The sequence below is a fragment of the Prenolepis imparis genome, unplaced genomic scaffold, assembly GCF_030444845.1.
Source record: "Prenolepis imparis isolate NDT839.2.m4 unplaced genomic scaffold, iyPreImpa1.0 SCAF_1, whole genome shotgun sequence".
Taxonomy (NCBI): Eukaryota; Metazoa; Arthropoda; class Insecta; order Hymenoptera; family Formicidae; genus Prenolepis; species Prenolepis imparis.
This window is the reverse complement of record NW_028141159.1, coordinates 7,098,333-8,064,685: the sequence shown is the minus strand read 5'-3', so window position 1 is coordinate 8,064,685 and position 966,353 is coordinate 7,098,333. Positions and strand designations below refer to the sequence as shown.

The 966,353-nt window shown below is 34.6% G+C and overlaps 16 protein-coding genes, 6 long non-coding RNA genes and 1 other non-coding gene across 43 annotated transcripts; 12 read left to right on the top strand and 11 right to left on the bottom strand.

Moving 5' to 3' along the window:
* Positions 1–2,932: 2,932 nt before the first annotated feature.
* On the top strand, positions 2,933–57,508 carry LOC145944625 (uncharacterized). Of its 2 annotated transcripts, XM_083053119.1 has the most exons (4): positions 27,518–27,651; positions 28,080–28,122; positions 50,757–50,794; positions 55,270–57,508. In XM_083053119.1, the coding sequence occupies exon 4, from the start codon at positions 55,321–55,323 to the stop codon at positions 56,176–56,178; it is 858 nt and encodes a 285-aa protein (XP_082909245.1). In that variant the 5' UTR covers positions 27,518–27,651; positions 28,080–28,122; positions 50,757–50,794; positions 55,270–55,320; the 3' UTR covers positions 56,179–57,508. The 2 variants fall into 2 exon arrangements, with proteins under 2 accessions (XP_082909235.1, XP_082909245.1); XM_083053109.1 differs by lacking the exons at positions 27,518–27,651; positions 28,080–28,122 and adding an exon at positions 2,933–3,224.
* Positions 57,509–58,364: 856 nt separating this feature from the next.
* On the bottom strand, positions 58,365–60,528 carry LOC145939824 (glutamine amidotransferase-like class 1 domain-containing protein 3, mitochondrial). Its single transcript, XM_083044450.1, has 4 exons — positions 60,376–60,528; positions 58,982–59,271; positions 58,645–58,808; positions 58,365–58,579 (listed from the first exon to the last, which is right to left on the bottom strand). The coding sequence occupies exons 1-4, from the start codon at positions 60,526–60,528 to the stop codon at positions 58,365–58,367; spliced, it is 822 nt and encodes a 273-aa protein (XP_082900576.1).
* Positions 60,529–161,985: 101,457 nt separating this feature from the next.
* Kn (EBF transcription factor knot) lies at positions 161,986–242,178 on the top strand. 5 transcript variants are annotated; one of them, XM_083052968.1, is made up of 14 exons: positions 161,986–163,078; positions 168,843–168,996; positions 173,101–173,164; positions 177,805–177,860; positions 185,225–185,298; positions 185,796–185,864; positions 231,165–231,246; positions 233,138–233,270; positions 237,478–237,632; positions 237,731–237,857; positions 237,971–238,273; positions 238,494–238,742; positions 239,218–239,449; positions 240,227–242,178. In XM_083052968.1, the coding sequence occupies exons 1-13, from the start codon at positions 163,008–163,010 to the stop codon at positions 239,346–239,348; spliced, it is 1,668 nt and encodes a 555-aa protein (XP_082909094.1). In that variant the 5' UTR covers positions 161,986–163,007; the 3' UTR covers positions 239,349–239,449; positions 240,227–242,178. The 5 variants fall into 5 exon arrangements, with proteins under 5 accessions (XP_082909094.1, XP_082909103.1, XP_082909111.1 ...); XM_083052977.1 differs by having other exon boundaries at positions 240,213–240,333; XM_083052985.1 differs by lacking the exon at positions 239,218–239,449.
* Positions 176,604–204,292, bottom strand: LOC145944684 (uncharacterized). The gene is made up of 4 exons (XR_014426722.1): positions 203,986–204,292; positions 203,851–203,892; positions 176,741–176,930; positions 176,604–176,646 (listed from the first exon to the last, which is right to left on the bottom strand). It is a non-coding gene; the product is annotated as an uncharacterized LOC145944684 (long non-coding RNA).
* A 28,175-nt stretch (positions 242,179–270,353) lies between the features above and the next one.
* On the top strand, positions 270,354–270,437 carry Trnal-uaa (transfer RNA leucine (anticodon UAA)). Its single transcript has one exon. It is a non-coding gene; the product is annotated as a tRNA-Leu (tRNA).
* A 23,406-nt stretch (positions 270,438–293,843) lies between these two features.
* Positions 293,844–427,377, bottom strand: LOC145944415 (fibroblast growth factor 18). Of its 5 annotated transcripts, XM_083052757.1 has the most exons (6): positions 427,081–427,377; positions 426,559–426,613; positions 310,751–310,796; positions 307,627–307,759; positions 300,102–300,208; positions 293,844–299,457 (listed from the first exon to the last, which is right to left on the bottom strand). In XM_083052757.1, the coding sequence occupies exons 3-6, from the start codon at positions 310,751–310,753 to the stop codon at positions 299,014–299,016; spliced, it is 687 nt and encodes a 228-aa protein (XP_082908883.1). In that variant the 5' UTR covers positions 310,754–310,796; positions 426,559–426,613; positions 427,081–427,377; the 3' UTR covers positions 293,844–299,013. The 5 variants fall into 5 exon arrangements, with proteins under 5 accessions (XP_082908883.1, XP_082908850.1, XP_082908866.1 ...); XM_083052724.1 differs by lacking the exons at positions 426,559–426,613; positions 427,081–427,377 and adding an exon at positions 410,771–410,900; XM_083052740.1 differs by lacking the exons at positions 426,559–426,613; positions 427,081–427,377 and adding an exon at positions 405,081–405,701.
* Positions 411,177–419,723, top strand: LOC145944443 (uncharacterized). The gene is made up of 2 exons (XM_083052768.1): positions 411,177–411,388; positions 419,535–419,723. The coding sequence occupies exons 1-2, from the start codon at positions 411,195–411,197 to the stop codon at positions 419,713–419,715; spliced, it is 375 nt and encodes a 124-aa protein (XP_082908894.1). The 5' UTR covers positions 411,177–411,194; the 3' UTR covers positions 419,716–419,723.
* A 3,034-nt stretch (positions 427,378–430,411) lies between the features above and the next one.
* LOC145944324 (uncharacterized) lies at positions 430,412–472,827 on the bottom strand. Its single transcript, XM_083052591.1, has 9 exons — positions 472,714–472,827; positions 471,741–471,816; positions 454,323–454,354; positions 453,336–453,423; positions 450,937–451,016; positions 438,058–438,101; positions 432,850–432,910; positions 432,136–432,182; positions 430,412–431,384 (listed from the first exon to the last, which is right to left on the bottom strand). Exons 1-9 carry the CDS (start codon positions 472,734–472,736, stop codon positions 430,615–430,617), a joined length of 1,221 nt encoding a protein of 406 aa, XP_082908717.1. The 5' UTR covers positions 472,737–472,827; the 3' UTR covers positions 430,412–430,614.
* On the top strand, positions 442,586–444,120 carry LOC145944335 (uncharacterized). Its single transcript, XM_083052602.1, has 4 exons — positions 442,586–442,653; positions 442,755–442,942; positions 443,401–443,451; positions 443,538–444,120. The coding sequence occupies exons 1-4, from the start codon at positions 442,586–442,588 to the stop codon at positions 444,071–444,073; spliced, it is 843 nt and encodes a 280-aa protein (XP_082908728.1). The 3' UTR covers positions 444,074–444,120.
* Positions 472,828–473,973: 1,146 nt separating the features above from the next.
* On the bottom strand, positions 473,974–475,651 carry LOC145939546 (protein DPCD). The gene is made up of 4 exons (XM_083043930.1): positions 475,387–475,651; positions 474,710–474,912; positions 474,337–474,570; positions 473,974–474,250 (listed from the first exon to the last, which is right to left on the bottom strand). The coding sequence occupies exons 1-4, from the start codon at positions 475,448–475,450 to the stop codon at positions 474,149–474,151; spliced, it is 603 nt and encodes a 200-aa protein (XP_082900056.1). The 5' UTR covers positions 475,451–475,651; the 3' UTR covers positions 473,974–474,148.
* A 1,114-nt stretch (positions 475,652–476,765) lies between these two features.
* Cnc (NFE2 like bZIP transcription factor cap-n-collar) lies at positions 476,766–577,891 on the bottom strand. Of its 5 annotated transcripts, none has more exons than XM_083052449.1 (13): positions 576,422–577,891; positions 542,787–542,954; positions 536,688–536,763; positions 518,721–519,031; positions 517,599–517,829; positions 503,690–503,924; positions 502,985–503,209; positions 480,983–481,271; positions 480,491–480,642; positions 480,217–480,402; positions 479,977–480,075; positions 479,499–479,863; positions 476,766–479,321 (listed from the first exon to the last, which is right to left on the bottom strand). In XM_083052449.1, exons 1-13 carry the CDS (start codon positions 576,881–576,883, stop codon positions 479,154–479,156), a joined length of 2,967 nt encoding a protein of 988 aa, XP_082908575.1. In that variant the 5' UTR covers positions 576,884–577,891; the 3' UTR covers positions 476,766–479,153. The 5 variants fall into 5 exon arrangements, with proteins under 5 accessions (XP_082908575.1, XP_082908591.1, XP_082908583.1 ...); XM_083052465.1 differs by having other exon boundaries at positions 502,985–503,185; XM_083052457.1 differs by having other exon boundaries at positions 480,226–480,402; positions 576,422–577,890.
* On the top strand, positions 497,565–502,470 carry Vas (ATP-dependent RNA helicase vasa). Of its 2 annotated transcripts, none has more exons than XM_083052508.1 (4): positions 497,565–497,783; positions 499,261–499,363; positions 499,586–501,622; positions 501,827–502,470. In XM_083052508.1, exons 2-4 carry the CDS (start codon positions 499,298–499,300, stop codon positions 501,905–501,907), a joined length of 2,184 nt encoding a protein of 727 aa, XP_082908634.1. In that variant the 5' UTR covers positions 497,565–497,783; positions 499,261–499,297; the 3' UTR covers positions 501,908–502,470. The 2 variants fall into 2 exon arrangements, with proteins under 2 accessions (XP_082908634.1, XP_082908625.1); XM_083052499.1 differs by having other exon boundaries at positions 499,280–499,363; positions 501,827–502,469.
* LOC145944314 (uncharacterized) lies at positions 561,384–574,314 on the top strand. The gene is made up of 3 exons (XR_014426657.1): positions 561,384–561,577; positions 573,400–573,491; positions 573,862–574,314. It is a non-coding gene; the product is annotated as an uncharacterized LOC145944314 (long non-coding RNA).
* LOC145944310 (uncharacterized) lies at positions 577,500–696,928 on the top strand. The gene is made up of 4 exons (XR_014426656.1): positions 577,500–577,640; positions 580,373–580,608; positions 580,706–580,747; positions 696,826–696,928. It is a non-coding gene; the product is annotated as an uncharacterized LOC145944310 (long non-coding RNA).
* On the bottom strand, positions 655,676–673,080 carry LOC145944176 (endoplasmic reticulum aminopeptidase 1). Of its 6 annotated transcripts, XR_014426632.1 has the most exons (16): positions 672,516–673,080; positions 669,667–670,683; positions 664,217–664,372; positions 663,950–664,029; positions 663,499–663,595; positions 663,328–663,410; positions 663,050–663,252; positions 662,767–662,947; positions 662,344–662,569; positions 661,592–662,169; positions 661,279–661,510; positions 660,688–661,093; positions 660,451–660,593; positions 660,014–660,369; positions 659,597–659,875; positions 655,676–659,508 (listed from the first exon to the last, which is right to left on the bottom strand). XR_014426632.1 is itself a non-coding variant. In XM_083052349.1 (15 exons), the coding sequence occupies exons 2-15, from the start codon at positions 669,809–669,811 to the stop codon at positions 659,714–659,716; spliced, it is 3,048 nt and encodes a 1,015-aa protein (XP_082908475.1). In that variant the 5' UTR covers positions 669,812–670,683; positions 672,516–673,080; the 3' UTR covers positions 655,677–659,713. The 6 variants fall into 6 exon arrangements, 5 of the variants coding, with proteins under 5 accessions (XP_082908517.1, XP_082908475.1, XP_082908491.1 ...); XM_083052349.1 differs by having other exon boundaries at positions 655,677–659,875; XM_083052365.1 differs by having other exon boundaries at positions 655,677–659,875; positions 664,217–664,369.
* On the top strand, positions 674,316–676,203 carry LOC145944300 (high affinity copper uptake protein 1). The gene is made up of 6 exons (XM_083052567.1): positions 674,316–674,418; positions 674,500–674,633; positions 674,702–674,758; positions 674,847–675,041; positions 675,370–675,832; positions 676,065–676,203. The coding sequence occupies exons 1-5, from the start codon at positions 674,410–674,412 to the stop codon at positions 675,371–675,373; spliced, it is 399 nt and encodes a 132-aa protein (XP_082908693.1). The 5' UTR covers positions 674,316–674,409; the 3' UTR covers positions 675,374–675,832; positions 676,065–676,203.
* On the bottom strand, positions 680,437–682,578 carry LOC145939574 (uncharacterized). The gene is made up of 5 exons (XR_014425848.1): positions 682,556–682,578; positions 682,201–682,362; positions 681,232–681,410; positions 680,952–681,085; positions 680,437–680,628 (listed from the first exon to the last, which is right to left on the bottom strand). It is a non-coding gene; the product is annotated as an uncharacterized LOC145939574 (long non-coding RNA).
* Positions 685,791–695,513, top strand: LOC145944250 (uncharacterized). The gene is made up of 4 exons (XM_083052491.1): positions 685,791–685,934; positions 687,803–690,196; positions 690,504–690,712; positions 695,387–695,513. The coding sequence occupies exons 1-3, from the start codon at positions 685,913–685,915 to the stop codon at positions 690,707–690,709; spliced, it is 2,622 nt and encodes an 873-aa protein (XP_082908617.1). The 5' UTR covers positions 685,791–685,912; the 3' UTR covers positions 690,710–690,712; positions 695,387–695,513.
* On the bottom strand, positions 685,856–686,963 carry LOC145944318 (uncharacterized). The gene is made up of 2 exons (XR_014426658.1): positions 686,443–686,963; positions 685,856–686,351 (listed from the first exon to the last, which is right to left on the bottom strand). It is a non-coding gene; the product is annotated as an uncharacterized LOC145944318 (long non-coding RNA).
* Positions 696,929–701,927: 4,999 nt separating the features above from the next.
* LOC145944291 (EEF1A lysine methyltransferase 2) lies at positions 701,928–704,439 on the bottom strand. The gene is made up of 4 exons (XM_083052554.1): positions 704,171–704,439; positions 703,989–704,087; positions 702,327–702,736; positions 701,928–702,174 (listed from the first exon to the last, which is right to left on the bottom strand). Exons 1-4 carry the CDS (start codon positions 704,224–704,226, stop codon positions 702,080–702,082), a joined length of 660 nt encoding a protein of 219 aa, XP_082908680.1. The 5' UTR covers positions 704,227–704,439; the 3' UTR covers positions 701,928–702,079.
* On the top strand, positions 704,012–960,043 carry Invadolysin (leishmanolysin-like peptidase, invadolysin). Its single transcript, XM_083052517.1, has 15 exons — positions 704,012–704,150; positions 709,063–709,427; positions 823,465–823,565; positions 902,277–902,307; positions 917,639–917,721; positions 949,756–949,867; positions 951,400–951,581; positions 952,840–953,043; positions 956,111–956,336; positions 956,516–956,709; positions 956,787–956,919; positions 957,176–957,335; positions 957,424–957,590; positions 957,712–957,831; positions 957,948–960,043. The coding sequence occupies exons 2-15, from the start codon at positions 709,245–709,247 to the stop codon at positions 958,104–958,106; spliced, it is 2,055 nt and encodes a 684-aa protein (XP_082908643.1). The 5' UTR covers positions 704,012–704,150; positions 709,063–709,244; the 3' UTR covers positions 958,107–960,043.
* Fech (ferrochelatase, mitochondrial) lies at positions 704,027–707,527 on the top strand. 2 transcript variants are annotated; one of them, XM_083052541.1, is made up of 8 exons: positions 704,027–704,150; positions 705,406–705,604; positions 705,686–705,907; positions 706,022–706,123; positions 706,403–706,568; positions 706,646–706,753; positions 706,854–707,018; positions 707,093–707,526. In XM_083052541.1, the coding sequence occupies exons 2-8, from the start codon at positions 705,507–705,509 to the stop codon at positions 707,288–707,290; spliced, it is 1,059 nt and encodes a 352-aa protein (XP_082908667.1). In that variant the 5' UTR covers positions 704,027–704,150; positions 705,406–705,506; the 3' UTR covers positions 707,291–707,526. The 2 variants fall into 2 exon arrangements, with proteins under 2 accessions (XP_082908667.1, XP_082908658.1); XM_083052532.1 differs by lacking the exon at positions 704,027–704,150 and adding an exon at positions 704,447–704,947 and having other exon boundaries at positions 707,093–707,527.
* LOC145944306 (uncharacterized) lies at positions 939,620–963,054 on the bottom strand. Its single transcript, XR_014426651.1, has 3 exons — positions 962,724–963,054; positions 962,329–962,375; positions 939,620–940,003 (listed from the first exon to the last, which is right to left on the bottom strand). It is a non-coding gene; the product is annotated as an uncharacterized LOC145944306 (long non-coding RNA).
* Between the last annotated feature and the right edge of the window lie 3,299 nt (positions 963,055–966,353).

Here is a 966,353-nt window from a genome sequence, read left to right as displayed (position 1 = left end):
AATGCCATCGCATTGCCATAAGAAGCACAAACCTGTTAGTCCGGAAACGACACATATGATACAGTCCTTTTATGTTAATAAAAATAGCTTATTAAATCCAATAAACATTTTAAATATGATATCATTGCGTTAATTAAGCGTAATTTGATTTAACGTAGCATATGCATAAGTCCAAGATCAATTTGATTCAATTCAATATACATAACTAAAGTTGCAACAGCCATCATATGTCGATAGCAGATATAGAATGTTATTATAATATAATCCATATTTATATTAACTTTTATATATGTGCGATTTAACATAACATTTATGTTTCAATCAATTATCTTACAAGTATACAATATGAATACTGTATACAAAATTTTAAATTTTCTAAAAAAGCAATCAATACTTTTGTCCGAGATAATTTTTTTATATAACATTAATATGAGAGAACAGCTATGTACTGCTAAAACAAATTTATAAATTTTTTCGTCATTATTTATTTAATGCAGTAATAAATCTAATATATATCTCTCATTTCATTTTCGATGCTCTCCTACGCGTAATAAGAATATAAATTAAGACGTGTGAATATCTAGTGATAAATAACATGCTCGTAACCTCTCGTAATTTGACGAAAATCATCTGGAGATCTCTCTTCTCGCAGTCAAGAATGATTAACGATATTCAAAACAAAATCAGCTCGGCTTCAAAATAATGAGGCTTGCTAAATCGCGGAAGTGCAGAAACCGGTTTATTCGGATGAGATATGCAGTTTGTCGATATCTCCCTTACTCATGTTTTAGCACGCGACTCTCATCAAATGTCAATTACTTTACGATACATTTCTTGAAACACGTTCAAACATTATTATTCTCTTTCTTCAAAAATTTAAATTCTAATTAATGCCCCCAAAATAAAGTGTGTGTGTGTGTGTGTGTGTGTGTATCGTCATATATATTTCGTCATATGTATGTACATATAAAAAAAATATATATGATGAGAATAAAACTTTTTTAACAAAGTATAATCATATTGAACAATACGCAGTCGTTAAGGTCATTCATTAGTACACATATCTACTCTATGACGTTGATGCATGATCACGAAAGTGACCTGAGTACTTCAAGCTTATGAGTTAGACGGCGTTCTCGATACGTTAAGCAATATAAAGCGTACAACTCGGAAGGATTGTCGAAGTTTTCGAAACGCGCAAACGAATAATGTTCAACGACCAAGGATAATGATCCCGAGTACAGTAATGATTCATCTAGAACAGCGACTGACCGGCAAGGTGCAGCAGACAATGAATCAAACTGCAGGTTTATTCCACGAACTACCTATTACGAATACGTTCCTTAAGAAAAATTTATACTAAATTCGATTTATTTCTTCAGCGTGAGAAAGTCATGGTCATTGAGCCAAGCCATTGTATTATCAATTATTTCAATGTGAATTTTACACTAAATAATTTTCATTAACTACTAATAAATCTGCTCTTTTTATATAATGTATAACTATCGTTCTAATTTGTTTGTTGCATTGTGCACAATTTCAGTAATATAGTAATATAGATCCTACATGTTAGAAAAGTGTAAAGTATGAAAAATAGCGTTGAATTAAAGATAAATTTCTGAACTTTTTTTTACATAAACATATGAGAATAATAATAATAATAGTTCGTACGATAAATAAAAGAAATTGTAAAAATTTTAATTTATCTATCGATCATCACGCATCTCCCGATTACATATCTGCAATTAATCATAGAACAGTCTGCGATAATGAGTGCTTTAGTAATGACACCAGCATTGTGGCTAACTATACAATCGGCAGCTCATCCATGTAATCAATAGTGCGGAACGTATGTCTGCAATTCTGCACTCGTAATTTTCGTATATTGGTTTTTTGATCGATACTCCGCCAATCACTGCAGTTCACCATTAATCGGAAGCAATCATGTAAGACAGTACAAAAAATGTCTGCTTATTAATAATAAATTAATATTTAAAAACAATAAAATTGAAAAAAAGTTTATATCGACTAAAACAACTGCTTTTGAGCTTATTTTTTAACTTATCCGCTGATCAAACCATCAATATTGATAAAGTAACTGTTCTTAAATTTAATACATTGAATTCGACACACACACCATTTAAAAAACACGAATAATGTAGCAAATTAAATAGAATGAAGTCATTAAATCGATAGCAATCGAATATAAACTAAAATATTTAAATGCATAAAAACTTTACCGAGTAGTCTAATTATTTGTATCTTCCTATGTTTAGAATTAATTTTCACAAATTAAAAAACACAAAAAGAAAATTCATGACAAACTGTGAGCATAAGGATTAATTCTTTAAATTGCCTTATTTCAAGGTGCGAAATATATTAATTTTTCTTGCATAGAAGAGATTAACGCTAAATTTAATATTTAATATTTAATATTTAATATTTAATATTTATTAATATTTATTAATATTTTTTATATTATTACAATTTCTTATCTTCTTCTGTTTTAAATGGAATTCATATTTTGTATTTTCGTGATTACTTTATTTCATATTAATTATTCTTATAAATGCTATTTATAAGTAACAATAAATTTAAATGATAAATTTTTAAATTAATATGATTTTAACGTGTAAAATACATTTTCTAATTATTTTCTATAGTATTTATAATATTGTCTTGCATATTTCAATTATTTTATTTTGGAAAGTACAATTAGAAATAATATTCTCTATTACCCCAAAACTAAAAGCAACAGATAATTCATATATTTATATACATATACGTGTCACGAAATTTTACGATTGTCCGCGATATTTCATGATACGTCCAGTGACGTATACATGAGAATCCCCTCTTTCAGAAGAGGTGCTTTCATGCGCACGTATAAAGCCAGTGAAAGCGCCAGGCGGCCCTCCAGACTAGCGCACAGTCCGACAGCGACAGGAGCTCTGCGAACGTATTGTACGGCGGATTTAACTTAACAACACCTGAGAATCTCTCACATAAATTTGCACGTTAAAATAAGACAATTTAAAGAACTAACTGTCGTGTGCTTTAGCCATTTACGTGTTCACGAATTGCCATCGATTTTGCCGATTTGTGATCAGGATAGATTACGTCGAGAGTGACCATGAAGATGCATCTCGTTGGAATCTTAGCTATCCTGTTAATCATCGATACCGAGATTTTAGGACATCCTTCGCAGGAAAGACTAATGCCAGGTATGTAATGTTTTGGATATGCACACTTGCATCTATTGCACGCACATAATTTCTCATATTTTTAATTGGGATTCATAATTTGCATTCTTATAGTTACTTTGCTTTAAAAATTAGGTATTCTAAATAATACCACATGTATATAAATTTAAAATAATACATATTAAGCTCAACAAATATGTAGTATTTTATGAATAAGTTGATCTGTGTTTTCTCTAATAAGTTTTATGGAAAGTTAATTTAATCAACATGCATTTATACGAAAATTATTAATATACGTACATTTACTATAAAAATACAAGTTATCAGAAAAAAATATCATGTCTTTATCACGTTTATTATATTGTAATAATAAAGCGGCAAAAATATAATGATCTAAGTATTCTTATGTGTGTATCGACTTAAAGTTCATGGTTGAATCTTGCACAATGCATCAATAATACAGCTCGCAATGAGGCGTGTTTGAAGACATTAGCCGCGTTTTCGTATAAATATATAGTTACATTTTTATATGTATTTTCAACAATAGAGAATAAAAATAATTCTACATATACGATATATAATTTTTTCTCATAAGTTGATGTAAATACATTTCACTCTCATTAAATTTGTCATATAAAAAAAAGTAAGTTCTTTAAATCGTCTTTTATAAATAAGAAAATTATTTAATATTTTAAAATTTATGTTTAATCTGCATTAATCTAGAAAGTTGTATCTATAATTTTTTTCATAAAATGTGCAATTTAAAAATGTATAAATATACATAGATAGAAAGAAAAAAATAATATTAAACAATATTGTACATATTTTTTATACATAAAGTGCTGACTAACACATTAGCATTCTGTGATAATTACAGAACATTTTTTTATGTGATTGATACACAAACCTAATTAAGTCAATGATGAGAAAATTCCGTTTTATGCATCATAATTTTTTGAGTATGATGCGATTTTGATTGCTCTATTTGCTGTTTTTTTTTTTTTTTTTTTTTTTATTTCGTTGATTTTTTCTTTCTATTTCATTCTATCAGAGAAGTTACGTCTAGCTCTATCCCGTACAATTATGTCTCCACCCTCTCTCTATCCTTCGTTTGCGAAAGTAGAACACTTCCTTCTACAGATGCTAATTCTGATAACCTCAGAGAGTATGCCGTCTCTCTGGAACGTGACAGCATTCAAAAACGCTGTAGTTCAGATTTCTCACTTCTGTCACAATTTCATGAATCATCTTCTCAACTCTTTCATATCTTTTCATTCTCATATTGCTTTGTATTTAGGACTCTAACATTTGTCGACTAAACATCGGCAAAATAGGTATTACAACACGTGTCATTCAAACGCATGAAAGCTGCGAAAAGATCTGTAAACGGCTGTCTGCATAAGCACGTGAGTCTGGCTCGTCATTAACTACGCTCACGAGATTCGCCGCCTACGCGTATATATATGTTTGTCGTCGTCGTTATATGCGAGTACGACGGCCTGCAAGGACTACAACTTCGCTGCATTTTTTTAGAAACATTGACATAAAAGCAGGGTCGCCAAGTATAGCGGGAATCACGCTGTGATCGAAGAGTACCGTTTTATAATATCAAAACATGTTTTCCAGAAAAAAAAAATTCATTAAGAAATAAATTTTTCAATTCGTTATAAAAATAATAAAAAATATATTCGATAACAATCAAATATTATAAATGCATAATTAATCTCTCAGATTATTCGGAGATTGTTAGAAATACTTTTTGCATTTATATTGGATATTAAAAGGAATTGACAAAGAAATGTCAAATTTAATAAATTCAATAGACGTTTACTTATAAAATCAATTATGTATTCAATACTCGTTCTTTGCACAGGCTGTTTCTGTTAAAAAAATATATTTTTAATCAAAAAATTTATAAACAAACAAAACATTATAAAATTTGAAATATTCTGTACATTTGCATTTATATTTTTACAAATTGATTTTATAGCAAAATTAATTATGCTGCAAATGCAATCTCGCAATCATTTAATAAACTATAGCATTCAGCGTTCACACCTACATGTCGTATTACGTATTATAGATCAATGCCGTTGCATAGATGCCAGGACATGGACGATAATAGTAATTCTTATATCGGCGCGCAAGAGTATCACGTGCCGCACGTGATTGCATATGCTTTTGCACGTGCCGGTTATTGCCGATCGATGGAAACGCAAGAAAGACAGAGAAAGAAAGTCACGCTTGTATGCCTTTCCTCGTACGGATTAATGCCATCGAGGGAAAAGTCTGATCGAGTCACGTGCACGCGCCAGCCACTCACCTCGAATCACGCGACCATTCGTTCTGTCAATTAACCACTGCGCGATGTTTTTTCAGCTCTTGTATGTACATACACCACCGGTCTTTAGCAAGGCCAGCATAAAACTCGTTTGTTTCGATTCCTCACCGTGTGATATTTTTATCACGTCTGCGAAACTAAAGTTTGCGATGGTATTGTAATGACTCAATTCAAATTGCTATCAAAGGAATGCGAATGGTATAGCATTAAGTTTTACTTGAAGAGAGATCTAAAGAAGATCAAATCTCTCTTTTACATCTTGCTCTTTTCTGACGGACTACTTATTATGACGTGTGAGAGAAAGTGTGAATGAAAGTAACTTTTCTGGGAAAAATAAGATTCTGTGTTCCGACATTGACATTGTGTATCTTAAATTAGCCTTGTATAAGCAACTAACTAATAGTAGTTAAAAAAAATAATATAATCGCATCTCGTTAAATCTATTTGCTAGTAGGGACGGAGAAAGTATGAGAAATTCAAGTGAGATTGCAGTATATCGAATAATGACATTCTCACGGTAAAAAGAATAGAAAGGCGACATAATCTATCATTGATATTGATTCATTTTGTCGTATCTAATATGTTGATAAAGAGACGCGTTGTACATTTATAATATTCTTTATAAAATGCTCAGATAATTAACTATATATAGTGCATGAATAATCTAAATATTTAAACACTCTAAGATATTGTGTTTGATATCTCAATGATTGCAACTTCGGGTGATACAACTAGTCTCTGCTTTCTTCCGATCAGCTAATATAAAACAATAAGACATTGTGGTTTAAACATATCCAAGGATTATAATTTTTATCAATATTCTTTCTTCATTATATATACTGTCATACTATTTTTATTGGGTAAGTATTTGTAAATGAGCCATTAGTAAAACTGCAGATTTGTTACGGGTTAAAGTTCTCTGATTTTACTGCATATAAAAGTGATTGATGCGTCATTAATTAGTATGCAAGATGCAATTAAAAATGTCCAATAAATATAAAACACATGTTGCATCGCAAAAGGAAGTTATGTAAGAAATTATAAGAAAAACATGCGTACGAAAGTAAGCGCGTAGACTATAATTAAATTGACCATCTATTCCTTGGATATGTAACTTTATTCTGACACACAGTTAGATAGTTATCAAGATAATAGTATATTTTTGTATATTTTAAATAAGTCATATTTGATCGTTATTTTTAATCAAGAGATAAATATATTTCTTATATTTTCTACTAGATTGCCATAATAAATCGACAAAACATAATCAATCTTAAAATATTAATTGTATATCAGACTTGCTATTAGCGATCGAGTTTTTGATATAAGGAAAAGTTACGACTTTAGTGACACTTTAGTGTGCAAAAACGAGTAATGGCTATGATCAACGGATTTATTAAATTGCTTACATCTACCGTCTCTGTTAATAATATCCAGGTAAATTCATTGGCGAATGCCGGTTCTCTCTTTCTCAGTTCAACTTTCCACGATTCATGATCATGATCTGATACCCATGGGATTTTTAAGGCACCTGCTAACTACCGTTCTTTTTATTGGTGGCAACAAGTATGTGAATTTGAACGTCAACTTTCTACGGCAGTTTGACCATAATCAATGTTATTAGTATCGATGTAGTGCACACCCGCTGTCAAACAGATTTACAGTAATACGTATATGTTAATTAAGCCGGCACAGAAAGGACCCCCAAAGGACCGCGTGATTCAACTTAATTCGAGCAATTAACATTGTTAAACTGTCATTGCTTCAACTGCACAGTGATTGATAGTGCATTTTAAGGTGGGGACCGACTGCCCCCGTCTCGTTTCTTTGCTGTTATAGTTTTTTTTGTTATCGTAAGAACAGTAAATTCTTTCTCAGCAATTATTAAGTTGCGATTGATCCATCGTTACCGACGTTGCACCGCAAGCTAGCCTTCTTTCTTTTTTTTCCATTATTATGTTTGTGAAATCGGTATACGAGAAAATTTAATAGAAAGTTTCTTCCACTTAATTTTGGAGTGAACATGGGAACAGTAAAAATATTTTCTTTTACATACATTGCGATGCATAACTTATAATACCTTATATATAACCGAAATATAAAGGTCATTATGTGCATATTAATAAGATTTATTGTTTTAGTTTAATTTTATCTGTCACATACATTAGAATTTTTTAAATTAATTTAAAATATAATTTTGTACCAATAATTATTTTAATATATTAATAGAGAATAAAACAATCGTCTTTTATTGTTTCGTCGGATATTAACTGGCGATGAAAGCACTTGTTCGCATTTATAGAAATAAGAATAAGGTACCGATATGTAACTTTGATTATTCTGTCCTAAAAACTAAAATTTACACATTAGAATTTAAACGAATATTATCCGGGAATATGCAGATGATTTTCTATATAAAACTAATTTCAATTTATGGAAAATACGAGAATCGCTATATACCTATATACTTCTTACTAGACTATAAAGTGCAACAATGTAATAGAAATTTCCGCAATAAATGCGTTTTATTCTTGTTCCCCTTTATGCAGAATTCACGTGCACGAGAGCGTGGCGGTCGGCGTACTATCCGATGCACGTGACAAGCGGTGCAATACGCTGCGCGTAGTCACGTGCATCGACCGAGCGCATTGCCGTTGCGCTACGATAAGCTAACAATAAGTTACTTGAGACTTGTGGCTTTCGGTAAAATATATATTAAGTGTATAAAACTCGTCATTTATTGTCATTATTATTAAATCAAGCATCATAAATAATGCAACATCTTACGTGGAAATGTTTATTTGACTAATTGTAAGTAAATATTTCCGGTTTTTTTAAGTGCGTTTTGATTAAGCAATCAAAAATAAATAAATTTTTGCAATAACTTAGTGCTAATATAATTATTATTTTATTGCAATTTCGCCCAATAATGTTTCAATGTAATTTATTTTAATAATTATTTACCAAGATAATTAATAATGATTTAAGCACATATAAATTTTTTCCCTGCTATTAAAATTATATATTTATTACAATCGTATTTTATTTTATTGCGGCGCCGTATCTCAAGCGCGATGGCAGTAAAGTTTCTCGCGCGTATCGCAGGATGTGACTCTAAAAGTGAGATAAAAAAAATAGCTGCAAGGGAAGGACAACGTAAATTGCCAGCAAGTGTAATTGACGCTATTCGTCACAGTAAAGATCTTTTCGAAATTATACTGATAATAAACTTTATATACCTAAACTAGGTTTGACTTACTCGACGATAGATCGTAATATTGTCGACGTTGTTAATGTCTTTCTCTTTGTGTTTCCATTAAATAAATACTCAATGTTAAAGAGAAACATGCATTCGCTGGTAGCGAATTCTTGAACGTTTAATTCAATAATGTACGTGTATATCAATCAGACACACATGTGGCAAAACGATCCGTTAAGACTCTATCGCGACCGATATCGCTTGTCGGCTCCGATGTCGGTTTTCTAGGTCGGGCTTGCATTGCGTCTATAATAAGTAATTACGTGAACGCCATTATAAACCACCTGACTTTTAATCGCATGCGTATTAGCTGAAATGCAGTTCTGAATTGCTTTCTCAATTTCTGTACTTTTTATCGTTGACTGATTAATCCGGAACAAGTATTATAGTAATACTTACGAATGATTTGATATCATATTATGAATATTAATAATAATTTATGTATTTCTGCTTATTGTTACTATAAATTTACATCTGTTTTAATTTGCATATATAAAACAACAATAAAAATTTAAGACAATGCGTAAACTACAACTGACAAAACACTTAAAAGGATCATAAAGCGTAGAAACCGAGAGATGATAGACATTTCCGCCTATGTACATAATGATGTATCTATATACTCGCGCTTACTATGCGATTACAGTTTGTCTATACGTTTAAATAAATAAATGGAAATGTGTAGATCAAGTGTGAACGCGAGGAGATTTCGATAGACCAGTTTCGCCGTCATTCACCATTTTAAGCGATGAAAATGTATCGATACAAAAAAAGCAAAAATGCTGTCTTCGGGTGAAATTGACAGATTACGTACATCTCCTTGTTTGCTTTTGCAGGTTTAAGTAAAACATCAACTTTCTGCATACATATTGTTTAAACAAAATCTATCGTTAATCTATAAAATTTTTGTTTTTGAATTTTTTCGGCCTTACGTAAACGAAATTGTATTACTTTACAACGCCTTTTCATTACCACGAGCCACCAATAAGACGTGTTAATTAATCCAATTCAAACTAATATTCTATAATTAATAAATAATTTTTTGGAAAGGGATGTTATAATACTTTCAATTCGATCGAGATAAACTGTTTCTTACTCACCGATACGTACAATAGCGTAGTACACAGCACACACATTGATCTGAAAACAAAATATTCAAATTATGTATATCATGTGTGTGGGTGTGTGTGTATGGAGGGGGGTGTATATGTATATACAGAATGTTTTGAAAGTCTGGAAACGAATATCTCAATACAGTTTCGAAAAAAATGCAAAATACAAAAAAAATATTTTTAGATATTTTGCATACCTCACAGTTGCCCCGCTGTTGCCCGATGCCTCCCCGGGCCTCCTCCTCCTCTCTTGGTCCATGGTAGCACTCATGACACTCGCGAAAACACGAATAATTACGATCGCCCGACACTTTACACGGCACTCCCGACACGCGAAACTTTACACGGCACTCCCGACGCGACGCGTGAATCGCAATGTGTATCGCAATGCTACCTGTAACAAATAAAATACATACATATATTAGAATAATCTTATTATTTCGCATTATACAATATAACATATACAATATAAATATGTAAACTAGAATTAACGATAAATATATCCACGGATCGCAACACATTCGCGCGCGCGACTACAGATTAAGTTGGGTTATGTTGGCAAGAGATTTTGCATCGAATTTTTCGCGAAATATGCGTTTCGAACAATTACGCCTACATATTAACGTTGAAATTATGATATGCGATTGATAAATATTACAATACAAAGGTTAGAAACCGTTTCTAACGATTATGCTTACTAATTAATCACAGCGGGACGCAGCTCCAACTGCCTGATACTCGCGGCGTTTCGGTAATGGCCGAAGCTATTCTACAAACATCGGCAACTTCATTCTAATAGCGCGCGCGATACTATATACATGACTTAATATTAATAATTAATTAAAACTCGAAGAAAATTCGAAAAAGAAAAGATGTAGCTTTAGAAAGAAAAAATATTAATCGAGAATAAGGTATTATAACATATTATTTACAACATATTACTATTTTATAACTTTTACCATATTATTATTTTAAAATTTAATTAGCAAATTATAACATACACAATATAAATATAAATATGTAAGCTAAAATATTTAATTAACAAATTTTCGCTTTATTAATATTTTTGATAGAAATCAGCTGATTAAAGCGTTAATTTGCTAATTAATTTTTAAAATAATAATATGTTTTAAATCAAATATAATACTTTAAACTCGATTAATATTTTTGACACTTATCAGCTGATTCCTGTCAAAAAATATTAATCAAGAATAAGGTATTATAACATATTATTTACAACATATTACTATTATAATTTTTTACCATATTATAATATTAAAATTAAATTAGCAAATTAACGTTTTAATCAACTGATTTTTGTGAAAAAATATTAATCGAATTTAAACAAACTTTATATAATTTTTTTAAAAATATCAATCTTTTAACATAAAATCGAAGAATGACGCACGCATAGCGCACGCTTGTGTTCTAGTATAAATAAATTTTACACATTGAATAAGAAGTTTTTCATCAAATAAAATCCATTAGTCGATTTGGCTGTTGCTTATACACTTCCTTTGTACTTGGATTAAAAGTGCATACTAACTTTTTCGCTATTTCTAAAAAATATGTAAACGCATCTCGTGTTAACATAATGATGAAGTATCTCTCGACGATCCGTCACATTTAAGTGATATTGAACGGTTTTGACCCGCCGAGACTGCGACGATCAACAATCGTGTATGTCAAGTTTCTATGTCCCTGTCATTCTTGAACGTAAAGATGCAGTCATGCTTACCTTATTAGGCAAACAAAGAGGGCGTGATAATGAGCAATCTCTCTAGTATGTGAAAAATTGGCGCCTACGTATCTTATTATTCTCTCATCGCGCTATTATTTTTGTCTTTCTAACATTCCTCTAAATTAGCGATGTCTCGAAATCATTGTAAAATCTTTTCTTCGCTTATCACTTGTTAACTTTTGTTAGAAATTATCCTTATTTAATTTTACAACTCGTTATTATATAATCGTAACACACGAATCTTTTGCGATATAGGAAAGAGCGTTTAACTAATTGTCCGTAAATTTTCTCAAGCTGCGCAAGAAAAATGGACAAATATCTTATTATCATACGTTTCGTGGATCAGAATCTATAAATATAGCGATGTTTAGTTAAAAAAAGATTGTCGGGACTCAGAATCCGTATATGAACACATATTAATACATATACGTATATAAAATAATCTCAAAAAATTTTTGAATTTAAATGCTAAAATAAGATATTGTATATTCTATAAGCCAAAAGTGAGATCGTGATTTACAGAAATTGGGGCCATTCGCTTTTTTGACGCAAGAGTCACATTCTTTTGGAGAACGAAGGCGAATGTTTGTTCCCGCCCCATTCCTGGTGAAAAATTGTTTCTTATTTCTTAATTAAGAACTTTGAAGTGTGCCGTACCGTTTGATCACTTTTTACGGATAATGTGGCTAGAGATTGGAATAGATAAGAGAGCGAACGAAGGAGAGAGAAAGTATCGTTTCATTCTCTATTACGGGATAGGAAAGAGAATGAGGGGCGATGAATGCGCAATAAATTATTGGCAAATAAATGAAAAGGTATGCATATCGCTGAACGAACCCCGCTCGTAAAAAACAAAACTGATTGAAATAAATACAGCCAGTCATGTTTTATAACAACATCTTTATCTCTATAAATGCGTTTAAGACTTTCCAATTCCGTTTCGAGAAAAACGAATACTTATTTTTGCATAGCTAGAAAGTGCACGCACATATAGGTATATTTTGTGCTCGATAATCAAATCGCGGCAAGAACAAACGTTCAATTCATAGTCCAACCGCACAGAAAAATCTTATTATATGCCTAATTAATGGTTAATTCAAATAATCGCGTCTCCGAGCATTTGCTTCCTAGCTCTACAGTACAACACGTCTCGCTGTTGAATAATTGAGCAATAATACGATTTAATCGTCCTATTGGAAATAACGCCTATCTCTTCTAGATAAACCGCATCGTTTCGCAATAAATCATTCGATTTCGCGCGCATCAACGCCTCCGCGTGCAAACGCGATTGTTGGCGGTGCATAATAGGCGGCCGCCGAACGTGCATGCGGTCATCCGTCGTCGATTGGGATCTAAGAATCCACTTATATGGGTCGCTCGTGATCGAGGGATAAGATCTACGACGGCAATGGCGGGGTACAATAAGACTACCGGCCGTTCCCCTCGTGCTTCTCGTTACGAGACGAGGTTGACGAGACTCGCTGCCGTCTATTTCATGCAAATATACCAGCGAGTCCAGATAAACGCACCAAAATTGCACCCGAGTCGAGAAACCAGATTCCCTTGATCTTGCGCGGCGCGCGAATTATTTTGCCATGAGCCATACGAGGCCGAGCTTCGCAAAGTTATCGACAATAAGAGCACTTCGGATTTATCGTTATTGTATTAGCTCCAAGCTTGTAAAGATCAGAAGAAAAGTTTCTATTATTATGTAATTTAATTTTCTATTAATTTTCTATTTATCTTCTATTTTCTATATATACATACATATAGACATAGTTATTTTGCGATTCAAAACACTATATCTCAAAGATATATATAATGGAGGCGTGAGTTTCCTAGTAAACACAGTTACGACCGTTTATCACGAAGTTTAAGTATGCACGCTTCTTTTTCTTTCACACATTATTTATTGGCGACCTGTATTCGACGTATATACTGCGGCTTTTCCCTTACAAGTTTAGCTATTTGCATCACGGCGGTCTCTTTAATCGATCGTAAATACGGTTAAAAGCGGCATCAGGAGGAGGGGGGCGACCCGCTTTATCTGGAAACGCGGAACATCTCGAGAGACTCTTACGCGTTCCGACTTAACGATGCGAAAATTATCTTTCGTTTGCGCCGTTACCGCATTTCTCCGTCGAACTGCATCCCGACTGCAACCGCACACGGCCATAAATCTTGCGGCGGCTTCGAGAGCAGTCCCAGCTAAAAACTGCGACTGTATATACGAGAAGAATTTAAATCATTCCCACTCTTTGTAGTATTCTTATCGCGCAATTAGCTCGGCGAAACTCTTCTTGTATGAATTCTCCTCTAAACAACATTCCTTTCGAACTGTTATTTCTCTCATACACCGTCTTCAGCGAGATATTCTTATTAAAACGAATTTAAAGATGATCTGGTACTACCAACTTACTTAGCCGATTGCTTTCGAAAGTATTTTATTCGTCCATCCGCGACGAAATTCTTGGTCACATTCACACTTACAGTTAGAGAAAACAAAATGGGGATAAGAAAGGAGAGAGAAGGCAAAAAAGATACAACTGTCAGAGGATCTGAGTGAACCAGCAGCAGTTAGGAAATCTCCTGGCAAACATTGCTACATATAATGTCTGGTAATTACACAGTGATAGGACCGCTCTTTCGCGTCTAGGCGCCCAGTGTGTCATGCTGTGTGCAATAAAGTATCTTCGAGGATTTATAACGCGTTGCAAAACGGACAATCTCAATGCTCGCGACAGGCGTGCAAGTACTGACGCATCGTGAAATTGGGCGATTAGGCATTTATGTAATCCGCAAACGTATTCATCTCGCACTCATCCCCTTTACTTCCCAGTGCGTAGTTAAGCCTCCCGCTTGTATTCATCATGTGAATTTATATATACTCAGATGTCACTCAGCTGTCAATCAGCTTTGTTAATTAGCAATCACAGATTAGCAGCATCTTAAATATTTAAGTTATAGCGCGAGATAGATTTGTCTGTATATAGATATACCTATTATTAATGGCATGTAAATCTGAGGACCATGTAATAATTTATTTTTATATGACAGAAGGCATTTCTATTTTTAAGCAATATGACAAATATTTCAATACGACAGGAAAATATAACATTATAATTGAAAACTGCTGTGACAATACTCGTTAATAATTAATATAAATTATTTCTATACGGAAAGAAATATCTTGTTATTAATAAATTGCTTAGATTGCTTTTTTTTTAATTTAATGCGTATCGTGATTTCTGTTTTAATAAGTTAACATTTTTAAAAATCAAATTCTCGGTTATTTATTCAGATAGAAAAATAATCTGTCATTCTCTTTCAGAGATGTTAAAAACGATTATTTTAATTACTTGCCTCACTAATTAATTAATTTCTCAATCAATTTGTAAATCAAGTCGCAGGATTCGCTCGTTACGGGCAATTAAAAATGCGAACGACTGACAGAAGCGCATTTTGCAGCAGTAGCTCCGATTTATTCCTACTTCTCAGGTGACTTTAATTAATCCGAACGATATAATAACAGTGTGAGATTCGCAACATATGAAGAGCAGTGTTCGCGCGTGCGCCTACTTTTAACATTTCTCGAGTCCAGGATGCACGACATGCGATGCACATTTCATCTCCGAGGATGACGCGCAGCACTTCGAGACTGTCGTGAACTTTAACACCAGACAGTCCTTGAATCAAGCTTCCTTCGACGCAATCGCGATGCAACGCGGCGCAATGCACGAGCCCATGCATGTATCGCGATTCGTGACTCGTCTCGATGACCGCCGGCAAAAGCGATCTACACGATATTATTTCTTCTCATCTATCAGCTATACGCTGCCTCGCGCGATACATGACTTTGTATAATCTCTTCTCGTCATCCCTATCGATCTCGAGAAATAAATCCGAGTCGTGACAAAGTTTTTTTACCGATTTATGCACGCTCCTAATGCTTCTGATGGAATTAGAATGCTGAAATCGGTCTTATGTATAGTGATTTATAAATTTATTTTGCTCTTTAAAGTATTTTTAATATCTTCTTTTATATTATTTCTTCTATATCTATTTTATATATTTCTCTTTTTTTATAATATAATATCGCTGTTGTAGAGAGAAAAAGAGAAAGATTTTGCACAGCTGTTCTTATTAAAATTATAATAATTCCAATTTTCTTATAATTATTAATTACTTTAATTAACAATAATATAATTTTATCTGTTTATTAAATATTAGTGTCTTATCGTAGATAGATCATTTATTTTACAAGTAATAATCAGTCTATATATATAAAATTGCTGAGCCAACGGATACTTCCGTTGACTCAGTAGAAAGAAAGAAGATATGACCTGTCATGTCTGGCGTAACCGGCTGAATCTCCTTCGTCACATCATATTCGATCCTCGAGCTCGCACATTTAGGCGATATCCGATATGATTTACAATAAAGCCACGCGTCCGCGAATATCACAAAAAATTTTGCTAGTTTAGATTAATATACAATACATCATTTGCTTATACGATGTTAATATATTTAACTTATGCGACAAAGATATTCTTTCACATGAGAATGTGTAAAATATTAATGCTCTTTTATTCTGCCTATTAAACATATAATAATTTTAATAATAAGATGTGCAAAACCGGCACGCATCTTTCCAAATGAATCAGATTATGTTTTATTATCAAGACATAAAATATGCAAATAATAATCTATAATATGCATTTTCCTATACGTATTTTCTTATCAGTATGTTTATAACATCAAAGTGATTCTTCCGCATTCTTTGTCATATAATTGTCGAGATTATCACGTAGAGTCCCGTCGATTACAAGATCTACATAGAATTTTAAAAATTAATCCTAACTTTCGCGTTGCTGTCCTTGAGTCGAGCCTTTGGAATGCAATTCACTTTGCATTGTCCGTGACAGGTATAAAAATAAAAATTACAGAAATTTATAGACTTAGCTTCTCTCTCTCTCTCTCTCTCTCTCTCTATATATATATATATATATATATATATATATATACATATATATATACATATATAAAATATTAAATATTACAGAGAGTACCTATATATAATCCTTATTGTAGATGTTATAATACAATGTTAAATGAATGAAATAAAACGAATTTTTAACAGATGAAATTCTTATCCTCAAAGCAAATATTGCTTTTTCTGAGTCAGCCTCGGGTATACTTGAAATAGTGAAAACCTCCGAGATCTAAACTTCGCTGTGCAACTTCTTGCACAACAAACTTCCCGCGAGTTGAGATAAGACTTCTCGCTACGTCGTCTGTAATTTGTCGAAGAACGAGAACTGTGACTCTTCTCTCGGTGATTTCGTGACGCGCCAGGCTCATTGCCGCAATACGAAATACGACCGTGATTGCAACACGGCTTTTCAATGAATTTAATCCTGCCATGGTCTCTTAATCGAAACGCGAAGGAACAATGGAGTGTTCACTGTCTCAAGATCGGAAGCTGATGTCGCTTTCATTGCAATCGACAAGTTCGATCATCCGTTCAATCTCGTGCTTCTCGCAAGTAATTGTCGCTCCCTTGAACACGGTTTATTCACGCGTGACTCTAAAGTATCGAGACCGTAACACGCCATAACCGAAGACAATACATTCGCGATTAACAGTCGAATTTCCTCTTTCACGCTATAAGTCACTTACGCGATCTGCTATTTTTGTTTTACATATACGTCGCAAATGTTGTTAAAAGCTATTCAATTATCAAAATGCTTTTGCAATATTTAAAGTGCAAATTTTTATTTAAAAAAATAAGATGCATTTTTTCGATGATGTAAAGTCTGCGTTTTAGCAATGCTCGATTGACAGCTTTTTGTATATCAAACAGTATACAAAACAGAATCAACCATTTCAAAACGGAGTCTTTTTTCTCTCTGAACATTTCGTAATAATATTATAAAAATTCTATAATATAAAAATTCAGAAAATATTGTACGCACTAGCTAGATAGTTTCATTAATAACGCTGTTCTCTCGTGCGCGACCCTGATCTTTTCAAGAGCAAAAACTATATCGTAAAGTTAAGCAGGAGCGTATCGTAAAACGAGTTATGACATTAACCGCATAGCTCTATTGAACAACTCAATATACTCGTAAAATTTCACGTCTCCGATCGTTCTTATCGTGAAGTTCCTAACTTCATAAAATATTTAGTTACTAAGGTACAATTTCTCTTTTTCTTGTATGTTGTATAATAGATAAATTCATAACGATAGTGAGACAAATACGAAATGGAATATAGTGTAATTCTTATCCTTTGATTAATATTTTAATATTTTACCCTTTGATATTAATAAATTGAATAAAAATTCGAATGAGTAAATTTTGTGCTTCGCATAGGATGCTTATGAACCCAACATGTAGATACCACCTGAATCTGTGTTTAATTTTAAAAAATATATTTTAAAATTTTTATTTTGCTATATAAAAAAAAGAAAAGTAAATATTTTGCAAATATATGATTTTAAATAATTTAAGCCAATTACCATAGAAAAAAAGTATATATCTAATCATTATAATATAATTCTCTGGACTCAATATTAATCTTTTATGAGATATTTTATAAATATTTTTTTGTAATGTAAAATATTAAACTAATATTAAATATTCAAAATGAATTAAATAATAAAAATAAATTTTGAACATTAAAATATTTAAAAAATCTTAACGCAAACAAATATAAACTTAATTATCGCTACATCATTACAATGAACTAGATTTAAGCATTAAATGAAAAAGATTTTTAAATAAAATCACAGCAAATTCATGACTTGCATCTTTAAAGACTCTAAATTACAATTTGACTAGACAGTTATAGAGGCAGAACTGATTATTTCACGATTCAGAGCGTTCGCGGACAGGCGACACGTGCATGGATGAGCACGTGGCCTGTACTCAGTCAGTGTGGCCGATATGTTCAGTGAAGTGTTTAAGCAATCTAGACGACGATGCAATTAATGACGATCGACACAGAGTTCGATCAGAGAGGCAGTAAGCAATATAATTTTCGTATAACTACACCACATATTAATTCCGACATACAGCACGCGCATTTAGTGTGTTGATCGCGATTACTGTGTAATTATGGGCGGCGCATAGGCGGCCAGAAAATTTTGCTACTTACATATTTGAGCTCGAAACATACATATTGAGTTCCATTTGCATAAATAATCATAGCGCTATCGTGCGTTAACGAATGTATTACACGAGAATAAAATGTGATTGATGATTAGCAAGTGATTTCGTAAAATTTGTGGATACGGTTCAACAATATTCACCGAAAGTCAAGCGTCACGATCAATTAATGTATAATAATATTTCAATATTAATTTTCATATTTACGCAACATTATCAATAAGCAAGACCAAACTCCATCTATGACGTCGCAAAATATGAAATAGGTAAAAATAATCGACGCCTTTCTTACATGAGTCGTTTTTATCATTAATAACCAATAATGATTGCAAGATATAAAATATTAATATTAAAGTGTTTTTCATAATTTTAGCCTACATCTATGATACTGTTAAAGTGCTAGAAGATGAATATTATAAATGATGTTAGTTAGAATCTAAACTTGTTGTTTTCAAAGAGAGTGTTTCGTACAAGCGGAAGATATCGTGCCTATTCTTTGCGCCATAAAGCGGATTAATGAGTAATATTCTTACACAACCAGTCTCATAACTCTTCTCACATCGCGATTGCGAGCGCAACTTAATGAGACGGCTTTTTTTATATCTCGACAAGAACATGACGGCAGTTATATTTGGAATGCATTTAAGCTTAACGAGATCAACGTCATCGATGTATCAGAAGACGATCTCGCACGTGGAACGAACGCTGATTTCATATTGTTTTCTCACCCTTTATTCGCGTAACAGCGGATTAATGATTCTCCACGTAATTCATAGATATTTTTTTCATAAACGGTGCATAGATATAATAAAACGTTCGAGTATTTTATGTCTTTTTCCGGCCAATATAAAATTGGATATATATTTTTGGAGTTGTGTCTCGTTTGTATTTCACGAACGACATGACTATCATCAAATTACGTTTGATTTGAGTTTCCAACTTCGGCTGTCATAATATTTCGTCTATATGTATATCGGCCAAGCTAAGCTAGCATTTAAATATTAATTGTAAAAATGTCTAATATAGTGATAACTTTATAACTGTATGGACATATAAAAACGATATGGTATGTAATTGGAATGATCATATCGATTATGAAATAATTTTTTGTACTATTACTGAATAATAAGCATCTTGCTTAATACTAATATTGATAATAATAACTATCGTGATATATAAATAACTATGACGATAATAATGAATATACATAAAAATATAATAAAGATATCTCGAATAGAATATTAACAGAAATTATGTTTATTCCACATTCAACATTTTTATATTTTCCGAAAAAAATGTTAAAATATATTATATCCTATCTTCAAAAATTATGTCTCGCCTTATGTCACAACTTTCTTTCATATTTCTTTCATCTTTCATATTTGATATTTTTAACTTCTCTAATAATTAAAATGAAGTCATAAAATGATTAGTAGTTTCTCAGTACTCGAGGTCTTGTGTTACCGCTTAAGTCGTTTATCGATAAATCGACGGTTGTTTCGACACCTATATCGTGTTCGCGCGTTGTGTTTCGCGAGAAAAAAATGCGCATTCTACGCCGTTCAAATTATCATTCGAGCGAATCCGTGAGGTTTCACCGTGCAAGTTATACCGTCGATTTCCGGGTGTACGTTATGGCGCACGCGAAATCACGAAACGTAACAAAATATATCGCAGATTTTGCGATCGTCCTCCAATATATCGAGCGCACGTTTCAAGGAACCTCGAGGGAACTGTCGATGGCGTGCCAGCCTTCTATTTAGCGGTAACTTATGTACTGTCAACTCTCGCACTGTCAGCTTTCATTAAACACTTTCTCGATTTGATCCTCAAGAATCCGTACGATAAGCACGGCAAATCGTGTTACGAAATATACAATGCAATGGTCTTCCTTCCGCGCGCTACTACGAAATCGCGTTCTGGACAGTTGACGCTTGCACGTGTCATGCATTTCTCAAAGAATTGTCAGTTCGAGATGGAGTGTTTTAAACAGATAATTGAGTAATAATCCTCTAACATGTATGATTGTAAATGCAAATCAATTTATGTAACTGAAGCCGGGCGTCTACAAGTTTTGCTTTATATGAAAGTATATTTCTTTTTTGTTTATAAAAAATTTTTAAAAATAATTTTATGTAATACATAGTTTAAGAATATGAAGAAAATAATTACAAAATATTTACATCACAATTAATAATAAAGTATAAAATTGTAATAAAATTAATTTTATATAATAAGAAGTATAAAATTTCAAAATGCACAATTAATGAATTTGAAATACACATAAATGCATTAGCCAATTCATTAAATTAATTTTTTTTTTACTTTATTAAGCAATAAAAAGAATCAATCCTCTTTTCTTACAAGTTTTCATCAACATGTGTAATCTATAGCCAAGTATATTCGTATATTAAAATAATAATTCCACAGGCAAATTATTAATGAATTGTGATTTGCTTAAACGGCATAGATATCTTTTTTATTTAGTTTAAAATAAACGTTTCATACAAGTAAAGCAATTCAGGCAATGAATTCGCAGTAGTTGCATAAGACAATCTTTACAACGGATTGCATGAAGTATCGCGCGTTCATCGAAGAATATTTTAAATATAGTTAGACATTTACCACGTGTAACTTTCTACCTTATGTCGAACAATTATGGTGCCACAAAAAATGAGAAACTCGTATCAAAGAATAATGACATACACTATACATCATTCAAATATCGCGTAATGTTCGTATTTTCAGATGTTTATCAATATTAAATTAAATTAATATATAATTAAATTTATTGTGCGTTAATTTTGTAGCACAAAACATTTATATATCCAATGAGTATTTGATATAAGAAACAAACCAGAGAAAAAAGGAAAAGAGACACGTTTTTTATAATAGTATTATGCATATAAGCTTTTCTTCTCAAAGCATATAGCATAAAAATTATATGTGAGATTGCGCGATTACAAAAAGACGTGTCTTTTTTTGCTTCCTCCTCTAGTCAGACACATATTTATGTCAAATACTACGTTAGATATATAAATGTTTTGCTACAAATTTAACGCCAGAATAAATCTCGAATTATATATTTAATTTCATTTAATTTAATATTGATAAGCACACATCTAAAAATACGAACATACGCGATATTTGAATGATGTATAAAAGGAGGTGCCATTATTTTCTAGATATTATTGGCGACGCTATCTATAATACAAAATAAAATAGTAAACGAAATGGCGACATTATGACATCGGGATTAGATAACGGACTTCACCGCAAAGTATCATTAAACTCTAAAAAGGGAAATGCGCGACGGAGTGGTACTTAAAGAGCGAAGCCAGATGGGAATCGTGCAACGCGGATTGTGCAGCGAGAATTTCAATTTGCCTATCGCAATCGCGGAAATCAGACGGCTTTAAGATAAAAATAAATCTTCTCATATATTGCCAGAGATTAATGCACAAAAAAATAAAAGAGAGAAAGAAAGAGCAAAATTGCGCATCTGGAAAATAGTAAAATATTTTTCGATGTTTAAAGAAGCAATATGAAATCTTTTTGTTATCTTTTCGACTTGTCTACACACAGTACTTCAAGTCGTAAAACTAAACGATTATTATCCATGGATATTTTTATCGCAGTAAAATAATTTCACTTATGATTCAGATGATTATAGCAAGCCATGAGACTGTTATTATAAAGCTACGGGAGTTAGGCAAGATTGGGCTCGCTTTCCATTTTATATCATCCCCGTGATTTAATCTCATGCTGTATGTATAATGGGTGTTTTTTAATGCTGCTGATTTTTACCGTATCATCTGAAAGTGTCTAGTATAAGAAAAATGTTGCTTCGATTTACAAATAAGAAAAATATTAACAAAATCTTTACTGAAAAATTTAGATATTTAAAATAAAATTTAAAATGCAGATCACGTAATTTATTTGGACATCTATAATGTAAAAGAAGAAATAAGCGAACTCGCAAATGCATTTTATTGTATTTTGTATTTTGTATTTTTATATGTATTTAAGATAATAATATCGTATATACTGTCTTGTAATAACAATTTGTATGAAGAAACAACGAAAGGATTTTGCATAATATCTGTTTTGTTAGATGCAGATATTTCAATTAACCGGAAGTTTCGTTAACCAGTTAGTCGGTCATAAAATTGCAAGTTAAACAAGATAATTATCCAATAACAAAACACATTCCCAAAATTAATTTCATATGCTATAAGAAATATTGATAAAATGCTCAGTTTTGAATTTCGCAACATACAATAAGTTATGCATGACTATGTATGTCCGCGAAATTTTGGTTAATAGTCACATAACGACAGGTTTAAGACCGGTTGTTGCATACACGTAAATAATTATCATTGAAATATGAAAGATAACGCTTTATATGTGTGTAAGTGCATGCTTGTATTTCCTCTAAAGCCGGCTATGAGAGAGGTTTCCTACCCAGTGGATATGTGCCAATGGCTTGTACGATAATTACATCAATTATCTGTATACAGAGAGAAGAGCTCGAGCCGGAGCTGAGTTTCACTTCTGTTTCGAACGGCTGATTAAACAAATTCGATTGAGATATCTAACATTTTCAATTTTTTATACAACTTAATTGTGTTACTATGAAATTTCATCCACGTATTTATCCTTGCTGTAAGAGCTTATTGCAATAATAATAAGTGGGAGGAGGGGGAGGAGATTTTTTTCTCTTGTGTCTACAATTTATTTAAAAAATTAAAAAATTCGTTAAAAATGTTAGAGCTAACGCGTCAGATGCGCGATTGTTATTCTCTCCTTTACGCCTAAGATTACAAGTTTGCACGCTAATTTAAAATCTCTTTTGTTTGGATTATGGATTTGTGGTAAAAAGTGTAATTGTGCTTTGCAATGTAAATTACAGCTCGTATAATTATAATTTCTTCACAACACCAACGTTATTATTACATTCTCTTAATGCCAACGCGAAATTATTTCCGATGTCCAACAATGATTTGACGCAATTAAAAGAATTTTTCACTTTGGTCGCGAAAAGATACTGATCACTATCGAGAGCGGTGAGGGACAGCATGTTACAGGAGATTGATGTGGTTCAGTGAGCGTAAAACCAACGCGAAAGTGTTGGACCCAATTTCTTTCCACTCACGCGTTTGTGCACAACACTGAGACATATCGTTCTCTTTTTAACTCCTTAATTTAATCGCAATGTTCGCGCTTTAATCTCGAAACAAATATATAAACGTTCATACAAAAGGATAAAGTATCGCGAAAGGTGATAGGTAAACGTCAAATGCTATTCCACGTAACATATATTAATTGATTCATTTAGTTTATTAAATCGATTAAGAGATATCACGCGTATCTAATCAATAGTGATACAACAATGTATACGATAATATAATATCGAGTTAATGTGACAGTTAATTACATCAATAGATGAAAAATAAAACAGTGACCAACACTTTACGTGCAATAATCAATCGATGAATCAGAGATAACTAATTATTCACTGTAGTATATGCAATCCAATATGTCGTGTATTTTAAATTCTGATCAATCAATCAATATTCTATTAAAGAATCAATCAAGATGATTTTTTGTCTTTTTTTTTTAAATCATGAAAATAATTTACCGCATCTTGAGTTTTTTAATATACTCCAAAGCAGCGAACGATCTTTTCTAATATTGATATCGGACGAAATCGCTCGTGCATCGTTTGATCTCTTAATCACGATCGCACCTTGCTGTCAATTGATTGACAACGGTATAATTAGCGGTACGGGAACTCGAGCTATATATTATGTCGGGTGTGCGCGCGTTATCGGGAGACGCGTTTAATGAACCAACTCATCCGTCTTCGCGATTTCAGTCACGTCTAATCGTGAAATTCTTATACCGCATCCACATTACTCTTTCTTTACGTTACGACGTTTCCGTGATAAATATCATTAAATCTCAGCAAAAATAGAGTTCTCATTTATGTAATTATGAATACTTGATGAAGCGATCATGAAGCAATATTGAACTCAATTTATTTTCTCTACACGTACGAATGAATGTACGTGAAGTAAGTGAAATAAAGTAAAGTAATTAAGAGGTATAAATTGAAGTAAAGTAATTCGCAGGGATTATTACTTTTACAAATATGATATTTAAATGAAGAAAGGACAATATTCTTATCTTTTCTTTTCCTTAGAAAAGTTAAATTCTATACGATTACTTCTCAGAATATTATTAAATAGCGAGTTAAATAGTAACTATCAAAACCGATAAAATCACTGCATTTTTATAATATTTAATATTTTAATTGTGTATATTTATAATAAAGATTCAAATCAGTATAATTTTTATACTGATAATTTTTTTAATCGATCTCTGATAGTATAAATATGAAAATATCTATCCGATTAATTATCAATTTCTATTATTGCGAATAATTATAGAAATTATTTTATCTTATTAAAGTTTTCCAGAGATTAAAATATATATAAAAAACAGTTTCAGAGACTCACCGGTACGACACGAAGCAGCGAAGTTGTATACTGCGTTGATCTGTAACATACGTATATCGAAACTATGTAAAACAATGTCTAAAATAATTACTATTTTAAAACATAATTATTTTACGTAATTGAATTTTTTATGTATTTTTAGAACATATTTTATAGAAGATTACATAATTTTTTCGAAAAAAGTTCTTTTTATTGTATGTAAACTAACTTTATATAACGTGTGTAATAAATAAAAATGTGTTATATAATATATAAGTAATTATAAAACTTAAGGACAATATTAAAATTATATATATACAAATATTTTAAACATGTATTATAATATTGCACAATAATTTAAAATGTATCATTGTTACAGAAGCGAATAAAAAAAGTAATAAATATATTATAAATAGCTTACCTCACGGTTGTTCTGCTGTCGCTCGATGCCTCCTAGGCTTGTTCCTCTTCTGTTATTCATCGATCCTTTACAGCTTTGTAGCACTAGCGAAAACATGGTTAATTTTAATCGCGCGACACTTTGCACAACAATTTCAAACATGATACGTATGTTATTACATTATGAGAAGCACAATGCGGAAACTGTGATCATATAAACCGATGATTTATTTGATATTTGAAAATCATACAGTCAAATTTATACTTTAATTTGTCACGGCAATATCACTTTTATATATTTAATAAATAATATTTATTAGAAACATTTACGCTCACAGAGAATAAATAATGCATAAGTTTAAATAAATATGTATAAATAAGAAATTAAACATTTTGTAGAGTGTAATGTTCAAAATTACAATCAAATTTACCGACTATTTACACGATATATATTACAGAAGAAAAGTGAATATTTCTTATCCCGATTGGTTAGGTTAGGTTAGATGCAACGTGTCGAAATGGTCGAAATGTATCGCTCTAGCGTCTTCCCCAACGATTATAACCTAAATTTATGCGAAATAATATTCTATTCGTTGAAGTTTCAAATCAATTATCAATAAATAATCGATGTATCATGAATTTTCTTTATTCAAATTACTCGGTTCTATGATTCGTATAGTACTACGTTTCAGTCCGTGCTTGGTTATAAACTGGCAAAAAGCACATGCTTTTCGACGAATAATCATTTACGACTAACCTTTATACATACTTGCCAGTCGCGAAGATGAATTAATTTGGATGAAAAGTGTTAATTCTAATGAAGAATGTGATCGTTTTCCGAAATATAATACGACGATATACAGAGCGCAACGTTCCGTGACCTTCCCCTGCGAGTGTCGCCACGCGAATGATATGACGTAATAAACAGTAAACGCGCTACTTCGTATTGTACGACTAGATGTTTTTCCGCAGGCGCAGTTATTGTTTACGTTTTATCATTCGCACGGCGATACTCGAACGGGAAGGCTTACACCACATCGTGCTCATCCATATATCCTCGTATTATATTTCGAAAAGCGATTATTTGTTCATTACAATTATTAACAATTTTCAATCGACGAAATGAAAAGACACGGTAGTGTCGGTAGTGTCGATATAGTGTCTCGCGCCAAGTTCACGCCAAGCGTTTCCGTTAATTCGGTTAATTAATCCTCGCGATTGATGACTCATAAACATATAGTGACAACGTCTATTAATTAAATCGTCTCGCATCATATCAAAAGGTATTAGATTGTAGTTTTTGCTGTCATTCTCACAACTTTTCCATCATTGTCAGAATTTTATTATAAATACAGAACAAAAATTAATCTAACCTAACTTCGCATAATTGAATTGCATCGCGTGTACATTTAATTAATGATTAAATCATATTAAATTATAAATTAAATTTGTCAACACATGTATTTTGCTATATTTATTGAATTGAAATATTGCGCAAATAATCAGCACCTAATCTAATCAATTATATTTGCCAACATTGCAATCTTTAATTAGCGCGTTAATTCTATGTCTAATTTTAACTATATTTATTCGCTTATATCAGAATGTGAGTATATTATTTATCAGAAACAAAGATAGTTTGCTACAATGAGTGAAGGATGACTGTACGATTTTCGAATATTAAATCAATTATAGACTTATGTGATCGCAGTTTCCGCGTTATGCTTTTGTTGCAATGTAATAACATATATTAATCACGTTCGAGCGTACCGTGCAAATGATTGTGCGATTATCGTATTCTGATTAATGCCCGGGCAATTACAATTAACTGCGTTTTCGTGAGTGAGTGTCACAAAGCAGCAAAGAATAAATAAGAGCAGAAGAAAAGTCTCAGAAAGGCATCGGGCTACGATAGAGCAACCATAGGGTAAGCTATTTATAATTTATTTATTAATTATTATTTCTAACGTTAATTACTTTTTTGCATTTACTTCTGATAGTAATACATTTTTAATTATTATGTAATATAATTTATAACTTTAAATATTCGAGTTTTCTCACCTAGAAATATTTAAAATATTTGTAATTATATACATGTATATGTATTTTTTATATTAAAAAATATATATAGCATTTAAACATTATGGATTTATAATTGTTGATGTAAAAATGAGAGATTTATTGCATATTATACAAAACGTATATATAAAAAGAACTTTTCCCCCAAAAAGTTATGTAATTTTCTATAAAGTATTTTTTAAAAATAAATGGAAGATTTAATTACGTGGAATAATTATTCTCGAATTAATTATTTCAGACATTGCTATATAATTTTGATGTATTTGTGTTTTACAGATCAACATAATATATTACAACTTTGCCGTTGTACGTCGTGCCGGTAAGTGTTAAATTATTTTTTTTATATCAATCTTGAAGTAATAGAAAAAGAGAGAAAAAGAAGGAAATTTCGGCGAAATCTTTATTACACACGTGCGTGCGTGTATATGTTTATGATGTATAGGTATATATAAAATAAAAATTGAAAGATTGAAATTTTTTTCGGAATAATTATTATTCCAAAAGTATAATTATTGTGTAAAAAAAAAATGTGTCATTCTAAATAAGATTTTTTATAAAGAATAATAATAATTTGACAAGAATCAATTCTTTTAAAAGAACTCCGTTTAATTCGAAATACTTGTATACAGGTTTAAATATAATTTTATGAGTTTAAGCATTTTTCTTGCATTTTATATAAAATAATATTTCGTGTATACATCGAGACGCATACTTAATAGCGGTACTACGAAACGCGTCTATGTACGAAATTTCACAACCCGCTTCTGACGAAAGTTCGCCGCAAAATTATTACGTGCAACTGCCTCAATCTCTGTCAAATATATTTTTACCGATTTATCAAACGTCACACTTTGATTATTACAAAGCAAATGCACTCTGCAATGAAATTAAACAATGACAGGTAAAAGTTGTGAAACGCGGGAAAAATAAGTAGTCTATCAAACACTAAAAGCTATATTCATTATTTTGATATAAGCGAAAAATAACAAGCTGTTATTCTAATTTATTTTATATTAAAATTATAAATCTGCTATCTAAGAAAGATAAGAAAATATATTTTAGTATTCACACACAGCTAAGCTGTCTTACTACACGCAAAAAAATTTCTAGATGTCGCAACAAAAATTATCGCTATTTTTTGTATCTGATAGAATATCGTTTGTCACAGATAGAATTTTTTAGTTCTGTCTCTGTCATTTAGATTGATTACGTGCAAAATATATACGATATTGCAATATGTGCTAATCATTTGTCTACCTCAGTTAATTTTTTGCACCTAAAAAATTTTTGCTACAATTGCAAAACCATTTTTTTGAGTGTAAGCTTTCTTTTCAATAAGATCATTAAAAGCCAACTGAGAAAAACTAAATGACTTAATCAACTTTATTCAATAATGAGAGAAAATATTTGTGTATAGTAATGCACGATGGTTTAATTGATCTATATAGGTGATGAATTGTTGCGGTGCTTGCAATCACAGTTCACGTATATAGCAATCACATAGTGACAATTAAGGTCGGAGTAGTAGATATTATTTTCTCGACGATAATTTATCGAGGAAACAAAATATGGATACGCATATATTTTTATCGTTTCACGCAGTCAGAGATTGTGAAAACGCTCATCACATGACTGCTACGAAACTGTCCGAATCTCCGGAGATTGCGGCCATCGAAGAAAACTTTTAAGATGCATCAGTGATGAGATCGCGGCAGGACAAATCGATGGCATAAAACGTCATTAACGTGTCTTTCGTCATTAGAAAGCGTTTCTTTGATGCGCGAGAAAGTATTCCTCTGCGGATTGACCAGTAATCGATTAAATTGCTAATTAGAAGAATGTATTAAACGAGCATTAAACCACGTATAACGCTTGCTCGTGAGACTGGAAATTAAAAAATGCAATTTAACTCTTCCAAGCAAAACTTTTAAATTTGATGAAAAAATTTACGTATGTTTTAAAAACACTCTTTTATCTGAAAATAATTTTTCAATTTTGATAATGATTTCATCTTAATCATATTAATCATAAATCATTATGTGGACAAGTTCCATCAAAATATATCAATATTTGTTATATATATTTCTTTTAATCGATGTTTATTAATTTTATCGTTGTTAAGTCAAACTCAAGAAACATTTAAACGCTACATCGCGTACTGATTCATCGATTAATTATAAAACACGTATCTTTGCATCTGGCAAAAGACTGATTTTATATTCGGTTATCCGCACGAAGCGAGCAGCTGTCAGAGGCAAATAACGGCACGTTTTAGCACACAAAGGTTTATAAAGTAAAAATGCTTGCTCGTGTAGATTCATTACATATGAAAGAAGAAGGGAGAAATAGAGAATGGGAAGTCGTGAGGAAAAGATTACCGTAACGAGTATGAGGCGAAAACGATGCACCGATAAGAAATAACGCACGCGTCCGAGCGCAGCTATACAATTAATATGCTACCACCACCGGTAGCTGTGTGTAAACTTTCTATTATAAGAACGATTTCATTTCGCGTATCGAGGTGCATATATGGTGTTTATTTGCGGAACTGCCTAAGCAATGGAATTTTGCGGCGAATTACTATTATCGTCACCGATAACCGTGACCTGCCACGACGATATTGCGACACGCAACAGGTGCGACTCATTTGTAAGACAAACACTGTCCCTCTGTCGATTGCGAGCGAATAGACGAAGGCCACGACGTGTTTCGTGATACTCATCAAATTATGCCGTAAAAAAAAAAAACAAAGACAGTATATTATTTTTTCGAAAGTTAATAGTTGGAATATATTCCTGGAATAGAGAGAAAACTTGTTGGAAAAATATCGCCTGCGTTGAAGATAATTACAGATCAACTAAACGATACGACAGTTTATTAGAAAATTACTTTAAATATAATGTATAAATTGTTATTAATATGTATAAATATGCAATTAAGATAGATGGAGATTATGCATTCATTTAAGCTTAAACAAAAAATAGTATTTGCAATTGCGGTTTGCCTTTAGGCGACGACTGCACAATTAACGCGGTTTGCCACGGCATTGGGTTGACTGCCTTCGTTCGAAGAATGGTTTAGAAATAAACTTAACAATCGCATGAACTCTCTATACCAAGATTGCATACCCCTTTCGCAAGTCATTACCTATCTTATTGTTGCATAAAGATTGACCTTTGGAATTTCATTAGGGAAACGGCATGTGTCGATCTTAGACTATTCCAATTAGAATAAGATTTATGGAATCGTATTCTTATATATATACACGCGAGTCTTCTCCATATCGGGCAATAAAATTTTCAGATTCCATACGCGGATCGTCATCATGGAGGTATTTTCTATCGTGTCGCCGTGATCTCGTGATTGTGATTTCAAGGAAAGACTTTCTCACTACAATACAAAACATTGGAAATATTTTTAGCACTGTTCGCTGGCCTCTGAGATATTATCTTGCTAAACCAGTTATCGCGACTCGTTATCCTTGACAAACATGAATATTTGTACCCAGAAAGACGCAAGTAATAATTTAATATGCAGCTTATCGACACTATTAACCGGCTTGACTAGAATCTGATACTTCCGAATATATTAATTAGAAAGAGAGAGCTTTTAGAGAAATCATATAATCAAATGCAAATTGACGTGACTTATCTAAAGCAATAATATGTTACTTTTTGTTTTGGAAATTTTCATTCTTTTTCTTTTTTGGCATTCACTTATTTTATCATTATATGTATAAATATATACATATTACAAGAGCATATAATTATCTTTATGTTTGCAATTAATTTTATAATTAATGGATGTATATCTAAATGTGTATATATATCCAGAGATTACGTTGTATCGATGTTATTTTACTTGGATCGAACATTAAAAATACGCAAAGGCACTCTCTTGCAACACGGACATCGTCATCACGATCGGTCTCCTCTGCCGTAGAAGAGCGCCGGCTATTGCGACGCGAGAGTAACGATTGAGAGCTGATCACTGATTGTGAGGTTGCAATGTCTCGTATCTCGTAGTAACAGTCGTGGAAACGTTCCGCTCCGGCATTGCCACTTGCATATGTAAATTGCGGCTATGCCGACAAATGACCTGTGAAAACAACTGCAGATGTGCATGACTTGTAACGGTGGCATCTTTCCCCATCTGTAGTGCATTTTTCATTATTTTTAAAAAACGTGTTCGCATTCAATCTAGTAACAATTATTAATAGCGTGTTGAGATATCGAGGTCTATTTTTGACATTACAATCTAATATGAGCTTTTATATTATAGCGTCCTTCTGTTATAATTGACTTCCGACAGCCGCAAACTTGAAGTAAATTAGATTACATTTAAAAATGTATAATAATATATATTTTTTATTATTATTTGTCGATAGAGGTTGAGATCAATCTCTAAAAATGAAAAATTCACAATAAAATATGTGAATTAATTTGTCACTTATATATGTAGATATATAGAACGTAGTTGAATATATTTGTCTATTCTAATGGATGACAAAATCAGTATTTGTCTAGACAAAATCATTATTTGATGCCTAGTATCGCATGCAAATATATGCAGCTGCTTCTCTCCTTTTGCTTGTCTTTAGCAAAGCGCAATGACTTAAACGACGTATATCGAACTATTTGTTGTGCATCGGAGAGAACATCTCCTTCGGCGCCAGTTGCTTTTTTTGACGCCGTAGCGTTACACAATTTCTGGATGATTGCCGACACCAGCGATGCACCGTGCACGCGACTACTTTGAAATTCCATTCCAATTCATTTAATACGATTACATATGTGCACATCATTCTTTCTTTTTCTCTCTTTTTTCCCCTCTTTACGTACTACATGCTGGGCTCTACTGGGTGCAACTTATGGTGATCGTTCACGCATTTCTGTAAATCGCACATATACATGTACATGCGCTCGTCGGGCGTGTTACATGTGACACGCATGTCGGCTTGTTCATGCTACCTGTTCATGCTAGAGCATGAAGAGAGGTCGACAAGCTAATCAGACTATGACGCTTCGTGCGAAGCGGTAAGTGTGCGCGCGCTGTAAAAACTACAAAGCCCGTAACGAGGATCTCGAGTTGTATGCGGGAGCTAACCAACGTTCAAATTAGAAAGTGAATCCTCGTACGCATTCGAATGAACCGCATAACCGCGATTTGCTAACACAATCGATTAGCGAAACAATCGAAAATCTTTCGAATGTTTATCTACGACACGTATCTGTCCTCTTGAGCTCTTTAGACAAAATTTATTCATCATTCCTCTTTATCGTTTATAGACTTGCTGTACACGTTCTCGAAATCAATCTATATAAACAGCGACGATTATCCTCTCACATTATTCGTTGTATAATCGTGTATGATTGATTCCACATACGCACACAATCAATTCGCAAGGTGACACTCATTTTTAATATCACAATTTATTATATAAATTTAATTGAAAAATAAATATATTAAAATTATTATTTAGAATTAAAGTAGGGGTGGCAATGAGCAAGCAAGGGCTTGCAATATGTATTAACTAATCTGTGTGAAATCATTGATTGATGATCAATGATCATAGTCGCCTGATTCTCGAAGTCAATAGATAAATCGACGTTGACTGACATAATCACATCTTGCGAGTATATTATTAATTTTTTTTATATTTTACATACCCCCAAAAATATCAATTGATTCCGTCTTTCTAATTTTTTGTGGATAATAACGATTTTACATGTAATCGCGCGACTATGTGTCAGCATCATATAAATGAACATTATATGATTAATTAATTATAATTCGTGCTCTTGATGTGTTTATGCGATAAAAATACCACGTGGAAAATATTTTTGATTACTTACATATCTTCATGACGATATAAAAAAAAGTACATGCGATTATCATTTTTACTGAATTGATTTACTGCTCTACGCATGCTAGAAATACTTGTGCAAATCTTTCGTAATCGGTACACAAGAAATCACTGTATCATGTATATTTATCACACATCGCTCCCTACACGCGTGATTAATATGATCATTACGTATTGTAATAACTTAGATGCATCGGACTGCTCAATGAGAAAGATCGTTAGTTATTGTCGACGCATAATTGAAGGTCCACGCATGCAAATGTATAAATTCGCTTCGGTGCGAATAAGCGATTAAAACGCGCAAATGGAGTGAGACGCGTAAAAAAATATTCATGGCAATCGTTAAAGTAATGAGAATGAGCATCACACAATTGAAGCTCGTAAAACAAATCTGGTGAGAAATCTCCTTCTCACGAATTGTTCCGCGCAAATGGTATTCTTTTTTTTTTTACCGCAGCTTTATTGCGCGCGGTGTTATGCTTAATTAACTGTACTATAAAACTTGTCGAAGCATCTCATTTGCGTACAAGTCATTTTATGATCATTCTTTCATATACCGAATTAAAGTGTTTTCTCACTTTCTGAAAATGTAATCTTATTTAATTCGATGACTATCATTTATTCCGCAGAATACGGAAGCAAGATGTGGAATTTTTGATGTTACTTTCTATAACAAGACAGTTATAATTCTATTCTAACTGGTCAAGAGCAAAATGCAAAGATATTACTTTCTCCAAATCACTTCGTGATAATTGTCAGTGTACGAGTAAGGCGACCAGAGAGCTCGTCGATATACGATCTTAGCATTGGTTCGATTTAATTTAAACCATATCTGTATCTGATTCAAAATTATAGTATATATATGAGAAACTAGTATTAAAGAAACTAATTACGTTTGTAAAACACCGCTGATCTATGTAATCTGCTATTTCGATCTGTTCTTACATGTGATCTCATATAATTCGATTCGGGCCAGTGCTCGTTTAGCTTCGCCGATCTATCCTTGCTTTTCTACTCATTACGGATTTATAAGATATATGGTCTTCTTTGCAGATAAATTTTCTATTCTTTATATATATTCCTTTGCAATCTACCGCTGTGCATTTATTACAATCAACAAACTAAGTCTTTGTTAAAAAGAATATTGAATAGATTGCAAATTAATCGTTTCTAAAAAATTTCTAATCTTTTTAAAACAAGTGTATGCTTGTTTTCTCTAAATACATACACATTGCACTTGACGCCTTTTTACAATCATCGCAAGAAGAATCTATTCCTTACAATCGCGTATATAAAAAGAAGAAATAATTATAACACTATATCTAATTTATCACAATGTATCTTTGATATTCATTCTTAACAGTTTATTACTTTTGCATGATTCACTCAATGATTTAAAATAATTATATATAATGGGGTGGATGCAGTCAAAGCATTTGGTTCATATAATATTTGTATATACTTTGTATATATAATACTCGATTATTTCAATTTTGCGATTTTGCTACAGTTTATACATTTATGTTTATTTAAATAATTATACATAGATATAAATATTTCTTTAAAATTTGTTTACGCGTTTAATATAATTATTTATTGTTTTACGTAAGATCGCGGTCACTAACAAGATTATCGAATAAATAATCCCGATATCGACACGTTAATAAGTATTCGTGTGAATTCGACACTTGAATAAGACCAATGCTCGAGAATGATTTGAGCTTCAGTTATATAATCAAAAGTTCCTTGAATATTTCAACGTGTGGCGCAAAAAGAATTATTTTATGTTCCGAGAGCAGAGCACAGATAACATCGTGTCCACGCTATGTTACCGTTCACCAAGGCCCTTCCTGAACGTAAAAGGAAATACAATGCAGTCACCGCGCGAAATTTCCTAATAATATATCTTCCTTAAAGAGCCGCTCGCAAAAAGTGTCTAACCAATCGCGTTCTAGAAATGTTTTCTCGCCGGCGGTTCCGCTCGTTTTTCCGGTACACTCCGTATCGGTCGACTCTCTCGAAACGCACGACACCTCATAATTGCTTGTATCGCCAATTTCGATACTGTCGGTCGAATACCGAGCTAACGAGCTTAAGCACGAGCGAGTGCGAATCGTGGGTGTTGGTGGATAATAGGATATTTAATTCGATACACGCTTCAATCGTTCTGTGATCTTGTAAATTCACGAGCATAAATCTAACTCTTGACTGGATTCTGAATAAATTTCTTAAATATGACACTTTAAACATAAAATAAAAAAATCACGGCGCAGTTTAGAACACGGAGGAAGAATTATAGGTGTAATTTGTATGGGAGTCGAGTAAAGCTAGTTCCTCATAATTCGTGCCTTTTAAGAAATTCGACTTGGTGAAGTAACTTGTGTCTCGACTTGCTGCTCGACTTGTGTCAGGATCAAATGCGCGGTCGACTGATTGACAGACGAAAATGGTAACCGAGAGACATTCTCCGCTTGGTCAACTCACATAAATAAGGACGTGCTATTTGTAACGTTTGCTTTGTCAAGTATCCATCAACTCAATCGATTCTTCTTTGAAATTGCTTCTTGCAAAATTAAAAAACAATCGCGAACGATTTAGAAACTGAAAAAATTGACATAGGACACTTATGCATGAGAGATTTATTAAATTAAAAATAATCTCTTTATTCTGAAATAACTTATTTTTTAATCTAACTAATGGAAAATGAGCTATTTTTTAATCTTATTTTGTTTTAAAAGTAAACTCAAATATCGGACATTACATTTAAAGCATCATAAACATGTATTTTTGTAAATTCAATTTAATTATTTAATTAAATATTACAATTAATTAATTTAAAAATAGAAAATAATTGTTAAAACACCATGCATAATATATGTATTAAATAACTCGTACCTATTAAAATATTTATAAAGTGCACATTAAATTAATTAAATATAATGTCAAAAAATTCGAGTCGTGATATCGGAACTCCATTAAGTTTTGTTTAATCGTGTTTAATATACTCATTAACCTTGTCACGGACTGTACCGCGTTCTATCTCACGAACATTCACGTAACATTTACGTTCTTCTATACGAATATAATAGCTGACAAAAATGGTGAACGAGACATTTTCAGCTAGTTGGCTCTACAAGGACTGTAATTTGTAATAGCAACTCGGTAATTTATCGCGGTAGCGGAACGAACTTGCTATACAGGAAATTGTCATTTATCATCAAAAATGAGTAGATACTTTATTTTAATATATTGTAACTTTCTTCTCGAAGACCATGATTATATTTATCTGCATTATTTCATTATTCGTATAATTATAGAGTGATGAAAAAATTAAACTAATTTACATTAAAATTATTTAAAGCACAAAGACAATATATCAAACAGCAGTCAATCGTGGCGAATGTGCGATTGATAAGCGTGGCAAATTTTAATTTGTTTCGCAAATTAGGATGAGACTCCTTACACAGATTTATTAATTATTACGAGAGAAAGCTGATACGGGAAGTTGTGAGAGTACAGAATAGTAGTACGCGATCAAACTTATACTCTTGCATCACGTTGTTATGTATCTTTTTCTTTTTACGGGCATTGCTCATTGCAATTTGAAAGTATTATTAGATAATCACCGACAAAAATGATATTATTATTTAGACGACAGATCGGTGTGCAAGAAGTACTCGTACTGATCGTATTGATTTTCCGATTATGGAACTATAGTGGTCGTTTGAAACTGAGCTGAGCTACTTTGCTCAACTACTTCGAGATACGTAGTAGAGCGATCCTAATCTTCCACTTTCTCGACAATCAAGAACCACCATTGAGATTTAACGCAATTCTTGACAAATTGCCTCGTATTAACAATATATTAACCTCCTATCACGATTCGGAAAAAATGGAGACCCACGGCGTTTTATAGAGCAAGGATGCATTCCAGTCTGCGATCGACGATCCAGAATTTGTTATCCTAGACAAACGAGTGGCAATCTGTTATCCGGCGAAAGAGCGATGGATGTGCGAGCTCGTTCATTCATCGTGTCCGCGATCCTTAAACGCCCGATCGTAAATCATCGTGTGTAGGCGATCCAGCAACAGTCGATCGCGTATCTGATTCGCGATAACGATTCATGAACGACAAGATGAGCTCGAGAAGCAGCGTGAACCTTCCGTACGACGGAATCAGCCACTTTCTCCGGTGCTCCGGTCAGACCGGAATATCTTTCACTCGCCGACTTGTGAGATTACTCATCCGTACGCGTGTATGTCCGCGATATTTACGTCATGGCGCAAAAGAAAAACACGAGAAATGTATTTTTCGTTGATGGCGCGGCGATGTCAATGTCCGAGATTGATCGTACCTGAAATAACACTGATCAAGAATTGTTATAAATTTAAGCTATCTTCTAATGATTCCTATTGAGTGCAACATCAAAGCATGTACATATTCTGTCTTTCTTGTCACAGCGAGTACGCTGCTTTTTTGATATTGATTACGTTGATTTTTAATTAATTATCGCATTGATGGAACTTCATACAATGTACATACGCAATGTTAAGCGAATGAAACGCAATGCAAACGGAATGATTTCAAGGAAGTCATTAGATAGGTAAGAACCTATGGCGGAATGAATCAAGAAAGTTACATTAAACAGGAAGCGATGGCTTGTCTCGACACGTTTTTTGTAAGATATTCTCTGGTTGTAGTCGAGAGAGATATCGTGACGACGCATTACCGGAGATTGGAGATTCTCTCTCTGAATGTTGCGTGAAAGTGATTCCATAATAGTAAAGATGTACGCGCATAGCATATCGAGAATAGTTTATTTCGAAGGAGCAAAAGAAGCAAGAATCGAGTGTTGAAGAGACCACATCTTGGTTACCTTGGCCGCGAACAATACTCGTTTGTCATTTCGAAAAATCTTGAATCTATTAAATTATTTAATCGTATAATTATTAAATATATTTTAGATGCAAATTTTTAATTTTATGCTTGTATGTTTGCAATACTAGCACTCTAGTTGAGACCAAAACAAATTAGAAGTTAGATAAAATCTTAATTGTCTCTTATATTTCTCTGTTACAATTCTCAACAGTTAATCCGACATGCCGATACATTTTATTATATGAAATTTATCTAATCTCAATTAGACTATCAAATAGTTATCGCATAACAATTATATTATAACGATGCGCCAAGATATAATAAATACCGAGAACGAGCTCAAAAAAAGACAGAAAATGTCAAGGATCATAATAGAGTTACAAAAATGTTATAAAGGAAATTTCATCGATAAATGAAAAATAATCTGCACAATCGATTGGGCCTGCGGATTTCTATGAAACTGATTAAAATCGCAATTCATTATCAGCTGACTGAAAAGAAAGGCTTTTTTTATGATCATCATTTTACAACACGAATGATACACATGGACGATGCTAACACCATAACGCGAAAGAAAGTGTGGCGTGCACGAGAGCTCTTCCTTGTGATAACCAGATCATTTTTCGTTCACTTTCACCGGATCCCGGAGTCAACCCATTTATCCTCCCGCACGCTTATAACCCGTTGCCGATTGTACGATAACCCGATGTCATGCGATCAATCGATTACATCGGCTTTCTATACATATACGCGAAAGCTTCGGATTCGCGTGAAAGCGCATTTCGTTTTATTTATTTCTTGCCGTCTGCGACGAAGATAATGGCGTGCTAATATCACGTGCAATAAAGTACGAATTAACAACTGTCAATAAATATCTCTTTATGTAGTTTCTATAATTGATTGTATTCTAATACTGCTTTGATTTGTACGCGCTTTCTAATCATCAATTGTGCTGACAAATTGTTTTTACGAGAAATAATTAATTACGCTGACAGGATGAATGAACAGTAAGTATAGTAATGAATAACATCATAACGTAAGATTCGAAAGCAGAATAAAATCTTGGCGCGCTTTATTCTCCGCAAAATCATTGTCGGACTATGTTGTAAAAACGACGGCCAGTTTACTACAAATTTACATATATATCGCCCAGTAAAATCTGAAACATACATTTTACGCTGCTCGAGACAGTACGCGGTGACCTGTTGAAAAGACATTACTGAAACAGTTTCACAAAGTGGAGTGATTGATGTGTAACAAACCGCGTTCACCACGCGAAAAAACTAACAATAAGTCTTATTTTTGAAGATAAAATGTTAAGCAAAACTCGGCAATTTATATCTATCTTGAGTTTTCATAAGCGCTTGTTATTGTGAACGCAAGAACCAAATCTGTCACTCAAAAAAGAACGTAATTTACGCATCTAAAGGCTATAGATTAAAATAGTTATTTACTATCTGTTTATAACATAAATATGCGTATATACGCACGCATATAATGCTAGCTATTAATAATTATTATAATTACCTTTATAATAATTATTCTAATATTTGAAATATAGCAATCGTTAATACGCATGTCAAACAGTTGCATCAATTATGCATAAAATAAAATGTACACGAAATTTACTACAAATAAAAAATTGACATAATATTTACTTGTTTCTCTACAAGAATTTTATTTAAAAAATTTATTTATTTATTTTAAAAAATATTATTTTCTAAAGTTTCTTTTCTCGTTTCGATAAAGCTATATTTTTGTCACAATAGAAATTACTGAATTGATGATGTTGAAAGTAATGGCAATAAGTAAGACTCTGCCACCCAAGATGTGCAATCCTATCCCAAAATATGTATACGTTTTTGGTACGATGGATTTATCTCTAAAATGATGTATCGCGGGTCGCGCGAAAGTCATCGGGATACTCGCGAACGGTGTAAATTTACTACTTATTACCGGCGAAGAAAAATCGACAAGGACACCGAAGATGGCAAGATCGCGTGTGAAAGTACACATACTCCTCGGCGGTGACTCCGATGCGTACGTGCATCGCTCTTGCGTATCAGTCTCTGCACGTGTGTGACGTAAAGTGGGGGATCGCTATCGCGCGGATCACGTGAACCCCGAGATCATGCGTGACTCGTAAGCCTTGGCACGCATATTATGCCTATTATCCGACGTGCACAATCGATAGGCGAAACGTTCACGCGTCGTAAATGCGTCGGGTACATTCCCGAGCAGCTATCATAAGCGGTAGCAACCACACAGCGCAACCCACCTACGCTGCATTCGCGGATCATTCAACTTCAGCGAGTAATGTATTTGCAGGCTACACCCACGCAGGGGTTAACGAGGCGCACAATGCGCCGATACTTTCTTGACCGAACCTCGCTGCACTAAAAATAAAACGATTGTCGCGAAGTATGTCGTCGTAGCAGCCGAGGCTGCTTTATCCATTTACACGTCTCTCAATCGATCGTTGAGATACGTTTGGAGGTATGCGAGTCTTTCGAAACGTATTCGATAAAATTTGTTTCAGTTGCCACCGCGGCACGTATGGGGTATAACGTAATTTGCAGTGTTACATCGTGCCGTTTGGTTGTGCAGAGCATTGTAATAGCCTCTCCTGTCGATACTTTTACCGCGACCAAGCTTTCGAGCGTAATTTCAGTCAAGATCTGTCAGCTGACATTTACGCCTCTGTATGTAGCGCAATAAAGAAAATGACTAATTATCTGTCGGTCGACTTTCGATCACGTAGGATGCCTAGTAAGTTCCGTTCGCTTCTCACTTCGTAGAACTGGAGCGCATTAATTCTGGATAATGCCCTTTAATGCGCGGTGACCATTGAACTTCTAATCGAGGAATTATATATATAATAGTTGTGTTGCCTTAGATCGTCGCCGTGTTCGTTAATCGACGACTGCGTTAGTACAGATTGGTGCAATAAAGCTAGCGAGCATGTTGAATAATAAGTAAATCATTAAACGTGTTATTCAAGCATCAGTTTTGCATTGTCAAACATCGTAGACATGGAATATTCTTATATGATTCCAATATTTCTTACTTTTTTATCAATTTTTTTTTGTTCCAATTAAAATATTTCTTTATTATTCTAATAATTTTTCGATTTGTTTAACACATTATTAGATTAATTTCAAATGCAGTTTGTGTTAGTGTAATCTTATGTTTACAGGAAGAAAAATTTATATATATTATGGTTTAATTAATATTAGAAAAATAGCAGAACTCGACGAATTTAATCTGAATTTGTCTGAATATTTTTGATTACAGTATTTTCAATTACAATATTCTAATTACAAAGAATACATAAATCACGACGCGATGAAAAGCCTGTTTAACGCATTACTGACCTTTCGTTAACGTAAATTTGATTTAACAGGTGTAAACTATTTGTACTCATCAATTTTCCTCTCACAACAGTATTGCGCAACATTGAGGATGACAACTGCCTATACAAAGAAAAACGTATTATCGAAAACCATCATCTTTGTTAGCATGACTTTGATTAATGAAGCATAGCGAGAGAAATAGAAATACATATCGGAGCTCACCATTCGTCTCGGAGCTAATTGGTTACCGCAGATTCTTAATGATCGATGCGTCCTTGTGCCAATGATTGAGGCGCTCTAGATCCCACCGTTAGTTAAATATGCAGGAAGAAAATGGTAACAAGGATGTTATGTCCTTCTTAGACACTTGTTTTTTCACGACTTTCATACTTGCCATCGATACGCATCACATGAAGGTCTAATGACAGCGAGGGACTATCGTTTATTTCGAAACCATGGAATGTCCTAGAATGCAGCACGTCCCCTTTCCTAAAGCCTATAGCTTTATGTAATCCCATAGAAAATTTTTGTAAACATAAAGCTACATAAAATCGAAGGAGGAAAATTAGCCTTTTTAATACAGAAATTCTTCTAGACACAACCCAAGAAGAAAAATTATGAAGCGGTTAGCCTTAGGGAGGTTATAAAAGCAAGTTGCATGTTCTTAAGTGAAAAATAGCAATTTACGTAGACATAAACGTGTCTGATCGCGAGAAAAGAACCTGCTGCAGGGAATAGATCGAATAATCTAAGTATTATGCGAATCCTATATACCGTGGAATTGATGGGATGAGGGATAATCGGTAGCCACTTTCCTCTCCAACAGCAGTCGAAAAGATCGCAACAATCTACAACATCGTGCCCGACGGGAATCACGATTCCCAAAGAGTTACGTTCTAAACTTGCGTCGTTAACTCATTTACTGATATTGAAAGAAAAGTTATACTACAAAGCGCATCTCGTCATCGTGTTCAATATATATATATATATATATATATATATATATATATATTATATATATATTGAATACATTCACATATGTATATCGTGACACCCGGAAATTAAGTACATCACGACGAAGAAAATGAGAAAGAGAGAAAGTTAAGAATTTATGATCTGCGCCGAAACTGCATCTAACATCGATTCTTCCGATTATATTAGACTTTGAATGTACAAATTTTACTGGTTAATAAGATTTAATTAATCGATAAAATGTTTATATTGAGATTAATGATCTATCATCATCAATAATATGTCTGAAACTTTTGACTGTAAAATCGGTTGTCAGAAAGTAAATCCATAAATACAATCCGAAATAGAAACTGTAGTTGATTGTGTCAAACTATGATTATTAATTTTATTCTGAAAGTAATGGCATACCAATCAATACTACTTGATAGAAAGATGAAATATCAATTAATAATGTCGCCTTAAGGCACTTATGATTTAAATAAAGAGAAAGTCAACTATTAAATTTCTCTGAGAAGAATCTTAGATATTAATTTGCACTAGGAATTTCTTCTAGTTATGTAATAATTGCATTTAATGTTTGATTAAATAACATTCCGAAGATTCTCAGTCAAAGATTGAGTATTTTTGAAATAATTTTGAACTGTTTTTATTGCAGTAAAATTTGTTTATCTTCATAATATTATAATGTAAATTCATTAATTTATTCATTATTCTATATAATGATTGTATAGACCATAAAAATGAATATTCATAATTACGTGTGTGATTATATATGATTCGAGATTTAATGAAATAATCAAGATTACAATATTAACAAAAAAATGAAATTTATATGATTTTTTAATGTTCTTAATTTTTTCGTTTTTATATTTATAACGTATAATGGTGATTTTGTGAAGAGAGAGTATATTCTAAGCTTTAATATTGAAAATATTTTAATCCAGTTTATATGTAATTTCTATGATCGAGTGGTGGAGTCCACTCCTTGTATATCCGAGTTCTGAAAACAAGTTTCACAGGAACCCTCGTAACAGGATAATTATACATATAGTTCTGATCGTGAAAGTGGCATCGACCCATACCAGTTGTCGCTGAAACATTGGCTGAATAGGTTGACTGTACTGTCAAGGTCAATCACATCTAACTAGTTGCTAACGTGCTGACATTCGCACAGCCGAAAATAATGTGTGCTATTTTTAACTTTTAACATCTCATTTTATTACTTTAGAAATACATCTCTCTTCTCTTCTATAATATTTAAAAGTTTTGTAAAATATACGAATATATTTGGATGATTATTCGATTTGCATTCCACATATATATATATTTAAACTAAATTGCAATTGTTATTTATTATATTTTTTATTATATTATGTATTTTTTATATTTTACGTTATTTTATAATATACTATATAGAAATTTTAAAAAGTAATTTTTAATATTTTTATCGAGAATTGAGTAATTTGTTTAATTATTCTTTAAAAACATATTTGAATGGCTACGTTTATATATAACTAGAAACTTAATTAAAAATTAAATTCTTACATCAGAGAATTGTGCAAAACTAATTCTTAATTAATCCCATTCATTACGCTTTGTTCCTTACTATTTGTAACGCTTCTCATGGAATGTATGAACCTCAACATATATAAAAGCACAAGTTGCAAACCCAGAGATTTCTCAGCAACTTTCACGATTTGTTTCCCATGCTGAGAGGCAAATAAAATATATACTATTCTTGATATAATACATCATACATTTTTTATAATCATCCGACATAATACAGACTCTCATTTAAGTTAATATTATATTCATAAAATTAAAAAGTTTTCTCATTTTCTCCATTATCTATTTCGCGTATCAAATGTTAGTATGTAAATGTTAGTGAAATTGATAGAACAAAAGCCTCATAATAGTATATACTTTCAACGTAATGCAATTGTGAAAGGAGATTAATACTCCACGAGAGGCGCGAGGAGAATGGAGACCCATATTATGCATATTGTCATATCATGTGACTTTGTACACGTGATTTGCATAAGTTTTTTTGCGTTCGAACGTGCAAACGGAAAAGCTCTAAAAGATTCTTTTCTTTTCTAAGAGAACGTCGAATCTCAAAATTGTTATTTGTCGATAAATTGCAAAGAAACATTTGACCCAGTCTCCATGAAATATTACAGAACGTCAATCTACAAAGCATTGCCCAAACGTTATCAGTCGAACATTATTACAGTGCAGCATAACGATCGTTGATTATGCAGTGCGTGCTTTAAACAATTTTACAAAATTGTTGGACACTCAATTCAACGCTAGCTATTACAGTAATAAACATCTCGATATACTAATAAAGATAAAGAAAACTTTTTTATCATTCAAATCACTTTGCACAAGTATGTCAAAGAAAATTGAACAAGAACAAGAAAATACGGATTAAATATTTACATATATTATCAATCATCATCATCATCAAACTATATAACAATTATTGTATTAAAAATATTTTTGTCACTTCCTGCGCGTTCTATTTATTTCCATATCATCGAAAAGTATTGTGGCGAAATTTATTTTGTCACTCAATGTCAGATGAAAATTAACACAAAAGAAGAAGGAAGTTTTTAATCGAGATATCGCAATAGCTAGATTTACCAATCTCAATCGTGACTTCCTTTCGGGAGAAAGTTTGTGATTGAATTCTCGCCAACGCTGCGATAATAAATTAAACGAAAGTTTAAAGTCATCACGTTCTTTACGAGAGTATCGCTACTACGTGAAACGTGCAACGCAGAGCTGGAGCTCGGATGGTGTATTATATAGCGAGCCGGATGCTTTCACTCTCAAGAAATATTTTCGAGAGACGAGTCCGCATCTTTTTTTCTCTATCTCTTTTCCTCTTCTTGGTTTCTTCTTTGCAATATTTTTCAACACGATCTTTCAACAAAGATAAAGGTGTGGTTAACTTGGAACTCCCACGTTCCATAATGCGAGATTCCCATAATGCTATCGATTATTAACGATACATCTCAATGTGTGCAACTTTTGCCATTTGATTTTTCTACAATAAACCGATAACATGAAATAAAATGAATCAATGTTTAGAAACGTTTTAGATTTTAGACTTTGTTTTATCGTCATACTCTTAATCTATAATGATTATAATAAAATAGCGAAAAATAATCTTAATATAAATCATGCAAAAATACTAAATATGATACATTATATATATTTAATTATATATTTTTTAATTTTATCTAAAATTAAATTAGAGAAAAACAAGAGAAAAAATTAACATGCAATTACAATATTATGTAAACTATTAAGTACTTGAAAATTATTATCAAATTATTTAAATACTATACATAAGATATTTCGTGCAGAATATAACCACGGAAATGTATAGCTCTATACAGCCCGTCCGTTTAATTATCGGCATTGTAGGTGATTCAACGTTGATTCAAGATGTAGTTGCCGGTACAGCAAGACTCGTGATCGTGAGATCGATTAAACTAGGTAAAGTTGTTTCTTGGTATATGTCAGATGTACGTTACGAGAAAGGAGATGCAGAATAATCCTTGTGTCGAAATCATCAAGACATTTATGACAATATAAAACCAAGCAGCTGCTCCATTAAAGATTATTGGTACGACGACCACTTCTTACAATCTTAGATTTTGCTTTTATCAAATATTTATCAGAGCATTGAGGTAACTATTTATTTCACATATAATACCTACCTCACATATATCACCTATAATACATACCTTTATATAATTGAATTATATTTACAAATAATTATTCAATATGATTATTCGATTAAAATTTATTTCGTTCGATATTGAAGGATTAAGCACTTGATTCGCGCGTTTAGTTTATCGGTTAAATCCGGAAAGTTGATAAAGTCACGAGAACGCGTCTCTTTTGCATATCTTATGGTGTATCTGGTTACGAGCTGGTGCCGGCGGCACCGTAGCACTGATTTTTCAGAAAGTTCGAAAGCAGGAAGCACCGATTCCCCGATTTCAATTCAGCCAGTACGAAATTTTCCTCTCGTTCCACGAGAGCGTAATAGTCCCGCGTCTATTCCCTTCGTGACCTAGGGCGAAAAAAGAAACAAAAGGGGCAGCAGCACTTCAGCTAATGGTAATCACTTCCTCGTCGGCATGCGGAGCGCCCATAAGAATCCAACCTGATTTGCGATTTGATTATGTCGTTCCCGTATTCATTACAATTTCTAAGTAGTGTGCAGCTATGTCGAAATGGAAAACGACAAGCTGTAACATGGCGGGACATATACATATACGTCTCGTTCCTCCATCAACTTCAGCGTGTCGTCGATTCCTTCAGCGTGTATTTCCATAATTATTACACGAGAGAAATGTACACGCTACAAATTCTTTTCTGTGTTACCTCATGATATATAGCGTAAGTTTTACTTTCTGCAAATTTTAAACTAAATTATCAATATACTGAATAATTCATTTATTGCACATTGCAAACAATTGTCAAATATTTGTTAAATATAGGTCGAGATAATCTCTCTCTTCTTAATTTATGATAAAATTTATGAATTATACATATACATAAATATTAATTACATAAGTATTTTAATTTTATGTAAATAAAAATATTTATTTGTAAATGTAGAAAGCTTCTCATACTTACAAGTAATTTTATTGTGTAAGGTAAAAAAATTATGTATAAGGTAAAAATCGGTGAATTACATTTTATCAGTTATTTTTGACAACTGTGGCAGATTTATTTTGCATAGTGTTATTTCTTACATAATTATAATAGCTTATTTGGATTATATTATAGATTTGAAATGTGATTCTAGGAGAAAATTTGAAACAACTTTATTAGTAATGTCTTAAACTGAAAGAACCTACGGAAAAATGAATTGTAGCTTAATATATGTATATAGATAGTGAGCACTGGCAGGAAAAATGCTTAAGGGATAAGGCAAAAATTTACTGATACGGATTTGTGTAATAATAATAAAATCGATTTCTCCATGCCAACGCGCGTAAATCGATTCTAATTATCGTAAAAGCTTGTTAATGCTACTGTTTAGCTACGCATAAACTACAATCAAGTCACTCTTTAGCGTTAATCAATATCGTTTTTAGTATCAACGGTGATAAAACGGTTACTTTAAATATTACATTACACCATGAATGGTGCTTTGACAACCGTTTTAATATTCGCAAAATAATGTTCTCTCAAATGCGCAACTAATTACGATTAATTAGAAGTTTCGATAGATGAAGTAATTACCGCGACATAAATTGACAAAGTTTATTAACTCTTATTAAGCTATAATAATCGCGCAATGTTCTTTTCACGCAAGGCGAGCGCGAAGGTAAAGCGTCATCTCCGGTTGTGTCGCAAATAGTCGCCGGGACAATGTTGAGAGTGTGACGACGCCACACGCGAGGAAGCGGAATTCCCGCATTGGTGTCATCTCTATTGTTGCAGGATACGTAAAATGTCATTGAAAAATGGGGCCATGCAAATAAAATACTTAATAAGTAGTTGAGTAGCAGTATGCATAGTCTTCTTTGGGAGGATAATATTTAGTTATATGTAATTATACATTTTTCATTTAAAATTTTTGTTAATATATATTTTATCATACTTTTTAATTTCACAACATATATATGTACCTATATATTTAATAAGTAAAAAATTATTTAAAAATTATTTATATTATTTAAATATATTTAAATATATCAACTTTTGTCAGTACAATAAGTAGAATTATGAATGCGCGATTGCAGGACTCAAATGTCTTACAATGCATTCTCGTATGAGCAAAATGCACTCGATCAATGATTATTTTTTTTTAGATCTGCCGATGCATGGCAGCATTGTCGAAAGTAACAGTCTGGCAGACTGTATTATTACTCAAGAATTACATTCCGTACGAAACACGTAGTCTGCGTGTCTTTCGTCACTCGGACTTGATTGTTCTATTATGCAGAAAGCGCTCGCGGTTCGTCGCTAGAAAGTAAAGTACGTCGTGCATGTTTAAGGAAGACCGATTGTCGTGTCATCGTGCAACGTTTCCTCTCTGAATTCAATGCGTAGCGTTTCTATGATAACAAATGTGGCAAATGAAACTGAGAGTAAATGTATAGACTATATTAGCAGCTATATTAATATGCGAATAGTGCGCGCGCGCGTACTATATATTTTTATATTAAAAATATATAATTTTCCCTTTGTTAGCACATCTCAAAAAGATGCCGTATCTTGATGATCTAAGCGGAAGGTGATCAAAGCTTGTAATCCTTGATCGCGATACGCGGCACGATAAATTACGAGAATCTCATGGAATCGCACCAACAAATTGCCGGTTGGTGCCTCATTACATTGCGGCGAGCCGTAATTGGCGTGGAGAAATACCGCCGACAGATCGCGATTTAACAAGTCCATTGAGCTAATTTCTTTCGAGGCGATCCAAAAATCGGAGCATGACTCTCTAAATAAAAAAAAATGGCGCATTGAAAGAAACACCGATCATCTCGCGGAAATAAATATCACATTATTCGAACTATTATAATTAAAACATTTTAAAATACTAATTAAAAAATTAAAAATACGTTACGAGCGATTTTCTTATCGCAGTCGTTAATCTATGTATTATATAAACATCTCATCCATCTCCTTAAAAGCGATTACATTTGCGAATAAAATTGCTTATAACGTTAACTATCTCGGCTCCCGAGATTTATAGAGGAATAAAAAAATAGACGGAAATGTCGGAAGCGTTGTCGACCCGGTGCTGTGTGTCTGAGACGCACAGTTGACAAGCGGAGCCGAGGGAATGAGGGTCTTAACTTTATACAAGTATCTCTGGAGACGCACTAAATCCCCGGTAAGCGTCTACGACTTGTCATCGACGTAATTGACTTTCTCCCCTGTCGAGAGAATGAAAGAAACCCGGCAAGATCGTCCGTCAGTAAGGTACGAACTAATTAAGGAAGTCCGATGTCCGCGGGCTAATTAATAACGGCTCGATTGGATGTTATAGAACAACGTGTGATTATGTGTTTCTCTTTTCTTTCATGTTTTATATTTTTAAATGAATTTTACTGTACTTGACCGATAATTTACAAAAGAGAGAGACACGTGGATTATAATTTAACGTTTAAACGAACGCTCAATGAAAAGCGGCGAATACCATCAAATTTATTTCGAGGACGAACAAGAGTAGCCGGTTTCGCAGATAAAATAGTCGCATTCCGCAGGAACGTATCCTCTTGCTTCGTGGTATTAAAATATATTATTTTACGAGGACATACTAATTTATATATAGCATAAAAATGACATAAAATCACTGCGTCATAATTCAAGTATTGTTGCAGGATATATCTGCGTGATTTCGCACGTTTAAAAGATAAAAATCAATTTTACACAAATTTCTGGTGTCCCTTAATTCGATAATACATGAAAAACATAAATTATCGATTTTCACGATATATTTCGATTCGGTTCTCGCAGCTGCCGATATAATGTAATCTATGTGGCGTTTTCAAGATATTCCACAATGCTCCTTTAAAATCGCGATGTAATACACAGCGAGCAAACTATTACACGCGAATGATGCATGCGACCGGTTCGATGATCTATGCACGCAATCGAGGGTGGTGATTAAGGAATTCCAGCATGTTTTGCCAAGTTTCGATATCGACTGTCGAAATTATGTTTCACCGCGTGATTCGCGGATGCGTGTTTATCTCAAAAAAGTGTTTCGTTTTTTCTCTACGGTTCCATAACTGGATCGTAAATATCAGTAACCGCAATTTAACCATGTTGTGCATGTGTCGCATGCATATTTACCAGTAGAATGCCTTTCTCACAAAGATCTGTTTTCTTTGTTTCAGATGGAGCGCCAGTTCCCGAGGACGCGGTCTCACATGAGGTAAGAAAAAATTTTTAAAGAATAATAAAAAAAAGAAACTACATAGTATTGCCATGCCGTGTCTCAATGCGAATGTTTAAAGCCTGATTTAAATCGGAAATCGCGACACATATATACGTAAGGCGAAAGGATTGCCTCAGGAGTCGCCTGCATATTTTACATGGATTATCACGGATTCGTGCAGATATCATCTCGTTTTCAAACACACTTCGTGTTCTCTTTTCGTATTATATTAAGTTAGTTTATATATTAAGATAGTTATCTGCATGATTATATTAACGCCAACCATTGAGAAGATAAGATCTTCTGATAAAATTGATCTATTACGAAATGTATGTAAATGTATGTCTTTATAACTTGTAGCGTAATCAGAATTAATTTTATAATTGCAAAAATATTATTTTATTAATATGTAAAATAAATTATTACAATTTAATTTATATTATCCTATCTCTTACTTATACACGCAAAAGTGCGTATATATGTATGCTTTACTTTAAATCTAGATTTTACATACATCGCTTTTTTTTCTTTAGTTATATCAATTTAAAATTATATAAATACAATTTAATAAGATATAAAAATATAGCACCTGAAAAATGCAAATATATATTTGCAACTCTTCTGGCTATGTCCTGCTCTTGACCGTCACATTCATAACTCTTGTCGATAAAGTATGATTACATTTGTCGCGATAAATGCAAATAGTATATTCCTGTTGCGATATTCATAACGTAATATTGTCTGAGCGCTCATGTATGACGCGTAATAAATCAAATGTGCGATTATTTCAGAGATCATATTGACAACATGCTGTAAATTACATTTATGATAACGCAAACGAGCAATTATATAGACAATAAATTTTAATAATATAACAATGTACTCTTTCTCTAATCGGCAATGAGATGAGTCAAAAGTATAAATATTAAAAATTTATATAATATTTTTTTCGTGTTTGAACAAATTCAACAAGTATTTCTGTTAGATGATAAAAATCGCTTTCTTTGGCCATCGTAATATATTATTTTTGTAACAGCTCTATTTCACAAGGTAAAGAAAAGCATATTAATCCTTTCATTGGAAATAACTTTCTCTTTACGTTATTATTTATTTATGCATCCTAATCATTTTTAAAAAATCAATGAAACGAAACAAGATATAAAACAATTATTAATAACGATTCTAACGCTTTCATTAATGAACCTTTCTAATATATGAATTTCAGCAACTAATCTTATTTAAGCTCCTTTAACTTTATTATTAATTTTGCTCTTTGTTAGCAAGAAAGAAACGTGACAGACTTTAACCGATGAAAAGAGAGATTATAAAATTACAAGCTCGTATTGTATTTCACGATCAATCAGTCAACCGATGTCGATTTCGTTCCAGGATTTCTGCTGCACTTTCGCATGTGTCATCACATGCGCTTCGCTAATAAAGCTTACATATAAATTTCCTCGCGCTAAGACGATTCGTGCTGCTCTAAGAGAATCGCGGATCATCCATCGTATGGCCCGCGGCTGCTCGTGCTGTGTGATTGCCCCTAATTCACATATAATTCATACCGACCGACGGGGATAGACGCGCTATAGTTAATTGGATAGCGCACACGCACACATCAAGATAATATAATAATCTTCAGGTGTACATCATACATTTTACCCGGTAAAAGAACCGCGTTGCGAGACTAATTTGCGTCCTGTAATCGCGTAATAATAGCATGTCCTTCTTTTCCTCTCACAGCCTTCTGCTCTTCGTCAATCCTCGTCAATCTCGATCATTACAAAGAATATTGAGCCTTTCGTATTATTATAGTTTAAATCCTGTTTGAATATTACATGTAAAAAAGTCGGGATAAGTGGAAAAGCAGATAATACGTTTGTGGGATCAGGCAAGAGAGGCCATAAGAACTTTCAACGCTTACTATTTTATCAGTTACACTATAATTCTTGAATTTATAAGTAGTTAGTAGTAATTATCAAGAGCAAATCACGGAAATAATTGCGTTCTATAATTATGTATAACAATTATAATACGTCTTTTTGTGTTTTATTTTCTTATCATCGCTAATCAAGTATGTCTCTAGTACATTAGTATATATTTATCTCGAGTTTGAGATTTATATCTTTTCTTTTTTACGTACGTAATATAATTACTACTAATACACGTTTTTATCAAGTTCATTGAAATATAATAACGCTCATATTTGTGTGTTGTTTTTTCGGAATAATAATTGTATATTTCAAACTCTTTAATCTATATGTGTGCACATATGAAGAAAGATTCAAATCTACATCGGATGGAAATACTAGTACTTTTATTACAGCATTTATCTTGCAACTCTCCCGAACATATGAACTGATTAAATCATGTCTTGTAATCATATAATTATAACCTTTCTTTTTCTTTTTTACTCAATTCTTTCAATTATACGGTATAATGTTAGTTTCATTGTTTCCTGTTCTACTATTTTCAATGAGTTTTTTTATTTATATTTAAATATTATTTTACAGCAATTTTGAAAGATTTATACTATAATTATATACCATCGCAAAAAAAATGGTACGCATTAGTAAGTAATTTATTTTCTAATTAAAACACTAATGATTGCATGATTATTGCCATTATGGTTAATATTATAGATATTTAATTATTATTGCATTACGTATCAATCGAGATGAACGAACATTCGAATTCGAATCTGTCTGTATAATATGATGTCGCAAAGGTAGTGTTTCAATTTGTCTCACCTGTTTGTAGTGCCACCTAATTAGTCAAAACAGATAAATAATTATGCTAGAGTAATTAACTGCGACACATTATTTTGTTCCTGATATGATCAAAACTCCGTTCATAGAATCTTGCTCGTAAAGTCTATCATTCATTTCTCATTACGGAGTGCGAAGACGCATTTATCATGCTTATTCGCCGGTGCATGTACAATTTATTGTCTACATGTCCGTATAACATTCAGAATAGCTACCACAATCCTTCTTTGTCAGAATCATTCTTTTTCGCGGACCATTGATTTATAATCGCTTTGTTACAAAATCATCCGTATTTGTTCGAATAGTATTACGCAAAATATATATGTAATACGTAATACATAATATACAAAAAAAATATAATTATATTCACCATGAGTCTCTTTTAAGAATTAAACTAATCAATTTCACTTTTTATAAAATTTCTTAATTTTAATACCAAAGAATATTATTAGTAATCTAAAATTCAGAAATTTACAAAAAAGTGGAGTTGATCAATTTAACTTCTAAGAGGGAAATCCATATATCCAGTATACATATTCGATTATGAATTGGCATATGTATAATAAATGTATTGTGGTTGGCGATACAAATGGATTCATTTGCTTAATGTCGTATTTGTAAGAACAACTCCGATACAGAAGCAAGGTATTATATTGACTCCGAGGAGGCAGATACAGCTGTATCGGACGAGTGTTGACCTGACATATTCGTAACAATGCTAGGCGTGTCTCGCCAACGTGTTGCAACCAATTTCAAACGGCCATCTACGCGCTTTGTACGTATTATCGTCCCGAAGCGTGTGCACGTACTCGGCACAATCGTGCTCTTATAGAATGCGATATTGTGGTATGCCTGGATGGGTACATCGTACAATGTACGGGTCATGTATAACGTACCCATGGTGACTAGTCTTGAGCACAAACGGTCTTGCACGAAGATGTTTTAAATGTCAAGGCGAGGACACGGTGGGCTCAGACCGTCCCTCTTCGGTCGATGCACTCTGCGAAAGGAACTGCTGCACTTATTGAAATCTTGTCATGCTTGAACAATCTTTAATCGCACTGCGGCCGCTTGTGGATCTTAAAAATAATTTCTAAGAAGAAACGGTATAGAAAGTATAATGTTCCGGTAACTATCTATATTCTAGTTGTAAATTTCTCGAATAGGGAAATAAATTCGAACGAGAAAAGTGCGATGGAAAAATGAAGAATTATAAAGGAATAGCCCCATGCTAAGTTTCTAGAATTTTTATTTAAGTTTCACTAACGCGTAATTCACAATTATCATGTAATGTTGAATTAGCGTTAAATGATAGTATCATTCGATTCTTTAAAATAATATTAAACCGCAGAAAATTACGTAATAGAGAATTTAATATCCTTCTATCACGTTTTTATTATAATCGATTAGTGTAATTTCAATAATTTAAAATCAATTTTCTGATGTTAGAGCGCTAAATTGTTACGCTCGTTGCACAAATCAGCGGGGCGCATATAGAAGCGCGAGGAAAGTTCATGCATTGCAAAATTATTGAATTTAAAAGAGCACGTTTCCGTAACGTGACTCGTAGAACATTTCTTTGCCCATTCCTCGGCTTGCATCGATAAGCTTTCTCCTGCTCGTAATCCGCATTTATTGTTCGAAAGGCGATGTCAATAATTCACACAGTATAATTGTATAGAAATTTCTTCCCCTGTGTTGCAGGATTCCGTGGCGTCGGCGTCAGAGGTAGGCGAAGAATACGATGATTCCGACATGTACATGGAACCGGATGAATCTGGAACCTTGCAAACGGATCGTGTAGAAAACAGCACGCGAAATAATAGCCAGGATAAAACGTCCGTTGATGCCACCGATAAAAGCAGGGAAATATCCGAAGCTGAAAAGGTTGACGCTTCTAAAGATCAAGAGGCGAAGAATACGCAACACACTGGCGTCGCACAATTTACCGACGTGGGAGATAGAGGCTTGGAAACACAAAGTCAAAATTTTTTCCCATCCTTCGCAGAACTCTTCGCGAACCACCGACCTCCGTTCACGGAGCAGCAGCAACGATATCGTCCTAACAGATTTTTAGGCTACTTCCAACGCGATCGTAATTATCCAACCGCTGCAAGCAAAGATCAGCATTCCCTATTAGGTTCAGGTAACTTCGGCGTGATTCGCGGCGGTACTTACTATCCGGAGGAAAAGGAGAACGACGAGTACTCGATAGACGAGAGTCACTATAATCCATACTACAGTCGTGGTCGCGCGCAGTATTACAGGAATCCTAAACCCCAGCCAACTCGTAGTGGCGACTTCTTCGCGAACTTCCGCGATTTCGCCGATATTACGGCGCCACCGAAATCCAGTTTTTCGCACCTTTCCGTAGTGTACGCCAATAAGAATGGCAGCTCCACTGGACGTGTCACGGAACCCAGAAACATCATCGAGACCCTCAGAATGTTGGAGGAAGAGGAACGATCTAATATAGAGGAAATGACTACCACGGAAATACCGCAAAAGAAACAGAGTAAGGGCAAGTGGAAACTCATGAAGATGAAGCAGTACGAAGAGGACAAGGCAAGGAGGTCCCGCATGGCCGTCGAGCCACTGCTTGCCCTCAGCTGAGAGTCCACGAACATCGCTAAAGTGTACGTTAACGCGAACGCCTAACCTCGGGATTTCTCCCAAACGCGGAATCTGGCCTCGAGATCAGAACCAAAGTATCTCTGAAAAGAGTCGTCTCTCTATCATTAGAGGAGAATGTTTTGAAAACGTGCGACAGAGAGAAAGACAGAGAAGACTCGCATTTTTATAGACGATATTACTGTGCGCGCGCGTGACTGAACTTTTTCGATCAATCCGGAAAACTGGCAACTTGAAAATCGTATTTTGAAATTAAACGTCGCCGGTTAGAAGGTATTTAATTCCTATTGTTGGAATTTCGACGGTGGTCTGTAAGTAATGAGGAAATGAGCAAACAAAAACATTTCGTAGTCTTTAATATTGTCTTTAGTATTGTACGAACTATATGTAACATTTCCAGGACGATTCGAGAATCCGAAATAATTAATTAGTTTTAATATATTGTAGAAAAAAAAATGCATTTATGATGCGCGAAGATGTTGCATTTAGAAATATAAAATACTGCCGTGTTTCTGTTTATTGACCAATCATTGTCAGATTCAAACTAACCTTAATAAATAAACTATTCTCTACATTAGGTGATAGTCGCGTAAGTTTGAGAGATTCTAATTATAAGATTTTTTTGAGCCTGCAGTACGTCGATTAGGAAATTCCATGTGGCCACTACACGTTTTGTTGGCCACACAGACACCTTCTGAAGAACTGTTCCCGTTTCGGCAAGACGCTTGCAAAGCTAACTATTATGCACGGAGACCTTTTACGTTGATTGAATTTATTGCTTGTACGTAAACGTTACGCTCGAGTAAGCCTCAATTCTGGAATCGGTAACTCTTACCAACGACACTTGCATTCGGGCTAAACCTGAATTCCACGAGCTTCGTTATCCTGTAATTATGCGAAATACAACATACGTAGAAAATACTTAAGAATATACATGAGATCTATTTTTTTTTTAATTACAGCTTTGCGGTCGTTCTTCTTTTCTCTTCAGAATAAACGTGACCTTGTTTTATTTTAGGTGCTAAAAGTGTAAAAAATGTGTACGAAAAGAAGAAATCTATGAAAACATTTATGCGAAAATTTCTGATCAAATTGACTTGCAAAAATTGCGTTATTATTGTAATTATATTATATCAATGTGCTGCTTTCGTCTATAACACTTTAATGTTTTGATTAAAAAACGGAATATTGTGTTTATTCACAGATAAGATATTAAACACGCCCGTAGCTGCGTACATCAACGCACAAAATTTTTATTGGCTATACTTTAAGTAAGAATCCGCATACATTTATTAAACTAATAAAGACTGTCTATTTTGTATTTGTTATTACTTATAAAAATACGTTAATTATTTCTCTCCGTGTTTACAGGTTTAACAAGGCTGCCAATCGGCCTCGAAATTTATAAGGAAAACGCTACTTACAATTAATAAGAAAATCTCTGAGCATTTCTTACCATTTATGATCATTATGAAATAAATAATACTTAAGTATTTGTGCTGGAATTTCAGTAGAATTCCAGGACTTTCACTTCGGATGAAATTCGCGGCGAAAATTGGCGCATTATAAACTAACAAAAATGTGATTTTAAATCAATGGAGATTCTTTATTGCAGATCTCGATTCATTGTTGTTTTACTTGTTGATTATTTTAACTGTATTTTTAGGCTTACTGACCTGCGCTAACAACATATCCAAAACGTATGCCTCGTTCTTATTTCATTCCAAAGAGGCATAGTAAAAAAAATTAAATAAAGTATATTTTTCGAAAATAAGGTTCCTAACTCATCAAGTCCTACATTAATTTTACTTTAAGAAAATGCACATTTTCGCACACAAGATTTATAAAACATTAATTTTAATATTTTTAAAAACAAGATTTGCAATTTACAATTCCAATTACAAAAGTAGTAAAAAAAATTTGATATAATAGAAATTTTTATCTATCGAAAATATAAATGCATATAAAAAATGGTAGACGTATACATATATTGGATGATTGCAAAAGTTCGTGCCCGATTTGAAGTTATTACCACCATCTATGCAAATCGGGCACGAACTTTTGCAATCATCCAATATAATAAATAGTATTGCAAAACATTATTAAAATATAAAAATGTTATAAAGTACGATTTCTCCTCTCCAAAGAAACACATTTACAAAAACATATTACTTATTTATGCACTTCTTTAGCGTCGTGACAAGTTTACCAATACCTTCGTGAATATCCGAATAAGTAGCAGGCTCATACAACCAGGCTGGTGTACTGACAACATTGTATTTTTTACATCGTGTTACTCCTTTGACATCTTTCATTTCTACTTTAGCGCCCATATCTTTGACCTTTTTGATAGCATCAGCATATGGCCAGTCTTCTTTAGGTGCTGCAAAATTATTTACAGATATTAAAAAAGAGGACATCAACGAGAGAGGATAATCAGTGACTTACATTCTTTGCCAAGTGTAACTTTCACGCCTTTCAATACTTTAGCGATAAGCGCACTAGCTATGCATATAGTGCCGATCGGTTTTTTCTCGCAATAAAAATCCTCGATAAGCTTCTCTAGCTCAGGTAAGACGGTACAATTTGCACCTTTTTCGTCAAAATTACTCCTTTATAAATGTAAAATGATAGTTGAATATTTGTGTAAATTATTATTGTGCTTTAATAATAAATACATCCACGCGTTTTATAATATATTATTATAATATTGTTTTAATACATGTTATTTTGTCTTGTATTTTATTATTTTTTACGCTACTATATCCAATTGTTATATACGTACAAAGTACGTGCGGCACCGAATCCTCCAGGTATAATAAGAGCACCGTGTGTACAAACTTCGCACTCGGTCAGAGGTTTTATACATGCTCTTGCTAATCTCGCGGCTTCTACGAGAGCATTTCTAGAAGAACAAGCAGAATCCATCTCTCTAGTAAAATGATCGACTACGCCGGAAATCTCAATGTTCGGAGCATAAAATTGTGGCTTCATGTCTTTCTGCCGTAAGTGTATAGCTGTCGAAATAGCTTCGGAAATTTCGGTACCATCGAATCGACCGCATCCGCAAAGAATCTGTAGAAAAACCCGTATTATATAATAGCTTTTTATATTAAAAATATGCTGATCACGTTTTTCGTGTTCAAAATTCTAGACAATTCAAATGATTATGTACTAAATCATTAATCATTATTTGGACTCTTTAGATAGATTTATATTTACACATTTTTTTAAATTACATTTTAAGAGATAAGCACTAAGTGATATAATAAAATGCATTTAAATTTGGGATTATTTCAAAAAAATTCAAGAAAAAAATTCATATAATTTCATTAAACTAACCAAATAGAAAGCATAGATCATTAATGTCTGTGTTGGTAATTTATTTGAATATAAATGTACAGAAGTCTCTCATAAATTCACAAAACTGCACATCTTTCATCGTATTAAAATAACGTTGTAAACATATTTTTTCTCACATTCATACTATAAACATATATTATTATTATAAAAACTTAATAACTTGGGAGTAATGATTATCGCTACTTTTTTTACTGCGTTTTTTTCCATAGAAAAACTTTAACTTCTTTCCGCCATAGACATCAATAAAACGTCGCGTTACATCATACCACGAAAATTATTTCCCTCGTATACAAGATTATGCCAGGGAAACATTTTAATACTGCTGTAGTATCATGAACTTTAGATGAGTACTTACATATGTATATCGTGTTTTACTTGTCGAGAATTGAACAATAATTAATTAATAAAAAAGCATTTTTCTTACAGATGTTATAACGAAATAACAATTACGATTAAGATTAATTTATTTTAAACGTGTAATTTTTTTCTTTTATGAATATTTTATTGCATAAACCTGTACTATAAATATAATTTTATAAAAACGTTTATATGAGAAATAATATATTTTATTGTTTAAATTAAGAAAATCCACAAAATGCCGTATGTACTCAAAAATCAATACAGCATTGAAATACATTCTATTTGTTTAGTAAATTAAACAAAATAAACGTATGTAATAATATTTAAACTTAATGAATATTTGTACACAAATTGCTTTTATAAACTTTGCGCAAATATTTTTGAATTGCATTTTTGTCTATTGTGTAAAAAAAATTTAGATTATGAAAAGAATATCGCGCGCAAAATAATACTTACCACAGCTACGGATATAGATTCACAGCTTTTATTTTTTTTTGCTTTCTCTTTTCCAGCCGAAATTTGCGATGTGTGAAGGTTATGAAAAAATCCAGATATAAACCTGGAAGTGTCATGTCGCAAGAAAGATTTGACAATTTGTTTTCGCAACATTGCTTTCGCATAAAAAAATGAGAAAAAAAATTTTATTTATTAATTGAACAAACATGCACCCAATTTCGATCAATAATTTTTGCAGAAATGTTTTCCACGATTTCTCAATTTGCAAGACTACGATTGATTACGATTTTGATTTGTTCTTATCATACTTCACACAAGGGATGCAACCTTCCTTGTTAATCGTGCTTCACAGCGAACGTTCGTGCAGTTCCAGAGATCTTCGTAAGGGTGCAGATTCATTCAGAATTCTAGATTCTAGCCAGTGTTCTCGATATCCAACGGAGAAACTCTCTCTCTCTCCGTCGATATACACACCGACGATGGTTTCGTAGTAACCACGGTCGGTTTGATTCAACTGATTGTGAGTTTCATGAGAGCCACCAGAGAAAGAAAATAATATGAAAATGTAAGGATATAAGGGATACGCATAGAGATAAAATTATAAAAGAAAAAATTCTCGTAGTATATCTTAGCCTCTTAAATAAACATCGGTTAAACTGAACTTACTTTATGGTTCGTATAATCTTTATTGTGCTCTAGGAGCAATTTTCGCTCAGACTATGAATACAAAACACACCATGGGATGGGAGGTAAGATTTAACAACGCCACGAGGCAAAGAACGGCTATACGGCTATATGATAATAAATCCTGTTGGCTTATTGAAATATAAAGTAGTTTGCAGATCTAGTAAAAATTGATTTTTGTACTAGTATATAAAAAGTAACTTTACTATCGTGCATGAGAAAAAAAGTATTTATAATTTATATATTTTACTTACATGAATTAATCATTTATGATGTGTGTATGACACATAAGTTATTAATTTAATTTTAAAAATACTTGTGTTGTGTGTGTTATATTATTTTTATCCTATTTATTATTGAGAACATTGTTTCATTGTTTCACGTTACAATATTATAATATCTATACAAATATTCAATGAAAAACAGACTACATATTATATGTATGTAAAAATATGTCAATATATTATATAAACAAATTTAATAATCACAAATAACACGTGCAAAAATAAAATATAATATATATTATAATAAAATGGCAAACAAGGACAATTGATCAATGAAGTTTCTTTTCTTAAACATACTCGGAATAATATTGCTCCATAATTTTTTCCAAAATTTAAAGTCAGGTCGCATTACAAAACTGATAAAAAAATGTTAAATCACATATCACTGATCGCTCGTACTTCAGTAGAATCGACAATGACGCTTATCACGTCGCTCGTACGTCATATAATGCCGCTTTATTATAATTATCAGTGCGAGATGAGCGCACCCCCGGAGCGTTGTTTCGCCACGATACCATTTCGTCGATCCCCTTTCCGCGAGGCGTACGAAGGCTTACGCATAATCTTATGTAAATCCCAAGCCGCCCTTATGCTTGCACGTCCTTACATCGAGGAAGAGCGTCGTACATGGGTTACGCAGCGAAAGGGATGCGTAGATGGTTCAGGGGCTCTCTCGCACACGAGCGAGGGCGCGGGGCTTATATGAATGTTAAAATAAGTTTGAAATTGTCGCGGACAAGTTCGGCCCCGGGGGAGGTACCCGTCGAGTAATTTCACGGCACTGGTGGTTTCGACCCTTCGGCGAGTTTGCAACCAGTCGCGGATTCGTAGAAACTTCTGCGGCTTCACGGCGCGACTTCCGCCACCTTTGCCGATAGCTTGACGATCATTTACTTTGACCCTGGGAAAATGCTACTATCCGTGTTGTCCTTGACAGAAGACTAAGATGACAGCACGTTGCCATTTGTGTGAGATTTAATCTATCTATATATTTATTTGAAAAAAAGAGATGAGATAAAATTATATAATCTATGAATTATTATAATGCATCTATATCGATAAAAGCTAATATTATGTCGAAGTGATTATTTGGCTCTTCTGTAGAGTGAAAATCTGTTCGCCGTTATGAAAGCAGCTTCTCTCACTGATTTAATCAGTACTTGATAAAGCGTCGCTGAAAGAGCTTTAAGAACGAAGAAAAGAACGAAGTTTTGCAGACGAAGCTTTTGGTAAAGAAGCAATACTGTCAGGGTGACCTGACGCGCAAACTAAAGCCGTTTTGCCGAGTGACAGCTTCGTGAGATCCTCACCGGTACGTGATGCGTCTGACTCGAGAGGAAGACACCCTCTCGCGTCATCGTTCTCGAAAAGTTTAAATCACGAATTCGCGGAGAGACTGCCGCCGCAACCCCCCACGGCGTGAACACAGACGTGAATTCGGAGAGGGTCGTCAGAGAGTTCACCGGGCGGGAGTCTGATGGGTAAATACGATGTGATGCGAGTAACTGAGTGGCTAATTGAATGAGGTGCCTCCCAGGAGCGCCGATCCGTCGCGTGTCACACGTCAGAATTTGCGCAGCGGGAACGCAAAATTACGACGATTGTCGGGTCGTGTGCCAATTATCCTCGCGCGATATGATTGCCAGCGCGGGAAATTATGCGACCGAACGATGCCGAATCCTGGTCGATACATACATTCGCGCCGGCGAATCGTAAACTAGGCAGTTCGGCAGATTCGTCAGGAAGCTGCGCGACATTTCTGCCGATCATTAATAATCCATTAACGGTATTGGCCGCTTCGATTTACAGGAATATACCCGATAACGACGGGCAACCTAGCGACCTGGGGGAGAGAAAAAAAAGAAGATCATTTGTCAATTTTCCGGATCGCTACTGATTGGTTCCTGAGCCATGTCACGCTACGTCCATATTTTATGCGTATAAAATTCCAAAGAGAAAGAGAAAGAGAAAGGGAGAGACGAGAGTGATGCGATATTAAATATAGAAGTAACGATCCGGAGATTGCGAATTTTATAGTATCGAAAAAAGAGACTCGCAATAGATTTTGTTCACCTGTCGTCGAATTTATCATTAATGTAAAGTTACAGGAAACTTTGGAAACGACGTTAATTTAGTTTTAACTGATTCTGAACGTACACGTTCGTCTAAACGGAGATACAATCGAACATAACGCTAGACATAACAATTAATGCGACAATAAATATGGATAATTGCGACATTAACGAAGGAGTGGTAAGTTCATCGATTTGTTTGCATTTTCGCCAAATCTTGGAGAAAGCGACGGGACGGCATGAAGGCATTGTAAGCGGACGAAGGCTTACAGCATTGCGGATCTGTAAAGGAGACTGCTTATGCATTCTTGGCGCGAAGGCAATCGCGGGGATGGCGGGTGTTGGATGCTGTGCGAGAACCAGACAAGAGAACAATTACGCGCCGTCAGCCCCGTGACCGGCAGGATACCATGAGGTGAATCAAAACTAGGTGTGTGCCATCACCCTTGGGCCAGGTCTATCTGAGCGTTCCGAAGCCACGTTCCGCGTCCCGGAGGAGAAAGATCGAATCTCGATCGGTAAGCGAGATTGGCAGAATAGGCGAGTGCCTGCAAAGAGCAATTTACGAAGGGCAAGCAAAAAATACGGAAGAAAGTTGGAGAAATCTCTGTGCAAAAAATTTTAAATGTTTCTTCGAAAGAAAACTGTGATAACATATTGTTAATTTTTTGAAGAAATCTTATTATGATAAGTAATTATTGTATTTTTTTATTTTATTTATTTAAAATTGTGTATCTAGTATATAGTATAATATTTATTTTAATTAGTTAATATAAAAGCAGCAATAACATATTTGTAAGAGATAAATTCTTTTTATCATACATGCACTTTCAAATGTTTCGACAAATTTCCGAACAAACAATTCGATGAATTATGAAAAATGAATGGTGATCCACGATTAATGACTCGAAGAACCATTTATCGTCGAATCCCAGCGATGACAAGAGGATGTGAGCGATAATTTATAGCTATGGATTTCTAGAATGCTGCATGACACTTTTCATGAAATAATAATAACGAGATACTGTTAAATCTTTATCGAGATATTTCGATCAATTTTTTCACAGATTTTTCAAAAACTTGATATATCACGATTAAATGTTCTCTTAGCAGTACGCGCGCATTAATGCTTATTTAAATATAGTAATTAGTTAGAAGCAAATTAACAAACTTTATATGCGTATAGATATTGTAAAGATTTCTCTTATCGATTCCGTTCCTCCTGCGAATTATTCTGTGAGAATAATTACAACAGCCAATAATTAAAGTCATATGTCAGTCGGCGAGACATTCGCCTTCGTATTCTCACGACAAATGCGAAGTACGACCCAATTTTCATTAGAGCAATCAGTTTCGTGTAGATCACGAAATGTTTACCGAATCTGTTCGTGTCAAACAAGCACATGTATACTGAATGGCGTCAAATCTTCGAGCAGAGCGGTTGCTTCACGCCGTATACATCATTCGTCCGCAACGAAATTTAAAAGGTCTGCCTGCGTATGCGAATATCAAGAAAGTCGGAGTGCCATTAAAATCTCCGTAAAGTTCATCTCACCAGAATAAATGAATAAGTAAGAGGTCTCGTTCGTGGCGGAACGAAGGGGTCGGTTGGTATAAAGCGACGGCATAAAACGGTTTACACCGACACTTCGGCATTAAGCCTGGCGCCCTTCGAAAAGAATATGCAGTTTAAATCTACTCGCGGAATACACCGTCTGAAAGAGATTCTGGAAAAGATGGACATTGTGTGTATTTGTAGAGTATATTTATATTTTATTGAGAAAAACACACACACAATAATTCGATGCGTATTTCCTTATTGTCTTATTCTTTGCAAATATGTACATTTTTTAAGAAAATTGTACTCTTTTTGTCTTAATGCAATTTTGTAATAATTTGTTTTAGATAAATTTGATTAATTAATTTTTATACGTGTTAACAGATAAGTTACTGACAAAATTTATAGAAATGACTTCTAAAAGGTCACATATTATTCGATTATGACTACCGATTATTTTGTCGGAAGAAACGTAGAAGAAGGAACGAGTCCTCTTTGCAGAACGCAAGCAGGCTAGTCTCGAGAATTCGAGACGAGTTTCGTCGTGAAAGAGTTTTATTGTATTTTTTTCATTAACAAGTCCGGCTCGTTCCCTGGAGATCGGGAAAGTTGGCGGCGAGTTTTAGCGAGACTTTTGTTAATGTTCGGAATTAACGGAGTAAGGAGACTTTAAGTCATAAGGCCCCATGGGAGCGCGGGGTTCGACGCGAACTTTCACGATTCTTTATTTCTTTATCAACTCCGACCCTCGCCTTCTACCTTCGCCTCGCGGAATGCTCGGCACAGTGCGACCAAGCGTTTCCTCTTCCTACGCAAGTGTGCTCCATAATTACTTTGTTCGACACAATTCTCTTATTTTCATTTTCGTGCGCTCTTTTCATCGTCGCTCGTGAATACGAACGAACGAAAAATTCGCCCTGGCTCTTACGTAACAAAGCTATTGTATCATGTGTGGGTTTATAAACGCGCGACTTCTTTGCCGTCTCGCTTGTGCTGGCACGTCCGGATTTCCCTGTCGCAGAGGGTCTGCGAGGGATCTAGCAGGGGACGATTTGGCTCGACAGGCGGTTGATTAGTTACATGAGAGTGGATACCACTATTCTACCCTCTCTTCTACCTGTGCGATGATGCACGAGTACGTCCGCCTCGGCCACCTAAGCATCGTCAATGGGATGCATATGTCAATTGCCATGCTAATGATATGTCTACACAGCTACACAATCTAGTACGTACACAACGCAATCATGTTACATTATGTGTGATCCTATGTGCGGTTTATGGAAACGTGTTTAAGTTGAATGCAAGGCATACATCGCTAGCATCTCGTACATTGCAACACTTTTAGGTTTAATTCATTAAAACGCTTTTTATTGAGTATAAAATTATTGAGTATAAAAGTAGTTTAGGAAATATTTGCAACAATCAAAATATAAAAAATCGTTAACAAAAATATTTACAATTATAATATTTTTTATCTCTAAAATAGTGTTGTGCATAATAATACAGCAATTTACTCTTATTATTTTCTTTCCAAAGTTATCCGAAAAAAGAAATAGAGAATTAAAAGAAATTTAGAATATTTTTTCGATCAATGTTTATACCATAGATTCGCAAAGCCAATAAATCTCGACGACCAATTGTATTTTTTCGCGCGTTCGCAAGCTGCGTGATGTACTGGTCCTATTACGCAGTGCAGTCATAATTTTTCATGAAATAATGAAAAGAGAGTTCGAAATAAAAAGAGTTGAAACGTGGAACACAGAAGTGAATTTTTTGAAAGTAATATTGTGTAACATTATGACACAGATATAAGTTTACAAAATAAGTTTATATTTACTTATATAAAAAATAGTAATTAATTGTATTTATCGTATAGTATACACAAATTGAACGAGAAATTTTCGCACGAGTTTTGGTAATGAGGCGAAAATTGAGACAGCTTTATTAAGTTGAGAGAAGTTGCTCTGATGAAGTTACAATTACGGCCCCTTTGCCCACCAAGGAAGTCACCCTCGCAGCTAATTTTATTTATTACGCAATTTAAAAATCGATGCTGCGATTCGAACCAATAAATGAGCAGCGGCAAAGTTTTGCCATACCGTAACTTTAAAATTCTTTGTTAGATTTTAAATTATTTTTCAAATATATTTTACTTATAAACTTGTAAGCTTGCATAACAAGTATAATTTTTATTAGCATTTCATATTACTGATTAAGCGTTTCGACAATTCAATGGAATATAAAGTCTTTATGCAAAATATTTACTTGAAAAATCTATAAATATATTTCTATATAATTCCTTTCATATATCTTACAGATGACATCACATCATAACGCAGCTTCACGTGAATGTTGCTGACGAGGAGTCTGATTCAGGATAACAAGTCGCTAACTACGAGGGCATAACAGCCATGCGCTAACCAAGTTAATCTAATCTGATTAACCGAAGACTAAGGGCTGACTTGATTGGTCGGATGAATGCAGGCAGGGGAGGTAAATATTGCTGCGCTGTCAGCTTGCTCATTTTTCAGTAATTAACGGTCAATTTGTACGCAAAACGTGTCTATGAAATTTTATGGCAACATCATGCAGTTATATTTACACATACCTACAAAAATAACTTCTTCACTTTAAAAGTAGAAAATCTAATATTTACGTGAATATAAAAAAATAAATAAATAGATAAAATAAAAACGAAAAGATATAACGTTCGGAAAATATTCTGATTGATATGATTAAAAAGCTATTTTCTTTTATTTTTATTTATTGGTCTTTTCGTGTGCTCGGAAAAATTTCATTTAGAGGATATTCTTATCACTTTTGCACATTATAGCAATAGTGATTTTATATCACTAAGAAAAGACATATTCGGAGTATATCACTTTAGATACCGACAGTGACCGTTTATCGCGATAAAGAGTAAAGATAGCGGAGAAGATTGGATCCTCGATTTAGTGAGCAGTTAGCAGGTAGTGCGAGCCCGGATTACAGAATTAGCCGAAAGACCAAGCGTCATCCGCTGCACGTTTTGGGAGTAGTGGATCCCCTCAAGTGCTGCCTACCTCGTATATCCCTCCGAGGCCCGTAGTCCAAGGTGGAAGACTTTACCGGGTGCTTGCTCCGTAATTAGCCACTTTCACTCTCAAAGGCTCGACATGTCTCCCCAAGAGTCTCGACGCAGGCTACATTATTTCGCTATTAGCGCACGAATGCGCTTTGCTGAAATATTTATATGACATATATTATACGTATATCTATACAGATGACATTTGTTCAAGATGAAACAGATTTTACGATTATTGCGTTTAAATTTTTATACAACGGTACGTCGTTCCTATATCTATATATTTAGCAGAGATTTAAAAAAACTGGAAAAGTAGGCCACGCATATTGTCAAAGGTTTCCATACTGCATCTGGGGATTGCCACGCGCGTACTCACACAGAGAGAGATGCATCAGCGATACATGCACGAATACACAGCCGACCAATCGACCAACCACTCTCGTCGTACGCAAGCATTCTATGTCAGGGTAATAAAACATTTCGCGTGCGAGGGTATAATTGTCGGGGTCGGGCCCGCGCGCGCGGTTTATACGGTGCTGGCGTGGCAAGGGATGGCAAGGGACGGTGAGGGGTATATAGTCTAGGTTTAGGGGCCCCGAGAGGGTACCGCGCCCCCTTTTTCATCCTGTAGTTATTTATCGCCCTGTTTCCTCTGGCTCTCGCTCGCTCGCTCGTTCGCTCGCGGCTCCATACACCCTTGGCTCGACCGATGGCGAAGGTATTGCGCGTCGGTGATAGACCGCGATACGTTTACGGTTGCTATTGTTGTTGCTGTTGTCGATGGTGGTGTTGGAAGTGGTTGGTGCGGCAGTTTTGCGCATACCTTCGTCAAGTCGCTCCACGACTCCGAATCAAGACTTGGCCACCACGCTCTCGCATCGCTTTGTGCTTTCACGACCCTCCGAATCGTTCGACTCTCTCCTCCTCGTCGTTCTATCTTCGCCAACTTTTAATGCGAGTTCTAACGCAGTTTTGCGCCTCGATGAACTTCTCATCCGCTCGATCGAGCGAAACCTGCTGGACAATGAAAGTCGCTTTTCGACAATTTTTCGCTTCTCATGAATCATAATATTATTTCTCAAGCAAGGATCACTAGCGTAATTATTAATAGCAAAATGTAAGAGTTTTTCTTAATATAATATATACATCTTTCTATAGTTTATTTTAAAAATTATATTTTTTATTAAATAATATGTAAAGTTATTCAAATTTAACTTATGTATATAATGAATAACACATTTTCTTTTATATACTGATATTTTACATATACATCTTATATACATCTTAATTACAAAGTCTCTTATATTATTAAAAGGTATTATATATATTTGCAAACGCAAATTTATAAGCGATATTATAAATAATCCATTTCTAAAAAGTGCATGTTAAGTCGATTCTCGAAAGTCTCGAAGTATTGTTGCCTCTTTTCCGCAATGCTGATTGGTTCTCTGTCGATTCGCGTTGTGTGTTATATTCGTAGCATCGAAAGACTGTCATCGCGAGGGTTAACAGTTAGCAGTTTGACCAAAATAAAATAAAATAAAATAATAATGTTTTAAATAATATGTGATAATACTTTAAGCTTAATTAATATTTTTGACATTCGCGTTGTGTGTTATATTCGTAGCATTGAAAGGCTGTCATCGCGAGGGTTAGCAGTTAGCAGTTTGACAGTTAGTCTAAAATAAAATTAAATAAAATAATAATATGTTTTAAATAATATGTGATAATACTTTAAGCTTGATTAATATTTTTGACATTCGCGTTGTGTGTTATATTCGTAGCATCGAAAGGCTGTCATCGCGAGGGTTAGCAATTAGCAGTTTGACAGTTAGTCCAAAAAGTAAAATAAAATAATGTTTTAAATAATATGTTATTATACTTTAAACTTGATTAATATTTTGGCGGAAAAAAGGCAAAAATACTTGCGAGAATCGACTTAATGTCTTTTTTAGAAAAAGATTAGAATAACAAAAGCGCGCGTTACGCCATTCCTCGATTTTAAATAAAAAATTAATATTTTTATATAAAGTTTGTTTAAACTTGGTTAATATTTTTTGATAGAAATCAGATTAAAGCATTACATTGCTAATTAAATTTTAACATAAAAATATGTTATAAAATTTAATATAATAATGTTATAAATAATATGTTATAATGCCTTATCTGTGCGATTAATATTTTTTGACAGAAATCAACTGATAGCTGTTATAAATATTAATCGAATTTAAGGAATTATAATACATTATTTAAAACATATTATTATTTTAAATGTTATAATATATTCTTATTTTAAGAATTAATTAGCAATTTTACGTTTTAATCAGCTGATTTCTGTAACAAAAATATTAATCGAGGATAAAATATTACAACATATTATTCACAACATATTGCTATATATTTTAATTATTATAACATATTATTATTTTAAAATTTAATTAGTACGCTATATTAATATTTTTTAATTTATTCATTTAATTATAAAGTAATATATTTATTAAGTTAAAAATAGAAGTGAGACATAAATCCAAATTAACAATTAAGGTTCCGTAGCAATTTTTAAGGACAAATATTTCCTAAATTAGAGTCATAAATATATTTCGTCAGACACTTTTCGATAATCTTAATATAATTCGAATTGCGAATGCGCAGTAGAAATGAGTATCGACATCTATTACCGCGGTATATGTATATAGTTACGCATAATATTAAAAATTAAAATTTTAAGCCGCTGACCCCATACGGCGCGGATTTATTTTACGTATATTAGACTAAAAAGTTTGTAGGCTGATATGGTGATGGTACCATCATAATGTGCAGGCAATGTACTGTTGAAATATATGAAAGATTAATTTTTAGCTCGCTTTAAAATATTGAAAATTAAAACTTTTTACCCGCGAACCCCATACGGCGCGGATTCATTTTACGTATATTAGACCAAAAAGATTAATATTAGATTAATATTAGATTAATATTTTTTGACAGAAATCAGCTGATAGCTGTTATAAATATTAATCGAGTTTAAGGAATTATATATTACATTATTTAAAACATATTATTTTAAATGTTATAACATATTCTTATTTTAAAAATTAATTAGCAAATTAACGTTTTAATCAGCTGATTTCTGTAACAAAAATATTAATCGAGGATAAGATATTACAACATATTATTCACAATATATTGCTATTTTAATTTTTATAACATATTACTATTTTAAAATTTAATTACCCTACTATATTAATATTTTCTAATATATTTATTTAATTAAGAAGTAGTATATTTATTAAGTTAAGAATATAAGTGAGACATGAATACAAATTTACAATTAAGGTTTCGTAGATATAATTTTTAAAATAAAAATTATTTTCTTAATTAGAGTCACAAATATATTTCGTCCGACACTCATCGATAATCTTGATATAATTCGAAATCCGAATGCGCAGTAGAAATGAGTTTCGACATATATTACCGCGATATATGCATGCAGTCACGCATAATTCGTAATAATGTGCAGACAATGTACTGTTAAAATGTATATAAGATTAATTTTTTGCACGTTTTGAAATATCGAAAATTAAAATTTTTAAGCCGCAAATCCCATACGGCGCAGAATTATATAACGTATATTAGAAAAGGTAGTACGCTGGTATGCTTATGGTACAAAGATAATCTGCAAAAAATACACTATTGAAATATATATACGATGAATTTTTCGCTCGCCTTAAAATATTAGAAATCGATACTTTTTTACAGTTGACCCTATGCGACGCAATCTTATTCTGTGTATATAAAGTTAAAACATTTGTACGCTGGTGTCTGTTTGGTACCAAATTATTCTGTAATCAATGTACTATTAAAATGTATAATCGATAAATTTTTGGCTCGTCTTAAAATATTAGAATTCGATACTTTTTTACCGCTGACCCTATGCGACGCAACCTTATTTTAGGTATATCAAGTTAAAAAATTTGTACGCTGGTGTCTGTTTGGTACCAAACGATTCGGTAATCAATGTACTATTAAAATGTATAATCGATGAATTTTTGGCTCGTCTTAAAATATTAGAAATTGATACTTTTTTGACGCGAACACTGTGCGACGCTTCCATATTTTATGTTATCGTATTAAAAAATTTGTACGCTGGTGTCTGCATGGTACCAAAAGATTCTGTAATCAATGTACTATTAAAATGTATAATCGATGAATTTTTGGCTCGTCTTAAAATATTGGAAATCGATACATTTATGCCGCTGACCATGTGCGACGCATACTTATTTTATGTTTATCGTATTAAAAAATTTGTACGCTGGTGTCTGCTTGGTATCAAATAATTCTGTAATCAATGTACTATTAAATTGTATAATCGATTAATTTTTGGCTCGTCTCAAAATATTGGAAATCGATACTTTTTACCGCTGACCCTATGCGACGCAACATTATTTTATGTATATCAAGTTAAAAAGTTTGTACGCTGGTGTCTGTTTGGTACCAAATGATTCTGTAATCAATGTACTATTAAAATGTATAATCGATGAATTTTTGGCTTGTCTTAAAATATAAGAAATCGATACTTTTTTGACGCGGACCCTGTGCGACGCATCCTTATTTTATGTTTATCGTATTAAAAAATTTGTACGCTGGTGTCTGCATGGTACCAAAAGATTCTGTAATCTATGTACTATTAAAATGTATAATCGATGAATTTTTGGCTCGTCTTAAAATATTAGAAATCCATACTTTTTTGACGCGGACCCTGTGCGAAGCATCCTTATTTAATGTTTATCGTATTAAAAAATTTGTACGCTGGTGTCTGCTTGGTACCAAAAGATTCTGTAATCAATGTACTATTAAAATGTATAATCGATGAATTTTTGGCTCGTTTAAAATATAAGAAATCGATACTTTTTTGACGCGGACCCTGTGCGACGCATCCTTATTTTATGTTTATGGTATTAAAAAATTTGTACGCTGGTGTCTGCATGGTACGAAAAGATTCTGTAATCAATGTACTAATAAAATGTATAATCGATGAATTTTTGGCTCGTCTCAAAATATTGGAAATCGATACTTTTTACCGCTGACCCTATGCGACGCAACCTTATTTTATGTATATCAAGTTAAAAAATTTGTACGCTGGTGTCTGTATGGTACCAAATGATTCTGTAATCAATGTACTATTAAAATGTATAATCGATGAATTTTTGGCTCGTCTTAAAATATTAGAAATCGATACTTTTTTACCGCTGACGCTATGCGACGCATCCTTAATTTATGTATAGCAAATGAAAAAGTTTGTACGCTGTTGTCTGCATGGTACCAAAAGATTCTGTAATCTATGTACTATTAAAATGTATAATCGATGAATTTTTGGCTCGTCTTAAAATATTAGAAATCGATACTTTTTTGACGCGGACCCTGTGCGAAGCATCCTTATTTAATGTTTATCGTATTAAAAAATTTGTACGCTGGTGTCTGCATGGTACCAAAAGATTCTGTAATCAATGTACTATTAAAATGTATAATCGATGAATTTCTGGCTCGTCTTAAAATATTAGAAATCGATTCTTTTTTGACGCGGACCCTGTGCGACGCATCCTTATTTTATGTTTATCGTATTAAAAAATTTGTACGCTGGTGTCTGCATGGTACGAAAAGATTCTGTAATCAATGTACTAATAAAATGTATAATCGATGAATTTTTGGCTCGTCTCAAAATATTGGAAATCGATACTTTTTACCGCTGACCCTATGCGACGCAACCTTATTTTATGTATATCAAGTTAAAAAGTTTGTACGCTGGTGTCTGTTTGGTACCAAATGATTCTGTAATCAATGTACTATTAAAATGTATAATCGATGAATTTTTGGCTCGTATTAAAATATAAGAAATCGATACTTTTTTGACGCGGACCCTGTGCGACGCATCCTTATTTTATGTTTATCGTATTAAAAAATTTGTACGCTGGTGTCTGCATGGTACGAAAAGATTCTGTAATCAATGTACTAATAAAATGTATAATCGATGAATTTTTGGCTCGACTCAAAATATTGGAAATCGATACTTTTTACCGCTGACCCTATGCGATGCATCCTTAATTTATGTATAGCAAATGAAAAAGTTTGTACGCTGTTGTCTGCTTGGTACCAAAAGATTCTGTAATCAATGTACTATTAAAATGTATAATCGATGAATTTTTGGCTCGTCTTAAAATATTAGAAATCGATACTTTTTTGACGCGGATCCTGTGCGACGCATCCTTATTTTATGTTTATCGTATTAAAAAATTTGTACGCTGGTGTCTGCATGGTACGAAAAGATTCTGTAATCAATGTACTAATAAAATGTATAATCGATGAATTTTTGGCTCGTCTCAAAATATTGGAAATCGATACTTTTTACCGCTGACCCTATGCGACGCAACCTTATTTTATGTATATCAAGTTAAAAAATTTGTACGCTGGTGTCTGCATGGTACGAAAAGATTCTGTAATCAATGTACTAATAAAATGTATAATCGATGAATTTTTGGCTCGTTTCAAAATATTGGAAATCGATACTTTTTACCGCTGACCATATGCGACGAATCCTTAATTTATGTATAGCAAATGAAAAAGTTTGTACGCTGTTGTCTGCTTGGTACCAAAAGATTCTGTAATCAATGTACTACTAAAATGTATAATCGATGAATTTTTGGCTCGTATTAAAATATTAGAAATCGATACTTTTTTGACGCGGACCCTGTGCGACGCATCCTTATTTTATGTTTATCGTATTAAAAAATTTGTACGCTGGTGTCTGCATGGTATCAAAAGATTCTGTAATCAATGTACTATTAAAATGTATAATCGATGAATTTTTGGCTCGTCTTAAAATATTAGAAATCGATAATTTTTTGACGCGGACCCTGTGCGACGCATCCTTATTTTATGTTTATCGTATTAAAAAATTTGTACGCTGGTGTCTGCATGGTACCAAGAGATTCTGTAATCAATGTACTATTAAAATGTATAATCGATGAATTTCTGGCTCGTCTTAAAATATTAGAAATCGATTCTTTTTTGACGCGGACCCTGTGCGACGCATCCTTATTTTATGTTTATCGTATTAAAAAATTTGTACGCTGGTGTCTGCATGGTACGAAAAGATTCTGTAATCAATGTACTAATAAAATGTATAATCGATGAATTTTTGGCTCGTCTCAAAATATTGGAAATCGATACTTTTTACCGCTGACCCTATGCGACGCAACCTTATTTTATGTATATCAAGTTAAAAAATTTGTACGCTGGTGTCTGTTTGGTACCAAATGATTCTGTAATCAATGTACTATAAAAATTTATAATCGATGAATTTTTGGCTCGTCTCAAAATATTGGAAATCGATACTTTTTACCGCTGACCCTATGCGACGCATCCTTAATTTATGTATAGCAAATGAAAAAGTTTGTACGCTGTTGTCTGCTTGGTACCGAAAGATTCTGTAATCAATGTACTATTAAAATGTATAATCGATGAATTTTTGGCTCGTCTCAAAATATTGGAAATCGATACTTTTTACCGCTGACCCTATGCGACGCAACCTTATTTTATGTATATCAAGTTAAAAAATTTGTACGCTGGTGTCTGCATGGTACGAAAAGATTCTGTAATCAATGTACTAATAAAATGTATAATCGATGAATTTTTGGCTCGTTTCAAAATATTGGAAATCGATACTTTTTACCGCTGACCCTATGCGACGAATCCTTAATTTATGTATAGCAAATGAAAAAGTTTGTACGCTGTTGTCTGCTTGGTACCAAAAGATTCTGTAATCAATGTACTATTAAAATGTATAATCGATGAATTTTTGGCTCGTATTAAAATATAAGAAATCGATACTTTTTTGACGCGGACCCTGTGCGACGCATCCTTATTTTATGTTTATCGTATTAAAAAATTTGTACGCTGGTGTCTGCATGGTACGAAAAGATTCTGTAATCAATGTACTAATAAAATATATAATCGATGAATTTTTGGCTCGTCTCAAAATATTGGAAATCGATACTTTTTACCGCTGACCCTATGCGATGCATCCTTAATTTATGTATAGCAAATGAAAAAGTTTGTACGCTGTTGTCTGCTTGGTACCAAAAGATTCTGTAATCAATGTACTATTAAAATGTATAATCGATGAATTTTTGGCTCGTCTTAAAATATTAGAAATCGATACTTTTTTGACGCGGATCCTGTGCGACGCATCCTTATTTTATGTTTATCGTATTAAAAAATTTGTACGCTGGTGTCTGCATGGTACGAAAAGATTCTGTAATCAATGTACTAATAAAATGTATAATCGATGAATTTTTGGCTCGTCTCAAAATATTGGAAATCGATACTTTTTACCGCTGACCCTATGCGACGCAACCTTATTTTATGTATATCAAGTTAAAAAATTTGTACGCTGGTGTCTGCATGGTACGAAAAGATTCTGTAATCAATGTACTAATAAAATGTATAATCGATGAATTTTTGGCTCGTCTCAAAATATTGGAAATCGATACTTTTTACCGCTGACCCTATGCGACGCAACCTTATTTTATGTATATCAAGTTAAAAAATTTGTACGCTGGTGTCTGTTTGGTACCAAATGATTCTGTAATCAATGTACTATAAAAATTTATAATCGATGAATTTTTGGCTCGTCTCAAAATATTGGAAATCGATACTTTTTACCGCTGACCCTATGCGACGCATCCTTAATTTATGTATAGCAAATGAAAAAGTTTGTACGCTGTTGTCTGCTTGGTACCAAAAGATTCTGTAATCAATGTACTATTAAAATGTAAAATCGATGAATTTTTGGCTCGTCTCAAAATATTGGAAATCGATACTTTTTACCGCTGACCCTATGCGACGCAACTTTATTTTATGTATATCAAGTTAAAAAGTTTGTACGCTGGTGTCTGTTTGGTACCAAATGATTCTGTAATCAATGTACTATTAAAATGTATAATCGATGAATTTTTGGCTCGTCTTAAAATATAAGAAATCGATACTTTTTTGACGCGGACCCTGTGCGACGCATCCTTATTTTATGTTTATCGTATTAAAAAATTTGTACGCTGGTGTCTGCATGGTACCAAGAGATTCTGTAATCAATGTACTATTAAAATGTATAATCGATGAATTTCTGGCTCGTCTTAAAATATTAGAAATCGATTCTTTTTTGACGCGGACCCTGTGCGACGCATCCTTATTTTATGTTTATCGTATTAAAAAATTTGTACGCTGGTGTCTGCATGGTACGAAAAGATTCTGTAATCAATGTACTAATAAAATGTATAATCGATGAATTTTTGGCTCGTCTCAAAATATTGGAAATCGATACTTTTTACCGCTGACCCTATGCGACGCAACCTTATTTTATGTATATCAAGTTAAAAAATTTGTACGCTGGTGTCTGTTTGGTACCAAATGATTCTGTAATCAATGTACTATTAAAATGTATAATCGATGAATTTCTGGCTCGTCTTAAAATATTAGAAATCGATTCTTTTTTGACGCGGACCCTGTGCGACGCATCCTTATTTTATGTTTATCGTATTAAAAAATTTGTACGCTGGTGTCTGCATGGTACGAAAAGATTCTGTAATCAATGTACTAATAAAATGTATAAACGATGAATTTTTGGCTCGTCTCAAAATATTGGAAATCGATACTTTTTACCGCTGACCCTATGCGACGCAACCTTATTTTATGTATATCAAGTTAAAAAGTTTGTACGCTGGTGTCTGTTTGGTACCAAATGATTCTGTAATCAATGTACTATTAAAATGTATAATCGATGAATTTTTGGCTCGTATTAAAATATAAGAAATCGATACTTTTTTGACGCGGACCCTGTGCGACGCATCCTTATTTTATGTTTATCGTATTAAAAAATTTGTACGCTGGTGTCTGCATGGTACGAAAAGATTCTGTAATCAATGTACTAATAAAATGTATAATCGATGAATTTTTGGCTCGTCTCAAAATATTGGAAATCGATACTTTTTACCGCTGACCCTATGCGATGCATCCTTAATTTATGTATAGCAAATGAAAAAGTTTGTACGCTGTTGTCTGCTTGGTACCAAAAGATTCTGTAATCAATGTACTATTAAAATGTATAATCGATGAATTTTTGGCTCGTCTTAAAATATTAGAAATCGATACTTTTTTGACGCGGATCCTGTGCGACGCATCCTTATTTTATGTTTATCGTATTAAAAAATTTGTACGCTGGTGTCTGCATGGTACGAAAAGTTTCTGTAATCAATGTACTAATAAAATGTATAATCGATGAATTTTTGGCTCGTCTCAAAATATTGGAAATCGATACTTTTTACCGCTGACCCTATGCGACGCAACCTTATTTTATGTATATCAAGTTAAAAAATTTGTACGCTGGTGTCTGCATGGTACGAAAAGATTCTGTAATCAATGTACTAATAAAATGTATAATCGATGAATTTTTGGCTCGATCAAAATATTGGAAATCGATACTTTTTACCGCTGACCCTATGCGACGAATCCTTAATTTATGTATAGCAAATGAAAAAGTTTGTACGCTGTTGTCTGCTTGGTACCAAAAGATTCTGTAATCAATGTACTACTAAAATGTATAATCGATGAATTTTTGGCTCGTCTTAAAATATTAGAAATCGATACTTTTTTGACGCGGACCCTGTGCGACGCATCCTTATTTTATGTTTATCGTATTAAAAAATTTGTACGCTGGTGTCTGCATGGTATCAAAAGATTCTGTAATCAATGTACTATTAAAATGTATAATCGATGAATTTTTGGCTCGTCTTAAAATATTAGAAATCGATAATTTTTTGACGCGGACCCTGTGCGACGCATCCTTATTTTATGTTTATCGTATTAAAAAATTTGTACGCTGGTGTCTGCATGGTACCAAGAGATTCTGTAATCAATGTACTATTAAAATGTATAATCGATGAATTTCTGGCTCGTCTTAAAATATTAGAAATCGATTCTTTTTTGACGCGGACCCTGTGCGACGCATTCTTATTTTATGTTTATCGTATTAAAAAATTTGTACGCTGGTGTCTGCATGGTACGAAAAGATTCTGTAATCAATGTACTAATAAAATGTATAATCGATGAATTTTTGGCTCGTCTCAAAATATTGGAAATCGATACTTTTTACCGCTGACCCTATGCGACGCAACCTTATTTTATGTATATCAAGTTAAAAAATTTGTACGCTGGTGTCTGTTTGGTACCAAATGATTCTGTAATCAATGTACTATAAAAATTTATAATCGATGAATTTTTGGCTCGTCTCAAAATATTGGAAATCGATACTTCTTACCGCTGACCCTATGCGACGCATCCTTAATTTATGTATAGCAAATGAAAAAGTTTGTACGCTGTTGTCTGCTTGGTACCGAAAGATTCTGTAATCAATGTACTATTAAAATGTATAATCGATGAATTTTTGGCTCGTCTTAAAATATTAGAAATCGATACTTTTTTGACGCGGATCCTGTGCGACGCATCCTTATTTTGTTTATCGTATTAAAAAATTTGTACGCTGGTGTCTGCATGGTATCAAAAGATTCTGTAATCTATGTACTATTAAAATGTATAATCGATGAATTTTTGGCTCGTCTTAAAATATTAGAAATCGATAATTTTTTGACGCGGACCCTGTGCGACGAATCCTTATTTTATGTTTATCGTATTAAAAAATTTGTACGCTGGTGTCTGCATGGTACGAAAAGATTCTGTAATCAATGTACTAATAAAATGTATAATCGATGAATTTTTGGCTCGTCTCAAAATATTGGAAATCGATACTTTTTACCGCTGACCCTATGCGACGCAACCTTATTTTATGTATATCAAGTTAAAAAATTTGTACGCTGGTGTCTGCATGGTACGAAAAGATTCTGTAATCAATGTACTAATAAAATGTATAATCGATGAATTTTTGGCTCGTTTCAAAATATTGGAAATCGATACTTTTTACCGCTGACCCTATGCGACGAATCCTTAATTTATGTATAGCAAATGAAAAAGTTTGTACGCTGTTGTCTGCTTGGTACCAAAAGATTCTGTAATCAATGTACTATTAAAATGTAAAATCGATGAATTTTTGGCTCGTCTCAAAATATTGGAAATCGATACTTTTTACCGCTGACCCTATGCGACGCAACTTTATTTTATGTATATCAAGTTAAAAAGTTTGTACGCTGGTGTCTGTTTGGTACCAAATGATTCTGTAATCAATGTACTATTAAAATGTATAATCGATGAATTTTTGGCTCGTCTTAAAATATAAGAAATCGATACTTTTTTGACGCGGACCCTGTGCGACGCATCCTTATTTTATGTTTATCGTATTAAAAAATTTGTACGCTGGTGTCTGCATGGTACCAAAAGATTCTGTAATCTATGTACTATTAAAATATATAATCGATGAATTTTTGGCTCGTCTTAAAATATTAGAAATCCATACTTTTTTGACGCGGACCTTGTGCGAAGCATCCTTATTTAATGTTTATCGTATTAAAAAATTTGTACGCTGGTGTCTGCTTGGTACCAAATGATTCTGTAATCAATGTACTATTAAAATGTATAATCGATGAATTTTTGGCTCGTCTTAAAATATAAGAAATCGATACTTTTTTGACGCGGACCCTGTGCGACGCATCCTTATTTTATGTTTATCGTATTAAAAAATTTGTACGCTGGTGTCTGCATGGTACCAAAAGATTCTGTAATCTATGTACTATTAAAATGTATAATCGATGAATTTTTGGCTCGTCTTAAAATATTAGAAATCCATACTTTTTTGACGCGGACCTTGTGCGAAGCATCCTTATTTAATGTTTATCGTATTAAAAAATTTGTACGCTGGTGTCTGCTTGGTACCAAAAGATTCTGTAATCAATGTACTATTAAAATGTATAATCGATGAATTTTTGGCTCGTTTAAAATATAAGAAATCGATACTTTTTTGACGCGGACCCTGTGCGACGCATCCTTATTTTATGTTTATCGTATTAAAAAATTTGTACGCTGGTGTCTGCATGGTACGAAAAGATTCTGTAATCAATGTACTAATAAAATGTATAATCGATGAATTTTTGGCTCGTCTCAAAATATTGGAAATCGATACTTTTTACCGCTGACCCTATGCGACGCATCCTTAATTTATGTATAGCAAATGAAAAAGTTTGTACGCTGTTGTCTGCTTGGTACCAAAAGATTCTGTAATCAATGTACTACTAAAATGTATAATCGATGAATTTTTGGCTCGTCTTAAAATATTAGAAATCGATACTTTTTTGACGCGGACCCTGTGCGACGCATCCTTATTTTATGTTTATCGTATTAAAAAATTTGTACGCTGGTGTCTGCATGGTACGAAAAGATTCTGTAATCAATGTACTAATAAAATGTATAATCGATGAATTTTTGGCTCGTCTCAAAATATTGGAAATCGATACTTTTTACCGCTGACCCTATGCGATGCATCCTTAATTTATGTATAGCAAATGAAAAAGTTTGTACGCTGTTGTCTGCTTGGTACCAAAAAATTCTGTAATCAATGTACTATTAAAATGTATAATAGATGAATTTTTGGCTCGTCTTAAAATATTAGAAATCGATACTTTTTTGACGCGGATCCTGTGCGACGCATCCTTATTTTATGTTTATCGTATTAAAAAATTTGTACGCTGGTGTCTGCATGGTATCAAAAGATTCTGTAATCAATGTACTATTAAAATGTATAATCGATGAATTTTTGGCTCGTCTTAAAATATTAGAAATCGATAATTTTTTGACGCGGACCCTGTGCGACGCATCCTCATTTTATGTTTATCGTATTAAAAAATTTGTACGCTGGTGTCTGCATGGTACGAAAAGATTCTGTAATCAATGTACTAATAAAATGTATAATCGATGAATTTTTGGCTCGTCTCAAAATATTGGAAATATATACTTTTTACCACTGACCCTATGCGACGCAACCTTATTTTATGTATATCAAGTTAAAAAATTTGTACGCTGGTGTCTGCATGGTACGAAAAGATTCTGTAATCAATGTACTAATAAAATGTATAATCGATGAATTTTTGGCTCGTCTCAAAATATTGGAAATCGATACTTTTTACCGCTGACCCTATGCGACGCATCCTTAATTTATGTATAGCAAATGAAAAAGTTTGTACGCTGTTGTCTGCTTGGTACCAAAAGATTCTGTAATCAATGTACTACTAAAATGTATAATCGATGAATTTTTGGCTCGTCTTAAAATATTAGAAATCGATACTTTTTTGACGCGGACCCTGTGCGACGCATCCTTATTTTATGTTTATCGTATTAAAAAATTTGTACGCTGGTGTCTGCATGGTACGAAAAGATTCTGTAATCAATGTACTAATAAAATGTATAATCGATGAATTTTTGGCTCGTCTCAAAATATTGGAAATCGATACTTTTTACCGCTGACCCTATGCGATGCATCCTTAATTTATGTATAGCAAATGAAAAAGTTTGTACGCTGTTGTCTGCTTGGTACCAAAAAATTCTGTAATCAATGTACTATTAAAATGTATAATCGATGAATTTTTGGCTCGTCTTAAAATATTAGAAATCGATACTTTTTTGACGCGGATCCTGTGCGACGCATCCTTATTTTATGTTTATCGTATTAAAAAATTTGTACGCTGGTGTCTGCATGGTATCAAAAGATTCTGTAATCAATGTACTATTAAAATGTATAATCGATGAATTTTTGGCTCGTCTTAAAATATTAGAAATCGATAATTTTTTGACGCGGACCCTGTGCGACGCATCCTCATTTTATGTTTATCGTATTAAAAAATTTGTACGCTGGTGTCTGCTTGGTACCAAAAGATTCTGTAATCAATGTACTATTAAAATGTATAATCGATGAATTTTTGGCTCGTTTAAAATATAAGAAATCGATACTTTTTTGACGCGGACCCTGTGCGACGCATCCTTATTTTATGTTTATCGTATTAAAAAATTTGTACGCTGGTGTCTGCATGGTACGAAAAGATTCTGTAATCAATGTACTAATAAAATGTATAATCGATGAATTTTTGGCTCGTCTCAAAATATTGGAAATCGATACTTTTTACCGCTGACCCTATGCGACGCATCCTTAATTTATGTATAGCAAATGAAAAAGTTTGTACGCTGTTGTCTGCTTGGTACGAAAAGATTCTGTAATCAATGTACTAATAAAATGTATAATCGATGAATTTTTGGCTCGTCTCAAAATATTGGAAATCGATACTTTTTACCGCTGACCCTATGCGATGCATCCTTAATTTATGTATAGCAAATGAAAAAGTTTGTACGCTGTTGTCTGCTTGGTACCAAAAAATTCTGTAATCAATGTACTATTAAAATGTATAATAGATGAATTTTTGGCTCGTCTTAAAATATTAGAAATCGATACTTTTTTGACGCGGATCCTGTGCGACGCATCCTTATTTTATGTTTATCGTATTAAAAAATTTGTACGCTGGTGTCTGCATGGTATCAAAAGATTCTGTAATCAATGTACTATTAAAATGTATAATCGATGAATTTTTGGCTCGTCTTAAAATATTAGAAATCGATAATTTTTTGACGCGGACCCTGTGCGACGCATCCTCATTTTATGTTTATCGTATTAAAAAATTTGTACGCTGGTGTCTGCATGGTACGAAAAGATTCTGTAATCAATGTACTAATAAAATGTATAATCGATGAATTTTTGGCTCGTCTCAAAATATTGGAAATCGATACTTTTTACCGCTGACCCTATGCGACGCAACCTTATTTTATGTATATCAAGTTAAAAAGTTTGTACGCTGGTGTCTGTTTGGTACCAAATGATTCTGTAATCAATGTACTATTAAAATGTATAATCGATGAATTTTTGGCTCGTCTTAAAATATAAGAAATCGATACTTTTTTGACGCGGACCCTGTGCGACGCATCCTTATTTTATGTTTATCGTATTAAAAAATTTGTACGCTGGTGTCTGCATGGTACGAAAAGATTCTGTAATCAATGTCCTAATAAAATGTATAATCGATGAATTTTTGGCTCGTCTTAAAATATTAGAAATCGATAATTTTTTGACGCGGACCCTGTGCGACGAATCCTTATTTTATGTTTATCGTATTAAAAAATTTGTACGCTGGTGTCTGCATGGTACGAAAAGATTCTGTAATCAATGTACTAATAAAATGTATAATCGATGAATTTTTGGCTCGTCTCAAAATATTGAAAATCGATACTTTTTACCCCTGACCCTATGCGACGCAACCTTATTTTATGTATATCAAGTTAAAAAATTTGTACGCTGGTGTCTGCATGGTACGAAAAGATTCTGTAATCAATGTACTAATAAAATGTATAATCGATGAATTTTTGGCTCGTCTCAAAATATTGGAAATCGATACTTTTTACCGCTGACCCTATGCGACACATCCTTAATTTATGTATAGCAAATGAAAAAGTTTGTACGCTGTTGTCTACTTGGTACCAAAAGATTCTGTAATCAATGTACTACTAAAATGTATAAACGATGAATTTTTGGCTCGTCTTAAAATATTAGAAATCGATACTTTTTTGACGCGGATCCTGTGCGACGCATCCTTATCTTATGTTTACCGTATTAAAAAATTTGTACGCTGGTGTCTGCATGGTATCAAAAGATTCTGTAATCAATGTACTACTAAAATGTATAATCGATGAATTTTTGGCTCGTCTTAAAATATTAGAAATCGATACTTTTTTGACGCGGACCCTATGCGACGCAACCTTATTTTATGTATATCAAATAAAAAAATTTGTACGCTGGTGTCTGCATGGTACGAAAAGATTCTGTAATCAATGTACTAATAAAATGTATAATCGATGAATTTTTGGCTCGTCTCAAAATATTGGAAATCGATACTTTTTACCGCTGACCCTATGCGACGCAACCTTATTTTATGTATATCAAGTTAAAAAGTTTGTACGCTGGTGTCTGTTTGGTACCAAATGATTCTGTAATCAATGTACTATTAAAATGTATAATCGATGAATTTTTGGCTCGTCTTAAAATATAAGAAATCGATACTTTTTTGACGCGGACCCTGTGCGACGCATCCTTATTTTATGTTTATCGTATTAAAAAATTTGTACGCTGGTGTCTGCATGGTACGAAAAGATTCTGTAATCAATGTCCTAATAAAATGTATAATCGATGAATTTTTGGCTCGTCTTAAAATATTAGAAATCGATAATTTTTTGACGCGGACCCTGTGCGACGAATCCTTATTTTATGTTTATCGTATTAAAAAATTTGTACGCTGGTGTCTGCATGGTACGAAAAGATTCTGTAATCAATGTACTAATAAAATGTATAATCGATGAATTTTTGGCTCGTCTCAAAATATTGAAAATCGATACTTTTTACCCCTGACCCTATGCGACGCAACCTTATTTTATGTATATCAAGTTAAAAAATTTGTACGCTGGTGTCTGCATGGTACGAAAAGATTCTGTAATCAATGTACTAATAAAATGTATAATCGATGAATTTTTGGCTCGTCTCAAAATATTGGAAATCGATACTTTTTACCGCTGACCCTATGCGACACATCCTTAATTTATGTATAGCAAATGAAAAAGTTTGTACGCTGTTGTCTACTTGGTACCAAAAGATTCTGTAATCAATGTACTACTAAAATGTATAAACGATGAATTTTTGGCTCGTCTTAAAATATTAGAAATCGATACTTTTTTGACGCGGATCCTGTGCGACGCATCCTTATCTTATGTTTACCGTATTAAAAAATTTGTACGCTGGTGTCTGCATGGTATCAAAAGATTCTGTAATCAATGTACTACTGAAATGTATAATCGATGAATTTTTGGCTCGTCTTAAAATATTAGAAATCGATACTTTTTTGACGCGGACCCTATGCGACGCAACCTTATTTTATGTATATCAAATAAAAAAATTTGTACGCTGGTGTCTGCATGGTACGAAAAGATTCTGTAATCAATGTACTAATAAAATGTATAATCGATGAATTTTTGGCTCGTCTCAAAATATTGGAAATCGATACTTTTTACCGCGGACCCTGTGCGACGCATCCTTATTTTATGTTTATCGTATTAAAAAATTTGTACGCTGGTGTCTGCATGGTACCAAAAGATTCTGTAATCTATGTACTATTAAAATGTATAATCGATGAATTTTTGGCTCGTCTTAAAATATTAGAAATCGATACTTTTTTGACGCGGACCCTGTGCGAAGCATACTTATTTAATGTTTATCGTATTAAAAAATTTGTACGCTGGTGTCTGCTTGGTACCAAAAGATTCTGTAATCAATGTACTATTAAAATGTATAATCGATGAATTTTTGGCTCGTCTTATAATATTAGAAATCGATACTTTTTTACCGCTGACGCTATGCGACGCATCCTTAATTTATGTATAGCAAATGAAAAAGTTTGTACGCTGGTGTCTGCATGGTACCAAAAGATTCTGTAATCAATGTACTATTAAAATGTATAATCGATGAATTTCTGGCTCGTCTTAAAATATTAGAAATCGATTCTTTTTTGACGCGGACCCTGTGCGACGCATCCTTATTTTATGTTTATCGTATTAAAAAATTTGTACGCTGGTGTCTGCATGGTACGAAAAGATTCTGTAATCAATGTACTAATAAAATGTATAATCGATGAATTTTTGGCTCGTCTCAAAATATTGGAAATCGATACTTTTTACCGCTGACCCTATGCGACGCATCCTTAATTTATGTATAGCAAATGAAAAAGTTTGTACGCTGTTGTCTGCTTGGTACCAAAAGATTCTGTAATCAATGTACTACTAAAATGTATAATCGATGAATTTTTGGCTCGTCTTTAAATATTAAAAATCGATATTTTTTGACGCGGATCCTGTGCGACGCATACTTATTTTATGTTTATCGTATTAAAAAATTTGTACGCTGGTGTCTGCATGGTTTCAAAAGATTCTGTAATCAATGTACTATTAAAATGTATAATCGATGAATTTTTGGCTCGTCTTAAAATATTAGAAATCGATAATTTTTTGACGCGGACCCTGTGCGACGCATCCTTATTTTATGTTTATCGTATTAAAAAATTTGTACGCTGGTGTCTGCATGGTACGAAAAGATTCTGTAATCAATGTACTAATAAAATGTATAATCGATGAATTTTTGGCTCGTCTCAAAATATTGGAAATCGATACTTTTTACCGCTGACCCTATGCGAAGCAACCTTATTTTATGTATATCAAGTTAAAAAATTTGTACGCTGGTGTCTGCATGGTACGAAAAGATTCTGTAATCAATGTACTAATAAAATGTATAATCGATGAATTTTTGGCTCGTCTTATAATATTAGAAATCGATACTTTTTTACCGCTGACGCTATGCGACGCATCCTTAATTTATGTATAGCAAATGAAAAAGTTTGTACGCTGGTGTCTGCATGGTACCAAAAGATTCTGTAATCAATGTACTATTAAAATGTATAATCGATGAATTTCTGGCTCGTCTTAAAATATTAAAAATCGATAATTTTTTGACGCGGACCCTGTGCGACGCATCCTTATTTTATGTTTATCGTATTAAAAAATTTGTACGCTGGTGTCTGCATGGTACGAAAAGATTCTGTAATCAATGTACTAATAAAATGTATAATCGATGAATTTTTGGCTCGTCTCAAAATATTGGAAATCGATACTTTTTACCGCTGACCCTATGCGACGCAACCTTATTTTATGTATATCAAGTTAAAAAGTTTGTACGCTGGTGTCTGTTTGGTACCAAATGATTCTGTAATCAATGTACTATTAAAATGTATAATCGATGAATTTTTGGCTCGTCTTAAAATATTAGAAATCGATAATTTTTTGACGCGGACCCTGTGCGACGAATCCTTATTTTATGTTTATCGTATTAAAAAATTTGTACGCTGGTGTCTGCATGGTACGAAAAGATTCTGTAATCAATGTACTAATAAAATGTATAATCGATGAATTTTTGGCTCGTCTCAAAATATTGGAAATCGATACTTTTTACCGCTGACCCTATGCGAAGCAACCTTATTTTATGTATATCAAGTTAAAAAATTTGTACGCTGGTGTCTGCATGGTACGAAAAGATTCTGTAATCAATGTACTAATAAAATGTATAATCGATGAATTTTTGGCTCGTCTCAAAATATTGGAAATCGATACTTTTTACCGCTGACCCTATGCGACGCATCCTTAATTTATGTATAGCAAATGAAAAAGTTTGTACGCTGTTGTCTGCTTGGTACCAAAAGATTCTGTAATCAATGTACTACTAAAATGTATAAACGATGAATTTTTGGCTCGTCTTAAAATATTAGAAATCGATACTTTTTTGACGCGGATCCTGTGCGACGCATCCTTATCTTATGTTTACCGTATTAAAAAATTTGTACGCTGGTGTCTGCATGGTATCAAAAGATTCTGTAATCAATGTACTACTAAAATGTATAATCGATGAATTTTTGGCTCGTCTTAAAATATTAGAAATCGATACTTTTTTGACGCGGACCCTATGCGACGCAACCTTATTTTATGTATATCAAATAAAAAAATTTGTACGCTGGTGTCTGCATGGTACGAAAAGATTCTGTAATCAATGTACTAATAAAATGTATAATCGATGAATTTTTGGCTCGTCTCAAAATATTGGAAATCGATACTTTTTACCGCTGACCCTATGCGACGCATCCTTAATTTATGTATAGCAAATGAAAAAGTTTGTACGCTGTTGTCTGCTTGGTACCAAAAGATTCTGTAATCAATGTACTACTAAAATGTATAATCGATGAATTTTTGGCTCGTCTTAAAATATTAGAAATCGACACTTTTTTGACGCGGACCCTGTGCGACGCATCCTTATTTTATGTTTATCGTATTAAAAAATTTGTACGCTGTTGTCTGTTTGGTACCAAATGATTCTGTAATCAATGTACTATTAAGATGTATAATCGATGAATTTTTGGCTCGTCTTAAAATATTATAAATTGATACATTTATGCCGCTGACCCTATGCGACGCATCCTTTATTTATGTATAGCAAATGAAAAAGTTTGTACGCTGTTGTCTGCTTGGTACCAAAAGATTCTGTAATCAATGTACTATTAAAATGTATAATCGATGAATTTCTGGCTCGTCTTAAAATATTAGAAATCGATTCTTTTTTGACGCGGACCCTGTGCGACGCATCCTTATTTTATGTTTATCGTATTAAAAAATTTGTACGCTGGTGTCTGCATGGTACGAAAAGATTCTGTAATCAATGTACTAATAAAATGTATAATCGATGAATTTTTGGCTCGTCTCAAAATATTGGAAATCGATACTTTTTACCGCTGACCCTATGCGACGCATCCTTAATTTATGTATAGCAAATGAAAAAGTTTGTACGCTGTTGTCTGCTTGGTACCAAAAGATTCTGTAATCAATGTACTACTAAAATGTATAATCGATGAATTTTTGGCTCGTCTTTAAATATTAAAAATCGATATTTTTTGACGCGGATCCTGTGCGACGCATACTTATTTTATGTTTATCGTATTAAAAAATTTGTACGCTGGTGTCTGCATGGTATCAAAAGATTCTGTAATCAATGTACTATTAAAATGTATAATCGATGAATTTTTGGCTCGTCTTAAAATATTAGAAATCGATAATTTTTTGACGCGGACCCTGTGCGACGCATCCTTATTTTATGTTTATCGTATTAAAAAATTTGTACGCTGGTGTCTGCATGGTACGAAAAGATTCTGTAATCAATGTACTAATAAAATGTATAATCGATGAATTTTTGGCTCGTCTCAAAATATTGGAAATCGATACTTTTTACCGCTGACCCTATGCGAAGCAACCTTATTTTATGTATATCAAGTTAAAAAATTTGTACGCTGGTGTCTGCATGGTACGAAAAGATTCTGTAATCAATGTACTAATAAAATGTATAATCGATGAATTTTTGGCTCGTCTTATAATATTAGAAATCGATACTTTTTTACCGCTGACGCTATGCGACGCATCCTTAATTTATGTATAGCAAATGAAAAAGTTTGTACGCTGGTGTCTGCATGGTACCAAAAGATTCTGTAATCAATGTACTATTAAAATGTATAATCGATGAATTTCTGGCTCGTCTTAAAATATTAGAAATCGATAATTTTTTGACGCGGACCCTGTGCGACGCATCCTTATTTTATGTTTATCGTATTAAAAAATTTGTACGCTGGTGTCTGCATGGTACGAAAAGATTCTGTAATCAATGTACTAATAAAATGTATAATCGATGAATTTTTGGCTCGTCTCAAAATATTGGAAATCGATACTTTTTACCGCTGACCCTATGCGACGCAACCTTATTTTATGTATATCAAGTTAAAAAGTTTGTACGCTGGTGTCTGTTTGGTACCAAATGATTCTGTAATCAATGTACTATTAAAATGTATAATCGATGAATTTTTGGCTCGTCTTAAAATATTAGAAATCGATAATTTTTTGACGCGGACCCTGTGCGACGAATCCTTATTTTATGTTTATCGTATTAAAAAATTTGTACGCTGGTGTCTGCATGGTACGAAAAGATTCTGTAATCAATGTACTAATAAAATGTATAATCGATGAATTTTTGGCTCGTCTCAAAATATTGGAAATCGATACTTTTTACCGCTGACCCTATGCGACGCAACCTTATTTTATGTATATCAAGTTAAAAAGTTTGTACGCTGGTGTCTGTTTGGTACCAAATGATTCTGTAATCAATGTACTATTAAAATGTATAATCGATGAATTTTTGGCTCGTCTTAAAATATTAGAAATCGATAATTTTTTGACGCGGACCCTGTGCGACGAATCCTTATTTTATGTTTATCGTATTAAAAAATTTGTACGCTGGTGTCTGCATGGTACGAAAAGATTCTGTAATCAATGTACTAATAAAATGTATAATCGATGAATTTTTGGCTCGTCTCAAAATATTGGAAATCGATACTTTTTACCGCTGACCCTATGCGAAGCAACCTTATTTTATGTATATCAAGTTAAAAAATTTGTACGCTGGTGTCTGCATGGTACGAAAAGATTCTGTAATCAATGTACTAATAAAATGTATAATCGATGAATTTTTGGCTCGTCTCAAAATATTGGAAATCGATACTTTTTACCGCTGACCCTATGCGACGCATCCTTAATTTATGTATAGCAAATGAAAAAGTTTGTACGCTGTTGTCTGCTTGGTACCAAAAGATTCTGTAATCAATGTACTACTAAAATGTATAAACGATGAATTTTTGGCTCGTCTTAAAATATTAGAAATCGATACTTTTTTGACGCGGATCCTGTGCGACGCATCCTTATCTTATGTTTACCGTATTAAAAAATTTGTACGCTGGTGTCTGCATGGTATCAAAAGATTCTGTAATCAATGTACTACTAAAATGTATAATCGATGAATTTTTGGCTCGTCTTAAAATATTAGAAATCGATACTTTTTTGACGCGGACCCTATGCGACGCAACCTTATTTTATGTATATCAAATAAAAAAATTTGTACGCTGGTGTCTGCATGGTACGAAAAGATTCTGTAATCAATGTACTAATAAAATGTATAATCGATGAATTTTTGGCTCGTCTCAAAATATTGGAAATCGATACTTTTTACCGCTGACCCTATGCGACGCATCCTTAATTTATGTATAGCAAATGAAAAAGTTTGTACGCTGTTGTCTGCTTGGTACCAAAAGATTCTGTAATCAATGTACTACTAAAATGTATAATCGATGAATTTTTGGCTCGTCTTAAAATATTAGAAATCGACACTTTTTTGACGCGGACCCTGTGCGACGCATCCTTATTTTATGTTTATCGTATTAAAAAATTTGTACGCTGTTGTCTGTTTGGTACCAAATGATTCTGTAATCAATGTACTATTAAGATGTATAATCGATGAATTTTTGGCTCGTCTTAAAATATTATAAATTGATACATTTATGCCGCTGACCCTATGCGACGCATCCTTTATTTATGTATAGCAAATGAAAAAGTTTGTACGCTGTTGTCTGCTTGGTACCAAAAGATTCTGTAATCAATGTACTAATAAAATTTATAATCGATGAATTTTTGGCTCGTCTTAAAATATTAGAAATCGATACTTTTTTGACGCGGACCCTGTGCGACGCATCCTTATTTTATGTTTATCGTATTAAAAAATTTGTACGCTGGTGTCTGCATGGTACCAAAAGATTCTGTAATCTATGTACTATTAAAATGTATAATCGATGAATTTTTGGCTCGTTTAAAATATAAGAAATCGATACTTTTTTGACGCGGACCCTGTGCGACGCATCCTTATTTTATGTTTATCGTATTAAAAAATTTGTACGCTGGTGTCTGCATGGTACGAAAAGATTCTGTAATCAATGTACTAATAAAATGTATAATCGATGAATTTTTGGCTCGTCTCAAAATATTGGAAATCGATACTTTTTACCGCTGACCCTATGCGACGCATCCTTAATTTATGTATAGCATATGAAAAAGTTTGTACGCTGTTGTCTGCTTGGTACCAAAAGATTCTGTAATCAATGTACTACTAAAATGTATAATCGATGAATTTTTGGCTCGTCTTAAAATATTAGAAATCGATACTTTTTTGACGCGGACCCTGTGCGACGCATCCTTATTTTATGTTTATCGTATTAAAAAATTTGTACGCTGGTGTCTGCATGGTACGAAAAGATTCTGTAATCAATGTACTAATAAAATGTATAATCGATGAATTTTTGGCTCGTCTCAAAATATTGGAAATCGATACTTTTTACCGCTGACCCTATGCGATGCATCCTTAATTTACGTATAGCAAATGAAAAAGTTTGTACGCTGTTGTCTGCTTGGTACCAAAAAATTCTGTAATCAATGTACTATTAAAATGTATAATCGATGAATTTTTGGCTCGTCTTAAAATATTAGAAATCGATACTTTTTTGACGCGGATCCTGTGCGACGCATCCTTATTTTATGTTTATCGTATTAAAAAATTTGTACGCTGGTGTCTGCATGGTATCAAAAGATTCTGTAATCAATGTACTATTAAAATGTATAATCGATGAATTTTTGGCTCGTCTTAAAATATTAGAAATCGATAATTTTTTGACGCGGACCCTGTGCGACGCATCCTCATTTTATGTTTATCGTATTAAAAAATTTGTACGCTGGTGTCTGCATGGTACGAAAAGATTCTGTAATCAATGTACTAATAAAATGTATAATCGATGAATTTTTGGCTCGTCTTAAAATATTAGAAATCGATAATTTTTTGACGCGGACCCTGTGCGACGCATCCTTATTTTATGTTTATCGTATTAAAAAATTTGTACGCTGGTGTCTGCATGGTACGAAAAGATTCTGTAATCAATGTAGTAATAAAATGTATAATCGATGAATTTTTGGCTCGTCTCAAAATATTGGAAATCGATACTTTTTACCGCTGACCCTATGCGACGCAACCTTATTTTATGTATATCAAGTTAAAAAATTTGTACGCTGGTGTCTGTTTGGTACCAAATGATTCTGTAATCAATGTACTATTAAAATGTATAATCGATGAATTTTTGGCTCGTCTTAAAATATAAGAAATCGATACTTTTTTGACGCGGACCCTGTGCGACGCATCCTTATTTTATGTTTATCGTATTAAAAAATTTGTACGCTGGTGTCTGCATGGTACGAAAAGATTCTGTAATCAATGTACTAATAAAATGTATAATCGATGAATTTTTGGCTCGTCTCAAAATATTGGAAATCGATACTTTTTACCGCTGACCCTATGCGACGCATCCTTAATTTATGTATAGCAAATGAAAAAGTTTGTACGCTGTTGTCTGCTTGGTACCAAAAGATTCTGTAATCAATGTACTACTAAAATGTATAATCGATGAATTTTTGGCTCGTCTTAAAATATTAGAAATCGATACTTTTTTGACGCGGACCCTGTGCGACGCATCCTTATTTTATGTTTATCGTATTAAAAAATTTGTACGCTGGTGTCTGCATGGTACGAAAAGATTCTGTAATCAATGTACTAATAAAATGTATAATCGATGAATTTTTGGCTCGTCTCAAAATATTGGAAATCGATACTTTTTACCGCTGACCCTATGCGATGCATCCTTAATTTATGTATAGCAAATGAAAAAGGTTGTACGCTGTTGTCTGCTTGGTACCAAAAAATTCTGTAATCAATGTACTATTAAAATGTATAATAGATGAATTTTTGGCTCGTCTTAAAATATTAGAAATCGATACTTTTTTGACGCGGATCCTGTGCGACGCATCCTTATTTTATGTTTATCGTATTAAAAAATTTGTACGCTGGTGTCTGCATGGTATCAAAAGATTCTGTAATCAATGTACTATTAAAATGTATAATCGATGAATTTTTGGCTCGTCTTAAAATATTAGAAATCGATAATTTTTTGACGCGGACCCTGTGCGACGCATCCTCATTTTATGTTTATCGTATTAAAAAATTTGTACGCTGGTGTCTGCATGGTACGAAAAGATTCTGTAATCAATGTACTAATAAAATGTATAATCGATGAATTTTTGGCTCGTCTCAAAATATTGGAAATCGATACTTTTTACCGCTGACCCTATGCGACGCATCCTTAATTTATGTATAGCAAATGAAAAAGTTTGTACGCTGTTGTCTGCTTGGTACCAAAAGATTCTGTAATCAATGTACTACTAAAATGTATAAACGATGAATTTTTGGCTCGTCTTAAAATATTAGAAATCGATACTTTTTTGACGCGGACCCTGTGCGACGCATCCTTATTTTATGTTTATCGTATTAAAAAATTTGTACGCTGGTGTCTGCATGGTACGAAAAGATTCTGTAATCAATGTACTAATAAAATGTATAATCGATGAATTTTTGGCTCGTCTCAAAATATTGGAAATCGATACTTTTTACCGCTGACCCTATGCGATGCATCCTTAATTTATGTATAGCAAATGAAAAAGTTTGTACGCTGTTGTCTGCTTGGTACCAAAAAATTCTGTAATCAATGTACTATTAAAATGTATAATAGATGAATTTTTGGCTCGTCTTAAAATATTAGAAATCGATACTTTTTTGACGCGGATCCTGTGCGACGCATCCTTATTTTATGTTTATCGTATTAAAAAATTTGTACGCTGGTGTCTGCATGGTATCAAAAGATTCTGTAATCAATGTACTATTAAAATGTATAATCGATGAATTTTTGGCTCGTCTTAAAATATTAGAAATCGATAATTTTTTGACGCGGACCCTGTGCGACGCATCCTCATTTTATGTTTATCGTATTAAAAAATTTGTACGCTGGTGTCTGCATGGTACGAAAAGATTCTGTAATCAATGTACTAATAAAATGTATAATCGATGAATTTTTGGCTCGTCTCAAAATATTGGAAATATATACTTTTTACCGCTGACCCTATGCGACGCAACCTTATTTTATGTATATCAAGTTAAAAAATTTGTACGCTGGTGTCTGCATGGTACGAAAAGATTCTGTAATCAATGTACTAATAAAATGTATAATCGATGAATTTTTGGCTCGTCTCAAAATATTGGAAATCGATACTTTTTACCGCTGACCCTATGCGACGCATCCTTAATTTATGTATAGCAAATGAAAAAGTTTGTACGCTGTTGTCTGCTTGGTACCAAAAGATTCTGTAATCAATGTACTACTAAAATGTATAATCGATGAATTTTTGGCTCGTCTTAAAATATTAGAAATCGATACTTTTTTGACGCGGACCCTGTGCGACGCATCCTTATTTTATGTTTATCGTATTAAAAAATTTGTACGCTGGTGTCTGCATGGTACGAAAAGATTCTGTAATCAATGTACTAATAAAATGTATAATCGATGAATTTTTGGCTCGTCTCAAAATATTGGAAATCGATACTTTTTACCGCTGACCCTATGCGATGCATCCTTAATTTATGTATAGCAAATGAAAAAGTTTGTACGCTGTTGTCTGCTTGGTACCAAAAAATTCTGTAATCAATGTACTATTAAAATGTATAATCGATGAATTTTTGGCTCGTCTTAAAATATTAGAAATCGATACTTTTTTGACGCGGATCCTGTGCGACGCATCCTTATTTTATGTTTATCGTATTAAAAAATTTGTACGCTGGTGTCTGCATGGTATCAAAAGATTCTGTAATCAATGTACTATTAAAATGTATAATCGATGAATTTTTGGCTCGTCTTAAAATATTAGAAATCGATAATTTTTTGACGCGGACCCTGTGCGACGCATCCTCATTTTATGTTTATCGTATTAAAAAATTTGTACGCTGGTGTCTGCTTGGTACCAAAAGATTCTGTAATCAATGTACTATTAAAATGTATAATCGATGAATTTTTGGCTCGTTTAAAATATAAGAAATCGATACTTTTTTGACGCGGACCCTGTGCGACGCATCCTTATTTTATGTTTATCGTATTAAAAAATTTGTACGCTGGTGTCTGCATGGTACGAAAAGATTCTGTAATCAATGTACTAATAAAATGTATAATCGATGAATTTTTGGCTCGTCTCAAAATATTGGAAATCGATACTTTTTACCGCTGACCCTATGCGACGCATCCTTAATTTATGTATAGCAAATGAAAAAGTTTGTACGCTGTTGTCTGCTTGGTACGAAAAGATTCTGTAATCAATGTACTAATAAAATGTATAATCGATGAATTTTTGGCTCGTCTCAAAATATTGGAAATCGATACTTTTTACCGCTGACCCTATGCGATGCATCCTTAATTTATGTATAGCAAATGAAAAAGTTTGTACGCTGTTGTCTGCTTGGTACCAAAAAATTCTGTAAACAATGTACTATTAAAATGTATAATAGATGAATTTTTGGCTCGTCTTAAAATATTAGAAATCGATACTTTTTTGACGCGGATCCTGTGCGACGCATCCTTATTTTATGTTTATCGTATTAAAAAATTTGTACGCTGGTGTCTGCATGGTATCAAAAGATTCTGTAATCAATGTACTATTAAAATGTATAATCGATGAATTTTTGGCTCGTCTTAAAATATTAGAAATCGATAATTTTTTGACGCGGACCCTGTGCGACGCATCCTCATTTTATGTTTATCGTATTAAAAAATTTGTACGCTGGTGTCTGCATGGTACGAAAAGATTCTGTAATCAATGTACTAATAAAATGTATAATCGATGAATTTTTGGCTCGTCTCAAAATATTGGAAATCGATACTTTTTACCGCTGACCCTATGCGACGCAACCTTATTTTATGTATATCAAGTTAAAAAGTTTGTACGCTGGTGTCTGTTTGGTACCAAATGATTCTGTAATCAATGTACTATTAAAATGTATAATCGATGAATTTTTGGCTCGTCTTAAAATATAAGAAATCGATACTTTTTTGACGCGGACCCTGTGCGACGCATCCTTATTTTATGTTTATCGTATTAAAAAATTTGTACGCTGGTGTCTGCATGGTACGAAAAGATTCTGTAATCAATGTCCTAATAAAATGTATAATCGATGAATTTTTGGCTCGTCTTAAAATATTAGAAATCGATAATTTTTTGACGCGGACCCTGTGCGACGAATCCTTATTTTATGTTTATCGTATTAAAAAATTTGTACGCTGGTGTCTGCATGGTACGAAAAGATTCTGTAATCAATGTACTAATAAAATGTATAATCGATGAATTTTTGGCTCGTCTCAAAATATTGAAAATCGATACTTTTTACCCCTGACCCTATGCGACGCAACCTTATTTTATGTATATCAAGTTAAAAAATTTGTACGCTGGTGTCTGCATGGTACGAAAAGATTCTGTAATCAATGTACTAATAAAATGTATAATCGATGAATTTTTGGCTCGTCTCAAAATATTGGAAATCGATACTTTTTACCGCTGACCCTATGCGACACATCCTTAATTTATGTATAGCAAATGAAAAAGTTTGTACGCTGTTGTCTACTTGGTACCAAAAGATTCTGTAATCAATGTACTACTAAAATGTATAAACGATGAATTTTTGGCTCGTCTTAAAATATTAGAAATCGATACTTTTTTGACGCGGATCCTGTGCGACGCATCCTTATCTTATGTTTACCGTATTAAAAAATTTGTACGCTGGTGTCTGCATGGTATCAAAAGATTCTGTAATCAATGTACTACTAAAATGTATAATCGATGAATTTTTGGCTCGTCTTAAAATATTAGAAATCGATACTTTTTTGACGCGGACCCTATACGACGCAACCTTATTTTATGTATATCAAATAAAAAAATTTGTACGCTGGTGTCTGCATGGTACGAAAAGATTCTGTAATCAATGTACTAATAAAATGTATAATCGATGAATTTTTGGCTCGTCTCAAAATATTGGAAATCGATACTTTTTACCGCGGACCCTGTGCGACGCATCCTTATTTTATGTTTATCGTATTAAAAAATTTGTACGCTGGTGTCTGCATGGTACCAAAAGATTCTGTAATCTATGTACTATTAAAATGTATAATCGATGAATTTTTGGCTCGTCTTAAAATATTAGAAATCGATACTTTTTTGACGCGGACCCTGTGCGAAGCATACTTATTTAATGTTTATCGTATTAAAAAATTTGTACGCTGGTGTCTGCTTGGTACCAAAAGATTCTGTAATCAATGTACTATTAAAATGTATAATCGATGAATTTTTGGCTCGTCTTATAATATTAGAAATCGATACTTTTTTACCGCTGACGCTATGCGACGCATCCTTAATTTATGTATAGCAAATGAAAAAGTTTGTACGCTGGTGTCTGCATGGTACCAAAAGATTCTGTAATCAATGTACTATTAAAATGTATAATCGATGAATTTCTGGCTCGTCTTAAAATATTAGAAATCGATTCTTTTTTGACGCGGACCCTGTGCGACGCATCCTTATTTTATGTTTATCGTATTAAAAAATTTGTACGCTGGTGTCTGCATGGTACGAAAAGATTCTGTAATCAATGTACTAATAAAATGTATAATCGATGAATTTTTGGCTCGTCTCAAAATATTGGAAATCGATACTTTTTACCGCTGACCCTATGCGACGCATCCTTAATTTATGTATAGCAAATGAAAAAGTTTGTACGCTGTTGTCTGCTTGGTACCAAAAGATTCTGTAATCAATGTACTACTAAAATGTATAATCGATGAATTTTTGGCTCGTCTTTAAATATTAAAAATCGATATTTTTTGACGCGGATCCTGTGCGACGCATACTTATTTTATGTTTATCGTATTAAAAAATTTGTACGCTGGTGTCTGCATGGTATCAAAAGATTCTGTAATCAATGTACTATTAAAATGTATAATCGATGAATTTTTGGCTCGTCTTAAAATATTAGAAATCGATAATTTTTTGACGCGGACCCTGTGCGACGCATCCTTATTTTATGTTTATCGTATTAAAAAATTTGTACGCTGGTGTCTGCATGGTACGAAAAGATTCTGTAATCAATGTACTAATAAAATGTATAATCGATGAATTTTTGGCTCGTCTCAAAATATTGGAAATCGATACTTTTTACCGCTGACCCTATGCGAAGCAACCTTATTTTATGTATATCAAGTTAAAAAATTTGTACGCTGGTGTCTGCATGGTACGAAAAGATTCTGTAATCAATGTACTAATAAAATGTATAATCGATGAATTTTTGGCTCGTCTTATAATATTAGAAATCGATACTTTTTTACCGCTGACGCTATGCGACGCATCCTTAATTTATGTATAGCAAATGAAAAAGTTTGTACGCTGGTGTCTGCATGGTACGAAAAGATTCTGTAATCAATGTACTAATAAAATGTATAATCGATGAATTTTTGGCTCGTCTTAAAATATTAGAAATCGATAATTTTTTGACGCGGACCCTGTGCGACGCATCCTTATTTTATGTTTATCGTATTAAAAAATTTGTACGCTGGTGTCTGCATGGTACGAAAAGATTCTGTAATCAATGTAGTAATAAAATGTATAATCGATGAATTTTTGGCTCGTCTCAAAATATTGGAAATCGATACTTTTTACCGCTGACCCTATGCGAAGCAACCTTATTTTATGTATATCAAGTTAAAAAATTTGTACGCTGGTGTCTGTTTGGTACCAAATGATTCTGTAATCAATGTACTATTAAAATGTATAATCGATGAATTTTTGGCTCGTCTTAAAATATAAGAAATCGATACTTTTTTGACGCGGACCCTGTGCGACGCATCCTTATTTTATGTTTATCGTATTAAAAAATTTGTACGCTGGTGTCTGCATGGTACGAAAAGATTCTGTAATCAATGTACTAATAAAATGTATAATCGATGAATTTTTGGCTCGTCTCAAAATATTGGAAATCGATACTTTTTACCGCTGACCCTATGCGACGCATCCTTAATTTATGTATAGCAAATGAAAAAGTTTGTACGCTGTTGTCTGCTTGGTACCAAAAGATTCTGTAATCAATGTACTACTAAAATGTATAATCGATGAATTTTTGGCTCGTCTTAAAATATTAGAAATCGATACTTTTTTGACGCGGACCCTGTGCGACGCATCCTTATTTTATGTTTATCGTATTAAAAAATTTGTACGCTGGTGTCTGCATGGTACGAAAAGATTCTGTAATCAATGTACTAATAAAATGTATAATCGATGAATTTTTGGCTCGTCTCAAAATATTGGAAATCGATACTTTTTACCGCTGACCCTATGCGATGCATCCTTAATTTATGTATAGCAAATGAAAAAGGTTGTACGCTGTTGTCTGCTTGGTACCAAAAAATTCTGTAATCAATGTACTATTAAAATGTATAATAGATGAATTTTTGGCTCGTCTTAAAATATTAGAAATCGATACTTTTTTGACGCGGATCCTGTGCGACGCATCCTTATTTTATGTTTATCGTATTAAAAAATTTGTACGCTGGTGTCTGCATGGTATCAAAAGATTCTGTAATCAATGTACTATTAAAATGTATAATCGATGAATTTTTGGCTCGTCTTAAAATATTAGAAATCGATAATTTTTTGACGCGGACCCTGTGCGACGCATCCTCATTTTATGTTTATCGTATTAAAAAATTTGTACGCTGGTGTCTGCATGGTACGAAAAGATTCTGTAATCAATGTACTAATAAAATGTATAATCGATGAATTTTTGGCTCGTCTCAAAATATTGGAAATCGATACTTTTTACCGCTGACCCTATGCGACGCAACCTTATTTTATGTATATCAAGTTAAAAAATTTGTACGCTGGTGTCTGCATGGTACGAAAAGATTCTGTAATCAATGTACTAATAAAATGTATAATCGATGAATTTTTGGCTCGTCTCAAAATATTGGAAATCGATACTTTTTACCGCTGACCCTATGCGACGCATCCTTAATTTATGTATAGCAAATGAAAAAGTTTGTACGCTGTTGTCTGCTTGGTACCAAAAGATTCTGTAATCAATGTACTACTAAAATGTATAATCGATGAATTTTTGGCTCGTCTTAAAATATTAGAAATCGATACTTTTTTGACGCGGACCCTGTGCGACGCATCCTTATTTTATGTTTATCGTATTAAAAAATTTGTACGCTGGTGTCTGCATGGTACGAAAAGATTCTGTAATCAATGTACTAATAAAATGTATAATCGATGAATTTTTGGCTCGTCTCAAAATATTGGAAATCGATACTTTTTACCGCTGACCCTATGCGATGCATCCTTAATTTATGTATAGCAAATGAAAAAGTTTGTACGCTGTTGTCTGCTTGGTACCAAAAAATTCTGTAATCAATGTACTATTAAAATGTATAATAGATGAATTTTTGGCTCGTCTTAAAATATTAGAAATCGATACTTTTTTGACGCGGATCCTGTGCGACGCATCCTTATTTTATGTTTATCGTATTAAAAAATTTGTACGCTGGTGTCTGCATGGTATCAAAAGATTCTGTAATCAATGTACTATTAAAATGTATAATCGATGAATTTTTGGCTCGTCTTAAAATATTAGAAATCGATAATTTTTTGACGCGGACCCTGTGCGACGCATCCTCATTTTATGTTTATCGTATTAAAAAATTTGTACGCTGGTGTCTGCATGGTACGAAAAGATTCTGTAATCAATGTACTAATAAAATGTATAATCGATGAATTTTTGGCTCGTCTCAAAATATTGGAAATATATACTTTTTACCGCTGACCCTATGCGACGCAACCTTATTTTATGTATATCAAGTTAAAAAATTTGTACGCTGGTGTCTGCATGGTACGAAAAGATTCTGTAATCAATGTACTAATAAAATGTATAATCGATGAATTTTTGGCTCGTCTCAAAATATTGGAAATCGATACTTTTTACCGCTGACCCTATGCGACGCATCCTTAATTTATGTATAGCAAATGAAAAAGTTTGTACGCTGTTGTCTGCTTGGTACCAAAAGATTCTGTAATCAATGTACTACTAAAATGTATAATCGATGAATTTTTGGCTCGTCTTAAAATATTAGAAATCGATACTTTTTTGACGCGGACCCTGTGCGACGCATCCTTATTTTATGTTTATCGTATTAAAAAATTTGTACGCTGGTGTCTGCATGGTACGAAAAGATTCTGTAATCAATGTACTAATAAAATGTATAATCGATGAATTTTTGGCTCGTCTCAAAATATTGGAAATCGATACTTTTTACCGCTGACCCTATGCGATGCATCCTTAATTTATGTATAGCAAATGAAAAAGTTTGTACGCTGTTGTCTGCTTGGTACCAAAAAATTCTGTAATCAATGTACTATTAAAATGTATAATCGATGAATTTTTGGCTCGTCTTAAAATATTAGAAATCGATACTTTTTTGACGCGGATCCTGTGCGACGCATCCTTATTTTATGTTTATCGTATTAAAAAATTTGTACGCTGGTGTCTGCATGGTATCAAAAGATTCTGTAATCAATGTACTATTAAAATGTATAATCGATGAATTTTTGGCTCGTCTTAAAATATTAGAAATCGATAATTTTTTGACGCGGACCCTGTGCGACGCATCCTCATTTTATGTTTATCGTATTAAAAAATTTGTACGCTGGTGTCTGCTTGGTACCAAAAGATTCTGTAATCAATGTACTATTAAAATGTATAATCGATGAATTTTTGGCTCGTTTAAAATATAAGAAATCGATACTTTTTTGACGCGGACCCTGTGCGACGCATCCTTATTTTATGTTTATCGTATTAAAAAATTTGTACGCTGGTGTCTGCATGGTACGAAAAGATTCTGTAATCAATGTACTAATAAAATGTATAATCGATGAATTTTTGGCTCGTCTCAAAATATTGGAAATCGATACTTTTTACCGCTGACCCTATGCGACGCATCCTTAATTTATGTATAGCAAATGAAAAAGTTTGTACGCTGTTGTCTGCTTGGTACGAAAAGATTCTGTAATCAATGTACTAATAAAATGTATAATCGATGAATTTTTGGCTCGTCTCAAAATATTGGAAATCGATACTTTTTACCGCTGACCCTATGCGATGCATCCTTAATTTATGTATAGCAAATGAAAAAGTTTGTACGCTGTTGTCTGCTTGGTACCAAAAAATTCTGTAAACAATGTACTATTAAAATGTATAATAGATGAATTTTTGGCTCGTCTTAAAATATTAGAAATCGATACTTTTTTGACGCGGATCCTGTGCGACGCATCCTTATTTTATGTTTATCGTATTAAAAAATTTGTACGCTGGTGTCTGCATGGTATCAAAAGATTCTGTAATCAATGTACTATTAAAATGTATAATCGATGAATTTTTGGCTCGTCTTAAAATATTAGAAATCGATAATTTTTTGACGCGGACCCTGTGCGACGCATCCTCATTTTATGTTTATCGTATTAAAAAATTTGTACGCTGGTGTCTGCATGGTACGAAAAGATTCTGTAATCAATGTACTAATAAAATGTATAATCGATGAATTTTTGGCTCGTCTCAAAATATTGGAAATCGATACTTTTTACCGCTGACCCTATGCGACGCAACCTTATTTTATGTATATCAAGTTAAAAAGTTTGTACGCTGGTGTCTGTTTGGTACCAAATGATTCTGTAATCAATGTACTATTAAAATGTATAATCGATGAATTTTTGGCTCGTCTTAAAATATAAGAAATCGATACTTTTTTGACGCGGACCCTGTGCGACGCATCCTTATTTTATGTTTATCGTATTAAAAAATTTGTACGCTGGTGTCTGCATGGTACGAAAAGATTCTGTAATCAATGTACTAATAAAATGTATAATCGATGAATTTTTGGCTCGTCTCAAAATATTGAAAATCGATACTTTTTACCCCTGACCCTATGCGACGCAACCTTATTTTATGTATATCAAGTTAAAAAATTTGTACGCTGGTGTCTGCATGGTACGAAAAGATTCTGTAATCAATGTACTAATAAAATGTATAATCGATGAATTTTTGGCTCGTCTCAAAATATTGGAAATCGATACTTTTTACCGCTGACCCTATGCGACACATCCTTAATTTATGTATAGCAAATGAAAAAGTTTGTACGCTGTTGTCTACTTGGTACCAAAAGATTCTGTAATCAATGTACTACTAAAATGTATAAACGATGAATTTTTGGCTCGTCTTAAAATATTAGAAATCGATACTTTTTTGACGCGGATCCTGTGCGACGCATCCTTATCTTATGTTTACCGTATTAAAAAATTTGTACGCTGGTGTCTGCATGGTATCAAAAGATTCTGTAATCAATGTACTACTAAAATGTATAATCGATGAATTTTTGGCTCGTCTTAAAATATTAGAAATCGATACTTTTTTGACGCGGACCCTATGCGACGCAACCTTATTTTATGTATATCAAATAAAAAAATTTGTACGCTGGTGTCTGCATGGTACGAAAAGATTCTGTAATCAATGTACTAATAAAATGTATAATCGATGAATTTTTGGCTCGTCTCAAAATATTGGAAATCGATACTTTTTACCGCGGACCCTGTGCGACGCATCCTTATTTTATGTTTATCGTATTAAAAAATTTGTACGCTGGTGTCTGCATGGTACCAAAAGATTCTGTAATCTATGTACTATTAAAATGTATAATCGATGAATTTTTGGCTCGTCTTAAAATATTAGAAATCGATACTTTTTTGACGCGGACCCTGTGCGAAGCATACTTATTTAATGTTTATCGTATTAAAAAATTTGTACGCTGGTGTCTGCTTGGTACCAAAAGATTCTGTAATCAATGTACTATTAAAATGTATAATCGATGAATTTTTGGCTCGTCTTATAATATTAGAAATCGATACTTTTTTACCGCTGACGCTATGCGACGCATCCTTAATTTATGTATAGCAAATGAAAAAGTTTGTACGCTGGTGTCTGCATGGTACCAAAAGATTCTGTAATCAATGTACTATTAAAATGTATAATCGATGAATTTCTGGCTCGTCTTAAAATATTAGAAATCGATTCTTTTTTGACGCGGACCCTGTGCGACGCATCCTTATTTTATGTTTATCGTATTAAAAAATTTGTACGCTGGTGTCTGCATGGTACGAAAAGATTCTGTAATCAATGTACTAATAAAATGTATAATCGATGAATTTTTGGCTCGTCTCAAAATATTGGAAATCGATACTTTTTACCGCTGACCCTATGCGACGCATCCTTAATTTATGTATAGCAAATGAAAAAGTTTGTACGCTGTTGTCTGCTTGGTACCAAAAGATTCTGTAATCAATGTACTACTAAAATGTATAATCGATGAATTTTTGGCTCGTCTTTAAATATTAAAAATCGATATTTTTTGACGCGGATCCTGTGCGACGCATACTTATTTTATGTTTATCGTATTAAAAAATTTGTACGCTGGTGTCTGCATGGTATCAAAAGATTCTGTAATCAATGTACTATTAAAATGTATAATCGATGAATTTTTGGCTCGTCTTAAAATATTAGAAATCGATAATTTTTTGACGCGGACCCTGTGCGACGCATCCTTATTTTATGTTTATCGTATTAAAAAATTTGTACGCTGGTGTCTGCATGGTACGAAAAGATTCTGTAATCAATGTACTAATAAAATGTATAATCGATGAATTTTTGGCTCGTCTCAAAATATTGGAAATCGATACTTTTTACCGCTGACCCTATGCGAAGCAACCTTATTTTATGTATATCAAGTTAAAAAATTTGTACGCTGGTGTCTGCATGGTACGAAAAGATTCTGTAATCAATGTACTAATAAAATGTATAATCGATGAATTTTTGGCTCGTCTTATAATATTAGAAATCGATACTTTTTTACCGCTGACGCTATGCGACGCATCCTTAATTTATGTATAGCAAATGAAAAAGTTTGTACGCTGGTGTCTGCATGGTACCAAAAGATTCTGTAATCAATGTACTATTAAAATGTATAATCGATGAATTTCTGGCTCGTCTTAAAATATTAAAAATCGATAATTTTTTGACGCGGACCCTGTGCGACGCATCCTTATTTTATGTTTATCGTATTAAAAAATTTGTACGCTGGTGTCTGCATGGTACGAAAAGATTCTGTAATCAATGTACTAATAAAATGTATAATCGATGAATTTTTGGCTCGTCTCAAAATATTGGAAATCGATACTTTTTACCGCTGACCCTATGCGACGCAACCTTATTTTATGTATATCAAGTTAAAAAGTTTGTACGCTGGTGTCTGTTTGGTACCAAATGATTCTGTAATCAATGTACTATTAAAATGTATAATCGATGAATTTTTGGCTCGTCTTAAAATATTAGAAATCGATAATTTTTTGACGCGGACCCTGTGCGACGAATCCTTATTTTATGTTTATCGTATTAAAAAATTTGTACGCTGGTGTCTGCATGGTACGAAAAGATTCTGTAATCAATGTACTAATAAAATGTATAATCGATGAATTTTTGGCTCGTCTCAAAATATTGGAAATCGATACTTTTTACCGCTGACCCTATGCGAAGCAACCTTATTTTATGTATATCAAGTTAAAAAATTTGTACGCTGGTGTCTGCATGGTACGAAAAGATTCTGTAATCAATGTACTAATAAAATGTATAATCGATGAATTTTTGGCTCGTCTCAAAATATTGGAAATCGATACTTTTTACCGCTGACCCTATGCGACGCATCCTTAATTTATGTATAGCAAATGAAAAAGTTTGTACGCTGTTGTCTGCTTGGTACCAAAAGATTCTGTAATCAATGTACTACTAAAATGTATAAACGATGAATTTTTGGCTCGTCTTAAAATATTAGAAATCGATACTTTTTTGACGCGGATCCTGTGCGACGCATCCTTATCTTATGTTTACCGTATTAAAAAATTTGTACGCTGGTGTCTGCATGGTATCAAAAGATTCTGTAATCAATGTACTACTAAAATGTATAATCGATGAATTTTTGGCTCGTCTTAAAATATTAGAAATCGATACTTTTTTGACGCGGACCCTATGCGACGCAACCTTATTTTATGTATATCAAATAAAAAAATTTGTACGCTGGTGTCTGCATGGTACGAAAAGATTCTGTAATCAATGTACTAATAAAATGTATAATCGATGAATTTTTGGCTCGTCTCAAAATATTGGAAATCGATACTTTTTACCGCTGACCCTATGCGACGCATCCTTAATTTATGTATAGCAAATGAAAAAGTTTGTACGCTGTTGTCTGCTTGGTACCAAAAGATTCTGTAATCAATGTACTACTAAAATGTATAATCGATGAATTTTTGGCTCGTCTTAAAATATTAGAAATCGACACTTTTTTGACGCGGACCCTGTGCGACGCATCCTTATTTTATGTTTATCGTATTAAAAAATTTGTACGCTGTTGTCTGTTTGGTACCAAATGATTCTGTAATCAATGTACTATTAAGATGTATAATCGATGAATTTTTGGCTCGTCTTAAAATATTATAAATTGATACATTTATGCCGCTGACCCTATGCGACGCATCCTTTATTTATGTATAGCAAATGAAAAAGTTTGTACGCTGTTGTCTGCTTGGTACCAAAAGATTCTGTAATCAATGTACTAATAAAATTTATAATCGATGAATTTTTGGCTCGTCTTAAAATATTAGAAATCGATACTTTTTTGACGCGGACCCTGTGCGACGCATCCTTATTTTATGTTTATCGTATTAAAAAATTTGTACGCTGGTGTCTGCATGGTACCAAAAGATTCTGTAATCTATGTACTATTAAAATGTATAATCGATGAATTTTTGGCTCGTCTTAAAATATTAGAAATCGATACTTTTTTGACGCGGACCCTGTGCGACGCATCCTTATTTTATGTTTATCGTATTAAAAAATTTGTACGCTGGTGTCTGCATGGTACGAAAAGATTCTGTAATCAATGTACTAATAAAATGTATAATCGATGAATTTTTGGCTCGTCTCAAAATATTGGAAATCGATACTTTTTACCGCTGACCCTATGCGATGCATCCTTAATTTATGTATAGCAAATGAAAAAGTTTGTACGCTGTTGTCTGCTTGGTACCAAAAAATTCTGTAATCAATGTACTATTAAAATGTATAATAGATGAATTTTTGGCTCGTCTCAAAATATTGGAAATCGATACTTTTTACCGCTGACCCTATGCGACGCATCCTTAATTTATGTATAGCAAATGAAAAAGTTTGTACGCTGTTGTCTGCTTGGTACCAAAAGATTCTGTAATCAATGTACTATTAAAATGTATAATCGATGAATTTTTGGCTCGTCTTAAAATATTAGAAATCGATAATTTTTTGACGCGGACCCTGTGCGACGAATCCTTATTTTATGTTAATCGTATTAAAAAATTTGTACGCTGGTGTCTGCATGGTACGAAAAGATTCTGTAATCAATGTACTAATAAAATGTATAATCGATGAATTTTTGGCTCGTCTCAAAATATTGGAAATCGATACTTTTTACCGCTGACCCTATGCGACGCAACCTTATTTTATGTATATCAAGTTAAAAAATTTGTACGCTGGTGTCTGCATGGTACGAAAAGATTCTGTAATCAATGTAGTAATAAAATGTATAATCGATGAATTTTTGGCTCGTCTCAAAATATTGGAAATCGATACTTTTTACCGCTGACCCTATGCGACGCAACCTTATTTTATGTATATCAAGTTAAAAAATTTGTACGCTGGTGTCTGTTTGGTACCAAATGATTCTGTAATCAATGTACTATTAAAATGTATAATCGATGAATTTTTGGCTCGTCTTAAAATATAAGAAATCGATACTTTTTTGACGCGGACCCTGTGCGACGCATCCTTATTTTATGTTTATCGTATTAAAAAATTTGTACGCTGGTGTCTGCATGGTACCAAAAGATTCTGTAATCTATGTACTATTAAAATGTATAATCGATGAATTTTTGGCTCGTCTTAAAATATTAGAAATCCATACTTTTTTGACGCGGACCCTGTGCGAAGCATCCTTATTTAATGTTTATCGTATTAAAAAATTTGTACGCTGGTGTCTGCTTGGTACCAAAAGATTCTGTAATCAATGTACTATTAAAATGTATAATCGATGAATTTTTGGCTCGTTTAAAATATAAGAAATCGATACTTTTTTGACGCGGACCCTGTGCGACGCATCCTTATTTTATGTTTATCGTATTAAAAAATTTGTACGCTGGTGTCTGCATGGTACGAAAAGATTCTGTAATCAATGTACTAATAAAATGTATAATCGATGAATTTTTGGCTCGTCTCAAAATATTGGAAATCGATACTTTTTACCGCTGACCCTATGCGACGCATCCTTAATTTATGTATAGCATATGAAAAAGTTTGTACGCTGTTGTCTGCTTGGTACCAAAAGATTCTGTAATCAATGTACTACTAAAATGTATAATCGATGAATTTTTGGCTCGTCTTAAAATATTAGAAATCGATACTTTTTTGACGCGGACCCTGTGCGACGCATCCTTATTTTATGTTTATCGTATTAAAAAATTTGTACGCTGGTGTCTGCATGGTACGAAAAGATTCTGTAATCAATGTACTAATAAAATGTATAATCGATGAATTTTTGGCTCGTCTCAAAATATTGGAAATCGATACTTTTTACCGCTGACCCTATGCGATGCATCCTTAATTTACGTATAGCAAATGAAAAAGTTTGTACGCTGTTGTCTGCTTGGTACCAAAAAATTCTGTAATCAATGTACTATTAAAATGTATAATCGATGAATTTTTGGCTCGTCTTAAAATATTAGAAATCGATACTTTTTTGACGCGGATCCTGTGCGACGCATCCTTATTTTATGTTTATCGTATTAAAAAATTTGTACGCTGGTGTCTGCATGGTATCAAAAGATTCTGTAATCAATGTACTATTAAAATGTATAATCGATGAATTTTTGGCTCGTCTTAAAATATTAGAAATCGATAATTTTTTGACGCGGACCCTGTGCGACGCATCCTCATTTTATGTTTATCGTATTAAAAAATTTGTACGCTGGTGTCTGCATGGTACGAAAAGATTCTGTAATCAATGTACTAATAAAATGTATAATCGATGAATTTTTGGCTCGTCTTAAAATATTAGAAATCGATAATTTTTTGACGCGGACCCTGTGCGACGCATCCTTATTTTATGTTTATCGTATTAAAAAATTTGTACGCTGGTGTCTGCATGGTACGAAAAGATTCTGTAATCAATGTAGTAATAAAATGTATAATCGATGAATTTTTGGCTCGTCTCAAAATATTGGAAATCGATACTTTTTACCGCTGACCCTATGCGACGCAACCTTATTTTATGTATATCAAGTTAAAAAATTTGTACGCTGGTGTCTGTTTGGTACCAAATGATTCTGTAATCAATGTACTATTAAAATGTATAATCGATGAATTTTTGGCTCGTCTTAAAATATAAGAAATCGATACTTTTTTGACGCGGACCCTGTGCGACGCATCCTTATTTTATGTTTATCGTATTAAAAAATTTGTACGCTGGTGTCTGCATGGTACGAAAAGATTCTGTAATCAATGTACTAATAAAATGTATAATCGATGAATTTTTGGCTCGTCTCAAAATATTGGAAATCGATACTTTTTACCGCTGACCCTATGCGACGCATCCTTAATTTATGTATAGCAAATGAAAAAGTTTGTACGCTGTTGTCTGCTTGGTACCAAAAGATTCTGTAATCAATGTACTACTAAAATGTATAATCGATGAATTTTTGGCTCGTCTTAAAATATTAGAAATCGATACTTTTTTGACGCGGACCCTGTGCGACGCATCCTTATTTTATGTTTATCGTATTAAAAAATTTGTACGCTGGTGTCTGCATGGTACGAAAAGATTCTGTAATCAATGTACTAATAAAATGTATAATCGATGAATTTTTGGCTCGTCTCAAAATATTGGAAATCGATACTTTTTACCGCTGACCCTATGCGATGCATCCTTAATTTATGTATAGCAAATGAAAAAGTTTGTACGCTGTTGTCTGCTTGGTACCAAAAAATTCTGTAATCAATGTACTATTAAAATGTATAATAGATGAATTTTTGGCTCGTCTTAAAATATTAGAAATCGATACTTTTTTGACGCGGACCCTGTGCGACGCATCCTTATTTTATGTTTATCGTATTAAAAAATTTGTACGCTGGTGTCTGCATGGTATCAAAAGATTCTGTAATCAATGTACTATTAAAATGTATAATCGATGAATTTTTGGCTCGTCTTAAAATATTAGAAATCGATAATTTTTTGACGCGGACCCTGTGCGACGCATCCTCATTTTATGTTTATCGTATTAAAAAATTTGTACGCTGGTGTCTGCATGGTACGAAAAGATTCTGTAATCAATGTACTAATAAAATGTATAATCGATGAATTTTTGGCTCGTCTCAAAATATTGGAAATCGATACTTTTTACCGCTGACCCTATGCGACGCAACCTTATTTTATGTATATCAAGTTAAAAAATTTGTACGCTGGTGTCTGCATGGTACGAAAAGATTCTGTAATCAATGTACTAATAAAATGTATAATCGATGAATTTTTGGCTCGTCTCAAAATATTGGAAATCGATACTTTTTACCGCTGACCCTATGCGACGCATCCTTAATTTATGTATAGCAAATGAAAAAGTTTGTACGCTGTTGTCTGCTTGGTACCAAAAGATTCTGTAATCAATGTACTACTAAAATGTATAATCGATGAATTTTTGGCTCGTCTTAAAATATTAGAAATCGATACTTTTTTGACGCGGACCCTGTGCGACGCATCCTTATTTTATGTTTATCGTATTAAAAAATTTGTACGCTGGTGTCTGTTTGGTACCAAATGATTCTGTAATCAATGTACTATTAAGATGTATAATCGATGAATTTTTGGCTCGTCTTAAAATATTATAAATTGATACATTTATGCCGCTGACCCTATGCGACGCATCCTTTATTTATGTATAGCAAATGAAAAAGTTTGTACGCTGTTGTCTGCTTGGTACCAAAAGATTCTGTAATCAATGTACTAATAAAATGTATAATCGATGAATTTTTGGCTCGTCTCAAAATATTGGAAATCGATACTTTTTACCGCTGACCCTATGCGACGCAACCTTATTTTATGTGTATCAAGTTAAAAAATTTGTACGCTGGTGTCTGTTTGGTACCAAATGATTCTGTAATCAATGTACTATTAAAATGTATAATCGATGAATTTTTGGCTCGTCTCAAAATATTGGAAATCGATACTTTTTACCGCTGACCCTATGCGACGCAACCTTATTTTATGTATATCAAGTTAAAAAGTTTGTACGCTGGTGTCTGTTTGGTACCAAATGATTCTGTAATCAATGTACTATTAAAATGTATAATCGATGAATTTTTGGCTCGTCTTAAAATATAAGAAATCGATACTTTTTTGACGCGGACCCTGTGCGACGCATCCTTATTTTATGTTTATCGTATTAAAAAATTTGTACGCTGGTGTCTGCATGGTACCAAAAGATTCTGTAATCTATGTACTATTAAAATGTATAATCGATGAATTTTTGGCTCGTCTTAAAATATTAGAAATCCATACTTTTTTGACGCGGACCCTGTGCGAAGCATCCTTATTTAATGTTTATCGTATTAAAAAATTTGTACGCTGGTGTCTGCTTGGTACCAAAAGATTCTGTAATCAATGTACTATTAAAATGTATAATCGATGAATTTTTGGCTCGTTTAAAATATAAGAAATCGATACTTTTTTGACGCGGACCCTGTGCGACGCATCCTTATTTTATGTATCGTATTAAAAAATTTGTACGCTGGTGTCTGCATGGTACGAAAAGATTCTGTAATCAATGTACTAATAAAATGTATAATCGATGAATTTTTGGCTCGTCTCAAAATATTGGAAATCGATACTTTTTACCGCTGACCCTATGCGACGCATCCTTAATTTATGTATAGCAAATGAAAAAGTTTGTACGCTGTTGTCTGCTTGGTACCAAAAGATTCTGTAATCAATGTACTACTAAAATGTATAATCGATGAATTTTTGGCTCGTCTTAAAATATTAGAAATCGATACTTTTTTGACGCGGACCCTGTGCGACGCATCCTTATTTTATGTTTATCGTATTAAAAAATTTGTACGCTGGTGTCTGCATGGTACCATAAGATTCTTTAATCAATGTACTATTAAAATGTATAATCGATGAATTTTTGGCTCGTCTTAAAGTATTAGAAATTCATACTTTTTTGCCGCTGACCCTATGCGACGCATCCTTATTTTATGTATATCATATTAAAAAATTTGTACGCTGGTGTCTGCTTGATACCAAATAATTCTGTAATCAATGTACTATTAAAATGTATAATCGATGAATTTTTGAGGTGCAGACAATGTACAGTTAAAATTTATGAAAAATTAACTTTTGGTTTGTTTAAAAATATTGAAAATTTAAATTTTTTTACCGCGGACCCCATACGACGCGGATTCATTTTACGTTTATTAGACCAAAAATGTAGTACGCTGATATGCTTATGGTACCAAAATAATCTCCAAACAATACACTATTGAAACTTATATATGATTAATTTTTGGCTCGTTTTAAAATTTAGAAAATTAATATTTTTAAGCCGCGGATCCCATACAGCGCACAATTATATTACGTATATTACACCAAAAAGTTTGTAGGCTGGTATGGTGATGGTACCATCATAATGTGCAGGCAACGTACTGTTGAAATATGTAAACGAATAATTTTTGGCGCGTTTTAAAATACTGAAAATTAAAATTTTTAAGCCGCGGATCCCATACGGCGCGGATTCATTTTACGTTTATTAGACCAAAAAGGTAGTACGCTGATATGCTTATGGTACCAAAATGATCTGCAAACAATATACTATTCATGTATTTATAATTTTATGTTAATGATTAAATGATTGCGCGACGAAAAGGCGTACTGAGAAATTGTTGACTCGTACTACTTAATTTCTCTACATTCTTACTTTGTGCATAATAAAATTACGATATTTAAAGTGCGAGTTATTATTTTATTATTTTTGACTCGAATTTAATATTTTATGCTTATGGCAGAGTAATTGCTTGACAAAAAGGTTGAATTATTTTCTTTTCTAAAAAAGATATGTAAAATCGATACTCGCATATATCAAAGCTTATTGTTGTCGCTTTTCCGCGATGCTTATTGGCTGTCAAGATTCGCGTTGTATGTTATATTCGTAGCATCGAGAGGCTGTTATCGCGAGAATTAGCAGTTTGACAGTTTGTTCAAAATAAAATTTAAAAAAATAATAATATTAGTTTTAAATAATATGTTATAATACTTTAAACTGGATTAATATTTTTGAAAGTTATCAGCTGATTTCCATCAAAAAATATTAATCGAGAATAAGATATTATAACATATTATTTACAATTTTACATTTTACTATTTTAATATTTTAACATATTATTTTAAAATTTAATTACCAAATTAACGCTTTAATCAGTTGATTTCTATGAAAAAATATTAATCGAGTTTAAACAAATTTTATATTATTTTTTAATAAACATAAAACCGAAGAATGGCGCGCGCGTAGCGCGCGCTTGTGTTGTTCTAGTAAGATAAAAAATTGAATTTATAACAGCTTGAGGTGATCTTTCAGGTTTTTGAAACGCGTGGACAGAACGTTCCAGACAGGAAACTGACAGTACTTGCAATCGAGGGGAAACACATTCAGCGGTAATGCTCTATCGGGAGGGTTCGCTATTCCGGCTACATAAGTGACACATTGACGGGAGCTGACCGCCGGTTGGCAGCTTCGACCGTCTCCCCAGGGTGGCTAGTTACCGCATGATTGGCCCTCCATTACCATATAACGTGCATGCGGACGTGTACACGATCCTCCGTAATATTCGTCCGCTATGTCTCAGTAGAATCCGAAAGAGAACAAAGTCTTTAGATGGAAGTAACTTGATAAACGTGAATTCGGATTCTTTATTATGCTGCGAACGTTTCTTACAATCTTAGACTTATCAAATAATGATTTCGATGATGCAAACTTCCAATAGCAAGTTTAAATTCGCAAATCATGTGGTCTCACATGTAATTACCCCGAGACAACGAATAGCGCTATAATGCGCAATCTAACAATATACACTAACGAAACGTGGACGTCAGTTCCCTGTGGATACGTTGTATTTCTCAACACACACACATTTTTTAATTCGCCGATATGAATGTACAAGATATATGTATTCCACGGAAGACGTACTGAGGTTTCAAAGGTTTTTGCAGCCTTATCTCTCGACCCTTGGCATAAGGGACGACAAGTCGACGAAGAGAACAACCCTGCCACGGTTAGATGGATAGACATGATGCGAACGTACGTAGACATGTGAGGGTGCACTCGCTTAATTACACCGGAGGCCTCGTGGGATACCGAGAGGTTGAAGCGACTTTACCCTCTCTCTCTCCTCCTCCTCTCTCCTCTATTTCTCTCTCTTACTCTCTCGTCCTTCTCGTGTATCTCTGTTTCTCGCGCCTCGTCCGCCTTTCTCGCTTACTCTTTCCTCACGTGACGTCTACCAACCTACCCTTCAGACGTATCGCATCTCCACGCTGAGATTTCCAAACTGGCGCGTAGATAAGCTGGTGTTGCATCTCTCCTGGGAACTCGTGGCCGGTTGCAGCCGAATGCACTGTCTGCATCGTTGAGAAGCTCTGCAAACGAACCACAGCTCGTAATGGCGTAGGAGTAATTCCCCGTATCCGACGCTGTTCCGTGAGAAATTCAAGATTCGTTCGCGACAAGAGGACTTTCATACAAGGTACCACCAGAGATATTCGTCGTTCACGCATTCTATGTATATATGTATATATAATCTGCCATATACTATCTGAAGTTAATAAAGTAAAAAGTAAAAATAATTTTGTGAGTCAAGCATAATAATCAGAAATTTAAGATAGCTATAATTCATATCAAGTATAAGTTGTTCAGATGGGCAGAATTTAAAAATTAGATGTTTCTGAAATTTTGCAGACTGAAGTAAAAGGAGAAAAAAGAAGGTGTCAATTGTTTCGTTTGTATTTCGTGTCGACTCTCCACAATTTCGTACGTATTCTAATCTTTTTCCAGCTATCATGGCGTGACACGGACAATCCGTAAGCGTTGAAATGCATTGACTTAATTAGTTAATTAATGACGCCCTTTTAAATGGACACCACGACTCGAGAGCAAGCGGAACCACATGCCTCGATTCAAGGGACATTCATCATTCCGACGCCTGTTAGTGGCGCGAAACGTTCTACCGCTGGTCTAATCTCGTGCCCATAAATAAGATAACAATTTTTCATCCCCTTCTACCATGCTACTTGCGGGGACGCGCCCACGGAGAAAACGGAGGTGAACGAACAAGAGGGAGGACGCGCGCGAGTAGGGAGAGAGAGCTGAGCCAGACAGAAAACGGAAAAGTTTGTAACCCTCGTTACTGGGTATCGAGTTCCAATTAGATGACGATCGCATTTCCAGTGGCAGAGTCAGAAGACGTTTTTGCGTGTACCTGAGACGAACGGTCGATTGCCGACTTACCTTATCCTCCCATGGGTAAATCAAACGAACACTAATTCACAGCGTTTGGGGGATTACTCTGACTCTATGATCATTATCACTACGGATGTCGCAATCGTCACACAAATGTTTTATGCTGACTTTAGCGCTCGACTCTTTTGTCGATGATAACTCTGTCACATTTTACAATTTCTATACAATTTTAAGTATAAAGTTATATTTTTAAACATTTTATTCAATTTTATTCATTATGTTAATTTTGGAGAAACTTTTAATATATTATCAAAAAATACAAATTTATATATAATACAAATTTTTAATAACAGTATTCCTAAAACATTATTCCGTTATTCCTTCGTAAAACTCTGAAAGCAGAAAAAATTTCAGATCTTGTTACAAAGATTTCAAGTATGATAACAAGAAATGTATTATATGTGTTATACGGACAAAAAATAATTGTAATTTTTGAGGTTCCAGAAGTTAATATACAATGCGTATCTTGACTCCTTGTATGCTACGTTTTGCACCCGTGCAGTCTCCACCAACTGTTTGGGATACGAAACGAGCGTAACTCGATACGGAATATCGAAGTCAACGTACCCTCTCGAGAGGTTTCAAAAGCCACGGTGTGTACCTCGCGACTCCGGAAGGGAGGCACCGGAGGACGCCGGAAGGACCGTGGCGAGGCAGAGAGAAAGGGAATGCAGTGGGGAAGCGTGTTGCGAAGGTGGAGGATGCACTCCAATGGGTCCCGCGACAAAGAGCAAGATCAGTGTGACTCTCAGCTTTCCCCTGGGCTGAGAACAAGGTTCTCACACATGTGGTTCTCACCTTCCTCCCGACGAACGTCATGGTTGCAACTTCGAAACGAGGTTAGTCATAGAGAAAGATCCGGATAGCTCTGCACTTCACCGTGTTCATAATAGTTAGCGAACTATGTATTATAAAGCATCTTCGACAGCTGTCAATGATGTAGAAATATTTTATAGTTTCAATGTCAAAATACATTGTATATTAGCACACGTATTAACATACATATTAGCATATAGCATGAATGCAACAGAAAAAAGTGGAGAGATAGAGCAAATATGAATATTTCATATAAAATATAAACTTTATCACTATTAACATTCAGATATTAATTAAATAAACAATTATTAAATATCTATGAGATAAATTAGTATATCTATATTCTATACACTTGTGATAATTTCTTTAATAGAAAAAATAAAATTTAAAAATTATCATATATTTTCTTAATTTATTTTATTATATTGAATTTTATTAATTTAAATTCTTCTTTCTCCCTTCTTTTTCATACGATATTTACACTAACGCTAATCAAAAAATTGTTTCACAAAGTTAAGTAATGATTTATCTCATTACTAATAGTATTAATTTATTTCGACATATCCTTCTATCTTAAAAATATCAATATACTTCTGACGTATCGCGAATCAGTCGCACGGATCTTGATGGACCAAGCAACGAGATTTATTCATCCGCTTCATACGCGGGCAGAGACAGTATATACGACTCGGTATTGACAGTCACTGGGGGTTCGAATAAGTGGTGCTCTCCGTGGCTGACTTCGGCCGACGGGGGTGCGACTGAGGAGAGTTTACGTCGACAGCGCACGGTAAACCCCCGGAATTGTGGCTCCCCTTGCGCCTCCAGAGACCCCGGGCCGGAGTATTGAAAATTACATCTTACTCTACCGCTACACCCACCGCCGCCCATTCTTCGCGAATCAGCCCCTCTCCGCGCTACCTGCGAGCATCGCCGCGATGCGTTTATAATCGGCCACAATCGTTTTTCGATGCATCGAGATACTATACGGTATGCCCAGTTTCTCGACATCGACGTTGCCTCTCTTCGCCTGCTTCCGGAGCGCTTTCAGCGATACGTATACCATCGGAAGTACACATTTATACGCTGAGCTTAAAATCTACCAGAGGAAATTGTGATTTACCTCGTTTTTTTATTACCGTCGAGTTTACATCCTTATTCTAGTAACACGTTCCATATAGAGTAAAAATAAAATAATTCAGGTCGTTACAAAGTCTCGAAACTACCCCCGTGAATGTAGAGAAAATTCTTTTAAACATTTTACTATTACAATGTTGATAAAATCGGTGCATTCAGCGACTTCGGAGCCTTCTCGGTTACAAACACTTTGCACAAAAAAAAAAAACACAGGTCTGTTATATAATTTAAACAGAAATGCGAGATGCTCCGCATTCAAGGGCGCTAAGGTACCACCACCGGGGGATTCAAGTGAAAAAGAAAATACCCCATCCCTCCGCGACATCGAATCCCGGCATACATGCATAATAGCCGCGGTGTTTTCGTGACGCGAAACTCAAGAAGCCGTGAGCGTGAGTACATCGAAGATGGGCACGCATTGCGAAGTTGCCGGAAGAGAGCAGAGAACGAGCGAGTCCGAGCTATATACCGACGTATAAGAAATGTACAAAGCCGGAGTGTGCGAGCGTAGAAGGCAAGAGGAAGATGTCCGAACGGAGGTGTCGGTGAGCAAGGCGAAAAATATTGAAAGGCGAACCGACAAGAATGTCGTTCTCGGGACACTTCTCAAGGAAGGAGCACAGCGGAGGACTCGACCGGGGTGGAAATATCGAAGCGAGGGAAAAGTATAAACATTTAGACAAGTTTAAACTCGGAACTTTCTTTCCTTGGACCGCGACGAAGGGAGCCTGCGGGCGAGCTGACGTCTCCGAGACTTCAATATTTGTTAAACTCGTCGTCCCGCTCCGCTCTCTCTTCCTCTCGATGCCCTTCCACCTTTCGATGCCGCCAACCCCTCGCACGCTTTTCCTCTATCCGCGTGTTACGCGCCAACCTCTCTTTTATAACGCATAAACTTCGGAATATAGGGATGTATATATACATGTGACACACATATAGATTTTATATACGATTACCTCAAAATGCACCGTCGCTTCTCATCTGATCCAATAAACCTAAGTGATTTTGCGATCGTATTTTCGTGGTTTCATTTCGATTGTGCCGCGATCGTGAAGTTGCGGTATACCCCAGATTCTCATATATGTTAAAAGAAACATTTACTACCTTATTTAATTCGAGCTCGTTATTTTTCCTTATTGCTGTAATTAAATGCACGTGATTACTAAATAAATCTCTACGGATATTAAAAATGCGGTAGATATGAAAAATCATGAATTTACTTCTTTCATAACATACATTTTTTTTTCATTGTATTTATGATCCAAAGAAACGAATATTTTATTTTTGAAATAATACAGATTATCGTTGTTACTTTAGCTCGAGATCGCAACATAAAATTTGCGCCAAATAATTTGACAAATATCAAAATATGCACAGAAATGAATGCCTTTACAATTTAATTCTAATACTTGGAAGCATCATTTGCGTAAAGTGAGATGAACGATCTATCATCATTAACGCATCCGCTCTGTTCTTGAAATAATCACACACACAGTGTACAACAATGGTAAGAGGAAACACATAAATCCTTTAATATTCGCCGGAGATTACGCTTACTTGGCGTGCGTCTAGCCAACGGCCTTTCCCGGCCGTGACGGCAATGAGAACGTATTCCGCGCCGATGTAACTGGAACAGTCTGGAAGTGGCTGGAATCACCCGAAGTCCAAAGCGAGCGAAGAGCGAGAGGGTCGTAGAGTTGGTAATTGGCAATATGAGTGGCTGGATCCTGCAGGATGTCGGGTCAGTCGCGCGCCCCTGGGAGCACCCCCTTTTCTGGGGTGGCGGACCACCGCCACCTCCCCCCGGGTCTCTCTCTCTCTCTCTCGTCCCACCCACCTCCGCTTCCGACGACGGGGGCCGAGGGGTAGCAGGAATCAAATTGAGTTTCATACTCGCAGGGACTCTCACCCTGTGTACTGTCCGTAAGCTCGTACGCCCGAGATACACGCTCCCGTATCGCTCCGCACTTCTGATTTTAGGATCAACCGGTTCCAGACGTCTGATCCTTCCCTGTATTTTAATGTTGGTAATCGCGTCAATCTTATATAAATATCACAACAGAAACTTGGTGGATCCTATGAAACTATAGATAGATATAATTCTTGTAGTTAACTCAAGTATGAAATATTAATTATAACGATCTATTAATCTAATAGTTAGAAACAATTTTCTGCTTTTATGTGATATATTCTCTTTTAATAATTTCGCAGCAATACATCTCACAAACGTATATATTATATAATAGACGTAAGAATGAGAGCACATATATTATAAAAGCAATATTCTCTTCGTATTTATTTGTATGATTAACGGTTACAAAATGAATTAAGGGCATTGGTAATCAGCGCATTTCAGTTGTAGAATGGAATCAAGCCAAAGGGGTTGACGGGGGTCGAAAAAGGAGGAGAAGTCCGCTCGGAGTTGTGCGGCGGCGTCTGGACCGCGGATAATAGGAAACTGCCGGGGTATCTCTGCTAATCACGTTAAGTCCGTCAGACCGCTTTGTGCCCCGCGAACGGCCACCGGCCGAAATTCCCAAGTCCGAAACTCACGACCAACATGAACGCAATCCCGCCAGTTTCTCCTCATTCTCATCCCTTCGTGCTTTCCCCATTCCACGCTCTCGGCACAACGGGCCATTCGGCAAAGCGAAACTGAAATTCAACCTCTTCCACTTTTCGTTCTCATCACATATGCGTATACGTAACCGTATACGTAACCGTGCGAAAACTTATGTCAATTTTTCATAAATTCTAGCGCGACTTTCTTTTTAATCCTCTCTGCGAAATCTCACGACGGCTCTTCTCTCGGCAACATCTTCAAGATGATCCTCGGGGAATAGAAAATATTAGAAGTTCATCACGTTCATCTCAGCATCGAATCACGCATTTGGATTTCTTGTTCCGTCGTGTTGCATACGACGAGGGTAGAGTGATGCGAACTTGCTCCGCCACAAAGTCCAGCACTATGAGCGTGTCATAACTTCAGACGGGCTTTCCGACTTGTGAATCTCATTAAAATCATTGGTGCGTGCTTTTCGGTTTCCAGGCTTCGCGCCGAGCGACCGACGAGTCTATTAAGATGACCATGTCCCCGTGATATTGCTCAGACATCAAGCTACCATTACCTCTCCGTAGCTCTGCTCGTCGAACTACAGATATCTACTATACTTCTCTGTGGCAGATTCTTTTTCGTTAATAACTTATGGCAACACGGCATAAATAAATATTATATTAATTATGCATTGATAATATATACTTAGAATTTAAAGATAAATTAAGATATACATTTATTATAATGAGAATGTGTAATACATTATTTTAGCATTATTTTACAAATAAAAATCAATGACAAAATTATGTTATAAAGTATATTATCCAATGCATACATGCTTTTAGTCTATGGCTCTCTTTTTCTCTATAATCTTTTTTATATTTTCAATTACACGTTATTTAAAATTAAAGTAAAACAATTAATTTTAATTTGCTTCTTATTGCTTCTATAGCTGTCATATCACAACATCTTATTACATATATGACAAGTTTGAATAATATCCTTATCGCTCGGCACCCTTCGTTATCTACACTCTAGCCGCAAAAGTATATTTGCGTAAGTATTTATCGTAAATATTCCAAGTGGTTTAATCCCCATGGGAGTCCATATCGTCGTCGTAGAACCGACGTTATAAGAAACATGCTTCAGGAAAGTTTTTAATGTCTTTTAAGGGGGATACGTTCAAATAGAGTCATTCGGAAAATGTCGTAAATATCTCAACCGCGTATAGGATATTTCTAAACGCGTTGACACGCGAGATAACGTGTGATAAGCTAATGCATTTGACCGAATAAAGTAGAGAAAACGCTATCGATAAATTGCACGTACAACCGTATTTTTTTCAAACATGCGAAAAAGGTAAAAAGCTTCCTCCTTCAAACGGACGAAGAACGCTTAGTTGCCCATCTTTTTTCCGCGGGCTCGATTAAACTCTTTCGCGGTCGATGCAATAGAAGGTCGAGTGTAATTTGTAGAAGAAGGACCGACACCAAAAAGGGTTGCTCCCACGAAAAGGGACTGAGGCGGGGATAATGCGACCCTTGAGATGCCAGACCGCAGAGTGATCTACGATGGCCTATCACACATCCTCCGTGTACTTATACTGTATCGGAGTGTGCCTGGTCAGCCCGACGCGACGGCGGTTCAACGGCGTAAAGGTAAAAACGAGGGGGTCCGATTTTGCGACCCGTAGAAATTAAACCACCGCGAAAAGTATGCAAATTCGGAGCAAAAACCGAACCGGCACACTCCACCCGGCCTCATCCCGCTTGCTCGAGTACACCCGCCCCCTTCCATCGGTCCAAACCTCGTTACGTCCCTGATCCGGACCGCCAGACCGAAAACTCATTAACGAATGCAAACGAGGTAACGTTGTGGACAAATTTAATAAAATCGTGCACGCGCAATTAGTTTCGCTGGGAGTAAACACGTTCTGGTGAGCTGTCCCCTTCCCGACATGCAGAAATCCGCAACTTCTCGCCCTACCTGAAAATGATCGAGAGCCTGTAAAATTTTACGACGCAATTGATATGCATTGTTTATAACAATAATGTCGATTTTTTTCTTTTTGATTGCTTTCTTCTAGTCTTTTTTTATAATCTATATATGTAATCAGTTTTATATTTTATGCGCGCAAATTCTTTAACATTTATGTTAAAATTTAGATAACAAGAAAATAATGGAAAGAAGAAAAACAAGTTTTTAATATAAATTTTATTTCTATCACATTTCATATGTATAACAATATCTTTTATATATATATTTTAATATATTTTAATATAATATAAATCTCTCTGTATTACGTAAACAAAACATTTTTGCTTATTTATTAATTTATTAGTATATTATTAGTGTATTAAAATATATATAAATACTATGTTTTTTTAACAAATTGCAAATTTTTTAATTATTAATGACCAACTGTATCTTATCTTTAGATTCATTGAATGTGTATTAATATATACATAGGCTCTACTTATAGATCGTGAATTTTGTATATCTCTCAGTCCTTGCCAGACCCTAATACGGTTTCTGTCCATATCCAAGAATCAGCATCTAAAGAAAACATACTGACGTTGATTTATATGTGTCGAAAATCAAGTTTGCGGTTTGCGGTCGACATTTGAATATTGTATTTGAATATTTTATACTACAACCGTCAGTTTCGCTTAAAATATGACATGGACTCGTGGCGAATTTTAGATACAGCAAATAGCAGCTTAAACTTTTCCATACAACAATAATATAATATAATATATATTATTTATATAACAGTGAAATATTCTCATTGGCTATACAAAACTCATAAAATTATTGAAATACTCGTATAAAGTAAAAACTCGCGTAGATAATATATTTATGTAAAGACGAAATTTAAAGCCCATTTAAAACAAAATTTTTTTAATGTAGTAAATTTATATTATATTACATTTTTTTTCTATAGATCTTGATTCATCCAATACGTTGATGCCACAAATTGAATCTTCCCGGACGACAGAATATTTCATTATTTAGCAGCGGCTTCCGTCGGCTATTTGCAAAATTATTGTTACGGAATTGGGACGAGGGTGGCGTTCGAGCCACCGAAAGAAACGAGTTCACGTTCTTTTCCCAACCTCCATTTAGCTTCCCTCGTAAAGAACTGGAACATATACTCCTAGCAACGCGCATTTCTTTCACAGAACTGGATATCGTGAAATATAGTTGTACAAAGAAAATATAATAGAATATATAATAGAAATGTAATATATGTTTGTTTAAATTTTAATAATTTTCTAATACTATTATAAATAATTATATAAAAATTTAATTGTATCAGATAAATTTGGCTATATTTTGTTTTCTATAACATATTTATTTACATATATCGAAGTATATTAAAATGTCAAAATACAGTAAAAGCAATTGATTTTTTTTCAAAAAAGATAGAAATACTGTACTTTATGTATGTGTGTTGCTTATATGGGTGTGTAATTGATTTATTTTATTACGTACTGCTGCGACATTCACGATTATTTCAGAGAATCCTTTACAACGACCATTTGGTTCAATCAAACAAGATTTTCAGTACGTAATGGTAGCGATATGTCTTGCTATCGGAGAAACTGGTCCTGTCGGAGAGGCTTCTTGCGCACACAAGCAGATTGGATCTTCTAGTGTCGACCCTGTCGACCGAAGGAGAATAAAACATTGCGGCGCACCCCCCGCGAGACATCGGCGGATGATTTGTGAGTGGAAACAATAAGCACCCCCTGCAATATTCATCACGACAAGATCCCCCGTACACCCCGCCGTAGTGCCGGCTGCTGGCACGTTCCAGCAAAAGAAGAAGAACTGCCGGAGAATCGAAGTGGGGGATGTCCAGCTAAAAGTTTGATGGGTTACCGCGTGCCCTGGGGAAAATGGCCGCAAGGCGCATTGCTAGGCACCTCGCGTGGTCGCGTCGCAGAACCTGAAGGATTTTGGGATTCTATCAAACTGGACAATGCAATAATGCGTCGCTCCCTTTCCACCGACCTACCGGTTACCACGTGAAAAATAGGCGTGCTGGGTGCTCCATCCCGCGGGATCGTGTTCGGCAGAAACGCGTGATACGTTTAGTTTTGCGATACTAGATTGGCAGACGCAAAAGGCAACACCGAAAACATATTTTTCGATTCTTTCGGCCGCTTCAGAATTTTATATACGTCAATTTTTCACTGCTAGTGTTATATAAAAGTATATGATTTATATTTAAAATACTTTTACTTTTGTTCTAACAAAATATTTCTTTCATTGATATTTAGGATTGATATGTAAGATTTTTTCTATTATATAGACTGATTTGAATATTTAATATTTCTATATTTATTTTGCTTAATTTTGCATTTTATACATATGTAGACTTCCAAGAGTTCAAGATACATCTGCCGAGGCTCGTGGGGTTTTTCGCGGTCATAACTATGTTCTTCTTCCATTCTCGGTTTTCAGAGACGAGATGTCGTTCAAACACATCTCGACCATAGGCAAACACAAATCTTAGATACTCCGGGACATTTTAAATTGGCCATTATACTATTTAACTTGAGGGACCGCTACGCACTGAGCCGAGGAAGGTCACAGGGTAGGTACATCTCACTCGCGGTGCACAGGTTCCACACATGTAACTACCATTGAAACCAGAACAAACAGCGTTAACCGTATTTGCCTACGTCCTTGGCGATCTAATGTCTTCGCTCGTTTCTCGAAAGATATTAAAATTTCATGTTTACAATTAGAGAGAAAAATTTTGCTCTTTGGTTTTTATTCCGAAAGATGTTGGTCAAAATTCTTGACTAATTTTAATTGCAAAATTGCACAATTTCAACAATTTTTATAACTATTGCTCGACTATATTAGGGACAAAACTTTCTGTTCTTGGTACGATCGTTCAACGTGACTCATGCTTAACTTTAGACCGTCTTTCATTGACTCTGATAACCCATAGGGATTTCGACGTAATCTTGAAAGAGAATTCATAATTATCTTCACAGAGAATCTTCGATGGTCGAGTGCTTTCGGCTTCGGTAATGCGGTAATTTCGTCTTCATGTGATCAGAATCTTATCTAAAGATACATATACATATCTTTAGATATATGTACATGTTGCCATAAAGTGCACTTTTATCACACATAAATAATCAATTAAAAATTATAAAGTATGCAAAGATATATAATCTACAGAACTTCTTGGTACGCCTTTATACTCTTGCTAGGAAGGATGCAAGGAAATTGGCCAGTGCCGAATCTGCACCAGGAGCAAACAGAAGACAATGAGTCGAGATTTTTAATTGTGTCTTCTGTTTCCTGCAGCAGAATTAACTCAAATTGTACTACACGGCGCTTTCTCAATGATTTAAAATTTATAAAAACTTTTCAAAAAATCTTTATTGCGCATGATAAGAATAATATAACAACTATGACAACTATTATGATTACTATGTCAATGTTTCAAAAGATTTTTTGTTACACATTATTTTATTCATAAAGATTCAATATGTCATCTCACAATTGTGTATTAATTAAAATTTACAAAAATAATTTGAAAACTTTTGTAACTGCCATTTGAGAAAAAAAATGAATTGCGTTATATATAATAAATAATTGTTCTTTATTTTATAATCCTGAGTTAAGAATATATAGGTAAATGTATTTTTTTTTTTATATAAAAAATGTTAACGAGAAAACTTTCTCTTTTGCTTAATACAAAATTACTGAGAATTTTGTACATTTTTAAAAATATTTTTAATATTTATGATCAACACATGTTCAGATAAAATGTTAATATATAGAAGATAAGTAAATTGTGTGTGTGTGTGTGTGTGTGTGTGTGTGTGTGTGTGTGTGTGTGTGTGTGTGTGTGTGTATGATCACCATAATAATACGTCGATTTTTCTGACCATAAATGTCAGAGACAAAATATCACCTGATACGAAATGCAGAATACTGGTTTATGACGCAAACGTATACGAAACTCATAAAATCGCGACGGGCGGAAAACGAAAGAGGTCCTTCACGTCGGTTTCCATGGGACTGAGAAATAAAAATGAGTCTGTCGCTTCCCATATTAAGTGTAGGCAGCTACCGTCCAGGACACCCATGGGGCGCAAGCTGGATCGCAGCGACGTATTTAAATAAAACATTGTATCGTGCTGCAATTCACCCTCTCCTATCCAACGAATATCTCCTCTACCACGCTCCTCCTCCTCCTCCTCCTCTTGCAAATAAACAAATTAAGCTGCACCGGATGTACCGCACTGCAGGGGTGAACGCTTAACAAACTGTCCCGCATGTCCTCTTCGTAACCAGCACTTTTCACTCTTCGGACAATTGTCATTTTACTTCTCAGATTAGATCATCGCTGGCCATTTATATATTTAAATAATAACGCAATTTATCGTTAAAATTTCACATCCATAAGCATTTTACGTAAGGTGCATGAATACATTTTTTTCTCCAATGTTAGAAAAGTTAGAGAGTTCGAGAGTTAGAGAGAAGAGAGTTAAAGAGAAGAAATAGTTTGGAGAGAAAAGATTAAAATCGAAAGGCAAGTGACATGGATACAAAACGAAATTTGTGATCTTTTAAAAATTATCCAGCGCGAAGGAAACATACTACGGGAAGGTGTGTTATAAGAAACACTGTTTGTTAAGACTGTCTGCTTCTTATAACGGTAAATGAAAAATAGTCAGTACGAAATGCCATTCACAACGACAAAGAAGCCGCTCGATGCGTCTCCCTGGTCTCCGGGGAAAAAGCAGAACGATTAATCAGCTGTTGGCGAGGTGGAGGAGAGCACGTCCCTGAGGATACAACGAAACTCGCACAATGTTTCTTTCCTTCGAACTGCGTAGCCACTAGTGAATCGCGTGAAAACCGCCGATTTTCACGTAGAAAGCCACACGCGCGAGGCCTCCGATGACTCGGCATCAGTTCGTCCAAATATTTGACTTTCCGAGTTCCCTGAAGGGAGTGGATCGGGTTGGATTTTGGCCAGGTACACGCTCGTTGAAATTCTCCAGGGAGCACAGATTATTGTGATCTGTGGTGTAAACTATATTTTGTCTGCACACAATACGCATACATTATTTTGATATTCTTTTTCACGACACTTTTGAAAATATTAGAATAAGACTTTGTAATCGAGTGACAATCGGTAAAATATTTTTTTTGACGACGAAAACTCTTGTACGTCTCGTATCGATATATAATAAATAATTTTACTTTAAGCGTGCAGTATTTTTTACTTTAAGCATATTAATTTTAGAGGCACAATCGTTTGTGCGCATATGACGTGCAACGATTCATTCAAAACTCCCAAGAAACGCGCGTCACTTCTCATCAGCATGACTGTCACGAAATAGATAGCGGCGAAAACTCGCAAGCGAACGAAGTGCAAAGTACGTGAGCTACGTCGCGCGTCAGTTTTGCCGGGCACAAGAGCTCGAGATTTACGCGAGTTTTACATTCCTCGACACGACGAGGACGATCCATCATTTACCCGTGTCCGACTCACAAAAGTATCATCCCCCTATCGGCGGTAATCCCGCAGCTTCCCGTATCTCGGCGCTCTAGCGCCAAACTTTCGCGAAGAAACTCCAGTTTTTTTTTTTTCTCTCTCCAGTTCTACTTAGAACTCCCCCGCTTCTCCGCCGCCCGGTTCCGACCGTTGCTGGTCCATCGCTATTTCTTTTCGCCCCGACGGAAAAAGCCGCCGGAAATGTTCCTGCATGTATCACGGTGTCCCTCGCGCGGTGCAAGCAACATCTCGCATCGTCTCTCGGCGGAGAATACATGGAAAATCCCGCAAAGCAGAGCACGGGGCCCCGAATGGCTTCCTAAGACGCGCACACAAGCCGCGAGAGCCACGGAATTTCATGAGGATCGCCGAACCGCCACGATGAATATTTCTCCGGGTCCGCGGATTATCATACGGAATGAGATTGCGCTTGAATCATTGATAAACCGCCGATGCCGTAGCTCTCGGGATGCGCGGGCTACGAGTACCGAAGGCGACGACTGCGATTTTTCGCACCGCGCGAATCATCGCCCGTTCTAATATTACTTACCTGCCGTGCACCGAAAAACATTTTATCATGTTATATAATTACGATGTTTATCAACTTGCATAATACAGGAATGCATAACTAACATATAATTAATGTTTTCAGGATAGTTGCTGAATGATATCCAATTCTTCGAAAAGTGTCTCATGATTTTGAGAAATACAGAGACTGCATTAATATGTAAGTAATAATATGCATTACATATAAAATAATGGAAACTTTCTTATATTGTATATTTGTATGAATATCATATGTATATTTTAATATCTGAAAAAAATGTAAAATAACGATAACGACATGGCGCAATTTTGATAATAGGCCGAGACAATTTGTAGATACAAATTGTAAAATAATGATAACGACATGGCGCAATTTTGATAATAGATCGAGACAATTTGTAGATACAAATTGTCTCCCGCAGTAGGATAGATATCCTACGTGTAACAAATTGACACGCCTTACAATTACAAGCGGCAGTTTACTTTCCCGTAACGCGACAGTCCAGCCGCGATTTTATACACACCGAGCAAATCCGGAACAGACGGGGACATACGATCGGCGAAATGAGACGAATGCACAAACAGACGCACGTCATTTGTTCGACGTCCCTCGTCGTTGTTTGCATCCTGCATCCAGCGCCCCAAATAATCGCACGCGGCCGGTCCTTTTCTCTTGCCGCGCTACCGAGCCTACCGACAAATTGCACTCGGACCCTCTTGGGAATCCTACCAAGTTATGACCGAGGCTGACGACTTTCCGACTCCCGTAATTACCGTTCTATGCTCGTGCCCTCCCGAATTCGTCCCAAAAGTATTGGGAAACCTCGCGCGCGTGCACGTAGACATCATTTCCAAAATATAGTAGAGATTGACAGCTAATCTACCGTCGAGCTATATCACTGACAATTCCGTCATGTAACTCAATCTTTCATCAGGGTTAATGCTTAAGACACAAGCTTAACAAGTTATCCTAACAAGGTATCTCTCATCTATAATAATGTCTTATCAATAATAGAGTAATGATAAATTTTTATTTTCGAAAAATTGTAAATGTTTTAGAAAATTCGTAATTGTTGATAATAATTTTTTAAGAAATGACACAAAATCTAATCGAATTTCTCGTTCAATTTTTAAGCTTTAATTTTAGCACGTTATGTCAACATAAATTAATATAAATTTGAATTAATAGACGGTACCAAATAAAAAAATGAACAAGATGTGAGTCGGACAAAACGTCTCGAAATTATACAATCGCGGACGACGCATGTATTACATGTATATACCATGTTGAAGAGTACGCGCGTATCTACTTTACCCCGACTGCAGCTTCGATTTGAGAGCATCGGGGGTACGAGGATTAATGGCGGCCGTACTTTCGGTACAATAATAAAAAGATATTGAAAGATGCGCGCGCGGTGCACGCGCGGTACACCGAGGGTTCGTGCCCTCTGCGCCGACCCTGTGCATAGCCCGGCCGTCTTGCCGGGCGCGAAGAGGGTGGGAGTGAGTGGGAATAGAGAGATAGCCGAGGTGTACTAGGGTTTTCAGAGGTATATAGGTGGAATATCGCAAGGAAAGGCGCACAGGGGTTGCGCGTACGGTCACCAGGGGCGTGTCCGGTACCGCCTTCACAGCCAGCAACCCCCGTGAAATCCGCCAGCCTTTGGACCCCCACTCTGACGGGGCCACCTATGCACCTTAACTCTTAATTTGCAGGGACCTCGGCTCTTAATTGCCGAGTACTGCTCCAACCTCCTGCACCTGCGCGATGAGAATACGTCGCTGCGGCCATCCGTAAGGCCATCGACTTTCTAACGTCGCGTTAAGCAAACCCCAATCGCTTTCGGATTAATTTTGCAAGGCGAAGAGCTTTGTGCAATTTACTTTGGAAAAATGTAGAAATGCATAACGAAGGACGTAACATGGGTGAGACTGTTGTCGTTGTCGATATAATCATTCAAGAGATTACCTATTATGCCCGTGTCGTCAGAACGTAATGAGAGAACGATCTTGTTGGTACACAACTTTATTTAATATAATTTGAGCGATTAAAGATTAAATAATATTTAAAATTAACAGAAAGTAAACAACTCTGAAGGACTTTTACTTATCGTGTGCGATCGTATTTCAGCGACACATCTTCATGATTCATAACTTAATACTTAGTTCTTCAAGTTTTCAGCCAGGACGATATTTATCTTCATACAGTTTTAATATCGTCTGCAAAAACCGCCGCTCACTGTTCACCGTTTTCTCTCATAAACGCGAGAATCTCCATGTCTTCTATTTTAACCTTACAACACAGTACCTTTGTAAAATGAAGTTTGTTCTTAAAATTGTCTGAAACTTCTGAATCTCTGAACTTTGCGGCCGATGTGCCGTGTATAATATAAAAAAATATATCTTGAGATAAAAAGTCTATTACAATAAACTGGCAGAAGCATACTTTTCATTATTCCTTATAAATTGCAAATATTGTTATCAAAATCAAATGATAATTTCTGTATAAATTATTTGCATTTGTTTCTCTTTTTTCATTATCACATTATTCTTTCTTATTAAATAATATATAAGCTGTAATTATATATAGAAGATCTTAAATAATTATATCACGTAAAATTAAATATCTATAGAGTTCAATACTTAAATAACATCGTATGTAAATGCATAATATTTTAGGGCTTTGCACAATTGGAAGATTTGTGAAACATTTTTCCATCAAACTTTCGTTTCTCGTAATAATTCAAACTTATAAGACGTTTTTTGTCTTCTGGAACTTGAAAATAAATTGGGGCGCTGACAATCGTGTATTTTCAGCGGTGCCAACGACATCGTATATGCGATAGAAAAATATGCTCGTGTATTATTTAGGGTCGCGACGCACGGCGTCTCCGGAGACTCTCCACGGTAAGGCGGGAACCGACGTCACAGGTTTCCATCTATCCATCTGCATACGCTTTGAAACGTGGAATGCACGAAGAAGATGGTACTCTCTACACGGATCTGATCTATACGCTTTCCTACCTCGAAATCGGGTAAGCGTGAAAATCGGTACGCGATGAAAAATATCTCGAATAGCGACGAATATTCTGCAAATAACGCATAGAAATACGACAGTTTCTCTTATAGAACAGTGACATTTGTTTCGAAGAAGATTTCGTCTCGGCAGAGAATATAAAGAATAATTTACATAAAATATATTTTTTCTTCTGTATTGCATAACACTGTGAAATAGATGAAAATTATTTTGATTGTCGAAATATTTTCTGATTAATGCTTTTTGAATATCAAGAATTTTTTGATTGTAGCAAAATGCCATAAAGGTTTTGGTATCTAAAACTAATAGGATTCGGAGACCAATCAAAGTCTTGCCAGGAAGTGAGAATGCCAAGCGGTTAACCCCGTGTAATAGAGGTCAGTTCCTTCGGGGCCGAACTTGGACTTTGGAAACTGGTCTACCCTCTCAGAAGAGTTCGCATCAGCCTCGAATCGTTTTGCTATAGATTGTCACTTTGTGTGATTTGGTGAGACATAACTAAGTTATTTATAAAAAAAAGTGAAATTATTATTATATTTATACATTCTCACAATAAATATTAAATTTTCATTTACAGTGTTAGAAATGAGAATTTTTTAAATGTAACAATAATAATTTCAGCGCAACATAATTATACGTTCAGATTTTATAGAACATAATATTTCATCACGAATATTTCTTTGAAGAAAAGCTTGCTGGGTCATATATAAATTTTTGCATAAGCGTCCTTTTTGCGCTGCTTTGATCGGGAAAACGCAATGACACGGTCTCCTCGGCGGAGCTGAACGTGCTAAAAGACTTTAATGATTTACGGAAAGTGTGATCGAACGAACGCGATCTCCAGCGCGGAACCACCGAATGCGGGCCGTCCCGCGGGACGTTGAATTTCGGAGGAAAACCGAAAGGCGCGGTAGGTCGAGTTAACGCTACCTATATAGCTGACGGCACACGGTTGTAGCTAACCGACCTTTTCACTTCCTTCCCTTCGCCCTTCCGCGGGCGCAGTCACTGCTGCCAACTCTATTTATCAAATGTACGTTTAATTTTTTCGTGGGCACAATCATACATCATCCTCGAGGCGTGATCCGGTTAGGATCGGAGGGTCGGGCTCGCTTCCACAGACGTGGCAGGATTACCAGCCGAGAAATTCACCGGAAAATGGCGTCTCGTCCTTCCCTTCCTCCCCCTCCCCCTCGTACGAATAACCGTGTTCTCGGTTGCAGCCAGGAATTGCCACTGATAGATCGACCGAGGCCAGTCGCTCGACGAAACTGTAGCGCCGAGGTCGGTACGTATAATATCGTGCAGTTTTAAATCGAGCGAGAGGATAGCTCGGAATGCTCCTGAAATATAAGTGAAGCTCGATGCCAAGATCGACACGAGAGGTATCGTCGAAAGAAACTTTTCAGAAAGTCGTTTCTATCTAGTCTGACGTGTCACGATATCAATATCTCTCGATCGAGCCTGACTGCTGCGAATTGAAATAACACTCAACATGGATACGCAAAGTTGTCCGTTGCAGGATAAATATATCTCGAAAAAATGGAATAATTTAGATTCACGTTTCTCTCTTTCGTAAGATTTTTCAGGTCATTTTTAAATAAAGGATTTTAACAATTATAATGTCTATCACATCGATATCAATGTTAAAGATATTCTCTCTGTAAAATAATATTACATCTGTTGTACTTCATTTAATGACATTTTACAAGAAATTTATGTTGTAAATTTACAAATACGCTAAAAAGTCTATCGCGGATAACTTGTGTTTCGGTAGCAAGCGATTCTTTAGGATCTAAATTCTTGAGTTCTTCGACATGGCCATGTGTGCTATTTTCTGTATATAAGATCATGTCAGAAACGAAAAGGAAGGTTGCGGCTGGCAAAAGCCACGGTAGCTGCGGCTCAGCCCCGAGAAATTATGGCTCTTGTCACGGCTGTTCATTTGTAGATGGAGTTTTTGCTCCCCGAGGAGGCTGCCCCAATCACGAGCCGCGGAAATTGCACCCCCTTCCCATCCCCTTCCCTTACTACTTCACCTACCCACCCTCTCACGAAGCCCCGAGAACCACCCCTTCCCTTCTCTTCGTCTTCCACCCTCTACCTTCACCACCAACTTCCCCCTATCCCCTACTCACCCTACATTCTTGCCGACACCTTACACCCCTGATATCGTCGCGGATCTATTGATGCCTTGCGCAGTCGTCTCGAGATGATTTATCGAAAATTGGAAAGCTGACGATTGTCGATCGTCACCCCTTCTTCCAACCATAAGACTTGTGTCTCCATCCTCTTATATGGTTGGAACTTTACCAACCAGTTTTATTTATCACGGCATCAAATATATTAAATAAATGCAAAGCATGATAATAATAAGTAGATTTTTATATTTTGTAACAAAATGAATAATTATATTTAACGAGAAAAAATTACATAAATTATAAAATAAATATGTGTGAAAAGTTATTAAGGAACAAAAACTGAGCTGATATAAGACAATAATTCTGACAGTAAGTAAATTAATATATGTATATAATAATATATATACGATAAAAAAATATATTAATTACCTTCATGTGTCAAAGATACTAGGACGAGCAGTCTGCGAAAATATGCGAGACAATATTCAGTGTTTATCAAAACCAAGTAGCATTCTCGTAATTAAAGTAGAAGTATACAGGAGCAGGAGTGAGAACGCAGAACCAACGTCGCAAGAAGGAGACAGCGAACAGGATCCATCACAATACAGTAACGAAGGCATCAGCTGATGACACATTTTAATATCTTAAAACAGGAAGGTAGGAAAACTTTCTTTCTCTGCTTATTTTTCCTCATCATATCTCGCCTCTCTGTCATCGCGGAGCAACAAAAGACCATGTCATGCATTATCCTTCTGGTTTTCCAGCTTTCGTCGAGACGCGCGTGAAAGAAAAGATAGCGAGGTCCTATATACCACAAGATGAAAGACGCGGGGAGGTAGCAGGCGACAAGCGAAGTCCCCAGGTGGCGGCAGAGTGCGATGATTAAGCTCGCATTTTAATCAAAGGCTCAAAGTGAAAAGTCCTGTAGTATGGAGATGATAGGATTTCCCGTTTGATAAATCAAATCGGTATATTTCGTGCCACGCTGTAATAATACATTTTTTCGAACCCCTCATCGGTTGGCGCCTCATCATCGCGTCCGCCGGATCTTCTCGCTGATTTTATATCTAAATTCTTCGTCGGCGATGTCTCTCGCGTGATTTCATGTGGCAGCCGTCCGACTTTCTCTACTGCCGCTCTACTTGATTTTTTTTCACAGCGCCAGAATTTCTTCAAAGCTGGAGTTGAACTCTCCACCGAATTTACACGAGAGAGAATTCAATCAGCTGCACGCTTATGTTCGTCTCTGATCATCTTACACAGATGGTTATCTCTTATTATATATTTTCCTTTTTTTAATTATATATTTTTAATTTTTTGCGCCGCTTCGTTAAGCATAATTGGAACACTGTTGCGTATCTTCGTATCTCCGGATAGTACGACAACAACACGATAGTGCTGGACAGATACGAGGACGAATTTCATGAACTAAATTATTATAACGGGCGAGGTGCGAGTAGTCGCGAGCTTTACGACTCCCAGCATTCTCGTATAGCTCCCTTAGCTAGTCGGCTACTTGGTCTGAGCTTTCCGACCTCCTCTCTCTCGCGCGTGCGAGCAACGTTGGCACAGGACACGTCGCCATCATCCATACATTATGCACGGACTAATGCTGTTTTTATTCAACGATCTCCGCGTCGTATACACGTCAGTCGGCCCCATCTACGAGACACTAAACCCTCGGGCATCGTTCTTTACGGGGATATAATTTAATTTTTCAGATTTAAGGACCACCTCTTCTTTTTCGCGTCCTTGTCTTCACGCGATCCCCCAGGCAAAGAATTTCGCCGGAGAAGCTCGGAACGCGCGATTTTATGGATTCTGGATTGGTCCGAAATGGCGAGAAAAAGCGAACGAACAAAAATGCATTGTGATACTGTTATAACGAATATTTTTTTTCTCTCGTTTTAATCCATTGTCTGATATCGATTTTAATATTTCTCTGCGATTCACATTGAATCCATATACCTACATATTTCAAAATTTAATTAAAACATTCTTTTATCGCGATATTTATAGTCAACATGTCTGAATATCCGGTGATACATCGTGCAAATTTCAGATTGCTCGCGACGATTCTGCATTTTCAACGTGTCGATGCACGCCATCAACGATTCTTTGAAAACTCGACGGCGGATTTCCGCGAATGCGAATGTATCGCGCGGATCCGGAGCCGTCGAATTTAAGAATATACGAATGACAAGCGTGCACTCACCGGAATACTCGCGTTAAGAACGTAGCAAAAGGTGAATAGGTGAGAGATCCATAGAGAGGGAAGCCTTCGAGATGCGAAGGAGCAAAAAACGTAGAGAGGATGGAGAAAGATGTTGCGTTCTCAAAGGGGACATACCGTGGATGATATTTTATTCTTGGCCCTCAAGCCCCTCCCTCCGCCACCTCGATATCTTCTCTAGGTCTCCTCAGTTCCGTTGATGCCGTTCTCGCCGCACCGCCGTAAGTAGCGCCAGCAAACGGGGCTCGAGGCCTGGTCTGATGGATTTCACGACTCCATGGGGTCCCCTCAATCCACACTCGCCCTCACCCCTGACCTCACGCTCGTTCCAACCTCCACGCGCTTTTCCACACACGTTTTCACGTTTCCACATAGCCGCTCACGTTCTCCGCGATAAGTGCGGTGATGTCTCTCTCTCTCTTCGCCTTCGTATCACCAAATTTTCGTCGTTCCCACCATGCGTAGTGGACCATCCGCTAAGATGTATCGTTCTCTGAGCACACGCGAGCGAAGAAACACCCCTAGCTCATGGGAAGACAAATTCGATTCCAAAGTAAATGATTGGAAACGGTTTTCGATTTACTCAAGATATCTAGTCTATTTTATTGCAAGATATGGTGAATAAGAGCTATTTGCAAATAAAAGCTGTTTAATAATAATTAGAGTATACATGTTTGCGCATTTTGATTTATGGAACAGAAATAATTTTTTTCTATATAATTAAAAGAGAAACAAGTAATTAACAATTATATGTCATTTTTCATATCCTCTTTTAATTGTATCATATATGCGTACATACATATATATTTTTTATTTTTTATAGGTACAATTAAAAGAGAATATAAAAAAATGATATACAATTTTTACGTAATTACTTGCTTCTCTTTCAATTGTATGACATTTTATATATAATTATAATTATTTATATAAACTGAATGTTTTTTTCTTTGTGTACTTTTGTCATGTTTATAGAAAGTGTGGAGAGAGAGACATGTAAATAAAAGATATAATACATTACGAAACAGATTTTCGACACAGATGCATGATTACCGAAACAGCATCGTGGGGCGGTCAATAAAGCCGTGATATCGCCATCTCCTCGGACGATTCTCACTTTCTGCCGTTACGACGCCGCGGCATGGCGAAGGGAAGAAGCGACGCTCGACACGACAGAAGGAGATGCTATGGGAAATTCACGGGAAGTGTAAAACTTTCCTTGGTGACAAATCCATCGGTCGTATACCGTGGAATTTTCAATTATCGCCTAAATAAAATATCGGTCGAAGAAGAGGCGGAAACGAGGACCGTGGTGGTATGATATGACGTAAAACCGCCCTTACGGCTCTCTAACTGAATTGTACATGTCTCGACGGCACCCTTATACGATCGCATCTTGGCGGAAAAAAAGACGGCTCGTAAAATTACCGAGTAGCAGTAAACGCGGAAAGAAAGTACGGAATGACCGCGTTAAATTGCGATGGAGCCGTCAGCTGGAAAACTTTGTCCTTTAAATGCTTTTCCAAACTCGAGAAAGATATGAGATCTGGCGAAGTCGCGACAAGTTCGCCGCGTTCGCCGGCAATGGTTTATCTCGCATTATAATATGTACGTATAACATTGAGAGAATTATGCATAAGACTAAGATCCATAGGCACACGCACATGTCGTGACGGCGCTTTCGACGAACCCGGTCAAGCACAGACGACGTTAAAGTTTTTAATATTCCTCGTAAACAGGCGGCATCTACCTCTGGGACGAAGTTTGAATTAGCAGAGACATATTCATACGAGGAGTTTGCATCGAGGGTCGTTCCTCGGAGGGCACTCCGTCATCTCACTGCTTCTCGCTCACCTCGTCTCTCCTCTGCGCTGTCCCATGGACGCCCTTAGGGAAAGGCTGGTCATTAATTAAGTCTTTTTGCAGACTGACCCGCACAAGTGGCAACGAAAGCTTAAAAAGCCTCCGCACCTTTATCTCGCTACTATGTCTCTTTCCTACCGTCTGATACTTGACAATATCAAGGGGTGAAGATACTCTAGGAGGCCTGAAAGTAGTGTACATTTTGCGAATTTTTTGAAGAAAAATTAAATATGCAAATGAAAAATGGTGTATTATTTCATCGAAAGTATATATATTTTACTCTCTTCAAAAATTTTTTAAATTAAAATAAGTTAATTTGCGCTGGAAAGGACAGCGCGTTCGTTCGCTTTTTTCTTTGAATGAACAATGTGCGATCCTGGCTCGATCCTTGAACCGTCTTTGCGTCTTCGCTTCGCGTATTTCAAGTGCACGGTAGTCTATGACCGCAGTAATAAACGTCGCGCGCGACGAAAACAAGGTACGAATATGGAATCCTGCATACTGCACAATAATCTACATTCGCTGTCCGTTGAGTATGGAGGATCTGAAACTTTGAAGAGAACTGTAGATCTGACGGGGTCGTAGAACGGTCGCGAGCGGGCTTCCTCGGCATGTTAGCAGCAAATTGTTAAGGGATAGGGAATACCATGTACGCGAACATGACATCGGTGCCGTACTAGCACTCCGACAACGCATGGTAGCGTATTGCGCTCGTTCACGTATGCAAATAAGGTCTGGACAGGCGCGAAAGACATATGAAACGCGGAAGACATGCAACGTATGTATTTGCAAACGTCAAATTAAAGAGAAACGCACATCCCTTCTTTTGAAACGACTCTATGCGTATATCGATGCGATACGTCAATTTCGACGGAGTTGTTTGCACTCTTTTTTCTTTTTCCTCTTTGCTTCTATTTTTTTTTATTTTTTGTTTGTTACACATTCCGGTATTTGCTATCGGGCGATTATAATGAGACAAATATAAATCATTGGAAAGTTGTTTTTATCGGTATACAAAATTCGCATGTGCACGATCGGACATACAGGGTTCGAAGAGGGGGAAGTTTTCGGCCGCGAGATAGCCTTCACCCTCTCTCACTATCGCCGCGGTCCAAACGAAACAAACAATATGTTAGCAACCCCCGACGATATTTCGAATTTGAATTTAAATAACTTGGCAGGATCGGCTCTGGGACTTTGGGACCACGCACGAGTGTTCCTTCTCTCGTTCCCCGTTCTCTCTTTCTCTCTGTCGCATTCTGTCGTTCTTCCGTGTCACCCTCTTTTTCTGGCAGTGGTCCTCTTTTTCTCTTCTTTTTTTCTCTCTCTTCTTTCTCTTTCTAATTCTTTCTCTCTCTTATACGTGTCGCGATGGTTGACACTAGCACATTCAAACCTACGAACCCATATGTGACTTATAAAGTCGTTACTTTTCTCTACTCAGAGATGGGACGATGGCCGTTCTGTTAATTCTTAATTGATCTAATATTTATAATATCGTCCAGTCTCGGAGACCGTGCCAGATTTCCCCTGGTGGTCAGACCGACGGCGCCGCGGTTATATTGAAAAATATCGAGTCGAACGAAATGTTTGCATTCCTTTGGTTTTTTCACTCCCGCGTGCTCTTTCTCTCGGGCATTTTTTTTTGCTCTCTGACCCAGGTATGGCTTGATTAAAGTTTACTCTACGCGCGTCGACAAATATCTCGTGCCGCGCGTAATTTTACTGCGCGTTGATGCCTTTCTTCGAAAATGATTAAATTCGAGACATCTGTAAGATTAAGAATTGCATTATTCCATACGTTATATTCTATAGCGTTTACAGGATTATATTTTCTTGTCTAGTGTGCTGTTTCAAGAATATTGTGTAGACGTACGTACAATCTACGTTTCTCATCGACATAACTTTTTATTTCAATGTTCTCTTGCAAACGTTCGCTTTAACTTCGTGCCAAATGCGACAGCAGCCCCGTCAAGATTTACCCCCGGGCGAGTAACGGCACGCGGCTCGTGCATTATTTCGTCGACGAGATGGATCCGTCTTCGGGCAAATGGCATTTGGTAAGGACCGCCGAGTAAGTTGACGCTACGGCGAGCGTCGAGTGACAACGTTAATATTAGAGAATCCGGTTATCGCGCGCTTAATATGCAAGGGTTAATATGAAGGCGCCCCCCAGGAGTCGTAAGGTGGTGGCACACGTATGCCGGTCCACGCAACCCTTTACTCGCGAGCACAACCCAGAGGGCTCTCTCTCTCTCTCTCTCTCTTTTGCTGCATATTTCATATTTATATTAACCTGATTAAGACATGTTGCCCCGCGGCTTAATGCAGATATGTGGAGTTTGTTTCTGAACTGGCATTCATTTTAATGGAATTTGTAATTAAATGAGCTATGCCGCGCCTCTTTCTCGTCTCGCTTGCTCGCGTGTGCACGCGGATCCGCGCCTTTCGCCTCGCCCGAACGTTATAATCCTTTCAATCTCCGCGCAACGTTGCGAGACGGGCACAATGCAATCCGTTGGTCAGCATCGCGAGCGACGCAAACTGGGTCAACGCGCTTTCGAGAACTGCGATATGCTCAAAGAGCTTTCTGTGTACTCTCAACATATATAACAATATTTCTTTAATAAAAAAAACTCGAATGTCTTTTTATTTGTCATGCAGAAAATATAATATAATTGGTTAATATAGAACAGTCTATTATTATTATTATACATAAAAAATAAAGAGGAAATATAAAGATTCTTATTCTCGAGTGATAAATAGAATTCCTTATCTTTTTTAGAAGAAACCATGATTTTTTTGTAGAAATGCAGAATCGGTAGAAACGACATATGAATTCGCGTGATTTACTTCCCGAGTAACGATATTTAACGAATGTCGTTGATAATGAATTCCGTTTGCTACATGTATGTCGAGCGGTTCATGAATATTGCAAGCTAGAGCGCACAGTATTATTCGGTTACGAGGCGTGATTAGCGTCTCCGTCAACTCGCATCAAACTTTCTCGATTAATCAACCTGGCCTGCCCCTACGGTGCGCGCTCTCTCGCCCCCGCTTTCGCTCTTGTTCTCTCCTTCCCGTCCACCAACCCCTTCGCGGTGGTGACGATGCCACGGTAATGTAAACTAATTAAACTGGAGGCCAGGCACTAATGTGTCCATTATGTCGTCCTGCCCTCGGCCCAGCTTCGCACCGGACCCTCAAATCCTTCTCCCATCCTTTCCGTTCCTTCGTTACCTCTCGCGGCTTCGCTCATTCTCCGTCTTTCTTCTGACCACAATATAATAGAAATGTTAGGCATCCTGCACCATAGTCAAAGCTTAATCCTTTTCTGTACCAGAATCGGTATCTTTAAAATTTTTGGAATTTGAAATTTTTTGGAGCAACTTGGGTCACTGTTTTGTGAAGAACACTATAAATTTCTGAATTACTTTACTGAAAGATTGAAATGTCTTCGTGTCTTTTGTGAAAATAGCTTTCAAAGATTTCGTGTTTTGTATCCTAGAATAAATCTCGATGTGATATGAAAGAGTACAACAATGAAAATAAGTAAGTATTATGTACATTTTTTCTCTTGTAAAAAAAATATCCGTCTTATTAGCATGACTTCACCAATCATCAGCGAGGAAAGCAACTTTCAGTTAAGTCATTTCTATTTGTCAGTATATCTTGTATAGCTTTGTTCATTCTCCGTCTTACTTTGGACTACAATACAACAAAAATGTTAAACACGCTACACCATAGTCAAAGCTGACTCAAATTTTTTCTATACCAGAGTCAGGCAGGTTTGATATTTCACAAGGTAACTTAAGATCTGCTTTGTGGGAAACCACAAATTTACTGAAAAGTTTTTCGAGTCTTCTGTTAAGAATCCTTTCAGAAAATTCATATTTTGTATCCGGATTAAATCTCGATTAGTATAGATATTGAAAGAGCACGACGACTAAAGTAATTAACGCATTATACATTCTTCCTTTTACAAAAAGATATCCGCCTTAATAATACAACTCATCCAATCATCAGCAAGGGAAGCAACTATCAATTATTAACACCTCCATCTGTCGGTACATCTTGTTAGAGCCCTCCGACAGCGTAGAATGCTGTACAATGCACTGCTACATCATATTATATGCTACAATAGATGACTATGTATGGCAAATAAAAAGCTCTATTCTCTTTCTCTCATTAGTTAAGAAAAAATGTAGATACAAATATATGTAGCAAGTATTATAGCAACATTAATTATAACAAAAATATAATAAAATAAGATTTAACTTTTCTTAAAATATTTTTTACCTTTGTTTCTATACAAATTCTTTTCTCCTTTTTCTTCTTTTAAAATTTATAATTCTCTTATAGAATATTAAGAATTTACTTCTTATAAAAAATTACATTATTTGAGATAAGATGTATTATTTACATGCAAGAATTTTCCAATTCATAGGATAAATTAACCTCTGTGGAGTTATCCCTTTGCATCACCATTTAGAAGTGTTTTATGCTGCAAAGGTTGCACCATGGTGTTTTAATCAAGTGCCATAGCATATTGCGCCCTAAGCTAAATGCGACTCTGTAACATCCCCTCCACAGGGGTCCCTCTTACAAATTGCTAGCTATCGCACCCCCTGTAGCTGTGTCAACGATACGTCATGTCTCTAAATGTCTAAGTGTCGAATTCAGCATTAGAGCGCATTGTGCTGCCGTACCTGCTGAATCTCATACGTTATACTTGATGCTCATCTGTTTGTCTGCCACAATCATTGTCAATCGAATCAAAAAAATTAATTATTGATAAATCGAAAAAATCAAAACATAAATGATAAAGCAATCGCCTACGAAGCGATACAATAGATGACATGCATGATAATTAACATGTAGTTAAATATAATAATATGCAACAAATTTATTAAGTATCATCTCAATTGTAGCAAAATATCTTCAAAAAATATACATAACTTTAGAGTATTGTAAACTTAAGAAAATATATATATATAATATTTTGTAATATCGAAGCATATTATCACAATTTTATTATCACAAAGTTATATCTCACGAGCTTTTCTTTTCTTGTACACTTCAGTTTTTTGCGCTTGTGAAACAAAAAGAAATAATAGTTCAAGTTTTGCAAAAATGTGATTCAATAATTCCAAGTTACTTAAATTTTGTCTATTCGCTTCGATTGTGCAAAAGAAAAAAGAACGACATATCGATAATCATTATAGTTTCATGCGCCAACTGTCGCTGCACAGCAGGTTCTATTTATAGGCGTAAAACAATTTCCAGCATAGAAAATCACGCGTTATAGTTTCGTATTATAGCATAACGGCGTGCCATTCAGTAGGGTGCGTGGGGCTACCGTAGCATTCGTTACGCTAGTATTCATAAACCATCATAACTTTACTGGCGTGAGTTACAGCGCGATTCTCGTTACCTACTCCCTACCATCATGCAAAACGCACTGGCCTTTCGTCGCAAATAGGTGATTAAAATTAACTTAATTTTCGCAAGTGGTCAACCATGATTCATCACATATATATACATACATTTCTTTATAAAATAATAAATATCTTTAAAAATATATTTTTTTATACAAAAATTTTAAAAATGTTATTTTGTATTAATTGAGATTACATAAAAGACAAATTTCTCATTTTGCACATCCATAATTGCTAACTAACTTAAAAATAGGTAAGACAAATTAGAAAAATCACGTACGATTATAACAATTAATTTAAAATGTTTCTTTATATCTGTTTATCAAGTCCTTCCGTTTTATATTTTGGTCGATTCAGTTGAGTGTGTTTCTCTTTTATGTACATAATGAGATTAGTTTGTGGCGCATCCATAGAGACTACCGAGTATATTCAAGATGATGTGTAATTGGATATAAACAATTAACTTTTTTAAATGTCACTGACTTGTTTCACAAAGATTGCTTTGAAATATGCAAACATATAATTTTATATTACAAGAATACTACATAAACGATACGAAACGATACGAAATATAACGATATAATACAGTTTTTTCTTTTAATGCATTTTCCTGTACTGCACGATTGCAGATTTATAAATTATAGAACTCTAATTGTAAGCCTTTTCCGCAGAGAGATACTTTTCAAAGCTTTTATTAAATCAGCATATTATATTTGATTATTGTGTCTCAATATTAATTGTTTAATTATAGAACTAAGAAATACTAATGTTATTTTTGCATATTCATATCAATCTAATATAGGTATTTGCTATGATATAATAAAATGTTTGTATAATTTCGATTAAATTATGTTTTAATAAAGTTAAAATTAAAAGACAGATCTTCATTTGCTGATATGATTAATTATGCAAAATTACCGAAGATATTCGATAGATATACTTATACATAACATATATGATATATACATAACAATGTATTTATATCACATCTAATAGCTGTAGATGTATATCATGTAATTTAAAAATGTAATTGAAATGAAAAATTATTTTAACTCACTGTTTGCAATTTTAAAATTGCCGTCTGGTATACTCACAGATTTCTTCGCGGAACTTTAATTCGTTCCACATCTCAACGAGAGTACACGCACGAAGTGGTATATAACTACGTCAACCGCTATCCCACCTCTTGTACACGTCTCGAACGATAGTTTGCCAGAGATACGGACGAGTCCTTCAGGGCTCGCAAACCCAACGGCTAGCCACGGCGCCCACGGGAGAAACCCCAGGAACTATCCTCGAACACACAGGAACGGAACTTCCAAATCCTGCGAACTGCTACTAACGCAGTTATCCACGTCGCTGTTTTTGATAAGGATATTAATAAAGTTTAACACCCACGGCATTCGCGCGATACCAACAACCGCACAAAGAGAAAGATACAGCAGCAGATGTGTACATAAACAAAGAGAGAAAGAGAGAGAAAAGAAAATTCAGATATCTTTTTAAAACGTATAATTTTTCTTAATATCATAACAGCACACAATTAATGCAAATATTTTCAAACATAGTATTTTTATATTATACATTCTTTTTCTATTTCTAGCATTTCACAGAAATTATTGTCTCAGAAAATAATATATATGTTTAAGTTATACGTCGATTGTGCAAATTCTTCGAGATATTCCATAAAAAATAAAAAATTAGGATTTACGATGGATAGTGGCAGCGTTCTATCTTTTCGCAGAACGTTGTCCACTTTTCTGCCCCGCCAGTTCTTCGGATGTACAGCTTTCAGCAGAGTCGGCAACAGGAGTTCCTGAAGTCGCGAAGGCACGAAGCTGGCTAGTGGCCCCCACAGGGGCTGTGCAGTGACTTTCGCCCCTATCTACCCTAAACCACGCTCTGGAAGCGTCTCTCCACCCTCCTACGAATAGGTCGCATCACCTCCACCGTGGCTTGGATCCGACTTTTCAAGACGGTTTTCTCTCTTCACTTCTCTCTGTATCCTGCTTAATACCGATGACGATATTCCGTATGCCTTCTGGCAGTGTTTTAAATTTGATACGCGTGCCTACGTCATTTCAGCAAGTTTATATATCTTTTTTAAGTAACTTTTTTAAGAAAAAGCAGATACGATATTTTTTCGATAAAACTATGCGTGCGTGCATATATGTATATATATGTGTGTGTGCTGATAAAACCTTTTTATAAGAACGTTTAAAACAAACTGTGTACAAGATGAGATTGCGATATGAAAAGAATTATTTAGAGACTTATTTAATTCAAAAGATATGTAAATTGTTACACTTGTGACATTGATAATAATAAAGTATTAATGAAAAGAAGAGTGATGTATTTTGTTCGCAGATAAAAGCGCAATTTCTCTTTCGACGGACATAATTACCTGCGATGATGTAATTTCCTGTGTCAAGCAATTCATTTTTAATTATAGTCGCCGCCTCTTGAGAATTTCTGCCTATCTTCAGGTACTGAACTTATTAAAACAACAAAATTTAATAAACTTACCTTTTAAAGTAAACGTATCTTTTTCTTAAACTCTTTCTACTGTAATGTTTATTTTCTTTATCACAGTAATTACATAATAATAATAATTTATTATTTCACACTTTTATTTTAGAATGATAAACATTATATTTACATTTCAGTATTTAATAATTATTTATTGAAATCGATAATGATAAAAGCGTCTGAATATTTCCGTTGGGCATCGCTCAAAGTAGATTTCTCAACCAATGTCAGATTTGCATTTAAACAACGAGGTAAATTCACCTCGCGTAGCACGAAACAAGGACACCATTGGGAACATAAACGAAGTGGGAGACTGGCTTATGCCAGCTCGTAAAACGTCGCCGAGTATTTTAATTGGCAAAGTATGCTAAAGTTCACGATAAGATTTATTTATACGCTTCTCCCCCAATCATCCAAACCAAGCAAGCCTGAAAATTTATCAGAACTCAAGAGATTATTCTACAGGAAATATATTGTCATCTGTTTAGGCTATCATTTATTTTGTGAGATTTCTCTATTCTCAATTGATGGCTATTAGAAAAATAGTACTTATTTTTATTGCTATGAGAGAACACAAAACATAATGTAATATACATGTAATCAATAAAATATAAAATTAAAATAAATATTATAAAAGTAAAATAATTCTTGATTATTATACAACAAAAAAAGAATTTAACTTATTTGATAAAAACGTATTTTTAATATATAATAATTTTGTGAGTAAATTACAGATTTAAAATGCTATAATAATAAACGAATTATATTACAATCAAGTGGATAGAAACCACTACAATTTCATAATCCTACAGATCTAGCAACAAACGCACACAAGGAATTTTTTAGCAAAAGTCTTCTTTTTCTTCAACCTAAACGGAAGGAGTGTCAATTGGCATTCGTTATAGGTATATAATATTTTTCTTTTGTTAAAAAAGAACTAAACTGTCAGCAAGTTTTGAAAAATGACTTTGAGAAATCATAATATCGTCTGAATATTATTTGCGATATTAGTTGTGGCTTTGAACTGTCGAAGAAATGCATTATACTAGATTAATGATATTTTTTGAACCTTCAAAAAAACCCTTTTTCTCTATCACTTGACAGCTTGCTTTCGACCAAAATTTCTTTAGTCGTAGAATAGTCAACGGGTAGACGGGCGGGTTGGAATCCCAGGCCGTTCAACGGCAGATAATCCTCAGAGTAGAGGGTCATCCAATTATGGTACAGGTGACCCAAGCGTCATTTGTATTCATTTCACTTCCGTCTACCTTCTTGTTGTGAGAAAGTAGAGGTAAGTCTCGCAAAATCTTATCTTTGTTGCATAGTTCTTGCTTACTTTCCTCTTATTCATTTGATGTATTTCTCTTTTGTCGGAATTATTATCCGATTATCCAAACGAGCATTATAAACAAAAAATTACCTGAAAGATTATCCACTTTATAACGCTTTAGCTTAATTTAAATCCAGTCATTATCACATCTCGATTGTTCACAGTTTCCAATAAAGAATTTCAGTGGAAAACGAAAAATAAATGCCATATTTTTCATCTCTACGAAAAAAAAGTGATATTATTAATTCGCTTGACTTCATTCCATTACGTATCGTAATTAGTAACAGACATTAAACATTTTCATAATAATAAAGCTCCCGCGAGAGCAATAAGTTAATTATGTGTGAATTAACAATTTCCGATGTATGAATAATTTATCATTTGCGAAGACACAAGGCATATTAATTTCTAGTAATGTAGTATAAATTCTTTTAAAAATATATAAATAATAGTTAACACATACGCGAGACAAAACTGATCAAACGAAGCAGCAGTAGAGAATATAATAATAAAAGACACAGGTATTATACACATATATTGTTATGGGAAAAAGTAAGGTGCCAAAGAGATCGATGTGCCGATCAAAAGCAGTAATAGGAAATGCACATATGACGCGGTCTTCATGGCTCGTTGCACTCGAAAGTAAAGCCAGGAGGCACGTTTATAATGGAGAGAGCATGCACTTGTCCGTTCTGCTGCGGTCTAAAATCTGATGCTCCCTGCGGATACCGGTAGCACCCTCGCCGATGCCCCTCAAAGTGGATGCAGTATCTCTCTGTTAAACAAGTTTGAGAGATACCCGCGAAAATGACAGAGAAGGGTGAATGTGCTGCGGAAGGAGAGGGGAGTTTAGTTGCAAGATGAGATGACCACATCTGTTTGCAATTGGAGTAAGTGGCTCGATTTTCGTGGTTATACAGGCTTAACCGATTAACGTCTGTCAGTTGTATATACAATGAAATTTTGTTTACTTCATAATTATCAAAGACTGATAGAAGCAGTTAAATTTTTGCTGTCTCGAATCATATGTAATGATTTTAACAAAATTACATTTTATAAAATAAAACGCACATTTTATTTTATTCACTATATTAATATTATTTGGTTATAATTTTTAAATTCGAAAAGAGAGAAAAGATATCAGCGAAACCAAAAAGCCTCGAAGTTGCCAACTACTACTGTTGAATGAATTCAGAGTTTGACAATATAAAAACTTCAAATAGATGGACCAGCAAAAGAATAAATTAAAAGATAAAATCGTCTCTCGGGTTGTGTTGAAAACGAGATATAGAACATGGTTTCTATGCCAGGATCATTCTCTTTATAGATAAATGTTAGTGGTCGTTTCCATACAGGTAAGCAGATATGATGTTTCAATAAGAGACGGCAGTTAGGTGTCTCTAACGTGCATTTTGGTCTCAAGGCATTGTCATCCCCGTATCTGAACGACCGTCGTTCGACCGCAAATACCTTTTACTTTTACGCATACGCGATATGAGAGTGTATAACCATATTTTTTATTATTTCGCAAAATATATCGTTATTAGTTGTATTTACAATTCTATAACATAAAAATAAAAAATATCTGTATTTTTCTATAAATTTTTTTATATTAGTATCATTGAATGTATATTGAATGTATATGTATAGGTATATACTATATAGAAAATTTTTAGTTTTAAGTATTCTTTATCATCTTTATCATTCTCTACACACAAATCTAAATATTAATCACACTGCACAATGCCACAATTTTTTATTATTATTAATATTTATGCTTTACTAAAATTTAATCAAAATTAATATATAAAAAACATAATATGCCAGAAATTTAGCTAAAAAAGATGTTACGAGACAGAAAACATTTCTAGCTTTTGCATTTGTGACAGGTGTCTCGCTGTGCAACGCTGTCTCTGTTATCGAGAGGAAGTTTACATAAATGATGAAGACGTCCACCTCGTAGTATTGAGGTAATGCGCTACAGAATAAGAGGGATACAACGACACACAGACGTTAGAACGAGGGAAAGAGCCTTTGTCCTCTACATGGGGTATAGGCGTCGAAACGCCTCGTTGGTCACCAAAGGATAATGTTTCTCTCTCTCTTTTCCCCTCCGTTTTTCTCTCTCTCTCTCTCTCTCTCAATCTGTCATAGCGGTCGCAGAGCTTGTGTCTCTGCGTACCATGCCTCTTCTCTCCTGCTTCTCTCTGTTTATAGACACCAACGCAGCTACGAGTCCATAATCCAAACAGAGGGTGCCGTATTCACTCACCGTAACCATCGGCCATGTGCTCGTCTGTGGACAGCTATTTTCCTGGTTTTCAGCTAAACGCCCGTGAGCGGAAAGTGCAGATTTTCCGAGATTCACCTTTTTTCGAAAGACATTAGCATACTTTTCCAATGTTTCAATTATAAATCAGAAATATTTAGAAAAGTAGATAGAAAATTAAATTTGTCTTTTATATTTTGTTTATCATTTAACAATTTCTATTAAAGCACCGGAATAAATATGATTTAATTCTCTTTCAATAATTAATTACTTATATAGATAATATACAGTATATATAATTTTTTTTATATAATCCCCAATGTATGTATGTATATGAATTTTTAAATATGTTTGATTAATTTTATTTTTATAATTAAATTAAAAATTGTTAATAGTAATAAAAATTGTATATTAAAATTTATTATAAATTTAAATTTAAATTCTATCATATCACGTTTTAACTTCAATAGAAAGGTGAAGACAGTTTTAATTTTGTGTTGGCCAAAATGATTTTTACATTAGTCAGCACATAATTATAGGACGAACTTTGCGGATTGTCATATTTCTGGCAGAAAACCCTTTCTCCGGTTACTTTTAGGTAGCTTTACCTCTTTGACACACTCTTTGTCGTCGAGCAGTCATAATGCCAGTTTGACAGCACATAAATCTTGAGTTGGACTGCACGATATTACGAGCTGCATACCATGTGTTTCAGAGAACGTATTTGCAGCCGACCGCGCAAGAAGAATTCCGTGTCTCCACCTTGTCACCCCTTTCCGAAACCCTTTTCGCTACCCTTGAATCCCTCTGATCGAGTTCGACCGCGGCGCTAATTCATGGTCGGTGACATCTCGTTGCCTTTACATCAAGTACTATTGTTCTGGCCAACTCGATCAAATGGCCATTGTACTCCTTCCGAGCGCGACATTAAATGTCCAAAGTAGCACCTGGCGGAAAAAATGTTCAGTGAACAATTTCTGCAATTGATCCGATTGTCTGTTTGTTTGGAAACACCGACGCCACGTTATATTGCCTGTACTATGATCCCAATCGAAAATTATTCAACAAACATTTGCGAAAGTGACAAATACAAACAACACGAGAATTTAAATATTATATAATTTTTGATACATCTTTAGATTTTTAAATTAAGATCTTGTTTCATATTACAATATGTTATTTTAATGACAAACAGATTTTTAATTCGATTTATTTCTCATATATTTGAGAATATATGAGAAATATATATTCTAATATACCTACATATATGTCCCATTGTATATTTGCTGAAATATGTAACTATACCATAACTGGATTCAGCGCAACTAAATCTTTCGAAATGGGCGAGCAATATTGTTAACGTAGCGAGCTCCGACACTACAGATACGCAAACAAAACTGGGCGTTTGACAATAAACAGACATAATTGGTTGAATACCGCCTCGATAGATAGAGACAAGTACTATCGGCGAATACTCCCGTGACGCTGTTGCTCGCGTTTCCGCGTGTTTGTACCTTGTTATGAAATGCAAGCACGCTTGTACGCGAGGCACACCACCGCTCCGTTCCTCTCGATCCCTCTCGTTTTACCCCTCTTTGCCAACCATTTGTTCTCTCCTCTTCCGACACGCTCGCTCGCTCACTCGCTGTCCTGTATGCGAAGCAAATGTATCATATCACACGGGCCCCCAGGGCTGCATTACAAGCCCGATCATAGTACGTTTCCGGCTGTATTAATACGACCGTAAAAATGCAACCTCTATTTCGCGACTCCGCCGAACTAAACCGTCCGCTAATTCCATTTGCCATAGGGCGAAAATGGGGTGCGTATATGCATCCGCGATGCAAACGTGCGATGTCGCATTCATAAATATGTACCTTACAATCCTGCACTTTGCAAATTTTTAATCAAATAAAAGATGTGCAAGAATACATATTTTTTTCCATCAAAGATTTTCTTCATAGGATAGATTATTTTTCGAAGATGCTAAAAAATCATCAAAGATACTAAACAAATCTTTAAAAGTAAAGTAAAATATTATTGAAAAAAATATGTGCAGTATAAAACATAAACCGTTTCTTCAAAACACGAAGGAATTGATACACTTAAAATCCATTATTTTAACACTATTCTAATCCAATTTTTAGATTTTCAATGTCAAAGATAACTACATGGATACTGTAAAAAAATAAACCGCCGGTCAATTAACTTCTGGCATCGTGTTCGACGATAGCAAGTCGTTTCCGCTAGGGGTGATGTACATAGTTCGGATGAACGAGGACTCAGGGAGCACCGAGTGATAATAAAACCTGAACAATCAAGCAGCTCGTGTAAGATGCGGAGCCGGTAAAGTAAACGCGGGGATACGCGAGAAAACAGCGAGAATACCTACGCGTCTAGCTAGAACCGAAGGATCTTGGATGGATGTACAGCGCAGGAACGATAAAAAGCAACCTTTACGACGTGACGGAATTACCACTATCCGTCGAACGAACCAGCGACGACCGGCCGACGATGTTTCTACCCTTGTCACTGATTTCACCCTTTTTCCTACGCGTATAATTAAGCCGCAAACGAGATTATGCAGTTAGATTACAGATTTAATATAGCACGGATATAACAGTTTATCGTCCTTTGTTGACATTTTCCTTATAATTATCCTGCTACGAATATAAGAGATATCATCATTACTTTACGATTAATATCGATCTTCCTTATTAATGCAAAAGCAATGTTTAATATGTGTTTCCCAATGACGAATCACTGTATGTACATTTAATTAACACTAGCAGAATTTTATATCAAGACTCGCAGGACAAACAAATAATTTGAAATAAATGACAGCAATATTTACGCGACATTTCGAAAGCCGCCGGTGTAATAATGGATTTACAGAGAAAACATGGAAGCGTGTGGCGGGCCGAATCAAGCCAGCGTGAAACAAACAGTGGATATTGCACGCAATGTGTCGCGCCTGGGTTCAGAATCAGTCCTCTGCAAATACGTTAATGTGCGAAATACACACATCCTGCTGCGGCTAATATTGCGAGGATGTCGTTGAACAAGATATACGTGTCTTTGCTATAAGAAATGATAGTTTTATTAAGGTCGGGCCTGCACTAAGATATTACGTTGCTGCTCGCTCATAATTTATAGCACAAATAATTGTCATTTATAATGATTCAGATTGATAGATATATATAGATTGATAGAAATAATTTAATATAACTATAATATATATATATATATTTTTTTTTATATTTCTTGTATATATTCAATTTCATCTCTCTGATATATAATATAAAGAGCACATATACATTTAATATTCTAACTATATTCTAATTTTATCTAATAAAGAATATTTGATTTTATTTAAATTTAATTTTTATACTTACATACCATTTCTTTTAAATCAATATTCGATAATAAGTAGTCGTGCTGTAAGTGTGGTGAAAAAAAAAGAGTCGCAATAATTATTTTAAACACCATCGTTAGCAGCATGAATAGCCGAGCACGCAAAAGGGTGGACGCATTCGCGGGATTTTGTTAGAGGGAGAGGCTACGCAGTGGGATACGGGTGCGTTTACGCAATTACTCGATATTACTGCTCTGGGCATCGGTAACTCTGCTAGCTCTTTACCAATAAACGCATAATCTCGTAATACCATTGATTTTCAATTCGTTATTTATCTGCTCTCGGCGGGGTTCTCAAATGAAAGAAGTGATTCTGCGCAGTTTAATCGAATATCGCGTTGATTCGAATATCGGCTAACTGGCCGTGAAGCCGAAACGAATATCGTGAAAAGAGAGTGTTATCGCGGGAATAAAAGTTTTCGCCCGTGTAACGAAAAATTGCCAAAACCGCCACAATAATCATAAATTTCGTTGGCGGTGTGACACGATAAATGTTTCAAAGTGGAGGGGGCAGAAATTTGTCCGTATGATAAAGCCTTCGGATGAGAATCGCAGCGCACAGTTAGCGCGAATGACTGCTCGGTAATTACAACAAAATACGCTAATATCACCCACTCTATATGAACCCCGGGTCAAGTGACCCTACGCGGTGCATCGGTCCGTGTGTCGATGCAACAGACCGTACCAAACAGGTAATGCATGCGTTATTAACATTGCCAATTTTTCGTATTAATTAACCGGGAATATATATGCGATAGCGTCCAATTAAAGCCGATAAAATGTATACATTGTATGGCGCAATGAACAGAAAGAACCTCATTTACCCTAATACATAAAATATCGTGTATACAATAAACATAATTTGGTTGCTGCAATTCTTCTCTGATGGAAAAATACGACAAACATGTATTTATCACATTACAGGTATTTATAATGCTGGATTTTCTCTTCTTTTTCTTTCTTGCTTGCAACATATTCGTTTGCTATGTATTGCTATATATGTCGCAATTCTATTTTCTTATTAACAAATAAAAAATGATTTGTATTATTAATATTATTAATTTCTTATATAATATTATAACATGAAAAGTTGATATAAATTTTTCAGCTGAGTATATAAGGTCATCGCAATTTGAAAATTTAATAAGTACATATTCTGAAAAGCATCTTTGAGCGCAGCATAATCCGGCGTTTCATTAAATTCGCTTTCTACGATGCACATAACAAATCGATAAAATGGCCAGGACACGAATGCCTTTGCCCCCTGACGTCATCATCCGTTCCTAAGTTTATGCAAAGGGATGGCAGGACATCGGGCTGGCGGGCAGCGGATATCTACGTAGGAGAACAAGATGGCAGCTTCCCACGAGAATTCCCGAACGAGGCCGCAATCCAGCGAATACACGTCCCGTCGACGACGCCGGCAACCTCCGTTTCGCTTCTACGTTTCCTCCTCATCCTCCTTTCCGCAGTATTCGTCCCGTTCTCCTTGTCCACTTTCGTGCGTGGCTTAGCCACGTTTGGCAGCGTAGCCTCGTGTTTCCCGCAAAATTTCCTCCCTCTATATAGACCGACGCACGGGTCTGAAAAGTTCATGCGATGCACGCGTACACGCGAGCCAATCCGACAGATCAGAGTGGTAGCCGTCCGCGGATATTAGCTGGTAATCTATTTAAGTCATTAGCGGGAAATCGAGGCGCACGTAGCGTGTCGAAATTAATTAACGGAAACATACGACCATTTCTACTCTAATAATGAGAATCGAGCCAATATCGCTCCCAATTTACAGTGATATGTGATGCCAATAAGTGTATAAATACAACGATTCTTAATAATTACTATTGATATATATATATCTTATAAAATTAGTTTTTTTTATAAAATGCGAAATCTTTATACAATAAAACAACATTTTATAAAAAAATCTAGATTCTTTTTTTTAAAAAAAGCTTTTGGCTAAAACAACCTGCAACATACATAAAATTGTACATCTTCTGTACATAATAATTAATATTAAAAAATATTATATAACGATAGCGCATATTTTAAAATTATAATTCAGTAATATTGTTAGAAATTTGCTTCTCGTTTGAGAAAAAAAAACTTTAGATGCAACGAAAAATTATTCCAATAGGTAGTCCCCGCGAAATAAGTTACATTTTCGGTAACCTTTGAGCACGCACAGGTCGAAGTCGTGTACCCCTACAGCTCTCGAGGGTATCCTATCTTCGACGGCGCACCCTCCACGAATCGCGCTATCGCCTCTCGTCGGAACGATTTCTGGACTTGGATGCATCGTTACACTTTGGTTAACTGGCCGAATTTCCCGTGTCCATCCCCCCAAAACGATCGACTAACGACCGCGCGCACGAACATTGTCGACCCTCTCGCGAATCACCGATGAAACCAACGATATACAGGGTCGGCGGTAATTCGTAGTACTTAGCGGTGATGTTGATTGCCCTCTTCTAGAATCTCCAGTGAGACATAAGCTCTACGATGTGTGCGCGAATGCGCTTCCCCACAAATTAACAATTATCTGCGACAATTATGTAAAATAATTTAAACAAAAGTTTTAGTAATATGTATTTAAAAAGAAACCAAGACCTTACACAATTTTATCTTATTCATTCTATACGAAATGCGTCAGCATTGCTTAATGTGACAAGCGTAATTTGTTGCGGGATAGAAAAGTGAAAACAAATCCCTTGCATTATGGACAACCGATGGAGGAATCGCTATTGCGATTCGCTAGGTTTTATCCGCTAGATATATCATAGGGATTGTATGAACGGTCAGCGACGTATTGAGTAGCCATCCTTGCTTATCACTAATTCAGGAGAACGTAGATATCCCTGGATATAAAAATAATTTGGTTTATGGAAACAGACGCGTCCTCGATTCGGGTAGACGGAGTTTAGTGGTGGTTACGGCTACCATGACCATGCGAGCCTACGGAATAAATCATGAATCTCTCCAAGTTTCGCCCATAGTATACGGAAGTTTCGTAAGACATAAAAAATTTCTGTAATATTGGCAATTCTTATTTTTCATTAATCTTACGTTGAACGCGATTTCATGACGTGAGCAATTTTCTACGCGGAATGAAAGTGTAATAAAAGCCTTGCGGTTTGAAAATTTGATCTATGGATGCGACGGTAAAGGCGTTGTTGTTTTCCACTGGAAATCACGCCTTACAGCTTATCTCGTCGAGAAAAGGATTAACGACCAACGTGTCTCTTATCGGCATAGAGGTAAACCCCAATGGGCAAGGAACAAAAACGCAACGGCTAATGACGTTGACGCGGCAACCTGTTGTCCGGCCCTTTTGAATGGGGGTGCACGAGCAGGATGGCCGTGCTAATAAATAGCCCCCGTCCGGTGGCGCATCTGCGTAGGAAAAACTTTACCCGAAAAACTCGAGCGCCCCTTAGGGGTTTTCGCGCGCGCACCCGCGCTCACCCCCCTGAGAAACAGGAGGCGGCATTATCATTATAATCACGCATCAATGCGCTGATCAGCGGTATTGTCATACCAAATGCTGAACTCGAGACAGCACGAGAAAATACAATGCGGATGAACTGCGGTAGTTTTTAAAGCCACCTTTTTGTAAAATACGCAATCCCGAGAGATAACATCCCTGCGACGTGCATTTATTCCAAGATTGTTAATTAAACATCTGAAAATTTAGACATTTAATAATATAGAGAGACATGTATAATTATTTTATCTTTTTATTACGATCATGCATTTAGATAACTCTACATTAAAAACTATGAAATAAAATAATGTTTAAAGAAATAATTACTTTAAGCAGCAATATGTTTAAATAATATCAAAAAGAAGTATTGCAAGCACCAGAAGAGCTCTCATTTCTTGTCACTTGTCAACCAAGTTCGAGCTCTCGTCTTTGCGAATGCTTACAATTAGAACGGTTGACAGGTGGGGACGTCTCTCGATTTAATATAGACGAAAATAATCAGACGACCACTTCACGAGTCGTGCAAGTGCAAGTGCAAACAAACTCTATCATAGAATTCTGGACACTTCTATCCCGCGCACATGTTCCGAATTCGCGAGCCTAAGGGATGCCACCCCTCATGAACGTCACATATGTCGAGGTCTCTTCGGCAAGACCCTTCTTGCCGACCCATGATGTACCATTACGTACTGGTGGTACCTTGATGCTTCGATGGCTGTAGGGCGCACCTAGGGATATACTATTACAGTGGGACAAGTGCGGTTCGCTACGGCAACACGCCCGTCTATTTTAGATTTTGCAGAATCATCGATCCATGTCGTGCGCGAAGCTCACATTGTCGCTGTTTTTGCACGCCCAACGTTCACAATAGACGAAAATTAAACAGTAATATCTTATATTCTTAAAATTATTCCGAAAATCTTAATGACATTTATACTATTACATTTATTACTATTTTACTATTGCAAAAGTTATATTTCTATAATTGCATTAATGAAGAAAATTATGTATATAAGATAAAAATGATAAGAAAACGATCATTGAATAAATTACTGTAGTAAAAATATTTCACATTTTGTATTTTTATCTTTTATATATTTTTAGCTATTATCTCAGTTCTTAACTTTTTTTATCAGTTATGCAATATTTCTTTCTGTAACGACTCATAATACTTTAATCAATAAAGATTTTCTTAATTATCAAATACGTCAGCTATTGGACTGAATCGAAAATCCGATTGACAGTTTCATTCGCATCCCCTTAAGCCGACGACATATGCAGGGATGAATTCCATGTGGAACAAACAAGAAAACCAGAATCTAAATATTATCATAGCCAAATAATAGGCTTAAAAGATAAGTTAATTAATGCAGGATACCTATATCTACGCAAACCGTAACAATACTAAAAGTCGCACGACCCTTCCAACTGATAATTGGATTTGGTCAATACGATGATGTTCATTTGACATCATTGGGACATTTAGGAACGTTGATACCGCTTGCTATTGGATTAGTAGAATATTTGAGAGAATCGTCTTTTTTCGCATAAAATCTATCAAAAATATTTACTATTTGATATATCTCTTTCCATATTAATATTATCTATTATCAATATCTCTATTAAATAAATCAATTTATTGCAAAAAAAATGGAAACATAAAGAAATTCTTACAAGACTTTATTGTTTTATTGAAAAATGAATTCAATTGCAATGGAGAATTGTCGCGAAACATTTTGTTTTTGCAAACTGAAACGATCTTTTTTTAAGAACCGAGGCATAACGGAGCAAAGAGCATTTCTAAATAGCTTCTCATACCCCGGAGTTGCGTCATTGACATAAGGTGGCAATGTTACAGGCTGTTGGGCAGCTGAGAGGGATCTCATGAATCACGGCAGTGAAAGAGAAGACGAGCTTCAGAAAAAAGGAGATTGAAACCGGTTTGGCACGCGCGCATGTCGAGTGTTTCGTAATGACGCCTGCAGACCCTCATTAAGCTTCATTATCTTGCCATGTGATAAACATTAATCGGCGACCTCTGACACTTCGCATATATGGTGGGTGTATGTTAAATAGTTTCAGCGATTACTCACTGTTAAACTTGATTTCGTAACTAGTACATTATTAGCAAATAGATGTATATTTTAATTTTATTTGAATACTAATATTTCTTTTAATCAGTATAAATGCACGTGTATTTTTATAATATAACACGCAGCGCAATAAATAAGTTTAATAAAATTCTAAATATTATTATTTTTGAGTTATGTACAATTAAGTTTAATCGATAATACAACAGATAAATACAACAGAATATTCAGAAATGTTTGCAAATGCAAAACAGTCAAAGATGTAGTTCACGGTTGAAGTGGAAAGAAGGGAGAAGAGCCAAATTACCCGGCACAGAACACATTATCTCCACTTGATAGGCCCCATACCCTCAAAGCAGTGGCTCTCCGATGTAAATTGTTCAAACAAGATTCGAGAAAAGAATAGATTTTCTTCAGGCTTTACACTAGTAAGAGGATTGCGAAACACTGCAAGTCTTTTCTTTCTTCTTTCCCTTCTAACTTCGCGATTGCCTTTATTTCCTCCATCACATAAATTTATTCAAACAAATTCTATAATTACTTTTTCGACCCAACTGCCAGTCGACTTGAGATTTATATACTCGATTACATAGTAACGCTTAATGTTTTTGTCGTTTACGTAAAATGTATATTATAATTTTTCGTAAAGTTTAATCTTTTTAAAATAAAATCAAATTTTTTAATATAAATTCTAACAAACTTACAAATATTTCTAAAAAATCAACAGATAACCAATAAATAATGATTAGATACTTCTGTCATATCAGAATATATTTTTTTAAATTGTAAGAAATTCTCTAAATAGATGATAAATAAGCAGCTCTCTATATTGAAATGAATATCAAGGCAAGAAAAAGAATTTGATAAAGTAAAAAATGAACAAATGTGTGTGAAAAAATTTCTTATTTCTACGATTTAATTAGCTAAGCAAATTGATATATACTGGTTGATCTATCAACAAGTAGAACGGGTGATCTACGATGCAGCGAAGAGAGAGTGAGTTTAACGCCAATAGAAATGGTATGTCAGTTGGTGATAAGGCTCGATAAATTCTTGAGGGAAAAGACCACAGATTTCTTCGTACTCTGATTATATCCTGGCAAAAACTGTGACAGAATGCGAGCACGAAACAAGATCTAGAATAAAAGATATTTTTGCAATATGCGGAACATCTAAATGTCATCGCGTTAAAATAAGATTTCAGCGAGATCAAGCTATGTATTACTTTCAGTCAAAGCAATCCAATTTTTTCGCTGCACAATATTTACATTATTTCAAATAAAAGCTATCTACAAAAATCACACTTTCTTAAGAAAGTAAATTATATAACTACAAAAAGTTATTTTCCAAAAATGTTCTACAATAGCAAAGTTTTACATAAAATTGTTCACATTTATACAATTTAGTTCATCGTTAAAAATAATATAATTAAAAATTGCGAGAAATTGTTCAATGTACTCTCGCTAAAAAATACTTTATTTATATATCTCACGAAAATCAATAAAAAATATGTCGTAAAGGACCCCGCACCAAATACGTATAATTTTGGCTTTCGGTGGAATTGGCTGCTTTTTTTTATATGTTGTAGCTTATGACTTGCTGAACAAAAGATGTAATACAAGTTACAGCTAGTCAAATACGAAAAACTTGGACTCTGCGAATTGTTTGACTGGCTGTAACTCAGTAACTATACAATATTTAGCTTTGAAACTATTACATCTTTTATTCAGCAAATCATAAGCTACAACACATAAAAAAATCAGCCAATTCCATCAAAAGTCAATATCCTATGTATTTGATGCGAGGTCTTTTCATCGAGAAAATTACATAAAATTTTAAAAAATATTTATTCAAGCAGCAGAAAATGCAATTTCTCGATATTTTTAAGGGGTTTAACTCCTAGATTTTTATTCCAAGGAACGGAGCGTCACAGTATCGACCTTGAGGGTAGTGCGGCTCGCACCAGAGTGACAGTCTCATGACGTTGCCGTAGCGGCGCCACAATCCTTGGTATCTGGAATGGGCGTCGAGATGGATACAAGCAGCTTCATCCATTGGTCGAGCAACTCGCAGTGGATTGGTGCAAGATACCAAATGGGTAAAACCACCCCAACGGTATGGTCGCTGCGCGGTGTTCGTTCTTGGCCGCGCCCATCGCTATCCTCAAAGCCCGACCCCACTGGGACCTGCTGGCACGCCGCTAGTGCCGGCCCTGACACATTCGACAAGCGGCTCCGTAACGGGAAACAACGTGCGACTGGGGACCTCGAAGGACCTCTCCGCTGGTCACGAGATACGCTTGAGACGTCTCGGCGACGACGATAATACGTGCCAGGGTGCCGCCGACGAGTGCTCAGATTATCACCGCTGCATACGTTCACGTGTCTCAACATATGTCATCATTGGGTACAAAAATCATAAGACAATTTCGAAGAAACCACCATCATAAAGACGATCGAAGAGAGGGTTGAAGACACAACACACGACATCCGTTACGAGACTCGCGAACATGCCGCACATCGTGTAGAAAGTGATAACAATCAGTGATAAAGATCCGCGACATTTCGCAAGAAGCAACGCGAACCGATAGAGAAAGAGAAGGAAGGACACGATTCTGCGCGAGCGAACGAGAACTGTCATCCAGTGAGAACAGTGCATTGTGAGACGCAACCCCTTAGTGCGCGCTCGTATCGCGAACTCGTGGCACGCACGTTTCGGACGCATGTGCATCGACACGCGGTCGGTGCGCCCGGTTTGACGGTGCAATCCGGAACGACGCGACACCGTCAGTGGTGAGCGGACATTCATGCACCGCCACGGGCTACCGGCCGCTGGCGTTCAAGTGATAACGATTCATGCACGCATCTAAAGAAACGTGGCACCGAACATATTCGCTCTGACGGAGAGACAACCAGTGGAGTCTCTCGCGGAAGCGCGAAGGGGTGGTGAAGGTTTCTGCAAAGAGTGGCAACGCGAAGGAGGAAGCCTGTTGCCCCAAGAGAGTCCCTACGGCCTCACCACGCGGTCCGACGAGTGGAGCAGTCTCCTGCCCAGCTCCACGATCGTGGGTGCTGGGGGGTCGGCATGGCTCGGACTCGGCGCCGGGGGTGGTACCGGGGCCACAACGGGAGGCGGAAGTCCCGTCGAGCTCGAGGGTCACTGGGGACGTAAACTGTACGGCGCGAGTGTGGCACCGCCACCCCCGCCGCCTCATCATCATCCACGAGCGCCGTTGGTTTTCGCGCCTCAAGATATGAGGCAGATATTGAAGGAGGAACCTGTACCACGTGCTTGGCCGCAGCCCGCGCTCGCCGACAACGGAACGTGAGTACATCAATATGTAATCTTTGCATTTGACAAAGAGTAATCGAGACATGTGTGAAATCTCAATCTAATCAGATGTACTTATCGCCAGACGTATAAAAAAATTCACGTTTATTGTTGAAAGTATACATTATATTAATTATTCCCTTTATTCAATTTTATTATGACAACCGAAAATATGCCTAATTGTATATTATTGTGAGGATATTTTTTGCGTGATATGTCTAAGTGATTTGACCCTTCTTTATTAAATTGCTCAATAACTTGAAAATGCGTGTGAGAAACATAACAGTTTTATATAATTTATCTTTTGCAATCTTTGCAAAATGAGAATTTAAAGAAAGGAAAAGATTTTACACACAATATAATTTCTACTAATTTCGTCAAAGAGCGAAATTACCTTCACGCGATAAAATTTTGTTGCTATCAATTTCTAAAATGTGATATTTATATTTTGAAACAGTATATAAACTATATTTGAAGACATATTGTGCATATTATATTTCTACTTCGTTATTTGCTCGTCAGAAGAAAACAAAGTACACATTGTATGACATTAAAATTGCTCCGCTTTTAATTTTTCATATATTATAATAATTAATCAAATCTCGTGATAACATAAAATATAGAAAAGTATTCATCTTTAATATAAACTGTGCAAATATAAGCGTGCTGCTGTTATGACAGTTTGCCGTCGGATCGCACGGCGAGCTATATCCCTTCGCAACCCCTAAAACTCGATATTCACTAAAATTGCGACAGTTTTAGATATATTTACCTCATTAACCAATCAGAGATCAATTTTATACAAATATACAAATTATAAATTTATCAAAGAAACGAATTAAAAAAGTGATTAAAAGAAATATGATTTTTAACGTTGTAATATAAAGCTCACTTTTTATCACTTATCAAAAAATCAGTAAAATGTAATTTTCTTCTTTTTTTCTCTCATCATAGAATGGTGAATTTATTTTTTAAATCTTTTTCTTTGCCATTATCATCGTTTTATAGATGATAACGCTGAAAATTGACAGCATAGCTACTGTTGCGTGCTATGAAAACAAATAGTCTCTTTATTTTCACGAGCATATCGTTTCAAATCGCGATGTACACGTTGCTGCGAACGATAAACCGTGCTTTATTGCAGTCTCGCTTAAAGGATTTGTACAACGTACAAACGACGAAGGCACAAATATCTACGACTACTCGGCAAGATAAACCGGGCGAGCCGGCGGATTCGCTAATCCAATAGCGGTTCTCTAACTAATCCCTTCCTCCAAGTACCGTGACACGAGGACCGACCGGAATCGAGTTAATGTAATTGAGAATTTTAGCGCCTTTTGCTCATCGCTTCATCTCGGACTTTCCCCGTACTTTCTCCCTCGTTTATCCAATCGTTCTTCCTGCCGGCAATCCTAAAGTCTCTTCAAGAAAGAAAGACAACTCTATTTCGCACTCGCGAAACTAAAGCGCGAATAATTTTATTATAGCTGCTCGCACTAGAGTATTATGTTACAAGACTGTTGAAAAATACAATTTTCAATTAATTATATTTGTATGTAATTATAAATTTAGTAAGTTTTAGAGAACTTCAAATTAATTTTATAATGTATATAATTAAATCACATAATTTTCATCAGAAGCATAACAAACATAATTAAGCGATTGATATTTTATATGACTCAAATTATTGAAAGATAAATAACAATAGGCGTCCAAATTTCAGAACATAATCTTTCTTTTTATTAAATTTAATTATATCAATGTTGCGGCAATCTAGATAAATTGCCTTACAAAAGTTTAAGAGTCGCAAAACGTTAAGCATCAACTTTCGCCTTCATGGAAACTCAAGCTGGAAAGTTTCGTTTCCTGCTACGAAGAACGGTTGTACCACACAACTGCGTTACATCGAAATCAACTAGAGAGAGAGAGAGAGAGAGAGAGAGAGAGAAGAGGTTTGCGAAATTGTTTTAAAACTCCCGCGAAACAGAGGCATAAACTCTCACGCTTTTTAAAAACCCCTAAAAAAAGTTTTCCACCTAATGAAGCAATAAACTACCGCACTCGACAGAAGGGACTGTCGTGTCGCGTAGTGGAAAAACGATGACTTCGCATATGAATCAGAGATAAAGAAAAAAAAATGAACGAGAGAAAAATTGCAATCGATCTTCGAAACGGTTAGTCGTCTGACAAATCTGGGGAAAGACATATCGTAGCACATATGTATGTATCGCTCTTTCAATATTAGTATACGTATGTTTGCATTTTATAAGATAAAAAATAAATGGTGTTTATATATTTATAAAAAATTATTATTAAATTACTAAATTATTATTATTAAAATTAAAATTAAATTATATAAAAATTATTATTAAATTATTAAATTTTATATTATATAATTATAATCTATATCCATAAATATATTTAATAATTTATATACTATCCGATTAAAATATGAATGCTTTAATATGAGTGCTTTAATTATTTTAGCTTAATTAAAATACACGAAAATTATTTATTATCGCAAACATTTTTACGCAAAATATTTGTAAAATATACATATTTATTTCGTGCGTCTATTAATAACTAATAGATCATTTTTACGCAGAAGAAACATTATGAAACGATGAAACATGCTAAATTGAACAACGCTCGCAGTAACGCGTGTGCTCATAGCAAATTACATTCGGATATATTACAAATTGCTCATTATCTCCGCGCGCATTATGAATCGCGTTGGGTGCGAGCGTAAACAGAGAGAGTGTGCTTCGGGTAAACTCGCAATAACTAATATAACGCCCGACGGTGCATATTACCCGCGGATTTATTGTAATTCTCTACGATTGCTTTATCCGTGAATTCGTAATCGTATCAGTGCGGGTTCGTATTATCCGCATATTTCATTCATAATGTACGGTCGCGCGCGAATAGCGTAGGTCGCATTTCGTGTATAAAGTATAAGCAATATCGATCATTTATCCGACAATTCGCCGCTCTCTCCAAATGCTTCGTCGGAGATTATGCTTCGTCATCGTTTAAATGTCGATTATACGTCGTTATATCCCGGCCTGGATGATTCCACAGATTTCACGGAAGCGAAAAAGCTCCATCGTATAATTTCCTAACACGATACATAAAGCGCAATTCTTCTCGTAATTTCATATCCGCACGGTTCGTAAATCGCGCGTATGTCTCGCCTTTACTCGCTTTTATTCGTCACATATAATCGTGCGAAATATTCGTGTAATAAGTTCACGCAGAATCTCCTCTCGCGATCGAGACGTTGCGTTATAAGAGTCGAAGAGAGTCGAATTATATCATTCAGCGTATTTTATGTATTTTTATTCGCGTATTTGAGTACACGTCGCGCTTCGGGATATCAGGATGTGCAAATCGAATCGAATCGCACGACATTTTAGTTAAAAGAATAATCATTGCGGTGGAATAGCGGCGGGGGATCGAATGATTCGCAGGTGCCCGAAACGAGCACCGGGGCGTTATCTGGCAGCCGAAAGTGCGCGGGTGGCAAATTGCACGCACGAATACAGTAAACGCGAATCGAGCCCGTAATTATCACCTCGGTGTCGGTCGGTAGGATGAGCAACACGCGCGCATCTATAAGCGCATAAAGCGCGTTATACTCGTGTATTCGTGCAACGTAACTCATAAACGTTTGAGCGTCCCGTGGCACTTTCAGTACGAGAAATAGCGCAAAAAACAGCTGTTTAAGGAACAAATATATCGATAAAAATGTAAACTTTTTTTGCTACGTTTGAAATTATGACGTTTAAAATTAGCAAATTGCGAATTTGCATTTTTTGCTTCCTTCTAAATTTACATGTTCCTCAAATAAGTCTGATTCGTTTGAAAATTGATGAAATATGGAGAATTGCATCTGCACACATTACAATTTTCAATTTTATTATCATTAAATTTTACAAAGCATTTTGACTCGTATTTTGGGATATATATATATATATATATATATACATCGATTTATCAAATAATTAGAAAATTTCTTTTAAAACATTTTTAATTATACAGCTTGTACCATTTTTTATCACTTTTTTCTCTCACATTTGATTATAATACATATAAAATTTTTAATAACTTGACCAAGATGACGTAGCACTTTTTTTTAATTGATATCAAAATATACAATTTAAATTTGAAAATTAATTCCTTCCTAAACTAATTTACGCGTAAGTTTTGCACGCACCGATAACCGCATACGCATTATTGTCATGTTAGAGAGATACAAACTGCATGCGTATGCGCGGTTTTCCGCAATCCTCGATAGTCGCCCCCGAAAAGGCGTGGTGGTGCATCGGTGCAGGGCGATAATATAACGGTACGGCGGAACGTGCCTACACGTTATAGAGGAATTGGTGCATGGCAAACGGGGCAAAATAATCGGACGTCGAGAGTTATGGGGCGCGAACCGGCGACCGGTTAATCAGCCACCGATAATTATCGACACGGGCAGTACATCACTCCCCTTCCTCTACGGAAACGCGTCCTCTCCCTTTGCCGTGATCCACCCCGTCGTTTCCGCCCGCACGTTCGTTCCCGAAAGCCCGCGACCGTTTCCACCCCCTGACCTGCCGGCGGCTCGGCATCCCACCACCTGGCGTGACAAACGCACCGCCGATACCATCATTTATTTCGCAAATGTGCTGCAAAACTGCCGCTATTCATTTTCGGTCCAGTCGATTCAGTTTTCCGCTCCGAGGGTCCGCCCTGATGGCTCTGTGCGCGCGGCTCTGTGCAGTCGTGCGATGGCTTTATCGTTTCGCGACGGCACGATCATGCACACACAGACCCCGGCGCCGATAATGCGATTTCTCGGCGGTGATTTTTAACCGCCGAGTGCAATAAACGTTCTACGGAAAAATCGAAAAATCCTTTAAATCCGCAATCATATTTACTATGGATCGACAACAATTCATTGCTGCAATCTGCGAAGGGTTTGACAGCCTATATTTTATTATTTAAAAAGAGAAGATTAACAGAATGAAACCAAAAGAGCTGCTTAGAGACTTACAATTAATAAATAATCATAAAATTGAGACTGTATAATAAATATTTTATAGCACGCATTTTAATTATTAACATCAGTATATGAAAGAATAAAGAGTAAAATGGCGATAAGGACCTCCGAGTATTACGAGATCTATTCGCATCGAGTGATACCGATATCCTAACGCGAACTAGGCAAAGTGCAACGAAAAGGGGACTTTCCGTGCCATTACTCAAAGATGGCATTGGAGTCCGGCGGCCTAATCTCGGCACATGAGACCTTAATGGGATTTTAAGGCGTCGAAGCCACCTGCGCGCTTCCCCACAGTCGACCTCGTTTGTCTTTCCTCTCTGCCAGTTTGGGCATTCTTATTGCGCTCAAAGACTGATACATCTATTCGACTTCACGGGAGAACATAACGTTTCACTTGACTTTAAGGACTGTCAAATTGTAAAAATTATTTGTGCGCTTGAAATAAAAATTAGTGTTATCTTTAGACCATACGTATAAATTGATTAATATAAAGAATCACAGATAGTATACATATTTGCATGTACATAAAAAAAACATCTATTACAAATTACATAATATAATATTAATCCCATTAGATTTAAAATTTTTTACTTTAAATTAACAATAACAAAATATGTTTTTCATGCCAAATATTTATATTCTAATGCAAAACGACAATTATAATCGAACGATAATCTGAAATGTTTTGTATCTGATTTGATTGAACAGGGTTGGCGTGGGCCGGGCGCATTTCGAGAAACAACCGCCGAGCAATCTGAGGAAAAGCAATTTTTTCCACTTCGTAATCGCACTTTACGATCGACATGGCCAACCGATCGAGATTGAGAGGACGTCGTTCATAGGTTTCGTCGAGAAAGATCAGGTAATGATTTCTGTTATATTCATTCTTCGCGCTTGGTTCTTTAAAACCTTCCACCAGTTTGATCCACGAGTGCTTGATCGACCGACAATCGCGGGATGCGAGTTACTGTCCTAAATCGCAACAGCGCAAAAAAAAATAATCGCACTTCGAAAAAAACTCGGAGAGAAGAACCCGATCTCTCGCGTCGAGACATTTTTCTTTCACGAAGGCGCGCGTCGATGGCGGCGAACGAGTTTGTGAGTACCTATACCGGTAGAAATGACGATAGAGCGACGATAGCGAGTGATAAGTTCGGAATTTCAATGCTTCGCCCTAACCGCTGCTCTCCCGGGAGGCCGGATGGAAAAAAGGAGAGGATGAGGCCCTTTATGACGCCGGGGAATATCGTGCAAGCGCGCGCGCGCGCGCTTATCTCGATAATTGCCGTTTCCATCGAGACCGCCGTCAAATATTAAACAGCAACGCCTACGCGTGTGTGTACGCGTATCGATAGTCGTCCGTATAGAATCCATAATCCGGCCTCTCTTTTCCGGCAATTAGTCGGACGAGCGAGAAATCCATCGTCCGCGTGAGAAATGAACGATCGCGATGCAGGGATCGGTCACGCGAAGCGCGAATGACCTACGAATAATAAAGAGGCGCCCTTAGAGGGTCTCATCGTACCTTCGATCGGAGATTACGCTTTGACGAGCGTTTGTTAACCGAGCACCCGGCGAGAAATATCGGCCTTTACGAGAAATTACCGTAATTGCCGACGATACAGTCTATACAGCTAATTATATAACAATGAATTTTTTTTTCTGTCATATACGCTTATATATTTTATGACGCGATACGCGTTATATGTATGTATAATATATATACGAAAGGGCATTTTGCTCGTATATCTTTAAGACCTTTCACGTCATGGCTATGAAACGCGACGAAGCTATTTTTTACGCTCAATTTCGCTGTCCTGGATACCACAAGTCAGCTCAGAAACAGTGCTGTTATAGAGATAATATTTGAAATGATTATTCCGCTTCGTCTCATTATACATTAATTTCGTAAATTATAATTATATAACATTGATTTTATAAATTATAATACAATTATAATCGTATCAAATTTTACCTCTAAATTGCGCGGATTTTAGACACATAGTAATTGAAACACATAAATTGTGACTCTATGTAGAATTATCGCGGGAAAAACGATCGCAACCCCGAAAGAGAATCTCTCTCAAACGGGACGCGATTCGTCATCGTTAGAGCTCCACTTTCTATTGGTCAATTAGTAAAGCTGTTTAAGGAGAAGTTAACTGCCGCCGCGCGACGCAGCATCCATTCTTGCGCAAGAGAAATCGTTACGTCGAGAGATCTCTCGCGGATTTGCACAAGTATACACATCTCCGGTATGCGCAAAACAACCAGCATACAGCGCGCTTTATGGCATTACATCGATCGATCGGATCTACATTAAATGCAATACGTAGCGTGACATGTATTAGTGCACGCTATCGTATGTATATGTACCAAACAACCGACCGAAATCCAGATGCACGACACGAGGACGAGCCAAGGTCCACGCGCGTATAAATTATCGAAATGTAATCCCGGCCGTAACCTCTGAAATTCTGGCAAGTCCCGTATAACGACGATGCTCTGTCGGAAGTCCCTCTCTCGTGTCTCTCTCTCTCTCTCTTCATCTCTGTGCCTTTCTCTTTCTCTTTCTCTATACCCTAAGGTAACGAGGTATACTCCCCCTAATAAATCTATCCGCCATAAATCGTTGGCTAATTCGACAGGAAGGCGTATAGATCGCGTTCTCGGATGTAGGATTTAAGAATGTAACAAAGCGCGACTTCCGATTCAAAAGGTTGTGAAGTTGGGCAAATCGAATTGGATTCCATCAATTTGTAATGTGCATGAAAAGACAAAATAATTTAATATTTAATATTTTAATATTATATGTAATATGAAAAAATAATTAGAAATTATATGCTACATTATAATAATACTCCTAATATTTGTGATCCAAAAAATTTCTCGCAATCAATTCGATGATATAATATATATTGAAATTCTATTCCTGATATAAATTTTGAATTTAAATTATTGCAATATTGGATTCGCAAAAAGTTTATACATAAAACGAATATTAATATTCTCTTCTTATTCTTGGCACTGTTCTTTTCAACATCTGTCGCTTCATCTTTCCACAAATCTATAACGTTCTCGCTCATTCCTCTCTCCTCTCCTATTCTGACCTTATAATACATGCATAATTTATGTTGTCGGGACAGTTGCATCGTTGGCCTCCCTATTAATTAGGGTCATGCACCGCGGACATGCATCAACCCCGTGCCGAGTTCGTACCTCGAACCGCACACCTCCGGCCCATCGCCGATCTTAATCGGAATTGTGTGTTTTACTACGGTTATAGTGTAGAAATATTTCCGTCAAGAGCTGATGTGCTACATCTTAACGTGTGATTCCTTTTTAAAAATGAAAGAAAATTAAAATAGCTATGAACAAAATACTAAAATGTAAAAATATAGCACATGTTTATGCCGAAGATATTAATAATTAAATTAAGATTATTAATAATTATTTATAGCGCTCTAGAATTAACTCATAAAAATTTCAAGAGTATGTTCTACCTTTATTTACTGTAAGAATTAAAATAACAATATACACATCACAATTGACATATGAAATTTGTGCGTAAGTGATGTTAAAATGATCGCTTGTCACGAACGACAATATACAAGCAAGTGAATTGAGATCTCGCTAAACTCGATGCAACCCGACCGATGAAAAAAAAATGACTCTAGACTAGATAAATACCTAGCGTTTTCCCGTTCCGTCCGCTTTTTGCCCGCTTTAATTAAAAAGTAGTCGAAGAGAGAGCTAGCTCGACCTATCCGCGTGTATATCTGATTAACGTCCGTCCGTCGTGCGCGCCGGACGAATTTAGAGATTAATGGTTGCGACGAACACTGACGACAGGAAAGAGCTTAATGCGTGCCATGCGCTCGGACCGTGCGATCGTGCCGCGCGCGCGACGGAAAAAAGGGAAGAAAGACGTCGCCGGTCAGACGCCGATCAGCGAACTAGTAGGGCCGATTATCCGATGATGCGGACCCGAATGTGAGCGGGGAGAGGGGAATATTTCGTTAGAAAAATGATCACTTCTCTCGTTCGTTCGCCGAGAAATCTTGTGATGGATTTATGCGGTGTTCTTATTCGCGTCTCTACTATTCTCGGGCTTAAGCTGATAAGCTATAATCTTGATATCTCTCCTACGGAACTCATCGAAATAGAGCGACTGATACAGTCGGGTCGGAAATATAAGGGAGTTAAAAAAATATGAGATTGTATGTATATGAGAATAAATATACATATTTATTATCCATATAACTTTAAAGATGGCAATTAACGTATCATATTAATTAATTCATCTCAAAAAAAAATTATACAATTTATAAAAAGTTAACGCGATCTATTAGAGAAAAATTCTAGATAATTTAGTAACATCGCGCCTCTGCGCGGACAGAAGAATAACAACATGACAAAGTTTTACTACACATCTATGCGCGTAATTACGTTAATTTGACGTAGAATCGATCGGACTGCCAACGTTTATTCTCGAAGCGAAAGGTCGTATGCACGACTAAAAGTCGTGGTTGTGGCGTGGAGAGAAGAGGGAGGGAAGGGAGAGAGGTACAGACGTGGGTGTACCAGCGACCGACCATGATGTTCCGGGGGTTGGTAGTTGAAAATGCATTACCGCGGTCGCGGCATATGGCACGATGCACGCATGACTCGTCAACGGGGCAGGATGATAATTATGCATCGCACGCCATACGTAATGGCATGGCTCTTACCGGCGCATCAAGAAATTAATAATTAGCGTGAGGTGGAGCAGACTGGGCACACACAGGCGTTGCGTCACGATGCACTTAATTAAAATAGAGCGGAGCGCGAAGAACGCGAGACCGATAACCACTGTAAGCTGCGTGTGTTAGAATTTGTGTGTATACATAATTTAAAAATACAATCGATACGTTAATACAATTCGTATTATTTATACGTATTATATATTGTGTGTCTCTTTTTACAGGAGTCTGAAGGCCAGAAAACAAACAACGGTATCCAGTACAGTCTACATCTACTCTATTCCAACGGTGAGTAGCAAAAATAATCTTTAGGATTTAAATAATAAAAATAGTTTATTGATTAATTGTTTAAACGTCATTCAAAATTAATTTCAATCATCTCAACAAAGTAAAATCAATTTTACAAGTTTGTTTTTTAGTGCTTTTGGTTCAATAATTAATGCGCGTACGTTTATATTAAATATGAACATTTTTCGATAAAACAAGAAACACATGTGAATAAATATTTCCAAAATACATTTATTCGAAAAGGTATCATGACCAGATAGAGTCTCGAATTGATATCAGCAAATGCGTATTCGTGGGCCTAAGGGAGGGATACGTAATAACCCCATCCACAGCGATGATGGGCCATCGACATTCCATATGGACACCCGGTCTCTTAAGGCCACTAAAAAGCTCAGGGACTTTTGAAGCCTGGCCACAACAGAGACATATTTTACGTCACTGGCCCAAGCGTGGCAAAAAAAGGTCCAGCTTCCGCGTCGAAGAAACGCACGAATGTGCGCGCGAGAATGGCAGAGCGGAAAGAGAGCAGAAAAAGCGAAACAGTTTGAAGGTGGTCCGACCAGCAGACCCCCGAAAAACGTCCTCGTATTACGAATATATTAAAAAGTCGCGAGGCGCTATACATCTGCAGGTCCCCGACCCTACAGTTTTTCGCTCCATATATATGCCACGACCTAACGTCAACAAACCACGGTCATCTCTCTATTCCTTGTTCTTGCCGTCGTTCCGTTTCATCGCCGCTATGAAATCACCCTTTATCTACCTTTCTCGTGCGTTTTTCCTTTTTCCGGGACTTAAACTACAGGGCACCCTTATCCCTCTCTTCCGTTGCCGGGGCCCGATCAATCAATGCAAGATTTTTGCGTCGACCGAGGCTCGACTGAGGGACCGCGCTCCCATCTATGGGCACTAAAACGTGTCGTCAACATCGCGAACAAGAAACAACTAACTGTTGCAAACTAAGAAATACCAATGCGCGTCTCTCAGCCGAGTTTTTCGTCTCTCTCGCGCGTTTCTTCACAATATTCCGGTTACCGCTCTCGGTCTCGCGTATTCGCCCATATTCTCTACACGAGAGTACGTGCTCTCATCTATTTGCGTCCTTGCCTCTCCTTATCATTATGCAATTTTGTCTCTGCTTTCTATCAAACGCGATGCTATTCGTATCTGGGTCTTGTCGACAGCCGGCTTTGCGTATCAGAATCCTTATCGACGAACATAAAAAATGTTCAGAAGCAAATTGGAAGAACATTGTGTGTGCTGTATTCACAAATCTATTTTAAGAAATGTGTTTTTTGTTGCCAGTTCTTTAGAAATATAAAGGATGATTCCCATTGCTCTTTTTGTTTTTAGCAAAATTAAAAAAAAAATTTGATAAATGTATTAACCAATTTCTCATTTAAAAGTTTATTAAATAACAATTATATATCTAGAAAAAAGAAGTAGTCCGTGCATAATCGAATATTGGAATATAAAAATATTCATTATACTACTTGCAAAAAAATCTTCAAAAAAAAAACATTTTTACAAAAATTACTTGCTTCTATCAAACACAATGATGATGTAACGAAGTTTATACATTATCGCACGCGAGTAGTATACACTACTAGCCATGCTTTTTACAATCGATCGATACATCTGTGCGGCTCTGATTTATGCGCTGTAGATCGGACTGTCGTGTCGTTTATAAAAGTTTCATGCACGAAATACTTTGCCACGTGCACACGCGAACGAATGTTATGCCCTGGAGACAAATTGGATCGCGGACATGCCTCGTCTCTCCACGTCCACGTCCACCGTTACACTGGCAGATCCACATCAGGTGTTCCCGTGCACGTCATGGCATCACCGATCGCTTCGCGCGCGACCAGGCAATAAATCTATAATTAAATAATAAATAAGGAGCGTTCCTTACGGTTCGAGTGACGACGGGCTCTCGCCCATATCGGGTTCTACTTCTTTTTGTCATCGCTCGTTCCTCCTGCGCGCTCCGCTTTTCTCGTCATTCTTCTCTTCCTTGTCTACATAGTCTACCCTCTTCTTGCACGCTTCTCGTGCCATCGTCTCGCACACACGAGCGATAAGAAACGTACAACACATATTCGGAGAATAGAGACAAAGATGAAACACACGATTTTGTACCCGGCGGAATATAACGCGGTGCATAATAAAAGCGCCGCTGATCAAGGATCGCTGATCAGAATGATATAATGGGCGGTGTTTGCTTTTTCGAGAAGATCGTTCTTGCCCCCTTCGAACCTGGTCGCCTAGTTATGCTAATGTCAACCGACCTAGACTTATTTGCCTCCACTCACAGCGGGACATGGCACGCGAGTCATCTTTCTTATTCAGTGTGTTTTTCATCGCTTACTTTTATCGTCGTCGCTGCGAATCGCCAAGTGTCGCGCCGCTGGCGATAAGATTGACACGCGGCATTCCGCGCGCTTATAATTACATTCCAAGTCCTTTAACCGATGCAAAGTGAATCAATTTATAAAAAAAAAACATTATTCTCGTTTCTCCATTTTTATAACATTGTCCTCATTATATTAAATGCTCTAAGGATTGATGCTCAGTGTATTAATTCTTAGAAAACTTTGACGGTTAATCCTAAAGATATGTAATTATAAAAAAGAAAACAGTGATTATCACCTCGTAAGAGATGTCATTTCGTGAATCGTAATTTCTTTGAATTTTTTATCATAAATTATATTACATCTGCAAAAAATATCTAATTTATATTTCCGTGTTGGATCGTTACTGATTAGAACACTTGTAGCAGAGAAAGCCAGATATTCCGGCGGAAGCTCGCAGCAGTTATTCGGTCAGTTTAGCGTCGACCCGTATTTGCAAATCCTGACATGGCCACGGATACGGTAAACCGGTCGACTGCGTACGTAACTTCCGGTAAAGCCGCGACGGTTTCTCGAGGTAATTTGTGAGCTAGTTTCGAGCAGAGTATCGTAATCCGCAATAACGTTATGCGGCGGTGAGCCCGAACCTGGGCGCCCGGGTCTGGGAGTCTTATGTCGGGATTACTTGGCTTACCGGGCACGCGAAGCCGGAAGCCACGGGGGTGTCTGTCCGAAATACACCCCGGGATTACCCGGGACTCCCCCAGGAAGGAAGGAACAGTTTCGAAAACTTGCAACGCCGAGACGTATACATTGTAGGCAAACTATAATTACGATCCTGATAACGCGCGATAATAGCGTGCCGATACGTACCCTGCAAATTTCTTAACATTCTTTCAGCGATGTACGCCGTTTTGCGACAGTATTACGAAACGAGAGATACAAAAATTACGGACCTGAAATTTTCATTTGCACATGACATTAAGACGTGAAACGTCTTTGATTTTCTCTAATTGGAAATGTTACATACACCCCCATTACCGCTATAGAAATATTATGAAATAAACAATTTCTCACTCACCGATACACCGTACAACAGCGGAGTTGTAGTACACAGCATACATTGATCTGAAAACAAAATTCAAATTATGTAGATACATATGTGTGTGTCGAATATCTCATAAACAATGTAGTTTAGAAAAAATGTTTTTATATTGCATACCTCACAGTTGCTCCGCTGTCGCCCGATACCTCCCCGAGCCTCCTCCTCCTCTCTTGGTTGACCGTCATTGCTCCTTCGTAACACTCGCGAAAACACGAATAATTACGATTGTCCGAAACTTTATACGGCACTCCCGACACACGAAACTTTACACGGCACTCTCGACACGACGCGTGAATCGCAATGCTACCTGTAACAAATAAAATACATAAATATATTAGAATAATCTTATTATTTCGCATTATAACATACACAATATAAATATAAATATGTAAGCTAGAATATTTAATTAGCAAATTTTCACTTTATTAATATTTTTTGACAGAAATCAGCTGATTAAAGTGTTAATTTGCTAATTAATTTTTAAAACAATACTATGTTATGAAAATTAAAATATGTTTTAAATAATATGTTATAATACTTTAAACTCGATTAATATTTTTGACAGTTGATCAGCTGATTTCTGTCAAAAAATATTAATCGAGTTTAAATTAACTTTATATTATTTTTTTTAATATCATTTTTTTAAGCATAAAACCGAATAATAGCGCGCGTTTATGTTGTTCTAGTGCCTTAAAACGTACTTTGCACATGCGTGGTTATCAACGATCGCCGAATTCCTCAAGTTCGAATTTGTATCTCGTAAGAACATGCAAGGGCATGATAATTAACGCATACGTGCCTTTTGCTTCCTGTCGTAAGATACGGTACTTAGCCTTTTGAAAGTAGAATCAGGATCGATACAAAGAAGGAGAAATATTGTGCATACGTATCAAAGGACAAGAACAAGTCGCTTTGTATCGCCGTCGACTTTAAATACTCCTTAATATGCAACTTTTTCTGAAAGACATACTTTCGGCAGCGATATGCTTGACAAAATTTGGACACGTTTCCATATTCGTCGCATTCCTCTCGTAAACGTCGCGAATTCCTGCCCGAAACTCTTCTTTACTTAATGGAGTTTTTTATCGAGATACGCCAAGGAAGCAAAATTGTATAACGATAATATTGTTTTGATCTGTTATTGATATATTTAAACTAACATTATTTTATCTATTTTTTAGGTGTCAGGCAGGTACAGGATATTTACGTCAGGCTTATAGACTCCGCGACAAAACAAGTAAGTATAAATATTTTCATTTCTAATTTCTAATTTAAATCTTATTCTACTACATTTATTGTGTATAAGTATATTTCTCATTTTATTAATATTAATATATATTTTAATTATCATGACTCTTTTAAAATTTTTTTTAATATGATTTAAAAAATATTACTGTTAAATATTTTAGTACAATTCCTTAACAATTATCATATCATATTGAAAAATAAGTTATATTCTTTTATTTTTATACTATAAATTTCAATATTTAGCTCAATTTCTAAACATATGGTACACAATACATATAACGCGGGATGTATATCTCGTGTATTATATATCTGACAGCAATTCAAGAAAGAATATACCAATCATCTCTCCTTTTACACAAGCATCATTCTCTTTTGCCATTTTTACGCAACAAGACTCGTGCGAAATCGTCGTAGCGATGCGCGCACGTGAACGGGGGTGTTATCATCTCGGCTACAAGCACTTAATTTTCCGGGGGGTTGATTCTTACCCCTCCGGGAAAGCAGGCACATCGCTGCGCGCGGCTGTCCCATCCTGTTATCTGCGCCACGTGGCCAACTCTGCGCGCGGCCCGCGAACCACGTGTTGTGATCCCCGCACCCAGGGACGTAGATCCCCGCACTTCGATAAGGGTGCAAAGAAGGATCACAACCTTCGTGCAAACGCAAATACATGGGCGCGATCACGGTCGCGATAAGTCCTTTTATATTCGTCCGGGGATACTTTTTGGGCAACGACACTCGTGAAAAGTATGTTTCACACCTACGAGATGACACGTAAAGAAACGAGACTATACCGTGCAAGTTAGAGAGAATATGTAAATAAAATAAGTGAACATGAGTACACATACACATAAGTCATAATTTAAAAAATGAGATATATTCATTTTTTTCTATATACTTTATTAATTCTTTCTAAAAAAAATAGTATTTAAAAAACTTTTTTAATTGTGTTACTTTAATGAAAAAACATTATTAATCTATAAGAAGAAGTTATAAATTGTACAAAGAAAAAATATGGAGAGAATGCAAATAAGAAATATAAATTTCTTAAAATTATTTTCTTTCGTGTCGTGACCCGAGCTTCTAACAAGTTTCTATAGATATGCGCACCATTTTAGCAAATTAAATCATCTTGGGGTTGGTCGGTTATCGAGGTAAGAAGAGGGTAGTAGTAGAGTGAAGAAGGAAGCGAAGAGAGGAAGGAACAAGGAGGGTTGGGGAAACAGAGCTGATGTTAGTTTTAGCTGATTAAATTACTAAGCCGCGGTGGCCTTGCACCGGCAGAGACCGGTCCTCAATTCGCGATCCATTCCTTTTATTAATCGGATCCGGGATGTCATAGGGTTGAATGGTTAGAATAGGTGATCGATATATGCATTAATTTTCGAAGCAAATGACGAAATAAAAAGTATATGAATAAAAAGAATATTAAACGCAAATATTAGTTTTAAAATACTAAATTCTATTAATTTACACACATACAATTTGTCTGACATGAGTATCTATATAAAATAATGCAATTTTTTAAAGAGATATCTTGATTATATAGTGAAACATATCACATAGAAACGCTTGTAACATTCTCAAATTACAAAAGAAACGAGAATTGTTATATCTAATAATAAACATGACATATATAATATAAATATAAAAAGAAAGATAAAATTGATATATGTATATGTGCATGTATATATTATAGTATAAATTTTGCATATATTATATAATATTATATATAACTTGAGTAAAAGAAAAATTATATGCTAGAGAAGGAGAAGTAAGTTGAGAACACGAAAAGGAAAAAGAGGTCGAGAGAGTGTTCGAGGACGATTGTCCATAAAGAAAAGAAAAGCGGAAGTGATAGATAGATGCCGAGACACCCTTCTCGATTCTATGGAGGAATCATGCTGGTAAAAGGAGTAGAAAGCTAGGGAGGGCGGGGGAAGAATCGAAAACGAGAAAGTTGCAATTTATACATCAAAGCTTCGATTGAACGCGTCTCCGCCACCCTGCCAGAACGAGAGGAAGAGATATAGACAGGAGAATCGATGTATATTTGCCGTGTCCGTGTGCACCGCTACATACAACGAAGTGCGCCAAGTGTTTAGTAAATCCAGATCGATGTATCTCCCTGTTCATTGTTCTCTAAAAAATTGACAAACGCGCGACGTTTCCAATTCATGATTAAAACATGAAATAAAAATCGCTTAGAACCTATATTGAAATTTCCTGATTTCACACAAATTCACTGATTTAAAAAATTATAACTTCTTCTATCTTGAACAATAGCTTTGATAATGGCTTCAAAAAATATAATAAATTTTATTCTCTTAATAATTATTCGAATATCTATGATTTTTTGTAAGCTCAAAAGAAATTGTATAAATTAATTTCGTAAATAGACATTCATAAAAGCTTTTTACTTAAGATTCGTTTATTGAAGAGATACTTATAATTTAATTTTTCTTAAATCACACACAAAAAAGAAAAAGTTGATTTTTTTTTTAATAAATGCGTATAGAAGTAAATATTTGTTAGAACTATCGTCATTAGTCATTATTTTTACATCGAAAAGTTTACAAGTATTTGTGCAAAAGTCCGTTCCACTTTTCCGACGAATCCTTCACAAGCGCGAAGCCGAGTTACGGCTTGCAAATTGCGATTCGGAAACGCGCCAACTTTTCTCGAGACCGAATCAGGTGCTCGGTTATAAATCCGCAATAATTGGCTACACCGAGTCGGCCGCTGAGCTCGTGGTGAAACCCCCCAACCCTTAAGCTTTTCTTCAATTTCTTCGCTTCTCGCCAAGGTAGATATCTATATCAACGTTCGCTTCCTGGAATTCCAGTGAGCGAAGTACCTGTGCAACGAGACGCAAACGAAAAAGAAAGAGAGAGAGGGAGAGAGAAAGGGATGGAGAAAGTAGGGAAGAAAAAAAAGGGCACAGGATGTTGAGAACCGTGCGTTTCTCGGTGAAATTTCCAGAAAAATACGAGCTGCTTCCCGAGAAAGAAACGAGTTTCGTGCAGCGTGGCTGAACGGCTAACAACGTACGCTTTTAAGCGCTCGGGAGCGAACTTCCGGCCGGCGAGAGGGGAACGAACGAGAGCCAGAATGCGCTTTTTCGCGGGATTAAAAATGCTAAATGGTAATTAGTTCCGGGGATAAAAAAGCATTTACAGGACATGTGTATGGTGGAAGCAGAGAACCGCGCGGCGCCGTTATTCTAAATGAATGAACAACAGGAAATTGTATTTAACCTTTTTAAACTCCATCCGCGCGACGCTGGAGATGCTCCAGTCGTCAATATTTTTCTCACCGTGTCGACTGGATAACATTTGCAAAATATCGAAAAATACGCGTGTTCAATCGGATTATACGAGGATCTTTCATCATCTGCTCGAAGATTTATTTGCATTTTTTCATCTATAATCGACGTGACATTCGTGAAGCCACAACTTAAGTTATCGAATTGAACCTCGCATCAGTCTCTCGAGCATAAAGTGCCTGTAGCTAATACTGAAATATGAGTATTTAACCATAGATTAAGGAAATAATAAGTTTGAGATAAGTTAATCCTAGGCAGATAAGAAGAGAAAGAGAGGCCGACGGCCTCCCCTCAGGCAGTGGACAGTCTTCTAGGGGCGAGGGTAACGTTGTATACATGTATGTACGGGAAGCTACCCAGCCGATATATAGAGGGGGATTCCCAGGGGATTTTTGGAATCGATTCGGGATGGAAATCATTACGGCAGATTTGAATGACTATCTTCGAATTTATCTGCATCCTTCCCTCCTTGCTTTCCACCATCTCCAAGAGAACGACGTTACGTCGTTTTATTACCATGCACGCCGGTTCTTTTTCTACTGCCAAGATACCAGTCTGTTGTCTGCTGATTTCGATAATATAGCAGTATAGCATCCAAAAAGTAAACATAAGATGGAGTATGGATAACATTTTCGCTGGCTTTGATCGTCATCTGATTATTGTTAGATTATTAAAATTGATAAGATGGCATGTGATTGCATTGATGTAGTTACATCATTTCTAAATCTGCAAATATTTTTAGAGATAGTAGCTTAAAAAGCCTAATTCTTAGCTATTACACTTGCAATATGAAAGTTTGACAAGATTACAATTCTAAAAAAATTTTTGTTTTGATGCATTGGCTGCAATATTGTGCAATATGAATTTATTATGATCGGACACTTCGAAGGACCTTCCGCTATAAGTCCTCAATAAGTAATTCCCGTGGGAATTAAGCTGGGCAAGGGCCCAAACATTCTCCTAGTGGGACCAGAAGGCAACGGAAGAAAGGCCCCCGAGGGGATCATACTGACTGGTCGCACCCCCAGGACCCTCCGTTTGATGTCGTTGCCTCCGACTACCCTTCGCCTACTTCAGCTATTCACCCTTGAGACATCTTGTGACATAACCCCGCCATATCCAATAAACCGAGGAGCAAAGAAAGACAGTGGTGCCTTTCTTTTGGCGCACTGGACATGTAAAAATGTAAACTGAATGTACAGCATATTGTCATGAGTCTTTAGAAGTTTTAGATCTCTATATGAGATATAGCTTCTAATGAAAATTTTGAATTTATGTAATATTTTCTTTTATTTATTAATTAAGAAAAATCTTTTTATCGGCTCTCAGTATTTAATAACTAAAATGTGATTCTTAAAATCGGCCACAGAGCCAAGCCCGAAAATTAATTTCTAATTTTTCGGCACGGTATCTCGAATTGAGATTACAACGTTCCATCAAATTAATAATCCTCGACTTATTACAACGGGAAAATAGGCGAGAAAAATATAGGTCCGAAAAGTCGCTGAAGCGGGAATTGAACCCGCGTCTTTCGCTTGCCGGGCGACTTTTTTTTAATTTTTTAATTTATTAATTTAATTAATCGTAATTGTTTCACGTTAAAATACAAATACATGTAAAAATGCAATATATGTTGGTTCTGTTGTGTCTATTTATTTTATTGTTTGTTACACATATTATCAAAAGACAATATTTTTTGTGAAAACAAACAGATAATTTTTCAAAAGAGAGAGAGAAAGAGAGCGAGCGAGAGAGAGCACGTGTGATAAAAGTAATTGCTTACAAATTGTGTTCGCACATATTGCGCGTGTACACAGAATAAACAAAACCGTTCTAACTCAGGTAATAGTCGCTAAGCAAATAATATTGCATGTCACGTCGCACGTGTTACATGGTCTACCAGACAGTTGTGTTTAATCCACTATTATTGCACAACCACATATACAAATACATAAACATCGAAAATTATTACCTTCAACATATTTTTAAATTTTGTTGCAAATTCAGATATTCTTAATTAAACATTAGAAATTTAAATATTCACAGGTTTTACAGGCTGATTTTGAAATATTAATTTCTTCATTATTGTCACACATCGTCATTATTAACACATATAATATTTTAAAGAAATGTTACTAACTTTATTAGCAATTTTTTAAAAATAGTTTTTTTATAATAAAGAAGCTATAAAATGTGCAGCTAATATATAAAATGTTATATAATTTCAAAAGATTTGTTTACATTAGTTTATATTTTATATATATTTTTATAATTGCACAAGTAAATAACTATTATAGTAAAAACAAATTTTTACATTTTTAAATATATTAATTATCCCGACATATTTTTAATAAATATCGCATGTTTTTGTGAAAACAATTCACGTAACAATTACATCGCATTGTCCTTTTAACTATAATGAAGAATTCTGATTCACGTAACAAATGATATTTCACACAAAACTTAATTGTTTAGGTGTAAACACTAGTTTTATCTCGCGACAGGGGTTAATACGTACAAAGTACATATTTATGTTAATTATTCCTAGTACAAATAAGTTCGCATGTCCCTTTACTATTAAGATTCGTAATAGCCGAGCGGCACGTAACGTTCTATGACTTCTTCCTTTGCTCTTACCAAGAACGTGTACTTTTCCCCTGCCATGGTGGGCGATACCCCAAGCTCTTGCTCTTCCGCCATGTTTATTCCTACCCCTCTATTTTCCATCCTGACATCTCCGTTTCGACGCCGGATCCCTCTCTGATTTACCTATTGCGATATACATATACAGCCACGGCGGTTCGTTTACGTTGCAATTCGGTTATTTCGTCCGCATAAATATTTGACGCCATTCTGGAAGTCGCACCTACACGTCGGAACCAAGTGTGTCTGATACCATTACTGTCATACACCGACATTTAACCGGCCAAGCGCGCGCTAGTGGTGCCGTCAACTCGACGAATTCCCTGGGACACTGTATTTCACAATATTTACATTTTATCGCTCTTCTCCGCGAACTCTAGCGATTCAGGTTGTTATGCAAACTACGAAATTGCGTAGAAATCGTGCATACAATCGATACGATTGTACACGTTTGTTCTTTGAAGTTTTGCTCCATCAAACGCTTTCATCTCGCGTTAAAAAGAAATTTTTGAAACCAGCGAAATATGTATAACGCTCAAATTTTCTTAAATCAGAGCAATCTAAATAACACAATCTTAATGTATGTATCGTAATAAATTTTGAATTTATATTGTAAAAAAATGTAAATTGAACGAAACATAAATGTCGCGTTTCTTATCATTAAAGCAGATACGTACATATGACGTATAAATTTAATTTTATATATGGATAATTTCCCTATAACAGCTGCTTTAAGAAATGAGCTATTCTCCTATTTCGAAGAGCTATTTACATGAGATCAAAGCGCGAGCCTATCTATTCGCGCTTTGTTATTCCACAGTTAATCCGCGCGAAGGTTTCCATCGGTAAGTGCACGAATACAGGATAACGACGTGTTGTCATTAAATAAAAATCAATCGCGTGGTCGTGAAGGAGGCTTAACGGATTTGCTTGCGCCGCCCATGGCTTAGTAGTCCTGCGGGGAAAGTAGCCCCTCTTCTCATCTCGCTCCACATACGAGCTTGCTTAATACGTTACATATTTTCCATCGATGGTTGAATTATCTGCCGAACTGGATTACTTCTACATAGTCTGCGTCCACGCTAATTAGCACTTTCCTCTCTTTAAAATAAAATCTAAAAGAAATCTTCTCGTGTGTATCGAAAACAAACAGAATTCACGATAGATGTTACGAAAAAATTCAACAAATAAACAATGGCTATAGTTATATTTATATAAACGCTTTAAAGTTAGCAGAATAAATCTGATAGAAATAGAAATAATTTTTATGGGGGGGAAGCAATGCAACTTATATATACAAAAAGTTATTAATAGTTTACCAGTTACTTATTGCGAGTAGAGAAAAATATTGATAACTTATACATTATACTCTTTTTCTGTTATAGGCAATCATGTACGAGGGGCAAGATAAGAATCCGGAAATGTGCCGCGTTCTTCTAACGCATGAAGTTATGTGCAGGTATGTGTGTTCAAAAATGTTTTATTCTATATTATAAATCATTCTTATAATAGAGGGAGATTCACATATTTCTTTACATAAATATTAAAAGAGTCTTTTCTTATACCTGCTTATATAATTATTTTTAAAATATTAAAGAATTTTTTACTGACATTTTTGATAGTATAAAGTTGTTTCACACTTCAGTTTACGTTATTTGCGTTTAGAAAAATATCCCTCTTCTGTATAGGCAGCCACCCTCGTGGCATAAACATAACGAGGCATACGGGGATGTAGTCGTTCTCCGGGGGTGGCTGACTCATTGTGACCCATGGGACTTCGGGAGCGCACTACCACTAGTTTCCGCTACCTACTTCTCGAATCCCAAGGGTCTCGGTATTTTTTAGGCGAATTCGAAACTTCTGACTCCGCTGGAGCTTTTTATATTCGTATCTCTCTTTAAAAAATTAAATTTTCCCGCATAAGAATAATTAGAAAAACTTGCTCTTTGCTTGCAGTCGATGCTGCGATAAGAAAAGCTGCGGCAACAGGAACGAAACGCCCAGCGATCCGGTCATCATCGACCGGTGAGTGGAATCTGTTATCTAATATTATATTCGCGGAGCAAACGTATCGATATCGCGACCGCCACGATCAGCTTAAACGCACGCGTTTATCTCGCGTGAATTACGTAACGACCGAGTTCTACGATTACAAAAACGCATGACGGAATCTCGATTCGAACGTAACTCGACGAATAGGCATCGATTCCGTAGAACGCCTCTCGTATCAGCTTGTCGTTCACGCTATCATCGTTTTCAACGATCTACGAAATAAGGGGCCAGATAACTCCTCGAAGGAGATTCGCCTGTATAAGATGGAATCCCATGTACCAAGCTCCTAGGACATTTAGGCTTGCAAAATACGTTTTCTACGAGGTGCGACGGGGCTGCCGTGTAGAAGAGTACTCGAATACGTACTCGGGCGTACTTATACATTCTCTACCTTGCGCATGGTGCTGCTCGTCCATGGTAACATAGACTCCCCTTATATATCTACCTCGCTTGTTCGCTCTTTCTCTCGCGTGTACTAGCTCTGTCTCTTCCGGCGCGGCTAACACGAGAGAAGCAGGGTGAGCCTGGTATCTGAATAGGCTATAGAGTGTCCTGAGATAGGAACGGCAGGAAGGAAGAGGTTTCCCGCGGGACCTGGACCGAGATAGTCTTCAGGAGGACATCTTGTGCTCAGGGGTGCTCAACTCTCGGTACGTCGATACGTCGACGGCTTCGAGCTTTCATCCGTATTCGAAGGGATATGTGTTACACGCCGGTGACAGGCAAAAGCCCGATAGGCCTCGCGCGTAACTATTTTTCTACGTCTTTGAGTCTCCCGACGCCTACACCTGTTGGGTTTTAACCCCGATGCCATGTGTGACAGTCGTGTTTTATTCTCCAATATTCGAAACTAACTTGATAGCAATATATAACAAATATATAATGTAATTTAATTTTAACAATATTTATCAAGCTAATCTCTTCGTTTTTAAAATAAAATTGCAAACAAAAAATTGTTTCTTTAAATTTCAAATTTTAAATTTTAATTTTAAAATTTTTAATAATACAATATTTTTGCAATATTTGATGCGTTGATTAAAGCATATCAATGTACGTATTACAGGAGAGTTGAGAAAATAATAGTAGCTATACCCTTCCTGTAAAGATTATGCAATCTCGTAGGCTGGTCCGATCGGTGAAACGATAGAAGAATTAATCTCGAAAATGCTCGTTTGGCACACGACACGCACGCACTCGAATAATGTCGTAACAACCGCGTTGTAATATGAATGCAACCACGATGCGGTCGCGTGTCGTGACGAACGCCACCCTCGAGTTTGTTTCATAGACACAATGGATCATAACGAGAGTAAAATTATAAATGAACAACTTCCGCAAAATTATAGAATTAAATCATTATAATTATTTTTGTCATTTAACAATTAAAATAATCTTACTTTAGCCAACATATATAACATTATACAAATGTTAAATAATCATATAATATATTGATTATGCACTGATATCAAATTATTGCCAATGCAAAATTTATTAATTTATTAAATTTGACTAGATAAAATATTACATAAGTTCAAAAAACATATCAAATTTAATATGTCACATCTTCTCGGTTATTACTGATTTTTAATTTTATATCTTTACAAATAAATATATAGATGCATACACATATTCAAAATGTCTCTTCACTCTTTCTTGTAAATATATGTATGTACCTTTAGTCATTATTTACGGGAATATATATATATATCGGAAAGCTAATAGATTTTTGGTCTCGCACAAAACCACAATGGAGAACGCGAAAGCCGAATTGAGAGAGTGGGCAAAGGGTATCAATGCCACTTTGATTGAGGCGGTCCTGGTCGATTGTGACATGCTCACTCAACTGTGCAGAAAATACAACGCGCTCTCCATCAATTCGGTATATATCTGACTAAAGAGAAAAACAAAGCATCCGTATTCCTAATCGTCATCGTTTTGTCATTCCTTCGCGTCACTTTCGATGCAATATTCGATCGTAATTTTCATATTTAAACTAATACTGATATTCGATGCACAGTAGATTAGATTTATATACTTTTATATACATATTATATAACATTTGATATTTGAGATTTTTTTGAGAATAACTTCAAATATTTCCCATTTATTACGATAGCATTTTCCGTTTTATGCGAAAACTTTTATGACAAGCTTATACATACACACATATTTCAATTGATATTTTTCATTACGGATAATATCCAATTCAAAATTCAAAAATTATAATATATTTCTGTGTACTATGGACACATATTCTGTAAACCGACAAACATATAAATGCAGATTCATAAAAATTGCAGAGATTTTAACTCCCTTCTATTAGGGAACAGCAGTTTGATGTAATCGGTCGATCGATTGATCGAAACGTGACGGCATCGATCGACGATAGGCGGATTGCGAGAGCAGTCCTAGAGAAGCTGGTATTACGCCGGACTCGGAAACCAATTAACATGCATAATTAAAATGGCATTGTCGTAGCCGGACAGCGCCACGGGGCTCCCCCGCCGACTGACGGATCCCCCGGGGGCTAACGGCGTTTCATAATTACGAAAATCCACCCGTCTCCTCCGCTCACGCGTTCCGGTGTCACTCTCTTTCTCCAATTGCCGGTGTCCAGAAACTCTCCCTCCGAAAACAGAGGAACGGAGGGTGGGAGGGGGATGCGTGAAAAAAAATCGGGCATCGGGTCGAACGATGTGCGACGAATAACGCACCCTGTCGCTGCCACAACCAATAAAGTTCGAACAGGCCGGTCGCCGGCACGATTGGCTAACTTTATTTCGCTCAGTGGGCAAGCCCTTAATTTCGGGGCATCGATCATAGCCCTCGTGTATGCGCCCTCCGTGCGCTGCAATACCGAACGGTCTTCCTCTTCCTACGTCGCCTCCTCTCATCCTCCTCATACCAGGCGCGATGACCGTCAGTACCGTGACGCACCATCTCTCCGCTGTTCCCTCCGTCAATTTGATGGATTCCATTTCGGATCCCGCGCGATCGTTTCGCTTCCACCCGTGCCTCTCCGAGGGGACGCTACGGCGAAATTTTGCACGGAAAAAAAAAAAAGAAAATGCTCCAAGGCTGGTGGTCAGCACCGCGATAAAAGTTAATCCGCTGGTGGCGAGCCGGGCAGATTTCAAATCGCTCTACTCGCTCGCGCATGGAAACGTTACATGTTCAATTGAGCATGAAAAAATATTTGGATATGATTGATATCGATATTCTTACAAATATATATATAAATCTGCTTAGTAAAATTTTCTAAGAATTAAAACTGTAAAAATTAAATATAATTTATGATTCGATAATATAGATGCGAGAATACAAACATCGGATCATTGTTTTAATTAAACCAAAGTAAAAAAAATATATAATTCTTTTTTCATGTCTAAAGAGATAATATTTTAGTATAATCAGATAGCAAATTTTATAATTAAATTTATCTGTATCGCATTGAAACATCTTGCAACAAAACTGAAAAAAAAAGAATGGTATAAAATGATAATTTGCAAAAATGAACGACGCGCAGCATGCATCCTAAATATTTTTCATCGTCCCTTTCACTTCTACGATAGCTTTTGCCATGTTCCGTTATGCTCCACATAAATACCGGCTCACGATATTCTCTCTTCTCCGAGGCCAAACGCGTAACAATCAATCGTTACCTTAATTGATTGCGATTGATGGAGGACGCTCGGCCGATTTGACTGACGTCACAATGACATACGGATTGTCAATCAGTCTCGCTTGTGGCGTTAATGCATGCAAATCTGGCCGAATCGTGGCACGTTGTCTCACACCCTTGCAGCGAATCTCCATCAATATGGATTCGATATCAAGGCCGGGCAGGCCGTTTTCTATGCGTTGAAAAGTCTTTCTACGCCACAAACATTGAGATATTTTATTCAATCGTAATTGTCCGTTTCTCTGTTTTGCCAATGCATTCATCTCTTTATTTTTATTTAACAAAAATTGACACTCGCTGACGAGTTTTTCGCACAATCAAAGTACAGTGGCAGAAAACTGCAAAAACGATTATAGCGCTGCATTTTTTATTACTGATGTATTACGATATTTGTATATATATATTAAAATATTTATTTTATTTAGTCATAAATGTATTTACGAATATAATAAAAAAATTGTTAAAAAATGTATATATATTTGTTCTCGTTCGTCATATTTCTTTTCTATGTATTCAACGGGATAATTATTATATGGTATTTATGCGCTTTCCAAGAGCAGCACTGCAAAATACCGGTTTTGTGGAACAAGCGTTGTAGTAAGCGGAAATAGTTTGGTGGTCTGATAAAACTTAATCAGGTGAAAGCGCGGCCAACAAGCAACACATGTCAGATCACATTGCATTAATTCTACTTCACGTAACAAGTACGCACGCGCGTATCAGACAACTTTTCACGAAAATAATCGGGAACGATCGACCAAGATAAAACCAATAATGACAGGTCTCGACTGCTCGCTATAGATGACTTACATTGATAAGGAAAACTTATTAAATGAACGATGCATACTGAAATAAGCCGCCCATTCATTGGTCGAACCAAGCGATCCAGTGGGAAATCTCGCCCGACGATCATAATTAATTTTAGAATCGCCCTCTCTTTTTTAACTTTTCCACACGCGATTGGTTACACACCGAAAATCAGTTTATATCGTGAAATTGTTTTTGCTCCAATATGACATAACGTTCAATTTGACAAATTAATTGTTTGCTGTTTACTACTCGATATTATATAATATCTATAAAATCTATGTTATAATAAAATTGATTTACAGCACTAATAGAAATATTTAAATATCTTCTGTATCATTTTTCGTGGGAAAAACATATCTCTTCTCTCTTGATGACAGTAACGTCAAGCGAAATTATATTGACAGCGTCAGTATTTTTGGTTCAACTGTTTTCAAAAAGACTATTTTCTGACGTGACTATTAAGGAAATCAAAACATAGTGAGTGGTAAGGCACATGGTTGTCTCTCTCTCTTTTTCTCTCTCTCTATATATATATTTTTCTTTCTCTCCCTCCCCCCTCCTCTCTCTCTTGTATGCGAAGCATATGGGTCTCTATGGTTGGAGGGTATCACACCCTCCATTCTCAACATACCCCTAAAATAAATGGACAAGAGTGCGCGTGCACGCTCTTGTATTAAAACGAAAGCGGCTGATCGTTCGAGCGCGAAATCGCCGATTAAATATCCTGATATTTGCACTGCTAATTATTTTTTCGGCGAATCGGGTAAAAAATTGGTAAACACATAAATATCAAAATGTTCTTGTAAAAAAAAATTAGAACAGAAAAGTCAAGGAAAAAATTTACAAATTGTTCCAACGTGTAACAATAATTTTTTGTAAAAGAATAGCCAACTTTATAAAGTTAGAATTTGATAAATTGTATCTAGTTTGTCGATGTTCTTTCCTAGAAGATATAAAATTGTGAATATTAAAAAGATATATGAACAGAAAGGAGAAAATATGTCAATTCTAAAACTGACCCAGTTAGTGACTTTAAAATCGTAAATTCATCCAATTAGTTGATTCACAAAAAATTTGCAGTATCTTCCTGTAACCGTCGAACGAATATACGAAGAGAGGCTGAAGACAGAATTTCTGGCGAGTGATGGACAGAATGCCTAAAATACTCGTTTCGGTCGCGAAATACATTTGGAATCTATATTGGATATTATCGATATCTCGATCTATTCAATTAATTAATGGAAAATTTATGCTAAGCTAAACCTGTCGTTCCATTATGTATCAACAGAATCGATTCTGGAATTGTTGGAACATATCATTTAATACATTTTTTCGTAATCTTGTGCAGAAAAATTATTTGCACACTCTAGTCTTCCAGAAGGTAGAAGATAGAAATATTATCTTCCTCTTATTATTAGGCCCTGCATTCAATAGAGAAAATATTAGGAATAAATATTAAATATTAGGAATAAGAATTATTTTAAAATAATAAAATCGAAAAAACTCTTATATAAAGGGTTTTTCGAATATAAAGAGTTTCTTATTAACTTATTAATCCTTATTAGTTCTTTGTACCTGAATTTATATTTTTATATTAGAGTCTTTTCGATTTTATTATTTTAAAATAATTCTTATTCCTAATATTTAATATTTATTCCTAATATTTTCTCTATTGTGCGCAAGCCCTTATCTTTGCAAAACAGATTTTCTAACATTCAAAACAGATTTTCTATATAAACCAATATAAAATTATTTAAATATCACATTTTTTTACGTCAAGTTTTTAAGAAATTTCTTTTATTATGTAAAAAAATTATTAAAAAATAAAATATTTTACATGCAATAAGCATCAATAAAATTCGGTTAATAATTACAAAATTGTTTTCGATAATCGATGAGTAACAAAATTTTCTTCATAAGAAATATATAAATAAATTGATAATTATATAAATAAATATGTATCTATATAAATTAAGAAATTATTTTGATTTTTGATCTCATTGAAAAAACATCTATTGCACGTCAATTTATATTTTTTAAAGATTTATTTATTTAATCAAATAATTTATCGAAATGATACATTTCCATCGCAGAATCAGTTATTCAATCAAAATCTCTATGCTGTTCGGTACTGTTTTATTTAAGAAATGTATGGATAAGATAGCTTAATATTAACATAGCTTGAAATGAATACAAGGTGCGCGGTTGTACGCGTCGCATACGATAACGAAAGCTCAAGACTTTTCAGAAGTCGTCTAGCAAGTGGACGCTGATTGGCCTACCTTCTATACAAAAAGTAGTAAGTGCAGCTTCACCGTAGCGGTGCGAGAGCCTAGTCAGATACCAAAATGTACCCTGGAGTCTCGTGACGCCATGGAATCTTGGCCGTACTCCGGACTTCGGCTCGATTCCCTTACGGTTATTCCACCTGCCGAGAATTACCCCGATACGGTATCCTTATTTTCGAAGAATATCTTAACAGCTTCCCGCATAGCGTCTGCTATTCTCTCCTTATATTGCCAAGGAAAGGGATAAAATGCGAGGGTGGAAAAAGCGCGGTGCCGCTCTAGCCACGTTTCCACGGCACTCTTTCGATATAGCCACCTTTCTTCCGCTGGAATCCCGTCTCTCTTACTCCCAAAGAGAAGAAACCAATAGGGAGAACCGATCAGCTTAATGCATATTGATGCGCGCCGAGCTAAGTGAGTGAAAAATCGCCATCGATCTAGCTTCCTGGAAGGTAGAAGCATTCTCTTTCTTTCACCGGCGGCTTTCCATCTACTTTCTCGTCGACAAAGCCGAACTTATTTCGTCTTCTCTTTCCGGTTCCTATGCCAAACGAATCAACGTATATCTGCGCATTTTAATTTGCGTATAACTTGAAATTCCACGATCTTAATGTATTTAATTTTATATTTCAGATTTATGAGAGAAAGTAAATTAGTATTTACTCTCAATTTTTCGACTTAATGTTTATATTATTTCTCTTGATTAAATTAGCTCTACAATTTCATTTTTGAAATATTAAATTTACCTATAATTATGATATTATGTGTATGTATATACACATATACGTTTTTAAAAATTGAATTATAAAATTAAATATAAACTCAAATGTTTTAAAATTGAAGTAGAAGGCTTTGGTATTAAATATCACAAGTAAAAAAAATAATGGAGCTAATTAAAAGCCTAACGCGATAAACAATGCACAAATTATTCTCGTTAAAATCTTGTTTATTATGTTTTGATCCTAATTTTCCAGCTTCAGCAAATAATAAAATTAATGATAATCACGCGTGAGTGTCTCAAATGTTTTAATAACTCAACGCGGCGACAACTTGTAGGACGTGTCATTACTTAACGTTTTTGACAATTTCACGCACGTAGGACGATTATTTCCAGCCAATTGGAGGATGAAACTGTTCGGAAAGCGGCCCGTGGCCCGATTCGCGCTAACTCGTTTTCGACGGTGTATCGTATAGGCGGTGGACCCTTGGCATTTTGTAGCGGCACCGAGACGCGGCGTTATATACTCATACCGGCGCTGCTTCTCTATCGGCCTCGTTGGGGTCCCGGCCCGCGGAACAGATGCCAACCGTCACGGCTCGCCGATGGCTGGAAGGGTGCTCCTAGATTGAGACACGGTGGATGACTCTAAATGGCATTCGGTCCTCTGCATTCTCTCCCTCCTACGACCCCTCTCGCTCGCGCTCTCTCGCGTGTTTCACGAAATCGATCTTTGCTTTTACCTCCTTCTACCACCTATTATTCTTAGCTAGAGTTTGCGACACAGCGACACTTTGCGTCCCGAAGGAAGAGCATTTTGATTTTCTCAGCAAGAAACAATCTATTTCGTATTATTGCGCTCATCTTTTACACTGCGTTAATTTTGATTGCACAAATTACTATTAATTTCAATATACAAAGTAATGTTAAAAATGTTTACATGTTATTGAGATAAAAATTTCTGCCGGATACAATGGATAGTAGTTAAGTAATCGTAACACCCTTTTTAATGGATTACGATTCAGCGAGAGAATTGCACGAGCGCAAGGAAGGACTCGTTTGTCTCGATGAAAGACATGAGCAAACAGATCCGAGGGGCGCATCCACTGGGTCGTAGAATGACAGCGTCGGCCGTAGTGGCGATCAATGACGGCGATAGGTTCTTTTGAAAGGCTTTAAAAACGGTGGCGCCCATTGGCCGTATGTCAATCCTTTGGCAAATCGCGCGCGCGACGCAAATTTAGAACGGCGGTGGTGAATGAAAGAGAGAGAAAAAGAGGAAGAGAGAGAGAAACGAGAGAGAGAAAGGGAACCCCAGATTCTCTCCACTCAAAACAGGTGGTTACCAGCGAGAAAGAGAAAACTAGAAGGGACTCCACTGCACGGAGGCCACTTGAAGAGTCGCGTGGCCACTCAATTACTTTCTAGGGCCTCTAAACATCGGGCACGTACCAATACCCGGATTGCTGCGGGCACGCTCGCACACGCTGCAATAAGGCAAAGTGGAACAACATTTCCAATCTGCGTGACAACCAATAATGTCGCAATTTATAATTCACAAGATTATGATCGCGTACTTATTTCTTTTCCAATATCTAAATAATAATTAGTTGTATTTTTTATATTATATTTTATTAGAAATTTATCATCTTGGAAAATATATTTTATTTTTAGTACAATTGAATTTTTTTTTTTAGATAAAAATTATTATAAAAAGAACTAATCATTGCATTAAAATTAGAAAATATTTGAATTAAATATTGTTTTTGTAAAGTAAGATAACGATAAAATATCCGTTTGTAATTAAATGAATTGAATTAGCATTAGACGCAGGAAGAGTCTCGCGGTTTACGATAACCTCAGCATCGATCAGTAGGTGACTTGCGTGCGACCACTGTAAGGGATTGCGGGTAGACGATTACAAAGCTCCTCAGTCTTGTGACCGCATCAATTCGTGTTAGATCCTTTTGCCTAGAAGCTTTCCGCAGAAATCAAGACCGCTTCCCCGTCATCCGGTTAATAAATATTCCAGAAGGCAGAGATCTCTTCGTAAAAAGGAAATTATATGTCCTCTTCTTCTCCGCAAGTGGTCTGTGTGCAGAAGCGAAAGAATCTGAAAATCCTACATAGCAGACACACCGGAATAGTAGATTGACATCTTGGAATTCGCGACTCGGTTTATCGGTAGCACGCAGACGTCGCACACGCACACTCGTATATGCTCGTTCCCTTTTGCACACGCTCGCTAAAGCTGCATCGACGTATACGAGCAGGTAGCATGACACAAGAGCCAAATAGTTGGCATAGCTTGGCGCCTCTCAGCTATCCATCAGAACCGAAGAACCACCGAGAACCCTTTCTCCTTCCTGGAGCATCCTGTCCTCACCCTGTCTTCGCCCATTCTCGCCCCCTTCCCCGCTTCCCCGTCTTTGCCTTTCTTCCGCCTGCTCGTCGCCCGTTGTATATCGTTCTTCAGCAACGCAAAAGGGCCCAGTCGTACCGGGAATCAAACGGTGAGTTTAAGAAAAACGGAAAGTCTTTGCGCGCCTGTCAATCAGACGTCCACGGTTTTGCACCCATCTGGTTAATGATGATCCACTGCTTTATCTCGCGAACGTCTGCCATTCTCCTCTCAGTCGGCCTAACACGGCCCGATGAAAATAAGCGCGATTGTCGCAATGGAACGTATATATCGCGGAACTTTGAATCGCTAGAATCTCCCGGACGATCTCGAGAACTTTTTTCAAATCGCTATCGTCTACCGTCGATCCATCACAATGATGTTTAATGCACGATGCGTCCATTGCGTGAACAAAGATATTGACGAATTTATAACGCGAAGTGTACAAATCAATCGAGATAATCAATTTTATTAAATTGCTAATTAATCCACGTTCTCTCTAAATAATCTATTTTAAATAATGATTAAAAAAAACATTCTGTTATATATTGATTAATGTTTTTCTGTGAATAATTGATAGCTTCTTTTCGGAAATTAGAAAATTATGATTGATAATAATAATTGAAAATTTAATGACAAAATATGCTGCATTTGTATTTTTGGAACTAGCTTTTTATGTATTAATATTTTCAAAATATTCTCTACAGAGATTTAATATTCTATTTATCATAAAATTCGTTTTTAACATTTTAAAGAAGTGTGCTCTTATACGCATGTATATTTCAAAAACACTTTCACCAATAAATTTATCGTTTTTTTTCCTCTGCATCGGACTTTGCACTCAAATATGGAGTGACAAAACTAGAACGGTATCATTTTGCCGGCGCACGAAAGCTGGGGCGAGAAAATTTTTCGTGAGCGTCCGACCGTGTTACCGAAAGGGACGATCGATGCGTCGAGATTTATGCGATTGATTCGAACGGAGCGGAGTGACGGTACAAGGAAGCGCTCTTAGTCCTGGTGTCTCCGCTCCTTCGGGAATACATCTCCCTTCGAAGCGCCTGTGTCCGAAGGATCTCTATAAATTTGCATGTAGAATACTTGCGGATATTCTCACGAGCGATAGGTGCGGAGGATAGCCTGTCGCATCTGTCGTCGCGCGTTACGTGAGCGCTGCCGCTTCTCTTAGGACTGCAATGCCTAATTTCATTTTGACGAGACCCAGAAGCCGTCACTTTACACGAAATTCGAGATGCTACGGAAACAAACGAGCCATTTGCTTCTCGTCGATCTCGGTATTTTCGCACACGTATTAGAAACAAATTTATTGTACATATGACATATATAATATACCACTTGAAAAGAATGCATCGCAACACAAAAATTTGAAAATATATGTCACATGCTTTAAACAGTAAATTTTCTTTCCCAATAAAAACTAGATCGATACTGAAATATGTTGGCTTCTTAAACAGAAAATAGAACAAAAGGTAACCACGAGAGAAAAGAAATGAAGAAGAGAAGAGCTGCGTGGGCAGTTTCTGTAGACAAAACTCATGAATATATTGTCTATCGAGATTTTGTGGTTCAAGTATATAAATACTGCGTGAGAATTGGAAATTGTACATAGAAAGATCGCAAAGCAGATCTTATACATTCTCGTTTGGGATACAAACAAAGCAGCCCCACCGGTGAGAGAGGAAAGTATACCAGGACCTACTGTCCGTCCTTTGCGAATTCGCTCGGACAACCAGCCATCAGTATCGCATCCCCGGGTACATTCGCCCATTCGTTGGGCCGACTGGCTTTCCAGACTTCGGCCGTCGAGGGTGGACAAACCAGGCTGACCGGTTGCTATGGCGACCTTATGGATTGATCCGAGCAAATATCATCTCCGAAGACGCCCGAAAGAATCGCCGGATTTCAGAGAATAGCTTCGGCCAGCGCTCGTTGAGTTTCTTTCCGTTCCTCCGCGTCCTTCCTTCTTCCTTTCCTCCTTTAAGTCCACCGTTCCACCGTACGGTTCATACCCTCTCAGAAAAAAAGTCTGAGGAAATTTAGACGATCGAAGCTTACATCACATAATAATTGTTCACTTCGATTGCTTGTTTCTCGTGAAGAGTACTTATTTATTCACTTAATATATCATTCAACCAGAGAAAGTATCAAAAATGTCCAATATAAACTCTCTCTGACGACAATAAAGTTTGGATAAATCTTGATTAATTATTCCATATTTTGAAGATATCATATTTATCGAATTGTCATTTAGTATCGCTCGACTACTTACAATCATCGATGATTTAAAGTTTACAAGATTGGAAGGAAAAGTACGCACATATCTGTCACGCAGGAAATTAAATGCCCGACGACGTATTAGCGAAAGAGACGCTTCAAATGATACAAGTGGTACGTAACAATGACTCGGCCTCGACAACGTTGTAGTAAATAATGTAACCTTGTAAAACGACGGAATGTATCGGTGCTGGTGAGTTAATAGCTGGCCTCTGGAGGAGCTCGCACGACGACGACGACGACTATAAGCGCGATGAGTGATTCAGCGTGCGTCGCGGCTGGATCTCACTCTCTGTCGTCTTCTGGGTTAGAGAGCTACGGCGGTTCTCAACGCGATCTGCCAAGAGAATCCAGGATGACGCCTGGCGAGATGTCCTACGGGGAGACCACCCACGGGGACAACGCTCCATATAAAGCGTCCCCGCGAACGTTGCACCGGATTGTCGAATCATTGCCATCGGCGCAGGCGGCGTCGGCATTCTTTCCGTTTTAACTTTTTTTCGCGCTGGCTCCTTATGCCTCCGTCTTTTTCTTCTTGGACGCGCGCGATCTCGGTATCGTCGTCCATCCGCCTTTCTTCCTCTATCCACCTGCGAGCCTCCGATCTTCCCTTCCCGGCACCGTTTTTCCCTGTCTCGTATCTTCCGCTTCTTCTTCTTTTGTTTCCCACTTATCCGCATTTCTTTCTTCATTATGCTCTCGTTCATCTCTCGTTTAAGTCTCCCCCCCCCCTCCTCCCTTCTCCTGCGTACATTTTGTCCTTGTCTTGCTCAAGACCTTTTATTAGATTTCTTCCTGTTCATGAGAATTATAAATTAAGCTATTACATGTGCGTTGGAAGTTTCTTGCGCGACTTTGAGCGACTTCCTATGGAAATTTCAGAGAAAATTGCTGATTTAAAAAATAGCCCGTTTAAAATTCATCCTCGAGTCGAGTTGTCTTATGAAGTGAATATCCGATTATTCGATCCGACACCTGAATTTCCTTTAAAGAGCTTTTTTGCACCACTCAACGAGGAGGAGGCTCAGTGTCATACATAACTTTTTCGCGCCTACCGATAATCGCTCGTAGGATTGCAATGTCGAAATGAGTGTTGAATTTCCTTCCTTGGTGGGCACGTGGTCGTTGGAAATTCAAGTGATGCTATAATTAATGGCCGACCGATGAAGAAGCGGCCACTTCTTGCAAGCGTCGCGGGTTACCCTAAGACGCTCCGATGGTGTAATTAATCAAAGCGTCGACATTCTTTTTCGCTCGATTATACAAAAGCGATTTTTGTTTAATTTTCCTCGCCGCACGTAACAGACGGTCTTAAAAGACTTGTTATCTTTAAAGTCAAACACTTAAAGGTTCAATTTGAAAAGAAATTTCATAATGTTATCGTTTCAGATAAATAAAAAAAATTAATTAATTTAAATTATAATTATATATAAATATTTAAAAACTTAAAGAAAGTAATATTGTTTATTCCAAAAAAAATGCAGAAATATAAAAATTGGCAAAATTATGAAAAAAATATAGCGGTATAAATTTTGACTATAATTATAAGAATTTTTTAAAACACTAATATATATCCATTGTGTAGACAAAAGTGACATAATTAAAAGAAACTGTAAAAGTCACTTTTAACGACTTATTTTCGCCATAATTCTTGGCCCTTCGAGAGTCTTGAAACCGATGTGCGACTTTGTTCCACCATGCAGTTGGACGAGCAGACTGTAACTTCCGGTTAAGTCAAACACGGAGTAAAGTCGCGCGAACTTCGGACTTGGCAAGTCCCAATGAGGCGTATAATGCCATTAAAGAGAATCTTATTACGCTACGGCACCCTCACGCGCCTCTTACAGCGGACGCCTTCGCTTCACTGCAACAAGTACCTACCCGCGTAACCTGGTAATTAAGTCCCGATTAATTCTCCGCTTACTTTGTCTGCCAAATGGCGCGAGACAAGCCGGCTGTGAAGAAAATTAAGGTCGCAAGACGGAAAAGAAAAGTTGCCAACAACGAGAGCATATATGCATCGATTGAGAACCTCTCGAGAGATTGATCACATTCTGACGGAATCGCTGCTGAGTACGCGAGGGACATAACTAAGTCGTTGAGCCATAATAATATTCGCGGTCGGATGCTCTGCTGTCTTGTACGAGTGCACACAATCAATCCAACTACGGTTCATAAACAAGAATGTATGAATTACCCCGTCGATTCTCTCTTTAAAAGGTGAAAATCGTATTTATATTGATCTCTAATAATTTGATAATAATCAAGTAAAAAGGCATAATTATAAAAAACTAAAATTTATATAAAAAAAAATATTTAATCCCTCAAGTGACATATAAAAATTGTTGTTAAATTTTATCAAATCCAAAATCAGAAATATATATCGTTATAGGTACACATAAATCAAAAATTATATATATTTCGCGATATATATTTCTAGCAGGCATACATTTGTTTGTCAAGACACTGTATATGAATGAAGCTATCTTGCTATCGTTTATTATAAAATATTCATTTTTATCGTGCATTGTATGTGAATCAAGTATTCGCCAAGTTTAGTTGCACAAGTACGGCCGGCGGCTAAACCTGTAGTAAACGATAGCAAGGCAGCCTCATTCGTCGACCGAAGCCATGGACCGCCGGCAAAGGGTGATTCCATGATTAATGTTACAAACAACGATACAACTAACACGCCATCCACCTCCGGAGCTGCTCGTTCCCAGCCTTGTTGGTTCGGATAAGTTAACTTCCCGCGTTATATTGTGCCTCCAAGTTAACCGCGACAACTTTGTGATATTTTGCGCGTATAAAATACAAAATAAGATATATCCGCATATAAAATAACGTTCGTAAAATAAATCAATAATAGTAAATCGACGATTGAAAATATATAAAAACGATTGTGTACAAATTTCTTTCTTACAAAAAGAGATACTTGTTAAGAATTCGCAATAAAACGTTCGATTATATAAAATTCGGAATTTTGACGAATTCTTTCGCATTTCCACGTACCTATCCGCTTCGCCTTTAACAACGATAAAGTGCACACGATGCTCCCAAAAGCCGCTCGTAAATCAATACGAACTCGAAAATAACTTCGCAATAATTCACCCGAGCGCAGAGAATCCACACCAACAGCCCCGTGCGCGTTGAGAAATTAAAATAAATCAAACTTATCTGTTGCTCGGGCCACTTGCCGGTGATCTGGCGCGTGTATGCGTGTACAAACAATCTAGTCTATGAAATTCTTTGTACTCGTGTGTGTTTCCATGTATATTCGTGTACACGAGTGTATCGTATGAGACTAAACAGCACGCGATAGACCGCATCGGTATACAGATATTTTCTTCAGTATTTCTCTCAACTGTCCTAGCATTAGTATAAATAATGAGCTTTGTCAAAGAATTGAATGGCTTCTAAATTCTCAAGCACTTGATATTTTATCAATCAACGGAATGCGACAAAATAGATAATAGAGATTTAAAGTCTTTCATCGCTCTCTTTATTAAAATTAACTGAATGTTATTAGAATTAACTGAATGTCGGTGAAAGAGACGAATTTCTAAAAATTTTCTAAAACGCAGAATAAAGTGAGTTTCTTAAAGATAATTTATTAAATCTCATGTCTCTCTTCAAAGGCGCCAAAAGAGAGAGGCTGCCGTTTATGAATCGAGGAGCATTCTTCTCGGATTGCTAAGAGCGTTCGCGCTACTAATTGTAAGACCAAGTTCCGGAGCTAGGGCAACGACTTATCCACCAGTAGCTCGGTAAATTCAGCCATCCCCGTGAATAAATACGGTTAGTGGCCAGCCAAGGCCCCTTAGATCCCTTTGACCGGAGGGGGCACAGTGTACCGGGGTGGTAACTGGTAAGTGCCTGGGGCGACCATCTGTGCCCTTCTGCGCCTACGCTGCCACGTGGATTGCGCTACCGTTTATGCGGCATTTGTTGCAGCTACGCGCATACATTATCGCTAATGTGTGTCGAGCTAGGCCGAGCACGCGGCGTCTTTAGCAGGAAGACGTAAACGGGCAAATAGAAATGGAATTTAGGGGAATCGGAAATTATTTGCGCTCGCGAAAGTCCGCTTTGCTCGTTAGAACGTTTGTTGTATGATGTTATTTCTGCGCAGCAGTGCATTAAATGCTTTATGCGCGTATGTGCTATATACTTCTCTCCTTCTATATCATTATTTTTATTATTACACATAAATATAGTTTTACGTAACCTGTATATTTTACGTAAAATTTCTTATCGAACATGTGAATTTTATTTGTCTGTCTTAAGCGTCGTTACCGTGTGTATTCAAAGGTGTTACATTATTCAGACTAATTCCTCGTTCTCCAACCGCGAAAACTCGTCCAGCTGGCGGGGGAGCGCCGATCTTTATCTACGTGCGACCACGTTGTAACTTACATGGACACCAATCGTGACTAATTAACCGACGATATCGATCGACGTCCCGTCACGGCAAAACAACGGCAGGAAGAATCGCGAGCAATCGCTTCGATTAGTCCGATAAGCCGCTACCAGGCTAGGCTACGATAATTTCGCGACGCTAGTTACGGCGATGGTCGGTGGTTATACGTGTCTCTCTTACATTATTATCTGTAATAGCCTGGCCATGACTAACTCGTGCACGAGCACGCGGTGCCGAACGACCGTGGCTCGTCCGCGATAGCGCCTCGCTTGTCCGGCGTCTGCGAGAGGGGCGTATACCCCGGGTGTCAAGTTACACCACTATGGCTTGGTGACGCTACAATCGTTCTGTCACCCTCGACCAAGTCCCTCTCGCATCATCAGTGCTGTCGGTTATCGTTATCGAGACCCTACTCTCCGACTTATATAAGACTGCCTTCACGTATAAAAAAAAATTAAATAATTCTTCATAACTTTCGAAAGTTCTCTCAATTTTGAAAATTTTAATATTCAATATTTGTCAATAATAATAATAAAAGAAAGATACGCGTATTGAGCTGATTACAATTTAGCCTCATATTAATATCAATTTTTTTAGTAAAGATATAGAAACAAAATTGCAAAATTATTTTATGCATTGAAGTAAAAATAATCATCAATTCATTCCTTTTCATTCCTTTCTAAAAAAAAGACATGTTAAGTCGATTCTCGCAAGTATTGTTACCTCTTTTCTGCGATGTTGATTGGCTGTCTCGATTCGCGTTGTGCGTTATATTTTATAGCATCGAGAGGCTGTCATCGCGAAGGTTAGCAGTTTGACAGTTTGTTCAAAATAAAATTAAATTAAATAATAATATGTTTTAAATAATATGTTATAATAATTTAAACTCGATTAATATTTTTGACAGTTATCAGCTGATTTCTGTCAAAAAATATTAATCGCGGATAATGTAATATAACATATTATTTCAAACATATTATTTTATTAAATTTTATTTTGAACAAACTGTTAAACTACTAACCCTCGCAATGACAGCCTCTCGATGCTACGAATATAACGCACAATGCGAATCGAAACAGTCAATCAGCATCGCGGAAAAGATGCAACAATACTTGCGAGAATCGACTTAACGTGCCTTTTTTAGAAAGAGATGTTATAATATTTTAAATTCGATTAATATTTTTGACAATTACCAGCTGATTTTTGTCAAAAAATATTAATCGTGGATTAGATATTATAACATATTATTTAAAACATTATTTTAATATTTTCAACATATTATATATACCCAACATATTACATTACCGCTATAGAAATATTATAAAATAAACAATTTCTCACTCACCGATACGTGCAATAGCGGAGTTGTAGTACACAGCACATTGATCTGAAAACAAAATATTCATATTATGTATACATATGTGTGTGTCGAATATTTCATAAGCAATGCAGTTTAGAAAAAATGTTTTATTTTGCATACCTCATAGTTGCCCCGATGTCGCCCGATGCCTCCCTGGGCCTCCTCCTCCTCTCTTGGTCGACCGTCATTGCTCCTTCGAAGCATTCACGACACTCGCGAAAATACGAATAATAACGATTGCCCGATACTTTACACGGCACTCCCGACACGCGAAACTTTACACGGCACTCCCGACGCGCGACACTTTACACGGCATTCCCGCTACCTGTAACAAATAAAATGCATACATATATTAGAATAATCTTATTGTTTCGCATTATAACATACACACAATATAAATATGTAAGCTAGAATTAACGATAGATATATCCACGGATCGCAACACATTCGCGCGCGCGAAAACAGATTAAGTTGGGTTATGTTGGCAAGAGATTTTGCATTGAATTTTTCGCGAAATATGCGTTTCGAACAATTACGACTACACATTAACGTTGAAATTATGATATGCGATCGATAAATATTACAATACAAAGATTAGAAATCGATTCTAACGATTATGCTTACTAATTAATCACAGCGGAACGCAGCTCCAACTGCCTGATACTCGCGGCGTTACGGTAATGGCCGCTATTTTACAAACATCGGCAACTTCATTCTAATAGCGCGCACGATACTATATACATAACTTATAATATTAATAATTAATTAAAACTCGAAGGAGATTCGTTCGAAAAGATATAGCTTTAGAAAGAAAAAATATTAATAGAGAGAATAAGGTATTATAATATATTATTTACAACATATTACTTGTATTTTATAACTTTTACCATATTACTATTTTAAAATTTAATTAGCAAATTATAACATACACAATATAAATATAAATATGTAAGCTAGAATATTTAATTAGCAAATTTTCGCTTTATTAATATTTTTTGATAGAAATCAGCTGATTAAAGAGTTAATTTGTGCTAATTAATTTTTAAAATAATAATACGTTATAAAAATTAAAATAATGTTTTAAATAATATGTTATAATACTTTAAACACGATTAATATTTTTGACAGTTATCAGCTGATTTCTGTCAAAAAATATTAATCAAGGATAAGGTATTATAACATATTATTTACAACATATTACTATTTAAATTTTTTACCATATTATTATTTTAAAATTTAATTAGGAAATTAACGCTTTAATCAGCTGATTTCTGTGAAAAAATATTAATCGAATTTAAACAAACTTTATATTATTTTTTTTTAAATATCATTCTTTTTAACATAAAATCGAAGAATGGCGCGCTTGTGTTGTTTTAGTATATGCAAAAACGTGAATAGAGTGACAAAAGAACCACGACAATTGTTCGAAAGGGTGAAAGAAGATGAAGGGAATGATATATCGACGTGAAATGAGCAGGCATCTCCGATTCTAGATCTCGCGCAGGGCTCTATCCCAAATTGCCAATTTTATCGATAATACGGATCTGGTAATACGATAGAGATATAATGCAAATTCGGTTAATTGTTCCTCCCGAGGAAGAAGACAGGGAGAAATCGAAAGGGACCAGTAGTAGATAGAACCCGCTTTTTGCCCTTTTGTTGCCCACGGGGCGGATGCTACGACGGGGGTTGGTGTTGGGTGTTGGGTATCTTACTGCGAGATCGAGTTTCCTTGTACATGTGGTACTGACGAACGATGTACGCGACTGACAATGAAGCGCACCAAGTATTTATAGCAGATGGCATAGATTTATATTCCCTCTAGTACTAATTCATGCTTAAAGCAAATACAATTTATTTATTAAATATTTTAATATTAATAACTTCATATTAAAAACTAATTAAATATATATATTTATATATATAGTTTTCATTTATTTATTAATTACAATGTTAAATATAATGCAATCAGATATAAGTTCAACTAATTAAAAGAATCCATTTATTTTTTAATTTAAGAGATATTTACTCTTTATATGCATACATATAAATATAATATCAATTTACACAATTTATCCAAATTTTTTTAATAAGATGTATCTGTTGGCAGTTGAAGATCATTAGCCCGTTCTTTATATCCGTGGCTAATTAGGCCAATCAAGAACAAGCGAATCGAAAGCATCCGCCAATTAAAATCAGCCCGCAACCGCATCGGCGCTCGTTGCACGGAGCAGAGTGGCGGATGCGATCGCAGCCCCTAATTTTTTAAATGGCCGTTTAAAGGGTTGCCGAGCCAATTAGCATGCTAATCGGAAAGCCGGCCAAAGTTTCGACGGTGGAAGCGCCATGGACTGAGAGTACGCATTCCGTAAAAAAAAAAGAAAGAAAAGAAAACAGAGAGAGGCGTAAACGAGTCGCTCGAGCCACCACGATGACCCGGTGGCGGCTCATATACCTACCCCTACACACTCACCCCCCGAGAGAAAGATAAGAAGCTAATTGCGCACGACCACTCATTCTCGCCACACCCGTGTAAATGAACGTGCACCTCGCGTGACGCGCGCGCTTTCACGCACCTTCCCTTTGATAGCGGCTCGTCGCACGTGTACACACATGAATGTGAACCTGAAATTAAATTCGTCAATTGCACTGGCCGCCAATTGTAGCGTACGTTCCCTTAAAGAATATAATGACATGTTTAAACGTTAATGATACGGTGCGAAAGATTCGGTTATTATTATTGTATTTGTACGTGTTTTGTCAGTTTGTTTTGCAACATGCGAGTAAATTTGAGAATATGAGTTACACGTTGATACGGATCGGTTAATTTGAGAGTGGAGTTACGTCATGCCGTGCAATTCTTTCTTGAGTTAAATTATAAAAACTTTATATTAAGGATTTACAATGATAAATAATAAAATAAATTAAAATAATTAAAATATTACATAACAATAAATTAAGAAATAACGATGCTATTATGACATCTTATAAGTGATTAGAAATTATTATAATCAGTCTTTAACTGTCATCAAGTATACTTGATTAAATTATTTGATGTTTATTGCAATATATTTTTTTCTTTATTATTTTTAAAATTTATGCGCTTAAATCGAAAACTTATTGGAGAAAGCTGGATTGCGCTAGTAACGACAATCGTTTCGAAAGAGCACGGATCATTCGATTCCGTATCGCGTTAGCGACGGCGCAAATCTAATAGAGTGCCTGCAGCATCAAATGTCACTGCTAGTTGTGGAGGGGTTGTCGTATTGGAGTTTTTGATTGGCTAATCCGCCCAAATCTAATCGAGCGCACCCCGTCCCTACGATCCATGCTACGTTTCTATTCTCTCATTCGGGCCTGGTAGGATTCAATTACGACGCCGAATCTTATGATGGCCTTGTCATAAGTTGTATTATCCTAAAAGAATTGCGGCAGTACATATATGTTAATATGTTTCTTATATATTTTTACATTATTAGTAAGAAATCTACAATATTTCAAGATATTTCAGTGTTCTCGAAATGTCACTAATCAATTAATATTGTCCTTTTTATGCCTATATTTTATATGATTATAACTAAAGATATTTTTAAAGATAGCGTAATTAATTACTAGAAAATGGATTTATTACTGTGTCCGCTACGAATCGATAATCTTAACGTAGCCACCAATCAGTCAACTATAGTGATGAGACGCATCCGTAATGCGAGGGGTGAAAAAATAATGTGCTACTCGAAACCGGTTTCCTATTGCATCGGGACTCTCGATCGCTTATATTTGGTCCAACAGTCCAAGTTGGAAAATATCGGAGTATCGTGCGTATATAAACGCTACGCGAATAAATTATTCTCGATTCCGCTTTCTCGACGACTCGGCTAGAAGAGATGTCATTAATTCTCTTTCAAACGGTTAAAATCATTCTTTTCAGATCGGAATCGCGCGTTCTCGATTAACCGATTCTAGCACATACAGATACGCAACGCACAATATAGTCATGTCATTAAATCACGCCTCGTCGAGCAATTTACTCTTGATTCCACTTGCACGAGGTCTCTCCCCAGAGTCTCTATATCCATGCTGCATTTAGGATAACCGACGTTTTCTTGATGTTAAAGACGAAGGTGTGCAAATATTCTTTGCAATATTTTTTTAACATAAAAATTTGGGCAAAATTCCACGCGTTTTGTGTAATAAAATGTTATTAAAATATAATCTTAGTAATCAATGCTCTTGCATAAGAATTATATGTAATTCTTATGATATTTATATATAATCACAAAGCTGTTTGAAAATCGACTATATAACGATGATAGTGCCATTTTTGTACACATTCGTAATAGCTATAAAATCGCTGGCGTTAATATTCCGCTGGCTGGCCATTTGTTCGGAGAGAAAGAGATAGAGAGAATAGGAGAGACTATCGAACCGAGATGTTGTACTTGTGCGAATATAGACATTCGACACACCCTAAGACTGAGATATCCGAGCACGGCGGGTGCATGCGAGGGTGCATATATTGTGCCATACCACCCCTCCCAACGCAACGACGCCCAAGTAACACTCCCCGCTGAAAGAGCCAATAATACCACGTACTACCGAGCTACTACGACGGCTTATTATTTTCCTACGGCTCATCGAACCCAGTGTGTGCTCGCTATCAATTACACGACATTCCACGCGAGACCCCCTCGACGGACTTAGACGGATCAGACTAACCAGAATCCCATCTGGTAAACTTTCGCGTTACGTCCATTTATGCACCGCAGGCAGTAACCACTCAATCCCGAAGTCGCCGTCGTTCGGAGAAGTCCGTAAACTAAATCGATAAAGATTGGCCGAAGAATCTTCTCTTTAAAGAAAAGCACGCCGATATTGAATAAAAGATCGTGGCACATGCAATTTCGAGTGGAACAGGACAGAATTTTATATGTCATCGCGTTGCTATTTCGCATAGTGCGTCTTCGTCTTCATTTGTTTCGTCAATATAAGGATTTCGGAATTTCGCGTGAAGACAAAGCGCGCATTTGTGTCTCGAGTCCCGCCAAGGAACTGTATTGAATTCATCGAAATATCATAGTACGATTACCTTATCGAATAAACATGAGCCAGTAGGAAAAATTTGTGAAGCGATGCCAAAATGTCGCATGATATCGCTTGGCATCGTGCATCGCCTGTATCGAGAACTGGGGACGATCGGACGCATATATGTAAATCGAAATAACATTATCCATTGCTCTTGCGGCAGTAGCGGGACAAAAGTGCGCAGAGAAAAAGAGAGAAAGAGAGAGATAGAGGAATCAACGTATATATATATATATACATATATGTAGACATATACATATAACGAGGCCTGCACACATGTACGCATTGCTTGCTCGCGCACACATTCGCCTGTAAAGCGAAAGAGAAGATGAGAAAGAGAGAAAGAGAGAGTGCTAGGGAGCGAAATTCGGAGGGTATAAAGCGCATTTCAACCGCTACCCCTGTCGCCCAGGGCGAGTATATGTCGTACAGTAAACGCGAGCTCTTCCGCGTCCGACATATGGCCGTGTTAGTTGTTCTTACCTATATTTTTATGCGACCATATGATAGAGGCGCGTAGATCGAGTATATATATTCGCGCAACGTCAATAGAGGAGCATCTATCAATTTTGTTTCAGTCTTGTCTATTTCTTATTTTTATACAATTTTGGAATGACTGCTAATTTTTAAACTTAATTCTGGCAAGTGTTTATGCGAGTTTTATAGTTTCACTTTCTCTATCTCTCTCCCGAATTTAATCGTGATATATTGATTCTCTGGAAATACGTACTGAATCGCTTTTCCTATGACATTGTCGAAGTAAATCGTACCGCGCTCTAATAAACGGAATGCGTATAGTGGTTTTAACGAAAGAGATCCTTGTCTGAAGTAGCCCTTCGCGGAATTCTTTCGCAGGAAAGGACGTGTCATAACGCCGGGACAGTCTGTGTGTGGCCGAGCAACTGGATGGCGAGGTGAGCTCCGGCTCGCTAAGTTGTCACTCGCAGTCAGCGACTCCTTTTTGTCGGATAGAGGGAAGAGAGAAAGGAGGAAGAGCGGGATGAAAGGAGAGTAGAAGAGGGAGGAAGGACGCGGAGGGCCCTACGATACTCCAGAACTGCCCTCCCTCGGTTCTCCCCTTCTGAGATCCTCCGGTCCTCAGTCAAGAGCCACAGATTTCCAGTTTTTCTTCGAGTTGTTGCTGCACGCAACCAACTCTCGATCTAATAGCTTGTCCCGTTCTCTTCCTCGTCTCCGACTCTTCTCTGTATCTTTTCTCCTCCGTCTTCTTGCCTACTCTTTACCTCCTTTCCTCTTTCTTTCGAGCTTCTCTCCGTCTCCGGCCCTCGCGAGTAGAAGCGAACCCGAAGAACCGCGGATCGACCTAATGAGGATAATTCCTGCATTGATTGCCGAGGCACATGGAATGGTATAAGCAGTGCTTGTCCGACTAGCAGTCCGACCGGCTGGTTGGTCGACTCGCTGACTGGCTGACTGACTGCCGTTCGTAAATCATTCTTAATTAAACGATAGATATTTAATTAGGAAGCCCCAGATTGAGTTAGTTATGAGGCATTTAACCATCGCCCGTTATCGAGGTGGGCGACTCAGATGGCATCTGGTGACGTGATCTGGTCGCTCGTCGCTGCCAGACGCACATTGCAGGACGGAGAAGGGAGGAAAAAAAATCAGCGTCGGAGAAACATAAAGTAATGTAACATGGCAATGTTATTATGTGACAGCTGGATTGAAAATACGCACCAAGTATTAAATGACAGTTCGTGTTTCGTAAAATTTTGCAATCACGACGATGCGATAACATCTTTCTTATCTTAAATTTATTTTTCATATTTTCATAATGTTATTTTATTAAACTATAAATTTTTTTGGAATGAAAAATATTATAAATGCAGAAAGAGGGAGCAACAACACTCGAAGCGTTTCTCTCGCACCCACACAGTACTACATCCTGCACGCTTTATACAAAACCAGCCACGTGACGCCGATCCCGTGCATGCCTCGTCGCCGGATACATAAAACACTTAACGGCTAATTTCCCAGCGGGTGATGATGTCGCCCTCATATATGCAGGGATCCGCCAGGTTTAGTGCGAAGCGAGAGTGCCGACAGAACGTTCAGTTGTCACGAGGTTTTGACGCCTCCTGACAAATGCGGCTGCCAGTAAAACACAATCCTCTGGCAGGTCAACGGGTCAGACAAACGCCAGGCGCCCCTGCTCGTCCTCATGATCTGGTTCTCGGTCCACACTCAAAAGACATTTCCTTTTGAGGGCCGTGCAAGACGCTCGTTTCCTTTCGCAAGAAAAAAGAAACGTCTCTGCCTCTCGGTTATGCTACTCTCTATTTGCTCCGCGTTCTGTATCCGCATGCGTATTTTCTTTCTCTCTTTCTCCCGCTACTTCTCGAATTACAAATTATACTAGCAATTAACGACGAGCTCTCGAGGCTTGTAAGACCCTTCCACGGCGAAGCGAGCGACGTATCCGTGGCTAATACCGGTATTCTCTCATCGGCATTCGTATGTACAAGGAAACTTAGCAGTGCGGACTTCTCCGATGCGGTCCGTTTTGAAGATACATGATTTTTTTCGCGGCTCCACTACCGCTATGGTAGTACGTGTCCTTAAGCGTGCGCTATCTCAGAGCGAGGAGACGTAACTCTTCCTCGCCGACCTACGAACTATACAAGTTGATGTACATCGGCAACGAGGGATCTCACGGAAAATGGAAATGTACGATTGTGTGTTGAAAATTGCAACGAGTCCTCGTTCTACAAAAAGTCTGCGAACATGAGTGACTGACTATCATCTTTAAAATTAAATAGCGATCGAGATAGATAATGTTTAAAATATTTTTATTTCTGAGAAACTGTATATATATACAAAAATTTCAATAATTTGTAAAAAGAATGAAGATGCATTATTAGCAATTTATTATAATGTGTAGTTGTAATATATTATCGTAAAAAAAGAGCGATTCTAGATAAAGAATACATATTGCGATCTCGTTTTTTTCCGGACTATCATATCAAACTTGCTACAACATTCAATTAACTGACAAGTTTTACGATGGCTATAAATATGTCCATGTTTCGTCTCGTTTATCTTCCGAGATCGCTGCTCGTGACTTTCATCATCGCCTATCCATAATATAAAAAAATTGTTAATTCATATCTTCTCACAATTTATTATTTATATATTCATTTTTCTAACATATAACAATTTTTTTAATTTTTAATTAAGAGATCAAATATTAAAAAAGCTTTCTATTTTTTTACACATATTTCTCACGATTTTTATCAAATGTGTTAAAATTGCATAAAATTGTTACAACAGCATCGGACTTAATTGTTTGAACCCTAATCTATATTATTTTAGTCAGAGGTTTACATTTTATAATATCGTAAAACAAATGTACCGTATGTTCATTGTAGTAAGTACGCGAAGAATAATATAGCCGTATTCTGTACTTGCTATCTATCTTCCATCTCGAAATGAAAGCAGACTTGTATGGCGGAAAAAGCGGGACAAGAGTATTTTTTAGATTCGCGCATGAAACACGCAGGCATCGCGCGGGTGAGACTGCTCAGGAGGACCCCGTGTGTTGTTCGTACGTAAAACGTACTAGTCCACTAGGGTTTTTTTTTATACGATATAATAAAACTTTCTCCTTACTTTCTCCTCGAAATGGGAATATTAAACTTTCCATATGCGAGATACGTCGCGTCGTACGACGACGACGTATCCACGGAGTCGTCCACGGACTAAGCGGCATTTTACCGGGCGTATTACATTTATTTAATATTATTTATGGCAGCTTTTACGACGCCAATGATACGTATACGGAGTCTATCCAATATCAAATATAACGTCGTAACGCCGGAGAAAGCGCGGGAGGGTTGGTGGAAGCAATAAATGTACGGCAAACGGCGCTTCTCCCCGATAGGCACCCTTGCGTATACATGCTCATCCCACGAAAATAGGTACCAATCGAAGATTCCACCACCGCACTTACATGTACGCCTGAAGAGGGACCGGCAAAAATCGTTGACTCTGTCGGCTTCTTTTATCTTCTAACCATGTCTCCCACAATTTTTTGTAATAACATTAAAAATAAATCGATAAAAAATTTTCAACAGTTTAGTCAATGTCGAATGCGAAATGATGTTATTGATCATTAAATATTTCTTTAGCAAATCGCGTTGCTGTGCGCGGCGCAATAAAACGCACGTACGATTCTCTGACTCATTTATATCGCATCGACTGACATCAATCGAAGCATCGACGTGTCTTCCGTCGGCTTATGCCAGATGAGTTCAACGACGGTGAATACCGTGCGCGTTCAGTATCAACGTAAATCCAACTATCCGAATCGTATGGAATTCAATTCGAGTCGCTCGTCTGTTGGGACGACACCAAGAGAGCAACGGAAAAGGACTGTAAAAAGAACAGTAGATGGGGGTGAACTGAAATGGCTAAATAGAAAACGCAAACGACACCCGAGTTTATGGCCACTCACTCGTTTTCCACCTCTCCATCGTTCGCTTCTCCGTTTCTCTTACGATACGCTGGACGATTTCACATATACTTCAACACTCCTCACGAATACCGGCTACTTCACTCTTTTACAGATCGGAATTGTATCAAAGAAAATTTTCGACACGTCTGTTATATGATATAATAATTAATTATCAGACAAAGTTTTGTCGCTATATAAAAATACATTTTATTATTGCAAAATATCGACAAAGCTATAAGTATTCTTAATATTTTGTTTTTTTCTTTTTTCCTAATTTTTTCAGTCTTTATTATATACTATTATCTTTAATTACGTCTATTTGAAATATATTTTTAAATTATACAATTTATAATTATACAATATCGATGTATCTCTATCTATATTTTTCCCTTCACTCCATCGAGTTTCCGGCAAACGCGCAAGCTCGATGATTAAAATACTATGAATGCGCATGCACGCAACGAAATTCGCTTGCATGGAAATTCAGTTTCCGAAGTGTGCCGGCCCATCGAATTTTAGATCCGGCATTTGTCTCTGTCCGGCTGGAATCGATCGACTGGTATCGGTGGCTCGAGTGACTACGAAACGAGAGGAAATCGAGAGGGAACAAAACCCGGCCTCTCGCCACTTTCTGGAACGGATAACGGCTTAGGGTGTACGTAATATATACGCACGCGTAGCCATCTCGTTGGTCCCTCACCTCCCTTTGAATATTTAATGCAGACAATTCGCCGATGCAGTTATTTCATGCCGGCCCCACGAAAAAGAATCCGCAGTCGCGGCACGTATCGCGAACAGGCCCCGCGCACAACGTTTGTTGGTTTATATTTGTATACATAAAGGAGCCACACAAAACAAAGATAAAGAGGAAAATCTAGGGACAGTTCATATCTCCTTAAAAAACAATCCGCTAATGTTTTCAATATTTTATCGAGACGTTTTTTTATAGAACAGAAAATTAATGGCAATTAGCATTACTTTGCTTAAAAATCGATGAAATTGCGTTATTTTTCATAATTATACAAGATCGATTAAACACTTACATACATTTGTTAATATATTTTCATGTATATTATTCCATGGTGATAATGATAGAGAAGAAGTGGCAGTAAAACGTTAAGTGCCTCCGAAACATGGACTATTGCAGGAAGATATATACGTATGTCTGCATTGTAGGTACCCATTCACAGCCTTGTACATATGTCTTTGTAATACATTGAGCAAAATGTGACCGCACCATGTAAGATATGTTCGCACTATAATATTCATGATAGCATGAATGCTTTTTTCCGTGCTGTGTGCACAGAATAAATTTTCAAATATCAATTATGATAAAACGATCGTGTAATGTGATGATTATTATTCTCATTATGGATATAATGTTTATATTATTATAAGTTTTAAACTCTCTTACTAAACGGTATTAAATTTATTCACTAAATAATTTAGAATTAATTTAGAATTATCCTGAGAGTTTCTTAGAAAAAGAAATAAAATTAATTTATTATGAAAGTCAATAAAAAGAAATGGCACTTTCTCTTTTCTTGAAAAATAAGCTTTTCCTCTCTTCAACGTTAATTCTCACTTTTTTCAGCGTCATTTAACGTTCGCGGAATGAATTAAACATCGTATTACCATGAGGCATTTTGCTCGACCGCGTAAAACCGTAAAATTTAACAGCGTTTCAATAACGCGGGAAGTCTCCTATCAAAATCGTCATGGGGAATTTGTTCGTGTCGCTCGTGCTTAAGCGCATCGCCGCGTAGGTATCGTGTATAATGCCGCCCTGTATACGTGGCGTTATCGCTGTACCAGCGGCTATACCAACACACACATACACATATACATAGATATATACATAGGACGTACGTATCGCGACCGCGGCAGAGCCAAGTAGCATTTGCATGAATTTGTTGGTCCGATATCCCGGCGAAGAGATCGTGCTTTAAGCTCCGAAGGAGCTCGACGCTCGACGCTCGATGCGAGCCAGAGAACGCCGAGACCGGGCACCTTTAAGAGCCGAGGGGAAGGTGACTTTTTTCAATTTGTTAATTCAGGGTAATCCTGAGGGTGGCTAATTTCGACCCTGGCGTCCTTTTCTCGCCGCGGCGGCCACCATCCTCTCTCCTCGACCTTTCTTAGCCACGCTCCAACAATGTAGACTCTCCTTCTACTATGACTTTTAATCTGTGCTATATATCTCTGTCCTCTCTTGGTCCTGCGTTTCTGCCCTACGTTCGCGCGACGACGAAGAACAACGAGGATATACACGATATGCGCTGTACCGACAATGACGACGTGCAATCGAGTAGCAGGTGCGTTCTCAAAAAAATAGAAAAAGGTGAAACGTAACTTTGTGTGTCGGCGGGCTTCTCTCTCTCTCTCTCTCTCTCTCTCTCTCTCTGTCTCTCTCTCTCCCATCCCGTTTTCTTTCGCTCTCCTGCCTCTTTTTATTTTGAAATCCGATTGCGAGCGATGAATTCCGAGATTACCTAAATGGTCTCGGGGGCAATAATGTAAATTTTGCCGACGGGGTTTTTTTACGGGCTCCGCCTCGCGATTGCACTTCATCCGTGACTCGAGAACATAATCTCGCGGAGCTGCCGGCAGGAAAGAAAAAGCGTTTAACACTGCTCGCGAATAAAATGCTCGCCATCGATCAAAAATAAATGCGCGTTCTGATTTATATAATAATAAAAATGGAAGAGAAGAATATATACTAGAAAATACTGCACATGAAACACGTGAGTGTGATATACATATTTGTAATTGTTTAACGTGTATACATTTAACGTTGCAATCTTCCGATGTTCTTGAATGTTCCGCCAGCATAGCCGAACACGAACTATTGTATACATAGAGCCAACGGGATGACGGGCGTCGGCCATGTTGTCTTGACATTCTCCCTCGAGGGTTGTCGGGGGTGGATATATTTAGCCCGCCGCCTCCAGGGACCCTCGCCACCCCAACAACCCACCCAACCCTCAAACCACTCCCGACTTATGATGCCGTTGTCCGACCAACCCCTAAACCTCATGCCACTCCTTGTGCGAGGTTTACACACAAAGCTCTTGTGAATAAAGAAAGCATGTGTCCGCTACTAAGCCAATTGTGTTGCGCGAATCTCTGATGAATTTTATGTTAACGCGCGCGACTGTAATTTTATTGCATTATATTCGTAATTTTTTTCAATTTTTCTCTCTTTCTCTTTCTTTCAAATTTTCTCAAATAAAATTAATTTGATTTAAAAATACATAAAATCTGTGAGAGCAAATTGCTTTATGAATTGAAAGTTTTTAGTTTGATACAATTCTAAAAGTAGAACAAGTTATTAAAGAGGAACTTTAGAAATATGAGTCAAATATATAGGTACATATTAAGAGAAATATATTTGTAAATGCACAATTTATATTTATCGTGATATCTATATAGATGACTGTTACAATATTTTAAAAAATAAAGCAGTATTCATGCTTAATTTATTCTTCAATTATTTCTTTTCTTTTATTGATCAATATCAATAAAGAAACATAGTTAATGATCAACGATAAACAATACTAATTAAAGCATAGATTGCAGAAAATCTTTAAAATCCTTTCAAATGATGGCAGTATAAGCGTACTAAAATCGTACTGCGAAACACGTCTAGTCAGCATTAGCGGGCCAGTCCGCACAACTACCGGGAATTGTGCTACCGCACTTTCTTCAGCATCCTTTCCTTCGCGGCTTCCCGCATCTCGATTTTCTACTCGCTACCCATCTCGTTCTCTCTTTCTTTCTCCCTCGTACGTGGAAAGAAGTCATCAATATAGCGACGGCTTTTCGTTCCTGGCCATCGAAAGGGACAAAACTTTGCCCACGAATGGGCGGGGTCACGTCTAATCCCCAGAGTCAAAATGGTAGTCTCCGGAGACCCCCTCGCTTCCTTCGAGAGAACGGTGCAAGTTTCGTCGCACTAACTCCAGGTTAGGCCGGACCGAGGGTGGTTGCGGACGATACTTTTACAGTCGCGTAACGTATTACCGAACGGAGGGAGGACACTCGGCGAATTTCGGTAGCCCGGCTCTCTCGCGCGAAGGGTCGCGGAACAAGGGGACGCGCGAGGGTTCGCGAGGGAAGCGTCGCGCACCCTTCGGATCCTCCCTCGAGAAAACGAAGAAGAGTGAGGAAAACCCTCCGCGTGGCTTTCTTTCCCTTTTCTTTTCGACGACCGCACGCGTACATATACGTGTCAATACCTCTACGACCCGTTACACGCGCACAGATACTATATATCCGGTGATGGCTTTCGATTTTTGCCCGCTCGACAAGAACCCACGTGCCTACGTATCACGCTCCTCATTGCTACGGACCGAAGAACCAGGATATTAGTGTATGGTCCAGATAACATGTAACGTTTGCGCACGCGTTAAGACACAGATTAGAGGAATTGAGATCGTCACAACTTTGCATTAAATTAAGTTAAAAAATTCTATTATATTCAAATTATTTCTTTTACATATATTTATTAGATTAAAAAATTGATTGTTAAATAAATAATTCTGAAGCATCGTTGCTATCAAAAGATATTTCAATGTAAACAGCGAAAACTACATAAGTGATTTAGATATATAGACATTTTTTTCGCGGAGACCATAGGTCTATAACTTTCTCGACGGTCATAAAACGTCAAGCACAAGGCGGTCGCGCGTGAGAAACGCGAAACCACACCTCGTGCGACCTCCAGTAAGGCCATTCGATTATTTAAAAAGTCGCGTCGCATAGAATGCCGAGGAACAAGATACGGGATGCCGAATAACGCTTCAAGATTCACTTTCATTTTCCGCCTCGGTATGCGGAGCTCGATATGCGGGTGCGTGTAAGTAGTAGAGCAGGGAATCCTCATGGTGAGTTGAAAAAAAATGGGGATTGTAAGTTACGCGGATAATTCTCGGCGGAGACGGACGGGTAGCCCTTTGTACCTAGGGTGGTAGGCAGGCAAGAGAGGATTCGCGATCACGGAAGAAGAAGAGCGCGAAGGGAGACGAGCAGTGCCGCTTGTACAAGGCGTGGAATTTCATATAAACTTGGAGGAACTCTCCCTTCCTTCGTGAGGCACTTCCTTTCGCTTCGTCCCCCCGCGACTGTATTTATCCGGCCCGTTTTGTTCGCAATTTAATCACTACGCCGCGCGCATTTTCTTATTATCACTCAACCAAGTTTCGCGTTACGGTGCATAATTTCATTTTGGCTATGGCCCGAAATATACATTAACGGTCTCCGTGCACTGTTTCAGAACGAGATGCATACTTAAGTAACGAAGCTTTATCATTCGTGTTCTACACATTAATACGAAACTAAATATTATCCGATAACTTGGTTTCAATACTCTGCCAATTCGAAATCTTCACTGATTATATCTCAATAATTTTTTGCATATGTGCATGACTTATATATATTTTGATTCAATAATTTCTGAAACTAAATCTCATCTCGTCTCATCGTCCAAAGTCGTCTCTCTGCAACTCCCTTCACCTGTTCGGCCATTCTGCTTTCGTGACCCACGATAGTACACAAGCGGGACAAGGAGACGCTCGAAGAAAAGAGGGAGGAAAAGGGAAAATAGAGGAAGAGACGAGGAAAGAGCATCGAGAAAGGCGACTTCGGGAAAGAGACAGCGAATCCCACGGGACTATCGACTGCCGAGTCCCGTGGGGCAAGTCGATACTCCAGGGACACCCCCGTCCTCTTCCTTCCAAGGTCCACCCTCTTTCTCTTCACCTCCTCGTCACCTCTTTCTACCAGCATTCGAGTTCTAAACACTCGGCGCAAGCGCAAGACAGCGCGACGTCCTCGACATTGGCTCCGCTCTTTATACTTCGTCTCGACGCGACATCCCTATATACATATATACACATATATATGTATATATATGTGTGTATAAGATGTTTCCAGGTTGCCCATTTCTCCTTGTATATAAACTCTTTAATCAATTTGGAATAAACTTTTCCTTAATAAAAATGTACTAGGCGAAAACTTGTATTCAAATTATAAGTTGTTGAAAGATCAAGAGATCACAAATTAAACTTTCAGAACAGAGCATAATCAAATTTTATTCCCTACTCAATGATTTTTATTAAAATTTTAAGTTATAAACGGATAAAAGTTAAATACATATTAAAAATAAAAAGTGTTCAACCAAAATTTTATGTTAAGAAAAGTTCAATCTCGAATTTTAATAAGTCAATAAAGTAAAAAGAAAATGTCTATGTAAATAATAAATATACGAGATATTTTATATATTTAAACATATACTTTCCAAAAATATTAGTCTTACGAAAAAAAGCTTTCGTGTAAATTCCAATTAGTAATCAGACAAAAGAGTTTTACTTTAGATTCGCAATCATTTATTTTATTCGCTATTCGACCAAATCAACCCTTTTCCAAACAGAAGTGTTTCCATCGGTGATATTTTTTTCTCCATCTTCAAGATGTTGAAACGTTACGCAAACTCGCAAGCTCGCAAGTCGAAGTAAAACGGCACGCGTAAAAGTGGAAATGCATTCCCTTGCAAGACGCTCGGTGAGCGAGACGACGGAATTATACGCAAAGCACTTTCACCGGCTGACGCGTAGAGCCACGGTTGGGTTACATGCGGCACGATGAGCGGTAACGGTGTGGCGGTCGGGTTGTCAGCACCAGTAAGTTATTTAGCGGTTGAGGTCGTAGCAGTCGGCAGCGCTGTCTAATTGTAACGACACCTTTGGGACCGGTATCACTCCCCGTATACCCACCAAACCACCCACTTTCCACCCTCATGATCGTTGAAGCGCTCAGGCGACCGCCCGCCCGTCCTCTCTCGTCTGCTTTCTCTCTCTCTCTCTCGCCGTCCGTTCCCTCATCGTGTCGGAAACCCTCAGACGCCGTAAACCAAAAATACGACGACACTTTGTCGAAGCGTTCGCGTCTCGTCCGTCTTGACTTCTCTAAAAAGGAAGCACGGTGATAGCGAGGAGTCGTTAGTCGAGCGCGCATCGCGTCCGCGACTAAAGCCTTTAAGTCTCGGATATACTGATATCGTCTTCGTGGTTTAAGGTCGTTTAATCTCGCGACACATCGCATTCAGTTTCGTAGTTTAGTAGGAAACGCTCTTGCACAAGAAAGTATTAAGTATCATTTTTCTTCCGATTCTTCTCTTTCGATCGCGACGTCAACGTGAATTATTCACTCACTTCAGTTTCGCCACGTGACATTTATGTGAGATTGTTGTATCTACATGATTGCTCGCGATAAAACATTTCAATGTATATTAAACGTCAGATTTAATGCATCAAATACAAATTTTCAATCATTTATTCGCATACAACGTATGTATCGAATACATTTAATATAGAAAGAAAAAAAAAAGAAAAAATTTGTGTTTCGAGAAAAATATATAATAATTATCCAAATTTTCATTCAGACTTGAAATTTATTTCGAGAAAAAAATTTATATCAACTATTTCACGTATTGCAAGCAAGTAAATACTGCAAGCAAAATTAAATCTATAATCCTAGCACTGTGTCTGCAATTTAATAATACGGAATTTATAAAAAAAAATATATTTGAATAATTTTGGACATTGTGTATTTACGGTATAAAAAAATGAAAAAATTACTAATATCTTTTCCTCACGTTGTAAGATAATTTTCGAGATATGTGGTAATGAGAACGGAATACGTGAGAGGTATCGTGGCTTGTCGCCTCGTAATCGCACGACTCGAAAACCAGGTCTGTCTCATAAACTTTCGTGCAAGCATGAACGTTTGCTTTATTGCCGGAGCTTCTGATATCGCGGCGGTTGGTAGCAACATCGGTAGAAAGGCAGGCAGGCAGCATTATCTTCTCAGTGAGGGTGAGAGAGGGCGAATGCCCTCCCCATGAGATCACCATGGCAACCCCTACACGGCCTGCCACGGCGTCGTGTCCTGCGTGCTTCCATGTCCTGCCAGCATGGCGACTGCTAACCTTCTAAAGTCCTCTCAAGTAAAGAACGATAATTCTCGTCTTTCTTGTCATCAATTTGCATTCGGTGCACTACATTTAAAAGCAGGTAACATAACGAGCAATTCTCGATATATATAATTTGTAAAAAAACACTTTAAAGAATTATGTGCATTTATATCTTTACAATTTTATATGCAAAACAATTTATATGATGTGAATGTAGAAATTATAATGAAGATGCATTTAATCATAGATATTAGATGCACAATATCAGAGATGTATATTAATTTTAACTAAAAAACACAAATTTTAAAAATTACTTTTTAATAAATAGAAAGGAAAGATATTTATTTATTTTTGGATGCGTAATTAAGAAAATATTTATAGATTTTTTTTTTAGATCAATAAATGCTTTTTTCCATATTCACAAATTTATTAGGGTGACGATTCTCCATTGCAAAAGTAATTAGCTTCGCTTGCCAAGTCCACTCGTTCAGCGATTCTTTATACCGGCGTTCATCGGCATGGAGGAGCGTCCATAGGGAGAAATTAAAAACGTGGCCCCGGGCGGAATTAAGACATATTTTTTAATAAAGTCCGATAGAGATCACGCTCATTGAGGTGACTTTTTTCTCCCGGTAAGTGCGAATTTCACCAAGTAATTACGTTAACCGAAAAATTTTTGTGGGATTATGAAGAGTACGCACTCTCACATGGAAAAAAAATCAAAGCAAAAATTATATAAAGTTCCAAATACGTTTTGTACAATAAACATAGCGTTTCGTTTATAGTAAAAGTCGTCATATATAAATGCAATAGGTGAAATACACAAAAATTGTGAGTTTTTTGATGAGTAATATATATAATAAATTTAAGAAAATATAAACATACAATATTGACAAAGAGACTTCTCAATAATGGAAGAATGAAACGCTTGAAAGTTAGCAGAGGAATGAGAGATTGTGCCGAGTTTTGAAGTATGCACCTCTCAAAGCAGGTTGCAGACCTCGTGGGAGGGGATGGACGCTCCCTCAGTAAGCCTGTTAAGGAAGGATTCGCGAGTTTCCTCAAAGGAGCCGCGAATATTAAAATCACATTTTAGCTCCCCTAGTTTGACAACAAACTCCGCGAGCGGGCAACGAGATTAGCCGGGATTAAGCGAGCTTCCGTTGACAAACTTACGGTGTGTTATTACTGTGTACACACTGACACGCGTCACTCTAAACTGTCTGCACGCGACAAATTCTCACGATGTCGAGAAAGTCGATCAAGTGTATATATCGTATATTTCTCAACTCTATTAATGGGAATTAAAACTGTACAATATTATATCGAGTTTTAAATTATACGGTCTGCAAATGATCAATTTAGAATGCGCTGTTAACTTTATTCTACTATTTAATTTATGATTCAACTATTGAATTACCGCACAAATTTTATTTCGCCGCGGATTAAAACGCCACTTAATTAACTTATCTTCCTGTTACTATGTTTTTTATAAAACAGTAATGTAATAATAATATGAAAAAAATAACATTTTTACTGTTCTGCGTACATAACATTGACACTCTTAAAGCGGAGAAGCGATTGTAAAGGGCCGCGCTATATTCTTCCTCTGTGAACGAAAAGATAAATATGTACGCCTTACATGTTTCTCCAACATATCATGCAGCAGGATGTTATGATACGCGTGTTGCCTCTCTGTCTCCATATGATGTACGAGAGCATGCGCAACTTACGGTCGTTTTTGTCGATATTCGACAGCGGTAACTTGAGAGACTTCTAACCGCCCCTACTATGCTTTCGGAGGACTCTATGTCTAAATGCAGACATTAATAAATCGCGCGTACATTCATATACCCCGGCATGTGAGAATCGTCGTCGGCGTTAAGTTAGTTTACACGGTTGGAGGTTCTGATGCATTTATGGAAATACCCCGTTCCTTGTCCAAGCGCTGTATGCCCAAGGCACAGTGAGATAATTCAGCAATTTTCGCAATTCGCACGTCACACGTATGATATTTCGGGTATCTGCGCCAGACACGGTGGAAATTCAACATGATTGCTTTAGAAATAACCTTGAAGCTGTCCGAGACATTCGTGGCAAAAATAATATTTGAATTCATGCGTATGCGTGATAATCTTTATAAATTTCTTTTTATTTAATAGTTGTTAAATTAAAAGGACAAAAATTGACATTGATATTATACGGCGAATTTAATTTTTGTAAATACAAAAAATATAGCTCTCGCCAGTTTTCAGCCATTTAAAAAATGTATATTTTATTTTAATGTCTTGAGAAATTATATCGATTTCTGTGTGAGAAGGTAAAAATATAACAGAATATTTCAAAGCTGTTTATGATAGTCTTCATGACAATTTACGATAATTCTCACGTAATTTAAAATAATTCTTCACGATGCATAGCAATGTTAAACGAGTAAAAAATTGAATCAGTGTAAGATCTGCGACTTTCCTCCTGCTTATCTTGGATATGCCGCGTGATTTATCCTTCCTCGGGCCAGTGCTAAGCACAGTCACGTTGTCGACATAAGCTAAGTCGGAGCTTACGCCAGTTAATAGCTACAACCAACTATGCGATACGTGGTAAATCGTCGGTTGATGCGCCGTACGTGCAAGGCAAATCTAGTTATGGTAGCCGGCCTCTCAAGCCGTCTTGCGGCTAATGTGATAGACTGCCATTAGGGGTATCTCGCTGTCGTGGCGAGGGGTCGACTCTAACGTAGGATGAGTGGCGAGGGGGAAGGGGAGGGTGAGCGGCTACGTAAAGCGAGGGCTACGACAGAGTACGTTAGTTCGGGGCCATGCTACCTAGTAAGACGTATTACTTAGATATGAATTATGCAGTACCTCGGCAGTGCGCCTGCCGAATAGCCTTAGTTCCAACCGTCTTAGAACTTAAGCAAACGGTATCCTCTCTATCGCCAGGAATTTGGTTAAGGTATCCGTCTTTACACACGTAGTCGATCGCCTGATTTCCTATCGTAAACACGATGACATTCACTCGGAGGCAAGATACCCTCCGATACCACCCGTCTAAAGATAAATGCCAGATTACATAACGATATAATGTCGCCAATGGTGGTTATCGACTGTTCTGGTTCTACAGCAGACGTGATTAAAAATTATCAAGCATGTAAAACGCTTATCTATGTATACTCGCGATTATTAAAAATATGGAACACTATGCTCCTATGCAAGTGCATCATAAAAATTATTCGCCGTGCTTTCTGAAGAAATAAATTTTATCTAAACGTATAAAACTATAAAATCGTGAACATTAGCTTGTTCTTTGCGCACATTTGCGCATAAATTTATTCAACTGCCGATTCTTGGTTGAACAACTATTTACGCCGACATTCTGGTAAGAGGATGTTAAACAATGATGTCTCTCTTTCTAGCGGCACTAAACGTTTCATACGTCGTTATATTTTCTCAGCTTTCCTGACCCACTACTTCTTGCATAAATTAAATTTACCCATGTTTAATCGGTGCTCATTGTGGAAACATTCCGTTTCATAGAACATGACTCTCAACATTTAATTATGTGTAATTAAAATTAAATTTTATTTAATTTTTGACTCAATTATCATTTCTTAAATAAAAGCAAAGCTTTTTGGCATGAAAATTATTTATACTTGTATAACTTTATCCTTATAACATTATTATCATAATTACTGTTCCTCAAATCACGAGTCGAGCGATGAGTTAATCTTCTGTTACATAGGGTGCCTTTATTCTCGGAAAATGATTTCCTGTATTAATCAATAGTTACGCGCTCGATCCTTCTTAACCGTCTCTATAATACTTCCTGGGGAGAGAATCCGAAGGAACGAGTTGGTAGATGCTAGATGACGGCAGTGCAGAAAGGAAGAGGGGAGGGATGCTGGGGAGGCAGTGGGCGTAATGGAGGCTAGTTAAACATTAAGCATCCCCTGATACCTTGCTAACCCCTTACTAACTCCGGTTAAGGTGTATGCAAGGTATACAGCTCTAGGTGGTTTCCTATACCTTACAGACCTTCGTACACATTCTTACTAATTGACGTCTTGCTCGTCTGCATTATGCACTCGTGATTACTCCCGAGTGTTCTCTTGCTTAAATATATCCGATCGAGTGGAAGTTATCGGTATTGCGTACAAAAGTTGCTTTCAAATGTTCAAGCGCGTTCCTGTCTATTATCTATCTCTTTCTGAATGATCTCTAATTAATTGTAACATCCCGAAAGAAAAACCATTGTATATATTTTTTATATTATTAATTTTTTCATTGTTTTGTAATAATTATCCCTTTCTAAAAAAAAAGCACGTTAAGTTGATTCTCGCAAGTATTGTTGCCTCTTTTCCGATGCTGATGGCTGTCACGATTCGCGTTGTGCGTTATATTCGTAGTACCGAGAGGCTGTCATCGCGAGGGTTAATTTGTAAATTAAATTTTAAAATAATATGTTAAAAATATTAAAATAGTAATAAGTTGTAAATAATGTTATAATACTTTAAATTCGATTAATATTTTTTGACAGAAATCAGCTGATAACTGTCAAAAAATATTAATTGAGTTTAAAGTATTATAATATAACGCACAATGCAAATCGAGACAGTCAATAAGCATCGCGGAAAAGATGCAACAATACTTGCGAGAATGGACTTAACATGCCTTTTTTAGAAAGGGATGTTATAATATTTTCAACTCGATCTCAAAATAAACAATTTTTCACTCACCGATACGTGCAATAGCGAAGTTATAGTCCACAGCATTGATCTGAAAACAAAATATTCAAATTATGTATATACTAGAACACAAGCGCGAGCTATACGCGCGCAGCATTCTTTAATCTTATTATATATTGAAAAGAATGATTTTAAAAAAATAATATAAAGTTTGAACTCAATTAATATTTTTTGACAGAAATCAGCTGATTAAAGAGTTATTTACTAATTAAATTTTAAAATAATATGTTATAAAAATTAAAATAGGAGTATGTTGTAAATAATATGTTATCACGCTTTATCCTCGATTAATATTTTTTGACAGAAATCAGCTGATAACTGTCAAAAATATTAATCAAATTTAAAATATTATAACATATTATTATTTTAATTTCTATGACATTATTATTTTAAAATTTAATTAGCAAATTAATATTTTGTGTTGTTCTAGTTTTCTTAAATTTAAGTACAAATAATGATTATGTGAATTAGAGCCCATCAAGATTAGGAGATCAAAAAATTGTAATAAAGCTATTCCCAGGCGTTAGAGAAAGACAATATTACTAGAATAGTCAATGGGTTACATTAGTATGTGATTAGTATACTATTAGACACGCCTGTTCGGCAAGATTCTGTAGTGTAAGCACAATCTTTCTTATACGTAATCTTTTTCTGATCACACGTATAAAAAACTTAATACGAATTAGACGAGTGTAAACAATAAAAACTTATTGGAAATAATTTTTGATCGTTTATGCGATATAAGAGAAATGGTAAAAATATAACGAAGAATAAAAAAAAGTGTTTTATCATGGATTTTTTCGCCACATTATATCCTCTCTTTTATGGTGGCAAAGAAGAGGGGTGTACAACGAGAACTGAAAACATGATTAAAGATTCTCCGATGTGGGAGAAAATGGATTTCTGATACGCGTAATGCCACCCTATTTGGAACTATTACGCGTGAGTCCCTGAGTAAGCCCCCTATATCCATTCAGCCCCTGCTGGAAATATATTTACTAGATCAGAAGGTACTTACTTGCGACTTGGCACCCGCGCATGCCGTACCGGGTGGCATGTAAACAAGGAGAAGGGAGAATCTTTGTAATTCCCTCATTTTCCCTCAGATTATTCGCGCTAAGTCCGCGAACTTTATTATACTTTATAAATTGGAATAACAGAAATTAAATTATATATCTCGCAAATAAATTAATATATTATCAATATATACGCTAAAAATATATATATACCGGGGTCACTTGATACGTTTTAATTTACATGAAAAGATTTATATCGCTATTTTAAATATAGTTTGCATTTATCTCATATATATATATTATACACAATATGTAAAATCGACGAGGCAATTGTACCTATAAATCACGTTCGTCACGTAGAGCGTGAAAATTTTTTTTGGTCGCCGTCAATGGTTTCCGCGGAGAAAAGAACATCGGCGTCGCGGTACGGCGAGAAAAATCGCTAATTGGTACACGGAAAATATAAACAAAACTGCCGTGCGAATACCGATGATTTACTGCAAGGTTTGATTGAATTCATTCGACTCTGTTTACCCGCTTGCTGCTCGTACAACTCTCTCGCCCTTCGCGAGCCTCCGATGTTTAGCCTTTTTTTTTCATTTATATCGTTGATTTTTTTTCCTCACTCACTCGTTCATCCGACGTTGCAAAGTTGTTCGTTGTAAAACTGGGAACATAGCGAACGATACGAACGTTTCCTGCTACAACTCGTCACCCTTCCCTGTCGTACCGTTGCAGCTCTCCCGGCCTTCACTTCACCGCCTACTGCTTCGTTTTATTCTATTTGATCCGAGGGAATGGAAAGAGGTATGCGAGCTCCGAAGGGTAGACTAGGTATGATTTTGCAATCGAATCGCCTCTGTATATTTTCCTCCGCGTCAATTCGTTAACGAACGCGAAAGACTTCAAATGTCTAGTGTAAAAAGACTTTAAATTGTAACGATTTGTTGACATATTAAAACAAATAAAAAGTATTTTTCTTTTATGCATAAATAACACATTTAAATTACTAATCATATATTTAATTAGACAAAATGTTTTTTTAATTACAGATGAGCGTGGGTGGAACATGATGTTATTGATAAAATTTATGGTAGCTGATATAAATAAAAAATTTAAATATCTTATTTTCTCATTTAATTGTTGCAATGTGATTAATAAGATAAATTGTTATATACATATATTTGTTTGTATGTATATTTGTGTGTATGTGTATAGATTATATAAAAGATTTATACGTGGCAAAAAAATATTTCACGGTTGAAATGTAAAAAGCATATAACTCGAAGTAAAATGTTTCAATGACGTAAAGTATATCCATCGGATCCTTTGAATGGCGATTTGGAATAAATTTTTCCGAGGAGGTTGACGCAAGCTCGCGAAGGCTGCCAACGGAAGAGAAAAATCTAATAGACTATCGAAATCGAATTTGATCCCCTGTAAGAAACTAGCCCTTCTTGCACGCGTTCGCGTTACAACACCATCGATACTGCCGCCCCATCGAACTCGGAATGAAATCCAGTTCGCATTTGAATCAGTCGATAACGCAATCCATTAGTCCCTAACAGCCAATACTTCGGAGGACGCGCGGAAGGAAACGACCTCGTGTAAGGGAAAAAGAAAGAGGAATAAAGTGGTACGGCAAAGACGCGACGGGAGTGTCGTAAATGATTAGTGTTGCCGATGAACGAATCCCATAAAAAAAAGGCGAAGATGTATAGCCCACCTATCTTTCCATTGCCGATCCTGGCAAGCGCGCGCTCTTCCTCTCTCTTCATAGAACCTCCCTGCGTAAGTAGAGTCATTTTGTTAGCGTCAAATTCTAAAAGCGGATCGTCCGATTTCTTTACTGGAAGCGCCGAGCGCGGAATACTAGTCGGAATATTTCAATTACCTGGAATTTTTTCCTCTCCCTTTTCAACCAGATATTAATTATAATCTCTTTTTATCGCTAAATTATTTTTAAAGTATATTCTTTCTTCTCTCTTGTTTGTTTATTTTCATTTCTCCGTGTTTGATTAACAGTTATGTAGAAATTGAACAAAGTATAATTTTTTTCCTTCCTATTCTTAAACAGTTCGAATACATATATAATAGTTTACATGGAATGATACCGAAATAAACACAACGTATATAAATATCCCGCCGCTGGGAGAGCGTTTTCTTTTTTATTAAATAACGTTGATACACGATTTCAATATAGATACAAAGTGAAACGTTCTCGATTCGAAGACGGTTACCGACTCGTTTCTGTTGTCGTCGACGTCGTTAAAGGGGCGGCTTCTCGCGCCGTTCTCGCAATAGCGTAGATGCAAGTACGGTCGATGGTATTCCTATCTGGAAACGACTAGAGGCAGCGTCGTCGGGCAACGCCTCAGGCACGATGAAGATATCGTGTTTAGAGCAAGATCCACGGCCGCGATAAGCCAAGCTACAATGCTTTGAATACCCATCCAGCATCCGCGATAACATCTTAACGTTCTCTAAGAGTAAACGAAATTAAATTCGCTCGACGCTGCGCGAAACGCGCGCGTGACATTAGCCCGAAACTCTCGCGCAGAGAGATATACTTGAAGTCCACGAGGCTGGATGCGAAAACGCGTGTAACGCGCGAGATCGATACATTTCTTTCCCTTTCTCTTTCCATATCAACGAATTCACATTCCCTACGTGCCGTCTCGCCTCTCATCCTTCGCTTCACTCTAGTCGGCATTTCCCTCTCGCGCAGCGGATGCATTTCGTTTTTACCTTTCGCTTTTCAGTTTTATGGATTTCCCGACAAACGAATTAGAGACTCTCGACGAAATCGCGGATACATAGCGCGAGAAATATTGTCTTGGTTCGAGTTTTCATTATCTGTATATGTGACGAAAGAAATTAATAATATAAGAATTAATTAAAAGTATTCACTCTCTCCATCAAGGAGTAACAATCATGATCCAACATTTTTGGCATACACGCGTGAGAGACAAAAGCAGAGGTGCAGATAAAAAAGGGATGCGTTACTTCAAAGTATGCGTTTGATTTTTCCAAGTTCCCGGTTCCCATGGACGCACTCTTCGGGGGAAATGACAATGGCGTCCCATGGGAGAAAAAGCCTACCAACCACGCAGAAAACTACCTCTCCTCCCTCCTACCAACATCGTCGTCGGCGTCGTCTCGCCCTCCTGATTGTTTCCTACGCGTTTCCTTCGCTTTCTCGATCCTTCTCGGTCTGACATTCAGCTACCTGATCTTCAAACACTCTCTTCGTCTCTCAGTCAACCCCTTCCATTCCTATAGGCGCAAACGGGAATACTCTGTGTCTCAAAAAATTTCCTGAAATTCAATATCCCCGACGTTTTACATAATTCATGAAAATTCAGCCAGCGGCTTTTTGGCAGAACCCCACGTACACATATCCTTGTGTCACAAAATTCTGTCTTACGTGATTTTTGCGCGTATAATAAAATATTCACTAATATCTAACATATTTCCCTTTTTAACATATTAATTAATTGTATTAAATTATTTTGCAAATAATTAATAATAAAAAATATATTATACATATAAATCAGTTTATTAATATCTTCTAATATAACATTGATATATTTTAATAGTATTTCTAACAAATAATTAATTTTTTTATAAAAAAAATAATTATAAAAAAAAATAAAAAAGATGTAAACTTACAATTATAGTGGCAAGTATACAGCGCATCATTCATTGTAAAAATATAATCAGGAAAATGTTTTTCGACATAGTGATGGAACAATAAAGTACAATAGCTGCGTATTTCGTGCAATATACAATGCCGCACGCAGGCCTAAAGGTCGAGAAGCACGTAGTCGGAGGTTTAATCTAGAGAAATGCTGAATAATAGAAAAGAGTGGAACGGGGCTCGCGATTGGCTTATACAATATTCAGCCTCGTTTTCCGTCCAAGTTCGCGTTCTAATTAAGTTCCCGGCGTTGAAGAGCGTTAAGCATCTTGTCAACCGTTTAACTCTGGTCCCCTCTGTGCTTGCAGATTCTTCCTCAAGTTCTTTCTCAAGTGTAACCAAAATTGCCTCAAGAACGCTGGCAATCCACGCGACATGAGACGCTTTCAGGTAAGAGAGTTATTTATCCTCGCTTTCAATTTACTTTAAATATGAACTTGCAATTTTTTTTATATGTTTAATAAAAATGGTTTTATTTCCATATGCATTCGAAATTTTCATGAAATTCTTACCTAAAAATCTTTATTTTTCAAAAGTAATAAAAATGAGCATACTTGAAAACTAATTTATTCGTTTGTTAAAACGGTAATGCGAAGAATCTTTCATAAAAAAGCAGAAAAATATACAATCTGAATATAAGTAAAATAATGTTTACAATGATTCACCGAACGTGATTTAAAGCTTTAATCGTTTCCGGCTTTCCACTCACTTGATTCAAAGACGTTCCAGATCGTACCGCGATACTGAAATGTACATTACGCGAGACACTTGCATCATTCAAGTCACGATCCGCGAAATTAGGGGCGGACAGACAGAGACGAGAATGCCGAAATTCCACCGCAACATCGCGTGACGTGTATCGTCGCAAAGAGGATTATTTTTTTACGCAATTTCTACAAGATATCACTATTATTATCTGATAGCTAATTAAATATGCGAATAAATCTGTTTAAATAAACAAATGAAGACGATGAATATTAATTAAACAATTTCTCATCAAGTCAGGAAAACTGACAAAGTTAAGATATTTATCAAATAAAGATAATTTCTACGCAGCATCTCCAATTCTCCCGCATTTTATTCGTCCTTTATAATACTTCCACTTTCAGCCATATTTTCTGCCTGCCCTCATTCTCACCAAAACAAAAGTCAAAATTAAAAAATAAATTGCCAAAAACCATGATTATCTCGACAGTCTCTTCTCTTCCCGTGACTCATTTCTATCTCTCTCTCTCTATTGTTCGACCCTTTTAGTTCTCTCTTTTCGTGCGTCGATGTGACGACGAACTGAAATTAGAATACTCATCGCACTTTCGGATTTGCTTCAGAATTGCTTATTGCCCAAAGTTGCGAATTAAAATTTTAGTGCAGCCCTTACGAAAATTTCTCCAACCGCGGGGGGCAGCAGAGTTATCGTCCCTTCATTCTAAGTTGGTGGCAGTGTTACTCGGCCGAGTAATATCATTAGCACTGCGAAAAAGTTGCGAAGTTGCGAAGGACAAAACTTTCGGCCGCGTTTTCCAGCCGCTCTCGCACGATTTTATAAATGTTCTTCCTGCTTCACCCCAAAAATCTTTTAACACCGCAAAGCATGCGAAGAACGGCATAAATGTTTAAGCGAATAATTTCCTTCGAGTTGTTAAAGATCTCGTAAATAAAACCTTACGTTGTCCTTTCTTATCAATTATATCTATATAAAGAAATAATTTTATATATACGTATATGTTTTTAATATACATATATGATTATATCCTATTATATCCTATATCCGCGCGATTATATCTGTGTCGTATGTCGTACGTGCAAGTCACGAATTGCATGCCGTGATACTCGGTGCGGCAAATCGAGTTGTCTATGCTCGTTCACAAGAGATATGATGAACTTGGCTGAGTATATGATGCGCATGAGAGAAATGCAATATGATTCACGGTAACGTCTATCGCTCAGCGTACCTTCCCTACGCTCTATTAAGTTGGACATAAACGATGCATTACACAAATTTTATGAGAGTACACAATATTTTAATTTACTAATCCCCTTTTTAAAATACCATAATTATATTTTTATAAAAAATGTTATATTATTCCTTAAGAAATGTTCTTAAGTATATAATCTCTGGATCTCGCGTTCAATTAATCTTCATAAAGATATTTATAAATATATACAATCTTTAACTTTTATTGTATTTAAATAGAATAATTTTATTAATATATTCTATTTCTTCGTATATATTTTTATATTAATCTTATTTATATCAGAAAATTTCTATTTCGTCTAACAGGTGGTCATTTCTACACAAGTGGGAGTAGAGGGACCATTACTAGCGGTCTCGGACAACATGTTCGTTCACAACAACAGCAAGCACGGGCGCAGGGCGAAACGTTTGGATCCCAGTGATCCCGGCGAATATAATGGTAAGTATGATCGATAAATACTATTAATTAATTAATGTCGTTAAAGAGATAATATATGCGGAACAGGGCATCAATATCGCCTGCATACTTAATCGCGTAACGTGCACGAACGTTTACATGATAATTCGATTTGCCCGTAAACACAATTTGGCCCACACCACGACGTGCAGTTTTTCGTTATTTAATTTTGCAGTTAGCTGCTGCATTCCCCGGCAATAAATGCAACATTCCCGGCTTTTCGCCGGGGCTAACAAAGCACTCGCAAAAAGTAAAATAATAATTAATTAACTGGCGATAATTAAAAAGCCCCGATGTGCACATTAAACGGCCTCATTTATTCAACGCATCGATTTTTCACGGCTAATACGATTCACGCGAGCTTTCAGCCGTTTTACCAATCAAAATCGACTTCCCAAGCGATTCCCGTTCGAGGCAGATCGCAATTCGAATGCTCGCGGCGTGTTGTTTCCCTCGTGCAAGCGCGCCTTCCGGCGAAGATGGGGTGGGGTCAGTTTTCTTCGAGATCGGTATAACGACTCCGGGAGCTGCGGCGGAACGGAATCGTAAGAGGGTGCAAGGAAGGCGCGCCGCGCCGGTAGAATGGGATATATGGAGTCATAGGGCAATTCAGCAAAGTTTGGCGTCGGCCGCGCATACAAACGGCTGATATCGCGCGGCCACCCTCCCTCGTCCGCTCGCTCCTCTCGCACAGCCTTTCTTCCTCGTCTTTTCTTCCTATTCCAAGACAAGATGTAAATCAATGGGATGCGAGAAAACGAAGGATCCTCGCTCCGTTCCTCGGCTCTATTTTCCCTTCCATTCTACTCGCTCGAATTTCGCCCGAGTGCCTCTCCTGTTTCTCCCCCGTCTTCTCTCGCCGCGGATTCCAAGGTTTCTCTAGTAGTTAGATGTTGCATATACGTTTGAACTCGTGTTTTTTAGACCCGCATTTTTAAATAAAATATTTTTAAAAATGTCCAAAAAAATATAAAATAAAGCTACTCATCACAAAGTGTCTTTTATAAGAAATGCACACTTGAAGGAAAGACAACGTTCGCCATTCTTTGGAATGTGTAATTAGAAATCATATTATAGTGCATATTACATATTATTACAATTACAAGCAAGGCACACAATATCCATAAGATATTTTTTATAAATTTTAATGTTTATTTATCAACTAAATTATAACATCCATTTTATTAATCCATTGATTTATGACAGCAGTCAATGCATATATAAATAAAAGAAAATAAAACGTCTTTAAAAATTTTATAATGTCCCCTACATAATTACACTAGCTCCCAAATATATTTTATCATCATATAGAGAATACTTTTTTCTTTGTTTTAATGATGAATAGCTGCAATCTTTTTAATGTATAATATATTGGTTCTGTGACTATTTTTAATAGTGTTAATGTACATACATCTGTTTAATAAATAAGTATGTTCTATGTGTTACATAGAATTGCTTTAAATATATTTAAAGAAGACTTTTCGAATGACGGTTCCTGTTTTATTCACTTGTATCTCGACATTTTTTAACATATTCACGTTGCTCTTTTTGAAACAACACAATGCAATTATTAATATCTCTATTGCGTTATTATCAAAGACAACTTTTATAAAAAGAGCTTTATCTATTATACAATATCATCTTTTTGTATTATCACACTAAAATCGAATGTAGACGGATTGAAGTGTGATTTAGGTAGTTCTTATAAACATACATCTAAAAAATGAATTTTTTATAGAGATTCGATAGTTTTTGATGGTTAACTATATTTTGTATTTTTAAACATTTTCAAGGATATTGAAAAATGTGGGTCTAAAAAATGTAAGTTCAAACGTATGCAACATCTAACTACTTCCTTTTCTCTATCCACCACCGCGCTGGTTTCTTCTTTTTGCCTGGTTGGCTGCCGCGGAACGCAAAGACATGAGAAAAGAAAGAGAGCGGAATTGGACCGCTTCTCTCATCTCGGTGTCTCTCCATCTCTCTCGTATAGTTTCCTCCTTCTCGTGCTCTTCTTCTCGCCGCGGTTGCCGCGGCGCGTTGGTTTGTGAATGCTAAGTTTAAGCTATCTCATGCCATCCACCCTGCGACGCCAATGAAGGTACCAACACATCCACTCTTTCCAAATCCTCCCATCCCCCCTCGCCTCTCTTCCGCGAGATGTCCCTCCCCAAACGCCGAAACGAGCATACCAATGAAGCAGCAGACGCAAGAGAAAGGGGAAGAATACGCCGGTATCTCGTGGATTTTGCTGTCACTGTGAACGAATTCTCCCGGTTGTTGTACAAATCAAATCTTGATTGTCCATGAAATCTGAAACGCTTGTTTACGACCTATTTTCTTCGATGTGCCGTTTTATAACACGTTTTTTATTTGACAAAGTACTGTTGCAACTTCTTACTTTATGCTTCGGAATTTCTCTCTTTTTTTCAGATTTGATTTACGGCGCATGAGAAGATTATAAAGATAAACTTTAAATTTGCTTCGTGAAACAGAGAGAATATTTAATATCCTTATCTATAATACATTGAAATAGAATAAGTCAAAAGATTAGACTTTAAAAAATTTTCAACTTTGCTGAAATTTCATGAAACGATATAGAAAAGTGTAGCTGTTCTAATCTAATAATAAGAAATATCATTGCGTGAACATCGTTGTAATAACGCTTGCTTGCGTCGGGATAAAATCCGGTTTTTGTGGTAAATTTTTCGAGTCTTTACCACAGAGAACGAAGTTATCGTGCGATCTCGCAGTGATCAAAGAGAATCGGGCCGAACGTGTTCGAGTACAACGGCTCTTCGACTTCCGACGATAGTTCGGTGGTAAAAGAGGGGCCTGGGAGGGTTGGGAGTAACACCCCTTACCATTCAATGGCACGGGGGATTTTATTTATTCCGGGTTGGTACGCTTGTTCCTTGGTCTCCTCTACTGAATCCCTCTTTTCAACCCTCCGCCTCTTCTTTCCCTTTCCACCATCGCGGCGACCCATGCCACACCGACAATTCTCTACCAGGATGGTTGCCAACACGGCCGACTCTCTTTAACGACTTTCTCGTACATTGAACGCAATAAATACCAATGTCCCATTGAGGAAAATTCCCATTTGCATAGAGACCACACTCTCGCAACTCTTTCGCGCTTCCGCTGTGTGATCGTCACTTGTTGATTTGATTTTTTCCAAAGAAAAAAAGTTGTACATAGAATGATTTCTTCTGATGGACAAAAAATATAAGTATCACACATAGGATACTATTTTATTATAGATTATTTATCTTTTACAGAACTGGTATTTAGAGTATTATCAATTTCGCATATTATTAACAAGATAATTATTTTATCATTTGCTTGAATAAATACAGTTAGAATAATTGTTAGTCGCGTTAATTTTGAAGAAATATTATTTGATGCCGACAATATCTATATTCTTTAAACACATCCGGCTACAAGACAACGTCGGAATCTTTTAAGCCGCCGAGATTTATCGGCATGACGGCACATAAGCACTCGAAGTGGAAAGTGTTTGAGCATCACTGGGAGCAATATACCATGATGTCAGCCACTCTGCCGTGGCTCCGCTTCGCCCAGGGTTGGTGCCGGGGGTGGCTTGGCTTCGCCGGGGTACAAAATGATATCATTGGGTTATAAATTCCAAGCAGAGACACCGGCGGCCCGATCGCTCCCTCCCCTTCCTTCTTGTTACAACCCTTCTCCGAATACTCCAACCCTCAGTCTCTTCCTCGTACTCTCTCTCTTTCTCTCACCGTCTCATCCTCTTTCTACCGCTTTCCTTCATAGTTTCTCTTTCATTTTCCGCCTCTTTCTCACCTTCACAAGCTCCACGACCTCGAAAACTTCCCTGCCACGCTGGAAAATATATCTGCCACTCGACCTCAACCGAATAAACAGAATATTCAGATAATTTTCCATATCCTCTCGTCAGTCGCAAACTATTTTCAAGAGAAAACCCATGATACTTCACTTTTTATCTAATTTTATCAAATTCTTAGTTTATAGTTGTGTTTTTATTGTTTTTATTTCTATCGTCGTAGAAAACTGATGCTTTAGAATTCTTTATCTTTTATGCCGACAGTAAATTTCAACACGCCATGCATTTAATGCAAATATTTAATGCAAATATAAATATAATTCTACGCTAAGAGCCAATATTATTTTTGTGTTATAAAATTAGGTTTATATCCGCCGATACCTCTTCAAACGCCGTGCATAAAAGCGATATCGCCTAATGAAGGTTGGACGTCGGGTGGATCTACCGTCATAATCATCGGTGAAAACTTCTTCGATGGATTGCAAGTAGTTTTCGGATCGATGCTAGTTTGGAGCGAGGTCAGTGTAATTTGCAGCATTCTTAGAAATTTCTTATTCGGAGTCAATTAATTTCGCGAGAGCAGATATAAAAATATTCGTGTTTTTTTTTTCTACAGTTTATCACTGCACATGCAATTAAGGTGCAGGCACCGGCACGGCAGATACCCGGCGTTGTTGACGTCACGTTACATTACAAAAGCAAGCAATTTTGTAAAGGAGCGCCCGGTAGATTCGTTTATGTTTGTAAGTATGAAGAGCGTCCGACACACCTCGTAAAAATATCTACATATATGCGAATAATTATTATCGCGAAAAAAATAAGCGACTGCAACGCATTTTTGCTGATTTTTTTCCAGCTGTAAACGAACCCACGATCGACTACGGCTTCCAAAGGTTACAGAAACTCGTTCCGCGGCATCCGGGTGACCCCGAGAAGCTTCCCAAGGAAATAGTACTGAAACGGGCAGCGGATCTAGCAGAAGCCATTTATAGTATGCCGAAGGGCGGAAATATGGGGATCACGGGGGCACCCAGAAGTCCCGGTTCGGTACATGCTCCCGCGCCTCCTACATCTAGTTCGGCAGCGGTCTTTAATTCGTATACAGGGCAACTCGCGGTGACGGTGCAGGAAAACGGTAGCGCGGCGAAATGGACAGACGGTATGTATATCTTTCCTTCGAAATATTCTTCACAAACGCTCGTACCACCCCCTTGCACATATAGACACTTTATAATATTTTAATGATACTTTTTGGAATCTTTTCGATAAAGACTTGTACATCAATCAAGACGAGGCAATTAAATTTGCTAGGCAACCAATCACGACCTGAGTGATCAAATACTGACGAGTTCGTCTGACGGGCAGGTTTCTATTTCTAGACGGTAGTTCCGTGACGACAGGAGCTGCCGATGGAGGAGGTGGTGGCGGCGGCGGCGGCAGCGGTAGCAGCGTCGGAGCCAATGTCGGAAGCACCGATGCCTACAGACAGAGCAGCAGTGCCAGTCCACGTGGCGTCGTAACCGGCGGTTATTGCGGTAGTTCGGCCAGCACACCACACAGTCACAGTACCAATGGAAGTTACTCTGTCGCTAATCCGTACACTGGCAGCCCGACTCTCTACACCTCGCGTAAGTCCTTTACTCTCTCTCTTTTCATGCAGACAATCCTCTCTTTATACAGAATTGTTACGATCATATATATATCTACAAAATCCGAGTTGTGCCGGGATGAAGTCTCGGTTTTACAATGTCACTTTTCTACTTAAAATGCAATTCATGTATCATAAGATCGATTATGACGATTAATGATAATATAATTCAGATATTTGCCAAAGTTCAACATTCATTTTAATTAACAATTTTTTTCAAGTCCACAATTATTTCCAATCTCTTACATTTTTTTATGGACACATAGTAACCATGTTTATTATCAGGCAATATAATTAAAAAATAATGTCTAAACAGATTAAACAAAAAAACCTCTTAGCATCAATATCGTCGGCACCACGTCCACGTACCCAGCATGCACGCTCTTCTTCTATTTTAGCGTTACTTTTCAATGCATGCATTTATGATTTTCCCTTATGTGGAATTTTCGTTTTAGCGCACGAACAATACGGCATATTCTATACGTCCGGGGACGGGAGTGCGTTCGCCCCCGTAGTACGACCACCGACCACCTCAGTCCCACCGCACTGGTCCACACAGCACCACCTCGCCACAGCCGCCCAGTAACCGCTAACCGTCCACCATCACCACCAACACCACCATCATTACAACCATCACCTTATGCACTGCGATTAAAGAATTATGAGAGACAACATTTGAGAATATATGTAAGCTCATTTACGACGCGATAATGTTATATTGATTTAGTTGCAGGAAATATGGACTATTATTTATTTAGAATTAAGTGTCAGCTTTCTTTCATATTGCCTTTTCACGCTATTGTACTATAAAGCTTTTTCATAATTAATGTAATACATTTTTTTTGCAAAAATATTAAATTAACAAATACGTTTCATAACAAAAAAAATTAATTTTGTTGGAATAAAATTGTAATGATACATATACATATATACAAAGTCACATATCTACAAAACTATAATCATTACTATAATTATTACGATTTTTATTTCTCCTAATTTATATCTGCAAAAAATGTCTTATATTTTTGATATGCTGTATCTATTATCCGATCGTATTTATCCACATATCGGAAACTCGACCAATTTTCGCTGTCGTTCGTAAAATACACTTTTAGTTTAAGAATAAAAAGCTTCGAGTAAAAATAAAAAATATAAAATAAAAGAATACGTGCAATTCCGAAAAAATAAAAGAATGAGCGCACAAACTTTCTGATTATCTCCAAATTCTTTGTAGAATAAACAATTATTTCTCGCATGAATACTTATCGAAATTCATGGACATTCTCTTTACGATTTTATTCAAACAATTTTATTTTAAATATTTTTTTATTCAAACAACTTCATTCTAAACATAAAATTATTACGTGCTTTTCACTGCTTATTTTTTAGCTATTGGTTGTGCCGTAGCATTTAAGATGCAATAATGCACAACTAATCGTATAATCGACAGTGGGAATGTTGCAGGACTAGGAGAAATGGTTGGATCACCTTTCAACATGAACCCGTTTATGTTGCCCACATGCAACCAGGGATATTCAGCCGCTGCCAGTCCGCTGCTTTCATCAAACGGCAAATAGTGTTACGAGATGTAAACTTCAACGAAAATGTTATGAACGATGGCAATCTTCGCGGAGACATTGTACGCGAGCTAATGAATTAATACGTGCGATCGCGTCTAAATAAATTACCTACGTAAATTTTTGCATCGACGCTCGTAAATTGTCTTCGCGAATTCGAATTATACACTTGTGTGCGATTTTTATTCTCCTTTTTACTTCTTTTGTGATAAAAAGAGAAAAAAATCGCATACGCGTTTCCATCATCATTTTCGTTGGAGTTGAAGTCAACAGAAGAAATCGTGTGCAAATCAGTGCAAAAATCTATCTAAACAACAATCTTGCATCGATCACGAATGATCGCACTAATTAAGAAACAATACATATCGAACAACGAGAAGGTGTCTTTTTATAAACGTAATAGCTCGGTCATAGAATGGCTCGAATAATCATTCTTCAAAAAAATTCTTTTTTTTCATAATAATATTCTAGCAATTTATAATTAATGTTATTAGAAAATATACTTATAATGCAATTTACGCTTCTGTTTTCCCTTTATCTTATATACAATTATTTGATTCTATTATTATTGCAACGATTCATTAATTATGATCAATCAATGTAAAAATAGCTTCGAAGATGTTAATAATGAAATATATTTTCCATCGAATATATCATTATCATTACTATATAATAATAATATATAATCTGCTATATTTAATATTGTTGACAAAGAATATCTTTGATAATTGTCTCTATATTATAAAATATTTTATCTGTATTTTAAGCAAAATAGATTAATTATAAACTTGAGAGCCATTCGCATGAATCGAGTGAAACACATCTGAGATGGTATCAAATGTTTTATATCATTTGAATTGCGAATTCTAATGTGAAGATTGAAAGAAACTGGCACCGCTCGACGGACATATCGCTTATCAATGAATAACAGATACCATAGTTTTAGAGAGCATTTTCGACTTCAAAATTTTAACTTCCTACCCCTACGATTAATTATTAATCAATATCGCGTAGTTAACGTAACGTGTAACTTATAATTTGTAAAATATCTGTAAATATTGTTGCAACGTGTACAAAAAGAAAACTATTTCCAGGAATTCAACGAAATGACATTAACGTCATTCTCTAGAGTGAAAATTATTATACATAGATGTAAATAAGCGTAGAGAGCGTACGTAGCGCATCTATATTATCGTATCAGCGCCATCCAATTTTTTAACGTAACTCCGATCGCACGAGTTTATATGTCTTCGTATTCTATTTCGCAGACGAACAAACTGAATTAAACTTATTGTAATCCGTTCCATTCCTCGCTTTAAAGCAAAAGCTAGATAAATAACCAGTATCTATTTAGGAACGAAATCAGGCTGACGAAAACGTTAAAAAGTTGGATCGAACGCGACCTGTATAAAACGTATATAGTTGATTTCGATCGTTTGATAAGAGCCGGTCCGAAACGAAAAAAATCTCATACAACTCACGAAAGTATACGAAGTATATACCAGATTGAATCTCCCCAATTAGTCCCCCCCAAAAGTTTTACAGCAGTTTACGAGCGTAGTTCATATCTCGTTTGCGAAAATGTTAAAAATTATTATTGTGAAAAGTTCCTTTTTGCATATCGACTTGGTGTGTACTTTTCTTCTTCAAGAAAAGTGCATTCTTCGTCCCGGAGCCCAAACGCTCTGTGATCTTGTGATGTTGATTATATACATGTATATTGATTGTATAACTAGTTCAATCGTCACACGTCACGTCATCTTTTACGAGACGCGTTGTTCTTGTACGCACGCAAAAAATAACACGACACGCACACTTTGCGCGTATGGAGACACTCGTCGGTGTATATTGAAATAAATTAAACTTACTTTTTGAGAATTAAAGATCTTGATGATAGATTTTCTATTCTATATACATACCATCCTTTGCTCACATTATCCTTGACTTTATAATAATTATAATGTAGCAAATATTAAATTGTAGTTGCTTTCAAACTAGTAAAATTGTATAATTAATTGTATAATTAGTTTCTATTATGAAAAGATTATGATACTATAATATTTACACTGATAGAATTTTCTTTTAGAATTTACTCTCTGACTTGACATACGTCGACAAATTTTTATGTTCCGGTAAATAAAAATTTTTTAAAAGTTCTGATATCGGGACAAAACCAATAAAATGACAAACAGAAAATTATTATATTAAGTTCCAACAGTTTAATTTTAATTTTATTTCTATGGCAATATCCAACACCGTAACATATTTTATATCATGGACAAAAACAAACCTAAGAAGATTGATTTCAAAAACTAAACAGTTGTAAAGCGGCTGAAGAGACACAAGTCAGTGTCGAAATGTCCCGACATTCGTTATTATAAATTCCGTCACCCTCATCATTGTAATTATAATGCTTAATAAATACACTTATTATTGAGATTTTTTCATTTGCTCGTTAAAGGCCTTTATTCATGTATGAATTTATTATTTATAACACGAGCTTTCCAAAAAAAGGATTATTGTTAGTTATGTATATATAATTATAGTTCTTCTTTAGAAAAAGAAGAATCTCTGATCTGCGAATGATAGATATATCAAAAATTTACGATCACGGATTTATTTCTTAGAAAAATTATCGCAAATGTTCCAACTTATCACGAATTAAAACATTTGACGATTTCATCTTTTTCGGTAGATAAAATGTGGATCTTTCGATAACTAACTATATAAGATTAATATTTTCTAGATGGCTAATAAATTCTAAAATTATATTAATAACTTCATCTGCAAATTATTAATATACTAATATGTGTATATATAATTATAGTTCTTCATTAGAAAGAGAAGATCTCTGATCTACGAATGATAGATATATCAAAAAATCACGATCACGGATTTATTTTTTAGAAAAATTATCGCAAATGTTCCAAATTATTACGAACTAGAATAGAACATTTGACGATTTCATCTTTTTCGGTAGATAGTATATGTGGATCTTTCGATAACTAACTATAAGATCAATATTTTCTAGGTGGCTAATCAATTCTAAGATTATACAAAAACTTCATATTTAGTTCAAGCAGATTTCAATAAATTATGTTATAAAAATATCGAAGGAATTACGCACTTTTGAGCGGAAAAAAATAGAAATCAAATTTGACTGTAAAATGCTTCAAAACATTTAAAAAAATGTTTAAACAAATTTATTTTTAATTAATTATTAATTTCCTAAAAATTACTTTAAAAACTAATTATTAAATAAAAATATGCTCTCTCTTAAATTTGATTGAGGTTCGAAACTTGCTTAGAGAGCATTCTTGAAGATTTGATCTTGTATGTACATTAACAACTCTTTTATACGAAAGCATTTTGTTTTATTTTTTAATTTTCAGTATATATTTAAATATTGTATTATGTTTTCGCGAATTTTTCGGGGCCAAACAGAAATTATTTTGTTTCTAGAGTGAGCCATTTCATATAATAGCACAATATTTGTATACTTTAATATATAACACAGAAATAATCGCCAGAAAGTTTTAATCGATTGTTCATGAATATGTAAATGTACATGAACAAAAAAAAACGAAAATATTTAACACTTTTATTTGCTTGTCATATATTTTTTAGTTTTTTTTTTTTTTAAGAAAATTATGTATTTCATTGTTTTAACGAAAAAGTTAGCATATATTTTCTTAAATCTTTTTTTATATATAAAGTTAACATATAATTTCTTAATTCCTTTGTCGGAATTACGCTCTAATTAATCTCTGGCGATTAATCTACATATACAGGTAATATTATACATATATGTATACATGCAGTACACTCACCGATACGGTGCGAAGCTTTATGGTACAAAGCGTTGATCTATAACATATAAAAAACACAAATTATATGTATATACAAAATAAAAATTAAAACAAATTTATATAAATTTTATATATATATATATATATATATGTATATATATATAAAATTATATAAATTATGTATTTATTTATATACTTATATAATATTATATAAATTTCTTTCAATTACAATCTGCTTACCACATGGTTGCTCCGCTGTTGCCCGATGCCACCCCGGGCCACCTCCTCCTCCCAGAAGAAGCTTCGAAACACTTGCACTCGCGTTACTTTTTTTTCGTTCGCGACGCACGGCGACGCCCGGATTTTATATATCACATTTTCGACGCGTTTCGATAAAACGCAAGAATCACGAGAGCTTATTCGCGCGCGAATAGAACCGATGCTCTGTTTTCGCGTCGCCGCTTTTTTCGAGCTCCACTTATCGGAGGTGGGCCTAACCTCATCGAACGATGATGATGCGGCGACTACTTCACGACGCACTGAGGAGTCGCCGATATTTCAAGAAATGGGCACTACATTTCGCTATGTTTTATATTTCACGACGTAATATTCAACGACGTAAAAATCACGGATCGACAACACCGAAAAACTCCGTAAATTCGCGTCGAAAGTACAGCCGGTAATTCGATACGCCCGTGCGGAAACTTTCGCCGACGAGATTAATTTCGCGCATGCGATCGCGATTATACAAGATGTCGGTACACGACTTCGCGACGCGATTGGATTTATACGATAATTAAGCACGTAAAAACAAACTAAACTCACATTCGTAATGTCGCGGACCGGCGATGAGCACGCAAACGTCGATCGTGAATAATCGTAAATTCACTTGACAACAGCAGTACTGACAACCACTGCGAGGAACGAGACGCGCAGCACCGCAGCGCTCCAAGGACAAAGTCGTAATGGTGGGGGTCGTGACGTAGGGCGAGCACGGCGCTCGGCTCGGCGGCCGGGGCAACCCCCACCACTATGAACTTGGCGAGCTTGTGACGCGTTGCGCGTTCCGTTACTGGCAGTGCCAGTCAGACTGCTCATTACTGCTGTTGCGTGCGTTTTCGGTTGTTCGCGATCGACTTTTGCGTTCTCATCGCCGGTCAGCAACAGTACGAATGTGAGTTTAGTTTGTCTGTACGTGCTTAATTGTCGTATATAATCGCGATCGCACGCGCGAGATTAATCTCGTCGGCCGTGAAAGTTTGCGGGAAAGAGTCCATTACGCGAGTGACGCGACGCCATTACACGAGTTACGCGACGCCATTACGGGCGATCCTACTGCAACGGACGGATCGAATTACTGGCTGCGCTTTCCACGCGAATTTACCGAGTTTTTCGGCGTTGTTGATCCGCGACTTCTACGTCGTCGAATTGTAGAACATAGTGAAGTGTAGTGCCCATTTCTTGGAATATCGGCGACTCCAGAGTGCGTCGCGGGGAAGTCGCCGTATCATCATCGTTCGATGAGACCTTCCGTTAAGTCGGCTTTGAAAAAAGCGGCGACACGGAAACAGAGCATCAGTTTGTGCGCGAATAAGCTCTCGCGATTTTCGCGTTTTACCGAAACGCATCGAAAATGTAATATTTAAACACCCGGCGTCGCCGCTCGTCGTGAAAGAAAAAAAGGAACGCGAGTGCAAGTGTTTCGAAGCTTCTTCTGACAATGAGAGGAGGAGGAGGCCCAGGGTGGCATCGGGCAACGGCAGAGCAACTATATGGTGAGTTACTTATTATTCATTATTGCCATTTTTTACTATTAAACTCAATGTAAATAATAATTTTATTTTTCGAAATATAGGAATTATTTAAAATTTCACTATATAATTTCTATGTATTTATATGTTACAGTTTTCAACTCCACTGCTGGTCATCCTATAAGTAAGTTTTATTAATAATCTCGACTTTTATTAATAAAAAGAATTATTACACTGAGAGAATTTTCTCTTAGAATTTAGCTTAATTAAATTAATTAAATTAATTATTTAATTTGTGCTGTTGACTATGATTCTATATAGATATAATATGAATGTTGCTTGTTTTAAACGCATACATATATATGAAATCATCTATTAAAAATTAAATCAAACTTTTTAATCAATCTAATATATCAAATATGCGCAACATTAATTTTTTTGAATATTAAATATAAAATGCAAATATTTAATAATTGATTGATAGACAGAGAGAATTTCCTCTTAGAATTTACCCTGAAAATCATGGTAATCATGGTACAATGGAAAGAATTTTATGAGAATTTCTCTGATTAATATTTATCACAATAAAAATAATAATATCTATCACAATAAAATATAAAACATATTTGATTAATTTTATTAAACTGCATAGTAAAATTGATCAAAAATATTTTATATTTTATTGTAATAGATATTATTTCTATTGTGATAAATATTAATTTATCAGAGAAATTCTCATAAAATTCTTTCTATATACCATATTATCCCACGATTACCATGATTTTCAGGGTAAATTTTAAGAAAAAGTTCTCTGTGTATCAATCAATTATTAAATATTTGCATTTTATATTTAATATTCAAAAAATTTAATGTTGCGCATATTTGATATATTGCATTGATTAAAAAGCTTGATTTAATTTTCAATAGATTATTTCATATATATGTATGCATTTAAAACAAGCAACATTTATATTATATGTATCTATATAGAATTATAGTCAAATTATAGTTAACAACACAAATTAAAAAATTAATTTAATTAATTTAATTAGCAAAGTAACGCTTTTTAAATCAGCTGATATCTGCCAAAAATTATTAATAAAGCGTTAATTTGTTAATTAAATTTTAAAATAATAATATGTTAAAAATATTAAAATAGTAATATGTTTTAAAATATAGTAATATATTTAAATAATATATTACTATTTTAATATATTTAACATATTATTTTAAAATTTTTGGCAGATATCAGCTGTTTTTAAAAGCGTTAATTCACTAATTAATTTTTAAAATAATAATATGGTATAAAAATTAAAATAATATTGTTTTAAATATGTTACAATTCTTTAAACTCGATTAATATTTTTGACAGAAATCAGCTGATAACTGTTAAAAATATTAATCGAGTTTAAAGTATTATAACATTATTTAAAATTTATTATTTTAATTTCTATAACATATTATTATTTTAAAATTTAATTAGCAAAGTAACGCCGTAGTAGTATTTTTTGAGAGAAATCAGCTGGTTAACGAGTTAATTGAATTAATTTTTAAAATAATAATACGTTATAAAAATTAAAATAATAATTTCTTTTAATTAATATGTCATAATTCTTTAAACTCGATTAATATTTTTGGCAGTTATCAGCTGATTTCTGTAAAAAAAATATTAATCGCAGATAAGGTATTATAATATATTATTTATAACATATTACTATTTTAATTTTTATAATCTATTATTATTTTAAAATTTAATTTGCAAATTAACGCTTTATTAATATTTTTGACAGAAATCAGCTGATTAAAACGTTAATTTGTTACTTAAATTTTAAATAATAGTGTGTGATAAAAATTATTAAATAATATGTTTTAAATAAAATAATACTTTAAATACTTTAAATTAATATATTTTGACAGTTATCAGCTGATTTAGGTCAAAAAATATTAATCAAGTTTAAACAAGCTTTACATACAAATATCATTCTTTTTTATATAACATCGAGGAATGGCTCGCGCGTAGCGTTGTTCTAATAAATATAAATTTTGTAAATGAGAAGAAAACTTTATAGGGATTTTAAAATGTATATTCAAATTTAAACTTATCATAAATCGAAATAAAATAAGCTCAGCAAGATTCTTTAAACTCTTTCTATAACAATAATTTCCGGTAGTATAATTTTTAAATGCGGAAATAGTTAATGAAATGCAGAATTGCTGCATTCTTACCACATATTGAAAAATGTTACAAAATAAACTAATGATTATTAGTTACTTGGCGACATTATATGCAGCAATTTAATTGCGCAAATGCAATTAATTTGCCAGGATATTTTATTGCAAATACGGCGAAATTATATATCGCTTTTAAATAAATTGTCCAAATATAAGATAAAATTATAGCGTCCGTTATTAAGTACACCCGGATGTTTAGTACCAAAATATCCGCATCGCGTGCACCGCACATGTACAATGCTCGGAAATTAAACTATGAAAATGCAACAATAAAATTACTGTAGTGGTTCGTGCTGTCGTGTTAAAATGTAAGCGTAATTACATTAGCATGGAATGGCTTCATAAACAAATTTCAATAAATGTGTTAACAAATGCATTGCTCTCGCAGGAGAAACGGGCTGTATTGATCGATTATCGCGGAGATGTACTGCAAATTTGTCGCAACAAGAGATAGCTACATTATTCAGGTGTGAAGCTGGCACCCCTATGTTATGCTATCATAGTTCTGTTAAGAATTCTAAGTTATTTAAAACCATAGGAAAAGTTCTTGATAATTTTTAGAAATAGTTCCGGTCATTACAAATAACGAAAATCAATTTCAAAAAATAGGAATGCCAACTTCATTTTTTTTACACATCGACTTCCAATAGTTCTAAGCAGAGTTTTAAGGTTCTTTTAAATAGTTACATAGTTTCTGATTATTTTGTAAAAAAGTTCTGCAATTTTTAAATAAAAAAACGTATCTTCAATAACGAAGGTATTTATAATATATCAAGTTTTGGTGAACAATGTTAAAGTTTTAAATCGTACTCGATAAAACTAGAGAAAACGTGAAAACCAAATGGCTCTATCTATTATAGTTTCTGAGATACAGATTTTTTCACATTTTTCCACTTTTATATATGTTGGGTCGGAAATTTTACTGTCCCGCTGAATAAAAATTTTTTACCAGTTCTGATAATCAGGCTTGGAGAATTAATAGTTATTGATAGAACAAGTAAAAACGTGGAAACCGCTTGTCTCTATTTATTATGGTTTAAAAAATATCGATTTATTTCACTTTTACCACTTTTACGTCGGGCCAGAGATTTTTCGACCTGTCATACGAAAGTTTGCAATAACTTTTTATATATTAATCCTAGCGCTTCGAGAATTAATAGTTATTGCTAGAACTCGTCCGGTGCTACCCGAAATTGTTAAAATAATTATAAAAACATTAATAAATTTTTTATTTATTGTCGAAAAATTTCCATGTCCCGCTGAATAAATAATTTTTAACAATTCTGATAATCAGACTTGGTGAATTAATAGCTATTGATAAAACAAGTAAAAACGTGGAAACCGCATGTCTCTAATTATTATAGTTTAAAAGATATCGATTTATTTCACTTTTACCACTTTTACGACGGGCCAGAAATTTTTCCACCTGTCATTCGATAGTTTGCAATAACTTTTTATATATTAATCCTAGCGCTTCGAGAATTAATAGTTATTGCTAGAACTCGTCCGGTGCTACCCGAAATTGTTAAAATAATTATAGAAACATTAAAAAATTTTTTATTTATTGTCGAAAAATTTCCATGTCCCGCTGAATAAATAATTTTTAACAGTTCTGATAATCAGGCTAGGAGAATTAATAGTATTTGATAAAACAAGTAAAAACGTGGAAACCGCATGTCTCTAATTATTATAGTTTAAAAGATATCGATTTATTTCACTTTTATTACTTTTCCGTCGGGCCAGAAATTTATCGACCTGTCATACGAAAGTTTGCAATAACTTTTTATATATTAATCCTAGCGCTTCGAGAATTAATAGTTATTGCTAGAACTCGTCCGGTGCTACCCGAAATTGTTAAAATAATTATAGAAACATTAAAAAATTTTTTATTTATTGTCGAAAAATTTCTATGTCCCGCTGAATAAATAATTTTTAACAATTCTGATAATCAGACTTGGTGAATTAATAGCTATTGATAAAACAAGTAAAAACGTGGAAACCGCATGTCTCTAATTATTATAGTTTAAAAGATATCGATTTATTTCACTTTTACCACTTTTACGACGGGCCAGAAATTTTTCCACCTGTCATTCGATAGTTTGCAATAACTTTTTATATATTAATCCTAGCGCTTCGAGAATTAATAGTTATTGCTAGAACTCGTCCGGTGCTACCCGAAATTGTTAAAATAATTATAGAAACATTAAAAAATTTTTTATTTATTGTCGAAAAATTTCTATGTCCCGCTGAATAAATAATTTTTAACAATTCTGATAATCAGACTTGGTGAATTAATAGCTATTGATAAAACAAGTAAAAACGTGGAAACCGCATGTCTCTAATTATTATAGTTTAAAAGATATCGATTTATTTCACTTTTACCACTTTTACGACGGGCCAGAAATTTTTCCACCTGTCATTCGATAGTTTGCAATAACTTTTTATATATTAATCCTAGCGCTTCGAGAATTAATAGTTATTGCTAGAACTCGTCCGGTGCTACCCGAAATTGTTAAAATAATTATAGAAACATTAAAAAATTTTTTATTTATTGTCGAAAAATTTCTATGTCCCGCTGAATAAATAATTTTTAACAATTCTGATAATCAGACTTGGTGAATTAATAGCTATTGATAAAACAAGTAAAAACGTGGAAACCGCATGTCTCTAATTATTATAGTTTAAAAGATATCGATTTATTTCACTTTTACCACTTTTACGACGGGCCAGAAATTTTTCCACCTGTCATTCGATAGTTTGCAATAACTTTTTATATATTAATCCTAGCGCTTCGAGAATTAATAGTTATTGCTAGAACTCGTCCGGTGCTACCCGAAATTGTTAAAATAATTATAGAAACATTAAAAAATTTTTTATTTATTGTCGAAAAATTTCCATGTCCCGCTGAATAAATAATTTTTAACAGTTCTGATAATCAGGCTAGGAGAATTAATAGTATTTGATAAAACAAGTAAAAACGTGGAAACCGCATGTCTCTAATTATTATAGTTTAAAAGATATCGATTTATTTCACTTTTACCACTTTTACGACGGGCCAGAAATTTTTCCACCTGTCATACGAAAGTTTGCAATAACTTTTTATATATTAATCCTAGCGCTTCAAGAATTAATAGTTATTGCTAGAACTCGTCCGGTGCTACCCGAAATTGTTAAAATAATTATAAAAACATTAATAAATTTTTTATTTATTGTCGAAAAATTTCCATGTCCCGCTGAATAAATAATTTTTAACAATTCTGATAATCAGACTTGGTGAATTAATAGCTATTGATAAAACAAGTAAAAACGTGGAAACCGCATGTCTCTAATTATTATAGTTTAAAAGATATCGATTTATTTCACTTTTACCACTTTTACGACGGGCCAGAAATTTTTCCACCTGTCATTCGATAGTTTGCAATAACTTTTTATATATTAATCCTAGCGCTTCGAGAATTAATAGTTATTGCTAGAACTCGTCCGGTGCTACCCGAAATTGTTAAAATAATTATAGAAACATTAAAAAATTTTTTATTTATTGTCGAAAAATTTCCATGTCCCGCTGAATAAATAATTTTTAACAGTTCTGATAATCAGGCTAGGAGAATTAATAGTATTTGATAAAACAAGTAAAAACGTGGAAACCGCATGTCTCTAATTATTATAGTTTAAAAGATATCGATTTATTTCACTTTTACCACTTTTACGACGGGCCAGAAATTTTTCCACCTGTCATACGAAAGTTTGCAATAACTTTTTATATATTAATCCTAGCGCTTCGAGAATTAATAGTTATTGCTAGAACTCGTCCGGTGCTACCCGAAATTGTTAAAATAATTATAGAAACATTAAAAAATTTTTTATTTATTGTCGAAAAATTTCCATGTCCCGCTGAATAAATAATTTTTAACAGTTCTGATAATCAGGCTAGGAGAATTAATAGTATTTGATAAAACAAGTAAAAACGTGGAAACCGCATGTCTCTAATTATTATAGTTTAAAAGATATCGATTTATTTCACTTTTATTACTTTTCCGTCGGGCCAGAAATTTATCGACCTGTCATACGAAAGTTTGCAATAACTTTTTATATATTAATCCTAGCGCTTCGAGAATTAATAGTTATTGCTAGAACTCGTCCGGTGCTACCCGAAATTGTTAAAATAATTATAGAAACATTAAAAAATTTTTTATTTATTGTCGAAAAATTTCTATGTCCCGCTGAATAAATAATTTTTAACAATTCTGATAATCAGACTTGGTGAATTAATAGCTATTGATAAAACAAGTAAAAACGTGGAAACCGCATGTCTCTAATTATTATAGTTTAAAAGATATCGATTTATTTCACTTTTACCACTTTTACGACGGGCCAGAAATTTTTCCACCTGTCATTCGATAGTTTGCAATAACTTTTTATATATTAATCCTAGCGCTTCGAGAATTAATAGTTATTGCTAGAACTCGTCCGGTGCTACCCGAAATTGTTAAAATAATTATAGAAACATTAAAAAATTTTTTATTTATTGTCGAAAAATTTCTATGTTCCGCTGAATAAATAATTTTTAACAATTCTGATAATCAGACTTGGTGAATTAATAGCTATTGATAAAACAAGTAAAAACGTGGAAACCGCATGTCTCTAATTATTATAGTTTAAAAGATATCGATTTATTTCACTTTTACCACTTTTACGACGGGCCAGAAATTTTTCCACCTGTCATTCGATAGTTTGCAATAACTTTTTATATATTAATCCTAGCGCTTCGAGAATTAATAGTTATTGCTAGAACTCGTCCGGTGCTACCCGAAATTGTTAAAATAATTATAGAAACATTAAAAAATTTTTTATTTATTGTCGAAAAATTTCCATGTCCCGCTAAATAATTTTTAACAGTTCTGATAATCAGGCTAGGAGAATTAATAGCTATTGATAAAACAAGTAAAAACGTGGAAACCGCATGTCTCTAATTATTATAGTTTAAAAGATATCGATTTATTTCACTTTTATTACTTTTCCGTCGGGCCAGAAATTTATCGACCTGTCATACGAAAGTTTGCAATAACTTTTTATATATTAATCCTAGCGCTTCGAGAATTAATAGTTATTGCTAGAACTCGTCCGGTGCTACCCGAAATTGTTAAAATAATTATAGAAACATTAAAAAATTTTTTATTTATTGTCGAAAAATTTCTATGTCCCGCTGAATAAATAATTTTTAACAATTCTGATAATCAGACTTGGTGAATTAATAGCTATTGATAAAACAAGTAAAAACGTGGAAACCGCATGTCTCTAATTATTATAGTTTAAAAGATATCGATTTATTTCACTTTTACCACTTTTCCGTCGGGCCAGAAATTATTCGACCTGTCATACGAAAGTTTGCGATAACTTTTTATATATTAATCCTAGCGCTTCGAGAATTAATAGTTATTGCTAGAACTCGTCCGGTGCTACCCGAAATTGTTAAAATAATTATAGAAACATTAAAAAATTTTTTATTTATTGTCGAAAAATTTCCATGTCCCGCTGAATAAATAATTTTTAACAGTTCTGATAATCAGGCTAGGAGAATTAATAGTATTTGATAAAACAAGTAAAAACGTGGAAACCGCATGTCTCTAATTATTATAGTTTAAAAGATATCGATTTATTTCACTTTTATTACTTTTCCGTCGGGCCAGAAATTTATCGACCTGTCATACGAAAGTTTGCAATAACTTTTTATATATTAATCCTAGCGCTTCGAGAATTAATAGTTATTGCTAGAACTCGTCCGGTGCTACCCGAAATTGTTAAAATAATTATAGAAACATTAAAAAATTTTTTATTTATTGTCGAAAAATTTCCATGTCCCGCTGAATAAATAATTTTTAACAGTTCTGATAATCAGGCTAGGAGAATTAATAGTATTTGATAAAACAAGTAAAAACGTGGAAACCGCATGTCTCTAATTATTATAGTTTAAAAGATATCGATTTATTTCACTTTTACCACTTTTACGACGGGCCAGAAATTTTTCCACCTGTCATTCGATAGTTTGCAATAACTTTTTATATATTAATCCTAGCGCTTCGAGAATTAATAGTTATTGCTAGAACTCGTCCGGTGCTACCCGAAATTGTTAAAATAATTATAGAAACATTAAAAAATTTTTTATTTATTGTCGAAAAATTTCTATGTTCCGCTGAATAAATAATTTTTAACAATTCTGATAATCAGACTTGGTGAATTAATAGCTATTGATAAAACAAGTAAAAACGTGGAAACCGCATGTCTCTAATTATTATAGTTTAAAAGATATCGATTTATTTCACTTTTACCACTTTTACGACGGGCCAGAAATTATTCGACCTGTCATACGAAAGTTTGCAATAACTTTTTATATAACAATCTCAGCACTTCGAGCATTAATAGTTTTTGGTAAAACTCGTCCGGTGCTACCCGAAATTGTTAAAATAATTATAAAAACATTAATAAATTTTTTATTTATTGTCGAAAAATTTCCATGTCCCGCTGAATAAATAATTTTTAACAATTCTGATAATCAGACTTGGTGAATTAATAGCTATTGATAAAACAAGTAAAAACGTGGAAACCGCATGTCTCTAATTATTATAGTTTAAAAGATATCGATTTATTTCACTTTTACCACTTTTACGACGGGCCAGAAATTTTTCCACCTGTCATTCGATAGTTTGCAATAACTTTTTATATATTAATCCTAGCGCTTCGAGAATTAATAGTTATTGCTAGAACTCGTCCGGTGCTACCCGAAATTGTTAAAATAATTATAGAAACATTAAAAAATTTTTTATTTATTGTCGAAAAATTTCCATGTCCCGCTGAATAAATAATTTTTAACAGTTCTGATAATCAGGCTAGGAGAATTAATAGTATTTGATAAAACAAGTAAAAACGTGGAAACCGCATGTCTCTAATTATTATAGTTTAAAAGATATCGATTTATTTCACTTTTACCACTTTTACGACGGGCCAGAAATTTTTCCACCTGTCATACGAAAGTTTGCAATAACTTTTTATATATTAATCCTAGCGCTTCGAGAATTAATAGTTATTGCTAGAACTCGTCCGGTGCTACCCGAAATTGTTAAAATAATTATAGAAACATTAAAAAATTTTTTATTTATTGTCGAAAAATTTCCATGTCCAGCTGAATAAATAATTTTTAACAATTCTGATAATCAGACTTGGAGAATTAATAGCTATTGATAAAACAAGTAAAAACGTGGAAACCGCATGTCTCTAATTATTATAGTTTAAATGATATCGATTTATTTCACTTTTACCACTTTTCCGTCGGGCCAGAAATTATTCGACCTGTCATACGAAAGTTTGCGATAACTTTTTATATATTAATCCTAGCGCTTCGAGAATTAATAGTTATTGCTAGAACTCGTCCGGTGCTACCCGAAATTGTTAAAATAATTATAGAAACATTAAAAAATTTTTTATTTATTGTCGAAAAATTTCCATGTCCCGCTAAATAATTTTTAACAGTTCTGATAATCAGGCTAGGAGAATTAATAGCTATTGATAAAACAAGTAAAAACGTGGAAACCGCATGTCTCTAATTATTATAGTTTAAAAGATATCGATTTATTTCACTTTTATTACTTTTCCGTCGGGCCAGAAATTTATCGACCTGTCATACGAAAGTTTGCAATAACTTTTTATATATTAATCCTAGCGCTTCAAGAATTAATAGTTATTGCTAGAACTCGTCCGGTGCTACCCGAAATTGTTAAAATAATTATAAAAACATTAATAAATTTTTTATTTATTGTCGAAAAATTTCCATGTCCCGCTGAATAAATAATTTTTAACAATTCTGATAATCAGACTTGGTGAATTAATAGCTATTGATAAAACAAGTAAAAACGTGGAAACCGCATGTCTCTAATTATTATAGTTTAAAAGATATCGATTTATTTCACTTTTACCACTTTTACGACGGGCCAGAAATTTTTCCACCTGTCATTCGATAGTTTGCAATAACTTTTTATATATTAATCCTAGCGCTTCGAGAATTAATAGTTATTGCTAGAACTCGTCCGGTGCTACCCGAAATTGTTAAAATAATTATAGAAACATTAAAAAATTTTTTATTTATTGTCGAAAAATTTCTATGTCCCGCTGAATAAATAATTTTTAACAATTCTGATAATCAGACTTGGTGAATTAATAGCTATTGATAAAACAAGTAAAAACGTGGAAACCGCATGTCTCTAATTATTATAGTTTAAAAGATATCGATTTATTTCACTTTTACCACTTTTACGACGGGCCAGAAATTTTTCCACCTGTCATTCGATAGTTTGCAATAACTTTTTATATATTAATCCTAGCGCTTCGAGAATTAATAGTTATTGCTAGAACTCGTCCGGTGCTACCCGAAATTGTTAAAATAATTATAGAAACATTAAAAAATTTTTTATTTATTGTCGAAAAATTTCTATGTTCCGCTGAATAAATAATTTTTAACAATTCTGATAATCAGACTTGGTGAATTAATAGCTATTGATAAAACAAGTAAAAACGTGGAAACCGCATGTCTCTAATTATTATAGTTTAAAAGATATCGATTTATTTCACTTTTACCACTTTTACGACGGGCCAGAAATTTTTCCACCTGTCATTCGATAGTTTGCAATAACTTTTTATATATTAATCCTAGCGCTTCGAGAATTAATAGTTATTGCTAGAACTCGTCCGGTGCTACCCGAAATTGTTAAAATAATTATAGAAACATTAAAAAATTTTTTATTTATTGTCGAAAAATTTCCATGTCCCGCTAAATAATTTTTAACAGTTCTGATAATCAGGCTAGGAGAATTAATAGCTATTGATAAAACAAGTAAAAACGTGGAAACCGCATGTCTCTAATTATTATAGTTTAAAAGATATCGATTTATTTCACTTTTATTACTTTTCCGTCGGGCCAGAAATTTATCGACCTGTCATACGAAAGTTTGCAATAACTTTTTATATATTAATCCTAGCGCTTCGAGAATTAATAGTTATTGCTAGAACTCGTCCGGTGCTACCCGAAATTGTTAAAATAATTATAGAAACATTAAAAAATTTTTTATTTATTGTCGAAAAATTTCTATGTCCCGCTGAATAAATAATTTTTAACAATTCTGATAATCAGACTTGGTGAATTAATAGCTATTGATAAAACAAGTAAAAACGTGGAAACCGCATGTCTCTAATTATTATAGTTTAAAAGATATCGATTTATTTCACTTTTACCACTTTTCCGTCGGGCCAGAAATTATTCGACCTGTCATACGAAAGTTTGCGATAACTTTTTATATATTAATCCTAGCGCTTCGAGAATTAATAGTTATTGCTAGAACTCGTCCGGTGCTACCCGAAATTGTTAAAATAATTATAGAAACATTAAAAAATTTTTTATTTATTGTCGAAAAATTTCCATGTCCCGCTGAATAAATAATTTTTAACAGTTCTGATAATCAGGCTAGGAGAATTAATAGTATTTGATAAAACAAGTAAAAACGTGGAAACCGCATGTCTCTAATTATTATAGTTTAAAAGATATCGATTTATTTCACTTTTATTACTTTTCCGTCGGGCCAGAAATTTATCGACCTGTCATACGAAAGTTTGCAATAACTTTTTATATATTAATCCTAGCGCTTCGAGAATTAATAGTTATTGCTAGAACTCGTCCGGTGCTACCCGAAATTGTTAAAATAATTATAGAAACATTAAAAAATTTTTTATTTATTGTCGAAAAATTTCCATGTCCCGCTGAATAAATAATTTTTAACAGTTCTGATAATCAGGCTAGGAGAATTAATAGTATTTGATAAAACAAGTAAAAACGTGGAAACCGCATGTCTCTAATTATTATAGTTTAAAAGATATCGATTTATTTCACTTTTACCACTTTTACGACGGGCCAGAAATTTTTCCACCTGTCATTCGATAGTTTGCAATAACTTTTTATATATTAATCCTAGCGCTTCGAGAATTAATAGTTATTGCTAGAACTCGTCCGGTGCTACCCGAAATTGTTAAAATAATTATAGAAACATTAAAAAATTTTTTATTTATTGTCGAAAAATTTCTATGTTCCGCTGAATAAATAATTTTTAACAATTCTGATAATCAGACTTGGTGAATTAATAGCTATTGATAAAACAAGTAAAAACGTGGAAACCGCATGTCTCTAATTATTATAGTTTAAAAGATATCGATTTATTTCACTTTTACCACTTTTACGACGGGCCAGAAATTATTCGACCTGTCATACGAAAGTTTGCAATAACTTTTTATATAACAATCTCAGCACTTCGAGCATTAATAGTTTTTGGTAAAACTCGTCCGGTGCTACCCGAAATTGTTAAAATAATTATAAAAACATTAATAAATTTTTTATTTATTGTCGAAAAATTTCCATGTCCCGCTGAATAAATAATTTTTAACAATTCTGATAATCAGACTTGGTGAATTAATAGCTATTGATAAAACAAGTAAAAACGTGGAAACCGCATGTCTCTAATTATTATAGTTTAAAAGATATCGATTTATTTCACTTTTACCACTTTTACGACGGGCCAGAAATTTTTCCACCTGTCATTCGATAGTTTGCAATAACTTTTTATATATTAATCCTAGCGCTTCGAGAATTAATAGTTATTGCTAGAACTCGTCCGGTGCTACCCGAAATTGTTAAAATAATTATAGAAACATTAAAAAATTTTTTATTTATTGTCGAAAAATTTCCATGTCCCGCTGAATAAATAATTTTTAACAGTTCTGATAATCAGGCTAGGAGAATTAATAGTATTTGATAAAACAAGTAAAAACGTGGAAACCGCATGTCTCTAATTATTATAGTTTAAAAGATATCGATTTATTTCACTTTTACCACTTTTACGACGGGCCAGAAATTTTTCCACCTGTCATACGAAAGTTTGCAATAACTTTTTATATATTAATCCTAGCGCTTCGAGAATTAATAGTTATTGCTAGAACTCGTCCGGTGCTACCCGAAATTGTTAAAATAATTATAGAAACATTAAAAAATTTTTTATTTATTGTCGAAAAATTTCCATGTCCAGCTGAATAAATAATTTTTAACAATTCTGATAATCAGACTTGGAGAATTAATAGCTATTGATAAAACAAGTAAAAACGTGGAAACCGCATGTCTCTAATTATTATAGTTTAAATGATATCGATTTATTTCACTTTTACCACTTTTCCGTCGGGCCAGAAATTATTCGACCTGTCATACGAAAGTTTGCGATAACTTTTTATATATTAATCCTAGCGCTTCGAGAATTAATAGTTATTGCTAGAACTCGTCCGGTGCTACCCGAAATTGTTAAAATAATTATAGAAACATTAAAAAATTTTTTATTTATTGTCGAAAAATTTCCATGTCCCGCTAAATAATTTTTAACAGTTCTGATAATCAGGCTAGGAGAATTAATAGCTATTGATAAAACAAGTAAAAACGTGGAAACCGCATGTCTCTAATTATTATAGTTTAAAAGATATCGATTTATTTCACTTTTATTACTTTTCCGTCGGGCCAGAAATTTATCGACCTGTCATACGAAAGTTTGCAATAACTTTTTATATATTAATCCTAGCGCTTCAAGAATTAATAGTTATTGCTAGAACTCGTCCGGTGCTACCCGAAATTGTTAAAATAATTATAAAAACATTAATAAATTTTTTATTTATTGTCGAAAAATTTCCATGTCCCGCTGAATAAATAATTTTTAACAATTCTGATAATCAGACTTGGTGAATTAATAGCTATTGATAAAACAAGTAAAAACGTGGAAACCGCATGTCTCTAATTATTATAGTTTAAAAGATATCGATTTATTTCACTTTTACCACTTTTACGACGGGCCAGAAATTTTTCCACCTGTCATTCGATAGTTTGCAATAACTTTTTATATATTAATCCTAGCGCTTCGAGAATTAATAGTTATTGCTAGAACTCGTCCGGTGCTACCCGAAATTGTTAAAATAATTATAGAAACATTAAAAAATTTTTTATTTATTGTCGAAAAATTTCTATGTCCCGCTGAATAAATAATTTTTAACAATTCTGATAATCAGACTTGGTGAATTAATAGCTATTGATAAAACAAGTAAAAACGTGGAAACCGCATGTCTCTAATTATTATAGTTTAAAAGATATCGATTTATTTCACTTTTACCACTTTTACGACGGGCCAGAAATTTTTCCACCTGTCATTCGATAGTTTGCAATAACTTTTTATATATTAATCCTAGCGCTTCGAGAATTAATAGTTATTGCTAGAACTCGTCCGGTGCTACCCGAAATTGTTAAAATAATTATAGAAACATTAAAAAATTTTTTATTTATTGTCGAAAAATTTCCATGTCCCGCTGAATAAATAATTTTTAACAGTTCTGATAATCAGGCTAGGAGAATTAATAGTATTTGATAAAACAAGTAAAAACGTGGAAACCGCATGTCTCTAATTATTATAGTTTAAAAGATATCGATTTATTTCACTTTTACCACTTTTACGACGGGCCAGAAATTTTTCCACCTGTCATACGAAAGTTTGCAATAACTTTTTATATATTAATCCTAGCGCTTCGAGAATTAATAGTTATTGCTAGAACTCGTCCGGTGCTACCCGAAATTGTTAAAATAATTATAGAAACATTAAAAAATTTTTTATTTATTGTCGAAAAATTTCTATGTTCCGCTGAATAAATAATTTTTAACAATTCTGATAATCAGACTTGGTGAATTAATAGCTATTGATAAAACAAGTAAAAACGTGGAAACCGCATGTCTCTAATTATTATAGTTTAAAAGATATCGATTTATTTCACTTTTACCACTTTTACGACGGGCCAGAAATTATTCGACCTGTCATACGAAAGTTTGCAATAACTTTTTATATAACAATCTCAGCACTTCGAGCATTAATAGTTTTTGGTAAAACTCGTCCGGTGCTACCCAAAATTGTTAAAATAACTATAGAAACATTAAAAAATTTTTTATTTATTGTCGAAAAATTTCCATGTCCAGCTGAATAAATAATTTTTAACAATTCTGATAATCAGACTTGGAGAATTAATAGCTATTGATAAAACAATTAAAAACGTGGAAACCGCATGTCTCTAATTATTATAGTTTAAAAGATATCGATTTATTTCACTTTTACCACTTTTCCGTCGGGCCAGAAATTATTCGACCTGTCATACGAAAGTTTGCAATAACTTTTTATATATTAATCCTAGCGCTTCAAGAATTAATAGTTATTGCTAGAACTCGTCCGGTGCTACCCGAAATTGTTAAAATAATTATAAAAACATTAATAAATTTTTTATTTATTGTCGAAAAATTTCCATGTCCCGCTGAATAAATAATTTTTAACAATTCTGATAATCAGACTTGGTGAATTAATAGCTATTGATAAAACAAGTAAAAACGTGGAAACCGCATGTCTCTAATTATTATAGTTTAAAAGATATCGATTTATTTCACTTTTACCACTTTTACGACGGGCCAGAAATTTTTCCACCTGTCATTCGATAGTTTGCAATAACTTTTTATATATTAATCCTAGCGCTTCGAGAATTAATAGTTATTGCTAGAACTCGTCCGGTGCTACCCGAAATTGTTAAAATAATTATAGAAACATTAAAAAATTTTTTATTTATTGTCGAAAAATTTCCATGTCCCGCTGAATAAATAATTTTTAACAGTTCTGATAATCAGGCTAGGAGAATTAATAGTATTTGATAAAACAAGTAAAAACGTGGAAACCGCATGTCTCTAATTATTATAGTTTAAAAGATATCGATTTATTTCACTTTTACCACTTTTACGACGGGCCAGAAATTTTTCCACCTGTCATACGAAAGTTTGCAATAACTTTTTATATATTAATCCTAGCGCTTCGAGAATTAATAGTTATTGCTAGAACTCGTCCGGTGCTACCCGAAATTGTTAAAATAATTATAGAAACATTAAAAAATTTTTTATTTATTGTCGAAAAATTTCCATGTCCCGCTGAATAAATAATTTTTAACAGTTCTGATAATCAGGCTAGGAGAATTAATAGTATTTGATAAAACAAGTAAAAACGTGGAAACCGCATGTCTCTAATTATTATAGTTTAAAAGATATCGATTTATTTCACTTTTATTACTTTTCCGTCGGGCCAGAAATTTATCGACCTGTCATACGAAAGTTTGCAATAACTTTTTATATATTAATCCTAGCGCTTCGAGAATTAATAGTTATTGCTAGAACTCGTCCGGTGCTACCCGAAATTGTTAAAATAATTATAGAAACATTAAAAAATTTTTTATTTATTGTCGAAAAATTTCCATGTCCAGCTGAATAAATAATTTTTAACAATTCTGATAATCAGACTTGGAGAATTAATAGCTATTGATAAAACAAGTAAAAACGTGGAAACCGCATGTCTCTAATTATTATAGTTTAAATGATATCGATTTATTTCACTTTTACCACTTTTCCGTCGGGCCAGAAATTATTCGACCTGTCATACGAAAGTTTGCGATAACTTTTTATATATTAATCCTAGCGCTTCGAGAATTAATAGTTATTGCTAGAACTCGTCCGGTGCTACCCGAAATTGTTAAAATAATTATAGAAACATTAAAAAATTTTTTATTTATTGTCGAAAAATTTCCATGTCCCGCTAAATAATTTTTAACAGTTCTGATAATCAGGCTAGGAGAATTAATAGCTATTGATAAAACAAGTAAAAACGTGGAAACCGCATGTCTCTAATTATTATAGTTTAAAAGATATCGATTTATTTCACTTTTATTACTTTTCCGTCGGGCCAGAAATTTATCGACCTGTCATACGAAAGTTTGCAATAACTTTTTATATATTAATCCTAGCGCTTCAAGAATTAATAGTTATTGCTAGAACTCGTCCGGTGCTACCCGAAATTGTTAAAATAATTATAAAAACATTAATAAATTTTTTATTTATTGTCGAAAAATTTCCATGTCCCGCTGAATAAATAATTTTTAACAATTCTGATAATCAGACTTGGTGAATTAATAGCTATTGATAAAACAAGTAAAAACGTGGAAACCGCATGTCTCTAATTATTATAGTTTAAAAGATATCGATTTATTTCACTTTTACCACTTTTACGACGGGCCAGAAATTTTTCCACCTGTCATTCGATAGTTTGCAATAACTTTTTATATATTAATCCTAGCGCTTCGAGAATTAATAGTTATTGCTAGAACTCGTCCGGTGCTACCCGAAATTGTTAAAATAATTATAGAAACATTAAAAAATTTTTTATTTATTGTCGAAAAATTTCCATGTCCCGCTGAATAAATAATTTTTAACAGTTCTGATAATCAGGCTAGGAGAATTAATAGTATTTGATAAAACAAGTAAAAACGTGGAAACCGCATGTCTCTAATTATTATAGTTTAAAAGATATCGATTTATTTCACTTTTACCACTTTTACGACGGGCCAGAAATTTTTCCACCTGTCATACGAAAGTTTGCAATAACTTTTTATATATTAATCCTAGCGCTTCGAGAATTAATAGTTATTGCTAGAACTCGTCCGGTGCTACCCGAAATTGTTAAAATAATTATAGAAACATTAAAAAATTTTTTATTTATTGTCGAAAAATTTCCATGTCCCGCTGAATAAATAATTTTTAACAGTTCTGATAATCAGGCTAGGAGAATTAATAGTATTTGATAAAACAAGTAAAAACGTGGAAACCGCATGTCTCTAATTATTATAGTTTAAAAGATATCGATTTATTTCACTTTTACCACTTTTACGACGGGCCAGAAATTTTTCCACCTGTCATTCGATAGTTTGCAATAACTTTTTATATATTAATCCTAGCGCTTCGAGAATTAATAGTTATTGCTAGAACTCGTCCGGTGCTACCCGAAATTGTTAAAATAATTATAGAAACATTAAAAAATTTTTTATTTATTGTCGAAAAATTTCTATGTTCCGCTGAATAAATAATTTTTAACAATTCTGATAATCAGACTTGGTGAATTAATAGCTATTGATAAAACAAGTAAAAACGTGGAAACCGCATGTCTCTAATTATTATAGTTTAAAAGATATCGATTTATTTCACTTTTACCACTTTTACGACGGGCCAGAAATTTTTCCACCTGTCATTCGATAGTTTGCAATAACTTTTTATATATTAATCCTAGCGCTTCGAGAATTAATAGTTATTGCTAGAACTCGTCCGGTGCTACCCGAAATTGTTAAAATAATTATAGAAACATTAAAAAATTTTTTATTTATTGTCGAAAAATTTCCATGTCCCGCTGAATAAATAATTTTTAACAGTTCTGATAATCAGGCTAGGAGAATTAATAGTATTTGATAAAACAAGTAAAAACGTGGAAACCGCATGTCTCTAATTATTATAGTTTAAAAGATATCGATTTATTTCACTTTTACCACTTTTACGACGGGCCAGAAATTTTTCCACCTGTCATACGAAAGTTTGCAATAACTTTTTATATATTAATCCTAGCGCTTCGAGAATTAATAGTTATTGATAGAACTCGTCCGGTGCTACCCAAAATTATTAAAATAACTATAGAAACATTAAAAAATTTTTTATTTATTGTCGAAAAATTTCCATGTCCCGCTGAATAAATAATTTTTAACAGTTCTGATAATCAGACTTGGAGAATTAATAGCTATTGATAAAACAAGTAAAAACGTGGAAACCGCATGTCTCTAATTATTATAGTTTAAAAGATATCGATTTATTTCATTTTTACCACTTTTCCGTCGGGCCAGAAATTATTCGACCTGTCATACGAAAGTTTGCAATAACTTTTTATATAACAATCTCAGCACTTCGAGCATTAATAGTTTTTGGTAAAACTCGTCCGGTGCTACCCAAAATTGTTAAAATAACTATAGAAACATTAAAAAATTTTTTATTTATTGTCGAAAAATTTCCATATCCAGCTGAATAAATAATTTTTAACAATTCTGATAATCAGACTTGGAGAATTAATAGCTATTGATAAAACAAGTAAAAACGTGGAAACCGCATGTCTCTAATTATTATAGTTTAAATGATATCGATTTATTTCACTTTTACCACTTTTCCGTCGGGCCAGAAATTATTCGACCTGTCATACGAAAGTTTGCAATAACTTTTTATATAACAATCTCAGCACTTCGAGCATTAATAGTTTTTGGTAAAACTCGTCCGTGCTACCCAAAATTGTTAAAATAACTATAGAAACATTAAAAAAATTTTTATTTATTGTCGAAAAATTTCCATGTCCCGCTGAATAAATAATTTTTAACAGTTCTGATAATCAGACTTGGAGAATTAATAGCTATTGATAAAACAAGTAAAAACGTGGAAACCGCATGTCTCTAATTATTATAGTTTAAATGATATCGATTTATTTCACTTTTACCACTTTTACGTCGGGCCAGAAATTTTTCCACCTGTCATACGAAAGTTTGCAATAACTTTTTATATAACAATCTCAGCACTTCGAGCATTAATAGTTTTTGGTAAAACTCGTCCGTGCTACCCAAAATTGTTAAAATAACTATAGAAACATTAAAAAAATTTTTATTTATTGTCGAAAAATTTCCATGTCCCGCTGAATAAATAATTTTTAACAGTTCTGATAATCAGACTTGGAGAATTAATAGCTATTGATAAAACAAGTAAAAACGTGGAAACCGCATGTCTCTAATTATTATAGTTTAAATGATATCGATTTATTTCACTTTTACCACTTTTACGTCGGGCCAGAAATTTTTCTATGTTCCGATGAATAAAAATATTTTTAAAGTTTTTATCGTTTTGTTGACAATTTTGGGTAGTACCTCACGAGTTTTACCAATAATTATTAATGTTCGAAACGCTAGGATTGATATATAAAGAGTTATCGCAAATATTCGTAAAGACGTATGTCAAGTCGATAAATTTCTGTCCCACTGAATAAAAATTTTTTTACAGTTTTGATATCGGGACAAATCCGATAAAATGACAAACAAAAGATTATTACATTAAGTTCCAACAGTTTAATTTTAATTTTATCTTTATGACAATATCCAACACCATAACATATTTTATATCATGGACAAAAGCAAACCTAAGAAGATTGTGTGTGTGTTTTCAAAAACTAAACAGTTGTAAAGCGGCTGAAGAGACACAAGTCAGTGTGGAAACGTCCCGACATTCGTAATTATAAATTCCGTAACCCTCATCATTGTAATTATAATGCTTAATAATTACACTTATTATTCAGATTTTTTTATTTGCTCGTTAATGGCCTTTATTCATGTATGAATTTATTATATATACATATATTAATATATTAATAATTTGCAGATGAAGTTATTATTATAAGAAAACCGAATTTTATTGAACAGATTAATCGAAATTTAGTTATTACCAAGGTCATTACTATAGAACAACACAAGTGCCATTCTTCGGTTTTATATTAAAAAGAATATTTTTAAAAAACTAATATAAAATTTATTTCAACTCAATTAATATTCTTTTACAGAAATCAGCTAATTAAAGCGTTTATTTGCTAATTAAATTTTAAAAATATATTATAAAAAATTAAAATAATAATGTTGTAAATAATATGTTATAATACTTTAAACTCGAATAATATTTTATGACAGAAATCAGCTGATAACTGTCAAAAACATAAATCGAGTTAAAAAAGAACTATAACATTTAAAATATATTATTATTATAATTTTTAAAACATACAATAAAATTTAATTAGCAAATTAACGCTTTAGTCAACTGATTTCTGTCAAAAATATTAATCACGTTTAAACAAACTTTATATAAAACTTTACTTAAAAATATCATTTATTTTAATATAAAATCGAGGAAGCGTAGCGCGCGTTTGTGTTGTTTCTAGTATAATAAAGAATATATATATATATATATATATGTATATATATATATGTATATATATATATATATACGCTTATTTAAATTAAATATCCATATTTAAATCGAAAGCAGAAAATAAAGTTAGAAACTTATTTACATTATTAAAGTATCATAATTTTCTTATATTGCAAACAAATAATAATTCAAATATATATCTGTTTGATATTAAATCTATCAAAGGAAAATAATTCTCTCAGTGAGGCTTCAAAAATATTAACGAGTCGATTATTGAGCTACAGTATTTATTTAATAATCGCATTTAAAATTCGCACTATTTGTTAATTAATTCTTACAATCTTAAAAATCTGCTAGCATACAAGTATATGTTTCCTTCCTAATTGAATTGAATGAATTTTAAAATTTTTGCGAGAAAGTTTTCCGCTAGCGCTTTAAATCATTCTTCTATACCCATTGAATCAAGTGTTCATTCATTCATTCAATACGAGATTACTATACGATTTGTCACGTGTACGATAAAAATAGCTTACGATTTATAAAAAAATTAATTCTTCAGATTCTTTAAATATGTAAGCTATTTTTAACGTACACGTGACAAATTATACAGTAATCAATGAATGAACACAAGTATCCAAAAAAATTCCAAACTACTGATAAGAGCAACTTATGTAATTAACAAATAGTGCAAATTTTTAAATTACTAAATACAAATACTGTAATTCAATAATCGATTCATAAATATTTTGGAAGCTTCTTCCTGTCGTAGATTCGTATCTTATGATATTTCATAAGATGAAATATCATAAGATACGAATTTACGACAGGAAGAACAGAGAAAATGTTTTGCATAATATGTTAATCGTCAAACTCAGTTGGGGGGGACCCTATTTATCCTAGAAGAAAACAAGCCAGAATCAACAAATAGCGAAATAAGATCTGGAGGACCACTCTGAAGCGATTAGTTCACATGGTGTCCCATTACCTCCTGCTGCCAAACGATGGCGTGTATGATGTACGTTATTGTGGGGCTGTTTGTGTTATTAGATTTAGATTGGCCGGCACGTGGCAGTGGTAGGGGGACGCGTGCCGCATTGCAAACGTTACAACGTGGGTACAATACAAAATCGTTTTTCTTCAAATACTGGTTTCTTTGGCTTCCCATAGAAGGGTATCGATTTTCACTTGGTGCACGGCCAACACGCTGTTACAGTAACGCGCTAATTTTTTTGCTATATAATTTATTAAAAGAATACGTATTTTGCATCAACTGTTTATATAAATTAAGAGTTTCTCTATTATCTAAAAAAAAAAGAAGAAAATAAAATTCCACTGCAATAATCTCTCTTTCTATCCCTTTTAATTTACAAATATTTCATAAATTTGTAGAGAAATGTTTAAAAAATTGAACCGAATAAAAGATTGATCTCTACACATTACATGAAATGTATTTATTTATAATTACATATTTTCTTTCTTCAATTTTCAAGTTTTTAATATGATTCTTGTTATATGACTAATTGTGAATTAATTTAATGAAAGAGATATAGATTTGCAAATTTTTCAATATTACATTTTAATCCCTTTGTTGTCTCAGCTTATACACACATTATATAGGCGCTTTTAACATCGCGATCTATCAGCGTTTTTTGACACTCTCTCTCTCTCTCTCTCTCTCTCTCTCTCATATAAAACCCTACAACAATCTAATTGTATTCTATGAAAAGAGAGAAGACAAAGTGTGCAATTTTATGAAAAGTCTACAAAGAAATTTATATTATTTTTTTCAGGTCTCTCTCTCTCGCGCGCTTTTTCTTTCCCTCCATTCTCTATCTATCTCTCCCTTATAAATATACATTATATTATATGCACAAATTAAATATTTATTTTATCTTGAATTTTGAAAGATTCATAAACAATTTATCTACAAAAAAGTTATACATAAAAAGTTATAAATTCCTTCTGGAAGCTCTAATCTTTTACACTTATCGTTCGACTGAATATGGTTTATCACAGCATCACCATGCGTTGTCGTTACTATCATTATGTTATCGAGGCTGAGCTCAGGTTGCGTGTCAAAGGGGATGAACACTCGGGCAAGCTGGGATAAGAGCAATCCTGTGATCCACCCCTGACAGTTCATCGCGATAAGATCTACTCGTGCAACGAGTCGGCTCCATTCGTATTCTGTTTGCTTTCTGGATTCTACGACGTCGCAAGTCCATTGTACTCCCGATGTGACGTGAAAGAATATTACCATCTGCTTATTACCGATAATCTTCATTCAATAGTATCGAATTTCTCTGACCTTGTCAGAATAGCGATCTCGTCAACGAACGATACGTTCAAAGTGCATTTTGTTCACTTTTCCCAAGCACAGCCTGATATATAATATATATACCCAATTTTGCAAGAAATATAATCAGCGAACATATTCAAACAAGTAAAAATATTAACAAATACGAAAAATAAGGTTTTTTAAAATTAAAATGCCACTTGAATGAAACTGATATTATAGTATAATTGATAGCGAGCAATCAAAAATTTTTTTAAATTTATACGAGGCGATAAAATAAAATAAAATATTATAGACAAAAACTAAAGATTTAAGAACTAAGAAAAATATTACTGAGAAATCTTAGAAAAAGTTTTTTTTTACATGAAATCATTAATTAATTATTTTAATTAATATATAAATAAAATACATATTAAACCTTAGATTAACGTTTTGAATCTTAATAACGTAAATTTTCCATACATTTAATTTAATTTAATTAATTTGAAAAATATTATAAGAAAAATTGTTATAATGAATTTTTTTCATATATAATTATAATAATTAATAACTAAAATAAAAACAAATAAGTTAATAAAATAAAATAAAATAAAATATAGAGAAAAAGAATACAACAAAAAATGTTGATTTTATTTGATAATGATAATATTAAATAGAAATTATGTATTTAAAATTTAATTAATAAACAAATAATATTGAAGTAGTTGTAAAATTATAATGTTTTATGACAAAGTACAACAAATTTATCTATTTCCAAGTGTATTATAAAAAAAACTTAGCGATGTATGTTAATTTCATTTAAAAATGAGAGAAAAACATAATAATATTTTAATTGTATAATTACATATTATTGAAAAAAAAATTGTTATATTTTAAATAACTTAGCATAACACTCAATATACATACATTATATATATATTGTACACCTTTATAATACGATGTGGAAGATAGACCAACACAGAGCTAGGTTGGCCGAGCGGTCTAAGGCGCCAGACTTAAGTTCTGGTTCCCATCTGGGAGCGTGGGTTCGAACCCCACACCTGGCAAAACTTTTTTTTATAGAGCATTTAAAAATAAATAAAACTTTGTTATAAAATAATATAAATAATTAAGTCATTAAACAATTAATTTTCCTATTTGAAACTTTCAAATATTGAATACTTTTGTATTAAAAATTTTATCATTTGTATTTAATATTTTATATTTTTGCATTAGTCAATATATTTCTAAATATTTTGAGTCATATAACACATTAATAATGCAAAATAATATTGTCAATTTTAAACATTTTTCTAAAATGTGTGTATTGTTCCATAAAATATTTTATTTTTATTACATTTTTAACGTCTTTTGTTTTATATTTACAGAGTTATATTACAATTTTAAAATATCTATAATATAATATAATCGTATAAATCCATAATAAAATCTAATAATGTAATCCTTTTATATATTATGAAAAAAAAGATGTAGACCCGAGAAGTGCACGTTTAGAGTCAATATGTATCTCATGTATTGTTGACTCATAAAGGACACATAAAAGAATTTGTACGCTTGTGTCTGGTTGGTACCAAAATATTCTGCAAACAATGCACTATTCGAAATATAAAAGAGATTGATTTTTGACTCGTCTTAAAATATTAAAAGTCGACACTATGTCGCCGCGGATCCTATGCGGCGCATTCTTATATTATGCATATTAAATAAAAGAATTTGTACGCTGATGTCTGCTTGGTATCAAAATATTCTGCAAACAATGTACTATCGAAATATATATGCGATGAATTTTTGGCTTGCCCTAAAATATTAAAAATCGATACTTTGTTGGCGCGGACCTTATACTGCGCATACATAAATTATGTATATTAAATAAAAGAATTTGTAGGCTCGTATCTGTTTGGTATAAAAATAATCTGTAAACAATGTACTATCGAAATATGCAAGCGATGAATTTTTGTCTCTTCTTAGTAGTTTGACAATCTATTAATAATGAAATTTCGTAGCATCAAGTGGCTGTTATCGCGAAGGTTAGCAGTTTGAGGCTTTGTTCAAAATAAAATTAAAGGAATAATACGTTTTAAATTATACATTATAATATACCTTTTATCTTTTATTTATTAATATTTCTGACAGTTATCAGCTGATTTCTGTCAAATAATATTATTCTCAGATAAGGTATTATAACATATTATTTACAACATGTTACTATTTTAATATTTTTAGGATATTATTTTAAGATTTAATTAACATATTAATGCCTTATTAATATTTTTTTACAGAATTTATCAGATTAAAGCGTTAAGTTGCTAATTAATTTTTATTTTAAATAATAATATGTTAAAATTACAATTATAATACATTTTAAATAATATGTTATAATAATACTTTAAACTCGATTAATGTTTTTGACAGTTATCAGCTGATTTCTGTCAAAAATTATTATTCGAGTTTAAAGTATTATAAGATATTATTTACAATATTATTATTTTTATAATATATTTTTATTTTAAAATTCAATTAGCAAATTAACGCTTTAATAAGCTCATTTCTGTCAAAAAGTATTATTCGTGTTTAAAGAAATATTTTTCTAATTCTTTCTAATATAAAATTGAAGAATGGCGCGCGCTTAGCGCGCGCTTGGGTTGTTCTAGTGATAGATAAAAACAATAACAAAAAAGATTAATTAATAATAATGTCATAAAGCACCATCTATCTTAGAAATACAATATCAGTAGAAACTGTTACACACTGTGTTACATCGGCAATATAGACATCTGCATGCTTATTTCATCTTGTTACCTCTACATATTTTAGATATTCTCTTCAGATAAACCTACAAGTCTTCTCAGTCAGACAGTAAATTTTTGCATTACTAGATGTCAGTTGCCTCTATTTCCAATTAAACTATTATTGATTATATCAAAATTATTTCTCTTTCTTTAAACAAAATACATTTATTTAATAAATATATAAATTTTGGTATATATACCAAACATGTAAATATTTACAAATCATTATTTTATTCTCATAATTTCGATAGTTAGTTTCAATTTTGTGTTTTTACAAAACACAAAATTGAAACTATGATTAATATGAATAAATCTATGATTAAAATATAAAATTTAAAAGTAACTCTAACGTGAGAAATATAGCAATAGAAGAAATTGATATATATATATATATATATATATATATATATTAAATTTATAATATACTCTAGAGAAAAAATTTTTAAACGACAATTCTATTTCCAATTTAAATTACATCTGCTGACAAATTGTCGCGACATTTTTTATCTATTAATTAATGACTAGTTAATCTTAAAAAGGCTGTTTATTTCAAAAATAACTCTCCTTTACAATTTTTTGCTCACAGTATACAATTACCATGCAAGTTGTCTAAAAAAACGAAAGATTATTTATAGCAATCGTTAATATATAATTAATCTTCTAATTATGAAATTAATTTCTTAGTGTACAATAATAAATCTATGTTGCATTATGAGATCAAGGGAAGAATATTCAAATGTAAGAAAACAAAGATTATTTTTTTCAAACAAATTAATGATGCGGTATATAATCAAAGATTAAGACAATAACAGAAATTTTTTGTACGATACGATCAGACGATCGATATTCAGAGATCTCGTTTTCAACAAGATAATTCCCATTCACATTGTATACTGTCTCATCTACCTACACATACACATACATTCTTATATCCTATTTTTCAATGATAAATGTATATTCTTTTATAAACACTTACAATTTGTATTATAAATTTAATGCAAAGCTAAAGTAATTAAATGCTTAATTATATCTGGTAATTTAATTATGAAGAAAAAAAATTAGTTATGAAGAAAACAAAATTTTTTAAATTATTATTTACTATCATCTAGCTAAATTGGATTATTTAGTTAATTATTTTTTATTATAAAATTATTTTAAAAATGAAATAATTTATAGAACAATTACTCGCGAACGCGTCTTCTTTTTAAACCCTCGTCAAGGATCTTATATCGATGCGGTGGCAATCGACAACGCTTTAATAACATTTCTACATTATTCGGCGATCAAGTTTTGAAAGATCATTAAACGAAACAACGTGATGCGGTCGTAAAACCGCTTCGGTCGAAGTTTCCGCGTCTCTTTCGAACGGCCTCGCGTGTCAAGCGAAAGACTCGACACAACGCGACGATGAGGCGAATACGGTGACGAGCATTGGCCGTAAAGGAACAGCACGTTCTTACATTAGAAAACGATGAAACTCCGGTATAATATTATCGTGTGCAAGAGGCAACGGCCGCTTCGCCATAGTCATAAAATCACCAGTACCTACGTACGGCGAACGATCGCGGGGATGGTCCCCGTTTTCGGGATTGCTAATGGGAAATATGACGAGGAATCGCGGAATATTAACGAGGGAAACTGGTCCACGCCGTAAACACTCGACGTAAGTGTATCCGAGCTCGCCGGACACCTGGATCCGCGCTAATTTGGTTTTACGTTACAGAATGATTATAAGAATCCTGACGAGGTAACGCAATACGGACACGGTCGGCACTTTAATCCGAAACAAAGCATCCGTTTCGGCAAGAAAGAGAAAGAGAGAGAGAGAGAGAGAGAGAGTACGTAGGTGTGCAATCGTGTATGGGGTGGGACCGCACACATTGTCCCGTAAGTGAGCTCTCTCTCCGTTCTCCCGCGCGATTGCGGTGGAACGTTCCGGGCTAGAGATCAGAGGGATATGGTATAATTATGTCGAAGCACTTACGCGTGACCTCTTCGACTACCTTGAATCAGAAATCGATTACTCTCGCTCTTCTCTGAAATTCAGTCCTCTGAAAGCGTGCCTTTTCAACGGTAAACCTCGTGGATGAATGTGGGAGTGTTCGTATTTTTCTGAAACCATCGGTCGGAAACGAGATAAAATGATTGGAAGAATCGATAATCGACGGCTCTCTTGATGGAAACTAGCGATATGAAATATACATATATATATATATATATATATATATATATGAAGAAACGGTTATAAAATTCAGAACCTATTTCTACGTGTCAACTCGATCATGAAGAAATTTTCAATTTTTTCCGGGAAAATGAAATAGAAAATTATTTTTTAAAATAAATTTATAGATAATTTTGTTTATAGTTGCGCAGATGTTAATGCCTTATTTTTGCAATTTAAAGACCTGGTCATTTTATATAGATTCAAGAATATATATAATTTTTTACATTAGCTTCATATTCTTACTTCTATACATAGTAATCTAATTCGCTGAGTTACGTTTCTTTATAACTATATATATAATTGATATACCATTAACGTGAATAAATGTCATATATTTACGAATCAAAATACGCGTATATAAGCGCGGTTTATTCCCGTGACTATTACGTGAGCCGGAATGAAAATAGTATATGAATACGGCGGCATTTCAATAATAACTTACAATACGCGGAGAAACCTCTCTTCGCACGCGAATAACAGGTAATGACGAACTTAACGAGTACGGTATAGATTCCGCGTAGGTAGGTATATAGCGACGTAAAGAGGTTCAGGGTTCGAGGTTCAAGTGTCCGTGCAAGCACACGTTTTCACGTGCGTCGTCGTCGTGTCGTCGTCGTGTCGTCGAGGTGTGGGTCGACGTGAATTCCGAATATACTTCACGCACGCGTCTAATAGTACGTTCAAACACAACGGTAAATTAGCGCCAGCATGACTCCATCTCGGAAGGCAAACTCCCACATTAATCGACTATCCTCCTCTGACGGCAGGTCTCAAATGGCTCGTAAGGCGCTTTACGACGTAATCCGAAATTGTGTTGCTATCACCGATTAAAATTGAGATTGCCGCTATTGCAACCATGATAAAATCCGCAATGGAATTTATAATACATCCTCATGGCTTCCTATTGCAGGAAGAGCATCGATTTGAAATTTCGTATACACTTCCTGTAACTTCCTGTAAATTCATCATGTGTGTCCAGCGTGCGTGCATTAAAGTGAGAAATGCTTCGGCACGAGATGTTACCGGCGTTATAACATAAAACATTCCTTCGATAAAAGGTGTTACTAACTAAAATCAATACGTACCGATAGATGTGCCGCGTATGACTCCTCTATGGATTCTAATCAATAAGGATCACGCAATAGAATATTTGCAGAAAGATTACTGCATGTATTGATAACATTCCGCAATAACTCATATATACACGACGTTCATGACAATATTAATCAACTAGCTCACCGATTTTATGATCACAAACATAATAATAATAATAATAATTTTTTATATATAAAGATATGCATACGTATATTTTTTTTATTTTAAAATAAAATAAAATAAAATAAAGTATATTTTCTTGATATCGCAATGACGAATTTCATGTAAAATACAATAGCTTAAAATAATCTTTATGTGAAATAATGTCACACGAAACATTTATGACGCTGCATTCCATCTTCTATAAGATGGACCTCGTTACACCGAATTTGGTAACGACCACCTTCGAAGTGGCACGACGCCACTTTCGTTTGCGTTTGACACTCTGTCCGCTGTGTCTACCGCCGAGTCGTTCCTCAAAGAATCGTCTAATGGAGAAAGCCATGACAAGTGTGTATGTGTGTGTATGTGTGTGTTAAAAACACACAGTCATAACTCATCATCGGTAAAGCTTCATTTAATCTCTTTTTACGCATAATTTTTTTTCCGTTTTCAACGAAAATTTTGCCTCAATTTAAACTGTATGCTTTCATCGGAAAATGAAGATTGGAAATTGGAATTATTGCGAAAAATTACATATTCAAATGATTTTGCACGCTTCTCTTAGGCATAGGCATCACGAAGACGCGGTTCTCTTGTATGCCGCGCTTGCTATAAAGTAATGCCGAAGCGATAAAATACACACGTACGACGTGTGTCTGCGAGATATTGTGTACACGTGTGGGAAGGTGACGTCGCAAGTAGTATTGATACATCGAGATTTAAGGCAAGATCGTGGCTTTGATTTGCCACGAGATGTATCATACATTCCTGCTTATTAATATTACAACCGGTGCGTTATCCTCTCATAAATACGATTGTCAATGCGAAAAATCAATCGCGAGTTTGACGCCAAACGTTAAATCAGTCTATCCTCTTTCTTCTTTTCCTGCTATTGTAAAACGCATTGATGCAAATAAAGCGCATTTGTCACAGTCGTTAAGAAACGAATCGCTTCGTTCCATTAATATCGAAAAACCGTTCGCGCTGCTGATCGGAAATATATTCATTGAATAATTTTCGTCGAGACATATTGGACAATCGCTACTTTTAAATATCGTATTCAATTGTATATTTTAATTAATTTTAATATTGCATTGCATTTATCGTAATTTTAAACATCTTTGATGTCTACATCGCGTATGTGCGCATATCGCAAACATTACATAATATACTACTTAAAGTCGATTGTAAGTAAAATGTAACAGCAACTGTTGTCGAAACAGAGTGTCTCGCAAAAGGAAGAAATACACGACCATTGTGGCAAGTTTTTATCATTGCGATCGTCGAGCGAACATAACACTGTAACATGTTTCTCTTTGCAAGGAATGCAAGAGTCATGGTGGGTTTCGAGAAAACAAGCGAAATAATTGGACCTTAAGATTCGGCGGAACACGCGAAGACATATGCGACATCGTTGCTGTTTTTCTTTCAGGGGGAATGCAATGCTTTGTGAGACCTCGAACGCATGTAAATTCTAAATGTAACTTCAACTCCAACATATAGATCGAACATTCGCTCTCAAATTTACCTTGATGCGTGTTTCTATCATTTTATATAATTAAAGTACTATTTCTCTCTTACAATGCTAATTTAAAAAAGAAAATATTAATATCTACTGCAAAATTAACTTGCATTTAATTTCCACCGAATATTTATGTCTTTATATTTGAAACTCTTTGACAATCATGTATAAATATCAAGATTAAGAAGACAAAAATGTTTATGCATATCGCAAACGTTTATGCAGAACGGTGGCGTCATTGGACAGTGATAAAGTTTTAAGACGCGGAAATAAAAAAATATGGGCCGCCCTTATAAGGCAGGATCTCACATACGCGCGTATTACAGGACGGCCGAGAGTCGCAGGGGTAATTTATGACACGGGACAAATTATGTCTCACCGAACCGGTAAGGAATTTGTGCGCGAAGGTACCAGTTGTAACTGCCTACAACGGGTGTTAATTGAAAGCCACACTCCTAAACAATTATAAATATCCTCTTATTATTATAATCTACCGAATTTATGTCCCACTTAACACATACAAAATCAAGAAAGTGAAAAAGGTACATATGTAAACAGTCCGTCTCAAGGTAGATTTGTTTCGAGAGATATTAAAAATACAATATGATTATTTTTCTTAGAATACACTTAAATATATCTTCGACAATACATTTAACTGTATAGTTGTAATTTCATTACGCGCTTAATAAACATTAAATGATTAAATCGCTGAAATATGTTTCGTAGATATAAATTTAAAACTTATAAGAACAAAATTTAATAATAATAAAATTGTTGCAAAATAATAAAAAATTACCTTTTTAAAAAAAAGATAAAAAACAGACTCTAAAATATTATTGCAAAAATACTATTCTATGAAATAGTATTTTAATTTTTACAAAAGTAATAATATTACATACAATTGAAAAATTTTTTTAATTTTACTAAAAATAAATTTTATTTTATTTTTTCTAAAAATAATTTTAATTTAATTTTATAATTTTTCTATAAATATATTTTCTATAATTTAAATTTAATATTATTAATTTATTAATAATTCAAATTTTATGTCTAGCATTCTTAAATCCCTATAATAATCCTAGTATCTCAAATTAAGATATTAAAAAAGTTCTGACGATCCTAATAACTCTAATAATCCTATTTGCTAGCCAAATTGAGATTTAAAGAGCGTGACTTAATCGCACGTCTCAATCGTGTGTCCTAATTAAATGTATCGGTAACATTCCCAAAGTATTGTCATTACAAATAAAATATAAAATACGCTCTCGAAAATATTATCATGCGATACAGTTATAATTGTTTATCAAAAGTTAATTAATCGCCAATTGTAATAATTACAACAAATTATATTTTCTTATACTAATCTCAATCGCAATTTTGAAAAAGAATTTGACAATATATAGAGCGTCTCGCACCATACCTTGTTGTTCAATTGATAACAATAACACATTATATGTATGTCATAAAGGCCACGTATTAAAGTTAATTTACGTCCTGAAATATTTAATATTTTATACATTATTTTATAATATAAATTAACGCTAAATATTCTGTATCTGTATTTCAAATTAATGTTGATGAATAGATTATTATCGTCGCAAGTAAACTCAAATAGTATTTCTTAGAAGAAAATCTATTTTATTTTTATCAAGAAATTATTTGTATAAATTAATTTAACATTATGACTACATTCTACCAAATTTTCAATTTCCGAATAATTTTATTTGACGTCAAAAATTCAAGAGTTTTTCTTTTTTTTTTAAATAAATTAATGTAATGCAATTTAATTATTGCAAATACAACTAATTTTTTCTTTGTTTTTTTTTATTAAAATCACTCATTTTTTTCTTGATAATTCCTGTGCAACGATTCGCCTACTACATACTGCAACCAATTTCAGATATTCCCAGCACGGAACTGGCGAACAGACGCGATTATTCATTTTTCCTCCCTACTCTCCAGCAATACCTCTTCCTTCTTGAATAATGTGCATATCTTACCACTGCGCTTTATTGCAGCGAGAGCCATTACTGCTGTCATTGCGTACTCGCACTGTGTGCTTGAGAAGAGAAGAGTGTCTTTATTAAACGCGTTATACGTAACACCTGTGCACATAGTTTTACACATTGGTTGATATATTAAATAATAATCCAATAAGTTATGTTTTATGTTTAAACATTTTTAGATATTTCTACAACATAGATATGATGTATTTGAATATTTTCAAATACTTTGTTGTAGTATTATAATTATACCATATCACTGTCAAGGATAAGAGACGCGCATACTAAATACTCTCTAAAATAATCCTGTTAAAGTACAATAATTTCTTCAAGTAACAACCCAAAAGACATTACTTTAAATTGCATATGTTTCGCCGATCGATGACCATCGAAAGACAAAGGGCGAATGTATGTACACTATATACATATTTCGTGCATGCGATTGTCCTCTCGACGAAATCGCTCGACCGCAGCGATCGTCTCGTCGGTTCTACTTCGTTCAGTGATTTGTAATTACTGCTACTAATATGATACACGCCGACAGTGGCTCTCATCCAAAACGGCAAGCCAATTACGGGTTCTCGAGACAAAGGGTCCCGCAAAACGTCGAGCTACAGGCCCAGCGCATGCAGACGGGCCCATCACGGTCCCGGGAGCTTTACGATCTTACACGGCGCCATAGGTTAATCATCTGAATCTTCCTCTCGCTTCTACAGTCTCTCGGCTGCGGATCCTTCACCAATAGATCCTCGATTCGTCTTCCTGCAGCGATTCCTACCGATCGCTACCGTCTTTGCTGATTCAAGCGCAGAGATTCAGCGCGATCTCTTTCGGATCCCTAGAAGCCCCAGGGCCATGCACGCTTCTTCTACATGGACCACCTCCTACGGTCCCGATCTCGTTTTCGTAAATCACAATCATCGGCGAAAAAATCGATTACCGGACCGCGCACTCCCCGCTGCCGTGTTTACTAATCGTGCAACACGATATACATCGGTAATTGGATATAAAAGCCGACATATAAATAATTAAAAATAAAAAATATATATATATACAGTGGGAGATGTTGCGAATATAGCATATTGCAATACATTTATAAAAAGTCGTCTCCTGAGTTTTATATAATGTATTACTACGAATTTATATTGTAAATTAGAAGCTAAAAAATTCCTCGTATCTTTCATCGCCACCAATTCTTTGGGCGCGCATATAAATCTTTTTAGATTAAAATATTATTTAGAGAATAGATTTTTTTATGCAATTTCTTCTGTATTAAATCTCATAATTATATTTTTTCGCACTTTTCCCTTAAAATAACAAAAATAAGCGAGCCCTTCCTAACTCAAATTATTAAGCAAAATCTCGTATTCGAGTTACGTAAATGATGTATCCGGCTTAATACAGCGGCAAGTGAAAAAAAAAAGACGTATTTCTCGGTTTCACTACGTGCCGCGGAACTTAGTGTAATTTTCACGGAAGATCGCTGTAAGGTGCTAACTAACGTTCCAACAGGATCGACACCATTCCTTTTCCGAGCGTGCCGCGCAATTCCGGGAATAAAGCCCGAATTCGTGACGTGCTGCCGCGTTCTATTGACCCCCCTGTCATCGCGATTGAGGTGACAGGACCAACGTGGCAGTTCTGTTTCGAAATCGTCGGTTTCAATCTTGCGAGAGAGGGATTCGCGCGCGTTTCGCATGCGGTGCGAGAAGTGGCGGGGAACGTGCGAATTGATTTGCGGTCGGTCATATGTCGATGCACGGCCTGGCGCCACAGTTGGCATTCCAGCATTTCCGGAATGGCATACCGCCTCTCATCAGATCCAGCCTCTCGCATTAACCGGCCGATTGCCGATGCAATCTCAAGTGACAGTCCGCGTATCGAACACGAAACGATATAAATATGAATGATCCGCTTAAGATATACAAAGTGCAATGAAAACAGATGGATATATTTATTACGGCTCGATTTATTATCACAGATGCATACGCAATGTTTGAGATATTATAATATTATGACGTATAAATCTACAACTTTGAAATAGCGATTTTGTTTAATTAGGCACATGCATCCATATATTAATTTATATTATTCTAATTAATAATGTAGACACAAATCTTCTTTTCCGAAGAGAAAAGTGAAAATCAGAAATCTTTACCTGATTAATTCTAGGTAGTTTAAATAAGCTCTGTCACAACTTTTGCGAAAAAACGTATATTTTGGAATAACTTGTTACGAGTGCTAATGTTCTATTTAATTTTCTTGTTCCTTGTACACCACCTATCAGGAAGAGCATGCGCAAGATGGAATTTCCGGCTCATCGTAAAATTCAGCGACGATCTAACTAACTCCTGAGCGTGCGTAAAACCACGGGTGGCATTGCGATGTACCGTAAAGTTCCGTTTACACCCAAAACGCGAGCGGTCTTAAGCCAGGTCGAAATCATGTGTGGGAACCAGAACCGCGCGGCACAATGGCAAGGCTTATTAAAATTCCTGGCTGTATTTTATGCGCGCGAGACGGTGGGCACCATCTCGCGAGAAGGCGCAGTGAGAAGCTGGGGAACGAGATGAGAAAGAGAGAAACAGAGAGAAGGTCCCCTTGGTAAAGGAAAGGAAAGGGGGGCAATTGGACGGGGTACGAAAGGGGGGAAAGCCACGCGACTCTCGGGGTCCAGGCTTAATCTCGCCACATCTACACCTACGCTTACTCTCTAACCGACATGGGTATAGGTATACCGCTGGACCACGGGCGCATTTCACTGCGACAACTTCGGGTTTCATCCTTTCGCCGGCCTCGTTCGTTCTCCTTCTTCTTAAGCCGGTCTCGAACCGGCTCCCAAAATTTTCCGCTTTAAAAGATGTATGGAACGAATTGTACTTTGTCAATGAGATGTCACACGAGATTTCATCAGCTCTGTGTGACGGAAATGAAAGATTATGTACATACATATATATTTCGGATTATTTTTTTATTGCATACTTTGATAGCAATATGTAAAAAAATCTGGTACATAAAATATTAATATTATGCATTATATAATATAGCATTATATAATCATTATAAAATTAATTTTACATATACATTTAATTTATTTTATAAAATTTTTATTGCATCACATGTCATTGTAAATCTCGTAACTTTATTCGTTAGAATTCAAAGACCATCATTAACAGCGATCTTCGGATTATTTCATGATTATGATACTTAACGAACAATGAAAGATAATGAAGAAAAATTTGCTACGCCCCTCCCAGTTATTGAGCAAATTGTGGAAATCCCCTTTCGGCTTATCGTACAAACGATGAGAGACACGCGCAACATCGTTGCACACGTTATGCACCTATGCGAAAATATCTATATCGCCGAACATCCTACAGTACGTTACTAGAGGCGAGTGCGTTACCCTCGCGTATTGCACGTTCTTATCGCGCGACGACCGCTTATCAAGCGCCAGTCTGGCCAGACTCCCTCCGCAGGTGAATGCAGATATGCAATCTACCTGTATTCGCGTCTCTGACGAGAGTGCGCGCGGCTTAGAAAGAGGACGCTCTTTCTGTATGTCTCTCCTCTGCGCGTCTCTTATCGCGAATTCCGGACCCCAGTCGTGCACCCCACCATCACATCCGGAGTGGTAATTGAATTCTCGGTACTTGGCAGCAACGAATATTCGTCTTACGTTAAAGAGCAAATTTATTTCGTCACACCAGTATATACACATAATATATATACGTCTCGTTATCAGTAACAATTTCGCAAAATAAAGTAGACAAATTCTTTAATTGCCATGTAAAATAAAATTATCAGATAATATGATCAAAAAATGTAATTATAATAAGGCATTTTGGTTGTATTTTGTATTATTTCAGTGTACGTATAAAATTTTAAGAAAGACGATAATAATACGCGGAATCGCTTTGTGTAATGATTCCATAGTACGCTAATTATTTTCGCAAAAACAAATTGTCGAACAATAATGAAATTTAGACGTTCCCGGTATTCGAATTGACGTCGCAGTTACCAGAAACGTGTCAAGATTGTTTTCTTGAAAAGCGCAAAAGTCGGAAACTTGCATATAAAAATGTGCACCTGCTGCTGGAGCAAAGAATCTTTCCTACTCGCGAGAGAGGTCAAGAGCGTCGAATGGAATTCTTTTACGCGAAAGTTAATTCGAGGAACTCCGACATCTCGTTGAGATCGCTTCCTGCCCGAGGATCCTTGTCCAGTTGGCCGTCGGCCAGAGGCAAATTAACCTAACGAGGAAAAGAAAGGCAGTTTTCACCGGAAATCACGCGGCAACAGCGCAGACAAAAAGAGACAAAGGAAGACCAGAGATTTTTTTCGCCGGCGAAAGAGAATCCGTTGCCAATGCACCTTCGATGCGTCCACACCCACGAGAGCGAATGGACAAGCTGCCGGACCGGGCAGCCCTCGTACCATGTTCCGGGAGGAGAGGAATCGAATTCAATGGGGAACCATTGTTATTTATCTTCCTAGGCGTGTTCTGGCCCGGGTCCAACGGCCCACGTGGCCGCGATTATTTATAAAATCGGTACCAAATAGGGCGCCGTGCTGGGCGTTAACGAGACCCGTGTCACGCCGTTGTGCAATCCGGAATGGAAGAGAGCCGCTCTTCCACGAACAACAAGTAAAAAGAACACGGCGCCTCGCTAATGACATCGATAGTCAACCCACTTGTAAACTCATCGTGCATGCATGTTTTACGTTGATGACGCAAAACTTGCAAGTAGTAGTAGCCGATGTTTTTCTTCGCGAGATAGAACATCCCTCTTATTTTTTTTACGATTACTTTTTGTCAAGTGTAAGATAATTCTTACTAAGATGATTATATTTTTCTTCGTGTATTATCATTGACACGAGATTGTTATTATTATCGTGACTGGATTATTTAAATTTGATATATAATTATATAATTTAGATATAGATTTATTCCACGAATAACAATGTTTACCAACGCTGATGTTCAATAATAATCAATTGACATATTAAGCTATTAGCAAAAATGTCTTGCTTTCTAATGCAATTTGAAATAAGTTTCTTATTACGTGATACGTTATCGCTCAATATTTAATAAACGCAGAATAGATTAACCGGTGCCATCAATGTGCTTGCGCGACATTAAATATCGGATGCGTGTACTCATTATCTCGATACGCTATCTAACTTACCCATCGATATAATAAGCTTATCTTCAATCTTTATCCTGATTTGTAACTCGCCAGAGAAGCCCCCGTACTCAGAAATCCAAACAGCTGTGATAGAAGTATAGGTTTGAAGAAAGAATAAAAATTGAATAAAATGTGATATAGATAAAAGAAGGAATAATCTGATTATAGGAAAATGCGAACACTCGCGCCTAAATTATTCATCAAAAAATTATGTGCTTAAAAGGTAGACAGAAGATAAATGGTAAGCAAAATGCATTTAAGCCGCCAATAAACTTCGCGCTCGAGTGGAATGCTAATATATTATTCGCCGCCAATTCCCTTCTTGTTAGATATCGTCCATCATGAAAACGAATATAGTACAGATCAGGGACGTTGAATATGATAGGATTAAAGTAATCATGCAAATTACATCTTTAAATATATGTATTTGTGTGCGCGCGTGTATTGGTATCAATACAAGTTTATGTCTTAATCACTAGATCGATTAATTTTAATCGGCACTCTATCCTTTTTCATAAATCTTGCAAGATCGTCAAGCAGCTTGCACGATCATGGAGGTCTCCTACGAAAAATAATCCACTTTTAAAATGACACGAATAACATTTACGATGCTCGTGAATCGAAAATAGCATAGAGGAATGAGATAACAGCTATTCGGAATGCTGGACGATAGATTATGCTATCTATAGATTTACTTGACACAGTGAATCGTATATTTTATCAATGCAATTTATTTCATATCATTGAAAGCGATAAAATCATTGTATTGCAAATATTATAGCTCTGCCGAGTAATATTGCTGTATCATTTTTATTTTATTTATCCTGTGAATATATATATTCGCGAATTTATAAAAATAAATATACAAAAGTACAAATGTTAATCATAGTTTTTTAATATTCACTAAAATATACATTGATTAATAAAATAATATGATGCCAAATTATTTAGTCTCACAATAGATCGCATTTTTTAATACACAGAAAAAAAGTGTAGGTATATTAAAATTGTGCTGTGGCTTCGATATACGTATTAAAGCTTATAGTATACGCTCTGTTATATAACTCCTCTCTTCTCTACATGAGTGTTTGAAGGAGTTCCAAAGCTTTCGAACGATATTCCCGCGAAGGGAAACCGTTCGGAACGCTTGATCGGTATTGTGTACGGCTCAAAAATGACGAAAGGGTAAATATAACGAGGGGGATGAATATTTATGGCATCGCTCTCAATTGCTTCACTCGCGAGGAAGTTCCGCACGTGTCGGTACATCGAGGACTCGTTTGGAAAAAAGAAAGCAGGAGAGAGAGATCCATACGAGTAAATATATTTAAAAAAGAATATCCCCTATCACGAAACGCACTTCGATACGAACGCGGAAAATTTATGCCTGTTTTACGATCTCGCTTTATAATCGAGTTTCGTTTATTTTGCGAGATTTAGCATCTCCATTCCATAGATCATGCTGTCGATAGCGTTATCGTGGAACAATACTTTTGATCAATTTCTCGATGACATCGGAACGTCATCGGAACGTCATAGGTACTGTCATATATCAATCCTTGTGATCGAATAGAAAGACATTTGCTGGAATTTTATCCTGCGTAACTGCTATGCAATCCTTTCGTATATTGTATATTTTATTAATGTCTCTAATCATATTGAAACATTAAAAAGTGTGTTAGAGCAATGTCTTATATGACACTGCAGATTATTTCATTAATTAATAAAATCTCTATAATATAGAAAAGAATGTAAAATACTGCATATAAAAAATGGTGTCGGCTTTCCGAAAGTATTATTTCTAAAAGTCAGACTGAAAAGATCCGAGATTAAAATCACCGATTGCTTTATTATTAGCCAGAAGAAAGAATCTTTTCACGTGAGTTCTTTATCCCGTTCAGGGTGACTGGCGAAATATCGACAAAATCGTCTGACGCCAGCAGAAAATTTCGTAACACTCATTGAATTTCCGAGTCTGTTGCGGTTCCGCCTTTGAAGAAGAGGTCGACTCTATTGACTTCTTTTAAAACCTATTTTATGCTCGAACATAGTTTCCTTTAAATCAGTCTCAATATATTTGATCTTTGACTTCTGAGACGATATATTTTTTCATAAATAACAAAAAACCTACTAACTCGAAATTGATAAATTTTCACATTTTCTAAGTATTACAAATAAATTATTTCTACATTTTTCAAATTAAAAAATATCATCTAATTATAGAAATTTAATATAGTAAAAAATTAAACAATAACGTAGTTTGATCATAACAAGGAAACGTTAAAGTAGCGTAATCTTCGGTCGACAAGAAGTGAGAAATAAAAATAACTCGATAACTTCCTCATCTCTTTGTATTTTCCGTCGTCATCGTGACACTCATTGTCAGTAACACACGAGAACGCATCAATATAGCGAATGCCTCTCTACATATACTTTTATGCATGGTAGCTGTCACGAGTGCAAAAGTTGTAAAAGGCGCGAATGCATATATCATGCAGGCGTAATGCAATATCAGAGCCGGGGCCCCTTGGCCCAGGGGCCTGACGTCCCGGCTATATACCGGTGTAAGTATAAGTAATGCCTGTTATTTGCCGGGTATTAGTTTTTGCCCCGGCCTAACTTATCGTCCTCGTAAAGTAGCGCACAATTACCTGTCTCTACTGTGCGAATGCCAACGCAGAAGCTTATGCGGACCTATCTCGTATCACTTCCGAGAGTGTTTCTCCGTGAAATTACATTCGCCATAAAACGACGATAAGATAAATGGCGAAATCAAGAAAAAGATTCACTTGAGAAAACCAGCATATATAATTACTAATAAGATACGATTTTAATTTTAATGTCGTAACAATTAGTCATTGTAATTGTAATAATTTCTTTTTTTTAATGATTTTAAAAAAATGTTTAATATATCAGAGAAAACTTTACTGAGATTGAAATAAGAATATTATCTCTGACAGTTCAAATAAGCTTCTTCAAAAATGTTCATCACGCATGCCGAGATGTCACATATTACTTGAATGAATAATGTTAATCAATGATATATCTTTAGATTTTATTAGACTAAAATTATGTTATAATACCTTATCCTTGATTAATATTTTTTGACAGAAATCAGCTGATAACTGTCAAAAATATTAATCGTGTTTAAAGTATTATAACATATTATTTAAAACATTATTTTAATTTTTATAACATTATTTTAAAAATTAATTAGCAAATTAACTCTTTAATCAGCTGATTTCTATCAAAAAATATTAATAAAGCGAAAATTTGCTAATTAAATATTCTAGTTTACATATTTATATTTATATTATGTATGTTATAATTTGCTAATTAAATTTTAAAATAGTAATATGGTAAAAGTTATAAAATAGTAATATGTTGTAAATAATATATTATCATACCTTATTTTCTCTATTAATATTTTTTCTTTCTAAAGCTATATCATTTCAAACGAATCTCTTTCGAGTTTTAATTAATTATTAATATTAAGTCATGTATATAGTATCGCGCGCGCGCGCTATTAGAATGAAGTTGCCGATGTTTGTAGAATAGCGGCCATTACCGAAACGCCGCGAGTATCAGGCAGTTGGAGCTGCGTTCCGCTGTGATTAATTAGTAAGCATAATCGTTAGAAACGATTTCTAACCTTTGTATTGTAATATTTATCAATCGCATATCATAATTTCAACGTTAACGTGTAGGCGTAATTGTTCGAAACGCATATTTCGCGAAAAATTCAATGCAAAATCTCTTGCCAACATAACCCAACTTAATCTGTAGTCGCGCGCGCGAATCCGTGGATATATTTATCGTTAATTCTAGTTTACATATTTATATTGTGTATGTTATAATGCGAAATAATAAGATTATTCTAATATATATGTATTTTATTTGTTACAGGTAGCATTGCGATACACAGTGCGATTCACGCGTCGTGTCGGGAGTGTCGTGTAAAGTGTCGGGCGATCGTAATTATTCGTGTTTTCGTGAGTGCTACCATGGACCAAGAGAGGAGGAGGTGGCCCAGGGAGGCATCGGGCGACATCAGGGCAACTATGAGGTATGCAAAATAAAACATTTTTTCTAAACTGCATTGCTTATGAAATATTCAACACACACATATGTATACATAATATGAATATTTTGTTTTCAGACCAATGTGCTGTGTACTACAACTCCGCTATTGCACGTATCGGTGAGTGAGAAATTGTTTATTTTTTAATATTTATATAGCGATAATGGGGGTATATATAATATGTTGAAAATATTAAAATAATGTTTTAAATAATATGTTATAATATCTAATCCACGATTAATATTTTTTGACAAAAATCAGCTGGTAATTGTCAAAAATATTAATCGAATTTAAAATATTATAACATCTCTTTCTAAAAAAGGCATGTAAAGTCGATTCTCGCAAGTATTGTTGCATCTTTTCCGCAATGCTGATTGACTGTTTCGATTCGCATTGTGCGTTATATTCGTAGCATCGAGAGGCTGTCATCGCGAGGGTTAGTAGTTTAACAGTTTGTTCAAAATAAAATTTAATAAAATAATATGTTATAATACTTTATCCGCGATTAATATTTTTTGACAGAAATCAGCTGATAACTGTCAAAAATATTAATCGAGTTTAAAGTATCATAATATATTATTTAAAACTAATATCATTATTTTATTTAATTTTATTTGAACAAACTGTCAAACTGTCTAACTCTCGCGATGACAGCCTCTCGATGCTACGAATATAACGCACAACACGAATCTTGACAGCCAATGAGCATCGCGGAAAAGCGACAACAATAAATTTCGTTATATGCAAGTATCGACTTTACATATCTTTTTTAGAAAAGGATCATATGCTTTTTCAACTTTCGTGAATATTTCAAATAACTCGTGTGTAACAATTAATAAAGCATTTTCTCATTCTCGTATATGATGACTAATGAAAAATCGAATTTTATTGATGACAAATGCCATAAATCATTAGCGAGAACCAACAGAAATTCATTATCATTATTGATGTCACATGAATTATAATTCATATCGATATAATATGTGAAACTATATGGAATTTTATGAAAATATCCATTTTCTGAGTTAAACAATAATCGATATTCAATTACATTATGCAACTCTATTTTCGGCTACAATACAAATTGTAATTGCATACTATTAATATTCGATATTACACAAACGACTACCTCACTCATGTGCGTAAAACAGTAAATGGTGGTTTTTTAATTCCAAATGAATCATCATTAGAATCCTTTGAGGATTATTTAGATGTCTAGAAAGCATATATTTTTTTCACGTTATCGACTTAACGGATCAACCTTTAACGGGCATCAACGACCTCGTCGGTGGGCTTTGTTCAAAATTACGAGTTGTCCTGTGTTTCCTCATTTTCCATTTTTCTTCCTCTCTCTTTTATCTCCATGTTCGTGTAATCATTTAGGATCGATATTTCTGATTCCGGAGTAGCCGTCGTTACGGATAATGGGTCCCGATAAGGCCAATCGCCGAAAAAGCGGTCGGTGCACATTTATGTACTCATGTTTGGTCCAATTAAGACGAACCGGTAGTAAGCCGATCACAAGATTCCAAAGATTTTCAAAGATTTATCCGCGCAGTTAGTCGATAGCCGCATATCAAATCAATAACAAGTTGAAATCAATAACGAGGTGAACTCTATTCGAATGCGGATGTGTTCGATATTTCAGGGAAAGTGTGAATGCCAGAAGGTGGTGTATAGTAATGTGTGTATATATATGGCTTTATTCAAATAATAGTTGTAAATACAAACATATATATATTCATAATATTTTAATAAATTGCATCACGTGAAAACAATGTAAAATGTTAGTAAAGATTTTCAATTATTAATCACGTTAGAATATTCATATTATACAATATATTATCTATATAAATATATTACGTTTATTATTGCGTATTATATAGCGGCGCTATGAAAGAATGAGGATATTTGCAATATATGTATGCATTCAAAATCTCTCCATTCTAAAATCCTTTGTAAATGAAATTTGAAACACATTTGAGAACGGTATCTATAGTAAGACGTGTAACAAAGGATCTCACACAGGTATGGGTAACCGTTTATTCGGATCATCCAAAGAACCGAATGCTAGTCGCATTTACCCGGATGAGAATCGGGCTACAACAAGGGTGAAAAACTGAGTGAAAATCCACCTGGTGCTTCCGTTGCTCATGTGAGCAAAGCGAAGGGGCGTAAACGCGCGAAAAATTCGACATTTCCTCGATTTTCTTCGGGGCGTTGCGTGACCACCCGGCATGGCCATCATCTGTCACATGGCACATAAATTCAGCCGCGACAGAATTCGTATAGCGATTAAAAAGAGAGGTCGAGATGACACAATACGGGAGGCTGTCTGTCGAATATTTACCGAGGTCAGCCCCTCATTGTCGCTAGAGCAGATCTTCTTCGGCTCCTCGCTTTCTCAGTTTTTGACTTCCTGTGCAAGAAGATGTAAAAAAAAAATATATATATATACATATATAATAGATACGTAAACGCGAAATGGATTAAGGATCTTTCTCGAGAAGTATTTCGAGGATTTTAAATAATTCGTACGTGACATGTTTAAATTCAATAATGATATTCATAGATATCGTATGTGAATTTACGTGATAGAAATATAGAATATAAAATTCGTATAGTTACGATCATACATAATTAAGTATTTGTAAAATGTATTAAACTTTTTTGCAGAGTTGTCAAAGTCAAAATGCTCTTGCGCGGTTGTAGATGTTCGGGTACTTAAATTATGCGACATGCTCTTTGCAAGAAATTGCCACACAGGTCGTCCAAGTATGGAAAATCCTTACGGAATCCTTTCTCTTTTCTCTACCCGGTCCCTTTTCCAGTGTGGTCTTTTCTCACACACACAGACACACACATTTGTCCTTTATACTCTCGGATTGTCACTGTTCTTTCGGATCCCACCATTGGCCCTAGCGGCCAATTTACTGAATGGACGTCTCACTTCTCTTTGAAAGATCAGAACAACCGACTTTTAAAGCTTCTTTAAATGGAGGCGTTTCAAAAGAAAACCGGTGTATGCAAAAAAAAGAGGATATAAATCGAAAAGTCATTCTATTTTTAGAATTTTTAACAATATCGATACTCAATAAAAAGAAAAATCTAACAATACGTCGATTATTACATTATACATCACTCGATAATTAAAAGATAACATTTAATATAATTTAAATCTTTAAATGGCAAATAAAACAGCGATTATGCTTATATGATAATTATATATTGAATTTTGCGTTGGGGGGGGGGGGATATTAGAAGCAGCATACCACGCTCATTCTTTCACAGCGACTAATAATGTGTCAAGTTATACGCGAAGTTATGTCTATTAATTCGACTAGGAATAACCGTTTCAAAGTCTAATAAACGCTCGACACGCAGGATAATTAAGCGTACACGCGCGTCTAATTGCGAAGATACGTCCGAGAGCGGCGTATCTGGCTCCCCGTGAAACCTCTTACGAAAATAGTAGGGATAGAAGTAACAGCTAGTAGCGGCTCTGAATAGAAGGACGATAGGATCGCTTCGAACGATCGTTGACTTAATATTCTCCCGGCGCGACAGTATACTCGATTTAACGAGGGCGGCATCGCCACAAAACGCACGGGTGCAAGCAGGTGAAGCAAACGCCCGGGAAATAGACTGACCGATCCAGGGACTGACTGGTCCAGGGATCGGAGAAACGCGGCACCGTACCTACCAGAAGAAACGCGCGGGAACCTGTCCAGGACAGGCCGGGCAGATAAGCAACTGCGCAATAAGATACACTAATTGAGAGATCTTAATTGGAGACTGCGCGCTCGACCTTTTTCTCGCGTGGGTATTCGTGAATTCACGAACCGTTCTCGACGCTCATCTTTGACTCGTTTTCACGTCGTATTTACAAATATTACAAAAAAAATCTTGCATCCTGAAACCGCAAATAATAAGGCCAAACTAACAAAACGTCGCATGTTTCAAGATATTAAAGTGCATTAATCATTCTTAATTTAGAAACGTCAAATTAAATAAAGTAATTCTATTCAACTTAAATAAATAAATATATATTATTTTATATATATATTAATAAATTATTATTTATGATAATTACTTACGCGTATTAAACTATCAGGGTATGTAGAATATTTAACATATCTATACATAATTATACAATATCTGTATCTCCATTTGAAAGAAGATTTAAAATATTTGCATATACATATATGACACAACCAGAGTAGAAGACAGAGACAAAAATTGAGATGAACAATACATATTATATTTTATATCGAGTCACACGAATCTCATAATTTTAAACGATTTATTTATTGTACTGTCGACTGGTGCATTTCGTGTGAAATCTTGAGACACCAATCCGCCGCGTCCGGACGAAAGCGGATTGCGGGTATTATCCGGTAAGATAGAGTTTCCGATGGGGGACGCACGAGAAAGCCGCACGCCGAAGAAGATAATCTCGGGATCTAAATGCGGGAACTTACGCGCCATAGAACATTGTGCAACCTACCCGGTGACGCGTGAATGTACGTTGATATAGAGGAAACGGAGGAAGGAAAAGGGGTAGGTACGCACGAGAAAAAACGAAACGGTAGACTTTGTGTAAGGATAAAAAGGGTGCAACTCACAACGGTTTTTTTTCGACGGGCCGATTTTAAGTTAAACACTCGAATGAGAGATAGCGAGACGTAGCGCGCAAGATTTATGGGGAAGTAGCTCGAGATTTAGGCAGATGCGAGATTCATAAACACATTTTTCTTTTTTACCTCTTCTTCTCTTTCCTTCCATCTTTCTCTATATGTATGTGGAAAATCCTGATTCTCTTTCTCAACCGTCTTGCTGCAAATAGAGAACCTCTCGATCGGACCGTGTCGCCGCCGCCGTCACGACGTGTTTGATGTGTTTGATTTTAGCTTTCCGTCTCGAGACGGTTCGAGTGGACGGATAAGTATATTGAGAGTCTCACAAATCCATCACCGGGTAAAAATTCGGCGCTCCCTATGAAGTTGAATTTCTTTCACGACCCTGCAATATTTCCCTTTTCAGTATTGTGTCACGAAAGAATCTATAACAATAATGTTTGCCATGCTATTATATGACGAAAATCTGGGGTATATATGTGTAAAACGCGCATTTATAAGATTATTAGAAAAAAATATATAGCGATGTGCTTTCTCTCTCTCCTAAGGAGAAACAAATTATCCAACGGCTATCATTATAGATTCTTAAACACTTCGGGAGAGAGAAATGTGAGATTAACTACGTCGATATTACGCAAAAGACAAACCCGCCTCGTTCGTTTTTTTTTTTTTTTTTTTTTTTTTCTGCAAACATTTCTGCAGTTTGCATAACTCGTTGGACCAAATTGTATATACGTCCGCTACTTTATCGCTTCGGAGACTGGTTTAGCTACCGTTCCTTCGACATTGTCGTTTTGCGCGCGGACTAAGGATTATAGCCATTAGGAGGATAAGAAGTCGGTATGATAATAAATACGACGAATAGCAGTGTATGAGCGTGTATTTGACAGTGTTTTTCTCTCTCGTACGGCGGCACACATTATTAGACTTCGCAGTACGTATGCGATTTAAGTTGGAATGTTATATTATTGCTAGTTGCTGCCGGGCGTGCTGTGCTCGTTCGTAATAGACTGTCGCGCATCGTAAATAAAACGTGTGTCTGCATATATGTGTACGTATGTGTCTGTGTATGATTAACGCCGAGCAGCGCAAAGGCGCGATCAAAATCGATCTAATTTCTCCAATCCGGGAGATGCGACGCTCGTTGAACGTCGGCCAGTTACGAAAGTGGCTCCCGGCTCCTTCTCGTAGAAAAATCTCAGTTCGGCTAATTGGCCGTCGTCCAAAGTGCGACGCACCTGCAAAAATCCGCTCTCTTTCTCTCTCTTTCTCGATCTGTCATCCCCTCGAGATGCGTGCACATGAGCACAGCACGACCGGGGTACATCGATACATCGATTTAGTGGGTAACGGGTGGGCCTCTATAATACAACGCGAATTACAGTGTAGAATATCATCATTGTCGTCGTTCGTTATACAACAATCATCGTAATAATTATTATCATCGTTTCATTGTTATCGATCGTCATCGGGTGTGCCTAAGACAAGTCGGTATTAAATATCTTACAATACACATCATCTTTCATATATATATTTTTTATTTATATATATATATATAATATTTATATTTTACCTTTTTCTTTTTTTATTTTTATTTGTTATGTATACTATCTATCTATAGGGAGGGGTAAAGTCAGATTCATCTCTTGTGTTTTGTTCGTTTCATACCGTTTTCTGGTTTGTCGATGGTGAGGAAGTAAAAAAAAAGAAGAGGGTTCGAGATAGGTGATGATGATCTGCTCGCAATCGAGTCAGAAGAATGATAAGACGATCGTGGTATCATATTAACACAGTTTAAAGACCGACGAAATTTTTTGCCAATATGTAAAAATATCTAAACAAACGAATGTCAGACGAAGAATCGTGATGAAATTTATTTTCTCGATTCCGAAATGAATAACCAAAAAAACGAGACTCGATTACGAATAGTTCGATGAGATGACGCGAGAATGACGCTGATCGGGAATCGCTTTTTTCTTCTTTATGTATATACATATATAAATAAATATATATATATATATATATATGTATATGTATATAGAACTACAGTCAGTGACATATCTCGCTTTCGAAGAGACTCGCAAACTCCATAAAAATTATTCCATCATTTTTTTTTACACATCGCCGTGAACGCCGCGGTGATTCTCTGCACGTCGCTACGTGACACGCTAGGCTTATACACATACAAAACGAGTTGGTTAATTTTTAAAGGTGGAGTTATACAATACCCATATTAGAATACAATACATATACGTTTTTTTTTTTTAGATTAGTTATCTGTTATTAAATTATAAGCGTCGGATTTTTTTTTTCATGCCTTTCTCTCGTGGTCAGCTGCTGGCATTCAATTTCTGTTTACACGTGACATCTTATCGTGCTTAGCTTGCACTCGCCACGTGCCGATAACGAATCACCGAAAGGTACGAGACTTCAATACGATTAAAAGTTGTGATTAAAAAAAAAAGAAAAGGCAAAGAAGAATATTCGCGGAATATAAAAATTGTTGTTCCCGAAAAAAATGAATGTCTAATTTATTAAGAAATGCGTTGCAAAATTAAATCTATGATTCGTTGTACGAAACGTGGCGTTACTACGTGCATATTGCTCCCTACATTTTTTTTAACACACATACAAACATCCGTAGGAATAAGCTTTTCTATGCACTGCCACTCGTGTGCAATTAAATTAATTAAATATTGAGTATTTTTCAGACTTGTGTAAAAAGCATGTTTTAATAATCGAAACGGGTGAAAGGATGCAGAGTAAAAAAAAATATGTCTTTAAGTAAATTTAATTATTCAAAAATAATAATTAAAATCTTGACAATACATGTGCATAATTCGAATATTACTCCTTATTAGAACGGTATGTGCGATAAGCTATAAATATAAATATACAATTAATCGTTATACATTTTTATATATGAAGAGAGAATTTGCAATACAAAAATATGTTTCTGAGAAAAAAAAGGTATAAATAAATTTAAGACCGATGAAATACTCTCGAACAAATAATTAATGATATCGTATCGAACGATTCGCAGTTGTGACGAAATAATGTTGTGCGAAATGGTAATTAAGGAATACGACTGATGTATAGAAGAGACGAGAATGAGAGGTAAGAGGGAGATAAACGGTGAAAACGATAAAAAGAGAGCAGCGCATATATCTTCATATACATATATATATATATATATATATATATATATATATATATATACGTACAAGGCCAACGAAGAGTCTCTCGGGCGTTTCGGCTTTCGTTAATACCTAAACATGATTTCAATAAATAAGCTACCTATAGGGAGTGATCTCTTTTTTTTTCTTGAAAGGGAGAGGGGACAGGCGCTCCTTACGTGGCGAGTCTGCGAAAATGGATCAACCCTAGGGTGCCTTCCTTGTGCCTGTAGAAGATAAAATAGTATCCACAGTCGGAAAATAGAAGCGAAAAATAAGATCGCACAAGACGTTCTCAGACCTTTCAAAGAACTCGGCGTTCCCTCAGGGTTCCCTTCGTCGAGTCTCGCCACCGCGTCATATATTCATGTACCTAGCCTAATAATACAGTCTGCGATAGCATTCTAAAGATTAAGTTCATTAACGGTAATGCATTATATATTACACGCATTCACACCGCGTTCCGGAGAGGCGAAATACGTATGCACGCAAAATGCACACACAAATACATAATATATGCTCGCGCACAAACATGCAGTTCCAACCGATCGCCGTTGTCCGAATGCTCGAGAAAGGAAAAGTGTTTGCAAGATAGAGAGATTTTTTTTTCACGTGAAATTATTTCAAAAATATATATGTCGATAGTTCAATCGATGTCATTTTATAGAAATATACTCTTTACTTTTTTTTCGTTATTGCGTATCTCATAAGAATCCTCAAAAATTACATGTACAGCTTTTCGCTGTTATTTTATATTAGTATAGAGAGCTCTTTTCTAAATATACAAAAGTAATTTTTTTTCTTTTTTTTTCGAAAACATGCTCTCTTCGAGCCTTGTTTTATATTCAAGCCTTCAAATGTCCCGCATCTGAAACATTATGTTTCTTCTTCTATTTCAAAGCCACGCAATGACATCGTTTATTATTAATCTTCTCGAGGATATTGATAGAATATTGATCTCGATATAAAAACCGATCGTCAACTGTATCGACGACCCGGGTGAAAAAAATAAAGATTTTGATTATTATCAAGGAAAAACTCGGAGAACTGTCGTCGGTCGTCATATATACTCGGCACGTTCGTAATCGATCGTGCCACGAGTTTGTGCGTCGGCGGCGGTAAGGCCTGCGTCGGCGAACACGCAGGCAGGCACGCACACATTATTCATACACGCGGGGCAGGCACGCACGCACGCTACGTTAGGCGGCGTAATTAGCACAGCGAGCGAGAGAGTCTTGCGCGGCGTGAGCTCTAACTGCGCAGGAGGGCGTAAGAACGACGACGTCCGCAACGTGACAAATATTTCTTCACTGGACCAGCGCCGACAACGTTCCTCTGCTTTGATTTCGACGAAAGAGCGAAACCATACCGGAGATCGTGACTTGATTTTTTTTTTAATATCGCGCATCGCGTAATTTTTTTTCCAGAACCGAATTGATCAAATATTATGGTGCATCGGTGCGGTATAGAAACGAAATTGTCTATTTTTTATTTTTGTTTTCTTAATTAAAATACAAGGTTCAATATATATATTGAGATATATATATATTAAATTGCATCGCGAATATCGGGCGTTTCGTCGAATTTTTTTTATTTTTTTTTATATCAATATCACATATTTGAGCGAATCAAGTTTGCGAGAATTATATTAATATTTCGAAAATATATATATATGTGTATGTGTGTATGTATGTGTGTGTGTATGTGTGTGTATATATGTGTACATTAGTAATTCATAATATTTCACGATATCCGAAAGACGGATTACCTTTGTCGGGCAAGTCGCGAAGACATGTCCATCGGCGTGCGTCGTCCGCGCGTCTTTTTGCGCTACCATCGCGGGCCAGTGACCGCGCTCGAAGCACAGCAGCCGTTCGGTTGCGTTTTCTATACGACGTGAATCCCTTCCATTCGCACTAAACGATCGATTGGGCAATAATGGGGCTCAAACGAATTCACATATGACTGGTATCGCACAGTTTTATCGCGATGCGCAGCATCGAGTGTGAAGAAAAAAATGTACTAATTGGCCACGCTTCGTCACGAGATTAAGAAAGAAAAAAAATAGATAGATAAATAGATAGCTACATAGATAGATAGAGAGAGAGAGAGAAAGTGTGTATGTGTGTGCGCGTGTGTGTTTCTGTGTGAGTAAAAAAGAGACGGAAAAACGGAGAGATAACGAACAATTGATTGGCGCGAACCAAACGGAGGAGGAATCAATGATTAGAGAGAAAAAAGAAACGCTCTTATATTGTTACGAGGTACATACTTGCCTGAAGGGGTCAGTCGGGGCAAGTGTAAATCGAACTTAACCGCGTGAAATTGAGATAGCTTCGTCGGACGGGAACTCGCGCGCTCACGCTTCCACGTCGTCTCGCGTCTTCCCCGATGGTTTTAGTGGACGACGCTCTAGCTCGACGACGAGCCGTTTCCCGCCGCGGAAAACGTCACCGGGGACGGGAACGGAAACTGAACAGAGCGCAGGCTATATAAGGCGTGTATGTGTCGTGTGTTATGCGCTCTCTCACACAGGGGGGCGAGCCGCGTGTCCACGCTCTCGATTCGCCGACCGAATTCGAACGTGGTGCTTCGAGTCGCGACTCACGTGGCGCCGAGGTTTTTTTTAAGTGGGCTCCTGACATCCCGACCACGAGCGGTCCACCAGCGTATTTGGCAGTCTGATCTCAGGTTCTCACGGGGTAATGGAGGAGGCAGTCTTGATCGGCGAGCTCGCACGCGGCTCAATACTTGCTGGCCTCGACGAGGCGACTCTCGTGCCGTCTCCGTGGCCCCGAGTCCGCCTCGTCCTGCCGCATCTTCCAGCGATTCGAATGCCGATGGCGATGCGTGGACGTGTGCGCGTGCTCCCTCGCACTCTCGCTCCGCAACAGAGAGTTCTTCGTGGCCCTCATCACCGGCGACGGCTTCCTCGAGACGACGTACGACTCCCGCGGCTCCATACCGCCCATCTCCGCGTTCACTAGGCTGTTGTGGTGCTTTATGTCGGCATGGGGATTGTACTTGATGAAGTTGAAGCACTCCTGTCTGCCGTGGGGATTTTTCATCGGCTTGCCGAACTTGTTGAAGCCGATGTACCGCGTAGCGTCCACCACGCTCCTGTACCTCAGATACGAGCCGTTGTATACTTCGTAAAACTGACACATCGGTCCCTTTTGTTTCTTAGGCTGAAAGCAAACAATCGGTGGTTCCTCGTATACTACCTGCTGCGCTATTCAACCCTTACAGCTCAGGATGAATATCATTTTTCTCTCGTAAAAAATATGTTATCTAATCTAGCTTTATTCGAAATATTCCATCAATTTTTAACTCTTATTATAATATAAAATATAAAATGTAAGACTGCAAAAGATTAAAAACGTTTATTCAAATCTCCTAAGAGATCGATAGAATTACATTTTTTTAGAATTTGCAGTTTCTTTTTTAGTGAATCGATCGAAATTGAAAATTAAATATGGAGATGATAGATAATTTGCGTATGATTTTCATTCATAGAGAGAGGGAGAGAGCACTCTTACAAAAGTAAACAATAATTATTCGAGAACTCCCCTGAAGACGGATATTGAGCGGTAAATTTAACGCACGATGAATCAAGTAAGATTAAAGCTTGTAATACACGTCGTAAATGTTGAAGCCTTAAATCATCAGACTGTTAATAATCCAATTTCTAAATTACAGTCCCGCACGTAAGTAACGAATAGAAATTTACGAACAGTGCAATGCGCGCGGAGCGTTTACCAGTGCGCGTAAATCTACTCGCTCATTCACGAGATGATGAAGTATGTCTACTAATTGGTAGGCGAGTAATTACCAGGCCGACAAGTTTCCACCGCTTATTGAAGCAAATGTATCGTTGGCTCTTCTCCGCAAAGATGTACAGCTTCCTACTAAAATCTTCCGATTGTGTGGTGAGTTTCTCTGTAACACACAAGAAGAGAAAGAAGCGTGAAACATCGCGTATAACAAATTATTATATTTAAATAAAAATTCGCGCGATCTTAAAAAAAAATCGTTTCTAAAATTATTCGTCAAAATTACTCTCTCTCCTCCATGGAAGAGAAAATAACGAAAATGCTTCGCATGAAGCAATATGCATTGTAAATAACTTGGAATGAGAATAACTCGGAAGAGCCCGAGAGAGAGACTTTGAGAAACCCTTGCAATTTCTACCGGCTCCGATCTCGGAGGACAAGCGACACAGGATGCACAAAGCGAACCGTTTTGTGCTTCGGTATGCACGCTGGCATATTTCCGAGAAGAGACCTCGTCGAGGTTTATGGCGCGAGTTGTACCTACAACGACGCCGGGGCCCCTCTCTATGCCAAGGCGTTCTTCGGCATCGGAGAAAAGAAGAAAAGACTTGGCTAAGCCCGCCGCCGAGGCTAGTTGGTGCTAATGAAGGAGGCACAGACCGTCCGGTGTGTGCTTTGCCACTTAGCGGATCCTGTCGTGCCTCGACCCCGAAGTGCACGTTGCACCAGCGCCGTCTTTCCTTCCTTCTCGCTCCGCGTCTCTTTCTTCCTCCACCCTTCCTACCTGGTGTTACGAAATTTTGTCGAGCGAGAAGCAGGCACCCTTTGTCCGCCGGATGGAGAGAAAAAAAAAGGGACCGGCCGGGTACAGGTGCGCATCGAACGTTTCCCTTTTTTTCTTCTCCTTTTTATTTCTAGCGCGCGCGAGAAACATCTAATTCAATATGCTCACATGACCGTCATAACGTCAGAACTGGATCAGAAGCGTTCGAAATTCGATTCCTCTCTTATTCACGCCGTTTACAAGAATGAGAATGTGTATAACGGATATAATATTTTTATATCCTGTATTTTGCACATATAAGAAATAAATTTGCGTTTTATGGTACAAGTATCTTCGTGAAAGCATTTACTCTTCAATTAAAATCAAAAGTACATCCTTGTAATGCTTTAAAGAATCTCTCTCTCCTTTTTCGACATATGTTAGCACGTAAGAGAATCGTAATGAGAAAAGAACCAAACTGAAAAGGCAAAAGTTTTGTCCTTTTGCTGATAGGTTTGTCTACAGCCAGATCGCAATGTTTCTCGGAAACTTTGTGACGGAAGGCGCTATCTTGAGATCGAGTGTTTGTCCGTGGGTTAGTAGTGCGGCATGAGCTTCAGTAATATAGAGAGAATAAAGAAGATGAGTCTGCAGGGTGGCCCATTTGCCGGAGCCTCGTTAAATTCAAGTGGTTCTCGTCGGACGCCCTCCCAACATCGAAATCAAGAATGTCCCCGAACTGCCTCGTAAAGTCCTTCTTCGGGGTTCAGTCTATTTTCTCTCTCTCTCTCTCTTCCTCTTCCTCTCTTTCTCTCTCTGTTTCCTTCCTCTTGCTCGTGTCTCTTTCTCTTATTCGCCTTCCACAGGTCTTCGTAGACGAAAAAAGCGAAAGAGAGGTCTTAATCTCAAACTGCTGTCTCGCTTAGCTTCTTACACAGTGTGCAGTCTGCGCCAATTAATTGTGCCACTTACGCTAATTAATTGGATTTACCTCGCAATGAAGCGACGATTCCGATAGTATCGTTTAAAGAGAACAAATAATTGTCCCCTCTGCCCATCGTTTGAGATAGTCCACGTGAGAAATATCTACATCATTATGTACCCTCTTAAAAAACGGCGACGGATAGACTCTTTGAATATTAATGCGCCGATTAATAGATGCTATAATCGAGAGATATATTTCGAAAAAAAAACTTGCAACACTGATTGATTAATCATGAAATATGCAATTATTTTGCAATTTAGATAGACGATAGATATACGCATGTAGCATTTTTGAATAGATTACTTCGCATACAAGAAACTGCATTAGCAATCCAAATATTTCATAATAAAAATTATCATAAAGAAAAAAAATTCCTTATATTTTTCCACTTATCATTATAAAAATAGTTTTATGAAAATGTAATTGAGATAAATATTCATATAAGAGTAAAGAACATATACATATATATAAATATGATTTTATTCAAATGATCCATCAATCATATGATACAGAACTATACTTAATAATTTTAATGGCTCAAATATTTGATCAAAAAATTATAATCTCTTCTGTCGATCCGTCACAATCAATCAATCACAATTAATCAATTGGTAATTAATTAGCAAAAATAAAGCCTTGGAATTATTTTTATCATTATCATAAAGAGAAATATTATTTATACAAATATAATCGATAAAATATTGAAAACAGATGTCAAGTACTTTTTTTTATTAAACGAGAACAGTTTACCGATTAATAAACGATAATAAGTTTTATGAAATAATTGATTATCGTAGGATGATGAAATTTTAAAGCATCTAACTACGCTACCTGAGTACACTTAATGAAGCAATTGCGTGAATTATGCAGCTGTAAAAATTCAAGCACAGGGAAACTAGCAAGTCAATATAGAATATGCGTTACATGATAATATATAAGTATCGCGATGGTTGCAAACAAGTCAGAAACTATACGAACCGATACTCTCTCTCTCTCTCTCTCTCTCTCTCTCTCTCTCTCTCTCTCTCTCTCTCTCTCTCTTCCTTCCGGTTCATGACACCGGAATTTTAGATATGCGTCGCGCAATATCTGCGATACAACGACGGAAAAAGATACGATGATAACAACCCGATGGCAACGACATTACCGCGTTTCACAAAGTCCGCTCTACGTATTTGCTCGCTCCAGTTACCCATTACCGAACTTTCACATTTCCGGTACCTCGTCGCCGTCGACATCGTCGTCGGCGACCGAAGCAATCGCAGCGAAACTCTGTCGCTTCGTTTCGAAGTGATGGTTATCGTTATCAAAGAAAGGAAGTGAGACCGGCGCGCCATTCGAGTGCTGACGCGTTTGTTAGTAAGTTGCCAGACGCGCGGAGACAGCCGTCTACGGCGCATTGATTTCAATCTTCCATTTGATGGATCTCCCTCGACCTATGGATTCTTTTCTCGAAATTTCAGGATGTAAATCGAACACAATAAATCTTGATATCGGCGAAAATATTCAGGATTATTTTCATCTAGAAAACGTTTTGAAAAATATAATAGAGGGAGGGGAAAAAAGAGTATGTGCAGAATTATATTCTATGATTCAATTCCTAAACTCTATAGGATATTGAATTGAAAAGATAAAATATATATATGTAATGAAAGAATAATATCAATAATTATAAAAAACAATAAATATAATAATAATAAAATACTACAATTATTTTATATTATATTTATAATTATGTATTTTCTCATGACTAATATGACGCTATTCGCGAAATATAAAATTCAGGGCATGTAAGAAGCTGAGCTGCATTCCTTCGCAAGACCTATCCGCAATCGATCGATGTAATATATCTTGGCGAAAGATGCCACATTGGAATTTATTCATGGCGCACTCGCAAGCTCGACGGCGTGTATGAGAATGAAGAGAGGAAGCCACTAAATTTTTCGCTTCAAACCTCCTGTCTTCTCTCCCTTAACTCTCCCTCCCTACCTCGTCCTATTCCCTTTCGGCTCGTCGCCCTCGCTCTGGTTCCCTCTGATCGGAGCCGCCGCGAGATTAGAGGCTGCCAAATGAATTAAAAGCCAATTTTAATCAAAAGCGGGCACCGGCTTTTAGGCACGATTACCCCGGATAATAACTAGTAGGATGGGCCTGCGCGCGTAAGAGGAAGAGAGCGAGATAGAGAGGGAGAGAAGAATGGATCCCATATATTACTTCTACGTGCTCCTCGCGATATAGGAACCAATTCGCCGCTTGTTACAGGTTCGCAACTACCTGCATTTTTCTATCGCGACGAAGCAAACTCTCTGCGAATGATTTTATCTCGCGATTAAGCCTCGACACAACCTGAGAAATTGAAGAAACTTAAGGTCTCCGTCATCTTGTCGAAGAAAACAATCGAGAAAAAAAATTCCGCGCCCTCACATGATTAGACCTAAGGAGTATCGATGCGTCTACTGACATAATACTGCGTCTTGGTGCGAAGATGAGACGACCATCGCCGGATCGAGAACCACTGGGGCGCTACAATTTCGCGGCGTCGGCGTTATGAAAGCTATAATACAAAACGCGCGAGGGAGAGATGGTCGGTACCGACCGTGTAAAGCGCAAGAAAAAGTCAAAAGGGAAAGGCGGGAGGAGAAAAAGAGAGGCGCAGCCTCTCTCTCGTTATGAGCGCGCGCGTATAATAGCGACCCTGTCATTAACACCTAAACGCACGATTGGCCGATGCGAACGCGCGCACCGGGAACCACTCTTCGACGATGTACAGTAGACGAATATCGGCGCATCAAGACGGACCGGGAATGCAACGCGAGGTATCACGAAGATGGATCAAAGGTGCGACAGGTGAAGAGCCTGGTTTATCGAGCTGACGCGGTAATCACAGTCCGCCGCGACTCGAATAATTAAATTCCGGTCCGGTGCTGCTGGCGCATCGATTCTCCGCCTTTTGCCTGCCTCTCCTTTGTATACGTATACAGATCTCCGTTGTTTTTCCTCTTTCGGGAAGCCGTGTCGAAGTTCGCGCGGATAGATATCAGCCGCGAGGGACACCCGATTTCGTAGCACATTAAACGTCAAACGAGGCGTTTCGCGAGACGCTTGAGAGATCATTTAAATGAGTGCGGTATGTCGCGTCATGCTAATTATAAGCATGTCACGTCGATCATATCTGTGTTTACTCGATAGGGGTAACGAAAAGTCGATAATTATTATTTACCTTGATTGTGGATGATAGTTATTATCGTGTTATTTCCGGCGCACTCTTGAATTATGTCTTATCATTCCTGGCTGTATTCCCTTTCTCTCTCGTGCTCAGAACTTCTACATATTCCTGTATGTGTCTAATAATATGAATTGCAATTAAATCGCAGCGACGAATTAATAGAAATAAATAATAATGAGCATTTACACAATCTTTTTATCTGTATATAAAAATGACTCAACAAACAGTTATTGCATTATTTTTACAATTGCATGACATTGCACATATTACATGACTCGTATAGCAAATCATATCGCATTTTCATTTAGTAAATCATCGGGATACAGAATGAGACAGTTTGTGCCATTTAATAGAAAACACTGAAGGCCACGTTGGCTGACATTTGACTATAACTTGCACGACAACGAAACTTCAGGAGACCTCAAACTCCTGAAGATTCGTCATGTCACATTCTTCCTCAAAGCCTGATATACGACTCTTCAAGGACGCTCTCACAGTGTCTCAATCCCTCGTGCAGCAACATACATATACGTGCCGTATTCCGCTTCGCGAGAGGGGCTTAAGTAATCGCCGGTCAGGAGAGACTCGTTGTCGGCAGTTGAGAGTGCCGTAAGAGGTGAGAGAGCAGAGTAACAGAGGGAAAAGGGAAACGTGTGCAAGAGAAGAGAAGACAGGAGGAGGTAAAAAGGGGCAGGAAATGAAGGAGAAGGAGAAGGAACGCGAAGGTGATGGATCTTGGGGAGGTGCAGACGCGGCGCGCAGCGTGCGGCGCGAAAACTGGCTCCTCTGTTTGCACAAGCGAGCCTTCTTCCCTCCTTTCGAACCTTCCTTTCGTCCCCTACTTCGACGATGATCGTCTCGAGAAGAACCGCCTCGTACTCGTGCCGCACGTAGGGCGGACAGCCCGGTTCGTCGCTCGTTTCGTCTGGGATATCGCGCGTAAATTCCCTCGGAAAAATTCGCTAGAGTCCGAAAAAGATCACCATAGGCAGACCGTTTCGACCACAGATCCATATGAGAGTTAATAAATTTTAAGTTACGATATAGAATTTTTTATTATATTAATAGTGCTCTATTTCTATAAAATAATAAATTGAAAAGGTTGATAAGAGCCCTATTTATATTCAAAATAACTGAAGAGGAATTAAAAACTATTTTACACCTAATATCTGCATCTAGCTCTCATTAGCCCTTTTCATACCTAATTTTGAATAAACTAATCATACCGTACCATATGAGATGAATGAATAATCCATATGTTCTAATCATTCTATTCAAATTTGTTTTAATACAAAGTTATACGCGAAAAATAATAATGATATAAATACATGCTATTATATGCACGGATAACAATTTTTTGAATTCTCTTTAGAAATTATTAACTCAAAGTTCCAAAATATATCGCTATTTACTTCTATATTGAACAAGGTTTTAGGTCACATTAAGGTCATCGGCAAATTATCGTAAACGAGCGAGTTATGTAAGGCGAACGCGAGAAGTGTCATTCATCATGATCTCCCGCTAACGATCTGCTCGATTTAAGTGAATCAGTCAAGGATACGAAATGTTTGGTAAATGTATCATCGTAGCACATAAACAAGCGTTGCTGCGATCATAGCGAATGTATGTCGAGGCGATAAAATGCAAATGGAAAACAAGCAAGCGCATATGTAAATGTGTTCTCTCTACGCATTTCTCTATTAAATATCACCTCTTGCCTTTTAAAGGAGTAAAGTCGAACTCCTTGCGATTAACAAGGATTCCGATAAATAAAGAAGAGAGAAAAAGCGCGAGTTCAATGCACGATAAAACAAACGGGCAAGAGATAAACAGTGTCTAGCCGAAAACAATCGAGACGAAGCAGAATTATGTCGTAATTCATTGGTGAGCCCTCTTTTACTCCTTTCGCCTCTTTCCCGTGCACTCAATGCTCCATTCGCGAAAATAGAACTGCAGTTATTAGTTCGTAAAAATGAAGATTTATCCGGAAAAGCCCCCGCCGTGGAGGCATTTCCTAGTGAAAACGAGAGAGAGATAAGGTCCTCGACGGAGGTCGACTGATAAGAATCGCAGTAAATTAGGTTCTTTAGTTGCACTGTGTGCCTGGACATTACAGACACGAAATCTTCTTTTTATATGCACGAAACTATCGATCGGAGCGATAACGAGACGCTGAGATGGTGACTGGGGTCGATTTAATTAACAGATTTGATTAATCCTAGATGATTACATTATTGTATACGCATATAACAAAATTTCCTTCGCTTTAATTAATATCAAAGATTATGTTCTAATTAAAAAAATATATTAATTTTAATTATTAATTATATTAAATAATATCAACAATATTAGAGTTCAGAAAGCTATTATAAGAATATATAAGAAAAACTTGTTTCACGAAAGAAAGTTTACCTTAATGAATCGATTTTTTCGAAAAACGTTTTTATAAGAATAACAAAGTGTATTTGAGAGAGTATATGTGTTTAAGTAACACAGTGTGTATGTGTGTGTAAAATAATTTTCTTCATTCGATAAAATGTTTTATTCATCACGTTTAGATGATATTAGCAATGAGAGAGACATAGCAAATTATTGCAGTATCTTACTTACGGTAGGGTGCATTGTGATCGTCGCGGCCCATGGCTTTGATCGTGCGGCTTATTACGGTAACATTGCCGCTGCTGCAAGTCGAGTAGAGACTCACGGAGCGCACCATCGCCGGCACCGCCCCGCACATCACCACCTGCAATTACAAGAGCCCACTCGTGTATTCGAAATTCCTCAGCCACGTCATTTGTGAAATTGTTTTACCGGTATACTTTGTTCTGAGAGTCGTTTAATAAAATGCATAAAAAAATCGTCCCTCGACGCGTTTCGAAAATGAAGTAATCGCAAATGCACTTTCGGATAGCAGCATTTTTAATGTCAAACCTCTGACGTTATATATTTACGATTTGTAAAAAGAAGCATATTCAAGATGCCCGTTTTACGATGATACTTTAGTCGGGAGCGTAGTTTTATTTCCGATATTTAATGAATTATTCAAATGTGCCGATAAAAATTCATATGCAAGCACGATCGTATATTAAAGGAAAGGAGTTAGTATAAAAGGCAGTTAAAGTCAAGAAATCATGAAACAGCAAGAGAAGACAATTCGAATCAAAATTAGAGAAACGCGTTTTATATAGTATCCTTCGCGTATATTATGCTGACTTCTCGATTAAATAAAAGGATCGAGCTGGTGTGAGAGATAAGAATTCGCGTGCCGTGTTTTCGGAACAACGACCGACCTGAGAATCGTTAAGGACGCCGAAATTCTTTCACGGCCGTCTAAGAAGAACGGTTTTACGATCGGTTCACATATCACAACAGTCATTCGTTGATTCGCCAACACGACGGATAAGATGCGATAAAAGTAAAGCGTGTCGCGGGAAGACGAAAAGTCATCGTGCTGGCTGTTCGGAAATACCATACATGTTGATGGCAGAAATTTCGTTAACGAGCGAACACGAGCCATTCATTAATAGTCGCTGAAAGCGGCATTTTGTGTATATCAAAAATGTTGACAATGCACATATTGCGATTTCGATGCGATGTGTGTCAAAAAAATATCAAAACGTACAGAAAATATCTTACAGTTAAAGATTAATAACATGTTAAATTGATTATTATTAATGCAAATTAACGCTATATTTTTCGCGCGATTATTTCAGGATTTATCGCAAGGAAATACCATTGAATAATACTATATATCGTGTAATAAGCGCACAATGAACAAATATACATGCGAATGGTCGATTACAGAGAGCAATTAAATTCACATTGCGGGACTTTATTGCAGTTCCATGATCCTGTAACATTCACCTTTTAATATCTTTGAGATCATATATAGCTCAAGCGACAAGTAGAGCTAACATACAACCCGCCGCTTCTCTCTATCGTTTAACATACAAAAGTTAAGTTAATGACCGAGTACTCGCCAAAACCTTTTACGATGAACGTCGCATGTGACAAATTCTGCAAATAGGTGCATCGTAATACTGTACGCATCATTATGTGTTCGTCCTTAGATGCATCGATAAAGACTCGGCACGCTAATTGATTTCGCGTCATCATTCACACATTATCATTTAATCGACAGGACGTTCAGTGCGTAAAGAAAAGCGAGAAGGATAATGACAATCGTCAGTGAATAGCTTTGCAATTTTATGTATCGGCCATCCATTAAATTCTCACGTATCGTCAAGGCAATAGACTCGAATATGCTTGTCGCGCTATTTACCAGGCAGTTACTCGAACCGGCGACATCTAAATTTATCGTTCGCGATTCAACTGACCACCCATTTAATTATTTATTGAATCGGCGAGTCGTTTACTGCACCACTCGAGACCGGTATCGAGGATACATAAATCTTATTAAATACGATCTTTGCCCGATGAGACTGTCGCATAGATTGTCCTTATCATATATATATTGGGAAATCGAACGATCTCCATCAATTTTAAAAGCATAATAAATAATGAATGTTAAATCTGAAATGGTACTGAGCAATTTATATAGCTTCAAGCTTGAAAAAATATTTTATTAATAACAAAAATCATATTAAATTACTGCAATAGAGAAATCAGAATTGTATATATAAATAATTATTCTATGTTCAATCAAAACTATCTTTCAATGCATTAATCGAAATCGGATTCAATTGTCAACAATCTAAAAAATTAAAAATTAAAGAATCAAAACATGTTTAAACATATGTTACATTTACTTAGAAAAATAGCTTGGGAACGAAAATTCCTCAAAAAAAGAAAGAAACTACAGTTCTTGATATATCGTGTACGCAGTTAATCAAAGTGCGATGGCAAGCTAGCGGTACCGCAATGAACGTCGAGTACTTAAAAATTCCACGTCAAAACTTATAGCGCTTTGCGGCGCCCACAGCGGGGAATTAAACGTACGCCGCAATGAGTTAAGATGAGTTCAAAGCCAGCAGCGAGCACCGCTGCCTCTCGACCATATAAATTGTCAGTGCTGTAAACGCGTAGGAGTGGAAGCGCCCCGATCATTAATCTATGGCAGGTAAGGTGCGTGCCGACATAATCGCCGATTTACTTAAGTCTTGGCACAAGTTTCAAGCACGCGATCTTCTCTCAGGTCTCGACCTCTTCTTCGTGCATTGGCGTATCTCAGATCTGACCTAGTCACCCTCGCGAGATTGCGCGGCCCGCCGTATATCTTTACATATATATTCCGCGAGCTACAAAAGTAGGTGATTTTGTGGCTTCAGCGGAACTGCGGTTGAAATTCTCGGATACGATACCTCGTACCGCTCGTTACTGTTCGCGAAAACTAGGCCGACTGATCATCAGATTACCTTTATGCAATTGGTTCGTGCTACAAATCGGACACATTCAGAGATAAGATTACGAGCCAATTATAGCGCGATGAATGCGTTGGTGTTGGAAAATAAATATTTCGAGATATCTCTTTCCTCCATAAGTGTATATTAAACAACGATATATAACTATAATATATATTTTATATTTTAATTATGATATATATTGTAGTCCCACTAATTTTTTCTAATAGTTTAGTTACAGTATAAAGATAAAAGTATATTTAAAAAATGCTAATTCGTACATACATATCTCAGAAAACTCTTAATTAGTGAAAATAGAGGGACTAGAATTTCTTAATATTAAATAATTACAACAAAATTACGAAGTCACTCACCATCAGGAGGCACAAAATCTTCGCTAAAACGGCAAGCTGTGGTAACCTAGAAACAACAAAAATACACTCGTTAGTTAAAAATGTCGACCGGGAATATGAACTGGAATATATGCGATAAGACTGTTTTTATCGAGTGCATTTCAATTTGCGGCGATTCTAAGTGATTTCGTATGCAAATAAATTTCACATGATTATATATTAAAGTCGCGCAGTACGGTTATTACTTATTACTATTGCCAACTGCACATGTCGAAAGTATAGGATGCATTTGATCGGTTGTAATTGATAAGAGAAAATGCCCGAGATAATCAATGTTGGAAAAAACACATTACTGCCAATAAAGTATGCTGCATATTTAATTTCATTCTAATTCGTGTGCATTAAATCTTTTAATTGACACATACATATATTTTGTATGTTAAATTCTTACATTTCACAAATTAGTTATTATTTAATTATTAATATTTATCATTTCTACATTAACTATATCGTATAATTTTTTAAGTTTTTTTTACATAGAGATTATAATGTCAATGTAAATAACCCATAACACACACAAATAACTGTTAATATATTCTCGAACAGTAATCTTTTATATACAAATGAGAATAATTACGTTTTTCGCAAATCCTATAATTAACCAATAGTTTTCGCTGTAAATTTAAGATTAGAAAATATGAAAATATATATATAATTTTTAACTGTGAGATAAAACATGAAGTGCGTAATGTCTCACGTAAAATGAACGTATGTGACAAAGAGAGACATCACAGAAATGAAGAATAATATAGCGAACGCGCCGCGGATTGTAAATAACCCAGTTACACGCACGAGCTCTCTCTACGTGCGTCAAGCCGCCGCAAAAGCGGTTGCGTAATGCAAATGCATCTCGTGTTATGGAACACAGGTGAACAACGATCGCGGCTGTGCCGGCATGAGCTTTCGTTATCCGTTCGTTTTAATTTGGCTGGGTTATTGGCTCGCCATACTCTCGCGGGCTGGACCAAACATGCCTTTCTTTCGCCTCATCCCGCCTACTCCGTCTCAATGCACTCGATCCACCGCGCGGAATGCCATTCTCTCTCTTTCGCGGCGTTCCCAATTCTCTTAAAATATTCGCTTTATTTCGTCTCTGTTCGACGGAATCTTCTCTCGCGGAGACCTACGTTTAATTTCCGAGCTATCAAATTTTTTCTCTTATCAATTTTTTTTTTTTTTTTTTTTTTACCAGACTTTTAATCGCGTTACGGAATTCTGATTATTGCGATTAAACGCCAATGTAATTGGATTCAAAATTTTTTTATGAGGTATATATTATTATCAGTGCGATCTCTACGAGAATTATTTCGTTTTATGCAATTATATGCAGAAAATCTATAGGAGGACGACACGGTAAATTCACGTGATACAGATTTCGCCGCAGGTCTTTGCCATGCATTCATCATCACACTCTCCGTGTTATATACATCGGGTCGTAACGTGGAGCACGATACGGCGTACGCAGTCGACTCAGGTTTCGAGGTTTAATTGCACTGGCGCGACTGCAGCAGCGGCGCGGCGACTCGATTGCAAATACGCAACTGTATTCGACATTTGCTGCCGGATGTGTGAAGAAACGATTTATGCTTTATTAAATCGAGAGACCTCTACGCGCGCGCGTAAAGCATTTCTTTAAAAGAAATTTGAAAGATAAGGATCATACACAGAGATTAAAAATTGATTCAATCACGTGACTAGATTAAACATCATCCATTCTATTCGGTGTAATAATTATAGTTATATAATTAAAAAAAAATCTTATTACTGTTTAATAAATGTATAATAATAAAAATAAGGTAATAATAACGAATAAATAATTTTATATACAAAAAGAAGACAGTCTACATAAGTAGACCACATTTGCGTACTATTGCCATTCGATGTGACATTCCTGTTTTCTTGAATACTGAGAGCCACTTGTAGAATGTACCGTGCCACATTCCAAAGTATCTAATTTACGTCAGCAACGTCAATATCGATTTTTCAATTTTCACATCGACGATGATCGCGCCGCCTCTGAACCAAGGTGTACGAGTATCCCATTCGCCGGTATGCCGGTTTACATAATTGCAAACTTAGTCACATCGACGTCCCGCTGACAACTACTCGCTAGCCGTTTCATTAACGGCCGTGGATCACCTCGGACGCGATAATACACGCGATGTACACTGCGACGAAGGCGAACTGCGGCATCGAAAGGCGCGGGGATACATTAACATTCGGATCTCTCCCGGGACGTCTGACGTAAGGAGGAAAAATGTTCGAGAGCGAGATGTCCGTGAGTGTGTTTCACGGACGGGTGAAACGTGTCATCGGGATGAAAAGAGCGCCGAGAAGAATTCCATAACGTTAGACATTAGTCGCGATATTTTTTGTTCGTCGCGCGAATTATTTTCAATATCAATATATACCTATATAATCATCATTTTTAATTATTATGACATTATAGATTTTTTTCTAGGATTAAATAGAACAGATTTATAGGTTTCTCTAGAATTTAAAGAGATTTAAATGAAATAAGTTCGATTTAATTTTGGCCACTTGGTTGACAAGATTATTATCGCGTGTATCGATATCGATACACGTGATTGATACTACGAGATGCGGGATGCTGCGTGCCGTCGCGTGAATACGCGCTCACGTGCCGGGTCGGAACTCTGCGTGGTTGGCGGTATACACATGACCGCGTCATGGAATTCCGGAGAGTCGCGAAATTCCGGGACGTCGTGAAATCCAACCGTGACAAAATTCCAACACGCAAGAACGGTCTGCGCGCGTCACGCAGTCCGTGACGCAGCATCCAGTCAATGCTCGTTACTTACGTCTTCTACTGATATCTCGTCGTAGCTGATTGTGAGTCTAAAAAAAGATACCGTTACAAAGAAAATCTGCAAACACATACCTCGTTTCTTTTTGAAAAAAATAAACGGTACGCGTGATTCATGAGAGAGAGATTCATATGTAGAATTTACAAAAATAAAACTCTACAGTCTCTTGAATTTTCTTATCATTAATGCGACGCTTAATAGGAAGAATTATAATCAGAGATAAAAATAACCCGCGAATGTGTCTCTTCATTATCAATTCACCGATTCTAAATTGGAATCCGGAGAACGTCCTAGGTCAATGCGAGACATGTTAACGCGTTGGCGACGAAATCGCTATAACTCACCCAATGATCGCCGTAGACATGGCTGCGAATCTCCGTCTCGGCGTGTCATCTCAATCCATGCATTGTAAACCGTACGAATTACGACCAGCTAGCCGCAATAATGATTTAAACGCATCGTTTCACCACAGATTCCCGCGGTTTCTATTATAATTGCGGCGACAATGATCTACGAGACATATATACTTTACGCGAAAGAATATATTTGACAGATCGATGACACTTTCGCGATTCCGTTCGATTGCACTTTTGTTTCAATCGATACGAATTAGTCCAATTTCGAAAGCAACGTTATATGCGTTACATCGTTATCGGAATTCAACAAAAAAAAAAAATCGTGCCGATTTCAACGTGACGGTGCGCGACACACTTGCATCCCAGCTAGATCGACTTTGCGAAAAATCCCCGAGCCAAGTCTATATATGTTACGTATATAGGCGGCGAATTCGCATCGCGCACCTATCAAAGTCGTGAGCTTTCGAGTCAGAGATTTAACCTGGATTTAAGTAGATATCGGAGTGAATCGTAACGCTGACGTAATACGTTATGAGAACGATATGGTTTTTCCACCGAGTATTGCGATCCAGGCGCCTATTAAAACGACGAATTGCTCGTTGCGTCGTCATTAATTCCTGACGAGCATCGGATTTTAATAGAATATCCCACTATCGACGAGATGTTAGAGATGTCTATGAACCGCGAATGGAAAATTAGATTACTCTGCGCGACAACACACACAGAAATTGATTGAGCGGTGGATTTGTTGGCGCGCAAAATCACTTTTCTCGAAATGGGAATAATTTATACTGGGACCGCTCGATATATCCGAGATGATAGATCCGAAAAATCACTCCGCGAGTACACGCGACTTAGACGGGATCAGCACGGTGAATGCCGGCGAGAATGCGACATCCCGGACCACGTGGGGACTCATCCAAAGGGGATTTTGGTGGGGACATTTGTCGCCTGCCGCGTGAAAAACTGCCAACACTTGAATAGGCTCCGACACGACGATGAAAAACGCGGCTACCGACCCGACGCCGATGACTCTCAGCTGGACACCGCCTGTCGTCTAGGCGGGGTACGCGGATTTCGTGCATGACTACACCGCACGATCCTGAGGAGTCATTCTGGAGGATCACACTCATCGTCAGTGTCGTTTAATGAGCAACCTAATCGGTCATCACCTAGATCACCGTCCACAAAACTGCCCGACTGCGTATATCAGAACTTGTTTGCGTCGCCAACTAAATGAATTACTATCGAACGGTTTGACATACACTCTACACTGCACGTGTATGTATGTGTGTATAGACAGGACAAAGTTATGAAACCGCATTGATAAATTCGGATAACACAATTTTCGTTTGTAACAAAAAATTATTTCACGCTACAGCAAATTTATATTACTCACATACTCGATATTGATATCGATATTCGAACATAAAAACATAAGTTTATTACGCGACAGTATTTGTTGAAAAGAGCTGAAATAGACGTTTGGTAAACGTTCTCCGGAGTTTTAGCTATATGGGAGGGGGCGTTATGGGGGAGATATAAACGACGACGTCTCCATTCAATATAACCGCGAGATTTACTACCTTTGTAGTGCTTTTGCAGCACGAGCCGATCTATGCGAACGCCCCAAAGGGAAAAGTCACCTGGCATCACGTCACAAAAGCTGGCTCCGAAATGTTTCCTATATAGCCGTGGCAAATTGCGACAAATCACGCGTGTCAATGGATTCCCAGACGGTTACAGTAAATTGTCGTGACCAATCGCGGTGGCAATGCATTACATCGCAAGCGCATCGCGATCAAGATCGACGCGCGCGAGTCACGATTTGATTTAGAACCCGTAAATTCAACCGCTAACTGACCGGGCCTAATCAGATAATAATGGACGCAATATACAATCATCGTAACCGCAATAACTGATGCTACTGACGCATCTGCTAATCGAAAAAATATTTTTTTTCTTTCCAGATTACGTATAATAAATAAAAATAAAAAATTTCTCAAAAGTATAAAGGTCTTTGCAATAATCATAATATATAAAATAATAGATTAAAAATATTCATATTTTGTTAAATTCTTCGTAAATATTTCAATCTTTAAATATTTTTTTAAAAATCTACATCTTTCTTCTTACAATGTAAATATGATTTTATATTAATGAGAGAAGAAACAGAGTTTATCGTAGCAATTTGTTATTATCATAAAAACTTTATCTTCATTTATTTTAGAAAAATCTCATCGATTAATTTTCTTCACTAATAATCATGTTATATATATATATATATATATATATATATATATATATATATATTCATTTATTTCTTTTTTTCAAAGAGAGAATCTATTATTATATCTTTTTTAATTATAAAACAGAACAATATCAGTAAATTTTTCAGACAATGTTTAATCTCGAGTACATTATAAATCTTCCACGCATCAAAGATTAAATTCGGACTCGCCCATGTGCGTATTTCGCTAATGATCAAGACCTATGAGTAATCGGAAATAGTCTCGACTGTACACATAAAATTTGACCATCTCTTTGCCGGAGTTAGGTGATCCAGTCATTCGCGTCGTTTCCATGAAAAGCATCTCTTAATCCAGCTACCTCTGAATTCCAGGAGATTACGCGGATTATCATCGAATTCGTCATCGTGACATTTGCTATGCCATGGGCAATATTACGGTTGTCTCCCATATGTTTGATGCGTCAGATCATTTTACTTTGTATCGTAACATTACACTTTTCTGAGAAAAAATTAACTGTTTCGACTTTTACACAATTACATACTTACTATTTAATTAATTTGGTTAATTACGTATAATAATTAATATTATAATTAATACCATTAATAATCTTTTTTGTTATTAATTCTACAATTTAAAAAATTGCTTTTATTATTTTCATATTTTCTCATTAAGTATTTAATAAGTGCTGAAATATATTCATACTTCGAATGTCACATTATAATAATCCGAGTAATAATCATACTACTAGAATTATAAAATGTGTCCTTTTTATACAGTTTCTTTACTTTTGTAATAACAAGAAATTCGTCATAGCGATAACAAGATTAGTTGCAATCTACGTGTAAAAGATCCAGATACAAAAAACACGCGTCATTTGCGAAAACAGGATTGAAATAACGCGAATTGTCTTATGATGTCGGAACTATACCAGGGATACTGCACGTAAATTATCTCATTGATTGGACCCTTTTTCTCCCTTCTAGCACGAGCACACTCGTGTCTCCGGGCTGGTGCCACGTGAAGTGGTAGATAGCCGTCGACGTCGTCGCGTTTATGGAGAACGGATAAGGAGACGACGAGCGACTAAACGCGCCCTGTAACGTTACGTAGAGGACTGTCGTGCGTCAAGTGCACCGCGGCGAGCGGGATGCAAGTGCAAAGGAGAAAAAAGAAAAGAGAAAAGGGAATATAAGGAAGAGAGAAGAAGAAGAGAAGAGAGCACAAACATAAGAGAAGCCACGCGAGAGGAGTACGCGACGTAGTTTTTACTCGAAAGCCGCGACGTTCCGCCGGCGTCACATTCATTCTGACACGCTCCTCGTCATTCCTCTTCTTCCCCGTTAAGAAAAAACGGTTAGAGAATAGCGGGATAGCAAAAGATAGATGAACAAATATCATCGTTGCGAAAAAAAACTAATGATTATCTATTAATTTTCGTGAATCGCTTACAAAGCTGTAGGCCAAACGATAAAAATATTTATCAGTTTCCATTAGCAATACAATGTTGCATCTTATGCAATGCTGTGTAATATTCAATGTATTGCTAATATAATATTTTTGATATAATATGTATTTTTAATATGCATTTTTTATGATACTAGAACAACACAAGCGTGCGCTCCGTGCGCGCCATTCTTCAGTTTTTGTAAAAAAAAATGATATTTTTTAAAAAATAATATAAAGTTTGTTTGCACTCAATTAATATTTTTTCACAGAAATTAACTGATTAAAGCGTTAATTTGCTAATTAAATTTTAAAATAATATGTTAAAAAATTAAAATAATAATATGTTATAATACCTTATTTTTGATTAATATTTTTTGACAGAAATCAGCTGATAACTGTCAAAAATATTAATCGAGTTTAAAGTATTATAACATTATTTAAAACATTATTTTAAATTAATTAGCAAATTAACGCTTTAATTAGCTGATTTCTGTCAAAAAATATTAATAAAGCGAAAATTTGTTAATTAAATATTCTATTCTTACATATTTATATTTATATTGTGTGTGTTATAATGCGAAACAATAAGATTATTCTAATATATGTATGTATTTTATTTGTTGCAGGTAGCAATGCGATTCACGTGTCGTGTCGGGAGTGCCGTGTAAAGTGTCGGACAATCGTAATTATGTTTTCGCGAGTGCTACGAAGGACCAAGAGAGGAGGAGGAGGCCCGGGGAGGCATCGGGCGACAGCGGAGCAACTGTGAGGTATGCAATATATATAGAAACATTTTTTCTAAACTGCATTGTTTATGAGATGACACACATATATACATAATTTGAATATTTTGTTTTCAGATCAATGTGCTGTGTACTACAATTCCGCTATTGCACGTATCGGTGAGTGAAAAATTACTTATTTTATAACATTTCTATAAATGTTTAATTTTATAATACATATTAATAATTCAATGATTACAATTATTGCTGGTGAAGCATTAACAATTTATATCTTCAAATTCCGATATTGAAATTGAGTTGCGATAAAAGAAATTATTTTAAACTAAAATTCGATCGGCGCTCTTTACACGATCGTAAAACGCGTTGAAACGGTGTCATCTAGGAACTCACGATGACTCACGTTGAAATTGATCTCGTACCCCATCGATGAAGTATCATCGAGCTATCCCTTGCATTCCTAGCGTTTTACTTAGACCTACTTAAAAGGGTTGGATCACATTCGATGCTCTTAGGGCGGGTATCGGTTTCAGATGAACGTTTACGGATAGCTCAACCCGGTTTGAAACCCGGCGCATCCTGGACGACCATTCATTACTCGTCTCTTCTCGTCTCGTCGTTCGTTAAGCCTTAGCCGTTAAAGAGGCCACGGTTAATTGAGTTTTAGGAATTCATTTCGTCGCCGATAACCCATTGGGTACTCTCCTTAACGTACCATGCCCAACGTTGTGACCGACGTCTGAGAATTTCGAACATGACGATGTCTTTGAAAAGAGGAGCCGCTATGTGTATCGTCGCACATACTTTCGTGTCTTACGATTCAATGTGGGTGATCGCGCGATAATCGAGAACGTATTTCAGTGTAAATCACACGAGATGCATCCAAAAGGTTTCACGTACACTTAATATCGAGGCTTCAATTTATATCGCTATTATTAGCTGATTGTCATATTTCAGCAATTACAATAAAATTATATTTTTAATTGAACTTTGCATTCTTTTATATTAATATTTTACTATTTTAGTAAACTTTCCTATTTTTATATACGATATCTTACATGGATACTTTTTGATACATTCTATTAATGTTTTACTGTAAAGTCATGATATAATTAAAATAAAATTAAATAGTAAAACTTACAAAAAGTAATTTAAAATATATAATTAAAAAAATATAATTTTTTAATTTTATATGATTCAATGTTAAATACAAAAATTGAGGAATACATGATTTGCATATCATTTCGTCATTGGTTATCATATTACCGAGAATATATGATTCATCTACGAATTCATCACCGTAATAAAGCAGCGCTATGAGAGCAATGATGAAGCCGCAACTACATACATACATATGTATATACGAGTGAACGTGTGTCTATATCATTTTACGGACATAATTGTCATAATTCGGTTATGTATTTTTAAACAGGAACGGTCAAGGTTTTGCTGACGCGTATTATACATACACACGCATTGTTTCGCGACGTGTTTCACGCGGAATCATCGGAACCCATGTTGCGTGCCGTCTCACGCGAGTAAAGAGTGAAAGAAAAATATATAGCGGTTGTAGAAAGTTTTGTTTCAAAAAGCAACACGTATCGCCGTTCGACTTGGCTCATCCGCACCGGCATTTGTTGTTGGACCGTAATCTCTAATGGCTCCTATGGGCATTTAAATAACCATCTCGCCCACCCACCATCACTTAACTCTCTCTCTCCATGTCTTCTCTCCTTCGCGTCTCTCTATCTTTCTTTTCTCGGAATCACGGTATCACTATCACAGAAACATGCTGATCAAAGAAAAACGAGTACCCTCTCGTTAGCTTTCCATTTTTCTTTTTACGTTACAATTGTCTTGAAAAAGCTCGTTATTGTTCGTCCGCGTGTAAAAGTTTCGTTCCTAAGAGAGTCCAAGGGTCGTATCGTCAGGAGATTTCGATCGGAAAACACGAAAGCTTACAAAGAACGAAAAATCACAGATGGACAAAGACAAATGTTTCCGATAATATTGCATTACCGAGATGAAAATATACGACGTTGGGAGAAAATGGCTCTGCCAAAATTCGTCTGTGACGGATCTTTCTCGCTCGCGAACCGGAGGATGAGTCACAACCGGAGGTTAGTCATACGAAACTTGGTTAGTCGACGACGAATCCACACAAGAGCGGAGACGCACTCTCTCTCCCAGCAACCCGAGCCACCACCGGGAACGACAATATACCTACGTCGCGTTCGATCGATTCGGGCAACGATCCACCGATTAAATTTATATTTAGCGAAATCGTTCGTCGCGGGAATAAGTCAATGCCGCGCAGAATTCCGTCAGGAAAATGCTCTCAAGGAAAAAGATTAAATCGCGAGTCGTTGATGGAACGTAACGCGGAAATTTTATGACTTGCGTTTAATGGTCAGGCCAATGGTCGAAGATTCAACTTCGCTCTTGATCAGACGACTCGGAATATAGTCCATGTATATAGGGATGTGCGAGTTGGAGAAGTAGAAATCATTGGATTAATAAATTGCGCTATAGATATAAAGCTCGTACATATTGGAAAAAGTAAATCTCTAAATTAAAACATAATTCAATAACAGTCATATGTCTAAGAGAGACATTAAACTCTTTTTTATACTTTCCGGCCAATAATGCAGCGAGACAATTATCCCTGTGATATTAACTTTTTTTAAATTTAATTAAAAATCATGCGTTTGTATAATAATAATGCTCGGTTGTAATTAATTTCAAATGTTGCGATCGCTTGCGTGCGAGAACAAATATTCTCAATACTAATAAAGCAATGCCTCGCAATCGCTGATAACGAGAGCGTGGGAGTACGTGGGAGATAAGACTTGCGAAGTCGGCGATGGAATTCGTGTAATCGTTCTCGGGAATTTCGTGGAAGAGTGCTTGTGTGCGGCACGAGTCCGAAATAAGTGTATTACGTCAATGGCTTAACGTACAACGTCGCGATATCTAAGACCGATGTCGTTCTCGCGATCAACATTGAACAATCGAATGTTTACTTACCCCAGAAAAGGGATATGATATCGAATCTTTATCAAAAGTATCGTCAGACATCGCAGATGATGAGCAACGTCATATGTTTGTTAGCAATCTTTTTAGAGTATCACTTACGGCATTAAGCCAAATTGATGGATACGTAAACGAGCTAAAAAATCGCGAATGTAGTTAAAAAAACAATTAAAATGTATCTATAATATCTTAAAAATCTTTAATAGAAATTGATTAAAAATAAAAGAAACGATGCCAAATAGAATTAGAAAAAATAATGTCATTATAGTTGTCTAATAAATTAATATTATAATTAATTTAATAATCATTCTTTTTCTAAGAGAAAAAAAAATTAAAGCAGATGTATCAAAAACATGTCAATTTCGTTAAGTATTTCATTACATTTTGCGATAATTTCTCTCTTGCGATAACTTGCTCTTTAAACGATATAAATAATAGAAAGTTATTTTACGTCTAATTACCCGAAGCGTAGATAATTACACAGTTAATAGGAGCTTATCGATACCTGCAAAAAAAAAAAAAAAAAAAAAAGCATTCGTGGCGATACAGACGAGAGTGATCTACAGATATATTAAGTTAAGAAGCGATTTTAAGCCGCCGTGAAATAACTGACCGGAATCATTCCGGTTTAATAACTCGCCAGCGCCGGCCGTGCCGATAATCTTCAAATTCGCGATACACTTATTCTCTTGGTGAACGAGCGCCGCTTTCGAACCATTAGCCGACCTAATTAAAACGTCGCTATAAACGCCGCGGCGTCTGTGAAGCCGCACTTACGAATAGTAGTACAGCGGCGGTGGAACGAACGTCGTCGAGAGGGGCCCCTTTCCCGATAACGAACAACACGGTTGGGTACAATTAGCGATGAAATCAATCGCCTGTATATACCGCGAATCCATCAGTATGCATAATCGCACGAGCGCCATTAGTCGCGTCTACATGTGTGTGTGTGTATATGTGTATGTAACATCAGCGTGACAAGATGCGAAGGTCTCCTACTCTCCAGCTTCTTCGGTTGTCTCATATGCATGAGTCGTTTTAGATGTAATTAGTGAGTGATTTGCACCGATTGACGATAGCGGCAAGCTGGAGAGAATGAAAGAGACATAAAGCGAGAGAGAAGGAAAGAGGGGGGAGAGAAAGAGAAGGGGCCTTCCTGCTTTCAGAGTAGAACCAGTCTGAGGCGGACGTACCGCGGCTGGCTGTTTCTCCGCTCGCGGGAGGGACTTTGTCATGGCCGAGTGATATCCAATCGGGAATATAGTTAGCGAGAACGTGGTATCCAATCGGCGATATTGCTACTAATTGACCCCGATACTCACGGACAATCATCTAACCGCGATCAGGTGGTCTGCCGTGGCGGAATAATTTCGATGCCGCGGATAGTATTGGCGATAATTTTGATCCTGGCGTTTTGAACGTGTCGCCAACACAATTCTACATATGTGCCAATACCATAAAAACAGAAAATAATTATTGAAATTAAATTAAATTAAATCTGTAAGATATATATAAAATATATTTTTTCTTGGTCACTTTATTCGTTTCGTTGGATTTGATTTATTTGTATTTTGATTCCCGAGAGAGAATAATATATTTATCAACAAGGTCGCCAATTCCCGTCTACCTTCTTAAAAAAAAAAGATATTACGGTGCCTCGGATCTACGCGATACGATTAGTAATATTTCATATCGCGTCATTCGATCTTCGTACCGCGGCGCAGGATGCAAATTATCTAGCGACGTTGGTGGTCTAACTTATTTCTTAATTAGCTTTACTAGCTCGAGGGCGCGCAGGGAGGGGGAGGAACGGCGAACGAGGAAATTTTCTCGTTGCCCCTTTTTTATCGACAAGCTCTACACTGCTACGCTTTAGCGGGATCTCGACAGGATCCTCCCGTACCATTAACAAGCGAACATCTTCGCCGAAGAGCAGCCGAATCGCTTACTGATGTTACTCGTCGACATTCAGGCTCGTATCTTTCTCTGGCACAAACGCACGCCCCTATATACTCGTCAATTCCTCGAGTTCTGTTTGCACTCGGACTTTCCGGAACAAGTGCTAAAATACTTGGGCGTTACGCATGTGTCGTTAAAATCGCGCGGCGATTACAGGAATAAGCGTCTTCCCTTTCCCCCCTTCGGCCGTAAAAAGAGAAACCTCGAAATCGTGTTAATTGCAACAAATATAGGAAAGAGGATCCAACATCATCATGGGCGGCAAACAAATACATTTCCCAATTTGGAATAACCCATTGGAATAACCAGAAATAGTAAGTCTGCGAATCGTAGCGCCAGAAATATATCGCCTGGCAAACTTAATTATCTAAAACTTTATATGCGTATGTATTTGCCGAAATTTACGCGTGCTCGTGAAAAGCAACTGCATACCTCGATATTTTTTCGGAGTGTTTACTTTTTTGCCAGAATTTTTGCCGCGGAATGCTTCGAAATATATACGCGAAACGGACAGACAAGCACAAGTAGATAAAGCCCGCATTAGTCAGACACAGACTTTGCGCAACTCCTGCTTGTCGTTCGAATTAAATGCTTTGCGTTAAATCAATTGAAAAACATAAACAATACAATATAATTTAAACCACTAAAATATATTTTAATTGCAAATAAGATGGCAAACTTAAACTGTGAAAATATACATATATTATATACAATATTGTATATATATATTGTAACACACATCTCGTGTCTATCACATCCTTTTGTTTGATAAAAGACGTTGTGTAAACGGTGTACTCCTCCAACAGCTTCTCTCCTCTCATAAAATCTTTCTTTGTTAAATGAAAATTAACCAAGAGGCTATGCTTCAACTCTCGCGGCACACAAGTTTCTCTAAGCCATTCTATACGTAAAGTAAATCCGTCAGGCGCCGCAAACAGATATAAAGAAATACTCGACGGACGTCTCAACGAAATTCGTCTGCGAAGCGGATATCCCACGGAACGTATCGTTCGTCAGGGCGTTTTTATAGCGCAAGTTTGTCACGTAAGAGTCGGAGAAAGCAGAAGTATCTTTCCACTCACACGGTGCATACGCACGTTTCTTCTCCCCTGGCGCGTTCGTCACGCACGTCTCTGTATGCGTATATTTCTGTGAGAGAAAGAAAGAGAGAGAGTGCACATATTCCCATCCACTCTCGTCCAATCCACGGTGACGTCCAACATCGACATGAACACCTACACGTACATCGGGAGCCGTCGAGTCGAGATACTTTTGTTTTTATGGCTTTACGAGCCGTATCGCCGATTGCTCCGTTTATTCAGGTTCAACGATCAGCACCCGGATTCCAGTGGCGATTCGGTCATCATCCCCGAGCTCCCGTAGTTTCGTTTCTGTTTTCGGCGGAATATCCCTTTTTCGCAATCCTCCTTTCCTTCGGACACTCGCGTATAGCCCTTCGAGAAACCTAAACCGTTATAGCCCGCGATTTTCCAACGAATTTACACGTACAAAAATTTAAATTAGTAAATTATTAAATATATCAATATACTTAATTAAAATAAATATATTTAAATAAAAATTTTATATACAGACAAAAAATTGCCCCCAAACCCCCTTCAAAGCTCTCTTGCAACTTTTCTATTTGACATTTTCCAAGGTATGTATACTATTTTTTTATGAGCACGCATTCTTCCCTTGCATCTTCCCGTCTTGTATGCGCATATTCTCACGCTTTAATTATTCAACAATTTGTGTAAAAGTGTCTACCGAAACATTCATCTCTCTCTCTCTCTCTCTCGCCAGCACTAAATCTCTCCGTTGACGCGCGCGCGCAATTCGCGAAAATTTTTCATACCCCGTTCTCAGCATCACCGAGCCAAGAGGCGCGCTTTGACCACACTGCACGCGATTACGACTCACGCATGCGACGACATATCCCCCATGTGACCGCAAACATTGTGTCATTGTCACGAGAGCACGCGTAGTATCGCGTGTAGGCGGACTAGCCAGGCGGGCGATGAATTATACATCGCGAATGTTTTCGGTCTCGAATTTGCATCGCCTGAACGGCTACCGCCTGCTATTCTTAACCGCGGGAGCACCCTTATATCCTTTCTCTCTCTCTCTCTCTCTCTTTCTCAAGCTTGCTTCCCCCTGGATTCTCCCTCCGTCCGCGCCGGCCAAAAAAGAAAGAACAAGATGTACGACCTTAGAATCCGCCGACGTGTCTAGCTATACGCGCCTGGCGCTTCGTGCAGCCGACGCAATCTCTCGTCTATTAAATATATATTATTATAATAATATATTAAAAATTTTAACGAGTTTTCTTATTTTCTATCCCTACCGATTTTTTTAAAATTTAACTCACGTGATGTAGAAATTAATTATCAACAATCACGTGTCCATCTGTCAAAATTGACAATTCACGTATAACAAACTTAAAGGATTTTTATAGAATTATTTCAAGGAAAGATTTTACCTGATTATATCAAAAATGATAAACCATTCGTTTACAATATTGGTCTCGCGAAGAAAAAATTTTTTTTGCATATGTGAACGTTAATCTTATTTTTTTCGGCGCTTATTAACCAAGGTGCAAGATTGCGCTCGCCAGGAATGCGCGAAAGTGGGATACAAAACGCTTGCATAATTCACAAGAGTGCTTTGAATAATGCTCTTTGAATTCGTGCTCGCTGAAACGTTGCGGCACAGACGAACGATTCAGAAATCTAAGAATGAAGTTCCTTGTCCCGCGGCGCGCTCTCGGACAACAACAGGACGAAGCAGAAGCTACGTCTGGACAGGATGCTTATCGCGAGACAGGCGCGATAATAAACGTCCCTTTTACGAGCGCGGAAAGCGCACGGAGATACGCGTAGAGCGCGGAAAAGAGAGCGAGCGTAGGGAAAAGAGTAAAGCGAAAGGAAAACCGAGGGTAGGTTGCGAATATATACCGGGCGAGAGTGCGTCGCCGTTTGTTTTGCACGCGCCGGCGGAAACGAATCTCCACGATAAAAGCTAGAGTTACGGTCGGGCTTTAAGTCGAGCTGGAAAAGAGATTGCCGGCGCGCGCGGGAGCACTCGGAGATTCGGATCGATATCGCGTTAATTGCATGCCTTCGCGATTGTGCATTCGCGGTTGCACCGAGACGGCAATCTCTCGCCCCGTCGTCGGTGACGCGCAACATTCGCTCGCTAGAAACCGGGCTCTCTCGACTGCACTCTAATGCACTAACAATAAGCTCTTAATTCACACATACTTTTTCATGCGACTTTCGAGTTTATAATTTTAATATATATTAATATACGAGTATATTAAATATAATTATTAAAATATAATTATATATATTAAATATATAATATAATATATTATATATTAAAAATTTTAAATACAGAGCTTTCTTATTTTCTACCTTCACTGATTTTTTTTTTAAATTTAACTGTCGCGTAATATACCGCAGAATGTAAATTTATTCGAAAATGCCACTCATCAAAACCTATAAATTATGTGATATATGCTCTTCTCTTCATTAACTGTCGCGGTCTCTTTTGAGTGTGTCACCAAACTTCTTACTTCGATCTTAGCTTTCTCCCTTTCCCAGATATCGCTCGTAATTTATTACAGTCCGACGTGAGTGAGTTCTGCTCGTAAAGCACGAACGAGCGGGGCTCTCTCGGCGAGAAGGAAAACAATAGCCGCAATAGTAATCTCCTCAGCAGCAGCAGCAGCCGCCGTCTTCTACCTTGGCGTGTCGGGCGATCGGAGAACGACGTATACGAGACGTGCACCAGGACGAGAGGATCATGGAACCGAATAGCGCAATGCGGCGAGGATATCCTGAGACGACCGTCTCGCACAAAGGATTCTTCTCGCGCCGCCATGCCACCGATGCCGGTGTGTCTCGACATCTCGTGGAAAAGAACCGAGAGGAACAAAAACGCGGAGATACGGAGAAAGAGACGCGCGCGCATCAGACATGCAATAGCGACGCCCCGTTGTAAATTATCTCGCGGGTGAGACAGAGGTGAAACGGGACGACGACGACGACGACGTGGACGTGGACGTGGACGTGGACAAAGCGCGAGGAACGAAGAGAATCGTGCCGAGACGAGAAAGCGAGGAAGAGGATATGCATGCGAGAAAGGAGCCGCGGTAAAGAGAGAGAGATCGGGTCGAGGGTCCTCTCTCCAGCGGTCTAATTAAGAACTCAGGCTAATTCAATTATAATTTATGCCTCGAGGCTGTACTCCCCGAAGGTCCTCGGCCCCTCGGGCCTCCCCTAGGTACGGGCAATCAATTACACCGGGCTAAACGCCACATGTCCACGGCACGGCCGTAATAATTTACGACGATTTCGGCCTTTCGTCGATCCTCTCTTTCGCGAAACGTCATGACGGAACATCACGCCAGAACCGGCCAGGTCATCTCCGCCGGCAGGGGAGGTCGCGTCGTGGAACGAGGAACGAGGAACGAGGTAAAGAAGGAGGAGGCGACGTCCGCCGCTTGACAGGATTGAGACGTTCTAGATTATTTGTTTCGAGTACAACGGCGGCGCGCCGCTCCGCCCAGCTCATCTCCGCGAGCTCTTCTTCTTCTCTCGACGCCTGCGTCCTGCGCTGTCCTCCCCGCCGCTTTCTTCTCGTCAACAACCACCGAACGGCACACCTTTTTGCCCCGGTCGGGATAGTGAGAAAGTGCACGCTGCACGCACGAGGAAATAGCTTCGCGTGGAAGTGAGCTTCTGTATAGATACCAATTTGAGATACTGTCGCATCTTCGACAGACACGAAAAAGACGTAATAGTCTCTTGTACATATAGTGCCAAGGGCACTATTTTCTTCTTAGCGAGGGACTATCATTATTCGGACAACGACCGAGCTCAATCTTAGCTGAATCATCTACCGAATAAATTGACTTGATTGAAGCTTATTATAGCTTATGATATCGCGCTGAAAATGGAAGTGAAATATTGATGACTGACATGAGATGTTATTCGCGCATTGTGAATTATTATGAAAACAGGCGTAATAATTTCTGCTATGCGATAAAAATTTTAGCACATTTTTTGATACTGTGTTGATTGTAAGAGCGCTTGTGTAGAGTAAATAAAGACAACGTACAAAGATTAATTCTTGTTACGCAATGCTAGAGAGAAATATATTTCCAAGTCTTCGTCAATGCTATCGGAATTTATGAATTGCTACGACGAGTAATTCCAACTAAAATTGAAACGTGGAGCTCGATAAATTGCACTAGAGTCTCACGAAGACAATGTCAATTTACACTGAAGCATATATACAGTCAAAATTGCGTCACTGTGATTTACGACTCGCAGTAGAAACGTTTTCTCAGTTGTTCGCTACTCTGTAGCATCTTCTAAAAGCACAATAAATTAGCATTTAGGATAAAGTATCTGCTCGTATCTGCCAGCCAACAATTAACGCGTGCATCGACCGAGACATTATTACGAAATGTATTATATATGACACCCGCATATAATCAGTCCCTGGTTTTTCTGCTATTATTATGATATATATATATATATATATATATATATATATATATATATATCGCGTACTCGCTAATCAATCTATAAAGATAGCAAGGGGGCCTCTCAATCAATGCTTACATCGATACTGATCTTCAAGCAGATTCAATATATGTATATACAAGCTCGTTCAAAAGATAACGATACTTTTTTTCTCTCAGACATATAGATTCAAAATTATAAAAATAAAAAAAATGTTGTTAGGTATAAAAAATAATTTCGAATTTTTTTCTAATATTGTTAGGTCTGTACAGCACAAATATATTGATGTTTTGTGTATAACTGCATAATTAGATATAAAACATAATTTTTATTCCATGTGTCACTCGTGGATTCATGAGAGGATTTATGAACTAATACCTTGTCAAAATAAATTAGTATTCCAAGCAAGACTATAGCTTCTCTGAACAACAGTAACTTACTTTAATGATTAATAAACGTGTGCGACAAGTAGTTGAGTAGCACGCGCATCATCACAATGTTGAAGCTGATGTTACAGGATGATCCAATCGATGTATTTTTTTTTTAATGTTTGATATCTACGTAGAATTGCTCACGCTCTAATCAAAACGGCAAATATCAGCCGCAGTCGCGAAACATGTTGATATGCAAATTAAGAGAAAGTCCGAAATATACATGCATACGGAAGTATATTTCATCCTTCCACGTCGCGTGTCACACACGCGTGCACAATCGTGGAGTTTATACGTATGCGCGATAGATACGATACTTCGTGGGAAAATTATGCAATCCACCTGAACATCGGTCGACGGTGTTGACTACTTCAATGGAATTTCACAGACGGCAAGGAAATTTCCGATTATAAATCAATTACGAAGCATTACCTTCAGACTTCTGTACTAATTCACATATTTATTTTTCGATTTTTATCTTGGCATTTCAAGCATATATCTATGTTGGAATAACGATGAACAAAATTTAAGTACTTAAAAAATTATCTAAATCTATTCAAGATAATAATGCTGATATGAGAGATGCAGTAGAGTGGTTGTAAAGAGTGAATCAGATTAAAGTTAGAAATTCAGGAAAAGTATAACTTTCTCAGCATAAGAGTAACTGCTTCCCGGTAATGCAACCAAGTAAGGTAAGGTAAAAGTAGGCAAGTAGCAATGAGTAGAAAAAAATAAGCGAGTTTCTAATTTAAAATTCAACTCACTCTTTCGATCCTATTCATCTTCCGTTTACTGTTTTATTGAGTCTAACAATAAGAATAATCTCTCGTGTGAAGGGTTATCCGGTTATCTTAAATGATAGAACTGTTTCTATACAATCGAGAACTCTAGAATTCTTCGGAGGGCATCTATAATAATTTTTTTTATTTTATGCGGCTAACTTTTTGAACATACGTGCATATACAATAGCTAAAGATAATTCCATATACTAATTTAGCAATGCGATAGTTCGTAAAACGCAATTCGTGAAAGGAAAAATAACAGCGAAAGCCGTCTCATACGTTCAAATAGTCGCTTGAATCCGTGAATGACCAGCATCCTGAACTCGATGATCGCGAGTCTATACTTCGACGAGAGGGGAAGCAAAGAGAACGAACAAGAGATGTCGTACGCTTCGTTCCCTCTATAAATACATTTACCTTGTTTGCGGAGCACTTGTACTTGGCGGCTTGTACCAGTGGAATGCGACTCTCCCTCTGTTTCGGTTTTCTCCAAGGGCCGTGCGATAAAATTTGGACGCGGAGAAGACTTTCGAAATACTACAATTGCTTACGAAATTCTGCCATCGTCGGAGATTCGTAATAATCAACATTTCAACTATATTACGAAAATTTGACAAAAATATTTTTTTTTTTATTTATATGTTACGTTGAATTCCAATTTTCAAATACCGAAAGATTTTCATGATTGTCAGAATAGATCTCATTGTTTTTTAATTATTATTTCCTTCTAATTATTCATTTATATATTATTATAATATATTTATTATTCATTACATTGTGCGTTTTTAATATTTTTAAATACAAATAGGCAAAAATATTTTTTACATTTGTGTCTTAACGCGCGAATAATATTTTATTTACATCTGTCGTGTAAAATTACACGCATAAGTAATATTCGCATGCACAATGCATTACGAATCGTACAATATTATTCTTTTGTACCTCGCCTACGAATATTTCCGATCTAATATCCAGATACTCTACATCTTAAATATAAGACACCGATAATTATCGTTTTAATTACCAACGTAATCTTAATCATTGCTCAGACGTGCCGATAGCAGGATTGATGAAAATTCTATCGTTTTCTTAAGACGGAAAGATCGCGCTGCTGTGATTCCTTTATCACGTAATGCGAGTCACGATCAATAATTTTTTAACACACACGATCACAAGCCCTCTTCGGCATATCGGTTAACCTGCTGATCGATTAACCACCAACGTAGCTAGTTTTATCAATCTGTATATATATGTTTGATGACTATGCAAAATCGCGTTTTCGCGATCTCGATCATGTTGTGATTCAGAAATACTGAAACTCGCGTTAGAAAATATATCGTGCCAATCCATTTTAGGGGGACACACACACATTACATTTACAACTTCAATAAAGTTCATCACCGCGGGGAATCGGAACCAGCATTCAGTGCGCCACGGGAATCGAAAGCGATTAAGTTGTAAATCGCTACTCAATCGCCGCGATAGATCTACCGACGCTTCGCGAGCCAATAAAAATGCAACGACCAGGAAGACGAGCCCGGAATAACAAGGCGTTAAGCGAACAGCAGTTTGTCGGATCTCGAAAATTGTGAAGGCTTATTGCATAATCGAAAAGTAATTTGATTCTTTAACATCAGCGGTATAGCGTCGTTTATTGGAATTATTAGCAATGGAGCGAGAATGACGGACGAATAAACCTTAATGAATTGAACAGAAAATTCAAAAAATTACACTTGAGAAAATGCTACTCTAGAAAAAAAATGGTTTAAAAAAATTTTTTAATTTGACTTAAAATTTTACTGTACAAAAATTTGGGAACCAAAAAATTTTACTAGAGTGACGCTGTTATTTCAGAATAAATATACAATTAATTTCGAAAGACTAAGTTGTGTTGTATGGATTTATGGATAAATACGCTTTTATCCGTAATCTATTTACCCGCTATCTCATACGTTCGAGTCATAAAATCGTATATATTATTATTATTGTCGCAACTATTATTAATTCCACCGCGCAAAACCATCTACCATTGTGCGATAAAATGATAAAACGACGGTTGCAAACGTGTGAACCGACATCACGTTCGTGATAAAAATCATAAACTCTGGTATAATGATAACAAAGAGAAAATACATACCGCCGACTTTTTATCTTGAGAAACTGTGCAGCTCGCAGTACATTTTGCAGACTATACATATATGCAGAGTGTGACAATTATGAATAATTCGAAATTCGTCGCACGTACATACACCTTTCACCAGTTTTTTAGACAACTCTAGATTTTAATAATTTTAATAATTAATTCCCCTTTTTCTTGATCACGTCGAAGGCAATCCTGCTCTTACAATCGCATATTTAAAAATTCAAATTTTAATATACGAAAAATGTGAAAAAGGTCGCGCATAGAGAGAATCTTGTATCGTATATAGAGAGAATTCTGACGGCACAGATTGTGGCGACCGCGCGTGTGAACCGGTCTCGGTGTGTGCTTCTTGTCCATTTACATACAAATTTATTCGCGCGTGCAAGCGGCATGAATCGGTGCCGGCTTCAAAGGCAAACGACGAACGTCGCCGATTACTTAGCCCGGAGGGCCGGGCCGGAGAGCGTCTTCTAACATGAATGGAGCCGATCGGTCCCTCGCTCGCGAGTCGCGCAGCGCCACGTTTCGTATATACCTACGTATGCTCTCGCTGATAATGCTTTCGGTCAATAATCATATGCGGCACGCACGCACGCGGCCGGCCAGCCAGCCTCGCAGGCCTTCGCGCAATGCTAACAAGCCTTTGCGGAAAAAGAGTTGGCGCCAAAAATATTTGCCGTCCGGCGACGGCTATACATGAGAGCACTCCGTCGATAGGAAGCCGCCGTTTTTTTCGTGCCACACCAGTCCAACTTATTAGAATTCTCTTTACGCGCTCCCCAGCTGTGATTCCCTCTCGGCCTCATTAATACTTATGAATTGAAGCGGTAAAGAAAAATAAAAGAAATATTGACCGCATCTCTCTCTGCGTATTATTCGCAGAAATATATTTGTCGATTGTTAGTGATATTTACGTTATATATTGATTAATTAAATCGCATTGAGGACGTGTAGAAAAAATTATCTCAAGAGTTTTATATCAATAATCTACAGGTAATTTTGGGAAGATCTATTTGATTTATTTTAGGAATTTTTATTTTATTGTATTAAAAAAATTCTTTGTATTTTTTCAAAAGAGGATTTTGTAATTTATCGTAATCTATTTCGCTATTAACTCAAAGAACTTGAAAAGCTAATTAAAGATAAATTAATTTATAGTATTTGGGGGAAAAGTCGACACTCGATGTAATAAAAACTTAAAAGAACGACGATAATAATGGTATAATGTAATGCAATATTCCTTTTCGATTACAAAGTCAAATGCGTATTTCTTTCTATACTCTGTAGAATTGGTAAATTTCCAGAATTCTTGTTTTTATAGAGTTTTTGTAAAAGTAATCTCTCGGCAATCTGCTTAAATCTGTTATCTAAATCTACATATTGTTACTTATCGCTTCAATTGATTATATGAGATAATCAAGTTATATCCACTTCATGCCAGTAGAAAAAATTATAAACAAAAAATGCGAACATATATCCTTAGCACGATTTAATCACCAACACGTCAAAGACAATAAATTTATTGTTAGATTCATCAAGAACGCAAAGCGATTAAAAGACTTAAAATGTTATTTATCATTTTCGAGTTTTATATTATGTCAAATGTATTTTATTATAAATTGTATTTCTGTATCAATCGGTATATTGCATCGCATCTGATAAATCTTCGTGATTGCGAGGATATAAAGCCGGCATAGGCAGAAAAATTCTGCGAAATAAGCTGATTATAACTTCACAAATGCTATAGAATTCTCTCGTTTATCTTTTTACTTGTGTAAATTTCAAGTTTCGCTATCCAATACATTGGCGCCATGCTATATTGGTTATAATCTAATCTCGTGATAATGTATCGATGTACGTTTATATGTATCACCATCACGTGGACTTGGGAAAAACTCGCATAGCTCTCATACTCGTGCACAGATAGCTATTTATATCAAAAATCAGATGCACAGATGCGATATTTGTAATCAAAGGCGCAAGAAGGAAAACATGAAATCTTAATATTTTGGACTTGACACGATTTCACATTATTTATTATGTGTAACTCAGCATACATATATATACATATATTATAATGTATTTATATTTTACACTTTACGATTACATCCGTAATCGTAGAATTCTATCGCCACATTAATATCATTATCACTACACGACAAGCAAAATTTATGGATGATGGATCGAATAATCTCTTAATTTGATTCATTGTCAGGAATTTAATTCAGAACAAAATAAAAAATAAGTAAAGATTCTTATCTTGCGCGATATTGTCATCAACTATAAACGTGTCTTCATCCTGGCATTGATTTTTCAATCAAGCATATCATTAATCTTCTAAGTGCAGAAATAATACTTGAATATCTGATATGTACTATATAGCTAAAATTAGTTTGAGATTATTTTCATCGGCACAGTTTTCATGCGATATTACGAAACTATATAAGATAATTTTCAGTTATCCATAATTCGATGTTTTGATAAAATGATGAAGACGTGAGTTTTGTCATCAATGTTTTAATATCTAAACAGAATTAGTAATCAGTTACCAAAGATAATTAAAATATGATTAAAATACATCATTTCTGATCTGCAACTAAAGATATAGATCTTAGTTGATAAGGTAATAGAGAGTGGACAAGAAATATTATTCTTTTAAGGAAAAATTACAATTTTAAAAAAAGAGAAAAAATCGAGAGACATTTATTCCTGTTGATAGATATATATCGAAGATATATCGAAGAAAAATAATGGTTAGGGAAGGAATGAATCAGGCCAAGAAGTCTGGAACGAAAAGCCTCAAGGGAATGAGTGCTCCTTGATATTCGGAATTTAATCGCTCGTATATCCACCATTACCTCTCTATCTTGAACGGCAATTATTGTCAACCGCGTCCTTTGCCTTTCGGTCGGCAGATGAATCTACTTCGACGCTATCAAGCGCACATTATGTGCGTGCACACGTACACGTACCAATGTACCGCCGTGCATACGTGTAGTACGTTATACTGGCACCAAACGTATATAACTCCGCTTTATCGCAGCCATTAAGGAGACATTAAGTTCCTCTGCCAAGGGAACCAGCTTGACGCTAAGGACAAAAATGGCTCGGTGGTTTCGTCGGGAAATCTGAGAGTACGCGACCGCAAGGTCGACAAAACGCACAGCCGCGGCGAAAGAAGTGCGTCTCTTGCGCAAATAACTGCTGTCGCGCTATCCGCGCTATCATTAATCGAGATTTACGCCCGGTGCTTAATATTACCGTTGAAAGCGCATTGAGACGAATTTTACAAACTGCCGTCGAGTTTAGTTACGATATCGACGTCGGACACGCTTTACGATAATGGAACCGCTCATATATACTTTGATCGGCGCTCTCGCGGAGAAGGTATACACATGTAGGTATACGAAAGATTAAAGAAATTGATTTCCGCTCGAAAGAGACAGCCACTCTCATATAATTTCGTCCGGACGCGACGACGTTTTCGAAAATCGGCCGGCGCGGACAGCCACGAAGACAAAAAGGATAAGAATCGACGGCATTAACATTCCAGACATAATATCGACATAAATATCGACTCGTAAGATATGCCGAGGTAGAAAATATCCGACAATTATAATCACTTTGCACGTCGGCTTGTTCGCGCGACGATTAATGCAAATATTTATCGATTCGCCGACTCGTTCGAAACAGATTATCGTGAATCCTCGTGGATACATTACCGATTACAATCGATGTCAAAATTGTATATGACAGTATCCACGTTAATATTACGGTGATTACATAACGATCCAATAATCTTCAGTGAGCGAGAAACGAGTGTCATAAAATTTTCTGTCAGATGTGAAATCGGCTTAGCTTTCGTCTCGCATCATATTCCTCCAAGATGCTGTATATTTACATGCATTTTATTACTTTAAGACTATATAGATGAGATAAGTACGCGGTAATCCGAGCAGTTGATTCATCAGATTACACTTATCCAGTCGTAACCGTAAACAGAGTATCGGTAATATATTAATACCGTGTCACCTTGCAATGCGTCGTCATTCATGCATCAAGTCGCATTTGCGCTCAAGCAGTTTAAATTTCTAAATTACATCTAATGACGATATCAGTGATATACAACTTGTAAGATTACACAGAAGCATAATTTATTGCAAACTAAACCTCGAGACATTTATGTTACATTATAAAATATTATTTCTCCTTTTGTTCTCTTTTTTTTATCGCTTTCCGTTAAATTTATGATCATATATATATAATATATATCTTATTTCAAAGCAAAATAATAACTAATTTTCAATAATCATATCGCTTTAGATAATTTATAAAAATATCTAAAGACTATTTAAAAAAAAAAATTTGCATTTATCTGCGGTGTCAATTAAATTTGAAATCCCGACGAGAATAATGCGCACGATCCAAAGGGTTGTTTTGTAATAAGCAACAAAGGCACGGTATCTGACCCAGATTAAGGCTATAAACTGTCCACCAGCCATAACATTGGCAGCACCCGCTATGTTCCGCGACACTATTATGATAAGTATACGCTGCTCACATTCCGCTCTCTGTATTATTAACAATAAGTTCAAGTAACTCTGACGTTTTACAAGTAAAAAGCATGCTGAGAGGCATAATAAATCTTACGGCAAAATAGACGGCGCTGCGTTACGGAAGCGCCTTTGTGTACAATGCACCGTTATGTTATTAACATATTTAATCGCCGTCGTATATTCTCCAACGTGTTTATTGCCTCTTTACTCATTTCGAACCATCAACCCCGGTTTGTCAGCATCAGTCTGCCCCGGATAGCTCGCGATCCATCTTACCTACATACGCGTACGTCGAAACGTGAAAACGCAACACGGTCAAAAGTGGGGAACGAAAATGCATCTCGACCACGAAATTACGTACAAATTGACGTGCAAATATTAGTCACGCGCCTTAGCGATTCTCAAACAAGTTCATTACCACGAAGCGATATGTGCAGGAGTGCAGTTGCGTTGACCCACAAACCCTGAATCGTGTTTATTAATAACTCGTATTATTAATAAATGATAACTTATTATTCGTATAATACTACGACAGATTATACAAATTTATTTAATCTACACAATGTATTGAAAAAATTAAAAAATTGACGTGATATGAAAAAAATAATAAAAAAATGTATCGCCGCATCTCCTCAAACTAACACCTATAGCCATCGGAGCACTACATCTAAAGTTTAATCGACGTCTGATACGCGCGTGGCGTTTATGATAAATTATACCGTCGCGCTGGTGTAATAATTTTCGCCGACGATGCAATACTGTGATCACCAATTACAATGCTGATATATAGGTTCAGGAATGATGATTCTCCGATTGAATGCGTAATTGCGTCGCGGTCAGTGCGAAATAACAGCGCATCAGGCGTGATCCGGCGCGCGAACTCTTTCTCTCTTCGAGCCTAATCGATCGGGCTATTAAGGCCTGCCGAACAGGCCCCAACCTCGAATTTGTGGGGGCACGTCTGTACAGACGCGTGAACCACGAGGGAGATCTCGTCGTAGGTGGTCTCGATAACGATCTACAGACGACGTCGTATAGACATATAGATGACTACTATAGGTAGTGTAAAGTCGTTTTAAAAGCCCCGTACTCTCTTTCTCCCTCCTGTCCCGACGATTCTTCGCGACTCAACGACTTAACTAGCTAATGTCCTAGCGTTTTATTTTCCTTTCCTCCACTTTGCGCGGTATATTCGTCTATTAATGGGACGATTAGCCGACTCTTCTTGCTAATTTCGCATCGATCAAGCATGATTATATTAACTATGCCATCAACGTAATATACACACGATTTTAAGTGAAATTACATTCTATGACGTTCCGACGAGAATTAAGTCATACTGATTATGAATTTATACGCCACACAATTTCTGTGATATCTAAATATTAAAATCTGAATATTATAATCTGAATATTATAATCTAATCACTCTTTACGGGAGATAGTCAAGTTACATATTAAATATGTTATAATAAATAGATTAAAAAAGATAAAACAAAATGGTAATCTAAATATAAACAAAAAAACATACATTAAAACGGCTATATATAATAAAATTAATATTAATACTAGCGATTATTTTTCAAATAATTTCTTTTAATGGATACGATTAAAAATTGAAAAAAGTGTAATCAATAGATATCGATACATCAAGCAGAGCTATTATCTAAAGTGTTTGAACTTCAACGATTGTTTTTTACGGATGTACTTACTTGAGCAAAATTAAAAGAACATTATTCTTTTTATATCAATTTCCGTTTACTTGCATTTCATCGTGATAATAAATCAAATCTTAATGATGATAAAATAAGTAGCGAAAAAAAATTAAAAGGCAAAATAATTGTAACATTTACATTTGTCCTGAGATAGCACAAACTCGACCGCTGATGCTTTTTTCGTTGATGCCTTTCCCTTCCTCTCTTTCTCTCTCAATTACATATAGTTATTAACGTATCGATTAGATACGACGATAATTGTTACATATAATATCATAGAATACATCATTCTTTCGGAGCTCTTGTTGCTCGATTGTAGAAATAAGCTAATCAAATTCCGACGAGTAAGTAAATCGGCAAGGTTCGGCCATCTCTCACGATCTTTTCCACGCAAAACATCGTCACACAGCATCTCCGTGCATCTCGTTCATACTATAACGTAGTCAATGACGCGCGGTAGATATACTTGCCGGGTACTCCGTGGCTAAACATCCAGGCCGCCCGCGTCGTGAACTGAAGATGTTTGTTTGGTTTTCCCACGAAGAATGCCATGGAGTACTCTCGAAAGAGGCGACCGTGTGCACGTCGAGTGTCCGCGCGAGTTTCCGAGACCCGACACTTCGATCGCGTCGTCCCCAAAGCACACCACATCAGCTACGTTATACTCGACAAGCGTTATACTAGGCAGAACGAAGTTGTACAACCCCGTAAAGCGTATACCTGAACTTCGAGGAAAAACCGACTTTACGCGCAACATTGTGTGTTTCCTCCATCATATAGTCTGTTCACACAAAGTACTTATGGAAATAAAATGGAGATGTAATTCGCTTCGTGTAGGAATATGTCGGAGAAAGATCATCCACTATGAATATTATTTTCAATTTGCATTTACAATTTGCATTTTTTTAAATTTAAATAAAAATATTTTTCTAGTGATGACATTATAGAGATTATTTATTGTATCGCTTCCTTGTAACGAAAATATTAACGAATATTAGCGGCGAATTTACGCCATTCTAGGATGCGTTATCTGTTTTTTGATCATAATATTTGTCGACGCGCTATCGCTGCATTAAGGCAGCGCGGTTATGCAAAACCAAATGTTTTCTCCGTTTCTATCTATATCTGTTTCGTAATTGCACGAAGTTCATAAAATGGAGCAGACAGCACGGCCACGCACGTAATGTGTGTGCATGATTACGAAACATTTGATTACTTTATTCGATATCGCTTTATAAAATTAGTCAAGCTCACAGAGCAACATCGGGAACAAGATATTCGCTCGGGAACGGGTAGAAAATTGTGGAAAGAGCCGGGTACAATCGAACAGACGTGAGTTCATGAATTTTTCAGGAGTCTCTACGGGGTCGTCGTCACTAAAAGTCGATATCTGCAGCAGAAATGCCACTGTTTGGTCTCTCTGCCCCGATCTCTCTATCCGTCTTAAAGAATGTAAAGCCATGATAACTACATGTAGATTCTCCCATGCGGAGAGAGAGAATAACTCTTTATCCCACATAAACTATATTTAGTAGTTACTGGTTGCCGAAGTAAAACTCAATAACACATGTAAAACCTAGACAAACTCTTTCCTGTTCGTTACAACTCTATTGTATAAAACAAGAAACCGATAAAAGTAAAAGGGACAATGATCGAGTCATTGAGATTTAATAGCATATTTTTTTCATTTAAAAAAGAAATAATCGTGATATGTACAAAATTATTAATCAATTTAAAACAAATAACATTTTATATGTAGTACATATTCGCTGTAAAATTTCCATATATATTACATAATATTTCATGTATTAAATAATAATCTAACAGACAATAGATTAAAAGATAATAAAATGACAATTTAAATCTGAATAAATTATAGAAAGGAGTGTATATATACAACATAAAAATTAAAATATTAATGTTTGTGATAATTTCATAAAATTTTTTAGATCTAATTGATTGTAAAAATTGATGCAATAAATTTCATGTATGTGATTCGCACCTCTTTCTTATTAATATAAATATTTTATTATAAATTTTAATATAAATATTTTAATATAATTTTAAAAAATTAAGCGAAAAAATTTGATCGGTATTGAATTGCATTCGTATCTTTTGTTATCTTCTTTCTTGTTTACTTTTACGATTTTTAATTTTAGCGATGATAACATTCTGCATATAATTTTATTTTATCTGAAAGGGCCACCGCGGTGTAAATGTATCGAATGAGTCAGCTCTCTCTCTCTCTCTCTCTCTCTCTCTTTTCTAGTGTTAATATTTCAATGAAATAATCTATGGAAAGACTAACCCACTCAGCTGAGATACGATTCTCGATAATACAAACGGGAAGAGCAACGACATCGATCATCTTCTAAATATTTAGTCTCACGATCATTGACCTGTCTCAATCAATCTGCTCATACAGACGTACCATCCTGTCTTAATCACATGGTATGCCGAGGACAAGAGATCCTACGCAATGTGTGCGCGATAGCCTGATGCCGATGTGTGCAATACGCGTATACGCCATCAAGAAAGGACGATAACGCATTGAGACCGTTATCGCCCTCGTATCGTGTTACAAGTTGAGACGATTCGTGACGCAGACGCGTGTTCGAGTCATTGTATACCCTCTCGCCTTTTTATTCAACGGCTTTACTGCTTCCATGTTCGATGCAGTAGCGCGCAATGCGTATACGAACTCTATCTAAGTTGGTATGCTTATTATACGTCTATGATAGCTAGCGATAGCGGGAATAACTTGTGCACAGAAAATATCGAAGATGAAAATATTGAAGCATTTATATGCTTTGGAAATATCGTAACTTTATTATATACATATATATTCGCAAGATTCTCGGGCATTCAATTTTATATTTACACAAGTAAAATTATGACAATGTATATTTTTTGTAATAAAATATGTTCATGTCGTAAAATTATTCTCCGTCTATAATTATATGTATATCAAATGATAAGATATAAAGAAATAGCAAGCTTATATACATATAATCGAAAAATAATTAAAAAATTCGATAATAAATAATTTAACATTATATGTAAATTATTTTTCGCTTCAATATATATTATCGGTTACTATATCGCAAAGATATTTGGCCTTATTCTATTAAATAGAACTTTATATGCGTTAGCATTCTTGGCGACTTTCGTAATGTATGTTTTCGACCTGGCAACACATATGTTGCTTTCGCGAGGTGAACACGGTACCGTATGTAATGCCAACATTTACATGAACGAATAAAATTGTCGGAGCGTAAGATCTGAACGTGTGTGTATCAGGACATTTCTCCCTTTCCCCTTCTTACCCTAACGGTAACTGCAAAGACTAGCTTCTTCTTCAACCCCAGCAGCACCATCCCTTTAGAAGTTACGTGGTACAGGGTATCGAGTTCGATGCCCGACCAGGGGCGAGCTGGTGGAAAACGCGGACAAAACAAGACGCGCTGCTGGTCTCACGACAAGTCAGCGGAATAAAGTTTGCCCGGTGGCGGCGATGGTGGTGGCGGCGCCCGAAAACTTGAGAAAACTCGAAGTCTCCCCTGGACCCGGTTCGCGGAGGGGAGAGCAAGGGGAGACTTTAGCACGGCGACGGTGATTCGAGGGGGTGGACGTCGGTGGTGGCAATACTCTAAACTAAAGTCGATGGCCGCCGCTCTTTCGGGAGTTCTCGGTGGGTTGGGCGCACACGATCAACTCGCTGAGTTCGATTTGTAAACAGGGCTCTCAATAATGGAAGATTGTTATAACCCGACCGGCACAGTCCCCACTATGCGTGTTCTTCGGATAAAGAGAACCAAGAGAACGGGAATAATACGTGAGCGAACTTTAACGCCAGATGACATTCGCGAATAGAGTAATCTTTAACTGCGAAAAGTGTCCGCTCGACAAAAGTTATTGGCTAAACTCATTATCATCATCGTCCAGCGTATGCGCGTATATATCGATCGTTTCACAACAAACGCATAAAAAGAGCTCTGTAAAAAAAGATATTAATTTAAGAAAGCTACTTTTTGTGATATCGCTATACATTTCTCTTCTTTAATTTTAAGTGACATTTTAATTTAATAGTATATCAATTTTTAGTTAATCTATATGCAATAATAAATCCTACTACCGTAATGGATTCAACTTCAAAATCTATAAATCAACCTACTCTCGTCCACTTGCCCTTTCAATTACGAAATAGAGATGCTGTTTAAAAAAAAACGTTCAAACATCTCCGCGGCCAGAGTAAGGTGATGATAGTTTTATAGCGTTCAACGTCATCAAATTAACCGCTAATCTTAACTCGTCCAGCCTCTCTATTTTATTCTCAGCGTACCTGTCATCGACCGTGACGTGCCATTACGTAGCCACGGTAGAAAAGTTAATTGCCGCCGAAGAGCAAGTCACCAAGACACTCATTAGGTAGCTCCAGAGACCCAGTGACGTCAGATCTGGTAACGAGGATATAAGGGCCGATGATTCCTACGTCGTCTACCCTTATATCCTCGCGCATGGTGGCGGTCGATTTATTTGGACGATCCATAACTTTCCGTCCTATTCGTGTTACTTGGCAGTTCATTGTGATTTACACGATCATTAACGATATACTAACCAAATAGAAGGAGGCAGGAATTGAGAAGAAGAGAGAGAGATTTACGCCGTTTTTGGAGGACACAGTTGTTCCTTATATCGCCCGCTTCATGGAGGATGCGCGACCTATCCAAGAACGAACGAACTCTTTTACGAGCACTCTAACTCGTTATTACGAACCGAAATGGAATTCAAACTCATCACGAATTGCTCGGCCAGTTAATCGTAGCCAATTAGTAAAACAACGGAAGAATTTATAGGCGCAGCCATAAATCATCCATGCAAATGTTAAATTTTACAACGCAGAATTGTTTTGCTGCGAGGACTGCGTACGTAGTCAACTATCGCGCGCAATTGATACAACAAATATAAAGAAAATATTTAATTGACATAATTAATCTAAAATAATTTTTTTTTAATTATAATAATACAGATCAAAATTATATTGAAAAAAATGCTTCCAAATAACACGGTAAAACATTATTAAAAATTTACATAAATATTTCTCATTCTTACGCGTCGGCGGCACTATGTTTTCTCTCTCTCTCTCTCTCCCTCTCCCTCTCGTTTGTCTAACGGATCACCACATCCGAGAAACGGGCTGATTGACTTTTTAATTGAAGCCCCACGCCCAATAATTACAACCGGCGAACCCCTTATCCCTAGTCCTCGTACTTGGCGCGACCAGCAGACGTCCATACGAGTTCGATAATATGCAAACTGGAAATCACCGTGCGTCCTGGATAGCATTTACTTTAATCCGTGACGACCCCAACCACGTCGCTTTTATCCCACCTTGTCACTACTATGTTGGTTTTAACCAGCGAGATGAGCTCGACCTGATACGGACAGATGCCGAAGCAGGTGGAAACAGAGACATAAAGGACTAAAAAAAAAAAAACTCGAACATTTCGCATGAAAGATTACGCGATGCGCGTATGACAAGACCGATCGGCAGCGTATGATTATAAAGGACTCGAAATCTCCGAAGCAATTCAGTCCTTCTTAGAAAGGACTCTTTTTTTTTAAGAATTTTAAATTTGATCGAGAATTACCACTAATATCGTTCCATAATTTTATCAAAAATATTATAAAAGGATATTTTTTCTCGATAAAATCTAATTTAATATTATCACTTTTCCCCGCGTGCAATGTTTTAATTTTATATAGCAAACATTTAGCGATGTATAAGAAAGTATGAAATTAAATTTCAGCTAAAAGGCGTATCCAAAATTAACTGCATAAGATTTTTTATCTATACCCCCAATCGATACTGAATTCACCAGAAAACCCTTTAATTATCAATGTAAAATAACTTCATAATTAGACCTGCCTCGTAATATGGGATCGAGATGTAGTATCAAGATATCGTAAGTATCCCTATTTATTCTTCGCGTGCGAGCGATTAAGTTTCCGAGATCCTCATACATGCTTGCGCATCCACGCAGCGCGAAACGAAAAGAGTTGATTTATTAGAGCGACGAAATGATCCTCATTACGCCGCTCGTCTTCTTGACTGACCGGATTCTTGATTCAGACACCCGCTCGTCTCGTAGCTCCGTTTCGACATCGGGTACCGTCGCATGTTCGTGATCGCATTTAAAATTATCATGTAAGCGTAATTGCCGTATATGTTACAAACTTTCCAAAGCTTATTAGATACGAAGACGCGATAAATGTGCGCGTGTAAGCAGTTTCTCACACCGTGATGAACCGGTGTAAATACTTAATAAAAGAGTATCGCGACAAACGCTACTAAAAATTATGCTGCATTTTAATATAACGCTCATAATTCGTACCATAATTTTCGTGTGTAATTTTAACACAATATGTGGAAATGGAAAAATTTCAATCATTGAATCGTTGAATTTTCTTTTGCGATAAAACACAGATTATTTAATAAATTGAATGCCAGAATAAATATAATTTGAATACGTGTATATCGTACAAATCATATATATTGAAATAAAATGCATTATTTATATATATGCTTGACTCTCAAGAAATAAAGAGAGAGAAAGAGAACATAGAATTAAAGAGATAAATAAAAATATATTTTTCTTACAAAAACAAACCGAAAAAAATTCAACGATGGAGAACGATCTCCGCCACAGAGAATATAGAAGTTTTTTTAGTTAGGCTAAATACTCCTCTTATATAGTACAACGCGCCGGACAGTATCATGACACGTGGAGAGAATAATCGATTACGCTGTAAGTGTTTCTCTGTCACGTATCGAGGAACAATGAGCGCAAATTTTCTGCCATGCGAGCGCATAGGCAAAAAAAACCCAAACAATTTTCATTAATATTCATATATTTCGCAAGGGCGAAATATGCGATCTCTTTGCGGATACAAATGCACACACATGCACGCACGCACGTGTATTACACGAATGAATGTATATGTTTCGTCTGCGGTCGAAATTCTTGGATATTTCCCAGAAAAGCGATATCAAAGTGCAATAACTCGGTCTGGATACGCGATTCGCTCATTCGGTTAACGATCGGTTGTCTTTTAAATCGAATTTTGCGTGCGACAGATAGTAATAAAGAAAGAAAAAAGCACGTGAGTCGCGTGTATACATGACATATGTCGTATGAAAAGACGATTCTGTCGCCGCAATTATTGCGCACTGAGAAAACTACATTGAGAGAAAGGCGTCGCGATCGATGCACGTGGATTTTTGCCTGTCGCAAAAGGTACGGACCGTCGCGTCGATTCGGCCACGATCATCGATCATTCCTTACGACTTTATGGATTTCGGTCCACGCGATTTACTTCCTTCTTCGATAATGGTGGACTTTACACTTTGTCACTATGGTTGCAAATTCAATTGCGGTTGAATGCCCCGAATAAATACGTCATGACCGCGATCGATTTACCAAGTCGCTCGGAAGATAGTAAAATAAAAAGCAGGTTCGTGGAAAGAAATATTCAAAAAGGGTAAAAGAGATTATTCACGATATTCATATTAAGCTTATCGATCTTCCAATGCATTTATAACAGATGTATTAATAAGCGGGAATAACCGATTTTCCTATATTTTCTTGAAAAAACGAGGTCGCGATATGTTTTTAATTATTACATAGCTCTCAATTAAATATTTGTACTAGATATAATATATATTAGAAATATATTATTTCAGACATTTACTATTTGTTTAATTTTATAATTAATTGTTCTTATTATTAATTATAAATTATAAATAGATTTCATATAAATTCACAAAGCAGATACTCATACTGCGGATACACGAAGTATCTTTACATATACATATATTGTAGAATATAGGTAAATGCGTATACCGTTCAGATAGTCTAGTAGTCCAAGTAATTCACGAGAAAGGAGCATGCAGGAAGACACTCGTTCCCATAAGCAAAACTCTCGTGTCTCTCCTTCCGCGAGACGGGGAGAATACGCAATTCCAAGGGATTAGACGTCACTTGATACCCGTTCGGCTTATGTCCCGTAACGTACACCGGATGTAGAAATGTCCTGAGCCAGCGCATTGCTTTTACCCGCAGCTATACCTAATAGCAGTGGTATAGCGTACGGTCGCCTCCACGTCCGCATGTCATGAAGGGGAACGAGGGAGGGCGCGGTCTCGAGATCTTTGCCTCGAGCTTAGAACTCAATCCGACCGAGGAGAGGATCTAACGCCGACTATCGTGCACGAAGCACGAACAAATTAACTGGCACGCGTGATCGTCCGTACGGTTCTGCAAAGTATGCGATAACAGTGCGCGTCTTCGCACAAGATAAAATGCACCAATAAACAATTGCCACAATTTTTTTTACAAGATATGCTAAATAAAAATGATATTTTTTTACACGTGTTTATTATTCAAGTGTTAGAATCTTAATTTTCAAGCACTGTGTGTTAACTTTACGTAGAACTTTTACATTTATTATTTAAAATAAATAATGCACGAGAAATTTTAGGGCCAACGAAAAATCATCGACAGATAATCTCTTAAATTCGAATTTATGCAAAAAGACTGATCTTTCTTTAAATATATTTATTGTCGGCTAGAAAAAAGCATACACCGTCTACAAGTCATTCATGTATTGTACGATAAATATGTCTCGATCTCGCAATTCCCCATACGAACCGAAAGAATGAGAAGAGTACTTATGCGAATACAGAGAGTACCAGACTTATATACGCACACAGTATACGCGGAGCGTTACATTACTTTCATGCTGTATTTGTCGCACGATCAGATCTGTCAGTCCACGATTGCGGATAATTTCCACGTCGTTAAACCGCTGCTTGGACTTTCATTGTCAAAAGATAGCAAGGTTAAATTACCGTATTAACGTAGAAAAAAGTGAACTAAAGTCTAATAAAAATCACAATATTTTTTACATTTTATATAAGTTATAATAAAAGAGTTAATAATATATAAAAGAAAAGAGAAGATCTAAATATAAATAAAAATCTAATATAAAACAATAAAATTTAAACTTTATAAGTCTCTAATAAAAAAGAAATACCTTTAGAAAAATCGAGAACAAGCTTTCGGATAAACAACAGTAATATATAAAAATCGTGTCATTATTAAGTGGAACCCCAATCGGTGTAACACATACACATTTATTGCTTCGAAGTAGTTGAACGAATCGAAGGTACTGTATGCTGTACCTGCCATAATCGCAGGGCAGTTCTGCTTGTAAACGAATGCCTCTACTTAACACGTTATCGTGCCTAGTAATTGACCAAATTACCGATAAGAGGCTGCTAGGAAAATCACGTTCGCTCTCTTGGTCGTTAACTAGCCTACTTATGTTAAACGCGTTAAAATGTGCGTCCCTCTTTCGATAATATCCAAACATAGATCTTTTGTTAAGTTTGATAAAAAATAAACGCTACTGCTCGTATTCAAAAAGTGGTTTATAAACAAGATAGAATAAAAAAATTCATTATTCATAAACTGAATAAATATGAATAATATTAATTAATTATTAATTAATTACGGTATATAATTAATAATATTATATATCATTAATTATTTTATAATTATAATTATAATATTAATATGTGATAACGCGTATTCAAATAACGCATATTAATTGGAAATAATCCGTTCTTAAAATACACTGATAAAGTGTTTGTTCAAAAGCGATATTAAATGCAAGATTTACAAAGTTATACCTACGGATTCGAGATAAGCGTTTAATATATATTCGTGTTACTTTTTAATGATATTTTTACGCGAGATATGATTTTAATTAGCAAGATTAGAGACAAATGTAGCAAAATAAATAAAGTTTATTCGCCTTTTTTTTCGTTTGTTATTCTTTTTTCTTATCTGTGATAAATAAAACAGATGCATTAAAATTCAGCTTTATATAAAAAATTAAATTGAAAGCGATTCTTTGTACAAATCTAATCTTACAATTAATATTAAACGAAAAGAGCTCAAGGACTTTATGTACATAGATACATATCCATTTGTTCTATAAAACCGTGTCGCAATAGTATTCGATATCAAACTATAACACAAGATATAGATAATATCATTACCGCGATCTTATTTTCCCCGATTGGATTGTACTCGCGTTCATATGTAATATAGATGCTATTTGGTATATCATTACAATCAACACACATAACAGTAAAACGAGATTATCTACTTTTACATTCCATTTTGGTTGTTTTTCAACCTTTATTAATACAATATAAGAACTCTACGAATGCAAATTTTGATGAGTCAAAATATTCTTCACAAAAGTATTTTTAGACACTTTCTCGTTTTTAACGTTTTCCTTAAACATTTATTTTTTGTTAAACAAATTATGAAAAATAATCTTCGCGCATGCAAAAAAAACCATGAAACAATTAGGAATAATTTACAATATAAATAGCAAAATTATGCAGTTTTTTTTTTCTAATAAATATCACAATATCTATATATTTGTGTAAAAAAAGAATTTATCTGTATATATGCTGTCGAAATATTATATACGTGATGGTTCAACTCGCAAATTCTCTAGAAGTTTTTTATAAAAAGAAAAAATAATACGATCAAACTTAAAATGTCCGTGTCATGGACATTCTTTAATAAGATCTAAGACTGGACCAAAATGCATTATGTGCAGTCATCGGCCCCGCTAAAATCTTTCCTATGTTCGCTTATTATTCATGTTAGCACACGCTTCGTCGGGGATTTAAAATGTTTGCGCGTCGTAACGTAAGTCGGAGCTTTGTTACCCGGCGTCATGCTTTATTCGATGGGTATACTGATGGGCTGCTGCTCCACGAAGAAAAATTCGCAAGGATTTCTCATGAAGCGTTAATGCTAATTTTCGTTTCGGCGATAATATGCCACTGTCTTTTTATTTGCATAAAAGATATAGTGTTTAATTTTAGCATATTATTAACGTATGCAATTAAATTCAATATCGAAACCACGAAAAAATAAAAAATCGCAAAGCAAATGAGTAAGAGAGTTTAACTTATACTGGTTAATTTCTTCTAAAAAATTATTGTATCTGTCCAGTGGATGTAAGGAAGGTGGACAAAAGTCGCCCACCCATTACTGAGAAATACGATAAAAGCTAATGAATCGTGAAAGGTTCCAGAATCGCAAGGCGTATGACCATACGGCGCAACGAATGCTGTCACTCGGATCGAAACAGGAGATAATTCCTCGCAATTCATACAGCTTAAAATGAATGATCCCCGGTTACACACGTACTGTTCTGGGCGCGCATACTCTTTCCCCGTGAATAAAAATATTGGTAATTATAAGGATCAGCAACAGAATAAATCGGAATGCAGATAATGAGACAAATTTTTTCTGTGATAATGGCGCAAAATCTACAATTTTACAAGACAAAAAAGAATGCTCAGGCGCACGATTGACAATGTGTCATCCGCAAGGTGTCATTGATGGAAGAAGGAAAAAGTCTTTAATCGGCAACGATTGATCAAATATAAAATATAGTGATTTACGTGGGAAGAAAACAGAAAAAAAGTTAAGGAAAAAGATGAATGAGAAGAGAGCAAAGAGCGTCGAGATTGAATATATATCGTTGCCTAATCACGCGGCTCATCCGAAAAGTATTTTAATTACGCGTTTTCCTTATCTAAAATATGCTTCGTTATCGCAGACGTATCATCTGATTTTCTCGCTGACAAGTTGTGGCCTCCCGATAATCGTCAAAGTGGCGGAATTCCGAATGATCGAGTGTTTATTCGATAAAAAAAGTAAAACGATCTCTCTCGGTCTCCGTCTTCCTAAATTGATCAGTTTTGATCTGGAGAACAGAATGCGATTTGTTCAATTTGTTGCGACAGTGTGTCGCCTATGAAATCAAAACTTATTCGCGCAGATTTCTGATAAGTCGGAATGTCCTACTTAATGATTCGAAAGTCCAGTTGATATTTTTTAGTTCCTACGTTTATAGGTATAAGCAAATATGTGAGGTGTTTAGATTTATATCTTGAATTCTCTCGTTATTTATAATAGAAGTTGAGAATCGCTGAGAAACACACTTTGTCACACGAAAAATATTAACAAAATAGTAGCGCAATTAAAAATTGGATTGAATTAAAGTGGATTATCTAATTAGAGTGTGTATTTTTAATTTGTACTCGGATATTAAATTTTTACGAAGACGATTAATTATAAGATCAAAATCATTAACAAAGAAGTATGTAGCATGTCATCGTGTTATAATAGAAAATATAATTACGTATAGAAGAATATAGAATTGAAGAACAGAATAGAGAAATAAAGATGAATGTGGAGAATAAAGTACCGAATTGAATGCATACACAAGCCGCAAATGGCGTGTATGCAGCACCGTGAAATCACGCGTGAATTCCCCTACCTAACATGAATAACCGTTGGCTTGAAAGGGTATATAGCTTTTCGTTAGTCGACTGCAAATCGTGTCAAGGTCCTGTCGGTTACGCTCATCTGCAGGGGTTACTGGTCCAATATGACAAAGGGTTGGTTGAGTACCGCTGTTCGAAACCGTTATACAGCAAGAGCAGTGCAAATAAATTAAAAGTGATACTTTAAAAGAGACGGAAGCTCGATTTTTCTTCTTTAGACGTTTCATGCAAATTAAAATATAATATCTCGTTCAAAGACATCGAGACGATTGCAATGCAGATTTATTATACTATCGCGCGGAAGAGAAGAGGCTATTTTCGTACGTATATAATAGGGAAGAAGGACCTCCAAGAGCGGAGAGAGTCGATCTTCTCCCTTAAACTATTCCAGTAGCATATACTGCGCTCGTAAGGGATACCGTTATACAAGCGAGGTACGACTTGTCTCTTACCGTATTTGAACATAACTGCGCTTTAAAATCGACACGATTTTTCGGACCCACTCGTCGCATTACCTGTCTGATGTTGAAAAATTCCACGAAAAATTTCCTGTCTCAGAATGGATGTTTTTCTTTTCGGACAAAGCCTATACTTCATTCGACAATTTATTTTTTCAAACTGTTTCGTGTTTATGTATCTAAGCTTCAGCTTAAAATCAAGCACGTTTTTCGACAAACAAAATTTGCTGGTCGCATTTTTTCTTTTTACGTACTAATAATATTATTATCATCAAGAGAATTCAATCGATGAACGATCTCAAACTAATCCGCGGCGTATATATCGATATATGTTTAATCTGAATGAAATCTTAAAACGAAATTGTGATTACTGTAGCAAAGAGTTTACTTGAGAAACACGTGCATAACATCGCAAACGATAAGCTGTGAGCCGTAAAGAGCAGAGGGAGAAGTTTATCTTCTTTAAAGAAAATTAAAACATAAGTAATTTAATGAGTACGCAAATAATAAGCACATTACAATCAAAATATTCAATACCATCACTCATACAAATTGTGTCATGTATACACATATATTATTTTATATTATAAATATAAATAAAATATATATAAAAATATATTTATGTCTATGGCGATTATTAAAACCACTTATTAAATCATTGAATAGCGTATGCTTGAACTTTCGTCTCACAAGCCTTTACCGTTTTCACAGCTCGTCGTTTATCCGTCGCTGAGCGCACGTGAATTTTTAGAAACAAGTCTGCCTATATCGCGTCAGCGTATATCGCGATGAGACCCTGCGCGTGGAAGCGTGAACTTACATTTGGTTCCGCGTTAGACGACGTGGATTGACGAGATCGTGAAGGAACCGCGTGATCCGAAGCGGACGTCATCCCAGTATTCGTGTACGAGTATCTTTGTCAGCTCGGAGCCAGGATCATTCACCCACCGTCGTCGTCGCGTGCGCACTTGCGCGACCACTACTATCACCCATAACAATAACAACAATAACACCGCCACCGCACGCAGCACCAGCACGCAGGCCCCACCACGAACCATACGGGGAATAATTATTTTTTTTTTACGGATTTTTTTTCGTCACAAGTGGATACACGCGCGTGTACGATCCTCGAGGATGTACGAGAGGAAGGTATAAACTCAAGTGTCGGTGTAATGCGGCGGAGATGCCGAGATCGTCCTTTCATCTGATCCCCTCGGAATCATCTTAACTCAATCGATTCACACACGACTCGATCGAATAATCCGATGTGGAGAACGATGTCGGAAAAGAAGATTGCGCGGAAACCCTGTTCTCGTTTTTATTCCTTTATTTTTGTCATATTAAAAAAGAGACACTCACGTGCTAAGAGTGAGACGCATCCAGGCGCGTTTGCGTCAGCAGCGTCGACGCATTGCGTCGGGCTGGCCTCCGGAAGCTGCTTTTAAAATCCTCGCATCAAACGACGCCGCTGACTTCCTCTTTGTCGCACTTTGTCTCCCTGCAGCTACGAATCACACTGCAATCCCTCCGATCGACAACACTGGATTGTTTAACACATAGATTGTTATACGCACTACGTCAACTTCGCGCTTGATACTCCAACTAGGAGTAACGAAAAAAAATTCCGAGCCGTTCTGAAGCTACCTGCACCGTCGCGTCACTATTGCATCCGCGGCATTACACTACAAGTGCACCGGTACTAATGAATGTGGCAACTACGAGAGACAATGTAGCATCCTGCGAGAGACACAATCCTGTATATCCAAGCGATTCGCGCGAAACCTCTCATTCACACGCCGATTCCATCCCGATTCCACCCCGATGACTGAATAAGAAGCGAGCGCAACGTGTCCTCGGGACGATCATCGACGACAACGTGGCCAGTACGTCAAGTAGTTTCGCGGGCTTGGAAGCCTGCCAGCATATTTCTATGGTCACGAGGAGTCTGCTTCGGGGGTGCGAACGTGGCTGACCAAGATGATCCGAAAAATGCGCGCGAAGAAAGCGCCCTTGCGAAGCGATCGCGCCCTCCTTCGCGCGAGGGAGAAAAGGACAAGAGTTAGCGACGAGGGTGCATCCGGATCGTTCTCCGATGGCAGAACGCGGTGACACCACGACGACGATGACGGCAAATGCGACGGACACGACCGTATAACACGCGTAGCACGACGGTACGATACAACAACAGTGCCGCTGTGCTGCTCGCCGTGTATCCCGACGACTCGAAGACGCGCAAGTCAGCCCCACTAGTGTCGACTCGTCGGCTTACCTGGCCGCTGCTTTGCTGCTGCCGCCGCCGCTCGCTTACGACGAACCCCCACCCCTCTCGTACCCCCCCTCCATTCGTATGGTACACGAGGCTGCCCCTCCATCTCGATGTGCTCTCTTCCCCACCCTTCCTTTTGTCTCTTTCTCTCTCTATCTCACAGAAAATGTGTGCACTTCTCGTACGAATATCCCCCCTGTATCCGCGTATATTTTTCTATCTTACGCACTTTTCTACCTTGCCATACGTATATCGTGCTCTCTTTTATATAGTGAAATTATATGGAAAGCGCTTTAGATTGCTCGGCCGAGCCGGTGAAAAGATTGCGACGATTTCATATAGCAACACGTGGCGGCAAACTTTGCGCGTCTCGCCGGTTGCAGCTTTAGAAATAGCACCGCGGATGCACAACTACTTATAATTATATTTTAGCCCGTATATGTCTTGGAATAATTATCTGGGTGTATTATATTATCGTTCCAGATTTTTTTATTCATATCTAACGAGAGAAAATTTGATACCGAAAATTTTCTTGCACCAATAAAGGTTGTGCATTTTATATATGTCGTTGCTTAAAAAAAAATTCCCTCAATTTTACATTCAAATTTTGACGAAATGACCATATCCCCGTCGTCATTTGACCATCTGTTACCACTCGAAAATTGCAACGTAATGTTTCAATTTACAAGTTATTATATTTTTAAATTGTTATCAGTATATTTTCGATAGGTTATTCATTATCTTCTCGATACGCCTGATAAAATTAGCACTTTGGGAGACGTTGTTATTGCATTCTCTCTGTGCGTTTAAACTGCGACATCGACGCAAATGTTGCTGGTCCCACATATTTTTGTTCTCCAAATATATTCCTCAAGACACTCCTCGCTCGCGGAATATTCTTCCCGCCGTTTCTCCCGCATCCTGACATCCTCGCGCTGTTTCCGAACACTCGCATTTTTGAACCATCACGCAACACACACTCGACGCACAATAACTTAAAGGTCACTTTATAAACGGACTGACAATCCGCAGATCGAAAGTGCGCGCACGTATCGATAGCCGCGCGGCGACGCGATTTATTTATCTCTTTTTATTACTTTCATTTCGCCGCCGGGATGTGTGACGGCCGGGCGGTATATAAATTACGGTACAAGGCGTATATCGGCTGTGTGTGGTATATATATTCCATACTTCTCTTCGCACTGAGACTCGTGTGTCCATTGACGGTGACGAGCGTTTCGATTGCGTAATCCACGCGAAAGCCGAGAGAGAACCCGAGAGTTTGTTTTTCTAAGAGTGAGTTGAATCGCGCGCGAGAACACACACGATTATTTTAATATATTTCAATGAATGTTGAATGTTGCACCATTCACACGAGGCACTCAAGGACTCTTTCGCGGAACATGCGTTTCGGATTTCGCGTCCATAACGAGGATGCCAGCAGCGCGGTGAGGAGATGGAACGAGAAAAAAAAATAATAAAATAAAGATTCGCGATGTGTGCAGCTCTCGTCTCTCCGCGACGCGAGAGAGAGAGCCAGGCACTGATGATGGAGTACAGCGAAACGTCGCGAACGCCCGGTGGCCCGGCACAACGAGATAATTAATTATCAATCTCGCGCGCCGATTAATTCCTGACGCGCGTGCGACCGCGCCGTTGTCATCGCATTGGCTCGCTCGTTTCGCCTTGATAGCGGCTGTAAGGAATCAACGACTGCGCCAACCGAGTATATACGCGTTCCTGCGCTCTGCTTACGCTGCACTATTAAATGTGCATGTTCAACACGGTTTCAACATCCGAGATGATGCCCGCCAGCGTGTAGATAGCCAACGATAGTAGTCTGCATTGTAGAACGTTTTGTATAACACGTACCTTTAATAGTATCGTGATAACTAAAGTGTCAGTATGCAAGGGTTGGAAGCGATAAAATTGTCTTTTGCAGTTAATTTCAAGTAATCTTTCAACGAGATCGAGTATTCAATTTCAAGCTTATTTATTGAAATATATATCATGTTAAAACTTTGAAATTGATAAAAAAATATCGTACAAATCTTACCTTTGAGAAAGTATTATTTTCATATAAAAAAAAACACATAAAATTAATATATTTATCAAAAAAATATGTGATGCTATAATAAATTTTATGTAACATTAAATTTTAATATTTTAGTGATTTAAATATCTTAGAAATATTTTATTTAATAATTGATTGAAGTGATAATTAATTCACAAACTGTTGCTTTAATTCATTTCCCCTCGCGCTGGACGTTAACCGATAAGTGAGCATTAGGGTCTCATCATTTTACATTTTACGAGATTCAGTCCGCCGTCCCTTTTCGGCTATTTCTATTTCCTAAAGAGTTCCGACTACATGTCGCCAAATCTTACTCCAAGTGGCCTAATTCATCGAACGACGTGGGCATCGCGTGGGAGAGTGGCGCCTTTTAGGACCGTATCACGTGGACAATAGCCCTTCGAGACATACACTCAAGGTAAAATTTTCTTTCACACTCGTAATATACGAATAATTTACGACCTTGCATAACAAGGCCTTCAACATTGTTTTGTAAATCTCGTTTCACGATTCTTTTATTTCAAAGAATAAAATACGATTTATTTCATATTTATGAGTATTTTAGTAGAGATAAAAAAAAATTATAATTATATTAAAGTATATTATAATCTGATGTAAAAAAAATCGAAATAATGTGTGTGGCGATTTTATTTCAAACTAAAATCAAATTTATTTCGAGGAGACTTTAACATTCCGATAACATAGCGAAAATTCCTTAGTGATACCACCGATATATACGGTCCTGATCGTCGGTAGATTTGATCTGTACAAAGCGCTTCCTACCTATCTGAATTAATCTGTACCATCTGTGTTGGGCTACCTACCCTTACACGTTGCATCCTCTAGAAGCTATTCTAAAGGAATTCGTTTCACACACACATACATTAACAGAAAGAGAAACGAGTGACAATCTATTGGCATATTGAGAAAAAAAAGAGAGAGAGAGAGACAAAGAGAGGGGGGGGGGAGAGGCGAGGGTGAATCGGGATGTTCGCTTAATTATCAAAGGCGACAAGTGCCGGTTGCCGGTGCTACGGACAAAATTCACTAGAAACCTGGTTCGAGATACCTGAGGTCCGACACTAGCGTAAATCATAGAACAATGGGATACGACCTTTGTTCGCTAGTCGGGGCGGAAATCTAGCTGAGAGGCCGAGAAGATACCTTTACTTCTACGGTCAACGTTTTTGAGAGAACATCACATCGCGTCACTCGACGTGAAATGCTCGATCTCAATGTAGAAGCTACGGATTTGTACGCGCCAAGACTTATCACGATCCCCGTTTCGATATCAGCTTGACCTTCGCCTGACAACGAATCGATCGAATCATCCAAGAGAGAGAGAGAGAGAGAGAAAGAGAGACAATGGTCGCGTGTCAATCTTTGATAAACTGATCGGATTAATTGCCTGAAGCTCTCTCTCGCGAGGCAAGAGTGTTGATAAGCATGACGCGTCGAAAGAACGTCTCTTCTTATTTAAAACGAAGCTCATGCGAATGTAAATTAAATTGATATAATCGTCACTCATGATCTGCTCGGATGACGAATCGTCAGGAGCTGTCCACATCCTCGAACTCTTCCACGCTGAGTAACCGATGACACGGTCACGGATTGAAATATCCTCCCCCTTCCCCTCTCTTCCTCCCTTTTTTCTTCTATTTTTAGTCGGCTCCGAAACGAATGAGTCCGCATACACGAAGTCTTTATTAGACCTAACTTCGGCGAACGGCGCGTGCTTTAAAAAAGATCAAACGCTCCAAATTCCACGAGATCGCTTGCAGGTAGTCGACGATTAATCGTTGCTAATTAACGTTATAATCTCATGCAATTCGAATCAAGGCGATATCGCGAGTAATGCTTTTCTATGCGTATAAAAAAATATACTGCGACTCGCGTTTTATCGACCATATGTCAGAGCTATGTTACTGTATGTATATGATAATCAGCCGGTGATTGCAGCTCGCTCTCTGCGTATTTTTGGAAGATCTGCACCGAGAAAAAGATTCAATTGCGTTCAAAATTCAACATTGTAACTATTGGCTCGCAAAAAAATATTTTATAGTTAATAACATTATTGTCGCGCACGAAATTAATATAGATTTTTGCATAAAATATTATGTTGAATATTAACTAATAATGTCTTCTTATTGTTAGAGTAGTCTCTCTCATTTCACATTTTCTTTCATATTTCTATAAATTCTTTGACTGATAACACTTCCCTATTACCTCGCAATCTGTTAATTCGTGTAAAAAAATGGAAATACTCGACTACAGATACAATGATTGATGAGACGGCCAATGTAATAATGCCTGCATCCATAAACATCACGGATGTTTTAGAATACGCGTCGTATTTATTACGTCGGTGAATAATTGATACGATAAGTCTTATGTAGAGAGAAAAACATTTTAAGCGGTTCGTTATGTCACAAACGTTGCGCGCTTTTCTCTACCTCTATTTGTCACAAACTTACCAGGCTGCAGATTGCAGTCTGTGCGTACCAATTAGTCACTCTTGTGGCAATCTGCTACCTGCTTGCAACCTGCGACCAGTTTTAGGACGTAACAAATCGCGACTTATTTCGCTCGGCATCAACTGGGTGAACGAGATATCAGAGAAATATTCTTTTTCCTTTCTTTTTAGAGGCAACGCGCGGATGATATCTTTTATAATTGTGAATTTGCATAATCAGAAAATATTAAAAATTAATAGAAGATTTTAATCAATGTAAAATCGTTGCTTGAAAAAGCATATTGAAGAGACATTAAATGCATTTTTTTTATGAAAGAATAGCAGACTAAACAATATGATAATGTAAAATTATATATCCGGAACGCGATGTGTGAATATCTCTCTGTCGATGGACATTATTTCCAACCAAAATACCGTTTATCTTCTAAACTATGCTTGTATAGCGATCCACAAAATGTTATTATGAGTCATTGCTGTCACAGATTGTAGACTTCGTGCCAATCATACGTTCTGACTTTAATACATTTATCTTCGCTTGATATTCGTCAGACATCTCATTGTCAACACGTTCAGACAATACCTAAATAAATAAAGCGTTCTCAATTGTTATTTTGTGTGCCACATGTATCTGAAATGCAATCTATATCGTTTGATAAATATATTCATGTTTACACGCGATCCTCTTCTTTGATGAGCAAATATATTTTAAAAAATATTTTGTATCTATTCTAGAGATATTGAAATATCTTATCACGCGCGCTTGCGTCTAAATTGCTTAGTAGAAAAAATTGACGGTGCTATTATCACGATGCAAGAACGCGAGACATGAAAAGGCGTTGCAAAACTCTTTTCTTAACATATAACGAAGAAAATGTTACAAAACTATAATACATACGTGCCACACTTTTACATCGATACGAACAGCTGACATACATACATACATATTAAGTCATAGATACGTGTATGAAATAAAGAGAATCCTATATACACGCGACAATATATATTATTATATAGGTGCCATATATCGCTCATGGTAATATTTTCTGTGTATACGTTTACGTAAGATTTTCGCGGATTACGAAAGCGTTCGTTTTCAATAAGGTAGTACATAGATGCGAGAAACAATTTCTTTCCGACCCGCTGGCGGCGGCCGCAAAACGCGCGCGTTAAACGCGAAAGGAGAGAAACTGGTTCAAAGAGACCGAGAAGCGAGAGACCACGTGGAGAGTGTCGTGTGTAGTAGGCGCGCGCGTCATACGGGGTCCCCTTCGGGCCCCGTGTAGCTTACATGACGGCTCGTATTAAGTCCCGCGGCGTGGCCTGCGCAGACCGCATTTAATCAGTTTGCGGTCGCGGCCCGCTCTCTTATGCCCTTTTAATACGTTTTCTCCTCTCCTCCGTTCCCTTTGCTCTCGCGTGCGACACCGCGATGTAACTCAACTCCCGCGTTCGCTGCGCAATACCGACGAGAACGATCACTCCTTTCTCCAGATGGACGCGACGAGGTTACCAGCTGGTGAGATCGTCTCTCCGATCCTTTTGTATATCCTCCGTAGAAAGTAAGACTGACAGTAGGGGCGACAGAATGATTCAATTGGAAGTTCTTTGAAAATTATACGCAGACGATGTTCTCGCGCAAGAAGCATAAAGATTATCGGAACCAAAGATATGCTTTCAAGAAAAAAGAAAAAAATTTTATTATAACATATATGAATTTAGCGGTATGTGGTCGCACTATTAATTTATTTATGGTATGAATAAATTAGTAAGAAAATTAACGATGGGGGAAAAAATTGATAAACCTCATAGTCGCACAGGGGATGAGAACCAAGTTCGATTTTATTTGCCTTAAGAGTTTCGTTCCCTTTCCTCCCGGAAAGAATTCCGGAGTATAAGAGATCCGAACCGAGATTTTTAGGTTTTACGCCTGTTTCGGAGAGTGGACCGTCTGGCAATTTGGTGAAATTAAATAATAGCGCCCGTCCCATTAACGTAACGACGAAGCACGGGTCGACGGTGTCTCGCGGGATTCGTGAGAGAGGATCTGGAAGTGGACGGAGGCACGCCAGGTACGTTCAACGTTTTATTTCACCGTAACGTGCCAGAAGGTTTACGCATACCTACATCTCAGAAGTCAGGACCCTTCGAGGATACACCCCTCTGGTCCTGTGTGGTCTATCGCGGTTCCTCAAATTATTACCAACAATCTCCCTGAGATTCCTTCGTCAATCTTAAAATTTGTCAAGGAGTCTCGCTGCTGCCAACGCGCATTCGCACTGACTTAAACGTCGCTTGAGAATTAATAAGCGGCGCAGTCTTCGCTCGCAGAGGACGAAAATTCTCTCTCGTGCAAACTCTTTCAATCGACGTATAGTTAATCAGAGGGAAGCGAGATATTACTTCGATAAATTATACAGAGTTCATTAAATTTAATGGCCACTGCGTTATTTCCAATTTTCGCCATTAATTAATTTACTTGCGAGATTTTTTCATACTGTTTTATTACTACATATCGCTATTCTTTTGAGTAACTTATTCTGTACCTTGATAAAGCAATATCCGTTATATTGAATAACAAAAGTTTAAATTGAAAATGAACAGTTTTACATTGGATTTAGTGAAAAACTAAAAAGAAATGTAATATATAAATTGGAAATCTAATGTAGCTACAGTCTTGCCATCTGAGTTGGCTTATGTGTTCTGATTTCTCTTCCCTTTCTTGAAGTTTAGACGTAGAGAAAATTTCTCAAATCAACATTCATACCATTCTATGTATAAACGATAAGAATTAGTTCTTATTAATTACACAACGCAGGATGAACATTATCTCTTTATATCTTACGACATGCCCCATGATTGAATCTCCCAGCGTGCAATAAATCTTCGCTCTTTTAGTCTCTATGAACGACCCTATTCTTCCGAGAAACGGACAAAGCTAGTGAAAGAGCGCACGCTCGGCCGGCTGAATAAAGTCGTACGAGAGAGAAACGAATGAAGACGTAGCTATAAATATAAAAGAATGCGAAGCGGGTAAACGACGCGGTTTTCAGTGCTTAATAATTCTTTTTATGTACTGCCCCGGGCCCCCTGAAACTCAAGCCTCTCTCTAACAGCAGCGTAGCCGGCCGGTGTAGCTTGGGTCCGTAGCTACTTGGCGCGTTACGATCTTCTCGTTTGCGAATTTTTACGCGGCGATCAAGATTGATAATACGCGCCACGGTAACATGAGAGAGACACGTTTCACCGATATATTCGACGCGTTTTTAGGCGATCCGCGATGGCGACCATAACGCCACGCGGACCCACCGCAGCTTTGTGACACCACAACTTTCCGTTGCAATAACATTCGCGCCTCTACACCAACAGCGCGTCTCGTGAGAAGACGAGAGATCCACTCTGCAACAATAATACTGCATGTGTGGCCCGGGACAGTGGTGCTCAGGCTTTTCGCATTCTTAAGCGTGCAACTTACACACGCGAGGCAAAAATTTGTAACTGAGAGAAATGAACAATGATTTTCATATTCGAGTATACAATATGCTATATACAAACATGGTATTCGATGACAAGTACGTAGCGGAATATTATTGTTGATTTAAATCATTTCAAGTACGTCTCTCGGTTTCACTATGAATCAATCTTTCTTTTAAAGATTGTCTTTTTTTGTTATATCTATGAATATGTATAAAGATGAGGAATTCCACGAAAAGTAGAAAATGAGCGCGAATGGCATAAAATGTCACGGGAACACGTTGCCAAGAAAACGAAGTTTTAACTTACGAAGGTAATATCTGCAAACGGGTAATAGATGCGTTAGAATGGCGCCTTGACAAGTGGCGGATTGTCCTCTTGTTGTTTAAATGACCGCGAACGTGTGAATGGATTTTCTGTTCGCAGAAAGCGCGGCGAGCTCCACAAGATATCCATTCACGGCCTTCATTTTAAATTCTTTCGTCAATCACCAAACCGTAGACTATAAACCCGAAATATTCAGGTTTAAAACGTTTCACTCGAAGATAATTACACAATCTTGATTGAAAGCATTGTTTTGTAATTTTTATACCGCAGGCATTTAAACTTGACATTAAATTAGAAAAACATTACTTTTTACTTAGGTATCAGCCTTTAAAAGGTTGAAACCGTGCTTAAAAATTTCGATACAAGATGAATACACATGCTCCATCTCAGATTAAATTAATTCGTACAATCATAAATAAGAAATTGTGACGATTTCTAATTCATATCTATAATAGACTCTATATATATTGTGCATAAAGAAAGGCATATGGCACATTTGAGCGTGTATAGATATGCACATGCAATACGTATATAATAAAAGCTTCACCCCATTAATTGAAGAATATAAATAATTCGAGACATCTGCACACTATGATAAGATTATGTTTCACTCCGTACCCGCTATCCTCCGTTGCGTTATCATATATATCTTATGTATTAACTGTGAATACTCTACGAGATACGATTGACGGAACACTCGTGCGATGTGCATCGGCTTGTGGTGCATTTACCACGTACATACATGATGTGACATTCGCAATACGTGCATTCGCGAATGTTTTCCCCTCTCTCTCTTTTGGCGCGAGCACGGGAAAAAGCTCTAGAAATCATATCGCCTCGAAAATCATATCGAGAAACCGGATGGAAATGTAGATTAAAATAAATATCATGCTCTCTTGGCATGATGCAAGAAATTGCAATCGCATCTATGTCGCGCGATGAAATCCAATGACGAGAAGAATTACTAAAAATAACGTCAGTGACGTATGCTCACATTATATTCATTATTATTATATTTAACAAAGATATTAATTCTTTTGCCGTATCAAGAAATAGAAATATTTTAGTTATAATGTGTGTGTATAAAAAAATTAAATATATTCATTTAAATTAAAAAATATTAATATTGATAAAAATAAAATTAATTTTTTAACACTATATAATCCAGCATACGACATCTATCTGTGCTTAGATACAAAAGAAAATTATTTATTAAATTAATCATATATATAAAATTAAATATGAAAAATTATCGTGAAAAAAAATTGACAAATATTGCTAAAAACTATAATATCAAAGAACATAATAATGAAACACCATGATAACAGTAGATGTCTTTTTCTTTTCACTCACTATTATACGTATATTTTGTCTCTTTATTACCGATTAATTGCGGAACGGAATGTTTGCAGTTTGTACTGCATATGTAATCGTTAATTAAAATTATACAAAAACAATGATTTATCGACACGTACTGCCTATACTGAGAAAGTACGTGCTTGACCGACGACTTGCGAGCAAGCGCCGTTGTCGCGGATTTGATTCATCACATTCGACCACGTGGTCAGTCGCGCGAAGGTTACTGGAGTCCATGTATCGATACGCGGTACCCCACGTGTCGATGAAGCCGACCGCACGAAGATGCGTACGCGGTTAAAAGCTTTGATATATACGCACATCATCCCGTTTTACGCAAGCGCCGGATATCTCTCATGTTGGCTTTCAAGACTGACTTATCAGTTAGTATATATTATATGTGTATGTGTGTATATGTGTGTAAACCATGAGAGAAGGACGGAACGAGACTGATAATCTTTTAATTGATGAGCATCTCGATTATTAGCTGTATTCGATAAATTAAATGACATCGCGAATAAATGATATCGTCAAAGATTTCCAATAAAATTATAATAATTTTTCGATAAGTTTTTCAAATGAAATTAAGAATTTTGCTAATTATTTGATTAATACATTTTAAATGTTTATAAATATAATTTTCTATTATAGAGAGAAGAAATAGAGAAAAGATATTTTATATTAATTAATAAATAAGATTGCATTGTATAAATAAACGTTTAAAATAGATGCCTGATCAGTAATCGAAATAATCTCTTGTACAAATAAAAAACTGACAAGATACTATTGCAATTCTTTCACAAAAAAACCTGCTTCTTCAGAATTCTGCACATTCAGAGAATCATTCAAGATCTAGATGAAAAGTGGTCTCAAAAAGTATCTTAAAATATTTTACGAATTCTTCGCATATATGTATGTTAAAAATTTTCTCTTTCTGTTATATATATAATAATAAATTTGTTGACAGAAATAAATTAAGACCTCAACGATGACACCACATAAGATATAACGCTAACAATAAGATATAAATAGCTCTATACTATTAAACGCTAATCGAATCTTCGATCAACCATGAAGGATTATAATGGAAGTACTAATTTCCTGCTATTATAGTATTTTATGATTTATGTTCATCGGATATACTATACAGATATGCTGTGCGTAAGTACACATATACATAGACACACACAAAGTAACGTTTATGTAATCATTATTCTTGACACATTTTTAATTCACAAATTCACGATTATCTTATTTTTGGTTTAGAGTAGAAAATAAATATATGTATATATATTTCGAAAGTAAATATTCCATTCTTTCTGATAAAGTCATTATTCCCATATTTATGTCTGTTAAAACGATTCTTGATTGATTATTACGCAAATTTGTGGAATTAATTGACCTAATTTCACGAAATCGATAGTAATCGATTCTTATCGAAAAATCCATTGATAATCTTATAATGTTTTCAAAATAACGTAGTGTATATATTGAGGACATATGGATGCATATTGTATTTCTTGGCAAAATAGGATGCGATCATTATATTTTATCTCGAATAGCAATAAAAAGTTCTCGTTATTCGTCGATAGACTTCTTGAAATCCATTCAGCGAATGAATAATATTCACTAGAACGATTCTCGTAATGTCAAGCGCCACCCAACCGTTTCATATCGACGATAAACCAACACTCGACCAATATCGGCCACGACTAAGATTAAAGCTGTTATCGCCGATGTTATTCTGAATTAATCCGCGATGTAGAGTAGTGTCAACCGCGGCGGTGTAACAGAGGCTTTGTGCAACGAATCAATAAGTACACGATTGTTCACACATGCCGATATTACGTTTTCTAACGTCCCAATTTTCCTGACCTCTCCGTCACATCGAAAGAGAGCCGGTACTAGAAATACAATCACCACTTATATTCGATAGCTATTCCAAGATGCTAAAAGTACAGAAAACCGACAGGAATAGAAGCTTTCTATATAGCATATGTATGTCTCTTTCTCTCTTATATAAAATCTATTTCGCTCTTACACATATGAAAGCTTTTCTTAAATATCTATTTCTAACATGTACTCTTTCTCCTCTCCCTCTTTCTCGTTTATTTTTGAACTCTTTTTAGAAACGTACGCTTTATAAAATTGAAAATATTAAAATATATATTTACACACATATGCATAACGTGAATATCGTACATTTTAATTTAATTATGTAAATTGGCAATTAATCTGAAATTCAATTAGAAATAAAAATGAATGGGAAAGAAACATGCCACTAAAATCCGAATAAGCTATAATTATTTAAGAAGCTCGAGTTTCTTGCCAAATTGTCCGCGATTAGCGAAGGAATGTATCGTTAACGATGTTGATTGGTGGTCAGTTAAAGGGTATCGTGTGGATCCGATCTTGTCATCAAATATGTAGACATCAAATATATAGACGGTTAGGTTCAGCAAACCGAGACCGATCCGTCTTGCGAACATTATCGCTGCCAAACGGTCCGCGACAGTGACAAATCTTAGGACATCCCCTTTCGTTCCCGCACGCATATTCACGCACACGCAATCGTGCCACGATGATGTCCAGCAAGCGTTTGCGACGTGTTGCGATCTACGTGATTGGTAAAAGTGGATTTTTATTTTTTGCACCCTTTGTCAACTACAAGCTTCCTCGTGTTTCATCGCTGTTTTAATCCAGCTTGACACATGTTCCACACGAGTATCTACATATATATATACACGTATAAATATAAATAGAATAAATAATTTTCTCTTATGTGATAACATCACTGTTTTATAATATGAAAAAAAAAAAAAAATATTACAATAGAATTTACATTATTTTTTTATTGCTTATTTAAATTATCATTAATATTTAATAATTTATTACACGCAATATAAAAAAAAAAAAAATCAAGCCAGAACGAACATTAAAAATTTTGGTATAACTAAAACATCTTAAGGTATCTTGGAGACAACGATAATCTACAAAGCGCAGCGATTCGCCACAGCCATAACTGATTGCGCCGGTGCAACGCGAGCGACCGTGGAATGCGTCGGGCAAATACGAGCGTAGACAAACACAAGGAGGCTACAACGAAGAGGCTGGGGAAAAGGAGTTCTCTCTTCACAGAGATACAGCTCGACGCGAGTCGACACGAACGTTCGGTTAAAAGTGTTTGCATAAGCACACTGTCCGACTTCTTCCCGATAGTCGCCATCCGTTCGTACCGGGAGCACTGGCGAAAAATATTCTTCGCCATTTTCGCGGAATCGGTCTCGCTTGCATCCAGAAATGCGAAATTAAACGCTTTGTCTATATGAGAGGCACTAAATTAATCAAAAATTGCAAATACACGCAAACGTATCGATAAATAATATATCATAATATTTTACCTCATTAATCTTTGAAAGTACAGAATTGTTTTCGTATTATATTTCTTTTTATTTATATTTTTCATAAATTATGTGTATCGTAACATTGATAATTTTTTAAATTATGACTGATTGTAAATTTAGATAATTTTACGAGTTAAACTTTTTCGATATCTAGAGAAATATAAAAATTTAAAACTTTTTATTTATTCGATAAAATAATTAGATAAAATATCTTATTCTGGCTGTTCGCATTAGATGATTGGACCTGTATGTAAACGCACGTTCAATTAAGCGAAACGTTTCTTATAGGCGAGATTTCCATGTATTATTCATGAGTAATATGGGACTTCCGGAGCCGGCGAAATTTCTAGGAAAGCTTCGATATCACTATATGAACGAATATATAGTGCAAAAAATCGTCGTAGCCGTAAATAAATTACGGCTGTATGTTGTATTAAAGGTACGCCTATATTTATTCTCCTGCGGCAACTCTATACTTTCACGTGGCGTAATAACAGCGTGCAGACACTTGCATACGCGCGCGCTGTTGTATGAGACCAGTCATTGGTCATCAGACTTCCGGTGACACCAATCGACATTCCATTCTTTCGCGTTCACGAGGAAAAAAAAATGCATTTGTATTTGTCGATGACAGATAACTTGAACGACGTACGTGCAATCATCCAATAACGGACTAATCCCGTAGTTATTCGATAAATAGCAGATAAATACATCCCACCTCCCCTTGGATGCTACATCGAGACGCATTTCTCGCGTCATAATGTTCGAGGTCTCGACGTCTCTCGCGAGGAAAGTCTTAGTCTTCTCGCGGAAATTTTTTGCACTCGAAAAATAAAAGTTCTATTGTTATAATGAGAATTTTATATCAATCGGATAACGCTATAGTAGAAAAAGAAAGCGAAAGATATAGTATCTTTATATATCTATATATATATTAAAATAATTTTCTATTTCGAACTTCTTTTAATCTACTATTGAAGGAAAGTATTCAGTTATATAGAAAACCATGTATAATCAAAATTTTATATAAACTTTTATTTTCAGCGATCAAAGATATACCGGATTGCATACGCTAATTATTGCGAGTTAAAATTAAAAGTCAGTCTTACTAAAGCGTGTGTAACAATATATTCTTACTTTCATATTTTTACTTGACGTGCATCACTTATGCATGCGAGTCTGAGACTTTCCCTGGCGTCAGTTTGCAAGACGTTCGATCATGTTTTCATCGCTCACGTTTTATCGCCGAGCGGTGCAGTCAATCGCCGGTATCAAGTAAATTCAATATTTGTGCGAGAGAGATCTCACGGCGTTTTGCACAAGCCGGCTGGATGAGGATTCCGCGGAATCCTCGCGTTCGTCGTTCGAAAGCGGCGCCCTCGCATGCATCTATTTGCACGGTGGATTCGCCGGCTGCTGCGAATGCAACCAGAAAGATAGAGAGAAATGCAACGCTGCGTTAACGTCGCGTAAAGACGTTATTCATATATCGTCTACACGTCACGCATATGACGAATTATATTATTATTGTTTTCGAATACCTACTATGCGGACTTGTACAATGCACGTGCGGAGAACGTAACATCATCAGCATCGCGATCCTTGTAAGATCGCTGGGTTAAAGTCTGCGGAACGCTACGCGGCAATCATTCATCCGTGCCATCGCAATTGGGATTAACATCCCAGCACACGACGCGGATAAAGCAAGATATTAACGTCGATCGACGATAACGATCGTCATCGCTGCGCATCGCGACGACGCAAGATCCAGCTGAACGCAAAAAAAAAGAAGGACCAAAAAGCAGCGGGATGAAGGGAAAGAGATCGATCGATCCGACGTGTTCGACGGTCGCTCACTCGCAAAGGTGGCCGCATTCCCGACTCTTGGCGCCGCATACCCGTCGCACCGAGTCCGGTAAACATGGACGAGAGTCAATAAGTCATAAAATCCAACACCTAGGCATCAGCCATTCGCGTATCTGCGCTTCGCCACGAGACTCGCAGATCGATTCTAGTTACTCGAGAGAGCATATCTATGTATCTGCAGCGCGGTCGAGCGCGAACTCCTTCTCTTTCCCTCTCTTTTTCCCACGGAGAAGTATATTGACCAGTTCGTGACGCGATCAATTGACATCAGATTCCCGGAACACTTGAAAAGATTTTTTGCGAGGTGATGACATTATCACTGGATGGAGGAAACGTGAATGGGAATGAACATTCAACGACGCGACTATATAGTATACGTACAATATCGTCGGACGAAATAACGACTGGATAGAAATGTAATCGTGAATTGCTCTGCCACTATAACACTTTCCGTTTTGCTCGATTTTTATACTACTGTCTAAAAAATTACAATGCTTTGCTCATTTTTTTAAATCCCGACATTTCATAACACAAATGGAACTCTAGGCTATTACTATAATGTTTATGCTTCCTCGACTGGCTGGAAGCTTTATGTGTAGAAGACATATATGTAGAAAGAAAGAGAAATAATTTTCAAAATACATTTGCAAATAAAATAAAAAAAAAATGATTTTTGCTGAAAAGTAGAAACAGTAAAGTCATGATGCTTAATCATCGAGGAAAAGAAGATACATTCATTCACAATGGAGCCCACACGCAAAATGAACACACGAAATTGGCTCATATCTTGCCCAAAGAAATATTTAGCTTTCTTTTCATCCTGTATATTATTTCAGTTAAGACCTCTTGAGTGGGGGCACTTGAAGGAAAAAGGAGCAAACTCATTTCTCACTTGGTTCTCATTTCTCTACCTGCATTACTTTTTTAAAAAATTTTCAAATTTCTCTTTGAAAAATTATTGATACATCTAGGTGAAATAAACAATGTAATTATTGTCTTCAGAAGTGTCATTAAATGCATCCTTTTTATCAAAATTGAACGATCGTGTAGCAAAATATCCAGCATCGTCTAAAAATATCAGGAACTAAATTCACATGGGATGAATTATTACGATCGTACTATTCGACTCGAAGCAAAAACATCCGGCTATCCCAGGCTCCCTCCGCATCTCCTCCGCGACTGTAGCAAATTCTTTCAGATCAATATCGAATATGAGCGTCACTCCGTGAACGGCGACTCCGAAAATGTAGGGACACATACATATATGAGGCGCGAGGCAAAAGACAGCAAAATAATTCATTCGTCGTAAAAAAAAAAGTATCTCTACGCTACTCTTTCTTCGAGATGTTAATCCCCGTATATATAAGAGTATAAGAGTATATCGCTTCTTCGAGCGAAAATGCAATGCCGAGAAGTGCGATCGCGCATAGAGAGAGAGAGAGAGAGAGAGAGAGAGAGAGAGAGAGAGAGAGAGAGACAGGGAGGAGAGCGACAAGAGTAGAAACGAAAGGGGAAAACGCGAGTTATAAAATTCGTCGAATGTGGAGTACATGAGCCGTGTCGGGGGATGAACAACACATTAGTCAAAGGCAGTTTACGTGGTCGACGAGTGCGCGGCGGCGAACGACGCGCTAGTATTTGTGAGCTGTCTACCAATTTGTTTCACCGTTTGACAAATGCATTCGGGGCCAGGACGGGCAAGTAGTTCGGCAAACTACACGTCTGACGGAACGAAACGGCGCGGGGGAGAGGGCGCAGGGAAAAGTGGGGAAAAATAAAGTGATACGAGAGCGGTGGGTATAGGGTGGACGTGTCGGTGACGGCAACTGGGTAGGTATAGGTGGCCTTTGCCTGTGTAACTCTACCGCCGGCGCTTTGGTAGCGCCGGCTTTTCTCTCTCTTTCTCTCTATCTCTCCCTGCTAGTGTTGGTAGCACGCGCGTCGTGACGAGGTATGTTCGCCGACCGTGGTGGTGTGCTGGTCGGAAGAGGAACGCTGGCTCGTGTTGATCGGAGACGTCGGCGGCGATGGTGGTGGTGCGGCTGACTGGGGGGATTGGAGAGGGTTGGCCGAGGATGGCGGGCCGCCGCCCTGATTTGGGTTACTAAACTGTAAACAAATTCTAACTTTTTGTTCCATCGATTATCGATCGGCGCCCTGGGTGCAGGGACCTCGGCAGCACACCGACGCGGCCGCGCGATGTACACGTCGCCGCCGTGAATAATACGATCGGCGACGCTGCTTCTACCGGGTGTCTCTTCCAAGATCTCGTCTCGGAGAGGAAAATCCGACTTGCGGAAAATTTCGAGAGCGAATCCATTCTGCGCGCTCCGTACGTCGCGTTACATCATCGGATCGACTTTGCGAAATTTTACCTGCCGCACCAACATCCGATATCCTCGAATAATTGTCTCCAGCGATTTTTCATTCGATTTTAGCATGTTACATTTAAAAAGAATAGATCTTTTACAACGACCGCGAATCGTATCAACGCTCTTCGTGCTAGTGGTCAATGCACCAGGAGATTTATCTTTGTTGCGAAATCATCGTTTATATTTTACGCAAAATAAATAATCGCTCTTATATTTTTCAAGTTATATTTCCGTGTCCTAAAATCTTTTAACGATTTCACTGGTCCATTGACTCTCCAAAGTGAGTGACGTAAACTTGCCAAACTCTTCATACAGGATTTTTGTTACGACATTTTCCTCACCGTGCTCAAATAAACATGCTCGTAAAGACCCAGCTATTAGCATTTCGACTGTTTTGGTTGGACCGTTGGAGTAGTCCTCCTTTCTTCTCTTCTTCATTTTTCTTCCATCACATATTTGTCCCTCTCTTCCCACGAGTTTGATTCGCGAGATGCTTTTCAGAGATATAACGTCAAATTTAGCAAAAAGAAACTTTCGTTATAAATGAAATAAAGCGATTCAAACTTTTTGATTCTTTAATTTTAATTAAAAAGTTTGGAAGAAATAAAAATCTGACATCACAATTGAAATTGTCTCAATTGCAAGGAAATATATATTTTCAAAATTTATTTTAAAAATAACATAATGCAGAATTTATAAAAAAAATATGCAACAAAAATATCGAAGTATGCAATTTGCATTTTTGTTTGTCAATATTCTCCAATTTTCTTTTCGATCATCTTCTCACGGTATATCAAGGAACAAGGAGAAGAAGAAGAAGAAAGGAAAACCAATAAGCTAAAATTTTTTTGTCAAAAGCGAAAGGGACGACTATTCGTCGATGACGCACAAAACAAACGTGCCGTCGTGTTCGTTTGCGATAAATATAAAATTCAAATGCGAAGAGAACGAAGAGGGTGAAGGAACGAGGATGCGGAAGGACGCGAGGGATGAGAGGCCGCGATCGTAAACCGGCGCGACGCCAACGGAGATGCGCGCGTGAATCGTTTTCGAACATAATATGAGCAACAACGAGGAAAGAACAGGAATATAACATGTATCGACTTGATATTAATGTTGTTAATTTATTGTATTAAATTAAATTGTTGATTAAAATCTTATTGATGTACATCGGAACTGTTTAACTAGATGTTCGCGAGGAATTATTTGTAATTACTTATTCGTATTACATCGCTTTGAGATATATAATCCGAGCTGCACGGTACGTGACGTTTCATTGAACTTATTGTGAATCTAATATAGCGTGAGTTATCTAGAGAATATCTGTTCTCTGTATTGATTATGCCATTACTGGAACTGCGCTAGATAAGATATATTTTTTTTCTTATGTTTCCGACGCGAAAGTATGTAGCTTACTATGATTCAGCCAATGCTCTGTTTCGTAGCAGACGAGTTAAAGTTTTTTTTTTATAAAGAAAATATAATTTTATTAAAATAAGATAAATTTTATTATATATATTTAAGAAACACTAATTTAGTTGACAATGATTACTGCGATTTTACGATTATTATTATCGTCTGGTTTGACGCACTAATATATACTTCGTTTTCGAATCTCTCATTGCTTTTCTTAAGAAAACTTAAAACGTAAAATGGAATATAAACTACCGCGTAATCGAAACCGGCTTGGACATGGAGAATGTGCCATCGTATTAAAGACCTGACACCGAGAGGAGCTCGATGTGTCTTAATCGTCTAGACGAAGGCGCGATATCAGATTCGCAATTTGTTCCAACTAGGATAAGCCAGATAAGAATGTGGCACCGATTAGAGCGAGACATAATTGCTGAGATCTCACTAACAAATGACCATATACACGCGCTAACGAACGACCGATCGTACGAAGATGCCGAGCATCCTTAACCTTTGCGACGATCTACTCTTCGATCATTTTTATCCTTAGTTGACTCTCGTATAGAGTATGTGCGAGCAGTGCCAGTTTATAGAATCATAAATGTTTTCGACCATGCGTTTCGTAACGTGCAGCTATCGCATTAATATAACGATTACAGTTGCACAGTAAATCATTGTATTCAGGTAGTCTAAAGCCTCGAGCGCACACAAATGATACAAGATCGAGCACCGAGCGAGGCTCCCCTTCGTTGCATCCTTTGGCGCAGCGTGGGGTACATTGTGATGCATTCGAGGCTCTACCGCTCACTTTCGCTCTCTTTGAAAATTGAGCCATTCTCGCAGTCCGAAGGACCAAAATACCTTCTTCCCTTCCACTCTCCCGCCTCCTTCTCTTTTCTCTTCAATGGGACAAATGTTCAAATGACTATTCAAATGAGGCGTACAATCGTAAAGCTTTGACATTTGTTTTCTATTCGGCTTATATCAGAGTGTGATGGCCATTGGTCGCACAAATCGGATTAACGTTTGCTCATCTCTTCCTGACGGTTCCTGTGAGGAAACGCAGAAAGAGAGCAAAGGCGCAGACGTCACTCTTTTCGCTTACCATTGTGCGTAACGTACCAAAATCCGTTCAATCACTGCGTCAATGTCTCTAAACGCATGCGAGCTGACACAAAGCTGACTTAAATTCCTGACGAGACTGTACGAAATGGATAAATAAAGAACTTCCCAGAAACAAGTGTAAACAATTTTCTCGATTTCTAAACAGAGATTAGTATTTATTGTGAAGAGATTAGTATTGTGTGAAATATTTGCTAAAATAGCTACCTATTATATTAAATATTGTAATATATATAATTACCGTTATTTTTTTTACTTTTAAGAAACATGATTCTTTAGTGTATAAAATTACTTGTTCGGATTAATTAAACAAAAATTTACCGTTTATTATTTTATTTATTATAATCCTTTCCTCTATTTGTGAAGAATAAATCATCCATAGCATATGTGATTCTGACAGTCTTATGCCTAATATTGAACCTTTAACAAATAATCTTTATTGCACTCGTCAACAATTTGGGAAGCGTACGATTCAACCCCAGGATAAAGTGAGAGTACCGGAAAAGAGAGAAGAGGTTTCGTCGACGTAAGCTGATTAACTCGACCGCCGTTTAGCCGGTGATTGAAATTCTATGAAAATGCTGTGTCGGTATAAAGAACCAATCAAACCTTCGACAATCAGTTTGCTCAGCTATACGAATTCGTTTAATCTATAATTATTCTGTTTTTAACCGAATATAAAATATATCGTAATCTAATACGAAATATTTGTCATTGAAATAAAATGCGATATTTGTATTTCCTTTTTGTTTTCATTTTATACGTCTGCAAAGCAAATCTATTTGAATATCGTAGCGTAGACTATGATTGTAAGCCATTATTGTCGCGAGTTTACGATGCGATCACGCATAATGTGTCGGACAAGCGAGAGACAAAGTATCTTCATTAATACGCATCAATCTTTCCTGACTATTCGTGATGGAGATGAAATTATATGGAAAGGTACGTATACTTCTTACGAAACGTTTCCGAATAATGTTACGAGATAATAGAACGAGCCGAGCGACAATGACGACGCTCATACGCGTTGCATAACCAAATCGCCGAAAGCTCCTAGCGCGCCATTCGAGGTCATTCACACTCAATGTACTCCGTAGCATTCCCTAAGTGCATTATTAAATTATAACACAGATTTCAGTAATAACTTTATTATAATAATTATTTCTGATGCGTTCATACAAAATTATATTTTTTCGTAAAATATATATATGCTTTAATAAATTCCTTAATAAATTATAAAACTTTAATTTATAAAGAATAATCATCTCTGTTGTAACGATGCTTTGTTTAATTTTTTAAACCACTGTTTCATTGTTAAAATTATTCAAAGATATATTTGGATAAAATATTAGAGATAAAAAATAACATAATATTTCAGAAAACTTATTGCCTCATAGCTAAGGAAAACAACGTCTGACCATCCGGTAAGCGGAGGAATGCCTTTCTTTTCACGTAAAATAAGGTAGGAAATGGTCGACAACGGCCAAAGGTCAAAGAAACAATCAAATTTCTTTCAGGTTGGTGGCCCTGCTGCAAAGTAGCTGTTCTACGAGAATTTGCTGTTACCTCGCTAACGAGGGACCAGCAACGAATTTATGCGTCGGGGCGGGAGCAACCGCGAAAAATGGATGGACATTCGTCTGTCTACATTTACTGATGCGAGGGAACACGCCGTTCCCGATTCCGCTTCGCAAAAAAATCTATGCGACAAAAAACAAAATCTTACGAGCATAGTTGGCGGAACGAGGCGGCGTCACGACACACCTACGCCAGTGCGTCGTAATTAAACGAGAATCTCGTCCTATTATCGCGTTCCGATAATCTCCTTCCACCTTACTTAGGCCGAAAATAAATACCACGCCGGGGAACTGTAATTACTCCTTGTACAAAAATCCTCAAACGCCCCCTTCGTGCCTCGTGGGTATACGAATACCATTTTTGTTCGGGGCCCGTCGAGGGGGGCGTCGAAAGATATTAGCAAGCGTGTATACCGCCCCCTTCGGCATTCCCTAATATAAGCAGCGAACTGTGCGAGGCGACGAATATAAAACCTGCTATGTTCGGTTCCCTCATTCCCCCCATGGTCCACGACTAATAGCCCGGCGCAGGTTTTGTAAAGTGAAAAGCGGCGACACGGCCGAATCGTCCAACGTCAGTTGGCGTAAATTGCCTAATTTAGGACGCGGGGGCCAGACGGGTCGCCGTTTCTTCAGAGGCGAGGATCTTTCGGCAGCAAACGAGGGTCGCATTTGACTCATTAGGCTACCGCGAGAAGAGTTTCGCGCCACATCTTTTTCGAGAGAAGAAAGCAGACACGCCGGAAGTAAAAGTAACCGGGCCCGGAAACATACACGCGAAACTGACAAGGAACGGCAATATATCGCCGTAAAACGCGCGCAATTGAAAGCACGTATACGTTGCTTTCCAGTGTGAAATCATAATACATTACTCCGGAAGTGCTGCATCATAAAACCGTACCGTGTTTTCCTTTTGTCGGAAGTGAAGGGAACACGGGGGAACAAGATTTTCAAACTTCGCAACGCGCATCATAGACATTATTCTCGCGTGTAACCAGACTTTGCGCAAATTGTCGGAAAATATTACAAGAGAGCAAAGACACGCTCTTTTATATAAGCGTAAAAAAAAAATCCTTAAATCCATCGAAAATAGCGTATAAATAGATATACGTATATTCGATTCCTTTTCGCTTCATCTCGCGACGAAACCCGATCGAAATAACGACCGGCGGATAACAAAGACGTTGTTATCCGTCGTGGATATAACCGGGAAGACAAACGAGGGAAAGAAGCGAGGGAGTAGTGAGCTGATGGTGGGGGACGGTAAATTTACTGACGGGAAGAGTAGCATCGTAGCGTTTTGCGCCGTTACTACATGGTTACGCGGATAACAGCGGCACATGTGTTGGTAAACGGCATAAATATGTAGATTCTAGCGCGTTTACTATATGCGTACGCGGCACGAGCGAGCAAATGAGTGAGAGTGTGCGAACGCGCGGGTTGCCGTATACCTCACCGAGTCGGAGCAATTTGTGGCACGCGAGGTTTGCATCGGCCTCGGGCCCTCGCCACGCGCCACTCGTTCCCCGCACGGGGAGCACGATGCCTCCAATGGATCCGCGCCTCGATTATGCATAAATCCTCTCTAATACCGGGTCGCCAACTGCGTGAATTTTTCGGAAGAATTATTGTTTCAAAGAGACAGACGCGAATATAATTTTCATGAAAAATTAATAGTACCCTACAGCTAGAATGACGATGGAAGTCATAAACACCTGCGTAAATAAAAAAATGGAATTATATTAATAAAATGTCATTATTTATAAAATTTATTCAAACCCGGTAAAAAAATCTAGAAATTTTATATTGTTTCTGGATGCTATTATAGTTGTTTATATATAATTCTGCTTACTGAGGGACTTTTTGTGTCTTAACGAGTAATGTATTTGCCGCCGCAAATTTCATTCATTGTTAAGCATCATGGTCATATACAAATACATGAATGCAACGATAATTACGACAAGTCAATTCGCTCCCCTAGTCTCCACAAGCTCTCTCCCTCGGTTTATTATTGAATGTCACAGGGGTTGCCGGGCATCGGCAAGATCTAATCCGTGCCGGAAGGATCAGCAGCTTCGGGAATCAGGAGGGCGTTGACGTGCGAGGCTTTGGAGGGTAAACAGTTTGACAGGACACCGTAGTATTTCTATGAGGGTTCTTGGTAAGCAAAAGACCTCTATGCTGCATGGCAACCTCATAAATATGTACGAATGCGCGCGTATATCAAGCGGAAAGGGTTAAGGTCTTTGTGGCCATGTCTCTTGCAGCGGGACGAGTCGTATATCGATCAATGTATCCAATAAATACCCGGTTTCATTCTCACACTCATCCCATTTGTGTTCCTTTATTACACAAAAGCATATATGTTTTCCTTCTAAATATACATTTGATAAATGTAACCAGTATATATAATGCTATAAATAAATGGATACAACAACATAGTATATTTTTTATGTGCTCGTAATTTTGTTACATAAGTGTGATAGGAGAAGTTTTTACATTTTCAATTGATTGCCTGATATCCGAATGAATTTATATTGATGGTTTACGACGATAAAGATAGCGATAACGATAAAAGTTAATAAACCAGTACGTATATTTTAGAACATAGTGTATCTTAAAATAGGATCTCACTCAGACTTTAGACTCGGATTGGCGTTTAGACTTTACACGACTCGTAATCAAAGTCTCTCTAATCGATATCGGAGCGTTGAAATCGAATGAAAACCACTGCAGCGACTGGATGAGCCGCGTGGTCGCGGAAGATAACTGACAGAGCTTAATTGTTTCTGGTCTGACGAGTCTCAATGCAGTCTGCAATACGCAGCAGCCAGAAGGTGCGCCTTTGTTCATCGAATCGAAAGCAAAATTTGCATGCATCGTCGACTGCTAGCCCCCTTCCTTCCCCCCTTTCTCTTCCCGGAATTTCGTCCGTGCGGCAAACCCATTCATCGCGCGAAAACACTCGTTTGGTCCTCTCGTACCTTAAATTTCGATCCGTTCGCGCTAATGAGCGCTAATGAGTTATTTCGTACGCGCTCGTTTGCGATTCAGTTCGTTTTAGTGTACATATTCCTGAGATCCCCGGAAGGATCGTCTATCCATCAATCTCAGTCGCCTTTTTCGCCGATATCGCGAGGCGCTTCCTGGCCGCATTCCACAAAATATCGTTGAGCATCGCACGGCTGAATCCCCCGCTTGTGGGAGGATTTAATTATCGTGGCATAGAAACGGAGTATTCTTGGATTTTCTCTCCTTCATCCCTTTATTCCCTCGGTGGAGCCGTATATACGTATGCGCCAAGTAACTGTCGAAATTATCGCACTCCAAAATGCGTTCGCTAAATGCGCTAGACATCCAGCTCGCTGCTATGTCATCGAGCAACGCAATGATTTTGGCGATCGAGAGTATCTAAGTAGTATAGCTACGTATTTGCTTCAGGTAATCAAGCTAACGAAATTAATTGCACAATGGCATGTACATATATACAGATATATAAATAGACTTCAGAATCTACGTGTTTAATCCGCATTCTTATTTTTTCTTATTATATTGGATTAATATTATCTCCGTCATTTTATCGGATATCTTTTCATTACTTGTTGTTTTCACTTTAAAGTCTAACATTGTTTCGAAATAACAATTTCTTTTTAAACAATAAAAATCTTTCCAAATAAAAAATAATAAAAACTATTACGATTTAATTTAGGATATTTTAGGATATTTTAATATTAAAAAATATATTGTATTTTATGCTCGCTTAAGTTGCAATGATTACTTTCCCGTTGCACATGCATAATAAAGAATTGTTGCAGATACCAAATAATCTCTTCGAACCAAGAAAGTCTATTAAGCTTCCCGCTTATCTCCTACCGATCATTACGAACGAAACTATAGCGGTGTTTCGAACGTTGTGATTATCTGAACTTAATCAGCGATATAATGGAGATGTTTAGGAGTACATTATCAGGCCGGTGGGCCGTAGATGAGATCGTAATTGCTATATAAATTGCCGAAACACCGCAGTTATGAGCGAGTAATAAGAAAACAATCACCGATAGTGGCTCAACATTTTGGCGCCTATAATAATCACCCTATGATCATCTTTCTCTTCCTTGATTTCTCTTCTCGGTTGAAATCGCGATTTTATGTAACGCGATTTTCATAACTCTTGCGCGATATTGCATCAAAAAAATTATCAATTTTCTTTCCATCTCTATACGCAATATAAACTCACAAGCATATAAAACTTTGCATCATAGATTCTTCGAATACTAGAAAATGATACCGCTAAGAAACCGAATATCAATACGTTCAGAACTTTCGTCGAGAGCATATCGTATAATATACGATACTAAACTTTATTGATTTTTTTATAGATTTATGCACCCGTGTGTGCATATACGAGGGATACGCGCTTATTTTATAGTGCCGCGTCGGCGCCTTTCTTCCCTTGAGGGACCCTTGAGGGACCAGGGTCGCGGGGTCAGTTGTACGTGGATCGAAGTCTCCTTTTCTTGTCTGCCCTTCTAAAAGAGCCAAGCCGGATCGCGTGTCTTTAGCGAGAATGAATATGTACTTTCGAGTAAATGATCACGTGCAGCGATTCACCGCGTTTATGTGCATGCAAAGAATCGCCTAAACACGCAAATATTTTTAATTTATCCAACGTTGTCAAATTAAATATAAAAGAATGTTGTCAGAAAAGATTTAAAAATTTTATTACCGTTTAAGAGAGAAACGAAGAAATGGCAAAATTTCTTCATTCAATTTTAAACGTCAATTTTACTTTAACTGAATTTTTATTTGAAAAATACAAAGATATTTAATCAATAAAAATTTAAATATATAAAAAGTTTGACGATTCAATTAAATTTTTATTTAAAAAAAAATCGACATCAAATTGATCGAAGAATCCATAACTGAAGAGACTAACGATAGTTTTGGGACACTCTGTATATTATTCCAGTAAGCAATACAAGATAAAAGGCAACATAACATAAGAAGAAAAAAAGTCAAGTGGAATTTGGAGGCACAATAACCGAGTAACAACCCTTGCCAAGCGGAATATCGGGGATTAAAATACGAGAAAGTAAAGTTAAGGGGTGGAGGGGAACCGGGAAGAATTCCAATTCAGATAACGTACCTCTGACATCAACGATACGCGCTGAATTTTCTCCGACCGAGTAAGCCTGTCTATAATATCGAGAATTTACAGTGAGAGAGAAAGAGAGAAAGAGGGTATAAGGGGCAACTGTGCGGCGATACCGAAATGACTGTAGCGTATCTGCGAATGGGAGCAAACGACGTTTATTGCGCGCTACTCGTAACGTGGGAAAAGCAATATAAAGGAAACTACGCCGCAGTATAGATACGGGTATACGCTAGCGTTACTGTACCAACGACTTTTTCAGTACTCGGTTAGATCTGACAGTAATCTCACAAGTTTACAATCGATAAGACGTCAGAGTCGTAGGAGCAAACGACGATGGCGAAGACTACGAAATAATATAAGATAGAATGTGAGATCATAATATCTCCGCTAGTTTTTCTCACATAATTTCCTTCCGCTATTTAAATATTTCCAAATATATAAATTACATTATTAAACTTTATTAAATGCAACATGAATCTGTCTATAATCAAAACAATATATGATCTTAAAATATTTATTCACATCTGCTTTTACGTATCATTACGATTATGCATTATTGTTACATAATTTAAAAGGATAGTATCTACTAAATCATTGTAATCATTATAAAACATGTCTGACGAATAAGCTTCTCCGTAGCACGGACCACGCATCGATACTCAATTAATATGGCCGGTATTGATTTTATTGCATAACCCATTTCACTTTTATTATTCGCTCGCGGTTCAATAACGCGTTTATCTTATACGAGGTGCGCGCTAACTGCCATCGTGCCGGGGAATAAAATCTGAGATAGGTAGATAGGTAGATAGGTAGCCACGAGGCAAAGAGACGTGGCTTTCTTCGGAGAAGGCGGCTCTTCTTAACTCAGTCATAACTAACCGAGGCTGAGCATTGCCTCCTCCAGCCCTTTCTCCACCTTCTCGGTGCTTATATCCTCGCCATGCTGAGGCTGTAAACATTTTGGCACCGAGATGCAAGAACAATAATTTAGTAGGCTCATGGGGTCTGCTCGTTGCGACCGGGTCCTTTTTACCGGGGATGACGCCTAACTATGGACGTACACGTCGAGGTGCTTGTAACGTGCCGCGAAATCTGCGCGTGTTAGTTGTCGATTTTTGCGAAACGGCGCGTCCCCGGCCGCCAAGAGGTCGTTGACTGGCCGATTCTCACCGGGAAGGCGTAAGGCTATTTGGGCAGGACGATAATTAGCAGTAAATCACGAGGGGATGCGTGAGTGTACAGCACGTGGCCCTCGTACTCCGTACAAGGGTGGCAAAATTATAATAATCATTTCGTAAGAAAAATGCCGGTATCGCGTATTTAAATCTTAACAGACGAAAATCGCCGGAGAAATATTGTCGATTCCCTTTAATCTCCCTTTGACTCTCTTGTTTCTCGAAAATTTTATTTCAAATCAATAATTAATAAAGCGATCAAAAATTTTTAATTTTTGATTACTTGTTTTTGCTATAATTAAATATGAATATTGATAGAAAGTAATATTTATTTAATGCTGCTATGCGAGAGAAAAGTATATAAATAAATTATACATATCTGCTATCATCATTCTAAAAATAAAATAAAACATTGTAAATAACATTTTAAATGTTGCAATACGAAATGAGAAACAGCAAATGCCAGATATTTTCCAAGCCTTCAAAAACATTTTTTACATTGTATCCAAATTAACGAAAGACAAACACGATAGAGAATATTGATATTTTATTATATATCTTTGAGATATAATTTTTAATCTCTATAAACTATAAGCAAGTGTTTGGAAATACGAGAAATATATTAAATGCTCGAAAAACATATACTATTGAGTTCACTGGCGGCTTTTTTAATACAATATCTATCATGAAAATTTCTAGATAGAACAGACATTTCACACAAGCCCAAAAAGTTTATTTCAATCAGAGTCTAATGTGCTAAAGCATTCTAAAATATTATACAAATGACACATTAATATCTGTAAAATATTTGCTTAATATATGTTAAGAGTATGAATATATTATTATAATTACTACAAATAAATCAAGATTAGAATTTATTAGATTAAAGAGAATAACTTTAAAGTTAAACACTTTGCATATAGCAGCACTGATCTCAATTTAATTAACACTAGAAAGAAATAAGCGATTTCCCGTTAATTGCGCTACAACAAAACCACTTACGATCCTCGGGACCGCAAAGGGAACGGTGATGCGACGAGGAAGCAAAACGTCTGGTAGAACCGCAGGCCCGATGCAGGTAGATAGGCAGGTATATACGCGTATCCATATGTCTGCGCGTTATGGGACCCCGTATAGGCTAGCGATGCGTTATAATTTTTAAGACTGCGTGGATTGAATTTTTATAGGGTTGTTGGCATACGCTTAGCGGGCCAGTGGTGCTCAAACCGCGACGGTCCTACCGAAATTTACGGCATCATTAACGAGGTCTCGAGAAGTTTGAATACCATTGACAGCGTAACGAGACTCACGGACAACCCTGAGTTAGCATATGAATACCGGGGTGGTGAAACGCACTGCGAGGTACGAAACACGACCAATAAAAAGAAGTAGCTTTGAAAGAGGGGCGCCGCGACGGATCGGTTTCGTATAGTAAATCCCTCCGTCGATGCTGAAGGGTGTTAACGTTCCCGCAAAAAAAAGGGTAGAAGCTCACCCCACGACCTCGTGTGCGCACGACTTTGAATTCACAGTTCAGGATCAACCACACTAAGAATGAAATATTTCGCATTTAAATCTACGCTGGTTTTTGTCGCCATTGAAAATGCCATCCGTGACTAATCAGTAATAAAATTCACAGTATATATATGTCGACCAGAGTTATTTAAATTGCTTACCTAAATAAACGTCAATCATTTTTTATAAAAAGACTCTGTAAATATAATTCCTTAACTTTTAATCCGTGAAAATAATTTATGTCTGACGTTAATAATTTGTAGAAAAAACAAAACATTGCAGACAATGAACTCATGGCGCGTGTCATAAGCGACACCTAATCGGTTCATTCAAAAAATCCATCTAGACAATGAGTCACAACGTAGAACCGGCCGTTCCGTTATCCATCGTGGGTCAAAGTTCGCGCGGGTCAGGGCCATCTTAATTGGCACATTTAGATATCGCTTATTATCATGTTTTCTGATCCTCTGCGGGTTGTCCGAGAATTCTCCGCGAAGATTCGGAACAGCTCTTCTTTCCAATTATTATCTTGCTTTTATTACTTTGCCGTAGCACGCAGACAAAAATATAGTTAAAAATATTATGAATAAAAACAAATAAATCAAATAAATCAAGATATTATTCGAATAAACATATTTTGTTAATTGGCCTAACAAGCATTTAAAATGTGATTAATGACACGACGTACCTTTCGGTTAAAAAAACAAGCGGAAGAATGCGTTCGTAATTGGAAGCCGTCATCGTCAACAACTCGTAATAAAATACACTGTAAAGCGCCCAGATATCAACGAAAATTCCGTCAATTTTTATCGTTTTATATTTCGCCGTAAATTATACACGCGGGCAGCTGTTTCCCATAGTTGAGGCATGACCGTAATCATTTCTCAGGAATGCGTGATTGATTTAAACCGTGAAAGGGTTAGCCCGACGCGAAACGACGGGAGAGAATAGGTAGAGGATAGAAAGGGAAAGTAAAAGGATAATCGGGAATTTCGGGCGCGTATGTGCGCTCCGAGATGAAAAAGGAAAGGACGATCTAGTTGCAAGCGCAGTCGTCGCTGTCCGGACACGAGATATACAGCGGAAACTAGGACACGTTCCTCGGGGGAATGCGGTAAAGTGAAGAAGAAGAATACCGAGAAGAGAAGAAAAATTATGGAGAGCAAGCTCCGCTGTAATAACATCAGCGGGTCTTAATGGAGGCATCAGCCGATACTTGTGGCACAATTTCACGGGGTTTACGATGGCGTATATCAGGGACCCCGCCGAGCGGATCAGCCCCCGGGGGACCCACATATGTCCCACTGAGACATTCGTAATACCTCGTCTTCGTTCCGCTTGTTGATCTCCTCAATCAGCCCTCTTTGTTGGTCTCTCTTTACCCCTTTTTCCTCCCTCCCGCGACTCTATCTGTTTTTGTTCATCTTATTTCGAACAATGCTCTAGAGGTGTTTTTGATACATCCATAAAAGTTACGAGTCTGTCACGAGTTTTACTTGCATCGAGTGCGTTTCGGCATTTTCAAAGATTAAACCGATAAACAATAATCTCCACTGTTCTTATAAATTCTTATATAATAATGTTTCTTTTTATATACTTAAAAAATGTATTTTAATTAATAAAAATTTTAATTTACAAAAACGTCGAGTTGTGTATAATATTAAAACTACAAAAATATAAACAATACATATTGTTATATTTTCTATTTCTATTTATTGGGATTTTTTATTGACGTAGATGGGGTGTTTTTGTATGACAAAATATACGAGGATACAATTCGCATATCTATCTATACCGAACGCTCCGGGGTGTCTTGACGTTTTCCAATATGACTCCCGCAGATGCATTTTTTACGACTTTGCAGGCAAATAATTTACATCCCTATCCGATAGCTGCTCCGATTCGACCCCCTCGTGATAGTGACGAATGTCGCTTGGCAGGCGCGTGTAATGCGATTTAAAGTTGCTCTATTTTGCGTCCCCCCGCAACTTTTCTCTCGGCGATGATTACGATATCAATCTCGCCGACGCGACAAACAAGAATGCGTTCAATATCGGTTTACTGAAGCAGATATAGTCGACAACATTTCATACTTCTTGTCCCCTGAAGGAAACAATATCTCATGGAAAATGAAAAATCTATGCAAGTTATAAAGCAAGGCGCTATATAGGAGAATTGTCAAAATAATTTTTCACCTCATATATCTCTGATGTCATTATAGCTATAAGTTATCTTTATATCCTTTCATTATTCAAGTTTTTAATATACATATATATATATACATATATATATATATATTAAACAAAATCAATTAATAATAATTAATATTAAAGCTCTAAGTAGCTCTTCTTATTAGTGTAATAAAAATCATTAATAACAAAAACATAAAATTAAAAATATTAATCGCTTAGAGAGATACTAGCTTAGTCGGCGACGTATTGAAATACATTAAGTCAACACCAACCAATTAAGAAGTGCCGACTCGACCCGATACAAGAGATACGATCCAATGAGTGGGAGGATCCGCTTTGAAAGAGCCAAGCAGGTGATGGGTACTATTGTCTCGAGTCACTAAGGCTACGGCTGCGGCCTATAATTTCGTCGAGATGGCCGATAGCGCCGATGAAATGCCGATTGAGATCGATATATGCCCGTGAGGATATGTGAGCTGACAACTTGACCCCGCTGCGGTAGGGTCGAATTGAGAGAGGTCAAGATCTTCTGGACAAATGCCATAGACACGTACGCGATAAAGGAAGCTGGGGCATTCATCTCGACAGCAACGTCAGCTACTATTACGGGAAAAACCGTAAATTCAGCGCACGAGTTGGATAATTTCGAGGATTTAATTTTATTTCTAGATTTTTATATTGTATAAACGAAATCGAGACTTTATGCACATAATCGATTAATTAGTTATTTTAATTTTTTCCTTCAATATTACAGATTTTACTTCAATATCTCAAACACGTGTTATCATCAATAATTATTTACAATTGTTTGCAATATTAATCTATGTGTGTATTATGATAAAAAATATTATGCCGAAAAAAAAGAAAGGAATATTTTATATAAATTTTAATTTTAATAATTTTTATTTAGATTTTAGAATATACGTAGACATAATAATTAAAAAAAAAGAACATAATATACTACATACGTAAATATTAGAACGCGCGCGTATTTAATATCCTTTCGCAGCTAACTGATATTGTGAAGTTTCTATATAGTAATCTCGTACAATACCTCACGATCGATGTATCTAAGGGCGTACTGAGAAGAAAAAGCTTTGAAAGGCAAGACGAAAAGCTACAGCATGGAAGACGAGTTTACGATTTCGTCTTGTCATTGTCTGGCATTCGTCTCAGAGTAATTTGTCGATCTCGAACGGCGGTTTGCCCACATCATCGATATTCTCGCACACAAGTCTCACTCTATCCGTGAGAGTTGAGATAAATTGCATTATATTCTTAAATGATTATAACATAATAAATTAATAGATTTGACAATATTTGCATAAAAAATTGCAACTATGTAATAAAGATTTAATTATTTCAAAATCTCGTTAATCTGATTTCCTTAATTACATTAATCTTTTGTCAATTGCAATTTTTACAAAACTGTTAAGATAATTACAAAATTTATAAATATTAAATATTAATTTTTTTATGTGTCAAGAATAACGATATTAAATATGAAAAATAAAGCTACAATAAGAAATTAAAAAATATACCTATGTGAAAAATTCTTCGGAACAGACATATGTACGATTTCGATCAAGATCTTAAAGCAGATGCCATTCGACCGAGAGCGAATCCAATATAAAACGCGCCTGAAATACTTTCGATGATCGATGTCTCGTCATCGAATGCTTCTAGGAGAGCGTCAGGTTGTCAAGCGATTATGAGACACCATGTAGGTCTACGAGGGAGAGAGTGTAGGAACGGGACCAGAGAGTCCTGTTCTTTACGGACAGCTGATATGACGACCGCTCTCTATTAATCACCGGTCGATGACGGATACTTGCTCGGTTTCTCACGAGTTCGATTCATCGAACTTGCATTTCGTAGCCCGGCATCGGGCCCGCATTCTGTTATCTAGACTTGGGACTGCTCCGGGGCCCCTTTGATTGGACGGCGCTACCGCCATGGGGTTTCTCACGAGACAAGGTGTCGAGGCACAATCGAAAATTGATATAATGAGACAGATTATCCAATTGAAAATTGTATCTCCTTAATGTCAATGTGGACCAGCATCGACCAGCGATCATCAATTATACGTCAACGACGATTTCACTTTCTATCAACCGAATATTGCTGAATATTATTAATATTATCAAAAATAAATGCATAAAATACATGTACGTACATACATCATATTATCGTTTCTTACTCGCCGATCTCTTGACAAATCATTAAAATTCCATCGATTATGCATGTAAAAACAACGAAAGATACTTTACGTACAGTAATTTCCATCGCAATTTCACAACGATTTTACAATGTAATTCGCAACAATCTCACAGTCGCTTTGTTACGTCCTGCGCCGAAAGAAAACAAGATAAAATAGAAAGATAGATGAGTCTCGCGCGGTGCCGACTCTCACGACAGAGAGTATGAGATTTAATTTATAATTTCGGAAGTGCTGTAAAAGAGGAACCGACTGTCGGGACGTCGCTCTGGGATACAACCTATCGCCTCTTTAGACAAGCAATCCTTACGACAGACACGGATACATACGATAACGATAATACGTGTGTGCACACGGACGCGTGTAAACCCATAACCCATGTCCCATCGACTGGCAGGCATGAGAGTCTTTCGCACGAGGCTACGAATTAAATTTCACAGCTCATAAACAAACGTCAGCTTTGTCCGATAAACTAGACGTTGCCGACATCTTTCTGCCTATGTGTTATTTGCCGCTATTAATTTTTATATCGCTTAATTGTTTAAATGTATGAAATATAAATAAATATAACCGAATATAAATAAAAATTATTTGAAACAAAATCTCTCGATATTTTTCGATCGCACAAACAAACTACGATATACATATATTTGTCGCTGAATCACAACGAAAAGAAGAGACTATCTCGGATCGCAAAACCGTGAGGACTTTTTCGGCATTGTCTTAAGTTTCAAGTTTCTCGTGGACCTTTTAAAATTAGGCCCGCGGCAAATATGATGGGGGCAAGAGGGTACGTAAGATACCACCGGAACACTGCGATATGAAGGGAGAAGCCGGCAGGAGGGAAAGGAGAAGGAGGGATCTCACATCGAAAAACCCCGAGTGTCGTATTATTTCAGGTTTGCATACGTTTCGTGTTTCAGCCCATTATACTCACGAAATTCAGTGCTCTCCCACTCTCTCTCTATCTCTCTCCCTGCTCTTTCAGCTCTCAAAATGCTCGCGCACCCAAAAAAATACTCTCGTCCAAAAAAATACTCTTGCCCGAAAAGATTCTCGAAGGACATAAAAGGAGACTTACATAGGGCCGGAGGCGAAAAGAACTGAGAAGGAGGCGCGATAGGAGGAGAAGAACGGTCCCCTCGTCACGGATATCTATCGCGAATCATAATATCCTGTTATTAACGCGTCGCGGTTATCAGTCCAAAATACATGATTGCATTTATCGATAAATTATCGGGCGTGTCGCGGAGAAAAATGGTCGAACATTGACGTCGTGCGCGCACGTAAATCCACATCGAATTCACGACGAAGGATCCTCGTTTTCCTCAAAAAGGATTAAAGGCAAAACGATCGAGAGAATCGCGAAGGACGATGTCGGAGTGCGCGACCAGTTTGGCTGCCTATCGACAGAAAACCCGGAGGACAAATACGCGAAACAACTTGGTAAATGCAGGTCTACTCGAAGGAGATCCCATGCGTGTCGCCATTCTCACGTCTTCTCTCCCGGCCTTCTCACCTCCCACGTTTGTTGCGGTTAAACGCGCGAAATGTCATTTTCCAGCCAGGAGCAAACCCGGGGATTGTTTCGCGTCTCACGCTCTACGTTCGGCAGCAAGGATAACGAGCTTCGGAGTTATTTTTCGCCGGTATAGTCGAGTGGTTTTATGATCCTTCTATATATAGCAAAATGGGTAATAATAAAGAGATGACCTCGCATCGCGTTCATAGAGATCCTTCTCTGTTGCGCGTCGAGTCGCGACCGTGATTTCGAGACACGATTGTTCTGATTACAAAATATTATTTCCCGCGTAAACAGTCTCAACGATTACGTGATATAGATGGCTACAATAGTCGGCTGCATACGGCCAGCTTTAACGGAGGAGATCGTGATAGAAGAGACCGAGAATAGGGTGGCACCGTTACACGCTAACACGATTACCGGATACCGAACGTTTCCGAGGCGCGACTCTCGCCTACAATACCCTACTTTGCGAGCCCGTGTCCAAGAGAGAGGCTCAGGATGACATAGGGTTATTGCCGCACCACTGGCTACTATCTGCTCTCGGGCATCAGCCCATAATTGTTACAAATCGTCGGACGTCCTCGCAAACATTGATCTGCGCTTTAGCTTCAGGAGTCGTTTCCGAAAAAGAACAGACAGTGACCGCTAGGCAAATTTAACGCTTATCTAGAGGCATAAAGCTTTTAAAAACTGTGTAATTGGTGCTTGCCAAAAACTCCATCCTTGATATCTAATTAAATTTAAATACTAAAATAATTTAAATACGATCCTAGCCGCATCCTAGCCGCATATGAAAAAAGAAATATTATTTAATTAATTCTTATCACTAATTTTTTAATTATTTTCCATTATTATTTTTTTTCCAATATTAAGTTTTAATTTATAAACCGTATATTTAATGATCGTTATTACTTTGACGAATAAGAAATATAAAGTGAATACATGTGAGAAGAAATTAAAATTTAGGTTGTGCTAAAAATTACAATGAAATGTAATACGTTAGAAGGTGCAATGTGCACATTTCGCTCACGACGCACGAGTGAAAACAAAAATAACAAACTCACTTAAGCTTAAGTCAACTCGCTAATACAACTATTCAAAGCTGCCTCAGGCTGATAATCAGACCGATGCGTTAAAGTTACTAATTGGATTTCATTCGCAGCGTGTGGAGTTGATTCGAATATCTCACTCTTTCTCTCTCTCTCATTCTCTTTAGAATAAACTAAAACTCGATAACTCAGTTACCATTTTTGCGCACAGCTGCGAACACGAGTATGCGAAATGAACATGGAAACGTATCTCGGATAATTGTATCTTAAATGCATTTGTAAGCTTCTGCCGTATGCATCACAGAATCCGGTTGTTGGGGGACACGTAATCGCGCTACTTCGGGGACCATCATATTAAACTTATTAAAATGATCGCGAAGGTAGAAACGAAGATCTCTCTCGAGCTATTATCACGGTGAAGTGATAAAGAGATGTCGTGTCGTCATCATCATTATTACTTAGTAACGGGCGGAACTTAGCGCACGTGTAAAGGATAACCGCGCGCGCAGAGGACAGATAAGGTCGGAGATACTGGCGACATAAGAGAGCATCAGGATGATCGAGTGGGGCTAGACAGGAGTGCAGTCCTAATTCCATTAGCACGAGACGGTTATAAAGATACGTAAGTGTGATTATAATAAACAACATTGGTCAAGCGTGGCGCTGTGAATAAGCGTTACTGTTATTATTATTGTTATTATTATTATCGGTAATCGGATGAGACTCGCAACGACGTTTACCTAAAACACGTTCCGAGCATGTGAATTTTATTATCACCTGACATCATTGACACGTGTAATGTGTATCACTAACCCGTCTTCGCGACAAAATATTTGCAACGTAGTTGGCAACGTACGTAGTTTGCGCTTCGAAAGCCCTTCTCCGGTTCATTGAGTTCCCTCGATGAACGACGATAGAATTACATTGCTTTAGAATTTTCACCCAATGTATCATGCACACGTATCAATGGTACTTGGCGCTGTTCAATCACCGACTTCGATCACGGGCTATCTCTTCTCACGCGAAACTTGCGTGAGACTGGAGTACCGGTTCCCGCCTCGCAGATCTTATCGGATTATGCTGCCACATCGTTTCTACCTTTGCGATTGTAAAACAGATGCTCCTGGTTGTGTACTGCCACTATCAATAAGTGTCGTCATTATTACTGACGTATAATTCTGTTAGGGGCTGCACGAGTTGTAACAACGAGTGATATCTCTTTTCAATGCGCGAAGAATATATGGAAGAAATTTTAATGGCATTTGCAACCTGTCTCAAAACGATAAGATTCGCTTCATCGATGGCGTGCCTGTCTTATGAAAATTTAAAATACATGTAAAATGACTCTATTTGAATATCTTATGTTTCCAAGCTGAAGAGCATATAATTCAAATATGCTCCAAATTATCGCTTTATCAAAAATTGAAATATTTATTACATCTCTCAAGAAAGTATATTCAGATTTCATTAATGCAGCTTTTCTTGATTTTTTTCAGCTTTATTTGCGATTCCTGTCTTATCAATAATTTCATTCTAATAATAATTATGAAAAAATATATAATTTATGCATTTCTCTTGTAAATAATTTGCAATGTAAAATATAATATGCAATTGCGATTGTCATTTATAATGGATCATACTATATCTTTAACGAAAATTGTATTATATAATACCTTGACCACGATAATGTAAAGTTTTATTTATAAATTTATTAATTTTAAAATATTATCTGCAGTGATTATTACATTTACTTAAGTAAATTGATTTTATTAATTACATATACGCACTATTATTTCTCGCCGAAAATATCTATGAAAAATATATTCTGAGGATATACATCTATCTCTAGAAAAATCTTTATAAACGTGTACATATTTTATATTTTTCCATGTGCAATTATAAAGTCGATAAAACTTAATATTCGCATTGTTAATTTTTTTCCTCAGAAATATTGAGCACCCGCAATCTCTGCGTCGTTGACGTTTAAGTATTTTAATTTGCATAACAAATATTTTGTTCGTACACGCACCCGTATCACAATATTGACGACACCGATCTATTGTGACGTCAATAAAAAGAAAAACACGAAAGACGAACCTCGTTCAGAAACTTTCGAAACGCGTGTACGTTTAATGGCACGCGTAAAGGGGGGAGGGGAGGATCTGGAAAGGTGAGAACGGAATGCGGGGACGTTGCTCATTAGCCATCGAGGGACTTCAATCAGATTATAGAAGCTGTCCTGGCAAGGCTGGTGGCAGCTTGTTCGGTTCACGCTCCTCTGATTAGCCGACTTCGACACTCTTTGCGAGACGCGAGCTTTCCTAAACATTTTATCGGAGACGGCGCTCACCAGGCGCCTATTCGAATAATTTTATTATTTGGCGCCCTGAACATCAGTATGCCATATGTCATCGAGCAGTGATGCTCAACGAATGATTTTTACCGTTGCGCAAAAAAAAAAAAATATTTCACCTCACGTATAAGAAGACGTTTAGGTTTAGAAGCTTAAATAATGAAGAAAAAAATATTAGATGAATATTGAATATTAAATATTGTCTCGTAAAAAATAAAATACTGTCTCTTATATTTCAGTTTTTATCTTTTTTAATATGCTTTAATACTGCAAGAGAGAGTGTGGAGATGAAATATACGGTGCAACATTTCTCTCTATCCAGCCCTTTTTGTTACCTATCTTTGCTTTTAAAATTACATAATTTTAAAGGTAGTATTTAGAAATAAATATGACGACAGGTCTAACGCACACGTAACTTGACGGACATCCTAAATCATAATGACACGCCTATGATTGTCAGTTTATGTTTAACGACAGGCACTTATTGATAATACGGAAAGACAAGTTGCAAAGAGAGGTGGGTCTATAAATCTATCCGATTATCGGCAGGCATCTGTGCGCTACGTTTATGACAAATTAATAGACTATACCTGTCCTCGCCAGTAATCTGCAATCGCGCGCGCCTACCAACTGCGGAACTTCGCCGGATTTAAGAGCATTTTAATGCATTAGCGTCGTGACATCCGGCGCGATCATAGGGATTATCTCGGCGCTCGCTGCCCCACGGACCACCATAAAGCGGCTCTTCCTACGTCGTTAGTTTACGGCCCTGTCATGCCGCTAACGCACCGTAATGCCTGATAATCCTCGCGCGTTGTCGTACCTATACGCTCCCGTAAGCGCGACACCGATCGGCGATATTACACAGGTGCCTCGGCGTGATCTCGATAACGATATCCCAAGAAAAGGTAGTACGAGGTATTTATCGTGGCTTAAGATCATTCTAGAATAGACCTCGTCCCGTATATCACGGATCTCGCCAACTAACGTAATTTTACGACGCGATAATTTAGAATTAATACAATATTTGATTGAAATAAACTTTCTTGAGAAGCCGCGATCATTATTATAGCGATCTTCCAGCTCGCTAACTTAAGATCACTTCCTAAGCGATGTCAGTGCGTATATTACGAACTAAGTGATTTTACAGCTCATGAACTTCTACCTAACTGGCGCATTGATCAGAATTATTAATTTTCGAGCCTATGTATATATTTTTTCAAGCGCGTTACTTTCATAAGAATATTATTATATCTTATTGCGACATGATTATATATCTCAATGTTTCAATCTTAAACCGACAACGGCTAATAAATTATCGATTATAATAATGAATTGAGACAATAACACATATTTCAAACCTCGTAGAATGAACATACGACAAACTGATTAAAAAAATTATTCATTAATAAAAAATTTGACATTTAATTTTTTAATTTAATTTTAATTAAATTAAACTTTATTTTTTTTAGAAATTTCTCTTCAAATGATTTATCTTCTCAATTCTTCAAACATATTGCACAATTTCAGCAAGTACAACGTAAAGTACTATGAAAAGAAAAGCGTGTAAGAATTGATATCATTGTATATCATTAATTTGTAGCCGTTCAAACGTAAGACCGAAGGAGCCCGTGAATATAGCTCGTTACAAGCTGTTACAATGAACAGACTACGATCCCGTTCGATCGGTTTCGGGTGTATCGATTCATCAGGTACATCTTTAGTCAGTCTCCGCCGTTCGTACATCAAATTAGTGAGACTACGTAGAATGCGAGAAGCGTACGCGTGTAAGCGAAACGACGATAAAGGGAACAAGGAGGGTCGAAGAGGAGAAAGCATCCGCATGCGAGATACGGCTAGGCGGAACATGGTGAAAGGGGGGACGTGGAGAAGGGCGAGGTTCTCGAATGAAGAAGCGAGAATCGATCAATCGAGGCCGAGTGACAGGTAACCGGTGGTATCGCGGGCATCGACATGACGACAAGTGCCTCGCACACCGCGTTCCCGGTTACCTACGTGCCTCGAAGGACATCTTTGTTCCGATGACGTAGCTATAGTCACGAGATGCAAGACTTGAGCATTGTAATCATATGAACGATGACAACTTTATATCGCATGGCTTTCCCATCGTATCGATACGAATCCGCGAGCGCAATAAAATTTCAATCTTATTGTTTTACGATATCAATTTTTTTGCTTATATATTATTATTGGGTTTCAGTCTAAAAAATATTCCACAGTTAGATTAGATTCCATATTAAACTGAGCAATCGGCCCAAATCGAGTCCGAAACATTATAATCGTATTATTATTGCAACATACTCTTATGCGGTTTCTTCCAGAAAAAAAGTTTATCTACTTATCTGTCGAAATATCTTATGTACATTAGCGTATATTAGAAAAAATGTGCACTCTCGTAAAAGTCAAATCACGTAAGAAAGATACCGTCAGATCTTGAGAAACTGTTCCGGCGAACATATGGAGGAGAGAATTCTTGTTTGTTGAAACGCCGAAAAAAAGAATAAAGATAATACATATTAAGCGCGGTAAATTGAGACGGCAGTTATTCGTTTCGAAGTGCACGGTGCCGCAAAAGGACCTGTCGTTGTTCCCGCGTGCAAAGAGGCAGTTACGAGACAGACCGCGAGCAGATGGATTAATGTAAAGGCGCACGACCCTAACAAGCGAATTATCTCCGAGATATATATTGTGCCGCTTCACGGGTGGTTAACTCCGCGCGAACAGTTCCCGAGAGAGAATGAGAGGCAATCTGTACGGTGCCGCTGAAGAGACAGGGTGGGAGTAGAAAGAGGAAATAGAAAGCGAGAGAGAAAACGAAACGTGCGGAAAGACTAAGAAAGGAAAAGAGAGAAATAGAGAAACAAGAGAAACTCGCGGAGAGAAAAAGAAAAAGAAGGAAAGAGAGAGAAGAAGGGAGGAGAAAGATCAGCCAGCTCCCAAGTTGAAATGACTGCGGCTTGTCTCCTTCCGTCTCACTCCGTGGTAATGCCTTGTAAGCTCTACTAATCTGCTTACCGGTCGTCTCTCCTGATTTACCGAGATGTTTTCATTGTCTTTGCTGACTTTAGCAGCGGACCATAAAGATCCTCGGGCTAACTTCTCTTTCCGCGCGATTTATCTGTATCTGGGCGTCAATGTGCTTCTTATAAGAAAGCAATTCGATTCTCCAACACGCATCGACGAGACGCTTCGCTTCCGAAATACCATCTTCCTCTTAAAAGCTTTCTTCAACCAACAACTTTGTGTCCGATCGCAATCGTATTACAAGCTCTGTTGAGAGTCAAAAATCGTCTTCGCTCTTTATCGTTTTCGAAATATTCAGTTCACGATAAAATGTCGATGAAAACAAAACATCTTTCATATTAAATAAATTATATCTGATACGAATAGTATAAGAATATCGATTTGACCAACTCGTGACATATTTAACTGCGAATCCTAAGTTCTAATTGTGAGTAAAAATCACGTTGACGGCGAGAGTTTAGTGAACTCCTCCTCTCGACAGCGAGATTTTCGAAAGGTTGAAAGACACCGCAGGGAGTTTGAAATCCGACGTTGGCGAACGCCGACTTTTTCTCAGAAGAATAATATTTTCTTACGACGAGGAGAGAAAGGAGGAAAGCACTTCCCTCCTTCTCTCGAGCTACCGCGCCGATCAATGGTGGAAGAAGTGAATCCGCCCGCGAGTCTCCGCGATGAATTTTTCCGCGGCACGCACCGACGAGCATGGGATTTAATGGCGGGTACGTTGCACCCCGGACATAAATTTCGCGATCAAAGTGCATCGCGTCGTATCGAGGCGAACTTTAAGGATTTTATGCGATTAAGTTCTCCGCCGTTACTATCCTCGGCTTTTATCCTCTCGCTATTTTCGTTCCTTGAACGCGCGATCCTTTCGTCCGCCTTTCCCTTTTTGCTTCAATCCGCGCTTTCTTCGCGTGACTTTTTTCTTCCACGATTCCTGCGCCTGCATCGATTGCACTCCCTCTACTACTCTTTTAGGCGCGCGCCGCTTCCTAAGTTAGTCGAATGCGACCGGGATGAATCCACCAGGGCTTTATCGAGTTCGACTCGGCCACGGACGACAAATCGTCCAAGTTTCAAGTATATTTTCAAAGAGAATCCATCCTGCAAAAATATCCCTGTCGAGCTTCCCCGGGTAATGGCGGCACGCGCAGCACTACCAGCGAAGAAGGACCGAAAGAGCTGGCTATAAAATACATGTGCATGGATGCATTTACGAAGTCTTCAGGTCCGTAGCGAACGGGAGAATCCAAGGAGAACACGAGGGATGAGAGATGAGAATGCAGCGGCGTACGGATGGCGGAGAGTGAAAGAGGGTAAGGGGAGAAAAAGAGAGATAGAGAACGGCTGCTCTCTCACGTAGCCAAGTTGCTGCCAGTTGTTTTCTCGGGGGACAAATTTATCACCGCGTCTCCCCGCACGGCACAAGTTTGAGAGGTCAAAATCAAAAGTCGTATCAGTGCGATATTTCGTATCGGTATTTCCCTGACTTCAGCGGTCGTCGCTCGAAATCTCCGACATATATTGTGTATACGTATATATGGTCCGCTCAATTAGCGCGAGTCGTCCGATCCCTGCTCTCAACTCGACCTACTTGCGCAAGGATCTTGACCAAGTTTCTCGTATCCGGAATATCGGAGGCTTCCAACCGCGAAGGGAACGAAGCTCCCGCCGTGAACGACGAGAGCACCGCGTAACGAGCGCCGTTGTTCCGAATCGAGAGATGTTTTCGACAACGCGAGACGTATTTTTAGTATGCTCATTTCATAGTACTGTATATATTTTAAACGACGAACAATTGCGGAACGAACGTGAAAGAATGCGAAGAAACTAGCTATAAGACGGAAAAAGTTTGTAAAACGTAAAAAGCTCTCGTATTTCAGAATGAGTTTCGAGTTTTTTGTACCTTGACATGTACTGTTTTAGTTACTAAGCAGAGTCCTCATTGTGTACAATGTTTTAAATCTGATTTTAGATATTTTAATTAGGTCCAAATATGTGTGATCCAATACAATATCATGCGTATAAATTTGGAGAACTTTCTGATTATCTAAGAATATCGAACGGGGGGATAAAAAAAACATAGGTTGACACATAGGATAATATATAGCGCTCGTCTTGTCGCGCTTTGCCTTTCGTTCGTTAAGAATTACGGTTGTTTTAATTTCAAACGCGTGATATATTGATGTCAGCTTCGAACTCCACATAATACAAAAACAAACAACCGTTTCCATACGACAATTCGAGACATAAATCTATAGAATATTATCTATGCTGTTCTTTCGTAGAATAAACATGAAATAGATTTTACCTTTAAGTAGCATTATTTATAAATCAACCAGCTATTTATGTATTTATTTATAATGCTCAAAAATATAAACAATATTTAAACACATAATGTAATAATACATACATATTAAATAAATAAGCGTCTCTTATAAACAAAATTCTCTATCATTTAACAAGACTCTAAAATTTAATAAGTTCTTTATTTTATTCGAAATTCTTTACAATTTAATAAGTTCCCAAAATTTAATAAGCGCGCATTTTGCTAAAAATTGATAAAAATCACGAATCGAATTGATTCTCCACGTACTCAAACTATTATATCTTGAAAGGATTTCCATGAAGAAGCGAATCAATGAAATATTTCTCCGCAATTCCCAAGGTATAGAATCTGAGATGAAAAAAAAAACGGAAGAGAGACGGACCTGTAATTTTTTCGTCTCCGCGTGACGAAAGGACTATAACGCGTATTGTAATTTTCACACGGCTACGAATCATCCTATTGCTTCGGGGTGTCCGGCGTCGCGGTCGAAAATTGTGCTAATCCCTTTAAAAGCGACCCCCCGCCCGCGTCCTGGGAAGTGTGATTGGCCGACGAGGCGTAAGTAACACAACAGGTAGGTAGGTAGGTAGGTAGGTAGAACGGTGGAGGCCACCGGCAACGCGCGTGCACGAGAAGGAGCGAGAAGGAGAGAATGGAAGAACAAAAGCAGCAGCAGAGCCACAGGCTCCACAGGTGCTCTTGTGAGCGGGTTTCCTTTCGTTTGGATAACCGCAGACGAGTCGCCAAGGCGTTAGAGCAAACACCGACCGAGGCAAACTTTCTAACGCTATATTGCCGCGGCTGGTGAATCCCTCTCTATATTCTAGTCCTTAGGACCAAGATTTTCGAGCCGCTCTCTACCTGCCAGGTCGCGTAAAAGTGCCTGTAATCTGGAAACGCAATTCTTTCGAAAAGTTTCTTTTTACCCCTCGTTGAAAATTGACCAAGTTGAAAGAATAAGGTAGCTGTTCCTTTTAGAAAATGCATCTCAATAAAAGTTGGTTCCTTTATCTTTACTATACATTTCGAATAATGTTGTATTCTCGTAATACTGTTATGTATTAGCCCCGAAAAGTAGAATCTCGAAACTATAATCGCGCGCATCAGTCCTTAGATTTTTATCACGCATCGGCATTTATATCTTACATACAGAAGAAGATACTTTACGCTGATACTAAAAGGATGCGCGCCTTAAGGCGATCCCGTAAATTCTCCGATTTTCACCCCGTCGACTCCGAGCATGGCTTTAAGCATTTTTCTCATTCCACGTCATGTTTACTGCTCGACTGCATTAGCAAGGATTGTTTAGTGACAAATCCATATAACATCATTTCTAACATAGTGCGTTATCTTCCCGTTATACATGAATATAAATATTATATTAACTAAGAAAAACAAATTAACTAATAAATAACTTTTAACACGCAACGGATAACGAGCAATCACTATTAATTTTTCTATTATATTAAATTCATGTTATGACTTCGTAAAGCCTTTCGTAAATTTAAACTCGAAGCTTAAATTATAAAATTAGAATTATAATTAGAATTAAAATAGAGAAATATATATAATTCGCAGAAATTGTGATAACATTGAGCTTTACTTATTTAATTTCTCTAAAAGATCATACTGATCTTGATATTTTCCTTCTACAGATAGTATTATATAATGTCGATGGAATGGATATACACGTACATTATAAATAATTTAATGTATATAGATTTTTTAAAGTTTTATAGCGTGTTTTTATAATTCTTTGTTTATATTGTTTAAGAGTCTATAAAAAATGGCACGTGCCACTCTTTATTTTATTTTACGTGCTCTATATTACATATGATGTTGGTTCATCGGAGAAAGGCGGTTATTATCGGACTTCTAACTTCCCAGTGAAACAAGTATCCGGACAAGAAAGGAGGATGAGGATCGCGACGAGGATCGTTTTACGAGCTCCGATGAACACGGATCAACAATCGGAAGATGATAGCCGTCTCAATGAGCGGCAATAAACCGACTTTATTGAGGAGGGAGAGTGTACGGAGTAGAGTGTCTACCCGAGCAAGTGCGAATGCATCTCTCATATAACGGCACCTGCGGCTCTCCTCCACCGGGTATACCTCGGATCGAACCGACGTAGCCGAATAATGCCGGACCACGCGTCGCCGGAATCTGATTTACAACATGCTACCACGACGCCAACGTAAACAGGTACCGGCGCGCGAGCATGTCGTGGATATATAAATCGTGAAACGTCGTAAGTTTCGGAACCAAAATGGTAATGGCAGTTGTGCAATTCGGCGACGGCCTGCAATGTTCAACGCGCTCTACGAATTATATCTGCGCCAGTACAATAACGTTTGTCAATTTCGGTGCGAATTTTTCGCAAAGTTTCTCGCACGCGACGTAACAGTAGGATATTCGCGGCGATGATATATAGGAGAATTTTCTAACTAGAGTAAACTCGCGCGATACAATATTCATCGATCGTCCTGATCAATAAATTACGATATCTGGGATAACCTGATGTGTAAAATCAATATCATTGAACCTTATTTTGCGATTCACAGACAAACACCGAATTTTTAATTAATTACAATCTATGGCAATAAAAAATTTTAGATATTAATAACAAATTATTAATTAATAGTAAAATTTATTGCGAAAGAAAATTATGAGACTGTAATTGTATGTAATTTTATAATATCGTCGTGAAGATGTTGCTTGTTATATTCAACTAATATTTCTCATGTACGTTAAATAAAATATAGCATATAATTAATTTGTATTTCTAATTTATATTTATTTTTAATACTCATATCGCATGTCAATCTTAAAGGAGTTTGATAACTTTCACCTATGAAAATATCAGTTGCACCGAATTCGATTTCAAAGAATCCACAGAGGCGTGCTACCATATTTGCTTTTGAGGATTGTAATTCTGACCGGCGAGATTAAATTTAAATTCGGTGAATTCCATCGTCAGTGACGCGCGCTGCAACACGTCAGGCATTGCGTTCGCACGCAAGGCGTGAACGTCACATTATTTTACATTCCTTGTCGATTTTTACGACGAGGCCGCGTGTTATAAAAATCAATAAAGGGGATTCTCATGCGGCGGAGAAGAGCGCGTAGGAGCTATATAGGTTCTCTCGCAACAGCGGGGCCTGTAACGAGGGGGACCGGGGGCAACGCCGTTTTCTCTCTATTACTATTTCGTTATATTATTGCCGATAAAATACCCGCGGAAAACAAGGTACCAAGTTTTTACGGTCCGGAACGGCGTACGTTTATTTACGCCGAGGTAAATTCCACGCGACGCCGTTTGCGATGCCGGTTTGTTCGAGATCTTTAATTGAGGTCCAAATATACGCGAGCCAGAGTACGAAAGCATTTCGCGCCGTTAATAGTCGCGGATCGTAAGAAAATGCGTAAATTCACCCGCGATGGTTCCGCGAGTTGCGTCGACCGGCCGTTATGCAAATTATTATTCTCAGCGCGAGCGTAAAACCTTCCTAAACTAGGATCAAATCCACCGCCTTAAGGAGCGACGCGTATATATACACGCGCTTACTCCGGCACTGCAAATAAATAATGTACGGCCACGTCCCGTAAACGTCAATCTCCGTAAAAAAATGCACCTTGTCAGCCGAGGTGCCGCAACAACGGCCAACATTTCGGCAAGCGGCCTTTATACGCGGCGTCGATCGCCGTATCGGGTATTTATGGCGAGAGGTGGAATAAGTAAGGGGGGACCCGCAAGGTCTACACCACCATACGCGACAATAGCCGCGACAATACAACCTGTTTCTCTCCGTCTCGGTACTCGGCGAGAATATGGCGTATCCGCGGACACGAGGGCCACGTTGTTCGCATCGCAGATAAGCGGTGAATCGCATGCGAAGGCACGGACTCGGTGACACTTGAAACTTCAGGGTGACTAAGTCAAGGCTCTCGGCACTTGAGCGCCGGCCGGTCTTTCGCAACCCCATCGCATTAAGACGAAAATAAAACGGCTCGTATAATTCATGTGAATTTGGAAAAAGCCGAGTTGACAGCAGAAAATAAAGTATCAATCTTTTAAATTGTTCGATCGCGAAAGAGATCTTCATTTTTCGTATCTTCTTCTAACAGGTCGTTCATTTTCAGTACTAGAATAATTTTTCTTACTTACAAACGTTAACATAGGGGCTGAGTAATATATTTAGAATCGTAGATTGAAATTTGCAATAAAATCGTATCACGCATACTTTTTTAATTCAATCAACGAAGTTTCACGATCCTTTTATCCATTGCTTAGTCACGACAAAACGATGAGGCGAGAAAAAAGAACGGATGAAGAAGTACGAGCAGGTAAGCGTCGAATCGCGATTGGAACGGCGCCAATTCCTCCCGTGGGATACGTGGATTTGAAATTCAACGCGATGAAAGGTTCACCTCCCTCGCACGCTTTCGGCCGCGTCCAACTCACTAAACTAGTTCGAGCCTGTAATATACGCGAGGGCCAAGGTATATATCCCAGTTCGCTAACCCAGAGACCGTAAGCACTGGCACCCTTTCAAGTTTGGCAGGTTCGGCATCCTTTTAATTTAGCTTCAGCTTTCAATCGGAGTAAGAGTATATTTTTTATCTAATTTCATTAACACTGAATAAGACAATGATCGACGAATTTTTAATTCACGAAGGGAAAAAATCTTCTTTTATTTTTCTCTGTTACCTTATTTTCATCTTTCCGTTGCACTAACAATTCTAAGAAATAATTACTGCATCTAAAAATTGCGTTATTTGTTACACTATGACAATCTTTAATCCTTGTTTCTTTGAAATTGTCACTTACATTCGTTCGATTCGCACAAACAATTAAAGATCTACATGTTTGAATATTTATATCAAAGTAGGGACAATTTTTTATAAAAAGCAGTTTTATAATTCGCGATTAAAATCTGAATATATCAAAATCTCGAATTGCTCTTTATAAACACTTTGTAATTTCGTTTATTAAAATTATTGCAAAACTCTCCTTTACATCTTACAATGCAAGTGAATCAGCATTGAAAAGAAATCTTCGAAAAACGAAACGTTGCAGCATAATTCAGCTTCTAGAGAGATCGCGATAAACCCGATCGATCCGGCGCCATTTTCTCAGGAAGACGCACGACCGGAGGAAATCGCAGACAGCCCGTGGGGTACGGATGTTTGTTTCCACCTCTACCGAACGCGAGAGTCGCCCGCGGGTCGACAAACGGAAGCAGATTGATGCGCAATGGGGCGATGACGCGTTAATCGCGAATTCCTTTGGAAATCGTCCCCTCGCAATGTCGAGTTCAGTCACGGACCTTTGTACGGTCGGGGGACACTAGATGAAGGGGCAAGCGACGACGTAGTTGACGCGGAAATATCACCGAGGGTTTCGCTTTTGACGAGGCTCCGCGAGGCGTAAGGACCGTCACTGCGAGTACGAAAGCGGATGTTCGCGAGGGTTCGGAGATCCTTCCGGCGGTCCTGGACAAAATTCACCGACGGCACACGCAAATCGTATAGCCCAAAGTTTGGTATAATAAGTTTTTAAAAGTCTTGCGTGACTTAAGCGTAAAATAATTTAATTAATTAATATGTTATTAACATTTAATTAATTTATATGAGTTAATTAAGTTGGACTAGAAGTTCCTTAATTGGCAGTAAATCATGACAGTTGTGTAAATATGCCTCTGTATCTTCCATTTAACAATTTTAATAAAGATGTACATAATTAATACACATACACACAAAAGATCACACGAATTGTTCGCGTATATAATGATAATAAAATTTATAATTTGCAATCACTGAAGATATATAACCATTATACCACCCTAATATTACGTAATAATTTTTAAAATATTAATTTTAAATAATATTGTGATATATAATAAATTTGATGATTTATATTACATATGCATGTAATATAAGTATGAATAATATATGTAAGAATATATATGTAAGAATATACCAAAAATAACATTGTTATTTTCATTTCTCATAATTTAAATTTATTTCAGCAAGCTCAAGCAAATTATGTAGAAGCAAAGACAGATAAAATATTACGAAAAATGTGCTTGGAAAATATACAACGCAATCAATTTTGCGAAATGGAACATCCATAATCAGAATTTAAAATCCAAAATTTCCTTTATTTCAGAGTCCACCATGTCACTAATATCACGTTACATCACTTAGCAATTGAAAAGTGAAAATACCAAAGAAAATAAATCATAGATGCGTATCACGTGTCATTTATAATTAATCCGTTTGATATATTCACTTTTCTCTCTCAATCGATGTCCCTGCGCGACCTACCTCGAAGCTCGCAATTTATTTTTCGTATTTTCGGCGCTCGAACAGTATACTCAATTGCATTAATGCATCCGTACAATCTCCCTATGCAGCTTGAGCTAAATAGGAGGTCAAGCAATATCTTCGCGCCGTAAACGCCGTGCATTTCGCACGACTCGTTAACAATTCGAGCAGCTAGTTGCGCGGAAAGTAAAGAGATTGCCAAAATATGTGGAAGGAAGATACGCGGAACATCCGAGAGAGAGTGGAGCAGTTCGCGTAAAGAACGAAACGGATCTATCCCTTTAATCCAGCCTTGGACCAAGCGATCGTGTCGTCTAACCATGAGCAAATTCTCGCCTTCTTCTCTCGTTCCCTCCAGCAGTCGCGACTCCGAAATGGAACGCGAAAGGGAGACGGTCGTGTCGCGATTAGAATGGATTTTATCGTCGCGATTTTAAGAAACGTAGGAGAAACGAAACCGGAGACGATAAATCTGCGCGATTCTCTGCGACTTCCTCCTCGCAAATTGCGAAAATTCGAAGCGATCGCGGGGGCGGTCTAGAGAACGCGTCTATTTATCGACATATCTGCTCGCCTTAACGCACTTATTCGGAAATTCTAAAGGTCAGCTGGAATGAGTCCGCATTTGTAGAAAAGCTACCGTAAATTCGCCAGGATATTATCGACGATATTATATACGCACGGAGGAGAACGAGCGAATTTCCGCGTTATTTTTCCGCGGCCATGAGAGACCTTCTCCGAGAATGTCATCTCTATGTAATTTTTTGGCGAAACTATCAAACCGGAACTTTGTACGTGAACGCGAAATCTCGCGGCGAGCTCCCACTTATGTAAGTTTCTCCGCGAACACTGAATTCCGGAAGGATTCGTGGATCCTTCGCGCGGTCTGAAACTTCCTCGCGATTCTCTCGCGATCTTCCTTCGTATAAGAGAAAAAAAAAAAGAAGAAAAAAGCGCGTTACGAGGGGGGGGGGCAGCAAGGCAGACAGCGCGGCTCGTACACTGACCTTATAACGAACATGTGTGTCCCGTGGTCCCTGGATGGACAGTCATTGGGTCTCACACGGGGTGGCTCGTAGTACTCAGACGACGAAGCTTGGAGTATGTATCCACGCACGCACGCAACGTTTTCGCGCGATCCTGACGCGGCTATCTCGCGACAGTCACGCGTGCAGATTACACGCGTGCGTGCGCCGTGTCGTCGTACGATCCTCGTGTTGCGTCCGGTGTCGCGATCGTCCACCACCAAAGAACTGAATCGACCTCACCGATTTTTTATGATATTTCGCGATGTCTCACAATCTCGCGATCCTCCACCGATTTTTCACGCCAATATATAACTTTTGTCTCTTCTTCTTTTTGTTCCTCTTCGTCTTTTTCTTCGTTCGGGACACCGTTTACGCGCAATCGCTCCTTTCGCGCCGCGAATCGCCGATCAAATAAACTGCCGCGTCTCGCGAAGAAACTATCTCGGAGAGTATCGGAGGACGACGCTGGAAGACAACAATGACAATGACGATAATGATGACGAAAACGAAGATGATGACGACGACGACGACGACGACGACGGCGACGACGGCGACGGTGTCTCGTGGCGGTGGTCGATAGCGCGGCGCTCTACTGACGTCGCGACGCCTCGTCGTGTCGTGGCTCGCGGCTCCTGCCCGCCCGACCCCCGTGGCGCCCTACGACGCCCTCACTCACTCCGGAACAACCCGGAAACTGACGAACCACCGCCTCCGCCCCCGCAAACTACCCTTATTTCGTGCCCCCACTTGCAACACTGCCACCACCACTGCCGCCACCGCCGCCGCCGTCGCCACTGACATCGTCGTCGTCGTCGTCGTCGTCGTCGTCGTCGTCGTCGTCGTCGTCGTCGTTGTCGTCGTCGTTGTTGTCGTCGTCGACGTCGACGTCGACGTCGACGACGACGTCGCTGCCACCCGAAGGACGATTCTGACTTCTCCAGGCGAATCGGAGGCATCCACCGATATCTCCTATTCTTCTTCCTCGTCTATTCTTTTTCTTTCCTCGCCTCGATATTTCGGAATGACTTTGATTCGATCGCATCCGACGCCAAGGGGTGAGACGAAATTCCGACAACGGCATTCTTTAGAGTTGCGACTTTGTTACGGTCTTGCATCATGCGCGATAACGAGTTTCAGCAAGAAGACGTTTCGACTAGTTCTACCGCTAATGCAATCGATTGTTGCGCCATTTGATCCGAAAGATGTAACAAAAACAGAGGGTAGGTTTTATTTTAACGAGATTTTTCGCTAGTTTCGTTCTTATACGATCTGTATCCCATAAGTATTCGCTATACAAAATGCTTAGGCACAGCAATAAGATATATTACCGAACATTTTTTAATGCGTTTCATTATAATATAAATATTAATAATATTGATAATATTAATTGTCATTTAATGTCACATGTGCTACAAAATATTAATAGCTATCATGCAGCTTTGACAATATGTCAAGAAAGTGATACTTCAAGTTACATTGCTACGAAATAATATTTTATGGAAATAATCGGGTCTGTCTTTTCTATCCCTTCACTTGGCGAGAGTAATAATTTTTCCGCGCAATAGAACCATAAAGCCAAAGGGACGCAGCAAAACCACCCTTCGCGTCACTTTGGAAATGTTTCTTTGTTGCGTGCACGCAAATCGCGCAAGAGCGTGGAACGAAGGAGAAAAAGCCACCGAAGAAGTGTATGGTGGGAAGCAAGAGAGGGCAAAAATCCCGCGGGCAGTCGGCCGACCACGTGGGTGCCGTCACCGTTACCCCCCGTGTGGGCCACGTGCCAAATAACTCACTTGGCACGCGTAAACAATTACTCCGAAATTCATATTATCGCGTTACATTATCGCGTTACATATCTCACGCGTGCGTCGCCGCGGGATCCGCCTTCGGTGTTATCTTGTAGTTTTACAACTTGCGACAATCTCCAACACTTCGGCAGCGAGAAGCTTCGTTGGAGCTTGAAAACGGTAAAAATAGAGCCAACACGTATGCGCGATAAAATGAATCTCTAAGAAAGAAATGGAAACAAACGTCGAACACAATTGTGATAATGTTACAATTTTGATACTCTATTTTTTCCCCATAATGCAATTAATATTTATGTTCTTATTTTTTTATTATATATACTTTATATATATTATATATTATATATATAATATATTTTTTTATGATATTGTATATATTTTTTATTTAATATATATGATGATCAAAAAATTATAAAAATTACCACTAACTTTATTATCGAATATAATATTTCATGAGACTGTTAAATATATGTATCTCACTATGAATCATTATCGGGTAACGCGAACTTGCAATTATATAATCATTCATTCTTCTCGGTTAACATCCTTTCTATGCCTGCGGCTCACTGGCGGGCGCTCCATATCCGCAGATCGATTTGGGCAATCGCCAAACTCGATTGCCGATATCGAGGGTCAAGATTCGCAATCGCAAAACGGCGCAGGGTACGTTTGAAGTAAACTCGATAGATTTAAAGGGATTGGCGAATCGTATCTTTATCTTATTCACGGACAAAAAGGGATACCGACACGAATTCCGCACGTGTATACTCGTGTAGATATGTACGGGTCACTGTGCCATAAAGTTTATCGGAGTAAGTCGAAAGAATGCAAACCACGTGCCCTACACTTATATGTACGCGCGCGCATCACGTTAGAGTTATTTATGATGATACCTGTACGCGAATATCGCATTTGATTTACGTCCTCAACTCGACGGTGGTGTTTGCAGAAACAACATGTAATGCCAGCGGCACACATTTTATTTGTTCATAGGCTTATTTCTACTTTTAACGGAACGACTTTTAAATTAATCATGTCGGAAACGTGAACGGCAACAAATAAAATCTGTAATTTTGCGTATCAAATAAACGATTTTATCATTTAAATCAACTAATATATCAATAAGAATGTTGTCGGATATTCCTAATATTATCCCTTGGCGGGCAGCGGTTGCAACTTGTATCTATATACCGATTGCGTAATAAACAGTCACTGGCCACCGCATAAGTTATGCAAATCGATGGCAGAGCGGATGATTTAGTCGATAAACTGGATCGAGCGCCAGGGACCACACACGATGCGCGCCTCGCACCTCCGATCGAAATTGTACGTTACATCGTAAAGTTATTCCTCGAAGTGAATATTTACAATTTCGCCGCGAATAATTTACGGGTTGATTGATACGTTCGAACGTTGATTAAAGCCTGAGGATTCTTAAGCCTCAATATAAAGTCTAAAATGGCATAAGACGGACTTAAATTGCTTCGCTTAATTCGTCATTACAATAAAAGGTAGAAAAACTTGTAACAAAGCGACGTGTAATATATTGTAATATAACAGCATGACTTTGTAATAAATATAATCGCTACAATGGGCTTCTCAAATAAAATCTTTTATCGACAAGATCATTATTTCGTTAAAACTACACGCGGACATTAGTTTTATAAATTTCTTTTGCCGCTAAAGAGTGAGTTAATTAATAGTAAAATAATTATATCCATTGGCAGAAAAATATACTTTACGTTAATGATAAAAAAATATCAATAAATTAGATGTCCGATATCTCAAGCCGTACATCAGAAAATTCACGTAGAGAAAATCAATAAAAATGATATATATCTACGTGTATGAATTTATACATCTAAATATACGTTGCAAATCAATAAAATTCGTCATAACGTTATACTTAGTACATCTCCTTGTGATAGCATTTCTTCTTTATTAAATTGCGGTCGACTGGTCTTACGTGAAGAATGCGCGATATATTCAAGAGCTCTCGCGAAACTTTCTTCGTCGATTTTTCTTATTTTTGGCCGAGCCGCACTATTGTGATCAGCATTCTATTTCTGGCCGTCGAATTCTAATTTTGCGAGGCGCCAGTTGGGAACAAAAAACCACGAAGAAAAGCGTAGGCGAACGATTCATTCGTTTCATCGTATCTCTCATTCCATCCCTCTCTTCCTTGAAGATTTAGGCCGTGCGTATGAATAACGACGTAAAAGAGAATCGTGATAAAGTTTGGCTTCCCCTGTTCTACGAATTTTACGCAAGATACCGATTTGTTGATACACAGTGCTTTTAAGCGTCCACAAAATTCATATACGGCACCATATCGCGTGGGTTATTCAATGGAATTTTTACGGTCATCGCGCTATTTTTTTTTCTGGACCACACATTCATTTTAACGCTCTTTCATTTATTTTCCCTCGAAATTTGAATGAAAATCTATCAATCGTATTCTCATATTTTTATAATTTGCAAAGACGCATGTTAATAATCTTTTTTCTCTAAATGTCCGTGCTTGATGAAAGAATCACGTATAAAAACGGAAAAACATTATGAAATGTCATCTTTTTACATCTCTTAAAGTAGATTTGTATAAATGTAACTCTTGTCATAATGGATATTATCAGATAATAAGTGAGATTAAATATAATCGTCAGATATATTATTTACTGACGCGTAAGATAATCTTCATAGTGTTCGATAACCATTGCTATGACCTTCCTCGAGTGACCTCTGACTTTCAGCATTGCCGAAAGACCACCAGAGATTCGACCAATTTCACGAATCGCCAGCGACAGACGGCGGATACTGATGCTACTCCGCAGACGTTATTCCTATCGCGGTACTCCCATCATCGGCTCGACAATGCAAAGGTTATCGGCAATGGCACACAGCCAGAAATAGCAGACGGTGTATTGTGTTTAGTAGTGTATAGGATATCCGCGGACGATTCGAGTTTTAGAGGTGGGGAGAAGTTAGTGGGTGGAAGCTTCAGAAAAAGAGTAAATATTCGTAATTTCGTTATATATGTATATGTACCGACTCGAATGATATTCATTTGCATCATTCTGTGATATTAATCTAGAAATTTTTAGCTTAAGCAACCGTTCAATTTTATACAATCGAAAAGTCAATTCCAGTTCACAGAGTTCTTGTTGTGACGTGACTTTTTGTATCATCGATCGTCTTAGAAAATAATAACTGCAGAAATTCTACGTTTTCTAAAATTATGATGATTGACATTTCGATAAATTGTCATTATCGATCTTGATAAAAATCGTTTATATTATTCGCAAAAATCACACATATATATATATAGGTATATATATTTTATTTAATACGGAAAGTTGTAAGAAAGCATCTACATGTATATATACTTATATACATATACATATAAGTTCGCACGTGTGGAGGATTTACGTCAGACGAGAAATTCTTCCCAGACATATCGACGCGGGTTTCATTTCACAGTATGCGTAGTATATCATGAGCCAATAATATAGTTTAGAATAATATCACAATTAAAATTAAGTTTTACATAATTGCATAATGCAAATTAAAAAGTATGCTAATATAAAATAAAATTGCACACCGAGGCAGTAAATTTTGTAAAATTAAAAAATTTAAAAGAAAAATATTTTCAAAACTATTCAGTAATTTACAAATGCTTATGTTTACGAAATTCCCGTCCCTAAGTAATTACCTTTATATTTTCGGTGATTAAAAAAAAGTATGTGCGTCCACTCTATTTCAAAGTTGCGTATATTGATGCAATCGCACTCCGCTTTACATTTAAGTAAGCAGTAAACATAGAGCTTTTGCTTTTACAGACAAAATCTTTCACGTCCAGACGCTTACCTATATAACAAGACGTGTGACAATAAAGCCGACATCCTGTACCCCCGGTCCACTACGTGGTTCGGCATATTTCTCTCACAGCGATCGGTATAATCCTCTGAACACACAACAGTATTTCCGCGCGAATAAATTCGTCGCGATGCACGACGACGCGTCGCGTTTTCACTCCCGAGGACATACGTCGGGAAGAGCTCGAAAGCTCGCTAAGGAAGTCGCGGGAAACATTGTTCGCGACGGCGGTGGACCCGGTTGAGGGGACATCCCGAAGGAGTCTTAATGTTTTATCCTATCCGTGATAGGGGAGAAGGATCTCCGTTGTATACAAAGAGAGAGAGAGAGAGAGAGAGAGAGAGAGAGAAGACGCGGGACCGCGTCAGCGGCAACCCTTACGCTCTTACGCCCACACTTATGAATCAGTGGATGAATGAATCGACTTTGCCCCACTTTTCGGCGCGTGGGTGTAACGTATCAGTCGGCCAGTCTGACATTTTCGCGCAACGGCGGCAGCGGCAGCCACCCTTGCCGGCAGCAGCGGTATAGCGACATCAGCATCAGCAGCGGCAGCAGCAGCAGCCCGGCGGCGACGACGTGGGCGTTACTGACTCTATATCTACCCACGTAAGTAGACGCTAGTCTAGGACGCAACCACGCAAAAATCCATTTCCACAATCGTCCAGTTTCGGACGGAAAAACAAAATCGTCGTCTCGCTGCCATAACAGAGCCCCGCCATTAACCACCGCATCTTGCGTACACACATTTATTATCGGGCATTATTCAACGCGCGATCCATGGATCACGATCGATAATTGCTGGCGAAACCGCGTTATATGTATATATATCTGCACGATGCGCATTCTCAAGGGCATAATAACACGTCGCGTCGCGAATAAAATTGCGATGAACTCTCGACGGGGCAGCGAAACACACAAGTATAGCGTTCTAATCGCATATACATATATATAAATCCGTTTGCGCGTGACAACAAAATATTTGGCTACGAAAAATTTTTAATTTATGTCCCGACGCACGCGCAGAGTTTGTTCTTTTAATGCTTTTGCAAGAAAGGACCTCGATTTGTCCGCGTCTTCATGCGTCAAGCTTTCCGCATTCTCGTTCGTACGATAGATATCCCGTCAGTATTTCGACCTACGCGCATTACCGACATCCTCGATGGTCCGTAACGTGTGTCAAGTAGAAATTAGAAACCGCAGCTAATTTCCCGTCTCCTGTTTTCATGCTGTTGGGGAGGGCTATCGACTAAACTCGAGAAGAGAGTCGTCGTGGTGCATCGCGAGATGCGGTCCGATTAGCGTTGTAGTGGTGAGCGTAGCACTCAATGACGTCAACGGTGTCCCTGTATCCCCAAGCTGCCATTAACTTCGACCGAACGCCGAAAAATATAAGAGGAAATTTCATGAGCAGGAGATACCGCGTTCTGTGTTAGCTCTCTCTCTCTCTCTCTCTCTCTCGTCCGCGATTAATCCGCCGTTTCTCGTTAATGCTTCCTTCACCGATACTGGCATTTTTGCGATGGCCTTTTAACCTTGGACCGTGGCAAATGGCACTGATCGATATCATTTTCGTCGACGCATTTTTATCGCCGTATATACATCCCGCGTACGAGAGACATAAAATAACGAACGTGAGATGCGGACAATTTTGACAACGTCACGCTTTATTACAACGGCGTGAAAATCGATAAAATGACAAAATGGTCATAATGGATGTATGTACATATATAAAAATAGAATCTTAAAAATTATTATGAGCATCAACGATGATACATCAATAATACTAATTAATTATGTTAATGGTAAATAAAAAATATTTAATGCTGCACATAAGTATACTGAACGTTTCTCGGCGGTTTAAACGACACTCTCTAGAGGGACTACTAACGTCGTCTTCGTAAAGGAATCAGCCACGTGCGACGAGGAATTACCGTTTCATTATACGGGCGGCAAAGAGAGGTATAGGAACAACGCGCAAGAGGAGAGGCAGAGTTGAGGCACAGGCCCAACCGTAGTAAGCATAAAATAAACTCGGAGACGCATGGGGTTCTACGTTTGCCTCACGCACGTACAGCGTGAGAGGTATGTAGCTGCAAATAATAACAGTGATTGTACAGCACGTTCCAAGTGTCATTTCGTACTCGAGAATAAAATAGTTTCAACTTGTCAAACATTATGTCTTTTCAAATATATTTCTACTTCGAATATTTAAATGGAACCTATATGTTTAATCGTAAAACTAATTGTGTGACACGAAACACAAATCGATATCTAAACTAATATTTTTTTAAACACATTTCTATCTTTGTAGATTATATGAAATTTATAATAAATCATAAACAGATTGTATTTCTGCAAGCAAAATAAAATGCGCGATGACAAAATGATATTTGAAAAATCCTATATAACGTCGTAGTATGACGGCGTCATTTTCAAGGCGATTACACCATGGCGTTTCTAACCCGTTGTATTCTAGATGGAATGTCAAGTGCGAGCTTTACAAATGAACGATCGAGGCATAGCAGAAAAGCAAACAATAGCCGGAAAATTCTTTAACTTTGCACTCGCCTCTAGACTCGCAGACTCGCTATCTGGCCGAAACCGACGTCAATGTCAAAGTTATTCATCGCGAATTACAGAGACGAAAGACTCTTTATGTGCAAATGAGCAATAAAAGGGGAATGCAATCCATCATCGCGATGTGCAACGATCGTCAAACCTCAGACGGTGGCGTCAACACGACGCGAGAGAGACGCGAGAGAGACGCGAGAGTGACGCGAGAAAATAAAAGCGCGTTGGCTTCGCCTTTATTCGCAAAGTTATCTGCGATCATGGGGACATTGCGCGAAAATCTTTATTTAGCGTGTTCACCTCTGGCAAATAACGACACTATAGAAGGAGATCTAGCCGAGCACAGCATCTATCGTCGATTAAAGCTATACACAGAGCTATTATTCGCGTACAGGCGAATACGAATAATAAAGCAGAAGCTGGCTCTATCGGTCGTTGCGGTCTGGCGGAATATTCAGAATATTTATGGTCAAAATCGGACGCGCGCGAGAAAGCCGAGGGTGATATTACCACGATACGTAGGCGGCGTAACGCGACGCATAACTCTATTCGTTCGCCATTTATTCTACGACGTTATATATCTATACGTTGTGAAACGTATCCGAGGAGAAAGAGAGGAGCTTCCACGTTCTTGGATATTGTGCCATTCTCCTCGATAGTCGTACATAACTGCACCCCCTTCTCAACGAGCTTGCTGTCTCATTCTCCGTCGCGAGCTCGTTCATTCAAAACGTTAAATCAATGAGCGTTATTTTTGGCGAAACCCGGCGTCTGCCCGGCCATACACACGTATAGCGGTTCTTACGTAAAGATTTCGCGTACTCGAATTCGCTGCTGCATGTATGACGTGTCAAACACATCAGCTGTGATGTTTCAATTTAATGTATCTTTAATCCGTGCAACAGAAAAATCTTAATAACGTTATTTTTTTAATTAATTAAAAATTCTAATATTTTAAATTATATTTTATTAAAGTGGCATGAGAGCTATGATATTTAATTTACAAATAAAGATAGCATAATTGATAGATCTTTTGCTGCTTCAAATTATATAAATATTTTAGAGAAATTTAATAATTTTTAATAATATTCTGATTACTTATCCTTGTATTTAAATTTCATCCGAGATGCGTACTCGAAGAATAGACTTTACAAAGATTCAAACAAACATTAACTCCGCCAAGCGGAGGCGTATCTCCCTTTCGCAATTGTGCGTTAGTTCTATTGTTCTACCTAAGCCGATTTCTCAGTATCGCATCCCTCTTGGCATATATAAGAGGGTGTGTACCGTCTTATTCATCGTTCAATCGCGAAGAATCCTTGGGCGATTCATTCGCAGTTCTTACGAGGGTCTGCGAGAGTATCGCAGAAACAAATATAGATTTCGAAACGGAGGCAAAATGCATTAAAGATGAGAAGTACAGACTATATTCATATACGAGTACGAAACCGACAGGTGGAATTTTCAGTTCTCCAAAAGACCGGTTCCCCGCTCTTCGCGCCGAACTTGGCGCATTTGTTTATGACGCGACGATTTGCTTCGGTACCGCGTAATCGCGCGATTTCTTTTCCAATTAAACAAGCTTAATGCCGCGGCGCGCCAGTATAGGAGAGGGAGAAAGAGAGAAAGAGATGGGATGGTGCAAATTAACGCGTCGTAAAATCCTCGGACGTTAATAATGACATTACTACGCCGTCTCGTTCGAAGCATCTCGAGGACGTTCGGCGTGTTCGAGGGACGGGAGCGAGCTCGTCCAGGAAATCGGTAACCGCGTTTTACGCCGACCGGTCCGTTAAACGATCGTCGACGGACGTCGGACGTCGTCGTTGTGTGCAAGTTCGTGTCAAATTACGGTCTCGCTCGCCTCGCGAGCGGTTGCAGCAGCGACTTTAACCCTTTCGCTGTGCATGCGTATACGCCATCGAATATTTATAGCCTCGCCGCTGCTATTTCTTTATTTGCCTCATTGGGATTGTTAGCGTATATATACGCGATTCAATGCGGTCTCTTCGCAAAGCGAAGATCAATGACGAGTATATATATCGGGAGAGATACAATTAACATTGCTATCGAAGCGGATAATTAAATTAACGCGGTGTAATTCGAATGATGGTTTTCCCTTTTCGCGATCGCGCGACACGTGATTGATGTCAAGGTAATTTGGCGTATTCGTTTCTGGTCTCTTAAATATGGCCACGCATGCGGCGAGTCGCTTACTTGAAGCAAGTAATATCACAGCTAATGGAAAAATGTGTCCATATGCTGAATCAGCTCCATAATTAAATATAAAAGCAATTATTTTACTGCGAGAAACTTTGAATACTTTTCCAAACTGGATGTCAATTTTATCAAACGATCAAATAAAGAAGAAATTATTTTCTATAAAAAAATATAAAATAAAAAAAATTGGTATCGCTATAATAGATTGCAAAACAATATTTATAATCGAATGAAAGATGTGTCACTTAAAGAAATAAAGAATATGTCATTCTTCGCGACAGTTTCCTTGTAGAAAGATTAAGACATCGACCCGAGCATTTGGATCTCTCAATTCCTACCCGCCTAATTTGCCTATCCCTCGAAGGATCGAGTCCGGAATCAAATTAGCGGGAAGCGATAAAGCGGCTCGGCGCGACGCGACGCGCAAGAGACGGAGAGAGACCAGACCCTCTATAGGATGATGTCGCGGCGCGGCCGTGAAACCGGTTACGTGGAACATGCGTAAACGCACGCGCACGCTGGCGCATGCGGTCGTCGTGCCAGCGCGTGTGCGTGGAAACCCGTTGACAGCGAGGTGAGCGATGGCTCGTCAAGCTAGCTGCCGCTGACAGCTGATGACAGGCGCACGCACACGTCCGAGACCACACACAATAGCGGTGCGCGAACGAATCCTCGCGACTACGCAATGACAGAACGACTGTGTTCCCTTTCGGACGATATGTCTGACCGATTCATATGATAATGATCGCGGGTCCGTTGCCCTCTATCTCTCCTTTATTAAGTGGATCACATTTGACCCATTTCGCTCGCCAGTGCCGGCTCCAGGAATTTCTGAGTCATCCGGTCCGCGTATCACGCAACTATAATGCGCTCCTCCGTCCCGGTAGATCCTTAAGTGTGTCTCCCCTTACCATCTTCCCTCGAAAGTCCGAGTTGGCTGATGATGACCAAGGAATACGAAGGGGAACTCGAGAAGTGTCCTACTCTATCCGGATATCCGGATTACTCTGCGAGCGTTTGTGTGTTTGAAAAAAATCTGACAAGGGTCATGTCTGAGAGGGAACGTAATGTTCTTTTGAGATCATCAAATGCTTCTCAACAATTCATCCATTAAAAAAATTATAATTTGATGTCCAATAAATAAGACTACAACTTTAATAACAATAGTAATAATTTTTTGTGTTATATTTTAGTATAAATATGCGACAGATTATTTGTGATGTCATATTTTTACGATCCCAAAACACTCCACCGGCTCGATTTTTTTCTCAGCTCTCGTTATCGCGGAAATAATAAACCAATGGTCCGTAGAAAATCGGCCAACGTTATAAATCCTAGTACTGTTTGTTCAATAAAACGTCGTACGTTATGTTCTATATAACAAATGGCGATAGTTTCATAGAGAAATATCATGGGTTTAATGACATATATCCAGAAATCCGAAGCACTTCACAAATATTTCAACGACATTGCGCGAATATGCGAAAGCTTACGCAAGAGAATACAAACGTAATATAAACTCCCACGACATTTCTAAATGAAAAATCTGACCTACTGTGCAAAACTATCGACACATACGCGGCATTTTCCGGAACAAATAAACGCGCGATATTTCAATAGACAATTCGACTGACCTTTAACACAGGAACGTTGATAAACTAGACAGTATTTTCCAATATAGCGCATTTTTCAGTTTCTATCATCTCTTTTTCTCCTGTTTGTTTTTTTCTCCTTGTTTTTTTTCTCCTTAATTTTTCCTCATTATAACATGATATTATTCCCAATAAATAAATTATTAAAAAAATATTAGTCACTTTTTATGTAGTAAAATACCTCGCATTTGTTCTTGCGTAAGCAACAATATCGATTCAATAGTGCCGCTTTAATTATGCATTGTAAACATCATTCTGCAATCGCACACTGATCATTGTCGGTGTGTTATCGCGGATTCCAGCGCATTACAAATTCAAAATCCCACGACAGCGATGATAACATAGACAGATGTTCCTGACACTAATACTCGTTAACACGAACGGCACTTGGTTCACCAATTCCCGAATCGCTAATCATCGGGCTTGTTTCGCGGCTTCGTCATTCGCAATGGATAGCCATGATTATTCGGGGTGGAATGAATGGAGAACCTGGCCGAAGACGCAGGAGAGAAGACCGAAGGGTTCGGGAAAGAGAAGGAGGAGAAGGACGGGCTGTCATAAATTTAAGCAACAATTAACATTCAGAGTTAAGGCTTGTGGGAACGGGCCATTAGCTATGCGTATCTGTAACGCCGTGAGCGCAGAGAGAAGCGCCGCGAAGAAGTTCGTTTCGGCCTTCGCGAAGAGGATTCACGCGCCGCGTGAGAGCAGATGCGAATAGATGGGGCACGGGGAAAAATGAAAAGGAGTGCGATGCATCGCGTCGGGGTCGGAGGTTAAACTGTTCTCTCAACGGCATACCTGATTTATTAATCATCCGATGCCGCAGGCTACCTACGTTATTATCCTCTCTCGCCTGCCACTTCGTTTCTCTTTCCTCGAGAATGGGAGCTCTTTGCCGATCTCTGATACGCCGCTCCTGTCAACCGGATCGAGAGATTGCTCCGCGTCAATTAACGCATTGAACGTATTGCACATTTTACGAGTATCATTCTTGATCGTAATTAATAGTTAGTGATAATTGTTGATAGACCGAGTTTATCTTACGCAAAAATAAATTTCCTCCTATTTGACTCTTTTTTAATTTCTCCACACACTTTTAATAAAATATAAATAAACAATAACTAAATAAATCGAATGCTTTCCATGTATGATTTCTACGTGTCGCGACAATTTCCAGCGAGTTTCACAACGGAAAGCGGAATTCTTCATCCGTTCGGTCGCCGCCTCCAGATATACGCGTATCGATTATCGGATCGAAGCTGGCGCGACGAATTCCGTATTGATGATGCGAAATATTAAATTCGGAAACGGAACCGACAGTGCTGGTCGAGGTGGTAGGTTGAATTCCCCTCATCGACAGAGTTCCCTAATAGAGACGTCGATAACAGTTCCGGCCGTTAATGCGGCTTTCCACGCGTGTGCGTGCGGCAGGATCGTATCTCATTGCCATCGGCCGCTACTCTTTTGGCGCCAAGGAATTGATTTCAATTACGCGTTCGGCCAACCGCCGCTTGTTTCGGCGGATCTGATATCGACGTACGTGTACCAGCGGCACCAAAACCTCTGGTCCCTCTTTCATCTTTCATCCCGTATCACCTCTACCTACATTCTTTTCTCCCGCTCTCTCATTCCTTAGCTTCTTATTCGCAGACTGATTGAAAGAAAAGCAAAACGCTCGTTTTCTATTAACATTCCGACTATGGAATATGTTTAAGTGAGCTAGGCAAAATATATCTCTGTGTATTTTAAAATATATTGCTAATATTATATAAATACAAGAATATAATAACTATTTTGATAATGAAAATTCGAGCTTTTATAACGCTTGCAAAAGTATTATAGTTATTATATTAAAATTTAAAATTTTGTCAAAGCAATTAATCGCTCTCGGTTTAGAGATAAAACTATGAATATTAAAATTAGCAATCTTTATCGAATCATGACTTTGAAATGCTAAGCGAAAATCATTTTAATAATAACTACGATATCTTAAAAAAATTAATTCATCGAGTATGGCGTGACGGATATAAATTTATAATATTCGCCGTAATATTTAATTTAACAGATATGTGATGCAGCACCGATCGGGTATCAATATTTTCACACATATGAATGTGAAAATATTGATTGATATCAAGTGGAAAAAATTTCTCATTCAATATTTCGATTGTGTTATAATTAAAAATCTTTCGTAATTTTTTTAAATATAAAATATATTAAATTTTTGTATAATAATATAAATTTATAATAATAAATTATATCGCGTGTTGATTTTATTGTATAATGTGCGATTATATTTGTTCCAGAAAGAGCCTACAAATTGTAACGTGTGAGCGCCGTGTACAAACGCAAGGAACTTTCTTCGTAGCCCTTTTGAGGGTACACACCTACGACCACAGAAGAGACAAGGTGTTCTCTTCGCCCTTTCTCTTTCCCCGTTCCACACACCGACACCATCATTGGCCATGCATCACGCTCTTTGTGTAACGCTACACCGTACGCGTTTATCCGAGCCTACCCGCACGACGATAAACATCGCACCGTTATCGATATCTGTCCGTATCGATCAAAGGGCTCGGGGATAATAAGGCCGTCCAACAATGTCGTGGGTGTCGGGACCATCGAGACAATGTCGCCTCTCCCGATCACAATTGCGGCTATCGCTTCCTCGTATTTATGCGAGACATGTACCTTTGATCGTTCCCGCTGAGATAGACAGACGAATATTTATTGCTGAGATTTAGAAATAGAAGATTTAGAAATTTGTTTGCGCACGTAATATTAGTTATTCAATTCGGAGGAGGGAGGATTAAGTACTTCAAATCGAGAATGATAACTATGTCACGTAGGTGCGATTATTATTATGTACTCTATGTATTGAGATTATCATCCCTTAAAATTTTTAATTTAAATTAGATAATGCCTTTGACAAAAGCATTGGTTGCATATTAAAAAGCATTGAATATAAAAATGTTCGCAGATGCAAAATAAACTTATTTAATTCTATTAATATTATAATATGATATTATACTAAAATATTTTTTATACTGTAATAAAAATATATATTCTATATGTAACACGAAATATTTTTCTATATAATTTTCAATATGTAAAGCTTTACATCTAATCACTCCATCGTCTTAACACATGACGACGTGCTTTTAAACTTGCAAAAGACGAGTAATGTGCTTACCAAATGGCAAATTCTCTTCAAAAATGATGCAGCCGTCGTAAAAAAATTTTATTTATCATGTCACTAATCAGGTTTGTCGGATTCCCAGTGAATTTAATTTTCGCGAATGGTGCATTTCACGCGCTTAAACTACGAGTCTGGTATCTCGCATACACGTTTCACGTTCACGTATATCCAAATATTGGCGATGTGACTTCGAAACGGCAAATTCCAAACGCGATGGTCTGTGCAAAAGATCGGTATGTTTCTTTCGTATACACGGCGAAACGTATTAGTGATATCTGTTTGCAGTATCCGCCCATTATTATACTACGGGTCGGTAATCCCCCATATGGCGCGCCGGTTCGCCGATGGCAGACTGTTTGCGTTGTTAATAACGCACGTTAATCGTTAATTTGCACATCGTCTTAATTATCGGCTCTTGTCCGGGATGGGCACATAAATATGTAGCTATCGCGGAAAGCTGAGCGCATTGACTCTATCTACGGATACCGAGGCCTGCTATTGTCCAGGATAGTACCATTGATCTAGATAGATATACCATCATAGAGATACCATTTGACTTATTACAATTAAAAATTATATGATTTATATTCGACTTTTTAAATAAACATTAGTATATTAATTGTATATATTGATGCATAGTTCTTCAAGAAAATACACACATATTTGTTAATACAGTATTTTTTTATAATATCAAATGTGGGTATTTATCGCAGTGCAGTTCGTAAAATTCCGTTCTGATTATGCGATTGAAAATAATACTCTATTTTTATGACATATTGTTTCTTCGTGTAAATTTTATATTATTTAAATTTCTACAAAAATTTTAAATTACCTTTTTTATTTTAATAAATTTTTCTAACTGTATAATTACTTTTTTATTTATTATATGAATATGAATAATAAATAATATAATGTATAGTTTGATATAATTTAAAGTTTGAAGTGCATGATTACATACAAATGTAATATATAATTTTCTAGATATATAGTGCAATAGAAAAATATATATTATATTTGTATATAGATACGCACTTTAAACAAAATACGTTATATTAAACTACTTTTTCAATTTATAATAAAAATAATCATATTTATGTAATTTTTATTTCCATTATTTTTTAAAAATCTATTATATCTATAGTATTAATATTTTTTTAATAATAATATTTTGAAAAATTGATATTCTCTTAGAAGTGTAAAGTTATCTATTTATACAGGTAGTCATTTCTGATCAGAATAATCGTAAGCCGTCGAAACTGAGATTGTGTAAATACGACTACAGATTAAGCAGATGAATGCGGCGCCAACGCAACATGTAAAGGGGTAATAAACGAGGTAGATATGTCTCGCGCGCAAAATCGAACATCGTATCATCTCGAATTTATTGGAAACATAGACAGAGCCCCTTTATTCAAATCGATTAAAATCTTCGAAATCAACATCAATATCGAATTCATAATATATACAAGAATATATATTCTCAAATATTTATCGTTATTTAAAGCAAAAAAGCACGAGATCTTGACGCAAAGCAACAAATCAAACATTTTATATCCCACTTTCAACTGATGTTGATATGTTATACTTGTATGTATTCGTTATAAACTGCAATTAATAAAAATATTTTTAAATCGCTCTATTAAGTCGCGACTTCCTCTTTTCATACTGAAACGGGAACCGTGAGGAATTCAGGCAATGCTGGAAGGCCGATACTGAGAAAGGCGAGGAGCTCGCGGACCGGCTCCAAGTAAAACGATGTGTGTGTGAGACGAAAATAAAAACCAAAATAAATAAAATCGAAAAAGACGAGTACGCGGAAGAGGGCAGAAGAAGAGGACGAGAGAAAGGGGGAGAGGGCTCGCAAAATCGCCATGGGCCCCGAGGTGGACGACGCGCGCAGGGCAATAAATATCATGCGATTAGATCTCCGATGCTGCCGCTGTTGGGGTTGGTTACGAACGGAGGGAGCGACTATTAATCACTCCATGTTAATCAAGCCTGCCGCTAAGTAGGCCGCGCCGCAGCATTAAAGTGCACTGCCACGCATCGTATTGGCGTGCCAACGAAACACGCATACATATACGCGCAAATCAAGCACGGTACATAGGCTAGAAGAGATTAGAGCATTAGAGGCAAAAGCGAGAACACAGAGAGAAAGAGAGAGAAGGTATTCTCGAGCTCAAGTCTCGTGCGTGAATTAGCTTTCAGCCTCCTATTATTCGACTTCGAGATCCCTACCTTAAAAGATCTGTACCTACCGCATAGCACGCGCGCGTTCCTTCTCATTTTTGAGGAATTAATCGAGACTAATTACCACGTCGGACAAGAAAGGAGTTCGTTCTGCCGGTCCCTTCCCCGGTGAATTATAGTATTCAATATTCTCTACGAAAAAAATTGGTGAATTAAAAGAAATTCATAGAAATTTATTCTGCGAAATTATGAATTTCTCTCCAAGAATAAGATATTTTGTTATATTTTATTTCTTTTTCTGGATTTTAATAATTAAGATATAATAAACAATTTATTAATATAAGAATTCATATACTTAAATGTTATTCTTTTGATTATTTATACAATTTAGCTACATTTATTAAAACAATTCTTGAACTAATTATTCGTAAAGAATACAGGATAATATTATGACAGTTATAAATTAAAAATTTTTCTTATTAAAAAATAAAGACTATTAATTTTTCACAGAATAAATGCTTGTAAATTTCTTTTAATCTACTTTTTTTCCTAATTGTTTTATTTAGCAATTCATTATTTATGCTATCAGATAAACCATAATTTCAGAATTTCTGATTGATCTCATCTCAATGAAATGTAAAAGAACTGATTAAAGGAGAAAGCTAAATGCAAGGAAAGAGAAACAGAGAGGTCTTTATGGACTTGTTTGTCCTCTGAGAATTTTTACGAATTATTTGAGAAGTTCCGTCGAGACGCAACCGAAAGATCGTTTCGGACAATCACACGGTAGTTAGATCATGCAATCTCCTCATTTGCAGTAAGTGTGTATCTGTTATGATTCCAATAATAGAAAATTCTGTCAATATTTTTAATCTTGTCTCAATTTAACATTTATTTAACGATCATTTAATTAAATCGATTATACCGAGTTACACACGGAGAGAATTTTCTCTTAGAATTTACCCTGAAAATCATGATAATCGTGGGACAATATGGTATGGAAAGAATTTTATGAGAATTTCTCTGATTAATATTTATCACAATCAAAATAATATCTATGCACTAACTAAAATATAAAACATGTTTGATTAATTTTACTAAACTGCATGGTAAAATTCTTTCCATACCATATTGTCCCACGATTACCATGATTTTCAGGGTAAATTCTAAGAGAAAATTCTCTCAGTGTACTTATGTGGAAATTTTTGCTAAAAATTCGTTATTAAAAAAAATCTGTGTAATTATATATGTTTCGAAAATATCTCATATTCTTTTTGTGAATAATTATGACATAAATAATAATACCTCATAGCAATATTTAATTATTAATTTGGACAAATTGTGTTCCACAAAAAATTAAGCATGTCACGCTGGTTTCGCTCTCAAATCCTCTCTTTCTTATCCGATTCTTACCAATTCTCATGTCACGTATCTCCTCTCTTCTGCTTAAAATAGAGTTTATACAAACACCGATCTCTCTGTTTCCCGGTTAAACTCTGCTTCTCTGCTATCCCCCTCCGATCTGATCGACCAGCGTCCAGCGCGGGCCGAAACAAGGCGGGTAGTCGCGCGAGCAGCACGAGACGAGGGCGAGGTAGACGACGTTGTACAAAAGTAAATAAAGTCTCTCAAAAGACTGAGAAAATATGTCGATAAATCTAATGTCTAACTGAGATAGGTACCAGGCACTGGGAAATAATTGTCTCGCGCGCGCAGCTGCATCGAACGATCACGATGGACGATTGCTTCTCGTGGCGCCAGTAGCCCGCACCAGAAGTTACTTTCGGATTGTCTCCCGTGAGAGCAGGGATCGTGGCGAGAAGGGCGACGATCTTTCCACCTCTGAGAAAGTTTTCGAATTCCTTCTATCCACGACGACCTCTTTTCATCGTCATCATCGTCTTCCCCTCTCTCTTTCTCTTTCTACTCCTCGACATTTACATTTAAAGTGTGCCTATATTAAGATTATGAGCATAACTCAGGCCATAGTACTGATTTGACTGTGATGAAAGCTAATAATTCACGAATTGTATTTTCTTCTATTATTCTAAATGCAATTCGAGATTGAAAAATGAAAGTATAATTTTACTAAAAATAAAATAATCATGATACCACGCATTCAATTTGTTTTACAGCTTCGAAATATATCTTTGAGTTTATCATTCATTTTTTTATTCTCGAAATTATCTTGTATAGATGTATAAATTTAATAATATTCAATTATAACAAATATGCCACAAAAAAAAAAAAAAATTAGCCACCATAGTTAAATTTTAGCTGTCCCTACACAGAGAGAATTTTCTCTTAGAATTTACCCTGAAAATTATGATAATCGTGGGGCAATATGGTATGGAAAGAATTTTAAGAGAATTTCTTTGATTAATATTTATCACGATAAAAATAATAATATCTACTACAATAAAATATAAAACATGTTTGATTAATTTTACTATGCAGTTTAATAAAATTAATCAAACATGTTTTATATTTTATATTGTGATAGATATTATTATTTTTATTGTGATAAATATTAATCAGAGAAATTCTCATAAAATTCTTTCCATATAATGTTCCACGATTACCATGATTTTCAAGGTAAATTCTAAGAGAAAATTCTCTCACTGTATATTATACCTGAAATTCAATTATCATGCCTAAATTTTAGCTATAATAGCTAATATTTTTAGCTATAGAATTCTTTGTTAAACTGTAGCTAAAAAATATTAATTATTATAGCTAAAATTTAGGTATGATAACTAAATTTCAGGTTGTAATATAGGGACAGCTAAAATTTAATTATAATGGCTAATTTTTTTTCCGAGTGTGTTATATTTCAGATCCGAATTCATTAATTTCTTTAATTATCCGTCAGATTATTATTTATCAAAATATATATGTATTCATTACCTCTAAAAATTATATATTTCAATATGCATCAATTAATATATTTCGCGTTCAATAATAATTTAATATATTACTAATCCGATTCTTGGCAATACGCCAAAATGTTCTAGCCATTATTATAAGTACGATAACGTGCATTTAAAATCGAGAGGAAAGCAATACGCCAATTAAACATATATATGTAAGTGCGCTTAATTTATGCCCTTTCTATCATCAAGTCTCACTTTTAAGGCCCCTCGGGACAAAATTTTCAAGCTCTAAGGCGTTACTCGCGTGTGACGCGTGCAATTTCTCGTGGAATTATTCCACGCACGCCAACGGCAGTTCGTGATATATGGCCAGGCGCGAGACGTGTCCCTCCTACACGCATGACCCCTGACTCCGGTCCGAATATTGAATCACTTTAATATCTTGGAACGAGATACACGATGCGCACGACCAGTCATGGCTCGTCCCAATCTTTCAAGCGTACGCTCAATTACGTTCGTGCCACGCGCGTACCTGCCTATGTAATCTTAGCAACGACATCAAACTATCGAGCTACTTTATGACGTACACTGAGAGAATTTTCTCTTAGAATTTACCTTGAAAATCATGGTAATCGTGAGACAATATGGTATGGAAAGAATTTTATGAGAATTTCTCTGATTAATATTTATCACAATAAAAATAATATCTATCACAATTAAATATAAAACATGTTTGATTAATATTACTAAACTGCATAGTAAAATTAATCAAACATGTTTTATATTTTATTGTGATAAATATTATTTTTATTGTGATAAATATTAATCAGAGAAATTCTCATAAAATTCTTTCCATACCATATTGTCCCACGATTACCATAATTTTCAAGGTAAATTTTAAGAGAAAATTCTCTCAGGGTAGTGTATCCTTATAGAACATTTGTGGAATACTCGTGCTAGTAAATGGTAAGTTGTCCTCCGGAAAACAAATTTATAACAATCGAAAAAATTAATTATATATATATATATATATATATATATATATAAAATCTGATAATTATCACTTACGGATGCGGATCACTTATGATGAGCAACAGCGAAGTTGTAGTACATTACGTTGTAACTGCAAAATACAAATATATATCCACATTATATGCGATGTCCAAAATAATTAATAGTTTAAAAAATAATTATTATACACAATTTTTTTTCAATCGGCCTTTAAACAAATATTTAGAAAAAATTATTTTTGAAAAATATTTAAAAAAATATTTTTGAAACAATTTTAAAAAATTTTTAACTTTTAAAAAATATAATAGATAAAAATATAATTTTCATATAAATAATCTGAATAATTAAAAGTCTTAACAATATATTAAAATATTTGTATATATGTATGTATATGTATAAAGTTATTTAAAAATATTTAACATTTAATAAAATTAATATTTTATTATAAAATATTTTAAATATATTTTTACGAAAAATCTAATATATTTTTTATGCATTATATTACAGAATAATACAAAATGGATTATTACCGCGGAAATAAAAAATGAGCAATTAATAAATAAATTACAATATACTCACTCAATGATTGCTCTGCCGTTGCCCGATGCCACCTAGGCCTCCTCCTCCTCTTTTCACTGCTCCTTCATAGCACTCACAAAACATTCACTCGCGAAAAACATAGTAAAATTATTATAATTACACGCCCACGATCGTAACTATCAACAGAATATCCCGAATGCGCGAAACATTGCACGACATTTGCGACATTACTCGAGCAGGACGCATATTTTACATTACATGACGAGAGAATAAAATGAAAACTGATATACAATTGAATATCATGTAACAAATTTTACGATAAATAATATAAGTTCATATTATAATATAAGTAAACAATATGTGTTTTGATCAATTACAACGAAAATTTGAAATATCTGCTTCGATGCATAAATATCGAAATTACAACGCACGAGAATAAATATATATGTGAATATATAATATTAATAATAATATAAGATAGAGAGAATAAAGATATTAAAGAATTAACTCATTAATAAAACGCGTTTCGTGCCCGATCTAATTCAATCCATCATGTATTTGCAACATTTCGTCTATGATCGGAAAATTGAAAATAACGGTAATTTGAACCTAATACCGTTTGATATGATATACGATTCACGATAAAACATGAAAAAATACACAATTATAATTGAATGCTACACATGTTATATATTTCAAATGGATAAATGTGGCGAAATATATCAAGATCTCTCGAAATATCGTCGCTTTTCATTATTTCAATCACTCTATTCTGCGATATTACGCGTTACCTAACCTTGCTACCTTTTCGTACCAACTCAATATAAATTGCGTGAAATACCTGCTTCGATGAAAAGCCGTTATCTCGACCCATTTAGAAATGATTAATCGAGAATTAATTAATCGTCCGCGTCGATAATCATTAATTGTAATGGGAAATGATCGTGTTCCAAGATATAATACGACGATAAACACGGAGCGCGACGCGCCACGGCTTTCCTGCTCGAGTCTCGTCGCGCGAATGACAAGGCCACGTAAACATGGCGCGCGCTATGTTTACGCGCCTTAGCCTTGAATACTGAACATAGTACAGCTCGTAATATTTTCGTTGTGGCGCTATGATGAAATATTTAACACATTACAACATAAATTTTATGCGAAATATTCTGTTCTCTGAAAAGAAATTAATTATGATAAAACGATTAATACATATATTATCACGACTTTTCTTTACTTGAATTATTCAATCGATATTCATGTATTACTACGCGCTCTTAATTTAAAGCGATTGGTAAATTACATTTTTACCAATCATTTTTAAACTGTGCGTATAATACGTGAATGATTAATTAATTCAAATAAAATGAGATCATGAGAGAGATACAACCATTTATATATATTAATAATTAATTTACAATTTTTTAAATTGATTATTTAGCTGTAGTACATTAAATATTTCTTGACGTTTTATAATTTATTTAATGTTATACTAGGTTCAGTACATAGTACATATTTAAGCATTTAAGCATTATTAAACGCTATTAATTAATTTCTACGATTCATAAGCATGTTGAGAGACGATGACTATTCAACAGATATTTCGCACAATTTATATAAAAAGCTGTGTAATGTCGTCAACCATTTAATAATATTCTGTGGAATTTATACGTTTAAAAATTTATTTCATGTGTGAAATAATATCAAATTTTGATTATGTATTTTTTAAAACGCATCTTGATTAATCATTGATTTGGCTTGCGTCATATCGTAAAGTATCAAGTTTAAATTGCTACTGTGTTTCTCAAATTTTTCAATTATTACTAAAATGTCAGAGATATACACATTGGAATATACAATTACGATCGTGCGCGTATAATCGTAATCAACTGTATTTTCGCGAGTAATTATTTTATGAGTGCCACATATAAAGAAACAGCGAAAAATAAATAAAAAAGAAAGAGATTTAAGTGGCATCGAGTGATAGCGAAGCAACCATTGAGTATTTCATAATTTGTTTATTATTAAAATTGGTTTTATCTCCGCACTAGTGTGATCCATTTTACATTATTTTAATATAATGTAAAATGTGCAATTTAATATAATACATATAAAATATTTGAGATTTTATTTATAAATATATTTAAATTTTATTTGTAATAAAAAAAAATATATATATATTTAAACATTGTTAAAATTTATAAATGCTTAGATTATTTATATAAAAATGAAATTTTAATTTTTCTTATAGTATTTTTTGGAAGTTTACATCTAACAAATTTTTTTTCGAAAACATGATTTTTTTATTAGATATTTATATTAACATGTAAATGACTGTTTTATTTTCAAATACGAGGATAAAGAAACTTTCGTTAATTTAATCATTATAGTGTATTTCTCTTATCTCTATATGCACACATTTTATTTAAAATTGTACATAAAATTACTGTCCGTTCTATCTCCGTTCTATTTCCATGTTTTGATCTTTAGACTTATTGACTTAAATAATGATGTTTGCTAGCGGATTTACAATTCGCATAATAACCAAAATATTAAACATATTAAGCAAAAATTAAACATTTAAATTAAAGTTTCTTAATAACGTCGGATCATAAAAAATTATGTTAATGATACTTAATGTATGGATAGTATAGAAACTTTAAAGTGAGTCATTATAAATAGTTTCTTTTTTCCATACATAATATTTCACTTCCCCATTGAACAAAAATCGCGTATAAACAAGATTACATAAATATTCCTAGTGAATTTCTGTTGCAAACTCATGATACTGAATGTTTTTAACACATAATTCTAATTAATTTTAAAAGAATTGAGTATGCACCTAATCTAATCAATTATTAAAATAAAAATTAAATGATGCACGGTGTTATTAACTTACTTATTTAATGAATTCATTAACATATGAATTTGACGCACATGTTGCATTTTTTTATGTTACATTTTTTTGAATGTGTCCCGATATACGCGTAAATTCATATATTAAAGGATTAATGACACCGTTTGTGCATATGTATTATTTACTTATGCAGTAATTTATTTTTATAGAGACCGGCTTTTTATAACACACCAATCTGCAAAGACGCCTTTTTGGAAACGTTGATTTTACTAAAAACTTGCAATATACATATATAGTACATACATACATTTCTAAACGCGCAAGCGTAATAAATATATATGTATATATGTGTATAAATCATAAAATAAAGTTAGTATCATGAAGTTCGACAAAATCTCTCTTTTTTTTTTTTCATCAATGACCTATATAAAATACGAAGTAAAGAAAAAAATGTTAGTAAGAGGTATGTGTTATTGATATCGAATAAATGTAGCACATTACAGTTCACACACACAATTCGAATCTGTACGAATTTTATCATCCAAATAAAAAAAATAATCGACCCACACATCATCGCACAAACTGCAATGTACGATCGCCTTGTAAGTGTCACAAATGCAGTATTTCTACATTTCCTCGGACACTCGCCAATCTGTCGTTAATATTACACGGAAATCGTACGTTTAAGTATCATCATCGTATTCCTAACGAAAACATGGTCACTTGGTTTGATTGAATCGTCCCTTCGTTTGCCGTCGTGATTGCGTGGCGGTCGAAGTCGTAAGGAAATTTTCCTCGAACGTATCCACGGCGAAGTCTTGCTCCTTATGTACTTTAGGCATGATTCTGCTGGCCAGTCCGTTTCGCCTTAGGCGAATGTTTACCGCACGCTCCATGATACCGTTTCGAATTTGCTGCTTTTTCTTCTGATTATGGAGCTGCTTGGCCACCGCCGTTCTAGAAGGCGGAGGTGGCGGCGGTGGTGGCGGCGGCGGCGGCATCTTCGGCGGTAATCGCGCAGGACCAGCCATCCTAGGCAGACCTGGCATACGCGGCGGAAAACCAGGATGCCCAGGGAAACCGGGCCCGGGTGGCGTCGGCGGCATCGCCGGACGTATCGGCGGCGGTCCGTATCTGAACCTGGGTCCGTAAAGCCCAGGTGGGCCCATGGGCGGCGGAATAGGGGGCATACCGAGCGGAGGAGGAGGAGGCATCGGTCCGAATCCCGGCGGCGGCGGACCCGCGAATCTCTGATGTGAAAATGGACCACCGTTCGCGAACCCTCGACGCGACATCGCGTACCCCGGTCCCATCGATCGACCTGCCGAGCGTGCCTTCGAATTCCTCTTGGTAGGAAGTGCGGTAGGGACCGTGCTCGTGAGACTCAAAACGACTTTGCTCGTATCGATTCTCTCACCGCATTGAGCCTCTTTCAACGCGGTGAGATAAATGTCGCGTTCGATGGGATATCCGCGTGCGTCCCCAAAAGCTAAATACAGACAGAGAGAATTTTCGTTTGGACGATAAGCTTATCAAACAGATCGACATTTGCATATTCTTATATGCGAAATATAAATTATTGATTGTCATCGTCACTAACCTATCTTAATGTTCATTGTATCTTTAATTAGCATACTTCTGAATGAGAAGCTTGTAGTAATAAACAAGAAAAATTATTACACAGAGAGATAATAAGAGATTATAAGTTCGCAAGTTATAAAAATTTGATTTAAATAAGCAGCATAAATTAATTATGATTATTTACATAACTTGCAAAAGAAAGACCAATTTACGTATGTGAAATCATGGCCTACTAGATACTATTTTCTTTCACATGTCACAGGCAAACATACATACATAATACACAATATTTGTTCATAATTCATAAATAAATAATTTATAAAATTTTTTCATTGATAATTTTTGATATTTAATAATTATTTAAATATATAATTAAGCAGTTAATTAAAATTATAATGACTTTATCCTCGAAATCCAATAATAATAGAATAATATAATAATTAAATGTAATATGATATACATAATATAATTTTTCAAATAACGTACCTTTTAAATACATATTAACATAATGTTCAACATTTAAAAATAATTATTATATGGTTGAAAGATCTATTAAAATTATAATTACTTTAACCATGAAATCCAATAATAATAAAACAATATGGCAAGAATATTTAATATAACAAAACATATGAGAATTTTTCAAATAAAAAACATACCTTTTAAAGAATCTTGAATTACCCAGCTCAGTTGTTGAATGAGATATCTATAAAAAATGATACACCATACGCATTTCAACAATAGTTTTTCTGAGAATATTCCAATATATCCGATATTTAAATAATAAATATCAAATATCAATTATCCTGATATAATATTAACTACACAAGATTCCAACTTCAAATGAGTATCCAGATATTCTGATAGTAAAATACAACTTAAACAAGTGTACGACAAATACTTCGAATAATGAACGCTTCGAGATATATTTTAATATCATAAATATAGAAGAAAAAATACTATAATTAATAAAACATAGTATATAAAAAAGACTGGCACAGATATCAAGTGCAATAAAATTATTTTTAAATTCTGCTATACTTATTTTGAATGTTTCTCCCTTGTTTATTCTTAAATGGTCCTTTCTTTGGACCATCCTCAGCATAAGGAAGGCATCAAAGAAAGCAGGGAAGATCAGGACGTTCGCTCCTGTTCTGCTGAGGATGGTCCAAAGGAAGGATCGAAATGTTCAAAATAAGTATAGAGGAATTTAAAAATAATTTTATTGCATCTAATATTTATGTCTGATTTTTTAAGACCAGCCTTTTTTTATACCGTGTTTTATATTTATATATCAGAGTCTTTTCGATCTAATTTCTAATTAATAATTTGATAGATTAAAAGTACGCGATATAAAGTTACATAATACTGACCTACAAATTAAGTAACCGGTACGATTCACACCGTGTGTACAATGAACTCCTATAAGCTCACCTGTAACAAAAAATTTATACCATTTTCGAAATTCTAATCTATGGCATAAACAGCGATATCAGCTTTTAAGCAATAGTATCATTATAAATGACGTTTTAATTACACTTTAATATTATGAAAAAGAAAAGAATCGCAGGTTTATAAGTTCAAGCATCCGAACATTGTGCACACGTTTCGTAAGTAATGGGGTAACAATCTCGATAAAGTAATTATGCGGCGACGCAGATGAGAGTTCGGGGTCGGCAGGACACGCGATCAGTATCTCGAAAGTACTTTCGAGACATCGGACGATGCCGAAAAGGACGCGCAGAAATATCGCGAAGGAGATATTCGCTTGCGAAAAAGGCGTGCAATAAGGATGCACCGCTATGCGCGGCAAGACATACGATTCCACGGGTCATCAATTCGGCCTAGGGCGTGGGGTCGGCACCTCTTCGAGCCCAGCAAGGGGCTGATTATAATATTATCGCAAATTACCGGCGAAAACTGCGACGAATTCACGACGATTCGTGACTCCCCGGCTACAGCCAGCCGATCGATCGCGGCAGCATTTTCGTAAGAACTGCAATTTTAATAAGAGTAGTTGACCAGCGCATAACGATCGAAGAACGCGTCTACCGCCGCCTATCTCTTCCTCTTGGGTTCCCTCTACGACCGCTCTTCTCCCTTAACTTTGGCGTCTTCTTGCTTTCGCGCGAGCAAGTCGGAGGATAAGTACCAAGTACTTTAGAGGCACTTTGTACCTCCTTACGGCTCTCAGTGTGAATTAAGTGGCCCATCGCGGGTCATGCGATACACCGTTTGACCTCTGCAAGCCGCTTGACCGAACGAAGAATACATCGGTGTATCTCTTACGACGATATACACAGCGCGAGTTATGTCCCTCTCTTTCTCAGACAGACACGGTCAAAGGACAATAATACAAACATATGGAGACTCGAAATGACGAAGCGATAAGATTTTCCGTGAAAAAATCATGATAAACAGTCTAATAAAACTGTTGACTGAGCGTTATCTTCGATCTAACGTTTAGCATCCGAGAAAAAAGTATTAAGATAAAAGTATGCGAATGAGCAACTTGTTACTAGACTCGTGCGTAAAAGCTGTTTCTTCGTAAGAGAGTCCTCGGATTATCATATATGAGAAAATAATGATGTGAAAAATAATAGAGATTGCGAATGCTTAACATAAATAGAACATAAATCACAGAACTCACGAAAAACATTGAAAAGATTATAGAAAGATTTTTATAAATTTATTTTGTGAGCAAAATTTTTTAATCTCTGAAAAAAATCGAGAGAAAAAATGTTATCATTTTTTTTGTTTAATTGCTATTGAATAATTTAAAGAATTTGAAAAGAGAGTTTATATAGATATATATAATTGTACTCTAAAAGTTTCTTTAAATCTGCATATTTTTTTAATCGTTTTGGCATACATTAATGCTCATTAGATTTTAATGAATTGAAGATATATCGTGCGTATATAATAACAATCTAGATTCTAGATAATATATATATCACAGATGTAATTCGATATCTTACATGATTATGTATATATGTATATAAAATAAAATAAACTCGTTCCACGTCTGTATCTATCACGAGGTCATCTCAGGTTTGCGTACGCCAGAAACTTACATCTCTTAGCGGTCGAGAATCTCAGAACACGTCGACATCTAATGTGAATCTAGAGCCGGCACCCCCGTGGTGCAGTGGCCTTTGTACCAACAAATAAACCAATCTTCAGATATACAAATTGTCGTAGACATACAACTATTTTGATATGCATTAATACATATCATTTCTCAATTGTCGAATATATTTCCTCCTTATATTTGTATAAAAGACATACACATAATTATTAATAGTGTTTTATATCTAATTTAGGTAAATCACATAACATATAATATCGGTTTTGAATTTATATAATAAATCATTTTTTTAATGTAAATAAATATAAATAAATATTTCTCTATCAAAAAATTATATTTTATTGTAAGACTCGTATACTGATATTAAACAAAATAAAAGGATTAAGAAATTTTACAAGCGGAATTTTGCTTATCGAAAATCTTCGACATTTGAGAACGTGAAACTCACGAATTCGCACTTGACTCATGACATGTGTATGTATGTACATACATGTCCATACATTAGTATTAAAACACAACAACCAGAGAGATATTACGATGATCTTTCAAGGCACCCTGCCGCTCAACAGTTGAAATCAAACGTTGCTCAACGGGAGCCGAAGCACAACGATAATAATGTTCATCAATCGAAAATCAGCCTTGTACACTCAGCAATATCATTAATTAAATATAAGTCTGCGATTAATTCGGTATATCTGCTTTCTACGATCATTCTACTTCTGTTACAGTCATTCGCAGAGGTACATACACAGTTTTTTTTTTCAAATCTCTATGTTATAATATAAAGATAGAATATGCTCGTCTACAAATTTACAAAAAATTTACGAAAAATAATTAATATCGAAAATTTACGAGATCTTTAAATATCCGAAAAGTCCAAGAAACTTCGTTTGTTAAATTTGTCGTTATATAATATTGTTTCGCGTTCATTGTGTTAAAATTATGAAGATTTACGAGTGTTGTTTCTTATTTAAAAAATTGTAAGGTTTTTAATTAATAATTTAAATAAAACTTCAGAAAATGTACGAATAAGGAAATTTTCAAGGAAAGATAAAATCTAAATATGATTATATTACGAGAAAGATTTCAGATAATACCTTATTTCATCTTATACTTTTATGAGAGGTCACATACAAAAAAAATGGCATGTTTCGCTTAACAATTCTTTGAGTAAAAGTTTACTATCATGATCCTTAGTCCGTCACGTTTAAAACAACACGAAACGATAGAAAATAGGGAGTCGATTATAGATCAAACTCGTGTATGCTGATGAGGGTGAGGGTGAGCAATCGCATGCAAATATTGTTTTCTGTCCCTATCCTCGAGATATCGCCGACGAAAAAATAAAAGGCAAGACCACGCATCCGGAATTGCACGTGCCACTCTGAGTACAGCGTGAAGATTGGTTTTCAGGCTACTGGAGTAGTCGCGAAGTACAACCCGAAGCGACGCGGTAAATGTGGCAATATGATATACACGCGAGTAAGGTACGCCACGTCGGCTCAAATAGCCCTTGGTGGATGCGAGATCCTGGTCGCCTCGTGTCAAGAACACGGGGAGAGAGCTCCTAGTAGTGCGAGAGCGAAGTAAAAGCTCGTCGGAGATATATGTAAGAGCTGCTGAAACCAGGGAACGACGTTAACGTCCGGCGTACATAAACATGAAAATATCGCCGGACCATGTTACTGCGAGTCTTTTTGGGACGCCGATTACTGCCGTCTTAAATCAATCGAACGCACCAAGTTCGGTCGCGATGCGCATCGTATACGGAGCGCGAAACGGACCAAGGATTTTGTGACTTGTTTGAGAACGAAAGTAAATATTAATCCGGAATCGCGAAAATATAACTGTTTGATTTTTTTTCCAAGAGTGTGTAACAATTTAAATTTCAGAGATTTCATAAATAATTGAATATCTTTATGGAGAAATAATTTTTGTAATATATATTATAACTCGATATAATTTAAATCTTTAAAAACATTAAAAGAAGTAAGAAATATTGGGACACGCGCAATTTTCATTTTTACAAGTCTGACATGCAATTTTAATTTTTATATGCATCAGAAATTTAACAAATTACCAAGGAGATAAGAGTGATTTGTATACGCGAGTCATTTTTACGTGATCAATCGGCGTCTTAACATTGGACATTGGATATACGGTATTGATAAATGCTAAGTGGTAGGCAACGAAGCGGCTCCTTTTGCCTTGGAATGCGTCTCGACTCGTTCTTCGATGGATCGCTCCACCTCCCAGCTCAAGTTAGTCGATTCGTGAGTTTCCCACGTACAAATCTGATAGCTCTGTAAACCGCGATAACGCAACGAAACGCGTTCATGCAATTTCGTCGACGAGAATCTGGGACAATTACGTTTATTTAATATTTTACAAAGTTCTCAGAGAATCTTGAAAATTCTAAAAATTTCAAATTTTAGATTTTGTGTCTAAAAATATTATATTAAAAACACATTTTTAAATTTCAAACATATTACCTATTAAAAATTAAAACTGTTATAGGAGAACGTGAAAAGTCAAAAAATGATCCTAGATCTCTCTTAGATACATAGATTTAAGATACAAAGTACACAGACACACACACATATTTGAACATAAACTAAGAGAATCAAACCTCGAGTCTTAAATTGTACAATGAATTCCGATACAACCTCATAGATATGACTGGTCGTTTGGCATGAGAAAAAATGGAGGAACAGAGACAGATACGCAAGAGAGAGAGAAAAAAAAGGAAGAAAGGGACGTTGCGGATGTGAAGAGAAACGAGAGTAGGAGAAGAAAAAGAGAAACCCTCAGGGGAACTTTCTTCTCTACTGGTTGATAAACGGCGGCAGATAATTAACAACGCCCCAGTATGTGTATTTCATGCGTGGGCGTCCTCGAATTCTGATCGGATTCGTTGGGATCGTCGCCGTTGTCGTCGTCCTTGTCGAATCGTTTCTCTCATCCGAGGCACAGAAGCCGGGCGAATATCGTGCAACCGCGCGAGTAAAACAACCACCGGCTATTCTACATTCGTTCTCGCAACATACAACACGGTCGAACCGTAATCGAGGGAGTAAATTAGGAAGGGATACGCTTGTACAGTCGTGATCAGCAGTTTCGTCCAAACGAGGATATACCTACGACGATTCCTATCAATTTTTCCTCGCCGAAACACGAGTAAATATCCGTGTTTCGTATTTTTTTCGAGGATTGTTAATACAACGTTTCTTAAAAACTATTTTCGAGTGTGTTGTTGAACTTGGTGCATTTTAGTTGGCGCCGATCAGACATGAGTTTTGCAACTTTCATTGTCAGCAATACAATTATATATATATATTGTGTATAAAATATTATATACTTGTTTAAGATTCTGTCAGATGTATAAGAAAGTTACTCCAATCGCCGAGAATCAAGAAATTTTGTTACAAAGAAACTTGTATATAATTTATAATAAATCGGCGAATGTAATATTTTTGATGTAATGCAAACTCACCTTCACCGCATGTTGCCATGAAATCGTCCATCACTTTAAAGAATCTGCAAGGAAAGAGAGCAAAAATTTTTACTTTTAGCAAAGCAACTGTATATCTTTATCTTTTTATAATTTTACTTTTCAAAAAGAATTTACTTTTCAACAATCAATTTAAATTTATATTTAAAATGTTACGTAGCCAACCGGAGCCAGCTAAAGAAACTTTCCTATAAAAAAAATTAAAATAATAAATGTGTATCATTGGTATATGTGTGTGTAATGTTTTACATATGTTTTTGTAATAATAATCAGTTTGTAAAATAGCTTGTTATAACTAACAAGCATCAACATTCTTATTTTCTAATTTTTTTACACGGGGGAATAATTATTTTTATCTTGACTAAACAATATAATTAACATCTTAAATATATCTGATATATAATGTTACAAGCATGCATAATAACAACGCCGCCTTTGAGAAGACAGCAATCTCTTATTCTTCCTTTATTTGCTATCTATAATTTTACGAAGCAGCCAGCGCGACGGCGATCGAATTTCCATGGAGCTGATGAAAAAAGTAATCGGCTAAATAAATATTCAGGTACTGGTAACCGGTCGAACAAACCGGCAGTGTAATAGGTGTATGTAATAGGTATGCAGAAGCCGAGCGGCAAACGAAGGGGTATGGTAATGAGACTTAAGAGCCGGGACGTTGCACGTCCTGAGTTACGGGCGAGCAGCAGTACAAGTCCTTTACGCGTCACGTAAGGGCGCTAAGAAGTTAAATCGATTCCGAATTATGTCATGAAAACACGCGTCCCCGACGTGGATTAATAATAGCCGCAGCGGCGGCGATTTTTCAACGGGCAACACATTTCCCCTCTTGTCTCCTATAAACTTTACCGTGAACTTACTGGAGCGGTTTCTTTGTGATCTATGGGATAAAAGGCAAGGAGAAATGGAGAGACAGGAGAAAGAGATCTTCGAAACTTCGCAGATTCAGGGAGATAGGGTGGCGCTTATATAATAGTTTACGGGGGTGCAGTCATGTATCACGTTGCCTCTCTTTCAGCATCGTCCACGAGAACAAGAGGCAGAAGACTAAGGGAAAAACTTATTAACGAATTAAGCCTATTTCGACTGTTCGATAAATTATATACAGAAAGCTATTCACATATCTTTCTTGCGTTCTTAAGAAAATTCCGAAAATATTTCCGACACGCCGAACGTTGCATCACGTTGTAATAAAGGTTGATGTCAATATGTAATATTAATTTATCAAATATTATATATAAACAAATTTAACATTATATAATATTTTTATATAATTTTATATAATGCATATATAATATTTTATATAATGCACACATATAACAATTTTATTATTTTTTTTAGATATTTTAGCCATATGTGATAAGTAAATATATTATTATGTGAGGAGAGAGTATAATTAATTGCTCAAATATTTTTTGTTTAAAATCTAATAATCCTAAAAATTAATTAATAATCTGAGAGATTGTTATATATATAATGCATAGAATACTCTTCTTCGGGGGTAAGTTTGATAAATGTGCTAACATTTAGTTTCCAAAGAAATGAGAATAGTGGTGACAAGCATAAAATCGTTTCAATCTCCGACCGCGACTATGATAGACTTAGTTAGTTCTCCGAAAAGTTACTACGTTCATCATTGTACGGGGATTGGGTGGCCCAATTGTAGCGGTCTATAGAGGCTTAATAGGACCGTTTTAGTGCCTTTGGTCCCTTTCAACTCCGAAACGGACTCCCTATAGCACCGATTAAACTAACGCGATTATAAGCTCTAACTCATTCACGACTTGCCGACCACCGTTCAATATCGATGGGTTACGAGGTGAGAAATATTTATAACCTGCGATGTCTGCTAACTCATAATGACTCTTGAAAGGGAGCATCTCATTTGTTGAAAAAAGAGGGAGGGATAGTGTAAATGCATTCCACTAATAATAAGATCGTGAACTGTATCATATCTTACCCGTCTTGAAAAATTTATTGTCACAACAGTGCATCATGATTAATACACGCGTGGTACGACAAGCTTACATTCACGCCTCGTAATTTACAGCGCATCGTCTGCAAGGTCAGTGCAAGAAATAAAATAAATCTCCCGTATATACATATCGGTAGCAGAATAACGCATAACGTCGACTGTCATTCGCTCGCACGGTCGCGCATTTATAATATTTGAAATATTCGTGGCGCGTCTTCCTCGTTTCAAAAACGTGACAGCACAATCACGGAGAAATGCATCTATCACAGGGGATGAAGGCGGAGTGGGCACGGCCTTCTCCAAGATGAAATATTGAAAGATAGCTGCCGGGGCTCCGCGGCGCGGCGCCTCCGAAACGTGAAAAATGACGAGTGTTAAATTAATTTGACTTTCGGATTTGAATTACAGATTCGAGGCGAACGCGGAGGTGTCGTTGTACACGGTGTTTCGCACTCCACTCGATAGAAATTCCCCTCAATAAAAGAACCCAATATCGGGAACCAGCTCCAGCATGATGATGATGATCATGATGATCATGATCATCATCATCATCAGCGTCATTAGTACGATGACCATATTTTCTATACCGTCCTCCTCGGAAAATCAAAATCAAAAGCTCTGACCCGCTATGTGAGATGAATGGCCATCAATATTTATAAAACCAGTCATCCATCAGTGACAAACTCTACTTCAGGAATATTTTACTGCGTTATCTATACTATGAATGCATAGGTTTCACCGCGTATGCACGCACGCACATACACATATCGCATGTTTATCTTTTTATTCAATGTCGCGAAATATCATTTATCTCGTTCCGATGCTGTGTGTGACCAACCACAAATTGATTAATTCGGTCACTAGCAAATACTTCAACTCAGTACAGTTTCGTCTCATTATACGTTATATAATTTTGCGCGTTTTTAATTCGTCATGTGTGTTCTCTAATCTTTAATGATTAAAAAAATTGATTCAGAACGTCACGGACAATTTTTATTATTCAATGTAATTAATGTAAACGATGATATAAAAATGTATTTAATGTAAACGATGATATATGAAAAGCGATATTATAATAGAACAGTTTTAATATTTTAAACTTATTAACATGTAAATTATTAAGTCATCGTTCAATTTAGTTTTTTGACAAATATATCAATTTTTAAATTTAATTTTATTATATGCGTCGTGCGATTATAATATATATTTTGTATAATTTCAAATTTATAAATAACATTATGTAGATATATGCGACGTTTTCATAGGAATTATTTGCCCCTACTGTTGAAAATCACATGATGTTCGTAACTAAGGTGTTAATATGGAAACCGGGTCTTACAATCTTCTCGTGTCTAATTGTAAGCAATTTCGTCGCTAATTAACTACAGAGCCTACATCGAGATATGTTGCCGATAACTCCGGCCCGTTTCACATAAGCTATGAAAATCACGCGTGACGGACGCGTCGGAGAGACATTCGACTGGAATAAAGTGAAGCGTCCGCGTGAAACCGCGAAATGACATTTATGGTAGCGCGATTGTCGGTCGTAAGCGGTGTTCATTTGAATATCGCACGGTGTGTGGTCCTTCGCACGCGCCCACCGTACTACGTGCTCGTTTGCGTGCGTGCGTGCGTGTACGTAACTTTACCGTGAGATCACGATCGGGTTGTGTTCATGCCGTGAGGACGGCGTGATTGCGTAACACGACGCACTATCTAAAAACTTCCATCGTCGCCCGGAAGAAGCGCGTCGCTATTTAAAAATCGAAATAGATATCAAGTTACAATTGCTGTCCAACGAAATGATGATAAATAAATACACCATGGCGCTTATAAGTTACTTTAACATGCAGACACGCCTTGATTATCTCATCCGCGGAGACATATCAAACATTCGTAATCCGTTATGCGAACGATTTTTTATTTTTTTTTTATCCTAGCAGATTTCGTCTGGCCAATGTATAAGACATGATCAACATGTAAAAGAGAGAATTATCATAGATGTTCAATCGAGTCGAAAATTAGTCAACAGCGTCAAATAGCTTTATTCCTCGAGTGATTCATACCTCACATCAAGAACGATAAATTATAGATAAACGAGAAGTTTTATTTAACTTGCGCATATCTTCGCGTGAAATCTTTTGATTTTTTTATTCAGCTTATTTAGCCAAGCAATATATTTTTAATTTATTTTTCTCACTTTTCTGTAGAATCACGAAATATAAGAAGTATAAATCTTCTGCTCTTTTTATTTTATTCTATATATATTAATAACATCAAAATGCAATTTTTTTTACTCAAACTTAATGATTTATAAAAATGTATATGCATACACACACATACATTGTTCTATATCGTGAAGAATGATGAGAAAGGCAGTCGATAGTCACTGATCGACAGACGCTATCATGTGAACCTATAATCAATGTAATTCTTTAAATTGTGTAAAAAAATCTTTTCGGCAAAATTTTCAAAATTATAGAATACGCGTTTGTTGAAAATCACGAAAAATAAATAACTATGTGTACCTGCAATCAGAGTAATCCTGTTACAGAAGAGTATCATACTGCATTTTCCGACTTGGAAACGTATATAACCTAAATTATCAATGTTTTTACTATCAAAAAGAAAAAGCGAAAAATTACTTCAACTTATTGAGGATATATGGGGGAAATTTTATAAACTTCAGATCAACTCCAGAAGAGTGGCGTACGTCGACACGATATGAGGGAGATATTGCGCCAGAATACACGCCGCCTCCATCATGGAGAAGTATACGACGAGATATTTCACGTGCTATTCCACGAATGCCTATGAGAAGTACACGTACAACAGATCTCACAGCTGGAGTGGCCATTGTTCCACGACGAATCGATTGTAAGCACAAAACTCGCGTATAATCAGACGAATAGTACAGTAAAAGATTCATCGTATAAATATAACAACGTAAGATACGTAATGCGAAATATAATTAGTAGATAAAATCTGATGAGATATTAGTCTAAAATAAGACTAATGGATATAAAATTATTTCTCTCTAACTCATAATTTTTAGACCTTTTTTTTTTATTATATATGTTGCGCTGAAGTTCACTAAAACTGTCGCTAGAACTATAATACCAGCCTAAGAACAAGTCTTTTCGGCGACACAAGTCGTTACATTTATTACAGTAATTTGTATAAAGCTCTTATGGAATATTTTAATGCATAAAAGCTACTCCTATGCTTATTTTTATTCTTTTGACAAAGCTGCTGCAAACTCGCTTGAAACTATTTAATATAAACATGCTATATAAGATTATTTAATAATTTAATAATCAAATCTTTTTATTCAGTCGACGCCGTGTCAGACGTCGACGATTTTGACGGCGAAGAAGATATGGGAGGTAAGTTGCGTGGATTGCATTACGATCTATGCATATCACATTCAAAGGTTCGAGTCATTTGTTCAATATCGTTGCATTTTTTTTAGAATTCGCAAGAGAAACGTTAGAACGATTGAGAAGCGCGGGACAGCAATCTTATATTCCCGAAGCGACTGTTGCTCCCGGAACGTATAAAGTGAGACGCACAAGAACGACACAATATCCAACGGAATACAAAAAGCAATACGCGCCCAGAATGACTAGAATTACACCTTGCGGGAAATGTTTAAGAGTAAGCGATTTAACGCATCTTATTCTGTTTGCGATATGCAAAACTGTCCACAAATTTAGTACGTCTCGATCAAACAAGAGAAACCAATATTTTGAATTTAAATTAAAATCCGGTATTCTGAGAATGTTTCTGATCATGTTTCTTGGAAGTGAAGTATGTGGTCATCTCACGGTTAGAGCTGACCTAGAGCTAGGTTTTCTACCGCTTCCAAGCGCAGTTTTGGCTGCCCTTTCTTCCGCTCATAAATTCGTTTTCTCCGATTTTTACTTATGTCTACGCTTTGCATCAATCTTTCTTTCGCGTTGCCCTACATTTAGACGAGAAGACGAAGAAAATCTTCGGTGCAAATAAATCTATTTATATAAATGCGATTATTTATAAATTTTATTAAACTATCTAGAAATTATTATCAGACATTCAATATTTAACGATATTCAACTGTAAACTCACTAATGTACAAATCTTATTTCCTTGACAGATGTAAAAGCATTGAAGTAGCAACGAAATGCAATCAACGGATTTACACAAGTATGTCCAGACTTCTTTGCATTTTTACACTTTACACATAGCATATTCCATTTATTTGTAAATATTATCATGAACGAGCGCGTAATTATTATTCAGGTATTGCAACATACGCAAAAAGTAGAAAAAAATCCTTGAAAAGAAGAACAACACACGATTACAATAAAATGAGCATCTTGTTTCGCGTTCGTCGAAATTCACGACCGCGAATTGTGTTTTTACACAAGTACAAATGGACCAGCGAAGAAGGTGGCCGATCGCTGAACGTGAGATTCGTGTTTGAGAATGTTTAATGCATGGACCGCGCGGTCGTAGGTAGATAGATGAACGGTTATCCGATGTTTGTATGGCTATACTCCCAGCACAGATCCCGGAACCCCGAAGATATCGTAGAAGTACTGCGCAAACACTCTGACTGACTGTTTCTCAATCAGAGTCGCGTACGGAAGACGCACGGTTATAGCAACACTCTGTACACGTCTGTTTTCACGGTCATTCCATCTCTTCCAAGTACGCAATTTGTCATCATATAAAGCATATATTTAAATGCATTCAATTTCACAAACAATATGCAACCATATATCTCCATTCCGAAGTGAATATATTCAGATAATAATTGTAGAAATTTATCGAAGAGAGTTATCATAAAATTTACAATCGTAAATATATTTTGGCACGGAATTAAAAATCGATCGCGTACATATAGTATGACATAAAAAGTCGTAAAAAATCGAACTTGAATGTAGCTTTATACAAATTTGGTGTTGTGTTTTTTAAATATGTTTCTAATAAATATTTATAAATGCAAAATTAAATGGAAAATAAAATTTCTTTTAAAATAAAATACTATCAAGATGAATTATTTCGTCATTTTTAGAGTGAAAGATTGATAAATGTCCAATAATACTGAATATTAAATAGCATAATGACCATATTTGAGGAATCTTCGTCGAGGAGAAAATTAACATTATCGCATGCCTAACTATCCTTTCTATACGTGTATCATCGGCTCTGATCGAGAATGGTTAATCGATTCGTTGAATCCTCAGACGAAAAAGTTTACTCGGCATTTCATGCGAAATCGCCTTTGCACCATTACCTCATATCGCACGAGGAGAACGACGAGGAGAACGACGAGGAGGCGCGTGCACGCGAAGACGCGGAGAGGACGCGAGTGGTGGCGAATTTACGTAATGAAGCGATCGCCCGGGTGGTCCCGAGCGTGAGACGCGCGTACGCACGTTTCTTTAGCCGTCTCGACGCGAGACGCTTGCCAAGGTGCGGAGAGAACAAAGAAGAGAGACAGAAGAGAGAGCAGAGAAATCTCTCTTGCTCCTCGAGGACGACTTGTAGCGTCGTGGTGCCTCGTCGGGTCGCCGCGAGCCGAATTAACGGCACCGGAAATATGAAGCAACGTGCACGCGCTTGAACGCATTATACAACGGATGGGAGAGAAGAAGAAGCGCGCGCGTACGTTTTACCACCCACAATCACTTGCCAAAACATGCCTCTCCCGTGATCTCCGCGCTCTTCGTCAGGGCACCGGCCCCGAGACGCCTCACGTCAGAATATTTGAGATGGGTTCGCCCCGGGCGCTAAAGGAACCAATCGACGATCTTTCAGAGAAACGTCGTCGGCATTTATGTTCGCGCGATCTTCGGAGATTACCTTTCCCTTTTGGCGGGATATAGATTTCCTGTGTTGAAAACTTGCAGAAAGTCTAAAGATACTTTTTAATTATGTTTTCATCCCGCTCAAGTTGTTAATTTGGAAGATACGCGCAAGATATATAATATACTGAGAGAATTTTCTCTTAGACTTTACCCTGGAAGTCATGGTAATCGTGGGACAAATGGTATGGAAAGAATTTTATGAGAATTTCTCTGATTAATATTTATCACAATAAAAATAATAATATCTACTATGCAGTTTAGTAAAATTAATCAAACATATTTTGTATTTTATATTGTGATAGATATTATTTTTATTGTGATAAATATTAATCAGAGAAATTCTCATAAAATTCTTTTCATATCATTTGTCCCACGATCACCATGATTTTCAGGGTGAATTCGAAGAGAAAATTCTCTCTGTGTAGTATTTAAAAATTATCAGCTATATCATTCTCGACCGATAATCAAATGCCATTTAATAATTTATTGGAAAAATTATAGAGAAACTAGATATATTTTCCATATGTGATAATAATATTTCCTCATCAAACTAAACAAAAAATTTAGTTTTTTCAAGTCAAGTGGTCTCTCATGTATTCCCTCGAGTATCGCGAAAGAACATCTTTTCACGCTCGCAGAATATATACGCAGCATCCTGCAATACAAGACAGAGAACATGTGGAAACTTATGTTCGATGTCCTTGCAAATAAAGACGTCTGTCGTACACCCACGTTTCTTGCACTTTCGCATGTATTCGTTTTAAGCTCATAGAGAATTACGCGCGCGTATGGTTTGAGTAAATTCTTCGATCGCATATAATCAAATCAATATAAGCGTTTTAATCACTGGCGAATCTTGGGAAGGGGGGGGGGTTGGGGTTAAAACCCCCCATTGTCGACGTCAGAATCCGCTAGTGATTTTAATATATTACTATTTTATAAGTATTTCTTTGATTTTTATTTTAAAGTGTGTATAATTTTTTTTAATATAAAGTATACATATATAATTTTTTTAAATTAAATTAAAATATACAAAATTATAATTAATACTTTGTTAAACAGCTTTTATTTAAAAGTTTAATAGATATAAATCTGAATTTTTCAATCAAATACTTAACTTTATATTATCATACTATATTTTTATAACTTTTATATTTTTTATCAAATATTATATTGTAGTAACATCGTGTAACCATCTCGTTTTATTTTCAATTTGTTGAGAACATGAATTTTAGGATAAGTTAAATTTTGGAGAAACTTATGCTTCTCAATTGGAGTCTTATGGTGCATTTAATAAATATTAAATGGAGCCTTATTTGTATCAAAAAGTGCGACAAATAGAAAAAAGAAGCGGAAGAAATAGTGAAGTTTCGATCTATCTCGTCAGCATGCGTGACAAAGTACAGGTATGAGAAACTGACGAAGCATAGAGAGAGACTAGAATCGCCAAGAGAATGACAGCGCGGAGGTGGAGAGTTGACAACGTTGATGAATATAGTCGGATGCAACATAAATCGGCCTGTGCACTGTCTTATGCACCATGAGTATAAGGAACCCGAGCCAGAGCTGCTGCAGCTCGGCAGTCCTCGCATCAGGTTTGCATTGCATGCGCTTATGTTTCAATTAACATCGTGTTTCATGTGAAATTGCTTAATCCGCCGCGCATGCGACTAACAAGCCGCTATCAACGTGATTATCGTTAGTAACTAGCTCACGTTCACGGAACAAACGCTATCAAACACGCGTGTTGCTGAAGGTGGCTATTAATTTTGTAAAAATAATAACTTTAACATATTCTATTTATACATATCACTTATATAATTATAAAATTATATTATGTAATTTTTAATAAGAACTATATATCTATTCTATTATATTCATGAATACACATCATAATTTAATAATTATACGAAATTATATGAAATAAAACTCAATATTGAAGAATATGCAATGATATAAAATTAATTTATAAAAAATAAAGATACGTATATAATTATTAAATAAGTGTCTTTACGTTATCTATTTTTATTCATTTTTCAATCATTCATTTTGCAAATCAATTATTAAATAAATACATTTGTTGCCATGAATGCAGTTAGCCGGTCACTCGAGATGGGCAATTAACCGCGTCGAATTTAAGATTCCGTCGCGAGTGAACGTGATCACGTGTCGGTTCGGTTTTTTTTCCCCCACGATTTCTCCTTTAATCGTCAATCCTAAATTCACAGCACTGCGAAATAAGGAAACGTCGTTTACCTTCCGAATACCATTTTCGAACGGCAGCGAGCATCGGCGCCCGTAAAGATATTTTTGGCATATACTTGCGGCGCTTCGTAGACACGTTCTCGCGAGGATATCCTTGAGGCAAAGGATCAACAACTTTGATCTTCCGGGCGCGCGCGAAAAACGAAGAAATTCCGTCCGGCATTAAGTCAACGTTAACCGTCTGATAAATTCGACCTCCGAAGGATCGACTCGGCAGAAAGCCTCGAGCTTCCTCATCTGCGATTGTTGGTTTAGTTTAGCTCGCTTGTCGCGCTTTCGTCAGAGTTCAAGGATATCTAGGATATTAAGTGGTGCCTAGTTTTCACCAACTCCGTACCCTCTCCATCTCTCTTTTTCTCTCAGTTTGACCGCGGCAGCACCGGTAACCGATTCGATCCTATCAAGGATGCAGTTAATTACACGTCGCGCAACAGCCGAGCCACAAAGCCATCAGGACTCGCTCAAAGAGATCAACAAAAGAGCAGTATGCCGGGACCAGACAGGCGATAGGCTATTCGCATACCTGCCGGCTATTAACCGTTGATGCGAATCACCGTTTTATCCTCGAATTATACAAATCGGGCCGCGTCCTTTGTGCGGGCTGATCGACGACCGAGAAAGGAGAGCGAGATGCCGGATGATCGCGAAAGGTCGTGCTTTGACCCGCGGATGGACCATTCAACGTTGCGTTTCTCTCTTTTTTTTTATTTTATTGAGAAAATATCTCGTATGTATTTATTACCCGTCTCCCGTCTTTGGTCGAACAAATAAATAGTATTTAATGCGACGCGACGTTGTTAAGAGCGTGAACGCGTGTCACGTTTTTCGCGCGATGCACTTACGAGAATGTTTTTAGTAGCGCTTTCGCCGCGAGAAATAATCGCGTCGAATATCACCGTGAAATGTCTTTATATTTCTCCGCGACTGCAAAACACTTGAGAGACACGATAATTAATATCTTCATTACCGTAATAATAAATAGTTTTTATACCTCATAAGAAATCGCCGTTAATTGCAGTACTCGAGCATTGCTCTTTCCTGATCGTATAATGCAGTTCTTACACATTAACCGATTATATAGTACTTAGAGATATTTTTCGCATGCACGTGACAACGGAAAGAGAAAGAGAGAAAGAAAGAGAAGAGAGAGAAATAAGGAGACGGAAGAGTACAGTGCACAATATTCGGTAAATCATTGGACGTTTACTGCAGTTAATTAGTCGACTGACCGGCCTCATCAGACTGTTTTGCATGTATCGTTTGGAGAAAAGCCACACGCGTGCGATGGCGCGCCGTGCAAAGATTAACATGCATCCTCATCCTGCACGAGCGAAGTATTGGATGTTATCTTGAATATCTTAGGAATTTCAAGAATTTTTTATTAAACCTCTTCCGATTACCTCGATGATCATTAGATAAGGATTTTAGTAACTATTTGTGTCTTCTCTGTTTATATCAGAAAATCTTATGTGCTCAATTAAGTTAAAGAAAAAGATTATTGATATATAAAAAAAAAAAATATATATATATATTAATATTCTGTCAATAGTTATATTTATATGAATTTTTTTTGCTGAAGATAAAAAGATAGTTTTATAAAATAAAAAATATAACTCCTCTTTGCTCCCCTTTTAAATAATCTTTTAAATAAAAAATAAATATTTTAAAAATGTATAATATCTTGTTATAAGTCTAAATATTACATAAAAAACTTTGAGATGTAAATCTATTATCATAAACATGTATTATTAAAAGTTATAATCCAAACCCATTTTTAATAATAAAAAGGGTTATGGAAAGGATGCTAATATTTCTATATATTTTCTTATATCGCAGGTGATATAAATTTTTAAAAATGCAAATATGCATGCCTAAAAATGATTCTCGTTTGAGAAACCGCGTATACGCAGCAATATTATTAAACGCAGAAATTGAATCATCGTTCCCTGGCAATGATTAGCCAAACAGAACAAAAATTGTCGCGATATCAGTCTCATCGTGCAAGGTGGATCATAACTAAATTCATTACTCGATGCAATATGAACTAAGGTATTCCGGGGACAGTGTAATATGATTCGCTATATAGCGGGCATTTTACGACCTAAATTAGCGGACAAAAATACCGAGGAAAAGAGAGAAAGAGAAAAAAATGGTGAGCGATAAATTTCTGATGTAATACTCGCTCTTGATTTCTCAAATGTTCAGAAATAAAAAAAATGGTACACGCTGAGCTTTCTTATTAAAGTAACATGTGATTTGCAGACAGAATGAGTAATCGGCCGTCACTTACGCTATACGAATCTTGCGTTGATCAATCGCCGATCGCTATGAGAAGAATAATAAACGCAAAATACAATTGACATTAAGTTAAAGACTAATTTAAGCCGTATTAGAAGAGTCTTGTCTGCAAATCGGTTAAATTGCTTGTCAAACCCATCATAATTCGACGAAAACCATTGTGTAACAATAATTTCTAGTAGTAGAAAAAATATCTTTGAATTTTTACTAACTTGAAATATGTTATAATATAAGGAAGTCTCTGACACTGAATTATCGCAAGAAATTTACAAAATTTACGATGATTTCAAAAACATATATTCTATACAATGATTTTGTGCAACTGACAATATCATTATATCCTTTAAGTTAATATAAATATTTCATTCGGTGAATGAAGTAACACCAAGTATGCCGTAGTGATTAGAATTGCGTTCATATCATATGTTATAAATAACACACAGTTATACTTACTTTTTAATTAGATCCATAGGCGGCACTTTTCTTCCTGGTATAGCAATCTTCTCGTATTTAACACCAGCATTTGTAAATTCCTAAAACAGAGACGTCAACTACATAAACAATCGCATGCATATTATTATGTAACAAAAGCAGAATATTCGCCGTCGCGTGAAACGCAGATGCATTAATTGAGTACGAGCACTATAATTTAATCGGCCAAGCTATTGTCATGTTAAATATTCACTCATTAGCATCACTAATTATCACATATAAAACCGTCAATTATAAACAATGTGAGTAATCATATGTCTCTGAATACGAACGCGTCATCTGAGTGTGATGTAAATCGAACATCGGTAAACCGTAACAATCGATCGTTACGAAGCTTGCAAGGGCGGAAAAGAAATATACGACACTAATCGACACGAACGAAAGTAAGATTCACAGTCATTCGTATCTCGAAAAATATTCCTTGGCACAAGTGAATTCACCAGAATGCAACGAGTGTTACATATTCATGAATTTCTCTATTATGTATCCCAATCAGTATTTTTAAATTTCACACTATTAATAAATCTAAACGAAAAATAGATTAAAATAAAAAATAAGTTATCGCAAAAAATAAATAAATAACATCTAAATAATCGAAATCGAATGATATAATAAAAATTAGTGTGCACGTGTCGTATGCACTGACATTTACTATATTATCTCTAATAGTTAAAAAAATATTTTTAGTTAAAAAAAATATCACTTAACAAGAATAACGACGATGTAGTTCTAACTCGTTATGAGCGATATCAGATAACAGTTACCACTCGTTTCTCCACTCTGATGACAGATCACGTCATAATAATCAATCTTTTTGACTTTGCTTTTAGCAAGATATTAGAAACTCAATCCTGATCGTGCAGTATTGCTTTTAATGGTTATCTCTCGAAGCTATTTTCTTTTCTCCCACCGTCAATAATGCACAAGAAATTCTTTCACACGTTCAAAAGTATCTCTAGTTCTTAATCTCAAAAGCAAAATTAAATTAAAATAATCTAAAAAAAAAAAATTAATTTTGATAGTATGTGCGTTACGATATCTCGTGATGGAAATTCTATTTATAAATTCTTTGATATCTTTATGTATAAAAAATTAATCATATATCTAATGTAGTTTGTATATTCTATATCTTAAAAAAGATAAAAAAGTGTAAAAATCGGCGTGTATCATATACACAAAATTAAGAGAGAACCACATCGGTTACCGATAAAATCTTCACAAATCGAGGTACGCAAGATCCTTTGTCTCTATAATCTTGTTTTCCCTTGTGACACATCTACCACGAACAGGAAAATTAAAGGGATCGGCTAAGCGCTTCATTATATAGGTATAATGCGCTCTAATTAGGCGTGGGCGACACCGAGAGATCTCTCTGTTAATTATCGTTGCCCCGCAGCGCTATTGATGTTTACGGCGCGGCGTTTGTGTGTAGTGTTTTTAAAACATATATCTCCTTAGTGAGATTCCTCACTCTCTTCGCGTGGCAAATAGCTGTCCAAACGTCGGTATAGAGCCGGAACAAAAAGCAGAAGATGGAGCGACCGAACCGACTCTACGACTTATTAATATAATTGATCGGTCTTCGGCCCTGACAGCTCTGACCCAGAAAACACCGCGGACATATTCTCGCTTGCTCGACACGCCGACCAGCAGATCGAAAGTCGCTGGCAGCCGATTATTCCAAAAATCTAATAATAAGTTCATTAGCTCGCGGCTCCTCTACTCTCGCTACAAATTAGTCGGGCCGCTCTTGACCATTCTTAAATCGAAACTGATCCCGATGCGATATTAATAAGTCGGGGCGAGAGCAAAGAAGGGCAGGTGAAGCGGAGGAGGAAAGAAAAATGTGATAGACAAATGGAGATAATGCGGACAGTCGAACCGTAAAGTTCGAGAAAGAGAGGGAGAATTTGTATATCTGTTCGATCAAGGAATGCGGCAGGTGACAGCTTGCGAAAGAGTGAGAAGAGAAGATGTTTCTTGTCTCGAGTTACTGAAAGGTAAGGAAGTACGTACATAAACATAGCGAATTACGGCTTGAAACTCGAACGGTACGCAATATGTTTTCGCATTAACTTTGTGTGGCAATATCAGTATTATTTCATCAGACGATATTGCCTGCGTGTCGCCCTTTTTTAATCGCATCCAACGATCTCAAACCAATTTACTTACGTTATATGTTACGTGTGTTATGCACAATCCGAGAATATTTATTTTAAAAGCGACATAATTGTCAATAGATTAATTATCGACAATATAAAAATACCACAATTGTTCAAGTGTATAAACATATAGTTTTGATACACAACACATTTAAAAAAACATTCAATAATAATTTAAATTTTGGCTTTATCACTTACCTTTTTATCATAGTAGCGACACGTGTTTGTCAGGTCGATGATATACTTGAGACCAGGAAACGATTGCAGCAATATTGTCGTCGTAAATCTGCAACAATGAATATGGTCAAGATTATAATGCGTGCTGAATGGTGTTTTCGATTTATCGATCGGTCGTAAAATCGTTGCGCTACTTGAATCATAAAATATACACGTGACGTCTTCCTTCGCTCGCGTAGACAAGAGAAGATAAGAAGATCTAATCGACTGAGATGGCGTACACAGGGAGATGCTTTTCGAAGGGGCGCGATCTGTATGACTGAATGATATATTGAGGGAAGGGCGAGGAATCTTCTCCAAGCAAAAGGCTCGGATCGGATTAGGCGGGGGTGTCGGCCTAAATAGTTTCACCATCCCTTTCGATATATCAAAACCCTGAGAGACGTACCAGGTGCATGCATATATACGTGCGTGCGAGCATGCGTAGACATACGGAAACGAGCACGGGCCCTCGCCTTCGAGAACGAACGATTCCCCATAAATAAACAACCCTCGTTCGTGTACGCGCGCGCTGAGATGTTATTAAAAAAAGCTCCCGTGAAATTTATTGGGATACGAGTCGATTTAAAAGCTATTAACGGCGAGCTAATGTGATCCCGTAGATTTATGTAACTGACCAAGTGAGAAGTATCGCGTCTTCGAGAGCGCACCACTATAATCATTGCTATAATTTTTACGAACGACGCGATTTATCAACGAACGGGTGAGACTATTTTTTTTCCTTCTTTTCTTTCTTTTCGCGCATCAAGTTACCACGGCGCGACATCGCCCCGTCGATCTCGCTAAATGTGTTTTAGTACGTTCATGCATCATCCCCTGTCTGCTAGGAGAGAAATTCTGCACCGTGCTACAAACGCAAGTGCAAGATATTTGCGAAATAAGAGAGAGGCAATCGGCCATAATGTTTACACGAGGTCTGCCCGAATGACAAGTCATGCCGGTACTTACCGTTGCTGTGGCTGCAGATTCTTCGCTATAGCCTGAAACAAAAAGAAAACGACAGTCATCACCGAGGAAACGCCACAAGAGATAATTAATAGCAAGTTTAGCGCCAACCGCAATTACATTGTACTTTGGAAGAAATTTTAAATGGCGTCTATAAACGACTTCATCTCCGCAATCCGTTAACTACCGAGTACACGAGACCTGCACGAAGTATATACGCAAGTCATCTTCTATTTCTCGTTAATTAAACGAAATTAATTAATAGCGCGAGCTTAATAGGCCGCACGAGACGATCGCGTATAGCTAACGAATGATTGATTGACTCAAGTATCTCTCTCAGGTATCTTGGATAACGATACGTGGTGACGTCGATGAACAGGAAAAAAAGTTTAAAGGCACGCTTCAGCCACGGGCGTGATGATTCGGTTATAATATCTTAAACAACCTTATCGATTCATCGAACATGCAATCTGTTAATTCTATCCCGTACACGGAGAGAATTTTCTCTTAGAATTTACCTTAATATCTGATTAATATTTATCACAATAAAAATAATAATATCTACACACTAAAATATAAAACATGTTTGATTAATTTTACTAAACTATACATGATCAAATTAATCAAACATATTTTATATTTTATTGTGATAAATATTAATCAGAGAAATTCTCATAAAATTCTTTCCATATCATATTGTACCACGATTACCATGATTTTCAGGGTAAATTTTAAGAGAAAATTCTCTCTGTGTAGACATACCGTATCGTTTCGACACGCATCTCTGTAAATGTGTAAAAACTATTTGTAATGAAAATTAGAGAATATACACATTTGAGTAGAAAAATCGCAGATATATATAAATTTTCTGTCTTAACGATTAAATATACATGTGTGTATCATATCCTCATAATATAAAATTGAATTAAAAATATATTATAACATATTTTATACGTGTGTATATACGTTCATATTTTAAGTTAACAAGTGCATAGAATACGACAGAAGGTAAATTGAAACTTTCGTTAGTCGACTTGTAGCATCGCACCCGCTATGGGTGGGCTAATGATAATTACGGGTTTAGACGTTAGCTATCCGATTGGTTGGGCGGAGAGATCGTATCTACAGATGAGTATGGAATGAGTATCGGTCGCATTAATAACGGAGTATGGCTTTCGTATCCGAACGTAATAATCCGACATTGACTATAGGCGTGAGACCTTTTCCTATCCTTTTGATAGGCGATCCTGTCCTTCGTATGTTTCACATTTCAAGATGTAATTTCGCAGTTTCACAATCAAGATACAATCAGATATAATTTATAAAATACTTACGCGCAAAAATTACACAATGTAAAAGATACGTTCGCTAAACGTACTATTAAAAAAAATAAATAGTACAGTAAACATTTCTGTTTTGCAATTTAAATTTAAAATTATTTTTAAAAATCTTTAAATCACGAAAAGTGGCAGTAACATTAATAATTTAGTAATTGCATGCTAGCGCTGCATATATGATGTAAGATCAGAAATTTACAGAGAACAATGCTAGACGCAATCGTGACTGGCAAATGCCAGTGTGCGTCTCATCTTTGACGAGAGATTCACATATTTACGTTCCAAGTAAGGAAAGAACGAGCGAGGTAAATGCAAGGATTTACGAGCCTTCTGGGGAGAGGACATTCGCGGCACTCCTCGACGGAAAGACCGAGATCGGCAGCTCTGGAACGTGGACCACGAAGGAAAAAAAATGAAAAAGAGAGAGAGGATTGCACAGGTAGCTTTTGCCCACCTGTGAAATTTACTAACCCCGTTCGCGCGTGAGGGGCAGTTTATTTTTCGCATGATATACTCCGTTCTCTTTGCGGTTGACAGCCGGATCGCTCTCTCCTGATTCCACCATTCAATTTCACGATCTTTAGTCTAATATATGGGCCCGTCTAAATCAGGATTATCGGCCGCGCCTGCATTGTGAATCTTTCTGACGGTCCGCACGAGTTCGCACAGCATCCGTCGTGCATTACGAACCCCCGTGCGTTGCACCCCTCAATTTTCATTCTCATCCACATCCGTTAATATATATTGAACATCCATTAATATTGAATTGAGCAATATTTTAATACAATTAAAAAATAGAAAAAAATATTTGAAATTGTTTCGATTTCAAGAATTGAATTATTTTTTAACGGCTAAATTAAGAGGAATAATAGCAAAAAATCTTTTTTTTATTTAAATTAATAATTAAAAATTTTTTATTTAAAGATTGAAGAGATAAAACAATTTAACTCTAAAAATTAAATGGACAAGAAAGTTACATATTATACTAAATTTTAAAAACAAAACTCATTATATTATACATATATTATATTATTATATATTTTACAATATTTTTATTTGAACATTTCAAATTAGAATGAAATATTTCTTCATATATATATGAATCTAGACGTAATATCTGAATAGTACCTAAAAAGCGCACGGTGGGAAACCAAAACAAGACTTCGCACACCGACAAATTTGGCTGATCGAAAACACAACAAAGGGACAGATGTTAAATTATATTTCGTTTCGTGCCAACAACGTGTAACGTCGTATTGGTTATAGTGGTGCAAGACATGTGCGTCGACACATGTGTCTTGTCTTTAACAAAAGATTTTAATGTAACGAAAAATTGATAGAGATTCATCAATTGAAATAAATTTAAAAAATTATATTTACCAAAAAGCGTATCCATGTGTCCACATAATATAACATAAATATCTGTGCCGTAAAATTTGCGTACGTCATAAACATTTGTAAAAGTATTGATCACATGTAACTCGGTAAAAAGCTATCGAAAAATATACCTTTACACGCGACGTAGGCGTTAACCAACGGTTAATATTGGTGATATTTATTGGAAATATTTATACGAGAGGGGTGAGCTTTCATGCCTTTATATCGAGTGGATCATAACATTCCAAAGATTCCCGCCTGGTTATTCGAAATCGACGACGTAACTGTGAAACTGGCGTGAGAACTTTGGCGAGAACGAAGAGAATAGTCACAAATTCAAATACAAAGTATCGACAATACGATTAAAATTTTCCAAAAAATATAAATGATTTTTTTTGTAAATTGTTAGAAATAATCATTGCACATACAAAAAATCTATTTTCTACAAAAATATAAGAGGTTAAAAATATTGAAATATAGAAAGTCAATTATAAATATCAATTACAATAACATTAATTATGATTAAAATACAATGGCATTAAGTACACTATAATTTAACTATAATTAAAAATTATGCGCAAGTAGATTATATATAATCTGTTCTAATAAGTTTTTATTAATTTATTGTTTTACTATTTTTCATGTGCTTTTGTGATTTATGCAGCAAATTCGTAGAGCATACTGAATAATTCTCATAAGTATCTTTTCAATAGACACAATACGCGGTAATTTGACGAAGCAAAATTAGTGTAATGCAAACTAGGACGGCACACAGCAGTTCAAAAGACGAAGCAACAATGGCGAACAGACAGAGGTACTCTCGTATTAGAGAAATAAGCGAAACCTCATTAAATTCTACATCACTAGGTTAACCGTATTTCCCATTTGAATTGCTCATAATTTCTATTCTCCTGAATAGACGAGCGTGGAGAACGATTCGCAAAATATTACTCTTTGTCCGAAAAATCATTATTTCGTTTAACACGCTCACTGTGTCTTTTTATTTAACAAAATTATCCACATAAATTGTCTTCATAAATAAGTATTATTAGATATTTATTATTGACTGATCATACGTTAATCAATTTAGAAAGCAATGGTCAATATTAATAATCAATTACATAATTCTATATGCTATCAAAATAACTATTTTATGAAATTTGCCGCAATAGGGATCATACGTGAAACGATAAATGACGATATGAAAAAAAAGACAAGGAAGAGATATGAAAAAGGAGGCCAGTGACTTGCGAGAATATTTTACTGCATAAGAGAGCGAAAGATACTTCTACTATAGGGCTGTGCAGGAAGGCCATATAGACTGTTATATGATCATCTCGAACTGATACATGCGCGACGTTATTCGTATCTACTTGCTTCTTCATTTGGCAGAAGATTTGAAGCGATTTGAAATGGGTCACCTACGCGGAAAGAAGACATATGCGGCAATGTGACACCGCGCCATTCACTAATATATATCAAAGACTATAAAATATTATGATTCCGAAAAACTTTTGTTCAAAAATAAAGAATCTATTAACCTGGCACTTTTACCATTAGAAATTATATAATTCAGATTTATCGCAATTAATTACCATTTAATTGAATTAATTAAGTTAGTTAATTTGATGTTAATTAATTGCTAATTTGTTACGTCATAATCCCAAATTTATTTTTCTAATATTAAAATTACAATTAAATCGATTAAAAACCATTTCAATCGATATAAAATATGTTTTAACTTAATAATTTTCTTAAGAAAAGATAGCTTTAGAATTGGATAATTCTAAAGTTGTCTTTTCTCTCTTGGATAACACACTTTGGATAATAGATGAAACGCGAATTCATCAATCTTCATGCTTCGCTCTCTGTGCGCAGTAGGTGCACTATTTCGAAAATAGAATACCTTTGCGAGAGGGTCTGTGAAAAATTGATTCTCTATCTGAACCGGATTCAATAATCACATATTAATTCGATATATAATTTCGCGGCGTTTTTACAATTTCGTATTTTATCGAAAGGCTACAACGCTGATCGATACAATGTCGATTAGCGATCACTCATCGGATCTTTATAGGTACTCGTCGATACCTGACGAATTGACCATTAGCGGGGTTCCAAGAGATATTATCATCGACCTTTATATAACGGTGAAATACAAGATATCTCGAAAGTATAGTTCTTTGTGCGAGTTTTACATAAAAAATTTACATACAGATAATAACTTGAAAAGTCATTATGAAATCACCGTTGATTGCATAATGACTTTTCATCAGTGCGCTGATTCATGTGCGAGAAGAGATATCAATAAAATGGCAGACAGGTGTCAAAATTTTCCAAGACTAAGAGAGAGGCAGCGAGAAACGGAAAGAGAAATTGAATCGTCTGTATCAGCAATACGTCAAGGTTTATTTCGACATGGACAGTATACTACAAACATTTAAGAATTGATTACAGACGTCGTGTACTGCGATACATCGGCGTAGCCTCGCAATTTTGTGTGAATAACGAATTAGTACCCGCTCCGACACGAGACTTTATAGACTACTATTGCGCGTGTTTCCTATCACCGACTCTCGTGGACGCTCATGGCGAAAGCAAGAACGTGTTTCTCGATCGTGTATAAATAATAGGGCCGCGTCGGCAGTCGCTATAATTCAATTCACACCTGATAACCGCGACCATAGAATTTCCATATTACAGGCTATAATAAAATTAAAAATATTTTCGGGGCGGTCCGCGCGCCACAGGGGTCTCCTTTCTCGTGTCCGGCAGACGAGGATCGCGATCCTCCACTGCGTTCGCCGACACTACGAATTTGTTCCCCGAATTTGTTTCTCGTTGTCGCCGGTGGTCCGCCGACGGCTATGACATACGAGGGAACGCAAAACGATACCAGGAGACCGAAATATTTATATGCCAGATGAACGGAGCGATACTAGACGCTAGACAACTAATTACGACGAATAAAACTCTTGGAACCCCGCAAACGCCGGCAATTCGTCAGGTATCGACAAGTACGCACAGAGAGAATTTTCTCTTAGAATTTACCCTGAAAATCATGATAATCGTGAGACAATATGGTATGGAAAGAATTTTATGAGAATTTCTCTGATTAATATTTATCACAATAAAAATAATAATATCTACTATGCAGTTTAGTTAAATTAATCAAACATGTTTCATATTTTATTGTTGTGATAAATATTAATCAGAGAAATTCTCATAAAATTCTTTCCATACCATATTGTCCTACAATTACCATGATTTTCAGGGTAAATTCTAAGAGAAAATTCTCTCAGTGTACCTATAAAACAGTCGGAATTGTAAAAACCGCGAATGAATAATGATTTATTTATATGACGGGCAAAAAGATTCGGCAAAAAGATTTGAAATCTATTATAAAGAGATTATAAATAATATTTGAGATTATTCATAAAATCACGAGAAAATGCATAGTAATTCAAAATGAAGAAACAAGCCGAAGAGATTACTAAAGATCGATATAACTTCATTTCCTATAGAAACAGTGTTGCAATATCGACACGATGTACGGCCCTCTTTTGCAGCAATCACGATGTCGCCGAAGTGCATTAAGCGATATTATGGGTGGGCATCACAAAAGGAAGTTATAATGCTTTCGTGTGGGTAGCGCGCCGAATGGAGCTCTAGTGGACTCTCTAAAGCCACGGTTGCATCACTTTGCGGCGTTGAGCTTCCGGTATTCACGACGTAGTTGCAGCAAACGACCGAAATGACTTATACCGGCATTGGCATTTTCCAGTCAGGGATCGAATGCCGTTTTTATTACAAAATTCTTACGGACGAGCATACTGTAAGATCATAACGACGCCCGCGGAATCGCATTAAGTCGCGAAGATACCGCTATTCCCGAAACAAGAGAAATCCCGACAGCTCTTCGTCTCTATCGACACTGGACGGCACATTTCTCTCTTTTTTTTTCTATACCCTGAAGAACAGCGTGTCGGCGGTACCGGAGGTTCCAAAGAATTGATTGTTTTAGCTACGGGGGTGAGAATACATTATACATTAACGAAAAACCGGCGCGACCAAAGACAAGATTAACGACCCGCAGGTATTTATAGCCGTGACTTGTCGGGATCGTTTAAACAAATGTTTGTTTCTTGCCTCGGCGCGACCCCGCCTCGTCAGTTTCTCGAGAAGGAAAGGAAAGGTAAGAAGATTTCCCGAAGATCTTAAAGGTCCGCATCTGCTGCTCGTGGCGCCGTCGGTGTCCCTTATCCCCTCGCCCTCGCCACCCCCATTCGCAGTTGACTGACTCTCTATATTTCCCTCTTTTTCATCCACCCATGCCTCGTCGACGATGCTTTTCGCCAAATCGCGCGTCGCCGCTGAAGTTTATTCGTGCGCGACGGAAACAGATCGACCGACAGATATCGCGGATCGCCGACTAAACAAATAATTCCTGCGATATTACTCTATAATGTGCGTAACCAATCGCGCGGTTTCCCCCCGATAGAGACGATGCGCCGACCACGCCAAGATTTATAGGACACAGGGTACCCGCCTGCATGCCGTCGTAGTATGCCTTTTTCTCTAGGACGTCGGAACTAATCGGACGGCGCAACAGAGCCGATAGAAGGCGGCCGCGGGACCAATAAATTTGGAAATTTCTTCGTGTGTCACCCCCCGTGCCCGGTGACACTCTTGTAAACATACAAGCGATCTCGCAGAACGAGGATCCGACCACCAGGATAGAATCCAAAGGAATACGGAAACAGGGGTGAGGAGAGGAAGGGAGAGACGGAAAGGAAAGAAGAGGGAAGAGCAGCGGTACAGAAAACCGGGGAAATCTCGACGAGACGCGGGGCAGGGTGACGATAGCGGGGTTAAAGTTAGGGTATAGAACGGTGGGCACCCGCTCATACGCGCGTCATTCACGGGGAAATTTATGTACCAGAAGCATAAAGCCACAGTGCCGCGTCTCTCGGGCATCCAAAACCACCGGCGAATCTACAATCGTTCGTTCCTTTCATCCCCCAATCTCTCTTTTTTCATCTCGTCCCCTCTCTTTACTCTCTTTCTGTGTCTCTTTCCCTTTCCCTTTCTCCCGCTTGCGCGATACAATCCAGACGAATACTGCACTCCGTCACGTATAATGATGCTGGAAACGGGATGGGAGAAATCCATGGCGAAGAAAGAACATAGGGACGAAAACGAGGAAGGAGGCACTGTGGTGGTCGAGAAATAAAGGAAAAGTAATACTATTGCCTCCTTCTCAACGATTCCTGTCGCTCTCCGCGAACTTTCCGCAGAACATTTGCGGGCCATTATTTTCCCGTAAGGGGGTTGGCCAGTGCATATAACGAAGAAATGGCTTCGCATCACAGTTACAGTTTCTTAAGAAAAAAAAAAAAACTGCGATCGTCTTCGATTCGCAACTTTATATGTATGAATTTCCGAATCATCTCGCTACATGCAAAATGTTATCCAATATTTAAAAAAGAAATAGTCCTCATTTTTCTTTGTTTACGTGTATGAAGCATTTTAGAAATCGCAATGTATGTACATCGAATAAATGGCATTCTGCAAATTTTTACAAAAAAAATTTTTGTTATAGAATATGTTAAAAAATTCTAGATTTAACAATTTGATATTTTTGAGCATTTCGAATCTCTTCTTGCTACATAAAATGCGAAAATCTAACATGTGACATTTTCATAAAGAACCTTTTGATATTTCAGATCCATTTCAGATAAAACTGAATATAACTGAAAATATATAGATATACAATAGATATATTCATCTGTTTGACAATTTTTCTCTAAAAGCACGGTTTTCTATTTCTCTAAAAGCACATGTTTCTTTCTTTTTAATAAAAAAATTTTTATCGATATATCGCGATTATATTATTTGAAAGATAATTAATTCATGTTTAACTATATTTTTTTGTTAAAAAAAAAAAAAAACAACAAAGGTCAGATGCGCGACTACATTACAGTGAAATAATCTATAGACTCATTTTATGTATACAAATATTTGGTTCTCTACAACCGCAGTGCGATAAGATTATTTAAAAAATAATTAAAAGATCTATTTTCCTTTTTTTATCTTTTACACGCATGACAGGATAGTGAGTTTTAATTCTCGAATAAAATAATAGATAGTACTAACAAAGAAAGGAATAAAATACATTAGATGAATAAATTTATAATTTGGTGGTACACGTAAATTTAAATTAATATCATACTGCAAAAAAAACAAAAAAACAAAAAAAAAAACAAATTGAGAATAATAATTAATAAAAATAATATTTTTTAAATATTTCATGTAATATGATGAAATGCCAGATCTTATGTATACAATATTAACTTAAGAGAAGAATATTTTTTAAAATAATTTTTAAATAAAATTATCTTTCAAATTATCTTTGAAATTATAAATTGAGCGTTTATAAAAAGAAGAGTAAAAGAGAAGAAGAAGTGTGTATCCTTAGCAAACGTGGTATATTATAAACATAATTTGTCAATAATACACCTTAAGACGACAGTAAAAGACGATAGTGCGAATATATGTCAAGCTGTATTGTGAGTCGTATAAGCTCTGAGTCACAGTAGATATCTCTAACTGGCTGTGTGAGTATATACTCCAGATTCTTTACGACTATGCACGCTACCGCACGCTTGCTGTGCACGTACGTGTATAAACGGACAGTATCTACGCGTAACGAAGCCTCGCAAAATGAGAGGAACGGCGAAACACGATCGGGTAAGAAGATAAGACTGGCTACTGCGAGATCTCCTTTATTACGCGGGCTTCCCGGAAAGAGAGGACCCCCCGAGATGGACACTCGCCATCTTATCTAGCGAAGATAGGCCGCGGTCCAGCTACCATATCTGATGAGACGCGATAGATGGGGGACGCGTGACACTAAAGTACGAGACAGAGGTGTCCTGCACGTCGAGTTTCCCTTCGCTACAATCATCCCCTTCAACGCGCATACATTTGCAAGGACTCTCACCTGAACTCGTGGTCCTACCGTGACAGAAACTTTTGCTACTTGATACCATTTCAATTTGCAATCGATTCTATTGAACAGGCTTCTACATTGCTGAATTTATATGTCTAATAAATCCATATGCCTATAGATTGTGCGCAAATAGATGAAATTCAGGCATTGAAAATCTAGAAAATATTTGACGTATAATATAATATTAAACAGAATTTAAATGGAAAGATCGATAGATGAATTGCCATCGCCTATTCGCGAATTCCGTATCGCGCCGTTTTCCATTTTAAAATCGAATCGTCGACCGTAGATCGCAAGACACAGTATCGATAACAAATAAAATAAGCGGCAGCTCCAATTTAGTAAATGTTCAACACTTCCACGGCGCTTTCCCCCTCTCTCTTTCTCTCTCTTTTGGACATAGATAAAAACTAGTTTCATCAACAAATGACATGTTTATATGCTTTCTTCGGTGTCGATTGGCGGAACTTCGAAAGCAAAGTCGTTCTGGCGCAGTGGGTCTCGGCGTGACGCACGACGACCCCCTTTAGAGGCGCCAGGCTTCTAAGGGAAGAGCAGGAACAAGACGGCGATGAAGGAGAAGAAGACGAACATAAGAAAAGGAAGACGGTGAAGAAGAAGAAGAAAGAGCAGAGGAGGAGAGAAAAGAAGGAAGGCGTTCCGACGAAACGGAGCGCAGTGTCGGATCTAGATAAGATCTTCGAAACGGGGATCAGTAATATTTTACAAAGTCATCGAAGTTGCCCGCTAACTTCGGCATAAATTACAATCGCTGTCTCTCTTTCTTTCTCCACTGTTTCCCTCCTTTCTCCCGTCACACCGCTCATCCTCGCTCGTGAAATGCTCTATGGCTCTATGGGAAGATGAGGAGGCACTCGCGGATCCACCTCTCTCTTTGATGAGTGTTAAACAAACACTTACCATTGCTAATAACATAGAACACGCGTTCGCTTCGCAGTGAGCCAATAAATCCGCTTATCTAACGACCGTGCACGGCCGACTGCTATGGGAACGTAATAATGACGCGAGGACGTGTCCCGAATTAATCACCGTAATCTTCCAGCACGGGAAATTCGTGAGAAGAATCATTAAACGTCCACGTAATCTTGAACGAACACCTCTCCGTCAAATCAATCCATGTTTAAATATCGTTTAACTGGACAATCTTATATATCAAGTTAGAGAAAAATGTGTAAAATCGAATTATTGTACATTGTTACCAATTAATTAAAATTGTAAAAATTGTTTTATATTTTGTAAATTTAAATTTGTAATTAATTTGATCAGCATTAATTTGACAGCACGATAATTGATCAATGATAAATGATAAATATAATTATCAAGGATACCGAAAAAAATAATGGAAGGCTATAAAGATATTTTATTTGCCTTGGACTAAAATACAAACATATTAATATGCGCGTTGTAAATGTTCAAAAGTTCTGCGATAATGACATATACTATATTATGCGTGTTTATCGCATAAATCTGAAATGATCACAAAAGATAATTACATACAATTTTGTAAATTCCCAGTAAAATTCGTGCGAAATTATAAGAATCATTGATTACGAAGTCAACTATTTACCCGCCAGATTAACGTCTGCGACAAGGCACAATGACGCCGTTTATTATTTCCGACAGTGACCAAACCGATCGCTATCACCGTTACTTAATATTTCGTCGTGAAAAAAAAAAAGAGACGAAAGGAATCAGTCAGAAGGACGCGTCGCCCGGACCGTGACATGAATATGTTGCACGAGCACGAGTGATGAAGTTCGCGAGGATCTCATTCATAAATCATATGTAAAAAAATGTTTGCAGCTAATCCTACACATGGTATGTTTGGTGCAAAAACGTCACATGTGGCAGCTGTGAATAATGATTGCCGCATAGCGGACAATGAATCGATGCAATACTCTCGCGAGATGTGTAACGCGATGTTCTTTTCCTTATTTTCGCAGCCACAGCTTTTCCCGGTGCAGCTAAAAACTAGATATGAAAGGGTCGTCCGAGAAAAGGCATTCTACATTCTTGAGTTATCATAATAGAATTAATCAAACGAGTCGGCAGGATATTTAAAACTAAGAGGTTGTGCTATGAAATTCTAATGAACATATCGAAAGTCTCGTTATTTTTCACGTTAGAAAACAGAATTTTTCTTCTTCCTTCTTGTTGCATCAGATAAAAACAAAGTATATATTTAAAAAGATATTCGATATTTATATCTGTTAATTATCTTAATCAAAATAAAATTTAATTTAATACCACATTTCAAAATACCACAATACTATATAATATTATATAAAATACATATACAAGCTTAATTTAAATTGCAAATGAAGAAATTCCACCGCGTGAATTGAAAATGCGTTCTCCCCTATAATACACCGTTGAAAGAATACATTCCTCCAGAAAGTTTTAGGCAAATTTAAAACACAAAATGCTCAATCTTTCCATTCATCTTATTCTCGAAGAAACAGCTGCTTATACGCGTTTGCGTTTAGGGCGAGTAGCCCATGTGTAACTGAGAAGTTCACGCGATAACAATCTCAATATTCGGGATTTTTGGAAGGTTGAAATATAGATATCACCCACGACGAGAGACATTATCTAGCGAGCCCTATCCTACCTCTGGACACGAATTAATATTCTACCACCGTGCAGAAATCGCCTACATTGCCGCAGCAGTTCCAAAAAAGAAAGAAAAAAAGAAAAAAAAAATAGTCTGTCGAGATAGGCGGTCGAATTCCATATTTGACATCCCTATCGCTCAAGAACAATAAGAAGAAACTTGATAGCTATCTATTTATCCCGTATCTTGACAATTTAATGAAAGAGTATATGCATAAAAATATATATACATATCATTGTTAGAAAGCAAATATGTGTTTGTAAAGGTTTAATTAAGTATGTTGAAAAATTAGAAAGAATTACAAAAGCTTATACTTATATAAATTATTTATATAAATATTTTTAAAAAGTGTTTAGTTTTTCTTCATTAATTTAACTTTTATTTTTAATCAAATACTTATTATATTAGACAAGAAAATGCAAACGCAATATATAAACAATTTGCAAAATTTTTATTATATTTTATTATATTATATATTGTATGTATTATATTATATATTGTTAATAACATTAAGTTTCGGCATTCAAAATAGAATCCATCTATAGTACAAGTATTTCAAAAGTTTTTCTATATTTCTACTTATTTTCTACTTATATAATTCATTGTAGAAAAGTAAACTTTTGCTAAGAAATGCATCTGTGTCAAGAATATATGACTAACACCATCTTAAATTCATCGAGTCAGCATCGTTCCCCAATCAAAGAAGGAGAGAAAGATAGAAAACCTAATACTGTGAAGCGTCGGCGAAGAGCGTATCACGTTTCGTGTGAGCCGATATTTGTTACAAGTTCTTATAGATGATGAAGAAGCGTTCGCCGTGCGCGAGCCCAGGCAGCCCAAGAATGGGTGCTGGCCCTTTGAGGGCCCTATTAACAAGTGGCCCCCCGCGGTTGCCGCTGCAGCGAGCCCAATCAGTTTGTGAATCCAATTCGGAGCCCTAACTTCGACTTGTTTTATGTAATGCCCGCGATGCCAGAATCAATTAGCTATGGCACTCTCCTATTTTGCGTATGCATACGCAACGTATATGCATAGCGGGCGATCCCGACGAGCCGAAACTTATTTGCAACTGTCCTGCGCGAGTTAGAACGGCCGAAAATGGACGGGAAAAACCGGTTCCGGCCGCGAGTTAGGCGGAAATTAAATAGCTCGGGACAAACGAGGATCACAAAACATTGCTGCTCACCTCCGACCGTGCGGCGAATTAGGATCACTAATTCTTCCGCTCAGATCCCGCGGATTTTTGACACGAGCGACTTGTAAAGACCCAAAGAATATTGCGGCTGGATAACGAATAGCGCCAAAATCCTCTTAAGCGAATGATTAAAATTAATTAACATCAACAGAATATGTGCATATCTTAAATTTATCTTTAAGAATATTATAAGATTTTGAGATATGCATATATACATATGTATATATATATGTATATATTTAATTTTTTTATTTCAATATACGATAAAAAAAATATTGTACTAAATATTATATATATTATGTGTGGATATAAAATAAATTGTTAACATTATCGGCAAAGAAATGGATCCTTCCTTAAAAAAAAAATATCGGAAAGTGTCATCGCCATCCACAAACTATCGTCGTGAAGTACACAGAGAATTTTCTCTTAGAATTTATCCTGAAAATCATGGTAATCGTGGGACAATAAGGTATGGAAAGAATTTTATGAGAATATCTCTGATTAATATTTATCACAATAAAAATAATATCTATTACAATAAAATATAAAATATGTTTGATTAATTTTACTATGTAGTCAAATCAGGGTAAATTTTAAGAGAAAATTCGATCAGTGTACGATACGTTAATCGATAATTATTCAACGTTGATTAACATACAAATTATCATTAACTATAATTGCCATAAAAAATGGGCCGTTTAATCGTATCTTCAAAATGAGATAACGAGAGTCTTAGCGAGATTATGTCATAAAAGCGGAGAGATGCGACGAATACGCCGATCAGAAGTATGCCGTCGTGGCAAGCGCGATGCGGTCAATTAGACGGACTATCGTTACGTGTTTTAATGAGATTTTGACGCGGAGCCGAAGGTATATAAAAGTGTTTTATATCCTGTGAAACCTGGGCACCGTTGTGCCGTCAATTAGGAGTCGATGTGCCGCCCATAATCAGCATATGCAACGTGGCTTATGCGGCCCTTAGACCGATAATCAGAAAAGACTTATTATTTTGGTAATAAAAATGCCGCGATACGTCTGTTTTAAGCGCTAACAATATTTTCATATTTATGCAAAACTTTTTCTTTAGAGGAATGAGATGCTATGTGCAAATGCTCATTGACTGTATATACACTCGCAAATGAGAGTATTATATTAAATGAAAAGAACATTGATTGACTAATAATTATAATTACATATTAAAATAATTTCTCAAGCAATATCAAACTAAATTAAATATGCATAGGCAAAATCGAAAAAAAATAATCTAACATCTTTTATTGTATTTTGATATATTTTTTTATAGTTAATTGTTATGTTAAGCATTTTATATAATCCCCAATAAAGATAGGGGGAATGAGAACAAATATTAAAAAAATAAACATTAGAAGCAACGGCAAATAGATATATATCTTAATTATAATATCCCGTCATTTACGATTGATGGAATCACGAATTCTATATTATAAGCTCCGTCTTCAATTATCGATCCGTTTTGCCGATCAAATCCTAATTGAAAATTCCAAGAATCTCAATGAATAGGCATGAATCTCAGCGTGAATGACTATATGTCAATCGGCGCGTGCAATAATGTACAGTGTCTGACATTAGAACATACGTTTCACTTACTAGTCGAAGACTAGTAGACGAAGAGAGAACCGGTGAGACGGCTGCACGAGCCACCAAGAAAGGGAAGGGGAAGACGCACATATATCACGTTTGTTTATATCTACAGGGGGGTCATCGCGCGCGCAACAATACGGCAATTTGGCTGCGACCGATATGAGATCTCACGACGACGACGACGACGTTGCTTTCCCACCCTCCTTGCACCCCGGAGTAGACGGGTAAATGCGCGGCTCTCTGCTCTCTCCCGTCTCCGCTTCTCTTTTCTTCCGACTCTCCGACGCCGCCGATCGATTTAACGGAGACCCGTGCCACGATCCCACGAACCTGCATGCGTGAACGCACCTATACACGCGTGCATATATCGTAGCGACGACGCGTGTACCTGCTGCCCGTCGTTCATTTCGAGAATCCAACGCGATCTTATCTGCCATGCGATCGCCCCGACCCCCGCGAAGAGAATCTTTGATTTAGTGTAAAGGGAAGGACGAGAGAGAAGAATCGGAGAATGGGGGAGAGCTGGAAGGGCGGTAGACAAAAAGGGCATCCTGTTTCAGCGAACTGCGGCTAACGTAAATTCCGCGAGAACATCGCGCGCTTTTATAAATTTTGTTTTAGTAAACAGAGATAATTTTCTCTTATAATTTACCCTGAAAATTATGGTAATCATAGTAATCATGGGACAATACGGTATGGAAAGAATTTTATAAGAATTTCTCTGATTAATAATTATCATAATAAAAATAATATCTATTACAATAAAATATAAAATATATTTGATTAATTTTACTATGCAGTTTAATAAAATTAATCAAACATGTTTTATATTTTATTGTGACAGATATTATTATTTTTATTGTAATAAATATTAATTAGAGAAATTTTCATAAAATTCTTTCCATATACCATACTGTCTCACGATTACCATGATTTTCAAGGTAAATTCTAAGAGAAAATTTGCTTGTCAGTGTAGAATAATATCTAAATTAGATATTTATATATATTATAATAGAAAGAGATACTTTTCATTTTTGAACATTATAATACAAACGTTTTCAACATCATGGATCGCAATGATACAACGCTCAATTATGAATATCTTTTAATTTTACATTCACATGAATGTAAGGATCATCAATGTTCTTAGCATTTAAAAATTTATTAAATATTTATGTCATATCTGCAGTATTTCTTATATTTATATATTGTATATTTATATATCGAATTTTATTGTTTTATTCTTGGGTTCAATTTGAAAAATATTTTACTTTCTTTTTATGTTTATATGCTAAAGTATAAATACAATTTGAGTAAAAATTCTTAATTTTATTATTTTTTTAATATTCAACGATTTTAATTTTTATGTAACCTCGTTATATACACAGAGAGAATTTTCTCTTAGAATTTACCCTGAAAATCATGGTAATCGTGGGACATTATAGTATGGAAAGAATTTCATGAGAATTTCTCTAATTAATATTTATCACAATAAAAATAATATCTATTACAATGAAATATAAAATATATTTGATTAATATAACTATGCAGTTAAGTAAAATGTTAATCAAACATGTTTTATATTTTATTGTGATAGATATTATTATTTTTATTGTAATAAATATTAACTAGAAAAATTCTCATAAAATTCTTTCCATACCATATTGTCTCACGATTACCATGATTTTCAGGGTAAATTCTAAAATAAAATTCTCTCAGTGTAGAATAATATCTAAATTAGATATTTATATATATTATAATAGAAAGAGATACTTTTCATTTTTGAACATTATAATACAAACGTTTTCAACATCATGGATCGCAATGATACAACGCTCAATGAATATCTTTTATTTTATATTCACATGAATGTAGATCATCAATGTTCTTAGCATTTAAAAAATCATTAAATATTTATGCCATATCTGCAATGTTTCTTATATTTATATATATATATTTATATATCAAATTTTTGTTTTATTCTTTGGTTCAGTTTGAAAACTATTTTATTTTCTTTTTATATTTATATGCTAAAGTATAAATACAATTTGAGTAAAAATTCTTAATTTTATTATTTTTTTAATATTCAACGATTTTAATTTTTATGTAACCTCGTTATATATAATTCGTTAAAATACAATATAACTAAAATAAGTGAATTATAAACATAATATATAAATATAATATATAAATATAATTATATATATTATAATATATAAATATAAGTGAATTATTTAAGACTCACGTCTTTTAACGGAACTTTGAATGCTATGATATTGGTGCCCTTGATCACGTTACCAAAAGGTTTGTACTCTAACCACCTGTAAACACAATAATTATAAAATTAATAATAAGCAATGTTGTATTTTTACCAAGATTTTTACAATTAATCCGATAGCGGAAAAATAGTTTGAGTCCAATAAAACGTAGATAGTTACAGTAACCTGAATCGGATACAAAGTTTCTTCATAGCAAATATTTTATAATAAATATTATAAATGTATACGGCGTTATTAATTTTCAAGTCTAGGCATTTCCTAATATGTTCGTACACATATTCGTGCAGATATTCGTACGTTTTTTTTTTCTATTTATATTCTCTTCTCTTTATATCCCTCTTAACCACAAAATGTGAATTGATACTCAATTTCCACTGTAATTACGTACCCTAATTCCACGAAAATGCTATCTTTAATTCATTCTATTTCAGCTTCTTTAACGATATCTCACTATGAAAATTAGACACTCGACGCGATATAATTATTACACACACATTTAAAACTCGCCGTGTCCGATTAAACGTTAACATTTTCGCGCGCGCGTTAATCGATAAAAAAATATTTCGAAACTCTGCGATTTAAAGTACAAAATGCCATCTGCTTTAAACGGCGGGAAATTACACAAGACATTCATGCTCAGCCGGTTAGCCAGCTGTCCCGAAGGTAGCGTCGAATTTCTTCCCGAATGAACAAAACCTTAGTATTCGTTCTATTGACATTAGACGTACCACAAGCGCGTTTTAATTCTCGGATTAACGATCGCGTACAATTGTCGCATTAACGACACTATCGCAGGATGTATTTGAGAGGTGAAGAAAAATCGGCCAAGCATAACCTCTCCGCAATGTGACTACGCTTACGACCGCCATTTACGAGCTATTTTAACCATTGCGAGACCCTCGGCGATCCCTCTCGTACGGCGAATGGAAAATCGCTTACCTGTCCGGCACCGAGTTCGTCATATTTGCCGTTCACTCAAAGATCTTCCCGCGAAAGTAATGGCACAAGACACTGAAACGCAATACCGCCATAACACAGCACACACACTCAGCAACAGCAGCTGACGCGCGGACTCGACGACTCGGTGTTCGATAGATCGACCTCTCGATTCTCGCGCGCGATATCAGCCACTCGATAGCACCTACGCTAGTCGGTCATCAGTCGTCGCATAATCATTTCATTAAATATTTAATTCTATCCTTTCACAGTGATTTTCCATCAAGTGTCTCGAAGCTACAAATCATTATTACGCGCGATACAAATGTAAGTGCGAAAATCATGAAATATTTCAATTTCCGATTCGGAGATCCCGAATTTTTATATTTCTGTATATTATGCGAATTGAATTTGGCCGTTATGACGTATTGCAATCGGATCAGTTTTAACGGAATCGCAAGTTGGAGACTTTTACGCGCCATGTAACGTTCGCGAGACGTCTCGTGATGCAAATTTAATCGCGTTCGAGCATTCGTGAGTGTCGAAAGAACGAAATAAATCGCTGTAATTAATATATCGTCGTTATAATTAATACTGTGATCGATACAGTTATGATTATATTACGGTAAAAACATTCATACGAACGTAAGAATTTGTCTCTCCATATCCGAGTTGCAGGTGTACGGAAGTTGCTGAGAATGAATTTTGTCTGCAAATAAATGTGTTATCGGGCGATTACTATATTATATTTAAATGTAATATATCGCGTCGGTAGTGCAAACCTGTGAGTCTTATAAAGGAAATCACAGCTGAAAGAGCGTCGTTAAAGTAAGTGCCAAGTATTGCTAACCTAATAAACATTTTGCAAAGGGGATCCTCCAAAACTTGTTTAAAATAAAGATTCAAGTCATTTTATTTATAAGACAAATTATTTTCCCCTTTAAATTTCATTTATATTACACATATGTATAATATCACTGCATTTAAATATGATTATACAGAAAATGAGACGAGACATTTTTTTCAAACAATTTAATTACTATGCCTTAAAATAAAACATGTGATTTAAAAACAAAAAAGGTAATTCTTATTTATTAATTTAACATTTTTTTTTATTAGCGAATGATGTAAATATTTGAGGAATATTATTTTTTAGAACACGAAATTCAAATTATAGAAATATTTGTCACAAATTTTAAAGAGAAGAAATTTTAAATACATAATATAAATTCATACACTTTATTACATGGAAAACTAAAAATAAATTTTAATTTGATGATTAAATACATACATTATCACACATTTTAAATGCATAAGATTATTTCTTAAACTTACGTGAAAATAAAAAATAAAAAATAAAAATATTTTTTATTTGATCGATAAAAACAAAATTATCACAAATTTGACCAAGTCAGCAATTTGATCATAATACTTTATATTAACTGACTGGACATTGTTGTGGAGATTCTTTACTTTCAAACTGTAAAATCTTGGATAGTATTTTCTTTTCCACATCGAGAAGTTCGGGAGGTTTTTTATACTAAAATAAAGAAAAAAAAATAATGATAATAAATAACATATAGCATAACGTGTAATTGAACATGCATAAAAAAGCATTTCTCATACCGTTATAATTAAAGTATTATACTGATGCTTAAATGATATCCTTTCCTGTTCTGGTTTTAGCCCAATTCGATCGAGATCTAGAACCTTTAATTGTTTGAAGTACTTATTGTTACTCGTACGTATAGTTATAGTGTTATCTTTTTCTGCAGTAACGGAATATACATTATTAGGATATGGTAAATTTCTGATTCGCCACTCCAGGGCTGTTTTTGTTATTCTTTGTGTAATAAATGGCTGCAACAATTAAAAAACAAATTTAGAAAATACATTACGCATATTATCTGCTTATAATTATAAATATCACACTTTGTTTTAATTAATTAAATTATATTTAAAAAATAGTTTATATATTTATAACAGAAAAATAACATACAGTGTTTGAACTTTCTTGTATTCCATCTGTTTCGATATTGTTTTCTTTCGGTTCGGGATCTCCAATTTCTACGGTCCAACCGATATCTGTACCAAAACTATTTTTCTTTTTCCATATTCTTCGCATTACTACATTTGTATCTATGTTATATTCCTCTACCATTTCTGCCCCATTTTCTAATAAAAAATGAACTTTTCTTTTTCCTATATTCAAACATAATAAAAAATCAGTAAATTATTTGCATTTATTTGAACATCGTGCAAAATTTAATTTTAAATATTTTAATATTAAGACATTTTTTAATCAAAAGAACAAGTATATAATTTAATGTGTTACAAAAGATAATATATATCACATATATAACATAATTTGATACGTATCCGAGTATGACAAATATATCAACGTGAAAAGAAATTGATTAAGAAAGCAAATTTTGAAAATTTAGTAGCACTTTGACACGATGTAATTGAGAAAGTATTTGTTTCTACTACAATTTTATATATATGTATTTTATAAATCTTTCATAAATAATTACATATAATACATCTACTATATTGATCAAACATTTGGAGGTTATAAACAGATAACTCGTAAATCTAAATGCAAAACACATGCAGTGAAAACAGAAGAATTATAAGTGCGATATAATAATCGTAATTATATTTAATTATTCTTACCATCCTCAACAAGAACAGTTATCTTGGAATTTTGAATATCTCTTAACCATGATTCAGATGTCATTATTTTATTCTGTAAAGAAGATTTTAGATATTCCTTAGCAATCACAATCTCTCTCTCTCTCTCTCTCTCAGATATGTCAAAATAAGTATAAAGTAGATGAACGAAGAAAGAATATATTAATTTTTATTGTGAAAATCAGAAACATTCATCGTAACGCACAGGAACAGAACATACGAAACGTGATACTATACTGCTGATGAGTGAAATGAAATGTTGCACGAATTGCATTACTATGATTCACGTATATGAGTGGCTATTCGTCAATGTATGTTTTTACTTTTACCAATCACGAAATAGTTTTTAATGAAAAGTTGCATTGTGGTAATTTTGAATGCATTTATTTCGCATTCGAACTGATTGGCTCAAGTAGTGGGCTAGGGCAGATTTTTAATCAGGATAAAAGAGAAAAAATTCCTTGCTAAGCAAGTTGAATGCATTCGATCATACTTGAAATATTTTGTATAAATATTTTAATCGGTATATATTTATAACTTGATTAAAAAATGGAAATATATATATTTCATACATATATACCAGGTGTCCCATTTTAAAGGACCCACTCAAATATCTCATTGTCAGAAACACTGCGTTAAATCGAAAAATGTTTCCTACAAAAGTTGTAGGGTTTCGAGGGGGACATAACATAGTAATATTCATTTGACCTTGGGCGGCGTCTCCAAGGTTAGTGAAGGTTAACCTTAAGTGAAGGTGAGAATGAATTTTGAAGAAAATAAAAAAATGCTTCCGATAAAAGTTGTTCAAATTAATTAGTAGAAAAAGATGTTATAATAAAATATATGGGTTTCCATTTAAAAAATTTATTCTCACCTTCACTTGACCTTGGAGACGCCGCCCAAGGTCATATGAATATTACTATGTTATGTCCCCCTCGAAACCCTACAACTTTTGTAGGAAACATTTTTTTATTTAACGCAGTGTTTCTGAGATATTTGAGTGGGTCCTTTAAAATGGGACACCCGGTATACCTAATAAAAATTTCACATAGATTTAACATTTAATATCTTAAAGACGTTAAAGTGCTCAATGTGCAGCTTGAGGATATATATGATTATATGTTATTTATAATTAAAAGAAAAATATAAATGTGTTTTTCTTCAGTAATATTAAATTTAGTAATATCACTTTAATGTACGCAGTTTGATATAACTGTAATGAACTTTATGACAATGAAAATAATTCAGGAAAATAATGTTTAAACTGTTTTTAACATCTGCTAACATGATTTGATATAGGAATTTCTAAAATTAATATTCATAGATTAGGTATTTATATTAATTAGACAAGTACAAACCAATACGATACTTTCCCCAGAGGTTTATTCAGCTTTATTTATATAATATAGAAATTTAATGACAGGAGATCTTCATTGTAATTAGGTGGATTTGCGCACTATTTGTGCATATCCAAATTATTTGTACAATAGACGAACAGAGTTCTTATAAATTATAATCTTTTACAAAGGTTTGCCGATAATGAGATCTCCGCTCGCTAAGTACAATATGTAAAAGGCATCCTACACCCCATAGTATGAATACAATTGCATATGTAAATGTTAATAAGGAGCTGATTATTAATAATTGCTGACATAAATTGTATCTTCGTTCGTTTTTTAACATTATAACATATATTTTATTATTACTCTTTGTGTATATGTATTTATATATACAGATACATATACATAAATACATACATTCATATATTTCATATATATATATATATATTTATTTATATAATATTTATAGAAAATTATACTAGCTACATTAATATATACATAAAAAGGCAAATGTGAAATACCTGAACATTTCTCATCTTTTTATTTTATAAAAATATGTGTTTTATCATGTTTGTTCGTATTTCAACGAATGCTATTAATATTATAGCATTATAATGCATCGCAGTAAATGTATTCACATACTTGTATTATATTTACTATGTTATTTGTAATATATATATATATATATATATATATATATATATATATATATATATATATATATTACAGTGTGTGTGATCTGTCTGACCAGAGTGAAATTTAAGAAATCTGTTTAAGCTGCTTTCTACATGGAACACAAAATGGTTCGAAGATTAGTTACTGCAAATTTGCCAATGCCTCAATCATTTGCCTTTTATCACTTCACTCTACTTTGTAATCCTCAATTAAATGCAGTTCTAGTTTTGCATTATCCATCTAGTTTTTCACATCCATGACGCTATACCTGGAACTGTAAGCGTTTCGCAAATCGATGTGTATTCTCTAAATTTATAACACAACAAAGTTTATTTAATAGTATACATATTGCGCATGATTAACGTTCACTTTATTCGCATCAATATGCACACAATGTGCCTCAACACCATAGTATTTTGCTCGTGGCAAGTTATAAGTGTGTTATAATTTTGGCAATTAAGTATACTACTAACAATAATCACAATCAATTGATTGAAATCATTGGATAGGTATATTTCAACGTAATCATCGCACTCCTATACTTCTATGAGAATTTTATATATGTATTTTATATATGTGTATATGTGTGTGTGAGTGTGTATAAAAATCAATTTATATATCATATTCATAGATAAAATAATTACATTGAAACAACATAAAATCTGTTTTTATGAATATAAAAAATGAGCTTTTTAAATGTATATTGTATCACTGCACATGTGTCAGTTACATATTTACGTATATGTATTTTAAAAGTTAACAAGCATATTTTACGCATAAAGCAGGAAGAATAGTAATTGGAATAAGACATTAATTTAGAGTTGCTTCAATTATGATGACACAACAGTACTCGTGCATGATTTTACAATATAATAATCATTTTATTATATATATATTTTTTACTAATTTCTTATTATTTATGTATATCAATTTATCTTATTATTTATGTATTGTAATCTTCCTTTAACACTATAGATATCGTGATTTGTTTAGGCAATTGCAAGAAAACTCATATACTATAACTCATTTCATTATCTTTTCAAAAGTATATAATATTATGTGTCACACTATAAGGCCAATATAAACTCTTGAAATATGTTCGTATATTGATAGCTTAAGTAAAGCTTAAGTAAAGACAAGATTACAAGAAATTTATGAAGCTTTCAGTTTTATTTCATTATTCTCTATTTTTCTTATTTAGGACAGTCAACAGACAAAATACAATGTGTACGAACAAACATAACTGTATGCCCTCCCCCCCGATGCTGTAATATAAAAATTTGATTGTGAGAATGAAAGAAAAAAAAATGCACGAAATGATCTTTGGACGTGAAAATGTATTAATAGGTGGTCTGTAACTGAATCAAAGTAACTGAAAAAACTGTGATATCATTTTTACATACAACCATCACTAGGATGATTAAATCCTATTTTTTCCTTCTATTTTTTTAAATATATTTAAAAAAAGTCATTTGTCAAGTTACAATCGCGTAGTCGCGATTTGTAAGCTAATAGCTTCAACGAATTTCGTTGTTTATTTGGAGTGCGAACCATATGTAAAATTATGAATTTTGTTTGACGAGAATTATGCGCAGTAATTCTAATAACGTGTAACAATCTTCATTCCCCGACACCGTATTCGCCTTCACTACGCTTTGGACGCACGTCCTCTGTTCAAGGAGAACAAGAGTTCTTCAATAATCAATCACATTGATACACAATCCTTTAAGAATTTCATTCCTTGTGCTCAGAATCGGGTTTGGTCTTCGGTTCCATTGAAGACTGTCGCGATTGATGCGGATTTGTCTGATTTCTGGGAACTAACAGAACGTTTCCATCTGCAGACTGTTGAAGACTGTATTCATATGGATGATATTGATTACCATCTGGATCCCGTAAAGACTGAAATATAAATATAATTATAAATAATTAGATATTTTTTTTACAGCTTTTTTTAAATCATTTTTAACATTTTAACAGAAAATAATAAATAATAAAATAAATCATTAAATTTTTTTTATTAAAAAAATTATTATATACTTAATACTAGAAAAAAGTGAGATTGATAGTAATACCAACTTGAAAAACATGACGGTAAAGTTGACTAAATTTGTCCTTTACTCGCTGTCTCTCAATTAGCATAAATTCACGCTCGCGGACAAGCCTGATCTTACGATCTCGCATCTCTTTTACTTCGTCAGCTAGGCTTATGATTTGATCCAATTTTCTTTTGCGACAATTCTGTGCGGCAACCTTGTTTTTGCCTCGTCTTCTAATGTCGCGTATTAAGGATAGTTGGGCCTCACTGAGATCATATTTACTGAGACGTTCATTAAACTCGTCCATGGGAAGGTTGATGATGTCACTGACTGAAATCGGCACACTCAATGCTCTTGCTCTCTTCTCGTCCCTCGTTAAATGCTCATCATTGTCATTTTTGCGGGCTAAAATTATAAAAAACGAACATATGATACAATCTGATGTTATTTAACTCATTATTGATTAACAGTTTTTAAATATTGGAATAAACTTTTAAAAATATTATACGCATAGTTACCTTTCTTATCGCGAGAAATTGGACGTTGAAGAGATCCTGAACTCTCAGCAGGCAAATGATAGGTGTGATTATGATGAACATGTTCTATTGCAGATCGCCCTAAAAATAATAAAATTATTTTTTATAAATTTATGTGAAATTATTACGTAGAGTATATATAAAAAATGATTATATGCATAAACAATAATATATTCATCGTCCATAATAATGTTTCTGAATTTTGAATAAGTTTATGTATACTTTTTTTACCAGATTGATGACGACTGAAATCCACACTACAACTATATTTAATTTCAGGCTGTGGCCCGGCTGCACCCTCGATTGGTCCAGAATACGTGTTCCCTGGTGCTCCCGCACCAACTGTATGTGTGTCATATTCATATTTCATTGGAGTGGTCGGATGTGCAGTAGCTCCTAAAGGTGAGCCTAAAAAATAATTTCACGGTTAAAATTCTCTATATCATCATTCTATATACTCTGAGAAAATTGCATGGAATTATTTCTAAATACTAACAAGTGCCTTGTTCTTGAAAATATCGCTTGGCGAACATTTGATGTTTCTTTTGTGCGACTGGCGGTACAGTCCGTTCTGTTTGACATCTCGGGGAGCCGGCATTTCTCCCGGATACCGAGTAACTACAGTCTACGTATGGCATGCGATATTTGCTACAAAAATGAAATCAAAAGATTATCGATAAATATTTAATTAATATATTAATAATATTGCATATAAAATTCTTATTCTACATATTACATTTATGATTATTAAATCTTGAAATCAACCAAATTCTGTGGCTTAAAGACAAAGAAACTATTGAGCTTTCAATATATAGCTCTCAGTATGATATTTCAACTTATATAGTTATATTATACTTTAAAACACAATTATTTACAATTAATCAAAGAGGAAATTAATTGTCATATTTTTTAAATTTATCAAAGATTAAGTATATTACATATTAATAACTTCCTCACTCTGTTATGGATATTACTATTACATAATTACCTCGCGTAATCCATGGTATAATGAGAGTCAGCCTGAGTATGGCTGGAATTTGATCCAGTTTCCATCCATTCGCCGTCCGAGAGAGATGGTACGCGTTCGCTACCCATACTACTGACAGCGCTGTCGCTCGAAGCGTCCATCCTCTCGTCGGTTACACCAGGTAGAGTCGTGACACTCGTAGTCGTCGAAGTCGCGCCGCCAGCCGTCTGCACATTCGGCAGTACCGCTGCACCGGTGGGTCCGGATGCATTGTTGCTACCGTTGTCCAACATGCGCATAGTATACATGCCTAAAAAACAATAAATAATAATATAAATTATATAATTTCATATTATATAATTACTTTATACGAATAATTAAAAAAGTTAAATGTATACTCTTAAAAAATATTTATTTCAGAAACATTTGATTACGAATAACATGATATTTTTGCACATAGTGCAAGTGTTTAGGTTTTTTTTTATTCGATATAATCACTTCTTATCTCGTGTGAATGCAGTTTTGTATTTACAGCCCTAAAATCATATTTGCAGAATACGCATATCGAAGTAGGCCGTCGCCTACATCTCGTGCATGAAAATTTTCCGCGAACGTAATGTTCTTTCGCAAACATCTTGTTTGAGCAAAATTTAACGCGACTGTAAAAAAACAAATTGCAGAGAATCGAATGCAATTTCTGATATGTTGGTATTCGAGCCTTTCGATAGTAAACACTTCTTTGCAAACATGACATTTGCTACAACCGGTTTTTGCGATGACTATATTTAAAACATGTGCAAGTATCACACTGACAATCTACTATGATCTGCAGAATAATCTTCGTAAAAATAAAAAAACATATGGAAATATTATTTATATATTTATACAGAGATTATTTTAACTATTGATTAAAAAAATTACTTTTTCATATAATTTGTATATTTTACATGCAAAAAAAATGATTTTAATTGCTATTATGTTAATTTATCTATTCCAATATGAAAGAGAGATTTTTATATATCTATTACTAATATAAATATTTAAAAAATATATATATCAAAAAAGCCTGCGATAATATTCAAGATAATTGCGAGAATATAGAGATATATCATTAAACAAGCATATATCATTAATCAAACATGCCTATTAATATCAATCGGATTTAAAGTCCACCGATTGTACACAAGATAAGATTCACAAGAAAGACGTACAAACATATGGGAAAAAATACGTTGGCACATAAATCCCGTTATCAGCAGATTATCATTGTTGCAAGAAATATTGTACGACTAGTTGCAAGAAATAAAGTTACTGCAAACTTTTCACTGACCTATAAACTTCACAGTTATTTTGAAACAGACGATCGATCTGCCTTATTATATGAATAATAGAAATAGAGTTCTGCCAATTTTTTGTCTATAAAATTATCTTTGCAGTATATTATCACAGTAGAATCGATTATTTAATCATGAATGTATTAATCATAACAGCTAAAAATATAACTCCAAATATTCTCATTTATAGCTTTTTCTTAGATGGGGAGAGGAGATATATGTATACCAGATATTTACACTAGATAAATACACTAAATATCTTCATTTGCCAATGTTGATTATGCTATTAATATGCATTTAGGATTATTTATAAAAAAAATACATTTTTATAAAATAAATATAAAACTGATATTTATCGATTGCCACTATTTGTTTTACTTAATTTTCTTCGTAAACAAAATAAATATCTTTTGCAATTTAACGCTTATAAGCACAAATCATTGTCCATTACATGAAATATATAAATGAATGAAATATATTCACAGTCATTCGTAATTACTGTGTAAACATTGAAAAATCTATTCCAAAAATTTTCATATGAGTCTCATAAGCTTATAAGTCATAAAAGTTGATACAGAGATTTTGGATTGGTACTATTTATTTATATTATAGTATTATTTTATGTGGCTCTCGCATACAGAGTAATAAAGAGACGGAGACAAAAAAAAATTCATTTCCGCACGTATTAATAAACATGCATTTTCTTAAATCGCGACACTGCATATCGCGTCCACAGTGCAATAGACGCGCTGATACAACATTCTTAGAAACGGTCAGAGTGACCGAGTGCCTTCAAACCGTACGTGACTGGTTCCAGGTTTTACTCGTTATTATCAACTAGTTTCGAGGAAAGGAAATGCGCCGTGCATTTTTTAACTCACTCAACTAACGTTGCACAGTTAATCGTCTATTTATTCTTTCTATCTTCTGTTTCTAAAAGCAAGTATTTTATGCAAGTAAAAGAATAGACGGCGCTTTGTGCACTTGCAACTTCACAATATATTATAGCAAATACGCGCGCACCTGTAATATATAAGATATCAAGAAAAAAATCAAAACAAAATTTTTATTAAATCTTATTAGAAAATTTAAGATATAGATATATGGCCCTAATAAACTCATAACGAAACTTTATAACATGCGTGTTATAAAATGTTTATTTACCATCGATTACCAAATGTTACATAGAGTGAATTGTTCTTATCGTGTTTTTAAATTGAAGCTGTGAAGATAGATTAACAAAAGATATAACTTTCATTTTCTTCTTTTTCCTTCTTTTTTTCTTTTATAAATAAAATAATTAGCTGCTTCTTATAAAACTATATTCGTGCAATGTTATGAATTTATCGGTTTTTATACCATTTCCTTTCTTTCCTTGTCTCTTTTCTTCATTCTTCTCTTATTTAATTTTCTCTTCAGATGTTTATGTTTTTATTTATTATAACTCGCGATACTACATAGAGTACATAGTTACACGATTTTTATTACTGTATTTACTGTATTATATGATTGAGAATATATTTATATATACAATTAGTATTTGATAGTTTTTAATGCGCGTTATGAGAGCAGTTATTCTATTGCGTTAAAAAAATATTTTTTAAATATTTATTTTATATTTTTATGTACAAAAATTCGTTATATATTATTTACTCCGCATATTAGAAAATGGTCTTAGATAAATCTTATTCAATATTTATAACACTAGTGCAAACGCACATGCATCAAATACCAAATTATCATGACTCAGCACGACACAGACGATAATGTTATCACGTTGTCAAGAGTTACTTCTCAAGGATCAACCGAGCGTTCAATTCAACGTCGCGTTATGTAATGCTTATTTTTACTTAAGTAAAACATTCGACTCTCATTCTAATCTCATTATACCCAAGATGATTTCATTAGCGGTGCGTGTGATCTAATCGAGCTGTCACATGGATCGGTAACGATGACGCAGATCGTATGATCGGGCAATGTAAATATATGTATAATAAGTACTATCTCTTTCATAAAGAGCAACTGAAAGATGTTATTCACATTTTTCTGACTTCCTGGTCGCGCGAGTCAGGGTCGATAAACATGTGACGCGATCGCGATATGGAAATTCGAGTGACGTTGCAATTTTCGCGGTTTGTTTCTACAGATATCTGCGAGCAGTCCTGAAACAAATAAGCGGTGGAGATGCTCGATATATGCTTTCAAAAAATACATAGTATTGTCGTTAATATCTTTTTCTTTTTCTTTTAAATTCTTCTTTATCGTAAGAATATATATTTGATTTATTACGATATCAATGTCCAATAAAATTGCGTCATTGTGAAAGATTATAAAGATCATAATATCAACTATGTAAACAAATTCAGTTTACATTTTTTCAAATCAAATGAAACGATAGGAATTATTTGGCATACATCATACAGAATATTTGAATATAAGCGAAATTACCTACTTGGAATATACACGATAACTCCCATCGTCGCCATGCAAGCTCATCGAAGAGCTTGACGATTTCGCGAAGAATCTTGATTTAACCTTCTTCGATGTGATTACAGCATCGAAATAATTACGTAAACGATTTGACGTTGTTTTTATTCTCATTTAATCAGAGCATCATCGAACAGCAAAGTTTCTTGTCGTCGTGTGCAAATCGTTTCTAACAAAGTCTAAAAGTCCGAAAATCTTCGCTCAGCTTGATAAAGATCGCAGTCTGTACGAGATCAGCAGAGTCTGCTCTTAGAGTCAGCGACGAAGTGTTTAGCACCTCCGCTCTGCCAGATGTTCCTTTCTCTCTTTCACAATAGTCATCGAGAGTACGTCGGCTTTACCTCTCGCGCTGGTGCATATTAATTATGGCCAGCTAATGGAAGCTAACATGCTCGACGTGCGTCGCGGTTAACAAAATCAACATTTCCAGAACCGCGAGCATACCGCAGAAACGCGACCGCGCACATTCCTCGACATAAGTACCGTCCTATGCGCTATCGCTCGCGAGAGTGGCTCTGAAGCGTGGCTCTGGTGATAGAAGAGTCTATCTCGTCGAAATATATTCGACGATACTATTCGTCGGGCATGTCAGAACGAAGACGAAAAGAGTTGATGCGCTAACACGCGTCAGAAGCACCACGCAATCTCGTGCGGCGATATGAAGACAAGACGAATATCGAATCCATGACTGATAATACCACTATCCAATATTACGTTTTCACGATAACACGTTCAAACTCTCTGGAAATTCCTGCATAAATCGTGTTACATTGCAAAGAGTATATCCGTTGGTATAGAGCGCGATTTTGTTCCGAACTAACGTCAATGAGTCACAGGATGAACCACAAGAGTGCGTAAAAATGTCACTTAATTCTCTTTTATAATAGTTAATTACATTCTCAACTTTATCGTTTATACTTTATATATATCTTTACACACATTTCATTTATATTTTGTACGTATTTATATTATTATTTCGCGTTTCTTTTTTTTTTAAATTATTCTCATGCTCGACGTACGTGCGAACACGTCGCTCAACACGACACGGAGTATGCACGCGGTGAACACGAACTGTATTGTCCATACGAGCGTCGTTCACACCATTCGTCGTACAGATAAGACCGGGTAAAACCTGCTGGTGATTGATCTCGTGAGGAAACGAACACGCACGCGACGATACTCACTCGACCTGGTAGACACGAACGCCGCGTAAACATAACTAGGTACTCCGCGGCGCGGATCCGCGGGTCTGAGTCTGACCCTGCATGGGGCGTAACCACTCACGTACAGAGAGGCTGGCGACTAGCTTCACTTTTCACTGCGGCATTGGACGGCACCCGGCCACGCGGTGGGAGCAATGTTGCTGACTGCGCGCTATAATTATAGTATTCGCATATATATCGCATTATAATTTCGTCGCGACGTATACTACAGTTTTTTTTCATGAATCATATAACGTACTCGAAATCGAAATTGCTATTGGGCGCGAGTTTCCGTGACGAGACGTCGATTCGGCGATTATCGCGTTGATTATCGACCCGTTCACCGATCACTGATTGACTTCTCGGAATCTATTTCGTATTTTTTCTCTCGCGGCTTTGTTTTTCCTGCATACAGATTTTTTTCACATTCTTTGAATCTTTGTCGTCTATGTGTAAGCTTCAAATTGGGTCAATATTCCTCGATGGCAGAATTGTGTGAAACACATTTTTATGCACATAAAACGTATCATATTTTTCACAACACAATAATCAGTTAAGAGTAGTATTTAATTGATAAAAAGCAATAATAATATATTTATATCTTTAAATCTACAAAATCGATGCTGTAATCAGCGATATCCAGCCTTTTTTTTATCAGCAAATTGGCGAGGCTGCAAGTGGTCGTTCTTACAAACACGAGTCTTTTCTGATATAACTGAACAAGTAAAGTATGCGAAAAACCTGAAAATCTGGTATTGCTTATGTTCAGCTATATGATTTATATCGTTTCATTATCATTGCTTGTTTTATCTTATTAATAGAATCTTGAGCCTGAATTACTGAAAAAGTATACCGGTATAAGGAATATTAATATAATAAATAATTTTAAGCCATCTCGTACAAACTGTGAGAGAAGGGAGAATGAAATATGATAGTTGAATATCAATTCGTTACGTTCAGTAGAGAGGTAGATTAATATATTAATATTATTATATAGCATATATTTAGAAGCCGTAAAAGAGAACGCGATGCTACAATGTGTGATATAAAACAATACCATTTCGTAAAATTTTACGTACAAAATCTCCACAGAATGTGTGTATTATTTTCTCGGAAAAAGAAAAGAGAGAAAGAAGGAAGAAGGGCAAATTGCATTCATTCCGATCTATTCAATTTGTCAATTTACAAATGCAATGCCCGACGGTGCAAAAATATGGCTCGTCTTCGTACATACTAGCGCTTGATTAATTATTTAACATACGTAACATTTCGCGAATGTAACGCGAGAGAGTTCGACGCGATAATCGCGCGACGTAAGAGTCCAGAGAACGTAACTGCTAATAAGTATGCAGGCAGCGGTCATTTGTACTTTCACCGTTCCTCGTGGGTGTAAATCGCAAAGTTGTTTCGCGTGTATGCGTGTAATTATATCTCACCATGTTGCGCGACGAATGGGTAGAACGCGTAAAACCTTCACTCCGTTAATAATCCACAGAATAGGCCGAAAAACATACGACTCGTAAAACAAATTAAGATGCTAATTAGAATGATTTTTTTCTTACGATTATCTATTTATAAGAGTACGGTGTTCTCTCTCTTTCGTAATAGTCATTACATTGCAAAGCGAGTGACGCAATGAGTGCATGTATGTTTGCGTATTACGAATCATTCTCATAAACTTTATCAAGTTAAAGTCAAGTGAGATTTAATTCATTTTGTTACGATGTTTTAGAGGTAAAGAGAGGAAAAATTACACTTTTAAGCAATATTCTTAATTTTAACGTTTGAATAATTCTTTCTACTTATTTTATACAGAAGAGATAGATTATTCTAGATATTATAATAGTAATGATCGAGATAGCAGCATGATTCCTTTTATATTTTTTATCAAAATTAATATTTTATGCAGAAAATGGATTATTCTAGTTATTATATACTAGTAACGATCGAAGTAGCAGCACGGTTCCTTATATCTTTTATCGAGATTAATATTTCTTGCAACTTCATTATTTTTAACGACACTTGTTTATCACAGAAAAAGAATATATATTATACACTCAAGGACTAGAAACTACTGCTTTGTTAAAGAACAGAAACACGCTCTATCTTTTTATTTTAAAATAACTTGCAAAAATCATAAATCTTGCTGTACGAAGCATTATGTAAAGATACTCTGAAAAACTTGCACATTTGCACGTCCACTAGAGCGGAGAATTTATTCAGATATAAAATATTCTCGAAGTGATGGATAGTTAGACGAATTCATGCAAAACATATCGGGTCTGAAAATCGCAAAGATTCTTTTTTTTCTCATTATATTCCATATAGCACGTGACGTCTCTTGAAACCGGGCATCTCGGGCAGCGTTTTTTTCAGAGAGTTAATTGGAGAACTAGTAGAAGAGCCTTTCAAATCACCGAGGTCGCGTGACTAAGCGTTTCAAATATGGACGCGATATCTGTTCGCCAAGCTCGCCGAATGATAATAAAGAACATGCGGTCGTGCATGTAACTATTTATAACCGTGTGTGGTTTCCGAGTTGAGTCGGAGTGTCGACGCAATGTTTTCATCTAGAACTCTGTTTTGGGATAAAAGCGCGTTTCTCGTATCTCTCTCTATGGAGAACAGTCGAAAAATATAATGAAAGAAGAGAAATAATAGAGGATTTTGTGTTAATTCTCGGAAAAATATCTTATCCCGAAAATTAATGTAAGTTACATAAATATTTGAATCATTTGGATATTATTATAAATAGTGTTCTCTTAATTTATTCAGTCGAACAATTTAGTCAAATACTCTTGGACTGCTACGGAATAGTTACGGAAAAATCATACGCGCAATTTTTTTCCATTTTTGCGAATAAAACATATGGAAAAAAATGTATTCGCTCGAAACGGTAACCAGTGATCTGAAATTACCCGATACATAATAATCGACTGAAATGTTGCAGAACATCTGCGTGACGTACGTGATGGAAATTAAGCAGCAGTCGATACTTATTATGACGGCTATAGAGTCAATATTTAAAAGAACTTTATATCGAGTATTTGGTTACGTATAGAATATGCGCACGTAGGATGTAAATGCGAATATAAAACAATGTTACGAAAGTGGAACGGTGCAGCATCCTCGTATGACGGGATGGAGCATCGTCCTCAAAAGCATCGATAATCGTCTGTCTCGTAACTTGAACTGGCCAAATGACGAATTAGCGGTTTCGTTCGTCATGAACGTGACTTGAAGTCGAAGAGAAGCGTGCAGTGTGTTATCGTGTTGTATAAAGAAACGACGTCGCAAATCGTCGACAGTGATAAAGTTCGCGTTTGCTGCACTCCTATGTAGATAGCTACAGTTGTTCTTTTTTGCTTACCAGTTATTATCTAGCCTTTTATGCGAATGTGAGATAATCATGTTTGTCCACGACGATCAATTATGCTATATTTAAGACGCTGATGTGCATATAAAATTTTCCAAAGCAATTTTCCGGCATTCCATTTTGATGATTCTCACACGAGTAACTGTATCTTTTTTTTTTATAGAACACAATAATATTAAGTATAAAAATATATACGTAACAAAAATTCTTATCAATTCAAATTAACTTGATATTAAAAAAGTAAAAGATATTAATTGATAATCATCATACCTAATTAAAAAAATTAAATAACGATGTTCTAATTATTAGTATTGACGAACATTGTCTTAATTAAAACATAAGAGAGTTGCTTATGTGTGTTTTAAAAATAATTTCTACTTAAATATTTGGTCTTTTTTTATGTCTTAGAGATAAAAGAGTTTTGGAAATATGTGATTTTATATATATTATGCAATCCACGTAACCTTCCTTCTTTAGACAAGTCTTTAGACAAGTCTTTAGACAAGTAAGTCATAATGCATGTAAAGTAATAAAATTACTGCGACGTTCTGAATATTTTAAATTACTAATTAAATTTACTCATCAATTTTTTATTTTGCTAGTACGAATCTGTATATTTCTCATTAAAAAGATCAATATCGTTATTATAAAAAGAATATTTCTTTATTTGCCGTGATCCAGGAAGGAATCACAAGCATTATTCTTCCTATGAACTTTTTTTTTTATAAATTTCGAATATTACTATAACATTATGTATTTACGATCGTCTTGTCCGATGTAGTAATTAAAAAATATTCGACGTTCAATCATATCTATATGCGAGAACGCGATGCAGTGCAACATCGTTGCAACGACGATTCCCTTCCGAATTCCGGGGCGCGATTTTATAATAAGCGCGAGTCGAACGAGCGGTAGCAGGCGGTTAAAGCGGATTTGCAGAACCGCCCTTGCAAATCCGAGAGCAATAAAGAAGCTTTGTAAAAAAAATCAAAAGCGGGAGCGACTCTCAAGCCGGTTGCGAGAGCAGTACCCTCGGTCAGGGTCGGCGAGTGTAAGCGAGCACGAAGGTAGATCAATGTCGATGTCGACTCAAGTGTCACCGGATCTAAAGTCGACGATAAGCGCAACGTTAGCGCGGTCGATCGTGCTAGAGACCGCCATCAGAATACGTGATAATCCACGGGTAAAATCAGTTCCGTGATACACGTTCTAATACGGCGATTCGAAAACTCGAAAAGAAAAAAATCGTCGCGGAAATAACACAACGACGCGGATGATGCGGTAAGCCGATATTCAAATCGAGTCCGATTGGATTCTAAGCGCGTGGACAGCGTCTGGCAAATGCAATTTAAACTCGCGCACATATATTGATGGACTCGAAATCCTCTCAAGCCGGTTCTAAACGACCAACTCGTTCGCCAAGCCGAGATGAACCGAGAAAATCATAAGCGCGACGCGGAATCGACGGGACAATGTAGCGACTGATGCAGAGATATGTCACATTCTTATTTAAGATTGAGTAATGGATAGATTATCTTTTTTTTTTTAGGCATATAAGAAAGCGGTATATATTTTGTTTTTTGTTGTAAATGATACATTTCTAAACATAAATTTTCGATTAAAAATGAAGAGCATTTTACCAATGTTAATTTAAATTAAATTTAAAATATTGTTCATTTATTGCTCTTTTATGAGTTATATGAAATAGCATGATAAATTAATTACATAAGTGCGAACACACATTTGACACAAATGAATCATTTAAAACTGGCTCTTTTTTGTGACGACTCGTTATTCGGCTCGAATCTCATGCCGAGGTAGGCGAATTCTTGAGCACGAGATTTCGCAACTGTAATGGGAGTAGCTGCAATTTCTACCGTAAGATAATGCCGTCATGAAACAACGTTGCGTTATTTCTTGTTCATTCTTTTGCGCCGAAAGCGCAAAGAATTTTTTTTTTTTAATTTAATTATCTATTGAATATTCAATAGCTGGTTAAACGATCCTGTCAACACTTTACGCGTCGCATTACATAATAACGATTGCTAATGATAATGAATTAACTGTTGTATGTTACTTTTAACTTAATGAACCTAAAGTATTTGCTTTGTTTCAAATTATTTTTATCGCATCGCTTTTAATTCTAGAAGTAATCGTCAAGATTTTTTTATTTTGCCGCAACATTTTACACGACGTTAATGTGTTCCTCGCCATTAAAAATGGTATTAATTTTTTAATTAATTAATTAATTAAACACTAAGAATATTAATTAAATTTAATTAATTAATTTTTGATTGATTTTCCTATTTTTGAAATAAAACAAATCAGAATTGTAATTTTTTAGAGACAACTTTTCAAGGCAATCGAAAATTCTAAGCTAGACTTTTAAGTCAAGATCAAGATGTTGACAATGATATGAATATGTTTTGACCCGAATGAATAATCGAAAATATGATTATTGCCGATACTTAACATTGTTATAGATCCCCCTCTTTCTCATCGCAACGCGTGCAAATGCAAATTAATAATGCGACACGTATCATCGTCGAATGTCCAACCTGCGAAAACGAGATCGAAACGCATTGTCGCGTCGGGGCTCCTTGGGTGAATCAATTTCATTCTATTATTACGATCGCTGACGAGATGCAACGGCAAAAGAAGGCAGATGACTCATTTGGCCGGTTGTGACATACACACATACATACTTACCTACATATGTACATGTGTATGTATGTGTTGTGTAAATATACATGCATATACGCGCACGTTCTCTTACGCGCGCGAGAAGAGAAGGTATGAGTCGTCGTGCCGCTGCAACGATCACTGCCTGCAATCGTTTCTCCTTCATTACTCATCGCCTAAGTGAATGATGCAAATCATGTTCCGGACAAACAGTCGCATTTACACGCACGCGCAAGAGGACTCGTACGCGTTTACGTTAACGCATATGTGTGCTTCTCTTTCTTCTCGCGTTGGCGGCAGCGATTCCCATTCCACTTCAACTCGTAATTTCTTTCATGCAATATTTATGATAGTGGAAAAAAAGTAATTTGCCTCAAAAGCGAAATGAAATGAAGTTTTGCGGAAGTGATACCAGAATTCACGCTATTCGATATTATCTCTAGCAGTAATTAGTATCTCGAAACAAAACTCTTAATTTTTTTATATAAGCGATTAATTAATTATTAAGAACTGTAAAATAGTTGAAGTTGTTGCTATTGTGTAATTGATATTGAGTATCTAATGTGAGACATTTAATAGCATTTTTGCATATCACAGGTTGGGAATCGCTGGCGTAGGAAGACTTGCATAACACGCATCGTAAACTGTCTGTCTAGATCAGCTGACACGCATAATTATTTCGATGAAGTACGATCTCTTTTTTTCACTCTCATTGTACACAACATGTGTAATCGTAATTAAATGCGACTGCAGTCAATGTTTGAAAAACGATAATCGGCAAAATATTACAAAGTATGTGTGTCAGAATATATTATCATATTATTTATCCTTTATTTTTTATTCTGTAGTTGACCTTGGATATATTATTTAGTCTACGTTATATACGGTTCATAAATATGCGCATAATCAGGCGCTTAAAAAAATATGATTACGTTAATCATATTTTTTCGTGCTTTACTATTTTGTATCGCGAGTATGTGAATTTTATCATTTAAATCTTTTTTCTCTGAAATCAAATCTCGTATTACGTTTCTCGTTCTGTCAACGAAAAATATACGTAATAGCATCAAACGTCTCGGAAATGTTTATAAAGCGGATACGCTCTTATAAACTGACGATAAACTAAACAAACTAAAGCCAACTCAATAGATACCATTGAATATATGAGAGAGAGAGAGAGATTGAATGCTATTAGAGATATCCAAATCTATCCTCTTTGTAAATTGAAGACATGAAGAAATAATTACATTCCAAACTCCACGGCTATGATGATGAGACAAATTGTTCAAAGATTTTTGCGTATTTCCTATATTATTAAAATTGGAGCGGTGTTTAATGAAATATTTCGTCTTTTAAATGATAGCAAAAGGCATAGTTAATTTTAATTGCAGTTCCATATAAAAGAAGGTGTTTTTCCTAGTCTTGAAATGTAATAATTATATCTTTTCTCTCTACTTATGAAAATATGATCTGTAATTTGCAATTTCTTCGTTCTATGACGGCTCTTAAAATATATTGTTCTCTTTCACGATTTAAAAATCTAATCGCCTTTACTATGTGCGAATATAAATGCATACGAGAGTCGATTCAAAGTCGATCGGTCGGCACTTTATGATATTATTTCGAAGTTGCCGATTCACGTGCCATGAATATTTACAAACGGCGGTACTTATTCAACTACGATGGCTCGTTGTTTTATCGCGTTGACTCGATTAATCGAGTTGTTCGAAACGAATGTGATGCGCCTGATGGGAACGAGCATTGCACTAATTGTCGAGGACACGGCCGTACAGAATGCTAATTGTTTTCGAATGGTGCACACAATTACGCTCTCACACGTTTTAGTCATTCTGTCGAAAAGATCTCGGCATTCACATTTGTCGGCGTCATAGAGAAGTGCGCAAACGACTCTCGTGTGACTATTGCCATTAGTCATAATTAATATTCTAGGAAGTGTTTTTTCTCTACTAGAAATTATAAATGCAAAAAATTAAATAATCTGTTCAATGTTGAAATGCAAACGGTTTTTCTGTCGATTGGAAGTCAAAAGATCTTGCGAAACTATTTTTTATCACAAAAAGAGAGAACATAATATATTTTGATATACATTGCATATATAAAAAGATGACCGTTTTCGAAACTATATATCTGCAGTTTCCTTCATTGTATACAAGATATTTAAATTTTTTATTTTCAGTATGCTCTATTGCACCGTCGTGCGAATGTTTAAAAAAAAACATGTGTCTGAAGGCCGTAAAATTTGTTGCATCTATAATCAAAGAGCATCGCGATCATGTGGTTATACCGCGCATCATCTAGAATCTAGATTATGGAGACACGGAATGTCTAGAAATTTAAAATAGCGATAAATCACGTCAAGCAAAAATTATGTTAAGTGCAACACTAACGCTTCTGTTATACGTCGCATATTATTCCGCATTTATTAGCAACAATTATTACAGACTCGTTTCGAGCAAACACTCGCGACGATTCAAATTCCGAATGGATCGAGTATCCGATAGCCGAGTGCATATCTATGCATAATAGTTTAAAATAAGCTGCATACTACGCGCCGATCGGAAATTCCACGATTCCTGCAAATATATTCGATCGCGCGACCCGCGACCTCGATTTTCACAACACGTTTCTCTTTACTGCGAAACGACACAGGAAATCGCGGTGATACGTAGTGCGATATCTTCGAGAATGTTTGATGAACGACATATGTAACTTGCTGTAAGATGAAGATGCTCGAATCAAAAGCTAATCAGTCATAGAATAAAATTTTTTAATCTTAAATTTAATAAATTTAATAAATTCAATAAATTTCTTTAATCTCTATAATTTATCGAATATATCGAAATATATATATTGTAAAGATATAGAAATATAATAAAGTTAAATTACACATGGTAATCACGTGTTGCATCGGCCGCACCCTGATCCGAACGTTTCTACTATGAGGACCGTATGCAATGATAAGAAGGATATCACGGCGATATATAGTGAGATATGTCGCGTCCCGGTATCGAATCGCGCGCGTGTCGCAAAACTTGGAGCGACGTTACGTTACTGGAAACTGGGGCCCCTATCACTCCGCAAAGCGACATGATTCTCTTCCTCTTTCCTTCGTCTCTTATACTGTGAGACACCTACACTTTTGTTAGGTATCTCACGCGTGCATTGCGTGGCTATTACATGTATCACCCGCACCACGCTTATGTATGCATCCTTGTGGCAAATGACGTGCACAACGTAAGTCTGATAACATGAAAATATGATTATAACTTATTCGCTAATGACGCGCGCGCACGTCATTAAATTATTTATTTAATTTTTCTCTTCATTATTTTTTACGAATCGAAGGATATGTTTCCGATATGGTGGTCATTAAGGAAATTTTTCCAATGATCGTCATATATGTCAATCTATTGATGTGATAAATAAATCTCTAAAATTGATTTGCAATGTTCAAGAAATATAACAATGATATAGGCGAATACGTGTGAAATAATCCATCAAAATCAATAAAAGGTCGTTATATATTGCATGTAGTAATCGTTTGAAAATAAAAGTCCATGAATTTCGCTATGAGGACATTGCCACAGGAAAGAAAAATAATGAAGCGCCTGTTACAAGTTTGACTGCTATTGTATGGAAATATGGGAAATCGGTGCCACAATGATTGCGTCATTATCAACACATATTCAACAAATTTAATGTACGACAATGTAATCAATATGAAAATACTGCATATTATATATATACGTTAAATAATCTGTCACACGATATAACAGAGTTTTCAGATTAATCAAATGTGTTATGTTATCTTTACTCGTAAACGTGCAAATTAAAATTAAAATTTAATCATACGAAGAGGAATTTTATTCCATTATATATTTGCGATTCGAAATATAATATATCTTGCAAATTATATTAAATTGAAAACATAGCACAATAACAATATTTTAAATTTACATGATAGTCGAAATTTATTAAAATATATCATAGAAACAAAACAGCGTACGAAGAAAATAATTATACTTAACAATTACAATAAATATATAAGTTATCACACGAAGACATAATAAACTTTTCACGAATATCACAACGAATGGACTATAGATTTGTCTTACATATTTACATGAAATTTAACGTGGCATATTTTTCTGTTATATGATTATATACACAATGGGCAATTTTGCATATCACCAGCTTGATACCAGTTGCTTGTATCGCGCTTACGTTCGCGTTCTGGACAAAGGTGCTTTGAGAACAATACGAGGCTCGAAGGTGCGATACGGAATGACTCAGCGTTTATATATTAATAAGTGACAACCGCGCGTATAGGATAGCGAATTCTTAATATGGTGCAAAATTAGATTAATGATAGAAGAAATTATATATATTTAGTTTTAATCTATCTTAATACTTTAAAATGGAAACATTATAATTATAAATATCTTCACAAATTAATATGTCTCGAAATAATACAAAAGTATATTTTGTATAAATGTGTACAGACATTTATGTAAAACATGAAATATAGCAGTAAATAGTAATACTGGAGAGAACAGATTCTCTTTCGCGATTTATATAATATTTATTTATTGTCCCGCTGAGGAATTCGTAAAAAAACGTTACTACAGACACTATAAATATATATACATATGTACATAAAGATTATAGTAACATATTATCTTTCGACATCATGAAAAAGAAATATACATACACAATTTTTTTCTACTCTATTATATCCGATTTTTGTTTGTATTCTTCACAAAACCAAATATCGACATATACACCCAATGTTGTTATTCACTTTCAAGGTCGGGATATGTATCTTTCTCTGTTCCTTTCTTTTTATCTTTTTATCTATCTCTTTATAAATCGTAATATTCTGTTATTTAAAAAAAAATTATACCATCTTTCATATATCAAAACGGATCTTACGTAAAGTGTATATACACGCACACACAAGTGTTTTGATATTAATTTCTGAAGATTTATAACAAAAAAAAAAGAATAAATTATTTTATTTGAAACTTAATATCTGTTATCATATAGAATATTTTATAGCCGTATTTGAAAAACTTTTACCAGAGAAGTTTGCAAAAAATGCTTTGATATTAATTCCCAAAGATTCATAACAAGAAATACAAATAAATTATTTTATTTTAAACTTAATATCTGTTATATAGGATATTTATAGCCGTAAAAAAATTTTTGCCAGACAAGTTTGCAAAAAATTAATGATACATTCCTATGATATAATAGCATTGAATTGATAAATTATCAATATTTTTTTCATAATATATTTTGATTTTGATTAGATATTAGAAAAGTGAAAAAGCTTTTTATTGCTCGCTCTGGATAATGTGACTCAAAGGCGCCGTTATGTGATATGTGATACTGATAAATCAGATAAATAAAAGACCGCACCGCGCGCGGAGAACAGATCTTGCGCCTGTACGATCGGGCGAGGAGATGGAAGGGATGAACCGCGTAATGCGCATGCGCGCGCCGGTCCTTTCTGTAGTTCCGCAGCTGATCTGCGAAGGCTGCGAAGAGCGCCATACAACGTCGATACGCAATTCGCGGCAGTTGGTTTGTTAGCGCTGAAAGTACTTTGGATCGTACATTCTAGCTGTGTTATTTCAATCTCGACGCGATCGCTGATTAAACGATTCGTAATAAAGGACGCGGAAAGTATCCTGATTAGTACTAACGAGACGGACAAGGTACGTAAGCGAACGAGAAAGCAGTGATACGTTTCATCTCGGCCATGTTAGCCGGGAGGATGCGTTTTCGTAATCGATTGTCTACCACGTGATATAATAATTATGCGTTGATATCGTGTTAGCGCGTGTAATATACGCCGGCAATGTTTATCGTCTGAAATTAATTGCGATTGCAATTTTCTCGCGATCCTGTATAAAGTACGCGATATTGTTTAGTCGTGAAATAATATCAGCATTGCCGGTTACACAAAAAAAAAGTCGATACTTGAGCATTTTCTTTGTCTAATTCGTGGTATTTAGCCGAGAGCCGCTTCATGGTATACACGCATTCCTTTGATGTATCGATATATTTATTATATTTGTATAAGAAGCAATCAGGTAGTTGTTCAAAAGTATTTTTAATCGAATCTCGCGTTTTTTATCAGTTATTCTGCTATGAATATTCCGAAGCAACTAAAAAAAGATATAAAACTTGATATTTTACAATCGGACCGACAACAAGAAAGCATATCAATAAAAATCAATCAAGATGTAATTATCAATTTTTTAGTATTGAAAGATCGAAAATCAGAATAATGCTATGTGCGTGTGTGTGTGTGTGTGTCGGAATATAAATTTATATAAAATGATCCAACTTGAAAGAATTATATTATATGTATAGAAGATATCCGTATTATATATACGAGTGTTACTCACAATTATATTTTATCTGTTCGCGCATGTTTATGATTTTCATATATTTTTGTTTCTTCAACACATATTTCTAAGCAAAAACTAATACGTACTAAATACGTACGAAGAATGAATAGAGCGACTTTTTTCAGGCATTAATAAATTATAGTAAAAAATGTATATTTGCTAAGATAATAAACTGCTAAAAAATATCTTGATTTTTATAAAGATAAAATTATAATTTTTGTTATAAATAGTAAATTATTTTGAAAATATTTTATCATATATAATTTTGTGTATTCGTGTATATAATAAAATAAAAATTTATGAAATACTAATAAAATGTTTAAATATATATAATTGGAAATGTTCAAATATATATAACGTAAAGAACTTTTATTCATATAATTTTTGAGGAATATAAATTAAAATTAATTTCTTTACATTCATTAACAAACATAAATAAAAAAAAATATTGTTATTTTGTTGTATAATTTAGGTTGACTATATTGCAATTATGCAATTATATGTATAATATTGTGAATATTATAATTTATTAATTTTACTTGCTCATAATTTACGTACAAATTTATGTATAATATTATATTATTTTCATTACTTTATATTCAAGTGTTTTTTTGTGATGAGTAAATAAATTTTGTTTTTTATTTTTTTATCTTAAAAAGCAATCCAATATATTTAGTAATTATGTATGTATTATTAAATTAAAAAATTTTTAACTATACATTTTATTTGTACATGTTAAATATATTTATATGCTATATATATTTATATATTTATATAGATATGTAATGTGCAATTAGGTACTACAATAGGTAAAGATGACTGAGGAACAGTGGGGAATGAATGATATGGACTTTTCGCAGCCGCCAGTAAACACGTCCTCGGTAAGAATTTGATTTTAAATATTTTTTTACACAATTGTAATATATATATAATTTTAATATTATGCTATATATGCGTGTGTATGTGTATATATATATATATATATATATATATATATATATATATATATATACACACACACACGTATACATATATGTATAAATCAATAAATGATAAAAAATAAATAAGCTGGTCATTAATGTTGGTATTTTATTTGTAAATAGTTTGAAGAAGGACGTGATCCCTCTCGTGGCAAAGGACGTGGTACAATTCCATATAACAATGATACAAATCATTCTATAGGAAGGAATAATTCCCACGACAATGGAAATACAGATGCCCATCAGGAAAACTATGGTGATAGTACTTACAGTGGAAATAATTATGGAAATAATGAATATGAAAGCAATAATAGTAAGAAGTTTGGACGAAACAACAGAGGACAAGACAATGATAGACCGCGTTATGGAAATAATAGAGGTGGTGACGATGGAAATGATCATAGGTGGCAAGGCAATAGAGATAGGAACAATAGTAGGCGAAATAATAATGAAACTGGAGATAATAATGAACATGATGGAAATTATCAAAACGATAGAAGAGATAGACCAAGAAGAAATAGAGATGATAATGAACATGATGGAAATTATCAGAACGATAGAAGAGATAGACCAAGAAGAGATAGAGATGAAAATGATGGAAATTATCAGAACGATAGAAGAGATAGACCAAGAAGAGATAGAGATGATAATAGAGGTGGAAGAAGTGGCGGTTATGGTAGGAACAGGGATGGTGATGATGATGAAAACAACGACAGAGGACGCAGAGGAAACGACAGTGGACCTAGAGAAGGAGGCAATAATGAAGAAGAAAAAAAGAGAGAGATTTACATTCCACCAGAGCAACCTAACGACGAAAGTTCTTTGTTTGGAAATGATGTGTCGATGGGAATAAATTTCAATAAATACGATGACATTGAAGTAAAAGTATCCGGTGAGAATGCACCGCGGCCGATACAATCCTTTGATCAATCTGGCTTGAGAACTATCTTGTTGGATAATATTAAGAAATCGGGTTATACAAAACCTACTCCCGTTCAAAAATACGCCGTTCCGATTATAATGAGCGGCCGAGACTTGATGGCTTGCGCGCAAACAGGTTCGGGTAAAACTGCAGCATTTGTACTTCCCATCCTACACACTCTGTTGGAAAACCCAAGAGATTTAGTTACAACTGATTCTTCCTGCGAACCACAAGTGCTTATTGTATCACCCACACGCGAGCTTACTTCGCAGATTCATCAACAAGTTAAGAAATTTTCCTTGGGTTCTATTATACGCGCTGAACTTGCTTATGGAGGAACATCAGTCTTGCATCAGAGAAATAAAATATTTGCCGGTTGCCACGTTCTAGTCGCGACACCAGGTAGATTGTTGGATTTCATGGGAAGAAGCAGAATTAAACTTTCTTCCTTACGTTTCTTGGTCCTGGATGAAGCTGATCGAATGCTAGATATGGGTTTTCTACCCGATATCGAAAAGATAGTAGATCATGAGACAATGGTGCCGGCATCAGAAAGACAGACTCTTATGTTTTCTGCTACCTTCCCGAATGAGATACAAGAACTTGCAGGTAGATTTTTGAAGAATTATTTATTCCTTGCGGTTGGAATCGTAGGTGGTGCTTGCGCTGACGTAGAACAGAATTTCCATCAAGCATCTGGCCAGCCCGAGAAACGAAAATTGCTGAAAGAAATTCTAGATAAACAAAGTCAGATGGGAAGTATAGAAGGTACTTTAGTATTCGTCGAACAGAAGCGACATACAGATTTCATCGCTGCTTTCTTGTCTGAGAGCAATTTCCCGACAACCAGTATACACGGCGATAGACTGCAGAGAGAACGAGAAGAAGCCCTGTCCGATTTCAAACGAGGAAAAATGTCGATCTTGGTAGCAACGGCAGTTGCTGCGCGAGGCTTGGACATTAAAAATGTCGCTCATGTAATTAACTTTGATTTACCAAAGACAATCGATGAATACGTTCATAGAATCGGACGAACCGGTCGTGTAGGAAATCGCGGCAAAGCGACTTCATTCTTCGATCCAAATGTGGATACGCCGCTCACTGGCGATTTGGTTAAAATTTTGAAACAAGCTGATCAAGCGATACCTGGCTGGCTAGAGTCTGGTGGCGGTGGCGGTAGCAGAACCTTTGCACCAGGAAGAGGCTCAAGAAGATTCGGCGGGGAGGATATCAGAGGCGTAAGTAATACTATGCAATTTAGATTTTTGATTAAATGTTGATAAAATGTAATTTATTTTTATATATTCTATAATTTTGCCACTGAATAGTGAAAATTCTGGATTATAAAAGCCACGGAGAATATAAATGGATCAAATTAGAAGTTTTAATAAATATTAGATATAGTTAAATATATGTAAATAGGATTTACTAATTTTCTACAGAACAATAATGCATATGGTGAGACAAACGATGATGTTGGTTATGCACCTCCTGTTCCGGCAGAACCAGAAGAAGTATGGTAGACAAGACGTGCCTCCTATTTTATATAAGTTACTATGCGTTCTCTTTAATTTCAAAAGAAATATGGCAGATTCTACAAAGAATATGTAGACAAACATATATTAGACTGATGACTATTTTTTCTTTCTTTTTCATTTTTTTTTAGTTGACAGAATTATTTCATAATGTATTTTCGTTATATATTGCGTTATTATTACTATTCAATTTCAGATAACTTATTTTATAAATATTATGTAATAATATATTATATATTAATATATAATATATAATATTATATAATATATTATATAATATATATATAATAGTTAACAGTAGACATAAGTCCACTGTATAATTCAACTGTTATATAGTAATAGTTAGTAAACATATGTCTGAAGTTATTCCAATAGCTAAGTTTTAGATGCCAAAGATGTCTGCGAATTTTAGATTATATTGATTTAATTACATTTATACGAAAAAAATGTATATTCCTGAATAGGGATATATTTTTTCTTTCTTTTTTTTTTTTAATTGAAATCAAAATATCTCATGGGAAGTGATATTGAAAGTTTATTTATCTTTTTGATAATGATAATTAACAAATAATAATATGATTTATGAAACAATGTGATTACATTACGTTTTCTTTTGATGTTATATTTTTATATGTTATAATAAAAAATATAACTTTATAATAAACTTTATACTTTTATAATAAAACACTTTCTATTGAAACATATCTCAATAAATTTCAATGTGTTTAGTTATAGGTTCTAATATATAGTAACCAAAATTAGTACATTATTATTATCAATTAGGATACTTTTGATACATATAAAGAGTGAATATGTTTAACTGAGTAAAAGATATTAATGAAAGTTGTGTTAGAAAACTGTTATAGACTTGTTTTAAATTTCAATTCGATCTACTATTTTTGTTATAAATTTACCAAATTTATAACTAATTTTCAAAAATATGTTATTGTAAATGACATTTAAAATTTTTTAAATTTTCTTTAGGCCTTTTTTTATTAAATTTTACAGTATTAAAGAAGTGAGATTTTATTGTGAAATATATTGATATAAACGGATAGTACTTACCATCATTCATCGCCATATCCATCAAGTGCAAATCCTCATCGTTCAGTAAAGATGAAAGAAATCCATCTGTGGTTTGGTTGATAGAATCTGTTGTCGGTGCATGATAATACATCATATCGCTAGGTTCAGATTTATAAGTCGCGCCACTATCTGCACCCATTGGTTCACTACTATTTGTCAAATTCATTGATGTTGCCACAGCTGAACCCAGATTCGACGACCCACCTGCAACAGTGAGCAGTTTAGTTCAGATAATGAATTTCTCTCTTTTTTTAGATTATTGCATTCCTGATCTTTTTTAGACATTTTAGATTATTGCATTCCTATTTTCTTTTTTTATAAAATTAATATTAATATGTACGTATACTGATATAGTTGATATTTGTATAATTTTATATGTGTGTGTACACCTGCATACGTAAGTATGATACGTAATATAAGTGTGTATGTATTTTATATGAGTATGTATATACACACGATTGGATTACATGTTTTAAAGATAATAAAAGTTTGCGCATTATATATAGACTGCACTGATATAAGAAATGTTCTATATGAAAACAATTTTCTATTTTACGTTTCTGATATGTACACAATATATTAGCTTAATTTTAATTTATGCTGCCGAATCTGCTACATTAGATAATATAGGATTTAATATAAAGTAGGAATAAAAACTTTCATACAACTTTAGGCAACACTCACCCACATTGTGATAAGGTCCGGTCGAATTGAGATCCCCTACCGGAGGTGCTAAGGTAGGATTATGGAGCAATACATTACGTTGCGCTTCGTAATGACTGTGACTTATGCCGTGTCCTGCATATCCAGGATGTGCTGGATGTGCGAAATGATCCGATGCTCCCGGTAGGGATAACAGAGATGCGAGATCTTGCCACCGCTGTTCCATGCTCATCGCTCGCACGAATGGCATGCGACCCTGAAACGAATAAATTTGATATTACCAAAAAAATAGTTTTTATAAAAAATAAATAATTGCAACGCTTGCCTTTCTTTTTTACATTATAAAGTATGTATAATTAATAATTATTCAAATATTTATTATGAAAAAATCGTTTTAGCATATATTATGTATTTCGTTTATACACAGAGAATTTTCTTTTAGAATTTACCCTGAAAATCATAGTAATTGTGGGACAATATGGTGTAGAAAGAATTATATGAGAATTTCTCTGATTAATAATTATCACAATAAAAATAATAATATCTATTACAATACAATAAAACATGTTTGATTAATTTTACTATGCAGTTTAGTAAAATTAATCAAACATGTTTTATATTTTATTGTGATAGATATTATTTTTATTATGATAAATATTAATCAGAGAAATCCTCATAAAATTCTTTCCATACCATATTGTCCCACGATTACCATGATTTTCAGGGTAAATTCTAAGAGAAAATTCTCTCAGTGTATTAATATTAGAAATATGAAATTTTATATAATTACACCACAATGTGATATATTTGCTATTTTTATCCTCTCAAAAGAATTGTTAAAACTTTGTGATTTTGAAACTAAGAAATCTTGCACGAATATATATACAATTAATTGCAATTTCATTAAATTATATATATATTGATAAGTTGACAAGTTTCACATATCCGTGTTTAAATATTTACAAAATTGTATGTATGCTTATCGAATCTCAATTATCTTATTTTGTACATCTTATTAATAGAATCGAACATCCATCGATCGGATGTCACGCAAGAGGAACCTCGTAGCCGTCGTGCTTGTCAAATGTCAACCAGGTAGACACCAGAGAATTCCAAGGAGACAGGAACCCCCGCTGATCGCGTAGGTGTTGGTTGCAGGTAAGATCGATAAAGGATATTAATAACAGCGGTACTACGTGTCAAAAGTATCCTTTTCCTCTTGTAAGGGCATGCGTCAATCGTGATCTCGTGTCAATCGATATAGGAATTATGATGGGCGAAATTAATGATGTAAAAACGCGGGACCACTTTTATAAGTAGCCACCAAAATAATAACGTTACTCCATGGAATATCAAAATTTCATTTGTTGAAATAATATGGATAGACTTCCGAGAATGTAGGAGTTGTATACTTTTTATCTACATATAACATATATCATCAATATGTTCGCCAATATGTACAAAGTTAGACATAGACGTGGAGTAAGAAACGTACAAATTAGTAACATTAAATGTTCATTACAGGTGAATAATAAGCATCTCGTTAGCATATTTTTTGTTTCTTGTACGCTTGTTAAAACACGACAGGAAATACGGAATTATCTTCTATTTCTACAGTGACCATCTGTTTTTTATTTTAGAGGAGAGTCCTTTATTTCCAGTAGTCCTTTAGATTTATTCATTTTTCCAAAACTCGATTTTGTCCTTTATTTTTAAAATTTTGTCCTTTATTTTTTATTTAGCGTTTTAATATCTAAGTCGTAGTATATTAACATGAGATTTAATACGTATTTGTACGAAAACAACGGAATCTCTTATCCGGAACCTGTTTAAAAAACCAAGAATTTGTTTCAACATAGTCGAATCAGTTTCAAACTATAATAATACGTAGACTTCTGATAGTCGCAGAATTTTCTTTTTTTTTGCTCTTCGATCTCTACTTTGGTCGCAAACTGATTTGGAAACATATTGAAATAAAGCCCTAAAATTTTTAGGTTTGTCCTTTATTTTCTTTCAGAAAATATTGATCACCGTAACCATACGTAAAGTTGGAAGATAATTTTTTCGATAGATCCCCCGTAAAACGCGCATTTTGAGAGAGTACGGTGATCATATTTTCTGAGAAAAAATAAAAGACAAACCTGAAAATTTTAGGGTTTTGTTTCAACATGTTTCCAAATCAGTTTGCGATCAAAGTGGAGATCGACGAGCAAAAAAAAATTCTGCAACTATCAGAAGTCTACGTATTCTTATAGTTTGAAACTGATTCGACTATGTTGAAACAAATCCTTGGTTTCTTAAATAGGTTCCGGATAAGAAGTTCCGTTGTTTTCGTACAAATTCTCATGTTAATACTACGACATTAGATATTAAAACGCTAAATAAAAAATAAAGGACAAAATCGAGTTTTGGAAAAATGAAATTTAAAGGACAGCTACTTGAAATAAAGAACTGTCCTCTAAAATAAAGGACGGATGGTCACTGTACGTATGGTTCAAGAGCAAAAAACCTCGACGACATACGCGCGAGGAGAATCCCGATTTGTCCGCTAATTGTGAGAGAAATCTCACGCGTGTACTTTCACAAAATTTCCTCCCGTTCACAGCAAGAGGAGGAAAAAGAGGAAGAGGAGAAGGAGAGTGAGAAAAAGACTCAAAGTTGCATCTCGCGGCGTAAGTACGGTAGTGCTGCTGCCGGGGGTACGTACTCAACAACAACCGGCGCCTTAATGCACATAGGTATTGTCGCTAATGCGCCAGAAGAGCGCAAGAAGAAGATGAATAGGAAAGAGCGCTGCCGTTGGCTGGCTGTACGCTGTCGGGCCTGTTGGATTGTTGTTCGCGGACGCATCAATCAGAGTCGAGCCGGTGCAATCTGTCGAGCGCGACGCCTTTAAGGCGAATCTCGCTTGTCAGCGCATCTGCCGGCCTGTGTGTGTGTTGTAGGCCGCGGCCGATGCGGTGCAGCGAAATGTAGGACGAAGAGAAGACTTTTGTTCCACGGCGATTTGTCGTACGGCGCGACGCGGCACCGCGCGTTTCTAATGGCCGGACTTTACGGCTCATCCTGGTTCGACGTAACGCGCCGTGATTGAGTTATAGAAAAAAAAAAAAAAAACGTGCGCGCCGCATTTAAGAGCCTGTCTCTCTTTCTCTCCCTTCGTCTTCCGATAGAGAGACGGCGATTACCGTCCGCGACGACGTGCGACAGCTTTTCTCGCCGGACGCGACTTCCAGTTTTCAATCATCTCCGGGAATACTCCGGGATTCGTTATAGCTCGCGGCGGATTAATCCATGACGGAGGTGGTTAACGGACGTCGTCCGTTGCGCGAGGAACTGGAGTTCTCGTGGACGGTACATTAATTTATAAAGATCGCAAATGTTTAATTGGCTTAGTTCATTATCAATCTTTTATCTAAGGGAATATATACAGAGAGAATTTTCTCTTAGAAATTACCCTGAAAATCATGGTAATCGTGGGACAATATGATATGGAAAGAATTTTATGAGAATTTCTCTGATTAATATTTATCACAATAAAAAATATAATAATATCTATCACGATAGATATTATTATTTTTATTGTGCTAAATAATTAATCAAAGAAATTCTCATAAAATTCTTTCCATACCATATTGTTACCATGATTTTCAGGGTAAATTCTAAGGGAAAATTCTCTCAGTGTACCAATTTGCAAATCTCTCTTGCATGGCAAAATATAAAATAATAAGGATGCTTGAAGGTCAATATCTGTACTGTTATTTTCGCCATTTGAGATATACGAAGTATGATTTATCAGAATTAAGATTGCTCGACATAGAATTCGTTCTGACGAATTCACGTCTCGAATCTTTGGTATCTATTATCTATACGGAGTGCGATAAACGAACGTTGTATGCATTCCTTCACAGCTACTGGCGCTTGATGATTTACGTACCATAACACAGTACAGTCTCATATACAGCACATATATATGTGCGTCTGTATATACGCGATCTCGCTTCACGTGCAGAATCGTATGAATCCGCGAGAGGCTGCGAAGAAACATATCTGTGCGCTGGCAGATGTTTGAAACGCGCTGTCGAGGACTCGCTAGATTTCTTCCGAGATCTCTCTCTCCCTCTCTTTATCCCCTTTTATCCCTTTGTAGCTATGTGCTCTTTTTCCACGTGTATTCATTAATATCGTATAATTTTATCAATCAAATCTATTATAAAAATTTCGAAATATATTTAAGATTCGTACAAAATTTATTTTGCTCTGATTCGTGAAAAAACATATTCATCGCTATAATATTTATATTATTTATTACACTATTTTTTACTTAACATATTTCCTATATAAAAAAAAAAAAAAATGTTAAAATTAGTTCTATTAATACTATAATGAGTACATTAGATATTTGAAATAACAGCTTCAGTTAATTACCGACGATTAATAAAACAAGTCATGCGAATTATTTGAATTAACAGCTTTAGCGTCGTATATTTTTTGTGTTAGATCTGCTTTCTAGAAATATCGTGTTTTCCTGTTTCCCTTTTTCCTCTCTTTCTGTTAAAAGTGCCATAAAATACAATCAGTCTCTTCTTTTAGAATCGCTTGTCCGCAATTTTGTTTTTATTTCGCCTATAATATCACGGTGTGCACGAGCAGCAACGAAGCTATTTCGATCTATTTGACAGTGATCAACTAACTGCTTGACACCTGCCATCGCCATCGTTAACCTACCGGTCTCTCTACGGTCCTCGATCAGTTACTCCGAGTTACCTACTTTTCACCTCAACACGTCGCATGTGTTTTCGTACGTGACTGCTGGCAAAGCTCGTTTCTGTCACGAAGGTTGTGAATGAAAATATTGATGGATACGGATTCAACCCTCACCCTTTATGTACGTCGCGGTATGTGAAAAATATTTTATCTATCTACTGATTCGTTCGCCAAGTCAGGACTTTTTCCCAGGCCTAAGATAAGATTTTTTTTTAGCCACTCGATCTCATCTAAAAATATGTATAGCGATTGTATATGTGAGACAAAAGATTTTTTTAATAAAAAAAAAAGTCGAAATATTGAAGATTGCATCGGAGCACTGCATTCGCGCCTCAAACCCCGATATCTTGCCGCGTTTGTTGTCTCTTTGCTGCATCCACGCGTGGCCTCAATGACCATACGAAGACAGAAATTCGTTTCACACATCCTAGATAGCCCTGGCGCGGAGGCGCATTATGCATTTCACAGCGCATAAGTCCAGCAGCTGCCTGGAATCTTGGCGAACGGAACGGACTGTGACGCCCCGTCGCGTTTCTTGGTTCTTGGTGAAAATTGCCCCGGTCGGGGTGCGCGTATGTAGGAATTTATGGACGACAGAAGTGCGCTAAAAACTTAACTTTCTCGCGAGACTTCTAAAATTGACGTGCATCAAGGATTTTACGCGAACATACGCGTAAGTTTGCGGTGCAATAAAATTTTATAGATGGAGAACCTTTGCATTACATCGATTTAACTGAATATAAGTCGAGTTACGATTGCAATTATCTTAAAATTATTTAAATCGTTATATACATATGTATTTAATAGAGCGATAATATAAATTTACTTTCATTTAAAATATAAGTAAGAAAGTATCGAAAGTAAGTCATTAAATAATTCAAAGCATTAAACTTGACGAAAAATTGCTGTTAAAAGTTAAAATGATGAAGAATGAAAAATATACGGATGTGTGAACGAGTAGACAATATTACCACTCTGTCTGACTACATCGCGAATTCAATAAATACCGGATGTTACGTGTACCGTTTTGTTGAAACACACCGGTGGATGGCCGGAAACGACTACCTCCGTAATGCGTCACCGGCAAAACGTAAGTAATTAAAGATACGCGAGAAAGATGTGCGCATTACCTGTGGTCCCCAATGTAATCTTACGACTAATGGACAAAGATATTAATTATGATTCATTCGGATCCGTAGTCATCAGATTAATGCATACTGGCGTGGGTTACCATGAGTTTGCGCTCGCGCGCCAAGTTCTCCAGCTATCGCCACAAGTGTATCCTAATGTCCGACCAGCATCTGTGCGTCTCCCTTCGCCTTTCTTATTTCCATAGCGCGCGCATCCCGTTTCTCTTATTAATTTCGTCTTATACTGCTCTTCTCCGACTTGGCTATCCTCCACCACTCGTTTCTCCGTCTCCGTTTCCATCACGCGGATTGCCCTCTCTCACCATCTTCTTTCTCTTATTCCTTTATCTTCGCGTTCTCCCCTTTCTCCTCTCCCCGATCCTCTGTCTGCCGACTTTCTTCCCTCTCGATTCGTAACTCGGTGTTATACGTAAATATTGTTCGGCGGTCCAAGGATACTTGGAGGGCCCTCCTCCAGGCGCTCGAGGTTCTAAGCAAATATTCAAGTGCCACGGCAAATAGCACGCTACTGGCTGCTCATGGGGTCTAGCAAATCTTTGTGCAAAGATATATACGAAGAAGTCCATCAATCACGGTCAAAGGTCATCCGGTAGTTTTCTGCTTCTGCGATTACGAGACCCCGAGCATCGCGACTCCGCGATCATTATCCAATAGTGCGACGAACGGCGATAATGATCAACTCGTCGATATTGCTTGATTGACTGTTTACGCTTTACATTATTATCTAGCGATCGCGCTTAATTATCCAGTTTCTTTCGAATATCTAAAGGCTTTATGTGCGCGAATAAGTTGTTTAAATCAATATCTTTTAGATCATATTTATGAGCATGAGGTAATAAATTATTACGTTAATTATGATTTATGCACATTTTTATAGGAGTATTTATTTTTTTGCATATTTTTCCAGCTTCATTGTAATAATAGAAAAAAACTTTAACGATCGATTTCCACTTTGCATAATTTTAGATTGAGGAACGATTTATTATTGAGTAATTTAATGAGATTGCGTTCTAATAAAAAAACTCACACATGCCCGAGACAATTTCTTAAAGTCTTCATATCGCCATATGTTATATGTATTAATATAGTACAATTCATGCTCTTTCCGATATAATCCGATAATAATTACTGGATATCTTTCATTTTGATAAATATTTCGTGAGGATTAAGATTATAAAAAAAAAAATCAAAAAATGAGATAATATCAACATATTTCACAAAAATAAATGTGTATCATTTCCACCCTCAAAGATTTTTTGTTGCAAAGATACTTTAATTATTTTTCGTGTTACTGTTCTTTCTACATCTGTCATGCCCTCCAGGTGCAGGTTATAGCGATAATTATTACCACATCTTGACATATTCGACTTCATTCTCTCATTATTTATATAGAACTCCTAAGACATTCTATGCTACCCGCAGGCGAACATCTACCTTCTGTATGCCCCTGTGTGCTTAATTACTAATTATTTTTTTATAATTAATTCTTCTACTGTACTGCGCAATTTAAATGCTTCTCCCGTTGACTTACAGCGATGGACGAATAAAGTTTAAGTTTTGCGTATCAAATAATAGACGATAATTAAATAAGACAGGTAGCAATTGTAAAAAAAAGCGCCATGTTTTTTCACAGTTGTATAATTTATACTTGAGACTAATCGCAAAAATAACTCTGAGGCATACTGTAAAAGACACAGTGTATAACTAGTTATATCTTTCTGAATTTCAATTTTGCACAGTGAATTTTATTATGTAATCTATTGCGATTTTTTCTCAGAGTGCACTTTTCAACAGAAATAAAAGAATTTATGGAATAGTGACTCGATGACGATAGATTGACATTGATCTTGGTCGCGGTTTAAATTGAAAGTCGCCACTGGTCAACCCATAAAAGATAATCCGCTAGAAGCGGCAACGGATTTGGCCCGCTTAATTACGACTTAAAACTCCGGGAGGTCCTACTGTTGTCAAAACTGCGGCCACTCGGTGCTTTCAGCCTCTTCGGACTCCGAGATCGTAAGATTTCGAATGAAAAGGCAGAAAGTACCTGTCGAATTCCTATTTCTTGACCACCCCATCTGCTTTCTAGAGAGAGTTCGGTTCGGAATTTTCTGACGCGAAGTTCATAAAGAGCCATTTATTTTATAGGATGTAGCTAATATAGAATTATTTGTTATTTATTCTTCAAATAGATATGCTTTTTATCTTTGTTTTTTTTTTCAATTTAAACGAGATGTTTTTTTAAATTTTGTATGAAAGAGACAGAGAGAGAAAGAGAGGTTTAATCTGCTTCGCACATTCAAACATCTCTCAAAAGTATTCGATCTACAAAACTTGTGTAAGAAAAATATTATTGCATAATGTAAAGATATACATATATAATAAAGTTCAATTAAATGTCAAGAAGTCTTCATAATGCAGAGTTCTCACACACCACACGCACACAAGTATACTTAATAAAGTTGATAGATGAACACAAGTCTCTTAGACCTTGAAATGCAAATAACCTGTAGTTTCTACACGTGTGCTGTACTATGAACCGCCTTCGACAGAAGTAGATCGCACAAAAAAAGTTTACGCGAAGTTGAAGCGGTATCGCACATATCCCAGGCACTCGTTTTCGCAGAAGCACACCGTCTTCCTCGAAAAAAAAAAAAAAAAAAGGAGAGGATCCGACGTGATACGATGTCGAAACGTATGTCATCCAACTGTAGCGAGTCGCATTACGTGTTCGTAGTTTGTATCTCGATGTATACGGTAACACGTAGCAATTACAGGTGACTGAGGTCAGTGTTAATACGACGGTCGCGTGAGAGAGGAGCTCCAAAAATGATATGGCTCGCGAGCGGCGACGGCGCGGCTTTCTTGCGTAAGTCTTCCACATAATACGCACGACACATCCTTCTCCGTAGGCAAAGGTCCCGGGCGTAGGAATATATTAATTTAGTGTACTCATTACGTATTGAAAGAGACCCGCACCGAGTATGTAATACTCCTCCGGCGGCGGTTGCGTTTTAATGACAGTTCTACACGCGTACGCGGGACGCAAGGTCGCACATACACACATATATATATATGTCTATATGTGTATGCGTTAAGAATTACTATGAAAGTGAATTTCAGCGAGATGTTGAATCACTTTTTAATATCTTTCCGTTGTGAAGCCATTAGCATTAGAATAAATAGTTGAGATTCATTAGTGAAGAAACATGCATCATTTTAAACAGCAATATTGACCCTTTAAATATTGACCACCAGATTTGAGTATTTGCATTCAAACATAGCTATTATAATGTGTATATATGTGATAAGTTTTTATTATTACTTGTATTTAAAGAGAAATTGAAATCTCTATATAAACTATAACTTGCTTTATTATCGCGATAAATTCTATGATTAAATTTATACATTTTATACTCCTTTAATGCTATTTTTCACCGTTTAATAGAGTTTCTTAGATATAAAAGCTTTAATAAACTTTTTATTGTATAGCAAAAACATGCATTACGATTCTAGAATTAATGGCAGCAAACGCAGTCTGTCATGTTAAGTATTTTCAATTATTAACCAATGTTTTTTATTTTTTTTTTAAATCAAACCTTGTTCGCGAGACTTTGCGCTAATCTTTCCCTCTTTCTTCACTAACTTTGCGCGTGAATGTACATATCATATCTGTTATCGCATTATGCATTTTTATTTGATTATCATGATAAATATTACGCAATTGGTGTAATCTACCTGAAAAAGACCTTCGTCCAATATCAGACTCCAACATTCTGTATTCCCTTGGCATGTGTATTCGTTGGTTTGCGGATGAGGTTTAACGAAGACTTGCTGCACGTCATTCATGTGTATCCTCTTCCCTCGAAATACGAATTAGGCACGAGGATATGCACCGGTCTTCGTATTAACGTTAAATTAACCGAATATTGTAACAATTTTTTTCTACAACGAACTTCCACCTTCCGGTAAAAATTGCACATCTAATCGTCGCAAATCTTGATTAATTTTAATCAGTTGTGATTTTTACTAATGCATAGTATTGTGTTATTATAAGATATTATTTTTGCATTCAGGCAAAAATTTAATTCCACTGGCGATTCTGTGATGAACAACATATCTTGAAAAGCATGAAGCAAAGATTTGTGTATTCAACGTGGGCGGTCTCATGGAGTGACTTCGTTTATCGTGAGAAGAAGGGTTTCTTGGCCTCGTTCAAATCGTTTCGAACCTCGTATAAGTGGTGCGTTTTATAGAGATTGTCATTGTACTAGCTTTATCATTCCCATGTAGTTTAATCTTAAACTTGATGTATTCGCATCAGATTAGTATTCACGTATAACGCTGAGATTTTCGAACTTTCGGGCCGTAGGTGTACACGCGAAACTTTATGTAAATTACAAACTTTGTAAAAGAGTCACTGTCTCATCAAACAAGGTAAGCCGGGATAAACCGATTGCGATAGTTCAACGTTCTCATTTTGCATTTTGCATCAATTTTTCATTGACAATACGAGTGTTCTTCCGGTGATACGTGGGCGAGAAACTGGTGGTATCTTCGTGATCCTAGCGTCTATTTCAGGATCTACTTCTTCTTAACTTGGAAGAACAATTCCAACATCACTATCGGTAGAATCGCGTTCAGGTCCGAGACCTTCCGGAGCCTCTTTCGCCTCTTCTCGAGTGAGCTAACTTTTCCGCGAGGTTCGCGTTCACTTCTAACCGCGTGTCGTTCGTCGAGTGTCAGCGCCGACGGCCAGGATCACAAACATTACGATCGCGTCCACCACTACGGTTCATGGTAGTAGGGGCTAATGCTATCTCTCCTATTGGCGGGACTTTTCAGATGTATTCCTCCACGTGCACGCAAAGAAGTCCTGCACACGCACACGTTGCGTCACGTTTTCTCGCTGGACTCATCGCGGACTATCTGGGTAGGTCATTGTCACGATCATTCTTTCTTATAACGATGTAGTTTCTCGACGGAACGCATTGTATTATATGCCCCGGTAGCAGCATCGAAACTCAAATCCGGGGAGATGCCTACTTTCTAGGAAGTTTCCGGCAAGTTTTCGAATCCACGACTTCGTCTTGAAAAATTACATTTTACGTGCTTCGTTAACTCGCTAATAAACCTACTGACGATATTTTCGAGGTCCGCAGCAGTTAATTAATTTTTAAATATTTAATTAGTTCACTTTCATAGGTGCCATTTTTGATATATGTATTATATATGGATATATCAAATCATGGATATATGCATATATTAAAATATTTGAGTCTTTTTTATGCAAATGATTTTAAATGCAAATGATGAAACGAGAGTAAAGATAAACTTGTTTTTGTTTTTGCTGCACTATTGTTTTTAAATTTCTAAATTGTTGAAACAGTGTAGCAAGATGATTACCACATCACATAATATACAGCTCTCTATGTAATGTTTGTATTAGCATTATTAGCAATGATATCTTTAGATTGCCGAGTAATTGATCTGTCACGTCTGATGCAATAATTACGTGCTTCTATACAGTAATTACGTATTTCTATAATATATTTCTATATATGTGTTTTTGTATATACAAAAGTATAATAATGACATTATTGTATTTTAATAATTAATAATTGTAAACTGTAAAGTCAAAGTATTTGTGTTAATGTGTATAGAAAAACGAATAACATACTTTCATATATGATTATTTCTATTTTTTTTTTATTATATAAACTTATAATTAAACTTTCTCTTTTTCTGTCTCTTTCTGTCTTTAAATCTTCGTTTAATTTTATATATCTCTCGTATATAAAATTTATGTATATTAAGATATTTCTTTATTATTTTTAATATTTTTAATATTTTTAGAAATATGCAAATACGTATACAAAAATAATGTTCTTCGTTACTTAGGAAGTACGAGATCGCGTTTAATATCTATTGCGGCTATAAAACTACAAGGTGCCATTCGAGCATTATATTCGCAGTATTGTCAAGATATTGTGTGATAAAACATGATTTATACTTTATAAAATACCAAACAAAACAAGCGACTTAAGAAGCACTGAGTTCACGCGCATGGCTTTCTAATAAGCACGATCTATTCAAGTAGTAGAACTTGTTCTCCGCGAGTGCAATAAAATTCTATAACGCTATAAAGCGATAATGAGCAAGAAATAATCTTAATATTGAACACGCCGAGTAATCATAAATAAAGTGTGCTGCAAATGATAATAGGTCTGAGTAGCAACGAATAAACTATATGGGGGAGAGACTGAAAAGAAAATTAAAAAAAGATTTAGCTTTTTGAGAAAGAGAGATACTAAGAGAAAGTGTATTCAAAATATATGTATCTATCACAAAAATGTTTTTCGGCTAATTTATTATTGTCGGCGGAAAATTATTTCTCAAGAACGTGATTATTATTGCTCACTGTTGTTAAATGACACATTTCTGATAAATAAATTATAATTGTTTGTTATAACATTGTACGTTGAGTAAAGTGTCATTGATAATAAACCATCGATGAACTCTCCCAGAAAAATGACGTTATATCGCAGCAATCAGACTGCGTAAGCGTAAAGTATAAAGCAAACATTAAAAAATGATAATTACAATCAAGGAGTTGGCCTTTTGCGAACTGTAAAAATATATCACGTAAATTCGTGACAAATGCCGTCGAAAAACAAACAAAATACCGGTAATATCTTTCTAAAACAACGAGTAATTATAATCATCTGTGATTGCCATGTTTAAATTGCGAGATAATAAAATCCATATAAGGGTTGGAATGCAGGTTCAGGTAGTACAGTTATATAAAAATTTTGAAAAATGCGTACAAGATGTTTTGCTCTTTGTTCTATCCTTTAGTCGTTAATTAAGCAACGAATTTAAATATATAATATAATGTAATTAAATTGCGATATTAAACTTATTAAGATACTAAATACGTAGATTTATAATAAATAATAAATGTGAGTAGAACGGTAAAGATAATATATATTTAACCTTTTTTAACTATTAACAAAATCGAAGTTGCAAATAGTCTGTGAGAATAATTTTAAATGTTTGTCTAGAAACAAGATTTTTGTTTATATACATATATGTATTTATTTTTCAATCACTGTAATTGTGTAATATATTACTAATAATTGTGTGAGAGAAAAATTAAAGTTTATACAAAAATACGTTTTTCAATCAAATAAATTGCGAAAAACGATCTATTTTTAATATGTCTTTCATCTCGTTACATTAAAATGCACATTAATTTATGATGTGTAATTATCTGGCCCCCGAAAGGGGGTGCGGAACCACAGGAATGGAGCCGCACCGGAGTTTTTGTGGTCGACGCTGTAAAGAGTGTCCCCGTTTATGGACCGTAAACGCCGCTCTAACTGCGCGGCTTTGCGCGTCTTATCTTCTCGACGTTTGTTTCCTACTTCGTATATCACCGCTGCCCCTCGTGCGGTATCATCACGCCATTCCGAACCTCTCATTAACGGAATGTCGAAAAATCCCGTGGCCACTCTCGGCGACTACATCGCGGCCTTTATCGTTCCTCAAAACGCACATATCGCGAACATTTATAAGATGATATAAAAGTTAATTTAGCTAAACATGTTATCGCAACCTGGGCAATTTTTCGGATAAATCGCCATCATATTAAAACGAATAAATATAAATGTCGTGTACGTTGCAAAACGATTTAAGATAAAATTAAAACTCTGAGAATGTTAGTTACATAATATAAAGAATATTTAAGTATATTAAACGACATCGGAGATTATTATTAAAAAAAAGGTAATTCAACGCGACATTCATTCAAAAAGTGCATTTAAAGAGCTCATTAGACGAGATAATCTTTCATTGATTTACTCACATTGCATATGTTTAATAGCAAGCCTATATGTACTTTGTACATAAATCATTATATTGTCGCAATCATGATGACATTGTGTATGCAGTTATAAGAGACACTGGTACACGTTATAACCTACAGGCAATGAAATCAGGGTCGTACGTACCTGGAAGGAGCGGTGATGCGGATGATGTGGATGATGTGGATGATGTGGATGATGGGGATGATGAAACTGCGGTGTGTGAATCATGTCGCCGGTTTCGGGATCCTCGCACCTGGATGACTTCGCGACCTCGACGTTACTCGAGATTGTGATAGCCGGATCGTCCTCTGCACTTGCGGAGTCTTCGGTAGTATCCTCTTTCTTCTTCTTCTTCTTCACTTCTGGTTTTGTTTCCTAATAATCAATCTTTACGTAGTGATCACCAAGAACACCACGACATTGATATCGCGCAAGATAAAAATATATATAGAATAATTTTTGTCGACAAGAGATTCAATTGAACAAAAGTTTGCCAACAGAAAATTATATTATATATTATTATTATATATAAATACATACAAAACACGGTATAAAAAGGATTGGTAAAAGCCAGGCATAGATATCATTCCTCTGTACAGGAGCGAAGGGAAGGAAGGGAAATGAGAGCGAACGTCCTGACCTCCGCAATAAATAAATAGTACTGAAAAGTCAGTGCTATTTGTTTATTACAAAGATCAGGACGTTCGCTCTCATTTCCCTTCCTTTCCTTGATATATTGAAGATGATTTAAAAGGACCAAAACATTCAAAATAAGTATAGAGAAATTTAAACATAATTTTATTACCTGATGTGTGCTTGGCTCTTAGCCTTTTTATACCATGATTTGTATCTATATATCAGAGCCTTTTCGATCTATTATTTTATTATTTATAATATATAATTTTATTATTATTATTTTTTTATTATTATAGATTATTATTATTATTATTATGATTATTATTATTAGTGTATATTTTAAACAGAGATAGGAAGTAAAAGTTAAGTACCATCATTAAAATCAAAGCTTAAATAATTTTTTGCTGACCTTACGCGAATGTAAACAATAAAAGATTTTAATTAATCATAAAAATAACATTATAAAAATTATTTATAGAAATACAAGCGAGTAACATTTCACGATCAATGTTAGAAAGCGACTTACTCGGAACTCAAAAACAGACAAATTTATTAATATCGTTGGTTTTTTATGAAGGCTCAAATTGTAGTTGCTTTACCAAGTAGAAGATACGAAGGTATCTCACAAACCTCTGGTTGAGCCTCATCGAGGCCAACAAGCTGAAGCGCCTCCTCGAGATTAAATTCGTCGGGCAAGCCTAGAGTATCGTTGCTGAGCAGGCCCTCTACGCCAGCGCTTTCCAAGAGACTACTTCCGAGTAATTCTGATGTAAAGTCATGCTCGAGTCCTAGAGTGTCGTTTAGACCCAGAGAATCATCAGTTAAGTCAGCCAAGGGATGATTATCCAAAGCCAACGATGCTTCGTTGAGAAGCGGGTCGTCTTCTTCGATGATGCTACTTCCACTTCCGTTCTGACTGCTGGAGCTGAGAATGTATTCACCTGCAAAGAAGTACACAGATGTTCGTAGGAGGCGAATTACTCCTTGACTAAATCGATTGCTGATAGTTATCGCGATCCACAAAGAAAATCCGAGAAGAAAAAGCATTTTTGATGATTCATCACGAAAAATATGTGTGCCTCGAAACGACGAGGTGATGAAACATAAGCGAGCGTAAACAAGTTCGCGTGCATCCGCAAGGGTTCACGCAGAGATCATTTCAATCTCGCGAATATTTAATTAGTCGTCTGATTGTATAGTATATTATTCAGGAATGTTTCTTATTCACTCTATTGTGCAACTTTATTCTGACACGTCATTGACAAGTGTTATTATAGATATCCTTACACGCATTTTCATTTGCGATAAGATAGCCGTTATTAGAATTAACACCGCGAATGTATATTTAAATTATTGTTTAAAAGTTAGTTAACGTATAGATATTTATGTGCATTTCTACTGATTGATGATAAAAATCGCTCGGATATTTCTACGTATTTACATCGTTAAGAGTGAACAATGATCATTATGTATTTACATTTTAATCATGTTTATGTTTATGTAATATGCGGTATTTATAGTTAGGAAGTAATACTCACGGATACATTAATTATAGCACACTCACATGAAATAATTACTTAATCTGTTTTTATCTAACCATTTGCAGTATTGTGACGTAGATAATCGTGATTCTTTATTTCGAGAAAATTGTTTCACCATGTATTTAAAGAGCGATTTATCTTTCAAATCACCATAATATTTATTGCACTATAAAAATTATTATTAGTCAAAGATATCTTTATTTTTCTTGTATCCACCACGCTATTAACGCTATTAAAGCAATCAGTAGCATAATAATTAATCGTTATTTTACTATGTGTTGTGTACTAGGGAAGTTATCGTGAGAAAAAATAAAATCCGCAATATTTCACTGTATATTATAAACTTATGACTCGACAAATACAGTCTGTTACGAAGCACGATGTAAAACTAGCAGCTAGCGACAGGCAGGTAAAATTTTTGGAGAGGAAAAGGAGAGGAATTAATTGAAGCATAAAAGGATATTATTGAAAATCCACCTGCTAGTTTAAACAACCCTCACATGTTTCAGCCGTCGTCTCATCCCTTGTGTATATGCATAAAAGATGATATGGAGGCATTCGAATTTTTCACGGTTTCTAAAATACATAACGGATAGCTAAGGCGATATATATTATATATTTTCACATATTTTGAACAGATAAGTAATATTTTTTATATCAAAATAGTAAAAACCTTGCGTTGAAAAATTATTCGTTTCTTTTTCGATGATTTAAATTGTTCTATATTAAAATATGTCTGAATAAAAATACACAAAAACAAAATTAGCTACCACAGCTAAATTTTAACCGTCCTTATATTAGACATGAAATGATAACTAATATTTTAGCTACATAATTCTCGGTTAAACTATAGCTAAAAAATATTAGTTACCATAGCTTTTAAGCATGATAACTAAATTTCAGGTTGTAATATAGGGACAGCTAAAATTTAGTTATACTAGCTATTTTTTCCGTGATATTATTTTTTGTAGTTGTAAAATAATTTTGCATATTCTAAAAGATTAATGTACGACAAAAATTATTGTATTAATAATTCCTTTTTATTTATCATACAGAGATAGTATTAATTATATATAATTGAGTATAGATATACATTCTGAGTCACGTAATAAAATTTACTGATAATTACTGAATAATTTCTTAGAAAAAAATCTATAAATTTAAACGGTTCTGAATAGAGCGATTATATTTAACTGGAACTTTACATCCTTTACTTTAACATTTATGGCAATGTTTCGCAGGTGACAGAGAACACAGGTAAAGGAGCTTCTAAAATTTCTACCTGGTCTCTTGATAAAATGTCGATATTATCGAATAGCTCGAGCGAGCTACTTCTACGTGTGAACATTTCCATCGAACACAAAAGCATACTCCTTTTCCTCCCCGCAGCCGAAACGCGTGATGTTATTAAAGATAATAATCTCATAAAATAATAATTCCTCTTTCGGGAACTGTCTGGGATCCAAACAGGTCCGCCCGACGAAACGACGGACAGGTTGGCTGAAAGAGGATTTTCGTCCTGCGTGGCTTCTGCCGGTTAGTGCCGGTGCCGGCACGAAGTAAAGAGGGAGATCGCACCTTTTGGATGCCTATTACATTAACGAGTGGTGGCGGCCATTGTCTGGCCCAAATGCGAAGCCGACCGCGCGATAATGGCCGCCTATAATTTGAGGGAAGTCGGAACAGCCCCTTCCCGTTCGATGTTAAAGCCTATTTAAAGCTCCGGGGGAATTACGAGGTAAAATTACTTTCAGCCACATACATATACATCGAAGTGTGTGCCACGCGTAATTGGTACAAGTGTAATTTTTAACTGGTGCAGCATAATTTTTTGTGACTTTTATTATCGTGTTCTCTTTTCTCTCTTTGTTACAAACAGGTATTTATAAAATGTAATTTCTGTTACGCTTTCTTATTCCTACAATAGAGATTTATTGTACATGTGGGCACATTGAAGATAAATGCCTCTCTCAATATGATTTCTCTTTATCCTTTATTCAAAAGGAATAATTAATATTTAATAAATATGTAATATGAATATTCAAAGAAACATAAATTACAATATTTTAAATACATTAAATATAACAAAAAAAATTTTAATTATTTTTTTTTAATTAGAAATTGGAAATCTCTCGTTACAATTTCTTCATTTTTTGTCAACTTCAGAAATGAGGATGTAAATACATAATATTTGATGTATCTTATACATATAAAATTATTTTTTTCTTCAGAAAAAGATATTGCAGTGCTGTTTATCAGATTAAAATATAAAAATACGATGTTACTTCCAAGTTGTGTTGAATCATTAATTCATTCATGGTCGTATTAAGCGATTACTAACGCGATTATCGTTTTAAGGAGTAAATTCTCAGTTTTCCTCAACGCTCGAGATTCTACCGTCGGAATGGATTTTCCTTCGACTAAGCCCGTCGCAGGGAATTCGCCCTATCACGCTGCATCTAATGGCGCGGCCCTCCGGCTTTTTCAATTCCACGGCTTCTTTGAAGCCCGCGTTCGCTTTTTCCACGGCCACGGGAACGTCGACAGATCATTTCTCATATTTCGCGCGCACGCTTAACGATCATTTTCTTCCGCCCTCCCTCTCTTTTCTTTCCCTTCGTCCCGACGGTCCGCCGCGTTGGATAATAATTCTTGCATTACTCGACAGAATTTTTGGTGCCGACGATCTTCCCGTGCCGAGTAAGTATACCGGGAACGCGCGCTTACTCGTCCGCTTCCTATTCGCTCACAGACAGCGTATCCGACGCGTTGCCGGAAGAGAATCCTCGAATTCGAATGCGCCGGCACGATTGTCCTATTCCCGGGGGTAACAAATATATATATATACGTGTATGTGCTGCGACGATCTCATTCGCACCCCTCGACAAAAGGTGACGTTCCCGATACCGGTTTATACGATGTTAACTCTGGAACGGAATTTGACGTCTCATTTGGAACCAAAGAAGTGCGCGAATCATCGCGCGTCACCTGCCGTGAACGATAAATTGTAATTGCGATCATCAATCCTGATCGATGCCGAACTGACGGCCGTGTTCGTCGACTCTTATTTCGTTGGACGAATGTGCAAACCGGTCGATCAATTGGACAGACGCGTCCTAGATGTGTCTTATCATATCTCACGTCTCTTAAAAGTCTATTGGTTGATCTTTTTAACTGTACACGGAAGTTTATTAGAAATTTAACGTGATCCATGCGCAAATCTTATTAACGGTAAGATAATTAATAGTTTCAACATTTTATTGTGTGAAGAGTCTGTGAAAGTCTGTGTGTAAAGGCAACTGTCGCAGTAATAATAATACAGAAATCTTAACAATATATATTTGCAATTTTATTAATCGGACAAATATATGATAATATATAAAATTTTATATCATTGATTTTGTAGAAATATATTTGAGATAATAGCTGTATATTTGAGATAAACTGTATCGTGCGTTTGATTGTCAGTTAGCCGTCGCACAAGGATTTATATGAAACTTTCCACTCAGAAAATAATTGCATTTGCAACATTTGATTCTAATAGTCATGTTCTAAATCAGTCATATTTAAAGAATATTTCTAAATCAATTATGAGAGAGAGAGAGAGAGAGAAAGAAAGTTATAATCATCAGTTTACATATGCAATGCAAAAATATTATTTAATTATGATTAAAACACAATTAAAATATTGTAATGCAAAAATAATTGAAGAATATAAGACAATATATCGAGATCGAGAATGATCGAGGAAAATTAATCTTGACATGTAAACTAGGCTCTATCATAAACATTGTCAATGGCATGTCGCATCTTTGTTGTCAAATTATGGTGATTAAGACAAATTGCCGTTAAAGCAACTGCACGTGCCCGCGTTATGCAATCCTTCAAGTCGCACTTCTATATGATATAAACAGAACTGTCTAGTGTTTCTTAATGCATACCTTTATCTACTAGATCCTAATAGAAGAATCGGGAAAGTAATCCAAAACGCTGCTTCACAACAGTAATCACAACCACAGTGACAATGTTTTTCAGTCACTAAATCATTTTATAACAGTCGCGGACAATTATCAGGGTACGTTTCTACCCTTGCACTAAGCACATTATTTTATCGAATAGCAGTTGTTCTCCAACTGGAGCATCGATCTTTCACAGCAAATATTCCTATAGAGAACACAATGTCTATCTCTATACTACGAGAACAACCTGTTCGTATCCAGAACTTCGAAGGTACAGGCTAATCCTCAACGCGTCCCTTTAACGTCTTTAGACTTTACACTGACGTTATACGTGGATATCGATGATGATCTTAGATCATCATGATCGTTGTCGGCCAAGGACTTCCAACGAGAGACTTTCGCCAAGGAGAAATTGCGAAAACTCGAAGCACACAGACTATACTGAGGATTGAACAGGGCAGTACCCTTTATCACGTCGTGGTACGAATCACCTCCGTGTTATACAATCCGATCTTGAGAAGAGTCATGATACTCGGGCACCGTCAACAGACGAGTTCGAAACGGGCGCAGCATGGAGTCGACTGATAAACTATCGTATAGCCAGGTATTGCCTAACCACGGGCTGGTCGGGTATTGTGCCAAGCCACGGGTTCTCCGTTAAAAAACGGACCAATCACGACGGGGTTGGCTGTTACTCCAATATGGCTGCCAGACAATGCGCGGCTCTGAGACGAGATGGGAAGGGAGGGAAGGTCTCTCTACCCGTAATGCCATTCTCCGGCTCCCCACTGCGACCCGGGAACGTATACCCGGGCTTGATCCGCTCGACGTTGCCGTGCCATGGGCTTAGCCAGGGGTGCATCTCGCCTTGGTATAGCCCCGAGTCATCCCCCGACTTAGCAACCCTCCCTCCCTCTTGCTCCGAAGACCGCGTCAATTGCTCCAATAGCGTTTGTCGTAATATCGGTCGCAATGGGAATTGGTCTTACGAGATACCATTTTTCATTTTTTTTCTTCAGGATTGAAATTATTACATACGTTATATACGAAAGTCTAAAAACGTAACTACCCTAAAAAAAGATTTTATTTATATTAACATCTGAATTGAGAAAACACGAACAAAAGGGTTGTTCTCTTTTGAAGTTATTTAATATTGAAAATCAAGTGACTTTAATAAAACCTTTTAATGAATTTTTTTAATCATCTAAATTTTAACATAATTTTAATTTAAACACTGATTCTAGAAATGTATAATAATACATTAAATTATTGTGTGAAGATTTATTTTTATCAAGAATTTTATTTTTTAATTTAGCAATCAATTACTAAACATATTGTATCTTGAATGATAATTGCATATGCATTTGTAGAATAATTTAAATTTTAATATATACGTATTTTATATAATAAATATGAACAAAAAAAACATGAAAAATTCATAAAAACTACCGAGGCAACCTGTAAAAATAGATTAATTACTGGCATAATTTAGTCTTAGCATTGTTTTTGTACGTTTGTATAAACATACCTATTTAGCCCTCTCAGTGACTAACCGTTCTAAGAGCCAGTCACTAGGTTAAAACCGTCAGATGATAAAGCTTGTAAACCACCGCTGTTAAGATGCTATCTAAATCCTGTCAAATGCTCGGTCCATTGATACCCTTTATTCTTATGTCGTCACTTTCATTCGAATGCGGTTCGAGATCAGCTGGCATGTATTGGAATAATTGCCACCGATACGGTCAGTATATTTATTATGCACATTATATTCTACACTGCTTGACAGTGACATCAGATATTCGATAAATGTGTAAATTTTATGATCGTGACAATTTTTGATGATATCACAATTATATTCATATTAAGCAATTTCTCTAAGTAAACAGAAAAATTAATAAAATTAGAAAGAAGTGTCTGTAAATTAAAAGATAAATAATGTCACTTTACTCTCTGAATTTTTTCATTTTCAAATATATTGTTTATATAAATAATATTTGGGAAATATAAACATGTTTATAAAAATTAAAACTAATTCAAAATAATTGCTCGGCGCAATCGATGTCTTATCACAAAACACAAAATGACTTGAACGCAAATAATTATCGCAATCTTCAATATAATTTTGCTCATTATTAATTGTTGCTTCTTATAATCAAGTCCGAAAAATGATGTACCTTTTCTATAAGCAACTATAGGCGCGTGAATCGATTTAAACTACCCAGAAGAATGTGACGCTATTTCAATTTACCATGTCAACGTCACTTCATCATGAATGTGTCGAAGAATATTGCCATCTAATGGCAAATGTAGCGCTGATTTATTAACCAATAAGTGCAAATCATTGTATCTGCCAATACGCCACCGCGAACGAACTATAGGGCTATCGACAAAACTGTAACGTAACAATACGCAGTCGATCCTGTAGAAATGTCCTGAAGAACGCAGAGTGAAACACCTTATGCAGCCGATAAATAATAGTGGTTGCATGAACTTGTGCTTTCCAATATTTCGCCAATATTCCGGACTCGTTCCGGAACGCCGGCTGACACCAACGCTACGCGTTCTCTTTGACTTTTTCCGTTCGTTTCCTCGTCAAAAGCGTAATAAGAGTTATTCAACGGTATACTCGAGCAATATACCGTCGAAAAGTAGCCTGAACTCGTTCACTTTAGCATCTAACTTGGCGATTATTTCGATTACTTCATAACATTTAATGAAACATCCCGAAGCGACAAATTTTTCATAACTTTTATCGTTGGAAATTAAAATTGCGTACAAACACTTTTATAAGCATCATTTTTTAATAGTAATTAATATATGAGCTGTTGAGCGGAATAGAATACATATATCAATAATAATAAGCTCTATATTTAAAAAAGTATAACACTTAATTATTTTGATATTGTCTAAAGAGAATCTTTTCCTTATATTTTTTTCTCTCTCTCCTGTACAAATAGAAAAAAAATAGTATAATAAAGTAGTTGAATTTTACAATTTAAGTGTTTTCACGGTTACGTTGTGGACATTCTATAAGTTACGGATATCGATAGCCATTTTAATTAACAATGAGACATGAATTGCACTGCAATTGTAAAATGAACTCGGGCGTCGAAATTCACGGCAAAGTAAGGTAACATAATTAAGGGAATAATGGCAGCTAAAAAACGTTGGTCATCGTTCAGACAACAGACGTTCCGCCGTAATCGAATACACTTACAAAAACCATGTCACACCTCTCTTTTCGAGTAAACAGTTTGCGGATCCGTGAATAAATCATGATACGGTTCGGTAATCGTGGAAGTAAATACGAAGGTCTATATCAAACAACGCAAAATATATAGATATCATTACAATTAATAAATTCACGGTTTTTTTTTTTTTTTTTTAATGCAATAATTTAGAATTAAGAAAGCATTGCCAATGATTATTCATAATAGAATAAATTTGTTTATTAGACGATAGAGAAAGTCATATAATTTAACGGATGCGCGCGATTATTACGTTCAAACAAGATGAGCGAGATTAAGAAAGATATATATACAGAATTAGGTTTGAATTTTCCCATTTCATCAAGATATCACGGAAGAGCAAGATATCACGGAAGAGCAAGGTAGCCCAAACGGCATTCATACGCAAAGAGGAATTCTGAAAACGAGGTCAGAAACCTTGCTAACACCTCGTACGTACAAGTCATTCTCGATCTGGTGGTGCCCGTCAATGAGCATTGTTGCCACCTCATAGTATGACGTTCTCTCTTCGTGTCTAGCTTGCACTTTTCCATGGCCACGCGTCCACCACGAGAGAGCCACGAGAGCGGTAGTCAAGTCATGCTTAGAAGGTGCATTTTTCTCATTTCGACTTCCGAAAACTTCGTCTCCCGTTACGCATCTCCTTCCGGCTCGTCGTCCTCTGTCATATCAAAGCCAGTCGGTCAGACGCGATGCGACGGTGCTTCCTTCAGGTATAAGCTCTTTTCCGTGTGTGTAAACTACGCTGAGCAAACTGTGCGGTAGCTCGTAAGAAATATTTTATTATAACGCGTCGGCTGTCCAATAAAGTTTACGATTTATTGGGTACTTTGCAAAAGTCGAGTCGAGTGTCGGCCTGCGAAAAATGTTCTCTGCGAGACAGAGATGCTATCGCGATTTTATATGCAGAATAATGCTGCTCTGTGCGTAGAAAGATTTACAACATTCAGACTGACTTTATTTCAAATAAAACTTGAATTCTGTGTAATTTTCTAAAATAATTTTTTTAACAATGAATTTTTAATAACATGCAGGTACGAGAAATAACTCGAAAGCATAAATTTGTATTTGTATTTGTAAAAATTCAGCAGATTCTTCAATTTTTTGTCAAAGATATAAATTATTATAAAAACTGTTCTCTCTCAATATCAATGTTGTATATATTTTTATGTAACGTATTTGAATGTATATTAATGCACCAATTGTTTGTCGACTCTTACATCGATTTTCTTATGTTAATCTAAGTGCTGATTTATAACATGTCTCGTATCGGTCTGACTTCCAAAGTTCTTTGTTGCAAGTTGTGGTGATGCACAAATTCTTTCGCGAGACATAGTAACCCATATGACAAAACAGATTTTAAATCGGTCGATCTCTAACTAGTATCAACTTTTTCATATGCGCGTGAAAGAACTTTCGTTTCCTTTGAAAATAAACGAAGAAATGTATATATTTATATTGATTAAAAATAAATCTCCCATTCATTTTCGTGAGAAATTTGTGTGTGTGTGTGTGTCTAATATACATAGCGTATATATTCATAGTATATAATTTTAATTGGTTTAAACAAACTTCGTATCTTCAAAAATATTTATATTTTGTACATTTAATATATGTTTGAATATATGTTTAACATTCTTTCAATAAATGCTTTCTTATGACTCTATCTTTCTTTTCTATATTCGTTCTGTCTATTTCGAAAGGCAACAATGTTAGAATAAAACAGAGTTATTATAGATATTTTTGTTAAATTTTAAAAAAATAATAAATATCAGACCAATTGTAATAAATTGTGTTATAAAATCGCGCAAATAAGAAGAGTGTATAAGTATTTTCTGAATAAGTACGTATACTGTTAGTACTTCTATCCTAGTCTCTTCCGATAGATACTTCTGATTGATACAAAATAGCTGTTACTTTTGTTCGCAAGAAATTCTCAGGAAAGTCCATCGACAAAAAATATCTTGACGCATTAATGACAGGTTGGAGGTAGAACAGAGAGGGTGTCTAGAAAGGGCTAATGGTACTTCAGGTGACAGGCTGACCTTAACCCACGCGGTCTGATACATATATATCCTAAATCAACACGATTCCACCACAACGCGTCTTACTCGTGTCCCAGTAGTGCGGTCTTTTGTTTATTTAATGTTTGGCTTTGCATTCTTCTCCACACTTGAATTTGTGTTTTATCCGGCTTAGCTAAGAATATTTTATATTTCAGTATAATTTATCAATAGAAAAAAATGTTTAAAAAAGTATATATATAAAAAAAGTACAATTTTTGAAAAACTCTGCTATTCCTAGTAATTTATAACTCTTTTAGATAACAACAGAGTCTTGAAAAATGTCGTTGCTATGAATTACTTATGAATATAGCGCAGCTGATGAAAAAAGTTTCTTTTTGAAAAGACCGAACATATTATATTATTATCCGGTAGCAGAAGTCGAAAGTCGAATTCGGTGAGGTTTCGACGAGCGGCAAGGCATGTCGATCGCTTATAGACCTAGCATGATTTGCAAAAAACCTCACAAAATCGTAGAGGCGATCTCAACCAGGTAACGACTTCTACAGACTGTAGACAAGCTCTATTGTACGGCGGCGAGAAGTTCGAAAAGCTAAAAGGAAGAGAAGGAGGAGAGAGAAGAAGATGCTACAAACTTAATTTTTCATCGTTACTGGCGACTGTCGTCATCTCCGACATACTGCAGCTTGACTCTAATACGAGTTTTATGTTAATGTTTTAATCCGCCGATAGGATTGAAACGTTTGAGATATACGAAGGACATGGCGAAGAAGCGAACGAGCAGCCGCTCGTGCTCGTCGAGAAGGAATCCGGCCCTTTTGTCGAGCACGTCGACGCGGCTTTAAAATGGGCGCTCTATAGCGACGCTGTATTCCATTTTATTAATGTGAGATTAACGGAGGGATTAATTAAAGCGCTCGGACTCGAAGGATTGGAGCCGACTCGCCAATCTGAACAGATAATTACGCCGAATGTTGCGATCGGTATTCGAACCGCTGCTCGGTTTGCGAGTACTATGCAAAACACATAATACATTATTATATTTATCAATGTCAGCCTTTAGATAGTGTCCGTATGTTGTGTACTAGCGAGATATTCGCAAGATAATTTCGAGTATTATCATTTTGCACTTGCGTTGCATGACGAATGATATGTTTTACGAAGATGGAATTCGGAATTTAATTAGCTAATTAGTTTCTTGGGGATCGATGTATTTAACACATGCGTGAAAGTGCAATGTACATAGATTGTCTCAAAAGTTGAATATTTTTTCCCGTTCCTACAATTGTTGCAGAATGCAAATATGAATGCAAATGTATGAATAATCTTTTCTAGGAAAAATGTTTTCTATCGCAAAGAATCGTCTTTATCTTTTATTTTACATGCAGCCTTTTATATCGTTTTCACAAAGATTAGATAGAAATTAGATTAGATAGAATTTTCACAAATATTATTTTATAATAGTTTTATCTGGTATATATTATAAGATCAATCACAGATGTCCGGATCGTTACGGTATCACAATATACCGTTCGGCACATAACAAGCTCCGCATGTTTGCGAAATTGTTCCAATTTCGGTGAGTATACATATATATATTTTTGTATTATATACTTTAGCCTGGCGCGATTATATATTTGCATTACGTATTGTACCGGCACGAAGCTAGACACGACGTCGCGGCTATTGTTGCCGCCTATTTTCATCCCGAAGCTTCCTGAAAGTGCCCTCCTGGATTCGTCCCGAATCCGTGGCGTGCAACGAGCCGCGATATGAGTAATGGTGCGTGCTCGTGTTACAGGGGTAGATGTGGCAAGTCATGGCCCCGAGTATCCCTGTAACCCCATACACGCCTCGCCAGCTGCCCTCACAGGCACATCCCTCATGGGGTTGCTGCTGGCTGGGCATAGCTGGACTAACATGGCGGAACACGCACAGCTCCAAATATTGATTCCCTCTTGGGACGTAGTGAGGAGTCGAATAGCGTCCACAAAAATTGTCCAATGAATGGAGAATTCCGGGCGAATCCAGGGCGTAATTTCTCTTGCGGAATTTATTATTGTTAAATCCTTTGATCCTTCGCGCATTCGTTCCCCGTTACAATCCTCAAAATGTCTAGTTTTTCTAGCAAAATTAAGAAGGGCGCAAAGAAAGGGAATTATAATTCAAGCTGATTTTTTTGCAGTTATTCTCGAAAAGAGGAATGACGAGGAGGATTTCGAGAATCGCGAAGTGCTTGATCCGGAACGATTCGAGAAGTAGGCTTCCCGCGTCTAATTCCAAATCCACTTCGGGAGAAATTGGTCACGGTTATTGCCACGCGTGGAGATAGTCGGATATTATTTTTTCCCCTCGAGGCAATCCTTGACGAATCGAAGAGGAAATTAACGCAACGCGATCTATCGATTACATCTATCATTTTTTTACCAACTGCATTTTCTCGTTTCTATTTTTTTTAAATCATCCTTCTGTATGTATCAAAAAATTATTAATTTCTAAAATCGTTAATATGTTCGTCATTATAACAACATCGTGATTATAACCATAATATAATTTATGGTTCTAATTGAGAAGTTCAGAAATAAAAGAGATTAATTCACCTCTAATATTATATAGTATTTATAATCAAAGTTAAATGTTATATGATCATAAAATTATCTCGGTAATTTTTTAACTCTTTGTAGTTTTTATAAGAATAAATAAATATTTTAAATTTTCTTATTCGTTTGTGATTATACAAGAGCGTTACATGTATATGTATATAAGCCTGTAATAAATTGAAAAATTTTATATTGATATGTGAAATAAAATACCTTTATCACATATAGTATAAAAAACTCTTGGATAAATACTCAGAGCACTATCTTTAATGAACGTACAGCAAAAAAAAAAAAACTCAATTTTATCACCGTAGAAAGAATTGATCCTTTAGATCTCTTTCACCTCTGGACTTCATAAATACCTATAATGTAATGAAATTCGATGAAACATTACTTATATATATACATGCTGCTATAAAGGCTTCTACGTCTATCCATTAATTAACATTTCGATATATTAGAGCTGAAAATGGACAAAAAATAGTCAACCCCTAGGCGACTGCGCATACGCATGGCGGATGCGGCCATACTTTCCATGATATTCCCCCTCGAGATTTCAGTCCACGCAACGAATCTACGCACTATGCGCCGCCCGCGCACGTGGCAGATGTTCAGTTTTATGGGCTCACGCATGCGTCTGTCTATCGAGAAGTCCCCACCAATCTCAATTTTGCTGTCTTACAACTCGAGCATTTCATCTTACATCTTACATACGTTTCCTCAATTTATTAAAATAACGAAGAAATTACGAAAGCTAGATTTTTTATTAGCTAAAATAAAAAGAATTGCAAACTGTTTATTCAATTTTTAAGATGCAATTTCACACTGTTATTAATCACATCGTGTGAAAAAAATATAGAGATTTTGATTAATTTATAGTACATAATCTTTTTTTTCAAGTACTGCGTAATCAAACAAAAAAATTGTTTGAGGAATCGTGTAAAAAATACTATGTAAACACGTTGCAAGAATTTATTGAGTGAATACTTAAAATTGGTTGAATGCTTAAAAATTATCATATTTTTTTTAGCTAAAGGTAAATTTTTCGGTCGATTTATTTGAACTAAAAGTAATTATCTGCCATAAATGAGCAATCCCCGAACACGATTATTTTTGAAAGAATATAAAATATCTCTTAATTATTCATATTGTTCAGTATTTCGTATAATAATACATTTTTATAGTGTAAATAAATCTGCGTAATGATCATAATTTTCCGCGATTATCATTACATCATAAAGCAATCGTATAAATCAAAAAATGCCTGCATTTTACGCAAAGAAGCCGATTATTTGGAATCAATGTTGAAACTCATCGGTATGCGATTATCGCGAATATAAGACGCGTATCGGGTGTATATCGTGTAGGAGTAAAATTGCAAATAGAAATTGTAGTTATTCATGTATTATGCAACATATTGTGTTAGAATAAGGTGCGGCATGTGTTACTTCTGAATTGCAAATAATAAAAATATATTTTCAAAATAAAATCCGTGGAGTGTTTTCTTTTAACATTTAATTGTTCACGTGATGTCTTTAAAATAAAATATATCTGCATATAAAATCACAAAATAATAATAATTCACTTAATGCCAAAATTGAATCAAAGAAACGAAAAATTGAAGTAAAATCATATTTCGATAATTAAAAGACCATTATGCTCTTGACATCGATTTTCATTTTTCAAATCATTTTTTAGTGCGTAACATTAATCAATATCTACATTACAACTGATAAACAAACAAATTCTTTCACTTTTATGTAGAATATTGTAGAGTTTCTGTGCAATAATTTTATATGATCTACCTGCTTAATTTATATAGTCAAAGCTATAGATAATGTCACAGGCTTATATCTGAGAAGGTGGAGTTATAGAGGTGGAACACCTATTATATGACTTTAATCTTATGAGGCGTAACGAAAACCGATATATCTCTTAGCATAACATCGATCTCGATACAAGTTATTCAGTATAGAAGGTGTTAATGGTCGGCTAAACGATTATCCGCACCTTTCCATTCGCATAGACGTATCGTTACAATAAATATAAAAGTATCACGAACATGCCATAGTCAGATTATTGCTTACCAATCACGTATAAACACTCAGACCACCAGATATCTGTGCTTATAATCTCGACGTTCAAATAAGTTTCACCTCGATTAAACTGCGCGTATATTATACGGGATTATTTTCGAGAATCAAGTGTTTCAAAATGAATAAAATGGACAAAATGCTACGTATAAAACACACTAATAAAATGCATTGCGGTCCTAAAAATCCATTTAGTCGACACCGATTAAATACGTTGATACATAAAATGTGTCAAAAGTACATCTAATACGTACGCTCACGTTCGAGACAATGTTATGATAATTTATTCTGTGGATGTAAATTTTTTACACGAGCCGCCGTATAATCCATCATGCTTCGTCAAATTGGTACAAGCACTTTGCGTTGCAGCCGTAACATATATGCTGCTCTTTTCCGTTCATTCCTTCCTCGCGGTTTCTTTTCATTTCAAACTACTACCCTCGCGGATATAATGATTCACATATAAACTATATTCTGTAAATATGATTATTCTCGTATAATTCAAGTATCAATATAGCTTGCCATATCAGTTTTTAATGACAGATTTTATGATAAACTCAAAGTCTTTTCTTAACAAAAATATAATGGAAAAGATCAAAATTTCTGCAGCAATTTCGTAATATTTAATAATAAATATATTTTTAGCTTTAATCAAGTTTTAATTTTAATTCGTATTAAAACAAGATCGTTTAATATATTGATTGAAAATGAAGATTTTTTATGCGATTCGAGTTTATGTAAGTCCGTTATGGAAGTATCAAAGCGAAAAAATCCACGAGTTAAATTAAGATGTGTTGTACAAATATTTGACGAGAAGAAATATATTGGCGTGCTAACTATTATATATATGTTTATAGATTGAAACATATAAATTAATATGTAATTACGGTCGCACATGTGTTACATTAATTGAAGCCGAGATTTTCCGATTTCGTGTAAGTATACGAGTTATTATGATTCATGTCAAGATTTAGATGAAGTAATGTAATGCGACTTTCTTTAAATAGTTTCATAATTAATTTTCAATCGAATCGATCGCTATTTCTTTTTCAGCGTACGCATCGTACTCTTGCTTTATATTACAACGGACCACCATTTTCTCCCATCAAACCCTACGGAATAAGGATGATGGAAGAATTTCTTACGTATTAGTCTAGTAACTCATTAATCATATACGCCATGCGCCGAATATCTCGATTGATCGACGACGAGATAACCGCGTAATGAGCTCTGCTGCTCTTCTTGATCCATTCTCGGCTCAAAAAGTTATTACCGCACTAACGGATTAATTTGTTTCCGCGTATCGTTGTGGTAAGCGAAGCAATACTTCAATCTATAAAACTCTCCTCAAGCTGTCAATAATTTTTCGATATTACTTTTGACGGATAAACTAGAAACCATATGTGGCTGGAAAAAAATTAAAAAAAAAAAAAGAAATTAATACCCGAAATAATTTTTATATAAACCGTATAATATCTGTGTAGAATATATATATGAAAATCTTTTAATTTGTAAAAAAAATGTGTGTGTATGTGTGAGAATAAAAATGTACAAATCTAATGAAGTTATTTTAAACGCTTAATAGAATATCGAAGTGGAAATTTGCGAGTAAGCATATATAGATGCACAATACTCGAAAATTTTTCCAGTTTTCCTTTATTATTTCAAGTATTATCAATTGCTTAATGATCTTTGAGATAACCACATACATATAACTGAGACGATATATGCGTATATATGGATTTCTAAGGAGAATTTAACAAGCGAACCTTCGTCAACCGTCGATAGCACGCTCGACGTAGAGTGTCTCATAGCTAGGCGTATATTCTGTCGGGCGTAAAGTAATTAAATGCAGAGAAGGAGAGGGGAACTGAACCCGACCGAAGGGCTGGACAGGCTGGTGGGGTTGAAAAGACGAGAAGGTAGGGAGGAAGGTAGCGAGGGCGTTCCTGAAGCCACTCCCCAACCTCGAGTTCTCCGGAACTGGAACCTGCCTGCTTGGAAACCCGTAGTTATATACCTGAATAAAGTGCACCTTGGCATGCAGGTAGACGCTGCGGTGTGTTACATGCGCGCTCGTTACAGTCTCCTTCCATTTCTCTCTTTCGCTCCCGACATTCGCGCAAGTGTCCTCGAGCATTCTCCCACATGCAGTTCGTGTCGCATAACATTTCTCGCTGCTAACGTATTTACCTCTCTTTTTATTATGCCACAGAAAGTGCACGCGCGATAAGAATGCCAAAAAGAAAAAGAGACTAGACGTAGCCTAGTCTATTAAAACGTTTATTATCACAATATATCATATATATGTATGTGCATATGATATATGAATTCCATTTATACTATATAATTCTATTGCGCCTAGCGTCTTTAATTTCGACGAATCAATTACTTAATTACGCAAATGTATAAGCCTTCGATTATTTTCATAATTGTTATTCATAGGAAATTATAATTGCTCAATTAAATTACTCTAGTACTTTTGATATCTTATTAAGAATCGCACGAAATATATTTTCGCATTTTCAATTTGGTTAACTAATAGCTTTTAAGTTTAAGACCATACATTTTTAATGATGTGTTCTTTCACGATGTATGGCAACAAAGTGTTTCATGGTGTACGGTATATTTCCAAAGGAATGACCGGCCAAGTGCATTTGGTCGGCGTGTTTATGCTAATTAGCCGTGCAAAGGCGCGGCCAGGTGCGGCTGACTCGGACTATAGCGAATGTTCGGATTGGATCTTACAAATTGCCGTGTTAATTCGATACGCTCCGGACATAAAGAGCCGCAAGAACGCCAGATGTATTTAATTGTTCTTGCTAGCACATGAACAAACCGTAAAACATGCGTGCAATGCGTATGTATTGATCAATTCTTTAACTAGTATTTGAAAATGAAATTGCGATCATCTTATAAAACGTGCAATAAAATAAAGACAACGATCGATACGCTGGCAAAATAGAGAAATGTTTGTAGAATAATAATTTCGATTTAAAAAAAAATAGCTTATTTATAGTCATAGTATTAGCGTCTTTAATCGATCGCGAATGCGTTTTTTAAACTGAATTATTATATAAATATAAGAGATGACACACAGAAATAAAACAGAAACATCGTAAATAAACTTACCGGTTTCAAGATCCACGGTGTAAGGAAGTCCAGCCCACGGATCATCTTCCTGCGGTTCAGGCTCTTTGGCATCATCCTGGAAATAACTTTTTCCGGTAAGTGATAGGTCCAAGCGAACGAAAGGATCTCCTTTCGTTCGGAGATGCCTCAAAATGTTCAGACAAACGCGACTCGTAGCCACGAGTAAAGTTTATCGAACTGTACTAATTATATAATATCACAAATATTTATCTATGTTAATTAAAATTAATCAATTAATAACAGTGTATAAATCGTAACAAAGAGTAAATTAGCTGGAAAATTAGATTGAAAGAGCGCTGAGATGTAATGAGCGCTGACCGTAATTAACGACGTTGCGGCATCTAAAGGATGTCAAGCAGGAGTGAAGGACCCGTGGCGTGACTTATTTCGAAAAGAGATGTGATCGGTACCGGAGTATCCGATCACATAAAACGTAATTCCAACAAAGATGATTACGAAGCCGACGAATTTAAGATGAAGCTCGTCAACAAGTTTGGCAACAATGGCCGAATTCAGTCGAACGCCATTCGAGTCGGCCAAGGTCGAGCCTTATGGAGACGTCATAATCAAGCGACCCTATATATACCGCCGACGTGAAAAAGGGCCCAAGGGCGCGCGTATGTCCTGGGCCATAGGTCGCCCGTAGCGTGGCGATACATGCGAGCTGCAGTGAAATGAGTTTAATGAAAACAGTATTGTACTCGATCATTAATCATAGCGAGTCCCTGATAGCGACCATCCACGACCACAGCCTCTTCTATATCCATCCCTTTCCCCCCTTTAAAAATCCGCCTATCTCCCTCTCTTTTTTTCGCTGCTCTTCCTCGTCGATCCCTCTCGAATCTTTCATCCCCCCGTTCTGCCTACGTTCTCCGGTCATTTTTTCATTCGACGGTATGATGTATCGTTGTTGACTGGTGCGTTACGCTGAGCTCGACGTTATGAATACGAAATTCAATCTATCTCAGCGTTCTAAAATCGAATTGACGCGAAATCGAGCACTTCGCTACGAACTATTAGAGTTACCCGACTATTAGAATATAGATCCGAAAATATTTTTTATCTACATATAAAAAATAATATTGTTATGTCGAATAAATATGACTCTCTTTTAATTTATATCCTTTAGTATATTCTATCTAAAATTCAACAAAAACATTATTTAGAAATGAAAACTGTCTGCTTGAGAAGTTTCTGCATCTTAAAATTGATCTTAAAATATTTTTTGAAGAGTCATGGCACAGCGTATAGCTGTGCGTTTTATTTTGGGCCCACAACGTCCTCTTCTTCGACTCTCGAAGGAAACGTCGGTCCTGCTCGACGACGCAGCCCTCGATGCGACAATGGGGGTCCTGTCAGCGATACGAACTTGCATAGCCGGCATAGCTCTCAATTAAGGTTTACGAACTGTTACAACTGTCTGCCCCGATCAACCGCTTTACAAGGCCTAGCGTGGATAGAAAGCATAATTCAAATCAACCTTGATCGACGCGAGTAAATACGAATTCAATACGGTATCGCGGCCGCCAAAGATACGGCGCGAGTCACGCTGGTTCGAATCGTATGTAACTCGCGACACGTTTCACATTTCGTGACTCGTTCTGAATATTTCATTTCAATAACCAGAGATGTTTTTGAATGAATAATAATTAAATGTTACACAAATTTTTATAATTCAAAAAATAGCAACGCTGATTGTGCTAAACATGGAAAATGAAACGAAAAAGCATAATTTTATAATAGCAATGAAGAAATCGTTCTACGAGAAAAGAGATGAGTAAGTTGCTAAAAAATAGCTCTATACCGGAAGGAATGGATACAAAAAAACGCGATAACCTCGATCATCGGTATCACCACATGCGCGCCATTTTGTTCCGAAATTCCAGCCGACGGAAACAATCGGGACAAGAGGAGAAAGCCAAACCCACTTCGCCTCACCGGGCGTTTTCAATTTCCAGGACCATCAATACGTCCCTCGGAATACCCCTCCCAGAGTGTTCCAATCTCTCTGGCTCCCAAAATCCCCTCTCCCTTCGTCCGCTACCTCTCTTTCTCTTTCGCGAGAAACGCTTCGGATCGACAAATTTTCTCTCTCTTTCTCTTTCTCTCTTTTTGGTCCCGTTTCTCTTCCGTTCCGATAGGTCCGTCGATGGCGCCCCTCGTACCAAAGGGGATGCTGCGTACATCTATCATTTTACCAAACCCTGCCGGCTTCACGGATACATCGCAGGAACAAATGAAGCTAGCCATTTTGATGGTTTTATGAATACGCTTGGCGAGGATGGAGAACGGGGCGAGAGGATCCGTTGTTTTCGACATCCTCCTATATCTCGCGGATCGACTCATCCTCTTCTTGCTGTGGTCCTCCTGAGTCTCCCTCTTCATTCTTCTGGCACCGAGACGGAGTCGCCCTAATGGAGCCCGTCGTCTAGGAAAGCTCGCTTCATTTGAATCGCGTTGGTGGATTAAAAATTCGCGTCAGTCATGATGGCTCGAGAAAGCGATTCTCTATAATCGAGAGTAAGATGCCCTGCAGCGATTCATCTTGCGCGATACGCATTCGTGTTAAAACAATTCAACGAGGCAAGGATCTCTCTAAGTGGAAAATGATCGGGTTTTGCATTACGTTTGTGTGTTGCAGACGATAAATCATTGCTATGAATCAATGCTGACTGATGAAACACATATAAAGATGTACGCGATCTAATGATTCGCAACGAGTATTGAAAGTATCTATATACAGAATGGATGTAGATTAAAAAATCTCAATTGAAATATGTAGAAATATTGTAAAAATAGTCTTTCTTATTGTTAATTAAAACATTTTTAAACACAATTGAGCATCTCTAATTTCTGCAATATTATTAATAATATTTTTACGTGCATCAGTCAAGAAATACGCGAAAAATGAATAAATAGATAAGTATGCGAAGAAAACCGTGACGATTTGCTAAGCACGGGAAAATTTGTTGTCTTCGCGACGAATGCTTTCCATCCTGAATCGCTCGATCGAACTTCCTTTTTCCTACTTTCTAGATTGACGTTCCTCTAAACGCCTCCATAATTCATTCCCGTTTCGCAGCGAGACGGAGTCGCTCTAATGGAGCCTGTCGCCGCGACGTGCACCGATCATTTAAATCTTGGCTCTGGATTAAAAATTTCTACCAGTCATGGCGGCTTGAGATAATTGTACAACAGCAACATGCAACGTGGTTTACAGTAATTCACTTGCCTAGCTCCTTCCTAGTGACATCAATGTTCTTCTCAAATAGCACAACACGTTGACAAATATTCTGCGTTCCAAGATCATTTATAAACTAGTAATGCGGAAAAAACAATTCGGCGAAGCCAATCCCCTCATAAAGTAACTAATACGTTCTGTTGTGAATTCTCGCCAAATGGGGGGAAAAAAAATGGAAAAAAAAACTGTTGTCACTCTAATATTTTCATATCCCGAAAACCCGAGCTCGCTAGGATTTTCCTGAACCGAGAACGAGCCGTTTTAAAAACACGAAGAAGAAATTATGAAAAACATAAGAGGGGATTAAATATACTTTCATTGCGCTATTTACCTTGACTTTAGCTTCGAGGGTGGTAACTCTTGTCTTTCAATAAACGATTTTAATTTCAGCGAATTATTATGTCGAAAGAAAAATCCAGGACAATGCAGATATCAATAAAATATATCGAAAATTAAACTCATCAAACTTGTACGGATTTGCAATCCAAAAAAAGTGATATTCGATTCAAAAAATTACGCGCAATCAAATTTTTTCATTATCGCTTCTAACAACGTAGTATCATTTTTGAGCCGCTGCTTGTCTTCGGTTAAAACAATTCTGCGACCAGAACGTTGGAACAATGCATGTCAATAATCCATCGCGATGCAAGACAGAGAAGGAGAAGTGGAGAGACTGAGCTCTTCTTTGTTCTCAGCTGTTCGCGGACCGTGTCTCGGATCGATATGTCGGCTTTCGATCGGGATCGAGGGTCTTCCCCGTATTATTGGGCTCTCGAAGACGGCGGCGGGCCCCCACAAAGGTGGGACTCGCTGGAACAATGCGATCTTCGTAGAGGAAGAGGTCGATAGAGACGATGCGGCGCATAGCGACGTCGGGAAAGAAATAAAGAAAGAAGGAGCGCCGACTACCGAAGGTCGTGAGAAGAAGAGAAAGAAGCGAAAGAAGCGAGGCTGAAGAGAGGATGAGACAGAGAGGGAGACGAAGAACGTCGAGGAGTCTGATGGGTTACCCGCCCAGAACGTCGATGCATCGTCATTGTCGGTGACCATCGTATGGATGAGCTCTCGTAGGCTCGAATCTGCCGGATACTTAAATGCACCTCGTGTCCATCCATCGAAACGCGCCAAGCGGAGAAAAGTCGTCGCTATCGATAAACTTGCATTGTACGAGAAAAATTGGATCGAGAACCGATTGGAATTCAATCGACGAAAGAGAGTTCTTCATAAATCGATTCTAGTTCGAGCGATTGGTAAATTAAAATCAACATTGTTTCGGCATATATTATCATAGATAATAATCGAGCAACAGAATTAAAAGATCCGTCATCTTGTTATGTTAATAAGCACGATGAAATAAAAGCTCTCTACTAGAATATAAATTATATAATTTTTGCTGTAGATGAAATAATATTCTATTCGCGCAACACATGTCAATAATATATTATGTTATATTAAAGAATCACACACACACAATAATTTCTGCAAAAATAAAAAATCTTTACACAGAGAGAACGAAAAGATGCTAAACAACGTATTAGTTCACGATTTCTACCTGTAATAATATCAGTAGAATATTATTATAAATGATAATAAAAAATATCGCGGCCAATCGATCTTCTATACAACTAAAGAAAAATTAGAATACATTATTAAAACATTGCAGCGTCTGTGACGCTGACGCTGTATAAAGACATAGATATGTCTTTTCGTGGAACATTAATATCATCGTAAATATATCGTGAGACAAAACATCCGCTATCTCGATCCGGGTGTATAACTTCGAAAAGACAAGATCGATAGCCGATATATATGTAGAGATTGGAATATCAATTGAGATTATATCTCCGAGGATGCGTGGACTCCTAATTTCTCTTTAGGTCTACCAAAAATGGCCGCTATGGATTGGACCGGCTTAGTGTCTCCGATCAAGATCGATCATCTACAAGCGATTACAAGCGCGGAAGTCACGCGCTAACCAGGATAAAATCATGTAATAAAATTTCTTTAAATAAAAATGAAAGTTTATAAGAAACGCGACGAAAATGTTGATCTTTCAGGACAAACGCGCGCCCTCCGAATAAATTTTATATAGAATACACAATAAAGATGATAAAGAGATAATCACCGAGCGAGCAAGCGGCGTTAATCTTGTTTGATGCCTTATGATTGATTTCACAAATTGATTCAAATCTATCTATATATAACGCTCTGCTGCATGTTTATGTTTCACATTAGCTGTTTCACATCATTAGCTAATATTAGAAATGCATACCAGCGTTGCGCTTCTGTCAAATCAAGAAATGTCAAATTGAGTCTTAATGATAGGTAAAAGCAAAAACGAAGAATATCCTGAAATATTCTGCAATGTATGTATAAATACCCGGAAGCTAAATCTGCAAATCTTTTTCTTCTGAAACGTCGCAGAAAATGTCGCTTCCTATTCGCGCAATGCAATCGGTCGATGATTACCGGAGAGACAGAACGAAAAAATGCGCGACGTCGCGAGCCATTCTTTAGCGTACAGATGTATGCTCGCGAGTCCATAGCTTTCTATCTCCAATAATCACCCGGGGGACACAGGAAGACATCAATGGACCCGTTGGCACACGGAGAAACGAATGTTTAAATTGAGTCCGAGGAAGCAAACGCTTCCTTTTACGTGCGTGAAAGCAGAAAGTGACGCGTTCTTGAGAAACAATTGCTCATTAGCTGTTGCGATTGGGAGATTGATTGAAACAACGAATTTGTGTAACCTTGTGATTTTGGAGAATAAATGAATCCGGAGAATTCAAAGCAAGATATTAATCAGAAAAAAAATAAAAAAAGCTTTTTCGTACCTTTTGATTTGTGGCATTAATGGCTTCCAAAGCTTTCAACTTCTCAATTTCGTCTGCTGATTCTTTTTCCGATGTGGATGACTTTTTGGCGGGTGTCGTGGCTGGTTCCACCAGCGTAAATCCGAGATCCACATCCTGCTTCCAAAGGACCTCAATTAGATCCATGTCCTGAAATCAAATGTCCATTGACATAACATTACTATATGTAAAAAAATTTTCCTATTATTAATTTATAGTTTATTTTTTGGTTTTGTTCCTTTAGTACGGAGCAATTTAATATAATAATTACATAATAATAATATATTGTTTAATTAAAATATCACACGTGATTCCTTACAACAAAATGTATGTATTGTAACTTTATTTTTCATTATCTATACATATATACAAGCGGAATATATATGCGGGTTATATTTTAAATGCAAATCAAATAGATGCGAGTGTATACGGGTGAAGATTCCGTTTCATATGCTTAATTCTCCTCTGTATCCATCTCATCCTAGAAATTAATATTCACGGAAATTAAACTTATATCGCCTTTTAAATGCTCGTATTTATTTTACTATAAAATGACAAGTACTTTAATATCTCTATCAAGTATATTACCAGGTGCACACGATTAAAAAAAATAGCAGATGTGTATGATGTGCTCTTCTTATATAAAATTTATTACTTCACATGCTTGCAGAAAGATTATAATAGGCCATTCTAAAATTAATTTTACTGCTTAATATACATATGCAATTAGTTTTATAATTTTACGACGCGATCGCGCGACTAGCATTTACGATTTTTTAATTTTTGTGACAAGTAATTATAATATCGCTACTAAAAGTCGCACGATTAATGTTCCGATACTTCTATGACAAAGTGCAGTTTTTTCGTTTATATTTATTTTATATTATGTATAAGTTAATAACATCTGGCCTCGATTGCCGCGTTGAAGCTCAGTTCCGATCTTCGAGATTCATTTTTGTTGCGTCTCGGATGTCCCTCGCAGGGAGTCCCATCGACGAGTGTGTACAAAAGTGCATGATTAATGATGGCCGAGTATCGATGCATCTCGAAATGGAGGAGATCGAAGAAAGGACCTGGGAGAAGGGACCAATCACATGACGGAGCACAATCCTCGGGGCAGCTGCCCCGTAGGTTTTAATCGAGCCAATTTCGCCGAGTTCGTACTGAGCCTCGTTAACCAATCTACGGATTTTCCTCGCCAATCTAAAATCCTCTCCGTACTCGCGGCGCTACATGAAATGATTAACATGTTCGGAAAGGGGGGAAAGGCCAACTTGTGCGTGTATCAATTTATGTATAAGTACCATGAAATATTTTTTTTGTCTTAAAAGTTCCAGTTACAATATATACATATATTTTTAATATATACATATACTAAGCGTATAACTTACTTTTATTTTTTTTTAAGTGACAAATATTAAAAAATATTTTTCGAGGATATAATATAGTATAAATATTATAATTAATAGTAATAGGCAATTAAATAATGTTGTTAATTATAAATTATTAATTTAGTACAAACAAAAATTATTTTTATTTATATCGCTTTCTTTTATACTGCACTTTTCGAAATCTGCTTTGAAAAGGTACCAGCATTATCTTAATGTTCAATGCCTACTCATCGTTTGTTTGCTGTTTCCCCATTTACCGATAAACTGGCGCCGAAGCGTAACGCTTCTCGAACCGCCACGTTTGCGAATTAAATGACTAGCGGGATACACGTGAGTTCTGCGTCTCTATGACCGAACGGTAGACCTTGCATGGTGCTTCCGCGTCAATTAAAGTTCGCGAACGCCTATTTAGGGCCCAATCGCATATTTCTATTATATTCATGACTCGTTACACTATTATTGCGTGGTACCTCGTCGTGGATGCACCAATACTTTAAACTGTAGCAATAGTTTTCGCTTCGTCAGTGACATACGCGTAGATTAAACGGCTTGATACTTGTCGAAGCATCTCGGCGAGACAAGAAACCTCGCTGTATTCATACGAGAAGCACGTAAGTATGACGTGTGTCCACGAAGAAGAAACCGCGACTCTCGTAAAGCTCGCGACTCTTGTCAAAAACGTTAAGAGAAGAAACGAGCCTCTTCGCGTTAATGTCTGAATAGACAATTGAATCAGGAAGCGATTAGATCTTATTCCTTCGCAATGGACAAGCGTAACAACTCGACCGCGCTCAGTTTTGATGTCTTGAAATAATTCCTTCATTATTCAAGATCGTTTTACCTATTTTCTTTTATGCTTCTCTCGATAGACAGGATTGCATATCTCGAGACTATAAAAGATATACAATGAGCGAAATGTTAAGGATCATTATATATATAAATATTATTTTGCAGTAATTAAAGGGATCCTTTAATACATTGAAAAATAAGTATATATGTAGAAAGTGATATAAAATTTTAGAATATAAATTTTTACGAAATGTAAGCCTCTACACAGATAGAATTTTCTCTTAGAATTTACCCTGAAAATCATGGTAATCGTGGGATAATATGGTATGGAAAGAATTTTATGAGAATTTCTCTGATTAATATTTATCACAATAAAAATATCTATCACAATAAAATATAAAATATAAAATGTTTGATTAATTTTACCATGCAGTATAGTAAAATTAGTCAAACATATTTTATATTTTAGTGTGTAGATATTATTATTTTTATTGTGATAAATATTAATCAGAGAAATTCTCATAAAATTCTTTCCATACGATATTATCCCACAATTACCTTGATTTTCAGGGTAAATTCTAAGAGAACATTCTCTCCATGTACAAATATCTAAGCTTCGATTAAAATCTTATTTTGCCATTGCATATTTGTATTATACTTTATTAATCTAGAATAACAAACTTTTACGTACTGTAAATGTATATAATATATAAAGATTTATAACAACACCTATATTACTTTAAAAACCACATTATTCACGCTTTCGCAAATGACAAGTGGAGAAAGCAGTGATGTGATTTTCTCGATCGCGAAATATATTCCCTTCCGTCCAATCCATTACCACGCCCGTGGTTCCTAATTAATCAGGGACCTCGCGACTACTTTTGTCGACGTGCCCCTGCCAGCTTAAAGACAAAGGCGCCGTGGCGCCATTAATCTCTCGGTATCGTTATCGGCGATCGCGAATTTGCGCGCACACCGCCGCCACCACCGCTGCGAAGGGATGTAACGGATATGAGGCGCGCTCGCGCTCTCGCGGGCGTAGCTTTGTAAATTACTTCGCCGACCGTGTAATTCGACGTGGCGAGAGAATCGAGAAAGGGGAACGCGGTTATAGTGGGAAACACACGGGGAGAGAAACGGCGTGGGTGTGCATATGACGTCGGCCATGCTGGAGAGACACAGCGGGATATCCGCCGCGCCCACAGCTGATCCTTCGCGGCGCGACGTCGGTCGAGAGTTATCATCTCTCACGTTTTATGTGCGGCGCAGCGCCGCGCCGCATTGCGATGCATCGCGGCACGCTGCATTCGCTCGTTGGTCCAGGCCGATATCGATGCCCTCGATTTCTATTCGATTTAAAGGCGGGTTGGACTTAAGTCCCGAAAAAATCCTCCTGGTGATTGCCCGATCGAAATGACAATCAACAATTGTATGATCCTGGTATACATTGGAAAATTTATACGCAAAATAAAAGAAACGATAATTAGCTGGTAATTTAAATAACATTTGTCACCTATCTTTCATTAAACTCGTTATATAGGGATTATGCAATTTTTAATGTACTAAAAAATTACACAAGTATGCACTGACAATGAGAATTTTTTCTTAGAATTTTCCCTGAAAATCATGATAATCGTGGGACACACACACAATATGGTAAGAAAAAAATTTGTTATAAGAATTTCTCTGATGATTAATATTTATCACAATAAAATGTGATCACTAAACTGCATAATAAAATTAATTAAACATATTTTATATTTTATTGTAATAGATATTATTTTTATTGTGATAAATATTAATCAGAGGAATTCTCATAAAATTCTTTCTATGCCATATTGTCCCACGATTATCATGATTTTCAGGGTAAATTCTAAGAGAAAATTCTCTCGGTGTGTACTTGCAAAAGTATGCAATTTTAAAAAAAAAAAACTGAAATAAAAAATAATTTAGATTTTATTTAACTGTATTTAAAAATTCATGTTATATATACACACACGTATATATGTATTGGCATAAGTACTGATCTACCAAAGTAACGTAAAAATTGTTTAATTATATATAATATATATTCATATATATTCATATGTATAGTTAAACAATTTAAGTTACTCTGATAGATCAGTAATTATGTAACTTCTAAGAATAGAACATTGGTTGATCGAAAATGATTAATATCCTGAAATTCCGAACGATGCCGATTCGATCAGAGAAACTTGATGAGATCGAATTGATGCAAAACGATCATGCAAAGGTAGAAGATGTATCTGAGGATCAGTAATTACACGAAGTAGGCTGGTAATGGTCGACCACCGGTTTATCTAACATCACTCGTCTCTCCGACAGAATCGGATGTGTGGCGGATAGAGTTTTGAGAAGCTATGTCGATGAAACGGTTTTGATACACTAACCAATTGTATCTGCGCGAATTATCTAGGAAAAAGCGATTGTTTTTGCGTATAGCTATAACAGGTGCAACGCTCCCGTTATTTCCGTCATTCTCTTCACTACAAAGGAGAATCTTTGCTCGCAAGTATTGAGTACATTACAAACGAGCATTAATACGTTCGACTATAACAGTAAATATAATTGCAGCTCGTATAAAATTGAAAAAGATCGATACTTTTTGTTTCTGACTTTAGAAATAATAAATAGAGCTTGACATAATTTTATATAGATTGTAGAATTATTTGAAAGATCGTTGCAATTAAAATAAAATAAATTGTTAAAATAAAATAAATTGTCAAAATAAAAATAATTAAGTATAGAATACAATCGCAAGAATATACAATCCGTCCTCTATTGTGATATTCGGTTAATAATTATACTACTAGCATAATTTCGATTAAAATAAAAAAATATCATTATCAAATTAATGCAATAACAGATACACATCTGTGAAGCAAAATAATTCTCACGAAAAGATAGGGCGACTTTCTAATTTTCATTTAGTTTTGAAGAATTTGCTTACTAGAAGTGCTCACTACTTTTTTAGTTATATTTTTTAAATTTATCAGAATATTACACTTATGAACAAAAATACACAATTATTAATTATATCATTACAATCACTTGCTCAAAAAGTGTATCAGATGCAAGATCTTAATTCTTAAAAAAATAATTTCGGCAGGAAATACTTAAGCTTTATGTATACAGAAAAAATAGATTTTAATAAATCATTAAATGATTAATTTACACTATAGTTTAATAAATCATTAATTTACGTATTAGAGGAATATAAAACTCAACGTGTGTGTGTGTGTGTATATATATATATATATATATATATATTTATAAATGCAGTTGCTTTACGAGCGCACCTTAAGAAAGTAATCCTTTTAACATGCGGGAGGTTGAGAATTTTTTTTCAAAATTTGTGAGCAATATCATTATAGCCTAACTCCATCCTCAGTTTTCTTTTAATGACGCATTTGTATACACACTGACTCTTTTACAGTATTCATGGGTAGTGTATCTGTCAGAATGTACCTGACTATGGACTAATAGGCCTAATGATGATTCTACCGTTAGGTTGACCAAGTATTATCCGCAATTTTCACGCCACCCTTTCGGTTCTGTGGAACGACATACCGACACGTTGCCTTTTTTGCTATAGATGAAGAATATTCTATGTATTGGTCTTTCAAATACATATATAAACATAATACAAAAATTTTACATTATATTATTATTATCTATAATACTGCTTTTATTAAAATTTAATAGAAAGAGAAAAAGAGATTAAAGATTTCGAGCAAATAAAATTTCGAGATTAAACAAATATTATAATAAATATAAAATAAAATACAATATATTTTTTTACATATTGAATGAATTTTTCTTTAACAAAAATTTAACTAAACGCTTGCAAAATTTGACACAAAAAAATTGAGTTTAAATTTTTTAATAATTAATTGCAAAAATATGCAATAGCTTTTGAAATACACATGTATTTATTGCATAATATTTATATATTTCGAACTATCTTGTCTAACTCATTGTCAGTAAAATAACGAAATTTTACAGAATGTGGTTGGAGCGGTATGTATCCTTGCCGAAAAACTTTCTTCGAAAGGGTCTTTCTATATGTAAACAAATACACAAATATTTCGGCGTTTGAAAAGCAGAAAACTCTATAGAGAAAGACGAATCCTGCAGTGTTGATAAATTAGTATTCGCATATTTACAAACGACTTTTGACATATCGCGGTAGACTGACGACACAAACCATTAATGGATTCCTAATGGATGTCTATACATTTTTTGGATGCTGAAAACCATCAGTTTTAAAAGCATTTATACGTGGAAACTCTCTCTTGCAACCTTTACGATTTTGTCTAATCTAATAAAATATGTAAGCGATTAAAAAATAAAATTTACATTATACATTAAAACAATTATCAAAATAAACATACAGATTTTAAAAATCTAATTAAAACATTTTAAATAAAATTATTTATCATATATAAAATAAATGTAAAAAAGAATCTCTTTTAATATTTTGTCGAAGAAAGTAAATATTACTTAAGAAAGCAATTTGTGTGTTCTAAGATTTTTATTTTTTGCTAAAAATTGTTTTGACATTAAATTTTCAAATGCAATGTTCCTCATAGAAATGATATATTGTTAGCAATTTGACCAATTAAGATAGATAAAAGCACGTTGTTACAAGATAGTACACTCGTATTTTTTTGGTCTTTAAATGCGAATATCTACACTTTCAGCCATAAACATATGTACGTACATTTAATATATATATATATATATATATATATATACATATATATACATTCCATATTAAAAGTTTAAATGTCCATTTAAAAACCAAAGAAAATATGAATATCCAGATATAAGTGCATGTCTAAGCATTGATACTTTTACCTAAACAATTGATACTTTTACCTTTTAACAAAATATTTCTATTCCAATCTTTAAAAAAATTTAGGCAATTTATTCAAATTTACATATCCATACGCATTCTTAAATTTATTATACATATATATAAAGAAGATAAATTTCAAGGTTGTATAAAAAATTTTGAGTCAGTTGATTTCATAGAGCTTTTGTATTAATTAAGGCATAAATCTCGGATAGATAAATAAAATAGTCGATCCTTGTCTTGAATTATAAAGTTTTCCACGTGGCACGATGCGTCGTATCGAGAGAGTAGGCGCAAAGGGATAAAACATTAATTTCCTGGTTTTAATTAGTGCGTTGTGCATGCAGCCGCACAGTAATGGCGGCTGAGCCTTCGGTCAAGGCGGGGATAAAGGGAGAGGCGAGGCTAAAGGGGAATTTGATTAATGATCCTATGGGATCTGAAATGGGAAGAGAGGGAGGAAGCGTATCCTAGGGGACGCCTGTCTTGCCACGAAGCAACGATCGGTCCGAAACGTAACTCGAATATACAGGCAATATTTTCGGACATATAGCACAATTGATAGCTATTATATTGCTTTTTTATTTCTTGATTGTTCAAGAAAACGTATAGCTCTCATTAATTAAAATTACATTAAAAGAAAGTAATACAGTAACAATAATAATATAAAGTTAATCAACAACTGATTTTAGAAGTATATTAAATATTTGTACGATATAACATTACGAGCTAATGTAACGTAATAAGCAAGTAAAGTAACTCGGAAAAGAGGGAGATTTAATTACGACCAAAGTTTTTTGAAGCAAAGGGTGAAACTTAGTGTCAGTCACCGAGAAACCCTTGAAGGATCTTTCAAAAGAGAAAGTAGGTACCATAATTACCCGGGAAGGGTTTAATCCGGCGATCAATATTATATATTCTACATCGCAATGGTGACGATTATTTTTGACGACACGTAAGTATTTATTTAACTGAATAAATATAAAATACAAAAATATATTCTCAAATCGCGATTCAAGTGAAACTAATTTTTTCACGCTTTATTCTTTTTTCCATTGCTAATCAGAAAGAAAGGGCCAAGATGGAATATGTGGTATGAGAACAGGTTGCAATGAAAGATCAAATAAAAGTACATATTTGCTTGTAGTCGATCAATGAACTATAATCGTCGCGCTTAAAAAAATCCAAGAGTTTTTAGTAATAATAATATCCTTTCAAATTTTGTCTATAATAAAATGTATTCATGCATGGGGAGAAAATAATCAAATTATGAAAAAATGCAGAGTTGATTAAAATTCTAATCACAAAACCGGTTGCACAACGTCGCAAATGAATACTATGACTCAATTTAATTATTTCCTGTCTGGTTTTGATATAAAAGTGATTTTTTAAAATCACAAGTCAAAATAAATTACGATTGCAATTTCCGATATACATCATTGTTATTTATAACAGAAATTTCATCAGATTTTTGCGGTTCAGACATTACCAGTACGTGCGACTAAGCCCATTATCATGACGCCTTAAGCGAACTAGCGAATAACAAATTGCGCCCTGGTGCACCGCGACTTTAACGCTCGCGTGAGTACTGAAATGCGATCATTTGCATCATAATCAAGACCGCCGGAGCCACGTTATTTTCTTCGTTCGCGCGAAGCGGAAAAAAAGAAACGAACGTTCTCGCGGACGTAAGACTCGAGAGAGAGAGAGGGTGGGCAAGACGAGAGGGGACAGCATGAAAAATAGTTCCGGCGCTATCGGTGCAGCCAAAGCACCCCCCTATCTCGTGTCCCATCGACGTATCATCAATGTAATTCGTATAATGTATCCACGCAACTCCGACCAGCAGGGTTGCGGAGGAAAGGAGGGATGGGGAATTGCGGAGGGAGAGAGACGCGTATTTATGTTGTGGGCTATATCGCGGAGATACAGTCGCGGCGGGAAGGGAAAGAAGGAGTTGGAAAAGGGTGGGGAACGGTGCGTGCACAAAGGGAACGCCGACGGTGCCCTCACGATCATTCACCCCGACAGGGGCGTATACTCTCCCTCCTCAATTCCGAAGCCGCGATCACTGCGGTGCGATGCCAAGCCCATGTATTTTGCATTCGCTGCTTTTTGCGCGCAATTTCAAAAAAGAGAATACGGTCATACCTCGAGTACCAGAGCCGCAATTTTCGGCAAGACACGAACGCCGGCAAAAGTAAGAACTTGGAACTTAAGAAAATGAAAAAAAAAAAGAGTCAAATCTTTTAGACAGATTAAAGTTGGTATTCGCGTGATTAGCGCAAAAATATGACTCTGAAAATACGTTTCGCATATATTCCCGAAAAAAGTTTATCCTGACAAAATTTTACAACGTTTTACAAAGTCTTTGCAAGTTTATAACGATTATATCCAACGAATTATGTTGTAATAATGATCGCACAATAAGAAAATAATCTTCTATATGGCTATCGACCAATATTTAATCGATACTTTTCACAGCAAGTGCAAAATATTTTTTTTTGCCTAACGTGAAAAGAAAGAAAAATGTATGTATAACAATTTATATGATAAAATTAACAGACACAAAATTAATAAACATGATTGGACGTTAAATTAGATTGGAAAAACATCATTTGTCACAAAGCTAAGTAAAGACAAATAGTCTTCTAAGATTAATAAAGAAACTTGTTATATATTGTATGTAAGTTGTCTATAGTGGATACAATAATAAGACACATGATTCATTTATAAAATATTGCATAATGTGTTTTTTATAATGTGTTCTTATATATCTTGTCGAGCATGGATACAATTTTCATACACTGTTAGATAATAACCAATAGTGTGTTATATCACGTACTATTCTGGGTCATTAATTTATAATTTATTCACATGAAATCTAAAAAAATTCTACGCGTATCAAAACACTTTTTCAGAACGTATTAATAATTAGCAAGAAAATGTTGATACAAAGTATAATATGCCTGTCAATTTAATGGATTTTTTTTCAATTTATGATAATAAAATGAATTTTTTTACAAGTATAATAATTAAATATTAATGAATCATTGCTTATGTATTATTAAAAGTTGATTAAATATTAGTTTCGCGGTCGTTTTCAGATTGATCAGAGATAAATCGATAAAGCGATAAACAACTAGACATTTATTCTGATAAATATAACATCAATCATTAAGTTTTAATATGAATACTTACAGAAACTATTTGATAAAGAGATAATCTCTGCAAAAGAATTATACTAAACTATATTTTATTGTATAAATTGATACTCATATATATTAAAAAAAATTGTCATGTGAGAGAAATATCAAATTTTGTCAAAATCTACGAGAGAGAAATACACAAATGCTTAATACTCTTACACATAGTATCATAAAGTATTTCAATCCGCTATATTATCGGCGAGCCTGTCTCCTCTCTTTCACTAAAGTTTTATAGCAATGAGAACAGAATTTGTAAGGACAATTTAAGAAGAAGACTACCTAGTCTAGGCTAGATTGTATAGAAGATAATTTATCACACATATTTTCTTTTCCACGATCCAGATGAGATCTTTCGTTTTACTAGAAAAATTCTTATCTTCAGCCCCGAGGCTTTTCCGTACGCGTGCCTTATCTGTCATGCGCGACATAAGCTGAAGAAGTGCGAAACCAATCTCAGTCATCGTCGCAAGAACATGAACTGAACCATTTTCTTTTTGCCCGCCTGCCACTTTCGTTCCACCGCGGCCATTGAATCAACATGTACTCCATTATTTATTCTTGCGCGTTAGATGCATTTTTCCGACTGACAATTATCGCTACATGTGAATCGGAATCATTTATATTATCGCAAATCAGTGATATTAATCAACGATCAATAATCTATCGAAAAAAAATTTACAACAAAAACTGGAAGATTGATACGGAATCGTACGTGTGTTTCTCTTTTCATTTGCATCGAGGATCGTGGCTATTTCTAAACCGATAAACAAAATATGCTTTGCCTTCGAGTTTAACAACGTAATAAACATAAATAAAATTGCTTAATTATGTCGGAAGAATGCAGGCTACATGCAAGAAACCACGTATCGAACTATTCTACAGCGAGATTACGATGCAATTTTTGCGAATATATTTACAGTTCACCGTAATAAAAATAAAAAAAATTTAACGCTTTCGAGCGTGTCTCATAAATAGTGATCAATTAAACGTGTTACTAAAGCGTCTTCCTCATTCCGAACATCTTTCAATAATTTGATGTAGATAAAATGCGCCTCAGATAGGGCTATCTATATCAAATTTGTTTGGTTTTATCATAATAATCCTTTCATTTTGATTTGATGTAAAAATACATATTTTTTCGTGAAAGGCACATTTGTCGATGATATGTAAAGATCAAAGAAAAATGGCGACTGTGGTGAAGCCGATGATGGCGATGGACCCTGAATTTTTTCGAGATACCGCGCGATTGGTTCGAACCTTATAATTACGCTCGGAGAAGAAAACCGGTCTCGAGCCTGGCGATGAACGTATTCGCTCAAGTCTTCGTGTAGTCGCTATTAATGCAAATAAGGTCCTAGAAGACATGATCGGAACTAATCATTGGATTTAACCTTGAAAACTTTTTAGCAAGCACTATATAAATTATTGAGATTTATTCGCTACTTACTTATGTTTCTCGCAATTATTAGAACATTCCACGATTTTCATTTACGTATCAGATATTCATCAGGTTTAAATGTCCAGCTCAAAAGAAAGCTATGACTCTTTCAACCCTATTTTTTATAAATTCTCTCTTTTATTTACTATAATTGTCTAATATATCTTATATTTTTCTGGTTACAGAATTTTCTAGGAAATATTCACGGAGTTGTAAAATCGGCAGAGCAGATGGTGCGGTCTTTCGATCAACCTCATGCCACGGTTTCTGTGAGAATCGTTTGTACCTATAACTGCAGTCTATGTGATGCGCGTTCGTATGAAGAAAATGCAATTCATGATGTAATCTCCAGGGAACGGGCATCGATCACACGGTGATCTTCCTCGACGTCAAAATATTTTCAAAGACAGTCCGCACGACGGGAGAGCCTGGAAATCGTTCGATCTAAGGGAAATCGCGTTTTAAACCTCAGAATCTATCTCTTCTGAATGATTCGCGGGAAAAATTAAAGAAAGACTTTCTCGACAAAAAAGATATTATTCTCGTTATTCTCCATAAATTCGAGACACGTAAATTTTATAAAGTGGCAAAACTTATTACGCTGCTAACACACATCACATTCCTTTTATAATGATGGAAATTTCTAATTAAAGAAATATAAAATAAAGATCGATGATTTGAATTTGAAATAAAATACATTGAGATTGCGTACACATGTAATTATATATGTATATGTGTCTATTTAACTGATTGATTAAACTGTTCAATAATAAATTCCAGAACAGCAAAATTTCTCAATAAAAATGAAATATAATGTATAGTACACGAAATGTAATATAAAGAATACATAAATCTTTTTATAAATATCAGAATATTCAGAGTTGTGTTCAGCTTTCACAGTTATATATCCCGATACGCATTGTACTATTAATAATACTAAATCGCATCGTCGGATAAGATCAGAAGAAATTAAATGCCTCCACCGAGGACGTTTCGTTCTCTTCGCAACGCGGACACAGAGTTTATCGAGAACGCACCTGAAAGACGCTTGCCTTTTTTAATCTCATGAGGGTACATAGAAAAGGCATAGAGCCGAGAAAGGGCTCAAGAGGTAACTTGACAAATGAAGAGGACGGCATCTCTTTGAATCGGACAGCTGTAAAAGAGCGTTCCGACGAGACGCCGAATCCGACCAAGCAACACTGTGCGGTAACGTATACGTTTGTTTAATACGGAACTCATAGTGTCGATTATGAAAAAAAAGAAAAAAATGTTAACGAGCCGGATGCGGCCAACGGACGGCAGGAAGGTTAAGGCGAACCGAATCCGGCCGAGAGCTCGATAGGTCGACAGGACCTATCGAGGAATCGGACGAAGAGGAGATGGACGGCCGATCGAACGGAAAAAGACATTGCTGCGTCAGCCTGATAAAATCTCGAATATTGCGGCGTGTATCATTACGCGGCGCACGAACATACTTTTACGTCTCGCACTGTCTTTGCGGCTGTCACGATAATTACCGGTGACGATCATTGCCAGTGTCTCTACCGTTAATGAATCGATAAAGACACCGCTGTCTTGTGCACGTTTGTCTGGTTCACGCTTTCATGCTGGGCTTTAAAGGCGCCCGTCGTCTCTATATAGCGAAGAAGTTTGCAATTATAAAGTATAAGACATATAATATGTTTATCTGAAGGCAGTACATGTTGAAGTTTAGAAGTCAATAACACAGCTGCGTTACAAGTCAAATTTAAAATAAAACTTAGAGAAAATTGACTGAAAATAATTTATTTCAAGCTTTTCGAGTATTTAATGTTAAATTTTTCGAATTGTTTAAGATAAATAAAAATTGATCAAGAGAAAAAAATATTTTTGAAAATATTGAGAGGCGATTTATATTAATTTTTCACGAGATTAACATGAGAGATAAATATAATGATTTTCGATTGCACCCTGCTACTTCTACGCCCCTGCCTTTCTCCGGTGCTTTCACGTGGACCTCCACCAGTGTCATTAGTCACCGCGGCAACATTTCTCCGGAGACTCGAGAAAGGGGACGCAAAACTATTCTACCCACTTGTTCCGCAAAGAAAACGGCGGTAAAGGTGTTTATGGTAATCTTAGCGAGCTACCCAGCAAGGTGTCCCGTCGTTACGACTATTTTTCAGTTACTTCAATATCTTTAGCTAGAATCTTCAAAAAAAAATGAGCGATCGGTTTCTAAATCCTTTGTGATACAATCTAAGAATAAAGGAGTTTATGATCTACGCTTGAATCTGTTAGTAAGAAAATACAGCTTTTTTCAATTAATACTCATCAAAAAAAGCAACATTAATTACTTTATTTTTTGAAATTTAAATGGTTCATAAAGATGAGAGATTTGATGAGATTTGATGAAATTACGAGATTTACAACTTACAAATCGTATATAAAAAAGAAATATTATATTGCAAAGTAAATGAAGATTTGCGTAACTATTGATTAGAGCTTCTCTAATAACGTAAAGGAAAGAAATAAATATGACGAATAAAAATCTAATATTAAATATATGATCTAATAGAGTAAATGTTTTTCATCTTGATTATAAATGACAGGTGCTTATTTTCATCATACTTTTAGGTTTTTTGCAATGATTGTCCGACACTGACGTATTATATCGAAAATAATATTATTATAAATAAGATTATCAGAGATCGATGTTATGATGATATATATGTGCGAAAGTATTGTAGTTTTCAACGTCTATGTGGGGAACGAGACTTGACACATTGACAAGTACGTGACACGAGACCACCTCCGCTACAACCGAGATGTGTATCTTGTTTGTTATCTTGTGGCTACCACAATTTGTCAAGACGAATCAGATTGAGCTTAAAGGAAGAACCGACAGACAGGAGACATTCCCGATTCTCTAGCAAAGGAAATCTTTTTTTTTGTCCAACAAATATGTTTCGTATAAATTAGATCGAGATCAATAATCATATTATGATCAAGCGCTGAATTATAATGCGGGTTACATTGCAATCATCGCATTATTAAAAAATAAGAGAATGCAAATGAATGAAGGAATCTACGTTAACATTTACATTCTAGCGCCATGCGCCATCTAGAACCATATGACTGAAGAGTTATACATGTAGTTGAATGAAAGCTTCGATGTGATACCGACTATTCACAAATCAGAAAGTTGCAGAAGATATAGCGCTACCAGAAACGATCTCAAAAGATAAGAAAACAATAGTTTCTCAGCCATTGCTAATTAATAAAATAATAGAAATACGACTTACAATTGAATTTAGAGCGGAAGCAATATAAGAAAGTGAAAGTGGCTAAGAAAAATAAAAGTAAAATCTGTTAAAAATAAAAAAAAATAAAAAGAACAAACTTGATATATTTTATATGCAAATAAAGATTGCACTATACTGCAAAAGATATATTCTATATATACAGAAATTAGTAAAAATATATATGACGCCAATAACATTTGTATTGTATCTATCAATTTCTGCGATAACATTTTTCATATGAGGCTAGATTGTATGCAATAGACACGATAAATCTAACAAGTTAGATACTATAAATTTTATACTGCAAAGTCATTATTTATGACATATGTTTATAATTGATACAGAAAAGATGATACAAATTAGCGTAGTCATCTATTTTCTTAATATCCATCGAACGAGAAATTATTTCCTACAGAAATAGTACAGAGATATCTTAATCTGCTAATGTAATTGTTGGATTCTCTTTTGTATATTGTGAATAATTACATTTACTTATTGTTAAATGTTTATATTTTATAATTTTATAATTTTTTCCATCGATATGTGTGAAGTCAATTGTGAATTTGTTTTATATTTTGCAATTTTTCTTCTTAATTAAATCTATAATTAGATAAAATAAAAACTCTGTATTCGAATTATCATTTATAATGTGATTCAAAGTTTTACTGGCAATAGAGAAATGTGATCGAAAGAATGAATGCAGTGGTTTGTTCTCCGAGATAAATGTGCGTACGTGGCTACATAATAAGCTTAATGAATCATTGATTAGTTTTCTGATGTGCATATCTAACTATAGTAAAACCTCACGTTGTATGTGACAGTAAAATTTAACATGAAAAAAGTAATGAAAATTTTGATTCATCTATTCAAGATATATGAGTCATATTTTACGTATACCGGACATAATAAAAATTTAATAATATTTTAATTTTATTTATGTATATGGATTTGCGATTAGTAAATATAATTATTCCGTTATCGATACGTATTTAATCATATATATGCACCATATATATTACACTAACTATAGATATAAGATATAATATAATTATATAAATGTGTAAATGCACTTATTTCCGGTAATAGTTATTTTTATATTCTCAAAATCTACAAAATATATGATAAAAATAATTTCTTATCTATTATAAATAATAAATAGTATATACGAACAAAAATTTATTTTTTATTTAAGACTCTAAACGTAACTTATTGCACACAAATTTGCAACGCGTTGTTATTGATAAGTGCCGAGCAGAATTTAAAAAAAGAAAAAAAAAATCTGAACAATTTTGCATTGAGCATCATGCCAAAATCTTCATTACGCTTGAAATAAAATTTCATACAACAAGATACGCACGAGATAAATTCGCATATACATAAATTCGGTATCGTCCCACAACGAGTTTGTTTGATATGATTAAAGCTGCTCGATTATCTATACGAAATACAGAGATACAAAGTAAACGTGATTATAACTTCTGTATCAATCATTACATAATTTTCGATAGTTAAATGATGATAGACATCGCATATAATAGACGTAGATTCCAGAAATAATTGGTTGACTTGCATCATACTAAATGATCGTGAATTGTGTTATCTATTGGGTATTACTGAGAACATATATTATTAAATGAAGATGAGACTTTATCCTTCAGAACAGAGAGTCACGGCTTTGGCGCCAAGTGAGAGTGTGTGCATTTCAATGTCAATGGAATTCCAGTGTCGAAACAATAAATTTATCAATTAATGTTTTATTAGTCTCTTTAACTTATATCAATATTACGAATAAAATTCTTACCACTTAATTTAGACATTATATTCTTATTAGCATTAACAGACATAAAAATATTATAACAATTAAAAATTTATAAAATGTATTTCGAATTGATTTCTTTTTTTTGTCAAAGAAATATTTCTTTTCATTTTATTAAAAAAAGTTGCAATTTTTAAAGTACATTGGCAAAAATTAAAAATAGAAATCCAGTACTGAATATTTTTATTTAACTTATTTTTTAGTATTTTTATATATTTATATTATTTTTCATATATTAATCGTATACGTCAATGGCAGGTGAAAAAAATTGTTAATATCAAGTTTAAAAGATATACATATATCTTCTATGAAAGAATTATAAATTTCATCCGTTCTTTTTTGTGTATTAATATTGGATATAATAAGATAAGAGAAAGAGATTCTATTGTGTTATAACTAGAAGATTCAAGACTTTGTTTATCGGCACGAGGCAAACTTATGCATTAGTTTTATTCAAGCGATTATCATATCGCTTGAATAAAACTAATGCATAAGTTTGCCTGTTTTACTGTTGGAATAAATTATCACCATCATTATCATATTCGATTGTCGATACTTTCGATGGACATAACGTGCGCATCTTAAATCATAAAAAAAAAAAAAAGAAAATAGAAAATTTATATATTATCTTTTTATGTGAATGGAAGTTCGCATAAAAAAATTTTGTACTTTTTCGCGGAAATTATGACATCATACGGAATGTCCCGTGTTGCCGCGAAATAATTCGAATCATATATAAGAACACGTCTGACCGGTTATACGAGCATCATCGACGCCAAGTGTGAGAAAGAGAAGTCATTCGGGTTATCGCGCACATGTGTCTGAATATAAGATTCCTCTTAACGTTGAAAGCAGGTGAAATATAACAAAAAGAGTGTAATGCGCATGTGAAACAGTTTATGTTTAAATAATGTTACTTTATTTTGCATATTTTACGCTGAAGAAGAATAATAATAATTTGAAAGAAACTTTTTTTTTAGTTTCACGAATATTTTTTAATAACAAAAATTATTGTACTTGCGTGTCAAAAAACTTAACACCCTTTTAAAATCTCACTTCGCTTTTATTGAGTACAAATTATATACTATTCCATTTCGTATCGCGAAAACAATCGCGTAAAATATATACTTTCTCTTTTTCCCATATCCCAATACTTATCATTCACGATTTTCTAATAACAATATAACGTCAAGACATACCGCATTTGATATTACTTCCAGACTCATATTGCTCCGTTCGATCTTCGAATATATTCGACCAAAGAGAAATCACTGTCTGCACAACGTTCTTCCGCCAATGCAATACGTCACGGTTATTTTTGGCGGGCTCGATGATATCTTCTACACAGGAGTTTCTACGTTTTACCGCGTTTCGAATACGGTGCGCGGAACGATGATGAAGTCACGTGTGCGTTGTATGGTAACGTAAATTCGAAATCATGAAGATTATAACGATCGATTCACCATTAATTCGCAATGAACATGAATTTTTAACATTCACCGTATCGAGAGATCCAGTGATTTCGACGGTATTCGCTTTTTAGCAGCACATTGGAGAAAGAAAATTCGTTGGATGAAAGTAAAATCACCAAACAGTTTTCACATTGTTACATTCCCGTTGCGATTTATACACTCGCGATCGCGAGACTGACGATTGCGCGACGACGATGTAATCAACAGCGGCGAGTTCGACGGCGACGGCGACGTCCGACGAAGACAGATTGCTCTATACGCGCGCGTCACGATGATAACGATGAGTACGTTGTAAGCAACTGATTCGCACCACTCGTGTCGTGAAAATCCTCACCACGGATAGATTCTGCCTCTGCGCGCGACCAGCAATGTTAAGAGCTCTCAAAAGCACTTCTAATCTAGTTCGAGGTCGAAATTATCTTAGAATCGATTGCAAAAAGCGATAAAAATAATTAATTAGCTAAGAATCTGAGGGGATACGACACGAAGGTAAGAGCAATTTCCACAAACACATAGTTTGCACTTTCAATAGAATGATTTAAAACGTAAATTCTCGCTTGTCGATTATTTTGGACTGTGATTAAATTCTATCTCTTAAAAAAGTTCTATCTCTTAAAATAAGTGAACTGACGTTGAAGAGAAATCATCCTTAAATCGTTGCCAATGGTCAGGAGCAAACTGGATAAGATATAATCATTGGCGTAAATTTAAACGTAACCTTCTATTTATCTAAACGCACACATTTTATGAAACAAGATAGTGAGATGAGCGAGGGGTGTCTCACTCATCAAAAATTTGTACATGCATTGTGAATTACCGAGAATTCTAAATAATTCCATGTAATACGCCGTATAATTCTAAGTAATGCGACGAAATGCGTGTAATTATTTTAATTCTTTTTTTTTTTTAATAAAATACAATATTTAAATATTAGTACTGTTTAATTTAGTCAGAAAAATGTAATTAGAATGATTATAAAAAGAAATGTTAAGAAAACTAAATTTATGAGATATTGTAAAATTGTAAATCATATAGTTCCAAGTTGTATTATGTAAAAAATTTTAAATTAATATTTTTTTTAAGATTAATATTGCAAATATTTAGTTGGAACACCTAAATTAAAATATGATATTATGATAAAGATATAACAAAAAGAGTTATGTGTTCCCAATTATAACTAAAAAAATGTCTTGTTTTAAACTTCTTAACTAAATATAATTCTTAAATAACTTGTTTTAAATTAAATATCAAATATTAATGATTTAATAAATTATAATATTTAGTAAAATATATATTTAAAAAACATCATAACCACACAGAGAGAATTTTCTCTTAGAATTTACCCTGAAAATCATGATAATCGTGGGACAATATGGTATGGAAAGAATTTTATGAGAATTTCTCCGATTAATATTTATCACAATAAAAATAATATCTATCATAATAAAATATAAAATATGTTTGATTAATTTTACTAAACTGCATAATAAAATTAATCAAACATATTTTATATTTTATTATGATAGATATTATTATTTTTATTGTGATAAATATTAATCGGAGAAATTCTCATACTCATAAAATTCTTTCCATACCATATTGTCCCACGATTACCATAATTTTCAGGATAAATTCTAAGAGAAAATTCTCTCAGTGCACATTATTTTTATTTTTAAGACGTTCTTGTCTGGATTATTATTATTTTATGCTTGTAAATCAATGCGAAGTAATGCGTAATTCCAGGAAAAATGTACATGTATTGCGACAATGAGACACCCCTCGGAGATGAGACTTTTGTGAATAACCATATTTTGTTTGATAACTATGATCTTTCTATAAATCAAAAATACCGCGTGAATTTAATATATAAAATGTATTCACAATCCTTATAAAATCAAATAATCTCCCAATTCATCACAAGTCTTTTTGTCAATTTATTTCCCTACAATATTGCGTATGTTATAATATACCATATGACCAAATGGATAGATTGCAAGAGAATGCAAAGATAATATAACAAAAAATATTATGATACGTTATTAAAATGTGTCTACCAAGGTGAAGATAAGATAGGATAAAAGTATTATCGGTCGCGTTCACATATATTCGTCAAAAAAAAAAAAAAAAAAAAAATTACAACGCGGTAACGTAACGAAATAATGATTATATTGCCTGCATGATAATCCTTCTTTATTATTGGAGCAAATGGTCAAAATCTACTTCTCTTTATTACGCAAACATATTTTAGCAATAGCATTTTACAAATTCTTGTACAATTAGTATCTGCTATAATTCGTTATACAAAATTTTTCTCAATTTCCAAGTTGTACATCTTTCCTTCTATTGAAATAAACTGTCTTTATACATATTTTCTGCTTTCAAACAACATTCTTTATCATCTTCCCTTATTTCTTTTGTGCCAATCATTCTTATCATTTGGTGTAACGGGTATAATACATATACATTCCGTATATGAAAAAAGCACAGTTTGATGATGGAGTAAACAATTATTGTTTACGATATTTTGGACACCGCTTTAATAGCTTGTTAAGTATTAATTAATTTTAATAAATTAGATAAATTATCAAAGTAAAAGATAGCGTTAAGATTTGTTTTTTGTTATTACACTAAAAAAAAAAATTATTAACTTGACTAAACCGTTCAACTAAATAATATTTTGTTAACTAAACATATAAAAATATTTAAATTAAATATAACATATTAAACCTAACAAAACGTGTATTTGACTTAAATATTAATATATGTCCAATTAACAAAATAGTAATTTAGTTGAACGGTTTAGTCAAGTTAACAATTTTTTTTCAGTGTATGCGATTATTTAAAAAATTGGTAAAGAAAGTAAAAGTAGATAACGACATGCATGCACGGCAACGCAAAGTCAAGGTCATCGATCGTATTAGATAATAAAATCATGCACAAGACATGAGTCATAATTATGACAGTTATTAATAATAAATATTAAACAATATAATTCCGAATGTATCCGGGAAGAGTTTATAGCAAAACATACGACAGATTATCATACAGAAGGTATGAAAATCTAGGTGGCAACTATAGACACACATGTTTGCGCAATAATGTATGAGCGATTATTTGATCTTATGTCATAATGGCTGTGAGTAATACTCGTAAGAATGAATCCTATTGTGAGTTCTGAACGAATTCTAAAAGAATTACAACTCTATCTATAATAACAAACGCTCTTGCAAATATGTATTTTTATTTGCATATATATTTTTAGAAAAAAAACTTGTTTAAGCAATATTATATCGTCTATTTTTTTAATATACTACATCAACGTTTTATATTTTTTATATATTTTTAATATATGTTTATATTGTACATTTTTAATATAAATTAACATTCACTTTATTAAAAAATAATATTTCTTTTAGTTTATTATGAGAGACAGCAACATAATATATGAATTTATCACCGAGCATGTGTATTACGTGCTATTAAGTCAGTTAATGTTAAAATTTTATTTTAGTTATTAAATGTATTATTTAATTTGCATTGTTATTTTAATTTTAATTTTTAATTTTTAATTTTTTGCATTTTCTTCTATATCTATTAATGATCTATTAAGGATTTTCTTCCGTATCTATTAATGTGATATCTATTCCATATCTATTAATGTGATTTATAGATCTATTAAGATTAATCACGAGAATAATAGGCTGAATTGAAATATATATGATTTGATACACAATGAATATCTCCTATCTATAATAAACAATAAAGACAAACGTTTTATTTCGCTCATACACACATTAAATAAATTCTCTCTTTTCATAAACCGTCCATTCGAGATAGTGTAAATTGGTTCGATTAACGTATACTGAGAAAAATGATTACTCTCAATTAACCGTCGCGCTGACCTTGCTAGTGCCGCCTTGTTTAAGCGATATTTATTTTAGTTTTTTCGCAAAAATACAACTGCATTAATTATTGCAAAAGTTCATGAGAAATCTTATCTGCACAACTTTTATTAAGCACGATAACGTGCGAGCTTCGTTATCAGAGATAACATGGTGGACCGGTCCTAAACATAGTTACATACGCATCGTATCATATCGTGCGTGCTGTTTTTTTATCACAATAAAGTGATATAGTTGAAAAAAAATATATTTTAACAAGAAAGTAATGATTATAATGATATCAGCATTTATGTATTTTTGAAAAATGAAATCAACAAAACTGTTTTTCTTTAATGTAACTATCAATGTAGAGAATTGTGTAGCTAGCAATCGATAACTAGAATTTGCTAAAGTAAACTGAGAGTTGCTCTGTCAAACTGTTTTACCAATAGAAAGCACGAAAATCATATATTGAATGGCTTGTTACAGCTATCTGTATCCACTTACATATTTTAAATTCGTATTTTATGGACATTATAATAGAATTATAATGTCCATAAAATACGAATTTAAAATATGTAAAAAAAATATTTGTTTTTATGTCTCACATCCAATATACAATATTTTTTAAATTTATAAACTGAGAAAAGATGAGTGAATTAATCTCTAAAAATATAAACATATAGTTAACACAATATTATAATTTTACTCCAACAAATAAAACTAATTTAGAGATTAATGAAAAGACATTTAATATTTTCCTGCAAGTATATAAGAATCTTATTGCTAAAAAGATAGCAACACAAACTATAAATTTTATCAAATTATAATTATGATTAATTATTTATTTAACTGAGAAGAAATATAAAACTACCAATATGCTTTACACATACATGGCATGTATGAGCGATAAATTAAGCACCGTTATATTAAACATGAAAATGTATATGCACTTGCTGAATAACTTATCGGTACAATATTTACAATATTTTATCATTATCGGCATTAATTGTCCGAACAAGGTAAAGCCTGACGACGAATGTAACAAAGATACCTCCAATTCGATTGCCAAATGCGCGTGCGAAGACGCGTGGGTTTAACCCGCGAAGGTTACAAGAGCGCTGCACTCTCTCGTGAACAAACGAACGTTACAGAACAGGCGCAGTTATTTTTACAGAAGCTGCCTCGACCTCGCTAACCTTGGCGATCTTTTCTAAAAATTCATCGCGAACGATTCTGCAATACGCGAAAAAAAAGTCGCGCTTTTTTCCCTGACGATCAGCTTACGTATATTATAGTTACCTGACTAATTTTATGGCGCAAGTCAAAAATAATGCAACGTTGTTTACGTACACCGATACAAAATACTGCGACAAAGACAAAGGTTGCCGCGCTAATTTGTCTGTGAATTGGCGAGGTTTCATCGAGGATTGCCTCTGATTCACGGGAATTCTTGTTGACTGTCATACATTTGCCACAAAATCATTGTAACAAAATTTTTAATTTTTATTTTTATCTTACCTTCACACATCTTGGAGATATTAAATTATATCTTTTTATCATAAATATCGTAAATAACGGAGATTTAAAAATGATATAGTATAGATAAATGTAATTAGCGGGAATCTCAATAAACATATATTTTTGCCTCAATGAAATATCATTAATTTATATTTTAATTATATATTAACTATTAAATATTATATTGTGTAATATACGTTTAGTGTAGCAAATTCAAAGATTTTAAGAAAAAACAGAATTTGTGAGACTGATGCAAATGCAAATGACAAGAATGAAACAGGAAAGTGCAGAGAAAATGCAAAAATTTCATATTTTATATTAAAAACTCACCAAAATAACTGAATGAAGTGTATGTTATATTTCGAATATTAAGACAGAATGTGCTGTAGACCTGTTGCGTAGCAGACAAATGCAGAGATATTGACGCGCGTGAATAATCGCACGTTTTAGTAAAGTTTGAAATATCTTCGAGAAATTTAAGATGTGAAATGGATACATACCTGAAACAGAAAAAAAACAATGTCGTTTTAATTTAGATTAGTCAATAGTAAAAGATAAAAAAGTACATTAATTATGCAACATGAGAGGTATTACAAACAAATCTTTAATTATTATTCAGTTTTACATCTATATCGACATCTTCCTGTCATTTATCACGTGTATTGTAGATCTATGTACTAAATTATCTAATATTCGAGTTTGAAGGTCGAAAATATCTCTTTGTATTACATTATCAATCTTAACAAATGCCAATATCTTTCTTATGAGGAATTGAAAATATGCTAATATCTCAAAAGCCTCCTCGTTTGCAATTTAAATATCCGGTCACTCTGAAGCCTTATACACTCGCGAACGGTATTGCGTATATACGTGTTTTATCACATGCGTGAGCGGCGATGCTTTTTAGCGAAAAATTAATCCGAAAATTCGATAAGAAACGTACATCGTCCGGCACGAATATAGTGATCATCCTCGGCTGTTTCCTCTTTCTGCGCGCCATCTGACACGTGCGAATAAACGATGACGATCTCGATGCGTTTCGATTAATTACGCGTGCGACCAATACATGACACACAGTCTCTAACTTGAACTCGTCTTACGCGACGTGTTGCCGGACTGTCGGCTTGCACCTTGGTTGCGACGAGGCGCCTTGCGTCCGTCAACCGTGGACACAGGTCGTCAGGGTCATCGTTTGCATACGCTCGCGATGCTGATTTATGAAAATTTATGGAACGCTCGATGAACATGTGGCGCGGTCCCCGTTTCTTACTGAACGATAAAAATTCGTTGGAAGAAATCTGGGCAAGAAGTTCGACTTCTGTGTGTTCTTGGCAAAATTACGATTTATAAAAACGCACCTCTTAACTGTATAAAAGTCAAATGAATCTAAATGTCGAATATTTGTATATTCAATTTTAACTGTAATACGATACTTTGTAAAAATGTCACATAAGAATTTTACGATACGTGGTTTATGCAAATATTTTATCAGTTTATTTTATTGATAAAATTATCCAGTGTGATTAATTTATATCCAAATTGCATTTTCATTATATATTTCACCACTAATTCGTATAAATAAATTGAAATATCATCCGAAAAGAGCGCAAAAAGAAGAAGAGAATATAATACAAATTGATCGAAGATCTATATTTTATATATAAGCAAGATTTTTTCAAATTAAATTTAAATTTAATTAGAGATTTATAAAAACTTATTATTGTTAAAGTTAATGTCATAATATTTCTTATACATCTTTATTTCATTGATGTGTTACACTTTTTAGTGTAGAGTATTTAAATATATTGATACTTTGGACGATATACATATAGTGACTATATCCAAAATTGTTCAATATTATTATATAATATTATCCAATATTCGGTATCGCGAGCAAATAATTAATTCTAAACAATATATATATTAGCAGTAATATTAACTAATAAATATTCAATTTGCATGAATACATATATATTGACACAATTCTTACGGGTTGTTTACCGACTCGCGAAACAAGTTAATGATTCACAATGATACAAAAAAATTAATATATATTACGTATATAATTCGTATAATTTTCGTATAATATTCGCATAATTTCGTATAATAATAAGCCAAAAATAGTAAGTTTCGTACCATTCTGTAATATATAATAAAGCGAATTAATGTAAAAAATTGATGTAAAAGATGATTTTAACAGCAAACAGAAATGCGTTTATAAGTTGGTCACTGAGGTAATTTTTGTACAAGGGCTAGGTAATTCAGCGGCACTTTCCAAAGGAAATTTTGGGTAATTCAAGGTAATTTTTGATAATTCTAAATAATCTTTAGCATTCTCAGGTAATCTTGGGTATTCTAATAGGAAATCTAAGTAATCTAAGGGTAATATCAAATAATCTGTAGGTAATCTTTAATTTTTGAACTTAGGGAACGTCATTGATGAATTGTATCTTTTTACAATAATATATATATACATTTGCAGTCGATTTTTAGAGTCGACGCTTCGTAAAAACGTGCTTTTTTATAATTTAAGTGAATTGTGGTTAGGTTTTTGCGGTACCACGTCTTTCTCTCTCAGGCCACGAACACACGAGCATTTAAAAATTGCGAAATGCATTCTTATCTACAACTTTTGATAAGCCATCGTCATTTAACGGTAAAACAAAACCTATATTACAATTTTCATGTATTGAATATTCTGCCGGTAATTCCGGTATATTTTCATTTTTATCGCACTTTATTTTTATGGATGTATTGCAAAGAAAACAATTAACAGTAACAAAACTTAAATTTTCATTTCCAACGTTTTTGGGAATAAAATTGACAGCGTTAAGAAATAATAAAATATTTTTAAAATTTTAATGTTTCAAAATAGGAAAAAATTTTTACTGTTTACAACAAAAACATTAAAATATATATTTAAAAAAATTCTTTAAGATTAATTTTAAATTAAAAAAAGGGAATAATAAAAAAAAATATCATTCTAAATTCTAAGTATGATGGGCATAATTTGTATTAGATAATCTTAAGTAATCTGAGGTAATTTAAAGGTAATCCGTATCAAGGGTAATTTTTGCACACTATAACCACTAGTGACCAACCCCTCGGTTTATAAATAATTTTTCATTGTACTAATAAGAAATCAAAGTTTTTTGCGATTGAAAAAAAATGAATATAATAATGTGCATAGACATATAACTGATGCATATAATAATGACATATAGACATATAACGGCCTATAAAAAATATGTTCATTTTGATTCGATGAAAATGTTAGTTCGTAAGTGATTGTGAATGATAGTTCAATTCGTTCAAGGTAATCATCATTACGTTGTTTACTCTAGGAGACGCTTCATCTTTGTTAAATCTCTAAACAGATTTTATACGATTGTATATTTAATCGCTTCACATTCACTTTACGTAAAGGCTAAATATTCTCAACCTTTGCACTCATGCGCAAGATAGTACGTGTAAAACCAGTAACGTAGACAGGTATACATTATAAAACAAAAATAAAAAACATAAAAATTTACTAAATACTACAAGTTAAGCGATTCGATAAGAATAACCAAACTGATTTAAAACATTCGTGCTAACGAATGTTTTAGAAGTTATTTGATTTAAAATATATCTAGATAAAAAAATATATATTCAAAAATTTTTAATATTTTCTCTAATATATATTAAATATAAAATGTCAATTTTGAAAATCTCAGCTAGAAATTTTTAAAATCTTTAATTTCTTAATCTTAAATTTTTAAATCTACAACAAAAGTTTAAAAGTTCATTAAAACTTTAATTATTTTGATGTATATGTAATCAACAAGACAAAAGATACTTTATAGATATGACAATTACAATTAGTCAAAGTTTTAGAAATGTCAAGCTAAGTAAATTTATCATCTACAGAGAGAGAGAGAGAGAGTTTACGATTTAAATAATGGGTAATGATAGTAAAGATATTATATGTAGAGATATTATAATATATATATATATATATATATATATATATATATATTCCATATTGAATCAAAATTTGTTAAATATAAAACACTCGAACGTAAAATGCAATTGCAAGAAATTAGTAGAAAAAAACTTGTCGAGACTCCAGCTCTGGTAATGTTATATATATATGGAACGAAGGTCAATATATAACGCAGCGAGGTCAGACATTTTATTATCTCTATATTCGCTCGCTTTGCTTTCCGTTTATCTTTTAACCACGTGTTCATATAGTATTCAATATTTAAATGCCAATTATGCATATTCGTCAAATCTTTGCACATTACAACACGCTCATATTTTTTAATAAGATTTTTTCATACACATGTATAAATATGCATGATATAATATAATAAAACATGTCTAAGAATATATATATATGTATATATTATCTGACTAATAGCTATTCACATCCACGCAATGGCAATTTACGAATTTTATATTTTACAGTCAATAACAATAATCTAATAGTGAGGCCAAATTACTGGTTGACAGTTGTCATATATTTCAAATTTTTGAAACATAGTTATGTTCAACTTATATTCAACAGGTCACATTTCTTTATGGTCAATCTTTTTACGATTGAAGTAACGGAAACTTTCTGTTTTACGCCAGCCATCCGCCTGCCAAATTTTAAATCGTGCAACGATGTCACAATGGGTCAGCGTGTCTCGAAGTAAAACGTGTATACAGGAAAGACAATAAATTAAATTAATTTCCGATTTTTTGAGAATACATACTTGCAAGGCGAGTAATCGGTAATATTAATCAATGTATATATTTTGATATAAAAATTTAAAAATATATAATAAAAATATTTTTAAAGATATAAATAATTTTAGAAAATCACTTATAAAATGTTTTAATATTACTTATTGTTACAATTCTTTAAAAACGACATAAATACACTCATCACTATATAAAAACTGTTTTAAAATAAACAGAAATCTCGAAAATCAAAAAGCAATCCCCCAAAAATATAGAAATAAAAAATATAGATATAAAAAAATTTCTATAAAATCGACACTTCATCTTTTAAGAAAATTAATTTTTTATTAAAGTTTTGAATGTATCCAGAAGAGTTCTAGAGAGTTCCTTATTTATAATTTTAAAACCAGTTCTATCGCATATTAAGTTAAAAAATGCAAAGATTTACTCAATGCTATACAAGAGAACTGTTTTAGAAGAAACAGAGCTCTCGAAAATCGACCAACATCTCATCTCGAATTATCAAAGCATTATCATGCCATTTTAAATTGTCTTCTTTAATCACTACAAAGAACGTGTGAGAGATGCATTTCAATCGCATTAGGGCAGTTTGCCAATCTCGATTCGTCAAAGATCATTGCTATATATTGAAGTGCGTATATTTTTCTCGAGACACGCTTGGTTGCGGCTGCCTTTCTAAGACCGGGGAAAGTCTGATCTCTACACTCTTTTATTCTCAATTTTCATCCACAAAAACAATTCAAAACATTTGAAACAAACATTTAATTCAAGAAAGAACTATAATTTGCATGTAATAGTTTTCAGAAAATTAATCAAAATTATTCTGAAAATAATTATAAATGAAATCTAAGTCATCTTAATAAAATTTTCTTCTTGAAAAAGAGAAATAATTCATTCAATTTTCAATTTTTAAAAACTGACAAAATAATAGTATATAAAATATTACTAAAATATTGACACAAACGATCATAAATTGTTGATGCTCAAGTAAATATTGAAGACCTGGTTTCAAAATATATGAGTATAAAATACAGATAAAAAGTTTGCACGACATAACATCTTATCATTTATTATCTACTTGGCAATATCTTCGTATAATAATTTTCAACGCACGAGACAATAATAAAAATACCGGTATTTATTACGGCATTTAGCGTTACTATTCTGCTTGGTTTGCATCTGTACAAATGTCACATTTTTTCAAAGAACATTACTTTAGAATATTGGTCAAAAAGGTGAGTGCGATGAAAAACCTTGAGAAAATATAAAATGTAAATCTTGAGATTTGCATTGCATCGATCATTCAATGCGTCCTAACACGTAAATTGCAAACAGAAGAATGAATCTCTTTTCATGAGCACGTTATAATCACCTCAAAAATCCTCGACCGGTTTCTAATTCTGGACGCATATATTGCTCTGAAAACGAGAGATTTGTACAGAACTTTTCTCGCGAAATCGAGGCATCTGATTTTTATGTGTTTCTTTTTTTTCACAAAAAAGTTCTTAATGCGCGTATACCTACGCGTATGCATACAATTATTTTTATAATCGAGGCCGTCGTACACGAATATCACAGGAAAAGCTTTCGGCAAAATGTTGTCGAAATGTTCACTCGAATAAAGCAGCGGTTAATTTATATATAATCACGTTCAGAAAAAATTGAATGATGATCCCTTCGCGAAATAAATTGAGATAAATCCTGTCAAGCGATCTTCGAAATGCAATAAATTCATTTGATGTCCGCGTGTTGGAACGAGGCCAGATGTTTAATTTGGAACAAGACGATTCTCGGTAATGTACGGAAAATATACTTACATATATTTTTCGTCGCATTTAGTTAACAGCATTCAAAAATAGTTACATAAAATTATCGTTGCAACAATTCCTTTGATCTACTCTAATTTATAAACATATATTTTCTTTGATATTGTTCGATTAGATTTCAATTAGAAGCTCGATGACAACTTTATCCGTTACAATGTCGCAAATATGAAAAATTCTATAAATTTTAAAAACAATGTATATACATATTATTGTACAAATTAATAAGTATAGAGTAAGAACGTGACATTAATATTGTGCAAAATATATGTAAGAGATACGTGTTTCCTTATATCATTTTTTTGCATCATATTAATCGTGACTTTTTTCAGTACAAAGAATTATATTGTTTCAGAAATATTTTCGACACAAGAATGCTTACTTATCACGATGCACAATCATATTTGATGTATAAGCACGTTTTGCGAAATGATACTCCACTTAAGAGTGAGTTTGACATAGGAATCACCATTATTAAAATATAGCTTTACTGATTTATTACATCATCCTGTATTTCAATTATATCACACATTATGATAGGTATTATCACTAAACAATATATTGCTGAACATTGAACAATTTACAATTTCTCGAAATTAAAAAAAAATTTGCTATTATTTTAATATCTTTTCAGATTTATGTAAATTGAATTTTACATTACAAAAATAAAAATCTGAAAATTTTGAAAGATATATATCAAAAGTGATCTCTGCTAGAATACTCAGAACACTGCTTTCTTTAATGATGACAATATTTATATACACACGCGCGTATATATAAATTTGTCAATAATTTATTAATAACATATTATTTTTAGATTCAGTTTTTCAATCATTACAATACCGTCAAATATTTCTACATCTGGCGCATTAAAATATGCAGAAAGTTTTACATTTGATAGTCGTAAATCGATAATGCCAGCAATATCCTTGTTCAAACGTTCAAATGCAAGCGTCAGATTTCATGTGAAGGCTTTTACTATAAGTAGTGAAATAATCCAAAAAAGAATATTTATACGTATGTATGATATCATAGCTTGACTTGACCTCAGCTTGATTTGACTTCAGCCAAAGATTGCAGAATTCTATTAGTAACCAAATTTAGTTCGTACTATTCTATTCTGGACGAATCAATTGCATGTCTAATTAATGCTTGTTTCAGTACTTACAAGGTAACAAGGAACATCAAAGTTATTTGCGATTGGAAATGTAATTTTAATTGATAGATCAATTTAGATATACATATGCTTTTTTCTTTTTCATATGTACACATTCAGTCTCAGAAATATTGTTATTTATTAATATATTTCTTCCTAGGGTAATTTTGATTGTTTCATATATATAATCATTTTATAAATTATTTTGAGAAAAATAAGTAAATTTAAATTACACTTATAACACGGAGATATATATCAGAAAAGCAAGATTACCATAAATATTATTTAAAATACTTGAAAAGAGATTTTAAATATATTAATTAATATATTGTGTTAATATAAATACACAAGTATATTTCAAGTTTTACTTTAATTTAAGGATTTGAAATTGAACGTTTTAATCACAGGGTAAATATAAACTCTACATGAAAAAACTCAGAAATAGCTGAAGATAATAAATAATTTCACTAAAACATGATATATGTTGTATAAATTGCATTCGTCATAAAAGGTTAATCAAATAATTATTGCGGATGATATTAGTTACGATAATGTGCTTTTTATCATATAAAATATAAGTATGCAGTTGTTCATCTTATTGTTAATGCGGCATTGCGATCAATGAGCTTGAAAGATCTTAAATCTACTAAAAAGGCCATCACGTGGAGAGATTCGCAATTAGTTAACCTAGATTAGTCAGTATAGATAACAAGGACACTGTCCTGTGACGGAAAGAACTGATCTTTCAAGTGATCTTTGTATATGCGAACTTGGCAAAAATCGAGGTAAAAATATAGACGAAAATATATATAGACGAAACAAGAGGAGGAAGATCGAATGCAGTCACACTTTCGAAATGTGCTACAAAGAAAAGTGAGTTTGTGATTCATCAATCTGTTATTATTTTTCTGCACGTGCTTCTATTTATAGTATCAATTAATAAACATTCTTTTGCTTTGTGTAATGTGTGCTCTTTCATAACACATAAGATATGGAATGCAATTCCAAAGGAGACTAACAAAATATATGCATATACATTGTATATACATACAATTATATGTATATACATTTCTATATGGAAAATAATTTATATATATATATATAAAAGAATAATTTATATGCAAATTTTTAGATTTTTACATCTATTTGATCTATTTAATATTTCTTATAATAACTATATAAAATACTGTTAAGAGAAATTCTGATCCAACTATAAACATAACCATCCGTTATATAAATAGCGCATAAAATTCCGCAAGGCAACTTAAGTTATTAATGAAATGATTAAAATAATATATGAACCAATTTAATTTGAAGGGAGGAAGAGAAAGAAAAAAGGGAGGCAAGAGGAAAGTTAAAGAACAAGTCTACGAACAGAGCAAGGTCGTTTGCAAGGTTTGCAAGGATTCGCGAGGTCATTTACATGACACGATTATACTGTTATAAAAAACAATTGCGTTCTCTTTTCAACAGGTATCTTCTTTTAACGTGACCGCGACGATATTTTTACGGTTATTTTTGGCTTTTTTAACACGGTTGCTTATAGCAAAGAAAAAAAATGTTCCAGATACACTGCCAAATATTATTTTTAAATCTGATTGGTGCATGCAGTTTTACGCACTCAGAATTTACGTCAGGAGACTATTTATTTTTATGTTATTGGTTGAAAAATATTATAGGATGTTATATGTATATAAGATTATAATATATATAAAATATGTATTTATAAAATATGTATTTACGTTCTTTTGTGAAATTGATAATAAAATGAAATTGATCAATATTATACATTTTCCATAATAAGTAATATTTATAATTATACAAATTATATAAATAATTAAATTTATAATTATAAATATACTTTGAAATAAGAAATTTTAACAAAGAAATGCTTTTATTGAAAATATCTAGAAAAAATATTTAGAATTGTTTAAAAATCTCTAGAATACTCTATTTCTATCATACTCTATTATATATAAATGCTAAAATGTATGGCCACTCTCATTGTACTTATTATATAAAATAAGAGCAAAACAAAATAAACAAGGATTAGCATTATCTTGTAATGTAAGGAAAATAGTTTAATTACGTAGATTTAAAATTCAGTTCAAATAACAGAAGATGTAACACACAATTCCTACGATATATTAATATATGCTAATCCTTGCTGCATCTGCACATATTATAAATCTCAATGCTAATAATCAATTAAAGAATGTACCTCTTGAGTGAGTTCCGTTGCTCCAACTGGCTCTGCGGGACTTTGCGTAGAGGTTGGTGTATCAGGAGATGTCACATTTCTTGTTGTATTTGTTGAAACAGGCACGCTGGAACTTGCCAATGCAGCATCTCTATTAGATTCATCGACATTTAATAGATAAGCATGTATAGCGTTGAGACCAGAATTCATTCTGTTATATCTTCCTAGTGAATTGAGTTCTTCGAACAGATCTCTCTGGTAATTTAGAAGCATGGAATCTGGATTCTTTGGGTGCACAAACATCGGACGATGGATAATAGTGTGATCCGTGTGCCATCCTGATCCATTGTTGAGATCCAAAGATCCTACATTGAGGGTTTGAATGTCCAGACCCAAATAAGATTCTGGATCCACGCGCAGCAAGGAGAGCAGCAGTGCCAATTGCAGCAGCTCCTCCCGATACAGTTTCTTTATGCACAACATCTTGCTGGCTTGTTCCAATTAAATCAGCACGAACAAAAACAAAGTTCTATATATCTTGAAGTGTTGTCACAGTGGTTTATTGTCTTTGTTAAGTACAAAAAATAGGTTTAACATCATGAATAGATGACGCAAGTTCCCAAGATATTTATTGACACCGCGTGCAAATAATGCAAAGCTATCCTCACGAAAATAGAGTATCTTCTCGCGAAATAACGACGATACACCGTTCACGCGATGAAATACATTTCGACACGATTGTGTGGAGTGTCAGTTTTTAAGGTTAGAGCGCGCACCAGAGTCACAGTGCTCTCACCTGCCTTTAAACTTTATCAAGTCCGGAGAAAAGAGTCTCGGTGGGAAAGTCGACTCGTCGCTCGTAGAGCCGAGGTGAAAATAAAAGATCCGCGCTTTTCTCCGAGCAGGAGCCGGTTTATCTTAGGTCAGTTACACGAGACCGAAATAACCTCAAAATAACGCACGAATCACATCACAAACTGCGGTGCGGTCGCGCGCGTCGCACACGCATGCCTCGCGAATACGGCGAATATTCCTCTTGACAAGTGGCTCACAATCAGCACCTCCCGATAGTCGACGGCATACTCGCGCACTATCGAAATATCGAATCGCGCTGGCAGCGCGAGATGCGTCAACAAGCGTGACACATCACACGCGAGTCAGCTGCGATTTGACATATGAGAGCGGGGAGAAGAAAGAATTTGACAGGTTCCTGCAATGACACTCTGCTATATATGTATATGTAAGTATATACATCGACGCGCAAGAAAAATGATGGAATTATCGCAAAGTTCGAAACGGATGTACGAGTAGCCCGCGAATTATGCGCTACAATTCCTTCTTTTTATGTCATAAATCGACACTTTCACACTTTTGCCGTACGAAACACTTTTGCGCGAAGGCGCGAGACGATTGTGTACATACGTTAAACGCGGAGAAACCGACCGAATGAGCGTCGTGCACCTTTGCTGGGAGAGATCGTTCGCGATATGTGACTCAGCAATCGCGCTCCGAGTCCGACGCGACGTCGCGCGTTTGTCAGTGACGTGTCAATGGCGCGAATCGCCCCGGACCTTTCTTATTATAAATCGCTCGCGCCCGATAATTATCATTGTTTTGCATTCTCTTTAATTATTTAGCGGAGCGAAAACAACTTTTGTCAGTGATCTATTTCATTATCATCCTCGCGATAACAACTTCTTCGCGATAATTAATAATCTCCTCAAGTGTAAAAAAAAAAAATAAAAATTAATTTATGCCCGATCAAAGAGATTTCGAAAATCGGATACACTAAATTTGTTGACATCAAACTCGGGATGCAAATAATTGCGAAAAATGATGCAATTTTCTTTTGAATGCATTTTTTTCGGCTGGTAAAGTTTTAATTATATTATTTGTCTTTAATTCCTTGTGTAAGTAGACATAGGTCGATGAAAATGCAAAATCACCGCGTTGATATAATGAGTCTCGGTAATGGATAATGATTGATACTGCGTCATGATATTCATGCCTGTTTATATAACACAGTGATTTTTTTTTTTATTATAATTTTTTGTTCACGATAGAAAAATATTATATATTATTACACAATTTCTACTTGTAGCATATATATCCTTACGAGATGTGCATTATATAGATTGTTATATATATATTTTATAATCACAGAGACACTTATCTTTTATATCAGAAGTTTTAAAATTGGGATACTGCGCAATGATTTATTATTTTAAACAAAAGAAAAGAATAATATATATGTACAGTCGTGGACATAGAGGTTGCGACACTTTATATATTCATTGAATTTATTTATTATAAATTTACTACGGCATTTAAATTTATATTACACACTATATACGCAAATTTGATAACATTATAATCATTTATCGCGCATAAGCACATAACAATGATTCGCATTCTGAATTTTACTGCATATTTATAAACTTATTAAAAAAAAAATGTCGCAACCTCTGTGTCCACGACTATACCTTATAGAACAACACAAGCGCGCGCCATTTTTCGGTTTTATATTTAAAGAAATTGATATTTTAAAAAAAATATAAAGTTGGTTTAAACTCGATTAATATTTTTTCACAGAAATTAGCCAATTAAAACGTTAATTTGCTAATTAAATTTTAAAATAATATGTTAAAAAATTAAAATAGTAATATGTTGTAAATAACATGTTATAATATCTTATTCTCGATTAATATTTCTTGACAGAAATCAGCTGATAACTGTCAAAAATATTTTAATCGAGTTTGAAGTATAACATATTATTTAAAACACATTATATTATTTAAATTTTTATAACATATCATTATTTTAAAAATTAATTAGCAAATTAACGATTTAATCAGCTGATTTCTGTCATAAAATATTAATAAAGCGAAAATTTACCAATTAAATTTTAAAATAATAATACATATGTTATAAAAATTAAAATAGTAATATGTTGTAAATAATATGTTATAATATTTTATTCTCGATTATAATATTTTCTGACAGAAATCAACTGATAACTGTCAAAAATATTAATCGAGTTTAAAGTATTATAACATATTATTATTTTAAAAATTAATTAGCAAATTTACGCTTTAATCAGCTGATTTCAGTCAAAAAATATTAATAAAGCGAAAATTTATTAAAAGAATATTCTAGCTTATATATTTATATTTATATTGTGTGTTATAATCAGGGATCCGGACCGAAACAAAATTAGGGTCCGGTTTCGGTTACGGTTTAATAAAATATTTAATAACTGTTCCGGTTCCAGTTTCGGTTTTTTGATAAATAAAAAAACCGAAACCGTTTAAATTATGATTTTTTCGGTTACGGTTCCGGTTTTTTAAAATTTTTACTTTTCGTTTTTCTAATTAATTTCTAAATTATATTACTTTAAAAAATTATTATTAATTTTTATGACATATAAATAAACAACACTTTATATTATACATGAAAATATATTTAGATATAGGTATATATATAGATAGGTACATATATAAATATATTTTCATATGTCATAAAAATTAATAATTTTTTAAAGTAATATAATTTATATATACTTTATATATGTTTATATATATATATATATATATATATATATATATAAAACGGAAAATATAATATCCTCACTGCTATCACTATTGCGATAATACATACACGTTTCAGAATATTTTAATAAAAAATAATTATAATTGCACTTCGAGGAGACAGTTATCATGACATTTCCGTCATTTGCGCAAAAACAGAAAAAAACACCGAAAAGAACCGTAAACCGAAAATAATTTAACGGTCCGGTTATGGTTCCGGTGTTATAAATTTAATAGAATTTCAATACGGTTTACAGTTTCGGTTCTACTAAAAAAACGGTTATGGAACGGTTATCGGTTTTGGTTCCGGTTCGGCCCGGGTCCCTGGTTATAATGCAAAATAATAAGATTATTCTAATATATATATGTATTTTATTTGTTACAGGTAGCATTGCGATACACAGTGCGATTCACGCGTGTCGAGAATGCCGTATAAAGTGTCGCGCGTCGGGAGTGCCATGTAAAGTTTTGCGTATCGGGAGTGCCATGTAAAGTGTCGAATAATCGTAATTATTCGTGTTTTTGCGAGTGTCGTGATTGCTACAAAGGAGCAATGACGGTCGACCAAGAGAGGAGGAGGAGGCCCGGGGAGGCATCGGGCGACATCGGGGCAACTATGAGGTATGCAAAATAAAACATTTTTTCTAAACTGCATTGTTTATGAGATGTTCGACACACACATATATGTATATACATAATTTGAATATTTTGTTTTCAGATCAATGTGATGTGTACTACAACTCCGCTATTGCATGTATCGGTGAGTGAAAAATTATTTATTTTATAACATTACTATAGCGGTAATGGGGATGTATATATGTTGAAAATATTAAAATAATAATGTTTTAAATAATGTGTTATCTTATCCACGATTAATATTTTTGACAAAAATTAGCTGATAATTGTCAAAAATATTTATCGAATTTAAAATATTATAACATCCCTTTCTAAAAAAGGCCTATTAATTGTAAGTCGATTCTCGCAAGTATTGTTGCATCTTTTCCGCGATGCTGATTGACTGTTTCGATTCGCATTATGCGTTATATTCGTATATCGAAAGGCTGTCATCGCGAGACTTAGTAGTTTAACAGTTTATTTAAAATAAAATAAAATAAAATAAAATAATATGTTTTAAATAATATGTTATAATACTTTAAACTCGATTAATAATTTTGATAGTTATCAGCTGATTTCTGTCAAAAAATATTAATCGCGGAGATAAGATATATTATAACATATTGCTATTTCAATATTTTTAACATATTATTATTTTAAAATTTAATTAGCAAATTAATGCTTTAATCAGCTGGTTTCTGTCAAAAAATATTAATAAAGCGTTAATTTGCTAATTAAATTTTAAAATAATAATATGTTAAAAATATTAAAATAGTAATATATTGTAAATAATATGTTATAATACTTTATTCGCGATTAATATTTTTTGACAGAAATCAGCTGATAAACTGTCAAAAATATTAATCGAGTTTAAAGTATTACAACATATTATTTAAAATTGATATTATTATTTTATTTTATTTTATTTTATCACAACGCGAATCTTGACAGCCAATGAGCATTGCGGAAAAGCGACAACTTACTTCGATATGCGAGTATCGACTTTACATATCTTTTTTAGAAAAGGATCTTTTTTAGAAAAGGAATGGTAAATCTGTAATTTAAGATTTGATTTTAAAAGTTTATGAGAGAAGAGAGCCGCGTTTCTTTAAAATCGAGAGTTTTAGGAAACTAATCATGAAATACGCTCCTGCAATTTGATGCAAATCTTGCGACTATTGTGTCATGCAGGCACACGCGGTTCTACTTGTATAGTTGATTAAAATATATCTATTTGTTATGCGCAACATTTGTATTGCGATATAAAATACGAGCTAGTTCCAACGAAGAAGTTACACGTACACTGTTTTATACTATACGCGACTTTGGATTCGCCGCGAGAGACCGTCCGTTGGCCTGATTACGAGTCATAAAACAAAGTGACGCAAAGCTCAATCTCTTTGTAATTACGCGCAACGCGCAAGTATATATCTATGCCTCAGTGCAATTTACCTCATCCTCTATATAATTTGGAAAGCTGGCTGCAATTTATTTTCTTATATATAACCGGTTCACATCTTATTTAGAGCTGAATAAGCCGTCTAATTTTGAGCATGATGTATTCATTGTAAATTTAATATCGCAGATGAAAGTCGTGTCACTGATCATCTAATATTAGACAGCACGTATGCATGTAGCATGTTGTATTAGCCCGGTATGTACATAAATAAACGTGCGTAACGCACTCTCTACTATGTAATTTTCATCTTCCGCAAAACAATTTACTTTCTCCGTTGTCTTTAAATGATATGGCCGTGAGTATATATAATTTTTTCGCAGATAATTGCCATATTTAACAAAGTTTCACGCGATGCATTCGAATGAAATAATAAAACGACGAATATGTGCGAATAGAATCTGTATATCTTGTTCTATCGATTTTTCGCAATAATTTATGAAGCTGGGATCATATATTGGTAAAAAAGTGGTATACATTCTTAAAAAGAACTGCTCTATAAATCATAATTTGATCTACATCGATATTCTACGAGGACTTATCTGTCAACGACGTATTCTATCGTCTTTCGATACGTCGAAGTTGCATCAACCGCGACCGTATTTACAATAATGAACTTTAACCCGTGTCACGTGTTCACTCACGCGTTGCCACGTTTGTCTACGCACGGGGCCTTTAACGCTTGTATGTGAGCAATAATTTACACACGCACGCGCGTTTCATTCTCACCTGACATACAGTTTTGCATTTGTCGATGACGCGTTGTTGCTGCGCAGCGATGATCGCATTCGCAGTGACTTCTCTGACAGCATTTATATAGATTAAAAATCTAAATTTTGTCACCGCGGTACCCATACGTCGCATATTAATTTTACGTATATTAAACCAAAAAGTTTGTAGGCTCTTGTGCTCTTGGTACCATAATTATCTGCTAACCATGTACTCTTGAAATGTATATACGATTAATTTTTGGCGCGCTTTAAATATATTAAAAATCGATATTTTGTCACCGCGGAACCCATACGTCGCATATTATTTTACGCATTTTATATCTAAAAGTTTGTAGGCTCTTGTGCTCATGGTACCATAATTATCTGCTAACTATGTACTCTTGAAATGTATATACGATTAATTTTTGGCGCGCTATATATATATTGAAAATTGAAATTTTGTAACCGCGGACCCCATACGCCACATATTAATTATACGCATTTTATATAAAAAGTTTGTAGGCTCTTGTGCTGTTGGTACCATAATTATTTGCTAACTATGAATTCTTGAAATGTATAGATGATTAATTTTTGGCGCGCCATAAATATATTGAAAATCGAAATTTTGTCACCGCGGACACCATACGTCGCATATTAATTTTACGCATTTTATATCTAAAAGTTTATAGGCTCTTGTGCTAATGGTACCATAATTATCTGCTAACTATGTATTCTTGAAAAGTATATACGGTTAATTTTTGGCGCGCCATAAATATATTGAAAATCGAAAGTTTGTCACCGCGGACACCATACGTCGCATATTAATTTTACGCATTTTATATCTAAAAGTGTGTAGGCTCTTATGCTCATGGTACCATAATTATCTGCTAACTATGTACTCTTGAAATGTATATACGATTAATTTTTGGCGCGCCATAAATATATTGAAAATCGAAATTTTGTCACCGCGGACACCATACGTCGCATATTCATTTTACGCATTTTATATCAAAAAGTTTGTAGGCTCTTGTGCTCATGGTACCATAATTATCTGCTAACTATGAACTCTTGAAAAGTATATACGATTAATTTTTGGCGCGCCATAAATATATTGAAAATTGAAATTTTGTCACCGCGGACCCCATACGTCGCATATTAATTTTACGCATTTTATATCTAAAAGTTTGTAGGCTCTTGTGCTAATGGTACCATAATTATCTGCTAACTATGTACTCTTGAAATGTATATACGATTAATTTTTGGCGCGCTATATATATATTGAAAATTGAAATTTTGTAACCGCGGACCCCATACGCCGCATATTAATTATACGCATTTTATATCAAAAAGTTTGTAGGCTCTTGTGCTGTTGGTACCATAATTATCTGCTAACTATGTACTCTTGAAATGAATATACGATTAATTTTTGGCGCGCCATAAATATATTGAAAATCGAAATTTTGTCACCGCGGACACCATACGTTGCATATTCATTTTACGCATTTTATATCAAAAAGTTTGTAGGCTCTTGTGCTCATGGTACCATAATTATCTGCTAACTATGTACTCTTGAAATGTATATACGATTAATTTTTGACGCGCTATATATATATTGAAAATTGAAATTTTGTAACCGCGGACCCCATACGCCACATATTAATTATACGCATTTTATATAAAAAGTTTGTAGGCTCTTGTGCTGTTGGTACCATAATTATCTGCTAACTATGTACTCTTGAAATGAATATACGATTACTTTTTGGCGTGCCATAAATATATTGAAAATCGAAATTTTGTCACCGCGGACACCATACGTCGCATATTAATTTTGCGTATTTTATATCAAAAAGTTTGTAGGCTCTTGTGCTCATGGTACCATAATTATCTGCTAACTATGAATTCTTCAAATGTATAGATGATTAATTTTTGGCGCGCCATAAATATATTGAAAATCGAAATTTTGTCACCGCGGACATCATACGTCGCATATTAATTTTACGCATTTTATATCTAAAAGTTTGTAGGCTCTTGTGTTAATGGTACCATAATTATCTGCTAATTATGTACTCTTGAAATGAATATACGATTACTTTTTGGCGTGCCATAAATATATTGAAAATCGAAATTTTGACACCGCGGAACCCATACGTCGCATATTAATTCTACGCATTTTATACCTAAAAGTTTGTAGGCTCTTGTGCTTATGGTACCATAATTATCTGCTAACCATGTACTCTTGAAATGTATATACAATTAATTTTTGGCGCGCCATAAATATATATTGAAAATCGAAATTTGGTCACCGCGGACACCATACGCCACATATTAATTATATGCACTTTATATCAAAAAGTTTGTAGGCTCTTGTGCTGTTGATACCATAATTATCTGCTAACTATGTACTCTTGAAATGAATATGCGATTAATTTTTGGCGTGCCATAAATATATTGAAAATCGAAATTTTGTCACCGCGGACACCATACGTCGCATATTAATTATACGCATTTTATATCAACTAGAACAACACAAGCGCGCGCTACGCGCGCGCCATTCTTCGGTTTTATGTTTATTAAAAAAAAATATAAAATTTGTTTAAACTCGATTAATATTTTTTCATAGAAATCAACTGATTAAAGCGTTAATTTGGTAATTAAATTTTAAAATAATATGTTAAAATATTAAAATAGTAAAATGTTGTAAAATTGTAAATAATATGTTATAATATCTTATTCTCGATTAATATTTTTTGATGGAAATCAGCTGATAACTTTCAAAAATATTAATCCAGTTTAAAGTATTATAACATATTATTTAAAACTAATATTATTATTTTTTTAAATTTTATTTTGAACAAACTGTCAAACTGCTAATTCTCGCGATAACAGCCTCTCGATGCTACGAATATAACATACAACGCGAATCTTGACAGCCAATAAGCATCGCGGAAAAGCGACAACAATAAGTTTTGATATATGCGAGTATCGATTTTACATATCTTTTTTAGAAAAGAAAATAATTCAACCTTTCTGTCACGCAATTACTCTGCCATGAGCATAAAATATTAAATTCGAGTCAAAAATAATAAAATAATAACTCGCACTTTATATATCGTAATTTTATTATGCGCAAAGTAAGAATGTAGAGAAATTAAGTAGTACGAGTCAACAATTTCTCAGTACGCCTTTTCGTCGCGCAATCATTTAATCATTAACATAAAATTATAAATGCATGAATAGTGTATTGTTTGCAGATTATTTTGGTACCATAAGCATACCAGCGTACTACCTTTTTGGTCTAATAAACGTAAAATGAATCCGCGGCGTATGGGATCCGCGGCTTAAAAATTTTAATTTTCAGTATTTTAAAACGCGCCAAAAATTATTCGTTTACATATTTCAACAGTACGTTGCCTGCACATTATGATGGTAAAATCACCATACCAGCCTACAAACTTCTTGGTATAATATACGTAATATAATTGTGCGCCGTATGGGATCAGCGGCTTAAAAATTTTAGTTTTCTATATTTTAAAACGAGCCAAAAATTAATCGTATATAAGTGTCAATAGTGTATTGTTTGCAGATTATTTTGGTACCATAAGAATATCAGCGTACTACCTTTTTGGTCTAATATACGTAAAATAAATCCGCGCCGTATGGGGTTCGCGGGTAAAAAATTTTAATTTTCAATATTTTAAAGCGAGCCAAAAATTAATTTTTTATATATTTTAACAGTACATTGCCTGCACATTACGATGGTACCATCACCATACCAGCGTACTACCTTTTTGGTCTAATAAACTTAAAATGAATCCGCGCCGTATGGGATCCGCGGCTTAAAAATTTTAATTTTCAGTATTTTAAAACGCGCCAAAAATTATTCGTTTACATATTTCAACAGTACGTTGCCTGCACATTATGATGGTACCATCACCATACCAGCCTACAAACTTTTTGGTGTAATATACGTAATATAATTGTGCACTGTATGGGATCCGCGGCATAAAAATATTAATTTTCTATATTTTAAAACGAGCCAAAAATTAATCATATATAAGTTTCAATAGTGTATTGTTTGGAGATTATTTTGGTACCATAAGCATATCAGCGTACTACTTTTTTGGTCTAATAAACGTAAACTGAATCCGCGTCGTATGGGGTCCGCGGTAAAAAAATTTAAATTTTCAATATTTTTAAACAAACCAAAAATTAATTTTTCATAAATTTTAACTGTACATTATCTGTACATTATGTTGATACCATTAACATACCAGCCTACAAACTTTTTGATTTAATATACGTAATATAATTGTGCGCCGTATGGGATCCGCGGCTTAAAAATATTAGTTTTCTATATTTTAAAAGGAGCCAAAAATTAATCGTATATAAGTTTCAATAGTGTATTGTTTGCAGATTATTTTGGTACCATCAGCATACCAGCGTACTACCTTTTTGGTCTAATATACGTAAAATGAATCCGCGCCGTATGGGGTTCGCGGGTAAAAAATTTTAATTTTCAATATTTTAAAGCGAGCCAAAAATTAATCTTTCATATATTTCAACAGTACATTGCCTGCACCTCAAAAATTCATCGATTATACATTTTAATAGTACATTGATTACAGAATTATTTGATACCAAGCAGACACCAGCGTACAAATTTTTTAATTTGATAAACATAAAATAAGGATGCGTCGCACAGGGTCCGCGTCAAAAAAGTATGAATTTCTAATATTTTAAGACGAGCCAAAAATTCATCGATTATATATTTCAATAGTACATTGATTACAGAATCTTTTGGTACCAAGCAGACAACAGCGTACAAACTTTTTCATTTGCTATACATAAATTAAGGATGCGTCGCTTAAGGTCAGCGGCATAAATGTATTAATTTCTAATATTTTAAGACGAGCCAAAAATTCATCGATTATACATTTTAATAGCACATTGATTACAGAATCTTTTGGTACCATGCAGACACCAGCGTACAAATTTTTTAATACGATAACATAAAATAAGGAGGCGTCGCACAGGGTTCGCGTCAAAAAAGTATCAATTTCTAATATTTTAAGACGAGCCAAAAATTCATCGATTATACATTTTAATAATACATTGATTACAGAATCATTTGGTACCAAACAGACACCAGCGTACAAATTTTTTAACTTGATATACATAAAATAAGGTTGCGTCGCACAGGGTCAGCGGTAAAAAAGTATAGATTTCTAATATTTTAAGACGAGCCAAAAATTCATCGATTATACATTTTAAAAGTACATTGATTACAGAATCTTTTCGTACCATGCAGACACCAGCGTACAAATTTTTTAATACGATAAACATAAAATAAGGATGCGTCGCACAGGGTCCGCGTCAAAAAAGTATCGATTTCTAATATTTTAAAACGAGCCAAAAATTCATCGATTATACATTTTAAAAGTACATTGATTACAGAATCTTTTCGTACCATGCAGACACCAGCGTACAAATTTTTTAATACGATAAACTTAAAATAAGGATACGTCGCACAGGGTCCGCGTCAAAAAAGTATCGATTTCTAATATTTTAAGACGAGCCAAAAATTCATCGATTATACATTTTAATAGTACATTGATTACAGAATCTTTTGGTACCATGCAGACACCAGCGTACAAATTTTTTAATACGATAACATAAAATAAGGATGCGTCGCACAGGGTTCGCGTCAAAAAAGTATCAATTTCTAATATTTTAAGACGAGCCAAAAATTCATCGATTATACATTTTAATAATACATTGATTACAGAATCATTTGGTACCAAACAGACACCAGCGTACAAATTTTTTAACTTGATATACATAAAATAAGGTTGCGTCGCACAGGTTCAGCGGTAAAAAAGTATCGATTTCTAATATTTTAAGACGAGCCAAAAATTCATCGAATATACATTTTAATAGCACATTGATTACAGAATCTTTTGGTACCATGCAGACACCAGCGTACAAATTTTTTAATACGATAAACATAAAATAAGGAGGCGTCGCACAGGGTCCGCGTCAAAAAAGTATCGATTTCTAATATTTTAAAACGAGCCAAAAATTCATCGATTATACATTTTAATAGTACATTGATTACAGAATCTTTTGGTACCATGCAGACACCAGCGTACAAATTTTTTAATACGATAACATAAAATAAGGATGCGTCGCACAGGGTTCGCGTCGAAAAAGTATTAATTTCTAATATTTTAAGACGAGCCAAAAATTCATCGATTATACATTTTAATAATACATTGATTACAGAATCATTTGGTACCAAACAGACCCCAGCGTACAAATTTTTTAACTTGTTATACATAAAATAAGGTTGCGTCGCACAGAGTCAGCGGTAAAAAAGTATAGCTTTCTAATATTTTAAGACGAGCCAAAAATTCATCGATTATACATTTTAAAAGTACATTGATTACAGAATCTTTTCGTACCATGCAGACACCAGCGTACAAATTTTTTAATACGATAAACTTAAAATAAGGATACGTCGCACAGGGTCCGCGTCAAAAAAGTATCGATTTCTAATATTTTAAGACGAGCCAAAAATTCATCGATTATACATTTTAATAGTACATTGATTACAGAATCTTTTGGTACCATGCAGACACCAGCGTACAAATTTTTTAATACGATAACATAAAATAAGGATGCGTCGCACAGGGTTCGCGTCAAAAAAGTATCAATTTCTAATATTTTAAGACGAGCCAAAAATTCATCGATTATACATTTTAATAATACATTGATTACAGAATCATTTGGTACCAAACAGACACCAGCGTACAAATTTTTTAACTTGATATACATAAAATAAGGTTGCGTCGCACAGGTTCAGCGGTAAAAAAGTATCGATTTCTAATATTTTAAGACGAGCCAAAAATTCATCGAATATACATTTTAATAGCACATTGATTACAGAATCTTTTGGTACCATGCAGACACCAGCGTACAAATTTTTTAATACGATAAACATAAAATAAGGAGGCGTCGCACAGGGTCCGCGTCAAAAAAGTATCGATTTCTAATATTTTAAGACGAGCCAAAAATTCATCGATTATACATTTTAATAATACATTGATTACAGAATCATTTGGTACCAAACAGACCCCAGCGTACAAATTTTTTAACTTGTTATACATAAAATAAGGTTGCGTCGCACAGAGTCAGCGGTAAAAAAGTATAGCTTTCTAATATTTTAAGACGAGCCAAAAATTCATCGATTATACATTTTAAAAGTACATTGATTACAGAATCTTTTCGTACCATGCAGACACCAGCGTACAAATTTTTTAATACGATAAACTTAAAATAAGGATACGTCGCACAGGGTCCGCGTCAAAAAAGTATCGATTTCTAATATTTTAAGACGAGCCAAAAATTCATCGATTATACATTTTAATAGTACATTGATTACAGAATCTTTTGGTACCATGCAGACACCAGCGTACAAATTTTTTAATACGATAACATAAAATAAGGATGCGTCGCACAGGGTTCGCGTCAAAAAAGTATCAATTTCTAATATTTTAAGACGAGCCAAAAATTCATCGATTATACATTTTAATAATACATTGATTACAGAATCTTTTGGTACCAAACAGACCCCAGCGTACTAATTTTTTAACTTGATATACATAAAATAAAGTTGCGTCGCACAGGGTCAGCGGTAAAAAAGTATCGATTTCTAATATTTTGAGACGAGCCAAAAATTCATCGATTATACATTTTAATAGTACTTTGATTACAGAATTATTTGATACCAAGCAGACACCAGCGTACAAATTTTTTAATTTGATAAACATAAAATAAGGATGCGTCGCACAGGGTCCGCGTCAAAAAAGTATCAATTTCTAATATTTTAAGAAGAGCCAAAAATTCATCGATTATACATTTTAATAGTACATTGATTACAGAATCATTTGGTACCAAACAGACACCAGCGTACAAATTTTTTAACTTGATATACATAAAATAAAGTTGCGTCGCATAGGGTCAGCGGTAAAAAAGTATCGATTTCTAATATTTTTAGACGAGCCAAAAATTCATCGATTATACATTTTAATAGCACATTGATTACAGAATCTTTTGGTACCATGCAGACACCAGCGTACAAATTTTTTAATACGATAACATAAAATAAGGATGCGTCGCACAGGATTCGCGTCAACAAAGTATCAATTTCTAATATTTTAAGACGAGCCAAAAATTCATCGATTATACATTTTAATAATACATTGATTACAGAATCTTTTGGTACCAAACAGACCCCAGCGTACTAATTTTTTAACTTGATATACATAAAATAAAGTTGCGTCGCACAGGTTCAGCGGTAAAAAAGTATAGATTTCTAATATTTTAAGACGAGCCAAAAATTCATCGAATATACATTTTAATAGTACATTGATTACAGAATCTTTTGGTACCATGCAGACACCAGCGTACAAATTTTTTAACTTGATATACATAAAATAAGGTTCCGTCGCATAGGATCAGCGGTAAAAAGTATCGATTTCCAATATTTTAAGACGAGCCAAAAATTCATCGATTATACATTTTAATAGTACATTGATTGCAGAATCATTTGGTACCAAACAGACACCAGCGTACAAATTTTTTAACTTGATATACATAATATAAGGTTGCGTCGCATTGGGTCAGCGGTAAAAAGTATCGATTTCTAATATTTTAAGACGAGCCAAAAATTCATCGATTATACATTTTAATAGTACATTGATTACAGAATCTTTTGGTACCAAGCAGACAACAGCGTACAAACTTTTTCATTTGCTATACATAAATTAAGGATGCGTCGCACAGGGTCTGCGTCAAAAAAGTATCAATTTCTAATATTTTAAGAAGAGCCAAAAATTCATCGATTTTACATTTTAATAGTACATTGATTACAGAATCATTTGGTACCAAACAGACACCAGCGTACAAATTTATTAATTGGATATACATAATATAAGGTTGCGTCGCATAGGGTCAGCGGTAAAAAGGATCGATTTCTAATATTTTAAGACGAGCCAAAAATTCATCGATTATACATTTCAATAGTACATTGATTACAGAATCTTTTGGTACCAAGCAGACAACAGCGTACAAACTTTTTCATTTGCTATACATAAATTAAGGATGCGTCGCACAGGGTCCGCGTCAAAATAGTATCGATATCTAATATTTTGAGACGAGCCAAAAATTCATCGATTATACATTTTAATAGTACTTTGATTACAGAATTATTTGATACAAAGCAGACACCAGCGTACAAATTTTTTAATTTGATAAACATAAAATAAGGATGCGTCGCACAGGTTCCGCGTCAAAAAAGTATCAATTTCTAATATTTTAAGAAGAGCCAAAAATTCATCGATTATACATTTTAATAGTACATTGATTACAGAATCATTTGGTACCAAACAGACACCAGCGTACAAACTTTTTCATTTGCTATACATAAATTAAGGATGCGTCGCACAGGGTCCGCGTCAAAAAAGTATCAATTTCTAATATTTTAAGAAGAGCCAAAAATTCATCGATTATACATTTTAATAGTACATTGATTACAGAATCATTTGGTACCAAACAGACACCAGCGTACAAATTTTTTAACTTGATATACATAATATAAGGTTGCGTCGCATAGGGTCAGCGGTAAAAAAGTATCGATTTCTAATATTTTTAGACGAGCCAAAAATTCATCGATTATACATTTTAATAGCACATTGATTACAGAATCTTTTGGTACCAAGCAGACAACAGCGTACAAACTTTTTCATTTGCTATACATAAATTAAGGATGCGTCGCACAGGGTCCGCGTCAAAAAAGTATCGATTTCTAATATTTTAAGACGAGCCAAAAATTCATCGATTATACATTTTAAAAGTACATTGATTACAGAATCTTTTCGTACCATGCAGACACCAGCGTACAAATTTTTTAATACGATAAACATAAAATAAGGATGCGTCGCACAGGGTCCGCGTCAAAATAGTATCGCTATCTAATATTTTGAGACGAGCCAAAAATTCATCGATTATACATTTTAATAGTACTTTGATTACAGAATTATTTGATACCAAGCAGACACCAGCGTACAAATTTTTTAATACGATAACATAAAATAAGGATGCGTCGCACAGGGTTCGCGTCAAAAAAGTTTCAATTTCTAATATTTTAAGACGAGCCAAAAATTCATCGATTATACATTTTAATAGTACATTGATTACAGAATCTTTTGGTACCATGCAGACACCAGCGTACAAATTTTTTAATACGATAACATAAAATAAGGATGCGTCGCACAGGATTCGCGTCAAAAAAGTATCAATTTCTAATATTTTAAGACGAGCCAAAAATTCATCGAATATACATTTTAATAGTACATTGATTACAGAATCTTTTGGTACCATGCAGACACCAGCGTACAAATTTTTTAACTTGATATACATAAAATAAGGTTCCGTCGCATAGGATCAGCGGTAAAAAGTATCGATTTCCAATATTTTAAGACGAGCCAAAAATTCATCGATTATACATTTTAATAGTACATTGATTACAGAATCATTTGGTACCAAACAGACACCAGCGTACAAATTATTTTATTTTATATACATAAAATAAGGTTGCGTCGCATAGGGTCAGCGGTAAAAAGTATCGATTTCCAATATTTTAAGACGAGCCAAAAATTCATCGATTATACATTTTAATAGTACATTGATTACAGAATCATTTGGTACCAAACAGACACCAGCGTACAAATTTTTTAACTTGATATACATAAAATAAAGTTGCTTCGCATAGGGCCAGCGGTAAAAAAGTATCGATTTCTAATATTTTTAGACGAGCCAAAAATTCATCGATTATACATTTTAATAGCACATTGATTACAGAATCTTTTGGTACCATGCAGACACCAGCGTACAAATTTTTTAATACGATAACATAAAATAAGGATGCGTCGCACAGGATTCGCGTCAAAAAATTATCAATTTCTAATATTTTAAGACGAGCCAAAAATTCATCGATTATACATTTTAATAATACATTGATTACAGAATCTTTTGGTACCAAACAGACCCCAGCGTACTAATTTTTTAACTTGATATACATAAAATAAAGTTGCGTCGCACAGGGTCAGCGGTAAAAAAGTATAGATTTCTAATATTTTAAGACGAGCCAAAAATTCATCGAATATACATTTTAATAGTACATTGATTACAGAATCATTTGGTACCAAACAGACACCAGCGTACAAATTTTTTAACTTGATATACATAAAATAAGTTTCCGTCGCATAGGATCAGCGGTAAAAAGTATCGATTTCCAATATTTTAAGACGAGCCAAAAATTCATCGATTATACATTTTAATAGTACATTGATTACAGAATCTTTTGGTACCATGCAGACACCAGCGTACAAATTTTTTTATACGATAACATAAAATAAGGATGCGTCGCACAGGGTTCGCGTCAAAAAAGTATCAATTTCTAATATTTTAAGACGAGCCAAAAATTCATCGATTATACATTTTAATAATACATTGATTACAGAATCATTTGGTACCAAACAGACCCCAGCGTACAAATTTTTTAACTTGATATACATAAAATAAGATTGCGTCGCACAGGGTTCGCGTCAAAAAAGTATCAATTTCTAATATTTTAAGACGAGCCAAAAATTCATCGATTATACATTTTAATAGTACATTGATTACAGAATCTTTTCGTACCATGCAGACACCAGCGTACAAATTTTTTAATACGATAAACATAAATTAAGTATGCGTCGCACAGGGTCCGCGTCAAAAAAGTATCGATTTCTAATATTTTAAGACGAGCCAAAAATTCATCGATTATACATTTTAATAGCACATTGATTACAGAATCTTTTGGTACCATGCAGACACCAGCGTACAAATTTTTTAATACGATAAACATAAAATAAGGATGCGTCGCACAGGGTCCGCGTCAAAAAAGTATCGATTTCTAATATTTTAAGACGAGCCAAAAATTCATCGATTATACATTTTAATAGTACATTGATTACAGAATCTTTTGGTACCATGCAGACACCAGCGTACAAATTTTTTAATACGATAACATAAAATAAGGAGGCGTCGCACAGGGTTCGCGTCAAAAAAGTATCAATTTCTAATATTTTAAGACGAGCCAAAAATTCATCGATTATACATTTTAATAATACATTGATTACAGAATCATTTGGTACCAAACAGACACCAGCGTACAAATTTTTTAACTTGATATACATAAAATAAGGTTGCGTCGCACAGGGTCAGCGGTAAAAAAGTATAGATTTCTAATATTTTAAGACGAGCCAAAAATTCATCGATTATACATTTGAATAGTACATTGATTACAGAATCTTTTGGTACCATGCAGACACCAGCGTACAAATTTTTTAATACGATAACATAAAATAATGATGCGTCGCACAGGGTTCGCGTCAAAAAAGTATCAATTTCTATTATTTTAAGACGAGCCAAAAATTCATCGATTATACATTTTAATAATACATTGATTACAGAATCATTTGGTACCAACCAGACCCCAGCGTACAAATTTTTTAACTTGATATACATAAAATAAGTTGCGTCGCACAGGGTCAGCGGTAAAAAAGTATAGATTTCTAATATTTTAAGACGAGCCAAAAATTCATCGATTATACATTTTAATAGTACATTGATTACAGAATCTTTTCGTACCATGCAGACACCAGCGTACAAATTTTTTAATACGATAAACATAAAATAAGGATGCGTCGCACAGGGTCCGCGTCAAAAAAGTATCGATTTCTAATATTTTAAGACGAGCCAAAAATTCATCGATTATACATTTTAATAGTACATTGATTACAGAATTATTTGATACCAAGCAGACACCAGCGTACAAATTTTTTAATTTGATAAACATAAAATAAGGATGCGTCGCACAGGGTCCGCGTCAAAAAAGTATCAATTTCTAATATTTTAAGAAGAGCCAAAAATTCATCGATTTTACATTTTAATAGTACATTGATTACAGAATCATTTGGTACCAAACAGACACCAGCGTACAAATTTATTAATTTGATATACATAATATAAGGTTGCGTCGCATAGGGTCAGCGGTAAAAAGGATCGATTTCTAATATTTTAAGACGAGCCAAAAATTCATCGATTATACATTTCAATAGTACATTGATTACAGAATCTTTTGGTACCTAGCAGACAACAGCGTACAAACTTTTTCATTTGCTATACATAAATTAAGGATGCGTCGCTTAAGGTCAGCGGCATAAATGTATTAATTTCTAATATTTTGAGACGAGCCAAAAATTCATCGATTATACATTTTAAAAGTACATTGATTACAGAATCTTTTCGTACCATGCAGACACCAGCGTACAAATTTTTTAATACGATAAACATAAAATAAGGATGCGTCGCACAGGGTCCGCGTCAAAATAGTATCGATATCTAATATTTTGAGACGAGCCAAAAATTCATGGATTATACATTTTAATAGTACTTTGATTACAGAATTATTTGATACCAAGCAGACACCAGCGTACAAATTTTTTAATTTGATAAACATAAAATAAGGATGCGTCGCACAGGTTCCGCGTCAAAAAAGTATCAATTTCTAATATTTTAAGAAGAGCCAAAAATTCATCGATTATACATTTTAATAGTACATTGATTACAGAATCATTTGGTACCAAACAGACACCAGCGTACAAATTTTTTAACTTGATATACATAATATAAGGTTGCGTCGCAGTGGGTCAGCGGTAAAAAGTATTGATTTCTAATATTTTAAGACGAGCCAAAAATTCATCGATTATACATTTTAATAGTAAACATTGATTACAGAATCTTTTGGTACCAAGCAGACAACAGCGTACAAACTTTTTCATTTGCTATACATAAATTAAGGATGCGTCGCACAGGGTCCGCGTCAAAAAAGTATCAATTTCTAATATTTTAAGAAGAGCCAAAAATTCATCGATTTTACATTTTAATAGTACATTGATTACAGAATCATTTGGTACCAAACAGACACCAGCGTACAAATTTATTAATTTGATTTACATAATATAAGGTTGCGTCGCATAGGGTCAGCGGTAAAAAAGTATCGATTTCTAATATTTTTAGACGAGCCAAAAATTCATCGATTATACATTTTAATAGCACATTGATTACAGAATCTTTTGGTACCATGCAGACACCAGCGTACAAATTTTTTAATACGATAACATAAAATAAGGATGCGTCGCACAGGGTTCGCGTCAAAAAAGTTTCAATTTCTAATATTTTAAGACGAGCCAAAAATTCATCGATTATACATTTTAATAGTACATTGATTACAGAATCTTTTGGTACCATGCAGACACCAGCGTACAAATTTTTTAATACGATACCATAAAATAAGGATGCGTCGCACAGGATTCGCGTCAAAAAAGTATCGATTTCCAATATTTTAAGACGAGCCAAAAATTCATCGATTATACATTTTAATAGTACATTGATTACAGAATCATTTGGTACCAAACAGACACCAGCGTACAAATTATTTTATTTTATATACATAAAATAAGGTTGCGTCGCATAGGGTCAGCGGTAAAAAGTATTGATTTCCAATATTTTAAGACGAGCCAAAAATTCATCGATTATACATTTTAATAGTACATTGATTACAGAATCATTTGGTACCAAACAGACACCAGCGTACAAATTTTTTAACTTGATATACATAAAATAAAGTTGCTTCGCATAGGGTCAGCGGTAAAAAAGTAGCGATTTCTAATATTTTTAGACGAGCCAAAAATTCATCGATTATACATTTTAATAGCACATTGATTACAGAATCTTTTGGTACCATGCAGACACCAGCGTACAAATTTTTTAATACGATAACATAAAATAAGGATGCGTCGCACAGGATTCGCGTCAAAAAAGTATCAATTTCTAATATTTTAAGACGAGCCAAAAATTCATCGATTATACATTTTAATAATACATTGATTACAGAATCTTTTGGTACCAAACAGACCCCAGCGTACTAATTTTTTAACTTGATATACATAAAATAAAGTTGCGTCGCACAGGGTCAGCGGTAAAAAAGTATAGATTTCTAATATTTTAAGACGAGCCAAAAATTCATCGAATATACATTTTAATAGTACATTGATTACAGAATCATTTGGTACCAAACAGACACCAGCGTACAAATTTTTTAACTTGATATACATAAAATAAGTTTCCGTCGCATAGGATCAGCGGTAAAAAGTATCGATTTCCAATATTTTAAGACGAGCCAAAAATTCATCGATTATACATTTTAATAGTACATTGATTACAGAATCATTTGGTACCAAACAGACACCTGCGTACAAATTTTTTAACTTGATATACATAATATAAGGTTGCATCGCAGTGGGTCAGCGGTAAAAAGTATCGATTTCTAATATTTTAAGACGAGCCAAAATTTCATCGATTATACATTTTAATAGTACATTGATTACAGAATCATTTGGTACCAAACAGACACCAGCGTACAAATTATTTTATTTGATATACATAAAATAAGGTTGCGTCGCATAGGGTCAGCGGTAAAAAGTATCGATTTCCAATATTTTAAGACGAGCCAAAAATTCATCGATTATACATTTTAATAGTACATTGATTACAGAATCATTTGGTACCAAACAGACACCAGCGTACAAATTTTTTAACTTGATATACATAAATTAAGTATGCGTCGCACAGGGTCCGCGTCAAAAAAGTATCGATTTCTAATATTTTAAGACGAGCCAAAAATTCATCGATTATACATTTTAATAGCACATTGATTACAGAATCTTTTGGTACCATGCAGACACCAGCGTACAAATTTTTTAATACGATAACATAAAATAAGTATGCGTCGCACAGGGTCAGCGGTAAAAAGAATCGATTTCCAACATTTTAAGACGAGCCAAAAATTCATCGATTATACATTTTAATAGTACATTGATTACAGAATCATTTGGTACCAAACAGACACCAGCGTACAAATTTTTTAACTTGATATACATAATATAAGGTTGCGTCGCATTGGGTCAGCGGTAAAAAGTATCGATTTCTAATATTTTAAGACGAGCCAAAAATTCATCGATTATACATTTTAATAGTACATTGATTACAGAATCATTTGGTACCAAACAGACACCAGCGTACAAATTTTTTAACTTGATATACATAAATTAAGTATGCGTCGCACAGGGTCCGCGTCAAAAAAGTATCGATTTCTAATATTTTAAGACGAGCCAAAAATTCATCGATTATACATTTTAATAGCACATTGATTACAGAATCTTTTGGTACCATGCAGACACCAGCGTACAAATTTTTTAATACGATAACATAAAATAAGTATGCATCGCACAGGGTCAGCGGTAAAAAGAATCGATTTCCAACATTTTAAGACGAGCCAAAAATTCATCGATTATACATTTTAATAGTACATTGATTACAGAATCATTTGGTACCAAACAGACACCAGCGTACAAATTTTTTAACTTGATATACATAATATAAGGTTGCGTCGCATTGGGTCAGCGGTAAAAAGTATCGATTTCTAATATTTTAAGACGAGCCAAAAATTCATCGATTATACATTTTAATAGTACATTGATTACAGAATCTTTTGGTACCAAGCAGACAACAGCGTACAAACTTTTTCATTTGCTATACATAAATTAAGGATGCGTCGCACAGGGTCCGCGTCAAAAAAGTATCGATTTCTAATATTTTAAGACGAGCCAAAAATTCATCGATTATACATTTTAAAAGTACATTGATTACAGAATCTTTTCGTACCATGCAGACACCAGCGTACAAATTTTTTAATACGATAAACATAAAATAAGGATGCGTCGCACAGGGTCCGCGTCAAAAAAGTATCGATTTCTAATATTTTAAGACGAGCCAAAAATTCATCGATTATACATTTTAATAGTACATTGATTACAGAATCTTTTGGTACCATGCAGACACCAGCGTACAAATTTTTTAATACGATAACATAAAATAAGGATGCGTCGCACAGGGTTCGCGTCAAAAAAGTATCAATTTCTAATATTTTAAGACGAGCCAAAAATTCATCGATTATACATTTTAATAATACATTCATTACAGAATCTTTTGGTACCAAACAGACCCCAGCGTACTAATTTTTTAACTTGATATACATAAAATAAAGTTGCGTCGCACAGGGTCAGCGGTAAAAAAGTATCGTTTTCTAATATTTTGAGACGAGCCAAAAATTCATCGATTATACATTTTAATAGTACTTTGATTACAGAATTATTTGATACCAAGCAGACACCAGCGTACAAATTTTTTAATTTGATAAACATAAAATAAGTATGCGTCGCACAGGGTCCGCGTCAAAAAAGTATCAATTTCTAATATTTTAAGAAGAGCCAAAAATTCATTGATTATACATTTTAATAGTACATTGATTACAGAATCATTTGGTACCAAACAGACACCAGCGTACAAATTTTTTAACTTGATATACATAATATAAGGTTGCGTCGCATTGGGTCAGCGGTAAAAAGTATCGATTTCTAATATTTTAAGACGAGCCAAAAATTCATCGATTATACATTTTAATAGTACATTGATTACAGAATCTTTTGGTACCAAGCAGACAACAGCGTACAAACTTTTTCATTTGCCATACATAAATTAAGGATGCGTCGCACAGGGTCTGCGTCAAAAAAGTATCGATTTCTAATATTTTAAGACGAGCCAAAAATTCATCGATTATACATTTTAATAGTACATTGATTACAGAATCTTTTGGTACCAAGCAGACAACAGCGTACAAACTTTTTCATTTGCTATACATAAATTAAGTATGCGTCGCTTAATGTCAGCGGCATAAATGTATTAATTTCTAATATTTTAAGACGAGCCAAAAATTCGTCGATTATACATTTTAATAATACATTGATTACAGAATCATTTGGTACCAAACAGACCCCAGCGTACAAATTTTTTAACTCGATATACATAAAATAAGGTTGCGTCGCACAGGGTCAGCGGTAAATAAGTATCGATTTCTAATATTTTAAGACGAGCCAAAAATTCATCGAATATACATTTTAATAGTACATTGATTACAGAATCTTTTGGTACCATGCAGACACCAGCGTACAAATTTTTTAATACGATAACATAAAATAAGGATGCGTCGCACAGGGTTCGCGTCAAAAAAGTATCAATTTATAATATTTTAAGACGAGCCAAAAATTCATCGATTATACATTTTAATAATACATTGATTACAGAATCATTTGGTACCAAACAGACCCCAGCGTACAAATTTTTTAACTTGATATACATAAAATAAGTTGCGTCGCACAGGGTCAGCGGTAAAAAAGTATAGATTTCTATTATTTTAAGACGAGCCAAAAATTCATCGATTATACATTTTAATAGTACATTGATTACAGAATCTTTTCGTACCATGCAGACACCAGCGTACAAATTTTTTAATACGATAACATAAAATAAGGATGCGTCGCACAGGATTCGCGTCAAAAAAGTATCAATTTCTAATATTTTAAGACGAGCCAAAAATTCATCGATTATACATTTTAATAATACATTGATTACAGAATCTTTTGGTACCAAACAGACCCCAGCGTACTAATTTTTTAACTTGATATACATAAAATAAAGTTGCGTCGCACAGGGTCAGCGGTAAAAAAGTATAGATTTCTAATATTTTAAGACGAGCCAAAAATTCATCGAATATACATTTTAATAGTACATTGATTACAGAATCTTTTGGTACCATGCAGACACCAGCGTACAAATTTTTTAACTTGATATACATAAAATAAGGTTTCGTCGCATAGGATCAGCGGTAAAAAGTATCGATTTCCAATATTTTAAGACGAGCCAAAAATTCATCGATTATACATTTTAATAGTACATTGATTACAGAATCATTTGGTACCAAACAGACACCAGCGTACAAATTTTTTAACTTGATATACATAAATTAAGTATGCGTCGCACAGGGTCCGCGTCAAAAAAGTATCGATTTCTAATATTTTAAGACGAGCCAAAAATTCATCGATTATACATTTTAATAGCACATTGATTACAGAATCTTTTGGTACCATGCAGACACCAGCGTACAAATTTTTTAATACGATAACATAAAATAAGTATGCGTCGCACAGGGTCAGCGGTAAAAAGAATCGATTTCCAACATTTTAAGACGAGCCAAAAATTCATCGATTATACATTTTAATAGTACATTGATTACAGAATCATTTGGTACCAAACAGACACCAGCGTACAAATTTTTTAACTTGATATACATAATATAAGGTTGCGTCGCATTGGGTCAGCGGTAAAAAGTATCGATTTCTAATATTTTAAGACGAGCCAAAAATTCATCGATTATACATTTTAATAGTACATTGATTACAGAATCATTTGGTACCAAACAGACACCAGCGTACAAATTTTTTAACTTGATATACATAAATTAAGTATGCGTCGCACAGGGTCCGCGTCAAAAAAGTATCGATTTCTAATATTTTAAGACGAGCCAAAAATTCATCGATTATACATTTTAATAGCACATTGATTACAGAATCTTTTGGTACCATGCAGACACCAGCGTACAAATTTTTTAATACGATAACATAAAATAAGTATGCATCGCACAGGGTCAGCGGTAAAAAGAATCGATTTCCAACATTTTAAGACGAGCCAAAAATTCATCGATTATACATTTTAATAGTACATTGATTACAGAATCATTTGGTACCAAACAGACACCAGCGTACAAATTTTTTAACTTGATATACATAATATAAGGTTGCGTCGCATTGGGTCAGCGGTAAAAAGTATCGATTTCTAATATTTTAAGACGAGCCAAAAATTCATCGATTATACATTTTAATAGTACATTGATTACAGAATCTTTTGGTACCAAGCAGACAACAGCGTACAAACTTTTTCATTTGCTATACATAAATTAAGGATGCGTCGCACAGGGTCCGCGTCAAAAAAGTATCGATTTCTAATATTTTAAGACGAGCCAAAAATTCATCGATTATACATTTTAAAAGTACATTGATTACAGAATCTTTTCGTACCATGCAGACACCAGCGTACAAATTTTTTAATACGATAAACATAAAATAAGGATGCGTCGCACAGGGTCCGCGTCAAAAAAGTATCGATTTCTAATATTTTAAGACGAGCCAAAAATTCATCGATTATACATTTTAATAGTACATTGATTACAGAATCTTTTGGTACCATGCAGACACCAGCGTACAAATTTTTTAATACGATAACATAAAATAAGGATGCGTCGCACAGGGTTCGCGTCAAAAAAGTATCAATTTCTAATATTTTAAGACGAGCCAAAAATTCATCGATTATACATTTTAATAATACATTCATTACAGAATCTTTTGGTACCAAACAGACCCCAGCGTACTAATTTTTTAACTTGATATACATAAAATAAAGTTGCGTCGCACAGGGTCAGCGGTAAAAAAGTATCGTTTTCTAATATTTTGAGACGAGCCAAAAATTCATCGATTATACATTTTAATAGTACTTTGATTACAGAATTATTTGATACCAAGCAGACACCAGCGTACAAATTTTTTAATTTGATAAACATAAAATAAGTATGCGTCGCACAGGGTCCGCGTCAAAAAAGTATCAATTTCTAATATTTTAAGAAGAGCCAAAAATTCATTGATTATACATTTTAATAGTACATTGATTACAGAATCATTTGGTACCAAACAGACACCAGCGTACAAATTTTTTAACTTGATATACATAATATAAGGTTGCGTCGCATTGGGTCAGCGGTAAAAAGTATCGATTTCTAATATTTTAAGACGAGCCAAAAATTCATCGATTATACATTTTAATAGTACATTGATTACAGAATCTTTTGGTACCAAGCAGACAACAGCGTACAAACTTTTTCATTTGCCATACATAAATTAAGGATGCGTCGCACAGGGTCTGCGTCAAAAAAGTATCGATTTCTAATATTTTAAGACGAGCCAAAAATTCATCGATTATACATTTTAATAGTACATTGATTACAGAATCTTTTGGTACCAAGCAGACAACAGCGTACAAACTTTTTCATTTGCTATACATAAATTAAGTATGCGTCGCTTAATGTCAGCGGCATAAATGTATTAATTTCTAATATTTTAAGACGAGCCAAAAATTCGTCGATTATACATTTTAATAATACATTGATTACAGAATCATTTGGTACCAAACAGACCCCAGCGTACAAATTTTTTAACTCGATATACATAAAATAAGGTTGCGTCGCACAGGGTCAGCGGTAAATAAGTATCGATTTCTAATATTTTAAGACGAGCCAAAAATTCATCGAATATACATTTTAATAGTACATTGATTACAGAATCTTTTGGTACCATGCAGACACCAGCGTACAAATTTTTTAATACGATAACATAAAATAAGGATGCGTCGCACAGGGTTCGCGTCAAAAAAGTATCAATTTATAATATTTTAAGACGAGCCAAAAATTCATCGATTATACATTTTAATAATACATTGATTACAGAATCATTTGGTACCAAACAGACCCCAGCGTACAAATTTTTTAACTTGATATACATAAAATAAGTTGCGTCGCACAGGGTCAGCGGTAAAAAAGTATAGATTTCTATTATTTTAAGACGAGCCAAAAATTCATCGATTATACATTTTAATAGTACATTGATTACAGAATCTTTTCGTACCATGCAGACACCAGCGTACAAATTTTTTAATACGATAACATAAAATAAGGATGCGTCGCACAGGATTCGCGTCAAAAAAGTATCAATTTCTAATATTTTAAGACGAGCCAAAAATTCATCGATTATACATTTTAATAATACATTGATTACAGAATCTTTTGGTACCAAACAGACCCCAGCGTACTAATTTTTTAACTTGATATACATAAAATAAAGTTGCGTCGCACAGGGTCAGCGGTAAAAAAGTATAGATTTCTAATATTTTAAGACGAGCCAAAAATTCATCGAATATACATTTTAATAGTACATTGATTACAGAATCTTTTGGTACCATGCAGACACCAGCGTACAAATTTTTTAACTTGATATACATAAAATAAGGTTTCGTCGCATAGGATCAGCGGTAAAAAGTATCGATTTCCAATATTTTAAGACGAGCCAAAAATTCATCGATTATACATTTTAATAGTACATTGATTACAGAATCATTTGGTACCAAACAGACACCAGCGTACAAATTTTTTAACTTGATATACATAATATAAGGTTGCGTCGCATTGGGTCAGCGGTAAAAAGTATCGATTTCTAATATTTTAAGACGTGCCAAAAATTCATCGATTATACATTTTAATAGTACATTGATTACAGAATCTTTTGGTACCGAGCAGACAACAGCGTACAAACTTTTTCATTTGCTATACATAAATTAAGGATGCGTCGCACAGGGTCCGCGTCAAAAAAGTATCGATTTCTAATATTTTAAGACGAGCCAAAAATTCATCGATTATACATTTTAAAAGTACATTGATTACAGAATCTTTTCGTACCATGCAGACACCAGCGTACAAATTTTTTAATACGATAAACATAAAATAAGGATGCGTCGCACAGGGTCCGCGTCAAAAAAGTATCGATATCTAATATTTTGAGACGAGCCAAAAATTCATCGATTATACATTTTAATAGTACTTTGATTACAGAATTATTTGATACCAAGCAGACACCAGCGTACAAATTTTTTAATTTGATAAACATAAAATAAGGATGCGTCGCACAGGTTCCGCGTCAAAAAAGTATCAATTTCTAATATTTTAAGAAGAGCCAAAAATTCATCGATTATACATTTTAATAGTACATTGATTACAGAATCATTTGGTACCAAACAGACACCAGCGTACAAATTTTTTAACTTGATATACATAATATAAGGTTGCGTCGCAGTGGGTCAGCGGTAAAAAGTATCGATTTCTAATATTTTAAGACGAGCCAAAAATTCATCGATTATACATTTTAATAGTACATTGATTACAGAATCTTTTGGTACCAAGCAGACAACAGCGTACAATCTTTTTCATTTGCTATACATAAATTAAGGATGCGTCGCACAGGGTCCGCGTCAAAAAAGTATCGATTTCTAATATTTTAAGACGAGCCAAAAATTCATCGATTATACATTTTAAAAGTACATTGATTACAGAATCTTTTCGTACCATGCAGACACCAGCGTACAAATTTTTTAATACGATAAACATAAAATAAGGATGCGTCGCACAGGGTCCGCGTCAAAATAGTATCGCTATCTAATATTTTGAGACGAGCCAAAAATTCATCGATTATACATTTTAATAGTACTTTGATTACAGAATTATTTGATACCAAGCAGACACCAGCGTACGCATTTTTTAATACGATAACATAAAATAAGGATGCGTCGCACAGGGTTCGCGTCAAAAAAGTTTCAATTTCTAATATTTTAAGACGAGCCAAAAATTCATCGATTATACATTTTAATAGTACATTGATTACAGAATCTTTTGGTACCATGCAGACACCAGCGTACAAATTTTTTAATACGATAACATAAAATAAGGATGCGTCGCACAGGGTTCGCGTCAAAAAAGTATCAATTTCTATTATTTTAAGACGAGCCAAAAATTCATCGATTATACATTTTAATAATACATTGATTACAGAATCATTTGGTACCAAACAGACCCCAGCGTACAAATTTTTTAACTTGATATACATAAAATAAGTTGCGTCGCACAGGGTCAGCGGTAAAAAAGTATAGATTTCTAATATTTTAAGACGAGCCAAAAATTCATCGATTATACATTTTAATAGTACATTGATTACAGAATCTTTTCGTACCGTGCAGACACCAGCGTACAAATTTTTTAATACGATAAACATAAAATAAGGATGCGTCGCACAGGGTCCGCGTCAAAAAAGTATCGATTTCTAATATTTTAAGACGAGCCAAAAATTCATCGATTATACATTTTAATAGTACATTGATTACAGAATTATTTGATACCAAGCAGACACCAGCGTACAAATTTTTTAATTTGATAAACATAAATTAAGGATGCGTCGCACAGGGTCCGCGTCAAAAAAGTATCATTTTCTAATATTTTAAGAAGAGCCAAAAATTCATCGATTATACATTTTAATAGTACATTGATTACAGAATCATTTGGTACCAAACAGACACCAGCGTACAAATTTTTTAACTTGATATACATAATATAAGGTTGCGTCGCATAGGGTCAGCGGTAAAAAAGTATCGATTTCTAATATTTTTAGACGAGCCAAAAATTCATCGATTATACATTTTAATAGCACATTGATTACAGAATCTTTTGGTACCAAGCAGACAACAGCGTACAAACTTTTTCATTTGCTATACATAAATTAAGGATGCGTCGCACAGGGTCCGCGTCAAAAAAGTATCGATTTCTAATATTTTAAGACGAGCCAAAAATTCATCGATTATACATTTTAAAAGTACATTGATTACAGAATCTTTTCGTACCATGCAGACACCAGCGTACAAATTTTTTAATACGATAAACATAAAATAAGGATGCGTCGCACAGGGTCCGCGTCAAAATAGTATCGCTATCTAATATTTTGAGACGAGCCAAAAATTCATCGATTATACATTTTAATAGTACTTTGATTACAGAATTATTTGATACCAAGCAGACACCAGCGTACAAATTTTTTAATACGATAACATAAAATAAGGATGCGTCGCACAGGGTTCGCGTCAAAAAAGTTTCAATTTCTAATATTTTAAGACGAGCCAAAAATTCATCGATTATACATTTTAATAGTACATTGATTACAGAATCTTTTGGTACCATGCAGACACCAGCGTACAAATTTTTTAATACGATAACATAAAATAAGGATGCGTCGCACAGGATTCGCGTCAAAAAAGTATCAATTTCTAATATTTTAAGACGAGCCAAAAATTCATCGAATATACATTTTAATAGTACATTGATTACAGAATCTTTTGGTACCATGCAGACACCAGCGTACAAATTTTTTAACTTGATATACATAAAATAAGGTTCCGTCGCATAGGATCAGCGGTAAAAAGTATCGATTTCCAATATTTTAAGACGAGCCAAAAATTCATCGATTATACATTTTAATAGTACATTGATTACAGAATCATTTGGTACCAAACAGACACCAGCGTACAAATTATTTTATTTTATATACATAAAATAAGGTTGCGTCGCATAGGGTCAGCGGTAAAAAGTATCGATTTCCAATATTTTAAGACGAGCCAAAAATTCATCGATTATACATTTTAATAGTACATTGATTACAGAGTCATTTGGTACCAAACAGACACCAGCGTACAAATTTTTTAACTTGATATACATAAAATAAAGTTGCTTCGCATAGGGCCAGCGGTAAAAAAGTATCGATTTCTAATATTTTTAGACGAGCCAAAAATTCATCGATTATACATTTTAATAGCACATTGATTACAGAATCTTTTGGTACCATGCAGACACCAGCGTACAAATTTTTTAATACGATAACATAAAATAAGGATGCGTCGCACAGGATTCGCGTCAAAAAATTATCAATTTCTAATATTTTAAGACGAGCCAAAAATTCATCGATTATACATTTTAATAATACATTGATTACAGAATCTTTTGGTACCAAACAGACCCCAGCGTACTAATTTTTTAACTTGATATACATAAAATAAAGTTGCGTCGCACAGGGTCCGCGTCAAAAAAGTATCGATTTCTAATATTTTAAGACGAGCCAAAAATTCATCGATTATACATTTTAATAGTACATTGATTACAGAATCTTTTGGTACCATGCAGACACCAGCGTACAAATTTTTTAATACGATAACATAAAATAAGGAGGCGTCGCACAGGGTTCGCGTCAAAAAAGTATCAATTTCTAATATTTTAAGACGAGCCAAAAATTCATCGATTATACATTTTAATAATACATTGATTACAGAATCATTTGGTACCAAACAGACACCAGCGTACAAATTTTTTAACTTGATATACATAAAATAAGGTTGCGTCGCACAGGGTCAGCGGTAAAAAAGTATAGATTTCTAATATTTTAAGACGAGCCAAAAATTCATCGATTATACATTTTAATAGTACATTGATTACAGAATCTTTTGGTACCATGCTGACACCAGCGTACAAATTTTTTAATACGATAACATAAAATAAGGATGCGTCGCACAGGATTCGCGTCAAAAAAGTATCAATTTCTAATATTTTAAGACGAGCCAAAAATTCATCGATTATACATTTTAATAGTACATTGATTACAGAATCTTTTGGTACCAAGCAGACAACAGCGTACAAACTTTTTAATTTGCTATACATAAATTAAGTATGCGTCGCTTAATGTCAGCGGCATAAATGTATTAATTTCTAATATTTTAAGACGAGCCAAAAATTCGTCGATTATACATTTTAATAATACATTGATTACAGAATCTTTTGGTACCAAGCAGACACCAGCGTACAAATTTTTTAATTTGATAAACATAAAATAAGGATGCGTCGCACAGGGTCCGCGTCAAATAAGTATCAATTTCTAATATTTTAAGAAGAGCCAAAAATTCATCGATTTTACATTTTAATAGTACATTGATTACAGAATCATTTGGTACCAAACAGACACCAGCGTACAAATTTATTAATTTGATATACATAATATAAGGTTGCGTCGCATAGGGTCAGCGGTAAAAAGGATCGATTTCTAATATTTTAAGACGAGCCAAAAATTCATCGATTATACATTTCAATAGTACATTGATTACAGAATCTTTTGGTACCAAGCAGACAACAGCGTACAAACTTTTTCATTTGCTATACATAAATTAAGGATGCGTCGCTTAAGGTCAGCGGCATAAATGTATTAATTTCTAATATTTTGAGACGAGCCAAAAATTCATCGATTATACATTTTAAAAGTACATTGATTACAGAATCTTTTCGTACCATGCAGACACCAGCGTACAAATTTTTTAATACGATAAACATAAAATAAGGATGCGTCGCACAGGGTCCGCGTCAAAATAGTATCGATATCTAATATTTTGAGACGAGCCAAAAATTCATCGATTATACATTTTAATGGTACTTTGATTACAGAATTATTTGATACCAAGCAGACACCAGCGTACAAATTTTTTAATTTGATAAACATAAAATAAGGATGCGTCGCACAGGTTCCGCGTCAAAAAAGTATCAATTTCTAATATTTTAAGAAGAGCCAAAAATTCATCGATTATACATTTTAATAGTACATTGATTACAGAATCATTTGGTACCAAACAGACACCAGCGTACAAATTTTTTAACTTGATATACATAATATAAGGTTGCGTCGCAGTGGGTCAGCGGTAAAAAGTATCGATTTCTAATATTTTAAGACGAGCCAAAAATTCATCGATTATACATTTTAATAATACATTGATTACAGAATCATTTGGTACCAAACAGACACCAGCGTACAAATTTTTTAACTTGATATACATAAAATAAGGTTGCGTCGCACAGGGTCAGCGGTAAAAAAGTATTGATTTCTAATACTTTAAGACGAGCCAAAAATTCATCGAATATACATTTTAATAGTACATTGATTACAGAATCTTTTGGTACCATGCAGACACCAGCGTACAAATTTTTTAATACGATAACATAAAATAAGGATGCGTCGCACAGGGTTCGCGTCAAAAAAGTATCAATTTATAATATTTTAAGACGAGCCAAAAATTCATCGATTATACATTTTAATAATACATTGATTACAGAATCATTTGGTACCAAACAGACCCCAGCGTACAAATTTTTTAACTTGATATACATAAAATAAGTTGCGTCGCACAGGGTCAGCGGTAAAAAAGTATAGATTTCCTTTATTTTAAGACGAGCCAAAAATTCATCGATTATACATTTTAATAGTACATTGATTACAGAATCTTTTCGTACCATGCAGACACCAGCGTACAAATTTTTTAATACGATAAACATAAAATAAGGATGCGTCGCACAGGGTCCGCGTCAAAAAAGTATCGATTTCTAATATTTTAAGACGAGCCAAAAATTCATCGATTATACATTTTAATAGTACATTGATTACAGAATCATTTGGTACCAAACAGACACCAGCGTACAAATTTATTAATTTGATATACATAATATAAGTTTGCGTCGCATAGGGTCAACGGTAAAAAGGATCGATTTCTAATATTTTAAGACGAGCCAAAAATTCATCGATTATACATTTTAATAATACATTGATTACAGAATCATTTGGTACCAAACAGACAACAGCGTACAAACTTTTTCATTTGCTATACATAAATTAAGTATGCGTCGCACAGGGTCCGCGTCAAAAAAGTATCGATTTCTAATATTTTAAGACGAGCCAAAAATTCATCGATTATACATTTTAATAGCACATTGATTACAGAATCTTTTGGTACCATGCAGACACCAGCGTACAAATTTTTTAATACGATAAACATAAAATAAGGATGCGTCGCACAGGGTCAGCGGTAAAAAAGTATAGATTTCTAATATTTTAAGACGAGCCAAAAATTCATCGATTATACAATACGATAACAAAATAAGGAGGCGTCGCACAGGGTTCGCGTCAAAAAAGTATCAATTTCTAATATTTTAAGACGAGCCAAAATTTCATCGATTATACATTTTAATAATACATTGATTACAGAATCATTTGGTAGCAAACAGACCCCAGCGTACAAATTTTTTAACTTGTTATACATAAAATAAGGTTGCGTCGCACAGGGTCAGCGGTAAAAAAGTATAGATTTCTAATATTTTAAGACGAGCCAAAAATTCATCGATTATACATTTTAAAAGTACATTGATTACAGAATCTTTTCGTACCATGCAGACACCAGCGTACAAATTTTTTAATACGATAAACATAAAATAAGGATGCGTCGCACAGGGTCCGCGTCAAAAAAGTATGGATTTCTAATATTTTAAGACGAGCCAAAAATTCATCGATTATACATTTTAATAGTACATTGATTACAGAATCTTTTGGTACCATGCAGACACCAGCGTACAAATTTTTTAATACGATAACATAAAATAAGGATGCGTCGCACAGGGTTCGCGTCGAAAAAGTATCAATTTCTAATATTTTAAGACGAGCCAAAAATTCAGCGATTATACATTTTAATAATACATTGATTACAGAATCATTTGGTACCAAACAGACCCCAGCGTACAAATTTTTTAACTTGTTATACATAAAATAAGGTTGCGTCGCACAGGGTCAGCGGTAAAAAAGTATAGATTTCTAATATTTTAAGACGAGCCAAAAATTCATCGATTATACATTTTAAAAGTACATTGATTACAGAATCTTTTCGTACCATGCAGACACCAGCGTACAAATTTTTTAATACGATAAACATAAAATAAGGATGCGTCGCACAGGGTCAGCGGTAAAAAAGTATCGATTTCTAATATTTTAAGACGAGCCAAAAATTCATCGATTATACATTTTAATAGTACATTGATTACAGAATCTTTTGGTACCAAGCAGACAACAGCGTACAAACTTTTTCATTTTTTATACATAAATTAAGGTTGCGTCGCACAGGGTCCGCGTCAAAAAAGTATCGATTTCTAATATTTTAAGACGAGCCAAAAATTCATCGATTATACATTTTAATAGTACATTGATTACAGAATCATTTGGTACCAAACAGACACCAGCGTACAAATTTTTTAACTTGATATACATAAATTAAGTATGCGTCGCACAGGGTCCGCGTCAAAAAAGTATCGATTTCTAATATTTTAAGACGAGCCAAAAATTCATCGATTATACATTTTAATAGCACATTGATTACAGAATCTTTTGGTACCATGCAGACACCAGCGTACAAATTTTTTAATACGATAACATAAAATAAGTATGCGTCGCACAGGGTCAGCGGTAAAAAGAATCGATTTCCAACATTTTAAGACGAGCCAAAAATTCATCGATTATACATTTTAATAGTACATTGATTACAGAATCATTTGGTACCAAACAGACACCAGCGTACAAATTTTTTAACTTGATATACATAATATAAGGTTGCGTCGCATTGGGTCAGCGGTAAAAAGTATCGATTTCTAATATTTTAAGACGAGCCAAAAATTCATCGATTATACATTTTAATAGTACATTGATTACAGAATCTTTTGGTACCAAGCAGACAACAGCGTACAAACTTTTTCATTTGCTATACATAAATTAAGGATGCGTCGCACAGGGTCCGCGTCAAAAAAGTATCGATTTCTAATATTTTAAGACGAGCCAAAAATTCATCGATTATACATTTTAAAAGTACATTGATTACAGAATCTTTTCGTACCATGCAGACACCAGCGTACAAATTTTTTAATACGATAAACATAAAATAAGGATGCGTCGCACAGGGTCCGCGTCAAAAAAGTATCGATTTCTAATATTTTAAGACGAGCCAAAAATTCATCGATTATACATTTTAATAGTACATTGATTACAGAATCTTTTGGTACCATGCAGACACCAGCGTACAAATTTTTTAATACGATAACATAAAATAAGGATGCGTCGCACAGGGTTCGCGTCAAAAAAGTATCAATTTCTAATATTTTAAGACGAGCCAAAAATTCATCGATTATACATTTTAATAATACATTCATTACAGAATCTTTTGGTACCAAACAGACCCCAGCGTACTAATTTTTTAACTTGATATACATAAAATAAAGTTGCGTCGCACAGGGTCAGCGGTAAAAAAGTATCGATTTCTAATATTTTGAGACGAGCCAAAAATTCATCGATTATACATTTTAATAGTACTTTGATTACAGAATTATTTGATACCAAGCAGACACCAGCGTACAAATTTTTTAATTTGATAAACATAAAATAAGGATGCGTCGCACAGGGTCCGCGTCAAAAAAGTATCAATTTCTAATATTTTAAGAAGAGCCAAAAATTCATCGATTATACATTTTAATAGTACATTGATTACAGAATCATTTGGTACCAAACAGACACCAGCGTACAAATTTTTTAACTTGATATACATAATATAAGGTTGCGTCGCATTGGGTCAGCGGTAAAAAGTATCGATTTCTAATATTTTAAGACGAGCCAAAAATTCATCGATTATACATTTTAATAGTACATTGATTACAGAATCTTTTGGTACCAAGCAGACAACAGCGTACAAACTTTTTCATTTGCTATACATAAATTAAGGATGCGTCGCACAGGGTCTGCGTCAAAAAAGTATCGATTTCTAATATTTTAAGACGAGCCAAAAATTCATCGATTATACATTTTAAATAGTACATTGATTACAGAATCTTTTGGTACCAAGCAGACAACAGCGTACAAACTTTTTCATTTGCTATACATAAATTAAGTATGCGTCGCTTAATGTCAGCGGCATAAATGTATTAATTTCTAATATTTTAAGACGAGCCAAAAATTCGTCGATTATACATTTTAATAATACATTGATTACAGAATCATTTGGTACCAAACAGACCCCAGCGTACAAATTTTTTAACTCGATATACATAAAATAAGGTTGCGTCGCACAGGGTCAGCGGTAAATAAGTATCGATTTCTAATATTTTAAGACGAGCCAAAATTTCATCGAATATACATTTTAATAGTACATTGATTACAGAATCTTTTGGTACCATGCAGACACCAGCGTACAAATTTTTTAATACGATAACATAAAATAAGGATGCGTCGCACAGGGTTCGCGTCAAAAAAGTATCAATTTATAATATTTTAAGACGAGCCAAAAATTCATCGATTATACATTTTAATAATACATTGATTACAGAATCATTTGGTACCAAACAGACCCCAGCGTACAAATTTTTTAACTTGATATACATAAAATAAGTTGCGTCGCACAGGGTCAGCGGTAAAAAAGTATAGATTTCTATTATTTTAAGACGAGCCAAAAATTCATCGATTATACATTTTAATAGTACATTGATTACAGAATCTTTTCGTACCATGCAGACACCAGCGTACAAATTTTTTAATACGATAACATAAAATAAGGATGCGTCGCACAGGATTCGCGTCAAAAAAGTATCAATTTCTAATATTTTAAGACGAGCCAAAAATTCATCGATTATACATTTTAATAATACATTGATTACAGAATCTTTTGGTACCAAACAGACCCCAGCGTACTAATTTTTTAACTTGATATACATAAAATAAAGTTGCGTCGCACAGGGTCAGCGGTAAAAAAGTATAGATTTCTAATATTTTAAGACGAGCCAAAAATTCATCGAATATACATTTTAATAGTACATTGATTACAGAATCTTTTGGTACCATGCAGACACCAGCGTACAAATTTTTTAACTTGATATACATAAAATAAGGTTCCGTCGCATAGGATCAGCGGTAAAAAGTATCGATTTCCAATATTTTAAGACGAGCCAAAAATTCATCGATTATACATTTTAATAGTACATTGATTACAGAATCATTTGGTACCAAACAGACACCAGCGTACAAATTTTTTAACTTGATATACATAATATAAGGTTGCGTCGCATTGGGTCAGCGGTAAAAAGTATCGATTTCTAATATTTTAAGACGTGCCAAAAATTCATCGATTATACATTTTAATAGTACATTGATTACAGAATCTTTTGGTACCGAGCAGACAACAGCGTACAAACTTTTTCATTTGCTATACATAAATTAAGGATGCGTCGCACAGGGTCCGCGTCAAAAAAGTATCGATTTCTAATATTTTAAGACGAGCCAAAAATTCATCGATTATACATTTTAAAAGTACATTGATTACAGAATCTTTTCGTACCATGCAGACACCAGCGTACAAATTTTTTAATACGATAAACATAAAATAAGGATGCGTCGCACAGGGTCCGCGTCAAAAAAGTATCGATATCTAATATTTTGAGACGAGCCAAAAATTCATCGATTATACATTTTAATAGTACTTTGATTACAGAATTATTTGATACCAAGCAGACACCAGCGTACAAATTTTTTAATTTGATAAACATAAAATAAGGATGCGTCGCACAGGTTCCGCGTCAAAAAAGTATCAATTTCTAATATTTTAAGAAGAGCCAAAAATTCATCGATTATACATTTTAATAGTACATTGATTACAGAATCATTTGGTACCAAACAGACACCAGCGTACAAATTTTTTAACTTGATATACATAATATAAGGTTGCGTCGCAGTGGGTCAGCGGTAAAAAGTATCGATTTCTAATATTTTAAGACGAGCCAAAAATTCATCGATTATACATTTTAATAGTACATTGATTACAGAATCTTTTGGTACCAAGCAGACAACAGCGTACAATCTTTTTCATTTGCTATACATAAATTAAGGATGCGTCGCAGAGGGTCCGCGTCAAAAAAGTATCGATTTCTAATATTTTAAGACGAGCCAAAAATTCATCGATTATACATTTTAAAAGTACATTGATTACAGAATCTTTTCGTACCATGCAGACACCAGCGTACAAATTTTTTAATACGATAAACATAAAATAAGGATGCGTCGCACAGGGTCCGCGTCAAAATAGTATCGCTATCTAATATTTTGAGACGAGCCAAAAATTCATCGATTATACATTTTAATAGTACTTTGATTACAGAATTATTTGATACCAAGCAGACACCAGCGTACACATTTTTTAATACGATAACATAAAATAAGGATGCGTCGCACAGGGTTCGCGTCAAAAAAGTTTCAATTTCTAATATTTTAAGACGAGCCAAAAATTCATCGATTATACATTTTAAAAGTACATTGATTACAGAATCTTTTCGTACCATGCAGACACCAGCGTACAAATTTTTTAATACGATAAACATAAAATAAGGATGCGTCGCACAGGGTCCGCGTCAAAAAAGTATCGATATCTAATATTTTGAGACGAGCCAAAAATTCATCGATTATACATTTTAATAGTACTTTGATTACAGAATTATTTGATACCAAGCAGACACCAGCGTACAAATTTTTTAATTTGATAAACATAAAATAAGGATGCGTCGCACAGGTTCCGCGTCAAAAAAGTATCAATTTCTAATATTTTAAGAAGAGCCAAAAATTCATCGATTATACATTTTAATAGTACATTGATTACAGAATCATTTGGTACCAAACAGACACCAGCGTACAAATTTTTTAACTTGATATACATAATATAAGGTTGCGTCGCAGTGGGTCAGCGGTAAAAAGTATCGATTTCTAATATTTTAAGACGAGCCAAAAATTCATCGATTATACATTTTAATAGTACATTGATTACAGAATCTTTTGGTACCAAGCAGACAACAGCGTACAATCTTTTTCATTTGCTATACATAAATTAAGGATGCGTCGCACAGGGTCCGCGTCAAAAAAGTATCGATTTCTAATATTTTAAGACGAGCCAAAAATTCATCGATTATACATTTTAAAAGTACATTGATTACAGAATCTTTTCGTACCATGCAGACACCAGCGTACAAATTTTTTAATACGATAAACATAAAATAAGGATGCGTCGCACAGGGTCCGCGTCAAAATAGTATCGCTATCTAATATTTTGAGACGAGCCAAAAATTCATCGATTATACATTTTAATAGTACTTTGATTACAGAATTATTTGATACCAAGCAGACACCAGCGTACACATTTTTTAATACGATAACATAAAATAAGGATGCGTCGCACAGGGTTCGCGTCAAAAAAGTTTCAATTTCTAATATTTTAAGACGAGCCAAAAATTCATCGATTATACATTTTAATAGTACATTGATTACAGAATCTTTTGGTACCATGCAGACACCAGCGTACAAATTTTTTAATACGATAACATAAAATAAGGATGCGTCGCACAGGATTCGCGTCAAAAAAGTATCAATTTCTAATATTTTAAGACGAGCCAAAAATTCATCGAATATACATTTTAATAGTACATTGATTACAGAATCTTTTGGTACCATGCAGACACCAGCGTACAAATTTTTTAACTTGATATACATAAAATAAGGTTCCGTCGCATAGGATCGGCGGTAAAAAGTATCGATTTCCAATATTTTAAGACGAGCCAAAAATTCATCGATTATACATTTTAATAGTACATTGATTACAGAATCTTTTCGTACCATGCAGACACCAGCGTACAAATTTTTTAATACGATAAACATAAAATAAGGATGCGTCGCACAGGGTCCGCGTCAAAAAAGTATCGATTTCTAATATTTTAAGACGAGCCAAAAATTCATCGATTATACATTTTAATAGTACATTGATTACAGAATCTTTTGGTACCATGCAGACACCAGCGTACAAATTTTTTAATACGATAACATAAAATAAGGAGGCGTCGCACAGGGTTCGCGTCAAAAAAGTATGAATTTCTAATATTTTAAGACGAGCCAAAAATTCATCGATTATACATTTTAATAATACATTGATTACAGAATCATTTGGTACCAAACAGACACCAGCGTACAAATTTTTTAACTTGATATACATAAAATAAGGTTGCGTCGCACAGGGTCAGCGGTAAAAAAGTATAGATTTCTAATATTTTAAGACGAGCCAAAAATTCATCGATTATACATTTTAATAGTACATTGATTACAGAATCTTTTGGTACCATGCAGACACCAGCGTACAAATTTTTTAATACGATAACATAAAATAAGGATGCGTCGCACAGGGTTCGCGTCAAAAAAGTATCAATTTCTATTATTTTAAGACGAGCCAAAAATTCATCGATTATACATTTTAATAATACATTGATTACAGAATCATTTGGTACCAAACAGACCCCAGCGTACAAATTTTTTAACTTGATATACATAAAATAAGTTGCGTCGCACAGGGTCAGCGGTAAAAAAGTATAGATTTCTAATATTTTAAGACGAGCCAAAAATTCATCGATTATACATTTTAATAGTACATTGATTACAGAATCTTTTCGTACCATGCAGACACCAGCGTACAAATTTTTTAATACGATAAACATAAAATAAGGATGCGTCGCACAGGGTCCGCGTCAAAAAAGTATCGATTTCTAATATTTTAAGACGAGCCAAAAATTCATCGATTATACATTTTAATAGTACATTGATTACAGAATTATTTGATACCAAGCAGACACCAGCGTACAAATTTTTTAATTTGATAAACATAAAATAAGGATGCGTCGCACAGGGTCCGCGTCAAAAAAGTATCAATTTCTAATATTTTAAGAAGAGCCAAAAATTCATCGATTTTACATTTTAATAGTACATTGATTACAGAATCATTTGGTACCAAACAGACACCAGCGTACAAATTTATTAATTGGATATACATAATATAAGGTTGCGTCGCATAGGGTCAGCGGTAAAAAGGATCGATTTCTAATATTTTAAGACGAGCCTAAAATTCATCGATTATACATTTCAATAGTACATTGATTACAGAATCTTTTGGTACCAAGCAGACAACAGCGTACAAACTTTTTCATTTGCTATACATAAATTAAGGATGCGTCGCACAGGGTCCGCGTCAAAATAGTATCGATATCTAATATTTTGAGACGAGCCAAAAATTCATCGATTATACATTTTAATAGTACTTTGATTACAGAATTATTTGATACAAAGCAGACACCAGCGTACAAATTTTTTAATTTGATAAACATAAAATAAGGATGCGTCGCACTGGTTCCGCGTCAAAAAAGTATCAATTTCTAATATTTTAAGAAGAGCCAAAAATTCATCGATTATACATTTTAATAGTACATTGATTACAGAATCATTTGGTACCAAACAGACACCAGCGTACAAACTTTTTCATTTGCTATACATAAATTAAGGATGCGTCGCACAGGGTCCGCGTCAAAAAAGTATCAATTTCTAATATTTTAAGAAGAGCCAAAAATTCATCGATTATACATTTTAATAGTACATTGATTACAGAATCATTTGGTACCAAACAGACACCAGCGTACAAATTTTTTTACTTGATATACATAATATAAGGTTGCGTCGCATAGGGTCAGCGGTAAAAAAGTATCGATTTCTAATATTTTTAGACGAGCCAAAAATTCATCGATTATACATTTTAATAGCACATTGATTACAGAATCTTTTGGTACCAAGCAGACAACAGCGTACAAACTTTTTCATTTGCTATACATAAATTAAGGATGCGTCGCACAGGGTCCGCGTCAAAAAAGTATCGATTTCTAATATTTTAAGACGAGCCAAAAATTCATCGATTATACATTTTAAAAGTACATTGATTACAGAATCTTTTCGTACCATGCAGACACCAGCGTACAAATTTTTTAATACGATAAACATAAAATAAGGATGCGTCGCACAGGGTCCGCGTCAAAATAGTATCGCTATCTAATATTTTGAGACGAGCCAAAAATTCATCGATTATACATTTTAATAGTACTTTGATTACAGAATTATTTGATACCAAGCAGACACCAGCGTACAAATTTTTTAATACGATAACATAAAATAAGGATGCGTCGCACAGGGTTCGCGTCAAAAAAGTTTCAATTTCTAATATTTTAAGACGAGCCAAAAATTCATCGATTATACATTTTAATAGTACATTGATTACAGAATCTTTTGGTACCATGCAGACACCAGCGTACAAATTTTTTAATACGATAACATAAAATAAGGATGCGTCGCACAGGATTCGCGTCAAAAAAGTATCAATTTCTAATATTTTAAGACGAGCCAAAAATTCATCGAATATACATTTTAATAGTACATTGATTACAGAATCTTTTGGTACCATGCAGACACCAGCGTACAAATTTTTTAACTTGATATACATAAAATAAGGTTCCGTCGCATAGGATCAGCGGTAAAAAGTATCGATTTCCAATATTTTAAGACGAGCCAAAAATTCATCGATTATACATTTTAATAGTACATTGATTACAGAATCATTTGGTACCAAACAGACACCAGCGTACAAATTATTTTATTTTATATACATAAAATAAGGTTGCGTCGCATAGGGTCAGCGGTAAAAAGTATCGATTTCCAATATTTTAAGACGTGCCAAAAATTCATCGATTATACATTTTAATAGTACATTGATTACAGAATCATTTGGTACCAAACAGACACCAGCGTACAAATTTTTTAACTTGATATACATAAAATAAAGTTGCTTCGCATAGGGCCAGCGGTAAAAAAGTATCGATTTCTAATATTTTTAGACGAGCCAAAAATTCATCGATTATACATTTTAATAGCACATTGATTACAGAATCTTTTGGTACCATGCAGACACCAGCGTACAAATTTTTTAATACGATAACATAAAATAAGGATGCGTCGCACAGGATTCGCGTCAAAAAATTATCAATTTCTAATATTTTAAGACGAGCCAAAAATTCATCGATTATACATTTTAATAATACATTGATTACAGAATCTTTTGGTACCAAACAGACCCCAGCGTACTAATTTTTTAACTTGATATACATAAAATAAAGTTGCGTCGCACAGGGTCAGCGGTAAAAAAGTATAGATTTCTAATATTTTAAGAAGAGCCAAAAATTCATCGATTATACATTTTAATAATACATTGATTACAGAATCATTTGGTACCAAACAGACACCAGCGTACAAATTTTTTAACTTGATATACATAAAATAAGGTTGCGTCGCACAGGGTCAGCGGTAAAAAAGTATAGATTTCTAATATTTTAAGACGAGCCAAAAATTCATCGATTATACATTTGAATAGTACATTGATTACAGAATCTTTTGGTACCATGCAGACACCAGCGTACAAATTTTTTAATACGATAACATAAAATAATGATGCGTCGCACAGGGTTCGCGTCAAAAAAGTATCAATTTCTATTATTTTAAGACGAGCCAAAAATTCATCGATTATACATTTTAATAATACATTGATTACAGAATCATTTGGTACCAACCAGACCCCAGCGTACAAATTTTTTAACTTGATATACATAAAATAAGTTGCGTCGCACAGGGTCAGCGGTAAAAAAGTATAGATTTCTAATATTTTAAGACGAGCCAAAAATTCATCGATTATACATTTTAATAGTACATTGATTACAGAATCTTTTCGTACCATGCAGACACCAGCGTACAAATTTTTTAATACGATAAACATAAAATAAGGATGCGTCGCACAGGGTCCGCGTCAAAAAAGTATCGATTTCTAATATTTTAAGACGAGCCAAAAATTCATCGATTATACATTTTAATAGTACATTGATTACAGAATTATTTGATACCAAGCAGACACCAGCGTACAAATTTTTTAATTTGATAAACATAAAATAAGGATGCGTCGCACAGGGTCCGCGTCAAAAAAGTATCAATTTCTAATATTTTAAGAAGAGCCAAAAATTCATCGATTTTACATTTTAATAATACATTGATTACAGAATCATTTGGTACCAAACAGACACCAGCGTACAAATTTATTAATTTGATATACATAATATAAGGTTGCGTCGCATAGGGTCAGCGGTAAAAAGGATCGATTTCTAATATTTTAAGACGAGCCAAAAATTCATCGATTATACATTTCAATAGTACATTGATTACAGAATCTTTTGGTACCTAGCAGACAACAGCGTACAAACTTTTTCATTTGCTATACATAAATTAAGGATGCGTCGCTTAAGGTCAGCGGCATAAATGTATTAATTTCTAATATTTTGAGACGAGCCAAAAATTCATCGATTATACATTTTAAAAGTACATTGATTACAGAATCTTTTCGTACCATGCAGACACCAGCGTACAAATTTTTTAATACGATAAACATAAAATAAGGATGCGTCGCACAGGGTCCGCGTCAAAATAGTATCGATATCTAATATTTTGAGACGAGCCAAAAATTCATCGATTATACATTTTAATAGTACTTTGATTACAGAATTATTTGATACCAAGCAGACACCAGCGTACAAATTTTTTAATTTGATAAACATAAAATAAGGATGCGTCGCACAGGTTCCGCGTCAAAAAAGTATCAATTTCTAATATTTTAAGAAGAGCCAAAAATTCATCGATTATACATTTTAATAGTACATTGATTACAGAATCATTTGGTACCAAACAGACACCAGCGTACAAATTTTTTAACTTGATATACATAATATAAGGTTGCGTCGCAGTGGGTCAGCGGTAAAAAGTATCGATTTCTAATATTTTAAGACGAGCCAAAAATTCATCGATTATACATTTTAATAGTAAACATTGATTACAGAATCTTTTGGTACCAAGCAGACAACAGCGTACAAACTTTTTCATTTGCTATACATAAATTAAGGATGCGTCGCACAGGGTCCGCGTCAAAAAAGTATCAATTTCTAATATTTTAAGAAGAGCCAAAAATTCATCGATTTTACATTTTAATAGTACATTGATTACAGAATCATTTGGTACCAAACAGACACCAGCGTACAAATTTATTAATTTGATATACATAATATAAGGTTGCGTCGCATAGGGTCAGCGGTAAAAAAGTATCGATTTCTAATATTTTTAGACGAGCCAAAAATTCATCGATTATACATTTTAATAGCACATTGATTACAGAATCTTTTGGTACCATGCAGACACCAGCGTACAAATTTTTTAATACGATAACATAAAATAAGAATGCGTCGCACAGGGTTCGCGTCAAAAAAGTTTCAAATTCTAATATTTTAAGACGAGCCAAAAATTCATCGATTATACATTTTAATAGTACATTGATTACAGAATCTTTTGGTACCATGCAGACACCAGCGTACAAATTTTTTAATACGATAACATAAAATAAGGATGCGTCGCACAGGATTCGCGTCAAAAAAGTATCGATTTCCAATATTTTAAGACGATCCAAAAATTCATCGATTATACATTTTAATAGTACATTGATTACAGAATCATTTGGTACCAAACAGACACCAGCGTACAAATTATTTTATTTTATATACATAAAATAAGGTTGCGTCGCATAGGGTCAGCGGTAAAAAGTATCGATTTCCAATATTTTAAGACGAGCCAAAAATTCATCGATTATACATTTTAATAGTACATTGATTACAGAATCATTTGGTACCAAACAGACACCAGCGTACAAATTTTTTAACTTGATATACATAAAATAAAGTTGCTTCGCATAGGGTCAGCGGTAAAAAAGTAGCGATTTCTAATATTTTTAGACGAGCCAAAAATTCATCGATTATACATTTTAATAGCACATTGATTACAGAATCTTTTGGTACCATGCAGACACCAGCGTACAAATTTTTTAATACGATAACATAAAATAAGGATGCGTCGCACAGGATTCGCGTCAAAAAAGTATCAATTTCTAATATTTTAAGACGAGCCAAAAATTCATCGATTATACATTTTAATAATACATTGATTACAGAATCTTTTGGTACCAAACAGACCCCAGCGTACTAATTTTTTAACTTGATATACATAAAATAAAGTTGCGTCGCACAGGGTCAGCGGTAAAAAAGTATAGATTTCTAATATTTTAAGACGAGCCAAAAATTCATCGAATATACATTTTAATAGTACATTGATTACAGAATCATTTGGTACCAAACAGACACCAGCGTACAAATTTTTTAACTTGATATACATAAAATAAGTTTCCGTCGCATAGGATCAGCGGTAAAAAGTATCGATTTCCAATATTTTAAGACGAGCCAAAAATTCATCGATTATACATTTTAATAGTACATTGATTACAGAATCATTTGGTACCAAACAGACACCTGCGTACAAATTGTTTAACTTGATATACATAATATAAGGTTGCATCGCAGTGGGTCAGCGGTAAAAAGTATCGATTTCTAATATTTTAAGACGAGCCAAAATTTCATCGATTATACATTTTAATAGTACATTGATTACAGAATCATTTGGTACCAAACAGACACCAGCGTACAAATTATTTTATTTGATATACATAAAATAAGGTTGCGTCGCATAGGGTCAGCGGTAAAAAGTATCGATTTCCAATATTTTAAGACGAGCCAAAAATTCATCGATTATACATTTTAATAGTACATTGATTACAGAATCATTTGGTACCAAACAGACACCAGCGTACAAATTTTTTAACTTGATATACATAAATTAAGTATGCGTCGCACAGGGTCCGCGTCAAAAAAGTATCGATTTCTAATATTTTAAGACGAGCCAAAAATTCATCGATTATACATTTTAATAGCACATTGATTACAGAATCTTTTGGTACCATGCAGACACCAGCGTACAAATTTTTTAATACGATAACATAAAATAAGTATGCGTCGCACAGGGTCAGCGGTAAAAAGAATCGATTTCCAACATTTTAAGACGAGCCAAAAATTCATCGATTATACATTTTAATAGTACATTGATTACAGAATCATTTGGTACCAAACAGACACCAGCGTACAAATTTTTTAACTTGATATACATAATATAAGGTTGCGTCGCATTGGGTCAGCGGTAAAAAGTATCGATTTCTAATATTTTAAGACGAGCCAAAAATTCATCGATTATACATTTTAATAGTACATTGATTACAGAATCTTTTGGTACCAAGCAGACAACAGCGTACAAACTTTTTCATTTGCTATACATAAATTAAGGATGCGTCGCACAGGGTCCGCGTCAAAAAAGTATCGATTTCTAATATTTTAAGACGAGCCAAAAATTCATCGATTATACATTTTAAAAGTACATTGATTACAGAATCTTTTCGTACCATGCAGTCACCAGCGTACAAATTTATTAATACGATAAACATAAAATAAGGATGCGTCGCACAGGGTCCGCGTCAAAAAAGTATCGATTTCTAATATTTTAAGACGAGCCAAAAATTCATCGATTATACATTTTAATAGTACATTGATTACAGAATCATTTGGTACCAAACAGACACCAGCGTACAAATTATTTTATTTGATATACATAATATAAGGTTGCGTCGCATAGGGTCAGCGGTAAAAAGTATCGATTTCCAATATTTTAAGACGAGCCAAAAATTCATCGATTATACATTTTAATAGTACATTGATTACAGAATCATTTGGTACCAAACAGACACCAGCGTACAAATTTTTTAACTTGATATACATAAATTAAGTATGCGTCGCACAGGGTCCGCGTCAAAAAAGTATCGATTTCTAATATTTTAAGACGAGCCAAAAATTCATCGATTATACATTTTAATAGCACATTGATTACAGAATCTTTTGGTACCATGCAGACACCAGCGTACAAATTTTTTAATACGATAACATAAAATAAGTATGCATCGCACAGGGTAAGCGGTAAAAAGAATCGATTTCCAACATTTTAAGACGAGCCAAAAATTCATCGATTATACATTTTAATAGTACATTGATTACAGAATCATTTGGTACCAAACAGACACCAGCGTACAAATTTTTTAACTTGATATACATAATATAAGGTTGCGTCGCATTGGGTCAGCGGTAAAAAGTATCGATTTCTAATATTTTAAGACGAGCCAAAAATTCATCGATTATACATTTTAATAGTACATTGATTACAGAATCTTTTGCTACCAAGCAGACAACAGCGTACAAACTTTTTCATTTGCTATACATAAATTAAGGATGCGTCGCACAGGGTCCGCGTCAAAAAAGTATCGATTTCTAATATTTTAAGACGAGCCAAAAATTCATCGATTATACATTTTAAAAGTACATTGATTACAGAATCTTTTCGTACCATGCAGACACCAGCGTACAAATTTTTTAATACGATAAACATAAAATAAGGATGCGTCGCACAGGGTCCGCGTCAAAAAAGTATCGATTTCTAATATTTTAAGACGAGCCAAAAATTCATCGATTATACATTTTAATAGTACATTGATTACAGAATCTTTTGGTACCATGCAGACACCAGCGTACAAATTTTTTAATACGATAACATAAAATAAGGATGCGTCGCACAGGGTTCGCGTCAAAAAAGTATCAATTTCTAATATTTTAAGACGAGCCAAAAATTCATCGATTATACATTTTAATAATACATTCATTACAGAATCTTTTGGTACCAAACAGACCCCAGCGTACTAATTTTTTAACTTGATATACATAAAATAAAGTTGCGTCGCACAGGGTCAGCGGTAAAAAAGTATCGTTTTCTAATATTTTGAGACGAGCCAAAAATTCATCGATTATACATTTTAATAGTACTTTGATTACAGAATTATTTGATACCAAGCAGACACCAGCGTACAAATTTTTTAATTTGATAAACATAAAATAAGTATGCGTCGCACAGGGTCGGCGTCAAAAAAGTATCAATTTCTAATATTTTAAGAAGAGCCAAAAATTCATTGATTATACATTTTAATAGTACATTGATTACAGAATCATTTGGTACCAAACAGACACCAGCGTACAAATTTTTTAACTTGATATACATAATATAAGGTTGCGTCGCATTGGGTCAGCGGTAAAAAGTATCGATTTCTAATATTTTAAGACGAGCCAAAAATTCATCGATTATACATTTTAATAGTACATTGATTACAGAATCTTTTGGTACCAAGCAGACAACAGCGTACAAACTTTTTCATTTGCCATACATAAATTAAGGATGCGTCGCACAGGGTCTGCGTCAAAAAAGTATCGATTTCTAATATTTTAAGACGAGCCAAAAATTCATCGATTATACATTTTAATAGTACATTGATTACAGAATCTTTTGGTACCAAGCAGACAACAGCGTACAAACTTTTTCATTTGCTATACATAAATTAAGTATGCGTCGCTTAATGTCAGCGGCATAAATGTATTAATTTCTAATATTTTAAGACGAGCCAAAAATTCGTCGATTATACATTTTAATAATACATTGATTACAGAATCATTTGGTACCAAACAGACCCCAGCGTACAAATTTTTTAACTCGATATACATAAAATAAGGTTGCGTCGCACAGGGTCAGCGGTAAAAAAGTATAGATTTCTATTATTTTAAGACGAGCCAAAAATTCATCGATTATACATTTTAATAGTACATTGATTACAGAATCTTTTCGTACCATGCAGACACCAGCGTACAAATTTTTTAATACGATAACATAAAATAAGGATGCGTCGCACAGGATTCGCGTCAAAAAAGTATCAATTTCTAATATTTTAAGACGAGCCAAAAATTCATCGATTATACATTTTAATAATACATTGATTACAGAATCTTTTGGTACCAAACAGACCCCAGCGTACTAATTTTTTAACTTGATATACATAAAATAAATTTGCGTCGCACAGGGTCAGCGGTAAAAAAGTATAGATTTCTAATATTTTAAGACGAGCCAAAAATTCATCGAATATACATTTTAATAGTACATTGATTACAGAATCTTTTGGTACCATGCAGACACCAGCGTACAAATTTTTTAACTTGATATACATAAAATAAGGTTTCGTCGAATAGGATCAGCGGTAAAAAGTATCGATTTCCAATATTTTAAGACGAGCCAAAAATTCATCGATTATACATTTTAATAGTACATTGATTACAGAATCATTTGGTACCAAACAGACACCAGCGTACAAATTTTTTAACTTGATATACATAATATAAGGTTGCGTCGCATTGGGTCAGCGGTAAAAAGTATCGATTTCTAATATTTTAAGACGTGCCAAAAATTCATCGATTATACATTTTAATAGTACATTGATTACAGAATCTTTTGGTACCGAGCAGACAACAGCGTACAAACTTTTTCATTTGCTATACATAAATTAAGGATGCGTCGCACAGGGTCCGCGTCAAAAAAGTATCGATTTCTAATATTTTAAGACGAGCCAAAAATTCATCGATTATACATTTTAAAAGTACATTGATTACAGAATCTTTTCGTACCATGCAGACACCAGCGTACAAATTTTTTAATACGATAAACATAAAATAAGGATGCGTCGCACAGGGTCCGCGTCAAAAAAGTATCGATATCTAATATTTTGAGACGAGCCAAAAATTCATCGATTATACATTTTAATAGTACTTTGATTACAGAATTATTTGATACCAAGCAGACACCAGCGTACAAATTTTTTAATTTGATAAACATAAAATAAGGATGCGTCGCACAGGTTCCGCGTCAAAAAAGTATCAATTTCTAATATTTTAAGAAGAGCCAAAAATTCATCGATTATACATTTTAATAGTACATTGATTACAGAATCATTTGGTACCAAACAGACACCAGCGTACAAATTTTTTAACTTGATATACATAATATAAGGTTGCGTCGCAGTGGGTCAGCGGTAAAAAGTATCGATTTCTAATATTTTAAGACGAGCCAAAAATTCATCGATTATACATTTTAATAGTACATTGATTACAGAATCTTTTGGTACCAAGCAGACAACAGCGTACAATCTTTTTCATTTGCTATACATAAATTAAGGATGCGTCGCACAGGGTCCGCGTCAAAAAAGTATCGATTTCTAATATTTTAAGACGAGCCAGAAATTCATCGATTATACATTTTAAAAGTACATTGATTACAGAATCTTTTCGTACCATGCAGACACCAGCGTACAAATTTTTTAATACGATAAACATAAAATAAGGATGCGTCGCACAGGGTCCGCGTCAAAATAGTATCGCTATCTAATATTTTGAGACGAGCCAAAAATTCATCGATTATACATTTTAATAGTACTTTGATTACAGAATTATTTGATACCAAGCAGACACCAGCGTACACATTTTTTAATACGATAACATAAAATAAGGATGCGTCGCACAGGGTTCGCGTCAAAAAAGTTTCAATTTCTAATATTTTAAGACGAGCCAAAAATTCATCGATTATACATTTTAATAGTACATTGATTACAGAATCTTTTGGTACCATGCAGACACCAGCGTACAAATTTTTTAATACGATAACATAAAATAAGGATGCGTCGCACAGGGTTCGCGTCAAAAAAGTATCAATTTCTATTATTTTAAGACGAGCCAAAAATTCATCGATTATACATTTTAATAATACATTGATTACAGAATCATTTGGTACCAAACAGACCCCAGCGTACAAATTTTTTAACTTGATATACATAAAATAAGTTGCGTCGCACAGGGTCAGCGGTAAAAAAGTATAGATTTCTAATATTTTAAGACGAGCCAAAAATTCATCGATTATACATTTTAATAGTACATTGATTACAGAATCTTTTCGTACCGTGCAGACACCAGCGTACAAATTTTTTAATACGATAAACATAAAATAAGGATGCGTCGCACAGGGTCCGCGTCAAAAAAGTATCGATTTCTAATATTTTAAGACGAGCCAAAAATTCATCGATTATACATTTTAATAGTACATTGATTACAGAATTATTTGATACCAAGCAGACACCAGCGTACAAATTTTTTAATTTGATAAACATAAATTAAGGATGCGTCGCACAGGGTCCGCGTCAAAAAAGTATCATTTTCTAATATTTTAAGAAGAGCCAAAAATTCATCGATTATACATTTTAATAGTACATTGATTACAGAATCATTTGGTACCAAACAGACACCAGCGTACAAATTTTTTAACTTGATATACATAATATAAGGTTGCGTCGCATAGGGTCAGCGGTAAAAAAGTATCGATTTCTAATATTTTTAGACGAGCCAAAAATTCATCGATTATACATTTTAATAGCACATTGATTACAGAATTATTTGATACCAAGCAGACACCAGCGTACAAATTTTTTAATTTGATAAACATAAAATAAGGATGCGTCGCACAGGGTCCGCGTCAAAAAAGTATCAATTTCTAATATTTTAAGAAGAGCCAAAAATTCATCGATTTTACATTTTAATAGTACATTGATTACAGAATCATTTGGTACCAAACAGACACCAGCGTACAAATTTATTAATTTGATATACATAATATAAGGTTGCGTCGCATAGGGTCAGCGGTAAAAAGGATCGATTTCTAATATTTTAAGACGAGCCAAAAATTCATCGATTATACATTTCAATAGTACATTGATTACAGAATCTTTTGGTACCTAGCAGACAACAGCGTACAAACTTTTTCATTTGCTATACATAAATTAAGGATGCGTCGCTTAAGGTCAGCGGCATAAATGTATTAATTTCTAATATTTTGAGACGAGCCAAAAATTCATCGATTATACATTTTAAAAGTACATTGATTACAGAATCTTTTCGTACCATGCAGACACCAGCGTACAAATTTTTTAATACGATAAACATAAAATAAGGATGCGTCGCACAGGGTCCGCGTCAAAATAGTATCGATATCTAATATTTTGAGACGAGCCAAAAATTCATCGATTATACATTTTAATAGTACTTTGATTACAGAATTATTTGATACCAAGCAGACACCAGCGTACAAATTTTTTAATTTGATAAACATAAAATAAGGATGCGTCGCACAGGTTCCGCGTCAAAAAAGTATCAATTTCTAATATTTTAAGAAGAGCCAAAAATTCATCGATTATACATTTTAATAGTACATTGATTACAGAATCATTTGGTACCAAACAGACACCAGCGTACAAATTTTTTAACTTGATATACATAATATAAGGTTGCGTCGCAGTGGGTCAGCGGTAAAAAGTATCGATTTCTAATATTTTAAGACGAGCCAAAAATTCATCGATTATACATTTTAATAGTAAACATTGATTACAGAATCTTTTGGTACCAAGCAGACAACAGCGTACAAACTTTTTCATTTGCTATACATAAATTAAGGATGCGTCGCACAGGGTCCGCGTCAAAAAAGTATCAATTTCTAATATTTTAAGAAGAGCCAAAAATTCATCGATTTTACATTTTAATAGTACATTGATTACAGAATCATTTGGTACCAAACAGACACCAGCGTACAAATTTATTAATTTGATATACATAATATAAGGTTGCGTCGCATAGGGTCAGCGGTAAAAAAGTATCGATTTCTAATATTTTTAGACGAGCCAAAAATTCATCGATTATACATTTTAATAGCACATTGATTACAGAATCTTTTGGTACCATGCAGACACCAGCGTACAAATTTTTTAATACGATAACATAAAATAAGGATGCGTCGCACAGGGTTCGCGTCAAAAAAGTTTCAATTTCTAATATTTTAAGACGAGCCAAAAATTCATCGATTATACATTTTAATAGTACATTGATTACAGAATCTTTTGGTACCATGCAGACACCAGCGTACAAATTTTTTAATACGATAACATAAAATAAGGATGCGTCGCACAGGATTCGCGTCAAAAAAGTATCGATTTCCAATATTTTAAGACGAGCCAAAAATTCATCGATTATACATTTTAATAGTACATTGATTACAGAATCATTTGGTACCAAACAGACACCAGCGTACAAATTATTTTATTTTATATACATAAAATAAGGTTGCGTCGCATAGGGTCAGCGGTAAAAAGTATCGATTTCCAATATTTTAAGACGAGCCAAAAATTCATCGATTATACATTTTAATAGTACATTGATTACAGAATCATTTGGTACCAAACAGACACCAGCGTACAAATTTTTTAACTTGATATACATAAAATAAAGTTGCTTCGCATAGGGTCAGCGGTAAAAAAGTAGCGATTTCTAATATTTTTAGACGAGCCAAAAATTCATCGATTATACATTTTAATAGCACATTGATTACAGAATCTTTTGGTACCATGCAGACACCAGCGTACAAATTTTTTAATACGATAACATAAAATAAGGATGCGTCGCACAGGATTCGCGTCAAAAAAGTATCAATTTCTAATATTTTAAGACGAGCCAAAAATTCATCGATTATACATTTTAATAATACATTGATTACAGAATCTTTTGGTACCAAACAGACCCCAGCGTACTAATTTTTTAACTTGATATACATAAAATAAAGTTGCGTCGCACAGGGTCAGCGGTAAAAAAGTATAGATTTCTAATATTTTAAGACGAGCCAAAAATTCATCGAATATACATTTTAATAGTACATTGATTACAGAATCATTTGGTACCAAACAGACACCAGCGTACAAATTTTTTAACTTGATATACATAAAATAAGTTTCCGTCGCATAGGATCAGCGGTAAAAAGTATCGATTTCCAATATTTTAAGACGAGCCAAAAATTCATCGATTATACATTTTAATAGTACATTGATTACAGAATCATTTGGTACCAAACAGACACCTGCGTACAAATTTTTTAACTTGATATACATAATATAAGGTTGCATCGCAGTGGGTCAGCGGTAAAAAGTATCGATTTCTAATATTTTAAGACGAGCCAAAATTTCATCGATTATACATTTTAATAGTACATTGATTACAGAATCATTTGGTACCAAACAGACACCAGCGTACAAATTATTTTATTTGATATACATAAAATAAGGTTGCGTCGCATAGGGTCAGCGGTAAAAAGTATCGATTTCCAATATTTTAAGACGAGCCAAAAATTCATCGATTATACATTTTAATAGTACATTGATTACAGAATCATTTGGTACCAAACAGACACCAGCGTACAAATTTTTTAACTTGATATACATAAATTAAGTATGCGTCGCACAGGGTCCGCGTCAAAAAAGTATCGATTTCTAATATTTTAAGACGAGCCAAAAATTCATCGATTATACATTTTAATAGCACATTGATTACAGAATCTTTTGGTACCATGCAGACACCAGCGTACAAATTTTTTAATACGATAACATAAAATAAGTATGCGTCGCACAGGGTCAGCGGTAAAAAGAATCGATTTCCAACATTTTAAGACGAGCCAAAAATTCATCGATTATACATTTTAATAGTACATTGATTACAGAATCATTTGGTACCAAACAGACACCAGCGTACAAATTTTTTAACTTGATATACATAATATAAGGTTGCGTCGCATTGGGTCAGCGGTAAAAAGTATCGATTTCTAATATTTTAAGACGAGCCAAAAATTCATCGATTATACATTTTAATAGTACATTGATTACAGAATCTTTTGGTACCAAGCAGACAACAGCGTACAAACTTTTTCATTTGCTATACATAAATTAAGGATGCGTCGCACAGGGTCCGCGTCAAAAAAGTATCGATTTCTAATATTTTAAGACGAGCCAAAAATTCATCGATTATACATTTTAAAAGTACATTGATTACAGAATCTTTTCGTACCATGCAGACACCAGCGTACAAATTTTTTAATACGATAAACATAAAATAAGGATGCGTCGCACAGGGTCCGCGTCAAAAAAGTATCGATTTCTAATATTTTAAGACGAGCCAAAAATTCATCGATTATACATTTTAAAAGTACATTGATTACAGAATCTTTTCGTACCATGCAGTCACCAGCGTACAAATTTATTAATACGATAAACATAAAATAAGGATGCGTCGCACAGGGTCCGCGTCAAAAAAGTATCGATTTCTAATATTTTAAGACGAGCCAAAAATTCATCGATTATACATTTTAATAGTACATTGATTACAGAATCATTTGGTACCAAACAGACACCAGCGTACAAATTATTTTATTTGATATACATAAAATAAGGTTGCGTCGCATAGGGTCAGCGGTAAAAAGTATCGATTTCCAATATTTTAAGACGAGCCAAAAATTCATCGATTATACATTTTAATAGTACATTGATTACAGAATCATTTGGTACCAAACAGACACCAGCGTACAAATTTTTTAACTTGATATACATAAATTAAGTATGCGTCGCACAGGGTCCGCGTCAAAAAAGTATCGATTTCTAATATTTTAAGACGAGCCAAAAATTCATCGATTATACATTTTAATAGCACATTGATTACAGAATCTTTTGGTACCATGCAGACACCAGCGTACAAATTTTTTAATACGATAACATAAAATAAGTATGCATCGCACAGGGTCAGCGGTAAAAAGAATCGATTTCCAACATTTTAAGACGAGCCAAAAATTCATCGATTATACATTTTAATAGTACATTGATTACAGAATCATTTGGTACCAAACAGACACCAGCGTACAAATTTTTTAACTTGATATACATAATATAAGGTTGCGTCGCATTGGGTCAGCGGTAAAAAGTATCGATTTCTAATATTTTAAGACGAGCCAAAAATTCATCGATTATACATTTTAATAGTACATTGATTACAGAATCTTTTGGTACCAAGCAGACAACAGCGTACAAACTTTTTCATTTGCTATACATAAATTAAGGATGCGTCGCACAGGGTCCGCGTCAAAAAAGTATCGATTTCTAATATTTTAAGACGAGCCAAAAATTCATCGATTATACATTTTAAAAGTACATTGATTACAGAATCTTTTCGTACCATGCAGACACCAGCGTACAAATTTTTTAATACGATAAACATAAAATAAGGATGCGTCGCACAGGGTCCGCGTCAAAAAAGTATCGATTTCTAATATTTTAAGACGAGCCAAAAATTCATCGATTATACATTTTAATAGTACATTGATTACAGAATCTTTTGGTACCATGCAGACACCAGCGTACAAATTTTTTAATACGATAACATAAAATAAGGATGCGTCGCACAGGGTTCGCGTCAAAAAAGTATCAATTTCTAATATTTTAAGACGAGCCAAAAATTCATCGATTATACATTTTAATAATACATTCATTACAGAATCTTTTGGTACCAAACAGACCCCAGCGTACTAATTTTTTAACTTGATATACATAAAATAAAGTTGCGTCGCACAGGGTCAGCGGTAAAAAAGTATCGTTTTCTAATATTTTGAGACGAGCCAAAAATTCATCGATTATACATTTTAATAGTACTTTGATTACAGAATTATTTGATACCAAGCAGACACCAGCGTACAAATTTTTTAATTTGATAAACATAAAATAAGTATGCGTCGCACAGGGTCCGCGTCAAAAAAGTATCAATTTCTAATATTTTAAGAAGAGCCAAAAATTCATTGATTATACATTTTAATAGTACATTGATTACAGAATCATTTGGTACCAAACAGACACCAGCGTACAAATTTTTTAACTTGATATACATAATATAAGGTTGCGTCGCATTGGGTCAGCGGTAAAAAGTATCGATTTCTAATATTTTAAGACGAGCCAAAAATTCATCGATTATACATTTTAATAGTACATTGATTACAGAATCTTTTGGTACCAAGCAGACAACAGCGTACAAACTTTTTCATTTGCCATACATAAATTAAGGATGCGTCGCACAGGGTCTGCGTCAAAAAAGTATCGATTTCTAATATTTTAAGACGAGCCAAAAATTCATCGATTATACATTTTAATAGTACATTGATTACAGAATCTTTTGGTACCAAGCAGACAACAGCGTACAAACTTTTTCATTTGCTATACATAAATTAAGTATGCGTCGCTTAATGTCAGCGGCATAAATGTATTAATTTCTAATATTTTAAGACGAGCCAAAAATTCGTCGATTATACATTTTAATAATACATTGATTACAGAATCATTTGGTACCAAACAGACCCCAGCGTACAAATTTTTTAACTCGATATACATAAAATAAGGTTGCGTCGCACAGGGTCAGCGGTAAATAAGTATCGATTTCTAATATTTTAAGACGAGCCAAAAATTCATCGAATATACATTTTAATAGTACATTGATTACAGAATCTTTTGGTACCATGCAGACACCAGCGTACAAATTTTTTAATACGATAACATAAAATAAGGATGCGTCGCACAGGGTTCGCGTCAAAAAAGTATCAATTTATAATATTTTAAGACGAGCCAAAAATTCATCGATTATACATTTTAATAATACATTGATTACAGAATCATTTGGTACCAAACAGACCCCAGCGTACAAATTTTTTAACTTGATATACATAAAATAAGTTGCGTCGCACAGGGTCAGCGGTAAAAAAGTATAGATTTCTATTATTTTAAGACGAGCCAAAAATTCATCGATTATACATTTTAATAGTACATTGATTACAGAATCTTTTCGTACCATGCAGACACCAGCGTACAAATTTTTTAATACGATAACATAAAATAAGGATGCGTCGCACAGGATTCGCGTCAAAAAAGTATCAATTTCTAATATTTTAAGACGAGCCAAAAATTCATCGATTATACATTTTAATAATACATTGATTACAGAATCTTTTGGTACCAAACAGACCCCAGCGTACTAATTTTTTAACTTGATATACATAAAATAAAGTTGCGTCGCACAGGGTCAGCGGTAAAAAAGTATAGATTTCTAATATTTTAAGACGAGCCAAAAATTCATCGAATATACATTTTAATAGTACATTGATTACAGAATCTTTTGGTACCATGCAGACACCAGCGTACAAATTTTTTAACTTGATATACATAAAATAAGGTTTCGTCGCATAGGATCAGCGGTAAAAAGTATCGATTTCCAATATTTTAAGACGAGCCAAAAATTCATCGATTATACATTTTAATAGTACATTGATTACAGAATCATTTGGTACCAAACAGACACCAGCGTACAAATTTTTTAACTTGATATACATAATATAAGGTTGCGTCGCATTGGGTCAGCGGTAAAAAGTATCGATTTCTAATATTTTAAGACGTGCCAAAAATTCATCGATTATACATTTTAATAGTACATTGATTACAGAATCTTTTGGTACCGAGCAGACAACAGCGTACAAACTTTTTCATTTGCTATACATAAATTAAGGATGCGTCGCACAGGGTCCGCGTCAAAAAAGTATCGATTTCTAATATTTTAAGACGAGCCAAAAATTCATCGATTATACATTTTAAAAGTACATTGATTACAGAATCTTTTCGTACCATGCAGACACCAGCGTACAAATTTTTTAATACGATAAACATAAAATAAGGATGCGTCGCACAGGGTCCGCGTCAAAAAAGTATCGATATCTAATATTTTGAGACGAGCCAAAAATTCATCGATTATACATTTTAATAGTACTTTGATTACAGAATTATTTGATACCAAGCAGACACCAGCGTACAAATTTTTTAATTTGATAAACATAAAATAAGGATGCGTCGCACAGGTTCCGCGTCAAAAAAGTATCAATTTCTAATATTTTAAGAAGAGCCAAAAATTCATCGATTATACATTTTAATAGTACATTGATTACAGAATCATTTGGTACCAAACAGACACCAGCGTACAAATTTTTTAACTTGATATACATAATATAAGGTTGCGTCGCAGTGGGTCAGCGGTAAAAAGTATCGATTTCTAATATTTTAAGACTAGCCAAAAATTCATCGATTATACATTTTAATAGTACATTGATTACAGAATCTTTTGGTACCAAGCAGACAACAGCGTACAATCTTTTTCATTTGCTATACATAAATTAAGGATGCGTCGCACAGGGTCCGCGTCAAAAAAGTATCGATTTCTAATATTTTAAGACGAGCCAAAAATTCATCGATTATACATTTTAAAAGTACATTGATTACAGAATCTTTTCGTACCATGCAGACACCAGCGTACAAATTTTTTAATACGATAAACATAAAATAAGGATGCGTCGCACAGGGTCCGCGTCAAAATAGTATCGCTATCTAATATTTTGAGACGAGCCAAAAATTCATCGATTATACATTTTAATAGTACTTTGATTACAGAATTATTTGATACCAAGCAGACACCAGCGTACACATTTTTTAATACGATAACATAAAATAAGGATGCGTCGCACAGGGTTCGCGTCAAAAAAGTTTCAATTTCTAATATTTTAAGACGAGCCAAAAATTCATCGATTATACATTTTAATAGTACATTGATTACAGAATCTTTTGGTACCATGCAGACACCAGCGTACAAATTTTTTAATACGATAACATAAAATAAGGATGCGTCGCACAGGGTTCGCGTCAAAAAAGTATCAATTTCTATTATTTTAAGACGAGCCAAAAATTCATCGATTATACATTTTAATAATACATTGATTACAGAATCATTTGGTACCAAACAGACCCCAGCGTACAAATTTTTTAACTTGATATACATAAAATAAGTTGCGTCGCACAGGGTCAGCGGTAAAAAAGTATAGATTTCTAATATTTTAAGACGAGCCAAAAATTCATCGATTATACATTTTAATAGTACATTGATTACAGAATCTTTTCGTACCGTGCAGACACCATCGTACAAATTTTTTAATACGATAAACATAAAATAAGGATGCGTCGCACAGGGTCCGCGTCAAAAAAGTATCGATTTCTAATATTTTAAGACGAGCCAAAAATTCATCGATTATACATTTTAATAGTACATTGATTACAGAATTATTTGATACCAAGCAGACACCAGCGTACAAATTTTTTAATTTGATAAACATAAATTAAGGATGCGTCGCACAGGGTCCGCGTCAAAAAAGTATCATTTTCTAATATTTTAAGAAGAGCCAAAAATTCATCGATTATACATTTTAATAGTACATTGATTACAGAATCATTTGGTACCAAACAGACACCAGCGTACAAATTTTTTAACTTGATATACATAATATAAGGTTGCGTCGCATAGGGTCAGCGGTAAAAAAGTATCGATTTCTAATATTTTTAGACGAGCCAAAAATTCATCGATTATACATTTTAATAGCACATTGATTACAGAATCTTTTGGTACCAAGCAGACAACAGCGTACAAACTTTTTCATTTGCTATACATAAATTAAGGATGCGTCGCACAGGGTCCGCGTCAAAAAAGTATCGATTTCTAATATTTTAAGACGAGCCAAAAATTCATCGATTATACATTTTAAAAGTACATTGATTACAGAATCTTTTCGTACCATGCAGACACCAGCGTACAAATTTTTTAATACGATAAACATAAAATAAGGATGCGTCGCACAGGGTCCGCGTCAAAATAGTATCGCTATCTAATATTTTGAGACGAGCCAAAAATTCATCGATTATACATTTTAATAGTACTTTGATTACAGAATTATTTGATACCAAGCAGACACCAGCGTACAAATTTTTTAATACGATAACATAAAATAAGGATGCGTCGCACAGGGTTCGCGTCAAAAAAGTTTCAATTTCTAATATTTTAAGACGAGCCAAAAATTCATCGATTATACATTTTAATAGTACATTGATTACAGAATCTTTTGGTACCATGCAGACACCAGCGTACAAATTTTTTAATACGATAACATAAAATAAGGATGCGTCGCACAGGATTCGCGTCAAAAAAGTATCAATTTCTAATATTTTAAGACGAGCCAAAAATTCATCGAATATACATTTTAATAGTACATTGATTACAGAATCTTTTGGTACCATGCAGACACCAGCGTACAAATTTTTTAACTTGATATACATAAAATAAGGTTCCGTCGCATAGGATCAGCGGTAAAAAGTATCGATTTCCAATATTTTAAGACGAGCCAAAAATTCATCGATTATACATTTTAATAGTACATTGATTACAGAATCATTTGGTACCAAACAGACACCAGCGTACAAATTATTTTATTTTATATACATAAAATAAGGTTGCGTCGCATAGGGTCAGCGGTAAAAAGTATCGATTTCCAATATTTTAAGACGAGCCAAAAATTCATCGATTATACATTTTAATAGTACATTGATTACAGAGTCATTTGGTACCAAACAGACACCAGCGTACAAATTTTTTAACTTGATATACATAAAATAAAGTTGCTTCGCATAGGGCCAGCGGTAAAAAAGTATCGATTTCTAATATTTTTAGACGAGCCAAAAATTCATCGATTATACATTTTAATAGCACATTGATTACAGAATCTTTTGGTACCATGCAGACACCAGCGTACAAATTTTTTAATACGATAACATAAAATAAGGATGCGTCGCACAGGATTCGCGTCAAAAAATTATCAATTTCTAATATTTTAAGACGAGCCAAAAATTCATCGATTATACATTTTAATAATACATTGATTACAGAATCTTTTGGTACCAAACAGACCCCAGCGTACTAATTTTTTAACTTGATATACATAAAATAAAGTTGCGTCGCACAGGGTCCGCGTCAAAAAAGTATCGATTTCTAATATTTTAAGACGAGCCAAAAATTCATCGATTATACATTTTAATAGTACATTGATTACAGAATCTTTTGGTACCATGCAGACACCAGCGTACAAATTTTTTAATACGATAACATAAAATAAGGAGGCGTCGCACAGGGTTCGCGTCAAAAAAGTATCAATTTCTAATATTTTAAGACGAGCCAAAAATTCATCGATTATACATTTTAATAATACATTGATTACAGAATCATTTGGTACCAAACAGACACCAGCGTACAAATTTTTTAACTTGATATACATAAAATAAGGTTGCGTCGCACAGGGTCAGCGGTAAAAAAGTATAGATTTCTAATATTTTAAGACGAGCCAAAAATTCATCGATTATACATTTTAATAGTACATTGATTACAGAATCTTTTGGTACCATGCTGACACCAGCGTACAAATTTTTTAATACGATAACATAAAATAAGGATGCGTCGCACTGGATTCGCGTCAAAAAAGTATCAATTTCTAATATTTTAAGACGAGCCAAAAATTCATCGATTATACATTTTAATAGTACATTGATTACAGAATCTTTTGGTACCAAGCAGACAACAGCGTACAAACTTTTTAATTTGCTATACATAAATTAAGTATGCGTCGCTTAATGTCAGCGGCATAAATGTATTAATTTCTAATATTTTAAGACGAGCCAAAAATTCGTCGATTATACATTTTAATAATACATTGATTACAGAATCATTTGGTACCAAACAGACCCCAGCGTACAAATTTTTTAACTTGATATACATAAAATAAGTTGCGTCGCACAGGGTCAGCGGTAAAAAAGTATAGATTTCTAATATTTTAAGACGAGCCAAAAATTCATCGATTATACATTTTAATAGTACATTGATTACAGAATCTTTTCGTACCATGCAGACACCAGCGTACAAATTTTTTAATACGATAAACATAAAATAAGGATGCGTCGCACAGGGTCCGCGTCAAAAAAGTATCGATTTCTAATATTTTAAGACGAGCCAAAAATTCATCGATTATACATTTTAATAGTACATTGATTACAGAATTATTTGATACCAAGCAGACACCAGCGTACAAATTTTTTAATTTGATAAACATAAAATAAGGATGCGTCGCACAGGGTCCGCGTCAAATAAGTATCAATTTCTAATATTTTAAGAAGAGCCAAAAATTCATCGATTTTACATTTTAATAGTACATTGATTACAGAATCATTTGGTACCAAACAGACACCAGCGTACAAATTTATTAATTTGATATACATAATATAAGGTTGCGTCGCATAGGGTCAGCGGTAAAAAGGATCGATTTCTAATATTTTAAGACGAGCCAAAAATTCATCGATTATACATTTCAATAGTACATTGATTACAGAATCTTTTGGTACCAAGCAGACAACAGCGTACAAACTTTTTCATTTGCTATACATAAATTAAGGATGCGTCGCTTAAGGTCAGCGGCATAAATGTATTAATTTCTAATATTTTGAGACGAGCCAAAAATTCATCGATTATACATTTTAAAAGTACATTGATTACAGAATCTTTTCGTACCATGCAGACACCAGCGTACAAATTTTTTAATACGATAAACATAAAATAAGGATGCGTCGCACAGGGTCCGCGTCAAAATAGTATCGATATCTAATATTTTGAGACGAGCCAAAAATTCATCGATTATACATTTTAATGGTACTTTGATTACAGAATTATTTGATACCAAGCAGACACCAGCGTACAAATTTTTTAATTTGATAAACATAAAATAAGGATGCGTCGCACAGGTTCCGCGTCAAAAAAGTATCAATTTCTAATATTTTAAGAAGAGCCAAACATTCATCGATTATACATTTTAATAGTACATTGATTACAGAATCATTTGGTACCAAACAGACACCAGCGTACAAATTTTTTAACTTGATATACATAATATAAGGTTGCGTCGCAGTGGGTCAGCGGTTAAAAGTATCGATTTCTAATATTTTAAGACGAGCCAAAAATTCATCGATTATACATTTTAATAATACATTGATTACAGAATCATTTGGTACCAAACAGACACCAGCGTACAAATTTTTTAACTTGATATACATAAAATAAGGTTGCGTCGCACAGGGTCAGCGGTAAAAAAGTATTGATTTCTAATACTTTAAGACGAGCCAAAAATTCATCGAATATACATTTTAATAGTACATTGATTACAGAATCTTTTGGTACCATGCAGACACCAGCGTACAAATTTTTTAATACGATAACATAAAATAAGGATGCGTCGCACAGGGTTCGCGTCAAAAAAGTATCAATTTATAATATTTTAAGACGAGCCAAAAATTCATCGATTATACATTTTAATAATACATTGATTACAGAATCATTTGGTACCAAACAGACCCCAGCGTACAAATTTTTTAACTTGATATACATAAAATAAGTTGCGTCGCACAGGGTCAGCGGTAAAAAAGTATAGATTTCCTTTATTTTAAGACGAGCCAAAAATTCATCGATTATACATTTTAATAGTACATTGATTACAGAATCTTTTCGTACCATGCAGACACCAGCGTACAAATTTTTTAATACGATAAACATAAAATAAGGATGCGTCGCACAGGGTCCGCGTCAAAAAAGTATCGATTTCTAATATTTTAAGACGAGCCAAAAATTCATCGATTATACATTTTAATAGTACATTGATTACAGAATTATTTGATACCAAGCAGACACCAGCGTACAAATTTTTTAATTTGATAAACATAAAATAAGGATGCGTCGCACAGGGTCCGCGTCAAAAAAGTATCAATTTCTAATATTTTAAGAAGAGCCAAAAATTCATCGATTTTACATTTTAATAGTACATTGATTACAGAATCATTTGGTACCAAACAGACACCAGCGTACAAATTTATTAATTTGATATACATAATATAAGGTTGCGTCGCATAGGGTCAGCGGTAAAAAGGATCGATTTCTAATATTTTAAGACGAGCCAAAAATTCATCGATTATACATTTTAATAATACATTGATTACAGAATCATTTGGTACCAAACAGACAACAGCGTACAAACTTTTTCATTTGCTATACATAAATTAAGTATGCGTCGCACAGGGTCCGCGTCAAAAAAGTATCGATTGCTAATATTTTAAGACGAGCCAAAAATTCATCGATTATACATTTTAATAGCACATTGATTACAGAATCTTTTGGTACCATGCAGACACCAGCGTACAAATTTTTTAATACGATAAACATAAAATAAGGATGCGTCGCACAGGGTCAGCGGTAAAAAAGTATAGATTTCTAATATTTTAAGACGAGCCAAAAATTCATCGATTATACAATACGATAACAAAATAAGGAGGCGTCGCACAGGGTTCGCGTCAAAAAAGTATCAATTTCTAATATTTTAAGACGAGCCAAAAATTCATCGATTATACATTTTAATAATACATTGATTACAGAATCATTTGGTAGCAAACAGACCCCAGCGTACAAATTTTTTAACTTGTTATACATAAAATAAGGTTGCGTCGCACAGGGTCAGCGGTAAAAAAGTATAGATTTCTAATATTTTAAGACGAGCCAAAAATTCATCGATTATACATTTTAAAAGTACATTGATTACAGAATCTTTTCGTACCATGCAGACACCAGCGTACAAATTTTTTAATACGATAAACATAAAATAAGGATGCGTCGCACAGGGTCCGCGTCAAAAAAGTATGGATTTCTAATATTTTAAGACGAGCCAAAAATTCATCGATTATACATTTTAATAGTACATTGATTACAGAATCTTTTGGTACCATGCAGACACCAGCGTACAAATTTTTTAATACGATAACATAAAATAAGGATGCGTCGCACAGGGTTCGCGTCGAAAAAGTATCAATTTCTAATATTTTAAGACGAGCCAAAAATTCAGCGATTATACATTTTAATAATACATTGATTACAGAATCATTTGGTACCAAACAGACCCCAGCGTACAAATTTTTTAACTTGTTATACATAAAATAAGGTTGCGTCGCACAGGGTCAGCGGTAAAAAAGTATAGATTTCTAATATTTTAAGACGAGCCAAAAATTCATCGATTATACATTTTAAAAGTACATTGATTACAGAATCTTTTCGTACCATGCAGACACCAGCGTACAAATTTTTTAATACGATAAACATAAAATAAGGATGCGTCGCACAGGGTCAGCGGTAAAAAAGTATCGATTTCTAATATTTTAAGACGAGCCAAAAATTCATCGATTATACATTTTAATAGTACATTGATTACAGAATCTTTTGGTACCAAGCAGACAACAGCGTACAAACTTTTTCATTTTTTATACATAAATTAAGGTTGCGTCGCACAGGGTCCGCGTCAAAAAAGTATCGATTTCTAATATTTTAAGACGAGCCAAAAATTCATCGATTATACATTTTAATTGCACATTGATTACAGAATCTTTTGGTACCATGCAGACACCATCGTACAAATTTTTTAATACGATAAACATAAAATAAGGATGCGTCGCACAGGGTCCGCGTCAAAAAAGTATCGATTTCTAATATTTTAAGACGAGCCAAAAATTCATCGATTATACATTTTAATAGTACATTGATTACAGAATCTTTTGATACCATGCAGACACCAGCGTACAAATTTTTTAATACGATAACATAAAATAAGGATGCGTCGCACAGGGTTCGCGTCAAAAAAGTATCAATTTCTAATATTTTAAGACGAGCCAAAAATTCATCGATTATACCTTTTAATAATACATTGATTACAGAATCATTTGGTACCAAACAGACACCAGCGTACAAATTTTTTAACTTGATATACATAAAATAAGGTTGCGTCGCACAGGGTCAGCGGTAAAAAAGTATCGATTTCTAATATTTTAAGACGAGCCAAAAATTCATCGATTATACATTTTAATAGCACATTGATTACAGAATCTTTTGGTACCAAACAGACACCAGCGTACAAATTTTTTAACTTGATATACATAAAATAAGGTTGCGTCGCATAGGGTCAGCGGTAAAAAGTATCGATTTCTAATATTTTAAGGCGAGCCAAAAATTCATCGTATATATATTTCAATAGTGTATTGTTTGCAGATTATCTTTTCACCATAAGCATACCAGCGTACTACCTTTTTAGTCTAATATACGTTATATAAATCTGCGCCGTATGGGATTTGCGGCTTAAAAATTTTAATTTTCGATATTTCAAAACGTGCAAAAAATTAATCTTATATACATTTTAAGTACATTGTCTGCACATTATTACGAATTATGCGTGACTGCATGCATATATCGCGGTAATATATGTCGAAACTCATTTCTACTGCGCATTCGGAATTCGAATTATATCAAGATTATCGAAAAGTGTCGGACGAAATATATTTGTGACTCTAATTAAGAAAATAATTTTTGTTTTAAAAATTATATTTACGAAACCTTAATTGTAAATTTGTATTCATGTCTCACTTCTATTCTTAACTTAATAAATATACTACTTCTTAATTAAATAAATATATTAAAAATTATTAATATAGTAAGGTAATTAAATTTTAAAATAGTAATATGTTATAAAAATTAAAATAGCAGTATATTGTAAATAATATGTTGTAATATCTTATCCTCGATTAATATTTTTGTTCCAGAAATCAGCTGATTAAAACGTTAATTTGCTAATTAATTTTTAAAATAATAATATGTTATAACATTTAAAATAATATGTTTTAAATAATGTAATATATAATTCCTTAAACTCAATTAATATTTATAATAATTATCAGCTGATTTCTGTCAAAAAATATTAATCGAGTTTAAGGAATTATATAATATTTTAATTTTTATAACATATTTTTATTTTAAAATTTAATTGATAATGTAATGCTTTAATCATCTGATTTCTGTAAAAAAATATTAATGAAGTTTAAACAAACTTTATATAAATACATCATACTTTTTTTAATAAAATCAAGGAATGGCATAACGCGCGCTTGTGTTATTCTAGTCTTTTTCTAAAAAAGACATATTAATTCGATTCTCGCAAGTATTGTTGCCTCTTTCCCGCAAAAATATTAATCAAAATTTAAAGTATTATAACATATTATTTAAAACATGTCATTATTTTATTTAATTTTATTTTGGACTAACTGTCAAACTGCTAACTGCTAACCCTCGTGATGACAGCCTTTCGATGCTACGAATATAACACAACGCGAATCGACAGAGAGCCAATCAGCATCGCGGAAAAGCGACAACAATGTCAATAACATGCCTTTTTTAGAAAGGGGATTTAAAATTCATACTTTATTGCCGCGGACGCTATATAACGCAGACTTTTATTATGTGTATTAAACAAAAAAATTTGTAGGCTCAAATCTATTAGATATAAAAGTAATCTGTATATAATATATTAATTAAAAAAACACACGATTAATTTTTGGCTCTGTTTATAATATATAAAATCGATACTTTATTGCCGCGGACGCTATATAACGCAGACTTTTATTATGTGTATTAAACGAAAAAATTTGTACGCTGTAATCTGTTTGATACGAAAGTAATTTGTATATAATATACTATTAAAAAAAACACACGATTAATTTTTGGCTCTGTTTATAATATATAAAATCGATACTTTATTGCCGCGGACGCTATATAACGCAGACTTATATTATGTGTATTAAACGAAAAAATTTGTACGCTGGAATCTGTTATATATGAAAGTAATCTGTATATAACATATTATTTAAAAAAACACACGATTAATTTTTGGCTTAGTTTATAATATTTAAAATCGATACTTTATTGCCGTGGACGCTATATGTATAACGCAGACTTTTATTATGTGTATTAAACGAAAAAATTTGTAGGTTCGAATTTGTTTGGTGTATAAAAGTAATCTGCATACAATGTAGTATTAAAAAAAAACGGACGATAAATTTTTAGCTCAGTTACATATATTAAAAATCGATAGTTTGTAGCCGCAAACCCCACACGGCGCAGACTTATATTATGTATATGATATGAAGGAATTTGCTGGCTCATATTTATTTAATATAAAGAACCAATAATTCATCGCTTGTTTTTTTCGATAGTACATTGTTCGCAGATTATTTTAATACCAATCATATACAAGCGTGCAAATATTTTTATTTAATAGACATAATAAAAGTCTGCGCCTTTAACGCTTTAATTTGCTGATTTATGACAAAAAATGTTAAACAAACTTTATATAAAAATATCATTCTTTTTATATAAAATCTAGGAAATGGCGCGCGCATATCGCGCACTTGTGTTGTTTTAAATTATATATTTTAATATGTTAAACTCGATTAAAATATCTTTGACAGTTATCAGCTGATATCTGTCAAAAAACATTAATTGCAGATAATGCATTATAACATATTATTTACACCATTTTATTATTATTTTAATTTTTATAACATATATTATTACTTTGAAATTTAATTAGCAAATTAACGCTTTAGTAATATTTTATACAGAAATCAGCTGATTAAAGCGTCAATCTGCTAATTACATTTTTAAATTATAATATATATATATATATATATATATGTTATAAAAATTAAAATAATAATATGTTATGCCGAAAAAGTTCGCACGTACGCCGAGATTTCTACCACTACGACCTTGGCCTTGGCGTGCTGCGCGTTTCGTAACTGGCACAAGCCTGTTTGTTGTTAGATGCATTTTCGGTTGTTCGTGATCAACGTTTTAATTTTATTAATGACATTTCATTATTTTTGCAGAATGCAATAAAATGGCGAAAACTATGATACAACGCTCGAATGATACTTGTATTGAGAAAAATTCTAAATTTATTTAAAAAATAATATTTTAATTTTACCCGCTCTTGAACGGGTAATAAAAAAATAATAAATTAGTAATTTACTCTTATTTATATTTCTCTTTTCTATTTTTTAATATATCAAGATATTTATTATATGTATATTAGAACAACACAACTCGCGCTTGCCATTCTTCGGTTTTATGTTTAAAAAAAATGGTATATTAAAATAATAATTATAAAGTTTGTTTAAATACGATTAATATTTTCTCACAAGAAATTAGCTGATTAAAGCGTTAATTTGCTAAATAAATTTTAAAATAATAATATACCGCCGAACGCCGAGCCGAGCCGAGCTCCGAGCGCGCACGCCATTCTTACGCTGGACCCCCACCACTACGATTTGGGACTCGGCCATCTTGTCGCACATGTCACGTGTTGCGCGCCATACTTACGGTGGACCCCCACCACTACGATTTGGGACTCGGCCATCTTGTCGCACGTGTCACGTGTTGCGCGCCATACTTACAGTGGACCCCCACCACTACGATTTGGGACTCGGCCATCTTGTCGCACGTGTCACGTGTAGCGCGCCATACTTACGCTGGACCCCCACCACTACGACTCGGCCATCTTGTCGCAACGTGTGACGTGTGCGCGTTGCGCGTCCCGTAACTGGCAGTGCCAGTCCGGCAGTCCGACACTCGACGTCAGTATTGCTGTTGCTAGGTACACTTTCGATTGTTCGCACGCGCGATCGACGTTTGCGCGCTCATCGCCGATCCGCGACAGTACGAGCGTGAATTTAGTGTTTTTAAGTGCTTAATTATCATATAAATCCGATCGCGTCGCGAAATCGTGTACCAACATCGTGGTCGCGATCGCACGAGCGAGTCTATTATATGGGCGAGTTTACTACACGGGCGGATCGAATTATCTGCTGCGACGCTTTCGACGCGAATTTCCCGAGTTTTTCGGCGTTGGCGATCCGCGATTTCTACGTCGTTGAATTGTGAAATATAAAACTCTTGGAATATCGACGACTCCTGACCTAACCTAATCTAACCTAAGTGCGTCGCGAGGAACGTCGCCGCATCATCGTCGTTCGATGAGGCCCTCCGATAAGTGGGCCTAGAAAAAAGCGGTGACACGAAAACAGAGCATCGGTTCTATTCGCGCGCGAATAAGCTCTCGCGATTCTCGCGTTTTACCGAAACGCGTCGCGAACGAAAAAAATAACGCGAGTCCAAGTGTTTAGAGTGAGTGCCATAAAGGAACGGTGCGGTCAGAGAGAGAGAGAGTGAGAGAGGTGGCCCGGGGAGGCATCGTGCAACGGCGGAGCAACGATAAGGTAAATATAATTTATAATTTATTTAACTTTTCATTTTTTATTTGTGAGATTAAGTATCTATTTATCTTCGCGATAATGATTCAAATTTTACATTGTTGTATAATAATGAATATAAAATATCCTGGATTTTATATTTTGAAATACTTAGAATATTTAATAATAATAATAAATATAATAATTTTTAATAATTTAATAATAATAAATATTTGTATATGTATAAAATACAATTTCTACATTGTATTATATTTAAGAGATATGTAGATATAATTATTTATATGTAATGCGTACCTAGATTCTTTCACTATTAAATATTTTAATTTAAATATTTTTTATAATTATTTCTATCTTTCTTTAAAAAATATTTCTTTGCAAATTATGTAGTTTTTTAATATCTTAAAGCAAATAACAAAAGTTAACTATGCGCATAATATAATCATTTTTTGAAACATTGAAATTAATATTTAAATTTTCAAATTAATTTTAATATTTCAAAAAATGATTTAAAATATTATAAATAATTTAAATATTTTAATAATTGTTTTATATAATATTTATACGTTTATATTTTACAGATTAACATTGTCTACAACTCCGCACATCAAATTGGTGAGTGTTGAATTATTTTAAAAAATTTTATTATTATTGCGGTTAATATCTATGAATGTTACCGAGAGTCTCTCTTACTAACTTAGACAAATTTTCAAGCGTATCAAAAGATACAAACATATATATTTTTGATGGTGAACAATATATCTTACATTGTCTATTCGAGTGCATTTTCTATGCACAATAGCTTACAAATTAAGCGACTGTCAATTATAATTTGTTATTTTTTATAATGTAAAATTATCTTTAAGTTTTAATACTTAAATATTTAAGAAGTCATTTATTAATAATATAAAAAAAAATCTTTATTTTTATAGTAATATCTTATTTTATCAACTGTAGTAATAAATATGTAGGTAGATAATTCCATTAAAAAGTAACTCAATAAGCTTCTTAGAATTATTTTCATGATATAATTTATTCAAATAATTTATTTAAATAATTTATTCAAATATATTATGTCATGAATATAATTCTAAGAAGCTTATTGAGTTACTTTTTAATGGAATTATCTACCTACATGTTTATTACTACAGTTGATAAAATAAGATATTACTATAAAAATAACGATTTTTTTTTATATTGTTAATCTCAATCTTAAATATTCAAGTATTAAAAATTAAAAATAATTTTACATTCTTGAGAATTAAAACAAATTTATATCTAAATATCTATTTAAATACATTTTTTTCTAAAATAAAGGCATGTTCAGTCGATTCTCGAAAGTCTCGAAATATTGTTGCCTCTTTTCCGCGATGCTGATCAACTATCTCGATACGTGTTATGCATTATATTCATAGTATCAAGAGGCTGTCATCGCTCATCGCGAGGGTTAGCAGTTTAACAGTTAGTCCACAATAAAATTAAATAAAATAATATTAATATGTTTTTAATTTGTTATAATACCTACTTTAAACTTGATTAATATTCTTGACAGTTATCAGCTGATAACTGTCAAAAATTATTAATCGCGGAAAAAGTATATATTATAAGTACATATTATAACATATTATATTATTTACAACATATTATAATTAAAATAATAATATTTTGTAAGTAATATAATATGTTATAATACTTTATCTGCGATTAATATTTTTGACAAACATCAGCTGATAACTGTCAAAAATATTAATCGAATTTAAAGTATTAAAATATATTTTTTTAAACATATTATTTAATTTAATTTAATTTTGTTTAAACTGTCAAACTGCTAACTCTCCCAATGACAGCTTCTCGATGCTAGGAATATAACGCACAACGCGAATCGAGACAGCCAATCAGCATCGCGGAAAAGAGGCAACAATACTCGCGAGAATCGACTTAACATACCTTTTTTAGAAAGGGAAAAGTTTGTAGGCCGTTGTGCTTATGGTACCATAATTATCTGCTAACTATGTACTCTTGAAATGTATATACGTTTAATTTTTGGCGCGCTATATATATATTGAAAATTGAAATTTTGTAACCGCGGACCCCATACGCCGCATATTAATTATACGCATTTTATATCAAAAAGTTTGTAGGCTCTTGTGCTAATGGTACCATAATTATCTGCTAACTATGTATTTTTGAAAAGTATATACGATTAATTTTTGGCGCACCATAAATATATTGAAAATCGAAATTTTGACACCGCGGACACCATACGTCGCATATTAATTTTACGCATTTTATATCTAAAAGTTTGTAGGCTCTTATGCTAATGGTACCATAATTATCTGCTAACTATGTACTCTTGAATTGAATATACGATTAATTTTTGGCGCTCCATAAATATACTGAAAATCGAAATTTTGTCATCGCGGACACCATAGGTCGCATATTAATTTTACGCATTTTATATCTAAAAGTTTGTAGGCTCTTGTGCTAATGGTACCATAATTATCTGCTAACTATGTATTCTTGAAAAGTATATACGATTAATTTTTGGCGCGCCATAAATATATTGAAAATCGAAATTTTGTCACCGTGGACACCATACGTTGCATATTAATTTTACGCATTTTATATCAAAAAGTTTGTAGGCTCTTGTGCTTATGGTACCATAATTATCTGCTAACCATGTACTCTTGAAATGTATATACGATTAATTTTTGGCGCGCTTTATATAGATTAAAAATCTTAATTTTGTCACCGCGGAAGTCATACGTCGCATATTAATTTTACGTACTTCATATCATATAGTTTGTTCGCTCGTTTGCTTTTGGTACCAAAGTATTCTGCAGGTAATGTATTGTTGAAATATATAAACGATTAATTTACGCTCGCTTAAAATATTTCAAAAAACGAATTTCTGTCACCGCGGATATCATACGTCGCATATTAATTTTAAGTATATTATATCAAAAAGTTTGTAGGCTTTTGTGCTCTTGGTACCATAATTATTTGCTAACCACGTACTCTTGAAATGTATATATGATTAATTTTTGGCGCGCTTTAAATTTATTAAAAATCGAAATTTTGTCACCGCGGACTTCATACGTCGCATATTAATTTTACGTAGGTTAAATCAAAAAGTTTGTAGGCTTTTGTGCTCTTAGTACCAACATAATCTGCAGAAAATGTACTGTTGAAATATAACCGATTAATTTTTGGCTCGCCTAATAACGAAAGAATTTATATTTTGTTGCCGCGGAACCTATACTACGCATACATAAATTATGTATATTAAATAAAAGAATCTGTAGGCTTGTATTTGTTTAGTATAAAAATATTTTTCAAACAATGTGCTATCCAAATATACAAAATGTGAATTTTTGGCTCGTCAAAAAATATTAAATGCTATTAAACAAATACGAGCCTACAAATTCTATTATTTAATATACATAATTTATATATGCGCAGTATAGGTTCCGCGACAACGAAGTATCAATTTTTAATATTTTGAGACTAGCAAAAAATTTATCGCTTATATGTTTCGATAATACATTATTTGCAGAATATTCTGGTACCAAGCAAACACCAGCGTATAAATTTTTTTATTTAATATACATAATATAAGAATTCGCCGCATAGGATTCGCGGCGACATAGTGTCGACTTTAATATTTTAAGACGAGCCAAGATTTCACTACTTGTATATTTCGACAGTATAATTTGTGTGCAGAATATTTTCGTATTTAGCAGACCCCAGCGTACAATTTCTTTTATTTAATATACAAATATACATAATATATGAATGGTTTTAATTTATGAATATATAAATAAGGTGTTAATTTGTTAATTAAATTTTAAAATAAAAGTATGTTATACAAATTAAAATAATAATATATTATAATAATATGTTATAATTTTTGAAACTCGATTAATATTTTTGACAGTTATCAGCTGTTTTCTGTTGAAAAATATTAATCGAATTTAAAGTACCTTAACATTTTATTTAAAACTTTGTCATTATTTTATAATTTTTATTACATACTATTATTTTAAAATTTAATTAACCAATTAACGTTTTAATCAGCTGATTTCTGTAAAATAATATTAATAAAGCTTTAATTTGCTAATTATTTTTTAAAGTAATAATATGTTACAAAAATTAAAATAATAATATGTTTTAAATAATATGTTATAATTCTTTAAACTCGATTAATATTTTTTACAGTTATCAATTGATTTTTATTAAAAAATATTATTCGATTTTATAGTATTGTAACATATTATTTATAACATTATTATTTTAATTTTGATAACATATTTCTATTTTAAAATTTAATTAGCAAAATTAACGCTTCAATCAGATCTGATTTCGAAACATATTAATCAAGTTTAAACAAACTTTAAATAATAATATTTCCTTTTTATATAAAATCGAGGAATGGCGCGTGCGTAGCGCGCGCTTGTGTTGTTCTAATATTTTCAAAAATCGATTATTAAATGTAATTCATATTTTATACATATTATTGTAATATATAAATATGCAAATATATATCTAAATTTTTACTGTATTTATCAAGTATAATATTTGTCAATAAAGTGGACCAGGCCTATTTAAGCATTTAATCATTTACAATATTACGATATTTATTATCTATCTTTAAAAAAGAAAAAGATATGTTCTTGATTTCTTCATCTATGATTTCTTCACAGATCTATTATGTATATTTTAAATTTTTTTATGAATTGGGATCTAAAATACATATCGCATACCAGGGATCCGGACCGAAACAAAATTAGGGTTCGGTTTCGGTTACGGTTTAATAAAATATTTAATAACTGTTCCGGTTCCAGTTTCGGTTTTTTGATAAATAAAAAAACCGAAACCGTTTAAATTATGATTTTTTCGGTTACGATTCCGGGTTTTTAAAATTTTTATTTTTCGTTTTTCTAATTAAATTAATTTCTAAATTATATTACTTTAAAAAATTATTATTAATTTTTATGACATAAATAAACAACACTTCATATTATACATGAAAATATATTTAGATATAGGTATATATGTATAATATAGATACATATATAAATATATTTTCATATGTCATAAAAATTAATAATAATTTTTTAAAGTAATATAATTTATATGTACTTTATATATATATATATAAAGCTGTGAGGATATTATATTTTCCGTTTTATATATATACATATATATATATATATATATATATATATATATAACGGAAAATATAATATCCTCACAGCTATCATTATTGCGATAATACATACACGTTTCAGAACATTTAAAAAATAATTATAATTGTATTGCACTTCGAGGAGACAGTTATCATGACATTTCCGTCATTTGCGCAAAAACAGAAAAAAATACCGAAAAGAACCGCAAACCGAAAATAATTTAACGGTCCGATTATGGTTCCGGTGTTATAAACTTAATAGAATTTCAATACGGTTTACAGTTTCGGTTCTACTTAAAAAACGGTTATGGAACGGTTATCGGTTTTGGTTTCGGTTCGGTCCGGGTCCCTGTCGCATACATCTGTAGTACGTTAAACATATAATATATTCATTTATATGCTTGTACATATCTTATATTTTTTATACAACAAAATATCTATGACAACAATACAGTTGAGAACGGTATACAATATACTGTTATGTTAATTCATTCATATGTAAATATGGGAATAAGACAGCCTCGTTCTCTTATATGATGTAATCGTGTCGTGATTTCGTAAAATACATAAGTATATACTCTTGATTATTATGGTTATTATTATCCAGTCTTTCGATATAATATTTTTTCTTTGTTCTTTGCCTCACATACAATAGATCTGATATAATAAAATTTTTTAAAATGAGAAATAAAATATATATCGACATTGTGTAACCATCGACGGTATTCGTTTTGATAAATCACTCACTCACGTAAGACTAATGAATCATGACGAAAAGTATTGTTTGTAAAAAATAAAATATATATCTTTAAATAATTTTAATAAAAAGGCCTATACAAGCATATAAATTAAATATTTAAATAATATATTTAGTAAGAAACACATTTAACGGAATGTTTCTGTATTTATCAATGTTTCTTCAGCCATACATAAATTTTAACATTACAGAAAATCGAAATTTTAAATTAAACTGATAGAAAAACAGAATAAAAAAGAAGTTCACAAAAGGCTAAATGTCTAAAAAATTTGTCGCATATCTGCCGAAAATCAAACTTTGGACATTCTAAATAATGTCATCTTCTTTGTTGTTCATAACATAACATATCACTCACCTAGTATAAATTTTTATAAAGTATTGATTGATCAATGCTTATAGTCAAGTCATTATCTTTAAATTCAAAGTTTTAAAGAATTGATATTTTGCGTCAAATTCGATCCAAAATCTTTAATATTAATCTTCATAAAATATTGGATTAATGCGTAAGTGAGTCGCGCGCGTTATCGCAGAAATCAAAATTTAAATTATTATTGAGTCAAAATCGGTCCAAAATCTATAAAGAAAATTTATAACAAGGAGCTACATGTATAACAAAAAGATATAAAAAAATAAAGATATTAAGAGATATTAGTTCTGTTTAGATAAAAACTGTAAAAATTTACATAAATATTTACTCATCCACAGGCAGAAATGCGACAAAAATGAACACAGAAATGATTCAAATATAAATTAAAACTGGAGCCAAAATGTAATGAAAGAGAAAGAAATTAGATGTAGTTTCTTGCGTTTAAAGAAATCAAATACGTTTTATATAATCAAGTAATTGAAGACAATTAATGAAGGCAAACTAATAACTTAACAAACCGCAAAATATATATCTATATAATATTTGGATCGTTATTAGATCTAAATAATATAGATCTAATGACGGTTATAATTTTGATAAATAAATACGTAAGTAACGAATAAATCACGTATGTACACACTTACACGAGTACTTTCGAGTGTCGTAAAAATGTTAAAATAGGCCAATTGGTTTGCATTGCGCGTGCAAGTCGGTGAGCAGACGCTTCTTTAAAAATCCCGAAGCGGCTATTCGCTAACTCTTTAACAAGAGAGAATATCCGTTAGTGAAAAAATATGCTATTTACACGTAAGATCTAATTGTGCGTCGATTCATTAATTCGCCGTTTGGAGTGTATCAAAATCTACTTAATGGGACGATGAAATGACTCATGTCATTATTTACAGATTTTTTCCATGTGCTAGGATGTTGTATACGTATGTATTATGGTATGTATAGGTATATATGTATAGGTACGGTACCCTCAGTAGCTCATGGAATCGTAAATCTTGTAAATGCGGAGAATTACACACGCCGTTTTATAGATTGATTCAATAAAAAAAAAAAAAATTAATCATAAGTATTAAATATTGAGAAAAATGCCATTTTTTGTGGATATAGTAATGGCAAGTATACGAATGGCAGTAAAGATTCATGGTATGAAACTATAGAAATACGTCATGTCATGTGTTCAAATGTGACAATGAGTAGTAACATGTGTTTTATTTAACTAACAAAGTGCTTCAATATTAATTAAATGTTTAGAAAAGCACACGCGAATTTAAAATTCAATTAATTATTTTTCTAACAGCAGTGAGAAATATTAGAAAAATAAGAACAGATAGTATATATGAGAGTGTTTGCGAGTAATTTGACATTATCAGATTGAAGCAGGAATTTGTTTTGCAATTGGCTTTGCTTTCTCTGTATAATTGTTAAACACTTTGCAGATCCTCGAATCTTTGTGTATCCGTATATGCGTTCAGTTTTATACAATAGACACCTAGATTTCTAAGCCTTAATCATAAAACGTTAAATCAATTTACATTATTAAAGCAATTAACTATAGTTAAATATTCGTTAATATATCTCACTATTTTCCGGCGTTTATTGTCCAAGCAGTTAATTGTACGATCGAAAAATAATAAGCGGATCGAAATATAACAGAAATTGTTTCGGACATTAATCGTAATATCGCAGTTCATATACGGTCTGATTCAAATTAAGATATACACGATTGTTAATCAATAAATATTTTTCAATATTAAAGGCCCGAAACAAATGATGTTTAAAAATTCTTAGATAAGTTTAAGGTTGAGACATTTTGCGTTAGCGTCTAGATTCTTTACAAAGTAGTTCATCAAACACGGGACACACGTCTCTCTTATACTAATATGTGCACACCATACATATATATATATAAAGCGTTGTTTAGATTATACAAATTTATTTACTTCTTCATAATAAAATATCCAATTTTCTATTTTTATGCTACTTCGCATGGAGAACAATCAACTCCACACGAGACGTATCCTGCGCCTCCAGCAACCTCTAACAAACACGAATACGCGACATACACGGAGTACATCAATCTTTTTTTTTTTACATACATCTCCATATGACTCGCGGCCGAATTTTCTTTTAATATCGTCTTGTCTCGTTTTTTATTGGACGGTGCTTGTGAGACACAGGCACAGACCCGAGCAATTTAGCGTATCACGCCTCTTTGCCGTACATTGATATGCTACTTATTAGACGTGTGAAACGATTGCTCGTACACTCATGATAATTCTATTATTTCTAAACGCGCCTGCAAAATACTGCAAGTTTTATACACAAATTTTACTTATTTAAGGGCCGTAAATAAAGCCGTACAATTAGCGTTTCCTTCGACAAATTTGTCGCAACCTCAACTCTCCCTGTTAAAGTATTAATTTATTGGATGGTTTATATAGAAATGGAAAGTTTAGACATCACGTGGAGATGATATAACTCCATTTGTTTGCTTCTTGTTATAATAAAATATAGTGAACTTGGGAGACTAAAGCTTATAATGTCAATAGACGTACGTCGTTAGCCCTTATTTGCCAAACGTTAGGTCAACGACTACCCTAGGAACAACGATGTTTCTGCTCTCATTATCTTGTTTTATACCTTATTGTTAATGATCCGATCGCGGCACGCGCTGCGTGCACGGTAAATAAATACTTTCGAAAGTGCGTATATATAAATCGGTGTATAATGTATTACATATAAACAATTCGGCTTCATTTATACTCATTAAGGGATCTGTTTCAGCACAGGCAAATTATGATAATGAGTTTTGTACAGTCGCGAGAGTATCTTTTCAAGGAAAATAATTTGTCCTCGTCTAAGAATTGTCCTTTAAGTTCTATGCTTTACCTGACGGAGATGATCCCCTAACGAAGCTGACGGAAACGGTTGGCTTTTGATCTGCAAATTTATACCTAAGATAATGATTGAGATTCTTTTTACCTCTTAAGTATCAAGAGTCTCACTTTTCGTAGGCTGTATCACGTACCTATATCTTAGGAGTATCTCGCGTATAAATAAGAACGAGTAGAAAAATTAGCCATAGTGGCATAATGGCTGAATAGTCGTTGCGGTTCATTTTTGTTCCATTTCTGACGAGCGGAGGTTAACTCACAAGATTCGGTTCGGTGAAATATTTAATGAGCCAATCATTCACACTTTTCGCATTTATTTTCACCCAGTGGATGTTAAACTTGATCATTTCCAAGCTCTGTTGTAGTGCGCGCTTACCGCTGCGAACGTCGTGTTGTTTGAAGAAGTCCGAGACCTAAGAAATAATAATAAATAAATAAATAATACAATAAATAATATTTTTAACAAAATATTTTTAATGATAATGCAACATAATTAAAAAAATCAAGCATGATTGTTTTTGTTCACTTTAAAAAAAATTACTTCTACTTACTTCGTGATAATCGTACTCTGTGATAAAGTAGTCGGGAACAACGTTACGTATGAGATCGCTTATCGAGAGCGATTCATTTACGTATAAGTCTTCTATTTGCGGCCAGTAAGCTTTAATATGACGCCAAGCGAGATAATGTCCGTGTGGATTGCCAGCAACAGATGCTATGATAGTATTAACATCTTGCGCCTTAATTAGATTGCGATTCAGTGAAAAGTGAAGATAAAGTTTAAGTAGCCAAGGATCCATTGCAGTGCCTAAAGCTTGCAACATCATCATCTTTTCATTTTGAATTTGTGACTTAAGATAAACTTGCCAGCAATGTCGCCAATCAGCTTCCTCTCCGAATTTGACACCTATAAATATATTTGCATGGCTTTATATATATGTTTCTATAATGTTATAAATATTTTCTATAGATGTTGTATTTTTTTTACCTGCCATGTAAACGATATTTCGTATGTTAGGCGCGATGCGTATGCCTTTCGATATCCAGTCTTTAAAAAGACCTTTTGCAGACTTCACAACATCATCCATTTCTAGTTCGATAGCGGATTTCATTACTGTGATTCTTAATAATCTGGATTAATAACAAAATATAATTTGAAATTATGTTTTGTTACATTAGCCATTGGATATATATGTAAACAGAATATGCTTAATGTTGTACCAACTTTTTTAAATGAGATCCTTCATCTTTCCATCCGATATATTTTGTGATCGGAGCCAATAGTTGTTTAAAGAATAAGATATATCTTTTGTATGCTTCACTCTCTCCTAATCTTTTCTTCCAAAAGCTTAAATATCGAAGCGCAGTCTCCCACGGCGCGTAATCTGTTTCGTTGACAAGATAAAGCGAAAGTTCCAGCGGGATTGAAGCATCCAGTTCACCGGCATCGCAAAGTGCAAAAGCGTCGTCGATGAGACTTGCTCGATCTGCCGGACTGAATTTGGTATGATTCTTCAATAAAGTTTTAATGATTGACATCCACATCTCCTTCGGATAATTAACTCGATAAAAGCCGGTTTGGTTGATGTTGCATTTGATGTAATCGACGTCGCTCGGTATTTCGAAAGACGCTAAGTGAATTAAATATGTAAATGTGTTAATATCTTTGTTAAAATGCGTAAGAAAATTACAATATATATATATATATCTTTTTTTTTACATTGAATAAATATATAATAATAAATACGATATGTGTGACACTGAACAAATGTATATATAATATATAATTTTAACATAATCGTCCTGCATATATTACCATTGGTCATGTTCATCCACGCTTCCAGTTGATCCGGAGGTTCTTTGTTTGTGTAGCAATTCAATGGAACATACCACTTATAGTCGAAGGGTGATTTGGGCTGCGAAATGTTTGTTTTATCATCTCGCGGTGAAGTGAGGAATCTCTTCTGAGTCGCTGTGATAGTATCGCCTTCACGGATGATATTTACAAGCGGAAAACCCATTTGCTGAGTCCAAGTGTTCATTATTGTCTGTAGACATTTTTTAAAATTTTATTAAATATGCGTAATGAAATTGTGTACGATGTAACATTTCTTACGCATTATACTCACTTTTACGTCAAGCTCAGTACTAACAGATGCGTTCTTCATATGTTTTGTGAAAACCGTCCACAGATCGTTGGTCTCTGTGTTTCCGTATGCGTGTAAATTTAGATAATCATTTAATCCACGTCTGAAAACACTCTCACATAAAACTCCTTCTAGCATGTAAAGGATTGAAGCGCCTTTAAAATAGCTAACTGCATCGAATATGCTTTCTATATCGATAGGATTTTCAACGAGTACGCTTATTGGATGACTGTTGGCCAGAGCATCGAGTTCGAGTGCTCGTTGCGTTTTGTATAAAATTAGTAAATCCATCATGCCCCATTCGGGTAAAATGTGATTTACGCCTTTATATTCAAGGAAAGTCGCTGCTCCTTCGTTCAACCAGATATCATTCCACCATTTCATCGTGACGAGATTGCCAAACCATTGATGAGCCAATTCGTGAGCCATAAGGACAGTCATATATTCTTGTATTTCGGTAGATGTTTCTTGTGGATTGTACGTCAAAAATGATTCTCGAAACATAATTAGGCCCCAATTTTCCATAGCAACAGGTACAAAGTCGGGAATTGCTATCAGATCTAATAATATAAAATGGTAATTAAGATAATAATAATAATGGTAATAAATGAGAATAATAAAGTATAGGAAAATATGTATCTCATCAAATGTGATATATATTAAGAAACAATATAAATAATATAATATAAATATAATTTTAAAATAAATTTATACTTTTTATGAAGAGCGTATACCTTGCTTTGGCAAAGGATAAGGTATGCCGAAGAAAGATTCAAAATAATCCATAATACGAGCGGCAGTAATCATGGCATACTTTGTTTGCGGAAGTATGTGCGCTGGCGCGTACACGCTCACAGATGTATTTCTCTTGGTTAATTCGAAAGCTCTTTCAAAGTCGCATACCACAAAGGCCACCAAGTACGTTGACATCTCCACAGATTCTTGAAAGTCGTCACGTAACTGAGAAGTAATATTATTCTAGATCAGGTTGATGCAAATGCAGTTGCTCGCAGGCAGTATCATAATTGTAATATGATGTGAACTGTCATATTTACGATTGACAGTAAGAAAAAGTTGATAACACTTTCAAAATATTGATCACGTGTGGCTTGCGCAACGTTAAATTGCGTTATTATACGACGAAAATGCATACTTACGAGATTTGTGCCCAAGTAAAAGCCGGCCTCCTCAGTATTTATCACTGGCATGTTGCATAACGAAATATGGAATCTATCTCTGTATATCGATATCTTAAATTTGGCCTTAAATTGTGGCTCGTCGAAGCATGGAAAGGCCATGCGCGCGTATGTCGGCACGAAATAAGTTGTGGCTAAATATCTAAAGATTAAAAAAAAATATATTTAGCAGTTTAGCTTCACTAAATACGAATAATGCATCTATGCAGTATTTGAGAAAGAGAATAATTAATTTCGCAATTACCTCTGTTCTTTTTCAGGGGTAAGGTAGCTGCTGACATAGAATCCTTTAAAATCAGTGGAATTCAGAGTTGAATTGAAACTCATAAATAGCGTATAATTGTTTCTTTTTTGAAATTTGTCCTCCAATTCCAGATACAGCTGCTCACGTTTCGGATATTCGAGTAACTTTGCAATTTTCATTTCTTCCTCGCCGTCTTTAACTATCTGAAAGCCGATTCTCAAAAATTAAAACAAGAACAGACATTGACATAACATTATAGGTCTCAAATTATGACCTACTTGTTCCTTTATTGTCAAGTTTTTACTATGGAAGACAATAAATTTGGTCTCTTCATCGACATAGAATTCGATCGTGACTCGTCCTGCAAATGAGAACAAACAATGAATTTATTAAATATAAGAAGAAAGAAAATGTGTTTCTTTTTGCAACACAGAGCTGTTTATATTTACCTCTAAAGTCTAAGGTGGTAAGATTTGGATGCATAGTAATATTGTATCTAGTAGGATGTACGAATGAAGGTAATCTTATGTTATCCCACGGAAACACCTGCAAGATTTCTCATTATAAACAGAGAAAGAGAGAGATATCTACTGTCATAAGTAAAATACATCTGTTGATTGATTTTCCGTTATGCTACATCGTATGTTTGTCTCATTTTAATACATGTTCAAACATATATTCTAAACTGCGAATTCTTAATTTGCTAATTTCTATACTTGTGTCGTAGATAAAGAAATTTTTACAATTTTATGACATTTTTGATCAGTTAATTTAGACAATGTATAAATAATAAAATAATTTCACCAAAATATATGGAACAAGATGTATATAATTTTTTGAGTTTTTAATATTGTTATTATGGCAGTGTTTTTAAGTGATAATATAGAGAAACACGCGTACCTCTCCATTGTCCATTCGAGGCACGGCGTTCTCTTCATCATCCGTAGTTTTATTGGACTCTTCTTCGGTACACGTGCAACCTAAAAAAAATCAATAATTATATGTATAAATATATGTATATATATTTATATACATATATTTAAATATATGTATAAAATAGGAAATGTAAACAAATGTGACAAATGCGATTTTTATAAATTAAATTCATAGATAACATTTGAGAGAGAGAGAGAGAGGAGTGACAATAAAGGCTTGACATTTAAATACCATTTCGTAAAGGCGCCAAGGCAATGATGAGTGACGTAATGAGAAGTACCAAACAGCAGATACAAAGTACACAATAAGTTTTTCTTTCAGAACATCTAACGACTTCATTTGCACGTTCGTAAAAATTTCGTCTGTGTAATCCTGCGTTGCTATCTCCTGAAACAAAGCATTTCCTAAAAAAAAGATCAACATTCTAACAGTATTACGTTACCATACACTCATTATGTTGCTTATAGTGATTTATCAATAATTGAATGGATTTTTACAAGTAGCTATTGATTACAACCTAATAATTTCTGTTTATTAGTTACATTTTATTTTTGCATAGACCAAGATAATAAATACAAGATAGAAGTATTTGATATAATTTAATATATATTTTTTAATTTATTATTTTATATTATTATTGTATATTTAAAAATTATTCGAGAATTTGTATTTATCTGCATAGAATTTGGCTTAAATTAATTTGTATATTATATTCGAGATTATCGCGGACCTTAAAGTGATACTTTGATGCGCGCACATAAGTTCGGTTTTCTCACAGCTACAGTCTTGACCTGAATTTTAGATTGCTGCACGGCTATGCATAATAACGCTAGTGTACTTGACTTGAATTCTACAAAAACTGGATCGACAATATTTTTAACATATTGTATTTTTTATATTTTTACTTATATTTTTAAAATGATTTAAATTAGGCTATTTAAGTATACTTATTTCTCATACTAAAAGTATTTAAAATAAATACATATAAATAATGAGATAGAGAACTATTATATTATATTAGACTATATTACATTTACATACTTTAAATATAAAGTATAGTTATTTCTTTATTATATTATTTTTGCAAATTTCCAGAAACTTTTCAGAAACTTTTTGTTACTCATTTTTTATATATTATATTATAATAAAAAAAATAAAGACAAATATAAATACGTATATAGATTTGCTTCTATATTTGTGCTCTTATAATTATTTTAAAAATAATTTAAAAATTTTGTAACTCTTAAGATTAAAAAAAAAATAACTTGTTTTGTGTATGTACATACATGTCTTAATATTTTCTACATTACGCCAAAAAATCATATCAAATATATTTGGCACAAGCGTATTACTTTTGAATATTTCGACAGACAAAAAATATTCTCTTGTTTTTTTTGTTATAAATTAATTTAGTCGTTACATTAAAAGTTGTAGTATTTTAAAAATTGCTTAAGAGAAGAACGAACCCTTATTTAAAATAGGAAGTCTGTCGTAATTTTTATATGTGTATACTTTTTCAATATTTTATTACAAAGTCGCGCACACATGTATACATGTAGATATATGTGCACAATACAATCACTAAACAATATTATCAACATTTCAAACAGTGTATTTATTTTTGTTGTCAATAAGCGAGTCTCAATAAAAGCGTCAGCTAAAGGTAGCGATACAAGCGTGTGGGCGAGAACGAGGTGGGCGCGTTTTAATTCGCGAGATCATAGGAAGCGTCCCTCTTATTGATCGTACGCACGTGTTTCTCGTATAGCCTATTCGCAGCTTGGAGGGTTGTGTGAGTCGGCCATACAGTCGACCCATTCTTATGCAAAAGGGATTGTGTAACGCAGACGCGAGTTAAAAATATCAAAGAGACGACACGTTAAAAGGCACGCGATAGCATTCTAATGTCCAGCTAGCTATCTAGAGATCTCACCTGTCAGAAAGGCAACATCATCCACATCCTGCTCGCTCATCGCGAACCGATTCGGCGGTCTCCGATGAACGAGTTCTTTTACCTGACCGTCTTTCGAGGCATAGGCGACTTTTATGAGCGGTTCTCTCTGTTCAGCCAGTATTCGTGTGGACGCTTGATTGTCGTTTCGTAGCTTCTCCCTTGATTGGTCTCTCGCCACTCGAGGGTGTCTTCAAGATTAAAGACTCGATAATCGAGAATTTTGATTTTAATGGACGGCGTTAAAAATTCGATTCACCGGCAAATAATCCGGCTCCCAGATGCTATAGTCGTTCGAATCGCATCAATTATGATCGTCTCAAGATTTATGAAGTTTGCTCGGAAAATCCGATCGTCGTGTTAATAAAATGGAATAAGGTGGTCAAGTTTGGCCGCGTTCACCTTTTTTTTTTTTTTTTGTAAATGCAACTTTTAACAGATCGCAATCGATAATCTCAAATTTTTATCGATGGATCATCGATAGCGCGCGCGAGACACAAATGCGCGAGATCCTCCAAGGGAGAAAATACCAAAGGGTAAAACACGGTGTATGTGAACCGCGTAAGTTCACGGCACTCAATTGGCGTGGATGTGCTACTCGTGCGTAACGCAGGCGTTTCTGACGCACCGAACACGACCGGAATCAGGAATCTGTGCAACACTATCGCCGGCAATGTAACTGCGATCAATCCTACCACGGGAAACTATCGGTCCGCGAGCTTACGAGACCCGAACCAAGTAGCCCGACACCATCAGCGAGTCTATAACGCGCGACATTCCTTGACATTTCATTGGCATTAAAGCGTTGGATATAGCTACTGCAGAGTTAGGCAGAAATGGCGACTTCCAAACCCCCTGGTGGCGGATTGCTTTGGTGGCGGGGGTGGTTTTGCTGGGTCCTCGTCAGTCGGGGGTAGATTGCCATCATGGTGGCGCCATCCATGATTCACCCTTTGCAACCCTCTGCACCCTTCTGTGGTTCACTGTGATATTGGTATCAGCCGTGGAAGCAGTTAACCGTAACGTGTGCACTCGCTTTTTACTTCTGCTTTTTTTTACTTGCTTCATATCATGAGAATTTATGTTGATGTGCTGATCTAATAATTTTTTTAGAATTTCTTTGAGAATAAGCACTAATTGAAATCTTACAGATTTGATAAATTTAATGCCGATTTTATAAAAATAATATAAATATTCGATTGCTACTTAAGTAAAGTAAGACTATGCTAGATATTTAAAAGTACGATGTAAAAATTTCATATTTGAGAAGCAAAAGATCATTTCTTTTCGTGCGTTTTCTTTCTTAAAAAAGTCTTGGAAATATTGATAGGGCAGCTTAATTATCGTTCGTGATAGCGTGCACAAGAGTTTTAATTTTTTATCTCGTCCTAGATCAAGAGAAATATATACTTTTGACATTATACATGCATACAGAAATTCGAAAAATTCTGTGTGGAATTATATACGCTTTCACAAATTATGAAGAATTTTTTTAATTTTTAAAATTACTTGTTATTCTCAACAATTATTAATACTTCAATTTTAAAAGAACGTAATTTTTCAAATAGTAATTATTTTCATAAAGTAGCAATTTTTAATTTATATTCTAACACGTATTGAAATGCAATGGATACTTAATAATGTTGTACATATAAATTTACTTCACTTTTTTTATCTTTTATCGTTTTAAGTTGTAATAAATAATAGAGAATATTACAAATGTTATGTAAGAAAAAAACGAGAGTAATATACATAATTACATTATATATGAAATTTGATTCTTTTGAGATTAAACTTGAAGGCCAGTTATGTATGAATGGATCAGAATTCGTTAGAGGGGTATCGTATCGATTTTCTTTTCTCTACGCAACCCCTCTCACAATCACATTACGTTCAGTCTACTGAAATAACATTTGTGCTTTTTATTTTGGAGAGAAGAAACATTTTTTATGAGTTTTATTGCGACTTAATTTTGATAAAATTAATTGTTTTTATTAGAAAAAAGAGATAACATATTTTTAGGAAAAAAAATTAATTTTTTAAAGCAGTACACGCGTAAACAATGCGTTTTACGGATATAGAGTTGAATTAATTTTACAAAAGAACGCAGACGCGAGAATATTGGCTGAGTTAATTTAAATAAGGTAAATTGCAACACACATAATAGATTGTATGTACAAGTTATAAAATCGAATCACAGACAAAAATAGATTCTTCATTTGTATACTGACTCCTCTATCTCCTTTAAAAGCCTTCTAAGTTTTGAACTTCATTGTAGAATTTTTAGATTTTTTCATATCAAGAGTATCAATATTTATTTCAATAAAATTCAATTTTTATATCAATTATGTTCAATTTTTTTATTAATAAAAGAGAATAAAATATAAGCTATTAAGCTTATAAACTTTTATAACACAGCAATATGGTACAGAATTTATCGATATTATTAAAATATGTATAAGAGAATTATCCTTTATGTGAATTAAACGTTTATAACATTTCTAAAATCACACATTCACGAAAATATCTGCCAAAGTTTAAAAGCTAATAATATGCAGACTTGAATTTAAATATTGACGAATATTGATGGGAAGAGAGTGTCTATGAATAACTGAACTTTTGAACTTATGACCCTTTGCGTTTTCATCCTCGCTGTTTCCTTACGATTAGATTTTTCAATTGCAAACAAGATAGGTATTGTACAAAGTAAATTATTCAGATATTTTTCCTTTGGTCGTCGTGAGTCTCGTACTGCTTCCAAATATATTTTGTATCTGGTCAAACGGGTTCCGCGACGGTAGACGAAACACATTGAAACATTCATGAACTTTCCCACTGGAATATGTTCGGCTAAGTTACGCGTCCCGAAAGGTTCGGCGTTTTTATATAAACCTTTTTCCCAATCACTTTAATTTCGTAACATGTACTATTGGTAGCGCGTCTTCGAGTAAATGAATTAAATACATAGACCATAAGTGAAGAAGAAATTAAATACTAAATTATACTATGAAAAAGCTCGTAAAGCCGACCTTTTTTTCACAATAATATTCAATAATACTCAAAATAATATTTATCTTTAAATTTTCGGAAGTTAATTTGGAAAGTTTTGCATAGAGAGATAGTCATGAAGAACATCAATTTGCGAATTTGAATGCATACAAGTCTAAGTGGACACGCGAGAGAGTCAAAAAAGAAAACTATCTCAAATATCATTCTAATCAATATTCATATATATTCAGAATATTCCAAATGTGACAGTCATTGAAGTTACGTAAGCGGAGAATTCGATTTAAACAAGTAAGTACGCTCAATCGTACGAATCAATATTGTATAATACATATATTGATAATCAAAATATACAACACATACATAGATGACACATACACATAGCATAATTTTTAAACTAATAATTTTTCTCCAAAATTATGCAACTTATCTTAATACACAAAATTTTATTATACAAATTATCAATAAAATTTATTTTATACTTTTTATTTGTTTTTTTTACTAAAAATCAGCTTTTTATCAGTTGTGTTTTGATGGACAGCGCACAAAAAATTCTTTTATATATATTTATATTATAATTTATATACTTTTATATTTTATATATTATATATTACAATACATTTTACATAAGCATATCGAACGCGTGAACATATACATACATTAAAATATTCACATGCAATAAAAACTTAATAAGACTTAGCAAAATAACACATGTTTTACGTACCTAAATCACATGTTTTTCTTGAATGTCTTAGCGGTGCTTTTACGTCTTCTGTCGTGTCGGCAGATTCGTTTTGCCTAGAGGTCCTAGATAAGGGCTCTAGTTGGATATTCTCGCTGCTATCTTTTCCTGAACTTCCTTTCGGCATTTTATTTCTACTTTTCTATCTCTTTTTTTATTTTTCCGGCCGATTTTTTATTCGGCAAAATCGGAACTACGCACGGAAGAAGTTTCTTCTTCTGTTTCTCGAGATTCTTTGTTTGTCAAGTAACATGTCTCAAGATTGCGCTAATGAGATTGGCGCCTTATAATTATTCTTCGTATATACTTAAGATAAACTGTAAACGTAGAAACCGTAGACCTTTTCTGCCATCTTTAGATACTCTCGTCTCCACAACGGTATCGATCGTTCTTTTCTTATGCTGGATGTGTAATGCTCATGTCGAAAATTATATCGCTACTTTCGCTAGTCGTAGCTCTTAGGTAAGGCTTTACGTCGGCATATTTATGCCTGTACATATACAAACATTTTATATCGATAGCATGCACCTTGGTCCCAATATTGCGATATGTTGCGTTTACCGGAATGAACAACCAACTTTACTTCGTCACTATGAGAAATTTCGTATAAAAATGTCCGACGAATGTGATGGTCTGGCAAATGCAATCCAAATGTTCCTGCTGTCACTGAGGTAGTGCAGTAACTTAATAAAAATTAATAATATTCCAAATACTTTCTTTGTACGTGATCTTCTGTTAATTTAAAGTAGAAAGATCTATTATAAGGTCGCGCTATCCGGAAGTTTTGTTTCTTCTGAATCAAATATATATGTCTTCGTACACAATGCCACGTAATGTAATTATAAGTTAAGAAGCTCACAATGTGGATGTATTTTTTTTTACAAATTATAATAAATAATCAGTCTTCTATTGCGTATCCGATGTCGTTGACTAGCTTTAAATATGATGCTAATATATTTCTCTTTGTAAAAGGTCACTACACGTCCAACCAATTTAAATCTGCAACATAATTGAGTATTATGTGATTATAATTTCCTCGTAAGTTTAATAAAGTTGTTTCGAAAAAGTTATTGCAACAGAAGCAAAAGAGTTATTCTTGTCAAGCTTCATTATTGGATCAATACTTTCAGAATAAATATCTATTCATAACAAGAACTATAGAAGAAAAAAATAAGAAGAATATTTATAACAAAACATTTCAGAGTCTTTGTTTGTAATTTTAATGAACTTTGCATATTTATGTGCGCTTTAGTATAGTGTTTTAAATTTAAATTATAGTAAAGTGGTTTCTATATTATCTTTGGTCTATTTAATTGATTATATTCTTTCTTTGCATAAACATTGAAGTATTATTTTCATAATTTGTGGTTTCAGATGTTATTTATATCGAATCATTAAAAGCTTAACATTTGATTTTAAGTTGATATTTGAGTTGTAATAACTGTAATTGTTTGAAACTGTTTATTAATATAAATTTGATTTTTTGAACGGTGTTACTTTAGAGCAAACAGCATTTCTTTGAAAAATGAGATGACGTTGCAAATGTGAACCTCATTCTTATGCTTTTTCGTATGAGCTTCGTCTAGCTGTATAAAATAATATTTTAATGATAAATTTATATATTATATAAATTATAATATTGACAAATTAGGAATCAATTTGTTTTCAGAAACATTTCAAGAAGAATGATAATTACATAAACATTTAAATTGGAAATTGTACAGAAGCTGTAAAAATATATAATTTGTATTTGTAATTATAATAATTTGTATTTATAATAATTTGTTATCAAATTGTCGTAATCAGTATAAAAAATATATTTTACTTATATATAATTATATCTTTTATAAATACAACTTTGATTTTTTCTTTAATATAAAATTTCTATGAACATGATATAATATACAAGTGGCGCTCATTTTTTGCTCGAGCAATACTAAATAAAGAAGGAGATTATCAAAACTTATTAAAGTTATTAATTGTTATTGTAAATGGATGTAGTATGGTACTGTGTCATGGTCTGTACGCGGAACATAAAGCAATTATGCTCCGACTTATGCTAATTATTACGAAGATGTATGCGACAATAATGGTTTTCATCTGACTTGTTACGTAAATAGTCTTGCGTTAGAAAATTGTTTCGTTTAGTAATGCATTGCATAAAATATTATGTCTTGAACTTTATTCAAAGAAATATAGAAAGATATAATTTTTGGATGAAATGTAGTTAACAAGGGTTATACTGGTTTTTCGAATTAAAAAAAAATATATTTGCAAATTTTTAAATAATAATTAGAATTAGAAAATAAATTATAAAATAATAATTAGAATAATAAAATAAATTATAATTAAATTGTGTTTGTGCATATATACACACAATCAACAAATGCTTAATTTAGAGATTTATATTGTTGTAAAAGTAAATCGAAATTATCAATTTTACGATGACTACGTATACAAATGCAAACACGCGCGTATTGTACATTCAAGAAGATGCAATATCATCGAACAGCGTATCTCGTAATAAAATATTGACTCTTCAGCAAGAGATACCTCTGGATAAGAACGCTAATAAATGCAAAATACTACCTCACACAAATAAGTGTTATAAATATATCACTAATTCCCCATGATAATAATTTGATTACTAACTAATTATTCTATCTTATTTATGCGATCATTGATTTTACATAACATATCGCAATACAAATTTTGTTTGTATCTTGCATATAATACGACTCGCACATAATTCCAATTAAATAACTATTATATATATATAGCTTCTCTAACATTAAATTAACATAAATTACAAGAAAAAAAGAAACACTTACCTTTTTCTTGCATGCAACATCGATCAGAGCAATATCCGACATTCGCTTTGAGAAGAACTCTCGCCGATGTTGTTGTTCATCATGGCCAATTACAAAACGTCGCTAATTACACATTCTTCATCAACAAACGCAGTTCTTTTTCACTCGCGGTCTAGCCGTCACCCCTTTCCTCGACAGTATCAACACATTTTTGACACTCCGTTGCCATATGCGGTCAACTCATTAAGCTCGCGATTGCTGCATCGTAAAAATTAAAGTTTCACCGCGATAGCTCCCGGAATACCGGCATCCCTCACAATCATCCCCCGAGATTGCGTCGCGACGCTCCGCGCGCGATCTGTCCCTCGCTGATGATGATGCACCCGCATCCGACGCGCATCGCCGTCGTCGTCGACGATGATTCGCACGTCGCGCACGTCGACGGACCGGGGTTTTCCTCGGCAAGAAGCTGACGACGCAAACGGCCGCACGGTAGAAATGGCACTGAGAAGTCGAAGCGCTTTGAGGATCGAGCGTGGCTGAATTTCCGGACGTAGAGAGGCGCGCCGGTCAGGATCAGCCACAGGTTGCGCTTGTCTCGTTCACGCAGGGTAGGCATCTTGGCTGATCGTTGGGCGGTAAGGGGTGGCGATGGTAGTGGCGTATGCACTCGGGGGAGAAAACCGGAGAGATAGAAGGGGAGAAATCGATTTACTTAACATCCAGAACTCTTTGGCCCTTCACGACCGGGAGCCAGGAGGGATTTAGCTCGCGATATCACGTAGTCGTAGCACGAATCGAATCCACTCGTCGATTTCGTCCGGCGTATGTAACCGCGAGCAGTACAACATGCATCACGATGACGTTGCAGTTTAAAACTTGAATTTTAGTTAGAGAAAATGTTCACGCATAAAAAAGCACCGATGGCATAGAAATGAAAATTTTTTAATAATCGTAATTGCTCTTCGTTCAAATTTATTATTAATACGGAATAAAATTGCACGTTTTAGAAATTCTTTAGGAACGTATTTTACATAAGATATTACATGCACTCTACATAACTTTCAGCTGCTTTCATCGTTGTGAAAACCTGGGCTTGTATAATAAACATTACGTGATCATTTTTTTATATTAGTTTTTGTATACGTATAAAGATTTTGTATTATATGTATTAAACATTGCACAACAAAAAGTTAATAACAGAAATTAATAAAATTAATATATCTTTAACGTTTTGTTATAATTTTGAATCTCGGTTTTTTTTCTTTCGTCGGAAACTATACAGCGCATGTCACAGCTGGTGACGCCATACATATTTTAAGATCTCTATAAAAGAAAAGTTAATACAAATATAAAATATTTGGATTGAATATATAGAACTTTTATGATTTTTTCGAAAGAGAAAGACAGTATAACTTTTCGTTTATGCATGACGAAAAATAAAAAATAGTACAAATTACACAACATGCTATTATTAGAGATGCTGTAAAGTAAACAATCTTTTTTGAGTAATTTTTTTTTATAAGGTTGAATATTGTTTGTGTATTGTTTTAGCTTGATATTTGATATATAATAATAATTATTATTATTATTACTATATCATCATTTAATTATTATTACTATTACTATATCATCATTTAATATTAATTAATTAGAAATTGTTTCAAAGAGAATTTAATAGTAAATGTTTAAGTCGAATTCTATCTCAAATTAAACAGAATTTATAGATAAAAAATGAGAAGAAACAATATGCATTTTATGTATTAAAATATTTGTTCCGATAAAAATATTTTAACTTTAAACATGATAAACATATGATATGATATCTACGATTTGATAAGGTGATATTTCACGATAATCTCATAATAGTCCGTGCTGGCTCTTTTCATTCATGTCAGTAATATTCTAATACAAGATGCATGGCGTAAGTGTTGGGATCTTCCTTTCGTACACGTATATACTCGTTCTATTTTTATCGCAATTACGACGATTGTGCATCTTGCAGATGTCATTCCATGGCAGCGTCGTGGAGACGATTCTGTTTAATGGCTGGTACATAAATGATGTGTCAGGAATGGTTAGTTCCGTCATTGGCATTATTCTCTTAACTGCATTATATGAAGGATTAAAATCTTACCGGTGAGTGAAATATTAATTAAGAGACATAAATACGAGCAATCTCAATCATGCATATGTATGCATTGCAGCGAATCTCTTTTTGCGCGCACGGAGATCTCTAAGAAGAACCAGAGAAAATCTAGAAAGTATGTGTTTGTGTGTGTAATCTTTATTAATCTTTTAAAATATTATAGTTTTAGTACAATGTTTATATATATTACACGTTTATTACAGTGCATTGTTGTTCTCCAGAGTGCATTTTCTTCAAACGTTTTTGCATGTAATTCAGGTAGTGCTTGGCTACTTTATCATGTTTATTTTTATGACATATAACTATTGGCTCTGTATCGCCGTTGGAGTTGGAACAGCTGTCGGATATTGGTTATTTGCGTGGGAAAAAACTAATAATAATAATACCGATTGTTGCTCGTAAATATATATCTCTAAAAAACTAAAATTTAATATATTTTTGAACGATAAAAATTACATTATAATTAATATATTACTTTTTGTATAAACTCAGCTAATAATATGTGTGTTATATATATTAAAATATATGTATATCTTCTTTTGTACATATATCATGTAAATTTATATCTTTCGAGATTGATTAATTTTTATTCGGAGATACAGTAATGTATCAAGTTAAATCCTAGCGTTAATATCTAGCAATCTAGTAACAATCTCACGAAATAATTATTACATACATTCTGTATTCTGTATGAAACTAACTCAATTAAATTTTTTCCTTTAATAGATAAGCGCATGTCTACAAAAGGGGCGACGTTTTACAATCACTAATTGGAAATTATCAATATATGTTATCTAATCTAATCTAATTTATTCCTTAATACGATATCGATTTATTATTTGTCTTCGTGGATCTTGAATATCGCTGTTCTTGAATATTTCTTTAGTCGTCAAATAACATAGAAACATTTGACATGATGGCGAGTAATGAAAGTGGTACAACAATTTGTTGTTTGGAATCAAATGAGCGCATACGTCAACTAAATTCAATCCGTCATATTATTTTCGGATGGGACAGATTTAATACTATAACTTGGCTACTACTATTATTATTTTTCTGCATTTGGTGCATAGGATTCTTCAATATGTATGAACCGATATCGGAAGATGATCATGAAGATCATCATGATCATTATTGAAACAAAGAATGTATGAAGAAGGATGATCAGTATCAAAAAATTGGGAAAAATGTAAGTTATTTTATAATATTACTAATCTTTAATCTTCTAAATAATTGTAAATGTATGCACGCACACATCATAAAACTTCTTTTTGCACGTTTTATCTAAATTCATTTGTTTATTCATTTTTCAATATTTGCTCTAATAATTGGCATGATGATCATTACATATCTTTCTGATAAAATATATGTATAATTTATTACAAATATGACTAATTAATTATTTTTATTTTTTGATTTAGATAACATAAAACTGAATTAAGGTTAAATTACTGGATTCTAACAAATTTGGTGAATAATCCAACGAACTTTTTAAATAAAAAGATTTATTAAATTATTTATAAATAATTAAAAGAAGAAATATAAGTTTTAAAAAAATAAGTTTATAAAAAAGTGTACTGTGTACATTTTGTTTCACAATTACAAAAACTACATAGTAATAGAAATAGAAATTTCATCGTCTTAATCAGTGTCTATATGTATAATGATATCTCTAATGATATCTAATAATATCTCTGTAACATATTTTTCGTCGATACGACGATATGACGTCGTAAAATATAATAATTATATATATATACACACATAGAAATAAAATATCATAAGCTTTTTGAATTTAAATTAACAATGTATAAAAAAACTTGACACAAATTTTAGATAATTTTTGGAAAAATTTTGAAAATCTTTAGTTAAGTTTTCTTTATTTGTTATACATTAAATAAAATAACACTCATTAAAAAAATAAAATAATAATAAAATATTTAGCTAAATTTGATTTGCAACTTTTTGCCTCTTTTAAAAAAAATAAAATACTTCCATTTAGAAATAAGCTACTTCGTATTCGTTTACGGTATCTTTTTCCTATCCTAAAAGTACCAAAATTACATTTGGGAATTGCAAACCCCAAGAGGATTGCCATAGTCTATGCCCAACACATCTGAAGCACGCACGATCGCATTAGTAATAGTTGAAAATGTGTTTGATATGAGGAAAAATTTGATATTAGGATAAAGCCAATTTATACACGCATTTTGAATTTATCTGATGATATAATCAAAATATTTTAAACTAATCTTTTTAATCTGATCTTATTTTAAGTAAATTATAGGAAATAATAATGCTTCGAATTTTATATGTTTTTATAATTCTTACAATACTTGAAAATGTAAATAAATTTATTATATTATTCAAAGATATATTAATACAAATAAAATAAGATAATAATTATTATTATCTCATTTTTATTTTTATTATTGTCTCATTAATTTAGGATAGCTTTTTTAGTTATTTAATTAATTCAAACACATACTTGACACGCCACATAAGCTTTTTTTCGATACCATTTGCATAATTTCAATCTTTTTGAATTGCTGATTTAATGCATAGAGTTATACAACGCGTGTCTAGCAATAGGTGCATGAAACGTACATCACCGTGCGATTTATGTAAAGGACAATGATGATTGAATGGCTTTGTGCAGACAGAATGATGTAAGAACGATGTTTCTGAATATATCGAGAATTACCCTGTTAATCTCTCTTATCGAACGATGTCAGTTGCATTACAGAAATGAAGTGATAATCGAGATTACCATAAAGACACGTAGCACTTCCGGCGATCGATTTTCTTACAAGAACGGATTTTATTGTTTTAAGAATTTTAAGTTATATTGAATTATAGTATTATTAAGGTTAAAAAATTAATATACATCTTTTCATTTCAAACACACAAGTTTTGTTTTTTCTCTTTTCCCGCGACATTCATTTTTCCTGCAGCCTGTAACCTTGAACGGCCTTTGTGCATTAAGTCTTTTGAACCCAATAATCATGCACATTGCAGCTCAGCGGCGCGGGAATTTTTCTTTTTTTCATTGCAATTCACGTCTTTGCCATTTTTGTTCGCTTGACTTTTTCTCTCATAATCGTTTATAGCGCGTTCTTATTTTACTAACGTAATAATAGCAAATGTAGACCGTCATTCGCGTATGACCTTTCAACGAATGCATGTCAAAATGTCATGGGTGATCGACGGCCGTTTACCGATAAAATTAACGACTGAAATACGAAGAACGCGTTTTGGCTCTTCAATCAATATTTCGGCCGATCGTTGTCTGTGTCAATAGCAGACTTAAAATCGACCAATCTATTTTTTGAAAGGATATTAGTGAGATTTCTCTTAAAAAATGCACGTCACAAAATTGTGAGCTTTATGTGTAAATATGATTAAAAAATTCTGCCGAGCATAAGAAAACAGTGTGCTTTTTCATCAATAATGCAACATATTTGTAAAAAATGATATACATATTTAATTATAAAAAGAATTGTAGATAAAGTGTAAGTGTTATAAAATGTTTTAAATGTGATAGGCAAACATATTAAAAGATTAATATATTAATATATTCATGGAAATAGACTATTTAAATATTACATGTATATGAATAGATGCGACTAATCAATATTATCATTTGTAACATTATAAAACAACTTTTTTAGCACAGTTAATTCTAATTATAAAATAAAGTTTTTACGGCATATCTTATTCTTTCCTTCTTTTTATATAATTTATATAAACTATAAATACATATGTTTATTAAGCACGCGACATTAAAATAATGTATTTACAATCTCTCTTTTTTATGCATATAAATATTATATATATAACTTTATCTATAACTTTAATATACTAAATAATTATTAAGAAAAGTTGTTTTTTTAATAATTAATTTTTTTTATTATACTTGGTATGTAAATGTAATCCTAAAATATCTTGAATCTTAGAAAGGTGCGTGTTTATTAGCTAAATATGTATTATAAATTATTATTAAAGATTTTATCATTTTTTAAAGGAAATACAATCCAATCTAGATAGATAATCACCGAGATATTCGTCGCCAAATATTCCGACGCAGCTAGAATATACGCGTGTGGGACTGATCGATACCGGCGTCGCTAGGTGGTAAACCGTATATTTCTCCTTTATGCATCAACCCCTCGAACGTATCGCACCCTTCAGTCCCGATCTGTCGTTTGGTTAAAGCTATCCTGGATTGATACAGCAGACCATATAAAATACTTGCATTCTATTGCTTAGAATATTTTCATTGTAGCGCGTTAATCAGTGCGGATAAAATATATAAATTGATATATTAAATTTTTGTGTCTTGAAAGAATTAAAAAATTTAGGACGGTACTTGTATTATATATTATTTTACTTTATTTTTTATACAATACTTGGAAAGTAAAATAATACAATAGCACATTAAATGATATATGTTTTTATATCTAATGAACATTTATGTTGCATTTTTTAATGTTTTTAAAAACAAAGAAATTTATATAAATCAAAAATATAAAATAGATAGATTTTAATAATAAAATATTGGAAAAAGGGAGAAAAATATGTTCTCTGCATCAGCGAACTTCCGCGGAACAATTCGTTACTCTCTACAAATTTTCAAATCCGTCTGGATATCAACGAATGATAATTGCATTGTTTCCGAGATGAACGTGTATTCAAGCTTCTAAATGAAAAATTTTTGGCTACTATCCAAATTCGGTTCTCCACGTGTTGCATATTGTAAAGTAAGATGATATAATGTGCAGGAAGAATTTGTATACACGAACATTTTAATCTCCTGCATATGCAGGACATGTAAAGATGCAATATATTTATATGATATAATACAAACCAATTCAGGCAAAGTTAATGACAGACTAACATAACATAAAATAATCAAATAAAATTTTAATATTAATTTGAACTCTTACTGAAAATATACTGCCTACCGAATATATAATTAAATTTGATATGGGAAGAATAAAAATTATTTATAATTTTATAATAATAATAAATTTTGCTTACATTTTTTATAACAACATTATTTTTATTAGCTCATAAAATAAAAATAGTTTTTAAATATGGATTAATATGGATTAATAAGCTTTATAAGAACTATCGGCGATGATAATATTTCATAACACTTGTTGAATAAAATTCTGTAATTTTAATATTTTAGGAAAGTTGAACTTGTTCTGAATTATTGTATTGAAATAGTAAGTTTATGATTCCTTTGGTAGATGGCAACACAGACTTCTTCTTTATACTTTTGCAAAATAAAATGTACATACTTCGATTATTTAAACTGCGTTACGAATAAATGCGCAGATTTACATTATTCTCTCTAGAAAATGTGACAATCATGAGCAATTAATTTTATTTCAATTTTATATTATTCAAATAATTTAATTTTTATTGCAACTTTATGTTATTCAAACAATTTGTTTTTTATTGCAATTTTATATTATTTAAATGTTTTATAAGCTGTAGACAACAGTAAAAAATTGCTAATTGCGAGCGAGGTGATAAATTATGGTCAATCGAGCGGACTACATGATGAGGTCGTTGTGAAAATATAACTTGAGCATAAATCGAGAACGAAACCTTATTCCTTTCGTGTCTTTTATTACGTGTAAATTTTTTCGTCATAAGCAGATGTTAATAAATTCACAAAAACGCTGCGTCACGCTGCGTGCCCGACATGCGAAATTCATTTAAATAATAATTGCTGGCAACGAGTGCCATTTCATAAAACATAAAAATAAAGTGTACGGCAATCACATACAAACATAGGATAATGTTGGGCATGCGCGTTAAAAATACTTATTCTGCAAATACGATCGTACGTCATATTTTGCGGCAACCCCGTCGGAATCTGATAAAGAATGTGCGCAAGTTTAACGAACACCTAAACGTAATCGTTTTTTCCAACGTTCACTTTCTGCCGTATAAAACGCTATCAGCGTATCTCTAGAATTTAATTTAAGTTATAAAATTATTTATAGTGATATTTGTAAACTTGTATAAGGCTCATAAATCACTACGACTTTTAAATGTTATTTTATCTAGTTTTATTATACCCAAATAAAATTAAATTCTATATATTAAATATAGTTCTTTTAGCAAAAGATTTGATAAAAAATATCATAATTGCGTAAAAATTTCAGAACAAATATTATTTATATGAAAAATGTACAAAAAAATTATTTTATATTTTATGTGTTATTGGCCGTGATACATTGGATCTTTTTCAACAAGAAATAATTTTTAGAAATTAATACATACATACATACATTGCGAAACGGATTTCCTTCAAGGGATACTTCTCGATTTGAAGCTTGATCGAAACCGATTTTCTCGACCGATGAATCGTTGCGTAGTCTCAGGTCTGGTCGACCAGATCTTGCGACCTTGGCCTCCGTTAACACTGTATAATATAACGCATGACACATAAGGGCGGGTAATGTTGGACACGCGATCCGATATGTATACGCGGGTTGCAAGAAAATCGCTGCGACACAACCTACGACATCCGTTCCGCGTTACCGCGGGTGAATAAGAATTTATGCTTACCCAGGGCACTCAGCACGACGTCTGCAATTTGCACTTACAGATCGCGAACTAACCCTGAAATTTCTTAGCGCTGACGACTTTCTCAACAATGATTTCCGTCACGGGCACACGGAGAACGAGATATCAAACACGAATTCTCGACGACGTCCTAGATCGGTGCGCTCGTGCAAGCTCGGTGCCTGAAATTATACGGAGAATTATTACACGGAGAATTACGGTGCGACCAGCCGCAGTATCAGATCTTTAAATTCGTTTATTATTTTTTTTTTTGTTGCACTACATTAACCACGCGCGTATCCGTGATACTTGTGTATAGCCGGAATATTTCACAGTGTGAGAAACGCAAAGCTATTAGCCACAAGTCATAATTTCTATGTCAACTTCGCGTTACATTTTCTTTGTAACTTTTAGATAATATCAATATGACTTTGTATGTGTGTAATTGCAATGGTTGGTTACGCCTTTTAACTGTTTCTTAAAGAAATCGTGAGCGAAGAAAAATAATAATTGTTTTATGAATTATATTACAATCTTATACTATTGATAATGGAATTTGATAATGGAATTGTTCTGAATATTATTAAATTTCTGATTATTATTAAAATTTATATATATTAAAAATATGTTATCAGATTGTTAAATTTTTTATGGTATATTTTTCAAGGCTAATAAGATTAAATTCGTTTCCATTGTGTAAATAAAATTGTAGATATTGCTATTATAATAACATTTCAAATATCAAGATACGCATTTTCTTGATGATAATTGCTTGCAATATAAAATAACACATTAAGAGAAATAATCATCACGAAAAGAGAGATAATAATATAACATCAATAATTTTAAGTTTTAATTTTTAAGTGTTATGTTGCTTTACAGTTTCAGTTTGAGTTTTAATTATATCAGCAATTATATCAGCAATTTACAATATCGAAAAGTTCAAGAAGATTTAAGATTCGACGATCTAACCGTGTATTAAAACTTCGAATTTCATGTCCGCGATCTTTGTAGTAGCGTCACTTCCTATCCGCGTGAGCGAGTTCTGACCCATTTCACGAAGAAAGAAGCCAGGTCGGGCCTCTATCGGTTGTCCATCTGGTTGGCGTGTGACCTTTCGCATCCCTTCGTTACCTGACCGCGCGAATAATAGGTAAACGAACATTTTGGATTTCTTGGATTCTCATCCAAGAATGTATATATCATAAAAGTACAGATAAAATCTCCCAAAATTTCTATTTTTCAAATTTTTGTATTTATCTACGACAAATCTATTTATATGAATATAAAATTCTATTATATATGATAATTAATTAGCAACACTCACCATGAAGGAATTTGTGGTTCCTAAATAAGATTTCACATCGATTTTATACCGCTTATTGTTTTTATCTTTGTCTTTGTGTCATACTACTATGATCGATTGATATCATCTCTGCATCTGCAGCAATTGCATAATTGAATTTCCCTGTTTCTACGTGTATGTACCTTTGTACCATCTGTGACAGCTATTCAGCATCGTTTAAAATTCACATTTCACGTTTTAATTTTGTGCATGACATTTCCAGTAAGCTTTTGTTACATATTGATAAATTAGGGAACATATATCATGATGTACATATAATATTGATAATTTTTTGCAATGTAGTTGACATATTGTGTCGAGTAATACATATATGTACATATATAATAATCGGGAAAGATGTATTTTTCAAAAATAGAGAAAATATATGCAAAATGTGATGAGATTTTTACTTAAACATATTTTACTTAATATTTTTACTTAAATTTTATGCAGATATATTTTATACATAAATATTGCATATGCTGATATTTGAGTATAACAATAAGTTTTATTTAATTAGTTTTGTTTAATTAGTTTTTGAGTTATCTCTGATAAAAAATTTTATTTTTGTATTTTAAGAAAGTACTAATTATTAATTAACTACATTAGTTACTAATGATCAATAAACATTATAATCACACACAACTAAATTAACGAATTCAATTTGAAGCTGAATTTTATATCAAGTACTTTGTGAAATCGTGTAAATTGCGTTTAGGGTAGGCAACAGTCAGCATATGTTCAAAGTTTAAAAGTCAAAAGTTCTCGGCTTTTCAGTGCTTTGTCAATGTGTATATTAATATAAAAAATGTGCATTAATTATTTAGAAACAATAAAATATTAATTGCTTATATATGTATAAAGAATAGAACGTCTTATTTTTAACCATATATAATTAAATTAAGAAGATATATAGTTATCTGCTTAAGCAGCTAATTGTCAACCACATATTATGATAAGATCAGTACTCTATTACTACGATCGTTAGGAGTAATTTTCTTTAATCTTATTTCATATCTGTGTCACATAGTATAAGTAGTAATTCTGCTTAGGTCATACAAATGGAGATTGTACAGGTGTAGAAGGGTACAAAAGATCACGAGGTTGCTCGTAGTGCATTATTCAAATTGTAATATCAAAGATAGACGCAGCACGCTAAAGTAAAATTGAAATCTTTTTTTCTTTGGCAGTAGTTTTTTTAGTATCATTATAATCAAATTTGTTTAGAACAATATATATATATATATATATATATATATATAAAGAATCCAGAAAGTACGAATTTAAATTTAAAATATTCTATATGCAATTCCTTCTTTTTCAGTTAATTTCTGTTGGGCAAAAAGAACATTAAATTCGATAACAATCCATGGCGAAAACAATGCCTCGTCATCAATCTTAAGATTCTTGATAAAAGAACGTTAATTTTGAATAACGCCAATGTAATGAGCTCTCGTATCTGCATTGGCGAGATGCATAATGTTCGTCAACCACGTAGCGCTGCATTGAATAGGCGCTGGATTGCCTATGGTACAACTCATAAGGAACAAAAGCTCCGAGACGTGAACTATATGGCCACAATATGACCACTCGATGATTCAGTACTTGACAACACGTAGAGGGAACTATAAATTAAGATTAATTGAGCGAATTACACACTATATTTGACGTCAATCTTGACGCATAAAAATGTGAAATAATTAAATCAATTTCGAATACTTGATCGAACAAACGAGTTTGCATGCGACGAAGGCAACAATAATATCCAAACAGGATGTATCTATTAATTTTATAGATATTCCATTACATACATTATTCAAATATCCCACTATAGTAATTTTTTTATTTTTATATTGCTTGACAAGATTTTTAAATAACTGTGCTGTTAAATTTAACTTTCCAATAATAATATTATATTATATTATATAGTATATGCCCTTATTCTTAAATTTTTTGGAAAATATTCAGAAAGATTATCGTTATTCCGAGGCATTCATTGAAATTATAAATTACTGTCACAGTAACCCGTTAATTTTCTTCTACAATGCAGAGTCTACGTTACCAGTTTGATAAGAGCGCTCTACGTCTGGTCGATCGCACGAAGGATATACATTGAATAATATGCCTTGACCTCTCTTCTCTCTTCGTTTTACAACGTCACTGTGTCTTGAATTCACTAGTGACGTCATCGAAAGCTTACCTCAAGAGCATTGCTCGCTCACAAGTAAAAACGGTCTTAATGAATATAGCTGGTGCGGCTCGCGTGTCGTCTATTTAGTTCCCTTATCACGCCCAGCGGAACCCTAAGTACGCAATTTTTCTTCAATCAATCTCATTGGCCGGATATGGTAGTATTCAAATCACATGTTGCTCATATATAGTCTCATTTTTCGTCTGTTCATATCGCGCTAATTATATCACAATTGGTAATAAAGACTTAATTATCTGACCACGAATTACTGCAATCTGATTAACAGAGACTGAAAGTATGAAGAAATGCATCGATCGATTATACGAGAGTAATATACGAGAATAATATTATGTGCGTTGCTTTAATTTTTAAAATTTATATCACACTTTTTGTTTTTAATATTTCAATTTATATATATATATATATATATATATATATATATATATATATACATATAGTGATATATTAATTATTTATATATTATTTGATTGATATATTAATTATTGACTGATATATTAATTATTTATTACAACGTACTCGAAATAATTTGAATTACTCGAACCGTTTAAAACATCTATGTATAAATCTATATATATATATATATAGATTTGGTTATTATAAATCTCTTCGGTTATTATTATAAACCTCATGTAATATATTGGCAATTAAAAGAAGAGCAAAAAAAGATAATAATTGATTGGAGGAAATAATTTATAGCGCATTTATTTCTTTCAATTAGTAGCCTCATAATCAATATTAACAAACTTTATAAATATTATGTAATACATAGATTTAAACTACATTTTAAAAAATTTTTTATGTTTTTCACATTAATATAGTTAAATAATATATAGTTTAAATTATAGTTAAATAAAATATAGTTTAAATTTACAAATAGCGAGTTAAATTGATGAATCTCTATTGACAACAAGGCGCGCAGTCATCGGCGTGACTGACCCGGGAAAGATAAACGACGACCCGAAGAATGTCTTCCTCGTAAAGACGTAGAGGGGGACAACTTTTATCGCGACCTTTCACTTCTGTATGCTACTTTGCCGGGTCGAGATTCGTTCATACTACTGTGCTGAACATTTAACGATCTCTTCTCAGTAAGAGATGTTCAGTTAGCGATTACTCTCGCGTTCATCATGAAGGAACAGTGGAATAGTGGTGAGAATAAATATTAATATATATATTTTATATTTTCTATATTAAATATAAAAGCATAATTGTTTATATCATTATTACAATGATAAAATAACTAATTAAATAATTAAATATTTAATTAAAATATTAAACAAAATCTACAAGTGTAGTCTCACTGCATTTATATAATATTTCTATTTTTTATTCTTATATTTTATTTCTCTTTTATTACAAAATAATCATGCTTTGTAATATAAAAAATTGTTGCCGCGCATGTTTATTTTTCAAATTTATTATATATAATAAAAAATTATATTTTTTCTTTATAATATATATATTATTTTATAAAATATGACAGTAATTTAATCGACCAATTCTGGCAAAATTCAGTTTTATTTTTCACAACGTTTCGACCATGGGTTTCGGTCCTTATCAAGTGTGCTGTAATATACATTTACAAGTATGAATAAAGGAGTAGAGTAAAAATAAAAATAACAATAATATGGTAATAAGCACGTCTTTCACTACAAACCTGTGTTCTTAAAACAATGTTAAAAGTAAAAAGATAAAAAGCCAACGAAGACACATTATTATAATCAGAGAAGAAAAACGACTGAGTTGCTATCAAAATTTTAGACATGGTGGTAAACTATTGACTAATTGGTTTTTGAAACCCACTTGTTCGGGTAGATATATTAATTATTATTCGAATCATCCTCTTAAGTACAAAATAAATACCATTTTCAGTCTTGTAGATCATGCGATATTATTATCTGATGATCAATTTCATCAAAAAAACATTGAGAGCGTAAAATTAATTTTGTCGAATAATTGCTTCCCTTCTAATATTATCAATAAGTTTGTCCACAATAGACTAAAATTGCTTAAAAAACGTAATAAAGGAGATCTTCTCCTAGATAATTGTACCTCAAATAACAAGACATATGATCGAACTATACAGCTACCATATGTGAAGCACCTCAGCGAGAGCATCACTAGATCGTTGCGAAAAACAGGCTTGACCTGTGTTTACCACATACCGAAAAAATTGAATACATTAATTAGACGCGTCAAAGATATATTACCTATATGTAATAAGACCGGAGTAGTATACAAAATTAATTGTGAAAACTGTTCTTTATCATATATTGGTCAAACGAAACGACAATTAGGCATACGGATCAAGGAATTTTAACAACATAAAAGTACATGCGAGCAATTTTTCGGTCATAAGTAAACATAAACTGGATAATGGTCATGATTTTGATTGGTCTGCTCCGGTTGTTTTGCATAATGAGAAGTATGTTAGGAAAAGAGAAATCGCTGAGATGTTTTTTATCAAAAAATCTAACAACATTATTAATTTACAAAAAGACACAGACAATCTAAATAATATTTACGATAAAATAATAAAGGTCGTATGATAGGTCCTTTTTCCCCCCTTTCCTTTTCTAAGTTGAAAGTTATTTTCGAAAACATTTGATAGCAACTCAGTCGTTTTTCTTCTCTGATTATAATAATGTGTCTTCGTTGGCTTTTTATCTTTTTACTTTGTTTTAAGAACACAGGTTTGTAGTGAAAGACGTGTTTATTACCATATTATTGTTATTTTTATTTTTACTCTACTCCTTTATTCATACTTGTAAATGTATATTACAGCACACTTGATAAGGACCGAAACCCATGGTCGAAACGTTGTGAAAAATAAAACTGAATTTTGCCAGAATTGGTCGATTAAATTACTGTCATTTTTTAATTATCGTCTGGTGACCTTGCAATTTGATATCGCTATATTATTTTATCTTAAAATATATATGTTTATTTAAATACAATTTTTTAAATTATTTGACTAATAAGATGTATAAATAGATAAAAAATTTTAATTTATATAGAAAAAGACGTAGCAACTTTAGAAGAAGGATTACAACGAGAGAAGCAGGAATATATAAGCAAGCTCAAAAATAACGCCAACTGTTGCAAGCATTGGATACGATACATCAGACTGATATTTTTATTGGAACTAACATTATTCCTAGGATGGGGTTGTTACATGATTTTACAGAGTTATCATTCCCGAGTAACAGAAAATGAGGCTACTGATATCACTCCTGAAAGATATCCACTAGTGTTCAAATCAGTGTCTGAAGTACAGAAATCACATCCAACTGTAGAAATGCCTATGATATTTGTCAAACCTGAAATCACAGATAATAATTTTCTAGAAGGCATAGAATTAAAAGAACCAGATTTAATGCCAAGCAAGACAATTGTAATAAATGTAGACAGTAGTATGCAAACGAGTACGCAGAATTCTATTAGCATGCCGAATAACAATATGATGGAAGCAAGTGACATCAATAATTCACCGATGATATCATCGTCAGAAGATTTAGTATATGACAAAGGATTTATGAAGATGTCTTGGAAAATTCTTCCGATTGAAAATATCGATAAAATTATTACCTCTAACAACAAAGAATTTAATTTTGAGCAATTTCTTGAGAAACTGCAAAATATAGCAATTAATGACTTTAAAAAGTTTGAAAACAACAATGATTTTACTGAGAATGTTGATCGTTTGATATTAAATAACCAAAAAGATCGTGCTCCAAATACATTCAATGAAATCGAAAGTTTAGGGCTTGATGTTACGACTTTAAATCTTGGAAATTCCGTGGATTTGAAAATAAACTTGAAAAATAGTGCGCAAGATCCGGAACAAAGATTTCTCGATATAATTGAATATGCGACACAAGACGATCCTAGTGAGAAAAGTTCTTCGAGAGATGGGACTGATGAACAAATAAATGCATCTTTACAATCAGATCTTGTTATATGCCAACCTTATCAATCGTATGAATCTTCTGATATGTCTTCAGAACATTCGATTCAAAGTTCTTCGACTTCTCAATCTGTATCAACACCAGAATTTTTTAAACAAATAAAAAATAGCGATGATGATATAAAAAATAAAGATAAACATGACGCGGATGATAGCAATATGTCGATGTCAGCATCATCGGATATATCTACGTCTGGAAGCTATGAGAATTTTGATACATGGATATCAATCGTACCAAATACAAAAGATCATCATTCGTCAGAAATTAGCGCAAACACAAAACAAGAAGAAGAAATGCATAAATTAATGAAGAATGTTGAGCCTTCTTTCGGATTATTGCAATCAGAAATACCAGGTACTGTAGAATCCTCGACATCCAATGTTATTAATTTTCAGTGGTTGAATGCGCCCCCTATTTTTGCAAATAATTTACAAACTGGATCAAAAGACATATCAGAATCTGACAAGATACAAAATCCATCATTAGAGGATACGACTGAGAACACGGAGACTATTGATGCTTTTATTCCAGAAAAAGCTAAATTTCATAATCAATGTCAGATCGAAACCAAAATGAATGTTTTAACAGTTAAATGTGGACCTGAAATTAGTTCTGAAATTATGTTTGAAAAAGAATGGAATCATGCTTTTAATACACACACAGCCGATATTTCAGAAGACAATTTCGATTTTAATATAGATGATTATTTTGATTATTATGATAAAGATGAAAGCGCGCAATTAAAGGATGAATTAATTTCTAATGAGAACTCTGATAAAAAAATTGAAAACGTACAGCACAGTGCATCTAAACTAATTGACGCAATTATTTCTTTACAATTACAAGAAAGCATACCACATTTAAGAACTTCGAAAGAAGCATCGGATTTATTCTTTAAAATAAACTCTTTTGATAGGACAAAAGATAAACACGATACAATTAATAGCCCAGACACAAATAAAGAAAAGCGAGAAATAGCCTCTTCTTCTACAACAATATTCTCCTTTACTGAATCTGACTCAGATACCGTCGATTCTAACAAGGAGTGGAATCCATTGTTGAAGGTTTCCGATACGCAACAACAGAAACAATTAAAAGTTACAGAAACACAAGATTCTTTAGATTCCGAAAATGCTAAAACATCTTTTGAAAATAACGAACGTGTTTTCACCTTGGAAAAAGAACTAACTTCTATATTTAATGATAAAATGTTAAATATCGTGAAGCAACAATTTCTATCAAATAGTTTTTCTGAAAATGATTATTCGGATTACATTTGTAGCATTCCTCCTTTCATTTGTCCTCAAAAGTCATGGCGTCAACAGTATGTTGATTTTAAAAAATTCTTGGAAAAAATACATATTCAAGATAACTCATACGATATAAAGGACGATTACAATTACAGGAAGAAACGAATGACTGATGATTTAACAGAACAACATGGTATGTTAATTATTATATTAGAAAAAGAAATATAAACAAATATATTATAGTACATTTTACTTATTATTTTTTGAAATATATAAAATAATTTTAAAAAATTACGTGTCTCGCACTTTAGAGAGATAAGATAGTTCTTATAATATAATATTTATTGAATTTATGGTATATTTATATGTAAAATATAATTTCATCTTTTATATGACAATTTTATTAATGTTAATTAATGATAACTAGAGACATTTTTGTATTTCTATTTATTTATTTAAATACGTCTGTGTGTATTAAAATTAAGTTTTTTATATTACAGAACAAGTATCGAATACGTTGAAAGAAGTTAATAAAGACGTAAACATATTTAAAGAAAATTCCTTGAAAAAAATTTTTCAAGAAGTGAAGATTCTTGCTGCTTGCATTGATAGACTTCATGAACGTCTTCTTAATAATAAACTTGATGATGATTATGCTTCGAACGAATTTCCAATGAAAACTAAAGAATCATACATAAACATATAAAAGGTAATAATATATAAATATTCTTATTTTTGTATATTATGTTATTTCTTTATGTATTTTATAAATGATTTATAAAAATATTTAAAAATTTTTATTTATACCGATTTATATATATCACACATTCACATATCTATTATAATAAATAACTATTATTATGATCAAAGAGAAAAAAACGAATAATAGATACATACATATATGTGTGTGTTTTTTATGTTTATATAAAATACATTTTAATGTTTTTTTATTGCACAATATGCTATATTATATTTAATATGTAGAGAGAATTTTCTTTTAGAATTTATTCTGAAAATCATGGTAATCGTGGGGCAATATGGTATGGAAAGAATTTTATGAAAATTTCTCTGATTAATATTTATCACAATAAAAATAATAATATCTATCACAATAAAATATAAAACATGTTTGATTAATTTCACTATGCAGTTTAGTAAAATTAATCAAACATGTTTTATTGTGATAGATATTATTATTTTTATTGTGATAGATATTATTATTTTTATTGTGATAAATATTAATCAGAGAAATTCTCATAAAATTCTTTCCATACCATATTGTCTCACAATTACCGTGATTTTCAGGGTAAATTCTAAGAGAAAATTCTCTCAGTGTATATACTTAATAACTAATATTCTCTCACATAAAATTTATTCGTAAAACCTGTGAATATTCGACAAAAGCATGCTATGGCATAATTAGTGCATTGCTCATATGCTGCGCATAGGCCTTGAACTTATTCATGTTAATTTGTTACAATTTATACGTAGCTCTGCGTTAATCCGATAATGTTTTCACGCGTGTTGGTAGAATTTTTATTACAATTGGCCAATGGTTCAATGATTATAAAACTAGCAATGTAGGTCAGGCTCATATATCTTTAAAATAGTTCTTGATTATGCACAATCTTTCAAGATGTCATTTTTACTTTAAAATAAATTCTGGATCATAATTTTGTATCTTGCTATATTACAAATGTCTTCTTTAATTAGTGTGTGTATTTATATAGCTGTACACATTTGTGTGACAAAATTACTTGACGTCATTAGTTACTAATTCAATCGCTTTATTTCAAGAAGGTATTTATTATATTTTGAGTTAACGTATCAATGTTGTATCGTATTATCACTTATTAAGAGTACGTAAAGCATATATTTTTGCAAATTGCACGACATCGTGCGCGAGAAAAATGCAATTGATTTATTCAACAATTCTGACATTTAATCTGATCGAAAATGCTGCAAAATATTCAAAGTTACGTAAATGGAACGTTTAATAAAGTATGATGGGTGATCTTATCAAGTTTGTTATTGATTTGATATAGCGTTGCGCTTCTTTATTAATGTCAGCACCCAGCCAATCACGGGTTTAATCGCGCGCTGACCTTACACCTTACCAGTTTCGTGAAACATGCAAGATCGACCACGACAGTTCGATCAGTATTTCGATCGCCGGACGAGCATTCCGGCAAATTGCCTTGTAAATCACTGCACGTTCTGCACGCGTCTTGTTAAATTTATGAATTACACGCGAGCCTTCGTGATCGATGATCGATGCAAGCTTTGCCTTGTCGAAACAAGAGGCGACGCGGTTGTTGTAAAAACGACACGACAATTTCACACGCGTCTCACCGCTGTAAACAGATGTTGCAAAGCGCGATGCACTTAGCGTGTAGACGAATACATTCCTACGATTGTCCGGCCATAAAATACTGGCAACATGACGATAAATTTTCGGTCGCTTTCGTGCACACGCGGCCGGATGAGCCTCCTTTGTAATCTGCAAAGTTAACATTTCGAATTCGACTGACAAAGAGACGCGATAACGGGCGCACTTAAAAAGATAACAGAGAAACTGTGCTAGATATTCAGATAAATTCTTATAAGAAATGCGTTAGAAGCTTTAAGAAATAATAAACTTTGTTGGAAAAACTGTACTCGCAGTTTCTTTCTATTGTTGATACTTAAAAAGAAAAAGCAGAACATATGTGTAATTAATATATTTTTATATATCTTTTGAATTTTAATGAGTGCTGCGATATCTTATGCTATTGTTATTTTGTTAAATTATTCTAAATATTGAAAAGTTTAGAAGCAATTATAAAATAACAAAAAAGTAATATAAAAGACTTTTTCTTACAATGGCATCATTACTTATTTTCGCAAACTATTTGTTGTAGACAAAAAATAATAAGTTTAAAAAAATTATTTTTATGAAAAAGTGATAAACAATATATATAAACAAGGATAAAATTTATTTAAAAATTATTTAATGTTTCTGATAATACATTTTTTTTCGTTGACTAATATAAATGATCAAATATTTGATTCGACGTATATATATTTTGATTAAAATAATAGCGGCATTTTTATGAGTTGTTTTATGTAATTCATATGCGGCGTCAGCATGAGGCGAATTTTTTAAATCAAATTTAATCTCGTATAACTGCGAAATATACATTATTTATACCATAAGAAAGATTAAATCAAATTTTTTGGAATTGATTAGAAGACCTTAAAAGATTGTTGATACGATCAGAGGGTAATTACAAAAGTTACCTGAGACTAAATGACTTTCTCGAAAATTGAAACATTGGTATTAGACACGTTTTTATTGACTGTTTAATTTCACGTATAATTTATAGTAAGGATTGCTAAATTTTACCACTAATGTATGAGGATCTAAATTAAGACTAGATGGCAGATGATAACGATGCAAAGCAGAGAATACTTCGAAGGGTTGTTCCCTGATAGCGTTTCGAAAAGGAGTTAGGCTCCATGTGTTAGATTCTCATAAATTTTGTTGGTAATGCTCAGCAACGGCTCGGTAACAGAACATAGTCACATCTAATCGCGTCTTTTGTGGCGATCGAAGTTTAGCCGGCCAGTTTCGTATTCAGATTTTCGAAGAAGGTGGTAAAGTAACCACCTTATGGTAGAGCATTTTCTGCTTTAGTGGTGGCAGCACGGAGGGTGTTTCGTAGTGGGGATGCTTCGAAGGCTTAAAAGGCCTTTCGACGTCCTTGTAACACGCAGTCTTGGAATCAAACATACTTGTATTTCGTGTAAGTGGATCGAAAGTGCGAGAAGTATTCTCACTTAAGAGTTAGCCGCGTTGGTTCAGACTTCCATCAGAGTGATACTGTTTATGGTCGAAATAAATTTGTTAGGAAATTAAGAAATTAAGAAAAAGGCAGAGCCGAATGGAATAAAAGTTTATGTAGAAAAGGAAGTGATTTTTTTCTCTTCGTGAGTTATCTTTTTATTAGAGTTCGCATTTGTGATTTGTGACTGTATAAGTGATAATTCAATTATTTGCATAACAAGCGACAGACCATGAAAGACGGAATGATTGTCCGAATAATTTCTATTGTACTGGTTGTATCAATATTTTTACCACCATTGTCCGGTGCCCTTACTACTTTTGGGAAGACCAATCCGCAGAATCAAAATCCAAATCCACCACCGCCGCCAACACCAAGTATATAAATTAAATAATAAAAATTTTAAGTTAACAATGCGACGTGTATACCTAAATAAGTATTATCATTATTATTTAGAAGAAAAGTATTTGTTTTAAAAAATTTTTAATATATTATATTTTTATATTATACAATATATATATATATATATATATATATATTAAATATATATTATATTAGATTTTTTACACAACTGGATTATTAATTTATATTTAAAATTTATATATAAAAATACTTGTTAAACAACTTACTTAATTGCAATTAATAATTTTGAAGCATATTCTAATAACGCATATCAAGACAAATTCACGAAATATCTTAATATATATAATAGCAATTCTATTTTAACTTTCTATTATTTTCATTTTAAACAGAAACTCTAATTTATTCTAGAATAATAACTATGGATTTCTTATTTCTTCAATTCAGATTTTTATGTATATAAAATGTTAAAAAATTGTAGAGTTTAATGCTCTTTAAAATTGTATAAAAATATTACTTTATTTTACGCACATGTACCCTATTTACTCAATATGTATATATGTACTTAAATTTAATTACATTATATATATACAGAGAGATATTATATAAAATGTATACTATAAATTTCTTTAATACTGGGATTTCTAACAATATGCAAATTAATATCTAATAATCAAATACAATTATTTAAAGCTTCATTTTAAATTGCGTATAAATAAAAATGATATTTATGCGAGTCAAGGTTAAATTGAAATGCAGATGAATACTAATGTTCTGCTGAATGTCAGAGTTCTCATTCGTATGACTTTTTGTGACGATCACTATTCTAAGTTCTTCATACTCATCCTTGTATCGAGATATAATCGTATTTGTAGATTTTATTCCACAAATTTTTACTTTCATATTTTTTATTAAAATATAAAACATAAAAAACAAAAAGAGATAAAGAGATTCTTCGAATAAATATTTTAATAAATACTTTAATAATATTTTTAAAATATTAAATAAAAATGCGAAAAAATGTGAATATAACGGATTTTACATATTGCTTTAATTTCATACTTGCAAATTTAATGTGTTCAGTAATATATTCTGAAATAATATCGCATACATATTTTTACGGATTAAAAATGTATTAAATTAATTAAGGATTAAATAAGATTACGGTTCCTTATACAGAATAATATCTATAATTACAGTTGGTAAAGCTCGCGAATGCAAGATGAAAAGTGATTGTGATGGAATTCAAAATACAACGTGTATGGCAGATCCCCGAGATGGAAGAACCCGATGTCTCTGCGGCGATTATTCGGCACCACTTAATGGTGCCTGCACTAATAAATTCAAAGGTAGATATTAGGTTTTTACAATGTTAATTTTACATTACCATTATTTTTGTATACTCGTTATATAACAGGCAAAAATAATAAGATTAGTTTTTATTTAGCGAAATTGACTTTAATATGTAAATATCTCAAAGATAAGATATATTTCCTAAAATAATCGACAAGAATTTGAGTGACATATTTTTCGAGAAATTTGCAAAAATAAAAAATTAATTTCAGATTTGTTAAAAAATCTGTCTCTGTAAAACATTTTTTGAAAGGATATAGGCACGCTATATTCTGATATGTAACATCGTTTTTCTTGTGTGTTTAAGTTTTTGTATGCATGACAAAATATTTCCGATGTTTCGCATGTTATTCATTAGGTTTTTCATTAGGTTATTATTTTAATTTCGCGAAATAGTCAAACTTCGGAAGGATGATTATAACTAGAAGCCAGTACCAAGATTTGCATATACTTACGTGCTGTATTGCAATATGTGAACATATGACGGTGTTCGTAGCGGGTCTATGGTTATCTATGCAAATTGGTACAGGTAAAGAGTACCGCCCCGACCTACCTTCAACAGTTCACCTACCTGTTTTTCTGCAGTATTTCTGCACAGTAGGAGAAAGCTTAAAAATAGAACGACAGCAAAAAATATTACATTTAATCATTATTCTTTTGCAAATTATACTGTGAACGTTATTATGTATTTATTATAATATTTTACAAGTTATATAAAATTGCTTATGTAAGTAAAGACGTCTTCATGACTTAAATCACATCAAATGACTGATAGAAATGATAGCAATAACCGTACCTGGCACAATGCAATAAAATTGAACTAAATCTCAAAACTTTGGAAACTGCATAGGGTAATTGTATAACTGTATAACCAAGTGATTTGTAGTTCGATACGTAATATTAGAGGTTCGTGAAACGATCCGGAAACCCGGCTTGACCCAATTTGACTTGATTAGTTGATCACTATGCACGTTTCCTTTCTGATTTTCGGCGAAGTTGCCGATGATTACCTCGGACATTTTAAGCGCAATTAACCGCAGTTACAAATCGATCGCCATAAAGTTTCGTCGGCATTATGTTCGAGCTCGAAAAATTAAATAGAGCTGTGTATTTATTATAAGTACTAATCCATATTATACATTTATAATTAAATAAATGTTTAAAATCTTTGTAAAAGTAAATTTACAAATTCTAAACCTTGAACAGCAAGAAATTCATAGCTTGCTCTCTGGCCAGTTTCTTATGTAACTTGTTATCTTGAAAATTTGCGTTCTTTTTTTTTTAGCGCTTCATGCACCCTGCAATGACGATGGAGAATGCATAGAAGATGCCCACTGCGTTGTGCGCAACAATTCCTTAGGGAAACGATGTCACTGTCAAGAAGGATTTTATCAAGAAACACCATTATTTTGTAACGGTAAGCTTTATTTTTTATCATCTCAAAAAATTCTTGTTAATACAGTAGGGACAATATATTATATATTTGATTGCGATCTCTATATTATTATTGCTATTTTAATGGCATTATCCAAAATTTAATTTTTCTACAAAAATATAAATGAAATTTGATAATTATTTTACATTGAAATTTTTAATTTATTATAATTTATTAAATTTATTAAATTTATTTGATTAAAAAAGATGTTATTAATATTATAAGACAGATTTTCCTCTTTAATACTGTGTAAGTCATAAAATATTCAGTTAAACAGATGAAAATATTCTATTACTTTCATTATACGTTAATATGTTGATTATTGTTATATTTAATTAGTGTATTCAGTAATATATTTATTTAAAATAAATATTTAGCATTTGTTCTCCTGAAAAATAGAATGTTTTAATCTATATATCATATGAGATTTTAAAAAATATATGATAGTAATTTGCGTATTAAATATTGCTTATCGTCTGCAATTAGTAGGAAATTGTATGACGTAATAAATATCGTTTAGCTATTTTAAAATTTGTAGTCTAAAATATGAGTCACGATAAATGTGTTGCAATAACGGAAGTTTAAGAAATTTTTATAAATCTATCTATGAGATAACAGAATTTCTCATCTTTTCTCGTACCATGATGTGTTAATATTAAAAATATAAATCAGCTGAAAACATTATTTACATCTTTCGTAGGCTGCTCATCCATCTTTACATTGTATACGATGACTTTTCTGGCTACTTCGCTTATACTCGGAAGACTTAACTACATCTAAATCTTCAAGCTTTCAAAAATTATCTTGTCAATTCTTGAACCTGTATGATAACCTACAGTAGAGAAATAATAATTCTACGAATTAAATTATGAATCCGATTTTGCGCGAATATATTCTAGAATACACTTATTTATAAGAATATCATCAATCTCGTTAATTTAACGAAGTATTTAAGTATAATATATGTATAAATATATGTTCGAGTTTTAAAATGATAAAGCACTTTTATATATAAACTATAGTTATATACATTTTCTATTTTGAATCTAGACTGTTCCAGTAATCACACACTTTTTTTTGCTCATAGATTCCTCCTTTCTGAAAAAACGAGGGGTAAACCGCTGAGGGCATTGCGGTGTACAGATTTAGGGAATTAGTGGGCATTAGTGGGCATTGGTGGGCATTGGTGTACATTAATGGGCATTACTAGCCGGGTTTTATTAGCTATTAATTAACGTCATTATTATTTTTTTAGAACAGAAATTGTTTTGTTCGAGCTTTTCGTCCAATGCGCCTCATAAATAATATATTTTTTATACTTATAAATTTAGAGAAATTTTCATGTTTATTATAAGCGGTTAGGGTTAGGTTAGGCATTATTACGCATTACTAGGGTACAGTAATGCCCAATAATTGGGCATTAGTAGGCATTGGTGTACACAATTTTGGTCAGCGGTTTATCCCTCGCGAAAAAAGGAAAGATATGTAATATGTATATTTGTATATATATGAATGAATACGTATATATATGAATATGTATATATATGAATATGTATATATATTATATACATGTATATATAATATGCATTTATATATATATATATATATATATATATAAAATTTATGTACACATTTATATATATATATACATTTATGTATACATTTTAATACACGATTAATATATCACGATTAATATTTTTGACAGTTATCAGCTGATTTCTGTCAAAAAATATTAATCACGGATAAAGTATTATAACATATTATATACTGAAAGAATTTTCTCTTAGAATTTACCCTGAAAATCATGGTAATCGTGGGACAATATGATACGGAAAGAATTTTATGAGAATTTCTCTGATTAATATTTATCACAATAATATTTATCACAATAAAATATAACACATGTTTGATTTTACTAAACTGCATAGTAAAATTAATCAAACATGTTTTATATTTTATTGTGATAAATATTATTATTTTTATTGTGATAAATATTAATCAGAGAAATTCTTATAAAATTCTTGACATATCATATTGTCTCACAATTACTATGATTTTCAGGGTAAATTCTAAGAGAAAATTCTCTCTGTGTATTACTTATACAAAATATTATTTTAATTATAATAATATGTTGTAAATATATAAATAATATTATACGAGAGTATGTTATAATATATATACTTTATAATATAAACTTATTTGTCCTCGAATAATATTTTTTGACAAAAATCAGCTGATAACTGTCAAAAATATTAATCGAATTTAAAGTATTAAAACATATATTATTATTTTATTTTATTTGATTTTGGATAAACTGTCAAACTGCTGTCCCTCGCGATGATAGTCTCTCGATGCTGTGAATAAAACGCACAACACAAATCGAGGCAGCTAATTAACATCGTGAAAAAGAGGCAACAATACTTGCGAGAATCGACTTAACATGCCTTTTTTTAGAAAAGGACTAGAACAACACAAGCGTACACTATCCTTCAATTTTATGTTAAAAAGAATGATACAGAAATCAGCTGATAACTGTCAAAAAATATTAATCGAGTTTAAAGTACTATAACATTTTATTTAAAACATATTATTTTAATTTTTATGACATAATATTATTTTAAAATTTAATTAACGCTTTATTAATTTTTTTTTACAGAAATCAGCTGATTAAAGCGTTAATTTGATTTGCTAATTAAATTTTAAAATAAGAATATGTTATAAAAATTAAAATAATATGTTTTAAATAATATTTTCCTTAAACTCGATTAATATTCTTGACAGTTATCAACTGATTTCTATCAAAAAATAATAATCGCAGATAAGGCATTATAACATATTATTTACAACATATTACTATTTTAATTTTTATAATCTATTATTATTTTAAAATTTAATTAGCAAATTAACGCTTTATTAATATTTTTTTATAGAAATCAGCTGATTAAAACATTATTAATTAAATTTTAAAATAATAGTATGTAATAAAAATTATAAAATAATAATATGTTTGAAATAAAATGTTATAGTATTTTAAACTCGATTAATATCTTTTGACAGTTATCAGCTGATTTCTGTCAAAAAATATTAATCGAGTTTAAAGTACTATAACATTTTATTTAAAACATTATTTTATAATTTTTATTATATACTATTATTTTAAAATTTAATTAACAAATTAACGCTTTAATCAGCTGATTTCTGTCAAAAAATATTAATTAAGTTTAAACAAACTTTATATAAAAATATCATTCTTTTTATATAAAATCGAAAAATGGCGCGCGCGTAGCGCGCGCTTGTGTTGTTCTAGTCTTTGAAAAAACAGTTTTCTTTTATGAGGAAAAGTTTGATTAATAATCTCTTTTTCCAAAAATGTTTAACAATGACTCATATAAAATAGTAAGACATTCACACATTTCGTAGTCTTATAATTATTTAAGAGGATTCTTTTTTTTAATGTTAAAATAACAAATCACTATTTTTACTTTATTTAAGTAATGCGGAAAAAATGTACGATTTCTGGAACAGTTTGTATACTATATAAAATGCACTATGTTGCAAGTATATACGTAAAGAGTCTCATATTTTCTAATTCTAATTCTCTAATTTGTTTTAAACTTGGAAAATTGTATCTATCTATATTCAATCGTCTTTTCTTGATGTATATTGTAACCATAAATCCTATAAACAGCGATAAGATGTGTAATACATTTAAATTGCAAAGAAAATTTCAAATAGCTTTGCATTTATTCTATAAGACAGTGGATAATCAGACTTTTCATTGATTCTTCATTTTAAATCCATAGAAATAAACGATTTTGCTCTTTTGCCACTTTTGGATAATTTTTATTCAAGTAAATATTACCATCGATTTAGTCTTATGTCACTATATTATAGCGTAGTTAAATTTTTAATTACAAAGATTTAGTCTTATGTCACTATATTATAGCGTAGTTAAATTTTTAATTACAAAGATTATATTTGTAATGAAAAGTTAAAAAAGTGAACATTAATCTCTCTAAATCATCTTGTATGTAATTATCAATCGATCGTAAGTAAATAATCTCTTTCGTACTTGTGTACATATTTTATAATACGTTGAACACTTTAACAAAGTTATTACGATTTAAAAAATTTCATTATAATTCATTTAAATTAAGGTAAACAATATTAATTAACATATTCTATATAAATTTTATTTGTATTTAATATATGATTACAATTTGTCATTTAATTACTATCACTATATCTTAATTTTTATATTCTATTGTTTTATAATAATCATAACACAAGCGTGAAAGATTAAAAATAGATTAAAAGTAGATAAGAAATTTTAATACTAATATAACTAGATAAAATTTATTATTAGATTGATGAATTAGATTGTTAAATTTAATTATCTTTAAAATTCGAGATAAAAGAATGATGCTTTAATAGTATATTTTAGAGTGTGTATATGATTAAGCTTCTCATGTTTTAAGAGCATTAAAAATTAAAATATGGAAACATTCATGTAGACGCACATGTTAATATATCGTATAATTTATTTAGTATAATTTATATTGTAGTACAATGTATTCTCTAATGTAACATATTTCCTTTAACGTACAAAACAATAAAAAAAAATTTTATCTTAATTCTGTAAAAAAATTTAAATGTGACATGGAAGTAAGTCTTTTTGAGAAATATAAACTTTTGCCAATAAGTCTTAATTATTAATATAAATGCACTCGATAAACACACAATGTATTTATTCCTCTATGCTATCGTATATTTAGAATATTTATTAATCATAGAGATTTATTGCAAACTTAATTTATTATAATATAAGTATATCTTTTGTAAACTTTGTAATGTAATAATAGCTAAAAGAATATATAGAACTAGTAATTATTCTCACTCTAATCATGTTATATGTATTTGAACATTTTGTGTGCACAAATAAATCTTGAACTTTTTCGAAATATTTATTTATTCTCATATGCGGAAGGTGATTATCAAAATCTTTATACAAATTATCTTATTTTTTGTTTTATACAAATATCTCATTTATTTATGTATGTAATATGATATGCATATAAATATACATATAAATATTTTTTTATTGTCACTTTTTCCTAAATACCAATTGTGTTACAGTGTTTCCTGTCTGCCCACCAAACTGAAATGTATCCGTAGGAAGTTGACTTTCGAGTTCGAAATCTGTAAAGGATAATTGTATATTGTCACAAAACATATATATTTTTAAAAATCGTCTTTGCAACAATTTTCCTCGTAAAAAATTATATTTTTTATATAATTATTAGAGAAATAATAAACAAAACTGTTAAAATTTCATTATAAATTATACTAACGACTTGTAAATTGTTTCACTAATTCTTCCTTGATCCAATTACACGAAGTCAATATTAAATATCCTTTTGGTAAAAGAATGCGATGTATATTTTCTATATATTTTTGTCGCTTCACTGTCGGATCTTCCGGATTTAAACTAATAGCATCATAAGTGCCTTTATCGTGGACGAGTTTAAAGTCATGCGATAATGTATTATTGAGAATGTCGCAGACTTCTAATTTCACATTTGGTAAATTATTATTGTTCAACACCATACGAGCGAGATCCACCGCTTTCTGTGAATAATCCACTCCCGTTAAGTTCGCGAATCCTTGTTTCGCGAGTTCCACCAAAGTCATTGCATTACCGCATCCTACGTCAATTATTTTATCGCTTTCTTTGTTCAAATCTAATTTAGTAGTGATCCATCTAGAAAACGATCTCATTAGTTAATTTCAAAATTTGCGCAAATATACAATAACCTTTTTTTCATTTTTATTTATCTATTTTTAATATTTTCAGAAAAAAACGTAGTTGATATTATACTTTTATTATTTCAACAAATATATTTTTAAGATAAATTTTAATTATCTTTCCCAACAAACTATTTTAAGATAAATTTTAAACTCGAATAATATTTTTTGACAGAATCAGCAGATAACTGTCAAAAATATTAATCAAGTTAAAAGAACTATAACATATTATTTAAAACATTACTAGTTTAATTTTTAAAACATATTATTTTAAAATTGAATTAGCAAATTAATATGCTTTATTAATATTTTTTGACAGAAATCAGCTGATTAAAGTGTTGATTTGCTAATTAATTTTTAAAATAAGAATATATGTTATAAAAATTAAAATAATAATATGTTTTAAATAATATGTGTTATAATTCCTTAAACTCGATTAATATTTTTGACAGTTATCAGCTGATTTCTGTCAAGAAATATTATTTGAGTTTAAAGTATTATAACATATTATTTATAACATTATTATTTTAGTTTTTATAACATATTTTCATTTTAAAATTAATTAGCTAATTAACGCTTTAATCAGCTGATTTCTGTCAAAAAATATTAATCAAGTTTAAAAAAAAAATTTATATATCTTTTTTATATAAAATCGAGGAATGGCATGCGCGTAAGCGCGCGCTTGTATTATTCTAGAATAAGAATTAAATTTATTAAACAATTTGGTCTCATATTTTTTCTGTATATAAAATCATATTAATAAGATAGAGATATTCAGATTGCAATTTTATATATATTTTATCATTTTAAATACTTTCAAGTTGCACTGAAGTAAATAGAAACAGAACTGTTTTAATTAAATTAATCATTAAATCTTAATTAACTAGATTTTTTAAATATAAAAATATTTTCTGATTGTATTTGAGAGAAGAAGATAATTTCTTATATGTACATAAGAAATTTAAAAAAAAATATATTTCTAAAAGACGATACATTCTTATCTATAGTAGATAAAGTTATTATTATATATAACGAAACGCGATCACGGGAGTGTAGTTTCGTAGATGACGCTATCAGTAACGCGCGAGGAACTGCCTCGGTCGCGTTGTGTTTACATTTTCGCGCGAAAGTCCATCGATTTTGCGGTCGTGTTGTTTACTCGCGGTGTGTAAGACGGCGTGTTCGCGGTTGATCCCTAGCTCGCTTACCGTACGACTTTGCGCGAATTGGCGGTGCCGAACCATATCTCGCCCACATCGCCGTGATCGTGAAAGTTGTCGAGTTCCTGGGCGTACGTGTTCTCCCAGCTGCAAGAGAGAAACGTCGAGCAAAAGCTGCGAGTGATGCACAATGAGCGTTGCACGGTCACGGTACGTACGATATTACTTACAATTCGAGAGTGCCAAGATTCGATGGTGCCAATTCCTCCTTTTCTTGCTCCGTCATAATTTTATTGCGATTCTCTCCGCCTGATTGTCGAACGACAATTCCGATACGATCAGATCTCTCTCGTCACGTCACAATTCCACAGTTGTTGTCAACTGATTAATCACGTTGTCATAAACGAAGAGGGCAGTTAATTCACAATCAGATGCAAAAATATAAATAGATACATAGATATTTATTAGGCGTGGACCGGTCCGACAAATTTCAACGTGGAAGCGAAATTATTTGTGTTGCCACAGATTGCTTTAAAATTTTATGGTTAGATGGCAGTGGCATCTAAAGAGCTCTCTTTTCATAATTATTTATTTAAATAACATGTAAAAAATTAAAATATATATATATGTATATTTTCTTTCTTTTATTGTAAGAGGAAACATCATTGCTTTTTTTTATTAATATTATTGTTATTGGTTATCAGGAATGTTGGCTAGGGAAATATTTTTTATAGAATTGGCAACTTGATGCCAACTAACACATTTACACAATTTCCATTTGTACACGATTGCATGTGTTATGAATTTGTGTGTGTTGTGTCGAACCTAACCTCATCGCCGAGTCTTATCTAACGGTATTTACTGTCATCGTGATAGTGCACAGTTATTTTTATTAACTTACATACTACATCGCAATACCCGCAATTTTAATCATTTTGGCTTAGATTGTCAAGTGCTAATTTAATTAGACATGAGTGTCAGCAAGTTGTTAATGAATCTGTGTTTTGGTAAGTAAACAGACGTGATATTTTTATATCCGGTGATAACAATCAATTGATTGCAATTATGTAATGACAATTTAATGATAAGAGGATATTAATATTAACATGATATATATAATTAACATGAATTCTTTGTATGACATTCATAAAATTATTAGTCACAATGTGTATTAATATTAAAGTCAAAGTATTTTTGATTGCTTAAAAGGACAAGCACGATTAATTATTTTTATCTGTAGTTATTTTTTAATATTATAAATCTTAATTTTATAAGATCTGTAAGTTTATGAAGATTACGGAACACTGCTATATATTAAGTTACAGTTTTCGCAGTCTTGGATTACATGTAGAATAATTCTGCGCTTCAAATTTATTCTTGTTTACATTAATCCTTTAGATGATTTACTTCTAATAATAGTTAAGTGAAAGAGAATTCTATATAGTAGTAATATGATGTTATATAGGACAAGAATGTACAAAACTCTCTGCTATAACACGGCGCTACGCTTCTGTTGCTGCAAATCTAGAAAATAATGACAATATAAAGCCAAAAACTGGTATATTAATGTTAAACATGGGTGGTCCTGCCAACATTGATCAGGTTCATGAATATTTATTAAGAATAATGACTGATCGTGATATGATCCAGTTACCAATACAAAGGTTCTTTATATTTTAATACATATGTATGATTAGAATAGTGAATATCATATAGGAGAGATGTCTTACAGAATTATGTTACAGTATATTAGGTCCTTGGATAGCCAAACGTCGTACTGCAGAAGTACAAAAAAAATATTCTGAGATTGGTGGTGGATCACCTATTTTGCAGTGGACAAATAAACAAGGCGAACTTTTATGCAAAAAATTAAATAAAATTTCGCCTGAAACTGCACCTCATAAATATTATGTTGCCTTTCGATACGTAGATCCTCTCACAGAGGATGCTCTTGAGAGGATACGCAAGTATAATTACATCATATTTTCTTAAATATAATGTAAACATGTGCAATCTAAAAATATTAATATTAAAAGGTAATTTGAATTATAATTGTATATCTTTTATATTTACTTTTTCAGTGATGGAGTACAGCATACAGTTATTTTTTCTCAATATCCTCAATATAGTTGTTCAACTTCAGGTTCCAGTTTTAATGCTATATATAATTATTATAAAACTAGGTGATTATGTTATTATGTTATGTCTTTAATTTACTTTTAGATAAGAGTCTTAAAAAAACTTGCAGAATTACAAATGCAGCATATTTATTTTATATTATATTTTAAGGTATATATGAGTTACACGATTTGAATTGTGTATTATTTTCGCATATATATGTTACATAAAAATTGCTATATAAAAATTGAAATAAATAGGATAAAGGGTAAAATAAAAATGCATAAAAATAAATATATAATGTGTATATAAAACAGATAGAGAGAAAAATTACATCTTTGCAGAGAGTTGCCAAGTGAGATGAAATGGAGTATAATAGATAGATGGGCTACACATCCGCTTCTTGTAAAAACCTTTGCTGAAAGGATTAAACAGGAACTTGCACAATTTCCTAGCGAAAAAAGGGATGACGTTATAATTTTATTTTCAGCTCATTCATTGCCATTGCAGGTTGCCATTTTTATCATATGCATTTATTTTTGTGATTATTTAGAAATTAGTTTGATTGGTATTTTTCTAATCACTAGGTTGTAAATAGAGGGGATTCGTATCCTGCGGAAGTTGGAGCTACAGTTGCATTAGTCATGCAGGAATTAAATTACTGCAATCCATATAGTTTGGTATGGCAATCGAAGGTATATACATATAAATGTATATGTTTAAAATTTAACGAAGCTAATTAGAAGGAATCTTTCTCGTTTGATGCATTTCATGTTATGAAATATATATATTTAGGTTGGACCTACGGCATGGCTAGGGCCTTTTACCGATGAAGCGTTAAAAGGTTACGTTAAACAAGGCAAGACAAATTTTATTTTGGTACCGATTGCATTTGTAAACGAACATATTGAAACCCTCCATGAATTGGACATAGAATACTGTCAAGAACTTGCCCAAGAAGTAAGAAACGCTTCCGTATTTTACTGTTTATTTTGTATTTTAACGAACAAGAATATTTGATGTTTAATTTTCAGCTTGGTATCGAGAAAATACGAAGGGCTGCAGCTCCTAACGATCATCCTATTTTTATCGACGCTTTGGCGGATATTGTTGATTCTCATCTTAAATCGAAACAATCTATAAATCCTAAATTTTTAACGCGATGTCCGCATTGCGTAAATTTAACTTGCGATGCTAGCAAAAGTTGGTATGCTAAAATATGTAAAAGTTAATAATTATTGCGATATTGAAATTATATAAATTTTATCCTCTTTATTTGATATATTTATTATTATATTTATATAATTATATAAATATTATCTTTATTCTTTAAGGTTTAAGGTATGGAAGCAATTGCTTGATTAAAAATACAATTAATTATATGCAATCTGTTTTATATATAAGTTGTATAATGTTATGTAAAAGAGAATGTTTGTTAATAATTGGATGAAAAAGTGAATGAGACATATGAATTATACATATACATATATGTGTATATTTTGTAAGAATTCCGTATATATATTATAATATTGATTAAATCATAATATTTCTTATATTTTATATATATTTGTTGTCAAAACCTTTGCACATTTCCTTAGCATTCCAGCTCAAATCTATTATTAAACCGATTTTGTTGTAATAAAAAATCATTTATATATATATATATATATAATTTTTTGCAAATTTCGCTTCCAACATCATAATCTAAGATAACGTGATATTGCCTGCTTTTAAGTAAATACAACTTCTTATCGAGAAATAACAGCTATATTTTTCGTGAATTTATATATGTATAACTGTCCGAGTTGCGCATTCAGCGCATTTCTACTTTTTCCACGAGGTTAAACCACGATTACATTAGATGCATCGATGATTTCGATGTTAAACTAAGCCTTGCTAGCTTTTTCTTGTAACAATGTCACGACAATCAGACCGTAGAGATCGTATCCGTAGCTATAGAAAAGCAGTTATTGCATTTTACATGTAAACTTAATAATTTTATAACCATAACACAGTTGCTCATACAATGCTTGTAATTTCGCAAACATTTTATATTTAATTTCTTTTTGCAACAGTTTTATATGAGAGATATTTGCTCTGTTTTATTTTTATATTTATTATTTGTTCATTAATCATTTAACGAGAAAAAAATTAATTCATCTTAAATTGAAAGCTCGACACATCGTATAAGAAAATTCTGTGATTTCTTCTCAAGAACTAATCTAAAATTTAGAATCTAAAATCTATATAATTATTAATTAGTTGCTCATACAATGCTTGTAATTTCGTAAACATTTTATAATGTCTTTTTGCAACAGTTTTATATCAAAGATATTTGTTGTTCTTTTATATTTATTTGTTCATTAATCATTTAACGACAAAAAAATAAATTCATCTTAAGTTAAAGTTTTTATTTGAAGTTTTAAATTGAAAGCTCGACACATCGTATAAGAAAATCCTGTGATTTCTTCTCAAGAACTAATCTAAAATTTATATAATTATTAATTATTAATTAGTTGCTCATACAATGCTTGTAATTTCGCAAACATTTTATATTTAATTTATTTTTGCAACAGTTTTATGAGAGATATTTGCTCTGTTTTATTTTTATATTTATTATTTGTTCACTAATCATTTAACGAGAAAAAAATCAATTCATTTTAAATTAAAGTTTTAAATTGAAAGCTCGATACATCGTATAAGAAAATTCTGTGATTTTTTCAAGTACTAATCTAAAATTTAGAATCTAAAATTTATATAATTATTAATTATTAATTAGTTGCTCATACAATGCTTGTAATTTCGTAAACATTTTATATCTAATTTCTTTTTCCAACAGTTTTATATCAAGGATATTTGCTGTTTTTTTATATTTATTTGTTCACTAGTCATTTATAACGAGAAAAAAATTAATAAATTCATCTCAAATTGAAACTTTAGTTTGAAGTTTTATAAATTGAAAGCTAGACCCATCGTATAAGAGAGTCCTGTGATTTCTTCTCAGGTTTTTCACGACGAAGGGTTTATCCCAGCGACAACATCATCATCGTCGTCGCCGTCGGAGTGCAGCCTCCTCCGCCGCCGTCGCCGCCGTCGTCGCGCTCGTGGTATCGAACGTGAGTCGCGCGGCGCTGCCTGCCGCCGCGTTAGCTATATAAATGCGCGGCGCCGGCGGGCGCGCTCAGTATGTGTCATGCGTTGCGAGCGCGAACATCGTCTGTGATGGCGGCTAGAGTGCGGTTGAAGATTCGTCGCGGCATCGGCGTGTCACCGATCGCCGTTCTGCTTGCGATGTGCGCTGTGTCGAGTCTTGTGAGTGGGATGTTCGAGCACCGGCACTGCGATCATCAGCATCCACGGGCGCACGAGGTAAGTGCATCATCCATGAGCATTACAAGAAGGGCGATTCTAACCTCTCTTCACTCTGCAGTACAGTAGACTCTGATCGTCGTTGTCGTCGACGTCGTTTTTCTTTCCTCGCGCAAGTATAGATATGTCAATTGTGTATTTCGCGAATGCGACCTTTCGATCGTTTCCTTGTTCGTCTGATGCCTTTTAATATTTCGACGTCTGTCAATCGCGTTTCTCTTTTCTTTAGCGTTTCCCGACGAGTTTTTAATCTTGTTGAAAGGAATGTTTACTAAACGCGACGCGTGCAGTTGCTATCGTTCGTATTCGAAAGCGTGCGACCACTATGTAAATATACGCGAGAGAAACGAAATAAACATGTTCGCTTACATCGCGTGCCAGATCGAATACATTCGCACGTGTCTCCATATGGATTGATTGCGTTAATGCCAATTCAAACGTTTCAGCGCGTTTTCTCCATTATATTTTATAGAATCTCATATTTTGATACATACAATAATCTAAATAGATAAATATAATATGTACGCGATATAGTAGACTTGTTATGATTTATCAATTTTTATAGTTAAGAGTTTTTGAGATTGGAATCGCCTTGTGATATATTATTGCTTATAGCATTAAGTTGTTTATATTTGATTCTTATGATGTGCATTTTTGCGCTACTCCCACCCTTTACTCACACGACTTTGGTGAACGTTTTCATGCGCGGCGGGAGGAGGGAGAAACACGTGTTTTCGCAGCAGACACGTGCTGCTGCGGAATGTCTCGCCGTATGACTTCTAATAGTTTGCGTGTCACGTTTTGCGAACAATCGATCTTGTTAAAGTTTGGATTATTGGCATTTATTTAGCATTTGAAATATATTTTACACACAATATCATTAAAATCAATTCATATATATTGCATACATCGATATTTTTTTTCTATAATCTCCCTTTCTATGTTAAATGCGTTCTTCGCGCATTCTGAAAACCGTTTAAATGTTTCATTGATTTGATTATTGTCTGTTTTATTGAAACTTTTTCATTTGCATTTTTTCATATGCATTTTCTATACTGCAATGACATTATAATACACGAATTTTATTGACATTTGATGCTCGATGAATAATGTACACAATTGTGCCCTCAATGAATATTAACTATTATAGTTAATATTAGTAAATATTAATTATTCCCCAACATCATGAATGTCTATCGATTTATAAAGTATCGTATTATCTAATGTTATATTTTAGAGCTACTGAATAAAATTATTGCAAAGGCAGCAATAGCTTTTGCATTATAAATATTTAAAAATGAAGACTTTCCCGTTTCTTGGCATCTAATTTACTTATGAGATTGAATCCTTTAGTCAATTTTAAGTAGTATATTCTACTTTAATTGGATTTTAGAGGCTTCGCTCCATAATAATAATTTTGAGAGAGAGATTAACATTGAAAAAAAATTTCTTATCAAAGGTTAAAGAAAAATGATTCCGTTTCGATTAAAAATTCTATAGAGAATAGAACAAAAAACGGCAAGACTATATGCTATTATCGTAGGTCTTGTATCATTTATTAGAAATTGTAGTATTTTTGCGTAAATATTAATTTTATTCTTTTTGAACGCGGGCTATTTTTTGCATGACAGAAAACAGTCGACGGATACGGCACAAGTTTTGAAATCGTCGGTGAACAGACAAGCCGTCATTTCCATTTCCTTTTTTTAGTTTCAAAAAAATAGAATCAATTTGCAGGATTAGAATGGCTTGTGTACAGATGATTCTCTATTCGCAGAACGAACTAACTTGATTGACTTTTCACTCGATTACATTTGCAATTTTCGTTTGCAAATATTGATATAGCTTAAAATGTCTTCAGAAATACGACGCGACGCGTTCTTTAATCTCAAGCATTTCGTGGTGAGATTGAAATAGACTTTTTTTCATAGAAATAGATTCTTTTAAATTGTTTGATATCACCTACAAAATTAAGCATTTTCAAACTAAGTTTTTATATTTATAATTAATGTGATATATTTAACATTAAAACTTTAATGCAGGTCAATTACTTTTTTAATCAATAACGCAAGAGAAAGTATATACTATGTCATTTTTAAATACAAATCTAAGTTAATATACATATATACATGTTATACATGTTATATATGTTATATCCTTATTAATTCTTAAATCTTCATAATGGTATATTAAATAAACAATCGTGATTGATAAATTAATTTCCCTCTCTGCCTATGTATTTATCTAGAATATTTGTGGTGCAACCTGTATCCCACGCTACAAATTAATCTTTCTAACGGTATGAATTATTGCATCTCAGTTAAAGTATATATGGTACCATTTCTTACATATTCGCGCGCTTTAAGGACCATTTCAAAGAGAATTTGAATGCCAATATAAAAGTTTACGGTCGACATAGCGTCCCGCTCGTGCCGCCTTATAACATCTCGCACCAGCGTTCGCAAAACTTTTCTATTCGGCGATCTCCTCGTCGTCACGTACCGATTTTGCATTCTCTTAAAGATATAATTCACATTTCGATACGGTCGCCCTTTTATTCGGTAAAGAGCCCAGCGATAAAGGAGGCGCGGTTGAGTTATGTGTTCGCCCATCTGGCGACTAGCCAGCTGTTTACCGTCTGCTTTTTCTTTTCTGCCACTCTAATAATACGCGAAAGTCGGAACAAATCAATTTCAGTGCAAATCGATATCATATGCAGTGTGAATTTATATTTCTGTAAATTTTTTGCTGCAAGAAAAATGCTTTCACGTTCTTTCCTCTTTGCGTAAATTACATGATTTATAATTACAAGAGATGATCTTTTTTTGAATCTCGGGATTTTTATTTTTAAATTATACGATGAAAATTAATCATACTGGGTTAAAAACGAATCAGTACGTATATGAGATCGTTGTGTTACAATTTAGATCTGTTTCTCGTGATAGAATTAAAGTCATAATATCTATAAAGGAGATATAATTACGCGCGTAATATCTCGTAACCCGTTTTCACCGCGGAAAGTGTCGAGTTTTCATTACGATTATCCTCGTAATTTTCTCCGCTAGCAAAAGAAGTACGTGTAGCGCGCAAGTGTCAAGTTTTCATTACGATTATCGGAAGTACTTCGTGCTCTCTTGCAGTCGTGGCGAAAATAAAAGTAAAACGTAGGTCGCACGATTCCGTAGGAAAAACTTTCCTTGCGAGCGCTTCAATGAAAGTGTACGGGAATGGAATTTTGCCGGCGTCACATATATGTACGCGCGCGTTCGTAGCTCGGTATTTTTCTCCAGCACTGATTTATTTACGAGGCGGTCGGCTGAAATCTCGTGTGCAGGGAGGTTATTAAGAAACTCGATTCCCATCGAAGTTTATGGGCTTCGTGAGACGTGCAGTGATATACGCGACGGTGAGGGGTTCAAGAGAGGACATCGTGGAAACCGGACACGCGAGCTTTATGTATTGAATTTTTTTTCGACGATCCCCTTCGATTCGGATCAATCGAGAGTGTTAAGATCCGTCCGTCCCGCGTTGACAAATTGTTAGTACGGAATTACAGTACAGAAATCGCGTGATGGATTATCGACGATTAATACATTCTTATCCGACCAATCGGTATTTATATATACATGTCTCGTTCGAAGAAATTCCATTTCAGAAGTATACATTTTCTACGATAAAATACTCAATCCTCAGTTGCGATTGGATTTAGAGATAAAAGAATAAATAGGGTATTTATTTAATTCCGATCGTAAAAAGCTGGACAACGTTTCATGCGCTACATGAAAGTATTTGTAGGAATTATTGCTTACTACTTAAAAATGAGATCTCGCTAAGTTTCATAATAATTCTGCTTTAGAATATACCGTTGACATCGTTTACAAATTTATTTGTTAAATTTTTTTTCGAAAGAGATATAATGCTTTGAATATATTATAATAGAAAATTGTTTTAGAGAAACTATTAAATATTACTATTGTAATGCAGCATTAAATTTACTGCTTACAATGCATTAAATATTATTATTTAATTTAATATATATATTATACACGAGATGTGTATAAGTTTCAGATTATTATTTCTGTGAAACTTGATTTTCTTGACATTGATAAATCTGGCGAAATTTGTTTAGTTTTGAAATGATGATGAAATCGATAAGACGCGAGTTAAATAACATTGAGTTAAATAACAAAAATGTATATATTAGATTGAGCATAAATGTAACTACGCAATATTCCAAGCTTTAATGTTTTGCAATCTCTTGAAAACAAGTACATAATATCGCAAAATCTTATGCTAAATGAGATTATTAAGCATATTGAGAAACTTGTTGATATAAATATAAATATATATATAGTGATTTATAAATCAATATATTTATTATTAATAATATAATATTAGAGCTAATTGTAATTAAAAATATAATTATATATAATTTGAATATAAAAATGCATATAATAAGAGCATAACAAGTTATACATAAAATATCACGTTAAATTTAAAAGATCATGTGTTTTAAAAAAACACACATTGAGAGTACAAGTTTGCTATGAGAAATGCATATTTATAAAATTCAAATTTTACGTTAAGTTTACGTTTTTTTTTACATAATTCTTTCACATGTATAGTTTTATAATCTAATCATGGTGTCAGTTAATTAAGATATTTGCAAATGTATTTATTTAGAACTGCACGCGGACATTCGATTAAGTGCTAATGCTGATAAATAAAAATATCATTACGTAAATCGCGATATATTCGATTAGAAATAATATTGTAGTCAAAGTCATAATTAAAAAATATCTTTCATAATCACTAGTTTATCAAATTATGAGAAGTAAAATATGGTAATACAAAGATCTGCACACGCGCATATACACATAACACATCTGAATTTATAATACAAACGTGGCGTTAATAAAAATTAATTCAATTTTATTAAATATTTGCAGTTTTATTAACGCCTTTATTAACTGAGTAAATGTTAGATAAAATGTTTCAATATACATAAAACACGCGCAGAGCATATTTAACATAATAATTTAACACACACTTTTCAAAATGTAATAAATAATAATAAATTAAATATTAGTTTTTTATTTTTTTATTTTTTTGTATATTATATTTCAATATTGCAATATACATATATCATTAAAATTACAATTAAATACAAATTAGACTTCCCAACAAATGTAAATCTTGATCAAGATTTTAATAACAATTTAAATTGTACAGTTAAAATAACAATTATTTATCACATATAAATGAATAAAAGTAATAAACTATTGCATAATTTATTGCACATTAAAATTTTATTTAAATGTGAATTTTGTTTAAATTTAATTTAAATGATGCAATGCATTATAATATATTCACTATAAGGAGTATATACATGTAGGTTGAAATTTTTTTGCGAACACATATCTAAATCGAGAAAAATTTTAAAACTCGAGGCACGTGTGTTTACGTTGCGTTTTATTTCGAGTGAATATGAAAACACGTGCAGATAGGGCGCTCCGAAACATTCATGCCGACTCACTTTAATATACCCGTATTAACTGTTAATCAGGTCGGGCATATAGCACTCCTCATTAGTAGCTTCTGATTACGCGGGCTACTTAAATCAGTGCGCAACAAAGCTTTCTAAATTGTTGTTTGAATATTGTATCACTTTTGCGAGTCAGGTGTTGTCAGGGAGGATTTAGTAACAAACGTATCGTACCAACATCGCGTCATATATAACCAAGGCCATGCATTATATCCGGTACGTTATGTTATGGTAACGGGGAGAGGGGTGCGTTGAACGTGCAAATTAAATTTCATCTCCATACCATTTGTAATATAACGGTGATCTGCTAACGCCGCAGCTTCCATCACTCCCCCCAACTTCTATCCTTATCAATAGATAATGCTTATTACCCGTGTAGTTTCGCGTCAGATGTATATATGCTGCTACCGGATACGCGCTACATCCTTGTTGTACACCCTAATCATTTCATCAAAATATTCGCAGCATATGACGTATTCGTGCGACAAATCTGTCCACATTATTGATATTTATTGTCGCTATCATTGGCGAGATCGATGATGTGGGGGAAAATTCTGGGGAAACATCTTTCATATATTAATAAAGATCTTTATAATGCATTGAAATCACATATAATATTGTGTATGATAGAAATGTATATCATTTGTGGAAAATTTTTAATTATTTTACTTTAATTATTTTACTTTAATTTAAAGCTTTCTTTTGAAATTATATTCTGCACATATATCGTGGATGTAACATCTTTTTTACGACATATTTCATATGATATCATTTTAAAGCTAATGAGTATACAGAGTATAATAATGATATACATTTAGCTATATATTGTTTAGCAATTAATGATACAATTGTGACAAGCAAGTTAAACATAATAATACTGTTAATTGTGACAAGCAAGTTAAACATAGAAAATAATAATGTTTGCATTACATCACGTCATGAACTAAATATATTATTCAATTATTTGATTCATAATTTGATAAAGATGGCTGTATCTCTGTATGTCTAAAGCAAAGTACCGTGATGAACGAAGGTCGGTAGGGAACCCGGACTGTTAACGAATGTCGAAATAAATCCAATTTTAAACTCAACTCAATTTTAAAATCATGATTGAATGAACGTGTTCCAGTAAATAACTTCGATGAAACGTTCTGCTATTAATCGAACTTGCAATCAAGACGAATTTGTTTAATCTAGAAGTGACTCCGGGCTGAGATTTAACTCTTTATGTTTGCGTAGAATATTGATCGAGCTCGAATGATAAGCGAAACGATTACGTAATTGCGAACGATAAATTAATTTTTTTACATAATTTTTTTCTAATATAAATTTTCTCTTTCTAATCCTTAGAGTTTACTTTTTTTAATTTGCTTGCAAATATTTCCGAAATTTAGAAACACGATAGGAGACGTCAAAGCATAAGTTTATTGAAAATTACATTATCAAAATTGACTTCCGGGAACTTTGATATTCACTTTGTACAGCGAAATGTGAAATGCGGTATTCCATACGCGTCTTGGTGCTTATCGGCATCAAAACGTGTGTACGAACAAAGGCAAATTAAAACGCTTCTAGAGTCGCTTTTCACGTTCGCTGTTGCTGGGAAATGCAAACTTTCTCCCGACAGCCTGAGAATTTAATAAAACGAATCGCTCACTCGGGAATAGTATAACGGTGTAACCTTAACCTCGGTCAAAATAGTGGGACGTGAAATTGCTGGAGTCGCGCGTCACCGGAGGCCGAATTACGTACTGCCTTTGCGGCCGCTTTGAAAGTTTCGGGGCGTCGCACGCTTCGAATGAAAATGGATGACCGGTCGCTTCGTGCAGCGCGACGTGCTCTTTTTTTTTTTTTTTCCTTTTTCTACCGTTGCTGCCGCTTGTTCTCGTCCTTTTACGTTCCATTTTTCCGCCGCTTTTTGCCTGACCAACTTTTGCACCTCTAGGGACCGCGCGAATTGCATAGCCATGCATATTCGGAACTTTCTGTCGGCGCGGCACCTTCGGCTCGTCCTTTCGTTAATAAAGAACGGCCCGTTTGGGACGTCGATTCCGACGGTAAAAACTGCCAAGTAATTTCCCGCATAGGCATATCAGATATCCGTTACGGCCTGTCTATATATTCGAGTAAAAAGAGAGATACGATTGATGCTCGCGATTTACCCGTTAGATAACATTTTATGTGGGCTGCAACGCTGCCGCGGAGCTTGTCGATACGACAATTGATTTTCTGCTAAAACCGATATTTAGTACAAGTCTAATGTGCATGTTCCAGCCTTAACTGCTTTAAATATATGCGCGCTTTGTCACGCGATAATTGAACATTCTACGACTTTCAATTACCTTCAATTTCCTTTCTTTACTTTTATTTTCAAACGAGGAGATTGAGAATTTGTCCGTTGAAATTTAAGGATTGTTTTACGGTTGGATACAATTAAGCCTTAAAAGAAACTTTTATAGCGAGAACAACACTCGCCTCGTAGAGTTTGTTTTAGCGAAATAAGAAATTGTTACATTCTATAGAATCGCAGCGTTTCTTAAATGCTTCATTCACTTGCTTTACAACGTTCGAAAAAATCTTTATTCTTCCCATGACTTTATTTGACAGTTTGTAATCAATTTCCAAGATTACTTATATTTGGATTTTTTGGGTATTATTTATCATGTTTAGAACTCTTCGATTTGCATATCGAAGCAGCTCTTACTATGTTAATATGGAAACTTTACTGGCATAAATCCCGCAGTCAGACCGCGTAAATGTGGACGGATGGTCGGACCGTCTGTCCAGCGGGGTCATAGTTTTCGCAGGAAACGTTCTGGATTAATCACGGTGGATTGTTTGAACAGACAATAGCAGTCACGGTAAACTCGAGGCGACGGTGAATAGGGTTCAAAGCGGCAGGGTACGAAACATTTCGGGAACGTCGCCGTTGCGCTAATTAGTGGACCATCCGCAGATGAGCTTAATATTCCATTTCCGCAAAGAACGGAATTTCCACGGCCGCGTTTTGCATTTCCTGCTGCGCAGGATATCGGGTTTGCGCTCGTTGCCTTTCTTCGCCGAGAATTCGCCGGTCCGTTGTTGAATCTGCCCGCTTTTCCAACAACGCCGATCTTGATTGCGAAAAATTACACCATTCTTGTAAACTTTGGCGACGGGACTGTGACGGAATAATATTTCATGAATATTTCACGTGCGACGTATTATCAAAAAATGAGATTGTGAATTGCTTGGTGCTCCCGAATGCAACCTAAATATAAGAACGTAAATAATTTTTCTTCGAAACACTTGAAGAGTGCATAACATTTATTCCTGTAATTGAAATAAAATTTTAATGAAATAGAGTCGAGAATTATAAATATTGTTCTTGTACTTTTCTAAAGTTCGCGAATGCATACATATTGTACGGTGCTTGAGGAAAAAAATATAATTAAATTTTAAATAAATTTTTATCTCTTTTTATAAAGCCTATAAGATATTTCATGATATTTTTATTTTTAATTAGGTTTCATGATTGATGCTCAACTTGCGGAAATTATTGAATTTATTATCCAGTTCACGTATACAATCGCGATTCCCGCTCCCATTATTTATACCGTCCATCATCTTGCTCTATAAAATAGTATTCTCCTGGAAGTATTTGCATGTCGACATTTTCCCGATATACAGTTTCTTGGCGGTGCACCAAGCGTGACCCCTTAGACAACGTCATTCTCGTTCTGACAAGTGTTGTAATTCTGGCGCTCTCGACGAAGTTTGGAAACGAGGGGGGTTGTTGACGATGGACGCGTTGAAGGAAGAGAAACGAACAGAAAAGAGTACGCAGAGATTGCTCGCGAGCGGGAGATTTCCGATGGTAGATCCAGCACGTCCAACGAGAATCCGGAGCGAAGTGGCCTCAGAAGTAAACCAATCTGGTCGGAGCTTTACGTCGCTTTCGTTCTTCGGCAAAAGTTCCTTTTTCATACTACGGATGGTTTCGTGTACGCGAGAACGTCGATGTAAGCGAACAATGTTCGTTGAGAGTCGGGTGGGATGAATGAAGAGACAAGTGCCTATCGATATTTCCCCAATTCACACGTGCACATATGCGCTACCCCTTATAAGACAACTTAAGCCTCGATCGAACAAAACAGGATTTCTTTTTCCTTGTTAATTGTGACGTAAATCAGCCTTCAAGGAGACGCATGTACACTTTATTGCTCTGAAAATTGGGGATTTTCGAATTGATAGATGGCCAAACAGATATATTAAGCTCGGAAGAATGTTATTTTTTTTGTCATAGTATTTCTGTAGATCGTCGACTTTTTTTCTAGTATTGGTTAATGTTATATGTAATTTAGCTTGTTTTTGTTTTCTCACAATTTTCTATATCGTTTTTTTTTTTTTCACTTTAGGTAGGTAAATATATATTTCAATCAAAGATAAATATACATATATTTATATTTAGTATTTAATATTTCGAATAAATTATTTAGTAGTGAATATTTCAATTGCGCAATAATAATTTTTCCTATAAAAAGTTAAATGATCGAAAATATTAGGTGCTCTTTAATTAAACTTGGATTATCACGTTGATAGGGATGGTAGCGAATTGCCAGGTGATTTTACAATATCAGGTAGACGTTCATTGGGGAATTAAAACTCGAATTGCCTCATTTGGTTTAAACGTATCAATATTTATGAACAAATGACTCGATATGGTTAGGGGAAAGCGAATGTTCGTACGATGAAGCGGATTTGGCGGATTAGCGCGAGACGAAAATAATGATCAGTTTTCATCGCGATGCCACTGCCTTATTAATTTGCCTATAATGAATGATCGATTTAGAACGAAATCGAAATCAGGAGCCGCGATGTCGCTACCGATGCGGTTGCCTTAACGCAAATATTTATCTCAATCGTATACGAGTCACGAGAGGACTTACAATTAGATTAAACTATTAATTATTCAGGGGTTTGACACGGGATGGCGTTTAGCATAAAGTCTATAAATACGATTAAATAATATTTTCGATGTTGTTCATTTGGTTTACCAGTGATCACCAGAAAATGAATTACATTTCGTGTGTATGTATGTATGTTTGTGTGTGTGTTTGTGATTATATTATTTTAATTTATTTCACTCCGAAGATCAACGCATTCATTAATATTGTCCACTAAAAATATTATAGAGAATTGTAAATGATCTCTTCTTATTATATACAAGAAATGATAATGAATCATATTATCGATGGTAAATTATTTAATTGAAGAAGTCTCAAATTTTTTTGCATAATGAGATACACGTGTTGACTTAATGATATTTATCCAAGAAATTTCTTTGACACGGATTTGTTCATTCAAAAAATTTAGAAAGTTTTGCGTCTGGTAACTCGTATATAAATTAAATTTACATTTCTTATAGTTTACACATTGCCAGCGCTATCAAAGCATTTTATGGTACAAAACATAAAATATACTTTTAAAGAATTTTTGTTATACTATACATCATACTAGGTTTAACCTGATATTTATTGGAGCTTGTCCATTGTCGAAAGCTCCAAAGTCAAAGTTCGTTGAGCACCATAATGCGTAGATAGTTGTCCATAGGGTTACAGCCAGAAAATTGGGAGAATTATAAGCGAATCATACAACAGAGGGTCCATTGTTATATGCGAAATTGCGTTGAAAATTATTCGAGTAATTTCACAGTTTCGAAAAAGGACGAAAGACAGTAATCTTAACGATAAATAATGCAATAAAATGTAACGCAATGAAGTTCATCTTAAGCGAATAGAACTGTTATTATTTGAAAGAGAGAAAGACAGAGGGAGGGAGAGAGGGAGAAAGTTTTCTCTTTTCAGAGGATTTCTTGTAACATTTCATGTTGTGTCTATGATTGCATTCCTGATCACGATTGTATTAGTTATGCCATCAGCTGTAAGGAAATTCATGTCAGAAGCTCATTGTGTTTGTGGAATCACTGGCGAATGGCAAGTAAGGAGATTAGAACACAACCGACTCGATCGATTCGATGAGATTCACTCGGGATGCGTTTCACGGCACGTCTTCTCGGACGAGGTCGGAGGGCAATCTCTGATATCTGCTAGGGACTGTGTCGGAGAGGGACACACCACGCCGCTTGATTTTACAACTCGAAAAGTTGTCCGCGAAACTTTCCGCTGAAGAGTTTGGAGTTTACCGCTTCTTGTGCAAATAACGTTTCGTACGCTAAACTTATTCCGCGAGGTAGGACGCCGGTCCGCGCGCGGGTGAAAGTTTTGCGTTTCTACCGTCTATTCTCTTTTGATATAAGGCATTTCCACATTCGCGCCAAATATACACACCCGATACTTTATATTGCGTGACATAACTAGCGAATTTAAAAAAAAAAAATTTTTTTTTTTTTAAATAAAAGAAAATTATTTAAATATAATTTTATGTTTCGTCTATACTTTCTTTTATATCTAATTTATTTTGAATTATTTTAAGAATGGCACAAGTATTTTGCAATTTATTAAAAGAATGTATAAAATAATTCAGCATTATAAAACTTAAATATGCAGCCAATTTTCAGCCTATAATAACATTAAATTTCAATTTATGTTACGTATATGAACTAAAATTCAAAATCAGATATATAATTTTTAATGTTTTAAATTACTTATAATATTAATAATATATTATTTACTAAAATTTACTTGTTATTAACGAATTTATTACAATCGTGTCACGTTAAAACCCTTTTTGAACACACACAGGAAGATGAATTTGATCCTTGATTTCTTTTTTGTTATAATAACTTTGAAGAATAACTTATCATTTTCCTTTACTTTGAAAGTTTAAAAATGCGCGACAAGAAATATTTTATAAAGCTTATCGCAAATCCATTTCTCGCGTTACTTATAACGGCATTGAATAATTGCCTTGGATTGTGCATAAATACAAACGCGACATTGCGTCAGGCATATTAACTCGTAAGCACGAACGGCAATTACACAGCAGCCGTATGGCTTCTATGCAAAAACTGTTTCTCTCGCAACAACGCCGACAGTGTTGGTGATACCTTTAAATGCAGCGTTTCTGTAACGAACGTGAGTTGTTCTAATTACAACCGCAAAGTATACCGCGCAAACAAAAGTGCTCCTCTTGTGTCGCTTTTTCCTAGCCGCCTCGTTATTACTAAATGCATTCACAATGCGGCATTAATTAAAAGGTTAGTTTCTGCAACTTGTATCCTGCTGTATGCACGCTGAAACTTTTCCAATTAAAATTTTAGAGTAGTCATAAGAATTCAGCGGTGAACGCAGAACTCTCTTTAATATAATCGAAGCTGGATGGGTATTTTTCATAATGTCAAAAAATTAATGCATTTGAATCGAAAGTGCTAAAGTTGGGAATCGATGTAAATTATGGATCATTAACGTGATATTCATATATCATTCAGATAATAGAGGAGAAGAGATGCATAAATTATAGCATTAAATATTGATTATTCTCTGCCAGAGTCTGTATTTCGAAGCGCAATTATTTGGTCCGCAACATCCGGCTCAATTGATTTCACTTCTATTATGTATTATCTTATTATCGAAACTGAATATAAAGGGCATCAAAAGTTAACTAATCTTTAACTCTAAGAATATAAAGGCTCGATATATATCAAATATAAATCGGGAATAGATAGGCTACTCGAGCCGTACGCGGATGTCGGTGCGTCGATTCCAACGAAAATTAATCTTTAACTGTTCGCACGAATCAAATAAATATTAAACGATAAGATTTTTATTAATTAACTTATATTTTTTTATATGATTTTTTTTATGACTCATGCTTGTTTTAAGCTTCTTATACAATATGTTATACAAGTTGTTTTATAAACATTTGTGATTAAATCGCGTATTGTTGAGTGAATCTTTTAATTCTATGATATAATGCACGAAATTTTTCTACCTGCAAAACAGTTTGGATATAAATAAAATAAAGCAGTATAAAAATTGTTAAATTTATGACATTAAATACCTTAGCAAGGCTTTGCTTGACTATGAAATAGATTATTAACTGTGCCACAATGATTGAAATTTCTTGCGATATAAATATTATTCTTAAGAAATATCACGATGCCTAGTTTTAATAATTTTTTTTATTGAGTTTTTTTTATTTGTAATAATTATGTTATATTTGAGCCATTGCATAAATGCATTGAAAATACAATATTCGCGATCTTTTAACATTTTAAGAATATCTCTGAAATTTATTATTTTAATAATTATTTAATAATAATTTATTATGAGGGTTTGAAAGAAATTTAATTAATATAGGATTATAAAATTCTTACATTATTAATTATAGTTGATTTCTGATATTATGTTCTTATTGATATTTGAAATAAAAAGTAACGTGATAATGTAATTAGAATGCAAATCATTGACATGTACAGTGCTCATAGAAACAAATGTTACTCTAATGAGAGTGAGAAAAATATACGTTCAAGTTAGTTATAAATCATGCTGGATTTTCGCAACTATAACTCATGATCGCCACGAACACACAGCTGGTTACTTTCTGAAGGTATCTCCGAGTGCAAATAGAAAAATACGATATTGCGTGCATTTCCGTTACCGTCTTCCCGTCATAAAATTTAAACTGTTTCGTGTCAATAAAAATTCCGCGGGCTACATTAAACGATATGTACTTCAATAAACTCACTACATTTCCTGCACCTGTGAAGTTTATCGAACTTTTCAATGTATCCTTATAGCTTTCGAATGTTTCAGGACATAGAGTCGCTTGCGAATTCTTATTCGTCTCGTTTTAAAAATAAATATATTTGTTGATCATTCAATATATAGAGCTCTTACAGTGTAAAATTTGCAATATAACATACTCTGACAAAAGATCAGCGCATAATTCTAATTACGACGAAACTTGTTTAAATATTAAAAATTCGTGAATAACTTTGCGCGGTGGCAAACATAACGCGTGACATTTTAAAAATCATATGATAACAGAAGACTCTTGCATATACACGGTGCATTCGGCGAGATGTAAGATTGTGTTCCCTGTAAGACGTAAGTTTAACGTACATCGATCACGTACGTGTTACCGCAGCCGTATTCGTGTATACGCGTGAAACGTATTCACGTTGACAACCGTAATTTGTCTCGAGGAAGCGACTCGACTCGTCAGTTAGCGGGTAATACAATGCACATGTACGTAAGGCAGCCGGGCGTATGCGGTATGCACACAATGCATGCAGGTGCTGCGTACGAGCGTCTTAATAGCGACTTACTTAGAGCCCCGCTAAATGATAGCTGAACCTTGATACGTCTCAAAGGACGTGCGCTCGGTATCCTCGCGCCATCAGTCTCGGCGCGCAACAACAGGCTCATCACCCGTTTGCCGTGATCTAGGTGAGCTTCTATCTCGGAATGCACGGGGTTGATGGTAGCGGAGTGATGTTGTGGTATAATACATACACACACATACATACACGTGGTACACAAGCAACGATCGACGGCACGTAACCTGCGCGAATTTGAGATCCTGAATTCGAATCGACTGGTTGGTTCCCTTGGTTGGCCGCTTGTTCGTCTAATCAGATCGGGTTTGTAGGCGGGGCACGAACCGAGAGACCTCCACAGGCTGGAAAATCGAGGGTGCACAGAATATATATATGTATATATATCTGGTGACCTGAGCTACACTATCGGAACAAAAGCTCGCTTGTAGCTATCACGGATGTGGATTGACTAGAAGTTGTTCTTTTTTCGGCGGATGTTGGGTGGTATTTTCGCGTATGGAAAACGCCAAATAAAGTTCCAATCGGATTCACGACAGTAGTCGACTCGCTACTACATAATATCGATCTGTGCTCCGAAGCAAGAGCCGCGAGCTGTACGAATATATTTTTAAGCTTTATATATTTATCGAGAAATGCTTGTGTAAAGAATATTCTGTTCGGTCCGTTTGGACATCCGCGAAATAACGTCTCGCTGAAAATATCGCGATCTGATTTTTTAATTTGATTTTGAATTATTTAATGTAGTTTATGAAGTTTATACGTTATATGTATTATATAAACTATACATATATACATTAGTAATAAATGCATTCAGCGATTTTAATATTAAATTAGGGAACCCGATCGAGAGGAATAAACACGATATATCGCGAACATATGTCTTATAATAAAGTCTGAACTTAGAGCTTTATTGCGTAACCGTTATATAGTATGATTGCGCTTAACCTTATAGTACCTTCCATTAAGAATAATTAAGAGCAGTGAAACTAAACGCGCAATTATCGTTATTTTTTTACGATAAAATATTGCTTTTATATATGTATTATGAAATATATATTATAATCGTAATAATTCTCTCTAAAGTATCGTTGATTTTGTAACTTAAAACGATGTTTTCATCTCGCGTAAGATAGCATATATTTTTATTATTTTATGTTTCGGAAACGATGTTGCAATTCATCGTTAATAATTTGAACGTAATGTAATAATGCTGGGAGAAATGTTGATTAGTGAAAGCGAGGTTTTTCAACGTCATCGATGATTGACTTGTGTGCTGGACGAAATCTGGCACGCGGACGAACGATTCCGAATTTCAACGCGCGTTAATTGTTTGACCGTGAGTAATTGATGATCAACGTATTTCGCAAAAAAATTTATTACCGAATATATATCTGTACAGCAAACATATTTTTTGTTCCATTCGTTATAAAAATATATGCATGGAAAATCTTTTATATATAATGTATATATTTAAATTACGATAATAATTGTAGAGTTACGGTATTTTATATATTTTCACATTTCGTTTTTTACAATTCGATTGTGCGTTTCAAGTTGAAATATTGATACGGAATATACATTTAGTAGAGTATCGGCCGTCGTCGCGAACGCGAATCGATCTTTGGTGCCGTACATTAGACCGTCGTTTAAGTATTCCTAAGCGGGGAGGCTACGCGCCTCGTTCGTGCCGAGAATCTCGAGCCGGGTGCTATCAGACCATTTTGAAGCCGGTACTGCATACCGATAGCCTGACAACCCAGTGGCTTACATATTGGCGGGAAACGTACTCGGTTTAGGCCGCCGTGCGCGGTTTCTTTGCGAATTACAATCACTCGACTGTGATTTTACTGTCTGGAATTTTATTTCGCACACGGGATTCAGCGCGAATCCGATCACGTGAACCCGCCTCTTCCAAGAGAGCTTGGCTTTGCTCCGGTGTAATCGAAAGTCTCGTTACATTACGCGGACGACGTAAGACGATTTCCACTATTGATTTTATTGTTTCGAAAGATTGGTCGTGTCGTAAAGCGAATGTGCACCCTTCACCGTGTCTCGAAACGGCTATGGATCCTGTCCCCATACGGCTTTCATTTCACTTCTTTGGATGATATCGACATCCGTGAAAGCTCGCGAGAGAACTGTGTTGCTTACCACTAGTTTTAAATTTCCATCTGCCGATTTTCTGAATGAGAGAAAGCGATTCGATTGGTATCTCCCTCGCGAAGCGTGTATTGCATTTCATTTATATATCATCCCCGAAATATGCGCTATTCAAATTCGACTAAATAAATAATGTAAATGAGAGAATAATGTTTGATGATAATTTATATATGTATACACGAGAGTTTCCATTGACTTGTTTCAATTTATTTCGATACAAGAGAATATAATTAGAGATAGATTTATGTAAGGATTACCTTTTTTAAACAACTGTCATAAAAAAATTGTAAAGACGTTTTCATCGTAATTTGTTTACTGCATATATATATATACAATTAAATGTTTTAGTAATTTTTTATTTATTCTCTTCATTATATTAAAATTTATTATATTAATTATTTCGTTCATTATATTAAAGTTTAAATATAAATTTCCTACAATTTTTTAAACGTCATCTTTTATACGTCACGGAATCTATCAGTCGTTTCGCTAATTAATTCTCTTTTATGTTCAACGTTAATGCAAGGCATAACATTATGTTGCTTCCGCACTTATTTAAATCCATGCGTAGCACCGGATAAGTACATAGCAATAGGAGATGGATACGAATGCATCGGTGTGTATTGGCACGGTACATATAGCATTGTTACTGAAGTATCAATAACCCAACCGTAACGCAAACCACGTGTTCAGTCGATAAATTGTTCAGTTACTGTAAACATTAAAGAGTTTACGACATACATATATGCGAATTCGTGTGCAGATTGCAGGTACTTTACGTCTACCACGTGCATAATAATTACGCAAATGTGGTAATAATGTTACGTGTCGAACTGTAAACCAAGCGATGTTCGGAAATTAGCGGATGCGCGAATGGTAAATGCAGATATTTGCTATGGTAGGATACACTAAATGCAGGTGTTTAATAGTATAGTCGATAAAATGTTGAGAATTCTCCTCTGGAGTCGTTAAACTAATGAACAGAACTTGGTACGAAAAGTAATTTTTTATGCTCTTTAAGGACAAAACAAACGGATCTTAATTTTTGCAGTTAAGTTTTTTTTTCTCTAATTAAAGAATCTTACTTTTTGTCATTCTTTTTAATAAAGAAAAATAAATATGTTAATTAAAAAGATAGGAATGATAAATAATAGAAATCGGAGAGAGAGAGAGAAAGAGAGATGAATTATTACGTAAGATCTGTTTAATATCAGGATAATTCCTCGAGTTTTGTGAATCAAAACTTTTGGCATTAAAATGTTCTATTAATACAGCTTAAGATAACTTCGCTGTTTTTCTTAGATGCAATAATAATAAGTACGGGAAGAAGCGTTATGAAAGATCTCTGTGAAACTAAGCGCTGAGGTACGTGTACAAGAGCTGAATCTTGAAAAAGTAACAACATGATGAGAGATTAAAGTTGCCCAACACTATTGATCTCCTAATGTACGAGAAGATTTCCTCGTTCCATGCTGCAGAAGTCATGAATATTATATCGTACTTTTCAGAATCTTTCTAGAAGTGCTCTTCGTATTATTTCTTTTATGCAGAGTACTAATCGCGGATTTCGTCGATAACAAGCGAGAATAATATTGCAAATAGAAAGAAGAGAAAGTAATATTAAATTTAATTACTCAACTATTCCACTGAAAATCTCTACAGAAAATTTGATGCATTTATATTTATATTTTTATTTTCCCAATCTTGAATTTTTTTATGTAAAATTGCTAATTTTGTATTAAATACTTTTTACTTGTTATGGATTAATTTTTTTATTGCATTATTATCAATGTAATAATATAATTAGATTTTTTTTATATAGGTTTTTTTTACAACGAAGCTAAAGAGACATTTTTGATTCAATATAAATTTGTATATGAATCATAATAATGTAAAAACTTATCACACCCAGATACAATATTAAAATAAACGAGAATTATAAAATAAAACAATGCAAAACATGCAAAACAATCGCGAATTTTTAGTTGTCGTGATATCAAAGCGATTGGTTCACAATTATGAGATTCGACAGTTGCAAATTGATCTCTATTTTCTATAGAAAGATATATTTCATTGGGTTTGTTACCGCGATTGTAGCATGGTTTCACTAAAAGCAGTCGAAATAATAAATTGATATTAATGATCGCGAGTATCAATTGATATTTATAGCAATTGAATTTCCAGTTTAAAATAGTCAGATTTACGATAACGTTCGTGTAAAGATTCTTTCCGTTCACTTTCTACGTTTGAGAATGATCTCTCTTATGCTTTCAATTTAGCAATTTTGCTTCCTTGCCCGGGCGAAATGACCATTCGAGACCCTTCCGTTTTTCACCGTTCTTTCTTTCCCTCGACAGTCAAGATTAGAGTGACGAAGGAATCCATTTTGCTCACGAGAACCATCGATCGCGGGAATTGAGAGGATTAATCTTAACGACGCATCTATCGTTCTTAGTTGTGCCTTTTTTCCGTTCATGAATTAGGATGTCACTGTTTTGGGGCGATGATAGATGATTGTTATAGAGATGTCAATTTACATGGTTGTGCGTGTCTTTGTGTGATATATAATATAATTGAGACAAGTTTCATGCAATGTTTTTCAACGCGACAGAATGGAATAACAAATATTTATTTATTTCTTTCTTTATACAAAACACATATAACAAAAAATAATGAAATAGTGTCTTACATGCGGAAAATTAATTGGCGAAGAAAATTTAATATTCAGATTGTCAAAGAATATAAGCTTATTCGATTAATATTGTAAATATTTATTTTTATATATAAAGTTTTTTTAATAAATTTTTATTTACATTGCGATTTCCAATTAAAAAAACCAATTTAATCTCTACTTTCTAATATGAAATGTTTTATAGTGATTATATTGTTTGCTGTATACTGATGTAGTTCGTGACAGCTTGCAAAGAAAACGATTATAGAAAATTCTTGTTTTTCTTTTTCGTGCAATTATTTCTTTTTAATAATTTTATTTTGTTTTCAATTTTTGAATTGTAAGATCATGCTTTTTATTCCTTTATTATAAAGATTATAAGATATTATAAGACATTATAAAGATCACTTATGGTTACATATATATATATATCTATAAAATATATATCTATAAAAAGATACGATAATTTTTTGTTATACAAACAATATTTTATTATAGAGTCGCGTTATCTGTAATTATAGTAACGTCTATAAACTTTATGATGTTGGGAACTCATTATAAAGACATTATCAACCATCGTAAATTGTATGAAATGACACGTATAATAGCTCTCGTGTTTGCCAATTTTTATTTGACACCGTACCGACAGACAAGTTCGATAAACGTGTGTTTATACAGAAATAATTTTCGAGGTCTAGTTGAGCGTCATCTATATTATAGTATGGTTTCGTTTGATATAAATTGCCTCTGAAACGTGATAAAATATACGATTATCTTTTTTAGAAGCTTTTATGATCATATACATCATAGACTGCAGTGTATGATAGGGATGACCCTATATAAGTATGGTGTAAAGCTATATATTTTCAGAACTATCGGTATAGAGAAAAATAAAAAGTGAATTATCCACCGCAACAGATATATAACGAATAAAATGTTTTGAATGTGTATATATGTGTGTATATATATAGAATAAATATATACGTGTGTGTAAAAATAATAATAGAAGCGTAGTATATACTATAGAGAAAGAAATACATTTCTGTCTTTTTTTTTATATAGAATATATAATTATTTTAAAAAAAGTATAATTAGTAATTATTATTAATTCTGTATTATTCTATATATAAAAAAATTGTAAAAAATGAGTCATTTTCTAATCAGGAATATTTATGTAGATATTTTAGTATGTTTAAATTTTTTAACGTAGAAATGATATTTGCACAGAAAATATTTCGTTATCTATACATATATTGGAGTAATTATATATTATTTGCTTACGATATGGCTCTATAAATTTTTGTTGCGTAAAGAGGCTGATAGAGTGAGTATTAAAACGCGTAATTACTGTCCAACGTACAAGTACGTAAATATTTGTCTGACACGTTTTTCGACGCATTACACATGCGGCTCGTAAAGCATTCGTATTAATGTCGGGATCAGGCAATGTGCGCCGTGTATATGTCGTCTCCATAAGTTTGCCATCGTATATCATATTATTTGAGTAAATTATACTCACACTATTTTAGTCCATCATTATTTACACATGTTATTATATTTGCACGTACAAATTTTATAAAACCTTCTTTAATCTGATTGATATACGGGTCGTATTAAATGGATCAACGATATAAAAATATAAATACATATCTGCAGATATATTAAGATAAAATTTTTATATCTTTTATAAGCATTTTTTATCTAAACTAATTTTTTTAATGCGAAATTTAAAATTATATAATATTTAAAAAACTTAGAATATAATTTTTTTTATAAAACTTTTTTATATTTTTTTATAAAATAGTAGAATCAGAATAATAATGTCGAACTAAAATAAAGTGTACTCATGCAGTTTTATTAACTCTTGTGATTTGTTTAGTGATACTTTTAACATTTTTATTAAAATTTCGTATGAACATTTTTTCTCCTTTAATGCATTTAAAAAGCTACATACGCGTGTGTGGATAATAGGGTAATGGGATCTTTTATGGTTGGTTGTTTTACAAGAGCGGCTCGCGAGGGTGAGAAGCCTTTTCGAATGAAATGTAAGCCACCATAATAAGGTTAGTGCGTTTTAGTTGAAGGGGTGAACGACTTCTGTGTACGAAAGAATTTCCGACCATAATCAGGCGATAACGTGACTGCCATTCGAATGATTGTATACGTGAAAGCGTTGCCCGAGAAAGTTAACGAGCTGTATTCCGCCGGTACGTCACGATTGCTGCGTAATCTTGTGATGCATATAAAAATGCAAAACATGCAGCTTGAGAGCACCACCACCACACTATAAAAGATCGATTAACTCACAGTGTTGTGTGTATTGTTGCAATCGCTACAATTTACAGATCTAATTTGCGTAGAATATCGCGACATCACTAGCATCCTTCTTTCCACTTGAGGAGATCGCTGTCTCATTTTAAATGACTGGCGCATTGCGTAACATTTATTGTTTTTTTTTGCTAGATTTAAAATTTAACTCCACTATTTTTATAATAATCTCACTAAAGTTCGGGGCTATGATTCTCGCCGCCTTTTTCCGAAACGCTCCAGACATAATTCTCTTATGCATTGCATGTTTCAAAGAAAAGGATAATATGACCTTATCGGGCGTGTTGCGCGGCACGTTTCTCTTCAACGTAGTATTGCACTCGAGATGTACGGGCCTCGTGTATACGTTCGATCCTTGGTTGGTAGCGCATCGGAGTATTATTGCCATTGTGCGATGTCAGTCTCATTTTCCCGTATCTGTAATGAAATCTCTGCCAATGCCGTTGCCGGTCTTCGTATAGCGGCGGAACAGTCGAAACTTCATTGTCCCGGGCCGTATCTCCATGCGACGCTCCTTCTGGTGATATATACACTAGTGGTAGGCAAATTCTTGTGCGATTCGCGTTTGCGCGCGCATTTGCTTGCAATGCGCCGTGGATCGGGTCGCGTACGAGTTAATGGTACTTCCGAAAGTCGTTGTTCCGGGGCGTTAAGTGCGGGTAATGATCTCCCGACGAGTTCCCTTCTCGCGTCCGAGAGGAAATAATTACATTCTCGTTCGGGTTGCATCCCGTTGCACGACGCGCGATCGTGGCCGGCGCGCGCAGATGCTGCCTGCAGCATTCGAGGGAGGCGAGATAGTTCGGGATATATAAATCGAGAAGATGCAATTTGCGAAACGAGCACGTACGCGTGTTTCCCGCCACGGTGTCTTATTTACAAAGTGAATAGTCGGTGGAATTCCGACACTTGTTCCCCGCACACGAAAATTTGATATTCTTTTTATGGCCACGCGCGCGCGGAAATGTTGGAATCAATATCGAAACGAAACGGAACGATCGCGAAACTGTATCGGCAGCCGCGGGGGACTTGTCGAGGCACGAATCGAATGAAATTATACGATTCGACGATCCAATTTTCCATATACGACATATCCTTAGACTCTGCGTATACATTATGGGTGCCGCTCTTCTCTCAGTCTATACGGTCTACTACGCTGCGTTTCCGTATCGCATACGTAATGAGCAATGAAAAAAAAAAGTCATTTTTGCTCGATCCCGTCGCGAATACACGTGCGATCGGCACACGCATTGAAACACGTATACACGTACACATATACGTGTAAGCGACATTGTGTGCAAAAGGATCGTACACATGCCTCAAACCCGTTGCTGCACGTTTCTGCGGGTAGATACCGACATCCTTGAATTCCATGAGCGGCGAGGCGAGCACCGTCGGTCCGACCATAAATTTCGATTTCCATCGCGACGGGAGACCATTCGATTCCACTTGGCGATCTATATTCGCGCAACGGTAACGTACGTGCGGCAGATATAGCCGGAAAATCGCGCGCATGTGTCTTGGAGATCACGCAAGGCTCTCCTGCGGCGTCCCATGGGTGTCTCAGCCATTTATCGAGTCCCTTGACCAACGGGTCGTTGCCTCTGTCGTGTGCTTAACCTTTGGATACCGAATCTTTATTTATTCAGGGTAATTTTGAATTTTTCACGAATCACTTTTATGTAACAGCAGACATCTTGATGATATTATCGAATGGATCGATCATGCGTAAAATTGAAACTATGTCGGCGATTATGCATAAAATAACTCGTTTTTATACTTACGTTGTATCTCGGATTTTTAATTACGTAGCTTTTTCTGGTTTATAATTCTCTTAATATTGAATAAATAATTTTTTTATAAAGAGAGAATATGCGATACGAATATTATTCCTAACAAATGGAAAGTCAAATTTATCAGATATTTTATCGTAAAAAATGTCGCGATTTATATTCTCGCTATCTATATTATTCGAAAAAGTCGCATACTTTAGTAAATGTCAAAACGGATATTAAATATAACAGTGCGACAAAACGCTATTTTGCTAAAGATGATTTCCACCGGTGCATTCAATCGCCGCGTTAAATCAGGAACGATATATGTCGTTCTATACAAGTTCTCATTCACGTAGCGATGCTAAGCGCTATCTGTGCTTTCACCTATCTTCCCTTTCTGATATCATTCGTCCGGAATGCATTCATCGCGCGCTGCTGTACGGATCGATATTCGTGCGACAACAGTAGATACAGCGATCTCCGTTTTATTCTACGATACGCGCGCAACACGACATTGTGACGTACTACACGTTGCAGATTTACGTGGAAAGAAGGATGCTTTAGATAACTGTGATTCTCAGTATTCGCATACCACAAACTTTATCTTCTTCGAGACCGGGAGCATATCTTTGAAGTTCATGGAGCAGCAGCTCTTTAGCTTTACTAGCATGGCAAACAATACTTCTTTGCAAAGCTCCGTTGTTTCTTTGTTCTTTTACAATATTTCAAGAAGCAACATTTCGCAGCGAAATACAATTAAAATGTCTACAATTGTATGAGGGAACAAATGATATGATAATAATGTCTGACGAAATTTTTGCGTCGATATGAAATAGTTTCAAACGAGAACTGAATATTTTTTCTGATACTTGTACGAACGTTATTGGATGATACACATTATCTCTTATATAGTAAAGTGAAGTCAAATATTGAACGTGCGGGAATTTGGAGAAATAGTCGTGCGACATCATACAGAACTCGCGTCCATGAAATGCTGCGATTTCTCGTAAAATTCTCTTATGAAGACATTACAGGAGCCATGAGAGCGTAAGGTAGGAAGAGCTGACAGAACCTGCAATATCGTTTATCCAACGGAACTTTTAGTCTTGGGGAGGGAAGGAGGTTAGCATAATCTTATGCACTTCGCCCTGATAAACTGGATTATGGCTTCTTTGTCATCTCACGTCAACTTGCTCGGTCACTTACCCTTCTTCGAAGGCTTTTTCTCCCCTTCTATCTATGTTTCTCAATTTTTTCTCATATTTTCTCGAGCTTTTTGGATTTACGCTTCCTCTCATTTGTCACGTGTTTCTTCTCTTTTCCTCTCACATGATGAATTTAATAATCCTTTCCGTTTTTTTCATATAACGTACATATAATTTCGCCGCTATACGTGCTTACGTGTTAGCTTCCCATTCATTGCATAACTCGACCTCGACATAACGCAACCTTCCAGGTTCAATCCGGTGAACTTTACAGCCCGATGGAGCTTGGCCAGTATCGCGTTTATCGGAAATTACACACCGATATAACACATACTTTTAAGCAAACTCAAATGTTGGAAACGACCCATATCTTTCCTGAAATATATTTTTATCATTGATTATTCTCTTAATTATATTTGCATGGAGTGTTTTTATATAACTATATCGCAACTTATCCGTATTTAATTATTCGTGCATCTAAATATAGTCAGAATAAAAGATCCGTTTAAAAAATATGTTTAAAGAGAATTAGTCAGAAAAATTTGTTAAGAGAATCAGTTCTTTTCTCATACAAAATAATTTTTTAAATAGAATATATAGCAACTATTACGTTGCGCAAGTCTTATATATAAATTGATTTCATATAGTCTAAATGCACACTGACTTATTTTTCATTTTTGTGGCGTGCGTGATAAAACATGCATTTCCCCGATGCAGCAGTTCCTATTTGAAAGGGAAGTAATATGTTGACGAATTGTGTGCGTAAATACATCTTGAGCGTCAAGTAAGCCGAAGAGACCGCTGATAACAATCGGGGAAAGAGAAATCCGGGAATATTTCGTCGTTGCATAAAGTATGAGTTGTGCCAAAAACTTTTGCGCATGACGAACATACGTAGGAATCTCGGGCGTACGTTGATGCCATGCAGATGACAAAAGCAAATACGTTTCGTAACGAATACGTTGTATGTCGAACACATAAGTTTTTCAACCGAGAAATTGTACTTGTACTTTTTTTACAGGCATCCCTTAAAAAGATATCTGTGAGATCGAAAGTCAAGTTCAGCGTTCTATATTTATATTCTATTCGCCTTCGTTGCGATTTGTAACGAGTGTACGTGCTTACTATTACGGTGCATTTCTAGATCAATGTCTTACGTATTTCAATACGTCGGATAGATAAAAGAAATTGCGAAGCCAGTCGCGCGCGTAAACCGGTTTCTCCTCTTTTCACTTGGATCGCCTACATATGTATATAGCGTCACGTGTATATTTCGTTCTAATGGTGTACGGCCTTCTAATAACGTGTAACCATTTTCTATATTATTTCAAACATTAGTTTCTTTTTATTTATTACGATATGAATCTTGAAATATACATTAGATAGTTCTGTTTATTTCACAAATAACAAATTACGATTAATTTAAAAAATAAAAATTGAAACTGATCAGTGTTAGCTTAGATTTCAAGTACAAATAGGTTTTGCAGTTACATCAAATCATTGCGTTACTGCAATCTATAGTTTCAACATATATCCATATTTTTACGTCGTAGATGCGCAGCGAATCGAGAGGAAGTGCGTGTGCACCGAGCGGATATACGATCAGTGTCAAACGCGTCAACGTTATGTCTCGGAACGTTTTATGGTGTGAATTCACTGAGCTTTCTCGGAGCTTTACGATAGCTTTACGACTCGGCTTTCGTGAGCTTTAGTACGGACCGATATATTCGGTACTTTAATGAGGCACAAGAAGCTAGGTTTCATCGAGTACACGGACTAGAAAATAGTATGTCTCGTATAAATTATAGTCATGTTTCATTATGGCATCGCTCAACCGTTTCTGAATAGGAATCAAAGGTTAACAATCCGTTCATTTCACATATGTGTGTCTGCGTGCGCGCATGTATAATTTTTGTAATTGTTCTTATATATAATATTTATTTCTACATCCTATGTATTTCTTTTAAATATAGAATGTTTAAAAAATATTTTAATATTAAAAATATAATTATCGTAATCGTATATACATATTTTTTTTTAAATGTAACATAACATTACATAAGTCACATTAGATTTTTGCATGTTTATCAATTCATGGCGCAAAGAAATGCACGCATAATAGCCCGCTATATAAAATGACAGGCCGACTAATGACGTGCAGCAGGGGGAAGTAGCATGCAAATTACCACTTGCATACGATTTTCCCGGCAGTAGAGTCATGGTGTGTTGCTATTAAACTCAATACACGTCCTAAAATTGTCGTACCTCTATCGCGCGCTATTATAGAACTTGCAAAGTTCCCGCGTGGCGCGAAGATTTTGTCATTAGCGTGATTGCACGATAGTTCTGCCGCGAAGCATTTACGAGTGATCTTACCAATTGCACGCGCGCGATAATAGGGCTGAAGGAAGAAAGGCGAGCATTAATGCGAATCGATGAATAAGCTGCAAGTCGCATCGATCTTTAAGCAGCAATTCTGTCATTCGATAAATATGCTATTCATCGTCTTTTCTATGAAAGTCAACCGTATATCGTAAGAGATACGCGTCGCCATAGCTACTCCTTGCATTTGCATTACGCGTGATATACGCACAATAGCCATCTGTACTCTTACTTCGTAATTCAGCACGCTTTGCGCGTTGTTTCCTGTGTGCACAGCACAGCGTGACACACAGTGGCCTTTGAATACTCTCGAATTAACATTGTTTGCATGTTACATTTGTGTTACGTGCGAGTATGTGAATGTTGACCAATAGTTCGCCTTCAGCATTGAAGTTGAATTCCCCTGTAAGTTGTAAATTTGACAGTTTTATTAACTAGAGTTGTTTTCAAAGATAAAAACGCTCAAGTGGATATATCTATTCGTAGTATACTATTCACAATACGCTGCGTCTACCGAGAGAGAATTTATTATGTCTATTTGTTCTACTTGCAAGGAGCTAAAAATAAACCTACAACTAAAAGTTTAGGTTTTTATTACAAAGTTAAGTTCTTAATCCTGCTGGATTCTGTGATTCATTGTTATATTTTTTAAATGCAATAAAAAAAACATTAAAAATACATATAAAATTTTTTTAATAACATTTTGATTTTTTTCATATATAATATTTATAAATATGACGAATAAAAATTATTAAAAACATATGAAAATTTATTTATATCTGGATATATTCAGTAATGAACGGGATCAGCAAGGTTAAGTATTTATATGGCATCGTTAGAAAAAAATGATTATGGATTTTATAAAGATAATTTCTGTATGATAGATTTTCGTTTTATTATATACATATGTATACGTACGTGAATACCCAAAGGTCATGGATATTGAAAGAAAAGAAAGGTCAGAGGATACTTCTATATATAAATATAAATCATGACAGTCAACGTGTATGTTTCAACATGCCGTCTTTCATAACTCATAATCCAATATAACGCTGCAAACAAATTTTTCACATGGCTGCTATCTACGGAGTCGGTCTTTGACAAATAATAACGTTTCGCGAACTATATATATACATAACTATTTTCGAATTCTTGACGTTATAAAATAAAATCACTTTTAATATAAGAAAATATATTTAATTACCGAATACATCCAAATGTTCATCATCAAATGCGTTTGGTATGGAAGGGGGGAAATGATGGATGATAGATTATATAAAATATATGATACATAGTAAAGAGAGCATTGCAATCGATTATATTTTGATATTTAAATATGAGAATATTAATAGATATTTTATTACATTATCATAATAATGGCTCATATGCCTTTTATTATCACTTCATAATTTAATATTTTCAATATTTATTATATACTCAGTTTTATCGATATATCTCATTGTAAGTATCATTTAATAACTTTTTAAGCAAGAATGAATGTGTGTGCATGTGTTGTTTGCTTTTATGGTATAAAGATATTTTTAGTGTGAATCTAAAGTTCTAATAATATTATGAATTATTATTAAAATGTATTATTAAATATTAAATTTACGCGTATAAATATATTTTTATTCTTTGCGAAAATAGCAATCAACTAAAGTTTGATAAATGTTTTGATGGATGAGGCATTAAGTAATTGGGATTTCTTTCTGTGGTACAGGCAAGTAGACTAACCTAATTCTGTCAGGATAGAAATGTATTACATTGTTTAATCCGTAACAAAGGATGCTAATTAATCAATATTTCATTACATCGGCAAAATGTTCCGCGGATAATAACAGTCGATTATATCGACTTTCTTTATAAAATTCTTAAAAATTTATAGTTTATTTCGAGGATCTATTTTGCTTATATATTATGCTATATTTATATCATTATTTGTATATACTATATATAAGTTTATATTATGCATAGTTTATTTTTCTGTAATAAGATAGAATTATATCACGTTATAAAAAAATAACAACTAAATTGGGACAATATTAATTTGTTTATAATATGAAATAACTGCATATGTATTTGTCTTAATTGAAAAATAATTTATTGATTTATCTTGTATTATCAGTTTTATATATTATAGCGAAAAATACTTTTGTTCGATTAGAATGAGGGATGGAAATTGACAAAAGGTTATCGATAAAATTTTCCGGCTCTTTTTAGAGTAATAGCAGTAGCTTGTTGTCAACTAGCTTGGCTATCAACACACTTAATCCCGACGTATCGTGTTTACCCGCATATGGTTCGGAGCAAACCGCCCCCGTCATGCTTTTACCGCTCTCGCATCACGTTTTGCTCGCTTTTAACCGCGCATTAGCGACATAAATCAAAACTTAGAGTCTGAATTCGGGGGGAACGACCCCATCTGGTTTTGGTATCCCCGTTCCGCCGAATCCGCCGCTCCGGATGCCACTTACTTACGAGAGAGGGTGGGATAGGAGATGCAAGTTACCTAGGCGTAATACGTAAGGACGTAGCAGGTCGGAGACGTGGAATATCAGCAGTTTATACGACTCGCGACGGGCCCTTTCTCTCAGCTCCTGTACCGTGCAACTTTCCGGTCGAAGAACTAGTTACTCGGTATATTTGGTTATCTTCCCGTGACTGGCTCTCTCATTTAGCCATTTACTGTAAAGCATGTGTTGAAGTTGGAGCTAAGACATCACGGGAAATAGCTAAACGCATTGCCGAACTGATGAGAGCGTGATTCATTTGCTAATAAAATCATCGAAGTTTGAGTTAATTAATCGTCTGCTACATGGGAATAAACGAATATACATATGTATATGGCAATTCAGTTCTGCGCTCTTTGGAGAAAAGTGCTCTTAATAATTTGCTGCATCGAAGTATGCTTTGCGCGTTTAATTATCTGCACCACAGATATTTGTCGATAATTTACATGATTAGTTTTAATCGTTGCTGCATTACAGAACTATTTTCTTTATTCACTCATCTTGTATTCTTGCCTCGATTAAATAGCGTAATTATATTTGTTAATTTAAATTTTAAATCAAAGAGCAATTTGATTGTTGAAAAAAATATATGATTGATTTATGTCATTTATGAATGTCAATCAATTTTATTTTAACAAACCAGCGACGTATACATTGATCCGATTGCGCTTCTTCAAATATACAATTAATCATCGTAACAATATTTGGTTACGTTGACTCTTGTATGTTTTAACTAACAAAATAATATTTTTTCGCAATTTCTTATAGACAATATATTTGCATGCATTGATGGAAGCTTGTTTGACAATCGGATTTATTGAGTTGATTATATTCATATATGTGCATTTATATAAATTTATTTCTATGTAAAAATCTCCGAAACATCAATTTTCAAATAATAGTTTGAATAGTTAAATTTTCGGCTGAAAAAGTAGAAAAATACGATAAAATCTTTTATAGAATTCATTTGAATCAACATTCGAGCTTTCCAATATTCCCTCAAGATTCTCCAGAATCTTGTCTCTCATTGCAATATCGCATCTTTATGAGCCCATCCTAAAGTCGTGTAAAATCGTCTTTACGACTGCAATCTCGTTGGTTTACATCGGTGATTATTGGTACCTAGTCGATATCACAAAATACTTTTCTTATTATAGAATATATATGGTTACCACTCTTATATCGTTATATACACTTAATTTCCATTTAATGTAGTCAATTTTCAGTTTAATTATTCAACACCTCTATGCAAAATTAGCAAGAGGCAAATACTAGATTAATTAATATTTGCATTTGAGTATTAACATAGACTTCGATGGAAATTGTTGTGCCACTAATTACGCTGAGATTGGCAGCATATTAAATAATACATGGCTAATTACGAAGATTGAATTACAAATACTTGTATGTACACTATAAATCGATTGATTCTGAAAACCGCATCAATTTTGGTATGCTAAAAAATGCCGATGGAAGTGACGATAATGAATAATGAATAATGTAGAGAATATCTGCCAAAATTATTACACAAAAAGTGATGTGACTATTTTCTCTCAGACAAGAAGTCGATATTCGAAACAGCGAATACATACTTGGAAATCTTGAATGTAGAATATAGACAGATTAAACGCAAACATTTCCGATTTTGAAAGGTCTTTTGCTCTTTATGACAAATTCTCGAGCGTGAGCATTCGTTTGAAAACAGTCTACTTTGGCGAAAGCGCTTTAATTAATCGCGCCATGGTTTACTGATTAATTCAGTACCTTCGCTTTGCAGAAATGGGGAAACGCGGAAAGAGAGCGTTGATGTAAAGGACGACGTGTCTCTCTCTCTCTCTCTCTCTCTTCGATAGGTGCAACAAACGAAAGGAAAACATAGGTACTCCAATGATGGAGTCTCTCTACGTTACACAGGATTTTAATTGGGTCGTTCTAATTATCGTTGAAAGCCTCTGGAATCGCGTGCTCGCAAACCAGCGGTATAATAATCTGACGATTCATCCGCTCTGGCATTCGCACGTCCGCGTGAAAAACATGATCGCGCATATAAAGACGGAGCTCTCTTAATTAGTGATGAAAAAAGTGGCGTGACATAATCTGGCCTCGCGATTATGTATATTATATATTAATCGTATCTTTAACTTTTAATTGAGAGCTAAATAAGCAATCACTAAGATAAACGTTTCTCATTCAACGATCAGTGATATAAATATTTTATTTAATTAAAACAATGTCTCTGTATGTGCGATTATAATAATACATGTATAAAAGAGAAGATATAACTTATTAATATTTAACTTTACTTTGGAGATATATCTTTCTCAATACTTTAGAAATTTAAATAATCTTTTCTGCATCTTCTGAGCAACTGAGGAATTATTTTTTAAAAATATTAATATCCTAGTGAAAATAATAAATGCTTTTGCTTTTTCTTGTTTTACCAATAATTGGAAAAAGATATTTTTAAATATTGAAATGTGATTAATTATAATTGTTTGGCTGTTGACACATTTTTTTATTGATCATTTTTATACATTTTTGATATATTGATAATAATATTAGAAATATGTTTCTAAAGCTATGGAGTTTTGAAATATACACTTATAAAGACGCAAAATATATTCCTATGACAAGATTGGTTAAAATTTGGCTGTAATTTAAATCACGTCATTATTTATCTTAATCGATTTTATCTGGCTTAGAAAGCATTAAAAATAATTTTTGCATTATGCAAATTTAATAGTAAAGTTTAATAGTAGAGAAGAGAGAGATCTATTCTTCGTTTGTCTCGGATGGCAAAATTTACGAATTATATATATATGAGCGAGTGTAATTTTGGGATATTAATTTTTGGTATTCACAATAAATATTGCAGCACATAGATCGCTTTTTCATGTTACTCTATTTCTTTTGACATGTGAGACATTGAATGAACGCCACATAGAAATGTTATATTTTTCATTTCTGCGTTGTTTCGATCACTTTAATATCGCGCAATCGCAGATGCTTACACAACGAAGATACAGATACATCAGCTTTAAGAAATGACGTTTATCGTGCTTGAGGTAATATAACGTCGAGTTTCTTGCTCACTTCCATCCATCTTCCGTAATTCCTCATTTCTCTATCTATCTATGAGCATCCTTGCTTCGTGAGATATGTCTGGTAGATCCGACATCACATTATACACCGCTTCGTCGCTTCTTCCGGCAAATTGGTTTTTATATATAATTTACTGCAAAACAGAAATTAAAATTAAAAAAAAATATGTCGAATGTTTAAAAATATAATGTAACTTTATTTCTACATATTATTTTTTTATATTAATTAAAATAGATGATGGATGGAAATTTCAGCTTTATCCAAGATCTATTTAAAGTTAACTAAATTTATCGAAGAAAATTTTATTATAATATATTTAATAATAGAGAGAGAAAGTGAGAAATATTTCCTGATATATTACTTCACTCAAAATTAAAGAATATTTTTTTTCGACATCTCGGTACGAAATAATAAGTAGGTACTCTAATACCATTAAATTATTTTCCGACTATTTCTGCGGGAGCTTAAATATATTAATACGTTAGAGTCGTCTTGGTAAGACGAGAGAAGTGGCTTCTTCCGTTATTTTTGCTATTGTCTCGTTGTCTCCTTACGTGAAATTGCAAACTACAAATAGCCCTTAGCGCAGTCGGTTTAATTAAAATCCTTCTACGAGTTTGCCAGCCTGTACAGTTTTCAACCTTTCGAAGTCGTCTCTTTCCGACGTTACAATTTCTGGCAGTGACGGTTTCTGGCAGTCGGCCAAAATCAACTGGGATTCGCGATATGGTCGGGAAAATGGAGACGCTCCGAACCGAGATAACGTAATTAAGAGTTTGCTTCGAGATACCATTGCACCTGATTCTTTCCTGTCGTCGCAAAACCGACCTTTCTTTTTCCGCCATCGTGTGCCCGCAATTTCTATCGCCATATATCCGAATTTTATTTCTCGCGATGAGGGTGCTAGCTTAACGGAGATTATTTCTGCACGCTTTCTAGAAGGAGGGAACAGGATCTTGATAATTTTCTATCTCTTATTATCGGGGTTTTGCGCTTGCGAAAAACGTCTATCCGCGATTCTTAAAGATTTGTCCCGGAAGTCTCTATGCTCTGCTGAATCGTTCGCTAGTTGAGCCAGAAGAGCGTCTTATTCGCGAGGTACATTTTAACAAGACCATTCAACGGCCGTGGTTTCAACCATGGGGAGATAATGGCAGTATTTTATGCCGTATCTCTCCTAGGCTGACGACGGTTAAATCGACCGTTCTCGGCTGCGAGATACGTGAATCTGAATATTTCAGTGCTCGGCAATGTATAATCAATGTTCTCCGTATATTGGTGATAAAAAATAGATGTACGTTTATTCTAGTACGGGCACGCAATGTTGTTGTGCTAGAGTCTGCTTAATCTTTTAAAATTTAATTTATATTTTTGTCGTGCATTATTACATTTGCATACGTTAACGTGTAATATATTCATATCACCTCAACGGGAATTTATCGCTTTTCTGTCCTTATTATTGAGATATGGGCTCAATGTACGGTATTACGGTAGCTCGAATACGTGGAAATTATTACTCGGTGTATGTATACGCTCTTATTGCCGCGCTGATCAAGCGACAGGCATTTCCAGCAATTCATGTTCTCGTTTGTTTCGCGGTAACTATTCCTGGGTAGGTAGAGAGGAGAGGGATTGCCTCTCGTCGACGAGCGCGAATTGTCGTCTCCAGTTATACATGGCGACGAGTGGTGGATGTGGGGAAACGACGGAGGGTGGTTGGTGAACACCACGAGCGGGAATAAGGGCGGGGGGATGGGGCGAAGGGAAAGAGCCTTTAGCGGTGGAAATGCAAGGGCACTTTGTATCCTGAGATTCATTGTCCGCCACAGCTCGAGCAACCTACCGGCTTAAGCAATGCATTATGCGGGACCACCGACAAGACGCCATTTAAATGCTCCGGAAGGTAACCGCTTCGCTGTCAGCCTTCATCCTGCCCGCGGTCGTTGCTGTCGTGTCGCGTGTCACCGTGCCTTAAACAATGCCTCCGCGCGTGTGCAGGAAAGCGTGCGCACGTCGGTTAGACGAAGATTACCCGTCTACGAGATGCACTCCGATGTCTCGCGATGCTTTCTAGGTTGTAGGTATATACGTTGCCGTGCATTAGGCTCGATCATTCAGTCTCGATTGGCAGTGCGATTCGTTATAAATTTAAGAATTAACCGTGTTAAAGAAAATTAATGTTAAAGAAGTTTTATTCTATTGCGCTTGTTACGCGCTGTTTTAAGAACGCGATTTGTCGTTCTATCAATCAGCGTCAATGCCGCTTTATCGTGATGCTGTTTAATTATTTCACACTATCTTAATATAGATCTTGGGTTGTGTTGTATTATTACATAATTCCTATTCTCTCCGCGTGTGCCTTTTGCCCGATAAAATAAACGCAACTTCTATATAAATGTGTGTATATATACATCTAATCATCCGTCTTCGTAACGCCGCCGTCTTGTATTTTCTCGCTCAGACCTCGTTGAGTATTAGGTGGTAGAATTCCACGTGCTTCGCGGTCGAATCTCAAAGTATTTAATTAATCATCGCTCGCTATACAGCAATGCTGTGCATTTCGCGGAATGTGTTCATGACACTACGGGGCGCAGTTTGTGGATATCCCCGTCGGCTATCTTACGTAATTGCGTATTCATTCATTGCATATTAAATGACGACTATGTTTACATTTCCCGCGGAAGATAAACGACACTCTCTCCTCGCGGCATATCGATCAATACCTTCCGACTGTGCCAAATATAAATACTTTTTGGTTTCTTCGCATAAAAATCCTTCAATGTATCAGAGATTATTTCACACGTATATAATAAAATGCAAATATTGATATTCTCTTCAAAAACATCAACATTTTGCGATATCGGTGTTTCTTTTTTTCGCTTTTTTTTTATTAAATGATTGAATAAAAGATGCCAATAGTATCAATTTCGATATTACTTGAGTGTACCTTGGCAGGTTTATCTGGAGAAAATACACGTATAATTATTTCCTTCGCGAGTTCTTGGACGTTCTTTATTTATCATTGCGGAAATATCGAGCAAGCAATGTGCATGTGTGCATGCAAAGCTTGCTCGATACGAGATACAAAAGAGATGTGTTAATGTACTATAAAGAGAACGCGAGTTTTCTTCGTCTTTCCTCATCCCTTTTTCTCTGTTCCCCTTTGTCGAAATCTGTCTCATTCTCGCGCGTGATTTTTCTCCGCTCTACTCTTTCCGCTACTTTACTTTTTATTTGCCACTCTCGCGCGACGCGCTTAAAATTGTACTCGGTGATAGAATACGAAAAAAAAAAAAAAAAAAGAATAAAGAGGAAAAAAGGCGTCGAGTAAGATAGGAGGAAGTAAAAAGTAGTAGTTACAACGCGTTGATAATATAATCGGACGGCGATGACATATGTATAATGATGATATATGTATGTTTGAGAATTATTTTTATTCGATTCATTAAGCTGGGCACAATCATTTGATTTAATAATCGAATAAAACATGTGAAAAATTTTTACGCTCTTTAATTTTATATTATGTTTGTCGAGAGGCGTCTCACTGTCGCAATACATGCACATTTTTTATGGAATTACGTATCACTTCCTATTACTTCGCATTGATTTTCAAGCATAAAACAATAACCCAGACAAGATTAAAACGTCTTAAAAAGTAAAAATAATGTTGTTATGACGTTTTTTAAATATATATTTTACTAAATATTATAATTTATGAAATTATTAATATTTGATATTTAATTTGTTCAGATCTAATATCATTTTATTTGTATTTTGTGTGTGTTTAAGTTTATATAAAAGAAATTTTTATTAAATATAGTTTTTTAAGTTGATTTTTAAAAATTTCTCAATTTTTAATTACGAAGTTTAAAACAAGATATTTTTTTTAAACTTATAATTGGGAACACGTAACTTTTTGTTATATCTTTATTATAATATCATATTTTAATTTAGGTGTTCCAATATTAATCTAAAATTTTTTGCATAATACAACTTGGAACTATATGATTTACATTTACAATAATATCTCATAAATTTATTTTTCTTCACATTTCTTTTTATAATCATTCTAATTACATTTTTCTTACTAAATTAAACAGTACTAATATTTAAATATTGTATTTGATTTTAGAAAAAGAATTAACATAATTACACGCATTATTTAGAATTATACAGCGCATTACATGGAATTATTTAGAATTCTCGGTAATTCGCAATACATGTATAAATTTTTGATGAGTGAGACACCCCTTGGTCAACTCATTACCTTTCACCATAATTAACATATTCGATAACTAACCGCTATTTCGCTTTTTATAATTTTTTAAAATTCTTGAATTCTTACACGGAGAAAATTTTCTCTTAGAATTTACCCTGAAAATCATGGTAATCGTGGGACAATAAGGTATGGAAAGAATTTCATGAGAATTTCTCTGATTAATATTTATCACAATCAAAATAATATCTATGCACTAACTAAAATATAAAACATGTTTGATTAATTTTACTAAACTGCATGGTAAAATTCTTTCCATACCATATTGTCCCACGATTACCATGATTTTCAGGGTAAATTCTAAGAGAAAATTTTCTCTGTATACATCTATTTTTTGCTATTATTACATTTTTTTTGTGTAAAATCTTTTAAGGTTATCGAGTACGCGAAATGTCATTATGTAGAATAGAATTTATTTCACATTTTTTATTTATCTTTCTCATTCTGAAATGATTAACAATTTCTTTTTCAATGTATTGGAAAGACAAAATAAAGTGATACGCTTTTAATGAAAATATTATATAAAGTAAAGCGCTAAAAATAAACGGATGGAAATAAACTCTGCAAGAGAGTCACGGAGTCGCGAGAAAAAGAAAGCATTTGTATATAATATACATATATATTCGATTACCGAGACGATAGAATATCACGACGACGCACGTCTTCCCTCCCCCTCCACCTCCTGACGTAGAATGTACCGAGCTCGCCGACAGTCACGTGATTATGACGTACTCGCGCATGTAGACGCGGCCCTTCTGCCCCCCCTCCCCACGCTGGACAAAATATTCGTGTTTTTCCTTCGATTGTAACTTCTCGAGGCGACTCGAGTACGCATTATAATCGCGGCGAGCATCGCGAATGTCGAATAAAGTGTGTATGTGTGTGTGCTCGACATAGTATCGTCAAGATTTTATTATTCTTCGCGAGATAATATTGTCTCGATTTGCGCGGACGCGAACGCCGGTAGTTTCGAAAATTTCGGCGCGCATGCGCGGTGGCGTTACTGTAGTCTCGTCGAATCACCTGCCGGTCGTCGTTTCGGTGGTCCGTGGATTCGGTGGATTTTTGCAATTTTTTCCCGGTCCGAGGTAACCCGCGGTCGCGAATTAGTGTCGAAAGTGTCATACTAACGCCGTGCCGCGTTAATACGTGTCGGGTACGCGTTATCTCGCGGAATCGTGGCGTCTCGGAGCATCGGCAAGGCGGTGGAGCAAGCTCAGTGATTCTCAGCGGCCGGCATTACTGCGCGGCAATGTTCAGATTGCGATGACGTAGTCACGCGAAAATGACCCTTCTTGACTTATTTACGGGGACCGTTAGACAAAGACTCGCGGCTTCTCCCTCTTCGTGGGTGAATTGTGGATGCGATCGAGTGCCAGGAGGATCGGAATCATGTTCGGCGAGGGTCTCCGGTGCCGAGTCGACATCGGGGGAGTATCCTGGAGCGGTAATCAGGACGCAGGACTGCATCTTGAGATAACAGGGAATGCATCGAGCGAGATTCAAAATGGACGCAAATATTACCCGAGCAGCAAGTACGAGTGACGTGACGTGACGTGACGTCACGCCGCGAACGGGACGCCACGAAACGGGAGTCTTGAGAGAAAAATTTTCTCTCTTTCCATCATGTTTTCTCGTTCCGTCTCGAAAATAAATCACGTATCTCGTATCTCGTCAGTGCGGGAGTTGTCGAATTCATATCGGGCGTTTGTATGAGTGTGTATGAGTGATCTATACAAAAGCATATTAATTTGTGATAGTGTAAAATGTGCCCAAAGTCCCCCTGTCAATTGGATATACATTTGGATATAATATACGGCGGAATATGGATCACTGAACTGCAGCGAAATCTGAGCGGCATCGGTGAGCGTTAGTAATGTTACTGTCTTTAATTCTATAATATTATATAATGCTCGATATGCAATGATTCATATTATATTGTTATATATTTAGTACGCAAATTATAGCCATACATTTTTTATCAATTTTTTGATAAAAAAAACTTTTGATTAGTGAAATACCCCTCGGTTGAGAAAATCAACTCTTTAATTTTTAATAAATTTTATTTTTTGCATTACAAATTTCATATATTTAACAATAAATTTATTTAAGAAAATTCCAAACATAGAATTTTAAAGCAACGCTGTAATTAACAAGGACACGCAAAAACATTACAGAAAAAAAAGAAATGTCAAATCAATACTTATATACTCGTATATACGCAACAATAGCTATAATCTTCTTACAAAAATTTGCTAAATCTTAAATTTCAACAATATTATAAGTGTCATCTGAAGAATATGAAAAAATATATTATTTTATATGAAAATATGTTATTTTCTATCCAACATTTTTTTTTTCGATTCAAGAAAATTATTTTTAAATAATAAGATTAATATTTTTCTTGGTTGAACTATATAAAATTTGCTTAAATAAAAACATTTTATATAGGTCAACCAAGAAAAATATTAATCTTATTATTTAAGAATAATTTTCTTGAATGGAAAAGAAAAATGTTGGATAGAAAATAACATATTTTAATATAAAATAATATATTTTTTCATATTCTTCAGATGACACTTATAATATTGAAATAAGACTAATATTGTTGAAATTTAAGATTTAGCAAATTCTTGTAAGAATAAGATTATAGCTATTGTTGCGTATATACGAGTATATAAGTATTGATTTGACACTTTTTTCCTGTGTGTTACTCAAAAGTAAATAATTTATTTCGTTGATTACACAAAAGGATTATTCGCGTTATATATATTTTATTAAAAGCGCACAGCTCAATCATATCGATATAATCTTCGGGGGGCAATGATTAATCAATTTTCAATAACTGAATAAGCAATTTAATTACTGTATCGCTATGTCACTAGCGTTTCCATTCGGCTTTCGGCGTATTAACATTCTCGCATTCAATAAGTCAGACACGCACCGCTGCTGTGGCTAGCATTAAAAGCATGTGTCGCTCTCTACAAGGTCGAAATTGCCTTTCGATATACCGACAAAGCGCGATTTGGCTCTCCCGATCGTTCGTTTACGTCCTGCGTTCTTAACCGTCAACAAACATCATCAGGTTTCTCGCGCGACTGTCATCGTCGGTGTTAGGGCGAGATTTTCGTTTTCCCCACGATTGTTATACCGTTTTGCCATAAATATTGTGGGCATCAATTGTACCGCAAAACGACATGATCTCCTTCAATTACGACTATTGCATTTGTCAAATTGGTCAGAAACGCGTGAATCGAAACCGTAAAATATCCATCATCCTCGTAACAGCATATTCGCGTATTATCATTGTTGCGATTAATGTGTCGTTTAGGACGATTTTCCCGCTCGGTGCAAAAATTACGGTTGATTCAGATTAAATCCAGTTGTCCATTTATCGGTGAAAAGAATTTGTAAAATAAGCAAATGAGATCGTTTTATCGTCTCGATGAATATCTCGCGATGTTGGAAATTTAATGTCTTCTGCGATTACTTTTTGAACTCGAGACACTTCATTTCGATCGAAATATTAACTTGTCGCGTTGATGATTGATTCTATCAAGAATTTTTTTCTGTTAAATGGGCTTTAAAATCGCGTCTGAAGAACTCCTTAAAAGATAAGAGATTATAATTGCGCCTCGATGAGGATCTTAAACCGCGTTTATTTCTGCCTCACTTTCGTAGGTACGACGTACTTCATAGTAAGGAAGAAAGAGAAGAATAGCGAACGGATAGCATTCGTTAAAATCACGAACGGTGGAACAAACCTGCATGAAATTATGAACGGAGTTTATTTTCCTCTTTCTTTCTCCCTTATCTTTTGTATTAGCTTTACGCTGATCCATCATGTTTATCCATTGCGGGCTTTAAACATTTCTCTTTTATCTCGGTTCATGGAGTATCATTTGTGTCTTTTTTCCATTTTTAGATACTTATTTTCGAAAATAAAAGATTGTTTTATCGAATGTAACGTAAAAATATTTTCGTAAAGAAATCGTTCTAAGATCGTTACGAGAATAATAGAATACAGAAAACGCGAGAGAGGCGATTCAGATTTCTTATATCTCCGTGAATGACCGTGCAATTTCGTAAGCTGCTTCGAGCTGAAATTACCCAATTAGGGAAATCTACTCTGTTTATGCACTCTCATAAGGAGTCTTACAATTAGCAGTTTTTTTCCGGGACTCGAATCCTGAGAGTCTTTCTCTGGGAGGACTCTCGAGGTAAGATTCTGATTGCGCGAGGAGCTTACAACGGCGAATCTCATTTCTTCACATTCCGCAAAGGGGGCAAACAAATCGGATGAAGACGACTGTCATTAGAATCACTACTAACTTAAAATGTAGCAAATCGCCATGAAATTGCAAGCAATTTTTTTTTTTTTTTTTTCGACGTTAAATTGCGGCTTGACTAGTCCATGCACATTATTCCCGCTTTTAAAGTGAATACAAAATCCCTTGTCTTTCTCTCTCTCTCTCTCTCTTCCTTTTTACTTTCCCCTTTTCGTCTCACCGACGGTCTTAAGGTCTTCTCGCCGTTCTATTACTCGCTTCTACTCGAAATCCGATTTCTCTCGGCGAAAGATTCACCGAAATCCCAACCTCTCTTGCACGTCTTCTTCTGCTTGCGTTCTTCTCCATCGCCGAGCATCCGTCAACGTCGCGGCAGAAAGTTCTCTGAAAGTAAGCGGTCTGTGAATTTACGTACGCGCCGTTCCTGTGCATCTATGTCACAGTTCTCGCATTCAAAAATGCGCTAACCGTGATTCTGCTGCTTGTTTATACGTCACTATAAGGTACTTAAAAAAAAATATATGTTGAATGTTGAATATTTTTATGCGCGTATAGCAAGTGGAAGACATTTCTCTTCCGAGAACAGTATAATGACTGAAAATACATTGATCTTAATAAAAAGAAAGAAAAATTCTAAATTTTATTATAATTCATCTTTTCACTATTTTATTTTTCATCACCGATATAATGCTGAGATCGAGAATACAAATGTTATATATGTATTTTACGCAAATTGCATACGAAAATATCACGCGGCAATACATACATGCAATCAGCGTCCAACAACGAACAAATGTTTGCGCTTATATAGGAGAACCATTTCAATTTAAAGTAAACGTTTCGCGCGGAGAAATCGGGATAACTGTGTGAATAATCGCGATCGAAGCCATTGAAATTGCAGCTTTAGTCGCTAGTTGCTTTTATATCTTGCGGCACAGACGGTAACGTTTCGCGCGAAATACCGCTACGCGTATTCTACCCTCGGCGCGTCGGGGGATGCACCTTTCGCCTATTCTGCGTTATTTGAGTCAACGTTAATCTTCCATCTTACACACGGAAGAAAGATGTCTTCCCCACTCTTCTCCCTTCGCTTTCAAGGGCCAAACCTCTCCAATGCGTTTTTATCGAACCACTTTATCGGCGTCGTTCACGCGCCGACTTCTACCTGTCCTCATCCTCTTCGCCGATAAAGCAAGTTTAAGCGTCGCGTACTGGCGTCGTTTCCGTTGAAACTCTCTCATCAAGATTGAAAATGTATACAGCACGATTCTAATATAATGTGAGAATTTACCCGCGTATTTATTTGTAATTTCAAAAATTTTTAATATTAGATGCGTCTTTTGCTATAACTAAATTTTAAATTAAAATTCTATTGAAGTGTAAAGATGATTTAAAAAATTAAAATGTTCTATTGTCTATTTAAACTTATAAATATTTTTATTCTTAATATGAAAATTATAAATATTTCGATATTTTTGCTACAAGAAAGGAAAATTTAAAAATAATAAATATAATTAATTAAAATAAATAAAATTAAAAAAATTGTGGTAAAAAATTATTAGAATCATTATATAAAGAACATATGCAGCGCTCTGGATAATTTTTTATTGCGATGATTATGTGGAATTTTTAATAAGGCAGATTTTTATGCTTTCTGTGCGAAGCGAATGCGAAAGGCTATGTCATTTTTCGCCGTGCATCGCATTGTTTTCGTACCGTCGCGGAACTCATTTGGACATGCGTTATTTTTAAAAATAATCGATAGCGTCTGTCGTTCCTAGCGCGTATTGCAAGCTGCTGCAGTAGCAGCACACCAATGCTGGCTCTAAATGTTTACATGAGTCGTTCATATACATATATATACATGTATAGTAGTTTTCTACATATAGGTACAATATTCCCGACTGTATTCCCTCGTGACAGTGAGTATAACAGGACTGAAAAAAATAGACAGTAAAAAAAGCGGTCGTCATATTTTTGCACAGGAACAAATAGAATTCGTAACTGTAGAATTAGTAAAAAAATTTAGTAGCGAAATATTCAGGCAACAGCAACTGTAGGGCGTAGATATGTCAACGACGCAATCTCAGAATATGTTGTTAACAATTTAATATAGTTGAATATTTTCTCGTTTTGGCTTCACTGTTTTCAAAATTATTTTGCGGACATACAGTTTTTTATCTTGTGTTATGAGTTGCATCCATTTTTGTTTGTTAATTCATTGCCGGAAGAAAATGAAAAGTAACGTGCTAATTTAATCACTAACATTGCTATGTGTTACTTTTCCTCGGAATTTAAAATAATGCATTCAGATCGCATTTTAATCACGTACATAAATTTGCTATATAAATACATTTTAATGAGAAAAATAAATACGAATGATTAATAGATGAATATCTCGCGGATTTATGTGTGCTTACTGCTCTTTTTAATATATATATATTTTCTCTTTATTCTCTATATTTGAACATTATAATGTTATATTGTAGATCTCTTTACGATATGTGTGTGTATATGTATTGTATATATTGAAAATGTAAACTTTCGGAAAACAATCATATTGTGCTAACGATTCACGTTATCGTATTCAAAGTACATAGTTATTTGCCGCTATTATTAATAGCGCTTTTGTAATTGCGAATACCGCATGGAATTCACAAACGACTTTATTTATATTTTATTATTTTTATCCGCGCGCGCGCGATAGCATAGTGCATTTATTATTAAAATTTATAGATTTTTATTATAATAGTATTATAGTCATGTTTGTGAGAATATTCTCATTAGTTGAAGTAAAAAAGCCACGTTGAAATATGCGTTAAATTTCACAAATATATTGTTAGATTTTTATTATATAATATATAAATTAAATTTTTCCGGTTTTCACTTTTCGATTTTTATTGTTTAATTTACATAATATTTTATATTTGTTTGTTTTAATGAGGAGAGGATTTATATTGAATTGTTCGTGCTTCGTGCTGAATAACATCTGCGCGTACGTGTTTTGACAAATATATTAAATTTACAAAAGCATCTCATTAAATTGAGAACACTAACATTTGTGTTACATTTCAAACAGGCATTCAATCCCGATTAGGAAAGATAAGCAAAATAATTAACCAAACTAAATGAAATTTACATTACGAGTTGAATCAGAGTATTTGAATTATGTTAAATGCCACTTCTCCTCTGTTAACGTAATCCATTCAATTTTAGAAACGCTTGGAAATAGTCCAAGGAGTTTACAAAGGAATCAAATAGATTGCAAAGTGGGGCGAGACGACTTTGAACTGCACTTTAGAATATGTCGAGTATAGTTGAATTTACAATGTATTATTATGCTTTTTTATTTAATGTTATATACGTCGAATGCTTAATACGGCCGAATTATTTGAAAAAATCCGCGTTTTTTAAATTGTTTGCAACATCCGCATCCTGCACTTGCCGCTTTAGTAGCCACGAATATAACTCTGGTTTTATCATTTTGACACGGGTAAAGGGTCGGCGACGTGTCAACTATGCGAGTACTTATTGTCAGCAGAAAAAAGTTGCGTCTCTCACGCATTTGTCCGTTTACGCGTGTTAATAATTTTTTCGCGCAATAAAAAATATGACTCGCTTTGAGCGGGGCGTTAAAGTATCCGGAAAACGACGAGACAATGCCGTACACGGAACTTTACGTGGCAATATAAAATGTAACTCATTGTCAGTAATACACACGAGCTTTAAAAATGTTGATACACCACGAGCGTTTATTACGACGGTTATGAGGCGTTTAATAGCGAACACACATGTGGCAAACTAACACGAAATCGGGGCAGCATGAGTTGTACGTTTTGTAGCGTTGTTTTTTTTCTTTGTTTTTTTTTACTTGTGAAAATTACTTTCAACATTTATCTACACAGACACACACAAACACACTTCGCGTGAGAGAAGGAAGGAAATTTCTACTTCATACTATGTTCTACTTCATCATAATCTGATGGTCACGTGAGACGTGTTAATTGACACATGATATTTCATGTTAGTTACTCCGCGGGGAATCGCAATTCATTCCGACGAATATCGCCTTCCATCATTAATCACGTGATACGTTTTCGGATTAATCGATTTTCGACGGTACTTTCGCTACGTATTGCAAGAAATACAGAAGCGTTCCTTCGTTATTATCAATGGCCGCTTCGTTTTATCGGCGCTTTGAAGAGGCGCCTCGCGCAAAAAGTTAGTCCACGCATTCGCGAAGGTTTCATTTTGAGAAAAGAAAAAAAAAAAACATTTTGCACATTCGCCTGTTTATGCATATGCATAGTATCACGCCTCGTGAAAATTGTAATCTGCACCGAGCAAATAGCTGAAGTATCCGATAAACGAGAGCACGGTGCAGGAGGATCATTCTGCTCTGCTATACATAGCGTATTTTAATTTAAGACATGCTACGCAAGTAAAAATAGAGTTTTAGTAAAGAGAGAGGTCCGTGACAAGCTTAGATCACAATTTATTTTACGGATGATTGGAAGTATATAGGACGCATTGAAATAACGAGCGAGAAGAATAATTAAATTTTCATTGTACTAACTAAGAATACGTTTTTCAATTATTTAATTAATTGTAAGATAAAGTAACAAAAAAAGAGAGAATTGCACATTGATTTATTCCTTGAAAATTTATTTTCTTCGAAAATAGAGGTATGTGTACAGAATGTGTTATCGTATCAATCTGCATGCCTGCGATGAATTCATAAATCGCGTTCGTAACAAGGCACATGTCGTTTATCCAATATCAAGCAACGTTGACGTTATCTAGCGTCTCATCAAGCTGCAGTCTCTCGCTGTTTTTTTTTTTTTTTTTTTTTGTTTAAATGCATTTCGGTGATGGATGGTTCCGAGATAACTGTCGATTTCGGAGCTTGAAAGAGGAATTCCGAATATGAAGAACGCTTGTGTATATGTATTCATAATCAGTAGACTAGAGAGAAAGTGAGATATGGTGAAAGTAAAAAAGAGAATATCGGGTAAGAAAGAAGGAGAAGAATAGAGAGGAAAAGCGCATAAGGGGGATAAGAGCGAAGGAGAGCTAGAGAAGAAGAAAACGAAAAATGTGAAAATTGAAATAGAGAGGGGGGCAGGAAGGGGGAAGAGAAAGAGAATAAGAAGGAGGTTCCTTCACGGCCGAGCGACAACGCGAATCATTTTCCCTTAAAACTCTCTTTTACCTCGGGGCAGTCTTCCGTTTCGAAAGCAATTTGCCCTGCCCGAGCGCTGTGCTATACGTATATCTACCCTACGCGGATCCAACGGACCGGTAAAAAAAGGCTCCGGACTCGTTACGTTTCCCAAGAGAGGTAACTTCAGGGTGCGAAGCACAGGAGGGAAATAACCAGAATTCCCTCTCTCTCTTTCTCTCTCGATGTAACCGCGAGAACAGACGGCCGTTTTCCATTAGGCTTTCAGGCATAGCGGACGCAATAACTTTCTCTCGATACGGACGGTAAAAATTCGTTTGACCGCAATTTGCCGCTCTTATGAATTATCGGCATATTGATTTATTGTGTCGCGATACTGGGCATTTCGATGGACGAGTCGTCCGATCGTTAGAATCACTTTTACTCAATTCAACTCTCATCGCGCTTTTGCATACGATATTTGAGCATTATTACAGAATATTTTTGTTTCGGTGTTGCAAAGATTAAAATTTTTGCAACATATGTTGGATTAATTTGCATAATTTCCTTCATTGATAAAATATTTACTCATTAAACTCGCTTACTGTTTACAGAAGAGGCATTGACCTATTAACAGACTTCTAATTAGCAAGGTAAATTAACGAATAAATAATTATTAATTATAATGTATACGTTGCATACATAATAAGATGCGCGCTCGTTGACGTTATAAATTAAATGTAATGTACGGCGGTAAATATATATATCGCGGCGTGTAACGTTATTTTATTCGTGATTATTGCTCTTCTATGAAACGCATTTTGCGTAGGAATTAGATTTACATATATTTCTAAGTTTGACATATCAACAAGTTATTAAGTATACTCTCTGCATACGTTTGTTTGTTAATTATGGCAGATTCAAAGCAACGATAATATTTTGCTCTATAGATCACGCAACCTGCATGAATAGATCACGCGATTGCAATGAGGACGCGTAATGTCTAGTATTATATGTGTCGGGGAAAGCTGAAAAGAGCAAATTATTATTAACTGGTATTCAGCGAAGGCGACGAGAAGGCGACAAAAGAATGTTCCTTATGACTGTAAAGTGGAAATCTCTCAACATTCGTGCATATCGTCGTGCTACTTTCAATATCAGAAAATAAGTCTAATTTGAATATCGACCGTGTATAATTATTACATATTGAATATTTCATTCTTTTGACAAAACAACGGGATGACATATATACGTGTGCACACTTACTTTTCTTTAAAAGATTGTTTCTAACGGTAAAAAAATTATAAAAATTTTTCCAAATATTTTTTTTTATGTTAAAAATATTATTTATATTATTATATTCTTTCATAAAAATTAAATCTATATTATTAATGTATAATAAAAAAATATCACAAAAAAGAATTCATTTGCAATTAAGAAAGAGCGATTATGAAATTTATATCGCCGCTATACTGTGCGAACGATGTAAGTTTCGTTAATGCAACAATAAGATTAATCTTTATTATCTTCACACACGCAACACAGAGTTTTTTTTTTCACGTTGCGCAAACGCAACACCGGGATTACTGTCGAAACGAGCGCGTATGGTCTTGGCAATCTGCGCTCTCTCGCAGACTGGCAGATTGCATTTCCTGCTTTCTTCTGCTCGAAAGACGGCAGCCGTCTGAGCTTGTTCCGATTTTAACATTCGACGAGTGCATTTTCGCGCGACCTCGCTCTGTATGCAAAATAGAAACGCGGGAAGGAGAGAGAAAGAATCGATTTTGCGTTAGTGATCGATAAATCCATTCTGCGTTGCATACAATGCGTTTTCTCGGCATCTGCAAGCTTCGACGCACAACCATTTTCCACCCGCATGTCTCAAACGTTCGCAATGTCGCGCGACACGACGCCGCGATCGACGTTCCGCGTTTACCTTCGTCGGAATTATTTCCGCGAGACTTGGCAAAGCGAGAAAAACGACGTCGCAATCGTCGGTCTCTAACTTCGAGATTTCGTATGCACAAAATTGGTTGTCTACGGAAGTCTTTGATGTTCGTTTTTCGGTCCAGACAACCAGAGCGAGTTCCGTCTGCATCACCATCCGTCGACGTCGCGAACATACGTAATACTTTTTTCAGACATTCGACGTCTTTCACGTTTGTGCTGAACGTTTGTGCTGAATCTCTCGCTCGCGTAGGTCATAGATAACATCATCCTTGTATTACATCATTTTACATCAATCTATCTATTTTATATATCACGTCTGATAGTATTGCATGATAATTATATCGAGAGGTATGCTGCGCACACATATAAACGTTAATAATTTTACATATATGTAATATATGTAATATTTTTATATAATAATATTTTACATATATGTAATAAGAAAGATTAAATTTTTTATATTGTTTACGATTCAAAGAATGATATTATCTTTTTATCGATCTAATAAGAGACAGTACTTTAAAGATTCTTTTTTTAAACGGGTACAATATTTATCTCAAGAGAGAAATGTGATTATTTTTATTTTCAAAAATTATTAAATATTTCTGTAGTTTATTTGCTAGTACTTACATGTCATTTAATACAAATTGATATGTATTACTTTTTGTTTAAATAATATTTAATAATATTTCTTCATAGTTGTGTATATCGCCGACATTAATTGTGAATTGATGAATGTGCATTTAATTGATAAGGATGCGTCAGATAGATGCTCACTCTATGCCAATCTTATCATGTAGGTCAACCTAATTGCGGCGAACTGGGATATACTGTAATTATGTTGGCAAACAATGATAAACGATGTTCAAAGCTCGCCAACTCATAATTTAGCTTTGTTGCTAATTATATCTCACTATTTCTCTTTTCTTGATACGTCTCATCCGCTGTTAGGTATTGTCAAGCAAGTAACATATCTAAAGGAACGCAGAAACTTGATTCTTTTAAAATACTAATATATATACTATCAAAATTAAATATTATATGTATAATACGATATTTTCTATTGAATAATGTTAATTAAGAATAAAAATAATACAGAATTCAAATCTTTTATGAGCGATATTTATAATCGATAAAAGATATATAGCGCCGAAAGAGGATCGATGAAAGAAACGAGAATAATGTTGAGAATAATTTACGATAATTTACGATCAATATAATATTGATCAACGTTATTATATAGAGATTGCAATAGAAAATGCTTAAATAAATAAGCACTACGCGTAATGCGCTTACTGATATATTACCGGTTTTATAGGAACGAGCAAACTCGTTAGAGAATATATGTATATACAGCAATAAAAAAGAATTACCGCCCGAGAATTCGATATTAATTTTCACTAATTCTCGAAAATATTAACTATGACTGATATACACAATACTACACGTACGCATTAATGCAATTACCCAACGATAGCACAACGAACGTAATACTGATGAATAGATCAATTGTTCACATCTCGGTTTTAATTTAATAAATAATCTGTACATTTCGACGAAAAAAAATTATCGATAATAAAAAGATCATACTTATAATTATTTTATATAGAACTACATTTTTTATGTATTGATACGCAATCGATATTTTTCAGAAATACTAAATAATGTTGAAAATATAATTATCATATATGTGATAAAAATAGATCTGTATATATAAGTATAATTCGATATAAATATATCGAATCTAAATTTGACGAATTTTATTCTTTATTATATAATAAAGCATTAATGATAATCACAATGATCATGTTTTATAGTCTTATTTTCTTAAATTATTTTATTTTATTTTGATACATCTTTTTAGAAGAAATATACATCGATTTTGAATAAATCTTACAAATTTATTTTTATTAGACATAATTTTACGTACTGTGCGCAGCAGTAATTATACCTGTTTGAATTGCGAGAGAATGAGCATTCTCTTCTAAATTCGCGTTTCGTACTTCACGCACTTTAGTTCATCGCTTATCTTTTGCCGATGTGCACGTAATGTAACGTTTTGCGGGCGGAAAGACGCGAAACTGAGAGAATATTGGAATTGTTTTCTCGTTAATGAACACGATTCGGAGGAATGAAGCGTTGAATCCGCTTAACGATGATACTGCGATGCTACTCTTGCATATACATACCCTCATCTGCCGCGCAAATACAAACAATTGCGTTTCTACACAATCGTAACCGGAGAAATAACTAATGCCTATTACATTCGTACCAAACGATAGCGGGATAATTACGCTTGATTATTTTCGATGCTTCTCAGCTTTACGAAAGCTTTTAAATATTTCTATTACAAAGTTGATCGCCCCGAGCGCTTTGCGTACAATTTTTGTATACGCCTCGATACTTTTTATCTTTCATCTCTTTATAATTACAATACAAGCTTGTTATATGGAGTTCAATCTTTATGCCCCGCACAAGTCCATGATTAAAAGTTCTATAATTCTGCTTTGATTTACGTTAAAGATACAATACATATTTTCAGATCGGAGAAGTTCGCTCTCTGAATTTTTTATTCGAGACACGATATTTTTCCTATACAACGGAGAAGTTAATAAGTTAAAAAAATCCACCGTCTGCGAACTGCATACAGAAAGATCCGTCGAAGGAATTTTCGTCGTTCGCTTCCTCGCGAATGTTTTCACGACGAGGAACCTTCAACCTTCTCCGATTGACGCGACGACTGATAGCTACCAGTCGTCGCGAAGAGAGAGAGAACGGGGACCGATCGTGTCGCGGCGAGAAAAAGCGTCGCGGAAATATCAGCATTGATTGCGTTCGCGTGTTGGCGTTGTACGCCTCGGTATGGCAAGTCGCCCCCGCGGCTTGTCAAAGCGACTGGCGGCCCACCTTGTTACCCGGTTCACACGGCTCACCTCGCGATAGCTTTGTGGGGAAAATCCTCTTCTACACAAAATTCAATATCCACCCGGCGGCGCAATAAGCCCTCCGGGAGCGGCTTCGGGAAGGGCGTGCTGCAATCCCAGAATCTGCGTGCGCGCCTTATCGGCGGAATTCTTGACGTCGCGGAGGAAATTCTTTCGCAATTGAGGTGCGCCCGTCTGTTCTCGATGCGGTTCGATGAACCTTACGATAGGAGGAAGGCCGTGCCAGGGGACAGGATGCTTGAATAGAGGGATAATGCACCGAGAATATCCGTTTCTCCCGATTATTAGTCCCTAGCAGTTCGGTCGTCTGGGCCTTCGGCGAACGTTTACTTCTGCGGTATTTGCCGTAGCAGCCGTTTATTGTTTTCAGACTACGATGTAATCTTCGGTCTGCACTTCCCTTTCGCGTTACATCTCGCTCGCTATTTCATTCGTTGCTTGTTTAAACATAATCGTGCGCGATCCCTTGACGTAGCAGCATGAAACGCGCTGCTTAGTCTAGAGAGAGCTTCTCTAAATGCTAATCTTAATTGCTACGCATGTAAACATCGTGGATACTCTACTCGAGTTTAATCTCTCGTCGCGAGACAAGGCTAGGTCTCTACATTGAGATACATACTGCGTGCGTCAAGATAGAGACTCACTCTCGCGTGCGCGTTACATCGTATATGCATGATTTACGTGAGTGTAAATATAATACTATTTGCAAGGGGAAGGATGTAACCAACAGAAGATAAATTCTCATCCGAGGATACGTCTCATTCTAATTGTCGAGCGACATTGTTTGGTTAGACATATCATAACAATATGTCTCATTATCATTAACGTTTATTTTTTTTTGGAGAGAATTTTGGATACGTTATTTTATTTTTAATTGACAATCGTCGCGAATTCATTCTTTTCAATTTTACACTTTCTCAAATCTATGCATTTTTACAAAAATTTGTAAATTATTTTTTAATCTTCCTTATATCAAACGAATTTGGATACAAGTCGATATTATTTAAATATGATTGACTTTATCATTATCTTTTAATATTCGATTTTAATCCCCCCTTTCCCCTTGCAGTCTACTGTCGCGTGGCATAATAAATTCACTATTCTTCTTTCCTCTTTTTCTCTTTACTTTGACTTTTCTCTTCCTATACAATCTAGCAGTTTTATGTTATAAAATCCAAAATTTTCCCTTCCATCTCTCGTCTTGTCGGGCACCGCCGCTCGTCGCCGTCCTTCTTATCGGTTCTTTTTCCACTCTTCTAATGCCACTCAAAGCCAATATACCTTCCTACTTGCTCTAGTAATGGCCCATTTGCCAAAAGGGGCATTTTCCTTCGGGACGCAGCGACGACATGCTCTTAACACCTGCCTGTAATCGACTTTCTCGCGTAACTCTACGGTGGCGTAATTTTTCGGTAAATTTAAGATCCAGCCTCATGCGGCACAGCGATACATCATATTCAACAGTTACCTATCGTCTACCTATCCTGGTGCACGTTTTTGCTGCTGGATAGCACGTCTTTTTTCTCATTTAGCGTAATTTTGTCGCGACTTTCGGTTCGTGTAGGCGAATATATATTCACCCGAATTTATCATCGCGCGCGTTTCTTACGATGTGCGAGAGAACGCGGGACGGGGCGGGATAAGGCGAGAGAGGAAATGTCGGACATTATCGCGACGGACGGAGAACGGAGAGGATGGTAAAAGTGAAATTATGACTGCGCTAAGTCCAACTCACCGCTTCTACGGCGCAACTTCCCTACGCGACCCGTTTCTATAATGTAACGATATGATGTATGCGCTCTCGCGGACCGGAGGCCGGCAAAGGCCGGAGATGAGTTATGAAGGCGGTGGGCCTGCGAACTCTCACTCTCTCTTACTCTCTCTTTATCTCCATCTCTCTCTTTCTTTCTCTCTCTCTCTTTCTTTCTCTCTCTCTCTCTTTCTCTCTCTCTCTCTCTCTCTCTCTCTCTCTCTCTCTCTGCGGAAGAAGCCAAGAGTGCATCCGACATGTTTAACATCCGAAAGAGACTCAGAGTACGTACTCGACCACGTACGCCAGGGTGAAGGGATCTTTGCGTCTCGTGGAATTAATATATCGTCGGGACGTGGCGTCAGATTTCGTCCTCCGCTGAGGCTTTGCAGCGCACTTTTAATTTGCCGTTAATTAACAGCGCGTGTTCGCACAATCCGTGTAATTTTCAGGATTTTTAACAACGATATGACGCGTGTCAGTAATTTTCTCTCTTTAGATATTTTCAAGTCGTTCAAAGGAGAAAGCAGATTAATTTCTATTATTTTTTATTAGATTCCTTTAGTCAGATTTAATATTAAAATATTAAGAAAATAAATTTTAAGATAAGCATTTGAAATTGTAAGTTAGAGTCTTAAAATTGACGTACACATATGAGCCTTTGACATTAAAAGCTTTAGAAGAGATGTGATTTGATCATAGTAAAAATTTCATGAGAGAGAGATTAATAATTCCCTTCTGATGAAACCATAAAGATTATGAAAAATTGTAGATTAAATCTGTATTCTGATTAAAGATATAATTTTAATTTTAAAGATATATTTTTAATAAAAGGTTCAAACCTTAAAATATTAGAAATGTTTAATTGGCACGTGACTATCGTCAATTTTCTTTAAAGCAATAAATCGTAAGTTATATATTCTACGTCTTATTAAATTGGTCTCTTTTGTCTCAATTGTCAGGAGGCTATTCTCGCTAGAGGCGAGAAAATATCTTGAGAAGATTATTACTTTGCAATTGCTATGAGACACATGGGTTAATAAATAATAAACACCTCGGGTTTTATCATGAAAAAGAGATAATCTTGTTAAATCTAATTGAAATATTTTTGCAGTATTAATCACACACATAAATATATTATAGATGTATGATTTATGAATTATTATAGATATACGCAAGGATATACGTTACTGCCAAGTGTAATTGTATACCTATTGCGCGGACTAATATAGAATTTTTATCATTTATAAAGATAAATTTTTTTAGGTGCATAATTATTTATATTATAAAAAAATTTATCCTTCATTTTTTTAAACAGATCTTATAAATTTTTCACTGTAATGTGCGTAAAAATAAATATTTGAAATTATATTTAACTAGATACAATGATATAATCTTATCTTTCTTATTCTTAAGTTTTTTGGGGGGTTTTCTCTTTATCTGTCATACTCTGAACTTCATCGGAATACTTTCCTCTTATTATCAGCCCATGAGCGCGCTTCCTTTGCTGTAGAAAGCGCAAAATCGTCATGAATATTTCACGAAAGTGATGGCGTTGGTAGGAATAAAAGGTACGGGGTGGGTAGGATTTCATCTCTCGTCGCGAATATTAAAATATCGAAGTAAGATAAATGAGAGGTCGAATGGCGATGTTCGATGCGGAAATGAATCGCGGGATAGCGAGCGAAAGTAATCAAGAAGGGAAGGCCGATATATAGTAGAACAGTATCGCTTGATGAGCGCGCTGGTCCTGCAAGAGGACCTGCAAATAGATATACGCACAATGATTGTATCGCAAATTAATTACGAATGCGGACCTACGGTATTTTCAGAACTCTCGTGAACTAACAACAACTATAGGACGCCGGTACCCGCGATGCACTGTTTAGACAGTCGGAACCACTGCTTAGATAATCCGAACATAATCCTAATTCTATTAAGATGATTGCCTCTGAAATCCCCGCCCAATCCGCGCGTATGCGCTCTATTTGCTATGCAGAGTGGCTCCTAGACGTGATGGATATCCTGCAAGGTGAATTTCAAAATCCAAATTCGTGCCGTGCCGCTGTATAAGCGCCTTCGTTAAGACTCCTTACATTATTCCTTCTGATTTTAACCGTTGCGAAACGTCGTATAATTGCGAATGTATGCCGACAGAGAGAGAGAGAGAGAGAGAGAGAGAGAGAGTAGAATTTTTATAAATTATAAAAAAGTCTTTAAATGTACCAATATCTACGATTTTTGGTCGACGTATTTTCGCGTCGACTGAAACGCCTAGCACGCTTGTACTTACAATTTCGAAGTAATTGGAGGCAATCATGCTCGAAATGACTTTTTTAAGCGCGCTGAAACATTTCCTTTGTACTTTATTCTCCTCCGTTATACGTGCCTCGTATTTTCTGATCGTGTCCGGAGTTGACGTGCACACGCATGCTATCGAGTGATCTTAATTTCGTATTGTGATTCGCGATTGGCGCGCTCGCGGTATCGGTGGCATTTCAGTAGCGTTCGCGTGAGAAACGCGAACCGACAAAACTGCTCGTCGCATTATTCACAATGATTTATATCCCTAGAACAACGACGGCGCTCCTCGAGGTTACGTCGTCGCGATTCTCCCTTTCTTGCTGCTAACTGTAAAAGTCCGCTCGAGGATTAACGATCGATACGTTTGAAGTATGGCTCGTGTTCTGGCACGAGCTTCAAAGGGATTCCATCTCGATTTCCGTGCTCTCGGCTCTTCAAACGGAACGCATTATCCTTCGTATATCTGGAAATGCATTAAGCTACGTTCCGCGAATTGCTAGAAAAATTGGTTTCTACGACCCTTGTACTCCCTCAAGCATAAATTAAATCCTTTCTCTCAAAGTATCGGGATTACTTCTCAACGACAGTGCACGCTCTGTCTCTATATTATTTATCAATCAATAGCTATTTTTAAAATAATCTCTTAAGTTTTGAATGCGATGCTACTTCAAATATTTATCTGTCGCGTAGCTTGCTTATTGTTTTATGTGCCTGTCAATGAATAATTCATCTTTTCTTAGAGATATTTTTTAAAAGTTCATTTTATTTTATGAATCTTTATTCTAAAGCTTGGCAATTTTTATTTTTGGCTAATTTTTATTCTTGATTTATAGCTGTAATTATACTTTTAAAAGTAATAAATGTGTTACCTTAGGATTTCTATATATAAATTCTATATATAAAAAATATAATAATTCTATCTAAATATATTTCTTTTTCGAATTTATATTATACGTTATAATTAATTTTCTACTTTATAAAATAGCACAAAAGATATAATCATGAATGATATCTCCTGCATAAGAAATCGTTTGAGACGAAAGTTACACAGATGCCGGGAGGGAATAAACCTGCGTAATGCTCTCGCTCGGTGCCAATTTCACGGGGGAGGCACTTATCCCAAATGGCATAAAATGACGGGGAATTATTTACTATAGTCGAGCGAAGTAGCGAAAATTGGGTGCAGTCGTTCTAATTTCATGGTGGAGTAAGGATCTCAAGCGCAACCATTGAATGAAAGGCAGCGCGAGTTACTCCCAGCTGCCGTCTGCTTCTCATTTCTATATGTTTCATTCGCGATTCCTATCCCTCGAAGATGCCGATGTAGAGCTCACAAGTTCGTCTTCTATGGTCAAATTTTGCCGTATACCTGTACGTACGGATGCGCTTATTTAGCTATTTCCACTGTGAAAGCCGTACGTTAACTTCACCGCATTTACACTCCGGATAAAAATTGGTCGCTGTTTTATTAACAATAAGTCCAAAAGTAGCTTGGAAAAATTAAAATATGTAATATTCTTTCCAATGTTAAAAACAGAAAGTTTATAACCTATTAAAAGATTTAAATAATATAAAGTGCTTTGAAAAAATCTACGAGTGATATGAGATCTAATGTACGAGTAATAGGGGGGTAAGAAGATATTTTTTTGTATGATAATAATTAGTAGGAGAATTTTTTCTATAAAAATAATGCTAATAGAAAATAAATTTATGAAAGGAGTTTAACTTTGAGACAAGAAAGAGCTGAATGCAAAAATTATGAGCTGATTGCTTTATCTTGGTTTTACAATTACTCTTTTATCGTACCGACCGTGTTGAAACTTTTACTGCGGAAACTTTTTATTCCTGTCGCGTATTTCGTTTTAAACGCGTAATACATATTTATAAGCAATATTTGCTAATACAAAATAGGCCAAATAAAATATGAGATATGTATGTGTATATATATATATATATATATATATATATATATATATACATTTGAAAAAAGTATGCCCAAATTTATAGAGTTTTTCTTTTTACATCTATGATTTATAAATATTTATAAAAGAGTGATTTTATAAATACATATAAAAGGGACATATGTTTGAATGTGTTCCTAGAATATCGTTAAAGAGCAATCATCGTGAAAAATATTAACGTATCGATATATGTATATGTATGTAGAATAAGCTATATAGATGTGTTATCTTCATAGTATTCTACACGATGGTTGCTCTTTAATGATATTCTGGGAACATGTCCGTTGTGCCGATTGATGACGGTACGTAATTTGACTCACACCGGTTGCTTGGTAATGTTCGATACCCAATTTCCGAATGTCCTCCATCAGTGTCTGCTTTGATATTGATCCAATTTGGAACGCTAATCGTGTATTGAGCGGTTAAATTATTGCATTAGCATGGCAGATGACTGCATTGCAAAGTTTTCATGACACACTTTTAAGTTTGAGGATGTAGAATATGATTATTACATTGAAATATTTTACTTGCGTTTTTCACAGTTAGAGAGACGTGTATTAATTTGTTTCAGTTTGTAGCGTTGTCACATTTGTTAAGTGTAAATAAAAATAGGATTATATTTGTGTGATATTTTATCTCACTTAATAAGAATTTAATTTTGAAATATGTGTTAACGGCAGTTTATTAACGGCTTTCAAAAATAAAAATAATTGACATTTATTAAAAAATACTTTACATATTTGAAATTATTTATGTCGAAAAAATGTTTTTAAAATATTATGATAAAGAGTTGGAAGAAGGTAATATTTGCATATTTTTAATTTTATCAGAAAACTGCGTTAGAAATTTATTTATATTTTAAAGATCAGCAATTTAGGCACCGCTAGCATATGTCAAAATCAAACAGAATGCTTCATGTCTCAAATACGAGCCGCACGTATACAGTATCGATACCGTTCCGGAATAGACTATACTAAGCTTACACAATATCCTTTGTATTACGCGTAAACCTGTAGGCTTCTGTCGATCGATCTTGTTCACTCTTGCTGATTCTGGCGTATCTACATATGGATTCACATATAGATTTGCGACGTGTTACAATCGCGCTGAGTTATCGCAATTTGCATCACACATACACATACACATAGCGAGATGCAAGAGGCTTGGAGAGAGCTTGTAGAGTAGAAGGGTGACTAAGAGAGAGAGATAGAGAGAGAAAAGGAGAGCTTGCGTTCAGCTAACGAGTCTGATCTGGTTTTAGTGAGATTCATTAAGAGAAAGAGAGAGAGAGAGAGAGAGAGAGAGAGGGAGAAAGGAAGAGCACCCTTTTTATGAAGAATTATAGTCAGCCATGTTAAACACTTATCGAACAATTATAGCACATGCAAAAGTTCAGCAAAAAATTAATGGAGAATTTTATCGATCTCTTAATCTCATTCAGAAGAACCCTTTTTAACTTGATGCACATTCAGCGTATATAAATACAAGTAGATAGAATAACGAACGATCGCATTCAGTAGATGAAAAGACAAAAGTTTCAATGTGACGCATGTAAATCACCTTGTATAGGGGATGCATGTGAAAGGGAAGCAATTATTCTGGTATTTAATGTGGCTACATCGAGCGGTACTTGATGCATACGGATAGAATGACGCGTCATGAGGACTGCGGAGCATGCGTTACAATTTTGTCGAATGGAATGCACACTAGCAAAAGCACGTGGCTTATAGCAGAAATTCGTAGAATTTCCAATGAATTGCGGTTGTCTGCTGGCTATAACATTCCCTATCGTGCAAAATTTCATGTCTCGTTTATGCATATTTAGCTAGAAATATATAAAGAGGAACGAAATATTTATATATTATATACTCTCAAATTAAACGTAACTGGATGGCTTTTATGCCGGGCTTTTATAACGGGCTCACAATCTGCAGCTTTAAATTGAGACATTTCCTGAAGCATTTAAAAATATATTAAAGCAGTCTAACATTTATCATTTTTAAACAACGCATACAATAGCAATGAAATAGTCAGTTGTATGATATATACTATTTTTTTATATAAATATAAATGTGTGTGTGTGTGTGTGTATTATATATCGTTAAATATTATTAATTGATTGTTGAAATTTGAATTAATTTATATATTTAATGGCTTATTTATTAAGCAAATTAAGGTTTATGATTTATAGAGTAAAGTCTAAATTATTCTTATTTTTATAAAATAATATATTATTCTCTATATTTTATAAAACGTAGTAAGCTCTCTCTTGGTATTAATATAGACTTACAATTAGTATTTTTGTGCTTCTGCACATTGCTTAATATTTTACATAAAAGTTATTCAAGCTATTCATATATTTTTCAACTTATTTGCCTCTTTATTTAAATAATAGTTTTCATTGTTCATATATTTATTGTTAACTCAACAGTTTATTTTTCTGTAACAACTTAAAAATTCATGTATCAGAATTGCAATATCAATGATTAATATAAAAGTATATAAAATTCATTTTTGTTGAACATCTATCGATTGTATTTTCGTCGAGTTTCGTAATTTCATAGATTAAAAATTATAGTTGAAACAGATTTTTACTTTATTCGATTAATGTTATGCATTTTATCGTACCTGATACTAAATAGAGAATTAGATGTCGTTATGTTGGGAATAAGGCAAATTGGGAAAAATTGAGTAAGTAAATCGGATAAATCAAACCGCTTTCGATTTCGTGATAATTAGGAAAAACGAGATACAATCAAAGCACAAAAAAACAGGATAACTAATGTTTAATGCACTTTAAATCTGATATTTTGCGCTTAAGCTATATTAATTGTTTGACAATGCATTTATAATTCTTCTAACGAAAATGTACGATCGATTTAACTCTTGTATCTCGTATTTTATTTTACTTTTATCAGACGTGAAATAAAGTTGCTGAAAAGCGTTCGCGTTTCGGGATTGATCATTACCCTCTAGCATTTTCTCATATGACCGCAAGGGAGCTTTCTTTAAATTTTCACCGTTTACGACAGTTGCGAACCATCTTTGTGGGCGTGAACGATCCTGAAAATACGTCCTTGCGAGAGATTGCGAACCCCTAAGAAAAATTCTTCCATTCTGCAGCACGAAATCTCAGGGCGAGAGAGAAAAAGCTTTTTCGCCGGAAGCTCTGATCTTCGCGAAACGTGGTCTCCATGGAAGTCGATCGGATCGAACGACTTGTAACTAGATAAGGATATGGGAAGTACGTATAGCATCCTTGAGACACGTGCGAAGGTGAAGGCAACGACCTGTGGTCCCACGGCGTCTTCACAAGCTGTGACACGGTTGTGCCTTCTCACTGGCCATTTTGCCTGATCTCTAAACAAATTTAATTAAACCGGAGACGCGCGCGATATGATACCATGCTCGCGGAAATTGAAATTAGACGCGTGCGACCCAACACTTTTTTTTCTCTCCCTTCTTCTCGTTCTCCACCCCTCTCTCTCTCTTTTATACTGCAAACTGCACCTACCGCAAAGCACTTGTACATCATCTCGAGCTCTTCCCACTACATCGTGCGGTGTTTTACGCGGTTCCATCGCTTTTCTGATCCTTCGTCTATGCGCGTGCAGTCGTTGCCGTTACTACGGCAACCTTAATTGGAAATTTCTTTGTACGTGCCTGCAAAGTGTACGCACAGTAATAACTTAAAGAATCACTTTTTCAAGGTTACTATATATTTTCTTTTTCTTTTTTCGTGTTCTTTTTCTAAGATGCAAAATTTACGTTGTAGTGCAAGTTGTTGTTTCTTTCAATATAAATTTAATTTTTACATATAATATGCGAGATTGATCATGTCTGTTTCTATCAGGAATTTATTTTTAGGCAAACAAACAATTATTATAAAACATCTTATTTTTGCTACGAGTTATATAGTAATTCAATTTTTTAAAAATAAAATTAAGATATTTTTAAAATTAATAATAATTAGTTAATATACGATTAATGCGACTTTTTTTATTTGCTTGTTTTATCTTAATTGAATTTGAATTAAACTAAGTCATGTTTTATTAGGTATTAGAAAAGTCATGATATATTTTGCAAGCAATATAATTGTCTGCAAAATATTATTTAAAATTGATTTTTATCAATTTAAAAGTTTTATAGTCAGAAAGTATACCATTTAAATAAAACGAGAGAGAGAATAAATTAAAAATATAGAATACTAAATGTATTTTATCTTGTAAGTGATTTTCTTACTTTTATCATGGCATTCAATTATGTAACAGCACACTGATAGGAAAAAACAACCGGGAATAATGCAATGAATACTGAATAATAACCGGTGAATTACATAAAAGATGAAATGTTTTTGGCACAAAATATTTGCATTATCGAACTCCGGTATCTGAGAGATTTGGCCCCGTTATTGCCTGTAACTTTGAGAGAGGGTAGCGGGTTAAATCTCAATCGAAGTCTCAAACAACGTCGATTGCAAAGCGGTGGGCCGGCGGTGAAAGCGTTACCTATATCGAATGAAATTCGCGTCGGAGAGGCTCGACTCCGGAGTTGTACCGATCGCATGAGGAGAGGAGAGGATTGATCGCGAGTTGAAACCGCCGTTTGAGAGGCCCCTTAATTGCAACACAGAGGGAAACTTCTCTCTCGCTCGAAACTTCGGACACTCGGGGGGCCCGCAAAATGTTGCGACACGGGGCAAACCGTAAATACCGTGGGACTGCTGAGTCGTGGCGCTCTTCCGATGGCCGATCTCTTAACCCCGTTCAGAAGAACTTTACGGAGAGAAGCCTCTCCAAAGCGGCAAATAGATTCGTGAGTTCTCAATGATCCCACGGATTAACTTCTCCGGCTCCTTCTTACCGGGGTTCGGACCAGCCGTCGGGTATTCTGTTTCATTTCGCTGAGTTTCTCAAATACAGCCAAGGTTTATGATTATTTCGATCGACGTGGTTTGTAGCCACGTCTGATTCCATTCCGCGAATCTCCGGCGAAACTTATTTGAGCCGCGAATTGGTTTCCATTTAATACAACGAAACGTCGAACTTACTTTTTTACAATTTATGATCGGCTCATCGATATATATACGTGTGGCTTTTGAACGAAGTACCATGATATCAATTCATTTTATAGCTTTATCGCAAAAATCGTTCTATATTTGTTTCGTGAGAATGAATTTTTTACTGTTTCAATTTTTCGTGATACAATTACAGTAGAAAATATATATCGAGCGGAACAGTTCTCGAGATCTTTTTTGTTACTTAAAAAGTTTTATTTTATAAACTTAAAAGCTTTTTAGCTTTAAATTTATTGAGAAACGTTAAAAATATGTCTCTCTCTGTGAATAAAAATTTATAACTTCTTTATAATTGAAATATCTTTGAAAGAATATTTATAATTTCGTTTAATTTATCATATAGATATTTTTAACTAATTTTTCTAATGCATTGCTCTTACCGTGAATATGTATTCACAACTAGCTAGTTGTAAAAAGATTATTGGTATTAAACGGAAGAGATGATGAAAAACGTGCACAAACAGGAAACGACGATAGATAAACGAGGAGAGTGGACTCGCTATGAAAGAAACAGTCGTTTACTCAGTCTCGATGAATCTATAGACATTATGTACAATAGCATATCGTATTAGACCAGAGTGGTAGATTGTGAAGATAGATTTATTAAACAGATTATAGTAAACTTTTATCATTATTACATACAACTTTTATACTGTAATTTATCCCGATTAAATTTATTACATTGAAAATAAATAATTAATATACAGTGAACAATAAGAACTTTCGTCTTCTAGGAATATATTTTAATATATTTAATTTATATTTATACACATAGTTCATGAAATAGACTAGAAAATTAAAGCAAATGCGAAGCCTGTCCAAATGACATAAAAATCTGTATGGAACGATATCTTACAGTGAGCAAATGCTATTTAAAAATTGCATAATAAGTACTACATTTTTTTTTATAAAAGATTCATGAAATAAATAGGTTTGTGATATTAATGTCAAAGCCGGTAACAGGGAGGATTGAATTTAAATTTTGTCTGCGTAAGCGATGCTGATGCAAATAAGAGAAGAATGCTTAGTTTTCATTAAAAGAATTCTGTTTGAGTGGGTGTGCGTGTATGTATGAACGTAGTGAAATAATAATAAATCCTTCATATCATAATTCAAATTCGAGAGAGAGCCGGGTGATTAAAAACGGGAAGTGTAGCCGCGACGTGGGAAGCGCAACGAAGATGAAGCTTTGTAAAAACGTAGAGCCATTTGGCCGATCTCGATGGACGAAATTTAGTACCTTCGCGAACGAGCGGGAGAGATCGATAGCTGTCGAGTTGGCTTTATTAAGTCCTCTCGCAGCTTCGCCCTACGGGCGCAGTGCAAAAACCGTCGTGTAGGAGAGGTAGGAGAGGTGAGATTGGTCGGGTGTTAATCGATAGGGTCGTGTGTGGTGTACTTGCGTGACGACTCGGTAATTAATTGGCTCGTAATACATACGCGAGGATCGCGCACACATTTTTGCGACACATCGTTGCAGCAAAGCCTGGTTGCGCTGGTGGCGTTATTTTATACATACACTATATCGATGAAAATTTATTGTAGCATTTGACTTCCACGTGAAATGTACATATATCTCGTCGAGCTCGTCGTCAAAGGATAATTCATTAAAAGTCTACGTCGACGTAGCAACACTGATAACTATGTCGATCCGGCTTTATAGCAATGGTAACGAGCAAGTGTGCAATTTGTGTTGCTGGAAAATACAATGGCGAAGATATTGCATCTCGCAACATAGAAAAAGCACGTTTCTGCGCGAAAAGGAGTCAAAAGAGAGAATTGTGTTTAAAAAAATTATATTATAATACATATATGATTATGATACATGTATCACGAATACATGTGATACGATATACATATAATTGAAAGACTGAAAGAAATTTTTCTTCATTGTTCTTGGAAATGCTGGAGAATATTTGTTACTATTTTTATATTTTTTAATAATTTTTTTATATTTTTTATATTTTATTTTTTTATATGTATTAGGAATTGAAATATGTTGGCGCATTAAACCATACGCATACAAAGCGACGCGTTGTAATATTCTCATCTGATATTCCCCACGTAACATCGAATATACGCGCATTCTTCGTCGCAACGATATATCGCACGGGGTTAAATCATCGCGATAACAAGCTCCGCTTAAACATATATGTATATCGTCCTATGCTGTGCACGCGTTCGTGAAATTTTTCTGTCGCCGTCGCGAGAGATACATGGCGGACATAACGTGTCACAGCAAAGTTACGCGGTCGTGAAAATCTTTTGCCCTGGCAAAATTGCGATTCCACGGTCGAAAAAGCGTTCCTCGCCAAAGGGACTGGTTAATACCATATCCAACTGGAGAGCGATGATCCTCACGTTTTTCTTCGTTTTTTATATTTTTTTTATCCCCAGCGCCAAAAGAGCGAAAAATATCGCGCGCGTCAGTTCGCTTGTTCAGTACAACCGGTCTTATCAGGCTGCCTCTTTCTCACATTGTTTTCCTCGGGGATGATTATTGTCTACCTACGCGACTCAACTTCTCCGCTATTCGAGATTGCCGTTTGCATTGAGCACTTTGTACACAATACACATTGCAGTGGCGCTTCAGCCAGCTTGGAAAATCGTAACAATAAAATGGTCGCTCGTTTTACCTTTTATTGAAGTAGAATCTAAATATCGACAGAAAACCTGTGCAAATAATTTTGTGATTTTAAACATTTGTGAGTGAATATGCGATTTTTATATTAGCACATACACATCAAACTTATTACATCTTTCAGCTATCATAATATTAAATTGTATTAATATGACAATAATTTTTTTATCAAAATAATAAAAAAGTTTGGAATTATTTAATAAAAATTAACATAAAAAATTCTTAAAATATTGGAATTAGAATCAATGCATTTTTTGTCTTAGGCATTAAAAAATAGTTATCATTTCTATTTACTGTTAAGTTACAGTCAAATTAATTGACGTTTCTTCTATTATATAACTTCCTTCTACAATAAACATCATTAAACTTGTCATATATATACGGTTTCGGATACTCATGCAGAGAATATCCACCACTAGGAAATGCTATTGATCGAGGACATTCTATACAGATATAGTATTGGGTTTATACATGCGTGGCAGAGGTAACTTTTTAAAAGAAAAAATATCAGGATAACATCGCTATTGGGAATAGGGAGCTTGCCTTTTTGTTCGTAAGTAGCACTTGCAATGCGATGAAGTCAGATGCAATCCAATTTGATGTGCTTTGAAAGTCAGTGTCTCTCCTCGATCTAAATCGATAGCGAAATTGCATTTGATTCCAATCTTTTGTTATGAAAATTAATTATTTTCTATTTATAAATTTTATTTTTATTATTTATTTTATTATTTAATTTCTATGAATTTTCTATTTAACTGACTTGACAGTTATTGTGACAGTTACAGAGCGCATAAGTTTGATTGTGACACAAATTTCTATTTCGAGATATGTTATTTTTGTTAATAACGCCAAAGATAGCAGGATTTATTTCAAGCGATGCGAGGACAGTTGTGCATAGATCTCTCTAATGCATCAGTTTCGCTCATTTAGGAAGGCTTATCAATTTTTGCTAGTTATCATTTACCTTTCTGATATTTAAATATTATCATTTTCTATGATAATATAACTGTGCATGTATGTTTACTAATTATAATCAGTATTAAAAGGATTTTTTTTATTTTCTAGTACATAATTTTATTTATATGCACATACAACGTGCGTTTTTTTATTAAAGACTATTTATGGCATATAATTATTGAAACATCTTTCTGAAATCAACTATCGCCGCAGGTTAATGCATGTGCACAATGCACATGTAATCCTAATCCAGATTTACTCGTGGTCAATGTACCCGTTAACGTCGCTCGATCAATACAGTAGCATTCAACGCTCAATGCTAATTATAATTGGTTTCAATTCGCCTCGGGCGCGACATTGAATCGGTTCGTACTGAAGATACAAATATTCCCAGCGCTGCTACTGTTCGTCAGCAAATGATAGTAGGGTGGAGGGTGAAGTTTGTATAAGTACAGTGAAACACGCGCTTGCAAGATGAATATAGAAAGACCGCCAAGCTCTTCATCTAATAGTTTCTGAATTTTTAATCCTTCCATTTCATTTAATATTCATACGCTTTTTCTTTTTTATGCTCAAATGTGTGAGTATAGATATACATATGTATATGTATACGTTATATTTTGTATGCGTGATAATTTATATTACAAAACTTATATGTTACAAATGAAATATTATTATAGGAGTTAATGAATCTCTATTATATTATCATAATAGAGAAATTGTTGTATATATTTGCATGTAACGAGTAATTTCATATAACTAACTGCATTGCATATTCATCTCGAATAGTTTTTATTACTATAAACTTTGTAATCACAATAAAATTAGTGCTGGATCATAGATATGAGATTGTCGTATAAAATTCGCGGATATCGCGGTATTTTAAAATTGTTTTATCAAACTAATATATACGAGCACGAAATTTATCAAGCAACGAGAACATGCAACGAAAAAATTTTACCACGAAGATGCACCGAGTTTCTTCTGATTTTGCGATGTAAGTTCGTGCTAATCTAGATAGGATCAATGAATTTACACGATGTTTGTCTACATCGTTGGTTCTCAACTGATACGCCTGAGGAGATACGTAACTTGTAAAAGCAAAGTTCTTGGGTTTGAAGATCAATTTTGAAATTTTATAACATAAACTCTTAATTGATTGTTAATTTTATGTTGATCTTTTGTTCAACATTGTGAGAAAACATGTAAATTTCTGAAACAAAATAAGACACGAAACTGAAAGCTTTGGGAGCCCCTGATGTATTATCGATAAGCAAGGCAAACCATGTACAACTATGTAGAAATAGTTGCGAGTCAGTTTAAGCGATAAACTCTGTTCTTGTATCTTCGTGAAAAAGAAGTTGAAGACATCGATCGAACGGAGGCAGGTGTTTCAGCAAGATTAGAACTGATCATGTGATTACGTGCATTTTCTACTTTCTGAAATAAAGATTGTGCGCGTATTGGTTATTTTGTTCGGATATTCGTCAGATAAATAGTAGAAATTAGAAAAAATATTGATTGAATATCGTAATTAGAAAAAATATTGAGATATATATGTATAATAAAAGTCTGTCTCTCTTTTTCTTTTTTTCTTCTCTACTCTGTAAAGATATAATTACAATTACAATATCATACGAAATACATTTTTAATTTATATTCCTATTTTTCTTTGTATTTTTCGTAAATCCGATCTCTTATTTTGCTGAATACGTGTAATTGTTTCAAAGGGACTCTGATGTTCCACGATCGAGCAGTTTCACTGTAGTAGCAGATTGTAATTTCGTAATAGTTGACTTTGAGAACGTTTTCACTGCCGAAGTGCGATACGTGACAACGAAGCCTCATCGTGCAACATCTTTCGCACAAACACGCGTGAACTCTGCGTATGTTATAAGGCGCCTAGCTACCATAGTAACATTCTCGGAGCTCTCGGTATGGGAGCGATGTGGAGCGAGAATCGAAGGGAATTAGTTCGAAGTTCCACTTTCCAAATGGAGAATCGGGCGTGTTATCCCGCAACGGCGCTCGTAAAGCGCTAGACGAAGTTTCTTACGACGGCGATAGGATAAAAGACTTCGGAAAGCGATACAGGCGCGGCGCATTGCGAGCAATGTATATATATATATATATATATATATATATATATACTGTGAAAGAGAGAGGGGGGAAGAGAGCTAAGTATCGTAGACTGCTTCTTGGCGAAAGTTTTCCTCAATCAGCGATACTTTTATCCATCGGCGCTATTCCATGCAGGATTACGTTTCCTAGAGACAATTAAATTGTCTTAATGTATGATTTATTTCTATTGTGCTCTCTCTCTCTCTCTCTCTTCCTGTACAGAAGCACGCGATAAAATAATACGTTAGACGAGGATAATGAATATAATAAGACACAATGTGTGAATCTCGGAAAATATGAATAAAAATTTATAAAGCTAAACCATCGATTATGAAAAAAAATTTTTGCAAATTAACTCATTTGTTCATTTATATCAAAGATTAATTGTGACATAAAGCTATCAAAATGAGCAGTATTAGAATTAATCAATTTGGAAAAGAGATTATTATAAAATTTTTATTTCGGAAGAAAAACAAAACGTATTATTAACTGTATAAAAGCATTTACATTATTACAGCTTTTATATATTTATATTATATTATAGAGCAGATTTTTTTCATACACAAATCTATATGCAATATGTGCAGAGAAAATTGATTCCCGACATTTTCCAGATATAAGAAATTTTTTTCCGAAATTAATAAAATGTTTATATCGATAAAATGCGATAGTGTTTTTTGAACCAACATTTGTTTGACAGATTATACGGTTCCGTACACAATCCGATATATTGATATTATTATTACACTGAATATACTAGCAAGTGATTTGTAGGCACTTGTAGGAAGATTATCTTGAAGTGTGATATAGACGGCCTGATGAATAGGTGACTCAACTAGATGACCTGCACTGAGGATCATCAAGTTGAAGCATGTTCGACATATCGCGGGCATCCTTCCCTGAATATCGTGTCGCACCATTTCGGATGCCTAGAATGTGCGCACCAATTAGTGGGTTAATCTCATTGTTTAGATCGATTATATGTAGCCGCCGGCGGATCTAAATGTTTCGTCGGGTGAACTGGTGATTAACTTTGGCTAAACAGAAACTTATGAATACATTTATATTATTAACATCTGTCAGGACCTGATTTCTCACATATTGCAACTAATACAACACATATTACAACAAGCATATTTACTCACTCTTGTTTACGAGATTAATTTTTAATGTAAAATAAGGATCATAAAATTTTATTCATTAACAAAAACGTTCGTTGATGAAGATTGACGCGCAAATATTTATCATAATAATATATTATGTTAATTAGCGCACACTTTATACGATGTAGTTCCATGAAAATTTATATTTTCTTAGATGAAAGACACAACATTACTTGTTCTCTCATATAATTAAAATAATTTTTTATATAGATAAAATAATTAATTAAGAGATTAATTTTTCGGAAAAATATAATTTTTAGTCGTTTGAATTTCAGGAATATACTTCGTACCGCTTTAATATGTGTTTTACATACATCATGGAGAATAATTAAATTTTTTTTCTTTACTTATACTACTATAATCAAAGGGCTTTTTTTATACGCAAGGTTGATATTTCTCGAGATTTTAGTGAATTGGAAAATCAGACTTATATTACTATAGTACTCGATGATATAACATCAAATAATCTCATTTTTCCACAATAATGAGATTAAGATTTCGTGCCTACACGAGACAATAAAGTAGATACGATATACATAAGTATTTTACTCTTTAATAAAGAAAATTATTTCTATACATATAGGTATACACACAAGATTCTGTACATAATACGTACATCGTATGTGTATGTATGCGTGCGTGTGTATGTATATGAGTATGAGTATGTACCCAAGCCATATAACATTTCCATAACAGATTATCATATAAAATCAGAGCGTAGAGCTTACAACGCGATATTACACAAAGATTGATCTCCAACGGTAAATCTCCAACGGTAGAAAGCTTAAAAAAACATACGATATCAACGTGTATTAAATATCATATCTATCGTTTTGCTATTTCATTAAAAGTGGCTTTTTTTAGATGTTACACTCGCAGATGTTGCACTCGCAGATGTTGCGTCACAGAAATTTTAATTTAAAAGAAGAGTTATCAATATGCAGACTTTTGATACGTATTCTTTTACTGTTAGGTGTAAAATAAAAAAAAATCTCTTCTCCAAGAGCTCCCGCCGATATTTGCGCTATCGCACGCCGTAGTTTTATGTATAGTCATATAGCGACCATTTTAATCCGGAGGAGAGAAAATTCTCGACTACGTGTGGAAGCATTACGTTATCTCGGAACGGCCAGCCATGGTCTCTCGCAGCGAACGTGGCAGCCGCTTCAATATGTAAGCGCGGCGCTGCATAGAGTTGCATGCGAATGCGACTAAGGATATAGGCAGAGATACGTTTCGTTGGCTCTCTCTCCGCGATACGTGAGTTGTCGGTCGCGAATCCGATTTATCGTGGGGCCGAGCAACGTCGGGACTCCCCCGGTATCCCCGGGCTTGCGAACGATGCTGCTGCTGCGGCGGCGTTGATTAATATGATCCTCACGAAGAGTCAGAGAAGGCGCATCAATCACGGATGCGTCGAAATGGTCGCTCGCAAGAGAAATATACGGCTGCGTTATCATTCGCGTACGGGGGGTGGGAGGTGAGGGATGATGGAGCGTGTGCGCAGGATATCTTTGAAGTAACCGCGAATAAAGAGCCTCGCGAATGTGAGCTTGGACGTCGAAAGCGCAGTCAGCCCGGAAAAATTTCCGTCGCCTTTGGGTTTGCGTTTGGTGCACACATTGACTCGTTTTCTTTACCGCTATCTCTACCTATCTCTCTCTTTCTCCGTCCTTTTCCGCTGAATTTCGGTGTGGATTACCCGTGATTTCTTTCAGTGCGACTGATATTTCGCGAGTTCCCATATACGTGCGCATCACACTATGATGCGTATGTAGGAGTGCATATACAAGTACGAGTACAATATGCATCTATGTATGAGGATATACTCGTGCACATTTTGCAACAACAGCGACGATGACGACGAGCCGTCTACCGCGCAAAAACTGCGAGGATAATTCTATCAAAATAATCTCGCGCCATGCGGAATTATATAACCAATTTGCTTCGTTTATTCCATGCTGTTTTAAACCGCGAACAGATACGGGCAGTTTTTCGGTTATATTGAGATACTCGAGTTACCGGATGTGTATTTTTGTCCGTGAAATTGTCGGTTTTCGAAAGAATGTAATAGGTGTTATCGTAGAGCAGTCGCTTTTACGTTCGAACACACATCCACTTTTGCGGAACGAGATGAGTGTACTTACTCATGATTAGCAACGAAAGCGAACGAAAAATATGGTCTCTCCGTGGGATCATAAATCCAAACGGCGATAACTATTCTTTATAGTTAACAACGGATACACATATATCTTCTTTTTTCACGTGCACTCTCATTCTGACTTAACGTGACTATATATAACTAGAACAAATAAATGTGTCTCTAGCTTTTTTTTACGAAAAGTCGGGGAATGTAACAACTGAGAAATCATGATTTAAATCTCAATTAGCATAATTAGCAATATTTGCGCATTTTTTTAACTATAAAAATAAAAGAAATAAAAAATGTACATTTAACAAATACTGTTTAACGTAAAAATTATTGATTGAGGAAATTTAAATTTAAATTTAAATTTAATAAGAGAAAAAAATTGTTTAAATTAAAATTATATATTATATTATTTAGAGAGCGGCTATAAAAATAGAAAATATTATCTGTTTTATAGTACTTTTAACGTTTCGTCAATTAATTCATCAGAATCATTCGATAATATAAAAAAAAAATCGAATTTTTAAAATTTACGCATTTCGTCTATACTATCATAGTAAAAAGACGTAAATAGAAGAATGTTCGATAAATCTTCGAGAAGTGATCGTATTGTTGCTGAATTGCACACGATCACAGTTTGATGTACCGGTACAGGTACTAAAAGTCCTCATTTTTCACTTTTACCACACGCATATACGTTGGAAAGAACGTCGCCTAGCTATACCGCGATGGCATGCTCGCCGTTATTCCATGACGATATTCCCGGCACGTGAGGAACGGCAGAGTGCCTTATTTTTACGCCTGCGGTCCTACGTGCGCCCGACCCGACGTTGAGTCTTACCACTCAGCCGCTCGAAGCTGTCTACTCGCCCAGGTACGTACTTTACCTTGGGCGACAATAAAAATCGCGATGGACGACGTTGTTGGGGCGCGCCGGGCTCAACCGCGTCGAACGGAATCGCTACGTTAGGAACGTCGTGAAGCAGGGCATCGCTTTACGAACGCGGATTATTGCCTGCTCTGACGTGCTGGTAAGGCACGTACAAAGTGCCGCACGTGATGGCAGTAGTAGGTACGACGGAAATATAGATGCCACCGGGCTCCCTTCCGGTCGATCTCTGATACCGGATGACATATTCATGGTGCCGCGTCACTGATTGCTTCGACAGGAATCACGAAGAAGTATCAGGGTGCATAAATCTACGATAGGATTTTGTGTAAAAATATTGCCTTTTTGAGATATGTTCACATTCGTTATTACGTGGGAGATTGATGGCTCTGACACGTTTTCAAACGCGTATCAAGACGTAATCCTTTTTTATTTTAATGGCTTTGTTTATACATGACAAACATCGGTTGCTATTTTAATTTTAAAAAACAAATTTACAAGATAATTATAATATAATATATATAAAATATAATTACAATTTTATATTTTACAGAAGAGAATATATGTATACAATGCACATTTTACCTTGCAAATCATCTTTGTGTCTTTTAAAGGGAGAGAGAGAGAGAGAGAGAAAGAAATAATTTTTCTCTCTTTCTTTCTTGTAACGAAAGGAAATTTATTCTAGCGTTAATTTTAATAATAATTATATAGTAAACGTATATCTCGATTTTATTTTTATGTAGCAAATATTATTAGAATTGCCATTTTGCTTTATGAATTCTATGTTGTTCTTTTTATATCCTTGAATTTTATGCATGAAAGTCATTTATATCTTTCTCGCAAGTGGCACTTTAATTAATGTAATGGATCCTTTGATGCATCCATTAACAGATTAGTTATTCATGATACTTCTTAAGAGATATCAAATCTGAAAAGAGCAATAAGCTTGATATTTTCTATTTGAAATACTTTGCATTTATGTGCACAAAGTGGAAATTTCTATCACGAAATTCTACCTTTGAAAAGGTAGAACAAAATCAAGAAAAATTTTTATCCTATTTTAGTTTAGTCGTTATTTACCGTCATTTTACATCATACAAGACATATGCGTGCAATTTCCTTTCAGGTGTAATATGACGTAACGTGCATGACGTAATATCTACAGCTCCATAATACACATTTTAGTTATTGCGAATATGTTATATACATGTACATGTATTTCCTTCTGCATCTTCTTTGAATGATGCTTCGTAAAACGAGTTAGAATGCAACACTACGAATTTCTCTTCTTGAGCGAATTCAAGAGCGCAATATTCTACAGTTATAAAAGAAAATATTTCACAGAACTACGGTGGAATATTATCCGTCTAAAATTAAATTCAGAGTTACATTAAATATAGAATTTTACGAGAGCAAGGAAATTTTATTTATTATAAATTTTATTAGGATTTATATTTATAAGTATTATGATGTTGCATATACACTATGCAATGTACATACATAGCTCCTTTTATTATCGATTTGCATCGTATTGCATACGTTATATATTAAACATATTTTAAATTATTACAATTTCGTTGCAAATATTTATGTTTCAATCAATGCAGAACATTTTCAGCTCGCAACAATATAGAAACAGCACTTTTATTAATTTTTACGAAGGTAAAATATAAATGCTTTTTCAATTCTTCCTTTTGAAGATTTTAATTAAACGCAGGTTCCAATTTTTAATAAATACTCGCGTAAAACAATTAATATGACGCGGTAACTCAAAATGTGAGATTTTTTTAATGAATCATACGTTTCGGCGCGAATTGTGAAGGTAGAGAAATGATTCAGTTGGTATTTTTGCTCGGTAGATTTTTGTAAACGATTCTTTCATCTTCGCTATCGTCGTGAAACGCAAAGATACGCATATAGATTGAAAATGAAATTTTTATACACTTGTCAACCAAAAATCTGCGAACATATACCCCCATAAACCCGAACGCTTATTCCGTGACGCCCGTATGTATGAGTCGAGGTCATATGAGGTTGAACGCGAAAATACGCGGTCACGCAATCCGATCAGTATGATTATTGTCTCTGTGTTGTACCGCATATCAGAAGCGTTCTGGCATCCGCATCCATGCTGCGAGGCTTTCATTCAAAATTTTGCATCACTTCCCTCTGTCGTTTTATCTATGAATATACATACGCTTTGCACTCTATATTAGCAGAATCCTATCCGCAGTGTATGGCGGTACACACGCGAGACTTAGACGCGCGCTTTGTCCATTGCTCGTAATACGGTTCGCTGTGCTATTATTCTTGCGCCCGTTGTTGTCGCATACGTTATTCCTCGTTTGTACGGTATATACCTCTGTGATAATGCAGCCTAAGTCATAGGCTGTATATTTTATGATTTGCGCAAATTTCGTGCTAAATTTGACGCAGTGATAGAAGGATATCACGAAAAAGTATCTTCCTCTTTTAGTTTTCATACATTTTTTATCTTCATGCGTGTCAGTTTATTGAACTTAAATTATTTTCTGCGTTAATAAAGCAACTTGTCACTCTTCTGTATGATAATATAGATACGACTTCGTGTGAATAATTCATGATGCTTATCATTTTTCGTATTATCATATTAAATATTGTGCTAACTCAAATGATACTCTCAGTTTGCACAGTTCGTGCTTTTTAACAAATATGACGAATGAAATAGGCTAATATATTCAATAATAAAATACTTTAGAGTAGGTAGATTTATATCCACTAATGATACAGAAATAAGACAGCCGTAGCGTTACCATGTCATCATACTGAGAAATAATGTGTTTCTTCGATAATAGGGACAGATATTGAATTGAAACAAAGGCAGCTCTATATCCTGGCAGTCGCACATTTATCTTCGTTCCCCGCGCTATAAACGGTGCTCTGCGGTAAATACTTTTTTTTTATTCGTATCTATGCGATTATTGCTTGATTATTTGCATATTTTACAATTTAATCGCATATTTTATTCATACTGTGTTTTTAGTTCATTTGTGGAGTCATTGATTTTTTAGTAATTTGATATCAGATATAATATTTCTAGATGTCAGATTAGATATTGATATAATAATGATTTTTTTAAATATTTATATTTTTGTAAATTTTATTATGTAATGAAGTTTTTGTGCAAAATCTTAGCATTGCATCGATTTGTATTCAAACTTACTATCATAAAGTTTAAAACGTTTTATAATTAAATTCACATTATTTTTACAATAAATTTACACAATATGTATATCAAATAGAATAAAACTATTCTAACGTAACAATATTTGGAAAGAGAGAAGAAAGGAATTGCAAGCGCACATGTTGCTAAAAAATGCACAGTTATACTAGAAGTTTTAATGGCAATAGATTGAAATAGAGATATATGTGTTTGTATATATGGTGTGTTTATACCACTTTTTACCTTGGCGAATGTCGCCGATATTCTACTTTTTCTCATTGTATTCACGTATCTCTCGGATTTTATCGGCGTCGGAGGCGGAAGAAGTTGACAAATGGTAGCGATCGAAGTCACTTGTAAGGTCCATTACAGCGCGAGACAAGTATACACTGCGCTCCTTCTAAAATCCGAAAACGTTTATCGGCTAACGTTCAGTCTTCTCGTGTCTGCGCTATCGAATATATCCTCTAACGCCGATTACCCTTCGGTCCAAATAAGAAAATGAAATTCAGTTTTATGATGCTTTTCCATCTAATCTCACGTTCGATTTCTCGCTCGTAAGTCAAGGAGCAACCAATAGAAAATTTAGAAGGTATCACACTTTCATATATATAGCGATATAGTATCGATGGAACATCGTAAAGTTTAGTATCTATTAGTTGTACATAATTTTTCGCAAAATATATCAGGATGAAAAACTATATGTGTCTTTTGTGCCGTTTCGTTTTCTCATCTATTTCGTACGTGTTTACTTCTTGCGACGAAATTGTTGGCAGAACGAGTGTGATTCCATATAAAGCGAAAGAATTCGAAAAGGCACTTTATCAAAAGACTGCGCCTTTGCGGGAATGATTTGTTTTGTTTGTCGTTTAATATTTATTAGATATGCATAATTTTTTGCAAAATGTATCAGGATGAAAAACTTTGAAGCAGCATATATGTCTTTTGTGCCGTTCCGTTTTCTCATCTATTTTGTACGTGTTTACTTCTTGCTACGAAATTGTTGACAGAACGAGTATGGCCCCATATGAAGCGAAAGAATTCGAAAAGGCACTTTATCAAAAGACTGCGCGGGAATTATTCGTTTCGTTTGTCGTGAGTCAAGTACGTGGCGAGGACCGAGCACAATTCCGGAATCGTATTAATCTTCCGCCGTCGATTGGCTGTCCGCGACACTGCTGGAATGCTCGCAAATTTTTCATTCTTTTACCTCTCCGGCTCCTTTACTCCGCGTTGCTCCTCTCGCGTTTTCCCGGGGAAAGAGAAAGGCGATCGCTTTAGTCGATAGCAGTTTCGTAAATTTATCGTTTATTGTTTTATTATTTATCGAATAGCTCCGCCGAGAGAAATGCCGCCAACGTATCACCTACGTGCTCGCCATAATGAGAAATTAATCGCCCAATAAAATCGTGTGTTTTTTTAAAATCAAATTCTTATGCATGACCATCTGGAAAAAAATCGATGGCCAAGCGATGGTCCGTGTTTTATAAAGCGCGTGTTATTGTCATATACATATACCGGACGCGATATCCACCAACATTTACGAGTTAACGCGTCAAGCTGGAATTCGATTAGTTAATCAGCCGCGTGTGGCACGAAATTTTGATACAATTTTACTTAATCGGCTGAACGAGCACCATGGGATCATTACGCATAAAGCAGAAAACAGCTCGACGTTTTCATCAATTATTGCGCGAGCGAATAATTGAATAAGAGCTGACACACGCGCATTAATTAGTCACAGATTAAACGACTCATAAATATAATATTCAGCGAACGATCATACGTATTATCGTTTTAATTCAATTTCCGGTCTAATCTTATCGACCTTTGTTTTCATATAAAATCATTTTGGATTTTCGAATTTTATTATTTTGTGTGCATATACTGCATTGTGTATAGCACATGGATGTTTATTTCGATATATCGCGGCGTGCGAGTAATAAAGGTGAGCGGGGTAGCATAAATTAATATATGGATCCAGCAAACATATCGCGAATGAAACGAAACACAACATAGATTCGCATAAGCGATGATATCTAAAAGATGTTGAAAGCAATAATCTCGCGATATTTTGACACATATTATAACAGATTTATTTGACATGAAAAATATATGTAGAGAAGAATAAAATTTATTCATTTCACACATTATAAAGAAAAATGTGTGATATCTTATTGTGCGTTTTCTTTCGGTTAGCTGCGGGCGTGTAAATACATTGCAAAATCTATTGTAATCGTAAGAATCGCGGCGCTCTATGACTGTATAAATAAACGTCGGTTTCCGCCACGTCGGATCGCGTTTATCGCAGGCATTGAAAACGTTTGCTCGTGACGCACAACGACGAATTAAAGTCTATAAAACTCCTACACACCTGGACACGCTCCGAAATATCTACAGCCGACGACATGGTACGGAATCGAAATACGTATCTACACACCGCGCCGCGCCGGAAACACGTTGTTACGGAATCACGAGCTCGTAAATGAATCTGTCGTCGTTTCGCGTAGCGTCACTACCGATTTTACGGCATCGTATTCGAATGCGCCCGACAAAAGCTGCGGGTATTGCAAGCTGCTCGAACTTATCTTACGGTCGACATTCGCCGAACGGATATATATTCGTTTGTCGTTTTCGTCCGCTTTCGGGAAATCATTTGTATCACCCACGACTATCGTCCATCACCACCGTTACTTTGTGCTCATACAATTGGTTCGGTACCAGCACGCGTTTTGTTGTAGTCTGCGAGGAGAGGACGTCAAAGGATGCGCGGTTGTGTTTATATACAGTAAAACTGTATAACCACACGAACGATCGACCGCAACTCGCGATGCGGCAATTCCTCCCGAGTATTATATATAGGAGTCGGTCTTCATCACGGAAGTTATTGCGTCCTACATGTCGTATGTTGTAACCGAAATACGTCACACAGTTATGACACGGCCCTGATGTTTCTAGATTTCGGCTTCGAAAAACCGTGTAACGTTAGCGGAGCTCGAAATAGATTAAAGTGACCGATTCGATATTTTGTTACACGATATTACGTTTCGTTTATGGTTAAAATGTTATATATGCTCGAAATTGTGTTGAATTAGATACTGATACGATACATAGAGGATAGCATGTAAATTCTGTAAATAGCTTGTTACATGCCAACTGATACCATTTGGTTTAATTAACAGCAGCTGTACATTAATTTAAGGTAATCAATTAATTTTGTGGAAATTCAGGGATTATATCGTCATAAGGACAGATACAGAGAGATATTATCTCTTATTCCAAATCAACAATCTATAATTTGTATGATTTCAATATTTTAGTAGTAATATTACAAATTAATGAAGAAGTTCCGCAAATTTGAAATTTTTAATTTTAACAAAATCGTATGTCTTGGCAGGATTTGTGGACACTTTTAATTTGTATCAAAAACATTTATTATTAATTGATTATTGCGCTTTCTATAATAAACATTTTATGATTTTTTACCATCTTATATATTTTTGTGTTCTTAATTATATTTTTCTTAAATTAGATTTTTTGCGCAGCAGATTTTATTATATAAAATTACGAATATTTATATCAGTTATATGTGTATGTGTGAGTGAAATTAGAAGAAATCGACACATTTAGATTCACATATAATTTATTTTTTATTATATTTTTATATTATTTTTTGTATATAAAATTAAAGAATTATACGTGGATTGTCTAAAAGTCTAAATACTTTGAGTCTGAAGACGCTATATTCTTCACGAATGCTCGAAAATCGCGTTCATGCATAACGACCTAAACACTACCCGCGCGATTCTCTTGATTTACGATTTTAGCGAAACGACCAGTTGGGTACTCGCTCATAAAGTCGCCGCTTTTACTTCCCTCTTTCGTGTCAACACGCGCGAACTGACGTTGATATGCAAAGCCCGATAAGTCTCCATATAGCCGCGACCGTTTCTATAAAGTTATTATCCTTATCAGATTGTCGATCGCAGCGTCAGCGTGGATGATATCTCTGTCAATGCAGAACATTGTCTTTAGATTATGATTTTCTCATTCTTTTAACTAGATTTTATCACATAGGTTTCAAGAAATCAATAATTATCATATGTCAATATCAAATTGACAAAATTATTTATAAGTAATTTATCAAGACTGAATTCTATAGGAAAATTATAATTGATTACATAATCATATTCATTCACATTTATATATGAAATTGCGATTATTAATTAAAATATGCTATTACGATCGCATCCGTTTCATAAACTCTCGATTGCGCGACTGCTAAATTGTTGTTGTAATAAACATTTTTAGAAATATTTTCTATATTCCAATAAATTCTCTAATAAATATATTAATATTAGAATATTCTGTATTCTAATAAATACATTCGAATAAATTTTGTCTTCCAATTTAATATCGTCATTATTCCATTTTTATCGGTTACATTAAGTTTGACGCGAAATGTATAATCGTTAGGAACCTTTAGTTAAGATGCCGAGCACGCACTACGAATCGCGCTGCTTCTTCGCTCGTGCGTTTTCCTCGCATTTTTGTTCTTTCTTCACTTGCACCCCTATTTTGCGAACCCTCGACGCAACGGTGTCAGTATCACCAGGTTAGATAACGCCGGTGCCATTCTGAATTCCAAGTACAATATCTCTTCTATTCGCTTAAGGCGTCCTGTCCAAAGATCAGCGGCTCTTCAGTTGCGAGAGCGATAGATCTCATGCCTCTTAAAATTCTACCCTCGACCACCATCGGTATCGTCCTTCCACCCGTTTCTCTTCTTCTTCCTCCTCGATTTCACGAGGACGCGTCGCGAATCTCTCAGCGACATCATCGTCTCACCTGTACCGCAGCTCAGCGCGTTTTAAAGACAAGGAACTTTATTGCACCGCACAAAAAGCGGTGTCGCATTTGACGATTTAATTAAATTAGCTCAATGATTAACTGAAATAAAACGGCACACAATAAAGATGCGGCAGTCGTGGAAAGTAAATGTCTCCTAATGAATATTGAGGCAAAAATAAAGAATAATTTGAAGTTCTTTGATGCTGCCTCATCGTAAAGATATTTCGTATTTTCATTAATGACTGCTACTTTGATTGGAGTATTAAAATTATATGTAATATTATGAAGTTGTAAATTTTTATGGCAAGAAACGCTTAATTGTGCTTTGAGGGTGTGCTTGAGGAATTCCAGTCAATATTAAATACTCACAAGATTTTTATCTTACATATTTAAGTTATGAAGTTTGAGCGCAAAAATATAAAGTTAAATTGTAAGATTTTTTGAAGAAAGAGTGGAGATAATCTTAAAGTTTTTTAAAAATAAATTATTTTTTGGAAGTACTTATTTTATATTTATATATATTTGTATCTTATAAATAATTATTATTACTAAATCAATATTATTCACCTTATGACTGATAACATTAAAACATTTTTATTTTTTCTTAAACGCACGCATTTCTTTAAAGCTAAAAATATATGTGATCAACAAACTATGCAAAAATTTTATATATATATATATATATATATATATTAAAGCGTATCAGACGTACTTTATTTTTTCTACAGCAATGATAATCTTTTTTTTTTATTTTTGTGGAGGAGAAAGGAAATTAAAAATCTTTACCGGATTTGAAGAGCGAAAATACGTAGATATTTCTAATACAGTGTACTACACACTGAGAGAGGACACAAACAGAAATATAATATTCTGGTGAAATTGTGTCTCATTTATTGTGCTTCTAATTTTTGTCGTTGTCTTTTTTGTATTACACTTGCAATGATATTGTAGATGTTTCATATCTCTAGTAGCGCCATTTTAACGAATCAGCATCATATTTCGCAACGTAATCATTCTTTTTTTTTTATGAAAATAATATTAAACTTACTGAAGCAGAAAAATAAAGAATAGGACAAATGTTTATATTCTCGTAATACTTTGTTAATTTTATTACGAAATTCTGTATAGAGAGATACAAAATTAACTGACTTATATTTTACGAATAAATTGCAGTCTACTTTTGAGTTTTATATATGTGGGGGGAGCTGCTTATATTCTTTGCAAAATTTTCACAAGTATATGATTATGCAGTTCATAATTTTATGAACTTTACTTTTTGTGAGATTTTATGAGATTTAATTTTTTATACTTTTAATTTTTGCGAATTATTTATTCGGACGGATATCGAAAGAATATCGGAAATATCTCAATCAAAATTAGCTTTATTACATAAAGATGAAATTTTTAAGATAGATAAAACTAATTACAATAATTTTCAAATATGGATTTGATATCTTTTAAACCAATTAAATAGATTATTCTAATAATTTAACTAACCTGTGCTTGTGATCATTTAACCTACTTTCTCTTTCTCTCTTTTTTTTCTCCTTTCTCTCTGTCTCTCTCGTTTAAATATACATATTTTTGTACATACTTTTATACATATACATATATTTGCGCGTGCTTATCTTCTCAATACTTATATTCATTTATCTTTCCTCACCTTCCATATGTGGCAAGGTTTGGCAAGGTTTATGCAAATATGCGAAACTGCAACGCGGGCGAAATTCTCTCAGATTATGCGAACGTTCTTGCTGAGACAGGTACATGTTTACAAGAAGCCGACGAAGATCATGAGTTTGCCCGAATGCGCGATGCGTCCCCTCATGCGGAAGCGAACATCTTTTTTTCTCTTTTTTTATGGTTTGATCTGCATCTCCATCCGTCATCGTTTTATTTTGACATGAATTTCGGAAAAGCTTCTTTCGCGTAGCTCTTGTAGAGAAAAACATGGGACGTTAGAGAACAGATAAATCTCGCTGGATAGTAATAAATAACACTCGTAAGGAAGATGCATTGCAATGCAGATTATATTACCCTATATAGAGTACACCCTAAAGCTCTATAATGCACAACGTAAGTATGCATAACGTAGGGTGTACATTTTAAGGTCATAAATCAAGCTACATACGAGATGATTAAAAAATTATGCATATACGCGCTATATTATTATATCTTTAATATATATATGCTTAACGAACGTCATATGAAAAGAGAGTTCGTCATATCTATTTGCCAAATTTTTATTATTTCGACGTATTTGAAATAAATGAAATAACTTATTTAGCTCTTCACCGCGCGAAAGTTGACCGCTTTGCAAGATTGACCGTAGACCGTAGCTTGTCACGTAACTCGAAACTCGGAGAGAAAGCCTCTCTCTGGTGGTAGCGAGCGAAGACTCAAAGATACGGACTAATTGTCAGTAATGTTTGTAACTGAACTGAACGCTACCGTGGTAAATGTTTGCGGTGTGCCAGTGGTACAAGGATCCCCCGTAGAGTCTGACCACCGACTGTTTTCAGAAACGCTTGCTTCACCTGGGAGTGGAAGCGCGTTGTAACTATCTGGCCAGACCGACGGTCAAACTTCCGGCTGCGAAATTCGACAAATATCCGACGGGTACTGTTTACTGCTTAGGAAGCGAGACGCAGAACTACTACAACGATGATATCGCTTATAACGCGTTAAGCACAAGATATTGCTTGTTGCAAATTTAAAAGAAGTTATTTATGAAAATTATTCAGATGGTGCTTCTTTCGAAACGCATTTTCTAATATGTATGATTAAAATATATATTTTATGATTTATACATCAATTTTATTTTATCAAGTCCAGGAGTGATTTAATCTTCTGAAATTTTAATAACATAACTTATTCTGAAATTCAAATGAAATTAAGATAGATATTTCTTGACATTGCTGCTCTTGATTGATTTGTCGATAATATAATTTCTTTCTGACAGAACTCGAACTCCTCAATGAACCTTTCGTATGAATTTTTAAAGAAAGGCATCATTTAATTATTAACAGTATTATTTTCGCAATATATACGACGTACATTTAATATAATTATATAATTACATTGCTCATTTTAATCTAATTATATCCATAATTGAAATTATTATTTATTACTTAGTAATTATAATTACTATCATCTCAAAGTAAACAGCCGCTTTTCTCAACACTTAAAACGCGCTTGTCAATGACAAAATATCATCTTCACGATACGACCTTAAGTGGGCTCTTAACGTCGCGAAGCTGAGTCATATATTACAAGCAGCTTAACGCGCAAGAGGCAGCTACCTTGCACCGGCGCTTTTATTAAAACGATGGAAGGCACGTTTGCTGCTCTGGTGAATCGTTTACTCCTTTGAGAGATTACTTTCGAAAGAAACAGTGGCTCACGATGATTTGCCGTATTTGGAATAAATTTCTTTATGTTCCGCGGGTGAAATTAGATTTTCGTGTCATTGATGTGTACAACGTCATAGTTGTCATGCATTTTGGCTATGACGGATGGCGAAAGGGTGCAACGGGATGAAAGGACGTTTGACATTATGGCCACCGGTCGCGCCGCTGTAATTATCCATCCCTGACACTGTGCACATGGTGGAACCTAACTCCATACTAATTTTCTAGAGATGATAAAACAAGTTGTTGCGATAAGGTCATGCGAAAGTCTCGTTGCGAAAATTACGTGTCCCGACAATATGTTTTATCCTTTGAAGAAAGTTGGTAAAATTTGCTTTGAATATTTTATGTATATATAGATATATTACTGAGACATAGATCGCGTTGTAAATTATGGGTCTAAAGTGGAATTAAGATACATACACGTATTGTATATCTCAATTAAGTTCTCATAAGCATATTACTTACGCGTTACCGCATAGTAATTTAAATTACATTCGCGCTATGTAAACGCGATGCGTACATTCATATAAATAAAAAGTTAATCAGCAAATGGGAAGTACCACCGGATATAATATGCTATGTAAAGTTAAAAGATAGATTGTAAATCTTACTATAAACTGCACGTGACAATATAACTCAAATGGAATTGAGGGATCTGTTTAACGAGTACTCGAGATAGCTGTGAGAGATACTGAGATGGCCTATGATATAAAGAGAAAGATACATAATTCACTAGAAGCAATAAACGCTTGAATGTTGTTGAAACCACGATTTGTTACTTTTCCACTTTTCATGTCTTTTTCTTTCTCTCTTCTTTATATTTTTTGCCTTTTAAATCTTTGTACATTAGTGACACTTTAGAAAGAAATCTTTATTTATTCTGCAATTTTCGTGTTTTTATCTGGCATCTTGTCACTTACTAATTTAACGTTACTACTCATAATTAAAGTTATTCTTTTATGAAGAATGTCAGATATCAGAAATCAGTTCATCAACTAATGATGGGAAAAAAAAAATTATTTTATTTAAATATTACAAAAAAAACACATCAGTATTTTATTAATTTTGTATCTATATGTCGAGTTCTTTTTCTAAATCCCTTGATACACGAATTCTCTTTTTTAATAAAAATCGAAGAAATTATAATTGAAATAAAATTGGGAAACTTATATAACGTTATATAAATTATTATAAAATATTATATAAAAATTTAAATATAAATTAATATTCACAAATTGCATGGATGATGAAAAAATTATACGAAATAAATATATTTAATATGCTAAAAGATTCACATGCTTCGAAGAAATAAAATTTGCGTAGGCGCCTCGTTAATTTTGTTTTGGTTCAGTTTTATCTCGAAGCGATAGACGGGTAGGTGTTATTTCCATGTTATTTTTGTGTTATTTTCATGATTTTGCAACTACTTACAATGGAATAAATTATTAGATAAGTCTTCCGTTTGTATCAGTAATATTCATTTTCTTTTGCCGCTTGGTTGAAACTTTTTCGCAAATCGAGGAGAGATTCGAGTTTTTGGACCTCTTCCATTTTCCGGCAAATCCCTGCACCAAAGCGTACAACTGCAGAACGCCTCGGTTTACGTTTTCAATTTCTGTCTTTCCCTCTTGTCGTCTTCGACCCTCGTACGATGTGTCAGTCGCGTGAAATCTGTTTGTTTCCGCCACCATGCGTCACGAGAAGGGACAGGATATTCGCAACAAAGTCTTGTGTCAACTATCAAGCTTTCTCTCCTTGCATTCTCACATATAGACATTCTTACCATACATACACACACACTTTGACGATTGCCCTGATTTTACTTTCATAATACTATTTTATCAATTACCTATAAGTATTCACCAATATTGCAATTGATAATCTTTGGTTTATGCTTGCTATTAGAATTAAAACTTTTATATATATATAAATATATATATATATATATATAATTTTTTATTTGCATTAATTACAAATAAATATTTGTAACTTATTTTTGTAGATTTAAAAGATCAGTTTAAAACAAAATAACTTTTTGCTTTATAAAAAAATACTTATTGCTTTTAAATCATGAATTATAAAATGCAATTATTCTTTTAACATGCATATAATGTTGTCTCTTTTTTCTTTTTATATGTAAATTGTTATAATTAAAAAAAAAAAATTTTTTTTTTTATTAAGTAGTGTGTTTTATCTTGAATTATATATGTACGTGTAGCTTAAAATCTATTTTCTAAAAGTAAAATAATATCAAAGTTTTGTGAAAGGAAAATGAAGTAGGTAAGGTAGATGAGACTTTGTCAAAAATAAAATAACGTGTTTCCCGAAGTCAAAACGCTATCGTGTGATGGAAGACCCACCTGCTGTTTGCCTTTTTTTTTATTTTTCACAACTATATGTATATTTAATCACGCAGTTATTTCGCGTCTGTGGAAAAACGAGTTCATTATTAATAAATATTGTTGACCGATATGCCTTTTTTTATTCTATAAGAATATAAATTTTATTCAGTGAAATGGAGAGAAAGCATTTTCCGACTTTTGGACGCTCGGTTTATTATTCCGATATCCCGTCATAGCGTTCAAATATGTTTTTATTCTATGTGTGCGAGTGCGCGCATGTTAAATTTGCACGAAGGGAAATGATATTATCGCTATCTATGCACATGCGAGTATCACTAGGAATTACTGGGACATTTTTCTGGGCTTTTGTTTTATTTTACCAGAACGTGGCATGCATAATGGACATTACTCGATAGAAAAGATGGAAATATGAAGCGATATTTCCTGTTACGATTTTTCATCAAATTTAATTATATATTTTTCAAATTCATTGATTTTGATAATTTATTACTTCATATAATTTATGTAATATGTGAACGTGCTGACACAAGTAAAATATAGTTTTATTCTGTTTTGTTGAATTCAGTGATATTTATTTCACGACGCGCGACGCGGTTGACTTCTTTCTCCGTTCTGTTTTTCTACAACGGCAAAATGACAGAAGACCGAAAAAGACCGAGGCTGAAAACCGTATCTAGTCACGTACAGAGCGTCCAAGTTCTTTGTTCGCCAGATGAAAATTACTGATGTGCAAGCCAGCACTTTAGCGCGCGTTCATCTAGGTAGTTATTCTTTAGAGTTTTAAAATATAATGAGATGCATTTGTCTGTTTATATATATATTTTATTATATATATATATATATATATATATATATATTTATATATAATTTTTATTATATATATATATATATATATATATATATATATATATATAATCAATTATATACGCTCTCAAGGTATGAAACTTTCTGAGTATTTCACCTGATACGTTTTCGAGACGAAATTCGAGTAACGACTACAAGGACCTAAGCTCTTCAATTGAACTTTGACTCTTCCTAAAAAAAGTAAAAAGTTTGAAAAGAACTTTTCTGAGGAAAAGAAAATCGAATTTCGCGATTAAAAACCTTATTCCCGATTCCAACGATGCAAGTTACTTTGGTGGTAAGTGAGAAGGATTCGTGGTTTTTGAAGTTTAAGGCGTATCTGATCTTGTATCGGCGAGAGGCGACTCGTTTCTCGAAAGTGCTTGAAACCGATAAGCCTTGCGAAAGATTCGCAAAGCATCTATATTCCTCCTTTCCTTCTGATCTTCTTTCACGATTTCTTCAAAACTTTCAGAGCTATGGCTTTTGACTTTTCGATTTTTTTCCGCGTTTTAGTAACCATCAGTATTTTCACAACAGCCGAATTTCGAGCACGTGTCTATTGTTGCGAAAGCTTAATGGGAGAGATCGTGACGCGAATGTCAAGTTAATTAGGGAAAACGTGAGGAAGACAAAGAAGTTTGTTGCCCGCATCGGGCGAATTTATTTGGCGAATACAAGTCGACTAAGCAATTCAGGAATCCCTTAGACAGGAACGATTTCGGTGAAACGTTCCAGAAAGTCGTAAAGCTCGCCAACCACGAGGAACCAACCTTTAACTTGGCATCCTTCGCGGCAACATTGCCAGAATCATACATCACTGCTGTGGCCGTGGACGTGCATCAAGTCCGCGTTTGTCCGGAGTTTCTCCGCGCGATGTATTCGTTGATACGCTGTAATTTTATTGTCCTGAAGACGAATAATTTTAACACTTTTGTTGGGGAAGTTCTCACCGGTTTGGTCAGGTCAGGTATATAGTACATACCTCAGTCAAAACTCTTCGTCGCGCGCTGTGCAAATACGTTTCACGGGTCAGAATATATTTACATATTTACGTAACTTATTTGCATCGCCGATAAGGACTTCTATACGCGTCATCGTTAAGGAAGCTTTTATTAACAATGTGGATGAGGACCCTTAAGTCGCGAAGGTAAGCGGAGATTTATAGGACGTAGTAATTAAAGAAGCAATAACTCACTTGGAAAGAGATTTACACAATGGCAAATATATCGTGTTTATCTCGTTTCCGTTCTGTCTCTCTCGTTCGAGATTTTATTTTCATCGAAATGGTTTTTCCTTTTGATTACCGCGAATCTATCGTGCCACGACTAGCGATTATGTGGATTTGCATCTTCGTCTGCGCCTGTAAACCTTCATATACATTAACATACGCTTTCGTAATGTGGAATGGTTGCTGTTTCCAAATCGCATTTGGCGCATTTCATCCAAATGTACCCATGTCTGCATGTGCTCATTTATCATGAATATTGCGGAGTTCTGGGAAAGGCAAAAGGAGAAGAAATTTGAAGTAGAAATTTGGAGTAGAAAATCGGAAGAAAAAGAAGAAAAGGAGACGTAGAATTGGAGAGTATCTTGATATAAGGTGACAGCGTAGCCTTGTGTAATTCTAACCCATTAAATAACAGCTTCCTTTGAAACGTGATATTTGTGCATTATCGAACATCTCTGATGGAGAAAATTGCAACGTTAAATTATTGTAAATATTGTCGAGGCAATATCAATAACTTATAATTAAATCCTTTTGCAATAATCCTTGTAGTATATGTACATATATCGTGATAGATTACAGTTGTTATAATTTTACGCTCGTATACGTGATGAGCTTTTATGTTGTATTATCGATATAATTTCTGAAGCAATGTTCAGCAATATCAGAATTAAATGGTATTAGTTATAATATTAATACTGCATCTTGATAACTAACGTTGATATATATACAGAGATATATTAATTATATAAGAAAATATAATTTTAGGAAAGTATAGCTAAAATTAGTATACGGTTATAGATATTTCCTTGATATATTTAAAAATATTCCACAGCGGCAGGAATGCATCGTGAGATGTATCAAACAGCTTTGCACTCTCGAAACATGCGAGTGAAGTAAAGTGGTCCATCTTTTATTCAATATGCGTTCTAAACGTAACACAAATTTTATGTAGCTAAGAACATTTGATCAAGCTATATATGTGAATTTATTGATACGATTTATGTAAATGTAAATCTTGCTCGATGATATATACTTTCTCGAATTATATGTGCAAACATGTCAAGAAAGTATAAACCGCCAGTTTTACATACATAGATTATTAATCCCGTCATCTTAAAGATTGACCATAACATTAAAAATAAATTTCTTGTGCTTGTCGTAGACAAACTGTAGAAATTACGGTACCTCGATCATTTATTTAATCGATTTGACATTCCGTTCGCCGCGAAATGATGCTCAAGATTTCCGCAGTGTATTTTGCGCTCAATGGACTGATGCGATCCGAGCACATACAGATGTGCCAGACGTAACAGCGCCCCACACATACGGTACGGTATGTGTACGGTATTTGCGTAACTTGATTGATAAACAGTCCCTCGATAGCGCGGAGTGGCTGCGCCACTCCCGAGTTTCGATCTGGGCAGATTCTCAGGGGACCTAGAAACGTTTACCTCGCACGTCACGTATACGTCATGTGACGTAGATACTTTACGAGCCACTAGTTCTCAGCGGTGTCATTCATGCGTTACATTTGTCTGCTGGGGATGATGCGGGCAAACCTTTCACTGCACCTTGCATCGATGAACCGAACAGTAATGCGCGAGTGGAGAATATATAAAAAACATCGTTCCACCTCACAACCTCAACCGTCCTCCCTCACCTCTCGTTCATCGGTTATGCGATTTGTTTATATATCTTTCGGACGACGTTACATCACAGAATAGAATTACGCGAACTACACGTGACTGGACTAAACTATTATCTTTGTGTGTCAAAAATACAGGGGAAAAAAATGACAAATATATCGTTATTTTTTAAATCTTTTTTTCCCTTTTCTCTCGAAGTAAATTAAAACTTTTAATTTCTTCAAACAGACACGCGATATCCCGCTTTATCGTGTCGGATATATTTTCAATAACGATTACGTTTCAAATACTCTGTTGTACACTCGACTGTATGAATTCGCCCGATGCTGATGCAGCGAACAAATCACTCGGTTACGCTCAATCGATTTATCATCGCCCAGCATATTTGTAACGAGCGGCGAATTCATATATTTCGAGTACGCATATGCTCTTGATAATTTATGTGGCGTTTTTTTTAAAAGATCTAATTCTGAATTCTGATTATACGAATTTTAAATATTTTATATATAAAGGAGGAAATTTTCTTTTTTAAATTCTTAAGACCACATTGCGGTTTGTGACTTTTTTACGAACGATGAAGTATTCTATCGCGGTTTGAAATTCGCGTCCGAGGTTTGCTATGTTGCCGCGTTAAAATTCAATCTTCGCGGCCTACGGTGTCTTTTTTTTTCCTTTGTTTTGTGAAAAATAATTAAAGCTGGCTTTACTGTTTCTCTCCTTGTTGCTGGAAAGAGGACGAACAGAGGACGGGAAGAGAGGGCCGAGATTCGATTTATCCACCGTTTCCTCCGTAGTCGAGCGTCGTAACACGAACGGAGAAAAATCCGCCCTTCGCGCGCTCTCTCGTTCCCAACTTTTTCTTCCTTCTCGATGTCATTCCGTACTTTGCGGTTCGCCGCCATATTCCCACATATTACATCGACGTCAAATAATGCCGCCATCGAATGCGAATTTATACCGTACACTATCCCAATTTCTTGGTCCAACATAGCGATAAAACATGTCTCTCTACAAATGTACGTAACTCATTTTCTCGCCAATCATGCGCATGCATCCCTTTCTCTCGACCTTTCCAATTCCCTCGCGACTTTTCCTCCCTCATCAATGTATGGAGACCGTAAAAAAAAGAAAAACGGAGAAGAGAAAAAATTAATTTGTCGCACTAATTTTGTGCAATCGTGCTTTAACGTATTAACTATATTGTAAATATGTTTTTTGTGGTCGATATTAGATAAAAGTGAACTCATTTGCTTCTTATATATCGATTGTTTTTATTATTCCATTATCTGGATTAAGATTAATAAGAGTTTAGTTTTATAGACGCGACTCATGCATCTCTGTCTTAAAGATATACGTTTGAATATTATCATCAATAATATTTTGAGTTATCAGACAAAAGAAATGAAAGATTCGCGATAGAACCGACATCAATATCCCAAGATCTGATAATCCTTCAAGGAGCAAGAGTGCAATGAAATATTGAGCCCGGCAATGTATTGAAATTCAAGTGTAACATTTATCATCGTCTCGCATCATTTACATATTTATGATTCTTTAGTTTGGTTTGCATTTTTTTACCGAAATATATGGTGAAGCTGTTTGAGTTAAGCTATGAATGTGGGAATTATAACCATATCTTATCCATAAGAGAAGCACAATGAGACTTGTGAAAAAATGGACCAGTAACTTCATAAATAACCTCACACGATCCGCGACGTAAACACAACATATAGAGCAAATCACAATGCTTTGTGGAGATAGAAGCTTCCTGTGGTCGGGAGTGGCCGGAACATTGTAACACGAAGGGTGTGTTTGGGCAAACCGAAGTGGGCTTGAGCGTGCGAGGCTGGCTCTATAATCAATACTTGCGTGCGTGAACGAATAGAATCTAATTTACGATGTGCCAAGCGCTCTGCTCGAAATATCTTGTGGAACTTGGAAACTATTTTAAACGCTATACGAACGCGGTATTCCTGGAGTGAGGAGAGGTGGTTGCGTTCTTGAATTACGTTTTTTGTCATTCAGAAGTAATTTACTCGCTTGCAAAGCAACTAATACTCGAAGTAATGTTTGTTACATTTCAGATTATATCGATTTTTTTTTTTTTTTTTTTTTCGAACTTTAATTGCAACTGTGCTCGCGTACAATTTTTGCCTTTTTTTAGATAAAAATCTAAAAAGAGAAACATATGTCTCTCTTATCGAACAGATTCTTATGTGGCTATCCGCGCGACAGAGTAATTGTTTCAAAGTTTTTATTTTTGTAACTTTTCTCTCCGTAGCATATTTGGATTATACGCGAATTCTTCTGTGGAAAATATCCGTGTTCGTTATTGGGCACATAGTTTCGTGATTTTATGTGATTTTACGTGATTCTATCCCGTATCCTTTCCACGTTCGATGAACTGAGACACCATGAGGTTGTTTGCACGTGCGCAAGGTATGTTGGTAGATCGCTGCACGTAAGAATCGTATGTGGTGCTGTCCGAGTGATTGGAAAGGAGCTCTGCAATAAGAAGACATACGTGCAAGCATTACTACTTGCCTGCTTTCGTTCGCCAAAAGTTGAAACTACTCACATGTTCAGGAACTGGAAAATACTTTGTTATTTCTTATACACACATCTGTATTTTAGAGAAACGTTTCCAAACTCTTATCGTATCCAATAGCTACTGTCGTACTTTCATAATATTATCATAACATACTACTCCGTACTTAAAATTTAATATTTCAATGTATTTTAAGTAATTTTATAAAAGTAGCGCGCGTTTTGTATAAAATGAAAATAAACATTTCAATTTTGTGTATGTATATTTGTGAAATAAATATTATTTTTTCTATTATTTTATTTACACGCCTTGAAAAAATAATAGCAATGTAATAAAATTATTACAAAATGTGTATGCGGAATTCTATAAAATAATACATATAAAAGTAATTTACTTGTAATGAAAAAACAACAACATTGTTTACAAGATTTTTTCTATAAACTCAATATGTAATAATTTCATAATTTTCGAACACATTGATGACTTTATGCGCATAGTAATTAAAGTGAGAACTATTTTTTGTCGAATTCTATTGAAATTCCGTTGAAATTGGTTCGACAGCTTGGTTGGAATTTAGGATTTTATCGGTGCAAATATACGCACACATTTATGCACTTTTCACAATACCAACGTTATGAAACTGTGACCGCCTGCAGATAGATAATATGCGAACGTACCGAAATCTAGGTCATATACGATACAAAGATAACCGTAAAAAAAAGAATATTTTAAATTGACTTGAGTAACATTTCATTTGTGCAATTATGCTTGTATTTGTTGATGAAATAATTCTTGCGCCAAATAACGTATATCGATTTCGACTGAGAGAAAACGCGCGAGGAAGATATTTCTGTTGCAGAATAATATATCTACGTTGAAGTGGCAGAAAAGTTGGGAAAAACATCGGAACATATGAAACTCTTGTACAACCATGTATCATAATTCTCGCGACAGTTCGTAATAATAAATTATAGAGTTCTGGCATTTAAGAATAAACCCAGGGATTATGATAGTATTATGATATTATCAAAAATTCTCAATTAAGATGAGACATTTTTTTTCACATTACTATTTAGTAGAAATGAAATATATATGTATATATATACATATTTTTTTTTTTACAAATTCAGATAACAATATGAATACGCTGCCTAAATTTTAACTACCTTAACAACTTTTTCTCGAGTGTAGTATAGATTTATAATTTATATCGACTATACATACAACGCTAGTTTTATTTTATGCTGAAAACTTTGCAGAATAAATTCTCCTGTTATGTTTAATTTTCTCGATATTTTTAGATCGCAAATCGCCATTCTATTTCACTAAAAAATTAATCTTTCGTTTCGTGAAGCGTAACGCTATTCGTCATCGAACAGTTTGATAATGTACCTACTCCGTATCCGGCTGTCGCGCGGCATCGCAGTGACAATCGAAGAGACATGATTTCTACAGCTACACAAAAATAAAAACAATAAAATCGAGGAAGAAGCTGGCGCAGCCGGATAACCATGCCGGCAATAAATCTGTCAGTGGGATAAAATATGCATCCGGGGAAAATGGGCATCCCGCGCAATCAGGGTGCGAGTCTGGAACAAATGTACCTCACCAAGCGAGTGTCGGTCGTTATCGGAAAATAGTTTTGCGGCTGCGAACCACGATGGTCTTCGTTGAGATCGCTCGAGAGAGCCGCGACTGTTATCTTGCGGGAGTAATTTCTCGAGTGACTCCCTCGTCCTGGCTATTTCTTCTCTTTCGATCTTCTTCGAATCGTCGAATTTCGAATTCTGGTTAAACACGTGAGAAGACGTTTCTTCTCTTTCGAGAAGAGACGAAGAGATCTCGCTTCTTTTTTTTAACTCAATCGTTCAAATCAAGAAGCTCTGTCCCTCCGATAGAGTTGCTCTGAAGAACTGGGAGAAATATATCTTCGAAATGCATCTGTGCAAAATACATCTGTGCAAAATGCATTTAAACAGCTTCCGCGCAGTAGTGATTACCGGTGTTTGCGTTCGCATTCGCAATTATCGCACCTTACGCCTTTCGATTTTGCTTGGCATCGGATTATCGATTATCCGCTCGATTCTCCGTGCACGTAGTCCGCCGACTACGGCCCATAGTTTCGATTAGGAATTCTGTGGTACGAGGTTCCGGAGGGAGCTTTTACTTTGTTTCCGCGGTGATTTTCGACGAGGGACAGATTGCGAGTCGCGCGCTCGCTCGCTCGCCGGACGATTGCCGAGGGCTGACCACTTGAAACAGGGTAGGGAATGGCGAGCGAGGGAAAAGGGAGAAGTGGGAGAGGCTTCCATTTGAATGGTCACCCATACCAACGTGTTCGCTTATGCGGCCATTGCACTGCCTCTCGTCTCTCTTTCGTCACGTATATTTTCACCCTCTCTCTCTTCTCTCCTCCGGCTTTCTTCTTCATCTACTTTCCAAATGTTCGAATTGCATCCTGCCCGAGCCGTCGATTAACATCCCTTTCGACTACTCTGTCGCTCAACGCCCAAGGGGACGCGGTAACTTTTTCAATCTCATCGTGAGCAACGACAAGAGTCGTTAACATAGTTGTGCGGCTTGAAATTTAACTGAATAGATTTTATGCGATTTGTACATCTGTCTCTCTTTGTGTTTGCGAAAGGATCGCTGTTGCTTTATATTCTTTACATGTTTATTGTGAAAAAAAGAAATTGCTTTATATCGTAGGAGAGAGATTTATAAGGGATATACGCGAAATGTATTTATATATTCTCAAAGCTCCGAAGTAAAAATTATTTGATGTAATTGGCTTACGAAATATTGATAACAGAGGATAGGTTATTAGTTCACTCGAATAAAGAAAACTAACAATTGAAGAGTTTTACAATGCATAATTCTTCTAAAGTATCAAGTTTTTATATGAACATCGCAATCAAATTCACAATACACTCTTTATCATAAATTCATATTCCAGTTTCATTTTATTGTGAAAACTAATTGATATGACACATAATACGCATTGTACTGCATATGCACTATACTACTGGAAACGAAAATACATATATACAAATACGATATGATACATTACATACAGATCGGTTTTCAATAGATTTTTTTTATTCGACACAATATGTAGAGTCAGTTTTTCATGTATTTTTATACTGAGAATTTCTCATTCTGACCTATTTATAATAATATTTAGCGGAAAAGTATTAAATATATAGAGAAGTTTAAAATTTTTTTTTTTTCTTATTAAATGGCATCTTTTAATCACGACAAGTATTTATCATGAATACGCAATCGAGGGAACGTCGCGAGTTTCTTCAGCCGCGGAGAATTCATGTGCGCCGATAATTATTTAAATATTATTCCTGTTCTTTGCCGGAAAATCAGAATTCGGAAGAATCGAGACTCGCGATTCTCCGCTCGGCTCATTAATAATGTATTATCAAAAGCTCGGGAAGTCTTCTGGATGGCAGATGGAACGCCAATGTGCGGGATGTCAATGTGTGGACTTGTCGGAGTCGAGGAGAGTTGCGGGGGGGGGGGGAGAGAGAGAGAGAACAGGAGGACGTCGATCCGTGATGCCGTGGTGCCTCTTGTAAAAGGCGTCCCGTCGCCACGCGGGTTGACGGCTTCGGTGGCTGCATTATCGAGTACACGGCAAGTCGCGAGTTTACAAGTTAATGCATGTTAAATCGCTCGAGCAGAATCGACCGGCGTGCATAATGGAACGTAACGCAGTCCGTGTGAGGTCCGCAGGGTTGTTTCGGGCCGTCCTACGAGCGCCGTCGGTGTCAGGTGCTGGGGCGCGAGAGAGGGAGAGAGCTCAGAGGTCGGCCTGTGACATTATTAACAGATACGACGTGCATGGACGCGGAGAGTTAACGTACAACGGGGCGGAATAGGGTAAAATGAGGTGGTGAGACATTAGGGAAGGGACGTCGCTTAAAGCGAAGGGATTCTTAAATACGACGAATATCTATTAAATTATTTTTACGTTATATACATAATTTATTTTTTATTTTAAATTTATCTTAGACGATCTACGATTCGCGACAAAATTCAAGATAGAACTGTTTGTAATTTTATATATGTTGCATATTTTAAATTTTAATATGTGTATGTATATTTTATTTTCAATATTTTTTATTTTATAGATTTTGTCATGAAATTTGTCGCGAATTATAAATTATTTAAAATGAGTTTTTAAATAACTACATGAGTTAACGAGATTCTAACATAAATATTATTTACCATGTCTGACTCGACTCATCTTTTATTACTTATGACGAATATACATATAGTGTAGCTACAGAGGATGACACATATATGGCAATCATAATGTAATCTCGTATGTTTCTGCAGTTATAATTGGACATCAAAACTAGCAGAGATTGTTTTATGCAAATTGCTTAACTGTGATGGATTTATAAGTAAAGAGATTTGTTATACGATGCATCACATGCATTTAATTTCTATTTTCATTCTATTTGTAGCTGGAAATTTCGAGCAATATTGTCGTGCGTGTACGGGACCAGACGGCAGAAATGGTTAGATTGTTCGACTAACGACATTCGGTCTTGGCCGTTTCTACCGCGCCAAATTTCGTGTCTGGAACCCGTGAGCGCGCGTGACATGCAAATTGCTTTAATTTATACGGGACCTGGAGACTGTTGTTTGGTCAGGTTGGCGACTGCCAGCCAGATTGGGGTGGTTTGGGTCCGGCGGACGTGCCTGAGCATCGATTGCCACGCTTGGCACCATGCAAGTCGTATTCTGTCACTTGAAGGCCTCGCAAATAGGAGCAAAAATCGCGAAATAGTCGAATATAAACAAGCAAAAATAAGGCACTATTTGCAATATATATATTTACACTGTCATTGTTCTATAATCTAATGGTGTAAAATCTTTCTTTCCACTATATCTCGCAAAATAAATAAGTACTTAAAAAACACACATAGAAATGTACATTTACTTTATTTCATCTGGGAAATCATGATTATAATTGGAATCGAGCATTTACGAACGAACGGGCATTTCGCCTGTAAGTCTTTTTGCAAATTGCATTTGAATCGAAATTAATGCAAAATGATAAAATCGCAGAATTTATATTTTATTGTAACTTGCTGTATTATTTTTACTTACCGAGATAATCAGTGAACAATAAAAAACGTTGCTTCTTTTTTACTGTACATAAATTTTAATATTAATTACAAATTTATAATAATACTCCGATATATAGAAACACTCTGACTTGATAAAATATTTATTTTTTTCTATTATTGTGTGTATGTAGCATTTCATATATATCCTGTGAGAACAATTGCAAATGTAGATGTATGGTTCGTGTGAATTTACGCACGCAATGCGTGCGTGCATGTTAGACATGTGAACGACACATTGCGTGTAATGTTTTCGCCCCCGTGGTTGTAATCGACCACGATCAACCAAACAAGAGTGTTAGACACTTGTACAAATTTCGAATTTTAGTAACCTTACAACCGCATCGATTCCCAGTTAAATCGATATCCTATAGAAACATTAACCATCGCGATAATGGAGATAAAAGGTTTCCGATGTACTGACATTCATCCAGTAAACACGAATGATGTTAAACTTCGAGTCAGGTTTGATTTATTAGTATTGTCTTCTTTGCTCTGTGATGTATTGTATTGTGTACTTACTCACAGAGTGGCAAATGAACTCGTTGCAAACTCTAATACAGATTGACATAACTTATTTGTCGTTTTAGCGTTAAAATCTCATTGAGAAATTTGCATGACTATAATATTGTTTTATATTGTTGATATTTGCATTGAATTCCCTAGTGGTTATTATTAGTTTTATCGGAAATCTCATCTGCCTAATTAATTTTTTTATTTACCTGTGTGACATTTTTGTAATTTATTAAACATATTACATATACATACATACATATATGTAAATACAAATTTATTTTTGCACAAATTAAAGGAGAGAGAAGAATTAAATAATGAATTTTGACATTTTATAGTTAGCTTTTTATAGAATTCTGACAGACAGAGAGAAAGAGAGAAAGGGGGGAATGAGAGGGAGGAGTGGTTAATAATGCAAATTCTACGGTCATTTTGCAAGAATGATTCCCTCAAGGAACATTAACCTTTAGTCTAATAGAGATTAACTGTGACATAAAAAGTTCAGTAGCATGCCATTTTCGTGATCAACACATACATTATTAAGATCAAGAAAATGCTTTCTAATAATTATTGTATTCTGACCTATTTACAAACAGAGAGGGATTATTAGGAAAAGTAGTTTAATCTAATATTATAAAAAAGTAAATAAGTTATTAGCTTTAATATTCACATATAAATCATATTAAAGAATCGTAAGAATTAACAATTTAATTGGCAAAATCCAATAACAAAAGGAGTTCAAAGCGAATCGTTTAAATTTATCAGCTACTTCTATCCTTCTGGGAGAAGATATTGCATCTGTGTTATAACTGCATTTCGGGACCCAGGTGGGCTTTAACCGTTCAGTATGATGCAAGACTGCTTCGCGAAAGTGCATCTCATCGCGGACCCTTAAATAATGCGGTCATAGAGCTTTTTACCGTTTGATGTATTGTGTGTGTATGTGAAACGGGGTGAGGGAACTATATATAAACCACTTTTACATAATTCATAGTATAAACAACGTCAGTCAGCCGCGAACCGGACGAGCAAGGACTCGTAATATCGGAGATGCATTGCATACTCAAAAAGGTAGGCGATAGACTTTCCGGTTGAAATCGACTTTGGTGAGAAGGAGGATTGCTACGGTTTCGAGGGATCGGCCGAAGCGTTCGTGCCTCTGATGGCCATTACTTTCTTGATACGCGCAGTTTTATATGTGAATTTAAAGTTTATGAACGAGCCACAGATTATTTGCTATTGACACGTTCCGTAACTTAAAAAAAAAAAAAAAAAAAAAAACGCCTAAGCTTTCCGGGACACGTTCTTCGTACCAGATCTTTTCCAATAATTTCCGATATTTTTAGTATTGTGAATTTTAAACATTTATTGCCAGAAGTGTATCTATTGCGAGAAAAGTAGTATCGAATTTGTTTCTTTTCTCTTATACATGTGCACATTTATTTCGATCCGAAAGATGATACATGTATTGAATATTTTATTTTATTTCTTGTGTCGCGTCCGTTTTATTCAAATTAAAGTTGACTATCACAATTTATATTTTTTAAACTAAAGCACATATTTAAATGAAATAAATCGGATTCTATTTTAAAGTCACTGAAATTTCCGGGACTTAATTACCGCAAATCGGATTTGTCTGGGTTGGAAGAAATTTTGGATTTCAGTTTAGAATCAAGAGCGATGGAATTACAAAATCCAATTATCGTAAATCTTGTTTTTTCAGTCGGCTGCGGAAGAATTTCAGACTCCATTTGGTCTCGAGACAGGCGATCGATCTACGTGAGGCAATAAATTTTGTTTTCCACGCTGGCCAGAGAGAAATTTATGGTACTAGCCTAACGTTTGATTAACTCTCTAACTTAACATAGAATGCATCGTCAGGGTTATTGACCGGTGACCGGTCATCCCATCATTGTTCATTAAATCAGCTTTTCTACAGCCTTGTTAATTTAAATGAGCGATTTTATGTCGGAACATTGATCATTGTCGACAATACGTATTTTTAAAAATTTTTATATTACGCGTACATACATACTTGTTACATTTGTTTAAAAAGTATTTATTGATACATGTGACATATCCTATGAATAATGTCGCCCATTAATTATCAAATATTCTGTCATCTTGTATACTAATTGAATTGACACCTATTATCGATGTAAAAATATCTGTATACGCTGTTACAATCTTTGTCAATTCAAAGGTCCTGGATTGATCTAGACTGCGCGATCCTAATCCTGTAATATATGCGGTGAATTAGCAAGAGGATTATAATCATATAAATCAATCAATGAATTATGGGTTGGCCAAGGTCGAAGAGATTCGATCGAATATAATTAGCGCTTTTCATATACAGATATGAAAATATATATACATTATTTTCATATAGGTATATACGAAAAGCTCTTATTTTATATATACATATATACTCTAATATACTATATATTATATATAGAATATATTATGTTCTTACACAGAATATAGCTGCGTTTCTAAAAGATTAAATTTTTATGCGCCTGTCTGTCTGAGATAAAAATTGATAAAATATACCATTTTTCACATATAATGTTTTTTTATTAAGAGTTAAATATTAAAAAATTTTTAAACTTTTTGTTTTAAGTCTTTGAATTTTTGTAATCTGCAGATAAGAATGAAATAAAAAACATATATAAAAAGATTGAAAATTATTATTTTAAATTATTCTCATATCAAATATTTTAAACAAGTTATTTATATTTAACATTACACATTGCTTGAATATTAAATATGTTTGCTAAAGACTTTAAATATATACATTTATATGTTCTTTAACTTGGGGGGGGAAAAAACCATCAATGAAAATTAATTTAACAGATATAAACTATAGATGATGTAAAAATAATATACATCATGAATTATATATGCGTTCTATTTTCTCTGAATATTGAAACTAAGTTAGCGGAATAAAATTAGTGACAATGTTACGACGCTTAAGAATCTTTTCATAATAGACGTGTGTTATGTAGAAAAAGAAGTTAAATTTGTTTATATATGTATAAAATTTGACAGCTATATATTGCTACAATAAAAATTTAATATCCTTATTGACAACTATCTTTCGGGTAAATGATTTCTCCCTTGGCGGTTTCATTTACTGCGTTGCGGCGGCAACGTAAGGTTGCCTGTCCAAACACCCTTCAGCCCGTCGTGTCGTCTACAGTCTACCTTTTAACGGTCACTAGCCAACTACGGGGCTACTTCGGCGATCGCAACTACGAGCGGCGCATGGTACCGCCGTCTCGATTAGGCGAAATGGCTCTGAGAGAATTCACGGCATGTGGTGCAATATTGCTACGTGTAGATCACATCGTGCCAAGTTGAAGGAGGCGGAGGTGGCGACTAGATTGTCGAGTAGTGGTTTAATATACGCTATGAGCAACGATATAGTATATGTGTATATATTTTACACACATATGCGCGCGTGTATATCAATACCATACATATTACATTGGAAATTTCATAACTTTTTTTATGTGGTTAATTTGTGCTTTCAGCGACAAGAACTTTTTCTCTTGGGTATCACAGATCTCTTACTTTTTAAAATTTTCTAGCATATTTTTCGGTCTCTTGAAAGTTTTAAAACTATTGCAAGAAAATTATCAAGCATATCGAGCACGTTTCTCTTGAAGGATATAATAATTTAATGTAACAGTACGTCACTTTATTTTGAGAATTCTTTAACAAATACATTCATTATTTAAGGGCAAACAATTAAAGCATCAGATATAGATTGTTGCTAGATGTTAAAGTGAATTGATTTGGTATATGTCAGATAGTTATCTGAATATGCAGATTTTTCATTATTCAACAATTTTGACATGAGCACAATCCATGATGAACAGAAAATCTATATTGAATTAGACCATAACTGCGAATGCTATATAAAGATATTAATGTTTTTCTTTATCTAAGACTTTTTATTGTTTTTATTTTAAATCAATTAACATTTTTTATTTCGAGAAAATTTATGTCCAACAAAATATATTATAAGAAAATAGTTTACAGATAAATAATCGAATCACTTATTTGAGCTATCAAATAGAATATTACAAAAAGAGATTTTTGCAAATTGAATGAACCGGGTGTAGATCTCGGTTTACTGAAAAGCATTTCGAGTTTGACTTCGAAGCTCGCGAGTAGGGCGCAACCAGACCGAAAGAGCATCTGCCCGAAATACCTTGTAACATTCTCTAGAAACGTATATACACCTACATATACTCACATGCACACGGGAATTCCCTGTCGTGTCAGAGCACAAAGCCCCACGACGCGAAATTTATTTAGGGCTCACGCTGCACAATTTGCTACGAATTCGCCGCGACGTGCGCGTCTGAAAATTTACCCTCTAAGCAATAGGATAAGCGGGATTAACCACAAAAATTTTTGACAAAAATTTTCAAACGATAAAAATGTTAAGGTTATGTGAAAACGAATTAATTATATTACCCACGACACGCGAAAAATATCTTAAATTATTCCCGTTATTTATCAAACTCAAATTTCTAAAAGTGATCGAGTTGTTTACGTTCCTAAAATATTATTTTTTGTTTTTTAATTTATTATAGATAAATATTAAATGTTTTTCGGATAAAAATATAATTTTCACAGACGAGACAATAGAATAATATCTTTTATATATATTTAAATATTTTTTATCTTTGATCTTTTTTAAAAATATACGAAACAAAAAATTTCTTAAAATTGCATTTAAGCTTTAATAATTATCATATCATTCTATTTTAATAATTATAACATTCTATTTTTCTTCTATACTACAATATTATTTTATAAAATTTATGACACAGTTATAAGTCAACTTCGTCGAACTAAAATAATTTTATCGAGACATGAGCATAAATTATTTTATACGTTATTTATAAGAATATATATATATATATTTTCTTGCGTTTGAAGACATAACTCCGAATTTTTTATGTAGACATTAACGTTTTCTTAATATTTCGTTTATTACGTTTTCCAAGATAGATCTCTTCTTTAACCTTTTATCTTTGATCTTTTTTAAAAATATACGAAACAAAAAATTTCTTAAAATTGCATTTAAGCTTTAATAATTATCATATCATTCTATTTTAATAATTATAACATTCTATTTTTCTTCTATACTATTATTTTATAAAATTTATGACACAGTTATAAGTCAACTTCGTCGAACTAAAATAATTTTATTGAGACATGAGCATAAATTATTTTATACGTTATTTATAAGAATATATATATATATTTTCTTGCGTTTGAAGACATAACTCCGAATTTTTTATGTAGACATTAACGTTTTCTTAATATTTCATTTATTACGTTTTCCAAGATAGATCTCCTCTTTAACCTACCGATTCAATTAACTTTACTCCAGTCTAGCCTGTCGCGCAAAGTCTAATAACTGCGCACTTATAGTAGGGATATGTACGCGTCCGTGTTCTCCTTTATCCTATCTTTATGTCTCTTTCACTTTATGCGATGCGAAGCAAATTAGTTCGTTAGTACCGGTTGCAATGTCTTGCATAATGGATTCCCGACGTGAGCAAGGTCCCTCCGTGTCTATAGTTGGTTCAGTTATCTGCTCGGCTAATTAGCTCGCCTTGACATAGACAACGCGGCTGTTGCACATATTATTTACCGACAGAAACAATTGTGCAGTGCGCTTGATGAAGCTGATCCAGCATAAAGAACTTTCGCTTTCTATCTAACTGTCTCTATGTTCGCTTTTACGAAATTGCAAATTAAGCGCGAAAGGTAATATAAAGCAGTTCTTCTGTCGAAGCTCTTCTTGATAAGATTTTTTTCTGCATTATTATTTTGTCTTATATAAGAATAATATTTTTTTAATTTCATAACATACATTAACATATATATAAAAGAGATATGAGACGGAAGTTTCTTGCGAAACACGATTACGAGTAATAATAATCTGTATTTATTGTCACCTATTCGATTATAATGTAATGCAAAAATTGCATGTCTCTTGCAAACTTGTCGTGTAGAAACATTCATCCGAAATATTCGTGTCACAAAATTATGCATTATAAATTTGAAATGGGGAAAGATCTCGGCTGCAATTGAAGATGTGTGCAATGAGTTCTATAAAAATCGGGTTGACTCACCCTTAAGCTCGTGCTTCCCTTTCACATCGTATTATGCATCGCACGTTCATGCCATTCGTGCATAATGCATGTTTGCCAGTACGTAAGGTCGAAAACACGGTTGATCACACTACGACGTGTAGACGTTTAACCGTCGCAACTCCGTATTCATGTGCGTGGCTTTGTGTCAGATAAGGCATCGTGCACGTATCTGATCATGAATGCGAGAGATATCCTCATGCAGTACTATCGAGGGTAATAAACGTAACCGAAGTGCCTGCGGAATCAATTCGCATAAGATCTAGAGAGAAAGAGAGAGAGCGACGACGTCGTGTATTCGGTCGAACATCAATCAAGGATAGTAAATACGTCAGAGCGAATTCGCATCGCGAATACGCTATTAGCGGTTGTCATCGCGCCACGAAATGTTATTTGATCTTTCTGGATGTAATTCGAGAATTGGGTTGTGCGTCGCGTGTGTGCGTATCAGTTCCGAAATCGATATTATTTTGATGAACGTATATAGGGCGTGTGCATTTTACATCTGTATGGATGCACGAGATCTTGCATTTAACCTCGGAACCACACTTTGTGTCAGTATGTTAAATGTGAAACCGGAGAAAATAACAGAGGCAGAATAGTCGACCGCTTTTCTTCGCTGTGTGTATTTGATTTCCCGTACTTTAATTAGATTTTCCTCATTTTTTGCTTCGCTGATGCTTTTCTGCAGAAAAGCTCTTTTTTAAATGGGAAGATTATAGTATACTACGGCTAAATGCGGACATTTCGCTTGTAATGATTAAAGCGCAGTTTTTCCAGAGTTAACTTTCAAGCGTGTATATATATGTTTATTGTTATTTACATTTCGTCTATTATTCGTTTAAAAACTGCTTCACATTATGCATTATACGTTACAAAACGATAATATTAAAAAATGAGATCCTATATAAAAAGGCAGGTATAGAAGCAACAGTCTATTACTTTATAACTAAGCGATTACTTAACTATGCAATTTTTTAGTGATGTGCTAAAATAACTCTGTACGACAGGAAATATCAGACACGCGAGTGCAACGAACCCTAGTCATGTACGCGCTACGATATTATCGCGAAAGCGAGCCACCCTTTTTTCCCTTACACGCTACTATAATGGATATCGAAATCATGTTAATGTCAGGCGATGGTATATGTAATTCAGTTTCTGTCGAAACTTCCGGATAGTCTTTTCACACCGAATCTACATAAGCATTATTTACGAGAGAGATAGCTTTATTAAAGCACAAAAAATATTTATTTAAATTATTAAATTATAAAATTTATTTTAAGCGAGAAAAATGTATTGTAATTTCATTCATTATTATTTATTATCTTATACATTTACTTTTCGAGTAAATGTATTAGATATATGTTTTAAAATGTATGTCTTATATCTTTTCGAGCAAAATATGTTTACAGTCTAGACATTTAATTAAGTCTCTATTTTTTTATTTGCATTAATTGTTAACACATCAGGAAAAGTAGCTCAAAATGATGCTTTTCGTATGCTGCACGATTAATTTTGCAATAGAAAGAGATATACATTTGTATATATTTAGCTTATTATTTCATACATTATATTTCTGTGGCTATTAGAATTGTCACAATTAAAAAGTGTTTAAATAAAAATATGTGCGTTTATTTAATAAGTTTATATAATAAATATATACTTTGTATTTTTATTTATATATGAAAATTAATATAAAGTATATATATTTTAAATTATTTTTGTGTATGTGACAAGCTAATAAGTTCATATAAACAGCGAATGCATACTATATTTAAATACATACATTCGCATTACTTATCGATATCTTTGGCAAGCGATATAACTATCAAGATAACCCATTTTGCGTGGCTATAGAAATTGCTAGCTATAATTCTGCAGATAACAATGCAGTTGCATATTCATGAAGGAGCTGTACAAAATGCAATAGCCATTTATTTGTGGTTATATGGGAATTCGGTATTCCCAATCCCCGCTAATCCAAAAATCGTGAATGTTACCGCATCGCAGTGGTAACGCAACGGTTTGCTGACTTTGAAAACCTGATTATTCGCGTGAAATTTAAAGGATAGTTTTGCATGGCGCACTCTTTTTTTCAAAATGCGAAATATTCAATCGCACAACGTCGCGATTCTTAAATAAGCTACGACTAGGGAGTCTGGTTTCGCCGAAATGCTTTTACATGATACCCACGTTTTGCAGCAACGGCACAAGGGGGAAACGACATCTTCTCTTCCGTATTCCCAATAGTAAAAGATTCCACGTACAAGCAATCGTTTCTACGTACACGTAGTGTCTAAAAGTGCTTACACCTCCCAAATGCATGCTCAAATTTTTACTGAGCTTATACGAGAAACGAGAGATCGGAAACGTGGAAGGCACAAATTTTGCCAAATTTAGGACGGAGTTTTCCGAGGGGTAAACCGCTGAGGGCTTTGCGGTGTACAGATTTGCGGAATTAGTGGGCATTAGTGAGCATTGGTGTACATTAATGGGCATTACTAGCCGGGTTTTATTAGCTATTAATTAACGTCATTATTTTTTTAGAACAGAAATTGTTTTGTTCGAGCTTTTCGTCCAATGCGCCTCATAAATAATATATTTTTTATACTTGAAATTTAGAGAAATTTTCATGTTTATTATAAGCGGTTAGGGTTAGGTTAGGCATTATTACGCATTACTAGGGTACAGTAATGCCCAATAATTGGGCATTAGTAGGCATTGGTGTACACAATTTTGGTCAGCGGTTTACCCCTCGGAGTTTTCATTCGATTCGTTCTAATTTCGCATATTGATGAATATTAACGCATAATTGATGAATATAACTCTTTCTTAATTCTCTTGACATTGAAAGCGTAAAATAAATTGACATTGAAAGCGTAAAATAAATTTGATCATTTTCGTAATTTTGATCAGCTGTAGCTGTTATTGTATACATAGGTGCAATCCTAAAAGTTTCGATGCGGAATAAAAAGTATTTTTATAAGAAATAGGAATTATTTTGATTACTTTTTTTTTACAATGTTAAGAAATGTATCATATTTATATATATTACCATTAAATTACGAAACTTGAAACATTTAAATTTCTCCGATCAAGAGTTAGTCTTTGCTTTGAAGGAAACTCTACAAATATATGTGTTTTGAACTTTCTTTTTCTTACGTTTTTCTTTAGCTTGACTTTATTTCAATGAGATAATTGTACTCCTGTGCGCCCGTCTTTTCATTTGAAAGAATAAAACTTTTTAATCTTAAACCGTGCTAAAGTTTCTCAACGACGTCTGTCTTTTATCAGAACTACATTTTGCAGTTGGAAAACTCGGAATAATCGATAATTGTCCTGCGTAAATCACAATGCTCTCTCTCTCTCTCTCTCCATGTATTTTTTTCTCTTCCTAATTTCCATAATATACCGTTCCTTCCCTAGGAAACTAAACATATCGAACGTAAAGCTCCAACGCTTCCACCGCACTCTGCGAGAAATGCGTGATTAAAATAGGTAACACGACACGTCAAACGTATTTCACAACAATAAACTCTAGAGATTCGTTTTCAGATATGCCGTATCGAGTGACATCCGAAACTACTGAACACGTATTTCAACGCGGCCCGCGATATCGTATGACGTAAATTTTCCCGACCTAAGTGCTGTTCGCAATGTAAAAGCGAAATTGATGTATTACGTCGACTAGCACGTTCCGATTCGTGCCGCAATAATGCTTGCGGTGTTTCGGACAGCTTCCACTGCACAGCATTATGATCATGACAGAAACTCGAGAGCGCATAATTCCGCGTACTTGCGCGTCTTGTCTGGCGTCTGGTATTATCCGGTATCGGACAGGCCTGATGATGACTGATGGAAGTCGGCTCGCACATTCGATTTGTCGTCACGCGAAGGCCGGGGGTAGATGGTGGAAAAAAAAAGTCGAGTGGATCGCAATTACCGGGATTTCTGCCGTGGCGTCAAGCAGGGGAATTACCTCGTCTCGGACAACAATTAGTCCGGTTTCAAACTCTCTGTCGCCGTAACCGCTCTCCATTGTACGAGGGAAGCTTTTGCCGAGCCTGCGCGCCGCAGAGAAATAGGATTTCCCGTACCTTCCCCTCCCTCTCCCCGCGATCTCTCTCTTAAATCTCATTTCGAACGGACGTGTCTTTTCCCCTATTTTCAGTGTCCCAACTCTGTCGAAAGGAGTTTTCTCTAGCAAGGACATTAATCCGCCCCGATGGTCGAGTCAGGATTTTTATCGCTATCTCGCCAGTTGAATTTGCACACGAATAGCTCCGTTAAAAAATATTTAGCTTCCTACGCTTTAGCGCCTATATCAATTAATTCGAAGCACGAATCTGCAATGTTAATTCCTTGTTAAGCGATAATGAATTTAAGCAGGAATGGAATTTTATCGTTTGAAAGACGCACATTGAGATATAGGCGGCAAAGTTTATCTCGCTGTCGACAGCGCTCTGGCACAAAAGCTATTCTCCAATGTGTTTTCAAAGTTCAGGGACTGTCTTCTGACAATCAGAATAAACGGAAGAGGAAGTTAGTGCGACGGGCGAGGACCCTGGCAGTTGGAGAACAACTAGTTACAAATGATAAAATAACAGAGCTCATTTAATCTCTCACTCGCGCGTTCCGTTAATTGACGAGAGCTAGCATTGTTTCTTGGTAGGCAAACTTTGGCTATTTTCCTTTCTCCTTTCGCGTTTGTCAGGAAATACAAATCGTGTATTTCCGTAAATCGTTTCGCAAAATCGTGTCGATTTTGCACCTTTATTTCTATTTAACTTGCTGTATTTGAATCGCAACTGATTTCTCGGCAAATCTTTAAGTTTTTCCACGACTTAAAAGCAATTTGATATTTTTTCGCAAGTTTTGAATAACATTTTAAAAATTTTCTATCCAAAGATATAATTCTCATTAATTTTGATTGAAATAAAAAAATTATTTTTTTGTATAACAAAAACATGAAATTTCTCATATCTTCGGATGCTCATTTTATCTACCCCAGAACTCTTTTTAGAACATACTAACAAAAAGCTTTATACATTTTATTATTCTGTAATTATCCGTTCAACTATATTGAAAATTGAAACGGTAAAGAATTTAATTAAGCATGAGCCATTTATATAGAAACAATGCAATCAATCACCAATACTTGAAGATTACATTCAGTTAATTAAAGCTATTCGAACCTAAAACTCGGAATAAAGGATCCCGGGAATCTCGAGAATTTGCTTGCGTTCTTCGGTTCATTCTTCCACGAGGAATTTGTTTTATCGCGAGCGGCTAAACTACTCCCATAAATTACTTTCTCCATGCGATCAGATAATGTCCTCAAATTCACGCGCGCAACTTCCGCCGTAGATCAATCTCCTTGATTCTCCGACCCCCCTCTGGTTGGATGGGCGACCGAGTGACTCGCACTACTTGGAGAAACTGCATTACATTGCGCCAGTTTTCGGGAACAGATTGTTTCGAAAATTCGTCGAATAGATTTGCAGCCCAATAATTGACAATTAAAGTTCGCGATCGAGACTTTTTCAAACAGTTGTGTTTAAACTTATTAAAAATATTCTTAGAGACACTATATCATTAATAAAATTATAGATTGTGTTTTTATATCAATATAATATAAGATTTTTGTGCAATACGAATTTGTAATTTGCAATTGATTTTTTAGATTTTTTTTTGTGTACTCTACGTATTGTTATCGCAGCGTGGTATCTCTACATATGTCACCATACGTGAAAAAAATTTTATAACGATTGAAGCATTAAATAAAAATTAGACGAGAATGGACGAAGCTAAATTATGCATCATGTAAATGGAACAGCGTTGTAAAATAGATGATGCGGATTTGAATCGGTATATTCGCGAATGGTAATAATCAACAATTTATTCCTCGCCATTTGATGCTACACGTCAGAATTTTAAGCCTCGAGGCAGAGTACGAGCAATCGATTTTAGGTTATTTACGTTTCTATTTCCGCGCGTGAAGATGGACGAGCATAAAAATGCTACAAAAGTGCAGGGATATGTAGGAAACACAAAATTTTCATCGTGCCGCGTGTAAATGCGGTACGACCGGAAAGAGACGGGTATATCACGGTAGACGGCTACCACGGAAATTGCCCACCTGCCTAGTTTCCACGATCTTTTCATCCCCCTTTTTCGGTCCCTATTTCGACGCGTAGATATATGATAAATCCAAGTGCATCGAGGCACTTTCTCATCGGGAAAAGGAGATACCGATACGCATACGTGTATTGGAAATTTTACCCTCAAGCTGTTCCTGCGCAAAATATAAACTTTTACAATTAGCTATTACTATTAAAATAATGTATTAAATTAAAATTATATTTACACATACGCATATATGTATGCATTATTTACGCAGTGAAAATAATGAAAAGTACATATTTCCATTATACATTTTCAGAGAGTTACAGATATAACATTGATAATTTAATTCTCGAAATATAAATATAAATATGTGTATAATAAAATGTGACTGCTCAAATCAATTATACAAAATATGAATGAATAAATATATATACGAAGTAGATACTTTTTTATCCTCTTATTGTTAAATGTAATAAACAAATTTTCTTTGAAAAGTGAATTATAGTAAATTATAGTACACATTAAGTAAATTATAGTAAATTAAGAAGAGAGAAATTGAGAAGTAAATTATAGTAAATTAAGCAATTCTTTTAATGTTTCTACGATCGATATGCTATCGCAAAAGGAGGATCTCAATGGATATTCTTATCAGATAGTAAATGTTAAATAGCAAGTATTTCCTTGTTAAATAAAAATGCAATTATTAAATGTATAATTTTAAGTTTTATTTGAAATAGTTTGGATATTTCTTTGATTTTTTTTATGATTATATATACAAGATATATTTAGAAATTTTATTTGTAAAAAAGATATTGATTGTAATTTCTGTGACATATAGATTATATTTTTCTTTTTTAAAATCTTATATTACTTTTCTGGATATTCTATCAATATTTTAGGAATGATATCTCTCAGACAATGTTGTACAGCTGTAGCCACACACTTTAATATTATTGCTTCGTGCAGTTTGCCAGTACCGCTTCTATCATTACTATCCCTTGCGACCAGTGGACATGACTATGGAAGAGATATCGATTCTCTGTGGAAATCATCTTAATGTCGACTATTCCGGCTACTGTTGAATTAAGATCAATAACTCAGATGGATGTGAAATTTATATATAAAATTTTTCCGCGGTATATGCGTGGAGCTCCATTTTTCTTGTTTTTCAACAGCACTGTTATTTTTTTAATCTTGCTATTTTCTTTTCATTAGTCGCCAGGCAATTAAATTAAATAATACCATAATGCTAAATGAATCTATAGAATTTTTCTTTATATGTACTTTGTATATTACCTGGGTCAGTTGCAACATTATACGTGTACATTAGATTTGCTCGATTAATGTTTCGTTAATTTCCATTGTTAATAATTATTTCTACATTTTATTTTGCGTTATTATATCTTATATTTTTCCGTGAAATAAAATAATAGCAAGTAAATACACATTATGCGAATAAACGTTTTCAGCGTAGAAATTTTATAAAATGTAAGCTAAAGATACTTTGGTCGGATTTAGAAGTGTACGTTGGCACGCGCGTCCTTTCGCGCATTATAGCGGATAGACCGTGGAGGTAGGTATAAGGATGGAAATTAGGAACGGTCTAAAGTTTGATAATTAAGAGAGCACTATTTGCTAGAGTGGTTTGTAAGTTACGACGGAGTGTGCGCGTGGTTTAGTTACCGTTATCTTCTATATACGTGATATCCTAACGTTGCTGCACGTTAACTTCGACCTTCGATCCGGTCTTCGTGGTCCTCTCCGTGCTCCTTGGCTAGTGCAGTTAATGCCACTCCTATCCTCTTAAGATATCGCATTATCACTAAGGAGCTTTCCGCGCAGGACGAGGAACTCTCCGCAAGTATAAAAGTGGATCGGATTAAAACTTAACGTGGATCTTCGCATAATTGCATTTCTAACAAGCACGCCGCCCATTGCGACGAGGCGGCGAGCACAAGGTGACCTTCCTCGATTACACGAAGCTCTATTAAACGAAGTGTCGGGCCTGTCCGCAAGCCAAATCCTTCTTGTGGCAAAAGCTCATTACAGAGCGGCGAATCCGCTATACGAACTCTAAAGATACTCTTAAATTAAATCGATATATTAAACCGATAAACACGTTTTTCTAGTTCATCATAGCCGATAATAGAATTAGTGAACTTGTGAGCTTTATTAGCTTTGTGTTATGTTTATTTATTTATTCTCGCGTATATTTTTACAATGAAGATGTCGACTTATTTATGAATTTGTACGTCTTGTTCCGCACACAATGTAGCTTGCCGCGCTATGTGCCATTGTGTTAAAATTCCCACTCCTCCTTCACACTCCTCCTATTCATTATCTCCGTTCGGTTCCGCGAATCTATCGCTCACAACTTCTGACTGACGGCACGACGGTTGTTGAAGTTAACCAAAACTTATATCTAGTTTATGCACCTGTCTCTTCCCTCTTATAATCTCTGTAAACGCGGCTGCGGCCTTTGCCGCAAACTGCTATTCCTGCGAGCGCGAGATTGCAGCCGCCGCGTTGTAGAATTCGCAACCTGGAACTCACCCAGGAGGTGCATATCAGGTTCACGCACCGCTGGCATCATAATACCAGCGCGCGATTCAACATAGTTAGCGCATCTTCTACTAAGACCTGTCGGTAACGAGCTCAACTTTCGACGACCAATTATCGCGAATAGACTTTAGCGTGAGCATTCATGACCATTCTACCTATACTGAACCTCGAGTTTCTTAAGTGCAAGATACCGCGTCCTTATGTGCGATTTTACAGAAACATTACTGGCTTTACTTACACAGTCCACAAACAGTAAAAAAAGAACCATTTATTTTAATGGAAATGGCTAATGGAAAAACGTTGCGTAAACTGAAATATATTATGGTGATGGTTGGATATTAAATATTATGTACATGTTAATATATTTTTAGTGAACAAAACTTGTTTTTAAAATAATAGGGATTTATTAAAAAATAAATCGACGCAGTAGAAAGATAGTATAAAAATAATTTTCCGAATGAAAATCCTTGAATGAAAATAATCCTAAAAATAATGACATATGTAAGTCACGACATGTTTTTCATTATAGCACATAATATTAAATATACATGCTTATAGAGATAGTTCTGTATCTAATTTCATATAATGACATATTCAACATTATGCCTATTTTACCTCGCTACTTTTGCAAATGGCAGAGACGTATTTATGAGCCAGACATTTTATCGGGCTATTTTAACTACACTGTATTATTTTATGATCTATGTATCTGTTAATAAATTTATATACACTTCTTGAGTTGTAGTACGTCTAGTTGTATAATATTCCTAGTATATTCTACGTAAATTCTAATCAAATTTCGTCTTTGTTTCTCAGATAATTCACGGCGTGCACATCGAGCCGGCGCACGAAGTAAAGAAGCGTAGCATTAGTCAGCCAGTTCGCATCCTGCTATCTTACGACGAGAGCGTCTTTAGGTGAGTCGGTACATATTCATCAAGATCTACAAGATTTAACAAGATTTGTCGGCGTGAAATTACGAAGAGTTACGATCGACTATACATCGAGACACAAATCGAATTTACCTCGCAAGCATGGTGAACTGCGCTAATTATCCTAAGCGACATTCTCCTGCCAACTAGTCGAAAATAAAGGAATATTTAGCTCTAATTTGATTTATATACAAATTCGTATGTTTCTGTTCTGCATGATATAAAATATGAGGCATCAACGTAAGAGAAAGCTTCCTCAATTATTTCTTTTTTCATCTCAATTTTTATAAAAATTTCATTTTTGTGACACAAACGCCAATAGATTAATATTTAGAAACACATCTGCAAAAATAATGTAAACTTTTTTAAGTACATTTTAGCTTCATAATATGATCTTTCAATTTGTTGGATTATAACGTATTGCAGAACGATTAAAAACTCGGAGGAATAATTTTTCCTCTTTGAAAAGTAACATTTTCGCGACATACAATGAGTTTATACGCTTCGTAATTTCTTTACCTCGTGGTAATTAATTTTCTACATCCGCCTACAGCTTTCCTCTTACGAATAACTAAATTTTTCATCGACGTCATCTTGTCGTCACGTCTCCAGCGGGTGTGTCTAATCCCCCCGCTACGTATTTTATATAACGTACGGTGGAATCTTTTTTGCGCGAAGCTAATTTACTAAAGTGCCCATAAATATTTTTCTTCGTAGCTTAATTCTAAAATGGTGGCAGAAATTAGCTCGACCATATCGCGTAATACTTTCATTACCGTACGACGTTCTCGAGTTACCTGTCGCTTACTCGCGTCGTGAAAAGAACAATACGAATTCACCGTCTCTTTCCATCTTGCGAAGATAGTTTTCTATCCTTAATTGCTGCCGCGGCGACGTTATTTCTAATGCGCCCGAAAAAAAAAGAAAACATTACCGTAATGTTGCAGGATGCTTCTTAAACGTGTATATCGCGAATATTTATTTTATCGCGTTTGCCGTTTCTCTCGAGGAATTTACTCGAATCAAGGAGGATATTGTCTAGCGTAAAATTCCATCGTGAGTTTCAATATTGCCAAGTAACGTCTTGAAAGAGCTACGATAATGGAATAAACACGCCGAAACGGCGTGTATATTTTGAGTTATTATTATTTGTATTATTTTCTGTAAGTTTTGATATTTTCGCTTCGGTTATTTCTCTCAGGTAGCACTCGAGAAATTTAGTAGTATATTGCGGATAATCTCCACCGCATCTCTTAGCGTCTTCTCCCACAGTTTCTGTGGAAGGTAATGCGTTAAGGCTATAATAGCTGGAAACATGATAAGCAAAGATACGGTTACTGCGCTAAACGACGATTCCGTACTAGCTGGTGTGAGATAATATCGGGATGGTATATGATATTACCATTAGCACTCCATAACGATGCTTATGCATTAATAAACGACTACTTTACTTGGATTGCAATTTAATATAATGTCACGTATCCCTTAAACAATTGAGATTTTATCCACAAAGAAAAATAATCTAAATAAAAAAAATGTACAGTATTTTTTTCAAAAATTTAAAATCAAACTTACAATGAAATATATCATTAGCGAATAAAAGTTTATTCTGTTTTTCATTTCTGTGTGATCTTGTCATGAGAGTCATCTTCTTCGATTTAGAATTGTCACATAAACAGCGAACCTCCCCCCTCAGAGAGACTCGTAAAACAATTATTTTTATTGTCGCGCTCGTTTATTATTGCGAAGGAGATAATCCTGCGTCATTGTCACGTAGCTGTAGCCAGCCATCTCGATCCTATTGATTTCTGAAATAATCCCTCTGGCGTATAACGCGCGTATAGAACGTGAGTTCGAGTTAGCATCTCACGGCTTCGATCTCGGAACCATCTCACAGAAATGTTTCCGTTCTCGCGATCATCAGATAAGTCGATGTACCGGCGTGTCATGAAGTGCAACGCGGCGACGTAAACCGTTACGAAACGACTATTGCGAACTCGCTATCTTGCTTAGTGATTCACAGCCCATTGACCCTGTTCCCTCAAGTTTGATGCGACATGTATATAAGCGGTGTTCTTTCTCCCTGTTTTGTCGTCGCAAACGTATAATTATGTCTGCAGGCTGACTCGTATATTAACGATTCGCGATATTCCGTGATAGCCCGGTCGGAAACACCGTCACATTATGCTGGTTACAATAGAGCAAAATCTTCTATTCGCTTCCCTGAGTGTGCCAAGACTTCTTAGCACAGTTTTTACACTCCGCTCTATACTTGCATTATGTTGGATTGAAAACGCAGTCCGAATAAATATATCCATTCGAGTTGGCGAATTTCGTTATCCCGAATTCGGGAGAATACATTTTCATTATTGCCTTGCGCTAGTAGAAAGATTATAATGAAACGCTTCGCCGGAATATCGCAGAAATAAAATACAATAAATCACGTTATAAATATTTAATCGCGATAATCGAGAGATGAACGAATAACGTAATCGAAGGAATAAAACAATTCGAACACTCGGACAAAGACTAATTAAGATGTTACCCTCGAAAACAGAGAGCAAACACTCCAAATATGTCATTTCACATGGCGATGACGCGATTCGCATAAGACTCAGTTTAAAGTGCCGACCGGGGCGACGAAGCAACTTTTAACTTCTGAGAGAGCAAAAGTTCTCAGCAGTTGTTAAATGCCTCTGTGGCACTCGGCGAAACTTTTGGAGTGTCAGCCCCCCCGTAAGTTTCTACGTTGCATTAACCGCGCATTTTGTTCTGTGGACGTGTATTCATCTGTAAACATGATTTTTGCTATGCACAAAGGACTTTTCAACGTAGTCAGTTTCCGCGTAAATATTGCAATACGGTTTTAACGCGACTTCGCTGAATGTGACGCGGTTATACAACAGATACTTCAAGCGTCTTCAGATAAGCAGTTAAACTGCATTACGTCATTTATTAATTAATTGATGATAACCCGCTTAACACAATTAAGCTTATTTTTCATCATTTATTCAGTCTGACTTTTTGATTTGCATCTCATAGATGTGTATATTTTTTTTAGTTTGCAGAACACAGTGTTTAAATTTCGAAATAACAACAAGTGTGTAGAAGTCATGTAATCGCGCATGTACATACATACATATGTACGTGAACAGCTTCAAAAGTCGGACTGACACAATCGCGTCGCGATGCACAACGACGCGTATGTACAGTATAAAAGTCGTGGACCTCCAGTTTTCGTGAAATAAGGTCACGTCGCGCTGTGCAGGTGCACGACAGCGTGTCATTATGCACCGTTTCCTGTGCACCATTATTATACCTATGTCGCGTCGGAATCGTCCTATCTTATGCACGCGCGAAGGAGCGTTGACCCGTAATAGAACATCTCGTCGATTTCACTTTCTTACGTGCGATATCATCGAATATTCACGATGAATTGCGCATTTGATTTGCATCATTATTATAGAGCGATATCCATATCGTAAAATTGCGATATCCAAATGTATTTGCTAGCTATGCTAAAAGTATGAAAAAAATCTCTTACAAAAACTTATTTTTCTTCCGACTAACGAACAATTGCATTAAAAGATTAAATAAATATTGCAATTAATCCATACGAATAATTTTAGTTTTAATTATAAAATGCATAATTTATAAAATTATGTTGAGAAAGATGAAATATATGTTAAAATGAAAAATAAAGTACTATGTGCATTGTATGTTAGCGAATTTTTTTCATTTTTCGTATTTTATAAATTATTGGGCAGTTTTTTGGAACTTTCCCTCTTTTTTTTTGCCGAAAAACTCAATAATATACAACCACATCCGCGTATTATTGACAATATTGTATGTAGCGGTTTTTCGAAAAGAGCCAAGCGAGTGGTAGCATTTCAATCTCATTTTCACTCCTCTATTTTTGAATGAATGTGATATTATTTTCACACAGCATCATGCATCATAATTATACAACAAAGTATATGATGTAAAACTGCCGGACATATTGCCGAAGTAAAGTTAGTTTTAAAAACTGTTTACATATTTATATATACATATTTATACATACAACGGGAACACAATTCCCTATCATATAGAATTATCGTACAGATTGAAAACTCTCATTTGCCACCGTGACATTTCTGTTATCCCGTTGCTCGATGCTGTACTATTAGCGGATTCGTTCGCGGACGGATACAAATTATACGAACAGCGTGGAATAATAACGCGCAGCGCAAACAGCAAATTAATTAACGAGTGAGTCAAAAGTTAAAATATAGCGAGATGGATAAAAAAAAAAAAAAAAAAAAAATGTAACTTTATTTTCACGCAAATGCAGCATGGGACGAATTTAGCAAGCAATAACTACCGCATTTGGTTGGATAATAGATACATTAGCACGTATACATTTGTCGAAACATTTTATCCGTCGAAACGATATGCCGCGCCAACTCAAATATATTTCTCTCATTTTCAGCGAATCGCCATTTTATTAAGCGATGACGCAATAATGCGTACCTTTTTCTCAGTTTCACTCGATTATTAATTCCTCGCCTGTTTCATATTCGATCGTGCTTGTTATTTGCGGGTCAATCCAGTGATGAGCGATATCTCTGCGGCGGTGATTACAATCGGCAATATTTTTTGTAGAACGATATGGTCATGCTGTATTGATAAAGCACTTGTGAGTATTACGCATCTCTCGCTGCGGGCATAGACTATCCGCAAATAGCTGAAATTTTCGATTGTATGTGTATGTGCATGCACATTTTACGTTTCCGGATACGTTGTACCGATCGGATGTATATACGAATTGATGATCCGAATCAATTTCTGTTACATTTGCTTTATATAAATAGTTTTGTGGATAGATGGAAAATGTATGCCTAAGAAATTAATCCTCTCATGCATCTATTTATTGTACAAGCAAAAATAATACAAAGATATTTTATTTAACGAACTCTTATTTAAATTCTTAAGATTTTTACAAATTCTCTCTTGATATAGGTGGCGAATTTTGCTGTAGCAACGTCTACATATTTTATCTTTTTTATGTAAAGTTTTCCTCATTGACTCAAGTAAAAATGCAATTATACAAAAATACTTAATTAAGCGAAATGCGCTCAATTTTGGGTAAATTGCGGCGTATCCGAATTTCGGATTGCCGGCCCCCGCCTAGAGACTACCCTTGTCCCTTGTAATTAATCGCGTTTCCTCGTTACCGATAATTAATCCCGTGTCGGCTGTACGCGGCGAAATGAAAAAAAAAGCTCGAATTAACCAGCGAGGAGAGATCCATCGATATTGTCGCTATCCGACCGTGGGGCGATTTCTCTGGGGAGATCGTATAGTTGGCGAGAGCCGTTCGACAGAAAGCGGCGAAATTTTCGCTGTGTAGCGTCCAAAATTTGGCCGCCTGCCAGGGAACCGCAGTGACGTTGTATAAAAGCTCGTTCGCAGTTATATGGCCTTATTGAATTTCGGCATCGGTACCGGCGCTGGAAATGGAGCTCTCAATCTAGGGGTTTATCTATAACCGCACATGTGTGCTCTTATTTTATAGCTTTAGTCATCGAATATTGCAGCATAAATATTTCATGTTTGAATCATGGAACACCCGAGTGTTAAAAGTGAGGAATGAGAGGGAGGATGCTTTAAATGAGCATAAACTATGGGTACACATACACACACATACGCAATTTTCAATAATTTTCAAGTTTTGAAAATTATTGAAAATTATTACTTTTTACTTTGACAGTAATATGAGATATTTAATTCGGATAAGATATTGCTATTTGCGAACTTCAGCGTTAATACTGATGTGCTCAGGATGCACAGTCTTCAATATAATTGCGCATATTGGAATTCCGCGACGCTCTTCTCTCTACAGAGACATGACGCATTACCTTTGGCAGTTCGTTAAGCGTAAACGGATGATATCTCAAGCTTGAAAGTTAGAACATTCCGTGTCTACATACGATATATTATATTTGCATCTCAAAAGACCTCCTGTCTTTATTCTTTCTACTTACTCAGTAAGCATATTCTTTCATTCAGCTTCCTATGATTATTTCAGTAGCCTTTTACTTTTTCAGTGCGAGCCTCTCAATCTCGTTGAACGATAACGCTATAATTTCTGTTTTTGGTCTTGCATGCAGTAGCAATATAATAATTGAATTGAATCAAATTAGAGTTCACGGAAACTTGAATTCATTGAAGAGGATGAGTTCTCGGAATATAACGAAGCTGAAATCGTAGACTTGTTTTCGAAGATTGGATAATCCAATTTGAATGGATCTTGATGATTCCCTTATCTTGATTAACGAATAGTGTATATACATCATGATATTGTTTGCTTCGAATACAGTTCGGGGAATCATCAAGTCCGATGAACGGCCTTTCGCCCAGTAAAGCGTCACATTTGAATAAGTAGGAAGTTCTCTAGATTGATATCAATGTTACTTCTCCAAAATTAAACTCGGCTCGCTCGATTCGCACCAATGTTTGCACATTCGCTGGCATGACTTAAGTGTGGGATATAACTATTTGGATTTTATATACGAATGCACATATTACTTCCGTTTTCAGCAAGGTAGTTGGAAATATTGTAAACGTGAAAAAAGAATGAGGCACCATGTTTCTCGTGTAAGTTTTCGTGTATGTGTATATATATTCGATGCCGGCAACTGTTTATAAAATATAAGCTTTTTCGAGCAACACGAGCGCACCCGAGCGCAATTTTCTTGGACAAGTTTACAAGAAAGTTTTCTAACGTTGTTATTGGACTACTATATTTCGTTTTAAACGGAGAAGTTGGTTACGTTCCTGTCGTGAAACCCCCACTTTGTAATATATAGTTTTATAGTACTAAATTAAAAAATAAAATTGTCTTTGATTAAATATAAATTTATATTCTGATGCACAAATTAAATGCTTGTTAATATCAATCCTGGCAATTATCGGCGAATACATTACTTTTCGTTAAAGAATATTACAATTAAATAGGTCTGAGTAGAAAATAATTTATAGATATAATGTTGTCATTAGCGTAGAAACTCTATTCCATGCACGGAGTACAGAAAACGTTTGTTCATTTGTTAAAATGAATTCGCGACGTAGCACACAGTCAACTAGTTCTCACGAGCGCGGTTATTCGCAATGAAAGTGTAGAAAACATGGTAAAGGGAGAGAGTCTGGTAATTTTGTGCCCTTTGTGCTCGTTCCCATGTGCATATTTATGTGCTCCTGACGCAAGTGGCGCTTCATCAACGGGCCCCAGTTAGCAACAATTTCTAAAACGTTAACATCCTTGCCTCTGCATACGAAAACAAGCACTGTGATACTGATAGTTTGTTTGCTGCATGGGTAGTTTCCTTTATCCGTGTGCTCATCTCTAATTCATGTATAAAAACGGAGTAAAAGAGCAAAGAGAATAGCATATAAATGTGCGCTTACACACACACTCCACACGTACACATACTTACCCTCACATATACATACAATATATATACATATATATATTAAATAAAATTTTATTTTTGCACATTTTATTTCAAACTTATTAAAATTAATTTATAATATAATATTTTTAATGTATATATCATATTTATGAAATAATTTAATTTGATTATATATAAGAGAAATAAACATCTCATAAAGAAAGATGTGATTCTTAATGGAATATTTTCTATTAATGAATCTCATATATTTATGTAAAGTACAATAACTTAATATTTTTTATTAAATATGTATAATGCGATAATTTGTTTGAATTATTTATATTTATATATTTACGATATTTATCCATTTTTTAAAGATACTAAAAATATTTTTAAAAACTAATAAGATTGCACATATATATTTGCATTTTTCTGTATTTTCATTATTTCTGTATTTTATTTATATATACGACATTTATTTATATAGCAAATTTGCTTATGTAAGATATATATTTTATACGCATATTATTCATAAAACGGAAGCTAATTGGTTCGATGTTAAATGAGAGCGCGAATTTACACTCTGTACGGCCACATAAAAAAGGAAATGCATTCTATGGAAAAGTTTTTGATAATATTTCTCAGGAAAAATCTATAGTTGAGAAACTTTTCTTAAAGGCGAAATTTTTTCAGAGAAACTTTCTATTATAAACTTGTTCATGAGAGTTAGAAGAAAAAATTTTTTTTTGTAGGTGTTAATGGCTTATTTTTTAATATATATTATAATTTATAAGACATTATTCTTTCAGCTTTAAACAATAAAGTATTGGAATTTTGAAAAATATCTTTTATTTAAAATCTATGTTTGCATTAATATTGGAATCAAATAAGAGTATACCGTAAAACAAGTTTGCGGTATAAAATTAAATTTTTTAAAAATAATCGATTCCGTATTATTGAGTATGTATATAAAGTGCTAATATAAAATATGTAATAAAACCAGGTTATACGGAATTTTTTGCTAGATATAATTTTTTACGTTTTAACACATCAGCGTGATAATATAAAAGATAAAATTTCGTTAATTTATTTATAAAAAAAAAATTACCTTGTGATATTTTATTCTTTTATCTTTATTAATGTATGTTTATAAAATTTGTACAAATTTAAGCCGATTAAATCGTTGTTAATAAACGTCCGTTTAATCGAGCGCGCCAGTTTCACATTTCACGAGTCGCCTTTTCACGATAGTGTTGAAAACATCGTAAACCGTGAAAACCTGCTAATTTTCTGCTTGTGCTGTTCGTCGTTACTTGTATGTCTACGTATAGCCATGCACGATAGAGACCAATGCCAGTGGCATAATATTTATAAAATATTAGCGTTCTAGCGTTTTTCAAAGGAAAACCGAGTCCATGTGCAGCGCGTGTACCTGTTTTTACGTCAAAGGTTTAACCCTAATTGGTTGTTTGCATTTGCACGCCTAAATTGTACGTTGCTATTTCCTTCTATCTATCTCTCTCTCTCTCTCTCTCTTTCCCTTTCTCTCTTATTTTCTCTCACTTTTTCTCTTTCTCTTTCATTCTTTCTTCCTTTTCCCTTTTCGTTGACATATCTACTATCTATCCTTCTTTTGGTAAATGTTTACCTTGTCGTAATGCTTGTGTAATGCGGTGACAGGTCGGAATACTGTCATGCAACATTCGTGTAAATTTGCCAGTTTTACTTACCGATCGTAAATTAAGCATAATATCTAAACATGTTTGATAGAGTAACGAGCGATACGTTTTTTCTAAAAATATATACGTAAGCTACTAGATATTTGTATATAGTTAAAAATCTTGAAATTAAAAGACTATATTTTAATTAACGACGCTAAATTCAAGCAAAATTTTGAGCATTAATTTCGACAGGATATTAATATAATAGCGAAATATGTTTCTCTTTTTACGCCCGCGCTCATGTTACATTTGATATACGACTCGCGTTTATTTCTCGAATGAACTTCAGGAAAATGAATTGCGGTCAACCTTCCCAAACATTCGTAAAATGATACATGTGCAATATGATAAAAAAAAAGGAAAAAAAATTGAAAGATATTATACCGAAAATTGTCGACCATACGTTACGCGAATTAAATTATAGATCAGAGAGAAGTGATAATATATCAATATAGTCTTTTCATCTTCTTTGCGATCTTGAAATTACGCGATTATTTGAAATTGTGGGATCGCGAAGACCAACTCTGGCTAAGACAAATCCCTGGCTAAGCTGCTGACCATCAGTTTGTTTTATTAATCGGGAGAAACCGATCGCCTGGGAGTCCGCATCGATGCGTCACGGACTTTCACGTAATGCAATTGTGATATACTAGTTCTTCATGAAATAAGTCGGACCGTAATATAGACAGTTAAAATTGGTAGAAATTACGTTACTTTCTCAGCTCCCCGTGTAACTACTATCGGTGCAGCTCCCCTATCTATCGCAGGGCTCTTACGCCTTCTACGCTGCTAATGAACGAAACTTTCCTATTGCTTTTTTAAACAATACTCTCCTCGCCGTTGAACTTCCTAACGAACTTCGGCAATCGCTTTATCCCGTAGTCGGAGTGGCGATGTATTAAAAGACTTTCCCGAGTACCGAAGGGATGTGGCGGAGAGTTCACGGAAAGGGTACGCGCGCAGACAGAAAAGCTTCTGAACATTGAGGAAACGGTACAGGTTTGGAAAGGAACTGGATAGAGGCTCATGTTCGCGAATTAATCTGTTTCAAGACGGAGATATTTATATATTTACGATTGGGTAAAATTTCCTATGTGATAGCCCTCAAACTCTTTAGTATTCTTTTTTGAATTAAGATTTTCTATCTTTGATATATTTAAGATGTACGTTTATAAAATTTAAGGTGAGATTTCTGGTACTCGAATGCGAAATCGAGTTTCTTCTCGTTAAAGTTATTTCAATCCTCCATCAAACAAAGTAATCTGTCGTGATTGGCGAATATTTGTGTGTAATTAAAACGATTTCGCGTTAAAGACGGGGTGATCCGCTTTCTAGAATGGGCTTTTTAGGAACCAATAAGTTCGATTCCTCTTGTAAGCGACCAATTTCATGAGTCAATATTGCCCTTTGCATTTTGATTAGTGCAATGAAATCTTTATTTTGGTTCGCCAGAGTTTGGAGATATCTGCATTTCTCATCGGTTTGAATTGTTTGATCGTTGAAGATTCATTCTGTATTATTTGTTTTCCGAAGCTTGCTTTATATTTTTTTATAAATCATATATTTACATTTAAAATTTTTCTTATAATTCCGCGATGTTATTACATGTATCTTTAATAAAGATTGCAAAAGTGTCAAATTTTATATTTTTTTTTGCATTATGCGCTTAAAATATTATAATGACACAAGTTTAGAAAATAACGTATAATTGCATGTAATTGTTTAATCTATTCTCTTAAAAAGAACACGATCCATAATCTGCCAAAAATTATTTCCTCAGAAATGAAAACAATAAAATATTCTCTGACAGCTCTTTCTATGACGTCAATTATTTAAAAAAAATCAGATTAGTAAAAAAAAATATGTATTATTATTTTTCTTTGAAATCTTTACAAACTTGTCTTAAATATTTCCGACGACCTCTACATTATAAAGCTCTTTGTATTCGGGGATATCTTGTTGGCGACAAAATCACGTACGGCCGCCGTCAGTGTTCGTTAATTGCCGTAATTGCAATAATTAATTCGATTCATTTCCAGCTGCGTCTGATTAATTCGGTCCCTTCGCTCCCTGCACGCAACCATTCGCTCCAGCCGGTGCATCATCCTCATAAACGTGCTTCGAAATCTCAAAAGTGGAGAAAATTTAACAGTAAACTTTTGTTTCAATTCTTTCTTCATTACATTGCTTGCGTATAGATACGCGCGAAATCTGAAAATATTTTTAAGAAAAACGTTTCTATACGTAAAAAACATCGATCAGTGATCAATAATATTACAAGACAAGTTTTTTTTACATTTAAATTAGAATATATAATTTAGATATTCTTAAACCTTTAAAATATGCATAACATTATAAATAATATATATAAGAAGATGATTTCTACAATTGCGATGTAAGGAGATGAATATTTTTTTATCTGATTCGTGCGACGTCTACTTTGTTCGCGTTAATTTGCACTGCAGCACATAGTTCACTGCTTCATTTAATTACTCTCTGTAATAAAAAATTTTTTTATAGAACATGCTGCATTGACGATTGTGTGGGCGTTATTGCGCTTGCTGCTACGCTTGATTCTCATGGCATTCAACTTGACTTTTGCCGTCCGCGTGCACTTTCACCGCATTAAAAACGGAGAGCGCTCGGAAAGTGCAGCGGACCGGTACCGATATTACGAAAGTGGGGATCATCAATAGTGCGCTTTTGTATCACATGCATGAATGCAGCATGCACAAAGCCTAGCGCGATAAACGGAAATTATTTTAAAATACCTTCGCGTTTATTTTAATCGCGACGCGTCGCGATATTTTCGGAAGCATATCGTTGCTCCGAAATTTCTACTATATAATTCGAGACGTATTTTTTTAAATTTAAAACACGCGTGTATATTTTATTTCTTTTTGAAGCCGCTTTTTTAATCTCTCGTGTAAATGAGCTAACATTAATTGATTTATTTATTCATATACGTTCTTCCTGTGTACGTGGAACGATTAAACGCGATGAAAGATGTAAATAAATAAAGATATTAAATTTCTGGTTTTATTATTTTAAGTTGTGTAAATTTCTGCTCGTCAATATTTTAACAAAAAAATTATACATTTCTTTTTTCATGGATATGTAATTACGGACGTCGAAATGGAGCACTTGTACATGCTGCGGATAAATAATTTCAATTCGGTTTGTAACGTATGCGTGCTCTTGTGCTTTATTCACTCCCAAACATTAAACGAAGTAAATATCGGAATCATTGAATGCGCAATTAATTATATTGCGTAGATCGATGAATTTAATATACGTATTATATATCATCGCAGCTAAATAATGGCTCATCATTTAAAATATTAAACATGTAATTTTTTAACTAATGGAAGAACCTTACATAGGATCGTTATTAACGGCGCACGATTGAATTTCGCATTAATATTTCATAATCACAGACTGTGCATCGGGATTATATATGCCACGTTTTCACGAAAATAATATATAATTATAACCAGTCTAATACATTCATGAGTAATATTTATAAATAACACGCGAAACTGCGAGCGTTATGCAAGGCATTACAATGCCTCAATCCATATCAAATTCACAGAATATCCTTTATTTACGAGGAAAGTAAAAATTGTTTGATGCATTCAAATAATGTATTTATCTTTAATTTACAATAATTATAATGCTTTGTTAATTGCAAAATATATTTTAAAATTATTCTCGTTTTAATCGATTTCTCTATTCATATCACTGTTATTGCTTATCTCTCTCACGAAATTATTTTGAGAAAATCGCTACTTCTATCAAGTATCAATCTACCGATGGCGTAGATCGCGTGGTTGCGAAACCAGGGCAGCTTTGCAACGCGATACCCTTTTCCCGAAAATACAAGGGTACTCAAATGTCAGGGTACAACAAAGCTGCGGGAAGTAATTGGACACAAAATGGTAGAGAATACGACGTGGCTGACCTCGTGACAAAACATGATAAAAAAAAGGGAAAAGTCAAGCGTTTACTGTTATACTTACTAGGTACTTAACTGGCAAATGACATGCGCGTAAAATTTCTAATCATTTTTTTATGTCAATTTCCGTGTCTCGAGTTGGAGTTAAATAGGGCCTATGTCACAATACGAATTTTCCTACATGTATTTTGTCTGCAGCTCTTTTCTACATGCCACTTTATCGAAACTGATATTTGTTAATTAAGATAATAATTAATTTCCTTATGCCGGTAGTAATAATAATAATAATAATAATAATAATAATAATATCAAGGCCTATGTTGAATACCATATTTGCGGTTAACGGATATAAAAATGCTCTTTTACGGAAACTTTCTAATTTTGATATATAAAAGGAAAATTTATGCGCGAAATTACATATTACGTTCCGCAATTTTATTTAATCTATTAAGTTTAACGTTTTAAAACGTTGCAATTCTGCCCAATTCTTATTTTCCGAAAAATTTACGCATTAAATAGTATTTCTTAACTAAGCGATGATTAATTAACGTAATTTCTAATACGGTTTAAAATTGTTTTTTATTTTATATAAAAAAATTGCTATCAAAATATATTTCTATTTTAATATCTCATCACTAGAATTAATCAGCATTATTTATCTTAATGAAATATTTTCTTTAGATAGAGAAAATATTAATCTCAGAATTATTTTTTGATTTATTAAAATGCTAGTCGTTTACTGTTTTAAATTTCTACTTTTTCAATGCCTATTCATAAAAATTCAAATTTAGTTAGTCGTAAGTCGGATTTTATTTTCGAATCCCTCGAGGCACATCCTGTTAGACTTTTCCATTGAATTTGCATGGAAATCCTCCTGACACTGATTTCATTCGATCTCCGCCGCCGTCAGTTTGTCGTGTTATGCGTCCCTCGTCATGCATTTAAACATTTTTCAATATCTAGTTTTCAAAATCTACCTGTGATGTAATGCTAAATGCGCAATTTTTAAAAACACATAGTTGGAGCAAAATCGATATTTATACGATTGTGATCCATCGTATTTTTCATGTTAAAATTACAACAGATAAAAAAAATAATTAATTGCTAATCTTGTACAAATGTGTGAATAAACATGGATTTACGCTGATGTCAGTCTCTGAGAGCTTTCTATTGAAAAGGAATGGAATAAGAAAAAGATCGTATAAAGGGGAGAAGCGAGTGGAAAGTTTGGTGGAATGTGTTACTGGAAAATTTACCAGGCAACTTGGTTTCGTCCGTGAAAATACGTAAACCTTATCTCGGGTTTACACATTCCCGGTGAGCTCTCTTTTTCTTTCGCCTATGTCTCCTGTTTTCTTGCGAAGCGTTCCAAAGCGACAAGTTGTTTTCCGTGGAACAGATTAAATTGTTCTGCACCGTCACTATACACGCGCGTTGCTAATACCGAGGTTGACATTCCAAAAAAGGAATGTTGCTAATGTACTTTATGTAATCTTTCGCGTTGTTTCTTATAATATCAAAATTATATCAAAGATCATCAAAACTTCATCACCGCTTTTAATATACACACATGAGATTATAATATTACACTCTGTTGTCGATATGTTGTAGATATTTTTTATCAGATTTGAAAGCCATTTCTTTTGAATTTAATATTGAACATTTTTATTTATTATTTTTTTTTACATTTTAGTTTTAAAATTATAAGCGGATTTATTTACACATATACATATATATAGTTATAATAAAAGTATCGCTATTCATATCGAAAATAATTTATATGTAATACAATTTCCTAGCATATTAATATATATTTATGTTGGAAAAAAATATACTCTAAAGAGATTTCATTTAAAAAATCTCAATTTATAGTATCTTTATTTTGTAACAGAAAATATTTAATCTTTTTGTGGCTCACATTTAATATTAGAATAGTAACTTTTTTAACAATCGATTTGCGACACTAACCACGTATAGAAAGAACAATTATTCGACTTCGGTATGGCGAAAAGAGAGTGAAAAGGACCACGTGGGTGGCGCCGTATGCGAAACCTTCAACCTCGTAACTGTGCATCCTGTGGTTACACAATAACTTTAGCTCGTAACGATCCGGTCTCTAATCGTCACGATAATGGCGCGGCGACGCGACGCGTCCGGGGCTTAACGAGCGTGTAAACGGGCGTCCGCGTTGTCAAGTGCCGTGTTTTAAGCAGGCGGATCACGCTCGTGAAACGAGCCGCAGCTGTGCCACGCGTGTGTTACCAAATGACAAAACATATAGTGCTGCCGAACCGATGAAGGATGTATTCCGGTATTTTCACGCGGAACGACATGTCCGGGTCGCTCGTGCAGCTGAGTCCTGATCGCAAAAAAATACCTTCCCATATTGCGAATGTTCTTGAAATATCCAGCTACATGGATTTTATGCGCGTTTTTGACAGTTTCGTTATCGGTACATCCATGATCGATACGTTCGCTGTTAAGGCATTTAATCTTCATGTCAATTGTTAAGAGGAAAGCGAATCTATTTTTGTCAGTAGAGATGGATATGGATCTAAATGGATCTAGTCTATTATATCTATCACAGGATTTTTCTAAAATAGGACTTTTAATTTATTGACAATTTTATTATTTGACAATTTTAATTTATATAATTTTTAATTAGTAAAAACTCAATAATTACAGTTTGCATAATATTAATATTATTTTATCCTATTTATATGTATATATATATATATATATATATATATATTAAATATAATATACAAAATTTGATAATTTCTATATATATACTATACCTATATTATATTTTAGGATATTAATATTTCTAAATTTTTTATGTCAAATATTTTAAAGATTATTTGCTCTTATTTAAGAAAATGTGCTTATTTAAGAAAATATAAATAAGTCTAGAGCATGAAATTATACTTTTATACGTTACAAATTGATTCAGAAATTTAATATCAAGTAAATGGCTTTTGAAAATACTTGGCGAGCACTTTTATCTTTGATGGGCCATTAAGTAAATATAATCAAAGAAGAATTGGAACGAGTTGAAAAAGAGTTGAATGAGTTGAAAGTTCACGATAAAAACCGAGTTAAAATTCATATTACAAATATAAATCTTGACAAAAAAATAGATTAACAGATACATTATGCAAAGAATATGAAATATTACCGTAGATATCTTTAGGAAAAGTGTGCCGAGAACAAATCTAATTTGCACATCGAGAGGGAAGGTGTTTTTATCGATTTTGACTTTCGCGACGATATAGAAGCCGGTTGAAACTTCGAACCCCCTTTATATTGTTGTACGACGCCTCTGAGCGGAATATTAACATAATGGGAAAAACTTGTAAGCCGGGCACCATAAACGCGGAAGGAAATCATCGTCGATCTTCAGAGCGGCCGGGAAGCCCTGAAAGAAAGCACAGAAGTCGCGGGCGATGCACCAGACAGGTTTTCACGAAATTACTTGCCGTAGAGAGACAACCGGGTCACGTTTTGTCGCTCTCGAAAAGTTCTTCATAGAGATCTCGCTGGTCGTTAATCATGCCGCTATTTATGTGCTGCCAACCGCAAAGCACTATTGAGCGAATAACGAGAAGCCCGTATCCTTCCGCGGAAGATATCCTATGCGGAAAATATATCCTCTGAAATCGATCCATGCAGTAAATATGTAAAATTGATGATTGATATTGAGGAAGAATGTAGTTGAAATAATGATGCGCAGCATACTGGGACACAGATTCTGGGATGAATATTGAAAATGCGAGACTGGATACGTTCACCTCTTTGAATTTATACTTTTTGAAATATTATATTATCCGCAATGCATAGATAGGATGAAAAGCTATTCCGTAAATAAGATTATGTTTGTTGCATCCCTTTGTATTTTATGATAAGATAATAGATATACTTTCAGGAATTTTGTCATGATTTTAAAAGTGAGATTTTTTGTACAGATTAGTTTTTTATAGATAATTATTTAGTTATTATGATAGAAATAAATTATATATATGTATACATATATAAAGATCGTTTTTATATTTTGTATATTCGTGACTACGGTTTTATGCATAACGCCACTTACTTACTACGTCTTAATTATGGGTATATCTCACACGCTAGTGTAATGCAATATCTACGTTATTCAAAAAATCAACAGTTTTGTAAGCAGACGACAAATATAAATGTAACATGAAAACTTATACATATTACACAGTTTGTTGCATGAATATTTAACGACACATGTCGATGTTACTCAAATTAATTTTTTTGTGAATTTCTTATACTTAGTGATTAATTATCACTTTTCGCTTAAACGATCGAAGTTTTTTGCGTATAAAAAACGTATGATTAGTATAGATATAACCTAATTATTTATTATTATAAATTTGAATATATTAAAATTATTTTATCTCTCTCTCTCCTTCTTTAAATTGAAGCGAATCTATATTCGGTACTAAATATAAAAATATTTACATACATATGTAACAGTATGCAACTTGATGCAATTATTGGTGATCTCATTTTTTTTCTATTTTCTTTTAAGGATTTTTTATGAGACTCATTTTCCCGCGAGCTCACTATTATCTTGCCGCAAAGTACCGAATTGATATCAAACGGCGAACGGTTGGCGGACAAAACTTTTTTCTAGCGCACGTATACCTGGCTGAAAGAGCACTTTCATACTTTCGATACCTTTTTTAATCGTCCATCATATGTAGTCTGTTCACGAATGGGAGAGCAAACTTCTCCGAGAGAGCCAAACTACTCGAGACTCTCGCCGAAAAGTAATTGAGCGGAAAAACTTTCTGCGCACTCTTCGTTCCCCTTCCGAAACTCTCTCGCGCAAAAGAGAAACCTACGAAAAACCGCCGACTAAGGACTTCGGCTCCATGTGACCGAGAGAGAAATGATATAGTAGGGTGGAAATATTTTTCGCACCTCTAACCGCGATTGATCGAGCGATAAAAGAGGTTCTGTTTCGTTAACGTGTTTTTAATACGCCAGCGTGGTGAGACGCGACGGTAAAAAGCGAGCGGGGGAATAATTTCGCGCGACGGAAGACACGTTTTAAAAACACTTTACTGTCGCCTTCGTTTTCGAGTGATTTCGTCGATTCCGCGATTCTGTTGCGGTCTGGTTCTTTTTTCCATCTCTCTTTTCAACATTGTTCATTTGCCTTCATAGTGGTACAAAAGGATCGGGACGAGCATTTTCCCCTTTTAACGCGGTATAATAACGCTGCTCGCTGTTTTAACGAGGCTGTAAAGCAATCTGCAATAATCTCCATGTTCTTGTATTACTACGACTGCTATTCGGCTAACGAAGGACGGTCGCAGTAAAAGTATGCTACTATTTTCCAAGTGGAAAGGAATTAGGTAGAACATTGTGAAAGAAAGACGCAAATGATCACCTTTCTACAATTATTGTTTATTACGTTATTCGTGACAAATTTCTTGACAAGAATGATTTTTGCATACGTGGATTCTTATGTAATTCTGAATGTTGTACGATTTATAATATATTTTTTTATTTCTTCTAATATAATCAATTCAAATACTTGTAACAGAGAGGTAAATATATTGGAGCAGCCTCTCTCCCCACCGTGATATTATTATTAATATTATTAATTGAATAGTGTTCAATAATGATGAGAGTCTAATAATAGTGATATCCAATAAGTACTCTCAAATTAATTGAAATTATCAATTATATTTATTACAATATCAGAATTATACTGATTGTGATTATAAAATAAATATCGATAAATATTTTGTGATATTTTTTTTTATACTAGTATAAGTATTTTTTTCACCCGCGTTTTAGAAGATGGAAGCTACAAGCATCTATATTCAACGTCATCGCTTAAATCGTCAGTCGTTCTTAAAGTACCGTCACGTTTGACCTAAATCGACGAACTCGTCTTCAAAGTCATGCGTGACTCCACGATGTTTGTATATCGAACCTTCGGGATACTTTACAAAAAAGATATCGAAAATGTGGAAGGAATGCGAATACGAAAATTCTAATATGCATAGATAGTAGTATAAAAAAAAAGACGAGAAATACATGGATAAAAATCGATTGCAGGAATTTTATACGAAACTATCTACCAGATGTCGGAATTGGTATATTCAGCTGAAAGAAAAAATCTATTTGGCAAGATCCCTTTTTCGAAAGTTTACCGATAAATGGATATGGAATATCTAATCATAGATGCGACTTTTTCGACAGAAATTCACCTCGGACATTGCTGTTTAACATGCAACGACGTATTTTTTAGCAAGCGGCGCGCGGTCTAACGCGGACATTCGTTTCGTTTAATCTGACAGACGATTTTATTCAACACTCCGCGCCAGTTTGTCGGACGTCCAAAGATAATACCGTCATCTGCAATTCGTTGGCGTCATACACGACGGTGTTAATCGTAGCAGCGCGTGATAAATGGCGCTCTGTGATTCCCTCGTCGACGATTTACGCAAGTACGGGCGCGATCGCCCATCGCCGGCATGCATAACGGACGATGCATCGTGCGAGCTGTCAAAATTATCGAATGGAATTATTAATCGTAGCTCCCGCGACCGTCAGCCGCGCGAACAATAGACAATTTGATGTGCATTACGCTTTTACTTTGCAAAGTTCGTTCGACGCGTAGTTAACACGTTGATACGCGGTTCTGTACACAAGTAATCTGTTGAACTTATCGAACGATTGTTTTGAGTTTTATTAATGAGCAGGCCGAATTGTGTCGAATCGCGATGTAAATACAGCGCTTGAGTAAATTTGATTGCAGTAATTACAATTTTCATCGCTGCGCGATTCAGCAGATTCGATATGAAAATTTTTTTTCTATTAGATGCACCGATGTTAAAATCATTTATACGTTTATTCGGCTGTTTATAAGTATAAGGAATAATTTCCAACACATATTTATGAAAACTCATAATCGGAGAAAATATTTCAGCCGCGTGGATAACGCAAGAGAGAGAAATTCCTGCATTCTTTAAAAGATATTTCAAAATTTTATTCTTATAGCTTACATTATAGGTTTGCTATATTTTTCTCCGAGAAATTTTTATTACCGTACCCTTCTCACGTATTACAACAAGAATATATTTTTTATTATTCATGCTTAGCGCATCACGAGAGTTTAACGACACGCGAACCGAGATTGAAAGGTTTGCATGTCAGTGGGAAAAAGTTTCCGAATATCATTTTATGATACGCGATGACGACTGGAACTCTCACTCGCGAGGTCGTGTCTCTCGCTCGTCAGCAGAGTCTGTTATTAACTTTGTCCCGAGACACCGACTCTCCTTATTACTCTAACGATTCCCTGCCGTTATTCTAGACCAGAATTTCTCTTTCGCCCACCGCGAAATCCGTGACACCCTCCTCCACCCATTATTCCTCGCTCTGGTAGAACCGCATTTCGAGAGATTTCCCCTTTTCGCACCGGCGATGTATAATTCCGCAACGACGACGACGACCATCACCATAGCATAGCTCCTGGCTTCTGCCAGGACTGAGCTGCGTTTCCGCGCGAAGTACTTTCACCCTTTGCGCTAAAGCGGCACGAAAAGCCAACGAGGGGCCTTTATAATATTTACGCATAGCAAAGCAAGATGTAACGTCGCAAAGAGACGGCGAAGATCTTATTTATGTGTACTACTGCGCTTTCACAAGAAAAACATTCATTATATCCGAAAATTCCATTTTTGCCCGAACGAAATTTCTTTGCGGCAAAAGTGATTGGTTTCGAAGCCTGAAATTAATCATTTTTGTAGGAGTCCCAGCGGAATCATAAACAAGGGAGGATTTAAAGGAAAAGTATACCCTCCTATCTTTCATAATACACAAGAATATGGAAAGTATTTTTTAAAAAATTGAAAAATGTTTTTAAAATAAAAATATGTACGGCCAAATATTTTCCAAAAAATGTCAATTCAATAAAAAAATATATCTTTCTCCCTTTTACGCAAGAAGCATATTTATGTTATAATTTATTAAACAATATAAATCTTGCACATTGTTTTTAGTTTTATTTTTATCTCTTAAAAATTCAATTAATTTTTTAAATTTATCTTTTTATTATATACTTAAAGACTAGAAACTCTTTCTCTTCTTATCTTGAGTCGACATTTCTTGAATCTATGTCGTGTATCTAAACTGAAGTTTAAGTTCCGTTTTGTATATATTTATTTCTCACGTCGCACATAGATTTGCATTACAGAAAACTAAATTCCGGTATACAATTTTTATTCTAAATTTTCGCTTCGACTTGTATCTTGCGTTTCGTTAATTTCGCAATTGTTCCATCTCCGTCTCTTTCTCTCTCCATCGCTCATATGTATTACGCAATTTCGAATGGAAATAATTATTTGTTCCAAATGGCAATTGGTTCCGCGATATAACACATCGGATTCGGCAGCCCGAATCCTACACAAAAGGACCCCCTGATTACATAAATACCGTAAATCTCGCGATACGTAGGTGCCAGCGCAACGTTCGTACGCAACTTTTACGCGCGGACACGCATTTCGTATCTCGATGTTATCTCTCGACGGTTTATAGCCAACCGGTATAGGCTACGACCAGCTCAGGGGTCGTGATAACGTTCATACCCAAAGGGGGTGGTAGTCGCCTCTTCGGCGAGGAGAAAAAGGGGAAGGGGGTGGCAGGGGACACGGTATTTTACGACGAGCTGTAAAATATATGCATACCGTGTATAACGGCGAGGGTGGTCGCGTAAAAAAGAAAAACGGACCGGATGGAAGAATAGGATAGGAGGGATCGGTGAGAGGAGGAAGCTCGATGAAGCATAGAAGAAATAGGAGAGGGGGGGAAGCGTATCAAGAGGATATAATAAAGAATGGAACGTAAGGTTGCTGAAAAGATGTAGACTCTTATAATGTAGCGTGGATGCAATAATATCTTGCGCGTTTGCAAGTTTATCCTTATTGTTGAATTTCGAAGAAAAGATATTCGGAAATTGTATGATTTTTGGGAAAAACATGTAATTTTAAGTTACACTTTTTTATTAAATATTAGATATATTTCAGCTGCGATATAATTGAAAATGTGGGACCATTTAGATTGGTTTCATCTTTATGAGATTCATTGTTATAATTTTAATTATATATTATTTTAATTATATATTATTTTAATTATATATTCATTTATTATATCTTTTAATTATATATTATTTTAATTATATATTTATTTATTATATCTTTTAATTATATATATAAAATTATTATAATATTATTATTATTATTATTTCTGTTTCTTTTTATTTCAAATTTATAAAAAATGGCCAAAATCAGTGCAAGGATCGATGATGATATTTCAATTATATCGTTGATTTCTCATTTTATTCTCTATTGAGTTCAGTCGCCGTTTGGATAACAATTTTATTCTCGAATTATTTGCATCGATAAACTGAACGATTAATCGGAATGTATATTAAAAGATCGTTATATCTCTGATTAATTAGATTTTAATGAAGATAAATGCATTGTCGTAGAAACTCATTAGAGCTAATTGTAAGTTGATCGTGGTATTACATGGGAAGGATAAAGATAATTCCAAAACATTGTCTTTGCTTGACAAATATTATATCTTACATCATATTTTGCACGAAATAATTATGTTAACGAGATAATATTGAAAATATACTGATATATAATGATAATATAATAATTTCTATTTATCTATTATATACACACAACAATTATCTCAATCATTCAATTGGATTAACAATATATTTATTAAATATTTGCAAAAATTTAACAAGAGAGAGCTGAGATTATATTTTGCTAAAACATTAATGAATATTACTTTATCATAATTTAATTTAACGTATCCGATATAGTAGATTTTACCATTTGCGGTTTTCGGTAGAAAATATAACCACTTTATTCCATATGTATAATCGATATAACTATCAATTAAGGTAATTGGAGAGAAATGCTTCTTGCACAGATAGTTATATGAATAATATTGCGAGATACAGGCGTGCATATATACAGAATAATATTGTAATGGTTCGCGTCTCCCTAATATTTCGAGATTAACTGCCTACGATCGATAACCGGATTACAAACTCGTAAAAGCAGGATATCCGATAACAAATTGCTGCGATCCTGAGATAACCGAAAGTTTCGGGTAATTGGATATCTACTTGGATACAGCGTAATACCAACTCTCATCCCTGCACCCTCATGAACGACGGTGCTTAAATAACAAGATTAATAAGCTTTTTGCAATTTAATTGACTTGCAATTGGAATATGCTGTTTCGGGCATATTGAGATGTCAATATGCCTTTTTTATTTACTGCTGCCTTTGTTATGCTAAGTACAGTTGAAATGTTGCATTTATCTTGTATTTTATCTTCTTCGTTTTGCCGCATTTTTATAATTTGTATCGAAATTTTATAACAATGTATAAGAAACGCAGCAATATATAATTTCTTTACATCAGCGAATAATTATTCTAATTTAAAAGCCCTCGCTTTTTCTCTCCTCTTGATGAACGTACACGGAGAGATCGAGTATTTTGAATGACGTTACTGTCCTAGGCCTTAGCCGGCGCTAAAAACACCCGAAGGTGTTAAGTTCCCTTTGGCGAGATATCCCCTCTGGCTATCCCCTTTGAAATATAATGTCGTGTCCATCGATTCACGTACGTTCCAGTCACTTATACGCGTTTTGACAAACGGGCCAAGTATATCGGGCGCGAGCGAAAAAGCTAAGGGCGAAAAAGTAGATCGATAGCGAGGAGCGCGGGAGAGGCTGAAACGTTTTCGAGGGATGTTTTGCATTCACTATGCGTGCTCTCCTCCGGGCCGTTGTTTATTTAATCGTGGGAATCGTGATGGCTCAGTGCCAGGCTGCGGCCCGCAGGTAGGTGTCCCGTTCTGCGCCCGCCAGATCACGCGACATACGAAAGAGGAGGTATCATCGCTCGAACACGAGTCCGTATATAAATTTATGATAATGACGAGAGAGGTCCTCCTTTCTCCCTACATATATTCATAATCTACCCGCATCTTCTTTTTCCCTCTCAGCCGTCGTTGCCATCGCCGTCGTTTGGTTCCGGCCTGCGCTCTCGACGTTATACATCGGCGTTTTACGCTCTCTGCTTTCTCCCTTTCGCCGCATTGTGTCCGACGGGACGACGACCCGATTTTGCATTTATATTCAACCGTTCGTGACAGTTCGCAAAGCCGTAGCGTGCGCGTGCCACGCTCGGGTTTGCCGAACCGGTAGAGAACCTACGAGCCGCGAAAAGAGAGCGAGCATGATGCGTATGTACCTCTCTATCTCACACACATATATATATATTTTTAATACGCGTTTCGACCGGATGCGCCACGTAAATCTCGTCGCGCGCGTTTAATATCCTGTAACACGCGAGCGCCGCTCCATTTGCATTAATTTCGCACCGTCGATTTATTCGCGATTTGCGCTCTCGCTAACCGGCACGGCCGGTGAAGCCACCTTGCGAGCTTTATCAAACTTTCACACGGCCGGGACGGATTAATTAATCGACGATGGAACGCACGACAATCGATGGCGAGTGGGCTCTATGCTCGCGCGCGCGACTCTACGAGAGGGTGTGAAACAATTTTTTTTTTTCCATAGAGAGCTCTCTCCCGCGTTACGTTGCTTCGTTATGTGTAAAACTTTCAGACGCAACGGCCCTGCTACTACCGTTCGGTTGTCCCGCGTCAGAGCAGACTGACGGATAAATGCGAGACGAGGTGTTACACGTCGAAAAGTTTGCATGAGGGAATTGGAATTGCAGAGTAAGAGAAAAAGGGACGGGAACACGCAGTTACAATCCCCAGCAAATTATTTATTCTCACGTTCTACGTGTTTTTTTGTTTTTTGTTTTTTTATTTTTTTGTTTTCTTTTATTTTTTTATTTTTTTTACACATTTGCGCTTTGCAAGTTGTAGCTTTCCAGTATATACAGGGGAATTTCGTTTATATTATTATCCAAAGATTATCCCGAGTCAAAATTACATTTCGCCAATCTGTCATTTTTGATTGAACAAAGCCGAGATAAAGCGTCGCAACTTTAAATAAAAAAATGTTAGCTTGAAATTTTGTGTTAGTAAATAATTATACGATTAGATTTTATCGATGAAAAATAAAATTGCGATTTATGTTAACTTATTTTACCCGACAAAACTCTAATTGTCAATGATATGATTTTGAATATGACGTGACAACCAGCCACTTGCATTTATTAAATTAAAAAATTTTTGCATTCATTAAATTAAAAACTGTGTTGCTCAGATAGTATCATATGTCATACAATTATGTTTGTTAGGATTGTTATCCAATTATGAAACGGAAAGATTTATAATTATTTTAGATACATGATATATATATATATATATATATATGTATATAGTAGTAGATCTCTTTTAATTAAATTTCAAATTCTTTTTAAATAGGCGCATGCAATATATTATTTATATATATTATTTTTTATATTTTTATATGTATGAAAAAGAAAAGGAAGAAGGGGGAGAGGGAAGAGAGGAAAAGAGTCATGATTCCTATCTATATGAAATACAATACTATGAGATGCTGAAAGAATTTTTGCGTTATTTTATATATTCAATACATTGTCTTTTAAATATCAGATGTAATAAATATGTAATAAATATCGAGCATAAAGTTGCTCTAAATAAAAAAATCTTTAAAAAAATATGCATGATGAATATGCAGGAATCGCATTCAGATCCTCCTGATAAATAAAATTCGCGATACATGTCGAAGCGCTTGATCAGCGCTTGTAAGATCGATTATTCCTCTTTATTAAACCGCGTTATTCTCTCGGACACCCGTGTCATCGGTTTTTCGGGATTCTCCCGTTACCATTCGACGTTTGATTCTAGTGGAACGATACAGCGGGCGCTTTTTACCATGCGCGCGGAATAGTTGAAAAAACTCCGTAACGAGTTACCGCGCCGTACTCTGTTTACAGAGCAAAACCGGTCGGTCCATCCTAGAATTACACGACGCGCTCTCGCTATCGACGATAGCGAAAATATTTTTTCGAAACAAGCGACTGTGCTCCATCATCGATATCCGGCGCGACGATCACGGCATGATCTCCGCAGCGGAAGTGCGGTAAACGTCGATAATGGACGAGCGTCGATCAATGGCGGGCGCGTATCCTCTTTAACGCTGCTGACCCTGTAACAATTGATGCGAATACCGGTGCACGTGTTGCCCGTGTTGAAAAAATTAATGTCGGGATTTTGTATATACGCGCGTAAAAATCGCGGAAGTTGTAGCAGACGGATACGATCGCGAAGCTAGTGTCATCGCAGAATAGTTGAGGAGACAACGCGCGCAGGTATACATAAGCGTTCCTGAATATTCATCCGCGGCGACGTTTATCCCCCCGTTTGAAACTTACTAGACATTTAAATAAGTCAACGAACTGCTTCTGCCCGTTCGGAATTTCGAATAAGAGCGCGGCGACGATGAGACGCCGAAGGCTCCGTAATGGGATTTACTTTCGATTATATCGGTCAGAACTTATCCGCTACTGCAAAGTTGCATTAACGTCGCCGAAACCGCGGCGAAAGTTTCGCCCCTCGTCAAGTTTAATATGTCTGTCCAGATACTGACTTAATCACTGTGGCATTATGTAGAAATTCCCGGAGGATATGTGTTTCGTTAAAATTTTATGCAGAACGTGTGTGGCAGATCTTTAATTAGGTTTGTCACATGTCAATTTTCGATATACCAAAAGGGAATATTCTGAAGTTTTTGTTCAGCTTTATTTTTCACTGACATTTATTTATCGCAAAGCAAAGTTTACTTAAAATTATCTTTATTATCTATTTTTCTCTCTTTCTGAAATTTTTAAGTAAAGATTGCGTGCATGAAATGTCCTAATGTGCAGAGAGAGAAAAATGTCACAGAAAGAGAATCATCCTCAAACTTTTCGAAAAATATATTTTTATAAAACGCAAATCATAAAGTTTATAAAAATCGATTATTCTTTGAAAATTCTTTGCACGATTTCCAATCGGTTGCACTTAAAATTTTGATATAAGTAGTCATTATCAATCTTTAATCCGTCGAATAAAAATGACCATGAGAATGAGAATGTGCTGAATACGAATGTGCCGGCGCGTGGAAAATCGCCACAGTGTCTGATCGATCAAGAGGAAGATGGGGAATGGAGAAAAAGAGAGATTACGTCGCCTTAGGAATGATAAAGTTTCCTGGGAGATTTAGCGAGATAAGCGACGAGGTAAAGCCTCACAGTTGAATCCGTCTCTAAATGTTCCAGCCGAAACTCGTCACTGAATCGATCAAAATCTTATTCTCATCTTCCGTCCACTACGCTTCGGAGCTTTCGCTTAATCCCTTTCGACAATTTTAATTGCAGCTGTCAATTAAAAAATCGCTGAAAAAAATTGTATTTATGTGACTAATATATATATGAAATATTATTCTTCAGATTATAAAAAAAACCAAACTTAAAATCTTACGTGACCTGTTCATATAATAAAAATGGATCGGATGCAATACGCAAATAATTGCATTATGTCCAGAAATATTTCGTATGATAATGTTTATTCTTGGTATGATTGTAGAATTTTTTTTTCGTCTTTTTTTTCTTTTCTCGCAAAATTATGAATTATTTTTCATGCAGTATAATTGCGCACAATTTATCGAAACAAACATATACATGGCTGATATTTTTTCTCTTTTTTTGTACGAATTCCGTAATAACCGTTCCGTTTGCACTCGTCAGCATTACGCCACGGAGATTTTTACGGACGACATAAAGTTCGATAATTGCGCATTTCGACGTATCGCTGATGGCTGCAGGATCACGGCGGATAAAAAGCAGAGGAACTGAACTTTTTATTTTTTTTCCTACGCATTTCATGCATTTTTATTCAGACTATTTAAATTATAATATCGTTTTAATACCGAAACACAAGTACATCGTCACGACGTAATTAATACAATTATCAATCGTATCCTTGCATTTTTAGCCGATACTTCATAGCGTGCGTTTCAAGAATAGATCAACTTCCTTCACTCATCGCCGGTGTGCATTTGAATAAATTCGACGAAAGCGCTTACGAACTGTAAGAATCGAAAAGTAAACGAGTTCTCCCTCGATTTTTCACACATCCACGTTTCATCGAGGGCGTTGTTTTAATGATGGCGTTACCGAGGCGATTAACACGGTCGACGCGCCGAAGGTCCAATTAGTGTAACGGGGGCTATTAGTAGCAAGCGATAATGACGGAATTGTGGAACGGATCAGTAGTTTCGATGTTGGAGATCCTGGTCCGTATTCGGGGATAGCATCGAAGAAATTAAGCTCGCCGTCGGAACGCCAAACGGTGCGGCACAAAGCGAGGAGCGTGATTACTCTCTCACATTGGCTCTTCAAGCAGGGGATCCGTAATTAATAGTCGTTGCGATTGGCGCGATCATTTTCGAAGATTGCAGCAGCGAATGCGGAATTCGCGCGCAATTGACGCGAAGAGGCTCAAAGATGACGATCGATCGGCTATCCAATTCGTATGGCAAACGAATTCGTGTACTTGCCGTGTAAAAGATTATCTAGACGGTGGCGAGGATGGCGGTATCTCTCGAATTAATTAATTAAGCACGTCGCGAAAAACGTTTTACTCATTAATGCGATGGATCATCGGACCATAATCCCTTCGATTAATTCGTACTTTTCGCATGCACGTGTGCACTTGTCAAAACGCACACATTTTATTGATACTCATTACACTCTGATGTTAAAAGTATTAGCAGCTGAACAATTTTTTAATCAGCGATTCGTCGGCAAAATTAAATTAGCTCCTTCTTTAACGAATATTCCGATGACACACTGCTCCATATGTATGTGTGTGTATACTTTTGTTTTTTTTATCCTCTCTTTTTTTTACACAACTTTCTCCATTTTACTCGTTTGATTATGAACATCCGACCGCCTGAGTTATAACCGTAAGACAATCATTGCTGCATAACAAAAGAAAGGAGAAGAACAATATGAGAGAGATTTCTATCATTTATGTTCGTCATATTCCCGACATCAGCGTAATCGCTCTCGCGAGATAAGCTAAATTACCTTCGCTCCTTTGATTTTCCTCGTCCGGCCGGAAAACGCGCGAGCGGCCGGCGGTAGTGGCGCTTTACAAAGGTAATTGTTTTTATCGCGCATTTTCTCTGTACATTTGTTCTTTATTATACGCGCGCAAGAATGAAGTTTGCGTTAGTAGCGTTTCCGGTGCTTTTAGCCGCGCGAGTCTTTGTGATGCAGCGCGCGGTTCTAACCGGGAGAATCAGAGCGCTAAATAACGCACGCCAGCCCGATTAATACGGTTAATTAAAGGAATAAATTAGTACGTTGATTTATAACGGGTCGCGGAAAATATTAAAATGCAGATTTCTGCTCCTCCGCCTCCCCGGTTCATTCGTCGTACTTTCGCGCGATGGCGACACGATAATTCTTCAAGCGGGCGTGTGTATATTTTTTTTATTCTATTTTCTTTTTTATTATAAAATAAATCGAGAGAGAATATCATTGTGTCTTCTCCCGTGAGTTTTCACCACCTGTCGCGAGATGTACGCTCTGTTATGAATTATCGTGCAGGATGCCCGAATTTTTAATTCACGTCGAAACAGTTTTTCACCCGTAATTAATTAACTAATTAAAAGCCCGGAAAGAGCACATATACACGCCGGCGTACATGTATCGTATAATGTGACGGTTATTTTGCTCCTACGATCATTTCGTGAAATTAATATTTATGAGGAACAGTGGTCTCGCGTACACTGTTATTACGGCCATCGCGCTGAATCGTTTTTCCGCTGCGAATTCGCGTTTTCCTTCGAATAAGCGCAGAAATTGCAACATTTTCATCCGTAATCATATCCGATGTGGTATTTCGTTTTGTAATACGAAAGCTATAAGTTAATAAAAGTGTAAGATAATACGATAGTATAAAGCAATAGCCAATATTCGCTCTTCTTTTTCAAATATACTAAAGAGCGCGTGTATTATATTTCGTAATAAACAGTATTATTATTATTATATAATAAAATTGGAAGGATAGTCGATATAGAAGTGTATACATATATATGTATATATAAATATATAATATATTCGAACAGAGTCGGAGTATTGTTTTACAACGGGGACAGAATAAAGAAAAGTGATATAACGGAATATATATATACTCTCGAGATCGATAGTAATTTATCTCACATTACAATGTGATTATTCTGCGCTTTCTCGGTAGCATCGGCTTTTATAAAATTCTTAATCCGGACTAGCAATTCTATTAAACTCAAGAGACTCGTCATTGGTGTAATTAATATTTAATAGGAAGAGAAATGAGATAAATAAAATCTCTGAAGAATGCAAAACATTTAAACTCAATGAATATTTATGTATTAATGTAAATGTTGTGCTTATTTAAATATGTTAAAATAATCGCAGAATTTAACGAATTCTGCTTGCTTGTTTGTTCATTGTTAAACAAATTATTTAGATAAAGATTAAAATATTACTTAGAAATATTTTTGATGTTTCAATGTTTTTCTTAAAAGAAAAGGATAGGGTGAATTTAAAAGTTTTAGTATCTTTATCGTCAGTATCAGTTATTTTTAAAAATACAGAGTTATCTAAAAAGACATTTAAAAATGGTATGAAATTACATAGTAGATGGATATAACTTTGAGACATGAAAGGATGATAAAAGGAAGATGGAATCGCGAATTTTATCTTTTATTCTTTAATTATCTATACAAATAAATCTTTTTTCCCTTGCTAGGAAAAAATGATATTTTAATGAAAAATAGCAAACAAAATTAATTTTTGTTTATAGATTTTCAAAAAAATATTTGTGTCAATATCCAAATTTTTGTTGCCACAAACTATGTTATCTCCATTATATATATATATATATATATATATATATATATATATGTAAGCATAACCGCAAACGTATAAGATACCTAGCATGAGAGGGTTAAATTTCCATTTTATCTCCCACCTTGATCTAGAAAGGTGCTATTAAAGTGCGTCATCCGGTTAGATGGCTAATCGTTGATCGAGGAATGAATCGCCCTGCGTATTAAGTAACTTGAGCTCGCTAAATGACGTTGGGGAGATCGGTGAAATGACGTGGGCGAGAGAGGTCAAGGCTTGGAATTCCGCTTTTCGCAGCATCATCGCGAGCGAGAACGATAGCGAGCGAACGATAACGTTAAGTTGCCGCTTTCGGTGGAGATTCGGCGAGCCCGAGGGTTGACGTGCCGCTCCATTAGCGACAAACGAGGCACCCTCCTCCGGGTCGATATGAATGTGACGATAAGCGCGAAATGTGGAACAGGAGCTTTATTGTTCGGTCTAGAATGCCGACAATAAAAGCGTTGGCCCGTCGCGCGCCCGACAATGCCACCGGTTTCAAACCCCGGTTGTGTGTGCAGCTTGGTGCAACCATTTCGCCCACGTTTCCCATCTCCACCATCTCGTCGCCTCCACCGTCTCGCTTAATACCGACCCTCCAAGTGCCAAGTATACGTAACCGCCTCCCTTTTATCGCGACGATATCCGGATCTGCAGCAAAGCCCCGACCGTCGTCTTTTTCCTCCCCGATAATGAACCAGCCTTGGTTTCTCCATCGCTTTTTCCATCACGCTCGATTATTATCGGAATAAATTTTGTCGGAAAAAAAATCATATCGCGTCTAAAAGAAATTAAAAAATTTTTTTCTGAATGAATCAATGAATTTCTTAAAACACTGATCGGCGTTTTATTTTTATTATACATATGATCCTTCGACGAGGAAATTGTACATTCGAGCGAAAGCTCGAACGAGAGACATTATTTCCTTCTCACGCGAATAAACTCACCTTATATGATGAAAACATCTCGTAGCAAAGGAAACATGGGATTTTGATCTTTCACCGTCCGTTTTCGGAATCTCCTCGCGGATTCTCTCTCCTTTATCCGTATCTACCGTGCGACGACGCGAGAAAAGGGAGGAAAAAAAGGGTACGACGGAGCACGAAGGCTGTCCGCATCTGTCCGACTGTTGGGAAACGCGCCGGTGGCCATTTGATCCCGAGCTCATGGTATACTCGCACGTAACGGTCGCACGGCCAGGATGCAAATGATGCACTCTCCAGAATTAAAGTGTCTGCAGCTACACCTGCAGTCAAATTCAACGACGCGGAAGGGACGAGGCTGTATCTTGGTTGCCGTGTGTATTTCCGCACATCCTCAGGCATGCCTTTTATCTCTTGGTTTTTCCTATCCTCGCCTTAGTCGCCTTTACCGTACTTTCTCGCCGACCGTCGCGGACAAATTTCTTTTCCCCCTTATTTCTACTAATGTGAGTTTATCCTTTTTCTTTATTTTGAGCTTGTTGAAAATGCGAAATTTTTATGTCGCATCAAAAGCACAGAGAAAGAAAATAGAGAAATTAAAGTTTAATTTACTTAATTATTATGTTATTAGGTGATTTTTAAATTTCGCTGCAGAATGAAAATTTCATACGACAGATTTCGGGTATGAAATAGCAACAGCACACTCTAGCATGCGGTAAATCATGTTATGTCTGTTCTCGACGTGATAATATTACAATGCACGATAAATGCTATCTCGTAAATCTATATTGAACAATATGGAGCTTTATCTTCTAGGATAATAGAGACATTATGATTATTATCATGTTTGAACATGTTCACCATGTGTCTTGTATATTCCAGCTTAGTTCCGGCTTTGCGCTTATCCATGTGTTCCCCTCCAGCTTCCGTTTTCCTTCCCTTGTAAGAGAAGAGGACTGAATATACCAATTTTCTCTTCTATATATTCTAGACTTAAAAATTTTCTTTGCTGTAAAGTCTTACTTTAATAATGAGTGCAAGTATATATTTTTAAAAAATTATAAACTAATTATTTTTTACATTCGCATTCTCTTTTCAATGATATCTATCAGTTTTCTAATTGATTACTTAAGAAAGAAAAAGTCGCACATATAATATATACAAACATTTTTTTCTCTAATATAAACAATAAAAAAATGAATGTGAATATTATAATTTTGAAAGCTATAGAATATTTAAGCAATAAAATGTTTAATATAAATATAAAAGATAAAATTTGCAATATTATCAATTTTTATAATTCATTTGTTTTAAGAAGATTTAAAATTGTACAAATACGTAATGTATATTTTCCTCAAATGATAATGCTTTTGTTCATCGAACATCATAACGATTTGTACTGCGCTACCGAATTTCTATTTCAATTTGTATTGTTGGACGTATAGAATAATGCTACCAAGAGTCATTGTTGCCTGAATTCAATGGATTCCCGATATAAGGAAACCGCTCTCGGTTCTCATGAACTAAAGCTTCCTAACACATATATACTCCAGTTATAGCGCGTGTCGAGCTTAGCGTAAGGTAGTGATCGCTCCTAAACGTCTCCGGAAATCCGTTGATCGTGATAGATCTGCGTATAACGTCCATAAAGTTCCAGTATAGTGCGCAAGGTTTACGGTTTCCCCTTAGCCCCACGGGAGAGAGGCGCGTCGCCTCCATCCCCTGTAAGGTTGTAAATCACTACCGGATCCTTGATTCATTGGCTGTTCTCTGCATATGGATTTTCGACCGGAATAGCATAAACTGCTTTTACGATCGATTTGGGATACGCGTCTTCTAATAGCATCGCGATCTCGTGACACAAGTATCTTATTATCTCTTTGCAAATAGTCAATAGTAATTGCATAGTTCGAATTGCATTTGAAATGAAACCAAACTGAAATTTGAAATTGTTCCATGTATAATTAATGCGCAATCCCCCTTTCTATCTATACTCGATGTTACTATCGTAGATTAATAAAGTTGTAACAAAAATTATACATAGGTTTCACGGTGCTAATCTCCATAATTTTGCGGCGGATGATAATTATTATTTCTCTTCTAAATTTAACTTCTATGTATGGAATCACATTTATATTATAACTTTTTATATACGATGGAGAAATGCAAATATTAATAAATGAATGCAAATATTAATATATGAACAAGTTTTCAAACTTTTTACTACAAAAACTGATTGCGTTGAGGAGAAACTACCCTTTAAATTATTTCAACAAATTATATTTGTATTTTTTATGAGTTCATATTAGAATTAGAAAAATATATTATATAAATTAAGTATTCTGAAAAATACAATTGAATATTCTCAAACTTTGGTAAGAAAAATATTGAATAAAGAGAGGAATTTTCTTCACTGTATCTACATAATCGATAGGTATTTGCGTCATTCAAACTGTACGCCCACTTTATGCATGATAAAAACGAGACGGTTCTCGCTGTTCCATTCGCTTTGCTATTGCATTATGATCGATCGGTGAATAAAAAAGTTCAAGCGAGAGGCAAAGCATCATACTTGTTCCGTAAGTTCGTAGGTGTTTCGAAATTGTATTGTAGTTATGTTCAACACGGAGACAGTGTATGGCTGTTTTGCGAATAATATAGACACCTGCGACATTTCTCATTTATATTTATGCATCTGTAGTTTAATTTATCATGCAATATCAAATTACACGATATATTTTATATATTACCTTTTTATTATTTCTGCTTATTATTAAATCTCTTGTTTAATTATAAGAATTTTTTTCTATTTTAACTTTTTACTTCAATTTTTTCACTGATGCCGTTTATTGCACAGTGAAAAAATTTCTATTTTAATTTCATATTCTTCCGCGGCATTCGCGTATAACATATATGGCTTTACCGATGTCTTTCAGCGAGCTGCAGATAATAGTCACTTCACGCTAAGTTATTCGCTACTGACGAAACTCGAAGGTACGAGCTCCGTACAAAAAAGTCAACCGTATGAGGCGGGGAGCCTCGCGGATAATTCCGCTCGGCTTTTCTCGTATTAAAGACTTTGAAACGTTGCCGGAGTGTGTCGGCCAACTTGGATGGAATGCTGAGTGCTTCATGCAAATGAACACACCTAGAAGCGATCTCTACGCAACGTAGCATTAATTTATTTCCTTCGTATGAGGTCGATCGACAAAATGTCAAAATGGTAACTCTCTCCCTCTCTGTATTCTCAATATATTTAAAATCCATGATAGTTCTCGCATATATCACAAATATGCCACGCAGGAAAAGGGATTTTGCAGGGATTTTGCCATCATGATTTATATTTATATGTACATTTTATTTTTTTTTTCGGCGGGCATTTTTCTCCGAGTTAAATAAATTATCTCGTGACTTCGTACTCACATAAATTGTCTCGTCTAGTTATATGTATAACGGGTAAATCACTGTAATTGGGCAAATCGCAATTGTTTACTAGATGGATAACTAATCAATAGTTCTACGAACGCACTGACTAGCACAATATGCTGAAACTCTAAATTGTACAGATATATCGGTAGGAAAGCTTTCATTCTCCATTGATATGAAATCATTACAATGAGCTGTCGACACAATAGAAGCCGACGGATCCATTATTTTATGGTACTCAATAACGATAACAGCCTGCGCATAATTATACTTATGGATAGAATGCAAGTACTAATACCTGTTACTTTTCGTTGCCTCGTTCAACAATTTGATGTTTCAAAAATGTTTTTCAACGCAGCAAAGAAAAAGCACAATCGGTTCTTATGATTGCTATCGGTTTTACGTAAAAATTTTCAGAGAAATGAATAGAACGAGAGAGAAATAAAAAGAGAAAGAGAGAGAGAAAGAGGTCGTTAATAAATATAAGCGAAAAATACAATAAAGTTTTATTGAATAACCTTATAAATACCACGGATGGTTCGCGAACCCGCCATTAATTTTATTGCGCTTGTAACGTAAGCTACGTGAATTTTGTTGGTAATGAAAATGATTGATAGCCCCGAGGAATTTAATAAGAGATTTGTTACAAATAACGCGATGTTATAATAACATTACTAATCATGAAAATATTAATCATGTTTTCAACATTTTATCGATTTTTGTAAAATTGTTAATATATTGGTATTTTTCTTTTAAGCGTTTGAAAAAATGATTATTTACGAATCAAAATTAACTTGACCGTATTTATCCAATTATTTTATCACAAGAAAGATGCGACTGGTTTTTTTTTTGCAATTATTTTCCGTGGCCATCGTCAAAAGGTAAAAGATTTTCATGCGTGAGTGAATGCGCGCCAATTCACAGATAAATCACACGCGAATCATACATATGCGGATTCACTTTTCAACGGTGATTATATCGACGCTGTGTCTGCGCGCGGATAGAAGCGACCGTACATATTCTCGATCGCGTCCACTTGCGGGATGCAACGTCGGTTCGCCCGATGATCCCCGGATCGGTCTGGACCAGACCGGACCGGATCGGGCTGGGCTGACGGCAACAATCGACCGTTCTGCGAATTACGGTCGCGTCGTCATTATCGACGTTTCAGAGCGACGTTTCGGGCTGGATGTTCGCGAACGAGCGTTATCGTTATATGCGTTATACGCGTCAACGTAAACAATGCCGTCGCATCGACTGGATGACCGGATAACAAGCGCGTAGGTGAGACGAGCATACGAGAGGGAGAGAAGGGCGGGGGGGGGGAGAAAGCGGAAGAGGATGAGGCGGAACACGCGCCAGAACCGAGCAGCCGCGTTCAAGTAGCAAAGGCGAAACGCTCGTAATTCGCTCGATTGTACAAGCAAATGACCCCATGATACATCAGCGCAAATTGATTCGGCCACTCCAACTGTGCCACGCCGCTATACGTTAACAGCGAAAACGGTCTGGTATACGCACGTTCACGACTCGGCCATCAATTAACCCGCGACGGATCTCATCGCGGGCGTCTGTTTTTCGGCTATTAATCCGATTTGTTTTTTTTTTTTTTTTTTAATTCACGTGACGTGACTATGAGCGTGAAAAAAGTACTCGTATGAAATAACGCGTGCTGTACCGGAACATGAAATATTGAGCGGGATTAGTTGGTGTTTGGTTAAATAAGAGAACCCTTTGCCTATAGGAATTAAGTTGGAACGAAAAGTTTAAAAATAGATTAAAGTACATATCTATATACTGTGTTCGCTGATATCTCTCTTGATATAATTACACGTTTATTCATGAGCTATCAATTAAACCGAGACATTTTTCCCAGACTTCATTCTCTGGAAGCACGTTTTTCGAACACCTGTTTTTTTTCTTTTCGCACGTTGCACTCGTATAAAAAAAGTATACTATATTACGTACGTGACGTATTGCTCAAGATCAGTGTTTACTTTGTAGCAAAGCAAAAAGGGACTACAGAGATTAAAGTTTGCACAAGTTTGGAAGTAGATTAAAAGTTGATATATACAGATTGTGTAAAGCGTCGAAATAAGAAATTAAATATATATATCCCTGATACGTTAGTTTGATAAATTTATTATTTCGTAAATTCAAATACTTGCAACTTATGAAACTGAAATAATTAATTTATTTTAATGGCGATATTTATAAGATATGAATAAACATTAGAAATTTTTTTATATTCTCCTCATAAAGATAAAAATTATATTATTGAATGTCAAGCATTCATTGAATATCAAGAAGATAATATTTGTATATACGATATTGAATAATATGCATGGTTCGTTAATGGATTATTTAATTAGTGTCCGAGCGTATTATTATATTTGGTGATAATGCCGCTCATAGGTCATATTATGCATAGGAAGCATGTTTTGCAGTATCAAATGTACATTTGAATATGCGAATTTCCAATCTGACATGTGAACCTTTCGTACATTATTTTAACGAGGATATTAATTTACATAATTATTCTGATGACTGCTACTGGAATACTTCTACAAATAATAAGAATCAATCTCATGCAAAACAGTAATATCTGAAACTAGTGCAGATGCTCTCCTATATTAATTATCTATATAAATATATATATATATATATATATATGTATATGTATATGTGACATATCAATTTGAATAATGGAAATAAAAAAGTCATGGCGAAGCGTTGATATGTGAGCAATACGATTGGGCGTAAATAATTATTGCATGTCGATCGAGTTCTCTCATCCGGAGAACCGGAAGCATAGTTTGCAACAGAAAACGGGTACGCGTTCAGTCACTGCGTCGGTGTAGATTTGACAGCCCAATTTTTGTGAAGCTGAAACGAGATGGCCGTCACAGACGTGACGGGCGTCCACGTGACGTTGCTCAATTAATATCGACGGTACCGATGTGCAAGCGCGTTGACGAGAAAAAACGAGCCGCGAGTTTCATGCACGCCCCGTTGTCACGAACCAACGAAATATAAAACACGTTATTTCTATTGAAGAATAAAAATCACTGGTTGGTTATGAAGTAATAAGCGCGTCGATAATTTCGCGTGGCGGATATTTATTAAGCAAATACGGAAAATTGATAGTATGACGTTTATTTTAATTATATATGCGTGGCACCTGTTGGGCATTTTATAAATAGGTCATTGTTATTTCTGTTAATGGATCTTTGAAAGAGAGAGAGAGAGAGAGAGAGAGTGTGTGTGTATAATTAATTTTTTTAACGATAATTTAGAAGCTAAATAATTATGAAGAAAGAGAGAAGTTTCCCAAATCATTCTATTATAGATGTATATACGCGATGTTTATGCATTATTCGAAAACGAAAGGCAAACTACACTCTTTGTTTTCATATCTAAACTACATTGTACGCGAAGAACTCTTAATGAGCATCTTGATAATGTGCAATATTGTCCTGCTACTTTTCGCAAAGAATTACATGATGAAAGTGCGAGTAAAAAAATCTCCGCGGCCTCTTATTTCCATTGAGAAACATTCTGAAGTCCCACTAATGATGCTGCGCGTATGATAAACACGCTATGTCACCAGAGTCCCATGTACGCTTTTCCTCAGAAACCACCTGCGCATTGCTTGCGTCTACATAAAAATACGCGTCCTCATTAACGATTCTTTACACGCAACCGAAATGAAAAAGGAGAGTTTTCTTGCCAAGATTTTTTCTCTCGCCACATTATATTTCTGACGTTATACTGATTATGCAATAGCAACGATAACGATCGTAATATATACATATATACATAATTACGGTAGATGATACAAAATTTGATCTAAAAATTTTCATTTCCATCGTCAATTAATTGCATGACAAAAATAAAGATATCTCATCATCAATAAATTCATAATAATTAGATAAATATTCATTACATTTGGATATTTAAAAATACACGCGTGTGTTAGTATTTAATAGCTATTTATATTTTGAAATGAAATTACTCTTATTTTCATTACTATGTTTATCACTCTAATTTAATATATTCTAATTTTTTGAACAACTTTTAATTAAATATGTGTATCTCGAGAGAGAGATGCACGTTAAAATTAAAAGCGTGTCTGTCGACCTGTGCGATCTGAGATTTAGCATACATTTCCTTGTGCAAGACAAAGCTTGCGCTACTTTGTCCTTTTAACGTCTCGGTGCACACCGGCACAGCGCGTAACTCAAAATCCCATATTTCACGCTATATACCCCGTCTTCCTCTCCTCCTCTACGCCAAGGTCGGGTAGCTCGATCTCTTTTAACGAAGCCCAGAAAATCCCTTGAAGCAGCGATTTATCTCTCACGTGGACACTAATCCTTCCTCACGGACGAAGAACCCTCTCTCGGGGTTGTGGTTCTTCTTTTCTCTGTTTTTTTCGGAAGATTTTATACATTTTATGGATTTGCGTTCTTCTTTCAGATGTCATTCGACATCATTTGCGTTAATAATTGCGGCTGATACGAGCTGCCACGAAGATATTCAGATAATAATATATTCGGATAAAACTACTAAAATCGTGGGTTGCAACCGGATACTTGTTTCGTTTTACGAAAATTCTCACGACATTAAGTGATGCTGTGCGTATCTTCACAAGATGACGTCGACCTTGCCACACCCGATGAGAAACCTGTTGCATACGCAATTGAAGGCATGTGTATGCACGAAGATGTATATATAGATGTGCACGCGAAGATGCATATAGAATAATATCTACGCACACGAATGCATCCCGAGAATTACTGCCGTTTATTTATATGTTGTAGTAAAATTGTAGGCATACATATATTTGAACTTATTAGAGATTGTTTTGAACTGAGTGAAGAGGATATACACTCACACAATGTGTGTGAATTTAATTAATTTTAACTGTTGCGATCTAAAAAAAATTAAAATGATTATTCATATCAAAACACAACTGCATGTTTAACGTGAAAATTAGGAAAATTAGTAACGAGGTAGAAAAAGATTTATAAACTTATAGGTGAAATTTCTAACGTGACACGATCAAGGGGGTAGCGATATAACAGAGAGGATGATATTTTTGAAAAGAGGATGATACTCGAGGATGATATGGACCTCTAATCCAAACCGACGCCGGAGATCGATATAATGTCCGGCTAGTGAAAAACAACGTGGGAAGACTACGAGGTGCACGCCGCGTGTCAAAGGGCATCTCGCGCGACGGATTTATCGGATCTAAAAGTTGCAAACGCGGATAGCACGCTTCACAGGTCGCGCTCACCGGACTCGTTATTCCCCTCGTCGTCGTCAGCAGCAAGACCCGGCAGTTATCCCTTAATCCGGGATGAATCCCAACGCTTTAATCCTGCGATTAGACTCTGCGTCCTTTGATTTCTTTCGGCTTCTAACTTTACCATGCTCGCGCATACTCTCACGCTGAGATTTTAATCCATTCGGAGTGCAATCGAATTTTCTGCCGCTACCAGTATAATGAGATACGTCGGAAACTATAATTTACGCCGTTCTCTCTGATTTTATAAGAGATGGCACTAACTTTATACAGGAGATAATTTACTTTAAAATTAGAAAGAAAGAAAAAGAATGTTAAAATCGATGAGATATCAGCATTGAATAATTATATATTAATAAATGAATATTTTTAATATAATTCTATAATAAATAACATTAAATAAAACTTGTATTAAATAATCATTTGAAGAAAAAAATTGTCTTACGGAAACGAATACACGGAATACACTTTAATGAATATTCATGTCTATCTTAAGAGTACGAGCTATATTTTTATTATTCGTATTAAAGAGCACAATAGTTAAAATATCTTAGAAATATCTTTTTACCGAGTAAATTGGTTTGCTTGAGAATAATAATCCAAACGAATAAGCAAATTCACAATCACGAGAGTTGCTGGCATACAAAGGGCGTACTGTTCCCAGGCTGTTCTTACAGCTCTCTGTTTGTAATCGATGCAGTTCACGATCTACGTCTATTGTGCGCGAATCATATCCAAATGTGCCGTTGATCCGAGAAAGGTAACGTGTAGTGAATTTTTAGTAAATTAAAATTTGTTAATGACCCACTTGAGTTTGCAATTCAATTTTCTGCAAAGCTTTCAACATTTTGTTTGAATTTTATGGCTGGTCCTTCAAATAATTGATGAATGCTTATTGATTTCAAATCGGAAATCGCGTTGAAATAACATATTTATTGCATTTTATATATAATCAATATTTTATATATTAATTTGCGCGGTTTGTACATTTCCAATATATTTATATTTATAGCAGATAATTACTAATTACTACTAATAGGCGCTATTTTAAATTAAATGGCGAGTTACGGTCGCTAAAGAAATATACTATATTTATGAAGTTTGTCTGTTAATTATGCAATTGAGTTTATTTATGTATTAACGGAGAACGAGGACCACCTGCTTCATTAACGGATGAAACGTTCCCGCGTGCCGTACGTACATATTTACATCAAATGATTAAATGTCGTATTCACGTTCTGCTGCCGATCGATAGTCACACACATGATTCGTTAGTACATTAAATCACGTGATTATGGCGATTACTGATTAAATAAATTATCACCATGAAGATATAATTTTTTATCATTCAGTTAATAGCTGTTCGTTATTTTTTATTTGTATCTTTAGAATATGTACACTTACTTTTAATCTTCCATTATATATTTTTACCATTAATTAGCGTCAAATTAAAATATTTGGAATATTAGTTTTTTTTATCTATATACTTGAATAGATAATTATAAAAATATAATACTAGCAATTGAGATTATATTTATAACCAATACAAATTAACTGTATTGATTAAGGTTTAAATATTTAATAAAAAAATACATATACATAAAAAAAATAAAATTGAGAGACACATATGCACATAAAAATTAAGAATAATGAACATTCTAAAAGTAAGGCATATATGTTAAAAGAAAATAATTAGCAGATCTTTTATCGTTTGAAATTATATTTCGTCCGGCCGTTGATTCGCTTATCGACATTCGAGCAATCTATGAATCCATTAATATCTTCGACGAACGCAATCAAAGAGAGAGAGAGAGAAAGAGAGAGAGAGAGGGGGGGGAGAAGAGAGAATTCTCCTCGTTATATTCTCATCGAAAGAGTTATACGCTTAACGAATGGCCTGCAATATTGGCTCCCGTAGATCGGCGAATGATCAGAAGAGACGGTAAGGAAAATTGCGTTTGCTCAAAAATAGTTGAGGAGATTATCGGAAAATCGAGCATTCAGAGGGCGGACGGGTCGGTGGTAGAGAGTTCATGTCGGTAGTGAAGGGTAACGACCGTAATGTATGCATTGGACATGAATGAGATGGTTTTATTTGCCTACAAATGGATTTTACCAGGTTCATGAATACGTATATATACAGTGGAAGAAATTATTGCACTCTCATATAAGTGACGCTTTAACTATTCCGATCAAACTTCGTATGTCGCACTTTTTCAGAATGAATGTGCAAGACAGAGGGGGGGTCGAGGGGTCCGAACTGTTGAATGCACGCACCACGCGATCCTCTGTTCGAGGCGCGCATAACGCAGGTCACCGACGTTCATAGCGCGGCTAGCATGACTTCCGGTGTGCGGCGGCCTTAAGGCGTTCGCGAATGCATTCTCGGGCACATTGCACTCGCGTGCCTTACGAGTCGGGCATAATGGCGATCACGCGACTGCTGCTGTTTCATTATCGGTGCTCTCGTGACAGCAATTGAAAGATTTTCTTCACGAGGTTGAGAGTGAAAGGTATCTTCCCATCGAGACGTTTTATATAGTATAGGCAAAGCAATGTGAAGGATACAAGAGACACTAAGAAACAGTCCAAAGAGAGAGAATCGTGATATTGTCATATTAAAAATAATTTGTATCTGTACAAATAAATAATACATAAAAGTATATATATATATATATATATATATATATATATATATATATAAAATGTAATATAAATATACTACTTTTAAGTCCACATTGTTTTTCGTTTCACAATGTGACGATATATTTTTTTCAAGATAATTGTCTGCTGAATATATGTATGGATATGGATAATGGATATATCTATATATATCTATATATATCTATATATATCTATATATGGATAATGGATATATCTATATATATCTACGCGATAGAGAAAATGATGTAGCATATTATAAGGACAGCATCTGTGCGTAATGAGCGTTTCAATGTATATAGCATAGTATATAAAAAGAAGGGGTAGAACACGTGATACAGGTTGCTGAAGATGGGAATAGGTAAGCTTTCAGCAAGTGTTACAAGGCTGTTCTCTCTCCTCTTCGTGACCGTCGACACGGAGCGTTAAGTACTTGCGAAATTACACGCATAGATGCTTCCTAAGAGAGAGAGAACAATGACGGATCGTAGTAGAGAGTCTCGAGATTCCATGAATCCACATGATCTTCATAATTAACCGTTGAACGCCGCTCTTCATGATCGCATACTAACCCAGTGACATTCGAGGAGTTTGAAAAGAAAAATTGTTATTTTTTTCCGGATATTCTTGCGTGCAATCTCGAATAATTATTGGTCTTCTTCGAACCACGTTGTTATCGTAAAATACAATAGAGGAAGAAATAATTGCCCCTATACAGGTGATCATTATTATTATCGCGAAGTGCATTTGCTCTATTGTGCAAGATCTTGTTCTTTCCACAAATCTTCCTATAATTCAATTTCTTACACAATTTCAAATTATATTATTATGTCTGTTATTATATATATTTACTTAAAAAATGTAAAAATTTGTTGTTATTAATAAAACGTTAAATTTATAATTTAAAGGGCAGTTTTAAAAGAATTTCACGTTTCAAATAGCTTTCGCTTCATTTAAATTAATTTAAAAAATTATGAGGTAACGAAAAAAAATTCTTTTTTCTAACGTATATACATTAGTGCTAAATGTGGACGTTGAATTTTGAGTTTAGATGGAGAGATCGTGTTCAATTGTTTATATTGGCATGAATGAGAGCCTAGTAGACGCATTTAACGATAAATGCGTAGCGAGAATAGAGATCAAAGGGCCAGTTTGATTATGATTAAATGTTGTTGGTGAAACCAGTTTCAATATAATCACTAATTATATATTTTATGTATCTATTTTCCTATTAACATAATATTAGCATTATGTACATCTATCGGATATCGATATGTGTAGTCTACGACATCGGCAAACTTTCCAATAACATTTTCATTATAAATGCGTGCGCAAACATACAAACTCGGATTCTCGTGGAAAATCGTCTCAACACCGTCGGAAAATGATCTGAGCGCAAACGTAATCACCGCAGAGGATTTCCTTCCTGCGAATACCCGAATTGCTTTCCACTTGCGATATTCTAGCTCTTTTGTTGAAACGCGAGATGTCAACTCGGATTTCCGGAAAACCTAATTCGGGCCAGAAATACAGGATACCACTGTACGTTGTAGTGAATCAACGGCTTTGCAAATATGAATTAAACTGCGTTTCTCTCTCTCTCTCTCTCTCTCTCTCTCTCTCGGCGGTGATAATTGCGAATCAACATTGTTGCATATACCAAGTCGTGGCAAATCCGCAAAATTTCATTATCGTTGATCGCAATGTTTTTCTTCTCATTAACGAACAACAGCCGATGCACCGGTATATCGATAACTCTTCGTAACAACGAAACTACTTTATCATATTATTGTTTACAAATTTAATTATTTCATGCAGGCCGCGTAGAATATTGGTCATGAAGCTGAGGAAAATAATGATTTTCCAATATCCGCCGAATTTGATTATTTTGATACTTCTGACGCCAGTTTAACGACAAATCCTTTTTGCATTTTATTTTTATAAATAATACTGCATTTCTGTACGTATAATACGCGGATAATATTCAGTAATATTTTTAGATTTCATCTATTCTAGATATTTTTATCATGTTTAATGATTATATTATTTTATATATTTTTATCTTTATGTTACTATTATTACTTATTATTATTAAAATTATTATATTATGCATGAATAACTTTTATTGAGAACAATAAATTTATTTGGTACATACTTGATAACAATATTCTAACGATATTTGTAATTATTAAAATATTTTACTTGTATAATAATAATGATAGGAATATTTCAATTATATTTTAATATATATTATAATTGGATGTTTCATATAAATGGAAAATATAAAAATATAATAATATCAGATTATTGCATTTAAAAGAGACATACTTTAATAATTGAAACCTTCTAGTAGTATGTTCCCAGACAATTCAATTTTTTAGCAATAGTTCGGCCAATAAAAAATGTATTCACATCATTTACGACGTATAGACATTTGCAATGAGGGCGCGCATGTTTAATGTATCGCACTATCGAAGAATGGACCATAATAAGAGAACAGCTTGAAGTTTCGCAAAGTATTCGCCCTTTTTTTTATCGAAGCATCCGGTATTCGCAAATTTAGCAGAAGTGGAACGGAAGTAACACGCTCGCCGAGTGTTGGCGAAATTGAAAAAAGTAAATCCCGTGCGTACGAGCAATCAGATCGAGGCTGCGCACCTGAGTCCACCATCGATCGTTTTCGCGAACATAGTGGCGACCACGACGAGGAGGAATAGGAGGAGAACGACGGCGTCGACGACGTGGTATTCATTCCGGGTAACTTCCGCGAGAAGAGCGCGCGTAATTACTCTTCGTTAAGTTTTCAAGAGCCCCGGACGTACCGGAGATTCCGACTTATCGAGGAAATGACTTCTCACCGCTCGCGCGCGCCGTTTCTTCTTCTCTTTCCGCTCGGCGAGAACCTGTTGCACATCCGCGATTGCTACTCGCGACTCGTCTCTCGTCCGTTCCGAAAGTCCCATCGTTCCTCTCGGACGAGCGGGAATCGCGTTTCATCACGGATACACACCATAACGTTCGACCGCGAAACGCGATTGCGCTGGAAAGCGGCAAGGCGCCAAGCGTGAGAGATTAATGAGAGATTAATGAATATATGGCGGCGCGAATATCCGCAGCGCGAAACGAACGTTAGGTTAAAAGCGGAAACGCGACTGGTTAACGGAGCCGTGAGGATGCGTGCAAACTGCGGAATTTATTGACCGAAATGTTAATTATCCGTATCGCGCGGCGCAAAGAACCAACGGTACTGTCGCACGCTATTATTTCTTTGCCCGTAGCGTTTGGAATCATAGATAATAAGAGATATAAAAAGGTGTTGTACGAAAATAAGATCGAATAATCGGGAAAATTTTATCGATATCACTAAACGTACGAATGCAATGTATTTTGACAATTGATGTGATATGCGATCGAAATGTCAAAATATTAACCACTTATTTTCTTTTACAGAACATCTCATTATTCATCTCTGCAGTAATAATGTTTTCATTTTTTTATTATTACTTTTTTTATTACTACTAATTTTTATTACTATATACTAAACTGAAGTATCTAAATCAAAATTAAAATTTTCGATATTTGCAATTTAAAGTTACAAACAACGGAAACGTTAATAACAACAGGAAATATGTTCAATTTAATAATTTGTAATATAGTTTTACAAATGTATTCTGAACGATGTACGCGATTTGTCCATTTGTATTCGTATATAACATTTACCAATCAAATAATATCTCCAGCTTTATCAATGTTTTTTTTACTCCTCGCAATTGTAAAACATGCCATAATATAATCAAAATTATGTACATACACGAGTGTAGAAAATAAAATATTCTCTCATATCTCTCATGTATGTTAATTTGATTTATTAGTCAAAAGAAGAGAAAACGGCAATTTGCAGATAACTGCAAATTTGATTAAGATTACTAATGTATCTGGTGCCTGCTTGTCGATCAAATAGCTACATGATAGCCGATCATATATGGAAACTGGATATGTAAAGTATATGTGGAGTTGCGGAGAGCACAGTCTGATAATGTACGCGAAACCGTATTGGAGCAATTCCGCGAGTAATCTAAAATTAAAATTATTGAAGTTAAGACCGATATTCCTGCGAGACGAATCTAACGAGAACGCAAAATATAAAGCGAGAGCGACAATGTAAATGCGGATGCAAACGCAAAGTCGCGTTTGACTGGTTTTGGATTCCCTCAGGATCTTTCTTCTCTCGTATGTCCCTTTGTCGCTTTTTTCTTTTCCGTGATGCTTTTCATCGAGAAAATGCATCATCGAGAGATGCCACTATTTTCCGCTAACGCTTTTAGTGAAATATATAATGCATAGGTGGTAAACAACGGCTTTATTTATCTTTAACACGCGTCGCTTTTTTATTGAAAATGGCAGATTGAAAAATATTACTCTGTTTTAAAGACACATATATACATCGATTTATTACGCATTATCTCGAGATAATATTTAACCTTAACAGTAGTGAAATGTGAGGATTTGTCTATATACAGATTGTATTGCTATTTTACTTATATCTATCTTGTTATAAAAAAAAATAAATAAATAAATTATTATTTTAAAATCTAAAATTTTTGTAATGGTAAGGATTATTATATAAAAGTTTGTAACATATTAATGAATATAATTATTAATGTCATTATACGTAACAATAGCGAATGATTACTATCAAGTGTAAATCAATAGCTTTAGTTGGTAAATTTGATATGTGTCTGTGAAAATGTTGTACATTTTGATTGTTACATTTAACAGTTGTCTCGCGGGGATTGTTCCTTTGTTAATTTATGCGCGTGACACATTGTTATTTCGGATTAATTGAGCACGGTGAATGATATCATGACTGTCGATAGCAAGCGGCTTTGTCCACGTATATTGCACATGCGTCACTATTTATTAACACAGAAATGATATAATTATACTATATTTATTTATATTATAAATATACGCGAGTCATAAAATTTAACATGATTTTATTTTCAGGGATTACGAATCAGTTTTTTGTGTTTGAATAATAATATTAATGCGAAATGTGTATGATTTATAAATACATGTATGCCTCTAATATAACAGAAGAGAAATGTAATCTTCTTTTAATATATGAAAAGTAAAATACGCAGATAATATAATGTATATGTATGCATATTTTTACAGAAAAAAATTTCTCATATAATTTACATATTATCTATTAATTTTATTCACCGATTATCTCACAGAACTCAAAGATTTTATCTCTAAACGTAATCTCGGGCGTACCGCATTAGGAGTAACCGTAGCCTCAGCAACTTCGCTGTCGCGAAATTAAATCTTTAGCGTTTATCGAGTTTCGAAAATAATCTCGTTTAGCGTGATTTCATTTCGCGATAATATTAATATCAACGGTAAATGAGTTTTCAGCGCAAACCACGTACGTTTTTCCCGAGCTTTTCCATGACTCATCTCCGTCCTGTCGTCGGTTGATGCATAGAAATTTCCTTCGCGTCTAGTAAAAAATTCTATGCATCGGTGAGTATTCTCAATAAAATGGGTAGTTGCGAAAACCCTTGAATTTTCCCCCAAGTTGTAACAATCATACGAAACATTACCCAAATAACAGTTGATCTCTGCCTTGTACATGAAATAATGGAAAAGCATGTTTATTTGCAGAAAGTTGTATTTCGACACGCCAGCTATATTCACTTGTATGTATGTATGTAGAATGTAGATACATAAATAATTTTTTTTAATTTTAAATGTGTTGTATTAGATTTACATATCCCCTTTTTTCACATTCATATATTTGCATTCAAATTTATACAATTTGATACTATTGTTGAAATTCTTAATTTCTATATTTAATTATTGCAATTACCTACGAGATATATAAAATTGAACAGTTTTAACGATTTATAGATATGATTTATCAACGGTAGTATATATTAAAAAATTATATACACATACAAAGGCTATTTTAATGATGATCATTTAAAGTGATCATAGGGCGGTGCTATAAGCAATATGCGATATAAGCTGTGGTTTATCATATACAAAACGAATTCTACCAATCGACGATTGTACACGTGAAACCGATCAGTAGAATCACATCGGAGAAGCCTTGTTGATATTTTAGATAGAGAGAGTAATGGAGTCCTGATTATCGAACGTGTTGGACATATTGTGTTACTATATGCGACTATATGCATACACGTGTACACTCTCTATAGACGTTCAATGCATATTATATCCAGTATATATATATATATATATATATATATATATATATATATAAATAAAGGCACACACGATAGACGATCTCTGGAATCATAGCAATCGAGGGAAGACGCGGGACGGCGAAAGGCATACGGTGTAGAAATCAAGAGAAAATCACCGCAAATCGCGGATAAATTTATCCGACAGACAGGCAACCAGATTAAATTGACTTCGATTCCGCGGCTAGGTTGGTGGTAAATACTATCTGGCTTGGGAAATCCCGATTGTTAAGCGGCATCGGTGCTTCCTCAACCCACGGATTTTTGCCCGAGTTATTGGATTCTTGAGTTCAGTTCCTATCATCGTTGGTCGACGGCAGCGATGGCGGCTGCCAGAATACCACTGAAATCTCGTAGAATATTATTCTTTTTCACCCGACTGCGTGCACACGTGTACTTCACGGCTGGAATTCCCAGCTTCGACTCAGTTCCAACTAGTAATGCGATTTATTCCGACTCTTTCTTACCGTCCCTCTTTTTTTTTTGCGTCTCTGAGAACTAGTAAAGCAAAATGCTTTCTCGCATTGAAACTAGTTTTTTCTCTTTTAATTCTGAATAAATTACTTGTAATAATTGAACTTGAGTTGTTATTTAATCGTATTTATTTATATTATTTATATTATTATATGCGCGAGCACAGTTAAGACGAGCAGTAAGACGCTTTGACTAAAACGCAGTTATAATTTAACTCTTAAAATTATCACGATGTTGTACGTAACATTGAAAGAAAAATCTAAATTTAATAAAAAGTACGAGGAAAACTGCTGTTTGATATTTTAGTTGTTAATATAATTGAAATTTTCTACTCCTTTTTCTGGTGGGAAAATAAATCTTGTTCGGTTAATCTCATTTAGTTGATTAATCTTATTCCCTGGTTCTCAAAGTTAATCTCATTTAATTTATAAAATTCGATAGATTCGACAAAGTTTAAGTAGGATAAATAAGCGTAACTTTTTTCGTATTTAATTCACGACGTTGATTAAAAACTTCATGTAATATATACCCATGTAATTTGTATTTCTTATTACTTGCATATATTTAATATTAAATTAGTTTTATGTAATATTAAATTACGTAGCAAAACCTAAAGCAAGATATATGCAATGAACAAGACCAGCAATGTCGTTATGAATTTTAAATGGAATTGGGCCAATTATGGAGTAAATTATTCAAACTTCATTCCTTTAATCTCCTTACTACCAGCATATCTTCTTACAAGTCGAGTACTTTTAGCTCGATCCTTAGCGCGGTATATCAATTTTATAGTTGTTACCATCTGGCTGCCAACCGCGGAAATCTCTTTTGAGAGAGATTACCCGCACTTATTACTCTTAGGACAATTGCGTTTCTCGCGTAGCTTGGCAGCTTCGCGTGAAAGCTCCGTCGGCGCGCAAAAAGCAGAAAAAGGTAACCAAAATTAAAACTAATTAAAACTCGTATCTTTTCATGAACCGCGTTGAACACTACGCGTCGGAATGTTCGTAAGATAAACGATTTCATATTGTATGAATTACCAAGTTAAACTAAAAAGGTTACAAAGAAATGGACTTTCGCGAAGCGAAAGAAAAGACGCTAATGACAGATATATAGAAAGATACTGGAATATACAAGTACGTTTAATAATTGAGTCTTGTTAGAAAATTTGATTCGTCAAACATTTAATTTAACGTTTTGGAGACCTTGCATTATTTAAACACGATTTGGCGTCTGGAATTTCATAATCTGCCAAATATGCTCCCTACAATTATATTTCCGATAGTCGGTGCTTTAAATAAGTGGTATCCGAATAACCGTATTACGAACAGCGAGCGTCCGTTTAATCGCAACTCCAACATATGTATACATACGTGCCGGAACGTATTTACACACTTATTGTTCTATACATTAAAGAGTTGCCGTATATGCTTGTTGGAATTGGACGTTCACAAAGATCAGTTTATCTAATTAGGTCTAGCGGGCGTCGCTTTGCTTCGCTTCGTCGCCACTGATCCTCGTTATCCCGTCCAATAATTGGCGCCCTTCCAGAAGCATTGCCACGGATTTGCCAATTTATCGAACCGGCCTGGCGCTTCTGAAATTCGATCAGCGCATAAGGGGAGTAACTTTGAAAGCTATTAGTTTGGCGAGCCTAAATGGACAGAATTAAATCGGATCGAGCGTGAAAATTCGATAGAGCGTAAACGTATCTTAATAATCTTCATTCGCATAACAGGACGTCAGCGTTGCGGAAAATTATTGCACGATATTGTAATCTCGTTCCGCGGACGTACATATAAAGGTATAATCACTGCAGCAATTATGATAATAATCTATATATAGTTTTCTTTTGTGTACGTACGATCGTGTTTGCATGGAAATATTTCAGAAATATAGAATAATGGTATTTTCGCATAATACTATACAATGTTGTCTCTATATTGTCTGTGATTAAATTATTTCTGTGTGAATTCATTTTTCTTTTGAATCTGATATAAAGATGTAATTAAAAAATCATGTGTATATAAGTGTCAGATTGTCTTCGCAAATAATCACTTTTCTTCCATTAATGCTGCAAAATGAATATCTGAATGTCAATTAATACTTCTTCTTGCTCTAAATTTCATATATATTAAGAAATTGATCTAAATCTAGATAATTAAATGTGAAACAGATAGCTTTTATTGATTTATCGTCGTATGAGATTAACCTAAAAATGAGATTAATTTTCCAAATATAAAACATTACAATATTATTCAATTTTAAGATATCCATATATAAAATCATCTCTGCAAAAATGTATTAAAAAAACCGATAAAAAAAAGCAACGCGTGATAAATGGAAGAAAATATACTATAACTCGCACGTCTCAAAATGTCGATAGTGAATTAAAGTTGCGTGACAAGGAATTTATTTTGCGGTGTCTTGTCTAACTTTGTTAGAAACTTCGACGCCAAGTATACGATTATGCATCCGCACCGTGACGTAACATTAAGAAACTGTCGCCTCGCGATTAAAAACTTTGTGTTTGACGTGCGCAAAGTTTCACATTATCGACGTATGGTTCCACGACGTGCGTCTTAAGTTTAGTTTAATCGATCGAAAATACCTCTGAACTGTCTGCGTATAAACCACACGGATTTTTTTTTCAACCGGGGTATCTTCGTATAAGTTACGTGCCTTCTTTTTTGCGGCTTAAAGGCCGACTGAATCTCGCCAGTGGTGTCACCCGGTGGTTAAAATTATCTCTTGGGTACGTCGTGCCTGCAGCGAGGCATAAGACGAATACTTCATCATCGCACCGGCGAATTATTACCTTCTACGGAGACATAACTCAATAACCTTCATTTTTCATCCGTTCCGAGGCTTTAGTGGGAGGAGGAAGTTTCCGTTCGTGACCCAGGAAGCCACTGTGATCCGAAGGGGCGAAAGGTGCATTCCTGGGGCGCAAACTTGTGCAAAACCTGCGACGCGGAAAGACCTTATTACGATAAATCACGTTTATCGAACGTTCTCCTAACGGCGCGGGTAGTAAGGCCGCTTCTAGCTTCGTATTTGACTTGCAAAGCCCACATCGCGCTCAGAACCTGATTCAGCGATCGACGAGAGAAAAAGGAGTCGCGCGTCGTTAGGTCGCACGCGATTAGATTTGCGTCCGGACGGATTAGCGCACGCCCGCCTCGTTTCCACGTTTAATCGACTAATCACACTTCGCTAATAGAGTTATTTCGCGTTCGGCTTGTATTTACTGTCGGTGACAGTTGCAGTGACGAATTTCTCGGTTTACGACGACGATAAACATTATAAATTACATATATGTAATTCGTAGGAGTGAATTTCTCTAAGTTTATAAAACAGGCCAACGAAATGGAATGTCCGATAACCGAGCGAAGCGACGAAGACTTTTTAGACCGCGACGAGTCACAAGGAATTTTCCGAGCTGAACGTGACCCGTATGGATTCTACGGTTCACAACAATTCAATTTTCCATCGTTTTAATCTGCGAACGAATCAGCTATATTGCTGAAAAATCTCGATGCTTCTCCAATATAGAGCAAATTCGATCAACTTCTAACATACGCGAAAGAAACGTTTCTCATTTAAGTTTTGTTTTTACAACACAAAACATGAATAGTTAAACAATTATTTCAAACATTTGTGGGTTTTATAATCTTTTTGTAGCATTTATTTTATTATGAAACATATATTTTTATATCCCTATATATCCCTATATATATCTTCATCTTTTTTGAAATTATTGTGACATTCGATAAGTTAATACACACACTTATGTTTATTATACTAGATTTCTGTTATAGTTAAAATCACAGTTTCTACAAGAAATGTATGCATACGCTTTGGTAACCACGCTACGTTTCTCGACAGCCAAATCGATTTTAATATTTGCAGTCTAACATATATACGTTCGGCTTTCTGGCGAATGAAAATATTATTGATACGGTTTGCATATGCAGTCAACGCAGTAGCTGCAGATTTCGCAGAGATACGGACTATAATGGTTTCGCCAAGACTCTGCAGGAATTTTACACAAAGCAGAAAACTGCAAAGGCGAGCTGCTATTGTATGGAACTTGCCCTTTGCAGAGTTATATCAATACTCATCCGCGTTCAACTGTTGTTCCGTTCGAAACGAAGCAGCCAGGTAAATAGCTTCTAGCCATATAGTGGCAAACAAGTTCTATACATCGATACAGAGTACTATTGAATCGGACTTATCTGGCAAAAAAATAGGCAGGAAATACGCGCATATGTCCAGTTTGCGTTTGAATGTCAGCATAACGGCACAGTAAGCTTAATTCATATCCCTTAGTGAAATGTCCGTCGATCGATCGTCCGCAAAATTTGCTTTTTTTTTCTTATCGTATACAGAAACGCGTAATATAGGTGATTTAAAGATCATTTCTATTTGTGATAAGAAGAAACTTTGTTAAATATTTTTATGGAAATAGTCGATATCTTCCGGTAATCAATATGTCGCATTCTAAATCTAAATCGGATATCTTTTCTACAACTTGGTTCTGTTGTATCTTTTGAATATTATTATATGCATTAAAAATCTGCAAGGTAGATACATTAATGTAATTTTATATTTTCAAAAGAATTCGATATTTTAGGACTTTGCGAGATTTTGTATTTTGATGAAATAGATTCTAAAAATATATATAAAAAAACGAATATTCAGAAATTCAGTTCTTTGTTTAAGTATAAACCTACTAATTTTCATCACAAAGCCAAATATTGTATATTGGACAAAGATTTTATTTTTATTATTTGTATTCTGCAGAACAAAACCAACACTTTCAAACACCACGATTGGCAATTAAAACTTAAAAGACGAGTTTCGAACAATTGCATTCTGATTTTTAATCGAAAAACTAGAAATTTGCAATTTTTTGTATGCTCCTGGCATTAATTGCGAAACATCGGGAGATGAACATTTCGCGTTCACGATTGACTTTAACACAGACAATTTTTATAAATGTAACAATTTAAATATTTTTTCAAATTATCGAAACAATTTTATTGACGAAAATACGATATCAATTAAATATGACGATACTCTTCATTAGTGAATTATATACAAATCTTAAAATAATGTAGAGATAAATGAAATACTAAAAATTCATAATGTTAGATAACATTAAAGATGGAAATCTCCTTTTTATTAACTGTCTATTCCTTAAATGTACAATGTGTTTTTAAGACAATCCGTTGCCCGATTATTTACAATATTTGCATCTTCAGGTTTTATCGTGACTAATAATAAGTTGAATTACATTGTCTATATAAATAGACATGCGTGTGCATGTATTACGAATATACTTGCAAGATAGAACGACAAAGATCGACAAATATAACGACTACAAAGCGACCTAATAAACTTCCTATGCGTTGTACAAGAGACTCGGTAGTTAAAGGGTCGAACTTCTGCGGAAGTGAATCGCGAGGCGAACAGCAGCGACACTCATTTCCGATTTCGTATACTCGCCGTGGTCATTCTTGTGCGCGCCGGAAATTACAAGGATATTCGATGGCCGACTTGGGATCAACTAGAGCATGAGAGGCTGTCGAGATTGCACGGGCGTGAAAACAAATCTGTAATCTCTCTCTCGTTTCTCACGACATAATAATCGAAAATATATTTAAGTATTAACTTTGCAGAAAATATTTTTTAAATTATAATGCGAAAAATGTTATTCTTTAACATATACGAAAATATCAGAAAAAAATGGAATTATATCAATAGGAACTTGACCTGATTTCTTTTATTTATGAATTTTAAATGTATTGACTTGAATGTATTATTGATGATATATGTGCATAATCTTAAAATATTTTAACAAATAATAAATTAAATCAACAAATTATAAATTTAGCAATATTTTTAGCTTTTACATTACACTTACATTGTGTGTGAAAGCTTTCAACGCGTGTCGTATCGTGCTACATCAAATGTTGAATATTCTCTCTTGAAAACACGAAGATATGTCGTCAGCAATTTCACGGATACTCGATGTACATGTCATGCTTTTATGTTATCTGTGGACATGTACCTTTACAACTTCATATACAATAAAACACGAATATGTAGAAACTTTTTAAATGTTTTGTCTGAATTCTTACAAATGATAAAATAAAAGTATAATAAAAATTAATTTATATTTAATTGTAATAATATCTTTAAAACGCCTAGTATACGATATTCTTGTTTTGGGGGGGAAACCAATTATACCTTATATACATATATGAGGTAATAACAGAGAAACATTTTCGACTAAATGACATTTGTCTTAGCACGACCCGCATCTCATACTTATGAGATTGTTAGAATAATTATTAGATTAAGAAATTACTGGGACGATTGATCAATTCACAGATGCCACCTATGTCACACGACACCAAGATTCAATTTTGTTGAACCATTGCTTGTTCGAAGACAAGCATCGGAGAGAGCCGACAGTTCAGTCTCATATCTCACTCGACGCAAAGCAATCCGTTTCTGTCGGTAGAGCCAGTCTGCGGAGGAGTCTTACCTCGTTTCGTTTCGCCTCGTCTCATCCCCCGTACCGATCTCCCAACTGCGTAAACCTTGTTCCGGATCATCGTCGAATTTCTCACACGGCGGATAGCCCCCAGGCCGAGCCGGAAATTTGATTTGATGTGGGCGAGGGCGGGAATGCGATTTATTGAAAGGTCGTTACGGGCGCACGATATATATTCGTTATCCCCCCGTAGGTGGCACGGCAAATATTCCGAAGAGTCGCGGACGAGAGGGTGAGTTTGCTGCTCTGGTGGTCGAACGACGACCGCGATTCACAGTGGTATCGTCGAATTAGGTTGCCCGCCGAGCGGCGCTAATGTGAAAATTACGACTGCGGAAAGGCTCGCCGGTTTATAATCGGATCTATGCCGCTGAGCGGAGAAAAGCTGAATATTTGTGCGCGATCCGAGATAGAGAGAAAGAGAGACGCGAAGAGGGCAGTTTATCGTCTGTTAGCTTCATTACGAATTTTTCGACGTCGTGTCTCACCGGGCGCTGTATTGTTTGTACGATAATGGACAGTAATAATGAAATAACCGTGCAACTTAAAAATCTTTTAATCGCGCTTCCTCAGCACAAGGTCGTTCGGACTACTAGCTCTCCTTAATTCGTAATCATGTAAGATAATGCTTTTTCACATCTTTATCAGTATTTGCTATAAATATCAATAATAAATCATGTTTGCTTGGTTGTACATTTTCGCGATAGTGTTTGTAATTTGTTATCAATCATCTTTTTCTAATACATTAATTAACAATTCATTTTCTATCGAAAAAATAATATTTTTCACAGATTAGATTTATAATAATAATTTTATTACCATTAAATCTAATCTTCATTTGTATATTTAATAATAATTTAACTAGTTTATTGATAATTTTTGTCCACAAATTTCTGTAAGGTTTTAAATATATTTATATCGATATTCGATTTTTTTTATTTCCGTAAAAAGTACGCGCGTTAATGAAGGTTTGAATGAAAATTGATTATGACTATTATAGATTTATAAAATATGATCTTATTTAATTATAGATAATATTGTGCGAGGTTTGTGTTATACAAATAAAAATGCCAAAAGATTAAATCGCAGGAGGGATTAGAGAACGCGTCATTCAATTTTGCATTATTCGCTGAGCGGCAAATGGAAGAAAAATGAGATGCACAGAAAGGACTCAGAGTCTCGAGACCAGCGTAACATCAAAGATAATGCGGGAGAATATTGGATTTCAGAATGTGGATTTTGTCGTTGCATAGCGAAACGTGTGCAATGCAGGCCGGCGAAAGCAAAGGCAAATATCGTCCAACAATAAAATATTATTTTGCGCATATTATTTTCGCTTGTATTGTCTTAAATTTTAATAAAGCGAGGGACCCCGCGCGACGCGCGTTTCACTCTATATCATGCGGCGAATCGTTAAAGTGGAAAGCGCCAAATTATGTATCACAGCGCATTTCGTCTCCGCTCCGCATAGCAGTTACCAGTTACCAGTAGCGCGAATACAGTTCGCAACGTTAAACTAAGCATGAAATTATGACGAAGTGCCGGTGTTATTGCGAGGCACGAGATTTGGGACTGCGGATTAAGTTGCATACTACGTAAGCCGTACTTGAGAGAGGGAAAAGGGATACATCTATGTTACACCACGGACACACCAAACATTAAATTCTACTCAGACGATTCGGATAGCTGCAGTGTGTTGCTTAAGCCATGCAAAGTTCAAGAGGATGAAAGTTCAAACAATATACATGTATATTTATTACATCAGCAACATCTCGTTACTCTTCTTTGACCGAACTTTGCAATTTAATCATAGGCATTGTGAGATATCTCCGTGAGAGATGAGATTGCGAGAGAAATAATCAAATATTTACCGCAAATTTTAATCACTCTATACGAATCAAAAATAATTTTTCAATTAATCTTACGTAATATAAAAAATAAATATTGCGGAATGTATGCGAAGAGATCTTATTTTATGGTTATATAGATTCTTAAAAAAAAGAAAAAAAAAAGAAAAAAAAATAATACTAGAACCAAGAACTCATTTATATTTACTAGTGTAGGGGTTTGAAGCAAAGACACTGTGGATATTGGACCGGAAGAGAAGAATCTCGTGCTCTATCGCGACGTACCGAGACAAGTCAGGGGGAAACTCCTGACTTTCGCCGAGACGTTATAACTATCGCCAGACGTGGGATTTAGGGAAGGATTAAATCGAGTATAACGCGACGGGTTATATCGTCGGTTACAAACGACGGCGGAATATCAAACTGGAGATAAACTACTACCGCGCGGAGTTTAGGTGAGAGACATGACCGAGTCGTGTGTATGTCTGCGGGTATCTCAGATATCTTTACAAAATTCCGCGATTACGTCGCACGACGGACAGGTATCTAGCCGGTTCCAACGTGGTAAAACATTTCCCTTCCTCCCCCTCATCCAACGATACGTCTTCTCGTTGCCGGCAAATCTGTTTAGCGCGTGTCACGAATCCGAATGAATTCGTCGTCGCGATCTTCCGCTCAGCGGGACACTTTGAATACCACTTTGTATACATAACTGTCTCATTTGAGTCGCAGTAACTTTCGCATTCAACGCGACGCGTTTGTCATGTATTAAAAAAAAAACGACGGTAATCCCAACGTCAGAGTTTCAAAATATTATCTATGACGAAAACAAAAATTCTCTCCGAGAGCTTTTCAGCGAAGAATATTTTTCGCGCGAAAAGGGCTCGTGAATTTTGTATTTAGTTACGAATTTTGATACATACAAAAAAAAAGAGAAAAATGAACTTTGACAGGTTCTCTGATTGGTCTTGAATTTTAAAATCGAATTTTTCGATAAAATTGTCGATAGGAATATTTATTAGTAACTTTTACCTATTAGCTATTTTTCAATATTTTACATATTGCTTAAAGCTTGTTGATAGCTTCTCGCATGATTAATTCGATGTCGATCGACAAATGTCATTAAAATTTATTGCGGTGAAAGCTCGATGTCTCGAGCATTGAATGTTATATTGAATTGAATTGAATAGCAAGCGTTATATACCGAGTATATGTAGTTAAGTATTTACTCTTGACATTATATATACGCAAGTCATCTCTCTCAGAGATCAGCAATGTTCTCAATTAGTCTCGCCAATCCTGACATTGCTGTAAGTGTTCGAGGCGGTTTTTAAGCTTAAAGCAAGCTCTCATAGCCTTGCACACCATGCAGCTTCTGTATAATTATAATATACATACGACTTTGTATATCCATTTTATACATAGTTTAGTGAAATTTAAATAAGACTAATTTAAGGACAAAAAGTGCCGGTGAAATTTGACGAAAAAATACACCGTCCTTACTTCTCCATCTTCTCTTCTTTCGGAAAAGGGGCTAAGGAGGCGGTAAAGGAAAGTTATAGGGGGAGAGAGCTCTGGGAAGGTTATATCGTCACGTAGGATTAAACTTATACGACCAGCCGTTGTCTCGCGGGCGTATTTCAAGTGCCATCGGTGCGTACTCCTTCCCTCCTATCCTGTTCTTGAAACGTCTGCCGCCGCCGAAACTTCTCGTCGTCGACGTCTCTCTATACCGCGGCGTGCCGCGTTATAAGCGACGAGAGAGAGAGAGAGAGACAGACGCACAGAGATTGCTCCCCGTGTGCCGGATATACGAAACGAACGGGAAGCGCGCGAGAGATGGTGTTCGACGTAATCTCGGGGCGCGCGCTGCCGCGAAAATCTGTCAACTCGTACGTGCGCGCGCGTCACAGCCTTTCGTCGCGAAACAAAAACTACACGTGACATCGGCGAGATTGGAAAAAGGTGGATGTAGCGAGAGGCGCGAGGCGAGAGTCACGAGCGCGTGTTATTTTTTCGTACACCCCCGTATCTCATAAGGAATGACGCCGCTGGGAATCGCTCGCGGCACATCCCCGTGACTTTTCGACTCTCCGGGTCACAGCAGTCGTATATTCTGTTATTTCATAGTCCCGCATGATGATGCGGAACGTGGCCATTTCGTAGTGCTGTCGTACGTGTGTATATGTATGTACATATGTGTATGCCGCAGCGAGAAAATATCTTCTTTTTTTTTTTACCCTCGTATATGTGCGGGATGAACCACGATGTCACGTGGAGTCACTCGGAGTTCTGATTTTCGGAGGTAACTTTTTTTTTCGGAGATATTTTTTGTGTCGAGATATTTCATGATAATAATACATCCGTGAAGAAACGAATAAATCATATTTTGCCAAAAATAAAAAGAAAAATAAAACTTGTTTCTCTCTTTCCTTTTTCTTGAACGCGCGTTTCAATATATACAACTGGGGTAGCTTTACATGGAGTATATATTAATGTACATAGCGGTTAATATGAATTTTCGCAAATGTGGATTTACCCCGGATTTCGTGTGCGCGAGCCACGCAATTATTGTCCGCGACCATCGTCATATGCGCAATTGCAATTTCCAATAAAACAAATATCTCAGTGTCATAATGAAATCAATAAATGAGAGCATGCGTGCGCGCTTGTTAAATCGTGCTCTCTCTCTTGAGGAGGATCGCACGTTCTATATCCTTCGATGTAGGATTTTCCACGAATTCCTGGGAAGCGCGAATATCCGGGACATCCTTCGCATATACGGCGACCTACTATAATGTAGCAATTTCGCATCGTGGCGTCGTCGCGCGCGCAATTTTCTCAAAACCGTAAATTCCGGCTTAGCTCGTTAGTCCGGCCGTGCTCTCCCGTTTATATCGCGACACGCGGCTCCTGTTACGCTTAATACCTTACCGACATAAAGCAGGGAACTCGCCGGTGGCTCGTTGTTACGCTTACACGAATGGAAGGCGGGCGATCAGCAACGTTACAAGCAAATTTCTATCCTTCCGCGTGAGGGGTTGCACCGGAGGTGCAACCGCAAGTGGCTGGTTGCGCGATGCCGCAAGATGCGCGAGATACGCTCTCTCGCTGGTGTGCTTAATTAACTCGGATAGCTCATTAACGACACCCCTCGCTGCTTCGGTCTCTCGCGATATGACGCGTCTGCTTCGCTTATCAAATTATCAACTTCACACGAGAGATATATTGCGTTGTAACAACGAACGGAATTTTGTCGGTTCGGTTAATCTTTCGCTGCATTTTATTGTATTTTCGACGCGTAATAATTATTCGACATGTACTATATATATATATATTTAGCGATAAAATTTTAAAACGTAATGCAGTTTATTTATTTATATACATATTATATACGCCAACAAATTTTATTATTTTATACGTTTTAAAATTTTATTAAAATTTTATACACTTGCTAAATGTAGTACGTTGAATGACAGTTGAGCAATATATGTTATACACTGTAGATAGTTATTTCCATTCTGTTCTATATTAACTCTGTTATTTGAATAATTTAATTTTACTTGTCAGAATATTCAACGTTTCAAATGATTATAGAATTCTATTTTAAAAAAAAGAAGTAGAAGAATTTAACTGAATTTAACTTTTATTTAAGCGAGTCACAAAATTATGATGGAGGAAGACATGACACGAAGATTACGTCATCTTTTTATAAAGTTTTATTCATTAAGATATTCTAAAGATCGATGAAATAGAAATGTCATTTACAAGAATATTTATAAAATAAAATTCGACCGTGTGAACCAATACTTATCTCCGTGCGTTTTTTTTTAATATATAAAATACAAAAGTCCAAAAAAATTGGATTTTTTTTATTTTTAACACTTGCTGTATCGCTTTCTTTACGCTTGTATCTTGAATTCAATATCTATGTTATTTTTCTCTTCGTTCGTGATAAAATGCAGATGTAAAAATACTCTGTAAAAGGCGTCGCGATAGATACACCGTCTTTAGTCTTTTTTTTTTACGGTGCCACGTATGCACCTACTTTACAAGGCATCTTCTTCGCAAGGCAACAACCTCATCGATTACGAAATAAGAGTATATACGCTAGGCGCGCGACGATGAATAACGGCGCGAAAAGAGGGACGAACGGGCCGGGAGAGAAAGACGGAGTACGGAAATTTCGTGCGTTCCTCCCCGTGACGGGACGAGGCATTAATACACACTGCTGTGAATTTACGATGCCGTGGAAAAGCAATATCTGTCGCTCCGGGGCGTGCTGCTGCTGTGTCGGGGGGCCCGGCCGAATGTTCTGACAACCACCTCGCAATCCCTTCGATTATTCGTTCATTCGCGTCGCGCAATAGCGTGCACCAAACGGCGGAGCAATCAAAGTCGACCTCGTAAACCCGCTGGTTTTATTCCAAATCCACCGGATTCCCATCGTACCGCCGTCAATCTCGGACGCTCTGCCCGTCACGTCACGTCTGCGCAAATTTCGCCCCCGCGTGTTGTTACGCGAAGAAACGAGTTTAATTCGCATAAGGATCTCTAAATTGAACGACTAAAATAGAGCTGAACGATTCGGAGAATTGAAAGACAATTCAAAGTGTAATCCATCAGCGTGCGCTACGTGCGGCGAAGCAAAGTTTCATTCGATATACAATAAAATAATTCGGTAATTTTTGGACATATATGATATGAGAGATAACATTCGTGAATAATAATGCATGATACGATCTTTTTATGATGTCAGTATCGGATTTTGAAAAAAAATTATTATTGTTCTATAATTATAGTTTCAGTTTGATTTGACATGTTATAGCGCTTTTAACATTTCAAGTCTCTTGTGACATGTATCAAACACATTTTTCAACGTTATTTCTTGCATTTGACTTGTACGATATTGCATGACACTATGTGACATGTCGCTTATATTTTCGTGATATTTCGAAAATACGATTATTTAACTTTAGATGCAACGTAATGAAAATATCAGGTGCTAAAAGTAGTAGATGTTTATTTTATTTATTTTCTGATCCTGGTTAAAAATACGTGTTCAGTCAAAGATAAAGATCATGAATTTGAGAAAATATATCAAAGATATATGAAAAATGTGGTTTTTCTGAATTGAGAAATCACGTTTTATGATCGTGCTATTATAAAATATGTCTACATAATACATACATATATATTTATTTATGCGGTCTAAATTTATCGAATTTATTACAGTCACATTTTTTATTATAGTATTATAGTATTATTATATCTGCTATATTATACTATATCTTTGTTATATTTCACTAATTGTCTTCAATATTAATTATAAAGCTATATCAGTCTGATAATTTTAGCCTTATGAGATTTGTTGCACGCAATTTGTCTATTGTGAAAATACTAACATATTTCTACTTGAAATAAACAGCATGAATAAATATGCATTGTTTTTTTTTTTTCGAAAATTTACTGTATGTTTATTTAATAAGAAATCATAAATTAACATAAAACATATCAATAAAATTCTTATCACACTTTGCTTGACGAATAATTTTCTCCGTATTTTCTGTTCGATATAGAATTAATTGTCTTCAAATAAATAAAAAGCTTTATTTAGCTGAAATTGAGAGTATTGCGCGAGAAGAAACGAAATTGTCTCAACATTCTCAAATTTCCGGCCAGTAAATTGAACGATATAAATTTTCCGATTTATTACAGTACTTATTGCTTTATCGAATCTGTTTATTTCTAGCTGCTGTATCTTATATTTCAAAGTCATTCGAGTCGATCACCGAAATTTTCGCGTTATAATTGGGTACGAGGATAAGATTTGCGAATTAAAGGTGTCGATGAGGAAAACGACTTGTGAATCGGAAAAGAATCTGAATACTTGACTACGTCACTAGTAATCGAACCAGAGAGCGAATCTTTTTAGATCGTTAAAGAAGTCATTTTCACGTTGTCGCTGGGTCAGTGATACGACTCATGGTGCTGGTTCTAAAGAGCTTTTGTAATTGACAAGCCTAATGATTCGCAAGCGACACGATTTCTTTTGCTTCCCTTTATCGACGGGAGAAGGAAATTCTCGAGATAATATCACTATCATCGAGTTGCGTTTGATCTTCCCTTCTCGAGCTCTGATAACATCTCTCTTCTCTTCTTCCCGCTGTTTACCTTATCTTTTTACCTTCCCGCAGCTGTCCTTTCTTTTCTTTTTCTTTATCAAGAATCGAACTTGATCCCTCGCATAGGGAACATGTTGGTCGATAATGCTGGTAGCAGTCGCAAACTTTACAAGGGAGAAAACGAATGATGCAACGATAAATCGTAGTTTTTTGTACGATTGTCGACAGACATACATTTCGTATTATTTGCAACAAAAATAAATTAAGAACGTATAGAATCGAAAATTTATAATATTTATGTCTAATATTAATATGGAATTACAATATACTATTAATTTTTTTAATATCAATTTTTAACATGGTAAGTATAGCCATGTATTAAATGTTATGTTATGTTCCTAAAATATGATTAATAATGGAACATATTTCAAGAAATATATATATTTTATTATTCCTTTTTTTGCGCGATGAGGAAAAGAATTTTCTTCTACAGTTAATAATAAGATATAATAAAAATATAAATATATTTCTGTTAAATATAAATGAAATTATTTTAGAAAGAATAAATATATACGAATGTATAGAAAAAATCTCCGATAACTAATATTTACAAAAGAGATATGCAAATTTTGATATTAAGCCACGATTAAATTATGCATATATAATTTTAATAATAAAAATTTATATCTCACATTTTGCATTTTAATTGTACCCGCGTAAACTAAATTGCGTACATAAGCTATATACTATCTTTAATTTCATAATTGATTCCGATCGCATAAAATAATTATATCGAATGACCACCCCTCGTCGCGGAGTTCATGCGGTGGTGTTAAAAGCACTTTTCCTTTCTCTTTCTCTGTCTGACGCGCGCGCGTTTATCCACCAGAACTGAATTCTAATAGATAGTAAATAGAACAAACAACCATGTGGCTGTAGCGTGAACGCAATCAGGATGCGCTATCTCATGCAAAGCCTCGCCGGTCATCCCTGCCAGGAGAACCTCCGCTTCCTCCACTTACGTTTTCCCTTCTCGCCCTGTTTCCCACCTTCGAGTAGAGGAGCTCGCTTTACGCTCGAATTTGAACCCTCGAGAAAATTATAGAGGTGGGTTTGCGGCGGTGCCGGCCAAGCTAATCCCACCGTATAATTAACCACCGGCAACCGTCCGGGTTCTCCCTGCCGCCGCGCCGTACGCCATTACTCATGGCTAAGCTTCCACGAATGTGTGTACACATACGCCATTCCCTCGCGATCCCGCCGATTCCACCACTCGCGTACGGAAAAACGCAGAGTTACCCCGTCTATATCCGCAAAAAGAAATACACGCGTCTGTGTATGTAGCGCCGCAACGCGACACGAACCTATTTCGTGCGCGCCTCTCAACCCGGTTGTAGGTGGGATATCGATTCGATGCGGTCAGACCGCGGGAATGGGTTCGACGATCGTCTTCGAAGCGTGAAGCGTGTCGGAGTACCAGGGGAAGAATTGAGAGATTCTCCCTCTCCTTCGTGAAATGGCCGAAAAACCTGGAGAGGAGAGTCAGGGCGCACTCTCAGATTGTAATTGAACTGCGGAGCGTAAAGCGAAGCTCTCCAGAGGGAGCCGAATGAAGCGTGACACTATCGCGCCGTCGACCATTCTACTTCTACTGGTCGGCAAGCTACTTTAAAGCTGCGATCAACGGAACATCGTAGAGGTAACTGCGAGTACAATCGTGAGTGTAACGCTTTTGTGCGCTCAGATACTAGAGTCAAGTTTCTTTACGTGTTATCAGATAAGTAAGGTCTTGAAAGTATAATAAATTGTCGCGTGCGTGATCGAAACATATCTATTTTATCATCTCTACATTTGAATCTAATACGATATTATTTATTTATTTAAAACACACTGTTAAAAAAGTGCTAATTTTTATAATCATTAATAATAATTATATATTTGTTTTATAAAATGTAAATATAAAAATTATTAAGTAAATCAGTCATGATTACCGTGTACCAAAGTATAAAGATCGCGATTTCAGTAGTACGAGTCAACGATATAGTGGTCGCGTACCGCGCCAACTCGTAAAACTATCAACGGAACATCGTAGAGGTAACTGCGAATACAATCGTGAGTGTAACGCTTTTGTGCGCTCAGATACTAGGGTCAAGTTTGTTTTTATGTTATGAGATAAATAAAGTCTTGAAAGTATAATAAATTGTCGCGTGCGTGATCGAAACATATCTATTTTATCATCTCTATATTTGAATCTCATACGATATTATTTATTTATTTAAAACTGTTAAAAAAAGTGCTAATTTTTATAATCATTAATAATAATTATATATTTGTTTTATAAAATGTAAATATAAAAGTTATTAAGTAATCAGTCATGATTACCGTGTACCAAAGTATAAAGATCGCGATTTCAGTAGTACGAGTCAACGATATAGTGGTCGCGTACCGCGCCAACTCGTAAAGCTATCAACGGAACATCATAGAGGTAACTGCGAGTACAATCGTGAGTGTAACGCTTTTGTGCGCTCATATACTAGAGTCAAGTTTGTTTTTGTGTTATGAGATAAATAAAGTCTTGAAAGTATAATAAATTGTCGCGTGCGTGATCGAAACATATCTATTTTATCATCTCTATATTTGAATCTCATACGATATTATTTATTTATTTAAAACTGTTAAAAAAAGTGCTAATTTTTATAATCATTAATAATAATTATATATTTGTTTTATAAAATGTAAATATAAAAGTTATTAAGTAATCAGTCATGATTACCGTGTACCAAAGTATAAAGATCGCGATTTCAGTAGTACGAGTCAACGATATAGTGGTCGCGTACCGCGCCAACTCGTAAAGCTATCAACGGAACATCATAGAGGTAACTGCGAGTACAATCGTGAGTGTAACGCTTTTGTGCGCTCATATACTAGAGTCAAGTTTGTTTTTGTGTTATGAGATAAATAAAGTCTTGAAAGTATAATAAATTGTTGCATGCGTGATCGAAACATATCTATTTTATCATCTCTACATTTGAATCTCATACGATATTATTTATTTATTTAAAACTGTTAAAAAAAGTGCTAATTTTTATAATCATTAATAATAATTATATATTTGTTTTATAAAATGTAAATATAAAAGTTATTAAGTAATCAGTCATGATTACCGTGTACCAAAGTATAAAGATCGCGATTTCAGTAGTACGAGTCAACGATATAATGGTCGCGTACCGCGCCAACTCATAAAGCTATATAAGAGCATCATAATCTGTCACTTATCCTATAATATACGAGATGCTACTCCAGAGTTCCCGAAATATGTTAATAAAATAAATTACACTTTATCCTAGATCTTATTCACCACCGTTATATTCAAAGTAGTCCCCTTGAGAGCGTATACATCGATCTCAACGTTTCTGCCATGAATGCATTCTGAAAATTCTTCTTCCTAAGAGTGTTCTTCACCGCTCGCGATTCGATTTGGATATTCTCTACGCTATCAAATCTTCGACCTTTCAGCTTGATTTTCATTTTTGGAAAGGGGAAGAAATCTCCCCTGGGAATCTAACGAATAAAAAGGATGGGGGACGACGAGTGCCATATTGTTAAATGCTAAAAACTGTGTTTCGGAAACTTTTGCGTAACACTTTGCATATTCGCTTATTTTATATTACATATTTTAATACATTGCAACAAGAATTGGGATAAATTTGATATTTTCAATAAATCAAATTAATAATTTTATAATTGTTTTACTCTGTCTCTCTTTCTTGATAAATTTTTTTCTCTGTTCGAACGATATTCTAATAGTTTCACGAATATAAAATTATTATAATTGATCTTTAAAATTGTTATTTAATCTGAATTGATATAACATCTATTAAAAATTAAGAATAAAATTAGCTATTAAATTTTTTGATGCTGAAAACATCGTGTATTACAAAATACATATATTTAAACTGTAGTTGAGGGGGAACGAAAGAAAATCGTTCTGTTATGGCTATTATTTACAACAGTCAAATCAATGCACTGAAGTGTATGTTGCATAAGATACGACGACATTTCGCTGCTACAAAGCGCGTGAAACGTTCATATGAAATATCGACGAAGAGATATCATTTACCTGTCGTTTTCATTGTCCTGCAGTGTTTTACGAGACTTGTATTGCCAGTGGACTATCTGGAATCGTTTCATGAAAACCGGAGTAGTTACCATATCGTTGCTGTTATCGGCGTTACTGCACTGAGGCGAGGCCACTCACGTTATTATCGTGTTTAAACGGGCGGAAAAGAGAGAAAGAAAGAGGCAGAGAAAGAGAGAGAGAGAGAGTTCGTCGTTAAGGTCGACGGAGTCGTCGCTGCCTCAGGCATTATTAAATTACTCCGACTTTCCATACCGGTGGCGGCATGATATGTTTTCTCTCTCTTTTTTTCTTTCTCTCTCCCTCTCCCTCTTTATCTCTATCTATTCATAGCAATATAGTTATCTACTTGTAACAATGTGATATTTGCTCGCGATCTGAAGTTCACAAATACACGAGTGAAATTTTTCTACGTCAATGATTCTCAATGTTTCGTGCAGTAATCTAAAGCTCTAAAGGAATGTGGAACTGAAGAACTTTAATAACCCTTTTGCTCTACTTTTCTTTATATGCGCGTCGTGCGATAAGTTTTTAATTACAGGGCATTCACTGTCGAATGATATTTCGAGACCGTGACAAATGCACTGCCACGAGCTAGGATATGATCAATGAATAAATAAAGTTGAACATAGCGATATCATTCGGTATGTGAGACTTTTTTTTTTACAACCTCGTTTTTTTATAGCCGTGTTACGTCGCACTGGAAAATTACGTACTGAAGCTTTATGTCGGTATATGTTACACGCGTACGTGCTTTCTCTTGATTTTATATTCTTTGACTCATGTGTTTATCATGCACATAGCCCGATATGTTTGCTCCTTTTTTCCTCTTTTTTTTTTTAATATAGCGAATTTATATTTTGTCACTTTTATGTAGATAAGAAAGACACTGATTGGAGAAGAGTCACAAGTTAAATTATATTGTACAATAGATAGCGTATCATAATAACGAACGATACAAGTGCAAGGCAACGCAAATAATGCAAAGAAATATGATGTCAAAATGTAATACGAGATTGTAAATTCATAAAAAAAAAAAAAAAAGAATTTCAAGTGTAAATTCGTAATTTTATTAATTACGCGAATTCTATTACACGGTTTGACACAATCCACGATTCTGAATAGCTTCAGATTTCTACGGACGTGCAGGGACATTTATTTTACGCGAGATAGAGAACCGGATCGTTTGGCGACATCTGTCTCTTTCCTGTTTGTCGAACGGCAATATCTTATGACCTACACGTCTTGCGGATGCAATCAAGGTACACGGCGGCTCTAATGCACCAGCAAATGAAGTTCGTGATTTCGCTGAGTCAATTCGCCACGGACGCGAAAATAATACAACCGCGCAATAAAAGAAACTTTGAAGAAACGCCGTCATTATGTTGGACGCCGCGAGAAAGAAGAAATACCTTAGCAACAAGCAATCGATCGAAGTTATCGCACGTTTACAATCGGTCTCTGCACTAACGACGCGGTCGTTATCTCAAAGGAGTCTTTTTTTTTCTAATGGAAAAAGAGCAGCCCCTTTAGCGAGATCACACCGGGGTTGCGAGCGATGCAGCTTAAGCGATCTCGGTAATGGATGGTGGAAAATAGTTTTCGTTATCGTCGCCATGACGGATGGTCTCCGTATCGGGTAAACGATGTTTCGCCTGTATAACCCGTCCTCGGCCGTTGCCGATTCCTTAAGCTGTCCTCGGGAAAGCGCCCTCTCTCATATCGCGACGTTAAATCTCTCCGCCGAGAGAGGTTAAAGCGTAGCGATGTTGGCCCAACCCAACGTAGAGCTTTCTTCCGTGGAAAATGTAAGGGGCGAAAGATCAAGGGCCGGCGTCGCGCGCGATGAAGAAAGTAAATTACTATACTTATGAATTTTTTATGAGTCGTCGCCGAGGCCCCCGTCATCATCGTCCTCGACAAATTCTCGAGCGGCCGGCCATTTAATGAGGCCGATTAAAAGTCGGATATCAAACGCGCGCTCGATCGTCTCTGACGAATAAATATACATAATGCATATAATCGCTAACGAAAAATACCGATCCCACGACATAGCCGGAATATTTCTTCGACAGGAAGAAGCCGTCGCCGTCTCCTCGGCGAAATGAAAATCTCATTTAACTCGCGCTATCTTCGCGACGGCGAAGCCTTGCCGAAGCGATTACGGGGACGCTCCGTAACGCACGGGGTCGGCGAAATGACTTTTTCTTCACGGTGCCACGTTTCCGCAACGTAAAAGACGAGATGGCGCGTCCGGGTGGAGACTCCTCTGTGTGGAGAACAGGATGGTAATAACACGGCGAAGCGTTTAGCGCGGCGGAGACCACGTAGTGGTCTGAGAGGCGCGATGTCGTTTTGCGCGTTAAACTGCCGCGGCATTAAGTCTCGCTCGCGATCTTTATTCACGGCGAGTTGACATCTTAAATATGAAAGGGTCGCGAGTCGACAATCCGTTACGATTGCTCAAAACGAAGAATATGATTACGGTGAGAAGGGAGGCGAGAAAAAAATCCCGAAGAATTATCGCTACTACGTAGGCCTGCATTATTACTATTATTATTACTAAGAAGATGCATTTAATTAGGAAAGAATGTAGAGAGAGATTCCTAATTGATCGCGTTCTATTTTAATGATAAATATCACACGAGCGTCTAAGAGTTACGCGAAATGCGATAAATGCGTTATTTCTTATAAGGAGATGTAATTAAAATCAAACATTCGCCCGATATCAATTTTGTACTATTTCTCAATACATATCAATCTATCCGAGCATATTTGATATGCAACTGTATAAATATCCACTCTATCTTTGCTGTCGAATGCAGTATATATCATATGGATCAGCATCCCAAATAGATACATGATTAGCAATTATTAGTTGATAAATCTAGAGAATGACAGATTGCGATCACATATAATCCTAAGTTTGGTGTAACAAGAATTTTGTTAATTAGTTATTTTATTAAGCTCAAATTTCTTACCTCACATAACTCGAAAACTTAAATGACGATCATTTTGCATTTATATGAGCACTTCTACGCCGTATGATAACATACAATTCGTCTTCGACTTAATTCGAATAAAGGCTGAATAGTATTCTCGAATCTAATAGTCACTTGCGAACAATAGAATCTTCAGGGTGCTGCGAATCGTCGCTCGCGAACTAATCTTGGGAGCTAATAGTCATTGTGTTCGCGTTTCATAACGAATTATGCACTTACATAAATGCAAATTGTGCGCGCGCATACACCGAGTATGTAAATTCTTGCACACGGATGTTCTAACTCGCGGTCTGGCGATAATCACGCTATGGTATCTGTATGTAGTTGGTATTTGAAGGAAAGAGAGAGAGAGAGATAGAGAAAGAGAGATACAGTTTTAAACATTCTGTTTGTACAAAATACATAATATAATAAGCGCAACATTTTCTATACGAATAACGGATAACATATTTTTGATACAAGAACATTTCTTTTTGCTCCGATTTATGTAACATTAATTGACCAATTATCCTGCGCTTTAAAAAAAGGACAAGTCCATGAATGAAAAAGTGATAATTCTTTTTTTCCGCATTTATTAATAAGTATTAAGAATGCATAAACTTTATAAAATTATAATTAAAGTTTTAAAATTCTAAAATTTTATAATTTTATACACAATTTAATTTTAGTATTTATCTAAATATTTATTTATGCACATCGTAATTAGTAAAAGCAATTTGCGCAGATTGTTTTGAGACAAAGTAAAAGCCAGCTAATTTAATGATTAAAGCACTGAAGTTTTTAAAGTTTCACGATGAATCTTTCTAGGTAGGTGGTACGCTGTGAAGCGATCTACGAAAATTGCGAAAATTGTTTTCACGTTCAAAAAGCTGAGTAAAACCTCTCCTCCTCTGTTCTTTTACTATTAGCTTTGTCAAGAAAATAGCTCATCTCGCCCCATCCACATAAACGTTTATGAAACGCTCGTGAAACTCAGGAAATTTTGCGCCTAATTTATAACAATTTGATCGTATCGTGAACGTTATAAGAAATATATTCTTAAATATGTGAAAACGTGAAAACTTCTTGGACATATTTTCATATTCCTGATATCGCTATTTTGTCGCGTGTCTTACAGGAGACTTTATCTCGATTTTAAAGAGCTCTTTCGCTCTACGTGGGGGTGTTTTTTACGCGACAATAGGCGGTCTGAAAGCGGAGATGCTACGACGTAACGGCACGACAACGGTAACGGGGATATAGACACAACGCGCTCTCACTTGAAAAATCTTACTACTCGTGCACGCGCTCTCGAGCGCTCAAAGACTTTAAAGAGACGGCCAAGTGTAACTGTCGTTTAGCCTCCTGTATTGTATCCCACACACCTTCCTTGCATCCTAATGAGGACTTTAGACGAGACGTTGACTTGCCTTCTCTCTCTCATTTTTCTCTATCTTCTCCTTCTCTGTTCTCTCTCTCTCTCTCTTTTTAACGTGTAAAGCTACTACGACTGACTACTACTACTTTTACTGCAACATAAAGCGTATGTTTTCTAGGGAAAATGAGAACGTTTAAAAGAATTTTATGCCAGGAATAACGGCGGAAATTCAGCAGATTTGGATTTACGTGGATAGAGCGCGCGATTACGCGAGGAAACGTTCTTTTAGTGGCAACATGAATTTTTATTCCCTAAAAGTCGTTCCACCACACTTATGTTGGCGAACATACAAGCATAAAGAATTATGGAACGATTGTATACGTAACATCATTTTTTTATAGTGCGGTTATTAATAAAAGTTTAAAAAAATATCACAGAACGCGTAAAAATGAAGGAATAGAAGTATTTGTAACCAGTTTTCTTAAATTGATCTTTTTGCTATTTCCGCGACGCATTTTTTCCTAAACATTATTTTCAATATCTTATACGACTTTCAATGACGCGCACTTGTTAATTGCCGGCAACATTTCGCCTTGCTTTCTGCGCAAATGGGCGATATTTCGGATCGGTGGGCGCGTTAAGCTTGAAACAATCGCATAGAACAGCCATATTTATCCAAGGCAACGAATGACCGCGGGCACCATTTGCAGATCGTAAAGATAATAGAGACGCATAGTCGTAGCCATTTCTCTGTCATCAATAATCCAGCACGGTAACGCGGCCTGCAATTTGCAGGACATTAGCACCGCGGTCAGATTTCGGTGTTCTATGTTACGAATGATGACTGATTTCGTTAATGTAGCGAATACACGTGCATAGTGCGCGATTTTCGCATCCTGTTACGAGGTAGCCAAGAGATAAGACCGCGAATAATACGATTTCGCGATCTGAAGTGATTTTTAAACCGCAACGATAAAAGTTGTACGAATTTTCGCGCAAGAATTATATTTTTGTCTTATTAACTTGGAATTGGTCACTGAATTGGAATGTCCGTAAAATCTAAAGAATAGAAGTTAAAACTTCGTAATTTAAAAATTATCAATCATATATTTTTACCTATTCTTCAAATATAATTATTCTTCAATACTTCTTGAACAGGAACTTGAATATTTTATCTAATATTTTTAAAAGATGAAAATTGAAAAGTATATCAATTTTCAAATTCAATATTTATAGTGACATATTTTTTTAACTTGTACAAGAAATTCCAAGCAAATTTTTTAACATAATTTCTACGAATTAATAATTTTCAACGTGCCGAGTATAAAAACATCGCCTGCCAAATATTCCGTGATAAATTGTAACAATTGGTTTGATTCGCTATATATTCGTAGGCATTATCTGTTATGTAATTAGATGTGGTAATCGTAAAAGCCTGCTCAAAATTCTGCTACTGCGGAACATATCCTTCCCCCCTTTGCTGGGAGGGGAGTATTATAGCCAGATTCACACTCAATTAACATACTCGCGTTTCTCAGCGTTGCGCGCGACTCCACGGTGCGACATTATGGATTTTATCGCGACGGCCGCTAATTGCTACTGAAATTTATCTGGCGCCTCCATATTCTACGCGATATTACTACGGCACTACAGTCGTAGACGAGATCATAACTTACCGTCCTAAATCAACACGCTGTTCTCCGCGGCGCTAAAACACGAGAGTGGTATCTCGTTTGATTTTGCTACGTAATTCGTCCCGAGTAACTCGCTAAATCAAGTACATTTGTAAGGACTTTTTTCTCTCTTCCTATGCAAACTTCCAGACCATCGTTGCCAGAAGATACGCGATACTAACGAATCACGATTATGAGAAAAAATACGGTAATGGTAATATTAATTTTTCTTCTTGCCTTAAATTGATCATAGAGTTGATATTTCTTATGAATAGGCGATAACTTTCACACAAGTATAGTATCACAACTTACACAAGTGTATACAATATATATTGTTAATTTTCATTATTTGCCAGTTTAATTTTCATTATTTTTAGCTGTGTGACATGATAAAAAATTGTTGACGTGTTGGAAAACTCCAAAAAAAAAAAAAAAAAAAAAAAAAAGAGAAAAGCTTTCACACAGCGCGTCAATTTAGATAATAGAGATAAAAGCTGAAAGAGATGTAAAGAATATATGTATGTGATAGCGTGGGGTATGTACAGGAAATTGTATCCTATATGTAAAGGAAATAGTGCGATAAAGACACGGAAGAAAAAGAGTGTACGTAAAAGGAAGAAAATGAGAAAGGGAGTCGGGGGATGCGGAAATACTAAGAATAGAAATCGATATGTTAAATGAAAGAGAGAAAAGAGAAAAAATTGAGAAAAAAAGAGGAAGGAAAAGGTAAAAGAACAGTGTGATGCGAGGCGAATGAGAGACTAAAAACTAGGAAGATTTCGATAGAACAGAAACGGAAGAAAAGGAAGGAGAAAGATGGATGAGTGAGAATGGATTAGCTCAAACTATCTATAAGAAAGAGTATAAGAAAAGGGCGATCGACGGAGATTTAGCACATAAGTGGGCCGCCTATACTCTCGTACGCACAGATTAAGCATCTTAATCACTTACGAGCGAAACTTGTGTACTCGGGCGAAATGAAAACGAAGTAGTCGAATATACGCGTGCTCGTGTGAGAAGAGAAGACGCGATGCGTTTGAAACAAAAAGTTCAACGGACTTGAAATACAAACGAGGAGAGGACGAGAATTCGCGAAGGGAAGAGAGTGAACGGTCAGAGAAAAAGAGTCGACGAAGGATTCAAGAGCAAAGTACGCAGGAGACACGCTCGGTAAATTGGAGACGCTTTGCGCGAGGAGTGAAATGGTGTAAGTTATGCTACACAGCGACCTTAGTAGGAATACAGATGAATCTCTTTTCCTTTTTTCTTTTCTTTTTTTTATCAACGACATAATACATTGCCGTTTTAATCTCAGTTCTGAAGTTTTAACGGCAACATACGCGCTATGATTAAAAACGAGCTTGTTTCAAAACTATGCGATTACATTAGCAATAAAATTTTCTACCGCGGAAACTTCGTTTCCTCTGCATACGCAAGCTTTTATTGCCGTATTTTAGCATTGTAATTTAAAAGTTGATATTCATCAAATTTGTCAGGAATGTTAGTACTATTTAATAAAATATGAAAGAGAGAGATACTATAATTTTTTAATAATTTTTTCCCTTTTTTAACGTGTAAAATATTATTTCTCGATTTATCTTTAATAGCGAAGCTCCAATAAATTTATAAATTGAAGAGGATCATTTTAAGTAACCGCGCGAATATACATATTTGACTGACAAATGATTAATCTACTTTAGTATAATGATTTTTGTGCTATCTTTATTATGATAGACCGCAATTTTATCTTTACTAACATCTTGCTTGATGATATACCACTCATTGTCAGCGTTGGTAATTATTGTGCCGACGAAAATTCCTATTTACAGAGATGTCGCTTCTCTCGTGAGAAACATAACACTTAGTGACGCGTAAAATTTATTCTCATAATACAAGTTTCAACGTCGAAATAACGAATCCATTCCTCCAGAGACCTATTAAAAATAACAGTTGCACAGTACAATTCATTGTAATGTTTAAAGTTTTATCTTTTGTATAATAACATAGCGAGTAAAAAAAATCTATTCAATCAAAGTACTTTTATGCAATGATGATGTGATATAATAATATCAACAAAGATAATTACAAACTTAAAAAACGATGAAATGATGGAACAAATAGATGGTGCGATACGATATTCACTGAGAATTAAAGTCAACATAAATTCGTGAGATTTTAAATATTATTAGAAAAAACTAGAAAAAACACAAAAATGTATTTATACTTTAAAAATATTCATGACAATTTGAATGTGCGATAATTACGAAATACATTTTTTTATGTTTGTGTATAGTATGTTTATGGTTTATATATAATTTTTTGTATCTAGTAAAACACATATCAAATATTTTTAATTAGGACACCATACTTGTGCCGGTTCTAGTTTCTATTTTTAGCGAGGATTTGCATATATTATGATGTAAATATTTCGTTTTTCCGCGCGGAAAGTGCAATCAACGCTAAATAATGCTGGTTCTAAAGAACTAAAAATCGCTATAAAGAACTATTTGCAATGTTTCAGATCGTCGAAATTTCAGACTTGTCAGTCGCGAAATATGCGGCAAGGAAAACGGTCATTTCTTTTTTGACGTTCCTCACAAAGCGTCGTTGCGAGAGTACTCACTGCAAAATCGCATATCATCGCACACACTGCATCTTTTTGTCTTTCACCGAGATTAAAATCCTTTGCGCTTTGTCCACAAAAGTATTTGATACTCTCTGTCTCCAGCTTCATTTTTCGCAAATTGTTCCTCCGGGCAGAAGGTAGACGCCAACGTCGAATAAGCCGACGAATAATTTTCTTCAACGCGTATCGGGTCAAATTAGTTTTGAGGATGAAATGTGGTGGTAGACACGGTGGGGTAGGGGATCTGCGCCACCCTAACGAGACTCTAATCTTCTTCTCTCGTGGAAGCTTAGGGCAGCTCGCTCAAACTTTCGCTTCGTGCACCGGGTAATTAAAATGTTAATCGAGGAATTAGCCAGTTAAGGAGAAGGTTCGTTCCGGGGTATACTTTGGTTTCGCCCGCACGTCGTCTGTCTTGATTAACGGAGCTCGAAAGTCGAACTTCGATCGGGTTTAATGTTAACGAAGCATGAAGAGAGCTAGTGAGAATCTTGTCTCATGATGGGCAGATCTCGGTGCGATTATGTAGGGATAATAATTACCTCCCATTTTAAAGATATACAACGACGTAATGTAATATCGTAATAAATTAAATACTTAAAGAAAAAGGAGAGAGAAATTGTTACTACATACTGTATTATTATTTTTATATTATTATTTTATATTATTTGACGTATTTAAAATTTATGAGATTGCGAGAATAATGTGTTGTTATATATATTTTCTGTACGTTTGTATATTATAAAAAAATTTTTAAAGTTGACAAACAAAGATTGTACATTTACGAAATTATGAGATGCATAAAAAATATGAAAAATAATATGCATACAATTGAATAAAATACAACTCCCTCCCGCTTCGCACGATTTTCTCTAAACTTCTGCGCATCACGTGCTGCGTAATTTCTCGGTCATCTACGAGAGCGGTTTCTCGTTTGGGATTCCTATTTCGGAAATTAGTTGGAAAATTAGTTTTGGCCACTAGTTTACCACGAACTTTTGAAATTGGTAGGTTGGACTGGGGCACGACCAGGAACACAGTTTTCTGTCGTCGACGAGTCACCTCGTACATTGTCGAGTTCTAATGTTATTACAGTTCATTCCGAGCGACATTTCAAGTCGGTCAGCGAAATGTCGCGAAATTGTTACCTTCCGTTACAACCATCTAAAGGGCTATCTTTCATTTTTGTTGCAGGTTGGATGACGAGAAGCTGGATCTCATTAACGTAAGTAATTTCGATAAAATAGAGTGTTATCTTTTATAACTTTAATTAAATGTCTTGGCTGTGAGATAACAATGTTATAAAAAATTACAAAAAGTTATATTTATCCAGAATTCGAAAAATTTTCTAAAATTGCAGAAATAGTAATACTATAATAATAACGAAAATGAATAACAAATGAAAGCAAAAGCGTTAATAATAAATTATGTGATTTAATTTTTGTTAAAAAAATATTTTTTAAACTAATATAATATAATTTTAAAGTTAAAGGAGCAATAAAATAATATATTACAATATAAACGTTTAATTTTATAGATGTTATTTATCATCACTAGATGTGAATTTAATTAGTATATAAGGCAATATATAATATGTTAATAATTTCCAAATTAGTTCCCGTACTATGCGCGAATCTCATGTAATTATTTTACAGCTTAGTCCTCTTTGTAAATGATCGATGAAAAGCCCCGCGAGATATTAGCTCTCTGTAATCGCGTAAGCCTCCGTACGATTTCATCGACGATGATCGACATCGATATACGGGATGCAGTATGTGGAAATGGATCATGGTAGAACCATATCAAACGTTACCGGCGTCATGGCGGCCTAATGCACCGCGTCGCGAGCGTAACTGTGTGCGCCAAATAACCGGAAATTACTGGGCGCATTTCAATCAGAGCCGTCCAGTAACGTCCGTCGCATAGGCCATCGTTTGTTCCGCATAAATAGACGTCTAGCTTGTATGATAATCTCTCAAATCGATCAGGGAAATCTCGGAGAATTGTCGGTTTCTCTCTAGAGGACCGCTTTTCCGGTGAAGCTACGGTAAATGATCTCTATATTCAATGGAAAGGGACGCTCGTTTATCACTCGTGTATATTGTATGATTTACTTTATATACATATAGGTATATAGGATATACCGTAAAATATGAGAATTAATAGTAGCTACGCTCATATTTTGACCCTAACTTTCTTTCTTTTATGAAAAGGAAAATTTATGAAGCTATAATTTAATATCGATGTTATTGAATATTTAATGATTACATAATATGTAATGACAAAATTGAAGTCTTCTCAAGAATGTTAATATAGAGCATAATATTTTATTTCTTAGTTTAATAATAATTTGTGTATTTAAATAATTTAATTTAATAATTCTAATTTAATAATTAATTTAATAATTTGTGTATTTGTGTAATTATTAAGATATCTAAAGTTAAACTTGTAAAAAATGCCATCGGTTAAATAATGCGAAAATTACTTTCATTATAATAAAGTCAGACATAAATACAAAGTTGTTGGAGTGTAAATTGCAATGGAGAAAAGAAATAAATTTATGCAATGCAAAGCGATTTTATATACGATAGTCATCATTCTGAATATTGAAAATGATTTGCATATAATCCTATATCCTGTGCATATAATCCTATGTCGTATATTATATGTAGTTACTACGAAATTGCACACTTAAATTGGATAGAATAGAATACCATGTAGTAATGCCGCAAATTTATCTCCATTGTGCATCGTCTGTATTTATCAACATATTCCAATTGCAGTAGTTACGATATTTCACGCGTAGTGCACCAAAACAACTGTCTTTGAGTTTAGTGAAGCCACCTACATTTATCCCTGCGCGGTAATTGCGCTTCGCTTGAGATAGGGGTGCGACTCATTAAGTCTACTCTGCAGTCAATTAAAGGTTTCAGCGAATCACGTTGAGACACTGTATATATAACCTTCTTGTATAAACATATATGCAAACAATGTTCTTTCGCAATGGCACTTTCTAAATTAAATGTCTCAAAAATATTATACACACACACGTCTCAACATTTCATTTAAAAGCATTTTATGATACATAATAAGAAAAATTTATGTAATGCATTGAGAAAATTGATATAAGCTATTTCTTTCACTACTTTTGATAATCGTTAATCTTTATGTATGCTTTTATGTTAACTGAACACACATATATTAATTTAGTTTTAAAAAAAAGAAAAAAATGTTTAGAGTTAATTATTTTTCATTATCAATGATATAATCGACGGTAAAAAAATCGATTGAAGTAGTACATATTTTGCAATCTTTCGTGGATGCCAAGAAACTGAGAAGTCTTTATTCTTCTTTCCTTCTCTTCTGTGATATCAGTATCGAGCATGTGAACTGGCAATCTCAAGAGAGTGCCTTTACTCCACAATCTTCCGCTTGCGTTTCATTGCCGGGCTGCTCTCCTCTCGCTTGTCGAACTGCTCTCTTGATTTTTCTCGGCCACTTGTTTTCATCGCACTCTCTTCTCGGACACAACCTCCCGAGGGTGCTTCTCGCACTGCAGAAACCTTACTACCTTGATCAGCAGACATACGTTCTTTAACAGCCGAAGTGAATTCTCGAGCAATTCAATGATTTTTGAGCTAAAAGAATCGAAGGTAGCAGATTTGTAATACATTAGCAGTCGTCTCAGTTTTAATTACCAATGTAATTTTCGCGTAATTCATTTCTGTCTAGGCTCCTGCGTACTCTTGTTGAAAAATTTAGAATTACAACGATTTCATACCAAGATTTCATCTAAATAATTAATGTACTCTATTTTTATTATTAAAAATGCATGAAATGCATTTTTCCGTTGAGATGCCATGCAACACAAGTTCTTCCATTTGCATATCATTTTGCCATGTATGCGATGATAATCTCAGGGGAATGTCCATCCCACAATCTTTCATATATGTCATATTACCGCAGAACGACATTCGTGATTGTTCTCGTGGAAAAAACGAATTATTTTTTTTATCCTACTTTTTCTCGTGTAGTATTTTTCACGGATGATTCTTGATCTAATCCTCGCCTTTGTATATGAGAGGATAGACATTTTTTGATGTGATGAAACTTTATTCTATTAAGCCATGTGTATTGACAAAACTATTATTCTTTACTTGATACACAATTTTATAAATTGTATGGAAATAAATAACATCTGTTTTTATTCCATTAACGGCGCTATTACACATAATAAAAATAAAAATTTTAAAAATGTTTGTTATATGAAATTTATTTTTATTTTATTATATTGAATAATAATTAAAATTTAAAAAATTGTTTATTATATGAAAAACGAGAATTTTACTAAATTATAAACTACAGCTTTTTTCGAAAATAAAATAGCTATGATTTTTTTTATTAGTATTATTTTATTAATACATTTAATTTTCATATTACATGCTTCATACATGGCATGCTTTATATATGACGATATAATTTCTTTTTACGTCATAAACACGATATTATAATATAATACTAATAATATAATACTATATTATATTAATATGTTAACGAAATATAATAACGAAAGCTATATTTTTAAAACTAATAATAATATATTTAATAAATTATTAATAAACTAATAATAACGCTGTTGTAATTGTGAATTTTACGCGCTTTATAAGTTATATAATTTATCGATCATGTATACATATGCGAATATATATAACTTTCTAATTAATTTTTTTTAATAATACACAATTTCATAGCAACACTTCGCACGTTGCTATTATTACCGGTGACAATTTTGCAAAGTAGCTCCTATGAATGGAAACTTGTTAATGAGTTTAGCTCCCTTAGATATGATTCGCTCGAGGCAATTTAAATTAAAGCATTGTATTACGTTATTTATTTGAGGATGAATGGGAAGCAGACAACCTATTTATAATCATTATCTGGTATCTGAGGCGCACTGATAGGAGGAGTTTGTCTTTATTTTAGCAACGGAACATTCAATAGCGAATTTTACAATGGTATTAAGATCCAGTATAACGATTGCCTCTCGTGCGAAGAGTTCGGATCACGAAAACTTTTGCGGGGGTGTGCGCACAAAGAAGGCATGTCCATACCTTCCTCATGGCGTGTCTTTTTTTTCTTAGAAAGTAGGAAAAAGAAAGTTCTGCTCGACGAGAATCTTTACCCTCGACTCGTGAGACAATGGCACGGTTCTTTCTTTCGCGTTGAGATCGATGAACATTATAAAGAAAGATGGCGCGATCATCTTGTCGCCTGCCCTATTATATATGTTTCGTCGTGATATAAAGTTTTTCCAAAGAACTATTATATACTTATACGACGATACATTTATCTCGAGTTTTTTTTCGTTATGATAAAATTCAATAAATAAGCTCAACTTTCATAAAATAAAATTTTTCAGAAGTTTTGACACATAGGATGTCAAATAGATATTATATTATTATATTATATTATAAATAAATAGATGCACAGATAAATAGTGCAAGTGTATTAATTTTTAATATAATAGAGAAAATGTATATTATGTACGTTCTATTTTCTAAATAAATTATTCCTTTAATTAGAAAGTTATAGTGTGAATTTTTAACAAATCTCGCGTATATATAAAAAATTTAAAAAAGTGTATATAATCAAATCGTGTCACAACGTGATAAATTGAATGTTGTCTTAATGTTAAATATTCATTATACATATTCAGTGTATTTGTAAACATTTTCGTAAGATTGCGCAATTATAAGTACAACGTTTATAATTTACTATTATCTACCTATGCATCGGTAGCTTCATTCTCGGTTTTAATCCGATTTAGGATGGACCAGAAAACTCCTCAACTCTGAGGGTTGCTGATAGAAAAGGGGCATTTAACGCGGCAACTCAACTCAACGAACTTTCTAACAGGGCCGTTTAAATTAATTCTTCCGCCGCGTTAAATACCCTACTACTGCACCTGTGTACTTCTACGCCTATCGTCTCGCAATCGTTGTCGTGCACACACCAAAACGACAAAACAATGTGTTGGAAACAGTTGTCGGGTACAGTCAGGTACAGGTAGATATAGTCGACAGGTACCATTGTGCTCTCTCCCTTCCTCCTCACCTCTCTCTTTTTCTTTTTCTCGAGTTTGAGTCTGACGTTAATACTCTGAATTACGAGGCGAATTATATACGCGAACGAATTTCGCGAGTATGAGTGCAAAAACTGATTCAAATGATCCGTATTAGCGCAAGAGTTATATTCATTTTCAGACAGATGAATATTAATTTTTGCTCCTATCTCACGATTAACATCATTGTTACACTTTTGTAATACACTGTCTTGATTATAACTTGATATTAATCGGCATTATGTCGCATCACAACATGACTTATAACGCAAATTATTATATTTTCATGTCAAACATTTTGCAATTTTCCTGAACGATTTACTATTTTTCAATCACATTTCGGAGAGAAATTTGGTGGCAAATAACTATTACGTTAACAAGACAATAGTTCAGTTGTCCAATATTGGCGAAATAAATGAATTTGTAATTTAAATATTAATTTTTGCAAAAATTGCTGTTTCTCACAAATTGTATGTCAATAAATCCATTTTTAAATTAAGCCTTAAATTATGTGTCTTAAGCAGGTAAATGCAGTTGCATATGTATATCATTTTGTATAAATACTGTCACATATATTGCGTTAAATGAAATGATTACTGGTTTAACGATTTGTTATAACTTCTTATTATGTACTTCAGGTGCATTCACATGCATGAGATATTTATTGTAAACTTGAAGTCGTGTTATGCACTTGATAGGCTGATAAAGCGTATAAAACAGATATTTTTACATTGCAACTGGTACATCCACTTTATCTTTTAGCCTGTGAGTGTCTCTCGATCCGATTTGAAATAGATTTGCAGAATTAAGCCACACGTGCGCGAATCGACACTAAATTTAACAGAAAGATTGCTGTACATCTGCGGCCTGTGCACGATTTTAAAGAAATGTGTTTTTGCAGGTTGTATATTTTTTTATGTATCTCCCGGTTTATTATACATATGCACATTTAATGGTAAAAAAGCACGGCGGTAAATTAATTTATATTTTTGTTGTGTTGTAAGATAATAAGATTGAAAAAGAATATATTGAATTATTAATTTAAAAAATTGGATTTTGAAGTAAACTTTTTCATGTCTCTGTGACATTTGCACTTATATATATTTCTTTATATTTATCGAAAAAAATACCTGATTTTATATACGCTATATAATATCAAAGATATATTATAAGACATTTTTACGAGAAGAAGCGATTTTTCACGAAACACTGTGAATGATATATTTCCACAGAGATGCAATTTATAGCTGACAATAGAGTTTTGGATTTTGGCCAACGAAAACGGAAACGTGTAAATAAATTGAAGCATTTGCAAGCAGGTGTATCGATTCATCATACACCATCGAGACATATGTCATGCAACATTCTATTTCATACATATATACCACACACATACAAATATATATATATATGTGTGTGTGTGTGTGTATTATATATATTATATATTGAACGAATTTCACGCACATTTCAGTCAATATCGCGACAAACTAAATTATGTGTTGATTATTTCTTTTCCCGTATTTATTTATTTCAATGCAAACATCAGACTACGGAATTAATTAAATTTTTTTAACAATTTGTCATATGTAAATAGCATGCTATCCGCGGCATTCAATGGACGCCAGATGCCAAAAGAATGAGGGCTAATTATATTGATGTGGAAAACTGCATTTTTATTCAATTCCCACATTTTGCTGAAGCAATAACTGAATTCAAACTGCGAGTTTTGACGGCGAATGGACGCCTTTTCGCTGCATAATCGCAGCGGCGGTATTTCGATGTGACGGCAGATAGATTAAGCCGCAACAAGGCAAAATTAAATAATAATTTGCAAGCCGGGCGAACCCGCGAATATGTTACGCACGTGCTCCGCGTGTGCAAGCGTATCGCATATAATATACCCGCATTCACAAATCCCCAATAGTATAGTATCGCGAAAAGTACACTCCCACCTTTTTACCTTCATTCCTGTCCCGTTGATTTTATTTGCGAGAATATACGCGTTGCGAATGAAACAACACGAGCGGAACGTGCGCTTCCCGGCGCTCGTGCACCGGTCTGATCAATGGAAATAATTAGCCGGATAAAAACAGTAACTTGACGATCCAGTTGTTGTGTAAATTGCTCGGGTTTACGAAAACTCGCCGACAAATTTATTTCAAAATAAATTTTGTAAATTGCATGACGCGTTAGTGCGATTGCAACTGCATGTTTGCAATTTGCTGATGGCACGAACGAATATATAAAGTAGATAACGGTCCCGATTAAATTGATAGGAATGAAAGTCAAAATACATCGGGCCTCTTCATTGACCACGTACTTATCTTGTCATACTTCTCGATTACATTATGCACGTATATATTGAATTTTTCGACATATTTACCATTGAATAATACATTTTATCGTTAATTAGAGTGCAATATATAATCTTATTACTAATATATTTATTTAAAAAAATTTAATGCGAACCAATATTCTCTTTGTATAAACTATCGATCGCGTTTACCTCTTTACTCTTGCGCCGCAAAAGCAGGCTCTTCTCGTCAAATACAATTTCCGATATCGTGGAAGGAAAGCCGTTTTCGCAAAGGCAAGCAAAGTCGTGCTTCTCTCGAAAGCTCTTTACCGTCTTGATAGCTGATACTATTAAGAGGATCACACACATACACAGAGAAATCGAGTAATTTATTTTAGAACGCTCAATTTGATTGTTCTAAATATTAATCTTATAATAACGATAAGTGATGCATTAATATTTGTAAAAATTATTAATATCTTATATAGAAACACGACTTTGTTTGCCTTTACGAAAATGACTTTTCTTTTACGATATATCGGAAATTATGTTTTATTACGTAATATGATTTAAATCTACAGTTTTATCACGATGGGATAATGCATCGCTCAAAGTTCGCGTATACGAAGTTTATTAATCCATGTACACCCGGCAACTCGGATAGACAAATGATGCTGTTAAAACTTAGGACAGCTATCGGCGGTTGAGGGAAACCAGATCTTAATATCTCGCATGTGTTTAATGATGTGCGGTTGCAGACTGTCACGATGTGACAGTCCGGAACACCAACCAGAGAGAGAGTTGCGATAATATACCAACTCTCCCTGCAATATCTCTGCCAAATTCAACTATTCGTCATGTACGTGTATGAGTATTTCCTCTAGATTAGATTCCACAGTGATATCATTATTCATATTTTATTAAGAGAGAGAAAGAGATTTATTTATAGATATATAAAAAAAATATTATCGCAACAAATCAAATTTTTTTCGCAATTTCCTTCTAATAAGTTCTCTCAAGTTTTAATGCGTTTAGAACTTTCTGTGTTTAATTAATATCTTTTCCGCGTCCCATTTTCACGATCGAATCCCTGGTTCATAGCAATTGTCGGTGACGGTGGGTCAGGACAATCTGTCTTCCGACATACATTATTTTCTTTCTTTACCGGCCGTTACTTAGTCACCAGAAAGGCGGCGAGCGCTCGCTCCATGAATAAAATGCTAGTTATCGAGACCATAAATCGCGAGGAGCATGCCGCGGCCGTTTTCGCCGGCAGGTCCAAGTGGAAACAGCGCGCGAGGTCAGCCGTGAGATTCGTGCATCGCCCGACGCTTGATTTATTCAGAAAATTTTCACCACGATACGATTCCCGACTCTCCCCTCTCCCGACGGTAAGTCGAATAATTGCCGCCGCTTTCCCCCCCCCCCATCCCCGAGAGAGAGAGAGAAGGAGAGTAAATGAATCTAATTGCATCTAAAATTTAAATGGGCGCCTGGCATTTGCATTTAATACCGACGTCTAACTAGCTGTACGAAGCTCGATAAAGCGAGACCAGCCACGAGATCTGCCGCCCACCCTTAACGTGGCCGCAAGACTCGCCGTTCTAAACAGATGCTCTTGTAAGGATGCGCGGCTGTTAAGTGTTCGTTACGCGATTATATCGTTAATGTGTCATGATTGTACACATGCTGTCGAAAACACATCATAAAGCCAAGTGGCAGATATTAATATTGATTATTTTATGAGTTCAATTTTGTAATCATATAACAATGATTCTTATATATCTATAATAATGGAAGATTGACTTGAAAATAGATTTTTCCACATTTATTTAGCGCTAACATGTATAATCTTAATATGAATTATGAAAGAGAGAGAGAGAGAGAGAGAGAGAGAGAGAGAATTCTCGTTTTTTAAAGGATATTTGTCAGAATGAGAAAATTTTTATGGAGAACAAAAATTTATTAGGATCAACTGTGAACTCGCTCACAGTTCTAAACAGTGTTGCGAGTTGATGTTTAGGACAGCGCGGTTATACAGGAAACTTGTCGCTTGATTGCTCGCACGCAGATACGCTTCCGAACATGTCAGGAAAGGAATTACTTCATCAACGATGTAACATCGAACTTTGGCCTGTCCCCGTATAGCTTTAGAGTCTATCCCGGGAGCTGTCACTGAGTGTCCCAATACGAACGGCTACTTTGATTGCTTCGACGACAGTGCGTCAAAGCGCCAAAATGGAGTTGCTTCAACTCACACGACGGTCGGACGAGGGTAGTAACAGAGTTAGAATATCCACTGGTTAATAACGCTAGGAATATTTAAAGATATGCATAATATATACATATATATATATTTTTTTTTTTATAACGATAAAAACAAATTGTTTTTATTACGACATTATATTACCGTGCGGCATTAAAATTAAACGAATATATAATTAATTTTATTTATTCATTTATTGCGGTATGTGTCGTGCAACTTTGTAATTGTATATATAGTTCTAATTTAATAAGTTATAACTTAACTATGAATATTAATTTTAATAAAATTTGTGTGTGTGTGTGAGAGACTATCACTGATTTCGTTCCTCTCAATATTTCTCTTATGGCATAATGTTGTTAATCGGTTAGTTCGATGAATAATTCAACACGATATGTAAATTCGACATGAGTGCATGTGTATAAATAATGTTTTTTCACGCTGACCAAACCTGATTGGTGTATTATACATATATTATATGTATAGAAAATAGACACGACTTAAAAATAAAATTTTTTATTATCCAATTCAGTTGCTGTCCCGGTTGATTACATTGCTTTATTAATAAATGATATTAGAAAATTAAACGTGAGACTTTTGAAAATAAGATCAAACAAGAATACTAGATATAGTGGGATAATACATTTAAGAATATATATATATTATAGAAAAAAAAATATATATATATGTATATATATTCTATAACTTTTTTGAATCTATATAGTGACAAGGATAAAACGATATTTTTTGACTGCATATCACAGAACAATGAATCAACTTGTTTAAATTTTCATTAATGATTAATGAAGAGTATGAACGCTATTATCAAGAAATGTTAATAAAGTTGCGATCATTATACTATATCATGAATTTCCCTTTGCTAAAATAGAAGATATATGCGACAGTTCCTCTAGCCTTCTGACTGAAACAGATTAAAGGAAACGTCTCCGAAATTGTCGCTAGGCATATTCACCCTTCAATAACTTTAACCGACAACGTGCTTTTGATCTTGCGCCAGAGAGAGGACTTTAGAACGCGATATTTAATTCCATCTTCGCTCCGTTTCGTCATTTGTCATGGCGCAAGTCGCGATTTAACGCAGATAGTATCCCTTGTAGGAAACTACCCACCCTTGCCTGACGGCGGAAGAGGCGAGCAACTGATAAGGCCGCGAGAGTTACGCAATATTGTGATAAAGGCGAACGTCATCCCTCCTGTGTGGAGGTGATAAAAGCGACGCGAAAACTTGTAGATGCGCGCGGCAGACGCGGGGAAAAGCGACGCTCAGCATCCCGTCGCGCGATGCGAGAAACGCTCGACGGGACATGGAGAGGCACCGCAGAGAGGAATGCCGACTAACGAGGATAAAGGGCACGGCGTAATGGACAGTGCGCGCTGAAATTCATGCCCGGCCGTAAGAAAAATTGGACCCGCCGCCGCCGCGCTTTTCCCACCGGAGAATTAATTCGTTGGGACTTATAACACGGTCTCGCCGCGTGTGCTATATACATATATACGTATATACGGTACGGGGCAACCGGTAAAGCACGGATATCATTAGCAGGCAGGAAAGAATTTCAAATTTAGAGAACGTTAACTTTCATTAATAAAGTTTCCAAACAAATGGCGTCATTGATTCTAAAATTTTTGAACGTAAAATTATCGAAGCCCTTCTTCTTTCCCAGATAAATTGCAATTTCATAAACGTTTATTTAAATTTTGTGCTCTAGTTTGACTGCATAAAGTGTATAAAAAAAAAAGAATATTCCCATGACACATCAATTCCCTTTTTACAAACCATGTTACAAACATGTCCGACAAAATATTGTGGAATTTTTAGCCGTGGCTACGATCGCGTAAAATCGCGGATTGGGAGTATCGAGTGTGACGATAGAATTTTGATAAAGATCTCTGTGTATTTTGAGGGATAAAATAATATTGTGCTTCGTGTGTTACTATCCGCGGGAGTTTTGACAGGTGTATATTGTCGTGTTTATCCACATTACCGTGCGGCGGTTTCCCATCGTAACGGATAAAGATCTCGCAAGTGATTTTGGTGAAGTTGCAATCTCACAGCGCGGATTATTTTTCTTTCCGTTTCAATCCGTTGATGCACTCGGTGCTCTGAGCTCTGAGATATACCCTCTTACCGTCATTGTGCGGAACCACGCATGTGAAACTTCTCAGGTGCATCCGCAACCTATATCGCGTCGCGCATCTGTGTAAAATTGCCCGCGGATTTTTCCGACAAAATTTTTCCCGCCGTCAAAGTCAGGCAGGCAGGGTCGAGAACTGACATTGCGAGCTGGCTAATAATTATCATGGTCGTTGATCCTGGATTCTCGTTTTCAGAATTGTATTTTTTCGAAACTCCCGGACGCATTACGCATGCGAAATTTGTAAAATAAAATTCGGGAGGTCGAATTAATCGCTCGCGATTCTACAATGGAACCGGCTGGCAGTCGCATACGCTAAATAGGTCGTTCCCGGGGATCGGAGTGCTACTATCCACTGGCATGGCTGCAGAATCCGGTAAATCTGGTGAAAAACCAAGAGAGAGAAAGAGAGAGAGAAACGAGAGGTGCGAGAGGGAGGGAGACCAACCCTCTGCTGGATCTCTCATCCTCCGCAACCCTTTTAGCGTCCGTCCTTCTCGCCGTTCTCGTTTCATCTCTTTTTTTCAGTGAGCGTTGACGCAGCGCCAAATTGAATTCGGCCTCGCGCGACGGTTCGTGAATAATTTTGCGAGAGCACCCGCGTGTCGTCTCTGTCAACAATAATCGGCCAGTTGTCGCGCATCCCTCTTTCCATCTTGCACGCTGCCTCTTCTCATCGCGCGCTGCAGCCGCAACTGCAACCGCGTCATGAGAGAACGTGATGCAAAAAAAGGGGAAAAAATATGTATAAAAAATAGCGATGCCGCCGACCGTGTGTGGTCGGTTTTTCTCTCTTATATATTTTACTCGACGCATATCGATTTATTCATCGCGGAAATCGAGTGTAACGAGGCGCAAAATGCTTCCAAACGTTAGCCCCCTGTATCTGTCTGCGTTCAATTTTGTATTCCACCCTTTCCGCGTTCTTGCGGTCACTTCTCTGTTTGCTTTTTCCTTAAATAAGTTACCAGTCAGTTTCATTTACTCGGTACTACAATTATATTCTCCTTCGCATATTCGCTGTTTGTCACTGTTTAAATATATTAGCTGGATTTCTCGAACAGGGTATCGTAATTGCTGCATCTAGTTAAACGGGACAAGGATGAATTTATCGTCAAATTATATTTAACCGACTTCGTGACGAGAATTAATTTATCAGAAAGTAAAACTTTACTGTTCAATAAGATTATCCCAAAGGTTTAAAATAATCAGTGGAAAAGGTCACAGCATGATTTCTTTAACGATCGACAATTACATAAACATGAATTGTAAATTAATTGCAATCAAACTTTTTTTCATATTTTTCTGCGTGCTAATTATAAATAAAAGAAAGAGACTAAAAAGTTTTTTTTTTAATTTTACATTTACAAATATTTAGAGTAAACGAAAAGATTGCTTTTCATAAACTTTGACAGATATATTAACAAATTATCCGTATAATCTAATCTAATATTATATAAAAACTATATTTCAATGTGTGCTAATAGAATTAATTTTGTGTATTTGACTCTATATATGTTTCTAGAAATATATTAATAAACTTGCCATGCAATTTTATTTTACGTTTCTTTCTGATAAGGTCTATATTTTAACTATCATATTGAATGACACATTAAAAATAATTTTGCGTTAAAAGATCGCATTGCTACGATATAGCGACTATAATACTATTCTTCTATTATCTTTTAAAACAGTCTTGGTTATTATTCACAAATGGAATATCGACCACGAACCATAATTTTCTGGCAATGCGACAATTTATATTTCTTTGCAGTGGCTGTAAATAAAAAGAAAACATAATGGAAGCGTGCGCGAGGCTCTGTTAACGGCCGTCTTCTTCCACGATGCAATCAGCGAAAAATAATTGCAGACAAAGAAAATCAAGCGCCCGCGCGTTCGAGATTCTATTCGGATCCGTTTTAATTATCAGGAGCTCGCCACTAGGCCGATACTAATGACGTGCGTTCGTTCGAACGTAAAGTTCTCTCTCTGTATGCGTGTCATTGCTTCAATAGCGCATTCTCGGATAGTAGCGATCGTTTGTTTAGGATAACCAAAAGTAATGTGCATCATTTCTTTCTTTTCGTTTCTTCGACATATTTAGTGAAAAATAAAGAAACGAAGAGAAAGAGAGAAGGAAAAGAAGCATTCGCGTTCGCTATAAATCTCCTGATCCTTTTCATAATACAAAGTAAAATGCACATTTTACGTTCATTATTGTTTTTATAAGAAAATTTGCAACTTTCATGTTTTGATAGCAAGATAATAATGTGTGTACTAAGTATTTTATAATCTCATATACATATATATTATGTAGAATAACTTGGACAGAGTGAACAAAATATAAAAAAAATATAAATTCTATGAATTTTCTGCAAGTTTCATTACTTTTGAACATCTTGAAATTGTAATATCTAAACATGTCTAGACATTTTTTTAGAAATTATTAATTAAAAAAATTTTTTTTTTTAACGATATTTATTATTCTCTCACCGAGAAGCACAATTTACCGATTATGCAATAACCGTGAAAAGAAAGAAAAATGCAATGAAGAACATTTAGAATTCATTTAGAATCGATCGCAGCAATTTATAATTATTTTAAAGTGCATTACGCAAGGCGATTCTTCTTTGCCTCTTCTTATGTTAGTCTCGTATTTACTTTTAGAGAATTCCTTTGTGTCTATTTCCTTTTTTTATTATTTTGTGAATATTAAAAAAATTAAAATTTGATAATTAAAAATGTGTCGTGTATCTATTCGCGCATCGAACGACATTTTGTCTACGCAAAATTACATAATCATGCTCTACATTGTCCAGATTTTATTAATATTCTATTTACACATATACACATACACAATCTTTTATATTTTGTGAAAAAAATTTCCTGAAATATCTCGTATAATAGCGTTATGATATTTCCATCGGATATTCTATTCAACGCAAAGAGCCGTGATTACTCAGCATGCATAATCATGATAAATGCGCGGGACAAAGAGACGTCCTTCTGGGATTGATGTTGGACTTTTTATGTCCGATATAAATTGTATGACGAACACGGGAATTAAGAATCGCACACAGTCCAACACCGTTAGCCAGGATTAACCCCGAAAAGCATTTCATCTTCAGAAGACCGCGATTGTGCTGCATTATAGAGGGACGTAATTTTGTTGTTACACGCCAGCGAAGCTTCATAAAAGTAGACCGAGTGCTTTTTTTCCATCTGTCGAGCTTGCATTATTTCATTCTTTCGGTGTTTTTCACCGTCCGTTTTGCTTCGCTCGTTCTCTCTCTCTCTCTCTCTCTCTACGCGATTTCGTACGCGTCATGTTGCTGTATCTTGCTTGGCAGCGGGCGTTTCGCAGAGAGAGAGGAAGAAAAATACGTTAAATACAGAATGTTGCGTAATGGTTGTGTTACCCCCTCACACTACGTCGCAGTAATGGGACTCGCGATGATATTTCTCGCCAAGTACCGTCGAATTTTTTTCTTACGGCTGTATATTCTTCGAATGAAGAATGCGTTTTTAAATAAATCCGGTTGCATGCGCGTAACTCACTTGAACGCATACATTTTTGTTTCCAATTAATATATTGTGTATTATCCTGTCCGTCAGATGTGCGACACATCGCGTATATTATACATATGTCACACATACTCGTATGGATCAATGTCCTCGTATTGAATGAAAAAAAAAAGTTTATCTGTCCTTTAATTTCAGAATACCATTCTACCCGAGGCCGTGCACTTTTGGGAACGAGCATTGATGGTACGAGAAACGAAGAGTACCATTAGGTTGAACAGGTAAGCACACTTATCCAATTAGTCGATTCGTTACTTTGGAATATTTTTTTCTTCCCTTTTTTCCCCTAATCGATGGTGACTTTAATTTTAGACGACGTTTCATTTTTAACGGGCTCTAATGACGACTTGAATAATTGCGCTACTCTAATATGATATTATCGATTGATAGTATAAATAATTATTGATGTGTTTGTATTGTTCATATGTATGTATAAATCAAATTTTTCTTTTTTTGAAATCTATACAGAGATAAAAAAAATAGAATAGACCTTTGACTCTTTTTCTTTCTCTTAGATTACTTTATATGAGAGCTTTTATAAATACATTTTAAAAAGTTCTAGGAAAGTAACTCTAAGCAAAAGTTGTAGACACATCTTATTTTAACGTTGACAATAGAAATTAATGACTGAAAAAAATTTTTTTAAGAGATGGAAATAGCGAGAATAAAAGAGAGAATGTGCAGGAGAAGAATATTAACACTAGATGATGTAATCCACTGAATAGCATACATTATCTTGTCTTATATAACATGCGTACGTACGCGACTGCAGTCGTCGCGTTTATTTGCATAGAGACCGAGATGCTAAGCTAAAAGCATGTGAATATGTATCGCACGTATTTACGTTCTCACAGCCGTTCATCTGATTTACTGTCGTAGAAACACGTACTAGCGTTATTATGGCCCTATATAGTATATCTTATAACATACGTATATTTACTATTACTCTGATAAATTGACGTTCATTAGAAAAGAGATTGTTCGACATAACGACAGGGATTCGGCCTCATTGTCAGTCGGACATTCACCTAACGTTAACTTTAAATTTTTTATTATATAAAAAGAATAAATTGCAAAAAAAGTATTAATTTTTATTTAAATTTTATCGCCAATTAATATCAAGAAATATAATTATTAATACGTATTGCTTATTGATTTATTATATCAAAGATTTTGTGAAAAACACGAAATTTCGACTTATCCGAATTTTTTTTTTTTATAATTATCGCAGAGTTTAGTGTGCTGTTGGTAGATGCATCGGAAAGAGATAAATGTTTGCCGTTTATTCTCGACCTTTTTCCGGACGTAGCCGGCATTAGTTTGGCCGCAGATACGGTAGCAACCTAAATTAATGTATCCGTGTCCGCCGACCAGATAAACAGAACACATGGAAGCGCATGGACATAAAGTCCCGCATACACATAACTGCATAGTTATGTGGTTTTCTGCACCATGTAAACAAGCTCTACATTCCTCCCGTGTTTCTAACAGAGCATGACTTTTCGCCGCGATACCTCTCACGTTGGCACTATATTTCCGAAATCACGCGCGAATTATCTCGCGTGAACCATTCGCGCGAACAATGTAACTATGAGGTTTCTGCGATTACAGATTTATAGCCCAACATATGAGGATGACTTATTGTTAGTGCAAAGATATAACTCGAAATACATATCGAATTTTATTTCACACAAAATACTGAAGAAGTTACTTTGACTACGTAAATAGAGAATATTCCCATAATTAAGTAACTATGCATGAATTAAAAATGTAATAATGGAAATAATTTTATATTTCTGTGATTCTTTCCATTCAGTTTTATTAAAATTTAATAGTTAAAAGATATTTTGTTTGCAAAATATTTATTAATGATATGTAATATCTTAATTCAATATTTTAATTGTTTCTTAAATCTTTATATCTTTAAATTCCTGGGAAATGTTATTTTTATAAATTTAGCATTTTAATTAGAAACAATCAATTTTCTTATGCAAATATAATGACAATTTATATCAGATAGAAAATTGTATTCAATAAGTCAAAATTTATTTTGTTTTCTATATAATCTTTCATATATATATTGCTTTTATCTTCATGCATTGTTGCGCTCATCTTATTTCCGATATATTGAACTCATTTAATGCTGCACTCACTGAAACATATTTATCACTTATGTTAAATATATCGCGACTATGTATTTATTTCTATTTTTTTGTACTTTTTCTTATTCTCATTTTCTTTTTAATGCAGCAAGAACTTAGTATGCTTTAATGCCACCGTAGGCATATACCGTACTATAAATTACATAATACTTAATAATGAAGCGATTACTTTGCTATTTAAGTCCCCTGCTTGCGAGTGTTCCGACAGAAAAAGCTCCACGCTTCCGGTATTTACCACTCTTGCAAGGGTGCCGCAAAGGGCGTTAAGGGTGAAAATTACGCGAGAGATGGCCACCCTCTTGGCTTAAGCCACGGTCAGTGCAAATTCGATCGATCGGGGTAGACGTGCGCAACGCTAGTTTCTTTATTGTGCTCAAGCGAATACCTCTATAGGATGCTGATATTCAGTGGATGAAAGAGAAGAGCTTAGGAGACGTAGAGATACAGGGAGTGCGGAATATAATACACAGAGAAACGCGCGTAAAGTAATAAAACAAGGAGGAACGTTCGATTCTAGGGCACGTACATCAATCTCTCGCTAGCTCTCTCATTCCTATCGCTGCCAATAAAAATCCAAGCGGGAAACTGGTGGTAATCTTCGCGCGTCAGCTGCCTCCTCGCGAAAAACTTTGCACGACGTTTATCGATCTTCTATGTATCATTATATACCGTTTCCCGTCATGGCCGCGGCACAAGCCCTTCTTCCACCGGTGTTTCGAAGATAAAGCCGGTATCCGTTCGCCATTAAAGTATGTTTAATGGAGCTGATTGAATCCTCGCGTGAATGGAGACGTCAGATTTCGGAAAGTCGAAAGTACAAACGATCATTAAATATATAATATGCTAGTCGCGTATTTTGAGAATTTTGCATTCGTAATAAGTTGGAACGAAATTTCCGTGGCAGAATTAATTTTATGCTACAGTAGAAAAGATATTGCGAACATATTGATGTACATAAAATGTGAGAGAAACGATTTTATGCATATAACGAGAAAAGATAACGATTTCTAAATAAAGCACAGCTTGTAGTATGTCAGAGGAAGTATAAGAAAATATATAAGTGTATCGATAAAAGGATTAAAACATGGACTTGAAAGCGTTTGGTTATTGTCGTGTACAATATTGAAAATTCTTTGAAAATTCTTTGATAAGTTATTACACATGAAAGGCACGATTTGCTGTATAGAATCGTGCAGAGAGATGCAATTTTCATGCAATTGATCTAGAATCCTTTTCAGGTAAGAATTGTCTTGTCAAATTTTTTTTTTCAATTTTTCAATAAATTGATAATACAATTTTTTAAAGACTAACCATTGCACTCTCAAGATTAATCGAAAAACTGCCATGTCGTTAATTATTCCATCTGAATAATTCGTGCATTTAGCGTCTCACTGCAAAGGATTTTTACGACGAAATATTTTCGAATAGATATTTTTTTTATAGAAACATAATTTTTTTATAGACATTTTTTATAGACACGTAATTTTTCATAAGATATCATCAAGGAAATTGTGCGCTGTACCTATATATTTCAAGGACCAATCGCATTGAACTATCGTGTACAATGCGCGCCGGATTATGGACGGGGCACCATTAATTCGCGTCAGTCTTCGCAAAAGGTAAATGTAATGTCTGTCGCTCAGAATGCAAAGTGAAATCGGATCAAATGAAATCTGAGCGGGGGTGGTCGTGCACAGACGCGCAGAATTGCGTCGAGCACGCGTCAAAGGAGATTCGATTTGAGAGAGAGCCGGCCGCGTTTAAACGGGGCGAGCACGCGTGTAACGTTTATCGGTCGAATGCGCACCACGGATGGGATGGAAGGGGTTGAAGAGAGTTGCGGGGGATGATTCGCGGGTCGTTTACATAACACGATATTACGGCATAACGACTGTAACGCTTTAATGCACTTCCGGACCGTGCATCGGGCTGCCGATTGAAGATGCTTCAAGAGCCCCTTTAGCCGCTTACCGTTTGCAACGAAGCGGTTTAGCCTGCGTTTACTCTGCTTTGAATCGTACGAGCAGGAGTTGACCCTGTCCATGTTTGAACAATACGTACAAATCTGAGTATAGGATAGTCTTTGACATAGATATCACTCTTATTGTCTCTCGAAACAATACGTCTATCGCATTACTGTATCTACACGATCTGTTTATTTTCTTTAAATTGTTTCTATGTCTATCTATCTAGGCATAAAATGTGATAAATGTCAGTACATTAGATATATTTAAAAAACCTTGAATATTTTAAAACAATTTTTTAAATTAAAAAAATATACCATAAGTAAAAAACACCTTAATTAAAAGTACTGGAATTAAAAAGTACTGGAGTGCAGAGGTTTAATTTAATTATAGATTTTAGAAATATCGAGTTTTTGTAATAGCGAAAATGCTTTTATATAGTATGTATTAAAAAATTACACAATTAAATATTTTTACACATTTTACTACAACGACAATTGATTTTTTGACATCGCGAATCTCTATAGGTTCATGCGGATTAATGAGATAATTGATTAAAACATTAATTAATTTCAACATGAGAATTTGACAATGTAATGAATCATATCAATTTCTATACATTGCATTTCTATGCATTGACATTCGTGAATTCAAATACGATCACATAAATTTCTCCTAATTACATCCATGTACATTTGAAACTATGCATTTTATATAGCGATAAATAAATTTATTACTTTTCTTAATTATTGATGAAACTGTCACACAATTTTACATATATATGACTAAAAATAAATAAATTTTTCTAGGTTTTATTAAAAATCTATATTATATTTTAATTTATAACTGATATATAAATAAGAATTCTATTAAAATAAGAAAAATAATTTTTTTTATGGATATATGCATTTTATATATCATGCATTCTTTATTTTTCTATCATGATTGCCAAAATTGTATTGTATTAGTAAGAAGATAAAATCAATATAATGGTAAAAAAATGTGTGTACGTATGTACGTATGTAAAATTATACGTAAAATAATGTTAATTACTAGCAATAAATTAATCAACTGTTATTTAATATATGTGAATGATTATGTACGTGTATGTGTACTTCAACTTATACTCTTCAATTGAATATTTTGATGAGATTGAATAAAATATTTTGATTCATGAATATATATATATATTATATGTATATATATATATATATATATATATATATATATATACATATAATAAAATAAGAAATCTAATTTATTAATATATAAGATAGATATTTATAAAATTATTGAGAGGATAAAATAAATAATGTGATATTTTAATTTGTTTTTATCTGATATGATGAAACAGCGATAGTAATTTTATGTTCGAGACTGGCTAGTAGTAGTCTAGAGGGGCTGAATTCTAGCAGAAGGCATAATTTGCGTCAAACATAAATCTTAAATAACGATGAAACATGTTAACGTTCGCTGATAATATTTAGAATGCTCCAGCGGGTGTACACGCTAACGCGAATTGTATATCTTGTAATTAAGGCAATTCTTTTGGTACTTTTTACTTCTTGAATATTCTTTGCTATTAATTATGCTATCCTTATATCATAATTTCCTTTACCATCTCATAAAGAATATTGGATCATTAATTACTTGGAAACATTCGAATATAAGCCATAAATTATTAATTTGAATAATTTATTTTATTATACTCCCCGTTTCTCTTCCGTTTTTCACTTCTGCAAGCAAATATTTGTTTCGACAAATCAACCGATTATCATTTATTTTTATATTTTGCTAGATATAAATTAATTAATTAAATCATAAGTCATAATTAATAAATTAATAAATTATAAGTCATAATAAGTAAACTATTTATAGAATAATTAATTTTATTTAATCTGACAGTTTAAAATATCATCAGCGTGTAACTGATGTAATTTACTGTATACATATATACATATAAAGTATTAATAATCAAATTATCACAGTTGATTTCTAGCCCGTTGAAAGTCAAATTTGTATCTCACATTGAGAGCCTAAAGTCTTACTTATAATATAATTGAATTTGTTACATAATTGATAAAGAATAGAAATAAATAAATATATATATTTTTTAAATACAGACGTCACAGACGCCGCAATCAAGATATTATGCACTTTTATTTGCATTGATTTGATTACTGTCAATAATTTTAATAATTGCGCATTCAATGATATATACCTACATAATATAACATATTGAAATTTCTATGGGAACGTTAGCAATACAATCTCCTGATCATATGTTAACCAGGTTATATTTACACACGATGCTTCACATATCAAATAAAATATTTTATATTGCTCTATCTAAATAAAGGAGATAGATAATATAACAAATATTTCTCCAATCTATATAATTACGTGTTTGATTTTATTATGATACGTCCATACCGTTTATATTTTGAATTTAATGTGTGTATTAATAATATGTATAAGAACAAATTTTATGTATTATAAGCACTCGAGATTTTTTATCTTTTATGTTAAAAGTAAAAAAAAATATCTATTAGTCTAATTATTTCAATATATTATATATTTTAAATTTCTACTTTATTTTATAATAAAAGGTGTTCGCTGGTTTTTTAAAATATAATCTCTTTCTCAAAAAGCTAAAGAATAATTTTTATAGAAATATATCACTTAATTGTACGTTTATTACATTTCGGCATTACAAGCATGACATCATCTGTTAATATCAGAAACTCCGCTGCGTACGCGTACGTCAGTTATACGTACAACCGGCTTTAGTTAGCCGTGCAAGACCGTAATTAATTTTAATGATCTCCCAGCACAACAATGGCACCCAATACCTTTCGTCTACCTCGTTTTCTCCGTACCAGAGCGCGCCTGTTGTAATTCACTTAGAAAGAAGGAGCAAATCAAATTTCAACATGCACAGTAGTGCCGTTGTGCAAACTTCAAGAGTTTACTTCAAAAATTATGATGATTCTTTTGTTTTAATTTGTGTGCCGGGATAATCAGGATAATTGTCTGTTGAATACGGAATGGGGACGCGTAATATATATGCATTGTGTGTCCACGATAACGATTTTAATATCAACGTATTAACGATCATGGGAGGACCCTGATATTTTCTGCGGAGACAGGCCAGGCTAGGGCCTGTAGTTAGTCTCATCTACATATATGTATGTCTGAAGCTCTCACACGCGCGACGCAAAGATATTTAGCCCAGGTTTATTGGAAACGTTATAGATACGCCAAACGACGGCGACGTAATTATCAACGCTGACTTTATCAGAAATCAATGAAGGAAAGAAACTCCTTCTGTTGTCGGCTAATTATCGCCGGTACATGAGCGTAATTTTACGCTCATTTACGGTCGTAAAACGTTATACATTGTTTTAATATAATTTTGCTTTAACTAATATATAATGTCAAGCTACCGATTAAAATTGATAAATTGGTTGATATTTATTATAATAATATATAATATTACTTATAATAAAAAGTTTATAATTTTATAATAAAACAAAATTGAGTATAAGCGTTTACTTATATATATTTTCGCACTATATATTTTTATTTCATTATTTTATTTTAAACTTTAAACATTATATATGATTTAATTGCTCGATAACTTGAGTTTATATCAGTCAAAGCAAACATTTTTAATATGACACTACATAGACAAATGGACTACAAAAAGTTAGAATAAAATCGGCATGTATTATAAGAATAAATTATTACATTCTTTAAATAAAATAAACAAGTGAAGTTTGAATTAAAATTTTTTCAATATTTCTTATTTTATATTTATATTATTTTAATTTATATGTATTTGTAATATATTTTAATGCAAATTGAAAGAATCAAAAGTTATATAGCCTAATTTATTCTAGCTCATCCATTTTAAGATAACGGATCTATCTACAATCTACGATTTATATCTACAATTTATACAAATCCGTTATCTCAGAATAAAATTAGTTTGTCACTCACCGACCGATGCGTAACAGTGGAGTTGATGATATTGAAGCGTTGATCTGTAACATACAAATAGAAGATCGAAATTATAATAGCTCCCAAAATAATTAATATTTCGAAACATTATATTATATTACACGTGCTGTTATTAACACATGGTCGTTCTGCCAAAAACAGCTCATTTGAATTAATTTATAACGTGTAATAGTACATTTTAAATGTTACATACGCAAATTATTTAATAATTACTCTTAATGATAATGATAATTTGAATAGGTGATTAATCATTCTACTTAAATAGAATTAATAAATTGAACATTAAATCTAAATTATTATTATATATGTATATATAATATTAAATATATTATTAAATATATTATAAAAAAATGGTCTCTTTTCTGTATCAATATCTTTTAAAAAATACGTTACATAATATAATTAATTACGATTGCGCGTATATGCATTAATTAGTAAAATACAAACGATGACGAGGCACATCTAAATTTATCGCAAGCAACGCAAACTTAATTATTTTTATTTTATTTTATTAGTTATTTTACAACAGAACACAACAGTTAAAATTCACTTGATACATGATAAGTCGTGTGTTCAAATAATCGAAAAATTCAAAAATTGACAAGGTTGATATAATCACGATATTATGCGAATAGATTTAATGATTAATTAAATCAGGATGAATTTTATGAAAATGTAAATAAATCTCAATCTCGCACACACGATGTTGTGTTTCGATATATTTCGAGCAATCTCCCAAGTCTTTCAAAAAATCAATGCATTATTTCTATTTCATAAATGAAGAAATTGCGCGAAATAATTACTTTGATAAATGTTCATTACTTTGATACGCTTATCAATTGTTTACAATGAGAATTAAATATCGAACTGATAATAATAGTTGAACCTATTCGTAGAAAATAATTGCGTTTTCTCTTAGTACTTGTCACGATCATGTCTCTAAGAATAATAATACGAAGACACGTGGAACAACCTTCTTCGAGTCTCGTCACGCGAATGATAACAAGACGCACCTTATTTATAACAAACCAGGAAAAGCGAAGATAAATAATTAATTAATCGTTGCCGTCCCGAAATATATATTTCATATTTTACAAATAAGAATATATAAATTATTTGTGTATTATCTTTATTTTTAACTCTTAAAAAACTTCTTTTAATAGATTTCCGTATCTGATGTCAGCTTTTTCGATACTTTTTATTACGTTTCGTCTAAGTTACATGACATAGATTTTATGTTCGATGTTTTCATTATTTCTAGTTCCGATCATTTCATCTGTGTTCTCGCGTCGTAAGTAAGAGCGATGGAACTTTTTCATCAAAACTTTCTCGACGTTGGTACTCTCTAACCATCGAATCTAGAAGAAGAACGCTGCCTACATTCTTTTCTTACTTTCTGTCTGTCTTTTCTATTTCGGATTTCCGGATCTGTCTTTCTTCCCTGGCTCGCCATTTAAGCACTTCTCAGCAATAAAAGTTTTCTTAAATAGACAAGAGGAAAGGTAGAGCACAAAGAGATGTACAGATGGGTTGTTGTTTATATTATTGAATGTAAGGAAAATTTTGATTAGACATTGGAGGATTGAAATCACATTCGTATAGATAAGGAACTTTAGTAATAAACAAAATATCATATGACTTGCTCAGCATATGAATGCTGATTGAATAAAAAACCTTTCGTTCTTCGTGTCTGTATATCTTCGTCATAGTAGGCGTATCGTCAAGTACGTAGGTATGTGTATACTATTTCTTATATTATAAAACATGAGAATTACAATAGCCACAAAATTTGTACGTAAAAAATTTTATAATGAAAGTATAAAATTCAAACAATACAGCATTCTAATATTATACACATATATATATATATATATAATTATTTTGTGAAATTGTCCCATTGACATCGCGGATTAAAAGTTAGGTAGTATTTTACGCAAAAGAATTTATATTAATTTGACTGATGATATCGATGTACACAATTGTTATTGTTTATAATACAGTAGTTTTATCGTGTGAAAGCTATGCTAAATCATTCAAGTGATCATCGAACGCGATTATTAACTGACAAAATATTCGTTTAACTAAGCAAATCATATCTATTAGTTGCTTATTTCTCGAAATTATATTTCCGTTATAACTAGCTGCATATGAATGTTTTTGTTCTGCCTTATTTGATCCATTCGTTATGTAATTTGATTGTCACATAAAACGGATATGAGATATCCACGTCAACAAATCGAAATATGGAAAATTAATTTTGTAAGTCCTTGTATCGCGCTTATAATAACAGCCATTGTATTTTCTTTGAAAAAAATGTCGCGCAAATGTTTCAATGTATTTATATTTGTAGTCCAATAGTGCGTAATGCATGTATTTTTTATTTTAGCTTTGGGGGAAAATATTGAGAAAGTTTTTATTCATTTTCAAAGCAAATATATGCAATTTATTTTACGTTCATAATGTATTAAATGTTTGCTCGATCTCGATCTCGAACTTTATAGCGAAATTACTTTGCTTTCTCTATCTCAATCTCGATTTGTATGCAGAGAACGATATCTAACTTGTACATCAGTGGGACCTGAAAGACTGAAATATTCCGATAGAATTTCATCTTGCGGGTTTTGGATTATAACTACAATGTGGCTGTCTAGATTGCCCGTTAACGAACGGCGAATAGCGCTCCGTTGGGATTTACATCGGTATTTGCGAGCATAGTCGACATTGCTCGCAAAATTATTGAATCCCAAATACTTCTCTCAGCCGACGTGACAGTAAAAATCTTCAAGTAATCCAGAAACGAATTATCTGACGAAGTGTACATATGTACACTTAATTGTATTGATAAATGACGTTTCGTCGACAAATAAAACACGAAAATATTTTATATATGAATAAAATTGATTATGGACATTAGAACAAGAAATTCTTCTACTATTATGCGTGTACAACCAATCGGCTTTATATATTCCAGCAGCTGACGACACTTTATTAGTCAAAATAAAATTTTCGAATACGAATGTAGGTCGCGTGTACTTGCTTCGCGAGAAAGCGGAATAGATAGCAATTCTATGTGAATTCGTTATTCGGTTGCAAATTATTCAATCCGTGCTAAGTAAGAAGCGACATATCTTAAGGCATTAATTACAACCAGTACTTTATGATAGTATTCATGTTGATGGCGTTGTTTTTAAGTTATCTGTGTCTGAATTCCTAAATATACAAAGTTTCTCACAAGATAATTAAATAAAAAACAAATTATAAAAAAATAAAATTTTATAACATACAAGAAAAAGAATATGAAAAATGAATAAGAATTGTATATACTTATTACTTATATTAGGCATAGTTTGAAAAATATAATCAACATTACGGAAATATTGAACCAAAATATACGAAAATTGTGCTTATATGTAATTCTGTGGATTAATCATCGAAGGTTAAGCATCTAAGATTTACTTGCAGCCAAATTCGTAATCGACTTTTTATCGAGAATTTGTGCAGCGCTGTATGCTCGGCAAAGCTTTCCCAGGCAAGGAAGAAAGCAGGCTTTCCCACTTGAAAGCCCGGCGATACTTCGGTGGGATGGGCAGGTTCTTGGGTTAAAACTTGGTAATCCCGCTCCAATTATTTAGGCTAATAGCGAAAGTTTCGCTGGCAGTCGCGTTAATTAATTGGCAAATACTCGATTCTCAAGTCGGGCCGTTTTTCCGGCTCGGCAGATCTTCGCTTTCGTTGTGATTTTGATTTGCGATGATATAATCCTCCAATAAATCTTTTACATTCATATTTTCTCTCGCGGTTTTTTTCCTCCTATCGGAGGATTCATCCTACTTAATGTAAAAATCAAAATTTCATGTGTTGCTTTTCTCTTTGTTATAAAATGCATGACATCTTGTGTATATAAAGTTTTCAAACTACAACACATCGCGTCGCCTCTCACGGATTTTGATAAATGCCGCTTTATGTGCAAATAAAGTTATGGGCACTAGTTGAACGTACTCTCCCACCGTACTTTATACCAGAATCGTGTCAAAACGCTGCCGTCGTACCGCCGTGAGCAAACAGTGCATTCTCTGTGTTATCCTTTCCTTCATCTCCTACTGTACAATGCATAACAACGGGAACTCTACGTCTCAAGATGCAATTGTTTGCTCAAGGTTCGTTGCCGCAATTTGTTTCGCTGTCACCTGTCCATAATTTTTTACAGAATAAAGCGCGCGCTATTCCGGGAACAATAAATCTAAGGGAAAAAACGTTAGCAGAAAAGAGATATCGTATTCGTAATTCCGTACACTGTCTACCGCAGGATGATATAATTAACGATTGACATGCCAAAATGTACAAGTTTATCTCTAGTATTCATGATTTTTATATCTATATCTTGGTTCATACTGTCTAATTATGCAAATAGTTATTGAATCTTCGTTTCTTATGAACATGAAATATCATTATGGAAATATATTATGTATGGAAATGAAAAATTCAACGACAGCATGAGAATTAAGAATCCGATTGATTTTACTTAATATTTTGCAATAATAAAACAACTTGCAATCGCAAATATCCAATAGAAGAGAGCTTATTTTAAAAAAAACTGTGTCAGATTGTCAATGATATTGGAGAACATCCATCTTCTTTATTATGTATACATCTATACATAAACAAATCAGATGCGAAGTATTAATGATGAATTTTTTTCGTTGAGTAGAACGATTAACGAAGGATAAATATGGCGACAGAAAATGCGTACAGCGAAAAAATACTCCTCCTCAAACACACTCAATAATTCGTGAATCCTTTTGAGACGCGCGCGATAGGATTTACTTCGCCTCGTCTTCTTCCTGCTCGCTTCCCCTTTTCATCTTCCTCGGTTCTCGCGACGCAACGACAGAGGAAGCCAAGTTTAGTTCCGCTTATGTATTCCCTTGCTGCTTACTGGAGCAGTCTTCGGACGAGGAGAGCTATAACGAAATCTATGCGTCGAATCAATTTTGCACGAGACTTTCGGGATCTTTTACGATGTTTGGTGTTCTTCTGTAACCCTCGGTGCGATGCAAAAAGACACACGAGGAAGGAAGCGAGTGACAACCGTTCGTCCTTCTCTTTGCGACGCGAAAGAGAGGGTCGTTGCATTATTCAGCGGGCGCGTATCGAGCGTACCGGATACGGGAAGCGTTCCTTATTTTTACAAACTCCGCTTGCCCGGGAGTCCGGCGCGGCGGTGCGAATTTGTCGTGTAGCTGCATGGACGCCCGTATATACATCGATCGAGATCCGACAGAGATTAAGCGAAGCGGAAAATGCAAGGGACGTGTATTGGCGAATAACGCTTCGCTTTAAATCCATCGAAAGACCGTTAGACGCGAAAACTACATGGAAGATATATGATATGAGTATGAATTTATTTTTTCACGAAGAATATAAGGAAAGAGACAAGTTAACCGATTGATTAATATTTAATTAAAATCGCAATGTTACTAACTACGGCAGTTTTAGATATAAAAAAATAACGTTTCCTTGCGAGAATGTATTTCATTTCTAAAAATATAGCAGTTTTGTACTGTACTGCAAATTAATTAGATTTTCGATAAATATAAAGTTTTATAAAATTGTTCTCACGACAATATTGTTGTAGATCAATATATGAATAAAAATCTATGAAAATATTGACATGTTTCCTGCAACTTTCATCAATAGAGAAATGAAGAGCATTCTAAAGTCCATTCTGAAAATTCGTCAGAATAAAAGCATTGTGCCTCCGGCCTTGTACATCAGAAATAAAATGGAATTGAAAAATAATACACGCCGTTCTCCCATAGGCGTATTGAAAACGCAATTGTCATACCAATACTTAAAATTTGTTTCTCGAATTGACAATTTTATATCAACTTTGTTTAAATATTACAACTAAATAAATTTTAATAAATGTGATAAAACAGCATAATTATTCTCATTAATTATGACATAAATCATTGAATAACCGTGCAATCTTTTTTGCACGATTTATTATGTATATATTATTATATATATTGCATAAAAATTATTCCTCTCTTTCCTTTCTAACAGTCGAAAATGAATGTATGAAAAACGTTTATCGTTTTCCCCGATAAGGCACAAATATTCATTCTCGATACTGACATAAAAACAACGAGCGCGCAGATGTCGTTCATGTCCATGTCCACCGTTTTTAATCGAACTTGTCGTGCACAGAATATCAACCTTCCTGGTTTTACCATGATCACAGGTAACATTAAGGGTATGAAAATCATACGAGATATCATATACCGCGTCGCGCAAGAGTATTTTTAATTCTGCATCATGGATTGCGTTTCACGGAAACAGGAGACATCAAACGCATGCAAAATGAGAAATCAAAGCTTGCTGAAAATACGGTAAAACGAGAAAAACAAAGCGTAATAATAATGGAATACTGCGTCATATTTATTTTAGGATTGAATATTTAACTAACTCTTGAATAACGTTAATTTAATGGTGATGCTTGAAATTACTAGAGAATACTTTTTTTTTAAACGATAGCTGTTTTTCAAACAATATACTTTATTAAATGTATATCGTGAAATTGGACAACAAATTCAAAAATTTCCAGTTACGTTTTAATGGTATAAATATAAAATAAAGTGCGAGCTTTATACTCTCTTTCTATATGTAATAAATTTATTTAATTATGAAAAAAAAAAAACAAGAAAACATTACTATGTGCGATGTAAATTTTTGTATTGTCAATTGTTTATAATTATTATATAATATATAATAATTATAAAAGTATAATAATTGCATAAAGCAATATTGTACTATTGCTATTATATTATGTGTATGTTTTTATATTTAATTATTTATATTTTATTTCATATTTTCCAATTGTCTAATAATTTAACGTATAATTTATTGCAATATTGCAATCTGCGAATGATATACATAATAACATTATTTTTAGATTTTTATTTCTGTAATTAAAAAAAAATTTATATTCTTTAATGTTCTCTCATTATACTTCATGATACATTGATGCATGATACTAATCCGGTTTTGCAAGTAAGCGCAATGTATATCAATGTATTCCTGCATCGGCATGTGCCATACGTATTCCATGTTATCCGCTCGGCAAGCATGATCTATCTTTACTAAAGACGAATAGATTAGCATAGAGAGACATAGGATAGGGCAGAAGTGAGGGAAAGAAAGAGCGAGACAGCGAGATGCATTAATTCCGGACTGCGAGACGAGCAGCTCCTGACATTAGTTACCGACATTCGGATCGGTCCCCGTTATTAATCTTAATCTCGATACTATGAGACTGTGCAGAGAAAGAGAGAGAGAAACTATTCCTTACAGTATAGCGAACGGATGTGACATTTTCCCCTGCGCCAAACCGTATCGTGGTATCGATTTTGCACAGCCACCACCCTATCTCTTTCTTTTTGAATCTTTCGTACACCGAGGACTAACCACTACCGCCGTCGCCGCTACCACCACCATTACCACCTCCGGATGACGAAGAGGAACGAGCTTGTTGCGACGGCGCACTTGGAAAAAAAAGAACTAAAGATATACAGGCCGTGTGCCGGTACACAAAAAGACTGGAACAAGGCGTGCCGGAAGAAGGAAAAATCCAATCGAGACAAAGGGACGAAGTACGCGGATTGTCTTGTCAGGATAATCCAAGAGAGGAAGAAGGGAAAGAGCAAAAATAATGGATTTAAAGTCATTGTGTGTTCTTGAAAGATGATCAATGTGTGAGCTATACATTATGCAAATGAAAGCTATACAACAAAGATAATTCAGATAATATTATTTAAGAAAAACAGCGTAATAAGATTCGAGTGCAAATAAAAGTACGTAATGTGGTTGAGTAGAATTAAGAAAAGAACCTACTTTAGAATTTAAAATTCATAGAAATTATAATGCCCGGATAACGGTTACCACTCTTTGGCAATCGGAAAAGTTAGTTGAATAACTTGAAGTAAATCAGCGAGCGAGTCTTCAATTTAAAACCAGTAGGTTTCTAACTTTTATTTACTCCCAAGCTGTTACCGTATTTTTCTAAAAATAAAATTAATTCGGGAAAATTTTATCTCGGAATGTGCCAGGGATTATGTTGCTTAACGTTTCTTTAAGAGCGGAAAGAAGCAAGAAAAGGGAGAGGATTCCTTGTTTCTATCAAGTACTAATATTTATGACATAACGCTACGTGCTATTTTAATTTCGAGAAAAATGTGTGCTACATGTTTATTTGACATTAATAATAATTTAACAATGATTTAACAGTAATATTTTTAGTTATTGTAAATTATATGCAAAAAAGAGTGTGAGAAAAAACTATTTACTACTGGACACTATATTTTACAAATTAGCATAAAATTATAAGCAACGACATTATGTTACAGATATCATCTCGGCACGCGTAAAAATTACGTAATCAAATAAAGCGTATAGTCCAAAATACTATATTTGATAGTTTCGCTGATTTATATGTAAAAGATTGTTTCAAACGTATCGCACTAAACTGTGCTTTATGTTTGGTGTTATAACAAAAATGAGCAAACTGTCAGTTTTACGATCTTCTATATGGGGAAGATTATAACGTCCAGTTACCAGACAAGAACCAGCAGATTTAACGAGTTATCAGATTGTATTTACGACGAGTTTTCGAAATATGCTGTTAAGCTTTACTAGATGCACATTTTGCAATGGCAGAATGCAACTACACATGTTGCATACATATATTACTCTCGACAATTGTGTATAAGATTAGTTACTGTTTATATAGAGTTTATTGTTTTCATAATAATTATGTTACATAATGGTGTAACGACATAAGGGACTTTAAAAGGATATTTTAATTAAATCGTCTTCAAATTATCTATATATTATAATATCTTTTACCGTCAAATTGAAGAAATAATTAAATTATGCTGTTTAAACGCGTTTTATAAGAAATTAAAAAATCACACTTTAATATAACGTTTTCTACAGATATTTTGAAATGTTTTTAATTAAATAATAATATGCTTTATAAGTTATCGGTTTGAATACAATTTGAATTTAAAGTTTTCAGAAATATGATAAAAAGAGAATAAGAAAAACATTAATTACAATTATGCATCGTCAACATGCCTAATTAATAATATACGAATTTGTATGCCATTAATCCATGGACAAAATTTCATCGTTCGTGATGTCACGAAGTGATAAAGTCCGCAGACTAATGGCAGCATCAGCGGTGGTCGCATTATCGTGGTCATACCGCTCGAGTCCATTTCGGAAATAAAATCAGTGGGGGTCCGAAAATTGTGGCGTGTTCCGCGAAACTAATAGCTGCGTTATACCACACAGTAGGCGAAAATGGGATACAAAATGGAAGATACGCAATGCATTGACCAAAACCCTTGATTTCGTAATAACATAATATTCCAAATGGAATCAAATTCTGTACTCTACTGATTTTTCAATTTTTCTCGATAATGTTCAGAATAAAAAGAATGATCACGCGATTTTTATATTAAAAAAATATTTTCTTTTTATCTAAAATGTGCTTAGTTATAATTTAATATTATGTCAGTTGGTACTTATATAAATACTTTTTTAGATCACACGTAATTGTCTTTATAGCGTAATACGAAGTGGTATCAATTCGTAGATTTTCATGTCTGACCATATCGCGTCATTTTCCCTGCAAAAATCAAAACGAGCGTAATGATGAATCCGCACGCGTAGACATGGCCATTTCTACGTCAAATTCTGTACTCTACTGATTTTTCAATTTGTCTCGATAATGTTCAGAATAAAAAGAATGATCACGCGATTTTTATATTAAAAAAATATTTTCTTTTTATCTAAAATGTGCCTAGTTATAATTCAATATTATGTCAGTTGGTGTTTATATAAATACTTTTTTAGATCACACGTAATTGTCTTTATAACGTAATACGAAGTGATATCAATTCGTAGATTTTCATGTCTGACCATATCGCGTCATTTTTCCCTGCGAAAATCAAAACGAGCGTAATGATGAATCCACACGCGTAGACATGGCCGTTTCTACGTCAAATTCTGTATTCTACTGATTTTTCAATTTTTCTCGATAATGTTCAGAATAAAAAATATGATCACGCGATTTTTATATTAAAAAAATATTTTCTTTTTATCTAAAATGTGCCTAATTATAATTTAATATTATGTCAGTTGGTACTTATATAAATACTTTTTTAGATCACACGTAATTGTCTTAATAATATAATACGAAGTGATATCAATTCGTACATTTTCATGTCTGACCATATCGCGTCATTTTCCCTGCGAAAATCAAAACGTGCGTAATGATGAATCCGCACGCGTAGACATGGCCGTTTCTACGTCAAATTCTGTACTCTACTGATTTTTCAATTTGTCTCGATAATGTTCAGAATAAAAAGAATGATCACGCGATTTTTATATTAAAAAAATATTTTCTTTTTATCTAAAATGTGCCTAGTTATAATTCAATATTATGTCAGTTGGTGTTTATATAAATACTTTTTTAGATCACACGTAATTGTCTTTATAACGTAATACGAAGTGATATCAATTCGTAGATTTTCATGTCTGACCATATCGCGTCATTTTCCCTGCGAAAATCAAAACGAGCGTAATGATGAATCCGCACGCGTAGACATGGCCGTTTCTACGTCAAATTCTGTATTCTACTGATTTTTCAATTTTTCTCGATAATGTTCAGAATAAAAAATATGATCACGCGATTTTTATATTAAAAAAATATTTTCTTTTTATCTAAAATGTGCCTAATTATAATTCAATATTATGTCAGTTGGTCCTTATATAAATACTTTTTTAGATCACACATAATTGTCTTTATAGCGTAATACGAAGTGGTATCAATTCGTAGATTTTCATGTCTGACCATATCGCGTCATTTTCCCTGCAAAAATCAAAACGAGCGTAATGATGAATCCACACGCGTAGACATGGCCGTTTCTACATCAAATTCTGTATTCTACTGATTTTTCAATTTTTCTCGATAATGTTCAGAATAAAAAATATGATCACGCGATTTTTATATTAAAAAAATATTTTCTTTTTATCTAAAATGTGCCTAATTATAATTCAATATTATGTCAGTTGGTCCTTATATAAATACTTTTTTAGATCACACATAATTGTCTTTATAGCGTAATACGAAGTGGTATCAATTCGTAGATTTTCATGTCTGACCATATCGCGTCATTTTCCCTGCAAAAATCAAAACGAGCGTAATGATGAATCCACACGCGTAGACATGGCCGTTTCTACATCAAATTCTGTATTCTACTGATTTTTCAATTTTTCTCGATAATGTTCAGAATAAAAAATATGATCACGCGATTTTTATATTAAAAAAATATTTTCTTTTTATCTAAAATGTGCCTAATTATAATTTAATATTATGTCAGTTGGTACTTATATAAATACTTTTTTAGATCACACGTAATTGTCTTAATAATATAATACGAAGTGATATCAATTCGTACATTTTCATGTCTGACCATATCGCGTCATTTTCCCTGCGAAAATCAAAACGTGCGTAATGATGAATCCGCACGCGTAGACATGGCCGTTTCTACGTCAAATTCTGTATTCTACTGATTTTTCAATTTTTCTCAATAATGTTCAGAATAAAAAATATGATCACGCGATTTTTATATTAAAAAAATATTTTCTTTTTATCTAAAATGTGCCTAATTATAATTCAATATTATGTCAGTTGGTCCTTATATAAATACGTTTTTAGATCACACGTAATTGTCTTTATAGCGTAATACGAAGTGGTATCAATTCGTAGATTTTCATGTCTGACCATATCGCGTCATTTTCCCTGCGAAAATCAAAACGAGCGTAATGATGAATCCGCACGCGTAGACATGGCCGTTTCTACGATATCCGGAGCACGCGGAGACCGTCGTAAAAATTCACGAAGCTTCGTACTACCACGTTCGCTCGGCTGGGTACTCTAAAATCCATTACGAGAACGCGCGGCGCAAGCGCTCCGTTCTGCCTCGAGAATCCGGTGGATGCCCGTTCAAACTTTTAATCGGATCGCTTCTCGGCGTTTATTTTTGTTCCGTCTCCGGCCCGGCCCTCCATCTCGCATCCGCGACATCGTTGTTTCTGCCCGTCGTTCTCACCTTTCACCGCCGGATCGCTTTTTCCTACGAACGTCCCTTGCCAATTTGCCGAAGTCAAGCGGAACCCTGCCCGAACTCTCTTTTCTTGCATGAATGGCGTGAGAGACGACGGCTGGAATACGTGGAAGGAGAAAGAACGCGCGCGTTCTTCGACGAATTGCCGAAAAAAACCTTGTCATTGTATCGACGCGCAATCTGCTTGCGTCGTATAGTTGAATCTGTGTACGTACGTTCGTCGCCGTTTCATAGTTTTGCGACTGCGATTGAGCATTCTTTCTTCAGAACATTTCTCGCGTAGCGCCAGTAGCGAAAGCGATATTTACGTTTGCAATATGAAAAAAATTGACACGTACAAATGATTACTTCCAGCACTTTTTTTCTTTTCAAACATTTGTCAGTTACAACGTGCTTTGACTCTCCAAAGCTCTGTATTTTAATAATCGTGCTACGGGTATTCCAGATGTTGCAGAAAATGTATATGTCCATTAAATTCAGGATATGAAATGTAGGAGCAATATTTCGATATATGAAGGCGCAGAGAGTATCTGCAGATTTTTTGTTTTATTTATAAGTTCAATAAATTGCACATGCATTGCGCATGGTGAATTCAATCTCAAAAGATATTATTGAAAATTACTTGACTTGCAGGATCATGCTTGACGGATTAAAGATTAATCAGAAATCTCGCAATCAATCTCGATGATAGTTTAGGTATACTGCACTGCGAGAGGCTACTTTGCAAGAGACTTAGTATATGCAATCGATAAAACAGCCACACAACCAGTGCTTGAACGTAGAAACGATAGCATTCTGTGTGTGGCATGGTTTCTCTTCTACGCCATACGGTTTTCCTTTATCAACCTCGGCAGATCCAATAGGGATTACGGGAGACTGGATGGGATAGCGCCACGGGATAGGATAGGATAGCATCTCCTGCAGGATTTCCGGGGGATCCTCTTCCTTCGATTCATAAATATCCCCCGGCTATAATACCCCGCTGAAAAGGCTCCCGTGAGTATCTGCGCGATACTCGCTATCGGTACAAGCTCCCGGCACCGTTGATGCAACCCTCCGCTCTCGCGAATCCATTATCCGCAACAGATGAGCGCAAAATTTACTTTCGCGTTGTATTCCGATAACAATGATCTCTCTTTCTGTACAGCAGTCAAAAAATTGACGAGGGATAGACGCGAGTGCAGTCGTAATAACTTGAATCTGTATGCTTCGATTTTATCGTCGTAATTTTACTTTACTTTGCTATTATTTTACTTTACTATTATTCCAAGTGAATTTGTAACTTTGCTCATCGTTAGGTAAATTAGCATTAGACAAATAGTTTGGATATGCAAATTTGATTGACCCGAGTTTCCGAGGTTCTGCATTAAATTATATATTATCTTTACGACTGGGTGATTTTTTTTATAAGTACGTACTTGATAAAAATAATATGACTTCTACATAAGTACATTTTATTTAATTTAATTTTGAACAAACTGTTAAACTACTAACTCTCGCGATGACAGTCTCTCGATGCTACGAATATAACGCATAATGCGAATCAAAACAGTTAATCAGCATCGGAAAAGATGCAACAATACTTGCAAGAATCGACTTAACGTGCCTTTTTTAGAAAAAGATGTTATAATATTTTTAATTCGATTAATATTTTTGACAATTATCAGAGCTGATTTTTGTCAAAAAATATTAATCGCAGATAAGATATTATAATATATTATTTAAAACATATGTTATTATTTTAATATTTTCAACATATTATATTGTATACCCCCATTACCGCTATAAAAATATTATAAAATAAACAATTTCTCACTCACCGATACGTGCAATAGCGGAGTTGTAGTACACAGCACATTGATCTGAAAACAAAATATTCAAATTATGTATATACATATGTGTGTGTCGAATATCTCATAAACAATGCAGTTTAGAAAAAATGTTTTATTTTGCATACCTCACAGTTGCCCCGATGTCGCCCGATGCCTCCCCGGGCCTCCTCCTCCTCTCTGGTCCATGGTAGCACTCACGACACTCGCGAAAATACGAATAATTACGATTGCCCGACACTTTACACGGCACTCCCGACGCGCGAAACTTTACACGGCACTCCCGACTTCCGACACGACGCGTGAATCGCACTGTGTATCGCAATGCTATCTGTAACAAATAAAATACATACATATATTAGAATAATCTTATTATTTCGCATTTTAACATACACAATATAAATATGTAAGCTAGAATTAACGATAGATATATCCACGGATCGCAACATATTCGCGCGCGCGAAAACAGATTAAGTTGGGTTATGTTGGCAAGAGATTTTGCATCGAATTTTTCGCGAAATATGCGTTTCGAACAATTACGCCTACATATTAACGTTGAAATTATGATATGCGATTGATAAATATTACAATACAAAGGTTAGAAATCGTTTCTAACGATTATGCTTACTAATTAATCACAACGGGACGCAGCTCCAACTGCCTGATACTCGCGGCGTTTCGGTAATGGCCGAAGCTACAAACATCGGCAACTTCACTCTAATAACGCGCGCGCGATACTATATACATGACTTAATATTAATAATTAATTAAAACTCGAAGGAGATTCGTTCGAAAAGATATATAGCTTTAGAAAGAAAAAATATTAATCGAGAACATATTATTTACAACATATTACTATTTTATAACTTTTACTATATTATTATTTTAAAATTTAATTAGCAAATTATGACATACAAAATATAAATATAAATAGGTAAGCTAGAATATTTAATTAGCAAATTTTATTAATATTTTTTGACAGAAAAATCAGCTGATTAAGAGACATTGAGAGAGAGAATGTCTCTTTCTCCGTAATAATAGTTTCTCTCTCGTATTCATAGAAATGTTTTCGAGATGTCTTGTGTATTTGAAGCTTGATTATTGTAAAAAATAATTAATTTGTTATATAATTAATTTGTTGTATAATAATTAATTTGGGTAATTTGTCAGTGTATCTACCGAGCAATCACAAACGTCTGATTAATGTCTTATATTACTACTGAAAAAAAATTAATTAAAGCTCTACATGACATATATGATTAAAGCGTCAGCTGATTAAAGCGTTGATTTACTAATTAATTTTTAAAATAATGTTATAAAAATTAAAATAATATAATATGTATTAAATAATAGGTTATATAATAGTTTAAACTCGATTAATATTTTTGACAGTTATCAGCTGATTTCTGTCAAAAAATATTAATTGAGAATAAGATATTATAACATATTATTTACAACATATTACTATTTTAATTTTGTAACATATTATTATTTTAAAATTTAATTAGCACATTAACGCTCTAACCAGCTAATTTCTGTGAAAAAAATTAATCGAGTTTAAACAAACTTTATATTACTTTTTTTTTAAATATCATTTTTTTTAACATAAAACCGAAGAATAGCGCGTGCATAGCGCGCGTTTATGTTGTTCTAGTTTGTTTATAATACTCAAATAGACCTTGATGTTTTGTAAAATAAATTATAAATTCATTCATATTGTTTAATATAAAGATATTATTCTATAGTATTGTACGTAGGTGATGTACTTTACTTTTTTTATTTTTTTTACTAAAGTGGTAGAGTAATCATTAATATATCGCAATGAAAATCGGCAGTAAAAACGCTTTCGTGTATTGCTCCTTAGGCGCGAATAAATTCTAGATTGATCGAGTTCGTTGCTAGAATCCCTTCGAAGCGGCAAGTAATATGGAAACTTTGCTTTCGCCTTGCGTCTCGGTAGGGTAGTAAAGTTCCCGGAAAATGTTACGGTAGACAAGTTTTTATCTCTCTCTTGGAAAGTTGCGCCATAAGCAGCCGATTCTCCATTCGTAGAATTCGTATTAAAAGATGTTCTGCAAGATGAAGTTAATATTTTCATTCGCGGGATTTCACAGCGAGCGTGGTAAGTCGCTAAATTAATTCCCGCTTTATTGAGTAATGAAATGATGCGAAATTGCTACTAATTTACAAACAAATCATGAATATATCATTACGGTCCAGGCGTGGTTTTATCCAAGTTAATTAGCAAATAAAATCAAAAGTTAATATCGACAAAGATAAATTTAGCAAGCAATCAAAGGGACTTTTGAAAAGCTTAAACATTAAGAATGGAAGAGGAACTCAACTATAGTCTTTATATAAAATGCTTTGAAAAGGACATCTTATATACTCCGTAAATACGATCGTTCTTACTTTCAACTCTTCTAAAATGTTCGCGCCGAAGAAAACAATATACTATTGTTCTTGAAGAAAGGAGAGCGCTTTAATAGCAGCTAATTAACGAAATACTACGTATTCGGTATCCCCGTTAAGACACGATCTTTTTAAAGTGTGGCTGTGACGTTGTTACACAAAAGAAAGAGCTTTTTTCGTTGCCGCGCTGGCATTGCACGAAAATTAATTATTAACGGGTGGCAGCTGTGAAAAATTTTCTTAGCGTCGGCTGCGCTTTAAGTATGCGATATCAAAAGGGTTACAGGTTACAAAGGATAATTAGTGAACTTCGAGTGCGTTAACAGATCGTACCGTAATTGGATCTCTGTTATCCCAGCACATTCAAGTCGCTGCTCGAATCTTCTTAACCATTCACTCGTAACGGCGGATTTTCTTTCATCACAGATTTTCATCGAGCATCGATTGGCAGTATGTATTGAGCACATTTTAATTAATGCGAATAAATTCCGCATATTAATTCTAAAAGTTAGTTTATTATTCAATAATACATATTTATCAGCGTTATCTATCGGATATGTTATTTATCGGAATAAAATTTCTTTCAAAAACACACTAGATTTTTTTTCTAAATGTTTCACCTGTCTCTTCGAGATAAAAAATACATTATTAACTAAAATAAATTATTTTGCAATGAAAAAAATTAATTATTAAAATAAGTTTCTTTCATTCCGTTTTATTCTTTCTTATTTTCAATCTTATGTCTGAAGCTCCTGCAATTTCGAAAATAGATAAAGCGTTTCGCCGAAATCAAAGCGTTCGCCTCCAGATGTGTCAAATAATTACATCAAAGAGGGATAATTATGTCGAAAGTGTACTAATTCTCTTCATCTATTCTCCAGTCTCAGATAGACTGGCAGCATTCTCTCCATTCGTAACGTGGAGCACGACGTGATAGAACGCAAGAAACGAGAAACGCAAGTTACTTGAAAGAGATAATGATGTATATCGTTTTAATTAACGTCAGCGCTCTTTAAATTTAGTCCCAAATTATGAGATGACTCATTAACATTGTCTATTTATATTTTTTTAAGCGAATATATTAACAATTCATAGATTAACTATATGTATATGAAAAAAAGTTTTAGCCTACATACAAACTTTAAATGGATAATGGAATGTATAAAATAAAATTCGAGTAAACAGTGACTTCTTTCATCAGTTTTTAGAGCCAATTTGCTAACAGAAGCTCTCAATTTGAATCCCGTATATATTAAAGTCATCTTTTAATTAAAAAATTATATTTCTGATTCTTGTAATGAATATGAGAGCTAGTTAGAAATATGATTAATCTGATAATTGAGAAGTATAAAATAAGTAATCTTTAAATATGATTTTATTGGTGTTTTTTAAAATCGACTATATTATCTATTTTTTAACATTCTCTATTCTCAGGGAAAGCTCAGAGAAATATAACAATCAAATCGTTGTCTCTTATCGGTCTTTTCTTATTTCTATCTTTGTTTCAATTAAAAAGTATAATATACTCTCTTGCGGTTTTTTGGTCTTTCCAAATATTAATTGCGATATCTCAAATAAGTATGATCATAATGCTTGTTATGCCGTGATCTTTTTTATTACGCTGCGCTTTAGTATCTCCATTACAAAGGATAGTAAATCTCAAGCGAACAATAGACACTGACTATTCTTGTGTGTGCATTTTCTTCAGCTCTTCTTTTATTCCAGCAACAAAGGAATTGCGAATAGTTATTGCATTCAAATTACATCGAGTTGGAAAACTCTCGATGCTCGATCCTACTAATTTCTTTTTATTTTCTAAGTATATATAAAATGCAGCTGACAAAGAAATAGAAAATCTATCACTGTTACGTGAAATCAATCAACAATGTCCTTGCATTTTTCTTTCTTCGCTTTCTTCGTGATTCTTCTCGTGAAACTTGACTTAATTTTTTAGCTTTGCTTGGTCATTATTGAGAAAACTTCAAAGAAAAATATAAGGCAGTTGACAAGATTGCATTAATCTTCGTTTCGATGACTCTGCATTTATCTCATTTATCCCGATCCTTTATCACCATCACCGCGGCGGCTTTTCTACGACCCGTCATTCTCAACAAACGAAATAAATTTCGTGACGTTTTTGGAATTGCACTCGCTGCCGACTTAATTCTTGAAATGGCAAAATTTTGAGAATCAGCGGTATTAGCGTACTTAGTGTTCCTATTTATTATTATTTATTATATTTATTATATATTACTTATATAGATTCTGTATGATCTTTAACGATCTTCTTTAATGCGGATTTACCGGGATTTATCTATCATAAGGGACAGAATCTGCTAATATTTACGTAGCGGTATAGGCCGATCACATACGAGAATCTACCACTTGACTCGTAAGCCGCAGTAGTTGGCATCGCTGTTGACTTCGGCCGAGCATATGGCCGTAAATACTCGGCCGTATCTACTTCAGCGTCGATGAATCTACGCGAGGCATGCATTGTACATCGAAGAGTGCCAGATGTGCCACTCACCGGTGATGACTGCCGCGCCATTTCTAGAGAAGTTTCTCTTTTAAGTACTTTTTGTCCTTAACTACTTCGCTACTTTATTTAATGTCTGTGCAAAATTTACGAGCATATGCGCATATAACGCCGTTGCAGCGAGCAGTCATCTTCTGCGTAGCTTATATTAGCAACGAGTACATCGTTCTATTATTCCAAGTTTAATGAAATTTTTAGTTTTAGTCTCAATTTTTAGTAAGACTCGAGTTAAAATTGCACCAATAAAAACGAGTATATTTAAACTTAATCCGTGTCCGATAAATATATCGCTTAATGTATGGACACACATCAATAATGTGAATAATATATGAGAATGCTATTGTAAAACGATACGAATTCAGCAAATGTAGATACATTAAATTTCTACGAAAAAGAGACGGGTTGTATACTACTTTTAGAATCGCGTTATCGCTTCTTATTATAGCAAGGAGAATGTAAGAGGCCGAAAAAATGCAGGAAAAAGATGAATATACGGATTTCTGGTTTCAAAGGAAAATGAGCATTCTCGGTTATATACTTATATATAGTTTTACATATATGTATGCGAGCATATAAACTGCATAAACGCCTTCTGCTTTTATCTCGTGGTATGCTCGCTACAAAGGTGACTTGAGCGCTAAGTGAGGAACAGTATAACTTGAATACTGTGAAATTCTAGGGTCGTATAATGGTGTCAATAAAACTTTTGAAATTTTTATATTACTTTTGAGAGATGAATATATCTTGAATCATTTTGAAATCACTTTGATACATAAGTTACATGCAGTTGAAAATTCTTCATACGATAGGAAAGCAAAAAAATGTCTCTAACACATATGTATATGTATATATGTATGTGTGAAAGCAACATCTCCGTACATTCATTTCTACATTAATTTTTAATCGATTTTTCTGCCCAATCGCGTGATAACTGTGAATCATGCGGTTTCTACCAGCTGTTATACGATTTTGGGAGAAACCGAAGGATGTTGGATTTGTGCCTGTACCCAACGAGCTCTTGGTAATGCAGAAAGCGTGTCACTGCAACAAATCCGTACTCCCGACATTACGTGTCCCGGGTAAATGCGGCGGAGTGGCGCTTTCAAAGTGCTCGGGACTCCTTTAAGTTACCTGAACGATAAAGTTCTTTGGAAGTCACCATCAACATTTTCGTTGCCAAAAAGTATTTCTGAATTTTGAAAATTCCAATATCAAAGAGGCTACGCAGAATCCGGGGACAATTTTGCGATTTTAATTCAGGATCATGTTTGTGTATAATTAAACATTCTTATAATCTGATAGAATATGTGAAAGATAGTCGATTTTAACTCATAAATTGAGTTTGGAAAGTTTTCAGCATACTAATAAAATGTGTAAAAAATTTTTAATTAAAAAAAATGTTTGACATGCTGTCAATTAAAATTTTCTTACATTTCATATATTTCTTGCGATATATAAATTCAATAGATCAATATAAATTTTTTTATAGTAAAAAATGTACAAATTGGGAATTAATAAAATTATTATGATATGATTTATAGTGTGTATGTATGCATATGTATATATATATATATATATATATATATATATATATATATTTACTAATACAATGTATTGCTGATTACCGTAACAGAGAGGATTTTCGCTTATTCATTGTTTGCACATATGTGTGCATTTAGATAGGATCGAACGTCATTTTGGTAGGATCAATCGTCATCCCAATGGGATTAAGCGCTAACTCTGTAAGCCCGTGCTCTCACATTGGATTAAATTTGCACATTGGGCAAATATGAGGCAATTATTCTGAAATAAATTACTATAGTTTCGAGTACGAGAGAGAGAACACAATAAATACGCTTTCACGTAAAGAATTAAAATAATTTTAAATAAAAATAATGTAGATCTCATGTCTCATAATCGCTAAATATTCATCATTGAAGAATAGATGAGTTTGTTTCATCTTTTATTGTCGTTTATTGAACGCTTTCGAGAAGTAGAATCATTTATAATCGACATCGATTTATAATATTTTGAATTTTAAATGCTTATATTTTTTCCAAATCATATTTGTTTGTTGTAGCCAATTTAAGCCATACAGGCTAATATATCCATATATAAATATATACATGCATATAATATATATATATTCAAAAATTATAAAAATTTTTTATATATTCTTTAATTAATTTGAAATTAATATTTTCTAGCAAAAATTTGATCGCGCGTTATTTTTTTTGTTATGGTTAATTTTTAAGATTATTCTATGTATTGGTATTAGATATATTAAATTAAAATTCTGTTAAAATAAAATCAAATTAAAATTAAATAAAGAATATATAACTTTATTTTATCTTTATTTTTTATCTCTATTGTTTTATCTTTATTTCAGAAAATAAAAATAAGCTTAACATTTATATATATTTTGCGTATTATATTTGTAAGCAGATTTTTAAAAATTGTTTTGCTTCTCTGAAAAGAAGAGAGAAAAGAAAATGCGCATAATTTTCTTGGAGAACTGATAGCGATATCGAGCCGACTTCGCGAAGTCACCGAAATTGCGAGATTCTATCTTGACAAGAATGTATCTCGCGTCGGCAACGGAAAAGCGGTTTAAGTCGCACCTCCTTGTGAAGATTTTGAACGGAGAAGGCAAGAGAAGAAGTCGGAGGAGACTCTTAACGGAATAGTAAATTGGCCTGGAAACTGCTATGCTATTTACGAACTGCGTTTCCTCTTATGGTCGATTTCGTAGCTTGCATTTTTAACTCGTCATTACGCAAAATCAAAATTATAAATTCCAAGAAAGAATTGAAAGATTTATTCAGTTGTGATTTTAGCGGATTTTAGGACGTGGTGAGAAATCTTTTCACTACGATCCAAAATAAGTATAGCACGAGCAGCTTTTCTCAAATAGGCAAATGTCCGTTTCCGGCGATTTGGATTTGGAATTTTTCGACGAAACCGAACAGTACTTTACCTTATGCAAATCAATTCAACCGGAGTGATCCGATTAGCGACTTAAACACTTGGCATACACCTCATAAACCTCTTGGCATAAACCTCTCGAAGCAAAGTCCAGATTTAACGAACGATTAAAGTTTTTCGGATTTACATGTGACATGCCGATTTGTCAGGGAGTTAATTTCTCTCTCCTTTGTTATCATAAAGAATACAACATGTTCAATAGTAACATACATGATTTACGTTACGTTGTAATAACAGAAATTTTTCTCATTATTGATGCGGTATTAATTAATTCTCTGTCTTTTCATCCTATTTGCAATGATCAGTGTCGCATAATTGAATGTTGACGTTATTCGCATATTGCTCAATGAAAATGAGTCAGTCGTTTATACACATACATATCACATATGCACACATACATAATACCTTGATTAATTCTCTTATTTTTGCTTGAAATATATATTATAATTGTTTACAATAAATTTAATATTGATGATATTTTTAGAACTTTGATATTTTATGCATAACGTCAAAATAATTAATACATATCAATAAAAGCAGATGAATTAAACTAAATGATTGAAAAATATATGATATACGATATTATTTTATAATACACATTATTTTATAAAATGTCTACTCTTAGATAAAAAGATGCATTATTCTTTCTTTAATCAAGCTTGCAATGGATTAGTTTGTATAGAATCATATTCTCATATATTGCCGGGATTTATTAATATTTCCATGGAGATTCTCACTACTAGATAATGTGTCGATTTTTCTTTTCCATTTCGATGCAACATCAAGCGGAAACATCTTCGTCGGGGATGTCAAACACGCTTGTGTCACGACGTTTATTTAGCGAAGTGCACCTTCTCTTTAGTGCTCACCTCTCCCTGGAGCCTTCTTTATCCTTGCTTTCTGGTAGTGCTATCGTATCTGATATAGTCGTATCCACTTTTACTCTATAAAAGTATATACTAGTCGGTCGATATCGTTCACAATGTCGATGGGAGATCGTTGTCCTGCGATGGTAGTTTCAGTTCCATCGGGATGTCACGAAACATCGCTACTATACTTTCTTTCATGGATAATATTGTTCAAAAACGCGTAAGATGGCCTTTCGAAAGAACACTCCATGTCAAGAGCAAAGAATGTAGTCTAAAAGCTTTATTGCGATATCACGTCATTGTCGTTGATATAATATTAATTTATGTAGCACGGTTATATAATTAATTTTAAGTTAATTTTAATCTATGTATAATAAGATTAATCTGAGATTTAAATCTAGATATTCCTGCCATAACTGTAAGAAACTGATAAATATTAGCTACTCATAAAAGTTCATTAAAAAGGACAAGATATCAATATGATTTCAAAAATTTCCTATTATTGATGTGCGTATATGAAAACGGTTCCCCAAGTATCATTTAATTCAAAATTGCCTATTTGTTAACATTTGAAGAATAATTAATTTGCATTAGAGAAGACACGACTAGATATAGCATAAATTGCAATGTTTAATATATAGAAGCATCTATAATTATAGTAGTATTATATTGTCATTAGTTTTTCTTCAAGTAAGTCTATCCTTCCATATAATGCTTTGTAAATATTTTACGTTTCTTCGCATCCAAAGCAACTCTTCTTTTCAAGTTTTTTTTTTGTTAATATCTGTAATTTCAACTGAGTTTCTTAGATGCTTTCACTTAAGTGACGGCTAATAATTTCGCACATTCTTGCAGAGAACATGTTCAATAAATTGAGAAAATAAAATCCTGTACTTTTTACTTGTAAATCTTGATAGCTATTTCCTTCTTTAAAACGAGCTAATTTATGAACAAATTTATATAAATGACACAAAATATTTTTGTGTATGGCTGAATTAAAACTTAGCATTGCTATGGGATTTTATATTGAAACTTTTATACAAGTTTGCAAATGTCCCACAGAGGAAGTCAAGTACATGTTTATTTTATATTATATTTATATAAATTTATTAAATAATGTTGAATATTTTTTTTTAGTGAATAACAGTTTACAATTTAATTCTAACTTTATTTCCATAAGTAATTTTCAATGTTTTGATGTGCTAGTAAAAAATTCGATAAATCACTCAATCTAATTCTCATATATCTATATTTTCCGGCATTTTGATGTGCTTGCAGGAAATGCGAGAGTAGTCAAGTTTTCGTTAAGGACCACCACACACACTGTATAGATACTTGTCGCCCTGTTACTATGTGCGGCGAAGTAGTCGTCCCGGAGGACCATCTTGACGTAAGTAATTACCCGATAAGTTGTCTAAGTCGAGTTAAACCGTGCAATAAATATCGAAGCTAGTCAAAGGAGTAGATCGAGTGGCCTATTTCGTGCAATGGTAACTTATATAAAATTCACAAGCTGCTTGCTTGACGCTATTGGTTACGGCGTATAATGATCAGAAATTTATATCTTTTTATGAGAATCTTTTTTCAATTAATTTTAAATTTTACATTTATTTTAGTTTATAGAATTTGGTATTCCACGATAAAAATTAATAAATTGTAAGAAAAATAAATATATATTGCGAACACGAACTATTATTGCTATTAATATCTCTATCAATTGTTTTCTAGTTAAGAAACAAGAACTCATATGCGTTAAACATGAATCTGTGACAGATGTCTTATATAATATAATATATAAATATTATAAAATATAATATTAAAAAATATAATTAATATGAATAAACTTTTAATTTCAATATTTTGTCTTATTAAATTTAACTTTAAATGAAATTACAACTGATATTATTTAAGTAAAAATTCTGATATTTATTAAAAAATTAAACATTTCCATTATTTATGATATTGGATATAGCGACAGATGTTTATTCGATCGATATAAGCGTTTACGTTGATCTGAAATTTTTGTCTAATATTGTTAAAATTCATTAAAAGTTTTAATATTATTTCCAGAATACCTCGATTCATTAAGTTTATAATTATCAGAATTAATGATCAGATACTGTAATTATTTACAATAATTTATATTTCTAGTTATATATAATTACTTGCGCGATTAAATCTATATTTTCGTGTGTGATTTCATCCGTATTTTTATATAAGAAATATTATATGTGCTTATAAATATTGTGTTCATAATATATGAAAATATTTAGTTTGGAAAACTTTTCGCTCATGAGAGATGATAGCCTGTGAACGTGACAGATGGCACGATCTCTACATTTTCACACAGAATGCGTATATCCATCGAAATAAGAGGCTCGATATTTCATTGATGCTTCATCTTGATCGATTACCGAGGCTCGTACTGAAGGGATGTGCTTTAACGATAGCCTGGAAACGAGAGGCGCTAATTGATGAGTAGCCCTGAGAGGCGAGTATGTGTCGGATAACTTATTAGAACGAAGGCATCATCATCCTTGTCGTTGACAGTATTCGCTGATGGCGTAAAATTATTTACCTTCTCGCCAAAGGTGTCTCGACGATAATGCGATTCTCCACTCCCGTTCATCAGCATTAATGTTTCCGGGTACTTCGTAGTTTACAGGCTACAATCTTCTTTACAGTACTTTGCGTCTGACACTCATTATGCGATGAACATGACTGTCTCTGTGTCATTTTATGTTTCTGTGTCATTTTGCTGTAGAATTCTTGACGTCAAAAGACGCGAGAGATATATCTATTTTTTTCTCTTTTTTTCTTTAATTGATAATTATTCCGAAATTAAATTCGACCTCCTTAAAGCATTAATAGCGTTTTCTCAAATAATTTGCTATATATTCTCGAATATGCACGTGTATACAGGTCTGCAGAACTTGCAACGCGACGGGACATAATTGCGGAATTGCTGAGGGGAGTAAAGCAGGTCCGGGAATCGACGGTGCCGATTTTGTCTTCTATGTGTCTGCTATGCAGACTGAGAGATGTCACAAGGGTTTAACAGTAGCCTATGCTGCTCATTGTCAACAGGAAGCTGCTTTAGACCGGTAAGTTATTCGAAGCAATATTTAATAACAATAATATCTATAGTAGATTTAACTAATATAATTTAATATTATTGATAAAAGTTTTACTTATATCGGTATTCATATTTAACATAAGTAAATATGTATAAAGAGTTTTTTTTAACTTTGAAAATTTTTAGCGTATAGAATAAAAAATATATTTTTTTATTTTTATCTATAATAGAGACACATATAATATGTAAATTCAGTTTTCGCGATATTGTGATATCTGAGAGAGAACATAATTAATAATATATTGAATAAGTGCCTGTCACGTGATTGAAACATGCACAATTTCCGTTTGTATGAACAGAAGGATAGAACGAAGGCAAACAACATCTGGTATGAATATATTTCATGAGGACGTCGGATTAAATATTTGACAGGATTTATAAGAGGAATTGTTTGTACAAGCGATTCAACAATGGCGAATATTCATATTAATGACTTTCATTAAAAAGAAATATTTTATTTTATTAATACAACAAATAATTGTTAAACGTGGAATTACTGAATCTCTTTTTATTTCGAATTGTTCTAATTTGTTGCTAAATAGCTGTTTTTAATTGTATTAACCATTGTGCCAAATAAATAATTTATTTATGAGTAAATAGATTTTATCATTAAAATTATTGATTATTTGAGAAATACGCGAGGAAAAAATAGTCCGCGATTTAGAAAATATTTTATAGGACCGAATTCGTAATCGAAAATTGCAGAAGCAAAGCTCGACGGTGTGTGTGATTTGATGTCTAACTTTATGAATCTGCCGAAACGTGAACGCATATTGAGTAGATTAAATTTGTCTGTCAGGTACATACGTCGTGCACGTCGTACCACGGTCGATATAAATGGCGTTGCGCGAATTTTATTATTCGCACGACGTCTGATCGTGATAGATCGACGATATTCGTGCGTCGCGTTACCGCATGCTTATGGGAAAATCCTTGAAATATATTCCAGTGCAAAAAATATATGTATTTTACATAATGTTCGCATATGTAACCTTATACAGTTTTTGATATCGATTAAAGTATTTTTCATGGTAATTATACTGTAAGTTTGGCACATGTTTTAATTTACGATATACCATATACATGTATATATTTTTGTAAACATCTTGAAGAGTTTTTAAGTATATTTCGCGCGAGGAAATAACAATACAAATTCGGGATGCTGTAATTAAAATAAAGACGAAAGGAGATTACGCAGCTGCTAAAGTGAACTAAATTGCTTCCAGGCCGATAGCTGGCCATGCCAACCTCTGCCCAGGAAGCATCAGCACGAAACCGCAGGAGTTGGAAACGTTGCTCAGCACTGTTAAACACGAGATCCTGCACGCTTTAGGATTTTCTGTGAGCTTATACGCTTTCTACAGGGACGAGAATGGCGAGCCCAGGACGCCTAGAAGAAGCGATACCGGAAAACCACCCCTTAATGAAAAGTACGTTCTACCTTGTACATCTTATATTAAAGTTCCTTTATTCGTGCGCGAAAGATACAGATTCAAAATTAATTCTCTAGGCATTAAATTATTAGCACATATATAAAAATTAAGAGTTTATCGACCGCGGAAATATATTTTAAATTCGGTTGCAAATACGATACAGTTACGTATTCAAGGAATGTCTGATACTCTAGTTAGAATACCAAATATCGCTCTATCTGCGATCGATTCCTTTTATGTAGATTTCTACCGATATAGATAAAGCTTAAATCGTTAGCATAAAGTTACCATTAAGGATTTTTCAAAATTAGAACATTGCACGGATATTATTGATTATACGGATATGATATATATCATGGTATAATCGATCAAACTCTCTTAATTTAATTTGTAATAATGTGATTATTTTTATGGCATTTTCTATGGTATAGTTTTTTCAGCCAGTTAATTTATATTTAATTTTGCTGACATTATTATCACTCAATGCTTTCGTATACTTGACAGAAACGGTTTTCCTCGTCAATTTATTATTCGACTGTGTTGACTCTTTTTTTTTTCTCTACTTCTCTTATCGGTTGTCTGATGGTGTATCTGCCTTTAAAATTGGAAAATTCCTGGTATTCTGTTCTATCCAAGTCGACGGGCCGTAACGAACTGGCTTCCGGCGTTGGCAGATGCAAGTTCTTCTCCGCACAATCTTTCTTCGCGTGCCTTTCCTTCTGTTTTCCCGTTTCGCATCCGTTACCTCTCACTACTCTCGTAGTTACTTCTTCTGTTCTCCATCATTGTTCCTTCGTTCTGTTTTCTATTCGCTATCTTGCTCGCAAGCCTCTTTACCAAGTGGTGAAAATCGACGTCTTTCCACTTCGAATTGCGAAATTCCAACAACACATATCCATGGCGTTTCCGAGTTATAATAGATTTCGGGAATGACGGTAGCGTTTTTCGCTTCTTCTTAAAGCTCGTTCCGGGCGTATAATTTTCCAGTATGTTCTCAATACGTTTCTCCAACGTGACTTTTTTTCAGATCTCATGAATTCTCGCGTTGATTTGCATTTTGAATGATGACAGAAATAAAAATTCTGTCTTTCTCTCTCCCCCCCCTCTCTCTTTCTCTGATAGAACATCACTCATCGCATTGCATAACGTTGGAAAATTATGAAGCTACTCAGTAATGTATGCAGAACTTCTTAAACTCTCGAGAACTTTTTGCCGAGGAGTTCTCTGATTCTTTCTCGACGACGTTCCAGAACTCAAATTGAGAGACAGAGAGATTTTCGTCGGAGATATTTGCTGCTCGTTCTCTCTTTCTCGTTCTTCGCAGTCGCTTGTCCTTTTAATTTTCTTGCCTCCTCCTCCTCTACGTTTCGTCTATCTCACTAGAAACCCTCTTACCCTCCGTCGTCCTTCACTACTCCTCGTTTTAGTTCTAGTCGTCCTTTCCGTCCGTTTTCGCTCGGCTTCGCAATCTGCACGTTCTCCGTTACAAATTCCAGCGTTTCCTTGCATTTCCTGCCATCCATCTGCTCGTGAACGCGAGCGTTCTCACCCTACCGCGTTTGAATATCTCTACGGAGATCCTCTTACGTTTAAGGTTTACGCTAATCCGCGGCAACACATGCGAAGAGAGAAAGAGAGAGAGATAGAGAGAGAGAGGGGGATGGGGGGATCTTTATAATCTTAAATTTCAATAAAATTTAGATTTTTTATAATGCGATGCTATGGTATTAGATATACTAATTGTTTACAAAATGATGAGCCACTTTTGCCTTTAGAATAAATAATTATAGTACCTACTGTCATTAGCTTTACAATTAACTTCATAATTGTTTCCTTTATTTTTTATAAAAATATTCCAATATTATTTTTATCTAGTAAATGATTAATAATGCTGATTAAGTTTTTTGCATTAATTAATTACACATTTATATTAGTTTTTCTTTTACCCGTTTTAATTACCCATTTTAATATAAATAAATGCAAATTATCCGCATTACTCAAATATGCGAGTTTGATAATTTAATTGTATCACTGTTTTAAATTGCAATTGCAAATAGATAAGAAACGTAACAATATTCGAGTGGTGAAATATTTTCATAACTCATGTATTTTGGTGCGAATTAATGCTTCGGAAAGTATTTCGATGAGATTCGAAAGCGTTTTTACAAGCAGAGAAGTTTTACATGAATTTAATCTCTCCTTCGTTGCTTTTTAATGTGAAATTGAAACAATTCTTTTCTGGAACGACATTATACATTCGATTTCTACACTCGTGATCTATCATGTTATACACTATTTCCAACAATTTATGCATATGAAATACGTTGACGAGCAATTTTGCGCTGACGCTCAAGCGTAATAATATTTTTCACCTCGTGCTCGTTCCCGGCAAAATGGCCATTCGCGAATTCATCCGTCATGTCGAAATAGGATATAGAAGGGGCCGGCTCGCTGTCGAAAACAGCGTTTCGCCGACGTATCACATCAATCATTTTATATGAAAGATAGACAGAGAGAGAAAACACGTGAATGAGAAAGAGAAGAGATTGAAGTACAATTATATTTATCTGCTCGACACTGTAAAGTCACAAAGATATTCAACGTTTGACATATAATAAATATGTTATAAAAAGAACTTCCGCAATCTTACCGATATAAATCGAGAAGAGAGCGCGTGTATATTAGGAAACATACAACTTATATCATATAGAAGAAAAATATCATAAAGAGAAAACGAATGACAAAAAAAGGAACCGAATAAATAATCACATCAAACGTTTCGATGTGATTCGAAATACGTACAGATTATTTTATTGATTTCCCATTTTGCGGTAGATTAAAAATGCCGATACGAAGTGAGGGATCTTAATTATTTTGTTTCAATTATTGTTTCTCAATTATTTACTTTCTAGCAGATATGTTGATTTAATTCAAAATTCAAATCAAGTTTTGAGCATTCGCGAATATAATCCGCGGCGATGATATCATAGCGGTAAAATTATTATATCGGATGACAACAGCAGCTTTCGAATCAGCATATGCTAATAATGTTCGTTTCGGGTAGGTTGCAAACGCACCAATGGAACGAGAACACGATCAAAACTGTGGTCAGGCCTCGCTGGCAAGTGCACGGCGGTTATGTAGAGAGGACCATGCAAATGATAGTCACGCCTCGCGTCCGCGCCGAGGTTCAAGCGCACTTCAATTGCCCGGAACTTGAGGGTGCGGAATTGGAGGATCAGGGCGAGGACGGCACGGCTCTCACGCATTGGGAGAAGCGTGTGTTCGAGGTGCGTAATGCTCAGATAATCCCCGATCTTCATATGTAATGCAGTAATATTCGAAAAGAAATTTTTAATTTTTGCGAATCTATATATCTTCTATAGGTTGCACTTGAATATTTCAATAAAAAACAACGTTTGACAAACAACGATTGCTATTCTAAAAATTGATTTTTCCGTCTATTCAGAACGAAGCGATGACGGGTACACATACGCAAAATCCAGTTTACTCGAGAATAACACTCGCTCTTATGGAAGATACTGGTTGGTACAGTGCCAACTATTCGATGGCGCAAGAGCTAGGATGGGGGAGAAATCTAGGATGCAGCTTCGCTATGAAATCCTGTAAGGAATGGATATCCTCCAAATCATCCCCGCTATCGTATGTATACTAAGATATTCAGGAAAAATAACCATGTATTTTGCAATGACCATTACGAGAATATTTAAATATTTCAGGGGAAAGTCGATCCATCCTTTTTGCAACAAGGTGAAACAGGATCCGTTGCAAACCGAATGTACGGACGATCGAAGTTCAGTGGCCTTGTGTAATCTAGTAAAACATCCGCAACCGCTGCCCAAGAAATATCAGGTATAAAATATTTATTAATAAGAATTAAGAAGAAAAAATATTTAATAATTTATCGGTATTTCAAAATAAAAGAGAAAAAGAGAAATATTTATTAATAAGAATTAAGAAGAAAAAATATTGAATGATTTATCGGTATTTAAAAGTAAATAAAAGAGAAAACGAGAGCGAAATGTCTACGTAAACGATGAATACATCGATCGTATGAAAATATTCGCGGTATGTGAAGAATCGGGATTGACGATTTCTTCCATTGTAGAACTTCGATTCAATACCTCACGTATCATCGGGAGAGGAACAATACTACGGCGGTTCGGTATCTCTGGCAGATTATTGTCCTTACATACAGGAATTCACGTGGAGAGCAAAGAATATAGTAGTCAGGGGTTCTCACTGTCTTTACGAGGAGAATAATCCGCGTAAGTCTCACGGCACACACACATCTTGTGTGCATCGAAAAGAAATGCACACATGATGGATCTCTTTCGAAATACATCCTTCTTTTAGACCCGGACAAGAATTTCGCATTAGAGAAGTACGGTCTTCATTCGAGATGTTTCGACCACACTAATGACATGTGGGAGGAGAGAACTTGCAAACAAGCGCGACAATGGCAGCATTGGGGTTCCGGCTGTTATTTGTATAAATGCGAGATCGGCAGACTGCACATTATGGTGAGTTCGTTATGATATAAACGTGACGATATAAACGCTTATATAAAAAGACTCTCATATAAATTAAACATGAATGCGATTGTGACGAATAAATGAAGAGAAAATTTTGTCTCTTTTTCAGGTCGGCAATTATACTTATACTTGCTTCCATGCTGGACAGGAAATTATTATAAGAATTATGCAGAACGGTTGGCTGCACAAAGGGGCTCTAATCTGTCCACCTTGCCGAGATATTTGTCAAGTATGAATAGTGTATAAATATGTATATATTTATGGTTTATTTTATAAAGTGTAGACGTAGCGCGATAAAACGATATTTAATGAACAATAATGCGATATTCTATTTTATTTTTTAAGGCGGAATTTAAAGAACGAGGCGAATGGTGCAAACCAGGGGATGAACATCCACCTTCCACGTATTATCACAAAGACTATCTCCACTGTGCGTCTGCAAATAGTTTTGGCCTAAGCATACCAACGTTTATTATTGCAATGTTATCTTTCGTCGTTAGATGATACGTCGTTCGCTTTAGTTAATGTGTTTTAGCATTACCGAATCTAGATTCATAAATATCATTTAATGAACTATGTATCATATTTCGGCAGTGATATTTTTAATCCGGTCTGAAAATATTTCATTTCTCAATATATATATAAAATATTTGTTCAAGTTTTTATTGGTGTATCGTAAAAAACGTAATGGATATTGACCGAGGTGACAATCGTAATTAGACTCGTTATCTATACGAAGAAACGATAAATTTTAGCCAAAGGATAAAGAAATTATCAGGCTTCAGGTGTGCTATGCGAACGATAGGTACGCATATATACTATGTTTAGATTTAACTATCTGTAGTGATAATATGACGAAGCATTTTTAGTGCTAATCTCATATTATATATGTTTCCTTCGATTATTTATAGCCGACTTGTGCTAATTTTATTATTATACATTCCATACTACATATGATTAATTCTTAGACACGTAATATATTTTGATTATTATTTTGAATGGAAACACGTTGTTTAAGATAGACAATCTGGTCGATTCAAGAGTGAGTTACCGTAATCGATAGATAATTGCTAATTATTTGACTGATATACTGAATATACACCGCCTGCAAGCGCTGCCGATATAAAGAATAATTTTCCTAATTAATTTCCCGTTGAGATTTTATAAATAACATTAAATTTGTTGTAAGTTTATCTTTAAATAAGTTTAACGGAGAAAGCGCAATATACGTTGCTGACAAATAGCAGTTAAACACATATTTTGCATGACACAATAACGCGAATAATAAGTATATCCGTCGAAAAAAAAAAGTATATATATATGCATATACATAGAGGGTGTTTCACTAACTGCGTTATATGTCATTTTTTAAGAAACTACTGAAGATATCGATATAAATTTTTATTTTTAATTATTAAACATCTTGTGTACGCATATATACATTAAATACATATATTTGACATGTAATCCACTATTTACGAAACATTATTGATCTAATTTTGTCAGCAAAGTATAGTGAGTTTTTTCTTTTCATATAATCGTCTCTGAGAATCATATTTAAATTAAGCTTTATGAATAATTAAACTTTAAGTCCAACACTAAAAGAATGTCAATTTTACATTCCATCAAAAATATAATATAACAGCTAGTACCTTCTCTGGCACACACAGTCTGTGTATTATTAATAAATATGTGACATTCCTAGTGACATACGTGTAAAGAAGTTCGTATAAAAATACGAAAGTCATATCGAACAATATATATGAATAAGTATGTAAACTCTTAAGCGATTCAAAAGCGTATCCGACAAGTCAGTTTATCATTCACAATTATTGATTGTTGTGGAACTGAATGAATATTGCGAATGTATGTGGTGTAGAAAATAAATCTTTGTATATATAATTTGAAAAATACGAAGTCTAATAATGCAACAAAACTGCGACAGTAGCTTTTGCATAATATTAAAATTCTATATTCAATTACATATATGTCTTAATAAATCTTATTTGAATATATTAATGCGATAAATATATGTATATATATATATATATATATATATTGCATTTCGATTATCTGTATGTTATTAAAAAATGGAATACTTTTCTAGTTTTCCATTATTTCAAACATATGCATCGTCTCAATATATAATTTTTACGAAAAGCTATTTTCACTGCAAAGATTTAATTCATAATAAATGATTATATCTGTATGAGTGTTATTTGATGCTATTTTTCAAAATGCGTGTTATTTATGATTTTTTGGATGTTTTAATAAAGATATGGATAAATCGGCGTAACAATGTGCGCAGATTAATCCTAAATAAAATATCACTGTGCAAATACTATTATACTGAGAAAAAAGCAAATGTGGAAGTACATGAATTGTACATACTAAAGTTTGTAAATTAATTATAATAGAATAAATCTTTAGTCACAAATCAATCTTCACATTATTTTATTCTTTATTAATTATTTTTAAGCTAACTGGAAATAGCAATGGAATATTTATAATTATTTATTATTTGCACGAAAATAGCAATTTTGATATCAAAGTGAGACATTTTAAGGATATATATATTTACCGATCATATAAGACGCGGTACGCATTAATTAATTCCATTCTTATAACACATATTCCAATTTTGATATATTTGAAAAATTTTAGTGTAATTATATATGCAAGCATTTAATCTAATTTTGTACAGAGATAATTAATATTTAATACTGTGTAATTTGTAAAGAACTTGAAGATATCACAGTATTGTACTACAATACTGCAATGTATATTCGAGAACATTTCTCGTGGATTCCTGCGATGTCGTTACTCGACATTAAAATGGACTTTTGATTTGTTAACGTGCGCCATTTGCTGAATATTAATACTGGGCGCGTTAGATATCAGAAAATAAATATTAGAAGTCGAATATGTTTGATTATAATTCTATAAGGCCCATTTATAACTTTATCGAAGACGTATGTATGTATATGCGTGTAGTAATGTGTGCGGCTATTTAAATACGTGTATCATAGATCGTATTCAAAATTCTAAGTTGTTATTCTGTGAAATTTTTATGAGCATGATTAGAAACTTGTATAAAGTTATTAGAATATGTGTTTCAATTGTTAATTTGCTTGTAATCTTCAGCATTACACTTCGTTATAACGAATATTAAAAAAATATAGATTAGGTTTTAAAAAGTTAAGACTCATAATAATGCTACATTATATAATCATACTGTTGCGCGGTACAGGAAAATCGCGCATATAATTTTAGTTATTTTATTTTTAGTTAATTAAAATATACAAGCTTGAGGTCACAATATTCATAAATAAATAATTATTATTATTTTATAAAAAAAATATATATATTATACTTCTAATAAATTAATAAAAAATATAAATTACTAAACACATTATTTTGAAGACATTAGAAATATACAAATTAATAGATAATGATAAGTTTCAGAGATATTGTTTTCTAATAATAATATATATATCAGTAAAAGATATATTTTCAATTTAATGTATCCAGAAAAAAATATATTTTTAATTTAATTTTAATTTTGAAAATTATTTGCAATTATTTTTGTTAGAAATGTTATAATAGAATATTCACTGCAATTTCAATAAAGAATTACTTATGAAATATGAATGTAATGTAGCATAACTAATAATTTTTTTTATATTTGATTAAATTGTGCCATTAAAGAGAAAGGAAATAAAAATAATCTATGTATTTTAATATAATAAATTAAATAATCCTTTTTATTATTCAAATAAAAGTTATTAATATTGGCGAAACTTTTTTAATAAAAAAATTGAATAGTTAAGTAAGATTTAAATACTTAAATATTAATAAGCTCTAACAATAAGAATATGTTCAAGAAGTGAGATTATTTTTACAGACATTGATAATATAACGATACCAGATATGTATACCAATTCCTAGATACATATTTCAGTTTAATAACGAAAAATAATAATCGATAATTATTAAGTTTTAGCTTTAGTTGTTGCATACGCAGATTTTGTCACGAAATCAATAATGAATTTAATCTTTTCTTTTGGTAGATTATTGATGGATATTATTGTAAGCGTAAAAAAATATTTTTCTGTATTTTTACAAATATTAATTCTGGATTTAAAAGAATGTTAATTCTGAAATATATTTGAATTCGTTAAAATTTAAAATAACATTTCACTGTATATACTGAATTTTACGATTTTACGAAAACGAGCTTATAGCTGAGATACGGAAAATCGTTTCGTAATAATATTAATGTTGTTGCAAAGAAGTATATGAAACACAATTAATTTTAATATTAGGTTCTATTTGGTTGGGTTAAAAAATATGTAAATAGCATATAAGATGATGAGTACACTTTGAAATATATTTTGATTTGTGACCTAATGTAGAATGTACTAAATCACCGAGTATTTAAACCATTTCTTTGCATCGTAGCACATTAAAAAGTGCTCACTACCTCGGCTACATTAAGCAATCTGTATTTTATCGCAATCGCCACTAAAGAGGTATATAAGAAATATAATGTAATATATAAAAAAACTCTCTACCTCTAGTTTATTTTTAGCCCATTCACATTCGGACAGTGGATCTATGAGATGTTACATATTATATATGTGTGTGTGATATAATAACTTTCACAGATTTATATCTTACTTCGTATATTTTATTTACGAGAATGAAAAAATGATTTTAAACTCACCAACACAAGATGCACAATAGCAGTGTTGCAGGTCGCGGATTGCTGCTCTGAAAATATTAAAATTATATACATATACATATATAATAAAATTTTTTATTATTAATAATCTAATTATAATGAAGTTTAATGTAATATTCTTTTTATTTTTCTGTAAATTACCTTTTATATCCATATTTACTTTCTTTCGCAAATTATATTTTTTTAAATTTTATTCCAAATTTATTCTTAATAATATTAATTTATTTTCAACTTTAATTTAATACAAATTTAAATAATAAAATATAAATTATATACATAATTATATAAATAATATATAAATTATATATATATATATAAAATTATATATTTATATAATATTAATTTATTTAAATTTGGTTTAATTATAATCTGCTTACCGCATGGTAGCTTCGCCGGTGCCCGATCCCTCCCCGGGCCTCTTTCTCCTCTCTTGTTTGTACTTTAGCGTCTTTTTGGCACTTACACAGCACACGCCCGCGAAAACACGATCACGCTCGCGCATTAATCAGCAAAATAAAATAATCGCACGACAATTTGAACGACACTCCCGACCGTTAATAGTACGCGACTCTTTATACGGTACTTCCGATCTTAATCGCGCGATACTTTGTGCGGAACTCCCGACATTCGTACGTCACTTCATACGGCACTCCCGCTTTTAATCGTACGCATATTTTATGCGCTTTTGTTAATTGTATGCGACGCATATTTGAGAGAACAGCACGCGACAATTATAATTAAACGAAGCTGCTACGATCCGCACGGCGCGTCTCACGAAGCGAGAAATCGCCGCAGTCATGCCAACTGTCTAATTAGAAATGATTAGTCTTTCGCGATGAATCGATCATTGCGATTAAGCGCGAAAGACTGGTAATTTCTAATTAGACAGTTGGCATCACTGCGGCGTCATCCCGTCGTGCGACGCGCCGCGCGGATCGTAGCTTCGTTTAATTATAATTGTCGCGTGCTGTTCTTTCAAATATGCGTCGCATATAATTAACAAAAGCGTATAAAATGTGCGTACGATTAAAAGCGGGAGTGCCGTATGAAAAGTCACGTACGAATGTCGGGAGTTCCGCGCAATTACGATCGAAAGTATGGTGTAAAGAGTCGCGTAGGTTAACCGGTTAACGATCGATAGTGCCTCTCAAAGTGCGATTATTTTATTTTGTTGATAAATGCGGGTCTTGTCATAATTAATTGTGTTTTCGCGAGCGTGTATTAATGTGTAAGTACGTAAAGTGACATGTACATGAGTACGAGTAAAAGAGAAGAAGGCCCGGGGAAGCATTGGGCAACGGTGAAGCAATCTTGTAAGTATAGGTTATAACTTTTATTTCGTTTATTATTTATTACTTGTAAAATTATAATAATTACTCGTTTATCTCCAACGATTGATTTTACATAAATGTATAATGTAATGGATTTGGATACTTTACTTTTCAAAACTTTCAATAACTTTTAATAATTTTTTAAACAAATAAATTATAAAATTCTCATAATAATACACACAACTATTTTATATGAAAATTATATTTTATCATATTTTATATATATTTAGATCTAATTTTTATTCGACGAAATATAATTTATATATAATTTACATAATTTATTCGATTAATTGCGAAGGACTATAATTTTTATAATTATTTTTACAGGTGGCATTACTGCGTCGCGTATAATTAACAAAAGCGCTTAAAATATGCGTGCGATTAAAATCGAAAGTGCCGTATAGAGTCACGTACGATTAACGTCGGGAGTGTCGTTCAAATTGTCGTGCGATTATTTTATTTTGCTGATTAATGCGCGAGCGTGATCGTATTTTCGCGGGCGTGTGCTGTGTAAGTGCCAAAAAGACGCTAAAGAACAAAAGAGGAGGAGGAGGCCCGGGGAGGCATCGGGCAAGAGCGGAGCAACCATGCGGTAAGCAGATTATAATTAAAATAAATTTATACATATAAACTATATATAGAACAATACAAGCGCGCGCTATTTCTCGATTCTATATAAAAAAGAATAATATTTTTATATAAAGTTTGGTTTAACTTGATTAATATTTTTTGACAGAAAAACAGCTGATTAAAGCGTTAATTTTCTAATTAAATATTAAAATAAAAATATGTTATAACAATTAAAATAATAATGTTATATATAATATGTTATAATACTTTAAACTTGAATAATATTTTTTTACAGAAATCAGCTGATAACTGCCAAATATATTAATTGAGTTTAAAGTATTATAACATTTTATTTAAAATATATATATTTAATAATTTTTATTACATACTATTATTTTAAAATATAATTAAGAAATTAACATTTTAATCAATTGATTTCTGTCAAAAAATATTAATAAAGTTAATTTGCTAATTAAATTTTAAAATAATTATATGTTATAAAATGTAAAATAGTATATGTTGTAAATAATATGTTATAATACGTTATCTGCAATTAATATTTTTTGACAGAAATCAGCTGATAACTGTCAAAAATGTTAATCGAGTTTAAAGAATTATGACATATTATTTAAAACATATTATTATTTTAAATTTTATAACATATTATTATTTTAAAATTTTATTTACAAATTAATACCTTATTAATATTTTTTGACAGAAATCAGCTGATTAAAGAGTTAATTTGCTAATTAATTTTTAAAATAATAATATGTTATAAAATTTAAAATAATAATATGTTGTAATTCTTTAAACTCGATTAAAATTTTTTTGATACCAGCTGATTTCTGTCAAAAAATATTAATCATAGATAAGGCATTATAACATATTATTTATAACATATTACTATTTAAAATTTTATAACCTATTTTAAAATTTAATTATCAAATTAACGCTTTTTAAATATTTTTTTACATACATCAGTTGATTAAAGCGTTGATTAATTGAGTTTAAAGAATTATGACATATTATTTAAAACATATTATTATTTTAATTTTATTACATATTATTATTTTAAAATTTTTACATACATTAGTTGATTCAAGCGTTGATTGATCGAGTTTAAAGAATTATGACATATTATTTAAAACATATTATTATTTTAAATTTTATAACATTATTATTTAAAAATTTTATTTACAAATTAGTGGACCTTATACGGCGCATACTTATATTACGTATATTAAATGAAAAAATTCGTACGTTCGTATGTTTATAATATAAAAATGATCTGCGAGCAATGTACTATCGAAATATACAAACGATGAATTTTTGGCTATTTTAAAAATATTAAATATCGGTACTTTGTAGCTGCGGATCTATACGGCGCAAACTTATATTACGTATATTAAATAAAAAAATTTGTACGCTCGTATGTGTTTAGTATAAAAACAATCTATAAATAATAGATATCATCGAAATATATAAGTGATGAATTTTTGGCTTTTTTAAAAATATTAGATATCGATACTTTGTTGCCGCGGACTTTATACAGCGCAGACTTATATTACGTATATTAATTAAAAGAATTTGCAGGCTCGTATCTGTTTGATACAAGAATAATCTGCAAACAATTTACTATCAAAATATACAAGCGATGAATTGTTGGCTCCTTTTAAAATATTAAATATCGATACTTCTTAGCCGCGGATCCTATACAACGCAGACTTATATTACGTATATTAAATAAAAAATTTGTACGCTGGTATGTTTAGGATATAAAAATAATCTTCAAATAATGTACTATCAAAATATACAAGCGATGAATTTTTGTGTGTGTGCGTGTGGATCCTTTTAAAATATTAAATATTCTTTTAAAGTGTACTTTGTAGCTACGAAGTATCGATATTTTATATTTTAAAAGGAGCCGAAAATTTATTGCTTGTTTATTTTGATATTACATTGTTTGCGGATTATTTTTATATCACAAACATACGAGCGTACAAATTTTTTAATTTAATATACCTAATATAAGTCTGCGTTGTATAAGGTCCGCGGCTAAAAAGTATCGATATTTAATATTTTACAAAAAGCCAAACATTCATCGCC

Bases quoted from the DNA above. Each gene is read 5' to 3' on its own strand.
- LOC145944415 (XM_083052724.1), bottom strand. From the start codon at position 410,838: ATGCCGAACCACGTAGTGGACCGGGGGTACAGGATGTCGGCTTTATTG. The intron at 307,760-310,750 runs GTGAGTGACTTC...TTGTAATTGCAG, and splicing joins AGATTTTGTGCCTCCTGATG to GTGGTGATGTGCGGGGCGGT. The intron at 300,209-307,626 runs GTAAGTAAGATA...TGTGTGTTACAG, and splicing joins CGATCACAATGCACCCTACC to AGAAACTCACCACACAATCG.
- Invadolysin (XM_083052517.1), top strand. From the start codon at position 709,245: ATGTGTCATGCGTTGCGAGCGCGAACATCGTCTGTGATGGCGGCTAGA. The intron at 709,428-823,464 runs GTAAGTGCATCA...TTTGTTTCTCAG, and splicing joins AGCATCCACGGGCGCACGAG to ATAATTCACGGCGTGCACAT. The intron at 917,722-949,755 runs GTAAGCACACTT...ATGTGCTTGCAG, and splicing joins AGTACCATTAGGTTGAACAG to GAAATGCGAGAGTAGTCAAG.
- Cnc (XM_083052449.1), bottom strand. From the start codon at position 576,883: ATGTTGTGCATAAAGAAACTGTATCGGGAGGAGCTGCTGCAATTGGCA. The intron at 481,272-502,984 runs GTAAGTACTATC...ATTGTTTTTTAG, and splicing joins GGATATGGCGATGAATGATG to GCATGTATACTATGCGCATG. The intron at 479,322-479,498 runs GTTGGTATTACT...TTTATATTTCAG, and splicing joins TTTACCGTCATGTTTTTCAA to TCTTTACGGGATCCAGATGG.
- LOC145944176 (XM_083052349.1), bottom strand. From the start codon at position 669,811: ATGCCGAAAGGAAGTTCAGGAAAAGATAGCAGCGAGAATATCCAACTA. The intron at 664,373-669,666 runs GTACGTAAAACA...GCTTTGTTTCAG, and splicing joins AAGAAAAACATGTGATTTAG to GAGATAGCAACGCAGGATTA. The intron at 663,411-663,498 runs GTAAATATAAAC...TCTCATTTGCAG, and splicing joins TACCACCTTAGACTTTAGAG to GACGAGTCACGATCGAATTC.
- LOC145939546 (XM_083043930.1), bottom strand. From the start codon at position 475,450: ATGACATCTGAATCATGGTTAAGAGATATTCAAAATTCCAAGATAACT. The intron at 474,913-475,386 runs GTAAGAATAATT...GTTTGAATATAG, and splicing joins AACTGTTCTTGTTGAGGATG to GAAAAAGAAAAGTTCATTTT. The intron at 474,251-474,336 runs GTATGAGAAATG...TCTTTATTTTAG, and splicing joins ATAATACTTTAATTATAACG to TATAAAAAACCTCCCGAACT.
- LOC145944291 (XM_083052554.1), bottom strand. From the start codon at position 704,226: ATGACGGAGCAAGAAAAGGAGGAATTGGCACCATCGAATCTTGGCACT. The intron at 702,737-703,988 runs GTAAGCGAGCTA...ATCGTTTTCTAG, and splicing joins AATTCGCGCAAAGTCGTACG to ATGGATCACTACTAAATTAG. The intron at 702,175-702,326 runs GTTAGTATAATT...TATCCTTTACAG, and splicing joins AGTGAAACAATTTACAAGTC to ATTTCGAACTCGAAAGTCAA.
- Vas (XM_083052508.1), top strand. From the start codon at position 499,298: ATGACTGAGGAACAGTGGGGAATGAATGATATGGACTTTTCGCAGCCG. The intron at 499,364-499,585 runs GTAAGAATTTGA...ATTTGTAAATAG, and splicing joins CGCCAGTAAACACGTCCTCG to TTTGAAGAAGGACGTGATCC. The intron at 501,623-501,826 runs GTAAGTAATACT...AATTTTCTACAG, and splicing joins GCGGGGAGGATATCAGAGGC to AACAATAATGCATATGGTGA.
- Fech (XM_083052532.1), top strand. From the start codon at position 704,911: ATGAGTGTCAGCAAGTTGTTAATGAATCTGTGTTTTG. The intron at 704,948-705,405 runs GTAAGTAAACAG...GATGTTATATAG, and splicing joins GTTAATGAATCTGTGTTTTG to GACAAGAATGTACAAAACTC. The intron at 706,754-706,853 runs GTATATACATAT...ATATATATTTAG, and splicing joins GTTTGGTATGGCAATCGAAG to GTTGGACCTACGGCATGGCT.
- LOC145939824 (XM_083044450.1), bottom strand. From the start codon at position 60,528: ATGTTGCGAAAACAAATTGTCAAATCTTTCTTGCGACATGACACTTCC. The intron at 59,272-60,375 runs GTAAGTATTATT...GTTTTTCTACAG, and splicing joins AATCTATATCCGTAGCTGTG to ATTCTTTGCGGATGCGGTCG. The intron at 58,809-58,981 runs GTACGTATATAA...ACATTTATAAAG, and splicing joins TTCGGTGCCGCACGTACTTT to GAGTAATTTTGACGAAAAAG.
- LOC145944324 (XM_083052591.1), bottom strand. From the start codon at position 472,736: ATGACGAACTCGGTGCCGGACAG. The intron at 432,911-438,057 runs GTGAGTTTGCAT...TTTTTGTTACAG, and splicing joins CATGGCAACATGCGGTGAAG to GTGAGCTTATAGGAGTTCAT. The intron at 431,385-432,135 runs GTATGTTTTTTA...GTCTGTATTTAG, and splicing joins AATTCAAGATTCTTTAAAAG to CTTTTGGGGACGCACGCGGA.
- LOC145944625 (XM_083053109.1), top strand. From the start codon at position 3,134: ATGAAGATGCATCTCGTTGGAATCTTAGCTATCCTGTTAATCATCGAT. The intron at 3,225-50,756 runs GTATGTAATGTT...TCTTTGTTTCAG, and splicing joins GCAGGAAAGACTAATGCCAG to ATGGAGCGCCAGTTCCCGAG. The intron at 50,795-55,269 runs GTAAGAAAAAAT...CCTGTGTTGCAG, and splicing joins AGGACGCGGTCTCACATGAG to GATTCCGTGGCGTCGGCGTC.
- LOC145944250 (XM_083052491.1), top strand. From the start codon at position 685,913: ATGAAGGAACAGTGGAATAGTG. The intron at 685,935-687,802 runs GTGAGAATAAAT...TAATTTATATAG, and splicing joins GAAGGAACAGTGGAATAGTG to AAAAAGACGTAGCAACTTTA. The intron at 690,197-690,503 runs GTATGTTAATTA...TTTATATTACAG, and splicing joins TGATTTAACAGAACAACATG to AACAAGTATCGAATACGTTG.
- LOC145944300 (XM_083052567.1), top strand. The intron at 674,634-674,701 runs GTGAGTGAAATA...TATGCATTGCAG, and splicing joins GAAGGATTAAAATCTTACCG to CGAATCTCTTTTTGCGCGCA. The intron at 674,759-674,846 runs GTATGTGTTTGT...CGTTTATTACAG, and splicing joins AACCAGAGAAAATCTAGAAA to TGCATTGTTGTTCTCCAGAG.
- Kn (XM_083052968.1), top strand. From the start codon at position 163,008: ATGAGGCAGATATTGAAGGAGGAACCTGTACCACGTGCTTGGCCGCAG. The intron at 168,997-173,100 runs GTAATGATTTCT...CTCTTTTTACAG, and splicing joins GTTTCGTCGAGAAAGATCAG to GAGTCTGAAGGCCAGAAAAC. The intron at 177,861-185,224 runs GTAAGTATAAAT...TTTCTGTTATAG, and splicing joins TAGACTCCGCGACAAAACAA to GCAATCATGTACGAGGGGCA.
- LOC145944335 (XM_083052602.1), top strand. From the start codon at position 442,586: ATGTGTACCTGCAATCAGAGTAATCCTGTTACAGAAGAGTATCATACT. The intron at 442,654-442,754 runs GTATATAACCTA...TATAAACTTCAG, and splicing joins GCATTTTCCGACTTGGAAAC to ATCAACTCCAGAAGAGTGGC. The intron at 443,452-443,537 runs GTAAGTTGCGTG...CATTTTTTTTAG, and splicing joins CGGCGAAGAAGATATGGGAG to AATTCGCAAGAGAAACGTTA.
- LOC145944443 (XM_083052768.1), top strand. From the start codon at position 411,195: ATGAATCGACTTTGCCCCACTTTTCGGCGCGTGGGTGTAACGTATCAG. The intron at 411,389-419,534 runs GTAAGTAGACGC...TATTTGTTCCAG, and splicing joins CTGACTCTATATCTACCCAC to AAAGAGCCTACAAATTGTAA.